At 39.5% G+C, this 1,153,433-nt stretch overlaps 1 protein-coding gene and 2 pseudogenes across 1 annotated transcript; 1 reads left to right on the plus strand and 2 right to left on the minus strand.

Annotated features, from left to right (window-relative positions):
- On the minus strand, positions 74,866-884,029 carry AGBL1 (ATP/GTP binding protein like 1). The gene is given in 25 exon segments (XM_021062610.1): positions 74,866-81,134; positions 276,253-276,416; positions 389,015-389,191; positions 393,718-393,849; positions 423,223-423,352; positions 544,454-544,634; positions 642,692-642,845; positions 671,462-671,606; positions 680,643-680,730; positions 681,975-682,123; positions 684,709-684,795; positions 685,025-685,108; positions 686,633-687,014; positions 687,017-687,212; positions 688,243-688,359; positions 691,135-691,202; positions 692,172-692,337; positions 697,930-698,033; positions 698,036-698,137; positions 719,357-719,394; positions 797,876-797,969; positions 801,790-801,921; positions 804,933-805,079; positions 807,180-807,243; positions 883,715-884,029. Coding segments are annotated over 25 exon segments (3,357 nt in total). The 5' UTR covers positions 883,766-884,029; the 3' UTR covers positions 74,866-80,929.
- Positions 289,726-290,241, minus strand: LOC100739385 (annotated as a pseudogene).
- LOC100626302 lies at positions 1,024,377-1,025,372 on the plus strand (annotated as a pseudogene).

A 1,153,433-nucleotide genomic window follows, 5' to 3' on the forward strand; every position in this document is an offset into this window, starting at 1 on the left:
GGTTCAGGCTGTTGTTGATATTGGACAGGTTTGGAATTAGGGATGACAGTGAAAATCACTATGCAGAGCACAAGAGAAGGCAAGCCTGGTTGAAAAGGAGTATTCAGACTGAGACAGTAGCTCTGTCCCCATCGTAATTTGACCATTCATGGCAGACCCTGGATGATGGAGGTGATACTTAGGTGTGGTACGCATACCTCTCCAATAGGTTGGAATTTACTAAAAGACTATATTTTAAGCAAGTTGTTGGTCAGTGGGAAATAAATCTTTATGTTTAGCATAACAGATCAACTGTGGTTTTTTGGGAGATGGGGAATGGAATTCAAAAGATTTAAAATGGAATTCCCGTCGTGGCGCAGTGGTTAACGAATCCGACTAGGAACCATGAGGTTGCGGATTCGGTCCCTGACCTTGCTCAGTGGGTTAACAATCTGGCGTTGCCGTGAGCTGTGGTGTAGGTTGCAGATGCGGCTCGGATTCCGCGTTGCTGTGGCTCTGGCATAGGCCAGAGACTACAGCTCCGATTCGACCCCTAGCCTGGGAACCTCCATATGCCGAGGGAGCGGCCCAAGAAATAGCAAAAAGACAAAAAAAAAAAAAAAAAAAAGATTTAAAATTAAGTAAGAAATCATCCTTGCATTAACTAACATTTGCTGAGTATCTAATATATTCCTGGTATAGAGAAGATGCAGAGAAAAACAAAGTTGATAGTCTTGGCCTATATAAACTCAGTTCATAAGATTTTTTTTTTTTTCAATTAAGAGTTGATTCCAAGTTCTTGGGCAAGTAAAGCTGAGACTGGAATTCTGGATCTCCTTGATAATTATTATGGGCTTGCTATGGATCAGAATGTATGGAGGAACCATAAGTAAACAAAATTGTGAGCTAAGAGCAGAGAACTGATGCAAATCTAAACAGGCATGCATCCTCATCCTTGTCTATAAATATATGTGGAATCTAAAGTATGATACAAATGAATTTATTTGCAAAACAGATACAGACTCACATACATAGAAAACAAACTCATGGTTACCAAAGAGGAAAGGTGGGGGCAAGGGTAAACTAGGAGTTTGGGATTAGCAGATGCAAACCACTATATATAAAACAGATTAGCAACAAAGTCCTACTGTATAGCATAGAGAACTACATTCAATATCCTGTAATAGACTGTAATGGAAAAGAATATGAAATATTTTGAATATTTCAGAATAATTGAATGATTTTTCTGTATACCAGAAACTAACACAATATGGTAAATTAACTACTTCAATATGAAATTTTGAAAATAAAATAAAGATTCTTTCATGTAAAAACAAAAAAACCCTCATATACAATATTGTTATTCAAATTCAAATCTTACTTCTTCCCCCAAAGTCTTCCCTGGTCTTTGGGTCAAAAGTCATTTTTCCCTCCTCTAAAATAATCTTATTGCCTAGATCATTCTTAATGGAACATGTGCTAGACTGCCTTGGTCTGCCACTGTATGTGTCTCATATCTCACTAATCTTATGTAAACTATAAATCAGGGGTTATTTATTATAACACTAGTTACTGCTCACCGCACATAACATAGTTCTCTACTCATAACAGGTGTTCTATAAATATTTATAAATTTGTTAATCTGATGCCTTAATGCCTGGATTTGTCTGTTCCACATTCTGACTTAGTCCTTTAAGATAATTTAGACATGAATTTCCAGGCTACCAACTGGATCTAAGTCCCATAAATCATAATTATATTCCAAGGTTCAGAGATATGGCTACCTAATATATGTTCTTTTGGTCTTTGAAAAATGTTCAACCTTCATATATATTATATATTGCAACACATGCTAGATTATAATCATTTGAAATATATAATACAAATACTCTATATTATATAAATGCATGCATATGTATATACACGCATGTACACATCTGTAGTATATTTATATCTGGCATATGCATACATTTATATGTAAATATAAGCAAATATATGTTTTGCATATACAAATATGAGTTTTGTTTGGTCAAAAAGAGAAAGACAAGTACCATATGACATCACTTAAATGTGGAATCTAAAATATAACACAAATGAACCTATCTACGAAACTGAAATAGATTCACAGACATAGAGAATTGACTTGTGGTTGCCAAGAGGGAGGGGGGTGGAGTGGGATGAACTGGGACATTGGGGTTAGTAGATGCAAACTATTTTATACAGAGTGGATAAACAAAGTCCTACTGTATAGCATAGGGAACTATATTCAATATCCTATGATAAAGCATAATGGAAAATTATATAAGAAGTGTATATGCATGTGTGTATATATATATGTATCTGAGTCACTTAGCTGTACAGAAGAGATTAACATAACATTGTAAATCAACCACATTTCAATAAAAAATAATGTGTCATCTAAATAAAAAAATCAGCTTGTTTCTAGCAGTCTTTAAAAAATAAAAAATAAGAATATATGTTTTGTAAACAAATACAATATTTTCATTCACATGTACATTCATTTTATACACATGTACATTTCATATACATGCAATGTTTTATTCTATACTTCCTGTTCTCTTACTCTTCCTTAAACTGTAGTTTCCTAAGCATTTGTAAAACCAAATTTTAAAAAACTAACAAAAGATAAATTTGAGATGACCAAAAAGTACTGACGGGGCCTAGAGGACTTCGCTCTTGGGGAATGATGGAAATGACCAAGCATACGTAATCAGCTAGGATGCTGAGGGCTCTAAGGCATAAGATTAACGATTTTCTACAAGGTTTCGGCAAGGAATACTAACGTGGTCTTCTGTGCCATCACACTAACAAACAATACACAGAGCTATATTTAAAAAAATAAAAAATCAGAAAAGGATTTTCTACCATTCAGCCAAGAAAATTAATACTCAAGATTCTGCTCTCGAGTATTAAGGTATGGCCGTTGAGTGTAAGCAGAATAGAATACAGTGAGAATCCCAGACCCTCTACTTTATCCTTTTGTCTGTTAACACAAAAGTTCACTGCGACTCTCAGACTCAGGGGAACTAGACATCCTTGTAAAAATGTAGTGGTAACAGTAACAAAAAAATAAGTTATTTAACTCTTCTCTGTACTAGCTTCAGTAAGGGAATCCTTCCAATGTCTGTCTTGTTTTATCTGTATTTAAAACACTTATATTATATTGCTTATTTGCTTTTTAAAAAAATATAATGAAAGCTTTTATCATTATTCTTTCTGCATTGTTACATATTTATCTCCAAATCCTAGCAGAACACCAGGCACAGAGTAGGACTTAATGAATATTTTTTGAGTGGAAGAAGCAAATTTAATATTGGTTAATTTTAGAAAATATTTCAATAGTTTCCCATGTGAGCAGATTAGAGACGGAAATCTTTATAATATCTTCAATAGAAGGGAAAAATATTTAATAAGTTTCAGCATCTGTTTAAAATGACAAAAGCAAAATTCTCTTCAAACTTAAGGGAAAGTCTCTTATCCTAACAAAAGTATCTACCAAAAGCCAATAAATTCTTAGAAGCATTTCTTTTAAAATCAGAAATCAAAAACCAAAAATCATGTTGATAATCACCACTTCTTTTCAATTTTAATTGGATATTTTTTTGGGGGGGATGCACCAGCAGCATATGGAAGTTCCCAGGCTAGGGGTTGAATCAGAGCTGCAGCTGTCAGCCTACACCACAGCCACAGCAATGCAGGATCTAAGCTGTATCAGTGATCTATGCCACAGCTCATGGCAATGCAGGATTCCCAACCCACTGAAAGAGGCCAGGGATCCAACCCGTATCCTCACGGACACTACTCAAGTTCATAACCTGCTGAGCCACAACAGGAACTCCCTACTGGATGTTTTGACTCATACAGTAAGGAATAAAAACAAAAATACTGGACATAAAGGAGAATATTAATATCTCCATAAAAAAATCATGAGAATCCACAGTTTCCTAAATTAATAATTTTAAAAGTATAGCTAGGTTTGTGTATATAAGACCAAATAAAAATAAAGTGAATTCTTATACACCAGCAATACATAAAGTAATGTACTAGTTGCACTGCCAAAGCAATAAAATATTATTAATCTTGGGATGAATATAACAAAAGAGGTAAATGGAGGAAATAATAAGTTTTGAGGGCATTAAGGAAGACAAAAAACATTTTTAAAAGGTAGTCTCAATATTTTAAAAATATAATTTTCTCCAAATTAGTCCATAAAACTTAATGTCCTTGGAGCCTGCATTAAGCAAATATGAGTAGGTATTTCAAAGAGAAACAAGAATCAAGAGTAAGCAAAAAGTGTACCAAGGAAATTTTAGTGTTTGTTTACCAACAAATAAAGCCAGAAGAGATACCAGTATGAATGGATCACATTGAGAATAACTTACAAAGGCAGATGCTACTGGAAGTTTTTATGCATATGGACCACTCATCTTAGGCAGTTGCATGAATGTAAATTATTGCAACTACTTTTGAAAAGAATTTGGCATTGTCTTACAAAGCTGAGGGGGGTATCTTCTTGTTGTCCATGAGCTTCCCATTTACTTTCTCTCTGTCCAGTCCCAATTTAGATATAGGCAAGGTATTTTATCCAACAATCCCATTCCTAGAAGGATACAGTCAGAAATCTTGTTCACATCTGCATAGAAGATACACATAAAAATGTCAAAAAAAAAATATTAAGGAGTTCCCATTGTAGCTCAGCAGAAACGAATCTGACTAGCATCCATGAGGATGCAGGTTCAATCTCTGGCCTCTCTCAGTGGGTTATGTATCCAGCGTTGCCTTGAGCTGTGCTGTAGTTCCCAGGCGTGGGTTGGATCTCCCGTTGCTGTGGCTGTGGTGTAGGTCAGCGGCTATAGGTCTGATTCAACACCTAGCCCGGGAACCTCCATATGCTGCAAACATGCCCCTAAAAAATAGATTTAAAAAAAGTCCATAGTGAAAGTCTGTACTAGAAAAATTGGTAACCAAACCAAATATGGTTTGACAGGAGACTGGATTATTTAAATGTGTAATTTTACATAAGGGAATAGTACTGATCAGTGAGACTAAATAAGTCATATCATCATTTATAAAGAGAGAGATCTTAAAAATATATTGTTGAGTGAGAAAAACAAATTTCAATAAAGCGTATATGGCTTGATACTAATAATATAAAATCACATACACATGCTCACAATATACTGTTTATAGAAATATGAAAAAAATGTATGATAAAAATATAATGGTCCAAAAATTAAAAAAAAATTAGAGCTTATGATTGGGAACAATGTATCTCACCAAATTTGTAGAAGAAAGGAATGGAAAATATGATATATCAATAGATACAGAAATAGGATTTGATAAATTTTATGTTTTGTTTTGTTTTTGGCTGTTCCTGTGGCATGTGAAAGTTCCCAGGCCAGGGATCAAACCCATGCCATGGATTGAACCCATGCCGCAGCAGAGACCTGAGTGGCCAAAGTGACAAGGCTGGATCTTTAACTCACTGCATCACAAGGGAACACCACATATGATAAATTTTAACACCCATTCATGATAAATTCTATCAACAAACTAGAAATAAAAGGGGAACTTTCTCAACTGAATAAAAGGATGAAAATCTAACCAAATCCTACCATTTATACTCAACATATATTGAAAAAACTGAACAAGTGTAATAAATAAAGAAAAAATCAAAAGGCATACAATTTTGAAAATGTTAACCTGTCATTTGCAGAAAATAAAATCATAAATACAGAAAATCCTAATACATTGACAAAATAGCTACTGAAATTAGTGAATTTATTTGTGTGGTTAAGATATGAAATCAATATATAAAAATCAATTGTATTTTATATACTAGCAACAATAATTGTAAATGTAATGTAAATAACACAATTGAAAATGGCATGAACAAAACATAAAATATTTAAGGATAAACTTGTTATTAAGTAAGTAATCAAGAATGGTATTAGTAAAAGTATAGTCATATAGATCAATGGGACAGAAGAGGGAATCCAGAAACAGATCCAAACATACATGGTCAACTGATTCTCATATAATGTACCTACGTAAATAGAAGACATTGAAATTTTGTTGTTGTTGCTTTTAAGCAAATGGTGCTGGAACAATTGATATCCACATGGAGTAATATGAACCTCAAAATATACCTTTTATATGGAAATTAACTCTAAATGAAAGATAGGACAAAATGTATAAGCTAAAATTATAAAACTTCCAGATAAAATTTTACATAAAATTATAAACTCCTAAATATAGGAAGAAATTTTTATAGCTTACATACATCAACAGTATTAACCATAAAATAACAAAAATTTAGGTTAGATTTCATTTGAATTAAAAACTTTTCCTCTTTGAGACAAAAAACCTGAACTCTGAAAACTATAAGACACTGATGAAAGAAATCAAAGATGATACAAACAGATGGAAAGACATACAATGCTTTTTTGCTGTTGGGTTGTATAAGTTGTTTATATATTCTAGAGATTAAGTCCTTGTCGGTTGCATCATTTGAAACTATTTTCTCCCATTCTGAAAGTTGTCTTTTTGTTTTCTTTTGGGTTTCCTTTGCTGTGCAAAAGCTTTTCAGTTTGATGAGGTCCCATGGGTTTATTTTTGCTCTAATTTCTATTGCTTTGGGAGACTGACCTGAGAAAATATTCATGATGTTGATGTCAGAGAGTGTTTTGCCTATGTTGTCTTCTAGGAGTTTGATGGTGTCCTGTCGTATATTTAAGTCTTTCAGCCATTTTGAGTTTATTTTTGTGCATGGTGTGAGGGTGTGTTCTAGTTTCATTGCTTTGCATGCAGCTGTCCACGTTTCCCAGCAATTCTTGCTGAATAGACTTTCTTTTTCCCATTTTATGTTCTTGCCTCCCTTGTCAAAGATTAATTGACCATAGGTGTCAGGGTTTATTTCCGGATTCTCTAGTCTGTTCCATTGGTCTGTGTGTCTGTTTTGGTACCAGTACCACACTGTTTTGATGACTGTGGCTTTGTAATATTTCTTGAAGTCTGGGAGAATTATGCCTCCTGCTTGGTTTTTGTTTCTCAGGATTGCTTTGGCGATTCTGGGTCTTTTGTTGTTCCATATAACTTTTTGGATTGTTTGTTCTAGTTCTGTGAAAAATGTCATGGCTAATTTGATAGGGATTGCACTGAATCTGTAGATTGCTTTGGGTAGTATGGCCATTTTTACAATATTGATTTTTCCAATCCAGGAACATGGAATATCTTTCCATTTCTTTACATCTTCTTTGATTTCTTTGATTAAAGTTTTATAGTTCTCGGCATATAGGTCCTTTACCTCCTTGGTCAGGTGTATTCCGAAGTATTTGATTTTGTGAGGTGCAATTTTAAAAAGTATCGTATTTTTGTATTCCTTTTCTAATATTTCATTGCTGGTATACAGAAATGCAACTGACTTCTGAATGTTAATCTTATATCCTGCTACTTTGCTGAATTTATTAAAATGGGCAAAAGACCTGAATAGACATTTCTCCAAAGAAGATATACAGATGGCCAGCAAACACATGAAAAAATGCTCAACATTGCTGATTATAAGAGAAATGCAAATCAAAACTACCATGAGATACCACCTCACACCAGTCAGAATGGCCATCATTAATAAATCCACAAATAACAAGTGCTAGAGGGGCTGTGGAGAAAAGGGAACCCTCCTGCACTGCTGGTGGGAATGTAAACTGGTACAGACACTATGGAGAACAGTTTGGAGATACCTTAGAAATCTGTACATAGAACTTCCATATGACCCCACAATCCCACTCTTGGGCATCTATCTGGACAAAGCTCTACTTAAAAGAGACACATGCACCCGCATGTTCATTGCAGCACTATTCACAATAGCCAGGACATGGAAACAACCCAAATGTCCATCCACAGATGATTGGATTCGGAAGAGGTGGTATATATACACAATGCAATACTACTCAGCCATAAAAAAGAATGACATAATGCCATTTGCAGCAACATGGATGGAACTAGAGACTCTCATACTGAGTGAAATGAGCCAGAAAGACAAAGGGGAATACCATATGATATCACTTATTAACTGGAATCTAATATCCAGCACAAATGAACATCTCCTCAGAAAAGAAAATCATGGACTTGGGGAAAAGACTTGTGGCTGCCTGATGGGAGGGGGAGGGAGTGGGAGGGATCGGGAGCTTGGGCTTATCAGACACAACTTAGAATAGATTTACAAGGAGATCCTGCTGAGTAGCATTGAGAACTTTGTCTAGATACTCATGTTGCAATAGAACAAATGGTGGGGAAAAAATAAATGTAATTGTAATGTATACATGTAAGGATAACTTGATCCCCTTGCTGTACAGTGGGAAAATGAAAAACAAAGAAACAAACAAACAAAAAAGACATACAATGCTCTTGAATAGGAAGAAGCAATATTGTCAAAATGACTGTATTAACTAAGGCAATCTACAGATTCAATGGAATCCGTATCAAATTACCAAGGACAATTTTCACAGAACTAGAACAAAATATTTTAAAGTTTGGAGACACAAAAGACCCAGAAGAGCCAAAGCCATTCTGAGAGAGAAAAATAGAGCTGGAGGAATCAGGCTCCCTGACTTCAGACTATACTACAAAGTTACAATAATCAAAACCATATGGAACTGGCACAAAAACAGAAATATCAACCAGTGTATCAGGACAGAAAGCCCAGAATTAAACCCACACACCTACACTCAACTAATCTATGACAAAGGAGGCAAGAGAATACAATGGAGAAAAAATAGTCCCTTCAATCAGTGGTGCTGGGAAAACTGGACAGCTACATGTAAAATAATGAAATTAAAACACTTCCTAACACCATTCACAAAAATAAACTCAAAATAGACTAAAGACCTAAATATAAGACTGGATACTATAAAACTCTTAGAGGAAAACATAGGCCAAACACTATCTGAAATAAACCACAATATCTTCTCAGATCCACCTTCTAGAGTAATGACAATAAAAACAAAAATAAATAAATGGGACCTAATTAAACTTAATGTTTCTGCACAGAAAAGGAAACCCTAAACAAAACAAAAGGACAACCCACAGAATGGGAGAAAAAAATTGCAAATGAAGTGACTGACAAGGGATTAATCTCAAAAATTTATAATCAGCTCAATACCAAAAAAAAAAAAAAAACAAAAACAAACCCATTGAAAAATGGGCAGAAGATCTAAACAGACTATTCTCCAAAGAAGACATACAGATGGCCAAAAAACACATGAAAAGATATTCAACATCACTCATTATTAGAGAAATGAAAATCAAAACCACTATGAGGTACCACCTTACACCAGCCAGAATGGCCATCATCAAAAAGTCTACAAACAATAAATGATGGGGAAGGTGTGGAGAAAAGGGAACCCTATTACACTGCTGGTGGGAATGTAAATTGGTGCAACCACTGTGGAAAACACTATGGAGATTCCTCAGAAAACTAAAAATAGAATTACCATTTGATCTAACAACCCCACTCCTGGGCATCTATCCAGTGAAAACCATGACTCAAAAATTTACATGTACTCCAGTGTTCATTGCAGCATTATATGTAATAGCCAAGACATGAAACAACCTAAATGTCCATTGACAAAGGAGTGGATAAAGAAGATGTGGTACATATACACGATGAAATATTACTCAGCCATTAAAAATAAATAAATGATGGCATTTGCTGCAACATGGATGGACTTACAAATTATCATGCTAAGTGAAGTTAGTTAGACAGTGAGGCACCAACATCAAATACTATCACTTACATGTGGAATCTAAAAAAAGGGCACAGTGAACTTTGCAGAACAGATACTGATTCACAGACTTTGAAAAACTTACAGTTTCCAAAGGAGACCGATTAGGAGGTGGGAGGATGGGCTAGGGGTTTGAGATGGAAATGCTATAAAATTTGGTCGTAATGATCACTGTACCACTATAAATGTAATAAAATTCGTTGAATTAAAAAAAGTGAACAAAAACTTTTCATCTTTGAATGACATCACTTCTGAAATTAAAAAGCAAGCCATAGAATAGGAGCAAATACTGGCAGAAGACATTCCTGATAAAACTGTGGGAGGAAAGGATAAATTGGATGTATGGGGTTGGCACAGGCACAGTACTATATATATGGGACAACTAACAAGGACCTACTCTACAGCCCAGGGAGGTCTACTCAATGCTGTGTAATAACCTATATGGGAAAAAAGAATGGATACATGCATTTGTATGACTGATTCACTTTGCTATAAACCAAAAGCTACTTCAACATTGTAAATCATCTGTACCCCAATAAAATGAAATTCAAAGTAGTTGTATCCAAAATAATGAGAAGAACGTTACAAACCCAAAATGAGAACACACTTGCTCAATATAAATTGGGCAAAATCTTGAAAGGACACATCACCAAAGAAGTTTTAGAAATGGAAAGTAAGTATATGAAAATATGTCTAGTAGCATTAGTTATCAGGGAAAACCAAATTAAAATCACAATAAGATGTCACAGTATACACACTAAATTAAAATGGCTGATAAGGGCAAATGCTTGCAAGATATATAGCAACTTAAATCCCCACATATATTGCTGTTAGGAGTGTAAAATGACGCAGTTATTAGAAAATCATTAGGCAGTTTCTGAGTTAGCCATAAAAAACCATATGAACCAGCAATTCCACTCCTATATATTTACCCAAGGGGAATAAAAATTGATGGTCTCCCCAAAATTCATACACGTATGTTCATAAAGGCTTTATTCACAAGAAGCAAAAACCAGATGCACTCTAAATGCCCATCAACAAGAAAATGGATAAATACAATATAGCTTTTCTATCCAGTGGAGTACTACTTCATAATAAAAGGTAGTAACTACTAAAAAATGTAGCAACTGGAAAAATCTCCATGAATGAATCATGATGCTGAGTGAAAGCAGTCAGATATTAAAAACCTTATATTTCCATTTATATAGAATCTAGAAAATGCAAACAAACCTGTTTTGGCAGAAGGCTGATCAGCAGCTGTCTGTGATCAGCCAGTAGTTGGGGTAGAGATGGATTGCAAAGGGGAAAAGACAACTTTTTGGCATGATGGAAGTGTTCTGTATGTTTATAGTGGTATGCATCTTCAAAGGAGATAACACATGTACTTTAAATGAATGCTGCTTATGGTACATAAATTATACTGTAGTAAATACGACAAAAACATCATTAAGAAAATGGAAAGGCACACAACCGACTTCTAAAAATATTTCTAATATGTAAATATAATTACTATATAATAAAATATTATAATATACATTTATTAGATATATAGAAATGGTACATCATATATATATATATATATATATATATATATATATATATATATACATACACAAAATTCTTGTATCCAGGATTTCCCATTGTGGCTTAGCAGAAATGAATCTGACTGGCATCCATAAGGACTCAGGTTTGATCCCTGGACTGACTCAGTAGGTTAAGGATTTGGCATTGTGGTGAGCTGTGGTGTAGGTTGCAGGCATGGCTTGGATCAGGTGTTGCTATGGCTATAGCATAGGCCAGTGGCTATAGCTCCTATTCGGCTCCTAGCCTGGGAACCTCCATATGCCATGGGTGCAGCCCTAAAAGAACAACAACAAAAAAAATTATTGTATCCAAAATATGTGGAAAACAATTTTAGCTCAATAATTAAGAGATAATGGGAGTTCCTGTTGTGGCTCAGTGGTAATGAACCTGACCAGTATCCATGAGGATGAGGCATCAATCCCTGGCCTCAATCAATGGGTTAAGGATCCAGTGTTGCCATGAGCTGTGGTGTAGGTTGTAGACATGGCTTGGATCCTGCGTTGCTGTGGCTGTGATGTAGGCCAACAGCTGCAGCTCCGATTCGACCCCTAGCCTGGGAGTTTCCATATACTGCACATGTGGCCCCCAAAACAAACAAATTAAAAAAACTAATTGAGGCAAATTAATTAAGATTTAAAAAAGGCAAAAGATGTCAATAGACCCATTACAAAAAATGATATAGGAATGACTGGAGTTCTCCTGTGGTGCAGTGTGTTAAAGATCCAGCATTGTCACTGCAGTGGCTTGGGTTGCTGCTGTGGCTTAGGTTCAGTCCCTGGCCTGGCAACTTCCACATGCCATGGGAACAGCTGAAAAAAAAAAAAAGATATAGAAATTACCAATAAGCACAAGAAAATATGTTCAACAGCATGAGTTCTCAAGGAATACATATTAAAATTGTACTATATAAAATAAAAATAAGCAAACACAAATAAAACCACTAAACTAAACTAAATCTAGTGAATATGGATTAACTGAAACATTCAGGCATTTCTGGTATAAATGTAACATAGAACTAACACTTAGGCAATGTTAAATAAAACAAACAAACAATTATACACACCAATTTTTACATACAACCCGACAATTTATCCTTTATGTGTATATCTAAGAGAAATAAAAGCATATGTCCACAAAAATCATATGCCTGCACTTGTGTATAAATATTTATAGTGGCTATGTTAATAATAACTAAATATAACAGAAACAGCTTAATTGTCTCTCAACAGGAAAGTGGGTGTGCAAATTGTGATATAAATGGAATACTACACAGAACTAGAAAGTAACTTCCTATGTATACATGCGACAACATAGATAAATCTTAAAAACATGGCCATTCAAAAAAATCCAGAGACACCAAGCACACACATGAAATGTAGGATTATACTCGTATGAAATTCTAGAACATTCAAGACTAATCTTTAGTGACAGTTTATATTGATATTTGTGGTATGGGGTGAGGAGATGGCTACTGATTATGAAAGAGCACAAGGGAATATTTTGTAGGTAATGAATGTGATCTGTATCTTGATTATGGACTTGTCATTATACTTGTGAAAGGATATCAAACTGTACACTTAAAATGTGTGCATTTTATTGTATGTAACTATACCCTAGTAATATTGAGTTTAAAAGGTGGATTAAAAGAGGAAAAGAATAAACATTGTCCAGAGGACCTCAAAGGCATTGGTATTATTGTTATTACCAGGTGATATGATATATGTTTGGTATAAGGGTTTTTGTTTTATTATCTTTAAGCCTTATATATCTATTCTTTGTTAGATGAAATTCTTTACAATGAAAAATAGATTAGCCATGGTCTGGGAGGTAATAGTGGCCATGCATATAATGACAAATATTGATATACCAACTATATTAAAAATCTCTGAAAATCAAGGACAAAAGATAAACAGCCCAAGAAAAATTAGGCAAGATGTAATGAGTAGGCAGTTCTAAGAGGAGAAAATAAAAGTTTGATATACATATAAAAAAAAGCTTCACTCAATAATAATCATGGAAATACACATTAAAGCCATAATAAGACACTGACTATCACAACCAGAGCATCGATAATAAAAAGGTGGGATAACAGTAAATTCTGATAGGTAATGTGAATTCGAATTCATAGAAAAGCAAAATCCAAGTCAAGCTGAGAAAGAGAAACTCTCTAGATCAGAGAAAGATGTATAAATGTTCCTATTATCAATGTGTACAATACCAAAATATAAGGGAAATATGAGTAAAAAGGAAACAAACAAGCCAAGTATCTATCAGCACTCTTTGCAAATGGAACACTACAGTAAAACAAATGTCCACGTTAGTGAATTTCAAAACATAAAGTTCAATGAAACTGTTCTAAGACCAAAAGTTTGGAATGGTGATGGATCCTGTTTTGTCCCAAGACAATTTCATTTCTCCTGGGAACAGAAGCTTATCTTCATGGGAAGCAGGTACACTATACAGGGATTCAAATAAAAACTGTTAAATCACCTAAGGATAATTATATCAAATTCACAGTACAGCTCAGCTGAAAGTTTTAAAAGTATCTGACATAATGTGCCCAGTAAAACAGAACTGAAATCCATCTCAAAGTTTTATACTATAACTATATAAAGAACTTCACATGTTATAGAGAGAAAACTATTGCCAAGAAGAAACATAGACAAAAAATTCATGAACAAAATACTCATAATATAGACTCAAAGAGCTGAGAAGTACATGAGAAACATTTATTATAAATAGTTCATGAATTTCAAATTAAACAAAAAGATAGCTTTTTTGTCCAAACAGGAAAATGTTTAAATAAAAGAATATATTGTTTCACAGAGTGTAGTTAGAATGACAAACTCTATACAGCTAAGGAGAATAAAAAATTATAAAAATTTCCAGAAAGCACAATACTTTGTTAAAATTTATTAATAGTTTAAATTTTTTCATGTGTTCTTGTCAGGTAATCTGTGGAATATACCCTAAAGAGATTCTAAGAGGTATGAATAAAGCTTTATTTGCTTTTGAGTCTAACTGACATGGTATAGGTTGTAAGGAAACAACCCTGATTATATTTGAAGGAAATGTTTAGGAAAACTCAGAAGAAAGCTAAATGAGGATGAACAAAGATATTCAAAAAGGGCTCCCACTTTGCAGGTAAATAGTCACAAAGAAACAGAGAACATATATTTATGAAGATATTTTTGAAAACTGATTTGCAGTTAATCATTAGAGAAAGCTTAAATGTTCATCAGAAAAATAAATTATATTTATACAGTCAGGTTGTTAAAATAGTATGTTACATAGTTTTGCATTTTAAAATAATATCAATTGCAAGGATAGTAAGTGAAGATACAAAATATTTGATGAAAAAAATCATAAGGCAAGACCCTCCATCTAGTATGCTATTAATGTAGTATTGCATGTGAGTGGTGGAATATGAATCTTTGTCCATATATGAAAGAAATAAAGGAGGCATGTTTTCTCAAGAAATCACTCTAATATCTGTTTCATTTCAAGTGTATGAGAGGTTTGTGACCTCAGAGAAGACATGCCAGTTGCTTTTTAAGTATCATTGTCAGAGGGTTAGTCCTCGCGGGAAGCTGCCATAGCTGGGTTTTCTGGGTCATCTCCATTTCACAATTTTTGCAACTTGTTGGCAGTGTAAAACTGACTTTGACATTCCTGTACATAGGGACCTATGCAGTTTTCTGGAATGTGCCCCTGGGTGGCAAAATCTCCCATTCGAATAATCCTTTAAATATAGTTTAAAATCACAGTAACACAGAAAAGAGCAATCAGCCTGACGCTCTAACTCCTAGTCACCCTCTGTATGCCAGTGGTTAACTTTTTGCACCAACCAATTCATCAAAAGATATTGATTAAAGTCCCACTTCTGGTTTAAGACTACAGCCTCATTACTGAGTTGAGCTGCTCTAAGAGGGTAAAAAATTCAAGATGTAAGGTTAGACAGTTAACATGATAAAGGTTCCTTTCTTTTAAGAAAGCTCTTTCGGGACTTCAATTCCAGCAATTTCTCAAGCCTTATTTGAGGATATGGGCTTTAACAGAGAGAAAGGAGAAAGTGAGAAATACTCTCAGCTGTTAGAAAATCTCTTAATAGATGCTAGCAAAAATTCCTTAGTGGTGATCGCTGGTGAATGGGATGGAAGGGGGAAAAGAAAGGTGTGGTTGGAGGAAATGGGGATAGGATGTCCTTCTCCCTAAGATTCAACTTCCTCAACAATGTGCCACTATGTTATTGCTTTTAGTTATTGGCTCACTTACCCGTGTGTTTGTGAATAATCATGGGCCTACAATTGCTCTAATATTGCTTCCTATATTAAATGTACTAAGGTGACTCTGTAATATGAGGATATTTGGTGGAAATTCATGTGCTTTATGATTGTGGATACTCATATTATTATATTTGACATAGGTACATCTGTATCTATTTTTGCATTTTGAACACTGTCCTGCATTTTCTATGTTGTCAAAATGGAATTCTTCTTAAAGAGAGACTTGTTCTTCATGATTCATGTTTTAATTGCTCAGGTAGATATGTCTTAGCATTTTGACAGTTCAAGGCCAAAGTGGCCAAAATTTATATAAATTGTTTGGTTTTAATCACAGGTTAGATGAAAGTGACACCAGCCATTACAAGTAAGGTTTTACTACTAATGGTATTTTATGCCAATGAGTAAGATAAAGTAGTCTCCTTTACCAATTCCAGAATGTTCAGCACAGAGTCTGCAATACTGCCTCTCAGTTTGATGTGAATTTGAAAGCAAGAACTCGTTAGATTATTTCTATCAGGCTTATGCCTCAATTTTCCATCTCTTGTGGTTTCCCCCTTACTGAATCTGTTGGTCTGTGCAAGTTCAGATTTGTTTGCAAGGAGAAAACAGGTTGAAGACTGGAAATGTTAAGAGGCATGATGTCCCTGCTAGCCCCCAAACTCTTATTAAAATCTATTATTTGAGGTGACCAGCAGTAACCCAGAGCTAATTACTGAGTCCTTCTTTGATACCTGAGTGACGGCTTGATCCTAAAGATGCTGTTGTCTATGCCTCACCCGGGATCCCCCCTCAGTCCTTGGTTTCTGCTTTGTCCATATTATGGTTCTAGGTCAGTAACTTCTGAGTTATCCACATTCCTTTAAGGAGTATTTCCCTATATTACCTATTTCTAGGGACTGAACATGGACCTTAAACCCTCAACCTAAAAATGAGGCTCTGCTGCTCACAGCTACCTCCCAGAAAGTGTTTGTCTGAAATCCTCATTGCTAAGTTTGGCCTGTTTCCTCATTCTAGGACTTGCTGACATTTATAACTGCCATTGATATGTATGCCATAACTGAAATTTACAATCTCTTTGTTCTCACTTTATAGTAGATTTTTTTTTTTCTTTTTAGGGGCACACATATGGAAATTCCCAGGCTAAGGGTTGAAATGGACCCGCAGCTGCCAGCCTATGCCACAAACACAGCAATGCCAAATCCCAGCCATGTCTGTGACCTACACTGCAGCTCATGGCAATGCCGGATCCTTAACCCACAAGTGAAGCCAGGGATCAAATTTGCATCCTCATAGATTCTAGCTGGATTCATTTCCATTGACCCACAATGGGAACTACATAGTCAATTCTTTGACACTACTCTTTTACTCTAGGGAGAGTTTCGACCTCTCTTCTCAGAACTTCAGCCCATTTTACTACCCTGTGGCATTTCACATAGGTACATTTCCTTCTCTGTGTTATCAGCAAATCCAAAAGTGAGTTGGTAATAGCTTATTAATTTGGCCAATGGAATTACTTGTAGACATATTCCACTGAAACAGAAAAGTTATTTTTAAAAAACAGCTTTTTTTTAGAAAAATAATTTTATAAAATGAGACATTATAGTCCTCAAAACCTAGAAAATAATTTTGATAAGATTTAACATCTATTTCTAATTTAAGATTTAACATCTTTTTCTAATTTCAGTTTTTCAAAGTAAATCAGGAATACAATGATGCTTCTAAATCATTATAAAAATATACATATATCTGAGAGTACAAGCAAAACTTAAAAGAGATGCATAAGAGGCATTCCCCTCAAATGTGAAGATTAGTATGTATTTGCTCATTTATTAATCATATTGATCTGAGAATTCTTTTTTCTTTTCTTTTTTTTTAGGGCTTCACCTGCAGCATGTGGAGGTTCCTAGGCTAGGGGTTGAATTGGAGCTGTAGCCAATGGCCTATGCCACAGCCACAGCAACGCGGGATCCGAGCTGTGTCTGTGACCTACACCACAGCTCACGGCAATGCCAGATTCTTAACCCACTGAAGGAGGCCAGGGACCGAACCCGCAACCTCATGGTTCCTAGTCGGATTCGTTAACCACTGCGCCACGACAGGAACTCCTGATCTGAGGATTCTTAAGCAAAAAATAAGAAAATAACATAAGAAATAATTATAGAAAATAGGATAGAAACAATCTACTGACAATAAAGATCTCATAGAATTAATTGAGTTAATTGGTTACATACTAAATTCATAAAAGCCAGCCATTGTCCTATCATTGTATAAGCAGTTAGAGAAATATAATGACACCTAAAAATCTCATTCATAATTGCAACATCAAAGATTAAATTCTTAGGAGCAGACTTGACAGACCATGTGTAAGGACTAAGAAGGAAAATGAAAAGCTTTTTTGGAAGATGAAGAGGAATGTATGAATAAAGGAATAATAATAGTGTCTAATTTTAACATGCAATGATAACCCAAGGAAAAGAGACAAATTCCCCTTTGTAATCTATAAAAAAGAAATGCATCACAATACTAAAAATTTTTAAATGTTATAAAAAAAAAGAAGAGGACTTACCACATATCATAACACATTTTACAGTTATATTGATAAAAGTAGTTTTCTAGTATTAGAATAGCAGATCACTGAAACTGCATAAAAAATCAAATGCCAAAATCAAATACATATCAAAATTGTTATGTGTTAAAAATGGCATGTCAAGAAAAGAATGAATTTTTGTGTGATAGCCGATCGAGCAATTTGAAATTTATTTGGAAAAAAAATATGGATAAAACTTACCTCATAATTTATATACACAGGCATTTGAAATATAAAAAGATGCACATGTATACACACACAGCATAAATATTTGAAGAAAATAATAAAGGAAGATGTAACTTCCAATATATTAAAATGTTTCACATACAGTAAACCCATAACACAAATTATAACGGATCAACCAATTGAGAAAATCACTACACCACACTACAAATGTAGTGTAAGAATCTTGAAATATATATATATATTTCTTAGAAAAAAGATAAACATCTTGAGTGTGAAAATCAACATATATGCACAAAGTATGAACAAAATAAGATAGAAAATGGTAAATATATGTCTAAATGTATATGTTTAAATTTAACAGATGCTTGTAAAATGAATAAAATATGTTTATAAATGGTAAATATGTATATATGTATATATATGGATGTACGCATGTGTTTATGAATACATTAATCCTATTTGTAATCAAAGAGCTATAAATTAAAATAAAACACAAATTTCATCTTTAACTTGGAAGAGTTTAAAAGGAGAATAGAAATAACACTGTTGAGATGACTCTGACTAGATATTTTTACATCCCACTTACGTGAGAGAGCTTTGTAATCATTTTCCTTTTAAAACAATTCGGCAGTAGACATCAAAATATTAGATTAAATAATTCCATATTGAGAAACTTATCCTAGAAAAAAGCATGAGAAAATTATCAAAATGACTTTTTCCACCACTTCTTGGAATAAAATATTTAAAATAATCTAAAAGCCAACAATAAGTTATAAACTGCTTGACAAAAAGCCACAATGCTATTTAACTATCAAAAAATGATTTTGGTAGAAAATATTTAATAGTTTTGAAACATTTTCATGGTATTGCTAAGTTGTAAATAATGAATGCCTAATAATAAAAAATTATACGTGTATACACACATATATATATTATGTATATGCATTCATATTTAACCAGCAGGAATTATAATTAAATAATATACTTTATTAATACATCAATAAATGATAGGTAAAAAAATAAAACTGTACTAAATTATCAGTCATATATGATAAAAATAATATATTTTGTCCTATATATAATTTTATTTTTGAAATTTTCCATATTGTATATATGCAAACAATGTAACAATAAAATCTTTTATAACTTTAAAGTGTGCAGTTTGATTCTTCATTTATTTAATTATTCATTAACACATTTAGCAATTATTATTGAACAGCTGCAAACCTTTTATTACTGACCGAAGGTACCAAGTAAAATTCCTGCTTCTGTGGGGCTTGCAGCTCAATGGGGAGCCAGGCCAACTAACTGTACAGAAACTTTCACAATTTCCAATACTTTGACTATAGAGGAAAAGAACTGACGAGGCACCCTGGAGAACTTGTAACATGGCTCTGAGTTGGTCTGGAGACTCAGGATGTTTTCCTGATGCTAAAGCCTAAAAGCCAAGGGTGACTTTACCAAGCAAAGAGGTAAAAAAGGAGGGTCTTAAACATCATTTGCAAAGCCTCTCTGTGGCAGGGGGAGATCCTGGTATATAGAAAAGTTACGAAAATGCTGTTGTTGAGGCTGGAGCATGGAGAACAATGGGGATATTTACAGGGTCTCCAGGTACAAAGCAAGATCGACTGAGTCTTTATCTAAAGGGCAAGGGGAAGCCATTGGGGATTCTTATCTTAGGACTCCTGTCAAAAGTTCCTGGGGAGGGGAGGGTTATACGTACTTATTCCTGCCCCAAAATCCTCAGAGATGGTGAGAAATGAATATGTGGAGTCTTTGAAGAACTACTTCTTCTAGAAACTCTTACTCCCTTGTCAGAGCTACCTAATGCCATGAAAAGGCCCAATTTTCCCATAAAATTTTTTCTGTTTCAGATCTCTGGTTAATATAAACCAATACCTAGGAATATGATTACTCTGTTTTCAACTCACTAGACTGTTACTGCTAACCAACATGGACTAATTTCCACCCAAATCCCAATTCACTTGCTCAAGATTCTGTTTTTGATCTGACCCAGAGCCAATATATGGCACAAATGAACCTATCCACAGAAAAGAAAATCATGGACTTGGAGAATAGAACTGTGGTTGCCAAAGGGGAAGGAAAGGGAATAGGATGGATTGGGAGCTTGGGGTTAATAGATGCAGACTATTGCCTTTTGAATGGATTAGCAATGATACCCTGCTGTGTAGCAGTGGGAACTATGTCTAGTCACTTATGATGGAGCACGATAATGTGAGAAAAAAGAATGTATACATGTATATTCAACTGGGTCACCATGCTGTACAGTAGAAAAAAAAATAATGTTTTGGGGAAATAAAAAAAAGATACATATATATATGTATATACATCTTTCATCTCATCTATGTTCTGATCAGTGTGTTATTATTCTATTTTTGCAGAAAAGTGTTATATAGATATTCATGGCACATTGCAGATGTTTTCAAAGTATTAAGAACCCTAGGAGGTAGGTTGATTTTATAATTACATTTTCAACAGGGAGACGGATTCATAAATGTAAGGTGGATTGCTGAAGGACAAACCTGGGAAAGGTATGTCTCTGGACACTTGAAAACCTCTTCTGGTACAACACACGTCTCATTATGTTCCAGGACCCTCTCATTCTTTCTGGAGAAGTGCTTTCTTCAATATAAGGCACTATATCGCTGGGGCTATGTCTGTGAAATTCACTTTGCACAGTTAGCAAAGCATTACATTCTTTTAGGTGCATAAGAAATGCCTGTGGATGATTGATAGCCAACCTGTGATTTTTTCCTGATTATGTAGGCCAACGTGACATGAGCAATCTTGGAAGGAACAAGCTCCCTGAAGAGCAGGCAGGCTTTCTGACACTGAGTGACATAGAAATGACATGAAGTCAGTCAAAATTGCCACCATAGTTAAAATGTCCTTTTAAGTAATTACATGTAAAATAGATTTCTCACCATCAAGGAGCTTCAACTATTGATGGGATAGTAACTAACAATAGTTGATTAAGTCACAAAAGTGTGTTTAGGTCTCATGGGTATAAAACTATTAGGGACCCGATGCTGTTCACATGTTGTCATGTTCTCCACGTGGTGATGTAATGCATTGGAACTACAAAGAAGGTATAATGACAAAAGCTAAAACACACTGAGTACTAACTAATGGGTCTGCTAAGCACATCTCTTCCTCATTTTATTTAACCTTTACAAGAAGCTTATGGTATTAATAAATACTATTATTACTATTTCTCAAGCACAAAACTGGTTTAGAAAGGCTTTTCAAAGCCTTTGAAAACTTCAGTTCACCAAAGGTCACACAAGCAGAAAGTTGCAAACTTCAGTTTGTATGATCCAAATTATTTGCTTAATCACTTAGCTATTCTGTTTATCCCTAGATGTTAATGAAAGGAACAGATGACTACTCCAGAAAGTTGGTTCTGGGTAGAGTTTATTGAGACACTGGGTCTTCCATTATAAGGGAAAAAAAAGCAAATCAGGAAAACTACTGGTAGGGGTGTGCACAATAAAGTTTTAAGGGAATTAAAAGAATTAGAATTGCAATTTATCAGTGTAGAATACAAGTGAGAAGCCTAGTTCTATAAATTTTATATTAGCATCATCAAGGCATCTTTTTCCCTATAGAGAAAGCAGAAGAAAACAAATGTGGAATCAGAGAAATGCAAATGGGACTTATAATTCATATATTCTATGGCATGTTACCAAAAGCTCCATGCACCCATGTATAAAATGAGGATATGAGGATAGCCTCAACAATGACACTATGTGGTAAAAGTACATTGGACAAATCTCCATATTTTAAATCAGAGATTATGTGCATAATAATGTAAGCAAAAATGCTTTTTTTTTTTTACACACCTGCAACATGTGATGGTTTCCAGGCCCAAGATCTAACCTGAGCCACAGCAGTGACAATGCCAAATCTTTAACCACTAGGCCATCAGAGAACTCTAAAAATGCTTTAATTGAAGTGTCTTTCTTTCTGATAGACCATTAATCATCTAAGTCTGGTTGAACTCTTAAGTCCTGCTCTGGAACTATACCAAAATACATCATTACTTTGTGGGAGCTGCCAGAATTTTACCTCTTTATCATGGGATAGGCCAAATCAGCCTATTTTAAGGATACCTACGATTATACCTGTGAACACTTCTTTCTTCTTCTCTCCTCAATGTGAAAGAATTAACAAGTAGGGTTCATACAGTGATAATCATCTATCTATAGCAGTTTTATGACATACTGTATTAGGAAAGGGTCTGAGGTCTTATTCAAGATGAATAAAAAACCGTTATGGAGGATAGGGTCAAGATGGCAGAGGAGGGAGACATCATGCTCACCTTCTCCCACACACACATAAAAAAAAACACATCTACATATAGAACCATTTTAACAGAACATCTACTGAACATTGGCAGAAAAACTGAAACCTCTATCAAGGGCAAGAAACCCTCCACATAAGTGGGTACAACAAAAGGAAAAAAAGAGAGAGAGAGAATAGCTCCTGAGAGGGAGCTACTAAAGAGAAAAGGAACCCACCCTCTGAGACGCCACATTATCCATGGGAAGATCAACCAAGATGCAGGGACTTCAACATCGCTGAGAAAAGCACAGTAACTGGACAGAGGAGGATAAAGCAGAGCAAGAGCCACACAGATCATCTGCACTACTGCTCTGGACACCATAGCCTGAGACACTAGGGCAGGTGCTGAGCAGTGAGACTCAAGCTCTGGAAGTCAGTTCCAATGAGAGTACTAGGGTTGGTTGTGCAAAGACACCCTTAGGGGCTAGGGAGTGGTGTGCCATGGGCTGGGGAGCAGAACACCACAGCTGAGGGAACCCAGGAGGAGGTCTGGTGCCAGAGGAGAAGCAAGGTGAAATTGTTGGGAAGGGCAAGAGGTGGAGGGGAGGACTGCCACAGGAATCTTCTGCATACGTCTGGACCCTCAGAGGGCAGGGCACCTCTGGCACAGGCTGTGGGGGTGGGGGAAGGCCACTTGGCTACAGGAGGCTCGGTGCCTCTTATGCAGGCTACAGGTGGCCAGGCACCACTTGTGTGGGCTCAGGGCAGTGGAAAACTAAGGATATTACAATTGTCAATATATATGCCCCTAATATCGGAGCACTCAGATACATACAACAAATAATAACAAACATGAAAGGAGAAATTAATGAGAGTACAATAATAGTAGGAGAATTTAATACCCCATGTACATAAGTGGACAGAGACTCTAGACAGAAAATCAATAAGGCAACAGAGATCCTCAATGACACAATAGAAAAGTCAGACTTAATTGACATTTTCAGAATAGTACATCCAAAAAAATCAGAAGATACACTCTTCTCAAGTGCACATGGGACATTCTCAATGATTGACCACATACTGGAGCACAAAATTAACCTCAACAAAGTTAAGGGTATAGATATTATTTCAAGTATCTTCTCGTACCACAATGGCATGAAACTAGAAATCACCCACAGGAAAAGAAATTAGAAAAAACTGACTATGTGGAGACTAAACAACATGCTCCTAAAAAACCACTGAGGAGATCTATAAGGAAATTAAAAAATAGCTTGAGACAAATATTAATGAAGACACAACCATTCAAAATCAATAGGATGCTGCAAAAGCAGTGCTTAGAAGGAAGTTCATAGCGATACAGTCCTTCCTCAAAAAAGAAGACAAATCTCAAATCGACAACTTAACACACCACCTCAAAGAATTAGAAAAGGGAGAACAATCAAAGCCCAAATTCATCAGAAAGAAGGAAATCACAAAGATCGGAGAGGAAATCAATAAAATAGATTCAAAAACAATAGAAAAAAAATCAGTAAAACCAAGAGGTGGTTCTTTGAAAAGGTAAACGAAATTGACAAACCTCTGGCCAGACTTACAAAGAAGAGGAGAGAAAAAAACCCAAATAAGCAAAATAAGAAATGAAGAAGAAATCTCAACAGATAACACAGAAATACAAAAAAAAAAAAAAAGAGAGAGAGAGAATACTATGAACAACTGTATGCCAACAAATATACAACCTAAAGAAATGGACAACTTTCTAGAGTTTAGAGCCCACCAAAACTGAATCAAGAAGAAATAGATCAACTGAACTGAGCGATCAATAGAAATGAAATTCAATATGTAATAAAAAAAAATCCCTAAGAACAAAAGTCTAGGACTAGATCCCTTCACAGGAAAATTCTATCTAACATACAAATAAGAACTTATACCCATCTTTCTTAAAATTTTCCGAAAGGTTGAAGAAGGAACACTCCTAAAGACATTCTTTGAAGTGACTATCATCCTAATTCCAAAAGCAGACAAAGATACTAGCAAAAGAGAAAATTATAGGCCAATATCTTTGATGAATATAGATGTAAAAATTATCAACAAAATTTTAGCCAACTGAACCCAACAACATTTAAAAAAGATCATACACCATGACCAGGTGGGATTCATCCCAGGTTCACAAGGATGGTTCAACATACATGAATCAATCAACATCATACACCACATTAACAACAGAAAAGTAGAAAACCACATGATCATCTCAATAGATGCAGAAAAAGCATCTGACAAATTCCAAACATCCATTCATGATAAAAACTTCATCATACACCACATCAACAAAACAAAAGTCAAAAACCATATGATCATCTCAATAGATACAGAAAAAGCTTTTAACAAAGTCCAACATCCATTCATGATAAAAACTTTTACCAAAGTGGGTATAAAGGGAATATTCCTTAACATAATCAAAGCCATTTATGACAAAACCACAGCAAATGTAATACTCAATGGAGAAAAGCTGAAAGCCTTCCCACTAAAATCTGGAACAAGACAAGGATGTCCTCTCTCACCACTGCTATTCAACATAGTACTGGAAGTCCTAGCCACAGCAACCGGACAAACAAAATAAATAATAGGCATCCAAATAGGAGAAAAGAGGTAAAAGTGTCTCTGTATGCAGATGACATGATACTATATATTGAAAACCCTAAAGACTCAACCCAAAAACTACTTGAACTGATCAACAAATTCAGCAAAATAGCAGGATATAAGATTAACATTCAGAAATTAGTCACATTTATGTATACTAACAATGAAATATTAGAAAAGGAATACAAAAATATAGTACCTTTTAAAATTGCATCCCAAAAAATCAAATACCTGGGAATACACCTGACCAAGGAGGTAAAGGACTTATATGCCGAGAACTATAAAACATTAATCAAGGAAATTAAATAAGATGTAAAGAGATGGAAAGATACTCCATGCTCCTGGGTTGGAAAAATTAACACTGTAAAAATGGCTATCCTACCCAAAATAATCTACAGATTCAATGCAGTCCCTATCAAATTACCCATGACATTTTTTTCACAGAACTAGGACAAACCACCCAAAAATTTATATGGATCCACAAAAGACCCAGAATTGCCCAAGCAATTCTGAGGAACAAAATCCAAGGGGGAGAGGCATATCTCTCCCAGACTTCAGGCAATATTACAAAGCCACAGTCATCAAGACAGTGTGGTACTGGTACCAAAACAGACATATAGACCAGTGGAATGGAATAGAGAACCCAGAAATAAACCCAGACACCTATGGTCAATTAATCTTTGACAAAGAAGGCAAGAATATAAAATGGGAAAAAGGCAGTCTTTTCAGCAAGTATTGCTGGGAAACCTGGACAGCTGCAGGCAAATCAATGAAATTAGAACACACCCTCACACCATGCACGAAATAAACTCAAAATGGCTGAAAAACTTAAATATAAGACAAGACACCATCAAACTCCTAGAAGACAACATAGGCAAAACATTCTCTGACATCAACTTATGAATATTTTCTCAGGTCAGTCTCCCAAAGCAATAAAAATAAGAACAAAAATAAACCAATGGGACCTCATCAAACTGACAAGCTTTTGCACAGCAAAGGAAACCAAAAAGAAAACAAAAAGACAACTTACAGAATGGGAGAAAATAGTTTCAAATGATGCAACCGACAAGGGCTTAATCTTTAGAATGTACAAGCTACTTATACAATTCAACAGCAAAAAAGCCAACAACCCAAAGGAAAAATGGGCAAAAGACCTGAATAGATATTTTTCTAAGGAAGATGTACAGATGGCCAACAAGAACATGAAAATATGCTCAACATCACTAATTATTAGAGAAATGCAAATCAAAAGTACTATGAGGTACCACCTCACACTAGTCAGAAAGGCCACCATTAACAAATCAACAAATAACAAATGCTGGAGAGCATGTGGAGCAAAGCGTACCCTGCTACAATGATGATGGGAATGTAAATTTGTTACATCCACTGTGGAAAACAATATGGACATACCTCAGAAAACTAAATATAACCCTACCATATGACCCTGCAGTCCCACTCTTGGGCATGTATGTGGACAAAACTTTCATTGAAAAAGACACATGCACCCCTATGTTCATAGCAGCACTATTCACAGTAGCCAAGACATGAAAACAACATAAATGTCCATGGATAGATGAATGGATTAAGAAGATGTGGTATATACAAGCAATGGAATATACTCAACTATAAAAAAGAACAAAATAATGTCATTTGCAGCAACATGGATGGAAGTAGAGACTCTCATACTAAGTGAAGTAAGTCAGAAAGAGAAAGACAAATACCATATGATATCACTTATACCTGGAATCCAATACAGAGTACAAATGAACCTTTCCACAGAAAAGAAACTCATGGACTTGGAGAACAGACTTGTGGTTGCTGAGGGGGAGGGGGAGGGAGTGGGATGGACTTGGAATTTGGGGTTAATAAATGCAAACTATTGCCTTTGGAATGGATAAGCAATGAGATCCTGCTGTATAGCACTGGGAACTATATCTAATCACTTGTGATGGAACATGATAGAAGATAATGTGAGAAAAAGAATATATATATATATATATATATATATGTATTTTTCAAATACTGCTGAACATATGTGTGTGTGTCTATATATATATATAGACACACACACACATATATGAATGGGTCACTTTCTATACAACAGAAATTGACAGAACACTAAATCAACTATAATGAAAAAAATAAAAATTATAAAAAAATTAAAAAATACAAAAATAATTTTAAAAAAGGAAGGAGGTTTCCTAAAATAGCCTTCCTCAAACGTTTTCGTGAACAAGAAGCACCTTGGGCTCCTGTGGATGATGTAAGATTCTGATCAATAACTAGGGGACAGGCCAGAGTTCTGCATTTCTAACAAGCTTAAGGGCAGTGACCATGTTGCCGTTCTAAGAACCATACTTGGAATATCAAAGGCCTAAACAGACCTTACTCCAAATATGTTTGTAAATGTCTGTGCATTTCCACGGGGATAGACTATCTTAAGATCTGTCTTATCTTCAGTGCTATATTTTGCACAGTTTGATATATGTTTATTCTACATTGTTGTTTACCAGAGCGGGCTGTGTGAAACAAAAATTAATAAGGATTCTTAAGAAAAATGTTTTGTGATCAAACAAATATGAGGAGTGCTAAGTAAACAAAGTAAAAGATTCAATTATTTTTGGAATCTTAGATGTGTCAATACGCTTTATGAATCTGTAGAAGTGAGATGCATCATGCAGTGTTTCCTACACCTAACTGGCCATTTTTGAAAAGTGTTCTTCATGCAAGATCCTTTTGGGATACTGTTCCAGAGAACACACAGATCCATAAGTCTGTCATACATCTTATGACCCAAAATCCTCTTCCAAAACTTCTACCCCAGTCCTGTGCTCAAAGTTGTCCATTTTCAATTTTGCTGAGGCTTATGTTAAACAGTTTTGTATTTATATATTTATTTATAATTCTGGGTGCTACTTGTCTTTCTTTTCAAACACTGCTGAGCTTATTGGTTGGCTGTCTCCTGGGTAATTGAATTTGAAAATTGAATTTTGCAATTTGTAATAGAAAAGGTAACATCATCTGACTGCAAATAAGTACTCACCAACACATCAGAGGAGGTTTGTTCCCTGTTTTATGTGGGGACCTAAAGCACAAGATTGATTTATCCTCACATCCAGGCTTTCTGGACATTCCACTGTAAAGCTGGCATCAGATCGTTCTCAATGGTCATGGCTCTTCTGCTGACGATGCTGCCAACTCTAGGAGGGCTAGGTTGAGACCTTGGTTTCCATAGTGATAGAGCTCTATTTGCCAGGAATCCTATAGTAGAGATGCAGGGTGGTCATTCATTGGTTCCTTTCTGCTTCTGAGACAGACAAAGGGAATTCAAAATCTGGGTGGATTTACAAGTACTTTCACAAAGGTCATGGCGATGATGCTCTCATTCTCAAACCCAACTCGAAATTGATCTGTACACACTGATCTGTGCTGTGGAAACAAAGCACCTCTTATTTCCTAAGAGGGTGGTGAATTTGGTTCATTTCAATCAGATAATTCACACTTGTGATATGCGTCTGCCTATTGTTTATAGAGCTGAGTGGGTAAGTAATATAAGGAAAGAGAAGCTAAGAAACAGAGTGACAACAATTTGAGTGGGTGTGAGATTTAGAAGAGGTGCCTGAATAGAAAGAAAAACAAAACAAAACCAAAAAACATTAACAGGAACATGAACATGAGTCCAGTGTCTGCTGTATGAATAAGGAGGCATTGTCTTGCTTTCCACAGAGTCTGACTCAACGCAAGATAAACAGTACTCTACATATTCTTCTTTTGATTTATTTTGTTTTCAATTCAACATAGAAAATTTAAAGTAGGAGGTCTCCTGTTGAATTATTCTAAAAATATTTTGAAATATTATCCACTATTTCTCCCAAATTTTATAAGAGTTTGATGACACAATTAAAATAGAGCTGATCCCATTCGCCCTGAATAAGATAAATGAACAGAGCAATAAAGATCCAGTGTGGCTGTGTAAACATCTAATCAATGATCCACTGGTTAAACTAAATCTGTTCTGGAAATAGAGAAGTGGAGAATGACCCAGATAAGAATAATGTGTATCATTATTCTGGCTTTGGAAGAAAAAGATAAAGCTGGTGAAAGTACATTAAAGCAAATGAGAACAGAGATGAATGTGTTGAGGTGAGAAAAAGAAGGAAAGAGTGAGGAGAAAGAGAAGAGAGGGGAAGCTCATTAATAAACAGGGAAGAAAAACAGTGTTGATTCATCAGTTATCTGTGAAACAGAACTTAAATTTTAATTCATCCCTGCTGAAAAGTCACAAAGCAAAACAGAGAAAGGCTTTGAGTGCATATGTTGTAATAATGATCTCATAAGCAAATGTCTTCAAAGCAAGAAAGAGAAAATCCATATGTCAAGGCTGTCCACATTGAGGAATATGGAAACTCTAGTGGTAAAGCTAGAGAACATACTGTCTTCTTTGCAGGGACACTTTAATAGATGAAGAATGCAGATAGAAAGCCTGCATTGGAGGTCAAGAATGGCCCTTTGGGAGTTTCCTTTGTGGATCACTGGGATAAACAGTACTCTACATATTCTTCTCATAGTATCCCTGAGGATGTGGGCTCAATCCCTGGCATTGCTCAGTAGGTTAAGGATCCAGTGTTGCCATCAGCTGTGGTGTAGGTCACAGATGCAGGTTAGGATCTGGTATTGTTCAGGCTGTGATGTAGGCCAGCAGCTGCAGCTCCAATTTGATCCCTAGCTTGGAAACTTCCATATGCTGCAGGTGTGGCCATAAAAAGAAAAAGAATGGCCTTTGAATCATCCATTTTAAATGAATTTTTATATTTATAGGTTGATTTAATTTTATCCCTAGACATTAAAAATATCTTTAATCAATAGGATAGATATAATCAAGGGTGCCTTATATTTTTATTAATAGCACATTTGCATATATAGGAAAATATATTTTATGCTTGATGATCATGTACAAACAACTGTTAAATTGTGGCTATATTTTCTTCAGAACTCTTTTTTTTTTTTAATTACAGATTTATGGGAGTTCCTGTTGTAGCTCAGCAGAAAGGAATCTAACTAGTATCCATAAGGACCTGGGTTCTATCCCTGGCCTTCCTCAGTTTGGTTAAGGATCTGGCTTTGCCATGAGCTTGTGGCAAAGGTCACAGATGTGGCTCAGATCCGGCATTGCTATGGCTGTGGAGTAGGCCAGCAGTTGTAGTTCTGATTAGACCCCCTAGCCTGGGAGCTTCCATATGCTGAAGGTGTGGCCCTAAAAAACAAATAAATAAACAAACAAATAAATAAACAGATTGACATAAACCTGTGATTAAAATCTGACACCACCCATTGCCCTCCATTCTTTCTCAGAAAGGTAAGAAATTTCCCTGATGGGGCTCTATATATTTAATACAATGGTAGACAACTGTAAACAATATATATTATTATTTTGAGTGTTTTAACACTTTAAATATATAATATCTTACTTTAAGTCTTATTTTACAACCTGCTTTCTATTCTCCATATTATATTTTTGTGGTTTATCCAGTTAGTTTAACAGATATATAATATTAAATTAAACAAAGTTTATTTTAATAATGGATAGTAAAATTGTTTGCATCTTTTTGCTATTACGGGGACTGTGCCAGAAGAAATATCTTTTTAAATATCTTCTTGAACGTATCTACAGTTTTTCTAGGATTGAATTATAGAAATGAAAATGCCGGTTAAAGATTGTATACTGATTTAATTTTGCATCCATATCTTCACATTTACTTCTTTAATCAATTGGAGATTTATTTTTGTGTATAATAAAAGGTAGAAATCTATGTGATTTATTATTTTCTATAAATAACTACTTGTTGCAGGATTCTTTACTAAATTTTCCCCCATTGATTTGTAATAGCACTTCTGTATATGCCAAATTCCCATGCAGGTGAGTCTTATTTCTTTCCTCTTTGTAACTAGTCTTTTTGTCCACACCTATGCTAGTATCAAATGGTTATAATTATTTTAACTCAGTGGTCTTCAACCAGGGGTGACTTTCCACACAGGGGACATTTGGCAATGTCTGGGGGCATTTTGGTTGCCATAACTGCCCAGAACAGTTGCCCATAACAAAGAATTATCTGGTGCAATGTTGGTAGTACCAATGTTGAAAAACCCTAGTGTAACCTAATCATAAGTTGAGAGAATGAGCATCATGCACATTTGAAATCTTAACTATCCCTCACCCCACTGCCTTTTAACCTTTTTGTTTTTTCCAGAGGTATATTAGATGTGCATGCCTTTTTAAAAATTCCTTTATGAATTTTAGAGTTGGTTTATTAAATTCTAGAAAAATCTTTTTGACATTTAACATTAATTATATTTGCATTTAACTTCTGGAATAATATGACAAGAATCAACAGTTTTATTATATTAATTCTTCCAATTTACTATGCTATAGATCTGTGCTTATTTTTGTCTTTTTAAAGGCCCTTTAGTTAAATTTTATATTTTTACCCTGAAAGGTCATTCATAGTTTTGTTAGATATATTATAAGAATAGTACCTGCTTTCTTTATGCTGTTTCATAAATAATCTTTCTTTTTTTTTTTTTTTTTTTGTCTTTTTGTTATTTCTTTGGGCCGCTCCCACGGCTTATGGAGGTTCCCAGGCTAGGGGTTGAATCGGAGCTGTAGCCACCGGCCTACACCAGAGCCACAGCAACGCAGGATCTGAGCCACATCTGCAACCTACACCACAGCTCACGGCAACGCCAGATCGTTAACCCACTGAGCAAGATCAGGGATCGAACCCGCAACCTCATGGTTCCTAGTTGGATTCGCTAACCACTGCGCCACGACGGGAACTCCCATAAATAATCTTTCTAATGGCATATGTTATTGTTTTTGCTGCTATAAAAGACTCATATTTTTATGTATTGATACTTTTACATTGTGTTATATATTAATCCAGTATACTTTTTGGGCACTTTCATATCTCTAAGTAATTTTCCATAAACTCTTTGATATTTTTCTTTCTATGTATCAATCTATCATCCTAGAATAACAAGGAGTATTTAACTCTCTTCCAATCATTCCATCTTGTATTTAATTTCTTGTCCTATGGAAGTGCTTTCCTCCTTCTTACCATGTGATGCCAGAGGTGATGGCTGATTTCAAACCTAAAGAGACACATTTTATGTAGGATTTTCATTGATATATTTACCAGGTTCAATACATGTCCTTTAATTTCAAGTTGTTAGAGAATATTTATATATGAACTTTAAAACCAGTTTAACCTGTTACCATGTTGAATTAAGGTAGTACACATGTGTTCAGACATTATATGCACTGTATTGAGCTAATCATACTCCTCGTTTTGTCATTAATGGGTACTCATCACCAGACCATGTAGGGTACTGCTAGTATTTCATATCATTGTTTTCCTTTCATGCTCTGTCATGTTTGCACCCTCTCTCCTAGACATCTAGGTTGTTTTGAACAATCTATGCCACTCCAAGCCATTTTATGTATATGTATGTCTATGATGTTATATGTTGCATATGTTTGACTTACATAGTTATTCCATTCAGTTTCTTATTTATTTCACTAATGATGTTTTTGAGATAGCACTGCAATGCTCTTTGAAAATGCAGGACATAACTTCCTATTGTTAAATAGTAATTCATCTCCGAATATGCGATCATTAATTTTATGTGTCCACTTGGCTGGAAAATGGTGATCACCTGTTTGGCCATGCACCAGTCTAGATGCTGCTATAAAGGTATTTTTTTGGATGTGATTAACACTGAAAATTAGTTGGCATGGAATAGATTATGCTCCAAAATGTGGGTGTGGATAGGCCTCATACAATCAGTTGAAGAGCACAGACTGAGGTTTCCAGAATAAGAAAGAATTCTGCCTCCAGAATTTCTGCCTGGGTCTCCAGCCTTTTCACTCCACTCATTAACATCAACACTTACCCTAAACTCCACCTGCTGCCTTGCCTTATGGATTTTGCACTTGCTACCCATGCAGTCACCTTAGCCAGTTCCTTAAAATCCCTCTCTCTCTCCATACTTATAACTACATGGTACTTAATTCAAACCCATGATTTCTAGATTGTTTTATAAAACCTAAATTCCAGGTCTCACTTCTACCAGCAAAACATCAAGTTATCTGTTTCTTCACAGCCACAGTAAAGTGTATATTATTGAATTTTAAAGTTTTACCTTTTTGCTGGGATGGGGAAAAGGCTAAGAATTCCATTTGGATATTTTAAAATATAATGTAGTAGATTTTTAAGTTTTCCTCTTCAAAATCTAGTGGTTAATATATTTTGAAAAAATAACTGTATGCATTTAATCATGTATATTTCATAGAACCTTTCAATACTTTAAAAACATCTGTTAATTTTGACATCATATCTACTTTACTTTCAATATTTAGTTTCCTCTTTGGTTTGCTTAATCAGGCTTGTCAGAGTTTTGTATATATCGTCCTTTCAGAAACTAACCTTTAGTTTTGTTTTCAAATATTTTCTTTTTCCAAAAGTTTTCATTTTTTCTCATTGTTTATCACTAATTTCTGCTTCTTTGTTTGATTTTACTCATTTTTATTTCTTACTCCTTGAACTAATTTTTTAGTTTCTATCATTCTTACTATTGATTTGTTTTCTGGTAAGTGTAGTTATAGCTGCATATTTCCCTTTAAATGTTGTTTTGTTAGAAACCCATTTGTTTTAACCTGTAGGGTTTTCATTTGATTTTGTGACTCAATTTCAGGTATTTGCTAATTTTTCATAGGATTTTAAAATATTTTAACCAAAATGGATATGTAACAAAATTGATTTTAACTTTAGGTAGGTGTTATATTAAAACTTTTATTTTAGTAAACATTTTACTGAAATAAACATTTATAAAATTTTCACAAATATTAAAGCAAAACAATAAAACAGAATTGTTGTGTTTATAAAATATGTAGCGGTAAAATGTATGACAGCAATGACATAAAGACCAGGAGAAGAAAACTGGCAATATAATTTTGAAAGATTCTTACACGAGAAGTTATATTAGTATAGTTTAGACTCTAAGTTAAAGGCATGTGAGTAAAGCTATATAAACCATAAAGAGCCACTAAAATACTAACATCAATAAGTAATATGTTGATATTAGTTAAATTAACTCATAAATAAAAAAGAGATATAACAAAAACATGAAATAATTCTCAATTCACCCCCAAAGAGTGAGAAATAGAGGAAGAACAGAATAAACAAAGGAATCAAATAGAAAGAAAATAGCAAGATGGTAAACACAATCATATCAATGATTAATTTAATAATTCAATTAGAAATCAGAAATGGTTAAACAACATATCAAGACCTTACTATATGCTGCTTATAATAAACATAGTTTAAATATAAAGAAGTAAATAGGTTGAAAGTAAAATGATGGAAAAAGATGTATGATACTAATAGTAATCAAATTAAATCAAGAATGTCTATCTTTTAATATCAAAGTAAATGTCAAAGCAAAGAAAGTTACTGTAAAGAACATCATTTCATAATGAAGACATAACAATCCTAAAACCTTATGCATCTAGAAATAGTTTCAAATGTAAGAAACCAGAACCGATAGATCTGTAAGGAGCAAAAAAAAAAAAAAAAAAAAAAAATTACCCTAATAAGAAGTGCACACAGCAAAGGAAAGCCATAAATGTGACTGACAAGAGCTAAATTTCCAAAACATACAAACAGCTGATTCAGTTCAGCAACAGAAAAAGAACCCAATCAAAAATGGGCAGAATTAAATAGACATTTCTCCAAAAAGACATACAGATGGTCAAAGAAAAGGTGTTCAACATCACTAATTATTAGAGAAATACAAATCAAACTATAAGATACCACTTCACACTGGTCAGAATGGACATCATTAAAAAGTCTCAAAGGAATTCCAGTTGCGGCTCAGTGGGTTAAGAACCCAACTAGCAGTATCCACAAGGATGCAAGTTCAATATCTCGCCTTGCTCAGTGTGTTAAGGATCCAGAATTGCCACAAGCTGCAGCACAGGTCACACATGTGACTCAGATCTGGTGTTGTTGTGGCTATTTCATAAGCTAATAGCTGCAGTTCCAATTCAACCCCTAGGCTGGAAACTTCCATATGCCACAGGTGCAGCCCTATACATAAATAAATAAATAAATAAATAAATAAATAAAATTAATAAATAAAGCAAAATGTCTACAAATAACAAATGCTAGAAAGGGTGTGGAGAAAAGAGAGCTGTTGGTGGGAAAGTAAGTTGGCGAAACTGCTAGGGAAAACAGTATAGAGGGTCCTCAAAATACAAAAAATAGAGCTGCCATATGATCCATCAATCCCACTCCTGGGCATATACCTGGGAAAATACATTCAAACAGATAGGTGCATCCCTATGTTCATAGCAGTACTACTCATAATAGCCAAGCATGGAAATACCCTCAATGTCCATCAACAAATGAATCGATAAAGATGTGGTACACATGTACAACAGAATACTACTCAGTCATTAAAAATAACAAAATAATGCCATATGCAGTAACATGGATGGAAGTAGAGATTATCATACTAGGTGAAGAAAGTCTGAAAGAGAAAGACAATTACTATATGATATTGCTTCTATGTAGAATCTAAGATATGAAACAAATGAACTTTTATGAAATAGAACAGATTCAGAGACATAGAGAACAGACTTATGGTTGCCAAGGAAGGGATGGGAGAGAGATGGATTGGGTAGTTTGGGGTTAGCAGATGTAAACTAGTATAATAGAGTGGATAAAACAAGGTCATACTATATAGCACATGGAACTATATTCAATATTCTATAATAAACCATAATAAAAAAGAAAATATGAAAAATGTAAAATATATATATATAACTGAATCACATTGCTATACAGCAGAAATTAATACATTATACAGCAACTATATTTCAATGAAAAATTAAAAAAAATAACTGCACAGATGGCTACATGTTCATAATTTTCTGAATCTTCACATCAAGGGGAGTGACATGATTGGCATTCCAGAACTACCTCTTTGTGCCTTTTCTCAGTAAATTCTTTTCCCAAAGTAACCACTTTTTTGAATTCTAGTCCCATAGATACATTGCACCTACTTTTAAAATTATTCTAAATCAATAAATATAATGCATTGTGTTTGCCTGCTTTCATGCAACATTATATTTATTAGATTAACTCTACAAATGATGCATATAGTTGTACTTTGTTCACTTTTTTGTTATGTACAATTCTGTTGAATTATCATAGGAAAGTATATTTATACAGTTTTTAAAAATTTTATTAAAGTATAGTTGATTTACAATATTCTGTCAATTTCTGCTATACAGCAGAATGATGCAGCCATATATATACACATACATTTTTTTTCTCACATTATTTTCTATCATGTTCTATCACAAGTGATTGGATATAGTTCCCTGTACTGTACAGTAGGATCTCATTGCTTATGCATTTTAAATGTAATAGTTTGAATCTTTTTAATGCACACCTGCAACATATGCAAGTTCCAAGGCTAGGGGTCAAATCAGAGCTGCAGCTGCTGGCCTTCATCATAGCCACAGCAACACCAGATCTGAACTGTGTCTGTGACCTACCCTGCAGCTTGCAGCAACGCCAGGTCCTTAACCCACTGAGTGAGATCAGGGATTGAACACTCATCCTCCCAGACAGTGTTGGGTTCTTAACCCCTGAGCCATAGTAGAAAGTCCTATATATTCTTTTTTTTTTTTTTTTTTTTTTGATGGACATTATCATTGTTTTCTTTGAGGGAAACCCAGGAATTGTGCTCTTGTGAGTATTCTCACATTTGACATTTGAGAAACACGTGTATTGATTTGTCGAGTATAATAACAAAGAGTAGAACAGCTGTGTCAGAGAGTATTTGGAACTATATTATATTTATCAAGATAGTGCCAGTTAATACTTCCACTAGTTCCTATCCTCACCAACACTCAACATTTGAGCCACAAGGGGGTAGAGGCAACTAGGATTGAAAACTTAAGAAAGCACTCATTCTCATTGAGTTCTGTACTGTGGTCTCTTGCATAAACCTGAAAGGATTTCTCAAGATTTTGCTGCCTGGGGTGCAAAATGCAAGTATGCACTCACCTTCATATTTGTGCAGAACTGTGCACTTAATCAATTTTAAGGGTAAATCTGCTTTTTAAATTTTGCACCTATCTAATTTTGCCTCTATCCTCACTCACCTCACTTCTACTTGCAACCTTGCTGGATACTCACTCATTTTCAGTTTTTTTTTTTTCTTTTTGTCTTTCTGTCTTTTTAGGGCTGCACCTGCGCCATATGGAAGTTCCCAGGCTAGGGGTCCAATCGGAGCTGTAGCCACCAGCCTACTCCAGGGCCACAGCAATGCAGGATCTGAGCCGTGTCTGCAACCTACACCACAGCTCAAAGCAATGCCGGATCTTTAACTTACTGAGTGAGGCCAGAGATTGAACCTGGGTCCTCATGGATGACAGGTTCCTTAGTCACTGAGCCACTACCGGAACTCTTTTTTTTTTTCTAGTGGATATGTAGTGATATTGTGTTGTGGTTTTATTTACATTTCCCTGACAATTAGTGCTGTTGAGTAATTTTTCGTATTTATAGACCATTTTGATGTGCTCTTTTGTGAATTGTCTATTCAAGTATTTTGTCCAATTTAAATTGAATTAGCTATATATCCTCTTAATAATGATTTGAAGTGATTTTTATATATTCTGCCTGGATCTTTGTTGGTTTGTTTTTCTATTGCAAACATCTTCTCTTACTTTGACTTTTCTTTTTACTCTTGAATAATTTATTCTAATAAATACATTTCCTTAATTTTAATTGAGATTAATTTGTTAATATTTTTCCTTCTTGGTTACTGCTTTTCTGTCCTATTACAAGGTCACTAATTCATTCTGTTTCTATTTAAAAGCTTTATTGTTTTGTCTTTCACAGTTAGATCTGCGATTTACTTGGAAATGATGGTAGTGCTTAATGTGAGATAAGGTCAACATTACACTTTTTATATATGGATATCAGGTAGCTCACCATCATTTATTAAAATTATCATGCTCTCCCTATTCTATAGTGTCATCTTGTCTCATATGAGGTGAACTTATGACTATGATTTCTCTAATCTGTTCCAGTGGTCTGTTTCTAAAAGCTCTATTATTAATTTCTATGGCATTGTAATGTTTTGCTTTCTGGTTTTGCAATTTCTCTAGTTCTGTTTTTCCTCAAGATTGTTTTGAATATCCTGTCCCTTTCATTTCCATATAAATTTTAAAATCAATCTGTAAAATTTCCTCACTCTCTACCCTCACCACCAAACACACACACACACACACACACACAGACACACACAGACACACAGACACACACACACAGACACACAGAAACACACACACACACACACACTCTCCCTTTTGGCATTCTGATTAAATGTATTTAATCTATAGATCAATTTGGGGATAACTGATAGCTATACAATATTCATTATCACAACTTATCAACATAACATGATTCCATTTATTTAATTTTTAAATGATGTTTTCTAGATTTCAAAGGAGTCTTGAGATCTCTTATTAGAATAATTACTAAGTATTTGATGTTTTGATGTGATCATAAAAGATTAATATTTTATGATAAATAAAATTATTAAAATTGTATTTCCTTTTTATTTGTTACTGGTACACAGAAACACAATTAACATTTTATGATATACTTGCATCAAGCAACCTTGATACATTTACTTATAGTTTTAAAATCTTTTAGGTGTTTAAAAAATACATAAACAAGTATGTCAATTGTACATAAAATTTGAGTTTCTATATCCATTCCCTGTGCTTTGAATTTCTTTCCCTTGATTCATTGCACTGGCAAGTAGCTTCAATAGCGGTGATAGATCTCTTTTTCTGACTCAATCTCTGGGGGAAACTTTCAAGATTTCACTATTAAGTATATTTGCTACAAATACACTTAGTATTTTTTAGATACTATATATCAAATGATGGAATTTACTATCTATTCAAAGATTACTAAAAGCAACTTGTTGTCATTACTAGGTTATTAATTTTTACTGCTTAAGTGTATTCATTTAATATTATTTCTTGTCTAAAAAGAGATTTAATATTATTGCACATTTTTGTTTGTTTTTGTTTTTTTAGGACCGCACCTGCCGCATACGGAGGTTCCCAAGTTAGGGGTTGAATCAGAGCTGCATCTGCTGGCCTATGCCACAGCCGCAGCAATGCCAGATTCTTCACCCACTGAGGGAGGACAGGAATAGAACCTGCGTCCTCATGGACACTAGTTAGGTTCGTTTGCACTGAGCCATGACAGGAACTCCCACACATTTTTGATAGGGCATATTTTTACTATTATTTAGCTCAAAATATTTTCTTGTTTCTAGGGTGATTTCTTTAACACCTGGCTTATTTGGAAGTGTATCCTTTTTTTCCAAAGAGCTGAAAATGTGCATGTTGTTCTTGATTCCTGGCTTGATTCCACTGTAATCAGAGAATATACTGAGTACAATCAATCCTTTGATTGCTTTAAGGCCCAACATATGATTCTCTTCAACAAATATCCATTTTGTTATCATTGGGTATATGTAGGGTTCTGTATGTGTCAATTAACTCAAGTTTGTACATCTTGTCGTTTTGACTGACCATATCCTTGCTGCTTTCTGTTTACTTGGTCTATCATTTAGTCAATAAAATATATTAATAATCTCCTACTACAATCATGTATTTTTCTTTCTCTTTTATTTCTCATAATTTTGATTATAGTATTTTGAAACAAGTTTGTTATATATATAAAAATGTGGACATTTTATGTGATCTTGGTGGATTACCCCTTTTGTTCTTATTAAGCTTCCTCTTTTTCTATACCAATCATTTTTTCTTAGATCCTTATTTATAAATATAACAAACAATTTATACAACTCAATAGCAAAAAACCCAACAATTCAATGGAAAAATGGGCAAAAGACCTGAATAGACATTTCTCCAAAAAAGATGTGCAGATGGCCAACAAGCACATGAAAAAATGCTCAACATCCCTGATTATTAGAGAAATGCAAATCAAAACTACAATGAGGTACCAACTCACACCAGTCAGAATGGCCATCATTAATAAGTCCACAAATAACAAAAGCTGGAGGGGGTGGGGAGAAAAGGGAACCCTCCTGCACTGCCTGGTGGGAATGTAAGCTGGTACAACCACTGTGGACAACAGTTTGGAGGTACCTTAGAAATCTATACAGAGAACTACCATATGACCCAGCAATCCCACTCTTGGGTATATATCCAGACAAAATTTCCTTTGAGAAACACACATGCATTCGCCTGTTTATTTCATCTCTATTCACAATAGCCAAGACATGGAAACAGCCCAAATGTCCACCGACAGATGATTGGATTAGGAAAACTTGGAGTATATATACACAATGGAATATTACTCAGCCATAAAAAAGAACAAAATAATGCCATTTGCAGCAACATGGATGGAACTAGAGACTCTCCTACTGAGTGAAGTAAGTCAGAAAGAGAAAGACAAATACCATATGATATCGCTTATATCAGGAATCTAGTATACGGCACAAATGAACCTTTCCACAGGAAAGAAAATCATGTTCTTGGAGAATAGACTTGTGGTTGCCCAGGGGGAGGGGGAGTGAGTGGGATGAATTGGGAGCTTTGGGTTAACGGATGCAAACTATTGCCTTTGGAATGGATTAGCAATGAGATCCTGCTGTGTAGCACTGAGAACTACCTCTAGTTTCTTACCATGGAGCATGATAATGGGAGATAAAAGTATGTATACATGTATGTGTAGTTGGGTCCCCATGCTGCACAGTGGAAAAAAAAATTGTGCTGGGGAAATAATAATAAAAAAAAGAAAAAAATTATATTTAAGGCAATTTTCTTTTGGTTAGTGCCTGGCATATTGTTTTTCAACCATTATATTACAATGTTTTGTATTTTCACATTTTAAAAGCATGTCTTATAAACAATACGTGTTTCTTGTTTTCTTTAATCCAGCTGTAATATTTTTGTATTTTAATTTGAGTATCTGGACCATTTAATGCACTATAATTATAATTACACTTTGATGTACAGCTACTATATTATTTCTGTTTCTGCTATTTTGTATTCCTTTTACTTCTCCTTTTTTGTAATTTTTATATTAAATGCTAGACATCCTGTATGATAAATTTTAGAGCTTCTGCCTGATCTTTCTCCAGTGTAGGCTCCTCCCTTGTTAAGCAAATTCAGTCAGGGAGGGAGCCTATTTAATTCTGGGTTACAAGTAAACTCTATTTACTGGACGTTTTACCCACTCCTAGTATTTAGCCCTTCGGGTCTTGGGGTGTTTTTAAGCCTTTCTCTTTGCCTTTTGTTTATTTGTTTCTTTGTTTTCTACTTAGTAGTTTATCATATCCTACATTTGCACTGCAAATGCCTGAGGAAAAAAACCAGCAAAATGTTGGAGTTACTACCCTGAGCCTATTTCCTCAGCAGGATTATGGTTCCCTAGGGCTTCTGTTATTTCACTGCTTGAAACACCTGTATTTGGCTCTCTAATCCCATGAGTTCCAAAATGTTTGCTAGTTTATTTGGGTCTTAGCAGTGGCCATCTGCCTGAAGTGCCATCCCAAATATGCACATTCCCTAAAAAATGAAGCTATTACAGAATGGGGACATACCTCTCTACAATTCCTTTCCTTCCACAATTTTAGCCCTTTAAATATTGTTTTCTTGGCACTTCTCTGAGCCTTCACACACATGTAAAATTTCATTTTAATTTTCTAATTTCTCCAACAGGAACATTGGTTGGTTACAATGTACTCTATCATAAAGGAGGAAACATAATTCTCAGTGAGTTATCTTTTGGTTTTTTAATTGAATAAAATTATTTGCCATTATTTCTATAATATATATTTTCCTTTTCTTCCAAATCATCACCTGTTGGAACTTTTACAAGGTTTTTGATAGTTTTTTGGTTCTCTCTATTTCTTGTTTGTTTGCTTTTAGGTCTGCACCCACAGCATATGGGAGTTCCCAGGATAGGGGTTGAATCAGAGCTGCAGCTGCCAGCCTACACCACAGCCACAGCAAAGCCAGATCCAAGCTGTGTCTTCAACTTACATGGCAGCTCCTGGCAACACTAGATACTTAACCCACTAAGCGAGGCCAGGGATTGAACCCATGTCCTCATGGATACTGGCCACAACGGGAACTCCCCTATTTCTTTATCAGAATTTAGTTCGGGTCAGAGATCAAAAAACATTTTCTTTCTTTTTTTTCTCTCTCTTTCTTCCTTCCTTATTGAAGTTTAATTTATGTCAATGCTATCTTAGTTTCAGGTATAAAACATAGTGATACAACATTTATATATATATTTATTTTCTTTTCTTTTTTTGTCTTTTTAGGCTGTACCTGTGGGATATGAAAGTTTCCAGGCTAGGCGTTGAATCAGAGCTGTAGCTGCCAGCCTACAACATAGCTACAGCAATGCAAGGTCCAAACCATGTCTGTGACCTATACCACAGCTCTTGGCAATGCCAGATCCTTAACCCACTGTGAAAGGCCAGGGATCAAACCTGCATCCTAATGGATGCTAGTCAGACTCGTTTCTGCTGAGCCATGACAGGAACGCCATATATATATTTTTTTTTTCTCAAAGAAACAAGTTTTTCAGTCTGGGTGGGCCACATATTAGCTGTTAGAGCTGTACAGCTCTGCTGTTATAGTATAATAGAAGCCATAGATATTACATAAATGAATGGGTTTGGCTGTGTTCCAATGACATTTTATTTGCAAAATGAGGAGGCTGGGGCCTGTAGACCTTAGTTTATCAATTCCTGGGCTATGTTGACTTGTGTAACAAACATTCCCCAAATCTCAGTGATCCAAAACATCAAAGATTTATTTCAGTCATTTCCTTTTTCATGTTACATGTTAATTTTAGATTTATCAGAGGGCTTCTACTCATCTTAGTTACTCAGAGACCCAAGTTAAGTGAACTTGTTACCATTCAAATAGAAAAGAATGCTCTGGTAATTAAGTGTTTGCTTTAGAAGAGATACTCATCACTTCCATTCATTACTCATTAGCCAGAACTGGAGGAGGAGAGGGAATGGGATAGACTGGGAGTTTAGGGTTGGTAGATGCAAACTATCACATTTAGGATGGATATGCAATGAGGTCCTGCTGTAGAGTAAAGGGAACTACATCCAATCTCTTGGGATAGACTATGATGGAATACAGTGTAAGAAAAATAATGTGTGTGTGTGTATTACTGGGTCACTTTGCTATACAGCAGAAATTGGCACTTTATAAATCAACTATTCTTTAATTTAAAAATAAAAGACCAGGACTTCCAGTCGTGGCGCAGTGGTTAACGAATCCGACTAGGAACCATGAGGTTGCGGGTTCCGTCCCTGCCCTTGCTCAGTGGGTTAACGATCCCGTGTCACCGTGAGCTGTGGTGTAGGTCGCAGACGCGGCTCGGATTCCGCGTTGCTGTGGCTCTGGCATAGGCTGGCAGCTACAGCTCAGATTAGACCCCTAGCCTGGGAACCTCCATATGCTGCGGGAGCAGCCCAAGAAATGGCAAGAAAAAAAAAAAAGACAAAAAAGGAAACAAATAAAAATGAAAATAAAAGACCAAAAAAATTGATCCAACCCATGTATAAAGCAATCAGGAAATGCAACCCTTTGTGCACCAATATATCAGTCAAAGACATTTAATGAGTGACGTTAACACCTACTTCAATGGGTTTTAACCTATCTTTCATAGCTTTCATTTATTTTTCATTCTGATATTAATATTATTAGGTCTATTTTCTTATTTACCAATCCGTGACTCAGATATATTGACGTTTCTAATTTTCAGTGTCCATTTAAATTTTAATTTAATGACTGCTATATGTTTATATATGATTCTTTTTTTCAAATCCACCCTTCAATCTTCACTTAGGTATTTAACCTCTTTAATTGTTGGGTGTCTATTTGGTCTTATTTGATCTAAATCAATACCGCATTTCCCCACTGCAAGGTGCCATGGTGTCATCCCACACACTTACCCTCATGGCTACTAGTTCTCTATAGTATCTGTCACTCTGGGTATTCCCTCACTAGATATCCCACCATGCTACCAATTTAAATGTCCTTATTTCATCTTTTGAGGGAAATGCCAAAATTAGCATCATATTAATGGGAAAAAAAATCATAGGAAATTCATAAAGAGAAAAATTTAAGCTCAACCAGATTAATTACATGTTTCCCCTAAAGTCTATTACTATCAGGCATAACAGATCCAATATTTTTTAAACTATAAAACCTAAAGAAAGAAAACACATACCTCTTCTCTAACAGATATGCTATATACATTATTTAATATAAGTTTCACAACTTCACAAATTAGATAGTTTTAAAATAAGTAAATAAAATGAGAACTGTAAGTCTAACTTGCCCTAACTCATTCAGCTGCTAACTGGTGAGGCTGGGATTTGAACCGTGGTGCTCACTCAATGTTTACGCCTTTTAGACTGCTTCATCCACATTTCCTTGCTTTGTGTTTTAAAACAAAAACTTTTTTTTTTTTTTACTATCTGAAAATGAGAAAACAAGAAAATATTCAAAATAATTAAATCAATAGAAAAATCTTCCCTAGAAGTAGCTCACCATGTCCTCTCCCTTCCCATCTGAACACATGGTCAATCATTTTCAACTTCTGCAAATTATCTGCAAATCACTGAGTCTCAAAACAACATAAACTATGAAGTATATGACATAAAGTCTACCAAAAATAACTGATGAAATACCTGATGTAAATTTTAAAGGAATACTAAATATTAAACATCAATGACATTAATTGAGGCCAGGTCTCTAAGGCAAGGTTGTGAGATTTCAGGACTAGGAATTATGCAGATGTGAATGACTATCCTTCAATTCTGTGATCATTCAAAGAAATTATTTAAATATGAAATTAAATGATTGATCAAACTCAAGAATATGCATAGTCAACAGGAGCCAGTCAGATTTCTATTCATTAGAAGAAACAATGGGAAACATCTATTAGGGATTTATCCTATAACTCTTTCCCATCCCCCTTCCCAAATTTAGCATAAAATTTTCAAAGAAACAGTAATGGTAGATCTGAGATCTGTATGTTTCTAGCTGATTAATTTAATACCCCTGGAGAGATTTAATCCCTGACAGGATGTATTACTCACCTCCTCAAGCAGACCCTGAAAGAATTTAAAGCCCAAATGAAAATGCACACTGATATCTGAGTCATAAGCAGAAGGCATGCAAAGGTTGAATTAAGGCTTAACTTCCTTCAACCATCCCTATGATCTCTATTAACATCCACCAAGATACATTAATAATGATAGCAAACCTATGAATAAATGAAGAGAAGGCTTATGGTCTTGTGTCTTTATTTGTGGGAAAAAGAAATTAAGTCAATGCTTAAACCTATATAAAATAGCACTGGAATAAATTCCACCAGGAAGAAAAAGAAAATCCCACACATTACATCCTTAATCTTTAGAACTGAGTCAAGTCTTCAGATCATGTGAATGGAGTTTGAATTTTTATTAAATTCAGTGTTTTAATTTTCTGGTGATAGGTCTAGCCCCAGTCGGCTAAGTACATCACTTATGCTCGTGGGTGTGAAGTTCCAAGACAAACTTTCCCTAAACCTCTTCTAACCAAATAGTGGCCCCTTAATAATGTACATAATGATTTTAGGGTCACAACTAGTAACCCAGGAGGACCCCAAAAAGCTACCTTTGAAAGAAATTTTAGCTCAGAGTTAAGAGATGTGAGGTATATTTCCACTTTACTTCCAAATATCTGTTTGACATTGGACAATTAAGTTAATCTTTCAGAAATTTTAGTTCTGAAACTGTAAGTTGAGAATTATAATACCTGTCTACTGTTGAGAAGATCAAATCAGATAATGCACATGAAAGCACTTTAATGTGAAAGTGCTATACATTTGGGAAAATTTTTTATTCTTTGACTCTGAGCTGCCCTTCAGCTGAATCCACTAGTTAAAAACTTTGGTAAAGTCCAAAAGTAACTTTTGTAAAGTATAGCCATCCCAGACTGATGACTAGTGAGAATGAATCAAGCTGGAAAACGAGTAAACACACACACACACACACATGCATGCACACACACAAATGCCATTCTTGCTCATCAGCCATTCAAGTAAAACAATTTTAATAAGCTGTAAAATTTTCACTATTTTTCCTTCCATATAATGAAGGGAAATAGGTTTTTAACCTGTTTTTCTTCATATTTTGATATATTGTGATCTCTTTCCATAGTACCAAGTATTTTATTTATAATATAATTTTATCACTCATTATATCATTTTATGAGAATTATAATACTATGTGTTTCTTAATATCATTTGCGTATTTGCTTTTACATTATAAATAGCAATATGACACATTCTGTGATATTTATTAAGAAATTTCAAGACAGCATATAACCCTGTTTGTCTAGGAGAGGACCAGTTAACATTTGTTGTCCTACTGGATTTATAGAAGACCATTTCACTGGCAAAAGTGTCCAAGTTTAGGCAATAAATTATATTGTCATTCTATCTTAGTGATCCGTAATTATTGCCCTTAGAACAGCTCCTGAAGGTGGAATTGATAAGTGAAAGATAATGATTAATTAAATGTTTCTTAAGTAATGTGAAACATATATCCACCTCTGAAAATGAAGGCATTAAAAATATTCTCTTTCCACATGTAGGTACTACATACTCCTGGAAGACTTCAAATATTATATCTTTGCCCTCCCATTCCCTTCCTCTCATGAATTCCATATGTCCTCAATAGATAAAAGCCTGAGCAAAAAGAAGTCTGCTCTAATAATATCATGGCCTGTATCTCTCTATCATCAGAAAGATTGTGAGTTAGCCCCTTGCCTCTCAGCCTAGTATATTTCCAGTGTGGCATCATGCTTTCTCCACACTTGCACATCCTTCAGTCTAGAACATATTTGCCTTGAGTATTTTGAGAATCCACTTTTATTGTCACTGCTGTTTTAGTTGATTTACAATTCTGTGTTATTTTCTGATGTGCAGTAAAGTGATTCATATATATACAGATATATGAATATGTATATATACTGATTCATACATATATATGAATATATATATTCTTTTCCAGATAATTTTCCATTTATTACAAGATATTGACTATAGTTCCTTATGCTATACAATAGGACCTTGCTGTTTATTTTATATATATATTAGCTTGTATCCACTAATTCCAAACTCCTAATTTATCCTTTCTACCACCCCCCTTTTCCCTTTGGTAACCATTACTTTGTATCCCATGACTGTGAATGTTTCTGTTTTGTAAATAAGTTTGCTTGTTGCATTTTTTGGATTCCACATACGGTATTTGACTTTCTCTTTCTTACCTCACTTAGCATGATAATCTCTAAATCCACCCATGTTGCTGCAAATGGCATCATTTCAATCGTTTCATGGCTAAGTAATATCCCATTTTATGTGTGTGTGTGTGTGTGTGTGTGTGTACCTTTATTCCTCTGTAGATGGACATTTAGGTTGTTTTCATGTCATGGCTATTATAAATAGTGCTGCTATGAACATTGGGGTGCACACGTCTTTTTGAATTGCAGTTTTCTCTGGATATATGCCCAGACATGAGTTTACAGGATCATGTGGTAACCCCATTTTTTTATTTTTTAAGGAACTTATGTATTGTTCTCTGTAGTGGCTGCACCAATTTACATTTCCACCAACAGTGTGGGAGGATTCCTTTTTTGAGAAGCCACTTTTGACAAAATATTTCTTCTCTTGCCATGCTGAACTTTTTTTTTTTTCTTTTTAGGGCTGCAAGTGCAGCATATAGAAGTTCCCAGGCCAGGGTTCAAATCAGAGCTACAGCTGCAGGCCTACACCACAGCCACAACAATGCATGATCTGAGCTGCGTCTATGATTTACACCACAGCTCACAGCAATGCTGAATCCTTAACCCACTGAGCAAGGCCAGGGATTGAAACCTCATCCTCATGGATGCTAATCTGGTTCATTACTGCTGAGCCACAATGAGAACTCCTCATCTTTTTGTAAAAAGTATAGTTGATTTATAACATCATGTCAGTTTCTGCTGTACAGCAAAATGACCCAGACATGCATATATATATGATATGCATATTATATATATATAATAAATACACATTATTTTTCTCATATTATCTTCCATCATGTTCTATATCAAGAGACTGGATATAGTTCCCTGTGCTATATATACAATAGGAGCTCATTTCTTATCCATTCTGCATGCTGATCCTGAAAGTCATACATTCCTGAAGTCTAGTTTGGGGATAGAAGAAAGCTGTTTAATATCTATCAGACTTAGATTAAATGAGCAACAATCCTTTATTCTGGTAAGTCATGGAGATTTCAGGGTTGGTATGCTTCAAGAACAAGACTTAATCATCCTATTAAAGTGAATGTCAGGTCCAAAAATGGGATACTCATATTACAAAAACCTGATGTATGAGTCATTGAATAAGGGGTTGAGCAGTAAGCTATGGAGAACTTGGTTCTTGAGCTGAAAAGATGATCCATTTTTAACAGTGAAAACAGTGAGAACATGTGTAATATACTTGTAGTGCTAGAGAAAAAAATTAAAAGAGTTATTAGTGATATATTAGCTACTACCCTGGACTTAGGAAGGACTTACAAGAAAAAGATGAGCTGAATAAATTAACCTGTGTACAAGCAGAAATGAATTCGAATGAAACAGAAAAAGTCTGCAAATCTGGAGCTTTGCAATGTTGGAAAACTGCTTCTATAGCCCGAACAGTAAGAGAAGAAAATGGACAAGGCTCTGAATGACAAATGTCCAAAATAACCTCACAGAAGGATAAAGCGATTCATGGCAAAGATCAGATTATCTCTGAGAGCTTGAAGGTAGTTTTAATTAAGTTGAGAGGGAAGTGTGAAGGCAAAAATAAGAAGTAATATAATGGTTCTAATATATAATATCTCTGAAGATATCTGGACATGATTATTAGCACATGATGCTGATTGAAAGACAATGAATCAGAATCCAGCCCAGTTTTGAAAGAAATGAGCATAAGAAGCCACAAGCCTAGAAACATCTTTGCCTGTCTGAGATTTTAGACAATGCTAGGACCTTTGGTGAGCCCCTTAGACAGCAGAGATAGAGAATATAGAAGTCATGCACACACGAGCCCTTTCAGATAGCACAGGCAGGGCCTGATCTAGAATTCAACTCCACCTGGCATTAAAAAGCTTCAGTTTTCCAAGTAGAGTCACTTTAATCAATACCTGCTGCCTCCCGCACCTTCCATTTTCCAAGTGAGAATGTTCACTACAGTCATTCTATTCTGGTTATACCATTGTGTAGTGTGGTGTGTGTGTGTGTGTGTGTGTGTGTGTGTTTAGTGGGGAAGGGTTTAGGTAAGAGAGCAGCATTTTAGTTCCCAATTCTCTGGCCTCAGAGTTTACACTGCTGTATTAATGAAGAGACTGCCAAAAGTTGACTAGTTTTCTGTTTCTTTGTTTTTGCTTTTTTTCCTGCAGAATATGGAAATTCCTGGGCTAGGGGTCAAATGGAGCTGTAGCTGGGACCTACACCACAGCCATGGCAACTCAGGATCTCAGCTGCATCTGCAACCTACACATCAGCTTGGGGCAATGCTAGATCCTTAATCCACTGAGTGAGGCCAGTGAGTCCATATCCTCACAGAGAAAAACTTAACCTACTGAGCTACAAGGAGAACTCTGATATGTTGCTTCATTTGAGTTAAATATTTGTGTTATTTACTAATCATTTGCCAGAACAAAGGGAAGGCAATGTGGCATAACCAGCATCTGTGTGCACATGTGTAAATCTGCAGCAGCATGACATAATCAGTATGCATGTGTAACATTGTAACATAGATTATCCACCCAGAATTTATAGAATGTATATTACCTTATAAGGGGGACAGAGGGACCAAAATGTAAAAGGGAAAATAACAGAGTATATAAGACAGCACCTCGCTGTGTTTGGGGCTCAGCCTTTGGATATGAATCCGCTCAGCCAGTGCTGGCACGAATAAATGCTGCTTCCTGGCAAAAAGCCTAGGTGTCCTGTCTCTCTGTATGAGAATCCAACAACACTCCAAACTCACCTTTTTTCTTCATTTTTAAAAGACAGCTCTATTACATTATAATTGTCACACAATAAACAATATAATTAAAGTGTACAATTTAATCTGTTTTGACATAAGTATACACCTGTCAAGTCTTCACCACAATCAAGGTAACGAACATACCCATCATTCCCAAATAATTCCTCAAGTTGCTTTGTAATCCTCCTGCTTAACCTTCCCCACAAACCCCCATCCTTTAACAAATACTGGCTTGCTTTCTGTTACTTTAGGTTAGTTTTTATTTTCTATACTTTATATGTATGGAATTATAAAACACATCCTTTTTTCTTCATCTTGCTTCATTCACTCAGCATAATTATTTGCTCATTTACTCATGTTGCAGAGGCATATATCGACAGCTTATTCTTTTTAAAAAATGGCTGAGTAATAGTGTATCTGCATATACCTTAGCTTATCATTCATCTGTTCATGAGTATTTGGGTTGTTTCCATTTTTTGACTATTACAAACAAAGTGGCTTTGAACATTTACATTTTTATGAATATGTACTTTTTTTTCTTTTAGGTAAATTCCCAGGAATGGAATGGCTACAAATTCACCCTTCATGACTATTCTGTGATAAATGGATCTTCACTCTTTGCTGTTTTTCCTTTGCCAGCTTCTCTTCTGCAGTACACAGCAATGGAGGGAGCTTCCAGGAGAAGAAGTTTGCTCCCTGCTTCTGCTGTGTTCTTGAGGCATGATCTCTCAGTTTCTGCAGCTTCACTACCATCAGGCTTCTGCACTGCATGGTGGCCAGCAGCTCTTAGAGGCCAATAGCTTGCTTGTCATCCCCTCTATGAGTTGATTGCCGTAGAGTACCTTCAAGGAGACACCACTTTGAAACAACTTTCTTAGAAGACAATTTTCCAGCAAATTTCAGAAGGTAGATTTCCAGAAAGGTCTCCCAACAGAGCGCCATAGTGACTTCTCTGCCATCAGAGAGTGATGCAATGCCTCTCCAGTCAGGTTAGATCTCAGCCCTGGCTTTCCAGGTGGGGAGTGGGCACTGACTCCACCTTGCATGTGCCATCTCAGCCCCAAGTCCTGACTGCTCCTTATGTCTTCTGTTCCTATATCCTTTACAGTTCTCTTGACTTCTAACTAGCAAATCCTTTATTAATCCAATCCCTTGTCTCAACAAACAGTTTGTCATATGAAAGTTTCTCTGTTCCAATTACAATGTGGTTTCTTTCTCCTGCTTGGACTAGAAAATACAATGAATTGACTGGGTCGAATCCTAGGTTGTCTCCCTTGGGAGGAGCAAATATATTCCACACTTGGGAGAATGGACCATCTGGAGATTTAGTGATGGAAAGCACTTTCTGTGGCAAAGAGGGTTTGTGCTCCTCAGGACTCTGTATGTTTACCAGTCTTCTTTGAAGATAACTTATTTAGTACCTTTTTTTTTTTTTTTTTTTTTTTTTTTGCTCCATATCATAGCACTTGTGACACGAAAGAATGGGGAGAATCTATTGACCTTCTGCTGTATTTACATATAAAGAAGGTAGAGACTAAAGTTTAGTGGTCAGTATTGTACTCTAGGTGCCCACCTTATAGACCACACTTAATAAATATCTGTTGATAGGACACTCTCCTCGCTCAGGTAGGTTAGGTTTCTTGGATACTGACTATGTATCAGGCACTATTCTAAATGCTTTGATAAATCATCTCTGGTGAAACAACCATCCTATGAGATCCATATTATTATTATCCCCACTTTACAGATCAGCAAATTAGGGAGCTCTGAAAGTTAAGTGAGTTTCTATAAAGGAAAATGCATTTCAAAACAAGAAAGACCAAATCCAAAGCCCTCCATTAGAAAGGCTGCGCCTACTTTCTCCCCATGGCCATCAGGATTCAGCCTGAATGACCAGTGTGTTTGGCTGGCTTTCTTCCTTGTTCTAGGCTTCAGTTTGTTTCCCCACTCAGGTAAAGATAAATGCTGACCAAAAGCACTGGGGCAGCACATCACAGGGAGATGCTAAATAAAGCTTGAGGGGAGAAATAAACTTATGGAAAGGCTATGTAGGAATAAAAATAGGAAAATATGTTAATGTCAGAAGTGGAAAGAAGCATGAGCAGGATGGAAAGAGAGGGATGAAGAATAGCACTGGGAGTGTGCATTACACTCAGGCTTCTTATGGCAGGACAACGCTGGAGTTCCTTTTTTGCATGAAAATGGCTCATGCCATAAAGTCCTGAGGGAAGGCAGGTTTTTTTTTTAATTTTGTTTTATAGAATTTTTTCTTTAGTGCAGTTCCTCAAATAAATGAAACCCAATCTTTTTCCTTGGATCTGTTAATCTCTACTAGGGACAGAGTCCGCTGTTTATATATATATATATATCCTGACCTAACTTGTCAGGATATCTCCCAAAGGCTTTTTAGTACTTCGACTTTGATCTCCACCCATCTTGAGAACTCTAGCTACTGCTTCAAGACTCACAACCTTTTTCCAAAACCCTACATAGTGATATGCCCTTGGGTCAATCTCAATTTTGTTATGCACCTTAGACTAGGTGCTTACAATTGCTGAATCTCCCTTGAGAGAGATGGAAGAGTCCCATTCATTCCACCATATCAGTTTGGAACAAGGTCAAGTGTTTATAATAGAAAATCTGATTATTGAAGCTTTAAAGAAAAAGGCTTTGCTTTTCTCCCATAACAGCAGCAGAAGTGTTCAATTACTATCATTTTACTAACTCATCCATATTAGATCTAGTGTCTCTGCCATTCTTATAGCCTCTTCCAATCACAGAAAGGCTGCTGCAGCTCCAGCTATCATATCTGAATACAAATTAGGAAGTCTGTGGAAGGAGGAAAAGGTGTTTCAGACACAACCACTTTATTTAATAAGGAAAGCATATATTTTATAGACCACCTCTTCCCAGCAGACTTCCACTTCAATTTTATTGACCAGATTTGGTTGGAAGTCTTTCCATAGATGCTGGGAAATTGTGAATCAGGTTTATCAGGATTGTCTTTGAGCAATCTTGCCTTTAGTTGTCACCCTCAAAAGTTGGGTTTCTCAAGGGATGGTGGGTACTGCATTGGGCAATGGACTGAATTGGCTGCACCTCCTGATTAATTCACTTCATCAGACCCTACTCAGCCCCTTTTAGCTCTATAGCCTCCCGTCTTGCAATCTGACTTCAAGGCCCCTGTCTGCTTTGGCTTTGTGTCCAGGCACCATGCTGTGGAAGAGATTGCTCCCTACCCACTACATCACAGAGCTGTATAACGGGTTGTATATGGCATGTAACACTTTACAGGTTAAAAAAATAATAATTGTGAATAGTGTTGCTAACATTCCTCCGGTAGTTATGTGAAAGTGCTGGCATAAAGCCTAGCATATGGTATGGTATGGTGCTGAGTCTAGATTCCTTCGACATTCAGATCAGGACTTGCTAGAATGTACCAGGTAATGGCCAATGTGCCGTGAGAACAAAAAGATATCTAGAATTTCTGCTGCCTGATCAAGGCTTGGCACACAAACACTTTGCTCACCCCCTTCCCCGCCTTTCTATCCCTTCCCCCTTTATAGTCATTTTTTAAAAACAAATTGTTCTGTTTACAGTTTGGAAAGTCTCGTGTTGTCTTGTCGGCAGTGCTTTCTGACAGGGTGAGACTACAGCGAGGGTGGCCAAGATGCTCTGGATTAATCAGCACGGCAGGAACCCGAGGCAGAGCACCTGCTCAGTGGAGCTACGGTGGGTTAGATGCATCCATCACCATCCATCACTGCCTCCTCAGCCTGCACAGGTAGCTTCTGCCAGCCAGTGGCCAGGGCTCTTCAAACGCCAAAAAGGACAGGACTTGGTGCTGCTTTAGCCAAGTCTACTTCTGAGATTCCCACAGCTGCAGTTCCAGCTCTTTTCTCTATATTTGTAAACTAAGTGGCTGTGACATGGGAGTCACCAAGGTGGAATAAATCTGGAACATTGAAATACTGTTTTTACAGGCACATTTCTAATCATACCTGCCCTTTAAAACCCACATAAAATCATCGCCATAAGTTCCTCTGCTTTCTAGTGGGATTGTGGCTGTCTGCAATCCCACAGAATGACAGGAACAAGATTTCATTTTCAGTCAGACCTGACACCGCTAAACACTAACATGCACTTTTATGTTTCCATAAACTCTCTCCTTACAGAGCTGTTGATGGAGCATTGGCAACTGAGAAACATGGTCTGGGTAGAGACCCAGATTGGCCCTGGAGTCCAGTGTCTCTGCTACCAGCCTTAGGGTAGCAGTCCAGAAATTTCTCCCATCAGCTAGCTTGCCTCCAGGCCAAGAATTTGCCCTGCCCTCAATGTCTTCTCCCAAGCCAGCTTCTCTGAGTAGATGTGCTGCCTTACAGCACAGCCAATGGATCCAAAAATATGATGAATTTAAAAAATTTTATTTTTAATTTTATATTAAAGTACAGTTTATTTACAGTGTTCTGTCAGTTTCTGCTGTACAGCAAAATGAGTCATATATATATCAATTGTGGATATATATATATATATATATAATGATGGAAAATATGAGAAAAAGAATGTGTATATATATATACACACACACACAGTGTTCATATATATATATATATATATATATATAAATATATATATACACACATTCTTTTTCTCATGTCATCTTCCATCATGTTCCATCACAATTGATTGGATAGAGTTCCCTGTGCTGTACAGCAGGACCTCATTGCTTATCCATTCTAAATGTATAATACTTTTCATCTCCTAGCTCCAAACTCCCAGTCCATCTCCCTTCCTCCCTCTCCCCCTTGAAAACCACAAGTCTGTTCTCCATGTCTGTGAGTCTGTTTCTGTTCTGTAGTTCATTTGTGACATATTTTGGATTCCACATACAAGTGGTATCATATGTGTCTTTCTCTGACTTACTTCAGTTAGTATGAAGATCCCTCGCTGCATCCATGTTGTTGCAAATGGAATTATTTCATTCTTTTTATGGCTGAGTAGTATTCCATTGTGTATATGTACCACATCTTCTTAATTCATTCATTTGTCATTGGATATTTAGGTTGTTTCCAGGTCTTGGCTATTGTAAATACTGCTGCTATGACATGGGGGTGCATGTATCTTTTTGAACCTCATTCTCCCCTCAAGGTAACTCATAGTACCCATATTATCATCTAAGCCAAGTAACTTGTAAAACCCTGAAAGACCCTCTGATTCTTCACTGGTGTCACACAAGACATGAGGAGGGGGCTCAGAGACAAAAGGTCAGGATGGAAAAATCTAGAAAGTGGGAAGGGAGAGGAGTCCAGGACAAAATCTGCTGAGTTCATTTTCATACCCATGGTATAAAGAAATAAAACAGGGCAAGACCAATGGGGCCCAATGTGTGATAAATTTGCACTATGCCTTTATTCTATGCCTTGTATTTTTTAACTTAAACCCTTTGGTTGTCCAATTTGTTATAACATAAGCTTGGGAAATGTGGTGGGAAATGTAGCAAGGGAAGAACAATCCGGAATATTCAAGCACATTTTATTCTTCGAGCCACAATTTTCTCAAACACAATGTTTTAAAAGTATTCATTAATGTATGCAGGGTTTATTTTGGTTGTCCATGAAGGCAGATACATTATTATTTCCCCCCTTTGCATCTAGTATCTAGCAACTACCAACAACAACTACTAACACTATTAAACATTTACTGTGAGCTACTTATGAGGTGTGTGTCTGCTCTAAGTGCTACATCATCTGGTTCCAGGGGCTGTAGTCTTATCCATTACACTATATTAACTTCATAATATATAGATATAGCAGAGACTTAACTAATACTTATTTTAGCTATGTGTGACTTGAGGGAACAAATTACAAGAGATTTTAGAGTAGTTTGCTTCTTCTGTTACTTCCCTTTTACTTATGTATATCTTAACATAGAGGATTGCATGCTGGAAGGGAAGAAAAACTATTAAAAGCACAAAAAACTCTGTCTGCTTTATTTTCCCTTTCCTTGGCCCATTTGAGGATTCACACACTCTGGTTTACTGTCCTAAGTGAATGACCCCCAAAACTTACTTGTTCTTGGCCAATGGTGTGTTATTAAAATTTTTTTCTTTTTCCTTTTCTTTTTAGGGCCACACTGAGGGCATATGGAAGTTCCCAGGCTAGGGGTAGAATTGGAGCTGCAGCTGCTGGCCTACACCACAGCCACAGCAACACTATATCTGACTTGCATCTGTGACCTCCACCACAGCTACAGGAATGGCAGATCCTTAACCCACTGAGCAGGACCAGGGATCAAACTCACATCTTCGTGGACACTATGCTGGGTTCTTAGCCCACTGAACCAGAATGGGAACTCTGCAATATTTTCTTGTTTTAACAGACTTCTGGTCATTTAAAGAAAGATAATCAAGAATAGATCATGTGATGCCTCCACATTGCCACTGGAAACATCTGGTTAACAGCACTGCCAACCAGTAGATGCATCCTGCAGGTTTATCAGAACATGAGTCTCCTTGGACAGGTGAATTTACTTCTTTCCTTCATTAGCTCATGAGAGTTTTTAGTTGCATTTCATATCTCTGAACTTGAAGAACAAGATTTAAAAAGATAATGGATGAAAAACCTTCTATTAAAAAAATAGAGCAGGAAAAGAGTGCTGTCTGATGACTGTGCTATTTTGTTGCCATCACTGAGATTCATCATAGAATCTGTAGACAAAGAACACTGGCAACAATCTTGGCCAACTTGGTCAATTTTTAGATCAAGAAACTTAAATAAGGACATATAACTTGCTTTGACCACTAAAACTGAGGTCTCCTTATATTCAAATCAGAGTACTTTCTTTTTTTTTTTTCCTTTGTCTTCTTAGGGCTGCACCTGCAGCATATGGAAGTTTCCAGGCTAGGGGTAGAATCAGAACTGCAGCTGCTGGCTTATGCTACAGCCACAGCAATACACAATCCAAGCTGCATGTGTGACCTACACTATAGCTCACAGCAATGCCAGGTCCTTAACCCACTGAGCAAGGCCAGGGATTGAACCTGTGTCCTCATGGATGGTAGCTGGATTTGTTACCACTGAGCCATGATGGGAACTCCCAAATTAGAGTTCTTTCTAGCATATCAGTTCCCAGAGCAAGTGATCCTATGTTCTATGAATTGCATAAAATAATAGGGATTACAATGATATAGTATTAAGAATTCAGGAGGGAACGGGTGGAAATAGAGCTGCTCTTTAGAGGAAGCAGATATAAAATACAGTGGAAAAACAAAACAAAACAAAACACAGCTGTCTGGATAGAACATCATGATTAAGAAAAGGCAACCCTTAAGGTCATGTTTAGAGACCATTTTGAAGGCCAGTTATGAGCTAGTTTGTGGAAAATTTCAAATACCAGAATTAAAAGGTAATGTTATATTGTCAATAATTCTATTATTCATTCAACTGCATTCACAAATTATGCTTCAATATTTAGAAGACTGATTTAAACTTGGCCTTAAAAAAAATCACCATGGAGACCATAGCTGACTAACAATTTCATTTCCACCAGGAAGTCTCTCATAGACAGTCAAGCCCAGAGCACTTAAACACTGGCTAAAAAAATCTTCCCATCAGAAAGAAAAATCAGTCTGGATTCATGTAACTAGACTTAATGGAAGGAAGTTTCTCCCAAAGGTTAATTTCTGCCTTCAGCAAAACCTTCCTAATGGGCCATTCTATGGTAAACAGTAGAACGGAAGAATGGGGAGTGGTTATAGTTGATGTCACTGCAAAGCAATTTTGGAAGAAAATACAACACTCAGGTCCAGCCCCTGAAGAGCTGTCCTACCCTTGCCACTGAGGTGAACTATATGTGACCTAATTGATTGTTTTTGTCTAAGGACTTGTGATTTGAGTTAGTCTCGGAAATTCCCTTTCGTAACAATTCTCTAGCCTTGACTCCCATGCAGATCTATACAGAAAGAAGGAAATTGACAGGTTTCTTTACAAGCTTTCACATAGGCCCTGTATACTGTCCAATCAGCTACCTGTCCACACAGCCATCCATTTCAGAACCTGAAAGATCTGAATTGCTGGCATTCATCGAATGATTTGATAATGGCCAACTATCCCCTAACTACTTTTAAATGTGTCAGCAGAGGCTAAAGTTAACGGTCAGGTCTGTTCTTGCTGTAACATCATGTTTAGAATATTACTTGGTTATTCATAGGCATGTTAGAGAAATTTACATGATACACAAGCAATAGTGGATATAAAAGGGCTCTTAAGGGGAATGTATTGGAAGGAGTTTGAACTAGGTCTCAGGAAAACTGTGTGTGAGTCCTAACGATTGCCAGCTGGGTGACCTCAGGACTCATCCTCCTTAACCTCATTTTCTCCATTAGTAACCTATATGAGCTAGATAAGACTCATTCAAAATTCCTTCCAGCTATATATTTCCATGATCCCACAATTACATTTATCTTGTCCTTTAAAATACCAAACACAACCACAAATAGGCATTTCATAAACATTACTAGAAAACATCACATATGAATTTTTTTCACTTGTATGTCTTCCCTGAAACTCCCATATTTTAAGTACTAAGCTAGAGATTCTGCAAATTGCACATTTCATTTTGTTTGTATATTTAGGCAACTATGATGCCTTCAGGGTTATGGTTATAAATGATGGTATTGACTTGTTTTAAGAAGCAAATAACTCCAGGAAAATGTGTCCCAATAGAATTCAAAGTGTTTCCAACCAGAGTCCTCCCCCTCAACCACCCACACACACACATAATACACACACACACACACACACACACACACACACACACGTTAAAATTTCAAAGCATGTAAAAAAAGTCATGTTAACATGGAGAGAATACAGCAAAACAACAACATCAAAAAACACTGCTATTCATTTTGTTGGTGTATTTTTTCCATTAAAGAACTCAGACATCCACATAGAAAAGTGCTATGAAAATAATTGTTGAGTTATCTTGGGTAATTCCTTTGTTAGCATATTATTTCTTAGATTCCAATATCCTGAAATGCAAAGCTAATACAAATTTGATGTCATAGCAGATTAAACGTGTTTCCTCTCACTAAGATGCCAAAAATTATGCAGCAATAATCATTTATTTTTTTGAAGAGATTTATCTACAAGAGAAAATATTTGTTTAAAAAAGAGGTCAAACTGAACTGATTACCTCTAAGTAAACATTTATTCCTAGGCTGACCCCTTATGATTATATAATAGCATTAAGTAGTTAAGTACGTTACCACATGCATTGTTTCATCTGTTTAGAGTTGTTCTAAGTGAAAGCCAAGGCAGGGTTTTTATTTTCTCTCTAGAGGGTTTTTCAGAGATTAAATGACTTGCCTAAAGTAACACCCTCAGCAATTAAACTGGAACAAGAAACTACATCTCCTAATTCACATCCCAGCAAGGTCTGCACTATGTTCTATGAGATGGGAAGGAGTGAGCCATTGATTATATTATGTTTTGTTATTTATTCGTGATCTTTTTATTAGATTTTGGGAAAAGACAAATAGAAAGTTGATGGTATGTGTCCTTACAAGCATGATAGAGAAGAGTAAAGTGCAGAACATAATAGATTGTTCCAATTCATGACAACCAAATTACACACACCCTTGCCAAAGTATTATCCAGCGAGAGGTTGTTTATGAAATTGAGGATACACATGTAGTGATCTCAAGGCAGAGGCATCTCCCAGTGTACAGAGTTCAGAGACAATGTTTTGTATATCTGTGAATATAATATATAGGGCTTTGGTTGAACACAGAGATGAATGTGGATAATCATAAAGATGGCTATTTTGAGGAGTTTGCCAATTTTATTTAAAGGTGATATACTGGCACTCTGGATTCCTTCAAAGTTCACCAGCCTGAGTGGGAATACCAGGTAGTTCTTGGATTTCAGAAGCTCCTGAGTGTTGAACTGGTTATCTGAAAGGAACCTCTGGACTCTGGGCTGGACTCTGCTCTCACATAATTTTGAGACTTTTGGGTTGGGAATCTCTTCATTTCTGTGTGTTGGTGGGTAACACGCAGGCAAAGGCGATGGAAATGCATGGATGGAGGCAGACATCTGAGTTAGTATTTGAAGAAGGTGATCATTTACCAGGATTATGACATTCAACTATCCCATTTTGCACATTGTCCACTATCCTATGAAAAGGTAGTATAAAAACTCCTTCTTTGATCTGATGCTAACATTCTTTATGTCCGGAGCCACAAAGGGCAGACCTTGAGTGTGTCAAAATTTTATCTTCCCCACTCAAAAATGCTGGACTGTGTTTTCCTAATATTACCATTTACATCAGATATTTTCTTATTAAGAAAATTGTTTAAGACATGAACTGAGAAGACTGAATAGTGATAAGTGAAAATGAAATAAGAAAGAATATACATGAATTGTGGAATGGGGAAGAGGAAATGGCAGACATCGTGGAGGGGAACTGTAAGAAATTCATAAATTAATACAGCTTAAATTAACATCCATCAACTTCTAATTTAAAACTATTTAGATAAAATATAAGCACAAACTTTGTTATGTTCATCTATTCCAATGAAATATTTTATTGCCAGAAACTTTGTGATTAGAAGAGGTTGGGATATAAGAGACAGAGGTGCACACTCTAAATGTTAAATTGTAAAAAGAAGCCTCTAATTCATGTGCACAAGCACACATCATGAAACATGAAAAAAAAAAAAAAAAGATTGAGTGACATAGCACACTGCTCATTAAAACTCATGCCTTATTCCACATTTATAAAGACTCCAGAACACATTGATTGTCTCCTGGAAAAAGCAAAAGTAGTGGATCAAGCTACCCTGGATTGAAATACCTGCTCCTCTCCTCATTCACTGAATAATTTCAGTCAAGCAGCTTGGGACCTTTGAGTCTCAAGGAAAACCAGATCTATTGTCAGGATTGACATGGATTACAACCGGGCCAGAAAGATCTTTCTACAAACAAGACATCTCTTGGACCATGTTCTCTCTCATCCTCCTGCATGAGCTATGTGCTTTGTCTTTGCTTCTCTCTGTCTCTCTGCTCTACTTCTCTTCTGCATTGCAGATGCTGCCAACACAGAGGCTCAATGTCTTTACACCGCCAGTTTGCATAACATCCATCCTGGCTTCAATTTTGCTTTGAGACTTTTCAAAACTGCTGTTCCTTGAGCCAATTAAAGCATTATCTCAATACCCTTAGTTTAAATGGCCCATACAGGGATCTGATTAGCCTGGTTCATTTTTTGTTACGATTTATTTTCATTTCATGAGCTATAATTACATAAAGTGCATAAAATTTGATATCTATATAATCCACATATCTTTATATGCTGCTTTTCCTTTTTTTTTCTTTTATTTTTTTTGCTCTTTTTGCCTTTTCCAGGGCTGCTCCCACAGCATATGGAGGTTCCCAGGCTAAGGGTCCAGTCAGAGCTACAGCTGCGGGCCTACACCACAGCCACAGCAATGTGGGGCAGGATCTGAGCTGCGTCTGCGACCTACACCACAGCTCATGGCAATACCGGATCCTTAACTCACTGAGCAAGGCCAGGGATTGAACCCACAACCTCATGGTTCCTAGTCGGATTTGTTAACCACTGCGCCAAGACAGGAACTCCCTTTATATGCTGGTCTTGAAGTAGTTGCTCATCTTTGGTCTAACAATGTTAATGGGAGGCCTCAAATGAGGTTGTGTGATACACATTTATGTTTGTCTTTTCTTCAGTGGCTTTGAGAGGAGCAGTTGCCCTCAAGGTCTGTCATAGGCAGATAGATACAATGATTGAAGTTTCTAGTACACTGGGACTTTGAATTACTGTTTCCAATGGCTGTTACTGATTATCATTATCAGCCCTGGATTCTATTATCGACAGCTCATCTACTTAGTATAGCTTTCTGTCTAGATCTTAGTCTAAAGTAATTTTTCCTGGTGTTTATAAATTCAGCTCATTTTGAGGCATAAGAACATAGATTCTTAGCTTATCTCAGTTTGTTATAATAATATACAACCAGGCTTCCTAGAGAGAGAAAAACTTTACTCAGGTCCTGGCACTAGTTCAGAAAGTAATGCTGCATAGAAATTATAGTGGTTGCCCCATGGCATATGCTCCTTCAGATTTTTGCCTTGGTATCTTGAAAAAAATTTTTTTTTGTCTTGGCAATTCTTCACCTCAGCTTCTATTGTTGGTATTGCTTTTATATGAGTATCCTGTATGTGTCTCAAAGTCAAACTCTGCAACAAGGAAAAATCTTATTGGCTTAGAAAGTCACCATCCAGCAGAGGGCACTCTCGTTGGCTTTAGATAGAGCTTTCCCACAAGGTCACTTCATGAGTCTAAGGGATGCCTGTAAATAAGCTCTTTTGGATCAGGAGTCAAATCTATTGTACTCAGGGTCATGATGTCACTGGGCACAGATACAGCAAGCTATGCGCATTGAGGCTCTTCAAAAGAGGTTGTGTATAAGGCAGGTTACTAAACTATTCAGAAAAGGTCGTTATAATTGTCAAACCTCTTGCTTGGCCTGAAAGTTTCAAGCCAAGCTTTCTAGGTTCAGAACTAATGATATTCATTTTGCTCAGAATAAAAGATATACATACCAAGGATAAAGTTAGAGGAAATAAAGTCATGGATATGGAAGTTGGCAAGGCAGACTGTGATGAACTCACCCATACTCACTTCTGAAGGAGAACGAGGAGGATAGAGAAAGACTCACAAACCTAGAGGAAGTGAAAGGGAACAATGTAACAGAAGAGAAGCATGAGAGGAAAATTAAGGGAGAGGAAAGTACAGGAAAATATAAATAGAAGGAACAGAGGAGAGAAGAAGCAGATATTAGTGTTTTCCTCCTTTATAGATTAGAGTTCTACTCTTCTCTCTGGTCCAGTGACAACTGACTCTTCTATCAAGAAATGAAGAAAAGCTCTCATCAGTGATAGCAAGCCTATCACCACCTATTTAATGGACAGCAACTTAGCCTTGTTAAGAACAAGGCATGTAATAGCATGAGCATGTGTAGAATATATAGACATTCTGAGATTAAAAAAAGAGAATACTGACATTGGAGTAGAGAAAATATTTAGGTTTGGTGTTAGGAAAATTTTCCTAACTCTTAGCCTTATAATATATTTCCTTGAAGGGACCTAATATTCCTATGCTCACCTGGTGTGCCCTATGCTCATATTTGTTGGGAGAGTGGTTCCCAAAATGTGTTACCTGGACCAGCAGTACCAGCATCATCTGGAAACTTGTTAGAAATGCAAATTATTGTGCCCCAGCACATATCAACTGAGTCAGAATCTCCAGAAATAGGATTCAGAACTTTGTTTCAACAAGCCATCCAGATGACCTTTATGCACCTGAAGTGTGAGGTCCATACAAGAAGGAAATGCTATTATTTTTATTATCCACTTGTAGAATATTTGGTGCCAAGAGGTGAGGTCAAGTATTCAGGGAACCTGTGAGCAAGTGGGCTCTGGTTTCTTCCCCTCCACAGTCGCCTCTCTATTTGTCAGGCTTCTTCCCACTTCTGAAAGCCGACAGATTTCAGAGATGTTCTGCCTCTCTCTCTCCAAAGTAGGGGAAAAAAATGGGAACCTGAACATATATATAACCCTTTCGCTAAGCAATCTCTCCATTCATTAGACTTTCTGGGATCATGATTAACCAATGAATTAACACAGAGTTTTTTGTTTTGTTTTGTTTTGTTTTGTTTTGTTTTGTTTTTGTCTTTTTGCTATTTCTTGGGCTGCTCCTGCAGCATATGGAGGTTCCCAGGCTAGGGGTCGAATCGGAGCTATAGCCACCGGCCTACGCCAGAGCCACAGCAACACAGGATCCGAGCCGCGTCTGCGACCTACACCACAGCTCACGGCAACGCCGGATCGTTAACCCACTGAGCAAGGGCAGGGACCGAACCCGCAACCTTATGGTTCCTAGTCAGATTCGTTAACCACTGCACCACGACGGGAACTCCGACACAGAGCTTTTTAATAGAGGAGCCCTTCAAAGCTAATATCACAAGGAACAGGCCTCTACTTCAGAGTAATATGCTAGCCACAAGCCTAACCAATAAGCTCTGGGCACTCGAAATAAAATTGAGCTTGAAATATCCTACTAAGATTACACACCTTCTAGCTTAAATGGGATTAAAAGTCTTCCACACCTTTGCCAATGAAGACCATCCATTGTGCCACTGGGACAGCAGCACTTATTAGCAAATCTATCCTGGTACAAACATCTGTGTATGTGTGTTCATCCATGTATGTGTGTGCAGGTGTGTGGGGGCATATGTGTGTATGCACATGTGAAAAGACATCTGTCTAGGCATTAGATTTAATCTGGGAATTCGATACTCCTGCTACAATCATACAAACTTCATGCTAAGCATGTACAATAAGTGGAAGATACTTATAGAAAATCTCTTTTGTATGTGTAAATGTAATGCATATTTTATTTTAAGGCATCAGCTGGAGTGATAGCTCCATAAAGATATAATGATATTTCCCTTATTGAGGAAAGTCGAATATTTTTGTCCAACTCACATGATTTCAAACTTTGATTCTGCCAGTTATTAGCTGTGTAATATAGGGTAGGTTTTAGAGCTTCTCTAAGCCTCAATGATCCAGTCTGTACAACAAGGGAAATCATACTTAACCTTAAGTTTTATAGTGAGCATTTTGTGAGATAATGTTGATAAACAAATTGAAATGAGAGAGTGCTGAATAATGAATGATATTATAAAAAGATGTGGCCTGGTTCTCAGGAATACAATAGTGTACTTGCTGAGAAATGACAGACACACACGAAGCATCAAACCATGGTAAAAGAGATAAATAGCCAATCAGCAGAGCATGAAAGAATATGACTAATTGCATAATAAATGTTTTAAGAGGTTATAGATGGAAGAACAGAGTGAGCAGGATTATAGGAGAAGATATTCAGATCAGGGCCAACTTGAACTGGACCTTGAAGGGCAGGGAAGGGCAAGAAAAGGTGAGCAGGTGATAACATGCAGTACAGACAGAGAAGACAGTGGATAGCCCACTTTGGCTGGAAAGCTGGCTCTGGGGCCTTGTGTATTTGAAGATAAGCCTAGAAAGGCTGGCTGGGGTGGGCTAAGAGGCCTTTGAATGTCAAGCTAATGCATCATATGGACAACTGAAGGAGACTGTCTTTCCAATTCATTTTAATCTGTTCTAAACCCACATAATTCAACAGATCTAGTTATCCCTTCTGCCTATTTATCATGTTTTCAAAGTTACCTTGTATAAGCGGGAAACAAGGGGCCAGAGATAAGCTATGGGTACATCACCTCATGACTGATGTTTAGCTCTAGTGATCATGTTACTGTGTTCATCTCCCGCAGACCTTAAGCCCATGGCTCTTTCCTGCTGCAGTGCTCTGGGTGCCAATCCTTTTGCATTTTCTGTCTTTTTATTTTTCACAGGATTTGGGAAAATTTCCCCAGTCAGATTGGAAAGTCTCCTCATTTCCATTCAGGCCTTCTATCATGGCTCTGATAATAAACTGAAGAATATTTCTCTCAACCCCCTAAACCTAGTTCTCTGGCTCAAATGTTTATTCCAAACTTCCATTTTTGCACTTAAAATTCTTCTCATTGGTAAAGGCTCCGTAGAAGTCTTTGCTCATTATCTCTTTTTCACTCTAGATTGTTTCATTATGGATCTTTTTATTTAGTTTTGTATAATGAATGAAAAATAGTTTTAGATTTCCTTTTTGATCATAGTTAATATTCTGTGCCACTTAGTGGTATAATTTATAGTATTTACATTTATAACTACAATTATTAGGTGTTATCAGTCTTCTGCTTTAGTTGTTTTTTTTTCTTGTTTTGACTTTCTTGTTATGCCTTTTGTTTTATGAACTATATTCTTTCACTATGTTTTTATTGGTGGATTTCCAATATTAATACCATTATTTATTATATTAAGGCATTCCAAAATAAAATACTACTATAAAATCAACTTTACTTCATATTTATTAACCTTACTAATTTATGATTATAAACTAATTTCATAGTTAAGGACTTATCTCATCTAAGCCAAAATCATGTAACCGAGTTAGTGGAAGATTGAAAACTTCTAAAATTACCTCCGTTTCCCCTTGTGGCTGAACATAGATGCTTTTAAATAAGCCTGTATGGCATAAGCATGAGTTTATTAAGTTACTTTATCACATAGACCTGAGCATTTGCACAGGACAGCCTTCAGTTCAGGTGAGAAGAGGAACTTCAGGAACATGAGAGTGGTAAGTCTACTTCGTGAAGATTTCACTGAACTCAATCCCCTCAGCAGTTATAGCTAATCAGCTGGTCTGGAAAGGTATATCGGGACGGAGCACACTAGGAAGACACTTTTTGTAACTGGCTAAGGCATTGACTACAAGATGGAAACCTCAGGAGAGCACACTGCCTGTAAGGCTTCACAGAAGACTAGGTCATGGACAGTCAGAACCATGCTGAACTAAGCATGCCATGCCTCATTCTACCTGTATCCTATCCCATTGCCCTAAACACCTCCAGGTCCCATGTTCATAACCCAGCCTGGATGCAAGAAGAATAAAACTAGGTCTAATTTTTTTTTCTTTTTTCTTTCTTTCTTTTTTTTTTTGTCTTTTTGTCTTCTTTTTTTTTTTTTTGTCGTCGTTGTTGTTGTTGTTGCTATTTCTTGGGCCGCTCCCCGCGGCATATGGAGGTTCCCAGGCTAGGGGTCGAATCGGAGCTGTAGCCACTGGCCTGCGCCAGAGCCACAGCAACGCAGGATCCGAGCCGCGTCTGCAACCTACACCACAGCTCACGGCAACGCCGGATCATCAACCCACTGAGCAAGGGCAGGGACCGAACCCGCAACCTTATGGTTCCTAGTCGGATTCGTTAACCACTGCGCCACGACGGGAACTCCCTTTTTTTTTTCTTTTTAAGGCCACACCTGCAGCATATGGAAGTTCCCAGGCTAGGGGTCCAATCGGAGATCTAGCTGCCAGCCTACGCCATAGCTACAGCAATGTGGGGTCTGAGCTGTGTCTGTGACCTACACCACACATGTCAATGCCAGATTCCTGATTCACTGAACAAGGCCAGAGATGGAACCTGTATCCTCATGGATACTAGTCTGATTTGTTTCCCCTTTGCCACAACGGGAACTCCCAAGAGAGCACATTTTTAAATAGGATCATGGAGTCATGGTTAAGAAATCTTTCGCAGGAGTTCCTATTGTGGCTCATCAGGTTAAGAACCTGACATAGTGTCTGTGAGGATGCATGTTCAACCCCTCACCTCACCTGGCATTCCCCGTAAACTGCAGCATAGGTTGCAGATATGGCTTGATCCTGTGTTGCTGTGGCTGTGGTGTAGGCTGTAAGCTGTAGCTCTGATTCGACCCTTAGCCTGGGAACTTTCATATGCTGCAGGTGTAGCCATAAAAAGAAATAAAATGAACCCCAATGGATCTGCCTTGTATAATTCTCCCCCATTGTAACCATGATAAAATTTCATTTGTCTGATCATTCTGCCATAAGACAAAAGGGAGATGACCAGGGTGGACCTACCTTAATCACAGAAGCTTTTTTAAAAGCCTAGAGTTTCCTCCAGTTGGTTGCAGAAGACATCAGAGAATCCAAGCATGAATGGGATTCTACACAGTGTTACTGGCTTTGAGGTTCCATGTGCCAAGGCCTGAAGGCAGCCTCATTGAGAACAGCCCTGGCTGACAGCCAGCAAGCAAATGGGCACTTCAATCCTACACCATAGGAACTGGAATCAGCCAACCACCTGATTTGGAAGCAAATTTGTGGGGGTTTTTTGTTTTGTTTTTTTTTTTTTTCCTGAGCCTCCAGGTAAGAACTCCCAAGCTGGCTGACACTTGGGTTTTCAGCTTTGGGGCACCTTTAGCAGAGAATCCAGTAGAGTTTTCCTATAATTTGACCTACAGAACTGTGAAATGATGAATGAATGTTGATTTACACCAGTAAATTTGTGTTTATGTATTTTTAAACAACATAAAGCTAAGGTACAGTCATTGACATCACCCATGATACTTCCCTTTACTCCTGAGACCCATAGCAGAGTTGAGTAAGGCAGTCCCTACTGGCCCTTCTCCTTTGTCCCATTCTGATTCCACTGGGACTTCTGACAGTGAGGGCACTTCCTAATTTGGAGACATCCCTGCCATATTATCTTTGCCGTGTTACCTGGCAAAAAGTATTGTGACATTAATTATAAAGCACTGTGAGAGAAGTTGCCTTGATTACTTCTATGTATAATCTGCTTCCTCTTACCACGAAAACTCTACCACCTGCAGTGGTCACCAAATTAGAGTCCTTGAAGTTTCCATCTTGTTCTTGATCTATATGAGTATTTTTTCCCTTAGGAAGCAAAGTGTGAATGTGCATTTTGTGTGTGTGTGTAAGGGGGTGGACAGCTAATCATTGAACATCCTGGGATCTGAGTGTTGACTTTCTTTTAACTTTCAGAGTCCTGACTTTTCTTGCCTTTTTTTTTTAATGTTACCTCTGGTTCTGTCATCATACAGTCACTTCAGTTATGAAAAAAAAATCAACAACAAGAACAATAACATTCAGAAGATTAGCAAGGTTCAGGTAAACTGTCTTTGTGGAATACCATTGACTTATGCCAAACAACATGGAAACCCATTTCCAGGGGATATGGGAGATGTTAGCAGGGCAAGGATTGTTTCTCCCATTGCTCTTTGCTAAGTCATCTTGTTGAGGGGGCTGGCTCCCTTATAGCATTGCTAAATAGAATTTAGATGAAGTTAAGAAGCAGTGATAATTTAAGATTTGGAGATCAGAGATCCTGGATTAAAGTAAATTGAGTATCTCTTGAACTGACGTAGTGGTTATATGGTGCTCAAAGGTCACTGAATGTAAGCTCACAATGAACTCTAACACCTTTATTCCAGGGTGGTTACAAAATAGAACTCTGACAAAAATATAGCCACTGGGAACACCTTATATTGTTCAGAACACTCATGGAGACCTGAACAATCATTTCCTGACCCACGGCAAACCCATTAATGAAAATCCTGCTAATTCCAACTCAAACCTAATTTTATTTGTATGGGGCCATATTCCTCAATGATGTTCACTTAATCTCTATTTGCAATTCATGTTGTTTACTTTTAAAATGTTGCCCTCAACATTGGAGTCTTCTTTACATGTTTCACACACACACTGGCACCTGCCACAATCAACCCAGTGGGAGGTTCCTTCAGAAGGTCACACAGCATGTTCACCTAAGAATATGGAAGGAGGCTGAGCAAAATTAAGGTGAACAGGTACATGGGAAAAGTGTAAGTTTTGACAAAATTTGAAATTAAGATGCTGAAATTCAGATGGATGTCTAACTGAATTTGAGCAAGAAAGCACAAAGACAAGTTTGCCTCAAGATGGTAAAAGAAGAAAGAAGCTTCACTGCCAGAGAAGATCACTTCTTTTTATGGAGGTTTTGGACCACAGAGAACATGGGAGGAGAGGGGATGCAGCTCACATCCTAACCCTGCCTCTGTCCGAGGTACTTCCTCCCCACACACTCTCTAGGACTTTGTTTCTTCATCTACAAAATAGGGACAATGATTATTACTGACCTCACAGGGATGGTGTGACTAAGAAATGGTGCACCGTAAGGGACCATGGTAATTTATATTTTATTATGATCATGATTATTATCACCATTTTCATAGACAAAATAGTGAAGCTTCCAAGCTAGAGTGTGGAAACTGGAATGCCCTAGAAACAAATTTTTCTGATTTCCTGCTTTCCTTGAATTCTCCTTGACAACCTCTACCCAGAGTCTTTTTTTTAATCAAAAATGAATCTTCTCATCTTCCTTATTCAAAATGTTGCTGTTTGGGATGGTTAACTTCCACTAAAGTTTTGAGGGCCTAGGGATGGGGTGAAATTAGACCCCACAGAACAGGAAATGGGTTAAACACCAGATGTCAATATTTTTCTAAGTCATAATTTCCCACCAGCCCTCTTTTTTTTTTTTTTTCCCATGGATTTGGGTGTCTGGCCATGTTGGGAAGTCTTCTTTCTCCCTCTTCTCTTTTTCTGCCAGCATGCAAGCCCCAGATCTCTGTTGTTATCTAATGCTCAGAAGAAGCAGCTTCTATCCTTCACCTGACAATACTCCCATTTGCATATCTCCCCCATTCATTAAGCTACCTTCCTAGATAAAAGTCCCCTCTGCTCTGGACCTCTACCCTTAGCAACAGTGAGAACTAGAAGTGTCCAGACAGGGTATGCAGAGATTTTCATGCACTAACTCCCTCAGTAGATAATCTGAGACCCCTCTCTGTCTCCTTGCATGTTGCATGAATGCACCTCCCCCAGCCCAGTGGCTGGGACATGAAATGTCCTCAAGAACTACGAGCACCCTTCCCTACCTAACCCTCTTATACAATCTCTCCCCCAGTCACCAGATCCAAAGGTTATTTTGATTGAAATCCTGAGGGTGTGCAAAGAGGAAGCTGGGCCCCAAAGGCTGAGAGACAAGGTCGGTGAGGGCAGCTGGCACTGGCCCAAGCAGGGATCCAGTGACAGGAGGGGCACTGTTAAAAAGCCCCATCTTTGAATACCCAACAAAGAGTCAGGGACTAGTGGGCGGATGACTGTGCAGCAGAGAGGAAAGGAGCCTGAGAAAGTAGCCGCACCTTGGCTCTCTGCTCCACCGCCTGCCCGCGGAGAGGTCCCAGGTGGCATCACGCTCCCATTCTTAAGAGCACTTTCATCTCTGGAGCCTCTAGCAGGCCCACCGCTGCAAAGGAGAAAAAATTAGATTCTTCCCCCACCCTGTTTGCTGACTCAATTCATCCTCCTCCACTTTTAGGTCTTCCTGTTTATGTTGTCACTTTGTTTCATTATTTTTTATTTTTAGCCCTGATTTCGGAAGCTTTTATTCTGATAGGCATTGGCAGGGTATCAACAGCATCATTCTAGGCTCTGAAAAGATCATTGTGCAAGCCTGGCCCGGGGCCCTTGGGGACAGAGAGCTAGTGTGAGCTGCCTCACGCTGCCTCTTCACCCTCCTGGTGAGCCCAGGGGCTGCTGGCATTCCCCACGGTGGCCAGCACAGCAGCAACGGATATTAGAAATAGACATGACCTTGGCCCTCACCTGGCTCAGCCCCTTCCTCTCCAGTAGGCAAACTGAGACCCAGAAAATTAAAGAATCATACCCAAAGTGACAGAATCATCCCCTTAGAGTGACAGAGTCAGACCCCAAATGGTGAACCTAAAACCCCAGTCTCTTTTCAGTCTTATGCGCTTTCCTATGTGCTAGGGAATCATTTATGGAATGAAATTCCTAAAATATGTGTAGCGATCAGAGTGCCTTCTCCATATATGCATATATACATAGTTCTAGGCACTAAAAGCACTTACTTTCATGAAAAACAAAAAAAGCTAGAATATCAGTGGGAGCTCCTTTCACAGTACCCATATATCCTACTTGTTACTGTTTTTCTTTAAGAAATACAGAAAACAGTTTTTTTTGTTTGTTTGTTTTTTGTTTTTTTTTTTTTGCCGAGAACCAGGGGCAGTAAGCTGGTACGGCTTGCCTCCTTGGACAGGCTGCAGTAGCAATGAAGAGGGCCACGCTTCAGTTCCCAGGACAATGGTCTCTTTGACTGGGAATATACCAAAGCAGAATTACAAGTGTGCGAATAAACAAGGCTGGAGTCAATCTAAAGTTGTCTTACACTCTGTTTTATTAAAGTCAATGCATTTCCGTTCCTATGTGCAGCGCCTAGGTTTGCTTAATTATAGATACCCGGGGTGAATGCTAATAGAGGCAGAGGACAGTCTGTGATTAGAAACCAAGGCCCTTTTCTGACCTCTACAGGCCATTTGGAGGAAAAAAGGAACTGCTTCTAGAAAATCACAGAGCTGGAGGATGGGCCGACCAGGGGATGAAGATTTTTCCTGGATATTTCCTTGCTCTGAGTGTGCCAGCCACATGTGAGCCCCAGTTTCCTGCTGCTCTGCTATCCATGTTTAATAGGTTACTGAGGCAATGGGTAGGAGGTCATTCTTGGGAGTCTTTTTGACTGGAAATGAAGATCTCCATCCTTCAACACGTAATTAATGAAGGCCCACCATGTCTTGAGCACAGTGCTAGGCCCTACATATACAGCAGCGAGCAAAAGCACCTTTGTTGTCCAAGAATCTACAGTCTGGTGGTGGAAACAGAAAGTCCACAAACAAACCTTGCAACAAAAGCTCTGATAGGGTTTCTGCAAGGTGCTATGGGAACTCAGAATCAGATTAAGGTAGACTACCTGGAAGAGACTACACCTAAGCAATACAGTGAATGAAACTGGGCACATAGGTGAGGCAGAGAGTGTGAAATGGCAAAGTGCTTTCTGGAAATCAGAAGAAATTTTTTTTAGGACCTCAGCAGGGGCTTGTTGTTAAGAAAGGAGACCAGATAGCAAGTCAGTGGCTGGATCAGGAAGGGCTCAAGGGCCAAGTTCCATTAGCACTGTATCCTTAGGAAATGGGAAGCCACTGAAAGGTTGGGAGCAGCAGAAATAGAAACGGGTTTTCATTCCAAGTATCATCTGTCTACATGAGAATAAAAGGCTGGAGAGGAGGCAAAGCCAAAAGATGAGGAGCAGAGTGAGGAAACTGTTGCTGAACCCCAGGTGAATATGAACCAGGAAGAAAGACTAGCAGATTCCCAGAAAAGCTTGACAAGACTGGCAAATCCATCCATTTAGTGAAGCATTAAGCGCCTGCCTTGGTCAGACACTGGCCTGTGCTTCAGGCACACAAAGAAGCAGATTCTCATCAAAATGGTCAAGTTTATGAAGGGAAAGAAGAGGCTTTGCAGGGAGGAGATAATGAGCCTCTGACATTGAACCTGCTGAGTTTGAGGTTAAAGTAGAGTATTACACAGGGATGTCCGGTATAACACTACTGGTACTATAATATAATAATGGCATACTAGTAGTACAGGCTTTTTTCTATTTGAGTCAAGTATTGAAACCAGCAAAAAACCCAATGATACATCTTTCTAAAGACAAAGAATCTCTCCATGGCCTCTGAAAGCCCCTTAAGGGTTTTGGAAGAGTCCCTTTCCCTTGGAGTGCAGGCTTAGCTATCAGGCTGCCTGGGTTAAAATCATCATCTGGCTACTTAGCAGCTGTATAATCTTGGACAAGTCCTGACTTTTTGCCCTCAGCAAACTCACCTATAGAATGAGTATAAGAAGAGGGCTTATCTTACAGAGTTGGGTGGTTTGTGAGGTTTACATATGACAAATGCAATGGAATCAGACTATTTCACGTGACAAGTATTCATGTGGAACCCACGTTAGTTGTAACTGTTGGCTGTTATATACTATCCCTGTCTGTCTCCTCCAAGGAAGAAAAAGGAGCTTGTCTTGGGAATCTACCCTCTGGGAGTAGATTCTATCTCCATCCCTCACTAACAGTGTCCCTTTATATAGTGCTGAGCTTCTTTGGGAAAATGGCATTAATAATGCCCGTTGATCGTACAGAATTGTCACGAGAATTTAAATGAGTGACTATGAGCAGAGTCAGAGCACAGGCTGGTATTTCCTGACACCTTCTATAATAACTTCTTCAGAATTAAATGTGGGTGGGGCCTGGTTGATAGTATTCTGACCAAGAGCATGCATTCATTTAGGTTCCAAACCCTTGAGGACAGGGCTCTCAGGCTTTCAGCTTCCTCACTCTGTCCCATAGCTGGTCCAACACTGATGTCAATGCTACTTCTCCCCAGGACCTCCAAAGACCAAGGTCACACTCAGCCACCTTCACTGAATTGCTCCAAAGAACTGTGCTTAGTTAATGTTATTTTGTCACGGGGGTCTCACGATACAAGCCTGCTCATGAGAAATCATTTTGATCCTATGAGGCTCTACAAAAGACAACAAAGATTCCCAGAAGCTCTTAATCAGAATAACCAGTTTGGGAGTTCCTCTCGTGGAGCAGTGGAAATGATTCCGACTAGGAACCATGAGGTTTTGGGTTCGATCCCTGGCCTCACTCAGTGGGTTAAGGATCCAGTGTTGCTGTGAGCTGTGGTGTAGGTTGCAGATGCAGCTTAGATGTGCATTACTGTGGCTGTGGTGTAGGCTGGCAGCTGTAGCTCTGATTAGACCCCTAGCCTTGGAACCTCCAAATGCCCTGTGTATGGCCCTAAAAAAAAAAAAAAAAAAAAAAAAAAAGAGAGAGAGAGAGAGAGAGAATAACCAGTTTGCTCCATGGATTTTAATAGTTCATTGCTCTGATAAGAGAATGTGATTAAATCGGTGTTTTTCTGACAAATATGCATTCTCTTCCAAAGAGAACTGGATGCATTTTCATTATGACCTGAATAGGCTCAAAATATAGACATGCTAGAAGGCCAGATCATGTCATATATTGATGAGAGACGGTCTCACATTCTACCCCAAAGGCCTCGGTTTCAATTTCTGTGTGATAGAACAGCGAAAAATCATCACCTGGCGACCCGACCCCCGTCTTTAAAAGATGTGTCTGAGGAGACACATTTCCTCATCTGCTTTGTTTTCTTTCTGAAAGTCCTGGGCTGGTCTGTCTGTCTGTCTGTCTATCTATCTATCTATCTATCTATCTATCTATCTATCTATCTATCTAGAGTGTGTGTGTATGTCTGTCTGTATTTAGGGAATCAAACTCAATTTCAGCTCTTTTGTGTTGGAATGTGTGTAACAGATCATTTTAAGCTGTATACAGTTGAATCTTTTTTCATTATTAGGCATAGAAAGGCTGTAACACAATCCATTTTTATCTAAAAATTTCCTTTTAGCAGTTCCTTTTTTCTAAACAGCACTTTTTATCAAGAATCATTCGGGCACGCAGCACACATGGAGCCAAACTACAACACAAACAGAGGAGGACATCTGTTGGGAAGACAGCAGCAGACTCCAGACCTTATGAGTTATTTTGTCCAAAAAAAGCTTGCACAATTAGTACGCAGGCTGCACAACCATGTATCTTTCCAGGACTAGAGCCTTTAGGGGGCAGGGCTGGGTTGAACCAACAGGGTCAAACAAATCCATCACTCTGCTGAGGATGCAAATACCCAGATCCCCTCCACAGGTTTCTATTCTGAGTCTCTAACAAGGCTGATTAGTGCCAGGCATTTCATGGAAGAACCTTTTCTTGCCAGAAGGCAGAGGCTCCCCTGGGAATATGACACTGACTCTAGAGCTCAGTTGCTCAGGCCAGGCAATGGAAACTGTGCTGAGAATTCCTCCTCCCTCGGGAGTAACGTGACCTTACTTGTGTCGGCAACATGCGACGCAAGCTTGTAACTCAACCATCAGGTTACATTTGAATGTTCTTTGTGGCTCTGTGTCCTTTTACTGGAAACCCAGAAGAAATTGGAGCCAGTGGATGGGACTGAAAGAAGCACCCAGACAGCCAAGTTGGCACAATGCACATGGAATCATGTGCCAGTTCTCAACAGTGAGCCTATGCTCCAGAGCACCTTGGTGAAAATGGCAGAGATTCTACTCCTCTGTTCTCACTGCTCTCTCTAAATATTTGTACAATCCAGGAAAGACAAGGCCACCCTGCCCTTATGATGCTCGCCTCACATGGGGAACAGTCTTCCATGACAACAATCAGCTTGAGGGGCTGGGCTGTACTTGTACTCGATGATGTTTTAATGAAACCACTTCCCCTTCTTATAACACACCCTCTGATTTGAGATGGAAAATGGAGGAATTTAAGGGAAATGTACGGGGTTTCAATGAGACATTGGATGTCCTGTTTTGAGGCTGGGGCGAGATACATTTTCGAGAAAGTTTAATGTGTCAGGAAATATGCCAGGTGTGGGGAGAAATATAAAGATAATTGCAGGTCGTCTATGCATCTTAGAGGTCTCTATTCATTGGCCAGTGGGAATAGCTGTAAAAAAACAGACCAGGAGCTGTAAAAAAACACATGAATAAAGTTGTAAATGGCAAGCATTGTATAAAATGAATGTATAAACAGTGCATTGGGGGCACAGAAAAGAAATTATTTAACTTGACTCAGGGTGACTAGGAGAGGAAAGAAAAGTGATATTTGAACTGGGTCTTGATACCTTAGATGAAATAATGAAAGATGCTTATCAGAGAGAGGGAAAATGAGAAAAAACTTAAAAACTCAAAGAGAGCATTTAGGTAGATATGTGGCTCAAGAAGAATGTGTGTGTGTGTGTGTGTGTGTGTACATGTATTTTTATGTATGTTCATGTGCTTAGACAACTATGATGAGATAAGATGAGGCCATGTTCCATGGTAACCTGAAGATGGAGAATGGTAGAACCTGAGTCTATAAAGTAGCCAAAAGGACTCTTATAGGGAAGTGTTATGAAGAGACAGCAGATTCCATGCTTAGGGGATCCTGGAAACATGACTCTTAGGAAATCACAAGAAGTCTTATGTTTCTCTACCCTTGATGACTGTCCTGGGGGTGAAGAAGGTCCCCTGTTCTAGCTCAGCCGTGCAGAGCCCCAGACAGCAACTGCCATGCATATGGCCTGGACCCCACATCACCTCTTTTGATACAATTTCTCTGCACATTTTGAACCTCATATGCTTCCTATTACAGCTTACAACTCATCGGAATTCTTGCATAATCTCATTTGGCTCCGAGTTCGATAGAACATTTTTCAGCACAATTTACCATAGTGGTTTGGCCAGCAATACACATGTCTGGCCAGGCTGGAAAAGCCACTCCTAGGGCCCTCTGTGCTTGACCTATGATGAGCCTTCCCAACCCGTAGACTGAAGATGGGTGAGGTGTGACACAGAATGGCCTTCCATCCCAGCAGGAATGGAGGAAAGTCTGCTTTCCTCCCCACTCTCTTGTTCCCTCCAAGCAAACTCCTCCAACTGGCTGGCACCTGGGCTCATTTACTCAAGACTTCCACCCAAGTCCTCAAGCTCACTGTATATAGCTCATTTTATACATATTTTTCTGATATACTTCTGGAGAAGTCTTTTTCCAATTGAACATCTCATAGAACCCAGTACTCAACATGGCCCCAAACTGCACTCCTTATCTTTCACCTTATCCCAAACCTGCTGCTCTTCAAATATGATAATGTCACACGCAGTGTACTTCTCAGACCACTGAGCAACCAGCACAGTGAGGGTGACAGTCAATCAGTCATAAGTGGTTCAGAAGGATGATGTATACATGGAGACATCTATCCTGGCCATGCCTCTGCTGAAAATTCTTTGTCTCCCTCCAGCACATTCTGAATAAAATCTGACCTTTTCATCAAGGAATGACAAATGTTGCTTGATCTGATCCATGTATATCTTTTTGATTTTCTGTCTTGTCACTCATCTCCTTTGCCCACATAGAAGTACATCTTTTAAATCAGTTACATTGGACATTTTATTCCTAGTGCCAAACCTACCACAGGGCCTTTGCACAAGCTCTTCCCACTTTTTAGCGTGTCCTTCCTCTTCTTTATAACCAGGAACTCTTACACATCCTCAAAAAAGTCACTAAATTATCATCGCTTTGGGTAGACTTTTTGCACCACCACTGCCTCTGTTAGATGAAGTGATTCTGAATCCACATTTGCATAGCTCCATAATGCCATGTGCCACTGAATGAAAATAAAATGTTTACTGTCCATCTCTCCTCTAAGCTTTCAGTAACTTGACACAGAGTGAGTCCAGGTAATTAATATATATTTTATGTAGATGAATCAATAGTTTATGTTTCTGGCTTTTCCTGAACATACCACATAGAATTTACCTGCCCTGGTCATATTCTCAGAAACATTATAAATAAGCAATTTTGAGCAGAGATGTGATTTGGTGATGTTGAATTAGTATAATTTCCATCCCTGTCACCATTTACATTTTCAACAATATTATCTTCTTGACCCTCAAAGCAATGAAAAAAACAGAAGCATTATGCCATCCTCTAAGAGTGGAAATATTGAATGTCGGTAAAGTTAAGAGATGCTTCCAGCTTGGATTTGAATCCAGTGTCTTATTATTTCCCTTAAACCTTTTGTGCATATTACAGAAACCTGAATGCCTTGATACAAAGAATGAGTTGTGATTTCTGAATGATGGCAAAGAAACTTGAAAGGGAGTTGGAAAACTAAGGGATAATAATAATAAATATTTCAAAAATCACAGCACAGCCATAAGTTTCTTGTATGCCTCAGGGCTACATTACAGCATTTTTTTTTTCCTGAGGCTCTTTGCTGGTCTAGAACTGTGGACTATGAGTTTTACCTGAAATTATTCTTTTTCTAAAATCTCTTGTTGGTGATAGGTGTATCGGGGAAAGTCTCTTTGATTTGATCCCCAATATGCATTTTTTCCTTTTCCCTTAATATTAAAATTTAAAAGTTCTAGCCTTGCTACCTCAAATAAAGACTACATTTTTAAACCTCTTTTTCAGCTACCTGTATTCTCACCACTGCATGGTGAGATTGAGCAGAAGCATAATGCATAGTTTTGGAAATACAGAGAATATGTTCTTTTCTGTCCTTCTTACTGCTGACTGGGATGCAGATGCAAAGTCTGATGCTTCAGCAGCTATCTTAGACCAAGATGAAAAGCAATACCTGAAAGGGTAGAAAGCTGCTGAAACTGAGTACATGACACCATGCACTCAAGATACCAGCTCTGGCCTGCTTATATCTAGATTCCACATGAGCAATAAATAGACTTTAATTTTACAAAAGCTACTGCTGTTCTGAATTTTCCATCTCTCATAGCCAAGCTTAATTCTAACTCAGTATATCCGGTATCTGGATGAACATAAATTTGATCTAACATCTTCTCTCCATTTTATCTTCCATTCTAATCTGCCTTCCATGCCTCCTCTCATTCTTTCTGCATTGGCCCTGGATATCTCATCTTTCAAATTTTTAAACTGTTTCTATCTGTATGTTGAAGGATGTGGCTCCATTTTCACTTGTTCTAAGCAATGCCAACCTCTTAGGCTCTGCTCCTATGCAACCTCTCTGCCTGATCCCCTCCAGGAAGAGAGTGCTTCCCAACCATATGACTCCATAGATTTTTTTTTTTTTTTTGTCTTTTTGCTATTTCTTGGGCCACTCCCGCGGCATATGGAGGTTCCCAGGCTAGGGGTCGAATCGGAGCTGTAGCCACAGGCCTACACCAGAGCCACAGCAACGCGGGATCCGAGCCACGTCTGCAACCTACACTACAGCTCACGGCAATGCCGGATCGTCAACCCACTGAGCAAGGGCAGGGACCGAACCCGCAACCTCATGGTTCCTAGTCGGATTCGTTAACCACTGCGCCACGACGGGAACTCCATAGATTTTTTTTTTAATGGTGAGAATACATCCACAGAATGCTCTGCCTGTGTTAGGCAGAAAACAAGCCAATGTTGTTGAGTGTCTACCATGTGCCAAACTGTATACTTTACATATTATTTCATTTCATCTTCACAATAACTCTATGATATAGATACACTTATCTTCATTGAACTGTGGTTTAGGGAGATTTAATTACTTGCCTGAGTTCTCATAACAAGTAACTGCCAGCTTCAAGATATGAGCCACATATATCTGATTTTAAAATGAATGAATTGCCCACCATGCCTTGTGGCCTCTTAGGATCATGGCTAGTGGTCTGAATTTCATAGGATTTTCAAATTTATTAAGGCCAATGGCCATATCTTATTCAACATTGTGCCCCTTCCCTTAGAATCTAGGACAGCTCCTGGCTTATACTGGATCTGCAAAATGTATACTATTAAAATCAACTAGAGGTGATTACTTGATTATACAGCCTTTATGATCAATCACCAAGCAACTGAAAACCCTCTGAGGACTCCTGATGTCTCTGTGGGGCTCAGGGTTTGGGATGAGTTGCTCCAATGGTAGAGTAAGGAAACAACAGGGGTGGGGGGTAACACTCATCTATAGAACAACTTAATCACTTAGAATTCTGGCTGAGAAAATATGAAGAAAGTCCAATTCCTACTCCTCCAGTTTCAAGCACAGGAATGGAAAAGAGCTCCGAACAGTCTTCAGAGGATCCATAGTCGTCTTGAAAAGTCTTCTATTCTAGCATAATGACAACATGCATGGGCCCCAAAAGCCACCTAACTATATATGCAAAGTGCTGTAATTAAGAAGCAGCCACTCTCTAGGCATAACAAAACTAGGACAAAATCTGGATGTAAAGTGGTTGACTTCATATGGCCAAAATTTTGTGTGTCTGATGGTAAAGCAACAACATAGCAGCTAATCCAATAGTTAGAGGCACAACACTTGATGAGGCTTGGGGTTATGAGATGGCTTTTCTTTCCTGCCCTGGCCCCTCCTCTTCTTCCTCTCCCTCATCCTTCTTGAAAGCGCACTCCTGGATTTGGCGGTCCAGCTCGGAGAAGTTCCCTTCCTGGTCTGAGCTGCTGTCGGTACTGTAATCAATCTCCTCCAGGCAGGGAGGTTCATCATCCAGTTCTGAAGTGGTGCTGCTACTGCTGCTGCATCTGCCATGAGGTCCCATAAAACATGGAGAAGAAAGGAAGGAGAGGAAAGGAGGGAAGGGAAAAGGGGAAAAAAAAGGGAAAGGGAAGTAGAAACAGGGAGATGGAAAGAAAGGAGAGGGAGATGAAAAGAGAAGTTACCCAAAGAAAGGAACACTTATAACTGATTGGAAAGAAGGGTGGGGATTATCTTCGCTGACTTTTAATATCAGGAGCCCCTGCTCCTTTCAGTGTGTTGCATGCTCAGTACCCTGGGTGCTCTACCACTACCTTGAGATGGAGGAAGACAATCTCTTAAATCTGTGGGATCCCCTCTTCTTCAGCCAGCAGAGTCTGCATTTCTAAGTGGACTCAGCAGATTTTTAATCATGAGATATGGGCATCCTCATTTACGTATTTAACATTCTCAGTGTCCTTTGCACTCATAGAGAAAAATCAGAGAAGGCTATCAATGAGTATCTGAGGCCGTCATGTCACTAATGCCCAGAAAGAGTGGGCCTAGAATTCAGGAAGGTGAGATTCAAAATTCCTAATGTTCCCCATTCTAATAGCACTGTAAGACATGTTACATAGCTACACTTCACCAGGATGAATGGCTTACTGGAATTAAAAAAAATGAATCCAAGTTAAAATTAAAGAAGAGAAAAAGTGGGGAATGGTACCCTCTTTCAACTATGTTTGTATTTCCTCATCTTCTTGCCTCCCTTCCTCCAGTTAATTAACAAGTGGAAGAGCACAGGGGTTGACTAGAAAGAGACAGAGGAGGCAATAAGAATGAAGAACAAGCTTGGACCATATATTGTAAGCAGCAGAAACTTCCTCCTGAGGAAATGTATATCTTCCTCATTAGCATGAGGTGCCTTCTTTCCTGAAGACTTCCTAATCACTCCCTACTTAGGACTTAACGAATTAGGATTAGCAGCGTGCTGGGTTTCTACTCTGTGATTTATAGAAGGCAAGCACTTCATAAATCAGGCAGAGCTGTTCATCTACCTGCCTCACCATAAACAATGAAAATGGGTAATCAGCAGCATGGTTACATTTTAGCTCAGGAAATGAATCAGAGGCTTGTTTCTTAAGTGTCCACTAGCTGTTAGGAGCTGCTCTTTGCTCTGCAGGCTCTCAGTACCCTAAGTTGAAGGTCTGGTGGGACACTGCCTGAATGGAGAGGAAAGGAAAGAAATTTTAATCCTATTTCCACGGCATCACAGCATGGAATTGTTATCATATTTTATGGGCTGAATTGGGGGTGATAAAGTAGTTGAATAAAGGAAGGTAAGATTTGCCCAGTCACAATACAAACTCAAGTCAGCAAGATCACTGAGTGTCTGTGACTCAACTGTCACCATGGTAGGTACTGAGGTGACGATGTTGTACAATGTCAACAGACTGAGTTTTAATCCTGGTGGGGGGATCTTGGAAAAAAGAATTCCTTCACCTCCCATAACGGCAATAATAATGCTTCATGAGCTGTTGTGAATACCAAATGAGAAAAAACATGGATGTAATCTAGAAGAGTACTCTGAAATAAAAGCAATCAACAAATTATAATCCCACTCTACCATGGGTACTTAAAAAAATGGTGAAACATGATGTTGAAGAGGAGTGCACGCTGAGATTTGTTGCTTCACACCTGGGTTACTGCAATAGCTATTGCAATGCCATCCAGACTGGCACTGCTAGTAGTTTCTCTAAAACATAATTTTCATTACATCTTTTCAAATTCAGTAACTTGCAATCACTTGCCCGGCTTACTAATGCAATGTGAGTACTGGTGGGCAGGACATTCTTAAAGGGTCTGGTTGGCAGGTGACCGTGAGTAAACAGCTGGGTCAGTTTTCCCCTGACAAGGCCCTGCCTTCCTTCCAGAAGACACTCCAGCCACTCAGAGATTTGGCCCTTTCCTACTCCATTCAAGTTATTAGGCTGTTCTTTTGTTGTTGTTATTGTTGTTGTTGTTTTGTTGTTTTAACTCAATGAATTTTATTATATTTATAGTTGTACAATGATCATCACAACTCAATTTTTTTAACACTTCCATCTTAAACCTCCAGCCCAATCCCCCACCTCCAACCAGTCTCCTCTGGAAACCATAGGTTTTTCAAAGTCTGTGAGACAGTTTCTGTTCTGCAAAGAAGTTCATTGTGTCCTTTTTTTTTAGATTCCACATGTAAGTGATAGCATTTGATGTTGGTGTCTCACTGTCTGACTAACTTCACTTAGCATGATAATTTCTAGGTCCATCCATGTTGCTAAAAATGCCAGTATTTCTTTCCTTTTAATGGCTGAGTAACATTCCATTGTGTATATGTACCACATCTTCTGGATCCACTCCTCTGTCGATGGACATTTAGGTTGTTGAGTTGTATGAGTTTGTATATATTAGAGATTAAGCCCTTGTCAGTTGCATTGTTTGAAACTATTTTCTCCCATTCATTAAGTTATCTTTTTTTTATGGTCTCCTTTTTTGTCTTTTTAGAGTTGTACCCATGGCATATGGAAATTCCCAGGCTAGGGCTCAAAACAGAGCTGTAGCTGCAGGCCTACACCACAGCCATACCAACACCGGATCTGAGCTGCATCTGAAGACTACACCACATCTCCTGGCAATGCCAGATCCTTAACACACTGAGAGAGGCCAGGGATTAAATCCACACCCTCATAGATACTAGTCAGGTCCATAACCCACTGACCCACAATGGGAACTCCCTACAATAGCCTAATTATGTCTCTCACTTATTGACTGAATGCAGTGTAAGTATTCTGATGAGATAGAGAATCAAAATGCATAGTCAGAAACTTCCACTTCTGAACAGAGAATTAATTCTCCCTGGATATTATCTATTAACAAACATAAGATAATTGAAATGTGGGTGAAATATGGAGAGAAGGCAAACCAGGCTGGGATCCAAAGGCCAATATGGTGGTATGCTCCCTGGGTTTTCTTTCGGCCTCATATTCTCTAGCCTTGGGGTTGGAAAAGCTGGAAGTCTGAAATGCTAAGTACAGACAAAAAGGGCCCCAATAAGAGCATGTTCTTTTTAGCCAAATGATGAGAAAAGGAGCAATCTTGCAAAAAAATAAAGACACATTTTGAATTATAATAGCTCTATTCCAACCAAACTCCATGGAAAAACAATGGCTCTGCCCCTATCTTGCCAACAAAAGAGAAATCTGGGCTTCTACTCTCATCAGACTTCATTGAGGTGTCCAAAATCCCCTTCTCTCCCTAATGCTGAGGGGTATTAGATTAGGCAGAATAGAGCCAGACATTTTTATCTCTGATGTACAACAATGAGGTCTCCTACCCACTGATACCAGAGAGGGCCATGCTTGGAGCCTGGAATGCCAACAAGACCAATGGAAACAAGACCATTCTCTACCAGTTTTAGTGGAGAGCAGTAACCAGGTGCTCCCACTTCTATCCAGAGCAGTACTAGTGAAGGTCTGGTAGGAAGCTAGAATACTTGCCAATGCCCAGGAGTAAAAAGGCCCTCAGCACCCTGGTTGTCAGTGGAGCCTAATGCAGATCCTAGACTTTCATTCTCACCTTCTCCTGTCTGAGTGCTGCCGTGGGAGCCCAGTTCAAACAGAAGATATTAATAAGATCCACAGTCTTGTAGCATACCTCAAATGTTCAGATTTCAATAGATAATCACTGATTCTACCAAGAACCAAGACAATCAATAGACGCCAACAGCAAAATGATGCAAATTTAGAATTATCTGACAAGGATTTGAAAACAGACATCATATAAGTTCCTCTGAATAACTATGGACATATATAAAAAAACTGAATATCTCAATAAAGAAATAGAAAGTCTCAGCAGGAAATATATGGAGTATAAAGAAGACTCAAAGGCAACTGGAGAAATGAGAGGTACAATAACTGAAATATAAAATGTGGCAAAGAAACATAATATTTCAGCAAGAAAACAGAACGTAAAGAAGAGCACAAAGTGAAAATAGAGTAAAACAATGAACAGAATATCAAGACTCTGTGAAACTACAGTAAAGGGTCTAATATTCATTTCAGCAGAGTCCCAAAGAGAAGCTGAAAAATAACTCAAAGAAATACTGGCTGAAAACGTCTTATTCTTTGCAAAAGACATAAAGCTACAAATACAATAAGCTGAACAATATCCAAATAGATAAACCCAAAGAAATCTATCAGGACAGAACATAGCAAGTTTTCTGAGACCAGTGATAGAGAAACTTTAGGGTAACATCACTATAATGGAAAAATAATTTGAATGGCAGAAAAGACCTCATCAGAAACCATAGGAAACAAAATAAAACAGAACACCATTTTTCAAGTGTTGAAAAAAAAAAAAAAAAAAAACTACCAACCTAGGACTCTAAAGCCAGAAAAAAACTATCTTCAAGAATGAAGGGAAAATAAAAACACTCACCTAGGAAATAAAATTTTCAAGATTTGTTGTCACCATACTTTCCTTAAAAGGATGGCTAAAGGGGTGGGATGGACTGGGAGTCTCAGGTTAACAGATGCAAACTATAGCATTTGGAATGGATAAGCAATGAGATCCTGTTGTATAGCATAGGGAACTATATCCAGTCACTTCTGATGGAACATGATGGCATGGTGGAGGATAATGTGAGAAAAAGAATGTGTGTGTGTATGTGTGTGTGTGTGTGTGTGTGTGTGTGTGAGAGAGAGAGAGACAGAGAGAGAGAGAGACTGGGTCACTTTGCTGTACAGTAGAAAATTAACAGAACACTGTAAACCAACTATAATTGAAAAAAATAAAAATCATTAAAAATTATCCAAATCAGAAGTTTAATTTAAATATTTAAATGTTAAATCTAGTCCAAAAAAAAAGAATGTATATCTTGGAGATGCTAAGGGAAAAAAAATCCCAAGCTAGAATTACATATTAAAACAAAAACAAAAGCTTTATTTTTTTATTACTAAAGTATATACTCTGAAGAAGGAAGCAAAGGGAATGGATACAGAAGATAAATTGCTAGCAGCAGTTGTTCCTGGCTAGGGGACAGGGTTGCTATATATGTACTCTGCCACCATATAGTGCATTATATTATTTTCTGTTAACAAAATTGCTCAAGTCTAGCAAAATGTAATAAAATTGTCCTTGATACTCTTGCCAATCTATGCCGTCTTGAAGGCAAAGCTCGCATGGCACCTCTTCTTTGAAATCTCCCTGAGAACAGTAGCAAGTCACCCTCCTTCCTGCTTTCACTTGTTCAAGCACTTTGCTTGACGGCTTTATTTGACATTGTGCTTATACTGCTGTCTAACACTATGTCGGAGTAATAAGCACTTTCATGTATGTTGACCTTCTGCTAGTTGCAAGACTGCTGGTTGTGCTGGCCCCATGACTAGGCAGTGAGAAATACCTACTAGGTACCAGGCTGGCTGCATCTCATTACCTGTTTGCTTATTCCAGGTAACCCCCCATCCTCATAGAGTGTTACCCTCCTGCTAGCTCAGCAGACCAGAAGAGCAAATGTAGCCCTGGGATCCAGGGAGAGCCTTCTTCTAAGTGCAGCCTCTGCCTGGCAAAGGGCAAGGTCAAGTTCCTAAAATAAGGCTGCTAGTATCATTAAGAGTTGCTCTCTCTGCAACTTAAACATTTAGCTCCCACAAAATGAAGTACATATGGTAAAGCAGAGTAACAGTAATGTCAGCAATATTATAGTGTCCATGATTCTCTCTCTCTCTCATTTTCAAACTCAATAAATTCAGCAAGACATCACCATATGCAAATTGCATGAAATATAAATAAAAGGAAATAACATTATGCAGAAATCAAACCGCACTTCCATTGATAGGGTGGCCCTTAATACTCAGATGTAGAAAATGCATGGAGAAAAATATCAGAAAATTTATCTCATTCCTTCCTGGATGCTTTGATATCCTGTAAAAACATATTAAAAAGTCTCCTTGAGTAGTGTTAGAAAATTATGTGGTGCAATGAAAAAAAATGTAAATGAGAAACAAAACATAAAGTTGGAGTCACAAAAGCGATGAGATAAGAATCCTGGTTTCAAAGATGAAGTGAAACATAGAAATCTACCTTCTTTGAGTTTCACTGTCTTTATCTGTGAAATGGGTATCTTACTAGTTTTCTTCTTTAAATCATATAAAGGGAAGAACAATTCATAGCATAAAACCCGACACACAGTTACTCAATTTTTCTTTATTTTCTTTTCCATAGCATTAGAACTAAAGCATGAAGATAATTTTATTCTGGCAAGTTCATCGTCTTCATCCTCAAATACAAACTCCTAACTGCAGGGTTCAAACACAGTTTCTAAGCAAAGCCATGAAGACTCTATCCCTTGCAATTCTTCCAAGACAGCCTATACAGCAATTTGCAACTTTATGATGTGATAAATAGAATTTCTTTGTTTTGATTTTTCATTTGCATATTTATTGAGATATGACGATCTTAATTAGTTCTGCTTTTTTTGTGTTTGTTTGTTTTCTTGGTTGGGAAAAGACAGCTTTCCATAGTGTGAAATAATTCTGCATGCTAACAGGGTGAACAAAACCTAGCCTGTGGCATTCCTTGATGTTGATGCTGCTTAAAACACAGCTTTGTGGATTCTCTTTTCACTTGTTTTCTCTTTAAATGCTGAGGTAATGCTCAAGACTTGGATGCCTGCCAGACTTCAAGAGGCAGCCACCTACTGAGAAGCAACAGAATACACTTTAAATTCTAGACACTTATACTCATCCAACATGTTCTCCTCAGCCTACCAATCACCAGTCTCTCTCCTGAAAAAGCTGAGCCCCACCAAATGCCTCTTCCCAGTGAAATACAGCCCTGATGCATCCTGCCTTTTGTAGGAGAGAAAAAACAAGTCTGAATTCCCTGGTTAATTGCATCCCAGTGGAACATTTGGACATGTCGTTCACACCAAGCTATTCCTCTCTATTAGGAGCTCTGTGGATGCTGTGTCCCATTGAAGAGGTACCAAAAGCTTATTAGACAACTTACAAACATCTAAAGACATACAAATTATTCCTACTACGAATATCTCACCACCATCACCCAAAACAATTAGCGTTGTTCCCTAGTGTTTTCTATTTGACAAGTTCTTCATATCATCACAAAGTCTGTCACTGATTCAACATTTTTAAGAAGGGCATAATTTATTATTTCCCTGAGTTTGTTTTTTTTTTTTTTTTTGGTCTTGTTCTTAGTTAACTCCAGTAGTGGAACATTTCTTGTGTACAGAGAAGAGAATTAGGCATACTGTTAAAGCAAAATATAAATCAATAACATTGTTAATTACCTACTGTGTGTCAGGTGCTTTTCATTTGCTCTTATTTCATTTAAAACATAAACAAACAGGAGGGCCTGCTATGGCACAGTGAGTTAAGCAGCTGGAATGTAGGGCAAACCCCCGCCCCCAAACAAAAACATAAGTCTGTTGTCCATGTCCGTGATCTGTTTTTGCTTTGCAGACTTGTGGTTGCCAAGGGGGCATGGGGAAGGAAATGGGATGGACAGGGAGTTTTGGGTTGGTAGATGCACACTATTACATTTAGAATCAATAAACAATGAAGTCCTACTGTATAGCACAGGGAGCTATATTCAATCACTCGGGGTAGAACATGATGGAAGATAGTATGAGAAAAAGAATATATGTTAGACTGGGTCACTATGCTGTATAATAAATTGACACAATACTGTAAATCAACTATACTCTAATAAAAAAATATAAAACAAACAAATCTATAGGGTGATATTATTAATCCTATTTAACAGTTGGGTGGGAAAAGAGAGACCTTGATTTTTAAAATAATTTTCTCATTATTGTAAAGTTGTATATGGTGTAGAAGACGTGTGATACTCAGATAAGACCAAGGGCATCTGTGTCCTGACTGAGTGGAATGAATCAATTATTTCAACAAATATTGATATATAAAATCTACTTTTTCGGAGGAAGAGCTGGACAGAATGTAGAACTTCCAGCACTCTGGAAAGAACCTGCACCACAGCAACCACCAGAGCTACAGAAATGATAATACCGAATTCTTAGCCTGCTGAGGCACCATGGCATTTCTGGAATGAAGTATTAATTCAGCCAAGATCAAAGTCATGAACTCTGTCATGTGGTTTAGAGGTCTATAAAAAGTTCAATGCCATTCTCACTCAGAAAGACATAGCAAAACCAACGATATTCTAATCAAAAAAAAAAAAAAAAGACATGGCAATAAATGTCTCACTTCTTATTGAACAAGTTAATCTACAATGGTATGAAGGTCATGGTCCAAACTCTTCATGAAAATACAAATATAGAATAAAGGAGGGTGAGGGTAGGAGGAAGGAAGTTATTGGGAAAAGGATGAGAACAAAAGAGAAAGGGAGAAGGGGGAGAAAGAGAATGTGGAAGAGGGAGAAGGGGAGAGAGTGAAAGTGAGAGAGAGAGAGAGAGAGAGAGAGAAGGTTAGTGAAACTTGCCCAACCAATTTGTCCACAAGAGCTTTACCCTTAAGTTCTCATAATTTATATGATAAATGAGTTGACTTAAGTGGCTTGAAGGAAAAGGTACATGATGACAAGATACTGGTTCATTATGGAGGATAATCAATGACTAGGAAAATGGCAATTGTATGAGAGATCTTTGAATAGTCCACTAATATTTCACACATGTACTACAAATCATTTACTTAGTGTTGCTGATAAAATACCACTCAGTCAAATCTTAGTGACTTGCTCAGTCCTTCGCTTTAGAGACTCATGGGCCGTAAAAATAGAGCTGGGCTCTGGGGCATGTGGTTGGCTATACTCCATAACCAATGAAATTAGAGAAGCTAACTTAATTCATATAGGCATCCAAATAAGGATCATAATGACCTACTCAGTGTCAACTGACTAGACATGTTTTTTGGGGCAAGTCAGTTTGTCACTTTAGAAATGAGTGATGATTGACTTGCTCGGGCTACAACTGTTACGGTGTCCAAAAGATACCCACTCCTATGTCTGCTTCCCACCATCCTCATCCCTCATCATGTTTTCTCATTGTACAGCTTCAATGGGTCAATGAAATTCCATTCTGTTAAATATCTACGGGTCATCACTCTTTAGCTGCAGCATAATTAAGTAAATACATTTAAAAATGTACTTGATCATTTGATACAGTCCCTTGAACAGCAGAACACATGGTGCAATGTAAGTGCAATGGATCAAAAAAACCAACAAACAAAAACAAAAACACTTTACAGTGATACCAAAAAAACTGTGATTGTCTCACTCAAATACACTAATGTAAAATTTATCATCTTTCAAAAACATGCAAAAGAACAATTTCTCATTGTCTGGCAAAGAAGTCAGAGCATCTGAGAGAAGTATGTATTTGTTGAAAATCCTTAGATTTTTGGTTAACTTTTGGTCCACCTTGATGCTAAGTGGTATTGCGACTCCAATTTTATATCATAGGGAATATCCTTTCTTACATGCTTCAAAACCACAAAGAAATAAATTTAATTACTGCAAACAAAGAAGTAACATGAAGATGAACTATATCAGGGGAAGGATCAGGAGTAAGTTCTCAGTGACAATAAAACAAATTTTAAAAAGTAGAAATATAGACATAGGTGTTGATACTTTGAAAATTTAAGGGATAATCAATCTATACATTTCTTTTCTGACACACAATTTATAGACATATCTCCTTAAGCACTGCTCTGCACTTGTTATAGAACTCTTAATGTTATGAATGTGTAATATTAGTCTCACATCAGAAATGAAAACCATCTATTGCTCAGTCAATGAATGGGGCATGACATTCTGTGATTTCCTTATTTCAGAAAGTATTCATTTTTTACCTCCTCCACAGTTTTCTCTTTCTGACATGATTTTACGTTCTGGTGAACAGTTTTGACTCATAGTGGCTCACAAAAGATATGCAAATAGTAGTGCTGGAGGTACAGACAGTGAATGCTAGTTTTAAAGCAGCTTGAGGCCATGAGTACATTTAAGGAAATAAAGGTGGTTGGTAAATATAAAAGGAAAATGGATGGTAAATGTCCAAAGCCAGTTGCTGTCCCCATGGAGGTCAAGGGAAAAACCTCTCTTTACTGGGATTTAGAAGCAAGCCACTCCCTCCCATTCCCAGAAAACAGCATTTGTATCTAGGCCTTCTTTGCTTATGACCCTCTTGCCTCAAATTGTTGACATCTATAAGATGATGGAACTTACAAAGAACCAACAGTTTGAATTCCAGCATTAATGTTATCTTTAGAATGTAAACATATGATTTGGAATTCCCGTTGTGGCTCAGTGGAAACGAGCCCGACTAGTATCCATGAGGATGCGGGTTTGATCCCTGGCCTTGCTCAGTGGGTTAAGGACCCAGCATTGCCGTGAGCTGTGGTGTAGGTCACAGACATGGCTTGGATCTGGCACTGCTGTGTCTGTGGTAGAGATCGCAGGCATGGCTTGGATCTGGCGTTGCTGTGACTGTGGTGTAGGCTGGCAGCTGCAGCTCTGAATCGACCCCTAGTTTGGGAAGTTCCTTATGCCACAGGTACAGCCCTAAAAAGTAAATATATGATTAATTTTTAGCTCTATATTTTAGATGGGTTGGTGAGTTTGTGCTTTGGGTTTTTTTGGTTTGTTTTGTTTTTAAAGAAAATTTTAGTCTCCTGAATGTTCAGTTTCCACTGGACAGCCCAGTCCCTTTTTATGAGGTGGCCCCAAAGTGGCCACTGGCCAGGGCACATCTGAGACAAGCAGATGTGTCCACGTGGCTTGTTAGAATAGGGAGCACTGAGGCTGCATCTCTGGTAAAGTCTGGGACAGTAGAATGGGTCATGGTCCTTGTTGTCCCCTTTCCCTGCTGGTCTTGGGGAAGAAGCCCTGTAACTCCTTGGACCAAGAGAAGCAGAATCCACTTTCCAAACCTGGAGGCTCTCACAAAGATGCCCCCTATCTTCCTACCTTTGGTAGGCAGAGACAGTGGGAGTGAGTGGTGGAAGATTGCAACCCTAAACTCCTCTTCTCTATCACATTTCCTTCCCATCCTTCCACAGGATTAGAATAAATGGGAGGAAAATGATAGCTTGCTGGGGTTTACATACATCCTTGTGAATCTAGGTCTCTCTGTTAAGATCTCGTTATCCAGAAGGAAGGGATATTTTCCTTTTTGTTTTGTTTCCCACCCCACCACCCCATTTATGCTAACTCAATTGGAGATTTGTGGAAGTCCTTTAATATTATAAAGAACTTCATAAAACTCACTGTATCTTCTGAGATACCTACTCTAAATTGTGATCTATAGCTCGAAGAATCGGCAGTGGTCACCTGGGACAGTAGGGAATTAAAAGGAACAGAAGTTGCAAAGTACACTGTCAGGAACCCAACTCCATGAGAACTGAGGTCTAAGGGCTTGCACAGCTGTGACTCAAGTTGTATACTCATTTCCACAGACACTCCTTCCTCCATAAACTAAGAATGCCTGGATCTATTAGGGACTAAAAACGTAATATGAGGACACAGTAGAATACTGTGGGGGATGCTTATTGAAGGAGCAAGTCTTAACTGATTCAAAGTTTCAGTGAAGGTGAACTTTGACGTCAGGCAAGTGGCTTTAAGTGGTTAGGTAGAAGAGTGTTAAAGGTGATGTTTCAAGCATATTACAATACATAGATGTATCAAATTAACATTGTGTACCTTAAAGTCGCATAATGTCATATGTCAGACTGTTCAATTAAAAAAAATCTCAGATTTATGGTTCAAAGGATGGAAACATTTAAAAGTAAGAACTAAGGGTGTGTGTGTGGGGGGGGGGAGACATATATTCCCTTTGGTAGATGTAAATTATTATTTCTACTTATTGTAATAAATATTTTATGCAAATAGATACCTGTCTATGGATGTAACTCAATATTTCTATTTATTTAATAAATTACTTTTATGCAGCAGGATCTTCACATAAACAGTTTAATTTAAATGTACTTAGCCTCAATACCTTAAACACATATTTTAAGCAAAGTCCTTTGACAATGGAAATTTGGTGAGATCGCAGCAAACCTGAGCTGCCTTCCTCACCTGCTAACTTAATAGCATTTTTGGTCTATAACATCTTCCAACACAGAGACTTGTTATTGCATACCTGGGGAGAAAAAGGAGCTTCCACAATCTGGCTTATTTCTTCATCCGTGTTTTCCAGCGATATTCTCCTATGTGATCCCTGCAGTAAAGTTAACTTGATCTTTCACCTCTCTTCACATACTCTTGGGGCTTTGCTTTTTCTCTGACTTGGCTTACTCTTACACTAAGTGCAACGTTATCTGCCTCAGTGCTGGTAATTGAAACCCCTCACATGTCTTAAGATCAAGCTCAAAAGTTATTTCTTTCTTAGACAGTGTCCATGATTTTGCAGACTAGAAATAACTACTCAGCTGATTTTAAGGCGCTGATTCACTGTATTTTCCTTTACAGGTTAGAGACATGTTTCAGATTACCTTGGAACTTTCCTAGTTCTCTGCCCTTGCCTTATACATAGAAAATGCTCAAAACATTACACTAGTTAAGAAATGGCAGGAAAAAGTAACTTTTTTTATACAAGAAAACTATACTCTTCCTCCAGATTCGGGATACACTTATATGTCTCCTGATTTCTACACACAAAAATTAAAGAGACAAGATATTCGGGAGAATCTATAATTTAAAATTTTAACTACAGAAGTGACTGTGCTAGAAAGGGCCATTTTTTAAAATAAGAACATTTGTTAAAACTTCCAGTTAGAGTTTTTATGTGAGTTTCTAGTTTGTTTGTCATAGGCAGATATTCCTAGGCACAAATCCTAGGAAAATAAGAAGTGCCAGAATAAGATGTTTACAGCCAAGATGAAAAAGGCAGAGATAGATAGACGTCCAAAATTTGCAGCATGAGGGTAATATGTTGGAGAGCTGATACGCTGATACGAAAAAACAAAATCAGGACTGTTATTTAAAGCCTCTGTTTTGTTATCTTGGGAACTGTCTCCCAAATTTTATGTTTCTATCGGGCTTTCAGGTTTCAGATAAAAGGATTTTGTGTTGCTATTGTTACCGGCTAAAAGAATTCTTTACACAGGCCTTTTTGTTGTAAGAACAAAATCAAATCTCCTTGCCTTTTGAAACACCCAGGGATTCCAAAGAGTTTACAGAGCAAAGAATTCTGATCTTAGGTGTAGGAAGAAAACCAGATGGCTCTCAGCTTCAGACCACAGGTCTATATACAACACGACCTACCACCAAGTTTGGGGCAAAACTCACCAGTTTTTGGATATCTTAGTCTACTTTCGTTAAAAGTTAATACATTTAATCTACGGATTATCACTTTTTCTTCTTCTTCTTCTTCTTTTTTTTTTTTTTGCTCTTTAGGGCCACAGGTGCAGCATAGAGAAGTTCCTAGTCCAGGGGTCAAATAGGGGTCAAATCGGAGCTTCAGCTGCCATCCTACACCACAGCCATAGTAATGTGGGATCCAAGCCACATCTGTGACCTACACCTCAGCTCATGGAAATGCCATATCCCCAACCCGCTGAGCAAGCCCAGTGATTGAACCTCCATCCTCATGGATGTTAGATCAGTTTTTGCTGCGCCACAACAGGAACTCCCTGAATTATCACTTCTTCTCACACATGTTTTTCCTGGCAATGAAGCTCCATGAGAGCCAGGCAGACTGGCCATGATTGGAGGACCATAAACATCATTGGTAGAAACTACTGGATAAGGGGAATAAGAATGATGTCGGTATATTTATCAGATACTATATATTGAGGGGTGTGGTTACCCTTTCTGCCTTTAAGTAGATAAATAATTGACAGATGGCATTTGAAGAGATGTGAAGTGTTGAGAATAGACTCCCATGCTCTACAGACTACTGAAAAGTCAGGTCATTTAACAAAGTGTGGGAGAGAAAGCTGTTAGTACCTTCCAAGGGAGGTTACCCCAACCCCAACCAGCCAATTTTAATTTAGCCCATGCTCAATTCTCAGGGAATTTAATTAATAGGGTATTAAAGTATAGAATCAATTTGACTATAAACATGACTATTGACCTTCAAGAAAGCATTTTGATTTGAGCAGTTAACTAGGCACAGCTTGAGCTGGGTTAATGAAAAAAAGTCGTAATTGTAAGTGAAAATTATGGCCTTTTTAAAAAAATATGAAAATATTAACTCAATAAAGACAGCCTCTGAGGATCATAACTGTGTGACAGGACATATTCTGCAAATATCCTCTCAGAAGCAGGTCTGAGATAGTTTGTTACAAGGAGTCAAAAAAGAAATATTGGAGTTCCCGTTGTGGCGCAGAGGAAATAAATCTGACTAGGAACCATGAGGTTGCGGGTTTGATCCCTGGCCTTGCTCAATGGGTTAAGGATCTGGCATTGCTGTGAGCTGTGGTGTAGGCCGCAGGCACAGCTCGGATCCCGCATTGCTGTGGCCCTGGCATAGGCCAGCGGCTATAGCTCTGATTAGGCCCCTAGCCTGGGAACCTCCATATGCCGCAAGTGCAGCCCTAAAATGACAAAGACAAAAAAAAAAAAAAAAAAAAAAAAAAGAAATATTCCTCTAGGAGGGGCTGGGATAATTTGTTATAAGCACCATAATAAAATACATTATGCAATATACTATAATAACAATTGATATGATGTAAAACATGCCACTGCAACTTGAGGCAGGAGTAAATAAGTATCACTTAACAAAGCCATGAGACTATATTATAAGGATTATAACAAATGGAAATTTATATATATATAAAATTATTTTACATGTATTAAACTATATATACTTTATACATAGTGATATAAACTACCATAATACCTATACTACCACATTAAACTATGTTTTTATTACTATAATTTATTTCAAAAGCATTTTTAATATAAATGAAAATAGCATTATTAAATAGATGATTTAGTATCTGGAGGCATCTGTTTATATTAGGTAGCTTTTTCCATTTACTAATTATTGAATAACACAGCGATACCAATAATAAGAAGCACAATACAATATACCTACTGTATCTGAAAGCTTACTGAGAGGCATTTTGCTAGAGATTTTAATAAATTACCTGTAGAGATTTTAATAAATTATCTCATTTAACTCCATGGCGTTGCTTTATATTTTTTTTTCATTTTTGATATTGAAATAAAAATAATCTGTTTCTGATTTGTTTTTCCTTGTGCTTTGGCCATACAAATATCAAACTCATCAAAATTCTTAGAGTTACTAACTCATTTAATGCATTCATTCATTCAATAGCCTTTTATTGATTGTCTACGGATTTTCTTTTCTTCATCTATCTCTCTATTAATTTAGGGGATGAAAAAGAATGTAAAGCAGCTTTTCATCCACCTTCCATGTGCTGGGGGTATTGCTGAGGAAGGGATACAGAAGGGCTGGGGAGTGGAGTTGGGGGCAGACATACTCAAAGATCAATTGCAGGGCTGTTCACAGATTGTTCTAGCAGAGAAGGGAGCAGTGAACCCTGGGAGCTCAGTGGTGAAACAAGTAACTCAGCCAGAGGGACAAAGAAGGCATCCTCAAGTGAGGGACATATGAGCTTTGATTCAACCAAAGACAAGAGGAAAGGACACCTGGGGGTGAAACATAACAGATACAAAACCCCAGAATCCTGGAAAAATGTAGGACCTACAGCCACCATGAGCCTTTTAGGGATTTGGAAGCATAAATTCTGTATGGTTAGTGGTGGGACACAAAGCTAAGGGGATGGTTAGCCGAGAGAAAGAAATCAGACAATTTTATAGGTCATTTCATTTTGTGTTTGTAAAGAAGATGCTGGAACACACTGTCTATCCCATCAGCCTTAGATAGAATTATTTAAACATAACTTGTTAGAGATTAGCTGGTTAATTTAAAAAACATAATTAATTGGATCAATGTATTAAATACTAATATTTGACATCATTAATGAGGGTATAATTATGCTGTGATTTTAAAACAGTGCAATACCAATATTGTCTCATAAAATGAAGCAAAAATTAACTACAAAGCACCTTAGCTACTTGACTAAATTCATTTTGGAATGTATATTCTGGGAAATCACTACTCAGATTTAGAAAACCAACTTAAAAGTTCTCCATAGGAACTCAGGTAAGTAAAGGAAAAATGGAAGGACATTTTCATGAGGAATAGATTTTAAAATGGGAGGGAGAGATTCCCATTACATACACGTACATTTCAAAAAGACCCTCCCTCCTCTAGGACTTAGTGGGACTTAGCAACAATTCCACAGAGACTTGACATTCAGCTGTTAGAGCATCAAAAAGGTACTAAGACAAGTCTGATCTTAAAAGAGTTGGCTTTGTATTCATCTAGAAGTTAATGATGGATCAGCATTAGGGACCACGCAGTAGGTGCCAGTCACCACATTTAGTACATTATATACATGATTCTTTTAATTTTCAGAAAATCCCAATGGTGTAAGTATTATTAATTTGCCTTATTTTTATATGAAAAAAGTGACAAGGTTAGGTGATTTGGGCCAAGGTCATTCAGCTCATAATTAATAGTGTCAGAACTGGTACTGAGGTTTTACTGACAATTCTGTACTGGGAGACATTGTGTACTGACATCAGAAAGGGTACAGTTCAGTTGCTAATAAGGAAGTCATTAAATGTGGACGTGGACATATTTTATTATTTGATTTGAACATTGCATTTGGATAGTATATGGCTGTTCTTCGCTGTCTGTTATCTAGCAAATAACATCTCTGGGAAATGAAGTTCTGGAATACCATTCTGGCTTATTTAATTCTGGGAAAGTGATTAGGAAATGAAGCACAGCAAGTTCCTCTCAAAAAAGCTGTTGTTCATGGGATGTCCACACAGATTTGTGAGCCAGTATTGGAAATTTCATATGCTTGAACTTAACACTATTAGATCTTTCCATCGAAAGGTCACCTTTGCCAGGTGTGTAGGGTAGAGAGAGGGAAATGGAACAGGAAGACAAGTTGAAATGATCTTCCAATGATACTGGTGAGAAAGAATGACTGTCTTCATAGAAGCAGTGTCTAAGGGAGAGGTTAGTAGGCTCTAGAATCCTTTACAAACTAAACTAATGGATAACCAAGTGGAGACAAAGAGTGAGAAAGTGGGAACCAGCAGGATAACTCTAAGATTTTCAGTAAAAGAAGCTGGGAACATGATATGAGCAAAGGTTTCTCCCACCATACCACAAAGAGTTATTTTACAAGACATTTTCTTCCTATTTCTGCAGAGTTTATTCTATACCTCATGTTTGAGTGCATACTAATTCAAGAAATACATTTCTGTTTTAAAAGTAAACATGCAAAGAAAAAGTGACAAAACCCAGATTCCTGAAGTTGTAAAATTGAATTTAGCACTTCTGGTGAGGAAGGAATAAAATGAGCCTGCCTGTCACACACATGCACCCTCCCCCAGGCCCATCAGTGCATTTAGTTGGTGTGCAATCCCTCCACTCAGCAGATGTTTAATCAGCTCCTACCGGGAGCTGGGCTCAGGGCCAGGTGCTGTGTGTGGGGTGAAGCACACACCATTTCTCCTCTCTCTTCTCCTCTGTCCTGCCTCATAGGGAAGGACATCAGTTCACTGGGATGGGCAAGGAGGAGAGGGGCATGGGGGAAAGACAGTGAGAGCTGAGCTAATGTGTGTTCTTTACACACACATACACACAGGCACATGCATATATGTACGCTCTAATGTATGCACATATCCATCCCCAACACAGATGTACAAATGCACACATGAACATCCAGATACACACATCACACATGCAAATGCATGTTTATACCCACTCATTCACATACACTTATATGTATACCCATATCCACACACACACACACACAGCCGCACACATGTCCTGTTTGTGGCCACAGAAACACACAGGAGCAACCACCACTTCCAGGGTACCCTGAAGAGGGACTTTATCACTTCTGTTCTGAGTCAAAGAACTTTTTCCTTCTATTGGTCATTCTTGGCTCTCTTGATGCATAAAAATCACTCCTAAAATTCTTTTTCTCCATCCTTTGACTGCATTCTTAGAATGTTTATAACTTTGCTTCCTTTTTTCTCTTTTTGCCCTGATAATTATCTTAACAGTTCTGAGCAAAAATTCCCAGGAATGGCAGTTCCAGGTGAAGGATCTTCAACTGGAAGGATGTGAGTGAGCCCTGTAAATTGGCTGATTTCCTGTTTTAATTATAATATTATTATTATTATCATCACCATCATTTTGTATTTTGTCTTTTTAGGGCTGCATCCATGGCATATGGAGGTTCCCAGGCTAGGGGTCAAATCAGAGCTATAGCTGATGGCCTACGTCACAGCCAAAGCAATGCCATGTCTGAGTGGTGTCTGCGACCTACACCACAGCTCAGGGCAACACCTGATCCTTCACCCACTGAGCAAGGCCAGGGATTGAACCTGCAACCTCATGGTTCCTAGTTGGATTCATTTTCGCTGTGCCATGATGGGAACTCCATTTTTTTTTTTTCTGTTTTTATTATGATCGTACTTCTAGAGTCTGCTTTCCATTGTCACTTCAGTCAGACTTTTTGGTACGTCAAGCTGAGATTCAGCACACTCTGAGATTCTGGTGTCTGTTGTTACAGAAAAAGAAAAGAAAAGAAAAGAAAAAAGCAATTCTACTTTGAGTCACTTCTGACCAGCTCCCTCGCTGAAGGAGGCTCTGATTACTTCCGGGGCCATGAGAACCATGTTGCTCTATTCTTCCTTTTAAATCCCCCTGTATCTGCTGTTTTCTTTCTGTTGCCTGGTCCCCAGGTTTGTCCCAGGTAGACTGAATTCCTCCTTCTGGTGGAAGGACAGCATAGACTGCATGGATAACTCAGTAACTTCCCCCACATGCAAAAAGTGATGTGGCTGCCATCCAGAGCCACTCCTGGGGCCACCTCTGACAAATATGTGAAAATACAGCAGAGCCAAATAAAGAGCATCTTAATGATTGCCCTTGGCAGGGCTGAAAAATACTCCTTTGCATCCTCAGAAAAAGCATTTTCTGGAACATGAAGCCAAAGGAAAGGGGTGATTTATTGTGGGGATTGTGTATTAATTAGTTTTCAGAAGTTCCTTGGGTAATTACAACCTGTAACATTTGTAATGGATTTGGCCAGATTAAAAATGGATGCTTTGGTGCATCCGTGAAATTAACAAGAGGCCAGGGAGAAGTGAGAGGAGGAAGTGTCTCACCTAAGAGATGAGGAGCAGGTTGGCCTCAGCCCAATCCTCAGATGACACCTTCCCTGGAGCCAAAATTTAAGCAGGCATCCAAGACTGTACACTCAGCAGGAATGTTCTTTTCCCCAAAAGACCATAAGGGGTGGGAGGTCAAATGTCACCCGAGCAGCTCTTTAACAATTAGAGGAGGGCTCCCCCCACCGGGGTCATGTGAAGTCAGACATCTATCTCAATACCATCTTGACACTGGTCAGTCCAATAAGCCTGGCATGATGAAAAAATCACTCTTTTGGGGGAGTTCCTACTGTATCTCAGCGGGTTATGAACCTGACTAGTATCCATAAGAATGCAGGTTCGATGCCTGGCTCTACTCAGTGGGTTAAGACTTCAGTTGGAGTTCCCGTCGTGGCGCAGTGGTTAACGAATCCGACTAGGAACCATGAGGTTGCGGGTTCGGTCCCTGCCCTTGCTCAGTGGGTTAACGATCCAGCGTTGACGTGAGCTGTGGTGTAGGTTGTAGACGCAGCTTGGATCCAGCGTTGCTGTGGCTCTGGCGTAGGCCGGTGGCTGAAGCTCCAATTCAACCCCTAGCCTGGGAACCTTCATATGCCGCAGGAGTGGCCCAAGAAATAGCAAAAAAAGACAAAAAAAAAAAAAAAAAAAAAAAAAAGACTTTGGCATTGCCACCAGCTGTGGTGTAGGTCACAGATGTGGCTCAGATCTGGCATTGCTGTAGCTGTGGTATAGGCCAACAGCTACAGCTCCAATTCTACCCCTAGCCTTGGAACTTCCATATATGACACAGGTGCATCCCTAAACAAACAAACAAACAAACAAATAAAAAGCACTCATTTTGCCAAACAGGAGGAAGGGGTTCTTCTCCAGGAAGGTTGAGGAGTAGAGATAGGATGAACTGGGCAAGGATGTAGAAAGGAAACTGCCTCCTGTCAGACGTACCCTCTGGCTGAACACGTCCCTCTGGAGCCTGGCAGACAGCTTCCTGCACTTAAGGACTGTGGACAAAACTCCTACCCCTTCTCTGTCCTATTCATGCCTCAGCCTCCCTTGTTCCCCTGCCACAACCCATGGGACTCTGTGAGCTGGGGCTGCACGATGGCTCTTTGAGTGGGGCTGGCTGCTGAAGGTCCCAGGACTCAGACATCCCATCTCTGGGACTGAACATCCTATCATCCCACGGAGGCTGCCCCCTCCATGCTCTAAGAGGTCCAACTATGAGCCGATGAGGTGATTCTGATAAATAGTGCTGTGGAGGTTGTGGCTAGAAGACCACGTATGGAGCCTCAGGAAAATAATGAGAAAGATACCCCATAGGTATCTGTATCTTTAATAGACTTATTAGTTAACATTTATCAAACACTTTCTATGTATTAAGCATTATATGTGGGTGTTTTTGTGCTACAACCGCACAGTTGAACAGGTCCTAGAGAGCATATGCAAAGCCATAGATCTTTATGGACAGAAAAGTTTTGCCAACTCTTGCTCTAGAATGAAATCCTAATCACGAAGCATACCCTATGCACCAGAACATGGGTTCATTCTTTCATGTGGGTTTCATGAAAATGATGATTTGTGGGCTGAGCTACTGAGCTCCATGTTGAAATCAGTCCTATTGGGGGTTATTTTCTGATGTAGGAGAAAAACAGTTTACCCTTCCCAGTGTTTTTCTCCATCAGCATGGACTGGAGATGGAAGAAGAGCACACCATGATGGGGATGACTCTGTTTTAAAATACAGACACATGTCATTAGAAGTGTCTCCATTTTTAGTTGACCTTGAGGAGGAAGAATGTAAGAAGAGAGGCACAGGTTGATAACCACACTGCATACAATAGAGGGGGTAGGTATCATGGAATAAATATTGCTGAATAGGTAATCCAAAAAAGTGAGCAGAGAAAAGTTGCTAAACTGTAGAGCACGAGTGGACCTCATGTCTCTTTGCTTGGGTACATTTCCAATATCTGACAGTTATGGAGGGTAAGTAAGTACTTATATAGTCTTATAGTTTTCTGGGTTGAAAGCACACACCCACCCAATAAGTATGGCACATGTTTAACTGGACTTGGAGATGCAAAGACCCATGCTGTCTTTTCAACAAGGTTGGATGGGGCTCAACCTTGACTCTTCCTCAATACAAGGGCTCTACTTATCTCTTCCTCAGTACTGACAGGAAGATGAGTTTCCAAGTTTTTTCATTTGTTTGTTTGCTTGCTTTTGGCTTTTTAGGGCCATACATAGGTATATGGAAGTTCCTAGTCTAGGGGTCAAATTGGAGCTGTAGCTGACAGCCTACACCACAGCCACAGCAACTCGGGATGCAAGCCATGTCTGCAACCTACACCACAGCTCATAGCAACACCAGGTCCTTAACCCACTGAGTGAGGCCAGGAATCGAGTCTGCATCATTGTGGATACTAGTCAGGTTCATTACCACTGAGCCACAATGGAAAGTCTCCAAGTATCTTTTAACAAGAAGAGGTCACTAGATTTGTCCCAAAGCTCCAAGAAGAATACTCTCTAATTTCCTACAGAAGAGGTATTATCTGTCTATTCTCTTCTTTGTGTGTGTGTGTGTCTTTTGTCTTCTTTAGGGCTTCACCAGAGGCATATGGAGATTCTCTGGCTAGGGGTCAAATCAGAGCTGTAGCCGCTGGCCTACACCACAGCCACAGCAACTTGGGATCCAAATCACATCTATGACCTATATCACAACTCATGGCAATGCTGGACCCATAACCCACTAAGCAAGGCCAGGGATCGAACCCGAGTCCTTATGGTTGCTAGTCAGGTTCATTAACCACTGAACCACAACGGGAACTTCTGCCTAGTCTCTTCTTCCTGTCAGGAAGTACACATCAGCATGTCTGGTGAAACTTTTTAGCAATCTCTTCAGTTAAGAATGAGCAACTTTTGTGCTATTCACTTAGAAAATGCCTCAGAGCCGGGCACCTGCCACATAGTTTCCAGGCGTTGTGACTGGTTTTCTTGGCTAGTCCACTGCTGGGTGGCATGGATGTGCAATAAGCTAGGTGAGGCCTCAGTGAACATAGGGAGGTGGGAGTGGAGATTCGTTATGGACTCTCCTATATTTGAACAGATAAAAGTTTGAGATTTGATAATTGACCCATGTACCCATATGGTCCTGAGAAGATGTAATTAAGCCCAGCAAGTGAGATAAGCAGATAGAATTAGATCTTGAATGCTTCTTCCTCTCCAGAAACTGAAGATAAACATTAATATTGACAACAAAGAGTGGTGTCACTACTGCTATTTTTACCATTATGCCTGGCATTACACCCGTGATCAGCATGCATTCAAACATCTCAAAAATCCTGGAGCCTAGAGATGGGTGTTATTATTGCAGCTTAGAAAGAGGGGAACTGGGGCTTCCCTTCATGGCGCAGTGGAAACAAATCCGACTAGTATCCATGAGAATGCAGATTTGATCCCTGGCCTCGCTCAGTGGGTTAAGGATCCGGCATTATGTGAGCTGAAGTGTAGGTGGCAGACGGGGCTCAGATTTGGCGTTGCTGTGGTTGTGGTATAGGTCAGCAGCTACAGCTCTGTTTTGACCCCTAGCCTGGGAACTTCCATATGCCATGGGTATGACCCTAAAAAGCAAGAAAACAAAACAAAACAAAACAAAACAAAACAAACAAACAAACAAAAAAACAGAGGAACTGAAGCTCAGGGAGCCCAAAGCAAACTCATATGAAGTAGCAAGTGGTTAGCCACAGACTTACTCTCTTTCTGGCCTAGAACCAACATCAACCATTGACAAGAGGGAAAGGAGGGTTCCGAAGGAGTCAGTTTTTTTATATCTGGAGTACCTGGTCTGACCACAACCTGGGAGCCCACAGCAGGAGCATCTCTAGACTCCCAGCTATGCCTGGTCTCCAAGACCCACTCTGATACCCTGTAATGCCTGGTATGATGAGTGTTCTGCCTTGTATGATGGACCAGGTTACTAGATGCAATCTCTACCTATTTCCCACAGTACCTACTGAGCATTTGAGCCCAGCCTCCCTGATTGTTCTCATCTGCTTGGATGAGCCTGGTTATGACTTTAATCCAAGATGGCAATTCTCTAAAAACTGAACCTACACATGTCCCTTTTCAAGATCTTGAGTATAAATGCTGGCCGGGATCAAACTGGATTTAACTACACTCTCTTATACTTGGTCACTGAAGGCCCCCCCAGTATTTATGGCAAATAAAATACTGTATTCTGTTTGACAAAGCTGCTAGGATGCTTCAGTAACTAAGGGACCACTTTGTTTTCTTTTTTTACCAGTTGCCTGATGGTCCATGTGAATTTTATGCTGGTGGAGGATGAATGATGAGAACAAAGTCAGGTCTCATGTAGCAGTATGGTGATATCTCAAAATTGATCCTCCAGCCTGGATTTCCCTGATTTCCAGCAAGTTCCGTTTTTTTATTATTTTAAAGTATTCCACCCAGTTCTTAATGGCAACCCCTGTGGGAGCCCCTTTCTAATCTCTACCTTTAATCCAGCCTTTGAACATAGATGCCAGAAAGTTGGAGGAAAGCCAGGAGTTCAATATCCTATGCGATCGTTCATTTCTTTCTCATAGAAAACAAATCTTTATGTCAGTGCTGTGCTAACATTGCATCTTTAACATCATGGCAATAGCTTTAGGCCAGCAGGCATTAATAAAACAAACTGACTTGCACAGATGCAAGTCACACTAAAGAGAAAGCTATGAGGCTCAGTGCTAATCCTAACCACTAATTCATCCCCTTCCCTTCTGTGGAATCTTCTATTAAAAAGCAAAATAATCAACTCCAGTTGAATGGTGCCAAAGGGCATGCTGTGTGTCAACAGTGATCTGGATACAGGGATGTGATTTGGCTCTGGGCTTGTCCCAGAAGCAGGCACACTTGGAAGATCTAGATCTTATTGATGGTGGCAGTGACAGAACCTGATGGAGTGCCTGCCCTGAGCAGAGACTGGGGAGGCCCAAGATTGATTTCGTGCTTTTATTGATATTAAAAGATTCTTAGCATTTAGGTTGAGGGAAATTGTGGGAGTAATGAACAAAATGTCCAAGAAAGAAAAAGGGTATATATTATCTATATGTATATAGATATTGTTTTGAAATTTTTATCGCTTCTAAATTAACTGCCCTGATTTGCAAAACAATAACTGGCTTTGTTACTTATTAGATAGGAACGACTTAGGGAATGAAAAATGCAGTTATGTTGTTAGAGGTCACACTTGGAGACAGCCTAAGAAGCACCTTTAAACTGCTAAATTCCTACCAATTCGGGTGTCACAAAATCTTATTTTTAAAAATTATGGAATGAATAGACCAGAAAGTAGCACATATTGCCAATAAAAGTAATAGTAGATATTGTTTCAATAAGTTTTGTCTGATTGTATATATATGTTTACACTTGGTCACTGCATAAGATGTACTACACAAGGAGTTGCATTTAAAAAAATAAAGAAAAACTCTATTCTATCTATAAAACACAAACAGATTCATAGACAAAGAGAACAGGCTTGTGGTTGCCAAGAGGGAGGGGAAGAGAGTGGGATGGATGGGGAGTTCCGAGTAAATAGATGCAAACTATTACATTTATAATGGATAAGCAATGAAGTACTACAGTATAGCACAGGGAAATCTATCCAATCTCATGGGATAGAACATGATGGAAGGCAATGTGAGAAAAAGAATGTGATAGGCATGACTGGGCCACTTTGCTATATAGCAGAAATTGGTACAACATTGCAATCAACTATAATTTAAAAAGAGTAAAACAAAAACTCTGTTCTAAAGGTTAACTCTAGGTCAGTAAAGGGGGCAAAATGCCCCGTTCCTTCTCCCTGTGGTTTATTCCACATAGATGGATTTTCCTGATTCTGATTCGACTCAATTTTAATTGACAGCTGGTATATCCAGCTCCTCTAACAGGGGCCCATTCATCCACTCCGATTCCCCCTCAGAAAAGACTTGGAGCTTTTTTCAATCAAGAGCAAAACCGATTGAATGCCTGGTGTAGAGAAAAGAAATTATGTTTAATTTAGTGCTTATTATGTGTTGGTTACTGGCTGCAAAGCATTCGTAAATATAAACTTCACAACAATCCTAAGGCAGGTATTTTTCATACTTTTGTACACAAGGAAATTGAAGTTGAAAAATGTAGCACCATGATTTTTCCCAGAGACCTTACTATCTAAATTATTATTAATACTATTATTATTATTAGTTTGTTTTTGCTTTTTAGGACCACACCTGTGGCATATATGGAAGTTCCCAGACTAGGAGCTGAATCAGAGCAGCAGCTGCCAGCCTACATTACAGCCATAGCAACTGGGGATCCTAGCTGAGCCTGTGACCTATACCACAGCTCATGGCAAGGTCAGATCCTTAACCCAATGAGCTAGGGCAGAGATTGAACCCACATCCTCACTGATATTGGTTAGGTCTGTAACCACTGAGCAACAATGGGAACTCTAAATTATTTTTAATTGAGGCCATTATGCTAAGTGAAATAAGTCAGACAAAGAAAGATAAATACTGTATTATACCACTTACATGGATAATCTCAAAAATACAAAAAACTAGGGAATATAACAAAAAAGAAGCAAATTCACAGATATAGAGAATAAGCTAGTAGTTATCAGTGGAGGTAGGGAGCAACATAAGGGTGGAGGGAAGGAAGATACAAACCATTGGGTGTAAAACAGGCTTAAGGATGTATTGCACCATGTGGGGAATATAGCCAACATTTTATAATAACTGTAAATGGAAAGAAACCTTTAAAATTGTAGAAAAACAAATTATTTTAAATTATTTTCCTTTTATTTAAAATAACCCCCAGGACTATTACCATTCCATGTGAAAAGGATTGGGAAATACTGGCAAAATTATAGCTCTTCCTAAAGGCACTTTCCATTACTTTAGAGGAAATAATGCATGTGGTACATCAGGCTTACAGTCTTGTCTGACTTGACCCTCATCACATAGCTGTCAGATGGATTTGGGGACTATTCTTCCCACTGTAGAGACTGGGAAACTAAAACAGAGATGGCAAATGAGTCACAAGCTTAATAGAAGATTGAACCAAATCTTGAACTCAAGTCTTGCTTTCAAGTCTACTGTTCTTTGAACCATAACTACTATTGTTATGATATCATAAAAACCTTTGTATTTTGAGTTGTATTTGTAATTTTCATTATTCTGGAAGCAAAGAAAATAACATCACAAAAAGAGGGAGGAAAACCAATCCGTCATTATTAAAACTATGGTGTGGAACTTTTTGAAACATCTTAAAATGCAATGAACACAAGCAGATTTTTAAAAATTTTATTCCCATTAGGAATATCTTCCAGCACTCAGTGAAAAATAACCAGATTACTAAATCCATTATAGAACACTGAGAGTTTTGTTCAGAATCAACTCTTCTGACTCAGCAGGGAAACACAGGAAAGACCAATGTGTCTTTGCCCCCACATTGCATCCACCAAGCTCTTAGAATGAAAAGCAAAAGATAAGGCTTTTCTCTGTCATTTTAAACAGGGAAAATTAATTTTTCCTGCAGAGATGAAAACTTTACACTTGAAAAGAAACCAGTACAAAATACTTTTTCCCTTCTGCTCCTACCTACAGAGGGTTTAGCAGCAAATTGGAGCTTACACATAACAGTCACAAAGCCAAATACCAGATCCCTTCCTAATTAGGAAGCAGATAGTCTGTTAGACATTGTGGTCAAAGGATGACCATAGGTAGATGGGAAAAGAGAGGAGGTGTATAATATTTGTATGTTTGAGAATGATTATCCTCACACGGTCTGCATTTATATAACTAGGTCTGCCTATTGAACTGCTAAGTTGAATATAGAAAATTAAATAAATAAGACTTGCTGATCATAAGGCTATGGATTTGTAACTTACATAGGAAGCCCTTCCATGTATCTTTCTCTACTTTAAAATCTTTAGTGATGGGAGGCAAGCTTATAATACCATTAGTAGCAGAATCAAATATGTTAATTTATGAGTGAGGTAAATGACCTAGTGGTTACTGTTGACTTAGGGTTCTGGATTTGGGGCTTCAGTTTTCAGTTCTCCGATTTAGTTGTTTTAGTAAAATCAGTCCATTAGTTTGTGTCTCAGTTTCTCCATCTGAAAAAGTAGAACACAGGGATACTTTCCTTCTTTGACTTCAGAAAATCTATTAAAAAGAGACATGGCATACCAAGGGACTTCATAGGAATTCATAGGTGCTTTTTTGTCCCAGGGATCTCATTATTGCAATTGTCCTAATTGAGTGTCAGAGTGAGTTTTGGATTGCATGACAGCTCTGGTATATGCATCTGCTCTTAGCATTCTAGATATGCCTCTGTTGATCAATATTAATTTCAGAAATCCATTTCCATATCACTTAAACCATTTTCTCCTCTGAATGTGGACATAGGGATACAACTACCCCCACGTTGTATCATATGTGAAAAATATGTACCAAATTGCTTAATAACTATAGATTCGTTTTAAAGATAAATGTGTCATAGAGCAATCATTCAAATAATCACTCTGGCCAATCATTTTTTCCATAGAAAATAGAAAGTTTTTCCAATAGAAAAATAAAGTACAGATGTTCAAACTCTCTTTTGACACTAAGGGGTGAGGGTGGGGGTTCTGGAGCTCAAACTGGGGAATGAGTTCTGGGGGCTAGGATCTTAGGCAAGCTAGAAGGTCAGAGCTGGTGGATATTTTGAAGACTATGAAGATAAAGAGTACCCAACAGTCCTAGGTAATACAGTGAAAACCTAAATGTAGACCAAAGAACCAACCCCCAAAAGGGGCCAAGCTGTACTAAAAGTGATCACTGAGGCAGTTAGAGATTCTCACATTGAGTCAACAGGTGAGGAAGTAGAATACTGGATAGAAGGCAAGGAGGTCCTGAGAAGCCAGACCTCCAACACAGCGGCCTCTTTCCGAGGAGCCCCGTGGAAAGGACGAAAGGAATGTGGAGAGTCAGTTTATTTAGGCTGCAGAGATTTCATAACTCCACTAGACAGGGCAAGCCAAACAGTTCATGAAGCCTTGTCTTATGAATGTGTGACATTCCAATAGCTGGGTTTCCTATCAGAAGAATTGTCAGGTGGACAGGTTGAGGTTAAGGTGGATGATTCTGAGTATAAATAGATATTCAAATAGATGTGCTTTTGAGGTCCTTACCATACACCTGAAAGATGGGTATCTTTGGTAACCATGGACACTGAGGGGGCTTAATTGTCTGTTCCCAATTCCTATTCACAGGTCATCAAAAAAACAAAATAAAACAAAACAAAACTATGGCTTTTCTTTTAGTTTCTTGAGCTGATTTCCTGGTAAGGTCAGTCAGGGAAGTTCGTCCGATTTAATGAAAGGATTCCAACAGGAAAACATCACATAGTTTGGTAGGTGTAGCAGACATAAATCACTGCACATAGCCAATGAGATGCTGGGGTCCAAAGGCAGCTGATCCAGTCTCTGTCAAGGCAACTAAGGCAATCCATATTTTAACATTCACTTGCACTAAAAACTTTGTTTGGAAACTTCCAATGTTGTTTCTGCAGCCAACTGGCCAAATTGAAAGATCAAATCCAATATCATTTTTGATGAAACAGTAATCTCAGAACATCTGACCCATTCCCTAGAGTGCAGACAGCACCAGCATGCTAGTTTACCCCAGAAGGAGTTGGGTTAGGATTACACTGCATCTCCTACTCTCTTATTCATCGGATGCTTTTTTGTTTTTGCCTCCTCTCCTTTCTTACGTTCAATATGTCCATTTGAAATATGTCTGAAATAAATCCCAAGGCCCCTAGGAATATTTCTGCTCATGTAAGCATGTGTATAACTTCCATCCTCATGCTTTCACACAAGCAGTGTTTAAATGCCAAAGGGAAAAAGGACTTTCATTGTGCTTTGTTTTCTTCTTTTTGACAGGGGGCATATATGCTATAGTTCTTTCTTACCACAGTGAGATGCAGGCTGTGAATCCTCTTTTCAGGGTCCCTTCTGAGGCAGAAATAGGTAATGGAAAGGCTTAAATACTGGCTCTGCCTATTTGACCTTCAACATGTGACTTAAATTTTATAAGCCTCCGATTTCTTTCTTGTACACTGAGGATGAAAAATAAGATAGATCAAGAGTATTGCATTTAGTCCTTAAAAAAAAAAAACACTGGATATAAGTGGCTATAAATTGATTCCCTTTCCCTTCCTTTTCTGCTTAGACTCTTTTAAGACAACTTAAACTCATGTTGTTCAATTATCAACATGAAATTCTTAATAATCAAAGATGTCTCTGTGTTCACATGGGGGGGGTCTCAAAAGCACTGCAATCTTAGGAATGGGTGAACACAGCACAAGGAAGCCAGGAGATGTTATTTTGCTGCCTTTGTCTCAAAGCAGGAACTTGTAGGCAGTGGGATGGCTTGTTTTCCAGATATTCTGGATATAAGCCCAGATAAGCAGCCAGGGACTGCCAAGTCAAAAAAAAAAAATTTGATACTGGTCTCTTCTTTATGAATTCCCTGAGAAAGTGAGAAATCAATTTGATATGGATCTAGATCTTGGAAAGATCTCAAGAGATGATTGAGCTTAGACTATGGCCAACTGAGATAAAATATGCAAAGTGCTTGGTACACGGCAATTCTGCTCAGCATCTGTAAGTTAGTTAGAATCTGTAATAGAGGTAGAAGAGGAGGTTGTTGCTATTGTTAGAAGTATTTATTTGGAATCAAGTCAAGGCAAGGTTTGGTAGCACTTTTTTTTCTGTCTCCAGGCTCTACCTTCATATACAATCTACAAAGGTCTAAGTAGATATCCTATGAAATGTTCCCTAGTGATTTTTGGACAATGCCAAATATTTACCGATTCACTTCTAAAGAAGGAAGCTGAAGCCCAGGAAAAAAATGGCCATGATTCATTATTCAAGGATGTTCAGAGGCTCTGGCAGGAGGAGAAGAGATTTGATTTCAGAAGCTTGATGCTGAGCTGGTGCAGCAGCACTGTCATGGCTTCAGGCAGATCATTACACTGGGAAGATGTGGTGGGTGGGTTTTTGATAGTTGCGACCTGATCCCCCACTTCTCTGGTCTCCACACCTCTCTGCTTTCCCCAGTAGGAAGTTTGGGGAACTGACTGTCAGAAAGCCCAGCAGTCATTCAAGTACAGTTTCATAGAGTTTAGTCTGCTTAACTTAAATCCAGAAACATTTGTCACCCTGCCACCAAGGCATTTGACAGCTAAGATATAAATGCTCTAAAAATTCATTCAAAATGATGCCTTTGCTTGCTTGGTCCTTGGAACTGTGTGATTTTACAGACTTTGCACTTGGAACATTCTAAACCGTGGGCCAAGGTAGGCATGCCACTTCCTTTCATTATCTTCTATTAAAAGCACAGGGTATTTAATTAATATTAATATTTTCCATCCTCCTTTGCTTTTGAGATTGCTTCTTATTTTCTCAACACCTGTCTCCTGTCACCATTCCATTAATTTGTGACACCCACATATCTATCAATAGTTCACAGACCCTACTTTTTAGCATGCTCAGATACAGGCAGTATTATGTCACAAAATGAAGCTCTTCTCTTTTAAATAAACTCCGAGAGTGAGCATAAAAACTATTTAATATGGTTCAAGATAGTCTTGTTGCCTTACAAGATCCTCTTCATGATTCCTTTATGCATCTGTATTTCTTAAACATTAATGCTTACTAGGTCTTAAAGTACTTAGAATTTGGTCACTGCTGAATATGTACCATGTGTACACTTTGGGGAAACTGAACTTTTCTTCCATGGCTTCTAGCTACTAGATCTGAAAGAATTCCCTTGGCTCAGGGCTCTGAAGAAAAGTCATTAGGGGTTTGCTAGTTGCTTTACACACAAGCCTTCTTACCTGGAAAGACCCAAGAGGTTGCAGTCTAGTGCGGCCTTGTTAGCTGTAGTTATTGCCCCATACACACGCCCTCTGGTGATCTCATAGTGCTTGAAGCTGCTCTTATGACTCATTGAACAAAACCATTTGCACTCCACTTCTATACTTGTTCCTTTGCTTTTTGACTGTGTGTGTTGTGTGTGTGTTTATTTTTTCAACCTCATCTGATTCCTGAATTTTTTTACTTTATTTGGTGTTACATCCTGACTTTCATTTTTGATCATATACTGGATTAGCCACATTGACAAATCATTGTCCTTACAAACTGTGAAACTTATGCTATCTTACCTCTCTTGGATAGTGCCCTGGCAGAACCATCTAGATCCAGACACTATGAAATACCAAGGTATGTGCTTATCTTTCTGTGATGGCTGTGATTTTTCTTTCTCCCCATTATAAACAGCTCTAGATTTATTGGGATCTGTATATTTGGCATTAGCTACAAAGCTTAGAAATTTTTGTGTAAGGAATAGATTAAGTGTATCAAATTTTTTTTTTGGACACTCCCACAGAATTCAGAAGTTCCCAGGCCAAAGATCAAATTGGGCCATAGCAACAACCCAAGCTACAGCAGTGGTAACGCTGGATCCTTAACCCATTGAGTCTCCAGGGAGTTCCAGGGCTCCAAATCTTTAAGCTCAAGCCAAACCATTTCCTCTGTTTTAATTTACATTTTCCTTTGCTTTTTTTCAATGTTTATCTTGTTTCTTTTGAATGTCTATTACATGTATTTTTGTTTAATACTGTAAGTAATAAAATGGAACCTAAAATACCTGGTACCAAATCTCCACCTAGCCTATATACATTTTCCCATTTTATTTCTCTCTTGCTTTTCAGTGTCTGGCCTCCCTTCATAAGTTTCCTCACATGCAGTAGTACTATCTCAAGTAAAGCACCATATTCCTCCACTAAAATAATCAAAGACCATTACTGAAAATAAAATTAAATGTATCAAATGCAATTTGACACTTTCTTCTTTTTTTAACTATCGTTTTTACAACTGCCACATACAGAAATTCTCATTCCTGGGGTGGCCAGTAAGTTGAAATGTGTACCACAAAATTCAGAAAGTTATTCTCACCTACATAGTAGGAGAGTTGATTTGTGAAATGTAGAGTTAGCAGACTGCCAACTCTGGGTGAGAGGGAAATTGAAGTGCCAGCACTTCAGCATGGCCTGGAAAGAAGTGCTATGCTAAGGTTATTCAGACTATGACCAATATGGGCAAAGAAAAATTGAGGGCTGAGGAAAACTTCAATTGATTCTACAATTTTAATGACCATTTGTCACTCTGGAGTGGCATTTGCCTACTCCTAAGAAATGGACAAAACCTAAATCCTTACACCATGAGATGGAAGCATTTTTATAACCTAACTATTCTCCCAACTTACAACTCCTCCCCCTCCAAAACTCCATGTCACAGCCACTCCGACATGGCACGTATCTCCCAAGAGTGCTTTGCCTTCTCACCTCATGCCTTTACATGTGTAGATATTCACATACTTGTACATTATGAATATATCTTCATATTTTTAGATGTTATTTCATCATCAAATGACAGTCCTATTATTCATTTTGCCTAACTTGTATTCATCTTTAAAATTCTCTTCTAGTATCCCTTCTCTGAGAAGCTTTCCTGATTCTACAGCCTTAGCTTCAAGGGAACTTACTGGAACAAGGATAATTCTATTATCAATTTTTTTGCTTTGAAAAATGGACTGGGAATTTAGAGTTGGTAGCTGCAAACTATTACATTTAGAATGGATAAGCAATGAGGCCCTATCATGTAGCACAGGGAATTCTATCCAGTCTCTTTGGATAGAACATAATGGAAGACAGTATGAGAAAAAGAACACACACACACACACACACACACACACACACACACATGTATGACTGGGTCACTATGTTGGAAAGCTAAAATTGACGCAACACTGTAAATCAATTATACTGTAATAAAAATAATGCTTTGTAGCTTTCTTCTCTGTAATAAAATCTTTATCAATGAGTTCCTTTATACTAGATAAAACATCCAATTTATGGTTGATTCACCAGTGTTTAGCATAATGTCTTCTTTGACCAACAGTACATGTTCAATAATTGTTGGCCAAAAAACTCATGAAAGGATTGACGGTTGTATTAACCACAATTCCTCCTACCTGGTTTTGCTCTCAGAAACAAGAGCCAAATTTACACACCTCCTTGAAGTGTGTGAACAATTTACATGAAATGAGCATCACTTGGGGTATTGGGCCAGCATCTGGGACTGAGGTTCAACAAGCCATTCAGAAGTAATATCCGAGGAAGTGACAGATAGGCATCGATCGTTGTCACTCTACAAGAATCTATTGTCCTTCACTGGACAAGATGACTCTTCTAAGTTGTTTAATGGAATGTGTATTTTGAGTCATATTCTGGGTATGCAAACGTAAATGGTCTTGTTCATATATTTAGAGCTTTAATAACAAAAGGAAATTGTGGTTTGAAAGTTTAGAAGGGAGGCAAAGAGAATGGCAGTGCAAGAAGAAATATTTCTCACAGTGCAACCTTCGGGGAGGGAAAGATGGTGAGGCAAGGTCATCTGGCTGTCAGAACAACAACTAAGAAAATAAAAAGGATAACAGCTAAGCATCACTAAACACTTGGTTATATGCCAGGCCTAGAACTAAGCAATTCACATATATTAACTCATTTAATTTCAAAAACATGAGAAGGCTTGAAGCACAGGGAGGCAACTCATCCCAAAGTAACCCCGTAACCTAGACTAACTCAAAGTAACCCAAATAACTCACCCTAAAGCTGCATAGAAAGGAGGCAGAGCTAGGCGGGACAGGTTAACTATAACTTCCATTTACTGTACATGAGAGACTGAGGGAAAGGGAGATACAAATAAATACAGAGTAAAACACTATGATGACCATGGCATGTCCTAATATAAGGTTTTAATGAATGAAGCTAAAGTTTTGCTTTGGGAAAGAAATGCAATAATTAGCTCTAGGTACATGGGATTTTTCTTTTAGTTATATTGAGCCAAGAAAACTAAATACAGCTTATCTAACTTTGCTTGTCTGCCTCAACCCTTTGCACTCAACATTTTCTTTAGGACCATCATGGAATTGAGAAGGTAGAAATTGATTTTGTCTGCCTATATTCACATATCTGGTCCAATGATATCAAGTGCCTATTGGTAAAATGTTCAGTTTAGTTAAGCGGTGCATCCAAAATCTTACCATAGGTTCACTTGCAATGTGGCATAATAAAAACTGTGGAACTCTGAGTCAAAGGCGTTGGAGTCTTACAGGTTGTATGACTTTGGATAATTCAAACAATCCTTTTGATTCTCTGATTTCTCATCTGTAAAATGAGGAGCACAATCTTAGCTCTCTCTTGCGGCTGTTGATGAATATCAAATGAAATATTATACCAGCAAGCATTTCCTAAACTTCAGGGAGATGGTATAAAGTGTTATACCAGAGTCTATCATTGTGTTCATTCACTATTCACTCAACAGCTGTTTAAGTAACTCTCATAGCACACCAATTGTTTTATGCATGCTGGGGATCCCACAGTGAATAAGTTAACAAGTCCTCTGCTCCAGAGAGAACAAAGATTCCTATGGGATAGTAAAGGGGAGACTAGCAATAAACAAGTAAACAAATACAATCATTTGAGAATCTGAGAAGAGCTATAAAAAAATCAAAATATGAAGATGTCTTCAGTTATTTTTGCTTTACTATATTCCAAACACTAGCATCAACTGACTATGAAAAAATTAGTATTATAAACTGTCCTTGCTAAACATCCCTCCCACAGTGATATCAAACCCAGGGTGATTTGCTGCACTGTTGAGAGCCTACTGTAATCCCTGATGCCTGACACTCAAGGAGAACACTGAACACATGTGTGCTGAGTGCTTCACTAAGTGGATAGCCATGACCGATAACTTCCTGATGTCCTCTTGCCATGATATAGTCATAAAGGAGGTACAGCTTTGGAATTAAAAGGTAACATAGGCTTCAGTGAGTTCAGTATTTTGACTTTAGTGGAGATAGGTTAATGCAGTAGCATGAAGGCAAACTCCTGTTTAAGATGGCCTAGAACTTACTCTCAGCTCATACCCATTACCATGGCCAAGTTACCTAAATTATTTTCATATCCACCGTCTCATCAACAAAAGGAGGTAGTAAGAGACCTTAGCTCATAGGGTTGTTACAGTGTGATATAAACCAATTATTTGCAATGGTTCTGAGTGCATTGAAACTTCAATACATGCTGGCTGTTATAGTTTTCCTTCCTTCCTTCCTCCTTACCACTCTTCCCCCTTTTCTTTCTTTGGTAGATGGGAAAAATAAAGGCCTCAGGTTACTTTGCCAGAAGTCAAAGCAAGTTAGTAGAAAAACAGAAATCAATGTGCTCTTTGGTATTTACTTCTCCTACAACTCACAGCCATAGGCTTAGGTGCCCCTCTGGGCTTGGGTTATGTTCTTCAATTGGATCAGGCTAGAGAGCATGCAGACCTTCCTCCCTATTCACCACTCAAGAGGAAAGAACTTCTGAACCTCGGCAGCTATTTCCTGGATACGTTGGTTTCTGTCTTCATGTAAAGCAGTGTAATCCAGCTAGTGAGAAATGCTCTCCATGCCAAGATGTCCACATTAGGAAGAAACAGGTAGTTCTTTGCTATTCTGATTATTGGGAATAATCTTAGCAATTACCTTTTATTGAAACCTTATCATATACCAGGCCCTAGGCTAAGAAGTTTATATATAACACTGAAGTCTCATAACAAAAATATGAAATTGTCCTTATCCACATTTTATGTTTGAGGAAGAGCAGTTGTATATTTTGCTGCATATCACACAGTGAGTTTGGGTCCGTCTGATCTCTAGAAAGCATTGCACAGATATCACAACCTTCCTAAGATTATTATTGTGCATTGCCTTGATCCATACAGAGCTTTCTAAAATTGAAAATGCCAAAGTCTTGCCATTCAAGAGGACCCATGGCTAATAAACAACATGAACACTTCCCAACATCTCACAGACCAAACCCTTGGCCTTGAGAGGAGGATGGTGACTTCTTTTACTTATCATAGGAAGGGAAAATAAAGACTTTTTTTTTTTCATGAACAGGCGTTAGTGGTGAGCTTTCCCCAGAAGTCGTGTAAGAAATGAGATATCTATTATACTCCAAGAGCTTGGAGCTAGAGCCTGAGCAGTGGTTGCAGCAGCTAGCACAATGTAAATGTTTAAAGCTCTAATCAGACATCCAGTCATTGGCCGCACAGTTGCTTTTTCTTTTGATGAGGAAATGTGCATTTCTTTAGGGATGAATGTCAAATGTTCATAAATAGAAAAGCATCTGAAATATCTATGAGCAATACTTATTTATAGGAATCATTTATCCAGAGTCACTATGTGCCTTTCCAGCACCAGTATTTATTTCTGGCATTATCTATCACTGCCTAGTACCCGTATATCCATACACTCTTTCTATTTATGTGCATGAAATCTATCTCTCTAATTGTTCTCAAATCTCTAACTAGTGGGTACAGTAATTCACCTCCTGCCAGATGGCGGCACATGCTTCTCTATGACTTCTAATTCTACCCACATCAAACCGATCGGCAAATCATTTGTTCATAGTTACTCACCACATCAGTCAGCAACTACATTTGTTTCTGCCTATAACGTCTGGCCTAATTGATGTGAGGTTGGTTTCCCTATGCGGTGCTTTTTCCACATTCACTTTTTTACTTGCTTCTTCTGACCATTTCATGAATGTTTGTGTGTATCACGTTCTCAGCAGGACCGATTATTGTTACTTAATGCTTGTGGCCAAAATGGTGAAAAGAACATCTGCTTTGGATTAAAAGATGTGAATTTAGATCAAGTACTCAATTTTATGGCTGTGCCACTTTAGGCTAATTTTTTAAACTATTTAATTCTCTTCATCTGTAGGTACCAGTATAATGTGGATAGTAATGTTATATAATGCACAAGATTATGAGAATTAAATGAGATACTGTGTTCTGGAGACAGTCTTTGTCATTTTGAAGAGTGACTCGATATATACATATATAAAGCATTATCATTAGTAGCTACTAGACGTCAAGCCCCCGGTATACAGATATCATTCCTAGTCCATTTTCATTTCCTGCACAGCACCCAGAGAGTATTTTGTTGTCTACGGTTGTTGCATAAAAAAAATGCTTTTGAATGAAACTGAATAGAGAATAGGAATCAATCAACAGAGATCAGAACTTACCAGGAATTCAAGAGCAGCAGCCTTCAGGAGTTTCTAGGAGCCTGAGGAAAGGTAGGGTTAAGACCCTCTATATCCCTGCAATAAAATCAATTAACCCCCTACAACCTTTTTAAGAAGCCCCATCTCTTGGAATCCATTGACTTCTCTAAGGGCAGGTGTAAGGGCGAAACAGTTTCCCATCCCCTCTGCCCCCTGACCAATGCCAAGGAACAGGTAATCAAAGAGCCTTATCAATCTCTTCTACCTAACTAGTGCCTTCTGTCCACAAGAGGCATAAGCAGAGTATAGATTTACCTGTAGCAGGTAGAGGGCCTATTAACATGTTCAGAGTGTGTTCACCATGATGTGTGCATATCTACATATGCATTAATGAACACACATTCACAGAGGAAAAGAATGATGAGTGACTACCCAAAATTAAGCTCCCTGGACATGGTTTTTGAACAGCAACTCCTGTTGTAGAACCAGGTATCAAAGCATAATTTGGAATCATGTAGTGCCAACATGCCTGATGGCAGCACAAACATTTATAAATCAGGCCCTGATGAATAGTCACTGTACTTTATAACTATGATTAACTCTTTCTCACTTCTCTGCTGGTAGGAGACAGGAATACATAAAAACTATACAAGGAAGAAAGAGAAAAAACCATATTCCTAACAATTTTGCTTGCAAAAAAAGAGACTGAGAGGAGAGTGGCTGTGTTGCTGTAGTTGTGATAATTAAAAGTAACACCACAGTGCATTGAGAACTCACTACGTTCAGGATAGTGAGTTCAGAACTTTATATCTATCACCTATAATTCTAAAATGTGGCACAGGGATGGGCTTCATCGTTTTCCCTTGAAGGATGCTAAACTGAGGTTCAGAGAGGCTTAGTAATTTGCTCAGAGTTCACAGTTGGTCTGTAGGACTTTGGGATATCTATCACCCAAAACATTCATTAAGGTACAGCAAAAAAGACCAGATCTAGGCAAAACTCAGAAGCAGATGCATGGTAATGTGCCACTAGGGTCTAGTCAAGATTTAATTATCTCTCTTATAATCCTGGATGGAAAGTCTATCATCTCATTTTACAGACAGCAAAACTGATCTCAGAGAGTGTCTGTTACACATCTAAGGTCACATCTCTTAAGTTTTGGAGTGGAATTTGGAATCAAGTGTGTTTGACTCCAAAGACTTATCTGCCCTAGAACATCAAAAAGGGGAAAATGCCAGTTTTCTTCTTCACTAGTACCCATGTTTTCAAATGTACCCCATGACAAATGCACCGTTCCTGCACATTTTCTGCCAAGTGTCCTATGCCTTAACACCTTCTAGGTTGACTTTCTCCAGAATTGGTATGGTTGGCCAAGCCTTTCAGGACAAGTCCAATGCCCTCAGCACTCTCACAGAATAGAACTTGTCTAGATTTCAGAATATTTTACCAAAACTAAAAATCTCTGGAACCCAAATTACTGTCTCTAAGCAGTATGCATTTATGACATAGTAGCAGTTCATGTGAGAGGGATATGGGGGAAGAGGCTAAAGGTACCTCTTACTCCAACACCACTTCAGTTTAAGGACAACACTCTTTCATAAAAAGAAGGATTTTCCTTCAACACAGAGTACCTGTCCTATTCATTTTTGTCCCCTAGTGTCTTGCACAGTATGCTCAATTAATGCCCACAAATGTTCTTTGTATGGGTGGGGATGTCTAAGCTACCACTGCCCATAAAGAACCTGGTCTATGGCATGACCAGTGCTGCTTCAGGCATCCAGGGTGACTGGTGGGGCTAGAAACATCTATTTATGGAGTTGTCAGACCTAAGCCCCTTTATAAGCTCATCTGAGAAACATTCTCTAGTGCATTAAATGTTGACTTCTGCCTCTTCCATGTGCCTTAGAACTTGCCTTCACTAATAATATAGCCACACAGCAAAGTGGGTCTGTGACAAGCTTTGGCAGCAGTTGTGCCTGGTCTTGGTCTGTTCTACCATTCAGGAGCTGTGTGACTTTAGGAAAGATAACTAACCTCTCTGAGGTTCTAATTCTTCTTTGTGAAACATCATTTAGATTTCAGAATTGTTTAAAAAATTGAAGATAATACAACTGAGCAGCAGGTCTGATGTGTGGCAGGAGATTGTCTTTCATTACAAATGGGACCCTTTTATTACACACACGCATACACACACACAATCCATCTCAGGAACTCAGAACACCCCTGCCACATTCACATTTCCCTGTTCTCCATGGCACTTACTACCTCCCTAACTCCCATTGACTTTACTGATGATTGTTACATAGCCCACCCATGTCACATTAACTCCCACCTAAGCACCTAAGCTCTCAGACCACAGGGGGCTTCGTCTCTGTGTTGACTGTTGTTCTCAAGGGCCTCAAAGAGTGTCCTGCACACAGTAGTTTCTCAATGAATGTGTGGTGAATGGATGAATGAATGGTTCCTACCACATTGTAGTTAATCAGTCTCCACCTCCGTCACACACACACGTATACATACACACACACACACACATACACACGTATACACAGCCATGAACATACACATCTCAGGCTTTGACCTGAGAACGCCTTGCAGTCAGAGTCTGTTTTGTTTCTCTTTGGCTTCAGGATTTAGAACTGGCCTAGCACAGCCTTAAAGGAACAGTGGTTTGGGTTGGTAAACTCTCCCAAGGAAGCTCGCCACTGTGTTTTAAGAGGCTCTGTTAAATCTGAATGCACAATGCTTTTCCTCACTCTAATGTTTCCATCTGAGCAATTTATCCATTTTCATTCTGAGTTTTTGCCTTTTTTCGTTGCTCTACCCTCATCTGCCACTAAACACTACTCCCTCCTGAGGATTTATATGGGAATTTGTGCTACAGATACTGTGTTACCAGCATGGGCTTCCAAAACAATCAACAGCCTTTGCCAAGTGACTATAAGGTGATACTTGGGCCAAATGAAGAAGGGGAGCTGGAAAGATGATTCTGGAAAGAAAGAATAATTCTGCCTACCTAGGACTCATAGTAAAGGCATGAGCCCAAGACCACAGAGGCAAAAAATAAAATAAAATAGTCAAATAAAATGAAATGAAATAAAATGTATGAATGAAGAGATTCAGCTCTGGAATGTTGTAAAGAAGTCATGGAATGAAGAGGAAACCTGATTGAAATAAAGAAATAGAGTCTAGATTAAATTGAGTATATTCAGGATTTCAACCAATACCCACTGTGTGATTTCTAGGCATCTTATGCCATACTGGGTGCCAGGGGCATCCTGACGAGATGGACACAGTCCCTGCCCTGTCACATCTCAGACCGTAGTGAGGAGCCAGGTCTGGATGAGGTGGCTCATAGGTATGTAATGCGTAGCTGAGGAGCACTCTGAGTGTCTTAGCAGGCTCTTCTCTATCTTTCCAGAAGGGTCAGGAAAGCTTTTCCCAAAGATGTCATTTTTTAAGTTGAGGCTCAAAAGTGGGGAACAGTTAACCAGGCAAAGGAAGGTGAGGAGAGTTGAAGAGGATCTATAGTAGAGGGATAATATATGCAGAGTTTCTCTTTCAGGAGAGAAGATATAAGAGGAGGTGAAAGGAAGCCAAATGGCCAGAGAAAGGGAGTAAGGAGGTCCATCTGAGAAGAGATCAAAGAGAGGGGTAGAAACCCCCAACTGAAGAGAACAAAGGCCACGAAGGGATTGTGACCTTTACCACAGGAAGAACAAGCAGCCATTAGAAGGATTTATGCCAAAGAGTGATAGGTCACATTTGCACTTTTCAAGTTGACTCTGGTTAATATGTTGGAAATGGCCTGGATGGAATAAACAATAGAAATAGGATGCCCAGATGAACAATGTTTGCAGAAGTCCAAATAAAAGATTGAGATGGTTTGGATTAGCATGTTGACCATAGGTGGAGGATGGATAGGGGTGTATCTGAGATGTCCTGAGAATATAAAATTGACAGGAATTGATAATGGTTACAATGTAGAAGGGAAGGGAAGTTTCCAGCATGGTATCCAGGTTTCTGGATTGTGCAGCTAGATGGCCTGCTGGAAAATAGGGCCACTGTGTGAAGATCCCATGGTTGAGTCTGAAACTTGGCTTCATCACACTCTAGTCCTGAAAATTCCTACACTAGCTTTACTTCAGAACCCATTTTCCTTATCTGCAAAGTGAGAATGATGCCTAGTTCATAGAGTTGCAAGAGTAAGATGAGATAAAATACATAAAGCGTGAAGACAGTGCTGGCTCTCATCTTGTGTTTCATAGACAACAGTGGTTGCTACATTACTAACTTTGTGATCTCAAGCCAGGCAATTAACCTCTTTTCTCCTCTGTGGAGTGGAAATAACAATAGTGGCTATCGTGCACTTTGCTATGAAGGATAAGGCATAAACAGTGTCTATCGAAGAGTAGGTGCTCAATACACATTATTTATTAATATTAAGGTTCTACAAAGGTACCTGCTTTCTCCTGGGTTGGAAGAGTAGGAAATGCACGCACAAAGGAGAAAACTAGCCAAGAGCCCACATTAAGACATTCGCCGGTTTTTGTTAGAGTCTGTCTTCACGAGGGTTGTCTTTTGGAACTAGACCTTCACTTTGTGATCTATAAAGTGGAGGTTAAGCTTGCCTCCATTTCCCCTCCTGGTCACTGTGGAGAAGTCCATTAAAGAGAGGACCCCAGGCATCTGGGGATGGTTGTGCTGGGCAGGATACAACAGAGCACTGCTTTTAATCACACTCACAGAAAGGGCATTCTCCTTTGGAAAACTTACAGATAGCGCCTCAGCCTCTAGGGAGCCAGGGACAGAAAAGCCCAGAGATAATGAAAAAGAGATGGGGGTGGACAAAGACATAGCCTGGAGCTAACCGTGAAAGACACACTGCCTGCCTGCTGTCCACCCTCTGCGGCAATGTCAAGTCAGGGCCCATCAGCGTTGATGAGAAATCAGATACAGAGACTGTGAGAGCGAACGTTTCAAGGAATAATTCATCTCTGGAGGCTGAACCTATGTAATGTCCTTGCTAATCTTGGACTCCTGGGTTATGAAGTCTGCCATCAGGGATGAGTTATATTTTCAATAAGTCATTCTAGCTAATCAGGCCCTCTCATGGTGAGCTACTAAAGAAGCGACAAGATCAACCATTCTGCAGCTTCTGAGCAGGGGTGGCAAGCGAGGCAAGAATACTGGGCAAGAGCCTCCTGCCCCAAATGGGGGCTGCCCTCACCCCTCCCCTTGGCAGTTGGCACAGAGGGAAACACAGGCTGTGTAAGTACAAGAAGATGACGGGAATCTGTGTTTGATAAGGTTATGATTAAATCAAGGCTTTTGCTCTAATTATACTGAATTTAAATAAATGCAGCCTAGTAATTGTAATTGATGTGCAATTAAACATGTATTTATATCACCATTGCCTTTCCCTGTGCAGCTGTCTGTTCCTGCTTCTCATTGTGGCTGGGGACACTGAAATCTGCCTGATGCTTAGGAGGAGGAACCACTACTTCTCTCACATGGGGGCCTGATCCCAGAGGTATAGCAGGAGCTCTGGGGTGTCTTAGAAATGTGACAGTACTCTAGGGCCTGAAGGATACATACAGGTCTTCTCAACTGGCCTTTCCAAAAGAGTTAGGGGGCTAGCATCCCAACTATCAATCTTTCTGACCCCATAAGCTTCTTCTCTTCTCTATGTGATAAAAGGGCCATTGAAATGGACACAGACTGGGAAATGGGTAGAAAATCACAATGATGTAAAATATTATGGGAGTCATCAAAAAGCAGTGATGAAGATCTTCAAGATGCAGGTGGAAAGTCTGTGAATGTCTGAATGTTTTAGGTAAAAGGAAGATAAGACCCAAATATTGCAAGGTGGAGGAAAAGGGACAGGTAAGAAATGGCATAAAGATTCAAGCTCCATTTATAGTTCAGTGAACCTTTATCAATGCTAGTAGCTAAAAGAAATCATAAGGCTAAAGAAGATATGGCCCCAGGATGTTCATAGTCTAAGTGATAAGAAAGAAGGAAAACAGCTCAGGCAAAGAATTAAAGCAATGTAAATAAGAAGGTTGGGAAGGAAATGCTGTAAAATTTAGTTGTGATGATTGTTGTACACCTATAAATGTAATAAAATTCATTAAGTAATTAAAAAAAAAGAAGGTTGGGTGCATTAACGTTAAGCTCAACATTGACTGACTGCTTATTTGGGACTTAGACGGATATCGTAAACCTTTAGCCTTTCTCCCCAGCAACGGTGATGGAACACATCTCAGAGGGGCCTTTCTTCACTCATCAGTGTGCTAATTAAGGGGCCAGAGAAATACCACCATCCGCCCCATCTGTTTGTGTTCTGCTGCTAAAAGGACACCATGCATCTCCCTGACAGCTAGTCATTAAGGAGCACATGAGCACCCCAGGCTTCTGCCAGGGACAGGTAAGCCCCCTGAAGACCCCAAACAGAGCTCTGAGTCACACTGGTATGAGAGCCAGCTACCATGACTGGTGCAGGGTTAAGACTCTGTGAAGGAATGTAGTGAGGTAAACCTCAGTGGAGTGAGAGTGTTGGTAGAGGAGAAGAATGAGGAAGAGGGAAAAATAGCTGGTCACGAGTTACTGCAACTCTCTGAGGTCAGTTTCAAATCTAAGGCACTTGGAAGATACAAAATGGTTTGCAGCATATTAAAAAACAATACCAGTACTTTCCACTTTTTTAGTTCTTCCTAATTACCGAGTGCTTCTCTGTGTGATATTTAATTGACATTTATCCTATGGCAGGGATTATTATCTCTAAGAGACTAATTAAAAAAAAAAAGGAGACAGAGAGGTTAAGGAATTCTTCAAGGTCAGAAGACAATATAAATGAGAGGGCTGGGAGTAAAATGCAGGAACTCAGCTTTCCAGTCCAATGCTCTTTAAAAGTCAGTCAAGTAAATGGGCACAAGGGATCTTTATGGTTGGAAATGTTTTAAAACTGGAAGTGGTAACGGTTGTACAACTCTGCACATTTTCTAGAAATCATTGTACACTTCAAATAGATGACCTTTATGGTATGTAAATCATATTTCAATAAGCTCTTAAAACATAAAGGCAACCAAGTATAGTAAGTGGGGCCTGGGCTTTGATGTCATGATATGTTTCAGATCCTGATTCCAGCTCCGAAGCCCTTAGCAATCTTGGACAAGTTCCTTCACTTCTTTACACATCCATTTCTTCATCTCTACAATCAGAGTAATATTACCTACTTCTCAAGCTTGCTGTGAGGATCTGGCGCTCAAACAATGAAAGCTAATTTTATTTCTGTTTTTTTCTGATGCCTAGAAATCATGATATAAAAAATAAAAGAATTAGCTCTTCACTACTTGGTTAATGAATAATCCTTATTCATGTTAAGGCAGAACCCTGTATCATATGATACTGTTTTGATCAAAGCCCCAAATCAGTACTTTTCACTGGTGCTCAACTAGCAAATAACAGGGGCTCAGCATAACAAACACATACCTCTGCATTTTCTCCCAAGGTTTTTGTGCTCAAACCTGACTGCTCATTGGGATAATCTGGGGAGTGGTAAGAATGCAGAAGCCCAGGCTCCACCTGAGAGAATCTAATTTAAATCTGGTCTGGGTGTGGCCTTGGCATTGGGATTTTTGAAATCTCTGTGATTCTTTTTTTTTTTTTAATTAAAGTGCTGTGTCAATAGCATAGTGACCCAGTCATAATACATACATATACATTCTTCTTCTCATACTATCTTCCATCATGTTCTATCCCAAGAGATTGGATATAGTTTCCTGTGCTGTACAGTAGGACCTCATTACTTATCTATTCTAAATGTAATAACAAAAACATGGAAATAATCCCTGTGTGATTCCAACTGCCAAAAATTTAGAGAATCACAACTCATTGGCTTTCAGTTCTGACTATCATACAACCCTCCTGGGGAGCTTAAAAACAAACATGCTGGGAATTCCTGTTGTGGCTCAGTGGTAATGAATCCAACTAGTATCCATGAGGATTCTGGTTCGATCCCTAGCCTTGCTCAGTGGGTTAAGGATCCGGCATTGCCCTGAGCTGTGGTGTAGGTCACAGACATGGCTCAGATCCTGTGTTACTGTGGCTGTGGTGTAGATTGGCAGCTACAGCTCTGATTCGACCCCTAGCCTGGGAACTTACATATGCTGTGGGTGCAGCCCTAACAAACAAACAATAAAAACAAACAAACAAAAAACATGCCTAAGCCTCAACCCTGAGATTCTGATATACTCTGTTCAGGGTAGGGTAGGGTGTGGGCATGTTAAATGTTCTCCAGGTGATACTCATGCGCAATTCATATTGAGAACCATCACGCCAAACCTCAATAAGCAGGATGTCTACAGGTAGGGGCTCTACTCCATAGCTCCTCACCTTATTTCTCTCTCTTGCTTCCAGCAAAAGAGTTCACAGCATGGCATTCCAGGCGCTTCCTGTTGCCTGTTAGTCTGTGAACTCAGATCTCAGACCTGCTGCGGTAAGCAAGCCCTGGGCTTTTTAGTAATCCCAGGAATAGGATGCATATCATTAGAGGAGAAAACTGATGCCCATTCAAAAGGGGCATTAGCAGAGTAGCTAAGTGTTCTTCAAGTCATATGGTCCACATAGTGTAAGGGATAGGAAATGAATCAGAATAGAGCTCCCACAGATCATGGATGAGGACAGCAGACTTGTGGTTACCGGGGGAGGGAGGGCCTGGGGGGGAGAAGAGGAAGTGGGATGGACGATGGACTGGGAGTTTGTGGTTAGTAGATGCAAACTATTGCATTTAGAATTGATAAGCCATTAGACCCTGCTGTACAGCACAGGGAACTATGTTCAGTCACTTGGGGTAGCACATGATAGAAGATGATATGAAAAAAAGAATATGTATATACATATGACTGGGTCACTCTGCTATACAGAAGACATTGGCATAACACTGTAAATCAACTATACTCTAATAAAAAAAAAAGAATTCACTATTGTCACCATGCTGTAGAATAATCTCCAAAACTTACCCCACAAACTGAAAGAAAGAAAGAAAGAAGAAAGAAAGAAAGAAAGAAAGAAAGAAAGAAAGAAAGAAAGAAAGAAAGTTTCCAGGAAGTGTCATGAGGTGCCTGGGAGATTCTTAGAAAAAGACTGGCCACCCAGTCAACAAATGTGAGCAGAATGTCTCCACTACATTAAGTGCTGTAACAACAGTGAGCAAGATAGTCATGGCAGCCGTTTCAGAATTTAACAATAAAAATAAAAACCTACCTCTGCTGTTGTCAGACCATTCACTAAAGTGAGCCCAAGCTTACTGCTTCTTGTACCTGTTGGCCACCCAGTCACTCTTCCAGAATGGTTCTCACATCCCACATTCTGTATTGCTGACTCTAAAGATCACTGTTCTCATGCCTTCCTGAATCAGGCTCAAGCTGGTGCCTTGCCTTTCTTTCTGGCTACTGTCCCTATGCAAACTCAAATTCTTTCCTTATCAATCCAGTTACCACTAGAGATCTTGAGGATGGGAGAATTGTGAATAACTAAGACTGACACATTTGGTCAGAAATGCTTGCCCTTATAAAAGGGTTTTCAGAAAATCCTGGGAAAACAGAAAGTTTCACTCCCTGAAAAGGTGAAACCTGTATTTCATCACTTAACCACATTTCCAGTGGTTGAAGAGAAGGGCAACAATGTCTTGTCCTTGATCAGGTGATGGACCTTTCTGTCTTCACTGTTTGCCCCACTCAGAGTCATTTGTGGCCCCTGCCTACAGGGGTCAGGTTGGCAGAGTGAGTCTATACCTGTAGACCTAGCTGTGAGATAGGATCAACATCTTCCCCAAATCCTGGTGATTTGTAGACTAGCTCCCAATTTTCTCTCCAGGCTTTATATCTTTCCTTCTTTCTTCCACATCTTGCCCTTTTTTCCAAAATAGTGAATGACAGTGATGTTATCAGGAAAGCAATTAGAGGGGATAAGAGTGTGTGATCTTTCTACCACTGTGACTTGTGGCCTAACTCACCGTTTAATCAGATGATCTCAAGTACCTTATAAATCCAATCCATTCAACAATTTATCAAAAACTCCCAACATATTTTAGAGGTGATGTCAGAGAATTACTGATTTTTCTATAGGTTGGTACCCTCATTGATAAAATAGACATTGCAATAATCAATGTGATAAGATGCTTCATCTAGTATCTAATTTATAAATGTTAACTATTATTATTTATTTTTTTGGTGATGAGAAGGAAATTTCTGTGTAATTTTTAAAAAAGTTTTTGTAATGATCATTTGATAAGAAGAGTAATTAATAAGCATTTGCCATGTGGAATATACTATTACAGGCACACTACTTATTAACTCATTTAAGACTTACAACAAAATATCAAATACATATGCTTATACTTCCACTTTATAACTGAGGGAAATTAACATGGAGAATTTAGGTGGTCATACCCATAAGTACTCTATGGGTTGATAACATTTTTGGAAGAGTCCAGAGGAAATAAGAGAGAAAAAATATATATGGGTTTTGATGGAGAAAGACTAATCTGAAACAGAATAAACAAAATAGTCAGAGGTACCATGGCAGATGAGGCACCTGTGTCATGGGGGCAATTGGATATTTGGTTCTTAGGTAAAGTTCAATTCAGTTCTATTCACAAAAATGGCAAGTCATAGGTGTGGTAGAGCATGAATGAGGATGGGGGCAGGGAGTGGAACTGACAGAGATAGGTGAGGGAAGTCAAATAAGACAATGAGCATATCCTCTGCATATTAGTAATTCCTCCAACATTTGATCCATGCCACATACAGACACTACTCAATAAAATTATGGATGAAGGAATGAATAGGTAATGTCCATAGCCCAAGGCACCATGTATGGTGATATCTTCTTACTTCTCAAACCTTGAAAATGACTGAAATGACGGTCCTTTTGAATCCAGTCATCAGTGCATTTCAGCCTAACAAAGTCTTGTTCTTCCCATTGAACTCAGTTGGGTTGAGAGAGACTGAGTATCACACCACCACATAGATAGGTTTATGCTGTGGAAACCACAAAGCAATAACATTGATATCTCCTAGACCGATGTGATTGGCTGGAGAAACAATGGGAAGAGTGACAAATCCTTCTGTATTTTCAAAACTAGAAACAGATTGACAAGAGAGGCTCATTCTATGATCTCCCATTAAAATTCAAGCATATTGTTGACAGAGGCCCCATTCTGCTTAAAAGGCCAACATGGTGCTGTTAAGGCAGGAGAAGCTTTGCTTTCCTAGGATGAGGATTTAGCTTCAGAGCTAATGGAAATATTCCCCCCTCCTGCCTGCCCGCCAGCAGGTCCTAGAGGCTAAGCCAGACCTAACCTGTGCCATTTCTGTCACTTTGGGGACTTGGAGATAAAACTGGTCAGAAATACTGACCATTCCAGACATGATTCCAGTGTCATCTGTTACAAGGTCTATCAGGATTTCAGCAACATTATTTTCCTGTGACTTGCTATTCTAATTCTTTTCTTATGGTTTGCATGAGATTGGTAAAAAACAAAACAAAAAAAACCACCACCAACAAAAAAGATACTACCATCCTATTTTCAGATTGGTAAAAAACAAAACAAAAAAAACCACCACCAACAAAAAAGATACTACCATGCTATTTTCAGAAGTTCTTGTTCCACTACCTAATGCCCTCAGATTCAGTGGCTGCCAGCAATTCTCATTTGAATTCCCCAGTCTTGATTTGTGCGCAACTGTTCCAGTGGAAGGGAAGGATACTTATTATGCAGAATATGCCCCTAACGTGCATAGCAGTCCAGATAGTTTAGCAGCCAGTTGGGTGGGGCTTCTTAGTGACTTTTCCTAGGGACTTGCAATTTGTGAAGGCACGACAGAGAGATCCGCATAAACTGAAAACCTGAACCACTAAAATGTGCTGTAAGTCAGACTCATTTACATTTTTACACCAGTAATCTCTCAATCTCCTTTAGAACTGGCAATGGTAAAGCATGGCATCCCCAGATTAGCTTCCAATGAGAAAGCTCCTCTCACGGGGTGGAGAGCAACATTCATACTCAGAAAGTGCCCAGTTCTGTTTCTAGAGCATCCACACAAACTCTACTGGCTCTGTGATTTCAACCACACTAATTACTCCAGCAGATTTCAGTTTCCTCATGAGTAGGGTTGCAAAGATTAAAAAAATAATAACATGCAAAACACCTAAAATCACGTCTAGGACACGAAAAATTCTCAAGAAATCACTCATTAATATGACTACACTCTTCATTTTCCCTGTAGGAATTTCTATCGCCACCATTAAAGAGTGGAGGATAACGATAGCTATAGTATCAATCCCCAATTTTTCCTGTGGAAGCTTAATCTAGTGGTTAACTATTTTCCCATTATGGATCCTCAGTGTGAGTCCAAGAAAAGTCTACTGAAAAGATGAACTTGTATTGTTTCCTATTTAATACCATAGAATGATAGATTCTCAGTGAATCTATTCTATACAGGTAAGTTACAACTTCCTAAATAAGTGAGACTGTGCTGGCAAATACTGCATCCAGTTCTGAGGACTATGTATTAAAAGGGATATTAGTAATCTAAGATGTGAATTAAGATCATGAGGAGACTTTATATGACATAATAAAAGGATAAGCATGGGAATATCATGTCAATTTTTTAAAAAGGGGGATCTATGATAACTATATTCTCAATGATTGATTCAATTCTTCCTTCTTTTAAAGATAACTTTTTGAGACAAGATTGGAAAATTCTCTCAGCAAATCTTCTCCCCAGAAATATCCTATGGAAACTGGACAACACTATAAAACACACCCACCCACAACTTCAGGCTTTAGAAATTAACCAACTGCATATACCAAGTTGAGAAGCAATTATTCACAGAAAAAAACACTGAATTTAGGCTAAGGCAATTGGAAGTCTGTGTCATTTTTGCCTTAGGCTTCTCCTATTCCCCTCTTCAACTGACAGGGTAGTTCTACCAAGAAGGGCCATTTCATAAAGACCAGAGACTTCACTGATGGAAAAGGTTGACTTTATTTGCAGCATAAAGGGAAAAAAAAAATACCCAACACTAAAAGCATCGTCAGTAATGTTAGTTATCTCTTTCACAAATGAATGAATGATTCATCCATTCTTGAATGAATGATTAACTTGCTCAGTTAGTCAGAGGTGTGGAACTAGTTGGGCAACTAATAAAGTGGCTGAATAGCCAGCAATTTAGCAGAGAAATCTGAGAAATGACACAGCAATAAGGGGTCTTGATCTCTTTCGCACTTATCCCTAGCTGACTAGAAAGCTGTGCATACTTGCAAAGCAGACCAAAGAGAATTGAAATTGTCCACCTATTGGTATCTGACTCTGTCTTCACATGAGCAACAGGACCTGCAGGAAGTAAAATCTGGAACTGCCATGAAAACTGTATGAATCTGAATGTGCTCCCCAACATATATGCAGATCCATTGGCAGAGGGTACAGACTCACTGAATTGAGGTATTTAGCATTGTTTTTCAAATACCATTGTTTGCATCATAAGTTATGTAGCATAAATAGTGTGACTGTTAGGAAGCCATGCATAAAATAAAAATTTAAGCAAAAACTGAGTAGAAACAGTAGCAGTCACATACCACAGGGGAACTAGGTTTCATAGATTCATTCACAGCAAGTTACTAAAATACAAAACAAAATTTAAAAAACAAAACAGAGATAAGAGAAACAAAAATCTCTGTATAGATGGGACACAGAATTCAGTTACTGTATTCCATTATCTAAAATATTCCCATTTTCAATAAAAATTATGAAACATGCAAAAAAAAACCACAGGGAAATGTAAAGCATACTCAGAAAAATTTTAAAAAGCAAGTCAATAGAAACTCAATAGAAAATTGAGTGGGTCCATATATTGGATTTAGCAGACAAAGATTTCAAAGTAGGTATTATAAATATGTTCAAAATACTAATGCAAATTACGAGTAAAGAATTAAAGGGAAACATGATGACAGTGAGTCAACAAAAAAGAAAATCTCAACAAAGCAATGGAAATTATTAAAAAGAGCTATTATTAAAAATTTTGGAGTTGAAAAATATAATAATGACCCATGTGGCGAGAAGCTGTGAATGGCCCCTGGGAATTGCAGATCAGAGGGTGGTTTATACATATCATCAAATTGAAAGCAACCTCAATGTGTATCAGCTGGTGAATGGATAAACAAAGTGTAGTATATCCATACAATGGGACACTATTCTCCAAAGACAAATTCCTGATACCTGCTATAAGAGAAATGGACCTCAAAAACACTACAATGAGTGAAATAAACAAAATGTTAAGGATTACATATTATATGACACTATTTGTATTAACTGCCCCCCAACTCCAAATCTATTTAAAAAAAAAAGATAGAAAGAAGAAAGATTAGCAGTTGCCTGGGCCATAGCTGGGAGGAACTGTGGAAAGACTGATTCTAGGTGGGCACAGGGACATTTGGGTTGATAGTAATATTCCGAAGGTGGATTGTGGTGATGAATGCATACCTATATCCATTTATTAAAACTCATTGAAACTTACATCTACCATGAATTAAATTCATGGGATATAAATTATATCTCAATAAATCTGTCCAAAAGAACCCCCCCCAAAAACAACAACAACAAAAAAACCCACCTCTTCAGTGTAAGATTCTTGAGGTCAGGGGTCCATCCATAGAATTCAGTTAGAAGACTTTAATTCACTCCAGTAGTTAGGGTTAAAAGCAAAAGTTAAACACTTAACCATTCTAGGTTGCCTCCTTCCCCTGCCTTGGGGACCATGTTTAAGTCCCTCCTTCCCTGCAAAGCTCCTCTATAGATCACTTCATACAAGGGAAAAAACAAAAAAAACCTGCTTGGTTGTTGGTTTTTTTGGTTTGGTCAATTTTCCAGTGTTAAATGCTCATCAAATATTTTTACTATGGAAACTCTCCAAATCTAACTGCTGTCTGTTTTGCTCACACCCAGCCCTGCCTCTTTTGCCTTAGGATTTGCAACTTGATGTTGAAAACAAACAAACAAACACAAAAAGAATAGCCCAGCCCCCTGTTGCCTACATTTAAAGTACACTGCTCTTGCTGTGGCAACATCTGTCACTCTCTCCACAGCAGGGCCATGGAACTGTCAGGGCTAAGTGAAGTTTTGCTGATTCAATGTACTCCTCCTTCGGAGATCCCTGTCAGAAGCACTGCACTGTAATGGATACAGATGTATGCTCTTTGCGTGATTTCCTTTTTTTGTTGTTGCCCATTAAGGACAATGTTATTGCTCACTCATCTGAGTTAAGGCACACAGTCAGTACTTCCTCTTTGCTAGGAAAACTGCTTCCAAATCTACTCTTCCTACCTCCCTCCTGATCAGGGTGCCCTCTCTGCCCCAAGGTGTGACATCTGACCTTTGGTAGGAGTCCTAAATCCTATCCTGGGTACAATTACATGTGTTGGGGACCAAGCATTTTCCACTGTGTAGTGAAGTGGTTAGGGAACCAAAGGAGAGGAGTATAGCCCCTCTTTAATCAGCAATACTAATGGGCAATTGCATGCTGGCAAAGCAGGCTGCACCTCCAGCAAAACTGCAGGCAGTGCTAATCTGGTAGCACTAATCACTCGGCCTCACAGCAGAGAGGGGTTCTGTGCTTCCATTTGGAAGGAAAGAATGCATTCTCCCATTGAGTATTTGGATAATTGGGAGAATTAAGGAAAAATACATTATTCCATTTGGATCCAGTGCTAATTGGAATGAGCCAAATAATCAGCTCAGCAGCATGAAGCACAACTCCTTCACTTCCTGCTCAGGGAGGAGAATTTCTTTACTTAATGAGCCCCTATGGCCCCTTCATCAACAGATTGTCTGCTGCACCAGAGTACTCTGGGGGATGTTCCTGTGCCATCTCTTCCACAATCTGGCTACAAATTCAGAAGAAGAAGGCCTTCTAATTTCATTGAAATGGAAATGGAAGACCAGTTCTGTGGCTAGCCTAGGCTCTGCCTGGCTCCTGAGCTCAGACAGAGGTGCTGGCACGATCACAGATAAAGTTTCAAGGGTTGATTCATTAGAGAGAAATCGATCTATCTGAAGAGCTTGGAGTCCAAAACAAAGTTCTTAGGCAATTTCTGCGCCACCACTTCAATAAAAGCCTCCAATTCCTAAGAGCAAAAACACTCAAGGCAGGTGGAGTTTATACTGTCTTCAATATTGATGGGTGAGGTCTTAGAGCCTTCCTGAAGAATGAACACTTAATTCTTTCTTACTGTTGATGAGATCAAACAAAACAAAGCTGTTTCCTTTATGTAAGAATTCAGATAATGTCTTTTCTTCTGCTTTTTCTTTCCTTTTTTTTTTTTCTTGTCTTTTTAGGGCTGCACCCAGGGCATATGGAAGTTCTCAGGCTAGGGGTCGAATCAGCTGTAGCTGCCAGCCTACACCACATCCACAGCAACGCAGGGTCCGTGCTGCATCTGTGACCTACACCACAGCTCAGGGCAATGCCAGATCCTTAACCCACTGAGCAAAGCCAGGGATTGAACCTGTGTCCTCATGGATGCTAGTTAGTTTCGTTTCCACTGAGCCAAGATGGGAACTCCATTATATTTTTTCTTCTGATGAAGCTAGAGTTTCAGATTCTTCCACCCACATATCCATTCATCCATCTTGACTCACATTTATTGAGTATTTAATATGAGCCAGATTCTGTTAATTGATAAGTTCCATTTTATAAGTGAGGAAATTCAGCTTTAGAAAAATTAAAGAAACTGTTCCAGTCCCTTATCTAATAGTTGTGGAGCTGGTATTTAAAAGCCTGGTATTTCTGACTCTAGAGTCCAAATCCTGGTACAGATGGTGGAAATGCCAAGTTTTAAGGTCAGATTGATTTAAAATAAAATTTAAAATAATAAATTAAAAACACAGTTTAAAAGAGCATTCATAGCCCTTTAAGATGATAACATCAGAGCAAAACATTCTCTGAAATTCTTACCTGAATTCAACATTGTGTCTACAGGGCTTGCATCTCTACACAATGAGTTTTCCACTAACTGCATTATTTTTCTTTTCTGCCCTAACTCCTTACAGTCCTTCCCTTTTCTCACTTTTGCTACACAGTATTTCTGAAAATGATCTCATTATCTCAAAATGAATGATATATACCTCAGCAATAATTATATTTCATCTGGCCAATTGCTCTCTTCCTTCTTGTAAAAGGGGAACTGCCATAGCAATGCAGTACTGCTCCTAGGGGTTGCATGTAGATAAACACCATCCCCCATCTAGGTTGCTCCATTCTCCCCAAGTATAAGCATCATGGGACTTATTTTAGGACCTTTTCATTGGCACAAAATTTTTAGTCATTTCTGGAAAAAAAAATGATCTTTCAGTCTTACTTTCAGAGGAGAGATTTTTTTTTTTGGCAAAGGGCTCTGGCTCTATTGGTAAATTGCAGCGAAAATAATGTATACCTTCTGTTGGCAAGACTAGTCTTTTGTATCTCTGTATTAGCAGAGTTGGAGCATATCCCAGAGAGGGGGGAAAAGGGACATAGATGTTTCAAATATGATGGAAAAATAGGTGGGGAGATATATTTTAAAACAGAGGATGAGAAGTTCCTCCTGTGGCACAGTTGGATTAGCGCTGTCTCTTGAGCACTAGGATGCAGGTTTGCTCCCTGGCCTGGCACAGTGGATTAAGAATCCAGCATTGCTACAGCCGAAGCATAGGTCACAACTGCAGCTGGAATATGATCCCTGGCCTGGAAAACTCATATGCCACAAGGCGGCCAAAAATTGAAATAAAATAAAATAAAATAGAGGATGAGAATAAGATAATATATCTAAGACTAAATCATGTATTTGGGTAGGACGTTTTGGGAATGTATCCTTTAGGAACTTAAGCTTTGTAGTCCAACTTTAGTAAGAAATAGCTCACATTTTAACAAGTTGCAAAGGAATAAGCCAAATAAATAGTTCTTTAATGGTGAGGGTAGAATTTCACTAAGTTGATGAGATGGTCTTCATGTTCTAAGATGAACCAGAAAACTTTTAACATCCTGGTCCAAATCCTATATACTCCATGCTCATAGCAGATACAGACTTAGGACGGATCATGGGCAGGGAAAAGTGTACTGAATTATATTATAAAAGCACAACCATGTTCGGTTATGGGGCAGAAGTGTAGGAAGCTTATACGTAATATATGAACAATCACGTCTAGTTTGCTTGAAGTAGAAACCCAAACATATCTTCAATGTACATATGTGGGAGTGCAGAATTACATACTGTGGTGAGAAAACCTGAGTTAACATTCCTTTTTTATTTTTTATTTTTTGAGGTACATCAATTCACTTCTTTGAGATTTATTTTCCTCATTTGAAAAGGAAGCTGTTGCACTAGAAGATCTGTTTAAGCTCTATGACCCCGATTTCCAATAAAAAGAAATTAAAATGCACATTAATTAGGTTTCAGAGTTGAATCAGTTGTGGGTTTTGATAGATACTGTACAGATCTCACATTCTGAAATACTGTTCTCTCCCAATAAATATATGATGATCATATAACTGAGTAAAAGTCTACTAAAATACCATAAATTGTCTGCCACCAAAAATATGAGAAAATTATGACTTGCCTAGAAAGATAAACATAGTAATTTTTTTAGAAAAAAGTGTGACTTAAGATTTGCTTTTTATAAACACTTTGGTTATGGTAAGGGGAACTTCAGAGGAATAAAGTAGGATGGTCAATTGTATGAAGCTGAAATCTGGCTTGACTGGGTTGAGTGTTTTTTTGCCCTGGATTACTGAAAAGAATTAGGAGTGGGCTTGTTTTTCTTTCACCCATCTATCCTATATACCAGTGGTTGTCAACTAGCAGATGCTTCTAAACTTCCTATAATATGCAGAACAGCCACCCACAACAAAATGTTACCCAGCCTAAAGTATCAGCAGTGCTAAATTGAGGGATCCTGCTATATGATACATATTGAGAGTATAAAAAGACCACAATGGGATTATACCCATGAACAATGTGGGTCAAGCTGATAAATTTAACACACAATGGATCAAATAAGAAATACACAGACATCACTTTCCGAGGATGAGCATCCCCATGGCAGAAAGAGGAGGACTGAACGAAGTAATTAATTGACAACAGCCAAAGCAAGAATATTTCAATCAAATATGTGTAGAACTACTCAGGTTTCTAGAGGCTGTTAGTGGAGGTATCCATCAAGGGCTTTTCAAAGGATAAGCTGCTCTGATCCATGATGTGGTTTTCTTGGCTTTTGATAATGCAGCTCCCAGGGGTAGATGGATGCAGTTGGGCCTCCACTGCCTACTGTATAATCTTTCAACCAGTACCTCTCCTCCTGCTGCTTGAATCCTACACTCACCAAATTATCTTCTGATTATAATTTGGCTTCTCATTGAGCTCATCCTATAGGAAGATAATGTGCTGACCAAAGAGATAAAGTTATCTGGGTCTCTTGGGCTGTTACATCTCTCATCCTGATTTTGTGAATTGTCATTTTGATTACTTCATCAGATAAAATCTTGAGAATTTGGTGGGTCAGTCCTATGGGAGGCATCCAAAAACCTGTGCTCCTAGGCGTAGACCATGGTGAACTTACCAAGATAATGCCATCATGGACAGCCAGCCAAATGTTTTCCCTGAGCAATACTGCCTTCAGAGCCTAAAAACTGTAGCACCAGGGAGACCAAAGGACTGAAAGCTGCTAATGTAATATCCAATATCTTCCATACTTTTCCCCCCTAGTTGATCTAAATAGAGGCTACAGGAAATAATAAAGGTTAACTCTATAGGCTCCTATGTAGGAAGCGCTGTACACGCTACATTACTTATAGGCTAGTTATTAGTCTTTTTGAAGAGTATCTTGTTCAGAGTAGGAAAAAAGGTGAAATGTTTCAAAAGGTAAATATGAAAGTAATTTTTAAGGTTAGAACAGGGAAATTAGGGCTAAGTTGGTCGATCATCCAAAAAAAAAAAAAAATTCCCAAATGGTAAGGTAAGGTCTTGTGGGACTGCCTTGAGATAAAGCCAATTCGATTAGTTTCTGTAACACAACTGTCAGGACCAAAAACTAGGTAGAATAATGAACTGATTAAAAACTGTAATTGCAATTCAATGGGGGAAACCATTCATCATGGATATGGCAAAGTTCCTACATTCCAGATTGCACAGAGCAGATACTAACAAAGGTAGGAATCAGGGCTCTGATACAAATCAGAGTATACATCTCTTAATAAGAAAATGCAGAACTAGACTGAATAGGGAGCTTGGTCTTCATCCAATAAAGTTCTGATTTCTGACCCAACAACTGAAATGCAGGCTTTTCTCTCACACTCTAATCCAAGACCATGTTGAGGATGCATTTCTAATATGATCACTATCAAATTTCCTGGATTTTATTGAAAGCAAATAGTTAGTGCTCTGAGTTTTCCCCTGATGTTTTGCAGATCTTCTCATACAATTTCTATCTTTGAACACATGCTACTTTGTATCAAGGGCCAGAGACCCAATGTTTATAGCTTTAATGGTCACACTATCTGGCAGCTCTTCAAGCATGCTGTTGTGTTTCAAAAGCAACCACAGAAAATAAACAAACAAATGAGTGGCTGTGTTCAAATAAAACTTTATCCACAAAAAAAAAATAGGTGGTGGTAAAATGTGGCCTGGGGGTTACAGTTTGGTGACCTTTGTTCCATATATACAATGATAATTAAAATAACATGTAAATGATAGTAATAATTAAAATAAATGACTAGCATACAATAACTCCCTTCATTTCTTGAAAGATATGGTGGGCATTATATATTAAGTGGCATTTTCCTCCAATAGCTAAGAAGACTTTTGGATCTGTCAATAATAAAAAGCAGTAATCAGTAGGAATCCTGGGAATAGAGAGCCTGGGAAATGCATCAAGCATACTTAGTTTCATTCATTTGTTCATTCTTTCTCCACTCAACAATATCTGCTATGGTTGGCTATCTGCTCCAAGCACTTTTCTAAGTTCTAAGGTCTGGGAATATAACAGTGAACAAAAAGAAAGTGGTTCTTACTCTTCTGGAGGTCATATTCTTGTACTAGGAGGCAGACAATGAACAGGTAAATATGTAAGCAAGATAATTTCAGACAATGAAAATTAAAAGGAAGAAAATAAAGCAATGATGTTAGATGTAAGTTGAATAGCTGCTATTGTAGTTTGGGAAGTTAGAGAAGGCCCCTCTGAGATGATCCTTTCTCCTGAAACTTAACAGTTTTAAGCCTCCTGCAAAAGGATTTAAGGAAAGAAATAGAGAGAAAAAAAAAACAACAACCAAACAAAAAGTATTGGTATGGTTGGAGCATATGGTTGAAATGAAGAGGACAGGACCAAATACGAGGTAAGTGAGGTAAACTGGAGCCAGGTCGTGCCTTGGGACCAGGTTTGAGTTTGAATGGTATTTCTGATATGAGGGGAAGTTATCACATGGTTTGAAGGAGACAATACATAAGCTAACTGGATTCTTTAAAAGATAACTCTTACTGGGAAGCGACAGTGAACTGGAGGGAGTGGGGGGGAATGGTAACAGGAAAATAAATGAGGAGCTCTTGCATGATGGTGGCTTGGTTTAGAGGGTTTTTTTTTTCTTTCTTTCTCATTGTGTTAACTTACTTATAATTGAGATCTTGGTAGAAATTGTTCCTTTGATCTCTTTTACTTCAAAGTTAATTCCTCCAAAAGAATGAAGTACTGGGTCTCTTGGTAACTGCTCCTTTTGTTATCAAAACTCTTAAATCACTAACGTTTTATATAAATACCCATGATTTCATCCGTTTCTATTTTAAGGGTCAACTATGTGACCTACTGGACAAATCAGCTATTGAATTTCATAACACAATCTCCAATATTTTATTTGGTAAATATACTTTTAATCTAGTACCACTTCACAGTTTTTTTTTTTAATTTTAACAAGAAATTTGTTTAGCAGCATAAAATTGAACTCCTGTCTCAAGTATTTAAGGGTATGAGCAGTTTCTTCTGGAAGACAGTAGAATAAAATGAATATAGTTTAGCCAAGAAATAAGCTAGAAGCAGTATGTTTCTGCTCAACAGCAGATTCAAAGACAAGAAATAGTTATTCTTTCACTGTATAGGTAGGATCTGGCCTATAAGCCTGATGGGAGAAGGTAGATTTTTCCTGATATGATCAGGATACCAGCTAGATAAGACATATGTCTGTTCATGAATTTCCAGCTTCTGATATCAGCTGTACATGTATGTCTTTGCAAGCTAATGTTAATTCTGTACCCAGGTCTCTCACTGTAGTCATTTACACCCCAGTCTTTACAAACTTTCAGTTCACTTCCAGCCTATTCACAGCTTCTACCCTCACCGTATATGTTACCCAACACAAAGGGAAATTCCTGAAGATTCTAAGTAGCCATTTCTTAAATTTTTCCTTCCTTGTCTTCCTCCCTATCTTCTTTCTTCTCACTTTTTTTAAACCTGCTTACCAATGATGCCTTCCATTCCTCTTGCAGAATGCCTTTTCTATTCTACATTATTCCCATTTTGCAGAATATAGTTCCTACACTGGTCTGCGCCATATGAGAAGGCACTGGTCATTCATTTAATCCAGTAACTAACTATCATCTTGCTGCTCCTGATCTTTTGTAGTGGGGCTATCATGGGACATCAGTCCATTTTCAGCAGTACCAACATGCTGTGCTCACTTATCTGTGAACAAGGCCCATGTCCTATTATTTTCTGCTGGCTGGGGTAGGAAGCTGAGAGCCTGAGTGTGAGTCAGGGAGAGGTGTTAAGGCAACAGGAGCTAGTGATATGGGACTGTGACTGTGATCCAGAGATTTATGTAATTTACTCAGACTTTCTGGACCAGCCAACCCCCAATCTCCAACAAGAACTAGTGATACAGGACTGTGCCTCTGATCCAGAGACTTATATAATTTACTCAGACTTTCTGAACCAGCTAATCCCCAATCTCAAATGTGCCATTTGTACCATGTAAATGATTCCTACCAATGATATGAGCTGATGTATCTGACAATTTCTAGCTCATAATGGGCAGCTCCAGGTACACCTCACTTGGTGCCCTGTAATCAGATGCTCAGTCTTGCCTAGGTCTTGGTCACATGGAAGGAACTCCTTTACAAATGACAAGTATTTCTCTGCCATAGAAGGCCTGATCTTTTTTTTGGAATCCTGGGATGTGAACTGTGACTATTATGGCTTGCCACAGAAACAATGCTGCTTCATTCCTTATCATAGAAACATCTGATACCATCAAACTTGTGGGGTTAAATGGCCCGAGTGGGAAGGAGATGTGGGCTACAGGGAAACCTCCTGCAGAACTTTTGCTTTATCAGGGCTCCCCTTGAATCTTGCAGATTCCCAAACAGAGCAGTATTTTCATGCATTTGGAATTATGCTGCTTCCAAAATCCTATAAAACTGACTAAGCATTGTGCCTTTCAGTGATAGAAGGTGAGCGCTTCCAACAACTTACCTTTGACCCTAATTAGAAGGGTGTCCTGGCATCTGGAAGAGCACTTGATTCCCCCAAATTTCATTGATGCCTCACCCTTCAAAGCTCCACTATCTCCCACTCTGTCACATACATAACTCTCTACAACATCAAGAATATTTGCTGTTTTCCACTCACTGTGTCTAATCAACATTATGTATTCACAGACAGATGGCCAAAAAACATATGAAAAGATGCTCAACATCATTAACTATTAGAGAAATGCAAGTCAAAACTACAATGAGGTACCACCTCACACCAGTCAAAATGGTCACCACCAAAAATTCTACAAACAGTAAATGCTGGAGAGGGTGTGGAGAAAAGAGGACCCTCCTACACTGTTGGTAAGAATTTAAATTGGTACAAACACTACGGAGGACAGTATGGAGGTTCCTTAAAAAATTAAATACAAAACTACCATGTAATCCCACTCCTGGGCATATATCCAGATAAAACCACAATTCAAAAAGATACGTGCACCCCAATGTTCAGGGAAGCACTATTTACAATAACCAAGACATACAAGCAATCTAAATGTCCATTGACAGAGGAATGAATAAAGAAGATGTGATACATGTGTGAAATAGAATATTATTCAGCTATAAAAAATGAAATAATGCCATTTGCAGCAACATGGATGGACCTAGAGTTTATCATACTGAATGAAGTAAGTCAGAAAGAGAAAGACAAATATCATGATACCACTTATGTGTGGAATCTAATAAAAATTATAAACTAGAACTTATTTATAAAACATAAACAAACTCACAGATTTCAAAACCAATCTTATGGTTTCCAAAGGGGAAACTGCTTGGGGGAGGGAGTAATTGGGAGGGAGGGAATAATGTACACACACTACTGTATAAAATAGATGATTAATAATAACCTATTGTAGCACAAGAAAATCTACTCAATAGTTTGTAATAACCTATATGAGAAAAAAAGAATGTATATATTTATATGTATGACTGAATAACTTTGCTGTACACCTGAAACTAATCCAACATTGTAAGTCAACTCTGCTCCAAAAAATTTTTTTTAGAAATCATATCTTCAATGTAAGGAAAATTTCAGGCAATACTATATTCAATTATTTATATTTCTATTCCCATCTATCTATCTATCTACCTATAATTTTGGACTTTATTACCAAGGGCAAAAGATTTATCACAGCCCTGGAGCAAGACAATGGATAATTTATGCCACTTTAATCTTTCCTGCTAATAGGGACTGTGTTAGTTTCTTGTGGCTGCTGTAACAAGTTGGTGGCTTAAAATAATACGAATTTATTCTCTCATAGTTCTGGAGACCAGAAGTCTATAATTATATTCATGGGCTAAAAATAAGTTGTCAGAAGGGCTATTTTTCTTATTTGTTTGTTTTTGCTTTCTTTTTTTTTTTTTTTTTTTTAGGGCTGCTTCCATGGCATATGGAAGTTCCCAGGCTAGGGGTCTAATTGGAGCTACAGCTGTTGGCCTAGGCCACAGCCACATGGGATCCAAGTCACATCTGTGACCTACACCACAGCTCAAGGAAACACCAGATCCTTATCCCACTGGGCCTTGCCAGGGATGGAACCCACAACCTCATGGTTCCTAGTTGGATTTGTTTGTGCTGCGATACTATGGGAACTCCAGAAGGGCTAATTCTTTGAGGGTCTTTAGAGGACAATATGTTTCTTTGCATTTTCTAGAATTTTAGCTTCCAGCTCCTAGAGGACCCCAGTGTTTCTTAGCATGTGGTCACTTCCTCCATCTTCCAAACATCAAATTCCAATCTCTGTGTCAGTTTTCACATGGCCTTCTTTTCTAACTCCAATTCCTCCTGTATTCTTATTATAAGGACAGTCATGATTAGGCCTGGATAATCCAGGGTAATCTTCCTATCTCAATACCTTCACTTAATTACATTAGCAAAATTCATTTTTCTATATATACATGAACATTCACAGATTTCTGAGATTAGGGCATGGACATATCCAAGGGACATTATTCAGCCTACCTGAGGATTGAATAAAATGCCATATAAAAATGCTGCACACCAAGTACCAGACACTCTACTGATGGTAGGGCAGATGCAGATATTGCTATATGTATGGTAGCCACCATAACCTAGTAAAATTCACCTGGCTTTGCGGGGCCCAGAAGTATTCACAATGGAAAAGAATTATAGTACCTCAGCATAATTAAAATATCTAAGGACAGTAGAAATCTGTGAGATTCTTCATAGAAGGTGATGTTTCATTTGATATACCATCTTGGCTGGGAGGGATAGACAGTTTCGGGGTCTTCCACTAAGACTTTCTTACCATAGCAGCCTTTGCTCACCAGAAAAAGTAACCAATTGGGGCAGCTACTAAGTAAAGCTATGTCAGTTATACATTCAGAATATAAGAAAATAACCATAAACCAGAACCTAATATGAGACAGACTTGAATCAAATTCTATTTAATATCTGGCTTTTTCACAACCCAACTCTAACTGGAAGAGTGTGAAGATATTTCAATTCTCCTGATATTAGTGTTACAACCCTTATTTAATAATCCTCACAGGTTCTAGGCATCTCCTTGTCCTTTCATGCATCGTGACCCTATCTTAGGTCTCTGTGGGAAGGATCAGAGGGGTATTTACCCCATCTCTTGCAATGATGTTGAAGGGTCCTTACTGGTGGGGCAGAACTTTTCCTTTAATCAAAAAGCCACATGATTGGAGTTCCCCAGTGGCTCAGTTGGTTAAGGATCCAGTGTTGTTACTGCTGTGACTCAGGTGGCTTCTGTGGCATGGGTTCAACCTGCAGGCAAAGACACTCTGATTGCTACTCCAGCCTTCCTACCTATCATAATAATTATATCAGGTACTCAATCCTTGCCTCTGATGGTCAAGTGCTGCCACATAGCCTCAGTCATTCTGGAATCACATCATCAGCATTGATACTGGGGAATTCATTTGGATGTTAACATCTCCCACTGTCAAGTCTAGCCTAGAGAGGACAACTGCCACTGAACTTCTCCAACATGCAGGAGCTGCTCTTCCACAATGCATTTCATACTGCCTTAGTGCAGAGATTTCTCAATGTGCAAAACTCAGAGCAGTCACATTGATAGTACCTGGGAACCTAATAGAAATGTAAATTTTACACCCCTGAATTTGATGGTATACTTAATCAGACTTTGGTTATGGCCTCCAGAAATTGAAGTTTAACAGGTCCTGCTAAAGATTCTGTGCAGGGTTAAGTTTGAAAACCACTGACTTAATGAAAGGAGTATCCTCTGGGACGTGATTTGTTCCAATATTTCCACTGCCCTGAGTCTTCTGATTCCATCCTTAATATTCAACAAAGGCATCTCTATCTCATTAGTGTGCAGAAGCTTTAAGGAGCTACTCTTCAAATTTTTACTTTTTATTTGCACACACACACATACACACAAAAATGAGCACAAGTGAAACTGAAGAAATCTGAGATCAACGGGTCACATTAATATCAATTTTTTTATTTTAGCATTATTATTTTGCAAGTAGTTACCACTAGGGTAATTGGGAAAAGCATATATGGGACAACTCTGTATTATTTCTTACAACTGCATGTGAACCTAGTTACAATTATCTCCCTATCATCTGTCTATATATCTGTATGTCTGTCTATTTGGCTGGCTGGCTGGGTGTCTATCTATCTATCTATCTATCTATCTATCTATCTATCTATCTATCTATCTATCTATCTATATTTTGTATTCTTACCAGCATTAAATAAGTGATCCAGTTTCTTTTTATCTTCATCAGCACTTGATGTTGTCACTATTTTTTATTTTAGCCATCCAGTATATAGAGATATCCTATTGTGGGGTTTTGTTTGTTTATTTTGTATTTCCCTGATGGCTAATGAAGTTGAAAATAATTTCATGTCCTTATTTAACATATGCATACCCATTCAATTAATTGTCTTTTCATGTCTTTTGAAAATTTTCTAATTTGGATAGTTTAATTTTTTACTCTGAGTTGTGAATGTTCTTCTAAATACAAACCCTTTGTCAGGTATATCCTTTGCAAGTATTTTCTCCCAGTTTGTATTTTGTCTTGTCATACCCTTTGGATAGACTTTTCCAGAGCAAACATTTTTAATTTCAATGCAGTCTAGTTTGTCATCTTTTCTTTTATGGATCATGCTTTTGGTGTCAAGTCTAAAAACTCAGTTAATTTTTGAATAAGGTATGAGGTATAGGTTAAGGTTCATTTTCTTGCCTATGCATATCCAAATGTTCCGGCACCACCTGTTAAAAAAGACTTCCTACAATGAATTGCTTTTGCACCTTGTCAAAATCAGTTAAGCTTATTTTTGTGGGTCTATTTCTGGGTTCTTTGTTCCATACCGTTGATCTATGCCGGTATTGCACTGTCTTGATTACTGTAACCATAAGTCTTAAAGTGGGTAATTTTATTATTTTCATTAAGATTGGTTGAGCTATTCTAGGACCTATGCCTTTTCACATAAATTAATACAATAGGTTTTTTTTCTGTATCCACAAAAAACCTTTGCTAAGATTTTGATGGGCATTTAATTAAACCTATAAATCAATTTGTGGAGAACTGTCATCTTTACAACTGGAATTGTCTTCCAATCCATGGACACAATATGTCTCTCCATTTTATACCTTCTTTGATTTCTATCATCAGCATATTATAATTTAACATTTAGGTCTTATATATATTTTGGTAAGTGTCTATCTGGGTGTTTTGTTTTCTTTGGAGTAATCATAAATGGCACTATATTTTTAATTTCATTTTAGCACATTCATTTTAGTATATTGAAGATATGAATTCTTTTCACATGTTAATCTTATATCCTGCAGTCTTGTTGACCTAATTTGTTAGTTCTTGTAGGATTTATTAGGGAGTGGCAGATTATACAGTTTTTCTATGTAGACAGTCATGCAGCTGCAAATAGGAACAACTTTCTTATCTATATGTCTATTATTGTCCTTTTTGCCTTATTTTGTTTGCCAGAGCTTCAGGGGCTATGTAAAACAGTAAAGGTGAAAGCAGATATCTATGTCTTATCTTCAGTCTTAGGGGAAAGACTTCAGTCTTTCATCATTAAGTATGATATTAATTATACATTTTTGGTAAATGCCCTTTATCAAGTTGAACTAATTCTCCATTTCTAACTTCCTCAGAGTTTTTATTACGAATGGATGTAGGATTGTGTCAAATGCTTCTGTATCAATTGTATGTGTTCCTATGACTTTTCACATTTGACCTGTTGACAGGGTGGGTGCATACATAAAACTTTTAGAACCTTCTCCTGGGGTCTTTAACAGAACATTCAACTCAGGGTCTTGTATAGGTGCTTCTATGTCAATAAAATGCTCCCATAATGTGTTTTAAATATTGTCTCTACCCCAATCTTACCTAGTCAAGATGGGCTCCCATAGAGATTCTTTTGGTTCTTACTCAAACACATCAGGAGGGTCCTGCAAATCCTTTCACATGTAGGGTATGTTGTCCTGGAGAAAGGTGGTAGTTTCCTAGTCCAGCTGTGTTAAAACCTAACTGTGGCTATTGGTCTGGAGGCAATGTAGGGTAAGGAGGAGGCCTTGGGGAGGATATGTGATATCTTGCAAGGCTTTTTCTTTGGTCAATAAGAGTTGCATGTTTCTAGGCAAGAAGAGTCTGTTCTCTTGAGGCAAGTGAAAGGAGGGTTACTTCTGTTAGTTTGAAGAATCCAGGGGACTTTGAGGATTAAAGATTCTCAGGCATGTCCATGCAAATGTCCATATCCCATCTTTCATGGTCAAATCTTCTTCTATCAAGGCACTGAATCTCAAAGGGGATTTATTGAAGGGGAACATTCATGTTTATTTACAGCTCTGCTATCCTTTTAGTAGATTCTGTCTAATTTTCAGTATCTTATGCCTTATAGTTACAGAAGATGCAAGTTTCATTAAAAACTGTTATAAAGACATTCCAGGTCTCATGAAATGAATTAAGGTAGCAGTAAACTGCCTTTATCATTTTCTGTTGTCAAGGCTACCAGTGTTAACAAAAGCCATAATACTCTACAATCCTTATAATTGCCATTGTATTCATTCTGATCCATCACTTCAGCCACTGTATAACTCATGTTTCACCTTCCACCTGCATCACATCTGAACTTTGCACAGGTGAAGGCCATGGAGACAATGGTGCCACAACAGACAGCATACCCATCCCATCCTGGTACCATTATCTTAGTGTGAGTTCTCTAGAAAGGTGAATACATACGTGCCACTAATTTATTGGGAAGATAAATATCAGGGGAGAAGGAGGGAAGTTACGGAAAATGTTGTGTGACAGAGAAGGATGGATAAGCCATATGAGGGTGTATCATTGACCACTACTTGCCATCAAAAGCAACTGACTTTTCTAAGTTGGGAGACTCTTATTTTCCAAGAAGACTACTGAGAAATCTTATAAAATGACTGTATCACAGGAAAATCAACCAAGTGAGAGGGAGGAGGACAAATTCACTGACTCCCATTCCTAAATGGTCATAGGCTCATTCTACGTGGCATTAAATTCCCTATATTTCAGGACTGTCACACCTGGACACTGATCAGGTCCTATGATACCAAATAGCCCAGTGATTATTAGGAAGCTCTGGGATGGGAGGTAAAAGATGAGCAGCACAGGTACAAGCTAAGGTGGTGTTGCACCGTGCCACTGTGATGTTGGCTGGAGCCAATGCAGTTACTCATTGCAGAGGCAACTAGAGTGAAATCAGTATGAGAGGGCTCTGGAGATGACCGGGGCTGAGCAGATCCAAAGCAACATTTTAGAGGTACAAAAACACTAGCTCAGAGGGCTGATTTAAGAATTGTATGAGTTTTGGAGTTGTGGCTCAGTGGTTAATGAATCCAATTAGGAACCATGAGGTTGTGGGTTCAATCCCTGACCTTGCTCGGTGGGTTAAGGATCTGGTGTTGCCCTGAGCTGTGGTGTAGGTTGCAGACGTGGCTCGGATCCCGCATTGCTGTGGCTCTGGCATAGGCTGGCGGCAACAGCGCCAACTGGACCCCTAGCCTGGGAACCTCCGTACACCACAGGAGCTGCCTTAGAAATGGCAAAAAGCCAAAAAAAAAAAAAAAAAAAAGAATTGTATGAGTTAATATCATAATACCCTTAATACTACGGGAATAAAACAGTCAGTGCTCAATAAATTGCACCTATGTCTATAATCATTAGTAATAATGATACAATTGACATTTTTACACCATCCACAGGCATCCACAGCCATCACCTACATGGGAAGTAATCAGCAACATAACATGCAGCCATGTCACACAAATGTTTCACTTTGAGCACCTTGTCTTCAACAATTACCTTTTTTATCTATTACCATTTTTTTATGTTTGATCTTGTCTTCCATCTCATCTCTGTTACCTGGAATTACTTTCAGCTTCTCCACTTGAGACCAAAACAGTGTCCTCTGTTTCAACTGAATTTATTCTCAGTCTTGAATTCCAAACATCAATGTTCTCCTTTCTACTACATTTCACATCGTTGCTAATATATACAAAGTGCAGGGAACATGTCTGGCATGTAGTCATCTTAAACTGCCCTTATCCTCCTCCTCATCTTCTTCCTTGTATTACTATTGCTGCTTCTGCCAGGACCACTGTCCTTAGCATCATAGCACCTTTGATGTATGCTTCAATGCTGGATTTTGTCCTCATCATTTTCTGCCTCTACTCTCTGTAGTTTCAGATAAAAATGCTGCTAGAAAAAGGTGTATAACAATAACAACATAAACAACAACTCTATTACAGCCACTACCAACTCACCTAGATTTATTGAGCACTAAAAGGCATTGTGGTGAACACTTTACATGTCTCATGCCATTTATTCTTCATAATAATTCCATGGGGTAGGGATTATTATATCTGTTTTGTAAATAAGCAAACAGAGCCTTATAAACTTTAAATAACATTCTCTGTGTCTCCCAGCTCAAGAAAGGCAGAGTAATGATTTCAACCCATTTATATCCAGTTTCACAGTCACTAGGCTCAGCTACAGTGCTTGATGGGCAGGTCTCTCCCACTGCAAATACTTACTCCAGGACTATCTTTACTTCTTTCTTTCTGAACACCTGCACTTACTCTCCACTTCAGGCACTCATACCTTCTCTCTCTCTCTCTCTCTCTCTCTCTCTCTCTCTCTCTCTCTTTGTCTTTTTAAGGCCTCACCTATAGCATATGGAAGTTCCTGGGCTAGGGGTTCAATCAGAGCTGCAGCTGCCAGCATACACTACATCCACTGCAACATGGGATCTGATCTACATCTGAAGATTACATTGCAGCTGTAGCAATGCCAGAATCTTAGCCCACTGAATGAGGCCAGGGATCAAACCTGCATCCTCACAGAGACAATGTTGTGTCCTTAACCCAATGAGCCATGATGGGAACTCCCAATACCTTTTCTTTTCCGCTCAAGTTTTCACCAAACCCATCTAAATTACATCCCTCCTTATTAGTTTCTTAGGGGTGCTGTATCAAAGTATCATAAACTGAGTGTCTGAAATTTCTTGCCTCATACTTTTGGAGGATGCAAGTCTGAGATTATGGTGTCAGCAGGGCCAGAGTCCCTCATAAACCAGTAGAGAATTATTACCCCTGGCTTATTCTAGCTTCTCTTATCTGCTTTAAGTCCTTGGCATCCCTTGGTTGGTAGATGCATCCGCCTGATCTCTGCCTCCATTATCACATGGCTTCTTTTTCCTGTGTGTCTCTGTGTCCCTTCTCCTCTTGCAAGGACTCTGTTTAGATTAGATTAGGCGCCTACTCTACTCTACTAAAATCTCATTTAACTTGCTTCTTAGTTACATGTACAATGATCCTATTTCCAAATAAGTTCACATGCCAAGTGGCAAGGAGTGAGGGTCTCAACACATTTTTTGGGAGGACACAATTCAATCTATATAATCTCTTGCAGGCACACCAACACACAGACATTCACATACACACACCACACACACTCATACACTCACATACCACACTCTTATAGAACACCTTGAGGCCACCCGACTGCATTGCTCATCTTTGACATGCACTGTAACACAAGTGCAGGCAGACACATGTGAGGAGTAAGAAAACTCGGCTCTTTCGCCTCCTGTCTAAGATTAGGAGATCTGAGATTTTTGCCTAACCTCACTGCTTTCCAGGTCTGGGATCTTGATCAATTTACTTATCTGATCTGATCTAAGGCTTTGTTTATACAATGTAAGATGGAGATAATAATGCTTTGCTTACAAAATCCCTACAAAGGCCTAACAACCCAAGGAAAAAATATGTAAATGAAAAACTGTATATATAGTTTTGGCTGTGAGGTATTTCCTTCATTTTTTAAAACTTTTTAAAAATTAAAGTATGGTTGAGTTAAAATGTTCCTGTAATTTCTGCTGTATAGTAAAGTGACCTAGTATATTTACATACAATTTTTTTTTTGCACACTATCTTCTATCATGTTCTAACACAAGAGACTGGATATAGTTCCCTGTGCTATACAGCAGGACCTAATTGCTTATCCATTCTAAACGTCATGGTTTGCATCTACCAACCCCACACTCCCCATCCATTCCATCCCACTGCCCACCCTATCCTCCTTGGCAACCACAGGTCTCCATGTCTATGAGTCTGTTTCCATTTTATAGATAGGATCATATGTAAGGTATTTTCACAGGTAAAATCATATGACTTTTATTTATATACATTCACCTTTTCTGGTCATTGATCTCAGGAAGGGGACAGTTTTCCCCTTGCTGTCAGTCTATTCTCTGCCGCTTGAAGGATTCTGCATTTTATAATACTTCTCAATTTTAGTATCTCTAGATTTTTCCCTCAACTAAATTGCCTTCCAATATGTTGCTTTTTCTAATTTTCAAATGATGTGTATGTGGCTCTATTCACTACTTTTGTTTGTTTCCTGCCCTTCACAGACAAACTTCCAGATGACTGTTTTTAAGGGTGCTCCCATTTCCTTTCAACTGATCCTCCATCCATGTCACCTGTCAATGGAACTGCCTTTATGAAAGTCACAATGGCATTGAAGAATCTTGGCAAGGAAAGCAGGTGGCTGGGTGCAAACATGTCCTTTCTTGGTCTCCACGTCCCTACACAGTTCTGCTATATATCCCAGCTGGCCAGCCTTCCTCCTGGGCTTTATCTTGACTTCTGTGATATGACAGAAAACTCAGTCCTTTTGCCTCTGTGAACGAGACCCCTCAGTTCTGCTTGCTTCTACACAGACAGGTTTTTCTCTCTGTCATGGAGATGTGTGCTCCTCAGTTCCAACTTTCATAATGTGCCATTTTTTAATTCCTCTGGAAGATTTTTTTACGGCTTTGACTAAAACCTAATATTCATATCCTCAGTTACCATCTTACTAGGTACCCATCTCATATCTCTGGCTGATAATGGACACTACTCACCAGTACTTGAAATAATTTGTATCTTGCCCCTACAATGACCTAAGACTCCACATAAGTCTAAGACATAAGGACAAACTTCTTTTTCGCTTCCTCACCCTTCCCTTCACTGAAGCATTCTTTACTAAATGTCTCATCACTATAGTGTTCTTTTAGTCTCAGATCTCGGGAATCATCTTTGATTATTCCATATTCTTTGCTTCTTTCTCTAAATCTTTCCCAGAGCTTTGAGATTTGGTATCCCCTCTTCAGTCCAAAGAGCACACCCACCAAAACCCGAATTTTAACATTTTTCTCCTGGGATAGTCTTCTCTGTTTGCTCCAAATATTTTTCCTAAAAGTGCAATTAGGCATCTCCCTGCTTCAGTAACTCCTGATAACTAGCAGTTTTCATCAATGTGTAATCTTAAGTTTTTTCATGACTTTTTAGACATGAACACTTTGCCAGAAATGATTGGTTTCTTTAATCTCTCTTACAACGGACCCCCCTCCCCCCGCCAAATCCTTGGAGTCAGAAGGAATAACTTAGAAAGTTTTACAAAAAAGAATCCCAACACCATGCAGAAATAATTCAGAGTGAGCCCTATTAACTCCTGTACACTGATCTAGTCCAGCTCACCTAACACTTACAAACTCTTTTACTCAAATATATCCAATTCTAAAAATAAAAGAGTAAAAATTACAAAGATCTTCTGAACCATTCAATCAGTACAAATTTCTGGAGTCTCTGCTGAGTGCACAATACTTAGATCATTACTGTGTAGAGATTAAAGTATAAGGCATTTTCTCAGTCAATTACTTTACAAATAAATGTCAGTTTTTTTTTCTTTAACCAATACAGAAAACATTATATTACGCTGTCCTATAATCTTTCCTAGGACATACACTGACAGCTCTCATATGCAAACAACCTGATTCTCTGACTGTTCATAAATTACACAGGAATACAAGAAGGTGAGAGAGAGAAGTCAAACAACATTTGTTTGCAAATTACAACTACTATGGGGTAGGCACTGTTAGGGACTTTAATGCATTTAATCAGGTAATCTTCATAAGAGTGTGGCAAGTGTTTTCCACTTGAATTTCACAGAGGAGGAAAGTAACATTCAAAGACATTAAAAAGCCCAAAGAATTGACCTCTAAAATAAGTCAGCACTGAACCAACATAGATGGACTTGGAGATCATCATACTAAGTGTAGCAAGTCAGACAAAATGCATATATCATATGATATTGCTTATATGTGGAAGCTAAAGAAAATGATACAAATGAACTTATTTACAAAACAAAATAGACTCAGAGACATATAAAACAAACTTGTGGTTTACCAAAGAGAAAAGGGAGTGGAGAACTAAATTAGGAGTTTGGGATAAAAATATACACACTGTGGCTGCCTGATGGGAGGGGAAGGGAGTGGGAGGGATCGGGAGCTTGGGCTTATCAGACACAATTTAGAATAGATTTACAAGGAGATCCTGCTGAATAGCATTGAGAACTTTGTCTAGATACTCATGTTGCAACAGAAGAAAGGGTGGGGGAAAAATGTAATTGTAATGTATACATGTAAGGATAACCTGACCCCCTTGCTGTACAGTGGGAAAATAAAAATATATATATATATATATACACACTGCTATATATAAAATAGATAGCCAACAAGGACCTAATGTATAGCAAAGGGAACTATATTCAATATTTTGTAATAATCTATAATGGAAAACAATCTAAGAAAAGAATAAATATGCATGCATACATATTACTGAATCACTTTGCTGTACACCTGAAACTAAATCAACTATATTTCAATAAGAGAAAATAAGTTAACAAAAAATTGATTGTTTCCCATGGTAGGTGTTGGGTCTTCTCAGATCTTAATCCAAGGCAGGCTATAGTTGTCAGGTCAGATGGGGATCTGGTACTCATCCACTTGCAATCAGAGCCCAGGGCCAATCACAGACGGAAAGGGAAGCTGTTTCTCCCCATATCTTTCAGCAGGTGCACTGTTCATAGCATTGGGCTGGGTTGATGATATTAACTCAGATCATTAGTTTTCTCTGCACCTGGAGCTCAGTCCTGAGTCTTCCAGGTTTGACTAAACTTGAAACCTCTTCCTATTTATCCCAAGCTCCCTCTCTTTCTCTGGAATGCTGTATCTTGTCCAATAACTGGTTGAGAGCCTATTTCAATCTCAACAGATCTCCTGGAACAAAGATGCTGTCACCCACAAAACATGAGGGCTGGGTGAGGATTCCAGAGGCCTTGTGTGTTGGTGTGGAAGAAATGGGGGACAGAGGGTCATTAGAGTAGAGCTCTTTGGGTTCATCTACTCTGGAAGACAGCATAGAAATGGACAGAGGTTCCAAAGAGCATCTGTGATTCTTCTACAGAAAGGAGACAGAACCATTTTTCTTCAGAACACTTCTGGTTCAAAAATGCTATTAGGAATAGCTCTTTAGTTGAGTTTACAATGTTTGAAAAAGTAGAATGGAAAGCCATGTTGTGTTTTGAGAATAGCAGCATAAAGTTCCATAGCAAGGCATCTAAAGCCATTTTAACTGGCCCCTACGGCCTCTCAATCCTCATCTACTAGGGGCTTCCATATCCTCAGACCTACATACCATCAATCCTATCTCCCTGAAGATCCCACATGCTCAAGGTTGTCTGTGACTACCTAAACATGCCCATTCTTTTAAGAATCTCTCCTTTCTTCCTCCCCTCTCCCACCAGCTTCTGCTCTCTGTTTCCAATGGTTTGTCTCTTTGGGGATTTCTCATGTATCCTTCAAGTCCTGCCCCAAAGCCGCCTCCCCTATAAAGACTTTTCTTTCTGTTTCCCCTTTCCAACAAAGTGCTCCCTGTTCTTTAATACTTCTGTATTTGCACATATGCATGCCACTGAAAATATCACACTCTTGTTAGGTTTAATTCTTTCTGGACCGTGCCCACTCCTAGGATGTCTCACAGCAGCAGTTGTGTTCATTTATCTATGTATCCGGCACGGTGCCTGGATTGTGCAATAACTGTGGATCCAAATGGGTTTGCATGTTGTGCATTTCCAACAACATAGCATGGAGTGGCTGTGAGCCAGAACGTGAGTCAAGTGTATATATTTACACGTGAAGTTCAATGGTGATGAATGAATTCATATATCTGAGAGTAAGGGAACCAACTGACTGAAGTGCATATCAGAATCACCTCTGGATGATTACCTAAATGCAGGGTTTGGGTTGAATCACTCAAGACAATTCTGAAATCCTGATTTTGGAGGTCCTTGATGGGGCTTAGACATCAAAAATTTAAGAACCCCATGGGTGCTCCCCATGCCAAAGCAAAGTTGAGAATGCTATTAGTCATTTCAAAGAAGCAGCTTAATGACACCTTTTTCTCTTTGTAGATTCTTCTAAGGAAAGTTTCAGCCCACTGCTTGAATGGATTGTTCTAAGTACCAAACAGAGTGGTTCAAATTAGGAAGAGAGTACAATGGGTTGTGTGTGTGTGTGTGTGTGTGTGTGTGTGTGTGTGTGTGTGTATGTTATATGACAAAGTTAATCTGCTATGGGAAAATAAAGCATCTGGACTACATTCTCTGTGAAACTGAATGAGGTATATAGAGAAAAATAATTAAATATAAAAGTGAACAAATTGTCATATGGCTAGGCTAGAAGTCAGGAGACCCTGGTTTTTATCTTGGCTCTGTCACTAATTAGCTATTTGCCCTTAGACATTATAATTAAAGCCATTTATTCCGTGAGTACATTAAAGTTTACAAAGTGTTTTACCATATGTGGATTGATCTGAGAAGCAAGCTAACAGAGCTATTTTCCCCTGCTTTCAGAGTTGAAGAATAATGAGTCTTGGAGTGGATACGTAGCTTGAACATGAGTATAGCCAATTAATATAAATTAGTACACATGATAGAGATGAAATCAACTCCAAATCAGAAACTTACATTTTCTATAACTCCTTCCAAGCTCAGTGACAGGTATTACTGTGTTCATTTAAAAAGACTCACTTAGAATAGTTGTCACATCCTATATGGACCTATAAATTTCTTTGTGCTATTGTTCTTCCAACAGGTATTTTCAACATCATGGAACCCAACATCATTAAAATCATAGGAGATTGGGAGTTCCCGTCGTGGCGCAGTGGTTAACGAATCCGACTAGGAACCATGAGGTTGCGGGTTCGATCCCTGCCCTTGCTCAGTGGGTTAACGATCCGGCGTTGCCGTGAGCTGTGGTGTAGGTTGCAGACGCGGCTCGGATCCAGCGTTGCTGTGGCTCTGGCGTAGGCTGGTAGCTATGGCTCCAGCTCCGATTCAACCCCTAGCCTGGGAACCTCCATATGCCGCGGGAGCGGCCCAAGAAATAGCAACAACAACAACAAAAAAAAAAACAAAACAAAACAAAAAAAAACAAAACAAAAAACAAAAAAAAAACTATAAAGTCATAGGAGATTAAGATTATCCCATGACTATTGACTGACAGAAGTGCTATACATTTAAATATTCATCAATATTTAAATAAAACAGAAAAAATGAATTTGGAGGGTTTTTTTTAAATAAAGGGCCTAAAAGAATACATAAAGCCTCTTAGAACATAGAGAATAAACTTGTCCACCACATAGAGTTGATTTTACCTTCAAATGAAAGAAAATGTTACAGGGCTGTGAGACAGAAATGTATCTGGAGAAAGAAACATGGTCACATTTTTATAGCCCTATATCCCACCACTCCAGCTGGTTATCTCCTATCTAAACTTTCCAGTAGCCTCCCAACTCTTCTTCCCATCCTTTATTCCCCCTTGAGTTCCATACTTTTATTCTACCAAGAGTAATTTTTTAAAAATAGTATCTTTTGAAACTTTTTCTTTTCTCTTTCTTTCTTTCGGTCACAGGTACAACATATGAAAGTTCCCAGGCTAGGGGTTTAATCAGAGCTATAGCTGCCAGCCTGCACCACAGCCACAGGAATTCCAGAGCAGAGCTGCATCTGCGACCTATACCACAGCTCATGGCACCGCCAGATGCCCAACCCACTGAGCAAGGCCAGGGATTGAACCTGCATTCTCATGGATACTAGTTGGATTCATTTTTGCTGAGCCACGGAACTCCCTGAAGCATTTTCAATTGTCTCCCACTACCTATATGTCAAGGACAAACTCCTGGGCATAGCATATATGACATTTCTTTATTTAGCTGCTCTTTATGCTCACCCTTTTCTATCACTCCACCTGACTCTCACACTCTAGAAAGATCAGATCACTTCAGATTTAATTCATGCTGCAATAATTTTCCATACACTTGCACGTTATCTTCTTCTTTGCTTATAATAACTTTCCTTGGTCCATCTACTTGGCAAACAACAACCAGTCTCTTAAGATTTGGTTCCTGCATTGCCTTCCCTGGTAATGGAGACAAAGTTAAGCATTTTCTCCTTTGTGAATCCAAAAGGCCTCATTTCATTTTTATCAATTTCCCTTTTGAGATGGAGAGCTTCCTGCAATGAGGTCAAGGTAACACTCAGCTTGGTCCTCACCAATCCCAAGTACCATATCTAACACATATCAGAAATATAATCATATTTGCTGATCAAAAGAACATTTTAGAGACAAGTTGGATTTTAAGACTACAGACACTTCTCCAGCAAAGAAAGAACAATAGTGGAAGGGGAAAAAAAAACTTCTTCTGAGCTGGCTATTCACAAGCTTTAGTACAGGGGAATCAGGACTCTTAAGGATTCTGAGAAATGGGGCTAATTAATCAGAGCAACACTGGAGAGTGAGATGACTTTAGGTCATTTAGTCCTGCCAGAACTATAATGTTCCCTACAGTATATTTCCTAGTGTATTATCCTGTCACACTTTAAATATTCTCAATAATGGGGCCTTTCAGAGATGCTGATTAATAGGGTTTAAAGAAAGACGGCAGGAGGAAAGCTGATGACAAGGAGAGGGAGAGATGGGCCATCTGATGTCTTTGAGTCTAGAAGGTGAACCTGTCACTCCTTCTAGGCTGTGTGTACTGGGGACAGGCAAGAAAACCTTTGGCTGTATTATGGTTAAATGACATATGAGAAAATCTCTACTCACTCAAAAGGAATAGCTATGATTCAAATGCTCAAAAAGATTTTACTATAGGTGGTGTGTATTTTCTCTCCTGCTTTCTCACTCATTGCAGCAGCGCTAAAGATCAACTTGATCCTAAAGAAAGGAGAACTGACATATTTTTATAAAACTTTCCCGAGTTTGAACTCATCTGAGACACATCCAAAAGAGCTGCCAAATCTCCTGTTTCACAATGGGGCAAACCCAAGAGCTGAACAAATGCCATGTTTTCATGGGCAAAAAAAAAAAAAAAAAAAAAAAAAAAAAAGAGAGAGAGAGAGAGAAAAAAAAGCAAAATACAAAACCTGGAACCCAATGTTACCATTCCAAGTAATTTTTGTTAGAGGTGATCGTTTATTCTTCTTGTTAAAAATCTACTGATCCAACAGAGACATGACCAATCAAGCAGCATGCAAAATTCATACCCAGAAAACACAAAGCTAGACTCATAATGATTTGTCCTCTTAGAAATTTTCCAGCCTGGGTGGCCCAAATTTCAATATTACATTGAGAATTTGTGGCCTACCAAACTGCTGTAGATTGCTGAGAGGAGCCTGTTAAGTACTACTAATATAAGTCAAACAGACCCAAATGTCCTTAGAAAATGATTCAGTGTGACTGGAAGTGCCCCAAGTTCACAGTGTTTGCTGAATGCCCAGGGAATGCCTGACTTGCTCAGTCACCACTCTTGCGAGTTGCAATGTCTCCAGGATGTTCCAGCCAAATACAGTAGCACTGACCCTAATGGCTACTTGCAAGTTAGCACACAGAGCTGGTGTAAATTAGCTAGTTTCAGAGAAGAATGTAGGAGAATGGGACAAACACAGTTTAATAGGGAAAAAAAGAATCTTGGTTCTGCAGTGGCTCAGAGAATGCATTTAAGGAAGCAGGTCAATTTTAAAGGTGGTAACCATTGACTTGATGAGCACAGGGACCGTTTGGGGTGGAAGGAATCACCAAAGTAAAACTCTCTGAATCTCATATTTTGTCTAGGGAAGACCTTAGTTGTAAAAACTTTCAAGTAACCAGTTCTAAAAGGAGAAAAATGAGAAGACCCACATGAATTATTTCACACACATCCAAATTAGAATGAAACATTATTCTTTAGTGAAGCAGATCTTAGATTGAATCATGAATCTATTACTTCCTAGCTAGTGACCTTAGGGAAGTTAATTATTTCCTCTAATCTTTTCATGGATAAGAATGAAATGAGAAAATGTATATAATAAGCCTCCCCTTCTCTATATATTCATATAATTTTTTGAGTAGAAAACAGTGAATTGTTTTTTAAAAAAGACAAGATTACACCACTATTCACCTTATTTGTGTCTCATGCAGTGTCTGGACCAACCAGAAGTGATCGGTAAATATTTATTGAGTATATTATTGAATGAATTATCCAAAGAAAAAGAGAAGATTCATCCATGGTAATTGACAATAAGGAAATTATATAGACAACTAAAACTGAAGTCAAGAAGAATTAAGAGAGAGAAACTATGGTTCAGATGAGAAAGGAAGCAACTAAAGAAACAATGGAAAGTTGTAAAGAAGGAAGGAAGGAAGAAAAGAAGAAAGGATAGAAAGAAGGAAGGGGAAATCATGCAATTGGGTCTTAATAATCAGTTTTTCATCTCAGAAGATGTGGAGTAGGTTTATAGCCTTTTTCTGTATTCCTCATTCAGTTCATACAGAGCATATTAAGGATGAGCGAAGACCAATGGTATTTAAAAACACTTGTCTGCTACACCAAGTCAGTGTCTTGCTCTTCAAGTCTTGGCCAGCTCCTCAGTGATTCTGAAAGCTGGTTTGTGATTTGAAGAACCTTCCACCAATGCTTGACAGAGAACACCATCTTCTCCATGGGAAGGGCAAGGGAGGCACAGAAAAGCATCACTTCTGGGTTGTCTCAACTGAGAAATGACAATAGTACCATGGATCAATCAGTGTTTGGAAGCCTGACTTCTCGAGATGGTCATTCTGTGTAAGATTTGTGGATTGAAAATCCACTGAGAGAAAGAAAAGAAATGAGGAGGAGAAGACGAGAAATCCCAGCTAGTAAGTTTTTCCTTGTAATACTTTTTTCATTTAATTACACTCTAACCTATCAAGGTCTATATATATTGTTATTTTATAGATGATTTAAATTGAGGCTCTGAAAATATCCATGGTTTATGTAGTTTTACACAGCTACTGAGTTGTAGATCCTATCTATATTTATACTCTGATGTCTCTAACTAGAGGGTGGGTGGTGTGGAGCAAAACAGCTGCAACAGTTGTCTTCTACTCTATCACACATACTTCATATACAGATTCTTATTTGATGACAAAAACCCTACCAGTCAGGCTTTATTTTCCCCATGTGACAATATGAAAAAAAGTAATTCAGAAAGTCCAACTCAAATATTAAAATTTAGGATTCACTTAAAAGCACTGGAAATTCCATGTCCTGGACACCCTCTCATTCCAACCAAATTGGGATGGTTGGTCACTCTACCATCCATGGCTCATAAGGTCAATATAGATTTCATATTACTCAGATTTTCAAGGTACATGGACAACACTGGTAGACTGTGGCCTCTTGGCTTGAAGTAGCAAAATGATGGGAGGCTCCAAATTCACTCTTAACAGGAGCATATAATGACAACAAGCATAGTTCTCCTTCCTCCTCTCCTCCTTCTGTCACCCTTACCATGAGCACAACCATGGGAGTTAACATTTTTGATGCAACTACTATTATATCAGGTCTGATACTCAATACCCCAAATTCAACATCCTTCTCAGTTCTCCCCAATAGGTTTGCTATTATGATAAAATGATAATATTTGTAGGGTACACTGAAATAAAAGGACACTTGTTATCAGAAACAACCAGCCATGTGCTCCCATGTCCCCAGACCCTGCTGCTCATCTGCAAGGCTAAAGGGCTCACTCTTTGACCCAGCTGTGAACTGTGCAGAGGATACTGGATGGACTACTCTGCTCTGTCTTATTTAAAACCCTCACCCAGCCCTATTTTCAAGTTCAAGAAATAGGGACTTAGGAAGGATTTTTCAAGTTTTCACAGCTAGTACATGTTAGAGCTGGTTTTGAGGCAGATTATATGGTATTTTTTTCAGAAAATATAGAAAGTAATTACAAATGTTGAGAAAAAATGGACACAAATTTATCCTGAGAGATACAAAGCAGATGTAGACACCAAAGAATAATATAGAATATATGCTATAGATATATAACATATAGTAAGTAATATAACATATTACAGAATAATATAATCTATGGTTATATATAATCATTAATTAAAATCTGTTATAAATTATAATGCATATAATTAAATGTCATAAATTAATTATATAATATAATAAATATAGAATAACAATATAATCATAATGAGCAATACGTATTACTTTCTATACATCAGCATTGTTATAAGTGCTTTTAAATGTATTCAACTCAATTCATCCTCACAACAATCCTATAAGATAGATACTCTTGTTCCCATTTTATAAATAGAGAAGGAGAGGAATAGAGAGGGTATGTAACTTGCTTAACACCACATAGCTAGCAAGTAGCAGGACCAGAATTTGAACACAGCCAGCTTGAGTCCTTATCTTTAATTGTCACATCATCATGGCCCATGATACTAATCTGAGGTGAATCACTTGGAAGGCAGCTATGCTCCCCACTATACCACCAATGCTGAGGTGCATCTTTTGGGGCTTCCAGGCCTAGGACATGTACTTTTTATGGTATTAACAACTTGATTCTCCTTTGGGGAGCTTTAGTTTCACTTAAGTGAAATCTCTCCCTAATTTTTCTCTCCAAGGTCATGTTCCCCTTCTTGTTTAGTGTGCTGTGTCCTCCCAGTCTGCTTAAGATTGATTTGGTAGGGTCCACCTGGGGTGTTGAGATGGCTCCAGGCTCCAGTGTGATCCCCTTGATAAACAGCACCACTACTTTCTCATCGCCTGAGTCATGGAATACCACATGGTACTATAGCGTGTTGTTTTTGGGAGAAATTACTGGTTCCAAGTCTCTGGGATATGTCTTTGTGTTTCCAGAAGACTCTCAGCCTTCTTTCTAACTCCTAACTCCCATCAGGCTCCCAATCAGCAGAATCAAGTCAAGCTACAAATATGCTGGGCCTTGAGCTCTGAGGAGTTCTTGGCAGGAAGAATTCTCTGGGGAAGGAGGCCCTGAAGTCAATGTAGACCCTAGTGGTGTTTTCCAGAGTTTAAAAGACTGCTGAGCCCTAACTCCAGCATCACACACTGTTTTGATTTTCCCAGCTGATGTGCCTGTCAAGAACTAATTAGGATGAGTATAGTGTGAATGGACCTTGGGGAATTGCAAATGGGTTATAAAAGGCTCAGTGTTATAGTTGGTTATAGAAAGTCTTTCAATGCCTTCCCTCTGCATTTAGAGCAAAATTAGCATTTCATTAAGAAGAACATACCTTTTTCCTTTGAAATATTGTGTGAAAGTGGGGTAAGGGCTAGGCACTTCAGAGAATTGTGAGAAAACCAATGAGCATGGCACATCAAACCCAAGGGGCCATACTGGGTTCTCGAGGTCTTCATAACAGCTACCATTTATCCTGAGAAATTCCTAATTTTGTCTTCTGTGAGGTCCATGTGCAGCCTGCCTCCTAAGGAGCATGCATCCATGTCAGAGTCCTATCCATTTTAACCAGCCCATTGGCAGGTTCAGCAGAGAAGGGCAGATGCTGAGGGGCCCTCAGATTGAGGCACTCTCTTCTCAAGCCAAATGGTGTTGTACAGGGGTGAGGTGAGCAGAGGAACTGGGCTCCTGAAGTCAGGTTTGAGGGCTGCTGGAGAATTCACAGAGGAGTTTCAGGCTCTGCTTTTGCTCAGTTAAGTCACTCTCCTGGGAGTTAATAGAAAACTTCAGCCTCAGGGTTCTTTCTATCTGATGCTCCTTACAGATATAACATTCATTTTCAGAAAGGGGGACTGTTTTTTTCTTTTTCCTTTTTTTGTAAAAGTAATGGATTATTATAATTTGTCATTGGCCATGGGTGAGACAGTTCTGCTCAGTTCACCAATTATGTCCCGGGGCCAGCAAAGACCACTGGAGTCTTTGCGATCATTACGTCTAACGTGCTCTGGCAGCTTGGCACTGGGAGGCCCCCAGCCCCTTCCCGTGGGACATTGCTCACTCCCCTATGGCTCTGTTTCAACAACATTTCCCTCCCTAGCTGATCTAAACTTTTACTGCTTTAGCTTAGAGCCCATCTCACATTCCACAACTTCTGGCTGCCAATGCATTTTTGCTCTATGGATTGTGAGCTTGGAAAATAATCCTTCCAAAGTGGCTTTGGTCCCTAGATACCAAGATCCTCCAGGACTTTCTTTCCATGTGGATGGAAAACCTTGGAACCATGCCTCCACTCCTTTATGTTCCTGACATGTCCTCGATAATGCCTTCCTCAGGAACAGTGCAAGAGAGCACAGCACGACTCAGGTTATCTGAAGTGTGTCTTGGGCCATAGCTGAGAGACCTGGGATTGCTTGGGATCCAGTTTTAAGGAAATTAAACTTCAATCAGGACACATGCACGGCCTCCATGTTTGGCTTTGCTGCCTTTAGTTTTGCATCCATTCCTGAGGCCAGATTTGTGGTGTCTATGGTGGTTGTTGTTATTTTTCTTCTATTTTGTTGTTGCTGTTGTTCTGTTCCTGCCTCCACCATTGGCTTGGTGCAGGAAACCAGCAAAAGGGGAAAATGTGACTTAGAAATGGGTCAGAATGTTCTGTATTAAATTTTTACTCTGTCATTAACTGGTTGTGTGACTGTAAATCCAATTTCAAAATGGTAAACAAGGCTACTAACCAGAAGTTGTTTTTTTTTTGTTTTGTTTTTTTGTTTTGATAATGCACATGAGATATACCTAAAGCTTGTTAGAACATGCAACATATGGCTGCCTCCTTGCCCCTTTCACTCATATGTAAATTACTCATTTTGGAAACTATGGTGATTCTTTTAAGTCCCTTAATATTTCTTTTTTTTTAATTTGTGGTCTTTTATTATTATCATTATTATTATTTTAGGGCTGCACCCATGGCATATGCAGATTCCCAGGCTAGGGGTCAAATCAGAGCTATAGCTGCCGGCCTACACCACAGCTCATGGCAATGCCAGATCCTGAACCCACTGAGCGAGGCCAGGGATCGAACTTATGTCCTCATGGATGCTAGTCAGATTCATTTCCGCTGAGCCACGACAGGAACTCTGTCCCTTAATATTTCTGACTGATTTCGAATTCACAAAATGAATTAAAAACTTATAGTGCTGAGTTTTCTGGCCCTTCTCTTTGTATAAACCCCTTTGTTTTCTAGCTCACAGTTGGCATTTTTTCTTAGGAGTAGCCTCTTTCCTGTGTCTTTCCCTGAGATGTCCCCAACAAACCACTGGGTGACAGACCAATACTGGATCATACCCTCTTTCCAGAAGCCCACGGTCCTCAACTGTCATACTGTGGATAGGTTGGGTCAGATACTTTTTTGCCATGGGGTCTGTCCTGCACATTGTAAGGTTGTTAACAGAGTCCCTATCTCTGTCCACTGGATGCCAGTGGCATCTCCCTCCCTCCCCAGCTGTGACAGCCCAGAATCTTCCTACACGTTGCCAAATGCCTCCTGGAGGCCACAGTCTCCCCAGGCTGAGATTCCCTGTACCACACCCTTTCTATGCTCTGTCCTTCAAGGTTTCTAAAATAAATATACTCTTTACCAAGAAGCAGAAGCCATATGACCATATTGACTGCCAAATCCCAAATAACTGAAAGAAAAAGGAAAACTCAAAAGAGAGATGCCAGTGGCCTTACACAGTTCAAGTGGATCACCCACAAAGTGCCAGAGCTGCCTCTAAATGTTTATCTGAAATTAAGCGGGGTAAGATTAATCAATGTACATGAGTGTTACATGTGATGCTTATTACGTTTAATAGATCTAAATTCCCTGCCATCATATTACCACCTCATTTGTCGGGAGTTTCCTACAAAGCAAACAGAGAAATTTCACTAGGGAAACTTCCTTTGATTTGGATACTCATATAATTTGTTAAAGACAGTTGTAAACACCTTATATAGCTTACATCATCAAATGCTTACAATATCCCTGTGCTATGTGCTTTGTTCTATCCTTTTTACAGATGAAGAAGTCAGAGCACAGAAACATTAGGTGACAACTGCAATGTATCATAATTAGTAAGTGACTGAGCTGCAAGTGAAACCCAAGGCTGTCTTGCTACAAATGCTTGTGCTTAATCCTCCATCAGCCTACATGTATGGTAGCTCCATGATTGATATTTATAGCACAGCATTGAGATAATCTGCTAATCTATCCACCTTCCGCATTAGACCGTGAGCAACATGAAGCCAGGAACAATGATATGTACATTCCCAGGTCCTACCTTAGTTAAAGAAACCAAATCCCTTGATTTGTTTTCATGTGCTAAGTTGACATATTTAGTGCTGAGTGTATACTGGACTTAAGATAGAGCAGTTAGAAGTATATCACTACATCGAGTTCTCTAACTCTGAAGTATGGTTTTACTTCATGATTTAAGGATTAGATGCCACAGATGTGTGGCTGAGCCTGGAAATTTACTCACTGATAGTATGTCAAGCAAGAGATATTACTGAGGCCCTGTCAAGTGCCAGGCTCTGTGCTAGGAGCTGGGATACAAGGGTGAATTAGTAGACATAGCTTTTGCCATCATGAATTTCTGTTTACTGAACAGTGAAAGATTTTTAAAAAGATGAGAAAATCCCCTGATTAATCTGAGAATGGGAGTAGTCATCATCCCAAGCCAAACATATATATATAAATATACACATACACATGATATACACTTATTATATATATATGATTTGAGGTTGAGAATTAGTCAGTTGAGTCTGGGAAAAAAGTGCTGCCCACTGGCTCTGTAAATGAAACCATTCAAAGAGATTCATAAACTTAGTACCCTTCAACAACAACAAAAAAGAAACTCAACATATTTATACAATTCTCTATCATCAAAAATAATTTCAGGTTGTATTTCCACCATCAGTGGAGCTGCTTAATCTCCAAAGGAAATAAAGCTTAATTATTCCAAAGCTTACTAGCATCCATGCCTTGTTGACAGGGCTTAAATATTTCTCGTCTTCAGCATAAATGGACCAGATTTCAAGTCTTATTCCCTTTAAGTATCTAGAATCACCAGGTTCCCCTTTGTCTCTTTCCAGAGGCCATACGGAATAACAACAGCAATAATCCTTCTATGTAATGGTTTTTGCCTTTTCTTTTTTTTGGCCATTCATTTTATTATTTATTTATTTATTTATTTATTTATTTATTTATTGTTATTTCCCCAATACAATTTTTTTCTTCTGTACAGCATGGTAACCCAGTTACACATACATGTATACGTTCTATTTTCACACATTATCATGCTCCATCATAAGTGACTAGACAGAGTTCCAAGGGTTACACAGCAGGATCTCATTACACACATTCCAAAGGCAACAGTTTGCATCTATTAACCCCAAGCTCCCAATCCACCCCACTCTCTCCCTTTCCTCTTGTCAACCACAAGTCTCTTCTCCAAGTCCATGGTTTTCTTTTCTGTGTAAATATTCATTTGTGCCATATACTAGATTCCAGATGTAAGTGATATCATATGGTATTTGTCTTTCTTTTTCTGACTTACTTCACTCAGTATTAAAGTTTCTAGTTCCATCCATGTTGCTGCAAATGGCATTATTTTGTGCTTTTTTATGGTTGAGTAGTATTCCATTCTGTATATATACCACATCTTCCTAATCCAATCATCTGTCGATGGACATTTGGGTTGTTGTGAATAGTGCTGCAATGAGCATGTGGGTGCATGTGTCTTTTTTAAGGAAAGTTATGTCCAGATATATGCCCAAGAGTGGGATTGCTGTGACATATGGTAATTATATGTATAGATTTCTTAGGTACCTCCATACTGTTCTCCCTAGTGGCTGTACCAGCTTACATTCCCACCAACAGTGCAGGAGGGTTCCCTTTTCTCCACACCCCCTCCAGCATTTGTTATTTGTGGACTTATTAATGATGGCCATTCTAACTGGTATGAGGTGGTTCTTGCCTTCCCCCACCACAGAACGCTTCAACTACTTCAATCGTAAATCCATCAGATCTTATCTGACATGTATTGGTAGAGACTTTAAATTTTGGCTGTGATGAGAGACCTCCCATAATGAAGATTTTTAAAATATATTTCTGTGGAGAGATAGATAGATAATAGAGGTAAAAAGATGTGTGTGTATATATATACATATATATACATGTTACATGATGTGTTGCATAAATGCCTCCTCCATGTCCCCATGAAACCACCACTAACAATTTATGTTACACTTCAGTGCTTTAGCAGGGAGATGCATGTCTTTTTTTTTTTTTTTTTGAATAATGCATTGGCCTGGCTCCATCTGAATTACTCAGGGCCAGGCAAATTTAGCAGGTTTTGTCAGTGTTCCATTAGCTAAATGTTGGGTTTCCTGCTTTGTGGGGTGCCTTGGTAAGCCTTTCTGCCTTGGGAGGTGCCCCAGAAATCACTTCTTTGGGAGTTCCCATTGTGGCTCAGTGAGTTAAGAACCAGACTAGTATCCTTGAGGATGCGGGTTCACTCCCTGGCCCCACTCAGTGGGTTAAGGATCTGGCATTGCCATGAGCTGTGGCATAATTTGCTGTGTATACATATATATCTTTTAAAAAATGTGTGTATATGTGTATGTGGAAATGTTCCTAGAAATGTAGACCTTCCATTATGAGAGCTGCAGAAGAGAAGAATGTCTTTGAAAGGAAATTAATGTTCACGGGTACTGGCATCATAGGCAGATCAAATAAACTAGAAATGGTTCACCCTAAAGCAACATGGTAGTAGATTCAGAATAGCATAATGTGAGTTAATTTGGGAGGGTTATGATAGGTTTTGAATCTGTAACTAAGAGGAAATAATTAATGGTTTTAAGCCAGAAAAAAATAAAGCCACTTATTTCTTTTCTTTTTTCCTTCTCTCCAACATTTTTCCAAGAAAGAGTTTTGCTCCCAGGTATAATTGAGAAAAGAAATTTAGGAGAACTAAGAGAGTCATGATGGTTACGAGTACATGGGAAGTAATCTCTGAAGATGTGAGATGGTGAATGGGAGGGTCTCTATGAGGATGGATCCCAAAGAAGCATTACACAGAAAAGTTCTAGTATTTTCTTTCTCTTTTTTGGTCTGAAGATAAACAAGTACCAAGAAGAGACCCAGTGGCCCTTTGTTGGAGAAATTTGCTTAAGAAAAGCTCCCCAGCAGTAATCTTTATTTGGTATTTCACTTCCCTTGCCCCTTAACATGTCATCTGCTCTAACCTAATTCAGCAACTATGGCTCCTGATAAAAAGTTATCCTTTCTCATCAGATCCCTCACTTCTCTCTGGCCAGTTTTCCTCCCTCCATTCCCTCATATTCCACTTCTCTCTTTGCAAGTGACCTTCTTTTTTCCCCATCAGCCAGGTAGCTGTAGAGCAAATATTTTCAAATAGGGTAGACAGCATGCCAAACGTGTTCTGAAACAAGCTTGCCAGGCAGTGGTTGTTAGCATATGGCTCCTGCTTGAACCTGGCACAGCCTGCCAAATTCCATTTTTAAATTATGTCTCATTTCTTAAAAATTCCCTAAAAACATAAGAGGCCAGTTTGCTAAGCCAAGCTTAAATGAGGTAAGTGGGATGAAAATGATGTGTCTGATATACGAGGAAAAGCTCAGAATACCAAATACACATATGGAAGGCATGTTCTTGGGTTCCAGATTTCAGCTCTCTCTCTGTCCTAGAAGCTGTTAAAGGACATACTGACCCTATCCAACCACTCATCTTAAGAGTATACTGTTTGCAAAGATATAGAAAGGATAGAAACATAAAATTAAAATGTTTAAAAATCCTTGATTCAAATGACATACCAATAAATATTTTACATGGTTAAAATATTTTATAGTTCTGTGGCATACTTTTTTGCTACCTACTGCTCATAAAAAGTCCCAAATTAATATGTGTATATACTATATGCCTATTAACTGACAGGATCCATGACAAAACCAGTAATATTCTACCAAATTATGTCATTCCAATTATTTCATGGTGGTGCAGATGTTTGCTAAAGAGAAACTGTCCTAATGCATATTACTAAACAAGCATGCTATTTGTTATATGATGAGAAACAAGAATAATGAAAAATTACTTGATGTTCTCAAAAGGAATCTGCTATTTTGAGAAGTCCATATACATGCATGTATTAAACTTCCTTTTATACCTGGTTAATTATGTGGGTATTTTTCTGTTCTTCACTGGGACCTTAATTTTCTGATCTAAACATAGCCAGTTACACGGTAATTAATCTTTGAGCTTTCTGATGACTTCAAGTATTATTAAGCAGCAATTTGCAGAACCATTTCATTATAAAGTAATGATTAGTTTTATATGCAATTCCCTAGCACTTTTCAGCTAAGAATTTCAAAATGGCTTACAGATTCAAGATAAAAATGTTGGGGCTTCATTTTTCTGTCCAAAATCAACAAAAAATAGAAGTGAATGTCAAAGGTCTTATTCCATTTGCTCAACTGCCATGAGCCTGCAGAGTTCCCCTAGATCAAGAACTCTAGAACTTAGCCAATTCAATCAACATCTGAAGACATTTTTTTTTTTTTAAATCAGGATGAGCTACTCCCAAAGCAAATGAAAGTGTTAAGACATCCATGTTCGTGGAATGACCAAGTACAAACCATCCTCATGTAAAGAGGAGAGAATGTTACCTTTTGTGTAATTGCATAGGCTGGAATACTCTCTTGACACTTCTCCTTTGGACTGGCCAATTTCCACATGCTTTTGCATTTTTTTTTGTTTTATTACTCAAATGAATTTATCACATCTGTAGTTATACAATGATCATAATAATCCAATTTCACAGGATTTCCCTCCCATAACCTAAGCACATCCCCCCACCCCCAAAACTGTCTCCTCTGGAGACCATAAGTTTTTCAATGTCTGTGAATCAGCATCTGTTCTGCAAAGAAGTTCAGTCTGTCCTTTTTTCAAATTCCACATGTCAGTGAAAGCATTTGATGTTGGTATCTCATTTTATGGCTGACTTCACTTAGTATGATAATTTCTAGGTCCATCCATGTTGCTAAAAATGCTGGCATTTTGTTCATTTTAATGGCTGAGTAATATTCCATTGTGTACATTTGTGCATTTTTGAAGAAAGTAGAGTTGGATTTATTTAATATGTAAGAAAAAAAAAACAAAAAAAACCTCTCTATGGATTTCTGCCCATAACAAGGAGCCCTGGAAAGTTATAACTGCAGTCAGATACAAACAAAAGGAATCAGAGATAACATTCAAACTAGACAAGACTCTAGTTTTGAACCCACAGTCTGGCTACTATCCAGACACTGAGTGCTAGGAAAGAACCCTTATGTACAAAGAAAGATTTCCCAAAAGGAAGATCCACCTGAAAGACATTTATTTTTTACTTTTCCCCAGGGCCCCAAATGAAGATTGCCAAGCAAAGGAGCTTCTTCCCCAACTCCTTATAAACTCCTCAAAGTCTTCCTATTCTGGAAGTTTACTTAAAACAACAATAATAAAAAAGGAACACCATGACAAATGAAAAAGTACCACCAACAACAATGGAATAGCTGGTGTCCAAAGTGCTGTTTCTTTCAATTCCCCCCAAAATATGAGACTCTCAGCTTCACAACCTGGCAATCAAAGTACATGATTTGGATATCTGGATATATTATCTAGCATATATATATATAGTGTGAACAAGACAAGTTACTTAAATTGGCTATCCTCTAAATTTCCAAGGGATAAATTGTAAAAAAAAAAAAAACAAACAAACAAAAAAACAACTTACCTCCTCGGGTTATTACGGCATTAAAGTGCACCATGCAAAGTGTCTAACTTATTGCTACTACAGAATAGTAGTCCATCCAATGGGTTGTAAGTAACCTCAGTAACGAAAGAAAGCAGGGTCTTTGGATTCAAATTTCTAAGAATGCCTGGGGATTAAGAATTCTCCTGGGATGAAGGACAAGACTGAGCATCCCATCTATTTTTTTCATGCAATCTAAAATGTAATTCAATGGGGGCCTGCTCTATAGCACAGGGAACCCTACCCATTATTCTGTAATAAGCTATATGGGGAAAGAATCTGTGAAAAAATGGGTATGTGCATAGGTATAACTAAATCACTTTGTTGTACACCAGAAATTATCATAACACTATAAATCAACTAGAATTTAATAAAACAAAAAATATCTCATGTAGTTTGAAAGGATATATGCACCCATATGTTGACTGCAGCATTATTTACAATAGCCAAGATTTGGAAGCAACCTAAGTGTCCATTAGTAGATGAATGGTTAAAGAAGATGAGGTATACTTATGCAAAGGAATATTACTCAGTCATAAAAAGAATGAACTCTTGCCATGTGGGACAACATGGATGGACCTTAAGTGTGTTATGCTAAGTGAAATAGAGAGAGACAAACACTGTATGAGTTCATTTACCTGTGGAATCTAAAAAACAAATGAACAAAGAAAATCAAACAGATTCATAGATACAGAGACCAAACTAGTGGTCCCCAGAGGAACTGGGCCTGGAGTGTTGGGAAGAATAAGTGAAGAGGATCAAGAGGTACAAACTTCCAGTTATAAAATATATGTCATGGGGATGTAGTGTACAACATAGGGAATACAGGCAGTCATACTGCAGTCACTTTGTGTGGTGAGAGAGGGTTACTAGACTGTTGTAACCAAGGTGTAATTAATGTGTATAAACGTCAAATCACTAGGTTGTACACCTGAAATTAATATAATATTGTGTGTAAACTATCATAAAAAGAAAAAATTAAAAAAAATACTGCATGTGGACACACACACAAACACACACAAATGTAATTCTGGTTTTACGGACATTATAGATTGACTCACTGAACTCTATTTCAGCTACCTGAGAGCGTGCACCACAGTTTACATAATGCTGACAGCTAAAGTCTAAATTAGTCTAATTTCCCTGACTAAGTCCACATTAGTATTTCAGGATTAATCTGGCTTCCACCATACCAGGAGTATCACTCAGGACTTTGAAGTCAGAGGGAGGCATGATGAGGCAACAGCTGCCTGGCTCTTTTGACAAGCATGAAGTTGAGGTAATTGCCTTTTTTTTTTTCTTTTCTGTAGAAAGAGTGAAAGTTCAATTTTGTGACTGGCAGGCTAATGGCTACCAAAGGACTGCAGTGACAGCCTCAGAACTTCTGCTGAGCCAATCTTACCAGTGACAGGGCATTTCTTCTGGCTGCACTGCTGATGGCTGGGTAGCACACAAGCCTAGCTATGTGAACCCTCAAGAAACTCATTATAATAATTAACTATGCCTAATAAAGCCCTTCGTAAACTAAAATCCTGACTGATACATTAGCAGGACATCTTTTGACAAGATCTTTAAAAAAAAAAAAAAAAAAAAAAAAAAAAAAAAACCTCTCATATCTAACTTTTGATCTTATCCTGAGTTTTCCACCTCCATCGTTTACTTCTTCCCTTTACAGGTTGGCTCAGGTTTTGCTCCACTCATTTTGCCGATGGATTTTCCCCCTTCCTCTGCTTAAATATGTGAAACTTCAACTTTAAGGTCCCTGTCTCTGAAAATGCATCTGCACTGGTGGGGCGTGTGTGTGTGTGTGTGTGTGTGTGTGTCCTGAAAACAAACACTCTGCCATTCTCCCATAGAAATATTTAAACAGGGCCTCATTGTCCTGACCCCTCTCAACAGTAATTAGCTAGAAGGGTCATTCAGTAACCTGACATGGTTGAGCCAAAGCGAGAGATCAATTGGAAGGGAGCTATCAGCAATTAGCAATTGCCTGGTGCATTTTTTATTCATCAGAGTGGGCAAGTTGAGATGCCTGAGGGATAACAGGTCTCTGGCAGGAGAAAGACGAAGGAAGGAAAAGAGAAACAGTTCTACTTTTTTGAAATGACTCTTCTTTTTTGCATTCCATTCTGAGAGCTTCGAGGCACTCAGCCTCCTCTAGGCCATGCATCACTGGGGTGAACAAAGCAACCTGCCATCATGGAACAGCCCAGGGACAGTAGGAGCTAATGTGTATACCTCCAAAAGGCCAATTTAACTGAGGCCTTCACCGTGTGGAGGTACAATCTTTTGAGAGTCGTAGATGTCATTTATTGAGGCATTTGTGCCTGGCACTGAGCTCAGTTTTACAAATAGCCCAAACTAATTCAATCTTCAACGTACAAGATGAGAATGATTATGTACATTTCACAGATGAGGAAATTCAGTAGTGGAGTGACTTCCCTAAGATAGTACAGCCAAAAAGTTTTTCAATTTGTAGTCAGAGTTTGCTGCTTTCCAGAGTTCATGTTTTGTACCTCTGCACTGCCTTTCAGAGGCATCACAGCTAGCTCAGCCCTGTACGGTTCACTTTCATTAACATCAGGAATTATACTTTGTAGTGAGAAAGTCCTAGAAAGCCCTTTCCTCCTGATCCATAAAACACAGTTTGAAAACCTTACTCTGTAAAGGGCCAAATAGCAAATTATTTCAGGCTTTGTATACCATGAAATCTCTGACGCACCTACTCATCTCAGCCTTGGAGCGCAAGCAGACATAGAAAACTTATAAATGAGTGGGTGCAGTAGTGTACCAATAAACTTTGTTTACAAAAAGGCTGTCAGAGGGCTGGACTTTGCCCTTGATCCACCAGTTTGATGATTTTTGCTCTAAAAGCAAACAAATACTTTCTGTGTTCCATGAGCTGCTAAGTGGTATGAAGCAGATGACTTTATAGTGCTGAAGCCTTGGCTAAATCCTTGGCCATTCTTAAAGATCTAATCATGTCCTGGGTATAAGCTGCAGGTGGTGAGAGGCATTTTGGATGGTGGTGCTCAGGAGGCAAGTGATAGGATTTTTATCTTTGACCCTTACTTATTTGATGCCAAAGGATAAATTGAGACCAGCTACTTCAGGTTGAAGAGAGTTCACATGTGTGCTTTGGGGGCTTAGAGGCGATCCTTTATGACAGAAATGAAAGGACAGAGTGTATTATGTTCAAAGTCCAATGACATTTACTTTTCTGACAGACCAAATGTCCTGTCGGCCAACTTGTCTCTTCACTTTTCCCAATGTGAGTAGAACCAATGTGGCCTTTCAGATAAGAAAGAATGAGAGGAGAAGAGAATGCTAGTTCCAGCAGTTTCTTTTTGGTATGACCTTGGGCAAATCATCTATTCCCCTGAGTCTGACCATATGTGTCTTAACTTGGAATTAACGAAACCAGTGGCTGCCTCACAAAGTTGGTGTGACAATTTAATTGATTGACACATTTTAGAAGATGACCACATCATCCTGGGCAGGCAGTAGACACAGGACATGTCCTTACCCCAGGGAAATGAAAAGGCCACATGTTCAGGGAAGGAGTCTTCCCATGGACCAATAAGCTTCTCTTTGGACTGTAAGACCAAGGAGGAGGCAGGCTGTTTACCCATCTGATATTGTGCTTGGCTGGGTGGAGGGAGATAGTGCCCTTCAGATGAGAAAGATAAGCCCCCACCCATGGCATCAGAGCTGCCTCTCCAACAAGCAATTGCAGAGTCATGCTCTCCAACCCAGGTAATGGACACATCAGGGAACATTTAGGAAAGATGAGCATCTCCAAGTGATCCAAAAAATTCTGGTCCCTCTCCTAAAGCCCAGAAGCCTTTATAAAAGATTGGCTGTCAAACATAACAACAGGGATCTGCCAATCAACTTTCTTCTGGGCAACAATTTTTCTCTCCCCATTTCTCCTTTTCACCACCCAGGGATCCAGGCAAGAACAGGTAATCAAGGGGAACTGATGATCTGGCAATTAAATCTGAGGATTCCAATTGTAGTGGAAATATCAGAGCTGGACACTGCAGCTGTCAGAGTTATGGAAGCAATATTTTACATTCTAATAGCATCTTCTCCAGCCATCTTTTAATAGGTGGCTTTCAGCACCAGGACCTACAACTGATTCATCAATTTCCCTGGGGTGTGAAGTCTACCATTATTTTTTCCTCCTGTGGCAATTTTCTTGCTTTTTAGCAGATGCATTACAGGTGCTCCTCTAATTAGGAACTTTTTATGATGTGATGACACAACTCATCATGTCCACTTTGGGACTCTCACTACAAAACCAGCAAAACTACAAGACTACCTATTAAAATGTCTGTGTACAGCCCCATGTACTGGATTGAAAGACTAGTGCTACCCCCATCCAGCAGCTCAGGGGATATGCAAAATATTTCTGCTATATGGAAAATCACCAGGTCTAAGCCTAAGTCTAAGGGCTGTCCAGTTTCAGAAGATCAATGAGCACAGGGTAGGGGAAAGTGCACTGATGTGAAAGTAGTAAACATGAGACCTCCCTTGTTTTTATTTCCCACTGAGGTAAAATTTAATAATAATATAAAATTCACTATTTTAATCATTTTAACGTATACAACACCAAAAACTAACACTACATTGTAAATCAACTGCACTTCAATAAAAAATAATAAAGTATCAATTTGATTGCTTTTAGTACATTCACAATGCTGTGCAACCATCACCACCGTCTAATTCCAGAACATCACCCCATGAAGAAATCCCACAGTCATTAAGCAGTCACTCCCAATTTTCTTCTCCCCTGACAATCACAAATATAATTTCTGTCTCTATAGAGTTGCCTATTCTGAATGACTCCTGAAAATGGAGTCATACATTATGTGGGGTTTTGTGACTTGACTTCTTTCACAGCATAATGTTTCAAAAGTTTACCCATGTTGTGGATGTATCAATATTTTATTCATCTTTATGGCTGAATAATATTCCATTGTATGAATATACTATACTTGGTTTATCTGCTATTAGCTGATGGACAATTAGGATGATTTCACTGTTTCACTATTTTAAACAGCACTGCTATCAATGTTCATGTACAAGTTTTTGTACAGGATGCAGGTTTGATCCCTGGCCTCACTCAGTGGGTTAAAGATCTGGCATTGCTGTGAGCTGTGTTTTTAATTCTTTAAGTATATGTCTACTAGAATCACCGTGCTATATGATTTTATGTTTAAGTGTTTGAGGTACCAGAAAATTTCTTTTTTACAGTGAATACACCATTTTACTTCCCCACCAACAATATGGGAGGGTGCCAGTTTCTTCATTGCTTCACCAACATTTGTTACTTTCAGCATTTTTGATTATAGGTATCTCAGTGGGTATGAAATTTCATTGTGGTTTTTATTTGCATTTATCTAATGACTTTGAGTATCTTTTCCTGTAGTTGTTCAGTATTAATATATATAATTGAATACACTAATATATACCTATACCCATATTAGTATATTAGAGATGTGTATGTGTATATATTATGTATATAATTATATATTATATATATTATTTTATATATAAAATAAATGCCTATTCATGCATTTTTTTACCATTAAAAATGAGTTGTTTTTTTTTGTTGTTGAATTTTTATATATTCTGGATACTAGACCATAATCAGATATATGATAGGCAAATACTTTCTCACATTCTTCTTTCTTTCTTGATAGTATATTTTAAAGCACAAAAGCTTAGAACTCGACAATTTTTTTTTTTGCCACTGCTTTTAGTGCCATACTTAAGAAACCAATGACAAATCAAAGTTGTTGGTTTTTTTTTTGCTGTTTGTTTTTGTTTGTTTGTTTGTTTGGTTGGTTTTTTTTGCCGTTTTGTCTTTTTAGGGCTGCACCAAGGTATATGGAGGTTCCCAGGCTTCAGGTCGAATTGGAGCTGTACCTGCCGGCCCACGCCACAGCCACAGCAATGCGATATCTGAGCCAAGGCTGCGACCTACACCACAGTTCACAGCAACGCCAAATCCTCAACCCACTGAGCGAGGCCAGGGATCAAACCTGCATCCTCATGGATGCTAGTCAGTTTCGTTAACTGCTGAGCCATGATGGGAACTCCTCAAATCAAAGATTTGGAGGATTTATACCTATGTTTTCTTCTAAGTCTTATAATCTTTGCTCCTACATTTAAATCTATGACCCATTTTGTATTAAATTTTATATATGATGTGAGGTAGGGATCAAACTTCATTCTTTTGAATGTAGATATCTAGTTGTCTCAATGTCATTTTTTGAAAAGAGTATTCATTTCTCACTGAATGGTCTTGGTACTGCTGTCAAAAATAAATTTACCATAAACAAACGGGCTTATATTTGAACTTTCAGTCCTATTTAATTTATCCTATGTCTAGCCTTATGCTAGTCATCCCTGATATTCTTTTAGTTAAGCTAATTCTTTCTCTGCATCTCAGATTTCTTCATCTCTAAAATGGGTAGGTTGAGGGAAGGCAGGAGCAGGAATAACATTCAAAACTGCTTCTATAATACCCACAACAAATGTTTTATTATGAGATTTTACTACTATTAATTCTATTGACTAATTTCAATTCCTTTGAGGATGGAAAGAAATAAAACATTAAGTACAGAAATGGTTTTCATTTTTAAAGTATAAAGTGACGCAAAAGTACAGAGTGACTCACTATTTTTAAAATACATAAGAAATGGGGCTGATTTGGAGATGAAGGGATGACTATCCATATTTTGTTGATAGCACTACTAGCAATATCCCTGAACTTTCCAAATTTCACAATATCTGTAAATTTATGGAAATTATTTCAAAGATCTAGGATTGAAGATAATGACTATAAAGCCTGCTTAGTTGCTTTATTCTGGCCTAGATTTCTTCATAATGTGGACCTTTACAAAACCCACAACTCACATGGCACTCTCAAGAAAAATCTTATTAGCCACTCTTGATAGCTCCAACCCTGATCAGACAATGTACAGAACATGTTCCTAGCATGACATCCTCATTCATAGTATTTCTCCCACCTTCTGCACAATTTTCAATCTAGAATGATGCTTCTTAAATGGTAGTTAATGGACAGGTTACATCAAAATCACCTGGCTACTCCTTGCTATAAAAACAATTTTACAAAAATCTACTCAGCTCAATCAAATCAGGAAATGAAAAGGGGAAGAGAGCTGGAGAGGAAAGAAATGAACAAACACCCCATGTAATTCTGACGCACAGCCAAGGTAAAGGACTCTCTGATCTAGTAATCAGAGGACTGGTGGTAAATGTAGGTAGTACTCAAATTTAGAGCAGGCTTATTTTGGAGTAGGTTCAGGCATAGGAAGGAATCAGGTGTAGAACCACAAAATGTTAGCCATATAAAACAAGTCGTGGATTGGGGCAAATGATTCTGTTAGAAATTATATAAAACTAGGAAAGCTGAGTTTGGAATGCAGCCACTGTTATGGCAAAGATCATAGGAAAAATTCAATGTCTGCTGGTTGTATTAAAGATTCAGGTGAGAAAAGCAGGTGCCCAGGAGATCTTTGGTGGCAGTACCTCTGCTGGAAAGCAATATAAAGGCAGAGAACATGTCTCATTCAAAGTTCCAGCTGACTTTACTCCTCTAAGGAAGACTGAGCTTGAAAAATGCCAAGGCTGTCACAACCGTCCTTCCTGCCTAAGAACATAAGCTAGCATTTACCAAGCACTAGCTATGGGTGAGGTGTTTAGCATGAATTATTTTAATTTTTAAACTAATCATTTGAATTGAAAGCATCCCTAACTGACAAAAGTGGAAAACACTAAAACACTAAACATGAAAATCATAAATGGAAGGCCAGAGATTCACCATCCATAGTTGCTAACATAGGTCTTGGATTTCCTCATCTCTGAAATAATTTTCCTCATACTCAGAAACTTTGCCTTCAGCTTTGTCAGGACTCCACATTCAGACCTCAATAGTCCACTAGAGTGACCAGGTCATCCAGTCAAATGGCAGCTCATTGGAGGGGCTCATCCCCGGTAGAAATTCATGTTGGGTTCATGTTTTGCCCTGACTTCCAGACTAGGGTGATTATTTCATCCCAAAGGCTGGGTCTTTATATATTTCCAAATATTCTCCATATGCAGGGCTACCTCTCTCTCAGTGATCACTGATCACCTGAAAATTCTGAAAGAGATTGATCTTTCTCCTTCCTGTTACCTTGCAACATGGATTCTTTAATTATTTTGTATATTGTAGATTTAGATTTACAATTTACCTGTTTTTCTATATTTTAAAATTTTTTTTAGCTTTGAGACTTATTACTCCATTCATGAAATTTGCTTCCTGTGGGTCACAGAGGCCATACAGTATGTTACAAAAGGAGCAGCACATGGAATTGTTACACATTTCCCAAATACTTGTTGAATTAAACTGAAATCATGTTGGGTCTTTATGTCTCTCTTTACAGGAAAGACTTTTAGCTGTTTAAGGTTAAGAGGGAGCCATCATGAAAATGAATTGCTAAATTCCTAGGTTCTGCCATGTATTTCTTGCTGCCCTGTCCTACTGGCATTCCAATGGAAACCACTTCTCAAAGCCATACAATAAAAATAACTGGTTCAAAAAAAAATGAGTCCAAATAGTCATCTTTTATGGCTCGATATTTTAGAAAAAAAGGCAAGTTTGTCCCAAGGCATTAGTTTGCAGACCTTGCAGCTATCCACCAAGCCCTGAGAAAAATGTAGAAAACAGAGGCTGAAAGAATATAGAGACCAGCAAACACCTGTACAAAATGCAGCTCTCTCTCTTTTTCTATTCATCTGGTGAAATTAATATACCATGTGAGTTCCTTTCCTAGGTTGGCAGTGTTACCCAAATGCCTTGATGGGATAATACCTATGGCATCTTTCTTTTAGGGAAATGATGTCCTCTAATGACCAACTCATGAAGTTTGTTTGTTTGTTTGTTTTTAGCTTTGTGATTAGAAAATAATCTACAAGCACAAAATGTAGCTCTATGTGTCTTTCCAGAATGTTTTGCATTCTCTGGGAATGTTTATTCTTAAATAGTAAGACTGCATCAGTGTGTAGCAGAAACAACAGCGAAATACCCTTACTTGTAACTAACATCTAAGAAATCAGATAAAAGAAGTGAAGATGGTGAAAATCAAAAGTGGTCCTAATGAAAAGGTATGGTGTCTCAGCGACTATTTTCATCACCAGAGACTATTCAAGTGATTGGAGTCATTTGCCAGAACTAAGAGCCAGAGAGAGATCTGAGAAGAATTTCCGGGGCTGTCTCCAGGAAAAGATGACCTAGCCTGTGTGCCCTGTCATTGAGCTGCATTGACTTGGTCAAATGAATATTTCTATTCTTTTCAAAACAAGTGTGGGGCAGTCTTATGGAGACTGCTAAAACTTGCACGTGTTTTAAAACCACCTCTTGCAGTGAAGGATGTTGAGAACTGCTAAGATGGGCACTGTGGAAATTCAGGTAGTAGGGGCTGGATTAGTTTCGCATAGACCTGGATCATTGGCCAGGAGGTATAATTTAAAGGCTCATTGCTTGCTCCCTCTCATCTTTCTGAGAGGACTGAGTCAGGTCCATTTGTATTCAGGTGTTTGTCCCAAACAATGGGGCCATCTATAAACCTACATGAAATAACTGGCAAAGAAAACTGAAACAACCCAGCAGCAATGACCACGGCCAAAGCAGAAGCTTCTGTGATGGGAATTTGATAAAAATTTGCCTTAGATGATCCCTATATACTCCTCTCATCCCTAGCTACAAATTGAAATCTGAATTCTTTGACATTCACGTCCCTGGGAGAAAAATCATCCTTTGCCAGGTCACCTGATAGGTTTCGCCTAAAGATGGAGCCTGTGGAAGTTCCAGGATGCTAGTTTAGGAGACGCAAATGTGCTGGCAATTGTGCTGAGCCCAGGTTCTCAAAGAGCTGCGTGCAGTGGCCTGTTGGGCCTTGTGTCTGACTCTCTAATTGCATAGGTTAATGGATTTAGATGCTGAAGCATTGGCCTTACACAGTATATTTACCCTCCTAATCCCTGTTCATGTTATTTCCTGTGTCCAAAATATTCTTTAGCTCATTCTCCATTTTTCTGGACTTTGCCCTAATACAACCTCCTCTGCAAAACTTGCCCTCAACCTCAAAGTCCCCTGACTGCCAGCAGATTCCATTATTCCCTTTTCTGTGATTTCTGTTTATTTGTGAACCCCAAGCTCATTCCTGCCTTGCAGACTTGCACTTGCTCTATTTTTCCTGTGGCTAACTCCTGCCCACATCCTCTCAGCTCAAATGCTTGCTCCTCAGAGAGGCCTTTGCTGGCCATACCAGCTGGGTAGATCCACATGCCAACACTTCTCATCCTATTATCCTTTTAAAGATACATTCAGCATGACATGAATCATTGCCTGAATGTTCTTGCTTTGAGCTTATTTATTTAATGATGACTCATTTGCAGCAGTGATTTGCTGATTTATGTGCAGATTACTTATTGATCATCTCATACCTTCAAAATATATGCTCCTTGAGTTCCCTCCTCCTTTGTTTACTGCAGTATCCCTCTTTCCCATAGTAGAGGCTCCATAAATATATCACACATGAATGAAGAAATCAATGGTGCCTGAACTAAGCTCTGTTAAGGTTCTTGTCATATTGTTATTCAGTGGCTTCCTTAGACATTGGTCCCTCTAATAGTACTGAGAGCTCCTGAAGGTCAAGGTCTGTATCACCTTCATACACTGTACACAGTGTTTGTATACCACTAGGAAACTGGTACCCAGCCTGGTACATGGTACGAGTTTGTGAGTATATATGAATATACTCAAGCAAACTGAATAAATTTTAGGTATTATTTCTGAAATTTGCATAACCACACCTCCTGTTCTCAGTCAGCCAGTTCACAAAGAGAATTAACTTTCTGGCTATATTTTTCCTGAATTCTATCAGTAGGTTTCCTCTGTGGGGAACTGTCCTCTCTATGCACCAACATTATTAATATCATTATTAATATTTAACATGGAATATAGGAGCTTCTAATGTGATAAACACTTTATATAAGTTATCTCATTTAAAATTAACAACTCCCCTTTATGGAAAGTAGTATTATCACTCACAAATAACAGATGAAGAATTTAGGTTAAGAGATAATGCAAAGGTACACAGTAAGTAAAGATTGGGTCAGGTGTTTAAATGTCACTCAGTCCTCAAAATCTGTAGTTTCATCTGTAGTCCAACACTATCCTTGCAACAAAGCAGAAGTATAATTTTCTTAGTGAATAGGTCAGAGCCCCATTGAACCTTACAGTTGTTCTTTTAATACAATTTTATCAGCTTAAAAAAATCTTTAATAAGGTATAGATGATATTAAATGTTTAAGTTGATAAAATTGTATTAAAAGAACAGCTGTAAGGTATAATTAACAAACGTTGCATATATTGTAGATATATAACATCATGTTTTGACATCAGTAGCCATAGTGAAATCATTATCCCAATCCAGCTAATTACCATATCCATCACCTCACATAGTTAGAATTTTCTTTGTGTTGTTAAGAGCATTTAAGATCTAGTCTCTCAGCACTTTTCAAGTTACACTGTTGTTAACTACAGCCGCCATGCTGTACCTAAGAACTTCAGAACTTGTTCATCCTGCATAACTGAAACTTTGTACCCTTTGACCAACATCTCCCCATAATCTCTCTAATGTGATTTAAAACCAGAGATGCTGAGAAAACTGTAGGCTGGGAGACTTGCACCTTGGACCAGGTGCAAGGACAAAGACACGCTCAGGCACATCAACATCACACCACCTGCTAGTATGATGCTAAGGAAAGCAAGACTATTCCTGCTCTGAAAGCAGAAGAGAAGGTAAAAATAAATAGAAACCTTTGTTTCAAATGATGCAGCAATTCATGTCCAGAGAGCTCCAGGCATTAGAAGTTACATAATAACTGATCAACATGAACAAAAAGCAGGGACATGTCTGTGAAGATGAGGAGAAAGCAATAACACAGGATAACAGAGGACGGAAATTCAATCTACCGGCCAATAGTGGGGGAATGTCCATGCATTCAAATGGATTAACAAGAGAAGGTAGAGGTGAGTATGTAATGGAGGGGCAGGGGGTATAGCAATTAAAGTAACACTTTCATTCAGTGGAAGAAGTTCCTTGAAACAACTGGAAAGTATAAGCAATTTGGGAGGAATGAAGCAATTTCATGGATGTGGAGTCCCCTGAGATCTGCTGTTTTTCTCAGCCTTTTAACTAATTATGCATGCCACTGGAGAGATAGAGCCTCGCTTAAAAGAAACAAACAAGCAAAAAGTGGCCAAAGAGCTTGGTTACTGCAAGTTGAAACTAATTTCATTTCAATCAAAAGCAGACATGGTAAGTACTTAGCTTTGGGCTTTTAGTAAATTTAGCAAAGATATCTCTGCTGTCTTTAATTCCTAAAACATTTCACTGCTGACCTTCAAGAGAATTAAATGTCTGCTTTACTGTTGTGAAGAAATGTTTCAGGTGATCTCAACATTTATAAATATGTTTTCCTGGCTAAAGGAGGAACATATTTTCCTTTTTCTTTCCCCACTGCCCCATCTCCCTCTCTTGGTCAGCCCTGAAATAGCTTGATATACTCAAACTATAACGTGAAGCAGAGATTAATTCTAGTATCCAAAATCAACTTCACTTTTCACTCATAGATTACTTTCTAAACACCAGTCTCATCCCATCTTTCAAAAGCCCACACCAAAGTAAGAAATGGTTGTTGCTGGATCTTGCTTCCAATTCCTCAGTCAGAATGGACTGCGTAGGATTTCATACAGTTTTTTAAAAATGGGAAGCAATAAATCCTATTGTCTCTCTTATAGTGTTTACACCTGTATTGTCCTGCCTGCCTTTGAAGGAAATAATATAGAGCTTGGAGTGAGAAATATCTATCAGTTAGCACTAGGTCTAATAATGAGTCGGATATGAAATAGAAAAGGTATATAGGTGCTATTCTCAGGTAATTCTCAAATTTAAAAAAAACATAATGAAAAATTCTGAAACAAGTCAAGGCTCTTTGAAAGATATATTCCCATATTATGTCAGGATTGGGAATTGAATAAATGGGGTTGCAAGATGGTGACTTGAGAGCCAGAATTTTTACAGACTAGAAAGATCCTGATGCCCAAGATCGGGAAGTGAGCCTGAGAGCCAGAAGGCCCACAGATTGCGATTTAGATGGATCACGATTTAGACATTTCACCGAGAGCCAGAGAAATCCTTCAAGGCAAATGAAAAGGCAGAATTCTGTTCATTAAATAAAGTGTCCTGGTTAAAAGCATGTTTCCTTAGGGCAGAAACCCTTTGTGTTTGTTCCTTCCAGCAGATGGTCAGAGTGTCACTGTTTCTACATTCAAGTCAGAATGGGCAGAAAAAGCATGTGTCATCTTCTAGTCTCATAAGCCTCAAGTTAAGACTCCACTGTCCAGACTTGTACTGTCTTTGGGAGCCTTTCTGTGTAGAGCCATCCCCGGTGCTTTAAATGACTCAATTTCATTCTTAGGATGAAGTTACTCAGACATCAAAGCCCTTTAGTTATTGTAAGTTTAACATCCAGTCCTAGAAAGATATGGAGAGAATAATATAGAGAGATATAAGAGGAGAGGGAATGAGGGAAGATGATGATTTTTGTATCTTGATAGTATTTCTAAGAGTCAGAGGAATACTCATAATGATAATTACCGTTTCTTGAGCACATATCATGGGCCATGCACTCTGAATATGCTGCTTCATTATTGCTACTAAATTCTCCTATCAACTCCCACAAAGGAGATGTTACATTGAAATATTAAGAGAAACCAATAAAAGAATAAAAGCATAATGTGTATCTTGCAAAACAGTAAAGAGGAAACTGGGAATAAATGAAATTGATCAATCTCATGGAAGGCAGAAAATATAGAGATAAAGTAAAGACAAATATGATAAGTAAAATAATCAGACCAGATGAGAGGAAATAAATTAAGACACATCATAATGTAAGTGGACTAAATGTGCCAGTAAATACAGAAATGGTCAGCTTGAACAAAATCAACTTCGTTATTTAAAAGATATATGAGACATAATACAGCATTTAAAAAAAGTCTATTTTTAAATTTTTCAAATGATGTTTTTCCATTATAGGTGGTTTACAGTATTCTGTCAATTACTATTGTACAGAAAGTGACCCAGATACACACACACACACACACGTGTGTGTGTGTGTGTATATATATATATATATATATATATGTATATGCTCAGGAGTATTTGAATATAAGAAAAATAATATATATATATATATATATATATTCTTTTTCTCACATTATCCTCCTTCATGCTCCATCATAAGTGACTAGATATAGTTCCCAGTGCTATACAGCAGGATCTCATTGCTTATCCATTCCAAAGGCAATAGTTTGCATCCTAACAAGTCTATTTTAAAGGATGCTATTTATCATAAAAATCATGAAAATAATTTTAACCCTTAGCTGAACAAAGAACCAAGTATTTATGATATAGGAAAAATTTCTCCAAATAAATTAAGAAAAAGAATATAACATACAGAGAAGCAGTAACTAGAAAAATTGAGAAAGCATATTAATAGGTGACTCACAGCAGAGGAAACTCAAAAGGCTAATGAATTATGGAAAAAGCACCACCTCACTAATAATTAGAAAAGAAGATATTAAAACAACAATGAGATACTATTTCACTTTCACTGTCAAAAGGTAACTATTTGGATCACCAAGTGTTGATGAGGATGCAGCCCAGCAAATCTGATTCTCAGTAGCTAACATAGGGAAACATTTATTGAAGTGAAAGAAAAGAAAGTGACTGTGTCTCAGCAAAAGAAACAGGTCTATAAACTCTGATTATCAATGCAATGAGATATATACTTCTATTAGAATAAATAAACTGAATCTACTTTTATCAACAGAATTGCTAACAAGAATGACATTTTGATTGAAGATAAAAAAATAAGAGAAACAGATGACAGAAAATGATCAAGTATGATGCAATTTCTATAAGATTTTAAAATAAACTATGTGTTATTTGTGGATACATACATGTCAAATAAGTGTATAAGTATACAGAATGACATTCACCAACTTGCAGTGGTGGCTTTCTCTGAGATATTCAGGATGATGAAGAAGAGAGGGAGATTTCAATTTAATTATATCTTAAGATATGTGAAGCAAATATGATACAAAGTTAGCTTCTTAAAATATTAGTGATGGCTCCATAGTTGTCTGTTACATTATTTTCTGCATGTTTTTATGTGTTTGAAATATTCATAATTAAATATTTAATTTAAAATACAGCACCATCTTGGGGAAAAGAAAACCTCCTGCCATGAGTTAAAAATAGAAGAAAAATCTGTAAATGCAGGCGCTTTGACCCATGAAAGCGCCCAAATATTAAATTTTAAATAGACTTTTGCATCTCAACTTGTATGAATCATTTTTTATGTTAGCTGCCCAGAAAGTGGTTATGCCTAGGAATCTTCTGCTGAGGGTATGAGATCTTGACTGCTCTCTCCAAATAGCAGTATAGTCCTGGATTTGCATGTCATCTGTCACCACTGCAGGATTTAATTCTAAGATGCACCAGTTGAGTTGCAAAATTTGAGTGAATTCCTTCCTCTCCATGCAACAGACTGAGCCCTGCCATATCATTCTACCAAGAGAAGTTTGTGGTCACAAGGAGATCCCAGGTGCCTCTTGCATTCTTCATCTATTTGGTCATAGTGTCATATGGCTTCTACCTCTATACTGTCTCTGGAATCAATCCATTCCTCCCAACCCAGCTCTGCCTTGGAGTAAGCCACCATCATTTTCTGTCTGGTTTATTGCCATAGGACTCTAAATTGCCTCCATACCTCAAGTCTCCATCACTTCATGTCTCACACTGATAGCCCAACAACCCTTTAAACCAAACCATCTGTGTAATGCCTATCTTACTGATAATCGCTACAAGAGCAGGGCTCATGCCTGCTTTGCACACCACTGTAGTGCCAGGGTTCAGCACAGTGCTTGGCATAAGCAGAGGCTTAATACTCATTTTCTTAATATGAATAAGCCAGTAATGAGAGAATATTTTTCCAAAGTATAAAGATGAGCATGTCTCCTTTCCAGTCAAAACTGGTCCATGGCTCCCTAAACAATAACACCGTAGATCCTTAGCAAGGCATCGGAGACCCTACATGAACTAGCTCCTGTTTAACTCTCCACCAGTCTCAATTCTCTTACTTCTGTCCTAACCCTCTATAACCCAAACCATTGATCATTCAATGAACATGCTCTGCTCATATCTCCTGCCTTGATACCTACTCCTAACACTTCACAGAGCATCATCCTCTCCTTTTTCCTCAATGAATCTTAATTGGCCTCACACATTAATTCCTCCATCAGCCTTCCAGGATTCTTCAAAGATCTGGATCCCTGCACTTAAAACTCCCTAACCTTGAGGCTCCCTATTATAGCAATTATCTCACTGCACTAAAATGACTTTGTTGCTCTCCTCCCATAGATTTTAAGTTTTTGGGTGCACATACTCTGTTTTGTTCAATTTTGTGCCCCTCAGCTATGAAAAATGCTAAATAATCATTTGTTCAATGAATGAATTGAATGAAACAAATGGCAAACCAGGAGTGTATGAAAAGCTCCATTATATGTGTTCCATGTCCCAATTATCCTGTAAGAACCCTCAAACAGTGGTTTAATATATTTATTTGAAATTATTTACCACTGGTATTCAAGAACAAGATGGAAAGCCCATGCAGAGTTTAAGTTTGTTCGGGGGCTGGTGGGGAGTGGTTCTGTCTTAGTAATCTGTTGGGCTTTCAGAAACTACTCATGTAGGGGAAGCAAAAAAGAGGGGCACACACAGAGCAATTGGGCTCTGTCCAGAGACTTCTCTTGCTACTATACAGGGCACTCTGATTTTGCACACTGAAGTTCTTTCACAGGACTGAAGTTGCAGATGCTCTTGGTTACAGTTGCTAGGCAGAGCCTTCTGGGATGGAACCACCTGCCCTAATTAATAGACAAATTTTTCTGAATGTGGGTCATTGGGTCCTGCCAACACCCACATCTCTGAGAATAGATTTTTCTGTGACTGTGTGGTCCCTCTCAGAGCCAAACTATTCATTTTCCATGGTTGTTAAATAGGTTCCCATCTGTCAGAGGTTTCCCTGTGGAGCTGATATATTTCATTCTGAAACCCCATGGAGATAAGAAGTCTAGGAGGGATTCTTTTCAATATACACCTAACAGCTCTGCCTTTTCTTCTTTCAATTTATACAAAGCCAATGAGTGGTGGTCAGGCCATGTGATATGTAAGTGGCTTCTGGTTTCCCGTACATTTATTCCTTTGGGTGCTAGAAGGCTAACAGTTGATGTCCATGTTTTATGGATTGGGTCCATGTATGGACGAGTTATATTTCTACAGAAATAAACCCTACATAGACTTCAAGACAGACTTGATTCAGTTGTCACCTCCTTCAGGAGGACTTTGCTGTCCCCATAGGAATATTGCTTTTGAATTCCATCTCCTTGTTACTGTGTTGAATTAGATCACTGTCTTTACAAGTCTATCCTCACATCTAGATGACAGTTCTTCAAAGCCAAGAACCAAGACTTGTGCAACTTTATAACCCAGAACCTAACACAGAGCATCTGCTTAATAAATGTGGATCGAATGTAAGTTAACTGTGGATAGAGCCAAGCACATACATGCTCTTGATTCCTAGAAATCTAGGCAAATCTAACACCAAACTTGGAGTTGACAAGCTCATCTTTAGCTTCTGGAGGTCTGCTTTTGCATGTGAAGAGCTTACTGGCTTGAAGGCATTACGCATTATAAACTGCCTCCATTTTCTCACTCCTCAACCCACTCCAGCTGACTCTGGCTCCAATCACACTACTGAAATGAATCTTAAGGTCACCAATGGCATGCATGTTGCTAAATTTGATTAGGATTTCCCAGTCCTCAGCTTATTAGACCTGTCAGCAATGCTGATCACAAGATCCTTAAACACTTTTCCCCTGCCTTAGTTGATACAGTGGCCTCTTTGATTTCCTCCTACCTCTTTGGTGGCCCTTTCTCTGCATTCATTTGCAGACTTATTATTTCTTACTTAGCTATTAAATATTGAGCCCAATACATCCCCCAGGCCAGCCCCAGGCCTCTTCTCTAACACTCTTACCCTTTCACTCTGATCTTATGCATGCCCATGAATTAAATCACTATCAATTCACAGATGACTTGCAAATGTACATCACCCATCCAGAGCTCTTTTCTGAAAGTTGGGTCCAACTTTCCACCTTCCTAACTGAAATTTCCATGTGACTGTGACAAAGTCACCACAAACATAGTGCACTAAAAAAATGAACTCATAATCTTTACGCCCCTTCAGTGCTTGTTATTCTTCTAAGTTTCTCTATTTTTCCTTGAGCACTCTCTAAGTTAACCACTCTCCCAAGCCAGGCTTAGTAGTGATACTTAACAACTCTCTCCTTAATTTTCATCTGTAGTTCATTAACATATTCACTTAATTCTATACCCTAAATATCTCTCTCACATGTGTGATTTTCTCCATTCTGAGCCCCTCTACTCAAATCCATGCTAAGTCCCTCTCTTATCTGGATCACCCTCATCACAGCATTGCTGGCCTCTGAGCTATACACTCCACAGTACAGCCAATGTGCTCTCTCTTACACACAAACTGGAGCATGAATCTTGCTTAAATCCTTCAATAACTTCTCATTCCTGTGGGGAATAAAGGTTCAAATCCTTATTCTGGCCTGGAAGAACATGCCCTATATGCATTCCTTTAGGTTTCAAATGGGAACAGTCCCACTCAGACTAATTTAGGCAAAACAAGATGATGCAAGGCTCATAAAACTGAAAACTTAAATTGAATTTTGTTGATTTCCTTTTTGACTACATCCCTAGATATACTTTCTAATAAAATCATCTGGGTGTGTTTTTTTTTTTGTTTGTTTGTTTTGTTTTTTTTTTTTTTTTATCCAGAATCTTCTAATATTTCTTTCTTCTGTGAGGCTTATTGTTCACAGGTTCTTAGGTTCTCCTTAAGGCTCATCCCTAATACTCTAAGCATTACCTAGCCCAGCTAGGTAGGGCCAAACCAATTAGGTTTGCCTATAATCAGAGAGAACTTTCCCATGAAAGCACTGGAACCATTCCAGGGACAATGCCTGCTGGTGCTGCTTAGGTGACATGGCTGTTCCTATAATGGTCAGCGTGGCTGGAGACAGAGGTGGGAGATGGAGACAGAGGTGGGAAATGGAGACAGAAGTAAGCAATGGGTCAAGTATGGGTCAGCTGCCCAATCCTGGAAGTAGAAAGCAGTGCTTAACCCCAGCTAAATTTTGAGGACTAGGAATGGAAGAGTGGTAGGTTTCCAAAGATGCTTGACAGACAGAAAATCCAAGGCCACGAGTGTTTCACCAGCCTCATTTCTTACACACTGAGACCCAGCTATGCTTCTCTTGTTTTTGTTTTTCAGATGTGTCACATAAAAGATATAAAGGCTGCCCCTCTCATGCCTTGACCTCATCCCTATCTATATAAATGCTCCTAGAACTTCCCAGAGCTGGTTCAGGTAAACACCCTTCTCAGATATGACTCTATCTAATTATTGGTCACTCCTCCTTCCAGCAGCCTTGGGGACCTATAAACTCTCTTACTGGAAAATGAAACGCTACTTCCAGCAGCAGAGAGAGGCAAAAGGTCTTTGGTTCAAGTGCATTCTCAGTTCATTGAAGAAAAAATAAGGAAAATTACAAGCAACTTTCTTTGTGAAGGTTTTGTTTTCATCTGTGGGTGTTTAACAAGTGAAGTATCACTTATGCAAGACCAGTTTCTATTCACCAATCATATTGCCTGTTATACTGGGTCAGAAATATTTTAGGGGATGAGAATGCCATGTTGATTTACTACATCATGCATGGAAACTTGGAAAAATAAAGCTAATTATTCCCCCTCCAAACCAGAAGAAATAGGGAAGGATATAAATCTCTATAAAGAAGCTCTTCCTCCAAAAAGTTACCCAGAGTCATGCAAAGCTACCTCTTGCAGAGGGCAAGTACATAGCTATTTTGCATATTGGAAAGCTCTTGCATTTGATTCCTAATTCCCTCCACTTAGTAGCTTATGTTCCTTAACCACTTGGAGCCCTTTTTCCTATGTCTAAAATATGGGTAATGATACCTGCATTGCAATATCATTGAAAAGATTAGGGAGAATGAACTTAAAGTACCTCTTACCACTACATCTACACGAATTACAGTACAACTTCCTGATTCCATAGGTCAACCCTGAAATTCTAGTGGTTTAGTACCAGTAGAGCTTAGTTTTTGCTCAAGTCAAGTACAATGTCTTTAAACACAATGATTCAGGGTTCAGACTCTTTCCATCTTGTGAGACCTTCATCCTTGGAGCCTTACAGTCCTGTGTTTACAGCCACAGGATGGGAAAGAGCGAGGCTTTATGAGTAGAGCCTGGAGGTGGACATCTCCCTCCTCACACCTGCACCCAGTCACATGGCTCCATCTAACCGACAGTGCAGGTGAGACAGGTAATCTAGTTGTGTGCCCCATGTGAACAGAAAATAGAACTGAGAAGAGCTGCCCATCTTGCCCCCTGGTCCCTAACACAGAGAAGATGTTTGACAGGATAGATGTGTTCTAGTTCTGTACAAACATACACCCACAGTGGATTTCAGATCAAGGGCTTTCAAAATTTCAAGAGAGAACAGATCCCTACTCTTACCCCGACTACTTCCTGCATCCTACTAAAATGAGGCCCCAATATCATTGGGGATTAGGAAGTTCTTTGGTAGGAAAACAGGGCCATATATCCTAGCCTTTAAGAGAACCTACTGCTATAATACCCATCACATCTACTTGGAAAACCCCTAAATATTTTTACAACTCGGCTCTAAGTACAGTTCTTCAGTCAAGTCAAATCTGACTGATTCTGCCATCCTTCAGTGAGTTATTAAGCCCCTACACGTACAGTAGTAGTGTCTTTCTTACTTCTGGTGCAGTGCTGTTACCCTATTATAGGGCTTCTAAATCTCAGTCCTATTGACATTTTGGATTGGATAATTCTTTGTTGTGGAAGATGGCCTTGTGAATTGTAGAATGTTTAGCAGCATCCCTGGCCTCGGTCCAGTAGATGCTGTTAGTAATTCCAGCTTCCCCCAGTCATGAGAATCATGAGTGTGTCCAGACATTGCCAAACATCTCCTGCAGGGACAAAATCAACCCCTTGTAAGGATCATTATCTCTTATTACAATTATCTCACCAATCTAGAGAGGCCATGCCTGACAACCTGTCTAGACTGGCCTCCGTCCTGAATCAAGTCACTTCTCTGCCACACTGCACTGTTAGATTTCCTTCACAAAACTTATAACCAGATAAAAATTAGCTGTTTCCTCTGTTTACCTGTATACTGTTTTCCCAGGCCCTGGAATGTAAGCCCCATAGGTCAGGGGCTTCTTCTATGTAACTTGCTGCTGTGTCCCAAGGGCTTAGAGACATTTCTCATACATATCAGGTGCTCTTTAAAAAAAAAGCCTTTGGGGAGTTCCCATTATGGTGCAGTGGTTAATGAATTTGACTAGGAACCATGAGGTTGCAGGTTTGATCCCTGGCCTTGGTCAGTGGGTTAAGGATCCGGCATTGCTGTGGCTGTGGTGTAGGCTGGCAGCTGTAGCTCCGATTAGACCCCTAGCCTGGGACCCTCCATATGCCCTAAAAAAAAAAAAAAAAAAAAAAAAAAAAAGGCCATTGGGTGAGTGAATGGCTAGAGAGATTAAACATTAAAAACGGTTCTATGACAGGCATTGTGAAGAGTATGGGACCATAACCCACTTGCCAGAAAACATGATACCTCTAGGTTAGAGATAAAGATAGTTTATTACCCACAACCAAAGCAGCTGACAGATCAATATGTTGCATTGGTCCCCATGTCCAATCCCCAGATTCAGTAAGAGCTTGATGGCTCCCACACATGCAACGGGCACATCACAGCAGAGCTTCTGGTGACCTGTCCACCCTCCCCTCCAAAGAGAGAGAAGGAGATTTGGGCTGGGGGCAGGGGCAGGGAGAGAAATCCCATTTTAATTCTAGAATATAAGCAAATATTCTCTGGTGAGGAGAGGAAAGGGTCTGTATCTTTACTAACCTGGGACCAGGTCTGCAAAGCCTCATATTTGAATAGAATACCAGTTTGCTTAACTTCTCAACTTTGCATCCATATCATCAGAGACAGTGGCTTTTTTTTTTTTTTTTTTTTTTTTTTTAGGACCACACCTGCAGCATATGGAGGTTCCCAGGCTAGGGGTCCAATTGGAGCTGTAGCTGCTAGCCTACGCCACAGGCATAACAACACCAGATCCTAGCCATGTCTGCAACCTACACCACAGCTCAAGGCAACACCAGATCCTTAACCCACTGAGTGAGGCCAGGGATCAAACCTGCAACTCCATGCTTCCTAGTCGGATTCGTTTCTGCTGCACCACGACGGGAACTCCCAGTGGCATATTTTATAGAACACTACCACTACTGGTAAAGAACATCAAGAAGAGGAAATAGCACTGGCTGTGACAGATCTGATCTTAAAACTTCTGTTCTTACTCTGACGAACTGTCTGACCTTGGAAACCTCAGAGCAGGGATCAATTTTTCTCAACTCTAAAATGGGAATGTTAATAAATCCATGACAAGTTGTTGAGTGCTATAAGCCAAATGACGTAACAAATATAAAGCTGTCTCGACCTCAACAAATGCTATATTATTTCCTTCAGTTAAAGATATGAGACTCTGTGCCTGTTGGCCTCTGGAATATTTACTATCCTCTGAACCTAAAATCATGTTTTGGTAACAATCTCCTCTGCATTTATCAATAGGGAGTCTAATAATGACAACAAGCACCGTAAAGCCCTTGTAATAAGAGGAATACAAAGAAGCAAACTGGAGGCACAAAGCTACCTTTCCCTGGCTTAATTCTACTTATTTTAGGATAATTTATAATCACACAAGACGAAGGCTCATTTGTCCATGACACTGCTTCCATAGATGTGTCACCAGAATGCCTGCCTTGTTTCTATACTTGATGACCAAAGGTTAATCTGGGGATCTCTATTTCCCTAAATTTTCAAGACTCATCTCTTTGCAATAAATCGCCCTTTAAAAATACATTTAACAATCTGAACTTCACATATGGCTAGTGATGTTTTTAAAAGACTGATAGTTCTTTAAACAATAGTCAAGGGAAGTAAGCATTAGACACAACTGAATACTTTGTCATTAATTCTTAAAAAGATTACTATTCAATACAACATAAATTTGCTACTTAAATTTTAATACAACACTTTTTACCAATTTACTCTAAATCATTATGTCAGGGCTATTGCTTCTGTTTTGACTCTACCCAGCCATTTTTTTTTAAGGGCTCTGTAGATTGTCTAAATAGATTCTCAGAGCTGAGGTGTGTGTGTGTGTGTGTGTGTGTTCAGATGCTCTTACCAAGACTTTTCTTAAAAAATTATTTAAAAAAATTCTTGTCTTTTCTGATCATTTGCTTTCATTTGATTCTTGGCTTCACCAACTTGGCTAGACAGCAAACCTAGCTTTGCTGTCTAGGCTTCCCGATTTGTTCTGTCCTGTCTCTCTCATTATCAACCAGAAATAGGAATTTGATTAGACCCTGTTGGCTGAGAATTCTTGGAGGGTTAGGACCACATCTTTTTTTACTTTATATCCCTAGTACATGAGCAGCATTCAGTATATGGTTAGCACTCAATAAATACTTGACAAATGAATGGATGGATGGATGAATAAGGGAATCTCCAATTGGAATATAAATCACCATGACTTGTTCTTCTATATTAGAAACATTTTTATATGACCATCTATCTTTTCATATAAATTTTGTATCTCTTATAATTTATGGGTCTAGAATGAAATAAAAATGTTAAATGAAATAACTTCATTATCAATGAGTTTAATGATGACATCAATTATTAACTTGTCTAGGACACAGGGTTAGATGTACAGAATCATCAGGTTATTCCATCTCTATCCAAAGACCAGTGTCTAGTCTAAACAAAACATATTCTAAATAACATGGAAACCATCAAATAAGCAAAAATAGCAGAATGGTTTTGTAAATGTAAAGATGAAATATTTTCACTATAGGAGGTGGTATAGCAGGGGATTATGGTTTCTAGAGCCAGACCATTTGTGTTTGACCCCTGGCTATGCTCACTGGCTAGCTATATGATACTGGACAAATTATCTAACCTGTCTGGGCTCTATCTGCCAAATGAGAAAAAAACTATGACCTGTTCCATTGGTTTCGTTTCATCTTTGTGAGAATTAAGTGAGTTGCTGCACATGAACTCTTAGAACAAAGATTGGCACATAGAAAGAATTCAGTAAGTATTGGTTGTTTATGTTATTATTACTATTATAAGATGTTATAACAAACCTGAGAGTTAAAGAGCTAAAAGTACTTTAAAGCAAATAATTGTTCCCTAAGCTAGGTTCTACTCATTCCTTCTTAAAAACAGCCTAGAGACTCTACCTAGTTCAGTCTATTGGAAATACCATGAAGCCAGAGGGGCATGCCAGATCCCTATAATTCTGGTCACCTTTATTTACTTTTTATATCTCCCTTGGCTACAAATTACTTCCCAGACATAGATACAGTTTTGTCTTCAGACTCTAACAGGGCAGCTTCTAATCTAAGGGTCTTATTTTTTAAAACAGAAGTCCAGTCACTCTCACCTCAAAATACTTCCACATCATGCCATAACCATAGTTGGTACTTAGAGATTTCTAAATATCATACAGTCCCCTTATAGCTCCATGGGATTTGAAAATACTACTCCTAATATGTAGGGATTTGAAAGTACTGCTCCTGCTGTGCAGAATATACTCCATGTTGGTTATATGTCATCCTGACTTGGCTAAGGAATGCCCAGACAGCCGGTAAAACATTACTTCCGGGTATATCTATGGGAGTGTTTCCAGAAGAGGTGGCATTTGGATAGGTGGACCAAGTAAAGATCATCCTCACCAGTGCATGCCAGCTCCTCAAACACTTAGAGGGCTGGAGAGAACAAAAGTGGAGAAATGGAGAATTAGCTCTTGTTGCATGAGCTGGGACATCATTTTGTGCTGCCATTATGCATTAGCACTCCTGATTATTGGATAGAACTATACCACCAGCTTTCCTGGGTCTATATCTTGCTTAAGACAAATAGCAGGATTTCTTGGCTTCCATGACAGCAAAAACCACTTCCTATAGTAAATCTCCTTTTACATATATCTCTACATATTCTATTGATGCAGATTTCTGGCTTGCCCGGGCTGACACACTCCCTAATCTTTTTCATTTAGCCACAGGTGTTACTTTTTCCAGGATGTTTCCTCTGACAAACCAGGTATAACCTGGGTACCCTTCCTGCCCATTTCTAGAACCCTGTCTTTAACAGCAGAGCTTACTGAATTGGGGTCGCAGTTGTCTCTAATCTGTTTCTCTTTCTCACTAGATGGTGAGGACTCTGATGAAACCATCTGGGTTAACTATATCAAGTTTCTGTCACAATGCATATTACTACTAGGACATAATAATTATTTGTTTAAAAAACTCATTTATTGTAAGGAGAATAAGTCAAGGGGACTAGAAACAGAGAATACCAACTATCAGAAAAAAAAAATACAAGTTAGGTATTTCTCCTTCTGGTTCTATATAATATTCTCTCTCTCTTCCTTCCTTCCTTCCTTTTTTTTCTTGGGCCACATCCTTGGCATATGGAAGTTCCCAGGATAGGGGTCAAATGGGAGCTACAGCTGCCAGCCTACACCACAGCCACAGCAATATGGGATCCTAGCCACATCCGCAACCTACATCACAGCTCATGGCAACACCGGATCTCTGACCCACTGAGCAAGGCCAGGAATAGAACCCACATCTTCATGGATACCTGTTGGATTCATTTCTTCTGTGCCACAACAGGAATTCCATGATCTATATAGTTTTCAAATACAGAAAACCACACATGCAATCCTTATGTGGTCCTGTGTCATGGTATGGGGTTCAACAGATTAAATTCCTTCCCCATCATAAGATACTCCCTGTGGGTCTTGCCAAGCTTATTATCCCTCTAATTTCTCCTAAGAACACAAGCCCACCATCTTCTTGTCTTCTCACCTATAATGGAAACACCTCTCTTGGGAATCAAAGGCATCCTAGAGGAGCTGATTGCAGAGATTCCCTGCTCTTTATCATTGTCTGGAAATAGGTTCATTAGTGTGGAGATTGATTAATCAGGTGTTTTCTGTATAATCTACATCTACCCAGCTCAAGGGTGGCCCAAATTAACATGGGAAAAGATACTTTAATGTTCACCTGCAAGACTTTAAAAAACTTTACTATCAAAATGGGTTAGACATTTCCTCTCTTCATGACTTCGGCAACTGAGGCAAAGTAACCTTGATGACATTTTGTTAGAAAATTGCGTATGCATAGGATAGATTTTCCAATTTATAACATGATCAGTATTCTTGCTGATTATAAATGATCCTTTTACTTTTATTTTTAAATGTTTATCCTAAAATACAACTTAAATAAACACAAGAGTGTGGAGGATTTATAACAAGAATCCACGTACCCATTGTACCACTGTTTAGATTTAACCCATTTTAAGATTTTACATATGTGTTGCAGATCTTTCTTAAACACACACACGTAGCACTGCACACACTCAGATAAATACTTCAGCCAATGCCCAGATCTTCTCCCTATCTTACCCCCCAGAAACTCCATCTGATAATAGCATGTTTCTATCTTGCAGTGTTTTTAAATATTGGACTTATTTTCCAGTGCAGTCCGCATTCTTGCTCCTCAGAGAGAGCACACAAGCACGTCAAGCTTCTCTTTTTCCCTTCACCTCTCCCCATCAAGTTCTTTCACATGTACTCACATGTGTTGCTCCATCTTTTCTGGCTGCTCATTTCCTATTCATCAATTCATCAAAAATATCTGTCCCTCACTTCATTTAATTTTTTGATCTATCTCCTGATAAGTGACAATCATCCTGGTCAATAAAGGAAGAGTTAGAGTAGACATTTACCTCCAACCAAAAAAAAAAAAAAAAAAAGAACTTCATAGGCTTAGAAGAAGAATCACAATCTCTAAAGTTCTATAGACTTCCTAGAAATTACCTTAAAATTCTAGTCACTTCATCTGTTCCCTCCATACTCTTTAAATATACATGTTTTTTTCATTAAGATGAACATAATTTTAATATATTTTTATTTTCTAATTTGTTGAGCACAAATTATCAACATTAGCAACATTTCCTGCTGCTCTTTATTGCAGATAAAAAAATCCTTAGCCACTTTGGGAGTTAAATAGTTCTCTAGTGACATATCCTGAGAATCTGCAAGTAATCCAGAACATTTTTCTTATGGGAAAATATTTGGGAGATTGCATAAGTGCACCACCTCCTAAGTGTCCAAACACATGAAACATAGATCATACAATCAATGAGTATCTATAGAGTTATTATTATTATTACAGTTCTTGTTGCTGTTGTTATTATTAGAAGGATACAGGCAAGGGAGTATGATACAAGACAAAAAGCACCCACACTAATGCAGATTCAAACATGATGTGAGCAGTTATTATTCCCATCTCTGGCTGCTCAGTAACCCAGATTCTCATTTATTCACAGTTATGCAAAGCTGAATTCGATGTGATTATATACTGGACCCACTTTTTAGCACTTTAGTATTTTTTTATTGTACTCTGTTTCTGTTTCTACCAGTCATAACCAAAATAAATTTTACCCTTTCTCCCCACTTTTGCACTTGACCTAGATATACTCTTTTTTGTTTTGTTTTGTTTTCAACTGAAGTATAGTGGATTTACAATGTTGTCTTAGTTTCAGGTGTACATAATGATTCACTAATATATACTCTTTTTCAGAATATTTTCCCTTATAGCTTATTACAAAACATTGTTTGTATAGTTCCCTATGCTACACTGTAGCTCCTTGGTGGTTATCTATTTTATATATAGTAGTGTGTATATGTTAATTCCAAACTCCTAACTTATCTTTCCTCCAAACTTTTGGTAACCATAAGGTTTTTTTCTATGTCTGTGGGCCTATTTTTTGTTTTTCAGGGCAGCACCAGTGGCATATGGAGGTTCCCAGGCTAGGGGTCCAATTGGAGCTACAGCTGTTGGCCTACACCACAGCCACAGTCACATCAGATCTGAGTTGTGTCTGCAACCTATACCATAGCTCACGGCAACACTGGATCCTCAGCCCACTGAGCAAGGCCAGGGATCAAACCCACAACCTCATAGTTCTTAGTTGGATTCATTTCCACTGCACCACGATGGGAACTCCTCTATTTCTGTTTTGTAAATCAATTCATTTTTTTTTTTTAGGTTCCACATATAAGCAATATGACATTATATTTTTCTTTGGCTTACTTCACTTAGTATGATAACCTCTAAGTCCATTATTTCAATTATTTTTTTAAGGCTGAGCTATATTTCATAATCTATCTACATATATACATATATCTTTCTATTCCATATATTTGTATCCATTCATCTACTGATGGACATTTAGACTGTTTCCATGTCTTGGCTGTTGGACACATTCCCTTTAAAACATGCTCAACTCCGCCAGAAATATTCAACAAAAAAGAACACTAAATAAATGCTCAAGTCAACACATTATTCTGAGTCTGAATCACAAAATTCCAAAGCTATGGGCAAAGTCTGGATTCTCACCTGAAGAAACCAAACTTAATTTCCCTAAAATCACATGGCTCAAGAATGATAGTACCAGGACTGGAACCCAGACCCATTTCTATGACTTCTCCATGGACTTAGTGTTGTTCGGGGCCCACCAGTCATGGTTTCCTCTCTCAGAGTTTTAAGATAACCAGTCATGTTTCTTGAGCCAAAGGGCATCTCCAGTATTAAGTTTTCACCCTCGGCCTTCAAATCTCCCTTGGCTCCAGATACTGTTGGGATATTCAGATCCCTCTTACTGCTCAACTCGCTCTTAGATTTATTTTCTCAGGGCACTCATCTTTTCCATATACAGACAATCATGGCATCTGTGATCTCAGATGGACATGCATCATATCAGCCTTTTCTTCCACCAGCTGAGTGGAAGCAGAACTCCCTCAGAGCTGATAAAACTGCAGTCCCAGTGTTCCTCTCTTGCACAGGACCTTTCTACAGCCCTAAACCTAAATTTGCAGTCATTTTTTTTTCCTTAAAGAACTCTTAAAATAGTATAATATTTAGGCCCCCCCAAGAAGCTCTATGTTCCCTAAGCTTCATGAACTTAGGAAAATTATCATCACTAACATCAGGTTTTTTACCAACAAAATAACAACAATAATAATAATCCTTACTCTGTGGTGTGGTTGTGCAGATTAACTCTTTCAGTGTGTGCTGGGTTATTATTTTACTGTTGGCATATGGTAAGTCCTCAATTAATGTATTCTTATTATTGAACTTTTAGTCTCTTCTAAGTAAAGACAGTAAGTGGTAGCTGAGAGCTTCTGAGATCTATGTTCAGAATTAATCAGAGGAACAATTAGAAATAAAGACCTAGGGTACTTTTCTCAGAAAAAGACTCCTAAAATCACTTTGTGTACATGCATCAGCATCAAAAAGTGCATGCCAGGAGTAGAAGACAAGGCTAGGATACTGCTTCCTCCTAAAATATTCCTAAACAGAGTTGTCTGTCTATATGCATCTCGAGTGGGTCCTTCTTTTAAGGACTATCTCGAGCCTTCATTCAATGAGCCAGTTCAATTTTATTCACTCATTTGTAGACCCTATAGCATCTTCATTTGTGGCTTTCCCTCACTAGGATTGGGGAGGCAAACTGGCACTCCTCCACCACCTACCCAACCTCTTCACTTTCCTGGTCCATCATGAGATGATAGCGAAGAAAAGGCAGAGCTGTCTTCCACATCGCCAAAGGAAAGGCATCAAGGTTATTTGTTTGTACTGAGGGAAGAGAAGAACAGGAGACAAAATCCTCTTTCACGCTCAGCGCAGCATCTGGCTGGCCAAGGTATTGATCATTTTCCTCTGCTGTGGGTCCATTTACATTCATAGGAGCAGGAGGCAAGCGGCAAAGACATCTCTCAGTTGTGTGTTTCCAAAATGCGCCCCCATCCTTCACCCCTTCCGTGGTTTTTCTCTGCATTTAGAAAGTCTTTGAGAATTGTTAATGGTCTAGGGGGAAACTAGCGATTGGGGAATGACGGATGGGCAAGGAGAGGAATGAGGGTGTGCAGCTAATGATTTCCTACAAGTGATGATTAAACATGGTTCCTCCATCTCTCCGCACCTAATTCTCCCCACAGCTGATTTATGGAAGTTGCCCTAATATACAGGTCCTGCAGTTTTATCAGCAGGAACAATTTAGCCAGGAGAAGTAGCCAGCCTCTGCTTCTCATTTTCTTCCAGCCCAACGAGGAAAAAAAATGATAAAATGTGGGGAACAACAAGGGCCTCATTCTCTTAAGACTGAAAAGACAAGCGAGCATAATACAAAGACCACTAAAGAGGTCGGTAATCATTGGTGGGATAAAGTTTATGACGGCAAAGTCATTACTCCATAGAAGTCATTACTCTGTCTCAGGCATAAAGGAAGGTCCCTACAGTTCCCATAAATGGAAACCTGCTGCTACTATTTCAGTCAGTCTAAAAATAACTGCACACTTCATTTTTCCAAATGTCAGAGTACTTGCCTTTACTTCTTTAGGAAAGGTTATAAGGTTACCATAGACATAATGTGGGAGTGTTTGTGATTTTAAAAAGTGATGACAAAAAAATGTTCCCATTGTAGGCAAAGGGAAATGAGAATCATGTGAAGATCACAAAAAAGATTGTGGTGTCATCCTTTCCTCTCTGAAAGAATCTGCTTGCTTGTTTTCATGTTAATATCTCTCAAGGTTATATGTCAATGTTTTCAAATGAATGTCTGGATGTCATCTAAAATCATGGCTTTCTAATGGGAGTATTGCAAAAGGAGATGGGGTCTTGATTTTCAGAAGAAAACCAAAGTACATCACTTAATATTTACTAATTCCTTAATAATGTATAGTATATATTAATCCCTTAATTACATAAGAGCTAACATTTACTGGACCCTTACTTGATGGTCAGCCCTGTGTTCTGCAGTTTGCAAAGACTATTTTGTTTTGTCCTTATCAATCTTAGGTAGAATTTGCTATTATTATTTCTATTTTGCAAGTAATGAAACAGAGTGAAGCCAAATAATAAATAAATAAAACTAAATAAAAACAAGGTCACATGCCACTATGCAGAGTTTGATCCAAAGAGGTCCAATGCTGGAACCTGGGCTTATAGCTACTACAGTAAACTAATCCCCTGCACACTTTCTCTTGTGACAGTCACCTTCTACTGGCCAACTAGCTTCAATAAACACACATTAATACCACAGCATTCAGAAGTTCTGAACTAAAGATGAATTCTGCAATGTTTTAGATTAAATACAGAATTCTGAATTTATCTGAATGGAGCAGATTTCCATATGAAGATGCAATTCAAAACTCCTTCAGTTCAAATAAATATGTATCAAATCTGATCATATTCTACCCTTATGCAGTATTAGTTTAAATTCTAACAAAAGTGGATCCTTGACAACAGAATCAGAACAACTCAAAGGCAACTGAACCACTCACAATACAACCTGGAACACTCATTTAAACTTTCAGCAGATACTACTGAGCACCTAAGTGACAGCTACTGTGATTACAACGGTGCACAAAAGCAGACTTGGTCTTCATCAGAAGGTTTATAATCCAGTGAATGAGACATGAATCAGTTAATAACAATACTAAATTCAAATAACTATGACCTCTGTTGTAAAGGAAGGATACATGGTACTATAGGAGCATATAGTAGCCCAAACTGTTCTAGGGGCTAAGAAATGCTTTCTTGAGGAAGTAGCCATTGATTGAAAGAAGAATGCGTAGATGTTAACTACAGAGTGGTAAGAAATTTCCAGGCAAAGAGAGACTATGTGAAAACTTTTTAGTAGTGGGGGGAGCTTGGAGTGTTTGAGAAACAAGAGGAAACAGTAAGATTGCAGCTCAAGAAACAAAGGATCTCGGATACCAGAAAAGACAAGGGGGTGGGTGTGCAGGGGTATGTACAATGATGGGCCTTGGAAGCCATAGCACAGTTTCTGGTTTTAATCATAAGAGCACTGGGAAGTCTTGGGAATGCTAATTCAGAGTCAAAATAAACTCAGGGATAGCACTTCAGAAGCCCCAATGACTGTTTAAGACACCCCCTTGGAGTTCCCACTGTGGTGCAGTAGGTTAAGAATCCAACTGCAGCAGCTCAGGGGTCACTGTGGAGGAGTGGGTTTGATCTCTGGCCCTGCACAGCAGGCTAAAGGATCTGATGTTGCCGCAGCTGTGGTATAGGTCACAGCTATGGCTCCTATTCAATCCCTGGCCCAGGAACTTCCATATGCTGTGGGTGTGGCCATAAAAAAAAAGGAGTTCTCCCCTTGTTTTAAGTAAGGGAAGGAACACTAATCCCTGCATCAGAGATGAGGCCATGAAAGCCTCCAGGAAGTGGAATGAAATACCCAGAATCATTCATCTTACATTTCAAGATCAGATTCAGGGAGTGAATCTGGGTTTCCTAAATTCAGATCTGCGTTTGTTTCCTGCTACACTACAGTAAAAGTGCAAAGGGCCATTGGTGGCAGAAGCACTTGCAGTTTAAGACCAGAGAGTACAAATGAGAGAGGCAGATGAGCCAAATAAGAAGAATGAGAGGAGAAAAGACAAATGAAAATGCTGAGGGACTAGGAGACACAGCTCCAACAACTCTCAGGAATGGAGAAAGTGACCAAAAACATGTGTGGGGAGACCAGACAATTTGTCACTGAAACCAAAAACAGCTATTTTTCGTTTGTTTGTTTTCCAAGGGTATTCCAAAACTATGTGGACACTAGACAGGTCACTCAACCCCACTGAGCTGTGGTTTTCCTTTTGTAAAATCAGAGTTAATAAATTCTTCCTAATAGTGTCATTTGGGGGCTCAAAAGAAATGGCCATGAAAAGCACTTTTCACTTTAATAGTTGCTCAGTAAAAATTAGGTCACTCTTCTTGTTCATAACAGGGTGTTAGGGCTGATGGCCAAGGAAGTAATCCATTTCTTCATGTGTGAGAAGAACAATACCAATACTACCCACTCATCTCCTTGTATCCTTCCTGGGATGAAAGCAAAAGAGTGTGAAGAAACTTTGGTTGCTCAGATTCATCGAGAACAGCAGCATCAAGCTTGTACAAGAAATCTGCAAAGAGGATTATGCTTCCTCTATGGAGCTTCAGAAGGAAGCTTCTAAGGTGAACCATGAATAAACTTGCCTAGACAACTAGAGAGGATATGAATTTACAAATGCTGGGGAAACTGATACTGTTAATAGTTATCAATAATTTCTCTGCCTAATAAACAAATTTCAAAACCCCAAGATAAAGCACAGAACGCTGGGAAGCTCCTGTTGCATAATTAGTTGCAAGTGTTGCTTAAATACATGCTAACTGGATTCAAATTTGGCCAATTCACCTTGGACCAAACTACGAACTGAGGGACCTATCTGAATTGCCCACTTTCTTGCTTGAAACCCTTAAATGACTTCCCATTACCCTCTTGATAAAGTCTAAACTCTGTACCATTATTTATAAGATAGGCTCAGTCTATTTGTCCTGTCTCAACAATGCCCTTACCTTCTTCTGTCCACCCTCCAAGATCCAGCCATACTGAATAGCTCTTCTCAAAGCCCCTTGAGATCAGTTACCTCCAGGTTTTCACATGTGCTCTTCCCTCTGCCTCCTCCAGAGCTCATCCACATGGAGATATGACCTGTGTCCTCCATCTCTCACTCTCGGAACTCCTGCTCATCCACACAAACTCATTTAGGAAGCAATTTTTAGGGGAAACCTTCCTTGATTACCCTAATCCAGGCCAAATCCTTCTCATACCTTCCCATAGAACCCTCAGCTTTCCTTCTTAAAACACTTGAAATGTGGAACTGCCATGCCTCTGTTTCCTTCACATCCTCACACCTGGACATGAACCTAGAAAGGCAGAAAATTTTATCCGTTTTACTAACAACCTCATCCCCATGGCTCAGTGCATAGTGGGTCCTCTAGAAAGTCCATACATGAATAAATGGACTCTAGAAGAGGGATTTGAAGTATTAAGAGCAAATCTTACCTGGAGCCTGGGAATTTTGTGAGAAAATGGCTATGTGGTCCTATTTGTGTGTGTGTGTGTGTGTGTGTGTGTGTGTGTGTGTATTCAGTGGGGCACTAATGGACTTTTGTGAGTGACATATCTCATTTGTGAGCTTTTTTCTGCATATTCCAGAGTGTTTGTTGTTCCTGGACCCTGGCATTAAATACTAATATTATTCGTTCAATCCTCTAGTCTTCACAAAAGCTTACAACTGACCTTACTTCCATCACTAAGTTTCCAGATGACTTTGGAAGAGGCAATGCTCCCAAATGAGAAACAAGAGCAGAGCATCCAAGGCATGTGGACTCCAGGCTTAATGGTGTGGGGAAACCCCAGCCTCAGGCACCACCTCTCACTGTTGATTTACTGGTTATCTGTTTGTAGAGGCCATCTCTTGGGAAACAAGTTCAGGTGTGTCAGGACTGGCTGATCATCCTGGTAGGTCCTTCTCCCTTCCTTCTGTCTCTCCCTTCCTTGGTCAGGGCAAAGCAAGAAGTTCTGTACTGGAGAGAAGCCAAGCAACACTGAAAAGCCAGCGTGTACAAAAGGAGTCAAACAGTAGCTGGGAGGAGGTGAGAGCTGAAAAGCTAAAATCAAGGCTTAAGGGTCTACCTTCAAGAGCCAGGTGAGAAAGCCCATAAGGAAATAGAGTCAGGAGAGGGGACGTTGACATGCGCACAAAAGTAAGGTAAGGGGTCAAGAAAGCACAGCAGTGTATAGAGGGAAGGCAATCAGGGAAGAAAACCCAGGAGAGGAGAATCTGGTCTTTCCAGACCATTTGCTTTAGTTTGGCCCCCAAATGGGTTTGGGATTTGCACATGCACATGAGGTAGATGGAATGACCAGCAGCCAATGGGGACCTGATGTAGAGCACAGAGAACTCTACCCAATATTCTGTGATAATCTATGTGGGAAAAGAATAGGAGAGAGAATAGATGTGTGTACATGTAAGTCACTTTGTTGTACAGCAGAGATTATTACAACCTCAAAAACCAACTCTACTTCAATAAAACTTTTAAAAATAAAAAAATAAATTAATTGGTATTTTACCCCTGAAAAAAATAAAAAGATCTTTAAGAAATGGCATTGGTGCCCACTGACCCTTGAAGAAGGCAGGGAACTTTATTTGTTCTGGGAATGTCACCTTTTCTGTGTCGTTTTCCTGTATTTTTTGCTCATTCTCACTCCAAAAGAAAAGGCTTGCCTTCTCAGAGACTCAGTGCTACCAGTTTCCCTGCTACTCAGCCATAACAATAACCTGAACTTGAAATGAAACATAGGGTCAAATTTTCTGTACTTTTCACTCTGTAGTATATGGAGTGTTTTCATTCTATTTTGAACAGGGGAGGAGACACTGGCTTCTATATTTCCTAGAGAGGCAGCCAGAAGCCTTAGGTAATCCATCATCACTTTAATTTGCCTCCCTTCATCTTTCTTCATCCTTTGCTTTTTCACTTTTGTCTTTTCCTTATAGCAGACACCAATATAAAAATCCATCAATACATAAATATTTTCTCCATATGTTGTCTCTTCCCCAGACAATTATGTGGATGATGCATTTTTCCCATGCCATTATTTTGCAGTGAAAGTTTTCTGATAAATCACAAACTTAGTGTCATGTTTTCTTTGTCTAGTAAGTCTCCAAATGAGCTACAAGGAAGAAAATAAAATCAAAAGCCTAAAAGAGAAGCAGCATATAAAAGAGAAGGGAGCAAAGGAGAGAAATGGGAGAGAGCCACCATTGCCAGGTAAAAAGAGGGACAAATTGGGTTTTTCTCTAGAGCTTGGAAAAGCATGCAAGCTGAAAGGTCAGCACTGCTGGAAGGATGAAAGAATGGGAACAAAGAAAGCACTTGATGCAGAGAGATTAGTGCTATCAGCAGCAATAAAGCTGCATAACCACAATCGAACGGCAGAATAGAAGATGACATTGGGGGAGGCTGCCTGGTGCTTTCAAGATGATCAGGGTGCTCATCCAGTAGGGAGAGATGTGGACATCAAAGCCCCTGGAAGCTCCATGAGGCACCCTTGGACCCATGAAGGGACAACAGAACTGATATATATGTCCTCTTCCTGACACTCCTTACACAGCTCCCTCAACCTTGAACCACTGCAGAGTAAAGAGAAAACACAGACCTTGGCACACACCTGGAGACAGTACCATTAACCACTTAATGTCACTTGAGCATCACTTAAATTCCTTGGGACTGTTGACTTTTTAAAAAATGCACAAGATTACTGCTACTATCATGAAGGTTACAGCTAGTCATGAGGAGCAGACATAATCATTAAAGATTTTAGTGCTTTTCTAGATATAAGGAGATGAAAGAATTAGGCTCCTAAAATCTTCTCCTGAAAATATCTATCTGAAGGCCTGTTCTGCCAGTTTTCCCAGAGCACAGAGGGCCTCACTCCTGCTTTCCACCCTGAGTTCCCTTCAGGGGATGTTGAAGGTCAGCAGCTTCAGTGGCTCATGATTCAATCCTTGCAGAAGTGAGAGCCCATCTCCAGCTCACAGGACCCAGGGATTTCAAAAACCAAGTTATTCTTGGGACCTGCCTTCAAGAATCTTGTAATCTAGCTGGGCACACGAATCATACGTACATGGAAAATAAAGGATGGTGATATTAATTAAGGTTGTTTCTCAGACTTGAAGTAAGCACACATCCCTTCAAAAACACATGTTCTCTTCAAGCTGTTAAATAAATTTTAAAAAGAATAGTGTTTAAATCTGCACAAATATGAAATCATAATATTGTATTTAGAGCTCTTACACTCTAAAACTAATAAAATTTGAATGCATCATTGTAATTTAGTGCCATAGATGTTGTTTCGTAAAAACTGAATGTGTGATATTGTTTTCCTGATGAAGTTTCCCATGTGTTGAAGTGAATGACAGTAGTCAGAGCACAGTGTGATTAGTATGATTCTCCAGGAGACATTAGCAAAAGCATGGAGTTTAGAGCCCAGATGAGATGGAAAGACAGACATTCTTGCTCTCAGGATGTTTACATATCAGCACAGAGAGGAAAGTGAGTGCCCTCTGTCCCCAACCCTGAACAAGAGACCTGCCTCTAGCAAGGGACAGACCTCTGCTTCAGGCATACAGCATTGAGTATTCCAACGCTGCATTTAACCTGGACAAGTGTTGTCAGAAGACAGAGGGGATCTTTCCCCTTCTCACCAGATAGGATCTATAATTAGAAAGACAGCCTTACAATGGAATACTACTCAGTTATAAAAAGAACAAAATAATGCCATTTGCAGCAACGTGGATGGAACTAGAGATTCTCATACTAAGTGAAATAAGTCAGAAAGAGAAAGACAAATACCATATGATATCACTTATATGTGGAACCTAAAATATGGCACAGAAGAACCTATCCACAGAACAGAAACAGACTCACAGATACAGAGAACAGACTTGTGGTTGCCAAGGGGGAGGGGAAAGAGGAGGGAGTAGGATGGACTAGGAGGATTTTGGAGTTAATATATTAGAACTATTACACTTAGAATGGATAAGCAATGAGATCCTGCTGTATAGCACAGGGACCTATATCCAATCTCTTGTGATAGAACAGAATGGAAGATAACATGAGAAAAAGACTGTGTGTATATGTGTGTGTGTGTGTGTGTGTGCGCGCATGTGTAGGTGTATAACTGAGTCACTTTGCTATATAGCAGAAATTGACAGAACACTGTAAATCAACTACAATAAAATATTTTTTAGAAAAGAAAAAGCCTTTATTCCTGCCTTGGAATACTCTTTTGTGTCTCTAAGGAAATTTGTGGAAAATGAAACTCCTTGGCACTGACCTAAACATTTATCTGGTGCCTCATCATTGGTCAGACTCCTTGGCAAGCACAGCTAGACTGGAGATTGAGAAGGAAGAGTCCTGTTTTGGGGTTACCCAGAGCCACAGATATTATAATATACATAATATATTATCTCTATAATATTGATATGCATTCTTTAGATGTATTTAGTCTCTGCTCTTAATATATGTGCACAGAAAGCAACAAGCTCACCAAACAATGTGATTTTAAAAGGAAAGTGCTGTCAGGGAGGAATATAGGATAGTCTCTTGTAAGCAGTGCCTTGATGATGGAAGGACTGAAGGAAAGAGGGAAAGAGAAAGAAAAGGAGAGGAGAGAGGAAGAAAGGGAGGATAGATTGGCTATTCTGTACTTAGGATATTTTATATGAGAATACTGCAAATTTTCATTTGTGAATATTGCAACATTCTGGTTCATTAATTCTGCGAATTCACTGTCCCTTATCTAAATTGTTTGTTCTCAAAATGCATATACTGAATAAAAATAGCCCCAACATAACCACTCCTCATAAAACACAAAAGGGGTTGGCCACAGAGAGTTTGGTTTTATGTCATTTCCTTTCTCTCCAAATATAGTTCCCAATGTATCTATTCCTGGGAGGGTGGAGTAAGTCAGTCTTAAAACCAAATATAACCATAAAGCGGGCATCGCATGGGGACCCTTTCTGTCTGGTCTCTGACCCTGGACATGCGAGGAAGAACAAGGCTGAGGTGCTGAACAACTACATTCTCCCCAGAGCATGGGCTTTTTGAGGTGGAGACAAGGGAATGATCCTTCTAGCCCACCTATCATCACATCATTTGGATCAAACTCATTACCTGGGGAAGTACCTAGAGATCCCTTTATACCAGACACAAGATGAATGACCTTGTACTAAACACCTGGATGGATTAGGACATATTTCAGAAATGCAACTGTTTTGCTTCAGCACCTAGCATACCACAAACCCACAGGCTGCACAGGCTGGTTCCAATGTGGCTGAAAAGATGGGTAAGCAGAAAACCAGGAAATTAGAATAGATAAGGTGATGGGGACAGGGCTCCGAGCTAATGGAATAACTGCTACAAAATCTGCAGGCGTCATTTAGCTTTTTGGTCTCCATCATGGCAACACTATACACAGAGATTAGTGGTGCTTCCAGAATGTCTGCCTCTGGTACATGAAATCCTCACTAAGATGAGCCACTGGGAGGGGAGTGTGGTTCACAGAATAGTGTAAGGTGAAAGTCCTTGATTCCAGAGAGATCACAAATTGAACCAAAGTAATAGAGTGTTGCCTAGGAAAAACAAATAGATTATATAGGTGAGGACAGTTTGTAAATAGAAGATGAGGCCTTTAATGTCAAATAAGCATTTCCAAAATTTTAAGACCTGTGATTAAAACATGTTTTTCTTCAAAAGGGTCCGTGTAACCCTGTCTGTTTATGACTTGCTTAAGACAAATCTATTGTTTCTAACTGATTTTAAGGCACCCATCTCAAGACATTTGCATACCACATTAACAATAAAAATGTTCCATCTCACATATAAAAACAGTATTTAAATACAAATCTGATATATACTTTTTCACCCATCAGATTAAGAAACACTGAACATTGCTGGGGTGGCTGCAGGAAAGGAATCTGCTCTTATACAGATCAATGTGACTTGGAGGATAATTTAGCAAACTCTTCCCAAATGTAAAATGCTCATATGCCTTACCAGCAATCTTATAACTTCATACTTATTTTGGAGCTATACTAGAAGGAGAATGACAATGAATACCCCTGACGACATTGATTCTGAAAAGAAAAACAACAGCTGAAACAGTAAACACAGTTGGGAAACCATCAACGGTCCATCAGCGCAGATTAAATAAATAATGGCATAGCCATTCAGTGAAATATTACACAGATGATAAAAATAATAAAGGTGTTCCCTGTATGTTATTAAAGAGAAATTATCAGGACAAATCGCTCAGTGAAAAAGTACATACAAAAGTATGCATATGGTATGATCCCTTCTTGGATTAAAAGTAAATATACACACTCTGTTATGTGATTGAAAATTTTGTTTGTGGGGAATCTTAAGAGAATAATAAGAATCATGACCATTAACAAGAAGTTTGGTTTCACATTTTTGATGCTTTTACAGCTTTTACATATTTTGTAATCTTTATACATTTTAGAAATATTATACATTTCATTTTTATTTCTATTTTCTGGCTATGTATAGGTAATACTTTATATGATATAATTAGTAACTCTCTGGACATGGGGACATCGATCATTATTGCTTTATTTTCCATATTTTTTTTTGGCCCTACCCATGGCATTGGAAATTCTTGGGACAGGGGTCGAACTTGAGCTGCAGCAGTGACAACGGTGGATCCCTAACCAGCTGCACCACAAAGTAACTCCTCCATACTTTTTTATAAAGTCTTTAATACATATTCTTAAGTAGGAAAATACTTCTATGTACCTCTTGTAGGACTGTGGACTCCAAGTGAAAGCAGCTTGAAGGCATGAAGTCACAGCCTGTGTTTGGAACACACACTTTCCTGTAAGAGGAAAGATAAAAGTGCCTCCCTGCCCCCATAGTACTTGGACACATTTGCTTGATAGGTTGGGACACTGGGCAGTGTCATATGTATCCATCCCCAATTTCCATTATGCCAATGAACATGCCACTCAACTATTGAGAACACTGAATGCTAAAATTTCATGTGACTTCATTTCCTTCATGATAGTTAAACGATGTCAGTCTGTGACTGGAAAAGTTTAGGTCATCATGTGATATGGTCTATTGTAATGTTTTCATGTAAGACTTATCAGAATTTGTAATTGTAATGTGTGTGTGTGTATGTGTGTGTGTGTGTGTGTGTGTGTGTGGTCGGGCGGGTATGTTTTTCTACCAGTAGACCAGAGGTTCCATAAAGTCAGCCTCATACCAGTTTTCTCTATTTTATTACCAGCACTAGGTGCAGTGGCCGACATAAAGAACACTGAAGAGAAGGGAAGATGTGTTTACGAAATATCCATGAGGTATTCCTTTGTTTAACAAATACCTGTTCGGTACATGTTTGTGCCAGGCCTGGTGCATAGTCATGAATCAGATAAGCACAGTTCCCAGCACCATGGGGCTCCTGGTCTGTAGGTGGAGGCGGATGTGCACATTCAGGGAGTTACAATGCAGGCAATGAGTGTTATCACTGGGGTAACTGCAAGGTATATTCTGAGCACCTAATAAGGGATAAAGTGTGAGATCCTGGAGAAAAGTGATGCTTATACTGAGACCTCACAAATGAGTAGGAGGGACTTAGACTTACAAAGAAGGTTTAGGTAATGGGAACAGCAAGTGTGAAGGCTCAGCAAGTGTGAAGTGTGAAGGCAAGACAAACTGTAGCATATGTGTGAAAAAAAGACCACTTCAATACGGATGGGGTTTATAGATCAAGGAGCGGCCATATCTTGCAATTTCCTGCATAAGTCACATTAAAAAGGATATGGAAGAAGATTCGCTTTTATCTTTTTTTTTTTTCTTTTTAGGTCTGCACCTGTGGCATATGGAGGCTCCCAGGCGAGGGATCCAATCAGAGCTATAGCTGCCAGACTACACCACAGCCACAGCAACACAGGATCCGAGCTGTGTCTGTGACCTATACCACAGGTCACAGCAAGGTGAGCTCCTTAACCCACTGAGCGAAGCCAGGGATAGAACCCACAACCTTATGGTTCTTAGTCAGATTCGTTTCTGCTGTACCATGACGGGAACTCCCCGATTTTAGGTTTTCAGTAGAGGTGAATGTAGTAGGGTGTGTTTTCAAAAGCTAGCTTTGTCCATAACATAGAGGATAAACTTTAGGGAAGAGAAAAGAAGCAGAGGAGAGGCCTTAATGGAGATAAAATACTGGGTGAGAAGGGTAACTACAGGAAGCCCTGATCAGCACCAAACTGATGATTGTTCTGCGCTACCCTGGCTTGTTAGCACTCCAACTTTGAGTATGGGGCCTATACTCAAATCAAAAAAAGAAATGGCAGAGTATCTGGGAGAGAAGTAAGGGGACATGTTCTCGTGCCTAGCCTGGACCAAGGGCTCCCGTCCTAAACCTGATGCTGATTGCTACCAGGACGAGGCAAAGGAGCCTGGAGTCCTGCAAGTCTTATGGGAAAGACGACCTGAGTGGATCTTGTCTTCAACAAGATGCTTTAACCACCCAAATAAAGAATGAGTGGCCATCAGTTAGAGGAAGAGGCTTAGAAAGGTCCCAGACCTGAATTACAGCTTTGGCTCAGCTCTAAACACATCACTTGCCTTTTTAGATCTCAGTTTTCTCACAGATAAAATGGGAGGCAGGGAGGTGATACCTAGTATGATTTCTGAAATCTGATATGCACCACATATCAACACTAAGGTTTCTAGGCTTAGTACTTGGAACAAGATATTATCCAAACTATTGCGAGAAAAAAACTGAGCCTCCTCAGAAGGGTGGTTTCTGATTCTCTAGAGTTCTTTTTAGAGACCATTTATGGATGTATTTTCCTATGGCATGAAAGCATGTGTAAAAGAATAGACTTTGGGTCAGACAGACAGACCTGAGTAATACAGGCTTCAATTACTATCTTCCACCTTATGTGACCCAGAGCAGGCCACTTAAATGTATAGAACCTTTATTTCACCATTTTTAATATGGGCCTAATAACCGACACTCTTTAAGAGTTGATGTATTTAGAAAGGAGTACCCACTGTGGCACAGTGGGTTAAGAATCCAACTGCAGCAATTTGGGTCTCTGTGGAAGCATAGGTTCAATTCCTGGCCCAGTACAGTAGGTTAAAAGGATTTGGCATTGTCAGCGCTGCTTCATAGGTTGTGACTGTGACTCAGGTTCAATCTCTGGCCTGGGAACTTCCATATGCCCTGGGTGCAGCCACAAAATTTAAGAAAGAAAGAAAGAAGAAACATGTGGCACAAGGCCCAACAGAGATATCAGTAAACAGCAGTTATATTATCGAAATTACCTATGTGATAATATTAATATGCCAGGCATTGTTCCTAAACTGAAATAACAAATGTATCATGTGTGTAGCATTAGGTCTAGGGCAGAGGTTTCCCATGAAATTGTCTCCACTCAAAGGTATACCAGGCCTTTGACCCTTGGTGGCTCCACTTTCAGCCCTGACCCTAATATGTGCCTCTGCAGAGAGACCAATAGTTGCAGATAAAGACCAGGAGCAGGACAGAGAGGCTCTGCAGATCAATGGAAGCCTTCAGAGTGACACCGATCTGGCACCTGTGTCTAGCAACGACTTCACAGGAAAAATTAGAATACACTAAAGACAAAGACAAAGAGCTCATCTCTCAAAACTATGTATTAGCTAAATTGACAGAAAATAACAGCCAGTGAAACAACCTGCAAAGGTGTGATTTTCTCCCAGATTAGTTCCAGGACTCAGAGTATGTTGGGGAGGGGAGGGGGGATCTATCTGAGCCCCCCCCCCCACTTTGGGGTGGAATGTCTCCCATCTTGTCATCCTCTAATGTTGATCTATAGGGAAAGGTGCCTCTGCCCTTTGCTGCTCGGATTGATGGTCCTGGACTCCACTGTTATTGCCCCAGTTCCCTGAAAGGTCCCTTGATTTATTCCCTTTATATTAGAAAACCATATCTGCTCATTATCTGGGAAGGTCACTGGAAGGGAGATATTTCTTCCAGCTTCAATAGCAGATCACTTGGCCTTTTTTTCATATCTCTCTTGGCACAGCAGGAGCTCTGTGAGAATAAGGGGAGGCCAGGACAAACAATAAAAGCACATTTGTTCCTAGGCAGGAAGCTCAGTGGAAGGACCTGGCAGGATACATAAATACGCAAAGCAGGCTCATTAGCTAGCATCCTTGATTTCTATTTCAACTGTTATTTCCAAAGCTAATTATTCCTGTTACTAGGAAGTCCTGCCTTAACAAAGATGGCCGGAGACCACGAGTCACTGGAAATGTTTTTGTATTTTAGACTAGGCTTGAATTTCCCATTCTAGTCATTTCCCAGCAGGGACCTAGGCTCAGCTAATATTTTTCAAGATATATTTAAACAAGATGTGACATCATACAAAAAATGATTTTCACAAGAAAATTATATGTATTTTACTTTTTGATTACTTTTCCTTATGTATCCAGATTAGTAGACTGCCTTTTCTTTTGTGCATGTGTGAAAGTATGTCTTTAGTTAGACACTAGAAGGGCCATGCTGAGTAGACAAAACTAGAACTGCTTAGATCAACAAAGTCAATATTTCCAACCCATAACCATTTTGATGTTGCTATACATTCATTCAGAGTCTCTCTCAAAATAGTCTCAGAATAGAACAGTCTTTAGGACCTACACAAGAATCGCCTTGAGAGATGGTTTAAAATACAGTTTCCTTGGGAGAGAGGTTTGGGACTGGCATATGCACTATGGTATACAGAATGGATGATCAATGAGGACCTGCTGTATAGCACAGGGAACTCTATACTCAATATTCTGTAATAACCTATATAGAAAAAGAATATGAAAGAGAATGTATATGTGTATATGTATAACTGAATCACTGTGATGTAGAGCAGCAATAAACCTAACATTGTAAATACACTATACTCGATAAAATTAAAAAAAAAGGTAGTTTCCTTGCGCCCACACCAGTCCTCATGAGCCAGGCCTTTTAGAAGTAGAACCCAGGAATCTGCATTTTAAACACTCTTGATTGAACCCACTAGGCTATTCAGATAACGCTCAAATGTGTAGGCAGGTGTGGGGCCTGCATCCACCGTGGCAGCAATTCCCTCATCCCACAACCTGACAGTAGGGGGAGCTCTCCTGCCAGAAGCCAGGGCTTTGTAGAAGAAAACTAGCTCCAGAGTTCTGAGACTATGTGAGTTTACAAGAAAGCACTGTAGCTCCTTGGGGAGTTACAGTTTTGATGATAACCTTGAACCTCCTGAGTTCCCCCTAAAGACTCAATCAAAGAAGCACTCTTCCTTCCTTTCATTTTAACAAAAGTTGGGTCAAGAAATAAATGCAATATCAATGATAATGTACTTAAGTGGGTGGATTTTATGATATATAAATTAAACCTCCATAAAGCTATTAAAATAACTAAATTAATAACTTAAAACATTTTCTTTTTAAAAATGAGCGTTACTTGTGTGTGAGTGTCTTTAGAGCCAATGTGTTCAAGCCTTTACTCTCTCCATAGCAAAATGCTTTGGGCCCCTTCAGAATGCAGTTCACTCGGCTAAAATTATTGAGTCCTGTTCTAGGCCCAGGACTAGCAAAATGCTTTGGGCCCCTTCAGAATGCAGTTCACTCGGCTAAAATTATTGAGTCTGTTCTAGGCCCAGTTTAAGACTAGATGCTACAAAATAAAATTTTTAAATCTTTGAATGAATTGTAGGTACCATCTCTTCCCCCCTTCCTCTCAGTTTCCAGGGAATGTGTCCATATAACAAGCATGGAAGTAGATTGATTTTCAGTTTGATTTCCTCATTATTGGCTGAACTAAGTTACCTGTAGGGTTTTGACTCTTTCCCGTGTAGAATTTAATTTGGTGACTAACAGACCAAAGCAGAGAGAGCAGCAGGGACCATTTAATCTGCATAAGGAGACTTGTATTTACCGTGATTCCATCTACCAGTGGAACAGAAGGAGCCCTGCAGAAAGGGCTTCTTTTCTATGATACTGCCAATAGCTTCCTCTCTGCGACCAGCGAGGCAGATCCCCGAGGAGGACACAGCTCCTAGAGTGACCGAGTTGGAGGGATATGCCTTGGACTGGCAGGGGCTGCTGTTAGCACCTAAGAACAAGCAGACAAGAGGAGTAGGTGTTTCTCTTTCCCTGCATCCCATAATTGGATAACATGATCCTCTAAAACCCTGGGAACAACAAGCCAAAGGAATAATCATTGGCAAATAAGTGTAAGATTAGATTACCAGAGTAACGACTTGAGGCTTCTGCAAAAGTTTAAGTAAACAAGGGTCTGGTCATGCCTGCTATTTATTTCTTTACAAAGGGACTAGGAAAAAACAGAGAACATTGTTTCATTTGTAACTCAGAATCATTCTTCCCTTTTGAGGTGTCTAGAGAAAGTAATGCAGTCTAATTCCACTTTTAGGAAGTCCTAACAAGTGCAGAATGGAAATCCTCAAAGAAAGGAACTCTGACAATCAGTCCTGTGTGGCCTGGGTCACTTCTCTTTATTTCTGCCCAATAAAAAGGATGCACATGTCATCAGGGAGCCAGATGCTTTACTGCCAATGCTAAGTCATAACCAGTTACTCAGCCCTCCTCTCTATTCAAAGAGCCTAACTTTGCCTTTCATCATATTTAGCCTGACATGAGTTTTAAACCACCTATAGTTAAAAAAAATCCCCAGTATATAAAGAGAACTAATATGGACCTAGAAGTAAGAAGATCAGAGGGGAAAAGGGAATTAACATTTATAAAACATCTACCCTGTGCTGAATACTATATGACCCACTTTGTATTAATCCTCAAAACAAATCTTAGATGTAAACATTGCCCCCTCAGTTCTATAGATTGAGTAACTAAAGCAAGAAGTTAAATACAAATGCCTTCTAGCAAACATTAAAGCCAACTTTGAAATTTGAGCCTGGCCTCTTTTCCATCAAGCTATGGCGTTTCAAAATTCAATAAAGAACCAAATTCTTTTCTGGTAGGTCAATTAGCACAATATATAAAGCTTCTTTCATATTTCTGCTTGATTGCCTGCCAATCTAAAATTTAAGACGCTCCATCAACGTGCAGAACTGTGAGGTTTTATCACACTTCAAAACTTCAGCATTGTCTCCTTCACAATGGCCAACAATTCATTATCCTCTTTCTTTTACATTTTCTGTGCTTATTTTCTTTCCCATAACTTTATTGAATTTCACAGTCATGCCTACTCTGGCTGAATTCTTCCTTTTTAGTTTTGCCTTAGACCCCTCTCCACTTAAGCTGGGCAATTCTCTTCATAATATCAATGTTTCTGTCCCTTATTTTCCTTAACCTGGCATATTTTGCATTAGCTGTGTCCCTTATTATCCTTGTTAGGGAAGCTTTCCTTGCTTGTAAACACTCCTGCCCCCAGACTTGGGGGAAAAAAGTTCTGTATACTGAATGACCCAAACCCTGGGTGTGGCTGATTTAGACTATCATAAGCCCTCACCCGGATGGAAGCAATCAATAGGCTGGCTGGTGGCCAATGATGTGTAGGGTTCTGCCCACAGAGAAAAGACCTTTGCCAATGGAAAGTGGACATTGAATTTGGGTGGAACCCTGGGCAAGATGAAAAATAAGCACCTGTCCTTCGAGAGGAAAGAGATTGAGCAGACATTCTTAAGGATCTAAAAATAAGCCTCTGAGTGTCCTCCGAGGGCTGGAAAGAATGTCACCTCTGGATCCTAAAGTGTTTTATTTCTTAGTTTCTACTCATGTAAAAATTTGGTTGTATTTCCTTTCCTATCTGGATCTGCAAACTTACTTCATCCTTGTATTAAAACTGTATTTTTGTCATGGGATACCTTAAGCCAATTCCTTTTTCCTTGCAAATCAAAGAACCCTGTTAGAAACTTTCTTGTTCTTGACCCATCTGCCTACCCACCTTCCCAGGAAGCCATTCCTAAACTAATGCAACCTTTCTCTGTCCACTAATCTCCTATGTGCATTCGCAATATTGTAATTGTAATTGTGTTCTGTAATCACTATTCAACTTTATACTGACTGAATATTTTTCTGTTTTAGTTTTATGTCCCTAGTTAGACAGTAACCTCCTAAAAATTAGGAACAAGTTTGGCTCAACTTGAATATTAGCAGAATCCTGGACCTTATTCCTTCCATCAGATCCTCAGAGTAAAAGAAGAAATAGTGTGGATTACATCTAGCAACACTTCTACACAGAATCACAGGACTTCCTGCGGTGGGCGTGCTGCATTGATAAATACATTCACCTCTTTAATTTGCATATGTGGAAATTGCAAGTTGATGGTCAGTCAGCTCATAAGATTCAGTGTAAGCTCTCCCACATGGAATGTCTGGGGTAATCCAAATATGCAGGATCCATACGGAGAGTTTTATTCTTTATATTTCAAAATGAAAGAGTCAAAATTACCCAGCTTTCTACAGAGAGAAGACTATCTAGGCCACAGTAAAACATACCAACTGGGCTTCTAGTCTTTAAATTACTGAGGCTCTAGCCAGGGCACTTTTATTCTCTTTTTTAAAAAATAGTATTGCCTTTTTTTAAAAGCTAGGTTATTTTTATAGCAATAGAACTCGTGGAACAGTAAACAGGAGGTGAATGTATCAGGCTTAAAGGTGAAAGGGGTTATTTAAGAGTGTTATCAGAACGAGCCAGCTGCAAAGGCATACCGTATGAGAAAATCATAAAACTCCCCCTTCCTAGCAGAGCTCAATTATTCATCAGACCACCCTGCTTCGGGGGGCAGGGGGTGTATTTATAAACTTAGTGTCACAGAACCCTTGAGGTGTCCAGCCCTCTGGGCATCCTGCTTTACAGATGAATAGTTTAAGGGGTGAAGAGTGTCTCTGTCCTTCCTTACCCCAAGCACATGAGGCTTATGAAAGTGATGATGATAAAAATAATAAAGGTAATAGCCATTTCCTGCCACTTTCCAAGTATAAGGGCGAGTCTATCATCCTAAGGGTGGATAAGTTACATATGGGAAATGACACTGCAAGTTAGTGGCAGAGCTGGGATTTGAATCTAGGTCTTTTAAAGTGTGCAAACCATGATTTTAAACCGTGTCTCTGACATGTCTAATCTCTCCTCCCCAAGGAACACTGATCTTGATTGATCCCACAGGAACTTATTAGAAAAGGCAGGAAAGGGGACTTCATGGTCAAATTATCTGCCTAGGACTTCTACCTTTTGAAGCTTCAGAATGCACTCTAGAATGTTCAAGGTGCTGAAAAAGTCTGCAGGAGTGATACCCGCTTTTCTGACATAACTCAAATTCCCAAATTCTTTTGACTTCATTTCACAGCATCCTATTGCCAGGGACATATTTGGACAATGATGTATGCCATACACAGCCTTAGTGTGCAGAGCCAGAAAACCTCATGTAGTTAAACATGGAATTATACTTTCCCTTATGGAGAAATATTAAAAAGGCAGATATATATTTTACATATATTAGATAAAATATATATTATTGTGTTCTAAGTGTTTTCAATACATATGTGCATTTTCCCTTTAAGTGTGTCCATTCAGCATGAGTTTTTTTTTAAGTTGTTTATGTTAAACAGCTTTACAATTATAATCCAAGGAACAGTGTTCTGATTTCACACGGAATGTGGTAACTGCAGACAGAGCAAAGAAAAAGGAAACCTGGATGGAAATACATCCTGAGCCTGTGAGGGGGTGCTAGCAGGTCTCTTACCTCTCCTGAGTGGTCACCTCACTCCCCAGGAGCACAGGCCACATTAGCTCACATTCAGAGAAATGGCAGAGGTGGGAGGAAAGTTTTGCTCTTTGGTCTTCATTTTTGGCTACAGAGAATCATCTAAATACGAGAGACCCCAGGAAGCGGCCAATGGAAGAAGTTGCCTAAGCCCGTCATGGAGAGAGCCAGGGTTGTGTCTGCCCCATTTTCTGTGGTGACATCATGGCTTTGTGGCAATGAGGAATCGAAGAGACCAATAGTGACACTGACTTCTCACATGGACGTACTAGCTGTGGCTCTGAGCAGGCAGGAGAGTCAGCATCAAGGTTTGGCTTTTGTGAACCAACAGTGTCCATTTTTACACAGCTTTCCTTCTATCTCTCAGCTCCGACCCCCTGAGGATCTGAGACAGGGTTCACTCTTTCTTTACGTGCTTAAATTGTCTTACTCATCACCTCTTCTCCTACAACATGTCCTTTTCCAACTACAGAGCTCCTTGTCACTCCTGCCATAAACTGCACAAACCCATCATGCCACACTTCTTCCTACAACCTGAGCTATAATTGTTATTACCACTTGCATCATCTTTTTTCGTGGAGAACCTTGCTCATGGTCATATTGCATCAGAAATATACACTTTATAGAGTCAAGCAGGCCTGGTGTTCAATACTAACCATACTTCCAGATAACGGTGTGAGCTTGAGGAAGTTTCTTAACCTTTGAGAAGTTAAGTTTCTTGGCTCAAAAAATTTATATACTATATGTATGTCTCAGGGTTGCTTATGGCTCAAAGATCTGAAAAAAGAAAAAAGAAGTCGTACACAAACTGTTTAGAATAGTATTTTGCACTAAGCTTGGCTTTAGTGAAGGTCACCTCCCTTCTTTCTATGACATTGGAGACGATCAAACTCAACCCATGTAAGGAGTCATTGGAAGTGTCACAGACCCAGGGAGGATGGGTTTAGTTACAGATGACGAGAAATGCCTATTCCCATTACTAGTAAGTGTATGATGCAAAATATTCTAGATTTGTGTGTCCCGTGCAAATGACCACTTGCTTTCCCTGAGAGTGAGATCTCAAAGACACAGAGGAGAAAGAGCCTTGCAATTAGACACAGATCAAAACACTAAATTTGTCAACTTCTGGGTGTGAGATTCTAAAAAAGATTTTTGACCTTTCTGAGCATCGGCTTCTACACCTATGAAATTCTGCTAACACAGCCCCCTGTAAGACTGTTGTGAACTCACATTGAATGACTAGCACCATGCCTTCTACATAGGAAGCAGCCAATATATGCTAGTCATATTTCAAAAAAAGAAAAAGTTTGGGCTTTAAATAATAGTAGCTAATGGTTATATTGTCATTAATATGCTTCAGGCAGTATTCTAAGCAGTGATTAAATTTCTCATCAAAAACACACAAAAAATGAGATATACAGTTGATATACCATCTTTGAACAACATGGTTTGAACTGTGTGCATCCACTTATTTGCAAATCATTTTTCAATAGTAAATACTATAGTACTATGCAATACGAGGTTTGTTGAATCTGTAGATAAGAAGGAATCATGTAAAGTGAACTGTGTATTTGGAGAGGCAACAACAAGCTATAAGAAGACTTTAAGCTTCATGAAGAGTCAGTGCCCCTAACCTCTACATTGTTCAAGGGTCAACTATGCCTATCATTTTTCTATGTTAAGATGAGGAAATTGACATTGATCTATTTCCTGACTTGCCTAAGTCACACTAATATGCTAATATGTGGCAAAACCTGAAACCCACCCTCATTTCCAAGCTGTCTAACTTAAGAGTTTGTTCCACTAAGGACTCCACTATACCGTCCTGAAAATTCAGAAAAATGAACTCCTGGCTGCATACCCTGTATTTGAGAACATACTTTTCAAGAGAGTACTACTTTTCATAATCTCTATAATATTTCTTATCAATCATGATTTTTAAGTGCAAGGAACTGAAACCAAATCATCCAGATTTAGGCATACATAGAAGAAATATGAAGGAGTCCACAGCATGAACAGGAATGCTGGAGAACCAGAATCAGAAAAGAGGTATTGACAATGGACCTACACAGTTAAAGATGCTTGAAAATCATAACACATGAAATCTCGATCTCCAGCTCTGATGGAGTAGATTGTATCAGATCAACCTCTTCCTGAGAATAGCTATAAGTCTGGATAAACACATTCTCTTTCTCTCCCTCTCTCTCTCTCTCTGACACACTCACACACACACACACACACACACACCCACACCCACACCCACACCCCCATAGGCTCTGGGGCCCCATCACCTGCATCCAAAACTTGACTCTACCATTTACTGGCTGCATGGTTTCAATCAAGGAAATTAGCCTTGTTATGCCTCAGTAGTTGCACCTGTAAAATGGAGATAATAACAAGACCTGCCTCATAAGACTTATGAAAACCTTTCTCTCAAGCTTCATCTGAGAATCAGGCCAAGCAGAGCGGGTACAAACCAATGTTCTTGACAAATGCCATTTGAGCAAATGCCAGAAGGGAGAATGAGCTGAAAATAAGATGCTCATGGGCTAGAATTTTTCCTTATTCAGTTCCAATTGCTAAGCTAGTGTGCCCTGTACGTGTTTCTAAGCCTCCTTTGCCTCAAGATTCCCAGGTCTCTGGTTTCTAAGCCTGCTGCCTCACCCACAACAACCTTTACTTCAGAGGCATCCGGAAAAACCTCTGCTCCTCTAGGTTGCCTCAGGCAGATAACTTACCCTGTGACTCCAAAGTCAGTCTGGTTGGGGGAAAATGTTTTATGTGACATTGATAACTTCCTCCTCTACCTCTTTGCTTCTTTCAGATTTCATCTGCCAGCATAACAGAAGGGGGAAAGAAAACCAGCACAAGTCCCTTCCTGTTAGCCCTGCAGGATCTGATTGAACCCCAGAAGATCAAAGCTGGAGACTATGTGGCTTGATAAATCATCACCTCAGCTGTCAGCTCAAATTTTGCTGCAGAATATGTATTGCTGGTGATAATGTAAGAGGCAGAAAGATCACAGCATGATTTGGGGATCCCTGGTGGCACTGATACTTTCAGCAAGGAAGCGAAATCTCTCGCCTTAGGATCTGCGAAAGCAGATTGTGAATGTAGAGAGAGTCAGACGGTGCCCCAACCTGCCCCTCACGTGAAGTGATTCCTCAGGGAGGTGGATCTCCTTTCTAGGTCAGTCAGTTGCAGCAAAGAAAAGCCCAGCTGAGCCCAGTATCAGTCCAGAAAGGCCATGAGCATAATGCAGCAATTTGGAGTTTTCTCTCTTTGTGTATATAAGTACAATTTTGTTCAGATACAAGCACAAATCAAAAGAGTTTTGCTTTTGCCAGGAATTAGTAACAATACATTCTTAAATTCACATTGCCTTTATAACGTATAAAACCCACTTCCACCTCTCTTTGTTTAATTCTTACCAAATTGTTTGTGATAACTTTTTATTATTGCCAAATGACAAGGGACGGATTTTACATTCAGAAACATGGGGAGACATGGGTAAGGCTACCAACTGAGCAAATGACGGCTTGTGAGCCACTGAGTAGTTAAAATATAGCATTCCTAATGAACTTCTTTAAAATCAGCATTGCCTGCTTTGAGTATACAAGTGGCCAGCCAAGAAGGAGAGTTCAGGTCTCAGAATAACTGCCAGAACTTGGTAATGGCCCTTTAAGACTATGTTGGAGGCAACTGAAATAAAATGTTAACAGACTAAAAACACTAAGAACTAGAGAGTTTTACTGCATTTACTTCTCTGATCAACAAATATTAATTGTACTCCTGCATTTTACTAAATGCTATATTAAACTTTGTGGGTATATCAGAGAACAAAATGCACAAAATTCCTGCCTGCATGGAACTCACATTCTATGACTGCATGAGTCTATTTTTTAAGGCAAAATAAATCTGAATGTGTAGGTTAGAGTTCTCTGGAAAAATGGGTGGAACCTACCCATTTTCATCTTAATTTTGACACACTGAAGACAAAGGCTGCATTAAGTCAAGGGAAGCATGGAAATATTCCCTTGAAGAATCCCAGGCACAAAATTTAAGGGCGTGGAGGGGGGGCATTCAAATCAAACTCAGTAATCAGAACAAATAACATATTATTGCAGTATTTTTTAAAATCAAAATTAATCCCAAAAGTCCATCATGATCATAGTGTCAAATTTTTAAATAAAGGCAAGGAGTTCTCTTAGCTTTGTTATGGCTCCACAAGACTCTGAAATGGAACAAAGCAGATGAAAAGAGGCTAAACGTGAGAAGGTAGGCTCTGCCAGAGCTTATAAGGCCACTTGTCTGGCTGAGGTCCCTGAATGCACTCCTACCCTAACCCTTGGTAGTTTTAAATAAGCCACCAGCTAGAACCATGCTGACTCTTGCAAAATGGAATTGCTTTAGAAGTGCGGCTTCAGGAGTTGCTGTTGTGACTCAGCAGATTAAGAATCCAACTAGTATCCACGATAATGAAGGTTTGATCCCTGGCCTTGCTCAGTAGGTTAAGGGTCCAGCATTGCTGCAAGCTGTGGCACAAGTCATAGATACAGTTCAGATCCTGCATTGCTGTGGCTGCAGCTGCAGCTCTGATTTGACCCCTAGCCTGGGAACTTCCATATGCCACAAGTGCAGCCAAAAAAAAAAAAAAAAAAAAAAAAAAAAAAGGCAGCTCCTCATGCAAATGGAAAGCAGAGCCAATTTTGTCAAGTCTGGTGTGCTTATAGTTTAATGATGTCAGATGACAGACTGAAAGGAACCCTACAGACACAGCAAAAATCCAAGGGTCTGGGTCCTCAATGCCATTTACTTCCTGTGTAATGTGGTGTGGTTCCTCACTTATTTGGGTCCTAACTTATCACATCTGTAAAAGAGGCACATCCTTTCCAGCTCAGTGCCTCTGTCAGACCCTGAAAAACTTGCTCAGTTGAGGTTTCCCAGAAAGGGAAGGGATATCTATGTGCTTTATGTAATATGTTTGGAACCAAGAACACAGTCAATTTTGTCCAGGTTCAGTGCATGTTTTTTGCTGTCAAGTCTAAGCAAAATTTCCCTGTATTTCATTTTCATAAATGAAGGAAAATGAAGAAGTTACTTGTCATGAAAGTTTTCCTTATGAATACAGAGTAAGTATGTGTAGGGGCTAAGTCCACATCCAGGAATTCCCATCCCAAGGACATCTGTTCCGCTGTTACCCAATGTATTCACTAGATAAACGTGGGCAAGTCACTGAACCTCTCTGGACCTTGGTTTTTTCATTTACACAATAAGAGTTTAAGCATGATGATCTGTAGGGTCTTTTCAGCTTTAAGGTTCAATGATTCGCCAAGCATAGCCATCGATTGCTCCAGGAAATCAGAATTAAGCTTCTTCCCATGGAAAATATCCCATTATTATTATATATATTCTTTTTAAATATATTTTTCAGTCTTATATATTTTCCACTTGGCTCTGATGATCTTTCTTGACAGTTTAGTTTGAGAGACAATGAATCTAAAGACAGCTAGTTTCAGGAGTTCTATTTTTGTTCCTAGTGGGTTGAGAACCCAACTAGTGTCTGTGAGGACACAGGCTTGATCCCTGGCCTCGGTCAATGGGCTAAGAATCTGGTATTGCCATGAGCTGTGGTGTAGATTGCACATATGGCTCAGATCTGGAGATGCTGTGGCTGTGGTGTAGGTTGAGGATGTGGCTAGGATCCTGTATTGCTGTGGTTTTGGCATAGGCAATCCATCAAGGTCCTGTGGGATTCTTCCCCTAGCCTGGAAACTTTGATATGATGATACAGTTGGTTTCTTTGTCATGAGAAATGAAAACAAGGTTTTGGAAAGTCCTATCTTGTGGCTTTCCTCTTCGTCAGTAAAGACCATTCTCCCTAATGGAGAGTCTATTTTCAGAGCCTTAACACATGGGAACTAAGCTAAAATTTAAAATGGTTTTTAAATGACATCTCCTTCTCAAGGTATCCCCTGCAGGACAACATAACCTTTGCTAGCCCAGTTGTTACTGTGACACCTCACCTGACACTTATGAATTCACATATTCAGCCAGGCTCAGGGCCATGACAGTCTTCCTAAACCTTAACTTCCATGCCCCTGCTGTGGCATGGAGGCCCCTGAGTATGACAGCATGCCTCACATTTTCCCATGTTTCTGCATAGTACATACTTGAAGAGTGCAATCATACTCCAGCTCAGGCCACTGTTTCATCAATGTTGCACCTTCAGTTTAGTGTCATTATTCCTAGTGTCCCTATCATCTGGAGCCCTTCCCACAGGACTCTCCCCTTCCTTTTCTTTGACTCAACACAATCAAGAAGGGAGGGAAAACATGGCTGACATTTTCATGTCCTTTTTCTCCAAGAACATGCTTAATTGTGCCAAAGAATCCTGAGACACAAAAACCAAGCAGGAGGCATAACTCTCCCAGACTTCAAGAAATACTACAAAGCCACAGTCATCAAAACAGTGTGGTACTGGTATCAAAACAGACAGACAGACCAATGGAACAGAATAGAGAATCCGGAAATAAACCCAGACACCTATGGTCAATTAATCTTTGACAAGGGAGGCAAGAGCATCAAATGGGAAAAAGAAAGTCTATTCAGCAAGCATTGCTGGGAAACCTGGACAGCTGCATGCAAAGAAATGAAACTAGAACACACCCTCACACCATGCACAAAATAAACTAAAAATGGCTGAAAGACTTAAATATACGACAGGACACCATCAAACTCCTAGAAGAAAACATAGGCGAAACACTCTCTGACATCAACATCATGAATATTTTCTCAGGTCAGTCTCCCAAAGCAATAGAAATTAGAGCAAAAATAAACCCATGGGACCTCATCAAACTGAAAAGCTTTTGCACAGCAAAGGAAACCCAAAAGAAAACAAAAAGACAACTTACAGAATGGGAGAAAACAGTTTCAAATGATGCGACTGACAAGGGCTTAATCTCTAGAATATATAAACAACTTATACAACCCAACAGCAAAAAAGCCAACCAATCAATGGAAAAATGGGCAAAAGACCTGAATAGACATTTCTCCAAAGAAGATATACAGATGGCCAACAAACACATGAAAAAATGCTCAACATCGCTGATTATAAGAGAAATGCAAATCAAAACTACCATGAGATACCACCTCACACCAGTCAGAATGGCCATCATTCACAAATAAATCCACAAATAACAAGTGCTGGAGGGGCTGTGGAGAAAAGGGAACCCTCCTGCACTGTTGGTGGGAATGGAAACTGGTACAGCCACTATGGAGAACAGTTTGGAGATACCTTAGAAATCTATACATAGACCTTCCATATGACCCCGCAATCCCACTCTTGGGCATCTACCCAGACAAAACTCTACTTAAAAGAGACACATACACCCTCATGTTCATTGTAGCACTATTCACAATAGCCAGGACATGGAAACAACCCAAATGTCCATCGACAGATGATTGGATTCGGAAGAGGTGGTATATATACACAATGGAATACTACTCAGCCATAAAAAAAGAATGACATAATGCCATTTGCAGCAACATGGATGGAACTCGAGACTCTCATCCTGAGTGAAATTAGCCAGAAAGACAAAGGGAAATACCATATGATATCACTTGGAACTGGAATCTAATATCCAGCGCAAATGAACATCTCCTCAGAAAAGAAAATCATGGACTTGGAGAAGAGACTTGTGGCTGCCTGATGGGAGGGGGAGGGAGCTTGGGCTTATCAGACACAACTTAGAATAGATTTACAAGGAGATCCTGCTGAATAGCATTGAGAACTTTGTCTAGATACTCATGTTGCAACAGAAGAAAGGGTGGGGGAAAAAATGTAATTGTAATGTATACATGTAAGGATAACCTGACCCCCTTGCTGTACAGTGGGAAAATAAAAAAATTATATAAATAAAAAAATAAAAAATAAAATCAATCCCTCTATGCTTTAAAAAAAAAAAAGAAAGAAAGTAAAAATGCCCCATGTGCATGTGACCAATGAAAGCAAAACATATTCCCACTCTTTATTTTGGTAGCACTGTCACAAATTAACTGCCATCAAACATGGTGCATCAAATGATAATAATATGTAGTAACTATCAATTCTGAGTACCTACTCTTATGCTTAATACTATCCATGTCATCTTGAATGTTAAAGTTTCATGCATTGGTTGTAATTTTCCTTTTGATATAAATGGAGGAACTGATCCTTGAAGAAGTGTGCAAACTTGCTCAAGGTCACACAGCTCAAGTAACGTGAGATGAGATGTAGATCACAAATCTATTCTCCCTCAACTGATCCATCTCAGGAACCCAACTGTCTGATGTAGCCAAAATTAGCCCTGGCTTTCTTATTGGTACAGCAAAACACCTTTTCCAGATCTTGCATCTAGCACTGACCCATGGATCAGAAAACCAGAGATCTAGTCCTAGTTCCTCTGAATAATATTCTGTGGCCTTGACTATCTCATTTGAGAGACTGTTTCTTGCTATGTAAAGCAGAAGTTGAGAAGCATGTCATATAATTCAGTGCACCAATAAGCCAATGCATATTTAGATGTCTTAAAATTTACAAAGCACAATGAACTTTGAAGCTGAGAGTATTACATCCCATTGCAATATTAGCTAATAAAATTACATCCCATTATAGTATTGCTGAATGACCTCTTCCTCATAGTTCTCAGCTCCTTGACTTCATTGGTTAAGGTTAAATAAAACACCATCAAAACATTTTTCAGTCCATGCTCTATGCCAGATACTAAGCTATGTGTGGGGACCAGAGTGATGGATAAGATGTGGATCAACCCTTTAAGAGATCACAGTCCCGTGGATGGTTCCTTCAACTGTAGCTCTACTTAGAAGGGCTTTAGTGAAATCTGCAAGTATGTGTGTGTGCCTTTGCTCTTAAGGCTGATTCATCTCAATGCATGCATGTGGTATATACCCACTGGTGGCACCAGAGCACAATTCAATATGGCATCTTGGTCTTTGACTTAGTGGTACACACATCACTCTATGCCCTGCCAGGAAGGAGGAAACTCACTTTATAAAGTGTAGAAGTGTGCATCAGTATAAGAAAAAGGATGCCACAGGGAAAATTATCACAGATGCTCACATAGGCACACACATAGATACATGCGTATGAAGATAATGCACAGCAATGCCTACCTAGAGATTCACCCCATGCCTCTGTCTCTTAATACAGCACTGGTAAAAGAGGCAGCCACCACTCTCAGGCTAGGCCTCATATTGTGTGGTTGGCCATGTAAGTATGGGGCTCTGGGGAGAAATCAGGGCTAGAGATAGGGATTTGACTATTATTTGTATATATTTATTATTGAACATAATAGGGTCCCTATGGATAGAATAAAAATAAACAAAAGTGGAGGACTAAGAATTAAGCTGTAAAGTAGCTCAACATTTAGCTATTGGATGAGAGAGTGAAGAAATACGCAATTTGAGAATCAGAAACAATAAAGGCTGAGAAGGGGTGTGATGGAAACTAAGAGTGTGCGCCAGACATTTAACACAAGTTTTCCTATCTTCACACCTTAATGGATAGATATAAGTATTTCCACCTAACAAGGGAGTACATCAAGAAGTAGAAAGACTGATGACCACATCTGAGTTCACAGGAGTATTGTATTTTGGCATGGGTAATCAAACAGAAGTCTGCTAACTTCAAAATTCCTTACTATCATCACTGAAGATTAAAAATAAATAAATAAAGGGGAGGGAGGGAAAAAACTAAAATGGGAAGGTGGGGGTGAATAAATGAATCCTTATTCAGGGAAAAAAGTTTCCAGATGGGGTCTGGCTTTACTGTGAAATTTACCAATCTTTACAAGCACTGAAAAAAAGGAAAAAAAGGTATCACTGCTCATGATAAATTTCAATACCTATTGTAGGATGCTTTTTGGGTTTTTAAAATTTTTTTATTTATTTTTTGTATATAATGATGTTAATTTTTTCCATTATAGCTGGTTTACAGTGTTCTGTCAATTTTTCAACTGTACAGCATGGTGACCCAGTCACACATACATGTATACATTCTTTTTTCTCACATTATTATGCTCCATCATAAGTGACCAGACAGAGTTACCAGTGATAGAACTCCCATATGACCCAGCAATCTCACTCTTGGGCATATATCCATACAAAACTTTCCTTGAAAAAGACACAGGCACCCACATGTTCATTGCAGCACTAGTCACAATAGCCAAACGTAGAAACAACCCAAATGTTGACAGATGATTGGATTAGGAAGACATGGTATATATACACAATGGAACACTACTCAGCCATAAAAAAGAACAAAATAATGCCATTTGTAGCAACATGGATGGAACAAGACTCTCATACTGAGTGAAGTAAGTCAGAAAGAGAAAGACAAATACTATTTTTTTTTAAGACTGGTAGATTTTTTCTTGTCCCATCTTTAGCACATGTGCCTACTCAGGGCTGATATCATTTAATTTATGTAAAGTGCTTGAAGGGTAGCTAAGAACTGGAACTGCATTGGTCTAAAAAAAAAGATTCATTTTCTAGCTACACACCATGGTTCTGGCCATTTGATGGAAAAAAGAAAAGGCTATCACATGTCGGGGGGCTTGATTTCTCCCTTACAGATTTACAGTTTGATTTTCTGATCATTATTCCTCTATTTGCTAATGCTTATACATTTTTTTCCATTATTTTTGTTCCATTACTTACTAAATACCAATGTTAGATTCCCCAGTAAGCATTCCCATTAACATGTTTCTCTTTGGAGAGAAGGGAAACTATTGGTAGAGCAAGGGAGTATTGGGGGATAGATGGTTTATTTCATTAGGCAATTAGCTTAGAAGCCACATCTAATAAGAGTACCAGATGCAGGGATTCTGGTTCTATTTACTCCAAAATGCTTAGATCTAAGGGGGTCAGGATAATGGTTATGTTTGTAGGATCATCATGTTTTCCTAGTTTTTCTCACAAAGCTTTTCTCCATTTATTTTTCTGTTCAAAAGACAGATTTTAAAAATACAATTTACAAAGAAAATATTTCTTCTTCGTTTCCTGGCCTCCTGCAGTTCCATGGCTCCCTGCCCCTTCTCCACCCATAAACATCACTGCAGATTTTTCAAGCTCTGTTTTCCCTTGCAACTCTAACTGGCCAAACCCTTTCTCGTCTTTCTCCTCATTTTCCCTTGGTTTGGGGGGCAATTTGTTCTTCTGAGTACCCTTTGTTAAGCTGCACTGTTTGCCTGCCTCTGTTATGATTGCAGGATGGATTCTAGCTGAATTTATATCAGCCTTATTTCAGTGATAGTGTCACCAGCTGCATTGCTCACACACACAGAAAATTGAATATTTCTGGTTGTTTTCTATAATGAATGGGGTTCTTAATTCTTGCAAAGTATGATGCTATAATCCCATTTCTTGGGGTGAGGTTGGGGGTATGGTTCTGGAAGAGGGATAGGATCCCTGAAGCACAGGTTGATGAGAAGTTCAGATATGCTTCCCAAAGAGTCAGGTCTTAGTTTTCCAACATGGCTGAGCCCATGTCTGTCGTCTGGAGCAAATGGTCATTAGTGAAATAGGAAGGTTCTGTAAAAGTTTGCCAAACAGGTTGAGAACCTCAAAATGAGGGGATACACAAGGGCTATATAAGGATTGCTATTGATTGCTATGTACAGTTTATGTTTACAATGCCTGTAGGATCATGGTTTCTGGTTTCGTTGGCACTCCTTCTAGTTGGATATTAAAGTGCCCTTTTCCTCAGCCTACAAAATCCCTTTGCATTCTCCCCTGGGGTGAGTAGGTAAAAGACAAGAATCTGTCAGGTTTCCTGTTACCCATATTAGCTCATTGCTTTGGCCTTGCTACATTAACCTGAAACAATGGAGGTTATGGAATAGCAACTAATGGTTCTCATTATGAAGTGCTATCTCACTCCCATTGGTCCTCTGTTCTTCTCACATTTCATCTCAAATTCTCCTTGCCCTGCTTCCTCTTCCTTTGCGATGTCTTCAGTCTCCCCTCATAACTACTTGGTTACCTTGGCCATTCTGTCATCTTGCTTTAATACTAATAATTACTATTTCAGCACTCACGAGATGCAAAGAAATTGCCTAAAGATTACATGGATTACTTCATAAAAGATTCTTTGAGTTGGGTAATATTACTATCTCTGTATTATAGACCAAAACAAAACAAAACTCCTCAAAGAACATAATGATAAAATAACTAATCCCAAGTCACATACCTAGCAAAGAGCATAACTAGAATTCCAACCCAGGCCCTCTGACTGAGTATCTGAGCCTCTTAATCTACCTGCTTCAATTAGATTCCAATTCTATCCATGAGGTCTTGATATTTTATCTCAAATTTAACAATGTGTAGAGAAAGAAAATCAATTTGGTTTATGCATCTATTCCAAATATTAGCCATAATGGTTTAGAGATAGTTGAGATCCAAGTTATAGCTCTTTAACCAAATTTATTGCTTTCTTCAGGTTTGAAAGGTTTTCCTACTCTTTTATCAGAAAGCTGTATATTTTCTGGGGGTATCCATGGACATTTATTTCTGCCACATTTTCCACAACCATTTCTATATCTTTATTGAAGAATAATTGAAATGCTAAAAAAACCTGCACATGCTTAATGTGTACAATTTGAAGAGTTTGGACATACGCACACCCGCATGAAACCATCACCACAATAATGGTAATAAACATATGCATTGCCTGCAAAAGTTTCCTTGTGCCCTTTTGTTTTTGTTTGTTTGCAGTAAGAGCACTTACATGAGACTTACTCTCTTAACACATTTTCTAGGTGCCCAATACAGTTTATTAACTATAGACCCTATGGTGTAGCACAGATTTCAAGAACTTATTCATCTTGCATAAGTGAAACTTTTCCAAGTCTTGAGCTGTTTCTTTGTTTTTAATCTGTCTGGGATCTTCCAAGATATAGAAAATACAAACAGTGATTTTTCAATGATGTACTCAGCTCCACAGTAAATCAGAACAGGCAAAATGTCACATGGAATGGAGGTGACATGAACTCTACCCAGTCCTGGGAGAGACAGTAACCTACACACCATAAACTGAAGCCCCTACAGAACCCCACTGCACTTGGGCAGCCCTTCAGGACCTCCCTGTGCAGCCATGGTAACTAGAAATGTGGACTAGGCCATGTGTTTGGCAATCCTTATAGTAATGTCCATCCAGTCCTTTTGAGAAAGATCTGGATTGGAATAATAGGGAGGTTCCAGAAATGGAGAGGAAATTCCTGACAGATCTGTAAAGAGGAAACACCACTGTTTGTCCCATTAATACCATAGGGGATATAAAGTAGCTTTCATGGGCAATATGTTTATAGACATCACCATCAGTGAAATTATTTTGAAATAGAATATTTCAGAAGACTAGGTGACACTTTAAAAATTACTCTAAAATTATTTGTTAAGTAGTCAGTGCTTCAGAGCAGAGATTATTATTACCAATAGGCTAGCAAACTAGGAAGCAATCAAGAAAATAACTGATGTCTTCCCCATTTAAAAAAAAAACACAAAATGATCACTTAAAACTTCTCACATATACGTTTTTCCTGTGATTTACTTTCTTGTTCCTTTCTGTTCTCGTAAATCCCCATGAACAGGTGTAACTCACTAATAACAATTGCAAATAAGACAACAGATTCACAAAGCCATCCTCGCTTCCAAAAGACTTCAGAGAATAAGATGAACACAGTTTCCATTCCTAATCATCAGCTCCACGTCAACTATTCTGGGTGCTGAAGACCCAAAGAAGGGTGCAGTGAAAACAAATCACAAAGAAAATGGTGTCAGGTTGATTGTGAGGGAGAGAACTGGGCATTCCCATTCCTTGGTATTCCGTAGTCAGGTTTAAGCTCTTCGTCTATGAGGAGACCCTAGATGAGAGCTGTGAGGCGTACAAGCTGCCAAGCATGGTTCAGCTTCTCCATTCTGTGTGTGATAAGGATGCCTGCTGTTATAGGGACCATGAACGGAAACAATAACAGGATCACAGGTCTCCACCACTAGTTCACTGCTCAGGATTTGGATTACTCCCGTGCCCCCATTTTCTGACTTAAGAATTCACAGGACAACTCAATTCTGAGCATCTGTTTTTCAGGCTTAACTTGGTCAAGTTACCAGGTCTGGTCAAGTTCCTTGTCTCCTTTTCTAAATGCAAATTAAATTCACAATTCTGGACCAGCAGACAGATTGTGGGGAGGGCAGATGCATAGCAGGATCAGGAGGCAAGGCCATAGGGAAGATCATTAAAGTACTTTACTTTATCTGAGTGACCCTAAATCTAACCTAAAAGTTTCAAGTAGTGAGCACACAGCTTAGAACACTTGGCATGCAGGCTGATTGCATGCCCGCTGTGAAACATCAGACAAGGATGCTCCCATGAAGAAAGCATCCTGAGGTGTCCCTCACTCAAAGATTCCTTCTTATTATGTCTTGCCTCTACATGGATTGAATCATGAGACAAATGGCAAATGCCAAATTTCAGTTCACGCTTATAAAATCCATCAGTGTGTGTAGATAACAGGGCCCTGACAGTTAAGAAAAACATGGTGGATCTCAATTGGTGTGAGACATTAGGTAGTGGCAGGGTCTGTAAGAAATTAAAACTGCTAATATTCAAATGTTTAAAAACCATAACCTGCAGAGCCTGGATGCCCATTTTAACCCTCAGAACAGGCATGGTTCAGCTTTCAAAATCCTCTACTATAGACACAGGTCACAGCTGTTGTCAAGAGGGCTCTTAAACTCAGCACAGTTTACAAAAGGAGAAGAGGCTTCTTACTGACTGCCACTGAAGCTGCTGACTGTCTCCCTCTACAAAGAGTGAATCATGAGCCACTGACTCTGCTGACCCCCAACATCCCCTGAAAGGAGCTCAGGGTGGAGATCAGGAGTGAGGTACTCTGTGCTATGGGAAAACTGACAGAACAGATCTTTCAGAGAGTTAGATATTTTTCATGAGCCCAATTCTTGCATCTCCTCATATCTAGAAAAGCACTAAAATCCTTCATGGTGATGTCTGCTCCTCATAACTAGCAATGGCCTTCAGGAGACTAGCAGCTAACTCAGTCAAAACGTGTTCATAGTTGCATGTACCTCCCCTTTCACCAAAATCACATATATACTGACCTTCCCCCTACCACTTTAGAGGGATATTTTAGAGTTATTTGAAATGCTGTTTCCCAGGCTACGTCCTTATTTTGCCCCAAACAAAAATTAACTCTCAACTTTTAAGTTGTGCATTAAAATTTTTTTTTCCTCTTTTCATGGCTGCACCTGTGGCATATGAAAGTTCCTGGGCTAGGGCTGGAATCAGAGCCAAATCTGCAAGCCTACTTCACAGTCACAGCAATGTGGGATCTGAGTCACATCTGTGACCTACACTGCAGCTTGTGGCAATGCCAGACCCTTGACCCAATGAGCAAGGCCAGGAATTGAACCCACATCCTCATGGATACTAGTGGGGTTCTTAACCCACTGGGCCACAGCAGGAACTCCAAGCTGTGCATATTTTTTAAATCCACACAAGGCATTCATTGCATCTAATTCCCCAGAGCTTATACTACTTCAACTTTTCTTTTCCTAATCTACCACATATTATGGGTTGAAATCTGTGTTGTGCTTCCTACCCCACATTCTGCTTTATTCTGCTCCCCCCACCTAATTTCAGGCTCACTGACACTCAACTACACTTCAGGGTCTGATTCAAATATCACCTAAATCTTGAACTCCTTTATCCCTGTCACCAATGAAATGCACCTTTACCCACCTCTGAAACTCCATGGCGCATGGGTGGTATTTCTTGGGCCTCTTACCATCGCCTCATAATTAATACAGTGTTTGCATACACCCCTTACCCAACACTAGATGTGCCTCTGAGGAGGTCATAACAATATTTATTAACGCCTATGCCTTCTACCCAGTGTTCAATATAAATTCTATGACTAGAAAGAGTACAGATTCAGCTTTTGGCATAGGTTATTCTTCTCTGTTGTCTACGCCTCCAGCTTTTGTATGTGTTCCCAAGCAGAGACACAGGTATACCCACGTTGCATGATTTGCTCTAACAATGGCACACTCAATGGGACAATTCTAATAATTAGTAAACTCTCCAGTAGTCTGTATCTACTTTATAGCTCTTCCATGATTAACTTAATTCTAGTATATTTCTTTTAGTAATCTCATGGTAAAGAAAGAAAGAAAAAGAAAAATTCACGCTCTATGCTGTTCACCTTAGTGTTTGCCTTAGTTATAGGGCTGAAGGAGCTTCCAAATAGTGTCCTGGTGAGTTATGTGCCCTGAAGGAGCAGTGCTTTATGCAGATGCCACGAATATATTATGCTGACCTAAAACACTTTGAAGAGTATCGTAACACAGTCCTATTTCCTATCAGATCACTCTGAGGCTGGCTTCACCCCCCCTCATTCATATGTTTATTCAAAACATTTGTTAGTGTCTTTTAACAACTTATCTAGCACCCTTACTGGGTACGGGGATACCCGTGTAACATTTATAATTCTAATAGTCCATCCAGTGCACACCAAGAGTGGGATAATGTTTAAAGAAATGCAGTTCAATAGCTGTAATTAAGTAAAAAGCAACTTAACCTATGTGTTTATATAGCTAAGAAATTAAGAGGGCCCCATTCATAATCCACGGCTTCATCACATACACTTTTCTCTCATTCCAATTCTCTCTTCCACTGCTTCCCTGACACGTTTTCTCCAGTAAAACTCTCTATCAATATGCTGCCTAAATTTTCTTTGTCCTTCCACCATCTCTTTCATAATTAATGATGTAGCTATACTTAGCCTCCCTCCCTCCCAAAGAGAAAGAAAAGGAGGAAGCAGAGGACAAAAATAAGAGACTGTAGAGCAGGAAGGTAAGTGTAGAGCCTCGTAATGCACAGGTCAGTAAGACAAAGCCCATGAACTCAACAAGCTGACTTTCTAGTGGAGACAGAGAAGCTCAGGCATAAGTGTGCCTTTGCATGATGGGTAACACACACCTTTACTACATATCATTGGGTCCCGGAGACTTAGCTTCAGTTCTGGCCGTTGCAACTCTTTTCACTACCATACAGTCTTCAAACTCTTGGCAGTCATTTCTAGTTCCTGCATATAGACTTCCCATGTCTTTTGTTACCTAATGAGTCCAGAAGTAGACCAGATGTCTTGGTGTGTACTAATCAGTGCCTTACAAAAGGCCCAGTATCCCAGTACTCATAGAATGAACCCCTGAACACAGGCTGACAGCACATTAACACTCTCCATCACTGCTGCACACTGAACCCAAAATGCAAATGTTCATTCTCTCAGTACACACGGATCTTTTTTCTCTGCCATATTAACTAATTAAGCACCATTTAAATTGTACTTAGCCTGGGCATTATTTCTACCCAAGTGTATCACTTAGCCACATTAAATTTCATATTCCACTTTGAAGACCATTTGCCTAATATCTCAGAGTTTATCCTGTGAAATGGTTCTATTTTGGTTTCTTAAAATTCCCTCTACTTTACCATCAATGTTTAGTGTAAAAAAAATGTGCATATCACCTCTGTAATGCCTTCCATTAAAATCAAGCAAACTAAGAAAAAATATAATAAAGAGTAAGTGACAATTCATGGCAAATGAACTTGTAAAACAAGGCCTGGGACACTTTTGTTTAATTTTTATTTGCTTTGTTTTGTTTTCTGTTCTTTTTAAAAAATCATTTCTACCCTAAATCCATGAAAGAAAAGGAAATGGATACATTGAGAATTTAAATGACTTTCTCATGGTCACTTAAAATGCTCATGGTAAAATGTGAGTAGCTTAGTAGAGTGTGAAGATCAAAGGTTTTGGAGTCAGACAGGTTGAGACTGAGGAGGGGTGAAACCGAGCTCAAACACTGTTGAGCTCCCCATCCTTATGGCAGTGGTTTCTGTGTGTCAGTTTCCTCATTTGCAAGATAGGGGAAATAAGACCCATCTTGCAAAGGCTGTTAAGACACCAAATAAAAGCACCTAAAGTGTCTAGCTCATTTTTGTGAGCTATGATGATGATGATGGTGGTAGCAGTGGTGGTGGTGATGGTGATATAATATTGCTGCTTCCTATCTTCTAAACCAGGCGTGACAATCTTTCGGAACTACTAAAGATACTACCAAAGTTCCAGATGGTAACTATGCAGACATTGTGAGTCCCCCAGACACACATTCTGCAACTATAGCATAAAAGCAGACAAAGGCAACCTATAAATGAATAAGTATAGCTGTGTTTTTTGGTAGGCTATTCAAATCAGGTGGCAGGCTGGACTTGACTGGCAGGCCCTAGTTTGCTGATTCCTATTCTTACCATCAACTATTAATTCATTAAAAAATATTTATTTGGGTGCCTACAATGGGTTAGCAACTATATCTGGCCTAGCAACTCAAAGCTCTTTCATCTCACAGAGTATAGCAATAAACAGGATAGAAAAAAATGTTATTTTCATATGAACTGCCTACATTCCTGGGAGAGGAGGCAATGAATAAGCAAGAACACAAAAGGGAAAATGGAAAAAGCCTCCAATGCTATGTATACTATACAGAGAATTATTAACAGAAGAAAGTGGCAGAATGGATACGTGAGGCTTCTCCCACATCTCACCATGGAGCATAAAGTACTCAAAAAGCCTTTCCTAAAAGGCTTTCATTGACCTTGTTGAAGCTTTTATCTTAGGGTCTTTGCAAAGATTTTCAAGTTTCTCTAGTTCTTATTTCCAGAGCCCTAAGCTGGGCTTTGTAAGACTGATTTCTTGAACAGGTGTTTACAGAGAGGGAAATGCTTGAGAGATCAAGGTATAATGGAGCTTGGACCTTGATATTACCCAGAGTCTTGACTGATTATTAAAGCTGCCCCTTCCCTAAACTTCTTAGATTTCTGTGTAATTAGGGAAAGCCATTGTGGCATAAAGATTCTTGAATTAGGTGGGAAATATCACATGAATATCTGCTAAATGCCAGGCCTTGAGCTGCACTGTCTAAAAATCATCTAATTTGCTCTTCTCAACAGGCCTGGAAGGTAGCTATTATAATTTTTATTTCTAGATGAGAAAATTGAAGTTCAGAAAAGTTGTGACTTATCACAAAGCCAATAATTGTGAGTGCCAATATTTGACCTCAAGTCTGTCAGCCGCTAAACCCCTCTACTGCTCGCATTTTGTGCTTTTCCAGCCGTTCCAAAGAACAGCTATGTTTCTTTCTTGATCTTCAACTGTAGTATCTACTGTCTATTACTCCTTGACTATTTACTCATAAACCTACCTGAAACCAGTCTGAATGCTCAACACTGAGAAAGAATACTGCCAGGCAGTTTTTACAAACACCCAGATGTATTGAATTTACTTGTTTCCTCGTCTGTCTAGTCCAATAGCAATTTAATTTTGAAAAGTAATCAAATGTGTTTGACATGATTTATTTTCACAAATCTATACTGTCTCATATCAATTAAACTGCACTTTTCCAAATGTAATGCTGAGCAAAACCTTAAGTATCAGCTCAAATTATCCTCCCACTGGAAATAACAGAATTATGCTGGCCTACAGACATCCATTCTTTATTAAAAAATAATGGAATGTTGTTTTGAATTTTGTAATCATTATATCTTCCAACTCACTTTCAAAACAGGTGTAATAGGTGTTACTTAGTAAAACAATGGATTCTCTTAATCAGGTGCAGGACCCTAAGATGCAGTCCATCGATGCTACATGTTTTTTCTAATTATATCCTTTCTAAAGCATTGTAAAACATCTTAGAATTGGCTGTCTTATGGTTTCTTTTTAAGCTGTAGCTTCTGATAAGGGAAGAGGACTATGATTAAAAAATGATTTACTTAACCATTTCTCCTCACTAAGCCCTTTGCTGTAGTACAGCTCCTCTACATCTGTTTCTCTTTGCCCCCATTCAAAACAAGGCCAGGAACCTGGCTATGTCTTAGATCCAGTTATGCATGCTGCTTATCTCTGAAGCAGGGAAATGTTGGAGCAGTAGTAGACGTAGAAAGAGTATGGATGAAAGACTAACAGAATTCTCGACACAGTGATCTTCAATGGCCACAAACAGTAATTAGGAGAATTACCTTGAGCCAGGTTCTGTGATGGGAACTTTATGAATGGAAAGCACAGCTGAGAAAAGTTAAGTAATTTCCTTGGGTATAAAAGTGGAAGTAATGGAGGAATGGATGGAGAGGAAGTAGATGGAGATAGAATTCAAACTCAGTTCTGTACAAAGTCCATATGGCTTCCATCACACCATGCAGTGTTTCTATGCACTAAACAGCCACTCTGTTCATGATCCCTTTTCAGTATTTTTGGTGAACAAAGATGAAAATGTTTTGGATATTCTTTGAGTTTTTGAGCACGCAGCAGTAATACCATCACTCATTTGACAAATCAATCTACCATTCATTGTAAAGAGGAAGAATAAAGAATATTCTTATCCATTCTTATCTTAATTTTGCAAAGCCTTGATCATGATAAGTGATTGGTAATTACTTCTTGGTTAGTAGATTTATTGGTTGGTTTGAACCAAGCATATAAAGAATTTTCTTCTTCTTTTTTTGAAAACAATTCTCATAAACATAAGACAATGATGGAAGAAAACATAATCAAATAGTAAAAAATAAAACACTGTTTTGCGAAGCGTACACACACACGTGCACACACACAAAACTGGAAGGGTTTTAAGCAGAAGGATCAATATAGACTGGCATAAGGAAAATACATACAACTAGTTGGATTAAATTTAGCTGCAGATGAGGAGTAAAAATTTTGTATGTAGATGGGAGAGGAAACTATTTTCCAGGAGAGGGAATGCCATAGATAGTAAGAGCACAAAGATAAAGTTGAATGCAGTGTATGCTTGAAAATGGTAATACATTTTAGTTAAGCGGGCTCTGATTTTGAATACACCTTGGAAGACAGGTTAAGGATTTGGGCCTTGTTCTGGTAACTCTTAGAGGTGCATTAAGTGTTCATGAGCAGTGAAGGTAAAGTAACAAAATGGTTTTTTTTTGACTTCATAAGTATACAGAATTAGCAAGAGTCCTGGATAACTCTGGGAGATGCTAGAAACCTAAACACAGAAGGCCTGGACTAGGATACAAATGTGGGTGCTAGCATGGAAGAAACACACATTTAAAATAAAAAAGGGCTCCAATCATGTTATATGCTCTTTAGCTCTGCATATTTGTGGAAAATAATTTAACATCTTAGAAAACTAAAGTTTTCGTCTGTGATAAAATCTCATCCATAAGACTTTTGTGAATATTTATTTAAATCTGGGACAATCTGTAATAGTGCTGATTCTGGAATATTGTAATTAGCCTATGTCTTGGGCTGTCATAACAAATGTCATAGACTAAAAGACTCAATCAATAGAAATTTATTTTCTGACAATTCTGGAGGATGGGAAGTCCAAGATCAAGGTGGGACAGTGTTCAGCTTCTGCTGATGGATCTCTTTCTGGTTTGTAGACATCTTCCTTCTTACTGTGTCCTCACATTGCATTTCCTAGGTGCATCTGTGTGAGACAGAATGAGCTTTCTTGTGTCTCTTCTTCTAAGGACATTAATTCTAACAAATCAGGGCCCTACCCTTAGGGTTCTTGTTCAATCATAATTACTTTCCTAAATTCCCTGTCTCCAAATAAAATCACATTGAGATACAGACAGGGCATCCACATATGATGTTTGGAGGGACACAATTCAGACCAGAGCAGCATACAGGCGTTAGTGCCTGTGATGCTGAAAAGACTGTCACGGAAAATATTGAGAATGGAAATTGGCCAGATGTAGCCACTAACCAGAGAAGGGAAATGAAGAAAGAGGACAAATTAAATAGAATGTCAAAGTTTTGGACATGAGTGGCTGAAAGACTTGTGGTCTATGTCAGCACAATGCATCTTACTTCTGTCTATTAACCCTCCTCTTCTAACTTCAGTTTCTAAAGGAACAATCATCCATGGTCTCATCAAGTATGACACTTTAAAATTGATCACACATATCTAGGTTTTGATTTCCATTAAAAAAAAAACCCCGGAGTTCCCGTCATGGCGCAGTGGTTAACGAATCCGACTAGGAACCATGAGGTTGTGGTTTCGGTCCCTGCCCTTGCTCAGTGGGTTAAGGATCTGGCATTGCCTTGAGCTGTGGTGTAGGTTGCAGACGCGGCTCGGATCCCGCGTTGCTGTGGCTGTGGCATAGGCCGGTGGCTACAGCTCCGATTTGACCCCTAGCCTGGGAACCTCCATATGCCGTGGGAGCGGCCCAAATAAATAGCAAAAAGACAAAAAAAAAAAAAAAAAAAAAAACAAACCTCAATTTTGTCTTCTATTTCAAGGAGAATTCTCAGAGGATCTCACCATATCCTTTCAGGTGATACATTTTTGTCATGAAAAAAATTTGCCATTCTTCTTATTTTCTCATTCAATAACTCCTCCACATTTTATACAAAAAATGTCCAGAAAAGGGATTTTTATTGACCTCTTGGCATTCTCTTTTATTTTTTTTTGTTATTATTACTTTTAAGTAGTTATTTCCCTAATAGGGATTCTCTTTTCTTTAGTGAGGTTCCTCTAAGTTCTATTTGTTTGGTTTTGCATCTTTTCCAAATTTTGAAAAAGCTGTTGCAGGAAGGCATGTACTAGTCTATTACATTTCTACAACATATTATGTTTAGAGCTTACAAGGGTATGTGCGTATGTGTGTGCATGTGCATGAGTGCTTGCATACACTTTAATGATTCCTCCATTCAGAGCAGGTAGAAACCAAGGGTAGAGTTATGTGATTTCTTAGAAACATAGTCTTTGATTAACTGAGAATACTTTTAGAAACACTGCCAACTGATAAATAAGGAATCATTTCCACAACACAATTTAGAAAGTAAGAAATTGCTGTACATCTGAATTAACTTTTATTATCATTTCTTAATTCACTGGTGGGAGTGAGTCTCTGCTCCCTATTATAGTGCTTTATGCAGATATAAAGGTGGTGTGTGCAATGAGCAGAAAGATGGAGCTGGGAAAGGAGAAAAAGTAACTCCCATACAGTACCTACTCGGTGAATTGGCCTTCTAGGCTCTAGCAGATAGGTAGCAAAGCTAGAGAGATAGGCAGATGGAGAGATTTAAAGCTCAAGGACAGATAAGTGGGTTAACCATATTCCTTGCTTCACGGTACATTATTATCTTTACTGCAAGATCCCTCTCTTTTGCATCTCCTCATGTATCCCTTTCACTCCAGTTTCCACTCTTATCCCCTTTTTCTCTCCATAGCAAATACATGACCATATAAATTAAGTAACTGAGGTTGTGATAAGTCAAGTACACTAAGAAGGTTTTTCTAATGTCCCACAACGAATTAGTGTACGTGGTTGGATTTGAATGGGGGCTAGTTGAAATGCACATTCCACTGAATATACTTATTTTGTAAAATCCTCAAAACACAGATTGTGACAAAATACACCAGAAAAATCTGGAACAAACAGTGAGATGAGATGTGTTTGTCCGAAAGGAGAAAAGCAAGGAGTTGGGCTAACCATAGGGAGGTAGTAAGCGCATTAACTACCTATGTGAGCCACATGTTGAAGTTTTAAAGCTCTTTAATATAGAATAAGTTATGAGCAATAAGAGCTTAAGATTAATAGCCTGTAGATGTAAGTTTGCATAACAAACTCCAGGTTTTTTTTTAACTTTTTTTTTTTCCCACTGTACAGCAAGGGGGTCAGGTTATCCTTACATGTATACATTACAATTACATTTTTTCCCCCACCCTTTCTTCTGTTGCAACATGAGTATCTAGACAAAGTTCTCAATGCTATTCAGCAGGATCTCCTTATAAATCTATTCTAAGTTGTGTCTGATAAGCCCAAGCTCCCAATCCCTCCCACTCCCTCCCTCTCCCATCAGGCAGCCACAAGTCTCTTCTCCAAGTCCATGATTTTCTTTTCTGAGGAGATGTTCATTTGCGCTGGATATTAGATTCCAGTTATAAGTGATATCATATGGTATTTCCCTTTGTCTTTCTGGCTCATTTCACTCAGGATGAGAGTCTCTAGTTCCATCCATGTTGCTGCAAATGGCATTATGTCGTTCTTTTTTATGGCTGAGTAGTATTCCATTGTGTATATATACCACCTCTTCCCAATCCAATCATCTGTCGATGGACATTTGGGTTGTTTCCATGTCCTGGCTATTGTGAATAGTGCTGCAATGAACAAGAGGGTGCACGTGTCTCTTTTAAGTAGAGCTTTGTCCGGATAGATGCCTAAGAGTGGGATTGCGGGGTCATATGGAAGGTCTATGTATAGATTTCTAAGGTATCTCCAAACTGTTCTCCATAGTGGCTGTACCAGTTTCCATTCCCACCAACAGTGCAGGAGGGTTCCCTTTTCTCCACAGCCCCTCCAGCACTTGTTATTTGTGGATTTATTTGTGAATGATGGCCATTCTGACTGGTGTGAGGTGGTATCTCATGGTAGTTTTGATTTGCATTTCTCTTATAATCAGCGATGTTGAGCATTTTTTCATGTGTTTGTTGGCCATCTGTATATCTTCCTTGGAGAAATGTCTATTCAGGTCTTTTGCCCATTTTTCCATTGATTGATTGGCTTTTTTGCTGTTGAGTTGTATAAGTTGCTTGTATATTCTAGAGATTAAGCCCTTGTCAGTTGCATCATTTGAAACTATTTTCTCCCATTCTGTAAGTTGTCTTTTTGTTTCTGCTCATACTTCTGAGGTGATCACATCAAGATCCATGACTTGGACTTCCTTAAAAAAAAAGAAAACCTTTAAGGAGGTCAGTGTAGAAAAGAAATGGAACCCAAGATTGAAAGCTGGAGCATTCCAACTTTTAAAAAGCAGTGAAATGAGGAACAATTACCAAACAAGAGGAAGAATTTGTGTCCATAGAATTTGGAGGAAAATCATATAAGTTGTTTATATATTCTAGAGATTAAGCCCTTGTCGGTTGCATCATTTGAAACTATTTTCTCCCATTCTGTAAGTTGTCTTTTTGTTTTCTTTTTGGTTTCCTTTGCTGTGTAAAAGCTTTTCAGTTTGATGAGGTCCCATGGGTTTATCTTTGCTCTAATTTCTTTTTTTTCTTTCTTTTTTTTTTTTTTTTGGTCTTTTTGCTGTTTCTTTGGGCCGCTCCCGCGGCATATGGAGGTTCCCAGGCTAGGGGTCAAATCGGAGCTGTAGTCACTGGCCTACGCCAGAGCCACAGCAACGCGGGATCGAAGCCGCGTCTGCAACCTACACCACAGCTCACGGCAACACCGGATCGTTAACCCACTGAGCAAGGGCAGGGACCGAACCCGCAACCTCATGGTTCCCAGTCGGATTCGTTAACCACTGCGCCACGACGGGAACTCCTTGCTCTAATTTCTATTGCTTTGGGAGACTGACCTGAGAAAATATTCATAATGTTGATGTCAGAGAGTGTTTCGCCTATGTTTTCTTCTAGGAGTTTGATGGTGTCCTGTTGTATATTTAAGTCTTTCAGCCATTTTGAGTTTATTTTGGTGCATGGTGTGAGGGTGTGTTCTAGTTTCATTGCTTTGCATGCTGCTGTCCAGGTTTCCCAGCAATGCTTGCTGAATAGACTTTCTTTTTCCCATTTGATGCTCTTGCCTCCCTTGTCAAAGATTAATTGACCATAGGTGTCAGGGTTTATTTCCGGATTCTCTATTCTGTTCCATTGGTCTGTCTGTCTGTTTTGATACCAGTACCACCTGTTTTGATGACTGTGGCTTTGTAGTATTTCTTGAAGTCTGGGAGAGTTATGCCTCCTGCTTGTTTTTTGTTTCTCAGGATTGCTTTGGCGATTCTGGGTCTTTTGTTGTTCCATATAAATGTTTGGATTGTTTGTTCTAGTTCTGTGAAAAATGTCATGGGTCATTTGATAGGGATTGCATTGAATCTGTAGATTGCTTTGGGTAGTATGGCCATTTTTACAATATTGATTTTCCCAATCCAGGAACATGGAATATCTTTCCATTTCTTTACATCTTCTTTGATTTCTTTGATTAAAGTTTTATAGTTCTCGGCATATAGGTCCTTTACCTCCTTGGTCAGGTGTATTCCGAGGTATTTGATTTTGTGAGGTGCAATTTTAAAAGGTATTATATTTTTATATTCCTTTCCTAATATCTCTTTGCTGGTATACAAAATGCAACTGACTTCTGAATGTTAATCTTATATCCTGCTACTTTGCTGAATTTATTAATCAGTTCAAGTACTTTTGGGGTTGAGTCCTTAGGGTTTTCTAGGTATAGAATCATGTCATCTGCATACAGTGAAAGTTTTATCTCTTCTCTTCCTATATGGATGCCTTTTATTTCTTTTGTGTGTCTAATTGCTGTGGCCAGGACTTCCAAAACTATGTTGAAGAGCAGTGGTGAGAGTGGGCATTCCTGTCTTGTTCCAGATTTGAGTGAGAAGGCTTTCAGTTTTTCCCCATTGAGTATTATATTTGCTGTGGGTTTATCATAAATGGCTTTGATGATATTCAGGAATGTTCCCTCTATACCCACTTTGGCAAGGGTCTTGATCATGAATGGATGTTGACAAACTCCAGGCTTTGATCAGCATGGGTGGAGGGAAAGGGTTAGTGGCTTTCATAATTAAGTGTTATAATCAAATTTAGAAAATCTATATTCTAACCTTTCCCCCAAGTTAAGAATCTGAGTTCTTCCTCTATGATTATTGATCAAATAGAGCTTTGCCCAGGCTTTTATCATCATACACTCATTTCATAATCATATACAATTTTGTAAAAATTCAAGATTTTTCAAAATATTTTATACTTTTTTAATTGCAGTAATAAAATTGGATTGAGGTAAAAACAGCATTTTATATTTGATCAATGATGTATGATATACTATAATATAAAGTTAATTTATCATAGCCTTCAAGAATATTCATAAACCCTATGGACAAATTTTACTTTCCCATTTAGTAACTGACATGGGTTATTTAATATTTGATTTTAGATTGAAATGCAGCCACAGAATTAAACATTGATTTTTAGACCTAATGTGTGGAACTATTGCATTTCATACTTAGAAATATTTATTTTTAAATTTGTTTCTAAAAGATGAGATTAAAAGGTGGTTTCAAGTTTCCAATTGCAAGCACTTCACATATAACATGTTGTTCATGAGGATAGTGTTTATTCCCCCAAGATGAAAGTCAAATTGGATTGAATCATCACTAAGTTTTTTCTTTTTTAACATTGGTTTTCAAAGCACTAGAGACACCTTGATGTGCTCAGAGAGAATTTTGATCAGATGAATGCATCTTAAAGATCCTGTGAAACTGCATGCACATCAGTGCCACTTATGCTTCCTGGCTTCAACCAATAGCACTTTATAAGCATAAATTAAATAATACATGACTTAGAATAAAATAACTTAAAGCTCTGTAATGCTTCCCTCCTCATAACCAGTAGCAGTGCTAAGTGAGAGATAAACTGGGTGATTGGTCATTTAATTCATACCAAATGATGAACATATTGATCAGTAATTCTATCAACATGTATGGAGAGATTACTATGCAAGGAGCACTTTACATGGATAATCTAATTTGATTTTCATGATAGTTCTATGAGCTTGTGACTATGTATGAAGCACATGCAACAAACAAGGAACATAAGCTCGTGGAACAATAGTCATAGTGCTGTACTGTGTGGCAGTCTTCCAAGTTTTTAAAATATATTTTCTCATTTAATCCTTAGGGTAACCTAAGGAAAGAAGTATTATTATTACTATTCTACTTTATGAGTAAGAAAATTGAGACCTATGTAGTATAAAGAGTTCATCTAAAAATCACTGTTCATCACTGACATAAAGAGATAGAGTTAGTCGGGTCATCTGTCCGCAGAATCCAAGTTCTTCCTTCCATGCTATGTTCATAAAAGGCAGAACCAGTATTCAAAAGTCTACCCAAAACTTGATATCTATCTATACATTTATATCTGCATTTTAAAAAAAATCACAAATGAAACAAAAATACTATTGCTACTTATACTAGTGTGAACTTACCAGAACCCTACACCATGGTTGGAAACCCTAATCCACTGTCACTGCTCTACTCAGCTGGTAAGAGTCTTTCAATGTCCCTCTTTAAAACACTTACTTCTGTTGGCTTCCAGGACATGGCAATCATCTGATTTTCCTCCAAATTCTATGGACACAAATTCTTCCTCTTGTTTGGTAATTGTTCCTCATTTCACTGCTTTTTAAAAGTTGGAATGCTCCAGCTTTCAATCTTGGGTTCCATTTCTTTTCTACACTGACCTCCTTAAAGGTTTTCTTTTTTTTTAAGGAAGTCCAAGTCATGGATCTTGATGTGATCACCTCAGAAGTATGAGCAGAAACAAAAAGACAACTTACAGAATGGGAGAAAATAGTTTCAAATGATGCAACTGACAAGGGCTTAATCTCTAGAATATACAAGCAACTTATACAACTCAACAGCAAAAAAGCCAATCAATCAATGGAAAAATGGGCAAAAGACCTGAATAGACATTTCTCCAAGGAAGATATACAGATGGCCAACAAACACATGAAAAAATGCTCAACATCGCTGATTATAAGAGAAATGCAAATCAAAACTACCATGAGATACCACCTCACACCAGTCAGAATGGCCATCATTCACAAATAAATCCACAAATAACAAGTGCTGGAGGGGCTGTGGAGAAAAGGGAACCCTCCTGCACTGTTGGTGGGAATGGAAACTGGTACAGCCACTATGGAGAACAGTTTGGAGATACCTTAGAAATCTATACATAGACCTTCCATATGACCCCGCAATCCCACTCTTAGGCATCTATCCGGACAAAGCTCTACTTAAAAGAGACACGTGCACCCTCTTGTTCATTGCAGCACTATTCACAATAGCCAGGACATGGAAACAACCCAAATGTCCATCGACAGATGATTGGATTGGGAAGAGGTGGTATATATACACAATGGAATACTACTCAGCCATAAAAAAGAACGACATAATGCCATTTGCAGCAACATGGATGGAACTAGAGACTCTCATCCTGAGTGAAATGAGCCAGAAAGACAAAGGGAAATACCATATGATATCACTTATAACTGGAATCTAATATCCAGCGCAAATGAACATCTCCTCAGAAAAGAAAATCATGGACTTGGAGAAGAGACTTGTGGCTGCCTGATGGGAGAGGGAGGGAGTGGGAGGGATTGGGAGCTTGGGCTTATCAGACACAACTTAGAATAGATTTATAAGGAGATCCTGCTGAATAGCATTGAGAACTTTGTCTAGATACTCATGTTGCAACAGAAGAAAGGGTGGGGGAAAAAACTGTAACTGCAATGTATACATGTAAGGATAACCTGACCCCCTTGCTGTACAGTGGGAAAATAATAATAAAAAAAAAAAAAAAGAAGGGCTGTGAAAATAATTTTTCTAATTCTTCACACTTTAGAAAATAACTTCATTTGCCTTCATATTTGATTATGAATTTGCCTAGAGAACCCTATGTTCAAAATAATTTTCCCCAAAACACTGAAAAACTTTTGTTATCTTGAAAATGAAATGTTTGCTGCTAGAAAAAAAAAAAAAGAAGTATGAGCAGAGAAAGAAAGGAAAAGGCAGCTAAAGAGCTGGGAAAAAAAGCAGATGAAGAAAACCAGATGATGTGTGTGTATGTATGTATGTATGATATAAAGAGCTCCTGAAATCTGTGTAATACCCTCGTTAATTAGCTTGACTACAGTAATCATTTTACCATGTATATGGTATGGTGTATCAAATCATGTTGTACACCTCTAATATCTATGATTCCGATAAACTTTAACATAAAAAAGACCAAATGAATAATATCCATGACTGCACAGATTGACAGGAGGAAACTCAGAGGAGATGCAAAAAAAAAAAAAAGTGTGGGAGAAAAGTAAAGGGAGAGGAGAATCTAAAAGTAGATAAAGCAGTGAACTAGTGCACTTGAGGAAAAGCAGAAAATGCAATGCAGATTTAAAGGGAGAAAGTGGATTTTCCCTATTGAAAGATGCTCCCACGAGTGATGGTAGTGTGAGTTAAGGAGTGTATAGCAAAGGAGGAAGTGAAGTCCATTACAATTCTGTAAAAGAGAGAAGAAGGAAGTGAATGATGAGAAGCGGTATAAACACACTAGTTCATCTGTCTCCAGTATTTATTGAGCATCTGCTATATAGATAGAACTAGTCAAGAAACTGAGTACACAACAGTGAACAAACAAAGAGATAAGTTAATCTTCCTAAAGTTCCATTCTGATGGACTTGATAAAAGTATTTCTAATAATCTATGAAGGATATTATATGTAAAATACATATGCCTTGTTAGTTCCTTATTCTGTTATACTAGTTATATCTATCCTAGCTTATTTACCATAATTTGTTTCCAAAACTTAAAAAATGACAGTATTTATTTTATTAATTTCTCTCTTTTTCTTTTTTAAAATTTAATGTTATTGGAGTATAGTTGATTGACAGTGTTGTATTAGCTTCATTCAGGTGTACAGCAAAGTGAATCAGTCCTACATATAAATATATCCATTCTTTTTTTCCCCATATAGGTTACTACACACTATTGAGTAGATTTTCCTATGCTATACAACAGCCTCTCATTAATCATCTATTTTATACAGTAGTGTGTATATGTTATTCCCACCCTCTTAACTCCTCCCTCCTCCCCAATGGCTTCACCTATGGTAACCATAGGTTGGTTTTGAAATCTGTGAGTTTGTTTCTGTTTTATAAATAAGTTCTTTTGTTATTTTATTCATTTCTAGATCTCTTTCCAATACATTTTTTGAATTTGTTTAATATATTTGAATTTGTTTAATATAAAATATGTATTGGAAGAAGAAATAATAGGATTTGTTGATCATTTGTTGTGGTAGATCCAAAAGAAAAAGAAAAGAAGTGAGAAGGAAAGGGAAAGAGGGGAGAGAAGAAGACACATATTTTATCATTCTGTCTGGTTTCCTTCATCCTCCATCTCCTCTTTGCACCATTCATGAGACCAAGTAAATTTCAACCCTTGAGTCCACACTTCTTGCTGTTGTGTGATCTAATCTTGGTTTACCCAGGATTCTGATGACATATATCTTAGCACACACCCTGCACAATTCAGCTGGGTCATTTTTAAGAACAAATCAGATTTATTCCTATTTAGAAGGATTTTCAGAATTATCGATAACTCGGCTCAATAATATTAGCACGGGGAACCAGAATCTCTATTTTCCCACTCTCCACCTTTTAACCCCAATATAACCTCCCAATACACACACACACACACACACACACACACACACACACACACACGCTACATTCCCTAAAAACACCAAACTTAAAAAACATTCTCTTTTCCCCTTCTCAGTGATAACTACTCCACTTCCTTACTTTATAAAGAACACAGGGGCTAACATTTTCCCAGCAGAATGTCATCATTTGCTTTTCAAAGCAGGCACCAAATTAAAAAGCATTGTGGGTAACGGAATGCAAATGATATCAGGCTGACACTTCCTTAACAAAATCAAACTATTAATATGCACCTGGAATTCATCTGGGGAATGAGCATGGGACCAGTTATGGAGTGGCTCTTCCAGCACCTTATTTCTTTGAGAAGGTGGGAAGAGTGCTCAGAATCACAGTACCCCACATGATTTCTAGCCTGCTGACTCTGACTGCCTCTTGAAGTTTTATGTGGAGGTTGATAAACACCACCTCAGACACCAAAGAATTCACTTGGAAAAATCCATTTAACCTTAAACCAAAATAGGAAGTTTGTAGACATCAAATGACATCAAGTTTCTTGGTGATGAACCAGACCTCATACAGAAATTTATCTGAAAACAAGCAGGCGAGAAGGAAACTTAGCTGTAGTTGAGAAACTATGAAAAATGCTTGCCTATACCTATGGTGCATCATTTGTTTTTTCTTGGTCCTAAATTCCTCCAGCTGAAAATTGACAATTCTGATTATAATGTTCTAAATTATTATCTAAACTATTCCCTTTTTAACAGAAACACCACTTCAAGAAAGTATGTGTGTGAGTGTGTTAGTCCAATTTGCTAAAATGTAGTATGCACATCTGACACTTAAATCTTAGTTTGTAAATAATACCTACAAATAGGATCTGGTCCCCTTAGGGAAAAAGGATGAATCTAGAGATGAGTTGGGGACAGTAGAAAGTGAACTTAGAAGATATAGCTGTGACCAAAATAAAAACATGCTCGAAGAATGATGGGGGACATGTCAGAGGGAAACAGAAGCCAATATGAAGGAATTTCCACTCTTCAAATTAAGGACAATTTAACCATCAAAATAAATAATGGTGGCAATTAATTATAACTCAAAAAAATCCATGAATCTATAGAGATGTAAATCATCAATCCATCATAAAGACTAGTTCTTCCTTACAGTGGAATGCCAACTAATAAATGTAGATGAAATAATAGAATTGTGAAATAACCATTTGGTTTCCCTCAAATAATAACATAACAATCACTGTTCCAAGCAAAAAAAAAAAAAATCACCAATGGATGCTAAAATTGATGGGTGAATATTTGATGAAAAATGGGATACATATAGTCTCAGGACATCTTCTCAATAGATACTTACTAATTAAAAAGGAGAAACAGTAACTTTATAGTGGAGAAACTTGATGGACACCACCTTAAACAAACAATTCAAGTGTAACGTCAATAATGGGATAAATACATACAACATGGTTCTTAAAATGAAGCACTAAGAAATAAAAAACACTGTTTCTGTGATATTCTTGTCAAAAGAACCTAACCTAAATTTAATCATAAGAATACATCAGGCAAACTTCCATTTAGAGACATTGTCCAAAATAACTGGCCTAAATTTTTTGAAAAATGTAAAGGTCATGAAACATAAAGCAAGGTCAAGAAATTGCTCTAGATTAAAGGAGACTCGAGAAATTTCACAACTGGAGTTCCCACCACGGCATAGCGGGTTAAGGATCCAGCATTGTCTGTGCAGCAGCTTGCATCACTGCTGAGACATGGGTTTGATCTCTGGCCTGGTGCAGTGGGTTAAGTATTCCACATTGTTACAGCTGTGGTATAGGTCACAGCTGAGGCTCAGATTCAATTCCTGGGCCAGGAATTTCCCTATGCCACCAGTGAGGATGAAAAGAAAAGAAAATGAAAGAAATTTGACAACTAAATGAAACATATTCTGAATTAGATCCTATAATCAAGATTTTTTTCCTTTTGCTAAAAAGGGCACTGGAACAATTAAATATTTTTAATAAGATCTGTTGATAATTTTTACAGTATCAATTATCATTGATTTTTTTTTATGGCCACACACATGGCATGTGGACATTCCCAGGGCCAGGGATTGAATCTGAGACACAGTTTCAATCTATTGGGATCCTTAATTGACTGAACCAAGCCAGGGATCAAACCTAAAACTTCACAGTGAACTGAGCCTCTGCGGTCGGATTCTTAACCCATGGTGCCACAGCAGGAACCCTATCACTGATTTTTATAATTGTATTGTGGTTATATACAGAAATACCCTTGATTTTAGAAAGTGTGCACTGAGATATTTAGAAGTAAGTTTACACATATCTGTAAGTTATTCTCCAGTTGCTCAGAAAAAAATAATAGTGTGTATCTGTGAGCATGTGTGTGTGTGAGAGAGGGAGGGAGGGCAAGAGAGAGCAGATGTGAAAATATTGACATTTGAGGAATCTTAATGAGGGTATATGAATAGTTTTTGCAACTTTTTTATAAGGCTGAAATTATTTAAAGATAAATAGCTAAAAATTTAAAAGTGAAAATATTTGTGAAAGGTATGTCACATGAGACTGAGCATACCGTATCTTCCTGCTTTTAAACATTCAATTATTTGACCTACTCAAACTCATTATTTTAAAAGAGAGTTTTAGAGCCTTTTGGTGAGACCTTAAAAACTGAGATCTGTCTTATATTACTATAAAGAATCCATAAGAAGTCTAAATTACATATACAACAAAACAAATGTATTAAATAAATCTATAATTTGTCGGCAGTGGTCTATCTTCAAACTTTACAATGTGCCTTTGAGATCCATTTTACTAATGGCAGAAAGTTCCCCGAATGCCATTTCAGAACTTTCCCAGAACACTTGGCTCAGACTTTTCTTCCTATTTAGGAATCCCAGAGAAACTACAACCATGGAAAACAGTAGAATTGAGATAATTTGCTTGAGAAATTCTGATGAGTTACTTCTGTTAATCCTGCTGGTCTCTTTGTGAAACAAGGATCAGCAAGTTATACATAGTAGAATTCCAAGTAAGAGGACAGGTGCTATAATAGTATATTTTTCCCCTTCTGTGGATTATCTTTCACAAACATTATCTTTGGAAACAAAGGAAAAGTACCAGCATGGTATAGGGGAAAGAGATGAAGAGGTTGAATTCAGATCCTTATTTGGATCTATTGGGCAAAATTATGGAAGCATTTGAGTCTTAGTAAACTTATCTATGATAACATGGAAGCTCATCATTTGGGGGTATATTTCCAAGAATAAATAACCTTAAATATGAAACATGCTATCTATTCTCCATTTTCCCTTCTACGTCTCTCTTCGTCTTCTCCATCCTGCTCTGTGTCCTAGAAGATGCTGGGCCTGGTTTAACCAAGCTTCCTTGTCTTGCCTGGTTTTGGAGAAACTGTGGCATAATATGTAGATTAGGAGTTAATAAGAGAAAGAAGTGTGGTGTGTATTCCCCCATCTCCTTCCCTGTGGAGACTCTGTCGATGGCAGGAATATTCTCCCCTATTGGACAGCCCTTATCCTGCAGATACAGCTTTTACAGGTTAGGGCAACTCTTCCTATTTCTACACCTCTACCTCACTAAGGTGATATTATCTTCCCATCATTGTTTTTCCCAGGGGGCCTCACCAGCCTTTAATGGTTTCCTTAATTTTGCCTTTGAAAACAGTCCCTTCATTGATTTCTCCTCAATTAGCCTTTTGTCATGTTCCAGTTTTTTGATGCTAGGACACAGCCTGATTCAAGAACAACTCTAACATTCAAAGAAGCCAATTTTACAATTCTTACTTCTTCTGGCTCTGCTATAGTCAAGTTTAAGAAACCTCATACCAAAGAAGGGATGGGCTCTTTATTTGCTCTTCAAAGTTAGAAGGAGACTCTAGTTATGATGCTTCTGCTTTTCAAAAACAGAATTCTTATCAATAACTACCTTTCCAATCCTTAAATGACAGGCAATCTCGAGGACTGGATTATTGGGTCAGCTCCTCTCCAAAAAAAAAAAAAAAAAAAAAAAAAATTACAGATTTTGTTCATTTGTAGTCCTGTGGCCCATGTACTGAAAAGATGAAGTTATTCATGTTTAATGTACTATTTATTAAGGATTAACAATAATGTTCCTTAATATTTTCTACAACAACCTTAGGCAAAAGCAAGGAAAGGAAATGAGCAAATATAGTAAAAATTCTATGATTTCTGGCCTTCCAGAGGGATTTCGTGTCTATGATTTTTTGTCTTCTTAGCTTTTACTTCAATAGATTGTATGATATTTGGAATCGACCTCATTTTGCTCCTTGTTCCTGGTATTTTCCCTCTCTTGCTTCAAACATCTGGAAACATTTTACAAGGCTTTCCTGTAATCTGTCAAACTAGGCACACATGCGTCTTTCAGGAGTCCAATTTTCCCCATCCAATAATTGGCCAATGCAGAGAAACAAAGTATAATTTTATTTTACATAATGACACTATGTAAAATGATTCACTAATTCAGTGCTGAAAAATAATAATCACAAGTTGGAAGATTTAAAAACACATGTGAAAAGAGAGCACCCAGGAAATCTAAGTTCTTAGTGATTTTTACACAAGCTCACTCTTGCCCCCTGCAGCTTGCTGAGAGACAGAAGAATATTTTGTAATTAGACTTGTGTTTTGCTTACAAACTTTAGCTGAAATGTTCATTTGCCTTATAAGGAGCTGTCAGTACCTCCAGGAATATACCACACAACAGTATTATTTAGAAACAGTTTTGCTTCCATATCACGTAACAAATACGTCTTTGTTCTTCCTTTGTCTCCACTTCTTGTTAATAGAGGAAATTGCCCAGGAAAAATGCAACCTGCAACTTAATAAGGATTACTATGTTTCGTACTTTTTACAATTTGAAATAAATGTCTACATAAAAGAAAGATACAGCAATAGCTAATGCATTTCCCTGGGTAATAATACAATTTTGAAAAATAGAATGCCTAAGTAAATAAATTGAGCAAGCTTATCTTATCGCCTGCAGTTTCATTTTACTAATGATATTGCTGAGAAAATTTCCCCTCGAGAGCCCTACAATTCAGCACCAATGCCGCTGGACAGCACCATCTCAGCAAGCATCTACACAAAACCACCCAATTGAATGGAAATTCAAGAACACAAGATTATTTTCTGTGTTGACTAAGACCTCTATAAACCAAGGCCTTCACTATCCCCTCCCTACACCCTATTAAAACTTCTATTCTCTGGTTCAAGAAAAACACAAAAACAAACATTTTTTTGTCCCCTAATAGTGCAACAAAATTTCAAAGAGTGCCAAGCAGCCATTCTTCAAACTTCAAACTCTGCAGTGGATTATTTATACCAATGAGGAACTCATGGTTTCATATATCTTTAAGAAGTAAATGGACTATATCTTATACCAAGTAAATTAAATAAAAATGAACAGATTTATCAATAATATGATACATTTTAATTCATATGTCAGAGTTGGTATAGGATCTAAATGTGCTACCATCCGGATAGCAATTCACAATCTTAAGCCTGTCCTACAAAGCTTTTTCAAGGGCTATAAGTACCTGAAATTATTCTATCTCTAGGCATCTCTGACTGAATAAACCAGGCAGTATCAGGTATTAATAGATATTAGTTCTCTGCTCATGTCAAACCAAAACTAGCTGTGATTTCTTTTTCATTAGGGAAGTATCTTAAGACAGCTAACAAAATAAACACTGTCAGTTTCTTCCACTATTCCTTACATGCCTTATTGTCACATGACTCTTGTCACTATGTATGCAATCCTTTGAACCCATTTTAATGTTTGTAGTTCAGAAACAATCTATAATACTCTCGGTTTGTTTTGTGTTTGCAAGAGCAAAGCAGAAAGAAACTCAGGTCCATCGAATTCTGTGTGTTATAAATCTACCAAAGTCACTGAGTTTAGAACTTTGGCAGGTTTAGCACACCAAGCCTTATTAAGCTCACGGTTTATTACAACCCAATGTAGACAACTGTGTACTCTTCCAAGGAGATGTTTCCTTGATTAGGTATAGAGTTTATCCTTATCTAGTTTCATTTTCTGAGTGCCATTCATTATTTTCATCTGTAAATATATTTTAGAATACCAATTATATCATTATTCCATGTTGTAGCTTCATATTATTCAGAAAGAAATAATCATTGTTTCCATAGTTACAGCTAAGTGCTTAATTTTTTAAAGTGTAAAAATTACAGAATAGGCTAAAACTTAAGGCAGAGCCGTGAATATAAATCCCCATTCAGACTGAAAAATCTCCATTAATCAGCATACTTAGAATATTTCCTTCAACTAATAACAACTGCATTGAAGTATGCCATGATACAGCCCACAGGTCTCCATAATTTCCCATAAACATAAGATGAAGGACTTGGCAAATATTTATTTGTTCATTTATAAATTGATTACCTCCTATGCATCAGACATTTTTCTAGATGCTAGGGATATAGCTTCAAAGAAGATAGATAAAATTTTTTGTCTCATGGATTATACATTCTAGCTGGAAGAGACAGATGATACCAAATTAAAGGTGTCATAGCCACAGTAACTAGGAATGCTACTCCAGACAAGGTGATCATGAGAAATCTTCCTGATATGGTGAAATTTAAGCTGAGATTATGACACTGAAGCTGAGACTTGAATGTTAAGAAGAAGCGTGCTATGCAGTGATCTATAGGAAGAGCATGCCAGGCTGAGGGAACAACCAGTGAACAAAGTTTAAGTTAGGACTGATTCACAACAGGCTGTTAGAGAAAGAGAATCTGTGATCAAAGGCCAGGTCAACAATTTCTTCTACAATTATTTGATACACTAGCTAGTAACCATATAAAAACAAAATATAATAAGATTAGGGCATGGATAAATCTCAAAATATATAGTGAGTAGAAAAAGTCAAAGGGGGTAGTATATACTCTATCATTTAATTTACATAAAATTAAAAAAATACAGACTACAATTTAGGCATATAAAGCAAATAAATAGTTGTCTCAGTGAGAAGTGGATTACCAAGGGACTTGAGAATATTTTGGAGGTTGATGGGAATAATTGTAATTTTTGCTGTGGTAATGGTTTCATGAGTATATAAATATATGCCACAACTGATCAAACTGCATCTTCTAAGTATGTGCAGTTTATTTTCCATCAATAATAACTTCAGATATAATAAGTCAGATTTATTTGAGCATTTTCTTTGACAGGGAATATTTGGTAGTTTCCAGTTATGCCCAGTCCATTTTCTAAATTTTTAAGAAACCTCCCTCAAAAATTCAATCTACCCTCTCTTGATATCTACATCACACTCATTTGCCTAAATTTAAGAGACTCAACATCTTTCTCAGTTTGGGAGAGTAAAAGACTGTCTTCTCAACTTCAGTTTGTAAACATGCCTTCTCAAAGATCTTGGACAGGAGTTGGACCATATAATGCACATATTATTTCAGAACTACCCTTGAGTGCAGCCAATCCAGATACTTTGAACTCATCTAAGGTAATACCTATCCTTTTAAATTCCCTCCCCCACCTTTGGCATCTGTTCCTTCTTGGTAAATTTTATTCTAATTTCCTTCCCTCCCTCCCTCTCTTCTTCCTCCGCCTCCTCCTCTTCTTCCTCCTTTTCAACCTGCGTGTCATTCTTTATGCAGTGAAGACAGAAACATGCCATGGGTCAACGATCTCCCTCCTCGGGCATCAGTCACCTGAAACACCAAGTGTTGTGCCTTCCCTTTAGCTGTGTTCCTACCTGAAATGCAACTAGATATGCTTTCTTGTTTCACCTTTAATTTTATAAATTCCAACTTCTTTAGGAAACTTAATGTTCTTGATCCTATGCTCACTTGCACTGCTAAGAAAAAAATGGGTTCTTAATGGAAGACACAAAAATCTGTGTTTTGATGGAATTAGTAGCAACTATCCCTTTGGATATAAGAAAAATCTGTCTAGGACATCTGTTACAAAGCCCAAGAGGTGATTTTGCAGACATGCCTGCCTAGGTGCATGCATTTTTCACCTTCTCACCATTCCAGTTTCCATCTAAAGGCCTTCGTAGAGTTGTTATAAACATAAAGAGAAACATCTGAAATAGTGAATAGTTTAACAAACTAAAATTATTATAAACATTATGTACACACTGGGACCTCAATACAAATGTGCAGATTTAAGAACGACCATTATTTTACTCCATAGAAACTTGGGAGACCAACTTAGCTTAGGCTTTATTCTGATGGCACTCATACTTCTTTGAAGCCATAGGGTTGTCCACTTGCAGGCCACGGTTTTCTGAAATCACTCATAATTGTATTAAAAATATCACCTAGGATTCAGCCATATAGAAATTCTATCATTTCTCTCTGGTTCTTATAGGTTCTGGGTTAGGGTATACCAATCTATTTATCAGATTTGGAAGCAGCAGGGTAGAGACCATTATCCCTTGGGGGCATTTGAGGTAGGTGAATGGGTCAAGAAAAGACATGAGGGTCTCATCAGCTTTCAGGCAAGCCTTAGCCAGCCACCTCCTTTGTGGCTACAGACCACAGAGGTAGATGAGGGTAATTCCTTTAGGAACAAGGTAGTAGAGCCTTCAGATGGATGAGGTATCCTGGAACATCTTGAGATTCAAAGTAGCTTCTGGGTGGACTCTTGAAAACTGCTACCTTTGACACTGAACCTTAACTGGCCACAGAGCCCTTGGCTTTACCCCACAGCCTTTCCAATGGTTTAATAAGCCTCTCTTCCCTTTGAACAACCTCCCAACCTGGAATTCATAAAGACAAGCTTGTTTTCTGGACAAGGTAAATGGGTACAGATACACATCTGATCCAGTGAGAAACAAGAGATTTGTGATTTTACAAAATTGCCATTTTACTATTGCCATTCAAACTAGTATAGAGGTTAAATATGCTGGTCCTAGAATTGACTTCCAGGGTTCAAATTCCTGTTCCATCTCTTACCAGTAACTTTAGGCAAGATATTTAAACTCCCTGTGCCTCAGTTTCATCTCTTTAAAATGGGGGCAAACTATTTTTTTTTTACCTTTTGGGAGTATATGTGGGAATTTAAAAAGCTTATATGAATAAAAAATTAGAATAAGGATTGGCCTTTGCTAAGTAATAAGTAAACACTGGTTATTATCATCGGTGGTGCCATTAACACCTACTTTTCTGATGAATACATTCAAATCCCTGGTGTCTGTTTTCCCACAATACTAGTGGCTGAGTGACTAAACAACAGCTCAGACCAGAATGCAAGTCATCCCTACAACCTCAGTGCTTCATTGGAGACAGAGTCAATTCAACTTCCTCAGGCCCTCTTCCCAAAAGTTAGAGCCATCCTTTCTAAGGCAAACCTCAAAACGTAGGTAGACCGACAAGATAATTGCACATTCTTTCCTTAGAATGAGGAGCTGTTCCTTTGACATTTACTAGGTTATCTCCAAGTAAATCAGTATATGAACAACAAGAACAGCAATTAAGTTAGGTTGGCTGGTTTTGCTTCATGGCCTTGAACATGAAGTGAGTGAAAAATTTAGAATGTTGAAACTTATTTGCATGTATGTTTCCTTTTCATGGAGGATGGCGTAATCTCCCTACTGAATGTAGAGGAGCCAATCCTTTGGTAAGAACATCGATCTATATAGATCATGTTTCATGGCCTAAGTTTCCCCTTGGTATTGGAACCTGCTTTATAAATAAATTTTTAAAGAATTTTTGCAATATATTTCAGGAAACAAAAGAGAAAGTTGAAATCAGTGATCCGTGTTTGAATCACGATTAGCCACCTATTAGTGGCTTGGCTTTTAGGAAACATTTAGCATTCTAAGCCTCCATTTATTCATATATAAGGTAACAATAATAATAAAGGTTCCCTAGGGCTAGCTTAATTTAAGATAACATGTCAAATTGTTATCACATTTCCAGGCCTATGACCTATTATCATTCTATTCTTTTTGTATTTATTTTGCACACTGGCAAAGCACAAGGGACTCATCAGTTTCCCTGATTCAAAGCCACCCAACAAAATGATGAATAGCAAGTCATCATAAACACATTAGCTCTAATTTAGTTTCCATTCCCATTGTATTGAAACAATATTGGCTTATGCTAAGTTATTTCCATATTTCCGATAGACTCTATCTCCTACCACAAACAAAATTAGTAAGCCTGTGATGAACCATCACACAACTGAAGATTTTATTTTTTTGTCTTACTGGGACACACTTTAGGTTTGAGTTGGACAAAGTCATCTGAAGAAATCAAAGTGATCAAGCAGAAGCGAATTACAATTCCTTTCCCCAAAAGCATCCACCTCTAGGAATGGAATGCTGTGCACATTAAGATTTTGGCTGAGACCCCTTTAAAGGATCATCTTGTACCTGATACTACTTTTAAGGTTGGGTGGTGGTTGGACATCCTCTCTCACCAAGTTATTGCCCCCAAATGTATGATATCCACTTCTGAACACACCTCTTTATTTTATTCTCTCCCTTTCTCCTCATTTATTTGTAATTCCTTTCTGTTACCTGAGTACTGTAAAGCTTTTGTCCCTTTATTATCTACTCAGTAGGCTTGGAGATAAAATTTAATTTCATTCAACCAAATACAAGCTTTATGCCACTTAGCATAATTCAACTGCCTGCCTTTTATACCTTGAATGTGGGGTTTCAACCTTACTGCTCATGTTGGGATGGGAGTATGTCAATGGCTGTAGCCTTGAGAATAAATGTAGGATATTCAAGATGAGAGGAATTTAAATATTTTTCACTTTAAAGCAAAAAAAAATAATAATCTGAGAGTAAACCAGTTAAGACAACTCCCTCTCCCCACAGTCACAGAGCCAGTTATCAGCAGTAATATTCTGAACCAGAACTGGGCTTCCATGAAACTAAGCCAAGGTTAACACTGTCCTGGGGACTAAAGTGAGGCTTCATGGGAATTTGTGGGACAGCAAGAACCTTCATAGATTATTTCATCTTGGATGCTCTGGATGCACCTAGATTTCTTTACTTGACTCCCTTCCAAGGGAAGAGAATGGGACAAGTGGCTAGGATAAAGCAAAAGGGCAAAACATGGAAATGCTCATAGAAACTTAAAAACAGTATTTTTCTTCAACATCAGAGTCGTCTAAATTCAGTATCTTACAAACCAAAAATATAAACTTCCCATGATTCTTTTTATCCTCATAAGGATATTCTAATTTGAATACCATGACCTGGAGTTCTCTGTGCAACAGCTTCCCTCCCACCCTCCCTTCCTTTCCTCCTTCCTTCCTTCCTTCTTTTGCCTTTATCACCATAGCCATAGTTTTGCCTTCCTCTATATATCCAGTAGACTAATTCTTATACGTAAAATGGTTTGAAGGGCTAGTTCTTTGTAAGAGCCACAGGGGCTCATGGAGTTTCTTACTAAAGAGAAAGCCAATATTAAGAAATAAAGAGAAAAATGTAGTACTCTAAAAATTCATGGAATACTACTGAATTAACTTAGACCACTCATACAAGGCTATTTTCAGCCTTCCTATACAAAGATGGCCTCTCCTGTTTGAGAAAACTTTGCAAATTTTATTTGTCCTCCATTTTTAGAATTAACAACAAAAAACAAAGCTGCAAAAGGCTGTTGTTGATCTAGAGACTGGGGAGAATGAGTTTCTTGATTTAAATTCTTTCCAGGGGTTGGTAGCCTATTCTGTTTTCAGGTATTTATGGATTCATAGGCAAGAGACCAGCCTTTAATTAGGTTGAGCCTGAGGCAGCGGTGAAGGAGATTCCCAGTATTGACTGGTAATGGGTAAATCACGTAACTACATTTAGTGAGTCACTTAGATTCCTCGGGCTCCCATGGAATCACTTGTAAAGTAGGAATTCTTTTAGGTTAACTTTCATGGTTGTTACTAGGTGGTAATGTTTTGCAAATAACACATACAATAGGAAGAAAATTCACTTTAACTCCTCTCTGTCTGCGATCTCTCATCTTTCTCTTTTGCATTCTTATCTCCATAAGTTGCAATGCACTCAACCCATGGTAACATACATTCCACTCACGCTGATATACATTAATCTTCCCTGAATAGTACAAAAACAATCAAAGGATATTTCTGGCCTAACATAAGTTCAAGACATTCAGATTTCAAACCGTACACATAAACACACTCAGATAAATATTCACCTAACACATACTTTTAGGAACTGGAGAAAGAAACTAATTAAAATTCATTTTAGATTATATATTCAATGGCCTCTACCTCTGTCAGTGGTTCTGCACGTTGCTAAAGTCAAATCAGCATGTATACAGTGCTAATTATCCTGCTTTTTTTCCATATATTATTTGAAAGTCTGAATATGACCAGGGATAGCCTTTTAATGAAACAGAATTGAATTCAAAAGCTAGTAGTTCTTTTATAGGATTCATGGCATTTGGCAAAACTTCTTAACCTCTATAAAACAATTTCTTTGTTTGTAAAAGGGGATGCTGATAATAGCATCTATCACACAAGATTGTTTATATGATAAAGTGAGATAATACCAATAAAATGCTTAGCATAGCATCTAGTTCATGGTAAGGTTCTAAGGAATGTTCGTTCTTACTATCATTTATATATACATTGACACGGTCATTATTTTCATGGCTTCATGGTATTCTAGAAAATTAATCCACCATGTTCTCCTTTTTTATCTTTTTACTACTGTTAGGAATGTGGATTAAATTTATTTGGGGATCTAAGTCTCACTGCTATAAACATCTACATGTTAAATACTGTTTTCTGATAAGTTTATTTTCTTGAGAAACATTCAAGTTGGAAAGAGGGTTAAACAGAAGATTTTTATGGACTTTCTTAGTTGCCAAATTCTTCTCCAGGGGAAAGTAAACCAATTTACAGATATTATTAAACCTCCTTCAGAGGCACACTAACAGTGGGCTTTCATTATTTGAAAAATCAGCATAGGATCATACCAAAAATATTTAAAATGGCCTATCTTTAACTACTAATGGAGCTGAGGTTTTTTGTGGTTATTGTTTTCCCACACTAAGATTAGCACTTTGTCCTGGGTTATCAATTCGTTTTCCTAGACCCGTTAGGGAACCATGAATCTAATATTTTAAAGAAAGACGTGTTTATTCATAGTCTCAAAAGATCTCCAGGCTGTTTCATCCCAACATTTCCCTTCTAGCAGCCATTGGACATTTCTTGGCCTGCAACTATGGAATAAAGCTAAGACTATTCTCAAATATATATTATGGGCTTTTTTTTTAATTTAAATAAAATTAAGGTGACAGAAGACAAGGAAAAAGAAATGCTCTCATAATCACCATGTAGCAGCAATTGGAATTGATGGAAACAGAGTGTAATTTGCGATCAGGGCACTGAGCTTCCATCTTTGTTTTGATACCATGCACCTTTGGGGAAACCATTCCCATAAATCCCAGTTTGGCCCACAGACATTGGTACTCCACTTCCTGGTCTCACTTACTTCACCTTAAAGGAGGAAGAGTGCTATGAAGTCGATGATTTATATGGTGGAGAGATGCTGAGTGAACATGAGCCACTGGTGGCCCCTGTGTTCATTCTCTCCCTGAACCAAGATGCTCTGTTGTTCCTCTGAATGATATATTTAGTGAGGCAGCCTCTACCCCTACAGTTCTCGATAAGAAAGTTCAATTCTGGTAGAGCCATGTTATCTAATTCTTTATTAGCTGTAATAATCAGATATGTTTTATTTCAGCCTATCTAGCTCTTGTTCTATTTCTTATCTGGTTTGGAATTTATGAGAGAAGACAAAAGTGTCATTCATTGGTTATATAAAACCCCACATAGCTTATTAAACATCAAAGATACAGAGTCATACTGCCTTGTTTGATTCCTAAGTGATTCTTACAAGCTGGGGGAAATACAAGTTATATGGCTTCTCTGAGCTCCAATTTCTTCATTAGTATAAGAGAGATAACAATAGTGAATACTTCACAGAATTGTCTGAAGCAGGAGTTGGCAACCTATGGCCAACTGGGACAAATACAGTCTATTATTTACTATTACAAATAAATTTTTTTTTGAAATGTAGCCATGCCCATACATTTACATACTGACTATAGCTACTTACATGTTATAACCGCAGAGTTAAGCATTTGCGAGAGAGACCATATAGTCCACAGAACCTAAAATATTTTCTATCTGTCCCTTTACAGAAAAGTCTATCAACCCCTTGTTTAAAAGATTAAACAAGAAATGAGGTATGCACACAAAACATATAGCACAAGACATGACAGAGTAAATGCTTATTATGTGTTAGCTATTATTAGTATTATTATCTATTAAGAGGTAGTATATCATAGTGATTAAAAGTACTTATTTTTTAGAAAATCTGTCTAGGTTCAAATCTCAGCTACACAGCTTACCAACTTAACATCTTAGGCAAACTACACATTTTTTCTGAGTCACGATGTACTCATCTATAACATGAAGATAATATCTAGCACACTGGGTTATTGAGAGGCTTAAATGAGGTTATACCTGTAAATTACTTAAAAGATTGCATGTCACTAATAAAACAGTTGCTGTTATCACCACTACCACCATCATGGTAACTGTCATTAATTTCCCCTATAAGAGTCTAATATTTTAGTTTGAATTCAAGTACATTGATAATATTAAATCTCAATTAACATTGATTCACAATAATTCAGTAAGTTTTATAACCAACTTGAGAGAGTCAGAGAATCTCCAGAGATACAGATATAACACTTCTTTTCTCCTTAACTTTTCCAAACTATACTTTCAATCACCTCAAATCTATACTTTCAGGTCAAAGCCAAAAGACCACAAATTCCCAAAGAAAAGCACTGTCTAAAACTAGTTACTTCATACTAAAATAGGAGAAACTATCCGGAGCCAGCCAGACTATAAATAGGTTTAAGCAAATTTAAACACTAACAGAGCTCTCATGATTCGAAGATGAGTAAATAAAAAAATAATAAAGTATAAGTTGAAAAATGAGGAGGGAAGAATCATAACAATCCACAGGGTGAAACTTCTGCCATGTACACGGAGATGAATATCTTACTTAACCCACAGAGCAAAAGTGAACTATGGAAAGTGATTAGCCACAGGAAACAGAAACCAGAATTAGGTAGTTGCTGTTCAGGTATCAGGAAAATTCAAGAAAAATGAAATCCATGAAGCATTAAGTGAAACGATAATTCAAACAGAAAGACAGCTGGCTATATTGCAAGCATGAAAAAAAAAAAGAGAAACTGATGAAAGAAATAGGTGCAATGAAACCTAAATGTAAAATGACTGAAAATAAAAAATATCAGAAATGAGGATAGACAATGCTGCAGAAAACAATCTAGGAGGACAAACTTTAGATGTGCTTCCAGAATTTGGTATTAAGAGAAGGTAAAAATGATGAGAGGAGAAGAGATGACAGATACATAGGTTGGAGAGCAGTTATCAAAAACTCCAGAGAGAGAAAACAAAGATTTAGCATGAAAACACTGCTACCTTATAAGTTAAAGACATGTTAGAAAAAGACGGGGTGTTTGAATTCAAAATGAATCAAAAGGACTTAAACCTAAAAAGGAATGAAAAGGAATGAAATATTTTTGATGTAGTAGGAGAAGAAATTTTAGTTAGTGAACTATTAAGGTAGAGATCAATAGGGTATATATACAAAGAAAATGTCATTTTATCTGACCACATATAGGATTAAATATCAGAGTAAACTGAACCACTGTTGTAAACTATTATCAGAGTAAACTGAACCATTGTTGTAAACTAAATATCAGAGTAAACCAAACCATTTATTGTTTTAATGGAATTTCTAGGTAGGCAAAGTGGAACTCCTATGAAAAGGAAAGAAGATATTCACATATATACTAATATACCAAAAGCATACTATTAATTTACTTACCAAAAAATATTAAAGTGTTCTGTAGCAAAAATATAAGATGAATTAATATAGAAACAAGAATGAGGGTGTGATTAAATAGAATGGATAGGGATAAACAATGCAAGTAATTAAACATAAAATTGAAATTTAAAGTGATCTGTGTATGACTATAAAATAATACAAATGCCACATATATGTCTTATGTGGGAAAATAAAAAAGTGAAAAAATAATATTTTTGTTTCAAACATATGAGATACAGATGGCTAGACAAGAAGTATGTGTATGTTTAAAATGTATATGTTCCAGGAAATATTTTAGGAAATTTAAAGTATTTCAAATGATTGAATGATATACACTTTACTCACAACTATGGGCACAAAACTCTTCAATTCACAGTAAATAACATCAATATCCATGATAAATAATATTTGAGACCACAGTCAAATGCCTTTTCCTTTGATTTACAAGGATGAGTATATATTTTAAAATAAATTAACATAATTTAAAATTATTAATTCAAAGTAATAATCATTTTTCTAGATACAAAAAAAGATAAAAATCACTATCCAATCATGATTTTTTAATTATTAAGCTAAGAAAAAATAACAATAAAGAAGACATTGAACATTAATATCAAGTGAACAGACATTTCTTGGAGTCAAACTCATTTTGACATGAGGTTCATAGTCATGAAGATGCCCATAGAATCATAGTCTTTAAAGTCTGTTCTCAAAACTGGGCAAGGTTTTAGATAAGAATAAAGAGTAAGCAGGGAATTCCAGCTATGGTGCAACGGGTTAGGAATCAGACTGCAGCATCTCAGGTTGCTGCAGAGGTGCAGGTTAAAACTCTGGTTCCAGCAGAGTGGATTAAGGATCCGGTGTTGCCACAGCTGCAGCATAGGTCACAGCTGGAGCTCAGATTTAATCTCTGGCCTAGGACCTTCCATGTGCTGGGGGTGTGGCCATAAAATTAAAAACAAATAAACAAACAAAAAAGTAAGCAGGAGGGAATGGGAGGGATGGGAGTTTGGGGTTAGCAGATGCAAACTACATTAAAATGGATAAGCAATGAGGTTCTACTCTATAGCACAGAGAACTATATCCAATCACTTGGGGCAGAACATGATGGAAAATAATATGAGAAGAAGAATATGTGTGTGTGTTTATACATATATATATATATATATATGTATATATATGAATGGGTCAATTTTCTATAAAGCACAAATTGACAGAACATTATAAATCAACTGTAATTTAATTAATTTTTTAAAGTAAGCAAACCTAACTGTCAAAATGTATAAATGATAATACGATTGATCTAGAAAAACAAAAAAATCTAGGGAAACATGTCCCAGTATAACTACAGAGTTCAGTGAAATTATAAATGAACAAATAATCAAAAATTTTCCATTATAATTAAGACACACAAAAATGTGATGAAAAAGATCCTTTTTAGAGTATCAAGAAAATTTAAAATATTAACATTGAAAGTGTATAGTAATATATCCAGGAGGTGCATGAAAAAAGGTACAAAAGAACCTCTATAATATTTTGTGAATATCAAAGAAGATCTGAATAAATGAAAAAAAATACCAGATTTTGAAAACATTATGTAGGTAAATAGTGAATAGATGAAAAAAATCTATAATTTTAATACAATTCGAGTTGAGATCCCAATAGTTGGCAGCTAACCCTTTATAGAGTTTTTAGGTGAAAGTTTAAAAAGAAAAACAGTAAAGCACATTTTTAAACAAATACACATATAAATACATAACTGGCAACTATAAGCATGTATAAATGTGTATGTATGTTAAACGATATTATTGAGGTGGTGCCTGCAGCACTGTATGTTTAAATTATACAGCTACACTAAAACTATGTGGTCCTAGTACATAGATTAATGGAACAGAATATAAAACCAAAAGAATATACCAGGTAATATGCACATGTAAATACTATACAATACTGTATAATAAGCTGACATTATTAATCAATGTTAAATGATGGATTATTAAGTAATTAGTAGGGCAGGTAGTTAACAATTTAGAAATACAGATTTATTCAATAGTAAAAAATGGAAAATAAATGATAATATATAAGTATACTAATTATAAACTTATCTACCTCAGTTTAATTACAGATAAATGAACACATTCTTACAGTGCATGTGAATTATTTCTTATTAGACTGAGGCAGGTAAGTTTACCAAAAGTAAAAGAAACAAAGGAAAAGATTGAAAAACACATCTATGTAAAAACAAATACATCCAAAGCCAAATAAACTACATAAAAAACATGAAAGGTAAATGGGAAAATATTTGAAATATCCATGACAAACAGAATTTAAATATCTTTAATACAGAAATTGAAATTAAATATAAATATAAATTATAAAATGATTATTAAAAGAATAAAGAACAAAGGATATTATTTGGAAATGTATTGTAAAAGGGAATACTTATGATAAAGAAGCATGTAATCTGTATCAGAAAAGATCAAACTGTAAATTAAAAGAGCACCATTTTCACTCAGAAATTTTAATGTAGGAACAACCTGAGTATCTAGAAAATGAGGTAGGAGAAAATCTAGACAACCTTGGTTTTGGCAATTATTTTTTTTTTTAGATATAACACCAAAGGCATGATCCATGAAAGAAAGAATTTTTAAGCTATACTTTATTAAAATTAAAGATTTCTGTTTTGTGAAAGATACTGCAAAGAGAATGAAAGACAAGCCACAGACTGGAAGTAAATATTGGCAAAAATCATATCTAATAAAAGACTATTATCCAAAATATACAAAGAACTTTTAACACTCAAAATAAGAAAACAACTTAAGTAAAAAATGGATCAATGACCTTAAGTCACCTCACTAATGAAAATATACAAATGGCAAATAGGTATATGAAAAGATGCTCTACATTCTGTGTCATCAGGGAAATGTAAATTAAAACAATAATAAGACGGAGTTCCCATCGTGGCTCAGTGGAAACGAATCTGACTAGTATCCAGAGGATGCAGGTTCAATCCCTGGCCTTGCTCAGTGGGTTATGGATCTGGCATTTCCGCAAGCTGTGGTATAGATCACAAATGTGGCTTGGATCTGGTGTTGCTGTGGCTATGGCATAGGCCAGCAGCTACAGCTGTGATTTGACCCCTAGCCTGGGAACCTCCATATGCCTCTGGTGTGGCTCTAAAAAGGCCAAAAAGAAAAAAGAAAGAAAGAGAGAAACAGAGAAACAGAGAGAAAGAAAGAAAGAAAGAAGGAAGGAAAGAAGGAAGGAAGGAAGGAAGGAAGGAAGGAAGGAAGGAAGGAAGGAAGGAAGGGAGAAAGAAAGAAAAGAAAGGAAAAAAATAAGATACTCCTACACACATACTAGAAGGGCCAAAACCCAGAACACTGACCACATCAAATGCTGACAAGGATACGCAGCAACATGAACTCTCATGCATTGCTGGTGGTAATGCAAAATGGTACAGCCAGTTTTTTGGCACTTCCTTACAAAACTAAACATACTCGTACCATATAACCCAGTAATCACTCTCTTGGCATTTACCCAGTGAGCTGGATATTTATGTCCCCACAAAAATCTGCATGCAGATGCTTATAGCAGTTTTATTCATAACTGCAAAACTTGGGAGCAACCAAGATGTCCCTCAGTAGGTGGGTGGATAAACTAAGATATATCCAGACCACGGAGTATTATTCAGTGCTAAAAGGAAATGATCTGTGAAAAGACATAGAAGAAACTTAAATATATATTTCCAAGAGAAAAATAACCTGTAAAGGATACATACTGTACATACTATACGATTCCAACTCTATGACATTTTGGAAAAGGCAAAACTATGGAGACAGCATAAAAAATCCATGGCTAACAAAGGTTTGCAGGGAGAAAGGGGTGGATAGAGGGAGCATAGTGGATTTTTAGGGATGTAGAACTACTCTGAACAGTACTGTAATGATGGACACATATCATTTTACATTTGTCCAAATGTAAATGTATTAAATGATTAATACCATGAGTGGACCCTAATGTAAATTCTGGACTCAAGGTAATAATAATGTGTCAATGTCAGTTCATCAATTGTCACAAATTCACCACTCTAGTGGATAATGGGGAAAGATGTGCATGTGTGGGGGCAGGTTCATATGGAAAATCTTTGTTCCTGCCTCTCAGTCTTTCTGTGAACTAAAAATCCTCTAAAAAGTCAAGGCTATTAAAAAAAGAAACAGTTGTTGTAAAGTCACAAGTAAAGGGACACCTATATATTGTTGTTGAGGGTTTTTTTTATCTATTTATTTATAGGTGGAAAAGTAATCTAATCTCACCACAATATTAGCAATGGTTGTCTATAGGTAGCTGGATTATGAGTGATTGAAGACAGGAGTATGGTTGTCCTTTTATGTTTGTTTGATTTCCAAATTCTTCTTTCTTATTCAGCAAGAAAATATTCAGCAAGAAAAAACTATATTTGTTGTCAATGAAAATCAAGTTATTTAATTATTAAAAAGTATAATCAGGTTTTCTAAAGTCTATGAAAGAATTTTATTTTTTCCATATTGTCCCATTAAAGGCAAAGAGAGAATTAAACCATCTTCTCTTGATGCTAAGGGGGAGCCCCAGTTAATGCAATGGGACTGTAATTTGGGAGAATAAGCGAGATGTAGAGCTATTGCTGAGGCTTGGCTTGGAGACTCTGAGCTTTCTGTCATTATTAATGGAGAGACAAATGGAGAGAAAGAGCCCAGCTGAGAAGAGAAAGGCAATGGAGGGATACAAATCCAGATGAACAGTGGCTGACTTGGCAAAACCGTTAAATGACTTTGCAAAAGATCTGTCACAATGGATAAATGGCCCCTCCTGAAGAAGCAGTTTAGCATTCCTGCAGTGCACATGCAATTATTTCCAGAGATGAGATTGAGACACGAAGGAGAAAGAAAGAGGAAAGGACAGATCAAAAGATGCTTTAATGAGTCTGCAGACATTGCTTAGATGAGTAAGTGGGAAGAAGAGAGCTGTAAAAGAAAAACCAAAACAAAGAGTGCATGTACTTCATTTTAAGCTTCAGCCACTGGGCAAACATCCACCATTCTGCCCTTTCTCCACTCATGAAAAATGGTGAGTTGTGCTGTGGATGTTGACTACATTCTAATTGTTTTTGTGGTAAATGAGGCATGAAACCTATTGTCAAAAAACATGATGTCCAGGGCATAGAGCCATGCTTTATCTTCCCAGTAGATCACTCCCAGGGGTTAATGCTGCCTTCTTGATCCAGGAGTCTCAAAATACCATGTTTTTTCTCACATTTATTTTAGGCAGACTTTCAGGTAAGAGCCCTCCCCCACCCTTTGTCTGTAGTGTTTCTTTCTGTGCAAGAAAAGAAGAATCTTCCTGAAGTATAGACCCCTGTTATACCAAAAGAGACCAACACACCAAGGAAAAGACGCAGGGGTGGGGGGCAGGGGAATAGAGGTCTTCTCTTTAAATATGGACCATTGTATTGACAAACATTAGTTACACCCTTTGTATTATAATAAGAACCCTGTTGTTAACACAATTCCTAGGATTTACTCTGCTTATTCTTATATCTCCTGTTCATCAGAAATGAATCAAAGGTACTCAAACAGCTTGCTGCCGGTTTCAGACCAATAAATATTATTTTATTAAGTTTCCCTCTGCCATCCTTTAATGAACATACACTTACTGGCAGGAATGTTTTCTGGGTCAAGACATTCTCAGTGTGATTTTCCCCTCAACCATGTAGTTCTCAAGGCCTTTAGGCAAAAATCACCATTTGTTTTGATCGACTGCCTCCATGAATAGAAAAATGTATTATGATATAAGTATGCGCTTGAAACAGGCAGTTTTCATCCTGCTGCTCTCCATGCCTTTCAAATTTAACTGAACTCTATTTAAAGAGTATACAGGTATTATTCAAATGTATTAATCGCATCCTATGTGTAGGTATCCTGCCCTTAAAGAATCTGCATGCACCTGAGAAGGGTCACACGTCATGGGAGGACTTCAGCCTCTAGTGCCCTTGGACAGGTTGCAACTGAAAAATTAATAGTTTGCTGTGTAGGATAGTTTGGAGGTAACAAACACCATGTTCTTATGATAACCCACACAGCAACCATGGTGTTTGCAGGCTGACACCAAATTCTTTAGACTCGAATTAGAAAAGGCACTTTTTGATAGATTTCTTCTTGTTCCAGTTTACAGGCAACTAATCCTCACTGCGTTGGATCAAAGAGACGGGAACAATCAATTCAGGGAAAGCAAGCAATGCCAGGTCTGCTCAATCTTCCCTCAATGAGGAGTTGAGGAAAGGTGGGGGGGGTAATAGAAAGAAAGAAAATGCAAGCATGCCTGAACCCAGGATAGCTTAGCAAAGCCAGAGATGAAAAGACAAGTTGATATATCCATCCTGGCAGATGGAAGCACTTGCTGTCAGGAGGAGAGACTGAAACACAACCAGGATGCCAAGCATGCCCAGGCTTTGGGGGCTGAGGGGAGTTGAAGGGAGCAGGGGCAGATGGAAGTGGCCCTGAAATAAAAACAAAAGACCTGGATGCAATGTCTCTAGTGAGGAAAGAGATCTGGATTGACTTAAGTCTCGGCAGTCTATGATCTATAGCACCATGTGATAAGCAAGTAAATTCTGCACTTAGGTATTAAGTCTCCGAGAAACCAGAGCCTTCCAAAGTACTATTAATTTAAGCTGCTAGATCTTTCTCAGCTAGACTAGGCATTTTGTGAGAAGCCACATTGGAATGGCAGCCTAAATGTAGCAGGAGGAAAATTAGTGAAAACGCGCTAGAAAGAAGAGGCCCTGGTATTAACGGTGTTTTCCCTGCCTTTGGACATGAAGTTTATGATGAGGATGCTTCCTCATTTACTATCGAGCACTTCCTCCTGCAACAGCTCAATTCCCCCTCCATTCCTTTCCTCAAAGTGTAGACAACCACTTAGTCTTCTTGCTGTCCTCTGAAGTTTCTCGATACTCGATACTCTCTTTTCTCCCATGACCCTTACAGCTTCCCTTCTTGCCTCCTGAATAAAACTTGTCCCCAGCACAGGCCATCCAAAGGCTTATGTAAACAACAGTTCTCCCTCTCCTGGTTCACTAAAGACCCTCACCAAGACACCCCAGTTTTCCTATATGGCTGTGAGTCAGCTTCTCCAGGCCAATGCATCAACTATCACCACGAATTCTGACATGGAATGCTGCTATCAAAGGATGGAAAGATGAAAACATTTCTTGTCCCCAAGAGTCTAGCGATTAGTCGTGAGACAACCTTTTTTTTTTTTTGACTCCAAAATGATACCTATTATACACAGATAAACACATAACTGTCAAACATAAGTCAACATGCATGTGTGTCGCTAAGCTGCATCATCTTAGACATGAGCAAAACTTAATAAAAGACTTGTTTAGAAATGTATGCAGTTTTATATTTGCATCCTTTTGCACAGGTAAGCAAGACCCTCATTTTCACCCAGAAGTGCAAAAGTCCCGAGTCTGGTTCCAGCAGAGCCCTGCTGGCCTACCTTCAACTTTGACAGCTCCTCCATATTTTCTCTTTGTCAAAGAACCACAGGTCCGTTCAACTTTCATTTTTGAGATATTCTCTGATGGAAACACAAAGGTTCAAACTGTAAGCCTCTTACCGTTGGAGGTGGTGGTCCAGAGATTCCTCTGTGGCATTCAGTAGAGTTGCTGCGCGGGTCAGGAGCTGATGGCTGCAGCTTACAGACTTGAGTTCCAAGATGAGGAGGCCCAAGCAGAACATGGCTCCCATCTCTTCCAGTTCACGGGTACCAAACTGTAGACCCTGTCAGTTAAAGCAGTCCACGGTGAGTGTGGGATGGAAACGAAATGAAGACCATCTGAGTTTAGGAGGAAGGACTCCTGGACATGGACCTATCACAGAAATTATGAATTAATTGTATTTTAATTCTATTAATTAATAATAGTATGCAGTTGCAGTCCACTGTGTTCTGTTGTGTGCTTGTGGATTAGTAGTTCTCAGCCTGCATTACATCAACCTTCAGGTTTTCCCAGAAGTACCTCTAAGACATAATGAGAGGGTAGTGGTACTAAAGGGCAGCAGGTGCATGGAGATATAGGAGTCACCTCCCTCCACTTTAGATAATGCAGTGGAGCTTCTATCTGTATGTTACAAAAGGGTTTCACAGCTGAAACAGAAGTTTGTAAACAATTTTACAAAAAGATACCTTTTCTCTCCCATAAATTTACCAGCCAATGGAGAAGAGTGAGGGAGATCCTTCAGGTACAAATACTAAAACTTGAAAATAAATAAATAAATAATGAAATAGACAAAAATACCATTTATTTAGAATCACCTATTCAGCTGTACTGAGAAAACACATGGGAGCAAAGCCATGACATTTACTCTATGCTATTCACAAAGTAACAGATGATAGTAACAATGAATGACATCATTGAGCACTTACATGTGCCAGTCTGTTCTGAGCCCTTTTACATGCATCAACTCAGTGAATCTTTATCAAAGTCCTGTGAGGTGGGTAAAGTTAGTGTCTCCATTCCACACAGAGGGCGCTTTAGACCCTCAGAACTGATACTTTAGCCATGGCCTCCCAGCTGGTAAGTGAGACTCATAAGTTGATTCTGACTTAACTACTCAACAAAGTACTATGTCTGGACTAGGAGGGACTTTATTACATGCAGAGGTAGAGTGCATGGTTTGAGAAGTTAGATAAAAGTTTGGTTTGAATACTGATTTTACTATTTTCTGAATGTGTGATCCTAGATAGATGAACTCCACTAGCCTTGATTTTCTCATTCATAAAAGGATAATAATTCTCCTCTCCATACACTCAGATATGTCACAATAAGGCACATGTCAAAGTCCTCACAATATTAATCAACATCAGTTCAATTTCTCTTTCTTTCTTCTTATAAAAGATGTTTAATATCACAGAATTTATGTGGTCCTGAGATCTTCATGTTTATAAAGCACATTTCACATAAATGAAAAAGAATAGTTGAATATTACATTTTTTAAAAAAAAGATTTTTCCATCCAGAGAATAATGATATAGCAGAGAGGGATGTGATAATACAAATTTTAAAAGACTGGCCATAGGGTCCCAAGGAAAAACAAAGTTCCAAAAAGGGAAATTGTGTCACAAAAGAATTTACAAGTAAAAGAATAAAGCAATGTGTAAAGTCCTCAACTTATTTCAACTGCTTAAAAATGTGATTTGCGGGAGTTCCCATCATGTCTCAGTGGTTAATGAATCTAACTAGGAACCATGAGGTTGTGGGTTCGATCCCTGGCCTTGCTCAGTGGGTTAAGGATCCGGCATTACCATGAGCTGCGGTGTAGGTTGCAGATGCAGCTTGGATCTGGCATTGCTGTGGCTCTGGCGTAGGCTGGTAGCTACGGCTCCAATTAGACCCCTAGCCTGGGAACCTCCATATGCCACGAGTGTGGCCCTAAAAAGACAAAAAAAAATGTGATTTGTTCTATGTTTGGACACCTGTTTTCCTAAAGAAAGGAGATGTTATTTCAGAGTTAAGGGAAATCTGTTCCTCTGTAAACAACAGCAGTGGGAGGGGAAAGACAGATGTTTAACAAGTTATTTTCCTTAAGTCAATCGAAAAGATCACTTTTTAAAGAGAGAAAAACATCTCAGTCTCTTCCCAGAGACAGCTCTGCGGTCTGATACTTTTCCTCAATCCCTCATCCTGGCTGCTTTTCTTTATTCTAGAATGCCTGGCTTGAAAGGGAGAGAAATGAAGTGGAGGTCACACATTCATCCTTGGTCAGTGCCCACCTTGTGGCCAAGGTGGGTAAACAAGGAGGATGTGAAGAAGAATCCAGCCCCGGGGGACAAGCAGCACACCTGTTACCCAGTATCCAGTAGAGCAGATTACAGCTCAAAGGAAGGAAAAGTCCTGGGGGAAATTAATCTCAGAGCATAGGCCAGATTGATGGGGCCGAGGCAATTCCTTCATAACAGTTGACTTCTGCACAGCAACAGACAGAATAATAACTTTTAAATAATGCAAAAAGTCTCAGATTTCAGATATTGGTTCATTTATTTCAGCCAGTGATTGCTATCATAAAATGACTAGTTCAGTTCCTGTTGTGGCTCAATGGGTTAAGGACCCAATACAATGTCCACGAGGATGTGGGTTCAATCCCTGGCCTCGCTCAGCGGGTTAAGGACCCCATGTTGCCATGAGCTGTGGTGTAGGTTACAGATGCAGCTTGGATCTGGTGTTGCTGTGGCTGTGTCATAGGCCTGCGGCGGCAGGTCCGAATTGACCCCTAGCCTGGGAACTTCCATATGCCACAGGTGCAGCTGTATAAAGAAAATTAAAGAAATAAATGAACAAATGAATAAATATATGAAACAACGAGTCCAGAAGACCTTGAATAAAGGAACTTATAACACTTATTTGACCATGGGGTCTTGGGGAACATTCAGCCCATTTTGCCCTCTTCAGTGAATCTCACTTTATGACTCTATGATTTTTATTCTCACACAGTATCAAAAATATCTGTTTAGGAGTTCCCGTCGTGGCACAGTGGTTAACAAATCCAACTAGGAACCATGAGTTTGCAGGTTCGATCCCTGGCCTTGCTCAGTGGGTTAAGGACCCGGCATTGCCGTGAGCTGTGGTGTAGGTTGCAGACACGGCTCAGATCCTGCATTGCTGTGGCTATGGCATAGGCTGGCGGCTACAGCTTCGATTAGACCCCTAGCCTGGGAACCTCCATATGCCATGGGAGCGGCCCCAGAAAAGACAAAAACAAAAACAAAAACAAACAAAAAAAAACCCTAACAACAACAACAAAAAATCTGTTTATCCAAACGGCCTATTCTTACCTCCAACCTCCACCCCAGAGTGAGGTACTCAAAGGCAAGCACTGAGCAGTATCTGTTTATTTACATCCCTGGCATGGAACACACAGCCTCTTATATGACATGTCCTCAGTATGTTATAAATAGGTAAGTAATGGCTATAAATTCATGGATATGGAGAAGCATGTATGGAGTGCCTCTTGGATACTTACTGTATTTGTTAAATGGATAGGACTTTATTTCTCTGGGTAGCGAGTGTAAGAAAGTCTATAAATTATGTTCTCCTATTGTTTTCCATGAGCATTTAAATTATTTAATTTTTGCTCCAGGAGATGTATTCACTCTCTTGATATGATCCAAGAAATGGTAGATAAAATTTAGAAATTCTGTTATATGCTTTGGCCAGTTACCATGGACTCATAGCAGCAAGTTTATAAATAAATCTGGCTTTAGGCTAGTTTAAAAGTGTGTCCGTAAAATAGAGACCCAGTTTTCCTCTTCCTCAGCTTAATTGTGTTAACTGGGATTTGTTTTCCACAGACATTAACAGAAAGCCTAACTATAGTGGCTTAAACATAAAATGGGGTTTTATTTTTTGCATGTCATAATTTCTAGGGGATAGGAAGTTTGTGGCATTATTTCAGTGTTTTAATAAAATCAGTGCCACTTTATTCAGCCATTCTTCTGGTTTTCTCATCATGATTGTAAGGTGGCTGCTGCAGATCTGACCAGCACATCACCATTCAAGGAAGGAAAAGGAGAGAGAGACAGAGTGGGGAGGAGGTACCAGCATACTCTTGCTTACACTGAATTGGCCAGAACTATGTAATAAATGCACTTCAGCTTTATATTCATCTGGTAACTGAATATTTTAGCTTATTCATCCCTTTTAAAAGAGACACAGAAGAGTGTTGGAAGCAGGCACTGGTGAGCCAATGAACAATGTCTATCACACTAATGTTCAGATAACAACACTATTAGAAAGTAGAAGCCTCCATCTGTTCACCACATTGGTAGTGAAACTCACTGGCATAATCCTTTGCATTTTTTTTGTTTAACTTTCCTTGACAATCTGCCCCATATAAGTTAAATTCCTAAGTATATTTGATACTAAAATTGGCTACTACCCTCATCCTCATATAATTTTAAAATATCAATATGTGAAAAATATTTGTTATGACAGAAAATTACATATTTTAATATTGGTGTTATTGCATAAAAGTATATATTGGTAAGACAAATATAAGATCTACAAAAGATAAGTTTATAAACAATAAGCACTGAAAAATTGGTGAGCAAAAGAGGAAAAATAATCAAAAGGCAAACATAAGAATTTTATTTTATCACTAAAATAAAAATGCCTCTTATACTCAACAAACTTTATATATACATATAATGTATATATACATATATATACATACATGTATCTATATACATATATATGTGTATATTCAAATTTATAATGCTTAGTGATGACCCTTGTAGTAAAACCTGGCACATATCAAAGTACAATGACTATTTGACATGATAACATCACTTCTGAGAAATTTTCCTAAGGAATTTACTCTAAATAAAAGGGAGGCTATATGCATAATATGCATAGTATATCAAGATTATATACAATAATTAATATTTGAGAGAAATAAAGCTCTAAATATTTAATAAGGAAAAATCACTAAGGAAATTATAGTGGGATACATTTTATGAGCTATAGTAAAGTCATTAAAGTGATAATTATAATATAAATTTAACATGGAAAATGTTTATGATAGAAGGATAAAGCAAAATACAAAGCACATAATTCTGTGATTTCTGGTGAAGATTTAGAAATGAAGACCCCTCAAATATACTTTTAGATACTATTGCTATGATTTGCCAATAATACATAAACATTTGTGGGGGGTCTCTATAATATTATGAAGAAAATATTCATGTACAAAATACTTTTAAAATTATTGCTCCCTAGAATTATGTTTAAAAAATCTATATAGCATGCCAAAAAATCTATATAATTCCCATTTTGTGGTTCATAGGGTGTTCTATCTTTCATAATCAGAAATACTTTCAGATTTTTCTTTCCGTTATGTGTAATTTAGTGACCCTACAGATTGGTGTCTTTCATTTGTTCATTTAAAAATGTCACTCATTATCTCTTGGAAAGAAGAAAAAAATCAAGAAAATCAGCAATGAGCCTAACATTTCTATTAAACTTATACCTTTTTACTCTGTCCTCCATGTCTCTCTTTTTTTTTTTTTTTTTTTTTGTCTTTTTTGGCTATTTCTTGGGCCGCTCCCACAGCATATGGAGGTTCCCAGGCTAGGGGTTGAATCAGAGCTGCAGCCACCGGCCTACGCCAGAGCCACAGCAACACTGGATCCGAGCCGCGTCTGCAACCTACACCACAGCTCACGGCAACGCCGGATCGTTAACCCACTGAGCAAGGCCAGGGATCAAACCCGCAACCTCATGATTCCTAGTTGGATTCGTTAACCACTGCACCACGACAGGAACTCCTTTTTTTTTTTTTTCCTCCATGTCTCTTAACTTTATATTTTTTATATCTAACACTGTGATTCTGAACATTTTTAACATCAATATTCCATTTTAATAATTATCTCCACAGCTTTATTGACGCTTCTCTTTAACTCATCCATCTCAAAAACTGTCTCTACACATGCACCCGCATGTTCATTGCAGCACTATTCACAATAGCCAAGACATGGAAACAACGCAATGTCCATTGACAGATGATTGGATAGGAAGAGGTGGTATATATTCACAATGGAATACTACTCAGCCATAAAGAAGAATGAAATAATGCCATCTGCAACAACATGGATGGAACTAGAGACTCGCATACTGAGTGAAGTAAGTCAGAAAGAGAAAGACAAATACCATATGATATCACTTATATCTGGAATCTAGTATAAGGCACAAATGAACCTTTCCACAGAAAAGAAAATCATGGACTTGCAGAATAGACTTGTGGTTTCCAAGGGGGAGGGATTGGAAGTGGGGTGGTTGGGGAGCTTAGGGTTAATAGATACAAACTATTGCCTTTGGAATGGATTAGCAATGAGATCCTGCTGTGTAGCACTGGGAATTATGTCTAGTCACTTATGATGGAGCATGATAATGTGAGAAAATAGAATGTGTACATGCATGTGTAACTGGGTCACCATGGAGTACAGTAGAAAAAAACTGTATTGGGGAAATAACTATTAAAAAATAAAGTTACTGAAACAGATAAACCACCAGCTTAGAAAATTTTTGTCACCAAATCTTAATAGTTTATTTTGTAACAATAAACATAAATATATTTGTTAAAAAATTAATAAAAAAAACTGTCTCTGAAACTCTGTAGACTCAGTTATTTTATATTCTCTATCTGATTATTCCTGTATATGGCCTTTGTGTGCATCATTTCTTGGTTTTATTTTTCTGTCTGATGTCAATAACAGTGTAGGCATGCTCAACTATTTTATGATTCTTTAAATAAATTCTAAATTGATTTTTTTTTTAATTCAAAGAAAGCCTTTGTGGATTTTTTTTTTCTCCTTTTGTGACAGGACCTGCATCATGCGAAAGTTTCCTGGGCCAGGTGCTGAACCCACACCACAGCAGCAACCCGAGGGTGGATTGTTTTAATGCCCTTAGCTCCAGAAAGACTTGTGTTTTCCTCCCCTAGGCACATGGGGACAACCAAACAGGGATCGTTACAGGCAGAATATTCAGCTTGAGGTCTTTTGGGGCTACTGTGTACAACAGAATTATGACTCCAAATCTGCTTCAAGGAGAGTCTGTGTTGAAAAATTATGAATAAAGATTTTTCTGTTCTTTTCCTACTTTACCCAAAGCCATGGTCAAGGGAGTCAAGTAAACCCATTTTTGCTTCACAGATTGTAGTTTACTGACATCAGTTGCCATCTTTACAGTCCTGGCTTTGTGTGGTAAGTTGTCCATCAGTCCTTAGATCTTGCATGGGCCTCTGTTTGTGTCCCAAACCAAAGTTATAAGTGGATAGGCATTACGATCTGCCCCCAATACCTACAAAATTTCTAGAAAAGCCTATCTTTTTTATAAAAGTAAGCATAACTGAACACCCTCTATGAAAATACATAGAAGGAATACGTTACACCTATATAGAAATAGTATAGTTAAGGGGGTGACACTTAGAAGACACCAAACAAATGTCATTTTGGGAAATATATTTACTGCCAGAAATGGGGCAAATCTGGGAGATTTTTCCTTTATATTTTTGGAGAGAAATCACAAAGTACATTGCATTAAAGAAGGTATAGCAAAAGGCATGATGAGGGAATAAGAGCTCAGAATAAACTGTAAAATTGAGATGAAAAATACAATTTCTAAACTAAAAGCCAAATGGAAATACTTAACTGACTGTTCATTGCAGAAAATAAAATTTGTTTTGTATAAGACAACCTCAAGGAATTTTTCCAAAATCTCAAGGAAAAACTAGATAAAAATGATGAGTTGAATATATAAATAAGAATTGTAGAACAGATTCAGGAAAAGTGATCTTGGACTTTCAGATTAAATAGTATGGTAGTCATAACAGATGCCAAGAAAAAGAAAAAGAGGAAAAAAGAATGCAGAGAAAGAAGAAATAACCTCCTTTCATTAAAAAAGTAAACACCATGCAGATAAAAAACAGGTTCACCGAATACATGAGTTATAATTAATGAAAATAAACAAAATAAAGATCAAGATCACCATGCTGTGCAGCAGAAAAACATATATATAAAGAAATTTAAAAAAGATCCCTATAAATAATCAAAATTAGTAAACTTTGCTCGCACCACTAAATATCAAAGAAAATGAAGCAACAATGCACAGATAGGAGGAAAAAATATTGTTCCCCAAAAATGTTGTTTAGGCATGGGGGCCCCAGGAAAGTAAACCCAAAAAAGAGAAAGAGCTGAACACAAACCGCACATTGATACGGAAATGTTTCAGAATTTCTTTTAAAGTATTGTTATAACCTTATTATTTATAGTAGCCAATACATGAAACAAGTGAAGTATCCATCAGTGAATGAATGAAGAAAGAATGAAATATATAGATATATCAGAATATTAGTCAACCGTAAAATAGAAGGAAATCCTGCCATTTGTAGCAATGTGGATGGACTTTGCGGGCATTATGCTAAGTGAAATAAATCAGAGAAAGACAAATACTGTCTCACTTATATGTGGAATCTGAAATAACCAAACAAACTTATAGATACAGAGAACAAATTGTTGGTTGCTAGAGGAAAGGGATGGAGGGTGGGCAAAATGTACAGAAGTTACAGGCTTCTCATTATAAAATAAATAAGTCCTGGAGATATATTGTATAGCATGGTAACTATATAAATAATACTATAGCATGTATTTGACAATTGTAAGAGAGTAAACCTTAAAAGTTCTCATCACAAAGAAGATTGTAACTATGTGTGGTGGTGAATATTAACAAGGCATTGTGATCATCATTTAGCAATATAAACATATATCAAATCATAATGTTGTATAGCTGAAACTAATAATGTTATATGTCAATTATAACAATAAAAATGGAAAAATATTAGCATAAACTTAGTACTAAAAAAACTAATCATTATAGCACATAAATCAAGCAGCAAGCCAAACAATTACACAGCATGATCTGGAGAGTATTTTTCTAAGGATGACATGAGGCTGATGCCCTTAGGAAATATACTAACACAGATGGTATTGCATAGAGGTCAAAAGGCAGAAGGGAGCTTCTGGATATATGCATCCATCTCTGATACTGACCTTGGTATATGAGCCTCCCAGGGCACATTCTAAACCTGAAAGGGCAGCATGCCATGGGGTGTAAACATAGGCCCTGGAGCCCAGATTGCTGGAGATGAGCCCCAGTGCTGATATGTGCTAACTATATGGTCATTGGGAAGTGCCTCAATTTTCTTATCTGTAGAATGGGAATAACAATAATGATAATAATACCACTACCTATCTGCTGAGAAAATTCAGTGAGTTAATACATAGGAAAAAATGAAATTACTACTTGGCCCATTTCACATGATATGAATATTTATTATTATCAATAATAATACCAAAGGCTTATATAAAATCAATAATCTAAATTTTACCTGTCACACACAGTCCTTATTAAAACTGAGACCTACTCTCACTACTGTTATTTACCATTATTTAACAAGTTCCAAACAATTCAATAAGATAAGAAATTAACTGAGTTATACATATTAGAAAGGAAGGAATCACATTATCATTATTTGAAGACTGATTATATACTAAAACAAACCAAGGGAATCAACTGAAACAGAAAATCTATTAGATATAAGGCAAGAATTGAGTAAGTAGACAGGTAACAAATTAAATATACAAAAATCAATTTTCTCTCTATAAACTAGCAAAATAAATTATTAAGTATAATAAAAATTCCATTCACAATGGCAACACAACTATAAAATATCTAGGAATTGAATTAATAATAAATACCCCAAGGGTTATATGATAAATCTCAATACTTTACCAAGAGACAACAAGAAAAACTTAAGTAAATGAAGAAATATGCTGAATTCTGGGAAAGCAAGGACAAATAGCATGCAATATCAATTATCCTCATATTAGTCCACAAAAGCATAGAAAATCAAACAGCAAAAGGGATTTTCAGACTTGGCAAACTAATTCCACTTTAGAAGAATACATGGCAAAAATACCCAGGAATAATTTTGAAGTAAAGAGTGAAAAATAATAATGAGGGTTTACCTTTACAGATAGGCAAAAATCTCATACATTTACAATAATTTAATGTTATGATATTGATGCATAACATGGCAGATCAAGGGAATACAGAAAGCACCGAAAACCTGGAATATGTGAAAAGTCTGAATATGATACAGACGCCTTTTAAGTCACCAGGAAATGATTATGATGGAGCTAAAACAAAAACAATCAGTTAATATTTGAGGCAAAAATATTACAGCAAATAAAAAATTATTTAATTTGATTACAGATTTAAATGTTAAAAAAATCAAAAAATAATAAATACTAAAATATAGATTTATATGTTTTATTACTTTCAAACACAAAGAAGGTCTTTCATTTTGCTATACACCTAAAATGGAAATCAACTATACTCAAATAAAATTTTTAAAAAAAGTCAAAAGAAGATCTTTCAATGAATATCCTCAAAGAAAAAAACCATAAAGGAAAATATTAATGACTGAAAAAATATCTAAATAGACAAATATTACAAATGAAACAATAAGCATAATTTTAATAAAGAAAAAGCTAACTTCACCTGATATGAAATGTAAATTAATTTAACAATAAAATAGCGTGACTTGCTTCTCAATCACCTTTACCCTTGATCCCCAAAATGTACTGGTACATGCTTACAAACAGGCACTATCATAGTAGCCTATTAATAGAAATACAGAGTGGCAGTGTTTCTAAAGGACAATTTGAAAATACATTTCAGTCTAACAAAATAAAAGCCATTTACAACAAACCCACAGCAAATGTAATACTCAATGGAGGAAAACTGAAAGCCTTCCAGCTAAAATCTGGAACAAGACAAGGATGCCCACTTTCACCACTGTTATTCAACACAGTACTGTAAGTTCTAGCCACAGTAATCAGACAAACAAAAGAAATAAAAGGTATCCAAACTGGAAGAGAAGAGGTAAAATTGTCACTGGATGCAGATGACAAGAAACTATATATACAAAACCCTAAGGACTCAACCCAAAAACTGCTTGAACTGATCAACAAATTCAGCAAAATAGCAGGATATAAAATTAACATTCAGAAATCAGTTGCATTTATGTATACTAACAATGAAATATCAGAAAGTGAATAAAAAATAAAATACCTTTTCCAAATTGTACCCCCAAAAAATCAAGTACCTGGGCATACACCTGACCAAGGAGGTGAAAGACTTAAATGCTGAAAACTATAAAACATTAATCCAGGAAATTAAAGAGGATTCAAAGAAATGGAAAGACACTCCATGCTCCTGGGTTGGAAGAATTAATACTGTAAAAAGTAATCTATAGATTCAATGCAATCCCTATCAAATTACACATGGCATTTCTCACAGAACTACAACAAACAATCCAAAAATTTATATGGAACCACTAAAGACCCAGAATTGCCAAAGCAATCCTCAGGAACAAAAACCAATCAGAGGCATAACTTTTCCAGACTTCAGGCAATATTGCAAAGCCATAGTCATCACGACAGAGTGATCCTGGTACCAAAACAGACATACAGACCAATGGAACAGAATAAAGAACCCACAAATAAACCCAGACACACCTATGGTCAATTAATCTTTGACAAAGGAGGCAAGAACATAAAATGGGGAAAAGACAGTCTTTTCAGTAAGTATTGCTGGGAAATCTGGACAGCTGCATGCAAATCAATGAAACTAGAACACACCCTCACACCATGTAGCAAAATAAACTCAAAATGGCTGAAAGACTTAAATATAAGACAAGACACCACCAAACTCCTGGAAGAGAACATAGGCAAAACATTCTCTGACATCAACCTTATGAATATTTTCTCAGGTCAATCTTCCAAAGCAACAGAAATAAGAACAAAAATAAACCAATGGGACCTAATCAAACTGACAAGATTTTGTACAGCAAAGGAAACCAAAAAGACAACTTACAGAATGGGAGAAAATAATTTCGAATGCTGCAACTGACAAGGGCTTAATCTCTAGAATATACAAGCAACTTCTACAACTCAACAGCAAAAAAGCCAAAAACCCAATTGAAAAATGGGCAAAAGACCTGAATAGACATTTTTCCAAAAAAGATGTACAGATGGCCAACAAGCACATGAAAAAATGCTCAACATCACTGATTATTAGAGAAATGCAAATCAAAACCACCATGAGATACCACCTCACACCAGTCAAAATGGCCATCATTAATAAGCCCACAAATAACAAATGCTGGAGAGGGCGTGGAGAAAAGGTAATCCTCCTGCACTCTTGGTGGGAATGTAAGCCGGTACAACCACTATGGAGAATAGTGCGTAGGTACCTTAGAATACTATAACTAGAACTACCATATGACATAGCAATCCCACTCTTGGGCATATATCTGGACAAAACTTTCCTTAAAAAAGACACATACGCCCACATGTTCATTGCAGCTCTATTAACAAAAGCCAAGTCATGGAAACAACCCAAATGTCCATTGACAGATGACTGGATTAGGAGGAGGTGGTATGCATACTCAATGGAATACTACTAAGCCTTAAAAAAGCATAAAATAATGCCATCTGCAGCAACATGGATGGAACTAGAGACTCTCATCCTGAGTGAAGTAAGTCAGAAAGAGAAAGACAAATACCATATGATATCACTTATATCCAGAATCTAATATAGGGCACAAATGAACCTTTCCACAGAAAAGAAAATCATGGACTTGGAGAAAAGACTTGTGCTTTCCAAAGGGGAGGTGAAAGGAGTGGCATGGGTAGGGAATTCGGGGTTAATAGATGCAAACTATTGCCTCTGGAAAAGATAAGCAATGAGATCCTGCTGTATAACACTGGGGGGACTATGTATAGTCACCTATGATGGAGCATGATAATGTGAGAAAAAATAATGTATACATGTATGGGTAACTGAGTCATGCTGATGTACAGTAGAAAATTGACAGAACACTGTAAACCAACTACAGTGGAAAAAATAAAAATCATTATAAATGAAAAAAAAAAAAGAAAATACATTTCAAAAGCCTTAAGAATGCTTAAACTCTGGAGTTCCCATCATAGCACAGCAATAATGAAACCAATTAGTAAGCATGAGGATGTGGGTTTGATTCCAGGCCTTGCTCAGTGGGTTAAAGATTTGGCATTGCCATGAGCTGTGGTATAGTTCACAGATGAGGCTCAGATCCCACATTGCTGTGGCTGTGGCATAGGCCAGCTGCTGCAGTTCCAATTTGACCGCTAGCCTGGAAACTTCCGTATGCTATGGGTGCGGCCCTAAAACAGACCAAAAATAAAATAATAAAATAAAATAAAATAAAATAAAATAAAATAAATACTTAAGCTTTTAAGAGTTAAGAATTCAAATTCCAGAAATCAGTCTCAGAAAAAAAAAATCATACAATGAATGACAAAATCATAAGAACGAATCAGAAAAAAAATTTTTTTAAACTATTTAAAATTTTATTCTTTAATTAGCAACCTTGGGTCAGGGAGTCACATCAGGAGGCAGAGACTGGATAGTAACTGGTTTTTCCTTGTTAGGCTGGAGTAGATCCACTCCAGCGCTGGCCAGTACTCTTTACATCCTGGTCCCAGGTTTGTTTGGTTGCTTCACTTCATTGGAGGGCATAGTCAAGTGAATTGAAGGCTTCCACAAGTGTGAGCATCCCTCATTCCTGACACTAGTGGTGCCACTCTTGCATGGACTGGAGCATCCACTTGGTCCAGAACTTGTACAAATAAGGACTGTAAACCATGACTTTGGTGAGGTCCAAAGATTCCAGAGCCCTCATCTCAAGCATAACTTTGCTCACCTTTTCAACATGGGGATTTGAGATCCCTCCGGGCCAAATAAGGCTTCCAGCAGCCGCATCTGGAGCTGGAACACCTTGAGCTCTGTGAAGTCTTTGGGAGCTCCTACCCAAGATGGGATGTTATTTGGCTTCGGCAGCTTCCCCATCTTAAGTGCGTCTAAACCAACCTGACACCGACCTAGGTTTGGCCTGACACTGAATCCAGTATATTACTAATCAAATAAGCCTGAATATATTCACATAGTGTAGTATTAATATCACAATGTCTTTTGAAAAGGCAACATCATGGGGATATCTTCACAATATAGTTTTATAATGAGTTGACTACAGTATATTAAAGTATACCCATCATGATACCCATCATGATACTGATTTTATTTAAAATGTTATGATTAATATATTCTAAAATGTTAAAAGTAGGTAGAAATGCATAATTTTGAGAGTACTTGCTTTAATCTATTTTCTTTGTTTTCCTTATTTTTTTAGTCATGAAAGATAAGTAATTGCTTTTTCACTCATATTCCCTTAAGAAATGCATGTAAGCCTGGGAAGGGCAGTATATCTAAATGACTATGTTATTTTATATAATATGTGATTTTAAATTTATAAGTAGAATTAAATTTAAAATTCATTTTAATAAACCATTAGTTAAATTTAAAATTTGAATTTAAATATTTAATAAAAATATAAAAGGCAACGAAAAATGTTGGCTAGGCATATTGACTTTCTCGAATACCTGCTCCTTGCCAAGCATCACCTGGTATCCTCTAGATTCTTTTTCTCCTTAATTGCTTGAGTTACCGAGCCTCTGCCTTCTGGGGTTAATCATCCTGCCAGTTAAGGTCTAGTAAAGAGATAGCAACAAGAAATCTATTCCCTTGGTATTGTCCCTAGAAACATTTTCAGAATCTTTACAAAATGCCAGTGTGAATTGAGAGACAGTGACTTTCAGAGTTTTCAAAATGAGTTTGGAGAGGCTGTGAGCTGAATTAAGTTTGTGCAGCCTTTGTCTTGACATGCACCCAGCAGAGAAGTTAAAACTGAGCCAATCCAGCCATGCAGATCCATGAACCCTAATAGGAGGCAGAGAAGAAAGCACAAAGGCCGGTGGATGGACTCCTTGGCTTCCTTGCTTATCGACCTCATCAAATGGACTCTAATGCTTTTATGCTGAGGACTGAATCAATCGAGAGGCATGTTGGTGTCTCGGCCAGACTCCATCTGATGGGCTCCCATGTACAAAGCCCCTCTGTGTCTGTCCTTTCATCTCGGGCTTCCTAATCCATTACTGACAATTGTTTCCTTAGTAACTGCCAAAAGACCCTATATTCACAGAAAACAGCAGGGCTGAAGGTGTGGGCTAGATTTCAAATGTGTCCTTTATTTCTATGCTGGACCTTTCCTGGGTTTTTTATTGATGAATTTGTACTTAAGCCATGAATGGCACAGCACACAGCTAAGTCCTCTGTGATTGCCTTTCCATGTCTTTCTGGACCACACATATGAGAGTAAATGTGAATGAGAGACTGTATCTTAGATAGCCTAGAATTTGAGCAAAGAGAGGAATCTTAGGAAGCTTAATTCCCCATTTTATAGATGCATAAACTGGTAATGCCTTATACATGGTTATGTAGCTAAATACCAGTAGAACCAGCATTATAATAAATGTTCCCCTGACATTAATCAAATGTCCATATCAACACAAAAGGCTTTAAACTTCACATACCTGTTTAATAAAAGCTTTTTGAGATTTGGAGTTCATTTTTTCTTAGAGGCTATGTGCTCCCAAAAGTCCTACCTTTCCAAATTCCCTATCCCCTTTCTCCCCAAGAAACCAAAAACTCACCTAATATGGAGATAAGAAAATGCACAAGCCCAATCTTAGGCAGTTAGGTTGTCACCTTCCTTCACTATTTCTACCCACTGGCCCTGGCCCTTGACCCCTTAGCTCTGTCTTTGGTTCCTGAAACCTCATGATGATGAGCCAGAGCAGTGGATGTCTAGGGGTGCACTTGGATCTAGTTTTAAACTTTCCTTCTGGCATCATAGATTGGAGGGCTGGCAGGAGGGAAGGTGCTCCGGCCTCTGCCCATGAATTATATAGAACATATTGAGAAATTCAACTGAAAATGACAATGACTCTGAAAAAGTACAGTGCTGGTCATACCAATGGAGCAGAGTTCTGCTTTGCCAGGTCTGCATTCTCTAGTCTCTGAATCTTGATATGGTCCTGGAGGAACATGGAAGAGGAGTGTGGGAGAACAGGTGAGTGATGTGGTGGGCAGGGTTTTCACTTGGAGAGCATAAGCAGTGGCTTTAACCCACAGGTGTGAAAGCATCTGAACTCACTAACAGGCAGCCTGGCTATGCTGGCACACCCCAGAGGAATACCAATACTAACACTTACCCAGGCCTCCAGGCTCCACAGCAGCCCATCCAGGTTCACCCAGTCTCCTTGTAAGAGGAGCGGGGTGGGGGTGGGAAACAAACCAAAACTACTTTTAAAACATGGAATAACGTGAAGCTGCAGCTGCCAACTTTCCCAGGCATATGCGACCTCCCAGGAGGATGGCAGTGGCTTTGGGACAGTGAGAGCAGCTTGATGATATTCAAGTCCAGCATGAATGGCCCCCAGATTAGTGTTTGCCTATGAAATGTTTGTGTACACTCACCTGTTCCTGAATATAAATCAGTCATGTAACTAAGCACAAATGTTTAGTTCATCTGATTTTTTTTTTTTTAAGGAAGAAAGCCCTGTGATTGTGTTTATTTATATTCTGGTACAAGCTCCTTAATATCTTTGCAGCAATAGATGGATCAACAGTTCAGGGACCAGATAGTTTGAGCAGTACCGCTCCAGAATAAACTCCCCAACAAAGCCTCTACTTTGAGTAGCACAAAGAATTCTGGGGGACTCAGTTGTATGGTATGTGAATCTCAATGCTGCCACTTCCCATCCCAATGATCATGTTCAAGTTCATAACTTCTTCGAACTCAGTCTTCTTCCTTAAAATAAGAAGATATTACCTGGCACTTAAATGTTTCTATGAAGACTAAATGAAATATAATATGCATATTATGGCACAGATGCATAGAGTAGGTACTCCATAGTGTGAATTTCAGGCATGTTTCCCTACATGCACTATTACACAAGGGCATAGCAGAATCTGTACAGATTGCATTTATATATATTAAAATAGAGTTGCCATATGACCCAGCAGCCCTACTCCTGGGCGTATATCCAGAGAAGACTCTAAATTGAAAAGATACATGCACCCCAATGTTCACAGCAGCAATATTTACAATTTCCAAGACATGGAAACAACATAAAGGTCCATTGGTCCATTGACAGAAGAATGGATAAAGATATATATATCTTCTTTATCTTCTGCATGTATGTGTGTGTGTATATATATATATATATATATTACATATAGTGGAATATTACTCAGCTATAAAAAAGAATGAAATAATGCCATTTGCAGGAACATGAACTTAGATTATCATATTAGGCGAAGTAAGCCAAACAGAGAAAGACAAATATATAATATTGCTTATATGTGGAATCTAAAAAAATGATACAAATAACTTATTTACAAAGTTGAAACAGAGTCACGAACATAGAAAACAAACTTGTTACCAAAGGGGAAAGGCAGAGGAGGGATAAATTAAGAGTTTTGGATTAATATATAAATACTACTATATACAAAATAGATACCCAACAAAGACCTGATGTATAGCACATTCAGTATCCTATAATAATCTATAATAGAACAGAATCTTAAAAATAATATACAAATATTCATATATATATATCTGAATCACTTTATTGTATCTGAAACAAACATAGCATTGTAAATAAATTACACTTCAATTCTTAAAAATGTGTATGTATGCATATATAAATGCCACTCATCTTTGATCAGTTTTCATCCACTTTCTTCTTTATTTTTTTCCAATTTAACCTGGTCAATTTGATGTAGGTAAAACACAGAGAGGCAGAGTACTGCGCACTGATATTCAAGGAAGCTAGAGCTTTTATCCCCTATATAAATCAAGTTTTGAATAAACTGAGAAGGAAGAATTGTATACCTGGTACACAGCACACCTCAGAGATATTGCAGGTCAGTTCCCAATCACCATCAATAAAATAAATATGGAGATGAAGTTTGTCATACAAATTATTTGATATCTCACTGAATATCAAAGTTGTATTTATACTTTACAGCAGTCTATTAAATATTTTGGAGGACGAGGATTCTCCCCTTACATCTCCTGAGTTCTTTAGGCTGGTCTAATAATTAAATTGACAAAAGGCAGATTAACAGGAGAAAAAAAATTTGTACACTCAGAGGTCTTATAGAAATGGGGCCTCTGAATAGACCAAAGTGGGCTGTTTATATATCATTTTTAGACAAAGAAACAATTATTTGTTAATATTTTACAAAACAAAGGGGCTTGTACTTGGGGTATTAGAAGAATAAAGATGTAGCAAAATTTGTTTATACAGCTTTCTTAGCTTTGACTTTCCTAACTCTGTTGATAAAAGATGCTTTCTATCCTCCTGGTACAGGGAGAGTACCTTCACATGGGATATTCACTTCCTGCTCTTAGGGAAGAAGAGAGAGTTATAGAGTGTTTTTTAAATATCTTTCCTTCCCTTAGGCTGTTTCTCAAATTACTTTAATCCAAAATAATCAATATGCCATAGAGTCATGTTTTGGGGTTTTGTTTTTGTTTTTTTTTTTGGCTTTTCTAGGGCCGCACCCGCGACATATGGAGGTTTCCAGGCTAGGGGTCTAATTGGAGCTGTAGCTGCTGGCCTGCGCCAGAGCCACAGCAATACAGGATCCGAGCCGTGTCTGTGACCTACACCACAGCTCACAGCAACACTGGATCCTCAACCCACTGAGCAAGCCAGGGATCAAACCCGAAAACTCATGCTTCCCAGTCAGATTTATTTCTGCTGCGCTACTATGGGAACTCCCGAGTCATATTTTCAATTGGCCTTCTCTGGGCCCTAACAATGTACAAGAGCATAGGTCTGAAAAAACAATATGTATACCTTAATATTAACATACTTTTTGCTCAAATATGCTAACTGTCCTCTGAGCCTTTAAGAGACTCATAAGCTTTTTGCAAAAGTAACAACAAAAATTTCTGATCACAGAGATAACAAATATAATAATGAAAAGGTTGATATAGTTTGAGAATGAGCAAAATGTGAGACAGAGAAAAGTGAATAAATGCTGTTAGGAAAATAGCTGTGACATATTTGCCTGACACAGGGTTGCCACAAACCTTCAATTTGTTAAAAAAAAAATACAATATCAGCAAAGCCCCATAAAACCAGGCATGCTTGTATACAATTTTTATGGAAAGTGGAAGCTGAATTAAAGAAAGAAAATTCAGAGCTTGAGCAGAAAAGAGAGAAAACATCCCCAAAGAAAGCTTCATTTGACGCATCAAGTAAGTTGGTCAGAAAGTGACCTGGAACAAATGTGACAGACTAGGGAGGCAGAGTGACTTCTTGGGGAGCCCTGTATCCTGATAAGATCTTAGCACATTCACCGTTCCAGTCAACATCTCCTAGAACCCGAGATCTCTGTTTATGTGAAGACTGGCTGCTTGTTCTAGCCAAGACGTTGCTAACTGGCTTTCACTGGACAGTAGGGATCAGGGTCAGTTGATTATTCCCCTCAATTTACATGTAAGTTTGTACAGAGGGATCCTTTAGAAGGTGTTGCTGACTTCAGGAAGAATTACAGGTTTTCTGGAGATTGGAAACTGAGCTGGGTCAGTGTTCACTACCAGTAAGTAATTAGGAGAGTTGACTATTTACTCACACGTGTAGTGAACATTTATTTAGCTCTCAGGATGTGCGTGATGCTGTGCTAGCTGGGAGGAAGATGGTCCCAGCTCTTAGCAGTGACTTCTGTGTCTCTTGCCTCCAAAATACCGCCTCCATTTCTATATCTCTAGCAGAGAGCATGGCAGAGGGTGTATTTTAGGTACAGGGTGGATATTCAGAAGATCATCAAAAGAGTTCAAAGAAGATGTTAATCCTCAAGGATCATACCACCTATCAGAAAAGGCACAACTTAGAGTAAAATGGGAAACATTTTTAAAATTTTATTTATTTCCCCAATACATTTTTTTCCTACTGTACTCCGTGGTGACCCAGTTACACATACATGTACATGTTTTTTCTAACATTATCATGCTCCATCATAAGTGACCAGACATAGTTCCCAGTACTACACAGCAGGATCTCATTGCTTATCTTTTCCAGAGGCAATAGTTTGCATCTATTAACCCCGAATTCCCTACCCATGCCACTCCTTTCACCTCCCCTTTGGAAAGCACAAGTCTTTTCTCCAAGTCCATGATTTTCTTTTCTGTGGAAAGGTTCATTTGTGCCCTATATTAGATTCTGGATATAAGTGATATCATATGGTATTTGTCTTTCTCTTTCTGACTTACTTCACTCAGGATGAGAGTCTCTAGTTCCATCCATGTTGCTGCAGATGGCATTATTTTATGCTTTTTTAAGGCTTAGTAGTATTCCATTGAGTATGCATACCACCTCCTCCTAATCCAGTCATCTGTCAATGGACATTTGGGTTGTTTCCATGACTTGGCTTTTGTTAATAGAGCTGCAATGAACATGTGGGCGTATGTGTCTTTTTTAAGGAAAGTTTTGTCCAGATATATGCCCAAGAGTGGGATTGCTATGTCATATGGTAGTTCTAGTTATAGTATTCTAAGGTACCTACGCACTATTCTCCATAGTGGTTGTACCGGCTTACATTCCCACCAAGAGTGCAGGAGGATTACCTTTTCTCCACGCCCTCTCCAGCATTTGTTATTTGTGGGCTTATTAATGATGGCCATTTTGACTGGTGTGAGGTGGTATCTCATGGTGGTTTTGATTTGCATTTCTCTAATAATCAGTGATGTTGAGCATTTGGGAAACATTTTGGATGCTCAGAGAGGAAAGAACAACTATCTCTTTGGCTGGACATTGAAACTTGTGTACCTATGAACATATCTGGTGTAGCCACCTTTCTTGCCCCTGTACAGTGTTTTAAAGGTGGTCTAACAAAGCAAGTGTAGCAAATAAGCAGCTATATACATAGTTTTACACTTTCCCAGCCCTATACATTTATGTTACCAGCTTGGCCACTGCAGACACTCAGTTTGAGCAATTTTCTAGTCACTAATATACTTTCTTTGATATGTTTTATTATTTCCCTTTAAGTTTTGCTTGATTGAATACTTCAGAGAGGGATAGAAGGGGAAACCATTATAAACAGGAAGAGGGGCTACTATCCACTAGGACCTGTTATTTATATGTGACCAGGAGTTGATGTTAGGGTCCCAAAGATATCATGGGACCAAACGTAATATAACAACTTTATATTCAGTTCAGCAAATGAGGCCTGACCTAATGCAGAGAAAAATCATCATTCAGGGCTTAAACGCAATGAGATTGCTGTGTAAAACTCTCATGCTGCGTTAATAAATTAAGAATTAATGGTTAATTTTAAAATGTTTGAACTGAAAAATCAGTAAGAAAATTTTATTGACAACATAGGATTATTAAGATAATTTGCCTTAAGGGAAAAAAATAAGATTATATCTTAATCCTTCCAAAACTTTGCTCTTTTTTTCTGTCATGACATCCACCCAGTTGCTAATAGATTTAAAAAGTTGATATGTGTAAATGTGTTTTAAAACACACACATAATGAGAATGCAAGAAGAGATGTATTTGTTTGGTAAATTTATTCGAGAAAATTCTTTTTTTTTTTTCTTTTTCGTTTATTCCCATGGCATATGGCGTTTCCTGGCCAGAAATTGAATCTGAGCCACAGCTGCGACCTTCAGCTCAGTAGCATATGATCCTTAACCCACTGTGCCTCAGCAGGAATGCCAGGAAAATTCTTTTTTCTGTGTGCAAAGCATTAACAGAATCCATCTTTCTGAGCTTCAAGTCTAGGCCTCAAAGAGTTTGGCCTTGAATATGCCTCTCAGACCAGATGCAGGCAGGAGGCCCTGGTCCAGTGACACAGGGAGATCTAAAAAAGAAAATGAAGAGGCTTCCTTCTATCCCACTCGCTACCTAGAGCAAAGACTGATATGTCCTGTAGGGAACCCTCTTTTTCCTGTAGGTATAAGTCTAAACATCTCTGGTTCTGCTCACCAGATAAAGCGAAGATGCTAAATCCACATCAATCCAAGGGCTATGGAGCGGTGACTGCAAACTGTGTGCCTGCCGCTTTGTGATTCCCCAGGGGTCGCATCTGTGTAGAGAGGCCTTCGGAATCCAAGAGCAGAGGAGTAATAATAACAGTAATAAAACCAGTAACCGAGCTGAGTGCCGTCAGGCTGTAATTGCTCTGGCATCAGAGCAAACAGTCTCCCCCTCAGCCCATGCAGCTTTGATACCCAACTGCTCAGGAGGGAACAGCTGGAAACCCCAGCAAGCAGGATCCACGTTAACAGACTTTGTGCACTTCAAAGGGGGATAAGTGTTTTATTTTTTAATGGAACACTTTCCAATCAGTCCTGGCTTCTTCCTTCCTGCCTCCAACCTCCTGTATCCCTATAGCCGTCTCTTTCTTACATAAGCGGGAGTTCATGTTAGAGTCTGTTGATGGCAACAGAAGGGAGGTGTGTTTTCGGTGAGAGAGACTTAGAAGTTCAAGGATGCAGAAGGTAGCAGGATAGAAATGTGCTGCTAAAATTCCATAGAGAAGGCAGAGTATGCGATACACAGGAGAGAGAAGCCAGAGATTAGGCAGGGAGCTGAGGCTGTACCAAATCCATCTGCAGATTGTATCTCAGCACCTGTCCTGTCAGAGTCTTGGACTTGGGCAGAGGCTTATTTTAAGAGAACTAAAGGTATCCCTGCTTCAAGTCATCTCCTCCATCAATCTAGCAATTACTCAAATACCTCTTATTAATACCTTTAAAGTAATTGCCATCAATAAATAAAGCAGCACCAAGTCTTATATTGCTTATTCATGCATCACTGCTACCTGGCCATTCAGTCCAGGTTTGAGGCTAGAAGAAATGAGACACAGAGCAAGTAAATTCTGGGAAAAGAATCTGAAATCTGGAAATCTTCAGGTTTCTCTGACCCTCTTGAGGGCAAGTGTGGGTAGGAAGGATTGGGAATAAATGAGGCAGGGAATTTTCTTAATTAAAAAAAAAAAATCCAGGCTTCCTTCTGTCTTGGTAAGCATTCCCGTTTGCTTTCTGTGTAGTACAAATACAAACCTGTCCTGCTTGTATAAAAAGAATGCTACATAACTCATTCATTGAATCTGTACTTGGGATAATATCCTGCCCTCCAGATTTATTTATTGAATGTAATGAATGAGGCAAAGCCCATGCCTTCAAGATCTTACGTGATAGAATACAAATTAGAAATATCTTGCAAAACATGTAAATAGATATTTTAATCTTTATTCAAATGGAAGGCATCTCTTAGTTGAGGTTAGTAATGGACTGGAAACTCAAAGGAGGCTGGGATTTAGAGAGGGAGGTATCCAGCCTTGCTTCCTTCCAATTCCCATATTGCTATTTTGGGTGCCTCCAGCGTTAAACTCAAGCAGAGGTTGTACAGAGGAAAGATCCAGTCTCATATGGGAGGTTGCAGTTATCCTCTGATGTGGAGGCCACCTGCGGGGAGATGGACAAGGCTGTTTTTTGGAATTTCCTCTCAAGGGGATTTCTCACTTTCATGACAGGGGCAGGTAGATTTCTATTCCAGGTGGTTGCTGGTGTTTCCAGCAATATATATATATATATATACACATATTCTTTTTCTCATACTATATTCCATCTTGTTCTATTCCCCAAGAGACTGGGTATACTTCCCTGTGCTGTACAGAGGACCTCATTGCTTATCCATTCTAAATGTAATAGTTTGCATCTACCAACCCTAAATGCTCATTCCATCCCACTTTCTCCCCCCTCCCCCTTGGCAAACACAAATCTGTTCTCCATGTCTGTGAGTCTGTTTCTGTTTTGTAGACAAGATTATTTGTGCCATAATTTAGGTTCCACATATAAGTGTCACCCACAGAATGGGAGAAAATCTTTGCAAAAAAAATGCAACGTACAAGAGCCTAATCTCCAAAATATGCAAACAGCTCATACAACTCAACAATAACAAAAAACCAAAAAATCCAATCAAAAAATGGGCAGAAGTCCTAAATAGGTATTTCTCCAAAGAAGACATATAGATGGCTAGTAGGCACATGAAAAAATGCTCAGCATCACTAATTATTAGAGAAATGCAAATCAAAACTACCATGAGGTATCACCTCCCATCAGTCTTTCTACATTTTTGATCTGGCTAATGGAGTCAAAGGTCATGTATTTGGCAGTAAATATGTCCTTGAAAACTTCCTATTTTTCTCAGCAACTCTTTTTAGTATTCAGCAGATATACACCTGGGAACTTCAATGGTGATTTCTCACACCTAATTACACAATGGATCCATTCTAACACTTTGTATTTTCTATACAAGAGTTAAGGGGTTTGCAATGATTTGCCCAGTCTCTTGCACAACTTTATTTTAAAAAAATGTAGTAACTAATCAGTCTCTGATCAAATGGAAGCAATATTTTGATTTTCAGGATGACTGAATGAAAAATTGCTTTTCTTTGTTCCTCTAGCCATTGAGTAAATCATTGTACTGACAACCCACAGTCCACAAAAGTGCTTGTAGCTATAGTCCATTTTAATTATCTTTTTTCTATCTCATATAATAAAGGTCTGAGTTCTTTTTTTAAAATGATGATAATTATGTGGACAAATGTATGTTTAAATGTTACATTTCAAAGCCTACATGCAATAACAATATAGAGCATTCTGGTCACTTCAAAGGGAAAGCCTTATTAACCATTCCCTTGGTTTCCAAACTAAGTTTGGTTTGTAGGAAAAGCTCTTTCTCTCATAGATAAATTGTGACCTTCTTGAAGAAAGGGGTTTTGCCTGATGAATGTGTCTATGCTGCCCCCTCCCTCAGACTCTGAGATTGGTTAGACATTGATCAATATTTGCTGAATAAATAGTGAGGCTTCTATTGAACATCTTCTATCTGGCATTTTAATAAGAACCTTCTATGGATTATCACCAGTGCTCATCAGAACCCTGTAAAGGATGGTGTTAACATCTCCATTTCACTATCAAGAAGACCAGAGCATAGAGTCATCACATATGGAAACAAACATCATGTAGTTGATAGCAGCAAACCTGGGGTTTGAACACATAATTGTCTGGTTTTGAAGCCATATAGTGTAATAACAACAATATGTGGACCTTTTATAGTTAATGTAGATGTTAGGCTCTTCACTGAAAGAAAAACTGCAGAGCAGGACCCTAGGGGTCCTTCCTAGGATAGATCTCCCCCCATCCTCCAGCTGCCTCTTGGCTATAGAAAAAACTTTGGCCAAAGAAAAAATTCAGTCAGGGAAGTGAGAAAATGCAGAAGCAAAAGAAATAGTCAAACAAGTCAAAGTAATAGTAGAATAGTCATTAAACAAAAATCAAGGACCTTTAGTTCCTCCTCAAGGGCTATAGATACTGTTCCGAGCCATATCTTTGAGCTGATTTTCAGATACTGAAACCCCCAGCACATGGACAAAGGTAACTACATGAACCAACCTGTGGCCATGACATAAGCTACTCTGTCTTGCACAATTCCTAGAACTGGCCTAAAGGAAATGGGAACAAACTGACCCTGGAACTGAAGATCAACTGGACATAAAACAATCAGACAACACTGATCAGTCGCTGCATGACCAACTTCAAGGTGATGTTGGAACTGACTGTGCTCTTTTACATACAGCCCCCTTCCTCCACCTACACACACCTAATACTCCCCTTTAAAAGCTCTTACCACTTATTGTGAGTTGGTTCTTGGACATAAGTCCACCTTCTCCCCAGGGTGCTGACCTCCTGAATTAAGCAACCTTTTCTTTCCTTTCCTACCAACACTTGACTCTTGAGTTCTGGCTTTTGAGTGGCAAGCAACTAAATCTGAGTTCAGTAACAAGATGTGTTCCTCTTAGGGTCTGTTCATTCATTCATTCATTCATTGTTTATTCTTTTAGATCTTCAACATACTGTTAGCAAGCACTGTGGAAGATTATTTAGAGTCCAATCCCATAAAATAAAGACATTTATTGTCAGCTTAGGCACGGTCTTGGTATCTCTTTTATTGGAATGTCCATAACCCTAAAACATCCCTTCCCACCTAGATATTGCTAGTATAATGACAAAAATGCTAAAAATAGGCAGAGAAAAAATATCAGTCTTCCTATGAAATGGTGTTAATTGTAGGAAATGTAATTCTGAGGCTAAATAGAAATTTCTGCCTAATAGAGTAAGAATTTGATGTCAAGACAAGGCAAGAGATGTTTATCCTCTCTATGGAGAGAGGGTTAAGGGAGAAGGAGAGCATAGCATCATTTTTCAGCCAGTCCAGCTTCCACCAACTATCCAACTCTCGGCTCCCAGCTCCCTCACTGCAGCTTGGATCTAAAGGTTCTACACCTCAGCAAATGTCCATCGAGCTGATGAAAAAAAAAATAGAAGGTGATTTTCCTTCTTAGAGCGATATTCATCTTCAGTGTCTACCACCAGCTACTTTGGAACTCTAAGCTACCTTAGCTTCTGAGCACAAAGAAGGCAGAAAGCATTCTCATCATGAGCCTAGCTTTGCATGAGGCTATATATTGATGACTATTTCCCCATCTCTGGCTCCAGTCTTCCTTTCTGTATGTTGAAGTGGGGTGGGTGTAAGTGTAGTAGGCTCAAATCTGACTCCTCTTAGGAAGCCCTTGAAGTTATCTGCTCAATGGTGGCTTTTTTTTTTTTCCTTTTCTTTTTCTTTCTCTTTCTTCCTTCCTCTTTCTTTCTTTCTTCCTTCCTTCCTTCCTGTGGTAAGTCTCAAAAAAATTCTGTTACACTAGCAACAAGAAGACCTGGATTATAATCCCGGTCCCACCAAAGGCTTTCTGTGAGATCTGGGGACTTTCTATTTTCTCTCTAGACTTCAGTTACCACACCTGTAAGGTACAGTTGGAAGCAAGTTCTAATGGCCAATTCTAATACTCCCCCTATTCTAACATTCCACAACTCATCTCACCCTGCTTATAAGGAAAGTTGCACTACTTGGTGTTCCTATGACCACATTTTAAAAAGCAACCCCAAAACACATGGCCAACTGATTGTTAGATTATTAGTAAGGGTAATGGGGCAAATATGAGAAATATGCTCTAGTCTACGAGCCCTAGCAATGGAGTTTCTACATCCACACACCCCCATAAACTTTAAATTAGACAATCCTGGATGAGCTCAAGACTTATGTTTCAAGGTAATAATAAGTCTACAAATGAAAAACATTGGCTGGAACCAAATTCCAGGTGGCCTCAAGAGTTACAGTTATAAAGTGGGACTTACAATTTCATTTCATGAGATAGCTGTAAAAAGAAAAAAAAAAAAACTCAAATGAGATAACGCTAATTAGTAATATAAGCATCTGTGATATTATTGAATCATATTATTTAGTCCAGGATCAAAACAGACCAATAGAGATGTCAATAGTGTCCACTTGCCTCTCTCTCTCTCCCTCTCTCTCTTTCACACACACACAAAGAAAAAAACACCAATAAGACTCATCCATCTCATTCATACTCAGACTTAACAAACACTAAGACTTAACAGTCTCTCACTGAAAAATATATAGTAAATTCCCTCCAACAGACAGGCATTGTTGCATAGTTCTCAGGCTGAGGACACAGCCCCTGCCCCCTCATGGAACCCAGTGTAAAGAAGTTCTATTAATTAATAATTGCTTTAATATAGTTTTGAAAATGCTATGACAAAAAAAACCCTGAATGTTGGAAAAATATATTAAAGGAATGATAACCAAACCTGGATAATTATGCTAATCATATTCATATATATATAATATATGCTATCTACATTGATAAAATAGGATGGATGGATGGACGGACAGACAGACAGGCGAGATATAAAGATGACGGAGACAGAGACAGGAGATATAGTTTAATTCTAAACAATCCTAAAGAAGAAGTTGAGAGAAGGTTAAGATAACATTCAGGAGGTTAAGATAAGTTTCAGAGATAAGAACTCTATGCTCAGGAGTCTCCCATCCAGACCTCATAGCTGCTAGCCCACTGGAGGCCTTTGCTCCCTATTTCCTTTTGCGAGATGCCCCAGGCCACTGGTCCACTTTATAATCCCAGGAGTAGGAGATTTAATAATGTTGTGTTTTTCCCTATGATATGAGGGCCATGTTGCCACCTTAAGTTTGGGCAGAACAAGTCCCCACACAGATGACACTGCAATGACCCATATAGAACAGAAACCATTTCTGGAAGAAACTATAAACCATGAATTTGAAAAAAAAAAAGTGACCTCCATTTAGCCATGACATCAAGTCTTTCTTTGGCATTTTTATATCCTACTGTTAGTCACTTTTCCAACCCATTGGGCAATGGATTTCCACTCTAAACGTCACGTCTAGTCAATATGTGTATATATACACACACACTGTATTTTATGCATCTCAATAGTTTTACACAGGCGTAGTGGTTCTGCCCCAAGGCTGGGTATAAATAAATTGACAGTCCAGTTTCCCAGGAATGCAGTCAGAGAAGGCTCTTGCTGAATACTAATCAGAAGTCTCATGAAACAGGGAAATCTTGTGTTGAGAAGCAGGAGGAAACTAGCATTTACTGAATCTAGAAAACCAACTGGCCAGGAGGAACTTCGTTGGTCTTTGGGGCTTGTACTTGCCTGTGCCCTAGCTAAGCTTCCCCTTTTCAAAACACTTCTGGGAATGAGAGAAAAGTCTGCTTAGGCCTTAGTGGAAGCACTAGAATGGATATTTGAGCACATTAGCAAAAGAAATCAAACTGATAAATAAGGATGGTGAGAGTCTCAGAAGAGCACAGTTGGTCTGAAAGGTTATATTCAAAAAAAATGTTAGTGGTCAGAGAATCAACCAAAACTAGCAGAAAAATACCCAAACTCATCAAAGACTTCCATGATTTGCTCTATTATACTGAGTATGCAAAAATGGGTTAGGCATCATGCTTCATACTCTGGACATTATTCCATTATTTATTTTACTTAATCATATTTTATACAGACACAATATTTATGATATATGATACATTATAAAATAAATACATATAATACATAATATTTATAGCAGCTCAATGGGGGTAAGCATTATTATCCCCATTTTATATGTGCTCAGGAAGATGAACCAACTTGACCAATATTTGAATTGCTTGCAAGACTTTCTGCCATATCACACTTAGTATCTATAGGAATCTGTTGCTTCAGCCACATCATGCCTAAGGCCACAGCCAGATGTTCCTCAGAATGTTTACCCCAGCCATAACCCAACTCAATTACCTCTTCTCCTAACTGTCCTAGTGATACACCTTCTTGAAGTATTTCCTGGCCCCTACAGACTAACACTGACTTCCCCGCCTCCCCGGGAACAGTCATGACAATAACAGCAACAGTAGCAAAACACTGACTGAGTATCTAGTGACACAAGGGCCACTTCTAATTTTCTGAATGGTGAATGTTCTTTTTGTCAACACATATGGATCTAATGGTAAGAGAACCTCTTAGAATTTAGATGTGTCCCGAATAGTATATAATAAAAGATGCTTAAATATTGGAAGAAGAAGAAGAGGGAAAAGGGGAAAAATGGAGAGGAAAATAAAGGGAAAATATTGATCACCAATGTTAGTTTGGAGAACACTAAATATTCTTTATGTATTTGTATATTTTCCACTGAACACTTATTAGTGAAGATATAATTGCATATATTGGTACTTAACAGAATCCAGAGTTAGTTGACTACTCCAGTTTCTATATTCCAATAGTGCACTCAGGCTCTAACTTTTGGAAAACAGTGGGAGGGCAGGTTACTCATAGGTGTTCACAATTCAACAAAATATGCGAGGAAGGTTTGTTTACATTCCCTGAACACCTGTACCTCCAGGCTAATAATTTTCCCAGGGAAGAATGCATTCCAGAAGTTGGGATCAGCCCCAAATTTATCCCTGCCAGGTGCATTTGGAATGATTGTGTCAATTGATCCAACAAGCCCTTCCCACATCACCCTCCTGACAGATGAATGCTCCCCTTTCCCGGCAGGCTGTGAGTGTGAGTTTTGGTTAACTCAAGCCATCCTCAAGGGCTTTACCGTAATGCTACTCAGAAAAGTAGAAGCTGTTGAGAAGACATTGCATTCCAACACAACACAACCAGATGAAAGAGATTTCCAGAGTGGCAATCTCTTAGTGCCCGTGGCTGTTTGAAGCCCCTGTCTGATTGTGATGGTTACTGGCATCTTTAGCCAAGGGCAGGCTGTGTGTAATCTCTGTTTCTCCATGGCTGGCTGACTTAGCAAAGCCAGGTCATCAAGAAAGCCTTACCGTGAAGGGGACAGGGAGGGCACAGACCACTGTCTTCTCAAAGGGAAGCTGCAGTGACATCTAGAGGAGAAGGCTTGACATGAAAGGGGCCACCCACAAGTTACCCTGTCACTCCCATCAGCTACACTCTAGGAATATGGGTGCTATGGTGAAAGTTGAAGAAACATTATGATGTATGCTATAAAGCTTTGATCAGGGTCCTGGGACTAAGGGACATCAAGCTATTTCTTTTCAGGGAAAAAACACTGAACACAAGATCATGGGAAGACTACAGCCTGGCCTGGCAGTCCCCAGCTGAAGCCAGCCCACATATATATTTTAGTGTGTTTTCTGGCCCACATATTTTTTTCTTCCTAAGTGAAATTACTGATCCATGTATTAAAAATGTGAATCTTTTACATTAAAATAAATATTTTATCTTATATGTTTAAAAAATGGGCAGACCTAAAGACATATGTCCACTTGCCAACAATTTGGTAGTCATTGGGAGAGAGGTGGCGACTGCAGGAAAGGCATTTCTAGATGACTAAAGACCCCCTCCACAACATTTCCCCTTATCCCCTCCTTTTTATTCATTCATGTCATCTCCTTGGCCCCTGGAGAGCTCTGAGCCAGCTCAGAAATATATGTTGGTGTTCTGATTATCAGCAAAACCCGGCAGTCAAAGATAAAGTTTTCCCTAAGAAAGGACTAACAGAATTCTATCTGCAGTTTACTCTTACCTCTGCTTTGGGGCAAGCTGTTTATCAAACTCACATTTATCAGTGCTAATCTGTTTTCATTTATAGCATAGACTAATTACAGCTCCCTCCTAAAGTAAGAGTTAGGAAATGCAGCTGAGAAAAAAATGAGTTCCTGGATGTAGTCTTGTTTAGTGTTCAGCCTCTGGGAGCCTGAGTCATCAGCCCAAGGTGATGGCCCTTATTTGTCTGCAGCTGTTGATCACCAAAAGGGAAAGTCATGATTAAAGGAGTGTTTGAAATGAGCCCCTCCTCCATTGCACTGATCTGCCAGCTTGCTTCTCTTCCATCCAGAGCCTAGATAGCCTGTGGTCGCTAGGGGAGTGGCACAGGTAGGGTGAATCAACACATTAGGAACGATAAGGGTAAAACCTTGGCACATTTATTAGCTTTGATTTGTGTTGCTTTCAGGGATCAAGTGCAGGGTTTATAAAAAAGAAGCAAGCAGGTATAGATTGTGCATCACTCTTCACTATGGTTTATATCTGATGTCTGTAAAGGTTTTATTGGATTATTGGTGGTGTGTTTATTTGCCTGAACACAAAGAGCTCTGCTAGCCCTTGAGAATAAGATAAAGGGCTTTGCCATATTACAGAATTTGGGAACAAGTGGTGGGTGGCAACACTCTGGGTGTCGGGCAAAGGGAAATGAGCAGGCACTGATGAGCACTGTGCATGGACCATAATTTAAGATGAGGTCACTGAATAGATGTGGAGGAAGCCCAGAAGGCCAGAGCTAACTAGTCGTTATTTGTGATTCATGATCTCCTGGGAAATCTGGGCTGATTTAACTCATTTTGGTTTGCAATTGTTGGGAAATTGGGAGAACCGTGTGAAAAGACTCCTTGGCAATATTCCAATCAGTCGATGAGTGAACTAGATTTTCATGAAAATAAAATGAACACATATTTTCATGTATAAATTCTTTGTAGGCTCTACACCAAAGATTCTCAACTTTTGACATTTGGGCTAGAAAAATCTTCACTAGGGACTGTGCTGTATATTGCAAGATATTTAGAAATCTCTCTGATCTCCACCCACAGGATGTAAGCATACACCTGCATAGTTATCATGACCCCAAATGTCTCTAGATAGGGCCACATGTCCTTGGAGTTGGGGAGTGGGGGTGAGGGCCAAAATTTCCCCATTTAGACTTTGCTTCACACAAACTAAAGTAAGTGTGTGTGTGTGTGTGTTTGTGTGCGTGCTCGTGCGCGTGCACATGTTGGGAAGCTTTAATGGCAGTTATTCATAAAATTCAGAAAGAAAACTCCAAACAGAATAATTATAATTAATTCCAACAAAACAAGTCTGGGAATGGGGTCCCAGAAATTAAAGTTGGGAGATTTTTAAGAAAGGAAAGCAAATAAGTAGTAGTTTTAGGTAGATTTTACCCCCAAAAGGGCTTCCACCTATAACCTCAGCTGTGAAATATGAAGTACTTACACTGCATCCCAGTGTGTTTCTATTGATCTTGAGACAGTATCTTTTGAGAAGTTCTAAGCCAAGAAGGATAAAAACCTCCATTAGCCAGAAAAACAATTTGTTTTTGTTTTATCCCGCCATCTAATACTAAAGTTTGGTTCTTATCTTTAGATCTTCAACAACCATCACAAAATTAAGAAGCTGGGACCTATGCTTCTCTGTAAGAAACCACAGAAATGGACATTGATTTTGTCTCCTTTTTCATTAAATGGGAGTCATGTCACAGCTAATAACATCTCCTGTGTTGCTTGAGTTGAACAAGAGACATGGGGGGTAACTGGTTTCTTCTAAATATTTTCTGCCAATCTTTTGATCACAAGATAACATTTAAATTGGAAGATCACTTGAGTTTAAGCACAGGTATCCACGTTAATCTTATGGCAAAAGTTTCTCATTATATTGGGGAAAAATGGGGAAAGATTGTGAAGATCATCTATTTGTTAGACTATCTCACACAATGAAACTGTTCCAAGCAATTAGAGTATAGAATTGAATCAGAGAATGTCAATTTCTACAATGTACTGAGGAAATTTCTCAAAATGTGATCCATGCAGCACCTACATCAGAACCATGGGCTGACACTGGTTAAAAACAATGATCCTAAAGAGTTCCCACTATAGAGCAAGGGGTTAAGAACTGAATTTATAAGCTCAGGTATCTATCCTGGTCCCACACAATGAGTTAAGATCCTGACCCTAGCAACTTCCATACGTTGCAGGTATGGCCATAAAACAAAAAACCGAAAAAACGAAAAACCACAAGGATTATTCTGGGCCCCACCACCAGGTCCACCAAACCAAGGCACCCTGAGGCTGAGATCCAATGAGATTTATTTTATCAAGATGATTTTACTCTTATTAAAATTTGAAAGCTACTAATTGAGTTGTATGTTTGGAGGGACACAGGAAACGTAGGAAAGGGAATCTTTTCTTCTTCTTTTTATTTTTTCCTGCCCTGAGGCATTCAGAAGTTCCCATGCCAGAGATCAAACCCACACACCAGAAGATCCTTAACCTACTGTGCCACCAGGGAATTCTGGAAAAGAAATCTTGAAGAACTTGTGTGAGTAATATCAGAATTTCCTTCTCAGAAATAAGATAATTTGAGGATTTGAACGAAGAAGTGCTAGGGGATTCACCTAACTACAAGGTTTTTCAAGAATCACTGCTCTGCCAATGAACTGTGAAGTCAAGGAAATCTCCATATCAAACTTATTTGGAATTTGTCCTTAGCAGAGAACAGTATGAGTAAGATGAGCTGTGGATTCAGAAATATAGACGCCTGTAATCAGAATCCATGAGTATGAAAGATGCGGGAACATGGGAAAGAAGAACCTAGACAGAGCGCTGATCTGTCTGCCTGCCAATCTAAGTCAATGTGAGTTATTCATTGTAAGGACACAAATCTGAACTTTATAGGTATCTTGCCTTGGAATTTTTAAATTCAGGTTTTTTTTTTTTTTTTTTTTTCTTGGCTCCTTTTAAAGTAATGCCTTTTTGTTTTGTTTTTATTTTCAGATTATTTCATGTGGAATCCAGAGAAACAAGAAATAGAATGATCAACCTGGGAGAAAGATATGTTGCCCTTTCATACCCTGGGTAGGCTGCAATTCATCTGAGTTCCCTAATTTCTCACAATGACATTGGTTTCTAAAAAATTAATGATCTTTCATCATTATTTTGGCTAAAGGTATTACCTCTATAATGTCAGAGGCCCAGGTTCTTGATAACATAAATGTGCATAGTGTCCACTGTCAAGATGGTGATCCCAGTTGATTGACACTTGCTTTGTCCCTTCATTTGATTGTCCAAAGATGGTCACAGGGCCATCCTTAACTACAAGGAAGCTGGCAAACAGTCTTTATTTCTGTGGCTATGTACCAAGCCAAACATGGTAGAAGGAACTCTATTACTGTGAAAGAATGGGAGCATATTTGAAGAAAACTAGCAGTCTTCTTCACAAAATTAAATGTCCCCAAAGAGAAATAGATACATATACTCTAGCCTTTTGGGAAACAAAAGTATGTTAAAATGTCCATGAAAATATGTTGAAAAAACACAAACCAGAATAATTTAAAAATTTTTCTTTTAAATCCAACAAATATTGTGCATTAAAAAGATAGAAGGAGGGGTTCCTGTAGAGTCTCAGTGGTAAGGAAACTAACTAGTATCAATGAGGATGCAGATTCGATCCCTGGCCTCACTCAGGGGGTTAAGGATCTGGCATTGCTGTGGCTGTGGCATAGGCTGGCAGCTGCAGCTCCAATTCGACTCCTAACCTGGAAACTTCTATATGCTGCTGGTGTGACCCTAAAAAGACAAAAAAAAAAAGTAGAACGAAATGCAACACAGTGTTAATTCTGAATATATCTAGTTTTCCTTACCTAATCTAAATTCTATGATGAACCGTTATAATCACACACTAAGATATGTTTTCAGCTCCTGTCCTATCATCTAGTCCACACCTGCTTCCTTCCAAGTCACTGAATGTAGAAGGGAAAACACACCACCCTTCTGACTGGTATCACTTTCAACTCATGACTAAAAATTTCTAGCAAACCCTGATTGCTCTCAAGTGATTATAACATGTTTCTCTTGCCCATTTATTCTTTCAGACTCTCATTGAACCATTTCTTGCCTTTTCCTTTCTTCAGAAACCTCTAACACTTCCTCCCCCATCCTCATTCTTAGTTGAAAAACTTTCTACCAATTTATCTGGCAAAACTGAAATAATCACAGGTAAGATTTCAAGAACTGCCTTGTGGTGTAGTGGGTTAAGGATCTGGTGTTGTCCCTGCACCAGCTCAGGTAACTGGAGATGTGGGTTTGATTCCTGGCCCAGTGCCATGGGTTAAAGGATGCATAGGTTGTAACTGTGGCTCGGATTTGATCTCTGCCCCAGGAATTTCTATATGCCACCAAAACAAAAACGAAAACAAAAAGGTATCTTCCAAAATTTCTCAGGATCACTTCTACCCATCTACAGAAATCTATTTTCATACCTGCTGCCTTCCTCCTGTTACTATGAATAGAGTCTCCATGACCCTATCTAAAGCTAATCCTTCTGTGAATGCCTTAGATTCCTTGTCCTTGTCCCCACTCAAGGACATCCATCTAGCAATTCTTGTCCCTCTCTTCCACATCATCAAGTTTTCCTCCTTACTAGATCACTCATATCAGCATAAAATGATTTTATTACTTTATCTTAAGAAATAAAAGGTTTCTTGATGTCACCATTAAAAAAAAAGCCCCCAACTATGGTCCCATTTTTCCGTTCCTCTTTGCAAAAAAGACTCCAATTCCTATTTTATTCTATCACTCCCATCATTCTACCCAAACTCCTCCAACCACACTGGCCACCTGAACATTCCTCAGAAATTTAAAATACTCCCACCATTGCACTCACTCTCCTTCATTGGGGAATGTTCTTTCATCACATATCTGCATGGCTCACTATCTCACATCATCAAATCTTCACCCAAACATCACCTTCTTAACAATATCTTCACCCACTACTCTAGATAAACTCAAGCCCTCTTTCCCTTCCATTATTTTAATAATTTATCACCTTCTTATAATCTGTATAATTTGTGTGTCTCCAACTACTGGATAATTAAGGGTTGATGTTGAAAATAACATCTTTTAGAATGTATGTTTATGTTTTAATTTAAGAAAGAACAAGTAAAACCAAATTTCTCACCACCTATCAAGCACACATTAAGATTTTTTAACTTTTTCACTTTTACTTATTTAGTGATGAAAAATTATATGCTCAGATCATAGCACTGACTAATGGCAAAACTGAGATGGTAACCCCTCATTCCCATCCGGAGCTGTTCCCATAACATCACACAGTATTTTATGAGGGAAAGTGCTCTTCAGTGAGATTAGATGTACTTTTGTGGAAGGTCTTTCATTAACTTAAAAAAAAAAAAAAAAAGACTAACCCCAATTCAGAGTCTGAGTGTGGGAAGGGACACCAGAAGCATATTATTCCTCTCAGGCTGGGGGCCAAGGAAAAGTAAACAGAAAGATATGGATAATGGAAACAAAGAAATTGAAAAGAAAAACTTTTCTGTGAGAAGAGGATAAACAAGACAGGATAGTACTCTCAAATTCAAGAGGACTGTCAAGGGCCCAACATACTTTTTCCAAGAAGCCTGCTAATAGCCGCTAAACTGAGATTAATAAAACCAGACAGAAGGAAGCCTTCCATTTGGAGTTTTTTACTGCCTCCAAGCAAGTCAGCCTGGCTCTCTGCAGAACTTTTTACATGGAATTACCCATAATGCCTGACACCACGCTAATTCCCTTCTGCCCTGATGCATATTCTACTGACAGCATTGAAATTCTGTCAAAGGGAAAAAGTAAATGATTCAGCACACTGTTGATTCAAGACAGGGAAATAAACATCCAGAAATTCTGCTACATGCCAAGATACACTCCCAACCTGGCTGGGGAAAGAAAGCAAGTTTCCTCCATGTTCAGAGGACTGAAACAAAATGTTCCTGACGCAGGCAATAAACAGTACCTGACTGATGTGTGGTCAGATGTCAAACTGAAACCTGAAACTGTTGTCCTAATGTTTCATGGTCCAGAATTCTTCCTGCAAAAACTTTCAGAGTTTTGGTGGTACAGTGAAAATAATATTGACCTAAAAATCAGAACAAGACCATAGTGCAGGCTTTGATATCCCTTGTTCACTGTGTGACCCTGAACTGAATACTTGACCCCTCTTGACCTCATTTCTAAGATTAGAATATCCAATTAGCTAGGTTCATATCTACTATGAAACCCCAAGATGTTTTGTAGTTTTTACCTTTCTGAACTTTACTCAACAGTATCCTTGTGGCTTTCGTGGAAGGCGCATACTTGAGGCAATTTACAAACTCTTCTGAGCCTCACCTTCCTCATATATGAAATAGAATCGCAATAGAAAAGGCATTTCTCAGATTTTAAAAGTTGGGATTAAATGACAAATACATACTTATTTTCCACATTTTTTTTAAGTTTTGAAATTTCAACCTCATAGAAAAGTTGAAAGAATAACAATGACACTAATAATGTCCTTTACCAATATTTAACATTTTACCAAGTCCTTACTATTTTTTTTTTTGTCTTTTTCTAAGGCTGTACCCACAGCATATGGAGGTTCCTAGGCTAGGGGTCCAACTGGAGGTATAGCTGCCAGCCTACACCACAGCCACAGCAACACGGGATCCAAGCCACGTCTGTGACCTACACCATAGCTCACGGCAATGCTGGATCCTTAATCCACTGATCAGGGCCAGGGATAGAACCCGCAACCTCATGGTTCCTAGTCGGATTCGTTAACCACTGAGCCACGACGGGAACTCCCAGGTCCTTTCTATTTATACACACACACACGCACACACACACACACAAATATATGTGTGAATATTACTTTTACTGAACTATTTTAAAGTAACTTGCAGACTATAATATTTGACTCTTAAATACATCATCATGTCATGTCTGAGGAGCAAGGAAACATTCTTCTATAGAACCACAAGACCACTGAACACTCAAAAACTTTAATGTTGATAAAATAATATATAACGAATATACAATGCATATTCAAAACTCTTCAATTGAAATATACATTTGGTTGCCATAGCTGCTGCTTCTCCTTTATTCTAAAATAGTCCTCATGGATGGACCTAGAGATTCTCATACTAAGTAAGTCAGACAGAGAAAAACAAATACTACATGAGATCACTGATATGTGGAATCTAATGAAAATAATACAAAGAAACTTATTTATGAAATAGAAACAAACTCACAGATTTCAAAATCAAATTAATGGTTACCAAAGGAGAGAACATAGGGTAGAGGGAGGGATAAATTAGGAGGTTGGGATTAACATCCATATATATATATACAACCATTACCAGGTCCTATATATATCAGATAACTAACAAGAACTTACTATAAAGCACAGAGGAATCTACTCAATATTTTATAATAATATATATGGGAAAAAAGAATGGCTATATATATATGTGTGTAACGAATTCACTTTGCTGTACACCTGAAATGAATACAATATTGTAAGTCAACTACACACCAATAATTTTTTTTTAAATAAAATGAAATTGTCCTTCAGCTTTATTTGCTTCCTGGTGGCTATGATATTGAATTTGTTTTGTTTTGTTACCATTCAAGCCAATGACTTTATAAAACATTCCACACAAAAAATTTCAACAAAGCTTACAAATAGTGTTGAGTGAAAGATGCCAGACATGAAACATTACAAAAACAGACAAAACCTATCTCTGTTTTTAGTATTAAGATGTAACCTTTCAGGGTTAGAGACAAAAAAAAGAACATGACACTGAGTTATTGATGTTCAATTTCTTGACCTGGATGCTAATTATATAAGTGAGTGTTCACATATGACTCAGGAAATCAATTATTTAATAAGCAATTATTTGTCAAAATAAAGTTAAGAAATTGAAAGAAATATAATGGGGTTGCTTTAATTCCCTACCTTCACTGTACAATGAATGAAGTAGTCAAAAATATATATGAACATTGATGATTGGATTAACATAATTAACAAAAATGTGTGATACACATGTTTAATTTTAGATAACACAAATTGAAAAATTATTCTTTTTAAACCTTAAAGGAATGGCTTAAAAATTCTGTCTACAGTGACACAAACCTGTTTCCCAAATTGTACAGGCCAACATTATTTGTTCAAGATTCAGTGAGAGTAAAAGTTTCAAAAATAATTTTATAAAGCCCTAACCACAGAAATTGAAAGCTGCTCTTCTAAGAGCCTATTGAGTCAATGATTAAATGCATATTAAAATACTAAACTACATAGAAACTATCTTAAATGAAAATATTAAAAATCTTCATAAAAATACAAGCATATTTATTATTAAATAACAAAAAACTTTTTTTAACTGTCAAGAATTTAGAAAAAGCAGCCCGAAGGAAAATAAGAAATGATAAAATGCAGGGAAAATTAATTATTGAAAAATGTGAGAATCAGTAGACATAAGCAAATCTAAGAGCTAGTTCCTTAAAAAAATAAAAACAAGGAATTTTTATAAGCCATCAATCTAATTAAGAAAAAGAGAGCAATTAGAAATAAGATATGTCAAACTCCTTGCACATTACCTAAGCCAAATTAATCTCTCAATATAATTATTATTATTATTAAAAAAATAAAGCCAAGGTTATGATGATAGATATGGGGTACATACAAGATTGAAAATATGACAACACTATACTAAACTTTGGCTAACATTTTTAAAATAGGAAAAATTAACAACACCCTCAGAATAGACATAAACTACAAAACAGACTCAATAAGACACGGAAACCGAAATAGATCAACAAAGAAACAGGAAAATATGTTCAAAACATAGTGGAAGATTATACAGTTTTAAAGGTAGATACTTTCAATTATTAAAAGACATCTTTTTAGTGACTATTGAGGTTGTCTCTCCAACATCTTATCTATCCCTTCCTTACTGTCAATAACCCTGAGAAGTGGCCCCACCAGTATATTTATGGTGGGACTATATTGTTTTAACTAGTCTCAGAAAAAGTTCCTTTATTATCTTGACTGTATCTGGTGACCCATATCTAGGCCCATCAGTTCATGGCACTTGCAGGGCCAGAAAATATGCATGACTCAATTCAAGACAATGAAACATAAAGCAGAAGATTCTCTACGAACGTCTCAAAAGAAGATACCTCTCTTTCAAGAACTTATGGAAGCCACTCTCTCTCTTCTGAGCTATGCACTGTAAAGATGTGATGGCCCAAGTCACTGCACCCCAGAATGCAGAGTGAAGTGAAAAGCAACCACATTATTGATGTCAGATGGTCACTGAATCCAACCAACCTCAAAACCCACACAACCTCTTTACTATTCTGGCATATAAGCACATATACACATCTATTAGACAAACAAGCAAACAAAACTCCACCACTGCCAGTTTTCTGTTGTGTGTAATGTAAACAAAATAAAATAAAATAAAATAAATCATTCTAGAGCGCAGAGAAAGAGAGTGGCTATTTAGAACTTCTGGTGAAGGTAGTACAACCGTAATTATAAAACTGTTCGAAGAAAACAAGTTGAAATTGCTAATGTAGACTGTAAAATCCTAAATAAAGTTTTAGCAAATAGAATTCAATATGGTTTAAAGGATAATTCACCAAGGCTATGTAAGATCTATGCTAAGATTACAAAGATGGTTTAATTTTAGTAATCTATTATTATAATATTTCAGGACAATACAATTTTTAAAAAATAATCAGCACTATAACTTTAAAGACAAAAACCAAATGCTTGTTAAATCTCTTTATCTACTGGTGAACACATCTACACACCAGGAGGATGGTGCACCCCAACTCCACAGTGTCAGGACCCTTTTGGACCTCAGCGTATGTAGTTCTTCATGTGGTTGCTCATTCATCTGTATCTTTTATCATATGCTTTATTATGTGATAAACTGCAAATGTAAACATTTTCCTGAAAATTTTGTGCCATCATGACAAATTATCAAACCTGATGAGGGGGTTGTGGAAACTCCTGATTGACAGCTGGTCAATTAGAAGTACTGTAGAACTGACATCTGAAGTGGGGACAGTCTTGTGGAACTGAACCCTGACCTCTGGGATCTAATGCTATTTCCAGGTAGAGTGTGCCAGAATTGAACTAAATTGTAGGACACCCAGCTGGTGTCAGAGAATTAGTCAGTATGAGGAAAAAACCCCACATATCTGGTGTCAGAAGTGAGGTATTCAGTGTATGAGAAGAATTTTTCCTTTCAGAAGGTAATGAAAGATTTTTAAAAATAAAACACCGAAAGAACTGATCATAAAGGCAAAGATTGATAGACCTGGGTAAAGTTAAGAACTCCAGTTCATCAACCAAAATGTATCATAAAGAGCATGAAAAGTCATGCCATAAATAGGAAGAATATATTTGCAACACTTATAATGACAAAAAATTAGAATAAAAAAAGAGCACCTGTGATTCAATTAGAATTAGCTTTTCTAAAAAAAAAAAAAAAAACAGAAAAATGGGCAAAGAATATTGCTTTAAAAAACATGAATAACACCTAACCATGTGAAAAGTGCTTTAGCGCATTTAGTAATGAACAAACTTATAATAAAAATCACATTGAAATAATATCTTGTATTCACTCTATAAGTAAAACTCACAAAGTCAGAAATCCTAATGTTGTCCAGGAAAAGAAGTGAAAACTTTGTTCACTACTAGGAGGAAAGAAAGTTAGAATAACTACTTTGGACAATATTTTGGAATTTATCCAGCAAAACAGAACATATTCATTTCCCAGTATTCAGCAACTTGACTCCTCAATATATTCTCTAGAGATATTTTTGCAAATTTTCACTAGGAGACATACCACATACAAAAATTTACAAACTGATATTGTCTATAATTGTAAAACAACACAACAACCATAAAACCCCCAAATAGCCATTAATAATATAATGAGTAGATAATGTATGGAATATTCACTATTTGGCAAAGCAAAAGAATTATGACATGTATCCACATGTCATTATAATTTAAAACTACATTTTTTTTTAGGGCCTCAGGTGTAGCATATGCAAGTTCCCAGGCTAGGGGTGGAATTGGAGCTGCAGCTGTCAGCCTACACCATAGTCACAGCAATGAGGGATCTGAGTCACATCTGCAACCTACACCACAGCTCCCGGCAATGCCAGATCCTTAACTCAACGAGCGAGGAAGCCAGGGATTGAACCCACATCCTCATGGATACTAGTCGGGTTCATTACCACTAAGCCACAATGGGCACTACTAAAACTACATATTGATGAGTTAAAGAAATAAGTGAAAAAAAAGCACAGTGTGGTTTTACACTTACATAAAGTTCACATGCATTAAAATACTAAGCAACATGTTTTTTAGGAATACACACATATTTGCAATCTTGCAAAGAAGAGGAAGAAAGCAATGATCACAAGAGTCAGGACGGTGGTTACCATGGAGAATGGGAGGAGTTGTGAGACTGTAGAGGGCACACAGGGGGCACACGAGTACTGGCTCTGGTCCCTTTTCTTAAATTGAGTGGTAGAAACTAGAATGTTTATCATTACTCCTTAAACAGCTCACATATATTTTATGCATTCTTTGTGCATATATTTTATATATTCTTGTATGCATAGGAAATATTTTAAAAGAAAAATAAACATGATTCATAATGTTGGAAAAATAGTGGAACATGGCACACTAAGTCTATAGAAGGAATGCATTTATGTAGATATCAAAAAACATATAAAATCTTAACAGCAAGCAACAGCTTATAAATGGTTACAATAAAATAGTCAAAGGGTTAAAATAAGCTATCACAGAAACTTTATCAATCAAAAAGGAAAACATTAAGACCCGTCCAAAGTCAAGTGGGCAAAAAGTCATGAATAAAGCATTCATGTAAGAATAAATATCAAAAACATGGAAAACACCAACCCCGGTAATAAATATAATTAAAGCAAAGTGCAGGTATATTTCTATCAATTCAGTAGAAAAAATTTTTTTTGGCTGTACTTGTGGCATATGGAATTTCCTGGGTCAGGGATCAAACCTGTGCCACAGCAGGGACAATGTCATATGCTATATCCTTAACCTGTTGAGCCACCAGGGAACTCTTTTTTTTTTTTTCAGCAGGAATTTTCATTTTTATTTTTATTTTTTTAATTTTTGGCCCCACCCACGGCATATGGAGGTTCCCGGGTCAGTGATCAAATCCAAGCTGCAGCTGTGATCTACACAGCTGTGGCAACACCAGATCTTTAACCCAGAGTGCTGGGCCAGGGATTGAATCCACACCTCAGCAATGACTTGAGGCACTGCAGAGACAATGCTGGTTCCTTAACCTGCTGTGCTACAGCAGGAACTCCAGTAGAAACTTTTAAATGATATTATTTAAATATATTTGAAGATGTAAATACTCTAGACATCTGGAGGAATGTAAACAAGTAAATTCTCTCAGAAGAATGCTTTAACAAATTTATAAAAATATTTTAAAAGGTCATTCCATTGGCCCAATAATTAAACTCTAAGACTCCAAAGGAAACAACTAGAGCTTTAGATGATGGCTTATCTTCAAATATTAACTGGACATTATTCAAATTGGGGAAGAAGTGTAAATCTCCGAAAAGCAGAGAAATGGTTACACATTATCACCTATATTTGGATGGAATAATATGTCACCAATAAATTAATATTTAGAAGTATATTTAATAATATAAGAAGTTACTCATAATAGACTATAAATTCAGCAAGATAGAAAGTCTGTATATATGTAGATACTTTATAATTCATTACATTATTTATGTAAAGACTTTTGGTATATAAATATATATGAAGCTATGCACATGTATCTGGATGTGCATATATATACATTATACACATTATATAAAAGGCTGAAAAGAAATATGGTAAAATGCTAACAGTGGTGCCTTCGATTTTTGCTCTCATTTTATTTCTAAATTCTATACAATAAACCCGACTGCTTTTATAATCAGAAATTATAACATTCAGAAACCCGATTGTTAGAGTTCCTGTCGTGGCTCAGTGGTAATGAAACTGACTAGTATCCATGAGAACATGGGTTCAATTCCTGGCCTTGCTCTGTGGGTTCAGGTCTGGCATTGCCATGAGTTGAGGTGTAGGTCACAGATGTGGCTTGGATCTAGCATTGGTGTGGCTGTGACGGAGGCTGGCAGCTGCAGCTCTGATTTGACCCCTAGCCTGGGAATTTCCATATGGCACAAGTGTGGCCCTAAAAAGCAAAAAAAAAAAAAAAAAAAAAAAAAAAGAGAGAGAGAGAAAAGAGAAGAGAAAAAAGAAAGAAACCTGATTGTCATTATATGCCATAGTCCCAGGCTCCAGTATTTATAATCCAACACTGTAACACAAAGAATCGATGTACAAATGTTTCTTTGTGAGAGATTGTTTATTCAGCCGAGCCAGATCCTAATGATCAGGATGGAGCCTCTATCCAGGAGAGGGTCTGCTTTTGCAGATGGTGCATAAAAGATGTGCTAGAGAATGATGATGATGGTGACAATAGTAACGATAATAACTGTGACATGTATACAGAGTGTTATAATTTACATAGCACTTCCAGGCACATTATCTCTTTTAATCACTCAGTCTAATGGAAAAAACTGTCACAGCCCAGCACACATGCCATCCATTTATTCCACCCCAGCCCAACATTTGCTGTAGGGGCGAATATGAGAAAGTAGAAGATTAGAACATGCTTTCAAGGAATCTGCAGTCTGGTTCAAGAGATAAAACGTGCAACCCAATGAATGCTATGTGATGAAACCGAAAATACTAATATATGTGGGTTTTCCAGGTTTTCTTCCCTGCCTGCTAAAGAGAACTTGCTTTGCCTGCTCTGTTCATCTCCATTCTCCACTCCAAAGAGTGTTCAATGACTGCCAGACCGTTTCTATAATTCTGAACTTTTCTCTGGACTTTTGTTATCTAGAACTGGAAGGAAGGATAAGCCATTAGAGAGGTTGTTTGGGGAGTAGGAAGACAGGTTTAGTACAACCACAATGTGTTGTATGAGTTAAGTGGGAGGAAAAATGGGACTTTCAGAGGAGATGGTGTAATGTCAAAAATGCCTAGCCTTTGTGATGTTTGAGAGACAGTAATAAATAACTTGAGTCAAGGGTGAATCACTTTGGACTACCAGACTCTTTCTTTGACCACCACATTAATCTGAGCCCAGACCTACATTCAATTCCAAAATAGCACTTTGGAATCCTTTCTATGTAGAGGAGAAGATACTTACCTAAGAAATTCCTCCTCCTTCCCCGTGCCATGACAATTTCAGTAATTGCAACTAAATCTACTTAGAGATTAGGAAGGCTGATGGGGAGTTCCCAATGTGGCTCAGGGGACATAAACTCAAATAGTATCCATGAGGACTTGGGTTCCATCCCTGGCCTTTCTCAGTGGTTTGGGAATCCTGAGTTGCAGTGAGCTGTGGTGTAGGTCACAGACATGGCTCAGATCCCATGTTGCCATGACTGTGGTGTAGGCTGGCAGCTGCAGCTCTGATTAACCCCTAGTCTGGGAACTTCCATGTCCATGTGCCCCTGGTTTGGCTCTCAAAAGCAAAAAAAAAAAAAAAAAAGGTAGATGGGATTCTGAGATGACCCCCAATGACCTCCAATGATGAATGATGATCTCCATCTTCTGTATTTATGCCCTTATGTAAGACTCTTGAGTGCAAGTTGTAACCAGTGACTTGCTTCTCACTGATAAAAAATACAGCAAATGTGATAAGATAACAATTCTATGATTAGGTTACAAAAGACTGTGATTCCTACCTTGCTTGCATTCTCTCAACTGCCTTCTCACTTACACAGATGGATGAAGTGAGCTGCAACACCCATAAAGCAAAGACCCATGTGGCAAGGAACACAGGGCAGCCAACCACAGTGAGAAATTAAATCCTGCCAACAATTGCTAAGTGAGCTGGGAGGTGTCTTTTTACCAAGTTGAGCCCCAGGATGGCTATGGACCAGGTGACCCCTTGATTGCAGCCTGTAAGGGACTTCTGAAGCCTTGGACTAGGTTAGCCATGTCCATACTCTTACCTACAGAAACTAAGGCAATATCTTTGCATTGTTTTAAGCCTCTAAATTTGGTGAGCATTTGTAATTCAGTCATAGATGACTAACCCAATCATATTTTACCTCTGCCTTCATTTTCGTCTTTCTTTCAGATGTTTCTCATCTCTCCTGCAAATTAAATGTCCAAATACTGACCTTCTTTCTTTCCTTGCCTTTTTTTTTTGTGTGTGGCCACATCAGCACCATATGAAAATTCCCATGCTAGGAGTCAAATTGGAGCGGCAGCAGCTGGCCTATATCACAGCCACAACAATACCAGATCTGAACTGCATCTGTGACCTACACCACTGCTCATGCAACCTTGGATCCCTAACCCTCTGAGCAAGGCCAGGGATCAAACTTTAGGCCTCAGGGACATTGTTGGGTTCTTAACCCGCTGAGCCTCAACAGGAACTCCCCGGACACTCTTTCTAATGCAAGTGACCCATGTTTAGACACTGAAGCTGAATGTGAAGGCTAATGTGTGAAATGGGACTCCAAGTTGGAGGAAAAGGCTGCTTTGGTCATGGCCATCCACCAAGTGCGACAAATATGCCAGAACAACTGCTTTGCCCTCAGAGCTCATTACTCACACCTGCTTCTCCATAAGATGAAGAAACAAAATAATTGTGACTCTATTTCGACACTCCTGATTCCAGGACAGGCCAGGAGAGGCAGATGGCATGGAAAATCCAGAACATCACTCTCTTTGAAGATGGTTAAAAAGTGCCAGATCTCATATCATCTTTATTGAATTATTCATGGAAATGATCAAGATGTATATAAGGACCTTTTGGGCCATGCCCACAGGATGCAGAAGTTCTGGGGCTAGGGATTGAACCCATGCCCCATCTGGGAACCAAGCCACAGCAGTAGCAATGCCATATCCTTTACCAGCTGTGCCATCATAGAACTCCCCATACAAGGACAGCTTAAAACCAAGTTTCTCTGATAACTTTGCAAAATAGGATAAGTACTGACCGCAGCATCATGTTTCATTATCTCAGCTGGGCTACCAACTGCTAACCATGTTGGACAGTCCTTTTAGGGGGGCCACCCCATAAGGATTTATCCCAAAGAGAAAGAATAGCTATGAGTCTCTAGCCAATGCTAAGCTGAATGAGGATGGTAGTACAAGGTGTGAAAGATGCATTTTCCTGTTCTTCCTCCAAGGTCCTGATCAGGAAGAAAGCACACAGTAATGAAAAGAAGACAAGAAAACCCTAAGGAGCAGAAGGCAACAGAAACTGGATTCCCTATCTAGAATAACAAATTGAAAATCAATATTTATCAATCACCTTCTATAATATTAACACTGTAGAGAGAACAAATCAGGCAGAAAGCATGCCTACTGCCTCAAAGAGCTTACAGTCTTGTCACAAGGTTAAGATTATAATATATGCCATATGATCCTGCAATCCCATTCCTGGGCATTTATCCAGAAAAGGCAAAAAATTTAAGGAGGACTGCACCTCAGTGTCTATTGCAGCATTATTTATAATTGTCAAGACATGGAAACACCCTAAATGTCCATGGATAGATGAATGGATAAATAAGTGATATGTATAGACACAAAATACACAAAATTGAATATTACCCAGTCATAAGAAATGAAATAATACTATTTGAAGTAACAACATTTGCAGGAACATGGACGGACCTAGAGATGATCATACTAAGTGGAATAAGACAGAAAAAGATAAATATGACATCACTTCTATATGGAATCTAAAAAAATGATACAAATAAACTTATTTACCACAGACCTAGAAAACAAATTTATGGTTACCAATGGGGAAAGGAGTGAGGATCAGGGATAAATTAGGAGTTTGGGATTAACATACAAACATTACTATATGGAAAATAGATAACCAATGAGGACCTACTATATAGCACAGGGAACTATATGAAGTATCTTCTAATAGTGTATAAGAGAAAAGAATCTGAAAAACTATATATATATATATATATACATAAACTGAATCACTTTGCTCTACAATTGAAACTAATACACTGTAAACTAACTATACTTCAATAATTTTTTTTCAATTTTTAAAAAGATTGTAATGTAAAAGCAGGGAGCCTAGCATGGTGCTTCTCTTTCATTCTCCCCACCCAATCCACACCTAAATCTTATCAATTTCACATGCAAAATCTGGTTATTTTTTACCTTCTACCCTCATTGCTTCTACACTAGTCCCAGTCACCATAAACTCTCCCCTGAATGGTTCCTGTAACCTTTTGTCGGTACTTATTGTCTGCTTCCAATCCGCCACACTCTACATCATACAAGATACATATATATATATTTAATATCTCCAAATGATTCCCATAGCACAGAATCATTAACATGCCTACAAGTCCCTTCAGAATTTAGCTTCTTTCCCTCCTCTGGGAACCACCGTATGCCATCACCCACCCACTGTAATCCAACTAGCTCACCTTCTTTCAGTTCTTTAAACTAACCAAGCTCTCCCTGCTTTAACCTTTCACACTTGTGCATCTCCCTGCCGGAAACATCTTACCTCATCTATCTAAGTCACTCACACTTAGCATTCCGCTCTCCCTGACATGTCACCTTCTCAGTCTTTATAACCCTTTAGTCTCAATTAGGGTCCACTTCCATTGCTTCCCAAATATACTTTTCATGACACATGACAATTTACAATTATATATTCGTAAGTGTGTGGACTTAATGCATGTCTTCTCTATGAGATTATAAACTCTATGAGGGAAGGGACCATTTGTCTCTCTTCAAATAAATGGATAATATTCTCCCTCTTAGGAATGTCCACAGTTTTTTTTTTTTTTTAATGTCTGTTTGCTACCCAGCATTTTTATTATAGTTGCATTCCTTGTTCTACTTAAAATATATGTCTTGTTTCACGTTTAAAACATTATGAGCTCCTTGAGGACAGGGTCTGTGTCTTATAAATCTCTAAATTTATCTTGGTTCTAAAAAGAGCCCTGCATGTAGTTGCTACCAATACATGTATTAAATGGATGAAATAGCTGAATTGTGCCTTATGAGTCATTAGAGATGGTTGTACAGTATTCTGGTTAAATACATTAAAGACTGTAATCTTTTCTTGCCTTTTTAGATATATAATAGTGATGGTTCCATAGAATGCTTAAGCCAATATGATAAGATTTAAATTCGCTGACTCATAATGACTCAGTAATCTAATAACATCCCCACAGTGGTGGCATTACAATGGATTTTTTAAAGTATATTTTATGAGGAAAATTTTATTTTATCTCTGTACTGCAAGTGGAAGATATCCTAGAAAAATGTATTGATAAATTAAGGAATACTTTTCTCATGTGGCCTCATCTTCTGTAGTTCATCCATTTTAAACTAGAATGTTTTTAAATGTCCTATAAATTCATTATTCCAGATAAAACGGGGAAAACAGATTCACCTAAATGGATATCTGAAAAATGTCTCTGAAAAGAAGTCAGTAGACAGAGACATATTCACCATGAAGCTAAAGAAACCTGAGCTTAAAGACCCCTCACTCACAGACTACTTCCACAGCCCTATGGTAAAAATTACGGAAGTGATCCACATGGAAACAATCCAAATGTCCATCGACAGATGATTGGATTCATTGGATTCGGAAGATGTGGTATATATACACAATGGAATACTACTCAGCCATAAAAAAGGATGACATAATGCCATTTGCAGCAACATGGATGGAATTAGAGAATCTCATCCTGAGTGAAATGGGCCAGAAAGATAAAGACAAATACCATATGATATCACTTATAACTGGAATCTAATATCCAGCACAAATGAACATCTCCTCAGAAAAGAAAATCATGGACTTGGAAAAGAGACTTGTGGTTGCCTGATGGGAGGGGGAGGGAGTGGGAGGGATCGGGAGCCTGGGCTTATCAGACACAACTTAGAATAGATTTACAAGGAGATCCTGCTGAATGGCATTGAGAACTATGTCTAGATACTCATGTTGCAACAGAAGAAAGGGTGGGGGAAAAACTGTAATTGTAATGTATACATGTAAGGATAACCTGACCCCCTTGCTGTACAGTGGGAAAATAAAAAAAAAAAATTACGGAAGTGAGAGGTGGTTTTTTTTTTTTTTTTTTTTTTTTTTTTTTTTTTTTTAGTGAACCATTTAAAAAATTTATTTACTTTTTATTTGTTTATTTATTAATTATCTGGCTGTGCCCACAACATTCAGAAGTTCCCTGGCCAGAGATCGCACCACAGCAGAAACAACACTGGATCCTTAAAGGCTAGGCCACCAGAGAATTCCCCAGAAGTGGGAGTTCTAATAGGAATGAGTTAGCCCTACCCTCTGTCTATCTCCTCTCTGATAATGACAATTCACACCCCCCTCTATCACATCCCGCTTCCTGGGTGTCTTAAGGTGGTATCCAGGGCATTCTGAACATCACACTCAGGAGGAGTCAAGTTGGGATGTATTTAGTTTCTGGTTAGTAGTACCCATTTATAAGGTCCACAGTGAAATCCACATACAGTTAAGTCATTGCTACCATCCCAGTGTAGAAAGAGCTTCAGTAACTCTCCTTCTTCCAACTGTGCTAACTTACTACCTGATGGGACAGGAAAGTTGGGGCCAGGAATCTTGCTGTGTTCTAAATACATCCTTCAGCACCTGGCACTGGGGGTGGGGGAGGAGGGGTTAGATATAAAGTTGGAAGTGAATTATTATTATTATTATTATTTTAGATTTCACATTTGTGGTGTTTCACAGCATTTTACCTGTGCGATTTGTTACATCGTTTGTTTCTCTAAATAGATATTCATTTTTACAAGGATTTTTCTATTTAAAATTTGTAATCTATTTCCTTATAGAAGACCCCCAAATTTAACTGAAGTCCCCACAAAAGCTGGATTTACTCCCAGCACCAGCACATCTATAGACCTACTTTTCCCAGAGTAAGCATTCAGGGTAAATGTCAAACACATCAGGATTCTTAAATAATCTCTCTGGAAAGAACACCATATATTAGAATCTGTTAGATTAGCCTCCAACCAGGAAGCTAAAACAGCGCCATCTACCTGCTGTTTCTTTAAATTGCCTCCGCAACAACCTGCTGGGCAATTCAAGTAAAGGGTAGACAATTACTCAGAAATGAGAAAAAAAAGGAGGGAGGAGAGGCAAATTCCCTGCCATCTAAAAGTAGGGCAAGAAATGAAATTATGGGTAAATTCTGAGCCTTTCAGGCTTAAATAGAAGAAAATGTGAAGAACCCATTCTTCTCTATTCTCTACAGTCCCTTTAAAAAGAACAAATTACAAATCTAGTAAAATTGTTTTTCTTCCAATTCATAGAACACTTTCAGGCAGCATGTCCTGGTTCCTCAGTTCCTCAGTATACATCTGATGGGGTCCCTTTAACACCACCATGATAGTACACAAAATGGAACATGACACCTCTCGTTGAGTCAATGCTTATAAGAATAATTTAAAGGAAAACATCTTTTAGAGATTGTGCTATTTAAAAAGAAAAAAATATGGCAATTTAATGTAAATTGAATTGAACATGTTTACTCTCATGGTCTTCTAAGTTATACTGGCTTCAACTACTTTGTGTGAGTTTTTCTATAGCAGTGGTTTTCAAATACATTTTCTCTCTTTTTTTAAACACGGATTTTAGTTGTTTCACTAAGTTGTACAACCTTCATTTTCTAACATTAGAACATTTTCATCATCCCCAAAAGAAACTTCATAACCATTAGCAACCACTACCCATTTTCCATTCTTCCAGATCCAGGCAACCACTCTTCTTCTTTTTGTATTTATGGAGCTGACTGTTCTGGATATAAACAATAAATGGAATAACAAAGTATGTAACCTTCCACATCTAGCTTCTGTCATCAACATAACATTTTCAAAGGGTATCTATGTTGTAGAATGTGTCAATACCTCATGCATTGTCAAAATATCCATTCAATGGAGGGACATATCACGATTTACTCATCCTTTGATCAGCTGTTGGACTTTAAGGTTGTTTCTACATTTTGGCTCTTATGAATAATGCTGCTATGAATATCCATGTACAAGTGTTTGTGTGGACATATGTTTTCACTATATCCATATATCCCCAGGGGCAGAATCATTGGGTTATATGGTAACTCTATTTTTCACAATTTAAAGAATTATCAGACTGTTTTCAAAAGTGGCTGCACCATTTTACATTTTCACCAACAATATCAAGGCTCCAATTTCTCCACATCCCTGTCAACATTTGCTATTGTCTGTCTTTTTTCAGACACTTAATTATTTTAATGAGTTTGAAGTGGAACCTCTTGGTGGTATTGATTTGCATTCCAAACACTTTTGATTTTTGCATACCTAGTAGCATTTGAGCTTTCACCTAGTTTATGAGCCATGGATTGTTTATAAAGTCATATATATATAATACAGTACAAATATAGGATATATTATATAAAACAGCCACAAAAATATGTTTAAATACAAGGAAGACTTTCTTTGACTTTCTTCCAAGATGTCCCAGAATGGTTCTTTTTATTTGCCTGAGGTTAATACAGCCCACTTGAAACTATACATCTGAAAGACCAAGGAAATTTAAAATAAGAATTTTGCTGAAAATCAAGGATTCAAATAGTCTTTAAGCAACATTTCTTTATTGAGATCTCACTACATGTAAAGCATTTTGCTAGGTGATTTTCAGTATATAAAGTACATAAAAGAATGCTCATGATGTCAGATGTCACAGTCTAATTTATTTAATAACCAATATATATTTTTATCTTTTAAAATTGGAGCATGTGACCAGATTACATAAATGATAATTCATGGTGCAATCAAACACAGTGAAATTATTCTGGCATATCTTAATAATATAGATAATAATTAATGGGTGTATAAGAAAACAAGAAAGCTAATGATTCACATAAGTTTTCATCAACTCAGTGTTATACAACCCAGCTTTCCTTTGCACATGGGTACCTCTTCTTCATAAGTATAACTGGAGTTTGCTCTCCTTTCTATCTAGCTGTCCTTAAGATATTTTCTTCCTCTTAATTGTTCTGAATTTTTACCATAATGTATTTAAGTGTAAATTTATATTTATCATGCAAAGAAATGATTATATTTACCTACTGTTAAGTTTTACAATGTTCATCAAATCTAGAAAGTTCTCATGCATTGTCTTTTAATGTTGCTTTTAGTTTTTTGTATGTTTTTTGCTTGATAATTGAACAATGCAAGTGAGCAAAGAATGGTTAGTTTGAGGCAAAAAAATCTCCATAATGACAAGGAAAAAAAAGAAATTGGCAATAACATTAACATATAAAATAAAATAAGTAAATTTAAAGTAACTGTGAAAAAAAAAATGATGCTGATGGAAAATACCTCCAATGTTATAGGAGCATCTTTTTTTTTTCTTTTTATAGCCACACCTGTGACACATGGGGTTGAACAAGAACTGCAGCTGCAGCCTATGCCACAGCAACAACCAGATCCAAACTGCATCTACAACCTACTCTGAAGCTTATGCCAATGCTGGATCATTAATGCACTAAGCCATGACAGGAACTCCTATATGTGCATCTTAATAGTAGTGGTGATTAATACACTTGTTCAGGTTCCTTTACACCTAGGCAACCTCATGTAAAGAATATCACAGGCTATATGTAATTGATTTACTTTGCTGTACGCCTGAAATTAACACAACTTTGTAAGCAACTCTATTCTGATAAAATTAGAAAAAAATTAAATAAATAAAAATTGCATACAGGAAAAATGTTATATTAAATAAGGTTATGTTTTAACATTCATTAAAATTTGTAGGTGTACACAAAAACAGAATGTTATAATAGTAACAATAAAAAAATATCATAGGCCAATTGAGCTCACAGTGAAGGCAGCCCTTGTGCAAACAAATATGATGAAATTTAATTATTGTCATGGTTGTGAGGATGGACATGGGGGAATCTTAACATCCAGGAGCAAAATCTGAGCAATCTGAACAGTTTTTGTGGTCCACATAAATTCCTTCCTTTGTCCTGGGTGGTGGCTATGCAATTCAAATGGACCCAATGAACTTTCGAAACTACTTGAAAGGTAGGGAACCCACTGGAAACAAGGGAAAACTGCTCCTTTCTGGGAATCCTTAGCAAAAGAAGGAACAAGAGTGAGTAGAAGCAGAGGCAGTGGAAGGAGGCTATTGGCTCTATGGAAGAACAACTGTTCAGAATGGCAGAGATCTAGGACCCAGGGGCTGCTGGGAGAAGCCACGTGACCCCTTTGCTTCCCAGTAGCCTTTTCTTACATCTCCCTGGGGGCTCTCATGAGACCAGGAAACCTCCCATTATCCTGTGAGGGATGTGAGCTTATGTTTCCAGGAAGTTTTAGTACTCAGGCTGCCGTACATATCTCATGGGAAATGATGCTGGAGCTAAATAAAAGATAATAGTCGGCCTCAAATGAAACGACAAGTCTCAAAGAATGAGGAAGTCAGAGCAGTATTTATTTATAAATAAAGGCATGTGGGCTATAGGTCTTCCTAGTAACTTGGTTCTGGGCAAGTCACTCAATCTCTCTGAATCTCTCTAAGCCCCTCTGAATTCCTTTATCTTTGATATATGGCATTACCAACCCCTTAAGGCTGTTGCTAAGATTAAAACTTGAAACGTTTGTTAAGATGAGCACAAAGAGTGCTGATAAATGCAACTTTCTTCTTTTCCAAAGCCCAGGTCTCCCCCTGCTTCCTTTCAGGAACCCATGACATAAAGGCACTACTCCTAAAAATTAATAACTAGGGTTAGAATGAAAAGTGAGGCAAACTCCGCTGTTATCTCCACACAATTCTCACTACTTCATACTCCTTCTTGACTCTACACTATGAGGGAAAATTATCAAGGGGGTTTTTCTATGATTCCTATTCTGTCGATTCATTTTCTCTTACTTTAAAGAAAAACTACATGGCCCTCTGGAGCTATCTGAGAAAAACTCTAGTTGTTTTTGACATAGAAGCCAGATGGTTAAATTAAAGAAGGTGAAATCCATCACAGGCCAGGTTCATGAACCAACAGCATCTGCATCTATGGGAGCCTGTGGAATCGCATCTCCTTTGTAACAAAAGGCCAGGTATATACAGATTAATGTTTGAGAGGCACAGCACTCCTTTACTTCCACCTTTACAGTAGTGCCCCTAATTTCCCTGCTCTAAGTCTGAGATGGAGTATGCAGAAGTTTTATTCTGCATGCTGTCTCCATTTCAATCCATTGTCCATGGCTGAGCCATTGAGGAGTCTCTGGTCATTCAGTAACACTGTCCATCTGAACTGAATTCCACAAAAACTATCGTGCAACAGGCTGGTTCTCTCTGGCAGTGCTTGGGCCAACATCTTGCCAACAGCCAAGAGAAGAACAAGGTAAGGGTGTGAAGGATCTGGATTTATAATTCCCAAGGTACACAAGCAGCCACAGTATATTCCTTACACACAGAGGTAGCTGGACAGACAGCCACTCTCTCACCCCATGACACGCATCCTAACCACATAGAAGGATGATCCATCAAAGGAGAGGCTTTTAGTCTCTTAAAAGCACTAAATTAAAAAATTAAAGATGCTGAATTAGCAAGCAAATGATAGCAATGTATCTGCAATCATAAGAAGCATCTTCTTTGGCGGCAGCATCCTCTATTCCAGTATGTATTAGTGTCATTCTAATTCGTTCTACTAATGAGAGTTATAACAGGAGGGTAATGACCAGAAGCCCCATACAAATTATTCTTCATCTGCTTTATTTTCCCTTTCTCTCTCTCTCTCTCCCTTTTTTTTTTTCCTTTTAGCAATGAATTGATTAGGGCCTGAAATGAAGGAAATGCAATATCTGTCAACTCACTATAAATATGGACGGGAAATTCTGTGAGAGTTTTTTCTGTTTCTTTAGCATTTGTTTCAGCACTACATGGATTTATTCAGAAATGAGTTGGGAAGTCACTACCATAAAAATGACTAAATACAAACATTAAAAATTAAACCTTTGTACCTTGGACCAAGCTGATGGTTAGCTAGCTCCAGCCTCATCTCCATTTTTATTGGAAGCAAATCACACATCTATGTATGATTTCAAAAGGTGCTTTCTTTGATCCTTCCCATTCCGAACATATGTAATTTGGGTGTTTCAGTTAACTGTGCACAAGCAAAATGACAAAGCTTGCCTTCAGGCTTCCTCATACAGACAGACAGACTGATAGGCTATGCCACAGTCATGCCAGCTCTGAAATCATGTGCTGTTTCATAGAAATCAGTTTGTTCAGACAAATCTTTTGCCCACAAACATGCACAGATCTCTCCATTTCTTAAATAAGCAAAATACAAATATTTTTCTCCCCTGTGCTACCTTCCTAAACTCCAAGAAATCTCTGTCTTATTAAAAATTGTTATTTGGGTCCAGCAAATCTGTTTTAAGTACATACTGTGAGTACTCACTTAACACTCCTTTCACAGCTAAGCTGCAGGTAAGATTCTCATCTTGCATATGAGGAAAGTAGCACAGAGACGTGTCTAACCTCAAACGTTGAATAAGAGAAAGAGTTGGGATCACTCTATATCTTCTAACTAAATATCCAGGGACCTTTTCAGTAGGTCAGTGCTTTTCAAAGTGTGGTCGCTGGACCAGCAGCATCAACATTATCTGGAAATTTGTTAGAACGAAAATTTGGTGGACTCATCCCAGACCTTTTGAATCAGAAACTCGAGGTGGTGTAACTGAGCAGAGCCCTGTGGGGCTCCTGCGCACAAAAGCCTTTCTGTGTTCTCCATTTCTTGTTTGTAGGAAATGGGCCTCATTCAGCCTCTATGGCCTTCCCTGCGTTTGAGGGGGTAGGTTCAGACAGTTGCTGATCAGGAGAGGAAGGGAATGCAAGGATGAGGGAGCAACAGTCAAGAAACAAGAGTACAGCCACGGGACAGGATCCTGGTGTATCTTCTCAAGGGATATACATAATGACATAGGCATCTTATACATCTAAGAGAAAAGTTCTATTCCTTATGCTTCTTTTAGAAAGGAATATTTTAAACCTGAGCAACTTTGACTTCTTCCTTGTCCTTCTCCTTGGCTTAATTGCACCCTAAACACAATCACCCATAAGGAAAATATTAGGCATCTTCAGCACAATTGCCTGTGGGTTAAAGATTATTAGCACATGATGTTTTTCAGGAACTTTCCTCGTTTGTTCTAATCTCTGATCACTATGCCCTTTTTGTAAGTACTGTTATTCTAGTCAATAACCCAGAAGACCACCATCATAATCATACTATGATCTCCTGACTCCAGGTTTGATGACTAAGATTCCTCCAAAGAAAGAATGTATGTCTGCCCCAATCCTGATTTCTACCTGAAAACCTGTTTTTCTCTTTATTATAAAACTCCCCACAATTCTTCCCCATGGAGGGTACAGTCTTTAAGGCATTAGCCTGCTGTGGCCTCCTTTGCCTAGCAAAGCAATAAAAGCTATATTTTTCTCCTTCACCTAAAATTCCATCTCTGCGTTTCTATTCACCACCGGTAAACAGAGGCTGAGGTTTGGCTACAGTGGAATCCAGAGGCCCTAACAACCTCACAGGGGCTTCACCGTCAGGTTTGAGGACTGTGCTCGCCGGCTGCCTTCTGCCTCTCCCTTCAGAACTATTTGGAAAGACGGAGGATGTCCATCACCCCCTCTTACTCAGAAGCCCTCCCTCCTTAACAACGTTGTTCCCAGGCCTACAGCTTTCCTACATAGCACTAGGGTTGTGTGTTTTCCTTTCTCCATTCAGCTAACACTCACTGAGCGCACTCCAGGGGCGGGATGCGGGTTGGGTGCTATGAATGGAAAAGCGCAGGTGGACAGAGGTCCTCTATGTTCAGAGAGAATAGCAGCGGTGCTGGTGCTAGGACAACCCTCATCAAAGGCCACCTGATTTTCTCATGAGCCCCTCAGGGGCTTCGCCTCAGCCCTCCTTAATCCCCAAAGCACCTAATGATACAGACCTTGCTTCTTTTTAGGAACTCTCTTCTTTGGTAATTCTGTGCCTCAGCTGGCGGTTTCTCTGTCTTTTCCATTAGCTTTACTGGATCCTGTTCGTTTCACCCTATAAGTCTTCCCCAGCATTTCATTTGTGTCCATCTTCTCTTTATATACTTTCTCTTGTTAGTTTTCTCAAAGCTTCTGACACCACCTGATTTTTCAGCTTCACTTAAGAGCACTTTCATTTTCCACGGAGGCTCAAAAGCTCTGCCTCTCTTTGCCCTTTCTCCCATCCCCCAACCTGTCTTTCTTTAATCAGGGGCCAAGTCCTCAAGGTCATACCGTGGTGTCTCTGACATTTCATTTTTACTCCCATTGCCACCAAAATAATTTAACTCCTCATCATTTCTAATGAAGACCATTTCACTGAAAAAGAAGTCTTTTTTTGTTGTTGTGGATGTGTTTTTGGTTGTTTGTTTTTTGTTTTTAGCAGCTCCTGTGGCATGCAGAAGCTCCTGGACCCGGGGCAGAAGTGGTATCACAGAAGTAATGGAGCCACAGCAGTGACAATGCTGGGTCTTTAACCCTGCTGAGCCCCCAGGGGACTCCAGTAAAAACTACATCAGAGTTCCCATTGTAGCTCAGCAGTTAGCAAACCCAAGTCAAATCCATGAGGATGCGGGTTTGATTCCTGGCTTCACTCAGTGGGTTAAGGATCTGGTGTTGCTGTGAGCTGTGGTGTGGGTGGCATACTAGGCTTGGATCCTTTGTTGCTGTGGCTCTGATGTAGGCTGGCAGCTACATCTCTGATTGGACCCCTAGCCTGGGAACCTCCATATGCCACAGATGCAGACCCAAAAAGACAAAAAGACCAAAAAAAAAAAAAAAAAAAAGAAAAGAAAAAACCCTACATAACTGACTTGCCTCAAAACCCTTATTGGTTCCTCCTTATCCACTAAGCTTAAAACAGTCTTTTAAGAAGGCTTCCTATGGTATGATTCCAAATTGACTTTTCCAGATCCATCTCCACTATGTTAACTTCCATAATGTCAATAAAATAACACCAGTAAAACTTTTCCAAATGTAAGGTTTTTTCCCTCTAACTTCTGTTCATGTATTTCTATCTTTCAGTTAGTTTATCCTTTGTACCTGCAATATCCTACCCTTCTTTAAGATCCAATTGACAAAACACCTTCTCCATGGTGCTGACCTAGTTCCACTGATGGAATATGGTTTCCTTGATGTTGAATTCTGGCAGTGCCTTGCTTGTTCTTTCCCAGAGCTTTGTCATTCTCCTTTGCATCTGGATATTGGTGTAGCTGGATTATCACTTGACCTCAAGAGATGCATGCCTTCTGCCACCCTAACCAGGAACTCTCTCAGGAGAGACACACCTTCACATTGTTGGATGCAATCAAAATTAGTTTCCTTTCACTCAGTTCGTCTTTACATACCATAATCCTGTTTTCTTCTTAGCATCTGATTCACAAATCAAATTTAGCTTCAATCCCAAAGATCCAGAACGTGCCTTTTACAGAGCCTAATTCAAATATATTCTCTGGTGACTTTTGTCTCATCACGTCTTACATTTGGCTTCCAGAACTCTCATAAGAAGTTGGGGTGTGGTTTGTCAATTCATATCTTAATTATGGTGGAATTAACCCAGGCAGGTCTGAATGAAATGTCTCCCCTATGTGACCTTTTCATTACCTTTCTCCAGTCTCTTAGAAATTCAGTTTCTCTGTCTGAAAAGGGAGGATAGCCAAATTCCTCCTACCTTAGAGGCTGTGAAGGCCAAATAAGACAATGAAATGGAAATGTCTAACAAAATAACATAGGCCAGATCACTCTCTAATTGCGGAGTTGAAGAGATTTGCTTTCATTTTACAGATAAAGAAACCAAGGTCCAAAGATGCAATCACCAGCTTGAAGGAAGCAGAGCCAAGACCAAAATCATCCTCTCTGACTCCCTACCAGATCCTTCTCCAGGTAAGTGACACAAATCCCTCCCACTGGGTCTGATTAACTGAAGGCCTAAGAGGGAACCAGTCCTAAGCAGCCTGGGGCTGTTCCCAGGCCCTCACCCTGCCCATATGGGCAGCCAGCATTTAGATGCCCTCCTCTTGTTAGACAGGGTGCCTCTCCAGGCCCAGGGAGCTATTTTGGAGCTGTTTTGCAGGACCCTGGCAGCAGTGACATTCTGGAGGATTCCTACGTGGCTGGGTGACTCACGCAGCCTTGCAGACAGGTGTGGTGGCTCTAAGCAGCTGGCGTCTGACCTTTCAGATCTTTGCTCCCCAGTGTGTCTGGGAGTCTCTAGGGCAGTTGTGACACCCTGTGGCCAGGTTGGCACATCACAGCAGAATGCCCCTTAGTAGAATCAAAAGTGTGTGGGTACAGGTGCAGGTGAAGAGAACTGCTTGTCTGAGTTTGTGGAATATTCAGCCTTTTGACTTCAGCTCATGCTCTGTATTCTTCCAATGCCCAGCCTCAATTCCACCTCAACTAGATTTATTTGTTGCCTTTTTGGTTTTGGTTATTCCAGAATACCCTCAAGAGAGAGGAGGTGAAAAGAACCGAAGAAGCAAAAAGACACAGGAAATGACTCAGAATCAGTACTTAATGCCTAAGGGGAGCAGGGGCTGTGTCTTTTTCTCCATAGCACCCTACGCAACCCATAAAGCTTACTGTATACTTTAGGCATTCTATAAATGTTAGTGAATGTTGAAGGTGCCCATGCTCAGCAGCTTGAGCAACGGCTGATAATTGCCACACACTTTTGTATTAAATCAGATCTATCAATAGAAGTTAATCTCTTACATTTAACATACAACTTCAGTTTGACTTGTTCTTGATATACAGTGAGTCTCCAACAGCAAGAACAAGGAAACTCGCCTCTCACTGTCTTCCAAGAGAAGTTTAGAAGATAGGATTTCAGCTGTGTACACTGATGTAGGAAAATTCATTCTACCACAAGGTGATGATGCCAGTCACTATCCACGTACCTGTGTGCTTTCCTGGACTTGCCTTGCCTGTGTTCAACTTTCTTTCACTCTCTGTCTTTCATCCCAATACTCACAAAATTTTCTTTCTCTTTTGCAAAGGCTTCTACTTCTAGTTTTATCTTTTCATGCTTGCTTTTATTCTTTGAGAAAGTATTTTTTTATGAAATAAATGAGTACCGCAGAACATGAGGCTACAATGGGATTAAATCTAACTATGGCCTCTTCTAGGTGAAGTACACAACAGAGTGCAGTTTTAGGTAATGAGCCAATAGCTGCCAGCATGTGTAAACTCACTTAAGAGGATTTGTAATTTTAGGAAATTATTTAGAAAAGTATTCTCATGCTGCTTGCACTGGAGGAACTGACAGACTGATGTGCATCTTTGGTGCTAGGCTGGTTTCTAGAAGTGACTCAGAGTATTGCCTTCTATGTTGATCAGATTTAAACAAAATAAAATAAAAAGAATAAGCACCCAGAGATGGTGATGTTCCCATGGTCGGAGAACAGTTTGGACAGGAGACAGAGACCGGAGTTGGAAAATGAGAGCCAAGTTCTATGTAACTGAGACAATTGCCCAGGGTCGGGAGAATCAGCTCCGGTGGTTTCCATCAACACTACTGGCTGCCTTTCCAAACTGCAGCCAGTGGTAGCTGTTGTCCATGGACACTGTTTTGAGCCACGTTGGGTCTTACCAGCACCATGACAGGTATAATCTCAGCCTTGGCCTACCAGGCTCTATATAATCTGGCTACTCCAAATTCTGCCCCACATCCCACTGTGTTAGACATCCTGGTTCTTCTGCTTCTCCTCCTTCTGCCACAGGTCCTTTGCACTTGCTATTCCCCCTGCCCAGAATGGTGTCCCCCAGCCCCTTGCCTGGAATGTCCCGTCACTTCATTCAGAACTGGCCTTCATTGTTACCTTTTCGAAGTTCACTCTTCTCCCTGCCTGCTATCATATTCCATCACATTATTCTGTTTTATTTTCCCCTATTTTACTTATAAAGTCATGCGTGTTGTATTTAATATTTATTGAGTTCTTCTTTATTATCTCTTTTTCCATGAGGCCTGGGCTCTGGTCTCTTTTACTTGGTGTTTAGTACTTTGTAGGTGCTCCATAAATATTTATTGATGGAAGGAATTAGGCCTGCCTAGCTTTTATCTGAACCCCTTCTCCAAAATTTCCAACTCTGTCTTGCAGATGAATTATGGGAGGGAAACATTTCTTAATTTTTTATAGTCATATAGCATTAGACCTGTGACAATTTTTCAACCTGTAATATAAAATCACATATTTTCTAAAGTGTCAAAACAAAGGAATAGCTAGAATTTTGGAGAAAGGAATTACTACTTACTGATGACTTTCTGTCTGCCCATTACAGTGCTAGGACATTTCCAAACATTTTGGGAGTTATTTCCCTGAATGACTATTCTGGTTGTAGTAATACCTCAATTTTATAGATGAGGAAACAGGCTTAAATAGAATTAAAAACTCTACAAATGTTAAGTTGGGTTGAATCATGTTCTCTAAAAAGATATGCTTCAGTTATAGCCACTTATAATCACTATATATATGCCTTATATAACCATTATATAAGGTTATATAATGTAATCTTATTTGGAAATTCTGTCCTGTCAAATGTAATTAAGTTAATCTCAAGATTATAACAAAACAGATTTAGGGTGGGATCTAAATCCAATGACTGATGCTCTTTATTTTTTTATTTTAGGGCTGTACCTGCGGCATATGGAAGTTCCCAGGCTAGGGGATGAATCAGAGCTGTAGCTCCCAGCCTACACCACAGCTACAGCAACACAGGATCTGCAACCTACACCACAGCTCATGGCAACGCCAGATCCTTAACCCACTAAGCGAGGCCAGGGATTGAACCCACATCCTCACAGATACAATGTTGTGTCCTTAACCAGCTGATACACAAGGGAAACTCCAAATGACTGATGTTCTTATAATAAGCAGATAAGACACAAAGATATACAGAGGAGATGAGCATGGAAAGATGAAGGTAGACACTGGCGTGATGTGACTAAGAGCCAAAGAAAGCCAAGGATTGTGGCCATCACTGGAAGTCAGGAGAGATGCATTGCACAGATTCCCCTCCCAGACCCCAGAAGGAACTAACCCTTGATATTGGACTTCCAGCCTGGAGAACCATGACAGAAAACATTTCTGTTGTTTTAAGCCACCCAGTTTACCAGTTGTTTGTAACCTATTTAACTAACACAAAATCCTGTATGCCAAGTGGCAAAACAAGGATTCTAATCTAGATCTGTTGGATCCATCCTAGCTGACTCCTCTGAATCCTCCAGCAGGGAGCCATCCTTGCTCAATACAGAATAACAATACAGAAGGATTTAAAAGCAGAGCCCCTTAACCAAATGAAATCTGCAAGCAAGGTTGTTACCTTTGGTCATATTATTACCTATTTTCATGCCTAACAGTTGCAAAAGAAGACCTCACACGAAGGAAATTCTCAGGCGATTCCAAACTGAAAGGACTGCAAATGCAGGGAAGGAGAGAAGAGAGAGCCAGGGGATCTTAGCAGCTATGGAAAGGAGAGAGCAGAGAATAATGAAAGGAGACTTAACTGGAGGGAAAGAGCAGCTACTCCCTTTGAAGAGAAATATTCAAAGCACAGATCAAACTTGAAAAAGAATTGTGAAAAGAGATGGGGCGGGGGGGGGGCAAGTGGGATTTAGACCAGTCATGCAATGCTGTAGCCAGCGGGAAAAAGAGCTATTATTCCGAAGTTCGGCTTCAGAGGTGGAAAAATCACACAGCTGGCAGGTTGCAAAGTCTTTTTTTCTAAGGCTCTAATGAGAGTCATTTCAAACTAGGACATGGAAATGCACCTGAGCCAGGTAGGAAACTATGAAAGGGTTAAACAAAGGGGATGCTCCCTGAGGGTGGATTGATTTCTGGGGACAGATGAAAAGCAATAAATACATACACTTGAGGAGGTGATAATTAAGGTCACCAGGGAAGCCCTGGGAGGAGATGGGGGAGGCCATCGTGGAGGCAGCAAGGGTGGAAGAGCTTAGAGAATCACACACAGGCAAGCGAGTGAGTGGGAGGAAACCTCAGAGGAGCCTCAGTGCAAACTTCCTGACAGTGTGAAGTTTATTGCTTCGCCGCATAACACAGATTTCCAGTGACCTTTCACTGCTCCTCGAGTGAAGTCATTTCCTTTGAGGAAAGGGGCTATACAAGTGTAAACATGTAAGTCTGTGCTGGACAGAGTGTGAGAAAATAAATACATCCCAGAATCCTCCTGCCGTGGTCCTCAAGAGACAGACTGCATATGACCTCATGGACCTTTCTCTTCATCTTCTATTGATGGGAATTGCACCTGACACCACCACTTTGGTGTCCTCCTTCCACCTGGGAAATTCACAAATAAGTGATATTACTAGAAACCACATTGTTTTAATAAAAACCCTTGGAGGTCAGATGTGACCCAGCTTGTCTGGAAGAATATTTATGTGGCTAAGACTGGTGAGTCTGGAAAACCTTCAATCAGGAAAGACTGGCTTCTGATCCAATAAATGTGACTTAACTCTGTCCAGAACTGCTCAGTAGACTCAAGAGTCTTATAGAAATCAAGAATTGCCCATTTTTTCTGCATGTGCATCTGCATCTACACCTCAGTTCCCTTGCATGTGCAGCATCTGCCACCTGAAATGGCCTCTTTTGCCCTATTCGTCAAAGTCCTAATCATGTACAAAATAAGGATTTATTCAAAAGCATCCTCTCCTGAGAAGCCATCCCTGATTCTCAGGTCAGCAGTGGGCTCCCTCCAATGTGTGCTATGTCAGGGCTTGTCACAGTCAGACATCATTCTTCTATTAGCTACTGTAGCCCAGGGTCTAGGAATCAAGCACAAGAGGATGAGAGCCATATTTTGCCTCTATTCTCCCCCATGGCACAGACTACCCCTCTGTAGGACCATGCTTACCAGCAGAGGCTAATTATCTATAAATAGAAAAAACACTGATGATGAGTTTCTCCAGGCTGTGGATTAACTAAAAAGGTCACCCCAAAATGTGACTTTTTTCCCCAAGGAAAAGTGATATCAAAAGCTAATGAAATCTGAACTTTGTCATTTTCCACTGAACTTTTCATTTTGTTTTAGGATATTAAAAGAGAGAGAAGCATCAAAAAAAGGCAAAAATGGGAAGTCAGGAGCTAGATCTTAAATGGCTCTTCCATTCAGAGATGATCTTTGATATTAAGCCACAATATAGGTGAACTACATATGGAAGGTGCTACAGGCTTGCTAAAAATTGATGTCACATCTATCTTTTTTTATTATTAAAGTGTAGTTGATTTGCAATGTTTCTTCAAGTTCTGTTGTATAGCAAAGTGACCCAATCACTCACAGTTCCCTCTGCTGTACAGTAGGGCCCCATTGCCCATCCATTCCAAATATAGCATTTGCATCCAATAAAACACCCAAAATGCCTGTCCATGCCCCTTTCTCCCATGGTAACCCCAAATCTGCTCTCCATGGCTATGATCTGTTTCTGTTTTTTTTTTTTTTTTAGATAGGATCATCTGTTCCATATTGTAAATCACACAAATAAGTGACATCATATGGTATTTGTCTTTTTCCTTCTGGCTTTCTTCACTTAGTATGAGAATCTGTAGTTCCATTCATATTGCTGCAAATGGCATTAGTTTGTCTTTTTCAATGGCTAATATTCCATTGTATATAAGTACCACATCTTCTTAATCCATTCATCTGTCTTTGCCAGTGATGCAACAGACAAGGGCCTAATCTCCAAAATATACAAACAACTCATGCAACTAAATAGCAAAAAAACAAAGAACCCAATTTAAAAAAATGGGCAGAAGAACTAAATAGACATTTCTCCAAAGAAGACATATGGATGGCCAACAGGCATATGAAAAAAATGCTCAACCTAATTATTAGAGAAATGCAAATCAAAACTGCAACGAGTACCACTTTACACAAGTCAGAATAGCGTAATTAATAAGACTACAAATAGCAAATGCTGGAGACAGTGTGGAGAAAAGGGAACCCTCTTTCACTGTTGGTAGGAATGTGAATTGGTATAACCACTATGGAAAACAGTATGTAGGTACCTCAAAAAACTAAATATAGAACTGCCATATGACCCAGTAATCCCACTCCTGGGCATATATCCAGACAAAAATTTCATTAAAAAAGATACATGCATCCCTATGTTCCATTGCAACACCATTCACAATAGCTAAGACATGGATATCACATCTATTTTAAAAGATGTATTGAATACCTACTATTTTTACTGAGCAAGGCCCTATCCTCCATTTCTTATTTTTAGGGAATAAGCTTCAGGCTCCATGACCTTCCCTGAGTTCCAAAGGGTAGGTTCAAATGGTTGCTAATCAGGGAAGGGAGGGGATGCAGAAACAAGGGAGGAGCAGTCAAGAAGCAATAGTACAAACTTGGGGCAGGGTCCTGGTTCCTCCTCAAGGAATACAGATAACAATACTTTTGAGTTCTTTTGTAGAACTAAAATCCCCTGACAAATGGAAGATGCTAATGAAGCATTGTTTATTCCAAAAGAAGGATCATCAGAACCAATCCTGAGACCACCTAAACACCAGCTTTGAAAAAAGATGCAAGCTCTCATCTACCCTGATCCTTATCTGTGGCCCTATTTTTCACTCCCAAACTATAAAACCACCTCCATTCTTTCCCAATGGGAGCACAGTCTTTAAGGCATTAGCCTGCAATGGCCCCCTTTGCTTGGAGAAGCAATAAAGCTATCTTTTTCTCCTTCACCCAAAACCCTGTCTCTGCATTTGTATTCAGCACCTGTAGACAGAGGTTTCAGCAACATTGTGTGCTCCCTTGCTCCTAACATGGTGCCTTGCCCATGTCAACACAATATATATTAGCTTTGGGACTAAAGGAATGAATGAAGGGGTCTGATCAGTGCTTCCCTGGCCACACATACCTGGGGCCCTAATTACAGAAGTGTCCATAAAATTTGACTCTTAAAGTCATGTTTTTTAAAACTTTTGGAACCTAAATCATTCCTAACAATTATTTACTGCCTGCATTTGTTCTCAATACCTAGGGGAGGAACAATTATGAAATGAGGGCAGTGTTTGTGGCCCAAGGGAAAAGGTGAATGTCAGAAGTTTAGAGAAGTAGAGACGTGTAAGACGCAGCAGGATCCATGGAGAGGAAAATAAGAGCTCTTAAAATAAATTACAAACTCTTTCCCATAGGTTTCAGTAGATTAAGATAGATCCAAGTCCCTGTTTTCTGATCAAGAACAGGTGTGCAGCATCAAATATGCCTGAATGTATTCTTTATACCATACTCTTTAGTGATTCTCAAATGTAAAGCATCTGAGAATGGTTAGTAGTGTTCATATTATAGTATTAATACTCATTTATATAGCAGTTACTCAATTGAGAGGACTTCGTAAAAGATAGTTAAACTATAGATTCCCTAAGGATTCTCATTCAGTAAGTTTGGAGCTCAAACCCAGAAATCTATACTTTGAATAAAGGTCCCAAGTGACTCTGATGAGGGTGGGTCCTGGAACTAAACCTGGAGAAAGATGTTTGAGTCTTAGCTCCTTTTGCTTCATGTCCTTAATGGATCTGCCTGTGCCATCTTGAATTTAAAGAGCCATATTGAGAGTGGGAAAAGGTCTTTTAAACCACCTTAGATCCTAATTGTTTACAAATGAGAAAACCTTGGTACAAAGAAGTTTGCTTTTTTTAACCAACTGTAGTTATTTAAAGACAAGACTACGCCTTGTCTTTACCCCCTTGCTTCTGTATTTAAATTCTTTTCTCTGGCATCAAACTTAGCTTCCTGCATGGATTCGGAATTAAAGAGTAATTCTGTGGTTTGTAATATGCTCCCTTGATTGAATATTCCATCAAGACTTCAGTTTCCAAGATGTGCTTGAGTGAGAGTCAGTCTTAGGTGGAAGTACACCATAGGGTAAGCCCTGTTTAATCAATTTTTAGCTTTATGACACTTTTTCCCTCTCTTTGAGCTGCATCTTCAGAATGGGAATAAAAAGGCCCACCCCATAGAAATATTATGATTAAATAAGATGTTTAAAACATTTGACCCATGAAAGTCCTCAATAATTATTCATTCCACTATTATATAATCATGGATGCAATGGCAATAACATGATTTGTTTCTTAAGTGGCAAAACAACACTTTGCAATCAAAGTTCTGTTGCCAAGTACTTGCATTTTGAGACTAACTTAATTTCCCCCACAGTGTCTCTGTCTCTCCCTATGTTCCCCCTCCTTGCCTGAGGTTCTCATCTGTGTGATCTAAAGTTGAGCCATAGGCAAGTGATGTCATCAACCATTTTCAATTTATGAAAATGGAAATTTCATACAGTTTCACCTGATTTATATGATTTTGATGATACCATATTCACATCAACCAAACTAAAATTTAACAGTATTAGTTGAAGCTTCAATGGTCAAACTTTATCATAAATTACAGGGCATTAACATTTATACAATTAATTAGTAGATGATTCCATGCAATTTCTCATCCTTAACTGTCTTCTAGAGAGTTTTAGATTTTGAACACAAAGCCCTTTGTACTTCAGTCAGAGGCATCATTTTTCCAACTGTCAGAGTTAGTTTGGACAGTTCTTTCAAATCTCTTGTGTCTGGTCCTCAAAGCAGAAGAAAACAGTGGCTCTAAAAGGTCACGGGAATATTGTTCTCAGCCATTGACTCCGAAATCCAAACAGTTGTCAGATTGCAGGAAACATCAATTCTGTCAAATGACACTAGCCCAAATTCCTGTCAAAGGGTCAATAAATGGTGTAAAAGCAGGACCCCTTATGAAATGCAATTAGAAATCACAGATCAAAGTTCAGGGCAGGCCAAAGGTAGCTTGTCAAGACTAAGAAGGGACTAAGATAATTCTCACGTTTGAGCAGAGAGAGTTTAAAGGCAGCAACAACTTAAATTGGAAAGTGATTATAATGTTTATTAAAAGTGAAGTATTACAAATTCTTTCCTACTAGTGAGCAATTATTCCTGGTGACAGAGGAAGCAGAAGAGGCAGTCTCTTTTTATAATACTTACTAAGATATGTTACTACCCCTTCAGATTTCTTTTTCTCCTTGTTAAGTCAACTTTATTTAAGTATAATTTACCAAAAGAGGGAAAACTGAGGTAGAGGTAGACAGACAATGTAAATGTCTAAAATATGACACATTTATGAGTAAATGGTAGAAATTTATTAATCGACTGAATAGTTTTCTCTATATAAAGTCAAGTATGATCATATTCCCAATCTATGAATTTGGAGAAATAATACATGTTATGGCATTATGGAAACATAGGATATAGCTTTGCCAGGGTCAGCAGCAAGTCAAATCAATAACAAAATTGAGACAAGAGGTACGAAGTTTTGTGTCCACCCAGTGGTCAGGCTTTTTTTTTTTTTTTTTTTTTGGCTTTTTAGGGCCACACCCATGGCATATGGAAGTTCCCAGTCTATGGGCCAAATTGGAGTTGTAGCTGCCAACCTATGCCACAGCCAAAGCAATGTGGGATCTGAACCTCATCTGGAACCTACACCACAGCACCACTGGATCCTTAACACACTGAGCAAGGCCAGGGATAGAATCTGCATCCTCATGGATGCTAGTCAGATTGGTTTCCACTGAGCTATGACAGGAAATCCTGGTCTGGCGTTTTTGAGACAATGTCCTCTACCTGGCCGCTCCTGCCTCATCTCCCATTTATTACTCAACCTTCTGCAATCTGTGCATTTCCCAATGACCACTGATTCCATACAAGGACTACTTTTCACTTTCCTCATACTGTATTGAAATAATCGATAATCTAATCAATGTGGTCTTCCTTGTTCCCACTTCCTGAAGTTCTCCCATGATTCAGCTTCCAGGTCCACAGGATACGTCAAACATGCTCTAGGAGAAAATACAGCAATGGGAGGATGGGATAGGCCATACGCTTCCCAGGTGAGGAGATGAACAGGCAGCAAACGTAATATGTTGTAGAGTACTATTGTGGGTTAAGAAGAAAACTAAAGCTGGTAAAGGGGTAGAGTTATTTCAGATGGAGAAAGACAAAGCATTGTTTCACTCATGTGGAATAATATAAACAAACAAAATCAAAATGAATAAACAAACGAAACCAGACAAAAACAAACATATAGATGCCAAGAAAGGAGTAGTGATTCCTAGAGGGGAAGAGGCAGGAGGGAGGGCAAAATGTACAGTGACAGGTGAAAACTAAAGTTTTGGTGGTGAGCACATTATGGGTTATGTAGAAGTGGAAATATAATATTGTACCCATGAAACTTATAGAAAGGTATACATCTCAATTAAAAAAAAAAAGTGAGGAGAGAGTGAAGGGGGGTACCCCTTAAAGTCAGAAAATCTGGGAAGATCTCCTGGGGAGGGATGTCTGGGCAGAGCCTTGAACAAAGAATATTTCAGCTCCTCCTCTCAGACTCAGTTTTAGTGGCTTCCATTTGCATATTCAGAGACCCAGGCAGCTGATTAGGTCTCCTGGTCAGGATACATTCTCTTCTTTTCCCATTCAAGTTATTACAGAATATTGAGTAGATTTCCCTGTGCTACTCCAATAAAATTAAAATATATATATACAATCAATTCAGAATTTCTCCTTTCTCCCCCCTCTTCTTCCAAGAGGTAAGAAGCAAGATGAAGACTTTATCCCTCAATTTAGCCGGAAGATCAGGGAAGAAACTAATTTAGGTTTTAAATTTGGGGTTTATTTGGTATATTCCCTTAAAGAACAAGGCTCACAACAAAACACAACACCTCCAGGTGTGTTCTGACCCCTGCAAAGGACAGCACCACCAGCCTGGCCCTTGTTCTAAATACCAATATGAACAAAGGCAGCACAAGAGCAAATTAAATTTCTTGGCAATCTTGTCATTCTGTTGACTCACCCCAGAGTTTACAGTAAACTCCCACCTCTAAGCCTTTTTTTATGCTTCTGCTTTCACAGTATCATACAAATGAGCTTATTCTCTTAATAAGAACCACTTCTTTGGCCACTGTAGCTTGCTGAATAACATGCTTTAAAAATAATAATATGATAATAAAAATCTCACAGAAATGTAAATTGGCTTTCTGCTTTATGATTAGATTTTGGGTGGTGGTAGGAACTCTTGGGCAGAAGGGGCTGCAACAAATCTGCAGAGGTTTCCACTTCCTCTTGTATACTGCACTGGTAGCATCTGAGATTAGCTCTTTGCCCATACCTTCCCATGCTGTTGAAGATTCCTCTCTCTATCCCTGTTTTGATTTTTAGCTGGGTTCAAATTCTCTGCCCTAGAAAAATTGAATGGCTTCCAAATGGATACAAATGCTGAAAGTGTGTTTCATACTGTATACTGAAAAATCCTCAAAAGGGAGTTAGTGTTTTCCTCCTGTTTTGGTGTAACAGATAAGCAATGGCTGGGTGCCTGCTAATTTAGGAGGGAACCCACATTGCCAATATGTGAATGTAGAGATGACAATCTTTAGACAATAAAGAGAATGAATTTAAAATGTTCTACAAGTTCTTGAAAATACTGATTTTGATTTTGCTTTCCTTTTTTTCTCCCACACACTCGGTATATCTATATCACATAATTTATCATATATCATTAATTTTCATGCTGTTTCTATTGCTAAACTGTAAACTGCCAAGGGTAGATACCAGTCTCATTCAATTTTGTAGCCTAGACTAGCAGTCGTACTTTCTTTTTTTTTTTTTTTCCAGGCAAGTAGTTTATTTTTTTTTAATGATTTTATTTTTTTCTGTCATAGCTGGTTTATATTTTGTCAATTTTCTACTATATAGCAAGGTGACCCAGTCACACATACATATATATATTCTTTTTCTCATACTATCATGTTCCATCATAAGTGACTAGATATAGTTCCCAATGCAATACAGCAGGATCTCTTTGCTTATCCATTCCAAAGGCAATAGTTTGCATCTATTAACCCCAAATTCCCATCCATCCCACTCACTTAAATGTGAGTGTTCATCAGCATCACCTGAGGACTTGTTAGAACACAGATGGCTGGACCCCACCCTTGAGTTTCTGACTCAGCAGGTCTGGAGTGGACCTGAGAATCTGCATTTCTAAAAAGGCCCCAGGTGATGCAGATGCTCTGGTCCAGGGGCTACACTTTGAGAACCACTGGCCTAAAGCATAGTACAGTGTTCTTTTGTATCGTGACCACTACCAACATTTAAAGAAAGGCAAAAGCAAAAAAATGGAGGGAAGAGAAGGAAGAAGAATGAAAAAATGTGCTTTATGGAAATGAGGTGAGAGCTGATTTTGGAGGCCTCTTGGAAAGTCTCAAAAGAGTGTGAAATGGAGCTTTACTTTCAAAGTCTAAATCAGAGATCCTTTTCCTTCTCTCGCAGATTTGCTGGAAATGATTTAGGAACCAGATTCTAGTGTTTCCCATTTTAAACACTGACTGACAGTAAGTTGGGATGGGGGAGAGTGGAAAAATTTCACTCTTAGAGGCTGAAGTTTTCAAGAACTACATTACTTAGTCTAGGAAACTTTGTTAGTTTATCTATTTCTCTCTGGGGCAGAACGAGCTAATTTTCTTAGCTATCACCAGGCTGCATGCTTCATTCTCATCCAAGAAAGTGTCTTCATAACTAAGGACCCAAGGTAGACATTTGAAACCCATCTGCTATGTACTGAACATTTTCATTTTTCTTTAAGTAATCAGTGCTGCTCGATCTTAAACTTTTGTGAAGTATCATGTGGACCAAAGAACCAGTCTGTAGATTCTTTCCTGGAAGTTGTGCTGGACTGCTTTTCACACAGCATTAATCTAATAGCATGGCCCTGGCGAAACTTGTTAGCCCATTCTTCACAACCACAGTTCCATCATGGTAAGAGAGAGGCAATGACTATGTGCAGTTAGTTGACTATGCTATAGAAAGGAGAGATCACCTGGTTATTAAACCAGTACTTTAATTAAGTTCCATATATACATATACCTGGGAGTTCCCATTGTGGCTCAGTGGGTTAAGAACCTGACTAGTATCCATGAGGATGCAGGTCTGATCCCTGACCTCGCTCAGTTAAAGATCTCGCACTGCTACAAGCTGCAATGTAGGTCACAGACATGGCTCAGATCCCATGTTGCTGTGGCTGTGGTATACAGTCTGGCAGCAGTAGCTCCATTTCAATCCCTAGACTGGGAACTTCCATAGGCCACAGGTGCAGCCCTAAAAAAAACAAAAAGCAAAAAAAAAAAAAAAAAATCTGTGTGCCCCAGTGGGACATAGAGATTTGGTGTGGCATTGGAGGATGGAGGGGCACGTGTGGTCTTCTGTGATTCATAGCTCTGTCACTTACTGGCTCTGTGAACTTGTGTAAATGACATGCTCACTGATGCTTGGTCTCATCCATAAAATGGGTACAATGAAAATGAAAATAAAAATTTGAAATAAGGTTTTTAAAAGAGAACCTAGATGCCAGTATATTGTTGGCATTTAACAAGCAGTTGGGGAAAATCTAGGTGAGTTATTAGGATCCGTACTACATGCCTAGGTTATTGTTGTTTTGTCTTGCCTTTTTTCCCCCCTACAAACGTAGATTCCCTAAAAATTCTCTTTCCTATTATCTTGTTAAGAGAGTATGATTTGTTCACATGGTTTTGTGGTGAATATTTTCATATGAGCCCAATTTACTACGTATGCCAAGTCATTTATTAGAATACATGGATTTTTTTAAAAAAACAGTTTTTGTATGAGGATGAGGTGTCTGGAGGAGATAGTACAACATGCTCCATGATCACATTCTGTAACCTGGGTCCACCGAGACAGCATTAAGCCCAAGAGTAGGTAAACAGACATCAACTCCTGAACTCCACATACCCTGCTCCATAGGTGTGCATAAGTATGCACACTCCCTACCACAGTTCCTTCCATATACATGAACTATGTGTAGGCATAGGTACCAGATTTTGCTGGCCGGGTGACTGTGTTCATCTTCCATGGAGCTTTGAAGATCTGTAACATGTATTTGATGGCTAACCTTTGGGCCTCGGCAACCTAGCAACTCTGCTTCCTGGGATTTCTGTTCTGAGTCCCTCCTCCAGGCTGCTCGCTTTGTAATCATTCTCCTTTTATCTGCGCCTGCTGTGCAGAAACTGAGATTTAGTCCTCCACAAAAGGAAGGCCGGTTTTAGAAATCTTTACCTCAGTAAAGGTTGCAACCCCTTCAAGAATGCATCTCTTCATGTGGGTGGGTGCTGGATCAGGCATTATGCAGAAAGGGAGTGTAACCTTATGTATTCACAAGAGCCAACTAAGATGTTTTAGTGTGAAATATTTGAAAATAACGAAGTATTGAGCTTATGACATTAAACTGAGGGTGTTTCCCATGTATTTTTTCAAATAGCCACCTTGTATTTGTCAAAGTGCAATTTCTCATCAGCAAATCATCAGCAATGTGAATCCACACATAGCAGAAGTCACCAGCTGGAAGCCCTCAAGTAGACGGGAACTCATCCACAGATATATTTTATTTTAAAAAGATATGAAATCATGATCAATATTTGAAAATTAGATCTGACATTAAAATCAGATTTGCAGCTTCTCTTGAAAAATCAGGTTTGACTCAAGTCCTCCTTCCAGCATGCAATGACTCAGCTGCTCTTTCCAGTAGGCAATGCTATCCAGTTTGCTGCCATCACCTGCTTGGGTACCTGCCAATTCCCTACTGTCTGTCCTGCAGGTCAGCCTCATGTCATATGCATAGACTCCTAGGGAAGGCAGCTAGAGGTCTTCTTTGCTACTCCTCTACCTCATTTGTAGTTCTCCACACCCAAACTTTTTACTTCTCAATGAGAAGGTAAGACAGTAGAGTCTGAGCAACATTTCTAGGTGTGGTGTGTTGGCAACAGGGAAAGAGACAGGGCTGTGTTCAGACACTTCCCCTTGCTTTTGCACCCCCCTGATTTCAAAAGTCTGAGACTGAGAAGTGAATTACGAGGAGAGGACAAGGAGCAGGCCCCCTCACCTGTTGAAACTTGTCTCCAGCCAGAGTGAGGAAAGTCTCCCCCAGCACAGTGGAAATTATTATAGATTGGGATCAAAGACATGTAGGAATATTTCTGGTGTTCCTCACTAGTGAATAAAGGGATACAAGTCTTCTGGATTCCAAATAATATACCCACAAATTAGCAGGCATTTATTGACCTTGGTTTTAAAAATGCGGCATTAAAAATGGATTCTGTCACTGCTGTGTCATTGCTGCTAAAGCAACTATCAATCAACTATCAAAGCAACAAGTAAATATCAATGGAAATTCACATACCTAATGTGGATGATTGGTCCTCCAGCTGATCCAGCGCTTCTCTTTATAGACATAATCTCAAATTGCATAATTATTTGTAAACTTCTGACAATATATCCATATACCACCTAGATTTTACTTACCTCAGTTGGAGAAACATGTAATTTGTATAATAGCAACGATTTCCCTATATGACTTCCCTTTTGAGACATCAGAAATCAAAAGCAAAGCATATCATAAACAAAGAAAACAAACAATCCAATTTTCAAAAGGAGGGGAGCAAGAGATCTAACAGACACCAACTGAAGAAAATATACAGGTAGCAAATAAGCATATGGAAGGATGCTCTACATATTATGACATCAGGGAGTTGCAATTAAAACAGTGAGATACTCTGAGTTCCCTTTGTGGCTCAGCAGGTTAATAACCCACCTAATATCCTTGAGGATTCAGTTCGATCCCTAGCCTTGCTCAGTGGGTTAAGGATCTGGCATTGCTGCAAGCTGCCATTTAGGCTGCAGATGTAGCTTGGATCTCGTGTCACTGTGGTTGTGGTGTAGGCTGGTGGCTATGGCTCCAATTTGATACCTAGCCTGGGAATGTCCATACGTCATGAGTGTGTAAAAAAAAAGAGAGAGATACTACTTTTCACCTACCAAAATTCAAAGTACTGACAAGACCAAAGGCTAACAAGGATGCGGAGCAATGTGAACTACTGTTCATTATTATTCATGTCTACTTTGGAAGAAAGTCTGGTGATTTCTTACAAAATTAAACACAGTCTTACCATATAACCCATCAATCATAAACTTGGTATTTACCCAATGGATTTGAATACTTAGGTCCAGAAAAGAAGCCTCACATGGATGTTTATAGCAGCTATATTCATAACTGCTAAAACTTGGATGCAACCAAGACATTCTTCAGTAGGTGAGCATAACAAACTGTGGTAAATCCAGACAATGGAATATTATTCAGTGCTAAAAAGAAAAGAGCTACCAAGCCATGAAAAGACATGGAGGAAACTTAAATGCATATTTCTAAGTGAAAAAAAAGAAAAAAAAAAAACTGCCTTGAAAGGAATACATACTGTATGATTCCAACTATATAACATTCTGAAAAAGGCAAAACTATGGAAACAGTGAAAAAAAGATCAGTGGTTGCCAGGGGAAGGATGAATACACAGAGCACAGAGGATTTTTAGGACAGTGAAACTATTCTGTATGTTACCATAATGTTGCATACATTTGTCCAAATCCAAGGAATGTACAAACCAGAGAATGAACTCTAATACACTATGGGTCTTAGTTCATAATAATGTATCAATATCGACCTATCAGTTGTTACCAATGTACCACATAATGAAAGATACTGATAATAGGAGAAACTAGCAGAGGAGGTGAGAGAGTAGGAACTCCTCTTCCTGCTCATTTTTAAAATAAATCTAAACTGCTCAAAAATATATTACTTTTAAAAAATGTATTAAGTATAGTTGAATTACAGTATTGTGCCAATTTCTGCTGTTTGGCAAAATGACACAACCTCTCTCTCACACATACACATTCTTTTACTTATATTATTTTTTTTAAAATACAAAGCATGCTAATTTCAAGGAGATTAGAGAACAAGAGTCTAGGACTGGTTCTGAGTCTTGTCCCCAAATACTATTTTACTCTCATTCTCAACAAGAGCTAAGGACAAAAACCAGATAAATGCTAGTTAGAAGTGAGTCATTCAGCAATTACTAGGTGTCTAATATATGTCAGACACAAATAAACAGCCCTTTTGCACCCCCTTTCCCAAGTCTTAATTAGATGAAGATAATTTTGGCCGTCTCTATGTCTTTACTGTATACCCAAACTCATTTGCAAAGAAAACCCACTATCTGTTCAGTTGGATTCCTTTGTCAAATGCATCATAGCTCTATTTCTAAGGAGGTGCTAGAAGGAAAGGTACTACTCTTCCAAATATAGTATTTTGTTTAAGCAGAACTACAGTAATCAAATCTTGACCTTAGTCTTTAGAATATAAGGTGACTCACTCAGTAATTACAAAGTTTTTCTCATCCAGGCTTCTTTTCTCTTATTCTTACCATTCTTGTTGTTTCCCCAATCCCCAGCCATCATACATGTAACCTCTGAGCCCAGTTCAATACATTATGAATTAATTGACACATGCTGAAAAATGAAAACCTGAGCTTCAACTAGAGACTAATGCTGGACTAGCAAAACCAATGTCTTAACTTCTGAAGGCAATTTCTATATTCCATGTGATGTTCAGAAGGGATCAGGTACATCAAAGATTTGCAAAGAAAAATAGACTTGAAATAGCAAGTCCACTAGTTTCCAGTCCCCGGTTGCACCATCATCTTCCATACAAATTTCCTCCAATGCAAAAGTTAATACTTAGTGCCTGCACTGTATTAAAGGATGATTTTTTTTAACTGCTACACGGATTTGTGCAGTAAATCCAGGAAGAAAAAAAAGATTTATAAGAAAAAGACAGAGGAAATCAAAAAGCAAATCACACTGATTTCACAGTAAACATAAAGATGTGAGATCTTCCTTTGGCTCTTTAAAGGGTCACCAACAAGACAGAAATACAATGCCCTATTTGTAATGAAAAGGACATTCCTTCATAAGAAAAGACATTGCTAAAAGCTGAAAGAGCCCTAGTTTTATTTCTTTCAAGGAATGCTGTTTACTATCTTCAATCTCCAAATTTGTTCTTTGACATAAACTTCTCTACATGACACTAGTTTTGACTGTTTGATATGAAAACTAGAAAATAGCAGTCGCTGTGATTCACTGATTAGTTTTACACAATTTTAATTAGTTGATACTTTCACCTATCCCCCCCCAAAAAAAACCTACAAGTTGCAGAGAGACTTTTGCATCTTTCTTTGGGTTGGTAAATATCAATAAAGTGTACAGGTATTGCTAAAAGGTAAACATACAGAAAATATGCCAGAGAGAGCAAAGGCAGATAAATCAGGTATAGGCAATCTGCAAGCTTGATCAGCCTTTGCCTAATTAAGACTTAATTGAAGCCTAATCATCTGGTCTTGGGATCAGAAGACGTAAATTGAAATTTCAAGGCTGCTTCTTATTAGTTGGGTGACTTTGGCCAAACATCGTCAATGAAAATTTACCTTTCTTTGAATCTATTAAATGAAAATATTAGCTTTTTTTCACAGAGTTGTGAGAAATAATTTTAATACCCATGAAAGTGTGTAGACTTGGACATATGGTAAACACTTGGTAACTGTTATTTAATGAGAATGTTAATTGTCATCTAATTGCCTACCCTTTCATATTACAATTTTCTAATTTATATTTCTGTGTTGTTTAGGTTTTTGTTGGCCCCCCCGAAATAAAAATCACCTCTTTTAATATCTGTTGAAGTGGACTTCTATGCGTTAGAGACGGGTGTCATTTTTTAATACAATTTATATGGGCGGGTGGTTGACAGAATGAGCAGGTGTCAGTAACTGCTCTCCTGAAATTTTAGGTTGTGTGGATCTTAAGGCAGAAGTATTTGAGGATGGCTTGATGTTTTGTTTCCGGTGGCAGAATCTGAAACGCCCTTTTAAAATCTCTAAGGGACAGTCTGTCCTCTTTCTTCTTGGAAAGGAAAAGTGGAAATTTGCTGCTCAGGGGCTAAAGAAGAAAAGAGAAAAAACAAATGGCAAACAGGCTGCTGCAAATGTCCATAGGGTCCTCTGGGTTCCTTCCACAAAAGGATAAGCTTTCACTTTTTTTTGGCACTTTCACTAGAAGTAATTAAACTTTGGCAACTTCCAAATCTCTCTGTTTCTCTTTGCTTCCAGATGGAGGGGTGGGAAGAGACAGAAGGGGTCAGGCTCCCATTGTGAGAGATTTGATTCAACGCTTCCCTCTGAAAGTAGTGATTCCTGCTCTGGTAGGTGCTGTGCCAGCCTGATCCTATTCTTAGGCACGATGCCCATCTTCGAAGCAAAATGGTTGGGTATGAGAAAGTAGGGGGCTAGAGAAGAGAGGAAGCACGCATCACTGCAATATTACACTAAGCTTTTAGCCAAGTGCCCAGATTTCTGGAGGCAGGTGGGGCGGTGGGGGGGGGTAGGATGACAACCTTAAGAAAGATCTCAAATGGATTTTATATCCTTATTCCCATGTCAGCTTCCAACTATTTCTTAAATATGATAATTAACATATAGGAGTGGGATGTTAAAATGCACATCAGCTATTGGGACTTTTAGAGGGGAGGGTTTATGCTGTAACTTAGGAAACTTGTATTTGGGAAGAAAGAAAGAAAAGAAATAAAGTCTATATTGCAATGCCGAGAAATGGATGCCAGGGATGGTTGAATGTCGTAAAGAGACCTTCCAGTTCTGAGAAGGTCTGCAACCAGCTCCTCTGACTGAGTGATGTCAGAAATGGCTGCACATTTCAAATGGATGTCAATCTCTCCTGTGTTCACCCTGCCTTTGCTTTTTACTGAATTGGAATGGAACCCTTTGGCATGGAGCTTCCTATCCAATTACTCCTCCAGTCCACACCCAGCATTGTGTCAACAGCCCAGGTGAGAGGCCTGATTTAATATGTGTCACTGCTGTGAATGGGGCCTCCAGTGGTCCATTGCTGGAGAAGCAGAAAGCCTAGAATTCCTCTCAGAAGGAATACTTTTGATGTTGACTCCCAGAGCCCAAAACCATGACCTAAGAAAATCTCCCACCCCCTCAAGACCTTATTTCTTTTTCTAACTAATGTATTTAACTTCAGCACTCTCCCTTTCAAATTCTGAGGACACTTTCTCTAGTCAAGGCCTGATCTTTAAGAAACTTCCCACCCTATTGACAAAATAGAGACCACTCATTCTGGTAAATCCTGATTATGATACTATAAACTGCCAACTACATAATTCATATGTTCCCCACTGGCTGGGCATTTTTTTCTATTACAAATCTTTTCATTTGCAGGGAAGATATGAAAATTGACTGGGAGTTGACTAGAAAGGGCCCCAAACCAACTGATACAATACCTGGGTTGGATCTCAAATCAGTTCTGTATAGTCTGTGACTCCATGCCCACTCTTTGAATTGAGGATAAATTTTTGTCTTTTTTTGAAAATTTCAAGATCCGTGTTTGCTTGTGAGCAACTAACCCAGCAGCAACAGCTACTAGTGAGTACATCTCATGATGTGCTAGAAGCAAAGCTAAGTACTTCATATAATGATTAAGTTGAATCCTCAGAATAATTCCATAAAGGAGTAATGTTTTTAACAACCCTGCTCCCACCACATCACATGTGATGAGTTAAGAATGTAAAGCTCAGGGTTATTATGTGTAAGTGTGGGTTTGGGAGTTTGGTATTCAAAGCCAAATATATGTGTGTATGTGTACATGTAAATAATATAAAGCCCACGCTAAAGTTGCCATGCTGCCATTCAGAATGAGAAAGGAGGGATGAAAACATTTCATAAGTCCTAAGCTTTCCTTGATAAAGAGATTGCTAATGTCTGCTAATACCATGGTTTTACAAAGAAAGAAAAACAGAAGGGAAGGGAGGGAGGGATGAGGAAAGAAGGGAAAAGAAGGAAAGATGGAAGGAAGAAAAGAAGGAAAAAAAATAATCAAGATACAGTTAGCTACTGGTGGCTTAAAATGGATGGAGAACATTAGTAAATTCTGAGGGATAAGGTGATCTAGTATGAGAGTAAATGGCTAAGAGGCTTGGGCCCTGGCTTCAATCCATTTATTAACCAGCTGTGGGATTTTATGCACATTATTTACCTTGGCTATCTCCATTTCTTTACCTATAGAATGGGATAATAATGATAATTTGCCTAAATCACCTCAAAATAAAATGATATGATGAATGCAGAGGGCTTAGAGAAATTAAAACTGCTATTAAGTGGAATGTGTTATTACTGATGATTCTGCTTAAAATACCAGTTAAAATTCCCATCTTTCCTTTTGTTCTCATGGCATCCCATTCATGCCTTCTTCCTAATTGGCCTAGCAAGAGTTTGTCTATCTTTCCAGAGACGGAAATAATCTTAATCACGCTTTTTCAAAAAAAAAAAAAAAAAGATTCCTTTGATCATTTATTTATTCTTCCATTGGATTAATTAACCCACTTGTGCCCAACTGAAGCATGATTGATGCTTAATGTTACAGTCAAATTTTGTCCAATGTATTTCAGTTTTCAATCTCTCAATTCTAATTCAAGAAATGCAAATGTCAATAAATGAAAATTAATTGTTTTATTAGCATAAGAAGGCATAATTGGAAAGGTAAGCAAACTAAAAACAAAATCAAATAATGTATTGCTCAGCTATTTCCACAAAACCTGGATTAAGGATTTGATATCCCTCATCTGAGTGCTGGCTCTCTCTAGAAGAATCTGTTCATTCTTTTCTTTTTTTCTCTTTTTAGTGCTGCACCCGTGGCATATGAAAGTTCCCGGGCCAGGGGTTGAATCAGAGCTGCAGCTGTGGTCTATACCACAACCACAGCAACACTGAATCCAAGCTGCATCTGCAACCTATACTGCAGGTAGCGGCAACACTGGATCCTTAACTGAGAGAGGCCAGGAATGGAATCTACATCCTCACAGAGACAATATTAGGTCCTTAACCCTCTAAGCCACAACAAAAAGTCTGAATCTGTTTATTTTTAATCAAATCTATGCAATCTTTCTTTTAACTAAATGACTGTCAGTGGTCAGACCTGGCCCACATATTAGCCCCACCATCTCCTTCGACTGTGGGTCTTTCTGTTAGACTCTTTGCTCCAAGGAATCTGTCTGAAGGTTAATGCAAATAGGCAGATGGGGGAAAATGGGTTCAGTTATCACAATCTTAGGACATTTTAATATCTAGTAGAGTTTCAATAAAGGAGAAGTCTGCAGAAATTATAAATGAGGTCAAGGAGGATCTGGACCCTTGAAGAGTATCAGAGCTTGAAGGAAATACTATTAGGGGCTTCCTTTTCTGCTATGATTAAATTAGCAACAGTCACCTTGCTCTACTACAGGAGTGTCCAGAATGTTTAAGATGTAAAATTCCTTGGGCCTATACCACTGAAAGAGCAAGACAACCCAATTTGTAACTCTTTTACCTCCCCTCGTTATGATACTGCTTAGTGATAAAAGTAGATTCACAAGTTACTTTGGAGGTGAAGGCAAAGATAAAAGAATGAGTGCTCGCCACCAAGGCTCTTTTGGATTCAGCTTCCTGTCCTTGGAACCAGTTCCCATGCTGCAGGAATCTCTCTCAATCTATCCATCTTAGATGCCTTCAGCAGGAAAAGAAAACACAAACTGAGTGACAGAAGAAATCCCCCCGGCACTTCCAAGGGGTGACTTTCCCCAAAACACCATCTAGGAGGTATGTAAAGAGAGGTCTTGACATATAGGTTGTCACATGGCAATAAGCATCAAACCACATCACACAGTCCTTTACAAGAGCTTTTAGAACCTTTTGGGTACTTCAAGAAGTATATTTTGGTACAGTGGGACATATGTCAGATGGATAGGTGTATTTCTGGAAGACTTCATTTATGTGCAAAGTCTAGTAAACAGTGGACAAATTTAGGTCTGATATCTGAAAGAAGTAACCATGCCAATTTAGAGGAACCATGTTTCCAGGTTAAGTATTCACAGTTGGGGCAGTGATATGTGACATGTTTTCAAAACCCCTCATCAATTTGTTAACTTCCTATGAACCTATTCAGGGTTTTGGTGTCCTTTCCCTAGGATGTGTTCCAGAATTGAACACAGCATTCTAGATCTGCTCAGATAAGTCATAATGGGAGAGAAGAAATCGCTTCTTCCTACTGTGTAAGTAACTCAAAGTTCAGTCTAACAATGATGATAAATTAATTTCACAACCATTTTGAAACCCAAAATGAAGCCACTTAAAATAGCTTATGTAAAATTCAGCTGGAATTTTATATTTTACTTTCAATATGGGACATATATTGTGAGAACCATTCTCATTTGTATCTAGAAATGCTGAACCGTAGTGGTGCCATGCAAAACAAATCCTAGGACAGTAAACCAATTGCACCCTATTGTTTATCATCCATGATCTAAATGAATGCTGGATTAGGGCTGATGGTTATCAAAGTGGGAAAATTTTGGGGGAAAAGATATTTGGATGTTGGGTGATGGAGGAAATTGCTGGCAATGATAGTGATTGACACCTTACTCCGTCATCATGGAATATGATGACATCACTACTTATTGGCACTTACCAGAAAGAACACTGAGTTGCCAAGCCATTATACTTACATCCACTTATCCATCCATTTTCCATTTTATTTCACAAGGATTTAAGGTACTTAGAAGGATTCATAATATACATAAATGCAAAGCATAAAAATAAAGAGCCAACATAATGTCATTTAGAATAGAAGATTAAGAACAGGAAGAAAAGTGTAGAACCAATCTGAACCTATGCAGTTAAAATGTTTAATTAAAAATTTGCCCCTGGGTTTAATGCCACTCAAGTAAAAAATGGGAACATCTTCAGTTGCACAATTCATATAGTCTTTAAGGAGAAAATACACCAAATTATTAGGGGCAGAATTTATGACTAGAATACTCAGTGTGTCAGATGAAACAACATAAGGCTAGTAAATTTCCCTTTATAACTGTGGCTCAGAAACTAAGCAAAACTCAGTTCAGTGTGAAACCAATCTCTATTTCCTCCATGCGATTACTCTAAAATCAGTCTTTCTCTTTTTCTTATAGCGTTAGTCATTAATCAGCATCTCTCACGAATCATTCTGAGTCAAGGATTTTTAGCATTGAAAGAACATTCAAGTTAATCTATTTCAACCTCCCATTCAAAGCTAGAATCATCGCTTGAAAGCATTAAATAGCAAGAAGCCTACTACATTCTTAAGGCGGTTTGCTCCATTTTCGTGGTTTTTATTAATACCAAATTCTCCTTGTATTGACATTCCACAACAGACTATAGTTTTACTGCCAAAAGAGCAACAAAATCTAAGTTGAATTTTTATATTTAAATTCAATTAATGTGTTTAAATAATCTCAATATATATCCTTAGATTTAATGCTACCATGTTTTAAATTGACTGATCATTTTTGAGAACAATCAGAGGAGTATTCCAAACAGTGGCGATAAAAACTGTACGAAAGAACTTATCACTGACTCTGGCAGAGGTCATTAAGGATACTGCTCTGCCTTAGGTGAAATAGAGATCAGTCTCACTCATTGACATGGATAGTGATATACAATCACCTTGCTCTACATTTCTTAGGGGCTAGTCATGGTGGCATCTGTGTCATTGCTATTTTTTTGTACTTGGATCAAGTCAGCAAGGTAGAACAGGCTATACCTTGCATTATGGAAAAGGCTGCTTAGATCTACAAGGTTGATCTCCATGTTCTCTGGGATCTGTACTCTTGGAATTGGTGTCCTTGAATCAAAAGCATCTTACAGGAACCATTAATTACTGTTTTTGTCACAGTGATAATAAACATTGGTCCAATGCATTCTATCCAAAATTTTAAATGCTTCTGAAAAGATACTCTCTCACCAATCACTGTCATGTTACAACAACAACAAGGTAAAGAAGATCTCACAATTCAGATGAGAGTGGTGACAATCACTGAGAAATAAAGACCTGGAATTTGAGCCTTCTCTGAATTGGTCAATCCCTCACAAACAAGAAAAGGACCAAAACAGAAGCCCCGGAGACTAAATATACAGACAATGGACATACCATATATAATAGTAAGACTGTGATCCACACAAGAAACCCAGAAAGCCAAACTTCAACCTCTGCAGCAATTGGCCAGAATGGTCAGGACTAGGTCTATGATGATCAGCTTCTCAACTATCACTCCTCTCTCTCATCCAAATCAGAAAAAAACTAGAGAAGGACAATTTTTCTTCCCAAACCAATCACACAAGTTGATTCAGGTGACCCACTACTATTTATCCACTTTCCCTAATACAACAACCTTCAAACTGAAGCTTTCCCCTTTTCGCACTATAAAACCTTCCTAACTACCTGGCTGCCTCTGAGTCTCTGCCAAACACAAGTGATGGTGTGTGATTCCCTTGCTATAGAAAGCTATGAATAATTGCCTCCCTATTCTCATTTATTTCCACAAAACACAACTACTGCAAAAGTCCATTTAAAGTATTATATTACATCCTATGACACTATATTTAAGAATTGTTTGCTTAGAAATTTAACTGCTTGATAACAAAGAATAGTTTATACTTCCAATGAAAAATGATAAACAGACTCTGGGGTTGGCAGGGTGATGAAAAAAGCTCTGGTTTGTAGTATTTTCCAATTTATATAATATGAAAGCTGTTACCATGGCCAATTTCAAGCTACCACTGGTTTAACACCTGGGATGTAAAATTCCTGAATATTTAACTATCAGTTCTAGCAAGCTAATCTTAGTGGCTCTAGTACATTGCCCCATATTTCTCTATTTTCTCCCATAGTCTAACACAGGTAAATACTCAAAGAAAAAAAAAACAAAAACACAACAAATGGATAGAAAATAGTATAGATAAAAACAAAGATCTCTATATATCTATATCTATATCTATATCTATATGTGATAGATGACTTATTGATTGAATGGACAGCAGACAGATAAAAACCTGATAGATCCGCCTTGTTTTGGAAAATAGGAACAACCTGTCCAAATCACTCATTCATGATGAATTATTTAAATATCTACTATTTGTTGATTTTTGGTTTTGGTGCATGATATATTAGTGAACAAAACAAAGATATCTGCTTTTCAGATGATTAGTTTTTAACAGGGTACAGACAATAAACAGTAAATATAACAAATAAGTAAATGATGTATTAGAAGGTGATGTGATATGAGTAATATGGGAAAGAGAAAAAGGAAAACTGGCCAAGTGGCACTGGAAGCTCTAGGCGGAGGAGGTAGACATTTACGGATTTCATCAGGATGGTCAAGGTAGACAGCATTGAAAAGATGAGAGTTGAGTGATGACTTAAAGATGGTAGTTAATTGTGTAGATCTCTGAGAAGAGGGAGTGGTTAGGGCAAAGTCTGAGGGCAGGAGTTCCGCAAGAGTTTTCAAGGAATTGCAAGGAAACCAAAGACTAGAGCAGTATGTGAGGAAGAGAAGCACCAGGGAGCAGGTCATGTAGGAAACTGTAAACGGTTGTAAGGGCTTCAGATTGTATAAATATTAAACTGGGGAAACACTAGAGTGTTTTTCAGCAGAGGAATGAAACAACCAAACTTAGGTTTTAAGAGTCTAGTTATTAATGTGATCCTATTATGAATGTATTGAGAATAGCTTTAAAGTCGGAAGATACATTGCACCTCTATGCTCATTTGCAGCACTATTCACAACAGCCAAAATGTGGAAAAACCTAAATGTCCATCGACAGATGAATGGATTAATAAAATGTAGTACATACACAATGGAATACTACTCAGCCACAGAAAAGGAACAAAATAATTCCATTGCAGCAACATGGATAAAACTAAAGATTCTCATACTAAGTGAAGTAAGTCAGAAAGAGAAAGACAAATACCATATGATATCACTTATATGTGGAATCTGAAATATGGCACAAATGAACCTACTTACAAAACAGAAAAAGACTCATAGACATGGAAAGCATACTTGTGTTTGTCAGGGGAAGGTGGGGTGGGAGAGAAGGGAGGTAGTGGGACAGGGAGTTTGGGGTTGGTAGTTACAAACTATTACATTCAGATTGGATAAGCAATGAGGTTATACTGTAAAGCACAGGGAAATATATCCAGTCTCTTGGGATAGTACATGATGGAAGAGAGTATGAGAAAAAGAATGTGTATATATATATATATATATGTATATGTGTATGTATGACTGGGTCACTATACTGTACGGAAAAAGAATGTGTATATATATATATATATATGTATATGTGTATGTATGACTGGGTCACTATACTGTACAGCAGAAATTGATACAATGATGTAAATCAACTATACTCTAATAAAAAAGAAATAAAATTCAAAGCAAATGTACCTCTAAAGACAGATGCACATATCTTTAACAAAATATTTACAAAATAACTGTAGAGTCATATAAAAAGATAGTAAATTATAAACAAATATTGCTCATCCCAGGAATGCAAGTTTGGCTTTTTCAAAAATCAGTGTCACAGAGATAAAGAATCTCAACAGCATTATATTGAGTAAAAGAAACAGAAACAGGGGCACCTATTTCATGATTCCATTTATATAAAATTCTAGAAATGGGAAATATAATCTTCAGTGACAAAAAGTTGCTCAATGGTTACCTAGAGGTGATCTCTACTGGAGGATTAACTACAAAGCAGTAAGAGGAAATTTTGTAAGAAATATTCTATATTCTGATTATGGTTCATGATTTCAGTGGTATATACTTTGACAAAACTCATCAAATAGTATAGGCAAATGAGTGCATTTTATTGTATATAAATTATCGATAAGGTTGAATTAAAAATTAATCAACACAATTCATCTGTTAGCTGAACAATGCTGAAATGTCTCCAGTTATCCCACCAGGTTTCTCACTGTTGGAAGAACAACTAAAAATATGAAAAAGTGAAAAATTAGAAGGTACTCTTTGGTGTTGGACTAGAGAAATCTATATGCCCTCCTGTTTATACATGCATATCTCTTGTCTCCTATCTCCTAGGTCTCTCTGATGAAAAACATCAGAAGCCATGAGTACACTTAGTTCACAGATTTTGGTTTCTAAATACTTTTTTTTCAATGAAATTAGCCTGTTTCTTGGAGGAAAAGCTGATTTCACAGCTAGAATGAATGAAGTACAAAATTAGCAAGGAATATTTTGTAGTGCAAAAACAAAAGAAGTGCTCAGATAATGAAGATATGTTGAAAGAAGCAAGAAGATAGTATGAAGGGGCCCCCTGTGACCACATCTTGGGAAATTTGAGCAGTAAAATAAATGACACGGATGGCCTATATCTCATTGAATAATCCACAAATCCATACTGACTTGATAGATACATAGATATAAACACAGATAGGAAGGGAATGTTCTCTCTTGTCATAGAAAGCTAACTAGTAAAAAAAAAAAAATAATGGAGTGAGAAAAATCTAAGTAGATGTTAAGCTAGTTGTTTGATGAGACATGTCCCATTTGGGGATATTCCTAGGTCCCAAAATATCCCCCGTGGGAAAAATATTCAAAAACGGTAACTTTATAATGGATAAACCTGGAAGACAACAACTTAATCAAGTGATCACATTGAGCATCATTGACTTTGGGACAAACGCTGTACCTCCCGATACACACCGAGAAGGATGGAGCATCAGTTTTGTGATAGGCTTTCCAAAGATGCATACACTGAACCTAACAATGAGAGAGCAACCAGACAGATTCACAAGAGGGACATTTCTTTCAAAAATGTCAAGGTTAAGCGAGAGAAAGGATAAGATACTGTTCCAGATTAAAGTAAATGTAAGAAACATTACAGCTAAATGGAATGTGTGATCCTGGACTGGATCCAAAACAAGAGAAAAAGAGTTATAAAGTACATTATATTGGGATACCTGATGAAATATGAGCATGGACTCCAGTTAGATATAGTACTACATCAAGGTTTATCATTTGATTTCATAATTTTACTATAATACGTAAGATAATATTTTACTGTAGCTATATAAGAGAATGTCCTTGTTTTTAGGGAACACACGAAAAGGTCAAGATGTCTCCAAATTACTCTCAAATGATTCATAAAAATATGTGGATGGATAGAGGATAGATTAGATAAATAAAGAGGTGGATTGATCGGATGTATGGAAGGAAGAAAAGAAGGAAAAACAACTATAACTAAAAAGGTGCAAAATGCAAACTCTTGGGGAATCTGGGTGACCAGTACATACTGTTCTTGCAACATTTATGTAAGTTTCAAATAGTTTCAAAATAGAAAAAGAAAGCCCCACATGATAGATTCAAAACAACAATTACAGCTTACTCTCATTTGTAAAAGACTTGTTTATACGTGCCTTATACTTAGCATACAGACATCTGCATAAAGATTCTGGAAAGATGTATATGAAAATGCTAAAAGTGCATGGGGGATGTTTAATCTTTTTTGTATCATTTCCCAACCAGTATTTCTCAGTTATCTCAGTGAACATTGCAAGCATATTACTTGCAACCAAAAATTAATAAAGGTTTAACCCAAAGCTGAACACTTGCTCTAGTTTTCTTGGAGAAGAACCACTCTTATCAAATATGAACCTCTGTTCAATTATTGCTGCCTCCTCATAGGGTCAGGATGCATTCTTGCCTGAGAGGGAGAACAAAAAGCAAAGGTATATGGACTGCAACAAGACTCCAAGAGTCAAGCTCTGCTGTGAGGTGAGCCTACTCTGCTCCATCTCAGAGGGGCTGACACATGCTCTGGGGTCTGGGTTTAATCATATTTGCTCACCATGTGGTCTGACCTCAGGCAGATGAGATCTAGGTATATGTGAACTTCAGCCTCATTAAAAACGTTGATTCCATGTCTTGGCTATTGTGAATAGTGCTGCAATGAACACAGGGGTGCACATATCTTTTTCAATGAAAGTTTTGTCTGGGTAGAGCAGGAGTGGGATTTCTGGATCATAAGGTAGTTCTGTATTTACTTATGGAGAACAGACTTGTGGTTGCCAAGGGATAGGGGGAGGGAGTGGGATGTACTGGGAGTTCGGGGTTAGTAGATGCAAACTATTGCATTTGGAGTGGATAAGCAATGAGATCCTGCTGTGTAGCACAGGGAACTATATCTAATCACTTGTGATGGAACATGATGGAGGATAATGTGAGAAAAAGACCCATATAACTGGGTCACTTGGCTGTATAGAACATTGTAAACCAACTATAATAAAATATTATTTTAAATGTTGAAAAGCCAAATCTGACAGATGCCAGCACTTCGTGCAGTCACCTCCCCTTCGGAGCACATATGGCAGGCTTGTCCTCAATAGTTATGACTGTCAGTGTTCTACCAGGACATGCCCTGCTCTGTGGGCTGCAGGATTCCTGCTGGTGCATCACTTTCCAACAGTGATAACTGGAGGAGACCTACTGTATTGGAGTCTCTGATAACATGTTTAAGAGACTGGGGTTCCCAGAGCTTAGGTTCTTTACTTACTTTTATTGAAGAGAATATATTCCTGGTCAGTATAACAGTCAACCCAGACTCACTCTGATTTCAACTATCACAATATCCTATTAATGAAGATGTAATGAAGACTTTTTATTAATTTTATTTATTTATTTACTTATTTTTTATTTTTTGGCCACCCTATGGCATATGGAGTTCACAGGCCAGGGATCAGATCTGAGTCACAGTTGCAACCTATGCCACACCTGCACCAACATTGGATCCTTTAACCCACTGTGCTGACAGGTATCTAACCAGAGTCCAGGCGCTGCAGAGATGTCACCAGTCTCATTGTGCCACAGTGGAAACTCCTAATAAAGACTTTTAAAATTCTCTCCATTAACTTTATTCTTACTTATCTATAAGGATAACTTGCCAATTGTGCAATTAAACACTATTGATACCTTTAAATGAGTTAATATTTAGAATCATTGACAACAGTGCCCAGCACATGTGTACTAGTTACTAGTAATACTTTCTAAGTACATTTACATGCTAGTTTCAGAAAAAGGATGGTGTTGAAAGATAACTCGCCTTCTAGTGAGTCCTCAGGGCCTGTAAGACATTTCCTACTGGGCTGTAACTCTCATCTTGTGATTTTTATTCCCACTTTGGGAGTTGGTAACCACTGGGTGATTACCCTACAAGTACCCAGGGTAGTGTCTTCCTTGTTCTGGGTCACTTGCTAAGATTGTCCTCTGGTACTGGCTTTGGTCAGTGTGCCCATATCTCCTTCTAACCCATTTTTTTTTCTAAATTCTGAATTTCCCTGAACTGTTGTGCTTTCAAGAACTTCAAGAAAGTCATAGCTTCTATATTTCAGGAAAGGCTACCTCTCTTACTGTTCAAAACATTTCCATAACCAACAGAATATTTTCAGGAACACCCTGCACCACTCAGCATTCATTCTTTTGCTTATGCTCTTTTATCTCCCTGGAAATCCTTCCCTTTAACTTCTGCCTATAAAATTATCCCATTTCCCCAAACCCTGGCTAATACCAGCCCCTCATGGCACCTTTTTGGATATCTGCTTCCACGCAACCAGATGTAAACATCCCCCTTCTCTGAACAAGGAAAGTATGCCATCCTATGTGTGACTACGATGACATTAACTTCCCTGTGAGCACACTTAGCACAAGTCCTGTAGCTCCCCCAGAGGGGGCAAAGACCTCAGAGGCAAGGGCAAAGAATGAGAGACAGCTAACTGGATTGGAATTCCTGAATCCTTACTTCATTTCTCTCCAACTTTTAACAAATGATCCAACCTCTCTGCACCTTAGTTTTCTCATCTGTGGCAAAAAGTCAAAAGTAGTGCTACACAAAAGGTGGTGGTTAGGGCTAAGTAAGACTATAAAAGTTCAATCAGAAAGAAGAGGAAAGGATTTTAAATCTCTCTTTTGCTTGGTTTCTCTATATCTATCTATATATCTATATATATATACCTATATCTATATCTATATCTATATTTCACTTAACCCTGCACTTCTAGCAGCAAGGAGCAGAGACTCAAGAAGTGAGTTTAGGAGTTCCCGTCGTGGCGCAGTGGTTAACGAATCCGACTAGGAACCATGAGGTTGCGGGTTCGGTCCCTGCCCTTGCTCAGTGGGTTAACGATCCGGTGTTGCCGTGAGCTGTGGTGTAGGTTGCAGACACGGCTCGGATCCCACATTGCTGTGGCTCTGGCGTAGGCCGGTGGCTACAGCTCCGATTCGACACCTAGCCTGGGAACCTCCATATGCCGCGGGAGCGGCCCAAGAAATAGCAACAAAAAAGACAAAAAAAAAAAAAAAAAAAAAAAAAAGAATTGATTATGAAAAAAAAAGAAGTGAGTTTAACTTGGTTCAGATTCCAGCTCTTTCAACTTACTTTCTGTGTGACTTTGGACCTAACTACTCTCTGCTCAAACTTCCTTATCCAAAGAGTTAGGTGAAAAACATTAACTACCTTAAAGGTTTATATTGACAGTTAATCTAACACATGCCAACATAAAAGCACAGAGTAAGGTCTAACAAGCATCGTCATGTATTATGAGGTCAAAGCCAAGCCAGGTTTCAAGTTCATGGCAAATACCCAAATAGTATTACTAGTTATCATTCACAGTCATGAAACCTTACTGTATGACCCTGAAAGTTGCCCTGCCTGGATACCTTAGAAGTGCAGGGTTAGGGGAAGAAAGAGAGGGGGAGAGGGGGAAAGGGGGAGGGTGGTAGAGAGAAAGATGGGTGTGGGGGGGAGATATACCAAGCAAAAGAGAGATTTAATATCCCTTCCTCTTCTCTTTTCTGATTGAATTTTCTCAAGTGTTATCTCTCAGATGAGGATGTTCTTGCCTGTGAAGCCGAACCCAAATCCATTGGTTCTATTTGGTGCACAGGGCATGCTGACAGCCTGCCTGTGTGTCCAAATAGACACTGAGCATCACAAATCTCTTTCCATGGTGATGGTAGTGGAGTGTGGAGCATGGCTTGCTATTCTTAATCACCTCCTTCCTTCTCTACCTCACAGCAATTCTAGAATGTCTGAGCTCCTATTTTTCACTAGAGTTCTGAATTTACTAGTCATTCCTTTCAATGTACTCTGAAAACTCTTCATGGGTTTCACACCCAGTCACTTATCTTTGTGAAACTTATGTAACTTCATGATGAAAGAAGCAGCTTGTGATGGAAACATGTGCTCTTAGAAAATCAGTTCCAGGATTCTTTGAACATTTTTTTCCCCCTCTATCAATTGACAATTTTATGTTTAAAAGAAGTGATGTCTGAATTTTCAGACTTGAAATCTATTGGTTTTGCCTTTGCTCCTATTTTTTTTTTTTTAGATTTGGTCACTTTTCTCTGATTCCATCATACTCTAGCTTGCTTCTAATCTTGAAACTTTAGGGAAGTAGCACAAATAAAATGTCTAGTTATGGTCTCTAAAGATTATCTTTTTTCTTAGAGTAATTAGTAGCCCATCTTGTTTACATTCTCCAGCTGATAACACCATGGTGTTTCTTTTAAAACACTTTCAAAACATTGTTGCAACTTCAGGGATCACAAAAGTCTAGGGTTTGAGAGATCATATAGACAGCAAATCTGTTTATCTGTTGCAGCATGTTCAGATGCCTTTAAAGTTGGAGGATAACTGGATATCATCCAGTTCAAATTTCTGCGTTTTTAGGTAGGAATCCCAGACTCAAAGAGGGGATCTGTGAAATGTCAACAACTGCAGGTAAGCGTTAGTTTTCAATAACGGGCACTTTTAACCCACAAGAGGACAACTGGCAATGTCTGGATACATTTTTTGGTTGTGCTGACTAGCATCTGTTACTGGCCTCTAGCGGTAAAGGCCTGGGATGCTGCTAAACATCCAACAATGCACAGAGCAGAACCCTCAACAAAGGATGACCGAGGTCAAAATGTCAATAGCACCCAGAAACTCTGACCTAAAGGGCTCATCCTCGCTTCAGAAATCTTTCTACCATCTCATGCCAACATATATCCATAATCATTGCATAAGAACCTCCTAATTAAATTTATATCCTGTGTCCATGATGAAGAGAAGTCTGCTGGTTTCCATTTTATCACTTTGCTTGGCAATCTCTTTAATGTTTCATCACAGAGACTACAAATGGTCTTATTTCTGTGCCAGTGTGGAGCCAGAGAGGAAGCGTCTATATCAGGGAGATTTGAGGGGAGGAAGATTTAATTTCTAGATTATATTTTGGGGTTGATCACGAACAGCTGTACTTATCCCATTCATGGGTGACTGAGGAGAGCCTGAGGAGTGTTAGGACACAAAAAATTGATTTGTTATGGTAACTGGCAATGATTTTCAGTGGTAAATGAAATTTCAAATGAATGATAAAATGATGATCCAATTTGGAAGTCAACCTGATGGTTATTTCAATGGCCTCTTTTAGGACGTCATTTCACAAAAGCTAAAAAATAAATTGGCAAAAAACCCCATGAATTCCTTTTGGTGACACTATAACTGAACAAAGAAATATAAGAAATGGTGCCACTAGATCTTGCCATTAGCTGGTCTGAGGAAAAAAAATGTAAGAAGGAACCTTTCAAAATTATGAGATGCCATAATGTTTTTTCTAAAAAGAAAAGTGGTCATTATTTGTCTATTCTGGCTTCCTTTTTATGCTGAGTTGATCATTCATTCAGCTTAAATGTGCCATATAAATATAAATTATATATATATATTTACATATATGTATATATATAGTTAAATTAAAAAGTCTAAGTGGAAATACAACTTCTCACACTAACCATAAGCAAGGAGTCAAGGCCTAGCCAGGTTTTAATTTGGTAAATGATATCTTGTAATATGAAATTCCATATATTTTTTAAACACTTTGACCTAGAAAAACCCCTTCAGAACTCTCATCTATTAGTTGAAAATATTGGTGGTGAGTGGGGAAAAGTTTATAGGTTAAGATATTCTTCTTAGAGTTGCATAAAAGAGCCAAAAGTTTGGAAACAGCCTAAATGTCTAACAATTTAGATAAGTTATCGTGTAATAAATGTAATTTTGGAAAAAAACATGCAGTTGTTAAAAGCATGAAGTCTTTGGAGAAATGTAGGAAATTCATATAATACAATGTTAATTAAAAAGTAAATTAAAAAATACTTGTACCCTTTTACTAACAAGTCTGTAAATACATGCATTTGATCAAAGTCTAGAAAGAAATAGCAAAATGACTAAAGCAATCGTAGACAGAGACCTAGGTCATATATTTATGAAACATATTGCTTTACTTATTTTGTTCCTCTAAACATTTCTACAAGTTTAGAAAAAAATGTATATGTATAGTGTTAAATTTGACCCAGGGCCCTTTTCGTCAGTCAAAATAGTACCAAACATATAAATTTGCTTTAGAAAGTTGGTAGCAATAAAGAAACCTCTAGTAAGAGTTTTGGAGTATATAGAGGAATAAGCATTAGAATTTAAATTAAGCTGCAATGGGGTTAAGGTCAGTGGTGTTGAAGCAGTAACGAGTGTATGTTAGAAAGTCCCTCATAAGGTTAATACAGCAATTTCACATCCTCGTGCATTAATGGTCTGATCACAAAATTAAGAACTTTACAGAGGGAATTGGCTGTAGAGTTTATTAAACAAGCCAAACTCTGCTTCTTTAGTTTCTTCTGTAATATACACAGTAATAGTGAATTTCCTCACCTTCACTTCATGAGCAATACAATCACCCTTTCTCTCTCACACGTGCCTATAAGGTGGTTTCCCTTCTTATACTTCCTACCTTGAATCCAGTCCAGAAACCTGGGAGTCACCCTAGACTCTTCCCCCTTCTTCACCCCTTATTACTCCATTCAACCCATTATCATCCTGGGTCAATTTCACCTCCTAACTCTTTCTTGAGTTTGTAATTTCTGTGTGTTTCTAAGACCTCTGTCCTCCTTCTAACCATGGGCTATCACAAAAGCCTAACTGGCTTCCAGAACCTCCGTCTCATTCAGCACACAACTGTTAAAGCATAGATGTGATCCCGTTATGTCTCCTTAAAACATATGGATGGACACATCTTTGAAAATAAACTCCATCTTCCTTAGGATGGCTCAAAAGACTCTTTTTACCTTACCACTGCATACTTCTAGTACAATTCTCCCTTAAGTGACTGAAAATTGAGTCATATTACTGAGTGGAAGACATTTTTCTTGGCGTAATTCAACCCAGTTAGAGAAAGCAAAAATATCGGGCTTATCATTCTAAGCATTATGATAATTTTAATGCAATTGAATATCATATTCACATTTCTAACATTTTCTAACACATTTTCACATTGACATTTTCTAACATAGCCCACATTTTAATCATATTACATTACTGGTACATAAAATACCTAATTTTTAAAAAAAATAAAACTTCTTGTACTAGAGTGATATCTTTTGGTTTTAACCAAATGTTGGATTTCTCAATTATCCATATTAACTTCTTCTTTTGATATTTTGCCCAGAATTCCACTGTGCTAAGATCTTTTTAGACACAATTTTTGCCGTGTAACTCAATAACTATTTATCCCAGCTTTGTGACATCTAAAAACTTCATAAACATGAGACAACATGGTGTAACTGAGGAATACAGGAGTTAGTGTGTCCTAACTCTATTTAGAACACAGTTCTAATCCCACCACTGACAAGTTAGCAAGCATTTGGAATGCCACTTAAATTTCCTTTATCTCGGTTTTCACATCAGTAGGTTGAGTCTAGCAATATGTAAGGCAGATGCCCTTACATTTCCCTTCAAAACTTCCCTGGGACCCATCATGGAGTTAAAAGTCTTTTGAGCATGAGCCATCCATTTTCCTTGCTTGGCTCCTGCAATAAATCTTTATCTGTATATATATGTATGTATGTGTATACACACACACACACACACACACACATGCACATACAGGAGATTATATATATATATATATATATATGATATATGATATATGGGAGATGAGTTAAGAGGATGACAGCAGACAGAGTTCCCATCGTGACTCAGCGGTTAATGAACCCAAACAGTATCCATGAAGATGTGAGTTCGATCCCTAGCCTTGCTCAGTGGGTTAAGGATCCGGCATTGCTGTGAGCTGTGGTGTAGGCTGTAGATGTGGCACAGATCCCACATTGCTGTGGCTGTGGTGTAGGGTGGCAGCTACAGTTCTGATTCAAGCCCTAGCCTGGGAACCTCCATATGCTGTGGCTGCAGCCTTAAAAAGACAAAAAATTAAAAGAAAAAAGAAAAAAAAAGAGGATGACAGTGGTGAAAACAAAGATTAGTTAGTATTTTGTGTCTACTAGTGTTTTATATACAAATATGCTGAAGATGGTACAATCATCATTCCCAATTTTCTGATGAGTACACTTAAGGTTAAAAGGAATAAAAACTTACCTGAAACAGCCCAATATGTGATACAGCTGGTGTATAGCAATGCTTATTGCCATGCAAATATAATTTTCTTCCTTCTTTCTAAGCCATCCATTATTAGACAGACAGTTGTTTATTTCACCAATCCTCTGCTGATAGAAATTAAGGCTGTTTCTATTTTTTCACTATTAAGTAGTAATGATATCCTGGTGTATCTATCCTTATGCGCTTCTGGAATTAAGTTTCTAGAAGTGAACATTCAAGATCAAAAATCATGAATATTGTTTCGTTACATACTGTGCATTTGTGTTTTATAACTTTATGATTAAAAATATGAAAAAAAATTTTGGGGAACTGTATGGACCATATCTTAGTTGCTTCTTCAGCTCCCACTGGTGACTTCAGCTGCTGGACCCTTGGTGGAGAGCTTTGCCTTAGGTTCCCCCAGTTCTGCTTGGACTCTCACGGTTCCACACCCTGTGCTGGACTAGTTGTACACTTAGGAGAAGTTCCTTCAGGGCTATTATAGAGCCAGGCCAACCAGCCTCACAGGCCGAGTTTCTGGATTCTCCCACCATTTCTGGATTTGGATGAGTGGCTGCAAAGGGTACCTGATGGTTCAAATCTCTGGGGACACACTGACTAATGGGAAACAGTCATGGGAGCTGTGTGCAGCAGATAGATAAGTCTGTCTTTCTTTCTCAACAACCTCTCCAGGAAATGGTTCCACATAGCCTACCCAGATACATCCCACATTGCTGAGCAAACCTCCCTGTCTGCTTTGACCAGCAATACAACACTGCATTGCTTTCCATCTCATCTCTGGCTCATTTTCCTTATCTCTCACTTTCACTTTCTCTCTCACTTGTTTATGGTGGTTTTCTAGCTCATCTGAGATAATAAAGTTTATGAAAGTGTTTTATAAATTATAAACCACTATGTGAAGAGAAGTTGTTTTTATTGCTGTGATTTCTGTTGCTTTTAGGAATACCTGTGGGGTGTATAGAAATCCATTTCATAGAATGATCGAGATTACCCTAATTTATGTTTCATCATTTATTATCAGTCTTCGAAGGATTCTGAAACATTGTTGATCTTTCTGATTTGATGTTTGCCTTCAGGGAGGTGTAGTAAACTATAAGCTCCACTGAAACACCTGCAGAACATTTCCACTTGTTCCTAAGGAGCCGTGCTGGAATAAGCAGTAGGATATTGCATCTGAGTCTTCTGGTGTACCCAGATTCAGCATAATGCACACCCCTAGTATGGCATTCCATGATGAGCATTATAAATATGAAATGAGTAAAAGGTAGCATGAAAGGAAACTAGGATGAAAGAAAAATTATGAGCTCCCTGGCCTTATCCTACTTTCAAACAATTACCTTCTACTTTGTCAGATAAATTACCTTCGCCCATTTCACAAAAAAAATTAATTTGCAGAAAATGTGTCTTCAACTCAACTAACATCTCAGGAAGGCCTAAATCATCTCCTGTGTTCTGTTATAGCACCAGTTCTTTTGTATCACTCTCTCTTGTTGTTGCTTACTTAATTAACTTCCTTTCTGGCTGGACTATAAACTATGGGAGAATAGGAAGCTGTCAATTCCACTCTCTGTCATATTCTTGGCACCTAACATATTGTCTGGTTCTTAAAAAATGCTTATGGCATGATGAATGAAAGGAAAAATGAATGAAGAATAAAGATGAATTGACCATGTATCTGGTTTGACGAAGTGTTTTTAGTTTTCTATATATGTATCCCCAAGTCTCATACTTCAGCTTAAAACAAAGGAGATGTGAAATAAATATGTTAATTGATGAAACAGTTATACATTTATATAAAAATATCTAATGCCTACCTTCTAACAACAGGGTTCAAAGTATTCTAAATGGTTCTCTTCTCATTTTTATTCAGGGGACACAGGTGTATAAAGAGAATAAATGCTTAATTTTAAAAATAGAACTCTTTGAGGCTGCTCTATTGGAGTGAAGGCATGGAAAAGAATATTGAAAAACTGGCTGGAGGAATGGAACCATCATCTCCCCCTTCTGGTCAAGGCAGGTATTGTGGTCTGGGATCCACTCCATTTCATAGAGAGAGAATACCCCCTCCATAACTCTTTCAAAGCCTGAACCCTGACTTTATCAGCACATTTGTAAGGAGATGCTACTCCAAGGAACTCAATCATGCACCAAGAACTAAAGAAATCCAAGAAATGTGTCTCTGACTTGGCCAGTCCTTTTCTCTATGCTATAAGCTAAAAAATAAAAAATAAAATAACTAGATTAATTATTTCCTGGTCCTTTGAAGCCAAATTATTTTTAATGGATCAGAGGTCGTCTGAGGCTCATTGAATTATCCTACATGCCAGATTTGTCCTTATTTTTGATACAATGAACCATTTTCTACAATGGGTATTTAAAATTCACAGCTCTCAGGCCCCTGCTGGCAACCTTATTAGCATCTCTGCCTCTTGATTTTTATTTAATTCTGTTTAATATTCTGTCATAATGCTGACAGACATGGAATGGAAGGCTACAGAAGGAGGACAATGTTTCACTACATCATTAAGCCTGCAGTGAGTTAATAAATGCCTCATAATGTGCTTTGAGATTATGTACAAAGGATAAAAAACAAAAACAGGACACCAAGGCAATACTTGTTGAATCACAGTTAATAAGAAAAGAAAAGGGGGTTGAATGATTCAAATAGAGGTTCTGCTATACAGCAAAGTGACACAGTCATCATTCCAAAACTACAGATTAGGAATTCCCACTGTGGCTCAGCAGTAAAGAATCCAACCTAGTATCCATGAGGACAAGGGTTCCATCCCTGGCCTTGATCAGTGGGTTAGGATCCAATGTTGCTGTGAGCTATGGGGTAGGTCACAGATGCGGCTCAGATCCCAGGTTGCTGTGGCTGTGGTGTAGGTTGGCAGCTGCAGCTCCAATTCAACTCCTAGCCTGGGAACTTCCATATGTTGCAGGTGTAGCCCTAAAAAGAAAAAGCAATATATATTTTTTTAAGGTATAGATCATCATCTGGATTTCACATTTGCACCTACAAAGGAATGAAGTGGCACCCCACTGGCAAAGTGAGCATTTGGAAAATGGTCCTCTTTTCTAAGCTCTGGAAGAGGGTGTCAGAGAATAGGGATGTGGGGGGGGGGGAGTAACAAACTCATCTAGTGTTAAAATGTTGTCACTGATCAACCAAAGGTCACATATTGGGGATGAATTTCACCTTTTAAATCACATTCATACACAACATCTCATTCTACCTCACAAAAATTCTGCGGACAATGTCCTTGCCTATCAGAAAGGTTAGATAGAGCTTCTCAACTCTTCACTTTCTTGATCCCTCATCCTTTCTCATTTCCCTGCTGATCAGGGATGATCTAAACCAGTGCTTTCCAGGGAACGTGGATCACCTGGGGTTCTTATTAAAATGCAGATCATAAAGCAGAAGGTGGGGCCTGAGAATATGCCTTTCTGATCGATCCCAGGTGAAGCTGAGGCAGCTGATTCACCTTCAGCCTCACCGACCACCTGTGAAAAGTAGCATCCTGAAAAGATTAGTGTCCTATGTAATCCCAGAAGATTTAGACTGAAGTTACTCTAAGCCACCTTAATGAGATGCAGCACTGCTCTTGTGCTAATTGATAAGTCAGGCAGAAATAGTCAGAAATTTACAGACTCCGTTTTATTTCCACATAGTCAAGCTAAGCACTTCTAGAGCTTGTTTAACAGCGAGAACAACACTATGATGCTGTGATGGGCCCTTTGGAGTTCTTGGATTCAATAAACTAAAGCATGAGCTCTCCATCTTTTGGAAGATTGTCCATACATTAAAAATATACTAAAAGGAGTTCCCGTTGTGGCGCAGTGGTTAACGAATCCGACTAGGAACCATGAGGTTGTGGGTTCGATCCCTGGCCTTGCTCAGTGGGTTAAGGATCCGGCATTGCTGTGAGCTGTGGTGTAGGTCGCAGACACAGCTCAGATCCTGTGTTGCTGTGGCTGTAGTGTAGGCTGGTGGCTATGGCTCCGATTAGGCCCCTAGCCTGGGAACCTCCATATGCCGTGGGAAGTCGCCCTAGAAAAGGAAAACTCCTAGCCTGGGAACTTCCAGGCTTTAATATATATATATATATATATATATATATATATATATATATATTTAATACATATATATACATATATATATATACTAAAAATTATAAACACTCGCCCCAGAAAAATGTACACATAGGTAAACAATTTTGTATATAATTATGTTAGTTCCTAGATGCTTTGATTCTCAGGCAGTTTAAGAAACTTTTCCCAGGAGCTAGAAAAACAACCAACAAAAACAAAAATGTCTTCTCATACCATGCTCTTGAATTGGAAGAGTTGAAATTATCAAAATGACTATACTACCCAAGGCAATCTACAGATTCAAAGCAATCCCTATCAAATTAACAAGGAAATTTTTCACAGAACCAGAAAAAAATATGTAAAGTTTGTTTGGAAGCATAAAAGACCCAGAATAGCTGAAGGCATCCTGAAAAAGAAAAAGGGAGCTGGAGAAATCAGGCTCTCTGACTTCAGACTATACTACAAAGCTACAGTCATCAAAACCATATGGTACTGGCACAAAGACAGGAATATAGATCAGTGGAACAGGATAGAAAGCCCAGAATTAAACCCACACACCTACAGTCAACTCATTGATGACAAAGGAGGCAAGAAAATACAACGGAGAAAAGACAGCCTGTTCAATAAGTGGTTCTGGGAAAACTGGACAGCCACACATAAAAGAATGAAATTAGAACACTTCCTAACACCATACACAAAAATAAACTCAAAATGGATTAAAGACCTAAACATAAGACCAGATACTATAACCTTTTAGAGAAAAACATAGGCCAAACACTCTCCAACATAAACCACGGCAACATCTTCTCAGATCCACCTCCTATAGTAATGAAAATAAACAAATGGGACTTAATTAAATTTAAAAGTTACTTCACAGCAAAGGAAACCCTAAACAAAATGAAAAGACAGCCCAGAATGGGAGAAAAATCTTTGCAAATGAAGAGACTGACAAGGGATTAATCTCCAAAATTTATCAACACCTTTGGCAGCTCAATACCAAAAAAAAAAAAAAGAAAAAGAAACAAACAACTCCATTCAAAAATGGGCAGAAGATCTAAACAGACAATTTTCCAAAGAAGACAAACTGTTGGCCAAAAACACAGAAAAATATGTTCAACATCACTAATTATTAGAGAAATGCAAATAAAAAGCACTATGAGGTACCATCTTATACCAGTCAGAATGGCCATCATCAAAAAGTCTACAAACAATAAGTGCTAGAGAGCGTGTGGAGAAAAAGGAACCCTAGTACACTGTTGGTGGGATTGTAAATTGGTGCAACCACTGTGGAAAACAGGATGGAGATTCCTCAGAAAACTAAAAATAGAACTACCATTTGATCCAGCAAGCCCACTCCTGGGCATCTATCCAGAGAAAACCATGGCTTGAAAAGACACATGTATTCCAATGTTCATTGCAGCAGTATATACAATAGCCAAGACATGGAGACAACCTAAATGTCCATTGACAGAGGAATGGATCAAGAAGATGTGGTACATATACACAATGGAATATCACTCAGACATTAAAAGGAAAGAAATAACAGCATTTGTAGCAACATGGATGGACCTAGAAATTATCATGCTAAGTGAAGTCTGTCAGACAATGAGACACCAACATCAAATGCCATCATTTACATGTGGAATCTAAAAAAAGGACCCATTGAACTTCTTCGCAGAACAGATACTAACTCACAGACTTTGAAAAACTTATGGTTTCCAAACGAGACAGGTTGGGGGGAAGGGGATGTATTGAGGGTTTGGGATGGAAATGCTATAAAATTGGTTGTGATGATTACTGTACAACTATAAGTGTAATAAAATTCATTGAGTAATTAAAAAAAAGTCTTTAGGAGTTCCCATTATGGCTCAGTGGTTAACAAATCTGACTAGAAACCATGAGGTTCCGGGTTCGATCCCTGGCCTTGCTCAGTGGGTTAAGGATCTGGCATTGCCCTAGCTGTGGTGTAGGTCGCAGACATAGCTTGGATCCTGAGTTGCTGTGGCTCTGGTGCAGGCCGGTGGCTAGAGTGCTGATTAGACCCCTAGCCTGGGAACCTCCATATGCTGTGGAGTTTCAAAACCATTTTGCCTTTTACCACTGCCTCATCTCTCAGTGCCTGAAAAATCTGAATCTCCTGGGGTGCTTGATAAAATGCATATTCCTGGCCATACCCCAGATCAAATGGAGACATGGTTCAGAAATCTGCATTCTATAGGACTCCTGAGTAATTCTTCTGCATATTAAAGTTTGAGAAATACTATTCCTCAGAGTACAAAGAAATTAAGATACCCCCAACACCCACTCAGAGCTCAAAAAGAGTTATATTCCAATATGAGGCTGCCCTTATAACAGGTAAATGACTTCCAAGGGAATAGTAATCTAAAATATATTCTTTAGTTTTACATGTGATTAGAATAGGCTTTTAAATTCAGCAATTTTAGAGGAATTTATATCTGTTTCCTGTCCTGCCCTCTACTCCTCACTCCTTCCTCACTCTTCCTCTTCCCTTTTCTAGAATCTCACATATAAATTGGTTATTATATAGATTAGACTGCACATTAAATTTGATAAAATAAAGGGGAGATAAAAGAGAAAATGTCTAGATAATGCATACAGAAGTTGTTTTGATATTGCTAAATCTATAAATATATTAGACACATGGATATCAGTCTCAGTAAAAGTCAAAATCTATGAGTCTCAACCCTGACTTGATAGAAAAGTTAATAAAATCATAGACACTTAATCTTCAACCTCAAAGGTTCTAATGAAGAAGATCTAAGATAATTATGGATAAGTATTGGAGGCTAACTGTCTATTTAAAACAAAAAAAGAAAAAAAACTATTAAAAATTATTACAGAGTTCCCATCTTGGCTCAGAGGAAAAGAATCTGACTAGTATCCATGAGGACACAGGTTTAATCCCTGGCCTTGTTCAGTGTGTTAAGGATCTCATGATGCCTTGAGCTGTGGTGTAGATTGAAGATGTGGCTCAGATTTGGTGTTGCTATGGCTGTGGTGTAGGCCAGTGGCTACAGGTCTGATTCATCTGCTAGCCTGGGAATTTCCATACGCCCCCTGGATGTGGCCCTAAAAAAGACAAAAAAAAAAAAATTATTATATACCAGGAATAATAATACAAACCATAAGTACGTATTGAGTTTTTCCTATGAAAATAATGATTTTTTTTCTTTTTAGGGCCACACCTGAAGCTTATAGAAATTCCCAGGCTAGAGTTTGAATCAGTGCTATAGTTGCTGGTCTACGCCACAGCCATGGCAATTCTGGATCTGAGCCAAGTCTGCGACCTACACCATAGTTCATGGAAATGTCAGATCCTTAACCCACTGAGCTAGGCCAAGGATTGAACCTGTATTCTCATGGATACTAGTCATGTTTGTTACTGCTGAGCTATAATGGGAACTCCATCATAAATGTTTTACAGGTAATCACTAATTCAGTCTTAATAACATCTCTGTAGATATGAATCATGAAGAAACCACTTTTTTTTTTTTTTTTGTCTTTTCTTGCCTTTTCTTGGGCCGCTCCCGCGGCATATGAAGGTTCCCAGGCTAGGGGTCCAATCGGAGCTGCAGCCACCGGCCTATGCCACAGCCACAGCAACGCAGGATCCGAGCCGCCTCTGCGACCTACACCACAGCTCACGGCAACGCCGGATGGCCAACCCACTGCGCAAGGGCAGGGATCGCACCCGCAACTTCATGGTTTCTAGTCGGATTCGTTAACCACTGTGCCACGACAGGAACTCCGGAAACCACTTTTAAAACTAAAATTCACAGAGGTCAGGTAACTATCTCAAAGTCATGACTTCCAAGTGCATAGCTCCCCTCACAATTCTAACGCTGACAGAGATGCCTGCACTAAACTATAAGCTATACTTCCTGTATGAATCAATGCAGTCCCATTGTGTATAAATATGTGCGTACCTATGTGATATGCACATATAAATTTGTGTGTGGTAGAGAACTGTGTGTATACCCTGGCGGGGGGGGCAATTCTGTAGCTCAGGAAACTTGAGCAAGTGAGGTCCCCTCACTGAAAGACTGGGCAAGTCCAAAGGGCTATGTGAGAACAATAGTTCTTTAATGGGAAAAGGAGAGAAGTCACTAGGAAGTGAAGTGAGTCTAGGCAAGAATGTAGAAACTTAAGTTCAACTGTTGGTTCACTAAAGACTAGCTCTGCTCCCCCCATTTTCCTTGTGAATAGAAATCTGCCACATTATAGTATCACATTCTTCCAATCCACTTTGTTTACTCTGGAAAGGCCAGGAAAGACACAAGTCAAGTTGGATGAAGGGGTGTGAAGGGATGGGATGAATGAACAAAGTCTCCTGACAATGAGCTAATTGGTGCTAAAAGCAGAACATTTTCTCCTTAGAAAAATCACATGCCCAGCACTGGCTGCAGAAGATTTTTAGAGGTTTAAGAATCACACTGGGTCACCCTGGTCTAGGTAACCCAAAGGTCCCATGGATACCCAGCAAAGGCAGCCTATTTCAAGTATATTTTATCAGAGGCCATGCCCATTTCTTAGCCCTAAGTATGTCTTCTTATTATAGATAAGAAATCGGTTGTTGCAGACTTACTTAGTGGTCACCAATAGCAGATGCTGGGTGTCCTGTTTCCTAGGTCTAGGGCTCCTTTCACCAATGACATACTGCTATGCAGAAAGCGGGGCAGGGTAGGGGGAGTGGCGAGGTTAAAGCAAAAATCCCAGGGCCAGACGTTCCTGCACTCAAACACTAGTTCTAAAATTAACTAGCTTCAGAGCATTAAGTCAATTAACCTCTCTGCCTGAGAATACAAATTTGTAAGCATGATGATGACAACAACAACCGCAATGATGATGATGATGATGATGATAAAAGCAGCTTTGCAGTCTTTTGACGTGTTGTAGCAAAAATGAAGTATCTTTATTTTATTTTTTTGCTTTTTAGGGCTGTACCCAGGGCATATGGAGGTTCCCAGGCTACAGGTCCAATTGGAGCTACAGCAGCCAGTCTACACCATAGCTATAGCAATGGTGGGATCTGAGCCATATCTGCAACCTACACCACAGCTCACAGCAATGGCAGATCCTTAACCCACTGAGCAAGGCCAGGGATAGAACCCACAACCTCGTTGGATTCGTTTCTGCTGCACCATGATGAGAAGCTCCAAAAATGGAGTAACTTTAGATTCAAAGGGCTCAGCATGTAGTAAATACCATACGTGGGTTGGTTATTATTTCTTATTGAAAGGCACTGTATATTATAATACTGAAGTAGTATTAATCAGCATTCGTCAACCACGGCATGACTCTCAAATTTATCTTCCAAGATGTTCTAAGAAAACCTAAAACTTCTCATTTTCTCAGTCATAAGGTAAAGAGAAAACAATAGTGGTTATAATTTGTGTGGGACTTTACATTACGACAATATGAAGAAAGAAATAAGAAACCTCTTTGGGATTGTTGGATCTAACTATTCTGTCTCTTCTTTCTTGACCCTGTGTACTAGGTTGAAGAGCATCTCCCCCAGATTAGTGTCCTTCAAGACCTTCACAAAGTGAGCTTATTTGGAAATAAGGCCACTGCCATGTAGTTATTTACAATGAAGTCCTGCTGGAGTAGTGTGGGCCCCATATGCAAAATGACTTCCTTATAAGAAGTTGCAGTTCCTTATAAGGACTTCCATCCTTATGAGAAGAGAATGGAAGTCACGGAGACAGAGGAAGATAAGTGGAGAGGGCCATGTGATGACTAAGGCGGAGATTGGAGTGATGCATCTACAAGCTAAGACATACCAGAAGCTAAAAGAGTCATGCACCAGATTCTCCCCCAGAGCCTTCAGAAGGAATTGGGTGCTACCAACCCCTTAATGTCAGCTTCTAGCCTCCAGAAGTGTTATAGAATAAATGTGTTCTGTTTCAAGCCACCGGACTTGTAGAGTAGCCATGGGAAACTCATAAACTCAAGCTCCCTTCTGGACCACAGCAGCATGAGAGGACCTGTACCCAGCTGCAATCTCTCATTCTGTGTCTCCAAACAACTAAAAGCAGAAGAGTGTGAGTGAAAGAGCCTGCGAGCCTTGAAAGCCAACTTGAAATAACTGAATTTATTTTTTTTAAATATTTATATACTTGATTTTTTAAATTATAGTTGATTTATAATGTTTCTTCAATTTCTGTTGGACAGCAAAGTGACCCAGTCACACAGAGTTCCCCATGCTGTACAGTAGGGTCCCACTGCCCATCCATTCCAAATGCTACAGTTTGCAAGAGGATTGAATTTCTTATGTAAAATTAATTCCTATCAAACCATCTTCAAAAGCTGGAGTTCTTAGCTCCAACATTTATGTTTTCTCATTTAAGCCTTTTTTAAATCACTTTTTCAAGTTGTTTGGCAGAAGGATTGTGAGAGCACTCTCCCTAGCAACACCTGTGAGTGGTGAGAAAAACAGAATTGGTCAGAGGTGGAAGGTGAACCTCAGAGAAATTGTAATAGAGGCCCCATCCAATCCTACAAGGAGTTCTGGGGCTGGAATGGCCCCCTTTTGGAGTTTCCCCAACTAGGGTAGGAGACCAGGCCATTGTACCTGCACAGAGATCAGCCATAGAACATAGGCTACTGACACAGAGGAGCCATGGCTTTAGGCAAGGCAGCTTCCACCAGCTACAAGCAATTTCTGGTGATGGACATAGCTGTGAGCCCCTTGGGAAATGAGCATCTCTTCAGGGGGAGCTCAGAGGTGTATCACAGCATCTCCCACATGTATGGGTGGATGTCTTCCTGTCTAATCATCATCTGTTATTAGAATGTGGCCATGTGAGATTCCACACCTGCACTAGACTCGCCTTTCTCTGGGAAAGAAGCCATTAGATGCTTTCAAATCATGTATATAATGACAGGCCTGAGAGGTCTTAGAGTTGCATTCTTACATTTCCCTCTCTCACCCATACATTTTCCATCTCCACCCATTGCAACACTTAAAATCACCATTTTAGAATGGCTTCTAATCACATTTGTTTTTCTTTTTCTTTTTTTCTTTTTTTTTTTTGTCTTTTGTCTTTTGTCTTTTTGTTGTTGTTGCTATTTCTTGGGCCGCTCCCGCGGCATATGGAGGTTCCCAGGCTAGGGGTCCAATCGGAGCTGCAGCCATCGGCCTACGCCAGAGCCACAGCAACGCGGGATCCGAGCCGCGTCTGCAACCTACACCACAGCTCACGGCAACGCCGGATCGTTAACCCACTGAGCAAGGGCAGGGACCGAACCCGCAACCTCATGGTTCCTAGTCGGATTCGTTAACCACTGCGCCACGACGGGAACTCCCTTTTTTTCTTTTTACAGCCCACTTGTGACATATGGAAGTTCCCAGGCTTGGGGATGAGTGGAATTGGAACTGCGGCTGCTGGTCTATGCCACAGCCAGGGCAACTCTAGATCCAAGCCACATGTGCAACCTACACTGCAGCTTGCAGCAACTCTTCTAATCACATTTGGATTAGGGTGATTCTTTCTTTTTTTCTAGTTATCCATGAAAGAGGAAAATCATCCAACCCTACGGGGAAATCATCATTCATTTGTTCACTTCTTAATTCATCAGTCACACACACATAATACCTATTCTATACTAAAGAAGGGATTGAGTATAAAAAAATAACAAGGAGGAGTTCCCATTGTGACTCAGGGATTAAGGAACCTGACTAGCATCCATGAGGATGCGGGTTCTATCTCTGACCTCACTCATTGGGTTGAGGATCCGGCATTGCCATGAGCTGTGGTGCAGGTTGCAGACGCAGCTCAGATCCCTTATTGCTGTGGCTCTGGCATAGGCTGGCGGCTACAGATCCAACTGGGCCCCTAGCCTGGGAACCTCCGTATGCTGCCGGTGAGGCCCTAAAAAGACAAAAAAAAAAAAATGAACAAGGAGATTGTAAAAGGCCTACATATCATAATGAGGAGGTGGATTTTCTTTAGCGCAATGGAGGGTTATGGGCAATACTATAATTTGAGTAGGTTTGTATTACTGAAAGATCCTTGTGTTGGTGGTAAGGAGGGTGGATTTCTGGAGGGGCCACAATACAAGGAAACTGTTTGCAGATTGGGATATAAACACCCAGTTGAGTCAGTCTTCCAGACCTCAGCTGAGTCATTCATCTTCCATCCCTTCTCGGACTAAGATCCTCTCCATCATCCCACTAGTCAGCACTGCTGCCGAGGAGCACATCAGCAGCCTGCTTGGGTGGGAGCATTCACACTATCCTCCTAAGCCACAGGCAGCTCAGGAGACACAATCACACACCTTTAGATGTGCAAACACACCAGGTTGGAAACGCTCAATGTGAAGCACACAGCTGTCACCGTCCTCATAGACCAGATCATGCTAAAGAATGAGCCCCCCAAAGGAAGCATCATTCCATTTTGGCTTTTCCCCTTAATAGCCTCAGCAGTATTAGGCCGGTCCCTAATACTGGTATGTAAAGTAAATCTCTCAGAGGGTGGGCCCTCCACATTCAATACAAAGTATGTATCAAAGCATATAACCTAGCAGTAGAGACAATATTCCCAAAAAATGAAAGCAAGAGAAATTTTTTTTAAATTAACCAACTATAGGCTGCAATATAGAAGAGAAACATATATTAATAATAATTATTTGAAGGTAATAGCTTATATTCTTTAATGCAGTTCCAACATAAGTGTCACTGTAAGAAATGATGTTTCATTTCAATGCTAACAAATCAGGTACTTAGTGTGCTGGGGGAGAAATGATTGGAACTACTTTAAAGCCATGTTAACCAGAGAAACTGCAAAAATATTTATATTCTTATGAAGGAAGGAAGGAATGCCCCTCGTGGGTATATTTAAGTGTCCTCCATCTTTTGGATAAATGGTAATGCTAAACAAAAAACGGAAAGATGACCTTAGAATAATAACCTCAGGACCCAACTGGGACTCAGCTTTTCAATGTACAAAAATCATTTGCAATATGTTCAGGATGGAAATTTCTATACTGCTTTATAGCTCATAGATTTCATTATATACCTCCAACGAAAGTCACCAAAACACCCAACGCTGGGCTGGTTTCCTTCCCCTAGGGCACCCCCCCATATGTAAAATTACTCACCACTCCCTTGCTCACTGTCTGCAATTCTGCTCAGTTACTCAACAATGTTTGAAACACAGAAAAACAAAGGGAAGGAGAAAACCAATCCATTTGGAGAGGTGTTTCATATAAAAGATGGGGTTTTTAAAGCAAAGCCAGATCTGGTGCTATTTGGGCTTTTCTCTATCCAGTTTCTTCTCCATTCTTTTTTATAGACACTCCATGCAAAGGCCATGTGGAAAACTCCACAGGGCAAATGTCAAGCCCATATCTGAAAGCTGTCCCAGTGGGCAAACTCTTTCATTGTTTGTCATTTCCAACAGCCACTTGTATGCTGCATGGAAGATGGAGAGTTGGTGAGGGCCTGAGTCTACGAGTCATTTAGTTTTCAAATAGTAGCTCCAAGGGACTTTGAGTGTCCAGTTGATTTATTGTGAATGGCACTGATACTTATGTGACTAGAAGCTGTTAGCCTGAATTGGTGCTTGGAGAAACAAAGTCAATGAAAGTCACCAATCCAATAAATCTGTGAAGAATGCATGAAGTTGTCTTTTAAACAAGTGACTGTCCCATTTCCATCAGGAAGCATACAGCAAGAGAGGCACAAGTCTATAACCAGAAGGTCTTAGAGTCACAGTATTCCAGGCTTGTTTTTTTTTTCCCCAATCCTATGGGTTTTGAATGTCAAGAGAGTGAACAGATTCCTGATTATATAATCTTCAGGATATTTGAATATGTTTTTGTTTTGGTTTTTACAAAAATTTTGTATAGTGGGAAGGAGAAGAATCCTTATTAGTATCTGCGTTCAATATATGAAACATACAGGAAGCAGCTTGCTGCATGGGGCAAGTAGATGATGGAGGTCTTTAATGCCCAATCCCATGCCTCTCCAGCATGCTGACTCTTTTCATTCTGCACCAGATTAATGTGGATAAATAAGGATTAATTTGGTCCAATAGTTTATTAATTCAGTAATAAAAGCAATTCTTTCAAGCTACTGTTTAGACTAAATGACTATTCAGCATTAATAAGCCAAAATGGGAGGTTCAGTATCCCTGTATAAGAAAATCTCTTTGACCAGGTGGGAAGTTAGATAATGTTCATCACTTGTCATTCCCTGGACTGCCTTTAAAAGTTAACAGATTTCTACAAGCACCAGATTGTGTAGATGCCAAGTGCTTCCCGGCAGTTCTAGGAAAGTATCAAAGCCCACACAATAAGCTTTAATGCTGGTGAGGTCCGGGTGTTCTTCAGGTTGAAAAGTCACCAAGGAGTAGTCTGTCAGCTTGCCTAACAAATTTAAAGGATTCTATTACCCTGGCACTGTTACACGGTCCCTTATTTATGCTCTTCTAGTGGGACAAGCAGCTAGAACAGTCAGCTCTAACAGCTGTCCAGCTGCCATACAGTTAATACAGCTGTGGAAAACATATGATTTATTTAAGCCCCTTCCTTTGATGTGAGAGCATGATTCCTAGACCCAGTCATCTTGGGGAGACCATGTCATGCACACACTTCTGTCTGCTCTGGTGATGGCAGGATAACAGAGAGCTGCTGAATTAGATAGGCACAGAAGACAGGGAAACACAATCCACATATGTCTTGACAATATCTGCACACTGACCCCTGCCTTCTATGATGCATATGGGGATTCGTCCACTTGTTGTGAAAGAAAAGAAAATGGTGTCATGCATAAAACAGGGGCAGGCAGAGGCTCCATAAAAGCCGGGGATGCCTTTCTAAAGGAGGCTCCCTTCTGCCTGCAGGCAAGAGAAGATGATTGAGAAACCAAATCATGCACGAATTGCTCCCAGGATCAACACAGATTGTGCCGCCAGTGAAGGCAATCATTGAAGTAGTTCTTCTGCAAGATCGGGGAGCTGGGCCAGACTCTACCTGGAGACTTCCTTCTCTTTCAGGCTAGAAAGCAGGAACAAGGGATGTGTGATAGCCCCCGAGAATAGGGTATTGCTGCTGGACAGAATGCAAGCATATCCTGCAGCCTCACATACCTGATAGGGGCCCTGGTTGCAGCCGCAGTAGCTGCTCTCCATGGTGTAGCTTCTGGGCACTCCCATCTCTCTCCACACCACAACCCGGGCTGTGGAGGCTCGAGACTTCTCCACGAGGAAGCTGCAACTGCTCATTGTGAATGCTGGTGCTAGTTTATCAAGGATTTTGGGAAGAGTCTACAATCAAAAAAAAAAAATCAAATTATGATGAGTTGCAGGTGATTGGGAATATGCATCATAAAAAATAACTTCTTGGAGTTCCTGCCGTAGTTCAGTGAGTTAAAGATCCAGCATTGCCATATCTGTAGCGTAGGTCAAAGCTCCAGTTGGGATTTCATCCCTGGCCCAGGAGCTTTTATATTCTGTGGGTATGGCTGAAAAAATGAAAAAAAAAATTCTTAACATTTATTAAGTATTACCAATATATCAAGCACTTAATGAATGCTGCTACAAATCTTATATAAATTGTAATTAATGGATAGCCATTTAAAAAATCATTTTAATGATGAGGAAACTGAGGCTTAGAAAAGCTAGAAAGAATTAGATTAAATCCAATTACAAAGTGTCTGGAATAAGCTCTGAATGTCAATATGGCCAACTCCAAAGTATATGATCTTTCAACTACATCTTATATCAAGGTGGAACAATGCTGCAACACACCTTCAGCCTCATTCCTTGCTCAGTTGATCCCCACAGAAAGCCGCAGACTTATAGGGACCTGAAATTTAGAGAGTGATTCCATCCAGCCTCACCAGCTATCACTTATCTCAGACATACAGGCCACTGAGGATTCTTGAGCAAAAGTACATAGAAAATTCACATGTTTCCTGAGAAAGTGTAACTGCCAAATGAACTTTTCAGTCTCATCCTACGATCCATTAATCTGAAACTGGACCAACTGTTAAACTTTTAAAACCCATACTGTCTTAATTCATATATACCATCTTTTCCTAGGGGAGAAAAGCATTATGTGAGATCACTTAATCTCCATCACATGGCATCGGTACAGCCTTGCCACTTAGATTGACAGAGAGGGGACTTCTAGTCACTGGACCTTTCCATCTTCCAATGTGATGTCTCATAGTTGATCGATGCCAAGTCTTGGGGAAAGCAGGAACACTGCACTTAGCTCAGAACTTTTGTTCTGAATAAGAAGGGTTCTTTCACTTCAGTGTTGATAGAATCTCCACAAACTAGCACATAATATACAATTATATACATTAGATAACAAACAGCAAAACATCAGGCCTTTGGACAAGGTGTAGAGAGAAGTTAGAGAAGCAGAACACATTGATTAGAATGTAAATTAAGGAATTATTTTTGGAGAAATGCAGCTTTGTTCATTTATAGAACACTGAACCAATTTCTTTATATCTCTGACTCTATTGCCTCCATTTTTAACATAACAATTATATTAATATAATTATATATAATTGCATGTAATTATTAATTATATTATAAAACATAAGAATATATTCATGCAATTATTATTATAATCTACCATGATCTCTAATTTCCTATTAGGCTCCAGACCTACAGCATCATGTTTTAAGGGAAATGAAATGCTAAGGTCACCCTCCCTTGACTTTTTTCAATTGCCTCCTAATTGTGTTCATGTATCTATGCTTGTCCCTCTCAACCTGGGATCCCTCAACCCAAATTTTTCCTTCAAAGTGTTCGTCACAAGCTAAAGTATTGTATGTGTAATTAGCTGTTTATTTCCTATCTTCTCTGCAGCCTAGAAGTTCCATGATGGCAGGTTTCTGTCTTGTTCACAGGAAAATAAATCTCTGCAAACAAAACCATATTGCTATAAGGTACTTCAGAACTATTTACTGAATTTGCTAGTCCAGACCTTTAGAAGGTGGCTTACATAGACATTAATATAATATATACATATATATATGTGTGTGTGCGTGTACACTTTAGGGCAACTAAGGTGATTGAGAACATTTGAATATAGTTTCAATTTATCAGTGTTTTACCTTGTTGCAAAAAAGTTTAATCTGACATCACTTAAATGATCTCTCATTTCTTACTTAAGTGAACCTTGTTTTCTTAGCTAGTACAGCCTCTCTCCAAATGAACACTCGAGTTAATGGCATATATCTTGGAGAGCTCTATAAACTATATCCTTCCACTGGAGCCTGGAGGATGTGAGATTTACAAAGTGCAGTGGGAGTACCCTCTTACACCTCCACAGGGACAGTTTATCCATTCACTAAATAATGGGCTTCAAACGATCTCATTTACAGCAAAGTCCTTATTTCATTTCCTTTTGATTTCCCACAAATGGATCTATGTTAGAGTGAGCAATGAAGATGTTGATAGCTATGATAACTGGGGGTTATTTGTTTGTTATGTGTTATTTTGTAAATGAATAGGAAACTGATTAACTCTACACATGAATTGATCCTTTGGAGCCTTATTTCAATGTTTCCTGGGATCTCCCAGCTTAGGTGGGGAAAGAAGGCTGGGAACATTCAATTCTTCCCCTGAATCTTTATATTGTGCCTTTAAACTTAATTTCAGTTTCCCAAACATTAAGATTATTATAGATATCTTTCCCCAGAATGTGTGTATTTTACATGCATTTACTTATTTAATCATCATGAGTCGTTGCGGGAAGTTTTATTATTATCTATGAAAATTGTTAACTTTCTCTTGGAAAAAAGAGAGCTAAAATTCATGATGATTCTGTGTTTAAGATTGTATAGTACAGATTCTTTCATTTTAGGATATATAATGCATAAAAGATAATTTTATTAAAGTCAGCATAACCTGCCCAGATGAATGTATTGATTGACTAAACTAGTTTCCTGAGTAAGATTTAAGCTTCTTGAGGTTTATCACCAGTACTATGGCTGAGCCTTAGAGTAAATAGGACATTGAGGATAAGCTATTGATTCTGCTCTAATAGCCTTGGGGGAATTCTACAGATCAACAGAATTCATGCTTCTAAAAGACATGCATGAAGAGGGTCAAGAAAAATTTAGGAAATGGGGAAACCATTTCTAGGTGAAATGGGGTTTTAACTTCTTTTAATATTCATTAACACTGTAAATGAAGGTTATTTCACACACAGTAAGTTCCTATAATCAAAATGATAAGGGATTTAGAAAGGGTTGGTACTGTCATAATTGTGATATCATGATGTACAGTAAGAAACATATATTAGTTCTTCGTCCTTATCCTGACACAAGATTCCTAAAACCTTTGAAAATGCCTATGAGATGAGAAAACAGGAGCATCTTTGGTTCTGATAAGGTGGCTCTGAGTGGGCTCCTGAATGGGTCCTGGATCAAGGCTGATGGCCACTTCTCTAGGAAGAAGAGAGGGACTGGAAATGGAGTTTATAAGTGAGCATGCCTAGTGAAGTGAGGAAGCCACCATAAGACCCAAATACTGTGGGTTCTGGGACCTCCAAGGCTGGTGGAACTCCATATACCAGGAGTTGGTGCACCCCACAAACTCCACAGGGACAGAAGTTCAGGACCATCCCAGACTCCATGCTACATTATCTCTTTATCTGGCTGTTCACCTGTACCCTTTATCATACCCTCTAATAAACTGTTAAATTTAAGTGTTTGTTTTGAGTTCTGTGAGCTTTTCCAGCAATAATTGAATCCAACTGGGAGGAGGTTATGGAACCTCTGATTTGTAGCCAAGTCAGACAGAAGTTGTGGGTAACCTAGGAACTTGCTTCTTGCAAATGGCGTCTGAAGTGGGGGTGAGGTGGGAGAGTATCCTAGGACTGAGCCCTTAACCTGAGGGATCTGACAGATCCATCTCCAGGTAGACAGTGTTAGTATTGAGTTGAATTGTAGGACACCGTGAATGTTGCAGAATTGCTTGGGGGAGGGAAAAATCCAAACATTTAGTCTCCAGAAGTGCCAGAAATGAAGTGTTCTGTGTAAAAGTGAAGGAGAACTGTAGGTTTTTCTGATATATTTTTTTTCTCTTTTTCTTATATAAATTTGAAACAAAGGCCTGTTTCTATTTTATGTTTAGATAATTTGGCTTCTTCCACGTCTTCCTAATTTCCAGTAAGCAATACCTTATTAACTTTAACCTGACAAAAAGAAGTCTTTCCTTCTTTACCCTTCCTTAACCTCCTCTTTGATTCAGTATAGGGCGGGGCATAGGTAAACTCGAAGCACTGGAACCCAGAAAAGTAGAATTAGGTTCCGCAAACTGCTGTTCTACTTTTTATAGTATGCCCACGCAGAGGAATGAAGGTGGCCTAAAGCCTTAAATTTGTTCATCCCTTCGTATATATTTAAGAGCCTTTCAAATTCAGTATTGTTTTGTTTTCTTCCATAAATATATAACAGGGACAGTATTTCCTCTATCCTTGCTTTACAGGTGACATAATGGGAGTTCAGAGAGGTGATGTTAATGACTCATAGTCATTCGGGGAATAATTATGAAGCCAGGGATTAAAATGAGGTTTCCTGTCTCCAATCCTAATATCTTATGTGCTGTATTGTATCATGTAGAAAAAAACAAATTCAGAGTGACCAGGCAGGAAGCATTATTCGTCAAAAATGTGGAGAGGTTACACATGCCTTCAACCTGCTTGTACTATAATCCTATAGTTAAAATAATCAAAATGCTTATTTAAGAAAATAATGGTTTGAGCATGTCTCAAAGGCAAGTATATGGACATGAAATATCTGGGGCCATTCCTTCTAATGACTCACCCTGTAGCTGACATCTTCCGAGAGGTCTGATGTGCCCACAGTGGACTCTGCTTGCCACAAGGTCTCCTTGATGCTACAACCATAAAGAAACACATTCTTCTTTTGGGAGTGACCATGGAAATCACAGAACACCTACAAGGGCCAAACAAAGGAGAAACTAAATCTCTTCATTTCTTAAATGCTTAAAATGTCAACTTTCTTTGATAGATACTGTTCATTTAATAAAACCAGGCACAGGGGACCACTGGTGACGTCAGCAGGAGTTCCATTGGTAGGGTTGTCACGGAGGAAGGTAGATTGGAAGGGGCTTGGAACTGAGCAGGATATAAGGAAATATGTCATGTTGTGCTCTTTTGAGAATTTTACTTGTGACAGGGGAGAAGACAGGGTCAAAATAGAAATAGACTTCAAAAAATGTGAGTTTTATATAATTTTGAAAGTCAGTATATAAATGTCCATTTAAAAGTAACAGATTAAATATAAAAAAGTGGAGCTAATAAATCACCATAATTTCTTTTCTGTCAGGTCTGATGTGGTAAAAAATACATAAATAAATAACCATCAAACTCTATGGCTTAGGAAACAAAGGTTTATTTTTCAGCATATCTTCTTTGTTTTAGGATCCAGGCTAAAGACGTGCCAGCTTGGGACATACTAATATTGTGGCAAAGAGAATAAATATCAAAGAGAGAATCATGCTGTAACTCGGAAAGCTTCTATTGAGGCATGACAAATAGCATGCCTGCTCTCATTTCATTGGCCAAAGCAAGTCACATGGTCAATCCTATTGGAAATGGGATGGGAAAGTATATTCCTCCTAAAAGGAGGCTCTGCAAGTCACATGACTGAGGGCAATGACATGAAATTCCATTACAGGGAAAGAGGCTAATAATTGAGAAATATTAAGTAAATCTAAAAAATGACCTTAAATTCTCCCCTTCCCTATATGCATGTCCTTTTGCAATGGATTGTGCTTCACCTACATCAAGAGGTAAAGTATATTTTATCAGCCCTTCCAGCTGGACTCAGCCATGTTACATCTTTTGGCCAATAGCATTAGCAATTATGCTTATAACGTAACTGCCATGGGAAGGAACATAGACTACCTGCTAGATAACCAGAGAAATGATGCAAACTCACCCCCCACCACAAAGTCACTCTCCTCACTCCTATCCATTGACCTAGGTGCTATCAAGCCAACTACTGGACCTGTGAATCAGTCTATCCTAGACCATTGAGATCTAGTCTTAGTCAAGCTGGCTCAGACCAGAATAATCACCCAGTTTACCTAGAAGATTTCCATGAAATACCTTTAGAAATAATGCATAATTTTTGTTTAAGCCACTAAGTTTTGAGGTGGTTTATTATCCAGCAAAAGCTAAGTGCTCCAGTAATTTTTTCTCTTGTTCTAAATATTTGCTTCCCTTCCTCCCACATAAAAAATGCACTTACTTTTTCACCAAAGGAAGACACTCTGAACTGGTCATCTTATCAAAGTATTAGACTCTCAGTTCAAGGTCCCAAGACAGTTTCTATACCTCTCATGGGTCTCCTTCTGATCCATGAACAAAAAAGGCAAGTCATCTTCCTTCTACTAACATACATCCACGGTTGAAAGAGTAAACATCATCCCCAATAAACACTCGTGTTTGAAAGAACATGAATAGGATGAGCAAGGCAGCCTCTTGTCCATAACAATTCTGAAATGGCAGAGGTTTCTATACATTGTGAGCAGGGCCAATTGGTTGATTAGGGCCTAGTTCTGCTCTGGTCAGAAGATCTCTGTGCATTTTTTTTTTCCTCTGTAAATCTATGCTCTGTCCTTGAGAAGTGTTTATTTTTCCATTATCTGACTTGGCCACTTATGAAAAGGGCATTGGAGAATAAGGCCCCTTTTGATGCAAAGCAGCTATCTTTTCTGATTCCTGATGTAAAAGTTTGGGAACCTATTGATTATTTTGGTGTCAAAAAGTTACAGTTTCTTTGAATCAAAGTACTGGAAAAGCACTAGAAATGAAACATATGAAGGTAAGATCTTTTCTCTCCTTTGTTTTCAATTTCTCTTAAATGTAACTGAGGGTCTAAAGTAAAATAGAGGAGGAGGAGGACAAGATGGCGGAGGAGTAGGGGGACACGCTCGCCCTCTCCCACAAACACAACAAAAAAAGCACATCTACAGAAGAAATGACTCGCACAGAACAACAACCAATCGCTGGCAGAGGAACCTAAACTCCAATAACGGCAAGAAGTTCGTGACATTATTGGGCAGAACGGGAGAAAAGAGGAGAGTGAGAGAAGGTGAATCCGAGCGGGACGGGCGCTCCCGAAAGGGAACTGCGGAGGAGAAAGGGATCCCGCACCCTGGAAAGTCTCCTACCGGGGGAAAGATCAAACGAACCGGAGGAATCTCCAGATGCAGAGAAGAGTGTAGCAGTAAGTCGGAGTACGGAAAAACGATCAAGAACCCAACGGACCATCTGAACTACGGGCACAGTCACCAAAAATTGAGACGCCTGGGTGGGGGCTGGGCACCGAATCCTCGGCTCCAGAGGTTAGTCCCCGGGAAAGGGCCGGGGGACGCCTGGGTGGGGGCTGGGCACCGAGACCTCGCCTCCGAAGGTTAGTCCCCAAGAAAGGGCCGGGGGGCGCCGCCTGGGTGGGGGCTGGGCACCGAGACCTCGGCTCCAGAGATTAGTCCCCGGGCTAGGGGGGCGGGGAAGAGCGGAAACTGCTTGGGAGGTCTCTAAACCATTTGACGGGGCAGAGACTGCCTGAGAGACTAGAAAACAAAGCTGTCGCAGAGGAAGGGAGCAATACTCTAGGGGCGGGGAAGTGGAAAGCCGCCTCAGAGGGAACCTGGGAGAAGAGCCTGGTCTGCGCCCGTGCTGGGGAGGGGAGAGAAGAAGGGGTGGGTCCCCATAGAATACCCCCCACGCCACAGCAAGCTTACAGGCCCGCTAGCTAGCAGAAAGCTGTGCTTCCCAGTGCATTCCCTCCCCCCACCCCCGCCACCCCCTACGCTCTCGCCGAACCTGGGGCTGCCTGCCATCCAGGAGGGCTGGCCTCAACAATTGCCTGAAGCCTACCACCGCAGGGGCTCTCCCTGCACAGGCCTGCTTGCCCTTTGGAGGGGCTACACTTCCACAGAGCAGCACCAAACACCACCAGCCCCCTAGAAAAGGCCTGCAGCCCAGAAAAGCTAGAACAAGCCTAGCCAGGCCGTGAATAGATCGGCCTAATTCTCCGACGGTTTTTCTGAGACGGGCTCCCCCGGGGAGGAGCCTCTTGAGTCTCCAAGGGCCTTGCTACACGCCCAAGACCCCAGGGGGTGCTAAGACCTAGGGGACCAGCTGCATAGGACTGCCAGCTCCAGGCAGGACCCCCTGCAGCCCAGAAAAGCTGCAACAAGCCTGGCCGAATTGGGAAAAGATCTCAGACGGTCTTTCTGAGTCGGGCTGTCCTGGGGAGGAGCCTCTTGAGCCTCCAAGGGCCCTGCTACCCGCCCAAGACCCCAGGGGGTGCTGAGACCTAGTGGACCAGCTGCATAGGACTGCCAGCTCCAGGCAGGACCCCCTGCAGCCCAAAAAAGCTGCAACAAGCCTGGCCGAATTGGGAAAAGATCTCAGACGGTCTTTCTGAGTCGGGCTGTTCTGGGGAGGAGCCTCTTGAGTCTCCAAAGGCCCTGCTACTCGCCCAAGACCCCAAGGGGTGCTGAGACCTAGTGGACCAGCTGCATAGGACTGCCAGCTCCAGGCAGGACCCCCTGCAGCCCAGAAAAGCTGCAACAAGCCTGGCGGAATCGGGAAAAGATCTCAGACGGTCTTTCTGAATCGGGCTGCCCTGGGGAGGAACCTCTTGAGTCTCCAAGGGCCCTGCTACCCGCCCAAGACCCCAGGGGGTGCTGAGAACCAAGTGAAATCTGCTACCATCGTGGGGTGGACCTCCCAGTCCTGTCTGCCCTCAGGAAGTCCTCCTTTGCTTCAAAGAAACACTGTTAGTCCCATCAACACTCCAGAAAAGCCACACTGCCTCAAAAAAAAGATTGACCAACAACGACAGCCCTCAGGAAATATTCCACGGCAGTGACAAGGCAAACACTACCCGATAACGGAGAGTACAACTCCCTCAGGAGAAAGAAGACAACAAGCAAGATGAAGAAGCTGAGAAACCACCCCCAGTCAAACCAACAGGAGAACTCACCTAAAACAGTCAACAATGAAACTGATCTCTGCAGTCTGACAGACCTGGAGTTCAAAAGAGAAATAGTGAAAATACTGAAGGAATTAAGAGAAGATATGAACAGCAATGCAGATACCCTCAGAAAGGAGCTAGAAAATATAAGGAGGAGCCAAGAAAAACTAGAACATTCATTTGCAGAGATGCAAACTGAACTAGGGGCAGTAAAAACCAGAATGAATAATGCAGAAGAACGAATCAGTGATATGGAAGATAGAATAATGGAAATCACTCAATCTGGTCAACAGACAGAAAACCGAATCAAAAAACTGGAAAGCAATATAAGAGACCTATGGGATAATATAAAACGAGCCAATCTACGCATAATAGGAATTCCAGAAGGAGTAGAAAAAGATAAGGGAATGGAAAATATATTTGAAGAAATTATCGCTGGAAACTTCCCAAATCTAAAGGATACTGGATTCAAGATACAAGAAGCACAGAGGGCCCCAAACAAACTGAACCCAAACAGACCCACACCAAGACACATCATAATAAAAATGGCAAAAGTTAGGGATAAAGAGAGGATCCTAAAGGCAGCAAGAGAAAAACAGAATGTTACCTACAAGGGAACCCCCATAAGAATATCAGCTGATTTCTCTACAGAAACACTACAGGCCAGGAGGGAATGGCAAGAGATATTTAAAGTGCTCAAAGGAAAAAATATGCAACCTAGAATACTTTATCCAGCAAGAATATCATTTAAAATAGAAGGGGAAATAAAAATTTTTCCCAACAAACAAAAACTTAAAGAATACAGCAACACAAAACCCAGGTTAAAGGAAATATTGAAAGGGCTTCTCTAAACCAAAAGAAAGGAAGGAAAGGGAAGAAAAAAGAAAAGAAAAAAAAAAAAAAAAGAAGAAGAAGAAGAGGAAGAACTAGGACAGAGGAAGATACAATCAGAGAGCAGTCATTCAAATAAGCCAGCATACAGATTTAATCATGAACATGCTTCAAACAAAATAAAATTAAAAAGAAAAAAATAAAAGAGTCATCAAAACCATAAAATGTGGGCAAGGGATGTTAGGAGGTAAATAATCCTTTTTGTTTGTATGTATGTCTCTCTTCTTAATTTTAATATAATAATGAAGTGTTTGAACTTACAGGACCATCAGGCTAAAACACACAATTATGGGAAGGGGTTAGCATACTTAAAAAACAGGGCAACCACAAGCCAAAACCAAATATTGCATTTGCAAAAAATGAAAAAAAAATACACTCAAGCAGATAATAACAGGAGACCATCCAACCAAAAAAAAAAAAAAAAAAAAAAAAAAAAAAAAAAAAAAAAGAAAGGAAGAATGGAGAACCATAGAATCAACTGGAACACGAGGATCAAATGGCAATAAATAATCATCTATCAATTATCACCTTAAATGTCAATGGACTGAATGCCCCAATCAAAAGACACAGAATGGCTGAGTGGATAAAACGGCAAAAACCTTCAATATGCTGCCTACAAGAAACTCACCTTAGGACAAAAGATACATATAGATTGAAAGTGAAAGGCTGGGGAAAAGTATTTCATGCCAATAGACATGACAGAAAAGCAGGAGTTGCAACGCTCATATCAGACAAAATAGACTTTAAAACAAAAGACATAAAGAAAGACAAAGAAGGACACTATTTAATGATTAAGGGATCCATCCAAGGAGAGGATGTTACTATCATCAACATATATGCCCCAAACATAGGAGCACCCAGATACATACAACAAATATTAACAGACATAAAGGGAGATATTGATGAGAATACAATCATAGTAGGAGACCTAAATACCCCCCTCACATCAATGGACAGATCCTCTAGACAGAAAACCAATAAAGCAACAGAGATCCTAAAGGAAACAATAGAAAAGTTAGACTTAATTGATATCTTCAGGACACTACATCCAAAAAAATCAGAATACACATTCTTCTCAAATGCTCATGGAACATTCTCAAGAATCGACCACATATTGGGACATAAAGCGAATCTCAATAAATTTAGGAGCATAGAAATTATCTCAAGTATCTTCTCTGACCACAATGCCATGAAATTAGAAATCAACCATGGGAAAAGGAAAGAGAAAAAACCTACTCCATGGAGACTAAACAACATGCTACTAAAAAACCAATGGGTCAATGAGGAAATCAAGAAGGAAATTAAAAACTATCTTGAAACAAATGATAATGAAGACACAACCTCTCAAAATCTATGGGATGCTGCGAAAGCAGTGCTCAGAGGGAAATTTATAGCAATACAGGCCTTTCTCAAAAAAGAAGAAAGATCCCAAATTGACAACTTAACCCTCCACCTAAATGAATTAGAAAAAGAAGAACAAAGAAGTCCTAAAGTCAGCAGAAGGAAGGAAATTGTAAAGATCAAAGAAGAAATCAATAAAATAGAGACTCAAAAAACAATAGAGAAAATTAATAAAACCAAGAGCTGGTTCTTTGAAAAGGTGAACAAAATTGATAAACCCCTGGCCAGACTCACTAAAAAGAGGAGAGAAAGAACCCAAATCACCAAAATTATAAATGAAAAAGGAGAAATCACAACGGATACAGCAGAAATACAAAAAACCATAAGAGAATACTATGAACAACTATATGGCAATAAGTTTGACAATCTGGAAGAAATGGACAATTTTCTAGAATCTTACAGCCTGCCAAAACTGAATCAAGCAGAAACAGACCAACTGAACAGACCAATCACCAGAAATGAAATTGAAGAGGTCATAAAATCACTCCCTACAAATAAAAGCCCAGGACCAGATGGCTTCACAGGTGAATTCTATCAAACATATAAAGAGGAATTGGTGCCCATCCTCCTTAAACTCTTTCAAAAGGTTGAAGAAGAAGGAATACTCCCAAAGACATTCTATGAGGCCACCATCACCCTCATTCCAAAACCAGGCAGAGATACCACCAAAAAAGAAAACTATCGCCCAATATCATTGATGAATATAGATGCAAAAATTCTCAACAAAATCTTAGCCAACCGAATCCAACAACATATCAAAAAAATTATACACCATGACCAGGTTGGGTTCATCCCAGGTTCACAAGGATGGTTCAACATACGCAAATCAATCAACATCATACACCACATTAACAAAAAAAAGGTCAAAAATCATATGATCATCTCAATAGATGCAGAAAAAGCATTTGACAAAGTTCAACATCCATTCATGATCAAGACCCTCGCCAAAGTGGGTATAGAGGGAACATTCCTGAATATAATCAAAGCCATTTATGATAAACCCACAGCAAATATAATCCTCAATGGGGAAAAACTGAAAGCCTTCTCACTCAAATCTGGAACAAGACAGGGATGCCCACTCTCACCACTGCTCTTCAACATCGTTTTGGAAGTCTTAGCCACAGCAATTAGACAAACAAAAGAAATCAAAGGCATCCATATAGGAAGAGAAGAGATCAAACTGTCACTGTATGCAGATGACATGATTCTATACCTAGAAAACCCTAAGGACTCAACCCCAAAACTCCTTGAACTGATTAATAAATTCAGCAAAGTGGCAGGATATAAGATTAACATTCAGAAGTCAGTTGCATTTCTGTATACCAGCAATGAAGCATTAGAAAAGGAATACAAAAATACGATACCTTTTAAAATTGTACCTCACAAAATCAAATACCTCGGAATACACCTAACCAAAGAGGTAAAGGACCTATATGCCGAGAACTATAAAACCTTAATCAAAGAAATCAAAGAAGATGTAAAAAAATGGAAAGATATTCCATGTTCCTGGATTGGAAAAATCAATATTGTGAAAATGGCCATCCTACCCAAAGCAATCTACAGATTCAATGCAATCCCTATCAAATTACCCATGACATTTTTCACAGAACTAGAACAAACAATCCAAACATTTATATGGAACCACAAAAGACCGAGAATCGCCAAAGCAATCCTGAGAAACAAAAACCAAGCAGGAGGCATCACTCTCCCAGACTTCAAGAAATACTACAAAGCCACAGTCATCAAAACAGTGTGGTACTGGTATCAAAACAGACAGACAGACCAATGGAACAGAATAGAGAATCTGGAAATTAACCCTGACACCTATGGTCAATTAATCTTTGACAAGGGAGGCAAGAACATCAAATGGGAAAAGGAAAGTCTATTCAGCAAGTATTGCTGGGAAACCTGGACAGCTGTATGCAAAGCAATGAAACTAGAACACACCCTCACACCATGCACAAAAATAAACTCCAAATGGCTGAAAGACTTAAATATACGACAGGACACCATCAAACTCCTAGAAGAAAACATAGGCAAAACACTCTCTGACATCAACATCATGAATATTTTCTCAGGTCAGTCTCCCAAAGCAATAGAAATTAGAGCAAAAATAAACCCATGGGACCTCATCAAACTGAAAAGCTTTTGCACAGCAAAGGAAACCCAAAAGAAAACAAAAAGACAACTTACAGAATGGGAGAAAATAGTTTCAAATGATGCAACTGACAAGGGCTTAATCTCTAGAATATACAAGCAACTTATACAACTCAACAGCAAAAAAACCAATCAATCAATGGAAAAATGGGCAAAAGACCTGAATAGACATTTCTCCAAGGAAGATATACAGATGGCCAACAAACACATGAAAAAATGCTCAACATCGCTGATTATAAGAGAAATGCAAATCAAAACTACCATGAGATACCACCTCACACCAGTCAGAATGGCCATCATTAATAAATCCACAAATAACAAGTGCTGGAGGGGCTGTGGAGAAAAGGGAACCCTCCTGCACTGTTGGTGGGAATGTAAACTGGTACAGCCACTATGGAGAACAGTTTGGAGATACCTTAGAAATCTATACATAGAACTTCCATATGACCCTGCAATCCCACTCTTGGGCATCTATCCGGACAAAGCTCTACTTAAAAGAGACACATGCACCCGCATGTTCATTGCAGCACTATTCACAATAGCCAGGACATGGAAACAATCCAAATGTCCATCGACAGAGGATTGGATTCGGAAGATGTGGTATATATACACGATGGAATACTACTCAGCCATAAAAAAGGATGACATCATGCCATTTGCAGCAACATGGATGGAACTAGAGAATCTCATACTGAGTGAAATGAGCCAGAAAGACAAAGACAAATACCATATGACATCACTTATAACTGGAATCTAATATCCAGCACAAATGAACATCTCCTCAGAAAAGAAAATCAATCATGGACTTGGAGAAGAGACTTGTGGTTGCCTGATGGGAGGGGGAGGGAGTGGGAGGGATCGGGAGCTTGGGCTTATCAGACACAACTTAGAATAGATTTACAAGGAGATCCCGCTGAATAGCATTGAGAACTATGTCTAGATACTCATGTTGCAACAGAAGAAATGGTGGGGGAAAACTGTAATTGTAATGTATACATGTAAGGATAACCTGACCCCCTTGCTGTACAGTGGGAAAATAAAATTAAAAAAAAAAAAAAAAAAAAAAAAAAAAAAAATAAAGTAAAATAGAGGCAGTGTAGTATATGTTTACAGCATATGTAAAATCAAATAGTCCACAATGATAGCAGAAAGTTTGGTAGAAAGAATTGTGAATATTCTGTTGTAAGGTAATTATACTACACATGGAGCAGCATAATATTATCTGAAGGTAGATTGTAATTAATTAAATACAGATACTGTAAATGATAAGGCTTAAAAGAAATTTAAGGAGTATAAATAATATTCACTCATGGATACAAAAATACTCAATTAGCACAAGAAAAATCAGAAAAATTTAGAAAATCAGAAGTAGAAAATAGATGAAACAAGTAAACAGAGAAGATGGTAGATCTCAAATCACATGTATCAACAATCTCATTAAATTTAAATGGTCAAAACACACTAATTAAAAGATTAAGACTGTAAGATTAGATAAATAAGCAAACTACTGACCAAATCTCATCGTTGGTCTCTCTGAGGTCTCTTACAAAGTTAAACATACACTTATTTTATAATCAGTCTCCCTCTTTGGTATTTACCCAAGAGGAATGAAAATGTATGTTCACATTAAAAACCTTTATGTAAATGATTATAGCAGCCTCACTCATAGCCACTAAAATCTTCAAAAACCACTAACCCAGATCTCTCTCAACCAGGGGGTGTATAAACAAAACTGCAACATATTCTAATAATGGAATACTACTTAGCAAATCAAAGTAGGAAGAAAGCAAGGATTCACAAGGCAACTTGGATAAACTGTACATACATTTTGCTAAGTGAAAGAATACAGAACAAAAAAAATTACATATTGTATATTTTCATTTATATGACATTATGGAAAAGGGGAACTATAGTATGGAAAGAAGATTGTTAGGAGTAGGAAATGGGGGAAGAGGTTAGCCTCAAAGATGTAGCACAGGGAATGTTTGGGATGATGGACCCATACTATATCATAACTGTGGTGGTAAACACACATAACTCCAAGCATTTGTCAAAACTCACACAACTGCATACTATAAAGGCTGAATTTTACTGGATATAAATTTTCAAAAAATTAACTAGGATGCTGGAGCAGGGAAAATCTAAAATGAAATAGAAACTATAACAAATGAACCTATCTGCATTACAAATTAATAAAACAATCATATAAAAAGGGTAGAGTAGAAAAGAACTAACCTAAGCTATTTTGGAAAATATTTTCCAAATAGCATTGTAAGAATAAAGACAAAAAATCTGTACACAAACACTGTGGTCTTATTGATAATTTATTACAGGAGTATGAATTCTTAATATTGAAACTACACTACATGTACCCCAGAGATGAACAAATAAGAGTAAAAATTATATATTATGAGAACCAGTGCTCTTATTGTTATAGAAAGAAGTTATAGACAGTGGTACTATGAGGATTAGAATAAACCCTCTGGCAGTGGATTTAAATTAGAGGTATCACTAAGAACCCTTGGTTTTTTAAATTTATCTCCAGATAGATAAATACAGAAATAAAAACTAATGTGTTAACACATGAGCTAATATCTATATATATTAAATATGACATATATATTAAATGTGAGTTTATATATATATATATATTAAAGTCCTGGTCTTTGAGAAGGTCTTGAAATGAATTCACCTCAGTAATAATGAGCACACCTAGTGCCCAGATCTTGGTTTTTAATACCACTCTCTAATAAAAGGAACCAGGAAAAGAAAAAATTATTTTGGCACAAATAATCAATTTGCCCCAGGGCTGAAGCAAAAAAAAAAAAAATTATAAGAATCACACATCTTGTGATACCAAAAAAGGAAGAAATATTTCAAAGGGAAGGGCACACAAGCCAAGGCAAAAGCACTCCAAATGATAAAATGTGAATAATTTGATCAATAGAATAGATTATGGTAGGAAATAATTATAGCCCACAGAATAAAACTAGTACCTATGAGTCCATACTGACATAAAAAACTCATTGAATACATACACACATACATGCATACACACATACATATATACAAACATACATACATACATACAGGCAAAGGGACAAGTCTTCCTTACAGACAAATTCCAATTAATAAATATAAAAGGAGTAAAATAAATAGAAAATCACCACTAGAATATCTCTGTAATAATGGGCAAGATTCATTGATGGAAGCTAAAACTAGTAGGAAAAATGTTTAGAGAAAAAAGATTATTTGCATAGTGTCAAAGTTATCTCCTCCAAGATGTTATTAGTCGCAAAGGGAAATGCAATAACTTTATGATGAAGATACCTGGCATACACTACCATACCCAAGTGATCAGGGTAAAAATTACCAATAATAGATACACTCACAATAAAGTCATATGAATACAAGCAAAAAAATAACCAATACACTTCAAAGATTTTGATGTCATAAAAGACAGGAAAGTCAGAGGGGATCTCACAGACAAGATGAAGGAAACATAAAATGTAAATATAGTAGGGATTCTGGATTAGATCTTGAAACAAACAAAAAACATTGGTGCAAAAACTAGTGAAATTCATATAAAGTCTGTAGTTTTATTAACAGCATTGTTTAAACATTAGTTTTCAGTTTTGTGAATTGTAACAAGATTGTGCAAAACTTTAGCATTGGGGAAACTGGATGAAGCGTATATGCATACTCTCTATGCTATTTTTGGAAATTTTCTATAAGTCTAAAGTTGTTTCAAAATAAAAAAAGGAAAAAATACTCATCATAACATTTAGTTAAAATCTGGAATACAATATTCGGTTGTTTCAACATTCAAAAATAATTCAGTACATTTACAAGATAAAGAACTAATAGATTCCTAAAACATTGATAAACTTCAATAATAAACAATTTCGTAGCATCTATGAACAGAAGGGATTTCCTTAACTTAGATAAATACTAAAGGATTAAAAAATAATAAACAATCTCTTAGCATCTATGAACAGAAGGGATTTCATTAACCTAAATAAATACTAACTACAAAATAGCCAGTAGTACAATATTTGATGCAATATCGCACTTTCTCCATGAAGGCAACACAAGACCTAGTGCTGAGTATCATCAATTGCACTTGATGACACAATTTAGAAAAAACAAAACAAAACAAAAAAAAAAAAAACAGAGGAAAAAAAGAAAGTATAAGATTTGAAAGAAGTAAATAAAATTTTCTTTATTTTCCCACATAAACATCGTAAAATGTAGAACGTCAAAAATCTGCAAATTATTACAAAATCATAGGCTAAAATGTCAACATATAAAAATCAAGTGAATTTACATGTACTATCAATGTACAAATAAAAGTCTAAATTAAAAAAATAATTCAGAAAGATATATGTACCCCAATGTTCACTGAAGCACTATTTACAATATCCAAGAGAAGGAAGCAACCTAAATGTCCAATGACAGTGGAAGAGATAAAGAAGACGTGGTACATACATACAACAGAATATTATTCGACCATTAAAAACAGTGAATTTTTTTTTTTTTTTTTTGTCTTTTTAGGGCTGCACCTGTGGCATATGTAAGTTCCCAGGCTAGGGGTTGAATCGGAGCTGTAGCAGCTGGCCTATGCCACAGCCACAGCCACGCCAGATCCGAGCTGCATCTGTGACAACAGCTTACGGCAATGCTGGATCCTTAACCCACTAAGCAATGTCAGGGATCGAACCCACAGCATCATGGTTCCTAGTCGGATTCGTTTCTGCTGCTTCATGATGGGAACTCTGCGAAATGTTTTTAATGAAAAAAATTCCATTTGTAGCAACAAGAATGGACCTAGAGACTCTCACACTGAGTGAAGTAAGTCAGACAGAGAAAGACAAGTATCATATGATATCACATATATGGATTCTAATAAAAGTTATACAAAGCAATTTATTTATAAAACAGAAACAAACTCACAGATTTCAGAACCAACTTTATGGTTACCATAGGTGAATCCTTTAGGGTAGGGAGGAATTAGGAGGGTGGGAAAAACATATACACACTACCCTATAAAATCAATGATTAATAAGAACTACTGTATAGCACAGGAAAACCTACTCAATAGTCTGTAATAATCTACACGGGAAAAAGAATGGATATTTTAGATGTATGACTGAATCATTTTGTTGTACACCTGAAATTAATACAACATTGTAAGTCAACTATACTACAACAATTTTTTTAAAAAAGCAAAAAAAAAAAAAAAAAAAAGAATCACCTTGTGCAATGAATAAAATAATTGCCAAGTTCTTGGAAAAAATAAAATTAAAATAGTACTTAAAATAGTAGAGAAGTACTAACTCATAGTAAATTTAAAGAGGTACAAGACACATTGAGAAAAATGAAAAAAATTAAATTCTTAGCAAATTTATATACTTAAATTCAATTCAATGTCAATCAAAATCTACAGAGGGTATATGTTTTGCTTTGTTTTTTATTTTGGAGAAACTTGCAAGTTGATCCTAAACCAATATGGGAATGCAAAGAGCCAAGAATAACTGAGACAGTCTTGAAAAAGGATAAGAAAATGAGACAAATTGCATATAGGTATCAAAACTTCTTTTAAAATTGCAGTACTTCAGACAGTACTGTTAGTGAATGAATATATAAATGGATCAGTGGAGTAAAGTAGATATTCCAAGGAGGGACTCTCATATGTGGTCACTAGATTCATGACAAAGTTGACACTAGTGCACTGAGGAAAGGGTGATCATAGGAGATGTGGATTCCCATGTAAAACTGTAGAAAATAAAAATATTTATCCTCACAATATGTTGAAAAGTATCTATATGGATTACAGAACTTAACATGGAAGATAAAATAATAACAGGCTACTATGTATGACCTTGGAGTTGGAAAAGAGTTCTTATTGAGGACATGAATTAGAACTCAACATAAATGAAAATATTTCAAAATTAGATCTATTCTATTAAGAACTTCTGTTGATCCAAAGGCACCATGAACAATGTGAAAAGGCAGAGACCAAAGAGTGAAATAACATAGTGGTAGTACCTATATCCAACAAATAATTCATATAGAAAATGCATATATGTCAATAAGAAAAAAAAAAAAAAGAGGTAACCCAGTTTTTAAATGGGCAAGAAACCTGGAATTGAGATTTCACAGAAGAGAATACCTAAATGGCTATTAGGCACAGAAAACTATACTCAACCTCATTAATATCAAGGAAATGTAGTATAAACACTACAGTGAAATGCCACTGTATCTAATAGGTTATTAGGACTGCTAACATCATGAAAAGACCTAGTTTTGGCCAAGACACAGAGCAACTGGAACTTTCTAACCCAGCTTGTCTGACTGTAAATCTGTACCACTACTATGGAAAACAATCCGGGAGTATCATCCGAAGCTGAATATGCACATATTCTAGAACTCTCCCAACAGAAATGCAGACATTGGGCACCACAGTTATCAAAATTATACATAGCAGCACTATTTCCAGTAGGCTAAATCTGTAAACAGTGGAATGGATTAATTAATTAGGATATAATTCTTCAACAGAATACTGTCCAGCATTGAGGATGAAAGAATAAGCTAGATACAAAATGGTACACCCATATGACCTTCAAAACCAGACAAAATATGGTGATAGAAATGAGGGTAATGTCTATGTTTGGAGGTAGGGGAACATTATATTTTTGTTTAGTATCTAGGGTTGTGGGTGATGTTCTATCTCTTGATTTGTTTAGTGGTTATATGGCGTGTTCATTTTGTTTATCAACCTGTCATAGTGTGATCTGTATACTTAAAATTAACACCTGATACATACACATTTGTGTGTTTCAAAAGATATAGAAGTTCTGATATTTTAATGGGGGCAGTTCCTCACATTTGATGTAGTCTTTGTGTCATAAGGAGACAGAATAGGTAACTTAAGGTGTTCGTCAAATTTGCTAACAATACAGAATTAAAGACAGCTGATAGCAGAGTGAACACAAGCAGAAATTGTAAGTGACAAAGAGAGCAGAAGTAGCAGAAACAGAAATACTTAAATTGGAATAAATACAGCTCCTAGAATTAGACTCACATTGTGGCACAAGTAAAAGAGACATTTAGCTAAGAAGCAGGTTTTGAATGAGCGATTTGGAGGTTTCGAGTGACAGTTTGCTCAGAATGAATCAGTAGCCATGGATATGAAAAATTAATCTCATCACAAATTGCTTCTGAAGAAGGAAAGTGGCCATACATTAGGAGAACAATCAGTCCAGTGTACCTCATACTGGTCAATTTATATCTAATACAGTGTTTTTCAATTCTGAGTGTGACATTTTGAAACCACCTGGGATACATCTGTAGAGAGGAAAGCCAAGGGAAATGGGAATGTTTGCAAACATAGAACGGCTATAGACATTGGAGATGCCTACTGCAGGAAAAAAGAAGACTCAGTGGAGTCTCAATAGCAGTCCTCCAAATTTATAAATGCTCCCATTTGAAACATGAATAAGTGCACTTGCTATCATTTCAAAGAGCATATGAAAGTAAAAGGAAGGGAGAATATGGACTAGGGACATAGATTCTAGCTCCAATATTAAATTTCGTTCTTGAATATTTATTACCAGCAGGAAACAACTCTCTATGGTTATAGCTGCCTTGCAATGCTGTGTCACAATTTTAAAAACTTCCTTTCTCTGGAAAAATTTCAGCAAAAGCTGGATAAATTGCTATCAACAATGTTACTGGTTGAGCAGTCAGAAGAGATGATGATTACACCTACCATCTGAAAGAAGATCAAGTCCTATAGTTCATAGGTTGAACAGGAAGCTGTTGATAGCAGGAATGGCCCAGAACACTCAGGATGCATGTATGGAGTCATAAATAAACACATACGTATAAGAGAATATAAAAGGGCACTTAGGTAGATGGTCATAATAGGAGATGAAAACTAACTCTCTGATGGCAAGTTAGAACTGATAAGGTGTGTTGCTTAGTTGGTGAGCCATGAAGGCGAGAAGAATTCAGCAATGTCAAGACTGATTTTTGGAAGCAGGTGGCTGCCAGACAAGGAAAGCAGGCTTGATCAGGAGGCAAGAGGCAGGTTTCTGGACAGAACAAGTTATCTATGAGATGAGAGTTTTAAGAGCTAAAGCACTTGAAATGTTCTCCATGTTTAATTTCTTTTCCTCTCTCTCTCTCTCTTAATTGTCAATAATAGAAAGCTACTATTTTATTTGGGCAGGGGGATTTTTAAATTACACTATAAATTCTCTGTTAGCAGAAGAGTATTTTTTTTTCTTTAAAAAAATCATGGAGTTCCCTGGTAGACTAGCAATGAAGGATTTGGCAATGTTACTTCTGTGGCTCAGGTTTGATCCCTGGCCTGAGAACTTCCACCTGCCCTGGGTCCAGCCAAAAAAGAAAAGAAAAGAATAAAGAATTATTTTATTTTTTGTGGAATCCTAATTCATAGTTTCAACTTAAAATCTTATGAAAAAAATATATCTCCCCAGCTTCTAGATGTCACTTAGCTTTGGGTGTTCAAACCAAAAGCTCACGCAGGGTTTGGAGGAAGGAGTTAGTCAAAGGACAAGACAAATAATGAAGAGGCAGAAAGAATGAATATTCATAAAGCAAATGTGAAGAGAAAAGCAGAAAACAGAAAATGTGGCCACAGAAAGAGAACATGAGAGATGGAAAGAAGAAGCACTGGGGTTTCAATGCTTTCCAGTTCTGGTAAGACCTTACTGGACTTTTTTCCCTTCAAAACTTCCACCTTGAGTTACTTTAGCAGGTTTCTGTTATTTGCAACAACAACATCCTCTCTGCTAGTATTCTCCACCCTGTCTGTGCACTGGAATCTCCTGAGGGGATTTTAAAAATATCAATGCCTGGGGCCCACCTCCAGAGATTTTGATTTAATTGGTCTGCAGTGATACCAGGGCATCATGGGATTTTTAAGTCTTCCAGGTTATTCTCAATGTGCAGCCAAGGTTGAGACCCAATGGACAAGTCTAGAATCTAGAGCAGTGGATCTGATATGTTATCAAGCATCATAATAACATGGAGAACATGTTAAAGCATGGATTGTGGGCCACTTCCCAGCAATTCTGCCATTCAAGCAAGGCTGGGTGAGGCCCAGGAATGTGCATGTCTAACGATTCTCAGGTAACACTGATGCCCTTGGTCTGGGGACCATGCTTTGAAAGCTTCTAGTCTAAAGGAACCAATCAGATAATTGCTTGAGGTTTAATCCTGTACATCACGAATGTTCCACTGACTTTTCTCTCTTAAGCCTCAGTTTCTCTCTGTGAAAGTATACCCACCGCTCTCCTGAAAAGTGTACAAACAAATTAAGACTGTGTCCTAGCAACAGATTTCTCAATAACGCCAGAAGCTATGCCTCTGTGCTGACAGGCACTCCCTAACTGCTGAATTCAATAGGAAAAAAGAGTTTCATTTTCTTCTGATCCTTCCAGACTCTGAAAGCTGAGGAAAATGACAAATGAGAGAGTTCTTCATGTGGAGGAAGGAGCACAGTTCATCCCTGGGAGTTCTAGTGGCCTCTGAAGATTCAAAACAAGAGATGGACATGTCCTTCTACTTGTTGCTCAAAGGACATCCCTAAAAATAAATGCTTGTTAATTATAAAAGATGTGTTCCTGGAAATTGTGGGGGTGGGGGGCAATTACAAGACAAAGGATCAAGTTATTTCAGTTAAAGAGGCTTTTTCTTTCCTACTGGAAGACTGAACACTCCTCTACTCCCTTTCAGTGAGATTCTATAATAGGTCAGTGGGAAGTGTGCCCAGCGGTGACAGTCTAACATCCCTGGGTTAACCAATGGCCCTATCTTGCTTGTGTATCAGTTGATTTAACCAATATCTGCTGGATGCTTGCAGTGTGGCAGAAGAAATTAAAATTTTAATATAAGATGGTACTGCCCTCAATAACAATGACAAGAAGAACAGTAGTTAATTTATTGACGACATGATGTTTCAGATGCTGTGCTGAACACTTAATATAGATTATCTCATGATAAAGTAGGTGCTATAATTATCCCCCTTTTGCCACTAAGAAAACTTAATTGCAGAAAGAAATAAGTCACTTGCCTAGGCTTGCTCAGGTTTGCATGGATATTGGGTATGTGAGCAAGTAACTGAGCCCTAGTTTGCACTAATGCACACTTCATATTTTAAAACACTTCTCAGGTCAGGAGTTCCCACAGTGGCTCAGCGGAAAGGAATCTGACTAGTAACCATGAGGTTGTGGGTTCAATCCCTGGCCTCGCTCAGTGGGTTAAAGATCTGACATTGCTGTGAGCTGTGGTATAGGTCACAGATGCGGCTAGGATCCCGAGTTTCTGTGGCTGTGGCATGGACCAGCAACTGTAGCTCCAATTTGACCGCTAGCCTGGGAACTTCCATATGCTGCAGGTGTGGTCCTAAAAAGCATTAAAAAAAAAAAAAAAAAAAAAAAAAAAAAAAAAAAAAAAAAAAAAAACAAAAAAAACTCCTCAGGTCTATATTGCATCTTCCAGGAGCTGTTTTGCTGGGATGAACTCACCAGTGAATAGGGGATCATACTGCAGTGAGAGGAGGTAGGAGAAACACAGTGTTCTCTGCAAACCCAAGGAAGGCCACACTGCGCAACTCGTGAGGCACCATACCCGCTGGCACCCCAAAGACTAGCAGCCCTAAAGGTGTGCAACAAGCTGGTTCTGGGGTCCCCTCAGAATGTCGTGCCTAAGATGGTCCTGCCAAGTGAGGACTTCTGGTGGCCTCCCTGGAGAAAGGACTGTGTTTGGTAATCTCTGATAGTCCTGGGCTTTTAGGAAGATCTTACTAGCCATCTCAGTTTCCTTCCCTCTGAATTGCAGTCATTGCTCTCACTAATCAGCAATAGAAAAATGAGGAAGAGGGGCTATGAGGTTGAAGAATTGAAATCAAGAACAAGAATCTAGGGTAAAGGAAACTGGATCCTAGGGATATGCAGACATGGGCAGTGATCAGATGATTAATTTGCTTGCAGACCATTTCAGCATGTCTGGACATTTTCCTGAAGGTGGTGAAGGAACCATCAAAGAATTGGAGCAAAGAGGAGCAGCATGGACAGGTCACTAGAACAGGAGTGTTTTTCTTCATTTCTTTCTTTCTTTTTTGGGGGGGTCTTTTGTCTTTTTAGGGCCACACCTGTGGCATATGGAGGTTCCCAGGTGAGGGGTCTAGTCAGAGCTGTAGCTGCCAGCCTACACCACAGCTCACGGCAATGCCAGATCCTTAACCCACTGAGTAAGGCCAGGGACTGAACCTGCAACCTCATGGTTCCTAGTCAGGATTTGTTTCCTCTGCACCACGACTGGAACTCCTAGAACAGGAGTGTTAAGAGTGAATTTCAGAGACCAGATCAGCCAGGACAGATGAGAAAGGCCTAGTTTAGGGTAGCAGGTGTAAATACGGGGGGAAAGGACATAGGGTGAGAGAGTAGGAAAGTAAAATCTGTAAGAATTGGAGACTAAATGGATTTAGAGGCTCAGTGAGGAAGAGGTTAAAAATAATAACTAGATTTCCAGACTAAGTGAAGAGGCAATATGATTGTTCTTTTCCTCAAGTCAAGGAACAGAGGATGAGATCCAGACATGAAGGTTTTGTTAAGGTTTGTTTTGCTGGAGATGGAGTGGTTAGCTTTGAACTTGTTCACCCTGAGCTAAAGGATTCTCTTGTGTCTCACTTTCTTCATCAGCAAAGTGTGGGTGAATCAGGATTTTGAAATCAGGCTCTCATGAATCTTTCTAGAAACTTTTCCAATGAATTCTTGTCTGAGATAAATTGCAAGGTTAATTTAATTCATGCAAATGTGAGTTCCATCATTTCTTGCTCAGCAAAGAGGCTGTTCAGGGCTACATTGCTATGCTACTCACATGCCTTCCCCATCTTTCTCCTCCATTTCTTGGTCCCATACTTGTTCCCCTGTAAGCTAATTGGGCACCTTGTTCAAGAGGTTACCCACCCCCCCATCTCAAACACACATCATCTAGCCATTCCCCATCTCCCCACGGCTCACCTATTCCTGACTCTGTTTACTGCTCTGCTTTGCCAGTTTTAAGCTGCGATGTTTTCCATTCATGACATCTGGGTCTTGTTCCTGCTTCATAGCAGCAAGACCTCTGCATTATTGATAACATTGCCATAAGAAAACGAAGGGAAGCTGGAGCTAGGAGGAAGCTAATTCTGAGGAATGTGATAGAAAGCCAAAACAGTGATGCTTTCAATTAAGCCAACCAAGGCTCATTAAATCCCTGGAGATTCCAGCCTGGGCACAATATTTTGCAGATGGCACTCAGTCCAAGCTCCTGAGTAAAAGTAAACCTTTCTATGAGGGAAATGCTATTGGTGGTATGTTCAATTATCCAAGAGCCCTGTTTGCAAGAGCACATTTCCTTTTATTAGCACTCATGCTCTCTCCTTGGTAAGTGTTTTATCTGAGTTATTGCCAACACCAGTCATGGCTGAGGATAACCACAGGGAGCATGTACAGAATTTATTCCTATAACTAACTAAAAAGGGATGTTATGCTCCCTTCCCCTTCCTTAAATGAGAGACTTTCACTTAAATTGATCCATTATGGGTCAAAGTTCCAACATGGCCTTAGAAGAGCAAACTTTACTGACAAATCAGTTTTGGCCCCCTCTGATAGCTAGTTCGGGGTGAAAATTTTCACATTAAACTCAGAAGAAGGCATCAGTAATTAACCGGTTATAAGATTCCTCATGGTGGAACCCTCTATTACATGTTATAAAATACTGGATGAGGTTTTCTGCCACCTCGGTCTTATGTCTTATAATGTCTCTTCCAAAATGTTTCAGTTACATTGAAAGAGCCCATGTAGGAGTTCCTGTTGTGGCTCAGCTGGTTAAGAACTCACCTAGTATCCATGAGAATGCAGGTTTGATCCCTGGCCTGGCTCAGTAGGTTAAGGATCTTGTGTTGCTGCAAACTGCAATATAGGTTGCAGATGTAGCTTGGATCCCACTCTGCTCTGGCTGTGGCATATGCCTCAGCTGCAGCTACCATTTGACCACTAGCTTGGGAACTTCCATATGCTTCAGGTTTAGCCCTAAAAAGGAAAAGGAAAAAGAAAGAGAAAAGAAAAGAAAAGAGAAAAGGAAAGAAAGAGCTCATGTAAATGACTGAAAAATGATGCAAATATGTCACTTTGTTTTCATATGGCATCCTTCTGGGAAGTAATAATAATTTTAAGCTATTAATTTTGCTAAAATAATGCTATTTGTTTGTATGCTTGATATGTGCCAGTCCCAGTGCTCAGGTTTTACACACATATAATCAATCTAAAATTCCTGAAAGGAAGCTATGATTCAAATTTACAAATGATAGCACTTATATGTAGAATCTAAAACATGGCACAAATGAACCTATCTACAAAACAGAAGCAGACTCACAGACATAGAGAACAGGTTGAGGTTGCCAAGGGGAGGGGGAGGGAGTGGGAGGTACTGGGAGTTTGAGGTTAGTAGATGCAAACTATGATATTTAGAACGGATAAAAATGAGGTCCTGCTGTATAGCACAGGGAATTATTTAAGTCTCTTGGGATAGACCATGATGGAAGATAGTGTGAAAAAAAGTAGATATATATATATATAGATATATAGATATATATATACACATGTGACTGGGTCATTTTGCTGCAGAGCAAAAATTGGCACAACACTGTAAATCAACTACACTTTAATTAAAAAATTATTTAAAAAATTCATAAATGAAGTGAAACTACTAAGGTTAAAGGAGGTTAAGTGATTTGCACATGACAATCCATTGAAAACCTACATGTTTTATCTCAAACTCTGATCAGTCTGGCCCCAAAGAGTTTCCAAACCAAAATATTTTCAAATGTTGGATTTACTGATGATGAAGGACAATATAACAAGTCTGGCAACTAGCAAAATTAAGAGTGAATGACCAGTCTTCCCCTGAGGTCTTTCCTAAGCTGATTTCTATGTGCAGTTTTCTAAGCTCATTTCTGGCCAGCAGTCCCTCCATAGTCAGTGAGACCTTGGGCGGCTCCTCAGCAGTTAAATCTGCTCTTTTTCTTCAGTTTTAGACACTGAAGAGAGAGAAACAGCAATCTGGCTGCTGTCCTGGGCACAGTGCCTGGGACCTATCAGCAGCTGCCCTTCACCTTCCTCAGCTGCAGGTTCCAAAGCTCCCAAGTTTCAGGCATTAGCTTTCCCACTGTGTGGGATGGCCTTTGGGTGATGTTTAGGGCAGATAGGTTATTGGAAAACCTATCTTCATCAGAAGGTGGGATCTAGACTTGTCTCCGAGCAACAGCAGATTTCCAAATTGTCTGGGTAAACCTAAGGGATGGAGTGTGAATATTGTCTCACCCCCATGCCTACCCAGTCAATAAGGGAAGCTTGCCTCAGTTTCCCAATGTGCATTTCTCTCTGGGAGGGTTGTTGGCTTCCTGGACCCTAGGCAGGACTGTGCTTTGATGTCACCAAACTCTACTTTCTGGGACAGGCCCTTGCAGCTCTATGGCCAATGCCAATGTCCGTGGTCATTGCTGCCTGATCATCATTAGATCAGATGTCCTCAGGCATGGAGATTGAGCAGATGAAGCACAGGTCTCCACATGTCTTTATTTAAGCCTTCTTTGACTTATGGCTGCCTTCATAGGGAATAGCCTTAGGGACCCATATGGTCCCATCTCTTCCTATCTTCCCTTTCCCACCAGCTCTGTGCAGAGACACCTTCAGATAAACTAAAGGGAAACACTGATCCAGGCAAATGCTCTCCTATTTCCCCTCCACCCCACCTCCTAACCCCTCTCCATTTTGCAAAATAAATAAATAAATAAAATCGAAGAATGAAAAACAGGGAACTTTCAGATTTCTTTGAAAAATCTGACTGGCCCTCTCTGAAGCCTTTGGAGGACCCCAGATTCCCACCCCTGTGATATAGAAGGTTCATTGTAAATACCAGTGAGGGAGAGAGAGGAAACTTTTCCTTTGCTTTCCAGCATAAGTTTATCCAAGAAACTTTAGCAATTTGCTTAAATGTAGGGTATTTACGTCTGTAAAACACCTACAAAACATGGTTCCTGGTATGCTTAAGAAACATTGTTTAATCTCTATTCTGATAGAATGGGAACTATTCTAAATAAAATATGGAATAAAATTATCATCATTATTATCATCATTCTACCTAGGACCTTCATGGTTTTTTGTTGTTGTTATTTTTTCTTCCCCCTCCTATATCCTCAAATATAAAAAAAGGAAAATTCCAGATTAAGTACCTTAGCCTGTGTCAATGAAAATAAGCAGCAATAACCCTTGTTCTCCTGATACTTCTGAGGAATAAAGCAGAGATAAAATAAATTGTGTGGGGTCCTTGGAGACAAGGTTTAAGGAAGGGACATGCTATTCCTTTTTGCCCTTTCCTTTCACGCCTTTTTTTTTAAAAGGAAGCAGATTAACTAAAAACATGTGCCAGAGGGACAAAATAAGGCCAGGAAAATCATTTAAGTAGCTAAAAGTTCTGTTCCACAGGGCCCCAGAGAAAGATAAAACCAAAGCACAGCCTCCCTGTCCCCTGGCAGAAGCTGCTGAATATGTGTGAGTGGTAAACGGAAATCAATGAGCTGCTCAGAGAGCCCTGCGATCCCTTTACCAACACACAGGCCCATAGCAAGAGCCCAGGAGATGGGAATCGATGCCTCTCTTAATTCTGAAGCACAGATCCTCTGCAGTGGCAAGGGGCCAGGCAGCTTGGAAGAAGCCTGCTAGAGCCTGAGAGCTCTGCTCCACTCCCCAGGCCATGCCCCACTGCCCAGGGCCATGGGACTCCTACTGCCTGTGGGAAGTTCCACAAGGAAGATGCTGCAATCCCTTCTACTAGCTGACTGTTAAGCCTGTCTGCTCATCTGGGCTTCTCTTCTTCCATACCTTTGCTGTGGCTTGAGCTCTCTGATTTCTAATTTCTTCTCAGCTTTACTACTCTGTTCTAGCAAAGATAATCTCCTTGGCTTGACTTGCATGCTTCTATGCTGGTCCGTTTTATGCAGGATAGCCCCCTGGCTCTCTTAGCTGCATTTTAAACCTCTATGACTTTGCTTTGATTTGTCTTTAATTCTCAATAAATGGAAATGGAAATGTATACATGCACAGAGCTTGAATGAGTTTTGAGTCAGTGAACTTTGGTATAACTGACTCTTTAATCAAAATACAGAACACTGCCACTAACCTAGAAAGTTTCCTGCTGGCCCTATCATTTAACCCCCTTCTAGAGGTAACCACTGTTCTGATTTATTGAACTTAAACTTTGCATAAATAGGAAAGTAGAATATGTACTCCTTAGTTCTAGCTTATATCATTCAACATGTTTCTGCAATTCATCCATGTTGCCGATTTGATCCACAGTTCATTGTTCTTGTCTTTAATTTTGTATTGCTGAGTAATATTTCAATGGTTGAATATGCCAGTATTTTGTATGTTTCTGGGCTTTTGCATCCAATGTCTGGAGTAGAATTCCTGATCTTCTAACAAACAAGAGAGACAGAAAATGGAAGTTCAAGAAAATAGGAAAGGGAGCATAAGATCAGTGTGATGTGAGATGAATGGATGTCATTAGTTAATAAAGAGTTTTATTTCTTTTGCTCTGTGCGGTGACCCCCCCAAACACAGAAAACTCACTGCCTCCAATTTCACAATGCACAGGATCTAAGAGTCCATAGTCAGGCCTACAGACCTCTGAAGAAAGAATATTTTGCTATTATAATTAAAATCAAGGAAAAAAAAAAACTTTTACTTATAATTTAAGTCCAGCTCAAGTGGCGTCTCCAGTCTCCAATGTTTCCATAATCTTTATGGAAAGTGGTTACAACTCTCACCATTTTTTTATTTGGTTTCTTTGATGACCTTATTCTACTTTTGACCAAAGAAACTATGGACTTCTCAAAGAAAAGGTACCTCTGGCATCTCACACAATGATTACAAACATGGGTAAATGAGCAGACAAATGGATAACTGCCCAGATGGATGGAGGATGGATGGATGAATGGAGGATGTGTGGATGGATGAAACAATATGTGAATAGTGCCATATTGATTATAAACTGAATGAATTGTCTGGTCTTTAGCAACCCCTAGAAATACCGTGGCACTTAGTTCTCTCACTGTTTTGCAATCTCTTTGATTCTGGGAGTTCATATTATTCTATCTGCCAATAGGCAAATGTCTCAGTACTGTCTAGAACAGGCAGAACTTCCTATCCACCAGAAAGTGGCTTCCTGATGCTCTAAGGAATATTTTCATAAGAGTCAGAGATTGGGTGGAGTCGCAGTTAATCTGCAGCCATGTAGCCCAAGAGGCAATCTTTGCTCAGTGGAAATTTTTCCAATACAGGACAGGCCTGGGTAATAAATGAGTGACAGTTCTTCATTCAGCAGGAGGCTGGTTAAATATAGTCACATAGGTAACTAGAAGGTGATGTTGAGCCTATTAGAGAGCTTTGTAACACTGTGAATTGCATCTAGTGCTCAGCTGTTTCTCACCCACCTCTCAGATGGTCCCAGCAGGAAACAAGTCTGTGGCTGTCAGGTTTACAGTTAATTAATGTTTATTTATATTTTTAAACAAGCCTTTCACCTGTCACACTTTAAAATAAATGTTCAGTTAGAGGTTGTCAGAGCAGATTGGAATCCTGTTTGTTATGGGCTGAATGTGTATATGTTTAAATGTGTATCAGGTAGAAACTTCTTTCCCTGTAAATCTCTCTCTTTTGTCCCAGAGGCTAAGGCTTCCTAATCAGAGAGTCATGCTTATCAAAATCTTGACTGCAAAACTGGCACTCTGCCTTGCAGGACATGAACTTGCTTCTATAGAGTAGGCAGCATAGATATCTTCAGATGGGTGCATGGAGATTAGCATGAAAATATTGCACCAGTGTAGAGGAAGCATTCTTAAGGGAAAAGGATGTACTTTGTCCTATTTGCAGTAAAGCATTGACTGAGTAAGTCTGGAGTGTTTAAACCTTATACATTCCAAAGAAAGGTCTGCTGCTTGACTGGCTTCTGGGAGATTACTTTGACATATTTGGAATATTCTTCCAGAAAAGAGTGTCTTTCTTTACTTGGGGCCTTGGGCCATGTGAGGAAGTTGATGCTGACAGTGTGATATATGGTGAGGTTCTTGTGCCACAGAGTATCAATTTGACTTCTTCAGGGCCTGGAGACTAAGTAACTAAGATCAGTCATATGGGGCACCTTGGCTACAAAAAGACCCCTAACAAAATCCTGGACACTGAGGCTCAGGGGAGCTTCCTGGTTGGCAACACTCTACATATTACCACTCATCATTGTTGGAGAATTAAGCCCTGTGCATACAGCTGCACTGGGAGCAGGCACCTGGACTTTCACCTGTCTCTCCTGGACTCTGCCATGGATTCTTTTTTATCTTTGCTTATTTTAATCCATATCCTTTCACTGTAATAAACTGTAATTATGAGCATGACAACTATCCTGGGTTCTGTGAGTCTTTCCAGGGAGCTGAAGTTAATCCTGGACATGCCCCAACAAAACCTCTCAAAGAATGAGTGATGAAGAGAAATGAGGTTTCAGAGCAGAAACAGAGATCAGAACTGAATCTCTTTCCTTTAATTGTTATTATTATAGTTGATTTACAATGTTCTGTCAATTTCCTCTGTACAGCAAAGTGACCTGGTTATTTACACACACACACACACACACACATATATATATTATTTTTCTCATAATATCTTCCATCATGTTCTATCACAAGTTATTGGATAGAGTTCCCTGTGCTGTACAGCAGGACCTCATTGTTTATCCATTCTAAATGCAATAGTTTGCATCTACTAACCCCAAACTCCCAGTCCATCCCATGCCCTCTCCCTCCCCCTTGGCAACCACAGGTCTGTTCTCTTTGTGCGTGAGTCTGTTTCTGTTCTGTACATAGGTTGATTTGTGCCATATTTTGGATTCCACATATAAGTGATATCATATAGTATTTGTCTTTCTCTTTCTGTCTTACTTCACTTAGTATGAGAATCTGTAGTTCCATTCATATTGCTGCAAATGGCATTATTTTATTCTTTTTATGGCTTAGTAGTATTCCATTGTGTATATGTACCATATATTCTTAATCCATTCATCTGCTGATAGATATTTAGGTTGTTTCCATGTCTTAGCTATTGTGAATAGTACTGCAATGAACATAGGGGGGCATGTATCAGACAGAACTGAACCTCAACTCTGCTATGTCACTTCCGGGTGATCTGAAGGAAATCAGTCTACCTCTTAATCTTTTTGAGATTTAAAGAAGAGTCTGTTAGATAGGCACCCATTGTTTCACTAGATATTCATTGAATATGTCACTGTTTTGGTCAGATCATGTTTGATCGAAAGTGGTTAATAGTAGAGGTGATTGTTTTGAGTTGGCCCATCTGTGAGCTTTTCCACATTAAGTTCCTTAGGTTAGGGAAGAACTCTAAATTTGGACATATGTCCCTCTGCACTTTTGCAGACATATATGTTCATGGTTTGTAGTCAATACATGATTATTTTCATATAGTTACTTGGCTAGCATTGCACCCTAATTTATCTTGAGCCTCAGCCTCTGGATTACAATAGTCTATTTTTTTTTTTATCAATTGCAAAGTTACTATAGGCTCAGGAGAAAAGCCTACACATGAAATTGCCTAGAACAGTGCTAGAATCATCTTTGGAATTTAATAAGTACTAATTGAGTGTGAATCTGAATACCTAAAGAATTTTTTCCAAATATTATTTAATATACATATTCATTTTCTTTTCTTGACCAATAGGTGAAAAAGAAAAAAAAAATAAAATAGGAAAATAAAGACTCAGGAAACATGATGGAGGATAATGTAAGAAAAAAGAATATATATATATGACTGGGTCACTTTGCTGTACAGTAGAAGTTGACAGAACACTGTAAATCAACTCTAATGGGAAAAAATCATAAAAAAAGAAGAAATGCAATGTTTTGCCCAGTTTTCATGAGTAAGAATTGAACTAATGGTTTGCTCCTGTTCGTGGTTAGTTTCCCTAAAAGATATATGGAAGCTTTAATTCTTGGTACCTGTGAATGTGACCTTCTCTGGAAATAGATTCTTTGCAGACGTAATCAAGATAGAACATATTGAACTAGGGTGGGCCCTAGTCCACTTAATGTTGTCCTGATAGGAGAGAAATTTGTACACAGACACACACAGAGCAGAGATGGCCCTGTGAAAACAGAGCAGACATTGCAGTTATCCTCCCACAAGCCAAAAAATGCCACGAATTCCTGGCAATCACCAGTAGTTTGGAAAAAGCAATGAAGGGTTCTTTCCTAGAGCCTTTAGAGAGGTCAGGGCCTGCTGATAGCTTAATTTCCAGATTTTTCATTTTTTTAAGTATAAAAGTCAATGACATTTAATTACATACACAATGTTGTGTAATCATCACCACTTTCATTTCTAAAACTTTTTCTTAGCCCTAAGAAGAAACTCTATAACCACTGAGCAGTAACTCCTCAATTGTCTTTCCACCAACCCCTCTGATAACTTCTACTTGCTCTCTTTATGGATTTGACTTTTAGCCTCCAGAAATGTGAAAGAATATGATTCTGTGGTTTTAAGCTACCCAGTTGGTGGTACTTTGTTATGGTAGCCTTAGGAAATGAATGCCACCCCATACCTCACTACCATTAGAGCTTGTCACACACAGGTCTTTGGCTTGTGCCTGGTTTTCTTGCCTGGACAGGAAATCTTCTACCTCCTGGAAGGTGAAAAGAACAGGGCAAGAGTCTGGAAGCAGAAGGAAGTGACTCACCATGGGCCTCCGGCCGATGCTGCATAGGTAGTGGAGGAGCCCTTTGGTATGGTAGATTGTAGGCTGGAGATGAGCCTTGGGGGAGAGCCACTGTCTATTCAAATCTTCCCCTCTCAGTGAGCATCTGTGACTGTAGGAACAAGCAACAAGCAAATAAATACACATTTAGAAGGAAATAACTTGAGAAAATAAGGCTCCATAAGACAAACAATTAAACTAATGAATCCAACTTCCCTCAGACTTCTGCTCAATTGGCATCAATTGAAGACAATCAGAAAGCTGCAGATCTGTCCTTTAAATGCCCGTGTTGTGATTATGCACAGCCCCCGAAAGAACTGGAAACCATATTTAACTTGATTTTGGGTAACCAGACTTTTAAGGCCAAGTTTGGGAAATGTTGTTCCCTGCTGAATACATCCATGGAGAACAAATTCAATAAATTTCCCTGTTTGGGGACTTTCAGTTCTACAAATAATTGAGTTGAGCTCAATCTATCATTCTGGGTGTATTACATATATTTCTAACTGGCCCAATAACTCTGCCAGGTGGATATTACTGTATCCCAGTGAAGAGACTGAAGCTTATAAATGGTTAAATAAATGGCCCAAGATTACTTAACTTAAAGCTAGGCTTTACATGCAAGTCTGTCTCTGAATAAAGCATAAGGCTCTTTCTCCTATTCCATTGCTTCCTCCCTGTCCATATAAATGGCACAGAAAGTTTGACATTTACCCAGAGAACCAGAGTATCTTTTTCAAAGACATCATCATGGAATATTAGTGCTAGAAATGAGCTCAAAATCATACATGTCCTCATTTGGGAAAAGGGGATGTTCACATTTGAAAGTATAAAGTCACTTTATAAAGGTGCTCTAGCTGGTTAGTCTGAATAGTGACTGCAGTTCAGAGGGATGGAAACGAAGATGCTGAGTGGCTAGTAAGGTCATCCTAAAAGCCCAGAACCATCAGAGATGGCTAAGCACAACCCATTCTCCAGAGGGGCCATTGGAAGCCCCGCTAAGATGTTATTTACTCAATGGAGCTAACAAGCAAAGTACCACAGATTAGGAAGAAGCAGGGCAGCATCTTCACTGCCTAGTCCTTCTAAACCCCTTCCCACTGCTGCCCCTTGCTGCCCTTGTCCTTCTATACTTCAGCTTGATCAAACTGCACACAGTTCCCTCTGAGGAATTGTGCCTGCTTATCTCATTGCCAGGATACCCCAGGACTCCTTAAAATTCCATGCCTTCCTACCTATTCAACTTTCAGGCATCAGCCCCACAGGGAAACTTTCCCTGTTCCCCAGGGCACTTCATTCTGCTATTTGTTGCAATAGCATCTTGAGACATCTTTAATCAGAGTCTTTTTTTTTAATTTATTTTTTATTATAGTAGATTTAAAGCGTTGTGCCAGTTTCTGCTATACTGCAAAGTGACTCAGTTATATATGATGGAAAATAATATTCAAAAAAGAATCCTTTTTTAAATATTATTTTTCTATCATAGTCTATCCCAGGTGATGGGATAAAATTCCCTGTGCTATACAGTAGGATCTTGTTGTTTATCTATTTTATTTATTGTAGTTTGCATCTGCTAATCCCAACCTCCTAATGTATTCCCTCCCCCACTTCCTTTCCCCTTTGGTAACCATAAGTTTGTTTTTGATTAGAGTTCTGATAAAATTTTTTGGATTTTTTTAAATCCTATAATTTATTTTTATTTCTCCTGCCTTTGTCTTTAGACTGCAAGCTTCCTGGGGGCAGAAAAATTTCTTTGTTACCATTAAAACTCTAATATAGTAACTGCATCAGTTGGTATTCAGTAAATAATTTGGAACGAAAAAATTTGCTAGCATTTATTTTATTATTATTTTTAAATGATTTTAATTTTTTCCCATTATAGCTGGTTTACAGTGTTCTGTTAGTTTTCAACTGTACAGCAAGATGACCCAGTTACACATACATAGATACATTCCTTTTTCTCACATTATCTATGCTCCATGACAAGTGACTAGACATAGTTCCCAGTGCTATACAGCAGGATATCATTGATTATCCATTCCAAAGGCAATAGTTTACATCTATTAAACCCAAATTCCCAGTCCATCTCGCTCCCTCCCTGTCCCCCCAGGCAACCATAGTCTGTTCTGCATGATTTATTTTAAATGTAGAATCAGGTATGTTTTCTGTATAAAGAAAAAACACTGTTTTCAATAAATCTTAGAAGAGGAAGGAAAAAGGTTCAGTCTCTTCCTTTCACCAGTTTTTCATCTCATATTTTTGAAATTATCTTTAAATATTAGTTTCCTTCTGCTTGTCAGTGCCCCTTACAGCTCACTGGAAACTGAAAATCTCTAAAATCTATTCCAACTTCACCATTCAAATATTTTGACTTGAGAAATGGTGGGTTTTTGCATCTTCCACTCTGACTCTTTTGCACTTTTTCTTACTTTTCCCCCTTCCTTCCTCTTTGTAATAGCAGTGACATCTAGAACTAGGGTTTCCACCTTGTGACCAAGGAGGAAGGTAAAATATGAAGCAGATCTTTGGGAAGAAGCAAATACCAATAGAATGAACCTGGTGTCCAAGACTTTCTCCTGAGCATATCTGCTATGTTCAAATGAATTTCTTTTCTCAAATCTAGGTACTTGCAGGCACAACATCCCAGAGACTCGGGATTTTCTTTAACTGCTCTGTGATTTGTCTTGCCTTGACCTGGATTCTCAGCAACACTGGGGATTTGTTTTTTCTTCAGAACATCACAAGTAATTAAATCAGTGGAGGGCCCTTAAAAGCATTTCTGTATGTAAAAATGAAGATGCAAGCATTATATGTGTCCAGTAGGCAGCAATTCCATGCAGCGCTCTCTACCTCTACTTTCCACATGAGATCAGGACAATATCCACACAGAAAAGACCCAGAGGTTACCAAAGAGCATATGTAACACTCTAGATTACAATTCAAAAACCCCCCCCCCAAATCCACAAACTTTGTGTGTGTGTTGTAATCAGAATAAACCTGTGTTGGTTAAGAAGGTCAAGTACAGTTTCAAGGTGGATCAAGATGGTGGAGGAGTAGGATGTCATGCTCACCTTCTCCCACAAACGCCATTGAAAAAACACATGTGCATGTAAAACGACTCCCACAGAATATCAACTGAATGCTGGCAGAAGAACTTAAACTTCCAAAAAGGGCAAGAAACCCTTGACATAACTGGGTAGAAAAAAAAGAAAAAGAAGAGAGTGAAAAGGAATCAGGATGGGACTAGCATCCTAAGAGGGAGCTGTGAAGGAGAAAAGGAACCCACATCCTGGGAAGCCACCTAATGGACGGAAAGATCAGCCGAGTCAGAGGGACCTCAAAATCACCAAGAAAAGTGCAGCAGCTGGACTGAGAACAGTAAAGCAGAGTGAGAGCTGCACAGATCATCTGATCCACCTGCCTGGACTCCACAGCCTTAGGCACTCAGGCGGGGCTGGGTGCTGAGACTTAGGCTCTGGAGGTCAGTCCCGGGGAGAGGATGGGTTGACTGTGTCTGAGGGGCGGGGGAGCAGTAGGCCACGGGCTGTGGAGGGGAACACCACAACAGAGGGAACCTGAGAAAGCCCAGGCCCACATGACAGGCAAGGCACCATTTTTGGGGAGGGCAAGAGGAGGAGGGGCGGACCACCATAGGAATGTCCCTGCATCTGGGTGTGCGCACATGCCATGGGCTCTCAGAGGGCTGGGTGGCTATGGCACAAGCGGTGGGCAGTAAGAAGCCTCCTGATTGTTTAGAGGAGACTGAGAGTTTCTTGTACAGGCTGCCTGTGGCCAGGCATCTCTTGAGTGGGCTAACTGCATCAGGGGTCTAAGTGCGACATGGTATTTCTTGCACGATCTACAGGTGGCAGGGACAAACTGCAGTGTTCATCTCAGAGGCCAGAGGGAGGTGTGATTTTCCACCACTAGGGGTCTATGAGTGGGCTCCACCTATGACCCCAGTCACCTCAGGGGTTGGTAAAATAGAAAAAAAGAGGGCACTGCAACCAAGCACCCTATGCTGTTGCTCTCAATCCCCTGGGAACACATCTGCCATGCAGCTGCCACTGCCAAATTCTCTGGGAAGCATCCAGACACTTGGTCACTGTCCCCTTCCAAGACCCTACAATTAGGAGCAGCTGGGGCAGCACCTCCTCAATGGGCTAAGTGGGACAAGGTGCTTCTTCTGTAGTCTGCAGGTGGCAGGGGGCAAACTGCCTCAGTTATCTCTGATTCCAGAGGTGGGTGTGGCCCACCACCACTGGGGATACCTGAACAAAAATAACTTGCAGCCCCAACCACCTTAGAGGGCACCACAGAGAAGGACATTGTGACAGAACACCACCTGTTGCTACTTTCACTCCCCTGGGAGCACACCCACCCTGCTGCTGCCCCTGCCAAATGCTCTGAGCAGTGCCCAGGTGGTTGATTACTGTCCCTTCCCAGGAACCTACAATTAGAAGCAGCTTGTGCAGCATCTCCTGTGGGGGCTAAGCAGGACAAGGTGTTTCTTGCATGGTCTACAGGAAGAGGGGGCAAATCACTGCAGTTATCTCTGGCTCCAGAGGTGGGAGTGGCTTGCCACCACTAGGGGGTCCATGAACACATGAACAGACACCACTTGCAGCCCCAATCACCTCAAGGCACCACAGAGGAGGGCATTGTGACCGAACACCACCTGTTGGTGCTCTCACACCCCTGGGAACACACCAGCCCTGCTGCTGCCCTTGCCATACACTCTGGGCAGTACCCACATGCATATATCACTTCCCAGGATCCTGCAACTAGGAGCAGCCTTTACGGCTCCTCCTATGTGGGCTAAGTGAGATGGGTTGTTTCATGTAAGGTCTAAAGGTGGCAGGTGCAAACCACCACAGCTATCACTGTCTCCAGAGGTAGTTGTGGCCTGCCACCACTAAAGGTCCCTGAACAGGCACGACCTGCAGTTCCAATCACCTCAGAGGAGGGCACTGCAATCAAACACAAGCTGTTGTTGCTCTCACTCTCCTGGGAACTCACACACCATGCTGCTGCTACTGCCAAATGCTCTGGTCACCTTGTAGATCTGCCTAGAACTCATTACCACCTCTCAGTGCCCTGTAACTAGGAGTAGCCTGTGCTATGTTCCTGTAGGTACTTGCTGCTGTTGAGAACCCAATGACCAGGTACTGACTGCTGGCCCTATCCACTGCCTCTTTCTCCCTGAAAACATACTGAGCATCCTAGGGATAACAGCCTACTCAAGCTGAAGAAAAAGACAGAAAATATTCAAACTCCCACACCAAAAATAAATAGTAACTCCCCCCAAAAAATATGAAGGAAGTAGCCTTACAATACTACAGTTTGGCTTCCCCAAACTCACAGAAAAAGAAAAACACAAGTGAGATGAAGAAAATTAGAAACCATTCCCAGTTAAAGCAACAGGAGAATTCACCTATAGCAGTCAACAGTGAAATAGACCTCTGCAGTCAGAGAGACATTGAGTTCAAAACGGAGATAGTGAAAATACTGAAGGAATTAAGAAAGGATATGAACAGTAATGCAGATTCCTTTAGAAAGGAACAAGAAAATATGAGGAGCCAAGAAAAACTAGAAAATTCATTTGCAGTGATGCAAACTGAGCTAGAGGCAATAATGACCAGAATGAATAATTCAGAGGAACGAATTAGTGACGTGGAAGACAGAATAATGGAAATTATCCAATTAGGACAGCAGACAGAAAACCAAATGAAAAAACATGAAAGCAATGTAAGAGACCTATGGGATAATATAAAGTGGGCCAATCTAGGCATAATAGGAATTCCAGAAGGAGAAGAAAAAGAAAAGGGGATTGAAAATATATTTGAAGAAATTATGGCTAAAAACTTTCCAAATCTAAAGGATACTGATTTCAAGATATAAGAAGCGCAGAGGGCCCCAAACAAGTTGAACCCAAACAGGCCCACACCAAGACATATTATAATAAAAATGGCAAAAGTTAAAGATAAAGAGAGGATTCTAAAGGAACCAAGAGAAAAGCAGTGTTAATTATAAGGGAACCCCCATAAGGCTATCAGCTGATTTCTTTACAGAAACACTACAGGCCAGAAGGGAGTGGCAAGATACATTTAAAGTGCTGAAAGGAAAAAATTTTCAGCCTAGAATACTCTATCCAGCAAGAATATCATTTAAAATAGAAGGGGAAATAAAGAATTTTCCAATAAATAAAATCTAAAGGAGTACAGCAATACTAAACCCATTCTAAAAGAAACATTGAAAAGGCTTCTCTAAGTTAAAAAAAAAAAGAAAAATTAGGATAGAGGAAACCACAGCTGGAAAGCAATCACTTAAATAAGCCAGTATACAGAACTAAATAAACATGAAGATGTTAAAAAAAAAAAAAAGGACATCAAAATCATAATCATACAATGTGGGTAGGAAAGGAAGAAAATACAGATTCTTTTTTATTTTAATGATGTGTTTGAGCCTATATGACTATCAGGCTAAAGCAAGCAGATACAGGAAGGGGTTAACATACTTAAAAAACAGGGCAACCACAAATCAAAACCGAACATTATATTTGCAAAAACTGAAAAGTACTCAAACATAAAATAAATGGAAACCATCCAAACAAAAAAAAAAAAGAAAAAGAAAACAGAAACATAGACTCAACTGGAAAACAAGGTTTTAAATGGCAATAAATACATATCTATCAATAATCACCTTAAGTGTCAATGGGCTGAATGCTCCAATCAAAAGACACATAGTGGCAGATTGGATAAAAAACCAAAAACTTTCAATCTGCTGTCTACAAGAAACTCACCATAGGGCAAAGGTCATATATAGATTGAAAGTAAGGGGATAGGAAAAAATATCTCATGCCAATGGACAAGACAGGAAAGCAGGAGTTGTGATACTCATATAAGACAAAATAGACTATAAAATGAAAGCCATAAAGACAGACAAAGAAGGACACTATTTAATGGTTAAAGGATCCATTCAAGAACACGTTATTACAATCATCAATATATATGCCCCTAATATAGGAGCACCCAGATACCTACCACAAATACTAACAGACATAAAAGGAGAAATTGATGGGAATACAATCACAGTAGGAGACTTTAACACCCCACTCACATCAATGGACAGATCATCTAGACAGAAGATCAATAAGGAAACATAGATCCTAAAGGACACAATAGAAGAGTTAGACTTAACATTTTCAGGACATCACAACCAAAAAAATCAGAATATACATTCTTCTCAAGTGCACATGGGACATTCTCAAGAATTGATCACATACTGGGGCACAAAGCTAACCTCAATAAACTTAAGAGTATAGAAATTATTTCAAGTATCTTCTCTGACCACAATGGCATGAAACTAGAAATCAACCAAATGAGAAAGAACACACTACATGGAGACTAAACAACATACTCCTAAAAAACCAATGGGTCAATAAGGAAATCAGAAGGAAATTAAAAAATATCTAGAGACAAATAATAATGAAGACAAAACCACCCAAAATCTATGGGATGCTGCAAAAGCAGTATTCAGAGGAAGATTCATAGTGATACAGGCCTTCCTCCAAAAAGAAGAAAAGTCTCAAATTGACAACTTAACCCACCACCTAAATGAATTGGAAAAGAAGAACAAACAAAATCTAAAGTCAGCAGAAAGAAGGAATACACAAAGATCAAAGAGGAAATCAATAAAATAGAGATAAAAAGAACAATAGAAAAAAATCAATAAAATAAGAGATGGTTATTTGAAAAGGTAAACAAAATTGACAAACCTCTGGCCAGACTCACCAATAAGAGGAGAGAAAAAAACCCAAATAAAAACAATAAGAAATGAAAAAAGGAGAAGTCATAGCAGATACTACAGAATTACAAAAAACCATGAGAGAATACTATGAACAAATTTGTATGCTAACAAATTTGACAACCTAGAAGAAATGGACAACTTTCTAGAGACTCACAGCCTGCCAAAACTGAATCAAGAAGAAACAGATCAACTGAACAGACTGATCACTAGAAATGAAATTGAATATGTCATCAAAACACTCCCTACAAATAAAAGTCCAGGACCAGATGGCTTCACAGGTGAATTCTACCAAACATACAAAGAGGAAATCATACCCATCCTCCTTAAACTTTTTCAAAAGGTTGAAGAAGAAGGTACACTCCCAAAGATATTCTATGATGCCACCATTACCCTAATTCCAATACCAGACAAAGATACCACCAAAGAAGAAAACCGTAGGCCGATACCTTTGATGAATACAGATGCGAAAACTCTCAACAAAATTCTAGTCAACTGAATCCAACAACATAAAAAAAAGATCATACTCCATCTCAGGTTCACAAGGTTGGTTCAACATACACAAATCATTCAACACCATAGACCATATTCACACAAAAAGAATCAAAAACTACATGATCATCTCAATAGATGCAGAAAAAGCATTTGACAACGTCTAACATCCATTCATGATAAAAACTCTTACCAAAGTGGGTATAGAGGGCTTAACATAATAAAAGCCATTTATGACAAACCCACAGCAAATATAATACTCAATGGAGAAAAGCTAAAATCTTTCCCACTAAAATCTGGAACAAGACAAGGATGCCCACCCACTCTCACCACTGTTATTCAACATAGTACTGGAAGTCCGAGCCATAGCGATCAAACAAACCAAAGAAATAAAAGGCATCCAAATGGGAAGAGAAGACGTAAAATTGTCACTGGGTGCAGATGACATGAAACTATATATAGAAAACCCTAAGGACTCAACCCAAAAACTACTTGAACCAATCAACAAATTCAGCAAAATAGCAGGATATAAGATTAACATTCAGAAATCAGTCACATTTATGTATACTAACAATGAAATATTAGAAAAGGAATACAAAAATACAATACCTTTTAAAATTGTACCCCAAAAAATCAAATACATGGGAATATACCTGACTGAGAAGGTGAAAGACTTATATGCTGAGAACTATAAAATATTAATCAAGGAAATTAAAGAAGATGTTAAAAAATGGAAAGATATTCCATGCTCCTGGGTTGGAAAATTTAATATTGTAAAAATGGCCATAACCAAAGCAATCAACAAATTCAATGCAATCCATATCAAATTACCCATGACATTTCTCACAGAACTACAACAAACAATCCAAAATTTATATGGAACCACTAAAGACCCAGAATTGCCAAAGCAATCCTCAGGAACAAAAACCAAGAAGGGGTATAACTTTTCCAGACTTTAGGCAATATCACAAAACCACAGTAATAAGACAGTGTGGTACTGGTATTAAAACAGACATACAGACCAATGGAACAGAATAGAGAACCCACAAATAAACCCAGACACATATGGTCAATTAATCTTTGACAAAGGAGGCAAGAACATAAAATGAGGAAAAGACAGTCTTTTCAGTAAGTATTGCTGGGAAATCTGGACAGCTTCATGTAAATCAATGAAACTAGAACACACCCTCACAACATATAGCAAAATAAACTCAAAATGGTTGAGACTTAAATGTAAGACAAGACACCATTAAACTCCTAGAAGAGAACATAGGTAAAACATTCTCTGACATCAGCCTTACAAATGTTTTTTTCAGGTCAGTCTCCCAGAGCAACAGAAATAAAAGGAAAAATAAGCCAATGGGCCCTAATCAAACTGACAAGCTTTTGCACAGCAAAGGAAACAAAAAAGAAAACAAAAAGACATTTTACAGAATGGGAGAAAATAGTTTCAAATGATGCAACTGACAAGGGGTTAATCTCTAAAATATAGAAACAACTTATACAACTCAACAGCAAAAAAGCCAACAAACCCATGGAAAAATGGGCAAAATACCGGAATAGACATTTCTCCAAGGAAGATATACAGATGGCCAATAAGCACATGAAAAAATGCTCAACATCAGTGACTATAGAGAAATGCAAATCAAAACTACCATGATTTACCACTTCACACCAGTCAGGATGGCCATCATTAGTAAGTCCACAAATTGCTAGAGGTGGTGTGGATAAAAGGGTACCCTCCTGCACTGTTGGTGAGAACTCAAGCTGGTACAACATCTATGGAGAACAGTATGAAGTACCTTAGAAAACTATACGGAGAACTACCATATAACCCAGTAATACCACTCCTGGGCAAATATCCAGACAAAACTTCCCTTGAAAAAGATACATGCACCCATATGTTCATTGCAGCACTATTCACAATAGCCAAGACATGGAAACAACCTAAATGTCCATCAACAGATGATTGGATTAGGAAGAGGTGGTATATATATACACAATGGAATACTACAAAGCTATAAAAAAAGAACAAAATAATGCCATTTTCAGCAACACGGATGGAACTAGAGACTCTCATCCTGAGTGAAGTAAGTCAGAAAGAGAAAGACAAATACCATGTGATATCACTTAGATCTGGAATCTAATATAGGGCACAAATGAACCTTTCCATAGAAAAGAAAATCATGGACTTAGAGAATAGACCTGTGGTTGCCAAGGGGGAGGGGAGGGGGAGGGAGTGTGATGGATTGGAAGCTTGGGGTTAATAGATGTGGACTATTGCATTTGGAATGGATTAGCAATGAGATCCTGCTGTGTAGCACTGGGAACTCTGTCTAGTCACTTATGATGGAGCTTGATAATGTGAGAAAAAGAATGTATACATGTATTTGTAACTGGGTCACCACTGTGTACAGTAGAAAATTGACAGAACACTGTAAACTAGCTATAATGGAAAAAAAAATCATTATATATAATAAAAAAAAAAAGAAGGTCAGTTCCAGACTCTCAGCTCTGTCAGCAGCTATGGGGTTTAGCATCTCTCTGAGAGTCAATATTATCATATGCAAAAGAATATAGGTATGCTCTACCTAGCTTCCAGGATTATTTTGAGGATCAAATGAACTGATATCTATTTTACACATTTACCTGACTAAATACCTATGTAACTCTATCTTCACCATTGCCTATGTTCAGGTCATATCCCCACTTAGACCCACATGCACATCCCCATCTCTGTCTGTATCCACATCCTCATCTATATCTATATGCTCAGGGATGCAAGGCATCACCTGATCAGTGTTCATTCGTTCCTTATCTTATACTAACATTTTTTCCATATGAAGAATAATCGGGGAGTTATATACAAGTTGATTGGTAGGGAGAAAAGCCTTAGCTAGGAACCCAGACAAGAGGCTGTGGTTAGTTTTAAGTTCAAATTGATGTGAGCACACCTAAGGGTGGAAGCAATGAAACTGAAAAGAATTTACCTAAGGAAGAATGCAAGGAAATAACAATATAAATTGCTGATATGACTATTTAATAGTACCAAGTGGGTCATTAAATAGTATCAAGGGGAGGATGGTGTCTAAGATCAATTAAATTCCGATATGCGGATTTAGAGAGAAATTGAGCCAGTGCAAGACTTAGGCAACCTGTTAGTTGGGAATAAACTGTGCTTGTTTTGCAGAGGTGGAGACAGCAGTATAAGAAGTTTGTGTGAACTTGGGAAACCCATACGTGTGTATTTGTATTCAATGTTCTTTGTGTGGCTTTGATTTTGAGAGCATCTCTCTGTGTGCCTGTGGCTTCAGCAGCCCCTATGTCTCTGCAATTGCAGATTATTACAATATGTACTACACCTAACTTGAGTGCTTTTCCTTTTAAAGCAAATCCATTTTCTTCCAGTCTCCAAATCCATTTGGCATTTTGTGTTAATAATATCAGAGATTCATGCAGTCAGAAGAACCACTGCTGCTCTTCCCGGGGATTTGTTTTAAGCATTTGAAGATGAAATGTACCCCATCTTATTATCTACTGTAGCATTTCTGAAATGACAGCTGCTCCCTCTATGTGGAGGGAATTAGCAGATGGACAGCTATGACTGGCTGGCAATAAATTCAGTGCCTCTAATTTCTGAAAAGGGGTCATCCCTCAAATAGAGTTTGAAGTCCTGCTTTGCTTGTAAGAAGAGTAAAAGAGTGAGCATGGCTATTTTTTTCCCCACTGAAAACTGCAGACTTACAGAGTGGAGGGAGAGGGGGAAGATTTCCTTTGGGTTTTCACAGGGGAAGTGTTTCAATCCAAATAGTCCTCCTCATTTTTTTAGAAGAAAAGCATGTTTTAACTATAGTTGAGTTAAGAAAAAGCTTAGATGCACAAAGTGTGTTAGATCTAGGGATACCAAACATCCTTTGCGTCCTGGAATGTTGCAGTTTTAGTCTTGAAATTCCTATATCCCAAGAATTCTTGTTGAACTGAGAACGTTGTTCTCCCAAATGCAAGATTCACATTATAGGAGGTATTTCAAAAGTAGGATCCCTGATCAGAATTGGGTCTTTTTTTATTGACTTCAAATGACTTATTTATTTATTTATTTAGTCTTTTTATTAGGGCCACACTCAAGTCATATGGAGGTTCCCAGGCTAGGGGTTGAATTGGAACTACTGCTGCCACCCATGCCACAGCCACAGCAATGAGGGAGGGATCCGAGCCACATCTGTGACCTACACTGTAGCTCATGGCAATGCCCGATTTTTAACCCACTTAGCAAGGCCAGGGATCAATCCCACATCCTCATGGATACAAGTTGGTCTCCTTAACCTCTGAGCCATGATGGGAACACCTCAAATGTTTTATTTGGGGTATATCCTCCCCACCACCTCAGGCACCTTCACTCCCTATTTTTACCTCTGAGTGCTTTACGTACATATTATGAACTTGCTATTTTTTAGGTATTTGCAGCCTGTGTCTAGGATGTTTCTCTTACCATTAAACCTACAGTTTCTGGTAGGACAAATTCCTCACCTTAAAAAAAAAAAAGACTTTTGATATCCAGAAAATATGGTCATTTTATGACCAAACAAAAACATCTCAGCATAAATCATTTTTTTAAAAAAATTAATCAGTAGGGCAATCCCAAGAGGTCACTGAATAAAAGCCATAAACTTCATGACAACCTAAAGATAGCCTTAAAGGCCAGACAGCCTAAAGGGAAATGATGTCACTAGAAACCACTTTTTTAAAACATTAATTGTGGATTTTATGTATCTGTTAAGAACACGGCTTGCCCTGACTGGAAAATGGGAAATAATATAACCAAGGGCCTTGACAAGCAGATCCTGAACTACCAGGACCTCTGAAGCAAAGAAAGAACCACGAGTCGAGGAAGAAAAAAAATCAAAAGTGAGTCACTTCCTAAAAGAGAATCTATAAAGCTACAGTCAAACAATAAAATGATTCAAAAAGCTCCCATCCATCCGTGACTGATTAAAGGAGAGATGGGACCCATCAGACTGAATGAGTGATGCCAAGCTTGATAATATTAATGCCTGTGGCACAGCAAGCTCCGAAGTCTAAAGAGAGGCAGCATGTTTGAGATTTAGCAAGCGATTCACCATTCACTGCACATCCTAGTAACAGGAGGCAGCATGGGTGCAGGAGGAGAATGTTTATGAAGGTAAAGGGATGCACGGAAGCTTCAGAAACACAGCAGCGCAGGGCACTGTGCTCCAGACACTCCTCACAGAGCTTTCCAAATAAAGATTGCATGGATGAGGAAAGGGAGGAAAGAGGGGAAAACAAAAGGCAGCTTATTTTAAGGCCATGGTTGTTGCATAGCTCAAACAATCAGGGTTGTCAGAGACATATTATCATGTTCAATGTATTTTCATCATGCAAAATGCTCAGAGAGGCAAAAATCTAGAGAGAAAGGAAATAAAATAGATCAAAGCTAGGGAATAAAAGAGGTCAAAGCCAGGTCAAAGGGGAATAAAAGAGGTCCTTCAACACCTCCAGGAACCCTGCAATGTGGTGCCAGAGGTTTGATTACCCCAGAACCTAGGTCTAGAAAGCCATGGTCTTTAAAAGATGGGCCCAAAGAGCTGACCAGAATTCAGATGTCAACTTTGTTAAATCAATTACCCCTAGTTAACACTTGAACATAGGTCAATCCAAACCTAAACTGATTATCTTTATGTTCTTGTTCCTCAAAGTATGGTCACCAATCCACAGCATCAGCATCCTGTGGGAGATTGTTAGATATGTAGAAACCTGGTCCTAGCCCAGAACCTACATTTTAACAAGATGCCCAGAGAATGTGGATGCACGCTTAATATGAGAAGCAGTGCCTTACACTATACCTTAAGTAAAGAAAGAAGGTTAACACTTACAAAGCAACCATGGACTTTATAGAGACTTTATTGCCACCACACTTCCAGGAATATAGAGCATGTGCTATTTAAAATCCCAAGCTTCTCACCCAGAGGAGCACCAGCTACAAAAGTTTGGACAGCCCTCCCCCTACCTCCTCAACCCGTTTCCCCCATTACTATCTTAGTCTCTTGTATGGTTTAATTTAAAAACTGATGTGGAATTAAGATGAAAATGTGTTTCCTCTAAGTTATTTTAAAGAGCCTAGTTTCATGATATCATTCAAACATCCTACAGAGTAATTCAAAAGATAATAAGGTGAGGACAAGCTGAAATCAGGTCAGACTAGATTAAAGGGTGGACCCTAAAATATCACTTTTATATATAAAAAATATGTAACCCATTAATTCACAGTTCTGCATCACACTTGACCCCACATATAACTGCCTCCATAAAAATAGATATCACTTCTTTTGAAACACTTAATATTCTCAAGTTAAAGTTTCTAAAGCTATGTCTTAAGACCAATAACTATCTGTGAAGGACTTGCTGAACACATTTAAGTAAACAATGAAATTTTTGTGCCACCAATTCTGAGACCAGCTAGCAAGTAATCACTTGAAGTCATATAATATAACTGGCTGACATTTTGCACTATGTACTATTATTTATCAGATATGAGCATTATTTAATTTCTGAGATTTTAAATCCATCAATAATTCTCACAAAAAGTTGTCAGAATGGGAAATTGTAAAAGAGATTTTCAAAAAGAACTAATGATTATAATGTTAAAAAAATTATCTTTTGAAAAAAAAATTCAGTACTCATCTCTGACAAAGACAATCTGGAAAATAAGAATGGGTGGATACTTTCTAGTCATGCGTATGTGTTTAAAAAGTATACATCAATTCTGATTAAATATATATACACATATTTGTGTGTGTGTATAATGTATATATATATATATATATGTATGTGTGTGTGTATATATATATATATATTTTTTTTTTTTTAAAGCTGGAAGTCTTAAAGGAAGAATTTCACTTAATGGAGAAACATTACAGGAATTTATCCTTAAAATCAGGATCAAAGTAATGAAGACCATTATCACTATTACTATTAAACATATAACTAGAAGTATTTTCCAAAGAACTTGGACAAGAAAAATCAGTTAAAAACATACAAATTGGTAAAGAAGATATAAAATCATATCTATTTTCCGATGATATTGCCAGTGATAGAAAACCAATGATTAACTCAAATAATAAATAATTCAGTAAGGTAACATGATATGATATCACAATACAGAAGAAAATGCTCATATACGAGAGTGGTTGAATAATTTGGTGCACTTAAAAACTGAGGTATTGTGCAGCTGTTAGAAAAAAGGAAGGTATCTGTGAACTAATGCAGTATGGTGATTTTCATGATATAAAGTTAAGTGATAAAAAGTTATATAAATATCAAAGCATATTTAGGAATGAAGGAGACATAAGACAAAACACATACATATATCATTTGAACAAAGAAATACAAGACAAATCAAAAACTAATAAAACTGATTACTTACAGAAGGCAGATGGAAATAGGATATAAAGTATGGATGAATGGGAATTGGGTAGGAGGAATAAATGGCAAGTGACACTTCCCCGATCATAACTTTTTGTATTGCTCCACCTTTAAGAACCATGTTAATGTTTCATATACTCATTAAATAAATGAATATAATCAACTATAAGAAAACCGTGAATAGAACCCCGCATGGATTACAGTTACAAGTGAACTTAACTTGGTGGCAAATAAATAACACTGAGCGAAATAAGAAGTAACTGACCCAAGTAACTTTAGAAAAAATTTGTTGCTATATACTCTAAAGATAAAGATAAAACAAGGATTACACAAATGTATTTTTCACAGCAGTATGCAATTCGGAGCTAGGAATTCTAAAACTACTTTGGGAGTTCCCATTATGGCACAGTGGAAACGGATCCGACTAGGAACCATGAGGTTGCAGGTTCGATCCCTGGCCTTGCTCAGTGGGTTAAGGATCTGGGGTTGCCATGAGCTGTGGTGTAGGTCGCAGACACAGCTCAGATCTTGCATTGCTGTGGCTGTGGTGTAGGCCAGCAGCTACACTCCAATTTGGCCCCTAGCCTGGAAACCTCCATATGCCATGGGTGGGGCCCTAAAAAGACAAATAAATAAATAAATAAAACTACTTTGTATGAATCCTTGAATTAAGTAAATAAGTAAATCAATTATGAGAAATGACAACCAGGTTTATCATAGTCATGGAGAAGAGTTACAAATAAAGGATTAACTCTGGGATATTGCATTGGAATCAGAAGTATCAGCATGAACTCATCGTTTCATATAGATAGGTAAATAAATAGATACAAATGCATGTGTATTGTGTGTGTATGTGTATGTGTGTGTTCACACATTTACTGCCTAGCTCTGTCTACTGGAAGAACCTAGAAAAAATAATACCCTAGTAGCAATGAACATATGAAATTCCCAGATCACAGTTTCCAAGTCCCATTATTTAATCAAAGAGGTCAGTGATTCTTGAAGAAATGGGTTTGGGAAAAGAGAATATCAGTCTAGAATATATTATGATGCTGGAAAGTAAAAAAAGTACTCAATAGGAACATGTTGAAATGACAGAGGAATCAGTTTAGGGGAATTCCAATGATCAAATATGCTAAGATTTAAACAGTAAAACTATAATAATAGTAACATATTATTACCCATAAATAATTATTCATAAGTCTGTACTAACAAAGAAAAACAGAAGAAAGAAAGGAGTTCCCATCGTGATGCAACAAAAACGAAGCCAACTAGGAACCATGAGGTTTCAGGTTCGATCCCTGGCCTCACTCAGTGGGTTAAGGATCTGGCATTGCCGTGAGCTATGGTGTAGGTCACAGATGCGGCTTGAATCTGGCGTTTCTGTGGCTCTGCTGTAGACTGGCAGCTGTAGCTCTGATTAGACCCCTAGCTTGGGAACCTCCATATGCCAGTGGGAATGGCCCAAGAAATGGCAAAAAAATAAAAATAAATAAATAAAATAAATAAATAAAGACAAAAAAAAAAGAAAGAGAAGGAAGGAATAGTCTTTATTTTAGTAGAATTTGAATTGGCAAAATAGCAGAAGTAAAATAAAATTATAACTTGATAAATATCACATTACTAATTGTTGCAAGCAAGAATCATCAATGGATGCTAAAATTAGTGAGTGAAAGTATGAACAACAGAATATTTACATAGAGTCAGAGAATCTCCCCACAAGATACTTATTATTTTAAAGGGAAAAGTATAGTAACTTTATGGTAAAACAGCCTTAACCAACTGGTCAAAGGAAATATCAGCATTAGTGATAAGTAGAAACATCATACATTTGTTGATAAGGTACAATAAATAAGAAGGGCACAACATCACCTATGCTATGCTCTTGCCAAAAATACAAAATATGAGTCTAATCATCAAATTCATATCAAGGTATATTCTCCAAAAAACAGAACAGAATTCATAAAAAATCCAGACTTTAAAAAAAGACTGAGAAATTATTTTAGATTGGAACAGATTAAGAGGACACGACTACTAACTGCATTGCTGTCATCCTGGAAAAAGTACATTGTTGGCACAAACGGTGAAATCTGAGTAATGTCTGTAGAGTAATTAAAACTAGTGCCTTGATATTAATTTCCTGTGTTTCATCATTATACCATGGATATGTGAGATGGCATTTTAGGAAAATAGGTAAAAGATATAGAAGCATTTCTGGTATAATTATTACAACTTTTCTGTCCAATACCTATTATTTCAAAATAAACAGTTAAGAGGATTTTAAAAGTTAAATTACAAAAAAAGAAATCTATAATTCATGGGAAACAATACATGTAACAATTTAAAAACTCAAAAATGAGGTAACTCGATAAATGGTTAAAAATATAATTTTGTAAATGAAACCTAGAGCAGAAAGAATATGAGTGAATAAATATAACAAATAATGCCTTATGAGAAAATATGAAAAAAATTAATCCTAAGGAAACAAAGAGTGAGAAACAAAAAGGATTCAAGAGAAAATGATGCATAGTGATACATATTAGAGATAGTCGATGACCAACATAATAAAAACACCTAAGAAACAAAACAAAGCCAATGATCAAAAGAATAACTAAAACCTACATTGAAAAAAACCTTATGAAATAATTTTAAAAATTAAAATTATATATTAAAATAGCTTATTATGTATCTGAAGATGTTATTCCAGAACAACCAACATCAAGACATAATTGGGCAATATTACTGGATTTTAACTTACTGGAGATATAGGCAATAAAGGCAGGTGAATTTAAAAATTAAAATTAGCTTATCCCTTTTTGACAGCAATGCCTCAGAAGAAAATTAAATTGTGATATTCAAATAGTTGAATAAGACATTTAAGGAAAGAAAATATGAGATGAAGATTTTTGTATCCATCAAAACTGATCTTCAAATACAAAGACACAATGTTATCAATATTCAAGAATCCAGGGAATATTATCCCTATGAGCCTGTCCTTAGAAATATATCAGACAACTACTCAGTCAAGCAAAACAACCAGAAAGAGATGGACATTTTCAATTTTTATAAAAGTAACCTGTGTCTATTGATGCCACAGTATTTGTTTTACATTATTATAATAGTTCTCTTTACCAGAAGTTTAGCCCTTTGAAGATAAGATTGATTCTTGCCACATCTCAGAGTCTCCAGAGCCCAGAAGAGCACCTGGCTCCCAGAAATTATTCTACGAATGTATATTAAAGTGACTAAAATGGAATTTAATTTAAAATTTCTAGTTTAAATGTCCTAAATGAAGTGTGCTTAATAAATGTTTATTAAAGCAAAAGCAATTACAAAGCAAAATTGTTTTAAGAACTTCAAATGCTTTCTAAATCCACAAAGGGCAAAAACACTTTATTCCCAATGTTTATTTTTATCTTAGTTATTATGTTTTGATATAAAGTAAAATGAATACTTATATTTCACTGAATATTGAAAGATCCCATCACCACATGAAAAATAAATAAGGCACATGTCATCTTTTTACATCAGACCAGTTGATTATCAAAGCCGTTTTTCCACATTATAACTAACACTCGTTGGGTGCTTGTTTTGTACTAGTCTTTTGTTAACTGCTTATATGCAGCATCACCACTAATCTTCGCCATAACCCTACATCCATTTGTTATAACAATTTCCACTTTGCAGATGAGGAAACTGAGGTTTAGAGAGGTTAAGTAACTTGCCTAAATTAGAACAAATAGATTAGCTTCTAAAACCACAATAAATACAAAATATAGAAGCAAATTATTTATAAGATGCCTAAAGTCTTAACCACTGTATCAGCCATCAACCCGATGTCCTCAAGGGATGAAAGATGGGGAAGAAAGCTTCAGAAATAAACAGTCCCTGCACACCACCTATGAACCAGCATGTTTCAGCTTCTGATGTACACATTAAACTATAGAGTCAATCTTTGTTTGAAGAAAGGATTACAACATTTAAGAAGTGATAGCATGTAGTTCTAATGCCATAACTAGATCTAGCCTTAGAAGTCTTTTGATACCTTAGTCTCCAATTTTCTCATATGTAAAACTTAATAATCTCTTTCATACCTGACAAGTTGGTATAAGGTATAAAATTATATTCAAAAGACAAAAACATTGTATAAAAACATATATTATTCATCAATTTGCCAAATATTTATTGTTATAACATCTACTAGGTGTTAGGTGCTATTCTTATTCTGAGGAACACAGCAGTGAACAAGCCCTGCTGAGAATTTCATTCTGGGGATGATCGTAGAGCAGTAATTCAAGACTGACATATGTCCATCTTGCTTTGTTAATTTCTCAGCACACTGACAAGCACATGCAGCCAACCAGTTCATCATTATCTAAGGAATTCCCAATTGTACTTCTGCCAGAATATTCCTTCTCTGGGCAGCCACTGTCTAAATTATTTAAAACTGCAAATTTTTGTTTTTTACTATTAATTAATGGATTTAATTATGGGATATTGATTTCTTTGCTGTGAGAATCGTTCTACATGTAGATATGTTCTTTTGATGTGTTTGTGGGAGAAGGTGAGTGTCATGTCTTACTCCTCCACCATCTTGATCTGTCCCCTGATTTCTTTCCTGGTTATCTCTGTCTTGGCAGGGATCTCCATAACACTAGATGCTTTGGATTAAAAGTCTCTGTACCTTCCTTGTTAGAGGGGAACCCCTTGATGAAAAAAATGCCATGTAAAGCTCAAAACTATTACCATTGAGAAAAATAATTGTTTTTATAAAATTACAATGAGAGTTTCATTCTCTTATCCTTAAGAAAGAATTCATAGAAAAGCTTACAGCTGATATCTCCCAAAGAAGTCCAAAGATCAGGATCCTTTATTGGATCCTAAGACTAAATGACACCTCATGTTTTCCTTGTTGAATGGAAAAAAATCCATGGCTCTTTACTTGTTCTCTATTTCTATACCTCAGAGGTTTCTTTTACATGAAGGTAATTTTGCCTTATGGCCCAGAAAGCATACTGGACACTTACAACTCCCTGATGAGCTGTAAGCCTAAAAGTGTCTCCAGAGAGCACAACTCTTCCCTCTCCAGCTAACCTGTAGGGATGGCAAGGAAGGTGATTCTCCACTTTCTCTAGAGTATGGCAATGTATTTAAATCTGGTAGATAATAAAATCCAGATGGGTGTCTTGGGGAAAGGAATAGAGATGTCAAAAAATAATTTCTGCTGATTGGGAGTCTCAGTAGCTCAGAAACCTTCACCCCCATCCTCTGAAAGCAATACTGACTGTCAATACTATCCGAGAAAGGAAGGAAGACCATCATCCAAGAAGCCTGGTATCCCTTCTTCTTGAAGCCCTGACAGGAAAAAGTACAGGCATAGGAATGATACCATTTGCAATGCTAAAGACAAGGTCAGAAAGCAAACTGAGTTTTAGTTTTGGCTTTGACATTTGCCTCCATGCGATCTTAGATAAGTTCTTGATTTTGCTTGAATCAGAGTTGCTATTTGTTTAAAAAAAAAAAAAGCAGGACACATGATCTCATGATGTCTAGTCAAGACAACTCTCCTTTAAAAATCCATTATCTGGAGTTTTTGTTGTGGTTCAGCAGAAACAAACCTGACTAGTATCCACAAGGATGAGGGTTCGAAACCTGGCCTTACTCAGTGGGTAAAGTATCTGCTGTTGCCCTGAGCTGTGGTGTAGGTTGCAGATGTGGTTTGGATCCCATGTTGCTGTGCTGTGGTGTGGGATAGCAGCTGCAGCTCCAATTGGACCCCTAGCCTGGGAACTTGCATATGCTGTTGGTGTGGCCCTAAAATAAATAAATAAATAAAAATAAACCCATTATCCTAAGTAAAACTCCTAAAGGAAAAGAGAGAGGAAAATAAGACACACAAGGGGAGAGGAGGGTGGAGGGGTGGGCTATACGGTTTTACTCTTTGAAACAGATTTATAAAGGGAAAAATTGCCCATGGTATATCACCTCATACCTAAATCTCAGCAATTGTCCCCTCACTGGATTTCTCATCTTCTATTTCTCATAATGTTTCTCTTCCCATCTGACATAATTCCAATCTGATATTCAAATCCCACCAGTGGCTTACCATTACCTAAAGGAGGAATATGGTCTCAGTTCACTGATCCAACTCTTGGTGAGCATTCACGTTTGTATCACCATCAAATGATGTTGTACAGTTTCACTTAACTACATACCCAGATTATAAATCATTGGAGGATAAACTATACCTGGTATGTTTATTACATCTGCCTCAATCCATATCATCAGGCACTACATTATTTTTTTTATTTTTATTTTTTGGTTTTTAGGGCCACACCCATGGCATATGGAATTTTCCAGGCTAGGGGTCAAATTGGAGCTATAGTTGCTGGCCTATGCCACAGGCACAGCAACTCAGAATCTGAGCCACATTTGTGACCTACACCACAGCTCATGGCAACACCAGATCCTTAACCCACCAAGCGAGCCAGGGATAGAACCTGCATCCTCATGGATGCTAGTCAGATACATTAACTGCTGAGCCACGATGTGAACTCCATCAGGCCCTACATTCAATGCATCTCAATAATCATTTGCTAAATAAAAGCTGAGAGATGTCTTAGACCGTAAATACAGGACTGTTTTCTTTCTTTCATCTTTGCAGTTTTCAATAAAGCATGAGAAGAAAATAAAACTAACAGGAAAGACTGTATTTTTCACTTAATCCTCAAGACAGTCTCTATTTCATATCTGAAGAAATTGTAGTTCATAAGGTTTATATAAGCATCCATAGTCACATACTTCAAGCTAGAATTTGAACTCAGATTTTTCAACAAATTGAAAAGAGGTGGCTGGCTGGAAGAAAGTCTGGAAATACATTTATCTAAAACACAATGTTCTAATATATTCTTTATTATTTGTCCTCATTTTCTCTTGACATACTCCATATTTTCTTGCAGGAAGGTTTTATGTTACCTTGACTCTTATCCTGCTCCTCTGCAGCCCACTTACAGTAGTGCTCCCTTCTCCATAGGGCATATGTTCCAAGACCTCCAGCGGATGCCTGAATCCATGGATGGTACAAAATCCTATATATACTAGGTTTATTCTAGCATCACTGCTCTTGTGCTCTGGGGCAATTATTAAGTAAAATAAATGTTATTGTTATTATTATTATTTTTATGGCTGCACTTGAGGCACATGGACGTTCCTGGGCTAGGGGTCAAAATAAGAGCTGTATCTGCAACCTAGCCATAGCTTGCAGCAATGCCTGATCCTTAACCCATTGAGTAAGGCCAAAGATTGAATCTGCATCTTCATGGATATGATGTTGGGTTCTTAACACACTGAGCCAGAAGGGAACTCCAAAATAAAGGTTATTTGAGCAGAGCACTGCAATACTGCAGTGGTTGATCTGACTACCAATATGCCTATTAAACAACCAACAGACAGGTAGCCTATGCAGCGTGGAGAAGCTGAGCAAAGTGATGATTCATATCCCAGGAGGATAGGAGTGGGGGTGCTTGAGATTTCATCACACTGCGCGGAATAGCACACAACTTAACGTTTATGAATTGTTTATGTCTGAAATTTTATATTTTATATTTTCCAACCATGGTTAACCTCAGGTAAGTGAAACTGTGGAAAACAAAACCACAGATAAGGGTGGACTGCTGCAGATTGTTCAGGTGAATTACACACACATATACCTCCAGGAATTTAAAAAAGCAAAAGAATTATAATAGATAAGAAGAAGGAGGAGGCACCGACTGCCTTCTCAGTATTCTTAGTAAGTGTTTCCCCCGTTTCTTTGGCTTCTCAGACCAAATATCTTACAGTCATCTTCAAGGACTCCTTATTTCATGTCCTTAATCCCACTTTTTAGCAAATGGTAAAGACTGTGCCATAAAAATACATACACAGAAACTGACTACAACTTACCTTCTTTGCTACTACCTCCTTGCTCACACCACTGTCATTCCCTTTCTAGACTCTTTCCTGCAAGAGCCTCCTAAGTGCCTCTACTCTTAACCACCCTAACCACCTTTCTAGAAGTTTATTCTGCTTACAACAACCTGAGACTCCTGTCATTTCTCTGCTTAAAACCATCCAGTGATTCCCAAACTCATTCTAAATAATATCTATCCTAGAAGGTCCTATTGGCATGTTTTACTATTTTTTCCCTTCCCTGTCACACTTCACTGAATCTATACTAGTTTTTGGTGTTCTAGACACACTCCACCCTCAGGGCATCTTCATTTACTGTTCCATCTACCTGACAGTCACTTGTCCCAGATATCTATGTTCCCCCACCCCACTCAGATTTGTACTTAACACTATCTTTTTAGAGAGAAGATTCTCACCTCAGCCCACCCAACTCTGTTACCCTCTATTCTCTCTTATTTTTTGTTGCACTTATTAACACTATCTGTCAGTCTAGTACATATCTACCTTCAGTTTTGATTGTGTTCTATCCTCCAATTAGTATATAGGCTCAATGATAATATGGACCTTACCTATCTTTTTGTTTTGTTTTGTTTTGATTTGGCCACACCCATGGTGTATGGAAGCTACTGGGACCAGGAATCAAAGCCTAACCACAGCAGTGATCTGAGCTGCTGCAGTGATAATGTTGGATCCTTAACCCACTGTACTGCCAGAGAACTCCCATGGACCTTTCTTGTTTTTCTCAATTACTGTATCTTCAGCACCAAGAATAATTGCTGCTATATATTAGACAATTTATCAATAGTGAATGAATGAAAGAATGAAAAAAAAAAGAATGAATTCTCTAAGCTCTATTTTCTGGGAAATGTATTTTTATGGCCTGAGGATATTTTACTTTCAGAAAGGGTATGGTGGAGTAAGGATGAAGTATTAATGGTTCCTCCCTGCAATGGTCAGATCCCCATCTCTTTAATGATGAAGAAGTAAGGTTAGTCCTTTTCAATAGTCTAGCTCCCTCAAATATTGCGTAAAAATTCTGAAGTCACTTTATTTGAGCTTATTTCCATTGAGACCCAGAATAAAATCAGATAGGTTTATTATTAGTAGTCTAGCTTTACCCTTTTATTCAGGGAGTACTTCAGAGATATGTACTTCAAAATATCCTTCTACCTAGGTCTCACAGGCCAGGAAAAATGAGTTATCTTTGATCTACTCTATATTTTAAAATAAAATATACACTAAAGCTAAACATCATTAATATGACTCGTTTATCTCTTTATCAAAGAGAATCATTATCCAAATTATATTTTATAGAAAAAATTATCCCATATAAGATAATACCTGCTCTTCTTCCTCACTCCTTCTCCAAGGTGAGAAAGTATCAAGTAAAACGTAAATAAATAAAATGTATACATTTATTCATTCAATGCTAATCCTTTTAGCCTAATACCAGAAGCAATCACTTAGATAATATTGCATCCCTTCCCGGGGATCCAGATTGGGTAACTACAATCATCAAAAAGGTGTTATTTTTCCTTTCATTCTGTCATCTGTTCTTAATTTACATTTTACTGGTCTCTGACAAGGATAGTGTAGCAGATGGCAAGTGAAATCTAATTAGTGATATCTTGCAAGTTGTGTCAAGACTCTTCAATAAGGTTGTTTTGTTGAAAAGCTATTAGAGAGTGTTAGCTCTGTTTCCTGATGATAGGCAAAAAGAATAAGAAGCACTGGTTTTTATTTTACCTAACCTAGAGCTTGCCAAGTGGAAACAGCCTTATTCCCAGGGTCAGGGTCATTTTTCAACAATCAGAGGCAATTGCTGAACACCATGGCTGTCTGAGGCAGTGGACAGCAGTTGAGCAAACAATGGACTAACCACAAAATTCAAAATTAAAAGCTGGGGAAAGAAATGTCTGTAGGGGGATTTGAAAAAGTCTCCAACACATTCTTGAAAATATACATGCAAAGAATTGTGTGCATGCTCAGTCCTGTGTACATGCTCAGAAAAGACCTGAAAGTGACTAAATTTGAAGTTCTGCATAAAGAGGAAATAAAGACCAAATCAGGTTAGCTACCTGAGTATTGATGGCATGCCCCAGCCTGATGACAAGCCCTCTGGCAGAGGCTATGGGACTTACTAATTCCAGGAAACTAAGAAAATCTCTATCTAATAGTTAAAACACCTTTAAGCTAGCCAAGTAGAGACTTTAGTGGCCACATATGACAAATAATACAGACTTTACAAAATTAGTTCAAAAAAGTTGCTAAATAAACAACACTAAATCCTGGCACAGAGGATGAACATGATTTCCAGAATTGCAGCATTATGCTATTTAATATTTCAACTTTTTATGAATCATGTAAAAAAGAAATAAAGTATGACTCAAATGTAGGAAATAATGCAGTTAATAGAAACAGTCCAAATGGAAGCCGAGATATTGTACTTAATGAGAAAAATTAAATCAGCTATAAGTTCAAAGGATTAAATAGAAAACTGGGTCTGAAGACCTAAAGGAAAATATGAGAGCCAGGTCTCAACAAAGAGATATTATCAATACAAAATAGAAACTACATAAAATAACGAAATAAAATGTCTGGAATTGAAAAGTATAACTGATATGAAAAAAATCACTAGAGGTGTTCAATAAAAAGTCTTGAGTGAAATTGAAGATAGTTCAATTGAAATTATCTAACCTCAGGAACAAAAAGAAAAAATAATTTAAAAAATGAACAGTCTCAGAAACAATTAGGACACCACAATCATAACAATATGCACACAGAAAGAGAGAAAAGACAAGCAGAAAGAATAGTTAAAAAATAAAGTGACCAAAACCTTCTTAAATTTGAGGAAAAACATTAATCTACATATTTAAAAGACTCATCAAACTCCAGGACAGACAACTCAGAGTCCATATCTAGACACTTTAAAATTAAAAAAAAAAAAATCAAAAGACAAACTTTTGCAAGCAGCAATAGAGAAGTGACTAATTCTGTACAAGAGATTAAAAATGGACTATTCTTATTAGAAACAATGAAGGCCAGAGGGCAATGAGATAACATACTCAAAGTGCTTAAGGAAAAAGATATTCAAGAATCCTAAATTTTAACAAAACTATGCTTTTTCAAAAAGGAAAAATTAAGACAGTTCTAGATAAATAAAAACTGAGAGAATTAATTGCTAACTGATATGACTATCAGAAATTCTAAAATTCTAAAGGAAGATCTTCAAGCTGAAATGAAAGGGAACTAGATAATAAAAAGAATAAACACACATTAAAAAAACGAAAAGTACACTTTTTAAAGGTAACTGCATAAGTAAATGTAAAAAACAGTACAGGCACATTTTATTATAACTATATTATTCTATTTTATTTAAAATAAAATTGCATGATAATTAAAAACTGCACTAATGTGCATAAAATGAAAAAGATATGAGTATGATAATAGCACAAGGGAAGGAAGAAGAAATAAAACTACATAAGAGCAAAATTTTATACAATATTGTAATTCAGTTTGTATTAATCTGAACTAGATTGTTAATAATCAAGATATTAATTATAATCACCAGAGCAAACACTTAGAAAATTAAAAAAAAGTAAAAGCAATGACAGATTAATTTAAATGTTACAGTAGATAGCATTTGTTTAACAAAAAGGGTGGTGGTAATGTAAGAATGGAAGAACTGGAAAAAAAAAGGACTTAGAAAATATAAAAACAAATAACAACATCACAGATATAAATTCTCCCTATCAGTAACTGCATTAATAGTAAATGGATTAAGCAATTCAATCTAAAGGTAAAGATGAGCAGAGTGGATTTTTAATAAGTGTTACAGCTCTAAGTTGTCTACAAGAGACATACTTTAGATTAAAAAACACAGTGGGTTAAAAGCACAGAAAAAGAAGAGACACCATGGAAATAATTATCAAAAAAGAAACTGAGTGACTATACTAGAAACAAACCAAACAGACTTTAACTTAAAAACAATTGCAAGAGACAAAAAGGGATATTATATAACAAAATTTAATTCATCATTAAGATATAAAATAAAATTGTAAACATATATGCACCTAATAACAGAATGCCATAACATACATAGTAAAGACTGACAGAAATAAAGTGAGAAATAGATAATTCAATAATAATACTCAGAGATTTCAATGTCTTACTTTTAGTAATGGATAAGACAAGTAACTATACAGAAGATCAAGAAGGAAACATAAGATTTGCATAATACTATAAACCAGTTAGACTAACAGGCAACTATAGAACACTTGATCCAACACAGCAAGGTCCACGTATTCTATGGAAGTGCACATGGAGTATATTCCAAGATAGATCACAGGATAGGCCACAAAACAAGTCTAAATAAATTTTAAAGATTCAAATCATACAAACTATGTTCTATGATCAAAAGTAAAAGATATTAGAAATCAACAGCCAAGGGAAATTAGAAAAAAACCCACGAGTATGTAGAAATTAAGCAATATACTCCTACATAATCGATAGGCCAAAGCAGGAATTACAGTGGAAATCAGAAAAATTATTGAGAGAAACAGAAAGAAAACAAAATATACTAAAAGTATGGGACAAAGTGAAAGCTTTGCTTAGAGGAAAACAACTCAAAGAACAGGAGAAAATATTCACAAATCATATATATCTGATAAAACAAATAATCTAATTAAAACCTGGGCAAAGTATTTGAATAGACCTTTCTCCAAAGCAAATATACAAATAACCAGTCAGTACATTAAAAGATATTCACCATCATCAGTCATTAGGTAAATGCAATTCAAAACCATTTCACACACTAAAATTAAAATGATAGCTAAAATTAAAAAGTTAAATAAACATAAGATAATGTGTACAAATTGAAACTCTTATACATCCTAGTGGAATAAAAAGGTTTTGCCTCTTTTGGAGTTGTTTTGCAGTTACTTAAAATATCAAGCATAGATTTCCACATATGACCTAGTAGTTTCACTTCTACATATATACCCAAGGGAACTGAAAAAAAAATCTCTACATGATATCTTGTCAATGGATATTTATAGTGGCATTATTAATAATAGCCAAAAAGTCCATCAATGAATGAATGAATGGATACACAAATGTAATATATCCATAAATAGAATAATATTGAGCCATAAAAAGGAATGAAGTGCTAAAAAGGAATGAAAAAAATGAATCTTGATAACACTGTTAAGTGAAAGCAGCCATATATAAAAGACCACACATTATATGACACTGTTTATGGAGTTCTCTTATGGCAGAGTAGGTTAAGGATCCAGTATTGTCACTGCAGTGACTTGGGTTGCTGCTGTGGTTCAGGTTTGATCCCTGGCCTGGGAACATTTATATGCAGCAGGCGTGCAGATATATATATATATATATGAGACACCATTTTCATGAAGTGTCTAGAATAGGCAAATTCATTGAGACAGAAAGTATGTTAGTAATTTCCAGATACCATGGGAAAGGGGAAAGGAAGACTGGGGAGTGACTGCGAATGGATACAGGGTTTCTATTAGGGTAATGAAAATGTACTGGTATAAGATAGTGATAATGGTCATACAACTTTGTAAATATATTAAAAACCACTTAATTGTACATCTGCAACAGCTAAATTGCATGATATGTGAATTATATCCCAATTTTTAAACAAAGGTATAAAAATTGTGAAAAAATACACCATGTACTCTAGATAATTAATTAATTCCTTAATTACTGAGGTTTTACTTGATCAGCATATATCTATGTATTTACATGCCAAAACTTGGAATAACGTGTTCTCAACTTTTTACATTTATTAATAATCAATTTGAAAACAAAATGTAGAGGCGCCTTATGAATAATGTTAGGAATTTTTAACTATAGCTTGCTTTCCAAATTTTCTTGTATATACCAAAGTCACAGTGATGATGCACTTAAATACATCTAATACACTGAATACAGTTAAGAACTACATCAATTTTACATATCTTGTTTCTATTTGTTCATTAAAGATCTTGCTTAAATTATATCAAGTATTTTGACTTGTCCTAAACTCTCTTGCCTGTTATATGACTCTCCAACTTTCATTTTCAGAGGTCAATTACAATTTGTTGGTAAGTTTTTTGGAACTTAATGACAATCAGGAAGCCATGAGACAAAGACAAAGCCTCCTTCCACAAACCTATACATCATAAAAGGAATTTCCTTAAGCCACTTCCATAAAGCAAGGTCCCACCTGCATGATGGACTTTATCTGTTTATTCTTCAGTAGAAAATAGTGGCACTTTCTTGAGTCGTCCATTTTGCCTGGCAAGTCTGCATGGCCACAAACACCTTAATTATCCCTCTTTCTTAAGGCTAATAAACAACTCACAGTGGTGACTGACAAGCTTTTTAGATAATCAAGGGAGTTACACCTGAAAAGCTGCCAGGCATTAGCATCCCTGGCATTGTTATAGGATGTTAATTAATTTGATCTCTCTGAAGAGGAAGGAACATTCCTCTGCTCCCCACCATTTACATAACAATTGAATGTTTCTAAAGCTAACTTGAAACTTAAACCTCCTGGATGCTAACCAAGTCACCACTTTCACTGAACACCTTATTGTCAGTTTAAGATGGCAGAATGATTTATTTACAATTTTACCTTCCTTCGATGCATTTAAAATCCACTCTTCCTAGTTAAACCCAAGCTCAAAAACTCATTCTGTGGGATCAGTTGAGAAATGAACAGTAATACAAATTAGGGCAGGCTGCATTTTAGGTTTGACATTTCACAATAAATGGGCTTCCATTCAATGTACACTCCTTTTTAGTCTGAATCAGTACTTTTTAAAGCTCCTACCCAGAAATATTGCTCTGAGAACTCTTCCTCAGAGTTTTAAAAAACTCAATTTTTAAAACATTCCTTTGTCTAATCTCAGTCTTACTGCTTCCATTTCATTTTGTTCCAAATTGTATAGCTACAGACTCCAACCCTTCTCAAACCCATTCCATTCTTCTCTCATGGAATCTTGTGGAATCCTAGCTCACCCCAAATCCCTAGATCCCCTGCTTCTTTTAGAATAGATTAGATAATTTTAGGAACTCATACTGGCAAGTCTCTACACCAGGCAAAAATTACTCCTTTTTACAGTCAACTTATTCTGTGGGCAAGAATTTCTACGATACCTTTAACTTTCTCTAACCATGTATACTAAATAAGGACTGTTTTCCATGTATAAATAAATAAATAGTAGTTCATTTAATGTCTCTGTTAAAAAAAATAGAGAAGATAAGCTCAAAGTTGGAGTCATTTTCTTGTGCGAATGATGAGCTTGGGTGGAGAGTTGTGTCTGTGTCTATGTGGTCAGGGCTCTAGGAGACTGGTCCTCTCTGAGAATGGAGATGTGCTGGCTTCAGTCTTTTCCTATTCCCATTCAAAACACAGAGAGTGTGAACTGCCCTATGGTGGTGTTGCAATAGGAAAATAATAATGGAGTCTGTATTGTTAAAGGAACTCTCTAAAGTGGAATCAGAAGGCCATTGAGGAAGTGTCCTCATGCACGCCTCAGTCCAGATGGACTCTCACCTTTTGACCACTTCTTGTCTTAGTGCAGACATCCAGAACATTTACTTTTTGCTCCAGAAACTCCAGGTACTAATTGGATCCATAAGCCAAAGTAACCTCTGACAGCTTGTCCTTTAAGGACACATACTTCCTTTCTTGTGTCAAGTGTACAACTGTGTGAGTTTTGCCTTTATAAGCCCCTGATTCTTTCTCTTCCTAGAATACTCTTTACTTGAATCTATGTCTCCTGAATTGCAATTTTTAAGACCCCAAATAAAGCTCTTTGTTCTTTTCCGCCTTGATAATGATTACTGTTTAACAGTGCTCCTTAGGGACGGAGTAAAATGGAAAGAAAAAAAAATACAGGTTTGTACTCTGGCAAGTGGCATTTGATCCATATTTTATTTTCTCTTTAAGGAGCCCTTCCTGGCTTCTGACCTTTATTTTTCATTACATTACAGAAAACAATGCTAAACAAGAGAATATTCTTGGATTTTCCCCAATTAATGATTATTCCCAACAATATCTTATATTCTTTGAAAGAATAACAACGAAATAAAATACACCTTCTAATTGTCCAATATTGCAGGGATGTACAAGGATTATAAAAATACATACGTGTATGGAAATACCTTAAACAATAAATGAATTATATGAACATAAAATAATGCTGTTATCTTATCACTACTCGAAGTTTTAATCTCACCATGCCAGTTTCTAAACCTAATAATCAATCAAATTGTGGGAGAAATCTGGGAGAAAAGTCTGGGAACATCTGGTTCAAATTTCTTGCCAATGGGTGAGAAATACTCTTGTCATAGCTGAACGTTTTTATGTTAATTCTGCTTCTAAATTATTCAATGTTATTAAAGAAGTGACTTCTTTGTACCAAGCACTGTGATTAGGTACTAAGGATACTCAAATGCAAAAGTGCCTTAACAATAAACCCAACTAGTTCATAGTTTAGTTACTGAAGACTGCCTACCAAAAACAGTAAGTATGTAAAGGAGATATAATGGGGATATGGAAGCAATTAATTCTGAATTAGGGGTCAATTATAAAGAGGAAAGCATAACAGCCATTTATAATTATAAGTTAATGTGCTATGTCTCCCTGGGATATTTCTAATTATGAAATGAAGGACTCTGTCTTCTGTTAATAGAATTTCCACTGTCTGTAAAATCTTAATGGAAAGAATTTTTGTTTAAACACAGAAGATTGAATCTAAGTACTTATCCATTATATCTCCAGGAAACTCCCCCCCCCCCTCCAAAAGAAAACACTGTAAAGGATTTAAAAATATTTATAATCTTCAAACACACAGAAAACAGGAGAGGAGATGACAATAGATAAGAAATATCTAAATATTGAGAGATGGAAAACAGATGATCTAGGGGTATGTGATTTAACAGATCACAGATCCCCCAAATTGATATGCCAAAAGGAAGCAAGCCAATTTACAAGAGAAAAAGTTAGAAATTGGGTGCACAAAAAAGTATTTCTGACTGTGAGATATACAGAAAATATGCAAACATAGTATTTGCTGAAAAGTCTTTAGGAAAGGTAATCAGACATTCAGACCCAGGCACCAGGTTACATGACTGAGTAATCTGCTCTCTTCCTTTACCTCTGAAGACTAGAGATTTATCCTCAAATGATTCAACTACACAGGCCCCAAATACAGGGACACCAGCCCCAGTGAGGGTTAGGGTGAGATGCCATACTAAAAGCTGGGGGATATGCTACAGTGAAAGCAATGTTCTTACCTACATTACAGAAAAGAAGTGTTTTTGAAACTATCCAGTGGAAAAGACAAATTTCCACCAAAGGAATGGTAATCATATTGTGAGTAAATTTAACATTACTAATAATAAAAAACAGAAAGCAACAGAGGAAAAAAAGTCAAAATGCTGAGGGAAAACATTTGTCAAATTAGAATTTTATATCTAGATAAAGTATCATTTTAGTGAAGAAGAAATGAAGACATTTAGAGACATAAAATGAAGTTTACAGTTTACTTCTCAGAAATCAGTACTGAAAGAACTACTAAAGGATGTATTTTAGTATAAAACAAAGAAACAAGACAAAACAATAAAAAAAAAAAATAAGCACACTGATAGGAACTGAGATACAACTTGAAAATTTATATAACTACCAGATATAAAATAGCTGACTTTCTCTGTCTCAAATAAGTAAAATTAAAGTCAAAGCAACATCAAGAAATGTAGGAAAGAGTATTTAATGACAAGTTTTCTAATGTCCTCACTTCATTTGACAAAGTACTGCATAATGTGGCTAATTTAAGAAACTTAATTAACTTTGAAGATTTATTTTTGAAATGCATTAATGCTTTGTGCTTCTGAAATATTGGAAATATTTTATTTCTTGCATGGCAGTTACATGAATGATAATTTTGTGATAAATTCTTTTTTGTTGTGTGCAATTTTCTGTGTGTATATTGTACTTCAATATTTTTTAATTAGTGGAAAATATCAAAACAATAAAAATAAAATTAGTAGTTTCCAGATTGGTGAAGGGAAAAACAAAGGACTATTTTAAAACTTACAAACCAACAGAGGTAGGAAAGATGGGATTTTAACAAAGGAAGCAAAGAAAAACACATTTAATAAATAGCACAAAGTAAGATGGAAAGAATCATCCAAATTGGTCAGTGCTCACCATGTATAAAATTAAGTATAAATATATTTAAAAATATAAAATTAAGTAATCTATTAAAATACAGTAATATGCATTGAATTTTCTAAAAAACTAAAAACCAAAAAAAAGATGTGTAATCATCAGAAGATGAATACTTAATACAAATTACCAGAGAAAGATTAAAAACAAAATTTAGTGAAAAAACTGTAAGAAATATTTGTATCTGACTTAGTAATACTAATATTAGGGGAATAGAATTTAAGGCAAAAACATTGGATAGGATAAAACAGTTTCAAGGACAATTAATCTTGTTTTTGTGGTTGCTATTGTTGATTATGGCCAAACCCTTGGTATATGGAAGTTCCTGGGCCAGGGATTAATCCCTGCAAGCTACCCTGCAGCTGTGGCAGTGCCAGGTCCTTTAACTCACTATGACAGGCTGTAGAAAAATGAGCCTCCATAATCAGATACTTAACCCAGTGCACCACAGTGGGAAATCCAACATTGCTTTTTTTAAGTAAATATTAAAAAACAAAATAAAACAAAACTTTAGGTCAAATAGAAAAAGAGAAAGTAGGAAGCTGGATATCATTTAAATAGCATGATCAAAAACCTTGATTTTAAATAATTATGTTCCTAACAGAGAAGACACCCATCTTTATACCATATATTGAACATTCATAAAATTTTGCTGGAGACAATGTCACAAAGAAGACTCTATAAATATTAAAGAATTACTCCCTCAGAGCCCAGGTCCCCTGACCACAAAACCACAATGGAACTGAGTTACAATGGACTAGAAATCAAACATCAGTTTAAAAATTATAATAACAATTATTCCAATAGTAATAATGGTTCAAACACCACTGTCTGGCACCTAAAAACAGAATCTAATCAATTCATGGGTTAAAGAAATAATTACATAAATTTTGAATTATGCAAATATAAGGAAATAATGCTTATCAAATATGTATTTAAAGTTTTATATATTATACAAATAATGAAATAATGCTTATCAAATATCTATTTAAAGATATATATATATATATATATATAATTATTTTTTTTTGTCTTTTTGCCAAAAAGGGTTTCCCAGGCTAGGGGTTGAATCAGAACTGCAGCCACCAGCCTACGCCAGAGCCACAGCAACATGGGATCCGAGCCACATCTGCAACCCACACCATAGCTCACTGCAACGCCAGATCCTTAACCCACTGAGCAAGGGCAGGGATCGAATCCACAACCTCATGGTTCCTAGTCGGATTTGCTAACCACTGAGCCACGACGGGAACTCCTCTAAAGATATATTTTTTAAAATAATATAGAGTTAAAAAAAGTTTTGTTGAAATCAAGGAAATCAAGGATCATGGGTTTGGGGGGAAAATGGACTAAACCTACAGAAAGAAAATTAATTGAATACACACACACAATAATTAAATGCGTAAAGAAAAGAAAAATGATCAGCAAACCCAAATAAAATAGGAAAAAAAGAGTAATAAGAGAAATCTCTAACTACTACTACTACTACTACATAAAAAAAATTATTCATGGCAGAATTATTAATGAAGATTAAGTGAAACACAATATAATCCTTAAACTCTCACAATCATAATCGTATATACCTCCAATAGCATCACTTCAAAATACAAAAGCAAAAATAATTAAAAGCAGAAATTGACAAGTTCACAATCATAATCAGAGGAGTTTTTTTAAAAAAACAAATATCTTACAAAGGCTATAGAAAAAAATATAGGTTTTTTTTTTAGTGTTAGGGTGTTTGCGTGGTGTATGTATGTGTTTGTTTTTAATTAATGGGGAACTTTAATTAACACTTTCTATAAAAACACTATAGATTAGCCATACACAGGCATGGAATAATGAACTAAAGAAAGCAAAGTGAAGTTCTAAAACAGAAGCAGCCAGATAGACAGACAGACAGACAGACAGACAGACAGAGATAGGCAGATAACCAACACTAGATTTGAGATACTTGTAATTTGGAAAGAATGGAAATTGGAGTTTGAATGGATACAAGAGGGTTTCGACCCTTATCCACAATACTGTCTTTGTTCGAAAATAAAACTATGAAGCCAATATGTAAAAGTGCCAAGATTTGTTGAACAGTAGTAATAGCTGTAACTGTGTTCCTTATACTATTCTCTGTGCGTTACTGTATGTTTGAATTAGTTTATAAAAAAATAAAATAAAATAAAATAAAATAAAATAAAATAAAATAAAATAAATAAAACACACACACACACACACACACAGTTATGGCTTCCAGTATATTTACATGAAATAAGAATTATTGAGACATTCTTTAAAGATCTGTACTCCAAAGTGAAGGATAAAACATGTATTTTTTTTTATTTAAAGCAAGGGCAGTTCCAAATAAAACAATTAACTGTGAAGAAGGATGAGATACTTCAGCAAAAGCCATTCAGTATTGCTGTCTATACTTGGGTATTTGTGGCACTGCAATATCTGCAGTATCTAAAAGTTCCTGACCCTGTTATGTCAGCCGTAAGAATCAAGCAAAAACTCATTGCTGGATCCCATTCTGCTACCTGGGATATTGTATCAGGGCTCAGTGCCTAGACAAGGCTTTACAGAAGCTGAGAGGGTATAACTACTGAACCATACCTCTACCAGACTCTTTTTTGCTTATCAGAATACCAAGCATAAATCCAGCATGTGTTGGGTGAACAATTATTTTTCTGTGGTCAATCTCAGTACCTCAGCAGAGGCCCATCTCACATTCAGCTCCAGAGCTGAACACATCACCTGGGTATAGCCAATCAGAGTGTCATGTTCCCTCCGGCACACTGTTTGGTTCATGGATATTCAGATGACTCAAGCTGTGTCAATCAAAGCTTTCCCCAGGGCTGCTGTTGCAATTGTCAAGGAAGAGGATTCCTATCTGGAAATCATGAGTACTAAAAGTCTACCTAAGGTTGAAGCTTCTGGTGACCATCTTGCCTACCATCTAGGAAGCATAACTAGGAAAGAAAGGGGGAGATGATTAAAAAGAGGGGTAGGAGAGGAGAGGAAGCCTAATGTCCCCCTGTACTTTTCTGATAAATGAGCACTCAATCTCTTTCTGACTTAAGCTAGTTTTCATGAGTTTTTATTACAAGTAAAAGTTCCTGACCCTGTTATGTCAGCCGTAAGAATCAAGCAAAAACTCAAGAATTTTCATGGCTATTGAATGCGCCAATGTAGAAGCAGACTGTCATTGTCATGGCAATGATAGATTTTTCGGGGTCACACCTGTTTAACTTTGTGATCAATGGCATAGACCATTGAGACAGCAAGCAGGACCAAAGTGTAGCCTGTGGCAAAAGAACCTGGCTTTTTAATTGTGTGAACTACCTACCTTGCATATAAGACCCACGTTCCATTTTCACTAATAGCTTCCTAGGACAAACTGAGATCCTCATCACAGAACTGAGATACAAATCTTCTGGCATACCATTGTCCTGCAGAACCTATAAAACCAGCATGGGAACAACCAACGGAGCCAGGGTGAGGTGGGAACTGGGGGAAATGACCATACTCAACTGTCAACTTTTTTTAGGTGTGAATATAAAGGAAAGGACAGAATGGCCTACAAAACTCTACTCTTTCAGGAAGCATCTTACAGGAGGAGTGAGATTAGCTGCAACCCTAAAAGCAACCTTGGTATCCCCAGAAGCAGGTCAAATGAAACCAGTCATCCTGTTACAATCATGACCCCTCCCCCACCCTTGTCCTTTATTGACCACACAATGAAGTGGGTAAACTATAATCATTTTACAGCCAGTACCTAAACTATCTGTGGAAGGAAATACTTGATAAAAAGAGTAAAAGGTGATGCTTCCCTCACTCCTCACCCCAATGCCCCAAGGTCACAAGGGCTGGGGTGTCAGTGAGCACCAAGTGTTCTGAGAATAAGGAACAACCACTCTGCCTGTGTAGGGGGCAAGAAGTGGTTGGAGGTTTGTGTGTTTTGCAAGAACAAGTGAAAGGAACAGTTTCACAGATGGATAAATATTGTATAAAAATCCACAGCACTCTGGAAGAAAAGTGTGTAGACTCAAGAAATCATGAAGCCTAAGCTTCGTGGAAGCTTGGAAGTATCAGGGGAACTCTTTAAACTTCCACAAGTTAGGAGGATGGGCTCAAGGCACTCTTCTGGTTCTCAAGGGCCAGGAGACTACACTTGATGAAAGCTTATCCCCCTCTATACATTGTGCCATCATCCTTTCGCATGCTCAAAGCATTCCCAGTTTCTCTCTTGCTCACCATTCATTCTTCCCATTTATCTTCTTCTATGTGCCTTGTAAATGTCTCTCAATGTCTTTCCCTCTAGTTCTTTCCTCTCCTAAAACTCCTCTTATTATAGTCTCCATCTTTGGTTCTACTTTCTATCCAACCCTCAGGGAGAAAATTAAGTGACTCCTTATATCCTTCTCCCCCTATAACCCTGGTCAGCATGTTGACTCTATTCTACCACCTAAATGTTCACCCTGCTTCACCTCTACTTCTACCACACTAGTCCAAGCTTCCACCACCTCTTAACCGAGAACATGCCTTCTTTCAGTCTTCTTCATCCTCTCTACAGTGCCATCAAAATGATTTTTCTAAAATAAATATTTTATTTTAATCCACACTTTCTTAAAATTCATGGATGGTTTTGCATTGTTTTGATCATAGAGCCCTGCTTTAGAATGTTATACAGCCTCCTCAACTGCCACTCCCCTCCACTCTTCACCAGTCAGACTGAACCCTTTGCAGGTCCCAGTATGTATTCCTTCACATTTTCTACTTGAGGTTTCTTTGGCTGCCCTCTCTGGCCTTGTGGACAATATTTGTTTCTCTTACAGACATGACCTCCTCTGTGAAGTTTCTCCAAATACTGTTCAGCACTTTTCTTCTATATGCGTGCATCACTCCATGTACATCCTTGTCTTGGCTCCCCTCACAGTGGGGTATAATTCCACTCATGCAAATTTCTATGAGCATTTTGAGGACAGAGAATGTATTACCTCTAAGTCTCCATGCATAAATGGAAGTAAATTCCACATCAAAGGGCTATGATGAAAACAAGGAAAATTTGTGAATATGTGGCATTTTGCCAGAACCTAGAATATAATAATTTTTGCAAATATTCTTTCCCTCCTGCTCTATTCTTAACCTGCCACATCCGATCAACCTTTCCCCTTAATGATTATATTTACAACTTCTAGAAGCCATGCCCCTTCTTTCTGTACCTTTGGCCATAGATACAGCATATCCCCTCACACACTAAAAATGTCATCTCTTAGCTCTAAAACTTGCCCCCTTGGAGTAGTGCCCCCACACAATAACTAAAGTGTTTAATCAAAATATGTACTGTTGTGTCACATCCTTTCCTGAGTGCTTTGCTGGATCCCCAGAGCTCTCTGGATAAAGTGGGGACTTAGCAAGGATTACAAGCCCTTTCATGCCCTGGCTCCTAAATGTACCTACCTCCAGTCATATGCCCTGCCACAAATGATCTTTCCATGACCATACGCAGCCAAACCTCTTGAAGTTTTCCATATAAACAAGGTTGTTTCATGTTCTCCTGTTTTCTCTCATGCTAGTATCACCATCTAAATAACTCTTCTTTTCTATCTTAGCATGACAACACTAATTCAATCACTGTTAAGGTATGTCTCAGAGGATGACGTCCTAGACACTGAGATTGAACGAAAGATCCTTATAGAAGCCAGATCATATCCCATATGATCCTTACCAAATTATATTGAAACCTTGGATGTAGCTGACTCCTCAGTACACTGTAAACTCTTAAGGATAGAGGCTTATATTTATGCATAACCACAGTGCTAGGCAAAGAACCTAGAAAGAGTAAATGCTCAATAAAATATTGTCACACTGCATGGAATGGAGTTAAATTCAGCATGGAGGAGCAGGACGCTGTCATAGCCCAGATCTCATACAAGAGGAGACTGAGTCTTAGAGAAGTTACAGAGCAAATCAACCACAGTCTTGGAGCTTGTGTTTAGAACTCAGGTCCTTTTATTCCAAAGCCTATGTCATTTTAATAGAGCAAATGCCTCTGAAAGAAGGGCTATTTCAGAATTTTCTCTTTTTGCAGGATTTCACTCTAATCTGGAAGTCAATCAGTTTCTTTATCTATAATTCAGTGATTATGTCTTAAAAAAAAAAACCCAGTAAGGCTAAATGATAGCTGCCAAGATAAAGAGGTAAATTGCAAAGTCTCCAGTTGTATTTGTTCTAGAATACTGGTGTTGTCATACAGATAAATAAAACTCATCTGCCTATGGAAAAATCCACCATGATTTATCAAAGTAAAAAAATAAAAAATCATCCAAATACCTAAGTTTCTCCTCAGCTAGTCAGGTAGCTCATGACTTCCCAGCCCTGGAAGTAGCCAGATCTTTCAGAAGCTGCAAAAGAAGAGTAACCCTTTGGTATAACTGAGCAGAAGGTTACAAATGGATTCATCAGAGGAAATGGCTCTAATGCCTGCAGGTGAGAGAGGCCCTGTATATTCCTTCTGGTCATGAATCCACTGGGAAAAGATGAAGTTCTCAGAGTGAAGGCAACCTGCACCCACTGCACAGAGAGGAGAGCATGTGTCTGTGATTATTTACCTTGCTTTCAGCAAAGCTGCATCTGGAGTGACTTCTCAGGTGTAAAGATCACAGAAAGTGGGAGATAAAGAGGGAGGCAGGGATGTCACAGCTGCTGTGTGGAGCATCGGGCCCTCAGAAGTGACTTACACTGAACTTTCTCTGAGATCTCACCAAACTTGAGTGAAACCTCTGGTCATTCCAGAGCACCTGAACATGAGTGATGGCTGAAGAGGATGAGCCTGTGCTGTTCTTTCTTTATTTTCCCACCTGACTCTCTGATTTTTCTCTTTAAGTATATTACTCATATCATCAATCAGAAAATACCACCCAGCATTCAAGAGAGGTTCCAAAGGTGGACAGAATCCCCCTACCTTCTCTGACATCCTTAAAGGTGACTTGTACACCCTGTTATTATTAAAATTTAGGCCAGAGGTCAACACATTTATTTTTCTGTCAAGTCTCAGAGAGTAAATATAATCCTCAAGGGCCTGGCCTTCTCTTACACTACCCAACCCTGTCTGGTGTGAGAAAGCAGCCACAGACACGAGGAAACCAGGGAACAGAGCTGTGGTTCTGAGAACATTTTATTTATAAAAATGGGCCACAGGCCAGATTTTGCTCACAGGTCATGGTTTGCTGACCTATGATCTAAACTCTAAGGCTAGATAGGAGGTGATATATCCACTCCGTTCTGCCACAGCTGCTTCTGGTTCAATTCTCAGCTTCAAATTGGTTTCTTATTTGTATGTTGCCTGGTTCATTCACAACAGTGCAGAAAAAAGTGACAACTTGCTAATAGTCACATCAAGGATAATGATATATGTGGAAACACTTTGGAAAATCTTACAAACAGAGGGCATTACTACTAACGCAAACAGATCCCAGTAGATGTGAATGAAGTTCATCCCTTCACTGTACGATCCATAAGCATCCTTTTTAAGTATATGTCAGATGCCAGGAAATGTGCAAGACCCCCAAAGATACAAAGGGAAATAGATGTCCCCTTCTTTTAAAGAGCTTTTGCTCTTGTACAAAAAGCAGTGGAGCCAGGACAGTGCAGAGGCATGGGCCCAACAACAGAGACAGATGGTGTTCCAGATTCTCCCAGGTATTCTTTCCTTTCTTGGCCTCTTTGTCACATGTCCTCTTCCCCCTGTCTTGCAGCCTTCCTGCCAGTTAGTTAGTCTAACATGCTGAAGGTCAGTACTCCAGGGAATGAGAGAACAAAGAAATCTCCCTTTTTTAAATCTATGGTGAAATGAGTGTCTTGCAAGCCAAATTTCAACCAGAAGCAAATGAACTATTCAAGTTTGGCTATTTTCTCCCCAAATCAAGCAAATGCTTGGAAGGTGAACTCTAGGGATGGGGGGGATGAAGATCTGACCTAAAGGAAATGTCTGCCCTCTCGATGCCTGGCAGAGAAGTTCAAGTCAGATGAATGTCCCTTGTCATTGGAATAGGCCTGATGAAGAAGGGTGATGAATTATTGCAGTTGTTTGAAAAAAGGAGGGTATGTATGTGGAGACCAGGCACCAGGGGGGAGAGAGAGGAGGAATGGAAGAGAAGGAGGGGGATGCGATGGAAAGTCCAAGAGAAGAAGCAAGAGGCTATGCTCTGCATCTTTATAAGATGTTTGTTGCAGGTCCTGTTGGATTGGGGCCTACTTTGTGACCCCCACAGATCTCATCTTAGGCCTGCATCTTAGTCTTTTTTTCTGGCATCACCTTAGCACCACATCCCACTCAAACTTCAACCGATCTATCACCCTGGCTCAATCCTTGCCTGGTTTTACAGGCCTGGAGCTGGGTCAGCTCCTTAATAAAGAAGCGATTGTAATTTGCAAGCTGGAACTGACTTCACATTTTGACTGCAATCTTGGGGGCGGGGAAAAGGGAAGTGCTTTGGTGTTGGGGTGGCGTGCATGATTGCTGGATCACAGTGCAGAATATGCATCTTCTGGTGACTTCCCAGCTGCAGACTCCTGGCTGCAATTAGAAACCTATATGTCTAGTCATTTTATCATTTTTATACATTTAGGAGCTCAAGTGTTTGCTCTAGCAGGCTGCAGCTGGCTTGCTGTCAACTCCCAGCTGTTGTTTAGCTGAAACACCACAGCTAAAATTGTGGGTCAATATGACCGGAAACCAAATTGGGAGCTGAATAAAAATGTTCAGGATTAGTTAACAATGTTTAGTGCTCTTATACTTTGTTTTGACCAGGTGAAACCCACTCATTAACAAGAAAGCAGAGGAGGCAAAGCTGAAACTCATCCAGATACTTTTGAGAATCCTTTCCAAGAAATGGACTCACCCTGCACACCAGTGTTCTCTGAATGGATATTCAGGTCCAACATGTGCCACCCATTGGACATGTTTCTGGGTTTTCTCACTTTCTGGGGGTTACCAGTTCAGAGACTTACTTCCAAATAAATAAGTTTGGCTGCTTAGAGAAAGAATGGACTCAGTGTATGACATGGGGGTAGCATGTGTGGTTGGATGAGCCTTTGGATGGCTACAGGGACAATCACATTAGTCCTTCAGTAGGTCCTTGCTGACAAGATGGAAGGGCTACCTAAATGCATCAGCTTCACTATCTGGCAGGGGTCCTGGCTTCCTTGACAACTGAGCCTTCATCTCCCTTTAGACTGAAGCCACTTCCCGCAAAGAGAAAATAAGGGGCCTTTTCTTTTTAAATTTTTAGCTTAGGCCATTACCAGGGGCTTCTGAGTTTCTAAGAAGTCTTTACGGGGCCCACATTCTTCATCAACCCAGCTCAGTAAAAAGTGTCCCTGATGACTCATTGATTAATTATTATTTCCACCATCATTCTCTTCACTGGTAAGAGTGTCCACTGAACTGTCAGCACCACTGGACTGGAACTTCACTTCAGTCATCATGAGGTTGAGGAATAGCTGCCTTTGGAGAAAGGATCCCCTTTTCCAAGCAAAGAGCTACAGTGGGAAGGGAGAAGATTCCAGAGGAAGTGAATGTTTCTGGGGAAATGTTGCATCTTGTTGCCATCCCCTTGTGACCTAACCTTTTCACCCTTTCATTTCCGATTATAGAATACCCTCTCGTGACAGTTCTAGAATGTTAGGCAGGACTTCAGATCAAAGCAAAAAAGAGCAGACAGGCCCAGGGGCTGGTGGAGTGTTAAAACCACAGAGTGCTGGGCAGCTACAGATCCTGGCTAATTCCATGAAATAGGTGCACAGTATTGCTTGAGTCCTACAGGCTGAAACAAAATGAAGATATATAGCATGTTATGTGAAGAGAAAGTATAGACAGCTATACAGGGAGGGTCTCAAGGTTGAGCTGGGAACTTGGCCACCAGGGAAAGATACTGTCCAAGATACTGTTCATTCAATGTGCAGATATCCAAGCTGAATAAAATGGCACAGGCAGGAGTAGGGTCAATAGAGACAGGCAGAGCTGAAGTCCAAATATTCACAAGCAGGGAGACATAAGGAGGAGAAAGAGTGTTTAATCCTCAAAGACACATGGAAATTAATTGTACTGACCAATACCCTACTTATAGGAATGAAGTTGAGGAAAAAAAATAAAGATTCTAAATAATATTAAAAATGTATCCTCCTAGCTATCCTCAAGTTCTTTACTCATAACCACTATATTCACCATATATTTATCACTTTCATTCATTCAGCAAACAGTTCGTGCATGCCCACTCTGGGAAACGGACTAAGCCAGGTGCCTAATCTGATAATATACAGAACCACCCAGGAAACTTGTTAAATATGTAAAGTCCTGGGGTCAGATTCTTTCAATAGGTCTGGGTTGGGCTCATATTAAATAAGGGAGTAATGCATTCATATTTGTGTTTTAGGAGCAAAAAAAATAACCTTTGGTAGAAAGACAATGGAGAACAAGAGGCAAAAAGTAATCCAGTTGATTACTAGACTGGTATTAAAATTTAAACAAGAGGGATTCCAGTCATGGCTCAGAGGTAATGAACCCGACTAGTATCCACAAGGATGAGGGTTCAATCCCTGGTCTCGCTTAGTGGGTTAAGGATCCAGTGTTGCTGTGAGCTGTGGTGAAGGTCACAGACATGGCTCAGATCTCGTGTTGCTGTGGCTGTGGTGTAGTTCGGCAGTTACAGCTCTGATTCAACCACTAGCCTGGGAACCTCTATATGCTACAGATGCGACCCTATGAAGCAAAAAAAAAAAAAAAATTTAAACAAGAGATGATAAATATTTTTTTCATTTATAATGGTTTTTATTTTTTTCCGTTATAGCTGGTTTACAGTGTTCTGTCAATTTTCTACTATCTATTTTCTACAAGGTGAAAATACATGTATGCATTCTTTTTTTTCACATTATCATACTCCATCATAAGTGACTAGATATAGTTCCCAGTGCTATGCAGCAGGATCTCATTGCTTATTCATTCCAAAGAGATGGTAAAATTTAAACAATGCAAGAGTGAAAATGAAAGGAAGGATACTAAAGAGGTAGAGGAGTTCTCATTGTGGCTCAGTGTGTTAAGAACCCAACATAGTGCCTGTAAGGATGTGGATTTGTTCCCTGGCCTCAGTGGGTTAAGGATGCAGTGTTGCCCCAAGCTGCAGTGTAGGTCATGCCACAGCTAGGATCTGGTATTGCTGTGGCTGTGTTATAGGCTGTAACTACACCCCCAATTCGACACCTAACATGGGAACTTCCACATGCCTCAGGTGCAGCCTTAAAAAGAAAAATAAATAAATACATGAATTAATTAATTAATTAATTAATTAAAGATGTGGAATCCCTAAGCCTTGATAATTAATTAAAATAGGGGTAATGGAGAGGAGTTAAAAATGACATGAAGATTTCCAAATTGGATTCATGGATATAAGCTACTGCCATCAGGACAGTGGAACATAGTCAGTAGCAGCCAGGTGGGGTAAGTCATTTCACAAATGCTATTTTAAATTCAATAGATATTTGTTGTGAACAAGGAATCATGCAAGCCCTTGAGAGTACAAAGATGAATAGTTCCTACTCTCCTTGCTTAAGGAGAAGGAAGATACACCAATAAACAAGTGAGATCCATGTGTCTTTGGTACAATGGGTGCTCAGAAGAAGAGACTGGGCCAGCCTGGAGGCTCAGGGGGTGTTTCTAGAGGAAAACATCCTTAATATTATTCTGAGCCTTATAAAGGTGAGGAAATCTGCTCTGACAAGTTTAGGGATAGCAGTATCAGATGGGTAGGTCTTGAGCAGGAAATCCTGGTTCCCAACACTCCCTTGGGAAAGACATTACTACTATTGATTTACAGACAAGGAAACAGAAACAGAGACGCATGCGTAATACCTAACCAATGTCAGCTGAGTTAGATGAACTGACTTCTATCTACAAAGTTATAATCTCAGTGAGAAAGTAAATTTGCATTTTAGATATTTTGAGGTAGAGCTAGGTAAGAGGGAACAGGGCAGATGTGGAAAGATAGTTGGGTACATGTATCTAGTATTTACAGTAAAGCTCACAGCTGAAGATAGATCTTTCAAAGTCACCTTCACATAAGTCGAGTTCAAATAGCCAAGCATTAATTGAGTATCTATGTGCCAGGCTCTATAGAGATGTGATAGAGGTTTATAGATAAGGTCCAATCTTCAACAATGAAAAGTAACAAGTCAGGAGTTCTTAACTTGAAGGTCATGGACCCTCCACATTGGGTCATTGGTTCCAGAAGTTTTGTGTATGAAAAATGTTTGCATGTGTGCATTTTTTCTGGAATGGAACCATTGATTTCATCAGATACTCAAGACAGCCAAGATTCAAAAAAAATTAAGGACCACAGATTTAAGACCTGGCAGTGTAAAAAATAGCAATATACATTTCTTCTGCATGTATCATAATAGATTATGAAAAATGTCACACATACTTGTGACCTGTTTGTGCCATCCTGCATGAAAATGAATGTCAAGTATTATGGAGCAAAATCTGTGATTTCAGCAAAGCTACTGAAGGAGCACCATATCACCTTGATTGCTACTCAAAAACGTATTCTTGCAGTTTTGTTCTGACCTGGAAGTTACATCTTCATTCAAAATAGTAAATTACAAACCATCTCTGGCAAAGCAGTAGAAAAGAGGTAAATGAAACCAAGAACCAAAACAGAGCTACATAGAAATGATGGGAAAACAGAAAGACGACTCTATAAAGAATGTGATGGAAATTTTACAGAGCAAAATGAAAGACAAACAGAAAGAAACTGTCTTTGAATATAAAAGATAGAACTTAAAAATCGTATGTTTTAGCAATTGCAAATTAAGGGAGTGGGAATTATATTTTGGGGTATCAAAGGAATTACATTTTTTGAGTATTAATATTGCTCAAATACAGTAGTAGTAAATTATTAAGTACTTCTATTTCTGGTGCTATTGCTAGCAGTTTACCTGGATTCCTCTCTAAAAACTCATGGCAACACTTGAAGATAAGAACTTAATTGTTTTCAATATTCTCAAAGAGAACACTGAGGCACAAATGTTTTGAAGAACATGCTGAAAGTTATCCAGCTAGGAAGTGCTATAACTAGGATTTGTACCGAAATTATGACTCCAGAGCCTACCTTCGCACAGTCACATCCCTGTACTGCAAGCCCTAGGACAAAGCAGCATCAATCCATTACCCATCCAAATGATACCAGGACAAAAGGTCAGAGAGTGTCCTAGAAGTTGTCACAGCTTAGAATGCAGACTGTGGGCCAATAGCATCAGCATCACTTGGAGTTTATTAAAAATGCACACACTTAGGTCTTGCCCCAGACCTGCTGAATTCAAAGCTCTCTTTTTACCAAAATCCCCAGCCACCTTTGTGCAAAGTGCTACTCAAAGCCATATCTGGATAAGAAAACATAAACAACCCATACCAGAACATTCAACATATGATTATTTAGTGTTTGCATATAAAAATTATGTTTTTCCCCATCCATGTCAGGAGTTAAACAAACTGTTTCTGTCAAGAGCAAGATAGTAAATATTTTAAGATTTGAGGGCCATACAGTCTCTGTTACAACTATTCAACTCTGCTATTGCAGTGCAAAAGAAACCACAGACAACATCTAAACAAATGGGTACGGCTAATGTTCCAATAAAACTAGAGTTATGAACAGTAAAATTTAAAACTTATTGTAATTTTTACATATCACAAAATCTTCTTCCAATTCTTTTCAACCCTATAAAAGTGTAAAAACTATTCTCAGCTTGTGGACTGCACAAAAACAGATTATGGGTCAGATTTGGCCCTAAACCACAGCTTCAGCCTTACACAATGAAGCTGTATGCTACATAATAAACTATTTAATTTTCATTCCATATGCAGATTCATTCGTTCAAAATTGATTCTTACTCTGTCTTTATAGTAGAGAATTCAACAATCACTTCAGATAGCTTTATAGGGCACAAACCACTTAAACCAAGAATGGTGGAGAGATTCCTTTATCTGGGCTCCTTTATCCAGGAAGCTAAGTAGACCTCCCCCAAAGAGCCTGCACCTCTTCTTTTTTGCAGGTGAGTCACCTATAATTTTTGCTTTGTGATGGAGAAGAGGGGGTAATCTTGGCCTTGCTACTCCCAAGCCTTCTATTGACTAATATGTCCTTTCTCCTAAAACCCTTCATCAACCCCAGCCAAAAGCCAATCTGAAGTTCAAAACTACTCGCGGAAATCAAGACATGTAGATCTCAGAATATGGATAAGAAGAGGGAATGGTTTCAAAGGTTTGATCACAAAATCACTCTTTCTCCCCTGAAGCTCTGTCTTCCTGTGTTCTTATTAATTTGTTAGCAGAGAAGATAGCCTCCTCTAGTGCTTGCAGATTAAAGGTGAAATTTCCTAGAGTCATCGTCTCACACCTACACACACACACACACACACACACACACACACGAACGTACAGGGAAGAAAAACTATGCATGCTCCAGAGTTTGTTTTAATAAAGCATATTGAGTAAACCTTTAGCATGATGTGCTGGGAAGATTTTAAATTTAAGACCCAAGCAGACTTGGAACTGAATCCTTTCTCACTTATTAACTATGTAACCTTGGCAAAGAGAACACTTATAAGTCCTAAGATTCTATTCTAAATATGGCAACAGAATGTCATCCCCTCTTTTTTATGTTTTTTCTGTTGTGTATAAATATCAAAGGAGAACACATTGAAAAGCCACAGCGACTCATTAAAACCCTAGTTAAACCACATCTAATTTCTTTCCAGTGCCCTTAGAATAAAACTCAAATTCGCTCCCAAGACCTACAAGCTTCTGCACAGCAGCCCTTGCCTCCCACTTCCACTGCAGATCATGCTCTTTTCTTTTTCTCCTGCTCAAGTGCATCCTGTGGTACTGCACCCAGATGCCCCTTTCAGCACTGAGGCCATGATGACCCCAACATATAGGAGACCTGGTGGCTGATAGCCCTTAGATGAATTCTTCTCTGGGAATTACTTTTTATCTAAAAAATCTACCTGACCCATGTAGAGAAAGGGGAACCCTCCTACACTATTGGTGGGAATGTAAATTGGTACAACCACTATGGAAAACAGTAAGAAGGTTCCTCAGAAACTAAACATAGAACTCCCATATGATCCAGCAACCCCACTCCTGGGCATATATCCAACTAAACTTTCATTCAAAAACATACATGCACCCTATATTCATAGCAGCACTGTTCACAATAGCCAAGACATGGAAATGACCTAAATGTCTATCAAGAGAAGAATGGATTAAGAAGATGTGATACATATACACTGTGGAATACTATACAGCCATAAAAAAGAATGAAATAATGTCATTTGCAGCAACATGGATGCAGCTAGAGAGTCTCATACTAAGTGAGGTAAGTCAGAAAGAGAAAGACAAACACCATATGATATAACTCATATGTGGAATCTAAAATATGACACAAATGAACCTATCTACAAACAGAAACAGACTCGCAGACATAGAGAACAGACTGTGGTTCCCAAGGGGGAAGGGGAGGGAGGGGGATGCATTGTCAGTTCGGAGTTAGTAGATGCAAACTATTGCCTTTGGAATGGATAAGTAATGAGATCCTGCTGTATAGCACAGGGAACTATATCCAATCTCCTAGGATAGACCATAATGGAAGATATATAAGAAACAGAAAGTATATGTATTTATGACTGGGTAACTATGCTATACAGCAGAAATTGACTACACTGTAAACCAAATAATTTAAACTTTTTTTTAAATAAATAAAAATAAAAAATCTACCTTACCCAAGGTCACATCTTTTCCCTGGGAGCAACCTACAAGATCAGACCATGCAGGAGCATAAAGTTTGCCCACCTAGCCTTAGGGCTCTGAAGAGCATCTCAGTGGTAGATCAACCCCAAGAACTAGCTGAGGCCTCTGTTGCTAGTGCCTCACAGTTCATTCCATTTCTCCTTCTGCCCAATCCTGCTGCCTTTACTTCCCCACAGGTGCTGATTCTGAGCACATTCACCAGTAAACGTCCTGCCCACAAAGCTTTCTCCCGGAGTCCATTTCACAGGGAACCCAACCTAAGACACCCGCTACTCTTATTTTCTTTGGTTCTTCAAACATGCCATATTCTCTTCCCACCTCAGGGCTTTGAGCATGCTATTCTATCCAGCAGGACTTCCCCTATCCCATCACTGTCTCCTTCTCATCCTCCACATGTCAGTTCACATATTCCTTCCTCCGAGAGAAGTTATTCTCCATCAGAAATCATTGCTATTAACTTCAGAAAACAACTTTATTTTTGATGAATACTACCCCTGCCTTATTTGTCACTGTATCCTCAATTCATGGCAAAGCCCCTGGCATTTAGGAGACGTGTGTTGGATATAATACCTCCTGTAATTACCACATTCAAAACAATGTACCATGAAATGCTAAACTGCAATCTCAGTTTTCTCGAAAAATATTATTTTATTGTGCTTGTTCTATGCATGTTGTCATCAGGCACAGATGAGTGTTTGGCAGGATCATCAATATATTGGCCAACACCTTGTGCAGGATGCTTTGAGTGTAGTACTTGGCACAGTCTCCATTTTCCCTGATACTCTGAATTTGGCCTCACCTGTGCTCTGCTCTGTCCTTTGTCAGTAATTCTCAGAAATCGATGTGGTTTAAATTTAGTCACTCAAGAGCTTTACAAGCCATAAGCAGGGGGACACTCACAACCACAGTGGCTCTAAGTAAGGTGTTGGGGTGTGGAGAAGGGAAGGCCGATTAGAATAATCTAGAAAACTTCTCCAACTTTTTCAATTACCTCCAATGATTCTTATCTGGTCTCATGCAAAGCTTTGAAAATGTTCTCAGAACAACTTCATAGCATACATTTTGATTGAGTAGCACAGTCATAGAGTTGTGAGGAAATCAACCCCAAAAAGAGGGGAGAAAAGCTTTGACAGTTCTTGACAAGATATAGAATAAATTGAGAATAGACTGTCCTTTCAATGCATCTCCTACTCAGGCATTTGAGCATGCCACAGAAACTGAGCTTGCAGGAAAATGTGGAAGCAAATCAGTATCTATGTTAACTTGCCACATGCCTCCTTAAGAATAAATTTGGGCTCAGGGGAGACTTAGTCACTGGGCAAAATAATGCCTCCCAGATTTATAAATGATCCTTTGCATTTCCAGTTTAGGAAAAATAAAGATACTTATGTCTAATCAAAAAACAGCACAGGTGTCATCAGATGCATCTTAACAATAATTCTGGACAGATGCATAGATGAAACTCATTGTTAATTCCCCATTTAGTTCTTTCTACCTCAAACTCCCTTGAAAGTTACACAGAGGCTGGTCCTGCAGCTTCCATTTCCTCTCTTACCTCACCCTCCTGGTTTCTGCAAAGTCTGTGAATTCTTGCAATTACAGGTTCTCAATTACGCACACTTGCTACTTGCTGGAGGGGACAGAAAGTATGCTTCCTCTCTTGGCAGCTGCTCAAGCCAGATGTTACACTGGCAGGCTGTGATTGGCTGGCAGATAAAGGAGAATGGTTCTTCGTGGACAGATAAGTAGAAAGATGCAAACAAACCCATTTCAGCAATGAACCAGCAGGTCCTTGTTAACCTGATTGGAAGTGTCCTTCAAATGTCTATGGAGAACAAGGAGGTCATCGTCACGAGCTCATTCAGTTGAAAATCGACTGTTCCCTCTCTGGCTAAAATAGCAAGAAGCTTCATTTTGAGACATCATTCACAGCATTCAAGATGAGCTGGGGTTCATTTAATCTGCATCTGTACTGCCAAGCAATAATTGTAGGGATGCAGAAGTTTGTTTATTTTAACAGCTAAATGTTTGTATCTGGAAAACCAGTGAAACTTTCTGTAATCATTTTTGAGATGTACTTGAACCATTCCATCTGCCCAAATCTTTTCATTGTGTTTCTCCATCAATGTCAATAGACTGACTCAGCCACAAACTTTTCCCCGTGCCTCCTTGGGGCAAGTGTGAAACCGTGGAAAAAAAATATTGGCTAGGTGGCTGGAAGTTCATGGAATGGTTAAGACCACTTAAAATAAGAAAATTAACAGATGAAAAATTCTGGTCAAGGTGGATTGTTAACAGACCTAGTACAGATGTTCTGGGGGGCAAGAGCTGACCCCTATGACACAAGGTATGCAATATATGCCATAGATAAAACAAAACTTCTTCCTCCTTTTCCCTCTTCTCATATTACAGAGGTATTACATGTCCACAGAGTTTCCTTGCCGTGCTACCCAATATAAAACACAAAGAGTCTAGCCTGGGTTTTAGTGTAGTTTGTTTTCATTATAGATACCAACAGTCACAAGATGAAATAGGAGGGAAAAGAAGCAATTCAATCAGAATAGATTATGAGGAATCATTATTTTTTTAATCCAATGTACAGTTAATCCTTCTTAGGGATTAGACATTTATTGTTCACTGGACTGACACCTGCAGCTACACTCCTGGGAATAAAACATGTCAGAGACCATCAATCTCTGTGACTTTGGACAGGAGTTGATAATAATAATAATTAATAACCACTTGTGTTCACTTGCTCCCTTCAACTGGGACCTCAAAATATTTTACTAACACAAATTCATTAAGCTTCAAACCACACCTGGGCATTCAGGAAGCGCTTGAAGGTTAGCTCTGTTATTATTTTATATTCATATTGCATCCTTCCTCCAAGGAGCTCAAAAGGATTATAAATATAGTACCAAAGTAGGTTAACTCATCACGGTTATGGGTCAGGAATGCGTTTCTTTTTTCTTGTTAGCACGGGAATATCTAAGCTATGAAAGACGAAGGGAAAACAACACAGCAGACTCTTGGATGTATCTCTAGCGGCATCTATCCATTACTTTCTCTATTCAATGTTTAACCTCTCTAGAAGTAAACGTGACTGCCCCTCTTTCATTCCACTTCTCAGCTATATTACATGGGTCCTTCCAGTGTAATTTAGTAAAGATTTGAAGCAGAAAATATCTATCTGAGATGCCAAATGGGGACTTCAGTACAGTGGACAATGAACCAAATGACCACTGAATTTCCACTTACAGGTTGTCTCCAACTTACAAAGTTCTGTCTTACAATTTTTTGACTTTACAACAGTGGGAAAGCAATATATGCTCAGTAAAAAGGGTGCTTCAAATTTCAAACTGCAATCTTACCCTGAGCTAGTGATATGCAGAACAATACTTTCTCATGAGGATGGGCAGTGGCAATGAGCCTCAGCTCCTGGTCAGTAATGTGATCACGATGAGAAACAACTGATATGCTTACAACAATTCTGCATCTAGATAGCCATGCTGTTTTTCACTTTCAGCACAGTATTCAATAAATTACATAAGATATCCAGCACTTTATTAGAAAATAATCTTCATTTTAGATTTTTGTCCAACTGTGGGTTAAGTATTCTGAACACATTCAAGGTAGTCTAGGCTAAGCTTTGATGTTTAGAAGGTTAGGTGCATTAAGTGCATTTTCGGCCAAACTATATTTTCAACAATCAGATGTAACACCATCATAGGATCTGCACTTCTAAGATGATTGTTTGGCAGAATCTGCAGAAAATAGTGTGAAAGCAGGGAACTCTGTTGGATATTCACTGCGTATGTTAACCTAAGTCCTTCATGCCCTTGGGAGCAGATATATGAGTTAATAAGAGAAACAAGGAAGACTTTCCCATGAAGGTCTGCATGTTTAGTATAGGAAACAAGTAAGAGCATGGGATCTGGAAACAATCAATGTAACTCTTATTCCCAGTCTTACAATTTACAGATTGTGTGATCTTGGATAAGGCATGTGACCTCACTAGATTTTGGCTTCCTTATCCATAAATGTGGTTTGAAATATCTACCTGAAGTTTTATGGACATTTGATCAATGCCTAAAATGCATGTGGCACATAGTAAGTACCCAGTGAACAAAGGTTATCACCACTGTCACAAAACCATCAAGAAGTTCTCTAAATGTCAAAGGACCAAGACGGGAGAATAGCTTTTCTTTGTTCTCTCTGTCCTTCAGCTGTTATGTTCAAGTTCCATTTCACCAAAAATGTTAGAGTCTTTTTACTTCTTCCTCACCTTTCATAATATGCCTTCCTTTGGATGGATAAATCCTGCCCATTGAAATAATCTCCAGTAGTTCATAGCAAGGAAAAAAAAAAAAAACAAAAAAACAAAAAAAACCCGGAATACCCAGATAGTACTTTTGCCATTAGAATAAGTTTCAAGGTTCTTAGCATGTCAGTCAAAGTCCTTCACATTCTTTCTAGGCTCCAAGCAGTCTAGACTGCTCTGCATTATTTAAATATTATTAGCTCTTCTGACCTTATGTCTTTTGTTCACGCTATTCTCATGGCCTTCTAATCTCTATCCTTTAAAAACGTGCCCTACCTTGGTAGTTTATCACTATCACTATATCTTCCAAGAAAACTTGACCTCATTTCCCCTTTTGCCTGAGTTAACATGAGTGTATATATCAGCCCTGTATTCCTTAAATGCATGTATATTCATTTCTAGGTCTGTAGGTTTTAACCTTCTATAATACTATGTGCTCTTTAAATGGACATCTCATTCATCTTTGCATAGTACCAGACACAACAAAAGTTGATGCTCCTAAGAGGAGCCTAATGAATGTTTATTTAACAGAATTTAATGGCATCATTTCTGCCACAAGTTCTCTTGATGAGATTTTTCTTTATAAATGTCCATTAGTCTGAAAAAGATGACCACCAACCTGAACTCTGACATCAGCATTCAAAGAGGAAAACAACTTTGAATGTTAGCAATACATGATCTTTCTCGTGACATTCAGAACAGACCTTCAGCACTTTAGCACACTTCAAGTACAAATACAAGTCAGGACACTTCTCCAAGGGCAATTTGGCACAACTTACTAAAAGCCAGGAAAATGTTAAGAGGCTTGACCCAGCTGTTCCATTATGCGAATTAGTCCTTCAGTCATAATCAGTGGTATGGGCAAAGATTGGCTGCAATACTATTCATGGAGCTAACTGAAATTCCAACAACAGCATAGTGGTCAAATAAATTCTATTACATCTTTGTGACAAAATAGTTACTATTGGGTCATTAAAAATGATGTTTCAGAGGAATAGTTTTGGCATGAGGAAAAGGAACAGGAACACAAAGTGTTAATACAAGATCTATTTTTTTAAAAAAGCATGGAAGAAAAAATATATAAGCATATTATAATATAATATATATTTGTGGCAGAACTTGTGGCAGCAATGATTTCGTTAAATTCAGTTAAATATTCATTAGGCTTCTATTATGAGAATAGATTTGTTTTATCTATAAAAATATATATTACACTATTCCATATATATTTGCTTCCTTGATATATAGTATATATATGTGTGTGTGTGTGTATATATGTATTGGATACACATATAAAATGAAAGTTTATCCACCAAAATATTAACAGCGGCTATCTCACAAGAGTAAAACTATAGGCAATCTGGTTTTCTTTTTTACTTTAATTTCTAGTTATTGAAAATCAAAGCTAAGAGAGAGATAGAAATGAATCAAATAACTAAACACCAAACAGGAAAGTTTGGCCTGGATTATCTCACTGGATACTTAGACAGACCCTGTGATATGGCTTTACAATCCTCATCACATTCAGCCTTTCCTCGATGTCCTTCAGGCTGGGTCAAGGGCCCCTTTTCTGAGCTCCTAGAGCAAACTCCCAGGGCACAATCTATCTTCATGCATCTAAAAAAAACTGGGTGAAATGTAAATGCTACCCAATCAAGGGACAGTAAAAAGGATTTTGTAAAGATGTTTCAATGATATTTTAAAGTAATTATTCATTTAATTGTAGAAATAATGCAGTGTTAAAGCAGACTATGCTATTGAAATTTTCATCAAAGTACAACTATTTATAAAATAGGTAGAAGGAAATCTATTAAAACGTTAACTGTGATTAATTCCTTGGTATCGGGGTAATGGGTTACTTTTATTTTATTATTTTTCCCTATCTATGTTTTCTAAATGTTCTCCAATTAGCATTTTCTCCAATTAGAATATTTATAATTTTCCAGATAAAGAAAATTTAACAAACTTACTGTAATAATCAGTCTCTTTTCATCAGCTGCTAAATAGTTCAAGGTTAGGAAATTCATCTACCCACCACAATGCTTACTACTGGGGCTAGAGCACAGAAAGAAGTCAATATGTATATATTGAATAGATTACTGAGTATGTGATGAATGTAAAAATGAATCTATCGATGAATTAATCCATCAGACATGAGAAAGAATATCTTTGCCCAATGCCGTGTAAGATAAAATTTGGAAGAGAACTTAAACCTTAACAAAGTCTTTCAATCTGCCTCCCCGATATAAATCCTAGTCACCTATATTCATTTTCTGTGGCTGCCAGAATGAATTACTACAAACTTGGTGACTTAAAACAACAAAACAGGAGTTCCTGCCGTGGCTCAGTGGTTAACAAATCTAACTAGGAACCATGAGATTGCGGGTTTGATCCCTGGCCTAGCTCAGTGGGTTAAGGATCCAGTGTTGCCATGACCTGTGGTGTAGGTTGCAGACGCAACTCTGGTCCTGCGTTGTTCCAGCTCTGGCGTAGGCTTCTGGCTACAGCTCCGATTAGACTGCTAGCCTGGGACCCTCCATATGCCGCAGGTACGGCCCCAGAAAGACAAAAAAAAAAAAAAAATTCTCTCATAGTTCTAGAGGCCACAACTCCAAGGTGTAAGCAGAGCTGTGTTCCTTCTGGAGGCTCCAGGGGGAGAATCCCTCCTCGCCTCTTCCAGCTCCTGGTGACTCCTGGCATCCTTGGGCTTGTGGCTGCATCACTCCAGTCCTTGCCTCTCTCCTCACAGGGCCTCTATTTCTGTGCATCTTTTTCTCTAATGTCTCTTATACAGACACTTATCATTACATTTTGGGCACCCTTAGATAATCCAATATGAGCTCCTCTTGAGATCCTTCATTATGTCTGCAAAGACCCTCTTTCTAAACAATCCCAGGTTCCTAAGGTTAAGACGCATACATATCTCTTTATGGGGGGGGTGGGGGGGTGTCACCATTCAACACATCATACCACCTTTAAAATGACCCCTAGTTCCTTCTGTGTTCTACTCTGGCACACATCTTCCTTTTGAAATAGAAGCAATGGGATGCCCAGAAAAGGGCAAAGATTACACAGAGAAGAGACTACCGCTGTAACCCTCTGTCCTCACCAAGAACTGTAAACATCATTTTAAATCATCAGTCACAATCCACTCTGCCCTTTCCACTTTATTGAACCAAATTAGATTCAAGGAGGGGAGACAGAAAATTCTGCTCCCATTCAGTGTCAAGACTGATAATCCATCTCTCTTAATTCCCCCATGTCTCTCTTACCTCTATTGTATACAATGCTCCTTTAATATCCGTGATCACTGAATTATTAGCTAAAGAATTAAAAATCCCCAGGGAGTTCTTGCTGTGGCTCAGCAGTAACGAAGCCAACTAGTAGCCATGAGGACTTGGGTTCAATCCCTGGCCCTGCTCAGTGGGTTAAGGATCTGGCGTTATCATGATTTCTGGCATAGGTCACAGATGCAGCTCAGGTCCAGCATTGCTGTGGCTATGGCATATGCCAGCAGCTGTAGTTCCAATAGACCCCTAGCCTGGGAACTTCCATATGCACAGTGCAGCCCTAAAAAGACAAAAAAAAAAAAAAATTACAAACCCTCTTCATTATTCCTTGGTGATGAAGGAAACTGCCATAAACATGAACCTGCAATTTGGAAGAAATAAAGACAGGAATCTTATTAGTGAGTTTCAACCCAATTTAGATCCCATCAGAATGGCAGCTTTGGTACTGAAGGTCCTGCAGGGGCTGATAATGAGATGGCTTAGGACTCTGTTGGATACATGAAATGATTCTTTCCTCAGCAGAGCAACAACAAGCAGACCTGCAACAATGTCCATACATATGTTTCCAAGTCCCTTTGTGGGGAAGTTGACCTGGCCCTAGAATTAACCTGAACCAAAACAGGAAGGCCAAGGGCCTGCAATGCAGATTCTGGCAGTGGGGTCTGAAAAACTACACCCTCTGCTTAACTGTACTGCTCACTCTCTAGAGGAACTCAGTTACTTGAGCTTCAGTTTACCAACATTTTTGCAATGAACAGAATTTCTAGATTTCCATTCTAAAAGCCAGAACTAGTAAGGTTTATGTAAAGGTCCAATTTAGGACCAGTTATAAAAAGGTGGCTAAATCTCCAAATGCCTTGTCTAATGCTTTCTTCCCACAGCAAGGGAAGAAACTCACATGCAGTTTTCATCAAAGGCCTCGGTGTGAAATATCCAAGTATTTCTAGATAGCAAGTGACTTGCCTATCCCCATACCCTCATGATATACTATGTAACTGGAAGTAGGAATACAATGATTTAAGTCACATCCTTACGCTCAAGAATTTATAGTCTATTGCAGAATAGACTTGTGGTTGCCAAGGGGGAGGGGAATGGGGAAGGAGTGAGGTGCTGGGGAGCTTGGGGTTAATAGATACAAACTATTGCCTTTGGAATGGATTAGCAATGAAATCCTGCTGTGTAGCACTAGGAACTATGTCTAGTCACTTATGATGGAGCATGATAATGTGTGAAAATAGAATGTGTAACGAGGTCACCATGATGAACAGTAGGAAAAAAAAATGCATTGGGGAAACATCTATTAAATACAATAATAATAATTTAAAAAATAAAAAAAAGAGTTTACAACCTAGGGAGTAGAGGAATGCTAGCATAAATAAATAAATAAATAAATAAATAAAATGTTCATAAAAAGATTACAAACAAGTGGAAATAATATGATAAACAAATCATGGAGTCTCCCTGCAGGAGTCATAAAATATCTTAAAGAGGAAAAGCTTGAGCTGAAACTTGAAAGCTTGGCATAATCAATGCTGATCATATGAGCATCATCATTTATCCATCACTTTTTATTCACCAGACACATTGTACTCTACATGGTGCATGATTATCTCAATTTCTCCTCACAACAACCCAATGAAAGAGGTTCAGAAGGGTCAGATAATTAGAACATGGTAGAATTTGAACCCAGATCTGTGTGACCCCTAATTGTATATTCTTAACCTCTACATGGCACTACCTTTTGAAATAGATGCTGGCAAGGAGGGGCTGCCATTATCTATTGCTCAACTGATGGAGAAATGCAGACTTTGTAATCAATTGACTAAGGACAATGAATCCCAAACAGGAAGACTTTGTAGGGACTGTGTGGGGCAGGGAGGGACTAGATGGGAGAATTCAAGCAGTGGATGCTGCAATCATTTGATCACTATGAAACAACTGCTACCAGGAGCACATAAGAAATAAGCATCCACAGTGAGTGAGCTACCAGAAGTGTTGCCATGGGAATTTTAGCAATAAAAAGAGATGGAAATTCCTGCAAAAGGAAAAGGAAAGAAAAAAAAGGGCACTAAAGATTAATAGAAGGCTTTGAAAAGAAATGTTGATAAATGCAAGCACATGCCATATATATTTAATGTATTTATATACACATATAGGCAGCCACAATATATGCATAAATGGTTATGGGATGTAAATATTAAGTTCAAAAATCATATGGCATTTGATATATATAATTTAAAATAGTGTTTTCAATATTTATGTATCGGTGTGATACTCTTGTGAAATCTTAAATAAAAAACCTGTGAGGATTAATAAGATCTTAAAACAAATCTGCATGGTATGTGTGCTCCAGGGAGACAAGTGCTATATAAATACCAGATATTGTAACAAGTTCTTCTCAGATAGGACTTGGGGAGGAATGTGGCGAGGCATAAAAAGAGTTCATTGCAAATTCATCTCTCCCAGAAGAGTCTGGGTGAGCAATAACACTCTTTTAGCTGATCCCTTCAAAGGTTGCTGTCATTATAGCAAAGTCTGTATGGAACCTAGTTCCACTCTCCTGTGGACCAGTGCAAGGGTTGCAAGACTTCTTAGAGCAGTGAGTTTCTACTCTGGGGCACATTAAAGATACAAGGGAGGGCTATGATATATAAAGGTCTCCAGAGAATCATATTTAAGACTGAGGTCCTCACACCTGTAATACATTTACTTACACACTATCTAAAAACAAACAAATAAGAAAATATGATCATATCATCTTTTACCCTTTTGGGCTAGAAATGGCTTGTCTGGGCACTAAACCACCAAATCTCTCACTTGGTCACAATGAAAGAAATACAACTCAGGATTAATGGCAGATACAGCAAATGATGACGATATAAGAGGCAGGATGGTGGACAGGCTGGAGCCCAAGAAGATACTATGAACTCAGTGAAAGCAGAGCTGAGCTAAAGAGTCAGTGATGCAGAACTAGCTGTAAGGACTCAGAAAATTCAGGGAAGAGACAGGAAAAGTTGTAGGTGGTCCAGTTACTTCGGCCAGGACACATCTTCCTTCCCATAGCAGAATATCTCAAACTTATCTGATGGTAAGGATCTGCTGGGGTATTTGTTAAGCAAGTTAATTCCAAAATGCTTCTCAGAACCCCAGAATCCCAGTGTCTGTGGGAGGTACCTGGGAAGCTCTATGTTCAAAAGCACCCATTATTTTTTTTTTTTTTGTCTTTTCTAGGGCTGCACCCATGACATATGGAGGTTCCCAGGCTAGGGGTCTAATCAAAGCTGTAGCTGCCAGCCTACGCCAGAGCCACAGCAACGCAGGATCCGAGCTGTGTCTGTGACCTACACCACAGCTCATGGCAACACTGGATCCTTAATCCACTGAGAGAGGCCAGGGATCAAACCTGCAACCTCATGGTTCCTAGTCAGATTCATTAACCACTGAGCCACAATGGGAACTCCCTCATTGTTTTTTAAAGCACAATTTGCCCACTTATGTCTAAACAGCTGCAACCCAAGACCCGGAGACCAAGTTGAGCTGAGTGTCAAAATGCTCCTCTATCTCTAGGTCAATCTGGCCTGGTCTTGACACAAAAATAGTCCACCTTTTGAGTTATTTTCTCTACCTTTTGCAAAAGCAGGAATCTTTTGTCATCAATTTATGCTCAAGCCTTGATTCTAAATTCTTTCCTCATTTTGGAATCCTCTGGGGTTACAACATGTAGCAACTCACTAGATAATGTAGCTTATTTCAACACAATTATATAATATAATCAAGGCTTAAATTGGGAAAATTTTCATATAATCTCAAATTTATATCCCCACATCACACTTCTCACCTCAACTATGTATAAGAATGAGAATTGAGTGGGAGGGATAGGGGGCTTGGGGTTATCAGATACAACGCAGAATAGATTTACAAGGAGATCCTGCTGAGTAGCATTGAGAACTATGTCTAGATACTTATATTGCAACAGAACAAAGGGTGGGGGAAAAAATGTATACATGTACGAATAACTTGATCCCCATGCTATACAGTGGGAAAAAATTTAAGAAATTATAAAAAAATTTTTTAAAAAAAGAATGAGAATTGAGTAATTTACTTTCAAAGTTTAATATACATTGTGAATGAAGATTCCATTGCTACACATTTTCAAGCAAGCTGAGGCTATGGAGAAAAGATCTTGGGAACAAATGAGTATTGCACCAATTGTGGTTTCTGTTTCTCTCATGCATTTGAGGGCATGTTTCCTAGTCAGAATGAAATGAGAGAAGAAAATTAGAAAAGAAGAAATGCAGTTTCTATTCATCCTACCAAATTGGCAACAAGCTCCAAACATGTGAAACTTCAGTGAAAATAACAATAGGTCTGATCTTCCTTTGAGAACACCTCTTTGAGTCAGGCACTATTAGAATGTGCCTGTTATACTCACACCATTATTGCATATACAAAAGCCAAGCTACAAGGCAAAATAACCAAATACAACTCAGAGAATAGTAGAAAATTCCTCTTTTCTAGGGTCAAACTATAACTTGTAGGAAAGCATCCTGAGGAGTAATAGTTACTTGCGGATATGTATGAGATGACTTTACTAAGCTTTTTTTTTTTTTCTTTTTTTTAAGGCCACATCTGCAGCATATGGAAATTCCCAGCTAGGGGTCAAATTGGAGCTGCAGCTGCCAGCTACACTATAGCCACAGAAACACAGGATCTGAGCCACATCTGTGACCTATGCCACAGCTCACGGCAATTCTGGATCCTTAACCTGTTGAGAGGGACCAGGTATCGAACTTGCATCCTCATGGAAACCAATGAGGTTCTTAACCTGCTGACCCACAATGGGAACCCTGAGACTTTAAGGCAAAATATATTTTCGAGTTCATATTTAACTAATCCTGTAATGTGTAAGTAATTCATAAAAGTTTTGACTAAGGAGTGCTCCATGTAACCTTGACATGTCTATTTGCCTCTACTGCAAATAAACTACAATTTCCCATCTATTTTCTTATCAATCTCATTTTGCTTATAAAGCCTAACTACATATGTCAGCCTACTCTAAACCCAAAAATTCTCCCCATAGTATTCAACTGAGGTAATCAAACTGCCACAGGCCCTTAGTTCTGGTGCACCCTTGGGTGGGCTCTTCAACCTCTTTATGTTTAAATGTTGTTCTCATTTCTTAGAGGGACAATGAAACAATTACTCACATACAGTTATTGGGAGAAATAGGAGACTGATGTAAAATGAATTCTTCAGTTCCTGGTACATAAATGCAATATATTATCATACAGCATAATGCAGAATATTATATAGGACATAATATATTAATTACAACATCGTGTTTCATATATTAAAGGCAATTATAATTATTTTTATTGTGTCATCTACTTCTTGTACTTTCAACTTTTTTAAAGAAACACATCCAGGAGTCCCCGTCGTGGCGCAGTCATTAACGAATCCGACTAGAAACCATGACGTTGTGGGTTTGATCCCTGGCCTTGCTCAGTGGGTTAAGGATCTGGCGTTGCCGTGAGCTGTGGTGTAGGTCACAGACGCAGCTCGGATCCCATGTTGTTGTGGCTCTGGCATAAGCCAGCGGCTACAGCTCCAATTAGACCCCTGGCCTGGGAACCTCCATATGCTACAGCAGAGGCCCTAGAAAAGGCAAAAAGACCAAAAAAAAAAAAGAAAGAAAGAAACACATCCACTAAATGTTGGGGAAAACTGGCACAATCTTCATGTTTCTTCAGATTGGTATCTAGCAGTACTAGTTGACCTCATTTCAGCCAAGATTCTGACCCTTCCTATTGGGTTTATTAACTAATTTTTAATAAGGGAGATGTCGATTTGATTTCCAACAAAATAGTAAGACTTTTTTATACTCTTCATCTCTATTCTTTCCACATTTATTCCATCAGGGTTCCCTTTACAACAAACTATTCATGTGATAGAAGACAATGCAAATTAACAGAGACCAAGGACCCAAATGGAAGTATCTGGCATCTCATTCATTCCAGGCCCAGAGAAGTCTCAGAGGGTTTAGAAGAACTGATAACTGTATTATGTGTTTCTAACATTAGCCATTTTTCTACTCTACTGGAAGAAAATACAGTTTTATTTTGAACTTGATGAGAGAGGATAAATTACACAAGCCTTTTACACCCTTTAAGCCAGTGAGCCTGGCAATCCTACACAATACGACTATCGGGCAGACATATCCTGCAGGTGGTCCCCAGAGGGCAGCTAATTTTGGTTTCAAGATTGGTCTTAAATCTTTCCATAAGATATGAAGTTTGAAGCATAGTAGAGATACTGTCCCCTAGACATGACACTCTAATCATACATTCCTGATTCTAGCATTCTCCTGAATGAGTTAAAACAAATCTTTATAATGATCTCTTGCATGTTGAATGTGTTGGAGTATCTCCCATTTACTTCAGAAAGCAAAAACTTCAGCTGTTGGAATTGTTCCCAGAAGGATCTTAAGTAAGGAAACTGCTACAAACCTGTGACCAACTCTCCTCTTTCACTGATAGAATCAAAAAACTTAGTGTGTCAATTACAGCCCCTTTCCAAATAAAAAGGTCTCTATGCACACCCATGAAAGATCAAAATTTGTTGCATATCTCAAAGATCAAACAATTATTCTGGTTTTTAGCCTTTAAGGAAGAAGTTATTTTGTCATGGAAAAATTAATAAAATGTATTAAGTAAAAATAAATAAAAATAGAGCTACAGAGAGATATTTCATTCTATTCTTTTGCACATCTTTCCAGAAAAATAATGTAAATTTGGCTAGGCTCCATGATGGCAGGGATTTTGTCAATTCAGTTTACTAACCAGACAAAATATAGTCTGTGCTCGTTCTGTAGATGGATAGGTAGATTGACAGGCTTTAATGAATCAGTGATGAATAGCTAATAATTATAATATAGTGCATAGTGCAGGCAGTACTTTTTGGAGATGTTCAAATGTTGGCTGTACCACCTCAGTCAATACAAAAACAAAGGTTATAAAGGCTGAAAATATTATAGATATACTCTTTTATAAAATTTATCAGGTAAAACTAACATTAATTTTAAAATGAGGCAATTATTTTCTTAAGTTGAAGCATCAAAACTCTTATGAAATAGATTAAATTCTATTTGCTCTAGAGGCATGATTAATCACAGCTTCCTCCCTGGAACATCTTAATCAAGCCACAGCATTGGCCAGACCTCCTCTGAAATTATTCTTACCCAAGACTCTTGTCCCAAATGTTAGATCCAACCTACAGTCCTGGACACCACACTGAAGAATAAACCACTCAGCCCTTTGAGGGCTTCTCTGAATACCACATGGTCAGAGCTGCTTCTTCTCAATTGCTCTGGAGGGCATTAACACCTATGGTGCCAGCCCTGTACTGTCCTTGGGAAGGATGCTAATGAACTGCTGGTCATGAACCATTTAACCAAACAGTTGAAAAGTCAAAATTCAGCCGTCTCATGCTAGACTTGGCCAATTGATTTTCAATAGAAGGGGGAAAAAAGAAATTATAGATGGAGTAAGCAGGAAGGCTTTTTGGAGGAGTTAACCCTTTGTGGGTTTTTTTTTCCCATTTAAAATGACATTATCCAGATAAATGTGTTAACGAATTTCTAATGTTACATTTATCTAACTCATGCTGGCAATAATGAAAGTCAAACCAAGCCACACCACTGTTTTGATTTTTTATTTTTGTTGGTGGTGATTTACTCTAGAGCATCATTTTTTTATCCCAAATAAGAAAAAAAAAAGGTGAAATTTTCAACTGATACACAGAAAACTGCATAATTTATAGTCTGTTAATCTATGTGGTCAACAGATATGAATGGCAATGATGGAAGGGTATCATATCACTGAATGAACATTATTTTTCAGGTTGTTTTGAGGGAAAACCTGAAAACTATTGCTTTGGAGATGGATGGATGGATGAGAAATTATGAGGTAATTATTATGAGATATCTGTACACAGCCTGGATGCAAATTCTAACTCTGTCACTTGTTGCCTCTGCAACTGGAAAAACCTACATGAACCTCAGTTTTCTCATCTATAAAATGAAGATAATGATAATGATGATGATCATCATCATGATACTTACTCAGTAGAGTTTTGGTGAGAAATGACTGATTAAATATGCTACACGCCACCTACAGTAACATATTGTACCTTGTAAGCACTCAGAAAATGTTAGCCTTTCTTGTGATAGGTAAAGAGAAAGCCAGATCCCACATTAAACCATATTGCTTATTTCTTGTACTTCTACAAAGCTTTATAGTTTACAAATATTGTTCATATATTTTAAAGTATTCAATCACTTGTACAGACACATGACTCAGATATAACATATAGGTATAGTAACAAGTTTACATAAGAGAAACCAACTTGGAAGTGATATACCTTGTATTAAATCAAACCAATTTAATGGAAAAACAAATGCTAGAAACTTGGACTTGAAACTTGGCTTTGCCAATTAACTAGCTCAGAGATTTTGAGAAAGTCACTTAACCTTGCTCACCTCAGTTCCCTTATCTATAAAATGATGATAAAATGATGACATATTTATAACATCGTTATAGGGTTTGTCCTGTTATTCAACAAATATTTATGATGTTCCTCTTATCCACCAGGTACTGTGCTAAAACCTTGATACAATGAAGTAAAGCATTACAAATGAAAGGCATTTCAAGTAATCAATAAATATTCATCATTTTCATTGCCTTTGTCATTAGTTGCTGTTCCTAAGACCTCAGAGGAACAAGCTAGAAGAACCAGATCTTGAATTCAGAGCTTGCTTCTTATAAGAACATAATGAAGTGTCTCAAAACTCTCCTAATGGGCAAAACTCTCATAGTGGGTAAAACTCTCCTAACGGGTAAATAGTCAATAGGGTTTTTAGGAGGCAAGAGTTCTTCATGGGGGCAGAAGCCTTGGCAGGTGCAAGAATTGGATGAGAACAGATTTTTCAATGTGAGTTCACTTTGTTTTGTTGTTATTTTAAATCAACAAAATGCACCAGTTTGAAGGAAAGAGCTTGATGCATTTTCACGTGTATACACTCACATAATCACCACTTCAATCAAAACATAAAATATATTCATTCCCCAAAAATGTCCCCTCATGCCTGCCTACAGTCAACAGTCCCACCACTCTCCCCAGGCAACTACCAATCTACTTTGTTCATTTTAAATTATTATTATTTTTGTTTGTTTCACTAATTTCATAAAATAGAAACACACAGTCTTGTGTCTGGATTCTTTCACTAGGCATATTTTTGAAATTCATCCATATTACAGCATGTATTAGGTTCTCTTCTTTTTTATTGCTCAATAGTATTCCATTGTATGGACATGCCTTACTTCACTATTTATCTATTGGTAACATTTGGATGATTTTCAGTTTGGGGTGCTCATGACTAGAGCCACTATGAACAATCATGTGCACATGGATTTTCATTTATTTGGCATATGCCTAGGAGTAGAATTGCTAAATCATAGAAGTATATTTTATAACTTCAAAAAAAAGTTCAAAAATGTCTTCCAAAGTGTCACCCACATCATGTGTTCAGGCGAGTCCTAATTGCTCTACACACTTGCCCACACTTTGGTTCCATTTCAGTGGGAAGAACTGTTAGTGCCAAGGCTGAAGGGATCGTCATGGGCATAAGACTCGTAGAAGCCTTCAGCATCTTTTTTCTCTGTGCACCTGAAAGGGAACTTTTCTAAGGTTTTCCCCATAGACTTAAAAATCACAAAAAGCATTCATCCCTGAATAAAGAAAGCAAGTGAATGACACATGGTTGTGTGGGAGACATTGAGGAAGTGAGGAAAGAGTGAAAAATAGACTATCCTAAAAAAGGCAAGATCTATCTATCAGGTACCAATGTGCAGCAGAGAGTGGAAAGTTTAGAGTAATTTTCTTTAATTGTCTATTCACAGAACAATAAGATTTTTACAAGTACTAGATAAGAAATATTTTTCATTGGGTTCCACTGGGAGGTTTTTTTTGTTTTTTTGTTTTTTTTTTTTTTCCCACTGTACAGCAAGGGGGTCAGGTTATCCTTACATGTATACATTACAATTACAGTTGTTGCTGTTATTCCTGGGTTTTATTCAGATATCTAGGGCTTGACTATAGTACCAAGGGCTCTTCATTAGCTTGCCACTAAGAATGTAAACACTGAAATCAGTTATTTTAGGGTCAGGTACTGGAAAAGATTCTAATAAAATAAATTGACCAGCTTCCCACGGATGAGAAAACTCTAAAACCTGACGGCTTTTTGCTGGTAACTGCAGCAGTAAATTCAGGCAATCTGGGGTAAATGTCAGGCTGCTTTCTGGGATAAAATGCCTCTATCAAGCTACCAAAATATTATTAAGAGGGGTATGGGATTTTGCTGTAGGGAAAAGGCCTTCTCTTCTCCTCTCCCGACCTCCTTCATAAAGTGATGCCAGACAAGATGGATTCTGTATTATTAATACCATTGTGCCTGTATTGGATTTGAAGATTCTGGTACATGCATCTATATTTAATTTAGGTTTCTGTCTGTTGATGTGGAGAAGGGAAAATGTATGTTTAGGGGGAATAGCTCTGTATATTCTACCACACTGAATACTGTCATTTTACAAGCTTTGTGCTCCCCTACACCTTTTCATGTCTTGAGTGCATATTCATTCAACAAATGGTAATTGAATCCCTAGGTACTCTTTCAGAAGCTGGAGATAGTGAATGGACATGACAAAGTTTCTAATATCAAGAAACTACCTTAGAGAGGGGAAGACATGTAATAAACACACCATTGAACATGTACCATGTCAGATGGTGCTAAGTGCTGCAGAAACAATTAAGCAAGGCAAAGCTGATAGAGGGTGCCATGTGGGGCAGGCTTTATGATATCCATTGGTCAGGGCAGCCCCCTCGAATAAGATGACATTCAAGCAGAAGCAACATGTAGATATCAGGGAGAAGAGCACTTCCAGCAGAAGGAATGGCCAGTGCAAAGGGAATAAGTCTGTGACTTGCTCTGTGTATATCCCCAAAAAATCAAGGAGGCCAGCATGGCAGAAGAGGTATGGAGGGTCAGAAAGGTAGTAGGCTCACATCTTGAAGAATGTGTTGTTTCATTCAGTAAGAACTCTGGCTTTTATTGTGATTTAGGTGGAACCATCAAAGGATTTATTTATTGAGTATCTACTTTTGCCTGCCTTTCCCCTACACACTAGGATGTGACAAAGGGTATATAACAGGACAGGTGAGGTTCATGCTGTCCTTGAACTTCTACACTGGCTAAGTGCATCCCAGGTACAGGAGGCAAAGACCTGAAAGGCCCAGTCCTGCCACAAAAGAGTTCCTGGTATAGTTGGGGAGACAGGAAAAGTAAATAGATGTTTACACTGCAGGATCTTAAGGGAATGCACAGTCACTGTGGGGTACCTCACACTCACCAGGAAAGATAAGGAAAGTTCCCCCAATGCAGCTGAACAGATGACAGTCTGGGAGAGAGACTAGAAAGATGCTCTAGGATGGGGACGGAAGCAGCACAAACAGAGGAACAAAAGAATGACAACTCAGCCAGCCCAGAAACCTGAAAACAAGATTTTCAGCATGATGGGTGTATAAGGTGAGGACGAAGGGAAGTGGAGAATTCCAGGAATGGTAGGAGATGAGTCTGGAGCTTATGCTCAGATCATTCCTAAGACATCCAATGACTCCGCGGGCAGAGCTAACCTGGCTGGGAGAGGCTCCTCCACCAACGGGAAGAGGCCCACTTTCAGGAGGAAGGAATGGATTCAGTAAGAAGCTAGTTCAGGTAGAGAATTATAAATAATAATATAATAAATATAAGACAGACAGATTTTATAGGGCCTTGAATGTCAGGCAGAGGAGAGTTCAAAATTTATACATTGAGGATTAGAAGCCATTGAGTATTAACCATAAACAAAATGAAAAGACAACCTATGAGATGGGAGAAAATATTTTCAGGATGGGACCAACAACAGACTAATTTCCAGTGTACACAAACAGCTTGTACAGCTCCATATAAAAAAAAGACAACCCAATCAAAAAATGGGCAGAATACCTAAACAGACGTTTCTCTAAGGAAGACATACAGACGGTCAAAACACACATAAAAAGATATTCAACACCTCTAATTATTAGAGAAATATTTTTTAAAAAAACTACAATGATGTATCACCTCATATGGGTCAGAATGGCCATAATCAAAAAGTCTGCAAATAATAAATGCTGAATTCATTTTTTGTGTGGAGTCCTAATAATGTATTGGGGAAATAAAAATAAATAAATAAATAATAAAAATACAAAAAATAAAAGATCAAAACTCAGAAGTCAGTAAAGACTGACAAATCTGACTACACAGACATTTAAAACTTTTGTTTAAAAGATTCTTTTTCTTGGGAGTTCCCATCGTTGCACAGAGGAAGCGAATCCGACTAGGAACCATGAGGTTGCGGATTCCATCCCTGGCCTTGCTCAGTGGGTTAAGGATCTGGCATTGCCTTTAGCTGTGGTGTAGGTCGCAGATGTGGCTCAGATCTGGTATTGCTGTGGCTCTGGCATAGGCTGGCAGCAACAGCTCTGTTTGGACCCCTAGCCTGGGAACCTCCATATGCTGCTGGTGCAGCCCTAAAAGGACAAAAGACAAAAAAATAAATAAACAAATAAAATAAAAAATAAAATAAACATTTTCTTAAAGTGTGAAATTAAAAAAAAAAACAATAAATGCTGGAGAGGATGTGGAGAAAAGGGAATCCACCTACACTGTTGGTGGAATGTAAATGGGTGCAGCCATTGGAGAAAAGAGTGAAGTTTCCTTAAAAATCTAAAAATAGAAATACCATATGATCCAGTAATCCCACTCCTGGGTATATATTCAGAAAAGACAAAGAATATAATTTGAAAAGACACATCTACCCCACTGTTCATAGCATCACTATTCACAATAGCCAAGACATGGAAGCAACCTAAATGTCCAACAACAGATGAATGGATAAATAAGATGTAGTATATGTGTGTATATGTGTATATGTGTATATATATACATGTATGTGTATATATATATATATACACACACACATGCGTCATTTTCTAAAAAAAATGAAGTATAAGTTGATTTGCAATGTTACAGGTATATAGCAAAGTTGATTCAGTTTCATATATATATATATGTATACACACACACCATGCACACTTTGGAACATTACTCAAACATAAAAAGAACAAAATAATGCCATTCACAGCAATATGGTTGCAACTAGAGATTATCATACTAAGTGAAGTAAGTCAGGCTGAGTAAGACATATGCTACATGATATCACTTATATATGGAATCTAAAAAAAAAAAGATACAAATGAACTCATTTACAAAATAGGAACAGACTCACAGTTAAAGAAGAAAAACTTATGGTTACCAAGGTGGGAGGAGGCAGGGGGAGGGGTAAATTTGGGATTAACATATACACACTACTATATATAAGATAGATAAATAGTAAGGATCTACTGTATAGCACAGGGAATTATATTCAATATCTTGTAATAACCTACAATAGAAAAGAATCTGAAATACCTCTGTCTGTGTGTGTATGTGTATACATATATATGGACTTGGAGAATAGACTTGTGGTTGCCAAGGGGGAGGGGGAGGAAGTGGGATGGATTGGGAGCTTGCTGTTAATAGATGCAGACTATTGCCTTTGGAATGGATTAGCAATGAGATCCTGCTGTGTAGCCCTGGGAACTATGTCTAGTCACTTATGATGGAGCATGATAATGTGAGAAAAAGGAATGTATACATGTATGTGTAACTGGGTCACCTTGCTGTACAGTAGAAAAAAAAATAGCATATCGGGGAAATAAAATAAAAAATAAAAAGAGAAGTCATTGAAGGTTTCAATATATGGTAAATAAATGTGTTTAATCTTTTTTTTTTTTTTTAAGATTGCACCCAGGGCAAAAGGAGGTTCCCGGGCTAGGGGTCAAATCAGAGCTACAGCTGCCGGCCTACACTATAGCCACAGCAACACGGGATCTGAGTCACGTCTGTGACCTGCATCACAGGTCTCAGCAGTGCCAGATCCTTAACCCACTGAGCAAGGCCAGGGATAGAACCCACGACCTCATGGTTCTTAGTCAGGTTCATTTCCGCTGCACCACAATGGGAACTCCCTAAATGTGTTTAATCTTAATGGTGCCTAAAAGGCAGTCTGTATGCCGCATTTCCCCTGTTGATTTGTGGAATGGGCCAATGAAAGAGAAAGGGAGTTATCTGCAGCTTAACATTCTACAGACAAAGCCACGGATACTCCTGACCATGGCACAAACCAAAGTATGACTCTCCTTGTGAGGATCAGGCATGACATTTCTTGGCAGCTCCACTCACATGCATGTGCAGCTCCACTCACAGCATCCAGGAATTTACATCTCAAAGATGGGGAGGCTGCCCTACCTGTATGCACAACACAACCACCCTGCCTAATTTCAGCTGTGGCTCCCACCTTCTCTACACTCTCAATAGGCACATTATATTGAGTATCAACCAATTATTCATTATTTAATCCTTGCAATGAGCCTGTGAGTTAGGTACATGCCTTAGTCTGTTTGGGCTGCTTAGATAAAGTACTGTAGATTGGATGGCTTAAACAATAGATATTAATTTTTCACAGTCGTGCAGGCTGGACAGTCCAAGATCAAGGTGTCTGTAGACTGAGTGTCTGGTGAGGCCTCTCTTCCTGGCTTGCAGACAGCTGCCTTCTTACAGTGTCCTCACATGGCAGAGAGGTGTTTCTGGTGGTCACTTCCTCTTCTTTCAAGGGCACTAATCCCATCATGGGGGCTCTACCCTCATGATATCATCTAAATCTAATTATCTCCCGAAGGAAGACACCGTCTCCCAACCTAGTACCATCACATGGAGGGTTGAAGCTTCAAAACAGGAATTTGAGGGAGAAGGTACACAAACATTCAGTTGATAACAGTCAATACTCTCCATACTTTTATAGAGGAAACAACTATGCCACTTGGCCAAGAACATGCAGCTAGAAAATGCAGAGTTGAGATTCAACTCCAGGTCTTTCTGGCTCCAAAGCACAGGCTTCTGAATGCAGAATCTCTATTCTACCAGTCAAAGATCTCACCCCTCCTTCAAAGACAGACCATATAGTTGCCTCAGATCTATCTATAATTCTGTCTGTCCTCTGACCCTTTCTTCTTTGCTTGAATGAAAGATGCTATTGATCATTCAAAATAAATATGTGTAGAATTTACAGCATAGAATCTGGCACCTAGTTTATTATCATTGTGGTTGTTATTTCTATTATTATTACTACTACATTGACCAACTCATATCTATTTTTTGAATCCATGTATTCCTTTTATCTCAGAAATTTGCTCATATACTGTCACTGATCTTTATTTCTTCTCTCTCTATAGTCTCTGCATTGGGCTTTAAATCTATTCCCACAGTTTTAACTTTGTGTGTTACATCAAAAACTGCATCTGTAGGCTCAACTTCCCTTTGCTTTGCTATCCCATCATTGCCCATGTACCTGCCAGAAATAGATTCACACAAATAACTTGCCAGCCAATTATATTTAAAATATTTGAAATTGAAAGTACTCTAATCCTCAAAAAATTAGCATCTCTTAACTTTTGTGTTTGCTTTCCAGTTAAGTTTTAAACAGTAAGCTTCCTAGTTACTTAAATTAAAAACTGCAAAATAGCATCTGGCTCTCTTCTCTTCCTTTACCCTCCACAACCAATCAATTGCTAACTATTCTTGTATCTACTTGGCCTCAGGCCCCTCCCTGCAAATCTGATTGCTCCCACATTTGACATTTTTCTTTCTCATTCTGACTTACCTCACATTACATAATAATCTCTAGGTCCATCTATGTTGCTGTAAACAGCATTATTACATCATTTTTTATGGCTGAGTAATATTCCATTGTATGTATGTACCATATCTTCTTTATCCATTCATCAGTCAATGGGCATGTAAGGTTGCTTCCATGTCTTGTCTATACACAGTGCTGCTATGAACAATAAAGTGCATGTGTCTTTTCAAATTAGAGTTTTCTCAGGATATATCCCCAGGAATGGGATTCCTGATGCTACGGTAATTCTATTTTTAGTTTTTCAAGTAATCTTCATACTGTTTTCCATCAATTTACATTCCTACCAACAGTGCAGGAGGATCCCCTTTTCACCACCATGCCCTCTCCAACATTTATTTGTAGACTTTTTAATGATTGTCTTTCTGAGTGGTGTGAGATGGCTATTCATTGTAGGTTTTGTTTTTTTTTGTTTGTTTGTTTGTTTGTTTTTGTCTTTTTGTCTTTTTAGGGCCACACCCGCGGCACATGGAGGTTCCAAGGCTAGGGGTCTAATCAGAGCTGCAGGCCTACATCAGAGCCACAGCAACATCAGATCCAAACCACATCTGCAACCTACACCACAGCTCATGGCAACACTGGATCCCCAACCCACTGAGTGAGGCCAGGCATCGAACCCACAATCTCACAGTTCCTAGTCAGATTCATTTCCCCTGCACCATGACGGAAACTCCCCAGAAATTCATTGTAGTTCTGATTTGTATTTCTCTAATCATTAGCAATGTTGAGCATTTTCACATGCCTATTGGCCATCTGTAAGTTCTTCAGAGAAATGTCTATTTAGGGCTTCTGCCCACTTTTTTAAGTTGGATTGTTTGTCTTTCTGTTATTGAGTTATATGGGATGTCTCCCACGTATAATCAGATACTGAAGACATTTTAGCCTAGACAGTTGTTGGAAATTCCTTTCTTCAAAAGATTCACCTTTCTCTAATATGCTATAGACAAACCTGTCACATTCTCATTTCCAGAAACACTAGGACATCACTCCAGGATTAAGTATCTTCAGTGCTGCTCCTTAACTGCCAAAGAGAGGGAAGTTGAGTGCTCAAATTCAGTAATTCAGATGAGTAATTAACTTACCCTTATCTTTACACCAGTTATCTACCCAGCCAGGCCCTCAATTGTGTCAGCTTGCTTAACTCAAGAGTGGTGGCACCTGCTTAAATAGAGTTGAGTTCTGATCTATCCTCTTTTTAGTCATAGAAGTTACCCAAGTGTGGTCAAAAAAGGAGACAGAAACTCTTTTTAGTAAACAATGATGGCTGAATGGGCCTTGTAAGGCAAGAAAAACAAGTTCAAATGGTACTTTCTGTGTGCAGCTTTGATCTCTCTGGTTCCTACATCACTCGTCCTCCTAGGACATCCTTATATTGATTGATTGTGCTTTTCTTTTGATGTCTTTATGTTGTCTTATATTATTAGCTCTTTCTGAAGGCATGTCTTCTTCTTGTCCCTTCAGTCAGCCTCTTGAAGATAAGAACTTAGCTTCACCACTCTCGATATTCCATCCTGAGACTTACATGCACAGTGCTTGGCCCTGACAGGCACTCAATAAGTATTATTAGAACCAAGGGTGTAGTTGATGCTAATTTTGTATTCTCTACCCATTTGGGAAGAAATTTAGAGCAGGCTTTCTTAAATTTGACAATTTGAATCAGTTAGAACTCTTGGTTTTTAGTGATTTAAAATCCAACTCATATTGGCTTAAACACTTGGGTTGATGTTACTGAAACACCTAAACATAGATTTCAAGTCAGACAGCCCTGATCAAGAGACTCAATCGATCCAACACATTTCTCTCCATCTCTTTGCCTGATTTCCACTGTGTCAGTTTTATTCTCAGGCTGTGCACAGTTGTCCCCAACAGCTCAAGGCTTTTCCCGGCTGGAGCAAACAAAACATCCACTGCAATTCCAGGGCTCACATATTCACCCACTGACACAAAGGAAAAGATTCTGTTGTAATAGTTCTGGATCTTAAGATTCATTTTCTCCCATTGGTCTGAGTGGTGTAAGGACAGGTCCATCTCACAAAATTAGTGCCTGGTGGTGATATGGCTGAGATAAATACACGGAAGAAAATCTGGATTCTCATAATAGGAAAAGGGGGAAATTGATTGCAACCAATTTGTTCACTCTATTGATCATCAGACTCAACTGGATCTACTTTTTCAACTTTAGATTTATGGACCTTATCTAAAAACTTCCAAACCAGAATCTTGCTCTGGAGTCTGGGAAATAGATTTTAAGAAACCTCTACAGGTGATCCCAGGTGAGGGGTCAAAGCATTTTACTCTTCTCTATGCCTTTCTTTACTTCTAACACACAGGAAAGTAATCCAGATATATATTAAAAAGATATGAAGTAATACCTAGAAAGAAATATGAGCATCAAAAAAGCAACTCTGTAAAGATGAAAGTGTAATTATTTCCAATAAGCATTTCTGTCTCCAATCTCATCACAAATAAAAGCAGATGAGCTCTTGAGATATATAGTTCTGATCTGTCTGACTCACCAATACAGATTTATTCTTTTAGATAACATGATGAGCTGGTGCATCTTTGAAGGGAGTGAGAAAGCCATTTATCCTCCTGGGTACCCTTGGCCTCATCCTGGAAAAGTTGCATACATAATATCACAAAGAGAAATTCAAAATAAATGGAGGTTTTCTCTCCTGACACAAAATAATCAGAAACTTTGCATCCAGATAGGGAAGAGCAGCATTTGCATTACTATGATAGGAATGTTAGAAGGATGAGACGCTAAGAAATCCAAAATGAAATTTCTCTCCTGGCACAAAACCTGCTCTCAAATGAGGGCTTCAGAGCATTCACTGGGACAATTCTAATGCAGCTTGTCATGCCAAGGAAGTTGTAGAATGCTTCATTGAGTCTGCCTGGCCCTGGAGAGATCCAACACACCTCTAGCACAGTGTGCAGGGTGTCTAGAGAATGAAAGGAACAGAAGAGCCGGTACAGCCGGCTTTAATCCCTCATCCATCGGTCTGTATGATGGTTTAATACACTCAACCCTCAACTGATTAAATTTTTAAACGTAAAATCAAGGGAAAGGGGATGAAAGGGACAAGGATAGGCAGGGTGCTGGAGGGACTCACTGGTGAGTTCATCTTCCTAAATCGCTTTTGCTCTCCTAAGGTTAGAGCTCGTTTCCTATCTTCTTCCAGCTGTGTATAGTCCTGTTTCCTCTTAATTCACCCACCACTCAGCCCCCTCCCCATCGGCCTCTTTCTCTCTATCCAAGTGTTCTGAAGAAGCCGGCATGATGGATAACAGATGTTCTTTGACATATTGTGTCATTTATCACACAACAGCCCCAATCCCGCTAGCAGGGCCTTTCCCATATGTCACTGTCGGCTTTTGCGCGGCCCCAATGCATCAAGAAGAAATGGTTTAATACAATGTGCTGTAATTCCTGAGTCACAGCTCAATGGAGGGGTATGCGATGCTGAGTTTCCTTTCCCTTCCACCTTATTCAATTGTTCCAACTGGCTCCCGTTCCTGGCAAATGGAAGAGCAGACTCACCTGAAGCCAGGTGGAGGGGGAAACTGACCACCAAACTGTGGGCCAGGTTGAAAGAAAAACACAAGTCGGTCTCGAGTGGGAGGCAGAAAATGCAACCTGCTATATATATTACCACACTCCCTGGCAGGCTCTTGCTTACTTTCTGTGGAGTAAGTTGTCTGCCATGCTTGACAATGAGGAGCATTCAGTGGTGAAGATCTTTCAATCCGAATTGACTCTGGAGTGCACTGCTGCATCCCCAAAGGGAAGACCGTTCACTGCATCAGCCAGAAGGGAAGTTCTCCCCAACCAAGCCTCCACTTACGGCTGTTCTTGCTTTGGCTGAAGCAAAAGGGTTTCAAGGTATTTCCTGTTATAGCCCTTTCATCGCCAAAGTATCACCATGGCAACAAGTCACATCTCGGTAAGCAATAAAGGCTATCACAAGTTCACACACTTTATAGATTTCTTTCTCTCCAGATCTCATGGCAGGCTTGCTAGTCTGCTGGCTGGCCAGAAGGTCATATCTCCCCAGAGTGATGATCTTCAAGTCAGGGAGAGGACCAGTGTGACTATTCTCATCCCCCAGGCCTTTGATTCACACTGTTCCCCTGGGAAGCACAGAGGATGAGGCCCACCTTAACAAGAACACTCACAGAGCAGAACCACAAATTTGTTCATGCTCCAGCTCAGTGCTCCAAAAACAACATCAGCACCCCACCCCTACCTCACCACCTCCCTGCCATCCCATAGGATAAGGAAAATCTAACATTTTCAGTTTGGGTAACTCATTTTTTTTCTGATCTAAATTTTCTTTTGGAGGTTTAAAAACAACTCTGTGGGGGAAAACTTCAGTCAATTCATAATGTAAGTCTCTGTTAGAGCTTTCTCCCTCCCCTCTCCTTGCCCCAGGATGGCACCTGTTTATAGGGACCATGAAGGCATAGGGAACAGGGGTGGGGAGGTGCTCTGGTTTTGTTTCAGTCCTTGGGCTGCAGAGGGCTGGCTTTATCCATGGGTGTGGGCTGTTGGTATCTATTAAAGCAGGTGGCTCTGGTGCTGGCCCAGTTGCTCCTGCCTATTCAAAGATGAGTTTCTCTTTTATTGACCTAGCCATGTGTCTGCTGAGTAATACACACCACATGGCTGGCACCCAATGACAATCAAGCACAGCCTCCTGGCTCCATGGTAACAGTTGACTTAAACCAGGTTGCACTCCCTCCTACTCTGCCCTTTGCTTTCTCCTTACTTCCTGAGGCTGCTGGGCTCCTAATGTTCCAAACTTCATCAGTCTGTTGTATCACCACCTGCCCCTGCTTCTATGCATTTGACTATATTCCTTTTGATGCACAAAGCTCTTCAGACCATGACCTGAACTTCTCCTTAACCTCTTCTGATAGTGCCCTCTCCAAAGACCTACCTCACCCCATCTGCTTGACACTGGCCTGAGGGTTAGTTCCTGCTGGGTGAGTCTCTCCATAAGCAGAGGCTGGCTTAACTCGCCCTGCCAAGTCCACCATAATTACATTCAACCCAGTGAGCTCACCCATTGGCTGAAAAGCTGCTATGTTTGTATTCTGGAGAAAGGAAGCTACCCAATTTCTTCCAGTTACAGAGATACAATGTCTTCTGTACACGTGTGGACCCTGCCACTTAGCCATTTAGTCTCTTTCAGGGTTAGAGTGGAACCATGGGCCTGTTGGCACAGGTGTCTGGATGGTCTCCCAGAAGCTTGCTCTATTATTGGAACACCTGCCCTCCCATCATCTTCTATGGTTCTCAAAGTCATCAATTAAACAGAATTAGCCATTAGAAGCAGTCTATTCTATGTGCTCATCTCTGCTCACAAGGCCATAAACTTTGAGCAAGAATTGGAGAGTGCTACCGGAATTTTTATTTCTTTCCTTTCTGTACCATGAGATGTTAAAGATTTTCATTCCAAAGACCAAACACTAGGTCAATATTTTTTAAAAAGTCAGATTTGAACTTCAGTAGTTCAAAAGATTTTTCAACAGTGACAATCATATCTAGACATTCCAATTTATTATATGAACAACCATCAATCTTATACATACTTCATACAGATGGTCACATGACAAAGTGACCACACTGACAGCCCTTTACAAAACAAACCCATCTGCTAGCCTCCATCTGCTGGATTTGAGCACGTGGTCTTTCTTGAGGTCATGTAGTCAGAAGGTCGCTGGCTTTGGCCATCAACTCTTTCTCTAATTGTAAAGCTTACGGCTTTACTCCATCTGTCCCTGACCCTCACTCTAATGTATGACTCTGACTCTGCTGTATTTATTGATCATGTTTCTTGAATTTGTTTCCCACATCTGATGTTCCACTTAACTCTTGGCATTTCATGTGCCGATGAAAGATACTTTACTCCCAAACCCCTTGGTTTCACTCTCACTTATGATAGTGCTTTGGAGGTTGGTTTCTGCTCTCCAGCTCCATTCCTAATGCATCCATGCTGTGATGTTATAGAAAGAGGTCATGTTAAATGCATGGTAAGTGCTCCATCTTGCTTTAGAATATTAATAATGCTGTTCACTAGTTATGTGCCCTAGGGCAAAATACTGGGCCCATTTCCTCCTCCTCTAATAAGAAACCCAATCTTAGAGGTGGTCATGAGGAGTAAATGAGATCATGGTCTACAAAATGCTGCATACAGAATGGTTAACACCCATTCACTATAATGAGTCCTGTTATCATTAGTATTATAATTCTCCATCCCACAGCAGGGGTAAGACAATCACACATGTCAGTTTAGTCCTTGATGACAGGTTATTGACCATAATCTCAACTCCTTCATTAATGATCAAGAAGACTTTTAGAAAGAGATCAACTTTTGAGAATAGCAAAATAATATATGACCCAATCATGAGTGTATTATGTGTATCCTAGCATTTTCCCAGTTGGGCAAATTCCCTTGTTATTTTTTTAAATTACTAGATGCATCCCCCATGAAAATAGTATTAAATTTTCTCACCCAAAATGTCTTAGATCCTGATGAATGATTTTGAAAATATCTTTTGCTCTTTTACTGTCATTATTATGCAGCCTATGAACACACTGTTTCCATTTCATAAAAATATAATATGGCTGCACAGGAATCACAGACAAATTATGGTAGAAAATTAGTCAATAAACTTTTATTATACCAGTCCTTAATGCTTTTATTAATATTGAGGAACTTAAAATTAAGTTCTTTCTAGAGCAAGATTTACTGCTGAAACTCTAGAGATAAAGCTGGCTAGGGCATCTACTAGAGGCCCCATCAGTATCACATTGGCTGTTCTCACCTGGGCTGTATGCATTGATGTAAAAATCCTTCCTAAGTAAACCGAACATTTTTCTATTTATACAACCTCTCTGACACGGCTGCCTGAATGAATGAGCCATAAGGAATATGGCTTTTATAATGGGAGGAATTCAGTCATTTCATGATGTCAGAAAAGAACACATATGAAGTAAATAATGGTCATGGTTTGAAAATCTATAGACTTCTGTGCTTTGTTCACTGGTACCCTTTTTAATTCTTATCCTCATGCCCATTGAAACTTTCAGTGACTATGGCTAAACAAAAATTTATGTATCATTTATCTATTCACTCATTCATTCTTTCATTGATAATGCATTAAATACCAAACCCTGAAGAAGCAAAGATGGATATTTTCCTACAATCTTGGAGTTAATAGTCTTCTTGGAAATAGTCAAGATCAAACATAAGAGCCATAAATACTGATCCATCAGAACAGAGCCACCAATGGAGATTACCTGAAGCAGGCACTGTGTCTTTTGGGAGTTTTCACACAAAGTCTACATGGGAGAAGCAAAAGGTAATTATCCTGGCCAGTGTTAAATTTGTGAAAAATGGATGATTTTTAAGATATTTTACTAGTTCCAATATTTAAATATTTCTTTAACTCATATATGCTTTTTTTTAGAGTTTCTAACTACTCTTGGAAACTAGTGACATCTAGCCAACATGAGTTCCAAATTTGCACACAGAAACAACCAGCCAGAGAAGAGGTACCACTGCCCTATTACCTTTTCCAGTTACAACATCCTCACTAGGCCCTTTTCAACTATCAGCATGCCAGCCTGGCTACTACAGATATTTCTGCATGCCACTCCCAAGCAAGACTTAAATCACATACAGGGTTTGGTAGGCAAAAGGCTGTGAGGGAGGGAGAGAATCATTGGATAAATCTTGACTTTTAGGCAAATAGATAAAATTTTAGAAGTATATCCCATTAGATGTTGCATGGGAAATACTTATTCAAAAACATTTTCTGTCACTTTTCTATTTATTTATTTAGTATAAGTTGATTTACAGTGTAGTTCCAATTTCTGCTATACAGCATAGTGATCCAGTTACACACACACACACACACATATACATTTTTTCTCATACTACTTTCCATCAAGTTCTATCCCAAGAGACTGGATATAGTTCCCTGTGCTGTACAGCAGGACCTCATTGCTTATCCATTCTAAATATCATAGTTTACATCTACCAGTCTCAAATTCCCAGTCAATCCCACTACCTCTCCCCTCCTACTCAGTAACTGTAAGTCTATTCTCTCTGTCTGCTGCTTTTCTGAAATTCAAATTTAATGGAGTGTCCTGTATTTTCACTTGCAAAATCTACTAACTGTGAACAATTTGGCTTGAGTGAGGGGGGATAGGAAGATCATTCTTGATAAAGTGAATGGTACAAAAAAATAGGGAAAGGGACAATGCAAATTCCTGAGTGAATGGGTGACCCACTCTGCTCAAAACATGTGAGTAGGGAGTACTGGGAAATAATTAGATAAGAACAATAAGACCTTAGTTATATTGGGTATTTGGGGCTAGATGCCATGCAAAACAGTTTACCTAGATTAGCTTACTTTTTTTTTCACAATCCATCTAGCATTATATTCCCTAGTTTATTAAGTGAGGAATCTGGGACTTGGCTGGATTATATTCTTTGTGCAATGATGATTGGGAGAGGCTGGATTTGGCCACAGGTGTCTTAAGCTCCTACTCTTAACCTCCACTAGATAGAGCCACCCATGATAAGCATGGACAGTGAAAGGAGACAGATGGAGAGACAAAGTTCTTAAGAGTGGGATTTGCACTTTTTTTCTAGCTTATCATCCCCAAACCCCTAAACTCTACCCCACTGTGCTCAGTTAGTAATAACTGAAATTATTATTGATGTTCTTGTAAAATGAGCAGCCGTATAAGTCACTTTCCAGGACTGGGACTATCTCAGCTTGTGCCAGAATAGGTGGCAGGACCCAGCTAAGTTGGGGAATTACATGAATATGGGGAGGCAAAAGGAATTGAAAGGACAGGATAAGGTGGTTCCACAAAGGCAGGGGACTGTGGAGAAGGGACCATATCTCACTTCATTTCTTGAAATGATGGTGCTTGATACATACATCATAACGATCCAATGTAGCCCTGGATCAGGAAAAATGCTGCGGTTTCCTGAACTGTTGGAGGAAGGCAGTAGCACATCACTGGGCTAGTGCTCCATGAAAAGCCAATATTGCTTCTATGAACACCAGCCTTGGGGAGGAAGGCTGAGGTCTAAGCACTGAGACAGAGTTTTATACTTGAAAGCAATATATATCATCAACATATATTTCTCATTTAACCTCTCTAGAACACAACTTAATACACATGCTTACTGTCCTTAAGTTGAGATAATTTATAATATTATGAAAACAATAGTCTGCTCAGAATCCCCCTTTCTGGTGAGAGTAACTACAGGGAAAAAAAAAAAAAGATGGTTTCAATGGAAAATGTCTAAGTCCAGAGTCATTTGACATAAATTAAAAAAAAAAAAAACTTTGGATCTCTCTGCAGATTGATGGTTTTTTCAAGATTTGGAAAGACCAATTTGTTTTATTTTGGTGGAGTTGCAGAGTCTTAAAAAAGATTTTGAAAAGTCCTAACTTTGGTGATTATTTATTCCCTCATAGTTATTTTTCCAGAACCATAAGCAGGGCCTCAAGCACTCTTTCTGAAATTATTCATGCCTTCCCTCCTCAGTTTTTCTTTAGCTGCTTCATTAAAAATAATTAACTTTGGATACCTACTCCTTATTAACAGCTGATGATCTGCTTTATTTGTAAAATAATAATTTTGAGATCATGGTTGTCAACTAATATTAATTTACTAATATAATTCTTCCTACTAACTTAATGTAACTGCCATTGCAGCAAAGGCCATGCCTCTGGTATGTGTCACTCTGTACAAGGCTTAGCACAGTGGCTGTCACTTAATAGGAACACATTAATTATCTATTGCTTGAATAGAAAATAGCTAGAACTTTCTTGCTTTCATTCTCTTCTAGAACAGAAAGCCCACCCTGGACAAGCCCACATTTCTCAACAAGAAACTTGCCTCCACAAACCAAGTGGATGCATGTATCCCACTTTATGTCCACCTTTCTTCCTTGAGCTTACAGTTCTACATATTTGCCTATTTTATTACTTATTTTGAGTCCCTTCTTTGGCTTGTCATGTCTGGCAACCCTCCCCTTTTTCCTTCACTACATCCGACTGTAGGAATGCATAGTTTGGGCCAGAATAGGAAGTTCCACCGAGCTTAGTCACAATAGGATGACACTAGATCCCCCACCTTCCCCAACACCCCCTCTTCCTGCCACCACAGAAAGGGATAAGTCAAGAGCTGTCCATATGCATGCAAAGCTCAGGAGTTCAGTAAGAAATGGGCCAGCAAAGGGGAGAGAAGAAAGGATTAGAATAAAAATTTAAGAAGCTTTCATTGCTTTCAATGAGACAAACACAGTTATCATCTTAGAGAAAGAAACTTAATTCAAATGTTTCCTTAGACCCTGATGAATGCCATAAGAATAAATTTTTAGCTAAGAAGCCAATATAGTTGTTGTTAATAATTCATATTTTATTGTTATGATATTTATAATTAACCATAATAACAATAGCTTAGGATTTATTGAGCATTTATGATGTGCCAGGGATCAGGTGAAGCACTTTATTTGATTATATCATGTAACAGAAAAGTTCAGTTGCCTCCCCCACCTTATAGGTAAAGAATCTGAGCCTCAGAGAGGCTAGCCATATGCCCAACCAGGCTGGGAATTTCAGCATTCAGGATCCCGATCCCAGATCCTCTGCTCCTGTCTACTACTCAAGGTTAATGACCAACCTGAATATTAACGTCAGATGTTCCTAATTCTAAAGAAGCATCCTGGGCCTTAATGACATAACACAGGGCCATAAATCTTTAAATTGGGGTTAAACCTCAGATTCACATGGAAATTATTATTGAAAAATTAGCCTACATGGAGCATCTTTTGTGGCTTAAAATTTAGGATTCTTAAAAAAAAATGAATTTACCAGATCTGATTAAAGTAAAAATATCAGTTGTGAACTGGTGATATCAGCCTGGTCCTCACCTAGCAAGAATAAATAAGCCTCCCACCATACTTAGTGGGAAACCTTCATAGTTCAGAGTTTATCTCCACCTGTCTGCTCTTGATCTTCTCCAATTACTTTCAGTATATTCAGTGTAACATCAACACAGAGCTGAAACAGTGGGGCAGGGGAGGATGAAGAACATAAATAGAAAACAGGGGTAAAAAAATTTAATATGGACATATTTTAATGTGAGACACATCTGTGCTTATATAAAGATTTACTTGGGTAAGTTAATGATTGAAAATGAATTTTCTTCCCTTTCTCTTCCCCTTCTCCTAGAAATTATGAGAATAACCATCTGAATTGTCCAATTAGTATTTCTCCTCATCCTTCATATGTTTCAACTGAATGGATTTACAGTAGCTCAAGGACCTTCTAGTGTATATATTCAATAAAGAAAACTTGCTATTGGACACCTACTTTAATTTATAAATAAATTAAATGTTGTGGCTATGTGAGCAAAACAAATCTGGAACAATAGGACATATAAACCCTGAGTGTTATGTATTCATTTCTTCTGCATCAATTACAGCTGGACTGTAAACCACTTCCAGGAGGAAGCTGTGTCCATTTAATCAAGCTTTGCATGCTACCTTGCATGAGCCCAGAAATACATCACGTATTAATTGTCACAGAGGTAACAATACAGTGCTCCCGATCAATGCCGACATTCTCTGATGCCAGATATTTTGCCAGCATATAGAAAAGTAGAGAAGAGGGGATTAACTAATGGATTCTATTTAAGGACATTTGATGAAAATGTTGACTGGCCCATGACTGATTTTATTCTTAGCCCTTAAATGTAAGTTAGTTAGTCAATTTGAATGTTAATTGGCCATAATGACAAGGAGTGTCTCTTTTTATGATCCTCTTAAAATGTATCCAGGGGCTAATAAGCAATGGGTGCATCCCATAAATATAATAAGAAAATAAATTAGCATCAGTTAATTTAAATGTAAGCAAACTGCACTGTGCCGTCTCTCCTATACTCCTATGGCAGGAACTTGGCTTATTTTCCTCTCAGCATCTTTCTCCTCGCCTCATCAATTTCATGATCTAAACAATATACTCTACAGCTGAGGAGCAAGGTCAGATATCAACTCTATGTAGACCAAGTGGACCTTTTTCACTTTTTAGACACGTTGTCAGATAACTGGGCAGTTAGAATAAAGGTCAAAGGAAATAAGACTCATAAAAGCCTGCTTGTGTGGACAACTGGTTTCACAGGGGTGATTAACCCAGATGGTTAGAACAGTCATCAAAAAAGGTTAATTTGAAAAAAGAAAAAATTAATTTGGTCAAGTAACTAGACTGCATTTTGTTTCAAAGCTGAAACGACTAGGTAAGAGAAGGATCAAATATTTCAGCTACGATATAAGGGCTGGATGTCAACACGTCTTAAGATGCCTCCGCTGTCTGGGACAACTAGAATTCTTAGCATTTGCTCCACCTTGGATGATGGAACAGTCAGGAAAACCTTAAAAACTGGATCCCATAACTTAGGTTTAAGTAAATCATGGTGTCTTAGAGGCAAAGGCTACAGAGATAAATCCGAGTTAGGGAAGGAAAGAGAGCTGTCCAGGAAAAACACTCCATATTTTCCCACCCTCTCCTCCCTCTCTCACTCAGTATTGGTTTCTGGATTGTCCTGGTGGGTACATTAGTGAATTCGTCCAATCTAACAGACTGGCTGAAACTCAGAGACTGAGTATATGTTGCCCCTGGCAGCTTAGGTTGAAGGGTGTCTTCCTGGAGGTGCCAATGACCATACAGCATATACCAGAGTTCTCATAGGACAGAGCCCTCCACACAGTGAAAATTCTTCCTCTAGGAAAAGTGCCACACACATATCTGTGTCAAGGGGAGGATTTTGGAATAACTGGTTTCCTCAGATAAACATATTCCATTTAATGTTTCCTGGAGGCTCCCCCTCCACTATAATCACTGACTTAATTTCCACAGAGCATCCCTGGACAGGATCTCTCTCCTGACCTTCTGGAAAGAGCTAAATAAGGCCATTTAGAATGATGCCATCCTTCTGACTGTATAAAACTCTTCTACCCATCCATTAAATATGTGGTTCATGGGCCGAAATAAAGTGAAAGGAACTTCTCTCAAGGAATTCGCTCAGAATCCTCATCCCCCTACCCCCAAAGCCAGCTGGGTCACTCTTCCTCAGTGCTACCAGGCTGCTGACTATCAGCTTTAGATTGTGCATGTCAGACTCCCCTGGCCTGAGCCACAGCTGTGTCACCCTTGGCCACTTTGTCCCTCATACCTCATCAAGGTGAAAGTCAGCCCTAAGGAAGTGGCCAGGATTGATCTCCAGCAAGGCGCCTGGTGGCCCTGCAGCCAGGCCCCCCACCAGCATCCTGGAGTTGTATAGGGAATGGGGATCACTCCAGTTACTGGGGCCTGTCCCTAAGCTGACATTCTGGCTTGCAGCCACCTGCCAGGGGTCCACTCCTCATTATTTCAAAGAAAATTCTATCAGTTTTTCCAACTACTAAACCCAGGATCAAATTAAACCCAAAGGAGAACAGCCTCAGGCTTTAGATCTCCTGACCTCCTTCAGGCTTTTATCTAAGCTCCTCTTTATCTCTGCAATCCTTGATGGTGACCTGATGTTATTTAAGCAAAAAAAGTTGGTGGGAAAGAGTACAGTAGAGAAATAGGAGGGAAAAAAAGTAACTCGACAGTGGAGAAATGACAAACACCAGCTCAGCCAGGTCAACATCAATAGCAGTAAGTTAAGTTAATAGTATTACCTTTAATATGATGTGATGAAAATAGCTCTTTACCTCTGTGATAAATAAAACCCCAAACCCCATCTAATCACAAGAAAAATACCAGACTAATCCCAATTAAGGGACATTCTACAAAATACCTGAGCAATACTCTTTACAGCTACCAATGTCATCAAAAACAAAGTTCAGGAGTTCCCATTGCGGCTCAGTGGTTATTGAATCCGACTAGCAACCATGAGGTTGTGGGTTCGATCCCTGGCCTTGCTCAGTGGGTTAAGAATTCAGCATTGCTGTGAGCTGTGGTGTAGGTTGCAGACACAGCTCGGACCCCACGTTGCTGTGGCTCTAGCGTAGGCTTGGCAGCTACAGCTCCGATTAGACCCCTAGTCTGGAAACCTCCATATGCCACAGATGCGGCCCTAGAAAAGTCAAAAAGACAAAATAAATAAATAAATAAAATAAAAAAGTTCAAGAAACTCATAGGAGATATGAGAACTAAATGTAAGGTGATGTTATGGATAGGGTCCTAAAATAATGGAAAGGAAAAGAAAAGAAAAAGTACATTAGGTAAAAGCTAAGGCACCTGGATAAAATAGGTTTTTGTTAATAATAACATAGCAATATTGGGTAATATTAATTGCAATTTGGCACATGTGTAGTTGTTTCTCATGAAGTTGGATGCCAGGGCAAGCTGCATTCAAGCCCTCCAGCTGAGTCCTAGACAAAGAGAATCCTGTGCCACAAGCTGAACCTCTGTTCTGGGAGCTGAGTAGCACTGAAGATCCTGACTTGGGGGAAGTGGGGAGGTTAAAAGGTGAGTCTCTGGGCTCCGGGGCTGGATGATAAGAAAGGAGATTCAGAGTAATTTGGATATTGCGAATAGAGCCCCAGGTTATTCAGATAGGCGGAACATGTGAAGTTATTTTACACTGCCTGACCCATGTCAGGGCAACCAGGATTCTCACCTGAAAGGCATCATAGAAGACAGTCTCCGGAAGTCACAGAGGGAGAGCACACCCCAGTACCATAGAAGACTTGAATTAAAGATTCAAGCCGATATAGTCTATTAAGTAAGCAGTAATATTTTAAAATGCATGTGGAAAATGTATCGGAAGTGAAGAAGTAAAACTGTCACTATTTGCAGATGAAATGGTATTGGACTTAGAAAATCTTAAATATTCCATCAAAAAACTGTTAAAACTAATAAAAAATGCAGTAAATTTACAGGATACAAATCAGTAGATAATCTGTTGTGTTTCTTTACACTGTTAACAAATTATCAAAAAGAGAAATTAAGAAAAATTCATTTACAACTGCATCAAAAAGAATAAAGTACCTAGGAATAAAGAGGTGAAAGATGTGCATATTGAAACTACATGACATCAATGAAAGAAACCAAAGGACACAAATAAATGGAAAGCTAAGTCCATGCTCACTGATTAGAAGAATTAAAATTGTTAAAATGTGCATACTATCCAAAGCAACATATGGATTGAGTGGAATCCCCATTAAAATTCCAATGGCATTTTTCATGGAAACAGAACAATCAATATTTGCATGGAACCATAAAAGCAATTTTGAGAAAGATGAACAAAGCTAGAGGCATCAAGCCCCCTGATTTCAAACTATATTACAAGGCTTTCATAATTAAAAGAGTATGGTATTGGCATAAAAACTGACACATAGACTAATGAAACACAAGAGTTCAGAAGTAAATCCCCTGTCAATTAATTTATGATGAAAGAGCCAAAAATATGCAATGGGGAAAGAACAGTCTCTTCAATTTTCAAAGTGAAAATTGACTATAACCAAAAGAATGAAATCAGACCACTATCCTACATCATACACTAACATTAACTCAAAATATATTAAAAATTTGAATATAAGCCTTAAACAACAAAATTTATAGAAGAAAACATATGTAGTAAACTCCATGACATAGATCTTGGTGGCGATTATTTGAATCTATCACCAAAAGCAAAGGCAAAGAGGTCCTACTGTACAGCACAGGGAACTATATCCAGTCTCTTGTAATAGAACATAGAACATGATGGAAGATAGTAGGAGAAAAGGAATGGATAGATAGATGGATATGGATATCTATCTATCCATTCATCTATCTATCTATCTAGAAATTGACTCAACACTGTAAATCAACTATACTCTAATTAAAAAAAAATGCTTGTCAAGGGCTTAATCTCTAAAATATAGAAACAACTTATACAACTCAACAGCAAAAAAGCCAACAACCCAATGGAAAAATGGGCAAAAGACCTGAATAGACATTTCTCCAAAGATATACAGATGGCCAATAAGCATATGAAAAAATGCTCAACATCCCTTATTAGAGAAATGCAAATCAAAACTACCATGAGATACCACCTCACACTGGTCAGAATGGCCATGATTAATAGGTGCACAAATAACATATGTTGGAGAGGGTGTGGAGAAAAGGGAACCCTCCTGCACTGTTCATGGGAATGTAAGCTGGTACAACCACTATGGAAAACAGTATGGAGGTACCTTAGAAAACTATACATAGAACTACCATATGACCCAGCAATCCCACTCTTGGGCATACACCTGGACAAAACTTTCCTTGAAAAAAACACATACACCCTCATGTTCATTGCAGCACTATTCACAGTAGCCAAGACATGGAAACAACCTAAATGTCCATCAACAGATGATTGTATTAAGAAGACATGAGATTTATACACAATGGAATACTACTCAGCCATAAAACTGAATGAAATAATGCCATTTACAGCAACATGGATGGAACTAGAGACTCTCCTACTGAGTGCAGTAAGTCAGAAAGAGAAAGGCAAATACCATATGATATCACTTATATCTGGAATCTAATATAGGGCACAAATGAACCTTTCACAGAAAAGAAAAAAATACATACAAATGGCCAACAGGTACATGAAAAGATGTTCAACATCATTAATCATCAGAAAAATGAAAATCAAAACCAAAGTGAGATAACCCTTTGTACCTGTTAGAAAGGCTATTATCAAAAAGATGACAAATAACAAGTGTTGGTGAGGATTGTGGAAAAAAGTGTGTACTGTTGGTGGAAATATAAATTGGTGCAACTACCATGTAAAACAGTATTGACTTTCATCAAAAAATTAATAATAAAATAACTATATGATCCAGTAATCCCACTTCTCAGTATTAACTCAAAGAATATGACAACATTAATTCCAAAAGATATGTTCACCTCTATATTCAATGCATCATTATTTACAACAGCTAAGACGTGGAAACAACCTAATTGTGTCCATTGATGGATGAATGAAGAAATTTATATATGTAATGAAATATTATTCAGCCATTAAAAAATAATGAAATTTTGCCATTCGTAAAAACATAGTTGGACATCAAGGGAATTATTCTAAATGAAATAGTTCAGAGAAAGAAAAAATATCATGTGATCTCTCTTGTATGTATACTCTAAAAACAAAATAAAACAAAAGAACAAAACAAACAAAAACAACTAAGCTCATAGACACAGAGGAAAGACTGGTGGCTGCTACAGGTGAGGGAAGGGGAGCAGGAAAAATGAGAGAATTGCTTTTTTTAATTGATTTTTTTTTAGCTATACACATATGGAATAAAAAATAAAATGCATGTAGATCCCTATGGCTTCTCAGACACCACATAAAGAGCCACTATTAGTAATAAAGTAAAATAAAATCTTATTAACTGATACTAATTAGGATGAAGATCAGTCCAAGTTATAGAAAAGTTTTACATGTAGTTATTTTACTTTCTAGTACTAAGAAAAATGCAAACTTTGAGCGTGGCTTTAAATAAAGGTTGGGAAAGTTTGAATTGCTAAAGGCAAATTACTCAGAAATTTATAAGGTAACCAATACCTTCATGAATTTCTTATTAAGTCTAGCACTGTGCTAAGCCATCCACATATGTCATTTGCTTTAATCCCACCAAATACTGCATTATGTAAGAATTGTTATATTTGTTTAACAAACAAAGAGACAGGGCTATTTGATTTCATGTAACTTTTCCAAGATCACTTGAGTATCAAGAAAGTCACATACCATATGATATCACTTATATCTGGAATCTAATATATGGCATAAATGAGCCTTTCCACAGAAAGAAAATCATGGAGTTGGAGAATAGACTTGTGGTTGCCACAGGGGAGGAAGTGGGACAGATTGGGATGTTGGGATTAACAGATGCAGACTATTGCCTTTGGAATGGATTATCAATGAGATCCTGTTGTGTAGCACTGGGAACTATGTCTAGTCACTTATGATGGAGCATGATAATGTGAGAAAAAAGAATGTATACATGTGTGTATAACTGTGTCACCATGCTGTACAGTAGAAAAAAAATAATGTATTGGGGAATTAAAAAAAAAAGAAAAAAAGGAAAAAATAAATAAATAAAAAGCTAACCCTGAAAATGAGAGTCTCAGATCCCAAGTCAAGCATGGCAGTGTCCTGACACAATGTCAGGTCCAGTTCTGGCAAGTGGGTTCAGAGTGGGGTCTTACGGTTTCTAAGCAAATAAGTGCCATTAAAATGTTGATAATTTAAACATGTCAAGTGAAATAACTCTGTCTTCATTGCAGAGCTGTCAGACAGACCATGTTCAAACCCCAACTTCACTACCCTGTAGGGGTGTGACCTCAAATTAGGTTACTTAACCTTTCCCGGTCTCAGTTTCCTTACCTAAATAAAAGATTTTGGAGTTCCCGTCGTGGCGCAGTGGTTAACGAATCCGATTAGGAACCATGAGGTTGCGGGTTCGGTCCCTGCCCTTGCTCAGTGGGTTAATGATCTGGCGTTGCCGTGAGCTGTGGTGTAGGTTGCAGACGCGGCTCGGATCCTGCGTTGCTGTGGCTCTGGCGTAGGCCGGTGGCTACAGCTCCGATTCAACCCCTAGCCTGGGAACCTCCATATGCCGTGGGAGCGGCCCAAGAAATAGCAACAACAACAACAACAAAAAGACAAAAAAAAAAAAAAAAAAAAAAAAGATTTTAAGATTACTTCTCCCATAGGGTTGTCACAAAAATTAAACAGGCTTTTATAATATTAAGTGCCTAGCACCATTCCCATCCCTTAATAAACACCAACTTTAAGAATCCCTTTTTAGAAGTATATAAATCAAACTATAATATAACCTTACTTTGTCACAAGTCTGATAAAGTCTTTATTCTTTCAAAGTCCAGCATACAACTCTAGTCACTGCCTATAAACTGATACTTCTGTTATTTCTCTGAAGAAAAATTAATTCTGTGCGCCTCTTCTTTGCTTCCACAACAACCTACTAATGCATTCATTAAAACAGGTATAACCCCAGTTATAAATGATAAGCTCTTCTGGGTCTGTCTCTCAAGACTGAGTGTTTCTTGTTGTTGTTGTTATTTTTGTTTTTTTGTTTTTAGGTCAAGATCATATCTCTGCTTTTCTGAGACCTAGAAGAGCATCCAGCACTTGGCATGAGCATATATATATATATATATATATGTGTGTGTGTGTGTGTGTGTGTGTGTGTGTGTATTTGAATATATATATACGAATTTAAACTGTGAATTCTGTCTGGGGTGTTGAGCATATCCTGAGTCAAGACAATCCAATATATCACAACTAAAACCTATGCACTGAAATAATGACTTGCATTCTGTAGTACTCTCCCAATATACAATAAAATTAACATCATGTTTTCATTTCCAGAGTCCTCAACATTGTAAGATTGGATAAGTCAGAGCAGACACTCTGTTTTCAAGGGGGGGGGGGAACTGGAATAAAAAAATAAGCTAGGTTTCACTGTACTAATCTCCAAGAAAAGCAGCCCCAAACTCAGTCATTGAAGGCTAAAGGGCTTACTGATCTCCAGGCCAGTGTGGGCAAGAGTAAAGAATATTCATCAAAGTCAATATATTGTTGCTATTTGTTGCAGCATGGATTTTTCTCAAGTTCCATTTTATTTATGTCTCTGGCTATTTCGGCATTATTCACAGCAAAGCTCAAAAGCAATGATAAGAAGGCTGCCTGATTGCACAAACAACATGCCCTGTGAGGAATTCATTTGCTTGAAATAAAGTGAAAAATGTAGACATGGTTCAAGGTTGTATTCACCCCATGGTGAGAACAGAGCCTGAAATTATAGGGCTATGAGTATCCGGGAGAGTAGACCTTTCATGTTGATTCCTCAAAGATGAATTGAAGCTATGATCCCAGGCAGCATTTGTGCAACTTGGCTGTTGCCCTATCTGTCAAATTTACATTGTAAGTCTGCTGGGCCCAGCTATAATTTTCAGTTTGATAGTGTGGTTGACAGTCAATTATGCTCAATGCATTTTTTTTTTAAAGTTTTACTTTCAAAGAAAAATCACAGCTTTCCTATTCTTTTCTATTCATTGTACGTGTGTTGCAAAGGTGAAGTTTTAGAGGTTTTCTTTTTTTTTTTTTTCTTTTTTTCAGTGGAGTAGAATAGACCCACTCCATATAGCTCTGCCGCAAGGCTGACCCTGGAGGAGGCCGAGGCAAAGCTTCCATGTTTGACATGTTTAAAGCCTATACTAGATATATAAGCAAACATATGTTTTCCCATTGCCCTGGAGTAAGACCGAAACCTCCCAACAGAGACACCACACCACCTTGTTTTCTGCACCAGACACAGGGTTCTCATGACCTAGTGACTCAGGGAACAAGTACCCTTGGCAATGCCTTTGTGAGGGAGCACAGTGAAGCAGAAGGACCATTGCCTTCTGTGAGGTCAGCAGCCATACTTCCCTCCCCTCCCCAGTCTGTTCTGTTTCTCAATCTTCACTTCTCTGTGGCTTTGTTCTCTGGGACTACCTACTCTGGAATGCACTAAGAAATAAGAAACTCCTGCAAGATAAACTTTTCAATTACACTTATTTTCTTTCAGTGATCACTGAGAACCTGGGCCTCCAAATGGGCAAAGTCATTTAATCACAAGGCAACAAAGAGCTTCGTGCAATCTAAATATCCGTCGACAGATGAATGGATAAAGAACTGGCATATGTATATAAAATACACACACATGCACACATATATATATATATACACTTAGCCATGAAAATGAATGAAATGATGCCTTGTGCAACATATGCAGTAGCATGGATGGAACTGGAGATTATCATACAAAGTGAAGTAAGTCAGAGAAAGACAAATATCATAGGATATTACTTATATGTGGAATATAAAAAGATACAAATAAACTTATTTACAAAACAGAAATAAACTCACAGACAGAAAGCAAATTTCTTGTTGCCAGAGGAGAAAGGGGGAGAGGGATATCTCAGCAATCTGGGATTAATAGATACACACTACTATATATAAAATAGATAACCAATAAAGACCTACTGTATAGCATAGGGAACTATATTCGATACCTTATAATAAGCTTAATGGAAGAGAGTATGAAAAAAAAATAGATGTATACATACAACTGAATCACTTTGCTGTACATCTGAAACACTGTAAATCAAATATACTTTAATAAAAAATAAAAATAATTTTTAAAAACCCTAACAGATTTCATGCAGCTTGCTGCTTTTAGAAAGATTTAATTCATCCCTAACACACCAGGCAGGTAGGAATCCAAAGTCCTATTAAAGACCTTCAGATGTTATTCTATGAACTCTACTGTTGATCCATCCTCATGAATGGCAACGCCTATGGTCAATATATGAGTCCTTAATTCTAGTCATGAACTTCCCCATTTCAGATTTTATTTTGTTTGGTTTTCTCAGAGAAAAGGGGGAACTCAAATCAACTCATAAAATAACAAGCACATATTAAAAACACAAAGTGTGTCTTCTACTCAATGTTTTCCCTGAACAGGACATTAAGAGGTTTATTTCTAATTACAGCAGTTAAATAACTCAGTGTATATAGATAAAAAGATGAGAAGGAAATGGAGAATATCAAAAGGAAGATTTGGATCTGACCTTCCCTAGAGTATTTATTTCTCCTACTTTGGGGTCCTTAATCTTAATGGATATGGTTCCTCACACCAAGATGCTGCTGTTGGCATCTAGGAACACCAGGATCTTCCTCTTTATCTAACTCTTTGTTTTACAGTTTTCTACCCCAAACTGCCCTGATGAGGGTTCAAAATGCCCAGAGTTCCCTTTGGATTTGTGGACAAGTCTATCTTCATGTTGGCTCAATTTTTCAGATCCCTACATTTTAACAAGTTTGTTCCAGACTCTTTGTATGCTGATATAAATGAAAACCATGCTGATCTAGGGGACAAGTCACCCACTGGCTGTAGGCAACACTGAGTCCCAGTTACATCATCTATAAAATGGAGGACAAAGGTCCCCAGAATATTTTAGACCCCTTCTATTTTGTGTTTTACTTCTCCTCACAAGGTCAGGAAAAAGAAAGAAAAAGTTAGAAGGTCTTTGTTCTTATGCTTTGGCAACTTCTATTACTATGTTCACCATATTTGGATCCCAAGAAATATTTGGGAACATGAGTTTCAACTCTTAGAGAAGATGCAGCGGGAAGAATAGGTCCAATCAAGTGCAGAAGCTGCTAATGCTGAAGTCTAATAAGGCATGACTCTATTAACACCTTTTAGGTGGCTATAAAATATGTGATCCACACTTTTGAGAAGAAAAAGGTATACTATTAAATAATCACACTGGAAAAGCAGATATAAACTGGGCTTGCCCTGGAAAACTGATAATAAATTGTCAAAACGATATAAATGGTCACTCTTGATAAATGCCAATAGGGGTTTTCTTAAAACCATGCACAAGAACTGCAGAACATACTTTACAATAAATTATGGGTCTAAGTGCTTAAAGTGTGTTAAAAAAATAAAACAACATAAAAGACATTGAATGGCAGTATAAAGCTGGAAATGTCATTTAGGACTCTGGAGATATCCTAGTTTCAAACTCATAGAAATATTGCCTAATTAATGACTCTCAGTATGTACTAAAATATCTTATGAAAGACACTAATATTCATCTCTATGCAATTTCTGTTTCTTGGTTATGGGTATTACAAAAAGGTCTAACACATTTGTCATCACCATTATAAAATGAAGCTTTTATAATTTCATTCCATGAACTGTTCCTCTCTTTCCTTCCTCCCATGAAAAATATTTCTATGCAGTATCTACCCCAGGAAGGATTTATCAATTCAGCCCGAAACAGAGTAATACAGTGACAAAGAAGATACGGAGTAAATTTGTTTCCTTAAGTGATCACCATTTGACCTGGAGTAAATAAAATATATTCAAAGTACACAGGAAAACAGACAAAATAAATAACCGGGTCACCCCACTTGGGCAGCTTTAGTACAGGGTCTATGGAAGATTTTAACTTATGTGGGCATTTATACATTGCATTCTCAGAATAGAACAAGCTCCTTCAGGCCACACTTATCAGGGGTCTTGCCCATTTTCACTGCTTTCTCTGGACACCATATTTGAGGCTTCAGTTGTCAGCTGGCCTACCTGGCTGATGTGGCAATTACATGAAGGAATCCTTTTACTCGGTACCAAAAGAAAGTGGACAATGTTTTTCACGTGTGAATGAACTTACACTGTGGAACTGTATATAATTTACTTTGGGGTTTACTCAAGCAAATGGCTGATTTCATATATATATGAAATCTTATATAGATATAGATATTAGCCAAAAACTGTCTAAGATATACAAGACATATTTTTCATGTGTCACTGTCAAAAAATATCCAACCATTACAATCTATGATCTAATACATATACGTGTATATATATATATATATATATATATATTTGTAGCTTAAGTACGTATATGTGTATATATATGTATATACAATGATATAATTCTTCAATTAAGATGGTCATACAGTTTAGCAAACGAATAGGTAAAATTCTTTGATGGATCTGACTAAGGAGATTTTCTTTGTCCTGGATCTTTCAGAATCCCCTTCTTTCATGAAGTTGAAGTTGTGCTAAGTTTTCTACTAAACTTTTTGGACTCCATGCTGATTTGCCTCCTCCCTGCCTGTGGCAAAACTGATATTCCCTTACATGAGGTCTTTGACATTAACTTCAGAGATTTATCAGTCTTTCTCTTTACAAATTATCAATATCCAAGCTCTAAGTACAAAGTCTTAGCTTTATTTCTATATTGGCTCCTGTTTTCTAATACATGTGTTTTGCTACATATGTTCTACTGAATAGCAGAGATGTGGCCAAACTCATCTCTAGTGGATGCTCTGAAATAAACATCTGAAGCCTCTCACATGGAGATGACTGCTTGCTATTTCTCTTGGTGAGTTCTCTTCTTATTCATTTTTACACCACCCCTCCACACACACACACACACACACACACACACACACACACACACACACACACGTATTTATGCCATACTCACAACCCCTCTCCATAATCCTCTAACAGTGTGACTGTCAGAAAGATTATATAAACAAGTAGCATATGATGTCTTATTTTCAGAATTATTTAATATACTAAAAACACAGACTCCCAGGCCCCACCTATACCTCCTGAATCAGAAATCATAAACTCTAAGGAGGTGACCTTGGATTCCACACTTGTAGAAGGCTCCTCAAGGCATTTTTTCATATTTGAAAATCACCGATATAAATTACCAGAATTTTAACTAGAGAAGCAAACACTTTTTATAGAAAAAGTCTTTCACACCATGACTTTAGTCATTGATTTTAAGTCACCTCCTAAGTTATATTAATAGTCTGGAATTTTGCTGTTTGCCTCCCTCAAGCTTATCACACATGGACAATGTTTTCCCATTAAAAAGTGCCTAAGATATGCAGGACATATATTTCATAATATGTCACACATCAAAAAATGTTCAGATAATGGTTACAATCTATTATCTAGTCACGTCCAAGAAGGAGCAGTATTGGTACTATTAGGTCAATAGAAGTAAAATAAGGAATTTTCCAGATTAAAGCTACAATTTTCCAGATTGCAGCTGTCTAAAGCTACAATTTTGACCCATGTGTATCATTCAGTTCAGTGACCTATGCACTTCAGTGAATTGCAGTTCTCATGCCCTTAGACTAAATGATCATGACAAGAAGAGTGCATGGTCTGTTCTGGGGACAGGAAAAATTAATAACTACAGCCCATAGAGATGCCTCTAGGAAATCTGAGTTACCCTAATTCAGGAGCTGAGGTCTCCTTTTCACTTTTCAAAGGTTCTGGCTGAGACAACATCAGTGGAGAAATCTGAACAAGGCCCAAAATGGACACGTTCCCCTCCATTTGTAAAAAGGAGAAAATGGCAGATAAAATCAGTGGGTTTGACAGTGATCTTCAGTAAAACTCTGGAACATAGTAATAGGGAAGTTTGCGGCTGCCCAGAAAAGGAAGCAAAAATCATAGATACCAGAACCTATCACCAAGAACAACTTAGAGAATTATTCCAGCTGTGCCAGCCCAACTTCATTTTACACATTGACAGGTTATTAGATAAGGAGGCAGAGTTTAACAGGCCTTTAGTGAGGAATTTGCAAGAGTCTCTCAAGATATCCTTGCATGTTATATAAAGAAAGATAAGTTCAATGGCATCACTCAAATAGATTAGGAAGGGGTTGGATGATCATAACTAAATGGATCTCTGTTTTGGGTGATACATATTCAAGCATATTGTCCTTGATTCACTCAAGTTCAACAAATGTATCAATGACATGGTAAAAAGATATAAGTTTTTGTCAGCACCAAAGGCTCCATGTAAATTAGGAGCTGGCTAAATGAAATGCATAACAGCTTCAAGATCCGAAGTGGTCTCATAAGAATGGAATCAAATTGAATGAAATTGGAATAAGAGGAAATTCGAGCACTTGGTCCATCCAGATCAACTACATAATGAAATCTTCATGCTAAGGGCAATTAGTATAAAAGAGGAGTTGGGGACATTACTTGACATTAAATTGAAAATGAGTTAGCAATATTATCAGACTATCAAAATACTTTAAGGCTTCATGCTTCAGATGTCATGAATGGGAGCTAGATTTTCAAGAATGATAATGGTGGTCATCTGCAAATCCCACTGTAACAGAGACCTAGATATTACTGATCTGATAAGCATGCTGTCTTCTCCTACAGAAAGCTCTCATGTCTCCCTACCTCAACTGTCCCACACATGTTTGCTCCTGGCTAACTCTTCCTTCAACTTTCAAAATAGACACCAAAGGAAGTTGTCCTTGACCTCAAAATTAAGTTGGGCATCCTTCCTCTGAGGATCTCTACAGCTAACAGTGAATACAATATAATTCACTTCTAACATTGAATTATGCTGTATTTTATTGTCTTTTTCCACATCTGTACTGTGAACAGCTTACTCAGTTCATTGTTACATCCACAGGTTTAAGTTCAATCAACTTATAGTGAATTAATAAGTAAGATAATTCAGAGAGTAACCAGGATAGCGGAAGAAAAAAACATCACAAAAGAAGTGGAAGGCACTAGAGATGCTTACTGTGGAGAAAGGAAGCCTCATGAGAGTTATGTGAGAGCAGTTTTCAATTAGATAAAGATCCAAAGAGGACTGATTCAACTTATTCTACATGGCATCAAGGATAGAAGTTTCAAGGAGAGCTATTTTAATGTGGTTCAAGAGATGACTCTCTAATGGGAATATAAACAATGAAATAAAATCCCATGAGATAAGTTCATACACAGAATGTTTGGCCTCATGGCAGAAATGCTATAAAGGAATTTCAAGCACAAGATGAGAAGTTGAACTAAACGCTAATTCCCTAATATCCCATGGTTGAATGATTAAGTCAAAGAAATATATTCATCTATAGGTCTTCACACCATCTTCATTTGAGGAATAGTCCATTAGAAATAAAATGTTTGTGTAAGAGAAATTACATTTATGGAAATATCAGTAGAATGGAAGAGTCAATTGTCTCTTGACTTGATCTTACCTATTCTGGGGAACTGGGTAAACTTTTATAAGTAGCATAGTCTCCAAGCTTATTTCTTTATCTGTATATTGGAATACTGGCTTGAACAAAATAATTCTGAATACTTTCCCAATATATAATCTATTTTATTATGCTCAATGCCTTTAAATGGTTGGACCAATAATTCTGAATACTCTTCCAAATATATAGATGTATAGATATAGTTTATCTTATGCCATTTAATGCCTTTAAATGACCTACTCAAGGAGAAAAAGGTTTTTTTCCAGAGAATATGCATTATATTACATGCATTATGTGCTCATTCTCTCACTGACTAAATCCACTGAGTTAGAACACCCAATAAATCACTGTCAAGAAAGCTAGACTAATACCTAAATGTCGAATCCCATTTTTTAAACAGTCTGCCCCACATTAGATCAGTTGGACTTCAATGGCGTTGATTACTTTTGAAGAGAGTCCTGCTGTCTGAATTTGCAGAATCACTACTGCAAATGATGGGCATTTATGTGCTGCAGACTCCTTCTGGAGAGAGCCCAGCCTAATCAAAACCTCAAACACTGGAATATCGTGCCCTGACACTGGAAGGTATAGCCCAAGCTTTAGACATTTTCACTTAACACTGCACTTAGAGGAAGATATCAGCTCATCTAGTATCAAATATCTGAACATCCTTTTAGGATAGGCCGCCTCTTCCATGGATAAAATTCCTTTTAGATCAGGTCAACACTGTATTCAACTTCCTAAGTATTAGTCAATATCTAGTAATCTCTATTTGATTTAGATCTTGGCCTGTATTAAATTCTGTAGGTTTTGTTTGTTTGTTGCCTAATACATGAACTATCTAATAGAATGTCTTCTGCAGGAGTAGATGGCTCCCATCATAGAGACCTACATTATCAGGTAAAGGACACGGCAGAAGATGCAGTTACAGACTTTGGTCCCAATCTGAGGAAACCATAAAGGGGCTCTCTGATGTGAATATATGATAATACAGAGGGACTAACATTGTTTTTAATTCACCAGGAGTGAAAAATATCTTGTCTTTTTTCTTTCAGTTTTCATTAGCTTAAATCTAGCTTTGAATTCCATGATAAACAACTGGTATGGATCTTAAGTATTACCTGTTATCTTAATTAGCTTAACACATACATAGTACTAGTAAATATTAGGAACACTGTAAAAGAACTCATTTAACTCATAATGACCTTATTAAGAAGGTATATCCATTATGCCCATTTTAAAGCTGAGATAAGGGAAGCACAGTCAATGATGCAGCAGGTCCCCAGAGCAACCCTTTAGGACTGAAGAACTCATTCCTCAGCTGCCGTTGGCTACTGAGGTGCATGCTGACTATCTCCTGTGGGAACAGTTCTCAGCCAAAGGGGTCTTCCTTGCCAAAGGTTGCATCCTCTCCCCAGAGGCAGCCCACATGCAACAACTGGTCATGAGGTATCCTGAGTTGCAGTTCACTTGCTTGAACTCAAGATATTCAAAGCTACCCCAAGCTGCAGTTTCCCCTTCACCACCTGAGTCTTCTGTAGTAACTGTGGCAGAATTCAGCTCTATTCCTGGTCCAGCTACCTCCATCCCCTCATAGGTGTTATTCCCAAGAACACCTGTCAATAAACCTCCTGCAGCAAATCTCCATCTCAGAACATGTTTCCCACACAATCTGACCTATGAAAGTTTCTTGTCCAAGGTCACACAGCCAATAAGTGGTGAACCCAAGCAATCCATCTCCAGAATCCATGTTCTCAGCCACTCTGCTAATACGCTACCTTATAAGTAATCAGCTTCATTTTTTGTCTGTCTCTCACTTAAAAGCCTAGAGCCACACTTCCCACATTGAAGGATCATGCTCTTCTATATATACATCAACAAATGTGACCCCATTCAAATAAGTTCAGTAAATGCCACATATTTTATCCCCTATTGGAGAGTATCCATGCATGTTAATATTCCGATAGAACTGGTATGTTCTGCAACAAAAAATATTTTATATGAAATTTGCTGTATGTTTTCTAACCATAGAACTTTATTTTATGAAACATCTATTAGCACCAATCTGCTAGTGTCCTTCAGACCTAGTTTGGGAAATGTTGTCCTAAGAAACTTCTACTTTTCATCTAAAAACCTCAGCTACCCTCCCACACTTTTTGTTGTTGATTGAAAAATATTATTTATCTAATCTTTATCTACATTAAATATGAAACTTTCATAACTTTCTCATTAAATATACTACATTTTTGACTAATTTCTAAAAATCCAATATTATCATTCTTATGTGTATAATATTAGTTATCAGATCTTATCCTAATATTAAGAAGCATTTAAAGTAGTAGCATAAATGACATAAACATCTTAAAAGTTTTTAGAGAGATTTAAAAACAAATGATTTATAATTCCTGATTGGAATTTGATTATCTTCCCTTGGGTTGATTCTTAAACATAAATAGGAAAGAGGTAATTTATATTAAATTTCTTTCTTTTTTCTACATTATTATTGGAATAGAGTTGCTTTACAATGCTATGTTAGTTTCAGGTGTACAGCAAAGTGATTCAGTTATATAAATGCATATATTCATTCTTTTTCAGATTCTTTTCCCATATAGGTTTTCATAGAATATTGAGTAGAGTTCCCTGTGCTATACAGTGGGTCCTTGTTGATTATCTATTTTACACAGAGTATTTTGTATACTTCCTTTAAACTCCATTTGCTGTTTCACTAGGCTGAAGTATTCCTAACATTTTTTTTCCTGTGCAAAACTCTTTGCATCCTCTGTCTTAACAAAGTATTTACCTTTGCTTTACATGCCTAAGTGTCATATTGTTATGGATAAGATTATTAATAAACATCTGCATAAGTTGCAAATACACCATCCTTGTATAAAATGGTCATTCAGTGGAGGAATTTTAAGGCTTAGCCTCTAACCTCAGCTCTAAAATTGTAAGGATTTAAAAACCTACTGAACCTTACTAAATGTTGTTTTTCTCTTCTATAAACAGCAGGTAGGCCTAGCTTTGTGGAAATGCAAGAGTTCTTTCAATGCTAACATTATGGGATTCTATTAACTTTTGATTTCATGTATAATGCAGTGGTAAGTGAGCAGGTTCTAGAACCTCCCCCACACACACACACTCATGAAAACCTAGATGCAACACCCTATTCATTCAGTTACTATCTGTGTTCTATATGTCCTTAAACACTTAATTTGTTCCTAAAATATTAGTTTCCTCATGGTTAAGTCATATTAGTAATACCATAGAGAGTTGTGATGATTAAAAGATATTATGCATGTAAAATGTTAAGCATAACCAAGTACATTAAATGCTCAATATCTGCCATTTTCTCATCATTGATGTTGGTCATGTTTGTAGAGATGGTGGTAGCAATGATGGTTGAGAAAGGAGGTGCTATAATATGTTTAAATTGTGTATTTGTCCTAGATTTCAAATGTGTGGATGACCAAGGTCAATCAACCAGAATAAGTTAGAAGATCACATGCCCACATGATGAATTAATAAATGGATTTGGTGTTATGATACTGATGCTGAAGAATGATACCAACAGGCACGATAAAGCTATTATGCCACACCTAATCCACTTTCCACACCCAAGAGTAACTTGGAGAAGGTTAAGGAAATGAAGCAGTGACAGTTACATTACAGTTAAGAAATACAAAACACAGATCATAAGATGATCTAGGTTAGAGAAGTTACTTAAATACCAAAAGGACTTGGAAAGATTCCTATCATAAAGGGAATAATAGTCATAATTAATGAAGAAAAGTAACTGTTCCCCATCTCCACTCTGGACTATGCAAGAACAAAGGGGCATAAATTACTTTCAGATAAAATTAGATTGGCTACAAGGAAAAACATTTGATCTCTAAGGATCGGTCAGCCCTGCATGTTTTACTAAGGGACACACTGTGACCTCTACTCAGAAATCCATATTTTACTAAGGGACACACTGTGACCTCTACTCAGAAATCCACAAATACCCATTTATCTGGATGATTAAGGCAGAGATTATCTACAGTCAGAGGGAAGGATGCCATGAAATTTTTTGCAGCCCCCAAGCTTTGAAGATTATACAATTTAGCATGCAAAATGTGACTGTTCTCAACATAGGGCTGCCTACAAAGAAATTTCTCAAGGGATTCCTTGAGTCAAATTTCCCCTTTAAATACCCAAGGTGCAAGTCAGCTAGGGGCAGCTCTAGCCAAAGAGCAGTAACAACACTCTCTAATTAGACACAATCTCCTAAGCAAAGCATCATCAGAGCAGTGAGACTGGTGCTAGTAAATTAAATTTTTTAAATCCTTCTGCAATCACTCCCCTGACATGTCCCCTTCCTTAAGCTCCACTCTTGGTTATTTCTTATTTATTGTAATTACTTTAGTAATAAGATTTGTTTTCTTGTTATTATATATATTACTGTGCAAAGTAAGAAAAAAAATAATGGCTACAAAGACTTATGTTTCTTATTTATCTCCTTGGCTGTTATTGGGCCAAAGGGAGGGGTAAGGAGAAGCCATAAATAGAAAAGAGTTTCTTGCACAGTGAAGATGTATAGAAGCATATTTGCAAGAAGGAAGCAAAGCAATAAATGGATAAAGCTAATAATTCAAAAGAGCTAGGTGGCTCAGAGAGATAAATAAACTTTTCCAAGGAAAAGGCAACCTGGAAGTCAGGACAGGGCATGTGGACCTGCATTGCCAAGGTTTATGTGCTTTCTTTAACTTTCCTGTTTATAAACTCTGGCCAGTCAGGCAGAAGGACCCAGAATTTGAAAGCATAAGGTTCCCAGGCAATTCCTTAATGCCAGAATTAAAGGTGAAATTCCTTATGCTTCCTGATGGGGCACTCTTTCCTAGGAACCCTGCTTGTGGAAGTTTGGGCAATGATGTTATGATGCTGAGACTGGATACAGTTGGGAAGCAGTTCCTAGGTGGGGGAAGACAGACTCCACCAACCACAGACACTGCTCATTACAGACATCCTGAAACACACTTGAAAGATGCTCTGATGGATGTTGAGGCTGATTATAGGCTGGCTTCTAAAAGACAAGAAGCTGAGTTTTTGTCAATTCCAATGGGACAACTAAATCTATTTAAAGAGTAAATACAAGGATAAAAAAAGGCATTAGCTGAATTCCTCCAGTCCCAAGCTTTATCTACTGCTGTATATTTTACATAATTTATTCAACCATACACCTGCTCCATAATTTTAAGATCACAATCACAAGGACAACTAAAGCTCTTAAAATATATGTATTATAAAGAAGCCTTCCTCACCTTTTTTTTTTTTTTTTTTTTTTTTTTTTTTTTTTTTGAGGCCATGCCTATGACATGCAGAAGTTCCCAGGGATCGAAAATGCACTACAGCAGCGATCCAAATTGCTGCAGTGACAATGCTAGATCCTCAATCTGCTGCGCCACAGGGGAACTTCCAGCCTTTCTCACCTTTGACCTTATCCCTTCCTCTGCAGAATATCTATCCCTAACAAACATTATCCTGGATTTCTTTGAGAAACTGAGAAATAGAAGCAGGAAAGAGTCTGCTTGGCTTGGCCATTGAGAAGAACTCTGCATGTCCTACCACTGAAATTCAGGCAAAAGAAAACAATCTCGGATCAAGATAGCAGAGTAGGAAGATCCTGAGCTCACTTCTCCCCAACAGACACATCACAACCATAATTACATATGAGCAACTATGTTTGAGAATGACCTGAGGATAAACATTACAGATTTTCTACACCTAAGGTTATAAAGAAAAGACCACCTCAAGAGGCAGGAGGGGCAGAAATGCTGTCTTGTCAGAGCCCACGATCCCTGTATGGTGACCCACAAATGCGAGGAGTCTCATAACCATGGAGACCCTCCCTGAGAAGTGAGGGGTCTAAGGCCAACATCAGGCTTTCCAGCCCGTGGAACCTGCACAAGAAAGATGAGTCCCCATAATGCTGCTATTGAAAATCAGGCTCGCTTACATTAGGGAGAGCCAGGGGGCTGTGGGAAAACAAGATTCCACTCTTGAAGAGCTTGCAAAAACTTGCCCACTCTGAGTCCTAGTGCAGAGGAGGCAGCTTGAAAAGCCAGGACCTCAGTCATAGAAGGAGATTCACTGACTAATTTTATGGTGTGTGGTTAAAATCTAGTAGAACTTTCTCTGGGGAAAGAAGCACTGGACTGTGGATATATATATTTTACTCTCCTTTCATGTAGCTGGCCTAGTGCTAGTAGGCACCATTTCTATCCCTCTACATCAACCTAGTTAGCACCTCACCCTGGCATTCCCCTGAGGACCTCCACATCCAACCCACCCATGTAGTCCAGCCCCTCCAAAGCAGCTCCCATTCTGGGGGAACAGACCTGTCCACCAGCATATCTGCAGCAGTCTTGGCTGGGCCTCAGAGACAGCCTTTCCAAGGACCATCAGGCACCCACAATAGTCACAGCTGGTCCTTGCAAACAGCTGGGCTGGGGGCCTGTCCTGCCCATCAGTGTGCTTGCAGCCCAACCATGACAGAAGGGCACATACCACCCACACAAAAACACCCATGTAATGATCACCTCTACATAAGGCCATTCTTTCAAAACCAGGAGATGCAGCCAATATACCTAACACATAGAAACAAACAGAGAGTTGGGAAAAGCAAAGAGACAAAGGGATACCTTTCAAGTGAAAGAACAAGATGAAACCTCAGAAAAAGAACTAAAAAAAGTGAGAGATGCAATCTATCAGATGAAGAGTTTAAAGAAATAATTTTAAAGATGAAATAAACCCAGGTACCTATGGTCAACTAATCTATGACAAAGGCGGCAAGAATATACAGTAGAAAAAAAACAGTATCTTCAGTAAGTGGTAATGGGAAAACTGGACAGCTACATGTAAATGAATGAAATTAGAATATTCTCTAATACCATAAACAAAAATAAACTCAAAATGGATTAAAGACCTAAATGAAAGGCCAGATATTATAAAACTCCTAGTGGAAAACATAGGCAGGACACTCTTTAACATAAATCACAGCAACATCTTGTTTAATCCGCCTCCTGGAATAATGACAATAAAAAGCAAAAATAAACCAATGGGTACTAATTGAACTCAAAACTTTTTCACAGCAAAGGAAACCATTAAAAAAAAAAAAAAACAGAAATACAATCCACAGAATGGGATAAAATCTTTGCAAATAATGCAGCCTACAAAGGCCTAACTCCAAAATATGCAACCAACTCTTACAACTCTACGACAACAACAAAAACCAACCCAATCTAAAAATGGGCAGAAGACCTAAACAGATACTTCTCCAAAGATATATAAATGGCCAGTAGGCACATGAAAAAAAATGCTCAAAATCAATAATTATTAGAGAAATACATATCAAAACTATAATGAGGTATCACCTCATGCCAGGCAGAATGGCCACTATTAACAAGTCTACAAATAACAAATGCTGGAATGGGTGTGGAGAAAAGGGAACCCTCCTTCACTCTTAGTGGGAATGTAAATTGGTACAATCACTATAGAAAACAGTATGGAAGTACCTCAGAAAACTAAATATAGAACTACCATGTGGTCCAGCAATCTCACTCCTGGGCATATATCCCGACAAAAGTTTTTCTTTTAAAAAGATGCATGTGCCCCTATGTTCACTGCAGCACTGTTCATAATAGCTAAGACATGGAAACAATGTAAATGTTCATGGTTGATGAATGGGTTAAGAAGATGTGGTACATCTATACAGTGGAATAACTCAGCCATAACAAAGGACAAAATAATGCCATTTGCAGCAACATGGATGCAAATAGAGATTCTCATTCTAAGAATTAAGTCAGAAAGAGGAAGACAAATAATATATCACTTACATGTGGAATCTAAAATATGGCACAAACCTACCTATCTACAAAACAGAAACAGACTTCAAGACACAGAGAAAAAAATTGTGATTGCTAATGGTGAGGGTAAGGAAGTGGGATGGACAAGGAGTTTGGGGTTAATAGATGCAAACTACTATGTTTAGAATGGATAAGCAATGAGGTCCTGTGGTAGAGCACAGGGAACTATATCCAGTCTCTTGGGATAAACCACAATGGAAGATAATATAAGAAAAAGAATGTATACATATGTATGATGGGTTATTTTGCTATACAGCAGAAATTGACACAACACTATTAATCAAATATACTCTAAAAAAATAAAATTTTTAAAAAAGATGGTCTTGAACTCTGGAGAAGAATGGATGAACCAAGAGAGAACTTCAACAAAGAGTAAGGTAAAAAAAATTAAAAAAAAACATAACTGAAAACTACAATAACTGAGACAAAAATACACTATAGGGAATTGATAGTGTATGAGAAGATGCAGAAGAGGTCAGTGATCTGAAAGACAGCCTGGTATGTATCACCCAGTTGGAATAGCAAAAAGAATTTTGAAAAATGAGAACAGTTTAAGGGACCTATGAGATAACATCAAGTGTAGTAACATTTATATTATAGGGGTCCCAGAAAAAGAAACAAGAAAGAGACAGAAAACATTTGTTAAGAAATAAATGGCTGAAAACCTCCCTAACCGGGCACAAAGAATCCCTAGGAAACACAAAGAATCCCTAACAAGATGAAACCACAGAGACCCACACCAAGACACACTATAATTAAAATGCCAAATGTTTAACATAAAGAAAGAATCTTAAAAGTACCATGATAAAAACAACTAAGATAAAAATAAACACCTAGAGAAGAGACCCCAGAAGACTATCAGCTGATTTTTCAGCAGAAACCTCATAGGTCAGAAGGAAATGGCACAATGTATTCAAAGTGATGAAAGGAAAAAAACAAAACAAAACAAAACCTTAAAAACTAAAAATACTCTACCCTTGCAAAGTTATCATGTGGAATTGGTGGAGAGATAAAGAGTTTCCCAGACAAACAAAAGCTAAAAGTGTTTATCACATGAATCCAGTCTTATAAGAAATGTTAAAGGGACTTATTTAAATGAAAAAGAAAAGGGCATAACTAGAAAAAAAAATAAAATCATGAAAGGAAAAAAAAAAACTCACTGGTAAAGGCAAACATATAGTAAAGGTAGTGGATCAACCACCTATAAAGATAGTATGAAAGTTAAAAGATGAAGGTAATAAAATCATCTATACCTAAAATAATTAGTCAAGAAATACACGAAATAACAAGATGTAAAATATGACATTAAAAACATAATAAGTTCTGGAGGGAGTAAAAACATGGTGCTTCATGGTAACCACAAATGAAAAATATTTATACTTAAATACGGAATCTAAAAACAAAACAAACAAAACAAAACAGATTCATAGATACAGAGAGCAACCTGGTGATTGACTGCCAGAGAAGAGGGAGATGGGAGGATTAAGCAAAATTTCGGTGAAGGAGATTAAGAGTTACAAACTTACAATTATAAAATAAATGTCATAGGGATACAATGTACAACATAGGGAGTAGTGACAATAACATTTTAATAACTTTGTATGGATATAGATGGTTACTAGACTTACGATGCTCAATTAGTAGTGTATATAAATGTCAAATCACTGTGTTGCACACCTGCAACTAGTATATAGTATACTAGTATAGTATTGCATATCAACTGTTCTTCAATAAAAAATTTAAAAATGAAAAAAAAAGGATCCTTCCTCCAGTTAAGAAAAATAAAGAATACCATCAGAGGAATCCTAACTTTTATAATGTTATACGATGCTTAACAATGTCAAAGTACTACAGTATTTTATTTTTTACAACTTTTTTTTTAAGGCCGCACCCATGGCACATGGAATTTCCCAGGCTAGGGGTGGAATGGGAGCTATAGCTGTTGGCCTACACCACAGGCATAGAAACACCAGATCTGAGCCTCTTCTCAGACCTACACCACAGCTCACGGCAACACCAGATCCTAAATCTACTGAGTGAGGCCAGGGATCAAACCTGTGTCTTCAAGGTTGCTAGTCAGGTTTGATACCACTGAGCCACGACGGGAACTCCAGTACTATGGTATTTGATCATGATACTAATTAGGGAGGTGCAGTGGTTACAGTTTCCTTAATACATTGAAGAAACAGGAGTAGAGAGGTTAAGTAACTTGTCCAAAGCTCTATAGGTAGGAAGAATACAACTCTGACCTAAACCAGAGTCTACTAAGCACCCAATGGGATCTCTGTACTATACCACCATCACAGCCATCCCAGATGGAAATACAAGAAGCCATGGATAAGTAGGAAAAGTGAAAATAGCTTCCTTTGAAAAAGGCAATGAGCTCTTATTATAGTTTTGATAGCGAGGGGACAGGACCTCACTCTTCTATAAAAGCAGAGCCTCCCTGAGGGTAAATGGCAAAACGCAAAACACCCTTAGTATCAGCAGGGGCTGCTAAGGCTGTGTTTCCTATTTTCCAGTTATAGACTGTCACGTATTTTAGGGAGCCATGTGACACACATCATTAAATACACAGTAGGTGTGATGGGAATTAAGGAATAACATATCTATATTACACCCAAGGGTTTGCTTTATTAAAACTTCTAAGTACATGTTGAAAGAAGGTGTTGGTGTTAGGAGTGAGGACCCTAAGTAGAGAGTTGTTTAAATGGGAAATCCAAAAAGAAGAATACATGCCTATCTGCCTTCCTCCTCGCCTGCCTCCCTGCCTTCCTAAAGAGGAAAAAATGGAGAAAAAACTAGAGTGCAGACAGATATCAGAAGTTGCTCAGCCAATGAGGGAGAAAAGCCTTTAACAAAACAAGCGCATTTCCCCAAGAGCCTTAGCTCCAACTTGATCAATGATTCTGCAACATTGAATCATTTTTAATTTAATGCTTCTGGGAAGAGAGCGGGGAACCCATCAACTACAGGCACAGTTGGCAAGAGCTGGGTATTAGCATTTGGCAGCATTTATTATCACTGTTTATGATGGCATAAATTAGGTTTATGCTGATATAATTAATAACCCTAAATTTAGGAATAATAAATAGTAATATTTATTCAGAACAGTGATGTCAGAGGAAGGCAAATGGAGTAGTCAGGCTCCTGATTCCCTCTCTGTGTGCAGGCTGTGGTAGGAATGGGTGTGAGCAAGGAAGCCTTGAGAACACACTCCCAGAACTCTGCACCCGGCTCTATGCATCATTTAACACTATGCAAATGACTTAGCAGCAGGACCTTAAGAGTTTCCAGAGCGAATCATTTTCATTTTGATCTCTAAAAAGTTCATCAGCAAGACTGAGTGTGTCACATTTCCTTCTTTCCTTCCTTTCCCAAGACCCTCAAATATCCCCTTAGCCCACACTATCCCTATGGAGTACACACAGAAGTTTGAACAGTTGCACCAAATGCCACATTCTTCCTGGATCTCTTTACCTCTTTCCATCTCCTAGAAGGAAAATCATGCACGTCCTATAAAATCTCTGTAGACCATGATCTGAAAATTATGGGCAGACATTTGCAAGGAAAGAATTTAAGGCAGAAAAATGTTTGCACCTTTTAAAATAGTTTAAAAATACATGTTTTTCTTTCATTTTGTAAAGTTATATTTTTAAAAACCTGTGAGATTAAAATATTCCTATAAATGATCCCTTATCGTGTTAAGGAGAAAATCTTAATATTCAAAATGGACTGAGACTTCCATTCTTCCCCAGTGAGAGGAGGAGGTACCTGGAGAAAATCATGGTTCTTGAGACCAAATTATCCCCTCTAGATTATAATAACACTTCCCCCATCTTCGAATATAAGAATAGTTAAGCGGAACGTTAAGCAACCTCTTTAGATTAAATACAATTTGCTCACGTTACCCCAGAGTCCCTTAACACAGAGACCCCCTGAGAGCATAGAATCATACCCAGACTGACATTTCCATCCAAATAGCCAACATTTGCTCCATGTCCAAAAATTGTTAAATTTCCCTAAAAACAAATAAAGCAAAAATATCCATTCACTGGTAACTGTCCCAAAGAATACAGAAGAGCAGAACCATCTAATTTTTAAAAGTCCGTGATTGCAAGTTTAAGTTCCTTTGTCTGCTCCCCAAAGAGCAGTTGGGCTCTATGTTGAAGAAACAGATGATTGGCACAGGATAAGCTTTACCTGCTAAGAAATGAGATCTTTGTCCAGCAAACATTCCACAGGGAAGGTCCAGAGCAGGAGTGCTGGATTCTCCTGGCCACACCAAAAGGAGAATTTGGAGCTGAAACTTGGGAATGAGAGTTCAAAGGGAAATATTATTCTCCTGTTGTGTCATCATGACCACCAGCATCATTCCTATAAACAGTATGGACTCAATCATTCATCTTCCAGAGGCCAGAGAGAATGTAGAACTTTTTCCTGATGGGCTCTTCAGCTTGTGATCATTTTGGCCTTTGGACAGGGAGACACAGTGTCTTACCCAGAGAGAAAGAGAGGGAGAGAGGCACCCAATGGGAGGCTGAGCATCTGACAGCCAGTATCCGCCTACATTTACTGGTCTACCCTGCTTTTTCCTGCTTTTCCTTCTCCCTCTTACAAAGGATTGTGCTCTGTTGTACATGCTTTACAGGGACTACTTCAGAACTCACATACACAGGGATACAGAACACCTATGTTCCATAAGCCAAACATGGACAGTGACTCCATAGAAAAGACAATCACTCCCCTCCATGATCCAGCAGGATACCTCAGGGCACAAATCTTGGAAGCAGCAAATTAAACCCTAGCCTAGAGGCTTAGACCTGGAACCAGGCTCCCTGATATGTCCTCTGTCATTCTATCAAGAAAATGAATGGGGACAAAAAGGAAGCAAAGGTTAAGTAATGATCATGCCCACAGGTTCAAATGGGTAGGATACAGATTTTCCCTTCCAATCTAACTTGAAGTAGCGCATCGTGTTGATGGTACACCAATACTTAAGTGCTAATATTTAACTGAAGATGTATCCAAAAGTTCATTTCTCACAGAAGTAACTCAAAGCCCATTAGAGCTCTTGCTCTGTTCTATAAAGTCCTATCCAGAGGGCCATGTGTTGAGGGACTTTGGAAATGTTGAGCTCGACCTGAATTAGACTCAAAAAAAATATATTAGGCACTCATCACTTCCCAAGTTACAGGCTAAAAACATTCAAAAGGAGAGTCACAGATGACTGTCTGGAAGCTTTGACACAAGTGGGGCTGCACAGCCAAGCAGAAAGAACATGAGATTTGCAACCCAACAGACCTGAGTTTAATTCCAGATTCTAAAATATAAGTTACATGGCTGACCTTACATATATCAAACAATCTTTTGCCTCAGATTTCTTTTCCATCTATCTGTAAAATAGGAGTAAAATATTTACTTTTCCTGTAAGTATAAAAAATTAAAATTAAAATCATATTTTAATCCTATCTGATTGACAAAGAATAAAAAGACGGAAAATGTGCAGTTTTAACAAGGTATGGGGCCCAGGTTCTTTCCTCCCTCAGTGGTAGGAATATACATATGTGTGTCTTCTATATGGAGTAACCTGGCAATAATATGTATCAGATATAAAATATGAATAACATTTGACTCAGCAGACTACTTGTAAGAATTTATCTTAAGGAAATGACTGGAGAAATTCACCAAGAGACTAATAAGACTCTTCACCTGTCTACGGTTTATAATGGAGAATTGTTAAAATTAATTATAGCCCATCAATGCTATGAGATTGCTGTTTTAAAAAGTAATACTGCCATTTGTATTCTTTGCCATAGGAAGATGCTATTTGTTTATAAACTCTACTACAAAATACATTATTTCATGAAAATTAATATGGATATGAATATAGAAATATATTTTTAAGGAAACAGCTACTCACTCGAAGCTGTCAATTTATAAACAAATGGCTAATAGATCTTCTTCAACTAGCTAATAGTGTTAAATCTCTGAACAGCCTGATTCAGGAAGGGCCTCCATGGTACAAAATTCTACATGCACAATGCAATTATCATAGATTACGATGTGAATGATGTATCTTGGAGTACTGCAATGCATTAGCCTGGAATTTGGGTGTTTTTTAATTTCTTCTTTAAGTTTTTTCTCTACACTGGGTTTTTCTACAAGAATGATGTCTCATTTTTTCCCCACTGGAAACAATAAAACCATTTTATTTTTTGAAAACAAAGTCACATATAAACAGTAATAAACCTGTTTCAAGGGCATGCTGGGCACTCAGTAAATGGATGCTTTGTGCTTGTTTTTCATCAATTGCTTCTGAGCTCTCAGTCAACAATGCTATCCTCTGCTCTGTCACACTGAAGCTAAAAGTGCAAATCACAACACTCAGACTCCCTTGGCCAGTTGGTATCCTGCTAGTTTCTGCCAACAAGAGGCACTGGAGGGAGATAGGAAGGCAGGAGGAAAAAGAAAAGGACACCCTTTCTGTTTGCCAGTTCTAGTTAATGAGAATTGAGCAGCAGAAGGCGATTGGCTGAACCTCTGCCTCTTAAGATACACAGCACCAGTATCACTGCACTCTCTCATGGGTACCAACAGCAGGTAGGATGCATCCAGATGCCATTTGGATGTTCTATACTTCTTCACTCTCTCAACCATGCCTCTTGGTCCACTGAAGCCCTTGCCAAGTCAGCCTCCCTTCTCAGAGATCCAAACACCAACATCACAGAGTCTTTTCAGCCCCTGGGCTCTGAACACCACCTCTTCCTTTTGTTTCCCCAGCCTCATAGGCAGTGTCTGCCTCTGCAGATGTTAAGCTCCTGGTTTCTTCTGCATCCCCTTTTTGAACTTTCAGACTTCTACCACCTGTGTGAATCAAATCTCATCTTTTGAAACACCTATTATCTACTGTACCATGTATAATTTTTATAATTAGAAAACAATAAAGCTATTATATCTTTAAATGTCCCAATTGTACTGAGCACGACTCTTAAAACATATTAGCCATTGTACTTATTATTCACTGTTCCTTTAGGAATTCCTCTAAGTATAACTTCCACTTATCCCCTTCACCAATCTGAGGCATAGACATTTTCTTTCTATCTCAATAGCACAGCTGAAACTACAGAAAGGCTTATTAACACTTTACTGAGAATAAATGATATAACAGATGATAACTACTCACGGAAAATTTAAAACTGATTATTGGTATAGCTGTTCTCATTCTCAAGTGGCCACTTGAGGGATTGCCTCTTCTGGCCTCCTCCACATACCATTTTTCCTCTGCGACCTGGGGGACCCTCTGGTTTATCTAATTTCAAGCTCAAGGGAATAACCTCTTTCCCCATATTTCAGGCATCTTTTCTTGTTCCAGGATCGTCTTCTTTGTGGAAAGATTGACAATGGGAATAACCAATCCATTCAATGACCATATTGCTCTCTACCCACATGGAAGTCCTCAGGGCCAGTAGCACCATGTGCATCACAGGATGAAGAGTAGGTATGATCTCTGTAGTTATCTAAAGATCCAGCAGCACAAACCACTGAGTTACTTGTATGATTGCATGTAGGTACAGAGGCAACCTGAGAAACATCTAATGTTGAATTTCTTACCAGTCTGTTTCTGGGATCTCAGAGAAAATCTTCCATTTCTATTTGTACAAAATGTTTTTGTTTAATTATAGTCAATTTCACACAGATGGCCAAAAAAACACATGAAAAGATGTTCAACATCACTATCAGAGAAATGTAAACCAAAACCACTATGAGGTACCACCTTACACCAGCCAGAATGGCCATCATCCAAAAGTCGACAAACAATAAGTGCTGGAGAGGGTGTGGAGAAAAAGGAACCCTAGTACACTGTTGGTGGGATTGTAAATTGGTGCAACCACTCTGGAAACACTCTTAACACTTTACTGAGATGTGATAAATTCATGTAAGTAATTAAAAAAATTCAAAGAAAAAAAATTATAGCCCTTTTTTTTTTCAAATGTAACTAACTGATATATGAAATCCAAAAGTCTGGGAGTCATTGTTACATGTTTTTATGTTGAAGATATTTGATATTCATTAAAAGTCAGAGCTGAAGTCACATTAGAGTGAAGCCCTGAACATACCCATAAAGGAAGGAAGAGGCACAGCACAGCCCAAAGATGAAGTGAGCCCTGTGCTGATAATTTAAGCACTTTGTGATCCTGAAGAGGCCCTTGAGTGAAAATAAACCATAGAATGGGCAGTGAAAATGAGAGCCCCGTGACAAAAAAAAAAAATTAATAATAATTCAAGGTCATTTGGGTGTTGCTACAGAAAGGATGTCTTCTCCTATAGAGAATGCTGACAGGACACGGTATAGAGTGTTGAAGTACAAGCCAAGTGGGAATTCAGATTCCCTGAAGGAAAACTGAGGATGAACTAATTCCTTCATCCTGGACCAAACTACATAAAGCAGGGAAGGTTGTGCCACGGTTCCTCCTGGCACACTGGGTGTGAATGTCCAGGTCCTGATTTCAGAGACTGTCTGCTGATAGGTGGAGACTTCACTTTTACCTCCATCTAAGGCTGGGAAGAGCTGATAGGTAGAAAGACTGTGTCCAGACTCCAGCTCTATCACAAGTAGCTATACAACACTGAGCCTATACATGTGTGCCTGAGTGTGTGTGTGTGTGTGTGTGTGTGTGTGTGTGTGTGTGTTTGCGCACGTGAGTTTGAGTGTTTTAATTATCTAGACAATATTTCATGCCATTTATACCTTAAACTGTATTATGTGATCTTGGATAACTCATTTTGTCTTTTTAGTCTGAATTTCCCTATCATTTGAAGACTGGAACTAAATAATATATAAGACCCCACCCAGATAGAACATTTTAAGGTGCTTTTATTCTAATGCACTGAAATCTCTAATGGGAAAGGGATGTAAAATAGAAGTTTTAGTCCTGGCTCTGTAATACCAGCTGCTTAAACTGTAATTCACCCAGGTTCACTCAAGTTTTCATGTATAGAAATTATACAGAAGATCTACTTCGGTTGGTCATGGTTACTATTCAATAAGAAAATATATGTAAAGGAATGAGGCTTATGTACATGTGTAACTAAATCACTTTGTTTTATAACAGAAATTATCACAACATTGTAAATCAATTAGACTTCAATAAGACTTGAAAAATGAAAAAAAAAGAATAAGGTTCTTTTTTGGCTCATAAAAATTGCTAATTTTTTTTCAGATAAAGTCTGTGAGTGTTCTTACTGTAGTAAAAAGAAGCATTCATCAACCCACCAGTAAAACATTATTGATACTAAATTTAAATGGTCTCAGATAGTTAAAACTGTCAAGATTTTTAGCTGATTTTTATAGTGTCATGTGTTTCCCTTAGAGCATTCACGTAGTACTTCTTAATACCTTGGTGTGTTTAGTTGTAGTATGCCCTTTTCTCTTTACTGTTGTTTACTTATTCCACAATGGCCTTAGAAGAAGGTAATCAAGTTTGTAGAGTTGTATACAGAACAAGAATAAATATACTCTGATTCTCCTGGGAATAAAAATATTGGCCCAAGTGCTGACTTTATAAACATTATTTTGTTACTACCATCCACCCAACAACCAAAGTCCCCAAATTGGGAATCATCCTAGATTTCTTCCTCTACTTCACTTATTTGTCATGTCAACCTTTTCAGCATTTTTGGTATCACCTGTCTTCTCCCCACTCCCCACTCTAATCCAGTTGCCATTATCAGTCTATTCTAACCCAACTAGTTGTCCGCCTGTTCTTTTATCCTGTGTTGGAAAGAATTACAAGAGTCAGGGGATCACTGCATCCGTCCTCCTAGATTACTCAGAACTCAGCCCAGTCAATACAAGCCACCAGGCCAACAAGAGGGTAGATTGTTTCTTTTGGAAATCATCTTTGCATTTTGTTTTCCTGTTGTAGCCATGTGTTGCTAAGAGATCTTTGGTTTGGCAAGACACTCTATTTTTGCTCAAAAATTCTGGCTTTGTTTCCCCAATAACTGCTATCAAAACCTCCCAGCCATCCTCAAAGGCTCCATTACCATTGCCACACAAGGAAACTTCTCTTTACACAGTTTTGCACACTCCGTGGGGGACCCGGATTTCTTATTAAAGAAAAGCACAGGTTTTCTTGCTTTAAGGTTAAGTGCCAAGTTCAGGTTTAGGCTCTCTAATCTTTAGGCGAAGCTTGTCTCTTTGCTGGCCAGACCACACACAGTGCAGTTCTGTTAACTTTAAGAATAGGAATGTGTCCAAAGAAGATTAATGACAATCAGAACACCAAAAATGAAATCACATGAGCAATATTTAGGTGAACTGCGTTGGACTTGGAAAGGAATTCCTAAAGGAGAGGTCAAGATATATAAAATGGGTTAGATCTTACCCTTGTTTTTTGCACATTGTAGGCAAAGTGAGTAAATCACAAGGCAAAGATCAAAACACAGAAAAACAAATCTAGTCAACTGTACACTATGCAATGGGCATATCCTGGAATGAAATGCCAAGGAAGGACCTAAGGAGAAGTTAGATAAACAATGTGTTAGGTATGTTCTAAGATGGGTTCATGAGCTGAGACTTCTAAGCCCTTTTATTGTGAGATGTTATGATTCCATAACAGTCTGGCCTTTTGGTAATGATGTGCTATGACCTGTAGATTTTCCCTTTCAGTAGAATAATGCTATGATATCCAAATCCCTTTAAGCTAAAATTGTTTGGGTGATCCAAGTAACCTATGAAGTGCCTTGAGCTCCATGATGAAATATGCTATATAAATAAAAAGGGTAATTTAGTCATAATAAATAATGATAATGATGATGAATGGTGGTGTCACAGAGAAGAAGCTGGCTGCCATTAGGGAACCCAAAGCAACCAGCTGTGAGCAGGAAATAATGTGTGTGCTGGCCAGAAAAATGCTCAGTGACTAAGACCACATTAACCTTTCAACCAAAGACCTGGATCAACCCTCTGATCCAGAGGTGTGAGCATTTGACATTGAAGAAACTACAGTATTTATCCCAGACCGTGACTATTACCTTGGGCTTATAAGACCTTTACCCAGGCAGGTCAATGGGGAGCTTTGTCTTCCAACAGAAGAGAAAATTGAGTAGGTCAGGGAAATAGCCAATACTCCAAGCCAGTATGCCTTTGAACCCAGTGCTCTTTCCATTCTCTACCAGACCCAGACAATTCCATGGAACACATAGCTTCAGAAAAGAGCCAGTTGGATGAGAAAATGGTAAAACAGGGCCATGCCCCCCAAGATGGCTTGCATAACTGTTTTCCATCCATTTAGGCAAAGTAAGCTTGCTGGTAAAATCCTTGCCCCCTCAGGCAGAGGGGAGCCATTCACTGATGCCCTGGAGCTGATCTCCAGAACTGAGCAAATGCACGGTATGAGCCAGCTTAGTTCTGAGGACAAGGAAAGGACATGGATTTAAGGCTTTGTCCAGCTTGAGATCTAAGATGCATGATTTCTGCCAGAGACCTGATTGATGGCACCTGCTGAAGGACCTCCCCCCCCCAATTACATGTGCTTGGAGACCCACAAATCACCATATGCAAAGAGGAAGGACCCTGCTCTCTGCCCACCAATAAGTTCCATCAGGAAAAAAAAGAGGTCTGGGAGCTACAGAACCAGGCAACTGTTAGAACTCTTAGACGCCCTCCTTACCAACTTATCTCTGTTCCATTTTGTTAATATATCTATTGAAATTTTATTTTTACAGTGTTCAGCTTTAACCCGTTTGCATTTTGGCATAGTTTAACATATTTATCATTTGAGATTTATTCTGATCCTCTTTTATATTTTATTATCTTCACATTTTTTAACTTTTAACCTTATCAATATTCTTCTTGTGTTTATCCTTTGAAGCTAGTCTATTCTCAGTCATTTAACATTTATTTAGTTTTAATGAAAGAAATTGCTATTTCATATTTCTTAAAACATTTTCTTATTTATCTTTTAAGTAATTTTGTCTCTGAAATTTTTCTTTTCTTTTTTGTATTTCTTTATAATTCTAATTTTATCTCTTCTGTTTCATCTTTTTTATTATTTTTTTATTTTTTGTTTTTTTTTTGCCTTTTCTAGGGCTGCTCCCGTGGCATGTGAAGGTTCCCAGGCCAGGGGTCCAATCGGAGCTGTAGCTGCCAGCCTACACCACAGCCACAGCAATGCAGGATCCAAGCCACATCTGCGACCTACACCACAGCTCACAGCAACACCAGATCCTTAACCCACTGAGCAAGACCAGGGATTGAAACCACAACCTCATGGTTCCTAGTCGGATTCGTCAACCACTGAGCCATGACAGGAACTCCCTGTTTCATGTTTTTAATACTGTTTTATTTTCTCAGTTTTCTAAGCATGTGCCTTTGCCTCTTTAACACTGATATTTTAAATGGTAACTTCTTTTGTATTTTAAGCTTTTTAAATTATTTTTCCTTTCAATCTTATTTTTTTTCCATAAGATACCAATGTCCAATCCCACAGTAAAAAAGAATCATTTATTACCATAGGAAGGGTCTCTGTTCTTTTCCACAGATCAAGGCAGATATTTCGGAATGTTAATCCTGTCACTCTCACCCTCAACCTTCTGGCTGTGTGACTTTGGGAACCTGCTCTGATGTCTGGGCCTCAGCTCACAAACTCTGAACACCCTGACCCCTTCCAACACTGGAATTCATCCTTCCCTTTAAAAATTCTCAGGTCATGTAGGAGCTGGGCCGGGAGAAACAGTACCGCAATCTTCTCTCTTTTTAGTTAACCATTTTTCAGGCATTCCACTTCTGGTCATTCCACAGCCATTTTTTTTTAAACAATTTCAGCCACTCGATTTAAATAAAGTGACACCTTATTATAACTGTAACCAGAATCCAGTAAAATACAACAAGAATAAAGATTTATCTGTAGTAAATATAAGTAAGCAAATAAAAGCATTGGTCTTCAGGTCAAGGAAATCACAGTATGAGCCCTTTGACACTAACCCACCAAGTAATCGGCAGAAGTTATTTGATTATCATGGACACCAACCCCCCTCTTTTTTAAAAGTAGAGTGTTAAATTAGATTATTTCTAAGTATCCCTCTGTTATTTATTGCCTGTGAGTCTATACCTTTCTATTCAAAGAAACTCTGAGATTAACATCCATGTGTATGAAGATTATATTGTTGTTTGTATGAGGTAGCAGAACCCAAGAGAAGTGATCCCTGCCACAGTAACAAGACCTCTTCAATCAAACCCATGGGGCCAAAAAACAATGTGTTACTATGATAACATAAACACAGGTTAGGCTGAGCTGGTGCCTGACATACTTGCCGTTGATGACACCATCTGGGTTGAGCATGGGGATGATCTTGAAAATGAAGCTTTCTCTCAAGAGCTGAGCCACAGGGTCACTGCTGACCAGGAACTCCAAGGTCCCCTTCATCATCCAGCTGGCATTGCTCTCCCCTGGATGAACTCGAGCAGTAATCACCTGGTATGGGCGCTGCCCTAGAGAAGAAGAGACATGAGACAATTAAACCTAAATATACCTTCCATTTTCACCAAAATAATCTCCAGGAATCCAGAATTACACCTGAATGGCATGAAGTCTAAAGTGGGTTGATTGTTTAATACATATCTAATGTACATTTGCCCAAGTTCCATCTGCCTCTATGGTCTGCAAGACTCAAGAGAGTGTAAAGGTAAAGCTTGAGGCTGTTATCAAAAGCATAAGCACCTAGTGGCATAAAAAGAATCCAGGAATCAGATTTTAGCAAGATCATCAAAGAAATAATTTACTCTTCAAGCCCAATAGCAAGATGCTGGATGTCACAGATCTGAGATTGGATCTTATCTTCCAAATGTCTGAATTCTCCCCAGGCTGTTTCCTCATCTGTAAAATGAGGGCAATGGTATTGACCTCCTGCAGCTATTATAAAAACAAAAAGGATGTAATTATAAAATATTGGGTGCATTGCTTGCTATTCAGTATGTACCTGTTAGCTCCTAGCTTTCTCAATTATAAAGTCTGGGGTTAGAATGGACCCTCTCATTCCCCAGAGAAAGAGGAGTCAAGTACTGAAACTGTATTGTGAACTTTATGATTGACTTTATGACACTGGACCCAATCCTCCAGCGATTTCACAGAAGAGGAAAGGTCCTGGAAGCTCAAACTTGGAGTTGCAATACTTCCTTCATTTTGCAGAAGAAATCAAGAGAACACTCTCTTCCAATCACAGGGAGTATACTGACATGAAGAGATCTTATGAAGAATGCATTGATAAGAGAAAGATAGACTTATCAGCCTTTCTTTGCTGATAAAAGACACATGGAGCATTGTTGTGTTGAGACCTATTCTTAGACTACATCTGGGTTCATTTGATTGATTAGCGAGGTTGGTCCCCATACATTTGGAGAAGAAGGGGGGATATATGGTATCAAACAAGCTATTAAACAAGTTAGTATCATTAAACAAATGTGTTAGTACATTAAACAAACAAGTTAGTAATATTAAACAAATATGGCATCAAACAAGCTAGACCTTGTCTGCTCTAACCCTCTGTCCAATGTGGACTCTTTTCCTCTGTACCCTCACTCAATTCCTAATAGCTTCTAAACCAGCTCTGCTGATAAGAATTGAATTTTTCCAAGAATAAATATCTTAGCTAATAAACAGCCTAAGAGTTAGACTAGAAATTTTATTCCTGGTCATTCAAATCATATGAGTTAAATATTTAACCATGAGATAAATATGTCTTGTTTCCCTTAAACAGCATTCTTTCTGAGGGAAAAAAATGGTGTCTTTATTTCTGTACAAAGGAGGACAAAACTGAATAACTCTCAATAACACATAAAGTATAAGTAATAGAAGATAAAGAGAAATAAGCTTTTAGTTACTGAATTATATTACTATTGTCATCAATTAAAACAAAACAAAAAAAAACCCCTCTGTCAACAGCCAATGAGATTCAGGTTTAAGGGGCATATATATATTCATGTATTTTTACTGACTATAGTGAGAGCAAGTTACTTCCCCTTGTAGTTCCTTTATATATTGGGGATAGTATTCAGTTATATTTTTTCTTAAGCAGGTGTCTTGAATGTACTCCAAGAATTGTAGGAGGCACTGGATAGAAAAAAATTTGAATCTATTATAGCCCTTGTTCTGTAAAAGGCCAAAGCATTTGTTGATAGTGACAAACATGCAAGCAAATAATGACAAGTGAGCTAGTGGAGGTGTATATAAAGCACCAAAAGTAGATCTGACTAAGAGAGGGAAGGACATTTCCAGAGATGTGATGCTATTTAGACTGAGCGCTGCAGAGTAAGTATCATCTACCCAGAGCGAGAAGGTGAGGAAGGGTCTTCCAAGCAAAGGAAAAGATACCCGCAAAGAACACAGAGAAGTGAAAAGCCAGTGTGTTCAAGCATAAAGAAAAGCTATGAGTGGCTGAAGCAAAGGACTGGAAGTGGGAGCTCATTGTAGAAAAATGGGCTGGTGTAAAACTGGTAAAATCCTTCCTTATATATTTTGTTTAGGGGTTTGCACTTTATTCTGCAGATCAGGAGTTCTCATCTATGGAGTCAATGTCTTCATGGGATGCTATGACCTACAATGAGATCTATTACAGAATTATTGGTTACTAATAAAAGTGTAAATGTTTGCTCTGTGGATATATATATTTATAAACATTTATAAATATACATTACATAGATATACACAGAAATATACATATATACATATCGTACAAAATGCTGGTTGCTGGCCTTCTTTCCTACTACCAGACTCCTGATTTGGGGGGTTTAAAAAGTGTCCAAATCAAAACACCTAGCTTTGTGTATTTTCTTGTAGGTAGGAGTAGCCATATGACAGGGAGTTGTGGACAATGAGATGGAAATGGTAGCAGAGGGTGAATCTTTCCTGAAAAGTGATTAAAAGGCACAGTTTCACCCAACAAATGCCTTCATGGTTTTTGTCTCTTATCTCGTATTCTTGTATCTCCTTTCTTCCTCCCTGGAACATAGACATGATACTTTCAGGAGAAGAAGCCAATTTGAGAATCAAAGTCACATGATAAGATGGTGACCAGAAAGGTAGAAAGAGCCTGGGTTCTTGAAAAAAAATCTCTTAAGCAGCTACCCTGCACTTTCACTAGCTTCTTCAGTGCCTCTGGATATTTGAGACCAAAAACCCACAATTTGGCTAGGCAAATGCAGTCACATTCTGCTACATCTTCTTAGACTCTAGTCTAAATTATGTAAATATAAGATCAGGTAAAAGTCATTCTTATAATAAGGTTATCTCGAATAGCATGCATCAAAGTATGCTTTCTGGATAGTGGAGAAAAGAGTGAAAGAGATAGTTGTAATGAGAATATTTGTCATGTGTGTCCCAGAGGAAAAAAAAATAAAAAAAAATACAAACCACAGTTGAGAACAACTATTTTAAGAAATAGAGAATGATGGCTTTTCAGCTTCAAAAAATAATTCTAACATTTATGTAGATAACATTTGTTTAATCAGAGGCAACATGACCTACTGGAGTAGAGAACAACTTTTAGAGTTCTATTTCCAGAGTTCAAATTCTAGCCCCATCATTTGCTCCCTGAGATGAACTATGTAAGTTTCTGAAGAATCTGAGTATTAGATTGGGTGTCTGTATGTAAGACAAACAGTTTACTAACTGGACTTTACTAAGTAAACATATCAGGGAGGGATGGAGAGATGTACAGATAGCTAGCTGAGCACAATTGAAGTTAGTCGAAGGTCAATTTTCCCACTTTGTCATTTGCTCACAGTCACTTTCACTCCCTCCAAAGCAAGCTCTATTGGCATTCCAAAAAAAAAAAGCTTGTTGAGAAATAAAGAGGCTTGATGAATCTGTACCCAATCAGTAGCCTATTTTCAGTTCTATAATTCCCTATCACTCTCTTTGTGTTTTTTGAACTATGTTCATTTACAGCATATTGAACAACAATAGGAAGTGCTTCGGGTCCAGCAAGAAAAAATTAAAAAATAGCTTAAGTTCTTATAAATGTTCAACATCGACTGAACACTCTGCATTGTCTGGGCCAGTTGAGTTGCATTGCCTGATAGCCAGTGAAATGCAGTGCATTAGCCAATATGCTTAATGCAGCCTTTGCAAAGAGATATCAATGACATTCTTCGTCCCATTGGAGACTCAGGTTGATAATCTGCTAGACTGCAATATACCACAAGACCCAATACGCTGTTCTGAGCATTCTGAAGAAGCAAAGAGGGAAAACTGTTGGTTCTCATGAAGACATAAGCAGAAGCAGCATTTTAGCCATTTCTAGTTGATTTCCTCACTTCCTCTCTGTGATTTAAGGCAATTTTGCAGTCATATTGCTGAGTTAAACTTAGGGGACCACTCAATTGTAGCAGCAAATTGTGCTCCAGAGAACCCATAATAGACAACAGCTGTAAAGAATATGCAACATACATACTATGTGTTCTTTCTTGTACCTGACAATTTCAGTTTTAATAACTCATTTTTGCTTAGGGTAGGGCAAGGAGTGTCAGGTATCTGCCTTTTCTTTCTCAGCCATTTATAAAATCTATTCCAGAGGCCACCAAAATGTATGGGGGGAGTCAGGGTTTAGCAATATTCTAATTCTTAAAGCTACATATTGGATTTATGTTAGTGGTAATGACACTTGTTAGAAACAAGTACAGGATTGTATAATGCCTGAGAGATAATAGGCTCAAGGCCAATGGAAAACTGAGTAAGAACTGAAGACACGTGTGATGATACACACGTGTATCCAACTATAGAAACATTCATTCATTTATTCCTTCTTTCTTTCAACAATATATATTAAGCTCCTCCTGGCACTCTGTAAGGTTCTGGAGATTCTAAAAGAAATGAGGATTTTTGCCCTCAGGGACCTAATAATACTCTGGTGGGGAAGACAGGCCCACAGATAATTATGATCCAATGTGATCAAGGACATATGTCAAGACATTTTCAAAGCACAGTGGAATGCTCATTATGACATTATTTATGGTAATGCAAGCAACCGAAAATGACTTAAATGTGCATCCACAGGAAATTAGTTAAGGAAATGATACATAAAACAGAATACTATGCAACTATTAAAATGGCACATAGATTTCTTTCTGATGACACAATAAGATATATGTCACATAATGATAAGTGAAAAAATATAAGGGAGAGCTTTGCATCATAATGGATCCCATTTGTGTTTAATTGTAGCTACTTAAAAGTATCTATACACAGAGGCACATCTGCCAGTGGAGGCCACTTGAGTCATTTTTATGTCCTCTTTATTCCAATCTAGAATTTTTGTCTCTTCAGAAAATAGCAATCATTGTCAGTTTTCATAAAGGCAAAGTATTGTCCAATAGTAGTAAACCACAGAAGAGAAAAAAAAATTTTAATGGATTTCCACAGAAGAGGTGACATTTGATCTGGTTCATCCAGTTTGAGTCAGAGTTTGCTAGATGAAAAAAAGAAAGGAGGGAGATGAGAGAAAAGGGCTAAGCAGATGTATTTGGAAAATAACAAGGTTGTAAAGCACATAGTCTCTAAAGAAGAGTGATGTGATTTTATGTGACTGAAACACTAGCTATATGGTGGGTGAAAGGGGAGTGATGCTACAAATCTAAGTCTGTACTTCCTTCTTTTAAACAGGCCTTTTAGCACACGCTAAGAAGTTTGGAAACAATCTTATAAGCTGTGGAAGCACCATGGAAAATCATTCTGCAAGGTTGTGATCAAAAGAGAGTTCTTGTTGGAGCTGAAGATGGTAGGAGAAATGGCCAAAAGAGCATGTCATGACTTCAAAAGTCAAGTCAGTTAACTTGACCTTAACTCCAGAAGAGAGGGATAAAAATGCCCTGACTATAGGGCAAGGGGTTGGGGAGGGAGGCGAGAAAACAGAAATGGAAAAGAAATGTCTATGAAAGAAGATTTGGGGAAAGAGAAGACTGGAAAAGAGGTGTGGTGGGAAGAAATTTTATTCATTAATATACATAACGCTAATGCTTCTTACCAAAGGTAGCATGCTATGAGCATTTTTTGCACTGTGTGTTTTTCATTAACTAATGTGTCTTGGAGATTATTCTGCATCAGTATATAACGATTCTTCCATCCCTCTATTTTAATCAGCATGTATTTATGGCATCATTTACATACAATAAATTTTATCAATTTTAATTTTCCAATTCAATGAATTTTGACAAATGTATGCAGTGCTGTAAAACCATTATGACCATGATATAGACCATTATTATCATCACAAAAATCCCCCTCATTTCCTTTGCACCTCAACCCATCCCCACTCTCTGGCTTTTTGTCTCTATAGCATTGTCTTCTCTAGAATTTCATAATTGATTCATACAGCATATTACCTTTCTGTCTTATTTTCTTAGCATAATGCTTTTGAGTCATTCATGTTGTTACAGCTATCAATATTTTTTTCCTGTTAGCCACTGATTCATATTCCAATATACTATGTAGCAATGGACATGTCACAATTTGTATATCCCTTCACCTGTTGATAAGCATCTGTGTCATTTCCAGTTTAGGGCTAATATGAAACAAGGTGTTATAAATCATCATGGATACATTTTCCTTTGAGGTGAATACCTGGAAGTAGAATTTCTGCATATTATGGTAAGAATATTATGGTAGGGTATTAAGAAGTGTTGCCAAACTGTTTCCTTAAGAGTCTGTACCACTCTGCATGCCCATCAGCAGATTTTGAGAGTTCCAGTTGATGGAAATAATGACCAGCTCTTAATATTGTCAGACTTTTTCATTGCAGTCATTCTAATGTGAAGGTAGTAGGGTCTAATTGTTGTTTAATTTTCCATTGCCCTGATGACTCATGATGTTGAGAATCTTCATATGTACTTTTTAGCCACTGTCATATTTTCTTAAGGGAAATGTCTGTTCAGATATTTTTCCCATTTTAAAATTGGGTTGTCTTATGATTGAGTTTGAAGTGTTCCTATATATTCTAAATAGAATCCTTTAACAGATGATTATAAATTCTTCTCCAGTCTTTGGCTTATCTTTTCATTTTCTTGACAAAGTATTTTGAAGCACGATTCGTTAATTTGACAAAATCAAATTTATCCTTTCTTTTCTCTTTCATGGTTTGGATATTTGGTGTTCCATTTAAGAAATCTTTGCCTAACTCAATGTGACCCCGATTTTCTTCTGAAAGATTTATAGTCCAAGTTTAACATTTAAATCTATCTATATTAGGTCTAGTGAGTTAATTTTGGATTATGATATGATGTGAAGGTTGAGATTCATGTTTTCTCTACATGATATCCTTTAGGATTGTCTATACATTCAGTCTTATCTTCTGTAAACAATAGCACTTTTATTTTTTCTTCTCCAAATCTTAAGGAATTTATTTCAACTGGAGGGTGGGATGCTACTGGCATCTGCTGGCCTCTGTTGGGTTTGTATTATGCCAGGGATGTTACTAAACACTCTATAATGTACAGGACAGACTCCCATAACAAAAAATTATCTGGCCCAGGTGTCACTAGAGACGAGAATGGGAAAACTCTATTTTATTACACTAGATAGACTATATTAAATAGAACTGGTAATAGTGGCAATGCTTTTCTTGTTTCCAGTCTCAGAAGGAAAGCTTGCAACATTCCCCCATGAAGGCTTTTGAAATTACCCCTTAACAAATTACAAAAGTTTCCTTCTAGTTCTTCTTGCTAAGAGTTTTTGATCTTAAATTATGTCAAATTATTTCAAGTGATTTTTTAGCTTCTATTGAAATGGATACATAATCGTCACCCTTATTCTGTTAATGCGATGAACTGCATTGATATATTTACTTTTATTCCCTTTATAGAAAACTTTGAATACACATAAAGATATTTACTGCCCAGCTACAACCACTATGAGTTCCCACCTATTTTTTGTTTCATTTATACTCCCAGTCTAGCTCTCACAAGATTATTTTGAAACAAATCTTAGGCAGAACTTTCTTTTACATTTTTTTCAGGTTGTATCAGTCTACCATTCCTGAAATAAATCAATTTGATTAAGATATATTATTATTTTATGTAATTCAGGATTCAGTTGTTTTCTCGGGATTTTTACATCCATGTTCCTATAGATGAGAGAGACTGGCTGATAATTTTTCTTTCTTGTAATGTCTTTTTTAGACTTAAATATCAAGGGCATGAAAAGTTGGAAGGAATTGCCACGTTTTTCTTTTCTGTCGAAGATTTTAGAACATTAGAAATCTTTCTTCTTTAAATTTATGGTAAAATTTCTCAGTGAAGACATTTAAGCCTAGAATTTTTTTTCTCTGAATATTTTAATAACACAAATTATATAATAATTCAACCAAATTATTAAAAAGCATTAAAATTATGTAATAAAAATTCAACTATTTATTTCTTCACCAGTTTCGTAACTATACATTTCAATGTAATTGAAAGTTGTATTTTCAAATTTGTTGCTGTCAAGTTGTTTTTAAATAATTATTATATTTAAGAATCTTTGGTGGAGGTCCTTATTTTTATTTGTGAACTAGAGCTTTTTATTCTTTTTTTTTTTTTATTTTCACACTGTACAGCAAGGGGGTCAGCTTATCCTTACATGTATACATTACAATTACATTTTTTCCCCCACCCTTTCTTCTGTTGCAACATGAGTATCTAGACATAGTTCTCAATGCTATTCAGCAGGATCTCCTTGTAAATCTATTCTAAGTTGTGTCTGATAAGCCCAAGCTCCCGATCCCTCCCACTCCCTCCCCCTCCCATCAGGCAGCCACAAGTCTCTTCTCCAAGTCCATGATTTTCTTTTCTGAGGAGATGTTCATTTGTGCTGGATATTAGATTCCAGTTCCAAGTGATATCATATGGTATTTCCCTTTGTCTTTCTGGCTCATTTCACTCAGAATGAGATTCTCTAGTTCCATCCATGTTGCTGCAAATGGCATTATGTCATTCTTTTGTATGGCTGAGTAGTATTCCATTGCGTATATATACCACCTCTTCCGAATCCAATCCTCTGTCGATGGACATTTGGGTTGTTTCCATGTCCTGGCTATTGTGAATAGTGCTGCAATGAACATGAGGGTGCATGTGTCTCTTTTAAGTAGAGTTTTGTCCAGATAGATGCCCAAGAGTGGGATTGTGGGGTCATATGGAAGTTCTATGTATAGATTTCTAAGGTATCTCCAAACTGTTCTCCATAGTGGCTGTACCAGTTTAGATTCCCACCAACAGTGCAGGAGAGTTCCCTTTTCTCCACAGCCCCTCCAGCACTTGTTATTTGTGGATTTATTAATGATGGCCATTCTGACTGGTGTGAGGTGGTATCTCATGGTAGTTTTGATTTGCATTTCTCTTATAATCAGCGATGTTGAGCATTTTTCATGTGTTTGTTGGCCATCTGTATATCTTTGGAGAAATGTCTATTCAGGTCTTTTGCCCATTTTTCCATTGATTGATTGGTTTTTTTGCTGTTGGGTTGTATAAGTTGCTTATATATTCTAGAGATTAAGCCCTTGTCAGGTGCATCATCATTTGAAACTATTTTCTCCTATTCTGTAAGTTGTCTTTTTTTCTTTTTGGTTTCCTTTGCTGTGCAAAAGCTTTTCAGTTTGATGAGGTCCCATGGATTTATTTTTGCTCTAGTTTCTATTGCTTTGGGAGACTGACCTGAGAAAATATTCATAATGTTGATGTCAGAGAGTGTTTTGCCTATGTTTTCTTCTAGGAGTTTGATGGTGTCCTGTCGTATATTTAAGTCTTTCAGCCATTTTGAGTTTATTTTGGTGCATGGTGTGAGGGTGTGTTCTAGTTTCATTGCTTTGCATGCAGCTGTCCAGGTTTCCCAGCAATGCTTGCTGAATAGACTTTCTTTTTCCCATTTTATGTTCTTGCCTCCCTTGTCAAAGATTAATTGACCATAGGTGTCAGGGTTAATTTCTGGATTCTCTATTCTGTTCCATTGGTCTGTCTGTCTGTTTTGGTACCAGTCGCACACTGTTCTGATGACTGTGGCTTTGTAGTATTTCTTGAAGTCTGGGAGAGTTATGCCTCCTGCTTGGTTTTTGTTTCTCAGGATTGCTTTGGCAATTCTGGGTCTTTTGTGGTTCCATATAAATGTTTGGATTGTTTGTTCTAGTTCTGTGAAAAATGTCATGGGTAATTTGATAGGGATTGCATTGAATCTGTAGATTGCTTTGGGTAGGATGGCCCTTTTTACAATATTGATTTTCCCATCCAGGAACATGGAATATCTTTCCATTTCTTTACATCTTCTTTGATTCTTTGATTAAAGTTTTATAGTTCTCGGCATATAGGTCCTTTACCTCCTTGGTCAGGTGTATTCCGAGGTATTTGATTTTGTGAGGTACAATTTTAAAAGGTATCGTATTTTTGTATTCCTTTTCTAATGTTTCATTGCTGGTATACAGAAATGCGACTGACTTCTGAATGTGAATCTTACATCCTGCTACTTTGCTGAATTTATTAATCAGTTCAAGTAGTTTTTAGGTTGAGTCCTTAGGGTTTTCTATGTATAGTATCATGTCATCTGCATACAGTGACAGTTTTATCTCTTCTCTTCCTATATGGATGCCTTTTATTTCTTTTGTTTGTCTAATTGCTGTGGCTAGGACTTCCAAAACTATGTTGAAGAGCAGTGGTGAGAGTGGGCATCCCTGTCTTGTTCCAGATTTGAGTGAGAAGGCTTTCAGTTTTTCTCCATTGAGGATTATATTTGCTGTAGGTTTATCATAAATGGCTTTGATTATATTCAGGAATGTTCCCTCTATACCCACTTGGGTGAGGGTCTTGATCATGAATGGATGTTGGACTTTGTTAAATGCTTTTTCTGCGTCTATTGAGATGATCATATGATTTTTGACTTTTTTTTTGTTAATGTGGTGTATGATGCTGATTGATTTGTGTATGTTGAACCATCCTTGTGAACCTGGGATGAACCCAACCTGGTCATGGTGTATAATTTTTTTGGTATGTTGTTGGATTCGGTTGGCTAAGATTTTGTTGAGAATTTTTGCATCTATATTCATCAATGATATTGGCCGATAGTTTTCTTTTTTGGTGGTATCTCTGTCTGGTTTTGGAATGAGGGTGATGGTGGCATCATAGAATGTCTTTGGGAGTATTCCTTCATCTTCAACCTTTTGAAAGAGTTTACGGAGGATGGGCAGCAGATCCTCTTTATATGTTTGATAGAATTCACCTGTGAAGCCATCTGGTCCTGGACGTTTATTTGTAGGGAGTGATTTTATGACATCTTCAATTTCATTTCTAGTGATCGGTTTGTTCAGTTGGTCTGTTTCTTCTTGATTCAGTTTTGGCAGCCTGTAAGATTCTAGAAAATTGTCCATTTCTTCCAGATTGTCAAACTTGTTGCCGTATAGTTGTTCATAGTATTCTCTTATGGTTTTTTGTATTTCTGCTGTATCCATTGTGATTTCTCCTTTTTCATTTATAATTTTGGTTATTTGGGTTCTTTCTCTCCTCTTTTTAGTGAGTCTGGCCAGGGGTTTATCAATTTTGTTCACCTTTTCAAAGAACCAGCTCTTGGTTTTATTAATTTTCTCTATTGTTTTTTGAGTCTCTATTTTATTGATTTCTTCTTTGATCTTTATAATTTCCTTCCTTCTGCTGACTTTAGGACTTTTTTGTTCTTCTTTTTCTAATTCATTTAGGTGGAGGGTTAAGTTGTCAATTTCTTCTTTTGGGAGAAAGGCCTGTATTGCTATAAATTTCCCTCTGAGCACTGCTTTCGCAGCATCCCATAGATTTTGGGAGGTTGTGTCTTCATTATCATTTGTTTCAAGGTAGTTTTTAATTTCCTTCTTGATTTCCTCATTGACCCATTGGTTTTTTAGTAGCATGTTGTTGAGTCTCCATGTAGTAGGTTTTTTCTCTTTGCTTTTCCCATGGTTGATTTCTAATTTCATGGCATTGTGGTCAGAGAAGATACTTGAGATAATTTCTATGCTCCTAAATTTATTGAGATTAGCTTTGTGTCCCAATATGTGGTCGATTCTTGAGAATGTTCCATGAGCATTTGAGAAGAATGTGTATTCTGCTTTTTTTGGATGTAGTGTCCTGAAGATATCAATGAAGTCTAACTTTTCTATTGTTTCCTTTAGGATCTCTGTTGCTTTATTGGTTTTCTGTCTAGAGGATCTGTCCATTGATGTGAGGGGGGTATTAAGGTCTCCTACTATGATTGTATTCTCATCAATATCTCCCTTTATGTCTGTTAATATTTGTTGTATGTATCTGGGTGCTCCTGTATTTGGGGCATATATGTTGATGATAGTAACATCCTCTCCTTGGATGGATCCCTTAATCATTAAATAGTGTCCTTCTTTGTCTTTCTTTATGTCTTTTGTTTTAAAGTCTATTTTGTCTGATATGAGTGTTGCGACTCCTGCTTTTCTGTCTTGTCTATTGGCGTGAAATATTTTTCCCCACCCTTTCACTTTCAATCTATATGTATCTTTTGTCCTAAGGTGAGTTTCTTATAGGCAGCATATTGAAGGTTTTTGTCTTTTTATCCACTCAGCCACTCTGTGTCTTTTGATTGGGGCATTCAGTCCATTGACATTTAAGGTGATAATTGATAGATGATTATTTATTGCCATTTGAACCTCATGTTCCAGTTGATTCTGTGGTTCTCCATTCTTCCTTTCTTTTTTTTTTTTGGTTGGATGGTCTCCTGTTGTTATCTGCTTGAGTGGTTTTTTTTTTCATTTTTTGCAAATGCAATATTTGGTTTTGGCTTGTAGTTGCCCTGTTTTTTAAGTATGCTAACCCCTTCCCATAATTGTGTGTTTTAGCCTGATGGTCCTGTAAGTTCAAACACTTCATTACTATATTAAAATTAAGAAGAGAAACATACAAACATACAAAAAGGGTTATTTACTTCCTAACATCCCTTGCCCAGATTTTATGGTTTTGATGACTCTTTTTTATTTTTTTCTTTTTAATCTTATTTTGTTTGAAGCATGTTCATGATTAAATCTGTATGCTGGCTTATTTGACTGACTGCTCTGATTGCAGTTTCCTCAGTCCTAGTTCTTCCTCTTCTTTTTTTTTTCTTTTCTTTTGTCTTCCCTTTCCTTCCTTTCTTTTTGGTTTAGAGAAGCCTTTCACTGTTTCTTTTAGCCTGGGTTTTGTGTTGCTGTATTCTTTTAGTTTTTGTTTGTTGGGAAAAATTTTTATTTCCCCTTCTATTTTAAATGATATTCTTGCTGGATAGAGTATTCTAGGTTGCATATTTTTTCCTTTGAGCACTTTAAATATCTCTTGCCATTCCCTCCTGGCCTGTAGTGTCTCTGTAGAGAAATCAGCTGATATTCTTATGGGGGTTCCCTTGTAGGTAACATTCTGCTTTTCTCTTGCTGCCTTTAGGATCCTCTCTTTATCACTAACTTTTGCCATTTTTATTATGATGTGTCTTGGTGTGGGTCTGTTTGGGTTCAGTTTGTTTGGGACCCTCTGTGCTTCTTGTATCTTGAACCCAGTATCCTTTAGATTTGGGAAGTTTCCATTGATAATTTCTTCAAATATATTTTCCATCCCTTTATCTTTTTCTGCTCCTTCTGGAATTCCTATTATGCGTAGATTGGCCCGTTTTATATTGTCCCATAGGTCTCTTATATTGCTTTCCAGTTTTTGATTCGGTTTTCTGTCTGTTGACCGGATTGAGTGATTTCCATTATTCTATCTTCCATATCACTGATTCGTTCTTCTGCATTATTCATTCTGGTTTTTACTGCCCTTAGTTCAGTTTGCATCTCTGCAAATGAATGTTCTAGTTTTTCTTGGCTCCTCATTATATTTTCTAGTTCCTTTCTGAGGGTATCTGCATTACTGTTCATATCTTCTCTTAATTCCTTCAGTATTTTCACTATTTCTCTTTTGAACTCCAGGTCTGTCTGACTGCAGAGATCTGTTTCATTGTTGACTGTTTTAGGTGAGTTCTCCTGTTGGTTTGACTGGGGGTGGTTTCTCAGCTTCTTCATCTTGCTTGTTGTTTTCTTTCTCCCGAGGTAGGTGTACTCTCCGTTATCGGGCAGTGTTTGCCTTGTCACTGCCGTGGAATATTTCCTGAGGGCTGTCGTTGTTGGTCAATCTTTTTTGAGGCAGTGTGGCTTTTCTGGAGTGTTGATGGGGCTAACAGTGTTTCTTTGAAGCAAAGGAGGGTTCCTGAGGGCAGACAGGACTGGGAGGTCCAAACAACGATGGTAGCAGATTTCACTTGCTCATGCAGAGCTTGCGCTGGTGTTTTTAGGCTGTGGGGTTCTTGCAGGGGGTTGGCGGTGTTGGGCAGCTGCTCCTCAGGAGTTCAGCACCCCCTGGGGGCTGGAGCAGCTATCTGGGTCACTGAGAACCTAAGAGGCTCTTCCCTAGGGCAGCCCAACTCAGAAGGACAGCCTGAGAATGTAGGCGCATCTTTTCACAGTCTGGCCGAGCTTGTTGCAGCTTTTCTGGGCTGCAGGGGCTCTTCCAGGGGGCTGGTGGTGCTGAGTAGCTATTCCACGGGAGTGGGGCACCCCCTGGGGGCTTGGGCGGGTAGCAGGGCCACTGGAAACGCAAGAGGCTCCTCCCCAGGGCAGCCCGACTCAGAAAGACTGTCTGAGATCTTTTCCCGACTCGGCCAGGCTTGTTGCAGCTTTTCTGGGCTGCAGGGGGTCCTGCCTGGAGCTGGCAGTCCTATGCAGCTGGTCCACTAGGTCTCAGCAGCCCCTGGGGGCTTGGGCGTGTAGCAGGGCCGTTGGAGACCCAAGAGGCTCCTCCCCGGGGCAGCCCGACTCAGAAAAACCGTCCGAGAATTAGGCCAATCTATTCACGGCCTGGCTAGGCTTGTTCTAGCTTTTCTGGGCTGCAGGTCTTTTCTCGGGGGCTGGTGGTGTTTGGTGCTTCTCTGCGGAAGTGTAGCCCCTCCAAAGGGCAAGCAGGCCTGTGCAGGGACAGCCCCTGCGGTGGTAGGCTTCAGGCAATTGTTGAGGCCAGCCCTCCTGGATCGCAGGCAGCCCCAGGTTCGGCAAGAGCATAGGGGGTGGCGGGGGTGGGGGGAGGGAATGCACTGGGAAGCACAGCTTTCTGCTAGCTAGTGGGCCTGTAAGCTTGCTGTGGTGTGGGGGGTATTCTATGGGGACCCACCACTTCTTCTCTCCCCTCCCCAGCACGGGCGCAGACCAGGCTCTTCTCCCAGGTTCCCTCTGATGCGGCTTTCCACTTCCCCGCCCCTGGAGTATTGTTCCCTTCCTCCGCAACAGCTTTGTTTTCTAGTCTCCCAGGAAGTCTCTGCCCTGTCAAATGGTTTCTAGACCTCCCAAGCAGTTTCCCCTCCGCCCCGCCCCCATGGGGACTAACCTCCTGGGCGGAGGTCTCGGTGCCCAGCCCCCACCCAGGCATCGCCCGGCCCTTTCTCGGGGACTAACCTTCTGAGGCGGGGGAGCTTTTTATTCTTAATCATTCTCAAAGAGAGCATATCACCTTTAGTCTTTTCCAAAAAAAAAAAAAAAAATTACATGTTTATTTTATAGTTGCTTTCTCTTTCATTTATTTCTGCTCAATTTTCTTTTTCCTTGGTATCAATATTTTTGTTCTTCTACAAAGAACTTGAAATGGTATTTAGATCATTGTCCCAGTGTATGATGGAATTTTATAAATGTTATCCATGTATTTAAAAGAATCCTGTTGAGTGCAATACTCCATTTACACCGATTAGATCAGATGGTCATATCTGATATCTAGTCATATCATTCATATTTTCAATATTCTTACTTGATATTACGTCTCTTATTCTATGAGATACTGAGAGAAGTATGTTAAATATCTCCAAAGACCCTTTTAGGTTTGTCTGTTTCTCCTTAAAAGGTTGTCAATTTTTGTTTATTTTGAAGCTATGTTTTAACTGAAAACAGATTTATCATTGTCGTGTTGTCCTAACTGGACATTTTATTGTCATAAGATATTCCTCTATTCCTACTAAAGCATTTCAACTTAGCTTCTCCTTTGTCTATATTAGTACAGCTATGCTGTATTTCTTTTGGTTAGTATTGACAATGTGTATCATTTCCCATCTCCTTGCTTTCAAACTTTCTATAATCTTTCAGTAGGTATTTATTTCTTAGCCATATCACATAGTCAAATATTATATTTTATTCAGTCTAGCCATTTTTACTTCTCTTAAATGGAATATTTAGTCAATTTACATTTAATACAATAATCATATATGTGTATTTAACTCTGTCACTTTATTATTTTCTCCTCATTCATCTTTTGTATAATCTATTTTCTTTCCCATCTTGTCTCTGTTGTGGTTGATTGGGTATTTTTCCCTATTATTCGTTTTTCCTGTCTATTAGTCTAGTAGTTATACATCCTTTTTTTCTTCTTTAGTTAGAGATTACAATATGCACCTTTGATTTATCATAGTATAATATAATCTACCATACTATAAATCTTAAAACAGACAAAACATATGTATTGGGTCATAAAGCCAGTGTTAATTTAAATGGTATATTTTCCTCTTTTAGTTATTCTTCATTCCTTGAGACAAGTGCCATCAGGTTTTACTTTTCTTCTGCCTGAAAAATCACCCATCATTATTTTCTGATACAGGTCTGCTAACAGTGAATATTCTCTCTGTGTTTTCTTCTTCATTTGTCTAAAAATGAATTCATCCCAACTTCATGTTTGAAAATTTTTTGCTGAGTAGTAGATTATATCTTACCCCTGGTTCTAAACTCTGTTTTCTATTTCTTTCCATGTTACTTCCATCAGATCCTACAAGAACTTGGCTGCTTTTCACACCTCTGACAAGTACTCAAAAGGTTGTCTCCTCATTTTGCAGAAATGGGAATATGTGCTTTTGTTTTCTACTATACATGTTCTTTTTGTGTGGTTTCCAAAAGAAGGGGGAATGTTTTCAATGGAAATTCCAAGTTCTTGAACTTTCTTATGCTCTTTTTAAAAACTTCTCTGTTGATTGTATTGAAATTTCCAGGTAGACAATCCTAACATCTGCAAAGAATGAAACATTTCTTTCTCTCCAAAGGTTATGGCAGTTATTCTTCCTACATTTTTAATGTCTTAGAATTTCCTCAATAATTGAAATAAAATCAATTCACAACTGGTGGCTCTCTGACAGACTAACTGATAATTTGGGCTAGCTCTGTTAAAATGTGTGGGGTTGTATGTAAGCAGTCCATGACATTTCTATAGAAACTTGCAGCTGAGAAGGCAGACATTACCGTATCCCTTTAGTTCTCAGAGTAAATGGTGACAAGCATTATTCTATTCTCATTCATAAAGCTAAAAAGGAGAGAAAGCAAGAGAAAAATTCAGGTGCTCTGAATCAAAATGCAATGTTCTTTTCTTTTTCCATGTGTTATTCTGTAAATATCCTTAAGAGTAAGGCTGAAATGAATCCTCTTGAGATAAAACATAATGATATACTGAGGGGAAAACAAGTACCATGTAAATTTTGAATCAGGCAAGCCAGGTTTGAGGCCCAGTTCTATCTCATACTAATTGAATGGATTTGGGGGAATTAAACTATTTGGAAATCTCAGTTCCTGACCTATAAAATAAGGCTCTCTTAGGCCTTTGAAGCACTAAATTCAATGATTATCAATGGCAATGTGAAATATGGTAGATGAAAATAAAATTTTTCTGGCCAGTGGTTTCAATCCCTTTGATTCTATTATATCCTTCTGTATTCTTTTAATAGAGAGCCTAACAAGAAGCAAAATTACATGGGACTTTATCTCCTTTTTTCTCTTTTGCAAATATCCGGAAGAAAGTGCTAATAAGTAGCAAAGTCAAGTCAGGTAGCGGCAGAAGAAAACAGTGCAGGTAATCATGGCTACTAATCAGCTTCGGAACAATCAAGTGTGGGCTGGATCTCACTTGCTGCTCCAAACAACCTGGGCGCAACCGCTTCTCAGATGAGTATGGTCTTCCATTGACATGCCCTCTTTTACAGACTCTTAAGCTATGAGCTTTCTGGGCCCATATGCCATGAGAATTAAGAAATTGACCAGATCACAGTTTCCAAACTATTCTCATCTGGAGTTGCTCCAAATGCTGAGGTAAAATCTTCACTTTACTCCCAATTGCTCATCTTCACTCCCACTCACCTCCACTGGCAAGAAGTGGCTTCAGATCATGTCCCTCCCAAAACTTTACACTCTGCCTTCCTCTCTTTGCCTGAGGAATGACCCCTTACCCCCGGTGAAGGACATACAGGCTGAGAAGCTCTAACTTATTTCTGTGAAGAGATTTCTGAATTTTCACCTGAGATATAGGGGCTCCTGCACTGACAGGGGGAACAGGATGCTCCCAGACCCCACTTGCCTCCCTGAGGATCCATGGGGGCAGCAGGGAGGCAGCCATGGAACAAAGACTGACCTTAGGTCCTGCACAGCTAATGGGCTTTAGAAATTAATTGGCAGATCATGATCTTGTATTGGCAGCCCATGAATCATTTTCTTAACTCTTTTAAACTTCTTCATGAGATGGAAGTCATACACAAAACAGGGAGGGAATTGTTAAGTAAAAAGTGTTTCCCACTGATGCCCAGGACCAGCAAGGCCCCACCCTCTCTGCTTCCTCCTCTCTCCCTCATTCAACCCTCCTGCTTCTTCACCACATGCATACAACCTCTTCCTCAATATCCTGTCCAGCCGCACAGAGCACCCCAAGTGGTCTAAAAACAAACAGAAATAAGACAATCTGACTGTATCACCTTCCACATAATAAGCTGCAGTAGAGTCTACCTGCTATGGAGTTCTCACTCCTCAACAGCCATCACCCACCAGGTGTTTCCACTTTCTATGACCATTATGAAAGTTTCTACCCACGATGTAGTACACAGAAGGATGTGGCCATTCATTTAGTCAACATTTGTTGACTATCTCCTGTGTACTAAGGACATATCAAACACTGAGTGTGACCAAGGAGTTTCAGGTAGGGTCCCCACCCTCAAAGAATGGGATGTAGGCTGGCAGCTATTGCTCAGATTCGACCCCAAGCCTGGGAACTTGCATGTGCCACAGATGCAGCCCTAAAAGGAGGAAAAAAATAAAAAACAAAAACCCCAGGGAAATAGATATTTATTGGGAATTTAAAATTTTTGACCTTTTAGGAACTTCCCTCAACTAGAACAGTATTTCTCAGACTGTGTTGGACATGTGGGTCCTCTGGAGACCTTGTTATCATGCAGATTCTGTTTTAGTAACTCTGGGATGGGGCCTGAGACCCTGCTTTCCTACCAAGCTTCCAAGTGATTCCACAATTGTTGGTCCAAAGATCAAACTTTTAGCAGCAAAGTTCTCCCTGTCCCACTGAAATATAATGCAAGCCACGGAAATTTTATTTTTTCTAGAAGCTACAGTTTTAATTTTAAAAATAGAGTTAATTTTAATAATAAACAGCATTTAACCCCAAAGATTCAAAACATTACCAGTTCAGTATGTAATCAATACTAAAAAATGATTCATCAGATATTTCACTTTTTTTTTGTACTGAGTCATTACAAGTCTGATGTGTATTTTACACTTTCAGCACACCTCAACTTGGACTCTTTTAGCCACTCGATAACCTCATTCGACCCGTGACTACTAAACTGAACACCATGCCCTCGACCCTCTTTCAACTCTCTAACTAAAACCCTTCACTAGCGGTAAAAATTTATTATACTCCAGTGAAATACAGTTGAGATATTGAGAAAATGAACAAAAGAATAAGGCTCCTCCCCCAACCCATAAGCAAAACATTCTGTTTCAGTGCCTTCTTTCTCATGAAACAATCCAATTTTGAAATATTACAAACTCATATTTCTTTGCAAAGGGCAATCTTGCCTGCTTATTTTGTACCTTTCTATATCTGACCATAAGAAAGTGTGTTTGGATAATGGGTATAAATGAAAGGAAAATCAAGAGATCTATTCCTGGGCAATTTTCAGATAACCAAGAGGAAGTGGTGTAATCGAGACTGAGATAACAATTTTAGACTCTTGCATAAACACGAGCAAATTCATCTGCATTTCCTCATCTGCGTCAAACTGTACAAGATTCTTCTGGAGATTTTGTTATAATATGCTGGAAATAAAAATAATACATCTGTGCTATAATGATACATAATATATACAGTATCGTAATATAGTATTTGGATTGGGTTTGAGAAATTTACTACACACAGAAACGACAGTCACTTGGGAGAAAAGTGTAATCGCATCAAGAAAATTGCAGACAGATGCTGCTGCACTCCTCCCCACCATACCCCCTACATACCCATCAGCTGGTCTCAGTTAGAGATGCTTGCAGTTCTGCCTGGGATCTGCTGGCTCACTGGTCCCCGGGGGCACTGGCTCTCCTTGCCCCTGGCTTCCCTGGTAGAATTGATCCTGCCCAGAGGAAAGCATTATAATCCCTTCAAGCTCCAGAAGGTCCTAGGAAGGCTCTGTCACCTGCACACCACTAGGATGGGGCCAAATCCCTACCAGCTGTTTCTCAACAGCTGTCTCACAAAGACACAGCCCAGGCTCCAGCAATCTCTTACCAGAGGGCCTGGCCTGAGCACAATCTCGATAGAACTGTGCATCACAGTAACCTCAGGAAACATAAATAACCATGATGAATTGGGAAGGAGACATTTTCAGGCTCCAGGAACACTGGTCCCACACAGCCCACTTTGTTATGCTAGATTACATTTCACCAGGTTCAGGTATATTATAAGGCACTGAAAGATACAGATAAAGATCTTGAAGAAAGAGATTAAATCGCTATTGGCTTGGCTTGGAAAACTCTGAAAGATCCTACTGAGTAATTCTGCTCCCAGATCACATACAAAGGTCTCTCACTTTGCTCTTTCCCACATGAATGTACTGGAACGAGAAAAGAATCCAAATTCCCTAAGGGCGCAGGCTCTCTGTTCCAAAGACAAAGTCCTCTGGAAGCAAAGTGCCTGTCCCTGTGTTAACACAGACACAGTAATCTTATTTCAGGATATTACTAGGCGTCTATGAAGAAGGAAAGGGACACGATGAGAAGAGTAAGAGGAAAAATGTGATCTCCTGTGTAGCAGACATTTTTAAACAGACACATAGGATGATTCTCTTTCTCAATTACAAACTGTAAACTGAAAGCCCACTCTCTTCCCTGCAGGATCTTCCAAGAGTCTCAGATCCCCCTCACCACCCAACCCTTTCCAGTCCCAGCTACTTAAGACAGCTGAAAAACCACCAAGTGAAAACTGCACGATGAATAAATTACAGGCCCGAGTCATAAGAACCAATAAGGTAGGAGGAGAAAATTTAAGAGTCTTAAGCCCCAAACATATGTCACCACCTGACACTGGAACGGAGCCGTTTAAAACTGAAATCGTGCCAGGAAATTTCAATGGCTGCGTTACTTGCCCTGAGATGTGGAAATTTTTACTCTTGTAAGGTTTGGCGTGGCACAGGTTGTTTCGAGAACCCGGTGATGTTTAAGGAATGGGGGGAGGTCAGCAATTGGAAAGTAACCTTACCGCTTAGTTACTCCACAAACAGAACCAGGAGCTATTCCGAGCACACCTTGGTTGAAATGGAGCTATTACATTTTAAAATGAAGCTTGAGCTGCTGATTTACAGTAAGAGATGAAAGGAGGGAGTGAGAAAAGAAATAAGAGGAAAAGAAAGAGAAAGAGGATTATTATTGCTGCTGTTCCAATCAAAACAGCTACAGTGGTGACCTGCCAGTTCTTCACTTACATAACCTGACAAGGGTATTTCGGATTTCCAGTTGCTTGGCAACCTGCCTTTGATGTTTAAGCCATTTAAATGTATTCACCTTCTGAATTAGGTATATTCACAGATGACCGGGCAACAAGAAAGAGCCCCTGGCAGGCCCAAAGCTCCTAGCACATGTGGAATCAACAGTGTGTGGGAGTCTGGTCAGAGAGCCTCACAGAATATTAGTGACACATTTAGGCCTGAAAATGAGAAACTGAGATCAGCATACCAAAATCTTTCACTGCTTCCAAACTGGGCCTCTGTTAGGATTAAAGACCTATTTCTCTCTTTTTGGTGTTTCCTTCTGTTTTCCTGACATGCTCCAGCCAGTTCTTGTGGCATGGGCAGCTGCTGTCCCAGGTCCCAGCCACCCTGTGTGGCCTGAGGTGGAAAAGGCACAGGGCGTCACTGTCCCTACAGTCAGCTCATCTGGAAACGGGAGGTCTCACCAGACACCCGCATTGGAGAGCTATCCCACATAACCAAGTCCTGTCATTTCTTCCTCCACAATTCCTTCTGGGCTTTTATCCACCCTCCCCAGCCTGTTCAGTCAAAATATTCAGTGCCCCTTCCTTATTGCATTTAGGATAAAATTAAGACTTTTTAAACCACAAGGATTTACTGTATAGCACAGGGAACTTTATTCATTCGATATCCTGCAATATTCTTTTCCTATAGTGGAAAAGATTCAGAAAAAAAAAGAGGGGGAAAAAAGTATATACACACATATATACACACACACACACACACACATACGTCTATGTGTGTATATATGCATATAAAACGTAATCACTTCATTGTACACCTGAGAGTAACACAATACTGTAAATCAATTATACTTCAAAATAAAAATTTAAAAATAAACCATCAGACTAAAAAAAAGAAAAGAAAAAATAATAAGACTTCTTTCTGGGGTACAAGGCCTTTCACGATGGACCTTTCCAAGGGAGGGATGTCCACCCCTTGTGACACCTGCATTGTCACTCTGCTCACACCCACAGAGCACAGCCTGGAGCTTCCTGGTTCAATAAGCTCTATCCTGCTGCACAACTTTGTCCAGGCTCTTTCTTCTGAAGGAATCTCCTCTCACACCCTCTCTGCTTGACCGCCCCCATTGGACTTCAAGTTCAGCTCAAGTTTCACTCATTTCAGGGTAACCTCCCTCCTTACCTCCTTCAGAGTCTGAATCAAACACTCCCAAGCCTGTGCTCCCCTGCTATGTGGCTCATATTCCCATTGTGGCATCAAAGTTTGGAATCCACTCTGCCTTGAACTTCTTATTTTTCTGCTCTGTCTCAAGCTGGAACACACTGCAAGGCAGGGAAGATGTGCAGAACCCTTTGCCCCTTGGTCCCCGAGCCACATTGCCTGAAGCCAACGGGCTTTGAAAAACTCAGAAAAGTATTTGAGACCTGAAAACAATGTATATATTGGCTCCAAAATAGGAAAAGAATTAAAGTGAAATAAATGTTTAATTACCCAAAAAATAGAATATTATGTCAACTTCATTAATGGTTAAATTTAGTATTCATAAGACTTTATTATCTTTGCAAGTAATTGGTAGGCAAGATTTATGCACTTTGCAGAAATTCCTGATTACAGATAGTGATGTCTAAGCAGTCACAGTCAATCATAAATTAAGTATCATCCATAGCCAAATAAGTACAAAACCAAACATGAAATTATTTAAAATTCAATTTAAAAAGGTAATATGGAATACAAGGGCATTTTATTATGTTTAATATGATATATGGCGATGGGGCCTCAAACTTCTTAAGTGCTTCTGGCCTAAAAAGATTTTAAAATAGCCCAAAATGTACATACATACACTTTATATACACACACGTATATCATTCCATTTTCTTTCCTCGGAAGCTAGGAATCTGTATAGTGACTAGAGTGTGTACACATACACATGCATGTACACACATACACACACTTGAAAAATATGAAATAGGAAAACAAAGCTTAGTGAGAGGAATATCACCCTGTCTGAAAATCATATAAGTACTAAAAGCAGGAATGCTGAAAGTTCTATTGGGCATCCTTTGAGACATGACTTTGAAGTAGATATATGTGATGATGAGTAGCCTTAAAAGGACACAGTTTGAAAGTAGGGCTTATAAAATAGATTTCTAAACCATGCGTGTACATGGCTGGCCTTGTAAATTAAGAGGCAGTTAATGAGGGAGTTCCCGTTGTGGAGCAATGGAAATGAATTCGACTAGTATCCACCAGGATACAGGTTCAGTCCCTGGCCTTGCTCAGTGAGTTAGGGATCTGGTGTTGGCCTCAGCTGTGGTGTAGGTCGCAGACTTGGCTTGGATCCTGTGATGCTGTGGCTGTGGTATAGGTTGGCAGCTGTAGCTCTAATATGACCCCTCGCCTGGGAACTTACATATGGCATGGGTGTAGCCCTAAAAAGCAAAAAAAAAAAAAAAAAAAAAAAAAAGAGTTAATGAAATCCCTGTCTTTCTCTTTCAGGGTTTAGAATCAGAGAGAAAGACAAACACTCAAAGACACAGAGAGAGAGATGTAGCCAGATGGATAAGAGAAAAGGAGGGCACTGTTTGCCTATGACACAAAGATTCTATCATGTGAGAATCTTTGGTCATCAGTTATGAGCAATATATAGATTTAAAGTTCCCCAGAAAGCCATTTAATACAAGCCCAATGACATCCCACTAGTGCTGGGCTTTAAAACAATCCTCTAGGCCATAACAAAGAATTGTGTCAGAGGTGGGCCTTACAGATTGCATGTAAATGGATATTTAAAAAATAAAGTCATCATTTAAATTTACTTGAAGGGCTCTCAATTTTCAAGCCCCCTGCTATGAATCTTTTTGAAAAGTTAGAATTCCTGCAGTTATTTTTTGAAGTGAGACACAGCTACACGGGTCAAATTGGAGTGCTTCAAAGCCCAGGAAGACAGTGCTGAGGCTCTGTGGGGCAGGGCAGATTAACTGTGCTCCTAAATATTCCGACTCAGCCAGCTCTCTGGCCTCAGACCTGGGTTAGCCTCCCAGCTCTGCCTGCTCTTTGCGGTCAGTTACTTAAATTCTCTTGGACCTTGCATGCAAAACTGGGGGAAAAAATAGTACTGCATGATGGATGTGTTAACTATCCTAATTGTGGTAATCATTTTGCAACATGCATCAAATCACCATGTTGCATACTTTAAACTCACACAATATTATGTGTCAATTATATCTCAATAAAGCTGGGAAAAAATCGTACCTATCTCACAGGGTTGTTGTCCAAATTAAATATGTGTAAATCAAGTAAAGCATTTTTGGAAAGTAAAAGGCACATGTTAGATGCTCAGTGAGTATTTTTAAGCTGTAGAATTATTAATGAAGGAGGATTCTAGTATTATGCAGACTATAGTAAACTGAAAGAACAAATGGATTATTGGGGCAGCCATGTCTAGTTTGAATGAGAACCATTCAGATTTGACTTTAAAACCTTTTGTCTAAAACACAATGTAGAAAGATGGGAATAGAGAAGAGTGAGTATCATATAAACTCTTGTGATATTATTATATGATATTTTGCCCTATGCAAGTAGGACAGTGTCCATAAGGGTTAAGACCAAAAACTTTCAGCCAGTCAGATGGACTGGGATCTAAAGTAAAGTGACCAACCAACCTGATTTGCCCAGGACTGTCCCAGTTTAAGCAATGAAAGTCAGGGGTTCCCTGGTACCCCTCAGTCCTGGGCAAACCAGGACAATAGGTCACCCTAAATTCTAGTCTTGCCCAAGGTCACTTGCAACTTGACCTTGGGTAAGTTATTTACAACCAGCTTCAATTTCTTCAGCCGTCAAATAGGGAGAATAATAATAATCCCATCTCATTACATTGTCGAGAGAATTAAAGAAGGTACCATAAACAGCTAACCTGAGCCAGACCCTTAGTTAAGTCCTGAGCCCCTGCACAGTCAGCTTTTCTCTCAAGGAGCCCAGGTGGAAGGTCAACGCTGCTCACAGCTTATGAGAAACCCAGCACTGGGTCACCAGGTTGCATCCCCCTGAGTTCTGGAGAAGCAAAGGGGTCCCTAAGACACTGCTCCCTGGAGATAGAACCCCAAAAGATCAAGGTAAGAGGAAGAGGCTGATAGGAAGAGAAAGAATTTCCACTGACACAGAAATATCTTCCATGGTAATCAGCATTGACAGGAAAAGGAAATAAGGGGAATTTATGTGACAGTTTAATAGGGTTTTGTGAAATATGATATTATTTTAAAGTTTGCCTGAGTGAGGCAGACAGCACATTAAGGTGACTCTGGCTCTAAAAATATGACAATACTGTATTTTAAACTCTGAGATTTGCCCCACTGTTTCTTTGCTGTATTATGTAGAGCGCTATGTATTTATATTATACATACATATGTACACACTGTGGCAGGAGCTCCATTTAAATGCAAAGTCTCCCCGTAGGCAAAGTGAAGTGTGAAGCCTAGGTATGGAAAGTCTGGATATAACTGAGAACTTGAAATTCCCACCCACAAATAACCATCTATTTTTTCCTACCATTACTATTTTTTCATGGTCTCTTTTCTACTATAGGAAGGATCAGAAGGGTTTTGAGCGTGAGTTTCTTCCCCAGGCAATTATACAAAGTGCTCACCTGCCAATATATCTAAAGAGAATGAGGATGGAGGGCTCAAGGTTGGACCCTAAATCTCCAAGTCCAGAATGGGGGGAGGAGTTCCTTGGAAAGAGGGAGCAGGGCAGCCCCCACTGGATGAAAGGCGGTACAAACACACTTGACATGGTGATTTAGAGCTAGCTCATCAGTGAAATTAACATGCCAGGAACCAGTTACTCTGAAATGTCACTTATATAAAATAAGCTTGTAAATTGTAACAGAAAATAATGTAATGAGGGAAGCCTTTGGGACCCGATAAGAAATAATGAAAATGGAGACTCGGAAATTCAGGACTTGTCAGCACTGACCATGAGAAACTGTGCTCCCATTTCAGGAGTCTGGCACAGTAATTAGAATGAAAATGTGCTGAAGAGAAGGCAGTTCCTTAAGTTGTGAGGCATGCCATACCTTAAGACCCAGCTCTCTTTGCTCTAATTCTGTGCTCACCCAGCTGCCTTCGAGGGTATATTTTGGTGTCTTGAGGGAATGACTCACCAGCTCTGGGGACCCCCACGGAGGCGTGGATAGGCTGACCTCTTTCAGTTCTTAGTAAAAAGTATGCACATATGAATGAGTGTGTATTTAATTATAAATTAATACATTTGGTAGTGATTTATAAATCTCTTTCTTGGAACTTTGGTCCATCTAATCCAATCCACCTGGACAAGTGGATAAAGTTGAGTTCTCAGACTATAAAGCAAAGGCTAAGGCTGGCCTCATGGTGGTTCTGGCCCCATTAAACTCAACATGAAAAACCTAGCCAGCATAATTCTGCATGATTCAGCATAACATAATAATTAGAATTCTTACTCTAAGGATCGGGCCCATGTTTCCTGGCTTTCCCATATTTAGAAAGTTACAAGTTAAGATGGTCTAGTTCTATATCGCCCCTAATTGATTCCTATCCTTTTGTCACCATCCACAGGATGATTTCAGAAAATGGCAACTCAAGACTTAATAACCATGAAATGAAGAATTAACTTTACCCAAAGAGAAGAATGGTCCTTCCCCGGGGCTACATGGAGGTCAGTCCTAGGCTCCTGGAATGCCCTTTCTGGTAAGAGGGCTTTTGTTTGTCTAGGGACTTTACCCTTTGCACCGTCTGACAATGTGATATACAAGTGGGGGCTTTGGGCCACGCTGTATCACTTGTGACTTTCAGAGGAAAGCTGAGATTATAGGTCAGCCACATGTAGGGCAAATAATAAACCCCATGAAAAACTCTGGACACCAAAGTCCTGTGTGAGCTTCCCCATGGGCAGGTGGGTGATCCTTCCTGTGCATTGTCATAGATTTTTGCAGGGAGGAAGTTTGGAAGATTTAGCAGTCTCTGAATTTCAAACCCTCCCTCCCCCCTGGGAGGTTCCAACTTGTATCCTTTCCCTATAATAAACTATCACAGTAAGTACAATAGCTTTCAGTGACTTCTTTCAGCCCTCTGGCAAATGATCCAAAGTGAGGGTGGCATGGGGAACCCCCTCAAACTTGCAGATGGTGTCAGAAGTGAGAGCAGCTCTGTGGAGCTGTTTCGCCAGACTTGGAAGTTTCATGGACTCTGAGTGATAACATTGACCAAGCACTGACCCATTTCTCATCCTCCTTATAATCCTTCCTGATGCTAACATCAATTCTCCTTCTCCTTTGTCCTGCTGAGTTCCTAGCTCAGCATCCACGTTTAAAGTACATTCCATATCCTCAGCTAAAACCTTGGCACCTCTCTAAGCATGACTCTATTCTCTATCTGCTCACATAGCCATTGGTCACCTTAGATGGAAACCTGCTCAGATCCAATCTGAGACAAGACCCATCACTTTGTCCCAGGCAGGGTGGCCGCCTGATGTGATCAGATTCAGATGTGATGAGTCTTTCGTGGCACGGAGAAGGCTCTGCCCTGCTGTTCCCAGCATGCACCTGGCCTCACCATTGGCCAGGGCTCAAACTAGCACATGTCCTTGTTGATTATGGTGTTCTATTTCCGCCTCTCCCATGACCCCTCCACCACTAAATCTACTCTTTCTTGTCACACTGTAAGATATGAACTGGGGAGGGGGTATAACAGAAAATAAACCACAATGCTGAGGACACTGTCTTAGGACCAGCTCAGGGCTGCACAAAAACTGAATTTCTTTATTGAATAGTGAACCAAATGTACTCCTTCATGTGGTCAACCCCTACTTGCTAAGTACTCTCTCTGCATCAGGCACTGTGCAGGGCACTGAAGATGATTAATGAAAAGGTTGACACAACCTGGGAAATGTTGAGTTCAGGGAACACAACATGATTCCATAAGCTATCATCACAAGTTCTAAACTTTCCAAGGCAAACCCTTGCCCAGCTTCTATCTCCTCAGGAGTCAGTCAGGGCAAGAGTTGAATCCCCAGGGGCTGAATAGCAGGAGGCTACGGATGATTCCATAAAGGGAAACCAAGAATCAGGAGATTTAGAGTCAGAAAATGATCACCATAGATTAAAAAGCATTTACTCTGTGCCCACAGCTGACTCAGCACTTTGCTCAGTTAATACACATTTTCCTCAAAAAGCAGTTCATAATGAAGGTGCCCTTATAAATCACTATTCCACAATTGGGATAGTTAAGTGATGGGCCCAAGGTCATTCAGAGAGCACAGAATAGAGGTTGGATTTCAACTCAAGCAGACTGGCTCCTAAGCTCACATTCTTAATTGAGTTTTGCTACCTGTTAGGTCAAGGTCAGCTCCAAAGGAATAGTCTCAGGACAGGTATACCTATGATCGAGAGGTATACCTGACATGGGAGAAAGGAGGGAATTGTAAGAGGATTCAAGGACTCTAAAGGTCTCCTTTTTGACCAGACACATGCACAGGGCAACTGCTTTTGACTGGTGACCCCATCTTAGAGGTTTAAGACTACCGGGCTCACTTCATTCCACAGTCAGGTTGTTCTCTAATGCCAAGCATTATTGTCATTGCCAGAGGGACTAGGATGGAAAAGTGGGTAAATCAGAACAATCCATCACCACCAGTATATAAACAAGACAAGTCACATGCCCTGAAGAAGGTGCTGCCTGGATCATACTATCTCCTTCATATGTTTTCTCTATTATTTTTAGGATATTTAGATAAGTACAAGCATTAAAGTCAGATATGCAGACCCCCTAGGGTATTCATAAAAATGGATCTATGAAACATAAAATAACACTTATCTTTGTGGGCTTTGTAATAAATCAACAAAAATTTCCTTGCCAAGAAACAAATCTTTTTTCACCCCAAATTCCAATTGATATCCCTAAGTGTTTACATGCTTATTTGGAGATGCCTCTGGGTTAGGATTTAGAAAAGCTGAGTTACGTATGTTTCTGTCTTTGCTTCTCATGACTATTGGGACCTTCACCAAGTCAAGTAAATATCCAGAGTTTCCATCTCTGTCCTAACCTGAAATCAAGTCAACTTGGGTAGGAAACCCATAAGAATTCTGAGCAGACCTCTGCTGTGGAGTCAAGTCGCATTCTTACAGCTCCCACCAGAGGACCTGGACTAGTTCAGTTATTCAGAGCTTCTCTGCAGCAAGCCCCACACTAAGCACTTTGCACACATAATTTCATTTAATTCCCACCATAACAAAGCAAAGGGTTTTATTGGCTCCACTGTAAGTAAAATAAATGGCTGACAGATATTAATTATGTTCATGGACAGACTTCACGTAAACAGCACAAGCTCTTAAATCCAGACCTGACTGTGAGACCTAGCAGCCCCTGGCCCTTCCGTGCTATATTGTGTCTCGCTTACGGCTTTTCCTCTGTCACCAATATGTTTGACTCAAGGCCCCTGACCCTGTGATGCCCCAAATCTGTGCCTGGATCTTGAATTTTGGGGCCTGGTCTTCTGGCCTGAAATCCCATTCTGCTCACTGCAATCCCTGAGCTACTACCATCCACCTGCCTGTCTGCAGAGCTATGTATCTTATGGTTCATTTTTGACATATTGCACTTCCTGGCACCCCCACCCACACAACTAAAGCATGAGTCCTGGCCTTCCAGGGTGAGCCCACGACCATCTCCCCTCTTGGCCATTTCTGCTCTGTCACTGTTCATGCCCCAGCATGTCAAGGTTACTTCCTCTGTACATAGGAGCAGAGCTTTCCAAGCATAGGCATGGTGCCAAGGCCTCTCTGGGGAGAATAATTAATCGCATTACAAGAGGCACACATTCTCAAACCAAACTGCACATGAAACTTAATCCCAGACAATTTTAAGTAGAGCATCACCAAACTTTTCCTTGGGATGTGTGGGTTAAACCACAATGAGTTAATTAGATAAGGGTGGATGGGGTATATTTATAAAGGTAATCATCCTTTTGGCTGTGTGTTATTTGAAAAGGATGTGGGACAAGTTTCAAAACTTCATATTGCTTGTACTATTATATTATATGCTTGAAACAAAAATACATTATATAATAATAATATTGAGGAGGAGAAGAAAAAGAAGAGGAAGAGGAAGGATGGCGGAAGAAGGAGAAGGAGAGGAGGAAGAGGAAGAAGAAAGAGAAGGAGGAAAGAATTTGGAGGAGAAGGGAGGAGGATTTAGAAGGGTTAGGACAGTTATGCCAGTACATTGATCAAAATCTACTCTTCTGCTGTATAGCAGAGGGAATTATATCTAGTCACCTGTAATGGAACATGATGGAGGATGATGTGAGAAAAGAATATATATATATATGACTGGGTCACTTTGCTGTGCAGCAGAAATTGACAGAACATTGTAAATCGACTACAACAGAAAAAATAAAAATATTTTAAAAGAGAAAAAAATTTCATAAACTCCTTTAATTCATAAGAAAAAATCTGCTCTTCTGGGATTGCAACCTCACTCTCACCACCCAGTAGCAAATGGATTCCTGGGTCTGTGGGGGCACTAGGACAGGAGGGACCCCTCTCACCATGACTGTTTTGCTACACTCTGCTCAGAACCCTGTGATCCCTAGTCCTCGGCTTTTTGATTTCTCCAGAGAATACTGCAGCATCTAGAATCTAGTCAGCCAGTCTGAGGATGGCACACAGACAGCAGATTCTTCCGTGGAGACAGGGTCTCAGATCTGGTCCCTGCTGACAGTGCAGGGGCAGCCAGACAAATTACAAGCATGAGAAAAAGGGCCAAAAGTCCGTCCTTCTAAACCTGAGTGAACTCCTTCTGCATATATTTGCCTTTATAAAATGTGTGCACATGTGTAAATGAGGTGAAATGGTGAGAAAATGAATGAAAGAGAAAGAGATACAGACACTCAAGGAAAGCAAAGATACACTCAGAGAAATGGATGGAAAGAATGAAGGAGGGCAGGAGGGCAGGAAGGAAAGAAGAAAAAAAAAATATCTACATTTCCCCTTAGCTTATGTTACACTTGAGGCCAAAAGGCAGGTGAATAAAGTGGGTGCCACTCTTAACTGAACTGATGGATATGCTGTTATTCAAACCTTGAAAACCCACAACATGGAGTGTGCACAGAACCCACATTCACATAGTGGCTAGGCAGGAGCTGAAGATGAGGATGGGTTCCACAGCCAGCCCTTGACCCCAGGTCACTGTAGATTAGGAAGGAAAGATCCACTCTGTTGAGAATTCCAGTGGCTATGGATCCTTTAGCCCTGTACTCTTCCTGGAAGTGTTGGGAGGTGGGAGGCAGAATAGCATAAGCACTGTCTGAAGGATGCTCAGGACCCTTTCCCTTAATGGAAAGGGGTCACTGCCAGGTGTGCAGGCAGGTGATCCTCCAACCAAGAGGGTCCTCGCCCCTCCTCTTACCACCCACATACACTCAGTCTGCCTGCTTTTCCAACACACCCAAATAAGGTTGCACTAAATCAGATTTATGTAGTGGAGCCGGGAAGCATGGGGAGAGGCAGCACCCATTGCCTCAAACTGTCCTCCATTCTGCCCTACCTCCCTTCTGTGTCCTGTGCCTAGAATGACATCACCTGCACAAAAAGCTTTTCCACAATTGGAGGAAAGGTAGCACATTGCAGAGCCAGATGACGCCACATGATATTGGAACTTGGGATACAGAGGGGGAAAAAAAGTCCTTGACTCAAATCCTCAGATTCCTGGCAAGGATGATGCACTGGAGTTAAATATATAAATAATTATGGTGGAATGTGTAGTAACCCTACACAAACACTCATACATAGGTGAGTGTATCCTATAAATTGTATATATCAGATGTGCAATGCAATAAAGATTAAGTATACACATATGGATGTTATATATATAATATATATGATGTTAAACATATGAGGCTGGAATTCACATTATCCTCTGCTCTCAATTCCAGATCAACAGACCCAACAGCTTTTGCTAGAGGCACGATGTACATAAACCTTCCACAATTGACTTGACATTCAGCTCAAGTTTGTGAACCCTAATGTAATGTACACAAACATTTAGTATACAAAGTACTTACAGAGAATGGGCTACAATAATACAGGTCTTGAGGTGGAGGAAAAGGCCCTCCAGGTAGAGTGACTCCAGGTAGAAGTCATGCCGACAGCGCACTCCACTTCCTGAAACCTGACTTTGCTAAAGTCCCCAGTGACACCCACTGTTGTTACTCCAGTGGAATCCTCTTAGGCCTCATTGTCCTTTACATGACAGCTGCACTTGGATAATTTACCTCCCCATAGGACATGCTCTTTTCCAGTTTGCAGATACCACACTCATTTTCTCCTGCCTATCTGGCTGCTCCTCTTCAGGTCCTCCTAATCCCCACGGCGCCACACACCATTTAGGCTGTCTCCTCTCTACCACAGTAGTCAATGACAAAATGACCTTATCCCATCCCAAGGCTTTCAATACCATCTCAATGCTGATGATGATAAGCTCATGTCTCCGGCCTTGACTTCTGCTCTGAATTCCAGACCAACAGATCCAACAGCTTTTGCTAGAGGCATGATGTATGTATGCCTTCCATGACTGACGTGGTACTCAGCTCGTTTGTGAAGCCTGCTCTATGTACACCTCCTATGTGCAAGTCCCTGATATAGGCATGGGGGGGTGGTTAAAGGAGACCTTACCACTAGTGTTGAGGAGAGTTAGGTCAAGCAAAGTCACTAAAGCAAACTGAGATATGCCTGGAGAGCAGAGAGGTAGAAATCAGGATAAATCAGCTTAGGCTGGGGACCAGAGAGTGCATACTGAGCAGTTGTCACTTATCTATCCTTAAAGGATGGAAATAGTAGAAAGATGAGGATCAGCCTGAGAAATGGAAAGTACCAGATTCATGAGACCTTCTGAGTAGCTGCAGAGAGACCCAGCAAATGTCACCCACAGTATCCAATACCAGCTTAGTGAGCAGAAAAATTATTCTAATTAACATGTTAGCAATACCTCATATGTTCTGATATGTCATATATTCATTATTCTTCAGTTAAAGACATTTTGAAATTCCAAGGTGATTTTTCTTAATGAAGAATTCAGTTACTAAATATTTTAATGATTGATATGCAATTAAATTGCCATCCACTCGTAAAACCTGGTCTGTTTGTAACTGATTCTTTGCAATTGCCTGAGAATTCTTCTTCTGTGACCTAGAGTATGGTTAGATTTCATAAATTTTTTTTGTTGGATGTGGAATTCTATGCCAATGAGACAGTTTTTTTGAAATCATCCACAATAAGGATCAGCTCATGTCTCCTTATAATTCTGTTTGGTTTTGCTCTGTTGGTAGAGACATGGTAGTACACAATGGTTATATTTATGCGCTCATATAAAGGGGTAGCCCTGTTTGTCTCTATAAATAAGTTTCTTTAAATTTCCTCTCATCTGCCATTGATAATACCACTCAAGCTTGCTTTTGATGTATAGTTTCAGACTTCCTCTGAGGGTCATCTTAAGTATGTCTCTTATTAGTAGGATGGAAATTAATTTCCTTTTTATAAATCTGATAATTACAGTCAAAATAACTTTAACCCAATTATATTTATTAGTATTGCTGATATGTATATGTGCTCATTTTAACCAACCTATTTTGTGTTCATATCTTTTTTTCTTTGCTGCTTTTTTTTTTCCTCTGCATTCTGGACTCCCCTTAGATTGATGAAATTTAATATATTCTGCTCTCTTTTCCTCTATTAGTTTCAAAATTATGGATTTTATATCTTTCTTTTAGTTATCTCTATACTATGAATCTTCTGAACAAAATTTAGCTATTCACCATGTATTCCCTCCCCCTAAACATGACAGGAATTTTAACGTATTTTAAGAATCCATTAAATACTGTCTCCCTTCTTGTTATTGCTGTCTAGAGTTTATAATATTAAACAACAAATTGGCTTTTATTGTGGCCAATCCTTATTGTCGTTTTCTTATAAAATATATCAATTTCAGTGATCACCATCATTTCTCATACACCATGACTCCTATCTCTTGTTTAGCATTCTTACTGAAGTCAATTTGTTAATTGTCCTCTTATTGAGAGTCTTGTTACATTCTCTTCATCTTTTATGGTTTACAATAGCTGCATTTACTTCCATTCTCTTACAATATATTGGGTCTTGTTACTGATCCATTTCTTTCAGTCTGACTGTAGTCTTTTGGAAAGTTATTTGCATTTTTCCTTGGATAGTTTTAAAAATTTCTCTTTATTCTGTTGCTCTGTTCTTGGAACATAGTGTTCCTACATGTGGGTTTATCTTTATTTCTCCTTTTTGGTGTTCATAATGTGCTTTTGAAAGGCTCAAGTCTTTCATCTATTCTGCAAAAGTCTAAGCTATTTCTTCTTCAAATATTATTACTCCACCATCTCTTCCATTTTCTTCTTGAAGTTCTTTAGATGTATGTTGGGGACTCTTAATATGTCCTCCATGTCTCTACCTGTTCTTTAAGGGAGATATTTTAATTCTTTCTATCTTTGTACTCCTCTCTGAGTGAATTTATTCTAATTCATTAATTCTCTCTTCATCTGTGCCTACAACTAAATTAACCCCATTCACTTTTTAACAAACTATTTTTTCATGCACAAGATTTCTAATTATAACACATTGATTGATTTAATTGATCAATATCACATGTTTGGAGCATGAAAAAAGTATCCTAAAATTCTTTTTCTTAGATAGGCCTTGTAAATATAGGAGGAAGAAGCTTGGCTTCATATCCTATAGATGACCTATCTTGGTTTTTCTTCTACTAATGGAAACTTGATTTCTCTGGGAACCATTTCTTGCCCAGTTTCAGTCCACATGGTTTAGGTGAGAATGACCTCACATCTGGGCTGCAAGCATGGGAAACGTGCATATACTTTTATCCTCCCTCCTCTCCAGAGTGACTAGATAAAACGGGCACTAAGTCAGTTCACAAAGAAGTAGCTCTTGATCTTGCACCCGACCTTCTGGGAAAGACACTCTCTCTTGGCAGGAATTGCTAATATTGGAATGTAAATCAGGAGCAATAGGAGTGAAGGAAGATCACCAAGTAGAAATGGCCTCCCTAAAGTGAATCCCATTCAGAGAGAAGCACAGCTGGAGGACTAAAGCAACGGACCAAAACCTAATGACATTGCTCAGCCCTTGGATAAAACCATGCCTGAAAACTCCCTTCCCTGGACTTGTGTATTTCATGACCCCATACATTTTCTACTTTGCTAAAGTCAGTTTGCATTGAGTTTTGTCACTTAGTGCCAAAAGTGTTCTTAACTAATGCTCAGATTTTCATAGAATAAGATGACATTTAAAAGGCACTTCACTCAGAGAGGAGTACAAAGATGGAAAGAGTTAAAATATCTCCCTTAAAGAACAGGTAGAGACATGGAGGACATATTAAGAGGCCCCAACATACATCTAAACATACATAGAATAAGATGACATTTAAAAGGCACAGTGTGTGTGTGTGTGTGTGTGTGTGTGTGTGTGTGTTTTATATGTATGTAATTTCCAGACATTCACAGATGAATGAGGCCCATCTGTAGATCCCATTGATCTCAAATATCAAGCATAAGGATGCTTAGATCTATGAGAATGTGACACAGTAATCAGAAATGAGAAGTCATGAGACTTAAGAATATATTTTTGCTTCATAGGTCCTACTCCAGATTATAAAGGTTATAAATACAAAGTTACCTAGGGGGAGATTCCTCAAAAAATGCCACCAAGGGCATAACATCAGTTATATGAGTCTCAGACCTGCATGGTTCTCACATAAAAAGCACTTTTAAGTACTCATTAAAGGTGGGCTATTTCAGGATCATACTTCATACTATGTATTTTGTCCTAATTAGGAAATAAAAAAAAACTTATTAGTGACTTCCCCCAAAAGATAGCCAAATCTCACACTGATGACAGCATAAAGCATTTATCTCTTTGTCCTCATGGAATATATTACTATGTATATCTATACATCATAACAGAGGCTGTCGAAGAACATAGGGAATAGCCTAATAGTCATAGAACCAGGGCAGACAATGTTCTAATACTAATACTAATTAGTACTAGTAGATTAGACTTGGGGGAAAGTTTAATCTGACTCCACCACCACTCCACCCCAAAGACAGGTTCTGAAACTGAGATAGATCTCTAAGCATAGTGCACACAGAGAATTAATGAATTGGAAGAAATTCACTCAGAGAGGAGTACAAAGATAGAACGAGTTAAAGAATAGGTAGAGACATGGAGGACATATTAAGAAGCCCCAACATACATCTAAAGAACTTTGAAGAGTATGAGTTAAGCTGAGGTTTCTAACACTTTATTGCTAGAATAGAAATAATTGTGTAGCCCAGCCTTGCTTTATTTTACAGATGGATAAGACAGTAGAGTAGGCATTTTCCCCAAGACCACATAGTTAGTTTCTGACAGAACTGAGACTGCATCTTTCTGGAAGACGTTATTCTAAGATTTGGGAATCTAAACGTTTCCTGAATACTTCCGGAATACTTCGGAGAATGTGAGGAACATGGCTTGCAACAGTAGTCCAAAGACTACCACGGAAGAACAGGAAAGGTGTTTGTAAGAGACAGATGGTGCTAGGGAAGATATTGAACAATTTTAACATGGAGGTAGCACGGTAAAGCGAGAACATGGATCCTGGCAGCCTGCTGGATTTGCATCCTGGCTCTATTACCTGCTAGTAACTTTAGTCATGCTGACTCACTTCCCTGTACCTAGATTTCCCCATCTGCAAAATGGGTATAAAAATGGTTCAGCATCATAGGGTTGTTATGATGATCAAATGAATATTTAAAGAGTCCTTGGAATGCTGTCTCCCTCAGCCATACAAGAGTTTGTTAAATAAGTACTTACTTGTCCCATGCTAGCCTTAAGCAACTTCTATTGAGTTACTGCAATGGACAATTCATAGACATAATTTCAGAGTTTTCAAGTACTCGTGCATTTATGAAATGGGGCTGGATAAAGAACGTGGGGGAGGCTTGTGTCCCTGCCCTGGCTAGATAAGTTTCTTGAGAAGAACCAGAGAGAAAATCTGAAAGCAACACATTACATCAAAGACTTGAGCAACTTTATGGAAATACTTTGCTGCCAGGCTGGGGGACACAAAGGGCTAAAGGAATGTAAGGTGACTTTCTTCACAATGTGCACAGAATCTGCTTTGCTTTGATTCAAACTTCTCTGGGGGAAGAAGAGGGGTTTAAAAAAATTATAAAAAGGCACTGCAATCAGAGTCTTCCATTATCAGAGGGATAAAATATCAATTTTTGTCAGGATAAAATGAAGCACAGATTGGCCCTGATAGGGAAAATTAAATTTCTGGCCTCCACTTGATTTGATATTTATCACTCCTTTACCCCAGAAATGTTCTGTCACAAAACATTAAAAAAAATGTATTCATCACACACCAAACAAACTTAAAGGCTCTTAGAAAGCAGAACTGACAAATAACAGGTGTGATTGAGAGAAAATCAAAGGGTTGAGTGAAAAAAAAAAAGGATAAAGAAAAAAATCAGTAATATGAATAATCTCAGGCAACTCTGCAAAAAGAAAAATGGGTGTGGAGAGAGACTGCAAGGATGAGGTTCACATATGAGAGGCAAAAATTCCATCATCCACTCTCTGAAACAGGGCTTCCCAAATAGTCAATTTCAATTTATTCTTACAGAGGTTGCTAAGACAACTGAACCCTCCATTCTGGGTAACTGAGCCACAGATCCATGGTAGGTACCAAGTGCTCATCAGATCATCCTTCCCAGGGTTCCCCAGTAACGGGGGTCAGAAGGATTCAGGAAATTCAAAATTAGTTCCTCAAAATGAACTCCTCTGCCAAAAAGTTCAGACCATTTTATATCAACTAGAATAGCTTAGCTGGAGCTCTTCTGCCTGATGTAAGAGATCAGAATTAGGCTATTGATTCTAATTAATCATTTTTTTAAAGTTTCCATCCATTTGGACATTGATGTTGTTCTTGTTTCAGGTATTATCTCTTGTCTCTTGTTGAAATGAGCCTTTTCCTCACTTAGAAGGGCCGTTTTGAAGTGTAAATAAATCAATGCGTGCTCTCACGCTCTCGCTCTCTCTCTATATATATGCATATAATCAGTGACATATAAATCAATTAAGTTACTTCAGGTTGTCTAAACACTAGTGCTAGGAGTAATAATCATAAAAGCATGAAAGGGACACTGTACTGAATTAGGGCAGGTCTTATGTCTGATTAATGTGTTACAAGTCCAATCAATTTAAATGAAGACCCTACTATGTAGTAGGGAAGGTGTGATCTGCTAAGCAACTTAAAGAATAAAAAATGAGGAGTTCCCTTCATGGCTCAGCAGTTAATGAACCGCCTAGGATCCATGAGGATGTGGGTTCAATCCCTGGCCTTGCTCAGTGGGTTAAAGGATCCAGCATTGCTGTGAGCTGTGGTATAGGTTCAGATGTGGCTTGGATCCAGCATTGCTGTGGCTGTGACAGAGGCCAACAGCTGGAGCTCCCATTCAACCCCTAGCCCTGGGAACTTCCATATGCCATGGGTGTGGCCCTAAAAAAGAAAAAAAAAAAGAGGAAGAAAAAAATGATTGAAAAAAGGTCCCTGTCTTTAAGGAGATGATAAACGTCTGAGCTAAGAAGCTAAGAATATACCTTACTATAAAATTTTTTAATGAAGTTTTCTATAAAAGTACAAAGTAAATAATGTAGGGTTTCAAGTCAGAGGCAAGAATCAGTAAAGAGTTCTTAGGAGAATAGTTTCTAAAAAATATGTAGAAAAATATATCATACAGAAGGAGGTAGTGCATTAGAATTTCAGATGAAGGCTGCATATGATATAAGTAGAGGATAAGAAAGGCCATCAGAATGTTTAAAGGTTCTAGAATCCCCCCTCCCAGGCTCAAACACTTACCAACTGTAACCACTGGCATATTACTAAAATGATAATGTGAGCTCCTACTTCATAGGGTTATTAAAATCATTTAACACAATGGCTAAGCCAGAGTAAACACTCACACATATTAATTATTATAATGGCTAAGATACATAGATTTGGGTCTAACATTGTGGAGAACCTTGAATTTCAAAGTGTTTTGAATTTTGTCAGTGAGAGGAAGCCAATAATGGTGTTCGAAGAAGAGAACGATCATTGCTGAGTAGGTAGGTTATAACTGGAGACAATGGAGCCTGCAGGTGCTGAGATGATGGATTAAGATGCTACAAAGTTTCCAATGAAAGGCAATAAACTCTGGCATAGAGATGGTGGGAATAGAAAAGGAGGGAACTCACTTGGAGGAAATCATAGGTAGAGTACATAGGCTGGCCACTGATTACAGAGTGAGAGAAAGAAGAATCATCTCTGATTACAAAATTGTGGACCTGAATGGCTTAGATAATGGTCGTATCACAAAGAGCAATTAAGGAGTGGGCCTGAGGAGCTAATTAGGGGGCAGGAAGAGGTCATCAACTTGGTGTTCACCATGCTGCTCTGAGGTACTTAAAGGAGCCAGGGAGGCTCTCTAGCAATGCATTTGGAAATGAGTGTCAGTAATCTGGAAGAGAAGTCAGAGCTTAGGTTAATGAATTTGAGAGCCATTTGCAGACAGGTCTATGGCTGAACCTGAGTGAGCAGATGACATAGGTGAGGGGAGAAATGAGAGGAAATATGGGTAAAGACTATTCCCTGGAGAGTCCACAGTGAGGACAGGGGGACAGTAATAGAAAGACAATCAGCATAATCCTGCCACAGAAGTCCAGAGAAGAGAGGGCTTCCAGAGGTGAGGGGATGAATCCCAGTGCCAAAGGGTCATGAAGAATTCCAGGAGGACAAAGATGCTCCCAGATTGGCAATTAGGAGGTCCGGGAATAGGGGGGATCTTTTTATCAGTTTGATAATTTTTTAAAAACACAAGAAATTGGAGTTCCCACTGTGGATCAGTGGGCTAAGAACCTGACTAGTATCCATGAGGATGTAGGTTCAATCACTGGCCTCACTCAGTGGGTTAAGGATCTGGTATTGCTGTGAGGTGTGGTGTAGTTTGCAGATGTGGTTTGGATCCTGCATTGCCGCAGCTGTGGCGTAGGCCTGCAGTTACAGCTCCAATTTGACCCCTAGCCTGGGAACTTCCATATGCTGCAGGTGTGGCAGTAAAAAGAAAAAAAAAAAAGTTAAAAAAAATGGAACAAAACCCTCCATATACACCACTAAATAAAATAAGGGTCATATATTGAGAGTTTATGCTATGAGCATGAGTTGGTAAGTTAATTGGCACCAATTGGAAACAAAATATTGTTTCAAGAAAAGATTCAGAATGGAAATGCAAAGGGTAGCACAGCTGAGGAAATACCGTTTTAGGGTAAAGAAGCATGCAGTATGTTAAGGCAATAAATGTGCCACTGGCCAAGAAAATAGACAACTAAAGTAGAGAAAGGGAGAAATTAAAGAGAACATTGAGAAGGAAATGGAAGAGAGGAGTGAGCACAGGAAGGGGAGGCGGACTTTGCTAAGCCTACATGGAAACAAGAGTTCCGCTGAAGAGTGAAAATCAAGAATACATTTAAATGGAATATAACCCTTAAAAATCGTGAATCACTATGTTGTACACCTGCAACTTATATAATATACATCAACTATACCTCAATAAAAATTTAAAAATAATAAAATTTTTAAAAATAAAGTAAGTTAAAAAAAGAAAGGAAGGTAAAGAAGCTCAGGGAGAGTAGTTTTAATTTTGATGGACACACTGAATAAAAGACAGGAGTTATGAAGCACGAGCCCAGGCTATTCTCACACCAGTTCTATAATTTTCTGTACAGCATCCCTGGCAAAATTCAGCTTTGACTTAATTACCTTGGGAGACAGAGAACTCATTATCACCTAAATTAGTCAATTCCGTTTTGGGACATTTCAAATTGGAAGTTCTTCTTTATCCTAGACTGAAATCTGCTATCTTGTAACACCTCACTCCTTCATCTGCCCTCTGGGACCTCAGGGGTTTAGCTAAATCCCTCTTTTACATGATACTCTGCCAAATATCTAAAGATAAAAATCATGTCCCAACAGAGTTACCTGGTTCTAGCTAGAATATCTATGTCCCCAAATATTCTCTCAGTCATGAATAAGCTCTACACTGATAATTTCAACGTTTCTCTAGGGAATAAGAAAAACAAACAAACAAAAAAAACAAAACAAAAAAACAGGAAATTTCTCATGGAATATCAGGGTAGAAATAGCTTTTAGTATTCAAGAAAAATTAAGAGTATTTTGATGAGCTGGGGTGGATTCTGCTGTGTGATGTTGGGAAACGTGGTACCCAGCTGGGACTTGGCTACCTCAAATGTAAAGTACAAATCTATTTCACCTTACTTCTCTGTCATGCTCCACGAAAGAGGCTGCAAAGCGAAATGCCAGAGGTCTCAACAAAAGGAATACCTCCTCATGTGACCTGGGGTAAAGTCATCCCTAGCTCTTGCTCCAACTGAAATCCTTGCTCATGAGAACTGCAGCCTTGCTCGTCACATCCTTCTAGGGAAATGCTCAGGGTAAAAAGTCTCTGCAATCATCAAAATAATGGTACCCAGTAGAGGAAGTGTAAGGAGTCCACCTGACTCACCTTATGAGATAATCTGGGTTCACTTCTTAGTTCCACCCAGATCCTAGCCTAGAGCCAGCAAATTGGCCTCTTCAGCTGCTCATCTGCAGAAAGACAAGGGCTACCCTTATCGTTTCTGAAGACATAAACTCAAGGTTTTGGCATTAATTGATTTTCCAGGAAGGCATGTGATTCCCTGAATATATGTTTTCCTTATCGTGATTATCTAAGAAAAATATGCCTAGTCTACTTTTATAGATGTAAATTTACATGTTTCTCCTCCAAGTTATTTTGTTGAAGCCCCACTCTGGGTTAACTCTAAAAAAATTCTGTTTTAACCTCTGGTTGTATTCCCAATCAGTCTCTGTATTTTTTACTCCCTTCCCTTTCTCTCTTCCCAGCCGCACCAAAGAGCCTCTCCCTCTGCTATTATGCTTCTGTCAATCCAGCTCTTGCTTATCATAAATTACCATTTTTCAGTATCCACACTTAGTTTTAAAACACAGAGGACAGCTCTGCTGCCTGTGTAAGAAGTGCACACAAACTGCCCAGCCTCCTAGGGAAGCTGTCCATCCCAGGCTGGTGCTGAAGAGAAGACAGGAGAGTAGAGGGGGGCCTCCACTGAGAGCTCCATTACACTCTTATGATGGGGTGTATGAGAACAAAGAAACATGAGCTCTTCTTTCTGCATAAACTTGTGGGTGAGATTTAAAAACCCAGGGAAGCACAAATAAAGGAATCCTGTAAGATTCCTTGCAGAAAAGGGTAGATTCAAGTCTTGACTGAAAGTAAATCTCACCACCCTCCGTTATCTGCTCTGCCCCAGTCCACATCCTATAAAGATCTGTGAGCTTCAGCAGGGCTGGTTTCTAGTTTTATTCTCAACATATTGGAAAACTGTTTGGGAAATGAGAGTTATATAGCTGTATATACATCGTAGGCACACAAAAACGTGTATTGGCTGGAAATGTTATCAATTTTGGCAAAGGGGTGGGGGAAGGCAGGAGCTGAGATTGAATTTATGACAATCTTTGTGAACCAGCAGCTCTCAAAAGCAGTGAGTACCATAATCTCACACTGGGAGTCCCTCTCTTAAATTAACCATTGAAGATATTAAATATGGTCAAAGTACAACATGCCCCCAGACCAGCCCTCAGTGCAGAGTTTCAGAAGCACTGACCATAAGGCTGCATATTCCATGAACTCTACTCATTCCACTATGCTATGTAGCATATGGTGCTTTTCCTCAGATATGTGTGTGACCACATATTATAATAATGATACTTAGGAGTTCCCTTCATGGCTCAGCGGTAACAAAGCCAACTAGTACCCATGAGGATGCTGGTTCCACACCTTGCCTCGCTCAGTGAGTTAAAGATCTGGCATTGCTATGGTTGTGGCAAAGGCTGGCAGCTACAGCTCTGATTTGACACCTATCTTGGGAACTTCCAATACAATGGGTGCAGCACTAAAAAGAGAAAAAACAAATAATGATACATAATTTATGTAAACATAGATATAAGAACATACTACTTTTCTATTGCTACCATAACAAATTACCACAAACTTAGAGGCTTAAAGAAAAACCATTTTTTCCCATAGTTTCACAGGTTAGAAACCCAACTCAAGTCTCACCAGGCAAAAATCAAGGTGTCACATGTCCAGGGCTCTTATCTGGAGGCTTGGAAGGAGAACCTGCTTCCATGTTTATTCAGGTTGTTGGCACAATTCAGTTCCTCTTGGTTTTATGGCAAAGATCCCCATTTCCTTGCTGGCTGACATCTAGAACCCTCTCAACCTCCCTCCTCCATCTTCAAAGTCAGCAACAGTATATCAAGTTCTTTTCCAGTCTTCCTGATCAACCCACATGCCACATCTCTTCTGCCTCTTTTTCCACCACATCTGATCCCAGCCTCAGAAAGTTCTCTGTTTTTAAGGATTCATGTGACTAGCTTGGGCCCACTTTCATAATCTAGGATAATCTCCCACTTTAAGGCATATAATCTTAATTATATCTGCAGGATTCATTTGCCATGTAAAGGAAGGAATCTATTCACAGGATCAAGTGATTAGTACCAGGGCATTTTGGAGGTGTCACTATCTGCCCTTCTACAGTGAATATAGCATCTCAATCCTGTTTATGCTAAACTTCCACTGAGATTGCAGGAATATCAGCTATTGTCGAGAGCTATACATATCACTCTATAATGTCTCTCTTCTCTGTTATAACCTTTCACATTTTAACTCAACTAGGTTATCCCACCTACTGATAACTTTCCCTCAGCCCCATACATTTTTTTTTCTTTGCTTTTTAGGGATGCCCCCATGGCATATGGAAGTTCTCAGGCTAGGGGTATAATCAGAGCTATAGCTACTGGTCTATACCACAACCACAGCAATGTCAGATCTAAGTCACCTCTGCAAACTACACCAAAGCTCACGACAAGGCTGGATCCTTAACCCACTAAGCGAGGCCAGAGATTGAATCTGCATCCTCACAGATGCTAGTCAGATTTGTTTCTGTGGAGCCATGATGGGAACTCCCCCCCAATCCAATTCTTGAACCACTTTTTACAATGGCAAAGACTGCAGACCAATTCAACCATCTAAACAGTATGAATAAGCAGCAGCCATTGGTCTATCTCCCACCCAGGATGTTGAAAACCTATCCTTGTACCTCATCCACTATGAAGGATCCAACCACGAACTATCTAATGCCTCAGAACCATCATACAGTCAATCAGATGGCTGTGTTGGCCCTTCCTTGGGCATTCCCTATGCTTTTTCCAAATTACCAAATGAAACTCCATTTCACTCAGGTCTACCCGAATGACACCATAGAGTAATTTTACCTTAACTCTGTCTACTCGGATGCCCCTGGGGGACCAACTTCTGGGATAAAGGACAGATTTGGTTGTTCTACCTACCAGGTCCGGGCATACCCCCTACCCAAGCATATGGAAGTTGTGACAGCCATCTTGTTAAGCATCTGGCTCTATGGAGAAGTTAAATGCAGATCATCTGCCTCATTAGAGTCCTCCACAGAGCTACAGTCTCTGGAATTAAAGTATCACTCTGTGATACAATCAGTATACTCTGTCTCGAGTCATGCATGAAAGAAAGGAAAAAAAAGCAAAAAGCAAACAGCTGCTTTGTCAAGGGTGCAACAAGTTTATTATAACAAGTACCATGACTGCAGTATCTCATCATGCAATTCAACTTCATGGTCTGGTTCTCATGTGACTGTCATCTTTCAGGTGTATTTGGGGACTTCTGGCCCCTCATTTATAATTTTACTTCCACACTCTGCTAAAAATCTAGACTTGGAGTTGTTGGATATTCTATCAAATCTTTCCTGTTTGCTGTTTATATATTTCTCCCTCCCACTCAAAATCGAATTTCAATGGCTTTCATCCAAATGATCTTGTCATTTCCAAGATAAACCTCTCTTCTACCTGCACTTTTCTCTACCACTTTCATTATTTCACTGATCCTTCAAATGATTTTACCATAAAATCATATACACTGCAAAATAATTGGCAATGCTTGCTAAATGTGAGGAAATAAGAGTGACATTTATTTCACTCTCCTGGCAAAGCAGGGTCTTCCACTTTAGAACCAGAATGGGTTTCCTTAATGTTCTCCACAGTTCTCTCTCTCTTTCATTAGTAAATGAAGCTTGACCTCGAGGCAGCCTCAGTGGTGGCCCATTAGACATGTCCTCACAGCAAAGAACATTGCTTTGTATTGATGGTCTTTGTTTAAAGGCAGGCAACCAGATTGAAACTGCAAGACTGTCCTGATCCTGGCCAATTTAATTTCACAAATAGAGTTTTGCGAAACTCTGTCTTACTCTTTTCCTGGCAACAGCCTGAATATTTTCAAATACCCATTGCCAAGCCAATTGATTTCCCCCCTCTTCTCTTCTGCAGAGCATGGTAGAAAGTTGCAATGAATAACATATTGTTGGAGCAAGGAGCAATAACTGAAAAATCATATCTGAACCTTTTTGGCCAACCATCTCTCCATCTCCCTGAGTTTCTTTCAACTGGCATATACTACAACAGATGCTCCATTAAAAGAATGACATACTCCCCAAGAGAAGATTTTTAACATCTCTTATTTATAATTAAAAAATTTTGCATTTTTCTGACATATTTATAGAACATCATTCAATGCATCATCTTCTTATGACTATTGAGCCACTTTCTTTCCAACGTGAGATGCTTGTCTTAGCCTGAAGTCCAAAAAACAGAACCTTAGATAAGCGCCAAAGCTCCTTTCATCAGGAAAGCTGCAAAGCAATGAGAATAGTGTAATACCATTGTATTAGTCTGCTTGGCCTACCATAGCAAAATACCAAAGATTCAGTAGATTACAAAATAGACATTTATTTTCTTACTATTCTGGAGGCTAGAAGTCCCTAATCGAGGTGCCTACAAATTCACTTTCTGATGAGAACTCTCTTCCTGGATTGTGGATGGCTACCCTCCCTGTGTCCACACGTGGCCTTTCCTCTGTGTTCATGCAGAGAGAGGGGGGGATGTAGGGAGGGAGAGAGGAAGGAAGGGGGAGAGAGACAGGGAGAGAGGGAGAGAGAGAGACAGAGATCTGGTGTCTCTTTCTCTTCTAATAAGGGCATTAATCTCTCTGGATTAGAGATACTCCCTTATGTTTTTAATTTAATCCTAACCACTTTCCTAAAGCACCTATTTCCAAGCACAGTCACATGGACAATTAGGGCTTCAACATATGAACCATGGTGGTGGGGCTTGGAGAACACAATTCAGTTCACAACAACCATGAAGACTCACAGCCTTCCATGAACAGCTAGAATGGGTTACTCAGCATGAGAGTCGTCTATAGACAAGCTGCAAAGAGTAACTGTCCTTTTCTCCATTTTCCCTCCTTTCTCCCATTCCCAGACAGAACTTTGTTTTCCTTTCCTTAAGGGGACTCTACAGGCTGGCATCAGGAGGAAAAGTACCATGGGAAACATCCGATGCAGCTGATAGGGGAAAAATAGGTAGGGTAACTTGGAAGTAAAAGGAACATAACAGGTTCCTGTCCCCTGTCACCTTGTGAAGCATAGTTTTTACCCAGTCTTTTCTCTTTCAGGAGTTTATTAAATCCATTCAGTGAGAAAAAGAAGAAATGTAAAAGGAATTATGAAGTCTTGAGGAAAATTACTTTTTTTTTAAGGTTAAGTAGCATGACAATGGCGGCTGATAGAGCAAATTAAATTCTAACTGCACCAGTGATTTGATAGATATCATTTTGCTAAGTGTTACTGAAAAAAATGCTTTCTTGGGGATATGAAGCTCAAATGCACAATGAGCACTTGTCAGTTGTGGCATCTGATTCAATTAAGTGAAATTCATTAATATAAAGAGGAAAAGGGTCAGATGGAAAATGGAAATTTGTAAAACAAATCCAGAGCATTTTTTTTATCAAAAACATACATGCAACATCTTTAGGAAAGCATGCATTTATTTAATTCAGGGTCTAAAAGGAAAGAAAATATTTCACCTGCACAACTGTGAGCAATCATATTTGTAGTTTGAAATGGTTCATTTCTTATGACATTTGAGAAACATGCATAAACTATGCTTTGTCTTCATAAACCCAAAACAAAGCTTGCCAGTAACTTACTCTTCACAGCAAAATACTCTCAGTCATTTAAACATGGCCTTGTCATCATGGGTAGCAAGATAAACTAGTAATGACTGCAATTACTCCTTGCCAATCCCACACATCAAGAATTTTGAACATCAAAGGCAACTGCCAACTGGGACTTTCCAGTAACCATCTAGTTATTTTTAAAAAAATTTTAGTAAAATGGGTGCTATAAAATGTTCTCCATGAAATGCTTATCACCCATTTAGTAGATCACTTCTCCAAAGGCATTCAAGCAGGGTTTACTAAAAGACTTTTCAAAATCTTATTTTGCCTAGATGCAAGCAAGTCTGCCTCATTAGTGATCAATTACCAGCCAGGTCCACCCTAATAAGTCATTAATATATAGCTTGTACTGTCAAATTCAGTAATTGGGCACCACATGTCCAATAAACCTTCTGATGCTATTATTAATAAAGCTCTCGAAGCTCCACCAGGATCCATATTGTGTAAACAAGGTACCAAATAGGATAATTTTTCATCACCTTCTAACTTGGCTGGCAATAGATCAACACAAACCAGCAACTGCCTGGAGCGAAAGGCAGAGTTTCACTGTATGGCCCATTATGAGCACTGACTCTCAAAGTGTCCAAAGGAGTGCCATTTACACAACCCTCTTCTTGTGATCAGGTGAGACACAACTAACTGAAAGAGGTCCATTTTTCAGGAGTTCCAGCTTCCTCCTCTTCAATGTGGAAGATTGCCAGGTCAGTGATGTTACTATTCACAGGATCGTAAAGAATGAGATCACATCCTGCATCTACTAAGTGCTTTTTAAAAGGAAGGACTATGGGAGTTACCTTTGCAGCTCAGCAGTTAATGAACCTGACTAGTATCGATGAAAATGCAGGTTCGATCCCCAACCTCTCTCAGTGGGTTAAGGATCCACTGTTGCCATGAGCTGTGGTGTAGGTTGAAGATGCAGTTTGGATTTTGAATTGCTATGGCTATGGTGTACACTGGCAGCTGTAGGTCTGATTCAACCCCTAGCCTGGCAACCTCCACATGCTGCAGGTGTGGCCCTAAAAAAAAAAAGAAAAAAAAGAAGGACTCTTTATGCAAATGGAAAGAAGGATTGAAGAGAAATATTACAGCAGCCAAAAAAGCAGCCAGAAGAAGGTCAAGGAGTAAGAGTGAATAACTTCCTGCTCTCAATCTATTAAGATTTCAATTACCATAATCCAGAGGATCTTTTAGGGTTTTTCTACTATGGGATTTTATTCATTTATGTGGTCATTTATTCAGTGACTTATCTCTCCATTTATTCTGTCACTTGACAATTATTTAATGAGCAACTAATTATCAGGGTCCATGACAGAACCTTGGATGGGAAAAGACCACTTTGAAGAATAGCCCTACATCTTTACGATCTTAGGGTTCTTTTAGGAATGTTTATAAAGATTTCAGATGCTTCTCTCCCTGCATGTATCTTTCACTGTCTACTCAAAGTCATCCTTCAAGTCTCAGCCAAAAACCCACTTCCTCAGAAACCTTATTTCTGACTGCTTCCTCCTAGTTAGAAGTGCCATAGCCTTCTGTATTTCTTTGCACATTTGCTATAATTTAAGTACTTACTTTCAAACTCTTTTTGGTACCTGTATTCAGTACTAAACCATACATTTCAGACATGTTCACCGCAGCATTCCCTGTGCCTAGCACAGCGCCTAGTGCATAGTCGGTATGCCATTAATTGTGGCCGATTGGTTGAGTGTTGGGAACTACAAACTAGAGGAGGCAACCACTAACAGGATGGCTTGTCAGCAGCAGTCTTCTGAAAGGGAGGAGAGCCAAGGCCTTTGATTAATAGTTCTACCTTAACTATCCAGAAAGTGTCTTCTCTAGTTGCCGCCCCTTCCCCCTCCTCTTTCTTCTTTTCCCCTCCCTCTCTCTTTCCTTCTCTCTCTCTCTCCCCTAATCAGCTGTCTCCCTGCAGGTAAAATGAGAGCAGAGACATCGAGACAGTTAATAAGATGCTCAGGCAGACCCGCAGAAGGTGTGCCAAGGGCTTTGGACATGACATATTTGCTGTCTTCTCTGCTCACTGCTGCTCCCCAGAGCCTAAAACGGTGCTGAGAAAGAGGAGGCCCTCAATTAATTTACTTTGAATAAATGAACAAATAGATTGATTAAATAATTGGTTGTAGAAAAGTTCTGCTCCTCTCTGCTCACCGATGACGTTATGTGACTGAGGGAAGAAAAGGAGTCAAGTAGGAACAAGGATTCTGAATAGGGCCTGGCAGTTGGGCTTCCCGTCTGTGTTCTCCCCATGAATCATTATCATTTCTTGCCATTTGGGGATCCGGGCTCCCACTCAGGGCCTATATTTTAAATAATAAGAGCAGTAATAACTAACACTTAAGAATTGCTTATCATGCTGAGCAAAGTGCCTTACACACATTATCTGATTTCATAATTCAAACCACACATGGAGGTGTTGTTATTAGCACAATTTTTAAAATGAAGACCCTGAGGCTCAGAAAATGTAAATGATAGGCTCCAGACCCGACAGCTAGCAAGTAAAAGATTTGTGGTTCCATCCAGGTCTTAGCCACTGGACAGACCATGCTGCCTCCTTCTAGACCCAGGGGTTATAGACCCAGGGCCACCCTGAACCGATGCATAGCTTGCAACTGCACAGTACCAGGGCCCTCCATTCACCTGGATGACAATGTGAACAGCGCCCCCCAGGTTTGTGCGACATGGAAGCAGTGGCATCACACTTGAGGTGAGGCAGCCACAGGACACCAAGCAATCAGCTCAATGCTTGGCAGAAGGGAAACACCCACTTCCCAGAGGAAGCTTTGCAAAGAGTGTTCTCACCATTGTCTCACTGCACCACTCCAGTCATTACTCAGCGTGACAATTACAGTGATTCGAGGACCCATGGTATAATTCTGCTTCTTTGTCCAAATCACTCTGGCACTGGAGCCATGGCCCCCACCTCATGCTATGCCCATCAATACACATTTACAATAGATTCCATTCAACTCCAATAGTCCTCTGGTTAATTTACGCAGTGCCAAACTGACCTTTCCAAATATGTCCCACGGCACAGTGAGATGGAGGGAAATTTACTGCCAGGAACCAAAAACATGCTACCTTGTGAAATATGGGTTTTTTCATGGCTTGATTTGAACTTTATATCAGAAACTGTGGAGCAGTTCAATGATTATTCACCATTTGAGGAAGGGAAAAGGCAGTTCGGAGGCCTGGCGGGGCTATATTTCATAGCCCTATCAGACGTTCACACAGGTGATTAAAAGCCCTGCAAGCAGCAGCTACGAGAGGCCTGCTGGTCACATTCTATAGAGAGAGATGGATTTCTCTGAAAGGGGAGAAACTTAAGAACCCACAGGCACTGAAAAAGTTGGTGCAAATTTCCCCCTTGAATGTATTTGAGAATAAAAAGTTGTTCTTTTTTCTCATCTTTTGTTCTTCCATGAGAATTCATTAAAACCCCTCTAATCCATGATTTGCTGAGCTCAGATAGGACTTTAATGAGATGTGGATGACTCCACCATGAGACTTCTGTCCTGTGAGGAGATGCAGAAACAAGAATAATTTCTGAAAAGACAAGGGAATCAGGGCACAGGCAAGACACAGCACAAGACACTGGGGGAATTCAAAAGGTATGTCCAGAACCCTGGGGCTGGCTGAGGCCACTTTTAGGCCTGAATCAAAAGGGGAGGAAATCATTACTTGCACCTATAAAGGGCAGTGGTAAGGAGCTGTGACTTTCAGAGGAGGGATGCTGTCAATCCACAGCCAGGGAGGCACCTGGGAGAACAAATAGTTTGATTCAACTCTTCTCCCTTTGCATTGTCCCCCACTGGCCAACCCAAAGTCATTCCATTGGTTTAGATCATAAAGATTAACCTCTCAATTCCTAAATTCACTTTTCAGGGCTCGGGGTTAGATATGGGGTGCTAGCAGTTATAATTTCAAGATGTCAGCATACCAAGAAAATTCTAGGGGTCCAATCAGAGCTGCAGCTGCCAGCCTATGTCACAGCCACAGCAATGCAGGATCCAAGCCATGTCTGCAACCTACACCACTGCTCACAGCAATGCTAGATCCTTGACCCAGCAAAGTCAGGGATCGAACCTTCATCCTCATGGATACCATAGTGGAGTTCATTTCTGCTGTGCCACAACAGGAAGCCCCCATACACACACACAAGAAAATCCTTAAAACCCACTTTTATCTAGACCCACAATGCTCCCCTTAATTCAGTTAAGACCATTTTACTGTGTGCATCAGTCTGATTGGTGTGCAGAAGTACACTAAATTTAAGTTCTTCACTCATTGACAGTTTAAACTGAGCTTTCTCCTTTGAATTCACAAAATGCTGCTTTCATGGCAAATTCTAAAAATGTTCTAATTTCTTTGAGTACCTGCTTCCGTCTCGACCATAATATAAGCTCTTTTGAGGCAGAGGGGTGTGATTTGTTAATAACCAACATGAACTGAGTACCTACTTACACGAGGTAAACTTCATGGCCCTCCTAAGTTTGTGGGACCTGATTGGTCTATAGGCTCGTAACTAAAGTTCTGATCTAACAGGACACCCTAGATTCACATAGGGTCTGAGGATAATACTCACCCAGAAATGGTATAGAATATAAATTCTTCAATCTGATTGGGATAAAGGTATGAGAAATCTTAATAAGGCACATGAGAATTTCCACTTCTGGGAATATACAATATATGTACCTTTCCTTACTCCACCCATCTGTTCATGATGTTTAAAATAAACATAAGGGAGTTCCCGTCGTGGCGCAGTGGTTAACGAATCCGACTAGGAACCATGAGGTTGCGGGTTCGGTCCCTGCCTTTGCTCAGTGGGTTAACAATCTGGCGTTGCCGTGAGCTGTGATGTAGGTTGCAGACGCGGCTCGGATCCCGCGTTGCTGTGGCTCTGGTGTAGGCTGGCAGCTACAGCTCCGATTGGACCCCTAGCCTGGGAACCTCCATATGCCGCGGGAGTGGCCCAAGAAATAGCAACAACAACAACAACAACAACAAAAAAAAAAGACAAAAGACAAAATAAATAAATAAATAAATAAATAAATAAATAAAATAAAATAAAATAAAATAAACATAAGATGACTCTAAAGAAAGAGAGGGAGGTGAACCAGCTAAGACCTCAGGACCTGAGGCATGACACAAGAGTAAGTTCTTTGATTGTTGTTTTTCATTTTGTTGTTTCAGCTTTTATTGCTGTTGTTGTTTTTGCTTTGGCCTCATGTTTCCCAATCTTGGAGCCAAACAAGTCAGCAACCCGGAAGCCCAACAGGCACAGACAAAAGAAGTCCCAACAAAAACCTGCTTGGTCTAGTCAAAGGATAAACAAACAAGATATAAAGAGAACCAAATGGAAATTTTAGAACTGAAAAATACAATTATCAAAATAAAAGTAATTAGTGGATAAGCTAAACAGTAGAATGGAAGGGCCGTGGAAAGAATCAATGATCTTGATAACAGAACAACAGAGAGAAAACAGACCATAAAAAAAAGAACAGCTCCTTAAAGACCTGTGGGACAATACTATTAGCTCCAACAATCATATAATTGGAGGCCCAGAATTAGAAGAGAAAGAATGCAGGGCTGAAAAAATATGAGAAGAAATCCTGGCTTAAAACTTTCTAAATTTGGCAATAGATAGCAACCTACAGATTTGAGAAACTGAGCAAATTCCAAACAGGATAAACTCAAAGAAATCCATAGCGAGATACTCCATAGTCAAAATTCTGAAAACTGAAGGAAAAAGAAAAACTTGACAGCAACAAGAGAGAAACAACACTATAGGGGGAACACATTTTGAATGATAGTGGATCTCTTAAAAAAAAACCCAGAGACCAAAAGGAAATAGCCCAATATTCTCCAAGTGCTAAAAGAAAAGACTATCAACCGGAATCCTGTACCTAGTGAAGATATCTTTCAAAAAGAAAGGATTGATCAAGCAATGTAATTAACCACATTCACAGGATAAAGAAGAAAAACCACATGATAAAATAAATTCACATGGAAAAAAAGCATTTGATAAAATTCAACATTCAATCATGACAAAAAAAACCTCTCAGATAAATAATAATAGAGTGTCAAGTCCTCAACTTGACAATAATGTACACAAAACTCACAGCTAACACTGTATGTGATGGTGAAGACTGAACTGCTTTCCTTCTAAGTTTGGGAACAAGGCAAAATATCCACTCTAATCACACTTATTCAACAGCACTGGAAGTTCTAGCTTTACCTCAGTGTCTGAGAACAGCCTCTCTTCTGCTCCTTGGCAGTCAATCCGAATTGTTTATGGAGAATTATCCTTGATGAATCTCTTTTTTTGCACAGCCTTTATCCAATCTGACAGCAAAATCTGTTGCTCTGCCTTCAAAATGGATCCAGAACACCACCACCTCTGTACCTCCACTGTTCAAATTTACCACTATTTCATATCATTTGGCTCTTATCATTCAAACATATCATTCAGCTCTACAGTGGTTGCCACATCAATCAAAGGACATGCCAGGATTCTTATAACTCCTATGGTGATCTGTGGAAACCGGCCCCCACCATATCTTAGACCTTACCTCTGATCTCCCCCTTGTTCTGTCCTAATTAGAACCCATCAAGTAAACTCTGTCTCAGGGCTTTAAAACATATTTTGTCTAAGGCTCTTTTGCATTTGCTATTTCCTCTACCAGGAATGGATCATAAGTCTCCACCTGGCACCTTCTTAAGACGCCTTCACTGACCACCTCTTACAATACAGAGCCCACGTCCCCTGGCACTTCCCAGCCCCAGTCCGCTTTTCTCTCATCCACATCCCTTAGAACCACCTGACACATCATTTATCGGGCTACATACTTATCATCTGTGTCCCCTATCTAAAAATGTAAGCTCCCAAAGGGCAGGACCTTATGTATTTTGCTTCCTAGTCACTTCTCTGTCTCTACCACCTAGAAGAGTACCAGGCACACACCAAACACTTGTAAACATTTGCTAAATAAACATATAACTTAAAATAAATCCCTGTATATGTCTTTCTACCCCATTCTTTCTTTCTTTCCTTCATTCCTTCTTTTTTTCTGTACTTTTTTCTTTCCTTCTTTAAACAAACATAAAAATTCCTACTGGTTGTGTAAGGCAGTACATTGGATTCTTACAAAATATGAATGAATTGGTCTATCTGCTCTCTGTGGATATCCAGGCATGTAAATAAACTATCACATAAGAAGCAGAAAGCAGCTCCGTTTACAAAAGTTTCACTAGGGTAAATCTGCAAATTTCTATACAAATGAGCAGAGGAAAGGAACAAAAAGTTGTCAGGAACACAAAAGCTACCAAGATTTCTAAACGAATTACTCTGTATGTCCACCTAAGGCTTCATTCTTGAGAGTGATGTGAATTCTTGTTCTGTTTCCCTAACAGCTAGAGTCCTTAGAAGTGCCTCCTAATATCCTAGAAATGGAGAGTATAAAGCCCCCCTCACATCAGACAGTATCTCTGTGCTAAAAGAATATTCATACAGGGAGAGGTGGGTGGCAGGGTCATTTTTTACTGAGGTTATGTGTTTGCACCCTCATCAAAAGAGGAGTTTTCTTGGACTCCTTTCATCTGTCTCTCTCTGAAGGCAGAGGCCAGGATGGTGCTTGCTTTTAGAACTATGTATGCCCCCAATAAGGCTTTGCCCTAAGGGGTTTTAGGGACTAGGTTTTCACTCATCTGCAAGGGCAGAGTCTTGCCTACTGTTTCCATCTTGCTATAAATCATGGATCAGAGCTGGAGTGTGTCCAGCCAATCCAGCAACCCTGCACTAACTAAATACCCCTAACTGCTCTTCATACTGAAGCCAGACCACTGGGTAATAAAAGCACAATCAAATGCCAACTCACACGCAACAGTTGTTATTCCAGACAAGTGCCTCGTTCCAGTCAGCCCAAGAAGTGGGAAAGATTATTCATTTAGCTCTAAATACAATTTATTTTCAGAACTTGTTTCAGTTTGATTCTCTCATGTTTTATGCACCATAATAAGTTTATATTCTGTTCTACTTGAGTCGGCAAAACCTCAGGGGTGTCTCTTGCAAGTTCCAGAGAGTGATCATTAGCAGCTCAACACCAGAAGCATGTTCAAGACTTCCAGAAACAAAACTAACCCTCATGAGGCAAAACACAGCTCTGAGGAAAGGGCCTGGAGCAGATGGAGCAAGAGTTTTAGGTGTTAGCGATTACCTGGGCACCTCTGCTCTGAAAAAACTACTCCTTCACTGATCTGAAAGATTAATGTCTGGGGCACACATGGAAACAGCAGGTGGAGGCTGTTTTTTTAACTTCTCTGGTTCCTGGATTTTTCTACCCTTTATTCCCCTATATAGCAAGTGGCCCTCCTTCTTTCCCAATATAGGTGGTGGAAAATAACAATAACTGTGCAAAATGAGTTGAAGGCTGGTAGCTGAGGCTTGTGGAAGCAAAAACAAAAGCAGAAAATATTCCATGCATGTTCTTAATCGGAGAAGCCAGGCTGCTTAGCTGCATTCTCACAGCGAAAGACCTGGAATAGTCTCTCGAATCTAAGTCCTGTGGACCTCCTTCTTTTTAATATCCCTATAGCTGTCCCTCTCTTTTATTTCTCACATTTTTCTATTTTTTGTTCTTTTCATCTATAGTCTTCTCCAATGTTCTCATAATAACACACTTACTTTTGAGTTAAAAAAATTATCAAGCATGTCAAGCATCAAGCACTGCATCAATTTTCTTTTTATTTTTTTGTCTTTTGTTTTTTTGGGCCACACCCACAGCATATGTAAGTTCCCAGGCTATGGGCCTAATCAGAGCTACAGCTGCCAGCCTACACCAAGCTCACAGTAATGCCTGATCCTTAACCCACTGAGTGAGGCCAGGGATCGAACCTGCATCCTCACGGTTCCTAGTCAGATTCGTTTCTGCTGCACCACAATGGTAACTCTGAATACTATGCTATTTTACACAATTTTTTCCTTTGGCTATTTTTAAGAACTTTCCTTGATATTAAGTGCAACTCATTTTAGTAACTTCAAGAACAAAGTTACTCTTCTCAATATAAGATTCATTTCTTCTTTACTTTTGGAAGGTTAACAACCAGTTTGTTTAGAATTTTGCCCCTTCCAACTCTCCGTTTGCTTTTGGAACCTGCTTAGACTTTTTCATTTTTATCTTCCATGTCTCTCAACCTCTCTTGTTAGGTCATGTCCCTTCACAATGTTATGTTAGGTCCTCAAGTATGTTTTTAATTTTCTTAAATTCATCAACTGTGTTTAAAACTGGTGCTTAATTTGTTTAGTGTGGTTTTAATTTCAATAGATATGTTTTCCTTTTAATCCCTAAAAGATGTACTTACTTTCTTTTCTTAAATATGCCTGTTGATTTTAATAGTTTCCTACTCAGTTTTCATGATTTCTATACTCTCTTTCATTTTGTTGATCATTTTAAACATGCATAATTTGGAGCATCTTTCAGATTATTCTATCACCTCAAAGTCATTATGGGCTGAGTCCTGATTATTGGAATTTTGGTTTTACTTCATGGTGTGTCATTTCCTTGTGTGGGGTATACATTTTATCATCAGCAGGAGAAGCCCTATGTGCCTAGGTTATAAAAAGTATTACTAAAGAATTCTTTGGCATTGCCTTCTTTTGGGTAGAAATTAAGTTTCACCAGGACCTTTATTTAAATGAATTTATCTACTTCCTTCATTTATGCCTAGTAGTATATACTTGGGGCACAAGTCTGGGCTTCAATGTCTCTCAGGAGATTTTTTTCTTCCCACCTAATCCCTAGGGGAAAGAATCTTTATTTTTGCTTCTCTAGGCTAGAGGGAAAGTCTTTCTACCTGTGCTGTCAGTGAGGGGGACACTCCTACCAGCCTCATATCTTATTTATACAGCAACCTCTACTCTCATCCAAACTTCCCATAAACACAAGGTGCATTACCCATCTCCACAGATCTCCATTTGCAAATCCATGCCTGTTCTTATATCCATATGTCCTTTAAGAACTGACTCTGAAATAAACAGGTCAACTGTTTCTTCATTTCTGGAACCCAGGCATTTTCCTCTTCTTTTATGCTTGAATGTGTTTTCTTTGTAATTTGTGATTTTTTTTAATTTTATTTTGAAAAACTTATAGAAAAGTTGCACATGTAGTTCAAAGGATTCCTGTCTACTCTTCACCTAGATGCCCCCAATTCTTAATATTTTATCACACTTGCTTTTTTATTCTTTTTATCTACACGTAATTATTAAATTGTGATATTTTGTTTCCATTTTTTTAGTTCTTGTTCTGGAGAAGAACTACAATAAGTATTAACTTGACCTCTCATATTTAGGGCTAGAGCTTCTCTTGGTAGAAATCAGAGGGAAGAAATGAGGAAAATAAATATCTACAGGCCAAGAACTCAGCTCAGTGCTTCAACTATGGTTCACAGGATAATAAAAACCTGTGGATTATGAGCTTCATTTTTAAGAAAGAGAAAAATTGAGGCTTAAAAGCAAACATTTGCTCAAGTTCAAAAAAGCTATGAAGTTCATGTAGTTATGAAGCCAAGATTCTAACCAGGTCCCTCCTTCCTTTAAAACATATTGCCTGAATACTCAAGGAGCCAGATCACAACACACTCCATCTGAAACTATCTGAGAGTTGTAGTGAGTGCCCCCCCAAGTCATATGACCAGAGTGTACATAAACAAGAATAAGTGGGCTTTTTCCAACAGCAAGTAATTAGGCAAGTCACACCTGCCCAGGGTTCATTCGTAGATACATCCTGGCTCCTTTCTGAATTTTATACCTGTCTCTTTTGGCAATTAACATACTCAGCTGAATTTTCTATGATTCACCTCAAAATGCCATATGTTCAATAAAGGTACTGGTATAGAAAAAGCAGCTGACGCCTCTAGGAAAACATAAGCAAATATTAAATGTACAAACATTTCTTCTGGGCACATATGTCTAAGATTTATCTTTTCTTATATGGATGCCATCACTTCTCGGAATAAATAAGCAAAACTAAACTAATTTCCAGTGACATTTACATTCAGACCAGAATTTCTGCAACCAAAGAGTAAAAAATTTATCATCTGAGAATGGGTCGGAGGTTTTGTAACCTCCAACTTCCTGAGTAAAGGACAATATATTTAGCTATCACATTTTAAGGGCAAATCTGTTATCTAGATTTGGAATGTCACAAATTGTTAGATAAGGACTTGTTGGTTCTAACTCCATAAAACAGAAACTTTATAACCTAAGTCTCTTTTTATCCTCCAGTCTTTCCATGTCTTTGTTTTACCACCTTCGGTGTTGGGTCAGTCCATCCCTTGACTTTATAAGTTCCAGTAGACCCACTGAGGACTGCTGGGGAACAGTACCCCTCTATACAGATTGAAGTCACACAAATCCATCCCTCATCACTGGCGTTTAAACCTCTCTGTGTCACCCTCTCCCTATGACTGGGCAGGCTTTTCTCCTATTCCCTGAATGACCATTTCTACTTTGACTATTCTCCTCAATTATTCTCCCATCCTACAGCCTAATAGTGGATGATCTCACACAGAATATCAAGGCAATGAAGAATTACCTCCTTCAAATTCCTGCTTCTCATATCCTTAAACTTATCTTTCTTTGCTTCAAAAAGCTAACTTCTTCTCTTCAGTCTAAAGGGAGAATTTCCTTTTCAATTGTTCACAATTATTCCATTCTAATCTACTTCTAGATCCAATGGAACATTTTATCATCAATCATTCCCAGCTTGGGCTGTGCTTTATCTTAGGAGTTTCCATTGTGACTCAGCTGTAATGAACATGACTAGAATCCAAGAGGATGCAGGTTCGATCCCTGGCCTTGTTCAGTGAATTAAGGATTCGGCCTTGCTGTGAGCTGTGGTGTAGGTTGCAGATGTGGCATGGATCCTGTGTTACTGTGGCTATGGTGTTGGCCAACAGCTGCAGTTCTGACTAGACCTCTAGCCTTGGAACTTCCATATGCCTCGAGTGTGGCCCTGAAAAACACACACACAAAAAAAATCTTGTTTATCTCAAAACTAATTCTTGCTCCAGTCAGAAGTTTTTAGAAGTCTCTCAAATACTTCCTTCTTTAAATGACAAGTAAAAAAAGAAAAATCAACAACAAAAAGCCAATATATACCTCCTTCAAAATTAAATCCTCTCTAACTATTGCCTTTAACAGTCAAGTTTCTCAAGATAATATCCATTGCCTTCTTTCCCACCAGCCAAACTTCCCTAGCTAAGGAAATAAATCTTTTCTTCTCTTGCATCTTCAACTTATTTGATTTCACTGCAGCATTTGATAACTTCATGTTGAAGAGTAAAACCAAAACCCTTTGCTATACCCCTGTCCCTTTGGCTTGGAAGAAAGTACATAAATAAATAAGAATTTCATGAAATTGCTTTTCATTAGCCCTAAATATCTAAGAGAAAGACACTTCATAGCTGGAGTAGCCCAATAATTTTATGCTTCTTGCTTCAGAAGGAGGCAGGAAACTATATTCTCAAGAGGATGAGTTTCTATTGTTCATATGAGACTAAACTGCATTGCCCTGACAAAAAGAAAGAAAGAAGTAAAATTGCTCACCTTGATAAAGTATGCTAGCTTCCTACCTAGCAGTGAGGAAGCCAATTACAAAGCTCGCTGATGCCAAAGATGAATGAGGACCAGAGCATCCAGCTGCTTTCACCCATTAGACCTCACTTTTCTCACTTGGGTTTAAGAGAATCTCTTTAGTACCTGTCTGAAGGCTTATGTGATCAAGTATGGAAGACACAGCAAGAGTTCAGGAAAAAGAACTTCCTGCTCATGCAGGAAGGCCTGGAATTTTCTCAAGGACCAAATTGGGCACTGCCTTTCAGGGCTTGAGTGTGTAAGATTCAGGAGAAAACTGGAAGGAATCAAGAAGTGGTATTTGAAGGTGCCATCCTTTCAAAGACATAAGTCTATATCCAGGGCTTCCCATCTGGATGCAAGAGAGCAACTAAACCAGATAAAACATCACCCCCTTCCTCCAATACATGCCTTGTAGCACTCTGTGTGGTCCATGTAATCCAGTAGAAAGTATCATCCTAAATGTCCGCTCTAGTCCAGGGTTTGCCTGGTGAAACAAATCAGGACACACCAAGAAAAAGGACATTATCAAACCTGTGCTTGTCTTGACAGGAGGTTGGGCAATGGCTATGCAGGCAGAGATTGAACTGTGGGGCTGGCCAACTTGGTGACAAAGCAATGCCAAGCTAGCAACAGAGGTAAGGACTACCCGGGGATGGAACCTGTATCCCCACCATGTCAGTTGGCAAGTTCCAGAAAAAGAGGACCCTTTTCAACATGCATCCATCTCCTATACAAGCCCTGGCTGCTCTCACAAACTCCAAACAAATCTGCAAGTTCACTGAATGCTATTCTCTTCCTGATACTCTCAGGACCTCAATGGTTACCCATCTAATAGTAATCCATTTTCCTTCCTCCAAATACTTGAAATGCCTGCTGAATTTAGAGATTTTTTTAAAAAATGACATCACCATCTACCCATGGATGTTATCTGTAATCCCTTTTCTTTCCCAGCCCAAATATTTCATATACATTTCTTACTCTCTTCCCATTTATCCTCATCATTTCTTATGTATAACCTCACAAAAATCACTGGGTGATTTTTCTACCTCTCTCTCTGGTAATCTAACCCTCCAACCTACCCTGTTCAGAGTGGCAGAGGGGCATTTCTAAATCTTAATTTATCCAAAACCCTTCAAAGGCTCCCCACTAATACTTCTTAGCCTGGTCTACAATAATATCCAAGATCTGTCATCTGACTACTTGTCCAATGTTATCTACTGCTACTCTCCCCCAGCCCCTTTATTGCAGTCACCTAGGCTTCCTTTTCATTCCTGGAACACACTAAGCTCATTCCTGCTACATGGCTTCTCACAGGCTGTTCCCTCAGCCTGTAACCCTCTAACCTTCTCCCCCAAACTCCCTCCTACCTCCATCCTTGTTCTCAAATGGAAAGGTCTTGTTAGGGTACAGGCTTAAGTGTTATGTCTTCAAAGAGGCTATCCTTATGTAAATCATTTACCACCACCACCACTTTATTTAGTATCACTACAACTACTTATTTTCCATATGGCTATTACAACATTATATGACTATTCACTTATTTGTTTCCAGGTATATTGACTATCTCACCTTCGTATGAAAGCTCCAAAAGGTCAAATACCACATCTATATATTTAACACCTGATAAAGTCCCTGGCACCTAGCAGATGTCCAATACCAATTGGTTGAATCAATAATGAATGAATGAATACACCCTATGAGATGTTCATAGCTGCCTCATGCCAGCACATCTTTGCTACAATCACCTCTCACCCTAAAGAAGGCCCCTTGTCCATGCCAGCATCCTGAGGAACACACACTACATCTATGCCTTAGCACTAGCATCATCAAATTTTATCTGACTTCCTCTTTTTCCTCCCAGGTATACTTTCCAACTCCTTTCTTTATACCTTACCTTGAATTTGCATAAACTTCTAACATAGTGACTGTAACACTTAAATGTACTATTAGTGTGCTCCTCTTAAGAAAACCCATTAATTTTTAAGGATAGGGACTATGTTTTAATTATCATTATATTCTTAATATCTAGCCCAGTGCCTGATACTAAATAAGCTCTCTTGTAATTATTTTTGAATTAGAAGTGAATGATGGAATGAGATGTGTTATGATTCTTTTTTTTAAAAATACATGAAACATTCTACCATAGCAATTATTAGACAATCTTCTCTGTGCATATCACCATCCATTATCTGAAGTACTAAGATGCACCACAGTGCAACATACAGGTTAATACCTAGTAAATTACATCCCTTCCCCAAAGCAAGATATGTCAGACTGTGCAGAGAAAAAGAGAATCACCCTGAAGAGAGGTCAGTAGGAGGTCCATTAGGTTTGCAAAATACTGTGCAAAACTGAGCACTAATGGTCCATGACCCTAGTCAAGTAAAAGAAATAGTTTCAGAGGTCGCACTGACAGTGTTGAATATAGAGACTGCTAAGCAAGGTGGAGTCAGAGGCATTAGCCTTTTAGATTCTATGCTTGGATAAAGAGTATCACTATTAAACCCAGAGACCAAGTACATTTAGCACAAAGGTCCAAGCAAGATTTTGCACTGACAGTTTTTTAACTTCTGATACCCTTGCCTCTAATCAAATGACCCTTAGCACCATCTGCCAATCAAATGATTCTCTTTCCTGACAGTGGGTGGAGCTTAGTCATATGGCTCTTTTACATAACTATAGCCAACACCAGGGCTCCTATAAAACCTTACAATGAAGTGAATTGATCTGATTATTTTCCAGGCATAAAGTCTGCTTTATATGTTTCATATCAATTGCTAACATTATTCAGGGTTACCTAACTGTGGAAAAGCCAACACTATGCTGTTTCTAAAGCTATTTGGCACACATTACTTTATTGATCCCCACAACCACCTGAAAATAAGACATGACAAATGTTTGCCAAATATACTTCCATTTCTGGCAACATGAAAGATGGGATACATATCTTCATTCAACTTCCCCATAGGAACAACTGAAACGGTGGATTTGAAAAAAATAAATGCTGGCTAAATGTACAAAGCATCACCATGCTGGTCTGAGAAAAGATATGTACTATGCTCCAAAGCAAACTAAAACCAGAAAACTTTGAGAATAAGTAAAGAAAGCCATCTTTGATTATGAAAGTTTCCTGTCAACCTCTAAAGAACTTGAGCTTCTGTTTTGAAAACTGTACAGGACACAGGAAATAGAAGCCTAGAGTCTGATTGAGGCAGGGAATTTGATAGAGGAGGACTGCAAAAAGCTGGTACTCTAAAAGGTTATATGCATAGATCAAAGTTAACCAGAAACAAAGTCCTTTTGCAAACGAGATAGCTAAAAAATTATCTGATTTGGAGTTCCCATCGTGGTGCAGTGGTTAACGAATCCGACTGGGAACCATGAGGTTGCGGGTTCGGTCCCTGCCCTTGCTCAGTGGGTTAACGATCCGGCGTTGCCATGAGCTGTGGTGTAGGTTGCAGACGCGGCTCGGATCCTGCGTTGCTGTGGCTCTGGCGTAGGCCGGTGGCTACAGCTCCGATTCAACCCCTAGCCTGGGAACCTCCATATGCCGCGGGAGCAGCCCAAGAAATAGCAACAACAACAACAACAAAAGACAAAAAAAAGACAAAAGACAAAAAAAAAAAAAAAAAAAAAAAAAAAAATTATCTGATTTGATTCTGGTGCTACTCTGGGAAAGTGTCTATGTATAGCTGGTTTTAATCTCAAATTCATACTACTTATGTCATTTGAAAGCCATCAAGTCAAGGATTTCACTTAAAGTGGACCCGTATTGAAAGGTCCAGGACCTGTACTGGGTTACTAGCAAAAGAAATTCTCTTAGGAGGAACCTCAACCAATTACAAATTGCAGTTCCAAGCAAGAAGTTATCTTAACATTCAATATTTATAAAGCATACTAGAAATGAGATACAATAGATGAAAACCAGTAAAGCAATTGACTAAAAAAAATAAACTCCATATACATACACTAATTGAAATTGATATACCAATCAAATATGAACCTAGAAAATTTAAAGTAGAAATGTTAATATCAAACAAAACTCTCTTGAAGGAACTTGAAATAAAAAAGATGACTATATAATGACCAATTATTCAATTAATTAGGAAGATAGAATTCTAAATTTATATGCAACTATCAATACAGCCTCAAAAAAATAGCTAAAGCAAAATTTGTTAATTAAACAACATATTATCAAATTTATCACCATAATTGGAAATCTTAACACAATTCTCTCAAATATTGGCAGGTCAAGTAGTCAAAACAGGAATTATTAAATATATAGGAGATTCAAACAAAACAAAACAAAAAAACATTTTTGATCTAAAGCATACACATATAGAACAGTGCACCAAACAGGTAAAGAATACACATTCTTTTCATATGGATATTTACAAAACCCAACCATCTATCAGGCCATAAAGATAGCCTCAACAATTGACAAATGATGAATTAAAGTAAATGACATTCTCTATTCATAGTAAAGTTAATTTAATATCAGTATCAACACATAACTAGAAAAACTCCTATTTGAAAAAAATTGAACAATTCATGAGTTAAAAATTAATCATAATACATATTAGAAAAATTTTAATACTAAGAGAAAATGAAAATATAACATAGAAATGTAAGCTGTACTGAGCTAAAGTGTTACCTAAAAAGAAATTAGTTGCTTTAAATGCTTCTATCAGAAAAAAAAAACTAAGATATAAACAATCTAAACAGTGAAAATAAAGACACAACTACATAAGCTAAGATTTTAAGCATTAATAAAAGGTCATATAATCACAGTGATGTGGCAATTTTTAAAACAGATTAAACAGACACATTGCAGTGAATAAAAAAACGATAAAAAGCTTACTAAAGTTGTATCAAAAAGCAATAGGGAAACCAAAAATATTACTGAATTAATAAAAGAATTGTATATGTTAAAAACTTCTTGAAAGAAAGCACCAGACCTAGAGAAATCTAGAGGAAAATCCTCCTAAACATTTAGGAAAGAGAGCATTCTAATGTTATACAAACTCTTACAGAGAATAGAAAAATTAAAAAAATAAAACAAACAGATAAAAACGAATATGTCCTCATCTCACTTTAAGGAATAAGCAGAGCCTTAATACCAAAAGCAAAGACAGCAAAAGAGGAAAATTGCAAACTGTGGACATACATGCAAATCCAAAACAAGAGCAAATTTAATCAAGCAATGTATAAAAAAGGTAATATATTTTGACAAAAGGGTTTATCTCAGGACTGCAAGTTTAATATTAGAAGATCAATTAATGCGATTTATCTCAATAACAGATTAAAAGGAAAAATTATCTGATAATCATAATAGATGTGGAAAGAAACATTTAATACAATTCAACATCCATTCATATTAAAAATATTTTAGCAAATGGAAAATTAAAAGGCACTTTCTTAACTACCTTATAACTGAAATACACAGAAACATGATCACATATACACGCACGTGTGCGCACACACACACACACCCCCACACCCTTCAGTAAATGTCATACTTATGGTAAAATGTTGAAAGCATTTCTTTAAGAATGAAGAACAATACAAAGATATTCACTATCACAATTTATACTAACACTGTTCTGAAAGTTCAAGCCCATACGCTAAAAACAAGAGAAAATAGATAAAAGATAAAACACTTAAAAGTGAAAGGAAAAATCCTATCATTTGCAAATTAATGATTATCCATATAGAAAACTCTAAATAATGTGAAGAAAAAAATGTTAAAAATTTTAAAGTATCCATTTTCTAAATATATAAATGGCATGTTAAAGTCTATCATCTCTCTTTACCATGAATTGTTTTTAAAGGAATTTTTGAAGAATATATCATTTATAATAGCCCACAAGTGTGTAAAGTATTCAAGAATAAAATTATGACGTATAAGCAAGCTCTTTATACAAAAAAAAGAAATACATAAAACTGTATGAAAAGTACTGAAGAACCTTACCTACCTCACATGAATGGAGAAATACAAGAGGCTCTTGAAAAGTTTTTGGATAGGAACATTTGCTACATTTTTTATATCATTTTTCCTGATAGGTATATAATTTCAATAAAATTCCAACAAAAATCCCAGTAGGTTTTTTTTAATTTTTTTTTTCCAGTAGGTGTTTTTATATTTTTGTTTTGAAATTAGACGATCTGGTACTAAAATTACTTAGACATGAAAAAGGCTCAGAATGATTAATATAGTCTTGAAGATGAAAAACAAAGTGCAAGACTTATCTATTAGATAACAAGATTTACTTTAAGTAAGATTCCATACAGGAAGTGAGAGAAAGACAAACCACTAGCAAAATGGAGGGGAAAAAAAATGAACAGATACTTCATGAAAGAGAAAATCCAAAGGGCCTAAGGAACATTCGGAAAGATATTTCACCTTGTTAATAATAAAAGAAAACACCAATTAAAGCTACAGTAAGGTATCATCAAATACTCAATAGATTGGCAAAAATCAGAAGTTTGACAACTCCAAGTATTACAGGATGTGTAGCAACAGCGACTCTTACCTACACTGTCAGGAAGAGAACTGTGTAACCATTCCATACAAACCGATTTTGCATTTCCTATTAAAGGTAAACATCTATATAAGGATGCATCCAATGCTTCCCATTCCAGATATACACACAACCTGGGGAAACTTTTATGCACATCAAGAATGTTCACAGCAGCATTGCTTATAGTTGCAAATGTCCAGGAACAATTCAAAGATATCAAGAATAGAGTGGATAACTAAACGGAGAATATCACGATGGGATATTATATAGACATAAAAATCAACTACACTGATAAAAAAATTTTAATGCCTTTTCTGGCATCAAGGTTGTAAGGAGAAACATCATTTGGAAACCAACTTATTGAATGCACTCAGGTACAAGAAAGACAAACTGTGCCAACTGAGCCATGATATGCATCACAGATCACCTAAGCTCAAACTCATTTAATACCCATTTACCCAGATCCATATATTCCAAGATAAAATGACAGACAGACTGATCTAATAAAACCATTACATGAACTCACATGCTCCAAAGATACAATCACCCACCCAATTAGCAACACAGTTCACAAATTTTGGCTGATCCCCAACAAGACCATCTATGATCAACTCTGGCCCCCAAAATCTATAAAAACCCTTCCTAAATCCCTTTTGGAAATGCCCAATAGTTCTCCCTTCTCCCCTACTATAGCAAGTTCATAAACCTAACATTCTTTGACTATAGGTCTGGCTCCTCTGGTCTCTGGGCCTCAGGTTTTACCAATAGCTATACACATCTGTGTGAATGAATAACTCCTGCCCAAAAAAATACTCAATTTTAAAATACATATTGGTGTTCCCATTGTGGTACAGCAGAAACAAATCTGACTAGTATCCATGAGGATGCAGGTGTGATCCCTGGCCTTGCTCAGTGGGTCACGGATCCATCATTGCTATGAGCTACGGTGAGGTCACAGAGGCAGCTCAGATCTTGTGTTGCTGTGGTTATAATGTAAACAGGCAGCTACACCTCCAATTCAAAACCTAGCCTGGAAATTTCCATATGCTGTGGGTGCGGCCCTAAAAAGCAAAAATAAATAAAAAGCAAAAATAAATAATTAAAATTTAAAAATACAATAAAATGCATGTCAAAGAAGAGTATAAGAGTATGCTTCCAATAATTAAAAAATCGAAGAGGTGAAAATTAGGTTATCTAATTCCAAATGAAACACACATATGTGGCTAAACTACAAGGGAATGATTAGTACAAAATTCTGAGGGAAAGAGAAGCTTAATGAGACATCAGAAGACACAGAGAAACCTTCTTAAGTAATGAAAACATTCTATTTTTTTTTAACCTGGGTGGTGGGCAAAGAGGTGTTTATTTTTTATATGCTACATGTACATATTATAGATTGTATGGCACATATATTATGGCTCATGATTTTAAAAAATTGGATTTCCAAATGAGAAAACTGGGGCTGACATTGGTTAAATGATTTGCCCAAGCTAGCACAGCTAATTAGAACATAAAAATTTTGGATGACAGAGATTTGTGCACTGCTGTATCCCCAGTGCCCAGCACAGAATATTTCATGAAGCGCATCCGCAACAAATGTTTGTGGAATAAATGGAGGAGCTGGGACCCATCTATTCAGTCCCCAGCTATTCTTTCCACTCATGACATCATAATGCATAAACTGGTAAGTCTCAGGAGCAAGTTTGATATCAACACTACCATCAGGACCTTTCCACTTAAATGTGGCACATATATTCTACAATCCTCTATTTCAAAAATTTCTTGGGCCAAATCTACCCCACATGCTATTTCTTTTAATAAATAAAGTTTTACTGGAACACAACCACACCCATTTGTTTATGTATTGGCTATGACTGTTTTTTATTCACAAAATCAGAGTAGTTAAGACAGAAACCATGGCAAAGCCTAAAATATTTTACTGCCTGATCCTATATGGAAAATGTGTGCCTGTCTCTGCTTATTTCATTCTGATTGCCAAGTTAAGCTTCCTCTCAAGTCTTGTCCCTGGGTTTCCTAGCCCCCAGCAATTTCCTTAACCTCTCAAAATTGTAATTTCTACATCTTGCATATAGTTCATCATCCCAAGAGAGATTCACAGGTCTATCATTCCTAATGCCTAAAAGAAAACAAACACTGCTCATAGTTATTCTAATTTCCACACCTAATTTCTCTGACACTGTTTAGAAATGGTTTCTCCCTCTCAGTGTGTCTCCATTCATCTCCCCCTTGTTCTTTACTACAAAGAAAAACTCTGTGTGGAGAAGATACTCTTTTCTTTTTCTGTTTTTCCAAAAGCTTATCTGCAATTTTGCCACCTCATTCCCCCCTCAGGTCATCCCCTTTTGTTTGTGACAGTGTAATTGGCTGCTGTGGAAACTGATAAGCTAGAAACTAGGTTGATTTAACATATTTTCAGGACACTTTACTTAAGAAAAGTACTGAAAGCCTAATTTCATGCATATCTCCTTGGAAAGAAAGAATTGAGAAGAAGAAGAAGCAGGAAACAGATGAGAGGCAGGAGGTACCAAAGTGCATGTTTATAAATGTTGTGAACAAACATGCAATAGTGAGGGATACCAGGCTGGCAGGCATGGAGGCTGATATTTTCTGCTTGTCCACAGGACAGCTCATAGCCCAAATCCCACTAGAAGCTTCTGCCAGCACCCTCCATGATAGGGCTGCTTCTCTTGAGACTGCATCATCCTGGCAAGCATCAATGTCTCCCTCCCAAAGGAAGAAGAAAAAGACAGAGGTCAGAACCAAGTACCCAACTGAGATCAGAGAGTACCTGGGCCAAAGATTCACGAGGCAGAGCCTTGCTGTCAGCAAAGGAAGACAAGAATCAGGATGTGATGGAGTTCCCGTTGTGGCTCAGTGCTTAACCAATCCAACTAGGAACAATGAGGTTGCAGGTTCGATCCCTGGCCTTGCTTAATAGGTTAAGGAGCCAGCATTGCTGTGAGCTGTAGTGTAGGTCACAGACACAGCTCGGGTCCCACATTGCTGTGGCTGTGGTGTAGACCAGGAGCTACAGCTCCAATTGGACCCCTAGGCTGGGAACCTCCATATGCTGCGGGTGTGGCCCTAGAAAAGACAACAACAACAAAAAAATCAGGACGAGGTGGACAGTGTGATGTTTTCATCTCTACATCTTCTGATCTGCTACTGCCTGTCCAAGATCAGGCTCCCAACATCACAGATGCAGTTCCTATCTAGTCATATGGAAGAGCATATGGGCCTGCAGAAAGTCAAGGGTTTCCAATTCCCAAATTCTCTGAATTGGGGTCACCTCCACTAAGACCCACCTCTGACAAATGCTCAAATTACAAAGTGGCAGAGCTGTGTGAGAACCAGGGCAGTCGTCTTAGACCTTGCGGTCATGCGCCTGCAGCATAAAGAGGTGTGATTAGTTAAGAACTGTGTGAGAGGGAAAGAAGGAGAAGCTAACAACAATGAATCAAGGAAGACTCATAAAAAAGAGAATGTTCTAAAAAGAAAAAAGGAGAGAGAAGCTCTAGGGAATTACCTGGGTTCTCTGGAGAGCACTTCACTCCAAGATGAACTGGGGTTCATTTCAATGCAGAAACAACAGCTGAATCGAATAAGGGATCACTTCCACAAAATCAGTATTCTCAAGACACTTCTTCCCTGTACTTTTGTCTGAACTCTTTATGCTAGCATAATGGGACTGGTTCAGGCACTCTCCATGCACCCACCCAGGGTAGACAAATTAGGTATAAAGAAAGGGGTAAGGGATAGAAGGGAATCCATTGCCTACCCTAAAACTGGATACATTTGGGTCCATACAGAAAACATGAGTAACAGTGTTTCAGTCTCTGTTGAAAGGGGTTCTTAACTTGGTGAATCAAAAATAAACACATTTTTCCCTCATGGGGAGCTTTAGGCTGTTTGAGACAGGATGCTTTGCAATGCCTGCTACTTCCTGCCTACTGGTACTGTCTGAGATTACAAATGAGAAATGTTATATTCTCCTCTTTAACCAGTGTCATTTTGAAGATTAATATTAGCTGTAGTAATGTCATATGAAATAAGTAAGTGGGTGGAACACTAATTTTACTGAGCATCTATGTATACCTGGCATTGTGCTTTGAATACATTCTTTTCAACTTTATCAAAGTCATACAAAAAATATTGTCAGTGTCCTTTTACAGATGAAGAAACTGAGGCTGGTTCCATACAGAGGGTGCCCAACAGGCAATGGTTTTACCACAATCTGCATAGCTCCTGTGAAGGAAAGCTCAGAGTTGAGTATAGATCAGAATGGCCCCAAAACTTGGGCTTAGACTATGGCTCTTGACATTGCATTTGGGTAACTTGTCTCTCCACATGAGTCTCATCCCATGCCCCTCCATTCAAAAGACTATGGGTCAACCTAAATAATATGGCACCAAGTAAAATGGATGATGACCATTCACCTTGAAGTAGTCAAGGATGGCAGAGTGAGAGCATAAATATGTGAACATTTAGCAAGCACCCTCTCTTAGACATTGTTTTAGGAAATAGACATTACTGTACTAATCCTCTCCACCCTTACAAGGGCCATAATATCATCCCCATTTTACCGAGAGGGAAACTGAAGCTCAGAGAATTTAAGCCACTTTCCAAAATTCACACAGAAAATCCAGGTTGCCAACCCAAATATGCTGATGAACCTATATTTTCCAATTCATCAAAACTTTCCTTCCTGGAAAATGTGCACTTAAAATATACTTACTGCTTTTAATGGAATCCACAAAAAGGAAAAAACAAAGGGAGCCTGAATATCAGATCTTATTTCTTATTCGGCTGGTTTCTGGGCTAGGTTTTGGAGTTCAAAGGGACATCCCACTGGGGAAGCAACATCTCAAGAGAGCCAGCTGCTATTCTGAGTGGTTATTCCCATTCACCCTGGAATGAAGGTCTCCTATAGGGCTAAGAACCAGAGGTGGCAATAGTGATGCCTCCCAGGATGCTTTCAATAAAATCAAGCCCAAACCAGCAACATATAAAAAAGATTATATGCCATAACCAAGTGGGATTCATCCCAAGTTCACAAGGATGGTTCAATATATGCAAATCAATAAACATCCTATGCCACATTAACAAAGGAAAAGTAAAAAAACACATGAACATCATAGTAGATGCAGAAAAAGAATTTGACAAAGTCCAACATCCATTCATGATAAAAACTCTTACAAAACTGGGTACAAAGGGAACACACCTTACCATAATAAAAGCCATTTATAATAAACCCACAGCCAATATAATACTCAATGGAGAAAAGCTGAAAGCCTTCCAGCTAAAATCTGTAACAAGACAAGGATGCCCACTCTCACTACTTTTATTCAACATAGTATTGGAAGTCCTGGCCACAGAAATCCAAAAAAGAAAAGAAAAGAAAAAAAGAAAGAAAAGAAATAAAAGGTATCCAAATTGGAAGAGAAGAGGTAAAATTGTCACTCTTTGTAGATAACATTATACTATATATAGAAAACCCTAAGGACTCCACACAAAAACCACTTGATCTGATCAGCAAATTCAGCAAAGTAGCAGGATACAAAATTAACATTCAGAAATCGGTTGCATTTCTGTATAATAATAATGAAATTAGGAAAGGAATAAAAAATACAATACCTTTTAAAATTACACCTGAAAAAATTAAATACCTGGGAATAAACCTGACCAAGGAGGTGAATGACTTAGATGCTGAGAACTATCAAACATTATTCAAGGATATTAAAGAGCATTCAAATAAATGGAAAGATATTCCATGTTCCTGGATTGGAAAAATTAATATTGTAAAAATGGCCAAATTACCCAAAGCAATCTACAGGTTCAGTGGAATCCCTATCAAATTACCCATGACATTTTTCACAGAACTACCAAAAATTTATATGGAACCATAAAAGATCCAGAAATGCCAAAGCAATCCTGAGAAACAAAAGCCAAGCAAGAGGCATAACCCTCCCAGATGTAAGGCAATATTACACACAGTAATAAAGACAGTGTGGTATTGGTACCAAAACAGACATACAGACCAATGGAACAGAATAGAGAACCCAGAAATAAACCCAGACACATATGGTAAATTAATATTTTACAAAGGAAGCAAGAATATAAAATGGAGAAAAGACAGTCTTTTCAGCAAGTAGTGCTGGGGAAACTGGACATCCTGATGTAAATCAATGAAACTGGAACACACCCTCACACCATGCACAAAAATAAAGTCAAAATGGCTTAAAGATTTAAATGTAAGACAAGACACCATCAAACTCCTTGAAGAGAACACAGGCAAAACATTCTCTGATATCAACCTTACAAATGTTTTCTTAGGTCAGTCTCCCAAGACAACAGAAATAAAAGCAAAAATAAACCAATAGGACCTAATCAAAGTGACAAGTTTTGCACAGAAAAGGAAACATTAAAAAAAAAAAGACAAACTATGGAATGGGAGAAAAATAGTTTCAAAGGGTGCAACTGACAATGGCTTAATCTCTAAAATATACAAACAACTTATACAACTCAACAGCAAAAACAACAACAACCCATTTGAAAAATGAGCAAAAGATCTGAATAGACATTTTTCCAAAGGAGATATACAGATGGCCAAAAAACCCATGAAAAAATGCTCAACATCACTGATCATTAGAGAAATGCAAATCAAAACTACTATAGGGTACCACCTCACACCAGCCAGAATAGCCATCATTAATAAGTCCACAAATAACAAATGCTGGAGGGTGTGGAGAAAAGGGAACCCTTCTACACTATTGGTAGGAATCTAAATTGGTATAACCACTATGGAGAACAGTATGGAGGTACCTTAGAAAACTATAAATAGAACTACCATATGACCCAGCAATCCCACTCTTGGGCATATATCCAGACAAAACTTTCCTTAAAAAAACACATGCACCGGTATGTTCACTGCAGCACTGTTCACAATAGCCAAGACATGGAAACAACCTAAATGTCCATTGACTGATGAATGGATTAAGAAGATGTGGTATATATACACAATAGAATACTACTAAGCCATAAAAATAACAAAATAATGCCATTTGTAGCAACATGGATGGAACTAGAGACTTTCATGTAAAGTAAAAGTAAGTCAGAAAGATAAAGACAAATACCATATTATCTCACTTATATCTGGAATATAATATATGGCATAAATAAATCTTTCCACAGAAAAGAAACTCATGGACTTAGAAAAAAGATTTGTGGTTGCCAAGGAGAAGGGGGAGGGAGTGGGATGGACTGGGAATATGGGGTTAATACAGGTAAACTTCTGCATTTGGAATGGATAAGCAATGAGAACTTGCTATATAGCACTGGGAACTATATCTAGTTACTTGTGATGGAGCGTGATGGAGGATAATGTGAGAAAAATAATATATATATATATGTGTGTGTGTATGTGTGACTGGGTCACTTTGCTGTACAGTAGAAAAGTGACAGAATGCTGTAAACCAACTATAATGGAAAAAATAAAAATCATTAAAAAATAAAATAAAATAAAGCTCAGGTCCTTCAAGGACGGCTGTGGAAAGAGACCAAAATGTCAGAAGGGGTCATGGAAGTTCTCCAAATTGGATCTTGCCCTCCCTCAAATGTTACTTTTCTCTTGAACAACAACCATGAATGCATTCTGCAGCCATAATCAGGTTGGCCTTCAGGGAACTGTCCTCTCCTTTTATGCTCAATTTCAAGCAGGGTCTCATTCCCAACTCCTGTCTTGACTCCTCTGGCAGAGCCAAGACCAGGCTGGGGCTCTGAGTCAAGATTTTTCTAACCAGCCAGAAAAAAAGGTGCTAAAAGCAGAGATAATTAGGCTGCAAAGGACTGACCTGATTTAAGTGGGAGAACTCCTCTTCCTCCTCTAAAGGGCATCTCCCTTCATAACTCCCATGCTTCCTACCACTAGCCAGGAAAGAAAGGTCTTATGCTTCCTCTAGCATCACCAAATATCCTTGGGCAAATCCAAACTTCAAAGGCAGAATCAGAAACTCAAGGAGGGCAGGAATGATACCTATATATATATCCAGTGTTTGTTTAAGTCAGTAGCATACAATAGGTGTCCTTTTTTGGAAAAATTATTTTGGTATGATTTCAGCTGAAAAAGAAGGTTGTCCCCCATGTCAATTAATGATTAACTACATGTCCTAGATGTTAGAAGTTCCAAAGAGTTGTTCCTCTCCCAAAGTCTAAGGATCATCTTTAACATTGCCAATTCTATTTTCCTCTCTGAGATCCAGTTTTTTCTCCAGGATTACTGACACTAGGAGCACCCAGCTCTGGCTGGTGAGATCCACTTCCTACTGGGAAAGGTTAGGTCTTGCTCAATAAGCAAAATCCACTGGTTTATGAGGCTGGCATCATCCACCTCACTTAGTAAGGGTCACCTTCCAACTCAGGCACAGTGCCTTCTGACTGTGTCTTTTAATTCTTAGAGCATGGCTCTTAAAAGTCACATGTCTGCTCCCTTTTATTAAACAAAACAGGGTTGAAAAAAGACTAGCTCTGAACTAAAGGCAATCTTATTTCATTAAAAACCCCATCAGCTTTATCTCTAAAGTTATTCCAAGGAAAGTGCTTAAGCATTTCATAATTAACATGTGGCAGCAGGTGCAGTGAACAAAGCAGGCTCGATTATAATAACTTGAAGTCAATAATTCATAAACGATAATGTATTATTAATCAATTATTGGGGCCTGAACAACATTTAATGAGATTAAGCTGATTGCCAGGCTGAACTGTTGGATACATATTGATTTAATCAGAGTGCTTAATTAAACTATGTAAGTTGCCCACCAAATCATTACATCGCAGCTTACTTCAGAGGAGGACAGTTTCTATTCCACCCCTCTTCCTTCTGAATTAGGAATTGCTATTGACTGAAAAGAAATTAAGATAAGGATTTTGCTTCTCATAACAGCTTAAGAAACTAACATATGATCTGGCTATCTATATTTCTTTTCTATTATAAGAACAAAGGCTGTTTGACTCACAGACATAGAAAACAAAATTATGGATATCAGAGGGGAGTGGGGGTGGGGGATAAAATAAATTAGGAATTTGGGCTTAACATATATGCACTACTATGCGTAAAATAAACAATAAGGACCTACTATATAGGAAAGGGAACCATATCCATTGTCTTATAATAACCTATAATAGAAATTAATCTGAAAAGTATATACAGTTTTATGTATGCATATATATTTATATACATACAGCTATGTATATATAAACTGAGTCACTTTGCTGTATACCTGAAGCTAATACAACATTGTAAATTAACTATATTTCAATTAAAAATGGTTATAAAAATGATTAAAGACTATTTGCACAAGTTTACTCAGAATGCAATACAGTACATAGAATTTTTTTCTAAAGAGTTCAGAATCTTGATAAACAAGGCTATATTATATATACCTAAACAAAGAAGATAGTTGCCTAAAACCCTGCATTTTAATGACTGAAAAACAGAGCTTCAAAGAAATGAAAAAGCCCAGCAAAATACTGAGATGAATTGTGATTCAAATTCATGCTCCCCCCTCCACATCCCTTTACCAGCCTAAATTGTGTCCAAAACCTGGAATTAAGCTTCAGTCTGCTGAAGCCCAGCGGGGCATACCCATTTCACTCGAGTTTCCAGGAACATCTTTCAGAACGTCAAAGCTCCTTCTCCAGCAGCTTAAAGTTTTCAGACTCACACATCACAGCTACAGTGCATAAACCCTTGTCTCTTGACATGCAGGTCCTCCTTTCACTTGTCGCATTGTTAATGATGGGAGTTATTTATGTTGAACATTGAACAAAATGTTTTTTGCTCAGTGTTCCAGCCCAATGATCCTGCCTGAGGGGAGACAATGACAGCTCTGTCGAAGTCTCCCAGGGTACAGGGCACCTGCTGGTCTTTCTAATTAGGGTTTTACCCTGTCAGTTTCATGAATAGCCACTTCCAACCCAGGTGTGTATCAGTACGTGTTGAGGACACCCTTGCCTTATAAAATTGCAAAACCCACAGCTGCCATGTGGACTCAATGCTAAATGAGCCACAGAAAGTCAGCTACAAAGAGGGTGCACATAGAATGCTGGGGCACCACCAATTGCCTCTGAGTTGAGGCATATAAGCTCTTACTTAATGTGCTCATCTGTTCCTGGGAAAAGGCAGTGGCACACACACCAGCTTGAGGGCAGAGCTCCATCAAGAGATCATTAGCAAGGTGGCTATGGCCATACATTTCAATTATCACATTTCAGGCAGTTAATATGCTCAGTGACTCAGCACAGAGTCTTTGTTCTTGAATCTCTCCTGCACCTGGAATCAGTGGAGTGATCTTCCAGCTATGGCTGCAAGAGGCTCTTGTTTACAAAAACTTGTCTGGCCAAACTACTTCTTATTTTCCAACTTCATTGTGGGAGAATGGGAGTAGGAAACCATCACAAACAAATTGGATAATGCCATATCATCTGCATCCACCATTGCTTCTCCACTAATTTCAATACCTACTTTCAAGAAGAAGAGATCTTCTGCCCATTTTTCAGTTGGGTTGCATTTTTTTGTTGTTGCACTGTAGGAGTTGTTTGTATATTTTGGAGGTCCTTGTCAGTTATGTCATTTGCGAAAAAACAGACATTTCTCCAAAGAATACATAGAGATGGCCAGTAGGCACATGAAAAAAAAAATGTTCAACATCACTAATTATTAGAAATGCAAATCAAAACTGCAGTGAGGTATCACCTCACACTGGTCAAAATGGTGATCATTAACAAGTCTACAAATTACAAATGTTGGAGAAGGTATGGAGAAAAGGGTACCCTCCTTCAATGTTGGTGGGAATGTAAATTGGTACAACTACTATGGAAAACAGTGCAGAGGTTCCTCAGAAAAGAAAATATGGAATACCATATGACCCAGCAATCCCACTCCTGGGCATCTATCAGGACAAAACTTTCATCCAAAAAGATAGATGCATCCCGATGTTCATAGAAGCACTATCCACAATAGCCAAGACATGGAAACAACCTAAATGTCCATTGACTGATGAATGGATTAAGATGTGATATATATATACCCAATATAATACTACTCAGCCATAAAAAAGAACAAAATAATGCCATTTGCAGCAACATGGATGGAACTAGAGACTCTCACGCTAAGTGAGGTAAGTCAGAAAGAAAAAGACAAATACCATATGATATCTCATATATGTGGAGTCTAAAATATGTCATAAATTAACCTATCGACAAAACAGAAATGGATTTTGGACATAGAGAACAGATTTGTGGTTGCCAAGGGGGATGGAGAGGAAGTGGGATGGAAAGGGAGTTTGGGTTTGGTAGATGCAAACTATTACATTTATAATGGATAAGCAATGAGGTCCTAATCTACAGCATAGGGAACTACATCCAGTCTCTTGGGATAGACCATAATGGAAGATAATATGAGAAAAAGAATATACTTATATATGTATGACTGGGTAACTATGCTATACAGCAGAAATTGACTCAACACTATAAACTATACCCTAAGTAATAAATATAAAAAATTTAAAGTTAAATTTAAAAAAGAGGAAGAGAGAAAGAGTATTATATCACAATCTTAGCATTCTGTAAGTCAGCCTTGCAATGTGACTGTGTATGTTTTGTTTTGGGGTGGAAGGAGTCCCTGCTGTCGCAATCACTCACCACCCACTTCTAACAGAGTGAAATGAAGGATCCTGGTAGGTCCATGAACATGATTTATGAAAGAATAGCTGGGATCCATCTCCAGGTACTACTGTATTACTCTATCTTGGCTGTTTGAGAGCCTTGGGATCATTGATTAGCTATGCTGAGATAATTCACTGCCCCAATTTTATTAAATATACCTGCCCTGCACATTGCATTTTAGAAATTCCACTATGGTGACCAAGAGACTGTGTATCGGCTGCAAAGGGAATGAGGAGACCCTGCCACAGCTGGAGGTACCCTCGAGCAAGCTTCATAGGGTAGAACAGCTGGGGTGGGTTAAATAACATGTCTTTTGGAGGTTTCTGGTATTGATGTGAGTGACTGAAATCAGAAAGAGGAGGGCCTCTCTAGGTGAATCAGTCATTTTAAAGGAGAAGTACAAAACAAAACAAAACCCGCTGTTCTGCTGATATTCATGATATTCAAGAAAATAAGCAGGAAGCATAAGAGCATACATGGTCCTTAGATGGATTCTTAATTTAAGTTTTTCAAAATATTTCTTTACTAAAATCCCTACATTCTGCTAAGAGGTAAAAAGAAGTATTCCAAGAAGCGGAAAGGAAAGATTATTCTTTTAGCAGGACTAATGCCAATTCTAAATATATAATAGCAGGTATACTATTGCAGATTCACAAACAGACTTTCAAATTCACATTATGCATTATAGTAAACAAAAAATAGACTTTCATTTTTCTTTCTAATGGAAAGAAGTAGAATGTAAAGTGGAAAGATCAAGGAGTGAAAACCTCCATTTCCAGCAGAATAATAGACTAAATATTCTGAGCAATTCCCCAAATGAAACAACCAAATACTAAAATAAACTATTTTTTTTCAAAAATCATTTTCAATGCATTGCTGAGTTGGTCTGAAAAAAAAAAAGGAAAATTTCTAGATGCCAAAAACAAAGTGAGACCAAAGAAATATTGGAAGGTAAGCAAGCATCAAAGCCTACTCTTCACCAGAGGGTTTCTACTGAAGCCTTGGAGACCTTGAGCTTCTGCTTTGAAGGCTGCAGGAGACACAGAGAAATGAAGCATGGGACTCAGCCATGGTGGGGCATTGATTAGGAGATTCTTGCATAAATCTGAGACCCCAAAGGTCTTCACTCTCAATTCACAGAGAGAGACAGAACAACTTTCTCTTATAAAATTTCCCTAGGAGTGTATAAACTATAAGCAAATTTCCACATACATTTGAGTTCATGATCTATATGTGGTTCCCCAAATTTAGGGTAGGTGATATCATCATCCCCATATGCTAGCATTTTCAGATAACTAGCAGAAGCAAACACAAATGCTTTCTTAAATAAAGCAGCCTTGATTCTGACCTCAAAGGTTTCCCAGAGACAAAATTCCAGATAAAATGAGGGACTTAGTGCCAAAAATTAGAAAGCAAACCAATAAACAGGTGCTATAGTAAGAGGCAGCAGAGACAAAAAGGAGCACTAGAGTACCAAAAACATGATTTTGTGGATTTTGTTGTTGTTGTTGTTGTTTGGCTCAGTCTGCAGCATGCAGAAATTCCTGGGCCCAGGATACAATCTGTGCCATAGCAGTGACCCAAGCCACATCAGTAACAATGCCAGATCCTTAACATGCTGAGCCACTCCAGCAAAGACAGAAGATATTAGATTCATGAAAAACAATATAGAATAACAATATAAAAAACAATGTTTAAATAAATGAAGGAGAAATTTGAAATATGAGCAAGAAATGACTCAAAAAGCAAAATACTAATATGGAAAAGGATCAAATAAATTTCTGGAAGTGAAAAATATAATAATTGAAACTAAAAGGGCAATAGAGAATGGGATGTTAATGCAGAGGTCAAGAGGTGAGAATTTCTTGTGTTCTTTTTTTTTAAATATTTTTAGGGCTGCACCTGTGGTATACAGAGTTTCGCAGGTTAGGAATCAAATCAGAGCTGTAGCTGCAGGCCTACAACACAACCACAGCAACACAGGATCTAAGTCGCATCTGCAACTTACACCATAGCTCACAGCAAAGCCGGATCCTTAACCCACTGATCAAAGCCAGGGATCAAACCCTCATGCTCATAGATCATAGTCAGGTCCGTTAACCTCTGTACCACAACTGGAACTCCAGATTTCTGTTAATAGAATAATAGTATAAATACTCTTAACAGCCTTCTCAGAGGAAACACGTAAAAAGCACTGGAGAACATTGCTCTCATCCTAACCAAGAAGAAAAAAAAAAAAAAAAAAAGGAGCTGAATAATCTATCTAATTTTCCTTGAGTGTATCAGAAGTTAGGATTACAAAGCAGCTGAATGAACTGAATTCCAAAGAATGTAAGAGGAAAAGGCTTTTCCCCTTTGGAGGAGAATGAGAGGAAGAAGGGACTGCTGAAAGCTGATGGTTGAGCCAGGACACCAAGAACCACTGCTCCCCTACACACACACACACCCCCTAGAGCCTATACTAAGCACATGATTATAGAGGAACCACTGGAGGGAATTGATGCCTGTGGCACACTGAGAGCATGAGAAGAACAAAACCCACTCTTGACCACATTCACTACATCCCACATGGGCAGAAATATTAATGGTATTGATCTCATTCTCTAAAATTCTTCTATACATACTGATCACCCAATATTTAATTTAAAAAAACTTATTTAAATGTGGAAATGACCAAATAGGGACTTTCAAATAAATATGATTAATATGTTAAAGAATCCATTGCAAAAGAAATAAAATATAAATGAACAGCTGGGGAATTTTGGTAAAGAGAAGGAAACTATGAGAAAGAGATAAAAATAGAAAATGGAAATGCTATAAATTTTTTAAAATTTTATCAGATATGAATTCTCTTGGTGGGCATACTGGAAGGCTGAAGCAGTAACAAAATAAACACTGAATCTGAAGAAAGATCAATAAAATTATACAAAACTAAACAAGCAGTAAGAAAGAATGAAAGGAAAACAGAACAAAGCATTCAAGAGCTGTGGGATAATACGAAGAGTTCTAACATGCACATAATTGGGTTCCTAGAATGAGAAAAGAGAACAGGAGAGAATAAATATTTGAAGACATAAATACTGGATTTTTTCAAAAAATTAAGGAAAAGAACACATTGTCCCAGGTGCAAGTAGCTCAGAGAATCCAAAGCAGGGTAAATGATACATACATCCACATATATGTATATGTATACACACATCACATCCACACAGATTACAGTCAAACTGCTTAAAACCAATGATTTAGTGATAAAATCTCGAGGGCAACCAGAAACAAATAAAATACTGCCTAATTAGGAAATGAAAAGGTTACAATTATAGCACCCTTCTTCCAAGCAACTATGAAAGCCAGAAGGCATTGTAGAAACATCTTTTAATACACTGAAGGGAAAAAAAAATCTGTCAACCTAGAATTCTATACTCAGCAAAAAAAAGTCTTCCAAATAAAAGAAAATAGACTTTTTCATAAAAATAAAAGCATAGTGGATGGGATTAAGATGGCAGGATAGAAGGATTGGAGCTTAAGTTCTCTCCTAAAAACAACAAAATTCACAAGAAAAGACTGAGCATTCTTCACCCAAATGGACCAGAAACCTTAAAAAAGATATCCTACTCTGGATGAAAAAGAGGAGGACACATCAAGAGGTAGGGGGGGGCGATTTTGTGATATAAACAACCCCATACCTCCTGGGTGGGAAGCTCCACAGACTGGAAACTAACTTATTCACAGAGACTCACCTACAGGAGTGAGAGTTCTGAGCCCCACGTCAAGTCACCACACCTGGGGATCTGGCACTTGGGGAAAGAGCCCCTGGAGCATCTGGCATTGAAGGTCAGTGGGGCATGTGCATAGGAGCTGCATGGGACTGGGGGAAATGGAGACCCCATTCTTAAAAGGCACACACAGATTTTCACGTGCACTGGGTCCCAGGGAAAAGCAAAGTCTCCATGGGAATCTGGGTCAAATCTGACTGCAGTTCTTGGAGGACATCCTGGGAAAACAGGGGTGAATGTGGCTTGTTATGAGGGAAGGACATTGGAAGCAAATCTCTTGGGAATATTCAGCAGCATGCCTTTCTCTGGAGGTGGCCATTTTGGGAAAATCTGGCCCCAGTCAGCTGCTGAAAAGCCCCAGGGCAAACAACAACCCAGGTGGGATCACAGCCCCACCTCTCAGTAAACAGGTTACCTAAAGACCCCTCAGGCAGAAACCTGCCTCTAATCCCATCCAGAGACTAAGCCCCACCCACCACAGGGATTAGAATCAGCTCCACCTACCAGTGAGCAGGCTTCAGTCCCTCCCATCAGGAAGCCTACAGCAAGACCCCCGTACTGACCTCAGCCACAGGGAGGCAGACATCAGAAGTAAGAGAGGCTACAACTCTAGTATCTATAAAAAGGTCACCACACCAAAAACCTATAAAAATGAAAAGACAGAGAACTATAACTCAGATGAGGGAGAAAGGAAAAACCCCAGAAAAACAGCTGAGCCATGAGGAGATACTCAGCCTCCAGGAAAAAGTCTTTAGACTGTTGATGCTGAAGATGATGCAAGATATTGGAAATAAACTGGAGGCAAAGATGGATAACTTACAGGAAACACTGACCAAAGAGATACAAGACAGAAAACTTAAACAAGAAGAGATGCAAAATACAATAACGGAAATAAAAAATTCACTAGAAGCAGCTAACAGCAGAATACAAGAGGCAGAAGAACAAATAAGTGAGGTGGAGGACAGATTAGTGGAAATTATAGATGCAGAACAGAACAGAGAAAAAAGATTGAAAACAAATGAAGAGAGTCTCAGAGAACTCTGGGACAACGTTAAATGCACCAACATCCATGTTATAGGGGTACCAGAAGGAGAAGAGAGAGAGAAGGAGACAGAAAAAATATTCCAAGTGATAATAGCTGAAAACTTCCGTAACATGGGGAAGGAATCACTCACTCAAATCCAGGAAGCACAACAAGTACCATATAAAATAAACCCAAGGAGGAATACACCGACACATATTAATCAAAGTGACCAAAATTAAAGACAAAGAGAAAATCTTGAAAGCAGCTAAGGAAAAGAATCAAATAACATACAATGGAACCCCAATAATGTTATCGGCAGATTTTTCAACAGAAACTCTGCAGGCCAAAAGGAAGTGGCATGATATACTTAATGCGATGAAAGGGAAAAACCTCCAACCAAGATTACTCTTCCCAGCAAGGCTCTCATTCAGATTTGAGGGAGAAATCAAAACCTTCACAGATAAGCAAAAGCTGAGAGAATTCAGCAACACTAAACCAGCCTTACAACAAATACTAAAGGAACTTCTCTAGGCAGAAAAGAACAAGAGAAGAAGGAAAGACAAAAAGAGCAACAAGAACAAATCCAAAGCAATTAATAAAATGGCAATAAGAACATACATATCAAAAATTACCTTAAATGTGAATTATGTACATTTAAACGCCCCAACCAAAAGACATAGACTGGCTGAATGGATACAAAAACAAGACCCATATATATGCTGTCTTCAAGAGACCCACTTTTCTTCTAGGGACACATACAGGATGGAAGGAAATATTTCATGCAAACGGGGATCAAAAGAAAGCTGGAGGAGCAATACTCACATCAGACAAAATAGACTTTAAAATGAAAAATATTTTAAGGGACAAAGAAGGACATTACATAATGATCAAAGGATCAATCCAAGAGATGATATAACAATTTTAAATTTCTATGCACCCAAAGCAGGTTCACCACAATATATAAGGCAACTGCTAACAACCTTAAAAGGAGAAATCGACAATAACACTATCATAGTGGGGGATTTTAACACCCCACTTACAGCAATGGACAGATCATCCAGACAGAAACTCAACAAGGAAAAACAGGCCCTGAATGAAGCATTAAACCAGATGGACTTAATAGGTATTTATAGGACATTTCATCCAAAAGCAACAGAATACACATCCTTCTCAAGTGCACATGGAACATTCTCTAAGATGGATCACATCCTGGGCTACAAATCCAACCTTGGTAACTTTAAGAAAATTGAAATCATACCAAGCATCTTTTCCGACCACAACACTATATGACTGGAAATCAACGACATGAAAAAACCTGCAAAAAACACAAACAAGTGGAGACTCAACAACATGCTACTCAACAACAAATGGGTCACTGAAGAAATCAAAGAGGAAATTAAGAAATATCTAGCAGCAAACAACAACGAAGATATGACACTCCAAAACCAATGGGATGCAGCAAAAGCCATTCTAAGAGGAAGGTTCATAGCAATACAAGCCCACCTCACGAAACAAGAAAAAGCTCAAATAAACAAGCTAACTTTACATCTAAAGCAGCTCAAGAGAGAAGAACAGACAAGACCTCAAGTTAGTAGAAGGAAAGAAATCATAAAGCTCAGAGCAGAAATCAATGAAATAGAAACAAAGAAAGCCATAGAAAAGATCAATGAAATGAAAAGCTGGTTCTCTGAAAAGATCAACAAAATTGATAAACCCTTAGCCAGACTTATCAAGCAAAAAAGAGGACTCAAATCAATAAAATTAGAAATGAAAAAGGAGAAGTAACAACGGACATCACAGAAATACAAAGGATCATAAGAGATTACTACCTGCAACCATATGCCAATAAAATGGAAAACCTAGAAGAAATGGACAAATTCTTAGAAAAGTACAATCTTCCAAGACTAAACCAAGATGAAATAGAAAAGATGAACAGACCCATCACAAGAACTGAAATTGAAACTGTGATTAGAAAACTTCCAACAAACAAAAGTCCAGGACCAGATGGCTTCACAGGCAAATTCTATCAGACATTTAGAGAAGAGCTAACACCTATCCTTCTGGAACTATTCCAAAAAAATTGCAGAGGAAGGGATACTCCCAAACTCATTCTATGAGGCCACCATCGCCCTGGTACCAAAATCAGACAAAGATTCCACAAAAAAAGAAAACTACAGGCCAATTTCACTGGTGAACATGGATGGAAAAATCCTGAACAAAATACTAGCAAACCACATCCAACAATACGTTAAAAGGATGGTACATCATGATCAAGTGGGATTTATCCCAGGGATGCAAGGATTCTTCAATATCCACAAATCCATCAGTGTGATATACCACATTAACAAACTGAAGAATAAAAACCATATGATCCTCTCAATAGACTCGGAAAAAGCCTTTGACAAAATCCAACACCCATTTCTGATAAAAACCCTTCAGAAAGTGGGCATAACAGGAACCTACCTCAACATGATGAAGATCATATATGACAAACCACAGCAAACATCATTCTCAATGGTGAAAAGCTGAAAGAATTCCTGCTGAGATAAGGAACAAGACAAGGATGTCCACTCTTGCCACTACTCTTCAACATAGGTCTGGAAGTCCTAGCCACAGCAATCAGAGAAGTAAAAGAAATAAAAGGAATCCAAATTGGAATAGAAGAAGTAAAACTATCCCTATTTGTAGATGACATGATACTATATGTAGAGAATCCTAAAGACTCTACCAGAAAACTGTTAGAGCTCATCCACAAATTTGGCAGTCGCAGGATACAAAATCAATACACAGAAATCAACAGCATTTCTATACACTAACAATGAAAGAGCAGAAAAAGAAATTAGGGAAGCAATCCACTTACCATCGTATCCAAAACAATAAAATACCTAGGAGTAAACCTACCTCAAGAGACAAAAGAACTGTACTCTTAATACTGTAAGACACTGATGAAAGAAATCAAAGATGACACAAATAGGTGGAAAGATATACCATACTCTTGGATTGGAAGAGTCAATATTATCAATAGGACTATACTACCCAAGGCAATCTACAGATCCAATGCAATCCCTATCAAATTATCAAGGACATTCTTCATAGAACTTGAACAAAATATTTCAAAGTTTGTTTGGAAGCACAAAAGGCCCAGAATAGCCAGACATCCTGAAAAAGAAAAATGGAGCTGGAGAAATCAGGCTCTCTGACTTCAGACTATACTACAAAGCAACAAAAATCAAAACCGCATGGTACTGGCACAAAGACAGATATATAGATCAATGGAACAGGATAGAAAGCCCAGAATTAAACCCACGCACCTACAGCCAACTAATTTATGACAAAGGAGGCAAGAATATACAATGGAGAAAAGACAATCCGTTCAATAAGTGATGCTGGGAAAAGTGAACAGCCACATGGAAAAGAACAAAATTAGAACACTCCCTAACACCATACACAAAGATAAACTCCAAATGGATTAAAGACCTAGATATAAGACCAGACACTATAAAACTCTTAGAGGAAAATACATGCCAAACTCTCTGACAAAAACGACAGCAACATCTTCTCAGATCCACCTCTCAGAGTATTGACCACAAAAATGAAAATAAACAAATGGGACCTAATCAAACTTCAAAGTTTCTGCACAGCAAAGGAAACCCTAAACAACACAAAAAGACAACCAACAGAATGGGAGAAAATCTTTGCAAGTGAATCGACTGACAAGGGATTCATCTCCAAAATTTATAAACAACTTCTGCAGCTCCATACCAAAAAACAAACAACCCCATCCAAAAATGGGCAGAAGATCTAAACAGACAATACTCCAAAGAAGACATACAGATGGCCAAAAAACACATGAAAAGATGTTCCAACGTCACTCATTATTAGAGAAATGCAAATCAAAACCACTCTGAGGTACCCCCATCGCCAGAATGACTATCATCAAAAAGTCTACAAACAATAAGTGCTGGAGAGGGTGTGGAGAAAAAGGAACCCTAGTACACTGTTGGTGGGATTGTAAATTGGTGAAACCAGTATGGAAAGCAGTATGGAGGTTCCTCAGAAAACGAAACATAGAACTACCATTTGATCTAGAAATCCCACTCCTGGGCACCTACCCAGAGAAAACCACGACTTGCAAAGACACATGTACTCCGATGTTCATTGCAGCACTATTTACAATAGCCAAGACATGGAAACAACCTAAATGTCCATCGACAGAGGAGTGGATCAAGAAGAAGTGGTACATATACACAATGGAATATTACTCAGCCATTAAAATGAACAAAATATCAGCATTTTTTGCAACATGGATGGACCTAGAAACTATCATGCTAAGTGAAGTCAGCCATACAATGAGACACCAACATCAAATGCTTTCACTGACATGTGGAATCTGCAAAAAGGATGACTGAACTTCTTTGCAGAACAGATGCTGATTCACAGACATTGAAAAACTTATGGTCTCCGGAGGAGACAGTGTGGGTGGTGTGGGGATGTGCTTGGGTTATGGGATGGAAATTCTGTGAAATTGGATTGTGATGATCATTATACAACTACAGATGCGATAAATTCATTTGACTAATAAAAAATAAATAAATAAATAAATAAATAAATAAAAGCATAGCTATTACCTGCAAACTTACCACTAATACAAGAAATATTAAAGTTCTTCAGGCCAAAAAAATAGAGAAAAATTCTTAGTGAAAAATTAGATCTAAAATAAAGTAGACTATAAAAGGTCAAAATAATTGATAATATGCATTAAAGGCAAGTCACAGACTGGAAGAAATAGTTGCAAAACTAATTTAATTTATTTCATCTAAATTTTAAGACTCAGTATATTAGAGTTCATGTGTTTATGTGTAAATGTATATTTCTGTGTATGTACGTGTGTTTTCTCACTGAAGAAAAATATGAAACTGTTCACAACAATTGCTTAAGGTATAATAATAATAGGATAAATATGGTATTAAGGTCACATTTTACTTCAATATATTAATTTTTAGTATAATGATAATACTTGGCATTTTTAATTTTTAAATTAAATTTTAATTTTAAATATAGACTACAATTATAGTTGGAGACACTCAGAAAATAATATGAAAGACACCCATGCACCCACCTATCCAGATTCAAAAGTTAACTTGTCATATTTTCCTTAGAACTCTTTTTGTTTAAGAAATACAAATTACCCAATAGACTCATAAACTCCCAATAGACCTATTTCCCTCCCATCATTGCTCCTCCATCCTCAGATGGAATCACTACTTTGAATCTGGTGTATCTTTGCTCAGTATTATTTTATACTTTTTCTATACACTTAGGCATCCATAAACAACAAACTGTATTGTCCTATTATATGAAAATGTTAGGGGACTTTCATAACAAACTCATGATCATATGGTGAGTCTTTCATGGATTCTGTAATCCACCAGAGTACCATCTGCTTAGCACAACCTTGTAATCTTAGTTTGACTATGTTTGGAACTGGCAGGTTGATGATGTCCCACCGTTGAGAGCATGTATTGGTACATATGGAAGACAAATGAGGAGTTTGGGTTAGGTTTTCATGTCTTACATGAAGGACTCCTGAGAGAGAAAAAGAGCTGGATAATGGAGACATGGTTTGCCATCTGGCCCAACCTGTGAAGAAGCAGCTATTTTTCATAGGAAACATAGAGAGTCTTCACTGCCAAGCAAGGCTGAGATGTGGTACAGAGTCCTGGAGAATGTCATCCCCCTAACTTTACAGGGAATCCATCCAACTCTCTGAAACGCCAGCAATGGCAGTGGCAAGAGTCCTTTTAGTAGCTATAAGGACAGCAGACAACTGCCAAGAAAAGCCCAAGCATCACAGAAGAATGGAATGCCCCATAGGAGTGACTGCTTGATGAGTACATATGAGGATACTCCTAGATACCCCAAGAAATACCTAGAGGAGAAGTAATGTTTCAAGATTTATGGGCTCTGCACTGTGGGTGGAAGCAAGAATAGATGCAAAGGTTTCATTCATTTGTTCAATAAATATTGTCTGCACCACTTTGGGGTAGAAACTGTTAGTTCCTAGGGATGCCACACAACAGTGAAAAAATACCGCAGAGTTTCTGTGTCCTCATGGAGCTCAGTGATAGGGGCTATAAAGAAAATAGAATAAGGTCATGTGATATGAGTTTCAGAGTAGGGGAATATACATATGGAAACTCAGGAAGGCTTCCTCAACCTGAGCCAGGATAATACATGGCAAGGAGAAACCAACCACACCAAGCAATGGAGGAAACGTATTCCACTCCATGGGAACAGCAGATGCAGAAGCCCAAGGAAGGTAATTAAGTCACTGTGTTCAAGGGATAGAAAGAAGATGAGTGTGCTGAAGGGTACGGAGTGGTAAAGTGGTCAGATACAGGCAAGAAGGGCATGGAAGGTCTTGTAGAGGCAGTAAGACTTTGATTTTAATAAAATTACAAGGGTTTTTAATGTTAAGATGACTGTATATGTACTCACACAATCGGGAAGCCTAGAACACATTAATTAATATTTCTTTATACTACAAGTATACTGGGAATTCTATTTTTAAAGATAAGGGATTTTCTCTCGTGTTTGTTCAGCTGGAAGATGCAGTAGAATGTGGCGGTTAGGGTTATTGGGATGAAGATTCAGAAAGTTTGGGGATAAATATGAGCTCCAGTTCTTAGGAACTCAGTTTTATCATCTAAAAATGGAGACCATAAATGTAATTCTTTTTTACTTCACAGAGCTATCGTGAGGAACAGTAAATCACATATAAACACTCTGTAAACAGTTAATTACCTTAAGAAGATATAAATTGTTGTATCTCATGAACATATTTACAGTATAAAACAGTTCTGGGATTGATTCTAATGAAATATATTACATGTTTCTGCTATAGTAACCACATAGAGTAAACGTTTAGTGCCCTTGCTGATTGAGAAATTACTCAGGTAATGCAAAATTTGTTTTATTTCCCTCTGAAATAGATTATATTTTATAGCATATTGGCTTTATAATTATGTGTGCCTGAGTTCTCTTTATAATTTGCAGGCCTCTGGAAATGAACATTTCCAAAATTGAAGTCAATATCCATCCATAACAGTCTTATTCTCTCAAATATTCCTTTGTTGGCATTAAACTATGCACCCATCCCCCAAAGCAGAAAAATTTCAACCCCTTTACTTTATCCCTACTCCCAGTCAGTCACCAGGACATCTCACTTATAAATTTAGACCCTTTCCCCCATTTCCATAGACTCATCTTCCTTGGGAACCTCATCATCCAGAAGGAGAACTACAGTTGCCATTATTTATTTAACCCTCCCTATGTACCAGGCACTCTTCTGAGCTCTTTACAAGCCTCTGATTGCCCCATGATGAAGGTACTGTTGTCATCTACAATTGATCAGTGAGGACACCTAGGCATGAAGCACTGAAGCATTTTTTTCCAAGGTCATGGAGCTGATAAGGGGAAGAACCAAGATTAGAACCTCAGTGAGTTTGAATCTAGGGTCTAAGTGCTTATGAACTCCTCTGTCCTAGGCAACAGGACACAATGTTCTTACCAGATACTTCCCCCATGTTACTGCCACAAAATCTTCCTCCAAAATGAATGTGATCTTGTAATTTCTCTGATTTTAATAATATCCTATTAGCTCCTCGCTGCCTTCAGGAGAAACAACATGAAAAAGAAGGTTCCTTATTACTCAGCCCAACTTACTTTCCCACTTTATTGTCTGACTCCATGATCAATCCCACATCTTGTGGTCCAGTACCCCTGAGATATTCAGAGAATCATTCCCAGGCCTCCCTACCTCTGGCAATGCTATTTTCCTACTTGAAAATATACTCCTCCACTTCTATGCATGGAGCAGTTTGACTTTAAGACCCAGATCAAATGGCATTGGGACCAAATCTCATTTTTATCATTACAAAATGGCATAATATGTATTTTCTCCGTCAACTCACGAGTGAACTATAAGGACAAAGTGGCATATTAAGGAAAACTTTGTAAGAATGAAATACATGACTAGGTGTAAGTAAAACTATTCAGCTGTAAGGTTTTACAATTTTTCTAATTCCTTCCAACCAGCCTTGGAAGAAAAAAAATTCTTAGCCTTCTTTTTCTTGGAGTGACCAGGCCAAAATGAGAAGCAGAAAGGTAATACTCAATTGGTCTAAATGTCATAGAGCTCAAAAGGTTTGTCCTGGAAAAAGGCTGGATTATTGTGAACCACTATCTGTGTGTACAGATTGATAACAGTAAGAAAGATGAGAAAAAAACAAATTTACCATGGTTTGGATGTGATTTATACACTCCCCCTTTCATGTCTTCTCAAGAAAGACCCAAACAGTTCTTTAAATAGTTTTCAGATTCTTGACTGAGGTTTCTTTGAAAGCAAAGCTGTGTCAGTACAGGATCATCTTGCACATGGGGCTTATACAGCTTCCCCTTGTGGGTATTAGGCTCCCTTTGATTCTACTATGAAGATAAATGCCCTCTATTCTGTTCTTCTACTGAACTTGCTGTAGCATAATGACCTGTTAACACGCCTCACACACACACACACACACACACACACACAGAGTCTATCCTGAGTAGTTCAATGAGTAGGATTACATACTATTCATCTCTATATTCCTAATTTCTGCCATGGCTCCTTGCCCAGGTTGCCTGAAAAGATAGAACTCCCAAGACAAGAAAAGGGTACAATTTAGTTTTTCTAATTCTAACTCCTTTTATTTAAAATTTCCATAGAGAGAAGGCTTTTTATACACATGTAGTTCAGTTTTTAGTTCTAATATTTGTCAGAAGCTATGCTTTACCAAAAAAAAGCTGGGGGGGGGGGAGTGGATGATTTAACCAGACAAAAAGTGAGATCTAGAAACCTCATCTGCCATCAACCAGCCTGGTGACCAAGACAGGTCAGTTCATGCTTCTGACCTTCAGTCCCTCATCAGCAACTGGGGACTCTGCCCTCCATAGCTTTTATGGATGTTTAGGCTCTGAAATTCAGTGATCCCTTAGTAACATTTGGCCCCACGTGCCTCTGCGGGGTCAAAAAAAAAAAACCCAGAAATTTCCAGGAGCGAGAGGTTTCACTTCACGGGAGTTTCTGTTTTCCCTGGACCCCCATTGTCACTTCCCACTCTCCCCACTGCAAAGCTCTGTTCTTCATACCTGATCGGGTGTCTCAGAAAGAGACAAAGGCCAGAGAAGATGGAAAATGATTTGCAAAGAAGCCAAAAGGGGAATACTGTAAGTATGTATTTTTCCACTCTGCTCTAATTTAAAACCACTTACAAGTGACAACTCCCAACCCAAGGCAGGTGCCATGTGGTAGCTCATTACACCCTCGGGACCCCATGTAAATCTTTTTTTCTGAGAACAGCTATTGTCTTCCAAGGAAAAGCTTTTAGCATAATGGCAGGCTGAAGAGAACATCGCTTTTGTAAGAATATTCTTAAGAAAAAGAACAAGAGAAAGGTATTCTTTAACAACAGCAAACGCAGCCTCTGGCTTCCCCCACCTCAGGCCCCCTGGAAAGAACAGTGTGTGAGCCATGGGGGTGCTGAGGCCCTGCAGTGAGACGACCTCACCTCCAGATACATAGAAAGGTTACACTCTGCTCTTGGAGGGTTTAATAAGTGCAAGGTGGAGGTGTCTCTGAGGGCAAAAATAGCAGATCCATCTCTCCTATCCACCTTTGTGGTTTCTTGACTTCTCACCAATCAGTGAATCAGTCAGCAACTATTCATTTGGAGAATGAGAGTTTCTAATAGGAGAATGGCATTCTCCTTCAGAAAATTCCCACAAATACGCTGCTCCTCTCAGGCAGATCTTGAGGGTCTGGACAGGTAGATGCCCAAAGAGTGGGGAGGGGACCAGCAGTGAAATTCCTAAGGAAAAAATGAAGCATCCATCACAGATGTTGTTTCCCAAACTCAATTTTTCCCAGACTGAAACAGTCATTTAAAATATGAGGTGGTGGGGAAAATGTGGAGAAGATGGAAAAGTGAACAAAATGGTGATGGTTTCTAATCAGCAGGGTGTTTCAACTGTCCACATTTCTGGGGAATTTCCCCGTGAGGGTGGACCCTAAGGAGGGGAATAATAATGGTGGTAAAACCTGGGGTCTCCTCTCTGAGTGCCACTTAGCATGGGGCCTCCAGCTGGTAAGCCACCCCCAGCAAGGCTGAACTTGGCACCTGCAAAATGCAGATAATGGCAGGTGCAGGAAGGCCAATGCCAGCAAAGGAGCACTTCTGCAAGGAGCAGAAAGCAGGCCTGGGGTGGGGAATGGCTGAGGTTTTGAAAAAGCTGAACCATTCTGCCATCTGGGTTTTTCCTCCACTCACTCTAGGGGGTGAGGAAACCGGCCTTTGCCAAAACCTTCTTTATCCTCCAAATTGCTCTCTCATGCTGCTTAAATTCAGTACCTTCTCTCAGCGCAAATCAAAAAGTACAAACACATGTGAAGAGTACACTAAAGAAAATATGACTTCTCAACTCTCTACTTGGAATTTGAATATTCAAAGGGTCTGCTAATCAAAGTACCTATCAACCTATAAAGTATGAAAGAATCTAACTACGCTAAGTGCAGTTATGCCAGATCACCATTAACCAATGGAGAATAAAAAGCCCTAGAATCCATGTCCTGGATTGATCTTGCCTACCAAACCTAGTCCCACTTGCTCATCCGATACTTTCTATTCCAACTTGTTGGAGCCTCTATCCCATCCTCTTGGATTCTATTTACTCTTCACCCACTCTTTGCTCTGCGAATTCCAAATGGCCAGGCATCCATTGATTTCTGAAATCCTAGCAGTTAAAGAGGGCCGTGCCTTCCTAATTCCCTGATTCCTCATCCACTGAGAATCTCTGATGCTAGAATGAGCTGTTTATCCTTTTATTACAGCTCCCTTTCATTATCCATTTCTCTTCAAGCCCATCTCTTCAATAAGGGCCTCAATGACAACCTCTCAGAGAACCTCCCTGTTCACTAGCCCAAGGAAAAATAAAAAGAGTGTCTTCGTCCTTGGAGACCTGCCAGCATTTTGAGTGCTCAGATCTCCAGGGGTAAAGTGAGCCTTCTCTCTCGGGATGAATGTGAGAGAGCACCCCCCCCCCGCCTCTCAGGTCTCAGAAGAGTGGTACACCAAGCAAATCTGGCTACAACTGAACTGAAAAGATATTTATCAAGAACGTAAAGCTAAAGGTTTCCAGGAAAATATTTTTTTTAGAAACTGCTTTTGAAAAATTAAATCAAACCAAATGAATCCTTCCAGGAGACTCTCTGGAGCCTAGTCCCCAGAAAGGACTAAAAGTAATCAATAAATCCTTCTCAATAATGTCCAAATCCAGGACCTTGGGCCAGACCACCAGGGAACCAGTCTCCAGTGGGCCTTCTCCCTCGGTCCTATAGCCTTGATCTTATTTCTTGGGTTTCTTTTTTTCGCTTTCTTTTTTCTTTTCTTTTCTTTTCTTTTTTTTTTTTTTTTTTTTCTTTTTATGGCTGCACCTGCAGAAGTTCCTGGGCTAGGGGTTGAATCAGAGCTGCAGGTGCCAGCCTACACCACAGCCATGGCAATGCTGGATCCTTAACCCACTAGCGGGGCCAGGGATTGAACCTGCATCCTCACAGAAACTATGTTGGGTCCTTAACCCACTGAGTCACAAGGGGAATTCCAAGGGTTTCTGAAATAAGACTGGAGGGATAATCTTGCACAGTGGAAAGTAAGCATTTTAATGCACAAATACCTCCTTCTAAGGGGTAAGTGGCAGCCACTCAAGTGGAAAATAGCCAAACCACAGCTAAATACAACTGCAGACTGAAGCTGGCCTGTCCCTGGGAGGGAGGAAGAAGCTAAGACAACTGAAGCTCTCCTGTGGGGAAGCCTGGAGGCAGAAGAGCAGCTGGTTCATTTGCTATTGTCTTGCCCCCAAACAATGCATCATTTTTTACGGTTCAAAGAAAGTTAAATGGTCTTATTTCTGATTTACAGGCAGGGTTAATTGCATTTTAGAGGGTAGATAGTATTCATATTGTGTATGTTTCTCTCTTTTTTTTTTTTTCCCAGAAACACAGCAATGGCCTGTGTTCATGTACATATTGCAACTTGCTAGACAAATTTTTTATTCTGTAGCCTGTCTGGCTGTTATGTTCCCAGCATGAGGCCCAGGCCATACTATATCAGCTCTATATTGGGATCTCAGGCATCTGGGGTTTCTGGATCTTCTTACCATGAAAATGCTTCCATTGGGTTAGGAGAGGAAAATAAAATTCACTGTTAGCAGGAAGAGGGTAATGCATTTACTTGTGGTCAATTCAGCATGAGTTGCTTTAGAAACTAAGCTAGCTGCTAATAATGTGAAGACAAGAAGTAGGCAGCAGAGGAAGTTCTGGCTTGCCACCTGGAGCCTGAATGGTAATGCTTGAACACCTGTCCTGATGCCTGTGTTAACATATTTGTTGCCAGAATAAGAAAATCAGAAATCTAGTACCAACACTAACCCACTGACCATGGTATTTAACCTCTCCAAGCCCCACTCCTCTGCAAAAATGGAGGGTCCTCAATTCAGCCCCATTATGAAGACACTAATCAGCTACATAACCCATACACATAAGACTTTCAGCATATGTGCCGACTAGGTTGGAACTCCTCTTATACTTAGAAATAAAGGATGATAGCATGGGAAGAGCACCAGCTTTTTCACTTTTTAGCTGTATGACTTTAGATTAGCCCCAGAACTGGCTATACACTGTGAGAGCCCACTGCAAAATGAATATGCAAAACCCCTCCTTCAAAAAATTTTTCAAGATGGTGACAGATGAGTATTAAACAAAGTTCAAGGCCCTTCTAAGCATGAGACCTGGGCACCTGTCCAATTGGCACACCAGGAGCCAGCCCAAGGATTGTCACTTTCCAGGCTGTCATGACAAAAAGAAAATGAACAGACTCCATCTCATTTCTCTGAGCCCTCTCCATGCCTGCCTGTCACCTTGAGGTGAACAACAGCTGCCATATTAGCCCTAATTTAAGAAAGAAAAACTATAATTACATATGAGAGTATACAGTTGTTACTATTAATCTTAGATCACCAGCAGAAACCAGCCTCCTTTGATTCACAGGAAAATGTGCTAAGAGGTATTTTCTCTTTTTTTTAACTGAACTATTTCTTTTTTCTTCTTTTCATTTTTAGAGTTGCACCCATGGCAAGTTCCCAGGCTAGGGGTTGAATTGGAGCTGCAGCTGCTGGCCTACACCACAGCCACAGCCACACCAGATCTGAGCCACATCTGTGACGTACACTTTAGCTCATGGTAAAGCCAGATCCTTAACACACTGAGCAAGGCCAGGGATCAAACCTGTGTCTTCATGGACACCAGTAGGGTTTATTTCTGCTGAGCTACAACAGGAACTCTTAACTGAACTATTTCTGATTGACAAATTATTTAGGGGCTTTTACTGGGTTTCAAATCCTCTCCTTAAAGTAAGACTGATCTTTGTGGTTATAACATCATTAAAAGCACCATTGTCAACATAAATAAAAATTCAAAAGCAAAGGCAGCTCCATGTCATAAAGCACTATTGGGTAGCACTCTTATTTAGAAACTGAGCCTGTAAAATGAGCCATACATAGATCCACTTTCTTAAATAAATAATTATTCAATGAAAGTTTCCCCAGAAAGTATTATCTCTAAACTTCCAAGAACTGCTCATCTGCAAGGGTAGGATTCTGCGACTGTTACAGAAATTGCTCTTAAATGCATAAAACACATAGGAGAATTTTTGGAAAATCCCTTATTATTCATTAAAGCATTTTAAGGCCTTATTAATTCAGATGGGGTAATTGGTTGTTGATTAGCCAGATTGTTAAGCATCCATTGTCAGATGCTGATAGGTGTGAGAAATTATGTTTCCTATCCACCAAAGACTCACCCAAACGCAATTAGCACTTCATCAGGTAAGGCTGCATCTTCAGGGGATAAATTAGCTGGATTTTTATTCCCCGGTCTTTTCTTTTGTCTCCCCAACTTTTCTGTATTGGAAACCATTCTTCATTCTGTTGGGTTTCTAAGGTCAAAAGCTATGTCAGGAGCCAACTTTAAAACTAGTTGGTTAAGGGCAAATTACATTTGTGCTCAGGGCTCTAATATTAAATGGTCATTTTTGTATCTGTTCCCATGTGTCTATATGTGTGTGTTTTGGTTTGGTTTTACAGTTCTTGACTAGAGCCTTCTCCATACCATCAGCTTTTCAGATCCAAATTGCATCCAAGTCATCAAGGGGATTCTTCAGCCCAGGCTCCAAGACTCAACTTCCTCCCTTTCCCAAATTTAACTGTCTGAGAGTACTATAAACGGCAGTAAGCATGGCGAGAAAAGTCTCTAGATTAGGGGTTGGAAAATGATGCATGTTCCAGTCTTGGTTCTATTTTAGGAGAAGCGACTGTCACTTATAAACTGCTCTCAGTTCCAACAAGTCACATCATCTCTCTAACAGTTTGCAATTTATTTTCCCCCCTTTGATTACAGAGGGATATTAGAACTTTCCTTTTGTGTCATATTAGGAAGAACTGAGGGTGAATTCCTAGAGAGGTAGACCAGTCTCCAACCCTTTATGGAGCATCTTATACCAAAGGGACAGAGTGCTTCCAAGACTGTGAAGACCCCCACCCTTCCTGCCAAATCTTCAAAGAAGAGAGTCCTCCTTTTACTCACGGAACTGCTCCAGATGGTCGGTGCTGTTAGACTCTGGCCTGGCAGTGATGGTCACCAGTGGACAGGGATTCCCTCCAAGCGTCTGGCAGAGAACCTCATGCCGAAAATAGACCTGCTTGGGGTTCACGCTTTTTTCCAGAATGTCAAGGTGAGTCTGGAGCAGAGATGAAGCAGAAGTTTATATTAATATTTTCACTAATGATAACAGGCAAAAGCAGCAACAAATCTTTTATTCATCTAACTCCTTATAGTTTAAAAGGTTTTTTTTTTTTGGTCAACCTAATTAATATGCCTGACATTGGGCATTAAGTGATTAAAAGGGGACTAGTCCTATTACCACCTGGGAGAAGTTCAATATGGCTGAATAGGAAGCACCACTCCTGCACATGTCTGCATGATAAAATAAGTGTTTTCAAGGTTGCACTGAAAGCAAAAGGGCAGGGGTGTCCAGCATTCTTCCCATGACAGTGTCCTGTAAAGAATGCAGTCATCATGAAACAGAGCGCATGTTGGGCACTCAGGAACATGAGACAGAGCTGCAGCAGCACAAAGTACTTTAGAATCAAGCAACAGGAGAACAGTTGGAAGCATACTGAGGAAAAATGGAAAGCAACTGATCCCAGGAGAATGCTATATGAAGAGAACTAACTAGGAGCAATTGATTTTCCCTCGCCTACCATCCCATTTAAATATTCATTTAAAACACAGAAAGATACAAAAATGGGCTATCCACAGGACTCTTGATCAACAATCTTTAAGACTGAAAATATTTTCATTAACCCAAACAATGGATTCAGTCATAAAGACATTAAGGGACAGCCTCCCACTCATACTACATACCCTAATAACAGGGACATGGTAACTTCAGTACCCAGTAAGAGGGAAGCTGCCCTTCTCTAATACAAGAATGTCAGTGTGCAAAAATCATCCTTCTGGCTGAAGATCAAATAGGTATCAACACAATCAATAGGTATTAAGAGGGTCAAGGAAAAACTGCCCACCTTGTTTCTTTTGACAAATAACAAGTCTGTTAGATAAATGAAACAAACACGAACGCTGTGAAAATATTTATGATTCATGATATATTTTATGAAAAAGGGAGTAGTGCCCTCCAAAGGTACAGGAAGGGTTTACATGTGAAAAAAGATTCACTGTAAAGATAGTAGGCTGGATGATAGCTCACCCAAAGATGGCCATGCCCTGATCTGCAGACCCTGTCAATATGTTGCTTTGCATGGCAAAAGGGTACAGTTTAAGATTAAGGTCTTTGTGAGATGAGATTATCTTATATTATCCAGTCAGGGCCAATCTAATCAGAAGTACTTAAAAGCAGAGAACTTTACCCAGCCTCAGAGGACCAGAACTGCAAGTGAAAAATGCAGTCTGCCTCCTTTGAAGATGGAAGAAAGAGGTAAAAAATTGAGGAGTGTGGTATCCACTAAAAGCTGGAAAAGGCAAGAGAATGATGGCATCTCTTCCATCATCCTCCACATGGAACACAGCCCCAACAGCATGAATTTTGCCCAGTGATTTTTACCCATGTTGAACTTCTCACTAAAAAAGCTGCAAGATAATCTTTTTAAATTGTTTAAGCTAATTTGTTACAGTAATAGAAAACTAATATACTGGGGATTAAGAAAAAGATATTCTAAACTAAATAAAAATTCCAGCAAACTTGTAGGAATAGACTAAAATCTATGTGTACTCTTTTGAAACATGTGACTTACAAGGAAAAGGAAAAAGTCCCAAGGAAAGAAAAGATTACCAGATAATTCAGTGGCCTTTCCTATAGCTTCAGGGCTACATGAAAATATGACCCTCAATTATATTCTCCTTACACCTGAGACCCCAAACAGCTGCCTCCACACAGAATACTGCCTACATTAATACAATTATATTATTCCATGTCTGTATCAGAATAACTTTGCTGTTCTAGGAAACTCTTACCCAGGAAAATAGAAATAACAAATGAATTTATTTTTCTCAAATTTATTATTTTTCAGGAATATCTCATCAACGCTTCAATAGAAAGAGTCAATTGACTCTTTGATCCAATATCTTTGAACACCTGTTTTCAAGATTCTTGCCTTACAGTGTCCACCAATCCCAAACCATTATGTCATGGTCTTTACCCAATGCTAATCAAGCTCCTACATTAAAATATCTGATTTTAAGGACATGCATATGGCCAATAGGATGTGGAAGATGTTCCAAATTGCTAATTATTAGAGAAAAGTAAATCAAAGCTACATGAGAATGGAATTATTTCATTCACTTTTATGGTTGAGTAATATTTCATTCAGAATAGACACAATTAAAAAGGCCAACAAATAATAAATACTGGAGAGGGTTTGGAGAGAAGCAAATACTCCTAAAATTCTTGTTGGGAATATGAATTGGTGCAGCCTCTATGGAGGATAGTAGGGAGGTTGCTTAAAAAAACTAAAAATAGAGTTGCTAAATGATCCAGCAATCCCACTCCCAGGCATATATCTGGACAAAATTATAACTCAAAAAGATACATGCATCCCAGTGTTCATAGCAGCATTATTTGCAATAGCCAAGATATGAAAGCAACCTAAATGTCTTTTGACAAATGAATGGTTATAGAAGATATGTACATATGTATAATGGAATATTACTCAACCGTAAAAAATTATGAAATAATTCCATTTGCAACAACATGGATGGACATAGAGGCTAAGTGAAGTATGTCAGAAATAGAAAGAAAAATACCATATGATATCACCTACATATGGAATCTAAATTATGAAACAGACAGAGATGCAAGATTTTTCAGTATCCACAAATCAACCACTGTGATACACAATACTAACAAATTAAAGAATGAAAACTATATATCATCTCAACAGATGCCAAAAAAAGCTTTTTACAAAATCTAACACCCATTTATGATTAAAAAAAAAAACCTCCAGAAAGCAGGTATAGAGGAAACCTACTTCATCAAAATAAAGACCGTATATAGCAAACCCACAGCTAACATCATTCTCAATGGTGAAAAGCTGAAAGAGTTTCCACTAAAATCAGGAGCAAGACAAGGATATCCACTCTCACCATTTTAGTCAACATAGTTTTAGAAGTCTGAGCCATAGCAATCAGAGGAAAAAAAAGAAATAAAAGAAATCTAAATTAGAAAAGAAGAAATAAAATTAAAACTGTCACTGTTTGCAGATGATACCATACTATGCATAAAAATCTTAAAGATGCTATCAGAAAACTACTAGAGCTCATCAATGAATTTGGTAAAGCTGCAGGACACAAAATTAATGCATAGAAATTTCTCACATTTCTATATACTAACAATGAAAGATCAAGAAATAGAAATTAAGGAAGCAATCCCATTTACCATCACATCCAAAACAATAAAATACCTAGGAGTAAACCTACCTAAAGAGACAAAAGACCTGTGCTCTGAAAACTATAAGACAATGATGAAAGAAATCAAAGACGGGAGTTCCTGTCATGGCGCAGTGGTTAACGAATCCGACTGGGAACCATGAGGTTGCGGGTTCGGTCCCTGCCCTTGCTCAGTGAGTTAATGATCCAGCGTTGCCGTGCGCTGTGGTGTAGGTTGCAGACGCGGCTCAGATCCAGCGTTGCTGTGGCTCTGGCATAGGCCGGTGGCTACAGCTCCGATTGGACCCCTAGCCTGGGAACTCCATATGCCATGGGAGCGGCCCAAGAAATAGCAAAAAAAAAAAAAAAAAAGACAAAAAAAAAAATCAAAGATGACACAAATAGATGGAAAGACATACCATGCTCTTGAGTTGGAAGAATAAATATTGTCAAAATGACTATACTGCCTAAGGTAATCTACAGATTCAAAGCAATCCCTTTCAAATTACCAACAGCACTTTTCAGAGAAATAGATAAAAATTTTTAAAATGTGTATGGAAACACAAAAGACCTTGAATAACAAAAGCCATCCTGAGAGCGAAAAATGGAGCTGGAGGAATCAGGATCCCTTACTTTAGACTATACTACAAAGCTACAGCCATAAAAACAGTATGGTTCTGGAACCAAAATAGAAATATAGATCAGTGGGACAGTATAGAAAGCCCAGAAATAAACTCATACATTTATGGTCAATTAATCTATGACAAAAAGAGGCAAAAATATACAATGAGAAAAGGCAGTCCTTTCAATAAATGGTGCTGGGAAAAGTGGACAGCTACATGTAAAAGAATGAAATTGGAACAGTCTTTAAAACTATACACTTAAATAAATTAAAAATGGATTAAAGATCTAAATTTATGACAAGATACTATAAAACTCCTAGAAGACAACATAGTCAGAATACTCTCTGATATAAACTGCAGCAATATCTTTTCAGATCCACCTCCTAGAGTAATGAAAATAAAATAAACAAACAGGACCCATAAACTTAAAAGTTTTTACACAGCAAAGGAAACCATAAACAAAACAAAAAGACAACTCATAGAATGGGAGAAAATATTTGCAAATGACGTGACAGACAAGGGATTAATCTCCAAAATATACAAAAAACTCATATAGCTCAAAATCAAAAAGCAAACAACCCAATCAAAAAATAGGCAGAAGACTAAATAGATATTTCTCAAAAAAAGACATACAGCCAAAAAACACATGAAAAGATGCTCAACATTGCTAATTATTAGAGAAATGCAAATCAAAACTACCATAATATACCATCTTATACCAGTCAGAATCAAAAAACTCTACAAACAAAAAATGCCCAGATAGGATGTGGAGAAAAGGGAATCCTCCTAACACTTTTCGTAGGAATGTAAATTGGTACAACTGCTATGGAAACAGTATGAAGACTTCTCTCAAAGCTAAAAATAGAACTACCATATGATCTAGCAATCCCACTCTTGGGCATCTAACAAAGAAAACCGTAATTGAAAAAGATACATGCACCCTAATGTTCACTGCAGCACTATTTACAATATCTAAGTCATGGAAACAACCTAAATGTTCATCAACAGAGGAATGGATAAAGATGTGGTATATATATACATCACTAGTAATGGAATAATACTCAGCCATTAAGAAGATGAAATAATGGCATTTGCAGCAACATGGGTGGACCTAGAGATTATCATACTAAGTGAAGTACATCAGCCAGAGAAAGATAAACATTATATGATATCACTTAAATGTGGACTCTTTTAAAAAAAGGATACAAATGAACTTATTTATAGAACAGAGACAGACTCATAGATTTTTAAAACAAACTATGGTTACCAAAGGGGACAGGTGTGGGAGAGGGAGGGATTGGGGGTTTGTGGTTGACAAATGCACACTGAGGTATATGGAATGTTTGGCCAACAGGGACCTGCTGTACAGCACAGGAAACTCTACCCAATATTCTGTGATCATCAATATGGGAAAAGAATATGAAAAAGAATAGATGTGTGTATATGTATAACTGAATCACTTTATTGTACAGCAGAAATTATCACAACATTGTAAATCAACTATACTTCATTAAAACTTTTTTAAAAAGAATGAAAATATAAATAAATAAATAAATAAATAAGTAATTACTTGGACTTCCCTTCAGTGTGTATGTGTTTGTGTAGAATATCATTTCTTCTTCTTTGGTGTGGCTGTGCCTGTTGCATATGGTAGTCCCAAGCCAAGGACTGAATCTGAACCACAGCAGCAATCTATGCCTCAGCTGCAGCAATGCTGTAACCTTTAACCCATTACTCCAGGCCATGGATCAAATCCATACCTCTGCAGCAACCAGAGCCTCTGCAGTTAGATTCCTGACACACTGTACCATGGGAGGAAACGCCATTGACTGCCCATTCAAAACATGGCAAATAAGGAAAATCATTTAGATAAGCTGGAAAGTCATTGACTGAGGAGTAAGTACATGGAGAAATGTAATCGCAATAAAGAGTATCTTCCTGTGTCCTGTCTTCCATCCATCAATTTAGAAGTTGTATGAAACCAACTAAAAGTGAGCATGATGTAAGGTCCTGGGGATATAGGAAGAAACAGATATCTGCATTTATCAAGATCAAAGTAATATGAACAGTGAGGTTAGTCTCTACCTGACAAAATAAAGTGCTATAAATTCATGAAAAAATAAATAAAAATATGACACAAATGAACTTATTTACGAGACAGAAACAGAATCACAAACATAGAGAACAAATTTATAGTTACTGAAGAGGAAATAAGGTCAGGGAGGGATAAATTAGGAGTTTATGACTAACAGATACAAACTGTTATCTATAAATAGATAAACAAAAAAGTCCTACTGTATAGCACAGAGAACTATATTCAATATCTTATAATAAACCATAATGGAAAAGAATATGAAAATGTACATATATACACACATATATATACACATTTTAGCTACATTAAATGCATATATATATAAGTCAATCACGTTGCTGTACATCAGAAACACAACACTATAAATCAATTATACTTGAATTAAAAAAATTTTAGGTACCTGACTTTAAAGTCTTAATAAATGACCCAGTTTTGTCCTTCCCCCTTTGAGACATTCTGAAGACTCTCTCACATTCTCCCTTGTCAAGTATGTTATTTTCCTATCACTTCTGTAACAAATTAGCACAAATTTAGTAGATGAAGACAACACAAATTTGCTGTATTACAGTTCTGGAGGACAAAACTCCAAAATGAGTTTTACTGGGCAAAAAAGCAGGATACCGGCAGGACTGTTCTCCTTTTGGAAGCCCAAGAGGGTAATTCTTCTCCTTGCCTTTTCTAGTTTCTGTAGGAGATGGTCTATATTCCTTGGCCCATGATGTGGTCCTACACACTCAAAGCCAGCAATCACATCATTCCCACTTTGGCTTCCATGGTCAAATATCCTCCTCTGACCCTGACTCTTCTGTCTCATTCATTCATGGTTAAGGACCCTTGTGATTACACTGGACCCAATTTGATAGTCCAGCATAATTTCTGTATCTCAGGAGGCTTAACTTAATCACACTTGCAAAGTCCTTTGTGCCATGTAAGGCACATCTTCCAAGTTTCATGGGGTTGGGGGGGACATCTTTGGGAAGGTGTCATTATTCTCCCTACCACATCAAGGTAAGCAATAAACTCAGGTCCATTTTAGAAACGGGTTGTTCTGGTGATAGTTCTGGAAGCCAGAGTTTGACACAATACTAAGAAAAGGAATTAGAAGGACAATGACAATCCTAGATTCAAGATAAGAATTCAGCTAAAGGTCAGTTCTAGGGAGAGAGGACTGGCTTGGCTGTGTGGAGACAGCCTGAAGGGCTAGGGAGTGGTGCACCATGGGCTAGGGAGCAGAGCACCAGAGTTGAGACAGCATGGGAGTAGGTCTGGACCAACAGGAGAAGCAAGGTGCCATTGTTGGGGAGGGCAAGAGTAGGAAGGGCAGGACCACCACAGGAATATCTTTATCTGTGCATGTGCAGGCCCTCAGGAAGCAGGGCCCTTCTTGTGCGGGCTCTCAGGCAGCACAGCATCTCTCACATGGGCTACAGGTGGCAGAGGCAAACCACTTCAGCCATCTCAGACTCCAGAGGAGGCAGAGCCTGCTGCCCCTAGCCATCTATGAATAGGAACCACCTGCAGACACAGACAGCTCAGGACACAACACAGAGGAAGGCACTGCAACCGAGTTGCTCTTACTTTCATAGGAATGCAATCGCCCAGTCATTGCCACTGCCAAAGGCTCTGGGCTCTGCCTAAACCTGCCTGAGGCTCATGGCCACTTCTCAGGGCCCTGCAACCAGGAGGATCTTGTACCACTTTCCTGTGGGTCCTTGCCACTATCAAGGGCCCAGCAAAGAGGCACTGGCTACAGGCCCTGCCCACTGCCTCAATCTCCCAAGAAGCATGTACAGGCTGGATACCAGCAAAATGCCTGTCAAGGGGATAATAGCCTGCATATACTTAGGAAAGAGAGAGACCAAGCGTCCAAACCAAAAGCAGACTCGCATCAAAAAAATAAATAAATAAAAGTAAGTCTTCACAAATTACATGGCAGTGCTCTCACATTTAAATAGCCCTCCAAGACTGCAGTAGTTGCTTTCCCTAAATGCACAGAATAAGAAAAATATAAACAAAATGAATAAGCTCAGGCAACATTCCCAGTTAAAAGAACAGAAGAATTCCCCTAAAGGAGCTATCAATGAAACAGTCCCCTGCAGTCTAAGAGATACTGAGTTCAAAAAGGTGATAGTGCAAATAGTGAAAAAATTGAGTGGATATAAAGGAATTAAGGGCAAATATGAACAGTAATGCAGGTTACTTTAGAAAGGAACTAGAAAATATAAGGAGGAGCCAAGGAAAATTAGAAAATTTATTTGCAGAGATGCAATGCCTGAGTTAAAGACACTGGTAAGCAGGATGAATAATGCAAAGGAATGGGTAAGTGACTTGGAAGACAGAATAATGGAAATCACCCAATCAGGACAGCAGAGAGAAAACCAAATTGGAAAAAAAAATTAATAAGTCCACAAATAACAAATGCTAGAGAGGGTGTGGCGAAAGGGAACCCTCCTGCGCTGTTGGTGGGAATGTAAGCTGGTACAACCACTATGGAGAATAGTATGGATATACCTGAGAAATCTATACATAGAACTACCATATGACCCAGCAGTCCCACTCTTGGGCATATATCCTTACAAAACTTTCCTTAAAAAAGACACATGCATCCGCATGTTCACTGCAGCTCTATTCACAATAGCCAAGACATGGAAACAACCCAAATGTCCATCAACAGATGATTGGATTAGGAAGATGTGGTATATGCACACAACAGAATACTACTCAGCCATGAGAAAGAACAAAATAATGCCATTTGTAGCAACATGAATGGAACTAGAGACTCTCATACTGAGTGAAATAAGTCAGAAAGAGAAAGACAAATACCATATGATCTCACTTATAACTGGAAACTAATATAGGGCACAAATGAAACTTTCCACAGAAAAGAAAATCATGAACTTGGAGAATAGACTTTTGGTTACCAAGGGGAAGGGGGAGGGAGTGGGATGGATGGGACCTTGCTGTTAATAGATGCAGACTATTGCCTTTGGGATGGATTAGCAATGAGATCCTACTGTGTAGCCCTGGGAACTATATCTATTCACTTATGATGGAGCATGATAATGTGAGAAAAAAGAATGTATACATGTATGTTTAACTTGGTCACCATGCTGCACAGTAGAAAATTGCCAAAACAATGTAAACCAGCTATAATGGAAAAAAATAAAAATCATTATGTAAAGAAAAAAAGCATGAAAGTAATATAAGAGATCTATGGGATAATATAAAGCAGATCACTCTATTACAGGAATTCCAGAAGGAAAAGAAAAAGAAAAAGGATTGAAAATATATTTGAAGAAATTATGGTTGAAAACTTTCCAAATCTAAAGGAAATTGATATCTAGGTACATGAAGGAGAGAGGGCCCCAAACAGACATACAACACATATTATAATAAAAATAGCAAAAGTTAAAGATAATGAGAGGATTCTTAATGCAGCAAGAGAAAAACAAAGAGTTAATTATAAGGGAACCACCATAAGGCTATCACCTGATTTCTCTACAGAAACACTACAAGCCAGAAGAGAGTGGGAAGATATATTCAAAATTCTAAAAGGGAAAAAACTACAACCTAGAATATTCTACCAGCAAGATTATAATTTAAATTAGGAGAAATAACAAACTTCTCTAACAAACAAGAACTAAAACAGAATACAGAATACTAGAGTTCCTGTCATGACTCAGTGGTTAATGAATCTGACTAGGAACCATAAGGTAAAGGGTTCAATCCCTTGCCTCACTCAGTGGGTTAAGGATCTGGCAGTGCTGTGAGCTGTGTTGTGGGTTGCAGACATGGCTCGAATCCCACATTGCAGTGGCTGTGGTGTAGGCCTGCAGCTACAGCTCCAATTGGACCCCTAGCCTGGGAACCTCCATATGCCATGGGTGCAGCCCTAGAAAAGACAAAAAGACAAAAAAAAATACTAAATCCATTCTAAAGGAAACACTGAAAGGTCTTCTCTAAATAGCAAAGAAGTAAGAAAATATAGGATGGAGGAAATCACAATTGGCAAGTAATCACTTAAATAAGCCAGTATATAGATCTAAAAGGGGGAAAAAACTATTTTTGACACTATTTAATGATAAAAGGATAAATTCAAGAAGAGGGTAATGCACTAATCAATATATATGCCCCTAATATAGAAGCACAGCAATACATACAACAAACACTAACAGACATAAAAAGGAGAAATTGATGGGACTACAGTAATAGTAGGAGTTTTTAACACCCTACTCACATCAATGAATATTTCCTCTAGAAAGAAAATCAATAATGCAACAGAGATCCTAAATGAAACAATAGAACATTTAGACTTAAGGTAGATTTAATTGATATTTATAGGACATTATATCCAAAAAAAAAAAAAGCAAAAAAATGGAATACACATTCTTTTCAAGTGCACAAAGAACATTCTTAAGTATTGACCATACACTGAGGCACAAAACTAATCTCAACAAATTCAAGAGTACAGAAATTAAAGCATCTTCCCTGACCACAATGGCATAAAACTAAAAATCAATCACAGGATGGAGTTCATGTTATGGCACAACAAAAAAAAAACTGACTAGGAACCATGAGGTTATGGGTTAAATCTCTGGCCTTGCTTGGGAGGTTAAGGATTTGGCATTGCTGTGAACTGTGGCATAGGTTGCAGATATGGCCAGGATTCTGAGTTGCTTTGGCTGTGGTGCAGGCCAGCAGCTACAGCTCCAATTTGACCCCTAGCCTTGGAACCTCCTGCCATGAGTGCAGCCCTAAAAAGCAAAATAATAATGATATAATAATAATAATAATAATCACCACAAGAAAAAAAATGAGAAAAAGAAATGACTACATGGCAACTAAACAACATTCTACAGAAAAACCAATGGGTCAACAAGGAAATCAAAAGGGAAATTAAAAAAATACTTTGAAACAGATGATAATGAAAACAAAACCATTCAAAATCTATGGATGCCGCAAAGGCAGTCCTTAGAGGGAAGTTCATAGACATATAGGCCTTCCTCAAAATTGAAGAAAAATCTCAGATCAACAACCTACAACCTCAAAGACTTAGAAAAAGAACAAACAAAGCCTGAAATCAGCAGATGGAAGGAAATCATAAAGATCAGCAAGGAAATCAGTAAAATAGAGATTCAAAAAACAATAGAAAAAATCAACAAAACCACCAGACTCACTGAGAAGAATAGAGAAAAGAACCCAAATACACGAAATAAGAAATGAAAAAGGAGAACTCTCAACAGATACCACAGAAATACAAAAATAAATAAATAAATAAATAAGAAAATACTATGAACAATTATATGGAAACAAATCTGACTACCTAGAAGAAATGGACAACTTTCTAGAAATTTACAGCTTGCCAAAACTGAATCAAGAAGAAATAGGTCAACTGAAAAAACTGATAACTAGAAATGAAACTGAATACGTAATAAAAAACACTCCCTACAACCAGATGGCTTCACAGGAAAATTCTGTCAAACGTACAAAGAGGAACTTATACCATCCTTCTTAAACTTTTCCAAAAGGTTAAAGAAGGAACACTCCCAAAGACATTCTACGAAGTCACCAGCATCCTTATACAAAAACCAGACAAAGATACGAACAAAAGTGAAAATCATAGGCCAATATCTTTGAGGAATATAGACCCAAAAATTCTTAACAAAATTTTAGCCAACCAAATCCAACAACATATAAAAAAGATTATACACCACAACCAAGTGGGATTCATCTCAGGTTCACAAGGATGGTTCAACGTATGCAAATCAATCAATGTCATACACAACACTAACAAAAGAAAAGTCAAAAGCCACGTGATCATCTCAATAGATGCAGGATAAGCATTTGAGAAAGTCCAACATCCAATCATGATCAAAATTCTTACCAAAGTGCATATAGAGGGAACATGCCTTAACATAATAAAAGCTATATATGACAAACCCACAGCCAATATAATACTCAATGGAGAAAAGCTAAAAGCCTTCCCACAAAAATGTGGAACAAGATGAGGATGCCTATTCGCACCACTTTTATTCAACATAGTATTGGATGTCCTAGCCACAGCAATCCAACAAAAGAAATAAAAGCTATTCAAATTGGAAGAGAAGAGGTAAGCATCACTGTGTGCAGATGACATGATACTATATACAGAAAATCCTAAGGACTCAACCCAGAAACTATTCAAACTGATCAACAAATTCAGCAAAGTAGCAGGATACAAGATTAACATTCAGCAATCAGTCACATTTCTGTATAATAACAATGAAATATTAGAAAAGGAATATAAAAATATTGTATCTTTCAAAATCACAATCCAAAAAGTTAAATACCTAGAATAAAGCTAACCAAGGGAGGTGAGAGACTTATATGCTAAGAGCTATCAAACATTATTCAAGGATATTAAAAAGCATTCAAATAAATGGAAAGATATTCCATGCTTCTGGGTTGGAAAAATTAATATCATAAAAATGACCGTACTACCCAAAGCAACCTACAGATTCAATGCAATCCATATCAAATTAGCCATGACATTTTTCACAGAAATAAAACATAAAATCCAAAAATTTATATGGAACCATAAAAGACCTAGAATTGCCAAAGCAATCCTGAGGGGAAAAAAAATGCAGGAGGCAAGAGGCATAACTCTCCCAGACTTTAGACAATATTACAAAGCTACAGTAATCTAGACAGTTTGGTTCTGGTACAAAAACAAACATACAGATCAGTGGAACAGAATAGAGAACACAGAAATAAACCCAGACACATGCAGTCAATTAATCTTCGAAAAGGAGACAAGAATATAAAATGGGAAATATTCTTTTCAGCCAGTGGTGCTGTCAAAAGTGGATAGCCGCATGTAAATCAACGAAACTGGAAGACACCCTCACACCATGCATAACAATTAATTCAAAATGGCTTAAAGACTTAAATGTAAGACAAGATACCAGCAAACTCCTAGAAGAGAACCTAGGCAAAACATTCTCTGGCATCAACCATACAAATGTTTTCTTAAGTCAGTCTCCCAAAGCAAGAGAAATAAAAACAAAAATAAACCAATGGGACATAATCAAATTTACAGCTTTTGAACAGCAAAGGAAATCAGAAAAAACAAAAATACAACATAACAAAATGGGAGAAATAGTTGCAAATGATGCAACCAACAAGGGCTTAATCTCCAAAATATGCAAACTACTCATACAACTCAACAGCAAAAAACAAACCACCCAATTGAAAAATGGGCAGAATACCTAAACAGACATTTCTCCAAAGAAAATATATAGACGGCCAACAGGCACATGGAAAGATTATCAACATTGCTAATTATTAAAGAAAAGTAAATCAAAACTACAATGAGGTACCACCTCACACTGGTTAGAATGGCTATCCTTAATAAGTCTACAAAAAACAAATGCTGGAGAGGGTGTGGAGAAATGGGAACCCTTCTACACCATTGGCGAGAATGTATATTATTACAACCACTATGGAAAACAGTATGGAGGTACCTCAGAAAACTAAATATAAAACTACCATATAATCCAGAAATCCCACTCCTGGGCATATATCTGGCAGAAAATGTGATTGAAAAAGATACATGCACCCCTATGTTCATTGCAGCACTATTCACAATAGCCAAGACATGGAAACAGTCTGTACACTGACAGATAAATGGATTAATAAATTGCATTACATATTCACAATGGAATACTACTCAGCTATAAAAAAGAACAAAATAATGCCATTTGCAGCAACATGGATGGAACTAGAGACTCTCATACCAAGTGAAGTAAGTCAGAAAGAGAAAGAAAAATACCATATATCACTTTATGCTGAATCTAAAGTATGGCACAATGAACCTATCTACAGAACAGAAACAAACTCATGGACATAGAGAACAGACATGTGGTTGCCAAGGGGGCAGAGGGAGGGTATACGATGAACGGGGAGTTTGGGGTTAGTAGATGTAAACTACTGCATTTGGAATGAATAAGCAATAAGGCCCTTCTGTATAGAACAGGGAGTTATATCCAGTCACTTGTGTGGAACATGACGGAAGATATTATGAGAAAAAAGAATGTGTATACATGTGTGTGTGTGTGTGTGTGTGTGTGTGTATATATATATATATATTTATATATATATATATATATAACTGAGTCATTTTCTATATAGCAGAAATTGACAGAACGTTGTAAATCAAGTATAATTTAAAAAATTAAAATAAATTTACTTTAAAATTTGTGTGTGTAAATATATCTATATATGTACATGTATTGCAAAAATTCATTCTTGGCATACTTCTTTCTGTAATGCTAGATACCAGAGGAAATGGAGTATTGTTTAGAGCTTCAACATTCAAAAGGATTATAGTCTATTAAACCTATTAACCAGCCAAGCTTTTGCTCAGGGGTTCTTGCTCATACATGCTCAGCTATGTAAGAGTTTAGAAAACATATCACCTTATCTTTATTGACAATAATAACTAGAAGAAAAACTTCAGCTGCCCCAAACCAAATTAAAGAATGATATAAAAAGACTCTCCAGGAGTTCCCTGATAGTCTAGTGGTTAAGGATCCAGCATTGTCACTGCTGTGGCTAGGGTCTCTGCTGTGGCATAGGTTCAATCCCTGGCCCAGGAACTTCCATGTGCCATGGGTGCAGCCAAAAAAGTCAAGGGAGAGACACATGAGTTAAAAAAGGTTTGTCTGACTGATCATTGGAAAATATGGTTACTAATAATACAAACATAAATAATGAATCTTTAGGGAGCAAGTACATATTATCAAATATTCATCCCATCATCTGGTTCTAAAATGAAATTAAAAGAAATGTGGAAATGGTATAAAGTAAAACAAAATATTAACTTTTAAACATACATGGACATAATAATTTTTTTCATTTAATTTTTTTAAATTTTATTTATTTTCCACTGTACAGCATGGGGACCAAGTTAAACATACATGTATACATACTTGTTCCTCCCATTGTCACATTGTGATGTAAGTATCTAGACATAGTTCTCAGTGCTACACAGCAGGATCTCACTGTAAATCCATTCCAAGAGCAATAGTTTGCATCCCTTGACTCCCTTAACGCAAAGCTCCCAGTCCTTCCCACTCCCTCCCTCTCCCCGCCCCGGGCAGCCACAAGACTATTCTCCAAGTCCATGATTTTCTTTTCTGTGGAAAGTTTCATTTGTGCCCTATATTAGTTTCCAGTTATAAGTGAGATCATATGGTATTTGTCTTTCTCTTTCTGACTTATTTCACTCAGTATGAGAGTCTCTAGTTCCATTCATGTTGCTACAAATGGCATTATTTTGTTCTTTCTCATGGCTGAGTAGTATTCTGTTGTGTGCATATACCACATCTTCCTAATCCAATCATCTGTTGATGGACATTTGGGTTGTTTCCATGTCTTGGCTATTGTGAATAGAGCTGCAGTGAACATGCGGATGCATGTATCTTTTTTAAGGAAAGTTTTGTAAGGATATATGCCCAAGAGTGGGACTGCTGGGTCATATGGTAGTTCTATGTATAGATTTCTCAGGTATATCCATACTATTCTCCATAGTGGTTGTACCAGCTTACATTCCCACCAACAGCGCAGGAGGGTTCCCTTTCGCCACACCCTCTCTAGCATTTGTTATTTGTGGACTTATTAATGATGGCCATTCTGACTGGTGTGAGGTGGTATCTCATGGTAGTTTTGATTTGCAATTTCCTAATAATCAAGGATGTTGAGCACTTTTCATGTGCTTGCTGGCCATCTGTTTATCTTCTGTGGAGAAATGTCTCTTCAGGTCTTTTGACCATTTTTCCATTGGGTGGTTAGGTTTTTAGCTGTTGAGTTGCATAAGTTGCTTGTGTATTCTAGAGATTAAGCCCTTGTCAGTCGCATCATTTGAAACTATTTTCTCCCATTCTGTAAGTAGGCTTTTTGTTTTCTTTTTGGTTTCCTTTGCTGTGCAAAAGCTTGTCAGTTTGATTAGGTCCCACTGGTTTATTTTTGCTTTTCTTTCCGTTGCTTTGGGAGACTGGCCTGAGAAAATATTCATAAGATTGATGTCAGAGAATGTTTTGCCTACGTACTCTTCAAGGAGTTTGATGATGTCTTGTCTTATATGTAAGTCTTTCAGTCATTTTGAATTTATTTTCATGCATGGTGTGAGGGTGTGTTCTAGTTTCACTGATTTGTAGGCAGCCGTCCAGGTTTCCCAGCAATTCTTGCTGAATAGACTCTCTTCCCCATTTTATGCTCTTGCCACCTTTGTCAAAGCTTAGTTGACTATAGGTGTCAGGGTTTATTTCTGGGCTCTCTATTCTGTTCCATTGGTCTGTCTGTCTGTTTTGATACCAGTCGCACACTGTCCTGATGACTGTGGCTTTGTAATATTGCTTAAAGTATGAAAGAGTTATGCCTCCTGCTTGGTTTTTGTTTCTCAGGATTGCTTTGGCGATTCTGGGTCTTTTGTGGTTCCATATAAATGTTTGGATTGTTTGTTCTAGTTCTGTGAAAAATGTCATGGGTAACTTGACAGGGATTGCATTGAATCTGTAGATTGCTTTGGGTAGTATGGCCATTTTTACAATATTAATTTTTCCAATCCAGGAACATGGAATATCTTTCCATTTCTTTACATCTTCTTTAATTTCCTTGATTAATGTATTTATAGTTCTCAGCATATAAGTCCTTTACCTCCTTGGTCAGGTGTATTCCCAGGTATTTGATTTTTGGGGGGTGCAATTTTAAAAGGTATTTTTTTGTGTGTGTTCCTTTTCTAATATTCATTGTTAGTATATAGAAATGTGACTGATTTCTAAATGTTAATCTTATATCCTGTTGCATTGCTGAATTTGCTAATCAGTTCAAGTAGTTTTTGGGTTGAGTCCTTAGGGTTTTCTATGTATAGTATCATGTCATCTGCATACAGTGACAGTTTTATCTCTTCTCTTCCTATTTGGATGCCTTTTATTTCTTTTGTCTAATTGCTGTGGCTAGGACTTCCAGTACTATGTTGAATAGCACAGGTCAGAGTGGGCATCCCTCTCTTGTTCCAGATTTGAGTGGGAAGGCTTTCTGTTTTTCTCTGTTGAGTATTATATTGGCTGTGGGTTTGTCATAAATGGCTTTCATTATGTTCAGGAGTGTTCCCTCTATACCCACTTTGGTGAGAATTTTTATCATAAATGTATGTTGGACTTTCTCAAATGCTTTTTCTGCATCTCTTGGATGATCATATTATTTTTGACTTTTCTTAATGTGGTATATGATGTTGACTGATTTGCAAATGTTGAACCATCCTTGTGCACCTGGGATGAATCCCCCCTGATCATGGTGTATGATCTTTTTGATGTTGTGGGATTCGGTCAGCCAGAGTTTTGTTGAGAATTTTTGCGTCTATATTCATCAAAGATATTGGCTGATAGTTTTCTTTTCTGGTGGTATCTTTGTCTGGTTTTGGAATTAGGGTGATGGTGGCATCATAGAATGTCTTTGAAGTCCTTCTTCTTAAATCTTTTGGAAAAGTTTAAGGAGGATGGGTACCAGATCCTCTTCATATGTTTGGTACAATTTGCCTGTGAAGCCATCTGTTCTTGGGCTTTTACTTGTAGGGAGTGTTTTTATTATGTATTCAATTTCATTCTAGTGCTTCGTCTGTTCAGTTGATCTATTTGTTCTTGATTCAGTTTTGGCAGGCTGTAAGATTCTAGAAGATGTCAATTTCTTCCAGATTGTCAAAGTTGTTGGCATATAGTTGTTCATAGTATTCTCTTATTTTTTTTTTGTATTTCTGCAGTATCCATTGTGATTTCTCCTTTTTCATTTCTAATTTTGTTTCTTTGGGTTCTTCCTCTCCTCTTCTTAGTCTAGCTAGAGGTTTGTCAATTTTGTTTCCCTTTTCAAAGAACCAGCTCTTGGTTTTATTAATTTTCTCTACTTTTTTTTGAATCTCTATTTTATCGATTTCCTCTTTGAGCTTTAGGATTTCCTTCCTTCTGCTGACTTTAGGTCTTTTATGTTCTTCTAATTCATTTAGATGGTGGGTTAAGTTGTCAATTTGAGATTTTCTTCTTTTTTGAGGATAGCATGTGTTGCTATGAGTTGCCCTCTTAGCACTGCTTTTGCAATGTCCCATAGATTTTGAGAGATTATGCCTTCATTATTGTTTGTCTCGAGGTATTTCTTAATTTCCTTCTTGATTTCCTCATTGACCCATTGGTTTTTTAGGAGCATGTTGTTTAGTCTCCATGTAGTAGGTTTTCTCATTTCTTTTCCTGTGGTTGATTTCTAGTTTCATGCCATTGTGGTCACATAAGGTAGCTGAAATAATTTCTATGCTCCTAAATTTGTTGCGGTTAGCTTTGTGCCCCAATATGTGATCAATTCTTGAGGATGTTCCATGCGCACTTGAGAAGAATGTGTATTCTGATTTTTTTGGATGTAGTATCCTGAAGACACTACAGTAAGTTTAACTTTTCTGTTGTTTCCTTTAGGATTTCTGTTGTTTTATTGGTTTTCTGTCTAGAGGATCTGTCCATTGTGTGAGTGGGGTGTTAAAGTCTCCTACTGTGATTGTATTCCCATCAATTTCTCCCTTTATGTCTGTTAATATTTGTTGTATGTATCTGGGTGCTCCTATATTTGGGGCATATATGTTGATGATAGTAATATCCTCTTCTTGAATGGATCCTTTAACCATTACTTTCTTTTTTTTTTTTTTTTTTTTTTTTTTTTGCTATTTCTTTGGGCCGCTCCTGCGGCATATGGAGGTTCCCAGGCAAGGGGTCTAATCGGAGCTGTAGCTGCCAGTCTATGCCAGAGCTACAGCAATGCAGGATCCGAGCCGTGTCTGCAACCTACACCACAGCTCATGGCAACGCCAGATCGTTAACCCACTGAGCAAGGGCAGGGACTGAACCCGCACCTCATGGTTCCTAGTCGGATTCGTTAACCACTGCGCCACGACGGGAACTCCCTTTAACCATTAAATAGTGTCCTTCTTTGTCTTCCTTTATGGACTTCGTTTTAAAGTCTGTCTCTTCTGATATGAGTATTGCAATTCCTGCTTTCCTGTCATGTCCATTGGCATGAAGTATTTTTTCCCACCCCCTCAGTTTCAATTTATATGTGTCCTTTGTCCTAAGGTGTGTTTCTTGTGGGCAGACAATTGAAGTGTTTTGCTTTTTTATCCAATCAGCTATTCTGTGTCTTTCGATTGGAGGATTCGTTCCATTGACATTTAAGGTGATAAATTATAGATGATTATTTATTGCCATTTTAAACCTCATTTTCCAGTTGATTCTATGAGTCTCCATTCTTCCATTCTTTTTTTGGTTGGATGGTCTCCAATTATTTTCTGATTATTTTTCTTTTCACTTCTTGTGTATGTAGTGTTTGGTTTTGATTTGTGCTTGCCCTGTTTTTTAAGTATGAGAACCCCTTCCTATAATTGTGTGCTTTAGCCTGATAATCCTGTAGGTTCAAACACTTCATTACCATACTAAAATTTAAAAAAAAGAATATTAAAAAAAGAATCCATTTATTTCCTTACTTCCCTTGCCCACATTTTATAATTTTGATGTCTCTTTTCCTTTTTAATTTTATTTTGTTTTAAACATCTTCATGATTAGATCTGTATGCTGGCTTATTTGAGTGACTGCTCTCTGATTGTGGTTTCCTCCATCCAAGTTCTTCTTCTTCTTCTTTTTTTTTTTTTATTGATTTAGAGAAGCCCTTTCAATATTTCTTTTAGAATGGCTTTTGTATTGCTGTATTCTGTTAGCTTTTGTTTGTTGGAAAAATTTTTATTTCCCCTTCTGTTTTAAATAATATTCTTGCTGGATAGAGTACTCTAGGTTGCATATTTTTTCCTTCCAGTGCTTTAAATGTCTCTTACCATTCCTCCTGGCCTGTAGAGCTTCTGTAGAGAAATCAGATGATAGCCTTAAGGGGGTTCCCTTTTAAGTAACATTTTGCTTTTCTCTTGCTGCCTTGAGGATCCTCTCTTTATCGTTGACTTTTGCCATTTTTATTATAACGTGTCTTGGTGTGGGTCTATTTGGGTTCAACTCTTTGGGGCCCTCTGTGCTTCCTGTATCTTGAAATCAGTATCCTTTAGATTTGGGAAGTTTCCAGTAATAATTTCTTCAACTATATTTTCAATCCCCTTATCTTTTTCTGCTCCTTCTGGAATTCCTATTATGCATAGATTGGCCCGCTTTATATTATCCCATAGGTCTATTACACTGCTTTCATGTTCTCTTCATTTGGTTTTCTGTCTGCTGTCTTGTTTGGGTGATTGCCATTGTTCTATCTTCCACATCACTAATTCATTCTTCTGCATTATTCATTATGGTTTTTACTGCCCTTAGCTCAGTCTGTATCTCTGCAAATGAATTTTCTAGTTTTTCTTGGCTCCTCCTTATATTTTCTAGCTCCTTTCTGAGGGAGTCTGCATTAATGTTCATATCCTCTCTTAATTCCTTCAGTATTTTCACTATCTCCATCTCCCTCTTGAACTCCAAGTCTGTCAGACTGCATAGGTCTGTTTCATTGTTGACTGCTTTAGGTGAGTTCTCCTGTTGGTTTAACTGGAAATGGTTTCTGAGCTTCTTCATCTTGCTTGTTATTTTCTTTTTCTTGGTGGAGGTGCACTCCCTGTGGCCAGGCAGAGTTTGCTGTGGAGTGTTTCCCAAGGGCTGGCGGTGTTGGCAGTGAGGCATCAGGGCATTTCCTGGGGGTGGGCAGGGCTAGCAGGGTCACTCTGAAGCAAAGGAGGACTTCCTGAGTGCAGACAAGACTGGCAGGACTTTACCATGATGGTGGCGCACTTCCTGTGGCCGGGCAGGGTTTGCCCTGGCACTCCTGAACTGACTTCCCGTGGCCGGGCAAGGCATGCCCCGGCACTTCTGGGATGCGGAGCTCTTCCGGGGGCGGGCAGTGATGGCTGGCTGTTCTGCAGAAGTGCAGCACCTCCCAAGGGCAGGCGGGGCTAGGTGGGTCACTGGGAGGCAAAGAGCACTTCCCCAGGGTGGGCAAGACTGGCAGGACCACACTGCGATGGAGGCAGACTTCCCGTGGCTGGGCAGGGCTTTCCCTAGAGCTTCTGGGCCACAGAGCTCTTCCAGGGGGCAGGCAGTGCTGGGCAGCTGCTCTGTGGGAGCACAGCTATTATTTAATTTTTTTAAATTGAAAGACAGTACAGCAAGATGATTAAGAGGACAGACTCTTGAGTCAAACTATCTGGGTTCAAATTTCGGCTGTGGATTCTAGAAAAGCTATTTAAATTCTGGGTTTAACATCTTTGCAATTGAGTTTTCTAATTTTTAAAATGTATATAAAATAGCATTACCTATGTCTTTCAGGTTGCTATAATTTAGCCATATATTGCATATGAGAAGTACCTGTCATATAGGAAACATTCAATTTTAGCTGTTATTACCAATGGAGAAATGTAGGTTAAAGTTTTTTTAAGAACTAAAAGGGAAACACTAGTAGAATTATAACTACTACAGGGGAAAAAAATCAAAGAAAATATGGTCACTCCATGTTGCATAAAAAAGAAAGAAAAAAAGAGAGTGCAGGGGGGATAGTGAGGGGAGAAGGGGTAATTCCAAAAAGACAGACAGAAAGAACCAACGAATGAAAGAAAGAAAAAAAAGCAATGAAGCATGGAAAATACCACAAAAAAAACCCAAAATGACAGAAGTTATACCAAAATTGTTGTAAGTATAAATAGGTTAAACAGCCTTATTAAATGACAAAAACTTTTAGATTATTTCTTAAAGCCCCATTCCCTACTGTATATAAAAGGTACTTTTAAAGAGAAGGGAAAAAAAAAAAAACATGATATGTATGAAAAACACTCTTAAATTATCTTCTTTTTCAGTTAGCCTCTACTAAAATATTTTAAAAGAGAAATATTGAAACTAAATGGATAAGCAAACATAAATTAAAGCAGGCATGGCAATAGTAATATATGACAAAGTCATACTCAAGACAAAGTGCATTAAATGGGATTTAAAAATCTTATTTTGATAAAGGGCACAAATCACAATGAACATATAAAACTCATAAATCTTGAGAATCAAATAATGCAGAATTGAAATATAAAACACAAAAACAGCAGAAGGGGGAAAAATGGTACTGGGAATAGAAGACTTTAAAACAGTACCTCAGTCTTGAATAAATCAATTATACAAAAATTATATGGAAGTTTTTTGAACAATATTGTTTTTTATAGACATATGTCAAATTGTCTATACAGAGAACATCCTTTATTTTTCTCTCAAATATCCATGGAACTGTAACAAAAATTAATCAAATGCAGGACTAGAAAAAAAGTCACTAATTCTTTTTTAAAAAAGCAGAAATCATACAAGTCACATTTTCTGACAACAATTAAATGAGATTAAACTTAAGTAAAATGGTTTTAAAAACAGCAAAAATAAAGTGATTAGGGAACAGAAAAACATCCTCTGAAAAGAAGCTCACAACAGAAATTCATGTATTAAAAAGAAAATCAATATTAAATCAATATAATTAGAGCCCTGATAGAAGAAGTGTTTATCTCACATTCCAGGGGAGATGGTGTGGACATGACTGACCAAAATGTTGTCCATGTCTCCATCACACTACTCAAGGGAAGTCTATCATCTTCATAAATAGTCAAGATTTAGATGATGTTCTGAGATCATTAACAAATTATTTTAGTCACTTTCATAAATTTCTGGGTGAAAGGGGCTCCCTATATTACCTATTATAATCCAGACTGAGTAGATTCTGCCTCACAATTTCTATCAAGATTCCAAGCCCCCAAACTAGGACATCAATCCTCTTTCCTACAGCATTTCCAAAATGTCACCTGCAGGATGTTATTGCAGGTGTGTGGACAGGGAGGTGGAGGTGCAGGAGATTCATAGCCAAGGCACCTGGGGCATGGTGAATTAACAAAAATGAAAATGTTCCCATGACTGCAGAACCATTAAAATTCTTTAACATGGCAATATGCATTGTGAACTCAGAAGACAAACTAGCAAACAGTGCTTCATGAATGTATATGACCCTTCAATACTTTTTCTCTAAAGATCTCAGGACCAAGGAATGCCATATGCTTTGGGAATCACTGTCACAGAATTATTTCTATGAGGGTTTTTTGTTTGGTTTGATTTGGTTGGTTAGTTGGTTTTTGCCATCAAAGCTATTGGGTTCACATTTTATTACAGCTACAAGGATTCTTAAGGTGTCGGGGAGATGGGGGAGAGATGGAGACCCTTTGTCAAAAAAGTACGGGCCATCATTCTGTCATGTCACCAAGTTACAAACAGCTCATAGCTCTTCCTGCTGAATCTTGAAAAAATTAAAATAAAATCTAGATTTTATGAATCAGATAGGGCAAGCAGGTTTGGAAACAGGTTTGTCTATTAGAAGACATCAAGCTTATATAAGAGAAAACAGTCACACAAACAAACAAAGGGCATCCTGTGCCCACATACGTTGTCCTTCAAAACAGCATCACTTTAAGAAGCTCCCTAGAGGCAAATGTGAAAGTAAGCAGAGTTTGAGAGTTTTCTTCTCCTACGAGTTCTCTCATTAATTTTTATATGACCCTTGTCATGATTACCAATATTGCAACTCAACAAATGCCCAGTATCTTTTAGCTTAAGCTCATTATCTGTCATTATTCACACACCCTTCTCCCCATGCCCCTCAATGAAATCTCTGTCTCTCTAACTATTCTACTTGCCACCAAATATGTAACACTTCTGCTCTTCACGCATTATTCTGGCTCCAGTCACACAGAAGACTTCCAGAAGTAAACCAATCACTAATTTCCATTGGCTTGCCTTTTGCAAAAAATGATGGCTTTGCCTTGCTCTCCTGACAATGATTTTTAGGTGTATGTTCCCCTCTCCAGTCTACCAAGGCCACATCTAATTGGATATTATTGGGATCATTGATAAGACAAGCAGGGCTTCTGAACACATATGCCAACCACCAACTGAAATAACAGTCTTGCAGAAGCCACAGGTGTGGGTTTCTTCATAAAAATGGGAATGAGTTGAAGACAATTACAGAAATACCCAGAGAGTTTGTCTTCTTAACAGAAAATCCTCCCTACCCATGAAAGACACCATCAGGCTGCTAACTTAGCCTTCAGCCTTCTCAGGACCTCTCTACAGGAGTTTTCTGCCCCCTCTGTTTTATCAGCTACTTCCTTAAAACTTCCATAAAAGACATTTCTTGACCTCAGCAGGTTACCCTGCTGACGGCTACTGAGAAAGTAAGAAGCACTGCGCACTCAAACATCGTTTGTCATCTTGTTATCCCCTAAACTGTTACACTCACTGTCCCCCTAATTCAGAAGAAAGCCCACCCCTAAGGAGATGGCCTATTTTATTTGTGTACTGCCTAGTTCTCAGTTGTCACTTAAATACACTCATCAGGGAATCAAAGGCTCAAGAGAAGAAAAAATGACACCTTTAAGCTAAATAAAAAGCAACAGAAGACGCTGGAAGCAGGTTCTAATGAGCTTTCTCAAACTTCCCCGGCCTGTCAATAATGCTCTTCCAAAGTTAAACAGATTCACTGTGAGACGGAGAGAAGGGATTAGTTTCCAGGTGTGTATTCACAGATTTGCCAATTAGAAAGAAAAAGGTGATTTGAATATCCTTTTCCGTTAAAAATCAACAAAATTATATTACTGATGATTTGGAAAAGAGAGTAAAAAAGAAAAAAAAAAATCATTACAATCAGCCACCCTAGGAAAATCATTGGTAGCTTTTGTATTTCTTTCTTTTTTGTCCTTTACTGGGATTTTCTTACATAATTTTAATTGTATTATAAACTGTGCAATGGGTATCTTCCAATCAGTCCAACAGAGAAAGTGATCACACACTGTCATAAAAACAAGAATAAATGCTCTAAGGGTCACCATCTAACAGTATTTACTAGATAGAGGCACTTGGCTAACACTTTGCACGCATTAAGTCATTTAATCTTGAGAACCCATAAAGAAACCACTTCTATTTCCAATTTCACAAATGAGAAAAGTGAGGCCAAGAAGAGTTTAATAGCTCATCCATGTTTGCACTGCAAGAAAACACAGAGCTTAGGCCCAAATCTGGGCCCATCTGACTCCAAAACTTGTTCTTAACATTGTGCTCAAAACCCTGGAATTCAGGGGTCCCTCTGGAGAATGACTTCACCATTCACGCACACCTCCTTCCTTGAAGATGACCTTTCATGTTCAACTCCTCAGTATCAGGGCCCCTTATTGGTGCCTGTCCTCTGTTGCGGCCCATATAAAGATAGGTGTCTATCTATTGATTCCCTGACAACACAGATTTATGACTTGCTCATTGCATCTTTGATCTACCACGTATAAGTCAATATCTCCCATTTGACATGTTTTAAATGTGACTCCTTTCTAAGAGATTGTGAACATGGCATTCTAAGTCTCAATTCTTTCTTTCTCTCTCCTTCCCCGCCCCCCACCTTCTCCCTACACTACACTCCATTTCATCTCCAGAGGCAATGTGGTAGTATGTGTCACTGGTGAAAAGCCCTACTCTACCCTTTAAAGGCCTTAACCACTCCCAACACATAGATTCTACTTAGGATCACTTTTCTTGTGTCTTGCCAACTCATACAGTTACAAGTTCTCAATGAGATCTCGTTTTCTTATTCTCTAAAGTGTCCATCAGAAACTCTCTCAGGGTGACATTTTCAACCAATACTACTGACTACCTAGGGGCAACCAACTACATAATCCAAATACTTTAACAAATATTGCTAACAACTCTTTAACAATCATTGCAATTATTGATAACTTGAGATGGATGATTAAATAGAACTCCTTTTCTTCATAATTACAATAATATTGAATTTTCTTCTTTTAGCTTTATATTATTACTATAATTTGCACATTTATCCAACAGAGTTCCTGGCAAGCATCTGGAAGATATCAATTTGGAAGAACCAAATACTAATTCTCTTATTATAAGAGAATAACAAAAATTTTTAAGTTGCAAAATTTATGTTGAAAAACATCCAGCATACATGTCCTCTGCTATAAAAATGTCTGTAATTATTAAATGTAATTCATATTATAAGAGATTTACAAATTGTGAATTCCACATAGAAATGTATTTTCCACCCCTCAGCATAACCCCCAAGTAATATCTAGTTAATTCTGCCCTTGGGGTATCATTCACATTTAATTTATCACTAATCCTTTGGAAGAAAACTGTTTCTCCTTAGGACATGTCCAAAAATAAAAATGACTAGTGTGCATTACAAAATGTACTCATTTTGGCCATGATGGGAGGAAGAGTTTTTAAAGAGAAGTCACAAAGTCAATTATTGTCTTAAACTTGGAGAGGACAAAGACCATGCATTATTGGAAATGTAAAACCTAAATCAAAATATATGTTTTTCACTGCAAGTAACAAATTGGTTTTTCTTACGCTGTTCTACTCATTTAAAAGGAAAGAAAACTATCCCTTTTCCTGTCTCTCTTTCTCATTAAGTCTTCTCAAACTTCCCCAGTGGGAAGAGATTCAGTCAATAGGCTAGGTAACAAGCCAACAGGCATCAATTAAGAAGACCTCTCTCTTCCTCTCACTGAGACCAAGTAATGTGAGTGTCTTCTCTTTTTTTTGAGTTTCTGTCCCCCGCTCAATATGAAATCATCCCCGACATGACCTCCATGGCTCCTAAACTATTTGTTGATTGTGAACTTTAGACCTTGTGCTTTGGTCTGACAAGAGTACCAAGTGGTCCCAGGGACACAAACTGTGACATACAATAACCACTACAACTGCAGCCCACTTTTATAGGTGCATGCAGTCACCAAGTTGTGTGATTGTATAACCCCGATGGTTGAGTTCAAGTCACCTACCCACAATATTCATCTAAAATGCTGAACACTATGGATGTGGTTCAGCTGAAAATTGAGCCGTCTCCCAAACATGACCCCATTATTATTCCAAGAGGCTTTGATGATGGATCCTTGATAAGCACCTACAAGCTCACTCAAAGTCTGCAATTCAAAGTAAGAATTCAGATGCAGCCAGTGCTGGCTGAAGGAGTTTCAGGCTTTCTATTCAAAAAGGAAAAGATGGCAAAAGCCAGTCCTCAGTTCCCTGCTTGGCCTCTACCTAAATGTGAGATTTCTAGGCCTCAATTTTTGCATCAATAAATGACAAAGATGAATTAGACAGTTTCCTGAACCCCTCTGAATTCTAAAGTTTTATACTAACTACCACTGAGAATCTCAATGGGGTCAAAGATATTCTAACAAGCGAGAAGAACAGTGTCCTGGACACACAGATCATTACTATAACAGAAAAGGTAAAAGTGAAAAGAAGAATCCTCTTCCCCATTACTTTTCATGTGCAAAGTTTCACAGGCAAAACAATAAAAACAGCTGTTCAAGGGGATCGTGAATCTTGCCTGTTCTGAATCCCTAAAGGCAACGAGCATATTTTAAAACAAACATGCCTTGTTACAGCAAAGCTTGTGATGCACAGTTTTTGGATTAAATTCTTGAGATCTCTAAGTGCAATACACAAATAATACTAGTTGTGTATCTTTTGCAATATGGGAAACAGTAAAAAAAAAATCTCTCTTTAGGCAAGCCAGCATATGGCGAGAAGGGCAGATGTACTTTTATGAAACAGTTAGCCAAGTGGTTTCAGGTACGCCTTCTCAATGGAGAAAAAAACTGTATTTATCTCTGAACCTTCCTTTTGAGGGAAGAGACTTTCTTGGTTATCATCTTTTCCGACTCCTTATCACAGACTTGAAACGAAAATGCTCATCCTTCAGGCTAAGTGATTTATACTTTCACGTGTACATATATTTTTAGAAATATGCTAATAACATTCTGCATTAACACAGAGGATGAAAGTACTTTAAAGGAGATAGTTTAGCTCATTAATCCTCAGGATATCCATGAAATAGCTAGGAGAAAGGGATGGTTTGCCAACTTTTTTCAAATGACAGGAAACTACTTTAAGTAGTTTGCTTAGATTGGTCTAAGGAGCTCTGTGCAGGGCCTGATGGCACGCAGGAATGCTGATTTCAAGTCTGGCTGGCTGATACTACACTCCTCTCAGAAAAAGATCATGGCCCTCATCTGCAGCAATTCATTCAGTTTTATTCTTCTACCCTTCCTGTCTACCCCAGAGCCTTCTAGAAGCCTCTAGCCCCTGGCCATGGGAAACCCTGGAAAAGGGAAAGTGGTTACAATGCAAACTCAGCCTGTTTTTCCAGCCTTCATTTTCTCACCTTCTGCTTCACTCTCCATACATCCATGTTCTTGAAATTTGTATCTCGGCTTCCCTGCATAGTTTTACCCCATTTTGATCTAATAATCTCACTCTTACCTCATTTCTCCGTGTTTAATTTGAGGGCTTTTTTAAGAAATGACCCCCACTACCCACACTCAATCTACAGCTGAGGAGCACTGCCTGTCACTGGAGCCTCCGGAATGTCACTAGCCGTGACTGCAGTTTTGTGCTCCAGCCAAAGAAGGAAATGGGACAAATAAAAAGCCATCACATTAGTGGCAATCAATCCCGGCTTCCTTGGAGGTCTGAGGTCCCCACTGAAGGTAGCAGGGTCTCCTGATTGCTTCCAGGAAAACCCCCAAGAGGTCCTGCTAGGGCAAGGCTTTAAGGAGGGCATTACCATGAGGGTGGTGTAGGTGTAGGGGTAGTGGTAGGCCAGGTAGCAGGCATCCTCATCATGCGGGAAGGTGATGGTAAAGGTGAGGGTGTAATAGTACTTCCCAGATGCTCCCCCTGTGATGGCTGCACTCTGGAGATAATGATTTCTACAAGAGAAAGGAGAAGAGAGCAGAAATGAGGGAAAGGTGGGCACACAGTCACTTAGGGTTCTTGATACCATGACCTCTGATGTTACACACTGGCAAAATGTTCTTCACCCCCAAACACTTTGTAAGAGAAGTTTAGAAAACTGAGAACTATGGAAATGAGTTCGCTGCCAGGTCACGAGCCCAACCAGTGACATCTAGGCCAATGCATCTGTCTCCAAAATGTGGTTTCTATGCCACATGGGCCTTTCCTTGCTGTGTCTGAAAATTAAGCTGGAAAATGTGAATAATTATGTTTTCCAGGGATTTTATTATAAACATACACTTTTTCACCCACATATGGGTTTCCCCAACCCCTGCCTCTCCAGGGATCACACAGCATCCTCTTTTCCCCTGCACCTGCCGAGTGGGTTATTAGCAATCTCTACCCTATAGATCTTCAACTAGATACCAGCATTGCAGCAACCTATTGTGAGGATGAAGGAACAGAAGCTTAGAAAGATCTATTTGTCAAAGGTCTAAAGGCTAGTAAGTGGCCAACACAGGACTCGAACCCAGATCTCCCTGCAAAGCCTTGTACTTTCCACTACACGAAACCTGATTCCCAAAGGAATACATGTGTCACCCCAAATGTGGTTCAGTTTCTTACAGCTTGAGAGTGCACATTTTCCTTTGTCACAGATGAAGAACCAATTTTGATACTTCAGAGAACAGTATCAAAGTAAATTGCACCCAGAAGTACATTCTGAGCAATATTTTCCCTACACGCTGCTAGTTACGCTCCCTCCTTGCCTGTGGATGCTGAGACAGCTGTGCAGGTTTCCTGAGAAATGTTATCATCAAGGCTGCATTATAATGCAAAATACACCCGGACACCAAAAGATGTAATTCCACCTTTGAACATTTACAATGTGGGCTTACTTGTCCGTTGTGCTTTGGGGTTTTATTGAGGAAGAGGGTGGGAGAGGGAAGAAAGAGCAGATAGTTATTCTGTGTGCTCTTGCAAATATAAAAAATACCAGCTATTCTTTTCTGCATTTTTTGCTACCTTCAGGACACCTCCCACCAAAGGAAAAAAAAAAAAAAAAGCAAGAAAGGAAGAAAGAGAAAATCTACTGTCTTATTTCTTGTGGTGTTATGGTTTTTCAATATTCATAAAATTAGGACTAGGAGTAAGAGAAATGGTTGTCCCATGAACTATGACCTGTCAGGCTATACATTTCTCTTGCCTTAGTTTCTGCCAACATGGAACCCTAGATCCTTGGTCATTCTAGGAAAGCAGGAAATCCCCAATGATGTAAGACTATCCTGTCCAGGTTTTCAGCATACAAATAATAGGACCCACTTCCTCTGTGACTACAGGACTAGAAACTTCAAAAAGACATCTTCACCCATGGTAGCATCTGGATCTTGATAACTAATCGGGTCTCCTCTCCAGATTTCCCTGAAGTTCTGTAGTTTCTCCAGAGCTAAAACTCTGATTATTAGCAAGTATGTAAAGAAGCAGATGGTAACTCAGAAAGCATGCAGACCCCATATGCTCTACCTTTTATTCTCTCTGCTTCATTCATGTGTGCTCCACTGCAAACACACACTCCGTTTATCCTAGCTGAACCTAGTCAATTACACCTCCCTTGGAAGTGAAATGAGCCAGTCGACATGGTTAACATTTTGACAACCAATCAAATTCTGGAAGAGAGCCTCACCTGTAAGCATACCTATACAAGTGTGCAAACACACACACCCCAGATATATAAATTTGTGAAGGTAAAGGCAGGTGAAAACACACATCCAGTGCCTCACCATCCCCAAGATCCTTGCCTATATGCAGTGGGAAGAGCCTGTGTCTTTCTTCAGGATTCATAAAATGCTGGAGTTCCCATCGTGCCTCAGCAGTGACAAACCCAGGTAGTAACCATGAGGATGAGGATTCAACCCTGGCCTCACTCAGTGGGTTAAGGATCCAGTGTTGCCATGAGCTATGGTGTAGGTAGCAGACGCAGCTCAGATCCCATGTTGCTGTGGCTGTGGCGTAGGCCAGCCCTAGCCTGAGAATTTCCATATGTCATGGGTGCTTCCCTAAAAGACAACAACAAAAAAAGATTCATAAGATGCCCCTCAGGCTAGTGGGGGTACTCTCATATGACAGGGCCTGGCTTCTTTTTTAGGTTTCCCACTGTGTTATTTAGTACAATGAAATCATATCACAGACACATTCACCCTTAAGCAAACTCAAACCTGTCCCACCTGCCACTGAATAGAACAAGAAAGAGTTAAAATAAGAATGTAAAGTTCCCATCTCAAGGCTCTTCCACCATTCAAACTGAAACTGGATTCCAGGCAGGGAAACAGCTATAGTGAAATGTAAAGAGAAATAAGAGAATAATGTTTGGCTTTTGAGCTTCTGTGGGCCCAGGTTCTAGTGATTTAAGAGAAGTTTGGAATGGTAGTTTGGGCTATACAATATACCTTCTCACCAATCTCCCCAATACACACACACATACGCAACAGCCCTGCTATGGCTTGGGGGGCAAGAGTAACAGCTCCTCACTGATAAGCCAGCCCTCTCTAGAATGGTCGCTGATGGCTGAAATTTCAGAAAAATGAATAGCACTTCATTTAGAATGAGTTTCAGCTAAAGGAGTTTCAGTTGCAACCCTCATCAGGGTTCTATGCCGCAGCTGAAACTAAAGCAAACACCAAGCTTCCCCACTGGAGTCTCCTGGCAGCATTGTAAAGGGAGGGTCCAGGAATGACTCCACCTCTAGCAAAAGTTTCCTCTTCAGAAATCTTTAAACTTTCCTCTTCAGAAATCTTTAAACTTTCCCAAGATCACCTTCAAAGTCAAGTGTTGGATCCATCTCCAAAGTGAAACCCTTAGCGTGTGACATTAGATTTGGCTGTGATAAAGTGAGATCCCATCAACAAGTTATTTTTGTTTCCCAATTATGATATGAAAATATTGAGGGATACTTGCAAGGCAGTAACTTTCATCCTTTCAAATGGTTCCCATGCTCTTCCTTTGTTTTTTGTTTGTTTTTTGCTTGTTAGGGCCACACATGTGGCATATGGGAGTTCCCTGGCTAGGGGTCAAGTAGGAACTACAGCCGCGGGCCTACACCACAGCCACAGCAATGCAGGATCCAAGCTGTATCTGCAACCTATAAGACAGCTAATGGCAACACTGGATCCTTAACCCACTGAGGGAAGGCGGGATTGAACCCGCAACCTCATGATCCTGGTCGGGTTGGTTAACCACTGAGCCACTAAGGGAACTCCCCCATGTTCTTCCTTTGAATGGAAAATGTTTTCCTTATGCCTCATTCAGCCAACTCCTCTTGTTCCTTCAAACTCAAATCAAGTGTTTCCTCTTTCAGGAAGTCTTCCCTGATATCTGCCCTTTTACATAGTTCTTATCACAATGTGTCTCTCCCTCACTGCCCATGCTTTATGGCAGGGATTATAGTTACCCACTTGTATATCTTCATATTTGGCACAGCACTTGAACCATTTGGCACAGTACTTGAACCTGGCAGTTGTTCAGTTAAAGTTTGTAGAATAAGTGGACCTATGACTCCAGAAGGAATCATTAGAATATTTATCGTATTTTACTCTAATCCTAATGATATCCTTTAAAGGAAAGTTTATTATACACACACTACAGATGGGGAAACTGAGGCTCATAGATGCTAAGTGTCTTGAGCAACCTCACACAACAAGCACAGTAAACAGGTTTCAACCCCAGATGTGGGCTTACTTTAAAACCAAGATGTTTTCATTATATCATCTGTCTCATAGGAGTGGACAAAAGGACAGGAGGTCTTTTGGTCCAATTCAGCAAGTAAGAAATTGACAGTTTGATCTTCATAAATCAAGATAGCCTATTAAAGTCTCAAATAACAGGAGGAATGTAAAATAATCCAGATGAGAGCTAATGAAAATGATTCATACCACTATGATTCTTTATGTCATTGATATCTGATACCACTAAGATGGTTCTTCTAATTATTAACAATTGCTAACATTCACAGAACATCCACTATGCACCACACACTATTATAAACTTTACATGTGCTTTATTTCATTTCATTTATCCTCAGCACAGATCTATCAAGTAGGTACCATTATTATCCCTTTTATTGATGAGGAATCTAAAGTTGGCAAAGCTGGAATAATTTGCCCAGAGTCATATCACTAACAAGGGGTAGAAGTTTGATTGCAAGAACTTTCTCTCCCTGATCTGCTCTTCCAGGTGGAGAAGAAGCTTGGGTAAAATCAAGGGTGATCACAAATCTGCCAGATCCTAGGGAAGTCATCTTGGATCCAAGATGATATGGGTAGATGAGCCATGCCATAGTTAAAAGTCTCCCCTCTGCTTTTCCCTGCCCTGAACTATTTGTCCTCAGGAGGAACTACACTTTTATAATCATAAAGCTATCAATGCAGCAAAGAGCAAAGTACACAAGTGCATAGTTATGAACTCAATCTATTTCCATTTGTACTTAAAAATATGCCAGGAAGTCATTTTTTTTTCCAGTGTATGCATGAAAGAAGCAAATGCCAAGATAGAGTGTGCCTTAGATAATCTTATAATGACAATGGCTCTGTTTAGCATGGGGCATCATTTCAGTTAACAGGATCTAATAAGGCAGGGCAGCCAAGTCACTGGGCTGCCCTGTGTCTGTGGCATTTCCAATATTCTTTATAACAGCAAATCTCTCTCCCGAGATCTATGGGAAAGATGGACGATGGCCGAGCTCTTGTATGACATTCATCTTCATGAGTGAGCTGTTCAATCTCCTCTCACAAGCAAAGATAAATGTCAGAAGAGATCAGCCTCTGTGTATTACATGGCCACTCTGAACACGCAGCTTCCCTCCCTCTGCCCTTCAGCACCGGAATTACTGTAGACCAGAGCAGGGAGAGAAATCAAAAAGGTGTGAGGCTGTGTACCTTAGAGGGAGAGGCAGACCATAGGGAAGTAAATAAAGCAGATACTCAAACCATCTGAGGTTCCCTTTTGATTTTCTGGCTCAGTGAGCTGCAAGGTGGGTGGGCCAGAGGATGGGACCCAAGAGGGTGAGGTCCTCCAGGGGAGGGGCAAGAGAATCCGACTGAGCATAGCAAGACAACGTTGGAATTTCTCTTTAAATGTATTAAGATCTGGGTAATAAGCAGGAAGGAAGGCAGTCAGTCTAAGGTTTAACATGGGGATTGACACCACAGCCCTTACACTGTCCAAGTCAACCTACTGTGATGAATAATTATGAAACAAGCTGGATTACAGTACAGAAACTTTCTCTATTCTTCTCTGTTATTTCCTAGGGCTGGAATATGAAAAATACATTACATCTCTGGTTTTCCCATGTGTATCCACTGCTGTACCAGAGGCTTCCTGAGGGAGGGGTGGGAACAGCTCACCATCCCTCTCATCCTTTTTTTTTTTTTTTTTTTATTTTAGCTTCAGGCTAGAGTTTGCAAAAGCCTTCTCAAGTGGATTTACAAATTATATTATCTAAATTAAACTAAACCCTGCAATACAATTAACTTTTTTTCTAAATTCTGTTTAGAATTCAGAGATTGATAATAATATTGTAAGCCCTAATGACCAAGAAAATGAAGGAACAGACATGGCCTATTTCTACGTATTTTGTTTGGGTTTTTTTTTTTTGGTTTTTTTGTTTTTGTTTTTGTTTTGTCTTTTTGCCTTTTCTAAGGCCACTCCCATGGCATATGGAGGTTTCTAAGCTAGGGGTTGAGGTTGATCAGAGCTATAACCACCGGCCTATACCACAGCCACAGCAAGGTGGGATCCAAGCCACATCTGTGACCCACACCACAGCTCACGGCAACGCCGGATCCTTAACCAACTGAGCAAGGCCAGGGGTCGAACCCGAAACCTTATGGTTCCTAATTGGATTCGTTAACCACTGTGCCACGACAGGAAACTCCTATTGCTACTTTAATACTGGTTCTTTCTCAAGAATTCTTATTTGATATGAAAGAAATCTGACCAGATCTGGGAAAGTAATGAAAAATTTTCAAAATTATCCAAAAGATAATTTACAACTATATATTTTATGGTAAACCTTAAGGGTTTAGTAGTTATCAATAGTAATTTAACCATTTTATATTAAAAATGTAAAGATTTAAATTTAAAATTATTTTTTAATCTTTTCCCCATCATTTTTTTTTTCTTTTTAGGGGCACACCCATGGCATATGGAGGTTCCCAGCCTAGGGACCAAATTGGAGCTACAGTTTCCAGCCTACACCACAGCCACAGCAACATTAGCTCCAAGCCACTCTTCGACCTACACCACAGCTCATGGCAATGCCAGATTCTTTTTTTCTTTTTTTTTTTTTTTTTTATTTTCCCACTGTACAGCAAGGGGGTCAGGTTATCCTTACATGTATACATTACAATTACAGTTTTTCCCCACCCTTTCTTCTGTTGCAACATGAGTATCTAGACATAGCTCTCAATGCTATTGTGGGTGGGCCAGTTGCGCAATGGATAACGCGTCTGACTACGATGCCAGATTCTTAACACACTGAGCAAGGCCAGGGATCAAAACTGCAACCTCATGGTTCCTAGTTAGATTCATTTCCACTGCACCACTATGGGGATTCCTTCCCCATCATTTAAAATTCTTAACTTCTTGTATGTTTTCTAACATATATAATAGCATAGTAAGGTGTATATAATTGATTTTTTTAATTAAAAATCTAAAATAAAAGTACATGTCTAGGTACATTTTATCAGAATACTTGGAGACCACCTTCTAAGAGATGATGGACTCACAAAGCAATCAGTCCACCTCCTTAATTGATCATTGTCATCATTTTTTAAAGGAAATGAACAGCCCATTCTTTCTGAGCTCCCCTTTTCCTTTCACTCTCTCATATATATACTGAGGTACCATGGATCATGGTTGCCTGTGCAATAACACCCTGGCGCCCCCTTTAGAACATTTCACTAAATCTGAGAATGTAACAGAAATAGACCTTCTGTGTTCCTGATGACATCTTGGAGACAGGGAAATAAGGAGGTAAAATTCTCCCAAATTAATACATTCAAGAGAATAAAGGCATGGACAAAGAAAAAAAAAATCTCCTAAAGCAGATCAACTGGAAGATTGCGACAGGTAAAAGGGAGAAATACATTGTGTAATCTAGGTATTTCATGACAGGGAAAGGTACTCAGATTTGCAGTTGAATAGAGATACACATATCTATCCTGTTGTTAGCCATGTTATTGGAAATATGTTAACAAAATGTGGTGAATCATTGTAAAACAAACTACATTACAATGTAGCACACTTATCCATTCATCTCTATTGTATTCATGGCTGGAACATGAAAAATGAATTACATTACACATTCATGGTTTTCATGTTACCCCTTGGTTGCTCTTTAATCACATAACAATTGTCTTGTTAATGAATCTAAAAGCTATTAACGTTAGCACTGGCATTCTTTAGGCCAAGGCTATGCTTGGGATGTATGATTTCTTCCTTCTCTTGGCAGATGCTTAGTCTCCTTAAGCTGTTTCTTATCCCCCTCCAGGGAGAGCTATTTCCCACTGGGAGAGGATGCTAAAGAGTATGTTGGTCCAATCTCTTACTGAGCTCCAGATCCAAGTCCTCCAAGAGCTGGGTCTTTCACATTTATTTAGGACTACTATTTCTTGAGGGCACTAAAAGTTATTCTTGACATACCAACGCCCAAATTTATGCTTTTATTATTTTTCTCCTGCATTTGTGGCCACTATCGCCTTGAGGTGATTTTAGTCTACATCACTTTGGACCATAAAAAAAAAAAAAAAAAAAATCCTGAGAGTCTGTAGATAGGTGGACCAGAAAGTAATTGCCATATAAGTGAATGGAAACCAAAAAAATTGTATTGCTTTGCTATTGTTCTAAAAAATACAATGAAAATACCACCCAATTCCATGCCCTAATACATCAAAGGCCAAACACTGCCGACTCTTTTATTACCACCTGTTAGGTAGACCAGCTCCATGCTTTATAGATTATCTTTCCCTCTATGGTGATGTTTACCCTTGTGACTGATAGAGCAACAAGATTGTTGACCTTCGTTCGTATCTGACACTGCTCCTGACTGACCTCACAGTTTCAAAAAACAAGAGGCATAAGCATAATACACTCTTTCTTTTTGATGTTTGTAACAATTCTAAACTCAAGAATGCCTGATAATAGTTTTAGAGGCCTTTCTTAATCTCAGAAAGAGATACAATTTACTTTATCTAAGAAAGTAAGTCCTAGCCTGTCTGTTTTTATAAGAAACCAGCAATGAGCTCATAATTAATTACATGTTTTCTACCTCTCCACAATTTCTATCCTTTTTTGTTAAACTTATGAATTTGTATTTTGTTTTCTATCAAAAGAAAATGTGCAAATAAGCAATTCATGGTTCTGGAATGCATTTCTTTTATCAAAAGATATGGATAACTTAAATTCATTACAACTTTACAGGATAAATTGATGAAACTGTCTCCTCACCAAGAGCTGAAGATGAATTCTGAAAACATCACTTTCTTTTATTTTTTTCCAAAATGTTACCACTATGGAGGACCAGTTAGGTAGTTATATTTGTCACATCTTCATGCTCATCTACTTCGGAAAACTGAAGCATGGGATGGATAAGAATAGGTTAGACTATCTCAGATTTTTTGTTGTTGTTGTTCACTGGGACAAATAGAAACAGGAAAAGACCTGACGCTTGATACACAAATCACAGGTCAAGGCTGTACAACTTCTAATATCCAACAACAAAGTCTAAAGGTTCTAATATGTTCAAATAAGTCTAGATGAATTTTCAAAAAAATCAAAAGATAGTTTTTATATTCTACTCTGGGTACCATTTGACATGCTTAGGACAGGTCGTTTGCCATTGGGAAAGCAACAAATAAAGCAGACAAGCACAGATGCTCAGGTTTATAAGGTTAACATGGAAAGGCAGGAAATTGAGGGAGAATGAATGAGCGAAGGAAGCTAAAAACATTCTAACTTACTTGTAATAACAGATTTCATAGCCTGTCCGTACCCAGCCAGGTCTGCCTAGAAGAGCCTCCTTCACAGAATACAGCGTGGGCTGCATCCCTACACAAAATAAGAACAGGATTAATCCATGAAGGAAAAGAGTAAAAGAGAGCTATGGTAGGCTGAATAACAGCCCTCAAAGATATCCAGGTCTTAACGCCTGCAAAATGTGGATGTCAACCTTATATGACAAAAGAGATTTTGGAGATACAATTGCATTAAGTATCTTGAGATGGGGAGATTACCATCTCAAGGGCCCTAAATTCAATCACACATGTCCTTTTAACACAGAGGCAGAGGGAGATTTGACTACAGAGGAGACTGTGGCTGAAGCAGCGAGATTTGAAGATGCTACACAGCTCCCTTTGAAGATGGAAGAAGGGGCTGTGAGCCAGGGAATCCACAGAGCATGGCTCTACAAGTTGGAAAAGGACAGGAAACAGAAAATCCCCTAGAACATTCAGAGGAAGTGTGGCCTTTCCAACACCTTGACTTAAGCCTAGTGAAACAGACTTTGGACTTGCGGACTCCAGGACTGTAAGAGAATACACTTGTCTTCTTTTAAGCCACAAAATATGTGACAATTTTTTACAGCAGTCACGCCAAGCAAGAGTCAAGGGCTCACCTTTTCTCTTTATAGGCCAGCAAGAGTCTATTTAATTAATCATACAAAATAAAGGCGATTTCCTATGGTTAGACATGGAGATGTGGGAATATTTTTTCCTTATTCAAAGCCCACTCAATAAATTAGTCTATGAGCCAGCAATAACACACAGAATTTCCCACTCCTAGAAACATTCAAAATAAATATGGGCTCTTAGTCTTTGTCCCTTGATTGTCTCCTGTAAAATTACCACAGGTGTTTGGGAGAATTTAAACTTTCTCCAGAGTTTTCTGAGTGTATAAATCAGTGTTGTCCAGTTGAATGGGGCTGTTTACTATCCTGTAACAAAGAGATCAATGCATTTGCTACTGTGGGATTTGGGAGGTGGAGAGAAGGAATTAAGGAGAGGGTTCACTGACTTGAAAAAGTTCATGGTGAGGCAAGGGAGGCAGGAAGCGGTGGAAGGTTATGTGAGGTATTAACACTCCATGGCAGAGGGATGGTTTTCAGTGTCCCCTCCCCAGTGGCAATTTTCCATAGATTGGTGGCTGTCCTTGCATATCTGGCAACTAAAACACGTCAGCCCAACTTCAAAACCTTTGGGAACCCAGGCAGGGCTTGTGAGGACAATTCAAACACTCAGGGAGTAACAACATTCCTGATGTCATCCAGAAAGTCCCTACTCCCCAGGAGCTCATACCGTAATTGAACTGGCTGTTGGGCTTCTCACAGTTGATGATGTTGAAGCGGTAAGGGATGGCAGTCCTCATACCTGTCACCCTGAAGTAAAACCACTGCTGGTGCTGGGCACTATTCACATCAGCATTGACCAGTAAGTCGTACTCAAACCTGCAAAGTCAGAAGCAAGATTGGAGTGTTAAAAGCCTTTCAGAAAACTTTCACTGCTGAGAAATCTGCATGTTTGGGTTCTGGATGGCAGATCTCAGGTGGCTGGTAGGCTACCACTCTAATATCACAATATTAGTTCAGCTCTGGAAATCCAAAGAGGGAGAAGCAGTGTCCTGGGATTAGAAGGACACCATTACACAATTATAGCATATCTTTGTATTAAAATGCAATGAAATTATCTATATAGCTAGAAAAATGCAAGCGTGTTATAGGCCAGAGAAAATGTGATCATGTCTGGTTGGATACACCATTACTATTTGGTGCTAAACATCACTTTTGAGCCTCAGTCTCATCTATGAAAAATAGCAATAGTGTCTAAATTTGCAGTGCTGTTTGTAAAGATTAAGTAGTATAGTATATGTAAATCCCCAGCAAGGCAACAAACATGAATTAGACTAGCAATGAAGGATTTATCTGTTTGTTTTTCCCCTGTTTAACTGATTAAGCTTACGTGCAAGTAAAGCACACAAATCTTAAATGTACAACTCAATGAGTTTAAACAAATCCATCTGGATACACCTGTTTGACAATTCCCTAGATCAATATATAGGACAGTTTCAACACCCCAGGAAGTCCTTGTATGTCCCCTCCCTAACACTGTGTCACCAAAATTACTTTTTGGAGCTTTAACAGCAGAATCAGCAATGCAGTTTTAACTGAAACACTATCATCAGAATATTCCATTTTCAAAAATATTCTGATCCCATCTCCTTGGCATGCTCTTAGTTGCTCTTCTGGAAAGGGAAATGCTTTTGCCCTGCTTCATTTGGACTCCCCTACTTGGCTGCCTGATAGATAGCAGTGTTTCGTGAGATCTGCAGAAGGGTGGAACTAATTGATGGAGTCCCAAACTTCACATGATCGCTGTAAGCACTACCCTCAAACCATTGAGCTCACCATGCAATGAATGAAGCATAACCCCCTGAGTGGTCCTTGTGAGAACAATTCTAGAAAGTCTATGACCCTCAAGTTGTCTGCTATGCCCACAATGCTCTCCCCAAAAACAAGATCATAAAAATTCCTGGCCTGTAAGGAAGTTTACTTTCTGTCATTTGACTCTGTTACCCAGACCATAAATGATTGGTTTAGGAGACTACACTCTGGCCAAACACAGATAAGAAGCAAGAGACCTGAATAAGGCCAGGAGCTTGAGCACAGCCAGGGCTGCTTATTGTGCTACCAGGAGACTCTCAGATCTTCTCCCCTGGGTCCTAGGAACATAATAAATGGAGAGAAGGAATAATCAAAGCAGGAAGCACAGGAATAAGTGGAAGCTGAGCTAGCAAACAAGAGAGAGAAGAAGGCTGAGAAGGAATTTTAACATGACTGCCTTTCCCTTCTTCAGCCCAAAGAGTTCAAATTTCATTTGTTTTATAAGCTGGGCTTCTTTGAAATATTTCATGTATACACACAAAAACATGATAACTCACCTCTTCCCCCCAAAAAGGGAGAACGTCAAAAATGACCCCTTGGGGGAATACAAAACAGGGCTGACCTAGTTTTGTACTAACTGAGTCCTGAGCTCTATCCATGGGGAATAGACATCCCTGAATAAGAGTGAATGTTGGCTGAGTGCTCATCATGTGTCAGGTGGTGTCCTAAGAGCTTGAAGTGTGTTATCTAATACTCAAAAAATGATCAGGCTGCTATTACCATCCGTATTTTGTGGGTGAGGAAATCAAGGGACAGACGTAGTTAGGTAACTTGACTCAATCATCCTTGTTAGAGTGGGGTGAAGTTTCCCTGGAAGTCTTGTTTCCACAGTCTGTGCCTACCACACCATGAACTGTTCTGGACTGTGGTTTTCAGAAGTTCACCCACAGATAGTGGATTATGGTCTGTGGCAAATATCTTCCATACTGCTATAGAAGGAAAGATACCATAGCAAGAACAGCAATGCCACTGGAAAGAGTTAGCATTCATTTTTGTTTGGATTATGTCCTTCCTTTTAGTTTGTTGCAGCCAGAAACTTCCTTTGCCTATGAAGTCCTTCTGTATTAACAAGTGCTCATTGGCAGGTTGTGGCAGTGAGATCATCCCCTTGAGTGAAGATGGGCACCTCTCACCTCCTCATGGCAAGACCGATCATGGTTTTTGCAATCTAATATATAGCTAGGGGAGTGACAGACATGGAGGAGTTCAGGATTGGGGAATCCCTATACTCTTCCATGACAACAAAACCAGCCTTGGCCTCACATAAGTGTCAACTTCCCAGAGTGCTCTCACACCCAAATACAGACCCATTATTCAGAATATAATGAATATTGATAATAGTTCACCCCATCCTCCACTTTGCTGACATCAGCTAGCAAGCCCCTAGGTGCTGTGCCAGGAAATGTTTAACAACTGACCCTCGAGAAAAACCTTCATTAGCTGTATTTGCCAATTTTCATGGAGTAAACACTCCCACCATGGCAGATTTCAAAGCATCAACGTGAGGCCCCTGAGAACAGAGCAGGGGAAAGACAGTCATATAGTGATCCCTTGAGCTGCCAGGAGCTACCTCCACAGCTTTCTTTACTTACTCACGCACTTGGATTGCTTTGCGAAGATTTCCTGACTCAAACTTGGAGAAGAATTGTAAGCAGTCAGAAGCAATGTCATGCAAAGGCCTGTAATGAAATAGCAAATGTGTGAACGTGAGGGACTGTTATTCTTGGGCAAACTTTGACATTTCTTAGAGAAAAGTTTTCTATTACAGATCTTTAACCTGTATTTTCCACTGTTGTTCTTAGGAGAAGGAATGGATTATTCACATAAAACATTCTTATTCTCATGCCATTAAAAGTATATTCCATATTCCGCCCCACCCCCATCACACCAATGTTCAAGACCACCTACCAAGACTCATCTAAGCTGAAGACAACTTTATTTATAACATCATTTGGCTGGATGAGCCTCCGGACATCCTCAAATATCTTGATCCTGGGAAGGAAAATTGGAAACATTTTAAAGGTTGGCCCTCACTCCTCACCCTATTCATTCTATGGTCATGAAGGGCCTTGGGAGTCATCAGAGAATTATGAAAGAAAATTTTAATAGTGCCCAATCTCACTGAGCCAAATGAGTACAAAAGGCACTGCCCCCCCTTCCTTCTTTTCTTTATCAAAAAATAAAACTATATTGAGTGGTAGGAATGTAGGAAACAGTGATGCCATGTTTTAGTTTCAGAATTCTTGACCTGAAGGAGAATTTTACCAAGAGCATTTGTGCTAAGGGACTTTGAACATTTCTGGTTGGGTCCTTTGCACAATAAGAGGGTCCTTTGCACTAAGGCAGTTTTGAGGGAGAAATTTTGCTGACTATTAGCATCCTCAATAGTCCTCTGGATTTTAGGAGGCTCCAAAACTCCTTTGAACCCTTGTGTCATTCATATCCCATGGTTCTGTTTGCTCCAGAAGGCTAAGGTCAACCTTCTCTCTGAGAAACACCAATAGCTTGGAGATTTTTGAGTAAGAAGGAGGAAGGATATCCAAAGGATCTTTCAGATTCCCTCCTTGAGTTTCTTAGCGGTGGGGAGGGATGGGAGAAGTGGAGGAAGATTAACACGAGGCCTAGACTCAGAGGGAGATGTCCTCTTGGCAGGAGATGGGGGGCTGGTGCTGGCCCAGCCCCTCTGGTGTGTCTCTTAGGAGCTTGAGCATGAAGAAAAGGCCAGAGGTTGAGGTCCCAGCTGGCAGTCCGATGCCTAAGTGAGAGGAGTTCTTAGGAGCCACATCAATTTGCTGATGAACTTGAAAATAAGTTAATCAAACTTACTGCTATGCCCCCTTTATTCCACTTACTGTAGGAATACTCAATTTTTTTCCCAGGAAAATAGAGTTTATTTTTTCCCCTTGGCTTTAGCAATTTTCTTTTTAATCTCGCTATGCCTACACAAAGGCAACACTCACTTTCATACATCCTAGGAATAATCCATCACCCAGAATTTCTTCCCTGGAGGGTGCACTTTTTTCCTCATGATCTTCAGTGGTAAGCAAAACTATTCCCCAAGCCAAGTCAAGTCCCATTAGTTTGGGACTGTGGAATGGAGGTCCACCACCTCCTCTCATTCACAAGAGATCAGATTTCAATTTGCAGTGAATAAGAAAAGAGATCCCAAATAACCCATACTTTTTTTTTTTCCCTGAGAACTTTCCCTTAAAGAATGATCCCAGTATTTGGAGAAACTGGATTATCTTTCCCCTCTGTAGTGATTTGCAATGGATAGGGGGTAAGGGGTTGCATTAGAATCATCTACGGAATTCTTGTGGTAACACGTCTCCACCACTCTACACTTTGTTCTGAAATGTCCTGGTGGGGAGATAAGCTTGTATATTGACAAAAGTTTTAACATGCTCCTAACTGATGTTCATGTTTCTGAAGATAACAGAACTACCTGTACAAACCATTTCACCTAAAAAATTTTAAAGATACGGTATATAGCCCCAAAGTCAGCAACACCATCACCTTTGAACTCCACATTTACGTTCCAACATGGACTGGGCAGAGGCAGGTGGACAGTGTCCCCAGAAATCAGGAAATGACATCATTGTGAAGTCAGCAACAGATCTGGTTCTTCTAGCTTTGGCCATATAAAGATAGGGGTCATGGAAGGCCATACTCTTGGGATGTGTCTGCAGAAGCTTATCCATTAATTCAGCAATTTCTTTAGGCTGAGTGGAATTGGTCAAGGAGGCACTCATTCTTGGGCAGGAAATCACGTCTATGTCCCAAGTGTCCTCTTTGATGAGTGGCTGGATACTGGGGCTTTTACTTCCAGAAGAACTGAGCCCAAAACCTTTGGATTGGACATTTTGGTGTGGGCTCATTCCAGGTCCTTTTTTGGAGTTAGATGTAGGTTGGACCTCCCCATCTTCACCCTGCTCAGAAGGGAGGTTTGGGCTGTGGCTTCTCTTTCATGTCCCCAGAAAACTTGGTCCTTATTCAAGCAACACCCCTTGAGGGAGACAGGGGTCGGAATGTGGTGGTGATTGGTATACTGAGTCTCATCAAACGTCAGATCATCTCCAGCTTCAGACTCCAGTTCCTTCAGGTTAAAAATGGAAAAAAATACATCAGTGTTTCCTTCTAGGTAGAGGATACAATGCAGTCCCTGTTCTCACTCTCCTAGTGCAGAGCTAAGCATAAATCCTGTGCCTTGGCAAGTTTTTCCATGGTCAGCCAAGGAAAAGACTTAGCTTCAAGAGTCAAAGAATGGAAGAATCATAGAAACCCACCCTTGGAAGGGGCATGTGGTGGGTCTAGTACAATTCCATGCATCAGTCAGATGTCTTCTACAACACCCCTAATAATTAGTCTGGTTGAGCAACTCATCGACAGAAGCTTCCCTGAACCCCAAGGTGGTGAATTTTATTTGGAGATCATTCTGTTTTTTTAAAAACAATTTTTTGCACTGAATTAAAATTTCCTTCCCTGAAGCTTTTACCCACAAATCCCCTTCTGTTTTTCAGAGTGAAATACAACATGTTGACTCTTTTTGATAAGTGACTTAGCTTGCACCCTTAGATGTGGCCAAAGTCATGATTTATTAAGATGCAGAAGAAAATAATGGAGGTAAAAGGCAGGTCTAAAATTTGGATGGTTGCCACAGCAGTGGCAGCAACTAGTAACTAGATTAACATCACCAATTGCAAAGTTCTCGATTTGTTTCTACCAAGAAGAAAACCCTAGAATCAGGCTGGTGCCCTTCAGAAAGCTAAGTGGTACAACCTTTCCACCTTAACAAGGGAATGATTAAATTAGCAAGATTTTTCACCTGCTTTTTCAGTGTGTGGGTGTAGGGCATCTTGCCTTCCAGATAACAGGGAACAATGTGAAACTTCATCCTAATTCCTTTCCAGGTGTTGGGGGTCAGAGTGTCCTGGTGAAGGTGAAGGTCACCACCTCTGCCACCTTCTCACACTTTTCTTTAGCCTTCTGCTTCTCTCAGAAAGATCCCAGAGGCAGATTGCTAAAGAGGCACAGTGCTTTCCATCTGGAGACCTTTTTGACCTCCCAGGGTCTACAAAGAACCCATCATGAATCAACAAGTAACAGAACCACAGCTTATGTCCTACCTTGAAGTTGCAGGAGAGCTCAAGACACATCGCCTCGTACTGCATTAATTCCTCTGCAGGTCGGTCAAGACCAGGTTTGGAACTCAGCTTGTTCACATCTGTTTCCAAGTCATCATCCTACAATGGAATATTAAAAAAGGATGTACAATCAGGAGTGTCATCCTGAGAAATATTAAGACAAGCTAAAGATGTGAGTCTTCAGAATCCTCCAATTCAACCCTCACCTAGGAACTTCCATATGCCATGGGTGAGGCCCTAAAAGGCCAAAAAAAAAAAAGGAAGAACAAAACAAAACAAAAACTATGTCTTCTTTGCTTTTGGATCATATTACCATCCCTAAGAACTTAGCATGCTGCCTCACACATGGATCACATCCAAAATATCCAAGAAATACCTGAAAGAAATAAAAGGTTAAGAAATGGAAAGGACGGCATAAAGGAAGGAAAAGTTTGAATCCACCCTGCACACCCTCCTCTTCTTCATAGACTGTCCAAATCTAATGTTTGCGTTCATCAAGAAAAAAAAAAATGGCCAAATTCTAGTCTATATTCATCATAAGTTTCTCTTTTCTTACGATGACATTGACAGTCTTCAGTCACAGGACAGCACCTGACTATCCACTCTCAAGTCTCTTTATAGATATAAGTACTTTTCAACCATTCTTTTTAAGAGGCTGCTCCCAGTCATTAACTAAGAATTCCAAATGAAAAGGCCACAAGTTAAAGGCCTGGGTCAGTTCTCTGACCAGAAATAATGGTGATGTGTTCACCAGGGAAAAACCAGTTTGCTGAATCACCAGTGCTCTGGCTCCTGCAAAATCCCAGCATAAAGCCCTTACTCCGATGCTCCTGTTTCTCTACAACTCATGCTCACACTGTAATTTCTCATCTTCCCTTGGTCTGAGGGCTCTGGACTCATCGTTTCCAGCCCCTAACTCATTTGTCTTATGTTTCCCTCTCAGCTGGGTTTGTTTATGTGTTTAGGTTTCACTCCATCCCAACCCACCATCATCTGCAGAGTGGAAGCAGGGGGGAGGGTCTGAAAGCTCTTCACCACCCCATGCTGTGTGAAGTCAGACACCAGCCTGCAGCTTGTCCCTCCACATCAGATATAAGATGTGATAAACATTCCACATCAAATGTTCAGTTATCGAAGAGCCAGCAAGAGGGGAGGGAAGTGGCATTGATGGATGACTCCAGCAGCACAGAATTATTCAAATAACTGAGCAAGTCCTCCCTAGGCCTGCACGTCAAGCCACAGCAAAGAGCCAATTTGCCACTGATGACTTTAGAAATGATTCTATTTATCAACAAAACACTGAGAACACCAGAGTATCGATAACAGTCTTAACCTGGAGCCCTGGCTAAGAGGTAGTCCCTCTTTATTTGCTACTTCCATCAGCAAGGCAAGTAATTATTATAATAGAGAATGCAAAAATCTCTTTCTCTGTAGGTAGATATGAAGGTGGTAGGGAATATAAAAAGAAGTGGGGAGAGAGAGAGGAAGATGGATGAATGGATGATAGATGATATATAGATGGATAAATAGGCAGGCAGACAGATAGGGGTGAGATAGATGGATAGACAGATATAGATGATAGATGGATAGATCGATAGATAGAGAGATAGAGAGATAGAGGTGAGACAGATAGATGAAAGATTTTTTAAATTCAGATTCTATCTCCAGCAATGACATAAAAGGTAAAATTCACTTCTCCATTTTATTTTACAGATGACAAAATAAAGGAACTGTAACTTGAAGGGGCTTGTCTGAATCCATGTCCACCAACAGAAATGGAGACAAAATTTTAATTCATAGATAAATTACCATTATTCTAGAGCAATGGTTCTCAATTACAGGTGATTTTGCCCCCTACCCACCCTGGGATATTTGGCAAGTCCTGGAGACAGTGTTGGTCCATGGCTGGGGGGCAAAGGGGTGGATGCCACCAGCATCTAGGGGACTATGGTTGGGGATGCTGCTAAATATCCTACAATGCAGAACACACCCCCCACCACAACAAAGAACGATCCAGCCAAAATGCCAATGGTGCCAAAGTTTAGAGACCGTTTTCTAGAAATGCAGTCAGTACCCTTTCTGCGTTATTATAAAAATGCAGTCAGTACTCTGTCTGAATTTTTATAAAAACAGGCAGTGTTACACTGCCTGTTTTTATAAAAAGAGCTTTGTGGCACAGTTATGCCCTGTTGTTTACACATTGCCTGTGGTTGCTTTTGTGCTACACAACATCAACGTAGAATAGTTGTGACAGAGATGGTATGGTCCCACAAAGCCTAGAGTAATTACAGCTGACCTTTTATAGAAAGTTTTCTGACATCTGCACTGTGGTCATTGTGAGACAGAGATCAAAAGACATCACTGCCCCATGTGCAAGGGTATGACCACACAACCCAAAGGAGCACAGTTCACATGGACACCAAGGTAAATGGACTTGTACAGCTCAGAGGTCCTGCACAGAGTGGGTAGATAAAGAGTGACTTACAAAGATGGGGTATCTCTGATAGAAAAAAGTCTTGAAAAATCTTTCCATGGTCTCTTTGGCTGAATACCATTCACACATATTAAATCTACCAACCCTAAGACTAAGTGTCTACCTCAGGCTCATCCTCATGGACTATTAGCACCTAAATAATAGATAGTCTCTGACTTGACAATGAGATTGTACAGGACCTACCAGGATGAAAATGACCACTTGGAAATCAATAGCAGTAGCTGTCATTTACAGAGCATCACTATCTGCCAGGCTCTGGAATGCAGCACAAAAGGAAGTCCTTAAAATACACGTTGGGTTTAGCTCAACACAGAAAGGAGCCCTTTCTTTTATAGCACTGTGAATGTGAGAGCATTAGAAGCAAGAGCTGGGGTACCTACTTCCTCTTTCACATCTTCAGAATCCAAGTCTTTGTCCTCCTCTTCCTCACCATCCTCTTCAAAATCTTCTGAGTGGGAGAAAAAAAGAGATGAAATGGATGAGTCTTTCCAATTGCCTGGCACTGGGATCCTCACCACATAAGGGTTAGCACTTCTTCCTCTCACCAATGAGGGGCTATTATGAAGTGCACAAGAGCCAACATGCTAATGCTTACTAGTGTGTGTAAATCAGGTGCACACACATGAGAGCCCTGGGTCATGAAGTCTAGACTGCTGTCCTATGCTGAATGCAAAAGGAGTGCAGAACAGCATGGCATGCAAGTGCCATTCTGGCTTCCTCCACCCAACATAGATGTATTTATGCAGGGAACATTGCCAGAGTTTAGTGATCACATACATGCCACAGCTGCTGTAATTTAGACCATGCTTTGGTTGAATCCCTAATTTTGACATGCAGGAACTTATGTCAAACAAAAGTCCATAGCAAGCATCAGGGTCATTGTGACAAAATGATGCCTACAGAAAAATCTGTTCCCTAGAAGGAGGATAGGGTTAAAAAACACTAGAATTTTCTGACAACAAAATTGTCTTAGAGATTAGATAATCACATTCAAGTATTCTGATATGACTATCATGGGTGGTAAACAGCAAAAGTTTGATTTCAGTTTTGTCCTTCAGGCAAACTAATTCCAGAGCCAGTCTGTGCAGTGGTGGGACTCCATTATGGAATGGGGAAGAGGTTTTTTAAATCAGCTGGGATGACCCCACAGGCATTCAATAGCTATCAGGCCAAGTGTAAACAGTTAATAATTAAGGATAAAATTAATGAGCTTGATGTTTGTTCACCCTATACATTCAAAGCTTTCTTTTTCATACATACCTCTAATTAGCTTATTAGATAGTCATGGTTGATCTGAAAAAGAACTGATTCCACATATATCCACATTCCTCTGAAATATTATCAAAATGCAAAAATTCATCACAAAGCTCATTCCTAGGAGCAAAATGAGTACAGAATAACTACCCACATACTTTACCTTCAGTTAGAACATGTGGCGGGTCAGAGGTGATGCTCCTAGTGCCTGGGAAGGTGTATGCGCTATTGGCTGTGACCAAGGGAAGCGGGCTCTTAGGGTAGCATTGCCTCAGGATCTGAAGCACAATGGAGACGACGGGCTCCAGAATTTTGTCATCCAGGCAGTTCTGAACAAAGAGAAGATCATATCAGACACGGGCCTCTTATATAGAGTCCCTTTGCTACAACACTATTACAAGTGATAGATTACCCCCAGCCCAGATGGACAGGAAATATCCTGAATGTGGAACACCTCATCTGGACATGCTCATGTATATTCTAGTGTAGAATCTGCTTTGATCCAGAGTATAGTCTGCATTTTTATTTCTCTTTCACAGTCCAAATTATTGGAATGAACTTGGTCACCTTTCAAGAGATGCTGCACCTAAGGTCGACATTGTCCAGAATAGCTGTGGAGATAAGAAGATAATGGCATCTTCCTTCATCCATCCATGTGTCACTGTGACTTATTGCCCAAATTAGAGAATGAGCAGCTGAATTGATGGAAATCTTACTTTTCTCTTTCAGCTATTATCCAAAGAGAAAAATATCAAGGAGAAAAATAAAATATGAAATCAGAAGAAAAGACTAAGAGAATCCCAAGTACCTAAATTAAACAATATGCTTCTTCTCAAAACCCACACTGTTGATCTCTCTCAGTACCCACACAAAGCAAAGAAAAATTGGGTTTGCAGATGTAACATTTTGCTACTGATGGAACATGACAAGACCCTTCTTTTCAGACACTGTGAAAAATGTAAGAACAAGTTTACTAAATTGAAAGAGAGAGTTGGGAGTAGTCAGTATCTCTTTGGAAAAAATATGACCATTTTCTTCCATCTCTTAGTAAATATTTGTCTCCTGATTTGGTGCAGAAAGTTGACGAATGTGATCCTCCAGTTTGACATTCCTAAGGGCTTTCCAGTAAGTTTTGAGGCCAATAAGTCATAGCAGATGTGGAGGATGCTGCAAACATGCCACAGGGCAATGATTGTCTACAATGATGCAATGGTAACTCCAGGGCCACATTATAGGTAGCTCTACAGGAAAGAACATGAAAAACTGAATAAAATTTAAGCCATGAATTCAAGTGACCCAAATGACTCCAAAATAAAATAAAGATAAGCCCATTTTTAAAACAAAAATGCTTTACTACAATCAAGAATGCTATATCTGGAGTTCCTGTTTTAGCTCAGTGGGTTAAGAACAAGACATGGAGTCTGTGAGGATATGGATCTGATCCCTGGCCTCATTCAGTGGGTTAAGGATCTGGTTTTGCAGTGAGCTGTGGTGTAGGTTGCAAGACATGGCTCAATCCTGCATTGTTGTGGCTGTGGTGTAGGCCAGCAGCTGCAGCTCCAATTTGACTCCTACCCTAGGAATTTCCATATGCCTCAGGGGGTCTTAGTTAAAAAAAAAAAAAGTTTCGCCTTCAAATTAAAATAGTATAAAGTGCATGAAAGTAATGTGTCTTAAAAAAAAAAATGCTGTAATTCTGTACTCTATACCCTTCCATGTACTCCCTTCCATGCACTGAAATAGTACCAATTAGGTGACCTAAACCAACAGCAGGAAATGCTCTCCATGGGAAATAAATTAGTTGAGGCTGTTTCATCTCTGGGACTAATCAAATGGTTTCAAGTGTTTAGGGAAAAGTATGAGTATTAGAAAAAGGAACCGAGTGTGGAGGATAAAGAAAAGTGAGATAGATGGCTAATCAGAGATAATGTTCTGAGAGTCCTTCTGAGGTGGCAGAGCCAACTCCTAGCCAGGGAACTCGGTCAAGACTGCCAGCATCTTGGAAGCAGGTCTACCTATGATTGTCATTGGTAGTGTTGCTGATGATGTAAAGATGGTAATGTCTTACTTTGCATGGGATGGCATAGGGGAAAAGTGAGTGAAAGTATGAGTCAAGTCCATGTGTTCAGTTGGATTGGGCCCATTATGAACTGAACTGGGGGGATGAAGGAGTAGTAATATCTACAGAAACCTAGGTATCAGGAATAATGCTGTCTTTGCTATCTGCAATATGCTAGGCAGAACATTTATGAATTTAAGATGATCCTTGAGTCCAAGATAATAGAAATGCCTAGATCCATTTGCCAAAATTTCCCTACTGTTGCTGGATCTGCGCTGTGCAGGACCAGAACTAAGGTGAGTTAAGGAGACGCCCAGAACACAATATTTAAGGAGACACTCACTCTCAGGCTCCTGTAAGTTTAGGGTGGGCGCTTGTGCTATGTGTCATACGTAAGATGCCAAAGTTCTGAGAAATGGGATCCCTGTAGACAAATGTCTCAGAATTTGGGGCAAAGGTAGGCTCTGTAGACTTACTTTTCCCATCCATCCCAATGATACATTTGCTATTCAGAAAAGACGATGAAATATAAGAGTGTTTAAAATATTCAATTCACGTTTGACATCTTTGAGTTAGCTTTGGAATGATAAATACCTACTTTCACGATACATAAGCAAGACAGAGTAGAGCACATGGCTCAGATCCTAGAGCAAGATGACCTGAATCCCAATCTTGGACTGACGATGACTAACTGTACAACTCTGGCAAGATACTACACCTCCCGTGCTGCAGCTTCCTTATCTGTAAAGGAGCCATCATATCACCTCTCTGATAAGGTTGCATCTGAGTTGAGTGAGTTATAGGTAAAGTGAATGCCTCATGGTAAGTACTTGACAAGTGTTAGCTAGAAGGATGTCAGCAGCCCCACAGCAATGTGGACAATCTGATCCTCTGAATGTCTGAAGGATGCTCTGAGGATCTGTGCAAGGATGTGGACCCAGGAAACAAAGAGGTGGAGTTATTATGAGAGAAACAGCGCAAGCAGTGGCCTCAGCAGAAAGGCAAAGAACGATATGACAGGCAAGGACCCCAAAATAGCTCTTTCTCAGTCACTCTCATGCCCAGTAGGTTTGTAATTGCATCATAAATACCAACTTAAAAAAGTACAGGATGGTGGATTTCAACATGGGACCTCCCCCCACCCCCAACCCCAGACCAGCAGCCCAGCATCATGGAGGAATTTGTTAGAAATGCAAATTCTCAAGCTCCATTCCAGACCTACTGAATCAGAAACTCTGGGGATGGGCCATTGCAGCCAGTTGGTGGCTCTGATTCCACTCAACTCAGAGAACCCCTGGTGCAGTGGACAGAGTATGAACTCCTTTTTTTTTTTCGAAAAAAGAATAGTTGAGTTACAACGTTGTGCCAATTTCCAGAGGCATGGACTCTTGAGCAAGACCAATGGTTTCAAATCCTTTAAGATGTTGAAATCAAAGCATCTGTATAAACTGCTAAGCCAGCCCTAGGCCATAATAAGCACTTAATACAAATCTCATCTCCTCCTCCTCTTGCTTCATTTCCTCCACCTTCCTTCTCTTCTCCTCCGCTGTCATTGCCATTTCCATCAGCTGCAGCATTGCCAGCAGCAGCAGAAGCAGCATAATTTGCCATCACTTCTGAAATGACATCACTAGACCTGAGGTTACCAAGCTGGCATCGTGTGACTCAGGAGCCTTCTCTGGCAGGTGAGGGGAAGATGGATGGGCAGCCCCACCCCCAGCACATCTGCACTTGTGTTTACAGTGCTCAGCCCAGGTGCCAGGAGGCTCTTCAGGCAAGAGAACCTGGTCACAAAGTTCAGATTGTGCCTCTGCTCATATCCTGCTTCTGTTCCCAACAGCAATTGGAGGCTGAGAGCTTGTTGTAAATCTGCTTAATTGAGCAGTTGAGGTCTTTATTGACCTGCTGAGGAACTGCTTCTAAGAGCCTGTTTCCAAGCTCACAGCCCCTTTCAGTCCTGGGCTTCACAGGATGTTTTCTCTGCCTTCTGCTTAACATAGACATGGACATCTGTGGTCACCATCTTCTCCCTTTATTGCTCTTTTAAATTTTTTTTTTGTCTTTTGTCCTTTTTAGAGCCACACCCGCGGCACACAGAGGTTTCCAGGCTACAAGTCAAATCAGAGCTGTAGCTGCCAGCCTACACCACAGCCACAGCAACGTCAGATCCAAGCCACGTCTGTGACCTACATCACAGCTCACAGCAACACTGGATCCTTAACCCACTGAGCGAGGCCAGAGATCAAACCCACAACCTCATGGTTCCTAGTCGGATTTGTTTCCACTGTGCCATGATAGGAACTCCTCTTTTAATTTTTTTTTACACAGAGCAGAGAAACAGCCAATAATGCAGAGAGGCAGAGGAACAGGCTAAAGCAATGAAACGGGGTGGGGGGTTGTTAGGCATCAGCAATGCAAGGGTTGTATCATGAGGGTTGGGAGGAATTAGAGAAATAGGGGACAGAAGCTTACAAAGTATGGAGAAGCCTGGAAAAATTCACAGCACTTCCTCATCCAGAGGACTAGAATGGAAAATGTAGCTATTTCCTTACTGAGAAGCACTGAAAGCTGTAATGATGGAGAGAAACCCAGAGGTGAGAGCAGACAGAAAATTAGATATTGGATTGCAGTGCAATATTGTGTTATTGTTTAGGGGGAGGGGAGAAAAGGCAATTCTTTTTAATGGGGAGAATGGGCAGATACCGTGGCTGCAAAACAGCACTCTGGTTGACTGCTACATTGCCTCAGCTGTACTCGGTAAAGAGAAACAGGAGGATGTCCAGAGAGGAGAACGGAGACCAATGAAGGGAGTGCAAGGACTCATATGAAGATGGCAAGGAACATCCTGTGTACGAAACACGCTGCCTTGGCCCCAGGAGAACGAGGGTGAGCAGTACTGGGGAGACTACCTGTACCTACTCCCATCATCCATGGAGTAGGAACAGGTAGCCTCACATGACAGTATTTTGATTAGCCCTGATCAAGGGCAATTAAGGAATGTGTTACTTGGGTTGAAATACAGGAAAGCCTAGACACTTGTCCCACTGGGGTATGGATAAGTGACAGCCTCTGCAGGTCTTCCCTTTGCCCAGGATGCTCTTTATCTTGGCCTGAGCAGCTCCTTCAATATTTCAGGCCTTGGCTCAGTGTCTGCTGCTCAGGGAAGACCTGATCTTCAAAAAGAACACCTTTTCCCTGCATCTGTAGGAGTCACTGTAGACCCTGCCCTTCCTTGAACGACTTCACAGCAACATGAAATTATCTTCCACACCAAATTCTTGGCTTCCTTAGTGTCTGACTCTTGATAGAACATTTGTCCACAAAGAACTTGGGTTTTGCCTATTCACCACTAAGTCCCAATAACCAATTATTATTCCAATAATTAATCGCACTCATAAAGAAGTTAAGTCATGGCCCCCTGCCGAACAAGGCAAGTCAATGTTAACTTATTCGGGCCATGCAAAAACCTAGATTTTATCATGTCCTTTATTTGAAGAAACAGAAGAAACTTGAGGCCCAGAGATGTTAGGTGATTTCTGCAACGTTTCATAGACCTAGGTGCCAACATTTCACAGGACTAGGTTCCAGGGCTGGGATTTGAACCCAGGTTCCCTAGCTTTAAAATCATCACTCTCCATCACTTCACCATACAGCATGTACCCAACAAATATGTATTGAATAAGTCAATCAATCAATACATGAGTGAGTGAATGAATGAGGATTTGCAGCCAGAACATCTGCCCAGAGCAGGAACCAAGAAATGCACTGATGTTCCCCCAGCCCTGTTGAGGGTGACTCCTCAATGACAGCATTCAGGAATAATGCAGATGTCATCCTGCAGAGGGCTCCCCAGGGTGATTACCTGTGTTGTGCTGAACAGGATCTCCATGCCCTGAGCTGCCAGGAAGGCCTCCCTGCCAGACCGGAGGTTGGCAATATGCTTGAGGCAGAGCAGAAGCGCCCGCGGATCAATACATAGGAATTGGCTGTGTCATGGCTGTGCCAGTCCTGATGCAGCCTGAGCAAGCCCGAGACATAGCCTCTGTTCACCGCCCTGCGGCTGTTAGACTCTGAAAGCAATGGAAAAAAAGGCAACATCAATCACAGGTTCTCCTGGCCACACCTCCCATGAGATACTGATTCATTATAAAGGGCCTAAGAGTAACTTTCCAGTGGTGAAACCTAGAAGATATCACTTAAATCAAGTGATGCTATTCAACATCGGCAGATAAGATGCCCTGAGAAAGACACAGCATCACTTCTATAGTATTCCTGCCCCAAATAAATAACCTGAACATAATCATGAGGAAAATCAGGAAACCTGAAAGGGACACGGTGCAAAATATCTGATTTGTACCTTTCTAAAATGTCAAGGTCATGAAAGGCAAAATGAAAACAAAACACAAAAGACTGAAGAACTGAGCTAACAGAGACTAAAAAGACACGACATGTAAGTACAGTATATAATTATTATTTAGACCCCGGGCCAGAAAATAATTTTTTCTTTTGCTACAAAAGGCATTAGTGAGGCAATTGGTAAAATCTGAAAAAGTTATGTAAGTTACCTGATAGTGTTGTGTCAATGTTCAGTTCTAAATTTTGACAAACTATGTTTAAGTAAGTGAATATTCTGTGTTTAGGAAAATCACAATTGGAGTATGTTAATGTCTGTAAGTTATTTTCAAACAGTTCAGAAAAAAAGGATAATAATGTGTGGAGGAGAGAGAAGGAGCAAGAGTGTCCATCAGATTCCCTTCCTGCTTCCTAAGCCACAGTGAACTCGGGATGTTGTCATCTGGGTTAAGCAAACTCTAAGGTTTAGGTTGGAAGGAGAAGACTGTGAGAGATGTGTAATGTCTGGAAGGCTGGTACACATAGCAGAGGTGTTGCGTATTTCCCCTTAAAAGAAAGCCAGTTTATGCATCATCAAGGGGTTGGGTCTGAACAGTAAAGGAGCCCCTCAGAATCAAGGCTACCTAACAGGACACTGGGCTCTGTGGTAATGTCCAATCAGCGCTGAAAACATACAAGCAGAGTTTGGAAGTCCACCAGCAGGGGTGTGAGGATGGCTTGCTTTGATGGAGAGCTGTGACAGCATGGTCTTACACTCCCCTGCCCCTCTTCAACACCAGGACTCCTCTCTGTGAGCTGAATGACCCTGCATGAGGTCTCCCAGGAGACCCATCGAATGGTTTCTTCATTTTTCCAAGACACAGTTTAAATTCTCTCTGAAGGAAGCAAAGGGGAAGAATAGTCCGATACCTCTCTCAGCGATTAACCTACACTGCTTTTCGTGTTAAACTTCTCAGGCCACAGAGCTGGTGGACAGATGTGGACTAGCTCATCTCAACCTATGGAGCTGGTGAGCAGACATGGACCAGTTCAGGTCTACCCCATAGATGGGCAGATCCTCTCTGTATCCTGGTCCTCTCTGCCCCTGTGGATGAGGCACACTACAGAAGCTAAGCAATGGACTCTCTCAAGCACAAATGTCTTCTATTGCATCTCCGCCCCCTCACAACTGCATCTCTTCATTATCCAAACTGTTCGTGCTGGTTTATGAGACAATCTCTGCTTCTGGCCAAGAATGTGAGAGAGATCCCTTGAGCCGTAATTGGATAAGCAACATTTCAGCTCTGAGTCAGACTTTCCCCTAAATCCATGTAAGTGCACATGAGTGAAAAAAATAACATGGAAACTCAGTGCTTTATTCCAGAAGGATTTTCTCATAATATTAATGGAATTCTCCTTTTTTTTTCTGCTTGTTTGTCAAATTCTAAATCGTCAGGCTTGACTGAGCCCCTACTGAGATTTTTTTGACCCATTTGTACAGTTGGTTTTATTTTTTTAAACTTTTTACAACATTTCATTCAGCCATGACCCTGAACTGAGAGCGATGAGCTTTATTCACTCAGTGATGTGTTTGTGGAAGGCTTAAATCATCTTCATTACCGACTTTAATGAATTATTCTTTTGTATCAAAAACATTTCTCTCCTTGGCTGGTCCTGGCCACAAAGCACTGGAGCTCTTTACTGCCTAAATGAGGTTCCAGCCTATCCAATATCTGATGTTTAAAAGAAAATTGAGGATTAAGTAGGAGGTATTAAAGGAAAGTATCGCCTGCTGAAAAGATGACAGAATAGCAAAAACAGTGCATGGAGGCCCTGTGGGCAGTGGGAGGGTAAAGACTTTTGTCTTTTATCTATTTTAAGGGTTGGAGACTAATCATGCATTATCCTTATGACCTTCATCCTCCACTTTGTTGGGAGAGGGAAGAGGATAAAGGAGAAAAAAAATCTTTAATTGTCTGACAGAAAAATCCCTTATCAAAACCCAATGATATTACTCACGATTTCCTGTTAATCTTCAACAAGCTGTCATGTTTACTAACATCTAAAATAGACACACCTCCCCCTCTCAACCCCAAATCAGTCAATCTTTTTCCGAGAATGTCTTGAGAGTTTGGCAAAAGTGAATACACATCTAAAATCCCACAAGAGGAGATTCATCAAGCTGAGCAAATGGAGAGAAGAGGTGAAGAAGGAAATGAGGGTCCCTGGGATCAGTGACCAGCAGGAACTAGAGAATATTCAGGAGAAGGACACTACCTTTCCCAGGGAGGCCAAAGAGCAAGGAGAAGATGTGTGTGTGGGGGGGGGGGCGTTCAAACGCTGTTTCCTGTTACTTAATTAAAAAAAAAAAAGTCTGCGTTAATTGGCTTATTGTCAACTGGTTGGAGGATGAGGTGGAATGGACAGAAAGTACTTCCAAACACCTTTAATTTAAAAACCTGCCTCAACTCCTACCCCAGCCAAAGGTGCTCTTGGAATGCCCCCCAACCCGGGCTCCATTGGCTCCTCCCTCGTGGCCTCTTGCTGAAGGTCATTTTTGGCCAGTTGCCCTGTGACAAATCCACAAACACATCCTTGTCCTCACCTCCAGTTTACCCTCTTATGGTCCACTATTTCTATCCTCATCTCCAGATTTTCTCCTCCTGAAGTATGTGTAACTAATTCTCAGTCTAAAATGTGATCTAGCGCTCTTTTTATTTTCACTCCAGGTATTTGTGCAGTTCCAAATGTTTTTCTTTAGTGCCGACCTCATTGATGCAGCAGGTTTTTACACTCAGGTGGGAAGAACAGAAAAAGGAAGGAAATATGCCAAGATGTATCAATAGTACTTATGAGGGAGGAAGATATTGATGATTCCATTTGCTCTGGACTCCTTAGACTCAATTCAGACTTTTCTATAATCTTTATTCTCCACGCAGACTACAATAAACTTTGACAATCAGGAGGAAAAAGGTTACCCTTTGACAGGAAGTCCATAGACTATAGGCCACACCAAGTAGTAAATGCCTGTGGGCGGGATAAGCAGGGCCCAGGTTGCCATAGCAACCAACTCACTCCCCCCCCCATCCCTTTAGAAAGAGAATTACCTACCTCGCCCCTGAAGGCATTTGAGATCATGATCATCTCTATAAAGACGTTTGTCTTTTAACAGGAAAGCCCAGACCCATTCAAGACTCAAAGATTGGATTTCTCATGGGGAATTTTCAGCCCTATGACAGGCTGGTGGAAAAACACTTGGTGACCCAGCTTATTATACCTGCAAGCAGCCCAACACTCTGCCACTGTTATCTGGCAAAACCAGAGGAACTTTCTATTGTGGTTCTTTGTTTCCCATATCTGAGAATTTTATCACACTTTATAGGGTAAAGTGAAGAGTTAAAGCAGAGGAAACATGGGAACCTGTAGCAAAGTGATGAGCTGGAAGCTTTAATAACCACTGCTCTAGGAATGAGTCAGACAACTAAGTGCACCCTCCAAACTCATCTTTTCCATACTGTGTGCCCTTCGCTTCCTTGCTGAGCAAACCCTGCTACTCTCGGCTTTCTTTCTGCAGTCCTTGCAAAGGCCAGGAGCTCCACTGCTTTCCAGCTGTGTTATTTCATAGCTCTTATCACTAAGTCTTATCTGAAAAACAATAATAATCTTTTCCTCATGGAACTGTTGAGAAAATTAAATGAGATAATATACATATAAAGTAGGTAGCTCGATGCCTGGAACATAATAAGTACTCAATACCTGTGGCCTGTCATAACTGCCATCACCATCATGATAAACACCATCTACTTATTACTCCAACTTCTTCTTTATAATTTTGGACAAGGTACCAAATGCTCAGGACATGAACAGATTCCTTTGGGCAGCCTTACACAAGAACATGAGCTCCAGGTCACAGAGCTGCTGATTTGCATTTTGGCTCTGCCCTTTATCCGCTGTGTCATCTTGGTTAAGTTACTTAGCCATTCTGGACGAAAGTTCCATCATCTGCAAATATTAAGGCAGGATTAAAAAAAAAAAAGATAGGAGTTCCCTTTGTGGCTCAGAGGGTAACAAACCCAACTGGTGTTCTTGCTCAGTGGGTTAAGGATCTGGCGCTGCTGTGAGCTGTGGTGTAGGGCAGAAGCTACAGCTCTGATTCTACTCCTAGTCTGGGAACCTCCATATGCCGCAGGTGCGGCTCCAAAAAGTAAAAACAAAAACAAAAACAAACAGACAAACAAAAATCCTATAAAAAAAAAAAAAGGCAATGACAATATCAGCCAGACATGTCCATTATGAGGAAGGAGTGCATAGCATAGCATAGCCCCACATATATGCTTCATAAATGATACTCCCCTTCCCCACACAGATGACATTCAAACTTCACATACCTGTCACCAGTGAGAGCAGCCCAAGGAAAAGTTTCCAAATAATAAAATGCATAACCAGAGTCCTTCCATTCTCATGTTATATAGTTGACATACCGCCCCCAAATGGCCACCTGTTTTACATAGCTGCATATCTGTCCTTAGATACCCCAAAACTGCACACTGAGGGTCTTATCCCATGTGTACCCAGACAATGTCCATAAGGTAGATATTTATAGTTGCCCTCTCTGACCAAATCTACCTCATTTGGGTCCCATTACTCTAAAACTTTTTTAGAAGACTGTTTAGTGCCATGAGATTCTCTTGATTGATAATGGTTTAATGCTTAATAGCCCACCCTGCTTTATTTTTTATTTTTTATTTCTGCTTTTTAGGGCCACACATGCAGCATATGGAAGTTCCCAGGCCAGGGGTCGAATCAGAGCTGCACCTGCTGGCCATGGCCACAGCCATGACAATGCAAGATCCAAACCATGTCTGCAACCTATACCACAGCTCAGGGAAACACTGGATCCTTAACCCACTGAGCAAAGCCAGGGATCAAACCCACATCCTCATGGATACTACTCAGGTTCATTACCACTGTGCCACAACAGGAACTTCTGCACCCCTGCTTTTGATAAGCATACATGAGAAAAAATAAATACAAGGATTCTGGGCCCCCATTCCTCTTGAGAACAGAAAACATTTTCAGCCACATAGAAGATTATGACATTTCTTTCCCAAGAAAGTCTTGCCCAGGAAGATTAAATAGCTCTATTAAATAGCTTTATGTCCTTTTGTTTCAGAAACTCAATGGAAAGTCATTCATACCAAGCATTAACAATTCAGCTGGTTCTTTTCAGGACCACAGTACCCTTCTCAGAACAGAAGACCACTCAGTTGAGCTTATCGAAGTCTCATTTCTGCCCCAAGGTTTGCTTCCAAACCCTGTCCTCTCCATGTTCCCCACTCCTGAGCAATTATATTACAAATGCTGCCTGCTCTCAGTCAGGAACCCACCTGGAAAGACCACCTTGAACCAGAGCACTCACACTTCAAAATATCCCACCTAAGAGCCCCTGCTTGGAGATGGCCCTACAATCCAAGGTAACTGTGACCTTAACTGCAACAAACTGTCCACTTGTCTTTGCAACAGATGCCTTCAGCAGTCTTTGTAGGGCATCAGTTTAGAAGACATTTCTGGACAAAGTAGACTTTTACCAAGACTTCTAAACCAAACCACATGAACAAGAAGCTGCCTGTTCTGCCATAGTAACACAAGTCACAATTACTGAGTATTTATTTACTGAGTGTTTCCTATGTGCTCAGTACCAGGCTAATCATCTTACATGATCATCTCATTTATCTCAAGGAAATGCCTGAAGATAAGCATTATTTGCCTCCTCTTTGTAATTTTTAAATTTTATTGGAGTATAGTTGACTTACAAGATTGTATTAGTTTCAGGTATAGCAAAATGAATCAGTTACATTTATACACATGCGCGCGCACACACACACACACACATCTCCATTCCTTTTTCCTATATAGGTTATTAAAGACTACTGAATAGATTTCCTTGTTCTTTACAGCCAGTCCTTGCCAGTTATCTATTCTAGACATAGTAGTGTGTATATACTAATTCACAACCCCCAATTTATTCCTCCCCCCACAGGGTTTCCCCTTTAGTAATCATAAGTTTGATTTTGAAATCAATGAGTTTGTTTCTGTTCCATAAAGAAGACAAATTCATGATATCATTTACATGTGGAATCGAATACACAATGATACAAAAGAACTTCTTGGCTTTCTCTTACAAACGAAGACACAGAGGCTGAGAGAAGTTAAACAACTTATTTAAGCTTATAAATGGCATACCAAGGATTCAAATGGAATCCCCCATCTGTCTCCAAAGCTGACACCCCACATTGTTATCCCCAGAGCTCTTGATGCTGGCTTGTACAGATTACACTATTTTGCATTCAGATCAAGACCTTTAATACCAGGGAGAACCAGTTTCTGGAGAAAGGTTTCTGAAAGGCTAAAGGAGAAAAGGCCAGTGGAGCCCTTAAGGTACTTGAGGGTGTGGCTTTCAGCCAAATCTAACTTGGCTCAGCCCCTGCACCTTCCACCCTCCTCCATCCCCCCCACCATCCCCCTCCTCCTTCCCCCTACTCCTCCTCCATCCCTCTCCTCCTTCCCCCTTACCAACCCCTCTTCCATCCTCCTTCCCTATCCCCCTCCTCCTTCCCCCAACTCCTCCTCCATCCCCCTTCTCCATCCCTCTCCTCCATCCCCCCACCCAACCCTCTTCCATCCTCCTCCTCCATTCCCCCCACCTGATCCCCTCCTCCCTCCCCCTCCTCTGCCTTCTCTGCTCCCTCCAAGGCCCTAAACCATGGTCAGAGTTGATTTTTAATAGGAAACTCAAGAAGGCTTAAACATCCAAATAACCAACCAGTGGCTCTCTGGGTCACGGAGATGTTTGGGAGCCTCCCTGACACTGCGCAGTGACCCCCAGAATTCAGGCTCAGAATGTGGGTGCAGTGCTGCTGAGAAGCAGAAAAGGAGTCAGCTCTCAGCTGCCCTGGCAGCTGCAGTAGAAGCTCCTCTCAGAGGAGAAGCAGTGATATAGGTACTGAAACATAGCTAATCTTAATGCCAGCAGTAATGGAAATTACACTCCATTATCATTAGCTCAAATAAGAATAATGATATTGAATTAGCTTGCAGGTATCTTTTTTCTCTTTGTAAAATAGATACATTTCAGTAAACTTGGCTATAAAGTAAATGTGGGTTTCAAGCAAATCTTGTTTTCCCATTGAGTGCCTTTTGAAAATTAAAGATGCTTTTCCTAAGCTCCAGAAAGAGTGGCTGAGAAGGGTAAGAAATGATTCTTCATAGCATTGTTTTAAGTCTAGATTTGCCTATTGTTCGTGGGTTTTTTTTAAATCACCAACTCCTTGTAATACCTTTCCACAGATACATTCCCAAGCCACAGGCATGCCACCGCTCTCAGGAAAACCTCAGAAGCCACATCTGCCTCTCCCTCCACATACCCAGCTTTTCCTTTGGTCCTTGGAGGGTGCATGTCTAAGAAAGGATGTTATGCTGCAGGGCCACAGGGGACAGGGTCACTATCAATGATGTGCTCCAGACTTCAAATTCCCCCCACTGCCCTGTATCCCATATGTTGAATCAATCTCATCTTGTATTGATCAATATTTTTCACATTTTAGCATTTCCAAAATTAAGGTGCTTTTTCTCAATGATGGTGTTTCAATTACAACTGGCAGCATTTTTTTTTTCACTCTTCCTGGCACATAAAAAATGATGCATCTTATAGTCAATGACATCTTAGATTGGAGGAAATGGAATTAATTTTTCAATATTTAGTTTGCAAAGTTCTCTACAAGGAGAGCTGATCACTTGAGAGGTCTGCTCAGCATATGTGAATAAGCAGAGGCAGACTGATCTGACATCCAGATCTTGCTGTGGCTAGGCACACAGTAAATTATCAGCTAAAATCATACCCCTAAAACCCAAGGTACCACCATTCATTCATTCAACAAACACATTTAACAATTACTATGTGTCAGCCACTCTGGTTGGCACGGGGGTTATTACAGCAGGAAATGTGACGGACAGGGTCTCTATTCTTCGGGGCTTGTATTCCCCTAAGTGGTAGGGGGAGTAGGGGACATTCCCAGACCCAAATAGGTACACGCATGCCACACGAGTGTGCACACACACACACTCACCCACGAGGTCACTTCAGATAATGACAGATGAGACAAGTGAAAATAAAACAGTGATGCAAGCATGACCAGGTGGGGCAGCTACTTTAGAAGGGGTGGTCAGGGAAGACTCTTTGAGGAGGGTACATTACTGCTGAGACCTGAATATTGGAAGGGATCATGATGTGGAGATCCTGGGACAGAAAATTCTAGAAATCTTGGGAGCCAAGCAAGTAGAAGTATAAATAACAAAACATCTGGAAGCTAAAGTCAGGTGAAGAAAGTGAGGGGAGAGCAGTAGGAAATGAATGAAGAGGAAGGCAGGGATCAGAACTGGGGACCCCCAACACTTTGGCATCCATCACAGCAGGCTGTGCAAAATCAGACTGGGGGTGTAGGGGGAAGACGTGTTAGTCTGAGATTTTCTCACTCTTCCTTTGTGTTACCTGTGTTTGATATCTCTGCAAGAAAATTCTTTGGAAGGCTCATCTTTGTTAGGATCTAAATTTTCTCAGGAGTTTTCCCATCCATCCAGAATTTCCCTTCGAGTGTAGAGTCTCAGTAGGGAAAGAAGCTCCTTTTAAGCCCCAAGATGAGCTTCTCTCCTCTCTGGTTCATTGTAGATAAACTTCCTCCTGGCTTCACACTGCCATTTCCACTGTCAACTCATCCGAAGATGATACTTAATGAAGAAAGCCAAGATTTATACCAAAAAGGAGAAAATCAGAGCACTTCCCACCTTCCCTTTTCTGTCAGTGGACAGGGGAGACACCTATCTGTCTATGGCCTTGCCTGCTTTGGGCCAGAGTACAGACAAGCAATGTGGACTGCAGGAAAGTGAATCTGCACAGTGGTGCAAACATTCCATGCAAATTGGTTCACGCTGCATTATGCCTCCATGCTCTGCATGTGTGCGGAGGAAGGCAAAGAGCTGGCCTCTGTGCTCCTGGCCCGCTGCCTTTGGCCTGATGTCATCCAAGAGTGCATGGCTGTAAGATCCCAAAGCAAGCGTGACCCTTGTGCTTCCCTGTTTCTAACTCCACTCCAATCACCGGTGACCCTGCCAAACTTCTCTCCTACCATCTGAAATGTGCCACCAGCAGTTTTCCACTTGTTCCCCATGCATCCTGCTCGTTACACTGCCCAACACATCTTACTAAAATGCACAACTCAGATGCTGTCATTATCTACTTAAAACCCAGGGAAATCCAGAAGGTCTGTGGATGCCAACAGGGGCCTGGTGTTCTCTGGATCTCTCTGTATGGAGGCTACAGGTGCCAGGCTGTCGTGTGTTCTGGGGATTAGAGGGAGGGGCTATGGAAAAGGCTGAGCAGCATCTCTGATGCCCCACTGCCAGCAGAGCAGCTCCACCATCAGCTGTTTGCATGCAATGGCTCTGCCAAGGTTTCCATTTAAAAACTACAACAGTTTTATTTCTTCAAAATTAAAGTTTGAAACCCTCAGGTAGTGAAATGAAGGGATGGGTTTTAGTCCCAGTGTGCCAAGTACATGTCACATCATCTTAGGCAAGTCAATCAATCTCTTCAAACCTCCTTGTTTTCTCTGTAGACAGTTTCCCAGCCTCACACTGGTGAGGAGTGGAGGGTGTTCCTTGGGGGGAGGAGTGGAGGCAGCTGCCCTGTGCCTTGTAAGATGTTAGCTGCATCCTGGCCTCCATCCACCACATCTCTTGCAGATTAGCAACCAAAACTGCCTCCATGGAGTTCCCACTGTGGCTCAGTGGGTTAAGAAACTGACACTGTCTCTGAGGATGCAGGTTCAATTCCTGGCCCTGCTCAGTGGGTTATGGGTCTGACATTGCCATAAGCTGGGGTAAGTCACAGATGAGGCTCAGATTTGGTATTGCTGTGGCTGTGGTGTAGGCCAGCAGCTGCAGTTCCGATTCACCCCCTAGCCTGAGAACTTTCATATGCCACAGGTGTGGTCCTAAAAAGAAAAAAAAAAAAAAAAAAAAAGGTCTCCAGGCTTTGCTAAACATTTTTTTGGGACAAAATTGCTCTTGTTACGATTGCTGCTCTAGAAAAATTATATCTTCATCTGTCTTGGAGGAGGAGGAGGTGAGGATTAAATGGGATACCATATGAACAGGTGCTTTGTAAACTGCTGTTGTTAAAGTCAGGAGGAAACACCCAACGTACACCATGACATAAATAAAAAATGTATGGCCCATCCTGAGTGGCATGAGGAAGCTACCATCCACCATCAGAGCCCCGGATATTTACCTCTGTCTACCTCTTTAAATCTTCTGGATACTTTATCTCCGTCAATCCATAGCCAGTCACTCATGACACCAATTCTAACACCCAGGACATTCAGAGCATCCCAGGCAAGAACCCCTGATGCCCCAGAATGAAGACAAAGTATGTGAGTGGGTGTGGATTAACTCTGCCAGCTGAATCCATCCCATTCACCTGTTTACTTACTCCTCATATTGAAAAAACTTCTAGAAGGAAGATAGACACTGAAAACGACTATGTATCAGTCAATGCTCAGGGAGATGTCAGGAGATGGAATTACACTGAAACATGCTTTATGCCCTCCTATGACTAATTCCTGTGACTCCCAGTATTTTTTCCAATGGTGCTTATAAATAAAATTAGAATTGATCTTTACAGAGATGTACTAAGATCACTGTGCTCCCACTCGGGGGACCTCACCTTGTCTAAATATTGACTAATTATCCATGGAGGGTACCACCTTTCCTGCTTTACCAATGGGGAAACTGCAGTACAGTTTCTTTAAGGAATCCACCCAGGGTGGCCATGATTTGAACCCACAGTATCACCAGAACCAGTTTCGTGAATGTCGTGCAAACACTCTTCTCCACCCTGTCTCATCCTTCCAGAGAGTGAGAGGTGTGAACTTTTAGCAAACACAGACCACTTTCATACAGGACCCTGAGCCTGCTGGAACACATTCACACTGCTGTCAAAGCATCATCCTGGCCCAAACATACGGGTGGCTCATCAGGCCAGAGGGAAAGCCCTGGAGATAGAGCCGAGTCTTCAACTCGTGCCAGAAAACAGGATGGCCTGGTTAAAGCACAGCTTCCTACCCAGGTATGGGAACAAAGATTGGCAGCAATCTTATTACAAAAATATTTACTGCAGCCGATAGTTGTATATCAAGCATGGATAACACATCACCACCACCACCCACAGGTCTGTTAGATCCTGTGGGGGTGCCTGGAAACACCTCGGGCAATGGGAAGGTGATTCAGCAGCCTGCCCATTCCACCGCAATTTCCACTGGAAGCCAGCCTCCTCATTAATTAGGTCCAGTTTACTTAGGCCTCTGAGTAGCAAGAAACTCTGAAGGTACTGGCCTGGAGCACAAGGATGAAGACAGAACTCTGGGTCTCTCTCTCTGGGTCAAACCTTCCCTGGCCCTTCCTGAGGACAAATACTGCCTTCCAGATATCCCCAAGGATGCATCTGCCTGTCTTTAAACTGTAATCCCTGACAATTCACTGAGCTCTGAAAGTGTCCCATAAGGATATTCATTTCAGAGGTTTTCAAACTTGATTCCTTCAAGCACCTAGGAACCTTCTTGGAAATTTCTCAGGGTCAATCAGGAGCCATGAGAAGGGAGTGACAAAGGAAAGGCTGTGAATCACAGGGCTCTCATACTTCTCCCATTTTGTCTGCTTTCCATGTGTCAGCAATTCAGAAGATTTCTTTTAAAAAAAAAAAAAAAGTTTCTTCTACTAAAACATTTTCAAACCGCTCAACTTGCATATCCCTCCCATTCTTGGAAAATCAAACTGAAGTTGAGTACAGTGACAAAGAGCTAATGTAAGGTCACATGCCCACCAACAGAGTCCAGGCTTCCTGACTCTGTGTGGACAGTAGAAATCACCTCTGAAATAGGAAGACATTCTGCTTTGAAGACAGTCACGAAGTTTAAATTTTAGCTCTCCACTTACCATTCATGGGAACTTGGGAAAAATCATTACCCTCTGCTAACTACAACTTCCTTGTTTGTAAAATGGAACTGTAAAGTGCCTGGCAAGTCCAGTGCTCTGTAATTAATAGCTAGACTCATTATGCACTGAAGGTACTCTAATAAACAGTAATTCTCTCCCCACTCCCCACCTTCCTGCCCCCTTCCTTGAGGGCTTGCAGTGAACAGTTCGTGAAACACATCATCAAATGGGATTTTCAATGCCTCTGGACCAGGGGAAGGCACACAGACATCGCCTTTAAGTCCTGTCTTTGGCCTTGGGAGCGAAGGTGAGGAAGATACAGGCTAACACCAGGGTTCAAGAAAACTGGGGAAAGGTAACTGCAGGATTTACTGCTGTTTACCACAGGCAGACCTCAAAAGAGCTGCCCCCTCAGCTCCCGCCCTCAGTAAGTCCCTCTCAATCATGCTAACCTCCCTGGGAGCCAGGAGCGGGGAGCGCAGCAAATTCCAGCAGCTTTTCCAACCCCAAGCTCTCTTTCCCCGCCTCCCCCCAGTTCCCTTAAATAATGGCTGAGCAAATGCCTCCGAGACCATCTTCAGCTAATTTCCTTCAAGACATGCAAGCTGCTAACGCTGGGAAGCACAGATAGTGTGGAATAGCAAATATGGCCAAAATTAGATTAAAATAACCTTCTGATAAACAAATTACTCACCGAAAATAAATATTGGACTAGCGCAGCTGAGATAACTAAAAGAACAGCACCACCACGTGCCAGAAAGAGGAACTACAAGAGCTGCTGTCGGGCCGGTGCCCACCAGCTCCCAAACTAGGGGGTCTGACAAAGATGACAAGGAAAGCTTAAACTTTTAAAAGCGTTTTATGTACACATGCAAAAGACAAAATTATTTGGCAGAGAATACTGAACTTTGAGCCAAGAGAAAAAAAAAGAATACCACGTTGAACACTGACACAATAGGGGTCTGTAATCCTTCCCAGCCCTGTTCCCTTCTCTCACTCACCCTGTCCTGAAGCTCAGCCTCACAGCAGAGCCTTGGCCCCTCACACAGTTGTGCTGGTGTGTGGGGCTCTTTTCCAAAACAAATGACAGGGCTCCCACCAAAAAAAAATCATCTAATACTTAGAAAGTATGTAGCTTCCTTTCTCCTTTTGATCTTATCTTCTTTAAGCTAAATAAACCTACCTTCATTAATCTCTCCTTGGTATGCACAGGGCACAGGTCCCAGGGATCCACAGTGGTTAAGCTCTGCAGCCCACAGTTTGTGTACATTACTTAAGCTCTGCCAGCCTCAGTTCCCACACCTGTGAAATGGCGTGATACCTCCTTGCTAGACGACAGGTATACACAGTGGCTGACATACTAAGCACTCAATAAATGGTAGATATCTGTGTTGTCATTTCAACCCTCCAGTGTGATAGATGTAATTTGCATTCATACAAAATCGATCACAGCAGTCCATCCCAGAATAGCAAATGCAAAACTCTGTCATTATCACTTGAAGCAAATTTCTGGATCATCACAGAAATAGATGGCACTCTTCTCCAGAGGTTATGGTGGCACGAAGGACAGCGGGTCCATAATCACACCAAAATTTGACTCTGCAGAGACAGAAGTTGGGCAAGACTCTTCATCAAGGCATATTGAAAGCAAAGGCATGAATAGGTCGGGAAAGTGGAATCCTTCTTTAGTTAATATTAGCGCATTGGAGCATCTCTGGGCTCAGCCCAATGCGAGATGTGGGGATGATGATAGGGACCCCAGACCCTGTAGGTGTACACCCTGCAGGAAAAATATGTCCGTACATCCACAAAAATGCATAGACATACGCAGATGCAAAAATACAGGAGTCACTGATAACAGTATAGTTATACTGTATAGCATATTTCTTAGAACTATAAATATAGTGAAAAGATTTAACTGGAAACCTAACCCTGGGGAGAGATGGGGTTTTTCAACACCCTTGACAAAGATATCTATGCTCAGACAAAAGAAAGAACTGGTGTTCGCTGGACAGGAAGCCTTGCAAATTTCAAAGATCTGCATGGGCCACTTCTTTTTCTGGTCCTCAGTTTCCCTGTATGAAGATGAGGAGGGGGAGCATAAGACCAATAGTTTTCCAGGCTCTAGACAACAATACTGTATTACAATCACCAAACGTGCTAAGAGACTAGATAATTATTCAAGCCACTAAAAAGAAATGGTAATTATGTGACGTGATAGAGGTGCAAATTATTGCTAGAATGGCGATCAGATCATAATATATAGATGTAGCAAATCAACCTGTGTTACATTTACACAATGTAAAGTGTCAAATATATTTCAATTAAAAAAAAAAAGATGAATAGTTTTCTACGTTTTCAGGGAGCCCTACATTTTTGTGAAAGTGTCTCAGAGGCCACCTGGAGGGGAAAATCATTGCACTTTGAGTTCTCTACTTTAAAAAAAAAAAAGAAAGTTTGAACACGACTGCACTAAGCAACCTGGAAGGTTCTCTCCAGCTCTGATGGCCTGATGCCACAGCCCTCATCTGGAAACTGAAGGAGAAACTCTGTGGACAGAGCCCTGGAGCAGCAGGCCTGTCCAGGCAGCCCTGGAGCCAGAAGGACAGATTCCAGATCCCATGGAAGCATGGGTTGTACATATGAGCCCCACAAAAGCTATGCTGCCCACGGCTACCACTGTATGTTAGAAGTCCAAAGGGATCTCAATGCCAACCATCCTAAAGCATCGACGGCCATTCTGAGACCACCTTGGAGCTACTAGAATTCCTACCAAAGCCTCTGTTGGAGCATTGGAAGCATTTTGAGTAGAGCAACTGTCTGGCCATCACACCCTCTGGTCGGTCACTGCATTGCTGATGGCGAGGCTACAGTAGAGGATGGTTGAGAGCGGGCACAAGGGTATCTGTCCATGAGCAGGACTCTAGGCACCAGAAACCCCTGCTTCCTAGACACCCCCTCAACAGGCTGTGCTGACCCATGAGCTAGCCACCCAGAGCTTAAGTAGGAAGACCACAAAGGACCGCTTCTTCCTACCAAACTTCCCAATAGCTCCCTTGCCTCTCTCCCTTTACTAACTCGATTTCCTGTTCCCAACAGCCTCTCCATTGTCCCAACTTCTGCAAACTTCCAGGCTCCTCTAAATGCTAATGCTAAAGTGGGAGAGTGGTCTGAAGTAGACTTTCATCCTCTAATTAAGATGCAGGACCTGGAGTTCCTGTCTGGCTCAGTGGTTAACGAATCAGACTAGGAATCATGAGGTTGCGGGTTCCATCCCTGGCCTCACTCAGTGGGTTAAAGATCTGATGTTGCCATGAGCTGTGGTGCAGATCGCAGACACGGCTCAGATCCTGAGTTGCTATGACTCTGGCTTAGGCCGGTGACTACAGCTCCGATTAGACCCCTAGCCTCGGAACCTCCATATGCCGTGGGAGTGGCCTTAGAAAAGGCAAAAAGACAAAAAAAAAAAAAAAAAAAAGCTGTAGGGCCTGAACCAGAAAGTGTCTCAGGTGTGGCCTTGTTGTGAGACCATGACCTTTAAAGCTGGGCAGCAAGGTTAATACCGAGGCACTGGGTGATTCATCACCGGAGCCAGTTCAGATCAGGAACAATCCCAGGGTGGCACACCCACTCCAGGGCTGTGGCAAGGCCTGCAATGTCTCCAAATTGCATTTATACCTAATGCTCATGGAAGGGGTGTTAGGGAGCAGGAAGAAAGAGGGAGAGGAAAAGGGGCCCATGAGAAAATGGAAAGAAGATGAGGGAAAAAGAAAAAGAGACAGAGGTCCAGGTAGAGACACAGAGAGAGAAAGGCAGAGTGGGGGCAGCTAGCGAAAAGAACAAGACCAAAGAACCATGTGCTATTTTGATTTATTAGAGAACAAAATTGCCTGCAACAGAGGCAGCAGCTCTTAATCAAAGCTTTATTAAATCTTGGTAATAAAAAGCTAAATGGTTCTGCCTAAGATGAAGCATAAATAGCAAAACTTTCCATATAGGGACATTTGAGCAGTGTTAGTACATGTGTGAATGGAGGGGGGAAACTGATACAAAAAGTGGTGCAATCTGGATTAGACCATCTTAGCCCATGGACACCCCAAAGGGACACTTCAAAGAGCCATGAATTAATTTTTAGGTTTCTAAATGTCTGAAATGATTGGAAAGGAGGCTTAGGACTTCCCAGCTGATTTTGCCTGCTGCTGAGAGCAGTCCTTTGGTTTGTTTCTCCCTGCCCACCACCTGCCTCTCCTCCATCCTGCATCCTGCATTGGCTTCTCGTGCAGTAGCTACTTGAGTGGACTGGCTTTTCCTGTTCCTGGTGGGGTTTTCTCCTGATGACCACCGTGGTTAGGGCTTATTGCCCTCAGATTCCCAAGGCCACCCAGGTTTACTATCACAGGAACACTGATTGCCCCCAAGGAAGTACAAACATCCTTCTGGCTCTGTTTTGACTGGGGAGTGGTCTTCTTCTGTGATACAATTATAAAGAAATGAGGAAACGGCCAACTTTTGTACAGATAAGCAAGAATCAAGGCCAGAATAATCACCACCTAAAAAGAGTGTGCTTTCAGGAGATAAGTATATCTACTATATAACACAGGAAACTACCCAATATTCAGTGATCATCTACATGGGAAAAGAAGCTGAAAAAGAATAGATGTGTGTATGTGTTTAACTAAATCACTTTGTTGTACAGCAGAAATTATCACAACCCTGTAAATCAACTATACTTCAATAAAACTTTAAAAATGAAAAAATAACAAAAATAAAAGGACTGTGCTTTAAGGAGATAAATATCCCCAGGTATCACTGCCAGACATTGAGGGTTTAAATTTTAGACAGAAACTGACTTCCTACATTTAGGTTCAACTGACTGAAACTCATCTGGGATCCAGATTGACAGACATTTCATGTCAAGTCTTAACTATGCATGAAAGCATTTGAAAGCAACTAGAGGATTCCATGACACTCATCTCCGCTACAGCAACCTCAACCAAGTGTATGGGACCATCCACACCCAGACCTTCCATGCCACATAGGACTGTGGCTAGGCTGGCAGAACAAAGGTGACAACTGCTTCTCCCCAAATCCATGACAGACTTTGCCATTTAGACACAGCACCCTAGAACCCTTGTACACTATTGGTGGAAATTGGTGCAGCCACTGTGGAGAGAAGTTTACTCAGAAAACTAAAACATAGAATTACCGTATTACCCAACAATTCTACTCCTGAGAGTATATCCAAAAAAAAAAAAAAAAACACTAATCCAAAAAGATATATGCATCCCAAAGTTCATAGAAGCATTGTTTGCAATTACCAAAGATATTGAAGCAACTTAAGTATCCATTAACAGATGAATGGATCAAGAAGATGTGCATATATATATATGTAAATATGTATATATGAATATGTATTGGAATAATATTGGAATATTATTGGAATATTACTCAGCCATTAAAAAGAATGAAATGATGCCATTTGCAGCAATGTGGGTGAACCTAGAAAACATTATGCAAAGTGAAATAAGTCAGAGAAAGACAAATAGTATATATCACTTATATATGGAATCTAAAAAATACAACAAATTAGTGATATAACAAAAAAGAAGCAGACTCACAGACATAGAGAACAAACTAGTGGTTACCATTGGAGACAGGGATGGGGGAGGAGAAACAGGGATAGAGCAATAAGAGGTACAAACTATTATATATAAAATAAGTTACAAGGATGTGTTAAACAACATGGGGAATATAGCCAACATTTTATAATACCTAAAAGGGGGTATAGCCTTTAAATATTGTGAATCACTATATCATACATCTGTAAGTTATATAATATTGTACATCAATGATACTTCAGTAAAAAAAATTAAAAAAATAAAAGCACAGACCTCTTTCCTTCCAAGTTCAAATATGATCTCAGAATCTTTCTACCCATACATGGGACTTGGAATTTATAATGGGACTTTCTGGCCTCCTTGTTTTAAGATCCTCTAAGTCTCTAGAACCTGCTCCCTCCTAAGTAATTTCTGCATGTTCATACTGACTTATGCCATCAGTATTCTTCCCTCATTTGAACCCACAGGAGTGATGCCAATGCTGGGGAATTTAAGACCAATTGTGCAAGAAGTATACTTCTATGAAATACCAATAAAGGTATTTGGAGGGGTCATTTGAAATCTTGAAGGAGATTCAGCTCACGTGTGTAGTCAACAATGCATCAGCGATACTCAAAAGAAGGCGTTTGACATCCCGGGGACACTGGCAGTGTCTAGAGACAATTTTTTACTTTATAACTGGGAGTATTACTGGCATCTGGGAAGTCAAGCCTAGGGATGCTGATAAACATTCTGAAATGCACAGGACAGGGCTCAGCAACTAAGAATTATACAATCCAAAATTCAAGGGTGTCAATGTTGAGAAACCCTGATATAGATTAAGGCTGAGTATTTCATTGCAAAAAGAACATTAGAGAAGCTCTCATTCAACTCTCTTATGTTAGGATGAAGCTAAGGTTCAGACAAAAATCTGGATGGACAGCACAACAGAAATAGCAAAGCACCCTCTACATGCCTCTCACAGGACAAGAAAACCATCCCTGTGCTAGATGTCAGGCTTCCACTTCCCTGACTGTCTACCTGTGTAGTTAAATAGAGATGAGAACTAAGGTCTGGGATCTATGCATCGATTGTCAGATTCAGGTAACAGGGGAAGTATTGCCATCTTTATACAAGTAAATATTAGAAATCATTCATTTAAATGGTCAGTCCACAAATCTTTACTCTAGGTTTTTTATTGTGCTGATGCAAGTAATACAAAGATCAAGGACAATGACTCTTGCCTTCAAAAGTCTGCAGGCAGCTGGAAGAGACAGGCAGCAGCAAACTCAGTATATAGTGCAATCAATGCTGAGTGAGCAGAGCCCATGGGTACAGCAAGGAGGAGCCTCCAACCTGTGCTTGGGAGTCAGGAAAGTGTTTTAAGAGGTAGTGATGTTTGGGCAGAGCTCTGGAGGAAGAGGAGCAGTTAGACACTCTAAACGCTGAGCCTCTATCACAGTGCATTCCATTAAGCATGCCCAGAGTATTGGAAACCTGGTGATACTCTAAGCCTGAATCAGTCAGTATCTGCACTGGCTCTTGGTTTCTCCTGGGCCTGTGAATCATGATTCATGTGGAAATAGTTAATCAGGAGTTCCCATTATGTCTCAGTGGGTTAGGAACCCAACATAGTGTCCATGAGGATGCAGTTTGATCCCAGGCCTTGCTCAGTGGGTTAAGGATCTGGCATTGCCACAAGCTGAGCATAGGTCAAAGATGTGGCTGGGATCCCTCATTGCTGTGGCTGTGGTGTGGGCCAGCAGCTACAACTCTGATTTAACCCCTAGCCTGAGAATTTCCATATGCCTCAGGTATAGCCATTTAAAAAAATGGAAAAAAAAAAGTTAATAACTGACATGTGACTATCTTCAGATTTTTACATATGCTGTACATGCTGCATCAGGAAAGATGTCAGCCTTTTTCATCTAGCAGGGCTTTCTTCCCATGAAATATCAAGACCTCTACTGCCCAGGCCAGGCTGGGGGATGCGAGATGAGACTACTTTCCTAGACACAGCAGTCATGGTCTGGCTTACCCTGCCATTCTCAGCACCTTCCCTTCCTGCAACCCAAGAGCTTCCTCCCTCTGCTTCTTCAAACACCTGCTGTTATAATCAGGTGAGCAGACAGTGTGAGCAGGTAAATAATGAGAACCCAGACGTCAAACATGAGGCAAGATCAGTCTGAAGGGCCTTATCTCCCCGTAACCTGCGGGTAACACTTTTCCACCCTGTCCTATCTCAAGGGCTTCAAAACCTCTTGCTCTTCACCTCCCCACCCCCCATCTGCTCTAATAACCTGCATTTTCTCTCCCCACAGGGCAGGCAGCTGTGGACAGACTTTTGTGTTGTACCAAAGTCCCAATAAACCAAGAGAACTCAAGCTTCAATATTCTTTCCATCTACGAAGGGGACACTGTGTGATATGACTCTCCCTGCACTTAGAGTTGACAGAGATGTATGGTTGGGGGGAGAAGGTATTTTTATTTATTTATTTGTAAGTTTTATTAAAGTTCACCAATTACCCACATGCCTCAGGCTCCCTACAGAGAAACAAATATCACAATTGAAGTAGCTGCTTTCCAAGGTGCCAAATTAAAACAGATGAAGAGGTAAGGAGGGGAAAAAAAATAAAAACGTGAAGCTAAGACTTCTTCACTCCCAAGTGCATGGTGACTTCAACTATATTGCACACGTGAAATTGACTCCCAATGTAATTAGATCAGGGCTACTAGGCAAAAAAAGAAAAAGAAAAAAAATTTCAAATTATTCAGAACCCCAGAGCTATTCTTTTGCAATCGCTCGAGTAACAGAGAAAAGAGCCAACTTTTTAATATAAATTTGTTATCAGCATCTACATGGCCCAAGCAACTCCAATACTCTATCTGCCCAAGAACACAGTTGATAGCTGAGCTGGGATCAAATATAAGAATCCAATTTCCCACCCACTGCCTAAACTTTTCTCCTATAGGATGATGCCACTGGAATCTGTGATTTATTCCAGCAGTCAGTAGGGCTGCCAGTCCCATTAGAAGGAGCTGGAGAGCCCCTCGGGTCTGCAATAGACAACACGCTGCATTTACAGTCACTTGTCTTGGCAGCATTAAGGACAGGCACATACACAGAGAGAGGGATTAACTCTCCCTTTGCAGCCCCGAGTTGGAACAGCCATAAGATTCTCCATCTCACCCCAAAGATCCAGGAGGTGCTCTCTTGCCTTCCAGGCTGAAAATGAGCCTTGGAGACAGAGAAGCATCTCTCTCTGAACTCAGAGGGGAAAGAAATAACCACGTTTCAAAAGAGGTGCTTACTGGATTTCAGCAGTGCTGCCAGAACTTCAGTGGCTGCCCTGGGGAAAGAGAAAGAAAAGTGGAAAAGTCAATGCTCAATGGTCTTTTTGTCAGCCCATGGATCCCACAGCCCTGTGTGCTCATTGCTGCCACCTAACTGCCCCATTATTAACCAGGTAGCAGACACTCTAGTGATTCTACTGCTAGAATCATTAAAGGGGCAGGAATGTAGAAATCTCACTGAGTGAAGTGTCTGTCTTGCAAATGGATCTAAAGATTCCTTTCTCCTGGGGAAATTCTCTTCCCTTCCCGTCTCGCCTCCCACCTTCCACCAGCTTCTTCACGCTTTCTCCTTCCTGGCCAGAGCTCTCACAGTTTCTTGATTTATACCTGGAAACCCTGGGGACTCTATAGAGAAAGGGTTAGGGGTGTGAGACTTGAGACTGAGTGAGTACGGCAGTATACTGTGAACTTCTGGAAACACTCCAGGCCCTGGGGACACACTAGAAAACATTTGCACATTGGAGAGTGGACCTGGTTCCTCAGGGTGAAAAATGGTTATATTGCATTTTTCTTACAAATTTACTGTTTTCTTCCATGGAGGAATTTGACGGCCTTTGCAGTAAGGGGAGGCATCGAAGAATGAAAATACATTTGGCCCATGTCTTTGACCCTTCCGTCTGTTTCCTCAGCCTGGGAAGGTCACACAAAAGGCTACTCAAGGGCAGGAAAAAACCTGATGGCACTGAGGACACTATGGTGTGATTCTGAAGGAAGAGTTTGTCTGCTTGTTTTTGAGAATAGATGTATCCTGGAGTTCCCTTGTGGTGCAGTAGGTAAAGATCCAGCATTGTCACTGCATTGGCTCAGATTGCTGCTGTGGCAAATGTTTGATCCTGGCCCAGGAACTTCCACATGCCATGGGCACAGCCAAAAAAAAAAAAGAATAGAATAGAAGTATCTTGCACAGCCTGACTAACTTATCCTTAAGGACTGTTAAACAGAGGTATATTCCTAGCATCCTTCTGAAAAATGGGGAAATAGGCCAACTAGGCTGGATCACCCTTCCAAGATTATGTAGATGTGTGAACAGAGCTGGAACCCCAATCTCAGGAATCTCATTTCCTTTATTTGCTTCTTCCCCATCTGCTGTTCTCCAGAATCTATCCTGCACCTGCCTTGCCCTGGCCTTGGCCCAGTGATGAGAGACAATTCTCTTTCCAATACAATGTTATAATCTAATCTAATCTACTATTGAGCAATACAGCCAGTAAAAAGTAATCACAAAGAAATGAATAACAATAAACTAAAATAGAAATTAGGCACTTGAAACATTATCACTTCCCATAACCTAAGAGGGAATCCCACAGTAGCAGCGGCCTGAAACTCGCAAGTGCAACCCCCTGGCTGGGATGCCCCTAGCTCAGGGAGACCACTACAACTGCAGGGCAGTCATTAAGAAGGCGAGGCTAGTTCTCACTGGTGGACGACTTCATTTACCCTTCCCAACCAGGTTTTCCTCTCATTGACTTTCAGCTTCCACAGCCACCCTCTTTTGTAAGTCTAGAGAGTGAGGCAACAGGGGATTTAGGAAAAGATATTTTAAAGGTATTGCTGGAAGCCCAAGCCAACGTGGAAAATCTATGAGCTGTAGAGGGCCTGGCTTGGGCTGAGGCAAAAGGTAAATCAGTATTTGGGGAAAAGCAGAGTAGCCACATTAAATTCCTTAAAGGGGGTTAGTGGGGAAGAAGGAAACTACAGAAGCTTGAAAAGAAAGAATGGGGGAGTTCCCATTGTGGTGCAGCAGGTTAAGAATTGGAATTGTCTCTGTGGTAGCTCTGGTTCAATCCCTGGCTTGGTGCAATGGGTAAGGAGTCAGAGCAACCATGGCTATTGTGTACATTGCAGCTGCGGCTCAGATTTGATCCCCCCAGCCTAGTAACTTGCATATGCCATGCGTGCAGTGAAAAGAAGGAAGGAAGGAAAAAAGGGAGAGAGGGAGAGAAAGAATAGGGATGTTCCAAGCAAAATGCTGCCAACTAAAAATTGGCATTTGCCACCGGCCTCTATAAGGATTAAGTCACCAGCCACTGGAGTCACTGACCTTCAATACCACCTGAAGGGAGTTCAGGTGGAGATCAGTAGTGAGGCCCTCTGTGCTATGGGAAAAACTGGCAAAACAGGCCTTCAGATACTGAGAGATTTTCAGAAGATTTTATGAGCCCAAAATCTTGCATCTTCTCCTCTATATAAGAGCACTACAAGCAATAGCAGTAATATCTGCTCCTTATGACAAGCAGCAAGCCTCTGCCAAAATGTGTGCTTGACTGCAGTACCCACTAAAGTCATATTTAACACTGACCTTCCCCCACCTCTCTGGAGCCATTTCTCAGAACTATTGAAATGCTGCCTCCAGGGTTATTGTCCTCGCTACTCTCATGTGAGCTTTTTTGGTTTTGTTTTTTGGGGTTTTTTTGGGGGGTTTTTTTATGCTGACAATACCTAGCCTGGTCTTACATCACAGACCAAGTCTTAGGGCAATCCTGCATGTCTGATATGCATGGCACATTTGTTTGCAGGCATTCACCATGGAGGTAACAAGACATTAGATAGTAGTTTTATTAGGGACTGACTAATGGTGGGGAGGGACAGGCAGTAGGCAGGCCAGTAAGGAGGACCTGAGGTGACAAGGTCTCACCCCAAAGACTGGCACGGGAAGAAGGGAGACAGGCAGTTCTTAAGAAGTGGGCAGTCTTGCTACTCAAAGCATGGGTCTCAGCTGCACTTGGAATTTCTCAAGAGCCAAAGAGAAATGTGGGCTCTTAAGCCCCACCTCTGGCCTACTGAGTTGGAATTTTTACTCTAGCAGGTAATTCAAATGCATATGAATCTTGAAGAATAACTGCTTTGAAGGATAGCATCCATCTGATTTGGTTACTCCTGATATTGCAAGAGATCCCCCCCCAAAGTACTCAATAGCATGATAACACCATCAATAAACAGGAATCCAAATAGTGACATGATAGAGCAGAAAATACAAGGTAGGTGTCCTATTAGTGAAAGATGTGAGGCCGACTCCTGAGCAGCCAGAAAATACTTTGCAGCTCCTAATTGGGGGACCCACCTGTCGTTTAGCATGGCACATATTTAGAGCAATGGTAGACCTAAGGTTTGAGGCTAAAGCCTGGTATTCTAAGGAGTTCAAGTTCAATCTCATAGGTAATAAGAAGCTATTCAATTTCTTTGATCAAGAGGGTATGGTGGCAAGGATAGAAAAGCTAGAGGAGGGCTGTGAGCAAAGTCAACAAGATGTGATGACAGGCCAGTGATGAAGGTCAAAGGAAAGGAAAGGGTCAGTGACGGCCTGAAATTTTTAGCCCAGGTAAGTGGGAGAACAATTAACCGAGGAAGGAGAACATTGAGATGTTTAGAGAAGATAATGGGTTTGATTTGGGTCTTACTGAGCTCAAGATGATGGGGACAAAACCACCTAGGACTATTCAAAGTGCTTCTGGAAACATCGATTGAGAAATTCCAAAGAGCATTCAAGTTGTTGTGCATATGTAGGAATCACTGAAGTAGCAATAAGAGTTGTAGCCACAGAAATAGGTGACATCTATCTGTGAAGAAATTCAATCAAAAGCTGAACAGAGGGCTGGCCCAGGAAAACATCCACACTAGAGAGAAGGAAATTCTTAAATATTCAGAGAATTGTGGTCCAGGAAGTAGGAGACTTTGCCAAGGAGAAGGAATTTCTGGGGTGGGGGTTGCATGTTCAGGGTTGAAACTGAAAGTTGTTAGATTTTCCAGGCACAGTGTTTTTCAAACTGTAGGTTGTGACCCAATGGTGGATTGTAAAATCAGTTCAACAGGTATTAACTAGCTTCATTCATGAAATCAAATAATTTGGAATGGAATAAACTATATCTGAGTCATCTCATGTAGCAAAGCTTAGTAGTGATCTGAGCAACTTTTATTTCAATGCATGTACACACACATGTGGCTATAGGGAAGGTGATGTAAATTCCTTAAAAGAATAAAAAAAGCTTATAAAGATGCAGTATATTGTTCACATAAGATCTCAATGAGAGCAAATATGTGGAATCAACTAATGGACTAATGAGCAAACAGAAAGCATTGGGATCCAGGTACTCATGTGAATGTCACCAAAAGGCTCTGTATTTTTTATTGGTTTGGTGGATAAATGTCTGGAATACTGGCCCACTGTCTGAGCATTGTATTTTTTGTCTCCCCTGCTCCCCCAGTACAAAACTAAGAATGTAGAACCCATCAGAACTGAGGCAACTACTTTGTCAGCTAATAGCTAACCGACAACAGCCAAAAATGTAAGCAGTGAAAGTTTAAACAAAAAAGTGAGTGGAAGTCAATTACTTCCACTCCAAGAAACCAAGCCCACAGCATTGAATGAATGAACTGGAGCCTCAATAATTGCCTTTGGGGTTCTAGACTTCCCCCTGCTGGACATGGACACTCTGGAAGTTTCACTGATTAACAGAAGACTTTTTGAGATGGCACTGTTTTTTTAAGCTTAAACCCATACTATCATTCCACATGGTTTGAGCTTCCTGGTCCTTGCCAGAGTGAAAGTAGAAATACCGAAATCTCTTCCTCCATCGACTTTCCCTGAGTTTAATCACTGAATGGGTCACTTAATAAATTGTTGCAGAACATTCTAATCCAAGAGAACTACGATAACATCCAAAGGCAAAGTGGAACAGCTGCCACTCCATTCATATTCACCATGCAGGGATAGCTTGGTCAGGATTCTAGAGGTCACAGGCTACTCCAGTTCTCTTCTGGAAAAAAGTTAAGCTTAAACAACTGGCAAATTTTAAAATATTCTCTTGTCAAAAATTTAGCCAGAAACCACAGAATCTCAACAATTTAACTTACTGCTCCAAATAGAAATAAATTTTAAGAGCCTTTATAATAGTCTTTAATAATTGGCACCATTTGGAGAGCCCCTATAAATGCCAAGTGCTTTGCTAAGTGTCCTATGTGCACGATGGTACATCACATGTAATCTTCACAGGAATACTGGAGGGTGAAATGATTAGTCTGATTTTACAAATGGCAACAATGAGGTTCACAGAGGTTAAACAACCCATGCAAGTTCCAGCAGCTTGCAAGAGACATCACTGAGATAAAAGTCCACATCTCTGCAGATCTATTCAGATACAACTCTTCCCTTGACTTTTATCATGGTTCTAGAAGGAATCTAGAATATCTCTCAGTGCAATTTTCTTATGGTTCAAATAAGGATTGTACAGTTCAAGAGGTTAGGTGACCAGTACAAGGTCACAGGATTAAAATGTGACAGAGCCAAGGAAACAGCTTCTCTGCCTTGAGTCCAGTGCTTAATTCAGCATTCCATGTTGAAAAGTTTAGCTAAAGCTTGAGTAGATTGAGATGTAGTCATGGAGATAAGGATGGGGAACTCAGTGGACAGCAACCCAGAAAGGTTTTTGAATGCCTGGGCTGAGTTGCTGAATTGGCAGTTAGATGGCTTGGGTTTGAAGCTTAGAACTGCCACTTTTATGGTCTTGGCTTTTGGTTTAGTTGATCATTCCAAATCTCATGGCATCCTTGTCTGTAAAGTGGATATAATTAGTTCTAATTGAATCACTGGTGTGAAGAAGGAGCTAAAGCAAAAATTAAATTCAAATCTACCACAGCCCCTGAAACATATCATTAACATGAATCACTGGTAGAACCAGTATCAAGTAATGAAGTGAGGATTCACCTTTGCATATGTGTTTGCAGAGGGTGAACTGGCAAGATTGTCCTTTGCTGATCAGGAGAGGTCCCTGGAGAAAAATGGGTTTATACGTCTTGAAGGAACAAAAAGACCAAACTATCTCATGGAAGTGTAATATTCTCAGATGGTCTAGATATAGCAATTGTGATCTATATTAGTTATGTATTTCTGGGTAGTAAATTACCACAAACTTAGCAGCTTAAAACAATAGTTATTTGTTATCTCATAGCTTCTTTGGGGCAGGAATCACATGATTTAGGTAGATCCTCTGCTCATGGTCTTTCAAGGCTGCAATCAGGCTGTCAGGAAGAGATGCATTGGTGTCATCTGAAAGCTCAGTTGGTGAAAGTTCCACTTCCTAACTCAAACATGCTGTTGGCACAATCCATTTCCTTGCAGTGGTAAGGCTGAAGACCCTGGCTTCTTGCTTTTTGTCAGTTTAAGACTAATCTTAGCTCCTAGAGACTACCTGCAGTTCCTGGAGCCCACCCACTGCTCCCTGTGATATGGCCTTCCCCAACATGACTGCTGACTGTATCAGCAAGAAGAGTTTCTATAGTGAGTCTGTAAATAAGATAAAGTCTTACAGAACACAGCACAAGTGTAAGGGTAACATGCCCTCACTTTACCATATTCTGTTGGTTAGGAGGAAGTGCCAGCTCTTACCCATTTGCAAGGGGAGAGATTACAGATTACACAAAGGCAAAAGAACCAGGAGTTGGGAATCATAGGGGAGCCACCTTACAGGCTGCATACCACCCAAAACTCCTTATAATCTTTAGTATTCAGTCACCAGGATCCTAATGTCCTCCTCACCAAGACATGACCCCCCCACACCCCGTTCTTCCTTTCCCAGAGAATGGAACTACTGCTTTCTCAAAAACTGAACATGCGGAGTTCCCGTGTGGCACAGTGGTCAACGAATCTGACTAGGAACCATGAGGTTGCGGGTTCGACCCCTGGCTTTGCTCAGTGGGTTAAGGATCCGGCATTGCTGTGAGCTGTGATGTAGGTTGCAGACACGGCTCGGATCCAGCTTTGCTGTGGCTCTGGCGTAGGCCAGAGGCTGCAGCTCCGATTAGACCCCTAGCCTAGGAACCTCCATATGCCTGGGGAAGCAGCCCTCGAAAAGACCAAAAAAAAAAAAAAAGAAAAAAGATAAAGAAAAAAAATTGAACATGCATCTTTCTCATTTACTTGCATTACTATCCAGATCTCAACACACACCCAAATATCCCAATTTTAACTTCTAGAGGGCTCTTAAGTTGCCCATTCCTTTTGATCACTGCTCTTTCCATCCTAGTCCAAGCACATGAGGCTGTGATACTTCAGCAATAAATGTAATTTCTGGGGTTATTGGTCCTTGGTTGAAATTGAAATTGAAACTGTATTTCCTAAATAATAAATGTATACGAATGTGTAATCATTTGGATGTACAACGTAATTAAACATAAATGAATGGACTAACTTAAAATCACCCAAATATCTCTTACCTAACTACTGCAGTAACCCCAGGATAGATCTATCCATATCAACTCTTGGTCCCCTTAAATTGTCCTTCTGGCTGCAGCTAGAGTGATCTTCTCAAGGACATATGAATAGGGTACCCTCACATGCTACCTCAATGCCCATTTTTGCTCTTGGATAAAAATCCAAATCGGAAACATGGTCTAGGAGACCCTACCAAGTCTGCTCTGCTGCCCCCTCCAGCCTAGCCTCATACCTCCCTCTCCACTCTCTAAGCTTCTACCCCTCTGGCCTTTTGCCCAGCTTTGGAACATGTTCCCATAATTTGTCTTTGTCCTTGCTAATGGCATAGCATGAAATGCACTAGGTCCTCCCCTCCCCTTTCACATCCTAACTCAGGAGCCAATTCTTCAGGAAAGACTTCCTAGGCCCTTAGCCTAAGTCCAGGCCCTTTACAGGTGTATTTGCCCCCAAACTCTTTTCTCATTGCACAATAAGTTTGAATCGTTCACTCAATTTATGATTATTTTATTAACGTCTGTCTTCTCTTCCTGTCTGCAAACTCCAGAAAACAAGAAACGTTTTGTTTTGCATCATCTACCCCTATTATTTAACAGTATTTGAATGCAGAACACCATTGAATGCTTGTTGAACATTTTCCAAAAGTCAAGCCTTGGTCTAGGAGCTTTATACACATTATCTATTCATTCAACAGTTATTGAGCACTCACTATGTGCTGGGATAAACTGATAAACCAAAGACTCTTACACTCAAAAGAGTTAGGGTTCAAGGGATGGAAATAGTTAATAGACACTAAGTACTTTTGAAGAATACATTAAATTAATATTCTAAAATGTGATAAATGCTATGGGAGAAAAAGGAAAAAGTAATAACAGGGTAAAGAGATCAGATGCCCAGGGCTGGGTTGCACATTTTAAAAGTTTGGTTCAAATGGGCCACATGGAGAAGGTGACGCCTCAACAAAGACATGAAGAGGGAAAGAAGTTGCCATATGAATATCAGAAGGAAGCTGTGCAGACCCTCTAAAGTGAAAACAGGTCTAAACTGCTCAAGGAACAGCAAGTTGAACAGGACTCCCCAAGCCAAAATAAATAAGAGAGGAGTAGGAGCTGAGGTGATGAGTGACAGGCAACTCTTGGTGGAGACCCCGGTGAGTACGGTAAAGGCTTTCACTTCACTCCAAGAGAAGGATTCACAGCAGGATTTGAGGACTGATCTAACATGTCTTTTTCCCCCAAATAGTGTTTGATTGGAAGTTATCTGGACTTCTTTTTAATGGTATAATTATTAAATATTTCCTTTTTTATTGAAGTGTAGTTGATTCACACTTTTGTGTTTATTTCAGGTATATAGAAAGTAACTTAGTTGTATATACATATGTGTGTGTGTATACACACGTATATATTCTTTTTAAGGTAGATTATTTTCCCTTATAGAGTATTTCAAAATATTGAGTATAGTTCCCTGTGCTATACAGTAGTTCCTTGTTTGTTATCTATTTTATGTATAATAGTATGTGTATGTGAATCTCAAATTCCTAATTTATCCTTCCCCCATACTTTCCCCTTTGGTAACTATAAGTTTGTTTTCTACAGCTATGGGTTTTATAAATAAGTTCATTTGTATCCTTTTTTTATTAGATTCTGCATATAAGTGATATCATATGATTTGTCTTTCTCTTACTTCACTTAGTATAATACCCTAGGTCTATCTATCCATGTTGCTGCAAATGGCAGTTTCATTCTTTGTTATAGCTGAGTAATATTCCATTTTGTGTGTGATGTAATATATATATATAATATACATGTATTTTATACACACATACACACACATCATCTTTATCCATTCATCTGTCAACAGACACTTAGACGACTTCCATGTCTGGCCTATTGTAAATAGTGCTGCAATATTGGGATGTATGTATCTTTTTGAATTATGGTTTTCTCTCTCTAACATGTTTTAAGAAGATTTCTCTGGCTACTCTAGCTACTCTATTTTCAAAAAGAAAACGAATCTAGGAAAATAAGAGTAGAAACCAGAGACAGACCAGAGTAGAAACCAATAGAGAGCTATATGGAGCAAACCGAATACCTCAACAAATGAAAAAGACTATATACAATGGTCAGGTGAAATTTCTCCCAGGAATACAGGGTTGGTTCAACCTCTAAAAATCAACTGATGTAATAATTCACCATAATAACAGGATAAAGAATAAAAACCACATCATCAGAGTTCCTGTCATGGCACAGCAGAAACGAATCTGACTAGGAACCATGAGGATGCAGCTCAGATCTGATGTTGCTGTGGCTCTGGTGTAGGCCAGCAGCTGTAGCTCTGATTAGACCTCTAGCCTGGGAACCTCTATATGCCATGGGTGTGGCCCTAAAAAGACCAAAAAAAAAAAAAAGTATCACTTTAATAGTTACAGAAAAATCATTTGATAAAATCCATAACACTTTCATAATAAAAATGCTCAGGACACTAGCAATAGAAGATAACTTCCTCTACCTAATAAAGAGATCTAATTAAAACCCGTAGCTAACATGATACTTCATGGGAAAAGACAATGGAATGCTTCCCCTCTATAATCAAGAACAAGATAAAGATATCCATTATTATTGCCTCTGTTCAACATTGTACTGGAGGTTTTAGCCAAAGCATTAAGGAAGGAAGGCAGGAAGGGCAGATTGGAAAAACGGAAATCAAATTATCTTACTTATAGGTGGTTTGGTTTTACATACAAGAAATCAATGAATCCACTGAAAAACTATCAGAATAAGTTCTGCAATGTGACTATGATAAAAGATTAATGTTTAACATTCAATTGTATTTCTGTAAACTAGCAATGACTAGCTCAAAATGAAATTTAAAATAGAAATCTCACTTACAATGGCAGCAAAAATAAAATTCCTGGTAATAAATTTAACAAAATAAACACAAGGCTTTACACTGAAAGCTAGAAAACACATTTTTTTTTTAAATTAAAGTTCTAAATGAATAGAAATCACCTAAATGTCAGCTGTCACCTAACAACTGCTATTACCCAGAACTGATGCACGCATATTCACTCTAGGTCCCCTTCAAACTGTTCTTCAGGATATAACTACAGCGATATTCTCAAGAAGAACATGGATATGTTTTGAATTTCAAGCTACAAGGATTTCTTGAAAACTTGCTATGAGAAGTAACATTAGCTCATTTATTTCCCATAACAAATGAAGGGAAAATTCAAAGTAAATTAACCCACTTGAATAACATTAAAAAGCAGCAGAGCTGGAACTTGGCCTTGAGTTTGTCTGACCCCAACATCTGGCACTTACCCCAGTCATCCAGCAGCACGGGGAGCATTGGGACCAGTGATCTTCCTCATTCGTTGCTAGTTTACAGAAACACAATTGATTTTTGAAGACAGATCTTTTTATCATGGCCACACTGAAGAACTTGTTTATTAGTTCTGATAGTTTTTTTTCATTGGATTCATTAAGACTTTCTATATACAAGACCAAACCATCTGTAAATAAGATCATTTTCAAAAAGAAAGATGTGGGCAGACCTAGAACTGAACCCTAGATCCTCTCTAGATTTGGCCTTGGGATGCAGGGCTGTAGCAGCAGAAACAGAAAGTGGGGTGGCGGGGGAGAGTTATTCAAATAACAGGTGGATAAAACAGGAGGACCTTTACAAGGGATAGAACATTTTGCCTGCAGAGCATAAGTGCTCAGAACACCATCTGGTACCATCCCAGCCTCCTGCCTGGCTTGAGAGGGAATAGCAGGAAGGGTAAAAGCAAACACACACACACACACACACACACAGAAGGGTTACCAAGGAGAATGGATGACAAACAGATCTTGCTATTCACTGTTTTCCAGGGATAGATGAGAAAACAGAAATGAAAACTGAGATGTCTCCTACAAGGTGAAAGGAAAGAAAAACTGTAAACATATGGTGCAAAGGTTGAATGAGATCCCTGTGCCCAGAGTGGAACCTGACCATTTTATTCTGGGAGAAAAGAATAAAAAAAGAAAAAGCCTCCCCCGCACCCCTACCCCAGTTCTATCCAGATGCTGTCAAAAACAGCTGTGGGAACCTTTACCTATGGTGGAGAAATTTTTACAAGAGAAAAGAAAACCAGAGCTCAGACTGGTTTGGTCAATAACACTCAGCAGGGAGTGTGACGGAGTAACAGAGGGGTGCTACTGCCTGAGCCAGAGAACCAGGAGAACAGTCCTGTGATCAAGGCTGGGAGGACCCACCCACCCGGCTTGTCATAGGCAGCAACTCTGCAAAAGGGGAAATGATTTTGATGTGCTTCCAAATCCATGGACAATGACATCAGGGCCAAGGACTCAGACAAAAGTTTCTGAGTCTCCCCAAGACCAGGATGCAAAAGGTTGATGTGAGGGAGGAGGAAACAGAGTAAGGATTCCAATAAGCTCTCACAAGTCGGGGAGTCTCTCCATGCAGGGCTGTGACTCTTGAGTTAGAACTTGAAGTGAAAATTACCCTTGAGTTTCCTTCAGTTTTTCATAAAGTATAATACACATGGATGAGTGACTATAATCTTACACCATAATATGTATATATAAATACATAATGAGTACAGTATACAATTATGCATGTGAATACAAAATAAAGGTTATAGAATGCTCTATTACTATAGTAGAATAATTGCTGTATTTATTTGAATTCTTCTAAGTTAAAGGCATGTATGATACAATCAACTCTTAAATATTTGGAAGTACAAAGGGAAGATGTGATACCCTATCTTACTACATAGCCCAGAGCAGGCAGCTGGCTGATATTTGCTGACTCAGTGAATGACCAGAAATATATCTGATTTTGCTGTAGTTCAAGAACACAGCAAAGACGAGCCTGACCATTGCCTGAGGTGTAACAGAGCATCACACTTGGTACCAAGATTTAAGAGTTCCCAGCACTAATGCAGCCAGTACTTCCAAAGTTTTTCATTCATGAAAAGCCAAATATTGTAGGATTCTTCCACTTAGATGAGGTACCTACACTAGGCAAATTCATAGAGACATAAGTAGATTAGAAGTAACCAGGGGCCGAGGGGAAGGGGAATGGGGAGTTACTGGTTAATTGTTACAGAGTTCTATTTAGAGTAATGGAAGTTTTGGAAATAAATAGTGGTAATGGTTGCATAACACTGGTAATTAAAGCCACTGAACTGCACACTCTAAAATGGTTAAAATGGTAAAATTTTTAATACAGTATAATTTAGTTGATTTACAATGTTTCAGGTGTACAGCAAAGTGATTCAGATATATATGTATCTGATATGTATATGTATACACACATATACACTCAGTATATATATACACACACATATATATTCAGTGTGCATATATATATTTATATATACACACATATATTCTTTTTCAGATTATTTTCCATTATAGGTTATTACAAGATATTGAGTATAATTTCCTGTGCTGTACAGTAAGTCACATTTTTTATCTCTTTTCTATATATAGTAGTGTGTATATGTTAATCCTAGATTCCTAATTTATCCCTTCCCTTCAGCAGTCATTAGTTTGTTTTCTATGTCTGTGAGTCTATTTCCGTTTTGTAAGTTCTTTTGCATCACCTTTTTAGATTCCACATGTAAGTGATAACATATAGTATTTGTCTTTCTCCAACTTACTTCACTTACTACAATGATCTCTAGTTCCATCCATGTTACTGTAAATGGGCTATTTCATTCTTTTGATGGCTGAATAATATTTCATTATATACATATACCACATCTTCTTTATCCTAAAATGATAAATTTTAAGTTATATATGTCTTTTACTACTAAAAAATAAATTATCATTAGATCTGAGTGATCTCTTTGCCAAAAAAAAAAAATGCTTAGGTCTTTTATGAAAGATGGGTAGTATGAAAGAGGCTTTAGACTGCTGCTTGCTTGGAAGGACAAGAAAAGTTCATCATCAGAAAATTTCATTACCAACCACCCAGACCAGCGATTCTCAGACTGGAGGGTACCTCAGGATCCCAAGAGGGTCTCTTTAAAACACAGAGTGCTGAGGCCACCCTCATAACTCCTGAGGCAGAAGGTCTGTGTTGGGACATCATAAGTTTCACATCTAACAACTTCTTAGGTGCTGCTGATGCTGCTGGTCTATGAATCACACTTGCAAGACACAGACCCAGTCAGGAGGTGCTCAGCAGATGTAGCTGAGGGGCTTTCTCAGGCATAGTGTGGGGAGGACTCCTAGCCATTTTTCTTTCAGGCCAAATTCTCAAGGCCCTCAGTGATGACTCCCTCATAGCACCATGGTTGCTGGACCTCCAACATGGGGCTTCCTAATTATCCCTCTCCCTTAACTAAATTTTAGAGTATTACCTAAAAAACAGACTCTTGAGATTTAAGGGACTCTTTCCAAACTAGAGTCTGAGGTTCCAGACAACAGAGCAGTTATTCTTCAAAACCTCACAGTGACTTGGTGCTCATTCTTTGATTGACAGGATGTATGCCTATGATTCCCAGTATCCATGGAGTGTTTATCTCTCTTAGAAATCAGGGTGTTCATTAGAGCTCAGATAAGAGAGGAAATGAGAAGAAATGCCAATCTCACTTCTTTAAAGGATTGGATTTGCTACCAATACAGTTCAACACTGGCCATGATCTCCCAATGAACTCCAGACACATAATGCTACCTGAAATTCCCTTCCACACATCATGGTCTTGAGTTCCTTTATCGGTTTGAACAAGTTTTAACATTCTCCAGAAAGCTTCCCCTCTGTCTTTTTCCATCAATAAAACTCCTACCCAAAATCCAGCTGAAATTCCAGCCCCCTATTACCTGAGTTCCAGCTTCCACAAAGTTCTTTCTCTGAGTTCCCACTATACTTTCTACCTTCCCTTTTTAAATCATTTTCATAGTAACATGGTCATTACCTAGTTATATATCTGACTCCACATTAGGCTAGAAACTCTTTGAGGACAGAAAATGTATCATGAACTTTGAATTTTGAGCACTTATACAGGACCTGCTCCACAGTGATTTTTAAATACATGTTTGGCAGGTAAATAAATTAATAAGCAAGTAGGTTGCAACAATCTTCTGCTAAACTAAAATATACCTCAATCTTAACCCCACGCTAACTCTAGAAACCACACAGCATCACCCCCAAAAAAGAGGCTTTTAAAAATAATCTTAGGAGGGAATGGTGGGAGGGAGGGCAAGAGGGCAAGGAAGGAAGGGAGAAGGGAAAGTAGTATGGTGTTGGGCGAGTTCCTCGGCTTCATGGAATATAGGGTATGGCACAAGGATGTCTCCAGGTGGGTCTTCAGTAAAGGTGGGTCTCTACTATGAGCCTGTAGTAAAGCTTCCAGAGCTATCAGTAAAGTCCACCTGCTTTTTTTCAGGTCCCTATGGAGACCTTGGCTATTTTCCAAGAACCTTCACTCACTCTGAGTCTCATCCTTCAATCTTCATCAAAAAATGCCATGAAAAAAGTTCACAGCTTGCCTAGATTGCAAGGTGAAGAAATTCTTCTTCTGACTGCACAATTTTGTTTATGTCCATTTGGAATTACTGAATAATTCCTATATATTGTATTCTAAGCAAGTCTTTGCATGTAAGGTGGATGGATGGATGGATGGTGGAAGGAAGGAAAAGTAGCATGAGAGATATAGGCTTCCCACTCAAGGGAAACTTATAACAAGAATTTGTTTACCTTTCTCCCTAAACTCCACTAATTCCATTGTGGAAATATAAAAACAAATAATTTCGTAACAGGGTAGGTAATAGGAGGTGGACTCAGCCAACCAAATTTATAATAAGTTTTTAGAAAATAAGAAATAGAGGTAGTCCATTGAAGAACATAGTAGAAGCAGGCATAGCCCAGCAATAGCTGTGGTGGGGAAGCAAAGGATGCCAAAGTAAATGTTAGGGTCAAGCTGTCTGTAAGAAATCGAGAAAGTCTTTGGGTCCAGATGCTATCCAACCTTCTACCCCTGTCTGAAATGCCAGTTTCGTATTCTTGATCAATATACAAATGCCTTATAAAGAAGAGCAATATTCAGACTGCCAGTTTTGGCAACAACGACCTAAGAAACCAGTTTAATGAAAATACTTTCAACTGTAAGTTATCACTTAAAAGACAAGGTTTGTATACTTCTGAGGCAAGACAGTACACTGTGATTTTCAAATGCAAGCACAACACTTTTTTTCCCTTTTTTAATTGTGTTGTTTATTTTGGGGGGTTCCATTGTAGGAGATCTTTGCATACTCTGGATAGGAACACCTTAATAGATAGGTGATTTGCAAACCTCATTCTGTAGGTTGTCTTCTCACTTTCTTTTTTTAATTGAGGTATATTACAATGTTGTGAAAGTTTCAGATGTACAGCAAAAGTTATATATAGACTTTGAATATAGCTCCCTGTGCCATACAGCAGGTCCTTGTTGTTTATCTGTTTTATCGATAGTGGTATGTATCTATGAATTCCAAACTCCTAACATATCCCTCCCTACCCCCACCTTTCCCCTTTGGTAACCATATGTCAAGCTCTCAGTCTCTTGAGAATATGGTAACCAGAGATTGACCAACATGGATCTATACCATGAAGTGTTTCCTGACTTTCATATCCAGGTTTGAGCTTTTAGGAATCCTTCCCTCAGCATTTTGATACCTTTTGTGATGATAATTAAACAGTAATTTATGGACTTGCCTCAGAACCCTTATACAATCTCAGTCCTCTCCAAGGAAGGGATGTAACCCAGTAATCTTTGCCACACCTATAGCATCAAGGCTTGTATATGGTAGGTCTCTAAGGATGTTCTCTGAATCAAAATTGCCCACAAGTCCCACATGTGTAGGGTGGAGATCAATTTTTCCAATATCATGGGTCAGCCTCCCTATGTGAGTTCTCAGAAACACAGCAGGGAATAAGGACGTAGAACCTGTGATACTGTAAGGACTGTAAAATATTATCTGAACATAATACAAGGTTCTCCCCTATTTTGAAAGTAAATTGGTAGTCATAAATGATTTTTTTTTAGCAATGAAAAGTACAGCCAAAAAAGCGGATTGGACACATTCTACATTTGCACATAGGAATCCTGATATTCTCTAATTCTTCATTTCATCATTAGTCTTCTCTCTCCTCCTTCAGCCATGAGTTTTCTTTGGTAGCACCCACTGTACACCGTGGGGATAGAGACGAATGCTAGCTGCCAGCACCCAGTCCCTTGACAAAGCTTTCTTGGTGAAAATGGACAACAGAGCTTCATATTGAGAGCCAACCCTCTGAGTCAAAATGTCCTGTGCTAGCATCATCTTTGTATACTGAAAGATTTCTAAAGAACATTTTCCACTCAAAGCAGCTCCTACTCAGTGGTAAAACATCTCAGACACAGGCTTCAGGAGAGTGTGTATGCTCGTTAGTTACTATGGTAATGGCCAAATCAACACCCTATCATCAACTGTAATCAACACCCTAGCCAAGGTAGCCTCCCTGTATATGAGAGCACAAGAAATTCTTCCTCTACATAAGGCTGCAGAGATGAAGATTTGAAAAATGTCATCATGTCCTGCATAGAATTACCCAATATCTTTCCTGGTTCTGGTTGACCCATAGACAAGTCTATAGTGATTCCAGGAGACCTGTAAACTGGACTATGCCTGTGTATTATTGACGTTATGTTAGCCAAGTAGAGTGTGGTGCATTTTTATCATATATAAGTAGTCATACATGCTGTATATAATTGAATATATACTTTATATACTTCTGATTATTTGTAGTAGTCTAATTATATTTCTTATACCATTGTTATATATGCAACACACTTTTAATATATGAAAGCGTTTGCATGGGAACTTGAATAAGAATACGATTCTTTTTTCAATTTAAAGAATCTATGATTCTTTGAGGCAAAACCATGATGGAAACTAATGAAAAAAAGTGGTGGCTATTACTCTAGAAAAATAATAATGGTACTGAAAAAATGCTATAAAATAAACACCTTTAAACAATGAAACCTGAGGAACATCTCAGCCTCTATAGTTTGAAATCTGGGTCATTTGTAAGTCACCCTTGTCTAAAGAAAGACACCACAGATGACATAAATGAGGTGTTAAAGATTAAGTGGATTTGGGAGAGATATTTTTCTTATGATTCTTTTGAAATCAAGAAAGAAAGTTCATTAAAAAAATTTTAAGTCTCTTATCCATCAATTTAATGACTATGGTTCTTTCTCTTTTCCTCTACTTATATGTGCTGTCACCTAAAATAAATCCAGGCCAAAATGAGGCTTTAAAAATGAAGAAAGGAAAAATTAAGTTGTTAGACAAACCTTCCAAAATACTGCATCTGGACTTCAAACGACTGCGTCAACAAACTGAGATATGTGTATAACAATTACCCACTCTCATATGGAATTATGCTTCAAGAATAATCTTTCTGTTGGAAATCAATCCAATCCCCAGGGAAGGTCATCTTTTGTCTATGATAAACACAATCATATCTTGGCTCTGGAAAACAGGCCAGTTGTGTAAACTCCTAGTCATGTTAGAAACGCCCATGTTTATTTCAACAACCCCACTGGTAGGATTAAATGGGTTTAAGATTAAATGACTTCACTGGGGTGGGTTTCTTACATTTACAGAGTGTTGGTTCATCACTCAAATTTGATTCAAATAATGTACATAATGAGAATAATTTTCCTCATAAACATTAGACAATTTTTTACAACTTTTCTAGGGAAGCCAAAATCTTTTATGTTGCTAAAATCCAGTCTGCAAATGCATTAGGCAGATTTACTCTATTCAAGCCACAGAGCTGGAAGGAGGGTTCATCCAAGATGGAACAAGTCAGTGGTTGAATAATGTCACAAGTTCCATAAGAGTAGAGTGTGGCACATGAAAGAACAAAGTGTCCGGTGCCCTAAAGAATGAGAGGTTAGCAGTTTTGATGAGCAGGGGCCAGAGGATAACTATCCAGCACACGGCCATTCATTAGCACCCTCTCTCATCATGTCCTCTGGGTACCACCAGCAAACTACATTCTGCCATGGTTAAACGTCATAAAGCCTCAAGATGTTGTCTTCTCTTAGGACAACAGAAAGAACCTGTAATTCTAGATCAGCAGGTCCGCAGATGTGCTGATTACAAATCCCAGAAGATGTTCCATGTTCAGATACATGTGGGACACACTTCAGCATTCTTCTGAACTGGGATGGTTAAAAAAAAATTGATGATAGAAGTTCCCGTCATGGTACAACAGAGACAAATCCAACTGGGAACCATGAGGTTGCAAGTTCGATCCCTGGCCTCGCTCAGTGGGTTAAGGATCTGACATTGCCATGAACTGTGGTGTGGGTCCTAGACACAGCTCATATCTGGCACTGCTGTGACTGTGGCATAGGCCAGCAGCTGTAGCTCCAATCAGACCCCTAGCCTGTGAACCTCCATGTGCTGCGAGTGCATCCTAAAAAGCAAAAAAAAAAAAAAAAAAAAAAAAAAAAAAAAAAAAAAAAAATGATGATATATCTGTAGGATATAGCTATGCAATCCTTATATGGAATGACATAGTGCTATATATTTTGTTGAGTGAAAACAAACAGCTTTCAGAATTGTAAGTGAAATGTCAGTGTTAAAAAATAAAAATTCAACAACAAAAACATTTGTGTGTGCAATGATACATGTATGCTTATGCACATGAACATATACATACATATACATACATTAGGTAAGGATTAAAGAGAGTAGAAAAGTAAATGGCAAATTGTTTTTAGCAGCAATCTCCAGCAATCTCCAAACCGAGTTTGCATAGAGGAGGAATATTTCCTTGTTTTTCTAGAAACTTCTGTAGTACTTTAATTTCTATCGCATTGGTTGTGTGTTAGCACAAGCTACCATAACAACATACCACAGAATGAGTGGCTTACACAACAGAAATTTATTTTCTCCCAGTCCTGAAAACTAGGAGTCCCAGATGCAGGTGTAATGGGGTTGGTTTCTGGTGAAAGTTCTCCTCCTGGTTTGCAGACACCCACCTTCTTGCACCGTCCTCCCCTGGCTTGTCCTTGGTGCATGTACTCTCTCTGCCTCTCTCTTCCTTTTCTTATAAAGTCATCAGTCTTACCAGATTACAGCTCTCCCCTTATGATCTCATTTAATCTGAATTACTCCTAAAGACCCTACCCCCAAATATAATCAGGCATATTAAGAGTTAAACCCTCAACATAGGAATTTGGGAAAGGAAAAGCTCAGCCCACAGTAATGTGTTTCTTTAATGGACATTGTGAGGATATCAGAGTCAAGAGAAACATGGCTGGAGCAGCACAATCGCAAGCAAGTTTATTGGCTGGCAGAGTGGCCGGGAGCACTGAGCAAAGAGAACTCAGGCTCCCTGCTTTTAGGGCAAAGCCCTTTTTTTTTTTTTTTTTGTCTTTTTGCTTTTTAGGGCCACACCTGCGGCATATGAAAGTTCCCAGGCCAGGAGTCTAATTGGAGCTACAGCTGCCAGCCTATGCCACAGCCACAGGAAAGCCAGATCCGAGCTACATCTGTGACCTACACCACAGCTCACAGCAACACCGGATCCCTAACCCACTGAGCAAGGCCAGGGATCAAACCTGAAACCTCATGGTTCCTAGTCGGATTTGTTTCCACTGTGCCACAACAAGAACTCTGGGCAAAGCCTTTTTTATAGTTAGGGTTTGTGTGATAGGTCACGTAGGCTCAGGGAGAAAGGGGAAGCAGGCTTGGGAATAGCAAAGGAGGATTTAGGTCATTGTGAATTTTAACAGTCTTTTTGGCTATGTTTATTTTGAGGTGTAACAGCTCCTTAAACTACCTTGGTCCTGGGGACTTCATCCATGCTGGAGTCTGTTCCCTGTTGGTTTGGTCAGCTAAAATCGTGTCTGGAGCCTAGGAGGAATCTTTGATGGTATGGTTGTTTTATGTCCTCCATTTGGCATTCTCCCTCCAGATTATAGATACCACGTAACAGATGTAATTAGCGGCTTGACAACCAGCACTTGTTTCCATCCAATGACTTCCCAAAAGAACTTCAGTTGTGTGCAGGCATCTACCTTTACCAGGTACTTAAGGGAGGGCTCAACCATCCTCCTTGCTATGGGTTTAGGAATTAGGCTAATTCCCAGTTTCAGCCAAAGACATGTGAGAGCGCATCTACTGGGGGATCTTGGAATAAGGCTAATTCCCAGTTTCAGCCAAAGACATGTGAGAGTGCATCTACTGGGGGATCTTGGAATAAGTCGCTGCTTTCTAAGAAAAAGCCCTAAAAAGAAATGGTGACTCTTCTTTCTAAGGACACTACCACGATAGCTCTGAAGACTATACTTGCTGCAGCCATCCTGATGCTAGTCTGAGCATAAAGTCAACACTGAGGATAGCAGAGCAAAGAGGGAAAAAAACCTGAGGCCTGCTGCCTGAGCCATGGAAACAACCATCCTATATCTGAATTTCTGAGCCACGTCTGTGATCTACCCCACAGTTGTGGCAACACCAGATCCTTAACGAACTGCACCTCCACAGTAATCTGAGCTGCTGTATTCAGATTCTTAACCCACTGCACCATAGCAGGAATTCCAAGAGCAATCTAATTTCGTGTTGCTCAATCATTATAAGTCAGAGTTTGCGTTATGTAGAGCCAAAGTCATCATAAATGCTACAGTCCTAAGAAATAATGAAAATAGATGTTGTTAAAAACTCAAAAATCACCTCTTAGCAACTGACAACCCTCTATGAAATCCTAGGGTTAAAAAAAAATTCCTATTGTATTTCAATCAGTGCATCCTAAATTTATTTGATAATGGGATCCTTTTATTTTCTCTTCAGTAAGTCCTATTGTCTTCAAAAAAGGAGATAGTTGTTGAAAGACACCCTCACACCATAACTGACACAGACTTAGCAATATGAGAAAAATGACAGAGCCTGAGCTAAAGAAAAAAGGTGGCAAAAATTCCCCAGGGAAGGACACACTTGAGGGACTTTAAAATCTGGAATGTCCAATATCAAATTTTTCTCTGCTCTCTTGCCCTGTGGTGTCATTACCATCACAACCACCTTTTGCCCCACATCTACGGTCACTCTCTCCAGTGAATATTTAGGGGTGAACGCTAGGAGTAAAGGGCTGCTGGATTTCCCACCAGATTTGGAGTCGAATTTCACTTTCATCTGAAGAACATGTGATTCCAGCAAGCAAGATGATTTTCAGATCTTCAAGAAGCTGCCCATGTAGTTCACTATTTTTAATTTTTTTCTAGGCATCGTTTTGGTGAGGGAATTATGTTTGGATACTAGTCCTCTGATGATTCTGAGGAACTAAGCAATGTTCCTCATAATATGTATGTTCCTCATAATATGTATGAAGTGCACATAATATGTATGAAATGCACATAAAAACTATCAAATCCTCTGGAAAATAGACAAGGCAACATGACCCCACCTTCAAAGCAGTCAGAGAATGGTGTGTATGTGATGTGTGTCTCATTCCTTACAGGATGACCAGTCAGAACCCCAGGATACCCCACCTGCACACCCATCACAGAGGTACCCTTCCAGACCAGTTATCGTTACTGTCATTTAACAAGTATTTGTAGGATATTATCATTGTCTTTCCCTATTCATTTATAAAACCCATCAGGACAGAGGCCATATCTATTTCTACTCCCCATCCCATCTCAGGTGTGAACACTCTATTCAGCCTATAGTAAGTTCTCAATAAATGTGTTATGTGACAGATGAATGGATAAGGAATACATACATTCAATGAGATTTTACTCGGCCATGAAAAAGAATGAAATAATGCCCTTTGTGTAACCAGGCAGGGCCCTGAAGGGCTTCTGGGCCTTTCTGTGTCCTCCATTTCTTGGTTTTAGAGAAAAAGCCTGTCTCCACGACCTTCCCTGAGGGGGCAGTTGCTAATCAGGAAAGGGAGGGCGTGCAGAGACAACAGTGCAGCCTTGGGACAGGGTTCTGGTTCCTCCTCAAGGAATATACATAACAATATCTTTGAGCCTTTCTGCAGAACTTAAACCTCCCCGAAGAACTTCTTGATGAAACATTCTTCATTCCTGGGAAGAAGAAGGACCATCAGAACCAGTCCTGGGGCCACTGAACACCAACTTTGAAAGACCATTCAAGCTTGCGTCTACACTGATCCTTATCTATGCCCCTGTTTTCCACCCCCCAAACTATAAAACCACCTTCTAATCCCTTCCAAAGGTGGCACAGTCTTTAAGGCATTAGCCTGCTGTGGGCCCCTTTGCCTGGCAAAGCAATAAAGCTATCTTTTTCTTCTTCACCCAAAACTCTGTCTCCACATTTCTGTTCAGCAACGTCAGACAGAGGCCGAGTTTGGGCAACATTTGCAGCAACATGGAGCAAGAGATTATCATACTATGTGAAGTAAGTCAGGCAGAGAAAGACAAATATTATATGACAACATATGTAAAAATTTTTTTAAATGATACAAATGAACTTATTTACAGAATAAAAATAGACTCACAGACATGGAAAACAAACTTACCAAAGGGGAAATGGAGGGAGGGATAAATTAGGAGTTTGGAATTAACATATACACACTATTATGTATGGAGCAGATAATCAATGAGGACATAGGGAACTATATTCGATATCTTGCAATAACCTATAATGGAAATAAGTCTAAAAAGGAATATAAATATATATATGTATATACATATATATATGAATCACTTTGCCATACACTTGAAACTGACACCACATTGTAAAGCAACTATATTTCAATAAAAAAATTTAAATAAATGTGCAATAAAAGAATGAATCCATTAGTGAATGAGATATTTAAAAACCCTTGTAGATCAATTCAAGAAGTGAATCCCTCAAGCCTACAACTGTAATAAAGAACAAATTCATTCCCATCATAAAATAATACCTACAAGTGGAAGAGAACATGTCAAAGAACACTAGTATCAGGTTCTGCAGAAAAACCTCCATGACAAACTGTGGAATATGTATCTTTCCTGATATATGTCTCTTGCCTACGATCTTGCTGGCTTGTTCTTTTCATGCCTATTGTGACAGAGTTGGAACCAGGATCAAAATGCCATGGAATAAATTTCTGGGCTCTGGCACTCCTGTTAGAACAGAGAGCTACACGTTCTGTGCCCAAGAACTGGCACATCTTCCCCTCACACTAACTACCCAATATGGCACCAGGAATTTGCTCTATAATTCATCCTGTCTCCTGGGTTATAGCCTAGGTTATCCCAGGCTAATTAGTTGTAAAACCAGTTAGTGCTTCAGAAGTTAGGTCTTCCGGGACATGGGGACAATAAAAAGAGAGCATGGATTTCCAGAATGCTCTGCTTTTAAAAGCATCTTCGCAGAAGTTCAAACACACATTAAATTGAACGATGTTCTCTTTCAGATACGGGAAACAATGCTATCATCTGATGGGGCAAATGGGGAGCAGAAGGGGAAAAACGTGGGAGAAAGATTCCAAGACCACAGCCAAGTAGACACTGCACCCCGTTCACATGTATCACTCCTTTTTCTGCAAATGCCAACGCATAGACCCCGACAGTTTGATAAATGAGTAGGATCCTGGAGAACACTAAGGAGGATGATTAAGGGAGTGGAATCATTGATATACGAGGAGAGAGGCTTTTGAAAAATCTAATTATGGAGTGACCCAGCCAAATGATGAGTTTGCTGAGAAAGTGCAGATGTACTTCTGGTGCACGCTTCGAAAAAAACCCTAGTGCAGGTTAGGAACAAAATGAGTTTTTCCAACAGGATGTGAGTAGGAGTGCAAGGAATAAATAAAAAAGGGGAAGTCAAGACCCAGTGTCAGGACAAAGTCCCTCACAGGAGAATGTGTTACTCTATAAAGATCTTCTCCCACGCCTGCCCTGAGGGTGTCCCAGCTCCAGATAGAGATCTTGGAAGCAGATCTGCTCCTCCCTATGCTGCCCCTCCCTGGCTTGGAGGGCTGGCCAGAAAGTCCCAGTCATTTCCAATTAGTGTGACTGTTTAATGCAAACAGGCTTTGTGTTTCCTATGGGGGTGTGGTTAGAACAAAGAGAAAAAATACTCCAAAATTAAAAGCCTGCAAAATCTGGCTTAAGCCAGATTCTTGAGAGAATATGTCAGGCACCACTCTTTATATGCTGGTCTTCCCACTTTGCTGAGAAACACAGCCACTTATGGATCCTGATGTCCAACCAGTCTGTGTTGTCAAGCTTTTCCAGCTCCCTGAAAGAGAGATTCACAGAGCCCGCAAGTCATGTTGGGCCTGTGAGAGGGTCCTGAGAGCCTCAACTTTGCTGATAAGCCGAAACTGTTCAGGATGAAGCAGTGGCCCCTCCTCAGAGTCAAGCGGTCAAGATTAGAAGCCATAAGAGACCAGAGTGATGACCTTCTAATGTGGAAACATGGGTCCATGGCTCTGTCGCACTCCCCTGAATTCTAGTGAAGCAGAAGAACCTTGCCCTAAGAGACCACGATCTCCCTTTTCTATGATCCTGTTCTTCGGCCACCATTCCTGAGCCTGAGCTCTACCAAGCCCATTAGCCCTTCACCTGGTCATGTCTTCTCTGTTGGAAAAGAAATGCTTTGAGGAAGCTAAACAGTACTTAAGGGAGGTCCACCTTCCTCTCAGGGACAAAGGCCAGGAAAAGAATTCCCATCCCAAAGATTCCCTACATACCCATCATAGTAGCTGGTGTGATCAAATTTACAAATAAAGCAAGGTGTTATTATTTCTGTGCTCATAATTATTTATTAATCTTTCTAAACAATACATACTAGGTTTTTTTTAAAAGATTTTCTAAAAAATATTTTTTACCCAAAGGAAATGTGGAAAAAAATCAAGTGTAAAGTAAAATCTATTTTTGATGTCTATTATGGCAGCTTTCAATAGAGAGAAAGATGGAATAGAAGGATGAATCAACAGATTGTTCAACAAGATAATACATACTATTAATCATTCTATGCACGCTACATTTTTCACGTAATACATTTTTGGCATTCTCCTAAAATATAATTTTTAGTGGCATAGTTTTCTCCTAAAACATAATTTTTAGTGTTTCATATATGTAAATATATCATTACCTACTTCATCACCACTGTGGTTCAATTTTTAAGTTATTTCTAATATTTTCTTATTAGAAACAATACTGTCTCAATATCAGTCTCTGATCATTTAAGAAATGATCTCTGATCATTTAAGAAAAATTCTAAAAATGGAATACCTAGATCAAAGGAAGTAAACAGTGTTATGGCTTTTAATTTATAATGACAACTGTACAACTGCAGTATATGAACATATCTGTTTAAATTTTCCCTCCACAAAATTCAGGTTCTTTTTTTTTTTAGAATGGTCCCTATCATAGTGCCTATATACACACATATGCATGTACATTATTTCTCAAATTTTTAAATTAGATTGTATAAATTAAATTTATGAATTTATATTCTAGTATATATTTTATATATGTTAATTTAAAATATATTGATATATGTCTTTTTGTGTAAAGATATCAGATGCTTTATGTTTATTAATTATATAGCAAAATATTTACTATATATTTATAAATTATAAATTTATAATATTTATATTTTATTATAAATTTAAGATTACTTCCCCAGTATTAGGCAATAATGCAGAGATTTCCCAATGTATAAAAATGTTAAAAGTTATACAGAAAACTCAGAGCAGAGGCTTCCAAATTGATCTTTAAAAGAGAATAGTTTCTAGCCCAACAAGATATGAGTGTAAGTGGATTTGCCTGTTAACAGATTGTTGTGATCAAAGAAAAAAAAAATTGCAGCAAACATTGGGAACCACCCCCAGAAAAACTGTGTAGTGGTAAGATACACTGAACAAAGGATGAGTCCTGTTCTGTCCCGTGATGAGGACCTCTCTATTGGGGAGATGGCGAGAGCAGGCATGATGTTTTACTATTTCATTATAAGTGGAATTAAATCCCTTTTTCCAATACTACTTTCTGAGTGATTAGTTTTGGTAAATGAGAAAGTCAATCAATATTCGTATATTCATCTTAAAACTCAAAATATCACTTAATTTCTTATTAATCTTAGCAACTCATCCAGTAATCACGCATACATTGGACTTCCCAGGTACATAATGGTGTCATCTGCAAATAATTATTTGTCTCCCCATTACCAATAACTTTAACACACTCACTTATGATAGTATACGGGCCTGAATTTCATATGTGTGGTTAATACCACTGGTAAGAGTAGGAACTTATGTACAGGATTAGTTCCTATCAGTGATCTATGTATGTTTGAAAAATGCATTATTTCTTGGAGTTCCTGTTGTGGCACAGTAGAAACGAATCCAACTAGGAACCATGAGGTTGCAGCTTCCATCCCAGCCTTGCTCAGTGGGTCGAGGATCTGGCACTGCCCTGAGCTGTGGTGTAGGTCCCAGATGTGGCTCAGATCTGGCATTGCTATGGCTATGGCGCAGGCTGGCAGCAACAGTTCCGATTAGATCCCTAGCCTGGGAATCTCCATGTGCTGGGGGTGCGGCCCTAAAAAGACAAAAAAAAAGAAAAAAAAAAGAAAGAAAAAGAAAATCATGTAATTTCTGCTCTTTGAGAAGGAAATTATATGTGTGTGTATATATATATATATACACACTATATATATATATATATATACAATATATATATATATATATAGAGAGAGAGAGAGAGACTTATTAACCTTGTTAATCGTATTCTCAAGTACTCTTTCTCTTATTTTGTGTCTTTTTTATCTATTGCATTTCAGAGAGATCTGATGAAGTTGTCATATTCTTTTAGTAGGTCTACTAGTTTTAGCCTTACATATTTTGTAGTTATACTATAGGATGTAGAAAATTAATAACTGGTATATTTTCTTAGCGTCTTATTTTCAGTATAAATTATTTTTCTTTGAATGCTTTTTTTCTGGATTTCTATTTTATCTGATATTAATGTCACATTTATCTATTTTTATTTTTTTCTTTTGTAACAACTTTATTGAGATACCTTTGACATACAAGAACTGTATATATTTAAGATGTACAATGATGTTTTGATATTGTTGCACTGTGAAATGATCACCATGGAGTTCCCGTCGTGGCTCAGCAGTTAATGAACCCAACTAGCATCCATGAGGAAGGGGGTTTGATCCCTGGCCTCTCTCAGAGGGTTAAGGATCTGGCATTGTCTTGAGCCGTGATGTAGGTCACAGACGTGGCTCAGATCTCGTGCTGCTGTAGCTGTGTTTTAGGCCATTGGCTATAGCTCTGATTCAACCCCTAGCCTGGGGAACCTCCATATGCCACTGGTGTGGCCCTAAAAAGAAAAAAAAAAAAAAAAAGATCACCACAATCAAGATAAATAACTTATGTGTTGCCTCGACAGTTACAATTGTGTTTTTGTGAATATGTAAGTGTGTGTGTGTACATGTCTGAGAAGATTTAAGATACATCCTCTTAGCAAATTTCAAGTATGCAATGAAATGTTATTAATTATCATTCCATTCTGCACATTAGACCTCCAAACCTCATCCACCTTATGTAACTGAATTTCTGTACTTGTGACTAGCATCTCCTTATCCCCTCTCTCCCTTGGTCCCCAGCACCACCAGTCTACCCCTCTGCTTCTTTGAGTTCCACGTTTTTAGATTCCACATATAGCTGAGAATTTGCTGTCTTTGTCTGTCTGTTATTTCACTTAACACAGTGCCTTCCATTTTCATTCATATTATCTCAAATTACAAAATTTCATTCTTTTATAAGGCTGAATCATATTCCTTTATATATATACATAAATTTTTAATCTATTTGTTCATCAATGGACTTTTAAGTTATTTTCATATCTTGACTATTGTGATTAATACTACAATGAACATTTATTCAATATTCTATGATAATCTATGTGGGCAAAGAATCTGAACATTCTGAACACAACATTGTAAGTCAACTATACTCCAATAAATTTTTTTTTACGTGTACAAAGAACCTAAATAGACATTTCTCAAAGAAGGCATACAAATGGTCAGCAAGTACTTCATCTAGAGTGTTGAGGGTTTTGTTGGTTTTGCTTGTTTGGTGTTTTGTGTGTGCATGTGGTTTTGTTGTTGCTATGCTGTTCCTATAGTCATCGCCATTTGAATTTCATTGATCTACCTGTTTTCTTCTATTTTCAGGTTTCTGATGTCATTTTGTGTTAAAAATGTCTCCTATAAACATCACATAGCTGGATTTTTTTCATTTTTTAAAGTATTGAAGTATAGTTGATTTACAATGTTGTGATAATTTCTGCTGTAAAACAAAGTGATTCAGTTATACATATACACATATCTTTTCTTTTTCAGCTTCTTTTCCCATATAGATGATCACCAAATACTGAGTAAAGTTCCCTGTGCTATACAGCAGGTCCCTGTTGGGCAACTATTCCATACACTAGAGGAGTGTGCACATATAACTGGATTTTAATCTCTGTTGCAGTTGTTGAGTTTATCCACATTTGTTGTGATATGGTCTTCTGCTGTCTTTTGTTTCCCACATGCATTCTTTCTCCTTTATTCTTTTTAATTTTTTCCTACCTTTTATTTGATTAAAATTTCTTTGCTTCATTTTTTCCCTATATGCTTTAACTTAAAAGTTAGCCTTTCTATTTTTCCAGCAGTTTTCTTGAACTTTAAGTACACATAATTAGATCCTAACAATGTATTCAGTAAGAATGTTGCTTATAAATATGTTTTTAATTATTTTTGTATGTATACTTTTGATTTTCTTGGGGGTAGGGATAGGGAATTGAACAGGGAAGTCACCTAATGATTCTCTTTCCTTTTTCTATTTTTCCTAAAGATATTTACATTTTTAAATGATAGAAATACAAATACATGGGTATAAATTCAAATAAAATTAAAGGAGTTATATGAAAACAGCAATACAGTGTCATATTTCTCCATATATTAACATCCTCCTCCCTAAAGCAAACTTTTCAAACACTTTTGCTGTTTATTCTAGTGTTTAATACCAAGCTTGTAAAGAATATTCTGATAAAGCTGCTAATTGAATTATTGGATTTAGACAATGCCTATGGACTTGCTGTTTTGGTAAATGGCTCTGGATTGGCTTCCCAAACCACAGTTAACCTCTGTCCTGCCTTCCTCAACTATGGTAAGCTGGAATGCCTTCCCAGACTCCCTTGAAGCTTGGTGTGGTCATATGACACATTTTAGCCAATGAGATACTGTCAGATGTCCCTGGAGGAGCTTATTCTCCTTCTTAAATAAAATATAAACTCTCACTAATCAAAACAATTTGCCCATGTCCTCCATACATCTTCCTACTTGAAATATGGATGCAGTAATATGAAAGCACAGCGGCTTAATACTAAAGATGGTGGAGCAGAAATAAAGTGCCTGATTCCTGATGACATGGGGTTGTCATTCCATCAGAATTTCTGAGGCCATTCTGGAAGAGTTTTCTGTCACTCACACCAGTTCTATTTGTTTTACTTTCTACTTCCGGAAGACCAATTATTTTTTTTAAAATAATCCAATGGATTTTATTACATTTATAGTTGTACAAACATTATCACAACCTAATTTTAGAACTTTTCCATCCCAAACCCACAGTCCACCCCTTCCTTGCCCCCACCTATCCCCTTTGCTAACCATAAATTTGTTTTCAAAGTCTGGGAGTCTGTTTCTTTTCTGCAAATAAGTTCATTTGTATCCTTTTCTTAGATTCCACATGTAAGTGATATCATGTGAAGTTTGCCTAAACTTAATATGATAATCTCTAGGTCCATCCATATTGTTGCAACTGCCATGATCTCATTCCTTTTTATGGCTGAGTAGTATTCCACTATATATGTACCACATTTTCTTTATCAGTTCATCTGTCAATGGACACTGAAGTTGCTTCCATGTCTTGGATATTGTATATAGCGCTGCAATGAACACTGGGGTACATTATTCTTAGTTTAAAAAATTGTCTCTTACCTTTTCATCTAATACTGTCATTTGAATTCTATTAACCTCTTTTTTTTCCTGCATTCAGAGTTATCATCACAAGCCTTTGCTCTGTAATTAATTCACTCTTCCGCTGTGTCTTTTCTTTTGTTATTCTGTTTCTTTCACTTAAAAGAGAATGTGTACCCTTAATTTTTTTCCTCAGTAATTTTCCTTTTCAACTAATTCTGTGGTTTTAGCAACTTTGAGCTCTTGAGTCACTGAATTCATGTTTGCTTTAAATTCTACACTGCAAAGCACTTGTAGGAAATTTTTGTTTCTTGGGTAATGCTTTCTTTAGCTTAGATTCTTCTGGGAGGTTTTTTTTTTTTTTTAATGACTGTTTTCTTGTATCTTTTAGAGGGTTTTTCTTCCACCTATTACTTTCCATGTTAACTAGAACAGTCCTTTTTTTATATTGTATTGGCTCTATAAAGATGGGATTGAATTACCCATTAGTCCATCCCCATATTATTTGATAGCTAATTAGCTTCCCTTCAGAGTTGCAATTGGAAGGCTGAATGTTGTTAAGTTAGATCTGTTTTTACACAGGCTCATTAAGTTATATCTGCTTTCATGTATCCTACAGGACGAGGAAGAGGGAGCCCAGGTGGGAATGGAGCTGTTGTCATGCATTTACCTGGATAGAATAACCAAGTTTATAGAAAGTCAAATCAGGGCACAGCCATGCCAAACAAACAAGAAAGAAATCACAATAATATAATACATAATAAATAATTTTATATTATCATTTTAATATAAAAAGATGAAAAGTATGTTTTTTAAAAGTAATTATCCTATACAAATGCTAATTTTTAAAAAAAACAAGGCAAAGTGTCACTTAGTAGTACTTACTAGTGGGGCTAAACAAAAATATGTGTGAGAACTGTGTAATTTTTTCATAATATTTCTTTCTGCCCTCTGATGGAACAATTATTTTAATCTTTAAAAATATTATATATAACTATTATGCTATACATACATTATGCTATATTAATGTCTATTCTTAGGATACCAAATATAATGCTTAGTAACAAGAGAAAAGACATATAACGGGACTAACTAAGGAGGTATTATCTATATTTAATAAAAATAACAATAACATGTTTCTTTTGTTCCCATGACATAGTAATCTTTCTCAATCCTTCTCTAATAATACTTCTGAAATGCCTGAAGCCTTTAGGACATCTTTCTCTTTTTTAATGTACTTTTTATACTGAAAACAGTCAATGTAAAATTCATTTTATCTTGCAGCTCTGCTCTCATTAAACCCACATTACACTGGTTTCTGGTTTTGGCGATGTCAAGTTAAATATCCTCGCTACAAAGCATTTGAGAATAGAATACTTAAGATGTTATTTATAAGGAACATCAGGTTTTCAGAACTATAGGAATTAGTTTCTGGTTCTCTAAAAATGTCCATCCATATCATATCTACAGGCTTGTTATGGTAGACCAGTTGTCTGTCCATCCACATCTTTTTATCTTTAAATTCATCAAACAGGAGTTCCCGTCATGACTCAGTGGTTAACGAATCCAACTAAGAACCATGAGTTGCGGGTTCAATCCCTGGCCTTGCTCAGTGGGTTAAGGATCTGGTGTTGCCATGAGCTGTGGTGTAGGTTACAGACACAGCTCAGATACCACGTTGCTGTGGCTTTGGCATAGGCTTGGCAGCTACAGCTCCGATTAGATCCCTAGCCTAGGAACCTCCATATGCCATGGGTGTGGCCCAAGAAAAGGCAAAAAAAGACATACAAAAAGAAATTTAAAAAATAAATTCATCAAACGGATTTTTCTATGTCTACAACGTTCAAATTTTGAAAAAAAATCCAAAGTTAAACCTCTTTCACAGAAAATTATTTTAAAGAAGTAGTTTGAATTTGTGAAATCAAAGTTGAATTCCAAATAAGTTGCAGTTTTATTCAAGAAATTGAGAAAATCTTCTTTAATTTGGCTCTCCTCTCTGTTGATATTTTTATGAATTCTAAAGCAACTGCATTTTTTCTCCCCCCCAAAAAAATGAATTTTCTATTTTTATCTATATATTTGTCAGAACCTAAAACAATTCAAGTGCAGTCAGTTTATCCACTTTAGGTCACTTTACTATCTCTTCAAAGATCACAAAAAGCTTTGAAGAAACATTATATAAATCTTACATTTAGGGTAATCATTTCCCCATTTTTATCCTCAAAGTATTTCCAAATTAGAGATTCTTCTTATATTTGAAAATATTTTATAGCAGGCCAACATTTTAAAACCATTTTTATGGTCAAAAAGTGAATCAAAATGTGCCATGCTGTAGGATGTTAGCTCCTTTTCATTTCTATAAAGTCAAGTTTTTATTAATTTCTTCTGTAGGTTTTGAGGAAATTTAAAAGTACCCAAAAAAACTTTTATTTTAAAGCCTCAATAACACCAGTAACCAAATCACATCCGTTTTAAAACAATGTTGTATACAGGATGTGCAGGGTACTTAACAGGTAGGAACTTTCCATTTGCTTTGGTAAAAGTTTATAGACTGAATAGAACTTGTCAACATTTACATTACCCCTTTCTGCCAAATACACAATTGATGAGTAAAGTCTAGTTTGCATCTGGACAAGATATCAATTAATCCTTTGTTTTATATTGTCTGTGGTTTCATTAGAATCTTTTTGGAAATTAGGAAGATGATTTGACACTTCATTTTTTCAAAACAAAGTACCTAAGCTAAGAATTTTTTTTATTCCTGTTATTTTTCTTCTTACTCAATATTATAGAAAACTTGATCATTTATAAGAACTAACAGAATCAGCCCTACAGTGTGAAGGGCCAACAGATCAACTACCAAATGTCCTCTTTTGTTCAACTACAGAATTTTTATTTTTATTTTTATCTTTTTGCCTTTTCTAGGGTCGCTCACGCACCACATGGAGTTTCCCAGGCTAGGGGTTGAATCGGAATTGTAGCAGCAGGCCTACACCAAAGCCACAGCAACACAGGATCCAAGCCACGTCTGCAACCTACACCACAGCTCACGGCAACGCCAGATCCTTAACCCGCTGAGTGAGGCCAGGGATCGAACCCACAACCTCATTGTTCCTGGTAGGATTCGATAACCACTGAGCCACGACAGGAACTCCCTACAGAATATTTAATTGCAACATCTGAATCAGGAAATGTCACTTTACTTAGTTTCACAGAACGTTCAAGGATAAATATAATAATGTGTATTCATTCTTATTGAATGCTCAAGCCAATTTAGAGGCCATAATTTAACTGAGCATTATGCCTTTGGGGAGATGAAAAACCTTTAAATTGACTTAGAAGTACTTGACCGTCTCATCGCAGACTTGTGAGATTCAGTCTCCATATGTGTCTTCACACTTCTTCCTCAGCATGCAGGACCCCGTTTTTTTCCACATGTGGTGCAGTATGTTTGGCTTGGTTATTTACCTTCCTGATCCAGTTATATGGATTCTTCCATCAGTCATTAAAATTACACAATCCTTTAGCTTTCTTCTTCAGTGATATCTGCATCATGCTGACATTGGCATTGTGTTCATTCTCACTTTGTTTCCCTCTCAGAAAACCTGGTTGCAATGTCCACAATGTTTAAAATTAAACTGACAGACACAGACTATTAATGTTCACAGTTGCAATGGCTTTACATTTACACTCAATTCTCATTACCCAGAGTGGTGTGTGAACCCTTTTGTGTGAACCATAAATGGTGATTGCCAACATTAGCAGTCAGAAGAAAAATGGTATCCATTTATCCATCCATGTCATATTTACTTGCCATGAAAAACAATATTACTTTTGGGCCCTATCTCAGAGTTATCATATGAATTTTGCAGTTTTCACTCAACCACCACACTCATCACCAGAAATCATGACCTTTCATATCACACTGAGATGTTTCCCAGGACACAAGATTTTCAGATTCTTGGTGCCAAAATAGAGACTGTCACAGTCAAACTAGGTTGACTGGTCACCTTTTATTTTGAAATTTATTCAGAATCTGGTGACACAGTTCATTTCACTTGAATAAGAGGATATATTAATTATGCAAAAAGAATCATTGAGCTTTTAATTATCCATTTGATAGAGGATAGAACCCAATAGAAATCATCAACTCCAGGAGTTCATTTTTCCCACTTCACCTGCTTCTCCCTAGCAGCCACTTATAAAGACTTTACATCCAGATAAATAAAAATATGAAGTAAAACTGATGAGTTTGAGTTACAGACTTATTGCTCTGAAAGATTATGGAAAACATCCTCTTTGGCTCTTCAGAGAATCTTTCCTAATATGGTGGGTATTTGTTGTTTTTTATACCCAGTATCTATTCCTCCTTTTCATGGTAAAAAAATGCCTTGATTTTACACTGGACTAAAGATAGGATAGAGGTCCATCATTGAATACTGGGCACACATTTTAAAAGTTTGGCAAAATCAAAAACAAAAAGAGACAAACAACCCAATTAAAGAATAGTTTAAAAAAAACTTGAATAGCCCTTTCTTCAAAGAAGATATATAAATGACCAATAGGCACATAAAAAAGATCATCAACATCACTAGCCATTAGAGAAATGCAAATCAAAGTCACAAAAACATACCATTTACATAGATTAAGATAGCCATAATAATAAATTTTGAAAGTGGCAAATAACAAGTGTTGGTGAGGACAAAGACAAATTATTGAAGCTTTTCACATTGTTGGTGGGGTCGACTGCCAGGGGAAAGAGTTTAGTGCCTCCTCAAAAAGTTAAACATGAAATTACTTTATAATCCAGCAATTCCACTCACAGGTATATGTCCCAAAGAAGTGAAGACAGACATTCAAATAAATATATAAATGCATGTGTCCATAGTCATACTATTTACTATAGTCATAAGCTTAAAACAATCCAAATGTCCCTCATCTGATGAATTAATATACAAGAGGGGTATATCCACACAATGGAATATTATTTGGGTATAAAAAGGAGGTATTGATATAGGCTACAATATGGATGAACCTTGAAAATATTATACTAAGTGAAAAAAAGACAGACACAAAATGTTACTTATAATATGATTTCATTTGTATGAAATATCCCAAAGAGGTAAACCCACAGAGATAGAAAGCAGATTAGTGAGGCCAAGTTCCAGGAAGTTAGACAAAATGGAGATTAACTTCTTAATGGGGATGGGATTTCCTTTTGGGGTGATGGAAATGTTTTAGATCTAAACACTGGTGAGAGAGTTATACAACACTGTGAATGTACTACATTCCAATGAGTTGTAAACTTTAAAATTGTTAATTTTAGGTTATGTCAATTTTAAATTCAATTAGGAAAAAAAGTATGTTTATAACCTCAGAAATCATTCACAATATTTCATTTTTTTGAAAGTCCAGGTGAAAAACAATTGTTTTAGAACAATTCTGTTTTTGTAAAATAATACTAGTAATAATATATATTACAAATATATGCATGCTAATGTATGCATAAAATAATTTGAAAGTATCTGCATGTTCAAAGAAGCTATCTCTGGAGGTTTATAGGAAATATTCACTATATGTGCAATATGTTTTTTAGAAGAAAACAGAAAACTCGTAACAGACTTTTAAAAATTACTGATGGCTCCTCCATTAAAAATGAGTAAGTTAACATGACTTTACATTCTACCAGTCCATCCCAGTTCTCTTTCTTTCATGTGTGATTTTAAAATTTCACCATTAATAATTGTTTTTAATACTTAGTTTCTGCTTGTCCTACATCCTCCCTCATTTTGGCAGCTACCCACCCACAGTAGTGACAGAAGTAGTGCTGCTGAGAATGGGAATGAAGGTGGCCCCTGTGTCCTTTCCTCAGTTCAGACCAATCTGCACTATATTTATTAGCAATTCCTTTAAGCAGGGGATGATAGCCTTACCGAATGTCCAACCCTGAGGCAAGGTCTTCCCTTAACTAAAGGTCTTCCCTTAACTATCTGTTTCTTTCCCACATCAACAAAAATCCTGCAACAGGAGAATTTTACACCCCGGCTCCAACTGTCATCATGCCCCAAATCCCAACACCACTAACAGTTGCTCACTAAAAGAATGCTTGAAGTCACAGGGAGGTGGAGCAGTCTAAAATGAAGTTGCTTTTGAGTAAATGCTTTGGGGAGATGGAAAATCCAAATGATCACACAAACGCTGCATCACAAACCAAAGGACAGGACTGGATGTATTTTGGGGTAGTACTTTTGTTGAGTAATGAATGATTTAGTCACATGTGTCTTGAACATAGTCTTGATAGTTATAGAGAAGGATTTGTGAATGACTGAGAATGAGCAATGAAGGGTACTATTCTTTATTGAACCTTGTTATGCTCTAGCCATTGTTCTGGGCCTTTATGTATATTGTCCCATGCAAATTTCTCAACAATTTTAGGTGATAAAGGGCTATGATATCCATTCATAGAATCTGCAAATTGAGACACAACCAAGTTGAGAAACTTGCTTAAAGTCACTAAAAAAAAGGTGACTTTCAGCAACTTTTGGAGAGCGGATCAAGATGGTGGAGGAGTAAGACATCACACTCACCTTCTCCCACAAACACATCAAAGAAACACATCTCCATGTAAAAACGACTCACACAGAACATCTATTGAATGCTGGCAGAAGAACTTAAACCTCCAAAAAGGGCAAGAAACCCTTGACATAACTGAGTAGAACAAAAGAAAGAAAGAGAGGGAGAGAGAGAAGGAATCAGGATGGGACTAGCACTCCTGAGAGGGAGCTGTGAAAGAGAAAAGGAACCCACATCCTGGGAAGCCACCTAACCAACGAGGAGATCAGCCATGAGAGGGACCTCAAAGTCACTGAGAAAAGCATAGCAACTGGACTGAGAAGGGCAAAGTAGAGTGAGAGCTGCACAGATCACCTGCACCACTGGCCTGTACACCACAGCCTGAGATGCTCGGGCAGGGACTGGGCACTGAGACTTAGGCTTTGGAGGTCAGTCCCAGGGAGAGGGCTATAACTGGCTGTGTGGGGACAGCCTAAGGGGCTAAGGAGCACTGTGCCATGGGCAAGGGAGCAGTGAGCTATGGGCTTGGGAGCTATAGGCCACAGCAGAGGGAACCATGAGAAGGTCTGGGCCTGCAGGAGAAGCAAGGCAACATTGCTGTAGAGGGCGAGAGGAGGAGGTGTGGACAGCCATAGGAATCTCCCTGGGCATGCGTGCACAGGCTCTCAGAGGGTGGGGTGCCTCTGGTGCAGACTACAGGTGGCGAGAAGCAAATTCCTTGGGTGATAGAAGACCAGGTGCTTCTTGTGCAGGCTACAGTGGCTAGGTACCTCTTGTGTGGACTAAGGGCAGTGGGGGCCTAAGAGCGATGTGGTGCCTCTTGCATGACCTACCGGCAGCAGGGACAGACCGTGGCAGTTGTCTCAGATGCCAGAGGGAGACATGGCCTGCCGTCACTGGGGGCCTGTGAGTGGACTCTACCTGTGGCCCAGTCACCTCAGGGGTCAGCAAAAAAAAATGAGGGCACTGCAACCAAGCACCATACATTATTGCTCTCACCCACCCTGGGAGCATACCCACCCTGAAGCTTCCACTACCAAATGCTCTGGGAAGTGCCCAGATACTTGATAACTGTCCCTTCTCAAGACCCTACAACTAGGAACAGCTGGTGCAGCACCTCCTGCATGAGCTAAGCAGGGCAGGGTACTTCTTGTGTGGTCTGCAGGTGGCAGGGGCAAACCACCACAGTTATCTCTGACTCAAGAGGTGGGAGTGGCCCACCACCATTAAGAATCCCTGGACAAGAACCACTTGCAGCCCCAACCATCTCTGAGGGCAACACAGAGGAGGACATTGCGACAGACACCACCTGTTGTTGATCTCGCTTCCCCGGGAGTACACCATCCCTGCTGTTGCCACTGCCAAACGTTCTGGGCAGTGCCCAAATGCTTGATCACTGTCCCTTCCCAGGAACCTACAACTAGGAGCAGCTGGTGCAGTACCTCCTATGGAGGCTAAGCGGGATGAGGTGCTTCTTGCATGGTCTACAGGTGGTAGGGGCAAACCACCACAGTTATCTCTGACTCCAGAGGTGGGCATGGCCTGCCACCACTGTGGGTCCATAAACAAGCACCACTTGTGGCCCCAGTCACCTCAAGGGCACCACAGAGGAGGGTAATGTGACCAAATACCACCTGTTATTGCTCTCGCACCCCTGGGAGTACACTGGCCCTGTTGCCACTGCTGAAAGCTTGGGCAGTGCCCACATGCTTGATCTCTGTCACTTCCCAGGATCCTGCAACTAGGAGCAGCCTGTGCAGCACCTCCTGTGTGGGCTAAGGGATACAGGGAGCTTCTTGCATGGTCTGCAGATGTTGGGGGCAAGCCACAAAAGTTATCACTGACTCCAGAGGGGGATGTGGCCTGCTACCAACTTTGGATCCCAGCACAGGCACCACTTGTAGCTCCAATCACCTAAGATGAGGGCATTGCAATCAAAACTACTTGTTGCTCTCACTCCCTGGGAACTCACACACCCTGCTTCTGCCTCTGCCAAATGCTCTGGGCACTGTGTAAATCTGTCTAAGGCTCATTACTACTTCCCAGGGCCCTGCAACTATGAGTATCCTGCACCACCTTCCTGCAAGTCCCTCCTGCTGTTAAGAACCCAGCAACCAGGCACTGACTACTATCCCTACCCATTGCCTCCTTCTCCCTGGAAACACACTCAGCACCCTGGGGATAACAGCCTGCACACACCAAAGAAAGAGAGAGCAAATATTCAAACTCCCAAGCCAAAAATAAATAGTAATCCCTCACAAAATACAAAGGGGTGCTCTTGCATAGAAGTGGCCCTCCAAGATGAGTCTGGCTTCCCTAAACGCAAGAAAAAGAAACATAAGCAAGATGAAGAGGCTCAGAAATCATTCCTGTTAAAGGAACAGAAATCACATGAAACAGAAAACAATGAAACAGACCTCTGAAGCCTGACAGACATTGAGTTCAAAATGGAGATAGTGAAAATACTGAAGGAATTAAGGCTGAATATTAAGGAATTAAGAGCAAATATGAACAGTAATACAGATTCCTAGAGAAAGGAACTACAAAATATAAGGAGGAACATAGAAAAATTAGAAAATTCACTTGCAGAGATGCAAACTGAGCTAAAGACAATAAAGAGCAGAATGAATAATGCAGGGGAATGAATCAGTGACTTGGAAGATAGAAAAATGGAAATCACCCAATCAGGACAGCAGACAGAAAACCAAATGAAAAAACATGAAAGCAATATAAGAGATCTATGGGATAATATAAAGCGGGCCAGTCTATGCATAATAGGAATTCCAGAAGAAGTAAAAGAAAAGGGGATTGAAAATATATTTGAAGAAATTATGGCTGAAAATTTTCCAAATCTAAAGGAAGCTGATATCAAGATGCAGGAGGCACAAGCTGAACCAAAATAGGGCCATACAAAGACATATTATAATAAAAATGGCAAAGCTTAAAGATAAGGGAACCCCCATAAGGCTATCAGCTGATTTATTTATAGAAATACTACAGGCCAGAAGGGAGTGACAATATATATTCAAAGTTCTGAAAGGAAAAATTGTGCAGCCTAGAATACTCTATGCAGCAAGAATATCATTTAAAATAGAAGGGGAGATGGGATTAAGACGGTGGAATAGAAGGACTGGAGCTCAACTTCTCTCCTAAAAACAACAAAATTCACAACTAAAGACTAACCAATCTCCACCCAAATGGACCAGAAACCCATACCCTACTCCAGAAGAAAAAGAGGAGGCCACATCCACAGGTAGGAGGGGTGATTTCGTAATATAAACAGCCCCATACCTCCCAGGTGGGTAGCTCCACAGACTGGAAACTAACTGGCTCACAGAGACTAACCTACAGGAGTGAGAGTTCTGAGCCCCACATCAAACCCTCACATGGTGGGATCTGTCACAGGGAGAAAGAGCCCCTGGAGCATCTGGCATTGAAAGCCAGCAGGGCTTGTGTGCAGGAGCTCCACAGGACTGGGGGAAACGGAGACCTCATTCTTAAAAGGCGCACACAGACATTCACGTGCACTAGGTCCCAGGGCAGAGTGAGGTCTCCACAGGAACCTAGGTCAAACCTGACTGCAGTTCTTGGAGGACATCATGGGAAAACAGGGGTGAATGTGGCTTGTTGTGAGGGAAGGACATTGAAGGCAAAGCTCTCGGGAATATTCAGCAGCATGCCTTTCCCTGGAGGTGGCCATTTTGGGAAAATCTGGCCCCACCCGTCAGTCAGCAATGAGAAGCCCCAGGGCAAACAACATTCCAGGTGGGATCACAGCCCCACCCCTCAGTAAATAGGCTACCTAAAGAACCCTCAGGCAAACAGCAGCCCCTAATCCCATCCAGAGACTAAGCCCCACCCACCAGAGGGATTAGAATCAGCTCCACCTTCCAGTGGGCAGGCATCAGCCCCTCCCATCAGGAAGCCTACAGCAAGCCCCCCATACCAACCTTCAGCCACAAGGGGGGCAGACACCAGAAGTAGGAGAGGCTACAGCTCTATTATCTATAAAAAGGTCACCACACCAAAAACCTATAAAAATGAAAAGACAGAGAACTATAACTCAGATGAGGGAGAAAGGAAAAACCCCAGAAAATCAGCTAAGCCATGAGGAGATTCTCAGCCTCCAGGAAAAAGACTTTAGACTGTTGATGCTGAAGATGATGCAAGACATTGGAAATAAACTGGAGGCAAAGATGGATAACTTACAGGAAACACTGACCAAAGAGATACAAGATAGAAAACTTAAACAAGAACAGATGCAAAATACAATAACTGAAATAAAAAATTCACTAGAAGCAGCTAACAGCAGAATACAGGAGGCAGAAGAACAAATAAGTGAGGTGGAGGACAGATTAGAAGAAATTACGGATGCAGAACAGAAAAGAGAAAAAAAGATTGAAAAAAAAAATGAAGAGAGTCTCAGAGAACTCTGGGACAACGTTAAATGCACCAACATCCGTATTATAGGGTGCCAGAGGAGAAGAGAGAGAGAGGGGACAGAAAAAATATTCCAAGAGATAATAGCCGAAAATTTCCCTCACATGGGAAAGGAACCAGTCACTCAAATCCAGGAGGAACAACGAGCACCATATAAAATAAACCCAAGGAGGAACACACCGGGACACATAATAATCAAACTGACCAAAATTAAAGACAAAGAGAAAATCTTGAAAGCAGCTAGGGAAAAGTAAGATACATGGGAACCCCAATAAGGTTATTGGCAGATTTTTCAGCAGCAACTCTGCAGGTCAGAAGGGAGTGGCATGATATACTTAACGTGATGAAAGGAAAAAACCTCCAACCAAGAATACTCTACCCAGAAAGGCTCTCATTCAGATTTGAAGGAGAAATAAAAACCTTCTCGGATAAGCAAAAGCTGAGAGAATTCAGCAACACTAAACCAGCCTTACAACAAATACTAAAGGAACTTCTCTAGGCAGGAAAGAAAAGATCAGCAACAGGAAACAAAAATGCCATAAATGACAAGGCTCACCAGGAAAGGTATATATACAGTAAAGATACGAAATCATTCATGCACAATTATATCATCAAAATCAGAAATCATGAGAAGAGGTGGGTACAAATGCAGGACAATGGAGATGAACTTGCAATTAAGAGAACAACAACTTAAAATAATCTCATATACATATAGGCTCTTACATCAAAATTTCAGAATAACTGCAAACCAAAAATCTACAACTGATACACAAACAAGGAATCTCTGGAGAAGAAATATATCTCATAGTAAATAAGTGCATAATCCACCATGAAAGGGGTCATTTGACATCATTCTTGGAATGCTGAAGTCTTCTTAGATCTGATTCTGATTTTCTTATGATAATTATAATTAAATAATGCCACTGTACAATTAAATAATACAGTTCTATAATTGTATTATTAATAACCATTTCTCTCCATGGTAAAATGTAAAGTCTATAATGTCTTGTTTATCACATCACCTAGAATGGTGTAATGCCTTTATTGAAGAATCAATGAGATGGAACAAGTTGTGAGGACATATTTATATAGTTACACTGTTTTTTAACCAACTTAAGCATTTTATATTTTACTTATTTTCAGAGGGTGTATTATTTTTGTTATGCTTACCAGTTAAGTTATTCTTTTTACTATGCTATATAAAATATTTAATGGTATATAAGGCTTTCATCTTTATAAATTTTAGTTGCATAATATAACAATTTAATATAATGCTAATTTTTAAAGAAAAATTGAAATGTAATAGATAAAACTAAGTAGTAAAGATGCAAGCCATAACATTGGGATAAAGTTTAGAATAAATTTCCTATTTGTCTCAGCATATTTTCCATTCCACTTCTTTAGTGGGAGTCACTTAATCTGTTTCTTAAGATCCATGTTATAATAATCTGTGTGAATGTAATTGTGTATAAATGTATGTATTTTATTCTGTAAAAAAGTAAAAAATAGAAAATCCTTGAGATTAAAAAAAAAAATTTAAAAAAATAAAATAAAATAGAAGGGGAAAAAAAGAATTTCTCCAACAAACAAAAGCTAAAAGAGTACAGCAATACTAAACCCATTCTAAAAGAAATACTGAAAAGGCTTCTCTAAATAAAGAAAGAAATGAGAACTAGGATGGAGGAAACCACAAATGAAAAGCTATCACTTAAATAAGCTCGCATACAGATCTAAAAGAGGAAAAAATAAAAACAAATTCTTTTAAAAGCAATTATAATCACAAGGAACAGCAAAAGGACAAACATGAAGATATTAACAAAGGACTTCAAAATCATAGAATATGGGGAGGGAAAGTACGAAAATACAGTTTTGTTTTGTTTTGTTTTGTTTTGGAATGTGTTTGAACATATATGACTCTTAGGCTAAAGCAAGCAGATACAGGAAGGGGTTAACATACTTAAAAAACAGGGCACCCACAAATCAAAACCAAACATTACATTTGCAAAAACCAAAAAGAAAAGTACTCAAGCATAAAATAAGTGGAAATCATCCAACCAAAAAAGGAAAAGAAGGAGAAATATAGAAACATCAGGAAAAAAAGTTTTAAAATGGCAATAAACAATCCCGTCTGTTCTGGGGAAGTGCTCCTTTGCCTCACAGCGGCCCAACTACCCTTGCCTGCCCTTGGGAGATGCTGCACTCCCAAGGAGCAGCTGCCCAGCACTGTCCACCCCCTGGAAGAGCTCTGTGGCCCAGAAACGCCAGGGCAGGCTCTGCCTGGCCACAGGAAATCTGCCTCCATCGCGATGTGGTCCTGCCAGTCCCGTCTGCCCTAGGGAAGCACTCCTTTGCCTCCCAAAGGCTCTGCTACACCTGCCCACCCTTGGGAGGTGCTGTACTCCTGCAGAACAGCTAGCCAACAATGCCCACCCCCTGGAAGAGCTCTGAGGCCCAAAAACGCCAGGGCAAGCTCTGCCCAGCCACAGGAAGTCTGCCTCCATTGTTGTGTGATCCTGTCAGTTCTGCCTGCATTTGGGAACTCCTCCTTTGCTTCAGAGTGACCCTGCTAGCGTTGCCCACCCCCAGGAAATGCCCTGCTTCATCCAATGCCCTGCCAGCCCTTGGGAAACAGTCCACAGCAATGCCAGGGCAAACCCTGCCTGTCCATGGGGAATGCGCCTCCACCATGAAAAAGAAAGTAACAAGCAAGATGAAGAAGCTCAGAAACCACTCACAGTTAAACCAACGGAAGAACTCACCTAAAGCAGTCAACAAGGACACAGACCTCTGCAGTCTGACAGACTTGGAGTTCAAGAGGGAGATAGTGAAAATACTGAAGGAATGCAGACTCCCTCAGAAAGGAACTAGAAAATATGAGGAGCCAAGAAAAACTAGAAAATTCATTTTCAGAGATACAGACTGAACTAAGGGCAGTAAAAACCATAACGAATAATGCAGAAGAACGAATTAATGATGTGGAAGATAGAATAATGGAAATCACCCAAACAGGACAGCAGACAGAAAACCAAATGAAAAAACATGAAGGCAATATAAGAGACCTATGGTATAATATAAAGCAGGCCAATCTATGCATAATAGGAATTTCAGAAGGAGAAGAAAAAGATAAGGGGATTGAAAATATAGTTGAAGAAATTATCACTGGAAACTTTCCAAATCTAAAGGATACTGATTTCAAGACACAGGAAGCACAGAGGGTCCCAAACAAGACACACACCAAGACACATTATAATAAAAATGGCAAAAGTTAGTGATAAAGAGAGGATCCTAAAAGCAGCAAGAGAAAAGCAAAATGTTACTTAAAAGGGAACTCATAAGGCTATCATCTGATTTCTCTACAGAAACTCTATAGGCCAGGAGCGAATGGCAAGAGATAAAGAGTTGAAAGGAAAAAATATGCAACCTAGAATATACTATCCAGCAAAAATATCATTTAAAATAGAAGGGGAAATAAGATTTTTTTTCCAACAAACAAAAGCTAACAGAATGCAGCAATACAAAAGCCATTCTAAAAGAAATATTGAAAGGGCTTCTCTAAATCAAAAAAAAAAAGAAGAAGAAGAGGAAGAACTAGGATGGAGGAAACCACAATCAGAGAACAGTCACTCAAATAAGCCAGCATACAGATCTAATCATGAAGATGCTTAAAACAAAATAAAATTAAAAAGAAAAAAAAAAGAGACATAAGAATCATAAAATTTGGGCAAGGGATGTAAGGAAATAAATAGATTCTTTTTTTAATTTTAGTATGATAATGAAGTGTTTGAACCTACAGGACTATCAGGCTAAAATACAAAATTATAGGAAGGGGTTCACATACTTAGAAAACAGCACAAGCACAAATCAAAACCAAACATCACATTCACAAAGAAATGAAAAAGTAAAATACTCAAGCAGAAAAAAATTGGAGACCATCCAACCAAAAAAAGAATGGAAGAATGGAGAGTCATAGAATCAACTGAAACACAAGGCTTGAAATGGCAATAAATAATCATCTATCAATTATAACCTTAAATGTCAATGGAATGAATCCTCCAATGAAAAGACAGAGTGGCTGATTGGATAAAAAGGCAAAACTCTTCAATCTGCTGCCTACAAGAAACTCACCTTAGGACAAAGGACACATATAGATTGAACGTGAGGGGGTGGGAAAAAATATTTCCTGCCAAAGGACATGACAGGAAAGCAGGAGTTGTGATACTCATATCAGACGAAATAGACTTTAAAAAGAAGGCCATAAAGAAAGACAAAGAAGGACACTATATAATGGTTAAAGGATCCATTCAAGAAGAGGATATTACTGGGAGTTCCTGTCACGGTTCAGTGCTTAACAAATCTGAGTAGGAACCACGAGGTTGAGTGTTCCCTGGCCTTGCTCAGTGGGTTAAGGATCCAGCATTGCCATGAGCTGTGGTGTAGGTTGCAGACTCAGCTTGGATCCCACATTGCTGTGGCTCTGGCATAGGCCAGTGGCTATACCTCCGATTTGACCCCTAGCCTGGGAACCTCCATATGCCACAGGAGCAGCCCAAGAAGTGGCAAAAAGACAAAAAAAAAAAAAAGAAGAGGATATTACTATTGTCAACATATATGCCCCAAATATAGGTGCACCCAGATACATAAAACAAATATTAACAGACATAAAGGGAGAAATTGATGGGAATACAATTGTAGGAGGAAACTTTAACACCCCACTCACATCAATGGACAGATCCTCTAGACAGAAAACCAATAAAACAACAGAAATCCTAAAGGAAACAACAGAAAAGTTAAACTTACTTGTAGTGTCTTCAGGATACTACATCCAAAAAAATCAGAATACACATTCTTCTCAAGTGCACATGGAACATTCTCAAGAATTGATCACATATTGGGGCACAAAGCTAACCGCAACAAATTTAGGAGCATAGAAATTATTTCAGCTACCTTAGGTGACCACAATGGCATGAAACTAGAAATCAACCACAGGAAAAGAAATGAGGAAAAAACCTACTACATGGAGACTAAACAACATGCTCCTAAAAAACCAATGGGTCAATGAGAAAATCAAGAAGGAAATTAAAAAATACCTCAAGACAAATGATAATGAAGGCACAACATCTCAAAATCTATGGGATGCTGCAAAAGCAGTGCTCAGAGGGAAATTCGTAGCAATATAGACCTTCCTCAAAAAGAAGCAAAATCTCAAATCGACAACTTAATCCACCACCTAAATGAATTAGGAAAAAAAGAACAAAAAACCCACTAAAGTCAGAAGAAGGAAGGAAATCATAAAGATCAGAAAGGAAATCGATAAAATAGAGATTCAAGAAACAGTAGAGAAAATGAATAAAACCAAGAGCTGGTTCTTTGAAAAGGGAAACAAAATTGACAAACCCCTGGTAGACTCATTGAGAAGAGGAGAGAAAGAACCCAAATAAACAAAATTAAAAATGAAAAAGGAGAAATCACAATGCATACTGCAGAAATACAAAAAACCATAAAAGAATACTATGAACAACTATATGCCAACAAATTTGACAATCTGGAATAAATGGACAAATTTCCAGAATCTTACAGCCTGCCAAAACTGAATCAAGAACAAATAAATCAACTGAACAGACTGATCACTAGAAATGAAATAGAATACATCATAAAAACACTCCCTACAAATAAAAGCCCAGGACCAGATGGCTTCACAGGCGAATTCTACCAAACATACAAAGAGGAAATCATACCCATCCTCCTTAAACTTTTTCAAAAGGTTGAAGAAGAAGGAACACACCAAAAGACTTCTATGACACCACCATCACCTTAATTCCAAAACCAGACAAAGATACCACCAAAAAAGAAATCTATAGGCCAATATCTTTGATGAAAATAGGTGCAAAAATTCTCAACAAAATTCTAGCCAACCAAATCCTACAACACATCAAAAAGATCATACACCATGACCGGGGGGGATTCATGCCAGGTGCACAAGGATGGTTCAACATACGCAAGTCAATCAACATTATACACCACATTAACATAAGAAAAGTCAAAAATCATATGATCATCTCAAGAGATGCAGAAAAAGCATTTGAGAAAGTCCAACAAACATTTATGAAAAAAACTCTTACCAAAGTGGGTATAGAGGGAATATTCCTGAACATAATCAAAGCCATTTATGACAAAACCACAGCCAATATAATACTCAACGGAGAAAAACTGAAAGCCTTCTCACTCAAATCTGGAACAAGAGAGGGATGCCCACTCTGACCTGTGCTATTCAACGTAGTACTGGAAGTCCTAGCCACAGCAATTAGACAAACAAAAGAAATAAAAGGCATCCATATAGGAAGAGAAGAGATAAAACTGTCACTGTATGCAGATGATATACTATACATAGGAAACCCTAAGGACTCAACCCCAGAACTACTTGAACTGATTAGCAAATTCAGCAAAGTAACAGGATATAAGATTGACATTCAGAAATCAGTTGCATTTCTGTGTACCAGCAATGAAATATTAGAAATGAAATACAAAAATACAATACCTTATAAAATTGCACCCCCCAAAAATCAAATACCTGGGAATATACCTGACCAAGGAGGTAAAGGACTTATATGCTGAGAACTATAAATACATTAATCAAGGAAATTAAAGAAGATGTAAAGAAATGGAAAGGTATTCCATGTTCCTGGATTGGAAAAATTAATATTGTAAAAATGGCCATACTACCCAAAGCAATCTACAGATTCAATGCAATCCCTGTCAAATTACCCATGACATTTTCCACAAAACTAGAACAAACAACCCCAAAATTTATATGGAACCAAAAAAGACCCAGAATTGCCAAAGCAATCCTGAGAAACAATAACCAAGCAGGAGGCACAACTCTTCCAGACTTCAAGCAATATTACAAAGCCACAGTCATCAGGACAGTGTGGTACTGGTATCAAAACAGACATACAGACCAATGGAACAGAATAGAGAATCCAGAAATATACCCAACACCTATGGTCAACTAAGCTTTGACAAAGGAGGAAAGAGCATAAAATGGGAAAAAGAAAGTCTATTCAGCAAGAATTGCTGGGAAACCTGGACAGCTGTCTGCAAAGCAATGAAAATAGAACACATCTCACATCATGCACCAAAATAAACTCAAAATCGCTTAAAGACTTAAATGTAAGACAAGAAACCATTAAACTCCTAGAAGAGAATATAGGCAAAACATTCTCTGATATAAACCTTACAAATGTTTTTTCAGGTCAGCCTCCCAAAACAACAGAATTAAAAGCAAAAATAAACCAATGAGACCTAACCAAAATGACAAGTATTGCACAGCAAAGGAACCATAAAAAAAACCCAAAAAGCCTACTTACAGAATGGGAGAAAACAGTTTCAAATGATGCAAAGGACAAGGGCTTAATCTCTAGAATACACAAGCAACTTATGCAACTCAACAGCTAAAAACCTAACCACCCAATGGAAAAATGGTCAAAAGACCTGAATAGACATTTCTCCACAGAAGATATACAGATGGCCAGCAAGCAAATGAAAAAGTGCTCAAAATCCTTGATTATTAGAAAATTGCAAATCAAAACTACCATGAGATACCACCTTATACCAGTCAGAATGGCCATCATTAATAGGTCCACAAATAACAAATGCTAGAGGGGGTGCTGGAGAAAACAGAACCCTCCTGCACTGTTGTTAGGAATGTAAGCTGATACAGCCACTATGGAGAATAGTATAGATATACCTTAGAAATCTATATATAGAACTACCACATGACCCAGCAGTCCCACTCTTGAGCATATATCTGGACAAAACTTTCCTTAAAAAAGACACATGCACCCACATGTTCACTGTAGCACTATTCACAATAGCCAAGACATGGAAACAACCCAAATGTCCATCAACAGATGATTGGATTAGGAAGATGTGGTATATATACACAATGGAATAATACTCAGCCATAAAAAAGAACAAAATAATGCCATTTGCAGCAACATGGATGGAACTAGAGACTCTCATACTGAGTGAGATAAGTCAGAAAGAGAAAGACAAATACCATATGATAACACTTATAACTGGAATCTAATATACAGCACAAATGAACATTTCCACAGAATAGAAAATCGTAGACTTGGAGAATAGACTTGCGGCTGCCCAGGGGGAGAGGGAGGGAGTGGGAGGGACCATTAGCTTGGGGTTAATTGACGCAAACTATTGCTGTTGGAATGGATTTACAATGAGATCCTGCTGTGTAGCATTGAGAACTATGTCTAGATACTTACACTGAAACACAAAAATGGGAGGAAAAGTATACACACATGTATGTGTAACTTGGCCTCCATGCTGTACAGTGGAATAAAAAAAAAATTTTAAATAATAATAAAAATGGCAGTAGATACATATCTGTCATAATTACCTTAAATGTCAATGGACTGGATGCTCCAATCAAAAGACACAGATTGCTAGATTGGATTAAAAACCAAAAATCTTCAATATTCTGTCTATAAGAGACTCACCTTAGGGCAAGAGACACATACAGATTGATAGTAAGGGGATGGGAAAAGTTATTTCAAAGCCAATAGACAAGACAGGAATGAAGGAGTTGCAATACTCATATCTGACAAAATAGACTTTAAAATGAAGTCCATAAAGAAAAAGAAGGACACTTTAATGGTAAAAGGATACATTCAAGAAGAGGATATTATAATTTCCAATATATATACCCCTAATATAGGAGCACCCAGATACTTCCAACAAATACTAACAGACATAAAAGGAGAAATTGATGGGAACACAATCATAGTAGGAGACTTTAACACCCCACTCACATCAATGGACAGATCGTCTATACAGAAAATCAATAAGGCAATAGAGATCCTAAAGGATACAATAGCAAAGTTAGATTTAATCAACCCTTTCAGGACATTACATCCAAAAAAAACCAGAATATACATTCTTCTCAAATGCACATGGAACATTCTCAAGGATCGATCACATACTGGGGCACAAAGCTAATCTCAACAAATTTAAGAGTATACAAATTATTTCAAGTATCTTCTCTGAACACAATGGCATGAAACTAGAAATCAACCACAGGAAAAGAAATGAAAAAAACTGACTACATGGAGATGAAACAACATGCTATTTAAAAAACCAATGGATCAATGAGGAAATCAAGAAGGAAATTAAAAAATATGTCAAGACAAAGAATAATGAAAACCCAACCACTCAAAATCAATGGGATGCCTCAAAAGCAGTGCTCAGAGGGAAATTCATAGCAATACATGCTTTCCTCAAAAAAGAAGAAAAATCTCAAGTTGACAACTTAACCCACCACCTAAATGAACTAGAAAAAGAACAAAAAAAACCCCTAAAGTCAGCAGAAGGAAGGAAATCATAAAGATCAGAAAGGAAATCAATAAAATAGAGATTCAAAAAACAGTAGAAAAAAATCAATAAAACCAAGAGCTGGTTCTTTGAAAAGGGAAACAAAATTGACAAACCTCTGGCCAAGACTCACCAAGAAGAAGAGAGAAAAAAACCCAGACAAACAAAATAAGAAATGAAAAAAGAGAAATCACAACCGATACCACAGAAATACCAAAAAAAAAAAAAAAACTATAAGAGAATACTAAGAACAATTATATGCCAAAAACCTTGACAATCTGGAAGAAATGGACAACTTTCTAGAATCTTAGAGCCTGCCAAAACTGAATCAAGAACAAATAAATCACCTGAACAGACTGATCACTAGAAATGAAAATGATCATAAAAACACTCCCTACAAATAAAAGTCCAGGACCAGATGGCTTCACAGGCGAATTCTACCAAACATACAAAGAGGAAATCATACCCATCCTCCTTAAACTTTTTCAAAAGGTTGAAAAAGGACACTCCCAAAGTCATTCTACGATACCACCATCACCTTAACTCCAATACCAGACAAAGATACCACCAAAAAAGAAAACTATGGGCCAATATCTTTGAGGAATATAGACGTAAAAATTCTCAAAAAATTTTAGCCAACCGAATCCAACAGCATATCAAAAAGATCATAATCCACGACCAGGTGGTATTCATCCCAGGTACACAAGGATGGTTCAACATATGCAAATCAATCAACGTTATACACAACATTAACAAAAGAAAAGTCAAAAACCACGTGATCATCTCAAGAGATGCAGTAAAAGCATTTAACAAAGTCCAACATCATTCATGATAAAAACTCTTACCAAAGTGGGTATAGAGGAAACATACTTTAACATAATCAAAGCCATTTAATACAAATCCATAGCAAATATAATACTCAATGGGGAAAAGCTGAAAGCCTTTCCACTAAAATCTGGAACAAGACAAGGATGCCCACTCTCATCACTGTTATTCAACACAGTATTGGAAGTCCTAGCCACCGCAATTAGACAAACAAAAGAAATAAAAGGCATCCAAATAGGAAGAGAAGAGGTAAAACTGTCACGGTACACAGATGACATGATACTATACATAGACAACCCTAAGGACTCAACCCAAAAATTATTCAAACTGATCAACAAATTCAGCAAAGTGGCAGGGTATAAGATTAACATTCAGAAATAGGTGGGATTTCTGTATACTAACAATGAAACATTAGAAATGAAATACAAAAATACAATAACTTTTAAAATTGCACCCCCAAAAAATCAAATACCTGGGAATAAACCTGACCAAGGAGGTGAAAGACATATGCTAAGAACTATAAAACATCAATCAAGGAAATTAAAAAGGATTCAAAGCAATGGAAAAATATTCCATGCTCCTGGATTGGAAAAAAATCAATATTGTAAAAATGACCATACTACCCAAAGCAATTTATGGATTTAATGTAATCCCTATCAAATTACCAATGACATTTTTCACAGAACTGTAACAATCCAAAAATTCATATAGAACCACAAAAGGCCCAGAATTGCCAAAGCAATCCTGAGAAACAAAAACCAAGCAGGAGGCATAACTCTCCCAGACTTCAGGCAATAATACAAAGCCACAGTCATCAAGACAGTGTGGGACTGGTACTAAAACAGACATACAGACCAAGGGAACAGAATAGAGAACCCAACAAATTAACCCAAACACCTTTAGTCAATTAAACTTTAACAAAGGAGGCAAGAATATAAAATGGCAAAAAGAGAGTTTTTTCAGCATTTGGTGCTTTCAAAACTGGACAGCCACCTATAAATCAATGAATCTGGAACACACCCTCACACCTTGCACAAAAATAAACTCAAAATGGCTAAAGACTTAAATATAGTACAAGACACTATCAAACTCCTAGAAGAGAACATAGGCAAAACATTCTGTGATATCAAACTTACAAATGGTTTCTCAGGTCAGTCTCCCAAAGAAAGAAAAATAAAAGCAAAAATACCCTCACACCATGTACCATAATAAACTCAAAATCGCTTAAAGACGTAAATGTAAGACAAGAAACCATTAAACTCCTAGAAGAGAATATAGGCAAAACATTCTCTGATATAAATCTTACAAATGTTTTTTCAGGTCAGCCTCCCAAAACAACAGAATTAAAAGCAAAAATAAACCAATGAGACCTAACCAAAATGACAAGTTTTGCACAGCAAAGGAACCATAAAAAAAACCAAAAGCAAACTTACAGAATGGGAGAAAACAGTTTCAAATGATGCAACGGACAAGGGCTTAATCTCTAGAATACACAAGCAACTTATGCAACTCAACAGCAATGAAGCCAACCACCCAATGGAAAAATGGTCAAAAGACCTGAATAGACATTTCTCCACGGAAGATATACAGATGGCCAGCAAGCACATGAAAAAATTCTCAACATCCCTGATTATTAGAGAAAAGCAAATCAAAACTACCATGAGATACAACCTCATACCAGTCAGAATGGCCATCATTAATAGGTCCACAAATAACAAATGCTGGAGGGGGTGCTGGAGAAAACAGAACTCTCCTGCACTGCTGGTAGGAATGTAAATTGGTACAACCTCTATAGAAAACAGTATGGAGGTACCTTAGCTAACTATATATAGAACTACCACATGACCCAGCAATTCCCCTCTTGGGCATATATTTGGACAAAACTTTCCTTGAAAAAGACACATGCACCCAAACATTCATGTAGCAATATTTAGAATAGCCAAGACATGGAAGAAACCCGAAACCCAAATATCCATCAACAGATATTTGGATTAAGAAGATGTGGTATATATGCACAATGGAATACTACTCGGCCATAAAAAAGAACAAAATAATGCCATTTGCATCAACATAGATGGAACTAGAGACTCTCACACTAAGTGAATTAAGTCAGAAAGAGAAAGACAAAAACCACATGATATCACTTATATCTGGAATCTAATATATGGCACAAATGAACCTTTCCACAGAAAAGAAAATCATGGACTTGGAGAATAGACTTGTGGTTGCCAAGGGGGTGGGGGAGGGCGTGGGCTGGATTGGGAATTTGGGGTTGATAGATGCAAACTATTGCCTTTGGAATGGATAAGCAATGAGATTCTGCTATATAGCACTAGAAACTAGGTCTAGTCACTTATGATGGAGGATAATGTGAGAAAAAAAGAATATATATATAAGTATGTGTGACTGGGTCACCTTGCTGTACAGTAGAAAATCGACACAACACCGTAAACCAGCTATAATGGAAAAAATAAAAATCATTATCAAAAAAATAAAAGAACTCTTGTAACCTAATCCACGACCCAGACCTCATGTTATTTTCAATAGTTACGGGTTTTATTATTAGGTTCCTTCAAGTCCCATAATCATAGGAAAGTGATGAAGAAGAGAAATTTAAGGTGCAAAGAGAAACGGAACTTCAGATTTTCAACCACTGTGAGGAGGGTCGCTTTTATTTGTATTTTGACGGTCTGTAGAATTCATTTGGAAGGGGGGGCAGGACTCTTCCACTTAGAAAAATCTCATAAAGGAATCAGACTTTTAAAAAATGTAAAACATTGTCTTTCCTTTCTCCATATATATTCTCTTTTTTTTCTTTGATGAGACTGTTTAATAATTTTATGTTAACCTATTTCCATAAAGGATGGGGAGGGAAACAGAAGAGAAACAACTCCAGCTGTTTCATTCTGCTTCTCAGATCCTTTTTCTTTCTTTCTTTTTCTTTTTTTTTTTTTTTTTTTTTTTTTTTTTTTTGTTATTTGCCCAACACATGTTTTTTTTCCACTGTATAGTATGGGGACCCAGTTACACATACATGTATACATACTTTTTTCTCCCATCACGCTCTGTCATAAGTATCTAGACATAGTTCTTAGTGCCACACAGCAGGATCTCATTGTTAATCCATTTCAAAAGCAATAGTTTACATCAATTAACCCCAAGCTCGAAATCCATCCCACTCCCTCCTCACCTCCCCAGGCAACCACAAGTCTATTCTCCAAGTCCATGATTTTCTCTTGCATATATATTCTTAAAACTGATATATATTCTTGTATATTCTTGTAACTGATCTTATGTAAGACCTCAATAACTAATTTATGGATATGGATAGGTGTTGGTTTTCACAGGAACATGTGAGTTTGCAGATCAGTTCAGATTTCTTTTTTCTTAGCAACAAAAATTTAGATGCAGATGTAAGTGGCTTTAGCTTTATTTGATACAGCATTAGTATCATAATAGCCCAGGGATTCTCAAATCGTAGATGGAAATAGCACAGTCTGGGGCTCGATGAATTGAAAAGCCATTTTGCATTGCACGATGAAAACAGTTGGGATTTAAAGTCAGATACTCTGACTTTACTTTTCATCTTTTATGACCTTGGACATGATGCTAAACACCTCTCAGGCTCTGCTTCTGCATTTTTGAAATGAAGGCCAAAATGCCAACTTCATGGTAATTTTGTGAATGTTAAATAAGATAATGAAATGTCTGACATGTTTTAGGTTCCCAATTAATGCTCTATTATTATTAACACTAATAATTCGAATTCCTGAAAGCCTGTAGTAAAGATATCCTCTGTGAGATTTACTTTGGGGAAGTCTTGGTGGAGGCCGTAGGGTTCCACACCAGATTGACTCTTGAGATTACATTCTGCTCTATAGCAAACATTTTGACAAGTGCCCACAGCAGGTTCACCCTCAAGTTTGGCCCTATACTTGATGTGGTAGATTAGAAAGGCTTGGAATGCCCAAAGCAAAAAAAGCAACCATTACACTGAAATTCATTTCTCCATTTTTCCCCTTTAGTTTTCAAGTTGTGAGGTTGAGAGCTGTGTTGGAACGCACAATATTTTCAGACCCATCTTTAGTAAATTTGATTGTTTGAGATCTGAGTAAACTGGACCATCCAAGGCATGAACACCATAAACCTGTTCTAGCCATGAAGTGCTACCCTACAGGAACTCCTTAAAAGATAATTTTCAGGGTCAGAAGCTTATTTTGAGAGAGAGAGAATAGTTTTATTTTAGAAACTTTCTCTTTCTTTCTTTTTTTTAATTTTATAGCTGCACCCACTCATGTTCCTGGAAATACGGAAATTCCCATGCCAGGGATTGAATCCCAGCAACTGCTGAGAACTATCCTGCAACTGTGGCAACCCAGGATCTTTTAACCTAAGGCGCATGGATGGGTATCTAATCCATACCTTCACAGCAGCCCATGCCACTGCACTCAGATTCTTAACACACTGTGTGTGGCAAGAACTCCTAGAAACCCTCTTTTAAGAAAACAAAAATTATTTTAGAACTCCTTTTTAAGTTGTTTGCCCTTTTGAAACAAAAAACAAAAAATGAAATACATACAAAATTCTGTGAAAATCAAAACCATTCAACAATTGGCTTCCAAAATACACTTTTATACTTTTGCTTTGAAAAACAGACTCATATTGATCTAATAACTAACTGCTCAATGAACTCATTTCAGCCTTCACTAGCAACTCTGATCAGAAAAAAATAAAATACTAATAGCATACCACTTGGGGTGACACTTACCCCATCACAAACAAAATTCAGGAAGGCATTATTTCGGTTTGTCCAAATAGCAGAAAAAAATAAAATTATGAATTGAATTTCTCAAAAAGCTATTTCCTTTCAGTGTCTTGGAAACAACATCTCTATAAATATGAAGTCATTTCATTATAACACTTTTTACTCCTAATATCTTAAGGAATGTACTCCAGCTTGTAGAGGCAGCAATTTGGAGCTGTATTTCCTGTGGGTACCACGAGATAGAGGTAGGCTTTACCTGTGCTCAGGATTTGTGGGCTCCCGACATCCAGAACCACCTCTCCTGTCTCTCTGCCTCACTGACTCTTGATCTTGTTTTGAGACACTGCTTTGCTCCATCACCATAGCCTGATCATTACCTGCTTTCTCTCTTACCCTTTATTATCATAACTCTACCAGTGTGTTGCTTAACTCCTTAAGAGCATCATATAATTGGGGTACCTTCATAGTTATTCTGAAAAGCATTTTTTGGGGGGGATTCATTTGGTCTGAAACATGTCACATTAAAATGGGATTTTATTACATGTGATGATGGTTGCTCTGATTAATGTGGGCGATTTTCAAAGTGGGTATAGAGGGAACATTCCTGAATATAATCAAAGCCATTTATGATAAACCCACAGCAAATATAATCCTCAATGGGGAAAAACTGAAAGCCTTCTCACTCAAATCTGGAACAAGACAGGGATGCCCACTCTCACCACTGCTCTTCAACATAGTTTTGGAAGTCTTAGCCACAGCAATTAGACAAACAAAAGAAATCAAAGGCATCCATATAGGAAGAGAAGAGATCAAACTGTCACTGTATGCAGATGACATGATTCTATACCTAGAAAACCCTAAGGACTCAAACCCAAAACTCCTTGAACTGATTAATAAATTCAGCAAAGTGGCAGGATATAAGATTAACATTCAGAAGTCAATTGCATTTCTGTATACCAGCAATGAAGCATTAGAAAAGGAATACAAAAATACGATACCTTTTAAAATTGTACCTCACAAAATCAAATACCTCGGAATACACCTAACCAAAGAGGTAAAGGACCTATATGCCGAGAACTATAAAACCTTAATCAAAGAAATCAAAGAAGATGTAAAAAAATGGAAAGATAATCCATGTTCCTGGATTGGAAAAATCAATATTGTGAAAATGGCCATCCTACCCAAAGCAATCTACAGATTCAATGCAATCCCTATCAAATTACCCATGACATTTTTCACAGAACTAGAACAAACAATCCAAACATTTATATGGAACAACAAAAGACCCAGAATCGCCAAAGCAATCCTGAGAAACAAAAACCAAGCAGGAGGCATAACTCTCCCAGACTTCAAGAAATACTACAAAGCCACAGTCATCAAAACAGTGTGGTACTGGTATCAAAACAGACAGACAGACCAATGGAACAGAATAGAGAATCTGGAAATTAACCCTGACACCTATGGTCAATTAATCTTTGACAAGGGAGGCAAGAACATCAAATGGGAAAAGGAAAGTCTATTCAGCAAGCATTGCTGGGAAACCTGGACAGCTGTATGCAAAGCAATGAAACTAGAACACACCCTCACACCATGCACAAAAATAAACTCCAAATGGCTGAAAGACTTAAATATACGACAGGACACCATCAAACTCCTAGAAGAAAACATAGGCAAAACACTCTCTGACATCAACATCATGAATATTTTCTCAGGTCAGTCTCCCAAAGCAATAGAAACTAGAGCAAAAATAAACCCATGGGACCTCATCAAACTGAAAAGCTTTTGCACAGCAAAGGAAACCCAAAAGAAAACAAAAAGACAACTTACAGAATGGGAGAAAATAGTTTCAAATGATGCAACTGACAAGGGCTTAATCTCTAGAATATACAAGCAACTTATACAACTCAACAGCAAAAAAACCAATCAATCAATGGAAAAATGGGCAAAAGACCTGAATAGACATTTCTCCAAAGAAGATATACAGATGGCCAACAAACACATGAAAAAATGCTCAACATCGCTGATTATAAGAGAAATGCAAATCAAAACTACCATGAGATACCACCTCACACCAGTCAGAATGGCCATCATTAATAAATCCACAAATAACAAGTGCTGGAGGGGCTGTGGAGAAAAGGGAACCCTCCTGCACTGTTGGTGGGAATGTAAACTGGTACAGCCACTATGGAGAACAGTTTGGAGATACCTTAGAAATCTATACATAGAACTTCCATATGACCCTGCAATCCCACTCTTGGGCATCTATCCGGACAAAGCTCTACTTAAAAGAGACACATGCACCCGCATGTTCATTGCAGCACTATTCACAATAGCCAGGACATGGAAACAATCCAAATGTCCATCGACAGAGGATTGGATTCGGAAGATGTGGTATATATACACGATGGAATACTACTCAGCCATTAAAAAGGATGACATCATGCCATTTGCAGCAACATGGATGGAACTAGAGAATCTCATCCTGAGTGAAATGAGCCAGAAAGACAAAGACAAATACCATATGACATCACTTATAACTGGAATCTAATATCCAGCACAAATGAACATCTCCTCAGAAAAGAAAATCAATCATGGACTTGGAGAAGAGACTTGTGGTTGCCTGATGGGAGGGGGAGGGAGTGGGAGGGATCGGGAGCTTGGGCTTATCAGTCACAACGTAGAATAGATTTACAAGGAGATCCCGCTGAATAGCATTGAGAACTATGTCTAGATACTCATGTTGCAACAGAAGAAATGGTGGGGGGAAAAACTGTAATTGTAATGTATACATGTAAGGATAACCTGACCCCCTTGCTGTACAGTGGGAAAATAAAATAAAATTTAATAAAAAAAAAAAAAAAAAAAAAAAAAAAAAATGTGGGCGATTTTCAGAGACAAATTATTTCAGCAATGAGGAAACAGAGACCTGAGTCTGCCTGTTTCCTTTTTAAAGCTTTCAGGCGCTAGTGAAAGTGCCCACTGCACATGTTTTATTTATTTCTTTCTAGTTATTTAATCATTTCTGCTTTTAAATATTGAGGAAAAAAGTCATCGTGCTGCAGCATGGTAGGGTGAAAATAGACTTGGGTATTCTTATCAAGAGAACTGGAATTTTATCTTACCTCTTCTAACTAGTACCTGCGTAAATGATAGGAAAGCACCTATTTTGGACTCAGGCTCTTATTTTTCAAGCTGAGGTATTGGAATGAGTACCGTTTACCGTCCCTTTTGCATAAAACATTTAAAGAGTCTATGGAAATTAAAAACACTGCTGTCACAGTCTAAAATTGTTTTACTCTTTTAAAAAATATTGTAGAAATATTTAGATGGCAGACACTTGAGCAGTTCTGAGAAACAGGAATGAGAATATCCCCAAGTAAAACATTTAGGAAAATCTCTGATAGATGTGCCAGAAGAAAATGGAAAGAGACCCTATTAAACTCTTAGAGAAATGAGAACTTAAAGTGAAAGCAGCATGAGAATCTTTCAGACAAGTGTGTGCTAGCACCTTCTTCCCAGCACACCTGCATGTGAGAAGCCACCAAAGCTTACTCTTGATCAAACATACTGGATATTTTGGCTATAGGTTGGGGTTGGGGTGGGGGACATCATCTCAGTGGTAATGAAATAAAACAGCAAAACCTATGGCTCTGGCTCTGGGGCTATTCCATCACATCCTTTCTCTTGGTTGCCAGATATTTAAACTGACAAAATAGTAATTACGAGGGTTTCTTTCTTTCTCTCTTTCATCCTTCTCCTTCCTTCCTTCTTCCCTCCCTGCATTCCTTTTTCCTTTTTTCCTTCTTCTCTTTTTCTTTATTCATATTTTCTCTTTCTTGCTTTTTAGGGCCACACCAGTGGCACATGGGTGTTCCCAGGCTAGGGGTCGAATCAGAACTGCAGCTGCTGGTGTACACCACAGCAGTGCCAGAACTGAGCCACATCTGCAACCTACACCACAGCTCACAACAACATTGGATCCTTAATTCACTGAGCGATGCCAGGGATCAAACCCGCCACCTCATAGATACTAGCTGGGTTCCAGCCCACTGAGCCACAATGGGAACTCCCTTTTTCTTTAATCTGACCCTAAAGATCCTTCTATGAAATATTCCAGTAGAGACCTATACTAAATTCCAACATATCCAACTTAGCTGTTTTTAGCTTAGAAACTAATGCTGAGAGAGAATACAAGTGTCTCTGTAAGGCTGAAACAGCAAAGAAAACTACTCTTCAGTTCAAAAGAAGAACGTAATGTTTTCTTAATAGGTTACCTCCCTGTGATGCAAAGTCTATGTAAGTTAGAAAAGGAAAATGAATTCTAAAATATCTGATTTCTGTTCTTCAGAATATTGTAGAGGGCCTTTGTGTCTATAACCCTGGAGGAGACTGACATGAGGCCATAAATCTAAAGATACAAAGAACTGGATCTGTATATTAAACACATTGTTATGAATTTGAAACCTTGTCAGAGGCAGTGAAAAGCAGACAGGATATAGCAAAGCTGAATTATTCAATTTGAAAACAAACACAAAGAATTTTCCTAAAATGAAAAAAAAAAAAAAAAAAAAAAAGCTAAGATGAGAAAGGGAAGAGGAGGTGGGAGGAGGATGAGAGCAAAGACAAGACAGAGAAAAGATCCTGCATTTGGTTCATATTCTTTTTCCCATCACCATCTATCTCAAGCATTCTCTGTATTGATAATATCCATTTAATTGTTCATCCTACCTAAACAAGTCTGTTTCTTGCTTTTGTGCATTTTCTAATGCTTTTGTCTCTACCGGGAAAAACACACTTTGCTTTGTTCCCTCCATTTCCATCCCCAATACTAATGGCTAAATCCTCCTCATTATTCAAAACTTCTATTCCTTTTCAAATGAACAATTAAAGGAACAATTTGGTGATCAGCAATGGTGCTCTTAGTTTCAATGCACGTGTCCATAACCAATCAAATAAAATCTTTTGAAACATCCCCACAATCAAGGTAATGAACAAGTCTGTAACTCCCCAAATATCCTCAAGCTTCTTTGTAATTCCTCCCTCCCACTCCTTTTAATCCCAGCTCTTATCTTCAGATAGCCACTCATCTGCTTTCTGCCACAGTAGTTTACTTTGCATCTCCTAGAACGGTGTGTGATTGGAATCATCCGCATGAACTTTTTGGTCTAGCTTCTTTAACTCATCAGAATTATTTTGAGATTTATTCATATTGCAGCATATATCAATGGTTCATTATTTTTACTGCTGAGTAATATTGCATTGTATGGAAATATTAGAGTTTGTTTACCTCTTCACTAGGGATGGATATTTGGACTATTTCTACTTTGGGCCTACTACAAATAAATCTGATGTGAACAACTGCACAAGACTTTGCAAAAATACATACTGTCATTTCTACTGAGTAAATGCCAGAAACTGAATAGTCGAATTTTAGGTGTATGATCAATTTTTAAGAAACTGCCAGTCTGTTTTCCAAAATGATTGTAGCATTTTCACTTTTCCACCAGTAAAGTATCTTGAGTTCCAGTTCCACATCTTCCCTAATTCTTGTGATGGTCAGTCTTTTTCATACTATTATAACAGGTGTATAGTGGTATCACATCATGGTTTTAATATGCATTGTCCTAATGAATTTTAAAAGTTGATCGTGTTTTACATGCATATTGGCCTCCATATCTTTTTTGGTGATATATCTTTTCAGATCTTTTGCCCACTTTTAATTGGATTGTTCATTTTCTTACTATTTTTTTTTTGTCTTTTTTTCCTTTTCTAGGGCCACTCCTGCAGCATATGGAGGTTCCAAGGCTAGGGATCTAATCGGAGCTATAGCCACCGGCCTACGCCAGAGCCACAGCAACGCAGGATCCGAGCCGCGTCTGCAATCTACACCACAGCTCACGGCAACGCCGGATCGTTAACCCACTGAGCAAGGGCAGGGATCAAACCCGCAACCTCATGGTTCTTAGTCGGATTTGTTAACCACTGAGTCACGATGGGAACTCCTTACTATTTAATTTTTAAATGTTTTTTATATACACAGGATAAAATTCTTTTATAAGATATACCGCTGACAAATATTATCTCCAAGTCTGTAACATATATCTTCATTCTCTTAACAGTGCCTTTAGAGTGCATAAATTTTTAACATTGATGAAGTACAACTTATATATTTGTTACTTCATGGATTGTGCTTTCAGTGATGAATCTAAAGAATTTTTGCCTAGCCAAAAGTTACAAATGTTTACCCAAATTTTTTACTTTTTTTTCTTTTTATAGCTGCACCTCTGGCACATGGAAGTTCCCAGGCTAGGAGTCAAATCAGAGCTGTTTATGCCACACCAAGGCAACACCAGATCTGAGCCACATCTGCAGCCTACAGCAATGACAGTCCTTAACCCAAGGCCTGGGATTGAACCCACATCCTCACAAACACTATATTGGGTTCTTAACACAGTGAGCCACAAATCAAACTCCTTTGAAAAATTTCTTCCATAAATTTTATAGCTGAAGGTTGCATGTTTAGATACATTATACATTTATGTAACTTTTTGTTTACTGCTTGAAGTATAAGCTGAAATTCACTTTTTGCATAGGGATATAAGGTTTTTCAAGGACCATATAGTGAACAGACTATTAACTCTCCATGCAATTTGCACATGCCAAAAATCAATTGTCTCTATATGTATAGGTTTATTTCTGAACAATCTATTCTGTTTCACTAATCTGTCAGTCTGGACATCAACACCACACTTTATTGATTACTGTGGCTTAATAAGTCTTGAAATACAGTATGGTTAGCCTTCCAACTTCGTTCTTTTTCAAAACTGTTGGGTGTTCCAGGTTCTTTGAACTTCCATATGAACTTTAGAAATGATTAGTCAATTTCTACCCGAAAGAAAATCCTCACAGTTTTAACTGGGAATACAATCAATCTGTAAATCAATTTAAGGAAAATTAACATCTTAACAGTATATAGTTTTCTGAGCCATGAACTCTATTTATTTAGTTCTTAAATTTGTTTTAGCAATGTTTTGTAGTGTACAGTGTACAGATCTTTTGCATCTTTTGTTAGGCTTATCCCTGAGTATTCCATTTTTTTCACACTATTATAAATTGTATTTTGAAAAATCTTAGTTTCCAATGGTTTGTTGCAGTCTATAGAAAATGTAATTATTTTATCTATTGATTTTGCCTCCTGGACATTTGGTAAACTCAATTAATAGTTCTTGTACCGTGTGTGTGTGTGCGCGTGTGCATGAGTCTGTAGATTCCATCAGAATTCCTACATAGATAATCATATCATCTGCAAATAAAGAGTTTTACATCTGTCTTACCATCTGGATGTCTCTATCTTATTTATCTTCTTGCCTCTTTGCTTGACTAGCATCTCCAATTCAATGCTGCACAGAAGTGCTCAGAGTGTTGTTCTAGTCTTGCTTCTGATTTTAGTGGGGAAGGTCAATCTTTCACCATTAGGTATGATGCTACCTAATGGTTTTCATACCTGTGACTTATTGAAGGAGTTCCTTTCAATTTATAATTTATTGAATGTTTATCAGGAAACAATGCTGAATGTTTTCTCATACAAAATTTTTCCCACGTCTATTATAATAATAATACGTTGTTGACTTTTTTTTTTTTTTTGGTCTTTTTGTCTTTTTGTTGTTGTTGTTGTTGTTGCTATTTCTCGGGCGCTCCCGTGGCATATGGAGGTTCCCAGGCTAGGGGTCGAATCAGAGCTGTAGCCACCGGCCTACACCAGAGCCACAGCAACGCGGGATCCGAGCCGCGTCTGCAACCTACACCACAGCTCACGGCAACGCCAGATCGTTAACCCACGGAGCAAGGGCAGGGACCGAATCCGCAACCTCATGGTTCCTAGTCGGATTCGTTAACCACTGCGCCACGACGGGAACTCCCATTGTTGACTTTTTTAAGTTTTATTTTTAACATAAATGATAGGCAATGATTTCTGCATGTCACACCAATCTTGCATTCCGGGAATAAACCCTAACTGGTCTTGATGCTTTTATAACTGTTCATATCAATTTTTCTAAAATTGGGTTAAGGATATTTACAAGAGATATTGGCCAATGGTTTTCTTGTAATGTCTTTAACTGCTTTTAATAGCAGGGTAATACTGGTCTCAGAGAATAAGTTGAAAAGTATTCCCTCTTCTTTAATGTTCTAGAATAGTTTGTGTGAAACCACTAATATTTATTCTTTCAATGTTTGGTGTAATTCACCAAGCCTGAAGCAGCCTGAACCTGGGCTTTCCTTTGTGGGGATGATTCTAACTATGAATTCGAATCTTTTAATAAATACAGGGTTATATAGATTATATCTTCTTGAATGAGCTTTGGTAGTTTCTCTCAAATAATTTTATTTTATTTTATTTATTTATTTATTTTTTTGGCTTTGTAGGGCTGTACCTAAAGCACATGGAGGTTCCCAGGTTAGGGGTCAAGCTGGAGCTACAGCTGCAGGCCTACTCCAGAGCCACAGCAACACCAGATCTGAGCAGCATCTGCAACCTACACCACAGCTCATAGCAACGCCAGATCCTTAACCCACTGAGCGAGGCCAGGGATCGAATCCGCAACCTCATGGTTCCTAGTCGTTTCCACTGTGCCATGATGGGAACTCCATGTCTGTCAAATGATTTTCCATCTTACTTAAGTTGTCAAATTCATTGCCATAAAGTTTTTAATAATATTCCCTCATTATCTTTTTTGCATATATTGAACGTATGGCAAATTTATCTCTCATTACTGATAAAGGTAACTTGTATCTTCTTTCACTTTTTTACTAATCAGTCAGCAGAGGAATTTTATCGATCTTATTAATAGTCTTAAAGAATAAGCTTTTGATTAAATTGATTTTTCTCTACTGTTTTTTTGGGTTTTGTTTTTTGTTTTTGTTTTTGCTTTTGTTTTTTGCTATTTCCCTGATTTCTATTCTGGTCTTTCATATTTCCTCTCTTTCACTTACTTTCAGTTTTGATCTTATTTTCCCACCTTTTAAAGATGGACCCTGAGGCCATTAATTGGATACATTTCTACCTTTCTTCTTTTCTGATATATGCCTATGGTTAAATTTCTTCCAAGAAGGTAGTATCCTTTAGATTTTAATATGCTGTATTTCATTTTAATTTGGATCAAATATTTTCTATTTTTCATTTTTTAGCTGCTTCTTTAACCCGCGTTTCTTTAGAATTTCCAAAATTCAGAGCTCTTCAAAAGACTTTTCTCTCATTGATTTCTAATTTAATTTCACTGTTGTCAGGGACATACTTTATATGACTTATAATCTTATTGGTGTTTAATGGCCCATAATATTGTCTATCATTGTAAATATTCCATGTGCATTGGAAAAGAATGTATATTCTGCTGTTGGTAGGTAAATCATTCTATAAATATTCATTAGGTCACATTGGTTCATAGTGATACTCAAATTTTTTATATTCTTACTGAGTTTTCTGTCTTTTTATTCTATCAACAATTGAGAGAAGGTTATCAAAAATCTCCACCAAAAATCATGGGTATGTCTATTTTTCCCTTCAGTTATATCAGTTTTTACTTCATTTATTTTAAAGCTCTGTCATATGGTCATAAACACTTAAGGTTTTTAATTCCTCTCAATAAACTGACCCATTATCATTATGAAATAACCTTTATCCCTGGTAATATTTTTTTAAGTTTTATTGAAGTATAGTTAATTTATAAGGCTGTGATAATTTCTGCTGTACAACAAAGTAACCCAGTCATATATATAAACATATCCATTCTCTCTCCCATTCTTTTCCCATGTAGATTATCAGAGAATACTGGGTAGAGCTCTCTGTGCTATAGAGCAGGTCCTGTGGCCAACCATTCCATACACCACAGTGTGCATACGCCAATCCAAAATCCCCAGTCCATCCTTCCCCCTTCACACCATCCCCTTTGGTAAGCATAAATTTTTCAAAGTCTGCCAGTATGTTTCTATTCACCAAGTTCATTTGTATCCCTTTTTTTTAGGTTCCACATATAAACAGTATCATAAGATGTTTATCTTTCACTGTTTGACTAACTTCACTCAGTATGAAAATTTCTAGGCCCATCATGTTGCTACAAATGGCATTATTTTATTATTTTTATGACTGAATAATATTCCACTGTATATATGCACCACATCTTCGTTATCCATTTCTCTGTTGATGGATATTTAAACATAATAGTTTGTATCTACTAATCCCAACTCCCAGTCTATGTCATTCTCTCTCCCTCTCCCCCTTGGCAACCACAAGTCTGTTCTCTATGCCTGTGAGTCTATTTCTATTTTGAAGACAGGTATATTTGCGGCATGTTTTAGTATATACTTTTTGCTTATCACTGTCTTTCAAGTGTTATTATCCCATTTCATGTACAAGATCATTATTATCAGACATCCATTTATCCCAACCTAACCTGTGTATTTTAACTTTATGTGGTATATCAACTCCAGACTACATTGTGATTGTAGACAGAAGACAGAAGAACTTAACCATGTTTTAAAGAGGTTAAAATAACAAATTGAAAATCAAATATATTGACTCTCATAGTTACTATTTCCAGTGCTATTAAGGTTTTTGAGTAAATACATCTTCCCACCAGGTACTATTTTCTTTCAGCATGAGGTTTTCTTTTAACACTTCTTGTCATGAGAGTCACTATTAATTCTTAACCTTTTTTTACGATTGAAAAGTCTATTTCAGCTGCATTTTTGAAAGATATTTTAACGGCATACAAAATTTCATACTTTAAAGATGCTTCTCCACTGTTTTTTCAGTTGCATTGTTTCCAAAGAGAAATCAGTTACACTTTATCTTTGTTCCTATGTGCATAATATGTCTCCTTTTTTCTGACTGCTTTTAAGACTTTTTTTCTTTATTACTAGTTTTGAGCAACTTGATTATAATTTGTCTTAGAGTATTTTTCTTCTCTTGTATTATACTGAGTTTCTTTTGCTTATGTTTTATTGAATCTCTGACTTTGGTTTTTGGGGGTTTGTTTTTGGGGTTTGTCTTTTTTTTCTGCCTTTTCTAGGGCTGCAGCCATGGCATATGGAGCTTCCCACGCTAGGGGTCCAATTAGAGATGTAGCCATGGGCCTACGCCAGAGCCACAGAAATGCCAGATCTGAATCATGTCTGTGACCTATACCACAGCTCATGGAAACACCAGATCCGTAACCCACTGAGCAAGGCCAGGGATCAAACCCACAACCTCATGGTTCCTAGTCTGATTCGTTAACCACTGAGCCACGACGGGAACTCTGAATCTCTGACTTGGTAGTTTTCACGATACTTAGACAATTTAAGCCATGATTCCTTCAAATATTTTTTCTGTCCCCACATTTTCCTCCTTTTTCCAAAGACTCCAATTGTATGTATATTAAGATGCTTGAAGGTGTCCCATGATTCACTGATCCTCTTTTATTTCTAATTCTCTTTTTTTCTCTGTGCATCATTTTGGAAACTTTCTTTTGTTATGTCTTCAAGTTCACTTATCTTTTCTTCTGCCATGCCCAATGTGCCTTAATGCAATCCAGTGTATTTACCTCTTGCACACTGTAGCTTTTCTCTCTAGAAGCTCAATCTGGGTCTTTTTTTTATATCTTTTATTTAACTTCTTGAACATGTGGAATATAATTAGAATAAATTTTTAATGCTCTTGCTAGATAATTCTAACATTTATCTCAGTTCTAGACTGTCTGATTTAATGATTTATCTCCTCACCATGGGTAGTATTTTCCTGTTTCTTTGCATGCCTGATAACTTTTTATTGGATTCTAGACATTGTGACCTTTACTTTGTTGAATGATGATTATTTTTGTATCCTGATAAATATTCTGAAGGTTTCTCCTGAGATGCAGTTAGGTTTCTTGGAAACAGCTTTATCCTTTCAGGTCTTATCTTCATATTTGATAAGTAAGGCCCAAGCAGAGTTGAGTTTAGAACTAATTTTTCCTCACTAATGAGGTAAGACCCTTCTGTGTACTCTGCCCAGTGCCCCATAAATCCTGACGTTCTCCAGTCTGCCTTGTAAAACCAAGTATTATTTCCCACCCTGCTTGAGCTTCACGCGCTGTTTCCTCCATTCCCTTCAGGCAGCCTTTCCTTGGCATTGGGCAGTTTCCTAACAAGTATACAATGGTCAATATCCAGCTGAATTCTTAAAGGAGAAACTTTGAAGATCTCCAGAGTTCTCTTTTTTTTATGCAGATCTCTTCCTTCCCAGCATTCTGTCCTATGATTCTAGGCACCTTGGTCTCTCCAGACTTCCAGACCTATATCCTCAACTCTCTCCTCAACTCAGGCTACCTACCAGGCTGTACCTGGGGCCGCCCTCCCTGCACTGCAAACCAGAAACTCTCTTAAGACATTAACTGGATAGTTTAAAGTTCATCTTTCAGGGATCACTATCCTTCATTGCCTGATGTCTAGTACCTTTTAAAACACTTTAAACACTTTAAAAACATATTTTATCTGTAATTTTTTTTCAAGTCAGAAGATAAATCTGATCCCAGTTATTCCATCTTGGCCTGAAAAAGAAGATGTGTGCATATCTTTTACAGAGTTAGATCATTCTGAATTTTAAGCCTTATTTTTTCTACTCCATATTTTATCCTAGGCTATTACCACTGGCAAGTATCATTCCTAATATATTTTTGTATGTTGCTATATAATAATGTATAAACATATCACCTTTACTATGCATCCCATGTTATCAGACTGTTTTCTGGTTATAATTCAAATTATAAAAAATATCATAATTGTTAATTTTGTGTACAAATCTTCATCCACTTTTCTCAATGATTCTTTTGGACAGATTTCAAGAAGTAAAAAATTTAGGTTAAAGAATGAGAACTTAAAAAATACTTTATATATGTCATCCAATTATTTCACGAAGGTTTTATCCATCTATACTCCTGGCAGCATACAGGAGTGCCCATCTTATTAAATCCTCCCCCAAAATATTATCAGAATCTTTGCTACCTGGTCTGTGAAACTGGTATCTTGATCTAAACTGTGTTTCCATGATTATTGGCAAAGTGAATATTTTCATGAGATTATTGGTTTTTCTATTTCCTCTCTGTGAATTATGTATTCAGTCTTTTATTGACTGTTAAGATATTAAAGTGTTCCAAATCAGTTCTGGTGAGTTTCCTGCCCTTATTCTCCTCCAATATATTCCAGCCATATATGAACACACTATTTTTTTCTTGCTTTTCTTGTCTTTCCACTTGCTTCTTTCTCAGCCTGGAAGGTTCTTTTATAACCTTAACATCTTCAAAAATCCTTTGCTATTTCAAACCAAAAGCTGCCTTTTTAGTGAATTCCTCCTTGCCAATTACTGGGTAGACCAAGATTCTCCTTCTTCAAAGATCCTGCCATTATGGTATTTATCTTACGGTTTATACGTCAGTGTATTTATGGATCTGTTAGATCCTAGGGAAGCAAGAACTACATAGCTTCATCTAAAAGCTCACACATCTAGGCTGATAATAAATGTCCAAATACACTTAATGAATGGATAAGTGATTAAAAGAGTGCAATTCAGACAAACTAAAACAATAGCATTCATTCACTCAGCTGGCATCTATTAAATACTTACTATGTACCACCTGAAATAAATTCAAACTTTATTTATAATGATTCACTTATTTTAAATGGCAGACCATTGTTTTCTAGTCATTTTCCTCATTGGTTCTTTTGCACATAATCAATTATCACATGCTATCTAATATTAAAACTGCCCTATAATTGAACTTAGAAAGCCTCCAATCTGTTTCCACCCTGCAATCTCTGTCTAAATTCTTTAAGGAAGCTGGCTCTAGATGGCTATCCATCTGCTTAATGGCTTCCCTTTGACCCTTTCCTTTCCAACAAATTGAGTTGGCTTGTCTCTGCTAAATAAGTATATTCCCATCACAGAAGATACTCACAGCCCCATAGGAAAAGCAGAGTGTATCTCCTTCATGCACAAGCTTTATAATTCGTGATATCTGAGGGAGAATCAACCCTTGAAGAATTTGGTGATGACCTATTAGAAACATCTCTTCCTTCACAGCAAGGGGGAAGGTCATAAAAGTCTTTCTAATAAGGGTCTTTCTGTACCTACCTCTGGTTCTTCAAATCCCCTCACCCACATACTTGCGGGCAGTTACAGTACTGTGAGGAGGGCATGATTTACAGGAAGACACAAACGTCTTTGCAAAAGCTCTTTACTGAGTCAGGCTGTGCTAGAAGATTAACTTCTACATGCCCCACTTCCGGGAAAGTGAAAGTGAAAGCCTGCCTCCAGTCTACGAAGGGAAAATGAAGGCAGATCCATGAAGAGATATGGGCAGAACAGGCCTCAGCAGATGAAGATGGGAATGGAGTTTCTGTGGAGAACCCTCCCCAGGGCAAAGGGGGCAGATCAGCCCGTCCCAGGGTGTGCAGGCCCAGGAAGTTTCCTTGTTTTGTTTTGGAGCCTCTTCCTATTCAAACAATTCAATGCACACAACATCAGCATGTCAACAACATTCCGTCTGCCCCATCTTATGGCATGCAAAGAACAAAATACTGCTCCAGATAGGAGTGATGATCTTGCCAGATATTCCCTTCTGAGTGAAGGACTGACTATGGAATCTAAGGACAACCCCATACACATGGGTTCCAGAGCTTCTCCTCCTCAAGGTATCCAGTCCACCTCCCTAAGATGTCAGGTCATCAGAGAGTACTCCAGAGGAAGATAAACAGACTAGGAACCCTGCAGATGGCACTGCCAATGCAAGCCCAGCTCAGATCCAGAAGAGTATGTAACACATGTCCAGGAAGGATCTCCAAAGTCCTGGGCCTCCTAAGTCCTTGGGGCCCACAACAGTGGTCGTTCTGGCACAACTCCAAGGGCATTTCTGGACAAAGGCATGATGAGGATGTTTCCACAGAACAGGAAGTCAGTGTATTTCACACCCCCAACACCAGTCAGAAGGTTCCTCCCACACTGCATTGTTGTTGCCATAGACTGTCACCAACCTGAAGACATGTCTGCCTTCTATTCTTTTCAAACACCCATGACTAGCACCAAGACAGATGCTTAGAATGTTGTCAACTAAATGTTAAAAGTCCTAGTTCAGGGCAAGTTTGATTTTCATTTTACAATAGAGCATCTTAGAGAAATGAATAGTGTCTTAAAATTAAGCTAGAAGGCTTTGTTCAACCCTTCTGGGTTTCAGTCACCACATCTTAAAATGAAGGATCTGGACCAGCAGATCCTTAAAGACTTTCCAAATTTAGATGCTATGACTTGAATATCCAAGACTGGCCCTAATCAGGGAGAGATCACTGGCTTCCCAAAAAGATGAGAAGGATTTAAACCAACAAACCTAGTCGCCAAGATTTAATACATGTAGGAAACTATTCATTCTACCATCAGCTACAGGCTTGGAGTCAGATGGCAGACGCACTAATCACTCTGTCAGTGAGTTGTGTCTGCCTTGTACACTCCCAATAGAAGCACTTGTGGGGAGGGGGTGGAATTTTTTTGTTCCTGTTCCAAGGTATTTGAGGCATACAACTTCTGAAACACCAGTGTGAGCCCATGCTCTGAAGACCACAGAGTCTAATTATATTAAACAACAAAAGTCACAAAGTCATTAATTGGGGGGAGGGTAAGGGGAAATGAATGCCCAGGGAGAAGTTCAGTATCTATTTTGAGAAATAGGAAAATTTGCTTCTTTGTCTCAGTGATAAAGTAGCTGAGTCACCCTATTGCTCATGGTCTCAGGGAATCCATTAGCTTTGGTTTAGTCTCCACTCATCTATCAGCTGCTATGATCAGATAAAGTGGAATGGTATGATGGTTGGAGAAAGCCCAGAAGGTCTGGCTCTGAAAAAATTTAGGAATTTTAAGGGAAGGAAAGGAGGAGCAGGACATTTTTTAGAGCTCATAAGTTGAAGATGAAATCACTGTAAAGAGCTGCCAATGAAGCAATGCCTAGTAATCCTGCACTCAGGCAAAGCTCAGATGCCAGACATGCCCTGAGATCTGGGCTTTGAAGGGAGAAGATCACTTCAAACTATTCTAAGCACAGACACAAGAGACTAAGCTAAAGAATTTGCTTATGAGGCTTGCTAAAGACCCAACACATCCATCTTCTCCTCTTGCCAAAGTGTCTGAGCCCAGGTGAAGCACAAACGCCATGGCCCCATGGCCCCCAAAGCTCCTAACCCTGCAGAGTATAAATCACAGCAGGAAAAATCTGCTGCAAGACCAAGAGGACATTCACAGGGTTGGATATGGGAGATACTATTGTGTGTGAGGATTAGATCAGCAGGGTCCTGAATAGCACATTTCCTGGCCTCCTGTCTTCTTGGGAGATCTTCAGCGAAATTGCAAGTAAGGATGAAGGAACTGTCTCAGCCCGTGGATGAGCTTTCGGATTCCATTTCTCGAGGATGGTGCAATGATCAGGGAATACAATAGAGCATGAGGACCAAAGTCTGTTAGGAAGACTCAGCCTATTCCTGACTGACTCTGATGTCTGCGAGGCAAAAGAACAGAGTTTAAAATACTGGGAGATAAACCAATGATAACAGCTGATAATTCAGCTTCAGGAGTTAGGTTAACAATTACCATGTGAAAATATGGCCATGCTTTGGAAACAGTCACGTGGACAGACAGTGGAAACTGTCATTATTTTTACCCAAAACCTTTAGGTCCACCCTAGAAATGAGGAGACAGAGGTACAGAAGGTGTGGGGGCATGGAACAAACATGAGCTCCTCTAGGGTCGCAAGATGAGTCAGTGACAGACAAGCAATCCATCTTTGCCTCAATAAATTTTCCTACTTAGTGAATTTGGAAAGCTGAAAGACAGCTTTGGTAGACATAAACAAATTTGTTCACAGTAGAACGATCTAGCAAGAGCTATCTGACCCTGGCCCTGTGTCATTTCTCCCTCCCCCATTCTATAAAAAGCTTCCCCATAAATTCTAAAGCCCCATAAATTGTAGCTGAAGGGATTATCAAACCCAATACTAGAAGCATAGCTCTATCTCAAATAGTAAGCAAAGTCTGAACGTGAATGCTGTCCTTACATCCCCTCAAAGTCAGATCCTTCTCTTCTGCTAATTTCGGTCAAGTTCTCCTGCTTCCCTGCCCCAGTGAGTGAGCCTCTGTTCTTCCTGTTCATGCTGATGGTTGTGGCCTCTCATTCTCTTAGCATGAGTTCTCTTCCATAAGGCCCCTCAGTCCCTCTCACAACAGAGATCTTGGCAGGCCCGCTGCATCATTTCCCAGACAGGTTTAGACATGATAGAACCTCTAATGTGGAATCAACTGGGGACCAAAGAAGAGTAAGATAATAAATAGAACATGCCTATTATAGCACACTCTCAGTAATTGTTTATTCATCGTTATTCACAAAGTATATATTTTTTAATTTAAGAATTTCTTTTGAATTGAATTAAGAGCCCACCATGGTCCAGGCACTTGGATAGAGCCAATGAAGAAAAGCAGGATAAACACAATTTGATTTCTACCTTTAGGAGGTTTAGAATTTAGAGGGGAGAGAAGACACATAGGCCAACATAGGACAGAATCAAATCTGATCTATGTTAGAGGAAAATATGAGCAAAGTGCTAGAGGAGGGGAAATGCCTTCTATCTACTTAGGTGGAGCATGTACCATAAAGTGGGGCTTGAAGGACAGGGGGAGCCTCTACCATTCAATAAGGCATAGATGCCCTTCCAGAATGAGGGAAGCACATGAAGAAATATATGGAACAGGATAGGGCATCCCTTGTGCACAGAGAGCTGGCTCAAGAGAGAGGTGAGAGAAGGAGTAAAAGGCAAGGATGGAGATGGAGATTGCTTTGAAATCAGGGAGGACCAGTTGGAGGGTTATAGGAGCTATTTGGGTTCAACAAAAACTGCTCAGGCAAAAGCAATGGTTATAGGGGAACAGATACAAGTCAACACCCATCTATGGGAGTAAAATGGTGCCAGCCTGGTGGGTGTTTAGGAAGTGAGGAAGACCTGGAAGAGCTACCTCCCCTGGAGTGAGGGCTGACCCAAGGCCACAGAGGATGAGTGAAATTGCCCCCTCCTGCCCCTTCCCTCCAGAAGGTGTGTGGTATGTGCCTCTGTCATAAATCTCACCCTGAGTACTCTCTGGAGACAGGGTTTTATTGGAGGACAGCTGCATAACTAATTTTAGGTTTGTGCTAGAGAAACAGAGCAGGTTTCATCTCCAGGGCAGGGAGGAGTCATAGTGACACATCTCTGGGCATCTGCTCCTACAAAGGCTTCCCAGAATAGCTCTCCCAGAGCCTGCTAGCATTTGGAGGATGAGATTCAGTAGGGCTATTCATGTCTGTTGACATCTTACTTCATCCCCATCCTGAAAGACACATACAAACCCACAGGTTATGGCTTCCAACTGGAGTTGAGTAAACCCACTGGGTCTCCTGGAGTATGTCTTAGTTACTGCTGGGGAGAAGGAGATCATGGAAGAAGGTGAGCAGTGGCAGAAAACTTCCATATGCATGTTCTCCTCTAGCTCTGCTGACTGATCTGAAGCAGGCAGCCAAGGATCCAAGAGCATTTATATTCATCATGACAAATAATATTGTAGCACATCAAAGCTTCTGTTGGGTGTCAAGGCCCCTTCAAGGAGATTGAACTCAAAGCCTCTGGCCAAGAATTACCAGACCTCTAATGCCCCCTCTCCTGTCTTGAGCAACCTGCCCTACTCCTTTCTGCCCCCTACTAGGAAAAGTACATGGTCCAGTCCTCACTGTGCTTCTATAGGGCCCTTATACACCCCCAACCAACCACCAAGTGTATAGTAAGAACCCTCTTTCCCCAACCAATCAGCAGGTCAGCAGGTGTATCCTGAGACCTCTTCTCTCCCTGGGCTATAAAAACAGACATGACCATGCACTTGTGATCAGACCTCTCTGATCATCAGGAAATTATCCTGCTGTGCTTGCAGCATCTCATCTTATTCAACTTTACTTTCTCTTTACCTCGTCATGCTCAATAAACTCTTCTTTTCACCCTGATTAAGAGTCCAGAAATTCTTCTTCTGACCTGCATGCACAGATCATGACAGCTTCTAAGATTTTTGTACATTCTCTTTCTTTCTTTCTTTCTTTATGGCCGCACCCATGGCATATGGAAGTTCCCAGACCAGGGATTCAATCTGAGCCGCAGCTGAGACCTACACAGCAGCTGGGGCAACAACAGATCATTTAACCTAATGCCTCGGGCTTGGGATGGAACCTGCACTTCTGCAGCAACCCAAGCCACTGCAGTCATATTCTTTTTGTTTGTCTTGTTTTGTTTTTGCTTTTTGAGCCATAACCATGGTATATGGAAGTTCCCAGGCTAGGGATTGAATCAGAGTTGCAGCAGCTGGCCTACTCCACAGCCACAGCAGCTCAGGATCTGAGTGCCACCTGCAGCCTACACTGCATCTCACAGCAACACCAGATCCTTAACCCACTGATCAAGACCAGAGATCAAACCCACATCCTCATGTTCAGGTTCATTACTACTGAGTCAAAATGGGAAGCGGAGACACCCTGCAGTCATATTCTTAACCCACTGTGCCACAGCAGGAACTCCACACATTATTTCTTAATGCCCACAACACACCTAAGAGGTAGGACTTGATATTCACACTTTCAGAAATGTGACAGTTATGAAAGGATAAATGACTCGTCAGGGAGTCAGACCCACCAAGACAATGCAGGTCTTCTGATTTTATCACCCTTGTTCTTGTCCTGATACTGGCAGTTAGGGGGCAAGATAGAAAACAAGGCAGCTTTGGGAGAAATTCAGAAGCAGAGGGAACAGACATTTATGTAGCCTTTGAGAGGAAATAACCATTTGATGGAGGAGAAAGACCCCCACCATAATTAAGCAAAATGGTCCATGAGTATGTGCATTTGGATAGCAAGAGAAATTTAAACAAACTTTAACAGCTTATGATTGTCTTACATATGGTGGTTTAGAAATAAAAGGCTGGAAATAGACTGTGTAAGATACTCCAGTGGTGGTTTAAAAGCAAAGGCTCATACATCAGGCAGGGTTTAAATTCCGGCTCTTTCACTTAAATCCCAGCATGTTTCTTAACTTCCTTCAGCTTCCTTATTTTTTTCCCCTGTAAAACTGAGGACAGTAATAGCACCTGCCTCACAGAGGAGTGGAGAGAACTGAATGAGATAATGCATGCTAAGAGCTTAGCACAGGCAGAGCACATAATAAATGCCATGGAAGTGACAGCACTATTGAAATAGTTAGTGGAAAAGACTCTCCTCTGTGGAGGTTTGGTTTTAATTTGTCATCTGGGTCAAGAAGGGGAATCGTCTTGACTAACTTTTACGGAACAGACTAGACAGGCAGAAATATGCCCGAGGTCCTTGAAAGGTCATTTTGTCATTGGAAATATCCATCCCTGTTGATCTCTGGTGTGAATTTCCCATTTTCCCACAGCACCTTGATCAGGCCTGTGCCTGAATTCTCCTAGCTTTGCAGGAGAAAAAGAGCAGTAGAGATGGCAACCAGAACGAGTCTCTGAGAAGGAGGCTTCTGTGCTTTGTTGCTCACTGAACAAAGCTACAGAAAACTCCAGAAGGGAAGGGCCTAGTGCTTAGTGCTGAGGTGAGCTGGGAAGGGGTTGCCTAGAGAAACTCGTCAAACTGCACAGTACCCGGATGAGTACTGAGTGAGACCAGTACATGGATGGGCCAAGGAGACACTGCTAGACTTTCACACGATGTAGGGGAAGCAATCAGATGCTCCTGAGCTGCCAAAGAGACACATGGAAACAGCCTCAGGTTAGGAGAGGCTTTGTGAGTAAGGCAAAAAGATACAGTTCCTGGATTGTTGACCACAGGACACATTAAGAATGCAGCTGTCAGCAGCAAAGGCCTTTATACCATGATAAAAAACCAGAAATGTCTGAGTCAAATGTATTCAAATAGAAAAATGGAAGTGTAAGCATAATTACAGAAAAATCAGGAAAGTTGATGTTTTTGTCACCAAACTTTTGTGACTCTGAACTTTTGTACTTCCTAGATGAAGATCCCTTGATGGAATTTATTTGAATCCCATCTTGCAATGCATTTGCACTTCAGAGAAGAGATTTCTCAAATGAGGTTCATGGAACACTAACTTCCCAAATGGTGGTCTCCCCCCCCCAAAAAAAAAGCGTTCCCTACCCAAATACATGTTGGAAAACTACATGCTAGATACCTGACTTGAATATTCTGAACATGTGTTGGCTTTACCAAGGCCCTGAAAAATCTTACAGTAAAGAAATATACCTAACTTTGTTTAACCAAGGACTTCTCAGTATGTCTGACGAGGAGTTTTTTACTGAGGTATAATGTTTTTTACTCTAGGAAATGCTGTTGTAGGGAGCTGCAGGTGAGAATGGATGATAATGGCATTACTGGGGTGACCCAAGAGAAAAATAAGCAGGTGGAACGTGAGCCTAAGATTGATGCTGGGATGTGGGAAATATCATGGCCAGGCATGGAAATGCTACTTTGCCAAACGACCACATATATCTTGGAAATTGGCTGAATTTTTTCTAATATTCTTTCAGGGTCCTCACTGAGTGACTCCCATAAATGATGGATCTTAATGGTTCCAAAAATCTCTAAAGCCTTCACATCTAACCATCTCCCTTTTTAAGGTTGTGATTCACTCCACTCCAGCAGGCAGGGCCAGGGAGAATGGGCTGAGTTTCACTTTTCAATTGTAAAAACACATCTCAAACCAGCGTGCAACCAGAATTTCATATCAGAAATTTAGCTAGCTGACTCTTCAGAGACCGTGAGAGCATCGCCTTTCTCTGTCATTTCTAGACTTTCTTTTAAGCACAGTAATCACTATGGCAGAATCACTATGATGAAAAGAGATACCCAAAGGCTTCACGCCAAAAACAAGGGCTTTGGGGTCAACCAGATCGGAAATCAAATCCCACCTCTGCCTTTTCCTAACACTGTGACCTTGGATAAGACCCCCTCCACATTTTAGTTTCCTCACCTGAAAATGAGGAAGCTATTATATCCACTAAGGGCTGTTATGGAGATGAGAAGAAATGATGCCTAGGTGGGGAGGGATGCAGGTTGAGAAAGGATAAAGTCATTGTACCATATCTACAAGGGGGGCAGGCATGTCATTGCTAAGTCAACTGGAAGTACCAGAAGAATATCTATGAAACCATTCCCATCTCTGTATGCGACAAAAAAAGTGCAAAAGTACTAAAGTACTTGATACCTGATTACTTGGGTGTGCTTCTGGGTGTAAGGGGTGATGACCTTGAGAAGCAGTTCCATTGCTCCATTAATTCCTAGCATGGCTCCTGTGGTGACTGAGAAAGAAAAAGCACAGTAGTTATTGACCCAACTGAACCAAGTGTAATTTTCAGCATTACAGAATGAGCCTAAACAACAGGGTAGGTCCATCATCTTCCTTGTCAAGGGCAGCTTAAAAGCAGAAAAAGTCTATGGTCTTTCATCCCTGGCTTGGAAGTAAATACACACATTGTCTTCTCACACCATCTTCTTCTCAAAGAGGGCCCAAGCTGCAAAATTATACTTTTCATTTTTGGATGGCCCATTGCCCTATTCCACTTATTTTAATCAGAAGTCAAGTCGATTGCTGAGCAGATTTTCCTGTAAGGAAATCTTTGGTTTTCCAGCAATGAATTTCAATTCAAACTGTTTCACTCACCACCAACTTTTCATATGATACAAACATGTGTGTACACAGAGATACACACACACACACAGAGGCACATGCACACTGCATCTTAAAACCACTTTTTTTAGGCATATCTTCCTATTTGGAGACCTCACAATGAAAAAAAAAACCATAAGTGGGTGGGTTAAGGTCCAATACAACTTGGACTGACTCCTTTAAAACTTTAAGGAGCTGGCGTTCCCATTATGGCACAGTGGAAACAAATCCGACTAGGAACCATGAGGTTTCCAGTTTGATCCCTGGCCTCACTCAGTGGGTTAAAGATCCGGCATTGCTGTGAACTGTGGTGTAGGTTGCAGACACTGGGTCAGGATCTGGCATTGCTGTGGCTCTGGCCTAGGCCGGCAGCAACAGCTCCAATTAGACCCCTAGCCTGGGAGCATCCATATGCTGTGGATGTGGCCCTAAAAAGACAAAAAAGACAAAATAAATAAATAAAATAAAATAAAACTTTAAGGGGCAGCCTCATAAAGAAGATAGTGCTCTTTCTGTCCACCCTAGCTCCTAGCTCCCCTACTTTTGCACTTGGATCTCCTATCACTGAGGTTAAGAACAGACTATGCCACTATCCATTAGAATGGCAAAGGAAGAATCATTTGGTCCTGCTAAGGGGTAACTATCAGAAATGTCTGCTTTTTTGATCAGTTGGATGATAATAAAAACACAGTGATAGTTCTGAATGATAGAAAGAGACTCTAGGGAGTATTGGCCAAGCATTTTGGATCCCAGACCTCCGGATGTCACTCTCACCTCCAGTGATGCCCTAGCCTCTCTGCATTATCCCTAGGACCCCACTCTGCTCTGCTCTTTAGGAAGAGCTCTGGTTATGTCAAAAAAGAAGAGGAGGCATCCACAGGATACACAATGGAATCACTTTGACAAGGGACAAAACACTCAAGGGGAGAAGGAAAGATTATCTTCCAGGGTGTGACTCTTCTTTCTTTCTCTCACTGGACTGTTGTAAAACAGAGACCTAGAGATGCCTTTTGCTTTGGGCCAGCCTTGTTCCAGAAATATGAGTGGAAATAAGGGGGTTTTGGGTAAGCAAAGAGAGAAGTAAGGGAGGCTTATACTGGCTTGGAAGATAACTGTGAAACTGGAGTCTCTAATATAGTTCATCCCAGCACCAGTCATCAGAGAGGCTGAGGCTGATGCTTTAGCTGTCACAAGGAGTGTGTGTTCCCGGAACACCCTCTATGCATACATTTCTACTGATGCTGGTACAGGCGGTCATGGCCTAAGTCAAAATTCAGGAACTGGGCATCCTAGTCTTGCCCATCAATCTTCCCTTCACAGATATTCACTCAGTCCTTATTTCTAAATTGGGAAAACATAGTAAATTCCTGGCAAACAATTCTGCAAAATTCTAGTATTAAGTAGAGTTAAGGAAGAAATAGTTTTAAGAGCACAAATTCAAGCATGGACAATTTTGGACTTGAAATCAAGAGAGGATAACAATAAAACAAATCCTCCCTGAATTCTTCTATGCTGGATACCCACCCAAGGTTAGACCTCTGGCAGCTCACAAACATCCCTATTGGCCAGCAGAGAGCTGCTGGAGGCTTCATTGGCTGTCACAGATGCATTATGGTTCCAGCCAACTCCCTCTGTAGATAGGCAATGTTTAGAAAGCTTGCTGGAACATTCAACAGTGGCTAACAATTCACCAAAGAGACAGCAACCCATGGGCTTTGTGACTTCTATTTACCTCGCATCAGTAAAGTCAATGTATAGAGATTGATTGCAGAGTTGTTAATATCATGTGAAACAGTTCATACAATAAAAATTGTCTTAGACTACTAGATGAATGGCCACCTCCTCAATCTCACAGACAAATCTTAGCATATTTTCAGAGCTCCCTCTTGAAGGAATTCTTGAAGATCTCTACAATCAATGTCTATAATAAGGAAGGTAAGATATTCAGCTTAACTATTCTTTATGAAACCAAGATAAGATACTTCAAATCTTGTGCTGCTGGCAAGCCTCAAGTGACAAGCCTCAAATGGGGGTGATGCAATTTCTGGCTACTCATTAATGAGAGTTGTCCTTTACACAAAGCCACAGCTTCTCATGTCGAGTTTCCTTTATTAAAGATAAGTTTATACAGATTCTTTCAGCCTCTCTCAAATCTTCTCTGATTGTCTGGTCAACATATATGAGTTTGAATAGAGAATCTGTTTGTGAACATGCATTCAAGGATCTATCTCATTATTCCCTAGAAATACATGCTCATTAATGGAATGAATCAATGAAATATGTCCCTACTATTTTGGTAGTTCTGAGGATAATTATGGGAAAAGGTCACTTATTTATTGCCATATATGTGCTCTTCCTATTATTTCAAAGAGCTAAGGGGAAACCATAGAGCAGAGGAAAAAAACTAACACTTATTGAGCAACTGCTATGTGACAAGCTTATCCATGAATATTAGCTTACTTATCCCATCACTAAGTCTATGAGCTTTTATTATAACTCTAATTTTACAAGGAAGAAACTGAGTTTAAATAGGTTAAGTACCCACGTCATATGACTCCTAGGAAATGAAGTCAAAGTCAAACCCAAGTCTTCCTGGCTTTCGGCTCATGTTCCTTTCTCTAGAAAGCATTTAATCTAAGTAACTGCCACTTTCATTCTGCAAGAAAGGGGCTCAGATAGGAGAAATAAAAGTCCGTGTTCATTATAGCTGAAATAGGTGGTATAGAATCAAATCTATTAATAAGAACTATCTCCATATGAGAGTAGAAGAAACATGGGTTTTGCAGCTAGAAACTCAGCCCTCATGACTTATCTGTAGGAACTCGAGCAATCTTTTCTCTCTTCAAAGTTTCACTTTCCTTTTCTTTGCTGCAAGATGTTACATGTACATACAGGATGGTTCTGATAATCAGAAATAATCCAAAGCAGGAGATGGAAAATAACATCAACCCATGTGCCATGGCAGATCTAATTACCTTAAGGACTATGTTGAGAAGTATTGTGACATAAAATCTGGTAAAGGATGTTGTGACCCTGGGACACAGTGGAGAGATCTGTAATGTGAAGGGCACCCTTAACAGCTGTAACACATCACCCTGTGCCTTGAATATAAGGACTGAATAAAGCTTGCTCTCCCCTGTCATAGACCTTTCTCGCCTTGTGGTACTAATAGAGAGATGTGAATATTACCATCTCTAGCCCCAGGAAAACAATATGAACCTCTAACTTCAGGAACAGCCTCAAGAATTTCCCATGGCCGAGGAGGCAATGAGGAAATAACTTCTCACCTCTACGGCCTTGAGAATGTGAGGTCCTTCATGGTTTATTTATCTTTTGGGGATGACATGTGTCCTCCACTCATGCCCTCCTTCCATCCACACCCCTAAATGGTTTCCAGGTGTCCTGGCACAGGTCTGGAAGCCAGCCCAGAGAGCCACAATGGAGGTACTTACCACTAGAAGTGAACACACGCAGAGCCCAGAGACAGTGCAGGAGGTTCTGGCTGTGGGACAGGTTTTTCCTGGCCAGAATCAATGTCACATCAAGTGCTTCCAATTCCAGTGCCTTCTGTCCAAACTTTTTATCTATGAACACAAATCAATCCATTTTAGTTGTGTTTCACATGAATTACGAAGCTTGTGTGATACACAGGAGAGAGGAAGGCAAAGATGGTAGAGGGAAGAGGATAATCATAGCCAATGATAATTTTCAGATCTAGTAGAAAATGCTACTAAGTCTGTCCCCTTTGGGACTAGATGGCTCTGAAGAGCTAATTGAGGGTACATATATGGTCCATTATTCTTCAAGTCGTATTTACATGAAGCCTTGTGAGTTGTATGACTCCCATCGCCTAGATGTAAGGATGTTGCTGGTGGTCCTCAAACATGAGTTCAGCTGGGAATAAATTTCTTCATTTTAGACAGTTCTGGAATTAAAGATACCTGAGTTACCTAGCATTCCAATGCAGTGAATGGACCTTGATTGGATCTTTCTCTGAACCTGTCTGAAAAAGACATGCTGGGAACACTGGAGAAACTAGAATGACTATAAATTATGCTTGCATTGATAATTTTGTTAGATTTGTATTCATGCTATTGTGATAATATAGGAAAATGTCTCTCTCCAAAGAAATGCATTCAAAACTATTTGAGGAAAATGTTGTCTGTAATTTTCCTTAGAATATTTCAAATAAAAATAAGTAAGTGATGGAAATATAGCAAAATGTTAGTTACGGTTAGCACTAAGAGTTATCTAAAAGGTCATCCTTCTTTATGGAAGAGAAGTTTGTAGTAACAGGTGAAAACATAATTTCAGAAAATAAAAAGTTCTCCCCAACTTTAAATTATTGATCTAAATAATCTGATATTCAGTCTTGTAAGTCATTATTATTTTAATTATTAATAAATAATCATAAGAATAAGGGGAAAGTACTTTTTATTCTATGTTCTTGGCTTCCACTAGGATAGCCAGGGACTCTGTCACCTGTCACATTTGTTTGTGTCCCTTCCGAAGTGTAATACCCAAATCATCATTTTTTTTTGCAAGAATTTATAATCACTGTCAGATTTATCATAGGTGGAAATGAGTAAAACAGAGAAAACATCCTAAACCTGGTTTACCAATATTTACCTTGGGATCAAAGGACACTGGCAAAGAGATTGTGACTGAACTCATAGGACCCATTCCTTTTATCAGAAAAAAAAAAAAAAAGATATCTATATGGCTCCATCCAATCTCATTTCTGTTCTGTTCAGGTCAGCCCCTGACAGTTTGAATTCAACATCAAGGGCTACAATCTTTGATGGCAGAAGGCAGGGCGATGTGATTATGACAATAGTAATATCAAGGTCCATAACTCGGAAGTCACTGCCTTGGAGCACGACTCATCTCTCTTTCTCCTATGAAACTTAGATGACTCGTGTTTGTTAGGACTCTGGCCCCATGTGCCCAGCAGGTAACATACAACTGTGCTTAATCCTTACAGAAATCCAAGAATTATGTACTGATACCTCCATTTTGCAAACAACAGCCCAATGGCAATTAGCCCAAGGTCACACTAATAAGTGTCTGAGCCAGGCCTGACACCCAGATCTGACTTCCCAGCTGATGCCATTTACAACCAGGGTATATATCATATCTCCTCTGTCTTTTCCTGGAGTTCACTTGGCCCATTCTTTGCTTTTATGACTTCTTCTCATGCTTTCATTTTGGACTCAAATGTCACCTCTCTCTCTGACCATACCAGTTTCTCTTCCAGTTATCATCTATTACTATTGTCTGTGATTATCTCATTAATTATTTACTTTATGTCCTTCTCCACTTGAATGTAAGTGCCATTAGAGTAGGCCCTTTATCTGTCCTGGTCACTGTGGTGTTCCCAATGCCTAGAACAGCACACAGCCCTTGGAAACATGGAGTAATATGTTGAATATTCAATGAATGAATTCTATTGGTTTTGTCTAGAACAGGCTCACACAGGTGCTGGCTGATGCCTGGGTCTCAGTCACTTGTGGATTGTTGAATGAAATCAAACTATAGCTCTACACACTGACAGAAAAGAGCACCCCAGAGCCCTGCACCAAAAATCTAAGTTCTGTTTCAGAGGACTTGAGCTTTTTGACTATGACCTATGTAAAATCAGAGCTTAACTGTTAGGGTTAATTTGCAATGTTTGCATGCACCCCAAGTGCCCAGGCTTTTTCTACTGTGCTCCAAGAAGGTCCCGAATATGGGGGGAGTATTTTAGGGTCTTCTATGAGGAAAGAGAAATAGATATGGAGCATAAACGGAAAGAATTCTAGGCCTCATCTTCCCTTCAACCAGGAAAGCTTCACCTCAATGTGGCTTATTGTGGTGAGTTGAAAACTGTCCCCCTCAAATTCCTGTCTGCCTGGAACATCAGAATGTATCTTATTTGGAAATAGAATGTTTGTAGACTTTATCAGTTAAGAAAAATCTCATACAGATTTGGCTGGGCCCTAAACCCAATGACCAATATCCTTATAAGAAGAGAGGACACAAAGAAAGGCATTAGAGTAGAAGACCATGTGAAGATGGAGGCAGAAATTGGAGTGATGTATCTATAAGACAATAAACACCAAGGATGGCTGGAAACAATGAGAATCTAGGAGATGCTCCCTCAGAGCCTCAAGAAGGAACCAATCCATCCAACCCCTGAATTCTAGACACCTGCCCTTCAGAACTAGGAGAAAATTAATTTCTGCTGTCCTAAACCACCCAGTTTGTGGTGATTCCTTACTGCAGCCCCAGGAAAGTAAAGCACTTACATAAAGAACTTCTGTGTGAGATGCTCCATTTATTTTTAAAGTGACTGGAAACCTCCTTGGAGTAGCCCTCCAGCCCCCTCTGCCCCATGCCCACCCTTGCCCTGTCCCAAGCACCTAGGGACCCTGGCTTTGCTAACATCCAAGCATCTCTCCAGTAGGGCTGGTCCTGCCATCTCTGCTGAGGTGTCTAGACCTTCCTGATGCATCCTCCCTGGATTCCCCCACAAAAGCCTCCCCAGGGGCCCTCATGACGGCATATCCAGATACTCCTTCAGCCATCTTCAGAGCTGGTGGTGGGGTGTGGGTACCTCGCAGGCCAACTTTGGCCAGCAGCCGGAGGAGGGGCAGCAGGATGTCATAGTCTGGAGAAGCTGTCCGGGCAGTGTCCACCAGGGTCTGCAGAAGGGCTTCGCTACCACCCTTGCTGATCATGTAGCGAATCCTCCGGTCTGTGCCTGAGGGGGAAGCAGAGTTACAGTGAGTCTGTAATAACCACCAGAATTTCCTCAGAGCAAGAACCTCCTAGCTAGAAATATAGCAAGGATCTGTTCACTGCACCCCAGAAACCAAAACTGTGTAGTGTTTGAAGCAATTTGTGTAAAGTTGTGCTAATAGGTAAGGATCCAAGGTTAGAGGTGGGAGGAGGGTATGAAATGGAGAAGTCATGGAATATTTAAAAACTTACAGGAGCTGAAATAAACTAAGCCTAGAATCTACTGGACTGAGAACCTGCTGAGTCGCACTGTATGTGTGGACTTGTGTGTGCATGTTAAGAAATACGCCTATTAAAAAAAAAGGAGGGGTGTTCCCACTGTGGCTCAGCAGGTTGCAGACTTAACTAGTATCCGTGAGGACACAGGTTCGATCCCTGCTCTCATTCAATGGGTTAAGGATCAGGAGGTGCCGTGAGCTGTGGTGTAGGTCACAGACACAGCTCAGATCTGGCGTTGCTGTGGCTATAGCATAGGCCAGCAGCTGTAGCTCCAATTCAACCCCTAGCCTGGGAGTTTCCACATGCTGCAGGCATGGTTCTGGAAAGAAAAGAAAAGAAAGAAAGAAAGAAAAGAAAAGAAAAGAAAAGAAAAGAAAAGAAAAGAAAAGAAAAGAAAAGAAAAGAAAAGAAAAGAAAAGAAAAGAAAAAAGAAAAGAAAAGAAAAGAAAAGAAAAGAAAAGAAAAGAAAAGAAAAGAAAAGAAAAGAAAAGAAAGAAAGGAAGGAAGGAAGGAAGGAAGGAAGGAAGGAAGAAATATGCATATAGGCTTTTGTATAATCATATAATAGAAGACAGACTATCAGTATCCCTCCACTACAGGTTTGAATCATCTACAAAAAGGATTGGGTTGGTAGTTTATCTGGAATAATTTCATGGATGGTATTAATGATTATTTGGTGCTGGCCTTCAGTAACTGATGGGAGGAAAAGATGGAAACAACTAGAGTAATCCCTTGAGAAACAAACTTCTAATCATGTATGTAGGGAGTTTTAAAGAGGTTCTGGGGCTAGTATAAAGTATATTGGTCTTTCTACCTAAGACTAGTTTTGAGTGGGAACCTCCCCCATTTTGGCCATGAAAAGCTCAAAAGCAACAATTACAACTTGGAAGGGGACCCATCTGATTCTCTACGCACTGGACCTGGGTCACCCAACCAAGGTGGCCAGCAGGATGGGAGATCATCCCCAAAGAAGATCTTCTGATTTTTCCTCCTCTTCTAAAGGAGCGATAATCAATACATTTAGCAGAAGAACTCCAAGGTTTCATGCTCAGAGTTCCATACACCACTGGCCAAACTGAAGGCAGAACTAGCCCAGAAGACAAGTGGGCTTCACCTACAGAAGGTACCTCACTTGGAGGAGAGGAAGTCAGGCTGCCATTGGAGGGCAGGGCACCAACAGGAAAATCTGAGCACCAGTTGACCCTTCTTTCCAAAAGTATGACCTGAGATTATGTGGCTTTGGAGAAACATTCGGTTTGATATTGTCCATCTGGTGCTAATGTCTTTTAATGCAATATGGCTTACAACATAGAAATGAAAACTGAGTGAATGTTGGAATGGCCAGGAAACTGTTTTCCAAGACCCTCATGTGGAAATGAACTAATAGAGGCACTGCCCAGTTAACTCAGTTGATGCCTAATACAGTCAACTCTCATCTTATCTTTGAAAATGCAATGGCTGACCACACTGGAAGCCCATCCCTGGCCTCATTCCTGTCTCCACCTGACAGATATAAAGGAAGGGCCAATACCTGGTTCTTGACACGGGTCACAGTGAGGGATGCAGGGGAGGAGAGAGAATCATTGAGGGCTGGGAGTCCTTGGCCTCAGAGCGAAGCTGTCAGAGGATAACCACCCAGAGTCTAATGCCTTCCTGAGTTTGGCTCACTGCAGTGTGGGCAACAAGACTGAGGAGCCCAAAGCACAACCACCCTGAGGAGACTCTGTCTCTCACAGAAAACCTGAGCTGGAGCAAATCCCCAGGCCACACAGGCTCCTGGGAAACATCAGAGCTGCATGTTCCCATGTCCACCTCATGAGGGCTGAGGGTGTGGCCTACTCACCAACGGAAAGCAGATCTCCAAGGACCTGGAGGATGGTCAGGATTGACTCCTTGTCAGAGGAACTCTGCAATGAAAACACAGGCCACCATCTTTAGAAAGAATGCAAAAGAAGGGAGGCGGCAGGGCCAGGGGTCCATGTGGAAATGGTAAGGCTGTGTTTCCTTCCACTAAGAAAGACTTTCTTCCATAAAAAGTGGTCGAGGAGTTCCCTGGTAGCCATTGTCACTGCTGTGGCTTGGGTAATTTCTGTGGTGCAGGTGCAAGTCCCTGGCCTGGAAACTTCCACATACCACAGGAGCAAACAAGTGGTTGAAGGGTTGTTCCTTAAATAATGACAGTGAGGGGACTCACTGAGTTAAGGGTCTCTGGGGTTCTGCCTCCATATTTAGTCTTCAGGACTCCTCTTTGGGGATCCATGTCACAGTAACATAAGCAAGGTGAGCAGAAGAATAAACATTGGTCATTTTTGCAGAAACAGAAAATGAAAAGGGACTTTTTGGGCCAAGGCAGCACAGTTCTCACCTATTTCAGTAGGCTTGGATTACTGTTGAATGCAAAGCAGAAAGCAGAGACACAAGTCCGCTCAAAGGCTCTGATGTAAAAACTTCCCTCACTGACAAGGATGAATTTTCATTTTCTCAAGAGAACCCTAGGGTAGCAGCAAATCTCATTATGTAGATGCTCCATGGGATCCTGGTAAAGCCTGACTCTCCACCCTTTGTTATGTAGAAGAGAACACTGAGATTTAGCAGAAGAGAGGACTTCAATTCCCCCGTGGTGACCCCACAGTGAGGCCAGAAGTGCAGCCCAGGCTGTTCCCAAAAGTCAGCCAGTGGTCTTTGCACTGTGATGTGTTGTTTATTTTTAGATCTCTAGACATTATTTATCTACTAGTTGCAAGGTTGCACCTGTAAACACCATCTCCCCAAATCCCCCGCTTCCATTATTCTACTGGAACCATTGTTCTACTCTCTATTTTTGCAAGTTCAGCTTTTTCAGATTTCATATATATGATAACATACAGTATTCATCTTTCTCTCTTTGACTTATCTCACTTCCCATAATGACTTCAAGGTCCATCTGTCTTGTTAAAGTTGGCAGCATATTCTTTTTCTCATGGCTGAATAATATTCCATTGTGTGTATATACATCTTCTTTATCCGTTCATCTGTTGATGGACAATTAGGTTGCTTCCATACCTTAGCTATTATGAAAAATGCTGCAGTGAACATGAGCATGAAGATATCATCTTGAGATAATGGTTTCAGTTCCTTTGGATATAACCAAGAGTCTTATTTTATACCACTCACAAAAATTCACTCAAAAGAGATCAAAGATTTAAATGTAAGACCTAAAACCATAAAACTCCTAAAAGAAATCATAGGGGGAAAAAAATCCCTGATTAATCTTAGCAATGATTTCTTTGGTGAGACACCAAAACCACAGGCAACACAAACTAAAATAAACAAGTGAGACTACGTTAAACTCAAGAGCTTTTGCACAGCAAGGGAAATAACAACAAATTGAAAAGGTGACAATGAGAGGAAATATTCAAAAACCAAGTATCTGATAAGGGATTAATATCCAAACTATATTAAAAAATCCATACAATGCAAGAACAACAACAAAAAGAAACAAATAACCCAGTTAAAAATGGGGAACAGACCTGAAGAGACATTTTCCAGAGAAGATGTACAGATGGTCAATAGATAAATGAAAAGATGCTCAACATCACTAATCATCAGGGAAATGCAAATCTAAACTACAGTGAGACAAGGACCCCATACCTGCTACATGGCTCTTATCAAAAAAATAAGAGATAGTAAATGTTGGCAAGGACGTGGAGAAAGTGGAATCCTAATATGCTATTTTTAGGTATATTATTTAAGGCAAAGCTTGAATCTTCCAATAAATAAGCCTCATGTTCATCATCTGCTTCAAAGACCTCAGTAACTCCCCATGACATAGAAGATAAAGGCACAGCTCACTAATAGGAATTCCCAAGCTCCTCATGATCTTTTCTGCTTCTCTCTCCAGCTCATTATTCATCGCAACACCTCTGACCAAATACATGCTTCAGCAACGTGGAACTGCTTATAATTTCCTGCTCAAACCATGTCATTTCTTGCCTCCATAATTTGATCATTCTATTCCCTCTTCCCAAAGCCTGGTCAATGATAACTCCTCCTTCAAGGGCACTATCATTCCTGTAAGATTCCCTTCCCACCCATGAGCTGGGTTAGGGGTCTCTTCTGTCTCCACATCACTCTGTGCTCAGCTCTGACAGCAAGCGTATGCACCACATGGTGTTGGCATCAGGGTGTGTAATCTTGCTTCCCATGCCACCCCCACTCAATATTACTCCTTAAAAAAGGGACCAGGTTTTGACTCAATTGTATTCCAAGCATCTGGAACAGAGGCTGTTCCAGAAAATGGGTGCAATAAATATTTTTCAGAATCAAACCAAATGCAACCATAAAAAATTCAAGGGAACCATGAAGTCCAACATCACACCCAAGGCAAAGCCAGGCTTGGCTTTCTTCAATTCCAGGAGGTCACACGTTAAAAGCCAGGGCCAAGACTAAGGTGAGTCAAGGGAGGCACTACCTTGGGCACAAACTTTAAAATTTAAAATGCAGTAAATAAGATAACATTTTAATGTTATATTTTTTCACATTAAACAATGCCCCCCCAAAAAAATCCATGATGAACAACATGCCAAAATTTAACACTTTAACTCCTCTTCCAGATGAGATGAGACATCTGGAGATTGACAGTTATTTGATGTCTATATTTAAGTAGGAAGAGGCAGGAAGCAAACCCAGGAACTTGGGTGTGCCCTCAGATCTTCTCCACTGAAAGCTTTGTCACATGCTTGTCTGATGCCTCCCATCAGCTGCACTGGACATTAAAAGAAGGCACCATTCTTCAATTCCCCAGGGCTGAGCCAGCCTCCAGAAAAGGTGACCCATGCACTATGTCAGTTCTACCTGCCCCTCCTTAGCCTCCCCAAATCTGGGTACCAGAACGAAGGAGCAGCACAGCAACTGGTCTACCATTTCAAGACTTTTGTTAACCTCAGTTTCTGGTATCATTTCCACTGTAGGGGAGGATTCTCCTACAGTGGCAAACTAGCTTTTTTACTTTTATTTTTTTTTAATTTTTAATTTTTGTTGTTTTCCCACAGTACAGCAAGGGGGTCAGCTTATCCTTACATGTATACATTACATTTTTTTTCCCCCACCCTTTCTTCTGTTGCAACATGAGTATCTAGACAAAGTTCTCAATGCTACTCAGCAGGATCTCATTGTATATCTATTCTAAGTTGTGTCTGATAAGCCCAAGCTCCCGATCCCTCCCACTCCCTCCCCCTTCCCATCAGGCAGCCACAAGTCTCTTCTCCAAGTCCATGATTTTCTTTTCTGAGGAGATGTTCATTTGTGCTGGATATTAGATTCCAGTTATAAGTGATATCATATGGTATTTGTATTTGTCTTTCTGGCTCATTTCACTCAGGATGAGAGTCTCTAGTTCCATCCATGTTGCTGCAAATGGCATTATGGAATCCTTTTTTATGGCTGAGTAGTATTCCATTGTGTATATATACCACCTCTTCCCAATCCAATCATCTGTCGATGGACATTTGGATTGTTTCCATGTCCTGGCTATTGTGAATAGGGCTGCAATGAACATGCGGGTGCATGTGTCTCTTTTAAGTAGAGTTTTGTCCAGATAGATGCCCAAGAGTGGGATTGCGGGGTCATATGGAAGTTCTATGTATAGATTTCTAAGGTATCTCCAAACTGTTCTCCATAGTGGCTGTACCAGTTTACATTCCCACCAGCAGTGCAGGAGGGTTCCCTTTTCTCCACAGCCCCTCCAGCACTTGTTATTTGTGGATTTATTAATGATGGCCATTCTGACTGGTGTGAGGTGATATCTCATGGTAGTTTTGATTTGCATTTCTCTTATAATCAGCGATGTTGAGCATTTTTTCATGTGTTTGTTGGCCATCTGTATATCTTCTTTGGAGAAATGTCTATTCAGGTCTTTTGCCCATTTTTCCATTGATTGATTGGCTTTTTTGCTGTTGGGTTGTATAAGTTGTTTATATATTCTAGAGATTAAGCCCTTGTCAGTTGCATCATTTGAAACTATTTTCTCCCATTCTGTAAGTTGTCTTTTTGTTTTCTTTTGGGATTCCTTTGCTGTGCAAAAGCTTTTCAGTTTGATGAGGTCCCATGGGTTTATTTTTGCTCTAATTTCGATTGAGAAAATATTCATAATGTTGATGTCAGAGAGTGTTTTGCCTATGTTTTCTTCTAGGAGTTTGATGGTGTCCTGTCATATATTTAAGTCTTTCAGCCATTTGGAGTTTATTTTTGTGCATGGTGTGAGGGTGTGTTCTAGTCTCATTGCTTTGCATACAGCTGTCCAGGTTTCCCAGCAATGCTTGCTGAATAGACTTTCCTTTTCCCATTTTATGTTCTTGCCTCCCTTGTCAAAGATAGGTGTCAGGGTTTATTTCCAGATTCTCTCTTCTGTTCCATTGGTCTGTCTGTCTGTTTTGATACCAGTACCACACTGTTTTGATGACTGTGGCTTTGTAGTATTTCTTGAAGTCTGGGAGAGTTATGCCTCCTGCTTGGTTTTTGTTTCTCAGGATTGCTTTGGCAATTCTGGGTCTTTTGTGGTTCCATATAAATTTTTGGATTGTTTGTTCTAGTTCTGTGAAAAATGTCATGGGTCATTTGATAGGGATTGCATTGAATCTGTAGATTGCTTTGGGTAGTATGGCCATTTTCACAATATTGATTTTCCCAATCCAGGAACATGGAATATCTTTCCATTCCTTTACATCTTCTTTGATTTCTTTGATTAAAGTTTTATAGTTCTCGGCATATAGGTCCTTTACCTCCTTGGTCAGGTGTATTCCAAGGTATTTGATTTTGTGAGGTGCAATTTTAAAAGGTATTGTATTTTTGTATTCCTTTTCTAATATTTCATTGCTGGTATACAGAAATGCAACTGACTTCTGAATGTTAATCTTATATCCTGCTACTTTGCTGAATTTATTAATCAGTTCAAGGAGTTTTTAGGTTGAGTCCTTAGGGTTTTCTATGTATAGTATCATGTCATCTGCATACAGTGACAGTTTGATCTCTTCTCTTCCTATATGGATGCCTTTTATTTCTTTTGTTTGTCTAATTGCTGTGGCTAGGACTTCCAAAACTATGTTGAAGAGCAGTGGTGAGAGTGGGCATCCTTGTCTTGTTCCAGATTTGAGTGAGAAGGCTTTCAGTTTTTCCCCATTGAGTATGATATTTGCTGTGGGTTTATCATAAATGGCTTTGATTATGTTCAGGAATGTTCCCTCTATACCCACTTTGGCGAGGGTCTTGATCATGAATGGATATTGGACTTTGTCAAATGCTTTTTCTGCGTCTATTGAGATGATCATATGATTTTTGACTTTTTTTTGTTAATGTGGTATATGATGCTGATTGATTTGCGTATGTTGAACCATCCTTGTGAACATGGGATGAACCCTACCTGGTCATGGTGTATAATTTTTTTGATATGTTGTTGGATTCAGTTGGCTAAGATTCTGTTGAGAATTTTTACATCTATATTCATCAATGATATTGGGCGAATGTGTATTCTGATTTTTTTGGATGTAGTGTCCTGAAGATATCAATGAAGTCTAACTTTTCTATTGTTTCCTTTAGGATCTCTGTTGCTTTATTGGTTTTCTGTCTAGAGGATCTGTCCATGGATGTGAGGGGGGTATTAAGGTCTCCCACTCTGATTGTATTCTCATCAATATCTCCCTTTATGTCTGTTAATATTTGTTGTATGTATCTGGGTGCTCCTATATTTGGGGCATATATGTTGATGATAGTAACATCCTCTCCTTGGATGCATCCCTTAATCATTAAATAGTGTCCTTCTTTGTCTTTCTTTATGTCTTTTGTTTTAAAGTCTATTTTGTCTGATATGACTGTTGTGACTCCTGCTTTTCTGTCATGTCTATTGGCGTTAAATATTTTTCCCCACCCTTTCATTTTCAATCTATATGTATCTTTTGTCCTAAGGTGAGTTTCTTGTAGGCAGCATATTGAAGGTTTTTGCCTTTTTATCCACTCAGCCACTCTGTGTCTTTTGATTGGGGCATTAGTCCCTTGACATTTAAGGTGATAATTGATAGATGATTATTTATTGCCATTTTGAACCTCGTGTTTCAGTTGATTCTATGGTTCTCCGTTCTTCCTTTTTTTTTTTTGGTTGGATGGTCTGCTGTTATTATCTGTTTGATTGTTTTGTTTGTCATTTTTTGCAAATGCAATATTTGGTTTTGGCTTGTGGTTGCCCTGTTTTTTAAGTATGCTAACCCCTTCCCATAATTGTGTGTTTTAGCCTGATGGTCCTGTAAGTTCAAACACTTCATTACTATATTAAAATTAAGAAGAGAAACATACAAACAAACAAAAAGGGTTATTTATTTCCTAACATCCCTTGCCCACATTTTATGGTTTTGATGACTCTTTTTTATTTTTTTCTTTTTAATTTTATTTTGTTTGAAGCATGTTCATGATTAAATCTGTATGCTGGCTTATTTGAGTGACTGGTCTCTTATTGCGGTTTCCTCAGTCCTAGTTCTTACTCTTCTTCTTTTTTTTTTTTTTCCTTTTTCTTCCCTTTCCTTCCTTTCTGTTTGGTTTAGAGAAGCCCTTTCAGCATTTCTTTTAACCTGGGTTTTGTGTTGCTGTATTCTTTTAGTTTTTGTTTGTTGGAAAAAATTTTTATTTCCCCTTCTATTTTAAATGATATTCTTGCTGGATAGAGTATTCTAGGTTGCATATTTTTTTCCTTTTAGCACTTTAAATATCTCTTGCCATTCCCTCCTGGCCTGTAGTGTTTCTGTAGAGAAATCAGCTGATAAGCTTATGGGGGTTTCCTTGTAGGTAACATTCTGTTTTTCTCTTGCTGCCTTGAGGATCCTCTCTTTATCACTAACTTTTGCCATTTTTATTATGATGTGTCTTGGTGTGGGTCTATTTGGGTTCAGTTTGTTTGGGGCCCTCTGTGCTTCTTGTATCTTGAATCCAGTATCCTTTAGATTTGGGAAGTTTCCATCGATAATTTCTTCAAATATATTTTCCATCCCCTTATCTTTTTCTACTCCTTCTGGAATTCCTATTATGCGTAGATTGGCCCACTTTATATTATCCCATAGGTCTCTTATATTGCTTTCCAGTTTTTTGATTCAGTTTTCTGTCTGTTGACTGGATTGAGTGATTTCCATTATTCTATCTTCCATATCACTGATTCGTTCTTCTGCATTGTTCATTCTGGTTTTTACTGCCCTTAGTTCAGTTTGCATCTCTGCAAATGAATGTTCTAGTTTTTCTTGGCTCCTCCTTATATTTTCTAGTTCCTTTCTGAGGGTATCTGCATTACTGTTCATATTTTCTCTTAATTCCTTCAGTATTTTCACTATTTCTCTTTTGAACTCCAGGTCTGTCAGACTGCAGAGATCTGTTTCATTGTTGACTGTTTTAGGTGAGTTCTCCTATTGGTTTGACTGGGGGTGGTTTCTCACCTTCTTCATCTTGCTTGTTGTTTTCTTTCTCCTGAGGGAGTTGTACTCTCCGTTATCGGGCAGTGTTTGCCTTGTCACTGCCGTGGAATGTTTCCTGAGAGCTGGCGTTGTTGGTCAGTCTTTTTTTGGTCTGACTTTTCTGGAGTGTTGATGGGGCTAACAGTGTTTCTTTAAAGCAAAGGAGGACTTCCTGTGGGCAGACAGGACTGGGAGGTCCACACCACGATGGTAGCAGGTTTCACTCGGTCAGGCAGAGCTTGCTCTGGTGTTTTTACGCTGTGGGGTTCTTACAGGGGGTTGGCGATGTTGGGCAGCTGTTCCTCAGGAGTGCAGCGCCCCCTGGGGGCTGGAGAAGCTATCTGGGTCATTGAGAACCTAAGAGGCTCTTCCCTAGGGCAGCCCAACTCAGAAGGGCCGCCTGAGAATGTAGGCAGATCTTTTCACAGTCTGGCCAGGCTTGTTGCAGCTTTTCTGGGCTGCAGGGGGTCCTGCCTGCAGCTGGCAGTCCTATACAACTGATCCGCTATAGCTCAGCACCCCCTGGGGGGCTTGGGTGGCTAGCAGGGGCACTGAATACCCAAGAGGCTCCTCCCCAGGGCAGCCCGACTCAGAAAGACCATCTGAGAATTAGGATGATCTTTTCCCCCGAGTAGGCGACTTTCCAGGGTATGGGATCCCTTTCTCCTCCTCAGTTCCCCTTTTGGGAGTGCCCGTCCCCCTGGATTCACCTTCTCTCACTCTCCTCTTTTCTCCCGTTCTGCCCAGTAATGTCAGGGACTTCTTGCTCTTACTGGAGTTTAGCGGGCCTGCTTGCTGTGGCTTAGGGGGTATTCTATGGGGACCCACTCCTTCTCTCCCCTCCCCAGCATGGGCACAGACCAGGCTCTTCTCCCAGGTTCCCTCTGATGTGGCTTTCCACTTCCCTGCCCCTAGAGTATTGCTCCCTTCCTCTGCGAATGCTTTGTTTTCTAGTCTCCTATGCAGTCTCTGCCCCGTCAAACTTAATGGACTGGTTTCTAGACCTCCCAAGCAGTTTCCGCTCCGCCCTGCCCCCCCAGCCCTTTCTCGGGGACTAACCTTCGAGCAGAGGACTCGGTGCCCAGCCCCCACCCAGGCGTCTCAATTTTTGGTGACTGTGCCCGTAGTTCAGATGGTCCGTTCGGTTCTTGATCAGCTTCTCAGTACTCCAACTTACTGCTACACTCTTCTCTGCATCTGGAGCTTCCTCTGGTTCATTTGATCTTTCCCCCGAGTAGGTGACTTTCCAGGGTGTGGGATCCCTTTCTCCTCCTCAGTTCTCCTTTCGGGAGCGTCCGTCCCCCTGGATTCACCTTCTCTCACTCTCCTCTTTTCTCCCGTTCTGCCCAGTAATGTCACGGACTTCTTGCCCTTATTGGAGTTTAGGTTCTTCTGCTAGCGATTGGTTGCTGTTCTGTGCGAGTTATTTGTTCTGTAGATATGCTTTTTTTGTTGTATTTGTGGGAGAGGGTGAGTGTCCCCCTACTCTTCCACCATCTTGTCCGCAACCACAACTCAGTTCTGACATGCTCCATTCAGAGATTACATCAGATCCCACGGGTTTAGGACTCAGCCCTGCAAGACTGCCCTCCCTCACTTCTGACTCGAGTGACAGGCCCAAGTTTTTAGCTGTACTTCTGACCTGCTAACTCATTATAAATCTGATGTTCCCAAGATCCCCTCTAACTCAGGGCAACAATCACAAGTCCAGATTGTTACCTGACTGGCTATAAATGAAAGGCTCCCATTACCTCCTCTTTGGGTTTGATTCATTTGTAAAAACAACTCACAGAACTCAGAGAATCATTTTGCTTTCTAGATTGCTCATTTATTGGAAAAAGATACAACTCAGAAACAGCCAGGTGGAGGAGCTGCCCAGGGTAAGGTGTGGGAATGTCCACAGAACCTGCCTGCCCTCTCCAGAAACAGTCCCCCAGCACCCCACCCACCCAGAATCTCTCTAGACCCATCTTTCCAGGGCTCATGGAGGTTTCCTTACATAGTCTATAGATTCAACTTCTGAGTTTTCTCCTTTCCCCAGAGGTAGGGGATTGGGTGCCTGCTGGGGAGCCAGACAACACACTGAAAGTCTCAACCCTAATCTCCCGGTTGGGTCTCTTGGCAACTAGTCCTCATCATCAGGCACAGTCCAAAAGTCACCTCATGAACATAACAAAAGACAACTCTATTGCTCTTTTCTCAGAACCTTTCAAGGGTCTTGGTAGTTCTGTGCCAGAAACGAGAGGAAGACAAAATATATATTCCTTACTATAAATGACAATATCACAGCAGGGCTCCAGCCTTTTGAAAGTGGACTCAGGAGTTCCCATTGTGGCTCAGCAGGTTAAAAACCTGACTAGTGTCCATGTGGATGCAGGTTCGATCCCTTGCCGTGCTCGGTGGGTTGGGGATCCAGTGTTGCCATGAGCTGTGTTGTAAGTCGCAAATGTGGCTTGGTCCCACGTTGCTGTGGCTGGCCACTATAGCTCCCATCAACCTCTAATCTGGGAACTTCCACGTGCCTCAGGTGCAGCCCTAAAAAGCAAAAAGAAAGAAAGTGGACCGAAGGATGGCTCACAGTAGACAACACAGTTCCTGTAACAGTGTCACTGGTCAGCACGGAGGTTTCTGGATCCACTTGCAGGACCCCCCAAGCTAAAAGCAAGGCTGTGCAAAATTGTGTAACTTGTAAAAGGGAGGATTCATTAGTTATCTGTGAATAATGAGCAAAGAAAAGGAAAATAAGAGAGGAAACAGAGATGAGAAAAAGAGGAAAGGAAAAAGGGGGAGAGAAAACCTCATAAAGTAGAAACTGATTGAAGAGGTATAAAAGATGCAGATTTAATTTCCTTTTATTCAATTATTCATGCATTCACCCCGCAAACATTCACTGGAAATCATTTGTGTTCCAGTCACCAGGCTGGGACACAAATTGCTGGAAACGCAATCTTCCTTCATGGCACTCCAGGCCTGGCTGAGGTGAACAACTGGCAGACAATTAGGACCGGAATGCTTAAGGGCTGGGACAGAGATAAGCATAAATGCTGTAAGAATCCAGGGAAGGAGCATTTAACCCAGCCAGGTCCATGGGTGATAAATCTAAGAACCCAGGCAGAGGGGGCCAGGGGAGGGTCCCAGTTGCATTGCAGCCCCACTGCATGCTCAGAGGGAAGCATGACAGAGCACGTGACACTGGGGGTGGGGGGCAAAATTGCTTCTAGGATGAAGCAGATGGTGAAAAGGACTGTGAATGTCTGTGGGCAAGAACTAGGTCTTACTCATTGCAGCACTCCCACCTCCTAAGTTGTAACAGATATTCAGTATATTATATTGAATTAATTTCTCAAGCTAGAGAATTGCCTGCTTTGGGTACAATGCCTACTCAGGTTTTCTGAGAACGAGCATTATTTTTGGAGGCTTCTGTACCTGGCAGTAGGGTTCTAGATCTGGGCATACAGAATGTACTGCATCACCACCCCTCAATTGGTTTGACCCATGGCCAACACAGTTGGCTGCACACACAGGAGCTGCTCCTCTCTGCTTGCTTCTAAGAAACCCCATTTGTGTCAAGTATGAGGCAGCAGTGTGCTGACAGAGCAAGCACTTGCCACTCTCCGCTGCCCATGGAACGGGCCTCTGTTCATCACCTCCAAGTCTTTCTCCCTTTCCTATGAGTGGTTTAGGGCTGAGTCTGAGACCAGACCTGGATAAGGAAACCTGAGTAGAAGTCTGCTAAGAGATGCCAGAAAAGATTTTTATCTGGTATTAAAAAGAAAAGAAAACATTAAAAACAAAAACAAAGTCAAAAAAACCCAAAAAACAAGAAAAACTCTCTCTTTCCTATTTTGGACATTGTGGTATGAAGGCATGACCCTGAGTCATTGGTGACATTGTTAAGCCACCAAGCCATCTGTGTGGAACCACCTACCCATAGACTCTCAGGTACATGACATAGTAAATATCCTTAATAAGGCTACTTTCAGTTGGGTGGTTTGTCATGAAGATGGAGAAAAGAAAATGTTACACCTCTAACTGCACCTCTTCCCAAGCATAAGTCTTTTTGTTCATTTGTTTTTTGTTTTTTCAGGACTGCACACTTGGCATATGGAAGTTCCCAGGCTAGGGGTCAAATCAGAGCTACAGCTGTCGGCCTACACCAGAGCTACAGCAATGCGGGATCCCAGGTGTGTCTGCGACCTACACCATAGCTCATGGCAACACAGGATCTCCAACCCGCTGAGTGAGGCCAGGGATAGAACCCGCATCCTCATGGGTACAAGTCAGATTCATTTTCCACTGAACCACAATGGGAACTCCTCAAGCATAAGTCTTAATAAACAGGAGAGAAAGTGATTTCACAAACTCTAGACCAAGCCCATCAAGAGATCCTGTCATTCCAGACACTAATGAAATGGATGGACCTAGACATTATCATATTAAGTGAGGTTAGTCAGACAGTGAAAGACAAACATCATATGATATCACCTATGCGTGGAATCTAAAAAAAAGGGGGGGATACAAATAAGTTATTTGGAAAACAGAAACAGACTCACAGACTGAAAAAGTTATGGTTACTAAAGGGGACAAGTTTTGGGGGATGGGAGGGATTGACAGGGGGTTTAGGATTGGCATATGCACACTGAGGTCTATGGAATGATTGGCCAACAGGGACCTGCTGTGCAGCACAGAGAGCTCTATCCAATAGTCTATGATAATCTATGTGGGAAAAGAATCTGAAAGGGAATGGATGTATGTATATGTATAACTGAATCACTTTGGTGTACAGAAGAAATTATCACAACATTGTAAATCAACTATACTTCAATAAAACTTAACCAAAAAAAGAAAGAAAATTTTACACCTCTGCTTCCCCTCTTCCCAAGCATGAGTCTTAATTAACAAGAAAGAAAAGTGATTTCACAAACTATAGGGCCAGCTCACCAAGAGAATCCTGCCATTCCATCGACAGTAAGAGACAGTATTGCCATACAGGTGTTGAGTTCATAACGTTCTCACACTGCCCTGAGACAGAATGCATCAGCACAACATTGTTTTTCTTTAGGTAGGAATTATTGGTGTCAGTAGAGGGAGGAAAATGCACCACAAAATCTCGACTGGCATTAATTTATGCACTGCTATATTTACCGATAAATATTTTACACTATTTAGAAGAATAACAAAAAGCCGTTATCTCACCCACAGTAATAATAAATGAGCAATTAAAGAAGGCAGGATGCCACGTGCCTTGATTTTCCTTTAATGATCTTTTTAAATGAATCATGAGTAATCCCCTGTTGTTTAAGACTTTTCCTATAAAAAGTAGATCTGTAGAGCTTTCAGGGAGAGCCAGGCAGCTGGAAGAACAAACAGTGTCTTTCCCAGTCTAGGGGGTTTTGAACTACTATTTTCTCAAACACTGTTTTGAATTCATTGTTCCTTTGCTTTGAAACATGTTGCCTTTGACCTTCCTCCTCCTGACTCCACATGAAGGTATGTAAATATGACCCTTCACATCACTCAGCCACCTTTGGAGGCTTTTCTGCAGCCACTCCTCCCACTCCAGTCCCAAGCACACTGACTACTACACTGCACCAGTCACCATGCCTTAAGCCCATTATGGGTTCCTGTGCCTTCAAAGTTCTGCTCACATTGCTTCAACTGCTGGAGTATTATTTCTCCTCCCCCTTTCTTAGCCCATGTAACCTTCTCATATTTCAATTCCAAGCTCAAGTTCCCTTTTTTAAAGCCTTCCCAGCCAACCTACCTTCTCCAAATTGCCCCATGTCTGCACATATTGGTGCCGCACAACTCGAGGGGGTGCCATTCACAAGGACCACAGCATCATCAGTGCCCTCCAAAAGTGGTGTGACACAGTGGTCTAGGCTCTCCAAAACAGAATCATTTGCTCTAATCATCTGTTTTCCCATAACCCACTTTGTACATACCTTTATTAGAATTCTAACTAAACCCTGGTTATTTTCTTACCTCTCTGTTCTGTCTATTGCAGAGTAACAATCTCAATATCTAAGGGGTTAAAACAACAGTCTTTTTATTATGTCTCTTGATCTTGTGCATAGGGAATTTGGGCAGTGCTTAGCTAGGATATTCTACTTTCCATGGTATCAACTAAGGTTATTGGGTGGCACTCAGCTGACAAATGGGATGGCTGACTTGGAGAGTCTATGATATCTGACAATTCAACAGGGATGGTGTCACCTTGATAGGGTGAAGGGCTAGGATCACCATGGACTGTTGACCTGAATGCCTTCAAGCAGCCTTTTTAGCATGACAGTCATAAGGTACTTGAACTTCATACATGGCAGACCTAGCATTCCAAGGATGAAGTTGCGAGGGTTATTTTGACTTGACTTCAAAAGACCAACCATCACCTCTGCTGCATTTTTTTCTGTCAGTCAGTTTCCTAGTGACAGCCCAGATTCAAGTGGAGAGATATTGTCTCTATCTCTCAATTAGATAAATAGAAAAGAATTTGCAGCCATTTTTAATCTTCCATATTCCTTTTAGACTGTGAGCTCTTCTAGAGCAAGTGTTCTGTCTTGTTCCCCTTGGTACTTCCAGACACTAGCACAGGATCCTGCACAGAGTAGGCATTTGGTAAACTGTGGACTAGGATGGGATAGGATGGGGATGGGGTGGAAGGAAATTTAATACACAATCTGCTGGAGACTTGCTACCATATCCTCTTTGATGACAGGATTTACCTCAAAGTATATTCCAGTGAGACCATTGTTACAGAAGTTTCTGAGGTACACAGCTGAATTTTTCTACCAATCCAGCAACTGATCAGGCATTTTTAGGATGCCTATCGTGTGTCAAGCACTGTGTTAATGAATAGAAAACATGAGTATCAACCCAGACTCAAAGTGGAGGAAAAAGCAGCATCCTTTGCCACTCTCGGTTTTCTCAAGTGTAGGACCAATTTTACTCAACAGGGAGAAAAAGTCCATCCCTGACCCACTTTGTGTAACAGCCCTGAAATCACAAAAATGGAGCGCTATACTCTGCTAATCTATTCCCACGGATGGAAAGGACAAGCACATGAAATTTTAATTCTTGGTCTCTAAAGACTAAGACAGAATCTCTTCCAAAGTCATGAGCCAAGAGCGCAGGACACAGCTCATAGCCCAAGAAAATCATATTGCCAAAAATAAATTTGTTCTTCCAGTCATGCAGTTTGAACACTCACTAGAAAGGGTCCATTGGCTAAAGAAAAGACATTATTAAATTTGGAGTCGGCAATGAATGACAAAAGGGAGTACTAATCACAAACTTCAATTACTAAAACGGGTTATAACAATCAAAACAGTGACCAGCAGCTCTCTGTCTTCGCACAAGAGGAAACTGGCAGAAGCTGCGTCATCAGAAATTTAGTTTAGGTGGAAGGAAAAAGTTCTCGTTAGGGTTAAAGTGGGTTCAAAAGAGAGAGGAGTTTTGAAAGAGTATAGACTGAAAATATCTGTGAAAGAAATGAAATAAGATTTGTTTCAATATGATGGAGGTTGGGGTGGAACTAGTGAGGCATATAAATGAGAAGTCTGCCATAATACTGAAGTTGGGTGATGTGGTTTTATAACACTACAAAACAAAATAAGCATTATAAATAAAGGAAAAAGTATGCAATGCTTTCCACCTTAGATGAACCTCGAGAAAGAACAATCCCACCAGGATCTTTCCTCAGAGTCCTTGACCCCAGATTTTAATAAATGTCCCAGGCATATATTGGGTCTTACAAAATTAATTGCTAAGAATGCCAATGTTCTTCTTCCTGAGTAAAAGGGTATTCATGGCCTAGCATGGGGTAAAGTTAGAATGTGATCCATTTTTTATTCATTTGGCAAATTATTGTTGAGCACTTACTATGTACCAGGCACTGGGTTACGTGCCAGGAGCACCACAAGCAGCATAAATATACACAGTCCCTGTCCTCATGACTCATTGGAGATGCAGATATTATCTACATAGTCACCCAAAGGAGAATAATAATGCAATGGAAGATAAGTGCCCAGTTTATTACATCATGTGACCATAAAATAAGGCTATTTGACATGAGTCAGAGAAGGATTCCTTTAAGAAGTAACACTTGGAATTCCTGCTGTGGTGCAGGGAGTTAATGACCTGGCTTGTCTCTGTGGCAGCCTGGTTCAATCCCTGGCCTGGTGCACTGGGTTAAGGATATGGAGTTACTGCAGCTGTGGCTTAGGTCATAGCTGGATCAGATACAATTCCTGGCCCAGGAATTTCCATAGTCTGTGGGTGCAACTGAAAAAGACAAAAATAAAAAAGAAGTAACACTTAAGCTGAGAGGTAAAGAATAAGCAAGCTTCAAGTAGGAGAATACCAGAGAGAAGAATGCCCAGGAAAAACCGGGCAAAAGAGAATAGTAGCATACAGAATCCTATGGCTGGTAGAAACATGGCAAAGATGACAGATATAAAGAAAGCCAGTGAGGCTGGGATAGAGAAAGGGAGAGGATGTGTAAGGGATGTACTTTTAATTCAGACATATGTTGGTTACCATAGCCTCTGTACGATTTAATTTCTTCCCCATAATATTGGACTAATTATTGTACCTAGCTCCTGGGTACAATTAGGTTGGAAATACAATAATGCAGATAAAACAATTAGGTCTCTGACTCTGTTATAATAAATATTGTGCTAAATAAATATGGCCATAACCATGCCTAACCCAAGGGGAATGATCAAAAAACAGATCTGAAAAGCCTTAGAAATGCATCTTCCTGAATCAACTTTCACCTGGATCACAACGTTCCCAATTTAACAGAATACTCTGAAGGAGGAGGGAACCATAAACAAAGCATAGGAAAATGATGAGGTTATGTCTTCTGGGTGGAAACAATTTGGAATCCTGTGCTTTGTCAATGTCTAGCACACTTGTGTCACTGGGTAAATAGTGAAGACTCTGAGTCATAATAATAATGACAGCAATCAACATCATCACATCCTTAAAATACTCTCTGATTTCTTTTCGATGACACTCATTGGAAAGCGCACTCTGTCTCTATTTCTAGGAAGGTCATGAAGTCTCTCCAAAGCACAGTTGACAAATTACAGCACAAAACTTTCAGGTTAGAATTAAGGATTACTGAAAAGAAGTGCCAAACAGTGTTCAGCTTTTCTGAATGGATTCCAAACACGACAAGTAAATAACACGTCCAGGTGCCTGCCACCCAAGGCTCAGTACCAATGTCGAGGAAGTGAGTTGCTGCCTTCCTGTTTAATCAGCAGCTGCCTTTCATCACCTTGATGCTCTCTGAATCCATCAACCTCCAAAACACACAAGAAAAATTGGAAGCACCCATGTAGGGAGGCTTAATCCTGCCTTGGCAAGGCCACTGAACCGAGCATTTTCCAGAAACACTGAGAAGATGCTCCTTTCCAGGTGATCCACCCAAGTCATAAACAGCTGGTCTAAAGCACAATCATGAAGCAAAAAACATTGGACTTTACTGTCTTCTATTTCAGAGGCCCTGCCATCTCATGGCCTTGCTGCAGCACTTGGGTATTCTCTAAACTGGTAAGTAATGGCCTTCCCCACCCACTCTGAAAAGCTGCTTCTCAGAGATATTCTGTACAGCCTGAGAGTTAAAAATTAGGCATAAAATTATGAATGGGCATTCCACAAAGCCCATAATACTATACTGTTACCATGGAGTGCCCATTTGGCTTCAGATATCACTTACTGCTTAACCCTGAAAACCATCATGCAATTTTGATCTTTATTCTGACTGTACTGATGAGGAGGCTGACGCCAAAAGAAAAGGAATAATTTACTTAAGAGCAAGAGTAGCTTTTCTTCATATTTTCTGGGTTGAGTTTTGAATGCTAGCAAGTTTGAAAAAGAAATTTTGGACACTCTCAAGTAACTATATTAATATTTATTTGGTGAAAACTCTCTGATTATAGAAAAGAAATGGACAGTTTTAAATTTTTTTTTTCAATTTTCGTCTTTTTTTTGCCTTTTCTAGGGCCGCTCCCGTGGCATATGGAGGTTCCCAGGCTAGGGGTCGAATCAGAGCTGTAGCCACCAACCTACGCCAGAGCCACAGAGCCACAGCAATGCGGGATCCGAGCCGCATCTGCGAACTACACCACAGCTCACGGCAACGCCGGATCCTTAACCCACTGAGCAAGGCCAGGGATCAAACCCACAACCTCATGGTTCCTAGTCGGATTCGTTAACCACTGAGCCACAACAGGAACTCTGAAATCGACAATTTTAAAACATGTCTGCAGATGCTTTATCTTATGTATCACCAAGAGGTGGAATCTGTGGCCCATAGTCTTGAATCTTGGCCAGGTGACCCTCATTACCAAATAGACTGCAGTGGAAGTGAAATTGCTTAACTTCCAAGGCCAGGCCATAATTCATATCTAGGCCACTGGGATCTTCGCATCTGGAGCCTTGACCTACCGTGTGAATTTACTGCCCACCCTAAGAAATCCCAGACAATGTGGAAGGACCCACATGGTGACTGGTAGATAGTAAACAGCCTCGATTAAGTTCTCAGCTCAGCTGGGATCACTCAGCATCTGCTTTGAATCATAAGAGCAAGAAATCTTATATGCCCAGATGAGTTGAACCTTCAGATAATTGCGGCCCTGGTCAACTTCCAATTAAACACACAAGAGACCCCAAGCAAGAGCTACTCTGCTGAGTCCTTTCCAAACTGTGAGCAAAATAAATGTTTAAGCCACTGAGACTGGGATAATTTGCTACATGACAATAGTAACTGAAATGCAAACCAATCTCAAAAGCAGATCAATAAAAAGCACTGAAAATTTCATTTCTAAAAAACTGAATTTGGAATGCATGGCAGTTAAAAAACAAATAAACAAACAAGGATCTGAACCAACCATTTACACTGCAAAATATTACAGAGATTTTTCCAAGCTTCTTTTATAGATTTCTTACAAATGACATGGTAGAGAACAGACAAAAGATCAGACTTGGAGGCGGTAAACCTAGTTCTAATGCAATTTTTCCATTGACTTTAGATAAAGCAGTTACCTTCTGTGGCCTTTACTTGTTTTCCTCATGCTTCAACTAAGTGAATAAGAAGAGATGATTTCTCAGGTTCCTTCCAAGTTTATGACCCTGTGGCATTCAGTGATGTCAGACTGAGGTGAAGAGAAGACCCTCGTGCTAAGAGGTCAGTTGTCTAATTTTGGTATTGAGGGCCAAGAGCGACTGCTTAAAGGTGGTTCAGACTCTGAAAATGAGGGATGAGAGAGAGATGGTATCTGTTCATTGCCTGGAAATACACCCAAGAATCTCAGAAGACAGATGGACCCTTGGAGATCTAGGATAGGGTATGATGCTCTTATAAAGACATCCCCCAGGATCCAGAATAAACCAGAGAGGCATGTAAAAGAGGCCAGTGTTAACTTCAGGTCAATGAACCCTGCACTTGCCCCCACAACCCAAACTCTCCTTACCTTTGTTTACTGGAGATAGCACTATGACAGAACAATGTAAATCAACTATAATAAAAAAAATTAGGGAGTCCCCATTGTGGTGCAGTGGAAACAAATCTGACTAGTGTCCCTGAGGATGTAGGTTCAATCTCTGGCCTTGCTCAGTGGGTTAAGGATCCAGAGTTGCTGTGAGCCATGGTGTAGCTCAGCCACAGCTCAGATCCCACGTTACTGTAGCTGGGGCTCCAATTTGACCCCTAGCCTAGGAACTTCCTTATGTCACAAGTGAGGCCCTAAAAAGCAAATAAATAAATATAAAATGAAATAATAGAAAAGAACAGCTCTACATTTTGCATTTTTTCCAGGAAGGAGGAATTCTTTACTTTCAATTGACAGATGTTGACCAGTAACTCTGAGGCCTAAAGATATCTCAGCATTCATCATCCAGCTTCACTGTTTTCTATGAATACCTTTCTGTCCACATTACCCACTCTCTCACAAAACCTTCTGCTCTGCCAACAGTCTTCTCAGAATGATCTGGCATTGATCGGGCACCTTAGTAGTGCTGATGTTTGGGGCTAGATAATTATTTATTGAGGTGGGTGGGGAGATGCTCTCTTGTGCTTTGGAGGAGTTTAGCAATATCTCTGGTTTCTAGCCAATGGATGCCAGTGTGTAGCCCACCCTACTGCCCAGCTGTGACAACCAGAAATGTCTACAACACTGCCAAGTTCAGAGCTGGCACTGGTCAAGAACCACTGTACTATGCATTAATGACTAATTTTTATATAACATCATATTCCTCCTAGTGTATTTAATAATGACATAAACCAAAGGAATAAAGCTTTCCTGTTTCAGGGATCAGTGAAAAGCCAAGTGTGAGAGGTATTTCTTCCATCTGGATCTTTTTGGTCATCCCACACATTACTTCTCCCAGACCACTGTCTACTTTCTTCTTTCATTCAAATCCAGCACTAGATTTTTTGGACCAGACATATGATCAATCAGATTCATACACACACATACTTGCCCACACGCAAACTTTCAAATAGCAAAGTATTTTAATTTAGCAGATTTCACTCTGTTTTTAATTCTGCCAACTACTCAACTGCTTGAGAGTGAACCAACAACCAAGAATGAAAATAAGGATGTGGTTTTGGTCTAGCTTGAGAATATCCCATCTATTTTTTGAATGGAGTGATTGATTCTGTTATATTGAAAGAGCACCTCCAGGAACATTCCAGAAGGTAAAGACTAAGATTTCTTCTTTGCTGTATTTCCAATATTCTTCTTGATGTGCCCATGACTGTCTCAGTTATTGAAAGCACTGAGCTAACATAACTGGAGGATAGGTATGGAGTAGCCACACCATGTCAGAGAGATAGCTGTAGACAAACCAGTAATGTCCTAGTTCTCAGTCCACAAAGTGTTTGCTTAACTAGCTTTGGTAATAGTAAGATGAGTAGACCTAATGGTTATATGCCCCAGTTCCTGCCATCCTGCTGCATAAGTATCGACTGCTTCCCCAGCTCCAGGAAATGAGCTCTTTTAACTTAGATAAGAAAAAGGCATATGGAGGAGTTAGCATGAACTACCTAGAAATGCCCTGCCTCCATTTATAAAATAAGGCCCAAACACTATAAGGCTGGCTTGTGTGTGGGGATGGGGTTAGGGGAAACCCACATGGACCATTGCAACTCAGAGATTAACTCTCTGCTCCTGGGCATTTATATTCCTCCAAAGCTGTGAGAATAGCAAGTTACAGAATCAGGAGATAAACTGCACATGACTCCAGATGTTGTGTTAAAAGGAGAGGAAAGCAGGTTTGATAGATGGCTAGGTTGTTTCTGACTATATAGTATAGTTTCCTCATCTTCCACTTAGGGTTTCCAAGAGGTATGATCTCCCAACATGCCATTGGCTGGCCTCCTGCTGGCAGATGACATCTTTTCCTTGCCACCTGGGGTCACCCTCCATTATGCTGAGACTCGCTAAACTATAAGCCAAAGTGGGCGAGATCAGGAGACACTGGAGTTACCATCCTGCATTTGAGGCAATTTTCCAAGTTCTCATTTCCTGTATGAAGACCCGCCTCATTCAAGAAAAATTTACTCTGGTATCAAGTACACCCTTGGGGAAGTACCAAAACTTCAAGCTCAATAACAAGCACATTGTTACATAAGAAGAAAACACAAACTGCAAGAATGATTTGGTATATAATACATCCTAGAGCCAAGGTTGAAAACACAAAGCCTCTAAACTTCTGGATGAGCTACCTCTTAAAAAGTAGTCATCAACAGCTAAGGGCAAAAATACCCAGGAATGAACATTAAGAATCCCAGTAGTTCTTTCCTTATTTGAAGGCCAGAATATCGGTGAGCACCTTAGAAATTACTTGTCAATACTCAGTTTTAAGGTTCTGTGAAAAGCAATTATTCATGCTGTCTGAATAGCATCTCATGAGGCACATTTCAGAGGTATTTCAAACCCAGCCACAAGCCTTTTGGACCAGAAGGCCCATACCAAATACCTCTGGAGGAACCTCAACTGTGACCTCCATGCTGTTGATTCTCATCTTCAAAGCAAAATGCTTCCAACCAAATATACCCAGGAATCTCAGTGCTATGTGGGCAGCTGTGTTGGGAATTAGTTATAAGATTTGTTGTATTAATTATAATCACAATGCAACTGCTAAACAAAAAACAACAGTCTGGAAATTAATTAGGCAACCTATTTATCTTTCCAAATACTTTATAGCTTCATTTCCAGGACACCCAAAGACCAAACACTTAGTTAAGAACATAATTTTCATCTGTATCTCTATTACAATTCCTGTTGATCTCTTCTTTGGTGAATAAAGGTGTTCAAAATTTAATCATCACTAGGTAACTTGGGCAGGCGAGCCTATTTTATAAACCACCTTCCTAGAAAAGGCTGATTCCTCACCAATAGGAACTTCTGTTTAATGCATTGTTAAATTCACACAGACTCTACCATCTATTTGTGGAATATCCTGGATGCCTCTCTGGAAATGTGAAATCCCACACTGAAGACATACAGACCCACTGATGTCACCCTAGAACTCTACCAGGAACATTGTGCTGACTTGAAGGACATTCCTCTTGGTTGTTGATGATTTCACTGTGGATTTTTTGAGCACTTAATCTTTATTTCATGAAGTAGAGGGAGCAGGTGGGAGAGAGAGAGTTAAAGATGATGTGGAATACAAAATAATGGTTTATTTTTTCACAGCTCATGTCCAAGAAACCAGAAGTTTCCAGAAAAACAATGTTAGTCAGCTGGGTTATAAAATTGATGGGAGCTGAGAGGTTAAACAAGTGGAGAAGTTAAGAAGAAAAAAAAAAAAAAGAGCTTCAAAGGGTAGTAGTGATAGCTCCTCTACCAAGGCTTCAAGGGTCAGAGATTGTAATGGTATGGTGGGGAGAAAAGAGTCTATCAAAAGATTCAGCAACCAAGCCCTGAATGTTTGGCAAGTAGCCAGTTAAGTCACAATTTTAATAGTCCGGAAAAGAGTCTGCAGCTGTGTAGGATCACATAACCCATAAAGAGGACATCAGGCAACTCTCCTCTAATTACCAGGGCTGAATTCCAACAACTAAGGAGACACTCAGTAAGCTCTCAGTTAAATGCTCCCACTTAAGGGGGACAAATCTGTTTGAATTTGCCTTTCTGGAATTCAACTTTCTGCTGAACTATCAAATAAATATCTGAGAATCTGAGAGACATGAATGAATCTGAGAGACACTGCTGGCACATGAGTACTCAGAGATGTGGTGGCAATTCCCTGGGTAGGGTGAAGAGGGATGAAATGAAGTTTACTGATTGAAGCTCACCAAGAATTACATTCACCAAGTTGTGACTGGCCTCATAAGCAATAAGTTGACAAAATGTCCTCTGATCTGTTCTTTCATATACCCTTTCAATCAACTGTTTATTAAAATTATTTTATATGCCTTAATACACTAAGATATAGGAGTTCCTGTCGTGGCTCAGTGGTTAACAAATCCGACCAGGATCCATGAGGATGTGGGTTTGATCCCTGGCCTGACTCAGCTGGTTAAGGATCTGGCATTGCTGTGAGCTATGATGTAGGTCACAGATGGAGCTTGGATCCCACGTTGCCATAGCTGTGGTGTAGGCTGGCAGCTATAGCTCCGATTCAACCCCTAGCCTAGGGACTTCCATGTGCCGCAGGTGTGGCCCTGAAAAGCAAAAATAAATAAATAAATAAAATTAAAATAAGTAAAACAACACACCAAGCTATGGATGAGGAAGTTTCAAAGAATGCCACCAGTATGGCAGTTCTCAACCCATCTTCAAAACAAGCCCAAAATGATACATAAATACTGACATGTTATCTAGTCCATACTGAATTTAATATATGAGAATGATAAACAGGAGTTTAGAGAAAGGTATGTGAGAAGAGGGGGAAACTAACTGCCAGAATCTTCATTATGAAAACAAAATGAATAGAGATGTACAATGAGGAAGACGGAAATTCTTTCTAAATCAAGGCAACCAGTTATTTTGGTTAGCCACATCTATCCCAATTTTAGCATCAAAACATCTTCTAAAAACCTTATGAATTGATTCTGTCTCTGACTTAAGTTTTGACTTTCATTTTCTTGAACAATGTCAACCAATAATGTGAATAAAGCACCAGATTTGCCATGATTGAAAATCAGTTTTTCTTTCTCATCATGAAGATATGAATTAGCTAGATGAGCAAAATCAGGGAGCCTTCAATCAGTCAGTTTCTATAAAGATATTGTTGCACATTGGAGGGATGTTTCATCAATTTAGTTCTAAAGTTTCTTTTATTCATTTCTCCACAAAATAAAACCCATCATTTTAACAACAACCAGTTTTACACACATTGACCAAGGGTAATTATAATTGTGTCATGCTGTTTTCTACCAACTATTGTAAGTTTATACATAATTAGGTTAAGCATCATGTCCTTCTTCTGTTTTTCAGTCTCCATGGTCAACTGTCAAGCATTAGATGCTGAACAATCACTCTCAGCTTTTACCCTTAAGAAATTCAATTAAAAAGTTAGTGTTTGAGACAGGATTAAGATGGCAGAATAGGAGTTTCCATTGTGGCTCAATGGAAAAGAATCTGACTAGCATCCATGAAGATGCAGGTTCGATGCCTGGCCTTGCTCAGTGGGTTAAGGATACTGCATTTCCATGAGCTGTGGTATAGGTCACAGATGAGGCTTGGATCCCCACGTTGCTGTGGCTGTGGTGTAGGCCAGTGTCTACAGCTCTGATTGGACCCCTAGCCTCGGAACCTCCATATGCTGCTGGTGTGGCCGTAAAAAATATTTTTTAAAAAATGGCAGAATAGAAGGACTGCAGCTCATCTTATATCATAAAAACAAAAAATTACAACCAAACGCTAAAAAACCTTCAACAAATGGATTGGGAACTTTCAAAAAGATATCCTAACCCAGAAGACAAAGAGGAGGTCACATCAAGAGGTAGAAAGGGTGGTTATGCAATATAAGCAATCCCATACATGCTGCGTTGGAAGCCCACAAACTGGAAAGTAACTTTATCACAGAGACTTTCCTACAGGAGTGAGAGTTCTGAGCCCCCACATCAAGTCCACATGCCTAGGGATCTGGCATTGGGAGAAAGATCCCCTGGAGCATCTGCTATTCAAGGCCAGTGGGGCTGGTGTGCAAGAGCTCCATGGGACTGGGAGAAATGTAGACCCAATTCTTGAAAGGCACACACAGGCTTTCATGTGCACTGGGTCCCAAAGCAAAGCAGAGGCTCCATAGGAATTCAGGTCAGACCTTACTGAAGTCCTTGGAAGATCTCCTGGGAAAACAGGGGGTGACTGTGGCTCATTGTGGGGGAAGGACATGGGAGGCAAAGCTCTCGGGGATATTCATCAGCATGGGTTTCTCTGGAGGTGGCCATGTTGGGAAAATCTGGCCCCATACATCAGTGCTGAGAAGCCCCAAGTCAAACAATAATCTGGGTGGGAATACAGCCCCACCCATCAGTAAACAGGCTGCCTAAAGACCCCCCAGCACACAGCCACATCTAATCTTACCCAGAAATAAAGCCATACCCATCAGAGGGAGAGGAATCAGCCCCATCTCCTGATGGGAAGGCACCAGTTCCTCCCATGAGGAAGCCTACAGCAAGCCCCATTACCAAATTTAGCCACAAGGGGGGCAGACATCAGAAGTAATAGAGGCTACAACTCTACTATCTGCAAAAAGGACACGATACCAAAACCTACAAAAATGAAAAGGTAGAGGACTATAGTTCAGATAGGGAAGAAATAAAAAACTCAAGAAAAACAGATAAGTAATCTAGAGATTATCAGCCTCCAGGAAAAAGACTTTACACTGATGATGCTGAAGAAGGTGAAGAACATTGCAAATAAACTGGAGGCAAAGATGGATAATTTACAGGAAACACTGAGCAAAGAAATATAAGCTTTAAAACTTAAGCAAGCCGAGATGCAAAATACAGTAACTGAAATAAAAAATTCATTAGAAGCAACCAACAGCAGAATACAGGAGGCAGAACAAATAAGCGAGGGGGAGGACGTACTAGTCGAAATCACAGATACGGAACAGAAAAGATAAAAAAGATTGAAAACAAATGAAGAGAGTCTCAGACAATTCTGGGACAACATTAAAACACCAATATCCATATTATAGGGGTGCCAGGAGAAAGAGAAAGGGACAGAAAAAATATTCAGAGATAATAGCCAAAAACTTCCCAAACATGGGAAAGGAGCCCCTCACTCAAATCCAGAAAACACAATGAGTACCATATAAAATAAACCCAAGAAGGAACACACCAAGACAGATATTAACCAAACTGACCAAAATTAAAGACAAAGAGAAAATACTGAAAGCAGCTAGGGGGAAAAAAAATAACATATAAGGGAACCCCAATAAAGTTGTCGGCAGATTTTTCAGCAAAAACACTGCAGGCCAGAAAGGAGTGGCATGATATACTTTAAGTGATGAAAGGAAAAAAGCTCCAACCAAGATTACTTTACCCAGCAAGGCTCTCACTCAGATTTGAAGAAGAAATGGAAAGCTTTACAGATAAGCAAAAGCTGAGAATTCAGCACCACTAAACCAGCTTTACAACAAATACTAAAGGAACTTCTCTGGGCAGAAAAGAAAAGGCCAAAATACCACAAATGACAAGTCTCATGAGTAAAGGCATATAGATAGTAAAGATAGGAAATCATCCATGCACAATATGCTACCAAAATAAGAAAACAGGGAAAGAGAAGAGTACAAATGCAGGACACTGGATATGCCCATGTAATTAAGAGACAAACAACTTAAAACAACTCGTGTTTATACAGACTCCTATATCAAAATTTCAGGACAACTGCAAACCAAAAATCTACAACTGATAAACAAATAAGAAAAATCAACTCAAATACAACACTAAAGATAGTCATCAAACCAGAAGAGGAGAGAACAAGAGAAGAAGGAAAGAAAAAAGAGCAACAAAAACAAATCCAAAGCAATTAATAAAATGGCAATAAGAACATACATATCAATAATTACCTGAAAAGTTAATGGACTAAACGCCCCAACCAAAAGACATAGACTGGCTGAATGCATCCAAAACAAGACCCATATATATGCTGTCTTCCAGAGACCCACTTCACTTCTAGGCACACATACAAATTGAAAGTGAGAGGATGGAAGGAAATATTTCAGGCAAATGCAGATCAAAAGAAAGCTGGAGGAGCAATACTCATATCAGACAAAATAAACCTTAAAATGAAGAGCATCTTCAGGGACAATAAGGTCATTACCTAATGATCAAAGGATCAATCCAAGAAGAAGATATAACAATTGTAAATATCTACACACCCGACATAGGTTCACTACAATATATGAGGCAACTGCTAACAACCTTAAAGGACAAATCAACAATAGCACAATCATAGTGGGATACTTTAACACCCCACTTATAGCAATGGACAGATCAACCAGACAGAAAATCAATAAGGAATCACAGGCCCTGAATGAAGCATTAGACCAGATGGACTTAAGAGATATTTATAGGACATTCCGTCCAAAAGCAACAGAATACACATTCTTCTCAAGTGCACATGGAACATTCTCTAAGATTGATCACCTCCTGGGCTACAAATCCAACCTCAGTAACTTTAAGAAAATTGAAATCATATCAAGCATCTTTTCCGACCACAACGCTACACGACTAGAAATCAACAGCAAGAAAAATACTGCAAGAAACACAAACATGTGGAGACTAAACAACACGCTACTAAACTACCAATGGATCACTAAAGAAATCAAAGAGGAAAGGAAAAATACCTAGAAGCAAATGACAATGAAGATATGACACTCCAAAACCTATGGGATGCAGCAAAAGCCATTCTAAGAGGAAAGTTCATAGCAATACAAGCCCACCTCACGAAACAAGAAAAAGCTCAAATAAACAAGCTAACTTTACATCTAAAGCAGCTCAAGAGAGAAGAACAGACAAGACCTCAAGTTAGTAGAAGAAATCATAAAGCTCAGAGCAGAAATCAATGAAATAGAAACAAAGAAAACCATAGAAAAGATCAATGAAATGAAAAGCTGGTTCTTTGACAGGATCAGCAAAATGGATAAACCCTTAGCCAGATTTATCAGGAAAAAAAGAGAGAGGACTCAAATCAATAAAATTAGAAATGAAAAAGGAGAAGTTACAATGGACATCACAGAAACACAAAGGATTATAAGAGAGTACTATATGCAACTATATGCCAATAAAATGGAAAACCTAGAAGAAATGGACAAATTCTTAGAAAAGTACAATCTCCCAAGACTAAACCAAGATGGAAATAGAGAAGATGAATGGACCAATCACAAGCACTGAAATTGAAACTGTGATTAAAAAACTTCCAACAAACAAAAGTCTAGGACCAGATGGCTTCACAGGCGAATTCTATCAAACATTTAGAGAAGAGCTAACACCATTCCTTCTGAAACTATTCCAAAGCATTGCAGAGGAAGGTACACATTCTATGAAGCCACACATTCTCATATACATTCTATAAAGCCACCCTCACCCAGATACCAAAACCAGACAAAGATACCACACAAAAATAATGTACAGGCCAATTTCACTGACAAACATAGATGCAAAAATCCTGAACAAAATACTAGCAAATCGCATCTGACAATACATTAAAAGGATTGTACATCATGATCAGGTAGGATTTATCCCAGGGATGCAAGGATTCTTCAATATCTGCAAGTCAATCAGTGTGATATACCACATTAACAACTGAAGAATAAAAACCATACGATCCCCTCAATAGAGGCAGAAAAAGCCTTTGACAAAATCCAATATCCATTTCTGATAAAAACCCTTTAGAAAGTGGGCATAGCGGGAACCTACCTCATCATAATAAAGTCCATATATGACAAACCCACAGTGAATATCATTTTCAATGTTGAAAAGCTGAAAGATTTCCCATTGTGATCAGAAACAAGACAAGGATGTCTGCTCTTGCCACTGCTATTCAACATAGTTTTAGAAGTCCTAACCACAGCAATCAGAGTAGAAAAAAATAAATAAATAAAAGGAATCCACCCAAATTGGAAAGGAAGAAGTAAAACTGTCACTCTTTGCAGATGACATGATACTATACCTAGAGAATCCTAAACACTACCAGAAAACTGGTAGAGCTCATCAATGAACTTGGCAAAGTCACAGGATACAAAATGGATACATAGAAACCAGTTGCATTTCTATATACTAAATACAAAAGATCAGAAAGAGAAATTAGGGAAATAATCCCATTTACTATCGCATGAAAAAGAATAAAATACTTAGGAATAAACCTACCTAAACAGACAAAAGACCTGTACTCTGAAAACTATAAGACATCGATGAAAGAATTCAAAGATGACACAAACAGATGGAAAGACATACCATGTTCTTAGACTGGAAGAGTCAATATTATCAAGAGGACTATACTACTCAAGGCCATCTACAGATTCAATGCAATCCATCTCAAGTTACCAAGGACATTTTTCACAGAAACTAGAACAAAATATTGTAAAGTTAGTTTGGTTTTTTTGGTTGTTGCTGGTGTTTTGTTTTGTTTTTTTGTTTTGTTTTTTGAGGGCCTCACTGGGGTAATGGAGGTTCCCAGGCTAGGGGTCTAATCAGAGCTGTAGCCACTGGCCTATGCCACAGACACAACAATGCTAGATCCAAGCCACATCTGCGACCTACACAACAGCTCGTGGCAATTCTGGATCCTTAACCACTGAGTGAGGCTACAACCTCATGGTTCCTAGTCAGATTCACTTCCACTGTGCCATGACATGAACTCTGTAAAGTTTGTTTGGAAGCACAAAAGACCCAGAATAGCCAAAGCCATCCTGAGAAAGAAAAATGGAGCTGGAGGAATCAGGCTCCCTGACTTCAGACTGTACTACAAAGCTACAGTCATCAAAACCTTATGGTACTGGCACGAAGACAGACATATAGATCAGTGGAACAGGTAGAAAGCCCAGAATTAAACCCAAATATCTACAGTCAACTGATCAACAACAAAGGAGGCAGGAACAGCCCCTTCAATAAGTGGTGCTGGGAAAACTGGACAGCCACATGGAAAAGAGTGAAATTAGAACACTCCCTAACACCATACACAAAAATAAACTCAAAATGGATTAAAGACCTAAACATATGACTAGATACTATAAAACTCTTAGAGGAAAACATAGGCCAAACACTCTACAACATAAATGACAGCAACATCTTCTCGGATCCACCTCCTAAAGTAATGATGATAAAAACAAAAATAAACAAATGGGACTTAATTAAACTTAAAAGTTTCTGCACAGCAAAGGAAACCCTAAACTAAACGAAAAGACAACCCACAGAATGGGAGAAAATCTTTGCAAATGAAGCAATGACAAGAGATTAATCTCCAAAATTTATAAACACCTTCTGCAGCTCAATACCAAAAAAACAAACAACCCCATCCAAAAATGGTCAGAAGATCTAGGCAGACAATTCTCCAAAGAAGACATACAGATGACCAAGAAAAAACACATGAAAAGATGTTCAACATCACTCATCATTACAGAAATGCAAATCAAAACCACTATGAGGTACTACCTTACACCAGTCAGAATGGCCATCATCTAAAAGTTTACAAACAATAAGTGCTGGAGAGGGTGTGGAGAAAAAGGAACCGTATTACACTGTTGGTGGGATTGTAAATTGGTGCAACCATTGTGGAAAACAGTATGGAGATGCCTCATAATCTAAAAATAGAACTACTATTTGATCTAGCAACCCCACTCCTGGGCATCTATCCAGAGAAAACCATGACTTGCAAAGAAGCATGTACTCTGATGTTCATTGCAGCACTATTTTCAATAGCCAAGACATGGAAACAATCTAAATGCCCATCAACAGAGGAGTGTATCAAGAAGATGTGGTACATATACACAATGGAATATTACTCATCCATTAAAAGGAAAGAAATAATGGCATTTGCAGGAACATGGATGGACCCAGAAATTATCATGCTAGGTGAAGTCAGTCAGACAATGAGATACCAACATCAAATGCTATCACTTACAGGGGAAATCTAAAAAAAGGACACAATGAACTTCTTTGCAGAACAGATACTGACTCTCAGACATTGAAAAACTTATGGTTTCCAAATGAGCCAGGTTGGGGGATGGGAGGATGCACTGAGTGTTCGCGATGGAAATGCTATAAAATTTGGTTGTGATGATCATTGTGCCACTATAAATGTAATAAAATTCAATGAATAATTTTAAAAAATGAAACCATAGGAGATGCCTCAAGGGGAATATGATCCAATTATCTTCTAGTTCAAAATAGCAGCATGATGGTTCACTCAAGAAAGAAAATGATTCTGGAATTTAAAAAAAACAGTTACAGTTTGAGCCATATGTTTAGAAATGCAGTCACCCCTTGTGAAGAATATACTGATTTTCTTAAAACCATCAGATGGTTCAGTATCAGATGAAGGACCAAGTCCCCTAATGAAATAGCACAGAGGAAAAAAAAAAAAACTTGGAAATTTTTAATAAAACGTTTTAATTTAGCATAGTTTTAAATTGGCAGAAATATTGCAAAGTTACCCATCACCTTTCTTCCCCATTGCTTACATCTTATAATAGCATGGTACCTTTGTCAAGACTAAGACACTGACAGTAGTGCATTATTATTAAGTAAACTCTAGACTATCTTGGATTTGGACGATTCTTCCACTAATGTCTTCATTCTGTGCTAGGTTCTCAACTAGAGAGAGTATCACATTGCATTTCAAGGTCATATCTAGTCTCTTCTGGTCTGTGACAGTTTCTCAGTCTTTCCTTTTTTCCCATGACCTTGACAGTCTTGAGGAGTACTGAAAAGGTATCCTGTAGAATGGCCCCTCCAATTTGGGTTTGCTCAGTCTTTTCTCATCTCTGACCAGGTTTATGAGTCTTCAGAGGGAAGTGCCCTTACCGTTATATATTGAGTGCATAATACCCACATGATATCACTGATGACATCATCACTTGATTTAACACTGGGATAAAATGACTAGTTACTAGTGCTCCCTTTCTAATACTCTGTGTTTTGGAAGCAAGTCACTAAGTCTATTCTACACTGGAGCAGAAGGGGTGAAATTAAGCCCCATCTCTTGGAAGGGGGAGTATCTACAAGATTCTTTAAATTCTTGACACTGAGGGAGAAATACATTCAGGGCATTCAGTTTCATGGGAGTATCTGCATTCTCTTTCATCCTATTTTTCATAATCACTGCCCATTACTTCCTTGGGACAGGACTTTCTGCAACACTCAATCTGTCAGTACCTCCCGTGACTATATCAGGAAATGGACAATATCATGTTGCTCCAATGACTGTTTTGCCATCAGCAGTGGATTCTCCTGGCTGAGAGGTGACATGTAAGGAACTTGGCGGCAGTTCCTTGGAGAGAGAGCTCTCATTCAAATGCAAATGCGTGCACTAATTAGGTATGATGGGTGGTAATTTTCCTACTTTCTTTTGCAAAGTAAATTGCTTTTTGAGTTGAAATGTTCTCTGACTTTCTTTCAAGTTGGACCTTGTATGAAAGTCCCCATTTTCAAAAAGCCAAATTTGTTTCATTTTATCCTATAACATATTTAATGCTAATTGTGCAATGACTACATTAGGAATCCCTAGACACACTATGAAACAAAAATTCCTCCACCAACATGGAAAGTGTCGGTCAGCCTAAGAATGTGTTCAAAGATTAGCCTGTGAAAGGCTGCCTTTGAGTTTTAAGCTGATCAAGACAGGGTGGCAGAAAACTATGTGTCCTGGCTCTCAATGCAGCAGACACTTAAAACAAGGGTTCCACTTGAAATCCATGAGAATTCTCCAAACAGATCAGACTTTCGGACTTTAGGAGTTCTTTAACCATGATATTAGAGAGACAGCAATAAGTGATGGCTTGAAGCTAGATCTTAATTCCCTGCTCAGGAATCGAACCTGGGCAACCTGGATGAAAGCCAGGAGTCCTAGTCACTAGATCAGGTAGAGGCTAAAAGCAGAGTCACCCTGATTCTTGCCCCCATTGAAAGCAGGAGTGCTTCAAGGAAACAAAGACTGTGAAAACAGGTACAAAGTTTATTGTTAGAAATACAGTACAACACGTGGGAGAGCACAAAGAGAAGCAGTCTATTTATCTTAGGCAGAAGCAAAGCAGTAACACACACCCAAAGGAGGAGTACAGGTGTGGGCATCCCCCTGAATGAGGAGCCCACGAGAGAGGTGAAAAACCACAGGTCGTTGTTTTCCTTTGGCCAATTATCTTATTTATCTCTCATACCTGATTGAACCCAAGGCCCTCCCCAGTATGCGTGCACATCTTTTGGCCAAGACGGATTCCAGAGCAAGGGCCTATGAGATGGTTAGCAGGACTTATTACGGCCTGGTGCCCCATCTGTGCATGTGTAGTTGGGTTCTCCCTGACCCCGAGGATGGGAAATATGTGATCTCTTGATTTTCTGCCCAAGCAGGACTTAGCCCCTCTCTACCCCTACCATAACCATTGTTTAAACTGTCCACAGAAGGTACAGTCCAGTTATTTACTTTGTCCTGCTGTTGTTTCTATCTCAAAGTATAAACAGGTGGCTTGTTGTAAATGGCTATCCTGAAGACTACCTGTCTCCTACCTCAAATGGGATAAACAGGTGGCTGTTTGTCAGTGTCCAGCCTAGAGCCAGTCTATCACCTGCTTTAATCTGGCTATTATTAGATGAGAAATTTTCTCATGTTTAAAAGAAAAAAATCCAGAGATAGGGAACTATGTATCTCCCAATACAGCTTACACCATGGTTTGAAATTCTAATTTTAAAGAAGGTCATCCTTAGGCTTGGAGTATTTCTTTAGGATTTACATATCTCTTTAATCTCTATTTTTAAAAGAATGATTAATTTTTGTGTTCAAAATATCCCACAGCAATGTCTATTTGCATAGAAAAATATCTGGGGATGCAGATATTAATGACAGTTATTCCTGAGTAGTGAGATTACAAATTACTTTTCTTACCCAATTTTCTAATTTTTCTAAAATGACCTTAGAGTTCTCTCATATTAAAAAAAAATGCCAAAAGTAAATGAGGATGGAAGGGGAGAGGGAAGTAGGTAGTGAGAAATACATGGTCCCCAAAGCTTCTACTATCCTTGGGGTAAGAAGCACATCTTTACTGAAGTGGTACCTCTACAGCACTTACTGTTCCTGCCCTGCAGTCATCCATGCCTTATACTTTACTCATTTTGCATTGATTCAGCACATTATTGAGAACCCACAATATGCCAAGAGTGAGGCACTAAGGATGCACAATTAGTGACATATCATTTGTGCTCATGGCACAAGGGTGGAGACAATCAAGCAAGCAGATGGATTCAGGCTGTTGCTTCCACAGGGGAGGTGGATCATGGCCATTGCTTCCAATCCTGCTGTTTGTGCTCTGCTCAATGGCTCCAGGTCTAAATGGCATGACTGTATCATAATCAGCTCAGATTTACATACTCACTACAATTTTCCAGCATTTTTATAATACAGTATGTCCAGGAAGGGACATTTTTTTCCTCACTGGCATATGGGTACCCCTCAAGTTAGGGGTAACTCTGAAGACAGCCCCACTAAGTATTATGGGAACATCATTTAACTCTGCTTTGGGGGTAAGAGAGTGTATGACCAAGAAGATAGGAAGATAATGCTGGAACTCTGCCTTGAAGCCAAATCATGCCCACTTATCATGTAAGCAAAGCAAAGGAGCACTGTATTTTGTATTAGAACTCCAAGCACATATGGGGGAAAGTAAAAATGGTCTGAAAAATGATTTATTAAGAGTTAATGTATATTTAGAATTGATGCTAAGAAAGGATTATGAACAAATTCTTCTCTTGCCTGGCTTTCCTTCAACTACCACACAAATCCTTCCACTCACATTCCTTTGGGGAGCCATCCTCAGGGACAGGATTAAAAGTGGTAGTGGGGCAAACTGCACCCCCATCAGGACACACAACTAGTAGACACCTGTATTCTGCACAGATATACTAGACAACTTTTGCCTGTCTGGTTTCTACATACAGATATGCAATGTACACACACACACACACCCCACAGTCCTCTGAGATCTGCTTTAGACTCATCCAATTTTCTACAGGATTCCTAGCCATTGGTCACCATGGGTTCAGCCATATCTATACAACTTAACCTTCCTCTGGCCCAGCTGGACAAGTCAGTACGTTTTTCTGGGCTGTTGAAGCTGGTATCTACCTCTGGTGCCAGGACTATGTCATGTTAAACTCAGGAACTATTGGAAGTACATGAGGAGGGTCAGCAGAAAGAGCTGGGAGAAACCCATTGATAGGAAGAAGGAAGAGTGAACTGAGGGGTACAGAAGAGCAAAAACAAAGAAAGAACAGCATAAGTCCTGTCTAGAGTTAAGCACCAGTTCTAGTTCACTCCAGAGACTCAGAACTACTTTAGCATCTGGTTAGAAAGCCTCTGGAACTCTGCGCTAAATTCCCTTGTGTATGTAAACTGGAGTTGGGTTTAAAGAATTTGATTAAAGTATAGTTTCATTGAGATTTGATGGAATCCAGACCAGAGCTTCAGTGGCTGGCAATCCAATGAGCTCTACTGGAGCCAGAGGCAAAGAGCCACCTAAAGCAAATAGCAAAGACTTCAGATTCCTGTGGGTTTGGATGGTGGTCCACCATATACTGGCTATGCACCCCTTTGTGTGCTCTCTCAAAGACTCCCAGAGAATTATACAGTAGTCCCCACAATCTTGTTGTGGGAACTAGAAATCATGGCAATGAAATCCCTAGTAGCCTGCAAAGAGTGGGTGCTAAAATGGAATTGCTCTGATTACACTACACTAGGAACCCTTTCTAACATAGTTGTTCAACTCTCTGAGTACATGAGAAATGGATAATTAGTTACTGGTACAAATTTGCTTTCTCCCTCCACCCTTCCCCCCTAAAGCTTTAGTCTTCCTTATCCTTGCATTACTGTATTGTGAACAGAATCCAAGAGAAGAGGAACCCCCTTCTGCCCCACCGCCTCCCTCATGCCCAGGCCTCCAGGAAGGCATTCACATTCATGATGGATATGGCAGAAAGTGAGGCACTGGGCTCTAGGTTTTGTTGAGTATATTTTTAATCTTTGCACCTGCTCTACAGCACTGAACTTACACAGGCACCCCCCAGAGCAACCAAATAAAGGATATTTAAAATGCAGTTTCTCGCTGCCTTTGTTTTTGAAGCGTAATTATAATGTTGTCATTGGTGCTGATTCGCAGAGGGCCAACACTGTACGTGATGCTGCAGAGTTCTTGCAAAGACAGCCTTTTGTCAGCATAAACAGAGAGGAGCTATGCCTTGAATATGGTTTTTGTTCTTTGAAATCCAACCTTCCTATTTGGAGTGTTTATGTTTTTTTCTCATTCTCCCCTACCAGCTTTAATAACCCCAGAGAGAAGCACAGGGGAAAGGGCAAGATGAACTTAGGGTTCCTGGCACCCCAAATGTTAGCAGCTCTCACACAGTCTGGGCAGCATCTGCAAATGGAGAACTGAGCCCACCCCAGCAGAGGTGAGAGTCATTTTTGGAAAGAGAAATCCTAGGGTGAATCTGAATAGAAAGATTATACTGACTCTCCCCTGGAGGGCAATAAGAATGTCAGTGTGACAAGAAATTTAGAGATTGCTGTTTAATAGGACAGCATAAACATTGGAATAGGCAATGACTTTTCTCTCCAAGAAGAAGATATGAAATTAAGACCAACAAGGCATTTCCAGAAAGCTGTTCTTCTTGTGCCAGAATCTCACCCTTGGAGATATACATCAACTTTTTAAACTACAGATATCACAAGCCCATCCAGACCTACTCAATCAGAAGTCCCTAGGGTTGGGTTTCAGACCCATGAATTTTTATAGAGCCCTATGACATTGTCCTATCATCTCTCATCATGTTAAGCTTTTTTTTTTTCTACAGAAACCTTGACAAATAGAAAAAATGAAGGATGAAGGGTACTATTTGATAATCAAAAAGAAAACTGGATTTAAACAAGGTAAACAAGTGTTTTGAATACCTTGCATGCCAGGGTGAACTGTTCATCATTGTACATAGATCATTACTTGATAGATACTAATACATTCTGAGCCTTAGTTTTCACATCTATAAAACAGATATAGTATCTACTTTGGGGGCCTTAGTAAGAGTTAAATGAGGTGATTGTGTAAAGCACCACGCTGATAGAAATTATACAACTTGCCCAATAGCCAGGCCAATCTGATGCCAAATCAACCTTATTCTACACTTTATTTTTTACATACTCAGATTCCCATTGAAAAAAAATCCCAAATAATGAGAAATAAGGAAAGCAATGTTAGTCACCCTAGCAGAGACAGCTGGTTTTTCCTCTTCTTCCTTAGTAGCAGAATCAGTTTTAGTGGGACTTCCCAGCCAGCATCTTGAAACGTAGGGTGATTGTAAGGAAGGCAACCATGCACTGCAGTATCAGGGCAGAAAGAAAGCCAGAGACATCGTGAGAATGGAGCCCCATGATAGCTCAGGCCTCCTTACCTCTAAATTTCTTTATTTGAAATAGAATAAAACAGTGATTTTTAGTTTTTATTATCCACAGTCAAAAAACTAATCTTAATACAATAACCCACAGAAAAACTTCAACAAGACTGTGATGATGACAGTTGATAAATTATTAGGCAAATGGCCCACATAATATAAAAATACCTCCAATAAAGTATTCCTGAGGCCAGATGAAGAATGATGACTGGTTGACAACAAAGTGACTGAGAGAAACAAACAGATATTTCATGGACTTGAGCACTGGAGAGAAATAAGATTCAAATTTTGCTTTAACACTTACTAGCTGTGTGACATTAAGCAAGTTATTTCTGTCTTTCTGGGGCTCACTTTCCTTTTTTGTTGCTTATTTTATTTTTGCTTTGTTTTATCTGAAATAAACTGAAATAATACCCACAAAATAGAGATGAGATGAAGCTGAAATTAAACAACAGAATAAATACAAATAACCTAGCACGATGATGCTCAATAAATTCTAGGTTCTCTGCTTGCTTTAGTGCATATTAAATTCTATTGTTGTTCCCAATTATTTATTTCCCTTCTTGTTAAGAGGATTTTAGGCAAGAAAGCAACATGATCTTATTTAAATGCCAAAATGATTACCATGTGGGGAATGGATTTTAAGATCTATCCAAGTAAGAGATGCTTGTGGATAGACTAGAATTGTGGTGGAGGAGGAGGAATAGAATTAGATAGATAGGGATGTATTTTAAATGAAGATCCTACAGAGTTTATTGATGGATTGGATCAGTGGAAATATAATAATTACTAAAAGTACTAGATAACTGGCTTAAACAACTGATAGATGTTGATTCAATTAACTGGGAAGAAATAAGGGACTTGGACAGAAATTTAAGAGCTTAGTTTCAGACATAGCAATTGGGATGTCTATAAGATAGTCAAGTGAAGATGTCAAATTTGCAGAGACATGTATAGGATGACATAAATGATAACTTTTGAGAGATGGGATGTTACTAATAATTATAATACGACAACAAGCACAAACTGGTAATGTCCCAGAAAGCTGGAATGTTTGGTCATCCTGGGTATGGTAATCTGGAGTTTTGTGGAAAAGTGGGGATTAGAGATATAGTTGGGAGCATTACTAACATATAGATGGCATGTGACTGAGGAAGAAAATCTAGGATAGTATATAGAGAAAAGAAGGTAGAGGTAGCCACGAGGATCCTTGAGCTTTCAGTGTTGGTAAGTCAGGCCGAAAGTGAGGAGCTGGTAAGAAAATGGAGGAGAAAGCAGTGGTCCTCACCCCAGGGCACCAGATGAAGTGACTAAGTGGTACCCAGGCATTTACAAAATCACAATAGAGCCATTCAAAGGTCCTTCATTTCAAAGAACAGTGATCACAATGTTTCTGATATGTTCTCCAAGCCTTGAAGAAGAGCTGGTTTTTTTTACTTTTTTAATGAAAGAATGAAAGAAATAGCCAATGAAGTGAAGATTAACCAGGAAATGCACATCAGTGCTACATTTATACTCTAGCACAACCTAGTGGCACTGTGTTTAACAGGCAGGTCTAGATGAGACAGGGATGCATGCCACTGTTCAAATTCCATCTTTACAGTCTCAGTCCCCCACTATGACCTTACAGAGCTCATCTGGATCATGGGATTAGCAGTCAGGTGGATGTCACAGCACCACCCAGAGAAGGGCTTAAGCATCTTTCAAGACATATATTTTCAAGAAAGCAAAAGTAACTTCCTTGTGTCATTTTGAGATGGTAGTAGCTATTTTTTAGACATCATGACATTACCTCATCCTCATTCCCCTCATTCCATATGTCAGGCAGGTGCTTACCCATAACCAATGATGAACAACTAGCAGAAAAGTGGCAGAAATTTTTCTACACTTTTCACATTAGAGATTATCACGGAGCTCAACAAAAGAGACAAACTCATGGGAATCTGCCACTCCCACCAGATTCCAAGTGAATTCACTGAGAAGGGAACCTTTTTTTTCTTTTTGTCTTTTTGCCTTTTCTGGGGCTACTCCCACAGCATATGGAGGTTCCCAGGCTTGGGGTCTAATTGGAACTGTAGATGCCGGCCTACGCCAGAGCCACAGCAACTCGGGATTCAAGCCACATCTGCAGCCTACACCACAGCTCACAGCAATGCCGGATCATTAACCCACTGAGCAAGGACATGGATCAAACCCGCAACCTCATGGTTCCCAGTCGATTCGTTAACCACTGCGCCATGACGGGAACTCCCAAGAAGGGAACTTCTTGAAGGACTCCAGCATTGGTATGGATAGGTGACAGAATAAACCAGCAGACATTTAATTGTAAAGTAGGCAAGCAAGATATGACTTGCCATTTGCACCAAATTCAGCTAGCACACAGTTATCTTACTGGCCGTATTTCAGTATGTAGAATCCTTAAGACAGAAAGTTCTGCAGTTTGACGAGATTCAGATGCATGAAACTGACTGTGATATCAGTGAAAAGAACAGACCCTTCCTGGAATCTTCCAACCTCTTTTTTCAGAGGTCAAGCTCATGCAGAGAAACTCTCCTTTGCAAGTAATATATCTGTGCTATGATGGGGTCAAGTCAACATTTGGACCATAAGGAGCCAAGTTGCTACGACTTTTCACAAAAGCAAGGCTCCAGGAATCCCACTGGATCATCAACAGGGAGTGGCTCCTGCTGCCAAGCACACATGAGACCAGGGTGGAGGATGGAGGGGACTTTCCACAGGTTCAATTGGAAATGGCATCTCTGAGCTCTTGCTTCTTCAATAGAAGAGATGCAAGTGGCCAAGAGAGTGTCAACTTGCTCCTCAACCCCCCACCCCCACCTGCCCCCAAACCCACAAAGCCCGAGTCTGAAGAGACAGAACCGCTGTCAAAAATCAGTTTCAGATTTCCAATGTAGCATCATCATACTATTTCAAATAGAAAATGGCACACATGTTCTATATAGAGAGTTCCTTAATTGGATTGTTCAACAAGACTAGAAACAGTATTGGATTCCCATTTCAGCCAAGTTTGTAAATAATTTCAATTTGTCGAGCCTTGGTTATTAGCAAATATAGTCCTTGAAATGTCAGTAGTAACTCATGCATTTTATTTCAAGTGTAGTTAATGACTGATGTGCAGAATTCTCTTAATTGTTTTTAGCACTCTAATAATTCTCAGCATTTTCAAAGAACCGGTAGAACACACAGAAACTTATAAACAAATATTACCAATCTTTCCTTTGAGGCCTGGAGAATGAGAAGTACTCTAAAATTGGGTAATTTTTCTAAGACTACCTCATAAGTTTGAAGAAAGACCAGAAAAGTCAAAATCCATAAGAATTAAAATGGCATCACTGGGAGGTGTTGTAATATATATGCATCCCACATTAGAGAATATCCATTATAGACACACCACTATGTTGGGTGTGGCAGGACATTAAAAGATGAAGAAGAAATTTTCCCTGCCTCTTAGGAGCTTATAACATAGGATAGGGCGGGGTACTGCCCCATCAATTATTAATTTGATAATTAATATAACATAAACTACATGATATAAACTATGCAATGTAGTATACTATATCTATTTGATATAGATACTTAAATATCTAGACTATAAGACAGTGTTTGGCTACCACCTCTGGGTACATCAGAGATGTAATATACAGCCATGAATAGAAATAAATTACCCTGAGAGGTAACTCAGAGCAAGAGCTAAGGGTCAAGGCAAGAATTCTGCTCCCAACCCCATTGCTGGACTCACCTCTTGCTAAGAAGAACATCCTTTCGCCCATAGACTGTCTCTTCCTTTTTTCAACAGGAAGCATGTTTTTGAAGTGTGAGAAAAAAAGACGATGTAGTATAAATCTGATCCTAGTATCTTAGGGAAGGTTTCCTAAAGGAGAAGATTCTCTTGCCTGAAAGAAAAACTGGCAATTTACAAAAGCAGAAATGCAAATGGCTAATAAGCTTATTAAAAAAAAAAAAAACTGCTCAATCACACTAGTAATCAAAGAAATGCAAATTAAAACAAATTACCATCTTTCCCCTCTCAAATGGGCAAAGATTTAAAAGCATGATAAAATCTAGCCCTAGTGAGGGTGAAAGGAAATGGGTATTCTTCTACAGAGCTGAAGAGAGCTTAAATTGTTCCAACTTTTCAGCATGGGCAATTTAGAAATACTTAATCAGAAACCTTTAAAATGTACAGACCCTTTGACCCAACAATTCCACTGCAATTATTCCTAAGGGATGGAGATAAACATCTATTTGCACAGATCTTCATCACTTCATCACTGTTGCTAATCATGAAAAAAATGAAAGCACTCTGAATGTCTAACATTAAATAAATTGCCATAATACAATGGAATGATATTCAATCATTGATAATGATGTTGTTGTAGGACATTTTATTAATGCAAGATATTCATGTTGTATTAATAAATGTATACATTTGTAGCATGTCCAGTTTTTTGTTTAAATATGCATATATATGGAACACAGAACAAAATTTGGAGTGATATAAACACCTATAGATTGTTCTCAGCCTTTCCAGCCATGGACAGTCTTTATTTGTCCATGACAATTCAGTACATGCCTTTGCCTTTCTACTGTGCCTTGATCTCCTATGAAACTTCTACTGTCTCTTCAAAATGTCACTTGTTAAAAACAAACAATAGACTCAAAATGGAGTTGCTTATGCTAAGCCTCATGTCACTAAACCAAGACTTCACTTAATTATACTTTCAGCTCTCCCAGAAATGGAATCTTAAACTAGTCAATGAGGAATAATCTGATCTAGCACTAGTGAGGTCATCTGCCTGGTAGACCCTGCTATCCCCCAAAGGAAAATGATGTTGCAATAACCAACCTACTTTTTTACGTAGAATAGCTTCCTCATTCCTGCTCCCTTCTGCCTATGAGTCTTTCATTTCGTATGGCTCCACAGAGCTCCTGCCTATCTGCTAGATTGGATGCTGCCCCATTTAAATCAATCTTTCCTCAAATAAACTAATTTTTAATCCACCTTAGTTTATGTTTTAACAGTTTTGGTATCAGAAATGGGAATTGAAGAAGACAACTGACAGCCTCCAAGAGCAACAACACACCAGGTGTAGGTACCTGCTGAGCTCCTTTGGCTCACTGCTTTCTTGCTGCCTCTGGAGGTGATGGGTAAGTCTTTCTCAGATCCTAGCTCCCCAGCTTTCACATTTTGAGCTTTCAGACTTTATTTGAGCACTTCTTTTTCCAGACTGGGTCCTGAAACTGGCCAGTGTTGGCCTGGATCTGACTTAGAAACTGATTAGAGCAGGTCAGACTGAGTCTGGGTCAAACCAGGTTTAACTTAATCTGGACTGGGCTGAGTGTGAGGCCTCAGGTGGATAAAATTTTGTTTTGAGGCTGAGCAAGTGGTTAACCTTACAAAGATAATCTTGAGTTATAGTGGCCACAATGAAGAGCTTTTGACCTAAACAACTTTATCCATTTATGAGGCATTCTAGAAGAAGAGTTCTCAGCCAAGCCCTCACCATAAAAGGTAGAGGGAACATTATTTTTCCTCCTCTATGGTTTCTGGTGAGCAGGATGAGAACTGCCAGGACACTGCACTTGCTCCAGAACCTATAGATGACATCCTGGGAAAACTGGCAGAAGCTAGCAACAGGGGAGATCCTTACCAAAGTCAGATCTCTCTGTGGGTCTGGTCAAAAGAGGACGGTAAAATTTTACTTTGTTCCTTCCTCCCCAAATTCAGATGGGTGGGAAAAAAAATGTGTGTATTACTAGGTCTTCCAATTGAGGCTAATAAATTTGCTTTAGAGTATCCACTGGTAGTTGATTCTTTCTCTCCTAGGGATACCTATTGCCTTCTTTTTGTCTCGTTTTGTACCTGAGAACTTAACTTGGCAACTATCAGGTTGGGGTCCCCAAAATACAGCCAGACAGAAATACAGATTGCACCCCATTTGCATCTGGCTGGGCTCCTGCCAACTCTTTCCAGCTTCAGGGGAATTGCCTTTGTTTCAGTTATCCTGGAATGGTAGTATCTTTTGCACTCTCTTTGCAGGTGCCTCTTGCATCCACAGGATTTTTCAGTAATGATAAAAAGATTTACTCTTTGTCCTCGCCAAAACCTGACAAGATATTTGAAATAATTTGTATTTAAAAAGATTTACTCTTTGTCCTGCCAAAACCTGACAAGATATTTGAAATAATTTGTATTTAAATAGCTCTATCAGTTTCTTTGACTGGAAACTGATCATCCCAGCCAGATAGGAACATTTTAGGCCTCCTTCCCTAAACCAAAATGAAACTATGTACCCAACGGGAAAGAAAAATATTCTGAAGGCTTTGTGGAAGAATTCACAAAGACACATTCCAAAAACACAAAATTCTTAATCTAGAACATAACAATTTTTTATTTCACCTTAGTTGAAGATCTTCTCCCTGATATTAAAAAGCAAATTGAAGAAGACAACTGATATTATTCAAGAATTGCAGGAGTTCCCATTGTGGTTCAGTGGGTTAAGAAGCTGACATAGTGTCCATGAGGATGAAGGTTCGATCCTTGGCCTCACTAATTAGATTAAGGACACAGCATTGCTATGTGCAGAGGTCACAGATGTGGCTTGGATCAGCATTGCTGTGGCTGTGGTGTAGGCCTGCAACTGCAGCTCTGATTCCACTCCTAGCCCAGGAACTTCCATATGCCACAGTGTGGACATTAAGAAGATGAGGAAGAGGAAGAAGAAGAATTGCAGCTGATTCTTTGAGAAATTCAAAACAACTATACTTGTCTTATAGCTCAAATTTCAACAAGAACAGAAATGTAGCTCTGGAAAAAGTTGAAGCCCACCTATCCCTCTACCAATCCCCAAACCATCCCTATATCTTTCAAAAGGCATGCACATATTATAAAAGATATAGATTTAGGGAATAAAAACTCTTCTTGGTAAAACTTGTCTTCTTTCTCTGTGCCTTTTGAAAGGCAAGTAGCCACTTGGTCCTTCTCTATGAACTAAGGTAGGTTCTTATCAGAAGGAAAAAAAAATGGAAAGGCTATTTTGAAAAATAGACCAACAAAAAATCTTAAAAGTCTCTTCCATAAATATTAGTAAAAAGCTTTGGCCATTTGAGTAGGTAACCTTAACTTACTCCATCGGCCAGACAAATAGTTTTGATCCAACTGTTCTTTTAAAAATTAGTGAGTTTTGCATTGTCAATCTGTCACCTGTCATAGCTAAAATGTTCAAAAGAAGCTATAAGATCTTCATTTGCATTTATGTGGATGTCCATGTATGTATGTCATAGATGTGTGATTTTGTTATCACCTCCAGATGATAAGGCCAAAATTAATTTATAACGAGCTCTGTTTAATTGGCTTAAAGACAAACCAGCACTATAAAAATCAAGGGTACTCTCAGAAATATAGAAAGCAACCCAAATGTTTTTCAAGTTCATTTGGTCTGGAATAATCTTTTGTAAATAAAAGTTAGTTTAAGTTAGTTGGCTTAATTAAAATAAGCATGTCTTTGGAATTATCAGCTTTAAATATAAAAGTTTTATTCTACATAAGTTTACTAAAAGTGAAATAATCTCATGTTTCCTATGTTACAGAATTTGTCAGCAAGAAAGATAAGATGGTGGTTAGCTGTTTCATGCCTCATGAAACTTTTATAAATAATCTAGGAGATGGGATTGAGATGGCAGAATAGAAGGACTGGAGCTCAACTTCTCTCCTAAAAACAACAAAATTCACAACTAAAAGCTCAGCAATCTCCACCCAAATGGACCGGAAACCTTAAAAAAGTTACCCTACTCCAGAAGAAAAAGAGGAGGACACATCAAGAGGTAGGAGGGGTGATTCATGATATAAACAACTCCATACCTCCCAGGTGGAAATCTCCACAGACTGGAAACTAAATGGTTCACAGAGACTCACCTACAAGAGTGAGAGTTCTGAGCCCCACATCAAACTCTCACATGTGGGGATCTGGCACTGGGAGAAAGAGCCCCTGGAGCATCTGGCATTCAAGGCCAGTGGGGCTTGTGCATAGGAGCTCCACAGGACTGGAGGAAACAGAGATCCCATTCTTAAAAGGCACACACAGACTTTCACCTGCACCGGGTCCCAGGGCAAAGCAAAGTCTCCATGGGAATCTGGGTCAAACCTGACTGCAGTTCGTGGAGTACACCCCTGCAAAACAGGGGTGAATGTGGCTTGTTGTGAGGGAAGGACATTGGAAGCAAAGCTCTCGGGAATATTCAGCAGCATGCCCTTCCCTGGAGGTGGCCATTTTGGAAAAATCTGGCCCCACCCGTCAGTCAGCACTGAGAAGCTCCAGAGAAAACAACAATCCAGGTGGGGTCACAGCCCCACCCCTCAGTAAATAGGCTACCTAAAGAACCCTCAGGCAAACAGCAGCCCCTAATCCCATCCAGAGACTAAGCCCCACCCACCAGAGGGATTAGAATCAGCTCCACCTACCAGTGGGCAGGCATCAGCCCCTCCCATCAGGAAGCCTACAGCAAGCCCCCATACCAACCTTCAGCCACCAGGGGGGCAGACACCAGAAGTAGGAGAGGCTACAGCTCTATTATCTATAAAAAGGTCACCACACCAAAAACCTATAAAAATGAAAAGACAGAGAACTATAACTCAGATGAAGGAGAAAGGAAAAGCCCCAGAAAATCAGCTAAGCCATGAGGAGATTCTCAGCCTCCAGGAAAAAGACTTTAGATTGTTGATGATAAAGATGATGGGCAAGACATTGGAAATAAACTGGAGGCAAAGATGGATAACTTACAGGAAACACTGACCAAAGAGATACAAGATAGAAAACTTAAACAAGAACAGATGCAAAATACAATAACTGAAATAAAAATTCACTAGAAGCAGCTAATGGCAGAATATAGGAGGCAGAAGAATGAATAAGTGAGGTGGAGGACATATTAGAAGAAATTACGGATGCAGAACAGAAAAGAGAATAAAGATTGAAAAAAAATGAAGAGAGTCTCAGAAAACTCTGGGACAACGTTAAATGCACCAACATCTGTATTATAGGGGTGCCAGAAGGAGAAGAGAGAGAGAGGGGACAGAAAAAATATTCCAAGAGATAATAGCTGAAAACTTCCCTCACATGGGAAAGGAACTAGTCACTCAAATCCAGGAAGCACAACGAGTACCATATAAAATGAACCCAAGGAGGAATACACCAAGACACATATTAATAAAACTGACCAAAATTAAAGACAAAGAGAAAATCTTGAAAGCAGGTAGGGAAAAGAATCAAATAACATACAATGGAACCCCAATAAGGTTATCGGGAGGTTTTTCAACAGAAACTCTGCAGACCAGAAGGGAGTGGTATGATATACTTAATGTGATGAAAGGAAAAAACCTCCAACCAAGATTACTTTACCCAGCAAGGCCCTCATTCAGATTTGAAGGAGAAATCAAAACCTTCACAGATAAGCAAAGTTGAGTGAATTACACAACACTAAACCAGCCTTACAACAAATACTAAAGGAACTTCTCTAGACAGAAAAGGAAAGACAGCAACAGGAAACAAAAAATGCCACAAATGACAAGGCTCAACAGTAAAGGTATATAGACAGTAAAGATACGAAATCATCCATGCACAATTATACCATCAAAATCAAAAATCATGAGAAGAGGTGGGTACAAATTCAGGACACTGGAGATGAACTTGCAATTAAGAGACAAACAACTTAAAACAACCTCATATACATACAGACTCTTATATCAAAACTTCAGAATAACTGAAAACCAAAAATCTACAACTGATAAACAAATAAGAAAAATCAACTCAAATACAACACTAAAGATAGTCATCAAACCAGAAGAGGAGAGAACAAGAGAAGAAGGAACGAAAAAAGAGCAACAAAAACAAATCCAAAGCAATTAATAAAATGGCAATAAGAACATACATATCAATAATTACCTGAAATGTTAATGGACTAAACACCCCAACCAAAAGACATAGACTGGCTGAATGCATCCAAAACAAGACCCATATATATGCTGTCTTCCAGAGACCCACTTCACTTCTAGGCACACATACAAATTGAAAGTGAGAGGATGGAAGGAAATATTTCAGGCAAATGCGGATCAAAAGAAAGCTGGAGGAGCAATACTCATATCAGACAAAATAAACCTTAAAATGAAGAGCATCTTCAGGGACAAATAAGGTCATTACCTAATGATCAAAGGATCAATCCAAGAAGAAGATATAACAATTGTAAATATCTACACACCCGACATAGGTTCACTACAATATATGAGGCAACTGCTAACAACCTTAAAAGGACAAATCAACAATAGCACAATCATAGTGGGATACTTTAACACCCCACTTATAGCAATGGACAGATCAACCAGACAGAAAATCAATAAGGAATCACAGGCCCTGAATGAAGCATTAGACCAGATGGACTTAAGAGATATTTATAGGACATTCCGTCCAAAAGCAACAGAATACACATTCTTCTCAAGTGCACATGGAACATTCTCTAAGATTGATCACCTCCTGGGCCACAAATCCAACCTCGGTAACTTTAAGAAAATTGAAATCATATCAAGCATCTTTTCCGACCACAACACTACACGACTAGAAATCAACAGCAAGAAAAATACTGCAAGAAACACAAACATGTGGAGACTAAACAACACGCTACTAAACTACCAATGGATCGCTGAAGAAATCAAAGAGGAAAGGAAAAATACCTAGAAGCAAATGACAATGAAGATATGACACTCCAAAACCTATGGGATGCAGCAAAAGCCATTCTAAGAGGAAAGTTCATAGCAATACAAGCCCACCTCACGAAACAAGAAAAAGCTCAAATAAACAAGCTAACTTTACATCTAAAGCAGCTCAAGAGAGAAGAACAGACCAGACCTCAAGTCAGTAGAAGAAATCATAAAGCTCAGAGCAGAAATCAATGAAATAGAAACAAAGAAAACCATAGAAAAGATCAATGAAATGAAAAGCTGGTTCTTTGACAGGATCAGCAAAATGGATAAACCCTTAGTCAGACTTATCAAGAAAAAAAGAGAGAGGACTCAAATCAATAAAATTAGAAATGAAAAAGGAGAAGTTACAATGGACATCACAGAAACACAAAGGATTATAAGAGAGTACTATATGAAACTATATGCCAATAAAATGGAAAACCTAGAAGAAATGGACAAATTCTTAGAAAAGTACAATCTCCCAAGACTAAACCAAGATGGATATAGAACTGATGAATGGACCAATCACAAGCACTGAAATTGAAACTGTGATTAAAAAACTTCCAACAAACAAAAGTCCAGGACCAGATGGCTTCACAGGCAAATTCTATCAGACATTTAGAGAAGAGCTAACACCACTCCTTCTGGAACTATTCCAAAAAAATTGCAGAGGAAGGGATACTCCCAAACTCATTCTATGAGGCCACCATCACCCTGATACCAAAACCAGACAAACGTGCCACACAAAAAGAAAACTACAAGCCAATTTCACTAATGAACATCGACACAAAAATCCTCAACAAAATACTAGCAAACCACATCCAACAATACATTGAAAGGATTGTACATCATGATCAAGTGGGATTTATCCCAGGGATGCAAGGATTCTTCAATATCTGCAAATCCATCAGTGTGATACACCATATTAACAAACTGAAGAATAAAAACCATACGATCCTCTCAATAGAGTCAGAAAAAGCCTTTGACAAAATCCAATATCCATTTCTTATAAAAACCCTTCAGAAAGTGGGCATAGAGGGAACCCACCTCAACATAATAAAGGACACATATGACAAACCCACAGCGAACAACATTCTCAGTAGTGAAAATCTGAAAGAATTCCTGCTGAGATCAGGAACAAGACAAGGATGTCCACTCTCGCCACTACTCTTCAACATAGGTCTGGAAGTCCTAGCCACAGCAATCACAGAAGTAAAAGAAATAAAAGGAATCCAAATCACAAAGGAAGAAATAAAACTCTCACTATTTGCAGATGACATGATACTATACCTGGAGAACCCTAAAGACTCTACCAGGAAACTGTTAGAGCTCATCTGCAAATTTGGCAAAGTCACAGGATACAAAATTAATACACAGAAATCAACAGCATTTCTATACCCTAACAATGAAAGAACAGAAAAAGAAATTAGGGAAGAAATCCCGTTTACCATTGCATCCAAAACAATAAAATACCTAGGAGTAAACCTACCTAAAGAGACAAAAGACCTGTGCTCTGAAAACTATAAGACACTGATGAAAGATGATACAAATAGATGGAAAGATATACCATGCTCGTGGAATGGAGGAGTCAAAATGACTATACTACCCAAGGTAATCTACAGATTCAATGCAATCCCTATCAAATTACCAAGGACATTTTTCACAGAACTCAAACAAAATATTTTCAAGTTTGTTTGGAAGCACAAAAGATCCAGAATAGCCAAAGAGTTCCCGAAAAAGAAAAATGGAGCTGGAGGAATCAGGCTCCAGGACTTCAGACTATACTACAAAGCAACAATCATCAAAACCATATGGTACTGGCACAAAGACAGACATATAGATCAGTGCACAGGATAGAAAGCCCAGAATTAACCCACGCACCTACAGCCAACTAATCTATGACAAAGGGGGCAAGAATATACAATGGAGAAAGGACAGCTTGTTTAATAAGTGGTGCTGGGAAAACTGGACAGCCACATAGAAAACAATGAAATTAGAACACTCCCTAACACCATACACAAAAATAAACTCCAAATGGATTAAAGACCTAGATATAAGACCAGACACTATAAAACTTAGAGGAAAACATAGGCCAAACTCTCTGACATAAACGACAGCAACATCTCAGATCCACCTCTCAGAGTATTGACAATAAAAAGAAAAATAAACAAATGGGACCTAATCAAACTTCAAAGTTTCTGCACAGCAAAGGAAACCCTAAACAACACAAAAAGACAACCCACAGAATGGGAGAAAATATTTGCAAATGAATCAACTGACAAAGGATTCATCTCCAAAATTTATAAACACCTTCTGCAGCTCCATACCAAAAAAACAAACAACCCCATCCAAAAATGGGCAGAAGATCTAGGCAGACAATTCTCCAAAGAAGACATACAGATGGCCAAAAAGCACATGAAAAGATATTCAGCATCACTCATTATTAGAGAAATGCAAATCAAAACCACAATGAGGTACCACCTTACACCAGCCAGAATGGCCATCTTCAAAACGTCTACAAACAGAAAGTGCTGGAGAAGGTGTGGAGAAAAAGGAACCCTAGTACACTGTTGGTGGGATTGTAAATTGGTGCAACCACTGTGGAAAGCAGTATGGAGATTCCTCAGAAAACTAAACATAGAACTACCATTTGATCCAGCAATCCCACTTCTGGGCATCTATCCAGAGAAAAAGAAAACCACAACTTGCAAAGACACACGTACTCTGATGTTCACTGCAGCACTATTTGCAATAGCCAAGACATGGAAACAACCTAAATGTCCATCGACAGAGGAGTGGATCAGGAAGAGGTGGTCCATATACACAATGGAATATTAATCAGCCATCAAAAAGAACGAAATACCAGCGTTTTTAGCAACATGGATGGACCTAGAAACTATCATGCTAAGTGAAGTCAGCCATACAATGAGACACCAACATCAAATGCTTTCACTGACATGTGGAATCTGAAAAAAGGACAGACGGATCTTCTTTGCAGAACAGATGCTGACTCACAGACATTGAAAAACTTATGGTCTCTGGAGGAGACAGTTTGGGGGGTAGGGGGATGTGCTTGGGCTGTGGGATGGAAATCCTGTGAAATTGGATTGTGATGATCATTATACAACTACAGATGTGATAAATTCATTTGAGTAACAACAAATAATAAACTAAACATAATTTTTAATAAAAAATAAAATAGACGTAGGTTTGAAGAAGGTTTATGTTAACTTTTCAACAGTAATTCTGTTTTATGGTATATTTACTTAAAAAATAACTTTAAAAAAATAACCAAGTTATACTGAGATAAATAATGTTCACTGACTATCTAGTTTATTTCCAAATAAGATAAAATTCTGAAACTTTAATTACTGACCATAGATTCATCCACTTTTAGTTTCCTTTTATAGAGGAACAAAAGATATTTGGGTCTTTTAGTAAACATGTTTGTGCCACCATGAAAAATTGACTATGAGGAAGAATATACTTCTAGAAATCACAAAATATATTTATACATTTGCTAGTCCACAATTGCTTATTTCTAGGAAGAAAGAATTCTAAGAGTTAAGAAGTTTAATCAATATGTGTAATTAAAACTACTTAGAAACATATGAAATGAAACAAGTGTGTACAAGAAATAGATAAAATGACTTGTTGTTCCAGAATGAAAAAAGAGAAATAACACAGGACAAAAATTAAATGGATACAAAAAAGTTGTATATTTGTGGAAAGGAATCTTGGGAAAAGAACTTTAGGTATGTTCAAGCTGGCTAAGATTGGGATGGATTTAAGTTTTTAAGAAAATATTTTTAATACTAAAGTACATTCACAGGGCATATTGTTCAAGAAAGACCAGTCACCATCCACTTTTCTCCCACTCCCACTCCATCCATCCAAGAAAAGCGATTAAAGATCAAGAGGTAAAGAGAGAAGGAACCCTCCCAACCTTAACACTATGGTCTGACTTCCAGGTGCTCCCTCATACACTATAATTGCTCCAGACCATCCAGGGAAGTAGCCTGAGCCCTACTGCCTTCATTACAATTCTCCTTTTGCCTTGATGACTTTCAAAAGAGGAATGCCTCGGTTAGTCACTGGGACAATCCAGTTCACTCCTTACATCTTGCTCCTGGGAAAATAAAAATTAGGTCTACCATAGCCAGTAATGGCAGCAATACTCAGTGACAGAGAATTTTCATAGCTCTGCTGTGCTGGGGAAACTCAGGATCCATTTGCTAAGCAAACCTCTGCTGAAGGAGAGAGGGAGGGAGGAATGGTATTAATGCAATAACTACTTCTGCTGGCTCTTTTCCATCCTCCCTGATCCCACTAGGCTTGCTCAGAAACCAGTTCTCAGAGTCACCCGCTGCTTTGAGTATCCAGAATCCCTCATCATATTTACTTTAAAAATGGGAAGGAAGGTCCATTAAAAATGGATGATTTCTCTGATGGAGTTTCCCTTGTAGCTCCAAGGAAATGAACCCAACTAGTATCCATGAAGATATGAGTTAGATCCATGTCCTTGCTCAGTGGGTTAAGGATCCGGCATTGCCACAAGGTGCAGCATAGGCCAGCAGCTGCAGCTCGGATCTGGCATTGATGTGGCTGTGGCATAGGCCAGCAGCTGCAGCTCTGATTGAACCCCTAGCCTGGGAATTTCCATATGCAATAGGTGTGGCCCTATAAAAAAAAAGATAACTAGTTCCCAAGCAAACTGCTGGCCAAAGTCTACTCATTATCTTCTCAGACAGGTATACTGACCATGAATCTTATGGAGCTTAAACTTCAGAGTCCTTCACTTGCATGGGATTCTTTCAAAACCTGAGAGGTATCCTAGCTACATTTTTACATGGTAATATGTTTTTGTATAATTTGCAGAAGGAAGATATTTTGACCACAGTTTAGATCCAAATTTCTTTCCTCTTCAACCTCAACTTTCTACACTTTGCCCACTTGTGGAATAACACTGGAGTTGAGTTGAGAAGATCTAGTTAATCCAGGTTTAGCTGCATTTATTCCTGTGTGTATAGTTAAGTTACTGCTAGTCATCCTGGCACAGCAATGGCTTCCAGAAATGTTCCCACCTGGGCTGACTCATCAGCATCATGACATGAAGGTTCCATCACTATGGGAATGTTGCCTATGGCATACAGCCCTGGATGTGGATAATGGAGGAGAAACAAGGCATGGAGTAGACAGAGCCAGAATTTGTTCGATGACATGTCTTTTCAAAACTTACAGCTATTTTAAAAGAAACTCAATAGAGGTTTTCCCAAAGTTGACATAATCCTAAAAGTTAACCTGATACGGCCCCAAACAAGTTGTGACACTAAAAGAAATTTTTAATTATCAGTAGCAAAAAATTAATTTTGATCAGTCATACTAGGAAGAGGTTGAATTGTTCTTATTCTTGGAAGTGGGTATTATAAAATGCCTTGTGAGTAGGGCAATCAAAAAATATTCAGCCAAAAAGGTAATGATAAAAAGGACTATAAAGAAATGCCAGGAAGTCAATTAAAAAATACATTATTTTTCTGGATTATGTGATGTTTGTGGTATTTGTCTGCTTTTTAAAAAGCAATACTTTGTAAAGCTTTCTTATTCTAAATAAATAGTCCCATTCATATTCAATTTTGTATTTGTAATTTTGCATTCTTTTTCTCAATGAGGGATCCCAAAGTTATATGAGCTTCAGGTCCTTCAAAACCTAGGTCCACTCCTGATGATAATAACACAATATTTTATATGAATAGCAACGTTTAACAAGTAACATCTAAGCACACTGAGGAGCTCTAATGGGTATATTATCCCTTTCACTTAATTTCATCATTTTATTTCCATTTATTTCATCACATGTATAAATTTTGAAATTTTCCCATCTCCCTTTTAAAAGAAGACACACAAAATTGTTTTGCCTTGAAGAGAATGCATGCTCATTATCCTGAAAATTAATTATTATGGTCAATGTGTAATCTGAAGTCTTTTTTCAGGCACAGAATTACCACTTCTTGTTTTTATCAAAGGAGCTATAGTACCTTCCTCTTTAATCTTTAATCTACTGGTCCCAGTGAGATAAGGGATTCAAACATTGGATCAAAAGGTATGTTTAACTGCATGTAAAATAAGAGTAAGGCAACTTGCTTCTGGGAGCATGGAGGTCTCCTAACACTGTGTATGGATTTTATATCATGACATCAGTCTGGGTTCTTTCCATTCATTAATTGGTCATTGTCTTGATTCTCAATTATTTTTTGAAATACTGGACCATCCTGAAAAAGTGAGTTATGAAAAGTGAGGTGTTGCTATACTAGTCATCAGAACTTGAATTCATGTGGATGCATGAGGCCCTGAGAAGCACTAAGAGGAAAAAATAGTAGCCAATCCATTCCTAGAGAGTCTCATTTTCTAACCCACAGAGGAGACTTGAACCAAGGGTTTGCCATCCTTCTTCTTCCCATTTCTCCCTCCCTGCCAACTACCAATAACAGAAGAAGAGAGAATGCCAGTAAAACATGAAGAATAAAGCAGTGATAGAAAACCATCCTCCTGTGTCCACTGAGCAACTCTGGAGTGTGCCTTCCACTCTGAAGCACATCCAAAATTCTTCCCAGAAACAGCTTCTGAGAAGCTCAGCATTTTGGTAGAGTGGGAGACTTGGCATTGCTTCAAGTGCTGGAGGGAGAAGATAGCGGAATATTCATGGAACATCTACAGATCTTCCTCAGCTTACAGTGAAGTTACATCCTGATAAACCCATTCTGAGTTGAAAATATCCCAAGTCCAAGATGCATTAAATACACATAACCTACCAAATACCATCGCTTAGCCTAGCCTACCTTCCACATGCTCAGAATACTTACATTCACCCACAATTGAGCAAAATAATCTAAAGGCTATTTTATAACAAAGTGTTGAATATCTCATGCAGTTTGTGGAATACTGTGCAGAGAGGGGAAAACATCAGAGCTGTCTATGTATAGAATGGTTCTAAGCATATTGATTGTTTCCCTTTGTGATCACATGGCTGACTCGGAGCTGAGGTTCATTACACCCAGCATCACGAGAGAGTATCTTATCATACACCACTAGCCAAGGGAAGATCCCAATTCAAAATTCATAGTAGGGGAGTTCCCATTGTGGTGCAGCAGAAACAAATCTGACTAGGAACCATGAGGTTTCAGGTCCCTGGCCTCAATCAGTGGGTTAAGAATCTGGTGTTGCCATGAGCTGTGGTGTATGTAGGTCACAGACATGGCTTGGATCCTGCATTGCTGTTGCTGTGGCATAGGCCAGCGGCTGTAGCTCAGATTTGACCCCTAGCCTGGGAACCTCCATATGCCGTGAGTGCAGCCCTAAAAAGCAAAAGATAAATAAATAAATTCAAAGTAGGCTTCTGCAAGATGCATATTACTTTCACATTATCATAAAGTCAAAAAATCATAAATCAAATCATTGTACGTTGGGGACCAGCGGTAGTATGTGCGAAGACCATCAGAGCATGTTCACAAATACCACTTTACATCTTTGCCACAGGTAAAATATCATTTTCCTCATCATATAGAGGAGGAAACTGAGGTTTAAGGAAGTTAGATGCCTTGCCTAGAGCACACAGGTTGCACATAGTAGAACTAGGATGAAATTCAGCTCTCTCTGGAGCTAAACCCCATGTCTGGCCACTATAGGTCAAAATTAAGCTCTATAGTCTTTAACTACGCTGCAGAAGAAATAAGAAGGGGATAAAAATCATGGAGGACTGTAGTTGTTTGTAAAATTCTTGTATCTTACCTTCATCTCTGATCTCCTGTGCACTTGTAAACCATAGGGCATGCTGAGCATACTCCTTTTTGCCATGCCTGGATCTTGATGTGCATGAATTTGCTTTCCGGATGATTTTGGACCCCAAATGTTTCCCATCATGTGTTCTGTTTTTAATCAACTCTAATTGGTCTCCTTCTCCCATTTGTGAATTGTAATACACTTGGCCTCCAGGCATGTGTCACTCAGTAGTTCAACAATCCTTCTGGCCCCAGGAATCCATCAAAACAAATTGCACTGATCACTGCCAATTGATTCTCTGGGCTCAAAAGCACACTGGCAGTGCGAGTGAGGGGGAGGAGGCACTACAGAGAAAATGTCCTGAGATTCACCAGCCTGATTCTTCTGTGAGCAAATCCAAGAATCAGCAAGGACGGTATCACAATCTTTCTCAGAGAAAGTATCATTTGGACCAAATTACATTGTGCTATCTGGTATTGTGCCATCTTAAATTTCAGCCTCAATGTGTAAAATGAATAAAGGGCTGATTGACTAGAGCAGGGCTCTAATCTTGGCATGGTTGACATTTTAGACTGGGTAATTTGGGGGGAGCATATTTTGTGCATGCTGGGACATTTGGCAATTAGCAGCACTGGGATGCTAAGCATTATGAGATGTTTAGCCAGCAGTATCCCCCACAATTGTGACAATCAAATGCCAAATGTCCCCGGGGGCAGGGGTGGGGGCAAAATTATCGCAAGTTGACAATTATTGGAATCAACTGAAAAGATAGGTATTACCCGAAAATCAAATGGAGGCTTCCTAGTTCTGATCAGGACTCAAGATAGGTCCAGAGTCTTCTGCATCATACCAGTGCACATCTTCATGAATCCCTGACATGTCAACATCCTCATGCAGCTCTGAAATGTCACGCATGAAAACTGCCTTAACCCCAGGTACCTTGGAGTGCACCCAAATGCATTTCTGTCCTGAGTGGTAGGGAATTAGCTTTCCCCCAGAACACTTTTATGAACCAAATCTTAACCAAGACCAAGTACTTGTAACATAAGCACCAAGTTCACCGAACAGTGAACCCATGATGTTCTGTCTGTAGATCCAAGCACTTGACAAATATAACAGAGCAGTGGATTACAATACACCAGAGAAGCCACCCATACAAAGGCTGAACACACATCTATTTGCACATACTGTTCATATAAATTTTGTTCCTGTGCCATTTTCAGAGTTAAATAGCAGCATAGGGAGCAAGATGTTTGGAAGAGAAAAGGGATTCTCGGAGAGGAATTAAAGAGCTGGAGGCTGAGTTGGCAGGTCACCCTGTAAATACTAGCAGAGCTTCAGACACTCCTTGAGACCCGTAAGTAACACCTAATAAAAGCTGTATATACTCAGATCCACCTCTCAGAGTATTGACAATAAAAAGAAAAATAAACAAATGGGACCTAATCAAACTTCAAAGTTTCTGCACAGCAAAGGAAACCCTAAACAACACAAAAAGACAACCCACAGAATGGGAGAAAATATTTGCAAATGAATCAACTGACAAAGGATTCATCTCCAAAATTTATAAACACCTTCTGCAGCTCCATACCAAAAAAACAAACAACCCCATCCAAAAATGGGCAGAAGATCTAGGCAGACAATTCTCCAAAGAAGACATACAGATGGCCAAAAAGCACATGAAAAGATATTCAGCATCACTCATTATTAGAGAAATGCAAATCAAAACCACAATGAGGTACCACCTTACACCAGCCAGAATGGCCATCTTCAAAACGTCTACAAACAGAAAGTGCTGGAGAAGGTGTGGAGAAAAAGGAACCCTAGTACACTGTTGGTGGGATTGTAAATTGGTGCAACCACTGTGGAAAGCAGTATGGAGATTCCTCAGAAAACTAAACATAGAACTACCATTTGATCCAGCAATCCCACTTCTGGGCATCTATCCAGAGAAAAAGAAAACCACAACTTGCAAAGACACACGTACTCTGATGTTCACTGCAGCACTATTTGCAATAGCCAAGACATGGAAACAACCTAAATGTCCATCGACAGAGGAGTGGATCAAGGAGATGTGGTACATATACACAATGGAAATTTACTCAGCCATTAAAAGGAACGAAATACCAGCATTTTTAGCAACATGGATGGACCTAGAAACTATCATGCTAAGTGAAGTCAGCCATACAATGAGACACCACATCAAATGCTTTCACTGACATGTGGAATCTGAAAAAAGGACAGACGGATCTTCTTTGCAGAACAGATGCTGACTCACAGACATTGAAGAACTTATGGTCTCCGGAGGAGACAGTTTAGGGGGTAGGGTGTGCTTGGGCTGTGGGATGGAAATCCTGTGAAATTGGATTGTGATTATTATTATACAACTACAGATGTGATAAATTCATTTGAGTAATAAAAAATGAAAAAAAAAACAACAACTGCATATATAAAACCCAGTTACTTTCACAAACCTCATTGAATTGGGTCAGAGGACTGACTGCCTACCAAGAAGAGACAGAAAGAGCCATTAAATGGCCAGGACTGGGTTGGTCCATTAGAGAATAAGACACACTAGTTTGTTCAGTCACACCTGAGCTCTAAAACTTGAGGTTTTATTTCATCACATTGAGGCATCTGTATTCAAAGGCTATTGGTCCTCCCTTTGGGAAAGGCTGAATACACACTCAAAGAATCTCTCCCCTCTGCTTCTTTTTTAACAGCCATACCCCTGGCATATGGAAGTTCCCAGGATAGGGGTCAAATCTGAGCTGCAGCTGCCAGCCTACACTGAGCAGCGACTGTGGCAACACCAGATCCTTAACCCACTGAGTGAGGCCAGGGGTCAAACCTGCATCCGCACGAATGCTATGTCAGTTTCTTAACCCACTAAGTCACAATAGGAACTCCCATGCTTCTCTCCTCTTTTTGCATCTCCTCCTCACTCTCTTCATCTTCTTCCTCCTCTGCTATTAAGATGTTAATGTCACTGTCATCGCTATTTACATATTGACATAAATTGGTTTTATGGTAGAAACAAGGAGGTCTCATGGGCTCAATTCCCGGGGGATATTCAGAACACAGAACTAGCAGAATGTAGGGTGGTGGCTCCATTAGGTGAATGCCTTTACTAGCCTCAAAGAAGATAGTTTTCTTGATTTGTTTATGGGAAATGGTACTGACATAGAATTCCACCCATCCTGATTGGCTAGTACAGGCAAATTCCATAGAGGAGGCCAAATCCTAACATGGGGGGGAGGGGAGAAAGGATGCCAAGACTAGGATGAAATATCTATGAACATAGCGGAGTAAAGGCTCAGACACAGTAACCATGATTAGGCTTAGAAACAGCTAAAGTGCACGAGAAGACAGAGCTCTGCTCCTGGTTGTGATCAACACCATTCAGAGGTGATTGAACACGGAAGTCAGTTTAGGCGTTTTGGGCAACCCTGAATAGGGTCTAATATCTAGAAGGTATTCATTCAGGAAGAATGTTCTAGGCCCCTCTTATCAATGTCTCAATGTCCTGGGATAAATTGGCCAACTCCCAGTTGGCATGGAAACAGCCTCTGAATAAGAAACTGGTGATGTCAGGATGAGGGGCCCATACAATGAGCTACTTCAGATCCTTAGCACAGAGGAGCAGAAGCTGGGGCATGGGGCTGGGCTGCGCTACTCAGGGCAGGAGCATGGACCTACTGTGTAAGGCTCTTTCTCCCAAGACTGTTGGAGAACTGAAGCATTGCCTTCTCATCACTAGTCATCATGCCTACCCTTCAGAGAGGCCTCCTGCTATTTAGGAACCTGACCCAGTCAATTTAATTCCCCAAGCTTCTGGCTGGTCCTCAATCTAACAGATGTACGACATAAAAATATATATAACTCATAAATATCTTTTAATATTCTTCCCCTTAAGGAGAGAATTGTGGAATAATATAATTTTACCCTAAAGATGACCTCATCCAGTATTTCCTTGAAAGGTCAGAAATCTCCAACTGAGAGTGACTGACATGGATTTAGGGGTCACAGGAGACACAAAATTAAATTTCACAGAATCACATGGAGAAAAATGTTTATTCTCAGTAAAGTGTTCATTCTTCCTTTGGGAAATGTCTGTTCAAAGCTTAGCTATCTAAAAATTTCCAATTTTTCTCCAATGGTTGCTAATCTTTTTAGAAAACGAGAGAAGCCTCAGCTCAGAGACTCACCAGGCCAGTGTCTAGCTGGACTTTAATAGCATTGCATTTGCTATTTTATATTAAATTTGTTTATATTAAATTCCCTGGTGGCCTAGTGGTTAAGGATCGGCATTGTCACTGCAGCAGCTCAGGTCACTACTATGGTGCAGTTTCCATCCCTGGCCTGGAAACTTCCACATGCTGCAAGAGCAGCCAAAAAAAAAAAAAAAAAAATGTATTTTTGCAGCTACTCTCTATTTTTGCTACGTACAAGTGCTATATTTATAGTTGTATGTAAAGTGCCACCTTTTGTAAAGTTAAAATGAATAAATTTGCTGAAATATATCATGTTAATAATATTGTTGATCCAAAATGTGAAAAAAGTCATGACAGTGGCACACGAATGATTAAAGTTGAGGGAAATATCATCTCATTCCCTTTTTTTTTTTTTTTTAAAGATGAGGAAACATATGGAATCTATAAAAATGATACAAATGAAATTATTTACACAATGGAAATAGATGCACAAATATAGATAAAAATCTACAGTTACCAAAGGGGAAGGGGTACAGGGATGGATAAATTAGGAAATTGGGATTAACTTATACACATTCCTATATAGAAATAACCAACAAAGACCTACTTTATAGCACAGGCAACTATACTCAATATCTTGTAATAATTTAGAGGGGAAGAGAATCTGAAAAGAATGCATGTGTGTGTTGTGTGTGTGTAAAACAATCACTTTCCTGTATACCTGAAACACATTGTAAATCAACTATACTTCAATTTTTTTAATTAAAAATAAAAAAATAAATATGCGGAAACTGTGATCCAAGGAGTTACATGGCTTTCTCAAGATCGCACAGTCAACTAGCAGCAAAGCCAGGATTTGAACTTAGGTTCCTGATGCCCAGTCCAGTTATCACCATAGCGGAGGCTGCGGGTGCGCCTCCTACATCTCCTCAGGATTTAGGCTCGCAGGCCCCTGCCAAAGGGGATATTAGTGGTTGACAGTGCTCAACTTGGTCCCTCTCCAGGAATTGCTATCAGGTAAGGACAGTCCCCAAGGTCATGCCCCCTAACAGGAGGCAACCTGTAACCAATGACTGTCAATGGTGCAGGGGGGTAGGTGTAAAGGTTCAACACCTGCCATAAGACAAGACAACTGCTAAAGTATCATCCAGGTTCTGAAACTCCCTGTGGCATCAGCTTGGGCCTTTGCTATGACTACACTGTATTTCAACACCTCCTGCTGCCCAGGCCAGCTTCCTTCATTCCCCAGTGTGAGGACCTGAGGCATTCCCCAGTACACCTCCTACATTCACATCTTCATCTCAGAAGCTGTTTCCCAGGGAACCTATGAAACATCAAGTTTTCTCTCTATTTCTAAGGGAAAAAAATGAAATTACTTACCAAAATACCACATCATTAAAGAGAACAGGGGAAAAGCAAGCAAATATAATATTCTAATTAGTTATGACAAGATTAAAGTTTTAAAACTCATTACCAGAGCATGCTATAAAGTTTAAAAAGAAAGAAAAGAAAAAAAAGAGTGTAGTCATAGGCAGCATATATGAATTTGAGGAGATTTTTTTTTTGTCAAAAATGAACTATCAATTTGCAAATAAGAACTTAATCTTCAACTGTAGTGTCAGTTGTAGATTTAGCTTAAATTTTGAAGTGACAACTGCTAATAGAGGGATTTGGATATTTGAATGTATATGCACAATAGACAGTGATTTTATAATATTGTTTTAAAGAGTATTATTTTAAGAGAACTTCTGACATAATTACAAAAATATAAAATGGAATACAACATATAGGGGCATTTCCTCACGTAACAAATTCAACACACACTTAATTCCTTAATTAAGCATTTCACAGAACACAGACTTAAGAAAGATACTAGCTCTATTAGCAAGGAGTGAGCAGTGTATTAAAGGGTTAGGACTCATTATTTCTTGAAACACTGTTGAAGCCTCATCCTCTTCTGTCCTTCCAGAACTCTAATCAAATGTATGTTATACATTCTCTATCCCCTAAATCTCTTACCTGCACTGCTGCATATTTCAGCCATTAGTGCTTCATTCTGAATAGCTTCTTATGATATGATTTTTAATTCTTTCTTCAGCTAAGTGTAAATCTGCAGTTAAACCTATCCATTCAGTTCTTAATTGTGGTTATTTTTCTGTTCAAGAATTTATATTTGGTTCCTTTTCAAATCTGCTATATCATAGTAAATAGATTATAGTTCACCACCAAATTTTTCAAACTTGACTTCAATCCCTTTGAACATACTAACCAAAGCTTTCTTACATTCTGTGTCTGGTAATTGCATTTTCTGGAGTACCAGTGGGTCTAATTCTGTCATCTATTATTTCTGCTGGTGTTTACTCATTTTGATTTATCTCTCCTTGTCCCTGGTTTTCAAATTATTTGTAGAATTAATGTAAAGTCTAGCATGACATTGTATTCCACTGATGGGGATTTTAATTTACTACCACAAGGCACCTAGGAGCTGTAGGAATCTGAGACCACCTGTTCAAGTCTTAGGATTTTCTGGACCACCTAGGTGAGTTGAAGAATGGCTCAGTATGAAGACTGGCTTATGAATGGTTTGCCTTTATTTCTACGGAGCATCCCTTCAGGTCTCAGCCCCAAAGCAGTAAGTAGTTTACCAGGGTCCTCATTCTTGAAAAGCCCTAAATGCCAAGCCCTGTTCTCCTAGACTTGCAAGGCTAGAGGACATGCTATCCTATCTTTCTAGCCACACCTTCCAAAACAGTAAATGCCTCCAAGGCCAAAGTACCAGAGTTTTGCTCATCTCTCTCAATTTCCTACCTCTCCTGACCTCATATCATTAAATGTTCATTATCTCATTAGAACATAGATGTTTTTTAGAAAAATATATTTATATTGTATCTAATTTTTACTGTCTCCAACTCAAAGGTCAGTCTGAATTATCTAATCAATTTATTTCTCAGAAAGAGAAGGTCATGGAAGATTAGAGATTGTTTGAGATGCCTCTTCTTCCACGAATACACAGTTTCTATCTTTCATTTGTAATAAAACCTTATAATTACTTGTTCATATGTCAATCCAAGCAATCACATGGCAGTTTATTTTAAACTATAGGCAAATATAAGATTTAAATGCTAGTTAAAGTGCATGTTTTTGATTATCTAGGGAGTAGGTCTGTAACTTTCACGACATTCTCAAATGTATACCTGGTTCCACGAATACAGTGAGCTCTGGAAGGACAAGGACCATGTCACATTTATTTTGGGATTCTCACTTCCCAATAAAGACTTTCTGAAAATGAAGAACTATAATAAAGCTATTCACAGATGACTTAAGAGAGAGGTACAGATGCTTGGATGTTACTTGAGAAGAGACAGAAAAATATCATGTACACAATTTATCAAGAGGTTTTCTTTGAAATGCAATATTACAGTTGATCCATCAAAGCTATTTATAATTTCCACAAGCATAGATCAGATGCGAAAAATATTTAAGACAAAGTTGGAATGTGGAGATAAAAAAAATATTGCCTTTTATTCTGTTTGGAGGCATAAGGGATATGTCACAATTGGGAAGAATTGTAGGTTTTCCGGTATGGGATCAGAACTGGCCCTACTACTCCACTATTATGGAGCCCCATTCCATGAAACAAAACCCATGTAAACACCTTGAGAGACTGAAATATTATGGTGTGGCTTATTCCCCTGAAATTGTTCCCCAAAATTTGTACGAGCACTTATCTGGGAAAGTGTCTTTAGCTTTCAGAGGCATGAAAAAAGAAGATCTGTGATGCCCCATTCCCAGAGGGAAAAAAAAAGAATTAAAAGATTAAGAATCACTGCCCTGGAGTTTAAAAAAAAAAAAATGACATAGGTGCAGCTGAACACATTACAGTTACTGTGATGTCAGATGCTCCCCAGGGACTTGAATAATACTGTGTTCTCAGCAAGTCGCCACAAAATAAAATGATCCGTGGAGCAAAGATGCAGGGCAGATGTGACCACAGCATCCTGGATCTCTTTCTTCCTGACATGAGTCATTAACATTTGGAAGAATTTCAGTAAGGAAGTGTCTGACTAATAAGATTCTTGAACCTTGCCACCCACTACCTGGCACAGCCTCTGGCGTGAAGGAAGCATTCAATAAATGAATGAGCCATTAACAAGAGAGTTATAATACACCAAGGAAACAGATAATATTGCTGGGCATATCTCCTAGCACCTAAGTCTGCAAACCATCAAAACAGAGGATACTGGCCCAGGGGATTCAAGTCAAAAGTAGAGACAGTGGCAGTGTCCAAAAATCAACTCTGGCCTCTCAGAGCCCAGCCAAGAAATGTGTATATATTCATTTTAAATAAACATTTATTTCAAGTGTAAAATTCCCAAATATCCTCAAGCAAGCTCTATTAGATGTTATAGAACTGGGATCTTCCAGTAAAAGAAATTTTAAAGGTATAAATTTGTTTACATTGCAACATACTGTTTACATTACCACATACATTGTGGTAGGGCAGAGAAGCTCTATGAAAACAACAATACTTAAGAAAAAGAGAAGGTATGTAGTTAAATTTAAGCATCATTAATGTAACAATTAGATCCTGGGGAAAGTGTATCATAGCCAAAAATAATCCATGAAAGAAAAATTTGATAAAGTAGACTATTAAAATGTAATACATAAAACATTCAAAAAGAATATTTTCTCAGGTCAGTCTCCCAAAGCAATAGAAATTAGAGCAAAAATAAACCCATGGGACCTCATCAAACTGAAAAGCTTTTGCACAGCAAAGGAAACCAAAAAGAAAACAAAAAGACAACTTACAGAATGGGAGAAAATAGTTTCAAATGATGCAACTGACAAGGGCTTAATCTCTAGAATATATAAGCAACTTATACAACTCAACAGCAAAAAAACCAATCAATCAATGGAAAAATGGGCAAAAGACCTGAATAGACATTTCTCCAAAGAAGATACACAGATGGCCAGCAAACACATGAAAAAATGCTCAACATCGCTGATGATAAGAGAAATACAAATCAAAACTACCATGAGATACCACCTCACACCAGTCAGAATGGCCATCATTAATAAATCCACAAATAACAAGTGCTGGAGGGGCTGTGGAGAAAAGGGAACCCTCCTGCACTGCTGGTGGGAATGCAAACTGGTACAGCCACTATGGAGAACAGTCTGGAGATACCTTAGAAATCTATACATAGAACTTCCATATGACCCCGCAATCCCACTCTTGGGCATCTATCCGGACAAAGCTCTACTTAAAAGAGACATGTGCACCCGCATGTTCATTGCAGCACTATTCACAATAGCCAGGACATGGAAACAATCCAAATGTCCATCGACAGATGATTGGATTGGGAAGAGGTGGTATATATACACAATGGAATACTACTCAGCCATAAAAAGGAATGACATCATGCCATTTGCAGCAACATGGATGGAACTAGAGAATCTCATACTGAGTGAAATGAGCCAGAAAGACAAAGACAAATACCATATGATATCACTTATAACTGGAATCTAATATCCAGCACAAATGAACTTCTCCTCAGAAGAGAAAATCATGGACTTGGAGAAGAAACTTGTGGTTGCCTGATGGGAGGGGGAGGGGGTGGGAGGGATCGGGAGCTTGGGCTTATCAGACACAACCTAGAATAGATTTACAAGGAGATCCTGCTGAATAGCATTGAGAACTGTCTAGATACTCATGTTGCAACAGAAGAAATGGTGGGGGAAAAACTGTAATTGTAATGTATACATGTAAGGATAACCTGACCTCCTTGCTGTACAGTGGGAAAATAAAATAAAATAAAAAAAGAGATTATATATTTTGAACAAGTAGACTAAAAAAAAAAAAAAAAAAAGAAAATAAACACAAACCAAGACAAACTTAAGTAAAACACTAGAAGAAAATAAACTCCTATATATTTAAATTATGGTACATCCATAGACTAAACTACTATATAACTATCACAAAAGATTGAGTGGAGTCTATATGTGCTGGCTTGAAAGATAAGCAATTATATTGATATAGAAGAAAAGCAAATTGAATGATAGTGTGTTAAAATGAGATACACACCTATGGGTTTCCTATTGTGGTGCAGCAGAAACGAATCCGACTAGGAACCATGAGGTTGCGGGTTTGATCCCTGGCCTCGCTCAGTGGGTTAAGGATCCGGCATTGCTGTGAGCTGTGGTGTAGGTCGCAGACGTGGCTGGGATCCCGCATTCCTGTGGCTGTGATGTAGGCCAGCAGCTGTAGCTCCGATTGGACCCCTAGGCTGGGAATCTCCATATGCTGCAGGTGCAGCCCTAAAAAGACAAAAACAAACAAAATTGAAAAACAAAAATGAAATACACACCTAGACATAGACACATTGTTTATAGAAATATACATATTTCTGTATGCATGAAAACATATAATACACAGCAGCTCCTTATGCAGTTGTCTTAGGGAGTAGGATTTGATAGGGGGATTTTGACTCCCTAAAATTTATATCTATATAATAATTAAATTTTTAAAATCATGAGCTTGTATTACTTCTTTAAGCAAGAAATGAAGTGTTTAAAGGTGAGAAATAGAGGTAAAAGGAAAAGGGACTCTGTAGCCTGATGAGTAATAGCAACAAGTAATAAGCAAGCTAGAGTCAGACTGTGCCCGAGTTTAAATTCATAGTCTGCCACTTAAAGGCTGTGTGATCCTGAGCAAATGCCTTGTGTTCCCTACCTGTAAAATGGAGATAATAGTCATACATACTTCATAGGCTTGCTGTAAGGATGACATGAGCTAACATATGTAAAATGCTCAGAACGCTTCCCAGCACATAGCAAGCGCTCACTAAATGGGAGTAACTTGACAAAAACACTTCTTGAATTTTAATATCCATTTTCAAATAATACCTATTCAAATATTATCATTTTAGCTCCTTCCATAGTCTAAAATTTTAGCTGTCATTTGGGGAATTTTTTTTCCTTTAGGACATACATAATTTATGATTTAATAATGAAAGTCAAGGAGAAAATGGGATTTTTCTTAAAGCCTCTCTTTAATCTACCTATTGTGAAAAGTAAAAGATAGCTGCATTATCTTGGGGGTTTCTTGGATTAATTTGAGTTGTAAGCAAAATGGGATAAGGATGCCTGCAGGTCAGAAATGTAGGGCATTGTGCTGTATTGATTGGTGGAATCCATAGCTTAGAGATGTTAACACATATTGGGTTTGGGGCTCGGTGTATTTTTTTTTTTTTTAAGGTAGGGGAGAATTCATTACTAACCATTTATTGAAGAAGCTGCCTTCTCTTCATGTTCCCTAGGGAAAGTTTCATCAGATACCCCCACTGTGAAATCTGACCCTTCCTTTCATCTTGAAACCTGAGCCTAACACCCATCCTTATCACCATCTGGCCTCAAGATCAGAAGCAGAACAGTGCTCTTGAGACTCTAGGAAGAACCTTTTTCTAAACCTTCCCATCTGTCACTTGTGTTTTCTCTCCCAATCAAGTAAGGATTGGAATTCATGTCAACTCAAGGTCTACAGATGGCTTGCAGAGTCATCAGCTAGTGGAATTCACCAAGCAGAGGAATGACCCTAGGTCTCCAACAGAATTAATTTCATATCAACTCAGATCAGAAAAGTTTCAACATGTCAGAGGTCAGTTTCCAAACCAGGAGAAATTCAAGCTTCACAGGCCAGCAGTGATGTAACATGGCATTGGTCTCCAAACATTGTTTCCCAAATGGGCTCTATGGAGTCATAATGTTCAGTGGGACCCTCGTGAGTTTTTGCCACACAAATTATCCCATCTCTAAGATGGTTTGGAAATGCTAGTTATTGTATGCCTAACTTGATGGTAGACCATGCCCATTCATTTTATTATTCAATCAACAAATATTTATTGAACACCTACTATGTCTCAGATAATGATTTGGTAGTAGGGATAAATGTGAACAAAACAGATGAGATTCGTACCCTGGTGGAAGAAGGGAGGGAAGACACAAACAAGCTTCAGGAAGTGGCAGGTTCTCTGCAGAGTCAAACTAGGGAGGTGGGACTTACAGTGACTGAGTAGCTAATCGGACTTCAGAGTAGTCCTCTCTGAGTAAAATATATTAAACTGAGAGTTGTAGGTCATAATGTTTGAAAAGATTTTAAGATTGATGATCTTTCAGTAAGGAAATCTAGTAATTTATTTACCCTGACATCTCAGATCCATCTATCACCAGGCTCCTTTCTGAATGGGACACTCACTGGCATCCCAGGAAACACTGGTGTTCTGGGGAACCCAGTTTGAGAAGCATTGGACTGACCATGCTTTTTCTAACAGTGCTGTTAAGTGAGGACACTCTCTGCAGAACAGGCGCCTATTACCCTGGTAAGTGTTGCTAAAATAACCTAAAAGCCCTCCATGAAGGATTGATGGACCCAATCATTGTCTCCATAGGCACTGAGAAAAGTGGAGGCAGCAGCAACTGGAAAGGACATTCTGAACTATGCATTTCAAATTCTGTAAGACTTGCCCCAGAGGAACTCAGGGGATCATTCAATGCACTTCCTGGAAGTTGAGGACACCACTGGCAGAGGAGGGAGGTTCCTACTGGAACCTGACAACCCTCCATCACTCTCTTTCCACACATTCCTCATCCCTACGGCTCCAGCCTGGGGTCAGTGGTCTACTGCCAACAGCCAAGGCCAGCCCAGGACCTGGTTTTGTACATAAATTTTATTGGAACAAAGCCATGCCCACTCATTTGCATATTGTGGCAGGGTTGAGAAGTTGTGACAAATAAGGAATGTGTATATATATATATATGTATATATATATATATGCATGACTGGGTCACTATGCTGACAGCAGAAATTGACACAACATTATACATCAACTACACTCATAAATTTTTTTTTTTTTTTAAAAGAAGTTGTAACAAAGATCTTGTGGCAAGAAACCTAAAAACTGCTATTAGGCCCTGAGAGTTTGTTGACCCTGCTCCCAGGCCCTGTTTTCTGTCCACTGGGCCAGTTCCCCCAGCCTTGCCTCTAGCCTCTGAGAGGGGCCAGGTAGGGGGTCCCCATTCTCCTCAACAGATGCCTACCACCTGGGAATATCTGTCCAGAATCTTCTCAATGGCCTGACTTTCCCCCAGAGAAGTAATACACCTGGCGAGAGCACGTCCACTGGTGTCAGATTCCCTCCTCTCAAATTCCAGCTATGCCACTCACTCACTCTGTGACCGTGAGAAATGTGTTCACCTCTCCAACACTCCACTTAGGAGCTTGACAATGAGGATAATAATACCACCCGCCTCATAGGGTTGTTGTAAGGATTAAATGAGATGATACATGGGAAGAACTCCACCCACTCCTTACCTGCAGAAACTGTTTAAAAAAATTAGTTATTATTTTACTATTATCATGAAAGGGACCAAGTAGAGGGACTTAGACACATAAAATACGAGTCTGACAAAGTCCTTCCATGCAAAGCATCTCCAGCCACTTTCAATGAATACATATGAATTAAACAAGTTAGGGCAGGGCTGTGGAGAATCCAGGACTCTCATAAGCTAATGGTATTAACATGGCTAATAGGCATTTATTTTGGAGCAATCTTTTTTTTTTTTTTGGCTACTATGAATAATGTTTCTATGAACACTGGAATGCATGCATCTTTTTATTTTAGTTTATTTTTAATATTTTATTTTTATTAAAATATAGTTGATTTGCAGTGTTGTGTCCATTTCTGTTGTACCACATAGTGAAGCAAGGCATAAAGAGACAAATACCATATGATATCACTTCTATATGGAATCTAAAATATGGCACAATGAACCTATCTACAGAACAGAAATAGACTCACAGACATGGAGAATCGACTTGTGGTTGCCATGGGGGAATGGGAGAGAGTGGGGTGGACTGGGAGTTTGGGGTTAGTAGATGCAAACTATTACATTTAGAATGGATAAGCAACGAGGTCCTACTATACAGCACAGGGAACTATATCCAGTCTCTTGGGCTAGAACAGGATGGAAGAAATATGTTTTTGAAATACGTCACTTTTGAAAAATATCATCTTCTACAGCCGATCATATGTGTATTCTTGTGACTCCTGAAACCCACTCTAGATATATGTGTACTCACCTTTACAAAACATGTACTAGAATATTTCCAGCCACACTATTTTTTACAGCTAAAAAAGTAAACTACCCCAAATATCCTGAGTTCTAGAATGGACATGTAAACCTTGGTTCATTGATACAATGGAACGCTCTTCAGCAATTAAAATGAGAACAATCTTCAACTGCATCAACAACATGGGAGAAATCTCACAACACTGAGTGAGAGGAGGCAGACCTAAAAGAGGATTGACTGTGGGTTCTAACGACATGAAGCACAAGGCATGCAAGGCTAATCTGTGGTGTCAGAAATCAGGGTGGGGGTTACATTAGGGGAGTGACCAGACATGGGCTGTAAGTGGTCTCCTGAGATGCTGAGTTCATTGTTACTTCATCTGAGTGTGGGTTACATGGGTGAACTCTGTTTGCAAAATTGTATTCAAAAAAAAAGGAGAGAGAGAGAAGAAGGAAGGGAGGAGGAAAGACAAATATTTTTGAGCACATACTCTGTGGCATCCTATTTTCTTCCACACCCTTTGTTCTACTCATTCTTTTATTCCTGGCATCTCTGTTATCGCTCTCCCCCTCTCCCTGCACATCTTTTTCTCTAAGGAGAACCTGATTTGTGGACCCTTCACTTTGAAGGAACCACATAGTATTTGCTCAAGTGAAAAAGCACATATTCCACAAACCTTCCACTTCCTTTATCAGGTCTGGCAAAAGGAGAGGTCCCACCCAAGAGGATGCATTTCCAAGTGCCCACTTCTGCTAATGAAGAAGTTCCTTGTCTGTTTGATTCATAGCTGCCTGTCCTATGCTTACTGATAAGTACAGTGATTGTCAATCCAGACCAACTGCTCTTCCCCAGTATATTTCCCAGCTCCTAGGGCTCGAACCCAGACTATGTTTGGCTTTCATAAGAGTGGTATCCGTTTGAGTAACTGAGCATATTATGGAGTAAATGTTGCTAGGTTACGAATTTCTACTGAGAGTGTGGGTCTCCCTGTTGGCCATTTGCTTCAACATGTCACCAGCAATGCCAAATCTCCAATCATACCTCAAAGCCATGCTGGCCGCTCTCTGTCCATCAACTGCTGTCCTGCAGAGACAGGTGTTCAGGGGGATAGTCAGATCTAGAATCTGGGCTCAGAGGATGGAAATGCTGTCTGTTCCCAACTCCCAAATGAGGATGGGACTTTTTGATTCAACTCTGCTTGTTTTAATGCAGCAACATTATCAGTGCTATTTTGATACAAGGACATTTTAATGCTGCCTCTGAAATAATTTGTGTTTCTTCCAAATTTAATATTAAAAAAATAAAGTTTAAACATTTCTCCTTCTCCAAACCCTGAGCCTTAATCCATCTCAGCCCTTCCCCCTGGAGGGGGGATTAGGGCTGGACAGTGGCTGAGGGGAGGGTGACATGCAGAGTTAAGTGACAGGAAAGGGCTGAAGGTGGGGACTGGAGGGTGGGTAAAGGATAGGAAGAGAACCAGGACAAAAGGCAGATAAGGATGGGAGGTTGTGGGGGATATACCACATTACTTGACAACAAAAAGCAGAGACACAGTCATACCAAATGTCCCCCAGTCCATATATCTTCACAACCCTCCCCATGGCTGAATATCCTGTAGTTTCATCACCTACATTTAGAGGGAGGCAGCCACTATCAAGAGTATGGGTGGATTTGAAGTTTGTCACTCAAGACTCCCTAGCATTTGGGCAAATTCCCATCTCCTTCCCTCATGAATTTTGTTTTAATCAAACTCAGTGCTATGGCAAATCCTGAATATTCTCCACACCTTCCTTACCCTCTTAACCACAGCTTCTCCTGCTGAAATCTGACCCATTTTCCAAGGTCTTCCCTGAATATCCAGCCAGGAGGAGTTTCTTCTCCCAATTTCCATCAAGTTTTCTTTTGATGTTTACCTTTACTATGACATCCATCACATGCAAACTCACTCTAGAAATATTTTCATCCTTCTACCTTTCCTTTTTAATGTTGCAATTACATGAAGGCAGGGACTGTGTTGAAGTATAATCACTGCTGTTTGTCAGGCAAGTAAACCATGATGTGGTTTACTTTTTACCTGCATTTTCTCTAAATATGGTAGGTGTTATAATTCTCATTTCACAGATGAAAAAAATTCAGTAAAGAGCAGCTCAATAATTTGTCCTAAGTCACACAAGTTTTGGGTGGTTGAACCAAAATCCAAAGACATTGCTCTTTTTGACATATCATCCTACACAATAGTCTACTCTGAATATATTCTAGCACATGGAAAGCTATGGATGGATGGACGGATGGACATTTTAAATATCCAATTGACCCAAATCAAAAATGTTGCCTTCCTTAGTCAGCAGTTATTAAACCACATACCAAAATAGGAAGCAAAAGATTGTTTTTGTTCTAAATAAGCCTCCCTCTGTTATAGAGAATCAATAATCCCTTGACCTTCAGGTTCAGTCAGGCCAAGGTAATAGCCTCAAGATAAAGAGCAGATGGATATCCCCCTAGGTCATGTAAGTAATGCAGAACAGTGGAAGGACTTTGGAGGGACAGGATCGGCTTCATACCTCTTCTCTAGGGATTTACTGATTTCAATCATTGAGCCTTGAGTATCTCACAAGGGTCAGTGTCATCATCTGTAAAACAGACCAGCCACATCTCCCTCATAGGTGGCAGACACAGTGATGCTAGGTAATGAATGTGAGCAGTTGGCATAGAGTGAACACTTAATCAATGTTTGTTTTTTTTCAGTTTCTAATGGCAAGGAATTTAAAAAACTGAAAGCAACAAGGCCTTAAAAAGCAAGACACCATATAAGGTCTTCTCCCCACTGCCAGCTCAGCACATGGATCCATGGCTCCATAACCCCCTTGATCTCCCAGTTTGGCACCAAGTCATTCCTTAAGACACTAAAAGATGCTATTTCTTGCCAGTTTTGTCCCTTTTCAATTTGGCACCTGTCCTAGAGGGTGTTCTTTTTCTTTATTTCTACTGATACTTGAAATTAAGACAGATTTCAGTGTATTTCCATGTTTGACTTGAAGTTGAGACAAGAGTCTCGGGAAAAAAAAAAAAAAAGAAAAAGAAAGAAAAAAAAATTCAGAAAGCCTTAAAATACACCAAACAGAGAAATCCTGTGATGTTTAGAATTTCTACACAATGTTTGCTATCTAAAAGGTGAATTTTTCTCTTGATTTTTCCAGACCCTTCTATTTGTGCCCAAGGGGAAAGCTCAGTTTCTGCTACACCTGGCCCTATGGATGTAGAATGGATGGATATTTCTACATTCTCTGTGGAGAATTCTAGAAAGGAAATTTTTAAACACATGTTTTGGAACAAAACTCCCAAGTGCTTTGAATGAAACTTATCAGTCATCATTTCTCCACCCATCCCCTCTTTGCAGTCCAGAGGCTGAAATCACCAGTTGTCTTAGAAATAATCCTTAGAGGGACAAGTCCAAGGGGAAAAGTAGAGTTGTCACCACTCCAGGTTTTCTATTATCTAAGCTGAATGTAACTCTAAGACAGGAAGCCCCACATCCTTCAGCCACATTCACAATCCATAATATATGATGTTCCTGGAGCCCAAGTCCAGAAAAAGAGTTCGCTATGCACATTTTGCCAAGATGCAGACCTGGGATTTGGTTCGAACAGCTATAACATAAAATAATACAGTCCAAATGCAAACAGCGAAAAGGTGCCCACATCACAGCTCAGAGTGTGCCAAAGTTGACCAAATAATTATACATTTTTCATGTCTCAATAAGGGATCTCATTGGCATTTTGTGGGACGCCGCTGAGTGAGGGCTCCCGGCATCATGGCTGGCATGGAACCCGTATCCTGCTACCCTGGCAGCTCCCCATCTTCCCCATTAGCTCAAACCACATGGAGAAATGACAGCAGGACGAATGAGACACCTTCCTTTTTTTCCAAGTGTATTGGAGTCCATCCAGGAAAAAAGCAGGGCAGCTTGATGAAAAGCCTAGGCAAGTGTTCCCAGCCTCTCCTCTTGTGCACTCAAATGGGGAAACCATAAAAACCAAGAGTCATCTGAACAGCTGTTTATACTTTACAAGCACTTTTCAATGGGTTCTCTTAATCCTGGCACAAAGGGCTAAGAAAAGAATTTTTATTTCCCCCTTTTACAGATCTGGAAATGAAGGCTCACAGAGGGTGAGGGATTTGCCAAAGGATATACAGCTAGTAGGTGCCAGAAACGGGGCGGGATTTAGGTCTTTCTCTCTTGCACCTGTGCTCTTGCTCCTCCCCTTTCACCCAGGCCCTCATGAGTCAATGTGACTTTCTGCCTCAAACTCAAAAGGTAAAAGTCAGGGACTTGGAAAATGTCTGGGTAGAAATCTGATCTTTATGCTCTCAGGACAGAGATAAGGCTGTGCTTAAGTGAGGTAGGGGGAAAAAAATCACTTTCTGCTATCCATCTGTACAGGAAAATGTAATAGGCAGCAAACTGATATTTCTTAATGATCTAGTTTATTTTGTCATTGTGTCCCCAAAGCAGCAGAAGTGGTGATGCTCTGGGATAGGGGACTTCTGCTGTCACATAATGGGGTCATTGCCATCTTTGAGCTTGCTCTTCCTGGTCATCTGGTCTCTTTCTCCCTTCCCTTGGCCATGTTCTGGGGTGCTCCAGAAAGGCATGGGGAACTCACATTCTGAGCTCACATTCTGTTCAGAAATCACCACTGTCTTGTCCAGAGGTTTGGGTACAATGCTTTTGGTTTCTCATTTTTTGCACAAGGAAAGAAGGACAGGCTTGAATCCCTGAGGCCTTTGGGATCCTTGATCAAAAGCTTTTCCTAACCCCATCTCAGAAATTCTTCAGGCTCTTCTAGTCCATGGGAAATAGGGATGGGGGGTAGGGCATCAAACCCATCATGAAACATCATCCCACACAATATCTGCTTGGGGTTCTTTTTTTAAAGTATGCCAGAGTTCTGATTTCTGCTATCAAGACAGGAACTGGGCTTAGGGGGCACTTGGAGAGGACTGACTCAGGGTGAGGTCAGGAACCCAAGTCAATTCCACCACCAGATTCTGATCAACCAGGGTGCACAGGGGAAGCCTGTTTTGAATATTTTAGCTTTCTGGTTAATTGGGAACTAAGTAGAGTATATTGAACATAATTAAATCTTTCCTTGATGATGAAGAATCTTGCAATGCCCAGGAACATTCATTCTAAATATCAATTAGAAACCCTCACTGATGGGAAGATAGGAGATTGTATTCATCCTTCAGTGACTTCAAGGTCAACTGCAAATTTATTTTGAGGTTCATTCCTACCCCCAATACTCCTAGCCCAGATGCACTCTTGCCTTTGATGCACAGGATAGAATGAGCCAGACATTAGGTCCACCAGATATTGAAATTCTTTAGTTCCCAGTTCCCCTGTTAAGTAGTCGCACTTGATCTTGGGGAAACTATTTTGCCTATGAGACTCAGTTTCCTTATCCGTACACTGGAAGGTTGGATTTATTGGCTCTTCAACTTTTTAGGGATATAGATTTCCTTAAAAATCTGAGGAATCCTAAGCTTTTCAGAGCCAGGATGGGGGTCACAGAGTAGAAGAATTCTTAGGCCCCTTTGATTCCCGGCAGCCCTGTATCCAGTCAAGTGCAGACATCTACCCAAATCTAAGGAGCAGTGGTTTGGGTCCTTGGCTACACTTTGAGACCACCTGGAGAATTTTCAAAATTCCAATGCTGGGTTGCACCCCAGACCCATTAAATCCAAATTTTGGTGGTTAGGTTTCAGGTGTCAGTATTTTTTTTAACACCCTCAAGGGTTTTTCATCTCCAGACAAGCAAACCAGGGCTCTGGAACAAGAATTCTCAAAATTAGGAGTGGAAGAATCACGAAGAGGGCAAGGCAGGTTCCCAGACTCCTGCCCCCAGTGACTACGATTCCTTCTAGCCAGATCCACTTAAGAGGCACTGTTAGCAAACACTATAGGTAATTATAACACAGACCACTCTTGGGACCCTGGTAATGGTCATTGGCTGAAGCCCAGAGGAGACCTCTGCCCTGCAGCCCCTTTCCTCCTAGGTAGTTCTGCATACTCTCCCCTGGGGGCCTCTGCCCTGCTCAGGGAGAAATTTAATAGGCATTTACCAAACAGCCTTTCTCTCCATCTTTCCCATCTCTAACAAACCTGGATCTTTTAGCCTGAACCTCTAACCCCACCAGGATCAATAATTTAAGCAGAGCACTCATCAACATGCTCAGGTTGAATATTTAAACACTCTAGCATCACTTAGCTTCAAGGTGAGAACTGCTGCTGACTCTGGCCTTACTGTTGGTTAGCAAACCCGACCACTGGTGCCAGAGGGTGACTGCAGGGAGCAGGGCTCCAAGGCAGGCCTGGCCACAAAGCCCCAGCCGGTGGGGTCCTGCAACCTTCTGCCCCTTCCTACCTGGAGTGTTTGCAGCAGGACCTGCAACCCACTGGCTTCCTGTTCCGCCATCACTTCCTCGGGTCCGGGAACCGGCTGCCTGAGGCCAGATCTGGGCTGGAGAGAGGCAGCGGCTGCCAGGCTGACCTCGCTGCCCGCCTCGAGGGAGTCTGCAGCCCGGAGAGGGGCCTCAGCTGCACATGCTGCCTGCCGAGTGTGAAGTGACCGTGCTGCAACCCTAGCCCTGGGCCTGCGCGGATGCCCCCCGACTCCCACTGCGGGGATTAGGTGAGCCCCGGCAAGGGAGGGCTGAGCACTCGGGCATGGGGGCAGGGAGGGCACCGGCGTTGAGTCACTCCGCCACCTCCAGGCCACGCAGGAGCCACCCTGGATGGCCGCCAGGCATTCCCAGCTGACCTGGGCAGGCTCTCTGCCGAGGCTCGCTCGGCCCTCCCCGCTGCACCCCCCCTCCCCTTTATTTTTGTCTGTTGCCGGCTCCCGGGTAACAAGAGACCCAAGAGGGCTTGCACAACTAGGGATCTGCAGGCGGAGAAGCCCAGGCCCCCTGAGGTCCCAGGCTTAGGGACTGGTTGAGAAGCAAGAGCTGCTCTGGACATTTTCTGCAGACTAGGTCCCTTCTACCACCTGTTACCCTTCACAATAACCCTACAGATTACAGACGTGCTACTGTTAGTACCAAGCCCCCGACCCCCTTTTTCCAAGTGAGAGAACCGAAGCCCAGCGATGTTGGACACAGAGATGTTAGCAGCAAATGCCAGGCCTCGGACAGGCAAACTGGCACAAATGCACAGGCACTGACCAGAGCCCCATCCTGCCTCTTGCTGATGCAGACACAGCCATCAAAGGAATGACAGCCGGAGGCCCCGCCCCCCACCTCAGGGAGGGTGATGCCCTGGCTGATTTCCTCCATCTCTGTCTGGCTTCTACTCAGAATGTGTCAGGAGAGTTTTAGTAGCTAAAATGGCCACCTTCTCCCCCTCCCCACTCAGCACCTCTGTGTCCGCAGTCCTTTAGGCTCTGGTTTCTCACAGTGTGGTTGGAGCATCCCTTGGCAGCTTGTTAGCCTGGACAAAGAAATTCTGAATCAGCATCTGCTGGTTCACCAGATCCCTGGGGGATTCCACAGCTGGTTACAAAAATTACTGGAGGATTAAAATTGGAAGTGTCCCAATTTTGAACACATTGATGCCATGGCCACAAACTGCCCATGTGTTGGACGCCTGAAGATTTTTGTCCCATCGCTAGCACCCAGCCAGCTCCAAGCACAACTCTCACGTGTGAAATTGGAGAGTGAGCTCACTGAAGTTCATGACCGACCAGCTAGGCAGGAGGGCCTGGGCTCACAGCCAACACCCCATGCAGAGTTTGGGGAGCTTTCATGAGCATCAAAGCATCCAGCTGGAAGCTGCCCAAGCACGTTTGTGGCGGCTGAGGAAAGGGAGCTTGCATTTCCTGATCCTACTTGGCCAAAATGTTCCCAAGTCAGGAGACAGACAGCATCTAGGTTATTCCCTCTCATTGCCAGGCCTGGCCAAGCCCTCAAATTCAAGGATGAAATTCATGTGGTTCCTGCTATCCAGAAACTTCTACTCTTAATGGCTTTAAATATGAAGACCTTCCATGCTGGGAATAGACTACAACAGTTCACATGTATGGAGCATGGGGATGGGGGAGGGGAGTTGATCCCTACACTTCCCACCAACTCTGATGACAGGAAGGAAGAAATAAAGGCCCTGAAGTATTCCCACCTTCTGAGAGGGGCAGAAGGCAAACTAAAACTTCCCTCCCAATATACAGCTAAAAAATAGTTCAAAGAAAAAAGCCACTTCCATAGAGACAAAAACAGCCTCTAAGGACATAACCAAAGGTATTTTTTGCAGTGACAGTCCCTTACGTTAGCATTAATGTAAAATCAGCCCCATTTAAACAGGTATCTTGGTCCAGCTTGCTAGAATTGTGTAAGGCAGAGCTGAGGTGAAAACCTTATGCCTAAAAAGGGTAACTCTCTTCTAGTCAGCAAGCCCTTTCCCCTGCAGCACCATGAACCTAATTTTCAGTAAGAAATAAGGCAAGGATTTCTTTGGCAACAAATCTGTCCCACACACTCAGGTTGAAAGCACTTCCCCTTCACCCCTGACAAAGCTCCGTTCTCTGGGGAGTCATCACCCACTTGCGCATATGGATACACATGGATTCCAGACAAGGAATAAAGTTCTGGTTTTGCCCTCTGATTTTCTTTAAAAAATTAGTGCTTGCTTCTGGCTTGTTTCAGATCTCTATTATCTTTACTGCACACCTGCCCTCTTGTCCCATAACCTCAAGCCCATGAATCACATAATGTCTTGTAAATAAGCTGGAGAAATAAGCACAGGCTTGTATAATTAGGAGGACACAATAGCTAATAGAATGCCAGTACTCAAAGAGTGGTGATTAATAAATTGATGCTGATGCAGAGGGAGTTTCCTAATAGCATTCACAGAATTCAATTCCTTGGTTCTTCCTATTCAACACTTTTATCAATGACTTGGATGAAAATAAATACTGCTAGCTTATCAGATTTTCTGATGACACCCAATTGAGAAAGATGGAAATATGTCAGATGACATAGTTGGGATCCAAAAAGATTTCAGCAGCCTTGAGTAATGGACCATATCCTACAGGATGAAACATAACGGAGCCAGCTGGAAGCTTCTTCCCCTGGATCCTCAACACCAACTGTGAAAAAATAAGGTAATAGACTTGGCTACACAAAGCTGAAAATGAAAAGGCTTGGCGGTTTAGCCAGAGGGAAGAACCATGTGAATATCCATGTGTCCCTGTATCCCAAAGTGTCTTTCCGATCTAATGCCATCACCTTTAAAAGGGGGACAAATGTGTCTGTAACCAGGACAGCAGTGAAGTTGCACTGAGGTCCCACCTGTGCAGAAGCTCAGTGTGGTGCCTGGCACAGAGGAATTGCCCATCAATGATAGGTGTTAGGGAGTAGTATTATTATGTACATCACCATTAGAAGAGTCATAACCACAATAGAGGTGACCCCAGTCCTGATCAACAGCCTTTAGATGCATGATAGCTGTCACCAGACTGGAAAGGATGTGGAGGAGGCATGAGTTCTGAAGGTAAGAAATAGAAGCAAAGGGTAGGGTTATCAGAAGCCCGACATGGGGCAGGTGCCAAACTACCCTGAGCTGGTTCGGACTATTTCCCTGCCCAACAGGAACCAAAAGGACATTTGGTCAGAAGGTTCTGGAGGGAATTCCAGGACTGGGTGACTTTGACAGGCCCTATGTTCACGGACTTGATGGGGTGAGGAGAAAGACCTAGAGAGGTGCTCCCTAGCTCCAGGTCACACAGCCAGGAGACAGCAAAGCTGGAAAGAATCCTCTCTTCCAATCTGCCCTCTAGAATGTGTCCCACTCTGCCAGGTAGCATATGTGATGATTTGGGTGGAACTTGGATAAATAGGTTTACATTTCAGTAGATAAGCTATATCTCAGCCTCTCAGCCTTGTTAGAAAAAAAATATCTCCCTAGCAATAAAACCATGTTTTCTCAGGTATTAATTCTCATGATAAAGGTTAAAGTATAAAAGTGAGTCAAGGTGATGAAAAGCATTAAGGGAATAATAGTACATGTGGCTCCCAGACATGGCAAAAATCTCCAGGGAGGGAGGTTAACAGCTGCAATTACAACAGGGTTACGTTGCTCTGTGCTTCTTGTCTAATACTCAGCTCAGATGATCTTTTCCCTATCCTATAGTGAGACCACATCTCTTTCAAATAATAGCTAACGCCCTCTTTCCTCAGACACATTTTAAGCTGATTGGTGTAAAGATTAACCCACGCCCCCCCCTCAAGTGACCAGGGTACCTATCGTGGTGATTTACATACAATGTTACTGTCTCTAAGCTCTCCATTTCATGCTCTGGTTTTTTGCATTTTCACTTTCCTGGTGTCCCCTGCCCCAACTCCAGCACACAATGTTCATACACACTGGTGCCTGCACACATGGACACACACCTCATTGGCAACCTTCCGCCAATCAGAACAAGGCTGCCTTGACAATATAGCAGAGTTAATAAGCTTTCCCTACGGACCCTCAAAAGATTTTCTTCACCTTCTCCTAATGCGCCAAATTCCTAAAGGGAGTGTGTTGGGAGCAGAAGAACAGAGGGAAAGAAATGTGTGTCCAAGAGCTGCTGTTTTAGTTACATTACCTAAAGTAATCCTTGTCCTATCCCTCTGAGTCAGACTTTATTCCCACTTCCAGATGAGAAAACTAAGGTTATATCACCTGAGGGTGTTTTGCAGGGATTTCATCCTGGATATGTCAGGCACCATGGCCTTGCCCTCCAATGAGAAGAGAGGCTAAAGGTGCAGAAGTCCCAGGAAGGGAAATTCTCAATGGATTTACATTCATAAGTGACAAATGCAGATGCTTTCCTGAGAATAGAGGAGAGTATAGATAGTAATGAGGATGGGAGTGCAGCCTCCAGGAGTCTTAGCTGGTCTAGAAAGATGTGGTGGCTCAAATGCAGGCATCTGAGGCAGAGAGGGGGCGGGCAAACAGACTTCCTCCATCACTCCACAGGAGACCAGCCCTCTGACAAGCCTCTCTCCTCTCTACACCAGAGAACCTGGGATCAGACTTCTGCTCCCTTGCCTATTAGTAATGTGACTATGGGAAAGTGACCTAAACTCTCCGGGCCTCAGGTTTTCATCTGTTCAGTGGGGGGATGTTAATGGCTACCTACCTTGTAGGGTTGCCAGGAGGATTCCGTGTAATAGCACAATGTTCTTAGCACAGTTTTTGCCAACTAGTAAGCCCTCAGTGCATGCAGATGTTATTGATGTTATTATGATGATACCTTTGTTACAGATTCAATAAAACCTGCCTCAACTAATTGGTGGGACGGTTAAATGAGCAAAAATATGTGGAAATGATTCAGGTGGTGAATGGTATAAAATTATTGAGCCATAATTCCCTAGACTCCTGCTAAATTAGAGGGCACTGGATAGAGGAAATGACTTGTCACCCATATTTCTGCCCAATGAAGAAAACCCTCGACATCCCAAAGCATCTCTGAAATGAACCCCCATAACTACAAAGAACCTGCACAACTGCAAACACCATAAAAGTCTACAGCTGCCTGAGCTCAGAAAGCAGACAATGCATAGGAGATGCAGATAAGACCCCAGCATCCTTCTGGTTGAAGGGTAAGAGACACAGCACCACCTACTATGGACTGGGGCCCGAGGCAAGCCAGACTGCAGGAGACACAGCTTGAGCAACACTGGGTATTTTGCCCTTTGAACAAGGACTAATTCAGACATTAAAGGTGAGGGGTCTGAATCAATATAGCCATCTCAGCCACCACCAGACTTGGTGACAAGAGGAGCACAGGACATGACATAGGGGAGGAGAAAAACCATCTCCAGGCAGCACCAAAATCAAGACTGTTCCCCCAGGTACACTGTGAGGAGAAACTACCCTTTGAAATGGAGAAAAATTGAATCTACTCAATTCTCTATGCAGTGTGTTATATTCAGCTATGTCTTTAAAATTGTGTATTATTCTCAAATGACAGTGAATTTGACCATTTTTCACCAACCCATAAACACTCAGAGAATTATTCAAATATTATTATATCTGGACCGTTTCTTATCTAGCTATTAGAGTCTGGGAACCAGAGCTGAAAAAAACAGGGGAAAAACCATCCTTGCTGAAAATGTCTGGCATAAATTTGGAGCTTATAATAAGATGGTTTTCCTTGGCATTGAGAGAACATTCTTGACCACTCCTCCACCAATTTCATTATCAGAATCTTTAGTCCTATCTGTCCAAGCCTGAGACACTCATCACTCTGCCTTTTCTCAGCTATAAACCCTGATCCACTAAAAGGCATTCAGGTGATAACTGAATTCTCCATCCAGCACTGTCTTAGAATATTCTTCCCTTCCTTTTTTTTCTTTTTTTTTTTGTCTTTTTATCTTTTTCTAGGGCTGCACCCCACAGCACATGGAGGTTCCCAGGCTAGGGGTCTAATCGGAGCTGTAGCCACTGGCCCCAGCCCCAGCCCCAGACACAGCCACGCGGGATCTGAGCCACAAATGCAATCTACACCACAGCTTATGGCAATGCCGGATCCTTAACCCACTGAGCAAGGCCAGAAATTCAAACCCACGTCCTCATCGATGCTAGTTGGGTTCATTAACCACTGAGCCATGACAGGAACTCCTTCCCTTCTTTCTGTGTGAAACAGAATCCAGGTCCTTCAGGATGAATTGGGGCCGGGGGAGGGAGGAATGCAAAAGCTGGGCCTTTCTAGAACAGTGAAGGGGGCCGAAGTGGCAGCTGATTTATCCTCCTTCTCTTAATATTGCTGGTCCTGCCCTCACTCCCAAGTACCCCCCCTTTGCTATTTGGTGTGGAGTGATAAGGATTATAATTACAATCAGGAGGAGCTAACCCAGGAAGGTGACTATATAATATTTTGCTTCCACAAGGAGTTTCTTGTGAACCAAGTAAAGCATTGCTTTGCAATGTATTCTTTTTTAGACAGGCTCTTAAAACTTGTTTTTATGTAGAGTATATTTTCTGTTAGAAAATAATAAGAAGCATTTTTGAAATCTTCCAAAGTTTTCTCAGACTTTTCTTAAGTTATTCTAGAACTCTAAAGGATTGTTATTGCCACAAAAAGGATCATTTGTTCTAGAAGCAAATAGATGGTAGTTCAATTGAGTTATTTCTATTAAAGAATATCAGAAGGACAGTTGGCTCTATAATAGCCCCTATTGTTTATTTTTTACTTCATTAATTTCTGTTCTTTATAATGTCTTTCATTATACTTACACTGATTGTATTTTTCTAGCTTCTTAATGTGGAAACTCAGATCACCGCCTTTAATTTTTTTTCTTCTTTGCTTATAGAAGCATAGAAAGGTATAAATCTCCCTCTAGGTACTGCTTTAGCTGCTTCCCATAAATTTCCATGTATTCATTATCATTCAGTTCAAAATATTTCTAGTATTTGACATATGAGTTAGTTAGATGTGTTGTTTAATATACAAATATTGGAACTTCACCAGAGTTTCTACTGTTGTAAATTTAGTTTCTAGTTAATTCCATTATAGACAGAGAAGGTATTCTAAAAGGTTATAAATTTTCAGTCTTTTCAATTTTTTTTCAAATTTACTAACACAATTTTGACCCGGTGTTTGGTCTATCTTGAAAAAAATTCTATGTGTTTATGTAAAGAATGTCTATTCTGTAGTTGTTGGATACAGCATATTCTAAATGTCAATTAGGTCAAGGTATAGTATTGCTCAGATATTCTATATACTATGAATAGAGATTTATCTTTGTTCTGTAAACTTTGGCTACATGTATTTTTAAGTTCTGTTATTAGGCAAATACACATTTATGATTGTCCTCTTGATAAGTGTATGCTTTTATCATAATGAAATGTCCCTCTATGTTTGGAAATACTCTCTCAAAGACTATTTTGTCTCATATCAATGTAGTTACTCCCATACTGTCTTAGAATAGTTATTCCTGCACTGTACTCCTGCACTGCATTCTTTAAGTAAATGATAGCTTTTTTATGCTATTGTTTACTTGTTACATCTTTTTTTCATCCTTTATTTTTAATTCATCTGTATTCTACACTTAACATTACCTCTTGTAGAAAAAAATATACTTTTTTGTTTTTTGTTGTTCAATATGACAATCGCTGCCTTTTAATTTGGTATTACAAAATTTTATTTACATTTAATGTAGTTATTGATATGGTTGGTTTTTTTCATTGTGCCATTGTTTTTCTCTTTGTCTCATTCTTCCCCTCTCCTTTTCTGCATTCTTTTGGGATAATCAAATAATTTTTTAGGATTCCATTTTAATTGTGATTGGCTTTTTCAGCTCTACCTCTGTGCACTGTATTTTAGTGCTTGCTCAAAGAACTATTTTATGCATCCTTGACCTATCACAGTCTAGTTAGAGTTTATATAGTACCACTTCATGTAAAATATGATAACAATATAGCAGAATAGCTCCATTTGCCTTCCACTACTTATGCTTTTGATATTGTTGTTATAACTAGTACCTTATGAAACCCACACAGTGTTATGCTTAAGATAGTCATGTATATGTCTATTAAAGAAATTATGGGAGTTCCCGTCGTGGCGCAGTGGTTAACGAATCCAACTAGGAACCATGAGGTTGTGGGTTTGGTCCCTGCCCTTGCTCAGTGGGTTAGCGATCCAGCGTTGCCGTGAGCTGTGGTGTAGGTTGCAGACGCGGCTCGGATCCCACGTTGCTGTGGCTCTGGCGTAGGCCGGTGGCTACAGCTCCTATTGGACCCCTAGCCTGGGAACCTCCATAAGCCACGGGCGCGGCCCAAGAAATGGAAAAAAAAAAAAAAAAAAAGAAATTATGAAAAGATAAAGCATATAGCCTTCTATAATTTCCCATGCACTTACTATTCCCAGTGCTTATTATTCCTTCCTACCAATATGGTTTTATTTCAGTTATCATATTCCTTCAGTTTGAAAAAATTTCTTCAGCATTTCTGAAGTTGTAACCTATTGGCAACACTCTTTGTTTTCACTTATCGGAAAATGTACTTATTTTTCTATCATTATTGAAGAAATGTGGAATTCTGGCATACTTGACTGATGGTTTTTCTTTTTTCTTTCAGCCCTTTATGGACATCATTCAGTGTTCTTGCCTCCTCTCTTTTTAAAGAAAAGTTAGTCATCATCTGTATCAATGTTCCCAGTCTGTAATATGTCATTTTTCTTTGGCTGCTTTCAAAGAATTCTTCTTTCTCTTTGATTTTTGGCAGATTTACAATGTAATACCTAAATACAGCTTCCTTTGTATGTACATCCTGCTTGATTTCTTTGAGTTCCTTAAATCTGTAAGTTCATGTTTTCCACCTAGTTTTGGACACTTTTGGCTTTTTTTTTTTTTCCAGATATTGTTTCTTTCTTTCTTCTTTCTACTCTCCAGCATGGATTCCAATCAAATAGATCTTAGATTACTTAAAGTGGTACTACAATTTCCTGAGACTCCATTTTTTCCTCTGTTCTTCACATTAAGTGGTTTCTATTAATTTTCCAAGTTCACTTGCCTGTCATTTTTAAATTTCAAGTGTTTTAATATTAGAGTTTATAGAACCCATCAGGTTCTTTATACTTTTCATTTCTCTACTATTGCCTATCTGTTTATTCATTACAACCATGTTTTTCTTTAATTTCTTGAGCACATTTAAAATAAAATCTTTGAAGTCCTAGTCAGCTAATCCAGTATCTCAGAGTTAGTTTTTATTGACTGCTTTTTCTCTTGGCTATGGAATACATTTTCCAGTTTCTATATATGTTTAGTAATGCTTTATTGATTGCAAGACATTCTAATCGATGTATTGTGGAGATTATATATTCTTCTACAAGAAGGACACTTGGAAAACACATGTTCCACTTTTTTGCCTTTAAAAATTTTTAAAGGGAATCCATGGGAAAGAAGAATTTACTCAATGCACACGGATAGTCATTGCCAACTGAAATGACAGCCAAATCCCCTGAGCAGAGGCTGGTGTCTTCCCAATTTTTTAACTTGAAACTGCATTGTTTTTCCAATACTTTTTCTACATTTTTTCCTTGGGAATAACATTTTCTCCTCTTAAATGTGTGTTAATCCCTTTGTTGATTTCTGTGCCTGAAAAATCACTCACCCATTCTTCTAGATCTTGAGATACTGTTACTGCTGCTAATAACATCTGTCATCCTTGAGCACCTACTATTTGTCAAGTATTGTGCTTACACTACTATGTGCCAGCCACTGTGCAAGAGTTTTACTTATTTCCTACTAAACCATCTCGTCTTTGGGCAGCTTACCCTAACAACATTCTGTCTGCTGGCAAAATTAAATACTCCCTTTTCTGTTTCTCCAGAACACGTACATATTTAACATGGTACTGATGATAATATTAACAGTAATTAGTTTGTGTGGACACCTGTGCCATTAGGCTTAAAGACTTCCAGTGGCCAGGGAAGCCCTCTATATCCATAATACCCAGCACAGTGCCAGGCGTGTATAGTTGGCAGAAAATATTTAGTTCCCATAGCCTCTGATGAAGGAGAGAGCCCACCTTTGGGCTAGCTACAGGCCAGTATTCCAGCCTTGTCAGCAAGTGGCAGCTCAAAGGTCACTATATCCTTGGCCCAATGAGGTGGAGAGCCAACTCTCTGCTCAGCATCCATTTGAGGCTTTGTTGCCATGGACACCTGACGAAGTTCTTCATGGCATACTAAGATAATCCCCATCCTCCTGCCCAATCCGGTCCCATCAGTGGCCAGACCTGGAGTGCTGACAGGTGTGGAATGTTCATCAGGCACTTGCATCTGGGCCAGCCCAGAGGCTTGTGGCTTCTAGGCCCCAAAGCTTAAGTATCAGGTCACACACATGCTGGAACCAAGGGCTCCTAAGGTAAAGCTTTCCGGAGTGGGGTGGGGGAGAAATAGAGATATCAGCCATCAAGGCCACCAGTCCAGATGCTTCCTTCTGCTTCAATGAAGGCTCAGGAGACTGCAAGCCAAGACTATAAGAACTAAATGCCAAACTGGACAGGGGAATGGCTTTAGTGGGGAGGGGTTATGAGGACGAGGCCATGCTGCAGCTTGTGACACATTCATTCAGCCGTTTACTCCACTAACATGTATTCATCCTAGTTCTACAGTCAGAAACATACCATAACATGATAGCTAGGGGCAAAATCTCCAGAATAAGACAATTTAGATTCACATGCTGGTTCAGCCAAGTCTAGTTGCAAGACTTAACAAGTTATATAAATTTTCCATACCTCAGTTTCCCATTATTAAGACAGTGATAGTAACACAAAGGGTTGCAAAGACCAAATGAGTAATGCGTTTACATTTTCAGGTCAGTGTCTGACATATAATAAATGCTTAATAGGTGTTAGTTATTATCAGGCCCTGAGATGGCATCAAATTGATTAAGGTGAAAAACTATATTAAAGATTTTTAAGTTCCTGCCTCAAAGATCTCTTAGGTTAGTGGGAGAGATGGACCTCCATACAAGCTTTTCCAGTGTGATGTGACCATGCAGCTACCTAGTGGGAGCCCCCCAGAGAAAGCAACCTCTCCTGCTTGGAGAAGTTGAGGAAAGTTTCCCCAAAGAATACGGTCCTAGCACTGGACATCAGAGAGCTTCCAGGTTGAAGAGAGCAGAGGGTCATTCTAGGCAGAAGAGTATGTGAAAGGTCTATATGTGTAAGGGAATTTAGGATTTGGTATACAAGTGATTTAGGGGTTGGTATACAAGTGATAGAGACCTCACCATGAAGCTGTCAAGACAAGCCAGGCCAAATAAAATAGCTTTGATTCCCAAAATGTGAGATGAGATCCAAGTGAAAGTCTGTGAGCAGAGAAGGGACGGGACATCATTTTCATGTTTGAAGTTCTTCTCCCTCCATGGAAATGTGAGCTTTCTCCTATTGCACATGCAGTGAAGGATGGAAAATTCATGTCCCCCTTATCAGTCATTCACAGCCTAGTGTGAATGAGAGAAGGCCTGATGCAGGGCTTCAGCAGGAGAATTTACAGTTTACTAAAGAAGAATTAAAATCCAGGGTATTATCTAGGAGATGAAGGAAGTCTTTTGAGTTTCCAGGGATCTTCCCAAATCCCCTTTATCTTCTATACAGATTGTGCCTAATAAGGTCACTACAATGAAAGGGTCTCTTTATCAGTTAAACAATTGATCAACAACTTCTGATAGAGCTAACTTGGGATACCCATTACTTTGTGAACATATTCGAGACTCTGAAGTTCCCTTTTGAGACATTATGACCAAGACTTTCACTGAGCTATCTGCACTTGCAGTAGTTCAAAGCCATAATACTATTATTCACAGCCTGATTGCCTGTAAGTAGGGAACAAGCGCCATGTATATATGCCCAGGAGTGGAATAGCTGGGTCACATGATAGTTCTATGTATAGTTTTCTGAGGTACTTCTATGCTGTTTTCCACAGTGATTTTACGAATTTACATTCCCACCAATAGTGAAGGTGGGTGCCCTTTTCTCCACACCCTCTCCAGCATTTGTTATTTGTAGATCTATTAATGATGGCCATTCTGACTGGTATGAGGTGGTATCTCATCGTAGTTTTGATTTGCATTTCTCCAATAATTAGTGACATTGAGCATTTTATCATGTGCCTATTGGTCATCTGCATGTCTTCTTTGGAGAAATGTCTATTCAGGTCTTCTGGCCATTTTTCAATTGGGTTGTTGGGTTTTTTTTTTTGCCATTGAATTGTATAAGTTGTTTGTATATTTTAGAGATTAAGCCTTTGTCAGTTGAATCAATTAAAACTATTTTCAGGAGTTCCCATCCTGGCGCAGTGGGTTAAGGATCTGGCATTGCCATGAGCTGTGGTGTAGGTCACAGACGCGGCTCGGATCTGGCATTGCTATAGGCAGTGATAGCTCCAATTAGACCCCTAGCCTGGGAACTTCCATATGCCACAAGTGTGGCCCTAAAAAGACAAAACACCAAAAAAAAAAAAAAAAAAAAAAAAAAACTATTTTCTCCCATTCTGTAGTTTGTCTTTTTTTTTTTTTTTAAATGGCTTCCTTTGCTGTGCAAAAGCTTGTCAGTTTGATTAGTTTCCATTGGTTTATTTTTGTTTTTATTTCTGTTGCCCCGGGAGACTGACCTAAGAAAACATTTGTACAGTTGATGTCAGAGAATGTTTCGCTGACATAAAACCTCTTCCAGGAGTTTTATGGTGTCTTGTCTTACATTTAAGTCTTTAAGCCATCTCGAGTTTATTTTTGTGCATGGCCTGAGGGTGTGTTCTAGTTTCACTCAAGAGCCAAGGAAATGACAAAATCCCTTGACCTCCTTCTTAGTTTTACCCATCCCTCATCCATGGAAATTTGTCTAACCCACTTCCTTTCCCATACTGATAAATGATGATCTGATGTTAGCCATGAAAACCATGGTGACCAGTTGGCATGACTAAATTCAGTTATGAGTAACCTCAGAGAAGGATTTTAGATGTAAGTCCTCTATCATCTGTCAGCTATAGCAACAAAAGATGTCGATTCATTTTAGAGAATTATTCATCACCTGAAAGAGGTGAAAATATTTAAAAGGTAAGGAGAACCAACCCTCAATAATCTTGACATAACTTCAGATGTCCTTTTAAGGTGATGTGGAAGTTGATATTGCCTAACCCCTGAGAATACTTGGGAGTAGACTCCATAAGGAAATGAAAGGACAGACTCTAAGATCCCCACTCCCTCCAGGATCCTCACACCTCCTGATGATCACACCTTTATGTAATAAATCCTCTTCTCTTGAATGTGGGCAGGACCTAGAACTTGCTTCTAACTAATGGAACATGACAGAGTGGTAAGATGGAGCTCCCACAATCGTGTTATATTCCATGACTCCACTTTGCTGGCAGGTTAGCTATGGAGACTCTCTGTGATGGCCTGAGGAAGTAAGTGGTCAAGTTGGAAAAGCCGTGTGACAAGTAACTGTGGGCGGCCTCCAGCAGATAGCCAGCAAGAAGCAGAGCCCTCTGTTACATAGCCACAAGCCTGAATCCAGCCCCTCCAGCCCCCACCCTCTTCACCACTATGCTGGCAGACTGAGGAGGATTAAACTGAAGTCTGTGGAGGAAACCATGGCTGTGAACAGACCATCCTAGCCCAGCTGGTCTCCCATCTGTCCTTCAGCCCCATCCCTGCCCCGACCCCTCCAGCAATCTACTCCCCTGCACATGAATCCAGGGGAAATGATGCACTTGCCTGCCCATCACTCATACCAACAAAAGAGAAAAACCACAATGTCTGATCTGGCTGGTGGAAACCAATTCTCATTACAGTGATTTACATGAATGGGAGCTCAAATTTGCATACCATTAAGTGTTTAAGGTTAAACTTGTACAAGTTTTTCTTTTATTTCAGCCTTAAATTCTTCATGGAAGCTGAGCCTCCATAGTTTTCTGCCCCAAGTAACAGAGCTTTAAAACAAAAATGCAAAGATCTGCCACATCCAGTGGATTTCTTTAGATTCACTCCTTTTAGGGAAGGAAGCTGCCCAGTTACACTTGGGAAGCACCCTCAACCCCAAGATGGCAGCGTCGATACTCACATAGACATATATTTGAATAAGAAATAGAATTTTAATGATAAGCTCGAAGAAGTTTGCATTAATACCTGAAACCCCCTGCCAGTGCTGGAAGAATGGTGACTTTGGAGTCTGTTATTTCCCACGAGTCAAGAGAATTTGATGTGCTCTTTAAGATGGAAAGAAAGCCTGCCTGTGGGATTAGTCCACACCTGTCCACTGGACTTTGAGTGCCAGAACCTGGATGGGTGTGTTCCATCGGCTGGCCCCTATAAAATCTAATAACAGGGCTTGACATAAGGACCAAGAGTGGCCCAGAGTATCTCCTCACCCTCTAAAATGATCGGGAAAAGCAAGGTTGATGAGCCACGCTAGCACACAGTGTCTTGATGTGATTAATCCATCTCAGGAAAGTGACTTTAAGAGCCAATTAAAGGCAGCTTGTAGGAGCTATTTTGCACTGTCTCTTTATTCTGTTTCTGGCAACAATTGTACCTGTCAGGAAAGCTGTAAGAAACTATCCATTTCTGCAGCATGAATTTTCAGAGGAAAATAAGAAGCGCCGCTGCCCTGGGAGGGATTAGTTGTCCCCTCCAGGGGGCAAATTCCTACCCCCACAGCAAGATGGAGGCCTTGGCATCCATGTGGCTTCCAGCTCCAGGTAAGGACTTCCTGGGTCTTACTCTCCCCTCCCCACTTTTGCTCAGAACACAAAAGCCACCAGCTCTAAGTTCAGATGAAGCAAATACTTCGCAGATGAAGAAAATACTTTCCATTCTGCAGGAAAATCTCCTCTTATCACAAGGAACAGAAAAGAGGAAGAAGAGAAGAAATGTTTCCTATATAGGAAATGAAATTACTTCCCTGGTTGCAAATGGCAAACAGAGGCAAATGAGCAGAACGGGTGCTGGCTTCAAGTCAAGGACTTGACTTAGCTGTCATCGACTCTTGTATCCAAGTAGGTAACAAAGCATACTCATAGCAGAAAAATCCAAACTCATTAACCTTCCCACTTAAAGGCTTCCCCCCAAAACAGAGGCTGCCCCAGTGTAAATCACTGTGGAAAGAATTAACTAATTTGAGGGAAAAGAGTGGCTCCCAGTGGCCACCCCTGAGGCAAGGCAAGTTGTCAGCAGAAGAAAATAAACTCTTGGACTAGGTGGACCCTCTCGGATCCCTAGGTTACTACTACTTAGCAGTGAGCCAGTAGCTCGAATGTCATACAAAAGGGAAAGGGCTGGCTCAGCCAGGGGCTCAGGTTCTGTCACTCCAGCCTGGATAGAGTTACAAGCTTGTTGCAATGCCCACTGACCTTTGGTGGGGACACACACCATCAGTTCACCTCTACAACGGCCCAAGGCTATGTGGAGTGGCCAGGGACAGACAGAGGCAAAGCCAAGATGTTGAGACACTAGTTCTGAAGGCCCCTAAATTGTCCTTCTTGGAATGGCAGGCATTTCCCAAAGCAGAGATGGCACCACTGGTGCCATGATCTGGTTCGGGATTCTGGAGACCTGCGTAGCCCATTTGGCCTAGCTAAACCAACACACCTATCTCTGACCGTTCAGCCCCATTGCCTTCCCTGGGAAATATGCACAATCCACCTGGGCCTTAAGAACCTTAAGAAGGTCCTGTCTCAACCCCAGGCTGCCCTTGCCAGCTCTTCTTGCAAAGACTCTGACCCCAGCAGACCTGTATGTGCTCACTCCACCAATCGCTTGCCCAAAGCCACATCACAAAGGTCTCCATCCTCACTGGCACATACACATGCCCAGACACACACACTCCATCTCCTCTACTTCAGCAAAGTTCCATCAGAAACCAGCCAAAGATCTACCTCTCATATAAAGCAATCCCAGAGCCCCCTCTGGGAAAGAGACCATAGTTTCACCTCTGCAGCATCAGAAGTGTGCCTTGTCTCCATTATACTATTCACCAACAATCACCCAAACCAGCCTGGACCAGGCTTAGCATCGTGAACAAGACCATACTCATCTGTGCATCTCCTGTGCTAATTCGGGACCTGAAACAAACAGATGCTCAGGAGATGTATGTGGAAGAAAAGAAGAAAGGATGGAGGCGGGAGGGAGGCAGAAGACTTACTTTTACATGAAGGTTAGCTGGCTTCCTTAGGTTGCTACAGACAGATAAAAGAGAAAGGAAAGAAAAGAACCAACGCTTATTAAATATATGTGTGTATCTGGTATGATTCTAAGCACTTTCTTTTATTTCCCTCATTATATTTTATATATTGAAAAAAAAACCTTAGGCTCAGAACAATTAAGCAACTTTCCCAGGGGCACACAGTTAATAAGGCTCAGAACTGTAATTCAGAACCCAGCCCATCTGATTGTGGAATGTTCTCTTATAATATTGCCTTCTTAGGCTCATAAAATATTAGGATCAAAATGGACCTTCAAGATAATCTAGTCTGAACCATCTGAGGCCCAGAGAGGGTAAGTCATTTGTCACAGGTCACCCAGCTGGTCCATGGCAGAACCAAGAACATGTTTTACCTAATTCCCATTCCAGTGCTTTTGGCATCACCCCCAGCCTCTCAGAAGAGCCATAAGTATGTGTGACACTATCCTATCAAATCTTGTCATTGAGAAACAGAACAAAATATTTGGGAGAGAAGGCAAGCACATTCTGCCTCCCCAGTGCAGTGTGGCTGTATAAATAAATACACGTGGGAACCACATGATGGAGGTAGCCAGATCCATGGACCACCAGCTGCCCCCCAACATCCCTTGGAGGAGGTCTGTTTCTGGAGGAGCAGGAATGCTTGGGCAAGCTTCTGTGAAGCCTGTCAAAACCTGCCTCCAGGTTTTGAAAGAATTAAATGATGCCGGTAGTGGCACTGTCACTGCGTTCCTTGGGAAATTATCCAACCACTGACTCTGCTGCACCTTTCTCCACACCTCAGTAGCTTTACTGCCTGTAAGCATCTATCCATCATCCCATGAGGTGGGCTGTTTGGTTGGCAGCATCTTCAGAATGGGCAAGTGGCACTCTGAGAAGATAAGATACTCAGTTAATGACATAACTTTAGCGGCCAGGCAGGATCCACTGTCACAGCATTTGAGCCACTGGGCTTGGTCAAGAGTAGGTTTCTTCATTCATGTCTCCCTCATGGATGGTTTTTCTCCTCTTATCTTTGTTTTGGTTACTCCTTTCTGTCCTGTGTACCCTCTCCTTCAATCTCCTGGCTTATGGAACTCCTTCTAACCACAGGGTCCTCCCAAGCCTGCTGTCTTTCTCACTTGCTATCTCTTTTCCTTGTTATCCTCTCAAGATAAGGCATCACAGGTGAATGAGAAGAGCATTAGGCTCAGGAGAACCAGGGCCCCACACCAGCCTGGCCAGCCCTGTGCTGTGGTTTGAGTTCACCACACTGTCCTTTTCCACTTCAGAAAGCAACGGTGATATTTAAGGTCTCCCTCAATTGTGACATGTTGTGATTTGCTCCAGGCCATTCTGATGTGTCTACTTTCGGACCTCCAGCTCTGTATAGCATTGCTGTGCAATTTAATAATTCATCACACACTGTCTCCTTGCCCAAAAATTGTTTACTGTACCAGTATCATCTCCCTAATAAATATGGGACTGCTTAAAGACAAGACACTGAGCTTATGTTTCTGAATTCTTCTCTATGGCACTTCACCTAATGATGAGGAAGCATTGGGTGCTCAGAGGTGTCTGTCTATTAGTTAGTTGGTTGTGTTCGAGAAGGTCTTACCCTCAGTGGTCCCCCATCATTACCCTGTAGGACAGAAGAAGAGCAAGGTGTGTAGAAGAGAAAGAGTCAAGTTATCCCTTCCAGAATCTGACCAGAAAATAAGCCAGGCTAGACCCCACAAGGAAAGTTATGTACCCAGGTGTCCATGGCTTTGCGTGGGGGTAGACACACTGGACCCACAGGGGCAAGCTGGCTGACATCCAAGAAATGAGGCAGAAGGGCTGACAGGGTTAATGGATCAACAAGAAAAGGGAGCCAGAAGCAGAGTAACTAAAGGTACCACCAGCCTGGGCAACATGGCTGAAATTGGTTCAAGAGTTAACTCTGAAAGTCTGGCTCACCTTCCAGGTCATCCCCACTTCCAGCAGCAAGTTCTGCTTTGAGAGATACGAGGTTGGTACTCTGTGAGGAAAAACCAGGCACTGGAGGGGGTCCAGTCTGTGTTCTTCCTTTCTTCTACCCTGTGATTTTCCATCTCAAACATCTGTTCTGATTCCAGCCTTCATGGAAGGTTACCCTGGTGACACACATCCCCTCTGTAGCCATGGGTTTTCTTAAAGGATGGGATCTGAAGCCAGTCTATCTGAGCCCAAGTCTGTCTCTCCACTTACTGGCCTAACTAGGTGTATGACCTTGAACAAGATGCTTCACTTCTCTGAGGCTTGGCATCCTCACCTGTTCAGCCAGCATGATACACCCATGCCAATAGAATTGTTGTGAGGATTACATCAATCAGTATGTTCGAAGTCCTTAGAATGGCTCCTGACATGTAAGTATTATTGCGATTTTTGTCCAGTTTTAGCCAAATATTCTTCCCAAGTAGTTGAGCCTTCCCCCTCATCATGACTTCCCATTAAGGACAAATTTGGCTTCCTATCTGCAGAACATCTACCTAAACATTTTGGGTAGATGTTTTTCTCTTACAATTTGTCTCACCTTTAGAGTGAGAGGGAAATAAATTTAGCCTAAAATTATTTCATTTTGCAAATGATGGCTGCTAAGATTGTGATGCAGGTACTGTGCTGGGCTTCTGTGGAGTCCTCGGGGTTAGTGCATTTACAGTCTCATGAGGACACAGGCCAATGACAAAAATCCCTTTGGTACAGAATGTACCAGACCCCTGGCAGAGCTACAAACTGTTATGGATCCACCTAACAAGGAAGGAGGAGGATTCCTTAGAAGACAGACAACATTCTGTAAAGAGAAAGAAAATCCCACTTGCACTAACTTGAATGAAAAGGAACTTGCTATAAAGCTACTGAAGTATTTCACAAGCCTCCAAAGTGAGAAGAGAGTCAAGTTCATTCATTCATTCAACAGTTATGGAGTGCCTGCTGTGCAGCAGGCACTGAGAATATAGTAATGAACTATAGGGACAAAACCTTACCCCATCCTGGTGGAAGGAGACAGATAATAAATAAAATTAGTGAAGTTCCCTGATGGCCTAGTAGTTGAAGATTTGGTGTGATCACTGCCATGGCTCAGGTTCAGTCTGTGACCCTGGAACCACTGCATGCTATGGGTGTGGCCAAAAATAAACAAACAAACAAGATTAGTAAGATTAGGAGATGAGACCATGCAGCAGAGATGGACAAGTGTGTAGCTGAGCAGGGTGATGATGGAGAACTTCACCCAGAAAGTATTTTTTTCAGCAAAGTCTTGAGGGAGGTAAGGGAGTAAGCATTACTGCTGCCTAAGAACGTTCCTGTCAGAGGACCAGCCAGCACAAAGTCCAGTCCCAGGGACTGACCAGGCCTGCTTTGGGAACAGCCAGGAGGCAAGTGAGGCCCAGACCTGTGGCCAAGGGGACATCCATAGGAGACAAGGCCAGAGGCAAAGGGAGGCCAGTCGCTGGACGTCGACATCAGGGCAAGGAGTTTTGGCTTTGACTTTGAAGGAAAGGAAACCCTTTTGGAGGCTTTAAATCAGGTGTCCTATGATTAGATGTGGCATGTGAGAGAAGGGGAAAATCCAAGGATACTGCAGACTCATACCCAATTTATCCAACAGCTTTTGTATCATCTCCATTTAGATGTGGAAGAGTAGCACCCATTTACCACAGACATGGCAAGTCTCTTGATTCTTATCCACACACCTGACCTCTCCATTCTTCTCCATCTCAAAAACTGAAACTCCATTCTTCCCATTTCTCATCTAGACCCCACTCTTTCTCTCATAGTCACACTTAATTCAAATCCACCAGCACGTCTGTCTTCTCTACCTGAAAAGTCACAGACTCCAATTCTCTTTCACACCTGTGGCCTCCCTGCTTCTGCTCCTCCCTTCCCAAAGTTTACCCTCCATTCAACAGCTCAAATGATCCCTTTAAACCAACATCAGGCCATGCTCTTTCCACGTCACCCCATCTTACTCAGAGTAAAAGCTGAAGCCCACACTGTAGCCTCCAAGGCCCTGATGCTCCTGGTCCTAATTTTGCATCACTGTACCATGTGTTCACTCTGCTCCAGCCCCAAACACCTCCTCAGCCTTCCGTCAAGACACCATGAAAGTTGTCTTTGAGCTCTTCCACTTGCCCCTACTTCTGCCTGGAGCATCATCCCCCATAGATATGTACATCACAGGCTTCCTTATTTTTTTCAGGCTACTGCTCAAATATCCTATTAAAGAATCCTTCTCTGGACACTTTCCATAAAATAGCTCTTGTTCCAAGATTCATTATCACCTTTACTTAGCTTAAGTCTTCTCCATTGCACTTACCAACACCTGACAAGATCATTTATTGACTATTTGCTCCATTTGTAAGATCCATGAGGGCAAAAATGTTATTGCTTCTATTTTTTTATATTTCCATTGTCTACAATAAGACCTGGCCCAGAGTATTTACTCAGTATATGATTGTTCAATGGAAGGAGGGAGGGAGGGAAGGAAAGATGGATGAATGAGTAGGTGGGTGGGTGAATGGTAGATGGATGAATGAATGACTAGAACTGAAAATCTGAAAACCATCAGAAAAAAGATAGCCTCATTTTCTCTACACATAATCCTTTCCCTCCAACTTTGTTTCTCTCAGAAGACCAAATCACATTGACCTTGTTCATTCTGTTCTAGGTAGCTATGCCTTGATGGGAATGAACTCAGACTGTGTGTGCAGATTCTTTGGGTAGAGGGTGGGCAGGGAGGAAATGGGAAGACTTCCTAGCCTGGAAGCAATGCATAAAGAACTTGGCAAAGAATTCAGTAGAAGAGATGAACAGGGAATTCTGAAACAAATGGGACAATTCAAGAAAGTACAGAGGGGGAGGTTTGGAGAGAGAAACACTATGTGACTATAACAATAACCTAAGGTGTAGGGTGGTACTTCAGAGAAGGAAGGCTGGAACAAGTTGGTAAATTGAGACCAGGTCATAATGGCCAGATTACAAAATCGAACCTCATTCTGTAGACCTGAAGTTGCCATTATCATCAAAAGGGTGGATAATGCAAAGTTTAGTCACAGACATCTACAACCACATTACAAGGTTGTACATTCATAGACTTTGAGACCAGAGAGCCATGCTCCACTTCACAGGTTTACCCATACCATGTCTTGGCTATGCCAATGCCTCTTTCCATAGAGAGTATACAACAGAACCCTTCCTGGGAACAGAGCTTAAATCCAAGTAAATACCATGCAATAAACAGAAATGTAGACACCATCATGCACAGTAAAAGTAACATCATGGCGCAGCAGAAACGAATCCAACTAGGAAACATGAGATTGCAGGTTCAATCTCTGGCCTTGCTCAGTAGGTTAAGGATCTAGCGTTGCCATGAGCTGTCATGTAGCTTGCAGACACAGCTCAGATCCTGCATTGCTCTGGCTCTGGCGTAGGATGGCAGCTGTAGCTGTGATTAGACCCTTGGTCTGGGAACCTCCATATGCCACAAATGAGACCCTAAAAAGCAAAAAGACAAAAAAAAAAAAAAAAAAGTAAACTCCTGCCTTCAATGTCTAAGTTGTCTTGTTGACATGGTAAGGTCTACACAGATGGAAAAATACAGCACCTATTCACAAGAGAACATAATCAGGAAGTAGATTGTGCAGTTTAGACCCTTCAAATCCAGTGGTCCACAAACCTGGCTGCACATTCCAATCACCTGGGTGATGCCTGATCCCATCCTTGGAATTTCTGATTGAGTTGGTTGGGCATGGGATGGTAGCATAGGAATTTTTAAAATGTCGACCCAAATATGCATCCAGGCTTGAGAACTACTATCACGATAGGAGACCTATGAAGGAAAGGGTTTTTATGGACAGGAGGCACCGAGGGGGAAATTGGGAGGTGATAGTTAAAGGGTAGAAAATTTCAGGTTTTAATTATGCAAGATAATTAAGTTCTGTAGATCTACTATATAGCATAGTGCCTAGAGCTGACAATACTGTATCCTACACTCAAGATTTGCCAACAAAGTAGATCTTAAGTGTTCTGACCACAAACACACAATAATGATATTGTTAAAGGGGATGAAATAAAACATTGATGGGTGATGGATATGTTTATGGCCTTGATATTGGTTGTGGTTTCAAAAGTGTATCGGTACCCCCAAACTCATTAAGATGTATGCATTGAACAAGTACAGCTTTTTACATATCAATCACACTTCAATATTTTTTTCATTGCTGTTCAATTAGGTATCAATGAAACAATCATAAATCATTGGGGGGAACTAAAATATGAGTCTCTGCCACATCCTCACCTGCTCCCTGGCCCCTGGCCTTGGCTCCAGAAACCTCTGCTCACACTTTGCCATGATGAGCTGGAGGTCCAGCTGCTGCCAATACAAATCCTGCAACCCCCTCATTCCAGAGCATGCATGGCAATTCAGGGATCCATCTATGACACATGGGAACCTAGGGCAGCTCAAGAAAGCTCTAGGCACACTGGGATAGAAGTGTCCTTCACAAAGTCTTGCAGGGCAACCTGGGAGGTGATGTCTTTTCAGAATCCCAAACATGAATGCACAAAGCTGCCCCAGAGCTCCTCTTCCACTCAAAATTCATGCCCATGAGGGTGATCCCAACACAGGGTCACATGCCCTTCTTTTCCCACTGCTCTCTTTCTGTCCATAATCCCTTAGGATTAGAGATTCATCTCCCTTTTTTCCCCAACATATCAAGAGGCTTCTTCCATAGGTCTCACTGCAACCATATGTCTCACTTTCACCATGCTTGTTAAAACTGCCAGTAGTCTGATGCTGAGATGGTCCTCCTTTGCTTGATTCTATTTAAAAGAGAAATCTAAATTGACAATCAAAGCATAGCACAGGCTTCATTGTTATAGGGGTTCTCTGCCCTCCTCTGAGAAAGCCTTAGGGAAACAAGATTTGCAGGGTATGGAAATCCATATAAAAACATTCCAAACAAGCTTGTCCCATTAGAAGACACTCTACTAAAGTAGAGGATTTGTTCATGAAGTGCTGACCAGTAAAAGGAACAGTTGGTTAAAAACACTGAGGACAGAGTACAGGTCTTTTGCCTCTTTAGGCAGATTTACTCCTAGGTATTTTATTCCTTTGGATGTGATGGTAAATGGGATTGCTTCCCTAATTTCTCTTTCTGATCTTTCATTGTTAGTATATAGAAATGCCGTTGATTTCTGTGTATTCATTTTGTATCCTGCGACTATGCCAAATTCAAAAGAACTCTACTCTGAAAACTATAAGAGGCTGATGAAAGAAATCAAAGATGACACAAATAGATGGAAAGATATACCATGCTCGTGGATTGGAGGAGTCAATATTATCAAAATGACTATAGTACCCAAGGCAATCTACAGATTTCAATGCAATCCCTATCAAATTACCAAGGACATTTTTCACAGAACTCAAACAAAATATTTTCAAGTTTGTTTGGAAGCACAAAGACCCAGAATAGCGAAAGAGATCCTTAAAAAGAAAAATGGAGCTGGAGGAATCAGGCTCCCGGACTTCAGACTATACTACAAAACAACAGTCATCAAAACTGTACGGTACTGGCACAAAGACAGAAATATAGATCAGTGGAACAGGATAGAAAGCCCAGAATTAAACCCACGCACCTACAGTCAACCAATCTATGACAAAGGAGGCAAGACTATACAATGGAGAAAAGACAGACTGTTCAATAAGTGGTTCTGGGAAAACTGAACAGCCACATGGAAAAGAATGAGATTAGAACACTCCTTAACACCATACACAAAAATAAACTCCAAATGGATTAAAGACCTAGATATAAGACCAGACACTATAAAACTCTTAGAGGAAAACATTCTCTGACATAAACCACAAGGACATCTTCTCAGATCCACCTCCTATAGTAATGAAAATAAAAATAAACAAATGGGACCTAATCAAACTTCAAAGTTTCTGCACAGCAAAGGAAACCCTAAACAACACAAAAAGACAACCCACAGAATGGGAGAAAATATTTGCAAGTGAATCAACTGGCAAGGGATTAATCTCCAAAATTTATAAACACCTTCTGCAGTTCAATACCAAAAAAACAAACAACCCCATCCAAAAATGGGCAGAAGATCTAAACAGACAGTTCTCCAAAGAATACATACAGATGGCTGAGAAACACATGAAAAGATGTTCAATGTCACTCATTAGTAGAGAAATGCAAATCAAAACCACTATGAGGTACCACCTTACAACAGCCAGAATGGCCATCATCAAAAATTCTATGAACAATAAGTGCTGGAGAGGGTGTGGAGAAAAAGGAACCCTGTTACACTGTTTGTGGGATTGTAAGTTGGTGCAACCACTGTGGAAAACAGTATGGAGATGCCTCAGAAAACTAAACATAAAACTATCATTTGATCCAGCAATCCCACTCCTGGACATCTATCCAGAGAAAACCACGTCTTGCAAAGACACATGTACTCTGATGTCCATTACAGCACTATTTGCAATAGCCAAGACATGGAAATAACCTAAATGTCCATTGACAGAGGAGTGGATCCAGAAGATGTGTTACATATACACAGTGGAATATTACTCAGCCATGAAAAGGAATGAAAGACCAGCATTTTTAGCAACATGGATGGACCTAGAAACTATCATGCTAAGTGAAGTCAGCCATACAATCAGACACCAACATCAAATGCTTTCACTGACATGTGGAATCTGAAAAAAGGACAGACTGATCTTTGCAGAACAAATGCTGACTCACAGACATTGAAAAACTTATGGTCTCCGGAAGAGACAGTTTGGTGGGTGGAGGTATGTGCTTGGGTTATGGGATGGAAATCCTGTGAAATGCGATTGTGATGATCATTATACAACTACAGATGTGATAAATTCATTTGAGTAATAAAAAAAAAAGAAAATGCAAAAAAAAAAAAAATAGAGGGACATATTACAAAATACTCAATTCCTCAAAACTCTCATGGAAAACAAAGCAAGGTTGAAAACTGTCAAATATCTGAGAATATCAGGTAGGTATAATAACTAAATGCAATATAATATCATCAGTTGGATCTCGGAACATAAAGAGGATATTGGTGGAAAAGTTGGTGAAATCTAAATAAAGTCTGGAATTTAGTTAATAATAACTGTATGTGCTTTTTTCCAAACAACAACCATTTCTCTAACACCAACTAGGTGACCCATCATTCAATTCTATTTAGACACTACTCAGAGTTAGTACAGACCCAGCAGGTTAAAGGCTTGATCCTACAAGAGAGCCCCCACTTCAGATGCCAGCTACATATGGGATCCCCAGGCTATCCAACTTCATCCAACAAACTACAGGTTCAAGAGTCCCACAATACCCCACTTCAGGTTTGATAATTCACTAGAATGACTCACAAAATTCAGGAAAGCTCTTTGCTTACAAATACCAGTTTACTATAAAGGACAGAACTCAGGAAGAGCCAGTGGGAGAGCTGCCAGGGTAAAGCACTGGAGGAGGGGAGCATGGGCACAGAACTTCTGTTCCTTCTCCAGTGGAGGCAGGGTCTTTGCGAACTGAGGAGGCTCTGGGGTGGAGTGCTTGTGCATGGGATTAGTGCTCTTATAAAGGACCCTGAGCTTTCTCTCCCCTTCAGCCATGTGAGGACACAGAGAAAAGGCAGCTGTCTAAGGACCCGGGAGTCGGCCCTCAACCAGATACCGAGTATACTGGCACCTTGATCTTGGGCTTCCCGGCCTCCAGAACTGTGGGAAGTAAACTGCTGTTATTTCTAAGCCACCCAGTCTCTGATATTCTGTCAGAGCAGCTGGATCCCATTAAAGATACACATATACAAGGTGCTCCATAAAGATAGCTAAACATCTGATTTTCCTGAGCACCCCTAGGCATCTAAGGAGTTTCTGAGCTACAGGAGAGCTCTCTGCAGTGGTCACAGCTTGACAACATTGTAATGGAAGGGGCTTTTAAAACATGCCCCTGTGGAGTGCTTCCCTGCAGGGGTGCATGGCCCACCCTGTCAGGTGCTTCCTTTGGTCATTATTTGTTTTCTCATCAGTAGGCATTCTAATGGCTGCTCTTTTTTTTCAGTGCATGTTTTCCCTGAGAAAGTGTGGTCTCACCATCAGTTTTAAGTTGCTGTCTGAACAGAGACAAAGCACAGAATCACTTTTGGCCAAAAATCAAAGGGTATAGTTTGATATTTGAATCCCTAGAGGAGTTGTGATAATTTAAAAAGAATTGTTGCTCAGTACAAATTTGTTCATTGAATTGGGCTGAATTGAAATGAATTATTGAATTGCATTTCACATCTAATGTAACCCACATGACCCTTGTCATTAGCTTCAGGGACAGACATGGCTATTTTTATTTTCCCAGTTAACATTATAATGTCTGACTTCAGTCTGCCTGGATTTGAAGGCTTGATCCCTTTCCTCCCTAGAGGATCCATGGTTCCTAGGCATACCTGTCCATCACCCTCCAGAACCAGCTCTGCTTACTCAAGGTATTGTGACTTTATTACCAGCTGTGTGACCTTAGGGGAAATACTTAACCTCTCTGTAAATCCAATCCCTCATCTGATAAATAAGAATTATGACCCGTACCTCCCTTAAAGAATTGTGATAAGATTTGTATGTAAACTGTCTGGAATCATGCCTGGAAGATATTAACAAGAAAACCAATCTCATAACACATACCCATGCCACTGCCAGTGAAACATTAAGAAACTAGGAGCACATTTGGTCCAGAGAATTTCGTCAGTTCTTGTTTTAAATGTCTTGTTCCAAATCATTACCTACTATCCAGAAGTAGGTAATCAGTGGTCAATTCACTAGAAGGTGTCAATCTTCCATGGCCATTTTTCCTATGGTTTCTGAACAGTGTCACTATTGAAAACTGGATCTCTCCAGGAAGATGTGCTTTTATCTACTGTTGTAATGATGTCCTTGGGTCCTTCCACAGACTCTGATAGTCCCAGACTTGATCCCTTTCTAAGGGATCAAGATTACAAAGCCTCCGACTTTTTTTTTTTTTTTGCTTTTCAGGGCTGCATTTGTAGCACACGGAAGTTCCCAGGCTAGGTGTCAAATCAGAGCTGCAGCTGCTGGCCTACACCACCCATAGCCACAGCAACATGGGATCTGAGCTGCATCTGTGACCTATACTGCAGCTCAGGCAAAGCTGGATCCTTAACCCACTGAACGAGGCCAAGGAATAAATCTACATTCTCATGGATACTAACTGGATTCATTATCACTGGACCACAATGGGAACTCCCTACAAAGCTTTTTAAATAAGTGCTCAGCTACTGAGCTCAAAACGATATCACTCCATCAGGATGGCTAAGTCCGAAAGAGCTACAAGCTTCAGAGACCAACCTTCTGGAATAAATGTCCAGACCCTGATACTGACCCCTGCCCACAGGATAAATGGCACAATGGGGACCCTGAGTGTTTTCCTTCCTCTATAGAAACTTTCTCAAGCCAGTAGAGATGTCCTAGAGTTGAGGAACCTCCCAGGAGCAAAGTCACACATCTGATCCCTTTCTTCCCTAGAGGATCCATGGTTCCTACACATACCTGTCCATCACCTTCAAGAACCAGCTCTGCTCACTGAAGGTATTGTAAGGGGTAGCCTTTATTAGACCATGAAGAGTCCCATTTGCTGGCCTAATGGAGATTTCAAATCCAGGATGGGAGCCAGGAGAGCCCCCTAATTTGGGGTATCCACTTTTTAAATTCAAATTATTTTTCATTCTGCCTCACTGGTCACTAACTACCCTTATTTCTCTCCTGAAAAGTAACGTGTTCTTTATGGACCTAACTAAAAGATCTATTCATTATGCTCCTCTGAACTTCTCAAGGGCTATAAAAGCCATATAATTTTGATCTATGTAGTTCAAACTCTTAGTATACTTCTGCACCCCATTTGAATTAAAATTCTATATACTCTCATGAAGTGTGTCTGGGTTGGTGTTCTATTCTTGCAATGCCTAAAAACATATCAGATTTCTTTTGAGGGTTTTGTACTACCTATTTTATTCAGGAACATAGGCAATTATGGCAAGAGCTCTGACAGAAATTCTAGTAGTCCATTTTCTTCTTCTTGGGAAACTCATTCACTTAACATTTGTTGAGTGTCAGCAATGAACAAGTCCAGCATAGATCATACCATCAAGGAGTTCAAAATTCTAGTGGGTCAAGACAGATTAAAAAAAAAATCCATGCAAATAATTACAATAATAGGTCATAAGAGATATGGAAAAGCAAAGACTGAACAGGGTGTTTAGTAGGGAAATAGTCCCACCAAAAATTAGGGAATATAAGGGCAAGAAAGTAGATTCAAAGAGGGTAGAAAATGAGCTGCATCTTGAGGGTAAGGATTTAGCCAAGAGAGGGAGGATATTCAAGCAGAAGCTACAGCATGTGCAGGCTTGTGCAAAACACTCATTGTGCAAAGCAATCTGCAAAGAGTGTGAAATGGCTAGTGCAGAGTGGAGATCCAGACACTTGAGCCTGCACAGCGAGGAAAGGGCTCCACAAGTTATGATCAGAAAGCTAGGCTTTGTCTTGCAGAGCACAAGTTGAAAATGGATGACTCATAGATTTACAGTTTTTAGTTTTCACCATATGCTTCCAAAATATTTAACTAGTAAATGTATGTACAGTAACAAATGACCTAGAATATCATTGTACTTTCTTGCTTGCTCACGTTCAAGTCTGTTGAAGGTTGACCCCAGCTTTATTCCACAATCTGTTTGAAAGCAGCTCTTTTGTCCCTTTGCTGTTTGCCCATTTGTGTTCCCCTCTAATCTTAAAAGAGCCTAATTAGAGGAATGAGATCACTAGGCAATTTAACCTAACCCCTGACTTATGCTCTCTTGAAGGCACACTATGCCTTGCCTAACCTGTTGATTCTTTTCCTACATAAAAAGGAGTAAGAATGAAGAATTAAGCATCGGCCCCTTTAGCAATCCTACAGGCAGAGTATGTGGGCAAGATAAACTTGAACAAAGAGTCACCCAGTAGGCACACACTAGAAAATGCTGCAGAATCCAACTCCAGTCATTCACTGAGATTCTTCCCCCATTTTACCCCTATAAAATATAGTCAGGGCTAAGCAGAATCTTCAGAGTTGGTCTCAAAACAAGAATCCACCTTCTCCCCAGAATGCTGGCTTTTCTGTTTCGAGCACTTTTCCTTTCTACTGACACTTCCCTCTCAAATCATCGGCTTTAGCACAGTGAGCAGCTGAACCTGAGTTTGGAAACATGTTCATTCTGACGCAAAGGCCGAGGAAGCAGGGCCTGTCTGGGGTGTGCATTCTTGTAGCAGAGGGAAAAGAATGATGATAGGACTGAAAATGGCTCTTACAGCTTCTGCTCAACCATAGCACAGATCAATTTCACTCTTGTTCCATTGGCCAAATCATGGCATATAACTAAGCCCATGTCAATAGATTGCCTTGGGCAAGTTGGGGCTGCTAAGAACGGATTGTGGATATTTGGAACAAATTCTTTTCTTTGCCACAGGAGTCAATATTTAAAATGACAGACTTCACAGAGAAGTCAAGATTTCTAGGTTTTATTGGAAAAAAAAAAAATAGCTGGCAATGTGAGACTCTGTTTCCACAGGGCAGCAATTAGTTGGAGCTGAGCTTCGGCCACACCTTTTAGACCAAGGAATGCTGTTCTCCAGTTTGTCACAGTCCCCACACTGCCTGCTCACTTATCGATGTCACCTGCCCACCTGGGATTAAGCAAATGAGTAGGTAAATTGGAGCAACAGGTAGTCACAGAAGAGAGGAAGGAGGAAGGTGATGGCATCAGATCTACTTTTCATACAGTTCAACTTGAAAGAGTCTGAGGTTGAAGGAGACCTCAGAATGGAGCCAGGGACACCAGTTAAGAGGTTACTGCCAATAATCCATATTCTAGCCTAAAACTGCAATTAAAAAAGAGAGAAAGACCAAAGTCTCTACCCACTATTACCTATCTGTGGAGCCATCAGCTAGAAACAGCCAGCAAAGGCAAAAAGAAGAACACTTCCATCAGCTGCCTTGAGGCTGTGGAGGGTTTCTGGAGCCAGAATAAAAACTGCTATTGGGAAGCTTGGATTCAAAAAGTTATCTCCTAAAGACAAGTACTATATGATACCACTTATACGTGGAATCTAAAATACAACACAGAGGAACTTAGCTATGAAACAGAAATAGACTCACAGACATGGAAAGCAGGCTTGTGGTTGCCAAGGGGTGGGGGGGAGGAAAGGATTAGGACTTTGGGGTCAGCAGATGCAAACTATTATATAGAGGATGGATAAACAACAAGGTCCTATTGTACAACGCAGGGAACTATATTCAATAGCCTGTAATAAACCATAATGGCAAAGAATATGAAAAAAAAAGAAAGGAAGAAGAGAGGGAGGAAGAAAGGAAGGAAAGAAAGGAGGAGGGAGGAAGGAGGAAGAGAATAATCTTCAGAGTTTGCCTCAAAACAAGAATCTACCTTCTCCCCAGAGTACTGGCTTTTCTGACTGGAGCACCTTTCCTTTCTATTGACGCTTGCCTCTCAAATCATTGGCTTTTGCATGGTGAGCAGCAGAACCTGGACTAACCCTACCCCACTCCCCACAAAATATACCTGCTTCTCAGGAAACCTAAGATAGACTCCTAGTGGGGCCTTTCTCCGTGCTGGGGGAGAAATTCTAACAGGTCTGATGAAATGGTCCCTTCTCTCTCCTGTTCGCTCCTGAAGCCACACCCTTCCCCAGCCACCTCCTGCAACCCACTGTTGGCTTAAATTAAGTTTTCTAAAGGCAGAGAGGCTCTGTGCTGATTTTTTTGCTGAAGTGTAGTGAATCCAGTAAAACATAATTATTGATTTAATTAAAAGAGTTGCTCTGTGAGAAGCTTTTTTTTTTTTTTTTTAAATAGCCAACAGAGATGGAAGAGCCCTCGCTCATTTCTGGTGTACCTTCTGAAACAAATTGGGCTGCTCCTTTTTTTTTTTTTTTTTTTTAAATAGGCAAATTCTAAGTGCAGCTTTGAAATGGATCCCGCAGTCATTCAGGCCCTGAGCGAAGGGCCTTTCCCACCGGCTGCCTTTCGGGAAGGGAAGGGGGGGGGTCACTGTGAGCCCAGGCTAGGAGATCCATAATGCATGAACCCTCTGGGCTCTGGGCTCCTTTCTGCTTCCTTGTACTTACTTATGAAAGGAAGCTTGGGGCTGGGGACTCCCGCTCTGTGGGGCTTCCACGTCTCTCTCCATCTAGTCTGACAGACACTGCCCTGGAGGGCCAGCCGCCTTCACATGCTCTGGACCCTGGCTCCCCACCGAGGGCAGGGTCAGACCCCTGCAGGGCTGAGCAGCGGAAGGAAACCCAACTGGGAGAGCAGACCAGAAAGGTTGCCCTCTTTGGCACCTTGGAGCAGAACCTGTAAAGGCAGGACTAGGGCAGGCCTCCTCTCCTCCACATCCTTCCTCTCCCACATTCCCTCCTTCCTTCACCTGCAGCTGCAGGCAGGCATGCGGCCTCGCGGGCTGGGCGGGCAGGCTGGCACAGCGCATCCATTAGCCGAAGAGAAAAATGATGCATCCTCCAAGAAGACATTAATGAGGTGATGACACATTTTTAATTAAATGCCTTATGTAAATTATTAATCCATTCCTCCTGGAAAGATGACGGTGGCACATTATAAACGTGAAATAGCCAATGTATAGCTGAATGCAGGGGCTCACACTCCCTTTCCCCAGACCCTGGAAAGGCTCTTAAGCATCAATCCTGGAAGGGGATTCAATGCTGCCTTTGTTATAACCTGTGAATTGGTCTCAAAACCAGTACTGACTCTGGCCTCCAGCCTGCGCCATGGGCCAGTGGGACTTGTGAACATGCCCTTGGCACCTAGAGGCTCACGTTTCAACTTGGAACCGTGTGACAGCGGAGGTCCATGATCAACTATGTTTTTAAAATGTCACTGGGCTGGAGGTGGCGCACACAGGTGCTTATTTGCAGACAGTCTAGCAGTGGCACCTTCCCCAGAAACTGCTCAGTTCCATAGCCCCGGCCCCTCCCCTTCCTCTCCCTATACTGTCCCCTTTTCCACCAGATGGGCAGCAGACCCTCTATTTCACTGAGGTTAGTGTTGCTGCCTCCCCTAAGCTCCTAGGCTCTTGTAATAACCTGGTATCAAATTGGATGCCACCACCATGCTCCTAGATTTAAAAAAATTTTAAACTAAAACAGCAATTATATTGATCATAAAATAAAATTACTGTTTGGTGAGCGTTCTTATGCTAAGTACCTAAGTACAGAGCATATGTTATCATCATCAATCCCCACCCCAAGTCCTGTGAATAGATGATAGTGTTAATACACCCATTTTACAGATAAATGAATTCAAGATCAGAAAATGAGTAACTGGCAAAGAAGAAATTCAAATTCTCGTCTGTTTGATTTCACTTCACTGCTTGCTTAGAACTTTCTAACACTAGACCTATTATTATTGGTATTTTGCAAGGAAAGGTGAATGGACTGAAGTCCCATGATGGAGAAGTAGAAGATGGGATATGAACCTGAACCATCAGGGTCCACAGGCATACTGGCCATGCCAAGGTGAGAGGAGGAAATCAAATACCTACATCCCATCTACACTGATGGGCGGGGACAAGTGAGCCATATGTTCCCAAATATTTTCACCATGGAAATAAGACTGGTTGGAACAGGAAAAATCAGGCTCTTGGCATAGAAATGGTGTCATGTGTTTCCTGCAGAGTCATAATGAGACCCAATCAGATTGCATTTCTTTCCATCACCTGAACTTTATTCTGGACCTTCTACTTTCATCCCCAATCCCCTTGGGAAACAAGGATATATTTTGCTTTCTTACAGAGTCACCAACAATCACAGGGACAGGGACACAAAGGAATAACATGCCTTTCTGCTCCATAAAAGGGAACTCTCACCCACCCAGTCACACTTCACAAGTAAGCGACCAAAGAGTGGAAGACAGCTATCCAAACATTCTGGAAACATCACTGGGGCCAAGAAAGTAGGCCTTCTTCTGAAGGAGGCACTGTGGAGACTTTCACCCCAGATCACACTGTGTACATACTAAATGTATCATCAGTGTATAAGGAAACCATCTGCAATGACATTTCAAGAGCAAGTATTATTGCTTCCATAAAAAGAACTACGTCAACCTCTTTAAATGGTTTCTGGCCTTTCCTCCTCAAGCCAAGTTGTCAAGGTGTGGGAAAGAATCCCTCAAAATGGTTCTCCATTAGGGCCACAAGACAGTTTAAAAAAAAAAAAAAAAAGGCATCTCCCACAGGAATGGCACCGGCAGCAGTTACAATTGACAAGCCCGCTGAAGCCTCGACAGGTATTTATAAAAGATGTTTGGAAATGCACCTCAGAAAGAATCACTTCATGTTTCACTCACAGTCTGCCTAGCCACATCCTCTCAGGCAGCTTATAAAATTGGTCATTACCTTATGGAGGTAATATATGGGATATTAAAAATCAATGGCCTGCCATTTTCCTTTGGAAGTTTGAGCCTCTGCCTAGATTTCTTGAACTCGTGCCTCTAAAGGAAATTTTTTAATGAAGTGACAAAATAATTCTTATAAAATTAAATTGCTAACATTTTCCTTAGTCTGCCCCCCTTCTTTCTCTTCTTTCCCTATAATTTTGAAAACATCTAATGTTTATTCTGAGGCTAGAGTGGAGAGGGTTCATTACCATCGGGAATTTAGAGTGTATCCCAGGCAGGAAGCATGAAAGTATGGGGTGGGGAGAGAACAGAACTAGATCCCTAAAGCCATGTCCCCTTCCAGGCTCTTCTGCTGAGAGTGTAAGTTTTCCGTGAACTATAAAGGTTATCTTTGTTCAGGACCAATTGTGTGATAGGCTCAGACACCAGACAGAGGAAGAGCGAACATCCAAATTATTATAGAGAAAGGCCACTACCAGGATCAAGTGCTGGCAGCCCCTCGTAAGAGTGAGGGGGTGAGTTACACAGCAACTCTACCTCCCTCTTCTGGGAGTGTCCTGAGGATGAAATGAGAAAATGCCTGTAACATTGTTTGCACAGTTATCTGTTACTGGCACACATGGCCCCCAACATGTGTGAGCTCTTGTTATTATCTTCCTGCAAATACAGCCAGTGCAGCTGACCTCAGGTAAAGGTAGAATTCTGCACACACCTCTCCAAAAAGTAATATGGATTTTGAAAGCATTGACATTTTAATTTAGGAGCACAGGGACAACTACACCCCTTGCCAAGGTAAGAAATAAAACTTGAATCCGTAATTGTTTTATGACGCTAATTTCATTTTATGGACATGTTGTGAGTTCTTTTCAGAGACTGGTATTGATTGTTCTTGTATTGTTAACTCATCACCAGACCATATTTGAACACATAAACTTTAAGAGAGATAATAAAGTAGAGACACGCTCTCACATGATGCTCATTTCTCCTGGTTGAGCAGAGCACTTAAATACTTACAAGATCTGTGAAGTTATGTGACCAAACATAAAACCTGGATTGCAGTGATTTGGAATTCAGTGAGCTTCAGTTAAACTACTCTGGAGTTCTCATTGTGGCACAGTGGAAATGAAACCGACTGGTATCCGTGAGAATGAGGGTTTGATCCCTGGCTTCGCTTGAGTTGCCATGAGCTGTGGTGTAGGTCACAGATGTGGCTTGGATCTCGCATTGCTGTGTCTGTGGCATAGGCCAGCAACTGTAGCTCTGATTCAACCCCTAGCCTGGGAATTTCCATATGCTGCAGGCATAGCCATAAAAAGCAAAAACAAAAAGCAAAACTACTCTGCACTAACCAGATTGCATCCAGACTATCTTAGCAAGTTCTAGAACCATTTGAGAGCATTATCACCAAACCAGAGTCCATCCAGGTAAGTGGACCCAATGTAGCATGCAAACACATAACCATTACGTGATTCTGACCCCAAATTCCAATGTACAGAGATTTTTTTCCACACCAAACAATTCTCCAACAATCATCTCAATTCTGACACTCTCTCCCTGGACTCAGATGCCATAAGGCTCAGCCCATGAGACTGTTCCCACTCCAGATGCCAATCACAGGTCCAGGTTGTTAACTGGGTTTTGACCAACTGGCTAGAAAACAGAGATTCCAGCAATCCCCTCCTTGGTTTCAATTTTTTGGCCAGAGAACCTCACAGAATTCAGAGAAACAGTTTACTGTACTTATTAGATTACTGGTTTATTATAAAAGGACATAACTCAGAAACAGCCAAATGGAAGAGCTGCAGAGGCAAGGTAAGTGAAAAGGTGGGCAGTGTCCACGTTCTCCAGATGGTCCACTCTCCTTGCACCGTCATGTATTCACCACCCAAGAAGCTCTCTGAACTCTGTCCTTTGGGTTTTTTGAAGGCTTCATTACCTAAGCATGATTAATTACATCACTGGCCATTGACAGTTGACTCAACCTCCAGCCCACCCCCACCAGTCCTCCTCTGAAAGTTCCAATCTTTTAATCACCTGGTTGTTTCTCCTGGCAACCAGCCCCTCACCTCAGGCAGGTCTAAAGGTCACCTCATTAACATAATAAAATACTTATTTATTGCTCTCATCTCTTAGGAAATTCCAAGGGTTTAAGGAACTCTGTGCCAGAAAGGGGACTAAGACCAAATATATATTGCTTATTATAAATCACAATATTATAAACAGCCCATAAGGAATGATAGAGGGGGTGGAAAGCCTAACCAGGGGAAAGAAGGCTCAGGAAGTAACTAAAAGATTGTCACACACAAGATAGATTTTCTACTTGTAGTGTGACCTGGAAATAAGAGAAAGTAAGAATTTAAAAACAGTTGGCATGATATGCTAAAGTATTAATTGGCTCCAAAGTGAGGGTGCCAGAGGTTGACCCCTGTCTCCACCACTTATAAATGAGGTATCCTGAATTCAAATTGTCTCCTGAACCTAGATAGGTGACTTAAATGTGTGATGTCATCTTAAAAGAATAAGGCGTGGTAGCAGTCATGACATGATACACAAAACTAAAGTCATCTAAATCCAGTTTTCTTTAAAAAGGAATTAGCCAAAAAAAAAAAAAAAAAAAAAAAAAAAGCATTATCACCAATTTGGAGATGTATGTCTCTAATTTCAATCTCTTAAGTAATCTTGGGCCAGTTGCTTAATTTCTTTGATTTTCCTGGAATTGTTCTTCTGTAAAACAGGGCTATTAATAAGATTTGCCTTAGCTCAGGAGAAATAAGATCTATAGAAATACTTTGTAAAAAATAAATAAGTGTTGGATATTATTTTTTAAAGCTTTCTCATTATTAGAACTGTCTTCAAAGCAGTTTGGATCTTATGGAAAGTAGGGAAAGCTCCTTGTCTCATGAGGGCTTGGAGGTTGGTTTACCCTATTGAAAAGGAGATTCAAATATTAAATAGGAGAAGTCTTGAGCAAAAAAAAGGATTCTGAGATTTTCATGCAAAAGTCGAATTGGAAGTGCTCTAGAGAAACAGTACTATTAAAGAAAAAATTATTCATGATGCTTAATAAAGAACATAAGACAGACTTATGTGAGCAGGCTATTATAATGGGGTTTTGTAGGAGGAAAGAGACGGGTTCAGGAAAAGATGGAATCAAGACGGAGCAGGTGGGGGTTGGTGGGTGGAAAATTACTCAGAAGAAACACAAGGGGGAGGGAGGGATTCTAGGTGAACCAACCTCTCAGGATGCTTGCTAAAGGCAGGCCAGGATACTCAAACATTGCTGGGGGGTGGCAGAGGGTAAGCAACCTGATCAGACATCAAAGGGATGGGGAAATTATTGCTAATTGGACTTAAGGGATTCTTGTCAAACTTGGACCCCACAGAGAGGAACACAGAAGTCCAAAGGTCCAGGCCCACTTGGAGAGAGGATTCACAGGAGCCTGATTAGAGCTTAGTCAAGGAAAGGACTTTTGTCCCATGTTTGAGTAAGAGTGAGATAAGCAGGGCAGAGCAGAGCCGGGGTCAGGGGTGGGGGGTGGGGGCGAGGTGCAATGCTGCTGCAGTTCCAGCCTCAGGCTCAGCCTCAGCCTCCTGCTTCCTCATGAACCACCACGCTGCCTCTTCTCAAAGACAGTGGTCGCTCTAATGGGACTAGAGTTCAGACCCAGACAGCTTCATGTAGCCCAGGCCTGATGTGATCTTAATGGCCCAGAGAGGGTGGATGGAGGAGGTCGCTGCAGGTTACGGGAGTTCCTGTGGCTGAGGACTGTCAGAACTCAGGTCCAGAGGTTTGGAGGAACTCACGAGAAGAGAAGAGGGCACCCTATTCCCAAGCTGCCTGGGGAGCTGAAGCCAGGAGCTGCACACAACTGCACACCACTGGACTGTGTCTTCCATTTATCACCATCATCCCCTCTGAGCAAGTGGCCAACAGTGGGAGTGAAGATCTAAACCTCTTACCTCCTTTGTCCCAGTAGAATTGCACTGACCTCCTAAGACCTGAGTTTCTAAAGGTAAGGGGGGGCCATCCCCAGGTCTACCCATTACCTGTGCAAATAGACGTCAGCTTTTTAATCCCTGCACCTCCCAGGACATAACCTGAGCTGTGAACAGAGAGGCTGCCAGGAGAAGGTGGAAGGAGAGAGAAGAGCTCATTTAGGATCAGCCCGGAAGGATTTCCAGATTCCACAGGCTGGGAGACCACAGGATCTGAGTATTTGGCGCCCCACTTCTCATTCCCTGCCTCCCCAGCTCCACTGAGTATGGCTCGGTGAGAAGAGCATCCATTTGTGAAGGAGGTACCTGTGGTTTCAATGCTGGCTCTGCTCTATGGCCTTAATACATTTCTTAAACTCTCTAGGCCTTATTTTCCACATCTATAAATGAGAAGAACCATAGCAACATTTGTAAAAGTACCTGGTAAAAATTGGCTGGCTTCTAGTAGGCCCTCAGAACCAAAACAAAACCAACAGAAAATGTCTGAGTCGTCTAGCTCCCTCCCCTTCTCCATCTCATTTAGTTAATGCCCTCTAGGTACAATCATCACAGAAAAAGAGAAGAGATATTTCAAGACATAACGAAAATACATTCAATATGTATTTGAATGTATTGTTATATCAAGCAGCCCTTTCTAATCTTAAAGCCCCGGGAATTTTTTCATCTTATTTCATCAAGTATCTATTAGGCATCTATTATGTAATAGGCAGCTCTGCAAGGCAAAGGGAAAAAAAGATATCAACCCAGCCCTGAAGATGCTCACATGAGAACCAAACCTTGGGTTTGCATCCATTTGGATGGAACTCGGACAGCCTTCATGTCACTTCTCAGATCATCTTTTTACTGTTCATCAAAACCAAGATCCAATAATCAGATTAAAACTTTTTTATCCTACCATCTGCATAGTACTTGCATTATCCAAAGAGCCACATTGTCATGGACACCTGACTAATGGAGCAAAGGCAGTGGTCAATGGCTGAGTTAAAAGAGCCTCTCTCAGGATTGGATTTGTCATGTAGCAGGCATGCAGGGCATTGCATTTGTGCCCCCAGTTGTGGAAAAGAACAGAGCTCTGGGTTTTGTCCTAGAAGGGCCTTTCACATGCATTCCAGCTGAAGCTGCCTTCAGTGACTGCTCTAATCACAGGTCCTACTGAGAATTTGAGGAAATTATGTTCCCAGGGCCACCAAATGAGGGAAAACCAATTAAAGCCCAAGTCATTATTCCATTCTAAATATGGGCCAAGTTGGGTCCCCAGAAACCTCTTAACCTATCACCTGCTAAATTTTTAATGGCGCTAGAAATCTGCTTTTACACAGTCTCCTGGGAAGGTTTGTCTGGACTGCAAGTGGTAGACAAGGCAACTCAGCAAGGCCATGGGAGGGTCCTTATAGGTGGAGAGAAGCAAGTGGAGGCACCTATGAGATATTCAGGCAAGACCCTCGTTGTGGAAAAACATGGAGGAGGAAGAAAAAGTAGAGGGAAAGGAGAAGGAAGGAGACGTGGAAGAGGGCTACGTACTGAGTTCCTATTCAACGTGAGGCATAGTCCCAATGTTTCATAAGTATCACCACATCTGCATTGTTATTCCATTTACCAAAACCTGAATCTAAAGAGTCAAGTAATTTCCCAAGGTCACATAAACCAGAAAGGCGCTGGACTCCAAAATCTCAACTTTTAATTTGACCAGTCAGGGCAGAGCTTATCATGGTCATTTCTATAGAATGTGTAATGTCTTCAGTTTCTATTTAGAGTGGGGCTGCTCCTTTGACATCTGTATCTCCTTATCCATACCCCACGTCAGTTGTTCTTTAAACCCAAGAGAAGATGGGAGACCCTTCCATATGATGGAAAATAGATGACCAGGTTGCCCTCCAGAGGAAACACTGCCTTTCTCCAGGGATTGAACCTCAGAATGCACCTGCACACCCATTGGCCTACTGCAAGAAGGGCAGTGCCTTCCTGGAACTCACAAGCCACAGGAGGTAAATGACAGTATAGCTGCAATGAGTACTGAGTGCAGTGAAGACCACAGAGGGGGTAACAGGCTAGAGGGGACCTGGTGGGAGGGCAGTATAAACTACTTGAGATCAAGGGGACCTGAGGAAAAAAGGTCCCAGGCAGAGGGAACAGAAAATGTAAAGAGGATATTTGACTGTCCCAAAGAAAATCCAGATAGCCGGTGGTTCTGGGCATCATATATAAGGAGGAAAATGTTTGGACATGAACTTGAGATCTTATGTGTCTCCCTAAACTGGTCATGTGAGCACCAAACTCATTTCCTCTGGGCACACAGCTGAACTCCATATCCTAGCCTCTTACAATCAGGTGTGGCCATGTGACTGCATTGTAGGCAGGGGAACATGAGTCAAATGGTATGGAATCATCCCTCCTTACCACCCCTGCCCCACCCACCCCACCAGTACCACCTCACAAACCTTCAGCTTCTTTCCCATCTACCAGCTAGATAATGTCAAGTACAGTGACCTTGGAAGCCCAATGTTCAGAACGATGGAGCCACAGGACAGAGGCCCATCACTTTGGGTAATGAGGGCATTTTAAGGTTCTTAACTAAACAATATTTCAGACAGAATGACCAGATCATTTCCTCCAAATTCCCCCATACCTAGTTCAGCTACAGTGACATTGCCTTATATTTGTTACCAAACTCATATGAAAGAAGAATTTCTTGTGGATTTCCATAGGCAAGGCAAAGTAAGAGACAAAGTTGCAAAAAATCTGCACATCTGAATACATGCCTTTCAAGTTTGCAGAAAGGAAGTCACAGAAATGAAGACAAGGAGAGTTCCTGTCTTGGCTCAGGGGAAAGGAATCTGACTGTATCCATGAGGACATAGGTTCAATCCCTGGCCTTGCTCAGCAGGAAAAGCATTGGGCATTGCCATGAGCTGTGGTGTAGGTTGCAGACATGGCTCAGATCTGGCTACAGGCCAGCAGCTACAGCTCTGACTCAACCCCTAGCCTGGGAACTTCCATATGCCACCAAGGATGCTGCCCTAAAAAGACAAAAAAAAAAAAAAAAAAAGAAGAAAAGAAATGAAGACAAGGAATTTCACTAAAGAGTGTGGGTCATAATCACTATAATTGAAAAATGGAAAAACAGTGTGGGAGCACAAAAGATATAGTTATGGACTTTGCCTGAGGGTCAAGGAAGCCTTCATAGAGGAGGGTCCCTTTGGTTTGGGTCTTGAAGTTTGAGTAGGAGTTTTCTATGTGAGGAAGGAAAGGCAAGGCAATTGTGACAGGCAGAGGAAATAGCGCTTAGAATAAACTAGAAATCCATATCCTTTAAATGTCAGAGAGCCGCTGAAAAATTGTATCATGTATATAGTTAATATTTAATCTAATGATACGTTAAGCCCTAGAAAGCAAGAGATGCTGTTACTTTCTTTTGTATTCCTTAAGTTCTGCTTACATAGTAAGAAGGGAGGAGAAAATGAGAGAAGAAAAGAGAGAGAGATGGATGGAGAAAGGTGAATGACATAGCACAAATGGCTCCAGGTCATCCACTCAACCTGAGTTACCTAGGGCTGCAGGGTTCATCTGAGCTTTGTTTCCCCCATATCTACATTCCTCTCACACCATCTGACTGATGTTTTAGGCCATTTCATTCTCCATTGGAAACATGATCAGGCCTGAAATGTGAGCTGTAAATAGTGTGCATTGCATAGTAAGGTTGGATTTAACGTATAGTGTGTTCTATTAATGTTGCAGCATTTACTATGTATTTAGAGTTGTCATTGATTTTGATTAAAAGGAGCACTTTTATTACAAGTACATGATGTCAGCAAAATAAAACCCTCCCCCTGCTAAAGCAAATTTGGGTTCATTCTCTGTAAGTGCATGAAAAGCCCAGCTAAATTCAGCAGGTTTGGATTATCCCTCCCCAGTGATACCTCATCCACACACCCCTCCATGATGGATTGAAATAGGAGATGGATGGCGCCTTCACCTGCACCAGGATGGATGCCAGAGAAGCAGAGCATTTGTAATACTTCTATTTCAGATCATAAAACTAAGGAATAAATGACTCAGGCTACAAGTCAGCTAATATGTCAAGGATATGAGAGACAACCTTTGGGAGACTCAAATTTTATTTCTTCTCCACCAAGTTTGCACCTACACTGAAGAGCCCAAACCTGGGATGTCACAGCAGAAGTTCCTGCTACTATAGTTATCTTCAAAACTATCACTGAGTATAGTAAATACTGTGGCTGTGGTGTAGGCCAATTTCTCCCCCACCTTTTTTCTGAAAGCACAAAGCCTTTCCTTGAGATTGGGGGATAATAAAATATATGGTCCCATGATATATGCTAGCTACTAGCCCCATGTGAATATTTAATTATAACATTTTTAACTAAAAATTCAGTTCCTCAGTTACTTTAGACATACTTCAAGTGCCCAACAGCCACATAAGGCTGATGGCTTCCATATTAGTCAATGTATATATAGGACATCGCCATCATTATTTGAAGATTAACATGTATACACTACTATGTATAAAATAGGTAGCAAACAAGGATCTACTATATAGCAGAGAGAACTATACTCAATATGTTATAATAACCTATAAGGGGAAAGGATCTCAAAAAAGATACATATGTGTATAACCGAGTCACTTTGCTGTATACCTAAAACTAATACAACCTTGTAAATCAACTATACTTCAGGAGTTCCTGTTGTGGCTCAGTGGCAACAAACCTGGTTAGTATCCATAGGATGCGGGTTTGATCCCTGGCTTCACTCAGTGGGCTAAAGGACCCAACATTGCCGTGATTTGTGGTGTAGGTCGCAGAGCACTGATGTGGCTGTGGTGTAGGCCAGCAGCTGCAGCTCTGATTCAGCCCCTGGCCTAGGAACTTCCGTATGCCACAGTTATGGCCCTAAAAACACACACACACAAAAGATATACTTCAATTTTTAAAAAGATGTGTATGTGTGTGTATTTTTAAAATCAGTGCATGTGTGTGTATATATTTTTAAAATCCATGCAAAAACTGGCTTTAAAAAAAAGAATCTACATATCTCTATATAGATATATAGATATATATGCATAACTGAATCACTGTGCTGTGCAGCAGAAATTAACATAGCATTGTAAATCAACTAAACTTCAATAGAATAAAATTTTTTTAAAAAAAGAAGCTTCTATTGGATATCACTGTTCTGCAACATGGGTCTCCATGGGCAACCATAGACATAAGTGCCCATTTTGCTTGTACAGCACATCCTACATCCACCCAATTTTCTCCCTTCCCACAGCCCTTTTCTAAAACACACACATGCACATACCCCCCCACACACACACCCCAAGCCTTGTGTTTGAGGTCCCCTGGCCTCTTCTGACTGTAGCCCATTCCAGCTTCCAAATTGCAGCCTCTGATCCCCTGCTTGCACTTACAGACACTTTCCTTCACATTCCTTCACATTCCTTCCTTCATTCAAGATTTACTAAGTATCAAGAAAGTGTGTGGCACCTGTTTGCTTGGAGCTAAGGATGCAAAAGCAAAGAAGGCTTCATTCTTTCTCCTCAAGGACATCACAATCAAGCAGAAAGTGCTAATTATAATCGTCAGTTGTTGAACAAGAGTTCACAAATCAAATCACATTATTTCCCTGCTTACACACACCTTCAATACACCCCCATCTACCGAAGTTTACAGATACTCAATCCGTGGACACAATTTCAGGACTCATCTTTCACATGCTGCACATACAAAGAGTAGAAAAATACCTTTGACGTATGTTCCTATCTTTTTAGGGGTGACATTATGTCTTTTAAACTTCTCTGAGTTGATACTTTTGAGAGATGTCTTTACTTTCTGACACACTACTAGATGCCAAAAAACCTATACAAGAACTGTTGCATGAGCTGAGCCCTGGGAGGCAGGGACCTTCTGTTTCTTTAACGCTCCCCGATTCCTGCCTTGCATGGGAGGACATAGTAGTGACAACTTGGCCCACCACCTGGAAAGAACTCAAAGCCTTGCCTAGGACCAGAACGAGCCAGTCGAGCAGAATGGGTCAGAAGGAAAACAGATATGGTAGGGAGCTCTCTGTCTGTCTGCAATTATGCCATTAGCTTAAAGGCTCTCATTCCTCCCAAGACTTAACCTGAGCCATAATCCGAGGGGCAGCACTCTAGAAACCAAGCCCTTTCCTTGGCTGAGTATCCTCATCATGAGCCTGTTATCACACTGAGGGGTCCAGGAGCTCTGGCCCTTTGACCTCCAGTTTTCCAGGATGTGAGACACCTGAGAGGAACCACCATAACCTGTCTGAAGCTAATCACCCTTCCCTATAATTTAAAGTTGGGGTATCTCTTATCCATCACAAAATGGAACGGCTAACAAACACTGACAAAAGCATAGTGAAATATCCATACTCATGATCTGTCCTGGTCAGTTGCCCCACAGACTGTCCCTGAGACAGGTTAGAAGCCCCCAGAAGGTGACAATCAAAGCCTGAAAACCTCCCCGGGAATGGATCGTCCCTCAGTCACTTGTCAGAGCAAAATAACTTTCTATGGAAGCCAGTCCAGAAAGACCAGGGATGCCTCTGAGCCAGAATGAATTCTCCTACCACATTTCTAATGGCTTTAGTTCAACTCGGGGATGTTTTAAAATCATGTTTGGATGGTGAATCCTTAGGCTTTGACGAAGGAAGTGGACCTTCTCCAGAAAAGTGCTCACATGACACACAATTTTCCAAGTTTTACTTAACTGGGGGATTTCCCCAGTTCTCCATGGACCCATTACCAATTCTTCATCTTGTTATTTTTTTCTTTCAGTCACTTGCTATCCATAACATCTATGCCAGGCAGAATATGCTGGGTGATGGGATCTCCCCATGGCAAATCTGCTTTGAAAATGCTGAAGTTTAGAAGCAGGATGGGGGCTGGGAGAGGGTGAGCTGACCTTGGCTCTGGGTGAGACAAGAAGTGTCTCCTGGCCCAAGCACCCCTTGAGTTATACTTCCCTCACTCTTCTGAGCTAGTTTTTGTTTTTTTGTCTTTTTTAGGGCCACACCTACAGCGTATGGAAGTTCCTGGGCTAGGAGTCGAATCAGAGCTGCAGATGCCAGCCTATGCCATAGCCACAGCAACGCAAAATCTGAGCTGAGCCTGCAACCTACACCACAGCTCACAGCAACACTGGATCCTTAACCCACTGAGCTAGGCCAGGGATCAAGCCTGCCACCTCATAGATACTAGTCAGGCTCTTTACCAGTGAGCAGCAACGGGAACTCCCTGAGCAAGTTTTACTCACAACACTTCTGCCACCACATGTGTGAAGTTTTTGTCTCACACCAGTCACTTCTACAGCTCAGTTCAGTTCAAACACTAACTTCCCAGGTTGGGCATAAACTCACAGGTTTAGGGGCTCTGGCCCCCAAGACAGCCCTCAGTTAAGATGTCCCTGGTAGGTCTGGGCTCCCCAGGTGACCCACACCCCTGTCTGACTTGGCTACAAAGTCAGGGGGTTCTTACAATCCCTCTTTTCAGGTTTGATGCTTTCCTAGAATGGTTCATAAAACTCCAGAAAACACTTTCCTTACTAGTACCTGTTCATGATTAAGGATGCAACTTACAGCCAGATGCAGGGGTACCTGGAATGAAGTCATGAGATTCCCAAGGACAGGAGCTTCTGTCCTCCTGGATCTGGGTGCACAACCCTCCCCATATGAGGCTGTGTTCTCTTTTGAAGCTCTCCAAACCTGGTGTTTGGGCGTTTTCTGCAGATTTTATTAAGTAGGCATGATTGGTTAAATTACTGGCTATTGACAATTAACTTAACCTCCAGCCCCTCTCCCTTTCTAGAAGGTGGGGAGGTAGGGCTGAAAGTTACAAGCTTCTAATCAAGGCTTGATATTCCTGACTATACATCCTGACGTTCTCTAAGAACCTGATTCCTCCATTAGAACAAAAAGCACTTCTCTTACCCTTCACTCAAGAAACTCCAAGGATTTTAGAAGCTCTGTACCATGAACTGGGGACAAAGACCAAATATCTTTCTTAATATATCACACCTGTGTCCCTCCTTCCACAAGGAACATTCCCCAGACTCCCAGACTGATTGAAAACAGCTTGTGTCAGAAGAGGAACAAGAACCGTTTAACTCTCATACCCACTTACCTGCGGGTTTGATAAGTTTGGAAAACTGCAGAGGACTATATAAAGGTATAATGACTCTCTGGCAGAAACCGAGGGTGAACTTGGTAATGGCCGAATCATTGTATCCTCCAGAGACCGGATGGTCACCCATCTAATCCAGGCTCCCTACATGAAACACTGCACCTGCTCTGTGCCCTTTTCCCTGCCCTGAAACATGACCCCTCCCCCCACTGGGGTGCAAGTTCCATACCCTTCTGACTCAAAGCCAGCAAGTAATCTATCTATCATTTAGGGTCCCCAAAACTATTGTGATAGATAGAGGGAGAGGAAGGTGGAAATGAGGTCCTTCCATATCCCACCTGGACCCCCCCTTCCTCCAGTTGTGGATCCTGGCCACATACCCAGATGAGCACTGGGACTCACCTGCCAAGGGAAGAAGGGATTTGCTCTCATTTCAAACACTTTGCTGGTTGTGTTTATTAGCCAATTACTTATTTGTCTATGCCTTTTAACAGTACTGGTCCTTAAAAAAAAAAAAAAAAAAAAAAAGCTGCAGACAATGATGCCAATGTGACTTCAGGGTGATGGAAATTACCAAGTTGTCCAGCCCTGGAGACCATCAGGCAGTGTAACAAGGTTCTAATGTAAAGCGCAGAGCAATTAGCAGGGAGATTTACCTCCCTGTCTTAAAAGCATTTTTATTACTTAATCAATCACAAGCAATTTCTAAACAAGGCTGGGGTTTTACAAGGAATCATAAATCTTTTCCAGTTTGCTTCCAGGAGGCAGAACAGAAGAAATAGACATGACATTCCAGGAGGGACATTGTATCAGTTAAAACAAAAGCGGAACCCAAGCCACTTGGGAAAGAGAAAGTGGGCAGGAACAGCCACAGGGTCACAGAGGGTCCAGGGAAGGAAGGGGTTAGATAACAGGCCCTGACCACTGGGTCAGATTCAATTCTGTCCTTCCCCATACATTCAGAGAAAGGAGGAGCAAGGGGAAAAAAAATGAAAGAAATGCCCAGTGTGCGGAGCAGATTTTCTGTACTTCGTGTCATGGCAGGCTGCTTCCTATAGCAGGACTTTCTCTGGCCTCAGTTTCCTCATGTGCAAATTGGGAGAATTCGAACTGAATCACATCTGAGTGATTCTAAGTCCTGACAGCATTTCAGAAGCACTGAGGGAGCCTTTTAAAAGAACCATTGCCAGGCTCCTTCCCAGCACAGTGAAATCAGGCTGTCTGAGGCTAAGCTGAACCGTCTATAATCTCATCAGGTTCCAGTTTGAACACCCAAGCAGGGAATCTTAATTTGAAAATAAAATGCTTCAGATGTGCATAGCAGTGAGCCCAGCAATTAGTGACAGAGACACTGAGCTGCTTTCACATGTTATGTTCTCTCCTTCTTTCAACAGACCGGTCCCCAGCTCTTCTCCTCGCTGCATCCTGTGCTGGGCCCATGTACGTGTGTTTTAGCACCTGTATGATGTTCAGTGATAAATGCCCCTTTAGCTTTTATTTAAACCAGAGGAGTGGGTCCAGGATACCCCAGTTAGCAGGTGTATGGGTTGGGGAACAGTGTCCACAGACAAATCGTAAACTCTCTGTGCTGCTGGCCCTGGTTCCCAACTGCTCTCTGAAGAGTGATGCAGAATTACCATCCTTCCCTCACAAGACTGGACTAGTCCACTCAGAACCCAGCCCTGGCAACAGGATGGGCTCCACCATCAGCAAATGCAGCAAAGATCACCAAGTGACTAGGAAACCAAGAAAAAGGACCTGATGGATCCAGGATGGACTTGTTCCTAAAGTCACAACTAGGGACAGTCACATGTGGGTCCTTCCATAAGGCCTGCAGCAAAGGCCAACCCTTTACATACTCCGAAGTCAACTTCTCCAGGTAAGTAAAGATTGTCAACTACTTCCCAAATCTTTACCCAATATTTCATCTTTTCCCCTTCATTTTACCTGAGACCTCAGATTTGAAGGAAAAACATATTTTCTTAGTCATATGAAATTGCAATCAAGCGCAAATTTTTCCATTTATAGAAAGTTCCCCTTTTTTCTTTTGAACCCTTTTATCTACCTCTTATAAGGAATATAGCTTATGCTGACTTCATTATGTTTGTACCATAGCCTCTTTTCTGCAAGACTGTTGATTCCCATCCCAGTAGAAAGAACAAGCTTTTGGGATCACATAGATCCCACCCCTAGCTCCAATCCTTACATGGCTGTGTGGCTCTATGAAAATTATTTGACTTTTCTGAGCCTCTGCTTCTGAATCTATAAAGATAGTGTTGGTGCAAAGATGAAAGGCACTAGCACACCTGGAGTGTCCTCATTTATCCATGCTCAGCTTAGAGTGTAATGCTCAGAACTTACCAAATACCCCTGCTCTGGCCACGGACTGGAGAGTCAACAGTAAGAGAGCAACACAATTTCACTTAGGCAGCGAGAGGGGTACAGAGGATCAGGAGTGGGGAGCATCAGGAGTGGGGAGGCAGGGGGAGGCTCTCTATTGGAAGGGGCCAGGACCAGCAAGGACGGCTGATGCTGCTGGTTGTTGGGTAAGTAGGCACAACAAAAAGACTCCTAGAGTTCCCGTCATGGCTCAGTGGAAACAAATCTGACCAGTATACATAAGGATGCAGGTTTGACCCCTGGCCTTGCTCAGTGGGTTAATGATTTGGCATTGCTGTGAGCTGTGGTGTAGTTTGCAGATGTGGCTTGGATCCCTCGTTGCTGTGGCTGTAATGTATGCCGGCAACTGCAGCTCTGATTCGACCCCTAGCCTGGGAAATTTCATGTGCCACAGGTGTGGCCCTAAAAGAACAACAACAACAACAAAAAAAGACTCCTGCTTATGGGGACCTTGTTTACCTCTTTTCCATGTCAGGTTTTCACACTGCTTCCCCTGGCAGCTTTCAACCATGCTCAGCAATAGTCCTGTCAATAGTTCTATTCAAAATGCAAAAAAGTGTACAAACTACTCATGGAGAATGACTACCCCCCTGTCCTCTGGCTACACACACATGCACACATAAACACACACATGCATACATATTTACATATATATACATTCACATGGATACATATACATACAGATATACCTCTACACACAGGCACACATAAACACACTGTTACACATACACATATGCACACATAAAACCTTGTATTTAAGCAGCTGCAACTCTACAGGGCCATTTCATGGGTTGTAGATAAAGTCAGGATCCACCAAGGTAGTAGATCAAAATCCGGGTGTCGTCTTTCACTAAGTACCATGCCATCAATACAGGACAGAGGGAAGATTCCTGCTCAGGCCTCTCTTGCAGAGGTTGGAAAACTTTCTCCAAAGAGTCAGATGGTAAATATGTAATTTTTTGGGCCAGTTGGTCTCTGCCACATTCTTCAACTCTGCTGTTGTAGTTCAAATGCGGTGATAGCTGATACATAAGCCAAAGGGCAGAGTCATATCCCAGTAAAAGCTTCTTCATAAAAACAAGCCCCAGTTGCTTGTTGAGCCCTGTTCTAAAGTCTTAGTTGTTAATCACTGGGCTCTAGAACTTGGACTTGTTTTTCTTAATTTGAAGCATGGTCCCTTCAGTTTATTACTATGTAGCAAATGTTAAATGTTAAATGTTAAATACCTCTATACCTCTTGATCTAATAATTTCACTTCTCAGAATTTAATAATGACCAATAGTTATAGATCATTTTACATTCAGAATCTACCTTATCTTCCCAGTAAGAGATGAAATGATTCATTTTTTGTCTCCATTTGTCAGATGAGGAAACTGAGGCCCAGAGAAGCAAAGAGATTTTCCCTAGACATACAGCTGGTAAGTGACAAAGCTGGGTTCTGAACTAGCAGTGATTTCTAACTCTCGCATGAGAAAGATATGCAAAATTGGACAAATGCTCAAAAATCTCTGGATTTTATGCAACTAGATTCATAATAGCATAGAAAGAAATATCTAAATAGCAAATATGGACAATGGGTAAAAATTATGGCACGGTGGAATAAAAGGTAGTGTTTTCTTCTTGTTAGAGAAGGATGTTGACTCTGTCTGCCAAAAGGGCTGCAGCAAATCCTCTCATTCCTGGAGGGAGACATGACCCTTTGCAATGTCATGCTACTGGTCTTCCCATAAGATGTCCAACCCTGTTTCCTGTCAGCTGAATGTGGGCTGGCCTTGTAACTTGTTTGACCAATAGGATGAGAGGAAAGTGATGTTGTAGGATACCTAATGCTAGGTCCCCAAAGCAGCTTCCATCTTTGCCCTTTTGAAATGCTGCCCTGAGTGCACCATCCAGCTTACTGGGGGACAGAGGCGACATGGAGGAGAACCAAAGCCCTCTTACTGCCAAATGACCCCAAGGGAATAATGGTGCAAGTTAAAACACAGGATAACCAGTTAAATTTTCTTTGCAGATAAACAATGAGTAATGTTTTAACATAATTGTATCTCAACTGTCACATGGACATGCTTATACTCTGAAATTATTCATTGTGGATCTGGAATTCATATTTAACTGGGTGTCTTGTATTTTTGTCTGCTAAATCTAAAAATACTACAGGTGAGTTTAGCAGAAGCTAGCCTGAATTGCTGATCTAAAGAACCATGAGAAATGAAAAATTGTTTTAAACTACCAAATTGTGCAGAAGTTTGTTACACAGTAACACATAACAGAAACAGTGTCCTATTTATTGACATGGAAAATGTTTACAGTAGGATTGGGGGTAGTTATACAGGCAGAGAAGGAGGGCATAAAGAGAAGAAAGAGTCATGAAATGGAGCAGAGAAATGACAATGAAAATAGTAAAGTGCCTATGATCTCTGTGTTCAAACTAACATTTAACTTTCAAGGATGTGTTTTGACAGTGTTCACTGAAGTACATAAAAGTCAATTATATATTGGTAAGGGAAAACTCAAAATATCTAAATTGGGATTCCGAGATCTCATCTTGGAGATATTTTTGGTGATGATTTCCTGGTGAAATATCTGTTTAGGACCTAATGCTATGTTAATATTTTTAAAAATATAATTCATGATAATCTACTATTAAAGTTCAAACATAGGTATAAAAAAGCACACACAGATATGATCCCATTTTGATGTACATACATACACACACACACACACGCGCGCACACAAACACACACACACATACATACACACCCACATCTGGAATTGATATTTTTTCACACAGGGAGTGAATATGAATACGGGTAACTTTCATTTTCATTTTACTCTTATTTGTGCTTTTTCATTTTTCTGCAGCGTATATGTCTCTCTTGTGTAACAGAAACTGTGTGAGCATCTGTGCATCTGTGTATATGTTCACTGTAGCCTTTAATACCCCAGCCTGGCACCTATCATTAAGTATTTACAGAGCTCTTGGTCTTTCCCCAGCACTGTTCATAAAAGCAAGTACCATAAGCAATAAAAAGTAAATAAGTTCCCACTCTGGTGCAGTGGGTTAAGAATCTGACTGCAGCAGCTTAGGTCACAGAGGCGCAAGTTCAATCCCTAGCCCCGCATAGCAGGTTGAGGATCTGGCATTGCTGCAGCTGTGTCTCAGATTCACCTCCTGGCCAGGGGCAGATGTGGCCATAAAAAATATTGCCTGTGGAATGGATTAGCAAGGAGATCCTACTGGGCAGCACTGGGAACTATGTCTAGTCACTTATGATGGAGCGTGATAATGTGAGAAAAAAGAATGTATACATGTATGTGTAACTGGGTCAACAATGCTGTACAGTAGAAAAAAAAAGAATTGGGAAAATTAAAAAAAAAGAAAAAATTAAAATCAAATTTAAAAAGTAAATAAAGTATGGAGCCTGCTTCTCTGGCTCAGGTAAGAGTGAAACAACAGAAGAACCAGGCAGTTAGTTAGAGTATATGGTGCAAGGGGATGTACTACATTCAAAGTGATGCCAGAAAAAACTGAGGCTATGTCCGTGGACTTGGTAAGCTGTAACATACTATAAAATATGCTTGTTCTTATGGTCCTTTGGAGAGATATGTGAGCATTACCTAGAAAGCTTTTTGGAAAAATATACCTATGCCTGGGCCCCTCCCCTACAGATTATAATTCAGTAGATGTGGACGGGGCCCCAGGTATCTGTACCTCATAAAGCTCTTTGGTTATGAATCACCGATCCAGTGTTTCCCCTGGTTATTTCACTTCCATTATGATTGTGAGTGATGGGGAGTCATAGAAGCTTCCTGGATGAGGCAGCCCGTGGCTGAGGCCTGAGGGGGAGCGACTAGAAGAGCCATCTCTAGTCTTCATGGTAGATTGTCAGGTTCACTATCCAGTACAGTGTCCAGGTGGCTTCCTAACCATGCTCTCCACTGTGGCCCGCCCGCCCACCCCCTCGTGTCCTGTCCTTCTGTCACCAGCTGCAGGCACGTTCTCTCTCCAGTCTGGCCTTTGCCCATATTGATACCCCTGCCCCAGAGTTTGGGCTTCGCTTTGCATCTACTCTCCCTGATAACTCTCAGCCCCTCTGGCTTCTCAAATTCACCTTCTTGCCATCCTATAGGATGCAGAGCCCTCCAAGCTCAGATTCTGAAGGACCCTGCTCCAGTCCTTAGCACCCCAGCTCCACCTCTAAAGTCAAATGTTCATAAAGAAAAGGCAGAGGATTAGAAAAGAGTTCCTTGGTTTCCAGTGCAGCTGTGGCCTTAAGCAAGTCCTAAAAACAGAAGCTCTGGTTACTCCTCATCCCACCATAAGATCAATAACTCCTCAGGGTGGCAGCCACATGAAAAGAAGAGGTACAGAGGCATGGGCTGTGAGGGGGGCTTGCCATGGCTGCAGACCTGTGGCCTGGGCAAGGGGAGTGGGCTATAGAATTACACATGGGAGAAAGAATGGAAGCAAGACATGTTCAAATGGTGCAGAAGCCTCACTGGGCTGTGGGGGCATAACCGGACCCAGCACCCTGTAGCCACACCAGCTACCAGAAAGAGCCTGCTCTGTGTTCCTGGGCTAAAATGCAAACATCAGCAGCCAGGGCTACCCCCGACAGCAAAATACACGAGATGGCCTGTCAAACCTAAATGTAAGAAAGACCAGTGTCTGCTTATAAGCCAGCCTGACCCACACTCCATCATCCAGCTTTCTTCTTCTTTTTTTTTTTTTTTTTTTTTTTTTCTTTTTTGGCTGCCCCAAAGCATATGGAGTCCCCCAGCCAGGCATCATATCCAAGACACAACTGTGACATATGCCACAGATGTGGCAACGCCTGATCCTTAACCCCCTGAGACTGGGCCAGGATTGAACCTGCATCCCAGGGCTCCCAAGATGCCACTGATCCCATTACACCACAGCAGGAACTCCCATCACCCAGTTTTGAGATGAGAAAGGGAGTGGGGGTGGTGCTATCTTCCTGACAGACTCACACGGCCACTGCCCTAAGCTAGATGTTGTTTCAGCAGCCTCAGTCGATCAGGAATGGGATAGGGGAACCCAGTGTGACAACATCTGGTTGATTCTACCCTTGATATGTAGCCCAAACCATCAGGGACATAAATAATGACATAACACCGATGTTTCATAAAATCATCTCCCTGATAGGGTCACATTCAGTGCCAGTTTTCAATTATCCACCCAAGGAAGGGGAAAGGGACTAGTTAGTGTCAGAAAGACCACAAATTCAAGACCATAAATAAAAAACGTTCTGCAGATAATAGGCTAGGAGGATCACCTGTATTTAGATAATTGAGCTATGACCATAAGCAAGCCATTTATTCAACAAACTTTTTATGTGTAAACCAGGACCACAATTTATTAATTTCCTGCAAAAAAATGAATGTACTGTCATGTGGCCCAGACACTCACATCTATCTGACGGGATGTGCATTTGCTCCATCCATGGCAGCTACTGGGGAAGTCAAATTATCAAAAGGTTGCTTGGTGAGCGTGGAATCCATATAAGAGGGATTTGCTCTGTAATTTAAATTCAGCAAAAATTTATTGAGCTTTATATGTCAGGATCATGCTGGGTAATGAGAACACAAGATGTGATGCCCAACTTTCAAGTTTGCAGCCAAATAGAGAAGTGTGGTTAGATGGTAATTTAGCGTGATCAACATCACAACAGAGATATTAGACGTACGGGTAGGGGGTCTGGAGGTCTGGAAAAGTGTCACCTTTCTACTGAGGCTTAAAGGATTAATAGGATTTTTCCAACTGGGGTATGTGTGTATGGTGGGGTGGATTTCAACGAAATGAAAGAGTGTGTGAATGCGTGCAAAATCCCAAGGAGAGGAGGGTGTGAGGGGTCTTTGTGTTTAGACTGGAGTGTGAAATGGTGAAAGATATCAGATTGTGACAGTGTTTGGATGCTAAGGAAGTTGGATGTCATTACCAACTTCAGTTACATCAAAATCCCCGGGGGCATACTAAGTTCTCTGAACACACAGTGACCACCCCAAGCCTGCTGACCCAGAATCTCCAGAGAAGAGCTCAGGCATTCATATTACTGAAAGGCTGCAAAGCTGATTCCAAAGTGCAGCCTGGGAAGAGATCCGAACACAGGAGATGAAGGAGCATATTTTCAAAAACTCTTAAGGGACCTAATAGAAATATTATCTTATACCCACTTTACAGATGGGAGAACTGACAATACACTGGGGAGAAAACAAGCTCTGTGGGGGAAACAACCAGGCTGGTATATTAGTCAGAAGGGTTCTTCAGAGAAATGGAACCAATGGGAAATCTATAGATACAAATTAGATATGTACAGAGCAAAACAGAGATGTCAGGAATTGGTTCATGAGACTGTGGGGGATGGTGAGTCTGAAATCTCTAAAGCAGGCTGGAAATTCAGATAAAAGTTCTATGTTGCAGCAGACTGGAAACTTGGGCCAGTTTTCTATATTAGTTTTCAGGAGACTTCAGTCTTTGCTCTTAAGGCGACCTACACCACAGCTTGCAGCAACGCCAGATCATCAACCTGCTGAGCATGGTCGGGGATCGAATCCGCAACCTCATGACTCCTAGTTGGATTTGTTTCTACTGCACCATGATGGGAACTCCCCAGAAGGGACCTTTAAAACCCATGTATAATACTATGAATTCTCTAGAGATCAGGAATGGGAAACAACTTACCCAAAGCCACTGCCCAATAACCAGAGCATCCAGATTCCCAGTCCACTGGTCAGCCTTTCTTTTTCTTTTTCCCTTTCTTCCTTCCATTTTTTATCCTTTTATTTAGCACAAAGTATTTTACATGCACAAGTATACCAGTAATGGTTTTCAGCTGCAAACAACAGAGTCCACTTTGGCTAATTTAAATTGAAAAAGGAATTATTAAAGGATATTGGTTATCTCACAGGAAGATAGACTATACGCTAAATGTCCACAAGTATACTCGGTATCCTCAAAATATAAGTGCAGGTCTGTCTGATGTACCAACAGCCTTCATTGCTGTTTTTGAGCACTAAGTCCAGTGAGATACCAAGGTCATTAGAGTGGGTCCTAATCCAGTGACACTGGTGTCATTATAAAAGGGGACATATAAAGGCAGACACACATAGAAGGAACTCTGCTTGAAAATGAAAGCGGTGATGGAGGTGCTGTTTCTACAAGCCAAGGAGTATCAAAGTTTGCCAGAAAACCACCAGAAGTTAGGAGAGAAGCTTAAAAGTTTCCTTAGAAGCCACCCTGCCAACACATTGACTTCTTGTTTCCAGAACTGTGAGACAGTGAAAAAGCCACTGAGTTAGCGGTACTTTGCTACAGCAGCCCTAGCAAACTGCTCTAGAATGCTATTGCTTGGAAGTAGATTCAGGTGCCCCAGCTTGGTCTCCAAGGCTCTCGTCGCCTCCTCCGGCATGGTCTCCCAGAACTCTTCATCAAGCCCTCCTGGGCCAGCACCATTGAACTTCTCATGGGTCCCTGATAGACCAGCCCAGAGATGATGCTTTGCCCTTCCATGTGCTATTGCTTCCACTGGAGTACCCTTTTATGTTTTGTGATCCTTCCCATTGTGCCTGAAATACATCCACTCATCCATAAAAACATAACTTGGGCATGGTCTCCTCTATGCAAACACCCCTATACCCTCAGCCTAAGTAAATTATTCCCCACTAAACACTCCCAACACAGGGTGATTTCTATCACTCCTATCATACCTCCCCACCCACCATGTAACAGTCCATTTGCTCATGTGTCTCCCCCACCAGACTAGGAACACTTACAGGATGGGGACCACGGATGTGATATTTGATGTTCCCATGGTGCTAGAGCATGTGGCCAGAAAATCAGCCCCTCTGTAAATTTAGACCCTTGAGTCACCTACAGAAAGTCAAAAATAGCCTACCCAGCAAATTAGATCCTGAAGGTCATGTTTTGTTCCCCTGAACAAACACAGTGACTCCTTTAGGGAATTTCTTTCTACAAATACTATAAGCTGTTGTGACCCTAAATATTTGTTGGGACAAATATGGCGGCCACATTCAAATCCGTGTTTCAAATCAAGTCCCCAAATATTTTTTCTGAAGTTGGCCCTGACCTTTTTATGTGTGAAGGAGCTGGCTGATGTGCACACCTCCCATCCTTTTCAAAAATGCAGTTCTCACAAATGGCAAAATCTTACTTCTGAGTCCTAAGTCTATGAACCTTTTTCCTTTAACCTGTGGGCTATGCACCATGAAAGCCTAGTGAGAAAAGTGATGAACAAATAAATGAATGAATGAATGAACTAAAGATAGCTAAAAAGAATGCATTTGAATGCACAAAATTTAGTAATATAATTAATAATGTACTCAATCTTTCATTTTTTCTTTTCTTAAAAAGATTTTTTCCCCCAGAAAAACCAGTTTTCTTTTCTCCAACCTATCTACTTTCCCCTCATTTTTCTCCATTTTGCCCATTCTATATAATGGAGAGTAAATCCTGGCACAGTCCTCCTGTTTGTCCGGGTGAAGGGACTCAATGCTGCTGGCATGAGGAAGTGCAAATTCAACTCAGCTGCTATCAAACCCAATGACATTTTGGAAGAATCTGAATAAAGTTAATTATCGTGTGCAGGTAAATTGGCCCCAGGGAAGAAAACTAATGGAGGCAAAATGATGGAACGTTTCACTAGAAAAGCCAGTTCACAGTAAGCTACTATGAAAATAAAAGACCTCCCAACCTGACCTGCCAGAATACAAGATTTGCCCTGAGAAAGAGCCAGATCCATCATGGTTAACGTCTCCTCTGGTTTCCCACACATCTACCTCCTCGGGGAGCCAAGGACACAATGAAGTCATCCCAGGTCCTTTTACAGATGCTGAAGTATAACTTTTACCTTTACAGCTCCTTCTCTATCCCTTTGCTGATCTCCCTTGACATCTTTGTTCCTAAGCTAAAATCTCCTTCGGCAGCATGGCACCTCCTTGCTCCTGCGTGACACTTGTTCTGCTAGACAAGGAGATATCAACACGAAATACACCAATGCACACCAACACATGTATAAAAACACAATCACACCGTCACACACATGCACGCACGGGCATGTGTATGTACACAATCACACAGGTACACACAAACACACACACACACACACACACACACACACACACACACAACTCTTGAGAAGTCTGCAGTCTAGGAGGACTGTTAGAATTCACCGATACAATTGCCAACCTGGAATCATCTCCAAAGTAAAGTAGGAACACAGAGGAGGAGCAGGACTAAGGGCTAGTTTGCTGGGGGAAGTCAAGGAGGCCTCACAGAGGAGGAAGGTGCTGAGTTGAGATGTAAAGTGTGAGGAGGAGGGCAGGCAGCAGAGGAGAGCAGAATTTGGGAAAGGGGAGTGCACAGGTGAAAAGGCTGGAGGAGCCAGGAGCCTGGAGTGTTCAAGAGACAGGTGAGTCCAGGACTCACAGAGAATAAAGCCATCTGGCCTCCGTGGACTTGGGCCATCAGCTAAAGGCTCTAATGTAGCCCCCCAGACACCGTCTCTGGGGTTACTGGGGCTGGATGGATATTTATATATGTGGCTTCCTTGGCTATTTGGAGATGCCGAGTCCTGGGTGGGAAGGACCAGGTAAAACAAACATGTATGTTTCCACTCCAAGCCCTCTCTGATGAAGATGCACCCCCTCCTTGTGGGATAAGTTATTCCCAAGAATGCATGAGGAATAAGCCAAGAATAGCACCAAGTTAGTCCTGTATACGAGTTGGGTTCATTACCACTGAGCCATGACAGGAATTCCTCCTCCTGTTCACTCTTGCTCCTCTATCATCTACTGCAGCCAGAGACCTCTGAAAAGTGTGAAGTAAATATGTTATCCCACTATAAACCACTTAGCGTTCCTTTTACTCACAGTGGCTGAGAGCACAGCTGTGCAGCCAAGTCTCAGGTTCTGATCTGAGTGCAAATCTTAACTCCCCTGTGCCTCCCTTTTCTGTTCTGTGAAATGAGGGTCCTAATTGTACCTATTTCATACTGTTTTCATGAGGATTCAGTGAGTTCCTACATGTCAAGTGGTGTAGGGTAAACCTTCACAAATATTAGGTTTTATTAATATAAAGTCCAGTCTCATTACTGTGGCCCCTGATTATGTCTCTGTCTTCATTTTGCTCCACTGTGCCCTCACTTACCAGGTAATAACTACCTGAACCTCTGGATCTTTAAACAGGCCACGTTCACTTTGAGCTCAGCCTTTGCTGTTCTCTCCTCCCAGCTGGTTCCTTCTCATCATTCAGACATTGCAGAAATGTCACTACGTCGTCCCCATTAGCTTCCCCACATCCATCTCCTACCCACACTCAAACACACTCAGGACCACCTTATTGGTGTCTTCATACAGGTTATCGTTATCTGCATTCATATTATTTATTTATCACTCTACTTATTATTTATTACTCATCCTCTCCAACTAGAAGGAAAAGTTTATGGTGTGAAAACATATAGAATAGAGCCTGGCATACAGAAGGAACTGAGAATCCGTGTACTGGATGGATGAATAAGTCAATCAATCAATCAATCAATCAATCAGTCAATGAAGTTAGCACCCTGCAAGTGTTTCTGAACACACTAAAGTAAGCCCTAACCACTCCCAGGATACAAACCAACCAAAGTTTAAGAAAACTTTGTCTGTGCCATGTGTGATTGCTCATGCGACAGATGTGAAACTCTTATGCCACATGATCCAATTAGCATTGCTCTGAAAGGGCATCATTCTTGGATATGATTACACCATCTGTCCTAAAAGCTTTCATGATTCATGATCAGATAAGTACCAGGCCCTATTTGGCAGATCTTATAAAGTGACTCTCTTCTCTGCTGGGTTCTGGCCATGTGTGGGCAGTATTTTGACATTTTCAAATGAAATACAGGCTCAAATGAAAAATACATCAAGTAGTGAAATGATATGGGCTGGGGAAGAATATTTGCACTCTGTAAATTCTCAGGGTAGAACCAGGAGGGGGACTGGCTACATTTCAGTCTAGAAAGATGTGGGGAAACTTTGTCCAATGAGAAATTTTCTTAAACCTTGGTTTCATCTTCCTGAAGGAATTGCTGGCAGTTCTATCACATAGAGCTGGACAAAGACTCAGAGAACACACCCCATGCATGAAGTAGAGGTTCCTAGGTGTGTAGATTATTGCAGAAGAGGAGTTGGAGGAAACGACTGAGCCAAGGGAAAAATGGGTATCCTGATGTTACAAATGGGGAAAAGAGACTAAGCAGCAATTCTTTTGCAACCACCCTGTTCCTCCCTTCCTGCTGCTGAGAAAAACTCTACTTTCCATCAAGAAACCTCCCATCCACCACTCTTGGTTCTTGCAGTTTGGGTGGAGGCCACACCTAAGGTCAGGGATTTATAGTGAATCAGCCTTTTTCTTTGGCCACATGATTAGCTCAGGGCTGAACATGTAGCCCATGCTAGACCAGAGAGAGCAATTCTGAGATTTTTTTCTGAAATAATTGGGAAAGAAAAATCTTCTGTCTATATAAGTTTCCAAGCTCTAAGAAGTCTCAGACTTTCAGCAGTCAGTTTTTTCTTGTGGAGACCCTACCTAAGAATGTAGCCAACGCAAAAGTACGCTGAGGCTGAGAAGTAGAAGAAAATGAACTGAAAAACTAGTCGGGTCTCTAGCTGGAATGAACAATGGATATTTCTTTTTTATTCCATTGGTAAAAGGTTAGATTTTTTATTTAATCTTATTGGAGGATAGTTGACTTCCAATGTTTGATTAGTTTCAGGTGTAGAGAAAAGTGAATCAGTCATATATATAAATATATCCGTTCTTTTTCCCATACAGGTTATTACAATTGAGTAGATTTTCCTGTGCTCTATTTTATACATTAGTGTATAAATGTTATTACCACCCTCCCAATTCTTCTCTCCCCCCAACAGTTTCATCTATGGTAACCATAAGATTGGTTTTGAAATCTGTGAGTTTGTTTCTATTCTGTAAACTCAATTACGTAAGCCCAAAATTCCCAAAACCCTTTGTCATAATTAAACCCTGTGGCACAATGATAATATACATTTGGTCTTTGTGCCTAGTTCCTGGCATGGAGTCCCTAAAATTCTTGGAATTTCCTGAGAGATGGGAGTGGCTTTGGTTATCCATACAGAGCCTGTTTCAGTCTCACCTGCGTTTATGCTAATGAGATGACTCAGAGTAGGACTTCTAAGTGGCCTTGGTGTGGGACTGGCCACCAGAAAGAGCCAGTGATTAGAGGATTGGAACCTTTAGCCCCTGCAACTGACCTTCAGGAAGAAGGAATGGCTGGAGATTGAGCTCACCAAAAACTCTTGAATGAGATTTGGGGAGCTTCTGGGTGAGTGAGGACATCAGCTATCATACATTAGTGCTGAGAGGGTGACATACCTGGAAGGGCATGGAAGCTACACACACACACACAAACTGTATCTCTTGTATTTGGCTGTTCCTGAGTTATACCTTTATATTAAACCAGTAGCAGTAACTACAGTGCTTTTCTGAGTTCTGTGAATCTTTTGACCAAATTATCGAGTCTGATTGGAGAGAGTTGTGCGAACTTGTATTTATCTTTTATAGCTGGTCAGTCATGAGGTCCAGGTAGCCACTGGGCCTTAAGACCAGCATCTGAAGTGGGATGTCAGTCTGGTGGGGCTGAGTCCTTAACCTGTGGGGTCTGCCCTAACTCTGAATAGTCAGTATCAGAACTGAATTGAACTGAATCACTGGACACCTGGTTGGTGTCAGAGAATTGGCAATTGATATAGGAAAAAAAGCATCACATTTGGTGTCAGAAGAAAACACCCTGTAAACCCATTCCAATGGGATTTTCTGTCACTTGCAACCAAGAATCCTGATTGTTTAGGAATTCCAGCCTTAGAAAATTTTAGTAATTGGTCATATAGTTAATAAGTGATAAAACTGGGTCCTGGATCAAATCCATGTGACTCCAAACCCAAAGTTTTATGTCTGGAAATCCACTGATTTCCTGAGAGGGTTACCATGGAAGGGATTCCATCCTTAGCTGGGAGCCTATACCAGGTGACTCTTGAAGCTCTGTTTCTGTGATTGTAAATATCTCCCCACAGGTGATTGTAAGAGAGTCCACTCACTAAAGCCCAAAGAAGCAGCTGCTCCAGTCACAGCAAACCCAGCCCCCTCTTGTCCTGACATTCTGAGCACCAGACACAGTGTCATCTGTGAGCATGCAGTCTCAGCACAGCCCGTGACATGCTAGTCAACTATGTCCAGAACAAAACTCAACAGCAGGTTTGAGGAAAATAATCTCTTTAGCTTGGAGTTAAGTGCATGAAAAAGGACTTTAATAAACTGTCTAAAATGTTGACAGTTTGCTCTTTCTATTTTCTTCCTAATTTCCTCTTATCGCTTCAAAATAAATTATAACATCCTTCTGGCAGAGACCATATCTTAGGCATTTTAGTATCTCCCTCAACATCCAATACTATGCCTTATGTGTAAGAAAACATGTTGCTTAGCTAACTAATGAGGACTGTTTGCTCATCCTGATTTGATTTCCTTATCTCTGTCTCCTTCCAGATTCAATGCTTCCAAGCCTAATATTAGGGATACCTCTTCTGAGCCTTATTGAACTTTCCTAAGATGCTTTTTCTCATAAACCTTCAGCACATGTGTTATGCAGATTGGCTGTGAAATTAACCTTGTTTAATATCTGCTCACCAATCATTTAAAATAAAATGGTAGCTGGGAAGATGATCAGTGAATGGGGAAGAGGATCATAAAAAGAGGCAGGAATAGAAAGTTTGCAGGTGTATCTGGGGACAGAGGAGGCAGAATTGGGAGGGGAGAGACGAAGCTCTGGGGCTAGGTACATCTGAATTTAATGACAGAACGTGGCAAAGGATTGAGGTGAAATTAGAGAGTTTAGTACCAGAAATGCTGGGGCAGGAGGGAGGATACCTGGAAAGACAATGGGGTGTGTGGGGCAGAGGGGAACACTCATTGATCAACCGCTGAAATTGACAAAACCTAGAAAGTTCCCTGCACAGACCTGAGGGAGGCAGCAGGAAGAACAGAAAGTAACCCCGCCACACTGGTCTTCCCTCCAGAATGCCATGTGGTTTCTTCTCTAGACCTTCGTGCCTGCTCTTCCCTCAGCCAATGTTTTTCTCCCCTTCCCCATTTTCTTGGCTAGTTCTAGTCTTCCTTCTAATCTTGCCGTAGACATGACCTCCTCCAGGGAGTCATGTCTGCACATCATAGTGGCCCTCACTGCAATCCTCTGTTGCCACAGGCTGGACACTACAGAGTGTAGCATGTGCTCCATGTCAAGGATGAGCCTCCCTTGGAGACTATTGAGCTTTAACTTTTTAAAGTGTCTCCACTCCGTAATCCCAGCTTCCCAGCCACCCTGAGAGATCGGTGGGTCATGTCTCATCCATCCCATCCAACAAATGAACTGAAGCCCCAAGAAGGTGAGAGATTTACAAGGACCAGGTTAAGGATGCCCGGGGCATAACTCTGACCCAAGTCGTCTGGTGCAAGTCCAAGGCTTTCCTTTAACAGGTTGCCCAGGGGATTGGCTGGAAGGACACATGGACAGCTGGGAGCTCTGTGTGCACATGGGCACAGAGTTTTGCAAGGTGCTTTGTCTTTTAAGAAGAAAACTGGGTTTCCTGGTACCAATGGTCAGTCTGAATAAAAAGTTACTTTTACTCTATTTCATTTATCCTTGAGCCAGCTTATAAAACAAGGCAGTGCTGGGTTCTATGGTTAACACCCTTACACTCCTGAAGGCAAAGGGTCTGCAGATAGAAGACCCCAGAACTATTTCCTGTAGACGACTTGCCTGTCCTACCTTTAACTCACACAGAAAAGTAAGACACAGGATCTAGATACATAACAAATGCGCTCAGATTCCTTCCTCCAAGGGCAGTGAGGAAGAGACACTCATGGGCTCAAATGTCCACGGAGCCTTATGGGATCCTGGGCTCTCACTGGAGAGAGGAAATGAAATAAGATGAGACTCTATCACAAAGGGCTCAAATCTGGTGAGGAAAAAATAGAAAGTTTTTTTACCTATTAGAATTCTCTTCTTCCTATTATTCCTTTTTCTTTGCTTATTATTCCAAACTTACTTATTTTACAGAATTGGGGTTTTTTTCCATCTTATTCTATCACTTTTATCTCTTGGGGTACTAATCTTTGTTAGTTGTTTCAGCACTCGTCCTCTTGGTAGTTAGTTTACTTGTGCAGCTTGTCTTTTTTAATATTGTTATTGTTAGCTCATCTTCAGTAAGTGCTGTACACCTGCTAGGATTTTGATGTACTCTGGGTTGTAAAACATCATTACTAAGTACTGTGGGGTTTGCTCTTTTTCGGCTATGGGAACTTCAGTGGTCTGGACCACTTTTATATTAATATCTTACCTTTCAGTGAATCTGGACTCCATACCCAGTTTGGATAGAGGTATGAAGTTTTGTTTTCATTCAATAACCTTTATGCTGGTGGGTAGAGCTTTCCTGGTTCTCAGGGCTAAGGAGCTCTTTGAGGCTCTTGGTTTTGTGAAGGGAAAATGTCTCTGCTCACTATTCCTCCCTGCATTCAGAGGCCCCCAGTCAGACCTTTCATCACTGAATAGGAAATAGCACCTCAGACTTTAATTCACAGAACCTCCATCCAGTTTAAAACCTCAGCCAGCCACTGGCAGTAAAATGGTTTCACCAGACTTCAATTGCCTTTTGGGTTATGACACCTAGAAGTTCCTTTTCCTTTCTTTCAAGCTCAGTCACTTTGTATTGTTTCATCTTGTACAAAATATCAGTGTCTTGCAGCCAACAAACTAGCACAGAGTTGCTGGAAACTCCAGGCAGAGATTTAGAAATCACAGTAAATCATTTTGATTTTTTTTTCATAAGGAAAAGCAGGGGGCCTAGAAGATGCCGCAGTGACCCTTTTCACTCACAATGCTGGTCACTGAAAAATGTCTGCTTTGAAACCAGCACTCCAGTGGCATCCTGGAGATGGGGGCTGGTCCTGGGGCTGCTCTGAATACCCTCTGGGACCTGAGGAGCTCACTAGAGTTCTCTCGAGCTCCAGGCCCTCCTCCCTAATGAGTAAGCACCTCCTCTCGGACACGAAAGGATGAGGCAGGACTGGAGAGAAGTCCCTGCAAGTAAGAGGAAGGGTCCGACACTAGGAGTGCTGTACCGAGACTAGACCCTGGGTGCCAGAGAGCAGACCCCATAAGTGTGAGGGGGGAGCAGGATTGCTGTCCTCTCCCTAGCATGCCTTTCACAGGCTCTCGGAAGAGGACAGTGCCTGGGACATCTGATGGCCAGGCAAGGCAGGGGTCCTGCAGAGGACAGAGTAAGAGAAAAGGGGAAGCATCTACATGGGAACTGCTCAAGGAAGGAGCCCACAAAGTAATGGGCTTTATTTTCAGAGCAGCTTTGAGTTTACAGAACAGTTGAACCCAAAGTCCAGAGAGTTCCTATATGCCCCCTCTCCCTCCCCATCCCCCAAGTTTCCTCTGTAATTAACATCTTTGCTTCCCACGTGCTGCATTTGCTAGGATCACTGAGCCAATATTGAGACAGAAGTATTAACTAAAGTCCTTAGTTCACATTAGGGCTTACTCTTCACAACCCTTGTGTTGCACAGTTCTCTGGTTTTGGACAAATATGTGATGTCATATATCCTCCCTTACGGTGTCATATAGATCAGTTTTACTGCCCTCAATAAGAGGAATGATTGTGAGCCCCACAAAAATTCGTATGTTGAAACCCAATCCCCAATGTGATGGCATTTGGAGATGAGGACTTTGAGAGGTGATTAGGTCATGAAGAGAAATTCCTCATAAATGGGATCAGTGGCTTTATAAAAGAGACACCAGAGTTCCTGCTGTGGTGCAATGGGTTTGGCAGCATCTTGGAAACAATGCTAGGATACAGATTCGATCCCCAGCCAGGTACAGTGGGTTAAGGATCCTGCATTGCCAAAGCTGCAGCTTAGGTCATAGTTGCAGCTTGAATCTGATCCCTGACCCAGGAACTCCATCTACCATGGGGTGGCCAAAAAAAGAAAAAAAGAGAGAGAGAGACCCTGGAAAGTCAGCTTGACCTTTCCACCTTGTGAGTCATAGCAAAAAGATAGCCATCTGAACCAAGAAGCATGCTTTCACCAGACACTGAACCTACTGGCATCTTGATCTTGGGCTTCCCAGCCTTCAGAACCATGAAAAATACTTTGTTTATAAGCCACCCACTTTGTGCTATTTGTGTTATAGAAGCCCAAAAAGGCTAAGACATTGCCCTACCCAATCATTTTTAAAACATATGTATTTACAGACATATAATTTCCACATGATTCAGCAACTCCACTCCTAGGCATATATCCAAAGGAACTGAAGCAGGAACTCAAAATAGATATCTCTACACCCATGTTCATGGCAGCATTCTCCATAATAGCAAAAAGATGGAAACAACCATTTGTCCATCGATGGATGAATGGATCAGCAGAATGGGGTGTATACATATGATGGAATATTATTCAGCCTTTAAAAAGGAAAGAAATTCTGAAACACACTACCATATGGATGAAACTTGAAAACATTAAAACTAAATGAAATAATCCAGGCACAAAAGACAAACATTATTTGATTTCATTTACGTGAAGTACCTCAAGTAGTCAAATACATAGAATATAAAATAGAATTTTACCAGAGGCTGGGGGGTGGGATGCAGGAAGGGGAAGCAAAGAGGGCATTAGTGTTTGATGGGTGCAGAGTTCCTGCTGGGGATGATAAAAAAGTTCCACAAATGAATGGTTGCACAACAATGAGAATGGACTGAATGCAACTGAACTGGACAGTTAGGAATGATAAAGATGCTTAAATTTTATATAATATATACTTTACCACAATAAGAAAATAAACTTAAAAAAACATACATATTTAGACCTTATTTCCAAAAGGCTTTAGAGAAGCATCATATCTTAATCCTCCCAGAAGCCAAATAAGATAACTATCACCCTTTGTTTATGGAGATATTATGTAACCACCCACCCAGTGTCTCTAGTGTCACCCAGTGTGACTGACCCTGCCATCCAGTGCTCATTTCAGCACAGCAAGGTCTAGCCAGACTGTTCCCACCCCAGATTACAACATGGAACACCAAGCACTCTCTGCTAGAGACCAGAGAGCAGAAGACACAAGCTGCAGTGGCTATGGCCAAAAAAAGAGACACTCCTCTCATGGATCCAGTGAGCTATCCAGGTTAGGAAACCTGGTTTGCATGACCCCTTTCTCTGTAAGAGCTCACAGTTCTACCCTTTTTTTGCTTAAATGCACAAACAGCTGCTAATACCCTTCACTGGTGGTAGAACAAAGGCTCCCACATAGTCAATGTGAGTTTTCAAATTTGATCATCAGAACCAAATCAGAGGAATTAAATTAGCATCTCAAGGCTCATTCCTCCCTCCACCCCCCAGGCATGTTCTCACTCTGCTCCTGCCAACCCAGACCTTCCTGTTCCATTCCTCCTCTTCTACCTGCCTTCCCCTCACCCCAACCCCCAAGGCACAGGTGGAAATGAAAAGTCAGATTTGGCAGTGCTGGAGGTTATTTGCTACACTTGGAAATGCATGGAAACCAGCAGGCTGCGGCACCATGATAAGGCTCTGAGCCCAAGGCCTACAAGCCACCCACAGCCGTTCTTTCTACTCCTGACAATGTGTTCGGATTGCACTGCTGAGTCACCTACACCAAATGATAATAATTCAGCTCAATGGTGGCAAAGATACAAAATGAGCAGCCATCTGGTCACAGGCTCACTCACCTATTAGGTCCACCCATTGACACACTGTTGGCAGAAAGAGCATGCAAGTTGGGTGGGTAGAGGTCATGGATGGAGGGATGGCGCTAAATGGCTTTGGACCATGGGTCTATGACTTGGGCTTTGTCCCATCTTTTTGAAGTCAGCATGGAAGTTGAAGACAGATGGTCAGCATACAGGTTCAGACAGAAATCTCCCCTCACTCTTTCCTCTCTATTCATTGCTACAAATCTTTACACTTAAACAAACTTACTCTAACTCTACCATTTTCCTCCAGTGTGTCTGGAAAAGATAATAACAAAATAAATAAAAGGTAACATTCTTTGCTGACCATTTTACAGTGACACCTGAACTTTCATATGTTGCTGCTTAGAGGAAAAATTAGCACAATTAAGGGAAAGCCTTCTGGCCTTAACATATTGAGATTTTTTAAATTACTCAAACCCTTTGACCCTCTTCTAAGTTTTTACCCTAAGGAAATAATCAAAGATAAGCACAGAAATTAACGTAGTTACAAGAATGTTATATCAGCATTATTTATAATAGCAACAAAAAGAGAGAGAGAAGAAGAAGGGGTAGATGGAGGGAAGAAAAAAGGAAGGGAGAAAGGGAGAGAGGGAGGGTGGGAGGAAGGGAAGAGGAGGAGAAAAAAATTCCAATATCCTACAATAAAGTAAATGGTTAAAGAAATTATAGCCACACATCCAATTTACTAGAAGACAGCCATTAAACACTATGCCTTCAAAGAAAATTTAATGACATAAGGAAATGTTTATGATATAACAGTATATGCAGAATAGGCCATAAAACTTTATATATAATGGGTAATGTATTCTGTTGGATCATATATAAAATTTCTTTTTTATAGGTCAAAGCAGTTGGATATCATCAATTTCATATGATGCAAGTCAAAGGAGAAAAAATACCATAAATGAAAAAATTAAAATTTTAAGTTGTAGTTTACTTTGCTGACCTTTCTTTTTCTTGTTTTCCTTTTTTCTTTTTTTTTAATCTCTCCTTAGTTCAATGTTCTACAATAGGCCTTTTGCAATTAGAGCAAAAAAAAATGTGTAATTAAAAGAAGAAAAAGTAAAAATTTCTAGAGACTACCCTCAGCAGAGTCCATCCCAGTTTAGTCCTGGGGAGTGATGTGTTGGAACCAGCTCGGGATCATAAGAGCATGCTGGGTGCTTTGCCCAACTCTTCATTCCATGACATCATGTCAAGTCGGCAGCTTGAAATTAACCATAGCAGCACTATTTATGACATGGAAATTTGCAAATGCTGCAAAGTGAGAACCTCTTTCCACAATTGTTTACCAGTATGCTACTGGTCCAGAGGTTTTGTTGGTCCAATTACAGAACCTGTCCAGCCTCTAGGTATCCCTGAATCCCTGGTGTGGGACTGAAGGGTCCAAACAACCCTTAGTCATCTAACCCCTGTGTCTAAATTCCGGGCTCTGAGTTCATGCTCACCAAGTAAACTTCTGATTCAAACAGCTTTGCATGGAACTTTCTCATGAGAATGGTCCATGTAATGGACAGGTCCACTGGGGGAGAAATAGAAGAAGAGGATGGTTACATATCTCACTGTAATTCAATGAATTAAAATCACCCCATGCAGGGAGAGGCTTGCTCCTGAGACAAATTCAGGCCCCATGTGCTGTTGAGTCACCTTTCAAAGTCTATGGTGCAAAGGCCAGGTCATGGGCTGTGGTGGATTCCTGGCTCTAAGTGGCTGCTTGGTTGACTGTCAGCCTCTGCTTTCACAACTACACTTACTGCATGTGTCTTCATCTCAGCAATTCTGCACTTGTTGTTAACAATCAATGATACTTATAACTAGCATTTCCTGCTGGCTTTCCATGCCAGGCACCAATGCTTGCCATGAATTCTATTGTTTAGTCCTTGCAAGAAGCTGGTGATCTACTTTGGAAGGATTCTTGTTCTTCTTCTGGTATCCAGTCTCTTTGAACACCTGAACTTTATTCAGGGACTTTCCACCTTTGGAGAACTCTTCTCCCCAAGCAAGAGTCCTGGACATCATCTTTCCAACCTTCTATACAACTAGAGTACAGGTGTGTGACTCAATCTCTGCCAGTCAGATGGACGCAAAAAATTTCCTTTGGGAAGCTAGTGGCCCAAAGCAGCAATTACAATGTGAAAGCCACTGTGGAAAGGGTGGCATCAGGGGAACATCCATGTCCAGTGCCAGGGATACAGGTAATGGTACCTAGTACCTGCCTGTCAGGACAAGCTGCCCAGCCCAGGTGTAAGGAAGGCCTCAGTGTAGGCTGTGTGCCTTCCAGACCCAGCTCTTCAGTCCTCCTGAGAAAGTCAGGGGCTCCATAACATTTTAACAAACTCTTCTTAGGCTGAAATTCCAGAATAACATTTACGTGAGTCTCAAGTACTTTATGAACCCTGACAGTTATGCAGATGAAATTATTATAATATATAATAGGCTATTTATATCCTCATTTTCTAAAAAGAACATAAAATCTCAGGGAAATAAGGTTGTTTGCCCAAGATCATGTAATGATCAAGATAAGACTTAGGTCTCCTTCACCCCAGAATATCAGCTTTTAACTTTAAAGCACTGCCACAGTTTACCATGGTGCTACCCTCTACGTCAGTAGTATTGCTTCTATGTATAGGCACTTCTGAGCTTCTGAAAAGATCAACTAGGTTGTCAAGGACTCACAAGTGGTGGGTGGTGAGTGGGACCAGGATTCAATCCCAGGGCCATCCCATCACCCAGTTCCTCTTTCCTTTAAGACCTAACTTAGAGCTCCACAGCCATGTTACTTTGGCTCCATCCTTCCCCAGCACTCAGCTGGACCAATCCAGTCCCTCCCACTGCTCCATGTGGGTGATAGCCTAGCCCTCCCTCCATCACCTCCTTTCTCAGCTTCTTCCCTGACTCAGAATGATCTACCCACTTTTCATCCAAATTCTACCATCTTTTCAAGATCCACATATTAAATGTCACCTCCTCCACAAGGCCTTTCTCACTGTACCACCGGACATGATGATCTAATTTTCTAAGCTCCCACCTGTAAATGTTCTGTCTGAACCACCCATTTGAGGAATTTATCCCATGCTGCCCAAAATGCTTCCTAATTCTGCTTTGCCTTCTTTATCAGACTGACAGCCCTTGGCAGACAGAGACCTGCCTGGCATGGCACTTATTTAGAACCAAGCCCAGTGCTGTATAATAGGCACTCCAGAAATATTGCTAAACAAATAACTAAATATGTTAGCAGTCAATTTGTCCTGATCTATGTGAGTTATTCTCTTATTGCTTTTTGTTTAGCTTTATCCCATATCTCTAGGAATGCAGATGTTTTAAGATGGAATTTGGGGAGAGCTTTCTCTCTCCACGCAGTGTGACAATTTGGTTGGAACCCAGCTACCGTGCATACAGACTAGACAAGCTCAATCAATCCTTCCGAACAGAGAAGTTCTAGAACCCCAGCACTGCCTGTGATGGGGTCAGGTCAGACTACGCCAGGGCCCTCTGACCCAGACCCACAGCTCATCTGTAAATCTCCTCTCCCCCCACCAACACACAGAAGAGGGCAATCCTGCTTCCTTTTATGCCCAAAAAAGCACATAAAAGTCAGCTAGCCTTTGCTCTGTCATCTACTCCATCCCCATCTCTGCCAGCTTCTTTTTAAAATATCTATTACATTTTTCTATCTTCCCTCCTGCTCATCCCCCCACACACCTACACATTTGTCAAAGTCTCTACCTGAACCGTAGCATCAGTTTTTCCTCCAAGGTATCTGTGTGGACACCGTTTATCCCAATCCTCATCCACAATCCTCTCCTCTTTGAATAACTTCCAACTGGGGCTGGCCTATGACAGTTCTGGTCAATTAGACATAGTTACAAATCTGCTGAGAAGGGCTTAACATCCAGAATTAAAAAAAAAAAAATCCTCTTGAAGAGAAGGCCTTCTTCTCCCCTTCTCCATTCCACTTCCTTCTAACTGCCAGGAATGTGGACCTAAGGGCTGGATATGACGTAGCCATTGTGCAACCATGAAGAAATAAACATAGTATTAAAGCCTTCATACAAAGGGTGCTGAAGTAGAAAAGGTAATAAGAGTCTCTACCTGCCCTGGACTACCTACCCAAGACCTCTCCTGGCATGACGTGACTCCAGCCTATCCACTTAAGTCACTTAAGTAGGGCTTGCTGGGTTTTGGATATAGTCATCCCTATTTAATACAACCTTCTGAGTACCACCTTTCTGGCAAAATGAGAGAATGGCAAAGTTGTATTGTTTATGTGTCTCCCTTATGACTTTATCATACGACACTGAAATGTATTGACTTGTGTACCTTTTTTAGGCGACCTGATAAGAGCTTCAAGTTTTCTGGGGATAGAACCTGTCTCCCTCAGCTTGGTCTCCCTTTACTTAGCCAAGGAAGTCAACAAAGTAGAAACTCTCTATGCATCTGCTAATTTGAGGTAAAATATATCTTTCTTTCTGTCTCAAGCTTTTAGCCAATGTCTCATAATTAAGAGAGGAACCTCCCAGCTCTTCAGTCACTGTGTACGGAAGGAAGGAAGCCACACATTCCAAGCAATCATCAGAATATCATGTATATTTGTCCCTGCTGCAAATTAGTTATTTACATATTAAAGTGGTTATTAGAGGAGAGAATTCACGGATGCAAATTTGACATTCAGATGTCAGCCAATCCATAAATAAGGTCAACTGTGATGAAGACACATGTTAGTCTCCAATTAGAATCTCTTAATGTCTAAATAATGCTAATGCAAGGCATCTGCCAGCACCATCTAGACCCATAAACAAAAACTGATGAGAGTCAACCTAGTCCAGTATTTCTCCTGTTGCCATTTCACAGCCCTCAACTCCCAGGAAATGAGCTCTCTCTATCTGGGAAGAGTTCCCGTCCACTAGTGGACACAATGGACAAGTCCTAGCAACATAAATCCCCCAGCTTTGTGGATCTCTGGAGCCAACAGTTGCCTGGAGTCATTCTTCTTGCTGCCCCATCCCAACCCTTCTCATGGAGTCATAAAGTCTCTGTACACACAGAGCATATTTATTCAATGATTTGGTTAGAAAAAAATAGCTAGTTATATGTTTTACCTGATGATAATTTAAGGCATTATTTGATATTAAAAGAGACATGAATAGGAATTCCTGTTGTGGCTCAGCCGGTTAAGAGCACAACATTGTCTCTGTGAGGATGCAGATTCAATGCCTAGCTTCAGTCAGTGGGTTAAGGATCCAGCATTGCTGTGAGCTGTGGTGTAGCTCACAGACACAGCTCATATGTGGTGTTGCTATAACTGTGACTGTGGCTGTGGCCTGCAGCTACAGCTTCTATTAGACCCCTAGCCCAGGAACTCCTATATGACACAGGTGCAGTCATTTTAAAAAAGAAAAAAAGAGAGAGACAGAGAGATGAACACAAAATTAAAAATTCAAATAAAAGATAAAAATATTCTAAGAAATTATATGCTTGGGGCAACTGAATTGTGTTCTTTCCAGTAGACCAGAGGTCATCTTTGATGGAAAGTCTGAGAAATGCTGATTTAGTGGTAATAATTCCAAGGCCGGGGCTGCTATCTTTTCTGCCAAAGCCTGGAAGAAGTGTATGCAAATTAAGTTCAGAAGGAAGACTCTTTCTAGAGGAAATGTCTGCTGCACTCATAAGAAAGCCATCTGTAGGTTCATCCATGTTGCTGAAAATGGCAGTATTTCGTTCTTTATGGCTGAGTAATATTCCATCTTAGTTTCTGGACCTTGGGCTACTCTGATAAGTACATTCCATAGCACTAGTTCAATCTCTAGCCCAGCTAGCATATGGCAGGTATCATTATCAGACACAGTTCCTTGATTATATTTAGCTGGAAGGGATTGCTTTCGCCTCTGTCCTCCCTTAGCAACATATTTGTATATTTCAGAGCCTTTCTATCTATCTACCTATCTATCATCTATCAACAAATCTATCTATAATCACTTTCTTTCTGTGTACTTTTTATCTTCCCCTATTAATCAGTGAATACTTTGAGAGTAAAGATTGGCTCTTATTCATTTTGACATCTTCCACAAAACTAACTTCAGTGCATTTCACTGAACAAAAACTCAGTACTTATTACATTAATAGATGGGGTTTTAAAAAAAAAGAAAAGAAAAGAAATAAACATTAAAATGGTACCTGGTGTCTTTAATAATGTTTTTACTTAGGAAAATCATGCACATTTATATGTCACTTGTGAGCAATTGTTTTCTTGAAAAGGAGAGACAATAAGAGAATTGTTTTCTAAGGCCTCCAGGAAATAAAAACTTTGGAGCCAGTGATGACCAGTGTCATGACTGCAAAATAAAGAACCAAAAATGAAGAGTGGCAACTCTTCTCTCTGCTCTGTGAGACCTAAATGAGGTGTCTTCAGAGGAATGGGCCATTGTCAGATGCTGCTGACCCTCTCCCAACCCTCCTCCAAAACCTCAACCTCTGATGCAGTACAAGCCAGCTCCAATCTGGATGGAGGATTCTGGAGCCAGTCCAGCCCATTGGGTTTGAAATCCAGAAACAGCCTGGTCACTATTTGTTAATTAAAAAAAAAAAGAGAGAAAGAAAAAGAAAAGAAAAAGATACCAACACCATTTATAAACTAATACCATTTGTTGACTCCTTACCGTGTACCTAAAACTGCACCAGCACTTTGATTTATTTTTATGTTCTATTTATTTAAGAGCCTTTTCATCCTTCTGACAATTCTTGGAGAGTGTAAGCACTTGCCCAGCATTGCACTCAGACCTACCTGATCCCCAGGCCCTGACCCCAAGCTGGGGTGACCTGGAGTACCAACTTTGCCAAATGAACTGCAGTCTTTTCCAAACTCTGCCTTTCACAGGTTTTATCAAATCTATGTGCCTGGGTTTGTGCTCATTTCCTGATTAGCTCACATCATACCAGGATCTGGGGCCATACCTCAGAGGTTGAAAGTTGAACCTCCCTGCCTAGCTCTTGAAAACCCCTCTTTCCAGGAGGCTGCACCCTCTCTCTCAGGCCTCAATTTTGAGAGTGATGCTGAGAGTGATACTCTATTTTACAATGAGGCTTTCCCCCCACCCAGTCAATCTTTTCAATATTTTTTTAAAACTATAGTTGATTTACAATGTTGTGCTAATTTCTACTGTACAGCAAAAATGGAATATCCTTTTTTTTTTCCTTTGTTGGCCACCCCATGGCATATGGAGTTCCCAGGCCAGGGATCAGATCCAAGCATCAGTTGCAACAGATCCTTAAGCCTCTGTGCTGAGCTGGGAATTGAACCTGCTTTTCAGGGTTCCAGAGACACCGCCAATTCCATTCCACCAGAGCAGGATCTCCTCCTCCCAGTCAGTCTTGAGTAGATGCCATGTGGGTTTCCCTGGGCTCTGGCCCATTTAGGACCTTCTTATTTTCTATCACCATCTCAACACTAAGCACCAGGATTTCCCAGACCCCTAGCCCCATCTGCAGTTCTCAATATTGCCTATGTACCTCATGGATGACTGTAAACTGAATTTTAGGGTATCCTATTTCTCCTGTCTTATGCATCAATTTTTTGGATGGGCAGATATTAAGACAGGTAGACATATGAATAAAACATAGTCTTTACCATCAAGAACTTGAAAACTTGTCAGGGAAACATGGCAAGTTAAATAACAACCAATGGCCTAACAAACCAGTCTACTGAGAAATAGAAAAATATCAGAAGAAGTGGTCCTTGGGCTAAATGCCTGTGTCTTTTAGATTGAGGGATTTTTCTTTATCCTTGAAGTTTACCAGAAATTTTCCCTGATTATGCATAAGTCTGTTTCAGTTTTAACAATCTTGTCTGGAGTTCAGCAAAACCTCTTGATTCAAAGATTCAAAAATTTTTCTTTTGCTTAAGCAATGTTTTATTTTTGTATTATTTGTTTTCCTTCTCACTCTGCTCCTTCTGTTTCTCCTTCACTTTGTATAAATAACATCAAGTTTCCGGAGTCCATCCTCCTAGACTCATATCTTGCTCCATGAGAATGTTTCTTGGTTTTTTGTTTTTGTTTTGCATTTTTGCTCTGTTCAAGTTATGTCTTCCTCTCGGTCTCCCAGGCCACTAATTCAGGTCTAATCTCTCATTCAGTTTATCTCTTGGGTTTCTTAGTTGGCAAACTATACCCTTTTAGTACCAAAAGTCTTTTTCTGCTGTGCCTAAATCTCCCTTCTCAACATAGTGGGTTGACCGTGTCCTCCACATTATGTCTACCCAGAACCTCGAAATGTGACCTTACTTGGAAAGAGGGTCTTTGCACATAGAATTAGTCTGGATCAGTCATGCTGGATTAGGATGGGCCCTGATCCAAGAACTGGTGTCTGAGAGAGAAGGAGAGGGGCGGGAGGAGCAGAGAAGAAGGCCATGGGACAGTGGGGGACAGATGAGTGTTACACATCCATAAGCCAGACTCACCAAGGAGTGCCAGAAGCCACCAGAAGCTGAAGGGGCAAAGATGCTTTCTCCTTTAATCCTTCCAAGGGAGCATGGGCTTGCTGATACCTTGATTTTAAACTTCTGGCCTCCAGAGCTCTGAGAGAATGAATTTCTATGATTTTAAGCCACCACCTTTGTGGTGATTTGTTACTTCACGTCTCGAACTCAAAATTACAGCTAAATATTATTTTTGCTAAGATGGTCTTTCCCAGCTTCTTCTCTTTCAGGCACCTCTTCTTTTGTTTTGCAGTTGCCTCTAAAGCTCCTGGGTTCCTTTGCATGTGTGTGTGTGTGTGTGTGTGCGTGTATGCACATGTGTGTATGCACATGTATGTGTGTGTGTGTGTGTGTGTGTGTGTTAATTCCATCTGCAGCAACATGGATGGACCTAGAGATTATTATACTAAATAGACAGTGAGAGACAAACATCATATGATATCACTTATGTGTGGAATCCTAAAAAGTATACAAATGAACTTATTTGCAGAACAGAAACAGACTCACAGACTTTGCAAAACTTATGGTTACCATAGGGCACAGGTGGGGGTGGGAGGGATGGACTGGGGGTTTGGGAATGGCATATGCTCACTGAGGTGTACAGAATGACAGGACTTTGCATGGGTTTTATTTCCCCTCCTCTGCTTGCCGGGGCTCAGTCACAGCTGTTGAGGAGCCCTGAGCAGAGACAGCCCTGAGAGCGTGGGAGGACCCGGCCCTGTTCTGCGTGGACGCTGCTGCGCTTGCCAGCCAGCAAGCGACAAGGAAAGCCAGACCAGCACTCGTTCAGCCTCAAGGCCAGAAATTCTCAAACTGCTCGTGACCTCACTCCCACCGGGTGCAGAAAGGCAGGCAGGAATGGGCCCAGCTCCCTGCAGACAGGTTTCCCCCAGAACCCACCAGGCTCAGGCAAGCTCACTCCAGGGTCATTATCTCTCAAGTCCAGTCAATCCAACCAACTGCAAAGTAAGATTCTGGAAAGTACAGTCTCTTTCCAGAGCCTGAGGCTCTGCCACCAAAACTCCCTGGAGGTCGCAAAGCCCTCAGAGCCATCAATGCCCACTTCCACCTCCCCACATGTGCCAAGTGCCTTGGGGGTCTTCCTCAGTATCTCACCTCCTGGAGGTGGGGGAAATCCAGCCAGAAAGAGGAAGCTTTTCCAGTTTGCTTATTCTAATATAGGATTAAGTATTGGACATTTCTGGGGCCTGTCTTTATTTTCCTGGGATAACATGAGGCAGGTATGAGCCTGCAAATCAGCCCCAGGCAGGTAACTCTAAGAGCAGAAGCCTATGCACTTCAAATCCCTCTCCTACTCACGGTGTTGGTTTCCTTTTGATATCCTCTCAGGCCAGCCTTTGAAAATCCAAGCTGCCCAGCTGGGCTGAGCAGAACCAGAGGGAGCTTTGTCTCTGCTGGGGCCTGACCATGAAAGGAGGCTTAAGGCCACACAGGACCCAGGGTGGAGGCCACAAGGGGTCAGGAGAACTCCCCATAGGAGCATCAGGGTGCCAAGCCTTCCACCCCCACCAGCAAATGCTACTTAAGAAGGCTTGAAAAGTCTTGGGTTTGACCTCACCAAGGAAACAGGGTTCCCTTCCTTCTCTCAGTCTTTTTTTCAAGAGATAGGCATTGACCATACAATGAGGGTCTCCAAGACTTGTTTGGTTGGTTGGTTGGTTGGCTGGCTTTTATTATATAAGATGAAATTCACATAACATAAAACCGATCATTAGAAAATGGGCAATTCAGTGGCCTTTAGAAAATTCACACTGTTATGTGACTAAAACCTCCATCTACTTCCAAAATATTTTTTAATTTTTTATTTTTTATTAAAGTATAGTTGGATTACAATGTTGTGCCAATTTCTGCTGTATCCAGAATATTTTCACCACTGAAAAAGGAAATTCTGTTCTCAGTAAATAGCCCCTTCCCACTGTCCCTCCTCCTCCCAGCCCCAAGCAGCCACCAGATTGTGTTCTATCTCTGAGGATTTGCCTCTTCTGAACCTTTCATGGAAATGGAATCATTCAGAAAGCGACATTTCATGTCTGACTTCTTTGAGTTAGCACAACATCTTGCAGGTTCATCCATGCTTAGCATATATTTTACTCCTTTGTTTGTTTGTTTGTTTTTGTTTTTTTTTTTTTAGGCTTGCACCCCTGGCATATGGAAGTTCCCAGGCTAGGGGTCAAATTGAAGCTACAGCTTCTGACCTACACCACAGCCACAGCAACATGGGATCCGAGCCTCTTCTGGGAACTGCACCACAGCTCACAGCAATGCCAGATTCTTTACCCACTGAGCGAGGCCAGGGATTGAACCCACGTCCTCATGAATCTTAGTCGGGTTTGTTAGCAACTGAGCCGTGAAGGGAATTCCAGTATTTCACTCCTTTTTATGATGGAATACTATTCCATGGTATAGATAGACCACATTTTGTTTAGCCATTCATCCAGTGATGGCATTTGGGCTGTTTCCATCTTTTGACCAAGGTGAGCAGTGCTGCTATGACTGTGGGTGTACAGGCCCATACCTGAAAACCAGACTTCACTTTTTCAGGTGTACACCCAGGAGTGGAACTGTGACACTTCAAACCAGGAAGGGCTCAAGCAAACCAGGACGCATCAGTCACTTACAACGTGCAGAGACTTAGGACACAGGTGTTCGGTTACAAAGAGGAACAAGGAAGAACAGTCTGGATGCAGTCACCCAAACAGATGGTACTGATATGGGTTCAGGAAAGCTGAGGGAAAACCCAGAGAAGAGGCATCTGACCCAGGCAGGAGTGGATGGAAAGAGAAGTATCTGGTCAAGAGAAATCTCCTCGGAAAAACAAAACACAGCCCCGCCCTCAGGGCTGACAAGTGGGTTGGGAGATACTCAGACAAGTGGAAATTAATAAATGCAAAAGAGAAGTGAACACATGGTTCTATAGGAGCCAGGGTGGAAAGGTGAAGTTCTGGGCCATCAGGAAGGTTGATAGAGCAGGCAGCACCTGGGCTGACTTTGGAAGGACAGATGGGTGTCAGCCTGAAGCAACACGGAGGAAGTGGCTGCAGACGTGCTCAGAGACACTGAAGCTGGATAGAAAAAAATCCCTCACACATTTCAGGGAAATGAATGTCCCCCCTCCTTAGGATTTAAGCAAAAGACCTTGCAGCTGTAATGTGATGCCAGAAATCACAACTTCACCCACAAATTACAGAGGACCATCAAGAAGCAAAGGTTCCATGGCAAGGAATCATGAAAAATGTGCTAATAAATGGATAGGCAGCCAAGTTGGAGTTTAGCTTCATTTAAGTAGGTTCCAAAAGGACCAGGAGCTTGAGCCAAGATATAGTTTTCTGCTGATAAAATCCTATCTGATAAAATTTTGTCTGATCTGTAACATTAAAAAGTCCATTGCTTTTTCTAATATTATAATTTCTTTGTTCACCAGCTCCTATGATGGGGCCCTATAAGTATCATGAAGGACTCTTGGCAGTAACAATAAGAATGGTCCCTGTCGTGTATGGGCTGATCTTTGATGGATAGGTCATGGGAATGGAAATAAAACTTTCATGGAAATAAATCCATGAAGTTCTGAAGTTTATCTCCATCTGTGGTATCTTTAGAGATGGTATCTTTGGCCTCTCAGGATGTAATCACCTTTGGGAGTCTTAGGGAGCAAAATAAATCCTAGAGCAGACCCTTCACATGTACCGAGGGACACTGCTCATTCCAGGGACAGGGAGAGCAAACCTCCACCCTCTCTGCTCACCAGCTTCGAGGAGGTTGCCCAGTCTCTACAGCAACCAGAGGAGGCAGCTCCTCTCATTTCAACCTGCTAGAGAGATCAAGAGCTCTGTGGAGGTAGAGGGGTCACTTTGTGGGGGTGCTCTATTGCCTTTCCTTCACAACATTCAGGAACAGAATTGTATTTTCCTCAAAACAAGGAAATTCAGGTCATCGTCTCCTAACCATCTTCCCCATCTCTGGCCCTGAATGTCTCTAGTTCAAACCTGGTGTTTGAATCTGTCTTCTCACCCACCATCCCCATCAGGAGACAGCCCAGTGGAAAATCCCTCCCCTTCAGTCTAAAGCAGAAAACATGTCAAGGAGCTTCACTTAACAGAAGCTCCACTTTCCCCTCACTTCCCCCCCTTTCCTGCCTTATCCACCCCACTTTCTCATTAATGCTCCCACTCTCCCTATTGGGAACTAAATGTTTGTATCTCCCCAAAATTCATCTCCTGAGACTGTACCCCCCACCCCAGGGTCATGTGATTAAGAGGTAGAGCCTTTGCCAGGCCAGGTGATCAAGATGAGATGAAAGGGATTAATGTCCTTTTAAGAGTCATGAGAAAAGTTTGTTCTCCACTGTGTAAGGTTGGGAGAAGAAGCTGTGAGTTTGGAATTCAGAAGAAAGCTCTCGCAACCATCCAACCTCGCTGACATTCTGATCTCAGGCTTCCAGTAACTGTGGGAAATAAATTCCTGTTGTTTATAAGCCACCCAGTCTATGATATTTTTGTTTTAGCAGCCCAAGCTGACTAAGAGAGCCCCATTGTTCATACCCAATCTCATTTGGGAAATGAGGCACTAACAAGTGTCTAGTTCCTGTCCACAAAACATCCCTTAAAGCCAGTTGGAAATATAAATTCTTATAGCATCAGGAAGTTGTCACAAAGGAGTGACATATACCAGCTATAAGAGAATGCAGGGCATGGTGGGGAATTTGAGAAAACAGAGGGCACAGATCCCACCTAAAAGAGTTAGTTCTATTCATCTTCAGATAGCAGGATACATTCATTCAAAGCTCCAGATCGAAGTTCTGGCTCTTGTGATTTTCCAAAAGAAGCCGGAAGTCCAGATTTTAATGTGAAATTGCTAAAGTATAAAACATGATTCAGGCTAAACAAAATAAGTCTGAAAGTCAGACTGTACCCCTGGGGTACAGTAAAACTTTCTTTTTTATTAAAGTATAGTTATTTACAGTGTTGTGTCAATTTCTACTGTCCAGCACAGTGACCTCCTAGTTGGCATCAAAACTTTCCTTTTTTATATCACCATCATTGAGAAGTTCAACCTGGGTTCAGAGACTGTTGAGCTCCAACATTTGTCTTTCACAGAACTCAGGCATACCTGCAAAGATGAGCACAGCCCCAAAGGGAGAAGGCAACTTTAAACTAATATGAGGAGAAAAGTTGCAACAGGGTGAGGTATGATCACTGTTCTGATATCTCTTGAATCTCCATTTCGAACAAAGAGCTAGGTAACTTTTGACCTTAAAACTTGTGTTGCTTTCTCAGTCAAAAATACCCAGGATTGGGTAGAACTGCTAAATGAAGCAACGCTTCAGAATCCTCAGCCTCACAGAAGCATTATTACTAAACTGTTTCTGCTGCATGATGGTAGGATCTGACTTTGCTCCAAGGGATGTAGCCCTGACCTTCACCAACCTGGATAACTCTCATTTCCTGGATACAGCTGCATGGACCTGAAATTCCAAATAGTTCCAAATGTCTAGATATTTGTCACCTTAGCACCTGGACAAATGACTGGATTTTTCCTGAGTCCAGCATTTATAAACTGATTTTGGAGTCTGATAGTCTCTGTTCTTCAGTATCCCCATCTATAAAATGGGGATAATAATTGGACATATCCCATTTCATAAGCAATAAAGGTGCTAACATACATAAATGCTTAGTATAGGGACTTGCACATTAAAAAAAAAAGGATGATTGTATAGAAGAGTTTGTTGGTGATGGTTCTGGTTTAGTTCTGCTTATTCCTACTATTTGAAAGCATACACACATGGCTTTAGTCACCCTGATGAGAATCAAACATTTTGGAGTATGCATTTCTGAGCCACTCAGAATGGGCACCATAATAAAATGGTCAATGCAAATGGAAACATAGCACTCACACTGTAGTGAGGAGAAAACTGCATGTCAAAAGTCCTTTTGCACTCAGTCCTGCCTTGTGTTGGCTGCAATCACACCTCCTTCTCCTAACAACACGTTACAAGGTAAAGGTCATTATGCCCATGTTTACAGAAGAAAACAGGCTCAGAGATATGACTAGGAAACTTTTTCTTTTTTATTAAAGTATAGTTATTTACAGTGTTGTGTCAGTTTCTCCTGTCCAGCACAGTGACCCCATCATACATACATATCATTCTTTTTCTCATAGCATCTCCCATCAAGTTCTAGCCCAAGAAGAAACATTCCATAGACCCCACAGCTGGTAAGTGGTAGAGGCAAGAGTCATTCCTTCAACTATGTGCTCCAAAGCCAGTCTTCACACTGTGTGCACATACATACAACATTCAGGGCAGATGGACAATAGCATGTATCAAAACCCGGAGGCTCAGTTTGAGGTTCAGTGGACAGAGAAATTAAACAGGGGAGGAAGATGTGTGTGAAAGATGGGGGGAAGGACCCTGAATGTCAGGCTATGGATTGATGGCTTGATCTTCTAAATAATGTCTCCAAATTCCTTTCATCATACACCTTTATCGGTTTTCAAAAATTGAGTATGTGTTCCAATACATCACTTGTCTTCTACATTCCGAGTTTATTAATATATGATGAATTTTATAAAGAATATACAAAAAGTAAAAATTCTTGAGTGGAGATAAGGCAGACATCTAATCCAAAGTTCTATCATTTCCTTTTTCACTCGCAAGGATTGTATTGCAAACACTGCTATGGGCACATCCAGCCCAGATCCTGTCTGCTGAGACTCCCCATTTTCCCTTCCTTTAAAAGCTGGGGTGATTTCTGATTTGCCAGTGAACTCCAGGTCAGCTGAAATCAGATGCCAGGACTTGGACGCTGGTTTCTTTGCCTTCCCTGTTGGGTCCTGCGTCCTGCCTCTCAACAAGCAGCCCAAGCAAGGATGCCTCGCTGTTCCCTGCAGCCCCAGAGACTGCTTGCAGGCAGCAGTGTCCTCTGAAGTTGGAACATGTCTGACTTCATGTTGCCACAGAAACGAGACAGTCAGCGGTGTTTTCCTCCACCGGCAACCCTGGAAACAGCAACAGAGCAGCCTTGCCAGCCCCAGGCCCGTCCTAAAGGGCATGGCCTCCCTGATGGGCGGGCAGTGAGAATCAGGGCCCATCTCTTGCTCTCATATCATGTTAGCAAGGCCTGGATTAGCTTTGATAATCCTGACGTCGTCACATAGCAGGTGGATTTGTTTATTGAGAGTCCAGTCCTGACCGAGAGGGAATTTGAAACAGAGTACTGCTCAGGGGGCCTGCATAAGATATATCCTCCAAGAGGGTGAGGAGCCACCAAATGGCCAGTACGGGACGTCAGCTTAACCACTTCTGAGTCATGGAAGACAGAGGGCTGTAAGGAAGGCCTTGACTTCCAAGTCCACTGAAATTTCATGGGCAGGAAACTCCAAGTTACCTGGCTGGAGTGAGCTTGGGGCTTAAATCCAGACTGTCTTAGGTTGCATTTCTGTCTTGGCCATGTACCAGTTCTGTTAGTCTCCTAGGTGTCATAGCAAAACCCCACCAACAGCATACAGGCTTGCATTCCTTCATAGTTCTGGAGCCTGGAGGTCTATACTAAGGTTCTGACAGATCTTGACCCCTTCAAACGCTGGGGGGAGGGTCCTCCTATTGCCTCTTCAGGCTTCTGCTAGCCAAGGGTTCTTTGGCCTCTGGCAGCATAATTCCAGTCTCCACCTCCATCTTCCTGTGGCCGCTCCCCTCTGTGTCTGTACCCAAATCTCCCTTTTCTTATAAGGACAGCAGTCATATTGGATTTAGGGCACACTCTACTCCATAGAGCCCCATCTTAACTAATTATATCTTCAACCACCCTATTTCCAAACAGAATGACAGTCTGAGGGACTGGAGGACATGGGGGAGCAGGCTTAAGGCTTGAGCCTGTGTTTTTGAGGGGATACAATTCAACCCATAACCCTAGCTGAGTGACTTTTGTTAACATTTTTCTTATTTTTTTTTCTTTTTAGAGCCCCAGACTAGGGGTCAAATTGGAGCTGCAGCTGTCAGCCGACACCACAGCCACAGCAAAGCAGGATCCAAGCTACCTCTGTGAACTATGCCACAGTTCATGGCAACACAGAATCTTTAACCCACTGAGCAGGGCCAGGGATCAAAACCTGAATCCTCATGGAGATGATGTCGGGTTCTTGACATGCTGAGCCACAAGGGAATGCTGACTTTAATTAACTTGATTAACCTCTCTGAGCCTCGGCTTCCTTGCCCAGAAGAAATGGTCCTATGACCTACTTCACGCAGCTGCTGTTAACACTCTGATGAGATTCACAGGAAGCTTCGGCTGGATGCTCAGTGCACATCAGCTCCTTCTCTCCTCTCCCTTCATGGCCTCCCACCTCCCCTTCCTGTCCTGCCTCTTTCCCACTTGGGGGATATTTTGCCCTCTATTCAGATATCAATTATCTGTCGGCTGAGCCACAGATTCAGCCGCAAGTATAATGCAATCACAGCCCCCCAAAAAAGTGAAGAAGCAGGAAATGACCTGCATGTGAATCCGATCTGGGAATGGATGGGTTTGATGTGCAGGGCATTAATAATCATAAGGTGCAGTGGACAATTTGGCAATATTTCAATTAAAAGTTAAGATGCCTATGTTCTTTGGGTAGTAATTCTATTTCTAGGTATTCATTCTAAACATTTGGTCTATGGGAAAAGGACATTCATGGCAGCATTGTTTATCAAAGCAACAGACTGAAAACAGCCTATACTTTATAGTCCAGCCATGTAGTGAAATACTACGTAGTCATTAAAAAACAATGACGCAGCTTGCTGTATGCTGATATGGAATGATCCCCAAGATTAAATTTTTAGCAAAAAGCATGGTTTAGGGAAGGAGGGATGAACATGTAGAACACAGAGGATTTTTAAGGCACTGAAAACACTCCGTATGATACTATAAAATGGATACATTTCATTATACATTTGTCCAAACCCACTGAATGAATAACACACAGACTGACCCCTACTGTGAACTATGGACTCTGAATGATAATCACATGTACATGTAGGTTCATTCCTTGTAACAAGGGCACCCTCTGGTGAAGGATATTGATCATAGGGAGGCTGTGCATGAGCAGGTCCAGAAAATATATGGGAAATCTTTATACCTGCCTCTCAATTTTGCTGCAAACCTAAAACTACCCTAAAAAGAAAAGCCTGAGAAAGGCAAGATGGCAGAAGACTGGAGGACACGCACATCCTCTCCCACAAACACAACAAGAAAAAAAACACACCTACAGGTTAAATGGCTCGCACAGAACAGCAATTAATCGCTGGCAGGAGAACCTAAACTCCAATAACGGCAAGAATCTCATGACATAACTGGGTAAAACAAGAGAAAAGAGGAGAGTGAGAGAAGGGGAACTGGGGTTGGACGGGCACTCCCAAAAGGGAACTATGAAGGAGAAAGGGATCCCATATTCTAGAAAGTCACCTACTCTACAGAAAGATCAACTGATTCGGAGGGATCTCCAGATGCAGAGAAGAGCGCAGCAGTAAGTCTGAGATCTGAAGAGCAGAGTGAGAACAGAACAGATCATTTGAACTACTGGCACAGTCATGAAAAAACCAAGATGCTTGGGTGAGGGCTGGGCACCGAGACCTTGGCTCCAGAGGTTAGTCCCCTGGAACGGGCTGGGGTGGGAGGTGCTGAGACTGCTTGGGGGACCAGGAACTGGTCTGTCCAGTTCTCGGAGGAGAGACTGCCTGAGAGACTAGGAAGCTGAGCGTTGCAGGTGCAGGAAGCAATATGCTAAGGGCTGGGGTGGAAAGCCACATCAGAGGGAACCTGGGAGAAAAGCTGGATCTGCAGGAGAGACAAGGCACCATAGTATCAGGGAGGGGAGAGGAGGAGAGATGGGCCACCATAGAATACTCCCCACACTACAGTGAACTCACTTGCCCACCAGCTATCAGAAAGCTGTGCTCCCCAGTGCATTGCCCCCTCCCCCTACCCTGTGCCAGTGCTCCAGACCTGAGGCTGCCTACCATCCCAGAGGGCTGGCCTCACCATTTGCAGGAAGCCGACCACTGCAGGGGCTTTCCCTGCCCTGGCCTGCCTGCACTCTGGAGGGGCTACACCCCCACAGAGCAGCACCCAGCACCGCCAGCCCCCAGGAAAAGGCCTGCAGCTCAGAAAAGCTAGTACAAGCTTGGCCTGGCTGTGTAAATCTTCCTCCATTGTGGAGTGATCCTGCCAATATCTGCTGCCCTGGGGAAGAGCCCCTTGGGTTCTTAGGGACCCAGCTGGCTGCCCCCGCCCTTGGGGGGTGCTGCACTCCCGTGGAACAGCTGACCAGCACTGCCAGTCCCCTAGAAGAGCTCCACAGTCCAGTAACACCAGAGAAAGCTCTGCCCAGCCACATGAAATCTGCTTCCATCGCAGTGCAGACCTTGCAGTCCTGTCTGCACTCAGGAAGTCCTCCTTTGCTTCAGAGAGACCCTGTCAGCCCCGCCCACCCCCAAGAAAACCCACACTGCCTCAAAGTAGATGACCAACAAAGCCAGTCCCCCAGGGAAACATTCCACAGCAGTGCCTATGCAAACCCTGCCCGGCCACAGGGAGTACAACTCCACCAAGGAAAATAAAACAACAAGCAAGATGAAGGAGCTGAGAAACCACCCCCAGTTAAACCAACAGGAGATCTCACCTAAAGCAGTCAACAATGAAACAGACCTATGCAGTCTGACAGACTTGGAGTTCAAAAGGGAAATAGTGAAAATACTGAAGGAATTAAGAGAAGATATGAACAGTAACGCAGATGCCCTCAGAAAGGAACTAGAAAATATAAGGAAGAGCCAAGAAAAACTAGAAAATTCATTTGCAGAGATACAAATTGAGCTAAGGGCAATAAAAACCAGAATGAATAATGCAGAAGAACGAATTAGTGATGTGGAATATAGAATAATGGAAATCACCCAAATGGGACAGCAGACAAAACCAAATGAAAAAACGTGAAAGCAATATAAGAGACCTATGGGATCATATAAAGCGGGCCAATCTATGCATAATAGGAATTCCAGAAGGAGCATAAAAAGATAAGGGGATTGAAAATATATTTGAAGAAATTATCGCTGGAAACTTCCCAAAGCTAAAGGATACTGATTTTAAGATACAGGAAGCACAGAGGGCCCCAAACAAGTTGAACCAAATAGGACCACACCAAGACACATTATAGTAAAAATGGCAAAAGTTAATGATAAAGAGAGGATCCTAAAGGCAGCAAGAGAAAAACAGAATGTTACCTGTAAGTGAACCCCCATAAGGTTATCAGCTGATTTCTCTTCAGAAACTCTACAGGCCAGGAGGGAATGGCAAGAGACATTTAAAGTGCTAAAAGGAAAAAATATGCAACCTAGAATACTCTATCCAGCAAGAATATCATTTAAAATAGAAGGGGAAATAGAATTTTTTCCAACAAACAAAAGCTAAAAGAATACAGCAATACAAAACCCAGGCTAAAAGAAATATTGAAAGGGCTTCTCTAAACCAAAAATAAAGGATCAAGGAACCACAATCAGGGAGCAGTCACTCAGATAAGCCAGCATACAGATTTAATCATGGACATGTTTAAAACAAAATAAAATTAAAAAGAAAAAAAAGAGTCATCAAACTCATAAAATGTGGGCAAGAGACATGGGAAATAAATTCTCCTTTTTTTAATTTTTTTCCTTTATTTCTTTCCTTTTTTTTTTCTGTTTCTCTTCTTAATTTTAATATAGTAATGAAGTGGTTGAACCTACAGGACCATCAGGCTAAAACATATAATTATAGGAAGGGGTTAGCATTCTTTAAAAACAGGGAAACCACAAATCAAAACCAAACATTGCATTTGCAAAAAAAATGAAAAGAAAAACACTCAAGCAGAAAATAATTGGATACCATCCAACCAAAAAAGAAAGGAAGAATGGAGAATCATCGAATCAACTTGAACACGAGGTTTAAAATGGCAATAAATAATAATCTATCAATTATCACCTTAAATGTCAATGGACTGAATGCTCCAATCAAAAGACACAGAGTGGCTGAGTGGATAAAAAATCAAAAACCTTCAATCTGCTGCCTACAAGAAACCTACCTTAGGATAAAGGACACATATAGATCAAAGTGAAGTGGTGGGAAAAAATATTTCATGCCAATAGACATGACAGGAAAACAAGAGTTGCAATACTCATATCAGACAAAATAGACTTTAAAACAAAAGCCATAAAGAAAGACAAAGAAGGACACTATTTAATGATTAAGGGATCCATCCAAGAAGAGGATATTACTATCGTCAGAATATAGGGCCCAAATATAGGCGCACCCAGATACGTACAACAAATATTAACAGACATAAAGGGAGAAATTGATGGAATACAATCATAGTAGGAGATTTTAATACCCCTCACACCAATGGACAGATCCTCTAGACAGAAAACCAATAAAGCAACAGAGATCATAAAGGAAACAATAGAAAAGTTAGACTTCATTGATATCTTCAGGACACTACATCCAAAAAAATCAGAATACACATTCCTCTCAAGTGCACATGGAACATTCTCAAGAATCAACCATATATTGGAACACAAAGCTAACCTCAACAAATTTAGAAGCATAGAAGTTATTTCAAGTATCTTCTCTGACCACAATGGCATGAAACTAGAAATCAACCACAGGAAAAGAAATGAAAAAAAAAAAACCTACTACATGGAGACTAAACAACATGCTACTAAAAATCCAATGGGTCAATGAGGAAATCAAGAAGGAAATTAAAAAATACCTGGAGACAGATAATAATGAAGACACGACCTCTCAAAATCTATGGGACACTGCAAAAGCAGTGTTCAGAGGGAAATTCATAGCAATGCAGGCCTTTCGCAAAAAAGAACAAAAATCTCAAATTGACAAATTAACCCTCCACCTAAACGGATTAGAAAAAGAAGAACAAAAAAGACCTAAAGTCAGCAGAAGGAAGGAAATTATAAAGATCAAAGAGGAAATCAATAAAATAGAGATTCAAAAAAACAATAGAGAAAATTAATAAAACCAAAGGTTGGTTCTTTGAAAAGGTAAACAAAATTGACAAACACTGCGGGGAGCCAAGGAGATGCAGGGACTCGAGGAAGAGACCTTGCCTGATGGCAGAAAAACCTGAAGGCAGGTTCCTAACCAAGGAAGGGAGCTCACCTGAACAGTGCAAGCTGAAGGTGGGCTTCTGGTCAGGATAGAAGCCTGTCTGTATGGTGAAAAACCAAGGAAGGGCAGGCTTAGGCCTGCCTGTACAGTGAAAAACCGAGGACAGCCTGAGACCTGCCTGTATGGTGCAATCCGAGGGCAGGCCTCAGGTTACACGGCTCTCATGTTAATGTTGATGGGGAAGAATTGGGGCTTTCCTGGGAAAACAATTTCCATGTTTGCACCGGAGAACATGGATTGTTTCTCGGGTGACCTAGTCTTTCCTGTTGTTTTATTTGTTATTAAGTTTTTTTTTCTCAGTCTTTCCTGATTATTTACTTATTATTATTTTCCATTCTTATTTTCCTGTGGTGATTTGTGATTTAATAAAATTATAACAATAATATAATAAGAATTTCATCCTGAAGGACTTTCCCCTATTCAAATCTAACTTAATTAAAAACATAGCGTTTATCTACTAACTAGTTATACAGTAAACTTTAGAGTTAGGATTTTAAAGAGGTTCATAGAAGTTAGACATGTATTATTCTTGATCAAAAGAAACCCAGCTGTGAGTTTTGTCCTTGATTTTAGAAGCTTCTAAGCGGTAGCTAGTTAAGTTGATTTATATTTTCTTATACTGTCTCCCTGCCATAACGCTTTAAAGATAAACAGTCTAAAAACAAGATTTGTAAATGCCAAATTATTGTGTCTGTGACCTCTTCAACCTGTAAAGACTGGCTGGCCATAGGATGATGTGTACTGCATCTCCTCTTTCCCACATGATATGTTGTGCCTGTTTGTCCTTAAATTGTACTCATTAAATTTAGTTAAACGGAAGATTTTAGAACATGATGTATTGCTAGTGTACCATGTGATCAAAAAACAAAGTCTAATGGTTAATCCATGTACTTTTAACACTATGATGTAATCTGTAGTAAAAAACTATCTGTATAATCAACCACTTATGCCAATAAAATTTGAGCAGTCCAGCACCCTGAAAGAAGGGACAGAGGCTGTCTCCATGTCCAACCACCGATGCTGTCCATCTCCTCCGGGAAAAGTGCACTCCCTGGCCACTGGCGCTGGACTCCGGCAAAACCCCTGGCTAGACTTATTAAGAAGAGGAGAGAAAGAACCCAAATAAACAAAATTAGAAATGAAAAAGGAGAAATCACAACGGATACAGCAGAAATACAAAAACCATAAGAGAATACTATGAACAACGATATGCCAACAAATTTGACAATCTGGAAGAAATGGACAGTTTTCTAGAATCTTACAGCCTGCCAAAACTGAATCAAGAAGAAACAGACCAACTGAACAGACCCATCACTAGAAATGAAATTGAAGAGTCATAAAAACACTCCCTACAAATAAAAGTCCAGGACCAGATGGCTTCACAGGTGAATTCTACCAAACATATAAAGAGGATCTGGTGCCCATCCTCCTTAAACTTTTTCAAAAGGTTGAAGAAGAAGGAATACTCCCAAAGACATTCTATGAGGCCACCATCACCCTCATTCCAAAACCAGACAGAGATACCACCAAAAAAGAAAACTATCGCCCAATATCATTGATGAATATAGATGCAAAAATTCTCAACAAAATCTTAGCCAACCGAATCCAACAACATAGCAAAAAAATTATACACCATGACCAGGTTGGGTTCATCCCAGGTTCACAAGGATGGTTCAACATATGCAAATCAATCAACATCATACACCACATTAACATAAGAAAAGTCAAAAACCATATGATCATCTCAACAGATGCAGAAAAAGCATTTGACAAAGTCCAACATCCATTCATGATCAAGACTCTCACCAAAGCAGGTATAGAGGGAACATTCCTGAACATAATCAAAGCCATTTATGATAAACCCACAGCAAATATAACCTCAATGGAGAAAAACTGAAAGGCATCTCACTCAAATCTGGAGCAAGACAGGGATGCCCACTCTCACCACTGCTCTTCAACATAGTTTTGGAAGTCCTAGCCACAGCGATTAGACAAACAAAAGAAATCAAAGGCATCCATATAGGAAGAGAAGAGATCAAACTGTCACTGTATGCAGATGACATGATACTATACATAGAAAACCCTAAGGACTCAACCCCAAAACTACTTGAACTGATTAATAAATTCAGCAAAGTAGCAGGATGTAAGATTAACATTCAGAAGTCAGTTGCATTTCTGTATACCAGCAAGGAAATATTAGAAAAGGAATACAAAAATACAATACCTTTTAAAATTGCACCTCACAAAATCAAATACCTCAGAATACACCTGACCAAGGAGGTAAAGGACCTATATGCCGAGAACTATAAAACTTTAATCAAAGAAATTAAAGAGATGGAAAGAAATGGAAAGATATTCCATGTTCCTGGATTGGGAAAATCAATATTGTAAAAATGGCCATACTACCCAAAGCAATCTACAGATTCAATGCAATCCCTATCAAATTACCCATGACATTTCTCACAGAACCAGAACAAACAATCCAAACATTTATATGGAACCACAAAAGACCCAGAATCACCAAAGCAATCCTGAGAAACAAAAACCAAGCAGGAGGCATAACTCTCCCAGACTTCAAGAAATACTACAAAGCCACAGTCATCAAAGCAGTGTGGTACTGGTATCAAAACAGACAGACAGACCAATGGAACAGAATAGAGAATCCAGAAATAAACCCAGACACCTATGGTCAATTAATATTTGACAAGGAGGCAAGAACATAAAATGGGAAAAAGAAAGTCTATTCAGCAAGCATTGCTGGGAAACCTGGACAGCTGCATGCAAAGCAATGAAACTAGAACACACCCTCACACCATGCACAAAAATAAACTCAAAATGGCTGAAAGACTTAAATATACAACAGGACACCATCAAACTCCTAGAAGAAAACATAGGCAAAACACTCTCTGACATCAACATCATGAATATTTTCTCAGGTCAGTCTCCCAAAGCAATAGAAATTAGAGCAAAAATAAACCCATGGGACCTCATCAAACTGAAAAGCTTTTGCACAGCAAAGGAAACCAAAAAGAAAACAAAAAGACAACTTACAGAATGGGAGAAAATAGTTTCTAATGATGCAACCGATAAGGGCTTAATCTCTAGAATATACAGCAAAAAAGCCAATAAACCAATGGAAAAATGGGTAAAAGACCTGAATAGACTGTTCTCCAAGGAAGATATACAGATGGCCAACAAACACATGAAAAAAATGCTCAACGTCGCTGATTATAAGAGAAACGCAAATCAAGACTACCATGAGCTACCACCTCACACCAGTCAGAATGGCCATCATTAATAAGCCCACAAATAACAAATGTTGGATAGTGTGTGGAGAAAAGGGAACCCTCCTGAACTGTTGGTGGGAAAGTAAACTGGTACAGCCACTATGGAGAACAGTTTGGAGAGACCTTAGAAATCTATACATAGAACTTCCATATGACCCCGCAATCCCTCTCTTGGGCATCTACCCGGACAAAACTCTACTTAAAAGAGACATATGCACCCGCATGTTCATTGCAGCACTATTCACAATAGCCAAGACATGGAAACAACCTAAATGTCCATCGACAGATGATTGGATTCGGAAGATGTGGTATATATACACAATGGAATACTACTTAGCCATAAAAAAGAACGACATAATGCCATTTATAGCAACATGGGTGGAACTAGAGAATCTCATACTCAGTGAAATAGGTCAGAAAGAGAAAGACGAATGCCATATGATTTCACTTACAACTGGAATCTAATATCCAGCACAAATGAACATCTCCACAGAAAAGAAAATCATGGACCTGGAGAATAGACTTGTGGTCACCTGGGGGGAGAGGGAGGGAGTGGGAAGAATCAGGATCCTGGGGTTATCAGATACAACTTGAATAGATTTACAATGAGATCCTGCTGAGTAGCATTGAGAACTATGTCTAGATACTTACACTGTAACAGAATGAAGGGTGGAAAAAAATGTATATGTGTAAGTGTATCTTGGCCCCCATGCTGTACAGTGGAATAATAAATTAATTAAAAAAATAATAATAATAAAAATAAATAAAAAGCAAAGCCTATTTTTAAATAAATAAGTGAATAAATAAATAAAGTCTTAAAAAGGTAAGATCTGAATAATATTCTTTTACGTTGGGGAAGAGAGAAGTTACCCACGTATGTATGCTTGTATGCACACATGCACACATGCATTTCATATTTCCAGAAGGATATATTAAAAAGTATCAATAGTGGTTGCCTCAAAAACAGAAGTAGAGCACTGGGCCAGAAGACATAATTTCACTGTATATTCTTGGTGCCTTTTGATTTAATGTACTATAAAAACAAATTACCTATTCAATAAATAAATCAAATTTTTAAATAAAAGTAATAGGTTTCAAAGGAATGGACCCAATTTGGCTCTGTGTAGATTCTTGAAGAACCCAAGGGAGGGTTCTAATCTGGTTGTGGAGGGGGAATCATGGTAGTGTGAAGCCAGCCCTGGTTTTCTTCATGTGGGCTCAGACACTAACCAGAGCTGAGAATACAAAGAGCAGGTCTGGCCCTCAAAAAACAAGAATGGTGAATGCTACTGATGTAGCTTTTGGTGCAACCATGTGAGCTGAGAGCAGAAGAGGCCCCAAGAAAAAGTGAGGGACACAGATGAGAATGGGCTACAGGCCCAGTTCACACTGGGGATGAGACAGGAGGGGAGGGGCAGGGCACAGCCCATAAAGAATGACATCGTCACTGGGGATACTACAATACTCGTTAGAACCTACTAGATCCAACATGGCAGAAGGCTCAACGTCCAGTGGACCTTGAGCCTCCTTATGCTCTCATTGCAATACATCAGCTAAAACACACCCACAGGTGCCGTGACAGTTCTGAGGCCAACCACGAAAAGGCAAAAAAGTGGGTGGTGGCCCAATTCCTGGAAATCCCCATTCCTTCCCCAAAATAAGTGGAATAAGCCCCCCACTCATTAGCCTAAGGAATTACCCAGCCGATAAGAACTAACCATCCATATTTTGAGTCGCTCTCACTTTGTGAAATGGCCCACACTCTGTCTAAGGAGTGTGTATCTCTCTCAATAAATTTACTTCTTACCTATCGCTTGGCCTCTTGCTGAATTCCTTCTGTGCTGAGACATAAAGAACCTGAGCTTCAGTAAGTCCTAAAACCAGGTGTGCCTTTCAGCTGGGAGAGTGTGTGTTTGAGTCCTATCTGAGGTGTGCAGTTTCAGGGGCACACAGGGGCAGGGCCTTAGGGAAGATAAATAAGGCTTGTGGGCACTCAGCCCCCACCAGCATGTACACCTGAACATCTGCCGCAGTGGCCAGGCTGTAGAGAGCAACCCCCCCACCCCCACCCCTCCCTGCCACCCTCAGGGCCAGGAAGCAGGGAAGGCCCAGGAGATGAGACCGAAGCCTCCTCCAGTCCATGCATGTGAAATGTCCCATTTCCTCAGGTTCTTGCTAAGTGACTGGCTAATTTGATAAACTAATTGAGACACAATTTCAGGCATTACTTCATGAACACCTCATGGGGGCACAGAGGATGTTTCCTCTTGAATCAACTTGACATTGTGGTATGAATAGCTGTTAATTGTTTAATTTGTTCACCCTTCCCAGGGGCAATTTCCTTTTAACTGGCGGTTCAGACACTCAAAGGAATACATGTCTATAGGAAGTTATTTCAGGATGGTGACAGGATGATTGAAGAGAGCCATTTGGGACAGGAGACCTTCTCTGTACCCTTCAAACCCCATGACAAATGGGATTACCTGGTTTGCCCATCTTTCATCACAGGTCAGTTATGGAAAAAGACTGAGGACCACTTTAAGAGAATAAAAGCAACCTGGAGTGGAGCCTGCCAGTGCCTGCTCTGTACTCCAGGCCTAAACAAAAGTCTGGTGTCACCTGAGTGGCTCAACAGAGCACAGCGGACTCGGGAGCTGTCAGTCAGACATAGTCCACTGGCATAATGTAGCTCCCACAACGTGTCAGGTCTGTAAATGAACACAGGGTCTCGAGAGAATCAACATTCAACACAAGGCATTGCAAGGCCCAGGAGCACCCCTTTCTTCCCCTGACTATGAAACTGCAAGGACTTCTTCAGCCCAACACACAAAAAGAGCTATTAACTGCTTTTGAAGGACAAAGACCCTTCCTTTGTGCTGCCACAGGCAATGAAGAACTCAGCCAGTCTAGTCCCACGACAGCCCACCATTCAAGAGAGCTCACCAACCCTCCTAGTGAATGGTTTTAGTATTCAAGGTACGGGAAACTCTGGGTGTCTCTCAAATGCCCTGGTGCAATTATTGTATTGATTTGAGGCAACCTTAGCTCCCTGTTTAAGGTGGTTTATGTTTTTTAATTTGCAATTAAATCAAATGGTGCCTCTTTGCTAAGATGGCTGGTGCTTGTTTATATTCCACAGTCAGCAATGAAGGCAATTTTTATTTACCATCATAAAATATGCAGGGTGGGGAACTTAAAATTTTCAAACAACCCAATTTCTTGCCTGGCTCTTCAGCCTAATAATAATAATAAAAAACTCAAACTACTTATGCATTTATTATAAAAATGGTACAAGGGATAATTGGTGCTCTCCAGTGAAAATCTCATGAAGTCACCCAGCAAGCAATATGGGAAGGATAACAGTTATGGGTTGAATGTTTGTGTTCCCCCCAGCCCAATTCATTTGTTAAGCCCTAACCCCCAAAATGTGGTGGTATTTGGAGGTGGAGCCTTTGGGGTGTAATCAAGAAAAGATGGAGTCATGAGGGTGGGCCCCTCATGATGGGCTTAGTGTCCATATAAGAAGGAGAGAGAACAATACCTCCATGCCCAAACACAAAGGAAAGGCTGTGTGAAGACTCGGTGAGAAAGTAGCTGCTGCCAGCCAGGAGGAGAGCCCTCACCAAGAAGGGAATCTGCCAGCACCTTGATCTTGGACTTCCTAGGCTCCAGGACAATGAGAAAATAAATATATGCTCTTTAAGCCACCCAGTCTCTAGTATTTTGTTACATCAGCCCAAGCTGTCTAAGCCAGATAAAAACTGAAGGAGCAGCAAAAACAGTTGGTGATTTTGTCCCATCACCCTTTCTGGATGATCTTGACCCACTCGGTTTCTTTCCAATCTCTGATATGGCTCTGATATGTGGACAGTTAATTACCAATCAATGATTCAGGCTATTAGGGACCAGGAAGTCAGGGTAATTAAGTTCATTTTAATTTTTAAAATGGTATTGACACTCAGTAGTTCCCGATGCAGCTCATCAGGTTAAGAACCCAACTAGTATCCATGAGGATATGGGTTCAATCTCTGGTCTTGCTCAGTAGCTTAAGGATCTGGAGTTGCCATGATCTGTGGTATAGGTTGCAGATGAGGCTCTGACTTGCCCCCTAGCCTGGGAACTTCCATAGGCTTTGGGTGCAGCCTTTAAAAAAAAAAAAAATGAAAAAAAAAAAAAGGTATTGACACTCAATATTCTTACCCTACCAAGTGACCACTAGGAAAATGGTCAGGAAAAGATGGCAAGGAAAGGAAATACAATGGTGTGGGTTAGATTGTATCTCCCTCAAAAAATAAAAATAAAAATAAAAGTTGGAGTCCTAATCTTTAATATATAAGAAGGTGACCTTATTTGGAAACTGGGTATTTATAGCCATGGTCAAAATGAGGTCTCGAGGGTGAGTCCTAATCCAAAATGGCCAGTGTGCTTATGGGGGGTGGTGAGGAGGGAGGTACTAGACACATACAGAGGAGGCAATGTCACTACACAGGGAGAAGAAGCAACATTCCTTGCCTCTTCCAGTCAAAAAGTACCAACGATTTCCAGGAAATGCCAGAAGCTAGAAGAGATAAGGAAGCCTTCTTTCAGAGCCATCTAGGAGAATGGCCCTGCCAACACCTTAATCTTGGACTTCTAGACTCCAGAACTGGGAGACAATAAACTTCTGGGTTTTAAGCAAGCCCATGTTGGATGCATTTTTTATGAGAGCCCGAGGAAACTAACACACTGTCACATTCAATACGTGCATTAATTGTAGGTCCCATCCCAATTTCTGAAAAATTAAGTATGAAAGGAAGCTCCATGTCATGAGTGAACAACTACAGAATATAAGTAAAAAAAAAAAAAAAAATGGTGTTTGATGACACAATTGTGGGAATGTTAAAAAAAGAAGAAAAGCACAGAAGAAAAAGAACCCAGAGGTCAATAAGAAACAAAACATAAGATTCTTTATGGTTTGCTAATGGGAGGTACATTTTGTTCTGGGCTTCCTAGTAACCAATTTAAAGAAAGAAACCCCATCAGTTACAGAGCACAATTTCCCCATGGACAGAAGGAAGAGCTCTTAAGAAGAAGCAATGCTATTGCTGATACTAAAGCGAAGAGAAAGTTAATTAAGAGACTTGTCTGATTACTGAATTTATATCCTTGGCAATGTCCTTCATCCCATAAACAAACTGTTTAGTTCTGAATTATAGAGGGCTATATTTTACAAATCCTTGATTTTTAACCAATGGCTACGCAGGATGGTAAAAGCTGTGATTTTCAAAGCTAAACAGATGTCAGTTGGTTTACAGCTCTCTAATGATGAAACTTAATGCACAGATAAAATATGAAATATTTCAAGCAGTGGTCCCCAAATGCTAGTCCATGGACTAGCTATATCAGGATCACCTGGGGACCACCATGAAAAAAATACAGATGGTTGCGCCCCATCCCTGGGAATCTGATTCACTGGATAATTCTGGTGCCAAGCCAAGTTTTAAAACTACTCACCTAGAGGATATGATAACATGCATATCATCAGGCAAGCCTCCTGATAGATTAGTATTATTCCCCTCAGAACAGATTTTGAAAACTCTTGGATGGAAGAGGACTCAAGATGAGACCGCAGCCAATTACTGGTCTCCTCAGTGTGCACAGAGAACCACATAACCTGTCACCCCAAAAAGATTGTGTTCTGAAGCTAAAGGGACTCATCCCCCACCATCCACGTGCCCAAAGGACTGGAATAGTGTGGGGCTCGTGGTTTGTCTGAATCCCTACCGCTCCCTTTATTAGCCATGTGGCCCTTAGCAGAGTCACATGGCCTAGAGAAATGGAGATGACAAAGTCGTCCTCATAAATTTGTTGTGATCATTAAACAAGAAAGTATATATGAAAATCCTAGCAAATGCCTGTGTGGTAGAAAAATCCAGTAAAGGAAGCTTCTCTTTGCTTATTTTTCTTTTAAGCAACACTCTTTTCCTGACTCTACCCCAAGACAGCATCTTCCCTGATAACAATATGAAACACTGAGATGCTAGACCACAGATCAGAACTGACAACCAAGGTACCCTGGGTGGGCACCCTCTGGTGACCACTAGCCCTTGATAACAGCATCTTCCACATAGTCCAGATGGACAAGTATGCAGAATACCACTGGTAACCAAGCAGAGAGAGTTGTTATAAGAACAAGGAGGGTTATGGGAGAAAATGACTCAAAAACCCATAAAAATAAACCAGACTTCACTTGCAGCACTTAAATGCAGTGAGGACTCGGGAGGCCTCCTGGAGAATGGTTCATGTTATTTTTATTTAGTGAGGGTCTTTTAAATCTTTTATTGGTTAATCCTCCTATTGACTGGATAGTTTCTTCTTGCAGGATCATAAAGCTAGGTACAATCTCAGATGGGCTATTTGGGGGCCTTATTCTCTGCCTCCAAGCACTTGTTTGTCTAAACTTGAGTGCCCAGAGTACCCAAAATATGGATGCAGGGTAGCTGATTTCTATGCCTTCCAAAACCTTGAGCTCATGGCAGGGGAGGGGAAAGAAGGTAGCAGAGGCAGAGAACTATGCAATTAGCACAAGCTCATTAAGTGACTTGGGGGAGACGATGCAGCTGTCAAGATCAATTTTGTCTCTGCCACATCTATTTGATGATCTGTGATGCAGTCATTTACAAACTTCTACGGAGAGTTCATAATAACAAGGGAATTGCTTATTTCACGCTGCCCTGTATATTCAGTGTAGAGATAATAGCTATTTTATACACACACACACATATATACATAATCTCAACATCAATTTTGTCTCTGCCACATCTATTTGATGATCTGTGATGCAGTCATTTACAAACGTCTATGGAGAGTTCATAATAACATGGGAATTGCTTATTCCACGCTGCCCTCTATATTCAGTATAGAGATAATAGCTATTTTATACACACATGAACACACACACACACGCACATATATAAATCTCAGTAAACCAACACCCTACAGTGTAAGTTATATTATCTAAACTTGAAAGACAGAAACATTAAGTCACTTGTGCAGTTTCTGAGTGGTAGCACTAGGATTTAAATCCCTGCTTGTCTGACCCCAAACTTGCACTTTCATTCTTCCTGCTGTGCAGAACAATTAGCAATGGCCAGCACAAATGATTAGAAGGAAATAAATTAGTGGGATTATATCTGAATTCTGGGAGTTTGGGTATTTTTTTAAAAAATTTTGTATGGGTCCAGGAGGGTGGTAAATTTATTTCATACTGATGAAAATTAAACCTGTTTTTGTAAATTGCCTTCCACATAACATCCCAGCAAACATAGGAGGCCATGAACAGATCAATGTTGGGCTCTGTTTCCTTCCTGGGGTCTCTCTGGTGGCTCCACTCTGGTAGGAACTCTGGGGACAAGACTGGAGCTGCTCAGACTTCTCTTCTCTCTCTGGTCAGTTTCCATCTCCAACCAAACCAGCACCTGGAGGAAGGACTAATTCTGGTGAGACCAGGAGCCCTGTTGTCCCACAGCCCCTTAGAGACTATGTGTGTTTCCTGAGGCTGCTGATTCAATTTACCAAACTAGGTGGCATTAAAAACAGAAATTTGTTCTCTCACAGTTCTGGTGTTCTGGAAGCCACAAGTCTGAAACCCAGATGTCACCAGGGCCATGGTCCCTCCTGAGGCTCCAGGGGAGATTCCATTCTTTGCCTTTTCCAGATTTGGGTGGCTCCAGGCTCCCTTTGGTTTGTGACTGCATCACTCTAAGCTTTGCCTTCTCCTCTCTGGTCTGTGCCTCCTCCTCCATCTCTTGTAAAATTTTTAAGTGCGGGGAATTCCCTTCATGGCTCAGCAGTTAGCGAACCCAACTGGCATCCATGAGGATGCAGGTTCAATCCCTGGCCTCAGTGATGGGTTAAGGATCTGGCATTGCCATGAGCTCTGGTGTAGGTTGTAGACGCAGCTCGGATCCCACACTGCTGTGGCTCTGGCGTAGGCCAGCAGCTACAGCTCTGATTGGACCAGAAGACTGGGAGCCTCCATATGCCATGGGTATGGCCCTACAAAGACAAAAAAAAATCCTTAAGTGCATCTACAAAGATGCTTTTTCCAAGTAAGCTACATTCACAGGTTTTGGGGATAAAAAGGCAGACATACCTTTTGGGGAGAGTTACCATTTAGTCTACCATTAAGACCATCCCTGTTTCTAGCCCAGATATCATGACAAGAGGCCATGCAGGCCATGGAGTCACATCTTGTGATGCCATGTGCCCTGACTTTCAGCACCAAGTGTTGAATCAACCACAACAAATGAATAAAATTCTGCTGCCAATTCTGCTTTTTTTTTTTTTTTTTTAAGGGCTGTACCTGAAACATGTGGAAGTTTCCAGGCTAGGGGGCTGAATCAAAGCTACAGCTGCTGGCCTACACCACAGCCACAACAACATGGGATCCAAGCCGCATCTGCGACCTACACCACAGCTCATGGCAATGCCAGATCCTTAACTCACTGAGTGAGGCCAGGGATTGAATCCACATCCTCACAGATCCTAGTTGGGTTCATTAACCGCTGAGTTACAAAGGGAACTCTCATAGAATAGCTTGGAATTTTAAGCACCTCTCTCTCCATCTCCTACCTATTCAAGCAACATCTCTTGCACAACAGGTAATGATTGGTTTTAAATGAAACAGTGTCCCTTTAAGTTCCTGAGACTGAAAATCTCAAAATCTCTCTTTAATTGTATGGTAACCATTAGGGGCTTTGTCGAGAAAGGATGACAGGGGTAATCATCTGAGAACAGATTTCTAGGTAATTTATACTTAGTCAATCTAAACCTAATTCCTGAGTGACCTATATTGTGCCTAAGGAGGCTGAAATAATCATGTATTTACCCTTTACCCTGAAATTAGATGGCACTTACTATGCAATTACCCAGCCACTAAGTGACAATTACCATGTAATTAGATGGTCAGTGGTTACCGTATTATTAAATAGCATTGACATGATATTCGTTCCGCAGAACCTTGCACTGTTGCCACACAATTAAACTCCCCACCAAGAAATTACAGCCATTCCTGGGAAGTTCTGCTCTTTGCTTGGATGGCTTTTGAGTTGGCAGAAACGTTCAGCACCATGTGCCTCCAAAGGAGCCAAGAAACAGCCAAAGCTGGGCACAGATGTGACATGGCCTCCTGGGCCTGGGCCTCTCGCCAGTCTGGGGCAGCACCACTGCAGCCCAACTCCAGTCCAACACTAGGGCATCTGGGCAAATTTCTCTATCCTTCTATGAGAAAATGTTGCAGAGAGACAATATTCATCATGATATTTCTCTCCCAGATATGGTACCAAGCCAGGGGCACAGCGTGCTGAGAGAGCTTGAAGCCCTGAGTGAAGTACAAGTTTGTTTCTGCCTAGGAGAGATCATCACTAATTATCTATATAAGCATAAGCTGCTTCGTAAGTTCCGTAAGGATCTTTTTCTATCTGCCTCATGGGTCGCCTAATCACCAACAGCATTCCTGGTCCATTGTAGATGCTCAGTTAATATTATTTGGCCATATTTATTCATGCATTACTTATTTATTCATTTATTAGTATGGATCTACTACACGCCAGGCACCATGGGCTGAAACATTTTAAGGATTCTATAAGGTTCAATGTAGTCCTGGAAAGATTGAGTCCCTCATCCAAGGTCATTATGCAACTAGTTGGGGGCAGATACAAGACTGAACTCAGGTCTATCTGACTCCAAAAGCTGTGCTCTTCCTACAACTCCACATCATGGCCACATACAGCTTCAAAACACCCTGGATGCTAAGAAAGACTTGGGAAAGATAATGGCTTTCTAGGGATGGATCACTTTTGGGTCCAAGCCTTCTTTATGTATAGTAAACACAATAGTTTCTATAAACTGTTATTCACATTTAGAAGATGAAGTGGAGCTCAGAGAGATTAAGTGTTTTGTCCAAAGTTACACTGCTGGTAAATTGCTTAGGCTTGAATTTGTGCTCAGAAGCCATTTGTCTCAATGGTGTAACTGGAGAGCAATAGACTACCTGCCTCAGAACCTGACTTTTTACCTATAAAATTGATATGTCATTGGGTCTTTGGGTGAGCATTGTTTCCAGATGTTACTGCTAAAATGTAACATCTCAGCCTAGATCAAGTTACCTAGCCTCCAAAACAAATGCAGGAGAAAAAGTGAGGTCAGATGGCAATGGATTGAGTTTGAAGTTGTATAGAGGAAAAGATTCACTGGTGAATAACAAATAGGACTTATCTAAAGTCAACCCCAATCAGTTGATAGCAGCAGCTTAGAGCACTGTATTGTGAAGCCTTCTGAGGTTACAGTAGCTCAGCAGGTAAGTATACTGATTGATTAGTGATGTCTGCCATGGACTCTTCTGAGGAAGTGACTGCACATGGGCCAGGTCTTTACCATCTCTGATCTAGATTGTAGGATTCTACAAAATAAGGTCAGGTTTCAAAATGATCAGGGCTATAGAGAAGCTAACAGGTGAGGCCAGAAGACAACTAAAAAAGTAAGCAGCCAAAGATACTCTTTCCTTCACATGCAAGTGCTCAAAAGAGAAGTGAAAAATAGTGTCAGTAAAATAAAAACTACACGTCAGGAAACCTTGTTTCAGTCTCAGCTCTGCTGTAAAATAATGGCAAGACATTGACCTCATCACTATGTCTCAGTTTCCTCATCAGTAAAATGAAGGTATTTGAGTAGCAAATCGCCAAACCACTTCCAATTTCAGGATCTAAAGTTTATAGTGCATGGTACTGAATTAAGTGAAAAGAAAGGGAGAAGGGAAGCAGGTAGAAGTGAGTAAAGGCTGATCAAACATCTCCCTTATTCCCTATTGGATAAGTATCACATACAAGGTGGTGATCAATACTTCTATTTTGTCCATGTTGAGTGTTAGACATCATTTCAACATCCAAGTGGGAATGTCAAGTAAGCAATTGAATATATAAGACCACAGCTCAAGGGAAATGTCTGGGTAGAGAAAATGAAATTGTTGTCACCAATAAACAGGTGGGGCTGAACAGGATCCCCTGTAGAGAGAATGAAACTACAGAAGAGAAGAGGACCCAGGTCTGTTTCCAACATTCAGGAGTTTGGCTCAAAGGAAGGAGCCAACAAAGACTGAGAGGGAATATCTGGCAAGATAGCAAGAGGCATAGGAAGAAAGGGTTTCAAGAAGGAAGTTGTCAGCTGTGTCCAATGCAGCTGAGAAATGGAATTACGTAAGGAAGGGGCCTTAGCTTGGCAAGTTGCATCATTGGTGACCTTAATAAAAACTATTTAAGGGAGCGATGGGGATTAAACTTGATTAGAATGAGTAGATGAAATACTGGGAGATGTGAAATTCAAGACAGTAATTATGGACAAAATGCCTGGGCTTGGGGGTCTCAGGATCCATAATGCATTATTGACTTATAATGCTTTTGTGAGAATGTGTGTGAAAGATCTATCATAGCACTTAGTGCTCAAAAGTATAAATTTCTGTTCCTTTAATTCACCTACACTTAATCATCCTGGCATTTTCCACAGAGATGCCTTTCTGACAACTGTCAGAGCCCCCTCTCAGATTCTAGTATTTAAAGTCTTTGATCTTGACATTGGCCCTTGAGGAGACTGATAGACCCGTTAGGCTTGCCTACTCATCCTTTCACCTCCCATGGTCCAGTCGGATGATTGTCTCATCAGGCAGGCCACTGCTAAGGCCAAATGATATCTTATTCAAGGAGAAGAAATCAGTCATGTACAAGTGACTTCTAAAGAAGCCCTGCAGGAAGGGTATGTGAGAGGCTCATAAATACAGCAATGAGGGCTGTTGTGCTCAGCTACAAACTCTACCAACCCTTCTGCAGGAATTTTATAGTCAAAATCCTAGGGCTACCAAGTAAGTGTGGTTGCTGATCAGTTATTCATCTTACTGGCAGAAATTTCCCATTTTCTGGTTCTCCCCAGATACATGCTAAATGGGTGAGATGGTTCCCCACATGACACAGGTGCAGGGAGAAATGACACATGGACCCAGGAGGTAATTGGACCCAAAGACAAAGCATCAGTCCTATGGGTGTACTTCTCCATGACATCTGCTGAACCTACAGCCAATGTCATGTTCCATCAAAGAATCATCTGAGTGTTAAACAAATGCCAGGCTTCTCACCTAGGGATCTGAGTTATTCCAGTGATAATTTAACTTTGGATGATACCCACCTCCTCTTCCCCTATTTGTTACATCCTTTTCTTTATCAGCCTCCTTGTGGGGACCCAAGAATGCACTCTGGGTTATCATCAGGCATGATGGAGTCAAATATAAAAGCCAGACTGACATTGGTTCTAAAATCCCCAGTGAGCCACGTTGGGCTCTAGTCTTCATCTTTAAAATGCAAGGACAGTAAGGAAACAAGCATAGAGTTTTCTTTTAAGAAATAAATGACATATGGTCTATTCAGTGTTTAGTAGAGGGCCTGGCTGGCCCAAAATAAGCACACAATAAATGTAAGCTACTGTCAAAATAAAAACAACTCTGAACTTGGGGGGTGGGGTGAAGATGCTCTTGTTATAACAGAAGGAGGAAAACAACTACAATAGAAAGAACATTCCAACCATGAGATCTGGAAATGTCCTGAGGGTTAAGAGGACAGGAACTCTGCTTTTATAGGGAGGAGAGAACAAGGCTAAGAAGAACCAGGAGTGGGAGAAATAGATGAACAGGGTGAATGTGTGGAGTTGTCCTGATCTGACAGTAAACCAGAGACAAGGCAGGGGGGCTTTCTTGAATCTTTGCTCTTTTCCAGGATGGGTAAAATTCAACACTGTCACTACAATGAAAGTGTGCACAAGCTCTGTGAGCCTCTGTTTCCTCCTCTGTAAAATGGGATAACAGTTACTTTCCACATCTGTTGAGCAGCTTGGAGACACAGGATGCCATACGCCAGCCAGAGTGAACACTAAATGTTATTTATTTTTTTAATGGTACAGATCCACTAGGTAATGAGCACTGTGCTCAGTTCCACAGGGATGAAAAGCATGTGGCAGATTCTGAAGCACCAAGGCAAAAAAGGCCGGAAGTAGCTGAGTATTTAGGATTAGCCCCCAAGAAGTTCTCATCAAAATGGGGATCAATGTGATGGTCTTGCCTCCCTTGCTGGTGTTGGACGAGCACTTCAGCTACAACCTTGTCATCCTTACCAAACACAGTCAGGGGAGCCACCGAGTCCCCTCCTCTAGCCTCCATGGATGCAGAGAACTCTGAATCACCTGCAGACCTGTTGAGAACATGGAGATCTCCTGCCTCTTCTTTGTAGCCCTTTTCTAGTCAGGGAGCGGAGACAAGTTTGAACATGTCCATCACCCCTGGCTGTGCATTGGTTCTAAGCCACAGGCTATCTGAGATGAACACAGCACTACAGCATTCATGAAAATCCCAGCAGAATCATCAGTCTTCCCAGATCTGGTATCCTGGAGTTGCATTGATTTTCACTCTCATACCCGGAAGGAGACTGGACACATAGTCCATATCCTCCATTCCTACGGGTGGTTAATGGCTGTACAGAGGGCAAAGCATCAGTGCCTCCTCCTGTGAACCCATCTAAGGACCAACAACCTCAGATGTCCTCCACAGTCAGCTCATCCTGTGGCACTGCAGAAGTTGCTGGTGAGCACTGGTATAAATAGAGTTCCCCAGAGCAGACAGGCAGAGCCCCACCAGCCAACCAGCATCCTCTTACCAGCCTGCTCTTCACACACTACTTGGTTTCACTACTTGGAGCTGGCCTGCCACTCTGGGCTCAGGACTCAGGTCTCTGAGAAGCAAGGCCAGCTTGCAGTTTTATGATTTTCTTCCTGCCACCTTGGCACTGCAGGCACCATCTCTAAGGATCTCCTCCCTCTACGAGGAGGGCTACAGAAATGCATCTGTATGCATGCATTTCTGAATGTGCATGTTTCCAGCTTCACTGAAGCCACCTCAGCTCCCACTAGGCTTGATAGATCTTAGCCTAAAATTGAACCCATAAGAAAATATGACTTTGAATGCTTCTTCAGTGTCTTTTGCCATGAAAAATGGGCCTTCAGGTAAAAACTCAGAAAAGGCAAATAATACAAAAAAAGATTCATTTTCTCGGAGTTCCCGTCCTGGCGCAGTGGTAAATGAATCTGACTAGGAACCATGAGGTTGCAGGTTTGATCCCTGGCCTTGCTCAGTGGGTTAAGGATCCCGTGTTGCTGTGAGCTGTGGTATAGGTCGCAGACACAGCTCAGACCCCGAGTTGCTATTGCCCTCGTGTAGGCCGGCGGCTACAGCTCCGATTAGATCCATAGCCTGGGAACCTCCATATGCCACAAGAGTGGCCCTAGAAAAGACAAAAAAAAAAAAAGATCCATTTTCTCCTGGGTGGTCTCTGTACCCAACCTAGGCCCCAGGTCTTATCTTGGCTTCTTTCAGCATTGATCAGAGTGCCCCACACCACCTCCAAGCCCGGAGCAACCCTGCCTCTGTCAATATGGCCCTTTATCTCATTTCTTTTGTTGATGCTTTATTACAGGAGTGTCTCTGCAGAGCCTGAAAACAATAGCCTGAGAGTTCCCGCTGTGGCACCATGGGTTAAGGATCCCACGTTCCTGGGCTGTGGTATAGGTCACAACTTCAGCTCAGATTCAGTTCCTGACCCAGGAACTTCCATATGCCATAGATGCAGCTGAAAAAAAACAAAAAACCAAAAACAAAAAACACAACCTGAAAGCTATATTTGGCCTCCAGATAAATTTATTTGGCCTGCCCTCAGATGGCTTGTATATTTTAAGTTTATCAATATTTTTAACCTGGATATTTCACCTAAAAAATCAGGATTTCTGTCTGTCTTTGGGGAAAGAAAAAGTCAGAAGATTTGATGATAACACTGGCCCCACATTTCTATATTGCTAAACAGACTGGAACTGAGTTGCTGGGGATCCCTTTAAACAGGGCATATGCTCTCCTTCTCATCACCATCCAATGCTCCATCATCTATCCATCAAAGTTACTGAGTGCCTACAATGGGCCAGCCTGTCTGGGTCCTGCTAATGGAGTGGAGACAAAGAGAGCCATTCCTTGCTGTTTCAGAAGATGCTGGCCAGCATCCCCATCGTCACCTGACACAAAGGAGCGGCAGCAGCCAGCATTCATCATGATCTCATTCTGTATTTCCTTTTGGTTAAGAGAACAGTATTGCTCACACCAGCCCCACCTCACTTTTGTGTTACTTATTGGCCCATGTGGACATTTAAAAAGGAACATGTACGACTCCACCCCCTCCCTTATCTGCCCAGCCCATTAGAGAGAGAACACAGCAAGGACAGAAAAGTGACATGCATTTCTGTATTCTCAATGATTATGTTAGCGTCTGTCATAAAGCATGTTGTTAGCAAACAGAACTATAGAAAGACACTAGGAGTTGGCACAATCAAAAATTAAAAGGATAACTTGAAGATTTTAGGGGATCTTAGTTCAACTGTGGGAAGGTAACCCCAGATGATCTTGAACTTCAGTCACCTTGACACCCTCCCATGTCTGACCAAACATAGTTACCTAAGCAGTTACTTCTTGATGCTTTTCTCAATGATCAGTCCACACCTTCACATGTCACCTAGGATCAGGAATGCCATAGGACTCAGATCTTGAAAAGACAAAATAAGGACACATCTGTTGCTGAACAACGATCAGAAATAAATGCAAGGCAACAGACTTTGAATCAAACAAACCCCAAGATGCACACCAGGTGCTCCCAAGATGCCAAGACAAGAGATCATGTGTCACTAAGAGTTTAATTGGCAAAAGTCTCTCCAACACATGCTGGACAGGAGTCTGATTCTTCTCAATGGCAAGTTTTTAATGGTAACAACCCAAAGATAGTGACTCAGAGCAGAGAGCACATGCTGAGCATGAGGCAGTTCCAACAACATGCAGAAACTTGGACTTCCAGGGTTGCCTCAGCACAAAGACTCTGCCAAACCAAGCAAAGTAGGAGCAGCCTATGCTGCCTTGCCTCATTCATTTTGCCCCTGGGAGGTAGGGGTTCTCTTCAAGCCCTAGAGGCTCCAGATGTTTCAGACAGAAGGACCTCGCTGGGCTCCAGATGGATCTGTTTTCCTCTTTGATGAGTCATTTAGAGCTGGGTCTGGAAACTCTTGGCTGAAAGGATGGTAAGGAAGGTCCAAGAGCAATAAAAACAGCCACTCCTAAAGCCACCTGGTCACCTGCATGAGTCACGGTTTCCCCTCTTGGTTCCATCTTACTGCTTGACCTGAAGTGCATTCTTGGTAGGGGCAAGGATAGAGTAAAGGGGAAAAAGCAAACCCATATCAGCCAATAACTGCCAAGTGCTAAAAAGCTGAATGCATTGCCTCAGTGGTCTTCCATCCATATCAATGAAGAAAGTGCTTTTTAAATTCTCCATGTTTTGGTATTCTTTTTTTATGTATTGCTGTCTATATTAGACTTGAGGAAATTAAGACTTGAAGTTTAGCAACTGGCCCCAGGTTACATGGCCAGGAAGGGGGAGGATGGGGATTTGAATACAGGTTGATTGAATTCCAGAGGTTAAGCTCTTCACCACCAGACTAGCCTCAAGCATGACAACTTCTAAACTCTGGACAGTTCCAGCAAATATTTTGGTGGGTGGACTTTGCAAACATTAACCAAAATTAGGCTTAAAGTGTTTCTGTGAATTTATACTTTCTGGTGATCTCAGCCCCTCCCAATAACTCTCATCATAGCAGATTGAGAGGGGGTGAGATCTCAGAGCTTTTCAAGGAAATCCAAAAGCTGGCTTCTTTCCCTCTGCCTTCCTAATGCCCTCTAATCCAAGAGATAATCATAACACCAGAGGATGATGCTAAATTCCAAGGCAACAGTGCCAAGTGTCCAGAGCAGAGGAAAGCCTAGGCAGGTTCTCAGAGTTGGAGGGATTTAGCCCAGGCTCCATCAGAGGGAGGCTTTTTAAATGGGCTTTCCCCTCTCTCCACACTTTTCCCTAAGGGCCATTTCCATGCCTTAAAACATGACTTATGAGTTACATGCTAAAGATTTGATGCTCCAAACTCATATACCTAAAGTGGATATTTCATTGGAATCCTAAAGGTAGTATGTCCTAAACAGAATTCCTAAATTGCCCCATCCAAACTTGTCCCTACTCTCTGAGTCTTCCTCATTAATAAATAGCCCTATTGTCCACTCAGATATGAAAACTAGAGTCCTAAAATTCAATCTTTTTCTTTTCACTTTATATTACAGAAAAGTTCAAAGAGGGACAAAAACAGATTAGTTTAATGAACCCCTACATACCCATGACCCAACATCAGCAGTTATCAGCTCAAGGTCACTCTTAATTCATCTAGACTCTCATCCCTTTTCTTCCTCCTGTATTATCTTGAAGCATAGCCCAGATCTCAAAGTACAGTCCATGGACTCCTAGAAGTCCCTAAGACCCTTTCAGAAAAAGAAAAATCTTTTCTTATTACAGCATTAAAATATTAGCTGCCATTTTCACTGTATTACCACTCACTAATGGTGCAAAAGCAATGGTGGGTAAATTGCTGGTCCTTAGTATAAATCAAGGCAGTGTGGAGACATTTTATTCTTTACTGTACTCACTTGCATTGAAACAAAACACCAGATGCACTTAAGAGGTCCTTGATGAAGTAGTAATAATGATTGTTTAAGTCTTAGCCTTTGAGTTCACATTTTTTAATATTGTGTTCAACAAAATGGAAGTACACATAATGTGCTTATGCTGCACATCAAAGTATAATAGTGTGAGGGAAAACCACTTGTGCAAATATTTGAGCAACCAGCTAAACTAGCCACTTTTTTCAAGGAATACCATTTTTACTTGAAAGTTTGACTAACAGACAAACTCTGGTTATTCATACTCAGGCATTTGACATACAGCCTCTAAAAATAAATAAAATGAGACTGACATCTCAAGGGAAACAACTGACAGCATTTGTTGCCAAAGTAAAATTCAAACTTTAAAGTGAAAATTAGAAATTTAGAAAAATTGTGTCTGCCAACAATGGATCGACAGCTTCCAGATCTCCAGTGATATTAACAAAAGTGATTTTTTGGCATATTATATAGTGAAATGTACCATCATTTGGAAGATCTGAATGTTCAGTAAAGCAATATTTGTAAATGACCAATGAATGATAATATAAATCTCACATGGGTAAAAGATCCATTTAAAGTACAAGATAGACCAATGGACTGTAAGGTAGCAGAGCACAAAATTTCATTAAGATGATTACAAATAGAAAATATCACTTTTCGTGTGGTATCAAGAATACACACAATAATCTGAAAAAGACTATTAATCTATCCATGCCTTTACCAACTATGTATTTTATGAGGTCAAATTTTTTCATAAACTCCAACCAAAGCAACATATTGCAACACATTAAATTCAGAAGCAGATATGGGAATCCAGCTGCCTCCTATTAACCAGAATACCAAAAGTTTTGTAAAAATGTAAAATAATGGCACTCACTAGTTTTTAAAATACAGTTATTTATAAGTTATTTATAGTTAAAATAACTTTTAATATAACTATTTTAAAATAGTTATAGTTAAAATATGTCAGTTGTGTTATAAATGCAGATAAATGTTATTAATTAAATATTAATTTTTTGTTTTCATTTTCAATAAGGAAATACCAACCACCACAACCCACATAACAAATGCCCTTTGGACTCTTCAATAACTTTTTAAGTAGATACATATCCTGAGACCAAAACATTTGCGAACTGATGATTTACACTGTCAATATTTCCATTTGTATCTCTTAAAGATCAGGAGTCTTTTTTTAAAAAAACTTAATCACAATTTCACTCCTAAAATGAACAGCTGGTTGGCGAAGCTGCTGAGGAGAATTTAGATTTGAAACAGAAGCCACGACTTGCAAAATGTACCCTGACTTATAAACAGAGAGTCGGTGCTAGACCAAACCATGACGTACATCCTACACTATGTAAAGCACAAACCCTTCTTAACTCCAGTCCGCTCAGACCCACGTGTTGCAAGACCAGATGCTGATCTTAGAGACTAACTAACACGTTCTGTACACAGATTCATGAGTTTCAATATAAAACCACTCACCAAGAGAACAATATTCTGGTCAATTCCATGCATGACAGACTCTAGCACCCCAAACCTTCTAAGTACCCCTTCCTTAGTTGACCTCTTCTGAGACACTCCATTGTTCCCATGGTGTGCAGGCTCCTTTGCTGCTGCAAGTAGTACATCTAACTTTTTTTTAATATATCTATATTCCTGGTTTGAGCTATAGTTGATAGGAATTGACAGTCCTCAAATAAATTCAAGATAGCGTCTCTCCTGTCCAAGCCATTGCCACAGCCACCCACCTATGCCCCCTGTTCTGCTTACTATTGCTGCATAACAAATTAGCTCAAGACTCAGCAGCTTGAAGCAACCACTTTAATTTGCACATGATTCTGTTGATCAGGAATTTGGAAAGGGCATGGCAAGGATGCTTGTCTCTACTCCCTGATGTATGGGGCTCAGCTGGGAAGATGAAAAGGCCAGTGATATCTTGAAAGCTGGAAGCTAAAATCATCTGAAACCTTGTTCACTCATATGTCTGGCCATTGGGCTGGAGAACTCAAAGACTGAGGCTGCCAACCGGAACACCTCCATGGAGCCTCTTACTTATTCTTATTTCCTCACAGCATGGCAGCCTTGGAAGGAAGGAGAGTCCAACTTCCTCTGCAGCCTTCTGTTGATTACAGACAAGTCAAACCTTGCCTAAGTTCAGGGGCCAGAGGGAGGGGGTAGGGGACAGTTAGACTTCATTCTCCTGGTGGAACCTCTGAAGCTTCTAGAAGAGCATGTGGGATGGAATTTATTGTTTGTGGCCATATTTGAAAAACATAACCTGTCCTACTCCCTTTTAATTTTGTTTCTCTGTAAACAAATTTCTATTGAGTAAGCAATATTGCATTTCTAAAATTAACCAAGTCATGTCACATTCTTGCTGGAAATCCTTAAATGTCTTCTCATCCCACTGAGGGAGAAATCCAGGCATTGTGCTAGAGCCCAGAAGGACCTGCATATTCTAGTTCCTTTCTACATATCTGCTATTGTCTGTTACTCCTTCCCTTCAGCTGCAATGCTCCTCCCTGTCTCTTCATAAGGCTGGTTTCTTCTCATCCTTCAAGGTTCAGCTTAAATGGAACCTCCTCAAACCGCCCCCCCCAAAATGACACTCTGTAAAGTAGCCCCAGAATCCAGAGTTAAATTAAGTAATTGATTAGTTGATTGAAGGTAATATAAATTGCAGAAGCATTGCTTGCTGCAGAGTTCAGAATTCTCTAAGCAGTTCCCAACATGTGTCGTATGAAACACTAGTTTAGCCAGAGGCTCACTAGATATTATTTTAACATATAAATCCATCACACAGATTCTTGTAAAAACATGAGTAAAACAAAGCTGCAGAGTTTTCTTTATAGCATGACCACTCCAAGTCTGCCATATGCTAATTGCAGGCTAAGTCACCATGAAAAGGATGCAGTAGGCAGCAGTCCTCAAATTCTGCAAACGCAAAACACTTTTTCCAAGTAGCATCTCCTGGCTCCACTTTATAAAACTCTTTTTCCAAACACTTATGTCCCTAGGTTTACAAAGCAAAAGAAACTAGGGTCTCCAGCAGTTTGTTCTACCTGTGTCCCTGACCCTTGTCCTCCAAGTAAGTTACAAATGACAGGAAACCTGTGGAAGGGTCAGGTCTTCAGCAAACTGCCTGATTGGCTGGAATTGAGATCATGCTTTTGGCCAATGATCCTGATTGGCTATCAGTAACACTCCACTCATTGCAACAGTGTCCAGCAAATATATGAGCCTCCCATCTAGACATGTGAATTATATTCTTTAGAGCAGTGAGTCATTGAGGCCAGGCTCTGCTGAGGATTGTATTCTTTTTACTGGGCCAAGAACCTCCAGGTTGGCTCTGGGCCTCCTCACATATAGTAGAAGAATGTCTGCAGCTTCCCAGAAGCAGGCTGTCTGGCCCTGGGGATGGGGAAATGGGTTCATCAGGGGCTATAACCTGAAGATCTCCAGGGGGTGATTTGTCTCTGATGTTTCAACACCCAGTTCCCAGAATACATCTCTGAAACTATCAAGGGGGAAAAAAAAAAAAAAGATTGCCTTTTTAGTATCTGCTAGTCTCAGATAACACTTGCTGGAAATGTAGAAATTATCAGAAAATCAAAACAAAATATTATAGCTTAACTAAAATTAACCTCTCTCCCATCCAGTCACTGTTTAATTCCCCAAGGAATTATTTTGCGTGCATGTGTGTGTGTGGTGTGTGTGTGTGTGTGTGTATTTAAAATCCTCAATCTCCGCAATCAAATTGGCACATCTTCATATTAGTAAGAGTAACTAACACAGCCCTTGCTGCATGACAGGCACTGTGGAAAGCATGTAACTTTTCTTTACAGCCATCCTGGGAGACAGGTGTGTAAATTGCCCCCATTTTACAGGTGAGGAAACTGAAATACCAAGAGGTTGCTGACTTGCTCAGTACCTCACAGCTAATAAGCAGAAGAGCAAGGCTTTGAATCCAGGCACAGAGGACCTCAAAACCCATGGTTTTACCCATTCTATGTCTTTTAATTAATACAACTCAGCAAAATTATTGGCCAGTCCCACTTGCCTAGGGACACAGGATCTTATTTGTTTCTCAATCTTAACTGTGCCTGGGGACCTTATTAAAATGCAGATTCTGATTCAGTTTGGGGTGGGTCCTGAGATCCTGCATTTCTAATATGTTCCCTTTGAGACTCTAAGACAACAGTTCTCAAATTTTGCTGCACATTATAGCCACCTGGGGAACTTTTAAGAATCCTGATGCCCAGTCTTCACCCCACACCAAATAAATCTGCAGCTCCAGGATTGTCCTCAGGCATCCATAGCTGTTTAAGCCTCTGGATAACTCAAGTGTGCAACCAAGGCTGCAAACACTGCTCTGGGAGCCATGGGCAGTCCTGAGAATAGTAAGGAGAAGGAAGTCAGGTCTCCATGTGCTGCTGAGATGAGTGAAATTCATGATGACACCATCCTTACTGGAAGTTTCCCCCCAAAATCATTACTCTCCCCATTAGCACCTACACAACCGTGGTGGCCTGGCCTCCTTTGAAAGTTGCCATCTGGCATGATCCCAGGTATCAAATGATTTCAGTTGTCCACCACTCCGATATTCTCCCATGCGCACCCCCCACCCAAGCATACACACACATACTCCATTCACCTTTCTTACACACCTCCCTAGGGCTCTCCAATCTGACCTTGAACTTGGAGGAGGCCATTCTCCCTATGGCACACACCCAACCAAACCACAAAAGTTCGGAACATGGAGCTGCTTTCCTGAACACCCACTCCCTCGTCGGATGGAAAGTGTGAACATAAACAGCCGGGTGTTATTGAAGCAATGAGGCTGCACCAGCTGTCTGTTTCTCTTGAGTCAAACCAAAACACTCACAACTGACAAATGAAAGAAAAGGGAAGGGAGAGGGAGTGTGTCAAAGTTAAAGGCTTTATAAAAAAGAGGAGAGAAAGAAAGAATTAGGGCAAAGAAAGGATGTCATGTTTTCCAGGACGTGAATGTGGGCTCCATCTCCCAAAGGCCTCCTCCTTCCACCTGTGTTTGCTTCCATTGCCAGTGTGTTCCCTGTACACACTCCTCTCATCAGAAGAACTTGACCTCACTTCTCTCTCTCACTCTCCCTCCCCCAGGAGTTTTTCTCTCAAAACCCCCTTTTACTCTGGAGGCAAGGAAAACAAATTAAGGAATTTTTTTCTTTTTAATTTCCAAGGCTTAAGTAGATGTTCGTCTCAGTAGAAGCCTGACAGTCAGAGGAGATAGAGTCAGAAATACTCTGGCTGATAGAGAGCCAAGGTATGATGGGCCACAGTCTGTCTCAACAGGAAAACAACAGGGAGTTTTGTTTTGTTTTTTGGGGTTTTTTTTTGTTTTGTTTGGTTTGGTTTGGTTTTTTGGGGGTTTTTTTTGCCTCACCTACAGCATGTGGAATTTCCCCAGCCAGGGATTGAACCCATGCCACAGCAGTGACCCAAGCCCCTGCAGTGACAACACTGGATCCTTAACCCACTGAGACACCAGGGAACTCCCGTGATTCTTATTTAGAAATGCCCAGCAAGGCATCTCCTCAGTGGAAACAAGACTCTCAGAGGAAGAAATCACAAAGGAAGCGCGTTGATACATTTTATAAACAAAGCGAAACAGTTTAAGGATGAGACATAAATGGCTTGCTCTGGGAAATTGGGTTGACTTTGCCATACTCTTCACTAGGCACATCTGACATCCACAATGAATGCCTCATAATTTGGCCAAGTAATGGGTCCCATCACCCTGAAGTTGACGAGGCTCTATGAGTCCTTTGGGTGGCCAAATTGGCCTGGTTTACCTGGGACTTCCCTGGTTTTAACCGTGAGAGTGATACTCCTTGAGAACCCCTCAGACCAGACAAGCCAGGGCAGGTGGTCACCTGGTCCCTTCCTCAGCACAGGTTCTGGCCGACCATGAATGGCCTCTCATTCGGGAACTGGGCTCCTCAATCCTCGTTCCCAGCTGCAGCCTCTGTAAGTAAAAGAGCAAGGAAGCCAAATTTCCTTAGCTTCTTGCTCCCAAGATTGACTGTTTTAAAATAAATGCCTTGTATTCTGGGTTCATCAGTGTAAAACAATATACTGTATTTTCTTTCTGGTGCTGGTTGAATAGTTACCTTTGTATCCACTTCAAATATTTAGCTTTCACCTCTATATAGTCAAGGCTGGACCTCAGCAACATGCAGGGTCAAAAGATGCACTGATCTCCACTCCCAGTGCCCAGTGAACAGCTAAATGCTCTGCTAGGCTTGAGCAGGTCTCTGCCAAGACCAGATGCCCCAAGAACTGTCCTTTAAGAACAGCAGTGGTAGACATGCAAGAGAGAGCAACAAAAAGCAGAAAAAAATTGCATGGGCAAATTCATCCTCATGGCCCCTTCATCCCAGCTGCTCTTGCTTTCTTCTTCACACAGCTTTTCAAGACTGACATCAGGTTCCTGCAGGTGTTTTCCCTATGCACTCAGGTGATGACCAACCTGGAAAGGCATTAGACCCATCAGAGCCACCTGTAAGCCTGAAAGAACCACACATGTGTTGGAAGAGATTTGGGCCACCTCCATTTGGAGCCCAGAGGGGTCAGAGCAAACCTATGAAAAAAATAAGAACTAGGGCAACACAGTGATTATACTTTCATTGAAAAGATACCATCCTGAGTACAAGCTCCTCTGGAGTGCATATCAGAAGCCTAAATGTGAACTTTGTTACAATGGCTAGGGCCAAATACCCACCCCCCTTCCATCCCCCACTCCATCCTCCAACTCAAGGGGGCAGGGAGACGGTCTCCTCTCAGTCCATGACAATAGTTTGTGGTTTTGCTACTCCTGGGCTGGCATTGACACACCAGTGCCACCCTGCCTCTCCCCAGGGAACAAATGGCCTAAGAGGTTTCTGATGTGCAGGAAAGAGCAGAGCCTGTGAGCTGGGAGATGGCGATGGGAGGAGAAGCCTGCACTGATCCTGGCACTGGCTCTCTCAAGATTAGAGCAAAAGCCAGGAGACAGCCAAGACCAAGAAGAGAAACCCAGCATCCTCAAGGGTACCTGAGTGTGGCTGTCACAGCCCGGGTCTGGATGGCCATGGTGGCATACCAAGTACAGATCACGTCCACCTACAAAGCAGAAGCACACAAGGTGTGTTTTCACCAAGGCCTCCTTTTGTCAACAAGGCAATTGTTCCTCCAGGTCACAGCCACTGGGAGCTCATGGGCTCAAGGTGATCTTGGTTCTGGGCTCTTAAAGGAGCACCTGACCCCTCAGACTCTTCATTCAGACTATGCTGATCTGAACTCCCTGAACATGCCCTGCTCACTGGCTCGTGTACCTTGGCATGTTGTCATAGACATGCTAGTCACAGCAACCCACTTTTGCAGAGCTGGGATTTATATCCCAGACCCATCAGATAGGTAAGCCATATCTATGTTTTCCCTCCAGCTCCCAAGTCTGTGAGCTCACTAACCCCCAGGAATGTCCTCTGTTCCCTCAAGTCTAGGAGGAGCTCCTGTCCCTCCACAGCCTGGGCTCAGTTCCTCCCCTTAACACCCCTTATTGAACTGTGCTTACCCCACTCCCAGTCCTTGTCACACTGCAGTGAAATCCAAGATTAACCCATCTGCCTCTCCCAGCAGCCCCCTCTGGTAGTAAGGGCACGAGGTGGCTGGAAGTTGCTTTGATCATTGTCATGTGCCCAGAGGCAACAAGTGCCTGGGACATCATAGCTTCTCCTACATGTGCCTTGTGAGGTCAGGGGCTATGCCCATATCAGTCACCCCTGCACAGTGGGCACAGCACATTGGAGGTAAGTACTTGTCCAGTGCATGCTTATTGGATTGAATAAATAATGAGTATTCAAGTCAATTTAGCATTTCATTATTCATAACCCCAATACTCCTATTAATAATTGAAACACACCTTAAATTTTCATTTACTTCTTCTCTCTGTTTTATTTTCTTTTTAAGGATTGAATCCAAGCTTAACTCTAAGTGACTATGACAAAGCAGACTCATTTTGTGATGCTATCTAAACTGCCCCTAGAATCTGAGTCCCCATCCTACTTTGGCCACCCCTTGGGACAGCACAGTTTCAGATGTGCTGCCTGGTCCAGCCTTCTAGAGTCATTAAACAGTGTGTTTTCACAGCCTGGGGCAAACTATTCAACTAAATAAAAAATGTTTTACGCACCTATTATGAGCAGAACAAAGTACAAGGTAATTTGGAAAAAATGAGTAGGATCAATAGCCACTTACAAGGACTTTACAACTGGAGGATAAAACAAGCCATATTAGAACTATGACATGTAGGAACAGGTTCTCTGATTCTCCAACAAGACGACAGGGTACTATGGAAGGGCAAGAACCCAGAACAGGCAACTTTCAGCTGGGCAGAGGCACACAAAGGTGATGTAAGATCCTGATCTGGACCACCCGATGAATAAGTAGGGTTTTCACAGACGTGGGTGTGAGGAGAGCATTCACTGCATGAGGGGAGAACAATAGAGCAATTATAAGAGGAACAGAGGCTGGGGTGCAGGACACTTTTGCAGATGCTGTATGTGCAGTGAGAGAATATGCAGAGGGCAGGTGAGCCAAAGACTGTAGAATTTGAGGCCAGGCTGGGAAGTGGTTACACTAACACACAGGCAGCAGAGGGACATCGAATGTGTGAAAGGTTTGCTGTGCAGTTTGTAACAAAGGGGGAAATATGTTGCTTTTTTCCTGTGGTACAGTCACCCAGCTCAGTGAGACCCCAGAGACAAGAAAGGCCCTCTTGCCACTTTCCCAGGTTCATGTGTGCCTGGCCTGGAGGTCCAACAGAATTTGAGACTGTCCAGCTCAGCAGTGAGTGTCCAGCAAGAGCGGCCTTAAAGTCCCATTAAGTTTTTTAAATTTTACATGAAATCTCCTCTTTCCTTTCTCCAATTTCCTTCTTCCTCTTGGGTTTCATTCCGACTCAGCACTTGAGCATTGCTGAAGAGGAAGCCAACAGCACCATGACCCTGGCCTCGTTTGCCCCTCAGATCAGCTCCGAAGTCAGCCGTGAGCAGGTAAATCTCCAACACAGGTGACCATAGCTGCTGTCTGCCCATTCAATACCAACACTGTTGCTCTTTGCTCAATAAAGCTTTTAAACATGCTTAGAAAGGATGAAAGAAGAAAGCAAGTTCTACTTCGAGGGGGGCCTTGGCTTGAACCAGTGCTGTGTTTACCTGGATGTCAAATAGAACTCGGCAGCTGTGGGAGTCATGGTGGAAGCATCCCCAGAGCTCTCTAGGGAGCTGGGGACCTCCCAGGAAGAACCGTCCTCAGACGAGAGAGTGACAGCACACAGGCTTGAAAGAGGCAAAGGAAGGGCATGCTTTGAATATTCCTCAGACTTGGGCAAACAGAAAATGCAGTGGGACAGCCCCTCATGGAGTCCTGAGTCCTAGAACACAAGGACCACCATCTAGGAGGACATAAAGCAGAGAGAGTGGTTTCCTTTCAATCTCTCTGAGAATATGAAATGGAGAGGCCCCTTTTGATGGAGAGGTGACAAGACACTGAAAGGTTCGATGGTGTCTCAGAGAGGCTAAGTCACTCATCCAAGGTCATTATGCAACTGATTGGTGGCAGGTGAAAGACTGAACTCAGGTCTATCTGTCTCCAAAAGCTGTGCCTTTCCTGCAACCCCACATCATGGCCATATAAACTTCAAACCACCCTGGATGCAAGAAAGACTTGGGAAAACTAATGGCTTCCCCAGGATGGATAATTTTGGGTCCAAGCCTTCCTTAGTCACCACAATCATCAGAATGCCTCAGCTGGAGAGGAAAATACTAGATGCTTCAGGGAATCAAGCAAACAACTTCCCTCCCAGGCATGTGTAGACACTCATTTGACCACTTGCAAGACTCTAAGAGAGACTGGATTTCACATTTAGCAGAGGGAGGCAGACCCAGTGAAATACTGTTTCATAACAAAATAATGACCCCGTTTTTAACTCTAGGCTGAGGTTCTCTGGAAAATTTTTTGTGTGACTAATATTTGATCCCCCTCTTTTTCTTTTTCTTTTTTTTTTTTTTTTTTGGCAACCACACCTCTCTCTCCCATCTTTTCCAGCCAAACCCCTCCCTTCCTTGACTCATCCTAAATGACATCCAGTAAAGTATCCAAGAGGAAGCTTAGCTCTTATATAAACTTTAAAGAATGTGCTTAACATCTTGCTTTAGCATGATAAGATTCAGCAGAAATAAGAATATATGAAGTAAAGGGTTCAATTAAAATCATCTGCCTTAGCACACAAAGTCTTTTTCTCTCTGATTCCTAATTCTCTCTCTTGGAGACTTCTGAAGATTATCCTTCCTTTTCTCTAAGCAATGGTATTTTTTGGTGTCCTTCTGGTTTTCCGATCTCTTGTCCCTAAAACTTTCCAACAGTTTTATGTGTCTTGTGATTAATGATGATTAAAAAGGATAATTTTAACAAATATGAAGCAGCCAGTGAAACAGGAGAAAGGCAAAATGGTCCAAAACTGGGACAACAGAATGTTCCAAGGAAAGTGTGAATAGGGAGCCATGCAGGATGCTGCAGGAGGCCACCAACCATAAGGACATAGGGATGACTGGAGATTCAGACAGGAAAAGTCTTCAGCTGGGGGGTGAAGGCAAAAACCAGAGTGGAGATGCTGATGAGTGAAGAGAGCAGGGATAGGGAAGCTTTTCAAGAAGTCTGGTTATGCTGGGAGCGGAGAAATGGAGCACACCTGGAGAACTTGGCTCCAGTGGGGCTATGTTAAGTTGGGGGATCCCTGAGCATGTGAATGCTGCTGAGAATGATGGTGCAAGAGAGCTTGATGGTGGAGGAGAGGAAGGAACCAACCAAAGAGTGAGGTCCTTGAGAAGGAGGCAGGGCAGAATTATCCAGAGGCTGGAAAGATTGAGAGCCCTGGTGGGAGGGGCTGTCTTCTAGTAGAAGGAGGGATACTTCTTTATGGTAACTACCTGCAAGAGCAAGAGGGTTGGTCCAGATACAGGTGGGTACTTAGGTGGGCACTAGAGAGAGAGGGAGGATCACAGCTGAGCTGATATTCAAAGTAGGCACATCAGGGGAGAAAGAGAGTGAAGAGGGAAAGGTAGACAGTCCAAGAAGAGAGTTTACCTTCCTCTCAGGACATAGGACAGGCTGTAGAGAGGCCATTTTAAGATGTTGTATTTAAGTCATTCCAGACAGTACTGTGGTATGACTTCCTCTGGCCAAGCTCAGCAGCCCAGCATGGGGACTATAATGATTACTCCTATGTATCAACCTGGCTAAGGCACAGTGTCCAAATATTTGGTCAAACATTATTCTGGATGTTTCTGGGAGGGTGTTTTCTTGGATAACATTAACATTTAAATCAGTGGGTTTTGAGTAAAGCAGATTGCTCTCCATAATGTGGGTGGGCCTGACCCAATCAGTTGAAGTGCTTAACAGAACAAAGGCTGACCTCCCTTGAGCAAAAAGGGATTCTGCAGCAGATGGTCTTTGGACTTGAACTGCAACATTGGCTCTTTCATGGATCTCTAGCCTGGTGTTTTGCAGATTTTGGACCTGATAACTTCCATAATTATGTCAGCCAATTCCTTAAAATCGATTTTTCTGCTTTCTCTCCCTGTCTCTCTCTTTCCCTTCATGTGTGTGTGTGTGTGTGAGTGTGTGTGCATAAAATCTTCCAATTGATTCTATTTCTCTGGAGAACCCTGTCCAATCAGGCACAAAGAGGTTCATGAAGGCCATTCGAGAGCTGGGAGTGAGGGACAGGGAGTTGAGAATTTCAAGCAGATTGTTAGAGCAGACAATCCCTATTCATGGGTCACACTCTCTGATTCACAAGGACCATGACTTGCTGTGCAGAGATCACTGACCTGGAAAAAGTAAAGCCAGTTTGGAATCATATGCTGGTATTGAGTGGAGAATGGACCAGTTTTTCTTCACAGGTGTTGTTCCTTTCACCATGAAGGCCTTTCACCTTTCTCCTCAGGAGCAATCTTCTAGCCCCCAGATAACCCTGGTCAGGAGATTTTTTGGACCTGTGGAAAGGGCAGGGTCACAAAATGGTTCAAGACAACCCTTCCCAGTATCATTTGAATGTGTCCCCTGTTCAAGAAGGTTACAAATTAAGCCTTTTAACCTTATCTGCAAATGGGGCCAAGCACAGCCTCATAGAACCACAGCCGAAGATTAAAGAAAGATAACCAGGAGTTCCCATCGTGGCTCAGTGGTTAACAAATCCAACTAGGAACCATGCGGTTGCAGGTTTGATCCCTGGCCTCGCTCAGTGGGTTAAGGATCCAGCACTGCCGTGAGCTGTGGTGTAGGTTGCAGACTCGGCTCAGATCCCACGTTGCCATGGCTCTGGTACAGGCCGACGGCTACAGCTCCAATTAGACCCCTAGCCTGGGAACCTCCATATGCCGCAGGAGCGGCCCTGGAAAAGGCAAAAAGACAAAAAAAAAAAAAAAAAAAAAAAAAAAGATAACAATGAGGATATTAACCTTAAAATCCTGTTACCAAACCACAGAATCTTCTATGAGCTTGTTCTGATCTCCTCACTGGGGAAGGAGGGACCCCCAGGCCCAAGTAAACACACAACATCCTGACAGCACTCCCTACATCAGACAGATGAGCCTGGCAGCAGTTTATCCCTATAAAATCAGAGCCCGGGGGTTGGAACCCGCCCCATGCACAGCCTCAGGTGATTGCACTCGGGAGCAGAGTGGGCCACCAGGAACTGTGAGAGGAGGGCTTTGCAGTAACAAGAAGGTGAAGTGACCATGGGTTCCCATGGGAGGATGTGGTTGACTTGCTGAAATAGCTCCTTGGGTCGGCAGTGAGGTGAAACCATAATGCAAAGGACTCCATGGGGCACAGCTGGTCTGGTTGGTAGGGAACCTTCCCTGCTGGGTGGGGGGCACAGTTGGTGAGGCACTGGGGACCTGTGAGGCTCAAAGATATCAAGGCAGTGGCAGCACTTGAAATTTTATGTCTTCCAACCCAGAGCCCTGAATTCCTATTTTTGCATGTTGTGATTATCTTGTGAACAGCGTATTTATAATCAAATATTTTTATATGTGTTAAAAGAATTAATATGAAAAATGTAAATATTTGAAATATTTCATAATTTCTTTTAAAAAAAATTCTATCCATATGTCTTCATCAGTTTAGGCTGCCGTAACAAAATTCATAGACTGAGTGGCTTAAAAGTCAGAAATGTATTTTCTCATAGTTCTGGAGGCTGGGGATTTGAGATGAGGGTATCAGCATGGTTGGGTGAGAACTTTCTTCCTGCCTGGCAGAAGGCCACCTTCTCCCTGTGTCCACACATGACTGAGACCCAGAGTGAGAGAGAGTTCACTAGTTTCTCTTAAGGGCACTGATTCCATCATGAAGGCACCACCCTCATGGTCTTGTGTAAACCTAATTATCTCCCAGTGACTTCTTGGCACACTATCACACTTATGGAGTTAGAGCTTCAACAGATGAATTTGCAGAGGACAGAAGTCAGTTTCTAGCATGGTATAATGGGATACCACTCAATAATAAAAATAACAGATTGATATACACTACCATGTGGGTGAATCTCAAAACATTATGCTAAGTAAAAGATGCCAAAGAGAAGACTATGTACTTTGTGATTTCATTTATATAGCATTCTACAAAAAGCAAAACTACAGGAACAGAGAGCCTCTCAGCAGTTGCCAAGGGTTGGGTGTTGGTGAATGGGATTTACTGCAAAAGAGCAAGAGGAATTTTTTTGGAGTGACGGAACTGTTCCATATCTTGACCACAGTCATGGCTATACCACTGAAGGCATTTGTCAAAACTTATCTAACTCTGTAGCTTAAAAGGGCAGATTTTACTGCATGTGAATTATTTCTCAATAAACCTGACCCCAGAAAAGTCATCTTCCACTTGGATAATGCTTTACAGTTCACCATGCCCTTTCTCTCCATTACTCTGTGTATTTTCATAACAACTTGGTAAGGTAGGCAAAGTGATACTATTAACCCCACAGGGCATGGGGAGGTTGGGGATCGCTGAGCTCATTCAGCCTGTAGGAGAATGGAATCTTTTGAGTCCTAAACAAGAGCTCTTCCCTCTCTGCCCAGATCTGGCAATAATGCCAATGACAAGTCCATCACCTGCTCCGGGCTGTGCTCAGTGACCTGTGCTTTCTACCCATTCCTTTGTTTTATTCACACACACACTCACACAAAGCTCCAAGGAAAGTGTCGTTACATCACTTTACAGATTAGAAGAGAGAAAGGGAAATGAATTTGTCCGAGGCAATGAGTAACAGCATCATGATTTGAACCCACGTCTGAAGGGGTGAGCAAACCTGTCTTTTCAACACTAAGCCCCATGGTTCTCAAAATAAATTTAGTTCCAAGTAAGAACCACCGCCCCCCCAAAAAAAGTCAAGAAAAATCACAGGGAAATAATTATAAGTACCTTCAAATGGGGAAGGCTAGCAAGACAGTGGTATACAGTCTTTTAGATATTTTTTTAGTCCATCTGTCCAAAAGTTTTCAAACTCTCTAGACATTTCTTGAGGCATTTCCTGAGAGACTCGCATCCAGCAAATGAACCACCTTTCTTAATGCCCAGTCTACCTCACCCAGACTTTCTCTACTGCTCAAAGGACTTTCCTGAGTTGACTGAAAGTTGATTGGCAAAAGGGCAGAGCAGAGAGGTGCTTAGCAAAGCAGAGGAGCCCAGTGGCTGCTAATGGTCCTTCTACAACTGTTGCAAATAACCCTGGGAGCAGGGGGTCGCCTCTTTACTGCCCCTCTCAGTAGGGGCCATCTGTAAGCACCTTTCCACTGGAAGAAACAAATCACAATTTGAGAACAGATCAGATCTTTTCTTTGCCTTTACTGCCTTTTTTTTTTTTTTTTTTTTTCCCAACTGCAACTTAGATTAGATCCCTGTCCTGGATTATATCCCTGGACAGGGAATTTCCGTAAACCACAGGTGTGCCTCCCCAAGAAAAAGTTTTAATATAAAAAATAAAAGGCCAGGATATGTAAAACCCTCAGGCTGGGCATCTTTGATGTCACAGGAGCTGTCAGAAATGAACTGGAAGCATACCTCTGCCCAAGCTCCCCCAAAAAACCTCATTCTCTCAAATGTCCCCAGTGGTGCTCAGTGAAAACTCCAGGTCCTCGGGGCACAGCTGATCAGTTCAGAGGGAATGAATATAATAACTAACGAAATCCTCTCAGAAGAGGAAACCAGCTTACTTTCAAGATGACATCTGTGCCTCCCTAAAGCCCTGTCTATGTCTGGAGCCTCCTCTTACCCGGACCAAAATGCAGCCTATTTGTCAGCAGTCAAAGCACATGTCTCTGAGCAACCCCACTCCCTTCCTCTGTGATAAGGCCAGAGAGTGAGATGTTAGATACAATTATCTATATCTGTTTATATTAAAAGCCCTAGAAAATCATCACCTACCCTGGGCCAATGAATAAGGCCTGCCAGCGAAGTAAAATACATGAATTTACAGCCCTAGACAAGTCTCGAGTCAGCCTGCCTGAGCTCCAATTCCCACTCCAGGAAGGCAGATCCTCTAGCAAACACACAAAGGTTTCTTTTCCATTAAGCAAAGATCAAAGAACAAAGATTACTAATGGCAAGAAACTCCTGGGGAACACACTGATGTTGGTGTGCTGGCAGCACCTGTAATCCTGCTCCAGGCGCTCATAGTTGCCTCAGACCTGCAGGCACCATGCACCTGCTCGCCGTCCTTGGCTGTGGAATCAGCTCTGCGATGCAAACGTCCCCACACTCATCCTCAGGGGTCAGCTGGATGCTGACCAGGCTGCTTAATCTCTGCTCTTGATTTCAAAGATGACTCCAAGTCGCCTGTCCCTTCTAAGACCCAGGAGGAAATGCCAGCCGCTTCCTCCTCCACGTACATTCACACCAGCTGAGACAGAGTCCCTCCCCTCAGCTTTCAGGGGACAGATTCCCAAAAGGCATGTCACCCAGAGCCAAGGTGGATGAGAGCTGGCCTGGCCCTGTTAAGCTCTTTACCTGAGCCCAAATTTGCTAAGAAAAACATTTCCCACAGCCAAGTGGGAAACTTGGTGGCTGAGAGAAGATGCTGTGACAGGCCAGGGGCCCATCGAGTTGAGGCAAACAGTCGGCTAGGCACAGACAGCCCTGCTGGGGTAAGGAGTCAGTGACAATCAGTTGCTTACAACTGGGACACCAAAGGGTTCAGTTGTCCCTCCATGTAAAGTTGGATGTCCCCTGAGAAGCAGAAGGAACAGAGCACCACCACCCCATCAGAGCCAGCAAATGGTTACTGAACGAATGAAAAACTCTCTAGCTTACGTAGGCTGGCACTCCAAACTTCCCTGCTAACTATTTCAGTGCAGTGGGATATATCAGGAAAGCGAGGCCTACAGCGTGAAGTTCCTTTCGCGGTAGTGGAAGGTTTAATGTGGTCACTAAGGTCTAGTTTAACTTAACATCATCCCTCTGAGCGCTGCAGAGAAACCCTACTCCTGGCCTCTCACACTGACCCACCCACCTTGTGCACACTCTAGACCAGGTGTGCAGACTCTGTGCCTGCTCAGCCTGAACTACATTTCCCAGAATTCCATTTTCTTGTGGGTTTCCTTTTAGCACGGGCTCCAAGAGAGGTTCTCTGGGGAAAATTAGAAGGGAGGTGGCAGCTATTTTGTAGCACAGAAATTGTGCTTGTGATCTTCCCTTTCTAACCACCTGTCTGGGGATTCCACACTCTAGCTCTGGACTAAGACAGGCTTGCAGGGACTGCTCATCCAGTGTTCATAATAGCACAAGCCAATTCCCTGTAGAAAATGAATTATATATTTATTCTGATTCTTTTTTTCCCCTCCTTTTTTCTTTTCTTTTTAGGGCCCCACTCAGGGTGTATGGAAGTTCTCAGGCTAGGGGCTGAATCAGAGCTACAGCTGCTGGCCTGTACCACAGCCACAGCAACTTGGGATCCAAGCAGTGTCTATGATCTACGCCACAGCTCACAACAACACTGGATACCTAACCCACTGAGTGACGCCAGGAATCAAACCCACATCCTCATGGATAATAGTCGGATTCGTTACAACTGAGCCACGATGGGAATTCCAGTTTATTCTAATTCCTGAGATGAACCCTGCCCAATACAACAAGTAAGAGATTTTAAAGATAAAACCCCTCGAAAAAGGGAGAGTATCACACAAGACAACAAAGCACCCAGCACAGATTTCGGCACATAGTCAAAGTTCAGTTAACATCAGCCAGTTTTTAAGGGACAGGGTTTTTGTGAAGATGAAAGAAATAATAATAATACCTCACTCCTCCACTCCCTTCCAGCGGGGCTTGAAATGAAGTCGTGTTTTCTGAACTGGGACCCAATGGCCAGATCCCAGTATTAGGCTCCTATAAACCAAACATCCCTGAGAGCTAGTGTCCTGGGAGAGCTACAGAACTGAAACTGACAGCACTAACAGCCTGAACCTAGCCAGAACACAGATGGGGACTTGGACCCACATGCCAGGACTTGAACCCAACCTAAAGCCAGACTGAAACTTAAACCCACAGTTTTAAATTCAAGTTACACACCCTGTGTCTGGACTCACCAAGGCTCAGGTCCTTTATGCCTCAGCACATAAGGAATTCAGCGAAAGACAAAGTGATAGGCCAGAAACAGATTTATTAGGATAGGACACTTGTAAGAGATGCAAGAGGGCAGGCAAGGAAGCTCTACCTGAGGATCCAGTGGGCCACAGTTTATCATCCAAGGGGAGTGGGGGTTGAAAAGGCCTGCCCCTTCCTTTCTGGGAGTAGTAGCTCCTCCTTAGTATCCAGTAAGGTGTGTATTCAAATCAGCTGAAGGGCAGTCCTCAAACTCTAGCTCTTGGTCTGAATCTGAATGCATGCCTCATCCCATCCCCCACCCAATGACCTGAGGCAATTCTTGCACCTGCACTAGTTAAGTAAGCTGCCTTGTTCTGATGGTGTTCTTGAACTTTCTCCCAATTTCTCCCAGGTTTCCTTCTTTATCTAAGATCCCGTATTAGGATTTCTACAGCCACCTGTGCCCACTCTATCCCTATCAGAACCAGCAACATTCTCCCCAGCATGGGATGACTCCCCATCTCCCGTCCAGACCCTTTTGTCTCATGCTTTGCCTGCTGTTCTACTTCCTACAAATACTCCTTATTGGGCTGGGGTGCTGGGGTCATCCTCCCCACCCCACGAGACCTGACATTTTGCTGTCTTTTTCTGGTGAAGCTCTTAGAGTAACCACCATTTCCCATCAGGCTCTAGAGGATCCCACTGCTGTCTTTACAACCACAGGATGGAACAACCCAGCATAGCCCACTGCTAATTAAGAATGAGACTGCTCTGCTAATTGGTCATTGTGGCAGGTCCTTTCAGATACCCTCTCCCAATCCAGCCCAAGAGGCCGTGTTTATTGTCTCCTGGCTAACTCCTAATTAACTCTCCTAGCTAACTCCTAGATAAATCTCCTAGCTAACTCCTAACTCTCCTAGCTAACTCTCTTAGCCAACTCCTAGCTAACTCTCCCTACACTCAGTCCCAACTAGCAGATGGACCCATGATGCCTTAGAGCCTTTTACCTTAGTTGCCTTAGTTCTAGTCTCAGAACATACAAAGACACCTAAGGTAGCTCCAGGGAGGTATCTGTGCTTCAGGAAAAACATTCAATAATTGGATCCTGATTCAAACCAACCAACCAACCACAAATGACACCTTTAAAACAATCAGGGTAATTTTTATATAGGCAGCATATTAGACGATACTAAGAGAAACACTGTTAATTGTTTTGGGTGTGATCATTGCAAGGCGGTTTTTTAAAAGTCCTTAATATAAATTTACATCAAACTACTTATAGGTGAAATGACATGAGATCTGTTTTAAAATAATTCAGAAAAAAATAAATGGAGTAAAGAGATAAAAAAAGATGGGCAAAACAGTGATAATTGTTGGATCTGGGCAAGGGCATGGAGTGTTCATAAAACTATTCTCTCTACATTTTGTACCGATCAAATCCATGTAAATGTTCCATTTTAATTTGTGAAAAGCATATGGAGACTTTCTACCTACAACTGAGTTTCTACCTTATCAGTTGCTAGTGAGGATCCAACTCCTGACAGGATACCGAGGCCCAATCATGGACAGAGAAAGACATCCCCCAGAGAGAATGAACACAGAATCTGGGCTTCTCATTTAAAGCTTTCTCTCCCTGGATTCTTTTCTTTTTATGGCTGCACACGTGGCATATGGAGGTTCCTAGGCTAGGGGTTGAATCAGAGCTGTAGCTGCCGGCCTATGCCACAGTCACAGCAACTCAGATTCTGAGATGTGTCTGTAGCCTACACCACAGCTCACAGCAATGCCGGATCCTTAACCCACTAAGAGAGGCCAGGGATTGAACCTTGAACCTCATGGTTACTAGTCATATTTGTTTCCCCTGAGCCACAATGGGAACTCCCTGGATTCTTAAAACTGCATTTATTGACCAACTTTTAGTGGCTACGTCCAAGACTATCCAACTCTAAGTGGAAATGAGGTCTAGAAGTAAGAATGTATAAAACTTTTTGGAATTTTTTTTATGAATTTATTTTATCGTGTCATTAAGCATACATGTGATATCATAAATGTATTTAAAATGAAAGAGTAGTTACTGCTTAAGGAAGCAATAAAACATACTATTGAGTTAGAATCACACTCAAGAACTAATAAGCATATAGGCACCAAAAACTACTATCCACATTACATTCCACCATTCATACAAAATAAAGCCCTCATCAGCACTATCAAACAGATTTTTCATTCTTTCAGACTGTATTGTTAACCAGTAAAAATACTATTACATTTTGAGTCCTAATGGAGTTTTCAAGGGAGCTAAGTCAAAGTCAAGATTTCCAAGGGGAAAATCATCCTGAAAAAATCCACCTCATCTTTTTTAATAGATGACTAACTTTGACTTTCTTACACAACATTGGCAACTCACCCTGTATAGTGGTGGATTGTGTATCTGTGTCAAAATCCTCATCTCTCTTCTCATGAGGTGACAGTCCCATTAAGATACCATCAGCCTCTCTTGCCCAATGGTCAATGAGTCATTCAGTCAACAAATAGGTATTGAATTGATAGCTGTTTCAGGCACTTCCCAAGGCAGAGTCTTTAAGGAAATAGGCTTATTCAGTAATGCAGTAAGGAAAGCTAACATTTGAAGAGCGTATTTGCAGTTTACAAGGTACAAAGAATAGAACTCTCTTACTATATGAGCAGTTTCCTCATTTGAAAAAGAAGGACAATATTATCATCTAACTGAACAGTTTTTAGGGTTTTGGAGTTTGGGGGTTTGTTTTGTTGCCTTTTTTATTGCCTTTATTTAAAAAAAAAATGTCCAGCAACCACTTTGCACGAGGGGCTATATTTCTATTGCTCTCACAGAAAGTCGCTATAATGATCCACTGAACAGTGATAGCACCTTGCACACAGCTTGGCAGAGAGCAAGCTCCTTAAATGTCTATTCCCTTCCTGTTCTCGTATTTCATTGGCTCTTTCCTGAGACCCCCTCTTGGTCCACTTTCCCAGCCTGCCTCTTTGGCAGTGATTCAGTGTCCCTTCTGCCACTCTGCCTCAGGCCTTAAAGCCCAGTCAATCGTGGGAAGTATCCAACATCAGCAAAGCACGCTTCTGGGCAGGGCTCACACCAGCCCTACCAACGTGACCCAGATGGGGTAGTGGGCTGGGGAACTGGAGACACAAGGAAACAGTCAGCTCTGCTGTATTGAATTAGATAGACTAAAACTTTTAACCACTTCTGATGCTGCTGAATTCTTGGGAACTACTTGAATAAGCAACGCTTTGCATTTTCTCATTCCTGGTGAGGCTGACCCACGAAGAGGCTCCCTCAGAGCCTATAGGATCTGGGGAGAGGGGGGGATCTGAATGGCTAGGCAGACTTTCCCTTTGGAAGCCAGGCTCCCCACTTCTCGGCCATTAGTAACACTAACCCCCCTTTTCCCTATCACATTGTCTTAGTTCTCACTTCTGACCAAGGAACCCCATTAATTTTCTGTGAATGTACGTTCCAAAGGACATCACCACAGTTCTCTGAAATTCAAAGAGCTGGATTAATGAACCACAAACTTCAAGCAAATTGGCTGCGTAATCCATCACATCTGAAAGCAGATTTGCCACAGCCTTGAATTCCAAAGAATGGCAGAAATTTCTCAGGCTGCCTTTGAAAAGTGTTCAAAATGAACACAGAAGCCTATGGTGGCAACCTACACTGCATTCATCCTTTCTAGAAATGTTATGTTAGAAATGTTCTGTGTGCTAGAAATTAAATAGTCTCATTCTCCACCTGGTATTTTATTGTTATAAATTTAACCTGTTCAAATGTTATATTAAATTCCAATCTTTTCCAGAATAATCTGCATTTAATTCCTCATTCCGCCAATCTATTGAAAATATCCCTCTTGGCAGCCTTTCAGAAAAGCTATACGAATTGCAAACTCTTTTAGATTTTGTTGAAATCTTAAGAACACTATTTATCCAAATATTCAACTGAGGACTTTTTATTCCATTCCATTTCCCCAAACTCCTTTCATATAATGTCAGAGCCACAAAAACCAAGAGCAGAGACTGGCCACAGCCATCCACCTTTCCTTCAGTGGTGAAAATGGCATTAACATCTGCAAACGAAAAAATATATATCAAACTAAGTACCTCCTTTTCTTCCAAAGCAAAAGATAATCTAACACCATTCTTTTGGACATAATGCCATTTATTTCACATAAGGGGGTTTTTGCGTGCTCAAAAAATATGGTGTTTAATACGTGTGAATCAAAACCCAAATTAGCTAATTAACTGATATGTCTGAGCAAAATGAAGAATCAATATGCTGTGAAAATTGTCAGAAGCACAGAAGAAATGTCATGTCAGGTGAGACTAGTTCAGAATTTCTCTGCCAGTGAAACAGAAGACGCTTTTTTTTTTTTTTTTCCCAAAAGCACCATAACATAAAACTTTGGTTAGCTGAAATGGTCAGGAAATGAATCATTGCTGGATTGCTAAGTTTTCCAGAGAACTAAAGGTAAGTTAAGCAGCAAAAGTTTTTTATTTGCTTACCTTACCATTTCCCCATTAAACATAGGTGGCTTGCTCATTCAGAATCATCACTAAGGAAGCCAAAAAAATTATTTACTGAGGACCTAGGAGCTTGAACTGGACAGGGTTATCGGTCTCTTCATTGAGTTGCCTCTAATGGTGCTCGATAATGCCTGATAATGACCTTGAACTTCAGTTCTCTGTTTCCGGACTCTCAGGTGGACTCTAAAAGACTGAGCCTCACCCAGGTTACCTGATGCCAGGGTGACTTACAAAGTGTCATTTCTGATGATGAAGCATTTACCTTCCCCAAATTCCTGATCTTCAGTAAGAATTGGTTAAGACATACATGGATCATCATATAGAATGTATCCACTCTAAAGGGCTCTCTTTAGTCTCTTCTGAAGAGAGAACCAGTCTTTTCTCTCTTCAGAAGAGGCTAAAGCAGAGATGACTTCTTTAATAGTCACATTCATTTATAGAGCGTGATGGGGAAACCCAGTCCTACTGAGGAGACTTGACTTACAAGGGAAAAAAGACAAAATTAGATTCTCAAAGAGAGCATACTGGCTCTGGCAGGAAAACATCTCAATGAAAATTCTAGAAAACCAAAGGAAAAATCCAGGCTGACAGAGAAAATAGGCAACATCAATATCCTTGAAAAGTCACCAGGTAACACTTCAAGATAAGCAAATCGATGAATGTAACTATTGCTGTAATATCTCTGTGTTTCTGTTTTGAAAATTTTTCCAGAGTTCTAAACATTTATACCTGGACTTCAAGGTATATAAATTTTTCAGAAACATGAAGCTATTTAAAGTGATAACAGCAATTTTTATTTTTCCCATTTTGTGGGGGAGTCAGTACATTCCAAAACACATCATGTGATTTTTTGCCTGCTTAACCAAGAGATGCAGGGTCTTGACTCTTCCTCTCTCAGTGTCACAGCAGTGCCTATGCACACAGAGCAATGAGACAGTGCTCTTTGGGATTTCCTTCCTAACTGGGTACCTTTAGGAATATTTCTTAATTTTTTTTTAATCTATGAAATACAGAACAAAACAGTACCTACCTCAGAAGGTTGATGTGACAATTAAAATAGATAATGCAGGAGTTCCCACTGTAGTGCAGTGGGTTAAGTATCCAACTGTAGTGGCTCAGGTTGCTGTGAAGGCACAGGTTTGATCCCCAGCCCAGTGAGGTGGGTTAAAGGATCCAGCATTGCCACAGCTGGGCTCAGATCCAATTCCTGGCCCTGGAACTTCCATATGCTGCAGTGTGGCCATAAAAAAAATAGTTAATTAATTGATTAATTAGATGGTGCAAATAAACAGACAAGCATGTTGTACCCACTAATAGGAAGAGGAAGTTTCCTGGTCTCTGTATAAATGTATCCTTCATGTCAAGCCTTCTCTAGTTCTTGTTTTTGTTTCCCATTTTTCTTCTGTTTTCTTCTTGATCATATAACTGCCATCCAGGTCCATATTTCTGGACCACATGCTCCTTTAAATTTTCCATTTCAAATTTACTATGGGTTGCCAAAATAAAATGAAACTTCTTAGAATTGTGTGTAGGGAGTTCCTGTCATGAAGCAGTGGAAAATGAATCCAACTAGTATCCATGAGGATGCAGGTTTGATCCTTGGCCTCGCTTAGTGGGTCAGGGATCCAGCAATGCCGTAAGGGATGCTGTGAGCTGTGGTGTAGGTCACAGATGTGTAGGCTTGGATCCCAAGTTGCTATGGCTGTGACTGTGGCTGGACAATTCAACCCCTACCCTGGGAACTTCCATGTGCTGCGGGTGCGGCCCTCAAAGGGGAAAAAAAAAAAAAGAATTGTGTGTAAAGCGAGAGAAAACAGGCCCTGAACTGAGGTCTCCTCTCTGCCTCAAATCCTTCCAGAGAGACAAACGTGATGGCTGCATCCAGCATCCTGTGGCCCACTTCCATTCTCAGCAGCCGTCTCCTGGATGGCCATGATTTCTAGGAAGCAGACCCCACAGGTGTGATAAAGAACCATGTCTCCATGTCATCTTCTCAAAACATTCCTCACATTATCAGTTCTGTCCAAGAATTAGGACCTGAAATAAATGCATATTTACGAAGCTTAGAATTTTTCAAAATCCTTTTGTTAAAGAAAGTATAAAATTTTTTCTATGTGATTTAAAAAAAAATTAAAAGCTACTTGAATCTAGTCAAGCCTCTAGACCTAACTCTTCTTTCTAGAGGGGAAGAGAAACAGTCATAGACTGAAAGAGATGTTAAGAGCTGGACCAACCAAATGCAGCATGAAGATGTTTGAAATTTGATTAGAAGAATCAAACCAAAAGAGCACCATTTTGAGATAATCATAGAGCCTTAAACAGAAAAGAGGTATTCTGTAATATTAAAGAATGATTGTTATTTTTGTTTAGATGGTGATATTGTATATGTATTGAAGATTCACACAGACCTTTTCATGGGTGATTAATATGACATTTGGAATTTCTCATATAGTATTCCAAATAAAAAGAATGTGTGTGTGTGTGTATGAAAGAGATAGATAAACAAAAATAATAGGATATGGATAAGTCTTGAAGCTGGGGAAGGATACCTAGGGGAATAATATACTATTCTCTTTATCTTTTGTAAGTTTGAAATTTTCCCAAATAAGTGTTTAAATGTATAGGCTGATTCACTTTTAGAATGTCATGGCAGCTCACACATGAAAGCACCATGGTCCTTGGGATGGAGGCCAACTGAGAACTTTATTGGTCCATCCATCCAACATCACTCATCATGCACCTACAGTGCACCCAGCCAGGCAACTCTGAGAGGTTCAGCTCATTAGCAACTGTTCCTAATGTAGCCTTTGACAGTTGAATGCATTTCTTTTTAATCAATTTTGCAAAATCTCAGTCACCGTGAGCTTCTTATTTGAAGTTAGCACAATTTGAGAGACAATTCATTGTGTCATATTTGATCTTGAATCAAATCTCCACTATTTTAATTTAAGATATTGGCACATATAAATGCCACATCCATTATTATTAACCAAGTTAATGAAAATGTATACAATGAAACATTTCACCTATCTCAATCTTCTTTGGCCTCAGTTCCTTTTGTCTTTCCAATTTGTTAAGCATCACTAAGACTATTTTTGGAATCCCTCATTACTTCCAAATAAAGTGCCTCAGTTCTTTAATACTCTGAGTCCAGCAAAAACAGCATGTACCTGAGAATCAGGAGATAGAAACTCATGCCTCAGACTCTGCCAGCATGAAATGTGTGACTTGAGAAAGTTGTTTTTCTGCTCTGAGTCTCGGTCTCTGAATGTAGGAAGCAAGGCTAATTATACCTCTCACATATTGTATAGGGATTATACAAAATTACACCAGCCCCATAGAATAAGAATAGTATAAGAATGCAAAAATATAGAAAACACATGGAAAATAATGTTTAATCACTTGAGGGGCAGGAAGTGACACCTCAAGACACCTGTGACCTCAGTTCAAGCTTTCCTACTGTTGGAGCAGAAATATGTCCTGGGCCACTTTCGTATCCATTTGAATACTGGAGTCCATTTGTTCTTATGCCTGTCAGAACACAGTGAGGGCTGGATACAGTGCCAGGATGTCTTGGGGCACCTGAGGTGATGCACAGCTTGCCTTATCCCCAGTTAACCCCAGATGTGATTAAATAATATATTTCCCCACCATGTTCTTCACCACAGTCAGCAGGAATGGTGCCTCACTACAGCAATGCAGCTTAGTGAGGACATATAAGAATTTCCAGGGATGTCTTTGCATCAGTTCCCCTTGATATCAATTCTCTAAGACTTTCTTTGTTGTGCAAAGCTACTAAAGCTGCGCAAAATAGCAAAGGAATAAAATTTGCCCCTCACATCACAAACCGCTATGACCATAGAGCATGCAAGCAACAGACACAAATAGTCACCCCATGAGCATTCTCCATGGACAAGGAGAACATTTCTCCCAGCAGTGATTCTGAATGTCCATTCTCTCTAATAAACAGGAGCAAATCTCTACCTGTTCAGCCTTCCCCTTCCCATTCTCTTTCTGAGTTAGACTTAGACCATCACAAAGCTAGAAGGGTTCCAAGAGACCAGATATTCCATTTGTGTCCCTAGTGCTGCTCCACTCAGATCCAGAGCCAAAGTCTCACGACCCCACCTGGAAAGGGCAGAACTCTGTGCATCCTGGTTGTTCCCCAAAGGTTTGTCTGTAGCCTCCCTCCCTGGATTTCAGGTACTGCACAGAGCAGTGTGGAAAATACCCCATGACAGCTGCGAACTGCACATTTGGAGAACTGTGGGGCCTATGTGGCAAGATGGGGCCATAGATGAGCCCCAAAATAGAGTCCATCTGATGAGCTGGAATGAAATGCACCGCACACTCCAGCCTCCTGGATGGAGTAGAACAGTGCAATCTGAGAACCAGCTCAGAGGCGGAGGCAGCTTGCCACTCACATGGATGAGCCCATGATCGACTTCTGCCCAGACACCCAAACGCAGGCTGTGCAGCAGAGACCCAGGCCAGGGTTTTGATCCCTAGGCTGACAGTTAATAAAGGAAGTTTATAGGAAATGTGCAGTGTAGGCAGCTGCTACAGAATACATGTCCAGAGTCTCCCCTACCATTGCAGACACCTAAGCACTCACCTTGCCCTCCCCCTCCCTTTGGGGTGAGAACCTCAGCTGTCAGAATTAATTATGGAACAAGGGGTTCCCACTGTGGCCTCTTCCCTGTCCTTCCTACACACCTGGAGAGGGGAAGGACATTTTCTTTGGTGTCAGTCCCCCAGTAGATACTCTCCATACAAATACCAAATTGAATTTTTATCATAGCATGTGTCATAAATACTTTTCCACCTTACATGCAATGAGGTTTTTCTCCAAAGATAAAGCCCTTGGGGACAGATCGATGTGCTGAGGGTGGTGAAAGTGTCCACTGTCATCCTCTCATATGGCCACCACAAAGGATGGACAGCAAATAAATTCACAGACAATGCTGCAAAGTCACACACACACACACACACACACACAGCTTCTCTGAGGGCAGTGTCTCCATTCCTGAGCCTCTGGATGGCCATTCCCAAATGCCTCCTGAATTGGAAGGATGCAAACATTTCTTGGCCCCAAGGGAGAATACCTGGGGTGACAGTGCAGGCAGCCAAAGCAAGAGTCACCTAAGGGAGTTCCCAGAGATTCTTATACTAAGTGAAATATGTCAGAAAGAGAAAGACAAATACCATATGGTATAAATTATGTGTGGAATCTAAAATATGGCACAAATGAACCTATCTACAAAACAGAAAGAGACTCGCAGACATAGAGAACAGACTTGTGGTTTCCAAGGCAGAAGGGGGAGGGAGTAGGATGGACTGGGAGTTTGGGATTAGCAGATGCAAACTATTACATTTAGCATGGATAAGCACTGAGGTCCTGCTGTATAGCACAGGGAACTATATCCAGTCTCTTGGGATAGAACATGATGGAAGATAATATAAAAAGGGAATGTATATGTATTTAATTAAATAAATAAATATATAAATAATTTATAGATACGCACAACATTGTAAATCAACTATACTTTAATAAAACAAATAAAGAAAATAATTTTACACTTGATCTTAGCCAAAAGGCCAAGAAGCGATTATTTATAGATACAATTTAAAAAAAAAAAAACTTTCCAAGATCTATTCCTGCAATGATCATATTATCCCAATTGAACTGAGGCTAAAATACACTTCTGAAAGTAAGAGGACAGAATATTTGAATTCAGGAAGGGGATTTTGGGTAAAAAATTTAAAGGTAAAGCATGTAACTACTGTGCCTGTTGTCTGCACATTTTCTCAGTCATTACACAGGGGAAAATTTCCTGGCATAATCATTATTGTCATTCCCCTCAACTGTTGAATTAACACTTGAGATTTCCACCTTCCACGGTCTTTAAAAAGAGGGAGCTATGGGTATTCACCCCCTGAATTACATAATTTGTAGTTTAAAATCAGCCTTGCTTCCTTTTCGTTGGTTGATTTTTATATCTAAGCAGATTTTCCTGACACCCTCTAACTTGACCCTGAGTCATGGAATCTGAGAGATCCAGCCAGGTGAGGAGAGGAGGGAAGAGTCACACACTGATGAGCAAGACTTTCCCTTGTGTTCTGTCCCATCAGCAAGAGCACCTGTCCACCTCAAAAGAGAATCAACACTTAGCTGACCCAAGGAACAAGCCAAAATGAGAAGGAAGCATTCTTTAATGAGAAAAAGGTTATCTCTTACAGTACCCCTCCAATCACTATAATTTAAGGTGTTTGCCTAATTATGAGACAAAGGTAAATGAACTGGGGAAAACTGGGTCCCTGATTGGACCTCATAAAAAAGATCATCACTGTCAGGTAATAGATGATGTAAATGGAGCCACAGAGGAAGGGGAGGATGCCCATGTAAATAAAGGACCCAGGATTCTGTGATATCCCCTCATCTGGGCTGGTTTGCCCACCCCAAATCTCAAACAACATCACCTATTACTTCTTCATTACTTATTCATCCTTCATTCACTCAATGCTGTATCCTTCTTCTTTTTTTTCTTTTTTTCTTTTTTGGCCACACCTGGGGCATATGTAAGTTCCCAGGCCAGGGACTGAATCTCAGCCAGAGCTGCCACCTACACCACAGCTGCAGCAATGCCAGATCCTTAACCCACTGCACCAGGCTAGGGATCGAACCAGCGCTTCCTCAGAGACAAGCCAGATCATTAACCCACTGCACCACGTCAGAAACCCCAATGTTTATGAAGCACCTATTAGGCACCAGGCCCCCCCCATAACCACAGTGTGGTTGCTACTGAGGAAGTTGCTGGACTAACACGGGAGAGAAACCCAAAGCTACCAGTTCTATGGGAACGATGGATTTGAGCCCAGCAGGCCACAGCAGTGAATCCAGCAGGAAGGTGACTGCAGTGACCTCTGGTAGCAGTGACAAGGACCCAGCCTCTGAGCCAACAATTACAACAGAGAGTATGGGGTGAGCTCAAGAAACATTGAGCAGATAAAATCAGCAGAACTGATGGGTGAGTGAAGCAATGCTAAGAGGGGAACTGAAGGTCCTGAGTGTCTGGTAACCTAAATAAGAAATGGGATATAGTGAGGAAAACGGGCAGGTTATCCAGAATGCAAATTAGAATGGGAAGAGTAAGAGAGAGGCGCATGCCAATGCCCTCAAAGGAAAGAGAGAGTCTCCAATTGGAGAAACCCAAGGCTTCCTGACAGAAGTGGCATCTGAACTGAGCCCCAAAAGCTGAGTAGGATGTGAAGCAGTGAGAAAAGAAGGCAAGGCATTCTGGGTAAAGGGCCCAAAGGAGCAAAGAGGAGGCATGTTTGGACGATGGAGTGGAGCCCAGTGTGGCTGGAACAGAGGATGAGGAAGGATGGACCAGGAGCTGTAACTGGCTAGGGGCTCACTTCCTGTAATGGGTCTCAAATAGCAGGAGGAAGGGTTTGGGCTGTCTCCTCACGCAGGGAGGAGAGTAAAGTGTTCAGAGCAGGAGGGGGACAGGATCAAAGCAGGGCTTAAGAAGATACTTCAGCGATTTTCTGAGTTAATGAGACATCTATCATCCTCCTGAGCCTGATGCAAAAGTAAAGGAGTCAATCCCATTGCTTTGGAGGCTTGAAAATGAGTAGAAGTGAAATTTAAAAAAATCTATCCACATTCCTCTGGTTGGCCTCTCTCCAAGAAGAGCAGATGCAAAAAGAAGCCTGGATAATATCTGCCCCCTTACACTGCACAGTAATCAAGCCACCCCACAGGGCTTCCGAGGCAGGTCTTGGATCACCTGATGGGTAGCAAGGAGTGCCTGGTGTCTCCCAGAAGGAAGGGGAGCTGTCCAAAAAGCTGGGTGAGGAACTGGCCTTTTGGAATCCTCTATGACTGGCAAACACTTGCAGATGAAGCGAGGGGGTGGGGCACAGATAAGAGAGGAAGTGGGGCAAAAGATGGCCCCATCCCACTCCTGGATGCCCTGGATCCATCCTAACCTGGCCAGTGCACATGTCCCCTGGGCAGCGCAGCCTGTCTCCACTGCCCACTACAACCTCCTGGCACTGACCTCACCCAGCCAGTTGGCATTGGGTTTGTGCAAGTGAGACGTGGGATACCAAAGGAAGGAAAGTGAAGGTCTGAGGCTGAGGAAAGCCTAGAAAGCCAGCAGGAGATGAGTAAGTGCCTTAGTCCCTGGAGTCCCGGCACCACAGGCTGTCCCACCACCCGTGTACCACCACATCCAGCTCTGGCATCCCTGAGGTCGCAGGCCACATGGAACCTAGCCACTCACCCATCTGTTTGTCTTCAATGATTTGAGTCTCCCTGGCAAGTCCAGGTTGGTTCCTGGACTCATCTTGGTGACAGACCCTTCCACAGCACTGTTACATAATAGAAAAGCCAGACAGACTGATCGACAAAGGCAGCAAGCAGCGGGAGCTAGGCAGGAGTGTGAGAGCCTCAAACAAATTATGCCAACAGATAAGTGTCTGTTAGTAATGGGTGACCTCAACAAATCATGTCTGTACAAAATATTCCACTCTACTTGGGGTACTGGCAGAGCTGAGGCTCGAATTCCCAGGGTTCAAGGTGGCGGGACTCACTGTTCTGGGCAGGGTGTTTTGGAAATATGTGTCGTGGGGGCCACATGTTTGCACCAACCAAGACCTGGCGACATTGGTACCACAGAGTGAAGGCAACACAGAAGCGATATGCCATCTGCTCTGCACTGGCTGCCTCGGCCTTACCAGCGCTGGTCATGTCTAAAGGTCATTGGATTGAAGAAGTTCCTGAACTACCTTTGGTGGTTGAAGATAAAGTTGAAAGTTACAAAAAGACCAAGGAGGCTGTTCTGCTTTTGAAGAAGCTTAAGGTCTGGAATGATATCAAAAAAGGTCTATGCCTCTCAGCAAATGAGAGCTGGTAAAGGCAAAATGAGAAACCATCACCGTATCCAGCGCAGGGGATCCTCCATCATCTATGATGATGACAATGGTATCATCAAGGCCTTCAGAAACATCCCTGGAATTACTCTGCTTAATGTAAGCAAACTGAACATTTTGAAACTTGCTCCTGGTGGGCATGTGGGACGTTTCTGCATTTGGACTGAAAGTGTTTTCCGCAAGTTAGATAAGCTATGTGCACTTGGAGTAAAGCCACTTCCCTCAAGAGTAACTACAACCTTCCCATGCATAAGATGTTCAATACAGACCTTAGCAGAATCTTGAAAAGCCCAGAGATCCAAAGAGCCCTCCATGCACCATGCAAGAAAATTTATCATAGAGTTTTGAAGAAGAATCCACTGAAAAACCTCAGAATCATGTTGAAGCTAAACCTGTATGCACAGACAATGTGCTGAAACACCATTCTTCGCCAGGCCAGGGATCGCAAAATCTGGATGAATAAGGCAGCAGCAGCACTGGAAGCCAAATCAGGTGAGGAGGTTCCAGACAATAAGCCTGTGGTAGAGAAGAAAGGAAAGAAGGCTATTGGCAAGAAGGCTGTTGGCGTTAAGAAGCAGAAGAAGCCTTTGGTGGGGAAAAAGGCTGTAGTGACCAAGAAACCAGAAGCTGAAAAGAAGCCTGTGGAAAAGAAGCCTGCCACAGAAGAAAAGAAGGCTACTGCATAAACTTAAATTTATTAATTCCATAAAGGTTAAATCATTTTGGACAGCTAATTTTGAATAAAGACCAGATCAGTATATATGCATGTTATGTATGTAATGACATAGGTACATATGTAACAAAATGATTAAACTATGCCATTTCTTAGTCTTTCTTTTTTTTTTTTTTTTTTTTTTTTTTTTGGTCCAAATCTCAACTGCTGTCTTGGAGGAGTTTCTTTACTGGGCTTTGTCATTTTATAGGTGTATATGCTCCAAACTCTGTGTTGGAGATTTAGAAGTTTTGCACACCCACTGCATTGCCTCTTTGTACTCTTGTCAGCTGTGACCCAGTTTCCTTTTATGAACATCAACGTGCCCTAATTTTCCTGGTAGAACCATAAACCAAGTGACATCCTCCCCCTAGCTGAAGGCCAGACAAATTAACTATTTCTCTCTCTTTGGGGACTTGGCGTCCAGCAGAGGGGTATGGGGAAAGAAATAAATTATTAGGCTTTATTAAAAATAATACCTATGTTATCATTTTCACACAAAATAATACATAATTTCTTTTTTAAAAAAAATAGTGAAGACACATCACTCTTGAGCCAGCAGGGAAATGGTTAGGAGGACTGAGAGGGCAAAAACATGGATGGGGAGTGAGGGAGCGCCAATGACTCAGGTGTGAGAACTCAGTCCTATACCGTGAGAGATTTACAGGCCAACAATGCAGCCACCTTCCCTTCTTTCACCTTCCTCCTGCCTTAAATCTTTTGCTATAAGCCAAAAGATTTAGTCACTGCTTATTACACAGGGGTGGGGAAGTCATCGAAGGAATGTAAAATTATAATCCTTGTCTTTTATATCATTTCTTACTACATCAGGTGTGATGAATATACTATACAATATAATACAATAAATCCACCATGGAGGCTCTCTTTTGCCCAATTCAGAATATAATTGGGAGAGTTCCCTGGTGGCCTAGTGGTTAAGGATTCAGCATCTTCACTGCTATAGCTCGGGTTCCATCCCTGGCCTGGGAACTTCCACATGCTGTGGGCATGGCCAAACAAACAAACAAAAAAGAATGTAGAAGAATATAGTTGGGGAGATAAGGCACAGGAGACCACAGTGCCCTAGTCAGATTCTGACACATGAGTGCAGTGTCCCAGGGAAATAATTCTGTCAGTGGATGGGGTTGTTCAGCCAATGCAATCCCCTGAGGTTATCATACAGATCATAGGCGGTTCTTTGTGGGTACACTGTGCTAAGTAAGCTTTTATTCATAAACCCCAAACATATTAGGCACAAAACAACTAAACACCACCAGTGAGATACCCAGAGATCACCCATTGGGCTGAATATCGAACATATGACTCACAGGATTGTCCTCATGTCTGTTGTACCTTGTAAGGAATAGCAACATAGTGTAACTGTTGGGCATAAGTGTAATATATGGGCTAGCTCTCTGACGTGACACTGTCACCTTGTCAGCAGCTGATATCAGAATCCTGATGGGGGCATTCACATTCGGGAGCTGAGCCTGAGGGAGTGGCCCCTTCAAAAATGCCAGGCCTATTCCCTTAAGTGATCAGAAATATTCAGAACCTTTGATTCATCAGAACTGATTCATCCCTACAGAAGTGCCTGTCAGGTAAGTCCTGGATTTCTGTTCTTTACCAACCCTGACTCTCCAGCCTTCTCTGTGCACCTGTCAACTCCAAAAAACCATATAAATTAGCCAGACTCAGTCTCTGTTGCTTACAAACAAATGCCTGCTTCCTTTGGGCCCTAAATTAGAACTAAATAAACGGGTTGCAGCTCTAGCTCAGATTCTGTCCCTGGCTAGAGAACTCCATATGCTTCAGGGTGGCCAACAAAAAGGAGGGGGAGAACTAAATAAACATCAGGCTATGAATGAATGTGACAGTCACCTTCAGGATATACCATAATCTCAAGGGCATGAAACATTTAAGTTTCTAGAACATCCTTCTTTTGATCAAGAACCATTGAATGAGATTTTGAAATCAAATTTATGGTTATCAAAGGGGAAATGTGGAGGGAAGGATAAATTAGGCATTTGGGATTGGCAGATACATACTACTATATATAAAATAGATAACTAACAAGGACCTACTGTATAGCAAGGGGAAATCTACTCACTATTCTGTAGTAACCTATATGGGAAAAGAATCTGAAAAAGAATGTATAAATGCATGTGTAACTGATTCACTTTGCTGTACACCCAAAATTAATATAACACTGAAAGTCAACTATACTCTGATAAAATTAAAGAAAGAGAACCATTGAATGAGCACCCACTGTGTCTTCAGCATTCCTTGTCAAGCATCTCCAGAGAAAGAGACAGTAAAAAAAAACATTTTGTCCTGTACTCCTTGCCCTGTTCTTAAACATTTTCTCTGAGTTATAGGGCCCACAGGAGCTGCTGGCATAGGTTATGTTTCAGCCAGTTTTCCTGCAATTTAGTTTTAAATAATTCGCTAAAATATGCTAAGTAAGGCAACATGCTGCTTTGATTGTTGTTATCCTCTTGTTCCAAGATTTTGGAACCTGTTTTCTTGTAGTCTGAGTTGAGCAAACACAGACCACCTAAGGGGTTAGTGTGGGAAGTACAGAATTGGAGTGTTTTTAGAGGGGAAAAAGTAATACACTTTTGAGCCTTTCTGTCTGACTAAATGGACTACAGTGAAAAGGTACAGATTTTTCCCATTTTTAGTGACTGTCATAATATGAGCATCTGTTTCTTGAGAGCACACTCACTCTGTAGCTGCTCTTTTTATTTGTTGTTTTATTTCATCCTCACTGGTAAAGAGGCAGCTCAGAGTGGCTGAGATGTGCCCAGTGCCTCCCAGATGTGGAGGGAGACAAGCAGGGATTGAAATTTAGATCCTTCTAATTACAAAGCCCAGAGCTTTCCCAGCCCCGCTTGATAATCCTTCTAAAAACAAGTGACTTTTTAAGATATGTGTTTCCTCAAAATTAGTTTTATCCATTCCTCTCTTCTTATAAATGAGAACAGTGGGGCCAGGGGGGTTCTTGACTGGTGCCATAATAAGGACTAGAACTCGGGACTCCTGAATTCCAAATCATTTTCTTTCCCACTACCTCGCCCCACAGGAAACCTCCCCTAAGTCCATCATGGTGCTGATTCGGCTGACAGCCTACATAATTCCAACCCTGAAAATAGCAAATTTCATTGTGTGCACTGACTCCCATTCCTCTTTCCTTCTTCCTCCTGTGTCTTTGAAGCCTCTCCTTATTTGAACCCCTTCCCGGTTCCTCCTACCCTTTGGCCAGAGCAGCTGCCAGCCTGGCTGCCCCAAGCCCATTTTGGAGCATAGAGTCATTCCAGTGTGGCCAGGGACAACTGCAAAGCCAGGAGAGGAGTCTAGTGGGGCTGGTTTCAAGGGCAAAGGAACAGCTGGTATTCAAGGCAATCACTGCCAGCCTGGGAAGGGCAGAGAAGGCCCTGGGGACCGAGAGGGCACAGGCGTCTGACCGCAGCCCTGCAGCAGCCAACAAGGCTGGAGCCCAATGAGGCTTAACTGTCCCTCTAGCCGTGTGGCTCTAGGTGCCCCCACAGCTGACTGGGCAGCTCGGCTCCAGGCTGGGACGTGGGGTGATGACGGCTGAGCAGAGAATAAGGGTATTTCTTCCTCGGCAGAGAGGAACCCTTGACCTCCAGCCAGCCAGAGGCTAAAGGCAGCACAACGTAGGGCAGTGCTACTCAAAGAGGTCCTTACTGGAACAGCATCGGCATCACCCAGGGGGTTTGCCACTATGCAGATTCTCAGGCCCCACCCCACACCTCCTGAATCAGAACCTGTATTCTAACAAGATCCATAGATGATTCCCACGCACCTTAAATTTGAGACACTCTGGTCGAGGACAGCAGTTCTCAAAGGGGGGTTCCCAGGCCAGTAGCTGAGAACTAGTGAGAAATGCAGGTTTCCAGGCCCCATTCTCAGACTGAGGGAAGAGCTCAGCAAGCCATCTGCAGGAGCCCACCAAGAGGCTTGAGGCACATTCAAGTGTGAGCAGCGCTGATTCAGAGTCTAGCTTACACATCTCGAACCAGCCCAGTGGGAGGAATCTCAAGGAAGTGGTCCTGATCGCAGCTGGAAGAAAGAGAACATTGGTTCTGGTCAGCTGCAGAGGGAAAGGAGCTCTGTCAGCAATTCTGCTCTCCTTTGCAGTCCCTACAACAGCATCGCAAATGATGTCCCCAATTTGGTCCCTCCACATCCTCCCCACCCACACCAGCTGGTTTCCACACAGGGTAGGAGGAGTCAGGGAGCCAGTCATGAAGATCGTGAATACACAGGAGAAAGTTTAAAGATAGAGGAGTCACCTTGGCCATCATTCTCACTGAGCGTCACCTCAAGAACCAGACCTCTGGGCATTCTCACTATGAAAAAAGCTGGGATAGAGAACAAATAGGGATGGCTACCGGATGTGGGACATATGGAAAAATAAGCCAGGTCAAAGGCCAGTTTGCAAAGGGAATGAAATCTGGGCTCTCTAATGAAATGCCTTCATTTTGTCTGGTTATAATCTCCTGAGATGAAAATCTGTATAAATAGCCAGATTTGGGATCTTATTTCCAGAATAAATTTCACTTGGTTCACTCCTTCACCTGAACATGGTGAAAAGGTTTTATTTACCAACTATATCCATGCAGCTTTTCTTTGGTCGTCCACCTGGGGTCTGTGCTTTAGGACCCAGGCCGCCCCAAATGGAAATCTCTCCAAGTTCAGGTGCTCCACCATATGGGTTAAATTGCTGTGGGTGTGGCCCCATTTTAGCCCCTGAACTGTAGGGCATCATTTACATTTTGCTGATAAAGGCCTGGGAGCAGCCGAAGGAACCACCCAAAGGGCTGGGAAGATGCTAGTTAAGAATATCCTTTGGGCACCTGCAGTGAGAAATCATTATTTTTCCTGTGTTTAAGCCCAAATCTAACTCCAGGGGAAATCTGGGGAGTAGAATATTGAAAAACATAAATGAGTTGAAGACAAAGTCACAGCTCTTCATCCAGATGATGATGGGGCGATGCTGTGGTTGTTTCAATGATGGAAGGAAGAAAAACACTTCCCAGGCTAACTGGTAAGAAGGACATGGGTTCTGTAAGTGGAAGCAAACATGGGCCCGGTTTGGATTCAGAAAGACTCAGATTTGAATCCCAACTCCTGTTTGTTTCCAGGTTATTAGCTAGCCCCATGTATGTAATCTCAGCTTCCTCATCTGCGAAATGGGAATCCAGGTGCCCACCCCATAGATTAGTGAGAGGAATAAAATGCAGTAATTGACATGAAAGTGTCAGCTATCTGGTCTGTGCGCAGACCTCCTTCCCCTCCCTCATTCCAGTGAACCAGCTCCAAGAAGGCAGCACCCTGGGAATGAAATAAAACCACATTATTTAAATAAAGCACATCACCAATGAACTCTGACAAAGATTTGAGGACTTGCAAATAATCCTATAGGAACTATCCAGGGTGAAAGAGAAATCACTGAGAAACCAATTTCCTCCTCAGGTTCCGAGGGACTGTTACAAGCAGCGGTGAGGAATGAGTACATAAAGATGACGGACGTTACCACTGCCCCGTTCACCCACCAACATTTTCAAAGTCGCTCAGAAATATTTCCAAAACCGCATTTCATTCTTCTCCCAAGAAACAAGCGTTTTGCTCATCTGTGGGCTGATGTCTCCACCATCCTCCCCATGAGAAACATAGCATCCACAGAGCTGCCTCAGAGACCTCGTAGGGAGCTACATCCACAGGGATTAGAGAGGGTCAGGAGAGGCAGATCACATTGATGCCTGGGATATCGGCAGGGTGTCAGAGGCAACGGTTCAAAATCTGGCCAATGGCTAGGGGCACATGTGAGACATCCCCAAACAAGGCACCCCCAAGGAACCTCCATCCCCTGACGTCTGGGTGCTTCTCCCTGATGGGGCTGAGCTGAGATTTCAGCCTTCAGTGTTGTCACATGGACCATTGGCTTTTCTGTGGGCATCTACGCTGAGAGCAGCCTGCTCGTGGCCCCATGGAGGCAAAGAAACAACTTTGCTGACAAGAACAACACAACGTCTGCATCTGGCAAAACGGAGACTCCCACGGGGCACTTCCCAGAGCTCTTCCATGACTCAGAGGGGAGACTGTCCCCTCCTGAGTCACTAATGCTGCCCCGGCCAGCAGCAGGCCCTGCTTCTCTCCAAAATCTCCTCCCCGGACTCTGCCAAGCTCTTGTGTGAGACCACCTGAGGCCACCAGGAGCTGCTGAATTGGTGTTGACAGAAGTGAAGTAAATAGAACTTCTGACCATCCTAATTCTGTGAAATGATTGGGACATTTGGCAGCTGAGCTAGAAGGACACATTCCTTTATGTTGGCATAACCCATTTTGATTAAGAAATCCAGCCAGTGCAGCCTTGAAGTTGTTCTCCAGCAAACAGGGTCATTTTGGCAAAAAAAAAAAAAAAAAGTGAGGGGGGAGTAGAGGGCACCTCCTAAACTGGGGCCCCTGGTCTGTGTGCCTTCCTGTCTGATAGCTCCAGACAGAGCAGGGCATGGCACAAGATCTAGGACAGCCCAGCTGGTTAAACTCTGAACAGTACCAGGATGTGGAGATGACAGAGACCCAAAATAAGTGCATGCGGGAAACTGCAGACAAACCAGAATTTGGTCCTCCTAAGAGTTTCTTGGTCAAATTGTTTTAAGCTGGACTTGTGGCTTTTTATGTATTCACCCATATGCAATGTATATCTATACATCATAATACCAGGCAGAGAGAACGGTATGGTAGAAAGAGAACAAGTTTGAAATCTGGGCCTGGCTTCCCTCTCGCTCAATCTCCTCATCGTAAAATAGGAATAATATCATTTCTAACATGTAGGGTTGGCAGGATTAAACATTATTGTGGATTGCATCTTTGGCCTCTGCCTTCATTTCTCTCTCATGTTTTGCCATGTGAGTTTGAAGTTCCCCACTCCCAATTCACCACCCCTTCCCCACCCTTTGACTTTGGGTTTGGCCATGTCACTTGTGTTGATAGATTAAATGAGGTGAACAGGACGGTGTACTGATTCCTAGCAGAGGCTGTGGACAAGAGGCTATGCTTGTTTCCACCTGGTCTCTTGTCCCTTCATCATAGCCAAAGGAAGAGTGTGCCTTGGCTAGACTACTGGCCTGGGAGGATGAGAGACAGGTGGAGCAGAGCCACCCCAATGACCAGAGCCAAAAACAAAGCTATCCTGGATAACTCACAGACCTACAAGAAGAAACACCTATCTAAGCCCAGCCCTACTCAGCTGAGATCAGCCAACCCCTGGACAATATAAACAATAATAAATGATCGAGGCTTTTTTTAGGCTACTGAGCTTTGTGATTATTTGCTACACAGCAGGACTGTTGCAATAGATAACCAATACACCTGTGTCTATACACATACACTCTTAAGGAATCTCCCGTAGAACCAAACTATATAGTAGGTGCTCAATAAATAGTCATCTCCTTCCCTCTCCTTACTTCATTTCCAACACTGTGCTGTACATGGGGAATACAGAGAAATGTTCAGGTTGGTAGAAAGAAGAACTATGACACATCCATTCAAGTCCTGGATCCCTCATAGAAAATTAACAGAAGCCATGTGAAGGTAAAGCAACATGCAAATGCCTTCCCTTCTTCGATTTTTCCCTAAAATATGATAAAATAGATGTTCCTCCAAAACAGATTTCTATTTCCTGACACTGCATCCGTCAGACACATTTTTGAGTCTAGAAAGACTCCTTAAGGTTGGGGAGAGCTTTGGGGGTTGCGTCTGTTACTTACCTTTTATTAAGTGTCTGGCGGAGACTCTTTGAGAACCAGCCTGGTTCTGATGGGGTCAGGGGATGTTGCAAATCCAGCTAACTTGAGCTCAAAGCCAAAAAGGGCTTCAAGGGAGATAAAGGGGCTTTTTTCTTTACCAATGTCGAAGCAAGTCATTCAAAAATGGACCTATTTTTCTGAAGACAAAAGTGTACTCTGTGCAGCTGCTTACCCTCATGAAAGGAAATAGTTCTTGATAGGTACTTTGTCTGCCATGGAAGAAGCAAATACACGAGGAGGTAAAGCATGAAGATATTAGGGATTTTATCTCTAACCATGTAATACCTGTCATTGAATGTTCTTCTAGCAAAGGTGCAGCCCAATAATACCCTTCTGTGTTCCTAAATCTCTCCCGTCAGGCAAGCTGTAAGGACAGTTCCTATGCTTTACCCCCTCCAAAATGACCATTCAGTGGTTTGCTGTGAGAATAGCTTGGGCTTGACAGAGAAGTATTGGCTTTTTGCTTGTCAGCTCAGAGGAAATAGCCATGTGATGCACTGGCAGCCGAGGCAGCTGGTGGACAAAAGGGCAGTGAGACGTGAAGCCTGGAGTCCACAGGGCGCAGTGTTGTCCGGAATACACTCAGGCCCCTGCTCCAGAAGAAGGACTTGACTTCAGAGAAAGGGCTTGATGTTGTGTTTGCATGACGAGGTTCAGTTCAGGAAGAGTCGGAGCTCTGGATGGCATTTCCCAGTCACCCTGATGAGCAGAGAATTCCCTTCCTGCCAGATGGTCCTGCTGGGTCATCCTTCTTATACTATAGACTACAAAACACTCTTCCCTGTCAGTTGACTTAAGCCTTGTTATTTATATCACCCCAATGCAATCTATCATGTTACACATTAGACCACATGAAACAGCAGCTATTTGACCACTTTTGATTGACAGAAAACTATAATTTCAAGGAAAGTGTTAAGTTTATAGTCAGGTTTTTTACACGCAGTGAAATTCAAACTTTTTCACATATAGTTCTATGAGTGTTAGCAAAGGCACAGTCAACAACCACCTCCACCACCAAGATACAGAGCATCGATGTAATGCCAAAAAGTTCCCCTCACGCCCTGTGTAGTCAGCCCCTAGCCCAACCCCCAGCCCCTTGCAACCCCAGATCCATTTGCTGCCCCTGTACATTTCTCTAGAATGCCAAAGGGGTGGGATCACACAGGATGTCATCTTCCAAGTCTGGCTTCTTTCGCTTAGTCATCATACACTTGAGAGGCACCCACGTCTTGTGTGCACAAGCTTTTTGTTCCTATTTATTGGTGAACAGAATTCCAATGTATGGATTCATCACTTTTTTTTAATTCCTTCACCAGTGGTTAGACAATTGGGTCGTTTCCAGTTTTGGGTGGTTATAAATAAAGCTACTATAAACATTTTCAAATAGGTTTTTACTCAGGTGCATATTTTCATTTCTCTTGGATAAATGCCTAGCGGGGTCACTGGGTGGTAAAATAAGTGTGTTTAACTTTATAAGAAATTGCTGAGCTAGTTTCCAAAGTGACTGACTTTGTGTTCCCTGTAGAAGCTTATGAGAGCTCTGGTCCCACATTTTTGCCAACATCGGTCAGACTGGCAGGAACTGAGGATGGTCAGCCATTCTAACAGGTATGGAGTGGCATCTGATTGAGATTTTAATTTGCACTTCTCTTATAACTACTAATGCTGAGCATCTTTTCATGTCTCATTTTCTACCCATATATTTTCCTCAGTGAAGTATCTGCTTAAGTCTTTTGTCCATTTTTTTCTAAAAACTGGGTTACTTGCTTTCTTATTTTCAATTGTGAGAGTCCTTAATTCCAGTTCTTTACTCACAAAGTTAATACCAGAATACTAATCTTTTATCAGATACGTATTTTGCAAATATCTTCTCCAAGGCTATCTTTTTTTCTTTAAAAAGAGTGTCTTTTGAAGAGCATGAGTTTTTAATTCTGATTAAGTCCAACTTTTCTTTTCTTTTATGGGTCATGTTTTTAGTGTCCTATGTAAGAAATCTTTGTATAACCCAAGGTCACAAATATTTCTCCTATGCCTTTATCAACAAGTTATACAGTTTTAGATTTTACATTTAGGTCTGTGATTTTATCTTGAGTTAATTTTTGCATAGGGTACAAAGTATAGTTTAAAGTTCATTTTTTGGCAAATGGAGATCCAATTTTTCCACCCTCATTTGTTGAAGAGACCATCCTTTCCCCATTGAACTGCCTTGACATCTTTGTTGAAACCAATTGGCCGTATATGGGCTGTCTATTTCTGAACTGTGTTCTATTCCATTGATCCATGTGTCTATCCTTTTTCCACTATTGCATGGTCTTGATTACTGTAGTTTTATAGTACATCTCAAAATCAGATGGTTGGAGTCCCCCAAATTTGTTTTTTGAGTGTTTTTTTTTTCCAAAATTATTTTGGCTTCTCCAGTGCCTTTTCTCTTCCATATACACTTAAAATAAGCTTGTTGGTTTCTATAAACAAGTCTGATGAGATTGTGACTTACCCAAGGTCACACAGTTAGTATGAGTTAGAGTCAGCTCAGTCACCAATTACTGTTATGGATCCAAGGTCATGATCTGACCATGGGCTCCACACAGAAGACAGAGGGAGAGGATGATTATGGCAGAAGGTCTGAGGCAGGTCCGGAAGAGCTTGCCCAAACTCAGGGATTCTGGCTCACAATATATTGGGAAGAAAACAAGCACTGACTCCAGCCACATGGCCCCCGCTTGGCCTCATCAAGGCAGGGGGGATAATTGGAGATTATCTGGAACAAATCATACAGCCATAGACCCACTGTCTGGGGAGCCCAGGTGGAGCCCTGGCATCTCATGGAGCCAGGATTCTCAGCTTTAATAAGCCCTGTCCTGCTGACAAGTCTATTGCCACAAGTTTCTCTCCTGCTTTCCCAATTAGGATTCCCACTGGAAAGGATCCCAGCTATGAACTCTCTTAGCTGGGGCTCAGACTCCCTTCCTTACTCCTTCCAGTCCTCTCCACTGTTTCTGCCACCCTGTCACTGGCTGGGGCTCCAAAGCCATGAAGGCTCAAGACAGAGCCCTGTGCATATGTCTATCCCTTCAGCTGGCCTCACCCCCTGGGCTGTTCCTCTTATCTCCATCCTCTTCCTAAACCAAGCCCAGCTTTGTTCTTCCCCACTGGACAGCTTCTAAAAAATATCATTTCATGCAACCCAATAGCCCATGGCCAGGAGGCAGATCAGGATAGCAATTAATTCTGAGCTGCGATTTGGAAGCAGATGAACCTGCAGACAGTTCTAGAAACTGAATAGACACTTCTCACATAAAGAACCCATACTAGGCAGGACAGACTCCCAGGGATAAGAAACAGCCCCCAAATCTCAGTGGCTGATTCTTTGTTCATGTGACAAGTAGGGGCTAGCAGGGGTCCAGTACCACATTCAAGGCTGTGGGCCCCTTCTGTGTAGTGGCTCGGCATCCCTCAGGACAGAATCCCTGGTCCTCCATGCTCACTCACAGACACAGGAGAGGAGAGGCAAAGAGAGCTGTGCCAGTCCTGGAAATGGTGTCCACCACTGGCAGGAATAAAATCACATGGCTACATGTGACCTGGGGAAGCAGGAGAATACAGCTGTGTGCAAAGCAGAACTGGAAATGGGTCATTTGCCACATAGGTAGCTCTCCTCTACCTATAGAACCCGTTAGTCACAAAAGCACAACTTCAGTGGTCAGAGGGCCCACATGCCCCCCTAATCCCACAGACCCTCTATGTACTGGACTACAGCATGAGAACACTGTGGGTCAGCAAAAATTAATGGAAGAGAACCCAACAATTCCACTCATGGGTGTATACCCAAAAGAAATGAAAATGTGTTCACACACAAACTCGGACACAGATGTTCATGGCAGCAGTATTCACAAGAACCAAAAAATAGAAACAACCCAAATGATCATCAGTGGATGAATGGATAACAAACTGTGGTGTATCCAAGCAATGGAATATTATTCAACCCTAAAAAAGAAATGAGGTACTGATACACGCCACAATCTGGATGAAATCTAGGAACATTATACTAAGTGAAAGAGGGCAGGCACACAGGGCAATGATTACATGATTTCACATATGCAAAATGCCCAGGATAGGGATATCCATGAATAGTGGCTGATAAAAGGTATAAGATTTCTATTGGGGTGAAGAAAAATGTCCTAGAATTAGGTAGTTGTGATGGTTTTATCATTTTTGAATATACTGAAAACCCATTGAATTGTACACTTTAAAAGGGTGGATTTTATACTATCTGAATTCTGTCTCAATAAAAATAGAAATAGAGAGAGAGAAGGAAAAGTTGCTATTCTGTTTCCCACACAGACCCTCCCACGCCTGCCCCTGACTTCCCCACTGGCCCCTCCAGAGGCTCTGGGGCACTGCCCCTCCCCACAGCTGTCTGGTGGGCAGCAGGGGAACACATCACTACAGTTGCCATGGTGACATGTGACAGGTCCACGCCTTGTTTCTGCTCTTTGCCTCCAAAGCAGGTGGGCAGCTGTGGCTGGAACAGGCGGAGACTCATTGACTGCACATGGCATTATTGATCTTCATTTCTGGAGGGCAATGCCAGAGCACCAGGGTTTCTAACTGAACCACGGAGCTTCTGGAAACATAATCTAAAAGGTTTTTCCACCATCTGGTCTTTTAATGATGCTTCAGCTCAAAATGCCAAGGCTTCCAGAGAAACAGTCTGGACTAAAATACTAGTTTTTCTTGCTGGAGCAGCTGCAGGAAGAAATTTCTGAGATTCCTTTGTTTTAGGAAAACTGTCCCTGAGTAAGAACTAACCTTTACTTTTGATTCACTATCACACGGTTCCTCATAGCAATTGAATGAGGTAGGTAGCAACTGAATTGAATGTTAATAGTCCCATTTCACAGCTGAAGCGATTGAGGCACAAAAGGAAGAGATGTTTAGGGGCAGCTGCTCACAAAGAGTAGAACTTGGTCTCAGATAATATTGGAACCAAAGGAATCTACACATTCTGACATCCAAACCCTTTGCTTACAAAAGAGCAAACTAGGGCTCAAGGGGTTTAAGTGTCTAGTCTGTGGTCACACAGCTGGACCCAGCATTTGAGTCTTCTGCCTCCCAGGACACTGTGCCAACGGGGCCACCATGGCACCCATGGAGAAAATCTGCATGATAAGCACATCAATGATCTCTGCAGTAAACACCATTGGAAAACTTCCCTTCCTCCGAGGATCATTGGCCACCTTGTCCTCTGTACACCCAGAGCACACAGCACTTAATAGAAAGGACTCCAGCTATCCTTTTCCAGGAAACTGTCTGCACCAAACCAGGAGCCACAGTGGACAAGAACCATATCTTCTTTATTTGCCCATCTTAGAATCTAAAACGATGCCCCAATATGATGTCACACTGACTTCATCCATCCATGTACTCACAAATGTTAATTGAGCAGTTACTATGTGCCAGTATTTATTCTGGGGTGGCAAGGCCAGGTGTTGGCCTTCATGAGGCTTGTGGGCCTGTGGGATGTGGGGCAAATGATAAACTTGTCAAGTGAATGGATAAGTTAACAGATAACTTCAAATGATGACTGGTTCTCCGTGGACAAAAAGGAGAAAAATAAAATAGGGATGGAAATATGACACCTGAACTGAGATCTGAGGATAGGAGGGAATTAGCCAGCCTGCCAGAACATCAAGGGTAGAGAGAACCAAGGTTGCACAGAGGGTGGTGTCTCCAAAAACACAGGAAAATGGCCCAGCAGCTGGAGCTGTGGCAAGGCATCTGGAATTTACTCTGGGCACGATGGAGGCCATGGGGCAGGGGTAAGAAGGAAGATCCTGATGTGACAGACTAAGCTCCCTGCCCTGTGGGGAGAGAACAGACTGCAGGAGGCCCGCCTACAGCTCAGCACTACAGGAGTCACAGAAAAGGTTCTCATATGAAGTGAGTACCCTAGCCAGGAGGCCCAGCTCAGCATCTCCACTAACTGAACTACATAACACCATGTACCAGCCGCAGTGGCACAGAAGGAAGGACACCAGCTCACCCCAGAAGCATTCTTGCCAAAATATTGAACTTGACTCTAATCATACAGAAACCACAAGATCCAGATCCGGAATGACAGGTATTCTACAAAACAAGTCAACTAGACTGTATAAAAAAGGTCAAAACCCAGAAAGTCCTCCCAGAAAAGAGGAAGGACAGCTCTTTAAAAAAAAAAAAAGTAACTAAAGAGATGTGACCACTAAATGCAATTTAAGATTCTCAAATGGATTCTGGAGGGGGATTGAAAAATCCCTACATATCTGGGGAGTTCCCTGGTAGCCTAGTGGTTAAGGATTTGGGGTTGGTTGTCACGGCTATGGCACAGGTCAATTTCTGCATGCAGTAGACGTGGCCAAAAAAAAAAAAAAAATAGAAAAATAGAACATATCTGGGATTGGTGTTATTTAAATATGGGCTGTGTATTATATAATATTAATGTGTCAGTGATAAACTTTTTGTGAGTGATAATGATGTCATGCTCCTGTGGAAAAATGACGTCTTCATTCATGTTGAATTACTGGGAGGTGACTTACTTTTCAAATATTTCAACCAAAAAAGGGAGCAAGAGAGAGGTGAGATCAGTAGTTAATAGTCTAAGGATCAGAGTAAAAAGCAAGCCAGGGTTCATCTACCTGCTTGTCTATAGGTTTGAATTTTTTAGCATAAAAAACTGGGAGGATGGGAAATAAGTAAACAAGTTAATCAATTGATTAAAAAAAAAAAAGTGATTTGGGAAACTCCTTTCCCTAACAGCTTTATGCCCAGTGTGCTCACAGGGATTCTGACATGGACGATTCTGGAAGGATGGAGGAAGGACCAGAATGGATGATCTTCCATGGTCTTCTCCAGATTGCCAGATTGCGGGTATTTTTAAAGCTGGACATTCCTGGAGCAGCAGGAACAATGTGTTCAATGTGTGATGATTTAGTGGCTGCTGCCATCTCGTGGATCTAAGAATGATGGAAGCAAGGCCCTCAGGGTCACCTTATGCTAATGAGCTGCCTTCCTCCTCCTGGGGGCTAAGACACTGGAGGTGAAAGGTTTAAGCCCTTCTGTTCACTTCCTTCCAGATGCAGCACCAGTGAAACGCAGCCTCCATCCCTCAACCCACTCCCTGGAAGCCCAGTATCTTTGACCTTTAAAATTATCGGGCCTTGCAGAACTGTCACTGATTTTATTCTATAAAACTGGAAACGGGGAGCCAGTTAATGTGATTTCACTGCAATTTGCACACCAGATTGACTTGTTGGCATCGTTTTCTTATTCTAGAAGTCTACTAAAAATGATCCTGGGCACTTTTGATATCACCTCTCCAAACCTCTAACTGGTTCCCAGACAAAACTCAGGAAGCAGGTGCAGGAGGGATGAGGAGGCAACCACGAGGAGGAGGGAGGGGTGGACTCCTTGCCAGAAAAAGAGAATGCTAGGGGGAGCTGGAAATAAAAATAGATTCTGGGAGTACTGCTTGTGACTCAGTAGGTTAAGGACCAGAAGTAATGTGCTTGAGGATATAGATTCAATCCCTGGCCTCACTCAGTGGGTTGAGGATTTGGTGTTGCTCCAAGCTGCCACATAGGTCGCAGAGGCAGCTCAGATCTGACGTCACTATGGCTGTGGCATGGCCCTCAGCTGAAGCTCTGATCCTCCCCTAACCTGGGAATTCCAAGTGCTGCAGGTGCCACCATGAAGAGAAAAAAACAATAGATTCTACACTTTCTTTGCAGGCAGGATGGAAGTGGTTCATGCTCCAGGACTCCGGGTCTAGGCCAGCTTGGGTGTGCATTTCAGCTTTTCGTGGCGCTTTCCTCGTGGGGCAACTTGGACTCATCACCTTCCTAAGGGCTCATTATTCACATAGCAATAATGATACATAGGGTGGTTTTAAAGATCAAGGATATTTTAGACAGCGTTTCTCAAACTTGAAGACCAGGAGGGTTAAAACATGGACTTTTGGAGGCCCACCCCCAGAGTTTCTGATTCAGCAGAGCTCAGGCAACCTGAGAATATGCATTTCTAACAAGTTCCTAGGTGATGCTGATGCTGCTGGTCTTGGTACCATATTTTGGGAACCAATGTTTGAAGGAGTAATCACCATAAATACCAGGGAAGCACCTAGCAGGTAACTGACAGGCGAGAAAATACCTTCCTGACATTCCCCACTCCACCCTACACACTCCTCGCTCCAGCCTTGGAGCTGACACAAGCGTGTGTGAGACTGAGGCACCTCTAAGAGCAGGCAGCAAAGTTCTTCCTAAAGGCACGTCACAGCGTGTAGTGGTGAGATTAGCGCCCCCAAAATGCATGTCCAGGTCTAAGGGCAGCACTGTTTTGCCAACCCAACCATCCCCATCTCTGGAGAGAAGCATCTCAGTTTCCCTTTGGGGATCCCCTCTTCCCCACTACCCTGGTCCATGTGGTCCATGTGGGCCTCACTCCTGCTGAAACTGACAGTACTAATGACCTGAACCTAGCCAGAACACAGAATGGAACTTGAACCCAGCCAAAACCCAGATTAGGACTTAAACTCATGTGCCGGGACTTGAACCCAGCCTAAAGCCAGATTGGAACTTAAACCCATGGTTTTTTGTTTGTTTGTTTTGTTTTTTGTCTTTTCATCTTTTCCAGGGCCACACTCTCACCATATGGAGATTCCCAGGCTAGAGGTCTAATCAGAGCTGCAGCCACCGGCCCATGCCACAGCCACAGCAACGCAGGATCCGGGCCGAGTTTTCAACCCACACCACAGCTCACAGCAACACCGGATCCTTAATCCACTGAGCGAGGCCAGGGACCAAACCCGCAACCTCATGGTTCCCAGTCAGATTCCTTAACCACTGCACTATGGCAGGAAATCCCAGAACTTAAACCCATAGTTTAAATTCGAGGTACTCACCCTGTGTCTGAACTCACCAAGGCTCAGGTCCTTTATGCCTCAGCACATAAGGAATTCAGCGAAAGACAAAGTGATAGGCCAGAAACAGATTTATTAGGATAGGACACTTGTAAGAGATGCAAGTGGGCAGGCAAGGAAGCTCTGCCTGAGGATCCAGTGGGCCACAGTTTATCATCCAAGGGGAGTGGGGGTTGGAAAGGCCTGCCCCTTCCTTTCTGGGAGTAGTATCTCCTCCTTAGTATCCAGTAAGGTGTGTATTCAAATCAGCTGAAGGGCAGTCCTCAAACTCTAGCTCTTGGTCTGAATCTGAATGCATGCCTCATCCCATTCCCCACCCAGTGACCTGAGGCAATTCTTGCACCTCCACTAGTTAAGCAAGCAGCCTTGTTCCGATGGTTTTCTTGAACTTACAGTGGTCTCCCAATATCCCCCAGGTTTCCTTCTTTATCTATGATCCCCTATTGAGACTTCTACAGCCACCTGTGCCTACTCTATCCCTATTGCTGCAATGGAGTTAAACAGTTCATGCTCTGACAGAGGTGTGTCCAGGGACTGGGGGACTGGAATCTAGCTGGGTTCTGCTGATCCAGCACGCACAGCTTAAGCCCAGTGAAATAGGTACACTCGTTTTATTCACCTGCCCTAAAGGACCACCCCACCAGCTCTCCAGGCCCCAGGCCCCAGGCCTGCTGTATCCCTGGTCACCACCATCGAAATTATTCACCAGCAAAAATACTTGATAGGAGTCCCGCTGTTGTGCAGTGGGTTAGGAATCTAATTGCAGCAACTCAGGTCACGGCGAGGTGTGGGGTTCGATCCCTGACCAAATGCAGTAGGTTAAAGGATCCGTCATTGCTGCAGGTGTGGCCTAAGTTGTAGCTGTGGCTTGGATTCAATCCCTGGCCGGGGAATTTCTATATGCCATGGGTGTGGCCATTAAAAAAAAAAAAACCACTTGATAGAGGAGACCATTTCAACATCAGTATGTGCAGAAAATATACCAGGGCTCAGGTCTTCCAGAAGCCCAATGAATCAGCCAAAATGATGGGTGAAGCTGCACCCCCCCCAAAAAAAAAACTGTTTTTTTAAAGCCAAGAGCCCTCTTTAACCACCTTTCTGGAAGTCTAGCCTTCAAAACAAAGAGAGATACTTTAAGCAAATCAGGCCACAGTAGAAAACTCACATCTTGAATAACAAACTAACTCTACTAAAAACAGAGAATAATCAAATGCAGCCTCCAACTGCAGCTGATGAGTAAATTCTATGGGTTCTCTAAAGGTTTAGCATAGAGGTTCTCAACCCTGGTTGCACGTTAGATTTAACAGGGGAGCTTTTAAAAAATACTAGACCAGACCCCCCTGCCCCAGAGACTTAATTGGGCTGAGGTGGGGCCCAGGTAAAGAAATTTTTTTAAGAGCTCCCCCAGTGGTCATCATGTGCAGTCAGGAATAAAAAACCACTGTTTTAGTATCAGGCAGACAATTCAGGAAATGTGCCCATTAGCTAAATAGAGCAAACATCTCCTAACTCAGGAGTTCCCAACTCAGAATGATGGTCAGAAACTTCTGAGGCCATTTTTTCAACTTCAGATCCCTGCCTTGACTCTTAGCCCACTGAATCAGAATCTTCTTCAATGAGACCCAGAACTCAGCACTTTTTCAAAGTTGCTTGCTTCGTTGCCATAGTCAGCCAGTGACCTACAACAACATTTTTCTGCTGGGGATGCATATCAGCCTCCCCCGGGGGCTCAACCCAGATGTACTAAGTCAGCCTGGGGGCTGAGAATTAGTATTCCAGAAGTCCCACTTCCCTGTGATTCAGTTGTGCCCCCAGTTAATATCATTAGCCTGGGTTAGGACAATTAAAATAATTAACTTACTAGAACGGCTACGGTGTCAATTACCTACGGCTGTATGACAAACTATCCCCAAGTTCACTGTCTTCAGCAGTTTCTGTGGGTCCAGAATCCAACTGGCTGCTCCAAGTCTGGGTCTCTCCCAGGCTGCACTGGAGGTACACCTGGGGCTACGAGGACCTGAAGCTTGGCCAAGGGTTGAACCTGACTCCAAGCTCACTTGAGTGACTGGTGGCAGGATTCTGAGGGCCTCTTTCCTCAATGGCTGTTGCCTGGAGACTTTCCCCTGGTCCTTGTCACGTGGACCTCTCTGTGGGGCAGCTCACCACATGGCATCTGGGGCAGAGAGCGAGCAAACAGAAGGCCAGCAAGAGAGGGAGAGAGATAACAAGATGAGGGTCACTGTGTCTTGTAACCTAATCACAGAAAGGGTGCTCCATCTCTTTTGTGGTATTCTATTTATTAAATAAAGTCACTAAAGCAACATGAGATACCATTACACATCCATTAGAATAATCCACATCTAGAGCACTGGCAACACCAAATGCTGGGGAGGACTCGGAGCAGCAGGAACTCTCGTTCATTGCTGGTGGGAATGCAAAATGGTACAGCCACTTTGGAAGACAGTTTGGTGATTTCTTATAAAATTAAACAGACTCTTACCATACAATTCAGCAATCATGCTCCTTGGCATTCATCCAGAGAAGTCGAAAACATATGTCCACACAAAAACCTGCATACAGATGCTTATAGCAGCTTTATTCATAACTGTCAAAACTTGGAAGCAACTAAGATATCCTTCAGTAGGTGAGTGGATTAAAAAAAAAACTGTGATACATGCAGACAATGAAGTATTATTCAATGCCGAAAAGAAATGAGCCATATCAAGATATGAAAAGATATGGAAAAAATTTAAATTCATATTACTAAGCGAAAGAAGCCAATCTGTAAAGGCTACATACTGTATAATTCCAAGTATATGACATTCTAGAAAAAGGCACAACTATGGAGAGAGTAAAAATATCCTTTCAGTGGTCTTGAGGAGTTGGAAGGAAGGGAGGGTGAGTGGGGGAAGCACAGAGGGTTCTTAGGGCAGTGAGAATATCATGTGTGCTATGATAATGATGGATACATGTCATGCATTTGCCCAAACCCATAGAACGTGCAACATCAAGAGTGAATTCTAATGTGAACAACAGACTTTGGGTGATAATGTTGTGTCAGTGTATGTTCATCAGTTGTAACAAATACACCACCCTGGTGGTGGATGTTGATAGTGGGGGAGGGGCTGTGCGTGCAGTGGGGGTGGGGATGTCTACGGACATTTCTATACCTTCCTCTTAGTTTGGCCAAGACCTTAAAACTACTCTAAAAAAAGAGTGCAAAACACTTTTCAAGCAAGTCACTAGCCTGGGCCACACTCAGAGGGAAGGGTTATACGTGAGGGTGACTAACAGGAGATGGATCAGCGGGGACCACCAGGGAGTCAGTGTGACACAGCTAACATGTCCTGAGGACTCACCAAGGAATTCGGTGCACATTAACTCCGTAGTCCCAAGAATATTGTGACGAAGGAGGAATCTAAAGCCATCAGGGGGAAATAATGTCCTTGAAGCCACCCAGCTGGTGGGTACAGAGCCGGGACGCATTGACCACTGCCACTGACTCCTATGGAGTCAACGCCTCCATACAGACCCCATGTGAGAGCAGTTATAGGAGGGAACACAGGGGACAGACTGACTGATATATGCCCAAGAGAGCGGTGATCTGACTGTCCAGATGGGGCTAGGACACCGCTCCCTTATCTGGGCCACAGTCCAGGAGGTGGTCAACACGGAAGCCTGCCACTCATGGCCAGGCACAACTCCTCTGCTTCCAAAGGGAATTTTGAACCCCCTCCCACCTCTGCCCAGCAGAGGCCTGAAACACAGTCCAATTAGCATAAAGAATATTCATGGGCTGCTGCCGCCTGAGCATTTCTTGGGAGACTTGACTATGCTGCATTAATAAACTATCTTCATCGTCTAGCATGAATTTTGCATTAGGCTGAATTCAGTTAGGTCCAAACTGACACCATTCCCTTGAAGACAATGCTTTCCACGTGTGGGCATGTGTGTTTACAGGAGGAGGTGCCCCATGGCAGAGGGGCTTCTGGCACATCTTGAGAGCATGTTCATGAACACTTGGGCCCTTGAGGCTTAGGAATTAAGTCTGAAGATGAGGACCCTCTTGGATTTATGCTATTAATAAAGCAGGATCCTTTGTCTTTGCATTAGGGGATAGGACTAGACTATCAGCTGATTGTCTGGCTTGGATCAGTGCTGTGGAAGACTGCGCACTTAAAGGACAGGGTCAGCAGGAGAATGAAAGGTTTGAGGTGGCCTTGTGAATGGGGAAAGGCGCAGACAGATTGCCCCAGGGCTACGGGCCTAAAGTCAGCCTGAGGGTCTTAAGGAGGCCCTTGGGGTGGGGGGGTAGGTTTCCTGCAGTGAACCTGACCCCTGTACTCAGAGCAAGGGCTGCCCACCTGGGGCCCCCCATCTCTACCACTGAGCAGGAGTGAAACTGAAAAGGAGCACGGAAGGTCCAGGAGGCTTGTCCTGATTCCTCCACTATCAGCTCAGTGACTCTGGGTGGGGCTCCCTGACAAACATTCCGGCTCCCACAACAGGCTGGGTAAGACCAAACAGAAAAAGATCTGAGAGGGTGTCCAAAAACACAAAACAGAGACACGACACAAGGCCAAAGAAACACGACCCAGCTCCAAGGCTTAGGGTCACGTGCTGCCTGCAGCATCACCAGGCTGCATTCTCATAAGCAGCTTCAAGGCCCCTGGACATTGTCAGGCACCATCAGTGACCCAGAGAAGCCCCACGCACTGGCCACAGAGCCCTGCTCATGACCCTATGAAGGTGGTCAGCCCTGAGGCAGGAGGCTTTCGAAAGCAGTGTCAGGTCACCTCCTAAATGGGCCTTCAGATCTTAACTGCCACTTTTGACTCTTCTTTTCATCCTACAGCCACTGAAGAAGTTATAGGGAAAGCATGTCCTTTTCAAATTATGGACAATGAGGCCAATATGAATCAGCACTGTCTCCATGTCATAGATAAGGAAACAGAAGAGTGAGGAATGAGCCAGGATGGAAGGGCTATGTGTTTAAGAATACCTGGGTGTACCCACAAATACTAGGTCCAGATAATCCCCTGGGTCTCATGGTTTCCACACTCCACTCCTGCCACCATCACCCCATCATCAGCAAAAACACCGAGACCCTGTTTGAACCTAGTGCCAAGTTAGCTATTGTTTGGCAGGTGGGAGGCTGTTGGCTGGCAGAGATGGTGATGAATCAAAGAAAAATGAAAATGCATGTCTTCTTTCCAGAAACATAAAACTAAATGTAGAGATAAGTTACACTAAAAACAAAAACCGCAATAAACGCCAGAATATGCCAAATGCAAAGCAAGATCTCCAGATGCTAGTGCTAAGGAGTCCCATGAAGGAGAGTTACTTCCTGGGCTCAGAAGCTACAAGGCCTTTGCCACCTGTAGTTGAGATCTAGGGAGAAGAAGGAAAATAGTAGCCACAGCAGTTGTAGGAGCTGGGATCCCAGCTGTTGTGTGTGGCTCTGAACTTGAACATGCCCCACCCACTAGGTCTTATGGGCCTGGGCTGGTGGGACAGGGCTACATGAAGAGACCCACAATACTGCTCCCTGGAGGCCAACTGAGGACTGTCACTGAATATGGGAGACAAAGCCCAGGTACGGCTGCTATCTTGATGCGCTCTGAGTTTTGGGCATCCTATGAGAAAAGATTTGAGCCTGTCTCACATTTGGGGTTCAGACCCATACAGATCTTCTGCTGGGCTGGGGGTCCCCTAGGTGAGACTGACCTTGGGGCCCAAGGCAAAAATGAGCCCAGGTACACCAGATGTCCAGCTGAAACCAGGGCCAGGACACTGTAGGAGGCAGGCCAAGTGCAGCAAGAGACTGCCTAAACCGTCACTGTCCCACCTGCACCCTCAGTGTCTGACAGTCTGGGAAGAAGAGGACTGGGTTCCAAGGAAGGGACTCATCCACTAGGGACATGCACACACACACACACACACCCCTGCACACAGGTGTCCTGCTGGGAGTTCTCAGAAAGAGCTGGCCTAAGAAACATAAGCTCTTTCTCCACCTGCCATTTCAGCAGGAGGGAGGGATAGACAAAGCCTTGGTGGGGTCAGAGGTCTGCGGGACAGGTGAACAGCCTTTGGGGAACTCTGCTTAAGCCCAGGACGTACCTGTTGGTCAATGCACTTATCCTGAAGTGATATTGAAGGGTACAGTCACCTTCCTTAGTGCAAATGAGAAAACGTGACGATCAGAAAGACTGTCAGATTCCCAGGGCCGCTAATTCAACTAGTGGCAAAGCCAAAACCCATAATGTCAAATGGTCCCATCTCTTCCCAAGGCGGAGCAAGCAATATCCGAACCAGCATTCAGGAGTAAATACTAATGGAGAAAATAAATTACATTGTTAGAACCCTGATGAGATTTTTCTGGATAGCTTAAACATGCCTGAGGTTGAAATGGGGAGCAAACTAGAGTCAAATTTCCTTCCTGCAGACCAACTCAGGGCATCCTAAAAATTGCAAACTTGAGCTGTTCAGGGAAATTCTAATGCAAATCAGCTCCCAACCTGCTGCCCTGTTTCTACATTTATTTTGTTATGCTCTGCCTCTGCTGCATCAGATGTTAAATGGCCATAGGAGAAGTACTTAAATTCTTACCCCAGAGCAGAGAGGGGCAGGAGCCTTTCCCTGACAGCCAAGTACAAAGTGATGTCCCACTTTTGTAATGAGAATGTGTTATTTTTTAAAGGTTTGGGGGTCAAGATGAATATGCAATTTCTAGGGATGTGGAAGGAAGAGGCAAACGTCCACTTAAAAAAAAGAGTTCATTTATTCACTTAGGTGCTAAATGTCCTGCAGCGGCATAACTTGAATTTTTACATCATGTATTATCAGGTAAGTCTGCCAATCACAGCTTCCTTTATAGTTACTTGGGGTTGATGGTGTCCTTATTAGATTCTATAGCTGAAGGAAGTGCAAAGTATAAGTGCAAAAAAAAATGGAAAAACCTAAGATAGATTTGTGGGATTCACCAAACAACTCTTCCTGGTTTTGTTTTTCTTCATTTTACAGAATCAGCAGTTTTGAGAAAAATTATGCCTCAATGTTATGTATAATTAGAGATGTCATTCTAAAATGATATTTCATCGTTTGTTGGGAAATTCTCCTCTTTCAACATATTATTTCTGGAGAATTGTTTTTATTTTTAATTCCCTCATATTTGAAAATAATGAAATAGCATTTCTGAACTTTCATTTTTAAAAGGGTTTTCAAAGATTTCTTCCCTCAAGTATTCACTTTTGGTGGAAACACAAAAGTTAGAGAGTAGCAGACCTTGGAATCAATATTACTCAGCCATCAACAAGCAAAAACCCTTCCCAATACCACACGAATCTCCAGGGAATTACGCCGAGTGAAAAAAACCAGTCCCTAAAGGTTACAAACTGTACAATTCCACATATATAAGATTTTCAAAAAGATGTAATTATAGAAATGGAGAAAAGATTCATGGTTGACAGAGGTTAAGGAGGAGATAGAGGAGGGAAAGAAGTAGGTGTGACTATAAACACAAGAGGAGGGATGCTTGTGGTGACAGAAACGTTCTGCATCTCAGCTATCTTAATGTCAGTATCCTGGCTGTGATGTAATAGTGTTTTGCAAGATTCTACCACTGGAGGAACAGTGTAAAGGGTTCATGAAATCTCCCTGAGTTATGTCTTATAACTGCATAGGAACCTACGATGATCTCAAAATAAAACCTTGATTTAAAAAAAAGCACCACTTCGGACAATAGTATGGAGGTTCCTTTTTAAAAAAAATAGGAATTCCCTGGTTGCCACCAGGAAACCAGCTGGTTAAGGATCCAGCATTGCCATTGCTGTGGCTCAGGCCTGATCCCTGGCCCAGGTAATTCCACATGCTGCCAGTGTGGGGTGAGGGGGAAGGATTAAAAGTAGAGTTGCTGTATGATCCAGCAATCCCATTCCTGGACATATATCCAAAGAACACCCTAATTCAAAAAGATGTGTGCACTCTCATGTTCATAGCAACACCATTTAAAGTAGCCAAGATATGGAAGCAACCTACATATCCATTGACAGATGAATGGATTAAAAAGTGGCGTGTGTCTGGGTGTACGTATAATGGAATAATAGCCATAAAAATGAATGAAATCATGCAATTTGCAATAACATGGATGGATTAGAGATTATCAAAGTCAGCCAGATTTAGAAAGACAAATACCATATGATATTACTCATATGTGAAATCAAAAAAATGATACAAATGAACTTGTTTACAGAAGAGAAACAGACTCACAGACATAGAAAACAAATTTATGGTTACCAAAGGGGAAGGGGGGCTGGATAAACTAGGAGTTTGGGATTAACATACAAAAATAAAAAGCTATAGAGATCTTTTATATGTTTACAATGGGTTGAAAAAGTTGAGGTAATGAACAGTCTTTAAAAGTTTACTTAGGAGTTCCCATCATGGCACAGCTAAAACAAATCCGCAGAGAAAACTAGGAACCATGAGGTTGCAGGTTCGATCCCTAACCTCACTCAGTGGGTTAAGGATCCTGCCTTGCCATGAGCTGTGGTGTAGGTCGCAGATGTGGCTCAGATCTGGTGTTAATGTGGATGTGATGTAGGCCAGAAGCTGTAGCTCCAATTAGACCCTTAGCCTGGTAACCTCCATGTGCCACAAGACCAGCCCTAAAAAGCAAAAAAAAAAAAAAAGTTTACTTAAGCTACTTTGTGGTTTAAATCTAAGAGAATAAAAACACATCTTCAAGTATTTTGAATATTCTTGAATATTTTTTTTCCATTACAGCTGGTTTACAGTGTTCTGTCAATTTTCTAGTATACAGCAAGGTGACCCAGTCATACATACATATATACATTCTTTTATCTCACATTATCATGCTCCAACATAAGTGACTAGATATAGTTCCCAGTGCTGTATAGCAGAATCTCATTGCTTATCCATTCCAGAGGCAATAGTTTGCATCTATTAACCCTAGACTCCCAGTCCATCCCACTCCCTTCCCCTCCCCCTTGGCAACCACAAGTCTGTTCTCCATGTCCATGAGTTTCTTTTCTATGGAAAGGTTCATTTGTGCCATATATTAGATTCCAGATATAAGTGATATCATATGATATTTGTCTTTCTCTTTCTGACTTACTCACTTAGTATGAGAGTCTCTAGTTCCATCCATGTTGCTGCAAATGGCATTATTTTGTTCTTTTTTATGGCTGAGTAGTATTCCACTGTGTATATATACCACATCTTATTAATCCATTCATCTGTCAGTGGACATTTAGGTTGTTTCTATGTCTTGGCTATTGTGAATAGCGCTGCAATGATCATGCAGGTGCATGTGTTTTTTCAAGGAAAGTTTTGTCTGGATATATGCCCAGGAGTGGGATTGCTGGGTCATATGGTAGTTCTATGTATAGTTTTCTAAGGTAGCTCCATACTGTTCTCCATAGTGCTTGTACCAATTTACAATCTCACCAACAGGGCAGGAGAGTTCCTTTTTCTCCACACCCTCTCCAGCATTTGTTCTTTGTGGAGAATATTTTTAATATAAAAGAATTCCCCCTGGGAATGGGGGAAATTGCATGAAGAGCTACTCCCACCAGGCCCTGTGGTAGATAAGTCTTTTTTTGGACATTTTCTATCTCACTTATCCAAGACTCAGATTATAATCCACATTTTATAAAGGAAACTGTTGCTCAAAGAAGTGAGTTAATGTCCTCCAGGTCACACATCTAGGAACTGGCAAGTTTGGGTTTTGAATCCAGGTTTGTGTGGATTTATGTATTTTTCCATCATCAGATCTGCCAGCCATTTAAGAAGCAGTCATGATTCCCAGAAGTAAAAAAACTTTCAACTGCAAGCCACTGACTCACAATAGCAAGAAAAGGAAAAAAAAAAAAAAAAATTCAAGCCACCATCAAGTAAAAAGCAACTATAATCTTTTTTTTTTTTAATAATTCTTTTTTTCTTTCCCTTCTCTCCAGGAAAACTAAAGAATGATTTGGCTCTACCTAATAGGCTGGTATTGCTGAAAAGCAACACAAATTCTACATCCAGTCAAGCCCTCTGCAGTTGTAACCTGTTTACCAGTGGGGCACCAGGTAGGACCCACACAGGAGACACCAAAAGGCTCCCTTACTGCTGAGAAACTGTATTTGGGGTGGGTGGTTTTCCTCCAGAGCAGCATTTACTCACTGTCAGCATGTAAAGCATCTCTTTATCCCGGTAGGTGTGAGAGCGACACCCCCCCCCCCACACCCAATCTTGGTCCAGAGTCCAAGGGTGTCACTACAGCACGCAGTGAATACGGAGCACCCTGGCACCCTGCAGTGAGACACCACTGCATGAGGGACAGAAAGATCATGAAGCTGGGCTTTTGATCAAGCCAAGAGGGGTCTCGAGGGCTAGCAGAGCCCTCTGGAAACACATTTTATACAGAGAGCATAGAGTATCCACATTCACCATCGAACCATCATCAACAGCTAGACTTAACACACAGAACTGGGTGTCTGGGCTTATGTCGTATTTTACATAATAGAACATCCTAGAACACCCACAATTCAAGCAACCCCAGCTCCCCCCCACCCAGGCTGAGAGCCCGTGGTGCTATCTTGCACAAAAGCAAATCCAGCCTGCAGTCCACCCCCAGGCTCCCAGCATGCCTCGGATCCCTGCTTCCAAGCCGCATGCATTAAAGAACATGAGGGGAGGTAGTTTGTAACTGTATTAGAAGGAGAGATTTCTCTGCTTGCGCGTTCCTCATTGCCTCACACAATATGATAACGTTTTCCAAATTTGCTTTCTCTCTTTGACAGCTACATATCAACCATCCCTGCTTCACAGAGCAACTTTTCTGAACATTCAAAACGGCTTCATACACACAGACCTGCACCCAGAGAACAAGGCAGATTCTCCCCATCAATTTGTAAACTTGTTACCATAGAGACAGGACCCAGGTACTCCAACTGTGGATCAGCAGTACCATCTAGTGAGGCAGGAGTTATGCTGCAGTCCCCCAACTACACAATGTTGGATAAGAGAGGATTTTTCTTTCTCTTTTTACTTTTTTCTTTCTTTCTTTCTTTTTTTTTTTTTTTTTTTTCTTTTAGATGTCTGGTGTTCTCCTTCAAAACTTCTAGGGCTCTTCCACCAATATCTACTTAAACCAAGGTTTGTTTTTTTCTTACTGTTTCACTGAGATACAACTGACATTTGTACAGCACTGTGTAAGTTCAAGATGCTAACTTACGTATGTTGTGAAATGATCACCACACTAAGTTTAGTTAGTGATTATCCATCATCTCACATAGTTTCAAAATAAGAGAAAAAGAAAAAAATGTATTTTTCCTTATAATGAGAACTCTTAGAATGTACTCCCTTAGCACTTTCATATATAACATATATCAATGTTAATTATATTTCTCATGTCATACATTACACACCTAGTACTTACTTATCTTATAGCTGGAAGAGTTTTGATCACCCTCATCTGCTTCCTGCTTCCTCCACCCCAGTCTTTGGTAACCACGAAGGTCACCTCTTTCTCTGAGTTAGTTTGTTGGTTTAACCAAGTTTTTTGAAAATCTTTACTTCCCACATAGAGAAATCAAGTCGCGCATCAGATTCGATGCTGGCATTCCATCTTACTTTCCAATGTTCTGCCCTGCTAACCCACACCTAGCTCTAAACTCCTGTGGAGGTCCCCTGGATATCACATACAATGAAAAAAATAAACTAACACCTGACATGTAGGAGAACAAACCTCATTTTACTCATTTGTTCAGCCAGCGTGAAACATAGGGATGAGAGAAGTAAGTTTTCTTTGGTTTTCCATAAATGAGCTTCCTCATTCCATTGAGGAGCAGAAAGTTGGTATCAGTAAATCCGGGCCTCCTGCCCACATTATCCAAGTTCCAGAGGACTCATGTGCAGGTCCTCTGGGGGCAAGTCCTCAAGGTCCATACCACCATCTGCCTGCTGGTCTCAGGCTGTGACCTGCACTCACCCTCCATGCTCAGGCAGAGCTTGCCACATCTGCCTGGTCCAACTGTGCAGCATCTTGTGGCCACAGCCACCCCCTACACTTCTGCCTTGTCATCCTGCCTGCTGATACAGTAAAAGAGTGTCACGCTCAGTGAATATCTCTAACGAGTGATCTGTCAACCAATATTCATAATGCTAACGGGCATGACCCATTTGAGGGTCCTGGTATATGAAGATGAAACTGGGCTCCTTTTCTTAGGCTCATGAGCTCCTAGAGAGACAGACTTCTCAACAAAGTACAGGAATGCTCGGGGCAGTTACTGTGACAAAGACCCAGATCCCCGATCCCTTAATCAAAATGTTTACTTGGTCCAGATGGGTTTGGAACTCTGCATTTGATAGATTTTAGCAAAGTAACCAGCTTGTATATTAGATATTTCCTACTATTTCCACCAGGGTCTGAGATGTCACCTATCATCAAACACACCCATACTTTTTCGGCAAAACTCAAGAGGAGTAAAAGTGAAATAAACACAATCAACAGCCACGTGGTGGCTCAGGATTTGCCACCAAAGGAGGTTTAACACCAAAAAGGAAAAATGTGGGTTTCTCATCATTTTTTTGAGGTGAGGCTGGAGAGTGAAAGCTGGCCAGGTAACCAGATGGCAGCCTTGCAGATGGAAGGAGGCCAAATACAGGGATCCAGGACAGGGCAGCCTCAGGGGTCAGGACAGTGGGACTGCTAAGTCAGGCCCTTCACTCTTGGACACTCAGCTCTGTCTCACAGCACCCCGCTCTGAGCCACACTGACTCTTGAAGAAGCCATCCCTGACTTCCAACTCTCTCCTAAGTACCTTGTACAGACTTTCCAAAAAAGTTCTGTGTGTTTCTTCTCAGATCCATAGATCTGAAATTCCTTAAATATGAGCAACATCTTCTCCCCTTGGTCCTATCTACTAACATCTATTCAAGGTTTTTTAATCACTGCCACTCAGACCCCTACAAGTAACAACCACATCTGCATCTAGCCATAATAACAACAAAACATTTGTAAAGAATCTGGAGTGGGATGGATGGGAAATTTGGAGTTAGTAGATGCGAACTATTACATTTAGGATGGATAAGCAGTGAGGTCCTACTGTATAGCACGGAACTATATCCAGTCTCTTGGGATAGAACATGATGGAAGATAACATATAAAAGGGAATGTTATATATGTGTGTGACTGAATCACTTCACTGTACCACAGAAATGGGCACAACATCATAAATCAATTATAATTTAAAAAAAAAAAATGGGACAGGGGCTGACATTTGTCCCGGATGTGAAAAGGAAGGGAGAATAGACGGAATCCCTCAGGGGTGGCCTGTGCTTACATTTTCTCTCCTTATCTTCAACTCTTGGGACAAAAATTTGTCTCCCACTCTAGCCAGGAGGCAGAATCTTTTTTTGCCCATTATTCTTGAATCGGTGAAACTTCCAAAGCATCAGTGTAAATATTCATGCAGTAAACAGGGGGGAGCCAGATGGAGGGGTCTCCACAGTTATTTTTATTTCTCTGTCAAAATATTTAGCTGATACATAGAGCTTTTAAAACACATTAATTTGGCATTGCACTCAAACATTTCCATGAACATTAATCACCCCCCATTACTAAATGTAGCTTCCATTTAGGCATTTCTTCTGCATTTACCCAGGAAGACTGGATCCAAAACCCAGAATAGAAAATCCAAAAGAACCTTCCTGGACTCAGAGGGAGGCCACCCTCTGCACAGTCTGGCATGCTGACCCTGGCTCCCACCACCACCCATCCTGCTCCAAAAATGGCAGGCAAACCACCCCATGTTGTAAATAGATGCTGAGGCAACTGGGAGAGCCAGGGGAGGGCTAGCAGAGTGGGGATATTTCTGGAATTTGTCTGTTCTCTGGGGTTGGATAAATCAGCCTGAACTGCTCAGATCTCTATTTCCTGCAAACTGTGGGAATGTAAAGCCACATTACTGGTTCAAAGTTGTGCAGCGTGGGTTTTTTTCTCGGGTTTTGAAGACATGTGCTGCATAAAACCAAATATATTTTTAATACCCCGGAAACATGTGGTGCATTTTAATGAAAGTGATTAGACTCAGGAAAAGGGAATGATAGGAGGAAGTCGGTGAACCTGCAACATTTCCCTCCTCACCATTCCACCCGGAAGGATTCTGTCTTGGCATCTATTCAAGTGCAGAGGGACTGGGATGTGACATGCAGCGCTCCCAGGACTGACCCCCAACACGAATAGCAAAGCTTCCAGGCAGGTAAGCTCTGGCCTTGTGAATTCTCTTCAATGCAACGAGAGCACTTCAAGGGCTGACTTCATGTTTAGCCTCGTGCTAAGCAGTCAGGGTGAAACAGTGCATGCAACTCTGGCCTGGACAGTATGGCCAGGACCCCCAAAGATGCTCACAGGTCATCCCTGGAACCTGTGGCCACATGATCTTCCATGGCAAAAGGAACTTTGCAAACAGGATAAAGCCAAGCATCCTGAGATGGGACATGACACTGGATTATCAGGATAGGCCCCATATCATCCCAAGAGTCCTCACAAGAAGTGGCAGGAGGGATGGTGCCAGTAGGAGAAGATGTGATGACAGCAGAGAGATTAGATGAATGAGGGGAAGGGGCCATGAGCCACAGAAGGCAGGCGCCCTCTGGCAGCTGCAAAAGGGAAGGAAATAGACTCTCCCCTAATGCCTCCAGAGGAAATGGAGCCTGGCTGACACCTTGATCTTAATTCTCTGCCCTCCAGACTGTAAAAGAGAATCAATTTGTGTTGTCATAAGGCACTGGGTTTGGGGTAACCTACCCTCACTCCCTCCCCAGGGTCAGCAATGCTGGGCTAGAGCAAGGCCTCACAGAGGAGGTGACGTAACCATCGCCAAAGACCGAGGAGAGTTCAGGAAAGCATTCCAGCAGTAGGCAAGGCGTGGGCCCAGGCACAGAGGCAGAGAAGCTTGGGCCTGTCCACTCCTGTGGGGGGTCTCAGAGGAAGCTAATAGCATGCCCCACCAGGACTTGTGATTGGCAGGGGGCATTCAGTGCCTAAGGAAGAAGCAGGAACACAAGCTTAGCTAAGTCAAAAGAACTTGAACCAGGTCCCATTCATGTTCCCTCTGGTATCCAGCCTAGGAAAGCCAGCCCTGAGGCAGAGGGTGTGACGTGGGACAGGAGAGAAAGAACTCACTTGCCCCTGGAGGCTGATGAAAGAAAAATATTTGAACAGCCTGAGAAACTGATGCCTTGTTTCAGATGGGATTGGATCTCTTTAATGTTTTAAAAGAGACTAATTGGGTCCCATAGTGGCTAAAAAAAGAATAGGCTTTGCCCAAGATCACTTGGAACATAATTGAAAATAGTGATGAGGAAAAAACCAAACCAATCTCTAATTGCCTCCTACAGAGTTCCATCCATCTGGTAAAACTGTTCTGCTGATTGTTCTCCATTCATTCTCTACCCTGATCCAGTTTCTGTGGCTCCTTGCCCTGCTCAGGGTTCCTGGAGATGGATTCCTACAGACTGCAGCATATCAGCTCCCAAGATGGCCACTGTGATGATTTAATTTGATGTGTTAACTTGATTGGGCCAGGAGACGCCCAGATATTTGGTCAAATATTATCCTGGGTGTGTCTGTGAGGGTGTTTTTGGATGAAATCAACATTTGCATTAACAGACTGAGTAAAGCAATTGACCTTCCCAATGTAGTGGGTCGCAGCCAATCAATTGATAACCTAAATAGAACCAAAGGCTGACTAAGAGGGAGCTTCTCTGGCTTGACTGCTTTAGCCAGGACAGCAGTGTCCTGCATTTAGACTAAAACTGTCACCATTAGCTTTCCTGGGCCTCCAGCTTCCCAACTATAGATCTTGGGACTTCTCAACCTCCTTTCACAGTAAACACAGTCATGCACACATACATACATACATATTCAGTTCCTCTGCTGACCCCTGACTAATACAGCTACCTTCCAGTTGGGCTCTGCCCCACCCCTCTGGCAGCACTACTATCTCCCCATGACCATAACCCCTCCCATGACTCCAGATCTCAAAGGTGCTGGTAACAAGATTTCTTCCCATGGTGTCTTCATCTCTAGGGTGATGATGACGTTCATGATTGCCAGGTCTAGGTGTTTAGCATATTTGTTTGTTCCTCTAAACCCTGTCCACTAACATGCTCTATAATTAGACCCTTAACATGCTCTATAAATCTCCTCATTTAAGCAGAGCCTCCTTGCCTGCCCACTTGCATTCTCACAAGCCTCCTATCTTAAAAAATCTATTCCTTGCCCCTCAAAAAAATTCTCCTCATTTAGAATACTACTCAGTCATAAAAAAGAAGAAAATAATGCCATTTGCAGCAACATGGATGCAACTAGAGATTCTCATACTAAGTGAAGTCAGTCAGAACGAGAAAGACAAATACCATATGATATCACTTCCATGCAGAATCTAAAATATAACACAAATGAACCTATCTACAAACCAGAAACAGACTCACAGACATGGAGAACAGATTTGTGGTTGCTGAGGTTGGGGAGGGAAGAGGATAGACTGGAAGTGTGATGTTAGTAGATGCAAACATTTAGAATAGATAAGCAGTGAGGTCCTACTGTACAGCACAGAGAATTATATCCAATCTGTTGGGATAAAACATGATGGAAGATAATATAAGAAATAGAGTGTATATATATGTATGACTGGGTCACTTTGCTGTACAGCAGAAATTGGCACAACACTTTAAATCAACTATATATTAAAAAAAGAAAAGCAAAGAAATCTCCTCATTTAAACCATCTGAATGTCATTTCCTGTCTGGACCCTGACTAATACATCCAGGAGGAGCGCTACCTCTCCTGCTTTGACTAGAGAGAAAGAGGCAAGAATGAGTGGAGATGCAGATGTGTCTTGGGTAGAGACAAAGTGGGCAGAAGTCAGGGGAAGTCACTGTTGGCTTGCATTTTCTTTATGAGGAAAGATGGAAGATTAAATGCTAAAATGGAATCAAGTCTGTGAGGCTTTAAAGCAGGTGGCAAAAGGAGTGAAAGAACAACCATTGGAGTTCCCGTTGTAGCGCAGCGGAAATGAATCCCACTAGGAACCATGAGGTTGTGGATTTGATCTCTGGTCTCACTCAGTGGGTTAAAAATCCAGCATTGCCTTGAGTTGTGGTGTAGGTTGTAGAGGTGGCTCGGATCTGACGTTGCTGTGGCTGTGGTGTAGGCCAGCAGCTGTAGCTCCGATTCGACCCCTAGCCTGAGAACCTCCATATCCCACAGGTGAGACCCTAAAAAGCAAAAAATAAAAATAAAAAATAATTTAGAAAAAAAAAAAAGAACAACCATTAATCTTTAGAGGCACAACTCTGCACCTCCGGATGATTCCCTTCATTAACAGAGCAGTTAAGTCAGATCACACACATCTTCATGGCTTTGCACTGTTCCACCTAAGAAACCCTGGCTACAGATAACAATCAAAATGATGTTCAGGGCAGCATGAGCTCATGAACTGAATAGGGCTCTTTGTATTTGTCACAAAGAGATTAATGGTACTGGATACATCAGTGAAGATCAAATTCACAAATGCAAAGTAAGAGCCTTACAAATTCATATCTCAACTTGGAACATTTCACAGCCTGCATGGCCAGGTGAGCATTAATGATTCAATTCATCAAGGGCCAGGTTAATAGTCTCGTGTAATCAACAAACTTACAGACTCTCATTTTACCACTTTGAGACAGCACGGTGTGGTGGAAAGAATCTGGATGACTAGATGACTTACTAGGTAAGTTTAGGCAAATCACTTAAGTTCACTGACTCTCCATTTTCTCATCTCTAAGATAAGGACAATGCCACCTTATCAATTTGAGTTGAAGAAGCTGGCCCTGAACTCAATAAAAAGAAGCTACTTTTTTCTTATTATAGTAAGAGAAGTTTATTTAATAATTTGTACCATTTGCAACATACTTCACTTACATGATGAAAATTTGCCCTGTGTACATTTGATATATGCCAATAAATAGGAAATTGCCTAAATAGACATTAGGTTGGGGAGGGGGTCCTTGTGATAACAGGATAGTCTCCTATCTGTCTGTCACTGGAGCCTCTGAAAGGGAGCTAGTGTTGAAGTGTGTGGGTTCACATGGCGATAGTGGTAGAGTCTGCACAATCTGTAACGGTCTGAGTGGAAAGGGAGCAATTCAGGTAACACTAATCATTCTTTGGCCACCATGATGTCAGTTATACACATTTAAAAATAGTCCATAAGTCACATTATAGCTACTGCAAATGACTTTGAATAAGACTTAGAAAGATCATGGAAGAGATAAGTGCCCCTCCCACACCAATGCCATGAATGATAAAGAATCGAATATAAGCCTCTTGTGGGCTCACTTTAAGGGAAAGTAGCTTTAAAAGAAATCCAAGGTTGAACAGCTGAGCTGACATTCTGAGCTTACCCTGCCCCCACTACAGGGAAATTCCAAAGCCTTTTACAAAAAAAAGTATTAGACACTCAGACCCTCCTTTTGTTTCCAACCTTTTAAAACTCTCTGGTACTAGACAGGCTGATTCCCATGTGGGAGATTAACTTTGAACTTTTACTTTTCCCTTCTATCATTTTCCCACATTATTACAGTAACTGAGGACTCTGCTTCTGGTGTGGATATCAAGGGCAAAGATGGAGAAAGAGACGTGAAGGAAAATAAGACAGAATATGATGCTTAAGTGTCAGAATAAAATTGTTCATTACAGTTACTCTAAGGAGCTGGTCCTGTGAATTTCCAATAACCTTAAGAATTACTTTCCATGGCATCCATCACACTGAACAGTTTTATTATTAAAACACCCAAAGCACTTTTCACAGTCACAATGATGGTGATTAAAGCACAGAAAGATGAGGACATAGATAGGGATTGGGGCAAAAAATTCCAATTTGGGAGAAAGAGAGGAAATTATCAACCATTACTAGCCTTTGCAGGCTTTCCATGGCTAGAAGTTACAAGATGTCACATCTGAATATACAGGGATAGAGAATGTCACATTTTATGACCCAATGTGCCCCTTCAGTAAAAATATATATTTTTAATATTGTGTCAATGTGATTGATTCCATTATGAATAATTAGCATTCTTCTCAGGTGCTGAAAAAAAAAAAAACAGAAAAGTCTGGAGATGGAAATTAGAGAGTCAGGCCAGTTTAATCTCCCTTTATTCCCAAATCAGTGGTAAGTAAATCATCAAATATTCTCAGGTACCGTGAAAGGCAGACTGGACAATAGGAGGGATTTATTTCAAATCCAGTTTCTACGTCCATTCATCCCTTATGCAAAGTGCTGCCTGGATCAACCCATGACTTGTACATGTCCCTTCTAGACATACATCTCTCCCACTTGGCTTTGAGGTTGTGGTTCAATGAGTTGCTTGACCATCAGTCCACCAACCTGCACTATTGACCTTTTATTTTTTTTCCTAGTCTTCTGACTTTTATTGAAATTTATTTTATGACCCAGGATATGGTCTAGGTTGGCCAATATTCCAGGCACATTTGAAAAAAATATATATTTTGCTCTTGTTGAATATAGTGTTTTCTCAGATGAGTGAGATCAAAGCAATTGAGTGTTCTAATTTTCTACACAATGACAGTTATTTTTGTCTAGTTGTTCTATCAATTACCGAGAAAGAGGTGTTACAAATCTTCACCTGTCACTGTGTACCTGCCTAGTTCTCCTTTCAGTTTTCCCAATTTGTGTTTCATACATTGGAAGCTCTGTCATTAGGCACATACACATACAGATTTCCTGATGAATTCATCCTTTAATCATTTTGAAATGATCCTTGTCATCTTTTGCAATAATCCTTGCTTTGACATCTATTTTGTCTAATATTATTATAGTCACTCCAGCTTTCTTATACTTACTGTTTTCACAATCTTTTCCAATTCTTTTATATGTGTCTTTATATTAAAAGTGTGTCTCTTGTACTCAGCATGAAGAGGAATTAAGATTTTCCCTGCTATCCAAAAGTAGGGCATTCCTATGAAAACTTTTATAAGCTGGAAAGGCATAAAATGAAAAAATGTATTTTAGGCTAATCAATTTTTTTTTTTTTTAGGTATTCTGTTTTAATTCCCCTATTGGTTTTTGAGTCACACATTTTTAGCGGTTTCCCATAAAATGTAAGAAACTTGCAATATTATGATTTCATTAACCATGCTGGGTTCTTTGCTTTATGAAGTAATTGAGGCAAAGAAGATTAGGACACACCTTGCTTACAGATGCACAAGGTAAAATGAGATAAAGCACAGATGCTTCAGACACAGTTCAAAGCTGTGGTGGCTTGATGCTGAGATGCTGAGTGTAGTTTCCAGGGAAGGAGCTCATGGTGCCCCTCTCATTGCTCAGGGTGCATTATACCTCTATAACTGCTTGTTACAGAACTAATGTTGAGCACGTTTTCATTTTTTGCCTTTTTTTGTTGAAGCAAAAATCCTCTTCAGATTTCAGTTAGCAAAAACATGTACTGATATAGGGCTTTTATAAAAGCAAAGTGGTGCAACTTTCAAAAAGTAGGAATACCTATATTATATTTCCATCAGTTTGACAATCTCTGCCTTTCAGCTGGTCTGCTCTGTCCACTTGCATTTAATACAAATAGTGATATTTGGGGTTTAGGTTTACCATCATATTGTTTTTTTCTATTTGTCCTATCTCTTTGTTGATCATCTGTTCCTCCTTTTCTACTGTATTTTGGGCTAATCAATTTTTTTTTATTCTGTTTTAATTCCCCTATTGGTTTTTGAGTCACACATTTTTAGTGGTTTCCCATAAAATGTAAGAAACTTGCAATATTATGCTTTCATTAACCATGCTGGGTTATTTGTACCACTGTTGTCATGTATTACATCTATCTATCTATATATATATCTATATCTCTATATATCCACCAATATCTATCTATCTATATCTATATATTTTAAACCCCACTATTTGGGGGGTTTTTGCTAAAGAAATTAGCATTTCCTAACTAATAGTGTGGACAAGTTATTCAATCATTGGCTTGAATTTTTGTCAAGATCATTCCACAGATGGTAAGAACAATTGTTATATTTTATTTTTCATTTTTCTATTGAAAATGGTCCAGTGACCCATTTAAGTATCCACCTATCCTATTAGCTGGAATTTCAACATCTCCTCTTGAGGCTTACCCCCTTCCTCCCTATTCCCAGCTTAAATTGCCCAAAGGGATCAATTCTACTTCCCAATACCAGTTGGAAAGAGAGAGAGAGAAAAGAAGAAAGGGGTGATTGTAGCAGAAGAAGAGGAGGAGGACAAGGAGAAGAGGAAAGGGTATCAAAGGAAAAGAGGAAAGGAGAGGAGAGTCCAACTGGTCCACTGGCATGGTGGCTTCTGAATGGTCACTTGCTGTCCCTCTTAAACACTGACCCAGTGCACACTTATAAGGTACACTTGTCTATTTCCAGCTAAGAGTCTTGTTAGCCCAGATTTGTCCAAGCAAGAGTGGTATTCCACACTTGAACTTCAAGGTCATACTGTCCTAGTTCACATTCACAGGCTCTGCCATTGCTCCCCCAAAACACAAAGACATACCCAGGAGTTTGGATTCACAGCCACCATGAGTTCAGGGCCAGACCCGAGCCTGCTCACAGACACTGAGGGCCTGGGGTAGCACCCAGCACTGCATCTACTTCTCTCATAGTGAGCTCCCACTCTGATGCCCTTGGGATCTTTTCCTACACAAGGCCTTAGTCAGGACCCCCTGTTAGCCCCTCCTCCCCAGTCTCCCTATCTTTGAACTCCAGAGACAGTTGGAATGTCAGTCCTTCTCCTTTTGCAAGGCTCTCAGCTTCCAAGGCAAGTTTGTACATTTCCCAATTCCTGCCACTGCCCTAGCTACATCCCCCACAGACCTGTGCTTGGAGGGGAGAGGCAGCCTGAGGGGGAAGGGTCAGACAAATATTCTGTCCCTTCTTCCTCCAGGACATGAGTATCTACTATCCCTCCCCTTGCATATACTTTGAACTTCTGATTTTGAAAATCAGAAAATCTGATTTTCTGGGATATGTGTTCTCTGATCCACCTATCTGCAAATGGTTCAACTAATTCAGCCAGCCCAATTTCACCTCGCTGAAACCCACAGAGAAATAACTCAACAATAAAAAGATGAATAGCTCAGTTAAAAACTGGACAAAGCATCTGAATAGACCTTTCTCCAAGGAAGATATGCAAATGGATTTGATGCACATTGAAAGACACTCAACCCCACTAGTTGTCAGGGAAATGAAAAGCAAACAGGACTGAGATGTTTAGAAGGAAGAATCTGCAACCTGCTTTGCAACGCATCAGAAAAATAAGATGTTTTGATGGGGGGGAGGGGATGGGTGATGGATAGGTATGCAATGAAACAAGTCAAAAAAATGCTAATGGGAAAATCTGGGTGATAGATATATGCTTGTTCACTGTAAAATTCTTTGAACTTTTAGGTATCTTAGAAAGTTCATAATAAAATTTTGAGGAACAAGGAAGAGGCGCAGTTGTATTTTAAGGATATATGAAAGTGCTTCTCCCCTCCCTCTCCAGCTCCACATGACATCCTTTCTTGTTTGATGGCATTAGCAAGTCACCTTGCAGTCTTGCCCAGTGATTCTGTCCGGAGCAGGACATCCTACTAGGTGGACATGGATGGCTGGGCAGTGAAAAAAACCGCAAACTGCCTGCAAGGGCAGAGACTTGGCCATTTGAGAACATGTGGGGCTGTAGCCGCCAGAGGGCACATTTGTGGCGTCTTGAGCTCCGAGAAGCTCGGGACAGCGTGGCAGGGAGCCAGGAGCTGGGCAGGTTCTTCCCCAGGGCAGAAGCGTTCCTGTGACCTGCTGCCCAGGTAATTACCTGCAGAAAACAGCCCTTTGAACAAGGCTCTGAGAGTCAGCGCCTACCTTCTGGCCCCACAGAGTCTGATGAAGAAGAAAAGGAGGGAGGAAGAAAGTACTGTGCTGAGCCAGTGTCAGTGCTAAGTGCCTTCCCATCGCTTATTTCATGTATTAGTTATGAATTAGCCTGAAAATAGAACAGAAGTTGGAGAGCAAAAGATACACACTTCATTTCTGACAGAGACTACCCAATTAGGGGTTACCAGTTTCTCCCAAGGCAAAGCAGCTTTTCTGGGCACTAACGTTCCTCCCCACCCCCATCCCCCACACCCCAGCAAAGGGACTGCGTACCTGTATTCCCTGGGCTGAGATAGCACCTGGTAGTGGCATCTGATGACTTCACTCAGCATCTTCAAGGAGCCTGCCCACCCAGCCAGGTCTGCCCACCTGCTTCTCCCTGTGGGGCTAGTGGAGTATGTGACCCTTGGACCCTTCCTCAGCTCAGAGTATCCACATCTCCCCTGATGGAAGTGTTCACTCAAAAAAATATGCACAACCTAGAAATTGAGAGTTGTGTTTTATTCAAAGGACAAAACTGAGGACTTAAGCTGAGAGGCAGCATCTCTAGTAACTAGAGAAAATCACTCAGAGGAGGGGATAGGGAGCTGGCATGTATAGGAGTTTTGCAACAAAGTAAGGTGGTAGGAACAAAAGATTACTGTTAATCAAAGAAAACCAGATTTCTCAAGTTAAGGAATGGAGTGTTTTTCTCCTTTTGGGAAGATTCAAAGTCTGGGCTCACTAGAATCATTCCTTTGATACGCATCTCTGCTACCTGGGGCCAGCATCCTGTGTTTTCACATCCTGAGGGCTCACCAAGGGAGTGGCTGCAGTCTGATGGCTGCTACAAGGCAAGTATTCTTTGTTTCCTTCCTGAGTTCCCTCAGGGCTCACCAGAGTCAAAGGTGGCTGCAATCTCATTTCTGTGACATCCTTTGTTTACTGGTATGGTTGGCAAAATTTTACTTCTCAACAGCATTTTCTGGAGAGTCAGGCATAAATTATCAATCCATGTTATATAAACCAGTGGTTTCCTCAAATTTTTGTGTGTGCAGCCACAGCCTAAGAGTCTCAAATATTATCCTCAGAAGCCTCCACTCCATACCCCCATCTCCTCACCCAAGAGACCAACCCAGAGCTTCTGGGCTTGCAGCCGGAGGGAAACCCCAGCCATAAAGGCTCTTCAGGGCTTCTTACAAGTCAGCCACCTTATTCTCCTCTAGAAGGGAAGTCACCTCCTGACTTTCCACCTGCCAGACTGGGAGGAGGGGAGATATGAGCCCCATGGGAATTTGGTTAGAAAGGATTTTGATTAGTGCTTCTTTGGTATTTAAATATTTTAATTCACAAGTAGTATATGTTGAGCCTAAGAAATAAGATAAGCATGAAGACAACTAAATTCTTCATCCATGAAACTATCCTGAGATAAACACTCCTACATTTTGGTGTATACTGCACTGAACTTTTTATTTCTGTGCATTATAAGATATACTGTTTGTAACCTGTTTTATTATTTAACAATGTTCACAAATAAGTTTCAATAGTTAAAAGAATTTTTTAAAGATAAAATTATGACTCTCCTACATATACAAATTGAACACATGTTAAAGATTTCAAGTCATTATTAATGAAGGAAGCATTTAAGTGGGAAATACACATTCTGATACCAGCCACGTACATTTCTTATTTGTATTATGCACTAAATTCTGGTATTGATAAAGGGCTCATCCACATTTTATATGAAGTGACTGACGGTTTATCATTTTAAAAGTTTTGAGTGAACAAATACCAAGAATACCATAAAAATTGTCACTTGTGCAATTCTCTTTTTTATTACTCAGTGAACTTTATTACATTTATAGTTGTACCATGATCATCACAACCCAATTTTATATCATTTCCATCCCAAACCCCCAGTGTATTTCCCCCCATCCCCAACCTGTCTCATTTGGAAACCATAAGTTTTTCAAAGTCTGTGAGTCAGTATCTGTTCTGCCAAGAAATTCATTTGTAGACATAGTAACTTGGTAATTCTATTACATTGTATTTTTTATATACTGATAATTATAGAGATTATGACCATGATTATGAAATTGCAAAACACCTGTAGGAAGGGATAATTAGATTCCTCACAATTGGAGATCCTGCTGTGGCACAACTGGATCAGCAGCATCTTGGGAGCTCTGGGACACAGGTTTGATCCCCAGCCCAGCACAGTGCTTTGAGGATCTGGTATTGCAGTAGCCGCTTAGGTTGCAACTATGGCTCAGATCTGATCCCTTGCCCAGGAACTCCATATTCGAGGGGCAGCCAAAAAAAAAAAAAAAAAAAAAAAAAAAAAAGCAGCAGCAGCTAACCATAGATTCCTTACAATTCTGTGTTGGTTCTTTATTCTAATATGAATTTTGCTGGTTGCCACCATGTTTTGGACTATTGAAATGCCTATGCCTTTCTGGCCCCATTTTTGCTTCTAAGCCATCAGTAAAATATAATTAAATATTTATATTAAGGAGCTGAACTTCAAAAATTCATAGATTTTTATTTTCATCCTGTTTGTAGTGTATTTAGAGTTTGTACATTACTTGGAGAAATAACTTCACAGTCTTATCCTTTTACATAATTGTATATTTAACAATAAAAAGAAAATCATAATGTCAAAAAAAATGAGGGAGCACTTAAGAGGTTACAGAAGAGGAGTCAAGAAAGCAGACACCTGTAGATAAGGGATCGGTTTTGGATTTGCAATTGGAGACAAAAGTGATTTCTTCCACTAGGGTGTGGCTAGTCAAACGAACCTCCACTGGACAGAATTTATCAGCATATCTGTTAAGAATTACTTGCATTGCGATCATTTGCAGAGATACAAAATGGCCAAAAGATCATGGAACTCCATAGAGTCAGAATCAGCTACTCCAGGGGGCTGCACTCCACACAATGCCTAATTTTCAACTGAGGCACAAATTTTCCCCTACACTGTATAAACAATGTTTATATGCCTCTGTGCTCTCTTTTGAATGATCACTTTTTTTTTTTTTTTTTTTTTTTGTCTTTTTAAGGCCACACCCACGGCATATGGAGATTCCCAGGCTAGGAGTCAAATCGGAGCTGTAGCCACCAGCCTACCCACAGCCACAGCAACACCAGATCCAATCCACGTCTTCAACCTGCACCACAGCTCACAGCAACGCCAGATCCTTTACCCACTGAGGGAGGCCAGGGATCAAACCTGCGTCCTCATGGATACTAGTCAGATTCGTTTCCTCTGAGCCACAATGGGAACGCCATGAATGGTCACATGTTTTTATCATGTTGATATCTCTATAATTTATTTAGCAAACTCTTATTGAACTTCCAATTCTTCATCAGTGTAAAGAATACAGTAGTTCCTTTACTATGAACATCTTTGGACATTATCTGATTAATCCCTAGAAAAGAAAGTCCTAAGTAGAAGGATGTGCACATTTCTGAGGTGTCGGATACATGTTGACAAATGACATTTATAAGCTTATTTCTAACCCACTTTGAATCTTCCCTCAAGTCCAAACTTTCTCAAGTGTGATTTAAGACTCAAAAAGTGTATGCTCCATTGACCTTAAACAAATAGACTGCCAATTATTTCTCCAGCAAAATGGGTTTATTCAGGATCCATAGAGAATTGCAGTTTGGGGGTCTGCACCATGATGAGCCATGTGGAAGTCCTGAGCAAAACATGGAGAGGAAATATTCTTTTATAGAGGGGCGTAGACTGAGTTGCACCTATCTCTCATTGGCTGAGCTCCTACAGGCAAGAAGGGGGGTCTCTCTTCTTCCTACCAGGTTCTGCAAAGCCTGAGAGCTACCCTCCTCTGGTCTCTCAACTCTATTTTTTTTTGTCTTTTTTGTCTTTTTTTCTTTTTAGAGCCACACCTGCAGCATATGGATGTTCGCAGGCTAGGGGTCTAATCAGAGCTGTAGTCGCCAGCCTATGCCACAGCCACAGCAACACCAGATCCGAGCTGCAACTGCGACCTATACCACAGGTCACAGCAACGATGGATCCTCAACCCACTGAGCAAGGCCAGGGATTGAACCCGCAACCTTATGGTTCCTAGTCAGATTCATTTCTGCTGCACCACGATGGGAACTCCTCAACTCTATTTTCATTATTAATTTTTTTACAGTTCCTTTGGCAAAAAAAGAAAAAAGAAAGATTCCTTGCACTGCACAGAAATTTCATTCCACTTCTTGGTAAAATGATTTGCTAATGAAAGAAGAGTCAGCAGAGTGTGAAGTCGATGGAACAGTCAAACAAATGTGCAGATAAGTCAAGCTGAGCCATCGTTTCTGCAAATGCCCTCTTTCATAACCTGCTCCTAATAACACCCTCCCGCCCTGTCTCCAACACCACACAGACCCCCCCCCCCAGCACCCTCTCCTCAGAAGCACAAGAGAAGAATCCCTCAGAGCATCAGCGTCTTGAGACCTGAGCTTTCCCACCCTTCTTCCCAGTTAGGAGTGATTTCCCAGTGCTTCTGAGCAGAGACCAGGACATTGTATTTAATCCTAGCAGAAGGTTATATAGTTAATCTGATAACACCCATCAGGCAAGGTCACTGGGAGAATTTGATGATGTTGAACTGTCCCAAACCTTGTTCTTCCAGAAAACAAAGACGGTGAAGAAATTCCTCCCACCCAAAACTGGTGTGTTCCAAAGCCCTCCCACCCTTCTGCCTCCTGGGAAACAGCTCTGCAAAGGATCATGTTTCCCATGTGACTTAGCTAAGACTTGCTGTTCACTCTCTCTCATGACTCACCGACGCACCCCCTAATTACCTGTGGTGAAACCAATCACATAAGTGTGTCTCACAAGTGATTGCATACCCTGTGGGTGCCCCTGAAACTAGCTAGACATGAACATTTCCTTTCCAGCTGCCTGAGATGCTTCCTGATCACAGTCACCCCACTGATAACTTGTCTGCTCCTCCCTAGACAAGTTTAAGGATTTTTTTTTTCTTTTTTCCTTTTTTGGCCATCCTCCGGCATATGGAGTTTCTGGGCTAGGGATCAGATCTAAGCCCCAGTTGCAACCCACACTGCAGCTGTGGCAATGCCAGATTCTTAACCCACTGTGCCCAGCAGGGGATTGAACCTGCCTCCCAGCGTTACAGAAATGCCACTGACACCATTGCGCCACAGCAGGAACTCCTAAGGGAATTCCTACTCTGCCCCACAAGACTCTTGAATCTTTGGATCTTGGGTACACTACCTATTGCAATAGCTTGAACAAAATCAATTTCCTGACTGGTGTGGTGTTTATTTATTTTTTAGGGGGTGCTCTGACACAATTCTCTTAACTTGGAGTGCATTTCTCCCTCCGTCCCTTTCTCTCTCTGCCTCTCCCTCACGCTCCCAGAAGTTATCAGCTGTGGTTAATTTCTAGTAACTCCAAGCAAAGCTTAGGGGGCATCTGCTCAGAGCTAGGATCCTACCCCAGGACTGAGGTCCATCTCCCTGTCTGTTTCGTTTCTTTGAGGGCCTCCTCTCACCCTTTGAGGGAACATGGGAATGTATGGGCTCTATCTACATCACCTGCTGGAACAGCAATCCTAGGATGTGGGAGGGGCATGTGGAGGGGGGGTGGGGAATGCCCCTGGAGAAGGAGGGCAGATGGACTTTGGGAAAAAGAGCACCAGGCAGTCATGAAGAGGCTGCAGGAACCCATGGACGTGTCAGGTATCACTCACTGCTGATGCTTCCTGGCCACACACCCCCAGGCCAGCTCTACAGGGAAGAACATGCCTCCCAGGCAAAGGGAATATTTCACTCACACATTCATTCAACAAACTTGAATTTATACCACTGAGTCTGGAGTGAGTGAGGGAGCGAGGGACTGAGTGAATGAATGATGAAGTACTGGATACTATGAAAAGACTCAGAGAAATAAGACAGAACCCCTGCACACTCAGACTCAGCTTCTACACAGGAAGATGGTCCAAGGGCAAAAAAAAAAAAAAATAGTAGCTATGATACCATTGGGAGTCTGTGCAAATTGGAAGAAGTCCACCTTGACAGACTCAGTGCCTGGGCCTATGATAGGGAAGAAACTGTGTTCTATTACAAGTTAATCACTAAAGGGATGTACCTATAAGGGTAAATTATACATAATGGCCCATCTCTGGGAACCCTGCTTCCCAGGTAAGACATATTAAGCTAAAATACGTTTGTTGCACTCACAGGAAACATCCTGAGCAGGCCCCATCCTGATTGGCTGCAGGCAAGATTAACACACCCCTCTTTCCCCTCCAGAGTCTGGTCAGAACCCAGACTTCCTCCCCAAGCCCCGCCCTGCCCCCTTTAGTATAAAAAGAGCCTGATTGCTAATAGAGCGAAGATGGTTTTTTGGGATATTAATGTGCTATCTTCGCAGCCAGCTCGTTTTCGCATAAAGTCATGATTCCTTGTCCCAGCAACTCATCTCTCGGTTTATTGGCCTGTTGTGCGGCAACTGGTCCAAGCGTGGACTGGGTAACAGGCTCTAGGCTTGGGAAACAAAGAGCAAGCTGGCTTTGAGCACACCATCTCCTCACCCTCTCAGCTGGGCAGCCCCATGCAGGGTTCAGCCTGCTTCTCTGTGAACAGCTTCATGGAGGAGGTAGTGTTTGAGTCTGCTGGAAGGAAGAACAGGTAGGACTTTGATGGGTAGAGGTGGGGGGGAGGGCAAGGGGGCTGTTGAGAGCAGAGGGTAGGGAATTGTGGGCAAAGGGATTGGTTGAGCAAGATGCTGGTAGCAGGCATGAAGGGGCTCCCCATGGGAGTATGGAGATGCTGCTGAAGCTGTCTCCTGGGAGGCCATAACAAGGTGACCTTCCAGGTGAGTGCTCCCAGGTAACACCCCCAGACCAGTCAAGCAGAGAAGCCCAGTACCCCAAAGAGCACAGGCTTGGGGCTTGTTTTGTACTGAATTGTCCCCCATATTCACACAGTGAAGCCCTAACCCTGGGACCTTAGACGGTGACAGTACTTGGAGACAGACAGTCCTTTAAACAGGTAATAGGGTTAAATGAGGTCATGAGGGTGGGGCCCTCACCTGACCATATTTATGTCCTGATGAGAGAGGAGGGGAAAACCTGTGATGCACAAACACAGAGGAAAGATCATGTAAGGACATAGTGGGAGAATGGCCTCAGGAGAAACTGGCAGTGCTGGCAGCTTGATCTTGGACATGCAGCCTCTGCAACTGTGGGAAATAAATATCTGTTGTTCAAGCTGCCCGATCCAAGGTGTTTTTTTCTAGCAGCCTGAGCAGGAGTCAACCCCAGGCTCAAAACCTCATGACAGGGGCCCCCTCTATGAGCCTGTCTCCCAATCCGATGTACAAAACAGAGGGAGAAACACATACCGCCTGGGGCAGCCATGCAGCTTGAGTGAATCATGTGTGTGAAATGACATCTAGTAAGTGTGCTGGTGGGGACAGGGGTTGTCATCTCTAAAATGGGATGTGGAGGGGAGCAGACACACTGGAGGGGAGGAAGTAAAGAAATTCTCATATTTATCCCACACCTTTCCTTTACATTCCTATTTTAACATATGGTTTCATGGATGTAATACATAAATAAACAAATGTTTCTAATTGATGAAAAAAATCCTTGTGCACTTTTATTTTGTGCATAGTTTAATGCACATTATATATAAGTTCAGTGCCACGTGTATATATGATATGAGTAAACAGATTTGCATCTAGTAGGGATATAAGACTTTTAGAGGTACTGATAGGAATGTGCAATTTAAAAAACTCTGAAGAAGTTCTTGGTGTGGTGCAGTGGGTTAAGAATCTGACTGCAGTGGCTCAAGTTATTGCAGGGCTGGGTTCGATGCTCAGCACAGAGGATTAAAGATCTGGTGCGGCTGCAGGTATGGGATAGATCTCAGCTGTGGCTCAGATTCAATCCCTGGCCTGGGAATTTCCATATGGCACAGGTGTGGCCATAAGAAAAACAAACTCTGGAGACTTGTGTAGACGTTAGTAATGTGTCCACTAAGAGTTCTTTGCATCCCCTGATCTGCCAGGGAAAGGAAGCAGTGTGGTTGTAACCAGATGCTATCAGGAGGTGGGAGGTTCAAGGGAGAATGGCAAAGCACCTGTGCCCACCTAGCCTCTGGAGAGGAGTTGAGACCTTTGAAGTGGGAGCTCCAAGTCAATTCATCAGAGCCATTGGGAGGTTCTGCGAATGAACAAGGGTCTTCTGGGCACTGGACAGGCCCCACTGGCACAGACAATGGCACAAAGATCACTCTTCAGACAGTCCACTGTCATGGTTAATAATAATGTGATTCTATTAGTAACATGGTTAAAAATTCACAGCAGGAAGGCTGGGAAACTGGAACAGTCAAGGAAAAAGGGGTGAGTGCTGAGTGGAGGTGCCCCCAACACACTGGACGTGTGTAGGTTCCCTTTGAGATCTCCCCAAAATGACTGGAGGAACTTGGATGAGTCAGGGGACCAGGGGAGGCTAAGTTCTTTTGGGGGGAGATAAGTAGCCTGGAGCTTCATCATTTGGGCATCATTGTAAATGTGACCTCGATCCACAGTCATGGACAGATGGGCAGATGGACCACATCGCTACATAATGTGTATTTCATTGAATCTCCTCTGCCCAGGGCTGAGGAGCTCAGTTCCTAGAAACCACATGGGGACACAGTCCAAGGGTTCCCCAGAACAGGCCATGACAATGGAGGAAATGAATCTGTGTTCACTCTGTGAGTGGTCTATATCCATGAAGATAGAGCCTAAGAAACAGAATCCAAACCTGTGGGTCTGAGAGATGCCAATGCTGGGCTGTGTCCAGGAAAAAAAAATAGCCCAGACTTAGGTTTCATCCAGACTCAGTTGAAATTCCTATAGCTGTGTAACCTTGGACAAGTCACTTGATATCTCTGAGCCTAGGTTGTATCATCTGTGAGACAGGAATATTCTCTTCCTCAGAGCAAACAATGGGAGAGTTCTATGTAACCAGTCTGCCCTTGACCTTCAATATCCCCATGACCTTTCTCTGGGGAATGACACTCTGAGTACACAGCCTTTAAGCCTGCTCCAGGTAGACCCCAAGTGGAATCACAGATCACAGGAGCAGTAACCCCAGTGCCATGATTTCTTCTCCCACAAACTGTGGCAAGTAGGAAGCAGCTGGGACAGAGGCTCTTCTTCTAGCATATTCACATTTGGCAGCCAGCCAGCAGCTTCCTGGAGATTGAAAGCACTCACACAGGTCTCCTCTGGGCCAGCGTCAATTCCAACTCCCCCACCCACGAGGATGCTGGAGGACCCCTTCACTGAGCCCTGGCTGGGCACATCCTCCTGAGAGCATGCTGGAGGCTGTGGATGGTTCTCCCACATTCTGCTCCCATTCAGCCCCTCTGAGCCCAGTGGACCCTTCACCTCTTTTCCTGTTCCACCTCCCACTCTCTCTGGCTTCCTTGCCACACTTTGGTACTCTCCTCAGCCAGGCAACATGCCCCAGTGGGGTTGGGGGGGAAGAGCCCTGGACAGCAGAGCAATCCGGGATATTGTGCCCAGTTTCCAGAGCATCTGTACAGCCACTAGTTTTCCCCAACTTCACTCTATCAAGAGGCTTTCCTGTTGGGTGTCTTCCTTACAGGGGTCATGAGTCCCAGAACCCATGTCTTCTTTTTTTTTTTTAATTTTATTGAAATTTAGTTGACTTACAAAGTTGTATTCTTTTCAGGCATACAGCAAAGTGAATCAGTAGAGATATATCCATTCCTTTTCAGATTCTTTTCCCATATAAGTTATTACACAGTATTGAGTAAATATTCCTGTGCTCTACACAGGTCCTATTTAATTTTTTGTTGATTTACAGTGCTGTGGCAATTTCTTTTTTTTAATATTTTTTTCCCACTGTACAGCAAGGGGGTCAGGTTATCCTTACATGTATACATTACAATTACATTTTTTCCCCCACCCTTTCTTCTGTTGCAACATGAGTATCTAGACATAGTTCTCAATGCTATTCAGCAGGATCTCCTTGTAAATCTATTCTAAGTTGTGTCTGATAAGCCCAAGCTCCCAATCCCTCCCACTTCCTCCCCCTCCCATCAGGCAGCCACAAGTCTCTTCTCCAAGTCCATGATTTTCTTTTCTGAGGAGATGTTCATTTGTGCTGGATATTAGATTCCAGTTATAAGTGATATCATATGGCATTTTTCTTTGTCTTCCTGGCTCATTTCACTCAGGATGAGATTCCCTGCAAATGGCATGATGTCATTCTTTTTTATGGCTGAGTAGTATTCCATTGTATCACATCTTCCAAATCCAATCATCTGTCGATGGACATTTGGGTTGTTTCCATGTCCTGGCTATTGTGAATAGTGCTGCAATGAACATGCGGGTGCATGTGTCTCTCTTAAGTAGAGCTTTGTCCGGATAGATGCCCAAGAGTGGGATTGCGGGGTCATAAGGAAGTTCTATGTATAGATTTCTAAGGTATCTCCAAACTGTTCTCCATAGTGGCTGTACCAGTTTACATTCCCACCAACAGTGCAGGAGGGTTCCCTTTTCTCCACAGCCCCTCCAGCACTTGTTATTTGTGGACTTATTAATGATGGCCATTCTGACTGGTGTGAGGTGGTATCTCATGGTAGTTTTGATTTGCATTTCTCTTATAATCAGCGACGTTGAGCATTTTTTCATGTGTTTGTTGGCCATCTGTATATCTTCTTTGGAGAAATGTCTATTCAGGTCTTTTGCCCATTTTTCCATTGATTGATTGGCTTTTTTGCTGTTGGGTTGTATAAGTTGTTTATATATTCTAGAGATTAAGCCCTTGTCGGTTGCATCATTTGAAACTATTTTCTCCCATTCTGTAAGTTGTCTTTTTGTTTTATTTTTGGTTTCCTTTGGTGTGCAAAAGCTTTTCAGTTTGATGAGGTCCCATGGGTTTATTTTTGCTCTTATTTCTATTGCTTTGGGTGACTGACCTGAGAAAATATTCATAATGTTGATGTCAGAGAGTATTTTGCCTATGTTTTCTTCTAGGAGTTTGATGGTGTCCTGTCGTATATTTAAGTCTTTCAGCCATTTGAGTTTGTTTTTGTGCATGGTGTGAGGGTGTGTTCTAGTTTCATTGCTTTGCATGCAGCTGTCCAGGTTTCCCAGCAATGCTTGCTGAATAGACGTTCTTTTTCCCATTTTATGTTCTTGCCTCCCTTGTCAAAGATTAATTGACCATGGGTGTCAGGGTTTATTTCCGGATTCTCTATTCTGTTCCATTGGTCTGTCTGTCTGTTTTGGTACCAGTACCACACTGTTTTGATGACTGTGGCTTTGTGACAATTTCTGGTGTATAGAAGAATGACCCAGTCATATATATATACACATTTTTTTCTCATATTATCTTCCATAATGTTCTATCCCAAGAGACTGGATAGAGTTCCCTGTGCTATGCAGTAGGACCTCATTGCTTATCCATTCTAAATATAATAGTTTGCAACTACTAACCCCAAACTCTTGGTCCATCCCACTCCCTCCTCCTCCCCCTCAGCAACTACGAATCTGTTCTCTATGTCTGTGAGTCTGTATCTGTTTTGTATATTGGATCATTTGTTCCATATTTTCGATTTCACATATAAATGATATCATATGGTATTTGTCTCTTTCTGACTTACTTCACTTAGTATAAGAATCTCTACCTGCATCCATGTAGCTGTAAATAGCATTATTTTGTCCTTTTAATGGCTGAGTAGTATTCCATTGTGTATATATACCACATCTTCTTAATCCATTCATCTGTTGATAGACATTTAGGTTGTTTCCAGATCTTGGCTATTGTGAATAGTGCTGCTATGTACATAGGGATGCACGTATCTTTTTCAATGAAAGTTTTGTCTGGATATATCCCTAGGAGTAGGATTGCTGGATCATATGAACATTCAACATTCAGTTTTCTGAGGTACCTCCATACTGTTTCCCATAGTGGTTGTACCAATTTACATTCTACCAACAGTGTAGAAGAGTTCCCTCTTCTCCACACCCTTTCCGGCATTTATTTTTTGGCTTATTAATGAGGGCCATTCTGACCAGTGTGAAGTGGTACCTCATAGTACTTTCGATATGCATTACACTAATAACTACTGATATTGAGCAATTTTTTTCACATGCCTACTGGCTATCCATATGCCTTCCTCAGAGAAATGTCTACTTAAGTCTTCTGCCAGAATTTTTTGATTGCATTCTTTTTGTTGTTGTTGTTGAGTTGCATGAGTTGTCTCTATATTTTGGAGATTAAGCTTTTGTTGGTTGCATCTTTTGTAACTGCTTTCTCCCATTCCCTAGGCTGTCTTTTCATTTTTCTTATGGTTTTCTTTGCTGTACAAAGGCTTCTCAGTTTGATTAGGTTCCATTTATTTATTTTTGTTTGTATTTCTGTTGCCTGGGGAAATTGACCTAAGAAAACACTCATGTAGTTGATGTCAGAGAACATTTTGCCTATGTTCTTTTCTAGGAGTTTTATGGTTTCATGTCTGTTTGAGTTTTTAAGCCATTTTGAGTTTATTTTTGTGAATGGTGCAAAGATGTATTCTAGTTTCATTGATTTACATGACTGTCCAGTTTTCTCGGCATCACTTCCTGAAAAGACTGTCTTTTTCCCAATTTATATTTTTCCCATTTTATATTCTTGCCTCCTTGGTCAAAGATCAATTGACCTAGGTGTCTGTATTTATTTCTGGGTTCTCTATTCTGTTCCATTGACCTGTATGTCTGTTTTGGTACCAGTAACACACTGTCCTGATTACCGTAGCTTTGTAATACTGTCTGAAGTCTGGGAGAGTTATGCCTCCTGCTTTGTTTTTTCCCCTAGGATTTCTTTGGTAATTCTGTGTCTTTTGTAGTTCCCTATAAATTTTTGGATCATTTGTTCTAGTTCTGTGAAAAATGTCATGAGTAATTTGATATGGATTGCATTAGATCTGTAGATTGCTTTGGGTATTATGGCCATTTTAACAATATTAATTCTAATTAATATTGAATTAATATTAATTCAATATTAATCCAAGAGTATGGAATATTTTTCCTTTTTTTTAAATCCTCTTTAACTTCTTTGATTAATGTTTTATAGTTCTCGGTGTATAAGTCTTTCTCCTCCTAGGTCAGGTTTATTCCAGGTATCTAATTTTGGGGGTGTGATTCTAAAAGTTATGGCTTTTTTATATTCTTTCTAAAATATTTCATCATATAAAAATGCAACCGATTTCTGAATGTTAATCTTGTATCTTGCTACTGTGTTAAGTTTGGTCATCAGTTTGAGCAGTTTTCATGTTGAGTCCTTAGGGTTTTCTTTTTTTAATTTAGTTTTACATTTATTTTTTAGGGATTTTCTATTATATATAGAAATGATACTATGTGTAGCATGTCATCTGCATAGAGTGACAATTATACCTCCTGTCTTCCAATTTCCATAGTATTTCCAATACTATGTTGAATAGAATTGGTGAGAGTGGGCATCCTTGTCTTGTTCCAGATTTGAGTGGAAATACTTTCACTCACTCACTGTTGAGTATTACATTCTCTGTGGATTTGTCATAAATGACTTTTATTATGTTGAAATATGTTCCCTCTATATCCACTTTAGTAAGTGCTTTTATCACGAATGGATGTTGGATTTTGTCAAATGCTTTTTCTGCACCTATTGAGTAGATAATTTGGTTTTGACTTTTCTTTTGTTAATGTGGTATATTACATTGATTTTGCATATGTTGAACCATCCTTGTGAACTTGGGAGGAATCCCACTTGGTCATGGTGCATGATCTTTTTTATGTGTTGTTGGATTTGGTTGGCTAAAATTTTGTTGAGAATTTTTCTGTCTATATTCATCAAAGATATTGGCCTATAATTTTCCTTTTTGGTAGTATCTTTAGTTTTGGTATTAGTGTGATGATGACCTCATTGAATGTCTTTGGATTATTCCTCCTTCTTCAAACTTTTAGAAAATGCATATAAGTTCTTCTTTGTATTTTTGGTAGAATTTGCCTATAAAGCCATCTGGTCCTGAACTTTTGTTTGTAAAGAGTGTTTTTATCACTAGTTTCTAGTAATCAGTCTGTTTATTTTTGTTTCTAGTGATAAAATGAGTCTGTTCAATTTATTTCTTCTTACTTCAATTTTAGTGGGCTGAATACTCCTAGAAAATTTTCCATTTATTCTAGGTTGTCTAATTTGTTGGCATATATTTGTTCATACTATTCTCTCTCTCTCTTAATATTTTTAGCACTGCATCCATGGCATATGGAGGTTCCCAGGCTAGGTGTCCAATTGGCATCTGTAGCCACCAGCCTACGCAACAGCCACAGCAACATGGGATCCAAGCTGTGTCTGCAACCCACACCAGAGCTCAGGGCAACGCCAGATCCTTAACCCACTGAGCAAGGCCAGGGATCAAACCTATGTCCTCATGGATGCTAGTCAGATTCATTAACCACTGAACCATGATGAGAACTCCTCTTTTGTTTTTTTGGGTTTTTTTGTATTTCTACAGTATCAGTTGAGGTTTGTCCCTTTTCATTTCTTAATTTCTTTATTTAGGTTCTGTCTCTCTTCATGGTGAGTCGAGCCAGAGGTTTTCCAATTTTCTTTACCCTTTCAAAGGACAAGCTCTTGGTTTGACTCATTTTTTTTCTATTTATCTCTATTTTATTGATTTCCTCTTTGATCTTTATGACTTCCTTTCTTTTGCTGACTTTAGGTTTTTGTTTTTTCTTCTTATTCTAATTCTTTTAGCTGGCAGCTTAGGTCGTTGATTTGAGATTTTTCTTCTTTTTTGAAGAAGGCCTGTATAGCTATGGTCTTCCCTCTAGGAACTGCTTTTGTGGCATTCCATAGTTACTGTATGGTTGTGTTTTCATTGTTGTTTTTCTCAAGGTATTTTTTAATTTCCCTTTTTATTTCCTCATTGACCCACTGCTTTTTTAGTAGCATGTTGTTTAGTCTCCATGTAGTTGTTTTTTTCCCTCATTTCTTTTCCTGTGGTTGATTTCTAGTTTTATGCCATTGTAGTCAGAAAAGATTCTTGAAATAATTTCTATACTCTTAATTTTTTTTGTCTTTTTAGGGCCACAACTGTGGCATATGGAGGTTCCCAGGCTAGGGGTCCAATTGGAGCTGCAGCTGCCAGCCTACACCAGAGCCATAGAAACATGGGATCCAAGCCACATCTGCAACCTACACCAGAGCTCACAGCAATGCTGAATCCTTAACCCACTGAGCAAGGCCAGGGATCAAACCTGAAACCTCATGGTTCCTAGTCAGATACATTTCCACTGAGCCATGACAGAACTCCTCTATATTCTTAAATTTTTTGAGGTTGGTTTTCCGCCTTAGTATGTTGTCAATCCTATGGAATGTTTCACACGCACTTGAAAAGAATGTATATTCTGGGTTTTTTGGATGTAATGTCCTGAAAATATCAATTAAGTCTAATTGTTCTATTAATGTCACTTAGAATCTCTGTTGCTTTATTGATTTTCTTTCTAGAGGATCTGTCCATTGATGTGGGTGGGGTGTTAAATTCTCATACTATTATTGTATTCCCATCAATTTCTCCTTTTGTGTCTGTTAGTATTTGTTTTGTGTATTTGGGTGCCTCCTATATTAGAGGCATGTGTTTTGATCAGTGTAATATCCTATTCTTGAATTAATCCTTTTACCAGTAAATAGTGTCCTTCTTCCTTTTTATGGCCTTTTTTTTAAGAGCCACAGATGCAGCATATGGAATTCCCATGCTAGGGGTTGAATTAGAGCTGCAGCTGCCAGTGTATAACATAGCAACATGGGATCCATGCTGCATTTTCAATCTACACCACAACTCACAGCAACACCAGATCCTTAACCCACTGAGCAGGGCCAGGGATTAAACCTTCAGAGCTGTGACGGGAACTCCTATGGCCTTTGTTTTAAAGCCTATTTTGTCTTATATGAGTATTGTGACTCCTGCTTTCCTGTCATTTCCATTAGCATGAAATATCTTTTTTCCATTCCCTCACTTTCAATTTATAAGTATCCTTTCCCTAAGATGGGTCTCTTGTAGGCAGCATATTATAGGCTTTTTTTTTTAATCCAGAATTCCACTCTATGTCTTTTGATTGGAGCACTCAGTCTATTTTAAACCTAGTTTTCCAGTTGACTCTGTTTCTCCTTTGTTCCTTTTTCCTTCTTTCTTTCTTTCTTTGGGTTGGATGATTTCTTTTTCTGCTTGTATCCTCTTATTTTTGGTTTTTGTAAATCCGTTGTTTGGTTTTGATTTGTGGTTGCCCTGTTTTTCAAGTATGTTAACTCCTTCCTATGTCTGCTTACTTTAGACAAATAGTCATATAGGGTCAAACACATTCTTTAAAAAAGAGTCTAGATTTTCTTGCCCTCCTTCCCCAAATTTTATGATTTTGATATCCATTTTTACATCTTCATGTTTATCCTTTAGCTATTCCTTGTGTTTATCATTGTTTTCACAAATAAGTTTTTTGGTTTTGTTTTTTTCTTTTTGATCTATACACTGGGTTAAGTAATTACTTTCCAATTTTGAGTTCCTCCATGCTATACCTTCTTACTCTTTTCTACTTAGAGAACTTTAAATGTTTCTTTTAGGATAGGTTTAATATTGCTATATTCTTCTAGTTTGGTTTGAGAAATTCTTTATTTCTCCTTCTATTTTAATGATAATCTTGCTGGGTAGGGTATTCTGGGTTTCAAGTCTTTCCCTTTTAGAATTTTAAATAGATCTTGCCACTCTCTTCTGGCCTATAGCATTTCTGTAGAGAAGTCAGCAGATAGCTTTATGAAGATTCCCTTATAACTAACTGTTTTTCTCTTCCTGCCTTTAGAATCATCTCCTCATTTTTAAATTTTGCCATTTTTATTATGTCTTGGTGTAGGTCTGTTTGGGTTCAACTGTTTGGGGTCCTCTGTGCTTCCTGAATCTGGATATCTGTTCCCTTCTTTAGATTTGGAAAGTTTTCAACCATAATTTCTTCAAATGCATTTTCAATCTCCCTCTTCTTCTCCTTTTGGAATCTCTATTATGCCTAGATTGACATGCTTTATATTATCCTATAGATCTCTTAAATTGTCTTCTTTCTTTGATTTTTTTTTGGTTTTGTTTTGGTTTCTTTTCATTTGGCTTTCTGTCTGTTGTCCTGATTGGGTGGTTTCTATTATTTTAACTTCCAAGTCACTTATTAGTTCCTCTGCATTATTCATTCTGCTGTTCAATGCCTTTAAATCTGCAAATGAATTTTCTAATTTTACTTGGCTCCACCTCATAGTTTCTAGTTCCTTTTCAAAGTAATCTATGTTACTCTTGATATCAATTCTTAATTCCTTAAGTATTTTCATTACCTCCTTTTTGAACTCTATGCCTGTTAGACTGTAAAGGTCTGTTTCATTGTTTGATCCTTCAGGGGAATTATCTTGCTCTTTTCACTGGGAATGTTTCCTGTGCTTTTTAATTTTGCTTATATTTTCTTACTATATGAATTTGGTGAAAATAATTATCTATTGTAGTTTTCAAGTGCTATTTATATGTGGGAGCATCCTTGGGTAGTTTGTAAGGGCTACTTTTTTTTTCTGGCATGAGGGCTGCTTTTTGTTTGGATGCTGTCTCTTTCCTCAGTGTGTGCAGGTCATTATCTCCTTGATAGAGGGTGTGAAGATATATGGCCTGCACATGATTTCAGGGAGGTAGGGACAATGGGTTGCACCTGGAGTCAGCACCTAATCACCGGGCCCTTGGCAGTGGTGGGGGTCCCATGAGGAGATGGGGGCAGCAGGCTACTCCTTGTGCAGGGCCCTGGGCAGTGGCAGTGACCCTCAGGGAGGTGGAGGTGGTGCCCAGAGCCCTTGGCCTTGGCAATGAAAGGGCATATGTGTTCCCAGGGAGGTGAGGGCAGCAGGTGGCACTCGGTTGCAGGGCCTTCCTCTGCTCCAACCCCTGAGCTACCTGGAGCTGCAAGCAGTGCCTGACCATGGTGGTCATGTGCCATGACCACCTCTCTAGTCTGAGATGGTTTCCACAGTTTGTACCTGCCACCATAGCCCACACAAGAGGTGCCCTACTGCCCAAGAGCCCACATGTACACAGAGAAGGCAGTTTCTATGACAGTCCTGACCCCTCTCCTCTCACAGTCTCCAAGAATGTTGCCTTGCTTCTCTGGTAGGCCCAGACCTCTTCCTGCACTCCCTCAGCAGTGGCACACTGCTCCTTAGCCCCTTCAGCCTGTCTCCACACAGCCAATCCTACTCCTTTCCTTGGAACTGCCCTCCAAAGTCAAGTCTGAAGTGTCAATCCCCTGCCCATGTGTATTGGGCGGGAGTGCTTCAGGCAGTGGTACTTATGGTCTGTGCAGCTCTCTCTCTGCTTTCCCCTCTTCACACCAGCTGCTGTGATTTTATCTGAGGCTTTAAGGCTCATACTCCAACCTGGTTGATCTCACCATCAGTTAAGTGGCCTCCCAGGATGCAGATTTTTTTTCTTCTTTCACAGCTCCCTCTCAGGAGTGCTGGTCCCATCCTGATTCCTCTTTTTATCTTCTCTCTTTCTCTTTTTTCTCCCCTTTGTTCTACCCAGTCATGTGGAGGGTTTCATGCCCTTTTTGGAAGTCTCAGCTCTTCTCTCAGTGTTCAGTAGATGTTCTGTGTGAATTGTTCTAATGTAGATGATTATTTTTTAATGTGTTTGTGCAAGAAGGTGACTGCTGCATCCTACTCCTCTGCCATTTTGATCCCCTCTTCTTGTTCTCTCAACTATCTATGATACCTATTGATCTTTAGTAAAATGAGAATTTTGTTGTTTTTGCCCTTTCATTTTGTTCTCTATTCTATTTCCTGGATTCTCTCATTTTAAACTTTGGCGTCATTGAGGTTGTCATTTATATGATACTTTATAACCATTATTAAATCACTATGAAATCATTTCCTATCAGTTTTTCACTTAATGGCTTTAGCGTTCATTGAGGAGCCTTGCCTGAATTATTTCATTAGTAACGGCAAAATGCTGATATTTAAAATTATTTGTTCTGTACTTTTTAGCTCCTAGGCTCTATTATTCTTACCATCCTAACTGTTGTAATGTACAGGTTCACTGTTATCACTCATACTTTTAATGGTTCCGCATTGACTCACAAATTAAATTCCAATGCTTCAGTGTTATATCTAGACCTTTACTATTATGTTTTCCACCTTTATTTATCTCTCTACTCCTCAATATACTATGAAGATGGAAAGAGTTCTTGTGCTTCTCAAAATTTCCCTGCTTACTACTTCTTCTCTGTTTTTGTTCTTGCTTTTCTATCTGTGTAGACTATGCTCACTCCTGTGGAAATTTTAGCTAAACTCCTTACAGTGGCCTCAGATTGGTCTGCAAGGTCTTACCACTCTACGGTTCCTATCTCCTCAGATCTTACCTCCTTATGCTTTCTCTGTCTCATTCTAGTCACACCAGTCCTCAAACACACATACACACTTCCACATCAAGCCTCTTCATTTGCTGTTCCCACTTTCTACAGCTCTCCCTCCAGCTATCTGCAAGACTTACTCTCTCACCAGCTCTTTCAAATATTTGCTCAAAGATCACGTTCTTGGAGAGGACTTCCCTGACAACTCAGTTTGAAATTGCACTTCCTCCTTCACCTTTCCCACACTCACTGTCCCCATTCCCTATTTTATTTTTCTCCAAAGTACTTATTTCTGTCAAATATACACTATATGATTTATTGGTTTAACTTAGTTTCTATTCCACTCTTCCTTCCTGTTGGGTATAAGTACCATGATGACAGAGATTTGTTTTTTTAAGTTACAAATATATTTTTCTATTAAAGTATAACAGATTTACAATGTTTCTTTCATTTCTGTTGTACAGCAAAGTGACCCAGTCATACACAGTTCCCTGTGCTTTGCACTAGGACTCCATTGCCCATCCATTCCAAATGTAACAGTTTGCATCCACCAACCCCCAACTCCCCATTCATCCCACTCCCTCTACTCTCCCCCACCTGGCAACCACAAGTCTGCTCTCCATGGTCATGATCTGTCTTTGTTTTGTGCATAGGATCATTTGTGCCATATTTTAGATTCCACATGTAAGTGAAATAATACGGTATTTGACTTTTGCTTTCTGACTTACTTTACTTCACATGAGAGTCTCTAGTTCCATCCATGTTGCTGCAAATAGCATTATTTTGTCCTTTTCTGTGGCTGAGTAGCATTCCATTCTATATATGTACCTCATCTTCTTAATCCATACATTTTTTGTCAATGGACATTTAGGTTGTTTCCATGTCTTGGCTATTGTGAATAGTGCTGCTATGAACATAGGAGTGCATGGTATATTTTTGAATGAAAGTTTTGTCTGGATATATGCCCAAGAGTGGAATTGCTGGATCATACAGTACTTCTATTTTTAGTTTACCGAGGTACCACCACACTGTTTTCCATAGTGGCGGAACCAATATACATCCCCACCAACAGTGTAGGATGGTTCCCTTTTCTCTACACCCTTTTCAGCATTTGTTATTTGTTGACTTGTTAATGATAGCCATTCTGACCAGTGTGAAGTGATACGTCATTGTAATTTTGATTTGCATTTCTCTAATAATTAGTGATGTTGAGAATTTTCCATGTGCCTGCTGGCTATCTGTATGTTTTCTTTGGAGAAATGTCCATTTAGGTCTTCCAACCATTTTCCAATTGGGTCATTTGGGTTTTTTGTTGTTGTGGTGGTGGTTGAGTTACATGAGTTGTTTGTATATTTTGGATTAGGCCCTTGTCTGTTGCATATTTCACAAAGATTTTGGCCCATCCTGTGGGTTGTCTTTTTGTTTTTTTAATGGTTTCCTTTGCTGTGCAAAAGCTTTTGAGTTTAATTAGGTCCCATTAATTTATTTTTGTTTTTATCGACCTTGTTCTAGGAGGTGGATCCAATAAGATGTTGCTGTGATTTATGTCAGAGTGATCTGCCTATGATTTCCTTTCTAGGTATAGCAGTTTTATGGTATCTGGCGTTATATTTAGATCTTTAATATATTTCAAGTTTACTTTTGTTTATGGTATTAGAGAGTATGCTAATTTCATTCTTTTACATGTAGATCTTCTAGTTTTCTCAGCACCACTTATTGAAGAAATTATCTTCCTTCCACTATATATTCTTGCCTCCTTTGTCATAGATTAATTGACCATAGGTGCTTGGGTATGTTTCCAGGCTTTCTATCCTATTCCCTTGATCTATATTTCTGTTTTTGTGCCAGGACCATATTGTTTTGATAACTATAGTTTTGTAGTATTATCTGAAATCAAGGAGCCTGATTCTTCCAGTTCATTTTTCTTTCTCAGGATTGCTTTAGCTATTTGGGGTCTTTTGTGTTTTCATACAAATTTTAAAATATTTTGTTCTGGTTCTGCAAAAAAAATGTCATTGGTAATTTTATAGAGATTACACTGAATCTGTAGATGGCCTTGAATTGTATAGTCATTTTGACAATATTGACTCTTCCAATCCAAGAACATGGTATATTTTTCTGTTTGTGTCATCTTTGATTTCCTTCATCAATGTCTTACAGTTTTCAGAGTACAAGCCTTTTGTCCCTTTAGGTAGGTTTATTCCTAGGTATTTTATTCTTTTTGATGGGATGGTAAATGGGATGGTAACCAATTTCTCTGATTTTTCATAGTTGGTATATAGAAATGCAATCTATTTCTATGTATTGATTTTTGTATCCTGCAACTTTGCCAAATTCATTGATGAGCTCTAAGAGTTTTCTGGTGGTGTGTTTAGGATTTTCTAGGTATAGTATCATGGCATCTGCAAACAGTGATAGTTTTACTTCTTCTTTTCCAATTTGGATTCTTTTTATTTCTTTTTCTCTGATTGCCAGGGGTAGGACTTCCAAAACTATGTTGAATAGCAGTGGTGAAAGTAGATATCCTTGTCTTGTTCCTGATCTTAGTGGAAATTCTTTCAGTTCTTCACCATTGAGAATGATGTTAGCCGTGGGTTTGTCTTAAATGGCGTTATTATATTGAGGTATTTCCCCTCTCTGCCATCTCTCTTGAGAGTTTTTATCAGGAATGGGTGTTGAATTTTGTCAAAAGCATTTTCTGCATCTATTGAGGTGGTCATATGATTTTTATTTTTCATTTTGTTGATGTAGTGTATCACATTGATAGATTTGTGGATATTGAAGAATACTTTCACCCCTAGGATAAATCCCACTTGACTATATTATATGTTCCTATTAATATATGCATGTGTGTGGTTTGCTAATATATTATTGAGGGTTTTTGCATCTATGTTCATCAGTGATATTGGCCTTTAATTTTATTTTTTGTGGTATCCTTCTCTGGTTTTGGTATCAGGGCAATGGTGGCCTCACAGAATGAGCTGGGGAGTATTCCTTCCTCTGCTATTTTTTGAAAGAGTTTCAGAAGAATAGGTGTTAACTCCTCCCTGAATGTTTGTTAGAATTTGTCTATGTAGTCATCAGGTCCTGAACTTCTGTTTGTTGGAAGTTTTTAAATCACATTTTCAATTTCAGTACTTGTGATTGGTCCATTCATTTTTTCTATTTCTTCCTGATTTAGTCTTAGAGTTAGTCCATTCATCTTTTCTATTTCTTCCTGATTTAGTCTTGGAAGATCGTACTTTTCTAAGAATCTGTCCATTGCTTCTATGTTGTCCATTTTATTAGCATATATTTGTTTATAATAGTCTCTTAAAATCCTTTGTATTTCTTTGGAGCCAGTTGTAATTTCCACTTTTTCATTTCTATTTTTTTTTTGTCTTTTTTCTCTTCTAGGGCTGCACCCGTGGCATATGGAGGTTCCCAGGCTAGGGGTCTAACCAGAGCTGTAGCCACCAGCCTATGCCAGAGCCACAGACACACTAGATCTGAGCCATGTTTGCAAACTACACCACAGCTCACAGAAATGCCAGATCCTTAACCCACTGAGTGAGGAGAGGGATTGAACCTTCAACCTCATGGTTCCTAGTCAGATTCATTAACCACTGAGCCACAATGGGAACGCCTTCATTTCTAATTTTATTGATTTGAACCATCTCCCTTTTTTTCTTGATGAGTCTGGCTAAGGGTTTATCAATTTTGTTGATCCTTTCAAAGAACCAACTTTTAGTTTCATTGATCTTCTCTGTTGTTTCCTTTATTTCTTTTATTTATTTCTATTCTGATCTTTATTATTTTATTCTACTAAATTTCAGCTTTGTTATTCCTTCTCTAGTTGCTTTTAGGTGTAAGTTTAGGTTATTTATTTGAGCTTTTTCTTTTCTGAGATAAGATTTTATTGCTATGAACTTCCATTTCAGAACTGCTTTTGCTGTGTCCCATAGGTTTTAGATAATTGTATCTTTATTGTCATTTGTACCCAAGTATCTTTTGATTTCCTCTGTGATTTCTTTGGTGATCTATTTGTTGCTCAGTATGATATTGTTGAGGTTCCAGGAGTTTATATTTTTTGCTGTTTTTTTTTTCTTGTAGTTGATTTCTAATCTAATAGCATTGTGGTCTGAGAAAGTGTTTGTAATAATTTCAACTTTTTGAATATCCCAAGGATTGATCTGTGTCCCAAGATGTGATCTATCTTGGAGAATGTTCCATGTGTACATGAGAAGAATGTATATTCTGCTGCTTTGGGATGGAATTTTCCATAAATATCTGTTAATATTATCTGGTCTAGGGTGTCATTTAAGGCCTGTGTTTCCTTGTGGATTTTCTTTCTGGATGATCTGTCCATTGCTATAAGTTGTGTGTTAAAGTCCCCCACTTTTTTGTGTTAAATCCCCCCACTATTATTGTGTTGTTGTTGTCAATTTCTCCTTTTATGACTGTCAGCAGTTATCTTATGGTTCTCCTATGTTGGGTGTATATATATTTGCAATTGTTACATCTTTTTCTTAGATTGATCCTTTGATCATTATGAAGTGTCCTTCTTTGTCTCTTGTGACTTCCTTTATTTTAAAGTCTATTCTGTCCAATAGGAGTATTGCTCCTCACACTTTTCTTTGACTTCCATTTGCAAGTATTACCTTCTTCCATCCCCTAGCTTTCAATCTGTATGTGTCCTTAGGACTGAAGTGGGTCTCTTGTAAGCAGCATATATGTGTGTCTTGTTTTTGTATCCATCCAGCCTCTGTGTCTTTTGGTTGGAGCATTTAATGATTTACATTCAGTGTAATTATGCAGAAGTATTACTTATTGCCATTTAGTTACTTACTTTGGATTGCTACTTTGGGCCTTTTTTTCTTTCCTTCCTCTTTTGTTGTCTTCTCTTGGGTTTTGCTAACTATCTTTAGTGTTGTGTTTAGATTGCTTTTTCTTTTTTTATGTGTGTTTGTCCATTATAGATTTTTGCTTTGTGGTTCTCATTAGATTTTAATATAACCATCTATGTATGTTCAAAATTGTTTGGTGTGGTTTTCTTATTTTCCAATGTACTTTCAATGTTCTGCATTTTTCTTCTCCATTTCTCATACTTGCTAGTTTTAATATCATATTTGTCAATGGGTGATTTTTTTACCTTTATATTATCTTTGTCTTTACCACTGAGTTTTCTCATTTTTAATTTTCCTGTTTCAAATTGTGGCTTTTTCTTTTCTGCCTAGAGAAGTTCCTTTGGTAGTTGTAGACTAGTTTGGAGCTGCTGAATTCTTTTAGCTTTTGCTTCCCTGAAAATATTTTGATCTCTCCATGGAATCTGAATGAGTGCCTTGCTGGATATAGTATTCTGGGTTCTAGATTGCCTCCCCTTCATCACCTTAAATATATCTTGCCACTCCCTTCTAACTTACATGGTTTCTGCTGAAAGATCAGCTATTATCCTTACAGGAGTTCTTTTGTATGTTATTTGTTGCTCTTCTCTTGTGCTTTTAATATTTTTTTTCTTTCTCTCTCTTTTTTGTCAGTTTGATTATTACATGCCTCACTTCGTTTTTCCTTTGGTTTATCCTACGTGGGATTCTGTGCTTCCTCAACTTCATTGTCTCCCTTCACATATTAGGAAAGTTTTCAGCAATAATCTCTTGGAATATTTTCTCTGGCCCTTTTTCTCTCTCTTCTCCTTCTGGAACCCCTATGATGTGAATGTTAGTCCTTTTAATGTTGCCCCAGAGATCTCTTACATTCTCCTTAGTCTCCTTAGTCCTTTTCCTTCTTTTTTTTTTTTTCCTGTGGCAGCAATCTCCACCACTGTCTTCCACCTCACTTGTTTATTCTTTGCCTCTGTTATCTGGCTGTTGATTCCTTCTAGTGTATTTTCATTTCAGATATTGTTACCCATCTTAATTTGCTTGTTCTTTAAATCGTCTCTTTGTTAAACGTTTCTTATAACTTACCTATCTGTGCCTCCATTTTTTCCCAATATCTTGGATCATCTTTACTATCATCACTCTGAATTCTTTTTCAGGTAGATTACCTATCTCTTCATTTAGGTGTTTTTATTTTTTTTTTTTGTCTTGTTTCTTTGTAAGAAAGCTATTTCTTTGTTACCTCATATTGTCTGACTTGGTATGTTTATTGCCCCCTTGAGAATAGGTATGTAGATGTAGCAGTTGGTGCCTGGTCCTAGAGTTCTCAGAGGTGTTAGCACCTCATGTGTACCCAGAGCACATGATGGGAGCAGTGGTATTATGCTACATCCCCTGGAGCTGGGGGGCTGCTAAGAATGGGGTCCATGAGAAAGGTGGCAGTGGTTCATGATTCACAGGACTGCTTTTGCAAAAGGGGGTGGAGCAGCACTGGCTACTGTGACCCATCCTGCTGCCAAGTAGCTTTCAGGATGATTTCCTGTAGCTGGCAACAACATCAGCTGTTCCTGCTGTTCCTCCCTTTGTCCAGAAGGCTCTCGGGACTGCTCTCTGTAGCTGTAGAGTAGGCACATTTATGTTGTCACTCCCTTTGTTTGGCTGGTCTATAGAGCATTCTCTGTAGCCCCAAGGATGGGGGCTGATCCCTAACTGTTGCTTAAAGGTGCTCCCTGTAGCTGTAGGACCTGCACTGTTCCTGCAGTCCCTCCCCCTATCAGGCCAATCCCTGTAGTCACTGCAAAGTAAACCTGTGCCAGCGGGCCCCTTTCAGCTCCTTTGGCTAACCATTCAACATACATGACTTTCATGGTCCCCTACTTGGTTGTTGGCAAGGATCATGGAGCTTGTACTATTCCTGAGATCACTTTGCTGACCTGCCAGGCTGTTCATGACTCCTGGGAAGTGTGTGCTATTTCCAAATTCACTTTGCCCCCTCACTGGGCCCTTTGTGGCTCTCCCCCAACACACCAGGCCTTTTGTGAGTCCCAGGACTATGGTGTTTCTGAAATAACTTTGCCAATTCAATAGGTTTTTGCAGTTCTCTGCTTGCCCACCAGACTTTTTGTGATCTGAGGGACCATTCAAACTGTTTCTTAATTCACTTTCCACCCTCTGGACAAATCTTGACTCTAAGACAGCCCAATAGGCCCTTTGCTACTATGGGGACAATCCACACAGTTTCCAAAATAAATTTATCCACCCCCTAGGCAAATTGAACCTCTTCACATGAACGTTGGGCCATCCATGACTCTCCAAGCCTTCTGTACTGTTTCAGCAATCACTTTGCCTGCACACTTCAGCATTCCCCACCTGCCTGCTAGCTGTGGTTGTGGAGCCTGTGCTATTCCCAAGTTCTCCCCACCTGCTCCAATAATTCCCTCTTCTTGTTCTACTTTCTCTGTAGCTTTAAGGGCAGAGGGCTGCTCCCCAACTATTGCTAAGCAGTAGCTGATCAAGGATATATCATAGAGCTGGAACTGTTGGTGCCTTAAAACCTGGGGGTGCTTGAAGGAGGTAAGGCTATAGTGGTAGATCCTGCCCCTTTCCTCTAGCACCCCCTAACAGTGGTGCTTATCCTCCAAGCCTGACTGGGTTTCCTCAGTTTACAACCTCGAATGTGGTAACTTCAGACTCTAGTCCCTCCAGGCTGTCTCTGTGGTACTAACCCCAGTCTTTTCCCACATAGCCAGCCCCAGCTCTCTATGTCTAAGCTCCAAAGCTGGAGGTTCAGTTTCCAACTCCTAACAGCACCAGAACTATGGTTATTGCCATTTGTAGAGGGCCGTTTCCATTTTAACTGTTTTACACCGATTCCTGTGTTCTCCTCCAGTACTTAAAGTCCCTACTCTCTCCTGGCTCTTCTTCTCACTGGCAGGAGGACTTCCCAGGGGCAGGAGTTTTTCATCTTTCCAGCTCCCTCCTAGGGATGCAGATCCTGCTTCATTTCTTTTTTCTCTCTCCCTTTTTCTTCTTTTGTCCCACCCAATTTCATGAATATTTTCTTGCTCTATTGGAATCCTGGGGGCTTTTGTCAGCATTCAGCAAATTTTGTGTGAATAGTTGCACATATAGAGGAGTTTTCAATATATTTGTGGGAGTAGGTGAGCCTCACATCCTACTCCTCCACCATCATATTTTTCTCCTAAGATTTTTATCTATTTTGTTCACTGATGAATACTTGGAGCCAGAACAATGTTTGAAATTTAGCAGAGATTCAGATGTAGATATATTTCTAAAATATTTAGACATTTGCCAGAATGAATGAATGACCAAACCTGCTCTGCAAAGTGGTGAATTTGTTGGTTGAATGAATAAATCCACTTTTCAAGAACTATCTCAAGTACTCTGTTTTTGGAAATTTACTTTGGTCCCTTGGGTCATCTCTATTCCAAATGATCTTTTTTTTTTTCCAATTCACATAGAAAATATTTCTACTTCATTATGGCACATATGTTTTGCCTTATTATACTTATTAATGTAGTGAAGACACTAATTTATTTGTATCCTCAGGAGTATGTAGCACTATGTTATATATACTACAGAGTGCACCAAACAAGTATTGAATTAAAATACAAATATAATGGTAAATTTATTATTTTGCTTTGTTAATTTTTATTCTTTAGAGATTTACTCTTCTACCCTGTCGTGCTTAGAGAACTTTTATTGTCCTCTCACTTATTCACTTGACATAGGCTTCAAAAATTATTTGGCTTCTTTGTCATACTTATGCTAAACTACATGACATTTATCAAACTCTGCATCGGAGTATTGTCAGGATGTAGAAATCTTATATTCTAATTCTCAACTCTAATATGAACTGTGATTTTTGATCCTAACTAGAAGTTTTTAACTGTAGCACAGAAATACAAAAACTTAGAAGTAGAAGTAATACTAAAATTGATACACCAGTTTCTCTTTTTTATTTTTTTTTTAATTTTTTGCTATTTTAGGGCCACACTTGCAGCATGTGGACATTCCCAGGCTAAGGGTCAAATTGGAGCTGTAGCCACCAGCCTACACTACAGCAATGCTGGATCCAAGCCGAACCTGTGACCTACACCACAGCTAATGACAGTGCCAGATCTTTAACCCACCTAATGAGGCCAGGGATCAAACCCACATCCTCATGGATCCTAGTCAGATTTGTTAACCACTGAGCCACAAAGTTAACTCCCTCATATACCAATTTCTCAATCAACATTCCTTACAGGTATTTATCTTCCTCCATTTTGATATTTCTAGTGACAAGGAACTTACTGTCCCTCCCTTCAAAAGCCATTACATTTTCAGACAGCTCTAACTGTAAGAAAATTCTTATTTTTATTAAGCTAAAACCTACTGTCTTCTAACTTTTATCTTATTGGTATCCTTAAAAATTTTCCTTCTCTATACTCAGTTACTGAATTCTACATATTGTTTCCCAGTACCCTCATTTCAACACCTGTTACCATTCCAGTTTGATGACTCTTTAAGTCTTTCTATGTGGGGTTTTCTATCCTGAGGTTTCACGCTACGACTTTATTTATATTTCAAAAGGAGGAAAATAGGTAACTTCATACTAAAATCTAAGTGGGAAATTTAACATGTGTGTCAGCATATTTTGGATAAAGATGAAACTATTCTGGCCAAGAACTTTAAAAGAGACATTTTTCATTCTGAAGGACCAAAAGATGGGCAGAAAATTTGCGATAAATGTCAACAGTTTGATCCATAAGGAAAAACAAATACCTAAGTTAGATGGACTTCCATATTCATTCTGCTGGGAAACTAAAACTGCATGATCCCACTATCAGAAATTCCATGGTCAATAGTCTTCTCTTAGCAGCAACACTGTTAAATCCATACCATCAACGGGGGAATCTATGAAAGAGCAGATTATGGAAACTGGTGCAAATGAGCAATCTTTAAAGTCTATAAATGTATTGACAGATACATGTGTTACTCTTTCAAATTTGTTTCTTTTTAAAGATCTAGATTTTGATATTAGCCAATTTTGTAAACTCTGCAACTCTGAATATTAATTTTGATTTAGCCACTATAAACAGAACTGATAACTATCAGGAAGTGCTTTTTTTCTTTTGCTATAGAGAAAAGATCTTCAGTAGGAAATTCAGATGCTCACTCAGCAAATGGTGCAGTGCAGCTGCACCATCTTTATGAATTAAGTGTTTATGAATCATCTCAGGCTGAAGAAAAGCATAGGAAACAAAAAGACTCTTGAAATAGCTGAAGGGAAAAATTGATTTCAGTGACTTTTTTCAAGAAATACTTAAGGAAAAGGTGGACAAGATGGTAGAGTAGAAGGACTTAATTTCACCTTCTCTCAAAAAAACATAAAAATTACAACTAACTGCTGAACAACCATCAATAAAATAGACTGGAAACTACCAAAAAAAAGATATCCCACACCCAAAGACAAAGAAGAAGCCAAATAAAGATGGTGGAAAGAGCGCTTTTTCAATATAAGCAATCCCATACTCAACAGGTGGATGACCTGCAGACTGGAAAATAACTATAACACAGAGGATCTCCCACAGCAGTGAGAATTATAAACCCCACATCAGGTTTGCCAGCCTGGGGGTCTGGCCTTGAGAGGAGGAGCCCCCAGAGCATTTGGCATTGAAGGCCAGCAGGGTGTGAGCATAGGACCTCCATGGGGCTGGGGGAGTAGAGATTCCATTCTTAAAGGGCACACACAGGATTCCATGTTTACTGGGTCCCAGGGAAAAGCAGGGACTCAATAAGAATCTGGATCAGACCTACCTGCAGGTCTTAGAGGATCTCCTGGGAAAATGGGGCAGCTGTGGCTTGTTGTGGGGGCAGGACATTGGAGGCAGAGGTCTTTGGAGTAATCATCAGCATGAGCTCCCCTGGAGGTTGCCATTTTGGAAAATTCTGGTACCACCATCAGGGCTGAGAAGCCCCAGGCCAAACTACAAACAGGGTGGGAACACAGCCCTACCCATCAGCAAACATACTGCCTAAAGTCCTCCTAGGCACACAGCTGCACCTAATCACACCAAGAAACAAAGCCCCATCCACCAGAAGTACAAGAATCAGCTCCACCTACCAGTGAGCTGGCATCAGTCCCTCCCATCAGGAAGCTTCTAACAAGCCCCTGTACCAACTTACCCCACAAGAGGGCAGACACCAGAAGAGAAGCTACAATCCTCTAACCTGCAAAAAGGAGACAAGACAAAAGCTATACAAAATGAAAAGGCAGAGGAATATAAGCTGGATGAGGAAACTAGACAAACTCCAGAAAAAAAGCTAAGTGAACCTGATATTAGCAACCTCCATGAAAAAAAATCTTGAGTAATGATAGTAAAGGTGATCCAAGATCTTGGGGGAAAAAAACTGGAGGCAAGAATTAATATATTATGAGAAATTAAAGAAAGAGAAATCTTAAAAATTAAACAAGCAGAGATCTAAAATTCAATAACCAAAATAAAGAATTCACTAGAAGGAACAAATAGCAGATTACAGGAGGCAGAAGAACAAATAAGCAAGGTGAAAGACAGACTGTTGGAAATCACTTATGCAAGAAATAATAAAGAATAAAAAGAAATGAGGACCATCTAAGGGAACTCTGGGACAACCTTAAACACACCAACATTCACATTATAGGGATGCCAGAAGGTGGAGATAGAAAGAGTCATTGGTAATAGCTGAAAACTTCTGTAACATGGAAAAGGAAACACTCACCCAAATCCAGGAAGCACAGTGAATACCATATAAAATAAACCCAAGGAGGAACATCCCAAGACACACATTAATCCCACTGACCAAAATTTAAGGCAAAGAGAAAATACTGAAAGCAGCTAGGGAAAAGAAACAACATACAAGGGAACCCCGACAAGGTTATCAGTTTCTTTTTCAGCAGAAACCCTGCAGGCCAGAGGGAGGGGCATGATATACTTAAAAAAGGAAAAATTTTCTAAGAATATTCTACCAAGCAAGGCTTTTATTCAGATTTGAAGGAGAAATCAAAAGCTTTATAGATGAACAAAAACTAAGAGAATTCAGCACCACTAAACCAGATTTACAGCAAATACTAAGGAAACGTCTCTAGATGGAAAATAAAAGGCCAAAACCAGCAGCAAGAAAATTATAAATGAGAGGGCTCACAAGTAAAGGCAATCATATAGTAAAAGGTAGGAAATAATCCACACACAAGTATGATATCAAAGCCATAAATTGTGAGAAGATGTGGATACAAATGTAGGATGTGGAAGATGCATTTGCAATTAAAAAACAACTTAAAACAATGTTGTATATGTATACACCCCATACTAAAACTTTATGGTAACCACAAACCAAAAACCTATAATAAATGCACAAATGAATAAGAAAAACCAATCCATATACAACTCTAAGGATAGTCCTCAAACCTTAAGAGAGCAGGAGAAGGGAGGAAAAAAGATAAAGAAAAAAAATCCAAAAGAGCAAAATGGCAAAAAGAACTTATGTATCAATAACAACCTTAAATATAAATGGACTAAATGCTCCAACCAAAAGACATAGACTGGCTGAATGGATACAAAAACAAGATCAATGTATGTTCTCTTTACAAGAGACCCACTTCAATTCTAAAGACACATTCAAACAAAATGAGGGGATGGGAGAAAATATTCCATGCAAATGGAAATCAAAAGAAAGCTGGGATAGCAACATCAAAGTAGACTTCAAAATAAGGTTATAAAAGACAAAGAAGGTCATTACATAATGACCAAAGATCAATCCAAGAAGATATAACAACTGCAAATATATATGCGCCCAACCTAGGAACACTACAATAATAAGATAACTGCTAATAGCCCTAAAAGGAGAAATCAACAATAACAATAATAGTAGGGAACTTTAACACCCCAGTTTACATCAAGTGACAGATCATCCAGACAAAAAATCAACAAAAGTAACACAGACCTTAAATGACAGACACATAGATCAATGGAACAGAATAGAAAGCCCAGAAATAAAACCAAGCATCTTTGGTCAATTAATCTATGACAAAGAAGGCAAGAATATACAATGGAGAAAGACAGTCTCTTCAATTAGCAGTGCTTGGAAAACTGTAAAAGACTGAAATTAGATTATTCTTTAACACCGTACACAAAAATAAACTCAAAATGGATTAAAACCCTAAATGTAAGACCTGATAATATAAAACTCTTAGAGGAAAACATAAGCTGAACACAGTCTGATGTAAACTACAGCAATATTCTCAGATCCATCTCCTAGAGAAATGACAATAAAAACAACAATAAATAAATGGGACCTAATTAAAAGTTTTTGCATAGCAAAGAAAGCCCTAAACAAAATTAAAAGATAACACATAGAATGGGAGAAAATATTTGCAAATGAAGCAGTGGAAAGGGATTAAGCTCCAAAGTACACTAACACCTCCTGTAGCTTAATATAAAAAAGAACAAACGACCCAATCAAAAATAGTTAGAAGACCTAAATAAACATTTCTCCTGATAATATAAAACTCTTAGAGGAAAGCATAAGCTGAACACAGTCTGATGTAAACTACAGCAATATTCTCAGATCCACCTCCTAGAGAAATGACAATAGATGGCCTAAAAACACATGAAAACAATGCTCAGCATCACTAATTATTAGAGAACTGCAAATCAAATCTACTATGAGATATCACCTTATGCCAGCCAAAATGGCCATTATCAAAAATTCAAAAATAGTAAATGCTGGAGAGGGTGTCGAGAAAAGGGAAAACTCCTTCGCTCTTGGTGGGAATGTAAATTTTTACAACCACTATGGAAAACAGTATGGAGGTACCTTAGAAAACTATACATAGAACTACCATATGACCCAGCAATCCTACTCTCGGGCATGTATCCAGACAAAACTCTCATTCAAAAAGATACTTTCACCTCAGTGTTCATTGTGGCACTATTTACAATAGCCAAGACATGGAAGCAACCTAAATGTCCATCAGTGGAGGAATGGATAAAGAATATGTGGTATATACATGCAGTGGAATATTACTCAGCCATAAAAAGAGTGAAATAGTGAATGGGTCACTATGTTGCCCAACAGAAATTATCACAACCTTGTAAATTAGCCATACTTCAATAAAACGTTTCTAAAAACCTTAGATTAAAAAAAATACTTTCCCAGGAGTTCCCATAGTGGCTCAGCACAAATGAATCTGACTAGTATCCATGAGGATTCAGGTTCATTCCCTGGCCTTGCTCAGTGGGTTAAGGCTGTGGTGTAGGTCAAAGACATGGCTCAGGTCTGGTGTTGCTCTGGCATAGGCCAGTGGCTACAGCTCCCATTCAGCCCTAGCCTGGGAACTTGCAAATGCTGCAGGTGCAGCCCTAAAAAAAGATGAAAGACTTTCCCAAATGGTAAATGTTAATTTGGGCACAGAAATGATTACATATCATTGTAATATTAAACTTAAATTTTCTTATTATAGAAAACTGATAAAAATATTTACATTTCACCTAAGATTGGGAAAGTGAAGGAAAACAGTTGTAAATCCTTAAAGTGATGCCTTCATCTTTACCAAAAAATCCATCCCTTTTTTGTATCTTATACTTTTTCATTGTGTACATATTTGATATTTGATGTGAGATCATTTATATGTAATTCTTAATGTACTTTTAAAAATGATTATAGGAAAAGGAACACAAAGGAATGACCTAACAGCTGAATATCAGGCACTGTGTTTCCTAGATATGGTAGGTATTGTCAGAGGTCCTTTGATGGTAAATTTCAGTAACGACCATGTAGATCATTGTTTTTATTCTTTTCCTTTCCTTGCATCTGTAAAGACCAAGTCATTGCTAAAACAGGGTAGGAAGTAAAATGTGGTATCATTTATTTTTATAAGCTGATACTATTTCATTACCTCCTCAGAAAACTTCATCACTTAAATCTATATTGTACTGTTGCATTTTTATTTTTGTTTTTGGCTGCACTCACACCATGTAGAAATTCCCAGGTCAAGGGTCAAACCCGTGCCACAGTTGTGGCCTGTGCCACAGCTGTGGCAACGCCAGATCCTCAACCTGCTGTGCCACAGGGGAACTTCCTCTGTTATACTGTTTCGACAATAGCCATGCAGTCTCATTTCATGTTCATTCACTTATTCGCTCTCTATATTACCTATTACTGCATAACAAATTACCCTAAAACCCAGCAGCTTAAAACAAGAAATGTTTATTACCTCATACAGATTCTAGAGTCAGGAATTCTTTGACCATAAAGTCTGTTTGTACCTAGGAGCAGACTGGTTGGCCTGGAGGGTTCTGGCTAAGGATTTCTTGTGAGGTTTCAGTTAAAATGTTGGCTGAAAGGGGGAAGGGGAGGGACTGGGAGCTTGGGGTAAATAGATGCAGAATGTTGCCTTTGGGATGGATTAGCAATGGGATCCTGTGGTATAGCACTGGGAACTCTGTCTAGTTAATTATGATGGAATACATAATGTGAGAAAAAATAATGTTTACATATATGTGTAACTGGGTCACCATGCTGTGCAGTAGAAAAAATATAAAGAAAATTTTTAAAAGGAGGAAAAACAAGAGCATTATCAGCTCTTGATGCTGATAATGTGCTATGAATTTTAAAAATTAAAAATAAAATATTGGCTGAAGCTGCAATCATCTGAATGCTTGAATGGTTTGTTCTAGACCTCTTCATAGGCCTGTTCACACCATGACAGCTAGCTTTCCCTAGATCAAGCAACCACACTAATTTGTTTTGCTCTTCAGTGGCCTATTTATTCATTCATTTGATATTTATTGAGTGACCATTTTAAAAAGTTACACTTTCCTTGTGAAAGACAAGGATGTCTACTTTTGCCACTTCTTTTTTCTTAATTTTTTTTAATTTATTTTTTATTGATATTTCCCCCTACACACTTTTTTGTCCCACTGTACAGCATGGAGACCCAGTTACACATATATGGATACAAACTAATACTTTTGCCACTTCTATTCAACATAGTACTGGAAGTTGTAGTTACAGCAATTAGGCAAGAAAAACAAATTTTAAAAAGAGGTAAAAGGCATCTAAATCCGAAAGGAAGAAGTAAAATCATCTTTGTTTACAGACAGCATGCTCTTTTATGTAGAAAATCCTAAAGATTCACCCCTACCAAAAGCTGTTAGAACTAATAAATGAATTCAGTAAAGTAGTAGGATATAAACTTAATATGGAAAAATTAGTTGCATTTCTGCACACCACCTGAACAGTCTGAAAAGGAAATTATGAAGACAATTCCTTTTACAATAACATCAAACAATAAAATACTTAGGAATTAACCAAAGATTAACTTATAAATTGTAACTTACATAATTAACTTATACAGTGAAAACTCTGAAACAGCTGAAATTAGAAAAGATGTATAAGTGGAAATACATACAAGTTCATGGATTGAAGTGATTAATATTATTAAGATCAGTACTATTCAAAAGGATCTACAGATTCAACATAATCCCTATCAAAATCCAAATCACATTTTTGGCAGAAAGAGAAAAAACAAGTCCTAAAATTCATAGTAATTTCAAGGAAACTTGAGCAGCTAGAACAATCTTGAAAAATAACAAAGCCTTACACTTAATGACTTCAAAACATATCGCAAAGCTACAGTAATCAGAATAGTGTGGTACTGGCATAAAGACATACATATAGACCCATGAAATAGAATAGAGAACCCTGAAATAAACCTTCATATGTATGACCAAATGATTTTTGACAAGAGTAACAAAACTTTCAACAGAGAAAGAACAATCTTCTCAACAAATGGTGCTGGGAAATCTGGATATCCACATGTAAGAGAATGAAGTTGGACCCTTACCTAACACTGTATACAAAAATTAACTCAAGATGGATCAAAGACCTAAATTTAACACCTAAAACTATAAAACTCTTGGTGTAGAAGTTTGAATTAAACTACTTAGTCCATGTCTAATCATTTGGTCCATGAAAAGTGTTATTCTGATATTTCATTTTTTATCCTTTTTTGCTTTATTCCCTATACCTATAATAAGTTGGAAGTATTTAATACCTAACCATTTATTTATGTGTTTTTTAAACAGCTCTATTTAGTTATAATTTACATTATAATATTCACTTTTTAAAATACACAATTCAGTGATTTTTTAGCATATTTATGGAGTTGTGCAAACACCACCCCAGTCAAGTTTTAGAATATTTCCATCACCCCCAAATGGTCGCTTTTGACCATATGCAGTCCTTGCCCCTCCCCCTCCTACCGTTAGTGCAGGCAACCACCAATCTGCTTTCTGTCTATAGACTTTCATTTTCTGCACATTTTATAGAAATAATGACTGCAGTATGTAGGTTTTGCATCTAGTTGCTTTTAGGGTTATATTTGCTTTCAGGGTTATATTTCTGAAGTTCCTCCATGTTGAAGTATGTATCACTATTTTGTTTTTTTAATTATTTCATATAGTAATGACATTTCAAGGACCCTTGAGTAGTTGAAACAATCTTGAAAAATAACAATTTTTAAAAATTAATATGCACATTTTAAAAAATTAATAGGCAATTTTTAGAGCATTTTAGATTCAGAGGAAAAAAAACAAGTATAAATTATAGAGTTCCCTTACACTCCCTCCCCTATACACAGAAGTTTCTCCTATTAGTAACATCTGTTTTAGTGTGATATATTTGTTATAATTGATGAGTCTGTTTTGATACATTGTTATTAACTGAAGTTATTGGTGTTTTAATTTTTGTGAAAGTATAGTTGATTTACAATGTTCCTTCACTTTCTCCTGTACAGAAAAATGATCTAGCCACCCACCCACACACACGCACATATTTTTTCATTTTCCATCAGGTTCTTACCCAAGAGACTGGATACAGTCCCTGTGCTGACCCCATCAGCCATACATTCTAAATGTAACAGTCTGCATCTACCAACTCAAAATTCTCCATCAGTCCTCCCCTCTTGCCCCTCTCCCCTGGCAAACACAAGTCTGCCCTCCATGTCCATGATCTGTTTATGTTTTGTAGATAAATCATTTGTGCCATTTTTTGGGGGAGGGGTCTTTCTAGTGCTGCACCTGTGGCATATGGAGGTCACAGGCTAGGGGTCAAATTGGAGCTGTAGCTGCCAGCCTGCACCACAGTCATGGCAACGCCGGATCCTTAACCCACTGAGCAAGACAAAGGATCGAACATGTATCCTCATGGATACTAGTCGGTTTCATTTCTACTGAGCAATGATGGATACTCCTTGTGCCATATTTTAAACTCCACATTTAAGTGATATCTTATGGTGTCTGTCTTTCTCTTTCTGACTTACTTCACTTAATATGAGAGTCTCTAGTTCCATCCATATTGCTTCAAATGACATTTTTCCTTTTCATGGCTGAATAGTATTCCATCGTGTGTATATATACCACATCTTCATAATCCATTCATCCGTCAATTGACATTTAGGATGTTTCCATGTCTTGGCTATTGTGAAATACTGCTGCCATGAACATAAAGTTCATGCATCTTTTTCAATGAAAGTTTTGTCCAGATATATGCTCAGGAGTGGGATTGCTGAATCATATGGTAGTTCTATATTTAGTTTTCTGAAGTACTTCCATGCTGTTTTCCATAGAGGTTCTACCAATTTACATTCTCACCAACAGTGAAGAAGGGTTCCCTATTCTCCACATCCTCTGTAGCATTTGTTGCTTGTTGACTTTTTAATGATGGCCACTCTAACTGGTGTGAGGTAGTACCTCATCATAGTTTTGCTTTGCATTTCTCTAATAATTAGTGATGTTGAGCATTTTTCATGTGTCTGCTGGCCATCTGTATGTCTTCTTTGGAAAAATGTCTGTTTAGGTCTTCTGCCCATTTTTCAATTGGGTTGTTTGGTTTTTTTGTTTTTGAGTTGTATGAGTTGTTTTTATATTTTGGAGATTAAACCTCTATTGTCTGAATCATTTGCAAAGATTTCCTCACATTCTGTGTGTTGTCTTTTCAATTTTTTTTTAATGGATTCCTTTGCTATGCAGAAGCTTTTGTGTTTAATTAAGTCCCATTGGTTTATTTTTGTTTTTATGGCCATTATTCTAAGAGGTGGGTCAAACAAGATATTGCTGTGATTTATGTCAAAGAGCATTTTGCCTATGTTTTCCTCTAGGAGTTTTGTAGTATCTGAACTTACATTTAGGTTTTTAACCCATTTTGAGTTTATTTTAGTGTATGATGTTAGAAAATGTTCTAATTTCATTCTCTTACATGCAGTTGTCCAGTTATCCCAGCACCATTTATTAAGAGACTATCTTTCCTCCACTGTGTGTCCATTCCTCCTTTGTCATATATTAGTTGACCATAGGTGTTTTGGTTTATTTCCAGGCTTTTTATCCTGTTCCATTGATCTATATTTCTGTTTTTGTGAAAGTACCATACTGTTTTGATGACTATAGCTTTGTAAGTATTGTCTAAAGATAGGGAGCCTGGTTCCTCCAGGTCCATTTTTTTCTTTTCAATATTGCTTTTGCTATTTAGGGTCTTTTGTGTTTCCATACAAATTTTAAGATACATTGTTCTGGTTCTGTGAAGAATGCCATTGGTGATTTGATAGGAATTTCATTGACTCTGTAGATTGCCTTAGATAATATTGTCATTTTGACTGTATTGTTTCTTCCAATCCAAGAGCATGGTATATCTTTCCATCTATTTTGTGTCATCCTTATTTCTTTTGTTGGAATTTGATAGTTTTCATAGTATAGGTTTTTTGTCTCTTTAGGTAGCTTTATTCCTAGGTATTTTATTCTTTTCAATGCAATGGTATGTGGGATGGTTTCTCTGATTTCTCTTTCTGATCTTTTATTGTTGATATACAGAAATGCAATCAATTTCTGTGTATTGATTTTTGTATCCTGCAACTTTGCCAAATTCATTGATGAGCTCTAAGAGTTTTCTGGTAGTAGTGTCTTTAGGACTTACTAGGTATAGCATCATGTCATCTGCAAACAGTGATAGTTTTACTTCTTCTTTTCCAATTTGGATTCCTTTTATTTCTTCTTCTCTGATTGCCATGGCTAGGACATCCAAAACCATATTGAATAGTAGTGGTGAAAGTAGACATCCTTGTCTTGTTCCTGATCTTAGTGGAAATTCTCTGTTTTTCATTGAGAATGATGTTGACTGTGGGTTTGTCATAAACAGCTTTTATTATATTGAGGTAGTTCCCCTCTATGCCCACTCTCTGGAGAGTTTTTACCAGGAATGGGTGCTGAACTTTGTCAAAAGTTTGTTCTGTATCTATTGAGATGATCATAAGATTATTATTTTTCATTTTGTTGATGTGGTGTATCAAATTGATAGATTTGTGGATATTGAAGAATACTTGCTTCCCTGGGATAAATCCTACTTGATTATGGTATATGACATTTTTAATATATATTTGCACGCAGTTTGCTAATATTTTGTTGAGGATTTTTGCATCTGTGTTCATCAGTGATATTTGCCTGTAATTTTCCCTTTTTGTGGTATCTTGGTCTGATTTTGGTATCAGGGTTTTAGTGGCTTCATAGAATGAGCTTGGGAGTATTCCTTCCTCTGAAATTTTTTGTAAAAATATAAGAAGAGGTATTAACTCTTCTCTGAATGTTCGTTAGAATTCTCCTGTGCAGCCACACAGGTCCTGGACTTTTGTTTTTTGGAAGTTTTTAAGTCGCATTTTCAATTTCAGCACTTGTGATGAATCTAGTCATATTCTCTATTTCTCCCTGGTTCAGTCTTTGTAGCTTGTACATTTGTAAGAAACTGTCCATTTCTTCTAGGTTGTCCCTTTTTTTGGCATGCAATTGTTCATAGTAATTTCTCATGATCATTTGTATTTCTGTGATGTCAGTGGTAACTTCTACTTTTGCACTTCTAATTTTATTGATTTGAACCTTCTCCATTTTTTTCTTGATGAGTTTGGCTAAAGTTTTATCAATTTTGTTTATCTTTTCCAAGAACAAACTTTTGGTTTCATCGATCTTGTTTTTTTTTTTTTTCTTTTTGTCTCTGTGTTATTAATTTATTCTCTAATATTCAGGATTACTTTCCTTCTGGTAATTTTGGGCTTTGTTCTTCCTACTCTAGATGTTTAAGGTATAAAGTTAGGTTGTTTATTTGAGTTTTTTCTTCTTTCCTGAAATAATACTGTATGGCTATAAACTTTGCTCTCAGAAATGCTTTCTCTGTGTCCCATAGGTTTTGGATTGTTGTATCTTACTGTCATTTGTCCCAAAGTATCATTTAATTTCCTCTTTGATTTCTTCAATGATCCATTGGTTGTTTAGCAGCATATTGTTTAGCTTCCAGGAGTTTGTGGTTTTTGCTGTTTTATTTTTATAGTTGATTTCTAGTCTCATAGCATTGTGGTCAGAGAAAATGTTTGAAATAATTTAATTTTTTTTTTAATTTACCAAGTCTTGATCTGTGTCTGAAGATGTAAACTGTACTGGAGAATGTTCCATGTGCACTTGAGAAGTAGGTATATTCTGCTACTTTGGGGCGAAAAGTTCTATAGATATCAGTTAAGTCTATTTGACCTAGTATATCATTTAAAGCTTGTGTTACCCTGTGGATTTTCTGTCTGGATAATCTGTCCATTGCTTTAAGTTGGGTGATAAAGTCCCCCACTATTATTGTGTTACTATCAATTTCTCCTTTTATGGAGTTAGTAGTCATCTTATAAATTGTGCTGTTTCTATGTTGGGTGCATATGTATATTTACAATTGTTATATCTTCTTGGATTGATCCTTTAATCATTTTGTAATGTCCTTCTTTGTCTCTTGTGACCTTCCTTATTTCCTTTTTTTAAAATCCATTTTGTCTTATATGAGTATTTCTACTCCTGCTTTTCTATAATTTCTTTTCTTTTCTTTTTGCTTTTTAGGCATGCACTCATGGCATATGGAAGTTCCCAGGCTAGATAGAGGTCAAATCTAAGCTGCAGATGCCAGCCTGTGCAACAGCCACAGCAACACTGGATCCGAGCTGTGTCTGCAACCTACACCACAGCTTATGAAAAGGCCAGATCCTTAATCCACTGAGCAAGGCCAGGGATAGAACCTACATCCTCATGGATCCTAGTCAGGATCATTAACCATTGAACCATGAAAGGAACTCGTTGCTTTTCTATAATTTCCATTTGCATGGGATATTTTGTTCCATCCCCTCATTTTCAGTCTGTATGTGTCCTTAGAACTGAAGTGGGTCTCTTGCAAGCAGCAGATATATGGGTCTTGTTTTTGTATCCATTCAGCCAGTCTATGTCTGTTAGTTGGAGCATTTAATACATTTACATGCAATGTAATTATTACATAAGTATGTACATATTGTCATTTTCTTAATTTTTTTGGATTGCCATTTTGGGTCATTTTTTCACTTCCTCTTTTTTGTTATCTTCTCTTGATTTGCTGGCTATCTTTAGTGTTATGTTTGGCCTGCTTTTTTTTTTAATGTGTGTGACCATTATACTTATTTGTTTTGTGGTTCCCATTGTACTTTGATATAACCATCTATATGTGTGCAGAATTGTTTCTGGTTGCTGGTATCTAAATTTAAATGTATTTTCAACATTCTGCATTTGTCCTCTTCTCTTCTCATGATTGCTAGTTTTATATCATATTTGTCAGTGGGCAATTTCCTACTTTTATATTATCTTTGCTTTTACCAGTGAGCTTTTTCATTTGTAATATTCTTGTTTCTGATTGTGGCTTTTCCTTTTCTGCTTAGAGAATTTCCTTTAGAGTTGATGTAGAGCTGGTTTGGAGGCACTGAATTCTCTTAGCTTTTGCTCATCAAAACCTCTCTATCAAATATGAATGAGAGATTTGCTGGATATTCTTGGTTCTAGATTCCTCTTCTTCATCACCCCAAATATATCTTGCCACTCCCTTCTGGCTTGTAGTTTCTGCTGTAAAAACAGCTGTTATCCTTACGTTGGTTCCCTTATATGTGATTTGTTGCTTTTCCCTTGTGGCTTTTAATATTTTTTCTTTGTACTTAATTTTTGCCCATTCGATTAGTATGTTATCTCACTGTGTTTCTTCTTAGGTTTATTTTTTATGGAATTCTTTGTGCTTCCTCAACTTGAGTGAGTGTTTCCTTTCCCATATTAGGGAATTTTTTGGCTATAATCTCTTCAAATATTTTCTCTGGCCCTTTCTCTTCTCCATCTAGAACCCCTCTGATGTGAATGTTTATTTAATGTTGTTCCAGAGGTCTCTTAGACTCTTCCTCAGTTCTTTTCATTCTTTTTTCTTTACTCTTTTCTGTGGCAGTAGTTTCCACCACTCTTTCTACCACCTCACTTATTCTTTCTTCTGCTTCCGTTAATCTACTCTTGGTTTCTTCTAGAGTATTTTTCATCTCAGATATTATGCCGGTCATCTTGCTCTTTAAATACTCTAGCTCTTTGTTAAACATCTCTTCTAAGGTTTTGATCTGTGCCTCCATTCTTTTTCCAAGATCTTGAATCATTTTTATTACCATCGCTCTAAATTCTTTTTCAGGTAGATTGCCTATCTTCTCATCATTTTATGGGTTTTGTGTGTTTTAGTCTTGATCCTTTGTCTGAAAGATACTTCTTGGTTGTCTCAAATGTCTACTTTTCTGTTTATAGTCCCCTTGAAATTACATATATAGATGGAGCAGCAGGCACCCAATCCTGGAGTTCTCAGGGGTGGTATTGATTCACATGTACCCAGAGCATGTGTTGGGAACAGCAGAATCACACTCCCTTTCCTGGAGCTCAGGCTGCTAGGGATAGAGTCTGTGAGGCAGGTGGCAGTGATTCACAGTTCACAGCCTGGCTTTTGTAGCACAAGGGGGTATCAGGTAGATTTTAGGACTATATCCTGTAGCTTGCAATGTCAGCAGTTGCTCCTGCTGCCCCTCCTTTTGCTGGGAAGGATCTAGGGACTGCTCTCTGTAGGGGGAGGTGCCACCATTATGCCATCACTCCCCTTGATTGGCCACTCTAGGGATCTCTCTAAAGCCCCAGGACAGGGGGCTTCTTCCTAACTGTTTCTAAAATTCTATCTCTGTAGCTGCAGGGCATACACTTCTGGTGGCCTCTCCCCCCTTCTGGTTGTTGGTAGGAGTACTCTGTAGCTGCTGTGGGTCAGAATGTAGATTAATGGGCCTCTCATGTCTCCTTTGATGTGGAACAAGTGCTACTTGACATGGGCCTTCACAGGACCACTAGCAGGAGCCCTTTAGGTTGTGCTTTCTACAGCTGGGGAGCCCATGGCTCTAGCAGGGAAAATGAACTTGCAGTCCTCTCTTGGCTCTTTCTGGTGCAGATCAGGAGCCACTAGTGTAAGCCCCTGCAGGACAACAGGGCAGAGCCATAGGGCTTGTGCTTTTCCCTGTAGGGCAGTTTACAGATCCCTTGGGGAACAGGTGCTGGTGACCTTCTCTTGGGTCTTTTGGAATGAGCGCCACTAGCATGATGCCCTGCCAAACCACCAGGAAGAGCTGCTATGCTTGTGTTTTCCTTGGTCATACAGATTACTGCTCTCACAGGAAATGGGTGCCACTGCCACAGCTCTTCCGGTATAGGTAAGCAGGGGCCACTGGCAGGAGTCAGAAGCCTGTGTATTCCCCCAGGGGTTTATTCCACCTGCTTTGAGAACACTGTAGCCCTGAGAGCAGGGCTGCTTCCCAGCTATTGTTAGGCAGCCACTGCTGCAGAGTGGCTTCCAGAGCTGAGGAAGACCTGCAGCTTGAAAAAGCGCATCAGTGAACCAAGGGTGTAATGGTGGATCCTGCCCCTTTCAACACTCCTAAACAATGGTATTTTGCCTCTAAACCTGACTGGGTGCTTCCACTTTCACATCCTCAATTGTGGTCACCTTATACTCTAGTCCCTCCAGGCTGCTCTGTGCAGCCAGTCCTGGTTTTTCCCCACTAGCCAGCTTCAGCTACCTCTTTGAGTCTAAGTTCTAAAGCCAGAGTTTTAGTTCCCAACACTTACTGGCACCCACTTAGAGTTGCAGGTAGCACTGACCGTTTATGGAACATTGTTTCTGTTTTAAGTGCTTCATGCTGATTGTCTAGAGTTCCTCCTCCGTTTTGGTTGATCTTCTAGCTGGTGGGGGAACTTTCCAGGGAGCAGGAGCTTTTCCTCTTTCCAGCTCCCTCCTAGGGGTGCAGGTCCTGTCTCACTTCCTTTCACTTCTTTACCTTCTTTCTGTTTATTTCATCCTATCTGGTTTTGTGAAGTTTTTCTTACTCTATCATAATCCTGAGGTCTTTTGTCAGTTTTTACAAATTTTCTGTGGGAATAGTTCCACATGCAGATGTATTTTGAAAGTATTTCTGGGAGTAGATGAGTCTCACACCCTACTACTCTGCCATCTTCCCTCGGCCTCCTTTCTTGGTGTTGTTTTGACAAACGTATAATGATATTTAGCCACCTTTCAAGTATCATACAAAATAATCTTAAGGCTCTAATAATGTCCCATCTTCCATCTATTTATTCCTCCTCTCCCCACAAAGCTTTAGCAGTGAGTGATCTTTTATTTATTGCTATAGTATTGACTTTTCCGGAATGTCATATATTTGGAATCATATAGCATGTATCATTTTTAGACTGGCTTCATTCACTTAGCAATATGCATTTAAGGCTACTTCATGTCTTTTTTGTGGCTGGATAGCTTATTGCTTTTTATCACTGAATAATATTCTATTGTGTGGATATACCAATTTGGTTATTCATTCACCCATTGGTGAATCTTGGTTGCTTCCAGTTTTGGCAGTTATGAATAAGCTACAATAAACATTCATGTACAGGTTTTTGTGTGGACATAAATTTTCAACTCATTTGGGTAAATTTCAAGGAATGTTATTGCTAGATTATATAGTAAGAGTATTTTCAGTTTTCTAAGAAACTGTCAAAATGCTTTCCAAAGTGGCTGTGCTATTTGCATTCTCTGCAGTGAATGACAATTCCTATTTTTCCATATCCTCACCAGCATTTGGTGTTCTCACTGTTTTGGATCTCAGTCATTCTAATAGATGTATAGTGTTATTTCATTATTTTATTTTTAATCCCCTGGGGACATACGATGTTTAGCATATGTGCATACACTCCTTTGCTATCTGTATATCTTCTTTGGTGAAGTACTCTTCAGAACTTTTACCCATTTTTAAATTATGTTGTATGTTTTCTTATTGTTAAGTTTTAAAATTCCTTTGTATTTTTGGATACCAGTCTTTTAACGATATGTATTTTGCAAAGATTATCCCCCAATTAGTGTTTTATCTTTTCATTTTCTTACCAGTGTCTCTTACTGAACAGAATTTTGTTTAATCAATATTTTACTTTCATCACATTGTAAATCAACTATACTTCATTAAAACTTTAAAAAGTGGAAAAAGCCTAAATGTAAAATATAAAATTATTTTATATTAGCAATACACATTTAAGGTTACTCCTTCTCTTCCTCCTTCTTGTAGTTCTTCTGAACCATTAAGTTTAAAAGAGACCCCAAACAACCAGGCCAAGTAGAAGTAGAGTGGTATAGTGGGAAAAAAATTGTTTAGTCTCTATTCATTGTTTATTCTGTTTTCTATTTTTAACAATTTTTGTCCTATAAAAATAGAAATTTTTTTAGGTGTACAACACAATGATTTGGCACAATTCATTTCATGAAGCTAGTATTATTCTGATACCGAAATACAAAATAATAGCAGGCCAGTATACCTCATGAATAACACAGAAGTTCTTAACAAAATGTTAGCATATCAAATTTAGCAATATGTAAAGAAGTATATACCATGACCAAGTGTAGTGAATTCTAAAGATGCAAGAGTGGTTCAACATTCAAACATCAGTGTAACCCACCATGTTAACAGGCTAGAACAAAAAAATCATGTGATCATATCAAGAGACACAGAAAACCTATTTGACCAAATGCAACACTCACTTATAATAAAAACTTAGAAAAGTAGAAATACAAGGTAATTTCCCCAATTCAATAAAAAATAGCTACCAAAAATATACATCTACTGTTATATTTAATTGTGAAAAACTGAATGCATTTCCTCTAAGATTGGGATGAGGATGTCTGTGCTCATTATTCTTATTCAATACAGTGCTGGGAGATCTAGCCAGTACAATAAAGCAATAAAAGGAAATAAAATAAATACAAATTGTTAAAAAAAGGTATATTCATTAGCAAATGATATAACTGTCTATATAGAGGAGCTCAAAGAAATCAACAAAGCACTCCTGGAATTAATATGCAATTATAGCAAGGTTATAGGATACAAGGTTAACATCAAAAAAATCAGTTGCTTTCTATGTGCCAGTAATGAATGACTTGAAATTAAAAGCTCAATACTATTTAAATTAGCACTAATCAAAGAGAAATACTTAGATATAAATTTATCAAAATATGTACAAGATCACTATGAGGAAAACTAAAGTCCTTTTATGAAAGAAATCAAAGATCTAAATAAATGCAGAGTCAATGCTCATGCATAGGAAAGCTCACTCAATATTATTAAATGTCAGTTCTTTCCAACTTAATCTATAGATACAACACACTCCCAATCAAAATCCCAGCATGTTGCCTTTGTGGATATCAGCAAACTGATTGTGAAGTTTATACTGAAAGGCAAAAGATCCAGAATAGCCAACACAATACTAAGAACAAAGTTGTAGGACTGCCACTAACCAACCTCAAGATTTACTATAAAGTTAGAGTCATCAAAACAGTATGGTAGGGGTGAAAAATGGACACACAGATCGATGGAACAGAATAGAGAGCCCAGAATGGACCCACGCAAATATAGTCAATTGATCTTTGAGAAAAGAACAAAGGCAATTCAATGAAGAAAGGATAGTCTTTTCAAAAAACAGTGCTGGAGCAATCTGATATCCACATACAAAATAAGTAGATAAATCTAGACACAAACTTCACACTTTTCATAAAAATTAATTCAAAATGGATCACAGACCCAAATACAATACATTAACTCTGAAACTCCTAAAAGATAACATAGAAAAAATTCAGGTTATTTTGGAGATGACTTTATAGATACAACATCAAAAGTATAATTCATGAAAGAAAAAAATTGATAAGTTGGATCTCATTAAAATTAGGAAATTCTGCTCTAGGTACAATACCAAGAGTGAACCATAATGTAAAATGGACTTTGGATGATTATGATGTGCCAGTGTAGATTCACCAATTGTAATAAATGCACCATTCTGATAGGGAAGGTTGATAATGGAAGAAGCTATGCAGGTGTGGGGAAGGCAGTACCTAAGAAATCTCTTTTTGTTCTCCTCAGTTTTGCTGTGAACCTTAAACTGCTCTAAAAAAGTATTCTTTTCACATTTACAACTTTAAAAAAAATTATTTGTATTTTCTATTCAGCAAAGTTAGCTGTTTTCTGCATGCAGTTTAAAGATATTTAACAAATGACAGCCACCACAACAATCACAACTCCGGCAATTCCATCATGACCCCTCCAAGTTCCCTTTGTAGTTAAAGCCCTCCCTTAACCTTAACATTTGGCATATATGATCTGCTTTCCATCTACATCCACTGGGTGAGATACTATTCAACAGAAGAAAGGAATGAATTCTTGATTCACAAAAGGCATGGCTGAATGGGGATGCCTGAGCCATTCAGCCAATGGGATTATGCTGAGCTAATAAGCCAGATCAAAAATTACCTCCTGTGTGATCCCATTCAAATGACATTCTGAAAATGGTGGAACTACAGGCAGATTGTATTTATATTTTTCTGAGCTTTTATTATAAGTGAATTTTATTACCAGTGTAACATGGTGGGTTATGTTGATTGAATGTTGAACCACTCTTGCATCTTTAGAATTCACTACACTTGGTCATGGTATATACTTCTTTACATATTGCTAAATTTGATATGCTAACATTTTGTTAAGAACTTCTGTGTTATTCATGAGGTATACTGGCCTGCTATTATTTTGTATTTCGGTATCAGAATAATGCTAGCTTCATGAAATGAATTGTGCCAAATCATTGTGTTGTACACCTAAAAAAATTTCTATTTTTATAGGACAAAAATTGTTAAAAATAGAAAACAGAATAAACAATGAATAGAGACTAAACAATTTTTTTCCCACTATACCACTCTACTTCTACTTGGCCTGGTTGTTTGGGATCTCTTTTAAACTTAATGGTTCAAAAGAACTACAAGGGGGCAGGGGGAAGGAGTAGGAGCCAGGGCCACCTTACAGCCTTTATAAGTTTCTACAGCAGCAAAAAAGAGGCCTGTGAGTTCTGCTCACCTTCCAAGCTTTCTGAAGGTTTAACTAAAATATGGATATTCAAAGAGGTTTTGCAACTATAGAGCCAAGGGCATAATTAAAGGGTGGCTTTTTAAAAACTACAGAAATATCCCAAATGTCAATAAATGAATATCTCTTTAAATTTCAAAAAATTTTAAGCGTGATATATATCAAAGGATGACTGTGAAGACATGCTAAGTGAACTAAGCCAGATACAAAGGGCAAATGTTATGTAATTTTGCTTACCTGAGATACCTTGAGTAGTCAAATTCACAAGATAGAAAGCAGAAGCATGGTTACCATCAGCCATGGAGAGGAAGAAAAAGGGAATTATTGTTTAATGAGCACATAGTTTCAGTTTGGGAAGATGAAAAAGTTCTGGAGATAGATGATGGTAGTGGTTCTATAAGAGGGTAAATGTTCATTATAAAACTGAATTGTATACTGCAACATAGTTACAATGACAAATTTTGCTTTGCATAGTTGACTACAATTTTAAAAGTTAAAAAATAAACTTCATCTGTAAAAATGAATACATGTGCATTGTAGAAACAGAAAATATGGATAAATAAAAGAAAACATAACTCCTTGCACAACTCAGAAATAACCACACTCATTCCTTGGTTTAAATTCTCACAGGATTTTTTAAATGACATTTTAAGATAAAAATGTTCAAAAAAAATTATCTAGTGAACATTGAATCATATGGCTGGCATATGTCAATTTCATCTCAATTTTTTAAAAAAGACAAAAATACTTTAAAATGAATTGAAAGTATTCTTTCCTTTTCTTTTTCTTGGAAGATACAGAATTGATATTAACTCATCTTTAAATGTTTGGTAGAATTCTCAAGTTAAGTCATCTGGACCTGGAGTTTTTGTTTGCTTTCAGAGGGGGTTTAAATTATAAGTCCAATTTCCTTAAGATGTAGAGGGCAATTACTATTATCTACTTAATATTAGATGTGTTGTGGTGGATTCTGTTTTTCAAAGAATTGGTCCATTTCACCTAAGTTGTCAAGTTTATATGTGTGGAGTTTGTTGGTAATGTCTTCTGGTTTGAATATTGGCATTCCCCCCAACCCAAACCATTAGGGTTAAAGCCCTAATATACCATGTGATGGTACTGGGAGATGAGAACTTTGGGAGATGATTGGGTCATGAGGGAAGAGCCCTCATGAATTAAATTATTACCCTTATAAAAGAGGCTCTGGAGAGAGTCCTCATCTCCTTCCACCATGTGAGGACACAGCCTGCACTTTCTAGCCTCTAGAGCTGTGAGAAATAAAACTGCATTGCAACCCAGCTTGTGGTATTTTGTTATAGCAACCCAAATGAACTAAGAGAATAATATTCCTTTGTCGTTTTTTAGATGTGGGTGCTTCTGGGCAGCTGATTTCTTCTGTTGCAAATCTGGGATATATGAGATAGTAAAAAAAAAAAAAAAATCCAGGCATCTAAATTCGTTCCTCTGGGCCCGCATTCCCTTGCTGGTCTGCTTTCTTCCCTCCACATTTCAGAGTCCTCTTATGTTTGTTTTATACACAATGTCCAGAGTTTTTAGTTGTACTTAAGTAGTAGGAACAGCAGGGAAAAGTATATCTACTCTATGTTTCAGGAGTACAGATCTCCATTTTAAGTTTTTTATATTACTATATGGTTTATATCTTGCTGATATATTATGGCAAAATCACTTCTGACATGATAAAGTGTCACTATTACTGTAAGATCATTGTTGTCCTTTTGGCAAATCTTAATTGCATTCAGTGGCCTGAGATGCTTGGCGAATACATACTTTGAATATGTAAAAATGTTTTAAATGTTTGACTTAGAGCAGACTATTTCTGTAATAGCAAAATAATTGCCCTTAATTTCATTTGTAAGTAGATACTTGTACATGAAGTTTTATTTATTAAATATGGTCATTTAATTATTCCAAGGCAGTTTACATACAGATCTGCTTTTGGATAATTATAAATGTCTCAACACTGTATTTGACTTCACAGACAAATGAATAAATAGAAGAGAAACACTGCAAACAATCAAGTATAAGCGTGCATTCAAATGATGACTTTAATAAATAAATGATGCCCTTAATACTTCCTGACAAGAATGTAACATCTATTTCTCATAGCTACATTGATTGGTCCAATAACCTGAAATAAATGGTCTGAGATTGTTAGTTTGTATTTTAAAATACTTTCAATTTAGTCAGAGGGAATGACCATGTCACACAAGCACACGCACACGCACGCACACACACACGCACCCACACACACTTCTTCTATGAAATAAATATGACTATTCTGCCTAAGAAGTAGTCCATATTCTATTTTTCCCTAGTAATTTCCTTCTTTGTGTTCACCTAGCTTTTATAGCAGTGTTTTCATAAACAACGCATTGTCCAGCACCTCGAATCAGTATGTTTTATAGCACAGGTGTGAGACTTCTTGAAGTCTCCAATATTAATCAGTGTTGATTGTTATCTTTGTGCAGTAGTTAGTAGAGAAAATAAAAGCTAGAGAGAATGTATATTTTTAAAACAAAGTAAACGTATTCTAGCTGGGAATCAAACAGTAGGTTTTGAAATGATAAGAGGCCTAAATATGACTTTAAGTTAGTGTTCTAAGAAGTAATATAAGCTCTCTCTTAATCCATTTTAATATAATTTTCTTTAGTATGCCTTAACATTCTCTAAACCAGTAGTGCCCCATAATTATTTTAAAATCAATCTCTAGGTCAATGTTCTTTCTCTGTAATTTTAACATCCTCCAGTCTCCCAAGCAGAGATGCAAGCTGAAATGATTTGGGGGAATTGTGAGCAAAAATCTAATGCCCCAAAAAAGCATCATTTTGTGGGGAAGGGCATACATGACAGAGAATGACCATGAACATGGATGCGGGAGTCAGTCAGACAGATTGAATTGTTAAGTACTTTGAATGCACTGTAAATGAGATTTTGAAATCGATGTGCCATTTTTGTGGCATTTAACACAGACTTTTAAGGATAGAGGCAGAATGGAAAGATTTAATACTCCTTTGTTTAGCCCTTCTAACACAAATGGAAGGGCTGTATGTAAAAGTTCCCCCAGAATATCTTGAAATAGGCAAAGTGAACTCATTTGATTTTGTCTTTTTAAATTTATTTTATTTTTATTATAGTTGATTTACATTGTTCTGTCAATTTCTGCTGTACCGCAAAGCGACCCAGTCATATATATATATATACACACACACATATATGTACATATATTATTTTTCTCACATTATCCTCCATCATGATCCATCACAAGGGACTAAACATAGTTTCCTGTGTGATACAGAAGGATCTCATTGCTTATCCATTCCAAATGCTATAGTTTACATCTACTAATCGTGAACTCCCAGTCCATCCCAATCCCTCTCCTTTCCCTCCCCCTTGGCAACCACAAGTCTGTTCTCCATGTCCATGAGTTTGTTTCCGCCCTGTAGATACATTCATTTGTGCCATATTTTAGATTGCACATATAAGTGATACCATATAATATTGATCTTTCTCTTTCTTACTTGCTTCACTTAGTAGAGTCTCTAGTTCCATCCATTTTGCTACAAATGTCATTATTTTGTTCTTTTTTATGGCTGAGTAGTATTCCATTGTATATATATACCACATCTTCTTAATCCATTCATCTGTCAATGGACATTTAGGTTATTTCCATGTCTTGGCTACTGTGAACAGTGCTGCAATGAATATAGGGGCACATATATCTTTTTCAATGCAAGTTTTGTCCAGATATATGCCCAGGAGTGGGATAATGCTGGCTCATATGGTAATTCTACATTTAGCTTTCTGAGGAACCTCCATTATTTTTTGCAGAGTGGTTGTACCAATTTACATTCCCACCAATAGTGAAGGAGGGTTTGTTTTTCTCCACACCCTCTCCATTATTTGTAATTTGTTGACTTGTTAATGATGGCCATTCTTACCACTGTGCGCTGGTACTTCATTGTAGTTTTGATTTGCATTTCTCTAATAATTAGTGATGTTGAGCTTCATGTGCCTGTTCGTCATCTGTACATCTTCTTTGGAGAAGTGTCTATTCAGGTCTTCTGCCCTTTTTTCAGTTGGGTTGTTGGTTTTTTTGCTTTTGAGTTGTATGAGTTGTTTGTACATTTTGGAGATTAAACAGTCAGTTGCATTGTTTGAAACTATTTTCTCCCATTCCATAGTTTGTCTTTTTTTATGATTTCCTTTGCTGTGCAAAATCTTATCAGTTTTATTAGGTCCCATTTGTTATTTTTATTTCTATTGCCTTGGGAGGCTAACCTAGGAAATTAATGCAAATTGATGTCAGAGAATGTTTTCCCTATGTTCTCTTCTATGAGTTTTATGTTTCTTATCTTATGTTTAAGTCTTTAAGCCATTTTATTTTTGTGAATGTTGTGAGGGCATGTTCTAGTTTCACTGATTTACATGCAGCTGGTCAGCTATCCCAGTACCACTTGCTGAAGAGACTTTTTCCCATTTTATATTCTTGCCTCCTTTGTCAAAGATTAATTGACCATAGGTGTCTGGGTTTATACTGGGTTCTCTGTTCTGTTCTATTGGTCTAATGCCTGTATTTGTACCACTATCACAATGTCTTGATTACTGTAGCTTTGTGATATTGTCTGAAGTCTGGAAGAGTTATGCCTCCTGATGTTTTTTATTTCCTCAGGATTTCTTTGGCAATTCTGGGTCTTTTGTGGTTCCATATACATTTTTGGATTGTTTTTTCTAGTTCTCTGAAAAATGTCATCAGTAATTTGATAGGGATTGCACTGAATCTGTAGATTGCTTTGGGTAGTATGGCCATTTTAACAATATTGATTCTTCCAATCCAGGAACATGGCATATCTTTCCATTTCTTTGAATCTTCTTTAATTTCCTTGATTACCGTTTTATAGTTCTCAGCATATAAGTCTTTCACCTTCTTAGGTTTATTCCTAAGTATTTTTTGAGGGGTGTGATTTTAAAGGTATTGTATTTTTATATTCCTTTTCTAATATTTCATTGTTAGTATACAGAAATCCCACCAGTTCCTGAATGTTAATCTTGTATCCTACTACTTTGCTGAATTTTTTGACCAATTTGAGTAATTTTTGTGTAGAGTCCTTAGGATTTTCTCTATAAAATATCATGTCATCTGAATAAAGTGACAATTTTACCTCTTATCTTCCAATTTGGATACATTTTATTTCTTTTATTAGTTCAGTTGCTGTGGCTAGGGCTTCCAATACTATGTTGAATAAAAGTGGTGAGAGGGGGCATCCTTGTCTTTTGGTTGGTTGTTTGGTTTGGGGTTTTTTTTATTATTGTTATTTCCCCAATACAATTTTTTTTCTACTGCAAAGCATGATGACCCAGTTACACATACATATATACATTCATTTTTCTCATGTTATCATGCTTTATCATAAGTAACTAGACATAGTTCTCAGTGCTACACATCAGGATCTCATTGCTAATCCATTCCAAAAGCAACATTTTTCATCCATTAACCCCAAACTCCCAATCCCTCCCACTCCCTCCCCCTAGGCAACCACAAGTCTGTTCTCCAAGTTCATGATTTTCTTTTCTGTGGAAAGGTTCATTTGTGCCTTATATTAGATTCCAATATAAGTGATATCATATGGTTTTTGTCTTTCTCTTTCTGACTTACTTCACTCAGTATGAGAGTCTCTAGTTCCATCCATGTTGCTGCAAGTGGCATTATTTTGGTTTTTTTATGGCTGAGTAGTATTCCATTGTGTATATATACCACATCTTCCGAATCCAATCATCTGTTGATGGACATTTGGGTTGTTTCCATGTCTTGGCTATTGTGAATAGTAATGCAATGAACATGAGGGTGCATGTGTCTTTTTTAAGGAAAGTTTTGTCTGGATATATGCCTTAGAGTGGAATAGCTGGGTCATATGGTAGTTCTATGTATAGTTTTCTAAGGTACCTCCATACTGTTCTCCATGGTGGTTGTACCAGCTTACATTTCCACCAGCAGTGCAAGAGGGTTCCCTTTTCTCCACACCCCTCCAGCATTTGTTATTTGTGGACTTATTAATGATGGCCATTCTGACTGATGTGATGTGGTATCTCATGTAGTTTTGATTTGCATTTTCTCTAATAATCAGTGATGTTGAGCACTTTTTCATGTGTTTGTTGGCCATCTGTACATCTTCCTTGGAAAAATGTCTATTCAGGTCTTTTGCCTATTTTTCCATTGGGTTGTTGGCTTTTTGCTGTTGAATTTTATAAGTTGTTTATATATTTTAGAGATTAAGCCCTTGTCAGTTGCATCATTTGAAACTATTTTCTCCCATTTTGTAAGTTGTTTTTTTTTTTGGTTTCTTTTTGGTTTCCTTTGCTGTGAAAATCTTGTCAGTTTGATTAGGTCCCATTGGTTTATTTTTGCTCTTATTTCTGTTGCTTTGGGAGAATGATCTGAGAAATCATTCATAAGGCTGATGTCAAAGAATGTTTTGCCTATGTTCTCTTCCAGGAGTTTGATAGTGTCTTGTCTTATATTTAAGTCTTTGAGCCATTTTGAGATTTTTTCATGCATGGTGTGAGGGTGTGTTCCAGTTTCATTGATTTGCATGCAGCTGTCCAGGTTTCTCAGCAACATTTGCTGAAAAGACTGTCTTTTCTCCATTTTATGTTCTTGCCTCCTTTGTCAAAGATTAATTGACCATAGGTGTCTGGGTTTTCTAGTCTGTTCCATTGGTCTGTCTGTCTGTTTTAGTACCAGTACCACACTGTTTTGATGACTGTGGCTTCATAATACTGCCTGATGTCTGGGAAAGTTATGTTTCCTGCTTGGATTTTATTCCTGAGGATTGCTTTGGCAATTCTGGGTCTTTTGTGGTTCCATATACATTTTTGGATTGTTTGTTCTAGTTCTCCAAAAAATGTCATCAGTAGTTTGATAGGGATTATATTGAATATGTAGATCGCTTTGGGTACTATGGCCACTTTTACAATATTAATTTTTCCAACACAGGAGCATGGAATATCTTTCCATTTCTTTACATTTTCTTTAATTTCCTTGATTAATGTTTTATAGTTCTCAGCATGTAAGTCTTTCACCTCTTTGGTCAGGTGTATGCCCAGGTATTTGTTTTTTGGAGTGCAGTTTTTGTATTCCTTTTCTAAAATTTCATTGTTAGTATACATAAATGTGACAGCTTTCTGAATGTTAATCTCATATTCTGCTACTTTGCTGAATTTGATCATCAGTTCAAGTAGTTTTTGGGTTGAGTACTTAGGGTTTTCTATACATAGTATCATGTCATCTGCATCCAGTGACAGTTTTACCTCTTCTCTTCCTATTTGGATGCCTTTTATTTCTTTTGTTTGTCTCATTGCTGTGTCCAGGACTTCCAGTACTATGTTGAATAACAGTGTTTAGAGTGTGCATCCTTGTCTTGCTCCAGGCTTTAGTGGGAAGCCTTTCAGCTTGTCTCCATTGAGTATTATGTTTGCTATGGGTTTGTCATAAATGGCTTTTATTATGTTAAGGAATGTTCCTCTACACCCACCTTGGTAAGAGTTTTTATCATGAATGGATGTTGGACTTTGTCAAATGCTTTTTCTGCATCTATCTAGATGATCATGTGGTTTTTGACTTTTCTTTTGTTAATGTGGTATATGACATTGATTGACTTGCTTATGTTGAACAGTTCTGGTGAACTTGGGATGAATCCCACCTGGTCATGGTGTACAATCTTCTTGATACATTGTTGGATTCAGTTGGCTAAAATTTTGTTGAGAATTTTTACATCTATATTTATCAAAGAAACTGGCCTATGAAGTTCCTGTCGTGGCACAGTGGTTAACGAATCCGACTAGGAACCATGAGGTTGCAGGTTCAATCCCTGGCCTTGCTCAGTGGGTTAAGGATCCGGCATTGCCATGAGCTGTGGTGTAGGTCGCAGACACAGCTTGGATCCTGCATGGCTGTGACTCTGGCATAGGCTAGTGGCTGCAGCTCCGATTAGACCTCTAGTCTGGGAACCTCCATATGCCGTGGGAGTGGCCCTAGAAAAGGCAAAAAGACAAAAAGAGAGAGAGAGAGAGAGATTGGCCTATGGTTTTCTTTTTTGGTGGTATCTTTGTCTGGTTTTGGAATTAGGGTGATGGTGGCATCATAGAATGTCTTTGGGAGTGTTCCTTCCTCAGCCTTTTGGAAAAGTTTAATGAGGATGAATATAAGTTCCTCTTTGTATGTTTGGTAGAATTCGCCTATTAAGCCATCAGGTCCTAGACTTTTATTTGTTGGGAGTGTTTTTATGACATAGTCAATTTCATTTCTAGTGATGGGTCTGTTAGTTGATCTATTTCTTCTTGATTCAGTTTTGGCAGGTTTTATGTCTCTAGAAAGTTGTCCATTTCTTCTAGGTTGTCAAATGTTGGCATATCATTGTTGATAGCATTCTCTCATGGTTTTTTGTATTTCTGTAGTATCCATTGTGACTTCTTTTTTATTTCTGATTTTGGTTTTTTGGGGGTTTTTTCTCTCCTCTTCTTGGTGAGTCAAGCCAGAAGTTTGTCAATTTTGTTCACCTTTTCAAAGAACCAGCTCTTTGTTTTATTGATTTTTTATATTGTTTTTTGAATCTCTATTTTATTGATTTCCTCTTTGATTTTTATGGTTTTCTTCTTTCTGCTGATTTTAGGTTTTTGTTGTTCTTTTTCTAATTCATTTAGGTGTTGGGTTAAGTTGTCAACTTGAGATTTTTCTTCTTTTTTGAAGAAGGCCAATATTGCTATGAACTTCCCTCTGAGCACTGCTTTTGTGGCATCCCATAGATTTTGAGTGGTTGTGTCTACATTATCATTTGTCTCCAGGTATTTTTTAATTTCCTTCTTGATTTCCTCATTGACCTTTTTTTTGTAGCATATTGTTTAGTCTCCATGTAGTAGGTTTTTTCTCATTTTTTTTCCTGTGGTTGATTTCTAGTTTCATGCCATTGTGGTCAGAGAAGATACTTGAAATAATTTCTATATTCTTAAATTTGTCGATGTTAGCTTTGTGCCCCAATATGTGATCAGTTCTTGAAAATATTCCATGTGCACTTGAGAAGAATGTATATTCTGATTTTTTTGGATGTAATGTCCTGAAAATGTCAATTAAGTCTAACTTTTTTATTGTTTCCTTTAGGATCTCTGTTGCTTTATTGGTTTTCTGTCTAGAAGATCTGTCCATTGAGAGTCAAGTGTTAAAGTCTCCTACTATGATTGTATTCCCATTGATTTCTCCTTTCATGTCTGTTAGTATTTTTTGTATGTATCTGGGTACTCCTATATTAGGGGCATATATAATGATGATTGTAATAATCCTCTTCTTGAATGGATCCTTTAACCATTAAATAGTGCCCTTCATTGTCTTTCTTTATGGCCTTCATTTTAAAGTCTATTTTTTTTTTGATATGAGTATTGCAACTCCTGCTTTCCTCTCTTGTCCATTGGCATGAAATATCTTTTCCCATCCCCTAAATTTCAATTTATATGTGTCCTTTGCCCTAAGGACAGCAGATTTTAAGCAGCAGATTGAAGGTTTTAGCTTTTTTATCCAATCTGGCCAGTCTGTGTCTTTTGATTGGAGCATTTAGTCCATTATTGATTATTGATAGATGTTTATTTATTGCCATTTTAAACCTTGTTTTCCAGTTGATTCTATGTTTCTCCATTCTTCTTTTTTTGGTTGGATGGTTTCCATTTATTTCATGCTCAAATGCTTTTCTTTTCAGTTTTTGTAAATGTCATGTTTGGTTTTGATTTGCAGCTGCCCTGTTTTTTAAGTATGTTAACCTCTTCCTATATCTGCTTGCTTTAGCCTGATAGTCATATAGGCTGAAATACATCATTAAAATTAAAAAAGAATCTATTTTTTCTTACTTCCCTTGCCCACATTGTATGAGTTTGATTTTTTTTTCTTCATGTTTAGCTCTGTATGTTGGCTTATCTAAGTGGCTGCTTTCCAATTGTGGTTTCTTCCATCCTAGTTGGTCCTCTTTTTTTTTTTTTTTTTAATTTGGAGAAGCCCTTTCAGTATTTTTTTATATTGGCTTTTGTCTTGCTGTACCCTTTTAGCTTTTGTTTTTTGGAGAAATTCTTTATTTCCCTTCTATTTTAAATGATATTCTTGCTGGCTAGAGTATTCTAGGTTGCAGATTTTTTCCCTTCAGTGCTTTAAGTGTATCTTGCCACTCTCTTCTGAAACCAGCTGATAGCCTTATGGGGGTTCCCTTATAATTAACACTTTGCTTTTCTGTTGCTGCCTTTAGAATCCTCTCTTTAACTTTTGCCATTTTTATTATAATGTGTCTTGGTGTGGTCCTGTTTGGGTTCAACTTGTTTGGGACCCTTGGTACTTCCTGTATCTTGATATCAGTATCCTTTAGATTTGGAAATTTTTCAGCCATAATTTCTTCAAATATATTTTCAATCCCCTTTTCTTTTTCTTCTCCTTCTGGAATTCCTATTATGCATAGATTGGCCTGCTTTATATTATCCCATAGGTCTCTTATATTGCTTTCACGTTTTTTCATTTGGTTTTCTGTCTGCTGTCCTATTTGGTTTTTTTTTTTTTTTTTTTTTTTTTTTTTTTTTTTTTTTTTTTCATTTGGTTTTCTGTCTGCTGTCCTATTTGGGTGAGTTCTATTATTCCAATCTATGCATAATAGGAATTCCAGAAGGAGAAGAAAAAGAAAAGGGGATTGAAAATATATTTGAAGAAATTATGGCTGAAAAATTTCCAAATCTAAAGGATACTGATATCAAGATACAGGAAGTACCAAGGGTCCCAAACAAGTTGAACCCAAACAGGACCACACCAAGATTAGTCTTCCACATCACTAATTCGTTCCTCTGCATTATTCATTCTGGCCGTTACTGCCTTTAGCTCAGTTTGTATCTCTGCAAATGAATTTTCCTTTTTGAACGCAAGGTCTGTCAGACTGCAGAGGTCTGTTTCATTGTTGACTGCTTTAGTGAATTCTGCTATTGCTTTAACTGAGAATGTTTTTGAGCTTCTTCATCTTGCTTGTGTTTTTCTTTTTCTGTGAATTTGGGGAAGCCAAACTATAGTTTGGCACAGTCCAGGGTGGGCTGGTGAGCAGCTTCCTGCTAGCAGGCAGGGGTGCCCAGAGTGTGGCAGGCTGGCAGGCAGCTCTCCACAGATGGGAGGGGCTGCCCAGAGCATGGTGAGACAGCAGGCAGCTCCCCATGGGTGCAGGGGCTGGTCTGCTGTGGATTGCAAGTGGCTTTTGGCTGTGGGGGGTGGGGGTTGCACCAGGAACACTCAGCTCTCTGCAAGCCAGCAGGCATGTGTGCATGCTGGGGCACAAGGTTTCTTCTATGGCAGCCCACCTCTCCTCCTCTCCCCTCCCCAACAATGGTTCCTTGTCTCTCTTCGGGGTCTGGACCTTCTCCCGTGTTCCCTCTGCCATGGCTTTCCACTCCCCGGCCCTTAGCTTACTGCTCCCCCGACCCACAGTGTACCACTTCCTAGTCCCTTAGGCTGTCTCCATACTGCCAGCCCCAGCCCACTCCCAGAGACTGACATCCAGAGCCCAAGTCTCAGTGCCCAGCCCCCAGCCAAGCATCTCAGGCCATGGTGTCTGTGCCAGTGGTTTAGATGATCTGTGTGTCTCACTCTGCTTTTCAGTTCTCAGACCTACTGCTGCACTTTTCTTGGTATCTTGGAGACCCCTCCGACTTGGCTGATCTTTCCGTTGGTTAGGCGGCTTCCCAGGGTATGGGTTCCCATCTCCTTCACAGCTTCCTCTCAGGAATGCTAGTCCTGTCCTGATTCCTTTTTTCTCTCTTTTTTTCTTTTGTTCTACCCAGTTACATCAAGAGTTTCTTGCCTTTTTTAGAGGTTTAAGTTCTTCTGCCAGCTTTCAGTTGATGTTCTATGAGAGTCATTTTACATGTAGCTGTGTTTTTTTGATGTGTTTGTGGGAGAGGGTGAGTGCATCTTCTTATTCTTCCACTATCTTGCCTCCTTCTTCCATCCTTGTCTTGTTCCAGATTTTAGTAAGAACGCTTTCAGCTTTTCACCACTGAGTATTATATTGGCTGTGGGTTTGTCATAAATAGCTTTTATTATGTTAAGGCATGTTCCCTCTATACCCACTCTGGTTGGTAAGAGTTTTTATCATAAGTGGATGTTGGATTTTATCAAATGTGTTTTCTGTATCTTTGAGATGATCATGTGGTTTTTGACTTTTCCTTTGTTAATGTGGTGTATGACATTGATTTGTACATTTTGAACCATCCTTGTGAACTTGAGATGAATCCCACTTGGTTGTGGTGTATGATCTTTTTTATATGCTGTTGGATTCGGTTGGCTAAAATTTTGTTGAGAATTCTTGTGCCTATATTCATCATGGGTATTGGCCTATAATTTTCTTTTTTGGTAGTATCTTTGGTTTTGGTATTAGGGTGATGGTGGATTCACAGAATGTCTTTGGAAGTATTCCTTCTTCTTCAACATTTGGGAAAAATTTAAGAAGGATGGTATAAGTTCTTCTCTATATAACTTGATAGAATTCGCCTGTGAAGCCATCTTGTCCCAGACTTTTGTTTGTAGGGAGCATTTTTATTTCATATTCAATTTCATTTCCAGTGACCAGTCTGTTCAATTGACTATTTCTTCTTTTTTATTTTTTTTTCTATCACACAGAGATTATTTTTCCCACTGTACAGCAAGGGGATCAAGTTATCCTTACATGTATACATTACAATTACATATTCTTTCCCCACCCTTTCTTCTGTTGCAACATGAGTATCTAGACAAAGTTCTCAATGCTACTCAGCAGGATCTCCTTGTAAATCTTTTCTAACTTCTGTCTCATAAGCCCAAGCTCCCGATCCCTCCACTCCCTCCCCATCCCATCAGGAAGTCACCAGTCTTTTCTCCAAGTCCATGATTTTCTTTTCTGAGGAGATGTTCATTTGTGCTGGATATTAGATTCCAGTTATAAGTGATATCATATGGAATTTGTCTTTGTCTTTCTGGCTCATTTCACTCAGTATGAGATTCTCTAGTTCCATCCATGTTGCTGCAAATGGCATTATGTCATTCTTTTTTATGGCTGAGTAGTATTCCATTGTGTATATATATCACATCTTCCAAATCCAATCATCTGTCGATGGACATTTGGGTTGTTTCCATGTCCTGGCTATTGTGAATAGTGCTGCAATGAATATGCGGGTGCATGTGTCTCTTTTAAGTAGAGTTTTGTCCGGATAGATGCCCAAGAGTGGGATTGTGGGGTCATATGGAAGTTCTATGTATAGATTTCTAAGGTCTCTCCAAACTGTTCTCCATAGTGGCTGTACCAGTTGACATTCCCACCAGCAGGGCAGGAGGGTTCCCTTTTCTCCACAGCCCCTCCAGCACTTGTTATTTGTGGACTTATTAATGATGGCCATTCTGACTGGTGTGAGGTGATATCTCATGGTAGTTTTGATTTGCATTTCTCTTATAATCAGCGACGTTGAGCATTTTTTCATGTGTTTGCTGGCCATCTGTATATCTTCTTTGGAGAAATGTCTATTCAGGTCTTTTGCCCATTTTTCCATTGATTGATTGGCTTTTTTGCTGTTGGGTTGTATAAGTTGTTTATATATTCTAGAGATTAAGCCCTTGTCGGTTGCATCATTTGAAACTATTTTCTTTCATTCTGAAATTGTCTTTTTGTTTTGTTTTTGGTTTCCATTGCTGTGCAAAAGCTTTTCAGTTTGATGAGGTCCCATGGGTTTATTTTTGCTCTGATTTCTATTGCTTTGGGAGACTGACCTGAGAAAATATTCATGATGTTGATGTCAGAGAGTGTTTTGCCTATGTTTTCTTCTAGGAGTTTGATGGTGTCCTGTCGTATATTTAAGTCTTTCAGCCATTTGGAGTTTATTATTGTGCATGGTGTGAGGGTGTGTTCTAGTTTCATTGCTTTGCATACAGCTGTCCAGGTTTCCCAGCAATGCTTGCTGAATAGACTTTCTTTTTCCCATTTGATGTTCTTGCCTCCCTTGTCAAAGATTAATTGACCATAGGTGTCAGGGTTAATTTCCAGATTCTCTATTCTGTTCCATTGGTCTGTCTGATACCAGTACCACACTGCTTTGATGACTGTGGCTTTGTAGTATTTCTTGAAGTCTGGGAGAGTTATGCCTCCTGCTTGGTTTTTGTTTCTCAGGATTGCTTTGGTGATTCTGGGTCTTTTGAGGTTCCATATAAATGTTTGGATTGTTTGTTCTAGTTCTGTGAAAAATGTCATGGGTCATTTGCTAGGGATTGCATTGAATCTGTAGATTGCTTTGGGTAGTATGGCCATTTTTACAATATTGATTTTCCCAATCCAGGAACATGGAATATCTTTCCATTTCTTTACATCTTCTTTGATTTCTTTGATTAAAATTTTATAGTTCTCGGCATATAAGTCCTTTACCTCCTTGGTCAGGTGTATTCCGAGGTATTTGATATTGTGAGGTGCAATTTTGAAAGGTATCGTATTTTTGTATTCCTTTTCTAATGTTTCATTGCTGGTATACAGAAATGTGACTTACTTCTGAATGTTAATCTTACATCCTGCTACTTTGCTGAATTTATTAATCAGTTCAAGGAGTTTTGGGGTTGAGTCCTTAGAGTTTTCTATGTATAGTATCATGTCATCTGCATACAGTGACAGTTTTATCTCTCCTCTTCCTATATGGATGCCTTTTATTTCTTTTGTTTGTCTAATTGCTGTGGCTAGGACTTCCAAAACTATGTTGAAGAGCAGTGGTGAGAGTGGGCATCCCTGTCTTGTTCCAGATTTGAGTGAGAAGGTTTTCAGTTTTTCCCCATTGAGTATTATATTTGCTGTGGGTTTATCATAAATGGCTTTGATTATATTCAGGAATGTTCCCTCTATACCCACTTTGGCAAGGGTCTTGATCATGAATGGATGTTGGACTTTGTTAAATGCTTTTTCTGTGTCTATTGAGATGATCATATGATTTTTGACTTTTTTTTTGTTAATGTGGTGTATGATGCTGATTGATTTGCGTATGGTGAACCATTCCTGTGAACCTGGGATGAACCCAACCTGGTCATGGTGTATAATTTTTTTGATATGTTGTTGGATTCAGTTGGCTAAGATTTTGTTGAGAATTTTTTGCATCTATATTCATCAATGATATTGGGCGATAGTTTTCTTTTTTGGTGGTATCTCTGTCTGGTTTTGGAATGAGGGTGATGGTGGCCTCATAGAATGTCTTTGGGAGTATTCCTTCTTCTTCAACCTTTTGAAAGAGTTTAAGGAGGATGGGCACCAATTCCTCTTTCTATGTTTGATAGAATTCGCCTGTAAGGCCATCTGGTCCTGGACTTTTATTTGTAGGGAGTGATTTTATGACCTCTTCAATTTCATTTCTAGTGATTGGTCTGTTCAGTTGGTCTGTTTCTGCTTGATTCAGTTTTGGCAGGCTGTAAGATTCTAGAAAACTGTCCATTTCTTCCAGATTGTCAAACTCATTGCCGTATAGTTGTTCATAGTATTCTCTTATGGTTTTTTGTATTTCTGCTGTATCCGTTGTGATTTCTCCTTTTTCATTTATAATTTTGGTTATTTGGGTTCTTTCTCTCCTCTTTTTAGTGAGTCTGGCCAGGGGTTTGTCAATTTTGTTTACCTTTTCAAAGAGCAAGCTCTTGGTTTTATTAATTTTCTCTATTGTTTTTTGAGTCTCTATTTTATCGATTTCTTCTTTGATCTTTATAATTTCCTTCCTTCTGCTGACTTTAGGTTTTTTTTATTCTTCTTTTTCTAGTTCGTTTAGGTGAAGGGTTAAGTTGTCCATTTTGGATCTTTCTTCTTTTTTGAGAAAGACCTGTATTGCTATAAATTTCCCTCTGAGCACTGCTTTCGCAGCATCCCATAGATTTTGAGAGGTTGTGTCTTCATTATCATTTGTTTCAAGGTAGTTTTTAATTTCCTTCTTGATTTCCTCATTGACCCATTGGTTTTTTAGTAGCATGTTGTTTAGTCTCCATGTAGTAGGTTTTTTCTCTTTGCTTTTCCCATGGTTGATTTCTAATTTCATGGCATTGTGGTCAGAGAAGATACTTGAGATAATTTCTATGCTCCTAAATTTATTGAGATTAGCTTTGTGTCCCAATATGTGGTTGATTCTTGAGAATGTTCCATGAGCATTTGAGAAGAATGTGTATTCTGCTTTTTTTGGATGTAGTGTCCTGAAGATATCAATGAAGTCTAACTTTTCTATTGTTTCCTTTAGGATCTCTGTTGCTTTATTGGTTTTCTGTCTAGAGGATCTGTCCATTGATGTGAGGGGGGTATTAAAGTCTCCTACTATGATTGTATTCTCATCAATATCTCCCTTTATGTCTGTTAATATTTGTTGTATGTATCTGGGTGCTCCTATATTTGGGGCATATATGTTGACAATAGTAACATCCTCTCCTTGGATGGATCCCTTAATCATTAAGTAGTGTCCTTCTTTGTCTTTCTTTATGTCTTTTGTTTTAAAGTCTATTTTGTCTGATATGAGTGTTGTGACTCCTGCTTTTCTGTCATGTCTATTGGTGTGGAATATTTTTCCCCACCCTTTCACTTTCAATCTATATGTATCCTTTGTCCTAAGGTGAGTTTCTTGTAGGCAGCATATTGAAGGTTTTTGCCTTTTAATCCACTCAGCCACTCTGTGTCTTTTGATTGGGGCATTCAGTCCATTGACATTTAAGGTGATAATTGATAGATGATTATTTATTGCCGTTTGAACCTCGTGTTCCAGTTGATTCTATGGTTCTCCATTCTTCCTTTCTTTTTTTTTTTTTTTTTTTTTTTTTGGTTGGATGGTCTCCTGTTATTATCTGCTTGAGTGTTTTTATTTTTTCATTTTTTGCAAATGCAATATTTGGTTTTGGCTTGTGGTTGCCCTGTTTTTTAAGTATGCTAACTCCTTCCTATAATTGTGTGTTTTAGCCTGATGGTCCTGTAGGTTCAAACACTTCATTACTATACTAAAATTAAGAAAAGAAACATACAAACAAACAAACAAAAAGGGTCTATTTATTTCCTAACATCCCTTGCCCACATTTTATGGTTTTGATGACTCTTTTTTATTTTTTCTTTTTAATTTTATTTTGTTTGAAGCATGTTCATGATTAAATCTGTATGCTGGCTTATTTGACTGACTGCTCTCTGCGGTTTCCTCAGTCCTAGTTCTTACTCTTCTTCTTTTTTTCTTTTCTTTTTTCATCCCTTTCCTTCCTTTCTTTTAGGTTTAGAGAAGCCCTTTCACTGTTTCTTTTAGCCTGGGTTTTGTGTTGCTGTATTCTTTAAGTTTTAGTTTGTTGGAAAAAATTTTTATTTCCCCTTCTATTTTAAATGATATTCTTGCTGGATAGAGTATTCTAGGTTGCATATTTCTTCCTTTTAGCACTTTAAATATCTCTTGCCATTCCCTCCTGCCTGTAGTGTTTCTGTAGAGAAATCAGCTGATAAGCTTATGGAGCTTCCCTTGTAGGTAACATTCTGCTTTTCTCTTGCTGCCTTTAGGATCCTCTCTTTATCACTAACTTTTGCCATTTTTATTATGATGTGTCTTGCTGTGGGTCTATTTGGGTTCAGTTTGTTTGGGGCCCTCTGTGCTTCCTGTGTCTTGAACTCAGTATCCTTTAGATTTGGGAAGTTTCCAGCGATAATTTCTTCAAATATATTTTCCATTCCCTTATCTTTTTCTACTCCTTCTGGAATTCCTATCATGCATAGATTGGCCCGCTTTATATTATCCCATAGGTCTCTTATATTGCTTTCCAGTTTTTTGATTTGGTTTTCTGTCTGCTGACCAAATTGGGATCTCCATTATTCTATCTTCCACATCACTAATTCATTTTTCTGCATTATTCATTCTGGTTTTTACTGCCCTTAGTTCAGTTTGTATCTCTGCAAATGAATGTTCTAATTTTTCTTGGCTCCTCCTTATATTTTCTAGTTCCTTTCTGAGGGTATCTGCATTACTGTTCATATCTTCTCTTAATTCCTTCAGTATTTTCACTATTTCTCTTTTGAACTCCAGATCTGTCAGACTGCAGAGATCTGTTTCATTGTTGACTGTTTTAGGTGAGTTCGCCTATTGGTTTGACTGGGGGTGGTTTCTCACCTTCTTCGTCTTGCTTGTTGTTTTCTTTTTCCTGAGGGAGTTGTACTCTCCGTGAACCAGGCAGTGTTCTCCTTGTCACTGCCTGAGGGCTGGCGTTGTTGGTCAATCTTTTTTGAGGTAGTGTGGCTTTTCTGGAGTGTTGATGGGGCTAACAGGGTCTCTTTGAAGCAAAGGAGGACTTCCTGAGGGCAAACGGGACTGGGAGGTCCACACCACGATGGAAGCAGATTTCACTCGGTCATGCAGAGCTTGCTCTGGTGTTTTTAGGCTGTGGGGTTCTTGCAGAGGGTTGGCGGTGTTGGGAAGCTGTTCCTCAGGAGTGCAGCGCCCCCTGAGGGCTATAGCAGCTATCTGGGTCACTGAGAACCTAAGAGGCTCTTCCCTAGGGCAGCCCAACTCAGAAAGACAGCCTGAGAATGTAGGCAGATCTTTTCACGGCCCAGCCAGGCTTGTTTTAGCTTTTCTGGGCTGCAGGGGTCCTGCCTGGAGCTGGCAGTCCTATGTAGCTGATCCGCTATAGCTCAGCACCCCCTGAGGGCTTGGGTGGCTAGCTGGGCTGCTGCGAAGCCAGGAGGCTCCTCCCCAGGGCAGCCCGACTCAGAAAGACTGAGAATTAGGCAGATCTTTTCATGGCCTGGCCAGACTTGTTGTAGCTTTTCTGGGCTGCAGGGTGTCCTGCCTGGAGCTGGAAGTCCTATGTAGCTGATCTGCGAGAGTTCGGCACCCCCCCCCCCCGAGGGCTTGGGCGACTAGCTGGGTCATTGCCAACCCAAGAGGCTCTTCCACAGGGCAGGCCGACTCGAAAAGACTGTCTGAGAATTAGGCAGATCTTTTCACAGCCTGGCTAGGCTTGTTCTAGCTTTTCTGGGCTGCAGGCCTTTTCTCGGGGGCTGGTGGTGTTTGGTGCTGCTCTGTGGGGGTGTAGCCCCTCCAAGGGCAAGCAGGCCTGTGCAGGGACAGCCCCTACGGTGGTAGGCTTCAGGCAATTGTTGAGGCCAGCCCTCCCGGATGGCAAGCAGCCCCAGGTCCAGTGAGTGCGTAGGGCGTGGTGGGGGTGGGATGCACTGGGAAGCACAGCTTTCTGCTAGCTAGTGGGCCAGTAAGCTTGCTGTGGCATTGGGAGTATTCTATGGGGACCCACCCCTTCTTCTCTCCCCTCCCCAGCATGGGTGCAGACCAGGCTCTTCTCCCAGGTTCCCTCTGATGTGGCTTTCCACTTCCCCGCTCCCTTCCTCTGCAACAGCTTTGTTTCTAGTCTCCCAGGCAGTCTCTGCCCCGTCAAACTTGACAGACTGGTTTCTAGACCTCCCAAGCAGTCTCCACTCCATCCCGCCCCCACCCCAGCCCTTTCCCAGGGACTAACCTCCCAGCCGACTTACTGCTACACTCTTCTCTGCATCTGGAGATTCCTCCAGTTCGTTTGATCTTTCCCCCCGAGTAGGTGACTTTCCAGGGTTCAGGATCCCTTTCTCCTCTGCAGTTCCCTTTCGGGAGCGCCTGTCCAGCTCAGATTCACCTTCTCTCACTCTCCTCTTTTTTCTTGTTTTATCTAGTAATGTCACGAACTTCTTGCTGTTATTGGAGTTTAGGTTCTTCTGCCAGCGATTGGTTGCTGTTCTGTGTGAGTCATTTATCCTGTAGATGTGGTTTTGTTTTTGTTGTGTTTGTGGGAGAGGGCGAGTGTGTCCTCCTACTCTTCCTCCATCTTGTCTCCTCTCAACTATTTCTTCTTGATTCAGTTTTCGCAGGCTATATGTCTCTTTAAAGTTGTCCATTTTTTCTAGGTTGTCCAATTTGTTGGCATATAATTGTTCATAGTATTCTCTTTTGGTTTTTTATATTTCTGAAGTATCTGTTGAGATTTATCCTTTTTCAATTATTTTGAGTTTTTTCCCTTCTCTTCTTGGTGAGTCTAGCCAGAGGTGTGTCAATTTTGTTTACCCTTTCAAAGAAGCAGCTCTTGGCTTTATCAATTTTTCCTTTTTTTTCTTTTTTGAATCTCTATTTATTGATTTCCTTCCTTCTGCTGACTTTAGGTTTTGTTTGTTCTTCTTTTTCTAATTCTTTTAGGTGGCAGGTTAAGTTGTTGATTTGAGATTATCCTTCTTTTCTGAGGAAAGCCTGTATTGCTATGAACTTCCCTCTAAGAACTACTTTTGCAGCTTCCCATAGATTTTGAATTGTCATGTTTTCATTATCATTTGTCTTGAGGTATTTTTTAATTTCCCTTTTGATTTCCTCATTGGCCCATTGGTTTTTTAGTAGCATGTTGTTTAATTTCCATGTAGTCAGAGTTTTTTGTCATTTCTGTTCCTGTGGTTGATTTCTTGTTTTATACCATTGTGGTCAGAGAAGATGCTTGAAATAATTTCTATACTCTTAAATTTGTTGAGGTTAGTTGTGTGTCCCAGTACATGGTCAATCCTTAATAATGTTCCATGTGCACTTGAAAAGAATATATATTCTGATTTTTTTTTTGGATGCAGTGTCCTGAAAATGTCAATTAAGTCTAACTTTTTTATTGTTTCCTTTAGGATTCTGCCTTACTGATTTTCTGTCTAGAGGACCTGTCCATTGATGTGGATGGAGTGTTAAACTCTCCTAATATGATTGTATTCCCATTGATTTCTCCTTTTATGTCTGTTAGTATTTTTTGTATGTATCTGGGTGCTCCTATATTAGGGGCATATATATCAATGATTGTAATATCCTCTTCTTGAATGGATCTTTTAACCATTAAATAGTGTCCTTCTTTGTCTCTCTTTATGGCCTTCATTTTGAAGTCTATTTTTTTCTAATATGAGTATTGCAACTCCTGCTTTCCTGTCTTTTCCATTCGCAGGAAATATCTTTTTCTATCCCCTCACTTTCAACTTATATGTGTCCCTTGACCTAAAGTGAGGGGATAGAAATATATATAGCATATGGTAGGCTCTTGTTTTTTTAATCCAGTTTGCCACTCTATGTCTTTTGATTGGAGCATTCAGTCCATTGACATTTAAGGCAATTACTGGTAAATATGTATTAATTGCCATTTTAAACCTTGTTTTCCAGTTGATTCTGTTTCTTCATTGTTCCTTTCTTCTTCTTTTTTTTTTTTTGGTTGGATAATTTCCTTTTATTTTATGCTTGTGTACTCTTCTTTGTAGTTTTTGTGGATATAATGTTTGGTTTTGATTTGTGGTTTTTTCAACTATATTAACCCCTTCCTGTATCTGCTTGCTTTAGCCTTATAGTCATATATATAAAAAAAAAGAATCTAGATTTTCTTACTTTCCTTCCCCACATGTTATGATTTAAAAATCCTTTTTAACATCTTCATGTTTGTCCTTTTTATATTCCTTGTGTTTTTTCAATTGGACAATAGGTTTTTTTTTTGTTTGATCTGTATACTAGCTTATTTAAGTGATTGCTTTCCAGCTGTGATTTCCTCCATCCTATTTCTTTTTACTTCTTTTTTATTTAGAGGAGCCCTTTCAGTATTTATTTTAGAATGAGTTTACTATTCCTGCACTCTTTTAGTTTTTGTTTGTTGGAGAAATTCTTTATTTCTGTTTCTATTTTAAATTACATTATTGCTAGGTAGAGTATGCTAGGCTGCAAATTTTTCCCTTTTAGAATTTTGAGTATATCTTGCCACTCTGTTCTGGTATGCAGTGTTTCTGTAGAGAAATCAGCAGATAGCCTTATGGGGATTCCCTTGTAATTAACTCTTTTTCTCTCTTGCTGCCTTTAGCATTCTCTCTTCAATTTTTGTCATTTTTATTATAATATGTCTTGTTGTTGGCCTGTTTGGGTTCAACTTGTTTGAGGTCCTCTGTGCTTCCTGTATCTTTATATCTGTTTTCTTTAGATTTGGAAAGTTTTCAGCCATAATTTCTTCAGATATATTTTCAATCCCCTTTTCTTTTTCTTCTTCTGAAATCCCTATCATACATAGGTTGGCCCACTTTATATTATCCCATAGATCTCTTATATTGCTATTGCTTTCATATTTTTTCATTTGGTTTTCTGTCTGTTGTCCTTATTGAGTAATTTCCATAGTTCTCTCTTCCAACTAATTCATTCCTCTGCATTTTTCAATCTGCTCTTCAGAGCCTTTAACTCAGCTTATGTCTCTGCAAATGAATTTTCTAGTTTTTCTTGGATCCTCATATTTTCTAGTTCCTTTCTAATGTAATCTGATTACTGTTCATAACTGCTCTTAATTCCTTCATATTTACTCTCAATTCCTTTAGTATTTTCACCATCTCCTTTTTGAACTTGGTGCCTTCTGTTTCATTGTTTGTTCCTTCAGGTGAATTCTGTGCTTTTAACTGGGAATGATATGTGATTGTCTTCATTTTGCTTATATTTTTCTTATTCTGTGAGCTTAAAAAAAAAACTACTGTAATCTTGGAGGGCTAATACATATGCGTGAGCACCCCCTGGGAATTTTGTGAGGCCTTACTCTTTATTTTTAGGTTGCTGTGCATGTCTCCAGGGAGATGGAGACAATGGGCAGGGCTAGAAGCCAGTGCCTTGTTGCTGGGCCCTTGACAGTGGCAAGGACCCACAGGCTGCTCCTAGTTGTGGGGCCCTGGGAAGTGACAGTGATCTTCAGGCAGGTGTCAGCAGTGCCTGGAGCATTTGACAGTGGCAGCAGCAGAACATATGTATTCCCAGGGGATTGAGAGCAACATTTGGTGCTCAGTTGTGGTGCCCTCTTCTTTGCCAACCTCTGAGGTATCTGGGGCTGCAGGTGGTGCCTGTTCACCACATGTGAACCCCTAGTGTTGGCATCCCATGCCCCCCCCTCCAGTTTTTGAGATGACTGCTATGGTTTGTCCCCGCCTCCTGCAGACCACACAAGAGGTGCTGCATCATGCTAAGGCCACTTCTGCCCTTAGTCCACACAAGAGGTGCCCAGCCACCCATAGCCTGCACGAGAGGCATCTCATCACCCATAGCTAGCACAAGCGGTGACTTGACACCTGCAGCCTGTGCCAGAGGCACCCCACCCTCTGAGAGTCCATGCATGCACAGGGAAGATATTCCTTTAACAGTCCACCTCTCCTCCTCTTGCCCTCCCCAACAATGCTGGCTTGCTTCTCCTGGGTTCCCTTATCTGTGGTGCTCAACTGCCTAGCCTCTGGTGCACTGCTCCCTAGCCCCTTAGGCTTTATCCCCACAGCCAACCCTAGTCCACTCCCTGGAACTAGCCCCCAGAGCCTGAGTCTCAGCACCCAGCCCCTGTCTGAGTATCTCAGGCTGTGGCATTGGGGTCAGTGGTAACAATGATCTGTGGAGATATCACTCTGCTTTGCCTTCCTCAGTCTGGCTGCTGCACTTTTCTCCAAAACTTTGAGGTCTCTCCATCTTTGTTGAGTTCCTTGTCAGCTATGTTGCTTCCCAGGGTATGGGTCCCTTTACTCTTTCACAGCTCCCTCTTAGGTGTGCCAGTCCTGTCCTGATTGCTTTTCTCTCTCTCTCTTTTTTTTCTTTTTGTTCTACACAGTTAGGTAAGGGTTTCTTGTTGTTTTTGGGAGATTGAAGTTCTTCTGCCAGTGCTCAGTATATGTTCTGTGTGAATTGTTCTACATCTAGATTTTTTTTTCTTTTTTATTTATTTTTTCCCACTGTACAGCATGGGGATCAAGTTATCCTTACATGTATACATTTTTTCCCCTACCCTTTGTTCTGTTGCAATGAGTACCTAGACAGTTCTCAATGCTACTCAGCAGGATCTCCTTGTAAATCTATTCTAAGTTGTATCTGATAACCCCAAGCTCCTGCACTCTCCCACTCCCTCCCTCTCCCATTGGGCAGCCACAAGTCTTTTCTCCAAGTCCATGATTTTCTTTTCTGAGGAGATGTTCATTTGTGCTGGATATTAGATTCCAGTTATAAGTGATGTCATATGGTATTTGTCTGTGTCTTTCTGGCTCATTTCACTCAGTATGAGATTCTCTAGTTCCATCCATGTTGCTGCAAATGGCATTATGTCATTCTTTTTTATGGCTGAGTAGTATTCCATTGTGTATATACACTACATCTTCCTAATCCAATCATCTGTCGATGGACATTTGGGTTGTTTCCATGTCCTGGCTATTGTGAATAGTGCTGCAATGAACATGCGGGTGCATGTGTCTCTTTTAAGTAGAGTTTTGTCCGGATAGATGCCCAAGAGTGGGATTGTGGGGTCATATGGAAGTTCTATGTATAGATTTCTAACGTATACATGTAGATTTTTTTAATGTGTTTGCAGGATTAGGTGAATGCCATGTCTTATTCCTGCACCATCTTGATCTCCCTCTTAATTTTGCCTTTAGAACAAGGTGTTTATAATTGTACATAAAATAATTGTACATTAAATACACATGACACTGGAGTTCCCATTGTAGCTCATTTGTAATAAACCCAACTAGTATTCATGAGGATGAAGGTTCAATCCCTGACCTTGCTCAGTGGGTTAAGGATCTGGTGTTGCCATGAGCTGCCATGTAGGTCACAGATGTAGCTTTGATCTGGCATTGCTGTGGCTGTGGTGTATGCCAGCAGCTACAGCTCTGATTCAACCCCTAGCCTGTGAACTTCCATATGCCATAGATGTGGCCCTAAAAATACCAAAAAAATACACATGATGCTAATTTTCATCTTGTAACATCTTACTGTCTTCTTATTGTTACCATTCTGGGTTTTCCTTAATAGCTTTTAGCTGGACACAAACTTAGTGAGGTTAATCTGTCCTTTATTATGCTACATTTCAACGTAGGAATTCTAAGCAGCCTGATTATATCTCAAGAAATTAGTGTCCTATTTGTAGCAGATATTTTTGGTTCCATACCCAATAGTCCGTTTCCTTTTTCTTTGCTGCTCTAGTCCCACATATGTTAGTTTCTCCCTTTCTTTGCTGCCCTGTGTCAGAGAAGAGATAAATCCCCATAGTACAAGCTAGTGGAAGTGGCCCTTTCTATCCAGGTTCTGAAACAAAATACTGGACCATGATACACTAGAAAGAGCTGAAACTAGATGTATGTTTCTTAATGTTTCTCACATCCACCTTATTTCCACAAAATATCCTGGGAATGGGGGTAGAATTGCAGACTCCGCTAAAAATGCCAAAAGGCAAAAAGTATCTGAAACAGATCAGAAGAGATCTGGAAGTCAAGTACACAGTCCAGGAGAGAAGTGGTCCACCACACCTAATGCCTTCCCCAAGGAGATGTTGGATGTAGCTTGTTCCTAGAAGAAATGAAACTCTGCCTGTGGACAGCAGCTTCAGCCTGGGTCTGAGAGTTTCAGTGTTCTTCCTCATGACCTGAACTATGGTTTTGAACTTGTCTAGCCAGCCCCCACAATCACATAAAGCCAATTACATGCAATAACTCTCTGAATATATATTTCTCACCAGTTCTGATTCTCTGCTTGAACCTTTAATGATACACAGTGATAAGAGAAACTGTTAAAAGCAGTTAGGAAAGGGAGTTCCAGTTGTGGCTCAGTGGTTAACGAATCCAATTAGGAACTATGAGGTTGCAGGTTTTATCCCTGGCCTCGCTCAGTGGGTTAAGGATCTGGTGTTGCTGTGAGCTGTGGTATAGGTCGCAGACATGGCTCAGATCTGGTTTTGCTGTGGCTCTGGTGTAGGCCAGCGGCTGCAGCTCCAATTAGACCCCTAGCCTAGGAACCTCCATATGCCACAGGTGTGGCCCTAGAAAAGACAAAAATAATAGTTAAAAAAAGCAGTCAGGAAAGAAAGAACATTATGCATGGAGAAATAAAGATAAGAAAGGCTGTAGATTTTTCATTGTAAAACATTCAGTGAGAAGATAGTGAAGGAACACCTATAAAGTACCAAAAAAAAAAAAATATGTCAACCTAGAAATTATATATAACCACTACAAATATCCTTCAAAAATAAAGGTAAGATAAATATTTTTCAAACATACTAAAGTTGAAAGAATAAATCACCACAGATCTGCACTGTTAAGAAATACATGTGTGTTTTTTTAATAGACCTTAATATTTACAGTTTTAGGTTTATAGAAAATTGCACAGAAAGTGCAGAGTTCCTTTATATTTTCTCCCTTACCTCACAGTTTCTCTTATTATTAATATCTTGCATTAGTGTGGTACATTCATTACAGTTGATAAGCTTGTATTAATACATTAAAGTCCATAGTTTATGTAAGGATTTACTCTTTCTATTGCATAGTTTTATGGCTTTTAACAAATGCATATTCATGTATATACTACTACAGTATAATGTGGAATATTTTCACTGCTCTAAAAGTGATCTCTGCTCCCCTTCCTCTCCCTAAAGCCCTGGGTGACACTGATCATATTGTCTTCATAATTTTGCCTTTTCCAGATTGTTGTATGGTTGGAAACACACAGTACGTGACTTGTCAGGCTGGCTTCTTTCACTTAAAATATATATTTAAGGTTCCTCCATGTCTTTTTGAGGCTTAATACCTCATTTCTCTGAAATATAAGTTTTACAGGCAGAAGGAAAAGGATACCAGATGGAAATCTTTATCTATAAAAGAACCTATATCTATACTAGAAATAGTAACTGCATGGGTAAATTTGTAAGATTTTAAAATTTTGAATCTCTTCAAAAACACAAGCAAACGCATGTCGATGGGATGCAGCAAAATCAGTCCTAAGAGGGAAATTGACAGTAATACAGGTCTTCCTTAAAACGCAAGAAAAATCTCAAATAAACAACCTAACCAATGACCTAAAATAATTCAAAAAAGAACAACCAAAATATCCTAAAGTAAGCAGAAGGAAGGAAATTATGAAGATCAGTGAGGAAATAAATAAAATAGAGATTTTAAAAAGAAGAGAAAAAAATCAAAATCAAGAGCTGGTTTTGTGAAGGACAAACAAAATTGACGAACCTTTGGCCAGGCTTACCAAGAAGAAAAAAGAGAAGACTTAAACTAAATAAGACATGAAAGTAGAGAAATAACTAATACCACATAAATAAAAAAATCATAAGGTAATAGTATGAACAACTATATGCCAACAAATCGAACAATATAGAAGAACTGGACAAGTTCTAAAAACAACCCATGGAGTTCCCGTCGTGGTGCAGTGGTTAACAAATCCGACTAGGAGCCATGAGGTTGCAGGTTGGATTCCTGGCCTTGCTCAGTGGGTTAAGGACCCGGCATTGCTGTGACCTGTGGTGTGGGTTGCAGACGCGGCTCGGATCCTGAGTTGCTGTGGCTCTGGTGCAGGCCGGCAGCTACAGCTCCAATTAGACCCCTAGCCTGGGAGCCTCCATATGCCGCAAGAGCAGCCCTAGAAACGGCAAAAAGACAAAAACAAAACAAAACAAAAAACAAAACAAACAAAAAAACCCATAAAAACTGAAGAAGAAATAGATAACTTGACTAGACTAATCATAAAAGTGAAATGAAAGATGGAAAAAACAGAAACCAAAAACTCCCTGCAAACAAAACTCCAGGACCAGATGGCTTCACTAGGGAATTTTATCAAATATAAAAAGAATTTATGCTGATTCTTTTTAAAATCTTGGAAAAGATTGAAGACAGGGAGAATACTCCTAAAGTCATTCTATGAAGCCACCATCACCTTGATACCAAAACCAGACAAAAACACTACAAGAAAAAGAAAATTACAGCCAATATCTTTGATGAAAATAGATGCAAAAATCTTTAACAAAATATTAGCAAATCAAATCCAACAATGCATAAAAGAGATGATACACCATAATCAAGTTGGATTCATCCCAGGGTCACAAGGATGGCTCAGCATACACAAAATAATCAATGTGATATACTACATCAACAAAAGACAAAAACTACATGATCATATCAATAGATGCAGAAAAAGCATTTGATAAAATTCAACATCAATTCATGATAAAAGGCTATCACCAAAGGGGTATAGAGGGAAATATCCACATAATAAAAGCTATTTATGATAAACCCACAGCCAACAGAATACTGAATTGTAAAATGTAAAAGCCTTCTACTAAATTCTGGAACAAGAAAAGGATACCCACTCTCACCAATTCTATTCAACATAGTATTAGAAGTCCTAGCCACAGCAATCAGAGTAGGAAAAGAAATTAAAAATTATCCAAATTGGAGTTCCTGTCATGGCTCAGGGGTTAATGAATCCGACTAGGAACCATGAGGTTGCAGTTCAATCCCTGGCCTTGCTCAGTGGGTTAACGATCCAGCATTGCCGTGAGCTGTGGTGTAGGTTGCAGATGTGGCTCGCATCCCATGTTGCTGTGGCTCTGGTGTAGGCCAGTGGCTACAGCTCCGATTTGACCCCTAGCCTGGGAACCTCAATATGCCGTGGGAGCGGCCCAAGAAAATGGCAAAAAGACAAAAAAAATTATCCAAATTGTAAGGGAATAGGTAAAATTATCATTATAAGCATATGACAGATACTCTATATAGAAAACCCCTAAAGACTCCACACAAAAACTATTAGAACTGATAAAAAAAATTCAGCAAGATGACAGGATAAAATATTAACAAAAAAATCTCTTGCATTTCTTTAACAATGAAATATCAGAAAGAAAAAAATACAATTTAAAATTGTATCCAAAAAACATTTAATAAAACTGACCAAGGAGATGAAACACTTACACATTGAGAACAATAAAACATTGATAAAAGAAACTAAAGATGATTCAAAGAAATTGAAATATATTCCATGCACTTGGAAAAATTAGTTAAAATGGCCATACTAAACAAAGCAATCTACAGATTAATCCAATCCTTATCGAGTTACTCATGACATTTTTCACAGAACTAGAATAAATAATCCTAAAATGTATATGGAACCACAAAAGATCCAGAATTACCAAAGCAATTCTGAGGAAATAAAGCTAGAGTCATAATCCTGTCAGACCTCAGAAAATACTACAAAGTACAGTAGTAAAAAACATGTGATAGTGGCGCAAAAATAGACATATGGATCCATGGCACAAAATAGGAGCCCAGAAAAAAACCCAAACACCTACAGTCATTCTTCAACAAAGGAGGCAATAATATGCAATAGAGAAAGACTTCTCAATAAGTAGTACTGGGAAAACTGGACAGCTATATGTAAAATAATGAAATTAGAGCATTCTCTAATACCATATATAAATGAAAACTCAAAATGATTAAAGACCTAAATTCAAGACCAGATACTATGAAACTTCTACAGGAAAACATAGGCTGAACACTCTGACATAAATTGCTGCAATATTTTTATTTTTGGATCTGTCTCCTAGAGTAATAGAAAACAAAGTGAAAATAAAAATTGGACCTAATTAAACTTAAAAGCTTTTTCACATCAAAAGAAACCATAAACAAAATGAAAAGACAACAAGCGAAATGGGAGAAAAATATTCATAAATTATGTGACCAACCAAGGCTTAATTTCCAAAATATAAAACAACTCATACAACTCAAAATCAAAATCAATAATACTCCAGTCAAAAATGGGCAGAATACCTAAATAGCCATTTCTCTAAAGACATACAGATGGCCAACAGGCACATGAAAAAAATGCCCAACATCTCTAATTATTAGGGAAATGAAAATTAAAACTACAGTGGGTTACCACTTCAAACCAGTCAAAATGGCCATCATTAAAAATCTAAAAATAAATGCTAAAGAGGATGTGGAAAAAAAGGGACCTTCCTACACTGTTGGTGCAACCACTGTGGAAAACAGTAAGGAGGTTCTTCAAAAAACTAAGGATAGATTTACCATACGATCCAGTAATCCCACTCCTGGGCATATATCCTGACAAAACTTTCATTCAGAAATACATGTACCCCTATGTTCATAGCAGCACAATTCAATATGGTCAAGACATGGAAATAACCTAGATATTCATCAACAAATTAATGGATAAAGGAGTTCCTGTCGTGGCTCAGTGGTTAACGAATCTGACTAGAAACCACGAGGTTGCAGGTTTGAGCCCTGGCCTCGCTCAGTGGGTTAAGGTTCCAGCGTTGCCGTGAGCTGTGGTGTAGGTTGCAGACATGGCTCATATCTGGTGTTGCTGTGGCTCTGGTGTAAGCCGGTGGCTATAGCTCCAATTCGACCCCTAGCCTGGGAACCACCATGTGCCATGGGAGCAGCCCAAGAAATGGCAAAAAGACAATTAAAAAAAAAAACAGATGAATGGATAAAGACTGGTACATACAATTACTATGGAAAAACAGTATGGAGGTACCTCAGAAAAGTAAATATAGAACTACCTCATGATTCCTTGGGCATATATCCAGACAAAACTTTCCTTGAAATAAACACATGCACCCGTATGTTCACTGCAACACAATTCACAATAGCCAAGATGTGGAAACAACCTAAATGTCCATCAACAGATGAATGGATTAAGAAGATGTGGCATATATACATGATGGACCACTACTCAGCCACAAAAAAGAATAAAATAATGCCATTTGCAGCAACATGGATGGAACTAGAGACTCTCATACTAGGTGAACTTAGAAAGAGAAAGCCAAATACCGTATGGTATCACTTACATCAGAAATCTAATATAAGGCACAAACGAATCTTTCCACAGAAAAGAAAATCATGGACATGGAGAACAGACTTGTGGTTGCCAAAGGAGATGGGGGGTGGGATGGACTGGGAATTTGGGGTTAATAAATGCAAACTATTGCTTTTGGAATGGATAAGCAAGAGATCCTGCCATATAGCACTGGGAACTATTTCTAGTCACTTATGGTGGAGCATGATGGAGAATAATCTGAGAAAAAGAATGTATATATGTATGCGTCACTGGGTCACCTTGCTATACTGTAGAAAATTGTAAACCAGCTATAACTGGAAAAATAAAAATCATTTTCAAATGTGGTACATATATACAATGGAATATGACTCAGGCATAAAAAGAACAAAATAATGTCATCTGCAGCAACATGAATGGAAGATTCTCATATTACATGAAGTTAGAGAAAGGCAAATACCGTGGGTATCACTTATATGTGGAATCTAAAATATGACACAAATGAATCTGTGAAACAGAAACAAAGTCATGGACATAGTAGTTTGTACCTCTTAATCCCTTACTTCAGAGTTCCTGCCACAGCACAGTGGTTTAAGGATCTAGCATTGCCACAGCTCTGGCATAGGTCACAGCTGTGGCTCAGATTCCATCCCTTGCTTGGGGAACGTCTATGCTATGGGCAGATGCGGCCAAAAAAAAAAAAAAAATCCCCTACTTAACCTTGATCCCCCTTCTTCCGTCTTTCCACTGGCAACACTGGTTTGTTCTCTATGTCTGTGAGACGGCATCTGTTTTGCTATATAGATTTATTTGTTTTATTTTCTAGATTCCACATACTAGTAGTAACAAATAATATTTGTCTTTCTCTGATTTATTTCACTAAGCACGATACCCTCCAGGTCCATCCATGTTGAGGCAAATGATAAAATTTCGTTCTTTTTATGACTGAGTAATATTCCATTGTGTATATGTGTGTATGTGTATATGCACACACACACATATATATATCCTTTTTTTTTTCATCTTTTTCTCCTTTTTATTTTAGGGCCACACCTGCAGCATATGGAGGTTCCCAGACTAGGGGTCTAATCGGAGCTGTAGCCACTGGCCTATGCCACAGCCACAGCAATGCCAGATCTGAGCCATGTCTGCGACCTACACCACAGATCACAGCAACACTGGATCCTTAACACACTGAGTTAGACCAAGGATTGGAATCGAAACCTCATGGTTCCTAGTCGGATTTTTTCTGCTGCACGACAACAGGAATCTTACATCTCCTTTTTATCTACTCATCTGTTGCTCATGAATACTTAAGTCGCTTCCATATCTTGGCTATCATAAATAATGCTGCTATGGACACTAAGGTTCATGAGTCTTTTTGAATTAGTGTTTTCATTTTCTTTGGATAAATACCTAGGAATGAAATTGCTGGATGATATGATAGTTTTTAGTTTTTTGAGAAACCTCCATACTGTTTTCCATAGTGGCTGCACCAAATTACATTCCTACCAAGAGTATAACAAGGTTCCCTTTTTTCCACATCCTCACTAACATTTGTTATTTGTGATCTTTCTGATGATGGCTATTCTGACAAGTGTGAGGTCATATCTCATTGTAGTTTTGATTTGCATTTCTCTGATGATTAGTGATGTTGAGAATATTTTCATGTGCCTGTTGGCCACCTGTATATCTTTTTGGAACAATCCTTTTTGGGTCTTCTGCCCATTTTTTAATCAGGTTTTTTTTTTTAATTTTAAGTTATATGACCTGTTTATGCATGTTGGATATTAAGCCCTTATTGGTCATATCATCTCAAATATTTTCTTCCATTTAGTAGGTTGTCTTTTGGTTTTATCCATGGTTTACTTTGCTGTGCTAAAGATTTTAAGTTTAATTATGTCCCATTTGTTTATTTTTGCTTTGGTTTCCTTTGTCTTGGGAAATAGATTAAAAAAAATATTGCAATGGTTTATGTCAAAGAGTGTTCTGCCTATTTTCCTCTAGAAGTTTTATGGTTTCTGGTACTACATTTAGATCTTAATCCCATTTTCAATTTATTTTTGTGTATAGTGTGAAATAATGTTCTAATTTCATTATTTTATAAGTAGCTGTCCAGTTTTTCCTGGCAACATTGATTGAAGAGATTGTCTTGCCTCCTTTGTCACAGATGAATTGACCACAAATGTAGGTTTATTTCTTGGCTTTCTAGACTCTTCCCTTGATCATTGTCTGTTTTTGTGCCAGATCATACCATTTTGACGACTGTAGATTTGTGGTATAGCCTGAAGTCAGGAAGTGTGATTCCTCCAGCATTATATTTTCTAAGATTACTTTGCTCCTCTATAGTTCTAAATATAATTTTTAGGATTATTTGTCTTAGTTCTATAAAAAATGTCATTTTCTTAATAAGGATTGCATTAAATCTGTAGGTTGCTTTGGGTATATGTACATTTTTTTAAATCTTTTATGGCTGCACCCGCAGATATGGAGTTCTTTTTCTCATTCCTTTAGACAGTAAGTTAGGTTGTTTGAGTTTTTGTTTTTGTTCTTATTTTAGGGCCACACCTGCAGCATATGGAAGTTCCCAGGCTAGGGATCGAATTTAATCTGCAGCTGCCGGCCTATGCCACAGCCACAGTAATGCAGGATCTGAGCTGCACCTGCAACCTATACCACAGCTCATGGCAACACTGGATCCTTAACCCACTGAGTGAGTCCAGGGATCAAAGCCACATCCTCATGTATACTAGTCAAGTTCATTTACACTGAGCCACAACGGGACCTCCTATTTGAGATTCTTCTTATTTCTTGAAGTAGGCCTGCATCACTATGAAGTTCCATCTTAGACCTGCTTTTGCTGTGTCCCATAGACTTTGTAAAGTTTAATTCCATTTGGTCTTGAGGGTTTTTTTTATTTCCCAAGGCAATTCCTAATCCATTGTCTCTGTGAATACCAGTAATGGCTACCCTCACCCCCTGCACATGAAGTACCAGGTCCACCCCTGCCCTGTCTGCCACAAATGAGCACTTTCTTTGGCCCCTCACAGCCTTTGCCTTGGTGGGGAGCTGCGCTGGAGCAAGAGCTGCCAGAGTGGGAGCTGAGCATGGGCCAGGATGTACACCGGGGCAAACGTGGGAAACTAGCCAGAGTCATAGGCAGTTTCTATCTGCTTCCTCCCCCTTGTTCCTGGCAGTAATCAGGCTTGTGCATATGCTTCGTGAACTGAATCTAGATTTCTTACAGCCCTCCTATTGGTGCCACTGTTTTCCTAAACCAGTTAAAGGGATTCATCTTCCCAGTGCCTGAGCCTAGGGTAAGAATGACCAATATGTGGTTCAAACTACTCAGCCCCCAGGAAGGATCTTTAAACCCATCTAATAACCCCCTACCCACTTAAGTGTCACCTCACAGGTCCCACCCTGATCATTCGTCTTCTCTTCCTACCCTATTCTGTGTGGATCTTTATTTACATCCTTGGTTGTGTAACAGCCTTCCTGCAAGTCTCCAGTTTGTTTTCAGTGAGAATTGTCCCACTGATGTAGTAGATGTAGGTTGATATGTTTGTGGGGGAAGATGAGCACAATATCCTTCTACTCCGCCAGCTTGATCTCCCCAAATTAGCTCTTAAATTTGTATATATGTAGGTCTAGACATAACTGACATGCTTCTTTACTGCATCAATCAGATAGACATTAAGCACTTGAATTATGACAGTTTTATTTCTATTCAATATTTCATGCGAAATGATTAATTTTAAATTAAGCTTTATATCATTTTAGATTAAAATCTTGATTTTTTTAAATTAACTTGTATTTTGCCCATTTTCATAAGCATTTTTTAATATTTTAGAAGAAAGTAACTCTTTGAAAGCATTTAAAAGCACTTTTAACTAATTTATTTTTTGGGTAAATTTATATCCACATTTTATTTACTTTGAAGTTACTATTTAAAAATTAATTACATTTTTAGAGTTCTCTGGTGGCTCAGTGGGTTAAAGATCTGACGTTGTCATTGCTGTAGCTCCAGTCACTACTGTGGTGTGGGTTTGATCCCCAGCCTGAGAACTTCTGCATGCCATAGATGCGGCAAAAAAAAAAATTACATTTTGTTTTTATTTTTTAGATAATAAATTACATATAAATTCAATTGTAACAAAATAATTGGTGAATTTCTAAAACAAAGGCAAGAAATATAAGGCTATGGGCTCATGTTTGTGTTCCCCTCAAAAGTCCTGTGTTGAAACCTAATGTCCTAGGTGATGGTATTAGGGGGTGGGGCCTTTGGGAGGTGATTGATCATGAGGAAGGTTGGAGCCCTCAGGAATGGGATTATCACCCTTATCAAATACCCCACCCCAGAAAGCTGCCTCACCCCTTTTACCACGTGAGGGCACAATGAGAAGCCACCAGTCTGCTTTCACCAAAATTTGACCATGCTGTTACCCTGCTCTTGTATTTCTAGCCTCCAGAACTCTGAGGAAAAATTTCTTTTGTTCATAAGCTACACAGTCTATGGTACTGTGTTATAGCAGCTCCAAAGGACTAAAACCATAACTTTTAGGAAGCAATTGTGAATTACGTATGTTTTCATATTATTGCTCATTCACATGTTATTTATCCAATATTTTTTGTCTCATCAGCAGAATCCAAATGTGTACAATAATTAAATTTAGTTATCTTTTGATATTTTTCCAACTTCCAGTGCTAGCAAACCATGATTTTACATGTAATTTTCAATTTTGCAATTTCAAAAGCATTTTTGCAAAATATATTTATATAATACATTTTCTTTAACAATTTGTTAGCTTATTTATCATGTTTAAAAATTTGAATTGTGTCAAGTGAGCCTTAATTCACATGCTGTCTGAGGCCCTGAAAAGTTAGAGACAGCATGAAGGAGAAAGTCTCAGAGAAGGGATTAAGATGGCGAAATAGAAGGACTGGAGCTCAACTTTTCTCATAAAAACAACAAAATTACAACCAAATGCTGAGAAACCTTCAACCAAATGGACTGGAAACTTTCAAAAAGATATCCTACTCCAGAAGACAAAGAGGAGGCCACATCAAGAGGTAGGAGGGGCAATTACATGATATAAATGACACCATAACTCCCAGATGGGAAGTCCACAGACTGGGAAGTAACTGTATCACAGAGACTCACCTACAGGAGTGAGAGTTCTGAGCTCCACGTCAGGTCCCTATGCCTGGGGATCTGGCATTGGAAGAGCCCCAGAGCATCTGGTATTGAAGGCCAGTGGAGCTTGTGCACAGGAGCTCCACGGGACTGGGAAAATGAAGATCCCATTCTTGAAAGGGACACACACAGGCTTTCATGTGCACTGGGTCCCGGGGCAAAGCAAAGTCTCCATAGGAATCTGAGTCAACCTGACTGCAGTTCTTGGAAGATTTCGTGGGAAAACAGCAGGTGACTGTGGCTCGCTGTGGGGGAAGGACATTGGAGGTAGAAGTCTCGGGAATATTCATCAGTGTACTTTTCTCTGGAGGTGGCCATTTTGGGAAAATCTGGCGTCATCCATCAGCACTGAGAAGCCCCAGGCCAAACAATAATCCAGGGGGGATCACAGCCCCGTCCATCAAAAAAAGCTGCCTAAAGACACCCCAGGCACACAACCACCTCTAATCTCACCCAGAAACAAAGCCTTACCCACCAGAGGGATAGCAATCAACTGTACCTACCAGTGGGCAGGCACCAGTCCCTCACATGAGGAAGCCTAGAACAAGCTCCTGTACCAACTTCAGCCACAGGGGGGATAGACATCAGAAGTAAGAGAGGTTACAACTCTATTGTCTGTAAAAAGGACACCATACCAAAAACCTACAAAAATGAAAAGACAGAGAACTATAATTCAGATAAGGGAGAAAGAAAAAAAACCAGAGAAACAGCTAAGTGATCTGGAGATTCTCAGCCTCCAGGAAAAAGACTTTAGACTGATGATGATGAATATGATGCAAGACATTGGAAATAAACTGGAGGCAAAGATTGATAATTTAAAGCAAACATTGAGCAAAGAAGTACAAGACTTAAAACTTAAGCAGAGATGCCAAATACAATAACTGGAATAAAAAATTCATTAGAAGCAACAACAGCAGAGTACAGGAGGCAGAAGACTGAATAAATGAGGTGGAGGACAGACCAGTGGAAATCACTGATGTGGAACAGAAAAGAGAAAAAAATATTGAAAACAAATGAAGAGAGTCTCAGAGAAATCTGGGATAACATTAAATGTACCAACATCCATGTTATAGGGGTGCCAGAAGGAGAAGAGAGAGACAAAGGAACAGAAAAAATATTTGAAGAGATAATAGCTGAAAACTTTCCTAACATGGAAAAGGAACCACTCACTCAAATCCAGGAAGTGCAAAGAGTACCATATAAAATAAACCCAAGGAGGAACACCCTGAGACACATATTTATCAAAGTGACCAAAATTAAAGACAAGGAGAAAATAATGAAAGCAGCTAGGGGAAAGAAATAAAAAACATACAAGGGAACCCCAAAAAGGTTACTGGCAGATTTTTCATCAGAAACTCTTCAGGCCAGAAAGGAGTGGCATGATGTACTTAACATGATGAAAGGAAAATCCTCCAACCAGGACTACTTTACCCAGCAAGGCTCTCATTCAGATTTGAAGGAGAAATCAAAAGCTTTACAGATAAGCAAAAGCAAAGAGAATTCAGGAACACTAAACCAGCTTTATGACAAATGCTAAAAGAATTTTCTCTAGGCAGAAAAGAAAAGGCCACAACCAAAAACAAAAATATCACAAATGACAAGGCTCACCAGTAAAGGCATATATACAGTGAAGATAGGAAATCATCCATGCACAATTATAAATTATGAGAAGAGGAAGTTACAAATGCAGGACACTGGAGATACACTTGCAATTAATCTCATAAACATATAGACTCTTATTAAAACTTCAGAGTAACTGAAAACCAAAAATCTATAATTGATACACAAATAAGAAAAATCAACTCAAATACAACACTAAAGATAGTCACCAAACCACAAGATGAGAGAAAAAGAGAAGAAGGGAAGAAAAAAGAGCAGCAAAACCAAATACAAAACAGTTAATAAAATAGTGATAAGAGCATATATATAAGTAATTACCTTAAATGTTAATAGACTAAATGCCCCAACCAAAAGACATAGACTGACTGAATGGATACAAAAAAAAGACCCATAAATATGCTGTCCTCAAGAGACCCACTTCACTTCTAAGGACACATAGAAATTGAAAGTGAGAGGGTGGAGCAAAATATTCCATGCAAACAAGAATCAAAAGAAAGTTGGAGTAGCCATACTCATATCAGATAAAATAGACCTTAAAATGAATATTTTAAGAGACAAGGAAGGACATTACATAATGATCAAAGGATCAATCCAAGAAGAAGATACAACAATTTTAAATATCTATGCACCCAACATAGGATCACAACCATATATAAGGCAACTGATAACCTTAAAAGGATAAATGACAATAACACAATAATAGTGGGGGACTTTAACCCCCCACTTATAGCAATGGACAGATCACCCAGACAGAAAATCAATAAGGAAACACAGGCCCTGAATGAAGCATTAGACCAGATGGACTTAATAGATATTTATAGGACATTCCATCCAAAAGCAACAGAATACACATTCTTCTCAAGTGCACATGGAACATTCTCTAAGATCACATCCTGGGCTACAAATCAAGCCTCAGTAACTTTAAGAAAGTTGAAATCATATCAAGCATCTTTTCCAACCACAATGCTATCTATACAACTGGAAATCAACAACAAGAAAAAAACTGCAAAAAACACAAACACGTGGAGACTAAACAACATGCTACTAAACAACCATTGGATCACTGGAAGAAATCAAAGAGGAAATTTAAAAATGCCTAGAAGAAAATGACAACAAAGACACAATACTCAAAAATCTATGGGATGCAGCAATAGCCATTCTAAGAGGAAAGTTTATAGCAATACAAGCGTACCTCGGGAGACAAGAAAAAGCTCAAATAAACAACCTAAATTTACGTCTAAAGTAGCTAGAGAGAGAAGAACAGACAAGAGCTAAAGTTAGTAGAAGGAAAGAAATCATAAAGACCAGAGCAGAAATCAATGAAATAAAAGTGAAGAAATCCATAGAAAAGATCAAGGAAACGAAAAGCTGGTTCTTTGAAAAGACCAACAAAATTGATAAACCCTTAGACTTATCAAGAAAAAAAGAGGACTCAAATCAATCAAATTATAAATGAAAAAGGAGACGTAACAACAGACATCATAGAAATACAAAGGATCGTAAGAGACTACTATATGCAACAATATGCCAATAAAATGGAAAACCTAGAAGAAATGGATGAATTCTTAGAAAAGTACAATCTTCTAAGACTAAACCAAGATGAAATAAAAAATCTGCATGGACAAATCACAAGTACTGAAATTGAAACTGTGATTTAAAAATTTCCAACAAACAAAAGTCCAGGACCAGATGGCTGCACAGGCAAATTCTATCAGAGAAGAGCTAACACCTCTCCATCTGAAACTATTCCAAAAAATTGCAGAAGGAACACCCCCAAATTCATTCTTGAGGCCACTGTCATCCTGATACCAAAACCAGACAAAGATACCACAAAAAAAAAGAAAATTACAGGCCAATTTCACTGATGAATATCAATGCAGAAATCCTCAACAAAATACTAACAAACCACATCCAACAATACATTAAAAGGATTGTACATCATGATCAAGTGGGATTTATCCCAGGGATGTAAGGATTCTTCAATATCCATAAATCAATCAGTGTGATACACCACATTAACAAACTGAAGAATAAAAATCATATGATCCTCTCAATAGATGTGGGAAAAGCCTTTGACAAAATCCAACACCCATTTCTGATAATAATAAAAAAAAAAAACCCAGAAAGTGGGCATAGT

This window comes from Sus scrofa, chromosome 1 (assembly GCF_000003025.6).
Source record: "Sus scrofa isolate TJ Tabasco breed Duroc chromosome 1, Sscrofa11.1, whole genome shotgun sequence".
NCBI classification, from domain to species: domain Eukaryota; kingdom Metazoa; phylum Chordata; class Mammalia; order Artiodactyla; family Suidae; genus Sus; species Sus scrofa.